Genomic DNA, 1,153,433 nt, shown 5'->3' on the forward strand with positions numbered 1-1,153,433 from the left:
CTCTCTCTCAGGAGTAGGATTATGTTTTCTTCTGCCAGTTTTTCTGAAGGTGAAAACGAACAAAAGCAACAGAGCCCTGCAAGCAACTGAGCGTCCACTGCCAACAAATTTCGCATCACAAATTTAACAGATGTAAAAGAGGTCTCAGATAACTTTCACGAGCAAACACACACACGCATACATGCATACATACATACATGCACACATACATACATACACACACACACACGCAAACACAAACAGAAAACTCACTCAGTTTAAACCAGGGTCTAGCATATGTTAAATTAAGCTAAGTTTGCCTTTTAGCCATTTCTCATTGGAGACTATAACCAGGTTGCAAGCCGCAGACTGCGTTATTGGACTGCGTTAGTGTCCTATATGCAGTTAATTTATTTATGAAAAAATATATAAGATTGACCTCAAATTATTTACAATATGAGTAAAATACTTTTCCTTCCAAAAATGGTAATTTAGTATGTTTAAAATCAGCTTTTCTGTACGCCCTTGCTTGGGCCTGTTCACAAACAATAGAATGGGATGCCCCATGTGCTGTATTTTTTTTAACCAAAGAAGGCAGAAGCAGGCTGCAGCTTTCAAAACAAGTCAGGTATGGATGGACTTCGAAGTAAACTCATGATGGAACTACTAGGGCACTTTACTAGAACAACAATAAATACAGGCCAGTATTTAATGCAAATCAAATCAAATACATTTTTATTTGTCACATGCGCCGAATACAATACAACTTTACCGTGAAATGCTTGCTTCCGAGCCCTTCCCAAAGATGCAGAGTTAAAAAATAATAATACAAATAAAATAGTAACACAAGATAAATAAAATACCCAAGAATTAAGCTATATACAGGGAGTACCAGTACCAGATCAATGTGCAGTGGTACAAAGTATTTGAGGTAGATATGTACATAAAGGCAGGATAACGTGACTAGGCATCGGAATCGATTATAATAAGAGTAAAATACAGAACAGAGTAGCAGCAGCAAATGATAAGTGTAAAAGTGAGTGTGCGTGTGTAATGTGTATGTACAGTGGGGTAAAAAAGTATTTGATCCCCTGCTGATTTTGTACGTTTGCCCACTGACAAAGAAAGGATCAGTCTATAATTTGAATGGTAGGTTTATTTGAACAGCGAGAGACAGAATAACAATAACACACTCTTAAAGGGAGTGCTCCTAACCGCAGCTTGTTACCTGTAAAAAAGACACCAGTCCACAGAAGCAATCAATCAATCAGATTCCAAACTCTCCACCATGGCCAAGACCAAAGAGCTCTCCAAGGATGTCAGGGACAAGATTGTAGACCTACACAAGGCTGGAATGGGCTACAAGACCATCGCCAAGCAGCTTGGTGAGAAGGTGACAACATTTGGTGCGATTATTCGCAAATGGAAGAAACACAAAAGAACTGTCAATATCCCTCGGCCTGGGGCTCCATGCAAGATCTCACCTCGTGGAGTTGCAATGATCATGAGAACGGTGTGGAATCAGCCCAGAACTACACGGGAGGATCTTGTCAATGATCTCAAGGCAGCTGGGACCATAGTCACCAAGAAAACAATTGGTAACACACTACGCCGTGAAGGATTGAAATCTTGCAGCGCCCGCAAGGTCCCCCTGCTCAAGAATACATATACATGCCCGTCTGAAGTTTGCCAATAAACATCTGAATGACTTAGAGGACAACTGGTGAAAGTGTTGTGGTCAGATGAGACCAAAATGGAGCTCTTTGACATCAACTCAACTCACCGTGTGTGGAGGAGGAGGAGGAGGAATGCTGCCTATGACCCCAAGAACACCATCTCCACCGTCAAACATGGAGGTGGAAACATTATGCTTTGGGGGAATTTTTCTGCTAAGGGGACAGGACAACTTCACCGCATCAAAGGGACGATGGACGGGGCCATGTACCGTCAAATCTTGGGTGAGAACCTCCTTCCCTCAGCCAGGGCATTGAAAATGGGTCGTGGATGGGTATTCCAGCACGACAATGACCCAAAACACACGGCCAAGGCAACAAAGGAGTGGCTCAAGAAGAAGCACATTAAGGTCCTGGAGTGGCCTAGCCAGTCTCCAGACCTTAATCCCATAGAAAATCTGTGGAGGGAGCTAAAGGTTCGAGTTGCCAAACGTCTCTCTGGAAACCTTAATGACTTGGAGAAGATCTGCAAAGAGGAGTGGGACAAAATCCCTCCTGAAATGTGTGCAAACCTGGTGGCCAACTACACGAAACCTCTGACCTCTGTGATTGCCAACAAGGGTTATGCCACCAAGTACTAAGTCATGTTTTGCAGAGGGGTCAAATACTTATTTCCCTCATTAAAATGCAAATAATTTTTGACATGCGTTTTTCTGGATTTTTGTTGTTGTTATTCTGTCTCTCACTGTTCAAAAAAACTACTATTAAAATTATAGACTGATCATTTCTTTGTAAGTGGGCAAACGTACAAAATCAGCAGGGGATCAAATACTTTTTTCCCCCACTGTATGTGTGTTTGTGTTGTGTCAGTAAATCCGTCGTGCCTGTTGACAATGCTCCATTTCAAGGTAATTTTAGATTAAGCCGACACCTGCAGTGTTTTACCGTGGCATTTACTGCGTTGATGACAACCTGCGATGGGATTAGATCCCAGCTTAATTATTCCCCAAACGTGAGTTGTTTCTGTCTATTGCGTTGTCATTTAGCCTGCCATATTTTGTTGTTTGGTTAGCTAACTAGTTAGCAACAGTTGCTAGCAGGTAAGCTAATAACTGCTGAAATATCAACCAGCAGGCTAGCCAAAAATCCAACTCTAGGTTCAGATTGTTCTCTTCGAGTCAGAGCAGGCTGTAGACAGGATTAAGCCAGTGCTGAGCCAGTGCAGAATAGGGCTTGAAAACGTACCACAATCCAGGGATGCAATATGGCACTGTACTCTGGAGGGCAACAGTATCCCAACTGACAAATCGAAGAAAGAAAAATACTGCTCATTTTTAATTAAAGTGCCATTTTTGTCCTCATGCTAGCTAGTAGAAGCCACCACAGCCATTTTGGAATGACACGTTGCGTTGAACAATGAAGGATAGTCAGCCAATCAGCTCGTTTGTTGTTCAACACGATGTGTCATTCCAAATGTCTAACCTCTGCGCAACAAAGTTTTGATAAATAATGTGGAAAAAAACATCCATATGAACATCAAAAGCTGCTATTTATTGCTGACCAGTAATGAGCATTGTGTTAAAAGCTCTGAGTAATGGGCCTCCCGGGTGGCTCAGTGGTCTAAGGCTGTGCCACCAGAGATTCTGGGTTCAAATCCAGGCTCTGTCGCAGCCGGCCGCGACCGGGAGGACCATGGGGTGGTGCACAATTGCCCCAGTGTCGTCCGGGTTAGGGAGGGTTTGGCCGGCAGGGATATCCTTGTCTCATTGCGCACTAGCTACTCCTGTGGCGTGCCGGGCGCAGTGCATGCTGACCAGGTTGCCAGGTGTATGGTGTTTCCTCTGACACATTGGTGCGACTGGCTTCCAGGTTGGATGGGCATTGTGTCAAGAAGCAGTGTGGCTTGGTTGGGTTGTGTTTCGGAGGACGCATGGCTCTTGACCTTCGCCTCTCCCGAGTCCATATGGGAGTTGCAGCGATGAGACAAGACTGTAACTACTACCAATTGGATACCACGAAATTGGGGAGAATTTTTTTTTTTTTAAAGCTCTGAGTAATGAACTGTTTTTGGCACAATTAAGTTGAAAGCCCCAAAGGCCTCAGAAAGTCTTGATTCCCCATCACTAGTTATGCAGAGATTTTGTCGGTTTAGCTAGCACCAGCTTTCTGGATTGCTTACATTGCTCTTGCAAGTAGGTTTTGCAAAGTGTGCAGTGTGCATTCCCGAGCCATGTTATCTCCCCATCTGAGAATTTGTGAGAAAAAAGCTTCATGTTAAACCCCCTAGAATCGATGTCCGAGCCCCCACGGAAATCTAATTAGAATAATAAAATAATTCCCATGAAAATTGGTCTGTTTTATTATTTTCTCTTTATTTACTAAAGAGCAGATTGTGCATCTAAGTGTCTATTATTGAAAGTCAAAGTCATTCTTTCATGTCACTGGAAAAGTTCAAGTTGCACTTCAAATCAAATGTAATTTGTTACATGCTTAATAAATAACAGGAGTAGACTAACAGTGAAATGCTTACTTTCGGGTCCTTCTCAACAATGCAGAGGGAAAACATTTTAAATAATAGAAAAATGATGCAGCGAGGAATAAATACACAATGAGTAACGATGTCTTGGCTATATACTGTACATATACTGTATACTGTAAATCCTTTCCGCCTGCTGAGGGGGAAGAGGCGTTGTCGTGCTGTCATGGAAATTCAACACAGGGGACACTCAAAGTTAATCTTCAATGAATCATTGTTTAACAGCAAGTTGGAGAGGTCACAGTCAAACTTAGATGCTTAAAGTACTGGTCTGAAGTGAGTTCCACTGAGACAGTCCCGTTAGTTCTCTTATATACTGCTTACACAGACAAGTTATTTTACATTATTCATCATTAACGTTATTTTACCTTTTTAACCTTTATTTAACTAGGCAAGTCAGTTAAGAACAAATTCTTATTTACAATGACGGCCTACCCCGGCCAAACCCGGACGACGCTGGGCCAATTGTGCGCCGCCCTAGGGGACTTCCAATCACGTCTGGTTGCGATACAGCCAGGAATCGAACCAGGGTCTGTAGTGACGCCTCTAGCTGTTCTAGCAGGGACTGAACACCTCCCTCTGCAACTGGAGGCTGGACTTCCTAGCTGTTCTAGCAGGGACTGAACACCTCCCTCTGCAACTGGATATTGACGCTGAGAACGTGCCATTGATATACCCTCGGTCCCTGCGGCCTTGCGGAATGGATTTCTACCTGCCTCCCCAGGTAGCCTAGTAGTTACCTTACAACGGTCTCTGAGAACGAGATCACCCAATCCTCATGCGTGGCAGGGGCACCACGTGTCTTAATGACGCGGAATGAAAATCGCAGGCATCCAGAAAAGCAGTTTTCCTGCTTGTTTATAGCCTCGTACAGTCAGTTAATTATTGTTATTATTGTGTTATTACCATGTCATAACTTTTACCCACTTTTAAACCATTGCTTATACTCCTGCTTATATTTATTTCATTCTTAACTACTTATGGAGGAGTACAGAGGCTGCTTTAAATAATTCTCTACATTGAAAAAGAACACTCTACATTGAAAAAGTATACTTACCTCATTTTACCTGGAGTGAACTTTTAATACATGCATACTGACCTGGAGGGAATTCTCAAACATAATCTTTATTTTTTTATTTTGTTTTTTATAATAAACAAAAAAACATGTATACTTACCCAGAAAAGCCTTAAACAGAAATAACTATACCCAATACTTACCTGATGCAAAATTGCTTTTGTGCCCGCTGTGTTGCTGCTATGGAGAGGACCTGTGCGTAATCCTCTCTGCCTGCTCCTATTGAACAAGGGAGACATAAACAACATCAACAACCACAACCAAATACTCACTATCACAAAGAACCACCCAATCTCCTATTTTTTTATTTCTAATAAAGATATTCAATTCCTCCCCAAACCCAAACCCTTAACAAATCAAATCAAATTATATTGGTCACATACACGTGTTTAGCATATGTTATTGTGGGTGTAGCGAAATGCTTGTGTTTCTAGCTCCGACAGTGTAGTAATATCGAACAACTTAACAACATATACCCAATACACACAAATCTAAGTAAAGGAATGGAATGAATAATATATAAATATATGGACGAGCAATGTCAGAGCGGCATAGACTAAGATACAGTAGAATAGAACAGAATAGAGTATATACATATGAGATGAGTAATGCAAAATATGTAAACATTATTAAAGTTACTAGTGTTCTATTTATTAAAGTGCTCAGTGATTCAAGTCTATGTATATAGGCAGCAGCGTCAAATGTTCTAGTGATGACCATTTAACAGTCTGATGGCCTTGAGATAGAAGCTGTTTTTCAGTGTCTCGGTCCCAGCTTTGATGCACCTGTACTGACCTCGCCTTCTGGATGATAGCGGGGTTAACTAGCAGTGGCACGGGTGGTTGTTGTCCTTGATGATCTTTTGGGCCATCCTGTGACACCGGATGCTGTAGGTGTCCTGGAAAGCAGGCAGTTTGCCCCCGGTGATGCGTTGGGCAGACCGCACTACCCACTGGAGAGCCCTGCGGTTCCGGGTGCTGCAGTTGCCGTACCTGACGGTAATACAGCCCCACTGGATGCTCTAAATTGTGCATCTGTAACAGTTTGTGAGTGTTTTAGGTGCCAAGACAAATTTCTTCAGCCTCCTGAGGTATCCTACTCCCAACCCTACCCCCTAAATCTAAACATTTTTAACCGGGTTCACATCCCCTATCCAACTCCTCCCTCAAGTAGATGAAGACAAAAGGAGAACTCCAACACCCCTCCCCCTTATTCCTTGCCAAACCTTATCCTCAACTGGACAGACATACTGAGAAGAGGGGTAGAAAAGGGCTGGAAGCCCTGAGCTATCCCTACAAGACCCAAGTCTCTTTACTTTACTACAGGTTATAGAAAAGAGAAGAAGCTTTGAACATATCTGTTCAGAACTGGGTCCTACCTACAGTGCTATTAGAAAGTATTCGTACATCTTGACTTTCCACATTTTGTTGTGTTACTGCCGGAATTATAAATTGATTACATTTGTCACTCATCTACACACAATACCCCATAATGACAAAGTGAAAACATGCTTTTAGAAATGTTAGCAAATTTATTGAAAATGAAATACTGTGTATCTTTTACATAAGTAGTCACACCCCTCAGTGAATACTTTGTAGAAGCACCTTTGGCAGCGATTACAGTCTGTTTGGGTAAGTTTCTAAGAGCTTTCCACACTTAGATTTTTTTTGCAGTATTACTTTAGTGCCTTGTTGCAAACAGGATACATGTTTTGGAATATTTTTCACCCTCTTAATTAGGTTAGAATTGTGGAGTAACTACAATGTTGCTGTTCCATCCTCAGTTTTCTCCTATCACAGCCATTAAACACTGTAACTGTTTTAAAGTCACCATTGTGATGAGTTTTCCTTCCTCTCTAGCAGCTGAGTTTGGAAGGACGCCTGTATCTTTGTAGTGACTGGGTGTATTGATACACCATCCAAAGTGTAATTAATAACTTCACCATACTCAAAGGGATATTCAATGTCTGCTTTTTTAACCCATATAACAATAAGTGCCCTTTTTTGCGAGGCATTGGAAAACCTCCCTTCTCTTTCTGGTTGAAATTCAATGCTCAACTGAGGGACCTTACAGATAGTTGTATGTGTGAGGCAGAGAGATGAGGTAGTCATTCAAACATCAGCAAATGTATACTCCTGACCTTATTTTGGCTTGCCATAACAAAGGGGTTGAATACTTATTGACTCAAGACACAAACTTTTCATTCCACAAGACACAAAATCTCAATGTAATCCATTTTATATTCAGGCTGTAGCACAACACAATGTGAAAGAAATCAGGGGGTGTGACTACTTTCTGAAGGCACTGTACTGTCACAAGCAGACAGTGCCCAATCCAAATCGACACATAGACCCTGTGCACTTGTATAGATCTGAGACGATTTGATTGGTATAAGCAATATGGTGAAACTTCCACAGGGCAGATTGAAGCTATCATCATATTCTTTCCTAACAAATCATTGTCTAGAGGCCAATAAGGGATTATTGGGCCATTTACTTAGTGTACACTCTGTCATGACGTTTCCCTCTCTCTGGGAACAGGGAGCACAGTTGACCCCCTCCCCCTTGCACCATCCCCCTACCTACCTCTCCCTACCCAGGCCCTGTGAAAACGGTTGTAAAATTCTAAAGGAGAATGTCCTGCCGCAGGGCCCAGTTGAGCCCAGTTGAGACACAGAGGGGTTTCATAGAGTGACAAAGGAAATTCTTTGACCTCACAGAATTGGGGAACCGAACGACATTTATTTTCTGGAGAAGGTATAAGAGATCGGTGAATAATCCAGCTACGAACTGGTCCGCTTGGTACAATTTTGTGATACTCAGAAGAGACAATATAGCCATATTACCATAATACTGTTTATATAATAGCCTCAGCTATGGGACTTGCATCTAAATGGTTGTATAAAATGTATTAATAAGGATAAAGCTATTTGGAATACGTTGAGATGCTATGTACTGATGTTAACCTGTTAGGGCTAGGGGGCAGTATTTGCACGGCTGGATAAAAAAATGTACCCGATTTAATCTGGTTACTAATCCTACCCAGTAACTAGAATATGCATATACTTATTATATATGGATAGAAAACACCCTAAAGTTTCTAAAACTGTTTGAATGGTGTCTGTGAGTATAACAGAACTCATTTGGCAGGCAAAACCCTGAGACATTTTCTGACAGGAAGTGGATACCTGATGTGTTGTATTACCTGTAAACCTATGCCATTGAAAAACACAGGGGCTGAGGAATATTCTGGCACTTCCTATTGCTTCCACTAGATGTCACCAGCCTTTACAAAGTGTTTTGAGTCTTCTGGAGGGAGATCTGACCGAACAAGAGCCATGGAACGATGATGGCCCATTAGACACCTGGCGCGCGAGTTCATGTTGGGTACCCTCGTTCCAATACGTTATAAAAGAGAATGCATTCGTCCACCTTGAATATTATTCATGTTCTGGTTAAAAAAGGCCCTAATGATTTATGCTATACAACGTTTGACATGTTTGAACGAACGGAAATATATTTTTTCCCCTCGTTCATGAAGTGAAGTCCGGCGGGCTTAGATCATGTGCTAACAAGACGGAGATTTTTGGACATAAATGATGAGCTTTTTTGAACAAAACTACATTCGTTATGGACCTGTGATACCTGGAAGTGACATCTGATGAAGAGAATCAAAGGTAATGGATTATTTACATAGTATTTTCGATTTTAGATCTCCCCAACATGACGGCTAGTCTGTATCGCAACGCGTATTTTTCTGGGCGCAGTGCTCAGATTATTGCAAAGTGTGATTTCCCAGTAAGGTTATTTTTAAATCTGGCAAGTTGATTGCGTTCAAGAGATGTAAATCTATAATTCTTTAAATGACAATATAATATTTTACCAATGTTTTCTAATTTTAATTATTTAATTTGTGGTGCTGACTTGACTGCCGGTTATTGGAGGGAAACGATTTCCTCAACATCAATGCCATAGTAAAACGCTGTTTTTGGATATAAATATGAACTTGATAGAACTAAAAATGCATGCATTGTCTAACATAATGTCCTAGGAGTGTCATCTGATGGAGATTGTAAAAGGTTAGTGCATCATTTTAGCTGGTTTTATGGTTTTGGTGACCCTGTCTTTGAATTGACAAAACATTACACACAACTCTTGTAAATGTACTGTCCTAACATACTCTAAATTTATGCTTTCGCCGTAAAACCTTTTTGAAATCGTAAAACGTGGTTAGATTAAGGAGATGTTTATCTTTCAAAGGGTGTAAAATAGTTGTATGTTTGAAAAATTTGAATTTTGACATTTATTTGGATTTAAATTTGCCGCTCTTGAAATGCACCTGCTGTTGATGGAGTGCACCACGGGTGGGACGCTTGCGTCCCACCTAGCCCATAGAGGTTAATGTGATAGAATGTATTTCTGTTCAAAGCTTAAATCAGTCATCGGCACACCCCCCAGGGACACAGACAGGACCAGGCGTCATGTGACAAGCCTGTTCTATGTTCACGTATAAAACCCCCACCCTGATTTTCTTTCATTAGACCAGGCCTCCCCTCCATTACGAGTTGGCCAATAGGTTTGACCATCCAATTCCTCTACTGAAAGTGAACTACACCGCGTGGTTAACTTTTAGACTATCGATAGTCTAAATAATAAGAACAAGTCTTTGATATTAATTATTAGTCTGCAGCTAAGTACTCGAAATCATCGAACGCGAAGACCGACGAAACATCCGTTCTATAACGACATTAATGAATGTCGCTTTGAAAGATACATTCTAACCGAGAGAGAGAGAATGAGAACAAAACTCTCCAACAGAACTCTCCAACAAGGATCCCGACGACACACTGAGCATAAATATATATTGATTGCAATTGTTCCCGAATGAGTGAGCGTTCATGTGCAAAGTATTAGCATATCAATTGTTAATATTAATGAACTCTGTGTGCCTTCTCAGCTGCCCTTTATGACCCTTTGTTTAACAAGACACCAGCCATGCCTGTTTAGCCCACTAGGGCACATTCCTCTACCATTTCTTTGTAACGATAACTACTGTTTGTATGCTTTCTGTGAATTACTTAGTTTAGTAAATAAATGATTTTAAGACAATTGATGTATGGACGACTTTTAGTAAAGGCTGGATTCGTGCAAAGACACGACATATATGGAGCCCCCGTGCGAGGAATCTAAGATAGAATTGGACTTTGCTGTGAAATTCTATATTTCAATTGTGCGAACAGAATTGTACAAACAGCCTGCTATCTATACAAAAGGTGATTGTGTGTATTTTCCATTGGGAGAAGCTATTTAGAGTGGCTCCGGTCGTACGTCGATAGCAGTGAGGGATAAATTCCAGATTTAGTCCGTTAGGCCAAACGGTACTATTTCTGTCGGTCAATATTAACTTCTAGAGTACGGTTAGAAATTAGAAGATAACTGTCCGGTGACCGAGCTGAATATTTCGCCTACCGCACTAAGACAGTGTGGGCAGACCGTATGCGTATCTGTATTCATGTACCGTGTCTCTCCGGTCAACATAAACGCTAGCAGAATATGCTGAATGGGGTTAAGGTGAGACGTCACTAGAAAACCCACCTTTTCCGTTGTGAAAGGACCCTATTTTGGTGCTTGGAAGGATACTCCTGAACCAAGTAGCGATAGCTTAGCATTACGGGCAAGCTAACAGAGAGGGAACATTTTACCCTCCCCGTACCACGTTTAAAATTCCTCTGTTATTTTGATAAACATGTCTTCAGTTTAATGGTTCCCAAAGACACGACAACTCCTTATCACCTATCCTGCATCAACCAGTACATGCCTCATAGCAGAAGTCCAATCCCACCACAGTCCAATCTCCAACACAATGGGGTGGTAGTCCTTTCTTGCAGTCAAATTACCTAGTGGCCTCATGGTTGAAAAGTTATTAATATTTTTCACAATTGCATAATAAATAAACATATTGTTTTAACACCGAAATTCAGTGTTTCTATGTCAAACCTTTTAAAAAATATATTTTTTGTCTTCTGTGATGTACTGTATATAAAGTGTAATAAACCAAATGTAATACATTTAAACTCTGACATGGTACTTAACCATGTGTTTGAGGTGTATAGTTTTGTTTCAAAGTAGATTTGTTTAAGACTATCAAGAAACACTCCGTGTGACACTGATATTGCCCACTGCAGTAAAAGGTTTTAAGACAGGCCACACAACAACAACAGAGCAATGGGGACTGGGGAAACTTCAACGGGGACACATTTCAAAGTATTACAGTACAGTTCACATTTTCAAATATTTCGGCCAATGGCTATTTTTTAGCCTATTTTCTTGCCAAGGTAATGATATAATAAAATTGGAATGTGAAGTTTTATTTACCCTGTACCTATTTGTTTATCTTTTATTCCACCTTGATTTCTGCTCTTATTATTTAATTCCCTCTTGAATAAAACAGGATGATTTTGCTCAGTTCTACATCAGTTCAGTGTCGTACACTCTGATTGGTCCATTATGTGGGTAGTTGTGGAGTGTCAGGTGGGTGTGACATAGTCCACTGACATCCACACAAGAAAGAGAGAGGACAGGAGACAGACTATGTAAGGGAAGGTGAGGAAGGGGTGAAGGGGGTGTCAGTATTTGAAAGCCCAGCCACAAAGTAATTTTCTTCTTCAATTCAATTATTTTTTAAGCCCAAATCTCAGAGGTTAAAAATCTACCCGTGCTGGAAGGATCTGTAGGAAAAACAGAGGGTGAAGCCCTGAGCTCAAATTAAAATAGCACTTAGTTAAATTCTCTGGGTTTCATCCTGTGGTTGCACATACCGCTCGCTCTATCACATCCCTGACCTTCTCATCCCAACCAACCTCTCTACGGCTCTAAGCAGGGTCAAGGGGAGTGGATGTCCCCAGTACTCCTGGAAATTCATTAATGAGCATTTATGTACTGCATATACCATGTGACCTCCAACATAACTGCAAATGCCTCTTGACCTCAAATATCCCCTTTTTATGTTTGTTTAACCTCTTGGGGCTAGGTGGGACGCTAGCGTGCCACCTGTGGTGCACTCCATCAACAGCAGGTGCATTTCAAGAGCGGCAAATTTGAATCCAAATAAATGTCAAAATTCAAATTTTTCAAAAATACAACTATGTTACACCATTTGAAAGATAAACATCTCCTTAATCTAACCACGTTTTACGATTTCAAAAAGGTTTTACGGCGAAAGCATAAATTTAGAGTATGTTAGGACAGTACATTTACAAGAGTTGTGTGTAATGTTTTGTCAAGTCAAAGACAGGGTCACCAAAACCATAAAACCAGCTAAAATGATACACTAACCTTTTACAATCTCCATCAGATGACACTCCTAGGACATTATGTTAGACAATGCATGCATTTTTAGTTCTATCAAGTTCATATTTATATACAAAAACAGCGTTTTACTATGGCATTGATGTTGAGGAAATCGTTTCCCTCCAATAACCGGCAGTCAAGTCAGCGTCAGAAATTAAATAATTAAAATTAGAAAACATTGGTAAAATATTATATTGTCATTTAAAGAATTATAGATTTACATCTTTTGAACGCAATCAACTTGCCAGATTTAAAAATAACCTTACTGGGAAATCACACTTTGCAATAATCTGAGCACTGTGCCCAGAAAAATACGCGTTGCGATACAGACTAGACGTCATGTTGGGGAGATCTAAAATCGAAAATACTATGTAAATAATCCATTACCTTTGATTCTCTTCATCAGATGTCACTTCCAGGTATCACAGGTCCATAACGAATGTAGTTTTGTTCAAAAAAGCTCATCATTTATGTCCAAAAATCTCCGTCTCGTTAGCACATGATGTAAGCCAGCCGGACTTCTCGTCATGAACGAGGGGAAAAAATATATTTCCGTTCGTTCAAACATGTCAAACGTTGTATAGCATAAATCATTAGGGCCTTTTTTAACCAGAACATGAATAATATTCAAGGTGGACGAATGCATAGCCTTTTATAACGTATTGGAACGAGGGTACCCAACATGAAGTAGCGCGCCAGGTGTCTAATGGGACATCACCGTTCCATGGCTCTTGTTCGGTCAGATCTCCCTCCAGAAGACTCAAAACACTTTGTAAAGGCTGGTGACATCTAGTGGAAGCAATAGGAAGTGCCAAAATATTCCTAAACCCCTGTGTTTTTCAATGGGAGAGGTTTAAAGTCAATACAACACATCAGGTATCCACTTCCTGTCAGAAAATGTCTCAGGGTTTTGCCTGCCAAATGAGTTCTGTTATACTCACAGACACCATTCAAACAGTTTTGGAAACTTTAGAGTGTTTTCTATCCATATATAATAAGTATATGCATATTCTAGTTACTGGGTAGGATTAGTAACCAGATTAAATCGGGTACATTTTTTTTATCCAGACGTGCAAATGCTGCCCCCTAGACCCAACAGGTTAAAAAAAAATACAGTGCTGTCACATTCATATGTAGTTGAATGTATAATGCATACAACATGAATAATGTAAATGTCATGTCCTGACCAGTAAAAGGGGTTGTTTGTTATTGTAGTTTGGTCAGGGCGTGGCAGGGGGTGTTTGTTTTGTGTGTTTCTGGGTATTTGGTGTATTTTCTATTTCTGTGTGTTTCTGGTTTTTCTATTTCTATGTTGGGTTTTGGAACGACCTCCAATTAGAAGTAGCAGGTTGTCGTTGCCTCTAATTGGAGGCCATATTTAAGTGGGTTAATTTTCTCTTGTGTTTGTGGGTGGTTGATTCCTGTTTAGTCTATGCACCTTACGGGACTGTTTCGTCGTTTGTTTTGTGTAAGTGTTTTTGGTTTTCCTTCGAATAAAAGATGTTCAATATATCCGCTGCAGTTTGGTCCACTCCATACGACGAATGTTACAGTAAACCCCATGACATATGTAGCATTGTGTTTTGTGGTAGGCAGTATTCCATTATCTGACAGGTGTACCCGTGTGTATATATGTTCAACCAGCTGACTTACTCCTAATTACTTTAATTTGATTTAAATCAACCCTTTCTTTTTGGGGGGATTATCCGTGACATCCATTAACAATAGCATCCTGACACTACAGGTCATCTGATTGTGCGTCATATCTTGACAGGTGATTTAAAGGAAGCCAGAAAGTGTGTGTGTGTGTGGGCATGCACATGCCGGTGCATGTGGCGTTGCCTGAGGCTAAATAGTTTGATTGACACATACTGCAGCTGAGCACACCCTAATCAGTCCAGAGGTAGCATGTCTCCTGAGTAATGTTTGACAGGACTGTTTTCATCAACATCAGTTTAGACTCGATGCTGATTCCTGATATTGTATAGTATTGTTCCATTTGATTTGCAGTAATGCCTTTGTTGAAACACAACCTGGTGTTTACATCCAGGTCAAAAACATGATAAATATTTAAGAGGCTAGCCAGGATATTGAAAATTATGTTGGTATTTTTAAACCTGTTTTGGAAGGTTTAAAAATATGTATGGCTAATATATGCACATTAAACCATCTGTATTTTATATTTATATTTATTATGAATCTCCATTAGCTGTTGCCAAGGCCCCTACTCCACTAACACATATCTACAACACAAAATCCATGTGTACGTCTGTGTATAGTGTGTATGTTATCGTGTGTGTGAATGCATGTGTCAGGGATTTCTTCGTCGTCTGACGATATAGCGAAATCATCGTCGGAAAAAGAGGACCAATATGCAGCAGAGTTGAGATGGTTCATTTTGAACATTTAATAAACTCAAAAATGAACATACAAAATAACAAAACGAACTCACGATTACTAGACAGTCCTGTTAGGCTCACACACGCTAAACAAGAAGCAATCTCCCACAATTACACAGACAAACACACCCAACTAATATAGGACTTCCAATCAAAGGCAACACCACACAGCTGCCTTCAATTGGAAGTCCACCCCAATTAACCAAACATAGACATACAACTAACTAGATCAACATAGAAATACGTAAACAAGAAACAGTGCCCAAAAACCCCAGAATACTTAAATCAAATGCCCTTTTAGAAAAAAACACCACCCCGAACCACATAAACCAAATACCCTCTGCCACGTCCTGACCAAACTACAATAACAATTAACCCTTATACTGGCCAGGACATGACAGCATGTGTCTGTGCCTATGTTTGTGTTGCTTCACAGTCCCCGCTGTTCCATAATGTGTATTTGTATTACCTTTTATTAAATACAATTTTACTGCTTGCATGAGTTACCTGATGTGGAACAGAGTTCCATGTAGTCATGGCTCTATGAAGTACTGTGCTCCTCTCATAGTCTGTTCTGGATTTGGGGACTGTGAAGAGACATCTGGTGGTATGTCTTGTGGGGTATGCATGGGTGTCTGAGCAGTGTACAAGTCGTTTAAACAGACGGTTCGGTGATTTCAACATGTCAGTTCCTCTTACAAATACAAGTAGTGATGAAGTCAATGCCTCCTCCACTTTGAGCCAGGAGAGATTGACATGCATATTATTCATGTTTGCTCTCAGTGTAAATCCAAGGGCCAGCCATGCTGCCCTGTTCTGAGCCAATTGCAATTTTCTTTGTGGCACCTGACCACACGACTGATCAGTACTCCAGGTGCGACAAAACTAGAGCCTGTCAGACCTGTTTTGTTGATAGTGCGGTTAAGGTAGAGCAGCACTTTATTATAGAAAGACTTCTCCCCATCTTAGCTACTGTTGTATCAATATGTTTTGACCATGACAGTTTACAATCCAAGGTTACTCCAAGCAGTTTTGTCACCTCAACTTGCTCAATTTCCACATATTTATTACAAGATTTAATTGAGGTTTAGGGTTTAGTGAATGATTCGTCCCAAATACAAAGCTCTTAGTCCTAAATATTTAAAAAACAAACGTATTCCTTGCCACCCATTGTGAAACTAACTGCAGCTCCTTGTTAAGTGTTGCAGTCATTTCAGTCACTGTAGTAGCTGACAGGTATAATGTTGAGTCTACCCCATATGTAGACACATGGCTTTACTCAAAGCCAGTGGCATGTAACTAGTAAAGATTGAAAAAAGTAAGTGGCCTAGACAGCTGCCCTGGGGAATTCCTGATTCTACCTGGATTATGTTGGAAAGGCTTCCATTAAAGAATACCCTCTGTATTCTGTTAAACAGGTAACTCTTTATCCACAATATAGCAGGGGATGTAAAGCCATAACAGATAAGTTTTTCCAGCAGCAGATCATGATCGATAATGTGAAAAGCTGCACTGAAGTCTAACAAAAGAGCCCCCACAATCTTTTTATCATCAATTTCTCTCAGCCAATCATCAGTCATTTGTGTAAGTGCTGTGTTTGCCTTGAATAGAACAGAATATATGGGATTGATTTTTAGAAATGTAGCTTAATTTATTTGATAATATATTGGATAACAGATCGGCTCTCGGAACTCATTGAGGTGGTTTCTAAATGAAAATACTTGCAGATCAATAACATTTCCCTGTAGATCTAATTCAATTTAGAGGATTGGAGGATTCTAAATTAATATATAAGGGGAATTTTTTGTTAGGGAAAATCTGGTCTGTGATATTGAGTTAAAAATGTAAAACCTTACAGAGAATATTTAAGGGGCTTTTATAGAATTATAATGCAGGGTTAATAATAATAATAATAATAAATTGTTGGATAACAGATTGGCTCTCGGAACTCATTAAGAGGTGGCTTCTATCTTCAATATAATCATTCATTCAGAAGGTTAAACTCATAGGTTTTAGGCCTGCAGTAGGTTATAATAATCTATGCCTCCTGGGAATGTTAAAAAGTTCGAAAGTTATGGGTGGAGTTATGTCTGTCAGAAGTATTAAAATCGACTAATGTTAGCCTTCAAATGCTTTATTACCCAAATGATTAAAGTGTCTATGGGCGGCGGAGAGAAACAGAATGGTGCAGTATGAGGCCATGAGGCGGAGAGTGATGAAGGCGCTGGAAAAGATTTAGATGCACTATTGTAAAGTGGTTGTTCCACTGGATATTATAGGTGAATGCACCAATTTGTAAGTCGCTCTGGATAAGAGCGTCTGCTAAATGACTAAAATGTAAAATGTAAAATGAGATGGGGGGTGTGAGCAGGTGCGTATTGGCAGGTGTGATGTAGTTGTCATTTGTATGTATATGTTTTGTATTGTCAAAAAATATCAAATAAATTAGTACAAAAAAAGAATAAGGAAAAATAAAGCGCATAACACGCATCTGATTATTCATTATGTATAGGATTTGTTTTGTTTACATTCTTCATTGTAATCACAATGTCACAAGTAATTGAACACAGACAACATGAGGAGATGAACTTGGTCAAAACATTTCTTTATTAATGTCACGTCCTGGCCAGTATAAGGGTTAATTGTTATTGTAGTTTGGTCAGGACGTGGCAGAGGGTATTTGTTTTATGTGGTCCGGGGTGGTGTTTTGGTAAAAGGGTGTTTGATTTAGTATTTCCGGGTTTTTGGTTTATGGTCTATGTTTATGTATTTCTATGTGTAGTCTAGTAAGTGTGTTTCTATGTGGAGTTAATTGGGGTGGACTTCCAATTGAAGGCAGCTGTGTGGTGTTGCCTTTGATTGGAAGTCCTATATTAGTTGGGTGTGTTTGTGGGAAATTGTTCTGTGTTTAGCCTTGTGCCTTGCCAGACTGTCAGTGGATCGTTCGTTCTCTTGTTTGTTGTTTTTATGTTTCGTTTTGATTTAATAAATGTTCAAAATGAACAAACACAGTCCTGCTGCATTTTGGTCCTCCTTCACCGACGATACCCGTGACAATTAATGACTATCAGAAATTGTGTTGGTTCTTATTTATTTCATTCTGTTTCTTCTTTTCATCAGCAAAGAAGGACTCCGTGTTTCAGAAACTCACTTTATATAGAGGGGCTATCACTCTTTCATGCTGTGGTAAATAAAGCCAGTTTGTTATTTAGAATGATTTATTTCTGTTTTTAGAGGGAGAGAAACTAAAAGCCCACCGTACCTATTTTTCGAAAATCATCAGTCCACATATCAAGTGTGATTTCCACATTGTATTTACCTAAGTTCTCTCTTAAGTCCAGGACCACCGACAGTTTTTTTGTTGTTGCCTGATGCAGGACTAGTGCCAGAGAAGAGAGACTCTCAGACTGAAAACACCTCCATTAATTTACAAAAAGATAGTCAACTTGTGCCACAGTTTAGACTAATGATAGATTAGCGTTCTAACTCCCAACTGTGATAGTGTGGTGCAATGACAGAATGCCACCACCTAAAACTAATGGTCGCATCATAAGCTCAAAACCTTTAAAAGGAAGAACTACTGTACATTCGGGAGCAGCTTAGTAACATCATTTACTCAAGCTCCAGGATAGGAACAGTCACATTTCTTAGCATGGAGCTGCCCAAAATCACGGCTGGCGAGAAGGACGAGGAAATCCGCCCACTCCCATGCTTAACAGGGTTCTGAGAACCCTTTAAGGATGGGTGAAAGGCAGGATAACTTGAGCCTGGTGCAGGCCTCCGACAGATGGAGAAGCCCCGCTCGATCCAGAGCAAGGACGGAAGGTTGCCGACGTCAACTTCGAAATCGTAGGGAAAGGAGTAGGCACAGCGCCGCAGACAAAGGTACCCCCAGCAACGGAGGTGCAGTAAGATCAGGCTCCTTCGGGGGCGGTGAAACTATTCATTGTTTGTATCCGCTCTGGGCGTCTCGTTGGGAGTGTAGACTGCTTTGCGGGAGGCCGCTGTCCTCGGCTTCCACAGCTCGTGACATGCGACCATCGTTGATTGCCATGCTCCTCTTGCTGTGCTCCTTCGATTCCGCTATCAGGTGATGAGAGGCAGCAGATGGCTCCCCTGGCGAACAACCTTCGGGAAACACCAACCAGTCGGATAACAAAGTATCAGGTATGGGGTTCTTTTCTGCTCATGCGTTCTCATTTCAACACCAAACCCACCACTGGTGTGATTGGCCAAAGAGCTCTATTTTCATGTCATCTGACCAAGGCACCGATTCAAAGCCAAGTGCCAATGCTGTTTAGAAAACTTCAGGTATTCACATTTGTTGGATGCCATGAAAACAGAGCTCTTTGGCCATGCACACCAGTTGTCGGTTTGGTGTCGAAATGGAACCTACTGGAAAATATGGTGGTGAAGCTTTGATGTTATGGGGCTATTTTGCCTCCACTTGTCCTGGGGCCCTTGTTAAGGTCAACAGCATTATGAACTTTTACCATATATACAGTATCTAATCAAGATTTTATGTTTTATGTTCCATAAATAAATACATTTAAATAATTAGACTTTGACTTTAGAGTATTTTGTAACACAAAATGTGAAGAAGGTCAACGGGTTGAAGAGGTGTTCGAGTCCAAAATTTGAACCTGACCCAAACGGAAGAAATAATAATAAATAATAAATTCACCTTATTAGCGTGAAATAATACTGAATTCAATCTTCCATAAAACAAGAGGCTAAAGATGCAAAATGTGTCACAACATCGACAGAAGGTGGCGCCCCTCGGCAGTCGTCGTCGCCGGCCTACTAGCTGCCACCGATCCTCTGTTTATTTTCTGTTGGTCAGGTCTAGTTTAGGTTTGCACCTGTTTAGTATTAGTTCATTAGTGGGGGGGGGTTATTTAGTCTTTCTGTGTAGGTTTGTTTTTGTGCGTGATTATTTTTCATCAGGTTGTACGTCTGTGGAACAGGTGTTTTCCCCCTCTGCCTATGGGTTTTGGGCTGCGTCCCTACGCTGTGTTCGGGCTGTTTATGGGCATTTCTTTTACTGTGCCCTGCCCTACCTGTTTTTGGCAAGTGTGGATTATTTATTAAACGTTCATGGACTTGTGTCTCCTGCGCCTGACTTCAACCCTCATGCTTCCTTGAGCATTCTGACAAAATGTAAAAATAAGTAAGTCAGTCTGCATCTGGCACACTGTACCTTGAGGTGCCTAAACACATCACAGACTGAGAACTATAGTGTTGTCCAGAAAGGTCCTGTTTATAACCAACAAAACCCCCCAATCCAGGGCAGCACTAGCTCCAGACCTCTAAGCCTCTTCTGGTGGCCCCAAAAAAAACAGAACTCTGGAAACTGAACAAACTATATCATCTGTTCAGCGTTACAGCCAGACACAGATCAATATTTTCACTGTAATTCACTCAACTGTGTTATTACTGCTTCAACACTAGAGAGGGAGAGGAAGGAGGGAGAGTGAGAGAGTGGGAGGGAGAGAGGAGTTAGAGAGAGAAGATGAGGGGAGGGTGAGAGAGGGAGGTTGGAGGGACACCTATGAGAGAGAAGAATAGAGAAGACGAATGCCAGATTGTGAAAAAGTGTTAAAGAAGAGTTTGTAATACTGTTATTTTTCAGATATTTTTCTGCTCAATAGGAGAGTTTGTGGGAAGTCTTGTTCCCACTGCGCTCATTTGCAGCCCATCTAAAAAGTAAATGCCTCATGCATTGTTTGTTTTTATTTGGAAACTGCGTGGGCCGCTGGTAAAGAAATCTCACCTTTGCTGTTTTGGCAGTACACAGTACGATTTCTGAAGCAGCCCTTATGGCTTATAAAAGGGTCAATAAAGAGACTGGGATGGCAATGAAAACACTTGCATTTGACTAATATATACAGTACTCATAACACACAACATCTGGCTCTGATCTGTGTGGCCTGGCAGATAAAGAAGGAAAAGGGGGGTGAGAACAGAAATAGAAAGAGAGAATAATCTACACTGAGTGTACAAAACATTAGGAAAACCTTCCTAATATTGAGTTGCACCCCCTTTTCCCCTCAGAACAGCCTCAATTTGTCGCGCCGTGGACACTACAAGGTGTCGAAAGCGTTCCACAGGGATGCTGGCCCATCTTGCCTCCAATGCTTCCCAATGTTGTGTCAAGTTGGCTGACTGTCCTTTGGGTGGTGGACCATTTGTGATAAACACAGGAAACTGTTGAGCTTGAGAAACCCAGCAGCATGGCACTTCTTGACACACTCAAACCGGTGCACCTGGCACCTACTACCATACCCCGTTCAAAGGCACTTAAATATGTTTTCTTTCCCATTCACCCTCTGAATGGCACACATACACAATATGTCTCAAGGCTTAAAAATCCTTCTTTAACCTGTCTCCTCCCCTTGATCTACACTGATTGAAGTGGATTTAACAAGTGACATCAATAAGCGATCATAGCTTTCACCTGGATTCACCTGATCAGTCTACACTATGTCATGAAAAGAGCAGGTGTTTCTAATGTTTTGTACACTCAGTGTATGTAGCCTCTTTGAAATCACAGGGAAAAAGAAAAGGGAGAGAAAGGGAGAGAGTGAGTGTACATTGTATGTGAGAGAAAGAGAATAGGAGAAACCTGGGAGAGCGAAAGAAAAGGAGAGGACTTTGTATTTACCCTCTGGTCTCTAGTATGTGGGCTTTATAGGACAGTGTGCAGAAACACATAAAGCTTCACCCTCACTCTTTGGAGCAGTCTAGGCTCGCACACACAGGTATGCATGCACATGTTAAAACACACAGACACACTCACACCAGCATGTGCACACACATGCATGCACGCTGGCACTACTCATGCAGAGCTATGCACTTTATAATTTCAGTACATAACCCAACCCACCCCTGGAGTGTTACCCCTACAATTTACAGCTAACACACAGTGGGCACGCACGCATGCATGCACACCCACTCCACCACTAGTATAATTTACTACAGTCTGATGGGGTGTATGCATACATTCTCCCTGTCCTGCTCCATGGCACACTTTTGCTGTCTTCCCAGGCCCTACTTAATTTACTGCAGTGGGCTAAACCAGAGTCGCACAGTGTTTCTTGGTAGTCTTAAACAAATCTACTTTGAAACAAAAGTATACACCTCACACACATGGTTGAGGCTTAAAAAAAGAAGACACCTGTACCATGTCAGATATAGAGTTGAAATGTATTCAATTTGGGTTTGAATTCCAATGTTACACTTATATATATATATATATTTTTTTACATTTAAGTAATTTAGCAGACGCTCTTATCCAGAGCGACTTACAGTAGTGAATACATACATTTCATGCATTTTTTATTTTTTTTGTACTGGCCCCCCGTGGGAATCGAACCCACAACCCTGGCGTTGCACACACCATGCTCTACCAACTGAGCCACAGGGAAGGCTATATATCACAGAAGACTGAAATATAACAAAACTGCTTGACAAAGAAACACTGGATTTTCAGCTGGCTTTTTAAAATGGTGTATAATTATGAAAAATATTAATTGCATTCCAATTGCAGTTGTGTGACAATGAGTGTTTTTGATGAGTGTGTCCACATGAAAACGTTTGTATGTTAAATGTGTCCGGATAAAATGTTTTCAGCAGGGTTTAGAACCGGTTCAGGGAAGAGAAGCGAAAATAATGACATTTTCTGAGTAAGGAAACAGAACGAAAGTAATCTCTAGTGTTATGGAACAGAACCATATTTATTTTTTCAAATGTTGAGAACCGGTTAATAATGTTATTTTTTGTTGCAAAAATATTCCTAAAATGTAGAATATCTACCACAGTATTGTTGAATACTAATTTCTGATTGGCTAGAAGGGCATTCTAGAATGGACATTAAAACCAGATAACGGGACAGTTGGAAAAGAACTCGGGACACCTTGCAATCATGACACAATATGCGCCTACACATGCAGACCGTAATTGCTACAAAGTTACAGAAAGCTAAACCAACAACTACACAAACTGAAATTGGATACATTGTAAATGCAGGTCCAACGATGAAAAAAACTTAGCTAGCTAGCATTGATTTGTTTTTTTTTCGGATTTTTTGTTGTTGTTGGAGCATCTGATGACCTAACGTGGCGAGTGATGAACATGAATTTCTCTGGTCCCCTCTGCCGCTAAAGCTGTCAAATCCTCCAACCTTTCTAGTTTGAACAGCTGTGTTCAGAAACTGATATTTTTTAATTTGTTTGTCATACTGTATTGGCAGGTTTGCTAGCAATGAACTATTTAGCTAGCTTGTAGCCTAGTGTTTGATATGCAATGTGATGTCCTCGTAATGAACAGTCAGTGTTGATGAGTTTCCTGTGTCGTCCATTATTTCCAAGGTAATGTACATACGTTGTCGTATGCAAAACACCAGTCTCAACGTCAACAGTGAAGAGGCAACTCCGGGATGCTGGCCTTTGGATGTACACACCGAGCTATCTGTTTGAACTACTAGCACACAGCTCAGACACCCATGCATACCACAAGAGATCTCTTCACAGTCCGCAAGTCCAGAACAGACTATGGGAGGTGCACAGTACTACATAGAGCCATGACTACATGGAATTCTATTCCACATCAAGTAACTGATGCAAGCAGTAAAATTAGATTTTAAAAAACAGATAAAAAAAAAAAAAAAAAAAAAACACCTTATGGAACAGTGGGGATTGTGAAGCATCACAAACATAGGCACAGACACATGAATATACACACGAAAACATATGCACTATACACACACGTACACATGGATTTTGTACTGTAGATATGTGGTAGTGGTGGAGTAGGGGCCTGAGGGCACACAGTGTGTTCTGAAATCTGCGAATGTATTGTAATTTTTTTAATATTGTATAAACTGCCTTAATTTTGCTGGATTCCAGGAAGAGTAGCCGCTGGGGATCCATAATAAATACAAATACAATTCATAATAATTGTTTGCCAAAATAATAATTTGTCATAAATTTATATTTTGTAATGCCAATCCTGGTAACAATCTAGGTAGCAATCCTTTGTATGAACAGCCAACATTATTATGTGTATTATACGTTAATTGTGGAAATAAATTGTGACTAGTTTCAGGAAACTAGGCGTATGTCGCATGTCACTACTTCACAGGAGCAGCATTTGAACATAATCATTTTCTTTTTAAAATCTAAATTAGTTTTTGGGCCAGAAATGCCTTCTGGAACTCAATAACAAACTTGTATCACATCCATAAATAGATTAAAGCAGACATCAAGGCAAAGGGTGGCTATTTTGAAGAATCTCAAATATTGTCACGACTTCCGCCGAAGTCAGTTCCTCTCCTTGTTCGGGCGGCGCTCGGCGGTCGACGTCGCCGGTCTTCTAGCCTTCATCGAACCACTTTTCATTTTCCATTTGTTTTGTCTTGTCTTCTCACACACTTGGTCTCAATTTCCCTCATTACATGTTGTGTCTTTAACCCTCTGTTCACCCCATGTCTTTGTGTGGAATTGTTATTTGTAAGTGCAAATGTACCCATTTGTTTGTTGTTCTGGTTTCCGGTTGGTTTTATGAATAAAACTGCTCCGTTGATTACCCAGTTTTGCTCTCCTGCGCCGACTTCCCTGCCGCCAGTTACGCACTCCCTTACAGAATTCCGCACCGCTACGGAGTCAGCAGGAGCAGGTGCCCCTGGATAGGGGTGGAGGAGCGCGTCCAGGAGCACGTGGCGATGCTCCACCATCTTGGCACTGCCATGGACCACGTTGTCCAAACAATGGACCGCTGGGAGAGGCAGGGTGTTCTTCCAGCGCCTACACCAGCACAACCGGGGTCTCCACTACTCGCCCCTCCTTCTTCTGGTCCCAATGGGATTTGTCTCGCCCTTCCCCGGGAATACGATGGGACGGCTGCACGCTGCCAGGGGTTCCTGTTGCAGCTCGACCTATACCTGGCAACCGTCTAAGAGGGTGTCCGCCCTCGTCTCGTGCCTATCTGGGAAAGCCCTGGAGTGGGCCAACGCCATGTGGGGAGAGGGAGATGCGGCGTTGGACCATTTCGAGGAATTCACCCGCCTCGTCGGGCAGTCTTCGACCACCCGCCCAAGGGTAGAGCGGCGGGTGAGCGCCTCTTCCATCTGAGGCAGGGGACGAGGAGCGCCCAGGAGTTTCGGACCCTGGCCGCCGGCGGGGATGGAACAACAGGGCCCTGATTGACCATTATCGTTGCAGTTTGCGTGAGGACGTCCGTCGGGAGTTGGCCTGCAGAGACACCACCCTCACCTTCGACCAGCTGTTGGACCTGTCCATCCGGCTGGATAACCTGCTGGCTACCCACGGATGTCCAGATCGGGGTCTGTCAGTTCCATCCCCCCGGCACCATTCTCACCCAGAGCCCTCTGTTGCACACATGTTTTTGTATGTTACTTTTTCCTGAGTTTTCCCCGCATAAGGCGCTCATCGATTCAGGTGCGGCTGGGAATTTTATAGATAGATCGTTCGCCCATAGTTTAGGGATCCCCATTGTTCTCGTGGCTGTGCCCTTCCCTGTTCACGCCTTAGATAGTCGACCATTAGGGTCAGGGTTGATTAGGGAGGCCACCGCTCCTCTGGGCATGGTGACGCAGGGGGTCACAAGGAGAGAATTAGTTTCTTCCTCATTGTCTCTCCTGCATTTCCCGTGGTGCTAGGCCTACCCTGGTTAGCTTGTCATGACCCCACAGTTTTTTGGCAACAGAGGGCTCTCATGGGGTGGTTGCGAGAGTGCTCGGAGAGGTGTTTAGGGGTTTCCGTTGGTCCAGACCAGACATCTAGACGTTCCGCTAGCGGAACACCTGCTCCAATATCCAATGATAGGCGTGGTGAAAATTACAAATTCCTCAAAAATACAAAAACTTCCATTTTTCAAACATATGACTATTTCACAGCATTTTAAAGACAAGACTCTCCTTTATCTAACCACACTGTCCGATTTCAAAAAGGCTTTACAGCGAAAGCAAAACATTAGATTATGTCAGCAGAGTACCCTGCCAGAAATAATCAGACACCCATTTTTCAAGCTAGCATATAATGTCACAAAAACCCAGAAGACAGCTAAATGCAGCACTAACCTTTGATCTTCATCAGATGACACACCTAGGACATTATGTTATACAATACATGCATGTTTTGTTCAATCAAGTTCATATTTATATCAAAAACCAGCTTTTTACATTAGCATGTGATGTTCAGAACTAGCATACCCCCCGCAAACTTCCGGGGATTTTACTAACAATTTACTAAATTACTCACGATTAAACGTTCACAAAAAGCTTAACAATTATTTTAAGAATTATAGATACAGAACTCCTCTATGCACTCGATATGTCCGATTTTAAAATAGCTTTTTGGTGAAAGCACATTTTGCAATATTTTAAGTACATAGCCCAGCCATCACGGGCTAGCTATTTATACACCCGGCAAGTTTAGCACTCACCAATATCAGATTTACTATTACAAAAGTTTGATTACCTTTTGTTGTCTTCGTCAGAATGCACTCCCAGGACTGCTACTTCAATAACAAATGTTGGTTTGGTCCAAAATAATCCATCGTTATATCCGAATAGCGGCATTTTGTTCATGCGTCCCAGACACTATCCGAAATGGTAAATCAGGGTCGCGAGCATGGCGCAATTCGTGACAAAAGATTTCTATATATTCCATTACCGTACTTCGAAGCATGTCAACCGCTGTTTAAAATCAATTTTTATGCCATTTTTCTCGTAAAAAAGCGATAATATTCCGACCGGGAATCTCCTTTTAGCTAAACAGACAAAGGAAAACAAAGCTTTCGGTCGACGCGGGCACGAGCCTGAGTCTCACAGTACTGTAACCAGCCACTAACAAATTTTCAGACAGGGCACTTCCTGTATGGAATCTTCTCAGGTTTTGGCCTGCCATATGAGTTCTGTTATACTCACAGACACCATTCAAACAATTTTAGAAACTTTAGGGTGTTTTCTATCCAAAGCCAATAATTATATGCATATTCTAGTTACTGGGCAGGAGTAGTAACCAGATTAAATCGGGTACGTTTTTTATCCAGCCGTGAAAATACTGCCCCCTAGCCATAACAGGTTAATGCTGATCAATTTCCTTTCACAAAGTATCAAAATACAGAGAGGTGTTGGCAAGAGTCTATTGTCCTGCTAACAATCCATAATGGGCTATTATAATACATGTTGTCCAGGTCAGGATAACCAAAACATTTTTTTATTAAAGACTGTCAGAAAGAATGTTGGTACTTACAGGATTTATTTAGATTCAAAGCCATGAATGAGTGAGTCACTCAGCTTTATGTAGGTGCCGAGGCAATATGTCTGCGAAATCAACTTGATTATTTAGCAGACATCACTTGCTTATATTCAGTCAACACATACATCTTAAGAATATCATGGAATATAATTTAACATTTTCGTTTTCTCTTTGAATAAAAACCTTAGTGTAAACAACAGTTTTAATAAGTAATACTGACGAGTAGAAACAAAAAAAGAAGTGTATTTTTCAGGGTGTGCGCGGGCAGGACAGAGGACTAGCAATTCATACACTATTGTAATAAATTCAATCACCTTCTTCATCCTCATCATTCAGTTCACTGAAATGCAATTTTGATGTTGTGCACAATTATCAGTTGCTATTTGGTTTATGTCGCCCATTCATTGTCAGTTAGAGACACAAAATCATAATCAGTGCTCTAAATCCCCCTTGCGCTGGTCTGGAGCAATGACGCAGGTTACCATACTAAATTTCTTAAAAGTGCAGTCGCAAAAACCATCAAGCACTATGATGAAACTGGCTCTCATGAGGACCGCAACAGGAAAGGAAGACCCAGAGTTACCTCTGCAGCAGAGGATAAGTTCATTAGAGTTTACCAGCCTCAGAAAACAGCAGCCCAAATAAATAATTCACAGAGTTCAAGTAACAGACACATCTCAACATGAACTGTTCAAAGGAGACTGCGTAAATCAGGTCGAATTGCTGCAATGAAACCACTACTAAAGGACACCAATAATAATAAGAAGACACTTGCTTGGGCCAAGAAACACAAGCAATTTACATTAGACCGGTGGAAAACTGTCCTTTGGTCTGATGAGTCCAAATTTAAAAATGTTGGTTCCAACTACCGTGTCTTTGTGAGACGGAGATTAGGTGAATGGATGATCTCCGCATGTGCAGTTCCCACCGTGAAGCATGGACGAGGAGGTGTGATGGGGTGTGGGGGTACTTTTCTGGTGACACTGTCAGTGATTTATTTCGAATTCAAGGCACACTTAACCAGCATGGCTACCACAGCATTCTGCATCAATATGCCATCCCATCTGGTTTGCGCTTAGTGGGACTATCATTTGTTTTTCAACTCATCCCAAACCATCTCAACTGGGTAGAGGTCGGGTGATTGTGGAGGCCAGGTCATCTGATTCAGCACTCCATCACTCTCCTTCTTTGTCAAATAGCCCTTAAACAGCCTGGAGGTGTGTTGGGTAAACTCCTTGGTCAAATAGCAGCCAACAAGTGGACAGCATATGTGGGAACTCCTTCAAGACTGTTGGAAAAACCTTCCAGGTGAAGCTGGTTGAGAGAATGCCAAGAGTGTGCAAAGCTGTCTTCAATGCAAAGGGTGGCTACTTTAAAGAATCTCAAATATAAAATTTATTTTTAATTTTACCCAATTGGTAGTTACAGTCGTCTCATCGCTGCATCTCCCGTACAGACTCGTCGGGAGAGGCGAAGGTCGAGAGCCGTGCATCCTCCGAAACACAACCCAGCCAAGCCGCACTGCTTTTTGACACAACGCTCACTTAACCCGGAAGCCAGCTGCACCAATGTCTCAGAGGAAACACTGTACACCTGGCAACCATGTCAGCGTACATTGCACCCAGCCCACCACAGGAGTTGCTAGAGAGCGGTGGGACAAGAATATCCCTGCCGGTCAATCCCTCCCCTAACCCGGATGACGCTGGGCCAATTGTGCGCTGCCCCATGGGTCTCCCAGCTGCGGACGGCTGCGACAGAGCCTGAACTCAAACTAGGATCTCTAGTGGCACAGCTAGCACTGTGATGCAGTGCCTTAGACCACTGCACCACTCAGGAGGCCTTATTTTGATTTGTTTAACAGTTTTTTGGTTACTACATGATTCCATATGTGTTATTTCATAGCGTTGATGTCTTCACTATTATTCTACAATGTAGAAACTAGTAAAAATAAAGAAAACCCCTTGAATGAATAGGTGTGTCCAAACTTTTGACTGGTACTGTAATTCCACTTTGTCTCAGAAGTCCCTCCTTGGGATAATGAGGTATTGTGTGTAAAACAGCGACACAAAATCTAATCATAACCCATTTTAAATTCAGGATATAACACAAAATGTGGACAAAGTTAAGGGGTGTGAATACTTTCTCCAGGATATGTAACTGTGTTTTACTTTTGGGGAGCTATCACACTACCCTGCAAACAATAATGAGTCGTTAGGACCTCCCCGGGACGTCACAAAATGGTCTCCTAAAGTCGTCAAGATGTTGTGTCATGGTCCCCTGAAGTTTTTGTCTAGTTCCCTGTTGATCCCAGGGATGTCCCCGAGGATGTTTTAAGGACGTTCTTTGGATGTTGTGTCATGATCCCCTCAACTTACATATTTGACACTTTGACATAAATTATAGCATTGTGTATGCTTATTCATACTGTCATTATTTATCATGTCCTTATCTGGGATTTGGACTCACAACCACTTGGTTCAGGGCATTCCGATCTTCATGCTAAGGGCACCTTGGACCATCATGTGACAAAATCCTCCAGGGGACCATGACACAATGTCCCAAAAATGTCCTAAAAACCTCTCAGGGACAAACCAGGAGCTATAAAAAGGTCCCTCAGAAAACGCTCCCTTGGGACCATCATGTGACATCCTAAGAACTAGTAAAATGGAAGTCCTGAGAATGTCCTAAAAAGGGATTGACATGGTCCTCAGTCAATCCCTGGGAACGTACAGGGAACTAGACAAAAGTCCCTCCTTGGGATCATCATGCAACATTCTTAGAATGTTCCCAGAACGTCAGTGGAATAACATCACGCCGAAACCCATAAGGGTCTTAATGGTAACGTCGCTGAATGTCCTCAGGACGTTCCCCTGTTTTCTGGCTAAAACTAGATCCAAGGATTATCAATGGGTGGTCTTGCCATCTCAAGCAGAATGCTTGTGAAAGATTTTAAATGTAGAGATTAGCTCTCTCTAATTCATAGTAAATACAGAAAAGTCAATGCAACCTGGAGACGGTTGTCGTAACTGCAAGCAACAGAGTTTACGGGGTGTGTTGCTCTTTTAATTACGGACTGTGGTGCCACCTGTAGATTACGGAGTGTGTTGTTGTCAAATCAAACCTAATTTATTTGTCACATACACAGTAGGTATAAAAAGTGCAGTGAAATACATGTGCTATCTCCCTCAACAATGCAGTACATTAATCAATAATAACAATGAAAATAATAAAGAAGAACAAGTAGCAGAAGTAATAGAAGAGGTAGTATGCATAGTAATAATGGACTGTACAGTATTTACGAATATAGTGGTTCGTGGAATCAATAGCATACAGTGCATTCGGAAAGTATTCAGACCCCTTCCCTTTTCCACAATTTGTTACGTTGCAGCCTTATTCTAAAATTGATTAAATAAAAAACAATCCTCATCAATCTACACATAACACTCCACAATGAAAAAGTGAAAACAGGTTTTTAGATTTATAAAAAATTTCAAACAGAAATACCGTATTTACATAAGTATTCAGACCCTTGGCTTTGAGACTTGAAATTGAGCTCAGGTGCATCCTGTTTCCATTAATCATCCTTGAGATGTTTCTACAACTTGACTGGTGTACACCTGTGGTAAATTCAATTGATTGGACATTATTTGGAAAGGCACACACAGTTGACAGTGCATGTCAGAGCAAAAACCAAGCCATGAGGTCGAATTAATAGTCCCTAGAGCTCTGAGACAGGATAGTGTCGAGGAACAGATCTGTGGAAGGGTACCAAAACATTTCTGAAGCATTGAAGGTCCCAAAGAACACAGTGGCCTCCATCATTCTTAAATGGAAGAAGTTTGGAACCACCAACAGCTGACTGCCCAGCCAAACTGAGCAATCTGGGGAAAAGGGCCTTTGTCAGGGATGTGACCAAGAACCCGATCGTCACTCTGAAAGAGCTCCAGAGTTCCTCTGTGTAGATGGGATAACCTTCCAGAAGGACAACCATCTCTGCAGCACTCCACCAATCCAGTGGACGGGTTCGGCAGTGTGTTATGAGCATACTCTGCCCCGACAAGGAACTTGCTACAGATGCTGGCCTGAGTGGAGATGAATCAGTGGAGAAACTTCTCCAGCTCCTGGTTGGCACACTCAGTTTGCCCATTCGACTGAGGGTGAAACCCAGAGGAGGGACTCACCAATGCAACCAACAGGGAACAGAAGGCCTTCCAATACCGTGCGACAAACTGGGGCCCACGATCTGAGACAATGTCCTGGGGAAGTCTGTGGTCGAAATACATGGATAATCATGTGATCAGCGGTCTCCAAGAGGCTACTTGGGGAGGGCGATGAAATGGGCTGCCTTGGAGAACCGATCGACGACCACCAGGACAGTGGTAGGCCCTTGAGATGGAGGTAACCCTGTGATAAAGTCTAAAGACAGGTGAGACCAGGGCCGGCTGTGGATGAGCAGAGGTTGGAGCAACCTGGCCGGTCACTGACGTGAAAACGTGCTTTGGGCACAGATGGAACAGGCTGCAACAAAGGATCTCACATCCTCCATCATGTTGGGCCACCAGAATTTCTGCCTCAGGAAATTCCAGTGTCTGATTAAACCCTGGATGCCCAGTTCATTTAGAGGAGTGTCCCCATTGTATTACTCGGGACCGGACTGATCGCGGAACATAAAGTATGTTAGTGGGTCCCCAGCCGGGGTCAGGTTCTCAGGTCTTGGCTTGTCCGACCGTGTTCTCAATACTCCATATCACAGGGGCCATATAATGCATGAGCTGGGGATGATGGGCCCAGGGTCCCTCTGGTGTTTGAGGTATTTACCTCCAGCACAAAGGGACGAGTTGGATTAGGATGAACGAGGATGGGTCCACAGGTGAAACGTTCCTTGAGCTTCATGAATGCATTGTCAGCCTCTGGGGTCCAGCAAAAATGGGTCTAGGACCATGAGAGGCGCTGCCGCCACACCAAAGTTGTGTATAAAACTCCTGTAAAAATTGGCAAACCAGAAGAACTGCTGGACCTGCTGGAGGGAGGTGGCAAGGGGCCAGTCAGCGACCGTCTCAATCTTTACGGGGTCCATTTAGATGCCTGCGGTAGAGATAATGAGACCCAGGAAGGAAACCTGGGATACGTGGAACTCACATTTCTCTATCTTGACATTTGCAGGAAGCATCTCAGGACTTGGTGGACGAGCAGTATGTGTTCCGGAAGGGTATTGGAGAAGATCAAGATGTCGTTGAGGTAAACAAAGACAAACAGGTTCAACATATGCCTCAGGGTGTTATTGACCGATGCTTGAAAGACTGCCGGTGAGTTCAATAATCCAAAGGGCATAACTAAATACTCATAGTGGCCACTAGGGGTGTTAAAGGCAGTCTTCCACTGATCTCCCTCCCTGATTCTCACCAGATTGTAAGCATTGTGGAGGTTCAGTTTGGTGAAGAATTGGGCCCCTTGGACCAACTCCAATGCAGTGGACATCAGGGTTATGGGGTAACGATTCTTGATCGTAATCTAATTCAGCCCTCTGTAGTCGATACAGGGACTTCGAAGAAGAATACTGCACCAGCAGGGGATGTAGAGAGGCGAATGAAACCTGCCTTTAGCGACTCCCGGATGTTATTGTCCATGACTGTTGCTTCAGGGGTCGAGAGGGAGTACCGACGACCCCGGGGAGGTCTGGCGCCAGGTAGGAGTTCTATGGCACAGTCGTAAGGATGATGAGGGGGAAGGATGGCGGCCTGCCTTTTACTAAAGGACTCCCAGAGGTCGAAGTATTCGGGAGGGAGAGGGGAAAAGTCATGGTCTTCAAGGGATGCAGGAAGACACGGCAAGGCTCTTGGTGGGGGTCTTAGACATTTAGTCAGGCAGTCCTTACCCCAGTCTAGTAGGTGTCCCGTGGACCAGAACACTAGTGGGTTATGTAGCACTAGCCAGGGGTACCCTAGGATAAGGGGGTTCTCGGGAGCATTGATTAACAGAAAACTAAGAGTCTCAGAGTGGTTCCATCCAACCTGCAGTAGAATGGGCTTGGTCTGATATTCCACCTGACCGGAGCCAATGGGGCTTCCATCGAAGGGTTGAATCTGCAGAGGGATGGGACATTTCACGCAGGGGATCTGTAACTCTCTGGCGAAGTCTTGAATCAATTAAATAATCTCTGGCCCTGGAGTCCACAAAGGCTTGAATCTGGTGCTGATGGTTGTCCCAGTGGAGGGTTGCGGGTAGTAACAGATGGTGACTGGGTAGCCGGGAGGTAACTGCACAGCTCGACAGGGTCTCCCCCTGTCCTGGCGAGCCCTGGCATTTCGTGTCAGCCCTGGGCAGGTAGCACGGAGGTGGCCGAGAACGCCGTAGAGGCAGCAGCCTTCGTGCATGCGCCTGTCATGCTCCTGTGGGCTCAGACGTGTGCGACCCAGCTGCATGGGATCCTCCATGCTGGGCTTGGTAGGCTTGGGGTGCTCAGGAAACTGGAATGCTGAATGGTGTCAAAAGGGCGCCGTCTCACCCGTTCAGGGACTCAAGGTCCTCTCCCAGTTCCCGAGCAGCCAGTTCATCTTTGATGGAGTTAGACAGACCCTGGTGGAAAGCGGTGACCAGTCCCTCCGTATTCCACCCACTCTCGGTGGCGAGGGTCCGGAACTCAATGGTGAAGTCAGCCACTGGTCTGGCCCCTTAGCGGAGGTTGAACAGTCAGCTGGCCACTTCTCGTCCGCTGACTGGGTGGTCGAAGACTCGTCGCAGCTCGGCAGTGAAGGCTACTATGGATCTGCAAGATGGTGGCTGCTGTTCCCACACAGCTGTTACCCACGCCAGGGCCTTGCCCAAGAGATGATGTAGGCCAGGTATTCCCAAACAGTTTTTTTTCTCCACATCTTCAAACTGTCCATTTATATTTTCCAACGGGGCTAAACATTAGGGTGAGGTTTCTTTCTCGTCTGAGTAGCCTCGTTTCACTGCCACAAATAAAATTAAACCATCTATTGTTCAGTGAAATAACAACACAATGTCAAATACAGGTAGCCTAGTCAAATAATTAACATCCAATCACATTAACTGTTACTCTCTCGCGGGAATTCCACTAACGTTCCATATGTAGCCAAACATAGCTGCTGCTCATTCCGTTTGCTCGAAAAATTATAAATGGTTAAAAAAAAGTAAGGCCTGCATCCATAGAGACACATACCAGCTCTACTGGTGGTACTACACCTGCACCTGTCGACGACACAAGTTGTTCTGTTTCCACGAGCACATCCAAAGCTAGCATCAGTAATTCTACATTTGTTGTTAGCCCTGCTAGCATGGACACTGACTGTTGTGAATCTGATGCAGCCGAAGAGCTACTGCCCCCTTACCCGGGAAAGCACCGAACAACAGACATGGACATTGGACCATCGAAGAGGCGCAAATATGATGAGAACTACATTGATTTGGGGTTCACTTATATTGGGAGTAGTGCTTTTCCTCAGCCACAGTGTGTTATATGTGTAAAAGTATTATCTCACAACTCGATGAAACCTTCACTCTTGCGTAGACATTTAGAAACAAAACATGCCAATTTGAAAAATAAGCCACAGGAGTTTTTTTCCGAGAATTAAGATGACTTTTGAGGAGGAAGACGTATAAAAACAACAGATACCATTAACAAGAAGTGTCTTATATGGTGAGCTACCGAGTGGCTAGGACAAGCAAGCCCCATACTATTGTGGAGGACTTAATTCTTCCTGCTGCCGCAGATATGGCTGGGACAATGCTGTGGGAAAAGGCCAAAAATACTAGAGACAATGTCTTCATCAAACAACACCGTTTCACGACGCATCAGTGACATGGCAGGATATGTTTTGAAACAATTACTGCTTCACATACAAGCCAGTGAATTCTATGCGTTGCAGCTGGATGAGTCAACAAACGTGAGCTCTGGCACAGCTCCTGGTATGTGACCATTACGTTATGGGTCACGCCCTGATCTGTTTCACAGGTCCTTGTGCTTGTTTCCACCCTCCTCCAGGTGATGCTTATTTTCCCCGGTGTATTTATTCCTGTGTTTCTGGTCTCTGTGCCAGTTTGTCTTGTTTTTCCAAGTCAACCAGTGTTTTTCTAGCTCCTTTTTTCCCAGTCTTTATTTTTTTCTTAACCCTCCTGGTTTTTACCCTTGCTTGTCCTGACTTTCAATGTGGCACAGTTATAGGATGCCACCTTTCCAACAAGTCAGTTCGTCAAATGTCTACCCTGCTAGAGATGCCCTGGTCAACTGTTAGCGCTGTTATTGTGAAGTGGAAATGTCTAGGAGCAACAACAGCTCAGCCGCAAAGTGGTAGGCCAAACAAGCTCACAGAACGGGACAACCGAGTGCTGAAGCGTGTAACACGTAAAAACCGTCTGTCCTCGGTTGCAACACTCACTACCGAGTTCCAAACTGCCTCTCGATGCAACATCAGCACAATAACTGTTTGTCAGGAGCTTCATGAAATCGGTTTCCATGGCTGAGCAGCCGCACACAGCCTAAGATCACCATACGCAATGCCAATTGTCAGTTGGAGGGGTGTAAAGCTCACCACCAATGGACTCTGGAGCAGTGGAAACGCGTTCTCTGGAGTGATGAATCACCCTTCACCATCTGGCAGTCCAACGGACAAATTTGGGTTTGGCTGATGCCAGGAGAGCGCTACCTGTCCCAATGCATAGTGCCAACTGTAAAGTTTGGTGGAGGAGGAATAATGATCTGGTGCTGTTTTTTTGTGGTTTGGGCTAGGCCCCTTAGTTCCGGTGAAGGGAAATCTTAACGCTACAGTATACAATGACATTCTAGATGATTTTGTGCTTCCAACTTTGTGGCAACAGTTTGAGGAAGGCCCTTTCCTGTTTCAGCACGACAATGCCAACATGCACAAAGCGAGGTTCATACAGAAATGGTTTGTTGAGATTGGTGTGGAAGAACTTGACTGGCCTGCACAGAGCCCTGACCTCAACCCTATCGGACACCTTTGGGATGACTTGGAACGCTGACCGTAAGCCAGGCTTAATCGCCCAATATCAGTGCCCGACCTCACTAATGCTCTTGTGGCTGAATGGAAGAAAGTCCCCGCAGCAATGGTCCAACATCTAGTGAAAAGCCTTCACAGAAGTGTGGAGGCTGTTATAGCAGCGAAGGCGGGACCATCTCCATATTAATGCTTATGATTTTGGAATGAGATGTTCGGCGAGCAGCTGTCCATGTACTTTTGGTCATGTAGTGTATATTATTATAGCAAAGACATACTGTATGAATGTAAAAGCTAGATTTCCACAATGTTTGCCGCAATGAGAGAAGTTACTTGTACTCATTCTTTATACTCTTCTGTTTTTATTAAGTTCTGTCCAGGATTTCTAGGATTGTAAACTCAAATGTACTTTTAGTTGAGAATCATTACTGGGATGCTTTGTTGAAGCAGTAGCAAACAGATACATAATTGACACACACACACACACACACTCTCTCTAGGACATGTGAATGTTATGAATAACGATTACCATATGTGAGACAGGTGGTTGGGAGGCTTGCATCTGGCTGAATCTGTCTCTGTTACATGTCCCTGTTATCCCTCCTTGCTCCACGTTCCCAAGTCCCACTGGGAAGAAGCATCCCGATTCTGTCAGGGTACCTGGCTGACAGGAGGATTCAAACCGCCACCGGAGAGAGTTCAGAAGACAGAACCATGAGGGAGTGAGGGAAGGAGGGAGAGAGAGAGAGAGAGAGAGGAAGTGACATAGATAAGTGAGATGGAGGGGGAGAGAAAGAAAAGGGGGAAATGGAGATTGAGGCTAAAGAGGGGGGGCAGGAAGAAAGAAAGCAACAGAGGGAGACAGAGGTAAAGACAATATTATAAACAGTGTTAAATGTAAAGTCATCTTCCAGTTAGTATTTTAGATGTCCAAAATGACCAATGAAATGGGATGTAGCTAACAACATATCTGCGTCCTAAATTGACTGATTTTCTCTGGAACAGTTACTGCATGGATGATTCTGAAGATGCTACACCAAGAAACACGTGTCAGAGAGGGATTCCAATGGCAAACAAATCCCTTTTAGTCTCTTTTGGGTACAAACACTCATATTTTTAAAGAATAACACTGCCTTATATAGCCATGGCTGTCTGTGTAGTGGACAGCATAGTACAGTAACTCCACTGCTGTTCGTAATTTATTGACTTACTGACAAGCCAGCATGTTTATGGAATAAGTGAAAGTGAGAGAACTCAGTAAACAATTAATTAAAAAGGGTAATAAAAGAGAGAGAGACAGAGAGTAAGAGGTGTGTGTGTGTGTGCTTGCATGTGTGTGTGTGTGTGTGTGTGTGTGTGTGTGTTTGCAGTCTGTCTATCTTTCTGCAAGTCTATCTGTGCGTGAATGTGTCTGCCTACCCATGTTACATGCCCTGAAGTAGCTGTCTCAACCTGACCTCAGAAGCCAGCTTAGATATACAATACCAGTCAAAAGTTTGGACACACCTACACATTCAAGGGTTTTTCTTAATTTTTACTATTTTCTACAATTTAGAATAATAGTGAAGACATCAAAACTATGAAATAACACATATGGAATCACGTAGTAACCAAAAAAAGTGTTAAACAAATCAACAAAGGGCTATTTGACCAAGAATGAGAGTGATGGAGTGCTGCATCAGATGACCTGGCCTCCACAATCACCCGAGCTCAACCCAATTGAAATGGTTTGGGATGAGTTGGACAGCAGAGTGAAGGAAAATCAGCCAACAATTGCTCAGCATATGTGGGAACTCCTTAAAGAAAGTTGGAAAAACATTCCAGGTCAAGCTGGTTACTACATGATTCCATGTGTTATTTCATAGTTTTGATGTCTTCACTATTATTTTACAATGCAGAAAATAGTAAAAATAAAGAAAAACCCTTGAATGAGTAGGTGTGTCAAAACCTTTTACTGGTACTGTATGTTTCATGATTAACTACTCATGGTGTGATTGTGATAAGTTAAAGAAACTCAAGTTATTTTGTTCACCGACCTAGAATACCTCACAATCAAATGCCGACCGTCTAACCTTCCAAGATAATTCTGTTTGATTATAGTCATTGAATCAGATGGCTCATTCATTACAAAACCGACTGATATTGCCAATTACTTTAATGATTCTTTTCATGATTAGCAAACTTAAGCATAACATGCCAGCAACAAACACTGACACTACACATCCAAGTATATCTGACCAAATTATGAAAGATAAGAATTGTAATTTTGAATTCCGTAGAGAGTGTGGAAGAGGTGAAAAATGTTGTTGTCTATCAACAATGACAAGACACCGGGGTCTGACAACTTCGATTGGAAAATTACTGAGGATAAAAGCGGACAATATTGCCACTCCTATTTGCCATATCTTCATTTTAAGCCTACTAGAAAGTGTGTGCCCTCAGGCCTGGAGGGAAGCAAAAGTTATTCCGCTACAAAAATAGCCGACCAATCAGCCTGTTACCAACCCTTAGTTAAGTTTTGGAAAAAATTGTGTTTGACCAGACAATGTTATTTTACAGTAAACAAATTTACAACAGACGTTCAGCACGCTTATAGGGAAGGACATTCAACAAGCACAGCACTTACACAAATGACTGATGATTGGCTGATAAATTGATAAAAAGATTGTGGAGGCTGTTTTGTAAGACTTCAGTGCTGCTTTTGACAGTATCGATCATAGTCTACTGCTGGAAAAACGTATGTGGTATGGCTTTACACCCTCTGCTAAATTGTTGATAAAGAGTTACCTGTGTAACAGAACACAGATGTTGTTCTTTAATGAAAGCCTCTCCAACATAATCCAGGAAGAATCAGGAATTCCCCAGGGCAGCTGTCTAGGCTCCTTACTTTTTCAATCTTTACTAATGACATGCCACTGGCTTTCGTTAAGGCAAGTGTGTCTATGTATGCGGATGACTCAACACTATACAAGTCAACTACTACAGCAACAGAGATGACTGCAAAACCTAAAAGCTTTGTATTTGGGACAAACCATTCACTAAACCATAAACCTCATGTCACGTCCTGACCAGTTTAGGTATATTTTGTATTGTAGTTTGGTCAGGACGTGGCAGAGGGTATTTGTTTTGGTTGGTTCGGGGTGGTGGTTTGATTAGAAGGGTGTTTGTTTTATTATTTCCGGGTTATGTTATCTCTAGTTTATATTTCTATGTTAGGTAATTGGGTGTTGGACTCAATTGGAGGCAGGTGTTTGTAGTTGCCTTTGATTGAGAGATATATATATATAGGTTTTGTTTGTATTTTGTGGGTAGTTGTATTTCGCACCTAGTTGTCGTAGCCTGTGAAACTGTCGTCTGTCGTTCTCTTTGTTTGTTTTTTCCGTGTTCACATTTATTTAATAAATAATAATGATGAACATGCAACCCGCTGCTCCTTGGTCCTCTCTCTCCTACGACAGCCATTACACCTCAACTAAATGTTGTCATAAAAAAATGTGGAAATTTAGCAAGTTGAGGTGACTGTCACGGTCAAAACATATTGATACAACAGTAGCTAAGACGGGGCAAAGTCTGTCCACAATAAAGCGCTGCTCTACCTTAACAGCACTATCAACAAGATAGGTCCTACTCGCTCTAGTTTTGTTGCACCTGGACAACTGGTCAGTCATGTGGTCAGGTGCCACAAAGAGGGACTTAGGAAAATTGCAATTGGCTCAGAACAGGGCAGCACGGTTGGCCCTTGGAGTGTACACAGAGAGCAAACATCAATAATAATCATGTCAATCTCTCCTGGCTCATCACTACTTCCTCCACTCTTCAGAGGACAAATATATTTTAGTTTTTTCCAGCTACATATTCATACATTTTACATATACATTTTGCATACACATTTTACGTACATGGTACTTTTATATAAAGCAGTCACATAACAATAATACATTACCAAACATAAACTCTTTCATCCCAACCCTCAACCATTCTCAGCCCATCCCACCTATCAGCATAGACTGCCCTCGTTTGGTTTCCATGTGCCATATATTTTTCAATTGTGCTGTGATGTTTTACATAATTTTGAGCCTTTCTAATCGTATAGTATCCACAGATTGTGAGCTAAAGATGAAAACCATATCTATGAGTATTATTATATTATTTATTGACTGACTATGTTTTTCCAAATCACCCAACACTGCTATTTGTAAGGTTAATTTTAAGGGTATGTTGTGATTTTTATACCATTCCTGAACCTATGACCAGAAACAAGCTACATAGGGGCAATACAAGAATAAATGATCTACTGATTCTGTCTCTTCGCAGCAAAATGTACAGAGCTGAGATTGTTCTATGCCCCATATATATATATATATATATAGAGCATTCTGTTGGTGGCAAGAATTTTACATAATAATTTAAATTGAAAAACTCTAAGTGTTGAATCAAGTGTAGTTTTTTGTACCAGTTCATAAACCATGTGCCATGGATTTGGTACGTCGAAAATCTCTTCCCTTTTATTTTGCAACCTGTATGGCACAGCTGTCAACATTTTTGTTCTCAAATGAAACTGGTATATTTTTCTGTTTATGCCAGTTCCTTTCAGCCAATTTGTATCTTTAATATATGGCAGGCAAACATGTCCCTACCTTGTCCCTTTTCCACTTCCATTTTTGTGGTAATGCTGCAATCAGTTGGTTGTAAATTTGGATTGAGCAGATATTCACATATATTTCCCATAGCTGCATATGTGACATAACTCCTCCATTTCTATTCCAAATATAATTAATACTGTGGCAAACCTCTTCAAAGTTAGGAGCATTTGTCACAAATTAAGTGGGAAACTGTCACCAAAGTCAGCCCAGAATGAAAGTTATTTCGAACATGACAGTACCTGTGTGTTTGTTTCGCTGTCCTGGTCCACCCAGGCCGCAGGTGAGGTCAAGGATAGCAGAGTTCGGTACACAAATCTGGTTCTCGGTAGGTCCAGGTCTAAACGCCAACAGGTAAGTCCAAAACAGTCCAGCTCGTACCGGTAAATCCAGCCAATGTAGATTGTCTCTTTCTCTATGGTTCATAGATCCTTCCCACCCTCTCTCTCTCTCTTCCTGGTTTTTCTTGACCTTTTATCTGTGGGTCGGCTCCACCTTCTGAGGGTTCCCCTTGCTTCTGGGAATTGTCGTTTTGGCAGTCGGCCATTTTGTGATCTGTAGTTCTGATCGGGGTGGCCATTTTAGTGAACGGGCAGAGCCCGTTTATTAGTTCTGCCCTCACATATCTGCCATTTATCACTCGACCCCCTTCTTTGCCACAATACATATAGTATACTTAAAAAAAAATTTTTTACATAAATATTTTTTTTTAATAAATCTGTATATTTGAGTTTAACATTTGTTGTAATATTTGTTCTATATTTTCTGGAGGCTAAAACTGAAATTGGAACCAGCTTTGTATCTCTTGTTTAAGAAAGGGCGATACTTTAAACAAAATTTCATTTTCAATTAGATGGAAATGAGAAGTTGCAATCTGTATGAAGGCAAAAATGCAATTTCTGAACAAAGGAAGAGACTTTCTTAATAATCTACTGGAGAACCATTTTTGGTTTAAGTCTAACTTATGTATGAGTGATGCTTTTGGTGAGAGGTTTAAAGCTTTAATATTTAATATTTTTAGCTCCCCCAAAACTCCTATTCATTATATAAATAGGCACGTTTAATTTTGTCTGGTTTAGCATTCCAAAGAAAATTTCATATTTTTTGCTCATAGGATTTAGAAAACCAGTCATCTGGAGTAGGCAGTGCCATTAGTAAGTAAGTAAACTGTGATTATCAAGAATCAAGGTAAGACCCAGATGTAGACACGTCGAATTGACAATGGTTTAATATTCCAACAGGGGCAGGCAATAGACAGGTCAAGGCAGGCAGGAGTCAGTAAACCAGAGGTGTAGCAACGGTACTGGACGGCAGGCAGGCTCAGGGTCAGGGTAGGCAGAGGTCAACAATCCAGAGGTGGGGCAAAGGTACAGGTCGGCAGGCAGGTTCAGGCAGGCGGGCTCAGAGTCAAGACAGGCAAGGGTCAAAACCAGGAGGGCAAGAAAAAGAGAGACTGGGAAAAGCAGGAGCCGAGAACAAAAACGCTGGTTGACCTGAAAAACAAGACGAACTGGCAACTGACAAACAGAGAACACAGGTATCAATACATAGGGGGTAATGGGGAAGATGGGCGACACCTGGAGGGGGGTGGTGTCAATCACAAGGACAGGTGAAACAGATCAGGGTGTGACAGTGATAGGACCAAATAGTTAATCAATGTGATTTTTCCATAAATAGACAAGTATTTACCTCTCCATGGTTGCACAATCTTATCTATTTTTGCTAACTTTCTATTGAAATTGATTGTGGTATGTTCATTTATATTTTTTGAGATGTGAATACCAAGTATATCGACTTCACCATCCGCCCATTTTATTGGTAAACTACAAGGTAGTGTAAACACTGTATTTTTTTTGCGATCCAGTACATAATATGGTACACTTGTCATAATTATGTTTTAATCCAGAGAGGCTAGAAAAGTGATCAAGATCTTCAATGAGACTGTGCAGGGATCCAGATTGTGGAATTGTGGGCATACATTGACACTTTTATCCCCTGGATTTCTAACCCCTTGATGTTCTTGTTGGATCTAATTTTAATAGCTAGCATTTCAATGACCATAATAGATAGATATGGAGACAATGGACGTCCTTGTTTAACTCCTCTTAAAAGCTCAATACTTTTTGAGAAGTAACCATTATTTACTACTTTACATCTGGGGTTGCTGTACATAACTTTAACCAATTGTATTTTTTTTATTTCACCTTTATTTAACCAGGTAGGCCAGTTGAGAACAAGTTTTCATTTACAACTGCGACCTGGCCAAGATAAAGCAAAGCAGTGCGACAAAAACAACAACACAGAGTTACACATTAACAAACGTACAGTCAATAACACATTAGAAAAATCTATGTACAGTGTGTGCAAATGTAGAAGAGTAGGGAGGAAAAGCAATAAATAGGCCATAGAGGCGAAATAATTACAATTTAGCATTAACACTGGAGTGATAGATGTGCAAATTATGATGTGCAAGTAGAGATACTGGGGTGCAAAAGAGCAAGAGGATAAATAACAATATGGAGATGAGGTAGTTGGGTGTGCTATTTACAGATTGGCTATGTACAGGTACAGTGATCGGTATGCTGCTCTGACAGCTGATGCTTAAAGTTATAAAGGGTGATATAAGACTCCAGGTTCAGTGATTTTTGCAATTCGTTGCAGTCATTGGCAGCAGAAAACTGGAAGGAAAGGCGGCCAAAGGAAGTGTTGGCTTTGGGGAAGACCAGTGAAATACACCTGCTGGAGTGCGTGCTACGGGTGGGTGTTGCTATGGTGACCAGTGAGCTGAGATAAGGCAGGGCTTTACCTAGCAAAGACTTATAGATGACCTGGAGCCAGTGGGTTTGGCGACGAATATGTAGTGAGGGCCAACCAACGAGAGCATTCAGGTCGCAGTGGTGGGTAGTGTTTGGGGCTTTGGTGACAAAACGGATGGCACTGTGATAGACTACATCCAGTTTGCTGTAGAGTAGAGTGTTGGAGGCTATTTTGTAAATGACATCGCCGAAGTCGAGGATCGGTAGGATCGTCAGTTTTATGAGGGTATGTTTGGCAGCATGAGTGAAGGAGGCTTTGTTGTGAAATAGGAAGCCAAATCCAGATTTAATTTTGGATTGGAGATGCTTAATGTGAGTCTGGAAGGAGAGTTGACAGTCAAACCAGACACCTAGGTATTTGTAGTTGTCCACATATTCTAAGTCAGAACCGTTCAAAGTAGTGATGCTAGTTGGGCGGACAGGTGCGGGCAACAATCAGTTGAAGAGCATGTATTTAGTTTTACTAGCATTTAACAGCAGTTGGTAGAGTGTTGTATGGAATTGAAACTTGTTTGTTAACACAGTGTCCAAAGAAGGGCCAAATGTATACAGAATGGTGTTGTCTGTGTAGAGGTCAATCAGAGAATCACCAGCAGCAAGAGCGACATCATTGATATATACAGAGAAAAGAGTCGGCCCGAGAATTGAACCCTTTGGCACCCCCATAAAGACTGCCAGAGGTCCGGACAACAGGCCCTCCAATTTGACACACTAAACTCTATCTGAGAAGTAGTTGGTGAACCAGGCGAGGCAGTAATTTGAGAAACCAAGGCTATTGAGTCTGCCGATAAGAATGCGGTTATTGAGAGTCGAAAGCCTTGGCCAGGTCGATGAAGACGGCTGCACAGTGCTGTCTTTTATCGATGGCGGTTATGATATCATTTAGGACCTTGAGCGTGGTATAAGAGATTCACCAAAATTAAAGTAATACAGGCATTTATATATAAATTCTAGTCGTACTTTATCAAACACCTTTTCAAAATCTGCTATGAAGACCAGGCCTGATATCTTTGATGTTTCATAATGTTCAATTGTTTCAAATAATTGTCGTATATCAGTCTGACCAATATCTTGTAAAACCTTTTTTTAATCCATGTTCTATGCATTTCGCCAGAATCTTTGCATCACTACATTGAAGTTTTAGAGGCCTCCAGTTTTTTAAATGGACTAGATCTATATACTTACCACATGGGTCCTGTTTTAGTAGTAATGAAATCCGACCTTCTTGTTGAGTACCTGAAAGTCTACCATTTGTATAGGAGTAATTAAAACATGCTAATAATGGATCTTTGAGTACAGGTCTGATATACCTCTGCTGGTATTCCGTCAAGCACTGGTGTTTTTCCAGACTGAAAATATTTTATTGCCTCAAAGTTCCTCTTCTGTAAGTTGGCCTTCACACAGGTCTTTCTGTAAATGTGTTAATTTTACATTAATATTATTATTAGGAAAGAAATCCTTACAGTTAACATCATTCAGTGGAAATGGAGGCGACTGAAAAAAATACATATTCTTAAAATATTTTGATCTCCATCATTTGTAATTAGTTTCTGTAAATTATTTTTGGTATAATTTCTATGTTGAAGAACAATTTCATGCATTTTTCACCATTTTCCTTCCAATTCGCTTTATTTTTCAAATACATTATACTTGATCGTTCTTGAATAAGTACCTCCACTTCTTTTTGTTTTTCCTCTAACCTATTTTGTGCCTATATAGTACAGTGTCCACTGCCATGTACCTCCGCTGTTACTTCCTCTATTTCCTTTATTAGTCTAATCTCTTTTGACCTAAACTGCTTTTGTTTTAATGATGAGTATTGTATTGAATGGCCTCTAAAAGTACATTTAAAAAGTGTTCCATACAATAAGGGGATGTGCTGTACCTACAGAATGTTGTGCAAAAAAAGTAAATTATGAATTATTTTGTCTTAGTTAAGAACAAATCCAATAAGCTTTGATTCAATTTCCAAAATCCCCGTCCAGGTGGAAGAGTTATATGGAGGCCAGCTAGGTGGTCCGATCTCATTTGGTTTCTGATTCATATTTTTTTACTTTTGATGCCAGCAAGAATGAGACTAGGAAGTAATAAATACGGCTAGCTTGATTAAGCCTCCTCCATGTATATCTCACTAGGTCAGGGGTTTTCAGCCTCCATATATCCACTAGTTCTAATGTATCCATGATCTTCATGATCTCCTTTCGTGCTTGAGGGTGATAGTTTGAAGAGCGATTTCCTTTACGATCCATTGAGGTACTTAAAACCGTATTATAATCTCCCACCATAATAATACATTAATTTGTAGCTTGTGAGCTCAATAGATTATTATACACTACCGGTCAAATGTTTTAGAACACCTACTGATTCAAGGGTTTTTCTATATTTTTACTATTTTCTACATTGTAGAATAATAGTGAAGATGTCAAAACTATGAAATAACACATATGGAATCATGTAGTAACCAAAACAGTGTTAAACAAATATATGTTATATTTGAGATTCTTCAAATAGCCACCCTTTGCCTTGATGACAGTTTTGCAGACTCTTGGCATTCTCTCAACCAGCTTCATGAGGTAGTCACCTGGAAAGCATTTCAATTAACAGGTGTGCCTTCTTAAAAGTTATTTTGTGTCATTTCTTTCCTTCTTAATTCGTTTGAGCCAATCAGTTGTGTTGTGACAAGGTAGGGGTGGTATACAGAAGATAGCCCTATTTAGTAAAAGACCAAGTCCATATTATGGCAAGAACAGCTGAAATAAGCAAAGAGAAACGACAGTCCATCATCACTTTAAGACATGAAGGTCAGTCAATACGGAAAAGTTCGAAAGTTTCTTCAAGTGCAGTCACAAAAAACATCATGATGAAACTGGATCTCATGAGGGCTGCCACAGGAATGAAAGACCCAAAGTTACCTCTGCTGCAGAGAATAAGTTCATTAGACATACCAGCTTCAGAAATTGCAGCCCAAATTAATTAATGCCTCACAGAGTTCAAATAACAGACACATCTCAACATCAACTGTTCAGAGGAGACTGTGAATCAGGCCTTCATGTTCAAATTTCTGCAAAGAAACCACTACTAAAGGACACTGAGGATTAAAATTGATTATTGGGGTCTTCTAAAGACCCCCACCATTGATTATGTTGTTATTAGTTTGCTTACGTGCCATTGTACTTATGGTCCATGTATAGCTGAATATTGAGGCCTCTGTCTGTGTCTAGGTCTCTGCCAAAACCCGCAGCCCCACGTCAGTGAGAAAAGGTGAAAAAAGGGACTGAGGGTGATAGCGAGACACAGAGAGACAGTGTCTGTTTTTCTCTGAAACAAGGGCAGATTTGCATGCCACTGAGACAGGTTCTCAGAAACCTTGTGTTAAGAATAACTTGTTCTTTTAGCTGCACATGCAGGTTTTGACATAGGAGATCACACCATAAGGTGCAATCTTGGGTATGTAAGATCCTGTCTTTCTTTTGTTCAGGGCAGAACTCAGGAGAGACATCAGTTGTATGTCTGATGTTTGATCTTTGACTTCTGTCTACAGCTGTATTTTGATTTTTAAAAAATGATGATTTATAAGTGCACATTTTGAGTGTTCCTTATTTGATAAGTAAATAACAGAGCCCAGAAAAGTGGAACCAACAACACCAATAATAAGAAGAGACTTGCGTGGGCCAAGAAACACAAGCAATGGACATTAGACAGGTGGAAATGTGTCCTTTGGTCTGGAGTCCAAATTTGCGATTTTTGGTTCCAACCGCCGTGACTTCGTGAGAGGCGGTATGGGTGAACGGATGATCTCCGCATGTGTATTTCCCACCGTAAAGCATGGAGGAGGAGGTGGTATGGTGTGGGGGTGCTTTGCTGGTGACACTGTCTGTGATTTATTTAGAATTCAAGGCACACTTAAAACCTCTTAACTTCTTATGGATAGGGGGCAGTATTTTCGAGGCCGGATAAAAAACGTACCCGATTTAATCTGATTATTACTCCTGCCCAGAAACTAGAATCTGCATATAATTATTAGCTTTGGATAGAAAACACTCCAAAGTTTCTAAAACTGTTTGAATGGTGTCTGTGAGTATAACAGAACTCATTTGGCAGGCCAAAACCTGAGAAGATTCCAAACAGGAAGCGCCCTCTCTGACTATTTCTTGGCCTTCTTGATCATCTCTATCCAAAACAGGGGATCTCTGCTGTAACGTGACATTTTCTAATGCTCCCATAGGCTCTCAGAAGGCGCCAGAACATTGAATGATGACTTTGCAGGCCATGGCTGAAAAACAGTAGCGCATTTGGTAAGTGGTCGATCTGAGAACAATGAGACTGGTGTGCACGAGACGACTCCATGTTTTTATTTTCAGTCTTTGAACAAAAACAGGGTTTCCCGGTCGGAATATTATCGCTTTTTTTACGAGAAAAATCGCATAAAAATTGATTTTAAACAGCGTTTGACATGCTTCGAAGTACGGTAATGGGATATTTTGAATTTTTTTGTCACGAAACGCGCCGGGCGCATCACCCTTCTTTACCCTTCGGATAGTGTCTTGAACGCACAACAAAACGCCGCTATTTGGATATAACTATGGATTATTTGGAACCAAACCAACATTTGTTATTGAAGTAGAAGTCCTGGGAGTGCATTCTGACGAAGAACAGCAAAGGTAATCCAATTTTTCTTATAGTAAATCTGAGTTTGGTGAGTACCAAACTTGGTGGGTGTCAAAATAGCTAGCCATGATGGCCGGGCTATCTACTCAGAATATTGCAAAATGTGCTTTCACCGAAAAGCTATTTTACAATCGGACACCGCGATTGCATAAAGGAGTTCTGTATCTATAATTCTTAAAATAATTGTTATGTTTTTTGTGAACGTTTATCGTGAGTAATTTAGTAAATTCACCGGAAGTGTTCGGTGGGAATGCTAGTTCTGAACGTCACATGCTAATGTAAAAAGCTGGTTTTTGATATAAATATGAACTTGATTGAACAACACATGCATGTATTGTATAACATAATGTCCTAGGAGTGTCATCTGATTAAGATCATCAAAGGTTAGTGCTGCATTTAGCTGTGGTTTTGTTTTTTGTGACATTATATGCTAGCTTGAAAAATGGGTGTCTGATTATTTCTGGCTGGGTACTCTGCTGACATAATCTAATGTTCGCTTTCGCTGTAAAGCCTTTTTGAAATCGGACAGTGTGGTTAGATAAAGGAGAGTCTTGTCTTTAAAATGGTGTAAAATAGTCATATGTTTGAAAAATTGAAGTTTTCGGATTTTCGAGGAGTTTGTATTTCGCGCCACGCCTATCATTGGATATTGGAGTAGGTGTTCCGCTAGCGGAACATCTAGATGTAAGAGTTAAGGATAGAGGGCAGTATTTTTTGAAAAACGTGCCCAAATTAAACTGCCTCCTACTCAGACTTAGAAGGTAGGATATGCATATTATTAGTAGATTTGGATAGAAAACCCTGAAGTTTCTAAAACTGTTTGAATGATGTCTGTGAGTATAACAGACTTCATATGGCAGGCAAAAACCTGAGAAAAATCCAACCAGGAAGTGGGAAATCTGAGAATTGTAGGTCTTCCTTTGAATCCCTATCGAAACTACAGTGTCTGTGGGGTCACGTTGCACTTCCTAAGGCTTCCATTGGCTGTCAACAGCCTTTAGAAACTTGTTTCATCCTTCTCCTGTTACTGGGCAGAAAATAGGAGCTCAGTCAATTTGTGGACTGCCTAAGGACAAAGGACTTGGTTATGCGTGAGCCCGCGAGCGCACCGCTCATTCTTTTTCTTCTTGAATGAATACGCTATTGTCCGGTTGGAATATTATCAACGTTTTATGTTAAAAAGACCCTAAGGATTGATTGTAAACAACGTTTGACATGTTTCTACGAATGGTAATAGAACATTTTGACTTTTCGTGTCTGGATTTACACTCGCGCGTTATGCCTTCGGATAGTGATCTGAACGCATGAACAAAACGGAGGTATTTGGACATAAATATGGAGTATTTCGAACAAAACGAACATTTCTTGTGGAAGTAAGAGTCCTGGGAGTGCATTCTGATGAAGATCAGCAAAGGTAAGTGAATATTGATAACACTAATTCTGAGTTTAGTTGACTCCAGAACTTTGCTGGTATCTGTATACCTTGCTTTGATGGTGAGCTCTGTACTCAGAATATTGAAAAATGTGCTTTCGCCGAAAAGCTATTTTAAAATCTGACATAGCGGTTGCATTAAGGAGTAGTATATCTATAATTCTTTCAATAACTGTTGTAAAGTTTATCAACGTTTATGATGAGTATTTTTGTAAATTGATGTGCTCATTCACCGGAAATTTTGGGTGGCAATACATTTTCTGAAAATCACGCGCCAATGTAAAATGGGGTTTTTGGATATAAATATGAACTTTATCTAACAAAATATACATGTATTGTCTAACATTGAGTCCTGGGTTGTGTCATCTGATGAAGATCGTCAAAGGTTAGTAATTAATTTTAGCTGTATTTGTTTTTTTTGTGACGCCTCTCCTTACTTGCAAAATGGCTGTTTGGCTTTTCTTGTTTAAGTGATGTGCTAACATAATCTAATGTTTTGCTTTCACCGTAAAGCCTTTTTGAAATCGGACACTGTGGTTAGATTAACGAGAATCTTATCTTTAAAATTATGTATAATACTTGTATGTGTGACAAATTTGAATTATGAGATTTCTGTTTTTTGAATTTGGTGCTGTGCTATTTCACTGGCTGTTGTCAAATTGATCCCGCTAACGGGATTTGCGTGTTAAGGGGTCACTAAGAGGTTTACCAGCATGGCAATGAATGCATTCTGCGGCGACACTTCATTCTATCTGGATTGCACATAGTCCCACTATCATTTGTTTTTCAACAGGACAATGACCCAAAACACCTCCAGGCTGTCAGGGCTATGTTACCAAAAGGAGAGTGATGGAGTTCTGCATCAGATGACCTGGCCTCCACAATCCCCCAACCTCAACCAAATTGAGGTGGTTTGGGATTAGTCGGACCGCAGAGTGAAGGAAAAGCAGCCAACAAGTGCTCAGCATATGTGGGAACTTCTTCAAACTGTTGGAAAAGCATTCCAGGGGAAGCTGGTTGAGAGAATGCCAAGAGTGTGCAAAGCTTTCATCAAGAGGGTGGATATTTAAGGAGTCTGAAATATAAAATATATTTTGATTTGTTTAACACTTTTTTTCTTACTACGTGATTCCATATGTGTTATCTCAGTTTTGATGTCTTCACTATTATTCTACAATGTATAAATAAAGAAAAACCCTTGAAGGAGTAGGTGTTCTAAAACTTTTTACTGGTAGTGTATATATTTTCGAAGAAGTGTTGATCATCATTATTTGGCCCATATAGATTAATTAGCCAGATCTGTTTTTGGTCCAATAGCATATTTAAAATAATCCATCTTCCTTGCGGATCTGTTTGCACAGTTTGCACAATCGGATCAACATTTGTATTAATTAGTTTAATCACCCCTTTTGAGTTTCTTTGCCAATGATAAAAATATATTTTGCCCTCCCAGTCCTTTTTCCACCCAACCTCATCTATATTTGTGGAATGAGTTTTCTATAAACTATATATATTATATTATTTCACTTTTAGCCATGTAAAAATGTATCTTCTTGACTGTAAGTAAAAATGTGTCTTCGCATCACAATGCCCATAAAGGAATACCCAAGTTTAACTTACAATTGACTCTGACACAGCCATGGCACAATAGCAAAGAATACATGCAGTACTGACAATCCAGAGCGAGTAAATCTGTAAAACCAATCCTCTCTCCACCCACACAGATTTCTTTTTTATTCCAGGGTCGTTGCTCTATCACCTCGGCTGTTTTACACCTAGGCATATATCATTAGGATCAATAATATAAACGGTTGCATAAATAGCTTATATAGAAATATATAATATACCTCTCTCTCGCTTAGAGAAGTGTTTCCATAAGCCAGTTATTGTGTTAGTTTCTACTGTTAACTTTAATCAGTTTATCCCAGTCCGCCACACACTAATAGATACAACTACCCTGTTGACAATACCTAATCAATTTGCCGGAGTGTATCGGAACAATAATCATCCTTTACATTTTTTATATTGAGATACATTTTTTAAATGTTTAAAATTATCTTAAAAGCTAATTGTTACGATTCACATCCGCGAACAAGGACCGCACTATATAACAGCTTTTAAGTCATAATATACCCGACCTCTACCATTAGCCCATATCATATCAAACAAAACAAAAAACAACCTTGGTATATATAATGTACAATCTTCAAATTAAATAAATAAACAATCATAAAGAAAAAAGGCGAGCCTTAGCCATCTTCACCTTCCCAAAATCAAAACCTGATATTAAGTCCATATAGACCAAAGTTCCATATTGCCTAAATAGAAAAAGGATAAGTTCATCATACCCATTCTGCATTACCATAAGTCCAACCTTATTTTAAGTCCACATAGTCCATGGTTCCATACTGCATGAATTTAAAAAAGGCAAAAAAAATTGGGGGTAAAAACAAATCCAATTTGTAAGTCGGTCTGGATAAGAGCGTCTGCTAAATGACGTAAATGTAAATGTAAATTAATCCATATTTGTACTGTGTAATGCAGTGCAAATATGTATCGGGGACTACTTCAACAGGAGGTAGCTGTCACTCACAGCCATGTTGTAATCTTCGAGTCCTTGAACATTTGGTTGTTTATAAATAATTTATCGACCACTAGACAAACATTCTGCTTCTCATGGGGACATTGTTCACTAATGGAGAATGGGGTGTTCTTCAATTCCCTACCCTGTTGTAGCAAGGCAATTTTCATTTTGTAGTGGGTTAGCATAGCTACAATCGGACGTGGCCTTCCCTCTGCTCTGTCACCAAAATGGTGAGCCCTTTGAAAATCAATTGTTTTCACATGTTCGTCCATCATCTTGAGATTACGTTTCATGAACACCTTCACTTTTTCCTCCATTGACTGATAGTTTTAATTTTCATCCTCCTTTATTCCCATTATAACAATATTATTTTTCATACTTCTGCACTTTAGTTGAAGTAATTCGGCTTTCATTGTTTTATTATCATACCGTAGTCCACGGCAGTTTTCAATATGTTATTTTCCACTCGTATTTCTTCCATAATTTTATTACTATAATCCATTCCTGTTTTTAAGGCATCAACCTCCCCCAGTAGCCCAGGCAATAGATACCGTTTTTTAAACTGCTCGCTCATGCTTGTAAGCAATGCTCTATCTTCTGGAGACATAGTTAAAAAATGTCTCCCTCCAATTTGTAATTTTAGACGATGGCTTCTCTTCAGTTTCGCTCGCAGAACTCAAGGAAAGGTCTTCTCTTGTTCTCTTCAATGCATCTGTTTCTTTTTTGAGCATATCAAAATGCTGATCAATAAATACTTCCAGATTTTCTATATTGTCCAGAATGTTTGTTTTTGCAGTCCTCAATTTTTATGATTAATTCATGGGACAAGCTGTGCCTAACACGCTACCACCTGCCACGTCATGCCAACTGCCCAGACCAAAGCAGCACGGCTGTCCCTTAAATGTATACGGAGAGCTACCATCAATGACCTGCATATCAATCTCTCATTGCTCAAAGTAGAGGAGAGATTGACTGCATCACACCTTGTTCTTGTGAGAAGCATTGACATGTTTAAATGACTAGCACACAGCTCAGACACCCATGCAAACCCCACAAGACATGCCACCAGAGGTGTCTTCACAGTCCCCAAGTCCAGAACAGACTATGGGAGGTGCACTGTACTACATAGAGCCATTACTAAATGGAACTCTATTTCACATCAGGTAACTGATGCAAGCAGTAGAATCAGATTTAAAAAACAGAAAAAGAATACACCTTATGGAACAGCGGGGACTGTGAAGCAACACAAACAGGCACAGACACATGAGTACACACACATGATAACATACACACTATACACACACGTAGACATAGATTTTGTGTTGTAGATATGTGGTAGTGGAGTATGGTCCTGAGGGCCCACACTTAGTGTGTTGTGAATTCCGTAATGAATGTATTATGTTTTTAAAATTGTATAACTGCCTTAATTTTGCCGGACCCCAGGAAGAGTAGTTTCTGCCTTGGCAGCAGCTAATGGGGATCCATAATAAATACAAATAAAATAGTCACAGCTGTGTATATTCCCCCTCAAGCCGACACCATGACGACCCTCAGGGAACTACACTAGACTGTGCAAACTGGAAACCACATATCCTGAGACCTAATTTATTGTAGCTTGGGATTTTAAGAAAGCAAATTTGAGGAAAACGGTACCGAAGTTCTATCAACACATTGACTGTAGTACTCATGCTGCTAAAATGCGCAACCACTGTTACTCCCCCTTCCGGGATGCCTACCAGGCCCTCCCCTCCCTTTGGCAAATCAGATCACGACTCCATTTAGCTCCTCCCTACCGAGAGGCAGAAACTCAAACTCAGCATTGAAGGTCTATTCAATTCTGGTCTGACCAATCGGAATCCATGCTTCAAGATTGTTTTGATCACGCGGACTGGGATGTGTTCCGGGTAGCCTCTGAGAATAACACTGACATATACACGGACACGTGACTGAGTTCATCAGGAAGCGTATAGGGGATGTTGTTCCCACTGTGACTATTAAAACCTACCAAAACCTGAAACTGTGTATAGATGGCTGCAATTACTCTGAAATAACACGACATACACACAAAGGTCAAATAACTGGGAGCTAAGTCTTTATTTGATTCATTCATCTCTTTAAGACATTAGTATCCGACTTTCGGTTGTCGCAGATGCACCTCTCCTGACTTTACTTCTTGACATTGGTCTACAGTCAGTTGCTTTAGCCTTACCTAGCTGCCATAGACCACCAAGTGATAACAGACAAGTGTTATCTCTAGCAATCAATTACCAACACCAGTGGGCAAATTGTTTGTTTGTATATCAATATTATTTGTTTGTATATTGCAACACGCAATGCGCAATACTATTATGGCTCTAGCCAGAAGTTTTGCTTTCTGATTTATTCTACAATTCAAACATGGAAATGATCCCAAACTCCTGTTCCACCTACACCGAAAGAGGACAAAGTGTCCAATCTACTATGCTTAATGAGCACAAACAAAGCAACTGGGCTGGATAACCTTCCTGCAAGATTCATAAAGAATAGTGCTTGTGTCACTGAAAAAATCATAACGCATATTGTAAACCTTTCTATTAGTAGTGGTACATTTCCCAAGGATCTCAAAACAGCTCGGGTGGTTCTACTCCACAAGAAGAGCAGTAAAACAAATGTAGGAAACTACAGGCCTGTGTCAATCCTCAGCACCTTACCCAAAGTTGTTGAGAGATTTGTTTTTAATCAACTTGAGGGATACCTTCTTGAGCACAAACTTCTTTATGAACTACAATCTGGCTTTAGAACAGCTCACTCCACTGATACGTGCCTTATCCACCTTTTTGACCACATTAAGCAGGAAAGTGAGAAGTGGAACTATATAGGTATTGTCATGTTAGACTTGCAGAAAGCTTTTGACACTGTGGACCATGATATTCTCCTGATGAAACTGAAATGCATGGGTCTAAATTATGTAGCAGTGAATTGGTTTAGATCTTATCTGACCAACAGAATACAAGTACGTAATGTTGGTGATGTTCTGTCAGAGGCCAAATAAATATCCTGTGGAGTACCGCAGGGATCCATTTTAGGGCCTCTCTTATTTCTTATATACGTTAATGATATGCCAGATAAAGTAAAGTGCAAACTCTTGCTTCATGCTGATGATTCAGCCATACTGGTATCATGGAAGGATACAGTTTACATAGAGGAGACCCTGAGTAAGGAATTGCATTTCATTAGAGATTGGTTGTCTGACAACAAATTGTCACTACTTTTGGGAAAAACTATATCGATTATGTTTGAAACAAAACGTAGATTGCTTAGGGTTGACAAGATAAAGGATAAATTGTGCATGCAAGGAGATTGAATCTAAAACAAGTGTACCTTTTCTTGGTGTGTCCCTAGATCAATCCCTTTCTAGAGACCTGATTGCTGCTAAAATTCTTTCTAAAATGGCAAGCAAATGTAAATGTTTATATCATAACACGAGATATGTTAACATTAAAGTTAAGAAACTGCTTGTCTCAACCTTGATTTAGTGTCAATTTGATTATGCCTGCTCTGCTTGGTATAGTGGGTTATCAAAAAAGCTGAAAAAGAGAATGCAGGTCATGCAAAATAATGTTATCAGATATATGCTGAATGTCCCCCCTACGACACACATAGGGGTAAAGGAGTCCTGGGAGGTGGGCTTGTTGCCATTGGAGTCCAGAGTGGACCAACTTAAATGTATTCATATGTTTGACATTTTAAATGATCATGCCCCAGGTTACATGAAAAACCACATTGACAGGGTCTATAACCAACACAGTCACAATACCAGAGCTAGTGTTATGTCTTGTAAAATCCAAAGAGTAAACAGTACTGCGAGGAGCACATTTTTCCATACAGGCATTTGTCTATGGAACAGCCTTCCCTTGGAGAACAAGCAAATAAAAAGTAAAAATAGCTTTAAAAAGCAGGCAAAGTTTTTCATTTGAACAAGGTTTCCTAAGTAAGGGAAATCCCTCCACTGCCCCTTGTGCCCCGTACTGCTGGTCAGGTGTATTTATTTGAAGGATCGGTATGATGTGCAATTAATAGATCGTTTTAATGTGAAATGAATATGGTTGATTTTTTAGGTAAGGGAAAAGTGCAGTGAATAGTGCCCCTTTTTAGGATGTCAATATAGATTAATGTATTTATGGTTGTTTGTAATTTTGTCTTGTCTTTTAATCATTGTATGTGTTATTGTTTTTACCATCGATACCACTTTGGAAACAATCGTTTTAATTAATACTTTGAAGTGATATCCTCTGGGTCCACATTGTTGTGCATTTTGTTGTATATGTCTGTTGCCCAAAATAAATTTTATTAAATTCGTACAAAACTGAAAGCGCGAACCACCGCCTTTAACCATGGCAAGGTGACTTGGAATATGGTTGAATACAAACAGTGTAGTTATTCTCTCCGTAAGGTAATCAAACAGCCAAAATGTCAGTACAGAGACAAAGTGGAATCACAATTCAACGGCTCACACACGAAACGTATGTGGCAGCGCCTACAGACAATCGCGGATGACAAAGGGAAAACCAGCCATGTCGCGGACACCTACATCTTGCTCCCGGACAAGCTAAATACCTTCTTCACCCGCTTTAAGGATAACAGAGTGCCACAGACGCGGCCCGCTCCCAAGGACTGTGGGCTCTTGTTCTACGTAGCAGATGTGAGTAAGACATTTAAGTATGTTAACCCTAGCAAGGCTACCGGCCCAGACGGCATCCCTAGCCTCGTCCTCAGAGCATGCGCAGACCAGCTGGCTGGTGTGTTTACAGACATATTCAATCTCTTCCTATCCCCACTTGCTTCAAGATGTCCACCATTGTTCCTGTACCCAGGAAAGGTAACTGAACTAAATGACTATCGCCCCGTAGCACTTTTGTCATCATGAAGTGCTTTGAGAGACGAGTTAAGGATCATATCACCTCTACATTACCTGACACCCTAGACCCACTTCAATTTGCATACCGCCCCAATAGATCCACAGATGATGCAATCGCCATAGCACTGCACACTGCCCTATCCCATCTAGACAAGAGGAATACCTATGTAAGATTGCTGTTCATTGACTACAGCTCAGCATTCAACACCATAGTATCCTCCAAGCTCATCATTAAGCTCGGGGCCCTGGATCTGAACCCCGCCCAGTGCAACTGGGGCCTGGACTTCCTGACGGGCCGCCCCCAAGTAGTGAAGGTAGGAAACAACACCTCCACTTTGCTGATCCTCAACACAGGGGCCGCACAAGGGTGTGTGCTCAGATGCCCCTCCTTTACTCCCTGTTCACCCATGATAGGCGTGGCCACGCACACCTCCAACTCAATCAACACCTCCAACTCAATCCAATAATCCAAGATGGCGTAGCAGTGAGACGTCTTTGTCCTGTCGTGTCCATTGTATATATATTTTTACATTTTTTTAAATATTTTCCTAAACCTCAACTTCTAAATACTCTCCTGCAACCCGCCTCACCCAATGTGGCGTGTATCTGGTTTTTTTCAAAAGTATTTCTATTTACTTCGGATCTGGAATCCCTCATCTGAAGCTAGCCAGCTAACTACCAGCTATCAGTCAGCAAACCATTGCTAGCGGTCATCAGCTAACCTTTAGCTCCGAAAGCTCTCGCCAGTTCGAACAACGTGATAACAGACCAATTATTATTTTGATTTTTTTTCCCGCCATATCCCCGGATTCCTACCGCAAACTCTGAATATTTTAATCTGGATCTTCGCAACTAGTTAACCTGTTAGGGCTAGGGGGCAGTATTGACACGGCTGGATAAAAAAACATACCCGATTTAATCTGGTTACCACTCCTACCCAGTAACTAGAATATGCATATACTTATTACATATGGATAGAAAACACCCTAAATTTTCTAAAACTGTTTGAATGGTGTCTGTGAGTATAACAGAACTCATTTGGCAGGCAAAACCCTGAGACATTTTCTGACAGGAAGTGGATACCTGATGTGTTGTATTGCCTTTAAACCTATCCCATTGAAAAACACAGGGGCTGAGGAATATTTTGGCACTTCCTATTGCTTCCACTAGATGTCACCAGCCTTTACAAAGTGTTTTGAGTCTTCTGGAGGGAGATCTGACCGAACAAGAGCCATGGAACGATGATGTCCCATTAGACACCTGGCGCGCGAGTTCATGTTGGGTACCCTCGTTCCAATACGTTATAAAAGAGTATGCATTCGTCCACCTTGAATATTATTCATGTTCTGGTTAAAAAAGGCCCTAATGATTTATGCTATACAACGTTTGACATGTTTGAACGAACGTAAATATATTTTTTCCCCTCGTTCATGACGAGAAGTCCGGCTGGCTTAGATCATGTGCTAACAAGACGGAGATTTTTGGACATAAATGATGAGCTTTTTTGAACAAAACTACATTCGTTATGGACCTGTGATACCTGGAAGTGACATCTGATGAAGAGAATCAAAGGTAATGGATTATTTACATAGTATTTTCGATTTTAGATCTCCCCAACATGACGTCTAGTCTGTATCGCAACGCGTATTTTTCTGGGCGCAGTGCTCAGATTATTGCAAAGTGTGATTTCCCAGTAAGGTTATTTTTAAATCTGGCAAGTTGATTGCGTTCAAGAGATGTAAATCTATAATTCTTTAAATGACAATATAATATTTTACCAATGTTTTCTAATTTTAATTATTTAATTTGTGACGCTGACTTGACTGCTGGTTATTGGAGGGAAACGATTTCCTCAACATCAATGCCATAGTAAAACGCTGTTTTTGGATATAAATATGAACTTGATAGAACTAAAAATGCATGCATTGTCTAACATAATGTCCTAGGAGTGTCATCTGATGGAGATTGTAAAAGGTTAGTGCATCATTTTAGCTGGTTTTATGGTTTTGGTGACCCAGTCTTTGAATTGACAAAACATTACACACAACTCTTGTAAATGTACTGTCCTAACATACTCTAAATTTATGCTTTCGCCGTAAAACCTTTTTGAAATCATAAAACGTGGTTAGATTAAGGAGATGTTTATCTTTCAAAGGGTGTAAAATAGTTGTATGTTTGAAAAATTTGAATTTTGACATTTATTTGGATTCAAATTTGCCGCTCTTGAAATGCACCTGCTGTTGATGGAGTGCACCACGGGTGGCACGCTAGCGTCCCACCTAGCCCATAGAGGTTAACCGCAATCCCGGGTGACTACTACTGGCTAGCGATTCCATCCCAGAGCAAGCACCAATTAGCCTGAAGCTAGCCCGGCCAGGGCTCCTGTGCTACCACCGAAGCCCACTCCTGGGCTACAATATCCGGACCCCTTCTATTGCCGGTACGGGGCAAGGAACCCCGCCGATTCTCTACGACTGGAATACCGACATAATCTGCCTGAGGATTCCAACAGGCCCCTCAGGCGCGACGTCCGCTGAAGGCCCATTCTGCTAACCGCGGCCTACTAGCTACCTAGAGCTACTTGGAACCCTACTAATTCAACGACTGGTCTATCGACGTCACCGCACGAAGAGGCAAAAACAGACTTACCCCCATCGCGACGACCCCTAAAGGCTAACTTGCTAGCCCCGGTCTGTTAACTGCTAGCTTGCTTGCCCCAGTCTGCTAACTGCTAGCCCCGGTCTGCCAACTGCTTGCTTGCTAACCCGGTCTTCTAACTGCTAGCTTGCCAGCCCCGGTCTGCTAACTGCTAGCTTGTTTAGCCCCGGCCTACTAACTGTTAGCTTCTTAGCATCGGCCTGCTAACTGTATGAATCGCCGTGTCCCCAGTCAGCCCAACCACTCACTGGACCCATATGTTCACTTGGCTACGCATGCCTCGCTCTAATATCAATATGCCTTGTCCATTACTGTCCTGGTTAGTGATTACTGTCTTATTTCACTTTAGAGCCTCTAGCCCTGCTCAATATGCCTTAACCAACCATGTTGTTCCACCTCCTACATATGCGATGACATCACCTGGTTTAAACGTCTCTAGAGACTATATCGCTCTCATCATTACTCAATGCCTAGGTTTACCTCCAATGTACTCACATCCTACTTTACCTTTGTCTGTACACTATGCCTTGAATATATGCTATCGTGCCCAGAAACCTGCTACTTTTACTCTCTGTTCCGAACGTGCTAGAATGCCAGTTCGTACAGCCTTTAGCCGTACCCTTATCCTAACTCTCCTCTGGTCCTCTGGTGATGTGGAGGTTAATCCAGGTCCTGCAGTGCCTAGCTCCACTCCAACTCCCCAGGTGCTCTCATTTGTTGACTTCTGTAACCGTAAAAGCGTTGGTTTCATGCATGTTAACATTAGAAGCCTACTCCCTAAGTTTGTTTTACTCACTGCTTTAGCACACTCTGCCAACCCGGATGTCTTAGCCGTGTCTGAATCCTGGCTTAGGAAAACCACCAAATACCCTGAAATCTCTATCGCTAACTATAATATTTTCCACCAAGATAGAACTGCCAAAGGGGGTGGTGTTGCAATCTACTGCAAAGATAGCCTGCAGAGTTCTGTATTACTATCCAAGTCTGTACCCAAACAATTCAAGCTTCTGCTTCTAAAAATTCACCTTTCCAGAAACAAGTCTCTCACTGTTGTCGCTTGCTATAGACCTCCCTCTGCCCCCAGCTGTACCCTCGATACCATATGTGAATTGATTGCCCCCCCATCTATCTTCTGAGCTCGTGCTACTAGGTTACCTAAACTGGGACATGCTTAACACCCTGGCATCCTACAATCTAAGCTTGATGCCCTCAATCTCACACAAATTATCAATGAACCTACCAGGTACAACCCCAAATCTGTAAACACGGGCACCCTCATAGACGTCATCCTAACTAACTCACCCTCCAAATACACCTCTGCTGTTTTCAATCAAGATCCCAGCGATCACTGCCTCATTGCCTGCATCCGTGATGGGTCTGCGACCAAACAACCACCCCTCATCACTGTCAAACGCTCCCTAAAACACTTCTGCGAGCAGGCCTTTCTAATTGACCTGGCCGGGGTATCCTGGAATGACATTAACCTCATCCCGTCAGTAGATGATGCCTGGCTATTCTTTAAAAGTGCATTCCTCACCATCTTAAATAAGCATGCCCCACTCAAAAAATGTAGAATTAGGAATAGATATAGTCCTTGGTTCACTCCAGACCTGTCTGCCCTTGACCAGCACAAAAACATCCTGTGGCGTTGTGCATTAGCATCGAATAGGCCCCGTGATATGCAACTTTTCAGGGAAGTTAGGAACAAATATACACAGGCAGTTAGAAAAGCTAAGACTAGCTTTTTCAAACAGATATTTGCATCCTGTAGTACTAACTCAAAACGTTCTGGGACACTGTAAATCCATGGAGAATAAGAGCACCTCCTCCCAGCTGCCCACTGCTCTGAGGCTAGGAAACACTGTTACCACCGATAAATCCACTATAATTGAGAATTTCAATAAGCATTTCTCTACAGCTGTCCATGCTTTCCACCTGGTTACCCCTACCCCGGTCAACTGCCCGGCACCCTCCACAGCAACCCGCCAATGCCCCCACCATTTCTCCTTCACCCAAATCCAGATCGCTGATGTTCTGAAAGAGCTGCAAAATCTGGACCCATACAAATCAGCCGGTCTAGACAATCTGGACCCTCTCTTTCTAAAATGATCTGCTGAAATTATTGCAACCCCTATTACTAGCCTGTTCAACCTCTCTTTCGTATCGTCTGAGATTCCCAAAGATTGGAAAGCTGTCGCGGTCATCCCCCTCTTCAAAGGGGGTGACACTCTAGACCCAAACTGCTACAGACCTATATCTATCCTACCCAAACAGATTACCGACCATTTCGAACCCACCGTACCTTCTCCGCTATGCAATCTGGTTTCAGAGCTGGTCATGGGTGCACCTCAGCCACGCTCAAGGTCCTAAACGACATCATAACCGCCATCGATGAGACATTACTGTGCAGCTGTATTCATCGACTCTGTCAATCACCACATTCTTATTGGCAGACTCGACAGCCTTGGTTTCTCAAATGATTGTCTCGCCTGGTTTACCAACTACTTCTCTGATAGAGTTCAGTGTGTCAAATCAGAGGGCCTGTTGTCCGGACCTCTGGCAGTCTCTATGGTTGTGCCACAGGGTTCAATTCTCGGGCCGACTCTCTTCTCTGTATACATCAATGATGTTGCTCTTGCTGCTGGTTATTCTCTGATCCACCTCTACACAGACAACACCATTCAGTATACTTCTGGGCCCTCTTTGGACACTGTGTTAACTAACCTCCAGACGAGCTTCAATGCCATACAACTCTCCTTCCGTGGCCTCCAACTGCTCTTAAACGCAAGTAAAACTAAATGCATGCTCTTCAATTGATCACTGCCCGCACCTGCTCGCCCGTCTAGCATCACTACTCTGGACGGCTCTGACTTAGAATACGTGGACAACTACAAATACCTGGGTGTCTGGTTAGACTGTAAACTCTCCTTCCAGACTCACATTAAGCATCTCCAATCCAAACTTAAATCTAGAATCGGCTTCCTATATCACAACAAGGCATCCTTCACTCATGCTGCCAAACACACTGTCGTAAAACTGACCATCCTACCGATCCTCGACTTCGGTGATGTCATCTATAAAATAGCCTCCAACACTCTACTCAACAAACTGGATGCAGTCTATCACAGTGCCATCTGTTTTGTCACCAAAGCCCCATACACTATCCACCATTGCGACCTGTACGCTCTCGTTGGTTGTTCCTCGCTTCATACTCGTCGCCAAACCCACTGGCTAGAGGTTATCTACAAGTCTCTGCTAGGTAAAGCCCCGCCTTATCTCAGCTCACTGGTCACCATAGCAGCACCCACTCGTAGCACGCGCTCCAGCAGGTATATCTCACTGGTCACCCCCAAAGCCAATTCCTCCTTTGGTCGTTTTTCCTTCCAGTTCTCTGCTGCCAATGACTGGAACAAACGGCATAAATCTCTGAAGCTGGAGACTCATATCTCCCTCACCAGCTTTAAGCACCAGCTGTCAGAGCAGCTCACAGATCACTGCACCTGTACATAGCCCATCTGTAAACAGCCCATCTATCTACCTACCTCATCCCCATACTGTTTATTTATTTATCTTGCTCCTTTGCACCCCAGTATCTCTACTTGCACATTCATGTTCTGCACATCTACCATTCCAGTGTTTAATTGCTATATTGTAATTACTTCACCACCATGGCCTATTTATTGCCTTACCTCATTTGCACTCACTGTATATAGACTTTTTGTTTTCTTTTGTTCTACTGTATTATTGACTGTATGTTTTGTTTATTCCATGTGTAACTCTGTTGTTGTATGTGTCGAATTGCAATGCTTTATCTTGGCCAGGTCACAGTTGCAAATGAGAACTTGTTCTCAACTAGCCTACCTGGTTAAATAAAGGTGAAATTAAAAAATTTAAAAAATTAACCATTTGTAGACGACACAACAGTATTAGGCCTGATTACCAACAATGACGAAATAGCCTACAGGGAGGAGGTGAGGGCCCTTGCGGAGTGGTGCCAGAAAAATAACCTCTCCCTCAACATCAGCAAAACAAAGGAGCTGATGGTGGACTTCAGGAAACAACAGAGGGAGTACGCCCCTGTCCACATCGACAGGACCACAGTAGAGAAGGTTAAAAGCTTCAAGTTCCTCTGTGTACACATCACCGACAATCTGAAATGGTCCACCCACACAGACAGTGTGGTGAACAAGGCGCAACAGTTTCTCTTCAACCTCAGGCGGTTGAAGAAATTTGGCTTGGCCCCTAAGACCCTAACAAACATTTACAGATGCATAATTGAGAGCCCTGTTGGGCCATGTTACCGCCTGATACGGCAACTGCACTGCCCGCAATCGCAGGGCTCTCCAGAGGATGGTGCGGTCTGCCCAATTCATCACCGGGGACACACTGCCTGCCATCAACCACCCGAGCCATGGCCTGTTCACCCCGCTACCATCCAGAAGGCGAGCTCAGTTCAGGTGCTTCAAATCTGGGACCGAGAGACTGAAAAACAGCTTCTATCTCAAGGCCATCAGACTGTTAAATAGCCATCACTAGCTGGATACCACCCGGTTACTCAACCCTGCACCATAGAGGCTGCTGCCCTATATACATAGACATGGAATCACTGGTCACTTTAATAATGGAACATTAGTCACTTCAATACTGTTTACATTGCTGCTTTACTAATTTCATATGTATATTCTCTATTTTATTCTACTCATCCTAATATTGATATATTTCTTAATTCCATTCTTTTACTTTTAGATTTGTGCATATTGTTAGATACTACTGCACTGTTGGAGCTAGGAACACTAGCATTTCGCTAAACCTGCCAAAACATCTGCTAAATATGTGTATGTGACCACTAACATTTGATTTGAACAATCATTTCCTACTAAGAGTTGGGGCTGTTTGTTTACTTTCCTCAATGTGTTTTGGATCATTTGTCTATTTGATTATGAGTAAATCCTTCAAGCCCCTATATCTTCTGGCTGGGGTGAACTGATTTCATACTAAAATAACTGGGCTTCAATAGGATCGCTTACTTTTCTGAACAGATAGACTAAACATGTAAATATTATACTGAAGATCTATCTATTTGAAGAGTGAAAAAAACAAAAAGAATTACTGAAATTCTTAATATTATAACTCCTAACAACAAATCTAACAACCACGTTGTAGGCCTCATGACAGGTAGCACTTTATTTCACGTTCAGAAATGATCACCCACTGGACACAGAAGTCAGTTCAACGTCTCCCAGTGGGCATACGACATGATAAAGACGTCTTTCAATGGTTAAAATCTGGTCGGGACGTCTTATAACCAGATCACAACAAGAATAAGTTGTATTTTTCATAACGTCTTTTTGACATCATGAAAAATACATCTTATTTTGGTTGAAATCTGATTGAACTACTGACCAGTTATCTAAATGCTACTAAATGAATATACACTAACCTACACTGAGTGTACAAAACATTAAGAACACCTGCTCTTTCCATGATAGACTGACCAGGTGATTCTAGGTGAAAGCTATGATCCCTTATTGATGTCACTTGTTAAATCCACTTCAATGAGTGTAGATGAAGGGGAGGAGACATGTTAACCCGTAAGTAACATAATAAAAAAATCCCCATCAAAATGTTTCTAAACACTTCTACATTCATGTGGATGGTACCATGATTAATTGATTGGTGGGTCCCCTGCGGGACGGTTGAGCTAACATAGGCTAATGTGATTAGCATGAGGTTGTAAGTAACAAGGAAATTTGCCAGGACATAGACATATCTGATATTGGCAGAAAGCTTAAAATCTTGTCAATTTAACTGCACTGTCCAATTTACAGTAGCTATTACAGTGAAATAATACCATGCTATTGTTTGAGGAGAGTGCACAGTTTTGAACATGAAAAGTTATTTATAAACAAATTAGGCAGTCTTGATACAACATTTTGAACAGAATTACAATGGTTCATTTGATTAGTCTAAAACTTTGCACATACTCTGCTGCCATCTAGTGGCCAACATCTAAATTGCACCTGGGCTGGAATAATACATTATGGCCTTCTCTTGCATTTCAAAGATGATGGTACAAAAAAGTTTGTTTTTTTCTTTGTATTATTTTTTACCAAATCTAATGTGTTATATTCTCCTACATTCCTTTCACATTTCCACAAACGTCAAAGTGTTTCCTTTCAAATGGTACCAAGAATATGCATATCCTTGCTTCAGGGCCTGAGCGACAGGCAGTTAGATTTGGGTATGTCATTTTAGGCGAAAATTGAAAAAAAGGGGCCTATCCTTAAGAGGAATGAATTGTGAACATTGATGATTCAGAAAGTTACATGCTAACCTTTCAACATTACAATAACAGGGGAGGTTAGCATGTCTTGTTGGTATGGTCTTTTACCCTCTATAACTGCACTCAGATCATTCTGCTGGCAACATAGAGAAGAAAAATACATGATTAGAATTGATCATTGATCGCGTGGTGCAAAAATGAATGCAATTAATTGATTATTGAATGTTATTGATGGACACACAGCTTTGTAGAACCAAGGTTACCAAGAACCAAGGCTAGAACCAAGAACCAAGACTACACAGCCTGCCTCTGCTCAACACTTGTGAAAAAAAAAACATTTTGGGGGGCTCCTGCAGTTCAGAATGATATTGTCTTATCTCCCTCGCGGCTGTCAAGTTATCCTGCTGAGTCATTCACAATGCTCCCAAGTGGTGCAGTGGTCTAAGGCACTGCATCTCATTACAAGAGGTGCCACTACAGTCCCTGGTTCATATCCAGGCTGTATCACATCCAGCTGTGATTGGGTGTCCCATAGCGCAGTGCACAATTGGCCCAGCGTTGTCTGGGTTTGGCCGGGGTAGGCCGTCAAAATAAAGATTTTTTTCTTAACTGACTTGTCTAGTTAAATAAAAAATATATATAAATATATATCAATAAAAGGTATCAATAAATCTTATTTGTATGGCTAGCAATCACAAATGTACATTGTTTGAAGCACACATTTATAAGTCTCGGTCCCAAATGACAGCTCCAATAAGCCTGCGGGGAATGAGAATCATAACTCTTTTGAGTTTTCAGTTCATCGTTTGATGGGAGGGGACCCTGCGTGTTCTGGGCATTACTCAGTCCCTCCAGGATTTAGCAATTTTTTTGTGTGATTTCTACAACCAAAAATGCTTGATTTTGCGGCAGCTTTTCTGAAATTCTGCGATACATTTTGCAATGTTGTTTTTATGTTAATTTCATATAAAGCAATAAAAATCAAATGTGCTGTCACGACTCCCGCCGAAGTCGACCCCTCTCCTTGTTCGGGCGGCGTTCGGCGGTCGACGTCACCGGCTTACTAGTTGCCACCGATCGATGTTTCACTGTTCCTTTGGTTTTGTCTTTATTGTGTACACCTGTTTTGATTTTCCCTAATTATGTTCATTATTTAAACCTCTGCATTTCCTGTTTGTCTTGTCAGTGATTGTTTGTCTGTTTTATGTAGTTGGAGGTGTTTATCCAAACTATGTATTTTGATGAGAAGATTAATGGATAATTTTAGTAAACACGTTTTGTTTACCTTTATCCCTGCGCCTGACTCCTCCACTTCTCTAAGAAAAGCATTACATGTGCTCAGTAACATAAAAAAATGCATGCTGCCATAATCTGTAGGCACTAAAAAAGTTTAACCTGTTGGGGCTACAGGTTAGCAATGAACCCCGAGTCGGGATTGCTAACAAGGCTGGAAATTCAAAACATCAAAAATCTAATAATTTCAATTTCTCAAACAATCAACTATTTTACACAATTTAAATGATAAACATCTCCTTAATCTAACCACATTGTTCGATTTTCAAAGAGGCTTTACGGCAAAAGCATAAAGTTAGATTATGTTAGGACAGTACATAGCCACAAAAGTACAAACATCCATTTTCAATTCAAGGTCAGGCGTCACCAAAAGCAGAAACCAGCTAGAATTATGCACTAACTTTTGTCAATCTCCATCAGATGACACTCCTAGGACATTGTTATACAATACATGCATTTTTTGTTCCATCAAGTTCATATTTATATCCAAAAACAGCATTTTACAGTAGCGTGAAATTCAGATTTTTTTTCTTCTCTGAAATGCTTCCGGTGAACATAACAAAATTGCTATTCGAAAACATTGGTAAATTATAATATTGTCATTCAAAGAATAATATATTATCATCTCGTAATTGCTACCGAATGGCCAGATCTCAAAATAACTTTACTGGGAAATCACATTTTGCAATAAACGGGGTGCTATGCTAAGAACAACAGGCTATGCTATACAGTTAGCATCATCTAAAATCGATAATAACATTGTAAATATCCCCTTACCTTTGATTATCTCCATCAGAAGGCAGGCATCCCAGGTCCGGAAGGCATCCCAGGTCCGGAACAAATGTGGTTTCTTTTGACAAAGTTCATAATTTATGTCCAAATAACACCAAGTACTTAGCGTTCATTATGCTCCCACAAAACGTGGTGTGGGGAGTGTAAAATCACGCCGAAAAGCAAAAAAAAACGAGTAAATAATCCATTTATGTTCGTTCAAACATGTCAAATGTTGTTTAGCATTAATCTTTTGGTCCATTTTTAACGTTAAACATCAGTAATATTTTCACACAACCTATCCTATGTCTAGATAAAAAATGATGACAAACTCACGTTTCTCAGATTTATGCGCAGGCGCAAAAAAATGAAGTGATGACATGTCAACTTCCTTGGATTCTAATTTGCTCTCTGTTTATCATAGACGCTTCAAACAACTTTATAAAGATCGTTGACATCTAGTGGAAGCCGTAGGTGTTGCGAAATGAATCCTTTCTCACTATGGTATCTATAAAACAATGACACTAAATAGTACAGTCACAAAATTCAAAAAAAATTTGGATCTATTTTTCACAGGTTTTTGCCTCCAATATGAGTTTTGTTATACTTACAGACACCATTCAAACTGTTTTAGAAAATTCAGAGTGTTTTCTATCCGAATGTGTTAATAATATGCATATCCTAGCTTCTGAGTTGGTGTAGGAGGCAGTTAAAAATGGGCACATATTTTTTTCAAAATGTCTCAATACTGCCCCCGAGCCCCAACAGGATTTAAACTAGGACAAAAGAAACACCTAGGGTCCAATCTGCAATTAAGACATATTATATCTCAAGTTAATCTTACATGAAACCAATTAGAGACAAAGTGCTCTTTTGGGCTGTTTCTTTTTTTGAACAAACACAGCTCTTTTTCTGAACATAACGAGAGGTGCGAGGTGACCTAGCGAGGCCTATATCTCAATGTAATCGTCCATTTCATCCTCCATTTCATCATCCCTATCCTCCTCCATATCAATTGCTCCACTGCGGAGTTGTTGGTTGTGGTACATTAAGTTTTAAAGAGTTTAAAATGGCAAAGCTGACAAATTGCACTCAGTGCTTTGAGCAGCGCTCTCCAGAGACAGACTCAGGAGAGCAGAGTGCCGACCACCCTACTAAAGCCAAGTTTAGCGGAGTAAAAGTTTGAGTGAAACGCTACTCGCCTTGATTCTTTCAGCGCTTGCCACAGTCTTCCCTGCTACCTCTTCAGTCATGGTGATCTGCCGCTGCTGTGGGAACTGTTCTGACATTCTCATATGCTTTGTTGATTCGAAGTGAATGTTGATTGTCGACTTTCTCTTGTGTTCCAGCACAACGTTGCACGAAGTGCAAAACAATTTCCCCCCACTTTCATGTAAAACATTTGGAAATTCTTTTGCATGGTCTTTAGCTGTTAGCAAATGATTTCTGTTCATTATACTGCCTATCAGCCATCAACAATCAGCCATCAAAAATTACGAACCCGCTATTGATTGAACCCTTTTATGTGCTAAAAGTGCAGGGATTGGTCAAAATTGCGAGCTCTCGCATAATATGCGCTGATTGGTTGATTTTGCATTGAATTATGCGATCGCAGAATCCTGGAGGGACTGATTACTGAATCAAATGAATGAAATTAGTTGAAAGATTCATTATTTTTACAGAATGTTTACTGAATAGGTGTCCTAATTAATGCTCTTAAATAAATGCGGGTCCTGATGCACTGGCCATATGCATGCATGAATATTCATGATGATTCTGAACAAGCCCTGCCTGCTCTGGCCTAAACACTGCCTTTCTTCTGCCCTCATTATTCTGATGCGCTGAAAAAGAGCAACTAGGCAAAGAACAAGAGGGGAGTGCAAAGTCACACTACAGCAGAGAAACTTCGGACTCCCTGCGACCAAAAAGGCAACACAAGCAAAATGAACTTAAGGGCATTAAAGTATACACTGCAACATATTTTAATGAATGTCAGACCTACTGAAACTAATTGCAGAATGGAAGAGGAACAGAAGTAAAAATTTAAAATGAGCATTTCAAACAAGGAAGTTGAGTGTCTACATTCTAACGCATACTGGATGTCACTCTGTTACAGACTTCCTTATCCTGCCTTCTATGGCAAGAGTCCAAAAACAGGAGGGCTTTGTCACTCATCAAATGAACCAATGTGTGTGTGTTGTGTGTGCATTCTTGCTTGCTTGCTTGAGGGTTCATCCATGTTTGTGTGCGCACACACGGTCTGACTATGTGTGTAACCAGGTTTCGCTACGTGTGTGTGTGGCAGACATAGTTGCCAGGGAGATGAACCGTGATACAGTATGGTCACAATGTAAGCACATTTCTGTGCCTTGTTTTTTAGTGTATCGTTATCATGATATGTCACTGATCACTAATCTCTCAGACTGAATAAACCACAGCATGTCCTGTGAAACCAGCTCTTCCAGTCTAGCATACCAGAGAGACATCAAGGGAATCAGCCTGAGGCTGCAGCTATAGACCCCTGTGCATACATACACAACACATATAGCTAAAAAAATTAATAAAATAAAAACACATATAGCTACGCTGCTCAACAAGTTCTCCTTTTATGGCAGCAAGCACAATTGATTTTCTTGTTACACTGCAAGACAATGGAGTGACAAAGTCAAAGGAGCATCAAAGGGTAACAAATAAAGCAGTGCTGTTATACACAGTGTGCCAGAGTAGGTCTGTTGCGGTGACCGTATTACAGCAACACTGGTGGTCACAAGTCACGAAGGCAGTCAAATTCCACGTGACCGTTTAGTTACTGTAATTAAGCTTCTCCAAGCTCTGATGGTGCTGATGGTCATTAGTAGCCTATCAAAATTACTAACTACCTGGTACTCAGCACTCTATTGTCCCTATAATCACTCTGACATCAATGCAAATGTAATCGAAAATCTAATCAAACACTTCACGAGAACCCATGAGCTTATGTTGCCCAGAACAGGGCTCCGGGCAGCCGAGCGGAAATAGAGGAAAACTAGCCTCCCTGCGGACCTGACATCCTTTCACTCCCTCCTCTCTACATTTTCCTCTTCTGTCTCTGCTGCTAAAGCCACTTTCTACCACTCTAAATTCCAAGCATCTGCCTCTAACCCTAGGAAGCTCTTTGCCACCTTCTCCTCCCTCCTGAATCGTCCTCCCCCTCCCCCCCCTCCTCCCTCTCTGCGGATGACTTCGTCAACCATTTTGAAAAGAAGGTCGATGACATCCGATCCTCGTTTGCTAACCTCTCTAGGGTAGGTGGCACCAAATCGTCCCACCTACGTAACAGCCAGTGTAATCCCATGACGCGTTATTCAAAAACCTCAAAAATGCAAAAACTTCAATTTTTCAAACATATGACTATTTTACACCATTTTAAAGACATGACTCTCGTTAATCTAACCACACTGTCCGATTTCAAAAAGGCTTTACAACGAAAGCAAAACATTAGATTATGTCAGCAGAGTACCCAGCCAGAAATAATCAGACACCCATTTTTCAAGCTAGCATATAATGTCACATAAACCCAAACCACAGCTAAATGCAGCACTAACCTTTGATCTTCATCAGATGACAACCCTAGGACATTATGTTATACAATACATGCATGTTTTGTTCAATCAAGTTCATATTTATATCAAAAACCAGCTTTTTACATTAGCATGTGACTAGCATGTGACTAGCATTCCCACCGAACACTGCCGGTGAATTTACTAAATTACTCACGATAAACGTTCACAAAAAGCATAACAATTATTTAAAGAATTATAGATACAGAACTCCTCTATGCACTCGATATGTCCGATTTTAAAATAGCTTTTCGGTGAAAGCACATTTTGCAATATTCTCAGTAGATAGCCCGGCATCACAGGGCTAGCTATTTAGACAACCAGCAAGTTTAGCACTCACCAAAGTCAGCTTTACTATAAGAAAAATGTTATTACCTTTGGTGTTCTTCGTCAGAATGCACTCCCAGGACTTCTACTTCAATAACAAATGTTGGTTTGGTTCAAAATAATCCATAGTTATATCGAAACAGCGGCGTTTTGTTCGTGCGTTCAAGACACTATCCGAAAGGGTAAATAAGGATGACGAGCATGGCGCAATTCGTGACAAAAAAATTCTAAATATTCCATTACCGTACTTCGAAGCATGTCAACTGCTGTTTAAAATCAATTGTTATGCCATTTTTCTCATAAAAAACCCGATAATATTCCCACCGGGAATCTGCGTTTAGGTAAACAGATGAAAGAAAATAAAGCATTCGGTCGACTCGGGCATGCGCCTAAGCCCATAGTACTCTGATCGGCCACTTGCCAAAAGCGATAATTTGTTTCAGCCAGAGGCTGCCTCGATATCGATCAGCTTTTTCCCGGGCTCTGAGAGCCTATGGGAGCCGTAGGAAGTGTCACGTTAGAGCAAAGATCCTCAGTCTTCAATAAAAAGAGCCCAGATGAAACACAACTTGTCAGACAGGCCACTTCCTGCATGGAATCTTCTCAGGTTTTGGCCTGCCATTTGAGTTCTGTTATACTCACAGACACCATTCAAACAGTTTTAGAAACTTTAGGGTGTTTTCTATCCAAAGCCAATAATTATATGCACATTCTAGTTACTGGGCAGGAGTAGTAACCAGATTAAATCGGGTACGTTTTTTATCCGACCGTGTCAATACTGCCCCCTAGCCCTAACAGGCTAAGTCAAACGACACCGCTGGTCCTGCTCACACTGCCCTACCCTGTGCTTTGACCTCTTTCTCCCCTCTCTCTCCAGACGAAATCTCGCGTCTTGTGATGGCCGGCCGCCCAACAACCTGCCCGCTTGACCCTATCCCCTCCTCTCTTCTCCAGACCATTTCCGGAGACCTTCTCCCTTACCTCACCTCGCTCATCAACTCATCCTTGACCGCTGACTACCTCCCTTCCGTCTTCAAGAGAGCGAGAGTTGCACCCCTTCTGAAAAAACCTACACTCGATCCCTCCGATGTCAACAACTACAGACCAGTATCCCTTCTTTCTTTTCTCTCCAAAACTCTTGAACGTGCCGTCCTTGGCCAGCTCTCCTGCTATCTCTCTCAGAATGACCTTCTTGATCCAAATCAGTCAGGTTTCAAGACTGGTCATTCAACTGAGACTGCTCTTCTCTGTGTCACGGAGGCTCTCCGCACTGCTAAAGCTAACCCTCTCTCCTCTGCTCTCATCCTTCTAGACCTATCTGCTGCCTTTGATACTGTGAACCATCAGATCCTCCTCTCCACCCTCTCCGAGTTGGGCATCTCCGGCGTGGCCCACGCTTGGATTGCGTCCTACCTGACAGGTCGCTCCTACCAGGTGGCGTGGCGAGAATCTGTCTCCGCACCACGTGCTCTCACCACTGGTGTCCCCCAGGGCTCTGTTCTAGGCCCTCTCCTATTCTCGCTATACACCAAGTCACTTGGCTCTGTCATATCCTCACATGGTCTCTCATATCATTGCTATGCAGATGACACACAATTAATCTTCTCCTTTCCCCCTTCTGACAACCAGGTGGCGAATCGCATCTCTGCATGTCTGGCAGACATATCAGTGTGGATGACGGATCACCACCTCAAGCTGAACCTCGGCAAGACGGAGCTGCTCTTCCTCCCGGGGAAGGACTGCCCGTTCCATGATCTCGCCATCACGGTTGACAACTCCCTTGTGTCCTCCTCCCAGAGTGCTAAGAACCTTGGCGTGACCCTGGACAACACCCTGTCGTTCTCCACTAACATCAAGGCGGTGACCCGATCCTGTAGGTTCATGCTCTACAACATTCGCAGAGTACGACCCTGCCTCACACAGGAAGCGGCGCAGGTCCTAATCCAGGCACTTGTCATCTCCCGTCAAGATTACTGCAACTCGCTGTTGGCTGGGCTCCCTGCCTGTGCCATTAAACCCCTTCAACTCATCCAGAACGCCGCAGCCCGTCTGGTGTTCAACCTTCCTAAGTTTTCTCACGTCACCCCGCTCCTCCGCTCTCTGCACTGGCTTCCAGTTGAAGCTCGCATCCGCTACAAGACCATGGTGCTTGCCTACGGAGCTGTGAGGGGAACGGCACCTCCGTACCTTCAGGCTCTGATCAGGCCCTACACCCAAACAAGGGCACTGCGTTCATCCACCTCTGGCCTGCTCGCCTCCCTACCTCTGAGGAAGCACAGTTCCCGCTCAGCCCAGTCAAAACTGTTCGCTGCTCTGGCACCCCAATGGTGGAACAAGCTCCCTCACGACGCCAGGACAGCGGAGTCAATCACCACCTTCCGGAGACACCTGAAATCCCACCTCTTCAAGGAATACCTAGGATAGCATAAAGTAATCCTTCTAACCCCCCCCCCCCCTTAAAAGATTTAGATGCACTATTGTAAAGTGGTTGTTCCACTGGATATCATAAGGTGAATGCACCAATTTGTAAGTCGCTCTGGATAAGAGCGTCTGCTAACTGACTTAAATGTAAATGTAATTTCAATAGGCTCTGCAATTGCGTGAGAAAACAGAGTGATGGCCTCTATAAAAAAGAGGAGGATCCCATCAGTGTTTTTATAGGCTAGGCCTACTATATTTATTTCTCAACATTCCTAATATTAAGCACATTGCTTCTCTTTACAACAGGAGTATAGACTACCTGGCTGGCATGAAAATGAACCATGGGAAAAGTGTCCTCCATTCACTATTTAAGTGCAGAGATTACATTTATTTTTAACCCCTGTTTCGAGACAGGTGTATATTCTGAAACAAAACAAATTCCACACATATATTATTAAATCAAGAGAAGTCTGATGGGTGACAATATTAGCCTATCACTTGTGAAAGATATATTATCACTTAAGGAATACTGATGCCAGGTGTAATTGTACCGATCATAATCTGCTGCGGGAAAAACATATGTGTTATCACTTTACATCCCCTGCTATATTGTGGATCGAGAGTTACTTGTATATCAGTCCACAAAGTGCATTCTTTAATGGAAGCCTCTCCAACATAATCCAGGTAGTCAGGCATTCCCCAGGGCAGTTGTCTAAGCCCCTTACTTTTTTCAATCTAATGACCTGCCACTGGAAACGAGTAAAGCCTGTGTGTCTACGTATGCTGATGACTCAACATTATAAACATCAGCTACCACAGCAAGTGAGAAACAACGTCCATGAAGTGACTAACTTGCTGGTAACAGATTACATTCATATTCTGACTATCTCTGAAACTCACTTAGATAATACATTTCACGATACAGGGGTAGCAATACATGGTTAAAACATCTAATGAATACAGAAATGCCAATGGGGGCACTGTTGCAGTCTATATTCAGAACCACATTCCTGTAAAATTTAGAGACAATCTAATGTTAAATACTGTTGAAGTAATATGGTTACAGGTTAATCTGTCTCACTTAAAGCCCATTCTTGTGGGAAGCTGCTATAGACCACCAAGTGCTAACAGTCAGTATCTGGATAATATGTGTGACATTTTTTTAATGTATTTTTTTAGAGGGTGGATCAGCTTTATTATTGCGAATAGATTTTTGCTTCCATCAATGTAATTATCTGCATCATTTCCAATCCCCAATATCTTTTTTGTTAAATATATACATACATACACACACGTGTGAATGTAGGAAGTTTACATACACCTTAGCCAAATACATTTAAACTTTGTAATCCAAGTAAAACTTCCCTATTTTAGGTCAGTTAGGATCACCACTTAATTTGAAGAATGTGAAATGTCAGAATAATAGTACTGTACAGAGAATTAATTATTTCAGCTTTTATTTCTTTCATCACATTCCCAGTGGGTCAGAAGTTTACATACACTCAATCAGTATTTGGTAGCTTTGCCTTTAAATTCTTTAACTTGGGTCAAATGTTTCGGGTAGCCTTCCACAAGCTTCCCACAATAAATTCGGTGAATTTTGGCCCATTCCTCCTGACAGAGCTGGTGTAACTGAGTCAGGTTTGTAGGCCTCCTTGCTCGCACACACTTTTTCAGTTCTGCCCACAAATTCTCTCTAGGATTGAGGTCAGCACTTTGTGATGGCCACTCTAATACCTTGACTTTGTTGTCCTTAAGCCATTTTGCTACAACATTGGAAGTATGCTTGGGGTCTTTGTCCATTTGGAAGACTCATTTGCGACCAAGCTTTAACTTTCTGACTGATGTCTTGCGATGTTGCTTCAATATATCCATATAATTTCCCTCCCTCATGATGCCATCTATTTTGTGAAGTGCACCAGTCCCTCCTGCAGCAAAGCACCCCCACAACATGATGCTGCCACTCCCGTGCTTCACGGTTGGGATAGTGTTCTTCGGCACGCAAGCCTCCCCCTTTTTCCTCCAAACATAACGATGGTCATTATGGCCAAACAGTTCTATTTTTGTTTCATCCGACCACAGGACATTTCTCCAAAAAGTACGATCTTTGTCCCCATGTGCAGTTGCAAACCATAGTCTGGCTTTTTTATGGCGGTTTTGGAGCAGTGGCTTCTTCCTTGCTGAGCGGCCTTTCAGGTTATGTTGATATAGGACTCATTATACTGTGGATATAGATAATTTTGTACCTGTTTCCTCCAGCATCTTCACAGGGTCCTTTGCTCTTGTTCTTGGATTGATTTGCACTTTTCGCACCAAATTACGTTAATCTCTAGGATACAGAACGTGTCTCCTTCCTGAGGAGTATGACAGAGGCGTGGTCCCATGGTGTTTATACTTGCGTACTATTGTTTGTACAGATGAATGTGGGACCTTCAGGCATTTGGAAATTACTCCCAAGGATGAACCAGACCTGTGGAGGTCTACAATTCTTTTTCTGAGGTCTTGGCTGATTTATTTTGATTTTCCCATGATGTCAAGCAAAGAGGCACTGAGTTTGTAAGGTAGGCCTTGAAATACATCCACAGGTACACCTCCAATTGATTCAAATGATGTTAATTAGCTTATCAGAAGCTTCTAAAGCCATAACATAATTTTCTGGAATTTTCCAAGCTGTTTAAAGGCACAGTCAACTTAGTGTATGTAAACTTCTGACCCACTGGAATTGTGATACAGTGAATTATAAGTTAATTAATCTGTCTTTAAACAACTGTTGGGAAAATGATTTGTGTCATGCACAAAGTAGATGTCCTAACCAATTTGCCAAAACTATAGTTTGTTAACAAGAAATTTGTGGAGTTGTTGAAAAACAAATTTTAATGGCTTCAACCTCAGTGTATGTAAACTTCCGACTTCAACTGTACATAGGCGTACAGAGGCCCATTTATCAGCAACCATCACTCCTATGTTCCAATGGCATGTTGTGTTGGCTAATCTAAGTTTATCATTTTAAAAGGCTAATTGATCATTAGAAAACCCTTTTGCAATTATATTAGCACAGCTAATCAAAACTGTTGTGCTAATTAAATAAGCAATAAAAACAAAACTTCTTTATACTAGTTGAGTAGCTGGAGCATCAGCATTTGTGGGTTCGATTACAGGCTCAAAATGGCCAGAAACAAAGATCTTTCTTCTGAAACTCGTCAGTCTATTCTTGTTCTGAGAAATGAAGGCTATAAATCCATGTAATATAGCCTACACCTTCACAATAAATTCATTATTTATTATAGACAGGTCTCAAGAAACATGATATGAAGAAAATGTGGTCTATTTCAGAAGAACAGAAGGGGCATACTCTGAGTTGTCCTTATATTAGGTCCTGATCTGGCTGTGGACTACACTAGTTTATTTAGCAGACAAGATTTGCTTAGAATTCCGTGGCATTATTTTATAGTATGAAGAATCCAACTGAACAAAACTGAATAAAATAGAAAGGATGTTTTCTGCAAACGATTTGAGTGACTACGCACATGTGGCTATCCTGTGTTGAGCAGTTAACAAATAAATAGGTATTCTTATATGCTTAATTTAGAATTATTAATATAACTTTAGTTGTTCTATAAACATTGTGCTAGATTTTTAGATTTTTCAGACATTGTAAGGCTGCATGATGCGACTCTAATGATGATTTGAAAAAAGTCGCTTGAAAGGCATGAGCTCTGCTTTGTTTTTTTGTGCAGGCTTTACACACTTCATCAGTCTCTCATTCACAATTTCACAAGCACTTGATAATGCCTTGAATTTCCCGGTGGCATCCCATTGTGTGGCTGCAATGCCCCCTAAAAAAATACATGCCTTTTGCAGTCACTGGACATTGTGCCCTTCAACCTGATTTCTGCACGTTCCATCACACAGGTCTTTCTCACAGGCTCCAAGTGAAGACAAACACATCGGGGACACAACTGTATGCATCCTTATCCAATTCTGAAATGCATGTTGAAGATATTGGAAGAACTGTCTACATTTACTTTTCGTCAGCCAACAAGATGATTAGGCCTAACGAACAGCAAAAGCACTAGCCCATGTCAATCTACTATCCCACATAGTACAAAGGTCGACCCATTCTATTCTGTTCGAGAAATAAATATTCCAAACATAGCCTAGGACAGCTGTGGGATGCGATAGATCCCAAATTAATAGAACCACTAGCATTAAAAAACTATTTTAAGAACTTATTTGGCCACTATGGGCTGGACTACTATGATTAGAAAAAGTTGCAAATAAATGCATTGTTTCTTATGCTGGGCAACATTCGTAAGTGCTAATATATAATTCACATGCGATAGGCTAATATTGTCACCCAATATACGTGTGAAATTTGTTTTGATTTAGAATGGACCATTATCATGCACCTCTATTGAAAAAATACATGTCATCTATGCACTTAAATAGTGAATTGAGGACACTTTTCCCCATGGTTTATTTGCATGCCAGCCAGGTAGGCTATACTGTTGTAAATATAAGCAATGTGCTTAATATTAGGAACTTTGAAAAGTAAATATAGTAGGCCTAGCCAATAGAAAGCTGATCCTCCTCTTTTTAGTAGAGGCCATCACTCTGTTTTCTTGCGCAATTGCATAGCCTATTGAAATTTTACGCAACATGGGCTCTGATTAAGTATTTGATTACATTTTCGAAAACATTTGCATTGATGTCAGGGTGATTAGAGGGACAATAGAGTGCTGATTACCAGGCAGTTAGCAAGTTTGGTAGGCTACTAATGAACATCAGCAGCATCAGAGCTTGGAGAAGTCTAATTACTGTGCCTAAACGGTCACGTGGAATTTGACTGCCTTCATGACTTATGATCGCCGGTGTGGCGGTAATACAGTCACCACAACAGCCCTACTATATACAAAACAAGTCCTACAGACCCTAGTTTTGTTGCACCTGGACCACTGCCCAGTCATACGGTCAAGTGCCACAAAGAGGGACATGGGAAAATTACAGTTGGCCCAGACCAGAGCAGCACAGCGTCCCTTAAATGTATATGGAGAGCTACCATCAATGACATGCATATCAATCTCTCCTGGCTCAAAGTAGATGAGAGATCGATTGCATCACTACTTGTCTTTGTGAGAGGTATTGACATGTTGACAGCACCGAGCTGTCTGTTCAAACGACTAACACACAGCTCAGACAACCATGCATACCCCACAAGCCATGGTCTCTTCACAGTCCACAAGTCCAGAACAGACTCCGGGAAACATACAATACGACACAGAGCCATAACTCTATTCCACATCAAGTAACTCTGGGAAGCAGTAAAATCTGATTTAAAAACAGATAAAACGACACCTTATGGAACAATATGTACTGTGAAGGGACAGACTAACAAGCACACAGACACGCATATGCACACACACGCTAGCACATGTACTCTACACACATACATTGTAATATTGTTGTATGGTGGTTTTATCAATTTTGTCATGTGTAATAATGTTATATGATGTACTGTTTTGTTTTAATTTTTGTGTGATTTTTTGTGTACCTTACACTGGTTCCTCCTTTAAAAGTTGCAGCGTACTGCAGCACAACTTGCGGGCTGCTGCAGCATTCTATGGCACATGATTTAATTGTTAGTGCTAGTGTGACCACCAGAGGGCGTCTTTGAGAAGCATTTGATAGTCTTCCATATTGACATTACCAGAGAATTTAAAACCATTTTTGTAATAACATAGAATATGGGATTGATTTTAAGAAATTAATAAGTTAAGTTAATATTAGTAATATTATGGTGTTTCCATTGGGATGGAATGGAAAATATGGTGCCGTACAACATGACGGTCGGGAGTAGGCTACAGCATAAGAGGATTGGAGGATTCTAAATTAATATCTAAGGGGCATAACATTTCAACAGCCTAATAGTAGTCTAACCAATACCCAAACGGAGATTCAGTGAAAATAAAAAATCTCATTGTTTTATCAAGACCAGTCCCCATGCTTGTCTCAGAGCAGCGCAAAACGATGCTGAAATCCTTATTGCTTCAATATGCTTTTTAAATAAATAAGACCTACACCACTTTTAACAGCACATTACTCAACAATAGTGAGACTTATCTCGCCTATGGTAGGCCTACAGTATATCAAAAAATATTTATTTCAATGATGTGACTCCCACCAATAATTCAATTACGAGGAATGGAGGATTCTAAATTAATACCTAAGGGGCATTTTTCGTTAGATATTCTCAGATAGTCTCGCAGATCCTAAGGGGATTTTATATAATTCTAAATTAAATAATAATCACTTTGTTTAAAAAGTAACGATATTTTGGAGATGATTTAACGGGTATTTCAAAATTACTGTTAGACTTGGGGATTATGGCCACGGCATCAACTGAAGGTTGGTTCGAATACCTGAGCCGACAAGGTGAAAAACCTGTTAATGTGCCCTTGAGCATGGCACCTAACCCTAATTTGCTCCAGGGGCACCTTACTACTATGGCTGACCCTGTAGAACAATCTAGGCCGTCATTGTAATTAAGAATTTGTTCTTAACTGACTTGCCTGGTTAAATAAAATAAAAATTAAATTAAAAAACGTTTTGATAAACTGACGATACAACAATGCATCAAATCAGATCATCTCAGCAAGGTGTTACCCGTGGTCGTGGAGCTGGGGGGAAGTGCAGCTAAAATGTAGCTGAGATGTGGAGTTCTTAAGCATCAAATACATTGCAAATTGGGGGGATGTTCACACCTACAGTAGAAGGGGTATTAACCCTGCTAATCGATTGTCCTGCAAATAGCCTGGATTGTGACTCTCTCGTTCCTCGCCCTCTTCAACGTGTCATTTGTGGGCGTGCTGGCAGGATATGGCAGCATATAGCAGCACCTTTGGTTGTGCATCAAGAATTCAGCATAGCAAGTTTGTAGCGTATGAAGGTTTGGTTATTCACAGGCAAATAGTAATATGCTCTAAACCGCTCTGGTGACAAACTTTGCTGCCCTGTTTCCAATCGTCCACATGGCTGGGAGAACCTATTCCAGTAAGTAGATACATTTCGAAAATGTAAAAAAATGATGTATTATTAGCTAACTACCTACATTGCATTTTAACTCAAATGAGCTGCTAACGTAGCTAGCTAGTTTACATACTGCATTGTTGGAATCTGCTAAACTTTGATCATTAAGATAGTAAATGAATGATAGTAAATGAAAGAGACTGGGTTTTATGTCTCTGTAGAAGGACAGATAGCTGTGTAATGTGTTGGAATGTGTTGGGGGACGGGAGCAGAGCACGGTGTTGATACAGGAAAGACAGATGGACATCTGTGGATTAGATGGAGGAGTTGAGGTCAGGAGGTGAGGACAGGTCACCTGAAGGGAGTAATAAGGGTTTGGGATCTTGTTACTCTTTTCCTGTTAACCTGTTGGGGCTAGGGGGCAGTATTTTTACGGCCGGATAAAAACCGTACCCGATTTAAACTGGTTACTACTCTTGCCCAGAAACGAGAATATGCATATAATTAGTAGATTTGGATAGAAACACTCTAAAGTTTCTAAAACGGTTTGAATGGTGTCTGTGAGTATAACAGAACTCATATGGCAGGCCAAAACCTGAGAAGATTCCATACAGGAAGTGCCCTGTCTGACCATTTCTTGTCCTTCTGTTGCATCTCTATCGAAAATATAGCATCGGTGCTGTAACGTGACACTTTCTAAGGCTTCCATTGGCTCTCTAAAGCCGCCAGAAAGTGGAATGGGGTGTCTGCTGTCTTTGGGCAAAGTACAGCAGCTCTGTTTGTAAGTGGTCAGCCTGGGGACAGTGAGACTGGAGATGCGCGTTCACGAGACTTCTCCATTTTTTTTCTTTCAGCGTTTGAATGAATACAAACTTGCCCGGTTGGCATATTACCGCTATTTTACGAGAAAAATAGCATACAAATTGATTTTAAACAGCGTTTGACATGCTTCTAAGTACGGTAATGGAATATTTTGACATTTTTTGTCACGAAATGCGCTCACGCGTTACCCTTTGGATAGTGACCTGAATGCAAGAACAAAACAGAGGTATTTGGATATAACTATGGATTATTTGGAACCAAAACAACATTTGTTGTTGAAGTAGAAGTCCTGGGAGTGCATTCTGATGAAGAACAGCAAAGGTAATCCAATTTTTCTAATAGTAATTCTGAGTTTAGTGAGCCCCAAACTTGGTGGGTGTCAAATTAGCTAGCCTGTGATGGCCGAGCTATGTACTCAGAATATTGCAAAATGTGCTTTCACCGAAAAGCTATTTTAAAATCTGACATAGCGTTTGCATAAAGGAGTTCTGTATCTATAATTCTTAAAATAATTGTTATGTATTTTGTCAACGTTTATCATGAGTAATTTAGAAAATTCACTGGAAGTTTTCGGTGGGTATGCTAGTTCTGAACATCACATGCTAATGTAAAAAGCTGTTTTTTGATATAAATATGAACTTGATTGAACAAAACATGCATGAATTGTATAAAATAATGTCCTAGGAGTGTCATCTGATGAAGATCATCAAAGGTTAGTGCTGCATTTAGCTGTGATTTTGGTTTTTGTGACATATATGCTTGCTTTGAAAATGGCTGTGTGATTATTTTTGGCAGGGTACTCTCCTGACATAATCTAATGTTTTGCTTTCGCTGTAAAGCCTTTTTGAAATCGGACAATGTGGTTAGATTAACGAGAGTCTTGTCTTTAAAATGGTGTAAAATAGTCATATGTTTGAGAAATTGAAGTTATAGCATTTTTGAGGTATTTGTATTTCACGCCACGCGATTCCACTGGCTGTTTAGGGTGGGACGCAAACGTCCCACCTAGCCATAGAAGTTAAACCATAAACTAAGGATTGGAGAGATGGAGTGTCTTAAGTAGGGGGTATATCATTTATATAATTTGAGAAATGTTTTGCTGTCTGATTACAGCTGTACAGAACCTTTGGGAATAATTAAACTTGGTTAAAGCTTCTCTAGTGTCCGTGAGTCATTTACTCTGAAAAATAAGAACCTAACAGTATATATAGCTGGCAAAGTTAATTACATTTGACCAGCTACCTAACTTCATATTAGCTAGCTATCCTGATATATTTATTTATCACTGTAAAAAACAAACTCCAAATGCATTTGTAGGTAGCTAGCTAACAGCCATGGAGGAGGGTGAAAGGATAGCAGGCCCAACTGTCAAAGAGAGAAAGTAGGCTATTCTGGATAGAGCAGGTACTTTTGTGTAGTTCCAGTCCCAAGAAGTGAGGAAAGAGAACATAATATTCAATTCTGTCTAATTTCAGTATAATGAAGTCTATTTCTTGTGAGGTTTTCTGTCCTCAGATACAGAGAGCTGTGAAAGCCTATCTGCAGATTAAGAGGTCCCAATGAAGAGCAGCAGTTGTCAGTCCTGGTCCTCAAAGGGATGCACATTTTGGTTTTTGCCTTAGCACTACACAGCTGATTCAAATGATCAAGTCACCATCAAGCTTCAAGTAGTATTTATGTATTAATTTGTGACACTATCCTTGATATGATCCTGCTACAGTGAGGGAAAAAAGTATTTGATCCCCTGCTGATTTTGCCCACTGACAAAGAAATGATCAGTCTATAATTTTAATGGTAGGTTTATTTGAACAGTGAGAGACAGAATAACAACAAAGAAATCCAGAAAAACGCATGTCAAAAATGTTATAAATCGATTTGCATTTTAATTCCATTCCAAGGTCAGTTTTGTATTTCACCTCTTGATGATTATGATGACTGACTGTGTTAGAATAAAAAAACAAGGCTTAATCATGCTCTCTCTCTATCCATCTGTCTCTCGTCTGCAGGTATGTCTTGATGTGAGAGAGGAAGCCACTCCCGTCATCGCCACATCACCCGCTCTTAAAATAACCTTTGGGCCAACTGGGGGCCCAAGGCTGGTTAGGAGACACCGCTAGAGACACTATGTAATTGTGATGAACTGAGAGAATATTAGGGTAGCATTATAATTCATTAATCATATGCTGTCTTCCCTGCTCCTCTGTTCTTACAGTGGTTCCTCCTTTAAAAGTTGTGTCATACTGCGGCACACCTTGCTTGCTGCCGCAGCATGTCATTTAATTCTCAGGCATTTTTTCTGTTACTGCAAGTTATTGCTAGTTTGACCACCAGAGGGCATCTTTGAGTAGCATTTGATAGTATTCTGTATTGGCATTACCAGAGAATTTAACCTTTTTTGTAATAACATAGTATATGGGATTGATTTGAAGAAATTTGGCTTAATTAATTTGATTAATATTATGGCGTTTCTATTCAGAGAAAAACAAAAATGAAACCCTCAGGGTTTCTATGGCACTGTACAACGTGACGTCGGGAGTAGGCTACAGGATCGGAGGATTCTAAATTGTTTGCCTTCATGAGACAACTTTTTTCCAATATTTCTGTGAATGAGTGATATTTATTCCCATAGTAATTCATTATGGATCCATAACTAAATCAATATCTGCATTTTGAAAGAGTATTTTCTATTATTATTTTATTAACGAAATGTGTTTATTTGTTTATTAGGCTATTGTGCAGTCTATAATACATACTGTAGTAAATATGGGAAAGTGCCTAATTCCTTACATAAGCGAGAGCAGGCCATGTCTGTACTACAGAATGCAGGGCACGTGGGAGATCAGTGTTATTTCATAGTGGTGATGTCTTCACTATTATTCTGCAATGTAGAAAATAGTAAAAAATAAAAACAATCCTGGAATGAGTAGGTGTGTCCAAACTTTTAACTGGCACTTGCTTAATTAATTTGATTAATATTATGGTGTTTCTATTCCATGAAAAACAAAAAACCCTCTGGGTTTCTGTTAGAATGGAACGGAAAATATGGATGATGTACATGACGGTAGGCAGTACCGGGCTATTTAGCTAAAGAATCCCTGCGTCGTGTGAACTGGAGACCGGGGTTAAATCCCTCCACACAGAGGAAGGTGTAGGCTGTCTTTGTTCTTAATAATACTTCCTGTTGACGCGACCAAGTGACCTCTCATCTATGATCATGATGTGTCAGCCAGCCAGATGCGGGAGGGGTTCACCAACACAGCTGATTTAACTGATTCCATATGTGTTATTTCATAGTTGTGATGTCTTCACTATTGTTCTACAATGTAGAAAATAGTGCAAATATAGAAAAATCCTGGAATGAGTAGGTGTGTCCAAACTTTTGACTGGTACTCGCTTAATTAATTTGAATAATATTATTGTTTCTATTCCATGAAAAAACAAAACCCTCAGGGTTTCCGTTAGGATGGAATGGTTAAATATGGCGCTTTGTTCCAATATTTCTGTAATTCGTGATGGATCCATAACTAAATCAACATCTGCATTTTGAAAGAGTATTTTCTATAATTATTTTATTAACAAAATGTGTTTATTTGTTGATTAGGCTACTGTGCAGTCTACAAATACATACTGTAGTAAACATGGGAAAGTGCCTAATTCCTTACATAAGGGAGGGCAAGCCATGTCTGTACTACATAATGCAGGGCAAGTGGGAGACCGGGGTTCAAATCCCCATTGGGGAAGAAGGAGTAGGCTGTCCTTGTAAATAAGAATTTGTTATTAACTGATTTCATATGTGTTATTTCATAGTTGTGATGTCTTCACTATTATTCTACAATGTAGAAAATAGTAAAAATAAAGAAAAGTCCTGGAATGAGTAGGTGTGTCCAAACTTTTGACTGGTACTTGCTTAATTAATTGGAGGATTCTAAATTGTTTGCCTTCATTAGACATTACTCAACACAAGTGGGACTCATTTCGCCTATGGTGGGCCTACAGTATATCGAAAAAAAAATGTTTTTCAATGACGTGACTCTCCACCAAAAATTACATTGAGAGGATTGGAGGACTCTAAATTAATATCTAAGGGGCATTTTAGTCATTTTAGTCAGTTAGCAGATGCTCTTATCCAGAGTGACTTACAGTAGTGAATGCATATGGTCATGGAGCTGGGTGGAAGGGCGACTAAAATGTAGTTTATACAAACATCCACATTTCAATGTCTTTTTTCTTGTTATTTTATTTTATTAACAAAAGCATAAAGATGTTGCTGAATAAATACTGTACTGCTGTTTTGAGTTAGAAATGTAAAACTTTAGAATACATTGCAAGTTGGGCAATTTTTCCCAACAGTAGCCGGGTTATAAAAAGTCTATAAAAAGTCCTGCTAATAGGAAACATTTGCATGATGGGCTACACCTGCTACAGTTGTGAAAAACAAGTGTTTGAAAACCTGTTTTCAAAATTCCTCCAGTTGTCCATCACTACTGTAAACGATAATACAGCATCTTGTTTACATTCTTTATTGTGTCACACATAATTGTATTGTAATTACTTTTTCAGTTTGGGATTTACCAATGTCCAGTTTTAATTATTAGTTACATTGTTTAGATCGAATGTGCAGACTTGTTTTCTTTAAATGATTGTTTCATGTAGGATGCTACATTTTTGACCAGTTGCAATTGTAAGTAGTCCTAATAAAGCCTCCTAGTCTACCTCAGCCAGTTAAGTTATTTTATATCGGTCTAGGCTCTGAAGAAATAGACTCCAATTAAGCCCTCTTGTTGTTTGTAAAGTCACACTAAAATTAAGATTATTGTTGAAATGAATTGCTTGACTGGTGTAGGTTTTCTCCATCTGTTAGTGTGCAACACTTGCATAACAAACTAGCTATATTTTCAGCACCAGCCTACCCCGGCCAAACCCGCTGGGCCAATTGTGCGCCGCCCTATGGCACTCCCAATCACAGTCGGATGTGATACAGCCTGAATTCTAACCATATATACAAATTCAGAACATTAACCATGTGTTGGTAGATACGTGTGTAGGTAGATGTGTAAAGATAGATACAAATGATTTGTTGCAAGTTGGGGAGGTGGAGGTTCACATCTAGCTCAAGTTAGGGAGGGGGGGTTTACACCTAGCTCGGCTATTAGATCATTATTTTGTAAAGGTTGAATAGTCTATTGTTCAGCTAATAGCCCATCCCCCTATGCTTGTGAAAAACTAATAATAATGCTTTTTCCCCTTTCCACATGTTAAAGATTCCAATAGATAAAGTGTTTTTAGCCACAATCGGCCCCAACCCCAATTAATACATTTGGGCACAGTCGAGAGTGCGCTGGACTTCGGGCTAGAATGTTGAGGGTTCAAAACCTGCTACCTGCTTTTCATCACATTATTATGCAGGTCTCAGAGCAAATAGCCTGGATTGATACTCCCATCTCATTCCTCGCTCTCTTCCACACGCCATTCAGCACCCTTGTGGGCATGCTGGCAGGATGTACTGTTTTTTATTCTGTATATATGAATTACAAAATCATGTTTCTAGTCTATTGCATAGTTACAATGTGTAATCATTGATGTCCCAGGAGCAGGAGTGGTAAACACTGTTGAAGTGTATAATTGTAATACATACAGAAAAAAACTTGCAAAATAGCGATTTTCGTAAATTGACTTTATGACAAAAAAATATGCACAATCGTTTGTCTCTCCATTAACTAACATATTCCTCTCAATTGTACATTTTTTGCTTGACTCGTTAAGATGTTATAACTACTTACATTTGCCTCCCCGTAATGTTTTGTCAGCCATCTTTGTGGAAGAAAGTCACCAGGGAAGGGTGGCTCCGTGTCAAATTCGTTCGATATGATTGGTCATATAAAAACCTTGGGACCCAAATGCATAATGAGTGCTCTAACTCCCCCCTGCGGTGGTCTGGAGCAATGAAGTTGTGACGCTGGGTACCTCTAAGTCCCGCGACGTAAACTCGCAGCATTTAATGGAGGAACCACTGTAATGTGTTTGGACCCCAGGAAGAGAAGCTCTGCCTTGACAGGAACTAATGGGTATATGTGACTCGTTTAAGGAAACTAGGTGTATGTCGCGAGAGCCGTTTGAACTTATGCATTTTTTTTGGGCAGAAATACCTTCTGGAACATATGAACTTTCATGTGCCTTAATAACAAACTTGTATGCCATCTAAATACAAATACAATTGTTAAAATTACCAGCCGAGTTGGTTTAGCCACAGAAAAAGAGGGGCAACCTTCCCGCTAGCCATGATTGGCTGAGATAATGAGTGGGCTGGAGATGCTGAGAGATGAGTTTGGATTGGTCTGCCATGTAACACGCTTTTTTATATTTGAGCTGATCAATTTGTATAGGTAATCGTGTCTAACGTGGCTTTTAAAATAAATATAGCTCGTAGTAAAACTGCATAAGTGTTGCTTTCCACTTTCTGGAAGACCGAGTTTTGAAATCAGTGGAATTAGAGGAGGATAGCTAAGGAGATGGAGAAAACACCTGTCTCTGAATTTCATCTTCAAACTAAGGGCAACCATGGCATCCATGAGAGTGGTAGAAGCATCCATCTAGTTAGCTACATTTTCAGATATTACATTTTTCTAATTTTGTCAGAAAGTTGTTTATTTCTAATTTTGTCAGAAAGTTGTTTTCATTTCAAGTTAAAGTGTACTTTTAGCTAGCTAGCTAATGTTAGCTGGCTGGTTCGCTAGCTAACAGTACATGTATGATCTCTGTAGTAATATTATTCGAATCTCGGAGCCATTTGCTTTGCTAGTTTTTGCTTAATGTTAGCTAGCTAGCATTGAACCTGGCTGGTTAGCTACCTGCAGATTCATGCAGGTTAGTAACGTTATGAGTTGGGATTATGGTTCATTGTTTAGCTAGCTAGACTCCACTATGCAAGTAACCATTTCCATAAAATTTACCAGCTACATTTATCAACAGTTGTTGCAGAACTGCGACAACTGTTGATAGATGTAGCTGGTAAATTCACTCTGGATATCTACTCTGATTTCAGAGCACTCTTGTCTGAGTGTGCCAGAGCGTAGATTAATTTACGAATTTACGAACGCTCAACACCCATTGAATATGGCCGGTGTCAGTAAACGTTGGCAAAATAAACGTACATTTTTGCCAGTAGCACAGTTGCAGTACCCAACGCTCTGGATAACAGCTCTGCTAGGGCGAGTAACATAGTCAGAGTGAGCTGTTGCCTCATTTGTGTCTGGAAGTAGCTAGCAAGCTAGCTAACGTTAGCTAGTTAACTTGGGTGCTAGACTGCTGTTGTTAGGACAGAACGCTCAGATCAACCCTTAAAGAGATGGGTGGGGCTAAAGCTTAAGAGGGTGTGAAAGATGCTGAATGAGTATAGACAAAGAAAAGGCAATTTTCTCAAAAGTGAGGTTACAAGTTTACCAACTTTCAAAGCAGAATTACTTTCTCATCGTTCCTCAACTGTAGTGTATGATATACCATTTTCTAGCTCTACTTTTATCCAATGTAAAAAACATAATTTCAAATGTTGCTACATAAGACCGAATCGAGCCGGACGGTCACATATGCAGTATGTGCTCTATGTCCATATATGTGACTCACCACCTGGATTCAAATTTGAAATGGTGTTTTTTACATTGGATAAAAGTTGAGATTCAGAGCTACAAAATGGTATATCACACTGCATTGTTGAGGAACAATGGGAAAGTAATTCTGCTTTGAAAGTTGCTAAACTTGTAAACTCACTTTTGAGAAAATGGCCATTGAATGTTTTGGTATCTAGTGAAGAGCTCTTCTTTGTCTACACCCATTCCGAATCGTTCACACCCTCTTAAGCTTTAGCCCCACCCATCTTGTTTCACCCTCGGCGCGTTCAGAGTGCACACTTGAGCTAACCATCCAGGTTCAATGTTAGCTAGCTAACATTAGGCTCTAACGAACAAACCAAACAGCTGTGGGATACCAATAATAACGTCAGCTATCGAGCCAGCCAGCTAACATTAGCCAGCAAGCTAACAGTACACTTTAGCTTGTGTTCCTGTTAGGAGAGAATACCTTTTATATACCGGCTTTGTTGAGTGGAACAAACTACCACAACAACTCAAAGCCATACCAACCATAACCACTATGTTGTGAAATAAATTACCTTTTTCTGGCCCGCAAATAGATTTTGATGACAAATCAGCCCAAAACTAAATATGTGCAACCCTCTGTTGAATTTTGAAAAATAGCGACGTGGCCCTTGAGCAAAAACTATTTCCCTCTCTTTAAATTATGCATAAAATGAAATTAAAAAGAGAAGAGAAGCAAGGAGGTGTCATCAAAAGAAACCGAGCCTGTGCTTTCCAGTTCCTCTTCCTCTTTCCCTAATTCCTAAAAAAATTAAGGTAAATTCCAACTCGTTTTGCTGACACTTCGTGACACACCTATGTTTCCCAGTGTGTGTATGTCTGTTTGTCTGTGTCTTATATGATTATCTCTCCTTGCTTCTCTTCTCTTTTTAATGTCATTTTATGCTTAATTTATAGAGATTGGGGTAATCTCTGGATTTCAGATTAGCTCACCACCGTGCCAGTGCTAAACAATATGATCCTGTCCACCATGGCTCAGGCCAGCCAAATTGTCAAAATATCCTGAATAATTCATGAATAAATAAAGTGAAGGAATTTACACCGCAAGCTGAGATGTTTGTTTAGGCCATGACAAAAGCCTGGGGGCACAGTGGAGGGCTAGCCTCCTCTCGCTTCTCCTAATCAGCTGCTGTCCATCACATTGTCCCCTGATCTGGTGGATCAGCTCAACTGGTGAACAGGTGGGCTACCTCCAGCCACCACTTGCACTAAACAGACACAAATTATCTGCTTTAGCTAGGCTACCTCCAGGGTACCATTTAATTGGTAGTCACTAGCAGACACCCTCAACATTGTTTTTCTGCAAACAATTCTGAGACAGAGATGGAGCTTCTGGAAGTCACCTTCCCCCAAACTCGGGTGTTTGCAAATTTCCCACAGATTAGTTAATCCACACATGCACGCGCATATACAAGTACACACACACACACACACACACACACAGCCCTCCTCACAAAACCTGTCATTTAGCAGGGCGAGTGTTGAGAAGTCTGTCACTCCTAGATAAGATAAATAAGCGGTAGTTAGCTAATTGTAGGACACAGACCCCAGGGTGAGGCAGATTGGGGATTGCTGTGTGTGTGTGTGTGTGTGTATGTCAATGTGTGTGAGTCATTGAGTGTGTGTGTGTGTGATGTTGCAGTGCTGGTGATCTGTTTCCAATTAGTCTCCTCTCTCTCTGGTAGCGTGACCAATGTCCCTGTCGGCCAGAGCAGACACAATGTGCTGGACCTTGGTGCCCTGAGACAGTAGACACTGGAGACAGGGAATCGGAGACAGGGAATCGGCTACAAAGAACACTATCGGGTTAAAATAGGGAATGGGGACAAACGCTATTAAGGATAACTGATGCTGGGGCGACCATCAGGAATGGTTCATGAATAATTCTATGGGGATCCCATCAGGCAAAAACATACTCATTTTCACACAAACATCCACAGATGTACACACAAACCCATGCACACACACAGATGCATGCACACCAGTTGAGGCTATTCAAAGGAGGAAGGGGAGGATCCTCCTCCTAAGTACGTTTCATAAAAATAGTAAAACAATTTTAAAAAATATCCTTTTTAGGTAAAACTATACTAAATATATGTCACCAAATAATTGATTAAAACACACTGTTTTTCAATGAAGGTCTACAGTAGCCTCAACAGGACTCTGTAGGGTAGCACCATGTGGTAGCCGGAGGACAGCTAGTTTCCATCCTCTGGGTACATTGACTTCAAATACAAAACCTAGGAGGCTCATGGTTCTCACCCCCTTCCATAGCCTTTCACAGTAATTATAACTTCCGGAGAAAGTAGCTCCAACCTATCAGACATGTTGTCCACCGAATCAAAGGATCAGAGAATTAATCTAGTACTGAAAGCATAAGCTACAGCTAGCTAGCACTGGAGTGCATCAAATGTGGTGAGTAGTTGACTCAAAGAGAAAGACAATAGTTGAACAGTTTTACACAAATTAATTTCTTTAAAAATGTAGGTGAGGCAAGAGAGGGAGCTGGATATAGTTTATATTTTGTTCACTTTAACTTACTTAGCGAATGCAGCTTGCTACTTTAGCCTTCTCAAACACCCAGCTCAAACTGAGAGGGATGCTATGTTAGCTAGCTGGCTATCCAACACGGGAACTCTTCCAAGTCAAGGTTAAGCTTTGGGTTTTATAAATTTTATTGCCACCGGGGCCTGCCGGTGTAACTGCTAAACTGCTTGCTGACTACACTGTACTGCATGATTGTTGCAGGTTTAATATAGTACCTATATTGATTATGATGTTAGCTAATAACGGTGCCAATGATGTAGGCCATGTGTAGTGGTTAGTGGTTACATGAAAATTTGTCTTTGAAATATTTTTTCTCCTGGTCACAGAAAGCTGATGTGTGGTGCAAATACGAGAAGGAATTATAGCTACAACATTCAAAGTGATCCTGCTTGTCATCTGTGGCTGCTATGAAAGTGAACTGTGTTTGTGTGTGTGATCAGGGGTGTATTCATTCTGCTGATTCTGTTGAAAAACTCTTAAACAGAATGTAACGGGGATAAACTTACCGGAAAATGTCCAATGGAAACTCGTTTGAAACTGTTGGACTAATGATTACACCCTTGTTCAGCTAGATGCAGGCAAGAGTGTGCAAGGCGTTATTGAATGTTCACTGTCGGTCACCTTGATTACTCAAATTTCTCTCAACCTGTGTAGTAAACTTTCATTCATTGGCAGGTTGTAGCAACCTCATGATGGTTATAGAGAACATCTTTGTATCATGTAGTAGCCTAAAACTATCAATGTTACATTTAGCTGGGTGAATGGAATATGAATGACAGTCATCCAATATGCTGTAATAGAAATAAGGCCAATGCTCATTAAAAAAAGTAAATTGTCCTCCGTCATTTTAAATGGCACCGACCATCACTGATGCACACACATTAAAAACACATACACTCACGCAGACTGTTACGCACGCCTGTTGGAGGGAAAGCAACACCCTGCTACACTCAACTCCCCGTGGAGTGAAAGAGGTATGGGATTGCAGATGCGGGTAAAGATGACAGAGGCAGAGAATTTTACTGTTAACAGGGAATTTATTTCCTTCACGTGGTAAGGTGGGGAAAAGGGGCTGGACGGAACCAAAGAAAATAAAGTAAAGGTTAGAGCCCCCTCTCCTACCTTACCTACCCACCCATTACCTACCTATCTTAGCACCACCTGGCACGCTAAACAAAATACAGGAGATGGTCCACCCAGGTCTTACCTAGTGTGCATAGACATAGTAAATACTACAGGTATATGTATGCCTGCAGGCCTCTTGCCTAAACACTCCCAAGGTGCCTTCCCCCCTGGGAACAAAAAAAATTGAATAATTACCAACATAAGTAAACAATCTTAACAAAGTCCTATACACAAACCTCTGCAGAACCAGCTGCAAAATACTGGCCACAAATTATACAAACCAACAACACGACATACCAAGCAGCTCGCTTTCCTAACAAAGGAACACTGGCTTATGAAGCTGAAGAAGGAGTCTGTAATTGAAGACAGCTGTATCCCCTGACGAGAGGGCGGGGTCAGAGCTCCAATTAGCAATGGGGCCGACCAATCAGCTGCTTTGGACTTCAGGAAGCCATTTCCTGAAATACACACATAAACACATACAAACCCACAACACAGAAACTGGGGAACGTAACACACACACAAGCAAGCACCCTCAGTTTCAATGGGCCTGATGCCACTGATGTTCACCTTGCCTAGGAGCTTTTTAATGTGTAAGTATAATTGGTCTTCAGTAAAGAATTCCTTCTGTAGTTAAGTAACATGTGTTGTTATTTTTCTGCATGTCTATATACAGTACAGAATCTATGTTCCCACAACACTCTAGAACGACACAGGAGGCAGACGGTTAGAGTCTCTGATAATTATTAGAATACAAGGGGCAGGCAATAGGCAGGTCGAGGACAGGTAGAAGTTCATTAACCAGGTCAGAGTCCGAAAGGTATAGGGGACAGGCAGGCTCAAGGTCAGGGCAGGCTGAATGGTCAGGCAGGCAGAACAGGTCGGAACCAGGAGGGCTAGAAAACAGAGACTAGGAAAAACAGACGCACAGAAAACCATGCCGGTAGGCTTGACAAGACAAGGTGAACTGGCAACAGACAACACAGGTATAAATACACTGGGGATAATGGGGAAGATGGGCGACACCTGGAGGGGGGTGGCGACAAGCACAAAGACAGGTGAAACAGATCAGGGTGTGACACACTATGTTTCTAAGTAACTAAGCAATTAGCAAGAGAAACACTTTTTTTCCCATTCAACCCTTAGGAGAGGAACTGAGGCAAGAGTGTGATCCTGCTTGGGATGAAGAGCTGTTGGGACTCACTACCTGCCACAAAAGGGGAGATTGATGTCCATCTGATCTGTGTATTTGGATTTATTAGAGATCCCCAGATCCCCAGCTAAGCTTCATTGGGTCAGGTAAAATGAAGACAGTTATACAATTTTAAAAACATTACAATACATTCATTACAGATTTCACAACACACTAAGTGTGTGCCCACAGGCCCCTACTCCACTACCACTCATCTACAGTGGGGGGAAAAAGTATTTGATCCCCTGCTGATTTTGTACGTTTGCCCACTGATAAAGAAAGGAGCAGTCTATAATTTTAATGCTAGGTTTATTTGAACAGTGAGAGACAGAATGACAACAAAAATATCCAGAAAAACGCATGTCAAAAATGTTATAAATTGATTTGCATTTTAATGAGGGAAATAAGTATTTGACCCCCTCTCAATCAGAAAGATTTCTGGTTCCCAGGTGTCTTTTATACAGGTAACGAGCTGAGATTAGGATCACACTCTTAAAGGGAGTGCTCCTAACCGCAGCTTGTTACCTGTAAAAAAGACACCTGTCCACAGAAGCAATCAATCAATCAGATTCCAATCTCTCCACCATGGCCAAGACCAAAGAGCTCTCCAAGGATGTCAGGGACAAGATTGTAGACCTACACAAGGCTGGAATGGGCTACAACACCATCGCCAAGCAGCTTGGTGAGAAGGTGACAACATTTGGTGCGATTATTCGCAAGTGGAAGAAACACAAAAGAACTGTCAGTATCCCTCGGCCTGGGGCTCCATGCAAGATCTCACCTCGTGGGGTTGCCATGATCATGAGAACGGTGAGGAATCAGCCCAGAACTACACGGGAGGATCTTGTCAATGATCTCAAGGCAGCTGGGACCATAGTCACCAAGAAAACAATTGGTAACACACTACACCGTGAAGGACTGAAATCCTGCAGCGCCCGCAAGGTCCCCCTACTCAAGAATACATATATATGCCCGTCTGAAGTTTGCCAATGAACATCTGAATGATTCAGAGGACAACTGGTGAAAGTGTTGTGGTCAGATGAGACCAAAATGGAGCTCTTTGGCATCAACTCAACTCGCTGTGTTTGGAGGAGGAGGAATGCTGCCTATGACCCCAAGAACACCATCTCCACCGTCAAACATGGAGGTGGAAACATTATGCTTTGCGGGTGTTTTTCTGCTAAGGGGACAGGACATCTTCACCGCATCAAAGGGACAATGGACGGGGCCATGTACCGTCAAATCTTGGGTGAGAACATCCTTCCCTCAGCCAGGGCATTGAAAATGGGTCGTGGATGGGTATTCCAGCATGACAATGACCCAAAACACACGGCCCAGGCAACAAAGGACTGGCTCAAGAAGAAGCACATTAAGGTCCTGGAGTGACCTAGCCAAGCTCCAGACCTTAATCCCATAGAAAATCTGTGGAGGGAGCTGAAGGTTCGAGTTGCCAAACGCCAGCCTTGAAACCTTAATGACTTGGAGAAGATCTGCAAAGAGGAGTGGGACAAAATCCCTCCTGAGATGTGCGCAAACCTGGTGGCCAACTACAAGAAACGTCTGTCCTCTGTGATTGCCAACAAGGGTTTTGCCACCAAGTACTAAGTCATGTTTTGCAGAGGGATCAAATACTTATTTCCCTCATAAAAATGCTAATCATTTTATAACATTTTTGACATGCGTTTTTCTGGATTTTGTTGTTGTTATTCTGTCTCTCACTGTTCAAATAAACCTTCCATTAAAACTATAGACTGAATTTCTTTGTAAGTGGGCAAACGTACAAAATCAGCAGGGGATCAAATACTTTTTTCCCCCACTGTACATCACAAAATCCATGCGTACGTGTGTGCATGCATGCGTCTGCCTTTGTTTGTGTTGCTTCACAGTCCCCGCTGTTCCAGGAGGTGTATTTTATCTGTTTTTTAAATCTGATTCTACTACTTCCATCAGTTACCTGATGTGGAATAGAGTTGCATGAATTCATGGCTTGATGTAGTACTGTGCGCATCCTGTTCTGGACTTGTGTTCTGTTCTGGACTTGTGGACTATGAAGAGACCTCTGGTGGCATGTCTTGTGGGGTATGCATATGTGTCTGAGCTGTGTGCGAGTCGTTTTTGAGTATATATTTTCATGTGACAACACTGAAGAAATGACACTTTGCTACAATGTAAAGTAGTGAGTGTACAGCTGGTATAACAGTGTAAATTTGCTGTCCCCTCAAAATAACTCAACACACAGCCATTAATGTCTAAACCGCTGGCAACAGAAGTGAGTACACCCCTAAGTGAAAATGTCTAAATTGGGCCCAATTAGCCATTTTCCCTCCCCAGTGTCATGTGACTCGTTAGTGTTACAAGGTCTCAGGTGTGAATGGGGAGCAGGTGTGTTAAATTTGGTGTCATCGCTCTCACACTCCCTCATACTGACTGGTCACTGGAAGTTCAACATGGCACCTCACGGCAAAGAACTCTCTGAGGATCTGAAAAAAAGAATTGTTGCTCTACATAAAGATGGCCTGGGCTATAAGAAGATTGCCAAGACCCTGAAACTGAGCTGCAGCACAGTGGCCAAGACCATACAGCGGTTTAACAGGACAGGTTCCACTCAGAACAGGCCTCGCCATGGTCGACCAAAGAAGTTGAGTGCACGTGCTCAGCATCATATCCAGAGGTTGTCTTTGGGAAATAGACGTATGAGTGCTGCCAGCATTGCTGCATAGGTTGAAGGGGTGGGGGGGTCAGCCTGTCAGTGCTCAGACCATACGCCGCACACTGCATCAAATTGGTCTGCATGGCTGTCGTCCCAGAAGGAAGCCTCTTCTAAAGATGATGCACAAGAAAGCCCACAAACAGTTTGCTGAAGACAAGCAGACTAAGGACATGGATTACTGGAACCATGTCCTGTGGTCTGATGAGACCAAGATAAACTTATTTGGTTCAGATGGTGTCAAGCGTGTGTGGCGGCAACCAGGTGAGGAGTACAAAGACAAGTGTGTCTTGCCTACAGTCAAGCATGGTGGTGGGAGTGTCATGGTCTGGGGCTGCATGAGTGCTGCGGGCACTGGGGAGCTACAGTTCATTGAGGGAACCATGAATGCCAACATGTACTGTGACATACTGAAGCAGAGCATGATCCCCTCCCTTCGGAGACTGGGCCGCAGGGCAGTATTCCAACAAGATAACGACCCCAAACACACCTCCAAGACGACCACTGGCTTGCTAAAGAAGCTGAGGGTAAAGGTGATGGACTGCCCAAGCATGTCTCCAGACCTAAACCCTATTGAGCATCTGTGGGGCATCCTCAAACGGAAGGTGGAGGAGTGCAAGGTCTCTAACATCCACCAGCTCCGTGATGTCGTCATGGAGGAGTGGAAGAGGACTCCAGTGGCAACCTGTGAAGCTCTGGTGAACTCCATGCCCAAGAGGGTTAAGGCAGTGCTGGAAAATGATGGCGGCCACACAAAATATTGACACATTGGGCCCAATTTGGATATTTTCACTTAGGGGTGTACTCACTTTTGTTGCCAGCGGTTTAGACATTAATGGCTGTGTGTTGTGTTATTTTGAGGGGACAGCAAATGTACACTGTTATACAAGCTGTACACTCACTACTTTACATTGTAGCAAAGTGTCATTTCTTCAGTGTTGTCACATGAAAAGATATACTCATATTTACAAAAATGTGAGGGGTTTTTGTGACATTATATGCTAGCTTGAAAAATGGGTGTCTGATTATTTCTGGCTTGGTACTCTGCTGACATAATCTAATGTTTTGCTTTCGCTGTAAAGCCTTTTTGAAATCAGACAGTGTGGTTAGATAAAGGAGAGTCTTGTCTTTAAAATGGTGTAAAATAGTCATATGTTTGAAAAATTGAAGTTTTTGTATTTTTGAGGAATTTGTAATTCGCGCCACGCCTATCATTGGATATTGGAGCAGGTGTTCTGCTAGCGGAACGTCTAGATGTAAGAGGTTAACCTCTTGACGTTACCCTAGGATAGGGGGCGCCACAGCGCATTTTGGAAAAAATTCGTGCCCATTTTCAACGGCCTACTAATCAGACTCAGAAGCTAGGATATGCATATAATTAATACCTGTGGATAGAAAACGCCCTAAAGTTTCTAAAACTGTTTGAATGGTGTCTGTGAGTATAACAGAACTCTTATGGCAGTCAAAACCCCGAGACCGATTGAACCAGGAAGTGGAATTCTGAATTGTGGACTCAACTTCACGTCGTCGCCTATTATTAACACCGTGAGATATCGTTTATTGAGCACTTCCTATTGCTTCCACAAGATGTCGCCAGTCTTTACAAAGTGTTTTGAGCCTTCTACTGTCGAAACTCAGTGAATGAGACGCGTTGGAAATTTGTCATAGCGGGAGGGCCATCACCATTATGATGCCGGCGGCCCTGTCTACCCCCACCTTTGGAAACGTTTTTAAACACATTGAAATCGTCCCCCTCGAATCTTATTGGCTCTCTTGTTGAAACAGGCCCTGAAGATTTATGTTATACAACGTTTGACATGTTTGAACGAACCTAAATAAGAAAAAAATGCATTTTGTTGACAGAGTAGCCCCGCGCACGTCGGAACTTTTGGTGCAGCCTTCAGAACGCGCTAACAGCAGCAAGCTAATGGAACATAAAGGATGGACTTTTTCGACCGAAAATACATCTGTTGTGGACCTGGGATTCCTGGAAGTGCTTTCTGATGAAGACAACTAAAGGTAAGGGATTATTGACAATATTATACAACATTAGATGTGATATGCGATTGTTCCAAGATGACGCCGAGCTGTATTTACTAGGTCATTTTCTGAGTATCGCATCCCCTTTTATCGCTAAGTGTGATTACCCAGTAAAGTTATTTTAAAATCTGGTATGACAGGTGCTTTCAAGAGATATTCATCTATAAATCTTAGAATGACAATATTACATTTTAAACATGTTTTCGAATAGTAATTCAGTAAATTGTAGCACTGTTTCATCGGATGCTTTTGACGGGAAAATAGTTAGTCAACGTCAGACGCCGATGTAAAATGCTGTTTTCATATATAAATATGAACTTTATTGAACAAAAGAATGCATGCATTGTGTAACATGATGTCCTAGGTGTGTCATCTGATGAAGTTTGTAAAAGGTTAGTGCTGCATTTAGCTGTTTTTTGGTTATTTGTGATGCATGTGTTGGTCGGAAAATGGCTATGTTGCTGCTTTTTACGATGGACTCCTCTAACATAATCTAATGATTTACTTTTCCTGTTAAACCTTTTTGAAATCGGACGACGTGGGTCGATTCAGGAGAGGTGTATCTATAAAACGAAAAACATTATTTTATTTTTTTTGAAATTATTAAATTTTGTTATGCTAATGGAGATATGATTTTTCGCTGGATTTTGATCCCGCTGACGGGATGAGACGCTGAAGAGGTTTTAAGACAATGGGAGAAGAAGGTGCAGGGATGCAGCTTAAGGTCCAGGGCAGAACGCTAGGACAGGACAGCCCCCACTCCGACATCCAATGCATCTACCTCCACCACAAACTGATGGTCCGGATGGATCAATATGGGAGCTGTGGTGAAGCGGTGCTTAAGGTCCAGGAACGCCCAGTAAGAAGCTGGGGACCATGTGAACGGGACCTTGGGAGAGGTGAGTGCTGACAGGGGGGAAGCCAGGGTGCTGTAACCCCGGATAAAACTGCAATAGAAATTGGCAAATCCTAAAAAGCGTTGCAGCTGCACTCTGGAACGTGGGTTGGGGCCAATCCACCACTGCTCTCACCTGTCCGGGATCCATTTGCACATTCCCAGCAGCGATTATGGATCCAAGGAAGGAGATGGTGGTGCGATGGAATTTGCATTTTTTGGCTTTGACAAAAAGCGTGTGCTCCAGGAGACGCTGGAGGACCTGTCGGAGGTGGAGAACGTGTTCTTGTACTGAGCGGGAAAAAATGAAGATGTCTTTGAGGTAAACAAACACGAACCGGTTCAACATGTCGCGGAGAACATCATTAACCAGGGCCTGGAACACAGCAGGAGCATTGGTCAAACCGAATGGCATCACCAGGTATTCATAGTGTACGCTTTTAGTGTTGAATCCTGTATTCCACTCGTCACCTTCCCGTATCCATACCAGGTGGTAGGCATTCCGCAGGTCCAACTTAGAGAAGATGGTTGCCCCCTGGAGCGTCTTGAAAGCCCATAAGATGAGTGATAGCAGGTAGCGGTTCTTAACTGTGATGTCATTGAGCCCCCGGTAGTCGATGATGGGCACAGGGTTTTGTCCTTCTCCACAAAGAAGTTCCCTCCGCCAGCAGGTGAGGCAGAAGGACGGATACCCCCCTGCAGCCAGAGAGTCCTTGATGTACGTCTCCATAGCCTTGGTCTCCGGACCCGACAGTGAATACAGCCGTCCCCCCGGGGTGGTGTAGTGCCCAGGAGAAGATTGATCCTGCAGTCATAGGGTCGATGAGGAGGAAGTGAAGTGGCCCGGGCATTGCTGAAAACCTCCCAGAGGTCCTGGTACCCCACAGGAACGTCAGAGTTCAGAAGCTTCTTCCGAGCCCACAGGAGAAACGTACCGGGGCAGGCTGTGCCGACTGCAGGCAATGGGCATGGCAGAACGAGCTCCATCCCATGATAGTACCAGCAGTCCAGTTGATAAGGGGATTGTGGAGCTGGAGCCAAGAAAACCCCAGTACCATGGGAACCTGAGGAGACTTGATGAGCATAAACTGTAAAGACTCACTGTGGTTCCCACACACAGGTGGATAGGAGTAGTATTGTGGGTGACCCTACCTATAGAGCACCCATCCAGTGCTCTAACGTCCATGGGAATGGAGAGGGGCTAAGTGGGGATGCCCAGCTCAGACACCAGGGTGGCGTCCTTGAAACATTCGTCGGCCCCAGAGTCAATGAGAACCCAGAGAGATTTAACCTCTTGACGGTCGCCTAGGATAGGGGGCGCTACAGCGCTTTTTGAAAACAATTCGTGCCCATTTTAAATGGCCTACTACTCAAACTCAGAAGCTAGGATATGCATATAATTAATACTTGTGGATAGACAACACCCTAAAGTTTCTAAAACTGTTTGAATGGTGTCTGTGAGTATAACAGAACTCATATGGCAGTCAAAACCCCGAGACAGATCGAAACAGGAAGTGGAATTCTGAATTGCGGACTCAACTTCATCTCATTGCCTATAAATCACACCGTGAGCAATGGTTCATTGAGCACTTCCAATTGCTTCCACTAGATGTCCCCAGTCTTTACAAAGTGATTTGAGTCTCCTACTGTGAAAACTGACTGAAGGACACGCTGTGGAACGTGGTCACATGAGGAGGGCCATCACCATTATGATGCTGGCGCCCCTGGCTACCCTCCCCTTTCGAAACGTTTATAAAGACAATGCAATCGTCCCACTTGAATCTTATTGGAGCTCTGGTTGAAAAAGGCCCTAAAGATTTATGTTATACAACGTTTGACATGTTTGAACAAACCTAAATAAGAAAAAAATGCATTTTGTTGAAAGAGTAGCCCCGCGCACGTCAGAACTTTTGGTGCAGCCTTTAGAACGCACTAACAAGAACAAGCTATTGGAACATAAAGGATGAACTTTTTCGAACGAAAATACATTTGTTGTGGACCTGGGATTCCTGGAAGTGCCTAAGGATGAAGATAATCAAAGGTAAGGGATTATTGACAATAGTATACAAGACTAGATTTGATATGCGATTGTTCCAAGATGGCGCTGATCTGTATTGCTAGCCTATTGTTCTGAGTATCGCATCCCCTTTTATCGCAAAGTGTGATTACCCAGTAAAGTTATTTTTAAATCTGGCATTACAGGTGCTTTCAAGAGATATTCATCTATAAATCTTAGAATGACAATATTACATTTTAAAAATGTTTTCAAATAGTAATTTAGTAAATTGTAGCGCTGTTTCACGGGATGCATTTTAGGGAAAATAGTTAGTCAACGTTACGCGCCGATGTAAAATGCTGTTTTTATATATAAATATGAACTTTATCGAACAAAAGAATGCATGTATTGTGTAACATGATGTCCTAGGTGTGTCATCTGATGAAGATTGTCAAAGGTTAGTGCTGCATTTAGCTGTTTTTGGGTTATTTGTGATGCATGTGGTTGGTCGGAAAATGGCTATGTGGCTACTTTTATGATATACCCCTCTAACATAATCTAATGTTTTGCTTTTGCTGTAAAGCCTTTTTGAAATCGGACAACGTGGTTCGATTCAGGAGAGGTGTATCTATAAAATGATATAATTTGAAAAAAAAATGAAAAAAATATATATTAAATTTTGTTATGCTAATGGCGATAGGATTTTTCGCTGGATGTCCGACCAGGGGTTAAACTGTCGCCCCACAGCAGGATGGTATGAAGAGGGGTGCGAGTAAGGGGAGAAGGAAAAATTATCCATATGGCCACATACACATACTGACCGACAGTTCCGCAATACAGACAACTCTGGGTGTTAAGTCTGTGTAAGCGTTCAACCTCGCTCTGCCAAGTTGCATCGGCTCCAGAAAAGGCGAGTCTGCAGACCTTGGAGACTCTTTGGGAAACTCTGGTATGCTCAGATTCTCCCAGTGACATAGACATCGGGGACTTCCGGGGTTCTTCGGAGGCAAGGTGGGATCCTTGGGCGAGCGATTGGGACCAGAATCAGACCTCCTCTCCCTCCTACATTCCTGTAGCTGCCCATTGATCCGGATGGTCAAGGCGATGAGCGAGTCGAGATCCTTAGGCAGCTCCCGGGCTGTGAGCTCATCCTTAATGCCACGGAGAGTAATTATGATGTATGGAATTGAGAACTACTCGCAGTGAAGAGGGCATTGGAGTAGTGGAGACACTGGTTAGAGATGGCGGAACTTCCATTCATAGTGTGGATGGACCCCAAAAACCTGGAATATCTCCGTACCGTCAGGCGTCTCAACTCCAGGCAAGCTCGATGGGCCCTGTTGTTCACACCACCCTGGGTCAAAGAATCCACTCCGCTATAGCCCTGCATCTACACCCTCTGACCCTGAGACAATCCTTCCTACCTCGTGCCTAGCGGCTACCCTCGTCTGGGGAATAGAGAACCAGGTCCATGAAGCGCAGCTTCCCAGAAAGACCACGGGGGGGAGGTATTTTCTTAAAACTGCATTGTTTGTTAAGGGCTTGTAAGTAAGCATTTCACTATAAGGTTGTATTCGGCGCATGTGACAAATAAAATCTGATTTGATCTAAGCAAAGAGAAATGACAGTCCATCATTACTTTAAGACATGTAGGTCAGTCAATGCGGAAAATGTCAAGAACTTTGAATGTTTCTTCTAGTGCAGTCGCAAATACCATCAAGTGCTATGATGAAACTGGCTCTCATGAGGACCGCCACAGGAAAATTAAGACACTGAGGTACCTCTGCTACAGAGGATAAGTTCATTAGAGTTACCAGCCTCAGAAATTACAGCTCAAATAAATGCTTCACAGAGTTCAAGTGACCGACACATCTCACCATCAAATGTTGAGTTGTGTGAATCAGGCCTTCGTGGTCGAATTGTTGCAAAGAAACTACTACTAAAGGACACCAATAAGAAAAAGGAGTCTTTGACAATTTTTGGTGCTTTCCTCTGACACCGCCTAGTATATAGGTCCTGGATGGCAGGAAGCTTGGCCCCATTGTACTGGGCCATACGCACTACCCTCTGTAGCGCCTTACGGTCAGATGCCGAGCAGTTGCCATACCATGCCGTGATGAAACCGGTTAAGATCATTTTGATGGTGCAGCTGTATTACTTTTTCAGGATCTGGGGACCCATGCCAAATCTTTTGCATCGTCGGTGGATCTATTGGGGCGGTAAGCAAATTGAAGTGGGTCTCGGGTGTCAGGTAAGGTAGAGGTGATATGAACCTTGACTAGTCTCTCAAAGCACTTCTTTATGACAGAAGTGAGTGCTACGGGGCTATAGCCAATTAGTTCAGTTACTTTTGCTTTCTTGTGTACAGGAACAATGGTGGCCATCTTGAAACATGTGGGGACAGCAGACTGGGATAGGGAGAGATTGCATATGTCCATAAACACTCCAGCCAGCTGGTCTGTGCATGCTCTGAGGACGCGGCTAAGGATGCCGTCTGGGCCCGCAGCCTTGCGAGGGTTAACACGCTTAAACGTCTTACTCACGTCGGCTACGGAGAAGGAGAGCCCGCAGTCCTTGGCAGCGGCCTGCATTGGTGGCACTGTTATCCTCAAAGCAGGTGATGAAGATATTTAGCTTGTCCGGAAGCAAGACGTCGGTGTCCGCGGCATGGCTGGTTTTCCATTTGTAGTCCAGGATTGTCTGTAGACTCTGCCACATACATCTCGTGTCTGAGCCGTTGAATTGTGACTCCACTTTATCTCTATACTTACGTTTTGCCTGTCTGATTGCACTGTTTGTATTCTGCCATATTCCCAGTTTCCATGCAATGGTTAAATACGGTGATTTGCGCTTTCAGTTTTGTGTGAATGCTGCCATCTATCCACGGTTTCTGGTTAGGGTAGGTGTTACTAGTCACAGTGGGTGCAACATCTCCTTTACACTCCCTGAAACTCAGTCACCGTATCAGTATATTCATCAATGTTAATCTTGGAGGCTACCCGGAGCATATCCCAGTCCTCGTAATCAAAACAATCTTGAAGTGTGGATTCCGATTGGACAGACCAGCGTTGAATAGTTCTTAGCACAGGTACTTCCTGTATGAATTTCTGCCTATGGGAAGGGAGGAGCAAAATGGAGTCGTGATCAGATTTGCGAAGAGAATTCAGGGGAGGGCCTTGTAGGCAAGTTGGCGTAGCAGTGGTCAAGTGTTTTAGCAGCGCGAGTACTGCAGTCAATATGTTGATAGAACTTCGGTAGCGTTTTCCTCAAATTTTCTTTGTTAACCTCTTACATCTAGACGTTCCGCTAGCGGAACACCTGCTCCATTATCCAATGATGGGTGTGGCGCGAAATACAAACTCCTCTAAAATACAAAAACTTCCATTTTTCAAACATATGACTATTTCACAGCATTTTAAAGATAAGACTCTCCTTTATCTAACCACACTGTCCGATTTCAAAAAGGCTTTACAACGAAAGCAAAACATTAGATTATGTCAGCAGAGTACCAAGCCAGAAATAATCAGACACCCATTTTTCAAGCTAGCATATAATGTCACAAAAACCTAGAAGACAGCTAAATGCAACACTAACCTTTGATGATCTTCATCAGATGACAACCCTAGGACATTATGTTATACAATACATGCATGTTTTGTTCAATCAAGTTCATATTTATATCAAAAACCAGCTTTTTACATTAGCATGTGACGTTCAGAACTAGCATACCCCCCGCAAACTTCCGGGGGAATTCGCTAATATTTTACTAAATTACTCACGATAAACGTTCACAAAAAGCATAACAATTATTTTAAGAATTATAGATACAGACCTCCTCTATGCACTCGATATGTCCGATTTTAAAATAGCTTTTTGGTGAAAGCACATTTTGCAATATTTTAAGTACATAGCCCAGGCATCACGGGCTAGCTATTTAGACACCCGGCAAGTTTAGCACTCACCAATATCAGCTTTACTATTATAAAAGTTTCATTACCTTTTGTTGTCTTCGTCAGAATGCACTCCCAGGACTGCTACTTCAATAACAAATGTTGGTTTGGTCCAAAATAATGCATCGTTATATCCGAATAGCGGCGTTTTATTCGTGCGTCCCAGACACTATCTGAAATGGTAAATCAGGGTCGCGCGCATGGCGCAATTCGTGACAAAAAAAATCGAAATATTCCATTACCGTACTTCGAAGCATGTCAACCGCTGTTTAAAATCCATTTTTATGCCATTTTTCTCGTAAAAAAGCGATAATATTCCGACCAGGAATCTCCTTTTAGTTAAACTGAGGAAAGTAAACAAAGCTTTCGGTCGACGCGGGCACGAGCCTGAGTCTCACAGTACTGTAACCAGCCACTACCCAAACGCGCTACTTTTTTTCAGCCAGAGCCTGCAAAGCCACGATTCAGCTTTTTACCGCCTTCTGAGACCCTATGGCAGCCGTAGGAAGTGTCACGGGACAGCTAAGATCCTCACTCTTCAATAAACAGAGACAAGAAGAACGACACCTTGTCAGACAGGCCACTTCCTGCCTGAAACCTTGTCAGGTTTTTGCCTGCCAAATGAGTTCTGTTATACTCACAGACACCATTCAAACAGTTTTAGAAACTTTGGAGTGTTTTCTATCCATATGTAATAAGTATATGCATATTCTAGTTACTGGGTAGGAGTGGTAACCAGATTAAATCGGGTATGTTTTTTATCCAGCCGTGAAAATACTGCCCCCTAGCCATAACAGGTTAAAATACCCAGCTACAATAAATGCGGCCTCAGGATATGTGGTTTCCAGTTTGCATAACATCCAGTGAAGTTCCTTGAGGGCCGTCATGGTTTGATTGTAAGGTATTCTAGGTTGTTTGAACAAAAGGACTTGAGTTCCTGTATGTTATCACAATCACACCATGGGTGATTGTCAGAGAGTCAGCATGGCACGATCATCCTCCAGAGCATTTTCTCACTGACCTTTGTGCATAGCACTATTACCTTCAGGGCAGCAATGTTGAGAGCAGTAGCAAAACTTTTTCAGTTTTTCATGATACCTTTAACCTCTATGGGACCGGCGGGACGAATTCGTCCCACCTACGTAACAGCCACTGCCAGCCTGTGGCGCGATTTTCAATATCTTCAAAATCCTATTACTTCAATTTCTCAAACATATGACTATTTTACAGCCATTTAAAGATAAGACTCTCGTTAATCTAACCACACTGTCCGATTTCAAAAAGGCTTTACAACGAAAGCAAAACATTAGATTATGTCAGCAGAGTACCAAGCCAGAAATAATCAGACACCCATTTTTCAAGCCAGCATATAATGTCACCAAAACCCAGAAGACAGCTAAATGCAGCACTCACCTTTGATGATCTTCATCAGATGACAACCCTAGGACATTATGTTATACAATACATGCATGTTTTGTTCAATCAAGTTCATATTTATATCAAAAACCAGCTTTTTACATTAGCATGTGACGTTCAGAACTAGCATACCCCCCGCAAACTTACGGGGAATTCGCTAACATTTTACTAAATTACTCACGATAAACGTTCACAAAAAGCATAACAATTATTTTAAGAATTATAGATACAGACCTCCTCTATGCACTCGATATGTCCGATTTTAAAATAGCTTTTTGGTGAAAGCACATTTTGCAATATTCTAAGTACATAGCCCAGGCATCACGGGCTCGCTATTTAGACACCCGGCAAGTTTAGCACTCACCATAATCATATTTACTATTATAAAAATGTCATTACCTTTTGTTGTCTTCGTCAGAATGCACACCCAGGACGTCTACTTCAATAACAAATGTTGGTTTGGTCCAAAATAATCCATCGTTATATCCGAATAGCGGCGTTTTGTTCGTGCGTTCCAGACACTATCCGAAATAGTAAAGAAGTGTCGCGCGCTTGGCGCAATTCCTGACAATAAAATTCAAAGTATTCCATTGCCGTACGTCGAAGCATGTCAACCGCTGTTTAAAATCAATTTTTACGTCATTTTTCTCGTAGAAAAGCGCTAATATTCCGACAGGGAATCTCCTTTTCGGCAAACAGAGGAAAAAATCCCAAAGGCGGGGGCGGTCGGGGTCACGCGCATAAGCTAGTGTCTCTTGATGGGCCACTTGAGAAAGGCGATAATGTGTTTCAGCCTGGGGCTGGAATGACGACATTCTCTTTTTTCCCGGGCTATGAGAGCCTATGGAAGACGTGGGAAGTGTCACGTTAGAGCAGAGATCCTTAGTAAATGATAGAGAAGGCAAAGAAGTTCCAGAAATGGTCAGACAGGCCACTTCCTGTAAAGGAATCTCTCAGGTTTTGACCTGCCATTTGAGTTCTGTTATACTCACAGACACCATTCAAACAGTTTTAGAAAATTTAGGGTGTTTTCTATCCATATGTAATAAGTATATGCATATTCTAGTTACTGAGTAGGAGTGGTAACCAGATTAAATCGGGTATGTTTTTTATCCAGCCGTGTCAATGCTGCCCCCTAGCCCTAACAGGTTAACCTCTCTTGTGTATGTGGGACGCTAGCGTCCCACCTGGCCAACAGCCAGTGAAATTGCAGAGTGCTAAAATCCTAAATACACTATTCGTAATATTAAACATTCTTGTAAATACATGTGTCTTACATAATTTAAAAGCTTAACTTCTTGTTAATCCAGAAATTGTGTCAGATTTCAAAAAGGCTTTACGGCGAAAGCAAACCATGCAATTATCTGAGGAGAGCACCCAGCTAACAAAAGTATTACTAGCATTTTCCAACCAAGTTTTAGCGTCACAAAAGTCAGAAATAACAATAAAATAAATCGCTTACCTTTGAAAATATTCCTCTGGTGGCAATGCCAATTGTTCTAGCTCCACAGTAAATGTTAGTTTTGTTTGATAAAATCAATTTTTATTGCCTAACACGAAACATTTGTAAACCACTTGCATCGTGATTTCCGTCTCATTCAACTATGGACGAAACATTCGTGGTAAATACACACACTAAACACACGTTTATCCAGTCATGGTTGGTTTCATTGCAATCCTCTGTTTGTTAGTAACACAATCACACTTGATGGCTCTTTTCCTGGGACGTATTGACCGAAACAAACCGATTTGAAGACACCAATCAATGACCTCATTGCGCACCAATGGTAGGAGCGGTCTATCGTTGATTGACTGTATTTTGGCCGAATGACCACTGATCATCTTGAAATCTAGCTTGGGAGATAGCCAATGAGCTGAGGTAAACGGCAATATGTAATGGTTATACGTTCGTAGACCAGCCTTTGTCGTAAACTCTGGCGTAAAAGAGGTTCATTCGCCATTGCAAATCCAACTTGATGGAGCCATGAGTGTTAAGCATAGCAGTACATAGTGAAGAGCATTTTCAGCAATTCTATATATTTCAATTATGGCGAATAAATCAGGAAAAGCTAAAACAAAGTCTAGATATACAGATGTAACCCAAATTATAGAGGAAATTGATAGAGAAAGTGAGACCGAGTTGATTCAGGAAGATGAATCTTTCAGCGAGGCAAGTTTTGACTCCCAGGCGGAAGACATGTTTTTGCACCGAGAGGATGCCATGCTGGACTGGTAAAATCTTCCCATGCTAATGTCGTTGTTTGAAATGAATATCAAATATTATTCATTTGAGATTTGAGTTTCTTATTTTATTTGCAATATATAAAAATATCATCAGTAATGAAATGTGTAAGGTTTACATTGGCTATACATTGTGTGATATTTTTTTACATTTATTTTATGTAAACATGGAATGGAACAGCACTTCACCATAGTGATTATGTTCCCTGTACTCTATATAATACATCTGTTTATTTTACGTGTTGATACAGGGCTCATACATGAAAGTATTCTTACTGTAACAATTTTTTTCCCACAGTGGCAGTGATTCTGATTATGCGCCACCAATGTCTAGGTGTCCATCCCCCTCTGAAGCTTGTTCATCCAGCCGGACCCCTGCTGTCTCTGGCTCCACACCTACCCGGCCATCTAGAGGTTTGAAGTCAGTGACAAAGAAGCGGAGGTGGGGAAGACAGAAACCTGCAGACAGAGGGCCAGAGGGTCGTTGGCAGTCTGTGTTGGAAGATGATGTGGAACCAATTCCACCAGTTTTTAGACCAAAAAGGCAGCCAGGACCTCAACTAGACATGACTGCAAAGTACAGCCCCCTTCAACCTTTTCAACTGTTTTTCACCTCATCAGTTGTTGATTCCCTGGTGTCGAACACCAATAAGTACGGGGCTAAGAAGCAGGCAGGAAAGAAAGAGTCATGGAAGCCCATTTCCATGTCAGACCTTTTCTGCTTTTATTCACTGGTCATTTACATGGGGCTGGTGAAGGGACTACTGGAAAACGTCAGCTCTCTATCAACTGCCTTTCCCCACCACTGTCATGTCTTCTAAAAGGTTTCTGACTATCTCACGGGCGCTTCACATCAGTGACCCAGAAGTTGATGGGGAGAATGACAAGAAGAGGCACAGCAAGGTTTAATAGGCTCTGCAAAATCAAACCCCTCTACCCCAGCATCGTTGAGGCCTGCAAGACCTATTTTCAGCCTGCCTAGAACCTGTCCATCGATGAGAGGATGGTAGCCTCAAAGGCCAGAATCAGCCTCAAACAATACATGCGTAACAAACCAACCAAAAGGGGTTACAAACTGTTTGTTTTGGCTGATTCTTGAGCAGGGGGACCTTGTGTGCGCTGCAGGATTTTAATCCATGACGGCATAGTGTGTTACTAATGGTTTTCTTTGAGACTGTGGTCCCAGCTCTCTTCAGGTCATTAACCAGGTCCTGCCGTGTAGTTCTGGGCTGATCCCTCACCTTCCTCATGATCATTGATGCCCCATGAGGTGAGATCTTGCATGGAGCCGCCGGACCGAGGGTGATTGACCGTCATCTTGAACTTCTTCCATTTTCTAATAATTGCGCCAACAGTTGTTGCCTTCTCACCAAGCTGCTTGCCTATTGTCCTGTAGCCCATCCCAGCCTTGTGCAGGTCTACAATTGTATCCCTGATGTCCTTACACAGCTCTCTGGTCTTGGCCATTGTGGAGAGGTTGGAGTCTGTTTGATTGAGTGTGTGGACAGGTGTCTTTTATACAGGTAACGAGTTCAAACAGGTGCAGTTAATACAGGTAATGAGTGGAGAACAGGAGGGCTTCTTAAAGAAAAACTAACAGATCTGTGAGAGCCGGAATTCTTACTGGTTGGTAGGTGATCAAATACTTATGTCATGCAATAAAATGTAAATGAATTACTTAAAAATCATACAATGTGATTTTCTGAATGGGCTTTAGGTGAGGCAGATGAACCTGTAGCCATATTACTTAAATAGTATTTAACAGGAGATCCTCTAATCTTCACAGGACTGTGTTTATGAATATTAACAGCAACACCTCCACCTTTGGCATTTCTGTCTTTTCTGTAAATGTTATAACCTTGTATTGCTACCACTGTATCAAAGGTATTACCTAAGTGAGTTTCAGAGATAGTCAGAATATGAATGTCATCAGTTACTAGAAAGTTACTAATTTCATGAACCTTGTTTCTTAAGCAACATATGTTAACGTGGGCTATTTTGAGCACTTTTCTGGGATGCTTGCTTGTTTTCAATGCTTTACTGGGAAGCTTAGCAGAATTAGATATTCTCATGTTATTTATGTTAGTGCAGGGTGAGCTGCACACAGTGGGCTTCCTACTAGGTCAAACCGCCTCAGTGCTAACAGCATAAATCTCGGTCACAGACACATGATTGCTGCATACAATCACTTTAGGATCAGCAGAGACATTCAGGGCAGTTAGAGGGACATAAATTAGGTTACTCACATTGTGTCTACCAATGCTCCTGGTATAATGTACATTTGCTAAAGCATTATGATGACTCAGCAACACAATGGTAGGGATTAACTAAGTTGGGCTTGGGTCATTGACTCAACACAGCCTTATAATGCTGTGAAATGATCCAGGAACCCAAATGATTTGGGTGGATCCCATCCTCCTTATAAAACATGTTTTGTTTCCAAAAGGTATCAAAATTATCAACAAAAGTTACACCCATTGAGCTGCAATAAGGTAGCCAGTTGTGAAGAGAAAGAATCCTGGTAAACCGTTCAATGCCACGATTCAGAGAGGATACAGGGCCAGATATGATGGGTCTTTTCTTAGTGTCTTGCAGAGAGTCAATCACCTCTTTGAAATCCAGTTTCAACTGTTCAGAGCTGCCCTTCAAAATGTCATTAAAACCCACATGGACTACGATATAGTCTACATAGTACATTCGGTAGCAGCTTAGTAATGTAATTTACTCGATCACCGGGAAAGGGCATTGTTTTTGCACCAGGTATAGTCACATTTCTAACCATGGAGCTGCCCAAAATCATGGCTGGCGAGAAGGACGAGGAAATCCGCCCCCTCCCACACTTCAGAGGATGGTGCAGGCCTCCGACAGCTGGAGAAGCCCCGCTCGATCCAGATCAGGGACGGAAGGCTGCCGACATCGACTTCGAAATCGTAGGGTAAGGAGTATGAGTAGGCACAGCAGACACAGGTACCCGCAGCGATGAAGGTGCAGGAAGATCAGGCTCCAGGGTGGCGAAACTATATAAAAAAAATTTATCCGCTCCAGCCCTCTCATTGGGAGTGTAGGCTGGTTTGCGACAGGCCGCTCTATTCAGCTTCCACGGCTCGTGACATGCGACCATCATTGATTGCCATGCTCCTCTTATGTGCTCCTTCGACTCCGCTATCAGATGGGGGAGGAGAGGCAGGAGATGCCTCCCCTGGCGCATAAACTCCGGGCAACACCGGCCCGTCGGATAACGACAAACCTCAAGACCGAGATGCATCCAACAAGCGAGAATGCCGTCCAGCAATCAGCGTAGAAAAGGTAAACATTCCACTCCACGTTTTCCCAAGTTTCTTACATAGGCTGGCTACCTGCGTGATCAAGGAAGCCATCTCAAGTCTATAATCCTCGGCAAGCAAACAATTGCCACATTGGAACCCTGACAGATCCAGTTTGTCCCGAAAACAAAGCGCAGTAGATACAGCACTGGAACCATTCATTTACATCCTCAGACATAGAGGGCTCCATTGGAAAACTAATCTGGGACTAACTTTGTTAGCTTGATGGCTAACGTTAGCAGCTTAGCTAGGTTAACGGCTCTTTCAAGCAGACTTTAACTCTCAATGGCACACACACAATCCATGTCTCAATGCTTAAAAATCCTTCTTTAACCTGTCTCCTCCCCTTCATCTACACTGAGTGAAGTGGAATTAACAAGTGACATCAATAAGGGATCATAGCTTTCACCTGGATTCGCCTGGTTAGTCTATTTCATGATAAGAGCAGGTGTTCCTAATGTTTTGTACACAGTGTATATGTTATGGAGGTGTGATAGCGTGCTGTGTTTGTGTTACTTTGCATGTTTTTTGGCAGCATAAATGTCTGAGTTTGTGTGTATGTCTTACTGTGTCTGTTATGTTTGATGTAGAGGTGTGTGTGTGTGTGTGTTTATTTCCAGAGAGAGTCTGGCTGAGGATTTATTGAAAATGTGAGGTCTACTAACACACGGAAATATTTTGGGTAGCTCATCCAGGCCATCACATACATTCCTGACTGAAAGGCGCACAAAGGAGCATTGTGCCTCAAAGCTGGATCTGAGTCATATCCTCACAAAAAGTAACTGACGCACGCACACACACACAATTGGCCTGAAGCCATACATTGTGAAGCTTATTGAATGACAGGTTTAATACCAGCTGTAAATAATTCTAGACTGTATATCCAGAGAGGGGGTTGCAGAGATAAATGACTGACTCTCACAATGGACAGGTGTGAACTTCAAAAGGATGAGTTGAGAGAGGTGAGAAAGAAGGGTGCTGTGGTAGTTCTCCACTGTTATGTGACGCTAGTTGTGGCCATATGGTGTGTGTGTGTGTGTGTGTGTGTGTGTGTATGCGCACACATCCGAGTGTACACATCCGTGTGCAAGTCACACTTCAAACCTGTCAACTCTTCACACAGCCACTACATCTTTGAATGTCTTCAAAAGCATTGAGAACACGGGCTACCTACAGTTGAAGTCGGAAGTAAACACACAATTAGGTTGGAGTCATTAAAACTCGTTTTTCAACCATTCCAGAATTTTATTGTGAACTAACTATAGTTTTGGCAAGTCAGTTAGGATATTTACTTTGTGCATGACACAAGTAATTTTTCCAACAATTGTTTACAGACAGATTATTTCACTTATAATTCACTGTATCACAATTCCAGTGGGTCAGAAGTTGACTGTGCCTTTAAACAGCTTGGAAAATTCCAGAATATTATGTCATGGCTTTAGAAGCTTCAGTGCGGCTTTGGTTGACATCATGGGAAAATAAAAAGAAATTAGCCAAGACCTCAGAAAATAATTGTAGACCTCCACAAGTCTGGTTCATCCTTGGGAGCAATTTCCAAATGCCTGAAGGTACCACGTTCATCTGCACAAGCAACAGTACGCAAGTATAAACATCATGGGATCACGTAGCCGTCATACCGCTCAGGAAGGAGACGCGTTCTGTCTCCTAGAGATGAACGTAATTTGGTGCAAAAAGTGAAAATCAATCCCAGAACAACAGCAAAGGATCTTATGAAGATGCTGGAGGTAACGGATACAAAAGTATCTATATTCACAGTAAAACGAGTCCTATATCGTCATAACCTGAAAGGCCGCTCAGCAAGGAAAAAGCCACTGCTCCAAAACCGCCATAAAAAGCCAGACTACGGTTTGCAACTGCACATATCGTACTTTTTGGAGAAATGTCCTCTGGTCTGATGAAACAAAAATAGAACTGTTTGGCTAAAATGACCATCGTTATGTTTGGAAGAAAAAGGGGGAGGCTTGCAAGCCGAAGAACACCATCCCAACCGTGAAGCACGGGGGTGGCAGCATCATGTTGTGGGGGTGCTTTGCTGAAGGAGGGACTGGTGCACTTAACAAAATAGATGGCATCATGAGGAAGTAAAATTATGTGGATATATTGAAGCAACATCTCAAGACATCAGTCAGGAAGTTAAAGCTTGGTCACAAATGGGTCTTCCAAATGGACAATGACCCCAAGCATACTTCCAAAGTTGTGGCAAAATGGCTTTAAGGACAACAAAGTCAAGGTATTGGAGTGGCCATCACAAAGCCCTGACCTCAATCCTATAGAAAATTTGTGGGCAGAACTGAAAAAGTGTGTGCGAGCAAGGAGGCCTACAAATCTGACTCAGTTACACCAGCTCTGTCAGGAGGAATGGGCCAAAATTACCCAATTTATTGTGGGAAGTTTGTGGAAGGCTACCCAAAACATTTGACCCAAGTTAAACAACTTAAAGGCAATGCTACTAAATACTAATTGAGTGTATGTAAACTTCTGACCCACTGGGAATGTGATGAAAGAAATAAAAGCTGAAATAAATAATTCTCTCTGCTATTATTCTGACATTTCACATTCTTAAAATAAAGTGGTGATCCTAACTGACCTAAGACAGGGAATTTTCACTAGGATTAAATGTCAGGAATTGTGAAAAACTGAGTTTAAATGTGTTTGGCTGAGGTGTATGTAAACTTCAGACTTCAACTGTACATTAGGTCAGATATCTAATCATTGTTGAAATTATTAGAACGTTTCTGTTTGTGGACTGTCAAGAATAAGCTATTTTAAAACATGTGTTATCTTTTATTTCTATGACCACCAGAAAAGTGATTCACAGTGATCAAGATATTTCCGGAAGGCGAACCATAAAACCTAGAATACGTTTCCCCTGCTGGGAAGACGGGTTCTGGATATGCTCTATATGGGGGGAGTATACTGTACACCTGTTGTTTATGGCAATACCATACAAATATAACTTATATTTTTCCCCCATGGGCTGCTCAAGAAAAAGTTTGAAGTACGTGTGATAGTAAGCAATGCCCCCTCAAGTGCTTGACAGAGCCTGTGATTTTGCCTGTGACATAGCACTAGGTCAGTATTCTGGAGCTGACTGGGAACAACATCTGGAGAAGAAGCCAGTTCTACAAACAAGTACCTATTACTCCTCAGCCTATACTAGAATAAAGCCAAAACAAGGCAACAGTAAACATGTCGTCCCCCATGAATGATGCAGTGCCCCCCTTGGACCAATCAGTGTAAATGATGTATCTCTGTGGCAAAAGACCCATCATTCACCCAGGTTTTATCGAAATTGGGCCTGTGGTGCCTGAGATATTGTGTGTGAGTAAGGTACTGTCGTGTCTTTGCTATGCTGGATTAAGTGATATGACATGCTATTCTATAAAATAATTTCTCTGTAATTAATATTACCTGATTAAACTAATCATGTAAATGTAATTAACTTGAACGTCGGGGCACCACGAAATAAAGTTTATAGAGCTGTTATCTTCCGAATAAACTCTTAAAGACCTGGTAATCTTTTACATCAATAGCAGTCAATTATTAATTGTCAGTCTCATCTGAAGTCGTAGAATTCTTGGTTATCTTCACGAACCCCTGCTAACAAGTTGAATCAGCAATGCAAAATTGTATTTATTTATTTATTTACTAAATACTTAAACAATCACACAGAATTACACATACACAGGATGGGTCATACATTGATTACTAATTATGTCATAAAAGAAAACGTCACTAGCAGACAGAACAGATATGACGGCTGGTTACACAAAGAAAGGGGGTTGGGTTTTGAATGAAAGCGCGGGAAGACTGAGGAACAAAGGTATTTGGTCTCTGATCGGACCTTGTAAAGCTATGCTATCGTAAATACAGAATATTATGCATTCTAAATAACCGCCCATTTGGAAAAGGAAAATGCAAGAAATATTTACTCTGAGCCGTGCTTCAATAGGTTGGTCGTAGATGGAAGGCTGTGTTGCCCAACAGAGATATTCCTGTCCTCTGACGAATGTCTGGTAGGACACATGCATTGTAGTAACGTCGTGTGTTTGGTAGAAGAGATACTTTGTCCATCCTTTCCTTGTCCACGTTTACAGCTGCTGCTGCTCACTCAACGGCTAGGAGGTATCACTTCTTTAGTGAATAAGAGTTCAAAGTTCATACCAAGTTGCCATACTTTAACCTGTTTAGGATAGGGGGCAGTATTTTCACAGCCGGATAAAAAACGTACCCGATTTAATCTGGTTATTACTCCTGCCCAGAAATGAGAATATGCATATTATTTGGATAGAAAACACCCTAAAGTTTCTAAAATTGTTTGAATGGTGTCTGTGAGTATAACAGAACTCATATGGCAGGCCAAAACCTGAGAAGATTCCATACAGGAAGTGCCCTCTGACCATTTCTTGGCCTTCTATAGCCTCTTTATGGAAAATAGAGGTTCTCTGCTGTAACGTGACATTTTCTAAGGCTCCCATAGGCTCTCAGAAGGCGCCAGAACGGGGAATGATGACTCTGCAGTCCCTGGGCGAAAAACAGTAGGGCTTTTGGAAAGTGGTCGTTCTGAGAACAATGACACGGGTGCGAGCGTGCATGTGAAGACTCCATTTTCTATTTTCAGTGTTTGAACGAAAACAAGGTCTCCCGGTCGGAATAAAAAAAAAAAACGCATAAAAATTGATTTTAAACAGCGTTTAACATGCTTCGAAGTACGGTAATGGAATATTTTGAATTTTTTTTGTCACGATACGTGCCGGCGCGTCACCCTTCAGATAGTGTCTTGGACGCAAGAACAAAACGCAGCTATTTGGATATAACTATGGATTATTTGGAACCAAAACAACATTGGGTGTTGAAGTAGAAGTCCTGGGAGTGCATTCTGACGAAGAACAGCAAAGGTAATCCAATTTTTCTTATAGTAAATCTGAGTTTGGTGAGTGCCAAACTTGGTGGGTGACAAAATAGCTAGCCGTGATGGCCGGGCTATCTACTCAGAATATTGCGAAATGTGCTTTCATCGAAAAGCTATTTTAAAATCGGACACCGCGATTGCATAAAGGAGTTCTGTATCTATAATTCTTAAAATAATTTGTTTTTTGTCAACGTTTATCGTGAGTAATTTAGTAAATTCACCGGAAGTGTTCGGTGGGTATGCTAGTTCTGAACGTCACATGCTAATGTAAAAAGCTGTTTTTTGATATAAATTAGAACTTGATTGAACAAAACATGCATGTATTGTATAACATAATGTCCTAGGAGTGTCATCTGATGAAGATCATCAAAGGTTAGTGCTGCATTTAGCTGTGGTTTGGGTTTATGTGACATTATATGCTAGCTTGAAAAATGGGTGTCTGATTATTTCTGGCTGGGCACTCTGCTGACATAATCTAATGTTTTGCTTTCGTTGTAAAGCCTTTTTGAAATCGGACAGTGTGGTTAGATTAACGAGAGTCTTGTCTTTAAAATGGTGTAAAATAGTCATATGTTTGAGAAATTGAAGTAATAGCATTTCTAAGGTATTTGAAAATCGCGCCACAGGATTCAACTGGCTGTTACGTAGGTGGGACGATTTGGTGCCACCTAGCCCAGAGAGGTTAAGGGGGGGAAATGAGCGGGAAGGGGCGGCAGTACGCCTAATACGATACACAACAGAAGTATTGTCAACCAATACGGTACCATCCTCATCAGGGGGCATTGTACCAACCTTTTAAACCTAGTGATGTCAAAGATATCTGTAAAGAGGCACCTTCCCCAGTAAAATGTCCATTCGAATATTTGGAGTGTATACGAAAAATTTGTGCTGCAGACGCATTACATCCTTATGATGGATATATCATTCACAGAGCCTGCCTTCCTAGAGAGATGGTGCTTCAGATTCCTGTACGGTTTGCTAACATGGGTGACAATGGATATAATCAACCAAGACCAGTGGGCTGATACAGCCACAGCGCTAGAAGTTGCTGTAAAAAATCTGTTGTGTAGGCCTGATCCGAACAAGGTCACAGCATATGTACAGAGGAGGGAGGAACGGGTGCACGAATATGCACTAAAACTGAAGGAGACCTCGAGCACATATCTCCAAATTGATGATCCAGATACTGTAGCAGGGTGACTGCAAATGTGAAATCTGCTGTATTGGGAGTGGTAGATGCCCATGGTGCATGGACAGCCATAATTTCAGCAGTGGTGCGGGCAGAGTCAGGGCTAGAACAAGTGGGGGGGCCAAATCAGAGGAGTGGGGATAAGTCCCCAGCTGGTGGGGGGGGGGGGGTGGGGGGATCCCAAGATAAGGCAAATTGGCAGCCTAGCATGAAGAGGGAGAGAAACTATAAATCTGGAAAGCCTGCCAGGGGTGAAGAAATTGGTTGTTTTAAGTGTGGGAGTATGACACACTGGATAACAAAGTGTCCCAAATGGACTGGTGGAGCAATTTGCCAGTCTAACAGGGCAGAAAAAGGCCCTGATAGGAGCAGCCAGAGGGAGGAAGGATGATTCTGAAGCATAGGGGTGGTTGACCTCTGTGCGGTCAGTGGTAATAAAAGGCATTGATGGGTTTTATATGGAAGGTACCGTTGGAGGTCGCGAGACATTTAACTTTCTTATAGATACTGGTGCTGAAATGTCACTGATTCCTTTTACTCTATCACACAACATTTTGAATTTGAGGTTGAAGCATCCTATCATGGGATTTCAGGAGTGCAACAAACAGCACGTGCCACTATTCCAAATCTGTAAATATTTATACTGATTCAAGATATGCGTTTGGGGTTGTACATGATTTTGGGGGTAATTTGGCAACAAAGTGGCATGATGACAGCTGCCGGTACTCCCATAAAGATTGGCACAGAAGTGTTACAAGTTTTAGAGATGTGTCTGGAACCACAAGATATTGCAGTCATCAAATGTAAACCTCACCAAGTAGGTGAGGATAAGGTTACAAAAAGGTAACAGGCGTGCAGATATCACTGCTAAAGAAGCAGCAGGACAGCCGGACCCAAAGGTGCGAATGTGCACGGTCCACGTACATAAGAGATGTCCTGCAATGAGAGGACAGAGCTGTCTGTTGTGCGATACAGTGGACCGCACGCACAACTATCATATAGATCCAAAAGATTGTGCCATATGTCAGAGGGGAGATTGTGCAGTGTGTGCGGGACATCCATGTACAATAGTGGGGGACAAACAGAGAGAGCTGCTGGAAATGCAGGAAGCCACTCCTGGTAGAGTTAAATGGCAGTGGTTAGAGAGACGAGCAGAGGTGACACCGGAAGGCCTGTGGCGCATAAAAAGTGGAGACAGCTGGTGGCTCCACCAGCCATCTGAGGGACACTAGCAGAGCTATATCACGGGATCATCCATGATAGCCCTTCCAAAATGATGCATAAATTCAAACAGACCTGGTGGGCGCCCAAAGCGTTTGAGGATTTCACAAGGAGGTGTGTTGTATGTGGTCAATGTAATGCAGTACCCGCATTACCCACACCACACAAACATATTCCTCTTCCTGAAGAGCCGTTTTTCAACTGGCAAATAGATTTCATAGGGCCACTACTGGCAAGCCAGGGAAAGAAATACGGTGTTGACACATTCACAAAGTGGGTAGAGGCATTTCCGACAGCTGCAGCCACTGCAGGGAATGTGGTGAAGGCCCTATTGAGGGATATCATTCCCAGATGGGGGGGTGCCTGAATCTGTAGATTCAGACAGAGGGACTAATTTTACCTCAATGGTGGTACAGGCCATGTGTAAGGCTTTTTAAAGATGAAACAATCCTTCCACACTCCATACCACCCTATGGGAGAGGCAATTGTTGAACGCAGCAATAAAACGTTGAAGGAGACTCACCAAGGCATTGTTGTCGGAGCAAGGCTCATGGGTAGACCATCTACCCGCAGTTCTGATGTCTACCAGGGCGGCGACAAATGCTAGGACTCACTTGTCTCCATTCGAGATAGCCATGAATAGATCCATGAGGGTACCAGGGGTGCCAATATCTCAGTTGGAGCTAAGTGATCTTCAAGTGATGGGAGACAAACTTCTAAACTATTGTAAACAACTTACACTTCTGTTGAGTTCTGTATCTTCCCAGGTGAAAGAGGTCCACCGAAGACTCCCTCAGGATTGGAAAGCACACTCACACCAGCCGGGAGACAAGGTGTACTTGAAGGTCCATCAACCGGGTAACTTTTAGCCCAGGTGGACCGGACCCCACACTGTCCTACTAGTGACTGACACAGCAGTGAAGGTGTTGGGAAGGAAGGCCTGGATCCACGTGTCCCAGGTGAAAGCTACACCAACACCTACTGACTTGGGAAAGGCCGAGCAAGATGGAGAGGCTAGTGCAGGTTTTGATAGAGGAGATGATGGAAAAGAAGCAGGAGTGTAGATCACACTGTGAAAGGGCAATAATGTGTGGCATAGGGCCATTTTTAGTTGGGGTAGTGTTTGTGGCGGCTGCTATGGGGGGTATGGCTATGCCGCAGGATGAGAGATGTGATCCAGATCTGAGTAAGGGTAATTATTACCCACCAGTCCCTACTGTAGCACAACATAAGGAGGCAATAGATAAGCTGGCCAGGAAAACGAGAGGCCAGGAGAGGACTGGAAAAAAGGCAGAGAATATCTCAAACTCAATCATAGATCTAACGGTAAAGCTGGTGACAAAAGTCCCTGACAGTGACATTGTTAAAGCGGTAACAATACTTACTGCTGTTAGCTTGGGGGTAATAACAAGAGAGACTTTTAAGGTTGTGGGAGGTGCTGTAGGAGCAGCATGGTATTGGACTATTGATCACATAAGGTGTATTTTGGAGTATGCAACATGGACATTGTTGGCAGTTACGGGGTTAGCTCTGATGGCATTGTTAGGATTCCATATAGTAAAAGCTTTGTTGTTGAAACGCATCTATAGTGCGGATCTGCCACAAGAGGAGGTGAAATTGATTCAGGCTACAGCTCGTGTCTTTAGGGTAGCTTTAGGAGGTGAACGCAGTGAGGAGGACTTGGCTGAAAAACATCTGTGATTCTGTAGCCCTTGATGGAAGACTGAGGAAAAGCATAATGGAGATATTTAGAGCCCTACTTTTTGTGGACCTAAGCAGAAAAGTATATCAGTGGGCATAGGGTTCAGGGGTAGCAGGAGATCGTATCAGTCGGGTTCCTCAACCTGTGTTCAGAGATTTAGTTTATAAATGTATCTACATCGAAGCTTTGGATAATCAGTAGAATATAGGATTGTTTTAACTCATTTGTGTTTTTTGTTTTCTAGTATTTTCTATTTTCTCTATCACACTCTCAAGTCTGGAGAAAACCTTAAGAAGAAAGTGTACAGCAGGCAGTTGAAATGATTGTTTAGTGATATGAAACAATAAGAAGTGTTTATGGTTTAATAGGGGGGACTGACGGATTATGTTAAAATGTAACATGTTTCAAGTTAAACTGTAGTTTGTTTGTATACTCTTTAGTGAATTATTACTGAGAGTATTAATGGAATTTAGGCCATGAAACTGTGTAATTTGGAAAGGTTGACTAATTTGGAAAGGTTGACCTAATCAGATGAGGAAATTGCCTAGGATCAGAGAGCAGGGTCAGGCCCAGGACAAGAGAGGACAATGGACATTCTAGAGGGGAGATATGGGAAACTCATTGGGGTCATAAAATGTATATCTGTCTATCTCCTCATTTGAATTCCATGCTGTCACAGTTACCAGCCCTTTCAAGCTTAACATCCTTATCATTTATCGCCCTCCAGGTTCCCTTGGAGAGTTCATCAATGAGCTTGACGCCTTGATAAGTTCCTTTCCTGAGGATGGCTCACCTCTCACAGTTCTGGGTGACTTTAACCTCCCCACGTCTACCTTTGACTCATTCCTCTCTGCCTCCTTCTTTCCACTCCTCTCCTCTTTTGACCTCACCCTCTCACCTTCCCCCCCCTACTCACAAGGCAGGCAATACGCTTGACCTCATCTTTACTAGATGCTGTTCTTCCACTAATCTCATTGCAACTCCCCTCCAAGTCTCCGACCACTACCTTGTATCCTTTTCCCTCTCGCTCTCATCCAACACTTCTCACTCTGCCCCTACTCGGATGGTATTGCGCCGTCCCAACCTTCGCTCTCTCTCTCCCGCTACTCTCTCTTCTTCCATCCTATCATCTCTTCCCTCTGCTCAAACCTTCTCCAACCTATCTCCTGATTCTGCCTCCTCAACCCTCCTCTCCTCCCTCTCTGCATCCTTTGATTTCCTCTGTCCCCTATCCTCCAGGCCGGCTCGGTCCTCCCCTCCTGCTCCGTGGCTCGACGACTCACTGCGAGCTCACAGAACAGGGCTCCGGGCAGCCGAGCGGAAATGGAGGAAAACTCGCCTCCCTGCGGACCTGGCATCCTTTTACTCCCTCCTCTCTACATTTTCCTCTTCTGTCTCTGCTGCTAAAGCCACTTTCTACCACTCTAAACTCCAAGCATCTGCCTCTAACCCTAGGAAGCTCTTTGCTACCTTCTCCTCCCTCCCGAATCCTCCTCCCCCTCCCCCCCCCCTCCTCCCTCTCTTTGGATGACTTCGTCAACCATTTTGAAAAGAAGGTTGACGACATCCGATCCTCGTTTGCTAAGTCAAACGACACCGCTGGTCCTGCTCACACTGCCCTACCCTGTGCTTTGACCTCTTTCTCCCCTCTCTCTCCAGATGAAATCTCACGTCTTGTGACGGCCGGCCGCCCAACAACCTGCCCACTTGACCCTATCCCCTCCTCTCTTCTCCAGACCATTTCCGGAGACCTTCTCCCCTACCTCACCTCGCTCATCAACTCATCCTTGACCGCTGGCTACGTCCCTTCCGTCTTCAAGAGAGCGAGAGTTGCACCCCTTCTGAAAAAACCTACACTCGATCCCTCCGATGTCAACAACTACAGACCAGTATCCCTTCTTTCCTTTCTCTCCAAAACTCTTGAACGTGCCGTCCTTGGCCAGCTCTCTTGCTATCTCTCTCAGAATGACCTTCTTGATCCTAATCAGTCAGGTTTCAAGACTGGGCATTCAACTGAGACTGCTCTTCTCTGTGTCACGGAGGCTCTCCGCACTGCTAAAGCTAACTCTCTCTCCTCTGCTCTCATCCTTCTAGACCTATCTGCTGCCTTTGATACTGTGAACAGATCCTCCTCTCCACCCTCTCCGAGCTGGGCATCTCCGGCGCGGCCCACGCTTGGATTGCGTCCTACCTGACAGGTCGCTCCTACCAGGTGGCGTGGCGAGAATCTGTCTCCGCACCACGTGCTCTCACCACTGGTGTCCCCCAGGGCTCTGTTCTAGGCCCTCTCCTATTCTCGCTATACACCAAGTCACTTGGCTCTGTCATATCCTCACATGGTCTCTCATATCATTGCTATGCAGATGACACACAATTAATCTTCTCCTTTCCCCCTTCTGACAACCAGGTGGCGAATCGCATCTCTGCATGTCTGGCAGACATATCAGTGTGGATGACGGATCACCACCTCAAGCTGAACCTCGGCAAGACGGAGCTGCTCTTCCTCCCGGGGAAGGACTGCCCGTTCCATGATCTCGCCATCACGGTTGACAACTCCCTTGTGTCCTCCTCCCAGAGTGCTAAGAGCCTCGGCGTGACCCTGGACAACACCCTGTCGTTCTCCACTAACATCAAGGCGGTGACCCGATCCTGTAGGTTCATGCTCTACAACATTCGCAGAGTACGACCCTGCCTCACACAGGAAGCGGCGCAGGTCCTAATCCAGGCACTTGTCATCTCCCGTCTGGATTACTGCAACTCGTTGTTGGCTGGGCTCCCTGCCTGTGCCATTAAACCCCTACAACTCATCCAGAACGCCGCAGCCCGTCTGGTGTTCAACCTTCCCAAGTTCTCTCACGTCACCCCGCTCCTCCGCTCTCTCCACTGGCTTCCAGTCGAAGCTCGCATCCGCTACAAGACCATGGTGCTTGCCTATGGAGCTGTGAGGGGAACGGCACCTCCGTACCTTCAGGCTCTGATCAGGCCCTACACCCAAACAAGGGCACTGCGTTCATCCACCTCTGGCCTGCTCGCCTCCCTACCTCTGAGGAAGCACAGTTCCCGCTCAGCCCAGTCAAAACTGTTCGCTGCTCTGGCACCCCAATGGTGGAACAAGCTCCCTCACGACGCCAGGACAGCGGAGTCACCTGAAACCCCACCTCTTTAAGGAATACCTGGGATAGGATAAAGTAATCCTTCTAACCCCCCCTTAAAGATTTAGATGCACTATTGTAAAGTGGTTGTTCCACTGGATATTATAAGGTGAATGCACCAATTTGTAAGTCGCTCTGGATAAGAGCGTCTGCTAAATGACTTAAATGTAAATGTAAATGTATAGCTGGGGAGGTGACTAAAAGGCGGGAAGAGTATAAGATGTGTTGTGAACTTTCTAAATGGATGCACTCAGCTGACGGCATCCTTGGTAATAAACACTTGAGCTTTTGTTCTCAATTCGTTATTGCAAAGAGGTTGCAATAGCCAAGGACTAGATAAAGTAAAAATGTACGACTACTTTCTACCACTACATTCACCACTTTCTCAAAAGTGGGGTTACAAGTTTATCAACTGTCAAAGCAGAATAACTTTCTCCTCAACTGCAGTCTATGATATACCAGTCTCTACTTTTATGTAAAAATCCAATGTAAAAAACACAATTTCACTGCATAGGACCAAATCCAGGTGGGGAGTCACATGACATTGCAATGTACTGTGTACTATTGAAGTAACAATACGTTTTATGTTTTCCCACAGTGCCAACAACCCCCTCAGAATCATCCTTCCTGTCCCATGAACAACCAAGCAACAATATCTCCAGGAACATCAGTGCTAAGGGCTTGGTAGGAAACTTTTGTTCATACAGATTGGCAGATGTTACACTCGTTTACAAGTATTTTGAGTATACTTGAAAAATGAATATACAATAACATTGAGTTAGAATATTACCTACCTCCTCTCTCTCAGGTGAGACCATGGCTTGTATGTTACTAATCATCAATTCATTGATGGTTAAATTCATAAACGGTGAGTATGTTCTCAGTCTAATTTACTCATATTTCATTCATATTGTGTTATCTAAATCAATGTTTATTTGGCATATGCACAGGACACAGTATACAGGAATATGACATTGCTACTATTGAAGTAACAATTTGTTTTATGTTTTCCCACACAGTGCCATCAACCCCCAAAGACTCATCTGTCTGAGTCTTGTGAACGACCCACCAGTCTTGTCTCCCACTACCAACCAAGCAATAGTGTCTCCAGGAACATTGGTATGAAACTTTTGTTCATACAGAATGGCAGACATTACGCTCGCTACAAGTATTTTATCCTTTCCTGATGAAACTTGATAAATTAATATACAATTACATTGAGTTAGAATCAATACTATGAAAACATTACCACCAAATAAGTCAGTGTCACAACTGGATGTGGTGTTGTGCTGTAATTAGTGTAACATGTGTCATGCTAATGTTACCATCCTACTATGACTTTATGGCTCATAGTCCACCAATATCTCACAAGCCATTGTTACATGACTGACCACGCTAGTTATTCATTCAGTCTTTCTGGTGGGTCGTTCACACTATGTAGGAATCAATGCGGTCTATGGTCAGGCAATGTGCTGAACAGGCAAACATGGCTAACTATATTGGTCGATTACCAACAAAATAATTATAGAATCACAAAACATAACAGAAAATGCATACAGCATTTCTTACCTATCTTTCAGTGTTGGGGTTTGCACAACCACAACATATACAGCCTCAGGTTCCCTCGAAATCAGACTGTCGCCTCCAGTATCTTCCTGACAAATATATGTGTGTGTGATGTTACTGTACCAAATTGTATAGCGAGATGAAATGTTGTCGACCACCTAGCTAGCTACATTATAATCTACAAACGAAACACACTATCATGTCAACAATCTGCATATCTAGCTTTAGCTAGCTAACGTTAGCTGGTTGAAATAAAGGGATTGGGCATCTTATGAGGTTTATGCAATTTAGCTACATGATGCTGTTGTTAGATTCCTTTGAGTACAAAACAGTCTGAATGCAGAAGATGTTAGCTAGCGAAGTAGCCTTGTTAGCTAGCTTGAACACTGAACACACTAAGGTTAGCAGCTAACTTAGCTAGCAGGCTAAAAATGCAACCCAAAACATACCTAGTTAGGCTGGACACATGACATTTTAACAATGCTTTTTTTAAATTAAAAAGATGTTCATTGCATCCGCAGTGGAGCCCAGTTTCATAATATTACCAATATATCCCAGCTGCCTGTCGTAGTTTTGAAGTAATCACAAAAAAACAGGCCTTATTTTAGGCCATTTTTCACCCTGCCAGCTCCTATTAGTTCTACTGACCACTGTGGCACCAACTCGCCTTCTGAACGTTCTAATCCCATTTTGTTGTACTATGTCACAATGGCAGCTTCGCTATAGTTGGCAATGGAGACCTGCTCACGTTGTTTATAGTTAAAATGTAAACAACAAAAAATTACTCATGGAAATCTGAGGTAATCCATTGTTTACTATAGGGAAATATAGGTATGTCTGTCTATTTTGTCAAATATCTCGCAATGTGTATATTTAGATTTTTAATTGGACACCATTTTAATCATGAAAATCTCCTCTTTCGAATTATGTAAGGCTGGGACACCATTTTAATCATGAGAATCTCCTCTTTCGAATTATGTAAGGCTGGGCAGTGTATCTCGTTGTCATCAAACGCTAGACCAGAAATAGTCAGAAGTTGCCATTTTTCCCCTACTTCCTCGTTATGCAGACATATGCGCACTTGGCACCATTGAGGTTAGGATGTTTACTTTCTTCACGAGTTGTTATTTTTCAGTTTCGTCCTAAGACAGATTGTAGTGGTAAAATAAAAAGGGATACATTTTTTGGTGCCATTTAGGCTAAATGGAATTCTAAGCGTCACTCCAGTCAAAACAGGCTATGCGAAAGTTCGATTTCATTCATTTGCTATGGGCTCGCACTAGTGTTTGGCCAATGTTCTTTTGCCATTTTCAGCCTTGGGTGAATTTTGACTCCTTCTATTGTCCAGCCTAACCTAGTATTACAAGCCCATGAAAACGGTCACTCTTCTAAATTTCAAAATTAATTTGAATGTTTATCCGGTTTATGAATTGATCATGAGCAGTCTTTTTCTCTTTTGCGTTCGAGTTGATTCAGATCCAAGAACAGAGTATGATGCTTGTTGGCTTCGTCTGCATGCTCTTTTTGTTTTTGGCACCTGTAAATTTAGGTTGCAAGTGTCTTTCACTTCCTGTCCTACTCCAGGGCAGCAGAGTCATTCGAGTAGGCGGGATTAGCGCAAAAACACACCGAGACCAGAAGGCCAGCCCAAGGCGGCTCTGGGCTCAACCCCTTGTTTTCGTTCAAAGTGAAAACACTACACAAGAAGTGGGGCGGCATACAGATTGCAGCTTTAATGTTCTTGGAGCAATTTGAGAACTTGACTTGAACCATGAGTAAACCTGTAGGAAATGTTATGCTGCTGTTATGCTGCAAAACATTGCTTCTTTAACGTGGTCTCAACTATTTGGTAACATTTTCAGTGTCAAAACAGTTGGAGAATGTTTATAGAACATGACCAAAATTGTTATTAAATGTAACCATGTTTGAACTTTTAGTAAACATTCTGTAGCGAAATACCAAGAAAATAGCTCCTTAAATGTGCTGAGAATGTTACAAAGCTAACTATTCTGCACCATTCCCAGAAAGTTGTGGGAAGGTTGTATGCAAAATAACCATAGGACAACCACACTCTCACCAAGCTCTAAGGAACGTTATGTGCTGGCTAGCGAATGAGCAAGCGAGAGAGAGAATCAAATGCAATTACAGTGAACTCCAGGGCAGGGCCCATCTGTCTATTTTCATTTCTGAAATTTAATCAGTGGGGAAGAGAATCCACTAGATTGGTATTTGAGAAATTATATTTCTTCTGGACATTATAACTTTGTGTTTGGGAAAAACACACCAACTCAATCAATACAAATCACTTAGCGATCAGAGAGCTTTATCAAATGCTAATTATTGAGTGTGTGTGTGTGTATATAAGCCCCCGACAGCTGAATCAGAACTTTAGCAGCACACCTCATATGCCATCTATTCATAGTGCCCTTCGTTTTGTTTCAGGTTACAGTTTTGATACCCATCACTACATCCTGTTTTAAAAGGTTGGCTAGACATCGCTATAGACCCATAGATCTCTACATTACTCCCATTTTGTTTACAAGGCCCTACTTCATAAGCGTCTGTCTTATTTAACTTTGCTGTTGAAGTATAGACACCTGAGTTGCCTAACTCGTTCACAGGATTGGTTAACTCTTGAGGTTCCTAGGGTCTCCACCAAGCTAGGTAAATCTGCTTTTAGTTTTAATGCACCGTATTTCTGGAACAAAATTCAAAATACATTTCATCTTGATGTTCTGGTGCTGTTCGGACAATTTAAAGTATTGATTAGGGACTTATTTGTGGAGGAATGCAACTGTGCCTCTGGGTGACTTGTGATGTTTTATTTGAGCTTACCATGACCGTTTTTGTATTTAATATATACTACCAGTCAAAAGTTTGGACATCTACTCATTCAAGGGTTTTCTTTCTTTTTTATTATTTTCTACATTGTAGAATAATAGTGAAGACATCAAAACTATGAAAATAACACATATGGAATCATGTAGTAACCAAAAGGTATTAAATCAAAATACATTTTACATTTGAGATTCTTCAAAGTAGCCACCCTTTGCCTTGATGACAGCTTTGCACACTCTTGGCATTCTATCAACCAGCTTCATGAGGTAGTCACCTGGAATGCATTTCAATTAACCTGTTATGGCTAGGGGGCAGTATTTTCACGGCTGGATAAAAAACGTACCCGATTTAATCTGGTTACTACTCCTGCCCAGTAACTAGAATATGCATATAATTATTGGCTTTGGATAGAAAACACTCCAAAGTTTCTAAAACTGTTTGAATGGTGTCTGTGAGTATAACAGAACTCAAATGGCAGGTCAAAACCTGAGAGATTCCTTTACAGGAAGTGGCCTGTCTGACCATTTATTGTCTTTCTTTGACATCTCATTCAATTACAAAGGATCTCTGCGGTAACGTGACACTTCCCACGGCTCCAATAGGCTCTCAGAGCCTGGGAAAAACCTGAATGTCGTCATTCCAGCACCAGGCTGAAACACATTATCGCCTTTCTCAAGTGGCCGATCAAGGGACAATGGGCATTAGGCGCGTGCACTGGCCGCCCCGTCTTTGTGTTTTTTCCTCTGTTTGCCGAAAAGGAGATTCCCGGTCGAAATATTATCGCTTTTTTACGAGATAAATTGCATAAAAATTGATTTTAAACAGCGGTTGACATGCTTCGAGGTACGGTATTGGAATATTTAGAATTTTTTTGTCACGAATTGCGCCATGCGCACGACCCTGATTTACCATTTCGGATAGTGTCTGGGACGCACGAACAAAACGCCGCTATTCGGATATAACGATGGATTATTTTGGACCAAACCAACATTTGTTATTGAAGTAGCAGTCCTGGGAGTGCATTCTGACGAAGACAACAAACGTAATCAAACTTTTATAATAGTAAATCTGATTTTGGTGAAGGCTAAACTTGCCGGGTGTCTAAATAGCTAGCCCGTGATGGCTGGGCTATGTACTTAGAATATTGCAAAATGTGCTTTCACCAAAAAGCTATTTTAAAATCGGACATATCGAGTGCAGAGGAGTTCTGTATCTATAATTCTTAAAATAATTGTTAAGCTTTTTGTGAACGTTTAATCGTGAGTAATTTAGTAAATTGTTAGTAAATTCCCCGGAAGTTTGCGGGGGGTATGCTAGTTCTGAACGTCACATGCTAATGTAAAAAGCTGTTTTTTGATATAAATATGAACTTGATTGAACAAAACATGCATGTATTGTATAACATAATGTCCTAGGTGTGTCATCTGATGAAGATCAAAGGTTAGTGCTGCATTTAGCTGTCTTCTGGGTTTTTGTGACATTATATGCTAGCTTGAAAAATGGGTGTCTGATTATTTCTGGCTGGGTACTCTGCTGACATAATCTAATGTTTTGCTTTCGCTGTAAAGCCTTTTTGAAATCGGACAGTGTGGTTAGATAAAGGAGAGTCTTGTCTTTAAAATGCTGTGAAATAGTCATATGTTTGAAAAATTGAAGTTTTTGTATTTTTGAGGAATTTGTAATTCGCGCCACGCCTATCATTGGATATTGGAGCAGGTGTTCCGCTAGCGAAATGTGTAGATGTTAACAGGTGTGCTTTGTTAAAAGTTAATTTGTGGAATTTCTTTCCTTCTTAATGGGTTTGAGCCAATCAGTTGTGTTGTGACATGGTAGGGGTGGTATACAGAAGATAGCCTTGTTTGGTAAAATACCAAGTCAATATTTTGGCACGAACAGCTCAAATAAGCAAAGAGAAACGACAGTCCATCATTACTTTAAGACAAGAATTTCAGTCAATCTGGAAAATGTCAAGAACTTTTAACGTTTCTTCAAGTGCAGTTGCAAAAACCATCAAACGCTATGATGAAACTGGCTCTCATGAGGACCGCCAGCTGAAAAAAAGACCCAGAGTTACCTCTGCTGCAGAGGATAAGTTCATTAGAGTTACCAGCTTCAGAAATTGCAGCCCAAATAAATGCTTCAAACAGTTCAAGTAACAGACACATCTCAACATCAACTGTTCAGAGGAGACTGCGTGAATCAGGCCTTCATGGTCGAATTGCTGCAAAGAAACCACTACTAAAAGATACCAATAAGAATAGACTTGCTTGGGACAAGAAACATGAGCAATGGACATTAAACTGGTGGAAATCTGTCCTTTGGTCTGATGAGTCCAAATATGAGATTTTTGGTTCCAACCATCGTGTCTTCGTGAGACGCATAGTAGGTGAACGGATGATCTCCGCATGTGTGGTTCCCACCGTGATGCATGGTGGAGCAGGTGTGATGGTGTGAGGGTGCTTTGCTGGTGACACTGTCAGTGATTTATTTAGAATTTAAGGCACACTTAACCAGCATGGCTACCACAGCATACTACAACACTATGCCATCCCATCTGGTTTTGAATGTTTTTATTGAACCTTTATTTAACTAGAACAAATTCTTATTTACAATGACGGCCTACATCTGCCAAACTCGACGACGCTGGTTTGCGCGTAGTGGGACTATCATTTGTTTTTCAATAGGAGAATGACCCAACACTGTCTGTGTTGGTGGACCATTTCAGTTTGTCAGTGGTGTGTATGCCGAGGAACTTGAAGCTTTCCACCTTCTTCATTGTGGTCCCATTGATGTGGATATTGGGGGTGCTCCCTCTGCTGTTTCCTGAAGTCCACAATCAGCTCCTTTAGGCTGTCTTGTCATTGTTGGTAATCATAATAACATCTGCTAAACATGTGTATGTGACAAATACAATTTGATACATCTCCAGGCTGTGCAAGGGCTATTTGACCAAGAAGGAGAGTGATGGAGTGCTGCAGTAGAAGACCTAGCCTCCACAATCACTCGACCTCAAACCAATTGAGATGGTTTGGGATGAGTTGGACTGCAGCGTGAAGGAAAAGCAGCCAACAAGTGCTTAGCATAAGTGTGAACTCCTTCAAGACTGTTGGAAAAGTATTCCAGGTGAAGCTGGTTGAGAGAATGCCAAGAGTAGGCCAAGCTGTAATCAAGGCAAAGGGAGGCTACACTTAAAGAATGTCTAATATAAAATATATGTGACCCGATTCAGGAAACTAGGTGTATGTCGCAAGTCACGACTTCACAGGAGAGCAGTTTTAACGTAATTTTTTTTTATCAAAATGTTTTTTTTTGTTGCAGAAATGCCTTCTCGAACATGTGAACTTTCATGTGCCTTAATATCAAACTTGTATGGCATCTGTAAATACGAATAAAATAGTTAAATTACAAGCCTTGTTGGTTGGCTGAGATAATTAGTAGGCTGGACATGCCGAGAGATGAGTTTAGATTGGTCTGCCATATAGCACGTGTCTGTCTATTGGAGCTGGTCAGTATGTCTAAGTAATTGTGACGAACGTGGCTTTAAATTTTTTTTTTTATCACAGAGTAAAACTGCATAAACCTAATGTCAAATTAAAGTGTACTGTTAGCTAGCTAACGTTAGCTGGTTGTTTTGTTAGCTAACTTTGTGTATGCTCTCCACTTTCTGGAGGACCGAGTTTTGAAATCAGTGGAATTCAAGTATGATAGCTAAGGAGAAAACACCAGTCTGGATTACATCTTCAAACTAACGGCAACCATGCATGGTATCAGACAGGAGATGTGTCCAACCATGGTAGTCTAGCGAGCTACATTTTCAAATGTTACACGTTTCTAATTTTGACAGAAAGTCATTTCATTTCAATTGTACTGTTAGCTATGTCATGGAATTATTCAGTCAAATACTGGAGCATGTGCGTTCAAATAGACTTTTAATAATTAATATAACAAAAGCCGAGCTAAGTCATGAAGTAACTCCCTTCCAGTCTTGGCACAGGCTTCTTATGCATTTGTCCTCCTTATGTCATACTCATAGTAACTCCTCTTAATGGCTCATCCCCTCTGGCATTTAGCCACCATTATCATATTGCCTTCATATTAGGAAATGGAACCTGTAGAGCCACAGAAATAGTTTTCATGCATGTAGGACCATAGCAACAGACCTTGGCACTCTACAAGAATAACCATACATGTCATCCTGCTAACTCCTCTGAAAGGGACACCCCTGTTCTGGAAAAGACCCAAGAGGTGTAACAATAGCAACAGTACATAGTTGGCCATAACAGTTACAGGAATAACCGTGTCCAACCCCCTGGTCTAATGGTGTCTAATGACCCAGAGCACAAAACTAGTGCACTAGTTTTGCTGGCTCTTTCTGAAATAAATAATTGCCACATATGTACTGAAAAATTCACAAGATTAGCAAACATTAGCTGGCTGGGTCGCTAGCTAACGTTATGTGTATGATGTTATTCTTTATAGATTAGACATTTGCTTGACTAGTCACAGCCATAGAACTGGTTGGTTAGCTACCTGCAAATTCATGCAGGGTAGTAACGTCATGAGTTGTGATTATGGTCCATTGTTTAGCTAGCTAGCTAGCTACATGTCTTAACAAAAGACTCTATGCAGGTAACGTAAACTAACTCACTTTTGTACATCCCGCAATTCCGTACAATTGACCTTACTTTATGGCCATAAAAACGTAATACTTCCAGGTCAACTGTAATATGAATACCACTGTAAAGCACAATTTCTTCCCTTTACAACAAAATCAAAGAGGAGACCACCACGCTGCCTGTTTCTGCATGATTTACGTAGGTGATGGAGCTTCGCCGGGCCTTTTTAAAAATGGCGGGTGGAGATTGAAGGCTACGAAGTGATAGTGAAAGGGGGAAATATGTTGTGTAGGGAAACAGGTTTTTTCACCCAATTTGTCCAACTAATTAACTTTAAAATGTAAATAAAACAATATAGAGTTTATGTAATGTCTCATTACATACCTGTTTGAAGGTTTGCGTCTAATTTGAAGAGGTGTTTAGGGCTGCGCTAACGTTAGCCTCACAAGTAAACTGCAGCTGTTCCGGCTTTTGAGTCTCATGATGACGCGCAAAATGAACCATTGATAGAATGAAATATTGATGAACTCAAGAGTAATTAACTTACACTCACCATTGATTATGTCTTGATAAGTAAATAAATCCGGTTAAATAAACAATATTAATATAAAAAAAATAAAAAATAACAACAGTTGTAACACCAACTCACCTCTGTCCTCTCACTCCATCCTAACTTAACATACAAAAATTATGCTCTTCCCATGACATACGTATGCAATAACATTATGTTGGATTACATGGAAATGTTATCCAAATTTGTGAGTCCATTTCCTTGGAAATATGTTAATAAACTATGTTGCATGAACACCCAAAATACTCCTTTCATTTTATTTTGACAGGAAATGTCTGGAAAGGGACAGGCCCAACAAGAGCAAAAGAAACCATGCCGCTACACTCCCGAACAGCTACAGGCTGCTGTCAAGGAGGTGAAGGCAGGGAGGAGCCTGAGGGAGGTGGCTCGTGAGTTTGGTATACTTCACACCACTATCCAGGACAAAGAAAAAAGATGCCAATGCCCCTCACCCAAACCTTGCAATCACCCCAGATGAGGAGGCCCAGCTGCTATCCTATATCCTGTGAGCGGGCGCCCTCCTCCTCGCACGCCGAAAGACTGAAAAAGTGTGTGCGAGCAAGGAGGCCTAGAAACCTGATTCAGTTACACCAGCTCTGTCAGGAGGAAAGGGCCAAAATTCACCCAACTTATTGTGGGAAGCTTGTGGAAGGCTACCCGAAACGTTTGACCCAAGTTAAACAATTTAAAGGCAATGCTACCAAATACTAATTGAGTGTATGTCAACTTCTGACCCACTGAGAATGTGATGAAAGAAATAAAAGCTGAAATAAATCATTCTCTACTATTATTACTATTATTCTGACATTTCACATTATTAAAATAAAGTGGTGATCCTAACTGACCCAAGACAGGGAATTTTTACCAGGATTAAATGTCAGGAATTGTAAAAAATAGTTTTTAAATTTATTTTTAAAATGTATTTGACTAAGGTGTAGGTAAACTTCCAATTTCAACTGTATGTGTGTGTGTGTGTATGTGCGTATTTTTTATATTATACAGGGCACATTTGTAAATGAGACTACATGGCCTGATGACTCCTTGCTGTGTATATATATATATATATATATATATATATATGACCTTTTATCTGTGGGTCGGCTCCACCTTCTGAGGGTTCCCCTTGCTTCTGGGAATATATATATATATATATATATATATATATATATATAGTGGCAAAGAAGGGGGTCGAGTGATAAATGGCAGATATGTGAGGGCAGAACTAATAAACGGGCTCTGCCCGATCACTAAAATGGCCACCCCGATCAGAACTACAGATCACAAAATGGCCGACTGCCAAAACTACAATTCCCAGAAGCAAGGGGAACCCTCCGAAGGTGGAGCCGACCCACAGATAAAAGGTCAAGAAAAACCAGGAAGAGAGAGAGAGGGCGGGAAGGATCTATGAACCATAGAGAAAGAGACAATCTACATTGGCTGGATTTACCGTGTACGAGCTGGACTGTTTTGGACTTACCTGTTGGCGTTTAGACCTGGACCTACCGAGAACCAGAGGTAGCCTGACTGCCATTAGGTACCGAGATGAGATCCTCAGACCCCTTGTGAGACCATATGCTGGTGCGGTTGGCCCTGGGTTCCTCCTAATGCAAGACAATGCTAGACCTCATGTGGCTGGAGTGTGTCAGCAGTTCCTGCAAGAGGAAGGCATTGATGCTATGGACTGGCCCGCCCGTTCCCCTGACCTGAATCCAATTGAGCACATCTGGGACATCATGTCTCGCTCCATCCACCAACGTCACGTTGCACCACAGACTGTCCAGGAGTTGGCGGATGCTTTAGTCCAGGTCTGGGAGGAGATCCCTCCGGAAACCATCCGTCACCTCATCAGGAGCATGCCCAGGGGTTGTAGGGAGGTCATACAGGCACGTGGAGGCCACACACACTACTGAGCCTCATTTTTACTTGTTTTAAGGACATTACATCAAAGTTGGATCAGCCTGTAGTGTGGTTTTCCACTTTAATTTTGAGTGTGACTCCAAATCCAGACCTCCATGGGTTGATAAATTGGATTTCCATTGATTATTTTTGTGTGATTTTGTTGTCAGCACATTCAACTATGTAAATAAAAAAGTATTTAATAAGATTATTTCATTCATTCAGATCTAGGATATGTTATTTTAGTGTTCCCTTTATTTATTTGAGCAGTATATATATATATGTGTGTTTTTTGGACTGGTTAGTGCTGCTGCTCCAGTTGCCTCCCGGTCACTTCGGGGCATTGGTGGGAGACTTGTTCAAGTTTGAGTGTACGTGTTTTTTGTAATTGACTTCTGATGTCTTGATTGTTGGGGATACTAGGGATACTGTTTGATTGTATTATTATTGATTGATTGGATTTAGTCCCTCAGTGGCTCAGTTGGTAGAGCATGGTGTTTGCCACGCCAGGGTTGTGGGTTCGATTCCCATGGGGGACCAGTACAGAGCGAAAATGTATGAAGTGTATGCATTCACTACTGTAAGTCGCTCTGATAAGAGCTTCTGCTAAATGACTGAAATGTAAAATGTATTTAATGTGTGTTTTTGCATGCAGGGCTAATTTGTAAAAGAGACTTTGGGTCTCAATATGACTGCCTGTTAAAATATAGGTTAAATTAACATGATAGATATGTTGTAGAATATTACCTTTGATTGCGGGGAAAGAGCGGACAGTGGACCGCTGGCTTGTGTACTTGACTAAGGGGACTAGTGTCCTCAAGTGGTGAAAGAGTGATGCGATCCTCTTGTGTGGATTTTAAACATGGAACACACTTATTAAAATCCCCCCCAAGAAATCATCAAACATTCTTTACACCTTGGTATAAAATACATGTTTTGGCCATAGTTTCATATGTCATAAGAGTCCTTTTAGTCAAGTTGATTTGTGTCCATATTACACGCCATCTGTTGTGTTGATGCATGCATCAGACTTGATTTTGGGGTGAAATACTATCTTTAAGTGCCTGCTCAGATAAGAAACCTCAGTGTCTGTCTCATACATAGGTAAAGCAGGGATGGTGAGATGGCAGCCTGCTCTGATAGGACCAGATGGTGAAGGTGTATGAATAATGCAAGACTGTCTACATTCAGACAGGACCTGGCTGATCCGAGGTCAGATGAAAGACACAGCTGGCTGCTGCTGAGTGTTAAACGTTGTGTGCCCTCAACCTGTCTCCCCCATTTTGTCTCCACCCCCTGTTGTGTCATCGCTCAGTACCACACACTGAGGGTCTGACAGGGATACCTGGAGGTGAGGGGGGGGGGGGGGGGGCGGAGTAAATTAAGATACTTTTCAAGCTCTGACTCTGGAGGTGACCCTTCAATTCTCGTGGACAGACTGCGTAAACATAAATGGTACTGTAGATCTGTCATGATACAGGATGCATGAGATAACAAGCAGCATTAGTTCCGGTGCTTTGGCCAAATGATGATTTCTCAGGTGTTAGTATCTTTTGAATTTCGAAACGGGAGTTTCAAAAATTTTGCCTAGCAAAAATATAAGAATCCTTGATAAATTCTCAGCTATGATCTTTCTTATCTACAAACGGTATTCAAAATGTTCATCAGTCTAGTTTTAGACCAGGACATCTCTGCTGCATGTTATAGTAAATTATGTAGTACATTTTAATGGATAAGAAACGGGTTGGAACTGAAGTTTATTTTCCAATCATTTCGTTCTGTACAGAACAATTAATTTTTTTGTTCAGTTCCACTTTTCCGACCTGCAAAAAAAGTTCTGAACTGGTTCTAACCCTAAAAAAGTACTGGTTTCTATGGCGGAACTTTGAATGTCTGTACTTCTGGGATTTGGACCAGAGCGAAGCTTGTGTGTGCAGAGTGGCACTAGAATTTTAAAACATGTCCGTTTTATAGTTAATAAATCCAATGTGAAATGCGATAACTATAGTATCCGTTACTAGCATTGAAACAGTGTATCCATTCTTCTTTAATAAAATCATTTCTGAATCATGCTTGTAATGTCTGTAAGCTACAGTAGCCTAAGCTTCGGGAAGGGGAGCGGCACATTGCATACACACGCGCACACACAGGCAAAGATTATAGTTAGCTAGCTAGGTAGTCTTGTTATGTTAGCTTCCAAGTCAGCTAGCTATCTATACAGGTTATTAGCTTGCATAACTTATGTGTGTATAATTATAAGGGATAATTTTGTCAAAATAGTTACGTTTACAGAATGGGTAATTCCGGACAGGCTGATCAGATTCAACAGCAGCCTCAGAGGCTGGTAAATCAGGATGCTGCCTTTTAGGCTGTTTCCATAGGCAAAGCTCTTTGCAGACAGTTTAGCAGTCAGCGCCTTATAGGCTGATGCATATATGATCCAGTGTGTTTAGCTTAATTCCCGGCAGGCTGATCAGATTCAATAGCAGCCTCAGACATTGATAATTCAGGATGCTGCCTTCTAGGCTGTTTCATAAAACTCATGGCAAGCATGTCCACATCCCCATCTACCATGTCCACCTCACCAAAGTGAACCGAACTGAGACCATCTCTAGAGGTGGTCTGAGTCTGGTTGGCTTGAATTCCGTGGTCTGGTTTCTTTTTTAGGGCAATGTGAACACAAAGCTGGTTCGCTTGTCATTATTACAGCACCACACACTAGAGTACTGCAACACCGTTTCCCTTGCCATAACCCCTCACACTGGTGTCACAAAAGAGAGATGATGATGATGTGTAGGTTCGGAAAAAACATGTACTGTTTTTGCACATTGATTAGCGATTGTCAAGTATGCACAGAAATTCCAAAATATGTGTGGTTTTTAGTTCAATATTACTTGTTTGCAATATGTGATGTATACCGTAGGCTAAGAGGGCTTCATAAGCTGTTTATTTGATTGTGGGGTTTAAACACTGTGAGAAGACAACATATTTTGTGAGAATTACAACTTAAGGTAGAAAATCAATTATAGCTCTTAAAGGAGGAGTAGCCTACATTGGGTGTACAATTTTTCAATTACAACATTATTTAATCAGCAGTTATTGTTCTATTTATTCTGTTACCAATAATATTTACATGTTAATATTATCTTCTGATTACAAGTATTATGTCTCATATTTTAACTAAATGCAATCTATTTGCTTCCAAAATACAATATCTAGCTGTCCAATAACACGTTCTGATGGAATGGCTTGTCCTGCACTTTGTAAAAACCCAGAGTGCATTGAGTGAATGTTGGGAAAAAGATATTGGTTCCTTTCTAAACATAGCAATGTGAATGCAAAGATGACTTGAACAACAAAATAGGTGAAGTGAGATGGCAAATGAGTTGAGTCCACATTCAAAGGTTCCTTTTAAAGAGGACTACAGTGCCCTCCGTAATTACTGGGACAGTGACCCTTTTTTTTCTGTTTTGGCTCTGTACTCCAGCACTTTGGATTTGAAATTATACAATGACTATGAGGTGTTGTTGTCAAGTACAGACTGCCACTTTAATTTGAGGATATTTTCATCCATATTGGGCGAACCATTGAGAAATTACAGCACTTTTTGTACATAGTCCCCCCATTTTAGGGTACCAAAAGTATTGGCACAAATTAAGTTATATGAGTATTAAAATAGTCAAAAGTTTAGTATTTGGTCCCAAATTCCTGGCACGCAATGATTACACCAAGTTTGTGACTCTATAAACTTGTTGGATGCATTTGCTGTTTGTTTTAGTTGTGCTTCATATAATTTTGTGCCAAATAGAAATCCATATCAAATAATGTATTGTGTGATTTTTGGAGTGACTTTTATTCTAAATAAGAATATAATATGTTACTTATCACTTCAAATGTATTTATATAGCCCTTCGTACATCAGCTGATATCTCAAAGTGCTGTACAGAAACCCAGCCTAAAACCCCAAACAGCAAGCAATGCAGGTGTAGAAGCACGGTGGCTAGGAAAAACTCCCTAGAAAGGCCAAAACCTAGGAAGAAACCTAGAGAGGAACCAGGCTATGAGGGGTGGCCAGTCCTCTTCTGGCTGTGCCGGGTGGAGATTATAACAGCACATGGCCTAGATGTTCAAATGTTCATAAATGACCAGCATTGTCAAATAATAATAATCATAGTAGTTGTCGAGGGTGCAACAAGTCAGCAACTCAAGAGTAAGTGGCAGTTGGCTTTTTCATAGCCGATCTTTGAGAGTATCTCTACCGCTCCTGCTGTCTCTAGAGAGTTGAAAACAGCAGGTCTGGGACAGGTAGCACGTCCGGTGAATAGGTCATGGTTCCAGCAGGTCTGGGACAACAGGCCTGGGACAGGTAGCACGTCCGGTGAACAGGTCAGGGTTCCATAGCTGCAGGCAGAACAGTTGGAACTGGAGCAGCAGCACAGCCAGGTGAACTGGGGACAGCAAGGAGTCATCAAGACAGGTAGTCCTGAGGCATGGTCCTAGGGCTCAGGTCCTCCGAGAGAGAAAGAAAGAGAATTAGAGAGGGCATATTTAAATTCATACAGGACACCGGAAAAGACAAGAGAAATACTCCAGATGTGACAGACTGACCCTAGCCCCTCCGACACAAACTACTGCAGCATAAATACTGGAGGCTGAGACAGGAGAGGTCAGGAGACACTGTGGCCCCATCTGATGAAACCCCCGGACAGGGCCAAACAGGTAGGATATAACCCCACCCACTTGTACATTAATGTGGATGCTACCATGATTACGGATAGTCCTGAATAAATCGTGAATAATGATGAGTCAAAGTTACAGACGCAGAAATGTCATACCCCCAAGACATGCTAACCTTTCACCATTACAATAACAGGGGAGGTTAGCATTTTGGCGACGGTATGATATTTGTGCGTCTAACTTTCTCACTCATCATAATTCACGATTCATTCAGGACTATCCGTAATCATGGTATCATCCACATTAATATAGAAGTGTTTAGAAACACATTCTATTCTTATTTACAATAAAAGTGACTCTAAAATGACACAATGCATTATTCAAAAGTGCTGTACTTTCTAAATGGTTCACCCAATAGGGATAAAAATACCTTCAAATTAAAGCTCACTGTCTGCACTTTAAATCCAAAGGGCGTGAGTACAGAGCCAAAAGAAGAAAACAACATGTGGGTAATACACAAGCAGGAGTGTATATATATGGAGTAATTGCTAACATTAATCATGTTACAGTGTTCTACAATGTTTTCCTTGTATGTAATGAGGCACATGAGTGTCAAAATAAGACCTAATAAACTTTGTTTACACATTGGAATTAGCTGAAGCTGTTGATCTAGGGGCCAACATGGGGAAGTTTGCTGCCACCCATATCCCCTCCAACTTCATGCTGTTGGACAACAGCAACAAAGAGGTTGCCATCAGCAGACCTGCCGATTTCAAGTAAATATACAAGATGTAGAATGATGGGTAGACAGTAGAGCATGAATCATCACCTTTATTGAAGTTCCTTCTGCAAGGAATTTGACTTGGTGTCTTTGATGCCACATGCAGTTACATAACGATACACATGGTACATTGGACGAACAGGACCTCATAGTGCAGATGAACAACAAGTGCAACAACATAGACAATAGACTGTACACAGTATTTGCCGCAGTTCGTGGTGGAGGAAAGTTGCAGAAAGTGTCCAAGAAAGTAGTTTCTAGAGGTATCATGATATGAGAGGAGTGAGTGTGTAGCAAGCATTAAAATACTACATATACTGTAGGTGGGGTAGGTGTAGACCAGGAGGAAATGTCATATTTTAGGGGTGCAGGGTGTTTTGTCTATGTGGTTGTGTAGAACAACTCTGCCAACGAAGTTGTTGGGTGGTTCTGGTAGACTGGTTTTGTTTTCCTGAGTAATTGCAACAACAAAAAACATTTATGAGTAGCACCAATACACTGAGGCAGCTGACCGTGGCGCCAGCCTGATGTACTCTGTCTGCAAGTGAGCAGTAATACACACACACATACCAAGCCTGGTTTTAATGTTGCACACAGACCAGGCTGTGCAACTTTTGATTTGAGATCTCTAAACTGGACGTGCTATGTTGTCCTGGACTCACTCACACTCTCCCGGCCTTGGCCTGCAAATGTTCAGGATCTGCCACTCGATTCTTGAAAGGGCGGCAGACTCTGAAATATAAAAATGTAGTGGACCAGCACAGGGCAATCCGTAAAGATCTGAGGGATGGGACTGGAGAAATGTAAGCAGTGTTGGTTTACTGTACATATACTTTGTTTACAAACAATGGAGTTAAACAGGTCTATATTTGGGGTTCTGATATGAGGTATGACAGTTGAACTACACGCATGAGGCATTTAAGTTATATTCTTCAAGAATCAATGGGTACATACCATTCATTTGTAAGTGTTCCTTCTTAAATATTATGCTCTTTGTTCTTAGAAACATTTTTAATCAAGTTGATCTTCTCATATTTTGTGTGGTAAACTGCTAGCCTATGCCTATATATCTAATGAAAATATTGTAGCATAATGTTGAAAGGCTGCCGATGTATTGATTTTAATGCATTTGATGAACCATTTAGCACTAGCCTGCCCAGCCCTGTAACATTTGCACCATTGATGACAAATTTTAGTGATATGCAGGTAGACAATGGGAAGACCTTAATTGCATACTCCTCATAAATCAGAATAATTCAGTGTGCAGTGTCACTTTTGCATGCCTGATATTTACCTGAGGGAGTCAGGAGGAGGGTAACCTACCTGAGGGGAGGCTCTATTGTGTTGACACAGTCCGGGAAATAGTGCAGTCTGCCGTGGGAGGTTGGGAAACGGGCTCCGATCCATGTTAACTCATGAATTTAAAATAAAACTTACCTTGCACATACTTACCTGTCCTGGTCTTCTGTGTTGGGGTTGTGTGTTGGATAACATTAAATCCTGTGTTGGTTGGAGTTAAAAGGGGTTCACACTAAACTGTGACAGCTCCTCAAAGAACCAAATTGAAAACGACACTCCTTCAGGCACTGTATGATTAGACTCAGCAGCTAAACTATGTAATTCAACAGTATTATTCATAGACTGCATGTTGTAAGTTTTTTTTTTTTATTGGAAAATGGACCTACTATTATGTAGCCTACCATACATAATATGCAATTTTGTACAGGTTTCATTAAGTATATAGTATTCTAGCAGCAAACAATATAGGTTATTTTCCTGTTTGTCACCAGATATCCCTTCTTGATGGATAAAATGGGATCTGGTTATGTAAGTGCAGAGAAATACAGTATGTATGTTTCATAATGTACAAAAACTAAATTCATTTCAGTATCACCAAGTTAACTAGTCTTTGGTTATAGGACGCTTTGTATCGGACTTTGAAAAAATAGATTTAAGAAGGAAAGGTGCCCACTGATCCATGACGAGAAGGTGCATGAAGTGAGGGCCAAGTTTGCTGTGACGGTCTGGCAGGAAGCGCCACATGTCACATCCGCCGACGGAGCCGAGCCAACTTGAACATATACAGTTGAAGTCGGAAGTTTACATACACTTAGGTTGGAGTCATTAAAACATGTTTTGGATAGGGGGCAGTATTTGCACGGCCGTATAAAAAACGTACCCGATTTAATCTGGTCACTACTCCTGCCCAGTAACTAGAATATGCATATAATTGTTTGATTTGGATGGAAAACACCCTAAAGTTTCTAAAACTGTTTGAATGGTGTCTGTGAGTATAACAGAACTCATATGGCAGGCCAAAATCTGAGAAGATTCCAAACAAGAAGCGCTCTCTCTGACCATTTCATGGCCTTCTTGATCATCTCTAACCAAGACAGGGCATCTCTGGCATGACGTGACATTTTTTAACGCTCCCATAGGCTCTCAGAAGGCGCCAGAAAGCTGAATGGTGGCTTTGCAGGCCCTGGCTGAAAAACATTAGCGCATTTTGTAAGTGGTCGATCTGAGGACAATGAGACTGGAGGCGCGTGCCCGAGCCGACACCATGTTTACTTTCTCTCTCTTTGAACGAAAACAACCACTCCCGGTCAGAATATTATCGCTTTTTTACAAGAAAAATAGCATAAAAATTGATTTTAAACAGTGGTTGACATGCTTCGAAGTACGGTAATGGAATATTTAGATTTTTTTTGTCACGAAACGCGTCGGGCGCGTCACCCTTATTTACCCATCGGATAGTGTCTTGAACGCATGAACAAAACGCCGCTATTTGGATATAACTATGGATTATTTTGAACCAAACCAACATTTGTTATTGAAGTAGAAGTCCTGGGAGTGCATTCTGACGAAGACAGCAAAGGTAAAAACATTTTTCTTATAGTAAATCTGACTTTGGCGAATGCTAAACTTGCTGGGTGTCTAAATAGCTAGCCCTGTGATGCCGGGCTATCTACTTAGAATATGGCAAAATGTGCTTTCACCGAAAAGCTATTTTAAAATCGGACATATCGAGTGCATAGAGGAGTTCTGTATCTATAATTCTTAAAATAATTGTTATTTTTTATGTGAACGTTTATCTTGAGTAATTTAGTAAATTCAACAGCAGTGTTCGGTGGGAATGCTAGTCACATGCTAGTCACATGCGAATGTAAAAAGCTGTTTTTTGATATAAATATGAACTTGATTGAACAAAACATATATGTATTGTATAACATAATGTCCTAGGGTTGTCATCTGATGAAGATCATCAAAGCTTAGTGCTGCATTTAGCTGTGGTTTGGGTTTATGTGACATATGCTAGCTTGAAAAATGGGTGTCTGATTATTTCTGGCTGGGTACTCTGCTGACATAATCTAATGTTTTGCTTTCGTTGTAAAGCCTTTTTGAAATCGGACAGTGTGGTTAGATTAACGAGAGTCTTGTCTTTAAAATGGTGTAAAATAGTCATATGATTGAGAAATTGAAGTAATAGCAGTTTTTTGCTTATTTTAATATCGCGCCACGGGATTACACTGGCTGTAATCCCGTGGCGCGATATTCAAATATGCAAAAGAAAATGCAAAAACATATGACTATTTTACACCATTTTAAAGACAAGACTCTCAGCAGAGTACCCAGCCAGAAATAATCAGACACCCTTTTTTCAAGTTAGCATATAATGTCACATAAACCCAAACCACAGCTAAATGCAGCACTAACCTTTGATGATCTTCATCAGATGACAACCCTAGGACATTATGTTATACAATACATATGTTTTGTTCAATCAAGTTCATATTTATATCAAAAAACAGCTTTTTACATTAGCATGTGACTAGCATGTGACTAGCATTCCCACCGAACACTGCCGTTGAATTTACTAAATTACTCACGATAAACGTTCACAAAAAACATAACAATTATTTTAAGAATTATAGATACAGAACTCCTCTATGCACTCGATATGTCCGATTTTAAAATAGCTTTTCGGTGAAAGCACATTTTGCCATATTCTAAGTAGATAGCCCGGCATCACAGGGCTAGCTATTTAGACACCCAGCAAGTTTAGCATTCGCCAAAGTCAGATTTACTATAAGAAAAATGTTTTTACCTTTGCTGTCTTCGTCAGAATGCACTCCCAGGACTTCTACTTCAATAACAAATGTTGGTTTGGTCCCAAATAATCCATTGTTATATCCAAATAGCGGCGTTTTGTTCGTGCGTTCAGACACTATCCGAAAGGGTTACGAGCACGGCGCATTTCAAACAAAAAAATTCTAAATATTCCATTACCGTACTTCGAAGCATGTCAACCGCTGTTTAAAATCAATTTGTATGCCATTTTTCTCGTAAAAAAGCGATAATATTCCGACCGGGAAATCGTTTTTTTTATTACAAAGAGAGTGAAAGTAAAATCATGCTATCCCCTCATGCACGAGCCTCAGTCTAATGGCCCTCTGATAGAGCACTTGCCAAACGCGCTAATGTGTTTCAGCCTGGGGATGGAATTACATCGTTCAGCTTTTTCCCGCCTTCTGAGAGCCCATGGGAGCCGTAGGAAGTGTCATGCCAGAGATCCCCTGTATTTGTTAGAGATGATCAAGGAGGGCAAGAAATGGTCAGACAGGCCACTTCCTGTAAGGAATCTTCTCAGGTTTTGGCCTGCCAAATGAGTTCTGGTATACTCAGACACCATTCAAACAGTTTTAGAAACTTTAGGGTGTTTTCTATCTAAAGCCAATAATTACATGCATATTCTAGTTACTGGGCAGGAGTAGTAACCAGATTTAAATCGGGTACGTTTTTCTATCCGGCCGTGCAAATACTGCCCCTTAGCCCCAACAGGTTAACAAACTATAGTTCTGGCAAGTCGGTTAGGACCTCTACTTTGTGCATGACACAAGTAATTTTTCCAATAATTGTTTACAGATTATTTCACTTACAATTCAATGTATCACAATTCCAGTGGGTCAGAAGTTTACATACACTAAGTTGACTGTGCCTCTAAACAGCTTGGAAAATTCCAGAAAATGTTGTCATGGCTTCAGAAGCTTCTGATGATTTATTTATCCAACGGTACACCTCCAATTTACATCATTTGAGTCAATTGGAGGTGTACCTGTGGATGTATTTCAAGGCCTACATTCAAGCTCAATGCGCTTTGCTTGACATCATGGGAAAATACCAAAAAATCAGCCAAGACCTCCACAAGTCTGGTTCATCCTTGGAAGCAATTTCCAAATGCCTGAAGGTACCACGTTCATCTGTACAAAGAATGGTACACAAGAATAAACACCATGGGACCTTTTTGTGCGAAAAGTACAACTCAATCGCAGGACAACAGCAAAGGACCTTGTAAAGATGCTGGAGGAAACGGGTACAAAAGTATCCACAGTAAAACGAGTCCTATATCGATGTAACCTGAAAGGCCGCTCAGCAAGGAAGAAGCCACTGCTCCAAAACCACCATACAAAAGCCAGACTACGGTTTGCAACTGCACATGGGGACAAATATCGTACTTTTTGGAGAAATGTTCTCTGGTCTGATGAAACACAAATAGAACTGTTTGGCCATAATGACCATCGTTATGTTTGGAGGAAAAAGGGGGAGGCTTGCAAGAACACCATCCCAACCGTGAAGCACGGGGGTGGTAGCATCATGTTGTGGGGGTGCTTTGCTGCAGGAGGGCCTGGTGACCTTCACAAAATAGATGGCATCATGAGGAAGTAAAATGATGTGGATATATTGAAGAAACATCTCAAGACATCAGTCAGGAAGTTAAAGCTTGGTCACAAATGTGTCTTCCAAATGGACAATGACCCCAAGCATGCTTCCAAAGTTGTGGCAAAATGGCTTAAGGACAACAAAGTCAAGGTATTGGAGTGACCATCAAAGCCCTGACCTCAATCCTATAGAAAATGTGTGGGCAGAACTGAAAAAGTGTGTGCGAGCAAGGAGGCCTACAAACCTAACTCAGCTACACCAGTTTTGTCAGGAGGAATGGTCCACAATTCACCCAACTTATTGTGGGAAGCTTATGGAAGGCTACCCGACACGTTTGACCCAAGTTAAACAATGTAAAGGCAATGCTACCAAATACTAATTGAGTGTATGTAAACTTCCGACCCACTGAGAATGTGATGAAAGAAATAAAAGCTGAAATAAATCATTATCTCAATTATTATTCTGACATTTCACATTCTTAAAATAAAGTGGTGATCCTAACTGGCCTAAAACAGGGAATTTTTACAAGGATTAAATGTCAGGAATTGTGAAAAACTGAGTTTAAATGAATTTGGCTTAGGTGTATGTAAACTTCAGACTTCAACTGTATATAAGGTAGTTGTTGTGGAATTGTTAGATATTACTGCACTGTCAGAACTAGAAGCACAAACATCTGCTAACCATGTGTATGTGACCAATACAATTTTATTTGATTTGATTTGTACTATGTCTTAAATTCTATTTCTGTATATATGCATTACAAATCAGCCTTCAACTAGTTAAATCATGTTTCTAGTAGATTGCATAGTTACAATGTGTAACCATTGATGTCCCAGGACCAAAATTGGTAAACACTGTTGAAGTGTATAATTCTAATACATACATGCAGACACAGCATAATTCAAAGACTGGAATTTGATACTCCTGGTATTGGATATGACTGAAAAATAATCTCAGATATTCATACCTAAACTGCACCTTTATTTGCCAAGGTAGAATACATGATCAGTGAATGTATTAAATGTACAGGCTACAATGTGGGGATCCCATGCATAATAACTACATGTATATGACTTGCATCCTTGGCACAAAGTTATATTATACTCAACCATAGGTTTCATTAATGTAATTCAGACTGTTTTGAAGTTGACACAACTGGCTATGGTAGCTGATGTTCATAGCTAGGTTCTGAACTAATATATACTGCTCAAAAAAATAAAGGGAACACTTAAACAACACAATGTAACTCCAAGTCAATCACACTTCTGTGAAATCAAACTGTCCACTTAGGAAGCAACACTGATTGACAATAAATTTCACATGCTGTTGTGCAAATGGAATATACAACAGGTGGAAATTATAGGCAATAAGCAAGACACCCCCAATAAAGGAGTGGTTCTGCAGGTGGAGACCACAGACCACTTCTCAGTTCCTATGCTTCCTGGCTGATGTTTTGGTCACTTTTGAATGCTGGCGGTGCTTTCACTCTAGTGGTAGCATGAGACGGAGTCTACAACCAATACAAGTGGCTCAGGTAGTGCAGCTCATCCAGGATGGCACATCAATGCAAGCTGTGGCAAGAAGGTTTGCTGTGTCTGTCAGCGTAGTGTCCAGAGCATGGAGGCGCTACCAGGAGACAGGCCAGTACATCAGGAGACGTGGAGGAGGCCGTAGGAGGGCAACAACCCAGCAGCAGGACCGCTAACTCCGCCTTTGTGCAAGGAGGAGCAGGAGGAGCACTGCCAGAGCCATGCAAAATGACCTCCAGCAGGCCACAAATGTGCACGTGTCTGCTCATACGGTCAGAAACAGACTCCATGAGGGTGGTATGAGGGCCCGACGTCCACAGGTGGGGGTTGTGCTTACAGCCCAACACCGTGCAGGACGTTTGGCATTTGCCAGAGAACACCAAGATTGGAAAATTCGCCACTGGCGCCCTGTGCTCTTCACAGATGAAAGCAGGTTCACACTGAGCATGTGACAGACGTGACAGAGTCTGGAGATGCCGTGGAGAACGTTCTGCTGCCTGCAACATCCTCCAGCACGACCGGTTTGGCGGTGGGTCAGTCATGGTGTGGGGTGGCATTTCTTTGGGGGGCCGCACAGCCCTCCATGTGCTCGCCAGAGGTAGCCTGACTGCCATTAGGTACCGAGATGAGATCCTCAGACCCCTTGTGAGACCATATGCTGGTGCGGTTGGCCCTGGTTTTCCACTTTAATTTTGAGTGTGACTCCAAATCCAGACCTCCATGGGTTGATAAATTGGATTTCCATTGATTATTTTTGTGATTTTTGTTGTCAGCACATTCAACTATGTAAAGAAAAAAGTATTTAATAAGATTATTTCTTTCATTCAGATCTAGGATGTGTTGTTTAAGTGTTCCCTTTATTTTTTTGAGCAGTGTATATACCGAATGTTTTAGGGTCCATACACAGATCGGCTACATAGCTAGCTACACATCCATTGGCATACAGGTATTTTTATCCTCCACTGCACAATAAGCAAGAAAATAGTTAGCTAGCTAAGTTACTTAATCTGCATTGCATGGCAAATATCAGCAAGGCAAGTTTACAAAATTGCACATTCAATTTGCAGTAAATGCTTTAGCTAGCTAGATTCTTTACATCCACTGTTTCACAAGACGACCGCCGGGTTTGCTGGTTGTTTCAGGAGTCCCTAAAATAGGCGTGCCCAACCTTCTTTGACATGAGATCTACTTTTTCATTTGCCAGCCTGATGAGATCTACCAGTCTCTAAATCTAAACCAACCAACACAAGTATAAAACGCAACCCACCACAGAGTATGGACCTGTGTAACAGTCGTCGTACGTAAGCACGTAGTGGACCAAGGCGCAGCGGCTTGAGTGCTCATAGTGACTTTATTTAACACTGAACAAACAAAACAATTGCTCGAACATGATTGCAGGCTAAACACACAGCTATGCAACAACAACTTCCCACAAAGGGACAGGTGAAAACAGGCTACCTAAGTATGACTCTCAATCAGCAACAACGATGTACAGCTGTTCCTGATTGAGAGCCATACCAGGCCAACAAAGAAATACACAACATAGACAGAGCATAGAAATACGAAATATAGAACATAACCCAAAAACCCCGGAATACTCTAACCAAACACCCTTCTACATAAACACATATACTAACAAACCCCAAACCACATAAAACAAATACCCCCCTGCCACGTCCTGACCAAACTAAAATAACAAATAACCCCTTTACTGGTCAGAACGTGACAACCTGCCGCTATGATACCTATTTGATACCCAAATATATTGTAAATAATTTGTTCTTAACTGACTTGCCTAGTTAAATAAAGGTTAAATAAAACAAATAAAAATAAATATAATGTGGACCAATAACATGCTTAACACAAATAAGTGCAACTCATTTCATTTCCTACCTTAGTGTGACTTTTGGCATTGGGTGGAGGCATGTAGTTTTTCATAGTCAGGGCTGTAGCAGCTTGTTGCAAGTCTCATGCAGGCCACAAGGTGGTCATCAGTCTAGTAGATCTGTACTTGGACTTTATTATCTTCATGTGAGAAAATGCAGACTCAGAGGTAGGTTGATCCAAAAATGGCTGATAAGTTGAGAGCACATCTTCTTATGTTGGGATACTTCTCCTCTAGCAGTATTTCTGAGAACTCTTCCTTCATCTCAGTGGTTGCTCTGGATTTCAGCTGAATGTCATTTTGAAGGGTGAGAATTTCAGTTGCTGCTATAGTTGTGTCCAACTGAAAAAGTGATCCCATTTTGTAGGCAATGACATCCACATTTATATCTGTGCCAAACGGAAAGCACATATAAACTTGCTCCACGTAAGGTGCACTTCAAGCTGTGCTGTATCCTTGCCCTGACGTTCATGTTCTGAATGCATGTATTGAAAGAAGTGCAGGTCCTTACTCTGCAGGTTTCTTGTAAGCAGTTGTAGTTAGCATTTAAGTGTTCACAGAGCTGATCATGCCCATTACATGTTTGCCTTTTCCTTGTAGCTCTACATTCAATTCATTAAGCATGTAAGTTAGGTCAGTGAGAAAAGCTAAAACCAGGACCCACTGTGTTTCCTCTAGCTGTGCATATTCTGCATGTTTGGAGACCTTGAGAAACTCCTTGATTTCAGGCTCACTTAGAAGAGACTGAAGCGGAGCACACAGACCTGCTGCTGCACACGGATGTGCGGGGGCTGAGCAGAGGTACATTTTTAGGTAAAAATGTACCTCTGCTCAGCCACCGCACATCCGTGTGCAGCAGCAGGTCTGTGTGCTCCGCTTCAGTCTCTTCTAAGTGAGCGTGAAATAGCCTCTGCTGTAGGCTTCTTGCTTCAATAGAACACACAATCTTCATCGCAACATCCATCAACTCTTTCATGTATAACATCTTCCTGCACAAAGCTTGCTGATCAATTACGCAGTGAAAAAAGAAAGTCCGGGAAAGAATCATCCCATTTGCACAATGCAACGAACCCACTAATGCGGCCTATCATAGCGGGTGCCCCATCGGTAGTAATGGAGATAAGTTTACAAAAGTTGTAATTTGTTAGCAAACTCCATAACAGCTTAAAAAATATATTCGCCCCTTGTATGTCCTTTCAGTGGCAAAATGGCGAGTAGTTCCTGCTTTCTACTCACACTGTCAAATACCATTCTGATGAAAATGCATAACTGTGCCACATCTACTATATCTGTGGACTCGTCAAACTGGATGGAATAACACTCGCAGTTGTCAATATCCTTCTTCAGTTGATCCTCGAGGTTCTCCGCTATTCCCTCACGTCTTCTTGTCACCGTATTTCTGGACAACTGAATGTCATTGATGGCAGCCATAATTTCAGTCTTATTCTTAAAATCCCCAAACAGCAAGTCTGCAGCCTCAATAACTACTTCCTTGATCATCTCCCCCTCTTTGAACATATTTTTATGCTTAGCAAGAAAGTGACTCAAACGATAAGATGCTATGGTTGCCGCCTTCCCTTTGGTCACAGGCCTTGTGAAAATTGACTGCTGCGCTGCCAGTTGATTTTTAAATTCTTGTACCTTCCTTCTTTGTAATTCAGTCTTTTCTGGTAAATCTCTTTCCTGGGTTTTGTGTGTGGTTTTAAAATGTCGTTCTATGTTACCTTTCTTTGGGATAGCGATGCTATTATGGCAGATGAGGTACACACATTTTGAGTTTGACATGATAAAATTATCCTCCTTGTGGAAATGATTCGTTTTCAGTTTTTTTGTATCCTTCCCTTCACTCATTATTTCTGCTGTCGACCACACAACTTAAGAACGAATCTGACTACAAAGTTAGCTAGCTACCTGCCTGGCATCACGATGACTTCGACTTGGAGTTGGCGGGCGGCATCTGACCGCGCTAACTAGGCATACGTCAATAAGTGGGCAGGGACTGGTCATAGTTTATGTAAATCACGTGACTTTTCAGACATTGCTGTGAATGGAGCACTGTCAAACGTTAAAACAGACAGAGATTATAGGCATTGATTTGTGTGGCTGAATTTTAGTAGATGTATAATCATCTCACAATCAACTGGCAAGCACTCAGCGATCAACCAGTAGATCGACTGGTTGGGCACCCCTGCCCTAAATGACTAAACAACCAGAATTACAGTTTCATACTCATGTCACAACACCCATAAAGCTAGCCAGCTAGCTGGCTAATGTTAGCTAGTCAGCTAGCTTGCTAAATCGCGATTTTTGTAAACTGACTTGATGATAAAAAAATATGCATAATTGTTTGTCTCTACATTAACTAACATATTCCTCTTAACTGTTCTTTTTTTGCATGATTCGTTATGACGTTATAATCACTTACATTTACTTCCATCCTAGTATTTTTGTCAGCCATCTTTGCTGAAGAAAGTCTCCAGCCTTGGGTTGTTTAATGGTTTAGGGAGTCCTGAAACAACCAGCAAACCAGGCGGTCGTCTTGTGAAACAGTGGATGTAAAGAATCTAGCTAGCTAAAGCATTTACTGCAAATGTAATGTACAATTTTGTAAGCTTTCCTTGCTGATATTTGCCATGCATTGCAGATAGATGAAATAACGTAGCTAGCTAACTATTTTCTTGCTTATTGTGCAGTGGAGGATAAAAATACCTGTATGCCAATGGATGTGTAGCTAGCTATGTAGCCGATCTGTGTATGGACCCTAAAACATTTGGTATACATATTAGTTCAGAACCTAACTATGAACCTCAGCTATCATAGCCAGTTGTATCAACCTTAAAACAGTCTGAAGGACATTAATTAAGCCTATGGTTGAGTAGAATATAATATAACTTTGTGCCAAGGATGCAAGTCATATATACATGTAGATATTACCATGCACGGGATCCCCACATTGAAACCTGTACATTTAATATATTTACTGATTATGTACTCTACCTTGGCAAATAAAATTGCAGTTCAGGTATGAATGTCTTTGAGATTCTTTTTCAGTCATATCCAATACCAGGAGTATCAAATTCCAGTCTTGGAATTATGCTGTGTCTGCATGTATCTATTACATTTACCAATTTTGGTCCTGGGACATCAATGGTTACACATTGTAACTATGCAATAGACTAGAAACATGATTTAACTAGTTAAAGGCTGATTTGTAATTTATATATACAGAAATAGAATTTAAGAAACAGTACACTACACTTCCTATGCATCATGTAAATACTCAAAACACATTCATCTCAATATCTAATTTCCTTCATATGCATTGATCTGATAAACACAGGATAGGTGTAGTATTTCATCAAATGAGACTTAATTTCAACCAGTAGAGAATGTGAAACGCTTTATTGAAAGAAGTTCATTATCCAAGTGTTATAAATACATGCATTATAAATATTATAATTGTAATATATTATAAATGCAAGTTCAATCTTTACTTCAATGCACAGCTGTTGTGCATTATAAAAACAGAGAAAGAAAGAGGTGGCGAGAGAGGTGTAAAAGACAGAAAGGGAAAGAACAGAGGAGCAGGGAAGGCAGCATATGATTAATGAGTCACAGTGCTACCCTAATATTCTCTCAGTTCATCACAGTTACATAATAGTTTCTCTAGTCAGCCCGAAGGTTATCTTAAGAACGGGTAAGGTGGCGATGACGGGACTGGGGGTTAGCATCCTCTCTTACATCAAAACATTCCTGCAGACAAGAGACAGATGGAGAGAGAGAGAGAGCATGTTTAAGCCTTGTGTTTAAAAAAAATTAACACTGTCAGTCATCATAATCAGGAGATGAAATGCAAAACTGACCTTGGATCATTAACTCTGGGACTACTGCATTTCTATCTGTATTTCAATGTAAAGCATCTCTTTAATAATACTTCCTGTTGGCCTGACCAAGTGACCTCTCACCTCTGATCATGCTGTGCCCTCTATGTAGCCAGTTCAGATGCGGGAGGGATTCACCGACACAGCTGATAACCTAGAGGATTTAGGGAGAAGGGGAGAGAGGGATGAAGTGAAGGAGAGAGACTGTTATTGAGCAAAAAAAGATTGTTAAAGAGACAGTGTTCAACAGGAATCTGTGTGTGTGGCCTCACCTGGTGTCCACACTAAGTGGCTGGAGAGTACTTTATACTGAAATACATGCACAGACACACAAGGACAAACAATATAGCATAGTTATAGAAATAATGAAGTGTTTTACTATTCTCCATGGTTGGCCCTCTTGCCTATTCTTTGAAGGGGGAAGTAGCCACCGTTATACACCTTAGCCTGCTTACTGCACAACACAATCCATCAATCACATTGATACATGAGTGTGTAGGTGTGGGTTATAGGGTGTCTAATTGTTTAAAATAGCCTGTTTTGTTTTTGTGCAGGCATCACACCCTTACCTAAACAGCACCCTCACCTGAGAAGTAGAAATCAAAAGGGAGAGTTACTGGGAATTTAATAACTGCAGTTGACATGGCTAAGTAAATGGAAGAATACTCTAATTGCAATGTGGATGGCTCTTAAAAGAGCCTTTGGTTGTGCATAGTGTAGTCTAAGGTGTTGCCAGGGAACAGCACCCTCTTCGAAGAAGTAGGAGGTGAAGATCTCACGCACACAGATTGCCTCTCTTGCTGTGTTGTTGGACCCCATCCTTGACACATCCTGCTGAGCACCAGACTTTCTCCTCTGGCACACAGCGGCGAGCTGCAGATCCCATCCTGTTCCTCATGTCCATCCTCATGAAGTTATACAGGACACAAGTAGCCTTCACACGCCTGAATTCCTCCAGGAGGCAGTCCCAGATGGCCCTGGTCACCCAACCTTGCAGTGCCCTACACAGTAACTGTAGCCAATCGTTTTGAAAGAATCTCCAGTTACAAGGAATCTATAGGAATATGGAAGATAGTGTCATTATTAGACCTTTACATCACCAGGTAATTGTGGATTACTAAAGTATAATATCCCTTATAACAAATCATGATAACATTGGATTGATAGATGCATGTGCACACACGTGCATGTGCAGCATGTGTCAATAACAGGATCATATCAAGGATAGCATCACAAATGAATACATAAGTATCACTTGAAGCTTGATGATGAGTTGATCATTTGAATCAGCTGTGCAGTGCTAAGGCAAAAACTAAAATGTGCACCCCTTTGAGTCCCCAGGACTGAGAACCACTGCTCTTCATTGGGACCTCTTCATCTGTAGACAGGCTTTCATAGCTCTCTTTATCTGAGGACAGAAAACCTCACAAGAAACAGACTTCATTATACTCAAATTACACTGCACTGAATATTATGTTACTATTATCTCGGTCCTCACTTCTAGGGACTGGAACTACGCAAAAGTTACTCCCCTATCCAGAATAGCCTACTCTCTCACTTTGACAGTTGGAGCTGCTAACATTATCCTTTCACCCTCCTCCATGGCTGTTAGCTAGCTACCTACAAATGCATTTGGAGTTTGTTTTTTACAGTGATAAATATATCAATATAGCTAACTAATATGAAGTTAGTTAGCTGGTGATATTTAACTACTTAGCCAGCTATCTATACAGTATGTAAAGTTGGCTAGATGGCTAGCTAGCCAACTAGCTAGCTCATTTAGCAGCTCATTTGAGTTAGCCTGCACTGTAGCTAGTTAGCTAATAACACATAGTTTCTTTACATTTTCAAAATGTATTTACTTACTTGAATAAGTTCTCCCAGTCATGTGGACAATTGTGATCAGGGCAGCAAAGTTTGTTTGTCACCAGAGTGTTTTAGAGCATATTACTATTTACCGATGTAATAACCAGGCCTACATACAAATGCTGCTATATGCTGCCAGCACGCCCACAAAGGAGTTACAATTGGCGGCCTTAGCAGCACACAGCAATTTACCGCTTGCTACACGCCACGTTTGCACCGCCCAAAGGTCCCACGCCCTCTCCGCTTCTCACCGCTTTCCTTCCATTGAAAATGAATGGGAAGCTAGTGTACACGGGGCAAGGGAAATGGAGTCCCTAGAGAAAACAAGAACAAGATGGGTGTCAGGAGTGGGGCAGCAGTATTATCATAAGGAGATTTATACTTGGAAAACGGAGGAGGAATGGAGGGAAAAAGAGAGTGAGAAGAGGTCAAAGAGAGAGAGGGAAGAAGAGGGTGAGCTTGAGTCAGATAAAAATGGTGGAAAAGGGGGAGATGGTTTGTTAAAGAAGAATGGTGGAAAGTGTAAGCAGAGGGAGCTGAAGACAGGAGGAGAAATGGCAGTGAATGAGGGTGTATCGGAGGTGGTAGGTGTGCTGAAGTTATCGGAGACCTAGGTATGCACCAAGGATCAGGAAAAAGAAGAGTGTATGACAGTAGGAGTAAAGTTTATGGAAAAAGTGAACTCTTGCCTTTGGCTGATCCATTTGTGGTTTCACGGTGGGTGAAAAAAGAGTTGGGTCATGTGGAATCGGTGAGGGTAACCAGAAGTGGTCTAGTGATAATTGTTTGTGTTTCTGTTGGGCAGAGGGAGAATGTGCTCTGAGTAAAACGAATGGGGGCAAGAAAAGTGAATTGTTTCGTTCTCAAGAAAAGGGCACCAATGAAAGGAGTGATAACTGGGGTAGCAGTAAATATAAAAGTTGACCAGCTGAGGGGAAAGATTCCCGGTGTATGTGATGCTCGTCGTTTGATGCAACGCAGACAGGGTGGCGGGAGTGGGGAAACAGAAGAGTTGAGTCTTTGCCCGACAAAGTGAAGTTAGGATTTATAAGTTATCCTGTACAAGCGTATGTGCCGAAAACATTACGATGTTACAGGTGTCAAGCTTATGGGTATGTGGCAGCAGTGTGTAGGAGGGAGGGTCCAAGGTGTGAGAAATGTGCAGAAGGGCATGAGACAAATGTCACGGTTGTTGTCGGTAGAAATGGAGGACCAATACGCAGCAGGTACGTGAATGCTCATCTTGATTTTTAATTAATCTCAAAAATGAACATACAAAAATAACAAAAAACGAACACTCGACAAATAAACAGTCTGGTAAGGCACAAGACTATACACAGAATAATCACCCACAAATCACACATACAAACACACCCTAATATATGGAACTCTCAATCAAAGGCAGATAGACAACACCTGCCTTCAACTGAGAGTCCCAACCCCAATCAACCAAACATAGAAACACACAACCTAGACTAACCATAGAATTACTGAACATAAACCAAAACCCGGAATTACTAAATCAAACACCCTTTACACAAAACACACCACCCCGAACCACATAAAACAAATACCCCCTGCCACGCCCTGACCAAACTACAAAACAATTAACCTTATATACTGGCCAGGACGTGACAACAAAGGAATGTGTACAGTGGTTCCTCCTTTTAAAGTTTCGTCATACTGCAGCCCACCTTGCGGGCTGCTGCAGCATTCTATGGCACGTTAGTGCTAGTCTGACCACCAGAGGTGTAGACCTTACAGTGAAATGCTTACTTACAGGGTCTAACCAATAGTACAAAAAGGTATTAGGTGAATAATAGGTAAGTAAAGAAATAAAACAACAGTAAAAAGACAGGCTATATACAGTAGCGAGGCTATATACAGACACCGGTTAGTCAGGCTGATTGAGGTAGTATGTACATGTAGATATGGTTAACGTGACTATGCATATATGATGAACAGAGAGTAGCAGTAGCGTAACAGAGGGTTTGGCGGGTGGTGGGTGGCAGGACACAATGCAGATAGCCCGGTTAGCCAATGAGCGGGAGCACTGGTTGGTCGGCCCAATTGCGGTAGTATGTGCATGAATGTATAGTTAAAGTGACTATGCATATATGATAAACAGAGAGTAGCAGCAGCGTAGAAAGAGGGGTTGAGGGGGGGGGGGGGGGGGGGGGGGCACACAATGCAAATAGTCCGGGTAGCCATTTGATTACCTGTTCAGGAGTCTTATGTCTTGGGGGTGAAAACTGTTGAGAAGCCTTTTTGTCCTAGACCCGCCTGGTGTAGAGGTCCTAGATGGCAGCCAGCTTAGCCCCAGAGATGTACTGGGCCATACGCACTACCCTCTGTAGTGCCTTGCGGACAGAGCCTGAGCAATTTCCGTACCAGGCAGTGATGCAACCAGTCAGGATGCTCTCGATGTTGCAGCTGTAGAACCTTTTGAGGATCTCAGGACCCATGCCAAATCTTTTTAGTTTCCTGAGGGGGAATAAGCTTTGTCCTGCCCTCTTCACGACTGTCTTGGTGTGTTTGGACCATTCTTGTTTGTTGTTGATGTGGACACCAAGGAACTTGAAGCTCTCAACCTGCTCCACTACAGCCCTGTCGATGAGAATGGGGGCGTGCTCAGTCTTGGTTATGTTGAGGGATAGGTTGTTATTCTGGCACCACCCGGCCAGGCCTCTGACCTCCTCCCTATAGGCTGTCTCGTCGTTGTCGGTGATCAGGCCTACCACTGTTGTGTCGTCTGCAAACTTAATGATGGTGTTGGAGTCGTGCCTGGCCATGCAGTCGTGGGTGAACAGGGAGTACAGGAGGGGACTGAGCACGCACCCCTGGGGAGCTCCAGTGTTGAGGATCAGCGTGGCAGATGTGTTGCTACCTACCCTCATCACCTGGGGTATGCCCGTCAGGAAGTCCAGGATCCAGTTGCAGAGGGAGGTGTTTAGTCCCAGGATCCTTAGCTTAGTGATGAGCTTTGAGGGTACTATGGTGTTGACCGCTGAACTGTAGTCAATGAATAGAATTCTCACACAAGTGTTCCTTTTGTCCAGGTGGGAAAGGGCAGTGTGGAGTGCAATAGAGATTGCATCATCTGTGGATCTGTTTTGGCGGTATGCAAATTGGAGTGGGTCTAGGGTTTCTGGGATAATGGTGTTGATGTGAGCCATTACTAACATGTCAAAGCACTTCATGGCTACGGACGTGAGTGCTATGGGTCTGCAGTCATTTAGGCAGGTTGCCTTTGTGTTCTTGGGCACAGGGAATATGGTGGTCTGCTTAAAACATGTTGGTATTACAGACTCAATCAGGGACATGTTGAAAATGTCAGTGAAGACACCTGCCAGTTGGTCAGCACATGCCCGGAGCACACGTCCTGGTAATCCGTCTGTATGTTGACCTGTTTAAAGGTCTTACTCACATCGGCTACGGAGAGCGTGATCACACAGTCGTCCGGGTCAGCTGATGCTCTCATGCATGCCTCAGTGATGCTTGCCTCAAAGCGAGCATAGAAGTGGTTTAGCTCGTCTGGTAGGCTCGTAGTCTGTAATAGTTTGCAAGTAATGCCACATAAGACGAGCGTCGGAGCCGGTGTAGTTTGATTCAATCTTAGCCCTGTATTGACGCTTTGCCTGCTTGATGGTTCGTCGCAGGGCATAACAGGATTTCTTGTAAGCTTCCGGGTTATAGTCCTGCACCTTGACAGCGGCAGCTCTACCCTTTAGCTCAGTGCGAATGTTGCCTGTAATCCATGGCTTCTGGTTGGGGTATGTGCGTACAGTCACTGTGGGGACGACGTTCTCGATGCACTTATTGATAAAGCCAGTGACTGATGTGGTGTACTCCCCAATGCCATCGGAAGAATCCCGGAACGTGTTCCAGTCTGTGATGGCAAAACAGTCCTGTAGTTTAGCATCTGCTTCATCTGACCACTTTTTTATAGACCGAGTCACTGGTGCTTCCTGCTTTAATTTTTGCTTGTAAGCAGGAATCAGGAGGATAGAGTTGTGGTCGGATTTACCAAATGGAGGGTGAGAGAGAGCTTTGTACGCGTCTCTGTGTGTTGAGTACAGGTTTTAGAATTTTTTGCCCTCTGGTTGCACATTTAACATGTTGATGAATTTGGTATAACTGATTTAAGTGTCCCTGCATTAAAGTCTCCGGCCACTCTGGGTGAGTGGTTTCCTGTTTGCTTATTTCCTTATGCAGCTGAATGAGTGCGGTCTTAGTGCCAGCATCTGTCTGTGGTTGTAAATAAACAGCCACGAAATATATAGCCGAAAACTCTCTAGGCAAGTAGTGTGGCCTGCAATTTATCACAATATACTCTACTTCAGGCGAGAAAAATCTAGAGACTTCCTTAGATTTCATGCACCAGCTGTTGTTTACAAATATGCACAGACCCCCCCCCCCCCCCGTCTGCTGTTCTATCTTGCCGGTGCAGCGTATATCCCACTAGCTGAATATCCATGTTGTCATTCAGCCACGATTCTTTGAAACATAGGATATTACAGTTTTTGATGTCACGTTGGTAGGATATTCGTGATCGTACCTCGTCTAATTTATTGTCCAATGATTGCACGTTGGCGAGTAGTATTGTCCTGACCAGGCGTCCGGCTCTTTGTCCTCTGTACCTGCGTCGCTTCCTCTTGCAAATAACGGGGATGTCGGCCCTATGGGGTGTTTGGAGAATTGGAGAATGTCTTGTGCATCCTCCTTGTTAGCCTTGCAATAACCAAGTGGTGAGACACATAGTCCTCTATATTTAAATGTTTCAGGTACACTCAGATAGGTGTCTGCGTCACATACAGTCAGAAACCACTCACAGAGGCACACACAACTTGCATTTCTATGACCATCGGATCCACCTCAGTGTTCACTATTCATGGGGGAAGACCACAGGACCACAGATATTAGGTTCCTCCCCGCCGCAAAATCATTTATTTCTCTCTGTTAGAGTGGAACGCTTATGGAGAGATGTTTGGATTGCTGTGACATGTCAGTACTACAACTTGCTGCACAGTTTGGAGGAAGAAGGCTACCTTGACCTGTCGAATTCTATCCACCTCTTCTGTGTGGTATATGTGTTCCTACCTTGTCTGCGGGCAGATCTGCAGCATTTCACAGAGAGTTGGAATAATCACCCTTTAAGTACAGAGGCGAACCTGACACCTCACCAGCTGTTGCCTTAGCACTACACAACTGATTCAAATGATGAACGAACTCATCATCAAACTTCAAGTGATATTTATGTATTCATTTGTGATCTGGTAATGTAAAAGTCTAATAGTGACATTATCTTCTATTGTTTGTCCTCATGTGTCTGTTTTTCAGCATAAAGTACTCTGTAGCCACCAGGTGAGACTACACACACACAGATTCCTGTTGAACACAGTCTCTTTAACTACCTTATTTTCTCAATAACAGTCTCTCTCCTTCACTTCATCCCTCTCCCCCTTCTCCCTAAATCCTCTAGGTTATATCAGCTATGTTGGCATCTGAACTGGCTGACACAGAGGGCACAGCATGATCATAGGTGAGAGTATTATTAAAGAGATGCTTTACATTGAAATATAGATAGAGATGTAGTAGTCCCAGAGTTAATGATCCAAGGTCAGTTTTGCATTTCACCTCCTGATGATTATGATGACTGACCGTGTTAGAATAAAAAAAAATGCTAATCATTTTATAACATTTTTGACGTGCGTTTTTCTGGATTTTTTTGTTGTTATTCTGTCTCTCACTGTTCAAATAAACCTACCATTATAATTATCGACTGATCATTTCTTTGTCAGTGAACAAACGTACAAAATCAGCAGGGGATCAAATACTTTTTTCCCTCACTGTAAGCAATTGTTGGAAAATGTACTTGTGTCATGCACAAAGTAGATGCCCTAACCGACTTGCCAAAACTATAGTTTGTTTACAAGAAATTTGTGGATTGGTTGAAAAACCAGTTTTAATGACTCCAATCTAAGTGTATGTAAACTTCCGACTTCAACTGTATATACGAGTTGCATCCTTGGCACAATAAAGTTATTATATTCTACTCATTCCATAGGCTTCATTTATGCCATTCAGACTTGAAGTCGATACAACAACCAGGATAGCTGAGGTTCATAGGTAGGTTCTGAACTAATATTCATACCCAACGTTTTAGAGTCCATACACAGATCGGCTACATACTGTAGCTAGCTGCACATCCATAGGCATACATTTATTTTTATCCTCCACTACACAATAAGCAAATAAATAGTTAGCTAGCTATGTTACTTCAGCTGCATTGCATGGCAAATATAAGTACTGCAAGCTTACACAATTGTACATTCAATTTGCAGTAAATGCTTTAGCTATCTAGATTCTTTACATCCACTGTTTCACAGGACGACAGCCTGGTTTGCTGGTTTTCTCAGGAGTCCCTAAAACATCAAACAACACAAATTCCAATTTCATACTCATATCATAACACTAGTCAGCTAACTTGCTAAATAGCGACATTAACATATTTCTCTCAATTGTAATTATTTTGCTTGATTCGTTATGACGTTATAATTACATTTGCTTCCACCATAATGTTTTGTTAGCCATTTTTGCAAAGAAAGTCACCAGCAACGGATGGCTTGCGTCAAATTCATCATTGGAACCACTCGATTTGATTGATCATATAAAAACCTTGGGACCCAAAGCATAATGAGTTCTCTAACTCCCCCTTGCGGTGGTCTGGAGCAATGAAGCCATGACGCTGGGTACCTCTAAGTCCCGCGGTATAAGCTCACAACTTTTAAAGGAGGAACAACTGTAGTATGGGGGAAAGTAGTAGAATGTGTTAATTGTAGGGGTGCCCATGGAGCTGGAGATCAGCAATGTCCTGTGCGAGAGAGGCAGGTTGAGGTTTCCAGGGTTAGAGTAGTGCAGAAGTTGTCATATTGCAATGGTTATCAATTGTACTGCAGGGATGTACCGAAAGTCTTAAGGTTGTGGTGGCATCTGCAGAGAGGTATTTGGGTGTGCGAGACTTGACATCAGAAGCGTTACAGGGTGATGGCATGAGGTAGAGTAAATACATTTAATTAGTGGAGTAGGGTGGTGTTCATTTTATTTTCTATAATTTTGAAACGAGTGAGTGTAGTGTTAGATGGTAGGGTATTTATTTAGTACATTTTTATGTTTCAAGCAAAGTATAAGGGAAGTTGTACCCCAGTCTTAGTAGGTGGCGGTAATGCAACAAATTGGATGCCAACCGCCGTTAAATCTCATAGAAGAAGAAGTACACACACACACACACACACACACACACACACACACACACACACGCGCGCGGAGGGGGGGGGGGGGGGGGGTGTCACCTTATATAAATAATGTGAGCCAGTGGCCAGACCCGCATAAAAGCGCGTTTAAATCATCCAATAATCGAGCGCGTTCTACGTTTGCACTTTCACAACCAATCACGGGTAAGCTTTGTGAAACTGACATTTTCAAATTAGATAATTTGTCTGCACTGTGGTGGGTGTTCAGGCAGGGCAGCTGTTGTGCAGAGAATTAATACATTTTTTCTCATTGCCTTTCATTTCGCAAACGATTAGCTACATATAGCAGAGACGAGTGAGGTAAGATTGGCATTGCTTGAACTAACGTCCCTAGTTTTAGGTTGGTGTTTCATTATGCGTTTGGTGTTTCATTATGCGTTTAACTGGTAAAGTCGACCCGATAGTTTACGTTAGCTAATAGTAGCTAGGTTATAAGACTACAGTAGATGTGAAGTGTCGTAATGTTACAATACTCAACTTGCGAGCTAGCACTACTGCTGTCTAACGTTAGTAGGTTACTTAAGTTAATTAGTTAGCTATCTAACGTTACGTTAGTTAACAGCAGCACAGTTACCGTTCACTAAAGTTCTTAACGCCGGTGTTGTGCCGAAAATCTCCCCCCCCCCCCCCCGTCAGAACCCCCCCACCCTTTCGCGTTCTTCATTGCTGCGACTTGCTTGCTAGTTGAGAATCTACATTTCACTGATCTTAGAAGGCGTTTTTGTCGGTTTGACCAATTGTTTCAAGTGTATGTGGCGGTTCTAGCTTGTATGGCCCCCTTGGTGCCGCTGCCCATGTCGCCCGTACCCAAATCCACTACAGATTTTTGTATTAGTCTATAAATAAATCTCTCTGCCAAAATTCGTCATCTCTCCCATTTCTTATTCGACTAGTATTTTTGAAAGTGTAAGGATAATTCAACCATAGTAGTTCTGAAATGTTTGCTTGCCAACATGTTACTCCCTTCTCTATGTTTTTAATATAACACACATACGTTAATTATTCATTTCGGTTGCCTATCCTGACGTGAAGTTGTTCTATAGAAAGTATTTGACTGATGTGTGCCACAAAGTATTTGACTCCTGCCGCAAAATTAAGGAAATTAGAGGGGGGGGGGGATAATTCTGTCAGGGGGGAGATTTTCGGCACAACACCAAGGTCCTCTACTCTGACAATTATTCCACTGATTAATTACTAGATACGACCTCTGTTTACTCTTATCTAGTCAGCATTGTAAATTAGGCCATTTTTATGAAGCAGGGCAAACCGATTGGCAATGTAATAAGCAGGGCAAACCCGTTGGCAAGTTTTATTAAGCAATCAAACCGGTTTTGGTTATTTTTGCTTTATCAAAATTAATCAATCCCAGCACGTTTTGTCATCACTTTTTGCCTGATCAAGTACAATGCCATTGGAAATTACTCTGAACATACATTGGAACGTTTTCAGACTCCTTGACTTTTTCAAAATGTTAACTTTACAGTCTTAACCTAAAATTGATTAAATTGTTTTGATATGCTGGTAATACTGTAAATCCCAGGATGCGAGAAGGATGGTATGACAATGTGAAAATCTGCATACCACCCAAGCCTACTTTCAACATTAATTTGTACTTAATCAGGTAACTGCTCAATGACTCCAAAAACATAATTTGACTTTGATATACCAGAAATCATCAAAACGGGTTTGCCCTGCCTACAACTGTTGGCCAGTGTTGGAATCTGTCTTGTTTTTGTCAAATGACAAAATGCATGCAAACTAGTCTTCATACTAGCCATGTCAGAGAAATGAATATTTCTGGCTAACTATTCTAGCTAAGACCCTTACAATTTTTATTTGTTGCAATGAATATGTGCAAGTGTTTTCTCCTTTCCAACAGTATCTAGCTAGGTTAAATCAGTTTGAAGTGAATCCACACAAATCATCATGGGAGACGACAGTGACTGGATGAAGTTACCAGTCGATCAGAAATGTGAACATAAGGTGATTCTCATCAGTTATTCTTCGGCATCTTCTGCTCCTTGGTTGTTGGTAATGCACCATAAAAGCAAATTCACAACATTAGCTCGGCTTTATAGCTAACGTTACTCTAGCACCGTTCCACTTTTAACCCCTTATTGGCCCTCCTTGCTGTTCCAGATATGGAAGGCCAGGCTGAATGGGTATGAAGAGGCCCTGAAGCTCTTCCAGAGGATTGATGATAAGAGTCCAGAATGGGCCAAGTACCAGGGAATCATCAAAAAGTTTGTGACGGACTCAAACTCAGTGGCCCAGCTCAAGGGACTGGAGGCTGTTCTGGCTTTTGTAGAGAACGCACACATGGCTTCTAGGTAAGCGGATGAAAAAAAACTAAATATTGTGTAGGACTAGGTTATCAATTAATCATACAGAAATATCAACTCCACTTTCAACAACTCCAAAGCAATTGCCTGTCTATGGTGTGGGAAGCGCTGACTCGTTGTCTTTTTCTATTATCAAGACATCTGCTGGTTACTAACTGGTTTATCTGTCGACTAGAACTCATGACTAAAGAGGCTTCATGCATAGCGTTTATTTTTACCCATAAGACTAGGAGTAAAATGTCCCTTGGCCCTTAGGACCAATATTCTACTCGGAGATGTTTTGTGGATACGGCACAGGGAGTATTTCCTGACCAACTAGGCCTATGACCTGGATTATTTCCATTTGGTCAGGTAGAACTCCTAGATCCTAGTTCTTGAGAAATATTTTTGTTTTAACCTATCTATTGTTGCTCTACAGGACGGTGGCTGAGGTGTTGTCAGGTGTGGTGTGTAAGGTATTCAACCAGTCTAAGGCACGGGCCAAAGAGCTGGCCTCAGACATCTGCCTCATGTACATAGAGATTGAGAAAGCCGACATTGTACAGGAGGAGCTCATCAAAGGATTAGAGAACAAGAACCCTAAAGTAGTCGTCGCTTGTGTGGAGACCATACGCAGAGCACTCTGGTGAGACACAGCGCTGGAGTAGTAGCGCAGGAATGTGTTCTTATCCTGGATAAGCACTAAATACTGGTACTTTTAAATACTGGTGGTGATTGAGGAGACGTGACATGTTGGATCTTTTACCAAAGACTACACACGCCCAATTTTGGCATTAAGACCTGCTCATGTTTTGCATGTACCACCTGCTTTAATTAGATGTAACTCAAAACAACAATGAAACTTCATTAATGTGCTTGTCTGCTTCCTTAGTGAATTTGGATCCAAGACTGTGACCCTAAAGCCCATAGTTAAAGTGTTGCCAAAGCTCTTTGAGTCCAGAGAAAAGGCAGTCCGACATGAGGCCAAACTGCTGGCTGTGGAGGTCTACAGGTGGATCAGGGACTCATTACGACCTCCTCTTCAAAACATCAACTCTGTTCAGGTGAGGGTTAAGGGTTGATCCAAACATGGTATTTCATTACCTGAATGCGAAGAGCGGATCAGCGTTGTTGCTGTGCGTTGGAAAGTCTTCCACGAAGATGTCTTTGAAGAGTGCTTTGGACAGAATCTCCCAGGACATCTTTGCTGTAGGGCAGGGATTCCCAAACTCAGCCCTGGGGCCCCTCCTGGGTGCATGTAATGTTTTTTTTGCCATAGCACTACACAGCTAATTCAAATAATCAAAGCTTGTTGGTTATTTGAATCAGTTGTGTAGTGCTAGGGCAAAAAACTAAATGTGGACGGGGGGGGGGATCAGGTTGTTAAAAGCTGCTGTGTGTATATGTATGTAACCTGACCAAATTCATAGAAATTTAGTTAAAGATCTGCCATTCTCATTGGAAGCACGTCTAAGAAACGGTAGATCTGTTCTGTGCACTTTCTGTTTCCCGTTAAGTATTGTTTTTGCTTCATACTTTCGGTATTGTATACCAGCTGAAAATACAATATTTTTGATTATAGAAAAGAGATTTCACAATGATTCTCTACGCAATGACTGCTTGTTTTGTCACAAACTGAAATTAGGCAAACTTAGTATTTTAGCAACCAGGGAATTCAGACTGTGCAAGGCCCTTTTGCTTTTGACAAACTTGATCATTCTTGTGGGTGGTGTCTTTATACAGGAGCCCTTTTTTGTAAACAAGCATACACCACTCTGCCTGTGTATATGTAAGCCAATGTCTCTCTCCCCGCATGTCCCCAGTTGAAGGAGCTGGAGGAGGAGTGGTTGAAGGTGCCGTCGTCGGCCCCCAGACAAAGTCGTTTCCTACGCTCCCAGCAGGACCTGAGGGCCAAGTTCGAGGAACAGCAGGCCGTGGCAGGGTCCGACGGAGACTATGAGGACGTAGCAGACTCTGCTCCTCAGGTGGACCCCTATGAGCTTCAGGACCCAGTGGAGATCCTCTCCAAACTGCCCAAAGACTTCTTCGTGAAGATTGTAAGCACATACCTTACTGAGCATGGCCGTTAGTTGGGCGGTATCCAGATTCTCATACCGTCCTTCTCATCCTGGCATTTATGGTATTATCGGTTTAGTACACATGGGTGTGCTAATGCACGACACTAGAATATACACAGACAAGTCATTTGCTAATACAACACCTTCAAGTAAACATTTTTCATCACATCCAGCAGTCAAGATATTTCTGAGGCAGCTATTTTCCATTTTTCATGAGTGCTAGGACTGGCTTTATTCATACGGCAGTGGATAACTCAACATAATTACCTCCTGAAAGTATGCTAGCCATTTACATATGACGGTCATGTGGTGGCAACTAGCACTGAACAAGTTTTAATTTATTTTTTTGGCAGCAGTCAACCCAGCCAGCCAAATTTTTCGCTCTTTCTCATTCAGCTGCATACCTGTCTCATCGTTATGCAACAGCATAATTGGTTCTAGGGGTACAGTCATGTCCGAGAGAATATACAACACTTTCCTCCAACTCATAATCCACAGGACAATCCCATAGCATATGTTTGTATATGCCAAGTGAATTGAGGTTACATAGGTCACAGTATGGGCTTTGAGCCTGTTTGGCAAAATTATTTCATGCAAATCTTAAAAAATAATGAAAACATCTGTTTTAGGCTAAGGCTCTAACATAACAATGTGGAGAAAGTAAAGGGGTTTGAATACTTTCCGAAGGCTGTGTGTGTATATAGGAGAATGTCATCTGCATATACAGTGGTTCTTACTTTAAAATGTTTGACTTTATGCCACAACCATTTTTGGTAGATGGTGGTAAATTCTGTCATTGCACCACACTATCACAAGGGGGCGTTAGAACGCTGAACTATCAGTAGTCTAAACTGGCACAAATTAACTGTCTTTTTGTCTTTTCAGTCAGTTCCTCTTCTCTGGCACTAATGCCCTGAGAGTACAATGGGGGAGTTACACTTGACATGGAATGACAGTCCAGCGAGGATTTGTCAGCATAAAGCTGTGTGACTCATTCATGGGGATATGAGAGGAAGATTTTATCAGTATAGGAGAAGCAATTACATTCTGATGTTGTGCTAAAGGCTTTAGCGACAAAATGAATAACGTTGGGGATACATAGGGAAGGGACTTGAGTGTATGCCATTTGTAGAAACCATCGCAACAGGGTTAGCATAACACAAACCATATCGATGACATTATTTCCCAAACCAAATTTCTACAAGACCACAAGTACTGCCTGTCAAAAGCCTTCTCAGCTTCTAGAGACAGCACAATGTGTCCTGCTGTTTTGATTTAATGTATTACATGCATTAATCAACTGACATTGTCAACTGCAAGGTGACGTTTCATACAACCTGACAGGTCCATTTGAATCAACTTATCCAAACACTTTTCCATCCGTAACGCCAAGACAAGATATCAGATGATAATTTGCACATTCTGTGATCTTTCTTTGGCAGTAGAGGGCTCCCGAGTGGCGCAGCGGTCTAAGATTCTGCATTTCGATGCAAGAGGCGTCCCTGGTTTGAATCCAGGCTGTATCAGATCCGTCTGTGGTTGGGAGTCCCATAGAGCGACGCACAATTGGCACAGCGTTAGCCGGGGTAGGCCGTCATTGTAAATAGTAATTTGCTCTTAACCTACTTTCCTAGTTAAATTAAATAGAGATTAATGCAGAGCTGGTATGCTCTGGGGAAAAAAAGAAAAAAAAAACTTGTCAATGGCCGAGTCCAATAATACCGTTTCTAAAATCTAGTAACACTTCAGATGGAATGCCATTTGTTCCAAGGGACTTACCCTTTTTTTTTTTTCTTCTTTTTTTTTTTTAGCACCTTTCAGTGCTAATGAGAGAGCTCGGCTCAGATCCGCAGATTGCTTCTTATACAATACTGACAAATCAAGATTATGTAAAAACGGCTTGCATTTGTCTAGTTCCAACTGGATAGAAGATTTATGTAATTCCTGGTAAAAACACTGAAACGTTGCATTAATTTCCTGTGGAACAGAAAGTAAGCCTTTTGACGGGGATTGAATATTCTATAGAAGTACAAGATTCACTTTGTTTAAATTAAGGCTAGAAGCTTGTTTGGTTTGCTCCCATTTAAAATAATAGTCCTACCTCCCTCTATGCATGAACTCGGCTCTCTTTTTAAATCATTCAGTTCCAGTTTAACCACCTTCAAATCATTGACATTATTTGAGTAATTCCTTTTTGGGGTCTTTTTCAAGTGATTTAAATTTTTCTCCAATAACTTGATTCTGTGATTCCTGGCTTTGAGGTGAGATGCCAAATATTATGTAGTCTGATAAACCCTTTAGTAGCCGTCCATGTAAACCTTGGGTCCTCTACAGAGTCCTTGATAATTTTTATTTAAATAATTCAACTATTTTGGCTTAATTCAGCCACAAACGATTTGTTTTGAGGAAGGGTTGTATTAAAACGGCAATGTTTTATTCACTTTAAAGCTCACATCCACTTGTGTAACCAGGGGATTATGATCTGAAATAGTCGCAGGCAATATTTCATTTGGCGTGACTCACATGCATAGAGTGCCTTGAATAGAAAACAATCAATTCTACAGCATGATTTGTGATATGCAGGAAAAACATTCCTGGATTTAATGCCCGGATTCTGAACTCGCCACTCATCGGCGATATTGAGATGTTCTGTCATTGCATTCAACGCTAATGATGCTGATTGTTGGGCATGTGAAAGTTTGCGTGGATCTATCAAGCTTGAGATTGAAAACTGCATTCATACCTGCCCTTATGACCAATTCGCATTGAAAGTGGTAACAATTCTTTGGTAAGCCCAGGGAAAAAGCTGTCCTCAAACAGCAGGTGCATAGATGGACACACATGCTATTTTCTTGCCCTATATAGACGTGCAAATGTAAGCTAAGCGGCCTGAAGTGTCCTTGCCAGTCTTTTTGTTAACTAAAGTTAAATTCCTTTTAATAAAAATAACTGCGCATTTGGACTTAGAGGCTCCACTAATCGAAGCAGCAACTTTACACACCTTATCCTGTAACTGAGTGATATCTTCTACTTGCAAATGACATTCCTGGGTAAAGGCATTAAGTCTAAACATTTATTTCTCTTTATATTCACATTCAAACCAGACATTCAGGCATAGGAGACAGCTTAACCATTGTCAAAAACAAACCTGACAGTTCAACCTGTAATTAAGTGGTTCAGATTTGCCTTCGATAAGCAGTGACATGTAACCGAGATAAGTACCCACCCACCGCCAGACATCCTCTCTGTTTCTGAGAAATGTAACATCCACATAACGTAGGTCTCCAGAACTCAGGCCTAAATTAAAGGCCATATAACCAAGCGAAATTACACTTGTGAAGCTGTGCAGCCAAACTTGAACACAAAAAACTGGCTACAGTGGTTTAGGGAAATGGATACACAATGAGGTGATAAACATTAATCACCCCAAAAGCTAGCAACATTAACCCCCTACTAATCACGTTCCAACTTCAACATGCCTCCATTTCAGTATCGTTGAAACATTAGGTAGCCCGATTTGCTACAAATCCGTGAGTTCAAACAGTGAACCATATTTTTTAGAATCCGGTACTAAGTAATGAAATCCAATAGTCAACCGGTTGAACCAGCCTCCAGCTCCGCTAGTGGGTTGTAGACCTGTCGCTGGGCAGACTTCTCTGAAATTCCTGCATCTTTTGCCGAGATGGAGAGCTGCTCACTATTGAAAGTAATTCATAGGGTGGCGGAATAGATCAGAAAAGAGGTTTTGCCCTGCAATGTATGGTTCTCCTGGCATTTTGGATGGAGGCATTCTTTCTTGCTTCACTCGCTCCTTGTAGAATAGCATTGGTGTCTGAGAACCTTGAACACCATGGTCTGGGGGTTGTCCTTTGCATTTTGGTTGTAGATCCTGTGGGCCATTTACATTTGAATCGAAGTAGTACCAAGTGATGGAATCCATTTGGGAAGGATTCCATTTGGGAAGGATTTCTTGCGTGAAAGCAATTGCATCACCTCCTGGTCTGTAGCAATCCCCGTTATCCAATCCCTGTTATCCTCCCGGTCTGTAGCAATCCCCGTTAACCATCACGTTATTATGTCTGTCTTGATCCTCAAGCGATGTCATTTTGAACTGCATCTTCTCACGTTCCAAAGTGCAGAGGTTCACATCCCTTTTTAAGCCCCTTGCCTCGGTCTGAATGTGTTTCACCTTTTCTATTAGCGCTCAGACTCATCCCATGGGGTGTCCAACTTTTCTTGCAAGGTAGCAACTTGTTCCCTCACTCCTTGAATTGCTGCACCAATAGCACATGTAACCACCGCCTCCATCTGGTCTTGTTCAGCTAAAGCTAGCATCGGTGGTAACTTCAGTTTTCTGGTGTTTAGTTGCCATTTTGGTGTTTCTTGACCCTAGACTTTTGTACTGACATTTAAACTAGAAAGTAGATAACCTGAGTAAAATGAGGACTTGTCGGCAGGAGCTTCAGTCTTCTGATCTTTGCAGGTCATGTGAGCTGGTGTACACGCTGTTTGTGGAGTATTGAGTCGCTAGGGCAACGGGCCTGCTTGCTCTGATTGTAGAAGATGGCGGAGGAGCAGATGGGCTGACAGGTGAAAAAAAAAACCCAAAAAACGCAAGGACATCAAGATGCAGAACTCATCCAAATGGCTTTGACCTCTCAAACGCGGCAGAAAGCCAACGCAATATGATGCCCCATCTTATTAATTCAGCCACTTACTTAGATAACTAGCAAGTTAAACTTAGGTTGTTATTCTGCATATCGCGCAGGGAAAAAGTATCTCATATCTTGCTGCGTCTTGTAAACGCAGATCTAAAATGCTTAATGTAATTTGTGCTTGGCATCAGAATAATTTTGTGCTTGTTGCACTTTTCCACTCGGATAAGAGTTTTTGGTGTAGCCAGTCTACTCTTCTCCAGTAAAATGTTAAATTAACTTTAAGCAAAACCATTAGGAAATGTAGCTGACTACATTCTTTCTATGATAAACATAAATATGATGGCAACGCATCGCTTTTGCAAAAGGACCTTGCGTGCTCATTTTACTTGTGGCTGCCGGCCAAATAGTTGTACTTCCATTGTCATCTGATAAATTCAGCTATTTTTCTGCCTAATGTGTTGTGCTAATATATTTTCTGTGAAGGGAAACTGTAGTGGCATGTCCCTGATCACTATTGATGCAAAAAAAACGCTTAGCTTTCAATGTAAAATGCGACCCCTGGTCTATACATAGCTGGACTCACCTGCTCCTGCTTTCTCCCATTGTGCTATTTACAAACACGTGATTGTAAGCTTCATAATGCGACTGGGGAAGTGATGAAAGCAATCTGCTTCATCTAACATATTGCAAAATTTGACTGCAGGTATTTACTTAAAGTAGGTACAAAATATTACTTTTTAGCTAACGTCAAATAGTTTTGACTGTTGGAAAAACTATCCTGTGGCTATTTCCAAATATTCCCAAGCCTCAATGGCCGTGTCCGGATTCCCATACTTGTGGCCTAAATAGTAGGCCAAAATGTTTGCCAGGATGTCGTATGCATTTTGGCTTTTCATCTAATATGAATTCGCTCTTGAGGAACCGAATCTTCTTTGGAAAACCGCTGATAATCAGATAAAGGGACGGGCTGTATCAAAATGAATGAATAGCGGGACGCGCATTTAGATGACACATTTGCAGTATGGGTGAGCCTAGTATGTTATTTGTTGCTTACCTGCGGAAAGCTTACACAAACTAAAGCTGTGGAGCTGATACTCAATTTGTCATGGTTGTGTATTGGGCCTGTGACTGAGTCTCCCTCTGTCACTGTAGGAGGCAAAGAAATGGCAGGAGAGGAAAGAGGCCCTGGAGGCCTTGGAGATACTGGCTAAACACCCCAAACTGGATAATGGAGACTATGGCGATGTGGTTCGAGCACTCAAAAGGGTAGGCAACTCTGAGTGAGTGAAGTTGCAGTATGTATACAGTGCACTGACTACCCACTTAAACTCTCAATTGTTTGTCTATTTGTAGGTCATTGGTAAAGACACCAATGTCATTCTGGTGTCACTAGCTGCAAAATGCCTGGCTGGATTGGCCCTCGGTCTCAGGAAGAACTTTGGGACGTATGCAGGCAATGTAAGTTCTACATTTAGACGGTTACTGAGAAACTAGAGATGCTTAAGATATTGCTTTACTGTGTAAGACTCTTCACCGGAAACGATTTGCTAATCTCCAATTTTGACGGATTTGGTTATTTTTAAAATGTTTATTTTCCTCAAGGTGGTGCCAACTATTTTGGACAAATTTAAGGAGAAGAAACCTGCTGTGGTCCAGTCCCTGCAAGAGGCCATCGACGCAGTCTTCTTGACGGTGAGTAGGCAGATTATTCAAACTGATTATCCTTTTGCTTCATAGCTTACTATGCACTTTAAATCTGGGATTAATGCTGTGTGAGCCTGTGTTATTGAAGGATCTGCACCATTTATCTCTTGGGCCATAGATCTCAACACAACATATAATTGACTGTTAATAAGGTGAAATCTGTTTGTTGCTGGTCTCTTTGGTCCTTTGTATAGGCCTTGTGCTAATCAGGTTATTTTTTTCCTAGTCTACATGGTCAATGCATGTGATTCTCTGTGGGCAGCATGTACACCTATTACAGCATTTCCTACACTTACAATTTACTCCAGCTTTTTAATGTGGATCGATGTTTGTTTAATTAGTCAAATGTAATTAAGACTCCATTAGAGTAGCAAATCCAACCTTGATCCATGTTCATTGGTAAGAGTTAAGCTATTTGCTTTTTGAATGGGTTTGAAGTTAGCCAAATGTCATTTGTGTGATTTCTAAGATGACAGACAAGCCAGCATATCTTTCATATCCCTTTACCCACAAATTGATGAAGGGTAAAACAAAAAAGTGAAATAGAAAAACAGGGTAATGGCCTGATTTTTGTTCTCTTCAGACCACTCTCCAGAACCTGAGCGAGGACATGCTGGCCGTGATGGACAACAAGAACCCGTCCATCAAGCAGCAGGCCTCTCTGTTCCTGACCAGGAGTATCCGTCTTTCAACCCCTTCCACCCTGCCCAAGAGCCTGCTCAAACCCCTCTGTGCTGCCCTGCTCAAGGTTGGTGTCACCCATCCTGTAGGCCTGTAACTGTACATGTCCACTGGGGGGAAATGTTATGTGAACATGCAATGTTCAGAGTTAAACTTGACAAATGTTCACAAAATAAAGGAATATTAAGGTTATTGGTCAGTCGGGTGAAGAATTATACACCACTAACATAGGGCTGGGCAATATGGCCAAAATATCATATGTATTTTATGTTTTTCAATAATACAAGTTCTAAATTTGCTTTGAATAGTTCGTGACCCTAGGGTGGCAACACATGCATTCAATGGTCTTTCTCCATTCTGATTGTTTTTTTCTGTTCAATTCAACTTCAACCCAAAATAGTTTATCAATTCCTGCACTCATTTGAGAATTTCCATACTGCTATGTAGGGCTGCATGATATGTGCGAACAATGTAGGCCTTATTTTTAGCCAAACACTTCGGTGAACTGTTGGAATCATGGAAATAGAATGATTATTCTATAGTTAGAACATAGTAGTGGGGACTTTGAATACAGTGTTTTAACATGGCAATGAAAAATGCCAGGGAGGAGTTATTGTAACAGGGTACGAACCTGTGTTTTTTAGGGCACCCTATAATCTTTGGCTCCATTTAATGTTTTCTCTTAGCTACTTCATGTAGCTAACATATTCATGCTTTGTGTAGTCCTCTTTGATTTTAGAAGATACTCTTGCACAAACATGCAGATTTAGGTCTACAGCACCACTGAAGTTTAAAGGCTGTATAGCTAATAACAATTGCTCTGACTCAGCTAGCTAAAATGTACTAACTAGTGATTAGCATTAGCGGCTAACACAATTTTGGTCAAATTTGCTAAGAAAAGACATACTAGTGGTTTGCAGATGTAAGAAACACGAACTAATAGTGTAATTACAGACCTCTAGTGGATTTATATTAAGAAGAAAAGTGAAAAGCATTGTCAACAATGTTGCATGTGCTGCATTGACCATGCACACTGAACACAAATGTCATGTTTGAGGAACAACAAATGCACTCCTTGAGGGGCGGGGCTAGGTCTGTGTGGAAAGCGGCATGTTTAGAGTGAGCGGAGCGAGGTGACTTAAGTAGCGAAGTAAACTATTAAAAACGGACGTTACACACAGCGTATCCCATTAAACAAATCAAACATTTAAATACCGTTATACAAGGTAAAGTTTAAACACAATACCGGTATATCGTAAAATACGGTATACTGCCCAGCCCTACCCCCACACTTATTTCTATAAATTCCCATTTGAATATGGCTCTGTCTGGATGTATGACATATATTGTGGGTTGTTTCTTAATGGCAGCAAGTGAATGACCCAGCTCCAGAGGTGAGAGATGCTGCGATCAAGGCTCTAGGCACGGCCATGAAGGTGGCTGGAGAGAAAGCTGTTAACCCCTTTCTAGCAGACCTCGACAAACTCAAGGTTGACAAGGTGAGGTGTGTGTGTGTGTGCATACAGTTGAAGTCGGAAGTTTACATACACCTTTGCCAAATACATTTAAACTCAGTTTTTCACAATTCCTGACATTTAATCCATGTAAAAATTCCCTGTCTTAGGTCAGTTAGGATGTCCACTTTATTTTAAGAATGTGAAATGTCAGAATAATAGTAGAGAAGGATTTATTTCAGCTTCTATTTCTTTCTTCACATTCCCAGTGGGTCAGAAGTTTACATACACTCAATTAGTATTTGGTAGCATTACCTTTAAATTGTTTAACTTGGGTCAAACGTTTCGGGTAGCCTTCCACAAGCTTCCCACAATAAGTTGGGTGAATTGTGGCTCATTCCTCCTGACAGAGCTGGTGTAACTGAGTCAGGTTTGTAGGCCTCCTTGCTTGCACATGTATTTTCAGTTCTGCCCACAAATTTTCTATGGGATTGACATCAAGGCTTTGATGGCCACTAATACCATGACTTTGATGTCCTTAACTAGTATGGGCTATGCGGGACACAGCCAGTGAAATAGCAGGGCGAAAAATTCAAAACAGCAAAAATCTCATTCAAATTTCTCAAACATACAACTATTTTACACCATTTTAAAGATGCACGTCTCCTTAACCCAAACACGTTGTCCGATTTCAAAAAGGCTTTATGGCGAAAGCAAAACATTAGAATATTTTAGGACAGTGCCTAAAAAATAAAAGCCACACAGCCATTTTCCAAGCAAGGACAGGCGTCACAAAAACCAGAAATACAGCTAAAATTAAGCACTAACCTTTGATCTTCATCAAATGGCACTCATAGGACTTCATGTTATACAATACATGTATGTTTTGCTCGATAAAGTTCATATTTATATCCAAAAACACCATTTTACATTGGCCCGTAATGTTCAGAAATGCTTTTCTGCCGAAAACGTCCGGTGAATGAGCACATCAATTTACAGAAATACTCATCATAAACGTTGATAGAATATTAAACTGTTATTCAAAGAATTATAGATAAACATCTCCTTCATGCAACCGCTGTGACAGATTTCAAAAAGCTTCACGGGGAAAGCACACTTTCCTCAGAAAACAACATCAGGCAATACAGATACCCACCATTTTGGAGTCATCTAAAATCATAAATGGCATTATAAATATTCACTTACCTTTGCTCTTTATCAGAATGCACTCCTAGGAATCCCAGGTCCACAATAATTGTTGTTTTGTTCGATAAAGTCCATTTATGTCCTTTTTGTTTGAGCATTCAGTAAGCTACTCCAAATGTAGGAAGCGTGCATTAAATTTCGCGACAAAGTCAAAAAAAGTTTTGTTTACTTTCGTAGAAACATGTCAAACGATGTATAGCATCAATCTTTATGGCTTTTTTGACATAACTTCAATTATATTCTAACCGGACGATACCAATGTCTTGAAAAATTGAATGGAACACAGCTAACTCTCGTGAATGCGCGCCAATGAACTCATGTCCACTCCTGAGTCAACAACTTCCAACTTCCTTTGTTTGCTCTCTGTTCACCATAGAAGCCTTCAAACAACTTTCTAAAGACTGTTGACATCTAGTGAAAGCCTTAGGAAGTGCAAAATGAACCCTAATTCACTGTATACTGAATTGGCCCAGTCTTGAAAAACTTCAAACCACTTCCTGGTTGGATTTTTTTTCTCAGGTTTTTGCCTGCCATATGAGTTCTGTTATACTCTCAAACATCATTCAAACAGTTTTAGAAACGTCAGTGTTTTCTATCCAAATCTACTAATAATATGCATATCCTACGTTCTGAGCCCGAGTAGTAGGCAGTTTAATTTGGGCACATCATTCATCCGAATTTCTGAATACTGCCCCCGTCACTAAAAAGTTAAGCCATTTTGCCACAACTTTGGAGTATGCTCTGTCAGGCTGGATGGGGAGCGTTGGTGCACAGCTATTTTCAGGTGTTTCCAGAGATGTTCATTTGGGTTCAAGTCCGGACTCTTGCTGGGCCACTCAAGGACATTCAGACATTTCCCGAAGCCACTCCTGCGTTGTCTTGGCTGTGTGCTTAGGGTCGTTGTCCTGTTGGAAGGTGAACCTTAGCCCCAGTCTGAGGTCCTGAGTGCTCTGGAGCACATTTTCATCAAGGACCTCTGTACTTTGCTCCTTTCATCTTTCCTTCAATCCAGACTTGTCTCCCAGTCCCTGCTGCTGAAAAAGATCCCCGCAGCATAATGCTGCTACCACCATGCATCACCGTAGGGATGGTGCCAGGTTTCCTGCAGATGTGACGCTTGGCATTCAGGCCAAAGAGTTCAATCTTGGTTTCATCAGACCAGGGAATCTTGTTTCTCATGGTCTGAGAGTCTTTAGGTGCCTTTTGGCAAATGCCAAGCTGGCTGTCGTGCCTTTAACTGAGGAGTGGCTTCTGTCTGGCCACTCACCATAAAGGCCTGGTTGGTGGAGTGCTACGGAGATGGTTGTCCTTCTGGAATGTAATCCCATCTCCAGAGCAACTCTGGAGCTCTGTCAGAGTAACCATCGGGTTCTTGGTCACCTCCCCGACAAGGCCCTTCTCCCCCGGATTTCTCAGTTTGGCTGGGCGGCCAGCTCTAGGACGCTGTAGGGGTGGTTCCAAACTTCTTCCATTTTAGAATGGAGGCCACTGTTTTTGGGGACCTTCAAGGCTGCAGAAATATTTTGGTACCCCCCCCCAGATCTGTTTCTCAACACAATCCTGTCTCGGAGCTCTACAGACAATTCCTTTGACCTCATGGCTTACTTTTTGCTGTGACATGCACTGTGAACTGGTGTGTAGACAGGTGTGTGCCTTTCCAAATCATGTCCACTCAATTGAATTTACCACAGGTAGACTCCAAGTTGAAGAAACATCTCAAGTACAATCATATTTTTGCAAAAAATAAATACCCATTTTCGCTTTGTTATAATGGACTATTGTGTGTAGATTGCTGCGATTATTTAATTTTTTTAAACATTTTTTTTATCCAGTTTAGAATTAGCCTGTAACGTAACAAAATGTGGAAATAGTCAATATTTGAATACTTTCCGAAGGCACTGTGTTTGTTATCTCCACTGTTAATATGGATAAATGGTTTTACTCTTTTCAGGGCTCCAGAATGTTTTTCCCTCTGGTGCCACTAACATTTTCAGTTGGTGGCACCAGGCCATGATTTGGTCGCACCAAATTTGTGGTGTTACTCAATTAAAAAATGCAACTTATTCACAGTGCTACTGAGATGTTATGATTCAAGAAATACGTTTATTTAAGCAAGCAGGAATACATGATCAATATATTCTGATTTGCACCACAAAAATATAAAGCTTTGAATTAAGTGACATTTTTGAATTTGCAGCTCGCACCGACACAACCAATTTAAAAAAATTGTCCCAAGTGAATGGATGCAAAATAATCACTTTGGAGCCCTGCTTTTGGCCAACTTCAAATAAAATAGCTGTTTTCAGAGCCAGTTTATTGTGAAAATGTTTGTATTGTTTACATAAATCAGAATTCTGTTTTTAGATAATCATTGTTATTGACGTTGGGCCATCCTGTTGCTCAGATTGATAATATCCAAGTGTGTTCTCTTAATGCTATTTTCCTCTCAAAGATTAAAGAGATTGCATCCAATGTGGAGCTGGCAGGAGGAAAGGGAGGAGCGGAGAAAGGGAAACCTGTCCCCAAGGCGCTGCCACAGTCCGAGGCCCCAGCCAAACCCTCAGGGCCCCCGAAAAATGCCCCTGTGTATAAGGTGAGACGGCATGACCTGGCTCTTATTGTATGTTTCATGTCTCCGTAGTGGGTTTGCATGTCACGGTGGTCCTTGTCAGCTTTGTTACACAATGTTTGAAGGTCTCTTTTAGAGGGGTTCAATTGAACTTTAATCATTTGGACAATATAAACTACCGTAGAGGAGCTTGTTTTTCACTCAAACCAATAGAGCTTGAAAACCAGTCAAATCCATGGGAAAGATGCTAGATCCACTAAACCAGTGACTACCTAGTACCCGGAGCCCCAGGGACAGTTTATTTTTGTTACATTTTACATTACATTTTAGTCATTTAGCAGACGCACTTATCCAGAGCGACTTACAGTAGTGAATACATACATTTCATGCATTTTTTTTATATCTTTTTTTTGTACTGGCCCCCCGTGGGAATCGAACCCACAACCCTGGCGTTGCACACACCATGCTGGCGTTGCAAACACCATGCTCTACCAACTGAGCCACAAGGAAGGCCACAGCGCTTCAATATAAGGCTGTGGTCAAAACCATGACAGGTGGGGTTAGTTTAATGTTGAAGCTGGACTTAAGGACAACCTCCTGTTAATGTTAGTGCAATGAATACAGTGTGGGACAATAATCTCTGACTATGTGGTCATCTATGCTGTTCTATTCCACAGCAGTGGCTCCTAAATGGTGGGTTGCAGCCTGTGTTTGGTCATTGCTAATGGCTGGATTGTGGTTTTCCTCTTTAAATTGCTCTCAATGTGCTTTTTAATTGTTTCCCTAATGTGTTATTTCCTGAATGTAAAATACAATGATCAGTTTATTCTGAAATCTGGTTTCATCTGTTGTCTAGGATGTTGGCGTTGCTAAGAAAGGGAAGCCTGGGGCAGAAGGTGGAACAGGAGCCAAGAGTAAGAAGCCTGCCGAAACCAAAGAGATCGTGGAGACTGAGCTCTCGGTGAGTACTCATCTTACTGATTTTGAAAAAATAAATTACTCAATATTAAATAGATAAAAGTTGCAAATGACAGCCCATCCCCCCCCCTATGGTGCACTAATATTTAGCTCTGGAATAGGGTACAATTTGAAACTGAGCTCTAGTCAAAAGTACGTGTTGACTGTGTTCTTAGGTGGAGGTGTGTGATGAGCTGGCTGCAGCGGTGCTGCCTGCCTCCTGCGTGAAGATGCTGGACAGCTCCAACTGGAAGGAGAGGCTGGCCAGCATGGAGGAATTTTACCAGGTCAGCAGCATTTGTTTTCATGTTCTGTTTGTTTCTCCCTCTACTCGATTACAACATTTGTTCCTGCATTGTAAGTCACTTGAGTAGCCTTGCACCAGCCTTGGCTTGTGTGAGTAGGAATGGCTCATAGGAGCATATCTCTTGTTTCTGAATCGTGAGGCAGCTAGATGTACAAGTACACCTCCTGGACAGGATGCTAATATCACCCCCAATCCATCTCCTTAATGCTGAGTGCCAGGCAGACTCATCAGATCTAGGATTTAATATTTTGTAAATATTCCTTCTTGAGAATAAATCTATTTTTCTCCCGGGTAACCCGGTATTTCCCACGGACTAGAAATGTCATTCTAAAGCATATAAATATACAGAACAAACCATTATCCCAGAAACCGTAGACATTCCAATTTGCATACCGCCCCAACAGATCCACAGATGATGCAATCTCTATTGCTCTCCACACTGCCCTTTCCCAGCTGGACAAAAATAACACCTATGTGAGAATGCTATTCTTTGACTACAGCTCAGTGTTCAACACCATAGTGCCCTCAGCTCATCACTAAGCTAAGGACCCTGGGACTAAACACCTCCCTCGGCAAATGGATCCTGGACTCCCTAACGGGCTGCCCCCAGGTGGTGAGGGTAGGTAGCAACACATCGGCCATGCTGATCCTCAACACGGTTGCATGCTCAGTCCCCTCCTGTACTCCCTGTTCACTCATGACTGCACGACTCCAACACCATGTTTGCCGATGACACAACAGTGGTAGGCCTGATCACCAACAACAATGAGACAGCCTACAGGGAGGAGGTCTGAGACCTGGCTGTGTGTTGCCAGGACAACCTCTCCCTCAACGTGATCAAGTCTAAGGAGATTGTGGACTACATGAAAAAGAGGACCGAGCACACCCCCATTCTCATCGACGGGGATGCAGTGGAGCAGGTTGAGAGCTTCAAGTTCCTTGGTGTCCACCACCAACAAACAAACATGGTCTATGGTCTAAGCACACCAAGACAGTCGTGAAGAGGGCACGACAACACCTACCCCCCCCCCCCCCCCCCCCCCCCAAACGTTTTGGCATGGGTCCTCAGATCCTCAACAGGTTCTACAGCTGCACCATCGAAAGCATCCTGACTGGTTGCATCACTGCCTGGTATGGCAACTGCTCGTCCTCCGACTGCAAGGCACTAGAGGGTAGTACGTATGGCCCAGTACATCACTGGGACAAAGCTTTCTGCCACCCAGGACATCTATACCAGGCGGTGTCAGAGGAAGGCCCTAATGGGCTCCAGCCACACTAGTCATAGACTGTTCTCTCTCCTACTGCACGGCAAGCGGTACCGGAGTGCCACGTCTAGGTCCAAGAGCCTTCTAAACGGCTTCTACCCCCACGTCAAGACTCCTGAACATCTATTCAAATGGCTACTCAGACTATTTGCATTGCCCCCACCCCCCTATTTTACACAGCTGCTACTGTTATCAATGCATATTCACTCTAATAACTCTACATACATGTACACTACCCTTCAAAAGTTTGCCGTCATTTCGAAATGTCCTTGTTTTTGAAATAATCATTTTTTGTGCATTAAAATAACATCAAATTTATCAGAAATACAGCTTAGACATTATTATTGTAAATGACTATTGTAGCTGGAAACGGCAGATTTCTTTTATGGTTTTTGACCATCACTCCTGTGTCCTAATGGCACGTTGTGTTAGCTAATTCAAGTTTATCATTTTAAAAGGCTAATTGATCATTAGAAAACCCTTTTGCAATTATGTTAGCACAGCTGAAAACTGTTGTGCTGATTTAAAGAAGCAATAAAACTGTCCTTTAGACTAGTTGAGTGTCAGGAACATCAGCATGTGGGTTCGATTGTAGGCTCAAAATGGACAAAACAAAACTTTTTTTCTGAAACTGGTCAGTCTATTCTTGTTCTGAGAAATGAAGGCTATTCCATGCAGGAAATTGCCAAGAAACGACGCTGTGTACTACTCCCGTCACAGAACAGCGCAAACTGGCTCTAACCAGAATAGAAAGAGGAATGGGAGGCCCCTGTGCACAACTAAGAGGACAAGTACATTAGAGTACATATTACCTCAACTAACTGTTACCCCCTGTACAGTGGTTCGTCCTTTAAAAGTTGCAGCGTACTGTGGCGCAGCTTGCATGTTGCCGCAGAATTCTATGGCATGTTATTTAAGTGTGATCCACTGGTACCAGTAATGCTAGTTAGTGCTAGTTTGACCACCCAGAGGGCATCTTTTGGAAGTATTTGATGGCCTTCAATAATGGTTGTACTAGAGAATGCGGGCACGTTGGAGACCGGGGTTCAATTCCCCAATGGGGAGGAAGGAGAAGGCTGTCCTTGTTATTAACTGACTTGCCTAGTTAAATAAAGGTCACACATAGAGCATATTATTTCTACACCCTAGTTTTGTAGTTCTAGTCTAACCACTACCCAAACGGAAATTCAGTGAAAATAAAAATCTCATTGATTTAGCAAGACCAGACCCCGTGCTTGTCTCAGAGTAGTGCGAAACAGTGCTAAAATAGGTGTAGGCTATTGCTTCTAACTTAATATTCTCTTTAAATAAGACCTACACCACTTAACAGCACATTACTCAACACTTGTGACTCATGTCGCCTACAATATATCGAAATATGACATGACTCTCTGCCAATAATTACATAGAGGATTGGAGGATAATTTATTCCCATAGTAATTTATGAATCATAACTAAATAAACATCAGCATTTTGAAAAAGATTATTTTAATAATGAATGTGTAGAGATGCCATTTATTAGTTACAATGTTTTAGATTGGGTATTGAACCAGCATCTGTAGCAACAGCTTGAACTGCTATGCAGTGTCTTAGACCGTTGCGCCACTCAGGCGCTGTACGTGACCGGTCAGGAGTGGCCTTCAGTGAGAGCAAAATATTCCTAAAAGAATAATAACCTTAGTGTAACAACAGTTTTAGTAAGTAATACTGAAGTCGTGCACAATTCAGTTTCTATTTAGGTTTGTCACCCATTCATTGTCACACAGTAGGACCCAAAAGCGTAATTGGTGCTCTAACTCCCCCTTGCGCTGGTCTGGAGCAATGAAGTGGTGACGCAGGGTACCATAATAAACCACAAATTGCCTCTAAGTACTGCAGCATAAGCTCGCAACTTTTAGAGGAATCACTGTGTATATAGCCTCGCTATTGTTGTTTTACTGCTGCTCTTTAATTATATATTTTTTTTTTCTTAACTGCATTGTTGGATAAGGGCTTGTAAGTAAGCATTTCACTGTAAGGTCTAGACGTTGTATTCGGCGCATGTGACAAATACAATTTGAACTGGCTATGCCATATTGCTGTGGGCTACACTAGTTTATTTAGCAGACAAGATTTGCTTAGAATTCCGTGGCATTATTTTATAGTATGAAGAATACAATTGAACAAAGCTGAATAAAATAGAAAACGTCCTTTCTCCAAACGATTTGATGGCGTGTGCACATGCGGCTTTTCTGTGAGCGGTTAACAAAGTAACATGTTCTCCTATATGCTTAATTTAGTTAGTTATTAAACTTTAGTTGTGTTGGGCTATATGTTTGGATTTTGAATACATTCTAAGGCTGCATGAAAGGCATGTGCTCTGCTTTGTTTCTTGCACATAGTTCATCACCTTAACAATTTGACAAGCACATGATAATGCTGTGAATTTCCCGGCGGCATCCCCCTAGTGTGGCTGTAATGCCCCCTAAAAAATCCATGCTGTTTGTAGCCATTGGCCATTCTGCCCTTGGGCTGATTATAATGATTAGAATTCCTTTCTCCCGGCTGTGTGTTCCGAAGCGCCTCACTCACATGGCTCTCTCATATCTCAATTCTTATTGGCCAATGCTTGTCACGTGATATGGTTCTTCTCTCAGGCGTCTATCTCTGTTCCGAAGTAGGCTACAAGTGAAGACTGACACATTGGGGATGCAACTGCGTGCATCCTTATTGAATTCCAGGCAACAAGATGAGTAGGCGTAACGAACAGCAAAAGCACTAGCCTACGTCCAGGGATGCAAACCTTTCAGTGGAATTCACTGTTTTGAAACCAAAATAGGTGACCTACGTGATTTATGTAGATGAGAAAAGTATATAGGAGTGATGCGCGTTTGGACCAATACTGGCTATATCTAAGGCTCAGCCAATCGTTCACATAACAGAATGCAGCACGCGACTGAAGAGACAATTTGCTAGTTACAGCATCAGCAAGTGCTCTGGAAAGAGTGGAATGGCAGTTTGCCAGGTACATCAGCGTGTCCCCTGAACGATAAAGGAAAAGGTAACATTAGGTGAGAAGCCTGACCGCGGAGACGGGGGTGTGAAGGTATTGAATGAGCTGTAACCGAAAAACTACTGGCATTTGGACAGTTTGAGGTGAAGGAGAAAGTGTGTTGGAACGTTGAGCAGCATTAACCAAAATGATCTGATCAGTTAAATTGCCTATGGTATTGTGTAAAAATTAGCTGGCCAATAGTCAGACAACTAACATTGGCTAACTAACGTTACATCAGATGAGCTAACGTTAGTAACCTAACCAATTTGATATAGTATTAACTGGTATACGACTCCTTGCTGTTCCTCAGGTTAAAATGCGTTCGTTGCTTACTGGACCCTGGCAATCTGTGTGAAATGTTACCTAGACAACAAGCTATCTGAACTGTTTTTCCTCTACAGTACTATGTGGTTAATTTTCTAAACAAGAGAATTAGGTCAAAATGAGGTGTTGCTTGTTAAACGAGTGGATTCAGGGATCAAGTGTAGCTGGAGCTGTGCCTGGCTTTGACTTAAGCTGGATGCCACTAGATAGGTTGGACAATTTTTAACAATGCTTTTTTTCCTGATAACTAGTTCATTGCATCCGCAGTGGAGCCCATTTTCATAATATTACCATATGTCCCAGCTTCTTGCCGTAATTCTGAAGTAATCACTACTAAAATGGCCTTATTTTAGGTTGTTTTTAACCCTGCCAGCTCCTATTACTGCTCTTTTGAGCACCGTGGCACCAACTCGACTTCCGAACGTTCTATTCCCAGCCCATTGTAAAACGTCAATGCCTGCTTCGCTGTTGTTGGCACTGAGACCTGCCCACGTTAAACTCGGAGGCTTACCTCAGGAAATGTATTATTAAATGTTTACTGCTACTTTGTGAGCCAGCTCACTGTTCGCCTGGGTACACGTTGTTGTGACCCACAGGATTAACAATCCCTAAACCTTGGTATAACCTATTTTAGCCCCAACCCTGACTTGTAACACAATACACCTAAAGCTGTGCCTTAGGCATGCTGCAAGGAGGCATGAGGACTGCTGATATGGCCAGGGCAATACATTGCAATGTCCGTACTGTGAGATGCATAAGACAGTGCTACAGGACGGACAGCTGATCGTCCTCGCAGTGGCAGGCCACGTGTATCAACACCTGCACAGGATCAGTACATCACACCTGCGGTACAGGATGGCAACAACCGCCCAAGTTAGATCAGGAACGCACAATCACGCCATCAGTGCGCAGACTGTCTGCAATAGGCTGGACTGAGGACTTGTAGGCCTGTTGTAAGGCAGGTCCTCACCAGACATCACCGGCAACATTGCTTATGGGCACAAACCCACCGTCGCTGGACCAGACAGGACTGGCAAAAAGTGCTCTTCACTGACGAGTCGCGGTTTTGTGTCACCAGGGGTGTTGGTTGGATTCGCGTTTATCGTCGAAGCAATGAGCGTTACACTGAGGCCTGTACTCTGGAGTGGGATCGAGGTGGAGGGTCCGTCATGGTCTGGGGCGGTGTGTCACAGCATCATCGGACTGAGCTTGTCATTGCAGGCAATCTCCACGCTGTGCGTTACAGGGAAGACATCCTCCTCCCTCATGTGGTACCCTTCCTGCAGGCTCATCCTGACATGTCCCTCCAGCATGACAATGCCACCAAGCACAGAATGAGTAGTATGGCTGACTTCCTGCAAGACAGGAATGTCAGTGTTCTGCCATGGCCAGCGAAGAGCCCGGATCTCAATCCCATTGAAGCACGTCTGGGACCTGTTAGATCGGAGGGTGAGGGCTAGGGCCATTCCCCAACCCCCCCAGAAATGTCTGGGAACTTGCATGTGCCTTGGTGAAGAGTGGGGTAACATCTCACAACAAGAACTGGCAAACCTGGTGCAGTCCATGAGGAGATGCACTGCTGTAATTAATGCAGCTGGTGGCCACACCAGATACTGACAGTTCATTTTGATTTTGACCCCCCCCTTTGTTCAGGGACACAATTCCATGTCTGTGGAACTTGTTCAGTTTATGTCTCAGTTGTTGAATCTTGTTATGTTCATACAAATATATACACGTGTTAAGTTTGCTGAAAATAAATGCAGTTGACAGTGAGGATGTTTCCTTTTCTATGTGTGTGTATGTTGAAGTCGGCAGTTTACATACAGCTTCGCCAAATACAGTTACACCCAGTTTTTCACAATTCCTGACATTTAATCCTTGTAAAAATTCCCTGTCTTAGGTCAGTTAGGATCACCACTTTATTTTAAGAACGTGAAATGTCAGAATAATAGTGATTTATTTCTTTCATCACATTCCCAGTGGGTCAGAGGTTTACATACACTCAATTAGTATATGGTAGCATTGCCTTTAAATTGTTTAACTTGGCTCAAACGTTTCAGCAAGCCTTCCACAAGCTTCCCACGGTGAATTTTAGCCAATTCCTCCTGACAGAGCTGGTGTAACTGTCAGGTTTGTAGGCCTTTTTTCTTGCACACGTATTTTCAGCTGTGCCCACATTTTCTTTAGGGTTGAGGTCAGGGCTTTGTGATGACCACTCCAATACCTTGACTTTGTCCTTAAGCCATTTTGCCACAGCTTTGGAAGTATGCTTGGGGTCATTGTCATTTTGGAATACCCATTTGCAACCAAGCTTTTACTTCCTGACTGATGTCTTTTTTGTTGCGTCAATATATCCACACAATTTTACTTCCTCATGATGCCATCTATTTTGTGAAGTGCACCAGTCCATCCTGCAGCAAAGCACCACCACAACATGCTGCCACCACCGTGCTTCACTGTTGGGATGGTGTTCTTCGGCTTGCAAGTCTCCCCCTTTTTCCTCCAAACATAACGATGGTCATTATGGCCAAACAGTTCTATTTTTGTTTCATCAGACCAGAGGACATTTCTCCAAAAAGTACAATCTTTGTCCCCATGTTCAGTTGCCTTTTTTTTATGGCAGGTTTGGAGCAGTGGCTTCTTCCTTGCTGAGTGGCCTTTCAGGTTATGTTGATATAGAACTCGTTTTGCTGTAGATATAGATACCTTTGTACCTGTTTCCTCCAACATCTTCACAAGGTCCTTTTGCTCTATTTCTGTAATTGATTTTCACGTTTCGCACCAAAGTACGTTAATCTCTAGGAGACAGAATGCGTCTCCTTCCTGAGCGGTATGACTGCTGCGTGGCCACATGATGTTTATACTTGCATACTATTGTTTGTACAGATGAACGTGATACTTTCAGGCGTTTGGAAATTGCTCCCAAGGGTGAACCAGACTTGTGAAGGTCTACAATATTTTTTTCTGGGGTCTTGGCCTATTTCTTTAGATTTTTCCCATGATGTCAAGCAAAGAGGCACTGAGTTTGAAGGTAGGCCTTGAAATACATCCACAGGTACACCTCCAATTGACTCAAATTATGTCAATTAGCTTATCAGAAGCTCCTAAAGCCATGACATAATTTTCTGGAATTTTCCAAGCTGTTTAAAGGCACAATCAACTTAGTGTATGTAAACTTCTGGCCCACTGGAATTGTGATACAGTTAAATAATCTGTCTGTATACAATTGTTGGGAAAATTACTTGTGTCATGCACAAAGTAGAGGTCCTAACCGACTTGCCAAAACTATAGGTTAACAAGACATTTGTGGAGTGGTTGAAAAACGAGTTAATGACTCCAACCTAAGTGTATGTAACCTTCTGACTTCAACTGTGTATATATATATATATCGTATTATGCCTGTTTCTTTTGGGAGGGAATGCGCTAACCTCAACTCTAGTATACATATATTATGTAATCATCTTAATATCTCATAACATCAATAGAAAACACAAAAGACTGCCTCAACAGCCCATGAATAAATTACACCATGCAACCCTCGCAGTTAACAAATTTACCTCATGTGCCCTTCGTTTGCGCGAGAAGGCAGAGTGATCGCTGACAGCACGAGCTTTTGGCAGAGCTTGTGGAGCTGGCTACTTGTGCGAGAAGGCAGAGCGGCTAGGTCATGGTTGATGAATTTGACAGTGAATGTAATAGGAAAATACTTTTCTCGACCAGAGGTGACTGAATTAATGTTCAGGATTATTGATAGTAGTTATTGGAATAGTAATCTAGTATAATTTCAAAACATGAGCATGAAAATAATGATCTTGAATCATAGTAATTCAGTCATCTGTTAATGCTGTTTCGGTCCTTCTCTTGCATTAACAGTGTGGAAAGGGATAGGAAAGTGTGCGTCGGGAGTTTTTCTGAGGGTGTGGGGAAGTTGTACATGCAGGAAGAACTGATCTTCTTAAATGTCTTATGCTCATATCTATTGGGTTGATTTAGTTACTGCAGTCAATTTGTTTAAAAAAAAATCTGAATACCTAAGGTCACTGAATAAGGTGTATATCATTATTGAAATGGTAATTACTCAAATGCTTAATAAAAAATATTTGCTTGTTCATTTAATCAATTACGATCAAAATAAAACATTTACAGCATAACAAACTGATGGTCCATACGCATATACAAAAAACACCATAGATTAAGTTAACTATTTTTAAAACACTTTCTTTACATAAATACCATTATTTTAGCTCCCTCCATTATTTCCGCATACTCTTCTTTCTAATTATGTAAGGCTGGGCAGTGTATCTCGTTATTGATCGCTATCCCCGAAATACTATTTGCCCTTGGAACGCTGAACTCCCCCCATTTGTTTTCCTATGCAGAGGCATGTTGGTATGTTTCGCCAGTTATCGCTCAATGTGTATATTTAGATTTTTTTTCAAGTTGGACACCATTTTCATCTATTCTTTCTAATTGTGACTGCCAGGTCGCAGTTGTAAATGAGAACTTGTTCTCAACTGGCCTACCTGGTTAAATAAAGGTAAAAATAAATAATTACACTGCCCAGATTTACGCATCTCATTATCATCGATCGCTAGAAACAAAAATAGTCCTAAATTGCAATTTGTTTCCTACTTCCTCCTTATGCAGACATAAGCGCATTTGACACCATAGAGGTGCCTATGTTTACTTTCTACACAAGTATTTATTTCAGTTTTGTCCTTAAAACAAATTGTAGTGGTAATATAAGAAGGAATCCCTTTTTTTTTTTTGTGCCTTTTTTAGGCTAAATGGATTTCTAAGCATAATTCCAGTCAAAATAGGCTCAATGTTCGATTCAATTAATTTTGCTTTGGGCTCGCTAGTGTTCCAGCTTAGACAATGTTCTATGGCTGTTTTTTTTTCAGCCTTGGGTGAATTTGGACTCGTTCTATTGTCCAGCCTACTATAGAGTTGAAAGAAACACCACACACTACCTCTTTTTCTCACTTTTTCAATACAGTGGATAAAAAAGGGTATGCCAGGTGTACTCTGCCTGAAAGAGATTATGCCAACAAAGGGTATCATGTTCTGCTGGCATATTGTAGAACAGATGTCCACAGGCAGAAAGTGTACAATGTAATGTGCAGTGTAGCCCAAATATTGTTTCTGTTGTATTGAACTTGACAGTAACACGTGAGGGGGCATAATTAAATGTTTAACTCGGTGAACGTTATTTTTGCACACGTATCCTTGTGCACTTGCTCGATGTCTACTATAATAGAGCAAAAATAGGATGCCTGTTTCATTCCGTTTCTACCTAAAGATTTTTTTTCCACAAGTGCAATATTTAGATTGTGTGGTCACAAGCATTCTATTATAAAGGCTGTCACGGCTAACTGCAATATTAGTGTATATTTTGTTGTCATTTACAGTAAAGTCTAGGCAACAAATAACATTGGATTGCTTTCTTTTCACTTTTTAGCTATGAGTTAGGTTCACATGAACCACTTATTGTACACAGACTGATCATGTAGATCATATTCTTCGTTTTATTAGTTAACCTGCATTTCCCCGTAGCAGGGATTTATTTAATACTAACCTTTTTGGGCCCTCACCAGTTTGCATCTACTATCCCCCATAGTACAACATTTGACCTATTCTATTGGTCAACTTGTCCTTCTGTATGAGAAAAAAAATATTCTAAACATACTTTGGGATGCCATAGATCCCAAATTAATACAACCAATTAAGCAAAAAAAACTTAAAAGAAATGAAGCTGACGCAACAGATCAGACAGTTTATCAACATTTTAAGCTAAAACAATTTGGCTATTTCTTCTCATAAAGTGCAGCAATGCGCATGTAGTAGTAGGCTACAAGCGCTAATGTTCCAATATGCAACCAATAAGCGGGCAAACAAGTGATGGGCTAATATTGTCACCCATCAAACTATTCTTGATTTTAATCTTTACATGTACTAAATAATACGTGAAATCAGTTTTGATTTAGAATGGACCATTATCATGCCTCTATCTCAGGGTAGGGGGAAAAAATGCATGTCATCTATGCACTTAAATAGTGAATGAACGCTTTTAGTTAATTTTCATGCCGGTCAGGTAGGCTATAGTCCTGTTGTGAAGAGGAGCAATGTGCTTAATATTAGGAAAGTTCAGAAATGAATGTGGTAGGCCTAGCCTATAGAAATTTGACATCCTCTTAAAAATAGAGGCCAACAAAACCTATTTTCTCACACAATTGCATAGCCTATAGAAATGTTGCCTAATATGAGCTCTTGGGCTCTCATGAAGTGTTTTGATCTGATAACATATGTGTTGTCTGATTAGAGGGACAATAGAGTGCTGACTAACAGGCAAGTTTGGTAGACTAATAATGACCATCAGAGCTTGGAGAGCCTAGTTACCGTGACTAAACAGTCATGTGGAATTTGACTGCAGTCAGGACTCTTGACTGCCGGTGTGGTGGTAATAGTCACCGTAACAGCCCTAGGTGGTACCATCATTTGACTCATGCAGCGTGACACGTCTCCTTCGTATAGAGTTGATCAGGCTGATTGTGGCCTATGGCAGGTTGTCCCACTCCTCTTCAATGGCTGTGCGAAGCTGCTGAATATTGGGAGGAACTGGAACACTCCGTCGATCCAGAGCATCATAAACGTGTTCATTGGGTGACATGTCTGGTGTGTATGCAGGCCATTGAAGAACTGGGCCATTTCATCTTCCAGTAATTGGGTACAGAGCCTTGTGACATGGGGCCATGCATTATCATGCTGAAACATAAGGTGTTGGCGGTGGATGAATGGCACGATAATGGGCCTCAGGATCGCGTCACAGTATCTCTGTGCACTCATATTGCCATCAATGTATTGCAGTTGTTTGTAGCTTATGCCTGCCCATACCATAACCCCACCGCCACCATGGAGCACTCTTCACAATGTTGACATCTGCGAAAGTGTACGCCATACACGTGAGGCCGGTTGGAAGTACTGGCAAGTTCTTAAACAACATTAAATTCTCTGGCCATAGCTCTGGTGGACGTTCCTGCAGTCAGCATGCCAATTGCACGCTCCCTCAACTTGAGACATCTGTAGCATTGTGTTGTGACAAAACTGCATATTTTAGTGTCCTTTTGTCCCCAGCACAAGGTCCACCTGTGTAATGACCGTGCGGTTTAATCAGCCGATACTGAGGTGGAAAGTGGCAGAGCTACAGCTCTTGTCAGACCAGGAGATTTTCTGTAAAATGTCTTCTCACAAAAACGTCTGTAGTGTCGACTGGTTTGCCCTACCACAATAGGGGAGACTGTCACAAACACGATCGTGTTCTCCGTTTTGCTCTACGACCCCCACAAGTGTCATGGGACTTGTCTGAAGGTAACCCATACAAATGAATGGTAGTTTTATGTTAACAAAAATAAGGGGTTAAATGTGTAAAAAATAATTACTTCTTGGACCAAGGACAGACACATGAATAAATGGCAAAAGACACCAAGGAATACGGTTTTGTAGTCTCTCCTCGGCCCAATAAGTGAGTATATATTTTTTTCTCCGTTTAACTTTAAAAAAAAAAAAAATGTAAATTTATTTTTTGCATTTTTGAATGTGCTATTCAATTGGTTTCTATGGGCTACAGTAGTAATGGCCAAATTCAATATTTTATCCGAAAACATTTTTGGGATTTGTTGAGGGGTCCTAAAATACAAAATCAAATGGCTAAATGATCCATGGTATGACCTTAAAACAATTCCATATGTCAGCTTAAAACAGTATCTTCAGTTTAAAGATGCACTATGCAGAAATCTCTCCGCCATTTCCTGGTTGCAAAAATTCATAGTTCACCTAATTTCAGTTTGACAAAACTAGCAAGTATAGTGGAGTCATTGTTCAATCTAAACTGATGTGAAATATTGTATTTTCAGCTGTTTTGAAGCTGGTGTACAAAACTGAAAGACACACATTTTTACTGAAATAGCACACACAGAACAGATCTATCCCCCTCTTAGACTTGTTTTAAATGAGTGACAGATCTATAACTCACATTTCTATATGAATTTGGTAGGGTCGCCCCCAAAAAGTTACATTTTAGCTTAAAACAAATCCAGATGGAGATGTAAATTTGTCCTTTATTACTGTAGCATAAGCAATCCTGCAGCAAATGTAGACCTACTTGTCACAATAGTACATTTTTTGTTTGGTGTATGAGATGCATTGTGATTAACAATGCAAATAGAGAGAAGGCTACAGAAGCCAGCATAAAATTAAGTTCCATTTCATGTCCTGATGTTCATAAATAATTTACCCGTTACTCACATTTATCCTGGGAAATGAGGTTTGACCGGGAGATCTCAGTAACCCGGTTCCCACTATTAAACCATAGTTGGGTCCCATTTTTACAGTATTTGCTATGACTCGATCGAACTCCTAATCTCAGGGCGGACACTACCCACAAGGCCACTGAGTTGGTACAAGAACAGCCCTTAGCCGTGGGGTACAGTATATTGGCCATATACCCCACAACTGCTGGTCTTAATGCTTAATTGAGAGCCACACCAGGCGCTACACATTCAAAGACATCCTTTATGAGTGCATGATGCTAACCCCTCTGTTCTGACTTCTCCCCTCCAGGTTGCGGAGCAGATGGACATCAGTGTGATGCCATGTCAGGCTCTGGTCCGCATGCTGGCCAAGAAACCTGGCTGGAAGGAGACTAACTTCCAGGTACCTAACAAACCTACCACGCTCAACTGGGGGTTGTCCATAGACAGTAGATTTGGCTCTCCATAAGAGCCAAGTGTTTTGGCTCTCTAATTGTTTACCGTGCCTCTTGCCAATGCAAGATTATATTTAATGGAATAGTAGTTGGCTAGTGATAAGACCCACTGCAGGCAATCAAAACTATCTATTTTATAATACAGATTCACAATATCAACTGTCCAAACATGGCAACAGGATAATTTCACCTCCATACTGGATTTAAAATTAGTTGGTTCATGTGCGCTTATACAGGCTACAAAATGTTGAGTGTTGTGACATGCCTCCAGGTGATGCAGCTTAAGCTCCAGGTGGTGGCAGTGGTGGCCCAGAGGGGCAGGTTCTCTAAGACGTCTGCCTCTGTGGTGCTGGATGCCCTGGTGGAGAAGATCGGAGACGTCAAGTGTGGAGGGAAGGCTAAGGATGCCTTAACGGCCATAGGAGAGGCCTGCTCTCTGTCCTGGATTGCTGAACAGGTAATAGACTGGATATACTGAACATGGCCAGGGTCATGTTCATTAGGGAACACAACAGAAAACGTTTTGTAACTAAAGGAAAATGAATGTATTGTCCACGTCTGTGAATGCCAAGTAGTTGAACTGGAACCAATGGCTTGCTTCAAAATGTGCTTTTGTTTTGGTCAGTGATTATTTCAAGAAAGGAGGGAAGGAAGGATTCTGGTGAACTCTGCTTGGATAAAAAACTGTTACCAACTGATGCAGTTTGTCGATTGTTTTTTCTCACTGGTATTACCTGACACCATTGATTAAGTTTGAACCAAACTGCAGACAAATCCACTAACAACTCTGACCACTCCAGGTTAAAGGTCGACCGACTATGATTTTTCTATACCGATTATTGGAGGACCAAAAAAAGCAGATATCCTATTAATCGGACCACATAAAAAAATAAACAATAATGATGACAATTTGAACAATGAACACTTATTTTAACTTAATATAATACATAAATAAAATATTTTTAGTCTCAAATAAATAATATAACCTATTCAATTTGGTTTAAATAATGCAAAAACAGTGTTGGAGAGGAAAGTGAAAGTGCATTATGTGCCATGTAAAAAAAAAAAAAAAAAAAAAAGCCAACATTTAAGTTCCTTGCTCAGAACACGAGAACATATGAAAGCTGGTGGTTCAATATTCCCAGTTTAAGAAGTAGTAGTTATTATAGGAATTATGATGCATCGAGTATTTCTCTCTATACATTTGTATTTCATATACTTTTGACTATTGAATGTTATTATAGGCACTTTAGTATTGCCAGTCTAATCTTGGCAGTTGATAGGCTTGAACTCATAAACAGCGATTTGCTAAAAGCTGCTGGCAAACGCAGCGAAGTGCTGTTTGAATGAATGCTTTCGAGCCTGCTGGTGCTTACCACCGCTCAGACTGCTCTATCAAATCATAGACTTAATTATAATAAACACATAAATACGAGCCTTTGGTCATTAATTTGGTTAAATTTCAAAAACAAAACCATTTATTCTTTCAGTGAAATATGGAACCGTTACATATATTTTATCAAACGGGTGGCAACCCTAAGTCTAAATATTGCTGTTACATTGCACAACCTTCAATGTTAGCCAGAATTTTACATAATTATGACATAATTACGGTCTTTGTTAGGAATAAATGGACTTCACACAGTTCGGAACGAGCCAGGCGGCCCAAACTGCTGCATATACCCTGACTCTGCTTGCACAGAATGCAAGAGAAGTGACACAATTTCCCAAGTTAATATTGCCTGCTAACATGCATTTCTTAACTAAATATGCAGGTTAAAAGAATATGTACTTTGTGTATTGATTTTAAGAAGGCATTGTTTATGGTTAGGTACATTTGTGCAACGATTATGCTTTTTTTGCGAATGCGCTTTTGTTAAATCCTCACCTGTTTGGCGACATTGAAGTAGGCTGTGATTCTATGATAAATTAACAGTTAACGCTTTGATTATATTCAATGCAGGACAAGCTAGTTAACCTAGTAATATCAACCATGTATAGTTAACTAGTGACTGTGGTGATTAATAAGATGCGTTTAATGCTAGCTAGCAACTTACCATGGCTCCTTGCAGCCACAAGCTCCTTTTGACGCTGCACTTGTGTAACAGGTGGTCAGCCTGCCATGCAGTTTCCTCGTGGATTGCATTGTAATCGGCGTCCAAAAAGTCTGTTATGAACTTGAAATCTGTCCTGATTAATCGGTCGACCTCTACTCCAGGTTGTGTCATTGGCCTTTGCCCAGAAGAACCCGAAAAACCAAGCTGATACACTGAACTGGCTGGCCAATGCCATGAAGGAATTTGGCTTCACAGGGTAAGTTATCACTCAGGTCTTATATTCCATTGGAGTGTTGTCAGTGCTTTCTTGTCTCCTTCATGGTATTGAATCAATCAAGCATGTCCTCCTCTCCTTTTCCAGAATCAATGTGAAAGCTTTTATCAACCACGTCAAGACTGCTTTGGGTGTCTCCAATCCTGTGAGTTGTCGTGTCTTTGGGGTACCATTAAACGGAAGATATGTTTATCAATTAGCTCCCTGTAATTATTATCACGCGATTAAACTGATTAATCGTTTAATTGTAATTAACTAGGAGATCGGGGCACCAAGGAGAATATTCAGATTACAAAGCTATAATTTTCCTAATATAACTTTCCTGTACTATAATATTATATTCTATTATAGTATAGGCTGATTATCTTCTGGTTTAAATGGTGTATTTACCTCTAGTCCAGTCTCATTCCAAAACGTCGTAAATTGTTGTATCTGCACGAACCCAGTCTTGACTAAAATCATCCATACATCAATTGTCTTTATTTATTTATTTACTACACTAAGTAATTAACAGAAAAACATACAAACAGTAATTATTGTCACAAAGGATTGGTATCGGAATGTGCCCTTGTGGGCTAAGCAGTCAGGTCGGCCTGTTGAACAATGGGTCATAAAAGGTCGGCTGAGAAGTTACACAGGGTGATTTAATATTAACAATTGAAGGCTCACTCATTCGGGAACAATTGCAATCAATATATATTTACGCTCAGTGTGTCGTTCTGATTCTTGTTGGAGAGTAATTCTGTTGGGGAGTTTTGTCCGCGTTCTCTCTCTCTCGGTTAGAATGGATCTTTCAGAGCGACCTTCATTAATGTCGTCATCGAATGGTTGCTTCGTTGGTCTTCGCGTTCAATGATATAATTTACTTAGCTGCAGACTAATAATTAATATCAAAGACTTGTTCTTATTCTGTCGGTATCAATAGTCTAAAAGTTAACCACGTGGTATGGTTCACTTTCAGTAGAGGAATTGGAAGGTAAAACCTATTAGCCATGAGTGTAGGCCTGGTCTGGAGAAATGTAAATCAGGGAGTGTTTTATAGTGCCCATCGAACAGGCTGGTCAAATGACGCCTGGTCCTGTATATGTCCCTGGGGCGTGCCTATGACTGAGTTAGATTTGGTTACATAAATACAATTCTATCACATTACATCAGTACATAGCATCTCAATGTCTTACAAAAGCTTTATCCTTATTAATACATTCCATACACCCATATGAGGCAAGTCTTAAACTGAGTCTATTATATAAACAGTTTTATGGTAATATGGCTATATTGTCTCTTCTGAGTATCACAAAATGGTACCAGCGGATCAGTTCGTAGCTGGATTCTTCAATTCTATGAGTTGGAAGAAATTCCTTTGTCTCTCTATGGGCCATGTGGCCAGAGACTTTCCTGGAATTTTAGTTTTTCCTACCCTTTACACACAGGGTGGATTGTGTGCAAAAGGGAGAGGCCAACGTCATGAGAGTGTTACTGCTGATTTCTATTTGTTGAGTCTGTCTTGCTTTATTTGTCTGCTGCTATTTGGAAGCAGTCAGTCAGTTTGTATGGATTATTGTTCAAAACATTTTTACTTTAACGTTTCCTTAGATTGACATTTTTGTTCTTCATTCCTTGATCTTATAGAGCTCTCTGGTAGATGGATTGGTTCGCAATTAAGATATTTAAAAACGGTGAAACAAATGACTGCCTTTTTAACGTGTGTCGCAGGCTATACGAGCAGCAGCCATCTCTCTGCTGGGGGTGATGTACCTGTACATGGGCGCCTCACTGCGTATGTTCTTTGAGGACGAGAAGGCAGCACTGCTCGCTCAAATCGACGCAGAGTTTGAGAAGGTAGTATTTTAGTTGACACATCTTCATAAATATCTCTAGCTTACTTGACACTTGGAGTACCTGGTATGTTGTATCTATCCTTACATGTATCTACCAAATAATGTGCCTTTTCTGTCAAATACTTTTGTTATTGTGAAATTGAATTATAGCCTCTTAAATGCCTACAATAATTTCACATGAGATATTATCAGTGCAAGAATGCCTACTTGTTTATTTTACACCGTTTCCAGGCGTAACTTAGTTTCCATATTGGCTCTGTGATTGACTCATCATGGTTCTGCTGCGTCACAGATGCAGGGCCAGACTCCCCCTGCCCCAACTAGAGGCTCCATCAAAAGGACAGGGGGGCAGGAGGAGGGAGAAGAGGCCAAGGAAGAGGGGGGTGCAGGTGACATCATGGACCTCCTGCCTCGCACTGACATCAGGTTAGCACATCGATGTACTAGAGCAGTATTTCCAACCTTATCCTCGGGGACCACCAGAACTTTTTGTTTTAGCCCTAAACTGGCACATCGAATTTTAATTAGTCAAGGGGTTGATCATTAGTAGACTAATTGAATCAGGTGTGCCAGTGTAAGGCTGCAACAAAAATGTGTAACATCTGGTGGTCCCTGATAAGAGTTTTGGGAACACTGTACTAAAGAACTTCTCTAGCTTTGCAATAGCTGCTTCTGTGAGTGCATGAGTAGCACCATTTATTTAACTGTATGGGTTAGCGTCACACCAGACGCCCCATCTAAAATTAGGTGGTGCACCTGAGTTTTTTTTCTTTTTCTTCTGTTAAGCAAACATTTAAATAAAAAATAATAACATAAAGCCCCGGGTAGAATGATACCAAGACTGTCAGAGGTATTGTCCTTCAGGCAGCCATTGTTCTAAGGTTAAAGTAATGTGGTGGCATTTATACTGTGTTGCTTTCACAAATCCAATCTTGTCAGATCAGTTCTTAGATGAGAACTGAAAGAACTGGGTGCATTTCATCACGGTCAAAGAAATGGCTCTTCTGACATGTTCTGTTTCTCTGTAGTGATAAGATCACAGAGGACATGGTATCGAAGGTGGGCGATAAGAACTGGAATATCCGTAAGGAGGGTTTGAATGAGGTGGCTGCAGTGCTCTCTGAGGCCAAGTTCATCAAGCCCAGCGTGGGAGACCTGCCCATCACACTGAAGGGACGCCTCAGTGACTCCAACAAGATCCTGGTGAGTGTTACATCCTGAGTGTTTCTCTAAATGGGAGTGTTTAAGGTTTACATTGCAGAGATGCGGGACGACTACTGTACCGTCGCTTAGGCCTAAATGTGAATTAGAGTTTAGAGCAGTCTGACCACATGTCAGTTTCCCTTCTCTGATTCTCCAGGAGAATCTTGTTGTGCTGTGACTTTACATTGGTGGGTGCTGCGGATGATAATTAATCTCACCAGTATAAATTGCATGTCAGATGTGTGTGGGGGAGGAGTACTGCTGGGACTGTCATTTCCGTGTCTCCAGAATTGACACATGAATTTAAAAAATAATAATCCGTGCTTCGTCATTACTGCCTTGACGGGATCATCATGTGACCAGTTAAATGATTCTGCGTGTGTGTGTGCGCGTCTTTCTGTTTCAGGTCCAGCAGACCCTGTCGATCATGCAGCAGATGGCCATTGCCATGGGCCCTGCCCTCAAACAGCATGTCAAGACCCTGGGCATACCAGTCATCACTGTGCTGGGGGATATTAAGGTACACACGTCACAAACACCCCTTCTCTCTATCAGACTGAAACGTGTACACACGTATGGTCAAACCCACACTTCTCATTGTCTTTCCCCAGAACACAGTGCGTGCTGCGGCCATGGCCACCCTGAACTCCTGGTTGGAGCAGACGGGTATGAAGGTGTGGCTGGAAGGAGAAGAGCTGTCTGAAGAGCTGAAGAGGGAGAATCCTTTCCTCAGACAGGAGGTGTGGGGGGGGGTGTTATGGATAGGGTTTGTGATTTGAAGATTTTTGGTACACATTATCATGATGTCAGTAATACAGCTGTTACATTTGTTGCCCTTTATTTCTTATTTGCAGCAGGACATTTCAAAGGGAATGGTCAGAGGTGCCCTCTAAAACAGCCAGATTTAACGCCTGATTTAATCTCCCGCTCCTTCCTCCCTCAGTTACTTGGCTGGCTGGCAGTGCATCTGCCCACCATGCGCTCAGTGCCCTCCGATCTCATGCTGTGTGTACCCCCCCTGTTCGTCTGCCTGGAGGACCGCAACGTTGACGTAAGGAAGCGAGCCCAGGATGTCCTGCCTGTCTTCATGATGCACCTGGGCTTTGACAAGCTGAACAAGGCCACAGGCAAACTGAAGGTAGGGGACTAAGGAGAGCAACTGCATGTCTTGTTTTTATTCTACTGTATGTACAGTGCATTTGGAAAGTATTCAGACCCCTTCACTTACTCTAAAATTGAATAAATTGCTTTTTACACACACTACCCCATAATGACAAAGCGAAAACAGGATTTTAGACAATATTGCAAATAAAATAAATACCTTATCGAAAATTGAGATCAGGTGCATCCTGTTTCCATTGATCATCCTTGATGTTTTTACAACTTGTTTTGAGTCCATCTGTGGTAAATTCAATTGATTGGACAGGATTTGGAAAGGCACGCCTTTTTATATAGGGTCCCACAGTTGACAGTGCATGTCAGAGCAAAAACCAAGCCATTAGGTTGAAGGAATTGTCTGTAGAGCTTCGAGACTTGATATTATCAAGGCACAGATCTGGGGGAGGGTAGCAAAAAATGTTTGCAGCATTGAATGTCCCCAAGAACAGTGGTTTCCATTCTTAACCTGTTTAGGATAGGGAGCAGCATTTTCACGGCCGGATAAAAAACGTACCCGATTTAATTTGGTTATTACTCCTGCCCAGAAACTAGAATATGCATACAATTGTTTGATTTGGATAGAAAACACCCGAAAGTGTTTGAATGGTGTCTGTGAGTATAACAGAACTCATATGGCAGGCCAAAACCTGAGAAGATTGCATACAGGAAGTGCCCTCTCTGACCATTTCTTGGCCTTCTATAGCCTCTTTATCGAAAACAGAGGATCTCTGCTGTAACGTGACATTTTCTAAGGCTCCCATAGGCTCTCAGAAGGCGCCAGAACGGGGAATGATGACTCTGCAGTCCCTGGGCGAAAAACAGTAGGGGTTTTGGAAAGTGGTCGTTCTGAGAACAATGACACAGGTGCGCGCGTGCATGTGAAGACTCCATTTTCTATTTTCAGTGTTTGAACGAAAACAAGGTCTCCCGGTCAGAATATTATCGCTATTTTACGAGAAAAATTGCATAAAAATTGATTTTAAACCGCGTTTGACATGCTTCGAAGTACGGTAATGGAATATTTAGAATTTTTTTGGTCACGATATACGCTGGCGCATCACCCTTCGGATAGTGTCTTGAACGCAAGAACAAAACGCCGCTATTTGGATATAACTATGGATTATTTGGAACCAAGACAACATTGGGTGTGAAGTAGAAGTCCTGGGAGTGCATTCTGACGAAGAACAGAAAAGGTAATCCAATTTTTCTTATAGTAAATCTGAGTTTGGTGAGTGCCGAACTTGGTGGGTGTCAAAATAGCTAGCCTGTGATGGCCGGGCTATCTACTCAGAATATTGCAAAATGTGCTTTCACCGAAAAGCTATTTTAAAATCTGACACCGCGAGTGCATAGAGGAGTTCTGTATCTATAATTCTTAAAATAATTATGTTTTTTGTGAACGTTTATCGTGAGTAATTTAGTAAATTCACCGGAAGTGTTCGGTGGGTATGCTAGTTCTGAACGTCACATGCTAATGTAAAAAGCTGTTTTTTGATATAAATATGAACTTGATTGAACAAAACATGCATGTATTGTATAACATAATGTCCTAGGAGTGTCATCAAATGTTAGTGCTGCATTTAGCTGTGGTTTTGGTTTTTGTGACATATATATGCTAGCTTGAAAAATGGGTGTGATTATTTCGTGCTGGGTACTCTCCTGACAATCTAAAATGTTGCTTTCATTGTAAAGCCTTTTAGAAATCGGACAAGGTGGTTAGATAAAGGAGAGTCTTGTCTTTAAAATGGTGTAAAATAGTCATATGTTTGAAAAATGGAAGTTTTAGGGCGTGGCGCGAATTACAAACTCCTATCATTGGATATTGGCGAGGCGTTCCGCTAGCGGAACATCTAGATGTAAGATGTTAAGAATCATACTACACCGGCTCCGACACTTGTCGGATGTGGCAGGGCTTGCAAACCATTAGACTACAAAGGGAAGCACAGCTGAGAGCTGCCCAGTGACACAAGCCTACCAGATGAGCTAAAGTACTTCTATGCTCGCTTAGAGGCAAATAACACTAAAACGTGCATGAGGGCACCAGCTGTTCCGGAAGACTGATCACGCTCTCCACAGCCGACGTAAGACATTTGAACAGGTCACCATTCACAAGGCCGCAGGGCCAGACGGGTTACCAGGAAGTGTACTGTGCACATGGGCTGACCAACTGGCAAGTGTCTTCACTGACATTTTCAACCTCTCCCTATCCGAGTCTGTAATGCCAACATGTTTCAAGCAGACCACCATAGTGCATGTGCCCAAGAACACGAAGGTAACCTGCCTAAATATTGTATGTTTTTTTAGTTGAGAACAAGTTCTCATTAACAATTGCGATCTGGCCAAGAAAAAGAAAAGCAGTTTGACACGTACAACAACAGTTACACATGGAATAAACATACAGTAGAAAGTCTGTGTGTGCAAATGAGGTAAGGCAAAAAGTAGGCCATGGTGGCGAAGTAATTACAATATACCAATTAAACACGAGTGTTAGATGTGCAGAAGATGAATGTGCAAGTAGAGAAACTGGGGTGACAAGGAGCAAGATAAATAAATACAGTATGGGGGTGAGGTAGTTGGATGGGCTATGTGCAGTGATCTGTGAGCTGCTCTGACAGCTGGTGCTTAAAGCTAGTGAGGGAGATATGTCTCCAGCTTCAGTGATTTGTTTTGCAGTTCGTTCCAGTCATTGGTAGCGGAGAACTGGAAGGAAAGGCAGCCAAAGGAGGAATTGGCTTTGGGGGTGACCAGTGAGATATACCTGCTGGAGCGCATGCTACGGGTGGTTGCTGCTATGGTGACCAGTGAGCTGAGATAAGGCAGGGCTTTACCTAGCAAAGACTTGTAGATGACCTGGAGCCAGTGGGTTGGTGACGAGTATAAAGCGAACGCCAGCCAATGAGAGCGTACAGGTCACAGTGGTGGGTAGTATATGGGGCTTTGTTGACAAAATGGATGGCACTGTGATAGACTGCATCCAATTTGTTGAGTAGTGTTGGCTATTTTATAAATGAAATCGCCGAAGTTGAGGATTGGTAGGATGGTCAGTTTTACGAGGGTATGTTTGGCAGCATGAGTGAAGGATGCTTTGTGACCCGTAGCACTCACGTCTAGCCATGAAGTGCTTTGAAAGGCTGTTCATGGCTCACATCAACACTATTATCCCAGAAACACTAGACCCACTCCAATTTGCATACCGCCTTAACAGATCTACAGATGACGCAATCTCTATTTTACTCCACACTGCCCTTTCCCAGCTGGACAAAAGGAACACCTACAGTGGGGAGAACACTTATTTGATACACTGACGATTTTGCAGGTTTTCCTACTTACAAAGCATGTAGAGGTCTGTAATTTTTATCAGAGGTACACTTCAACTGTGAGAGTTGAATCCAGAAAATCACATTGCAAATGATTTACTTAAAATTCATACATTTTATTGCATGACATAAGTATTTGATACATCAGAAAAGCAGAACTTAATATTTGGTATAGAGATCATACGTTTCCTGTAGTTCTTGACCAGGGTTGCACCCACTGCAGCAGGGATTTTGGCCCACTCCTCCATACAGACCTTCTCCAGATCCTTCAGGTTTCGGGGCTGTCGCTGGGCAATACGGACTTTCAGCTCCCTCCAAAGATTTTCTATTGGGTTCAGGTCTGGAGACTGGCTAGGCCACTCCAGGACCTTGAGATGCTTCTTACGGAGCCAATCCTTAATTGACCTGGCTGTGTGTTTCGGGTCGTCGTCATGCTGGAAGACCCAGCCACGACCCATCTTCAATGCTCTTACTGAGGGAAGGAGGTTGTTGGCCATGGTCTCGCGATACATGGCCCCACCCATCCTCCCCTCAATACGGTGCAGTCGTCCTGTCCCCTTTGCAGACAAGCATCCCCAAAGGATGTTTCCACCTCCATGCTTCACGGTTGGGATGGTGTTCTTGGGGTTGTACTCATCCTTCTTCTTCCTCCAAACACAGCAAGTGGAGTTTAGACCAAAAAGCTCTATTTTTGTCTCATCAGACCACATGACCTTCTCCCATTCCTCCTCTGGATCATCCAGATGGTCATTGGCAGACTTCAGACGGGCCTGGACATGCGCTGGCTTGAGCAGGGGGACCTTGCGTGCGCTGCAGGATTTTAATCCATGACGGCGTAGTGTGTTACTAATGGTTTTCTTTGAGACTGTGGTCCCAGCTCTCTTCAGGTCATTGACCAGGTCCTGCCGTGTAGTTTTGGGCTGATCCCTCACCTTCCTCATGATCATTGATGCCCCACGAGGTGAGATGTTGCATGGAGCCCCAGACCGAGGGTGATTGACCGTCATCTTGAACTTCTTCCATTTTCTAATAATTGCGCCAACAGTTGTTGCCTTCTCACCAAGCTGCTTGCCTATTGTCCTGTAGCCCATCCCAGCCTTGTGCAGGTCTACAATTTTATCCCTGATGTCCTTACACAGCTCTCTGGTCTTGGCCATTGTGGAGAGGTTGGAGTCTGTTTGATTGAGTGTGTGGACAGGTGTCTTTTATACAGGTAACGAGTTCAAACAGGTGCAGTTAATACAGGTGATGTGTGGAGAACAGGAGGGCTTCTTAAAGAAAAACTAACAGGTCTGTGAGAGCCGGAATTCTTACTGGGTGGTAGGTGATCAAATACTTATGTCATGCAATAAAATGCAAATGAATTACTTAAAATCATACAATGTGATTTTTCTAGATTCCGTCTCTCACAGTTGAAGTGTACCTATGATAAAAATGACAGACCTCTACATGCATTGTAAGTAGGAAACACTGCCGATTTTGCAGGTTATCAAATACTTGTTCTCCCCACTGTATGTGAGTGTTATTCATTGACTACAGCTCAGCGTTCAACACCATAGTGCCCTCAAAGCTCATCACTAAGCTAAGGACCCTGGGACTAAACACCTCCCTCTGCAACTGGATCCTGGGCTTCCTGATGGGCCGCCCCCAGGTGGTAAGGGTAGGCAACAACACATTTCTGCCACGCTGATCCTCAACACGGGCCCCTTGGGTGTGTGCTCAGTCCCCTTCTGTACTCCCTGTTCACTCATGACTGCATGGCCAGGCATGACTCCAACACCAAGTTTGCCGATGACACAACAGTGGTAGGCCTGATCAATGACGAAACAGCCTATAGGGAGGAGGTCTGACCTGGCCGTGGGGTGCCAGGACAACGTCTCCCTCAGTGTGATCAAGACAAAGGAGATGATCGTGGACTACAGGAAAAAGAGGACCGAGCACGCCCCCATTCTCATCGACAGGGCAGTAGTAGATCAGGTTGAGAGCTTCAAGTTCCTTGGTCTCCACATCACCAACAAACTAACGTGGTCCAAGTACACCAAGACAGTCGTGAAGAGGGCACAACAACCTATTCCCCCTCAGGAGACTGAATTTTTTTATTTTTTTTGGCATGGATCCTCAAAAGGTTCTACAGCTAAACCATCGAAAGCATCCTGACTGGTTGCATCACTGCCTTGTATGGCCACTGCTCGTCCTCCGACCGCAAGGCATTAGAGGGTAGTGCGTATGGCCCAGTACATCACTGGGGCCAAGCTTCCTGCCATCCAGGACCTCTATACCAGGTGGTGTCAGAGGAAGGCCCTAAAAATTGCCAAAGACTGCAGCCACCCTAGTCATAGACTGGTCTCTCTGCTACTGCATGGCAAGCGGTACCGGAGCGCCACGTCTAGGTCCAAGTGGCTTCTCAACAGCTTTTACTCCCACGCCAAAAGACTCCTGAACATCTAATCCAATGTCTACCCAGACTATTTACATTGCCTCCCCCCTCTTTTACACTGCTGCTACTCTGTTATCTATGCATAGTCACTTTAACTCTACCTACATGTACATATTACCTCAATTACCTTGACTAACCGGTGCCCTCGCACATGGACTCTGTACCGGTACACTGCATATAGTCTCGTGATTTAAAATTTTCTGCTGCTCTTTAATTACTTGTAACTTTTTATTTCTTATTCATATTTTTAAATGTTTAACTGCATTTTTGGTTAAGGGCTTGTAAGTAAGCATTTCACGTGTTTTTACGCGATATTCCAAATGCCTGTATCGCAAGAATCAAGGAACATTTTTTTTATGAGCATTTGTCTGCTTGTTCTCATGTTATATTTTCTACATTGTAGAATAATAGTGAAGACATCAACTATGAAATGACACATGGAATCATGTAGTAACCAAATAAATATATTTGTTTTTGAGATTCTTCAAAGTAGCCACCCTTGACGACTGCTTTGCACACTCTTGACCTTCTATCAATCAGATTCATGACGTAGTCACCTGGAATGCATTTCAATTAACAGGTGTGCCTTAAAGTTAATTTGTGGCATTTCCTTCCTTAATGCGTTGGAGCTAATCACTTAGGTAGGGGTGGTATACAGAAGATGACCCGATTTGGTACAAGACCAAGTCCATATTATGGCAAGAGCAGCTCAAATAAGCAAAGAGAAATGAAGGTCAGTTAATCTGGAAAATATCAAGTACTTAAAAAAAATAAAAATAATAATAAATAAATGAAGGTAGAGTTAAGTTTCTTCAAGTGCAATTCCAAAAACCAAGCGCGATGATGAAACTGGCTCTCATGAGGACCGCCACAGGAAAGGAAAACCCAGTGTTACCTGTGCTGCAGTGGATAAGTTCATTAGTTACCAGCCTCAAATTGCAGCCCAAATAAGTGTTTCACAGGGCTCAAGTAAGACACCTCTCAACATCAGCTGTTCAGAGGGGACTGCGTGAATCAGGCCTTCATGGTCAAATTGCTGCAAACAAATTTCTACTAAAGGACACCAATAAGAAGAGAAGACTTGCTTGGGCCAAGAAACACGAGCAATGGACATTAGACCGGTGGAAAGCTGTCCTTTGGTCGGAGTCCAAATGTGAGATATTTGGTTCCAACTGCCGTGTCTTTGAGACTCAGTTTAGTGAACGGATGATCTTCGCACGTATGGTTCCCACTGTGAAGAATGGAGGTGTGATGGTGTGGCGGTGTTTTGCTGGTGACATTGTGATTTATTTAGAATTCAAGGCACACTTAACCATCATGGCTACCACACCATTCTGCAGCGATACACCGGCCCATCTTGTTTGAGCTTAGTGGGACGATCATTTGTTTTTCAACAGGACAATAACCCAACACACCTCCAGGCTGTGTAAGGGCTATTTTACCAAGGAGTGATGAAGTGCTGCATCAGATGACCTGGCCTCTATGATCACCTGACCTCAACCCAATTGAGATGGTTTGGAATGAGTTGAGTGAAGGAAAAACAGCCAACAAGTGCTCAGCATATGTGGGAACTTCAAGACTGTTGGAAAAGCATTCCAGGTGAAGCTGGTTGAGAGAATGCCAAGCTTTCATCAACGCAAAAGGTGGCTACTTTGAAGAATCTCAAATCGAAAATATATTTTAAGGTAAAAAAAAATTGGTTACTACATGGTTCCATATGTGTTCATAGTTTTGATGTCTTCACTATTCTATAATGTAGAAAATAGTAAAAAATAAACTCTTGAATGATACTGTATATTCTGAATCACATAAATCATTTAAATTTTAATCAACTTTTACGCCATATCGCTCGATTTTTAAAACGGCGTTTTCCATCAACAAAACACCAAATTATGGAATTTCTCATGGAGATTGACACTTGTAGAATCTAAGCCAAGGCGCATTGAAGCTATTCTGGTGGCTTGTGGTGGTACAACAACCTATCAAGACAATGTTGGTGTCTTCTTTATTTTGCCAGTTACCTGTATCTTTAAATCCACTCCCAATGTGCTTGCAATTAACACTGTCTTGAAGTTAATTGATGATTAATACATTTCTTGTCTAGCCTGCCTCTAAGGACCAGGTGGTGGCCATGCTGGACAAGGCCAGGGATGTGATGCCTGCTAAATCAGCTGGTCCTGCTAAAGCTGCCCCCACCAAGCCTGTATCCAGCGTCCACCCAGCCAAAGCCCTTGCAGGTGGGTTCACATACAGCACTAAAGGAATTATATAATCCAGGTAGGGGCCAAAGTCGGACGGAATGAGGTCGTGGTGAATTACGTGACTGTTTAGTGTTCTTTATGCTGCCTTAGTGTTTCATTTTGAAGTACTAATGTGGCCCTCGAGCCTTGATGTTGGCCATCCCTGAGCAATAAGTAGAAATTGATTAGCTTTCTTTCCTTCAATCCGGACATCAAATATAGCTAACACTAAAAGCAAAACAACTCAACTTGTACTGACCCATAGGCATCTCTAACAAAATTGCAAGTTTATTTGTGTGAAAAGCCTCTTCTTTAAAGCCGTGTTTCTCTCCCTCGCATCCCCTTTAGCTTTGAGCAAAACCCAGGCTCCCTTTGAAGAATATGCAATTGCCGACCCAAAGAAAGCCAAGCCAGAGGCACTACCGGCCAAAGGAAAGGTGAGTGAGTCAAAGCTGTTCTCGTGTTCACCATTTTAGGAGCGTCACCAATAGCCATATTTGTGTTACATGTACTGTACATCATCTCAGACGACACCATTCTGTATTCTTCTGGCCCTTCTTTGGACACTGTGTTAACAACCCTCCAGACGAGCGTCAATGCCATACAACTCTCCTTCCGTGGTCTCCAACTGCTCCTAAATACAAGTAAAACTAAATGCATGCTCTTCAACCGATCGCTGCCTGCACCTGCCCGCCTGTCCAGCATCACTTCTCTGGACGGTTCTGACTTAGAATTTGTGGACAACTACAAATACCTAGGTTTCTGGTTAGACTGTAAACTCTCCTTCCAGACTCACATCAATCATCTCCAATCCAAAGTTAAATCTAGAATTGGCTTCCTATTTCGCAACAAAGCATCCTTCACTCATGCTGCCAAACATACCCTCGTAAAACTGACCATCCTACCAATCCTCGACTTCGGCGATGTCATTTACAAAATAGCCTCCAATACCCTACTCAACAAGCTGGATGCAGTCTATCACAGTGCCATCCGTTTTGTCACCAAAGCCCCATATACTACCCACCACTGCGACCTGTACGCTCTCGTTGGCTGGCCTTCGCTTCATAATCGTCGCCAAACACATTGGCTCCAGGTCATCTACAAGACCCTGCTAGGTAAAGCCCTGCCTTATCTCCGCTCACTGGTCACCATAGCAGCACCCACCTGTAGCACGCGCCCCAGCAGGTATATCTCTCTGGTCACCCCTAAAGCCAACTCCTCCTTTGGTCGTCTCTCCTTCCAGTTCTCTGCTGCCAATGACTGGAACGAACTACAAAAATCTCTGAAACTGGAAACACTTATCTCCCTCACTAGCTTTAAGCACCAGCTATCAGAGCAGCTCCCAGATCACTGCACCTGTACATAGCCCATCTATAATTTAGCCCAAACTACTACCTCTTCCCCTACTGTATTTATTTATTTTATTTATTTTGCTCCTTTGCACCATATTATTTATATTTTAACTTTGAACTTTCTTCAAATTATAATTCTACCATTCCAGTGTTTTACTTGCTATACTTTATTTACTTTGCCACCATGGCCTTTTTTTGCCTTTACCTCCCTTATCTCACATCATTTGCTCACATTGTGTATATAGTCTTATTTTTTTTTCTACTGCATCATTGATTGTATGTTGTTTTACTCCATGTGTAACTCTGTTTTTGTATGTTGTCGAACTGCTTTGCTTTATCTTGGCCAGGTCGCAATTGTAAATGAGAACTTGTTCTCAACTTGCCTACCTGGTTAAATAAAGGTGAAATAAATAAAGAAAATCTCAGGTAGTTAGATCATGGTGCTAGAACATGCCAAAGTTGCACTTTAATTCTCCCTTGGATGATGGCCACCTAGGCAGTGTGCTTGTTTTATATTGATCATAGCAGTATTAATCAACAATTTATTTTTGAAGAATCAGTCACTTAAGGCTGTGGTCATCCAGAATGGAGGGTTTCTTTACAATGTTTATTAGAGCACGCTGTAGCAAATCTAGCCTTTGTTGTACTGCAAGTCCAGGTACTCTCCATTTTATTAGTTATGTTCCATTTCATGCCAAATGAACACGACCCTGGTGTTTTGTGTGGCTAGTGGAGGACTCCACCCGTTGGCTCCGCAGGAGCATTAACATCGGTCTGGACAAGGAGCCTAGTGCCAGTCAAGCTAAAGACTCAGCCAGGGGGAATAACTGTAAACAGCAGGTACCTCAGGCCTCTGCCTGAAAGGAAATGCACTTGTAAGGGTACTCGTACTATCTGCTACTGTTGATGACATGCATGTTTCTTTTCAACAGGGACATGGATTTATTTTTATGGCACACACACTGCCATTAACGGAATCGTGCACACATATCTCCACCACGATCATCTCTTTTTCCAGGCACACATTGTTAGAGGTGGACTCACAACTGTGCTTATTTGGTGCATTCTTGCCTATTAGTCAACTGTTCTCACCCCCCCCCCCCCCCCAATTCCTTTAAGGGTCAGTTTCCAGTCCCCCATCGCTCTGTTTTGATGCTCCTTTGAACCTATATCCCCCACCTCCAGGCTGCTGCTGGGAAGAAGGGTAAAGAAGAGGACAAGTCTGGTCCAATCTTCACCATGGTGCCCAACGGCAAGGATCTACGTGTCAAAGACGAGAAGAGCTTGAAGGTGTGTATGTAATAGAGCTGTCCCCGACCCCAAAAAAAGATCTTGGTTGACCGAGAGTCGTCTGTTCTTTCAACCAATCGATATGGTCAATTTTTTTTTTTACATTTTCCAGACACACACCCTGTTTTTAATAAACTATATGTACTGAGCTTGTTTTGTGAAATAATTAAGACACAAATGACTCGAGGGAGCCAAAGATCAAGAGCCTTTGTTATTTTTCTGGTTAACTTAATGTTCAATTGGTTTGTCATATTCGTTATCAAACTATTGTATGCAAACCGCTGTTTACAGTTTGTTCCATTTTATTTGGTGTCATCCTTTACATCAATGAAATGCTGCCGTACTGCAGACCTTTAGACATTTTGTCTTAAGTAGGCCTTATAAACAACTACCGTATTTACCGGTAGGTAAGTCTTAGGCTACAATGTGTGTGTAGTCTACAAAAAAAATCTGGTTGGTTCAGCAAAAGGAAGTTGCCACGAGCAGCACCACAGATGTTGAGATGAGTGAGATGCAAGAATTTGCTCTGTCATTCACAGCTTGGTTAGCCAGGTCACCAAAACAGCAGAAGTTGATCATCATGCCCACTATGCTGTTTACTTTCTGCATCTACGTCATATCGCTGAGTGCCTTTAAATGAAAGTGAATGCTGGGCATTAATGTTAATACTGTACAAAAATATAAACATAACATGTAAAGTCTTGGTTTCATGAGCTTATTTCTCAAATTGTGCACAAATTTGTTTAAATCCCTGTTGGTGAGCATTCCTTTGCCAAGATAATCCATCGACCTAACAGGTGTGGCATTTCAAGAAGCTGATTAAACAGCACGATCATTACACAGGTGCACCTTGTGCTTGGGGCAATAAAAAGCCACTTAAATGTGCAGTTGTCACACAACACAATGTCACAGTTATTTTAATAAGTGAATGTGCAATTGGCATGCTGACTGAGGAATGTCCAGTGGATGTTAATTTCTCTACATTACGCCGCCGCCTCCGTCGTTAGAAAATTTGGTAGTAAGTCCAACCGGCCTCACAACCACAGGCCACGTGTATGGCTTTGTGTGGGCGAGCGGTTTGCTGATGTCATCTTTGTGAACTGAGTGCTCCGCGGTAGGGTTTTGTTATGGGCAGTGTCGTGTCTTTGGGGTACCATTAAACGGAAGATATGTTTATCAATTAGCTCCCTGTAATTATTATCACGCGATTAAACTGATTAATCGTTTAATTGTAATTAACTAGGAGATCGGGGCACCAAGGAGAATATTCAGATTACAAAGCTATAATTTTCCTAATATAACTTTCCTGTACTATAATATTATATTCTATTATAGTATAGGCTGATTATCTTCTGGTCTAAATGGTGTATTTTACCTCGAGTCCAGTCTCATTCCAAACGTCGTAAATTGTTGTATCTGCACGAACCCAGTCTTTAATAAAATCATCAATTGTCTTAAAATCATTTATTTACTACACTAAGTCATTAACAGAAAACATACAAACAGTAATTATCGTCACAAAGGATTGGTAGAGGAATGTGCCCTTGTGGGCTAAACAGGCAGGTCAGCCTGTTGAACAATGGGTCATAAACGGTCCGCTGAGAAGTTAGAGTTCATTAATATTGACAATTGAAGGCTCACTCATTCGGGAACAATTGCAATCAATATATATTTACGCTCAGTGTGTCGTCGTTCTTTGTTGGAGAGTTCGGTTCTGTTGGAGAGTCTCGCTCTCTCTCATGTCGTCATACAATGGTTGTTTCGTTGGTCTTCGCGTTCGATGATATAATTTACTTAGCTGCAGACTAATAAATATCAAAGACTTGTTCTTATTCTGTCGGTATCAATAGTCTAAAAGTTAACCACGTGGTATGGTTCACTTTCAGTAGAGTACTTGGATGGTCAAACCTCTGGCCATAGAGTGTAGGCCTGGTCTGAAGAAATGTAAATCAGGGGGTGCTTTATAGTGCCCATAGAACAGGCTTGTCAAATGACGCCTGGTCCTGTATGGGTCCCTGGGGGCGTGCCTATGACTGAGTTAGAATTGTATTTCTGTAACCATATCTAACTCAGTACAATAGCATCTCAATGTCTTACAAAAGCTTTATCCTTATTAATACATTCCATACACCCATATGATGCAAGTCTTAAGCTGAGTCTATTATATAAACAGTTTTATGGTAATATGGCTATATTGTCTCTTCTGAGTATCACAAAATTGTACCAAGCAGATCAGTTCGTAGCTGGATTCTTCAATCTTCCATACCTTCTCCAGCACACACAAAATGTCGCTTGGCTCTCCAATTCTATGAGTTGGAAGAATTTCCTGTGTCTCTATGGGCCATGTGGCCAGAGACTCTCCTGGAATTTTAGAGTTTTTACAACCCTTTACACACAGGGTGGCTTGGGGGGAGTCAACTGTCCTCCCTGTACCAAAAGAGGCCAACGTCATGACAGCAGGTATAAACTGTGGTCAACTAACATCTATGGCAATCTGAATGCGGAGATACCGTGACGAGATCCTGAGCTACGTTGTGATGCCCTTTTTTTTTTTTTATAATTTTTTTAAGTGTCTGACCAGATGCATATCTATATTCCCAGTTGTGAAATCCATAGATTAGAGCCTAATTAATTTTAATTGACGGATTTCCTTATGAACTAACTATAGAATCTTAATGTTTGCGTTTATTTTTGTTCAGTATAGTAAACCATACAATTCTGATAACACATTTATAAAATAATATACTTATTAGATTTGCACCTTTTGTTCTTAAATAATATAACCATATACAATTTCAATAGCACATGTCTTGGTGTGCCATCCCTGCGTTCTCTGCAATGGATTATTCAATTGGCTGAGACAGGCGCAACTCAGATGGGTGTTGTGTGCCTAAAATATTTCCAATGTCTGTCAATTAAATGTGGTCAGTCCTAGTGTGTGTGCATCTATGGGCAAAAGTGCTTGGTGGTGAATATTCAGAAGTGTAGTTACGTTTGCAATTTGAATAAACTGAGTTAAATCTATCCCCTGTGTTGTAGACGCTAAAGTGGAACTTTGGTTCTCCTCGCGATGAGTATGTGGAGCAGCTTAAAGTTCAGATGGCTCCCTGTGTGGCCAAGTGGCTTCAGGAGGAACTCTTCCACCATGACTTCCAGCACCATATCAAGGCCATCAACTCCATGATAGAGGTGAGACCATATGCATACATAGACTTCTAGTACCAACTCTGAGCTTTCACCGCCAACAGGTGAGCTACATTCTGACCCAGATATAGTAGAATTTAGTCGGGGCACCCTTAGTCGGGGCTGGTAGCAGGGGCACAGGTGTCCCGTACCTCTCTGGGGACAGCAATGTGCAAATGGGCGCCGTCTGGCTCACCCCCAATACACACACCACCACCAAAACACACACAGACGTACTCCAGCATCACGATAAATCAATCAATGAGTACAATTACATGCAGTGTATGCTTGTGCAATATACCAGGGAAAACTATGCATACAAAAGTATCTGGACACCCCTTCAAATTAGTGGATTTGGCCATTTCAGCCACACTCGTTGCTGACAGGTGTATAAAATCGGGCACACCGCCTCAATCTCCAAACATTGGCAGTAGAATGGCCAATACTGAAGAGCTCAGGGAATATCAATATGGCACCGTCATAGTATGCCACCTTTCCAACAAGTCTGTCAAATTTCTTCCGCAAAGTGGTAGACCACACAAGCTCACAGAACGGGACCGCCGAGTGCTGAAGTGCATAAAATTACCTGTCCAAACTGCCTCTGGAAGCAACGGCAGCACAATAACTTTTCCTCGGGAGCTTCATGAAATGGGTTTCCATGGCCAAGCAGCCGCACACAAGCCTAAGATCACCATGCGCAATGTCAAGCATCGGCTGGAGTGGTATAAAGCTCCTTGCCATTGGACTGTGTTTCCACTGCTCCTGAGTGATGAATCACACTTCACCATCTGGTAGTCCGGACGAATCTGGTTTTGGCGGATGCCAGGCGAACGCTACCTGCCCGAATGCATAGTGGCAACTGTAAAGTTTGGTGGAGGAATAATGGTCTGGGGCTGTTTTTGTGATTCGGGCTAGGCCCCTTAGTTCCAGTGAAGGGACATCTTAATGCTACAGCACATTGACAGTCTAGACGAGTCTGTGCTTCCAACTTTGTGGCTACAGTTTGGGGAAAGCCCTTTCCTGTTTCAGCATGACAATGCTCCTGTGCACAAAGCGAGGTCCATGCAAAAGTGTATTTTTTTTCTGAGATTGGTGTGGAAAGACTTGACTTGCCTTGCCTGCACAGAGCTCTGACCTCAACCCCCATCAAACAGCTTTGGGCTGCGAACCAGGCCTAATCGCCCAACATCAGTGCCTGACCTCACTAATGCTCTTGTGGCTGAATGGAAGCAAGTCCCCGCTGCAATGTTTCAACATATAGTGGAAGACCTTCCCAGAAGACCTTCCCAGGCTGTTATAGCAGCAAAGCGGGGACCAACTCCATATTAATGCCTATGATTTTGAAATGGCATGTTTGACCAGCAGGTGTCCACATACTTTTGGTCATGTAGTGTATTTTGAAATGCCAACGGTATAATTTTCAATATAACGTTGAAAAAGCAGTGGCGTTACACTACATTTGTTTTAATTATGAAGTATGTATAACTAAGACATCTAAGGTGTCGTATTATATGCCACTCGGGCTCCAGCTTTGCATTTGTTTTGCTAGCTAAGGGGCTAGATGTCAAGATCACGGTTCTTGGTTACAGCAGAGACAATTCTTGCCTGAGGACCAGTCTGATTAGCTAACATTCTACTCCTTCTCATTGCCAACGAGACTGTTCATATTTGGAGATGGCAGAAAGGCCATTCTATCATTAATGAGCTCGGAGTTGATCCTGATTCGATAATCCTCACCGCTTTCCTCCAATCACAACGATTATCCATGTAATGGAACGCTCACTTTTTTTCTCTCTCCGTAGGAAACGTTAATATCTGGTTTGCTAAGAAAGTTTATTTTTTTTATCCAGTCTGTCAAAAATAACTGGCTCATGTAAATTCCCAAACTAAATAAATACTGCAATTCCACCCACAAAACCTCCTTTTTGCTTTGATTTTAAACCTCAAAATACAACTTGCCTAGTTTACAGCTATGTGTTCCTTTTTGACATTGTTTAAGGAGTTCCTTTAGCACCTCGGACTCAGTGACCGCCTGCAGGGGGGGGAAAAGAGGCAGGCGCATCAGGGCGAGTCATTAAGGGATGGAAGATGAGGAAATGTTGGACGGGCAAGGAGGCATGGCTGAGTCAAATGGGAATCCTGACTTAAAGAAGTGGTGATTAAAGAGCTCAGCCATGTGCTTCTTGTCAGTAACAATCACATCAACATTAAGGGACATGGGCAGCTGTGAGGAGAATAGTTTATTCTCCAGGTCCTTAAAGTAACTCACTTTGGCCTTCCGGATAGCCTGAGTGCACTTATTTCTCATTTGCCTGAATGAGAGCCAGTCAGCCTGAGTATGCGTGTGCCGAGCCTTTCGCCAAATGCAATTCTTGAGGTGGAGTTACTCTGCAAGATCATGGTCGAACCAGGGGTTGAACCTGTTTTTAATTCTAATTTTCTTTATGGGGGCTTGTTAACAATATCACTGAAGATATTAAAAAAAGGGATAAGCTGATTCTATACCAATTTAGAGGCCAGGTCATGAAGGAAGAAGGCCTGGTTATTAAATTATTTTGCAAGCTTTTAACAAATCCGGACAGGTCGTTTCACTGAGCAGCCATTGCGAACACAGGCTGTAAAACAGTGGTCACGCAACTCATTACAGAAAACACGACTGATGCATATCAGGATTATTTGTAAGGATAACATCAAGGAGAGTAGCCTTTTCTGGGTGTTTGGAGTCATACCTTGTGGGATTGGTAATAATCTGAGCCAGAAAGGTTAATATCAGTATTCAAAACACACTTTTCTTAACCATGTCTCAATAATGACCAACACATCTGGATTGGAGCTGTGAACCCACATGAAGTGGGATGTTAACTAAAAAAGACTGGTACCCAGACTAGACATTGAATCCCCTCCTGGATCAAGATCCTTGTTGCCTACATTTGGTAAAAAAAGTGTAGCGCCCTTTGTGTACACTTCCGGTAATACAATATTCCCAGGTATTTTACAGACATGGTATGAAAATCTGGATACTGCCCAACCCTAATGCACAGTAATAATTTGATATTACATTTATGGTAGTAGGTAGATTATGCAATAGTCATGTTAACACTTTACTCTGCTTGTCTTAATCTAAATTAGAATATGCAGATTAAAACACCTGGTTTTCTGAGCACTCTTTCGTATTATTAGGACATATAACCACCTTAAACTGCATTCCAGCTGTATATTTGATCTGCAGGTATGCTAGCACCAGCCGAGTGAGCCTCCCTCTTCAGCACGAGTGAAGTTAGTTCGGAACAACTGAATGTATGCGTCTTAGATTGTATGTGAAAACTACTTCTTTGTCCAAACTCCGAATCAGACATTGGGGTAGAACATTTTATTTTTATTTGGTTATTTTCTGCATTCATCAGTGTGCCATTAGGAGAATCTTTCTTCTTGCAAAGCATGTAAACTTTTTAATCAAATTATTCTTAATCTAACTATCCACAATCACGTTTCGTGCATGTAACCATACTCGATGTGTACGAGGTGAGATGGACATCTCTGGCAATAAAAGCAGAATCCCATAGCTAGCCGTTTTTGTTTTTTTTACACAATTTCGTCGTATCCAATTGGTAGTTAGTCTTGTCTCATCGCTGCAACCCCCGTACGAATTCGTGAGAGGTGACGGTCAAGAGCCGTGCGTCCTCCGAAACCCAACCAAGCCGCACTGTTTCTGGACACTTAACTGCCCGCTTAACCCGGAAACCAGCTGTACCAATGTGTCGTTGGAGACGCCGTACACCTGGCAACTGTGTCAGCGTGTGCTGCGCCTGGCCTGCCACAGGAATCGCTGGTGCGCAATGGGACAAGGACATCCCTGCCGGCCAAATCCTCCCCTAACCCGGACGACGCTGGGCCAATTGTGCACCGCCCCATGGGTCTCCCGGTCGCGGCTGCTGCGACAGAGCCTGGACTCAAACCCAGAATATCTAATGGCAGTGCCTTAGACCACTGCGCCACTCGGAAGGCATAGCTATTCCTTCTAATACTAAAATATGCCATTTAGCAGGAAATTTTATCCGAAGTGACTTACAGTAGTGAGAGCATACCTTTCATACTGGTCCCCTGTGGAATCTAACTCACCACCCTGGTACAAGTACCATGCTTTACCAACTGAGCCACACGATCTCCATAGTATTTGATGAATAGTAGGAAATAACCAGTATAAACATCATGGTGACTCTACCTTCAATTTGGAAGCAATCCTACATGTATGAATGAATAAAGTTAACCCTCTACCTTTCTCTCCTCCCATCATCCCTTGGGCAGTGTCTGGAGGAGGAACACGAGGCAACGGTGGCCTGCCTAGACCTGGTCCTGAAGTGGTACACGCTGCGCTTCTTTGACACAAACACCAGTGTGCTGATGAAGGCCCTGGAGTACCTGAAGCTCCTTTTCCTCAGCCTCAGCAAGCACAACTACCACCTCAGTGAACAGGAGGCCAACTCCTTCATCCCCTACCTCATCCTCAAGGTCCGTCACACAAGTTGAGTCCCAAATTACACCCAATACCTATATAGTGCACTACGTTTACCAGAGCCCTATGGGCCCTGGTCAAAAGTAATGCGCTACATGGCGAATAGGGTGGCGTTTGAGACTCAACTTGTGTTTCACTGATAACTTTTTCACGTGGAGCTGTGCTGGCCTGGGTATAGATCTGTTATATACTATAAGGGGTTGTTTATTCGCTACCAACATATGTAATTAGCTGTGGTGGGGTGTGAGTGATAAATTGCACTCTGGCGTGGCGCTGGTTGCAGTAGCACAGGCGTCTCGTCCCGCACTTCGCTAGGGACACCATGTGCACAGGGGCCATCTGACTCACCCCCGCCACCACCAAAAAAAAAATGTTTCAAGTTAATCAACTCTAATCTGACAAGTATTCCTACAATTGGGCGGCGCACAATTGGCCCAGTGTCGTCCAGTTTTGGCCGGTGCAGACTGTCATTATAAATAAGAATTTGTTCTGAACTGACTTGCGTAGTTAAATAGGAGAGGGGGAAACAGTCCCAGATTGCAGTTGAACTGCCCTGACTGGTCTTTAACTCTAACCCTCCTGAGTGTTTACTTATTTGTTTGCTCTGTTGCCCCCCCCCCCCCCCCCCCCCTCAGGTGGGGGAGTCTAAAGACGTGGTTAGGAAGGACGTGCGAGCCATCATGGGCATGCTGTGTAAGGTCTACCCTGCCAGCAGGATGTTCCCTTTTCTCATGGAGGGAACCAAATCCAAGAACTCCAAACAGAGAGCCGGTGAGATGACACAATACTCTGGGCATGGAATGAGAGCATCACCCCTTGTATTAGAATGTTTCTCTAGCTTTATCTGTATTTTGGTCTTGTAAGTCTTTCTAAAATGTATTAAGACACACTGGGTACATACGACATCTGGCTTAAACCACCGGGTTAAACCTTACGGAACTTCTTTGGGCATGCGCAGTTTTGTTTCCGGTAACAGGATGTGATTGAATAGCTTCAGTACCTTGCTCATCATTCCATGCACATGCATGCTTTCATGACCTAATTGATTGCGTCGATAACAACTGGCCTGGTGGCTCACTGTGGGGAGGGTGGCTAATGGCTGTAGAATATTTTCGCAGCTTGAATCTCAAATTAGTTTGTTTTTTTAACTTTCTGATGTATACTGAAGAAAAATAAATGCAATATGCATCAATTTCAAATATTTTACTGAGTTACAATTCACATTCATCGTTCTGCCCCTGAACAAGGCAGCTGTTCCTAGGCCATCATTGAAAATAATAATTTGTTCTTAACTGACTTGCCTAGTTAAAGGTAAAATAAAAAAATATTAGGAAATCAGTCTATTGAAATAATAAATTCATTAGGACCTAATCTATTGTTTTCTCATGACTGGAAATAATTATGCATCTGGTCACAGTATTTAAATTTAAAAAAATAAAGTGCCTCTCAATGGGCCTCAGGATCTCATGGTATCTCTGTGCATTCAAATTTCCATGGATAAAAAAAATGCAGTTGTGTTCGTTGTCTGTAGTTTATGCGCTGACAGACATGGCAGCTTTGCTTCTAGCTTCTAAGCAGTATTTTGTTTTTGTGTGTTTTTTATTACATTAGTAGCCCAGGAAATGTTTTATTACATACAGCCGGAAAGATCTTTTGGAGATCAGAGAGGTGGTAACTCACCAGTATTACGACCAGGAATATGACTTTCCTAAATTGGATCCTTTGTACATACCCCCCAAGGCAATTGAAATTATATCAGAGGCTGCGCCCAGATGCCATCTGTGGAGAAGAGGTATTCAGAGTGGACTTATAGTCTGACTCAAGACATGCACACCATCCACCGCTTCCGAGTATATTACTCGCTAATGTTCAGTCTCTGCACAATAAAGTAGATGAGCTCAGGGCGAGGATCTCCTTCCAGAGAGACATCAGGCATTGTAACATAGCCATGTTTCAGTGAAACAGAGTATCTCATGATATACTGTCCACGTCCATACAGCCAGCTGGGTTCTCAGTACATCGCACAGACCGGAATAAAGAACTCTCTGTGAAGAAGAAAGGCGGGGGTGTATGTTTCATGATTAACTACTCATGGTGTGATTGTGATAACATACAGAAACTCAAGTCCTTTTGTTCACCCGACCTAGAATACCTCAGAATCAAATCCCGACCGTAATACCTCCCAAGAGAATTCTCTTCGGTTATAGTCAGCTGTGTATATTCCCTCAAGCCAATACCACGAAGGCCCTCAAGGAACTATGCTGTTCTTTGTGCAAACTGGAAACCACAACCTGAGGCCGCATTTATTGTAGCTGGGGATTTTAACAAAGCGCTTTCCACAAATTTGCGATCTAAGTTCTACCAACACATTGGCTGTAGTACTTGCTCCGGGTTGACCTACAAGGCCCTCCTCCGCTCTTCCTTTGGCAAATCAGATCACGACTCCATTTTGCTGCTGCCATTCTATTGGCAGAAACTCAAAAAGGAAGTACTCGTGCTAAGGTCTATTAAATGCTGGCTAGACCAACTGGAATCCATGCTTACTTTGATCACTTGGACTGGGTTATGTTCCGAGTGTCCTCGGAGAATAACATTGACGTTTACACGGACATGGTGATTGAGTTCATCAGGAAGTGTATAGGTGATGTTGTTCCCACTGTGGCTAACACCTACCCAAACCAGAAAATGTGGATAGATGGCAGCATTCGTGCAAAACTGACAGCGTGAACCACTGCATTTAACCATGGCAAGGTGACTGGGAATATGGTTCAAAACAGTGTGTTTTTCCCTCCGTAAGGCAATCACAGGCAAAACGTCAGTACAGAGACAGTGGAGTCGCAATTCAGTGTCTCAGACATGAGACGGACTACAAAGGGAAAACCAGCCACGTTGCGGACACCGTTTTGCTCCCGGACAAGCTGAATACCTTCCTCCGCTTTAAGGATAACACAGTGCCACCAACGCGGCCCGTTTTCTGTGGTTCTTTGTGGCTGACGTGAGTAAGACATCGCAAGGCTGCCGGCCCAGACGGCATCCCTAACAGCGTCCTCAGAGCATGGGCAGACTGGCTGGCGTGTTCACGGATATATTCAATCTCTCCCTGTCCCACTCTTCTGTCCCCACTTGCTTCAAGATGTTCACCATTGTTCCTGTACCCAAGAAAGCAAAGGTAACTGAACTCACTATCGCCCCGTAGCACTTTTGTCATCAGGAAGTGCTTCGAGAGGTTACTTTACCTGACACCCTAGACCCACTTCAATTTGCATACCGCCCCAATAGATCCACAGACGATGCAATTGCCATCGCACTGCCATTCCCCATCTGGACAAGAGGAATACCTATTGAGGATTGCGGCACTCATCACTCTCTCTTGGTCAAATAGCCTTTACACAGCCTGGAGGTGTGTTGGGCCATTGACCTGTTGAAAAACAAATGATAGTCCCACTAAGCGCAAACCAGATGGGATGGTGTATTGCTGCAGAATGCTGTGATAGCCATGCTGGTTAAGTGTGCCTTGAATTCTAAATAAATCAGTGTCACCAACAAAGCACCATCTCACCTCCATGCTTCAATGGTGGGAACCACGCATGCAGAGATCGTCCGTTCACCCTACTCTGCGTCTCACAAAGACACAGCGGTTGGAACCAAAAATCTCATTTGGACTCAGAACAGGACAGATTTCCATTGCTCGTGTTTCTTGGCCCAAGCAAGTCTTTTAGTAGTGGTTTCTTTGCAGCAATTCGACCATGAAGGCCTGATTCACACAGGCTCCTCTTAACAGTTCATGTCTGTTATTTGAACTCTGATTAATTTATTTGTGCTGCAATTTCTGAGGCTGGGAACTCCTAATGAATTTATGCTCTCCAGCTGAGTTAACTCAGGGTTTTCCTTTCCTGCGGCGGTCCTCATGAGAGCCAGTTTCATCATAGAGCATGATGTTTTTTTTTTTTGACTGCACTTAAAGTTCTTGAAATTTTCCGATTGACTGACCTTGTCTTAAAGTAATGATGGACTGTCATTTTCTCTTTGCTTATTTGACTTCTTGCCATAATATGGACTTGGTCTTTTACAAAATAGGGCTATATTCTGTATACCACCCCTACTTTGTCACAACACAACTGATTGGCTCAAATGCATTAAGAACAAAAGAAATGACACTAACTTTTAGAAGTTAATATGCATTATGATTTAAAATGCAAACATTTTATACAGTTTCTGACTTAACTATACAAGTAACTCAAATGCTACTCCGTTTGCTGCACGGACATAACAAATAGCCAGCAAGGCATTGATCCTGGAAGGGATTCTCTGCTGTCACCAAGCGAATGCTTGATTTTGGAAGAAGCTAAACACTTAGCTAGATAGCTAACAAGCTACTAAATTAGTAACTGTCTTAAATGGGTATTTTTTTTTTTGTCAAATACTTTTAAAAATAACTTTAAATGCCTTAACCTAGGACTACATACCACAATGTTCATCTTCAAAGGCAACGTTAGCTCATTTTATTTCAAAGATGGGGTTCTCTATCAGTCTAACGCCCTGGAATTATGTCTCTCCTGTCCTCAGAGTGCTTGGAGGAGCTGGGTTGTCTCATTGGATTTTACGGCATGTCTGTCTGCCAGCCGACTGCCGCCAAGTCCTTGAAAGAGCTTGCTGTACACATCGGAGACCGAGACACGTCCGTCCGCAACACAGCCCTCAACACCATGGTGACGGTCTACAACGTCTGCGGCGAGCAAGTCTACAAACTCATCGGCCATGTAGGTTTCACTCCGGAGTCTCACTCTTTAACGCGTTATATGGGTTTAGTTTATCTAGGGATGTGAGACAACACACATACACATTGTCACTTCCAGCGACAGATCACGTCTATCAACGGCATAAGAGTTGCGCTAGTTCTGTATGTACACGGGCCATCTGACCCGCCATCCACCATCAGATAGACTTGTCATGTTCAAGCAATGGTGTTAAAGATGAGGCCCGCGTCCACAAGTCGTTTCAATGCAGCACGTTGGTGATTTGAGTAAAACAAAAACATATATAAATGTAGGTCCATTATCATTTCTACATGGTCTATTTTTCTATCCTGCTTGCTAACAATTACCAAAATGAAAGCTAGACCGTCAGGAAGCATAAAATTCCAAGAACGATGGATAGAGGAGTATTTTTGGCAACTTGACGGTGAGGAAATGTAAGCAATTTTGAAGTCCTTGATTTGAAAATAACAGCACTCCTCCAGCCTGACTTAACTGTCTCTCCCATGTATGTTTAGAGAAGCCGTTGCTCATGTGCTAGCAAATGCATACCAACATTGTTCACGCTGTCCATTTTATGTTCTTGTGTTTATATTTTGTATTCTGATGAAACTGCTTGCTATTCAAATTAGGGGTGTGAATGTCAAAATGAAATCAGGAAAATTCCCTAATGGTAAAAGTTGAAGTCAGAAGTTTACATACACTGAGGTTGAAGTCATTATTAACTTGTTTTTCAACCACTCCGCAAATTTCTTAACAAACTATAGTTTTGCCAAGTCAGTTAGGACATCTACTTTGTGCATGACAAGTAATTTTTCCAACAATAGTTAGACAGATTATTTGACTTATAATTCACAATCACAATTCCAGTGGGTCAAAAGTTGACATACACTAAGTTGACTGTGTCTTTAAACAGCTTGGAAAATTCCAGAAAATGATGTCATGGCTTTAGAAGCTTCTGATAGGCTAATTGGAGTCAATTGGAGGTGTACCTGTGGATGCATGTCAAGGCCTACTTTCAAACTCAGTGCCTCTTTGCTTGACATCATGGGAAAACCAAAATAAATCAGCCAAGACCTCAGAAAAATAATTGTAGACCTCCACAAATCTGGTTCATCCTTGGGACCAATTTCCAAACGCCTGAAGGTACCACATTGATCTGTACAAACAATAGTACGCAAGTTTAAACACCATGGGACCACACAGCCGTCATACTGCTTAGGATGGAGACGCGTTCTGTCTCCTTGAGATTAATGTACTTTGGTGTGAAAAGTGCAAATCAATTCCAGAACAACAGCAAAGGACCTTGTCAAGATGCTGGAGGAAACGGGTACAAAGTATCTATATCCACAGTAAAATGAGTCCTATATTGACATAACCTGAAAGGCCACTCGGCAAGGAAGAAGCCACTTTCTCCGTACTTTTTGGAGAAATGTCCTCTGGTCGGATGAAACAAAAATAGAACTGTTTGTCCATAATGACCATGTTTGGAGGAAAAAGGGGGACGCTTGCAAGCCGAAGAATACCATCCCAACCGTGAAGCACAGGGGTGGCAGCATCATGTTGTGGGGGTGCTTTGCTGCAGGAGGGACTGGTGCACTTCACAAAATAGATGACATCAGGTTGGAAAATGATGTGGATATATTGACGCAACAGCTCAAGACATCAGTCAGGAAGTTAAAGCTTGGTCGCAAATGGGTCTTCCAAATGGACAATGACCCCAAGCATACTTCCAAAGTTGTGGCAAAATGGCTTAAGGACAACAAAGTCAAGGTATTAGTGGCCATCAAAGCCCTAACCTCACTCCCATAGAAAAGTTGTGGGCAGAACTGAAAAATCGTGTGCGTGCAAGGAGGCCTACAAACCTGACTCGGTTACACCAGCTCTGTCAGGAGGAATGGGCCAAAATTCTCCCAACTTATTGTGGGAAGCTTGTGGAAGGCTACCTGAAATGTTTGACCCAAGTTAAACAATTTAAAGGCAATGCTACCAAATAATACTGATTGAGTATGTTAACTTCTGACCCACTGGGAATGTATTGGAAAAAATAAAAGCATAAATAATTATCTCCACTATATTATTTTGAGATTTCACATTCTTAATATAGTGGTCATCCTAACTGACCTAAAACGGGGAATTTTTACTAGGATTAAATGTCAGGAATTGTGAAACACTTAGCCAAATACATTTAAACTCAGTTTGTGTCAACTTCTGACTTCAACTGTATATAAAACAAAAAATCAGTGCAGCTGGGCTTGCTTGCGCTTTCTCTTCTGTGTGTGTTTTTGGTCTGTTGCGTGTAATATATCTTAGCCTATTCATTGATGATAAGCCTTCCTTTACTGAAGTTGTGGTACATTCCAAGCCAAGAAATTGTTAATGCAGCATTCAATTGCGAGAACTTTTGATTTGTTTATTTAAATGGGCCTAGTGCACGCTTCTGCCTGGTGGGTGTCCTGCCTCCATTGTGCCCTGGCCCTCGCTAGCGCGCTATGAAGATGCAAGTGTTCTGTGTTGGAAGTACTAATCATTTTTCTCTTGTTCCAAAAATACTGAATCTTAGAGGAGTTGATTCCTAGCAGATGTTTTCTTTATTCTAAATGTTTTAAGTCACAGTATTTAACAAACTTTAAACTACTTTCTTAGGAGAGAGTGGCCTGTGCGCAAGCAGCTCTATTATTTGATTGACAATTCTGGTCACCTAGTGATGTACGTTAATGTCGCTTCAGCAGCTGGACTTCGTGTCATTTAAAAAGCTCCAGTGTACCCTTGCAGACAAACATGCCGTAGCCAAGCCAATTTCAAGGGTATATGACTGCGGTAGGTAACTTAATTGCCTATCCCTGGTGGTCATATATGAAATGGGACCATTATTCTGCCTTGTGAATTGACATGGAATTTTATGGCGGTTTAAACCTCACGCAAAGTTGTACATTTGTCACATCTCTGTCAAATGATGTGCATAGAAGTGTTGGTGTCATATCCTACTAAGTGTTTCTGAGGGGATCGGTTGGTGCAGGGCTCTGCACAGATTTGTGTTTTGTCAATGTTTCTGCACAGTCCAACTGCTGTGTAGCCATTGTCGATCAGTCCGACTGAGCTTCGTCCTCTTTAGCTGTCGGAGAAGGACATGAGCATGCTGGAGGAGAGGATCAAACGCTCAGGGAAGAAGACCCCAGCCTCAACAGCCCCTACCCCCAAACAGGGGGAGGAGAAGGCTCTGCCCGCTCACCCCAATGCCAGCCTCCTACAGAAGCCCTCCAACAGAGCGCAACCCCCTGTAAAACTCAGGTACGCAACCTTCCCCTCAATCTGTACCGAGAATACATTATTTGTATCTCGAACTGTATTCGCTTCACCCTCCTTTTTTTCACTTATGTTTTCCACTACCTTATTTGACTGTTCCTTTGACATTGAAATATTTTCACAAAAAGATGAAAGCTTTCAGTGGGTTAATTTAAGTAATACTGGCACAGACATTATTTCAAATGTTTTGCTTTTTTTGTCTGCCCTTATGTTCTCCTCCCCCCTTCCAGTCAGATCCGTCTGAATGCCCTGGTCCAGTCCCAGCAGGCTGAGCCCTCCCATGTTTGCCCTGTTGGGGAGTTCCATCTGGACCTCGATCTGCTGGAGCAGCTGGAGAGTGACCAAACCTCTGTTGTGCTGCCTGATCTGGTTAAACACAAACTAGGGGACTTGCTAGAACCTGTTATCAGCCCAGAGCCTAAGTAAGTTTACTACACACCCCTTTGTCAGCAAGCTGCCTGACCTGGTGCAACATAAACACACAGGTACACTATATATACAAAAGTATGTGGACACCCCTTTAAATGTCATCTCCCGTCTGGATTACTGCAACTCGTTGTTGGCTGGGCTCCCTGCCTGTGCCATTAAACCCCTACAACTCATCCAGAACGCCGCAGCCCGTCTGGTGTTCAACCTTCCCAAGTTCTCTCACGTCACCCCGCTCCTCCGCTCTCTCCACTGGCTTCCAGTCGAAGCTCGCATCCGCTACAAGACCATGGTGCTTGCCTACGGAGCTGTGAGGGGAACGGCACCTCCGTACCTTCAGGCTCTGATCAGGCCCTACACCCAAACAAGGGCACTGCGTTCATCCACCTCTGGCCTGCTGGCCCCCCTACCTCTGAGGAAGCACAGTTCCCGCTCAGCCCAGTCAAAACTGTTCGCTGCTCTGGCACCCCAATGGTGGAACAAGCTCCCTCACGACGCCAGGACAGCGGAGTCAATCACCACCTTCCGGAGACACCTGAAACCCCACCTCTTTAAGGAATACCTAGGATAGGATAAAGTAATCCTTCTAACCCCCCCGTAAAATATTTAGATGCACTATTGTAAAGTGGTTGTTCCACTGGATATCATAAGGTGAATGCACCAATTTGTAAGTCGCTCTGGATAAGAGCGTCTGCTAAATGACTTAAATGTAAATGTAAATGAGTGGATTAGGCTTTCAGCCAGTGCCCAACCTCACTAATGCTCCTGTGGCTGAATGTAAGCAAGTCCTAGCAGAAATGTTCCAACATCTAGTGGAAAGCCTTTCCAGAAGAGTGGAGGCTATTATAGCAGCAAAGAGGGGACCAACTCCATATTAATTAGAGGTCGACTGATTAATCAGAATGGCCGATTTCAAGTTTTCATAACAATCGGAAATCTGTATTTTTGGACGCAGGTTTATTATTTATTTTTTACATTTTTTTTATTTAACCTTTTATTTAACTAGGCAAGTCAGTTAAGAACATTCTTATTTTCAATGACGGCCTAGGAACGGTGGGTTAACTGCCTTGTTCAGGGGCAGAACGACAGATTTTTACCTTGTCAGCTCGGGGATTCAATCTTGCAACCTTACGGTTAACTAGTCCAACGCTCTAACCACCTGCTTTACATTGCACTCCACGAGGAGCCTGCCTGTTACGCGAATGCAGTAAGAAGCCATGGTAAGTTGCTAGCTAGCATTAAACTTAACTTATAAAAAACAATCAATCAATCATAATCACTAGTTAACTGCACATGGTTGATGATATTCCTAGTTTATCTAGCCTGTCCTGCATTGCATATAATCGCTTAGGTACATGTTGCTCCAACCATAAACATCAATGCCTTTCTTAAAATCAATACACAATTATATATTTTTAAACCGGCATATTTAGTTAATATTGCCTGCTAACATGAATTTTTTTTAACTAGGGAAAATGTGTCACTCCTCTTGCAAACAGAGTCAGGGTATATGTAGCAGTTTGGGCCGCCTGGCTCGTTGCGAACTGTGTGGATACTATTTCTTCCTAACAAAGACAACCGACTTCGCCTCACGGGGGAGGATTTAACAAAAGCGCATTTGCGAAAAAAGCACAATCGTTGCACGACTGTACCTAACCATAAACATCAATGCCTTTCTTAAAATCAATACACAGAAGTATATATTTTTAAACCTGCATATTTAGCTAAAAGGAATCCAGGTTAGCAGGCAATATTAACCAGGTGAAATTGTGTCATTTTGCGTTTATTGCACGCAGAGTCAGGGTATATGCAACAGTTTGGGCCGCCTGGCTCGTTGCGAACTAATTTGCCAGAATTATGACATAACATTGAAGGTTGTGCAATGTAACAGGAATATTTAGACTTAGGGATGCCACCCGTTAGATAAAATACGGACCGGTTCCGTATTTCACTGAAAGAAAAAACTTTTGTTTGAGAGTTTCTGGATTCGACCATATTAATGACCAAAGGCTCGTATTTCTGTGTTATGTTAGACTTAATTATATTTCACCGAGCAGTCTGACTGAGCGATGGTAGGCAGCAGCAGGCTCATAAGCGTTCATTCCAACAGCACTTTCGTGCGTTTGCCAGCAGCCCTTCGCAATGCATTGCACTGTTTATGACTTCAAGCCTGTCATCTCCCAAGATTAGGCTGGTGTAACCGATGTGAAATGGTTAGCCAGGTGCGCGCTAATAGCGTTTCAAACGTCACTCGCTCTGAGACTTGGAGTAGTTTTTCCCCTTCCTCTGCATGGGTAACGCTGCTTCGAGGGTGGCTGTTGTCGATGTGTTCCTGGTTCGAGCGAGGAGAGGGACGGAAGCTATACTGTTACACTGGCAAAACTAAAGTGCCTATAAGAACATCCAATAGTCAAAGGTATATGAAATACAAATCGTACAGAGAGAACTAGTCCTATAATAACTACAACCTAAAACTTCTTACCTGGGAATATTGAAGACTCATGTTAAAAGGAACCACCAGCTTTCATATGTTCTGAGCAAGGAACTTAAACGTTAGCTTTTTTACATGGCACATATTGCACTTTTACTTTCTTCTCCAACACTTTGCATTATTTAAACCAAATTGAACATGTTTCATTATTTGAGGCTAAATTGATTTTATTGATGTATTATATAAAGTTAAAATAAGTGTTCATTCAGTATTATTGTAATTGGCATTATTACGAATAAAACAAATCGGCAGATTAATCGGTACCGGGGTTTTTGGCCCTCCAATAATCGGTATCGGCGTTAAAATCATAATCGATCGACCTCTAATATTAATGCCCTTGATTTTGGAAAGAGATGTTAAACGAACAGGTGTCCAAATACATTACCAAAAGTATCTCATAACCCAGGTCTGAGTTGACAAATGCTGCAACTCAGCAAGTAAGTCTTGCCAAAGTAAGTTAGATACACACTCATCCACTGCATGTCAGAGCCCAAGCACTCCACTACACTTGTCGTCCTGTGCCTCTGTGACGATGTCCTTCCTCCACAGGCTTCACCCAGTTCCCACCCACTTTGATGAGCTGCATGCAGGCCCCTCTACCATCAACCTGGTTATCTCCCAGGTGGCCTCTGGTGATATTAACACTAGCATGCAGGCCCTTGCACAGGTACACACACAATCTTTCTGCTACAACTCCAATGTCTAACGCCAAAGGTTTAGTTTATTTGTGTACACAGATGTGCTATTGAGTGTGTGTGCGCACGCGAGCCTGGCTGTGGCTATACACACATGAATGCACCCATATCTCTTTTTCTCTCACCCTCACTTATACAGTTGTATTTCTATTACCTTCTCTCCTCGCCCCCTGAAGATGGATGAGGTGCTTCGTCAGGAAAGCATTGCGGAGGTGATGGTTGGTCACACAGATCAGTTCCTCATCGCTACCGCCCTCCAGCTCCGTCTGGCCCACAGCACACACATGGCTGACACACGCCTTCCCAGGGAGGACATCTTGAAACTCTACAGCTGTGCCATTGGAAACATGCTTACAGTGAGTATGGGACGAAAGGTGTGTGTTAGGGCTGTCATAAAATAAATAAATGAGTTGTGTTAAAAGCATGATTTGCTGTAATTGAGAAATCTTAATTTGAGATTGTTCATATTTGGCCCTAATTGAAGCTGTTTCAATTAAACAAATATTTCATTGAGTTGTAGGTACTATATATACAAAAGTATGTGGACACCTCTTCAAATGGGTGGATTTGGCTAGTTCAGCCACACTTGTTGGTGTATAATAGCATGGCTGTGTGGTCTATCTCCATAGACGAACTTGGGCAGTAGAATGACTTTACTGAAGCGCTCAGTGACTCCACGTGGCATCGTCATAGGATGCCACCATTCCAACAAGTCAGTTCATAAAAATTCTGCCCTGCTAGAGCGGAACCAGTCAACTAAGTGCTATTATTGTGAAGTGGAAACGTCTAGGAGCAACAACTGCTCAGCCGCAAAGTGGTAGGCCACACAAGCTCACAGAACGGGACTGCCATGTGCTGAAGAGCGTAGGGCATAAAATCGGTCTTCAGTTGCAACAGTCAGTACAGAGTTCCAAACTGCCGCTGGAAGCAACGTCCGCACAAGAACTGTTCGTTGGCAGCTGCACATAAGCCTAAGATCACCATGCGCAATGCCAAGCGTCGGCTGGAGTGGTGTATAGCTTGCCGCCATTGGACTGTGGAGCAGTGGAATCGAGCTCTCTGCAGTGATGAATCACGGTTTGACGGGTGCCAATGGAACGCTACCTGCCCGACGGCATCGTACCAAATGTAAAGTTTGGTGGACGAATAATGGTCTGGAGCTATTTTTACATGGTTCGGGCTAGGCTCCTTAGTTCCAGTGAAGGGAAATCCGAATGTTACAGCATACAATGACATTCTGTGCTTCCAACTTTGTGGAAACAGTTTGGGGAAGGCCCTTCCCTGTTTCAGGATGAAAATGCCCCCATTCACAAAGCGAAGTCCATATAGAAATGGTTTGTCAGGGCCTCATACTTTTGGTAATGTGTTTTTATTATAGGAGTTAGAAAACAAAATAAACTGTATTCTAAAACATCTCAGCCAAGTCTGATAGAAAATGTCATACAGCTATTATAGGTTATCCGTTTTCTTCAACTTGTACTAGTTACAGGCTGCTACTGTACTACAATTGGAATCATTTGCCTAAAGGGTTGGAGGTAGAGGAGGCCTCTCCGTCTCGTTACGTGGGAGGGGTGCTCTGATTTTGCATATGGGGAATTAGTGATTTACTGAAGCCTTGCATCACTACAGGGGTCCTGGCTGCTCCCACTTATCCAGCCTTCACATGTCCCTAGGTCGTTTGTCAACTACTGCTTTAGACTGCGTACTATTTGATTATCTTCATAGTATTCTGCCATTTCGTAGTGAGTTGCTGAAAAGAGAACGAGCAAATGATGAGAAAATAACATTACATTGCTATTTTGACTGCTTGTTTGATATGCTTGCCTAAATATCTGCATATAACTCAGCAGCTAAGAAGACTGCCTGGGTAAAAGTTCTCCGTCACTGTGCTGGCTTTCCGTCATGGATTCAGGTGGATGTTTTTGAGACCAGTGTAGATCCGCAATGAAAATCATGTTCTACGAATTGTTTTCCCGACAGCGATGTGTAGCCTACTGGCAAAGTCATTCAAAGCCTATGAAACTTTGCAGTTCCTTTTTTTTCCCATGTTATTAAAACAAAATCAGACAACCCTATAGTAGAATAGTTAACCTACTTACCTAGTCGGCTTGTGTTTTCATGCAAGTTAAATAATCCTCCAGAGGCGTATTCAAGTTGCGAGAGCCATAGGGAGGGAAATATGTATTCTGACAAGCAGTCAGGGGAAATGATTCTTAATGAAATCGTTAGAACACTTAAAAGCTGTTTTGGATTTTGTTAGTGGGGGGTCTCAGTTTTCCATTGCTGACTTATTTACTCCAATTGTGCGAATGGCATTGTTTTACAAATTCAGTTAGAACTGGAGTTTCAAGCATGGTTCAGACTTAGAGATTGTAGTTAAGTGAGCAGTAGTTGCGTAAAAAAAAATGTATATATCTGAACATGGGCAGAAATCTCATGAGCTACGGCAAGAAAATCTGGAACCGCAGCCACTGTCAATACATTTTTATTAAACTGTAACCTAGACAGCAATGAATATCACAAACATGGTTGAAGCTATTTAATGAAATCATTGCCCATTCCTGTTTTTTTTTTTTTTTTTCATATTTAAGATTCAGTCTGTTTTAGATATTTCATAGACTTATGTGATAGATTGTAGTTGAGTAATCTGGGCTGTGTTCAGCCACACAAATGAATAGACTGCATTTAAGGTGATTGAGAGTAAGACTAAAACAACGTATTTGCACCTTATTTCCGTCTGGGTCTACTTATATAATAGTGTACATTATACCATCTCTCCCTAGTTGTTTGGTGTGGCGCGGCTGGCAAGGGAAGCCTCCATGGGGGTGCTTAAGGACCTTGTCCAGGGTCTGGTGACAGTTCTGCTGGATCCCCGGATAGAGGAGAGCCAGGAGGGACAGCAGCTCATCCGCTCTGTTAACATGCTGCTGAGACGACTCATCGAGGCCTCAGACCAGACCAACATACTCAGGTGTGTGTCGGGAGAATTCTACTCAGTTTATGAAATTAAAATAGTGAAACATTAAGTTTCCTTTTTTTAGATAACTATACTAAATATATTCACGTCACCAATTAACTGATTAAAACACTGTTTTGCAGTGAAGCTCTACAGTAGGCTCAACAGCACCCCCTAGGGTAGCGCCATGGTGTAGCCTCAGGACAAATAGTTTCTGTCCTCTGGGAACATTGACTTCCATACAAAACCTAGGAGGCTCATGGTTCTCACCCCCTTCCATCGACTTAGCGATTTTATAATGACTTCCGGGAAAAACTTAAGGACAAGCAGCAGCACTTAGCTAATGCAGCTAATTTGGCCTACTCAACAACCTGACTCAGAAATTATATTTGTTAGCTATCAAACACTGCAACTTCCAGGTTAAGATAAGCTTCTGGTTTTATGAATTTATTCTTACCAGGGCCGGCCGGTGTAACTGCTTGCTGTACACTACTGCGTGATTGTACACATGGATTGGATTGTGGGTTTACTAACGCGTTCTAGTTTGTTGACGAAGATTAATACGGTGACAATGTAGGCTGGTTAGCCATTATGGTATGAATGTTTGGCTTGGATAGGTGTTTGCGCCTGCTCACAGACGGTTGTGTTGTGCACTGAAGACCAAGCGAAGGGAAAAGGTGAGAAGAGGAAAGCGTAGATGCAAGAAGTAGTGATGCTGTATGTGGCTGCTATGGAAGTGAACTGTGTGTGCGGGTGATCAAGGGTGTATTCATTCCGCCGATTCAGTTGCTAAACGGAAGGAAACAAAAGGTGAAGGGACCTACCTGAATTTGTCCAATAGAAACTCGTATTTGCAACTGTTGGGACAAATGATTACACCTCAGATCAGCTAGATGCAGGCTTGTGTGCAAGGCGGTATTGCATGTGTCACTGTCGGTCACATTAACTACTTACATTTCTCTCAACCTGTAACATAACATTATACGTTATAACACATCCAATATGCTCTATTGGAAATAAGGCAATGGTCCCCTCCCCCCCGGTGTGTTTACTGCACACTGGAGAAAACTGACCCGTAACAATCAATTTGTATTAGTGTATTCACTTGTATGATGCAGAATTGAAGAGGACTGATCAGATAGTCTTCTGGCAGTTACTGTTGTTTATTAATGTGCTGTCACCTCTTCCTTTCCAGTGCTCTTCTGGTGCTACTGCAGGACAGCCTCCTGTCCTCTGCTGGCTCCCCCAAATTCTCTGAACTCATCATGAAGGTAGAACTGTGTGGTCCAATTTGTGAAAAACATATATAGTTGAAGTCCGAAGTTTACATGCCCCTTAGCCAAATACATTTAAACTCAGTTTTTCACAATTCCTGACATTTAATCTGAGTAAAAAAATCCCTGTTTTAGGCCAGTTAGGATCACCACTTTGTTTTAAGAATGTGAAATGTCAGAATAATAGTAGAGAATTATTTATTTCATCACATTCCCAGTGGGTCAGAAGTTTACATACACTCAATAGTATTTGGTAGCATTGCCTTTAAATTGTTTAACGTGGGTCAAACGTTTTGGGTAGCCTTCCACAAGCTTCCCACAATAAGTTGGGAGAATTTTGGCCCATTCCTCCTCGGCATTGTAAATAAGAATTGTTTTCTTTACTTAAACTAGGCAAGTCAGTTAAGGTTCATATATAAATAATATACCTCTCACAAATATAACTAGTGATCAAGTCAATCTCTCCACTTTGAGCCAGGTGAGATTGACATGCATATTATTGTTTGCTTTCTGTGTACATCCAAGGGCCAGCTCTGCTATCCTGTTCTCAGCCAATTGCAATTTTCCTAAGCCCCTCTTTGTAGCACCTGACCACATGACTGAACAGTCGTCAATGTGCCACAAAACTAGGGCCTGTAGGACCTGCCTTGTTGTTAGTGCTGTTAAGGTAGAGCAGCGCTTTATTATGGACACAGTTTTCGCCATCTTAGTTACTGTTGTATCAATGTTTTGACCATGACAGTTTACAATCCAGGGTTACTCCAAGCAGTTTATTCACCTCAGTGCTCATTTTCCACATTATTCATTACAAGATTTAGTTGAGGTTTAGGGTTTAGTGAATGATTTGTCCCAAATACAATGCCTTTAGTTTTGGAAATATTTAGGAATAACTTATTCATTGCCACCCATTCTGAAACTAAGTGCAGATCTACGTAGTGTTGCAGTCATTTCAGTTGCTGTAGTAGCTGACTCGTATAGTGTTGTCATCCGCATACATGGACACAATGGCTTTACTCAAAGCCAGTGGCATGTCGTTAGTGAAGATTGAAAAAAGTAATCTACCTGGATTGTTGGAGGCTTATTAAAGAACACCCTCTGTTGTTTAATCGACAATATAACAGGCTGACTACACCCCTCGTGTCGTGTGCGTGAGCATTGCAAAATAAATTGAGAAATCTGTATTAAATGATTGCACCCACACTGCTCGCGTGCGCCAACGAGCGTTTGCGTTGCCATGGGCTAAAATAGAAGTAAGTTCTATTTGTGACGCAGATCGCGCTGCAAGTCCAGCCTCTCCCATCTCATTGCTTTATAGAAGCAGATACCCACGTGCCATCTCCTCATTGGTTATACCCACGTGGGTGACTGAAAGACGAACGAGGTCAGTGGCGGTAATGCACCTAATTTATGAAAGTTGCCAATTGCAATATAAAGTCAAGAGAAGAAAAGGCCTGGAAGGTGGAGAGATGACTAGAAAATATTTGGTTGACCTTTTTGTGTGGATTAATTGGTGGAGTAGAGGACCTTGTGCATTTCAGGTAAAATAACTCCATGTTTATATCCCAGGACAAGTTAGCTAGCAACAGCAAGCTAGCAAGTGCAAACTAGCTAACTAAATTGCCATAAATGTTTAATGCTTTTTGACCTGCCCCCAAATTAATGTAATTGGTTCAGTTTGTTTTGATATTTTAACCTGCGTGTCGTGATCGCGTTTGGTGTGGGGACAAAATAAATGTATGCACGATGGCGCACGCGCGCAGCCGGTTTGGGTTCCGTGTTTGGGGATGTAAAGCCATAACACACAGGTTTTTCCAGCAGCAGACGATGCTGGATAATGTCAAAAGCTGCACTGAAGTCTAACAAAACAGCCCCCACAATATTTTTATTAATTTCTCTCAACCAATCAGTAATTTTTAAGCGCTCTGCTTGTTGATTGTCTATCGCAATTAAAGGTCGACCGATTTAATCGGGATAATTAGGGTCGATTTCAACGCTCTAACCACCTGCCTTACATTGCACTCCACGAGGAGCCTGCATGGCAGGCTGACTACCTGTTACGTGAGGGCAGCAAGAAGCCAAGGTAAGTTGCTAGCTAGCATTAAACTTATCTTAAAAAAACTATCAATCTTAACATAATCACTAGTTAACTACACATGGTTGACGATATTACTAGTTTATCTAACGTGTCCTGCGTTGCATATAATCGATGCGGTGCCAGTTAATTTCTCATCGAATCACAGCCTACTTCGACAAACGGGTGATTTAACAAGCGCATTTGCGAAAAAAGCCATACCATACCAAAAGCCAAACCATAAACATCAATGCCTTTCTTTAAAATCAATACACAAGTATATATTTTTAAACCTGCATATTTAGTTAATATTGCCTGCTAACATGAAATTGTCACTGCTCTTGCATTCGTTGCCTGGCTCGTTGCGAACTAATTTGCCAGAATTTTACGTAATTATGACATAACATTGAAGGTTGTGCAATGTAACAGGAATATTTAGACTTAGGGATGCCACTCGTTAGATAAAAATACGGACCGGTTCCATATTTCACTGAAAGAAAAAACTTTTGTTTTCGAGGTGATAGTTTCCGGATTCGACCATATTAATGACCTAAGGCTCGTATTTATGTGTGTTTATTATATTATAATTAAGTCTATGATTTGATAGAGCATTCTGACTGAGCGGTGGTAGGCACCAGCAGGCTCGTAAGCATTCATTCAAACATCACTTTCGTGCATTTTGCCAGCAGCTCTTCGCAATGCATTGCGCTGTTTATGACTTCAAGCCTATCAACTCCCAAGATTAGGCTGGCGTAACCAATGTGAAATGGCTAGCTAGTTATCGGGTGCGCGCTAATAGTGTTACAAATGTCACTCGCTCTGAGACTTGGAGTAGTTGTTCCCCTTCCTCTACATGGGTAATGCTGCTTCGAGGGTGGCTGTTGTCGATGTGTTCCTGGTTCGAGCCCAGATTGGCGCGAGGAGAGGGACGGAAGCTATACTGTTACACTGGCAATACTAAAGTGCCTATAAGAACATCCAATAGTCAAAGGTATATGAAATACAAATCGTATAGAGAAATAGTCCTATAATTCCTATAATAACTACAACCTAAAACTTCTTACCTGGGAATATTGAAGACTCATGTTAAAAGGAACCACCAGCTTTCATATGTTCTCATGTTCTGAGCAAGGAACTTAAACGTTAGGTTTTTTACATGGCATATATTGCACTTTTACTTTCTTCTCCAACACATTGTTTTGCATTATTTAAACCAAATTGAACATGTTTCTTTGAGGCTAGATTTTATTGATGTATTATATTAAGTTAAAATAAGTGTTCATTCAGTATTGTTGTAATTGTCATTATTACAAATAAATAAAAAATATCGGCCGATTAATCGATATCGGCGCTTTGGCCCTCCAATAATCGGTGTCGGCGTTGAAAAATCATAATCGGTCGACCTCTAATCGCAATAAGCATGATGAAAGTCTGTCAATTTGTTTACTGTAAAATAGCATTGTATCTGGTCAAACACAATTTTTCCCATAACTTTACTAAGGGTTGGTAACAAGCTGATTGGTCGTCTATTTGAGCCAGTGAAGGGGATTTACTGTTCTTAGGTAGCGGAGTGACTTATGCTTCCCTCCAGGCCTGAGGGGGGGCACACTTTCTAGTATGCTTAAATTGAAGATATGGCAAATAGGAGTGGCAATATTGTCCTCAGTAATTTTCCATCCAAGTTGTCAGACCCTGGTGGCTTGTCATTGTTAATAGACAATTTTTTCACCTTTACCACATTCACTTTATGGAATTCAAAATTACAGTTCTTGTCTTTTCATAATTTGGTCTGATATACTTGGATGTGTAGTGTCAGCATTTGTTGCTGCCATGCCTAATTTTGCTAATCTTGGCAATGGAAAAAATATATATATTAAAGTAGTTTACAATATCAGTCGGTTTTGTAATGAAGGAGCCTTCTGATTCAATGGAGCTGAGTTTGCCTTTTTTCCCAAAGTAATTTCTTTGTTTCATTGGGTAGTTTATTCTTTTTAAGTTTAATCACGTTAAGTGATTAGTATGTTTGCCAATCGGTTGTGCAGCCAGACTTATTTACCGTTCCTTTTGCCTCATCCCTCTCAACCATAAAATGTTTAAATCCTCGTGGATTGATGAGGAATTGAAGTTTTTAGTTGTTTTCTTAATGGGTGCATCCTTATTAGTAACTGTTTGCTAGGTATTGTCTAAGTGAGTTTCAGAGATGGTCAGAATATCAATGTCATCTATTACTAGAAAGTTTTTGATTTCATGAACCTTGTTTCTTAAGCTACGTATGTTAACGTGGTTTATTTTGAGAACTTTTCTTGCATGCTTGCTTGTTTTCATTGCTTTACTGGGAAGCTAAGCAGAAGTAGATATTCTCATGTTATTTATGTTAGTGGAAGGTGAGTTGCACACAGTGGACTTCCTGCTAGGGCACACTGCCTCAGTGCTAAAAGCATAAATCTGGTTCATAGACACATGATTGCTCCATACAATAGCTGTAGGATCAGCAGAGGCATTTAGGGAAGTTAGAGGGACAAATGAGGTTACTTACATTGTCTACCAATGTCCCTGGTATAATGTACATTTGCTAAAGCATTATGATGACTCAGCGACACAATGGTAGGGATTAATGCAGCCTTAATGCTGTGAAAGGATCCAGGAACCCAAATGATTTGGGTGGATCCCATCCTCCTTCTAAAATGTTTTGTTTCCAAAATGTATTGAAATTGTCAACAAAAGTTGCACCCATTTGACCTGCAATTGTCACAGCCAATTGTGAAGAGAATTCTGCTAAAGCGTTCAATTCCACGATTGAGGGCACAGTGCCAGATATGATGGGTCTTTAGTGTCTAGCGGAGAGACAATCAGCTCTCAGGTTTGAGTGTCAAGAACTGCAACACAGCTGGGTTTTATCGCGCTCAATGAATTCCATGTATGTAAGAGTGGTCCACCCACCCAAAAGACGTTCAGCCAACTTAACTGTGGGAAGCTTTGTCGTCAACATGGACCAGCATCCTGTGGAATGCTTTCGACCCGTTGCCATGTCAAATTGAGGCTTTTCTGAGGGCAAAAGGGAGGGGTTGCGCAAAACTAAATTCAATATTAGGAAAGTGTTAATGTTTTGTATACTCAGTGCATGATAAACAGAGTAGCAGCAGCATAGATGACTGTGTGTAAGCAAATTAAGTGTGTGCATAGTGAGTGTGTTTGTGTGCCAAGAGATGGTTCAAAAATGAAATGGAATGTCATTTCTGATGGTCCGTTTTTTTGTTTTGCTATTTAGTAGTCTTATGACTTGGGGATTGAAGCTGTTCAGGGGTCTGTTAGACTTGATTCTCCGGTACCGCTTGCTGTGCGGAAGTTGAGAGAACAGGCTATGGCTTGGGTGGCTGGAGTCTTTAACAATTTTCTGGGCCTTCCTTTCACACTGCCTGAGATGGAGGTCCTGGATGGCAGGGAGCTCAGTCTGTGATGTGCTTGGGTGTCCGCACCACCAAGTACATCACTGGGGCCGAGCTCCATGCCATCAAGGACCTGTGTATGATTTTGTGTATGTAATCTAAACCTCTCTCTCTCTCTCTCTCTCTCTGTCTCTCTCTCTCTGTCTCTCTGTAGTGTCTGTGGCGTTTGATCAAGTTCCTGCCAGACACCATAAGCAGTCTTACTCTGGACAAGATCCTGCTGGATGTGCACAACTTCATGAAGCTCTTCCCCAAAGACCGCCTACGGCAGCTCAAGACTGACATGCCCCACCGCACGCTCCAAACTCTGCTATACACACTCTGCCGCCTGGCAGGGCCCACGGTTGGCACACACACACACTATTAGATTCCCCTTTGCATCCTCATACTTTTGTGTGTGGATTCGTCTATTTCAGCCACACCTGTTGCTTAAAAGTGTATAAAATCGAGACTAACATTGGTAGCAGAATGGCCTTACTGAAGAGCTCAGTGGCACCGTCATAGAATGCCACAATTCCAACAAATCAGATGATCGGGGCAGCTCTAGCTGGGCAGAAATTTGATGAACTAAGTGCTGCTGTTGTGAAGTGGAAACGTCTAGGTGCAACAACGGCTCAACCGCAAAGTGGTGGTCCGCACAAGCTCACAGAACGGGGACGTTGTAGTGGTAAAAATCGTCTGTCCTCGGTTGCAACACTCACTACCGAGTTCCAAACTCCCTCTGGAAAAAACGTCAGCTTAAGAACTGTTTGTTGGGAGGTTCATGAAATGGGTTTCCATGGCCAAGTAGCCGCACACAGCCAAGCGCCGGCTGGAGTGGTGTGAAGCTCACCACCATTGGACTGTGGAGCAGTGGAAACATTCTCTGGAGTGATGAATCGTGCTTCACTATCTGGCAGTCTGACGAACTGTAAAGTTTGATGGAGGAATAATGGTCTGGGGTTGTTTTTCATGGTTTGGGCTAGGCCCCTTAGTTCCAGTGAAGGGTAATCTTAATGTTATAGCACATTGACACTCTAGACGTGTCTGTGCATCCAACTTTGTGGCAACAGTTTGGGAAGGCACTTTCCTGTTTCAGCATGAGAATGCCCCCGTGCACAAAGCAAGGTCCATACAGAAATGGTTTGTCAAGATCGGTGTCAAATAATTTGACTTCCCAGAATAGTGGAGGCTGTTATAGCAGCAAAGGGGGGAACAACTCCATATTAATGCCCATGATTTCAGAATGATATGTTCGCATATGTCCACATACTTTTGGACATGTACTGTAATTTGCTTATTTAAACACCATTGGATTCTCCTTTGGATCCTCATAATTTGCTTATTTAAAATTTCTGTGCCTTACACCCTAACTGCAATTTAACGTGTACGTGTTATTCAGTGCATGTACACTGCTTGCTCGTGTCAGCAACCATCTGTTGCAAAACACTGAAATATATCTTGGTTCTATTTGAGACACTCGAAGCCCTGCAAGTCCCGCCTATCTACTCATTGGTTTTCACGTGGGTGTTTGGAAGATGAACCTGGAGATTAATCAAAGATGACTAACTAGGTTTCCCCTTATCTGTGGCTTAATTGTTGGATTAGAGAAACCCATGATTTTGTATGACCGAGTCAAAATTCTACAAAGGACCAAATGCATTTCAGGTAAATTAACACCCCAATGTTTCTCCCAGGACACAATCTAGCTAAATGTCCATTTGATGTTTCATGCGTGTTTCCACCTGCCCCCAATTAATATAATTGATTCTCAGATATTTTAACCTGTCATTATCGTAGATGGACAAAATCAACATAAACGTGATGTGCACATGCAGACAGTTTACTCAGGTTGTTGGCTTTCGTGATTGCCCAATTATGTCATGATTACATGCGTGTTCACGGACTTGGCTCGATACCTTTACTAAAATTTGATTTCAACATTTATCCCAGTAGTTTTGATTTTTGTTTGTGTTGAATGTTTGTCTTTTCCATGAACAGATCCTGGATCACCTGTCACTGATTGAGGACAAGAGTGAGTCTGAATTGGAGGCTCATCTGAAGAGGGTTGTCAAGTCTGCCAAGACAGACAGAGAGACTGCACACACGGTACACTCCTACACATCTAGTTTGTTCACGGGCTCTCTTTCCCTCATGACAGATGGTTCTACATTTTCATCAAGGACACTCTGAATGCTGCTTGTTACTAAGTATAAAGCCGCATATCTTCTATTTGTCGTCTCCTAAAAGGTTCCCAAATCAAAGGATGCAGAGGTGTTGGGGGAGATCTTCAAAAAGATCTCTTCCAAGGAGAACAGCAAAGAGGTGAGGTTCAGATTCCCATGTAATTACTGTCAGACAATCTAACCCAATGGCAAACTAGCCAAGAACGTTATCTACAAAATATAGGCCTTAGGGATGATTTGGTTTGTCATCAGCCGTGTGTGTGTGTGAGAGAGCGGGTCTTCCTACCCAGTGTGATTAGTCTGGGTTTTTCCATGCTCTGTCATAGTGTTTTCCTGACAGTGTGACTCTCTTTAATTGTGTGTGTAGGGTGTGTCTAAGCTGTGGGAGTTTAAGCAGAGACACCCTGAGGTGGACCTTGCCTCCCACCTGAAGAAGCTGCCACAGACATTTCAGACCTTTGTAGAGCACAGCCTGAACACACTCTGTTTAGAGAGAGGAGACAAGGCCAGGACACCATACCCAACCACAGGTACACACAACAGAGAGGGTCAGCATAGAAGATATAGCCCCTCACCACAGGTCTACACACATGCTTCTCAACACCACCTGTTCTAACCTATTATTTATCCTCATTAGGTGTGGGTCTGGACCCTACTCCTGGCAGAGACGAGCTCAGACCCTCAGTCTACCAGGAGCGACTCAAGATACTCCGACAGCTGCATGGCCTGGAGAACAACAAGGTACAGTATTTGCAAGAAGGGATGCGAATTCTGGTAAATTTTGCTGCTGACTAATCGACCCCCATTAACCGGTGAATTCTTCCATTTAAAATGGGGGGGGGGGTGGTGTCTGAACTGCATATGGAATTATTTTAAGATGGTCGTACTATGGATCATTTAGCTATTTGACATTTGTAAGACCCCTTTAGGTATAAAAAACCATTTGATTAAATATTGGTTTCAGCCTTTACTACTTAAAGCCCATAGAAATAATTTGAATAACACATTTTGTAAATGGACAAATATATTACTAATAAATTAAATAATAAGAAACAAGGTTTTGAAGTGTCTGTCCTAAATCTAGGATTTTTTTTTTTTTACTCAGGAAATGCATATTTTTACACATAACCCCCTTTTTTGGGTAGGCATTTAACTACCTTCATACTTTTTTTACTGGTACCGGTTACCTTCAGACTAGTCCTGTGACACTTGTAGGAGTTGTAGATCAAAACCGAGAACACCATGTTTGAGAATTTTCGCTTTCCATATTGGGCATAAGTTTTTAGCTCAGACCGTTTGGACTCTACTGAAGTTTTTGTAAGAAGACCATTTTTCAGGATGTCTCATGGTCTGACAAACACCGCTCTAGCTCGGTCACTTTTCACCGCAGATAAACTTACGGATTTTTATGATTTTTTTTATTTATTGTATAGTCAATCAACTCTGTTAACAACCGGATAAATTCCTTCCAACTAGTAAAATGACATGACCCACAGAAAATACAAATGCATGTTTACAAGGCACTGACATTTTTCATTAAGAGCTGAAATTGACACAATCAATATCAGTCAAGAGGCTATTATTGAACATTCAACTACTCAAATGAAATGGCCAATGTAAAGCATTTTTTTAATTGCCTATGTGTAAAATTTGCCAAATCAGCTTGTCCAAATGAATGTAACGGGGGGTGAGTTATTTTCAGTGACCACGTTGTCTGTCTGTGATACCCCACCGTATTGCCTTTGCACTGAAATGCCGACTAGAGGGCGCCCCCCCCGTGGTTCCATTTTAATTTTAACCATGCCAGATAAGCTAATCAGGTTATTAAACAGTGCAATTTGCTTGATATTACGAGTTGAGAAATAAATATAGTAGCAATTGAAAGGAATCCCCTCTTTTAATGGTAACCATAAACTGTTTTCACACTAGATTGCATTTAGGAATGTTGCACAAGGACCAGGCTTAAAGGAATGCATTTCGCTCCGCGTAGCAAGCAGTTTGAGGAGCTGCGAACTCTCGCTGCCGACAGGTGATGTTCAATAATACTCTGTATGCGGTGGGTGTTTGATAATTAAGATTTATAGCGAATTAAACACACTTATTTAATTTGACTACATTATTCAAATTCACCTATAATCTGACAAACATGATCGGTTACATGTATTCAGGTGGTTTACAGTTAACAATTAACATACCTATTTGCAAGTTACATCTGACCAATTGGTGACAGATTTTCATGCGAATAATCTATAGTCCTCAAAGAAAATATCAGCATTTTCCCACCAAATGGATTTGTTCTGGATAAAAATCAGTGTGTGATGTTAGTGCACACAATGTACTTTTTTACTTACATTTTTAGTCGATACATGAACTTAAAGTTCAATGTGTTTCCATCACATTTTCAACTCAACCGATAAAAATAAAAGTTGTCACAAACTGTTGCGTTAAATAGCACGTGCCTACTCTGTTCTTGGCACCTCCCAACAGGTAGTGTTGGTGGGCTGTGCGGATTGGCTAGTCAACATGAGATTATTATGGATAAGAGTGAGAATTTTATTTGTCAAGCATTGATCATGTCACCAAAATAAGACCCTCGATTTATTGGAAAGCAGCATCAAGCTCATCACTGAACTTTCACCGCCCTGTGAAATGTATTTAATCATAATTTATTTAATCCGTAGCTTAATTTTAACTGCATGGTTTTGAGTCGTAATGGGAGGACCACACACCATATCATCGTGTGACTCCAAATGTACTAAGATATGGTTATTTTATCAATATTTGCACAAAGGCATTTCCACTGCCATTTCCCGCATAATACATTTTCTGACACAAAAAGACCCCACCATGATGAAATTCTGTCAATTAAAAAATTATTACAAACTTCCTGTTTCCACCCCATCTGTGATTTTATTAAAATTGTATGTACAATATGACTTCACTCAAATGAACTGTGGATGGAAATGTGGTTACTGAAACATTTTTTGTTGCTGTTATTGTAAATAGTGAGTGGATTTCTCACCTTTTCCCCCTCTCCCGTGTAGTCTCAGCAGAGGGAGGGTGAGGACGAGCGCACCGCTCTTATCTCCAAGCACCCCGTGGCCCCCTCTATGGATGTGCTCCAGAGCAAGATGTCTCAGATCCTCCACAACCGCCAATCACAAGACCAGCGCCGCCCACAGAGCCCCGCCCGGCCCGCTGACTCCGGTTCCACAGGCAACCTAGCTGAGCTCATGAAGAGACTAGAGAAGATCAAGGGCAACCAACAATAAACTAGCCTGGGTGCCAATCTGTTTCTGCTCTTGTCAACTCCTTATGAAATTGTCATGCCAAACATCACGTTTGGCTTGACAATGACAAAATAGTTAAATAAGGGTGCAATCGTCAAAACAGACGTCTACTCCACCAGCATCCCTTAAGAGGACAAAGGACAAATGCACAAATGGAGTGTTTGAGAGGTGTACGCGATCAGTCATTGCCAATGAAGGTGAGGTGTGTGTGGTGAATGTGATGCAATGTTTGTATGGATTATGTTTTGTATTTTATAAATAAAGTTTGACATATCTTCAATTGTTCTTCATGTTCAAGGCTGAAAAAGGTAGGGGTGAAGGTTAAACCGAGTGACCGTTTTTATTTTTGTACTCCTTGTAGCAAGAGATATTACATTTTCAGCTGCATTTGACCACATTCTTATAGTTCTTTAAGCGCTATCAGTGGGCAATTCCAAAATAATTATGTGCGAAGGAATAATTATATGAATGTATACATTTTTGTTGTGAAAGGATCAACTTGGGCGATGGACAAATTCAGCCTTTAGGCAATAGTGGGGTTTGTGTGTCAGTCAGGGTTTTGCTATACAGTACATTTTGGTGGTGTGCCCCTGCCCAGTAGTGATGGGAAGTTCGGTGTGTTTTACTGACTCGGATCGTTGAAAAGAACAAGTCTTTAGGCTCATTTAGAGTCCATAATGCGCAATGAACTGAACTTCAAATAATGTTCAAGCCTCTCGGCTTATTGAAGCGGCCGTTTGTGACACTTGTAAAAGCGTGCTGTTTGTTAATTGCTTGGAATATAAGGTCTAGTGGCTGCAACCGGACCAGATTGTACGTTGAAGAATATAAATGCAACGTGAAGTGTTGGTTTCATGAGCTGAAATAAAAGATCCTAGAAATGTTCCATACGCACAAAAAGCTTATTTCTTACATTTTGTGGATAAATGTTTACATCCCAGTTAGTGAGCAGTTCTCCTTTGCCAAGATATGCCACTCCTATCAGGTGGATGGGTTATCAATTAACTGATTAAACTGCATGATCATTACAGATGCACCTTGTGCTGGGGACAAAATGCCACTAAAATGTGCAGTTTTGTCACAACACAATGCCACACGTCTCAAGTTGAGGGAACGTGCAATTGGCATACTGACTGCAGGAATGGCCCAGGGCCCTGTTTCAGAAAGCGGGTTTAGTGAAAACTCAGCTGACTCAGAGTTGAAGGGAACTCTGTGTTTTTGGTTTCACAAAGCCAGTTCAGCTTAACTCTGAGGCAGTTACTATGGCAACATACGCCGTGAAGCTAACCTGCTCGCTGGCAGGTTTGACTAACCCGGAGTTTCTCCTCTTTAGCTAAAGCCTGCAGACTGAAGGTGTCAGATATGGCGTGCCCTTTTCTTGAAGAGCCAGTTGATATTGAAGCACGAAATCACCGTCAGGAGAGTGATCAGACCCCGCTTGGATGTTTTATTCCCTGATTATCTGTTTGAGCGTTCATGTTTTTCTGCATAATCGATCATACACCTGAACAATGTTCTCAGCCCTCATAACGTTCATATGACACATCGTGGACATGCTCTCAGTTCGGAACAAATTCTTTGACTGTCAGAAATGTGACTCTTCCACTGAACCGTTTACTGTACACTTGTGTGGTGTTCCCAAGTCACAGACCCACAAGAATTAAAGAATTGCAGGGATCAGTCCAATTATTTATTATGAAGCTTTGAGATTTGAAGCACCAATCACTTAATTTTATATACACTGCTCAAAAAAAATAAAGGGAACACTTAAACAACACAATGTAACTCCAAGTCAATCACACTTCTGTGAAATCAAACTGTCCACTTAGGAAGCAACACTGATTGACAAATTTCACATGCTGTTGTGCAAATGGAATAGACAACAGGTGGAAATTATAGGCAATTAGCATGCCCAATAAAGGAGTGGTTGTGCAGGTGGTGACCACAGACCACTTCTCAGTTCCTATGCTTGCTGGCTGATGTTTTGGTCACTTTTGAATGCTGGCGGTGCTTTCACTCTAGTGGTAGCATGAGACGGAGTCTACAACCCACACAAGTGGCTCAGGTAGTGCAGCTCATCCAGGATGGCACATCAATGCGAGCTGTGGCAAGAAGGTTTGCTGTGTCTGTCAGCATAGTGTCCAGAGCATGGAGGCGCTACCAGGAGACAGGCCAGTACATCAGATGTGGAGGAGGCCAACAACCCAGCAGCAGGACCGCTACCTCCGCCTTTGTGCAAGGAGGAGCAGGAGGAGCACTGCCAGAGCCCTGCAAAATGACCTCCAGCAGGCCACAAATGTGCATGTGTCTGCTCAAACGGTCAGAAACAGACTCCATGAGGGCCCGACGTCCACAGGTGGGGGTTGTGCTTACAGCCTAACACCGTGCAGGACGTTTGGCATTTGCCAGAGAACACCAAGGTTGGCAAATTCGCCACTGGCACCCTGTGCTCTTCACAGATGAAAGCAGGTTCACACTGAGTGTAACAGTGTAGGTTCCGTCCCTCTCTTCGCCCCAACCTGGGCTCGAACCAGGGACCCTTGCACACATCAACAACTGACACCCCACGAAGCATCGTTACCCATCGCGCCACAAAAGCCGCGGCCCTTGCAACGCAAGGGGCAACCCTACTTCAAGTCTCAGAGCGAGTGACGTCACCGATTGAAACGCTATTAGCGCGCACCACCGCTAACTAACTAGCCATTTCACATCGGTTACATGAGCACATGTGACAGACGTGACAGAGTCTGGAGACGCCGTGGAGAACGTTCTGCTGCCTGCAACATCCTCCAGCATGACCGGTTTGGCGGTGGGTCAGTCATGGTGTGGGGTGACATTTCTTTGGGGGGCCGCACAGCCCTCCATGTGCTCGCCAGAGGTAGCCTGACTGCCATTAGGTACCGAGATGAGATCCTCAGACCCCTTGTGAGACCATATGCTGGTGCGGTTGGCCCTGGGTTCCTCCTAATGCAAGACAATGCTAGACCTCATGTGGCTGGAGTGTGTCAGCAGTTCCTGCAAGAGGAAGGCATTGATGCTATGGACTGGCCCGCCCGTTCCCCAGACCTGAATCCAATTGAGCACATCTGGGACATCATGTCTCGCTCCATCCACCAACGCCACGTTGCACCACACACTGTCCAGCGGTTGGCGGATGCTTTAGTCCAGGTCTGGGAGGAGATCCCTCAGGAGACCATCTGCCACCTCATCAGGAGCATGCCCAGGCGTTGTAGGGAGGTCATACAGGCACGTGGAGGCCACACACACTACTGAGCCTCATTTTGACTTGTTTTAAGGACATTACATCAAAGTTGGATCAGCCTCTAGTGTGTTTTTCCACTTTCATTTTGAGTGTGACTCCAATTCCAGACCTCCATGGGTTGATAAATTGGATTTCCATTGATTATTTTTGTGTGATTTTTGTTGTCAGCACATTCAACTATGTAAAGAAAAACGTTTTTAATAAGATTATTTCTTTCATTCAGATCTAGGATGTGTTGTTTAAGTGTTTATTTTTTTGAGCAGTATATTTTAGGGTTTCCAGGTGTGATTGGCTGCATAGTTGGCACTCATATTCCTGTCACAGCTCCTTCAGTAAATGGAGATTGTGAATAGGAAGTCTTTCCACAGCATTAATGTGCAGGTAGGCCTAAATAGTAGCCTTTAACATTCCAAATGAAAGATACTTCACAATACAGCTACTGCAGCTAATTACTGTTCTGCACTGAAGATCTGTGTTATGTGATGCAGCCCACATCAGCAACGTGGAAGCGAAGTGGCCTGGGTCTGCATGACTTGCAAGTTTTTTGTGAGTGTACTGAGCGCTAGATTTGCCCGTGGTGAGTTTAAATAGCTATATCCTATTATAATCAATATTTTGTTTCCTGCTAGTGCAACTGAAACTTTAAACTGTATTATCATAGTTTGATGGTTACCTGCTCAGTGACAGGGTACCCCTGCCGAGACGAGCATTCAATGCCATACAGCTCTCCTTCCGTGCCCTCCAACTGCTCTTAAATGCAGCTCTTCAACCGATTGCTACCCGCACAACTAGCATCACTACGCTGGAAGGTTCTGACCTAGAATATGTGGACAACTACAAATACCTAGGTGACTGGTTAGACTGTAAACTCTCCTTCCAGACTCACATTAAGCATCTCCAATCCAAAATTAAATCTAGAATCGGCTTCCTACTTCACAACAAAGCATCCTTCACTCATGCTGCCAAACATACCCTCGTAAAACTGACTATGCTACCGATCCTTGACTTCGGCGATGTCATTTACAAAATAGCCTCCAACACTCTACTCAGCAAACTGGATGTAGTCTATTACAGTGCCATCCGTTTTGTCAACAAAGCCCCATATACTACCCACCACTGCGACCTGTATGCTCTCGTTGGCTGGCACTCGCTACATATTCGTCGGCAACCCACTGGCTCCAGGTCATCTATGTCTTTGCTAGGTAAAGCCCCACCTTATCTCAGCTCACTGGTCACCATAGCAACACCCACCCATAGCACGCGCTCCAGCAGGTATATTTCACTGGTCATCCCCAAAGCTAACACCTCCTTTGGCTACCTTTCCTTCCAGTTCTCTGTTGCCAAAGACTGGAATGAATTGCAAAAATCACTGAAGTTGGAGACTTATATCTCCCTCTCTAACTTTAAGTATCAGCTGTCAGCAGCTTACCGATAACTGTACCTGTACACAGCCAATCTGTAAATAGCACACCTAACTACCTCATCTTCATATTGTTAGCTTTTTCCTCTTTTGCACCCCAGTATCTCTACTTGCGCATCATCTGCACATCTATCACTCCAGTGTTAATGCTAAATTGTACATTTCACCTCTGGCCTATTTTTTTCCCTTACCTCCCTAATCTTCTACATTTGCACACACTGTACATAGATTTTTATATTGTGTTATTGACTGTACGTTTGTAACTGTTGTTTTTATCGAACAGCTTTGCTTTATCTTGGCCATGTCGCAGTTGTAAATGAGAACTTGTTCTCAACTGGCCTACCTGGTTAAATAAAGGTGAAATATTATATTTTTTTTAAGTAAAGTGTCGTAATGTGCAAGTACCTCTGCAATCTCCTTGTAGTTGCCCTTGTCAGCAGAACTTTCCTCGTCGTGTCCTCTAAAAGCAAATTCATGCATGCCCAAAAAGGCAGGGCTGTTGATAAGCCGCTTGAGAACATCCCTGTTTATTCTTACTTTCTCGTTGTGTTCCACAGTTTGAATATTCAGAGCTTCGTCCTAGTCGATGCAGCTTTTTCCCAGAAGCTTGAATCTGATGTGGGCATTGATATGCTCCCTGCTTTTGTTTTGCCGTTTAGCTAAACGATCAATGTTCTTCGTGTCACTGTACCCACCTTTCAAACCAACCAAGGCTGACTTTCCAAAAAGCAGGCAAGGCCAGCAATACAGGCGGCTTGATGAAAAGCTCCCTGTTAACCAGCTATACTTTTGATACCAGTTGGTATTGAACGCCCTCACCTTTTCATCCTTCTTCATGAAACTGATCTCAGACAGAGGTTGACCCTCACTTTTGATTTGCACATTTTCCGTGTACCCCAGAAAATGAAATGGGTTTTTCAACAAGTCCACAACATTTTTGGCAGTGTTGGCCATTCTAGTGGAGGAAACTGGTCACAAAAATGGTTCTTAAACCAAGAAAATAATATACCTCCTCAGTCTCCTGTAATTTGAAAAAATGAATTTGAATAATATCCCCAAAAATGCTCAATTATCACTTTTCACTCTTAATCTCTATCCAACAAGCTTCTCAACACACAGAACCCCCATAATGCTCTGTGACACAATCCCAATACAACTCACTAGGTTCATACTCTGATCCTAATTCTATGATTGGATGGACAACATGTCAGTTCATACTGCAAAAGCTTTGATTGGTTGGAGGACATCCTAATTGCAGTGGTCATAATTACCATGTATGTCTATGGAAGGGGGTGAGGCCTACGAGCCTCCTACGTTTTGAATTGAAGTCAATATAGCCAGAGGAGGACGGAAGCTAGCTGTCCTCCAGCAGCAACATGGTGCTACCCCAGACAGTGCTGTTGAAATTACTGTAGACCTTCATTGCAAACAGTGTATTTTAAAATCAGTTATTTTTATTACATTTCACTGAAGAGGATGGTCCTTCCTCTGCTGCTTCGCACGGACACTTTCTGTTTGAGTTTCTGCCTATAGGAAGGGGGTAGCAAAATGGATTTGTGATCAGATTAGCCGAAGGGAGGGTGGGGGAGGGCCTTGTAGGCATTTCCATAAGTTGAGTAGTAGTGGTCCAACGTTTTTTTCAGAGCGAGCAACTACAGTCAATGTGTTGGTAGAACTTTCGGTAGCGTTTTAATCAAATTTGCATTGTTAAAATCCCCAGCTACAATAAATGCAGCCTCAGGATATTTGGTTTCCAGTTTGCATAAAGTCCAGTGTAGTTTGAGGGCCATTGTGGTATCAGCTTGAGGGGGAATGTACACTGCTGTGACTAATTGAAGAGAATTCTCTTGGGAGGTAATACGGTCGGCATTTGATTGTGAGGTATTCTAGGTCGGGTGAACAAAAGGACTTGAGTTTCTGTATGTTATCAAAATCACACCATGAGTAGTTAATCATGAAACATACACCCCCGCCTTTCTTCTTCCCGGAGAGTTCTTTATTCCGGTCTGTGCGATGTACTGAGAACCCAGCTGGCTGTATGGACGTGGACAGTATATCCTGAGAGCCATGTGTCTGTGAAACAGAGTACTTTACAATGCCTGATGTCTCTCTGGAAGGAGATCCTCGCCCTGAGCTCATGTACTTTATTGTGCAGAGACTGAACATTAGTGAGTAATATACTCAGAAGCGGTGGATGTTGTGCACGCCTCCTGAGTCTGACTAGAAGTCCACTCTGGAAACCTCGTCTCCGCCAGTGGTGTTTTGGAACAGCCTCTGGAATAAGTTAAATTGCCCTGGGGGTACGAACAAAGGATCCAATTCGGGAAAGTCGTATTCTTGATCGTAATGCTAGCGAGTTACCGGCACTCTGATATCCAAAAGTTCTTTCCGGCTGTATGTAATAACACAAAACATTTCCTAGGCTAGAAATGTAATAACACACAAAAAAAAACTGGAAAGTTGCTTAGGAGCTAAAAGCAGAGCTGCCATATCTGTCGGCGCCATCTTTCAGATACAGTATCTGATGGCAAACATTTAGGTTAACTTTATCAGGTCTATTGCGCCGCACAATAGAGACTTGCAGATGGATATAGAACACTATGGACTCACAAACAATGTGCGTTGAGAGTCGGGAAGCAGTTAATAAATAAATGAAACAAACACGTAACACAAACGCACAGACTTGACCCAGGAACAGAAACGGTAAAGCCTGGGAAAGGAACCAAATGGAGACGAACATTCAATGCCATACAACTCTCCTTCCGTGGCCTCCAACTGCTCTTAAATGCAAGTAAAACTAAATGCATGCTCTTCAACCGATCGCTGCCCGCCCATCCAGCATCACTACTCTGGACGGTTCTGACTTAGAATATGTGGACAACTACAAATACCTAGGTGTCTGGTTAGACTAAACTCTCCTTCCAGCTTCCTATTTCTCAACAAGGCATCCTTCACTCATGCTGCCAAACATACCCTCGTAAAACTGACCATCCTACCGATCCTCGACTTCAGCGATGTCATTTACAAAATAGCCTCCAACACTCTACTCCAGTAATTGGATGCAGTCTATCACAGTGCCATCTGTTTTGTCACCAAAGCCCCATATACTACCCACCACTGCGACCTGAACGCTCTCGTTGGCTGGCCCTCGCTTCCTACTCGTCGCCAACCCCACTGGCTCCAGGTCATCTACAAGTCTCTGCTTGGTAAAGCCCCGCCTTATCTCAGCTCACTGGTCACCATAGCAGCACCCACCCGTAGCACGCGCTCCAGCAGGTATTATCTCACTGGTCACCCCCAAAGTCAATTCTTCCTTCGGCCGCCTTTCCTTCCAGTTCTCTACTGCCAATGACTGGAACGAACTGCAAAAATCACTGAAGCTGGAGACTCATATCTCCCTCACTAGCTTTTAAGCACCAGCTGTCAGAGCAGCTCATAGATCACTGCACCTGTACGTAGCCCATCTGTAAATAGCACATCCAACTACCTCATCCCCATATTGTTTAATTATTTTTCTTGCTCCTTTGCACCCCAGTATCTCTACTTGCACATTCATCTTCTGCACATCTACCAATCCAGTGTTTAATTGCTATATTGTAATGACTTTGCCACCGTGGCCTATTTATTGCCTTACCTCCCTTGTCCTCCCTCATTTGCACAGGCCAGGTCGCAATTGTAAATGAGAACTTGTTCTCAACTTGCCTACCTGGTTAAATAAAGCTGAAATAAAATAAAGTTTTTTTATGTTTTATTTCACCTTTATTTAACCAGGTAGGCCTTTTTTTGCCTTTACCTCCCTTATCTCACCTCATTTGCTCACATTGTATATAGACTTATTTTCTACTGTATTATTGACTATGTTTGTTTACTCCATGTGTAACTCTGTGTTGTGTGTTGAACTGCTTTGCTTTATCTTGGCCAGGTCACAGTTGCAAATGAGAACTTCTCAACTAGCCTACCTGGTTAAATAAAGATGAAATAAAAAATAAAATAACATTTATTTACTTATTTTTTTTATTGGGACGCAAACATCCCACCTTGCCCAGGAAGGTTAAGATTATCGTTTAGGACCTTGAGCGTGGCTGAGGTGCACCCATGACCAGCTTTGAAACCAGATTGCATAGTGGAGAAGGTGCGGTGGGATTCGAATGGTCTGTAATCTGTTTGTTGACTTGGCTTTCGAAGACTTTAGAAAGGCAGGGTAGGCTAGATATAGGTCTGTAGCAGTTTGGGTCTAAAGTGTCACCCCCTTTGAAGAGGGGGATGACTGCAGCTGCTTTCCAATCTTTGGGAATCTCAGGCAACACGAAAGAGATGTTGAACAGGCTAGTAATAGGGGTTGCAACAATTTCGGCAGATCATTTTAGAAAGGGTCCAGATTGTCTAGCCCAGCTGATTTGTAGGGGTCCAGATTTTGCAGGTCTTTCAGAACATCAGCTGACTGGATTTGGGAGAAGGAGAAATGGGGAAGGCTTGGGCAAGTTGCTGTGGGCGGTGCAGTGCTGTTGACCGGGGTAGGGGTAGCCAGGTGGAAAGCATGGCCAGCCGTAGAAAAATGCTTATTGAAATTCTCAATAATTGTGAATTTATCAGTGGTGACAGTTTCCTATCCTCAGTGCAGTGGGCAGCTGGGAGGTGCTCTTATTCTCCATGGACTTTGGTGTCCCAGAACTTTTTTGAGTTAGTTGCAGGAAGCAAATTTCTGCTTGAAAAAGCTAGCCTTTGCTTTTCTAACTGCCTGTGTATATTGGTTTCTAACTTCCCTGAAAAGTTGCATATCACGGGGGCTGTTCGATGCTAATGCAGAAGGCCACAGGATATTTTTGTGTTGGTTAAATGTAGTCAGGTCTGGAGAGAACCAAGGGCTATATCTGTTCCTGGTTCTACATTTCTTGAATGGGGCATGCTTATTTAAGATGGTGAGGAAGGCATTTAAAAAAAATAACCAGCCATCCTTTACTGATGGTATGAGGTCAATATCCTTCCAAGATACCCAGGCCAGGTCGATTAGAAAGGCCTGCTCGCTGAAGTGTTTCAGGGAGTGTTTGACAGTGATGAGTGGAGGTCGTTTGACCGCTGACCCATTACGGATGCAGGCAATAAGGCAGTGATCGCTGAGATCTTGGTTGAAAACAGCAGAGGTGTATTTAGAGGGCAAGTTGGTTAGGATGATATCTATGAAGGTGCCCGTGTTTACGGCTTTGGGGTGGTACCTGGTAGGTTCATTGATCATTTGTGTGTAATTGAGGGCATCAAGCTTAGATTGTAGGATGGCTGGGGTGTTAAGCATGTCCCAGTTTAGGTCACCTAGCAGCACGAGCTCTGAAGATAGATGGGGGGCAATCAGTTCACATAAGGTGTCCAGAGCACAGCTGGGGGCAGAGGGTGGTCTATAGCAGGCGGCAACGGTGAGAGACTTGTTTTTAGAGAGATGGATTTTTAAAAGTAGAAGTTCAAATTGTTTGGGTACAGACCTGGATAGTAGGACAGAACTCTGCAGGCTATCTCTGCAGTAGATTGCAACACCACCCCATTTGGCCGTTCTATCTTGTCTGAAAATGTTGTTGTTAGGGATGGAGATTTCAGAGTTTTTGGTGGTCCTCCTGAGCCAGGATTCAGACATGGCAAGGACATCTGGGTTGGCAGTGTGCTAAAACAGTGAATAAAACAAACTTAGGGAGGAGGCTTCTAATGTAAACATGCATGAAACCAAGGCTATTACGGTTACAGAAGTCATCAAAAGAGAGCGCCTGGGGAATAGGAGTGGCGCTAGGCACTGCAGGGCCTGGATTCACCTCTACATCGCCAGAGGAGGAGTAGGATAAGGGTACGGCTAAAAGCTATGAGAATTGGTCATCTAGGACGTCCGGAACAGAGAGTAAAAGGAGCAGGTTTCTGGGGGCGATGTAGTAGCCTCAAGGTATAATGTACAGACAAAGCTATGGTAGGATGTGAATACAGAGGAGGTAAACCTAGGCATTGACTGATGAGAGAGATATTGTCTCTAGAAACATCATTGAAACCAGATGATGTCATAGCATGTGTGGGTGGTGGAACTGAAAGGTTGGATAAGGTATAATGAGCAGGGCTAGAGGTTCTACAGTGAAATAAGCCAATAAACACTAACCAGAACAGCAATGGACAAGGCATATTGACATTAAGGAGAGGATGCTTAGCCGAGTGATCATAAGGGTCCAGTGAGTAGTGATTTTGGTTGGGGTCACGGCGATTCAGACAGCTAGCCAGGCCATGGGTAGCAGGCTGGCAGAAGATGGTCTGTTTTTAGCCACCTTGTGCGTTTCCATCGGTAGATTTAGTGGGGTTCCGTGTGGTAGAGGGGACCAATCCAATTGGCAAAATAGTTATAGTGGCCCAAGAAAATTGTCCGATAGACCTATTCAGATAGCAGCCGATAGGACAGCTAACGATTAGCGGGCCGCAGATGGGCGTTCAGGTTACGTCGCGACGGAGGGGCCAGTTGGATAACTCCCATATATAGGGAATGTTATCAGGGAAGTGATGGAGTCCAGGTGAGTCTGATGATGCACAGGGGTGCATAAATATGGTGACAGGTGTATGCCATAACGAGTAGGCTGGTGACCTAGAGGCCGGAGAGGGGGCACACGTGACAGTACCCCCTCGCGGACACGCGGCTCCAGCCGCAGGACACTGATCAAAATGACAATCCCAGGGATCAGGAGCGGACCGGTCACCCCTGAAGATGCGCGGGAGCCTGTCGCCGGCTGGGGCACGGGAACCTGACAGACCGGCTGAGGCAGGGGAGCCTGGCGATCCAGCTGAGGCATGAGAGCATGACGAGACGGTGGAAGCAGGGGAGCCTGGCGTTCCGGCGACGGCATGAAAGCCCGTCGAGCCGGCTGAGGCAGGGGACCCTGATGAACCGGCAGGGGGAGCCTGGTGCTATGTCTGAGACATGAGAGCCTGTAGCAGCTCCCGGACCTGACGTCATTCCCCCGAAACCAAAAAAAAAAGCTTCAAATGTAAAGTAATGTGACAGATTAAATGAAGTACGCAATCTATTTTATCTCCTAATGTATTGCACTGCAGGTATTTACTTACAAAGTATCTACAAATGTAATTTTATTTATTTATATTTATATATATATATATAAACAACTGCAACAGTGATGAATGTCGTTGGGGTGGGGGCAGAGTAAAGTCCATTGGGGGACTAACAGGTAAGGTAAGTGAGAGATGAGGGGGGAGCAGGTAGCTGACTAGTGGTGGTGATTCAGCAGCCTCATGTTCTGAGGGTAGAAATTATATCAGTCTTTGCCATGATGTTCCTATACTGCTTGGGTCTGAGTGATATTGGTGATATTTATTACCCTTCTATGGGAAGAGGCTCTCACGAACACGTACATGTCAGTTGTTTTGCCACAGGCCTCACAAGACTCGTCTGAAGGTCCCCCGGTACCAGTTGAACAAATGAATGGAAATATATGTGTATGGAGACTGTTTTAGTGCCAAACATAAGGTGTTAAATACATGTAAAAAAATTAAATTAATTCCTCATCATTCATATATCTCTCAGATATAGGACAGACACTTTAGAACAAGCTTCCTTTTGATGCTATTTTGGGACAATTTGTTGTTCCATGCAGTGAATCAGTTATTCAGTTATGCATTTGTATGGGCTAATCGCAGTAAGGCTAAAACACATTTTTCATCAAATACATTTTTTACATATTTTTGATACTTCAAGTGGTCTTAAAATTCAAAATGAAATAGCATCCAAAAATCTGGAAAGCCGCATACGTCACGCCTCTGCATAAATCTGGAGATCTGTCCCAAGTTGGATAATTATCGCCCTATATCTAAACTTCATGTGCATGTTAAAGTTCTGGAGAACCTGGTGAATTCCCAGCTGAAAGACTTTCTCTAAAATAATTGTTCTATCCCCAAACCAGTCAATTTTAAAGCTGTCGATATCCAAAAAGCTGACATTTAAGTTGGGTTTTTAATTCAGGAATAAATAGTGTTTCTCTGTCAGTCAGGAAAGACCTTGTCCAAGGGATTTAAAAAAAATCTGTGCTTGATTATAGTGACATTGTTTACATGCCAGCGCCCTTACAGCCAGTGCCCTTAACATACTTAACACTGTATATCACAGGGCGCATAGATTTCTAACAAATGCAAGACCACTCACTATGATCTATACGACATGGTGAAGTGTCCCTCCCTTCTGACAAGGTTAAAACATTGATACATCTTGGCGTACAATGCAGTGCTTGGACTATTGCCTACTTTTCTGTGCTCCTCACTTATACAGTATATCCTTGGTCTTGAAACAAGCTGCAAAATACTTTAAAACTGGAGGAGAGGGTATCCCTTGAGTTTAAAGCTCTGATAGAGGAAAATATTGACCATTGTTATTGTTTTTAATGTATTGTATTGTGTTCTTGTGTTTAATGTAAACGCTCACTGCTTCCTGCTGACCTCTTGCCAGATCCCCCCCTAAAGGTTAATTATTATTTTTTTAAACACACCACCAACACTCCCATGCATGCACAAACACTTACATGCACACACACACACACACACACAATACCACCACAATATTGGATGTGGAAATGCCTTTAGTGATGTTGTATTGAATAGTGGAGAGCCTTGGTAGTGCTCAGAGCTGTACTAATCTTCCCTGTTCTCCTCTGCCATGCTCTAGAGTACAGTCATGATGGATGACCTTCTATTCCTTGTGTGTCACACTCACACACTCCCATGCATGCACACACACACCACCACCACCACCACGTTGGTTGCCCATTAATAACTTATCCTTATAAATGGACCTAGTCGAGAACCAGGCTTCCCTAATACGAGAAAGCCTGGGGAAATTCATGGCAGAAATATAGCAAAATAGGGGTGGAGACCCAGTGTTAATCTTTTTACAGTCTTTGGTGAGAATGGCCAGGAAATCGCTGATTAAAACCACATCAAAATATGTTGTTGTATATCTAAGAACAAAAGGTGATCTACAACCAAAAAGGTTTCTTCAGCTGTCCCCATAGGAGAACCCTTTGAAGAACCCCTTTCGGTTCCAGGTAGAACCCTCTCCACAGAAATATTGACAATTGTGATTATTTTTAATGTATTGTATTGTGTTCTTGTGTTTAATGTACACGCTGACTGCTTCCTGCTGACCTCTTGCCAGATCCTCCTCGAAAAAGAGGTTTATAACCCCAAGGCTATTTTCCTGGTTAAATAAGGGTTCTCCTATGGGGACAACCTCAGAACTCCTTTGGACTGGCAAAACATAATTACCTTTTACCTCCAGGTTTTCTGCAATGTTGCAAACTAGCATACAGAACAACTCCGCAGAATGTGTCCTTCCCGGTCTGAAAACAGTGACAAACATAATACCTAGCACCAACGGGCATGTGGGGGAGGGTTCTTGAAATGTAACATCCACTCAAAATATTGCTGCTGGGAGCCAGCGGACCATTCAAACCAATTTTGCAATACAAAATTCTCCAGACCTCCAAGGGATGCGTGACGATGACGTGATTTTGGAGGTATGGCAATGTGAGACTTGGACCAGTCAAATCCAGTAATGGAAACTTGCCCAACCTTATCCCCTAATCTCCTGCACAACATATTTTCTACTGATCAATCTTAGTTTGAACGCCTATGAGGTAAAGTAATTCTGAATGTCATTGAGGGGTGGGGTGGAGGGCGGTAGTGTTAGGTGTCAGATTCATTTGTCAAACTTTTTTGGACGCAAATCCTTATTGTGTGGAGGTGGGGTAGGTCGGGGTGGGGGGACATTAGTTATCTTTGAAGGGTGTTGCGTCTGTGATTTATTCCGTGCTGCAGTAGAGATTGCGCAAGAGCATTATAACGTCATTATTGCTTGAAGTGTGACCCAATTTCTTTTTTCATCCTCCCTTTCATTCTCCTCCTCTTCTGTTGTCACCCAAATCCAGATGAAGTGTAGCTGAGCATATGGGGCTTTATCTGACTTTTCATTACAGGTTATCTAATCAGACTCAGCCACCATAACACGCCTGTCACAGCCGCTCTGTCTGAGAGTGGGAAGGAATCAACAGACTGGAGGAGGGAGAGAGGAAGGAGAGAGAGAAAAGTAAAATACAGAAGGGAGAATGGGAGTCGGGAGGGAGGGAGGCAGGAGTAAGGGAAGTGAGAAAGATAGGAAGAACAGAGAGGAGAAGGGAGGTCAAGGAATGGAGACAATTGTGAGAGGGAAGGGAGGAAGATGAGAGGAAAAATATAGAAGGGAGGGAGACAGAGGGGATAGAGGGAGATCAGAAGAGAAGGAGACATGACAGAGATGGTAGTGGGATGGGAGAGACAGGAGAAGCAAGGGAGGAGGGAGAACAGAGGAGCAATTGAGGGAGATGGGAAGAGAAGGAGTCATGAGAGAGACCGTAGTGAGATGGCAGACAGGAGAAGGGAGGGTGATATGGGAAACTGGAGGAAGATGGGAGTCAGAAAGGAGACAGGAGCAAATCAAAGTGGGATCGTTCTTTGTGGGAAGAGCATGCAGCGGACATCATACAGGAATCATTTGACTTTTGGCTAGAAGCCAACACACGCATCTAAGACACACACAGGGTCGCACTCTGACAATCAGAGAGGGGGCAGAATACTGTGGGCTGACTGCACAGAGGTGCCAGGGCAGAAGGTTCTCCATGGGGGACCAGCGTGTGTGTGTGTGTTGGGGGGAAGGGGGTATCCAAGCTCCATTAGCCAGGTATAGACATTAAGTTATCAGATCTTCCCATCCCTGCTCTATTTTGGCGCACCTCTCAAAAGCTACAAATATATACGCATTCACATAGCAAATCTACTCTTGAGTTGGGCTCGGGAATGGAATAACTATTGAACAACTGAGCTTCAAATTGTATTGGTCACATACACATGGTTAGCAGATGTTATTGCGAGTGTAGCAAAATGCTTTCAAATGTGCATCTGTAGAAGTGTGTTAGGGTTTTAGGTGACAAACCAAATTTCTTCAGCCTCCTGAGGTAGAAAGAGGTGCTGTTTCGCCTTCTTCACCACACTGTCTGTGTGGGTGAACCGTTACTTTAAGCACACTATGTTTGTCTATTGTTGTGACTTTGATGACCAATTTATGCAGAAATCCAGGTACTTCCAAAGGGTTCACATACTTTTTCTTGCCACTGTACGTATCATTTAGCTATTTGATTTTAAGTTTTAGGACCCCTTTAGGAATAAAAAAAAAATGCATAAAGAAATTATTTGATGAAATATTGATTTTGGCCTTTACTACTAAAGCCCATAGAAACGCATTGAATAACACATGCATAAATGGCTAAAAGGACAGTAAAAAAAAAAATATATAGAAACAAGGTTCTGAATTGTCTGTCCTAAATCTAGGAGATATAAAAAACCTCTGGAAATATATATATTTAATCCCTTTTTTGGGGTAGGCTCAAAACTACCTTCATTCTTCCCTTTGTTGTTTTTAAAACCGGTACTAGTTACCTTCAAACAAGTCCCGTGACACTTGTGGGGGTCGTAGAGAAAAACAGAGAACATCGTGTTTGTGAGAGTCTCCCCTTCGTGAGAGTGGTCGTAATAGTTTGTAGGTCAAACCATTCAGACGCTACAGACGTTTACATGAGAAGACGGATTTTCGGGATGACTCATGGTCTGACAAACATCACTCTAGCTCTGTCACCTTTAACCACAGAGTGAGACAAGTACACAACACATTCAGACAAAAAAAGCTGTGAACGAATTACTTTAGTCCAAGCAGGGAGTAAAATAGATGTACAGTACCAGTCATAGGTTTGGACGCACCTACTAATTCCAGAATACATCAAAACTATGAAATAACACATATGGAATCATATAGTAACCAATTTTTTTTAAAACAAATCAGAATATGTTTTAGATGGGAGATTCTTCAAAGTAGCCACCCTTTGCCTTTGACAGCTTTGCACAATCTTGGCATTCTCTCAACCAGCTAAACCTGGAATGCTTTTCCAACAGTCTCGAAGGAGTTCCCACATATGTTGAGCATTTGTCTGCTTTTTCTTCACTCCATGGTCCAACTCTTCCCAAAACATCTCAATTAGGTTGAGGTCGGGTGTTTGTGGAGGCCAGGTCATCTGATGCTGCACTCCATCATGCTCCTTGGTGTCAGGACGTTGTTATTGTTAATGTGATGACATGCTATTCATCGAATAATTAACTATGTTTATAATTACGTGATTAAATGAATCATGTAACCATTAACTCAGTAAGGTGCACCACAGGAAAAGTTTGTTTAATGATTTACCATTTCCCGATTTATCTCAAAGAATATCAGAATATCGATTTCATAGCAGTCACTAATTACTTCACTTCATCAGTCTCATTCTGAATGTCGCATAATTGGTAAATCTGCACAAACCCAGGTCTCACTAAATCATTCCGTACCACAGAAATTGAGTTAATTATTTAGTTACTAACAAGCTAAATGATAACATAAGACACATACACAAACACACACGCAGTCTAGGCTAATAATTAGGACTTAATACAATGGCAACAGGTCCCTACCGGACCAACACAATTTGACACGTGCTACACAAGATGGAGATTTAAAGAAAGAGAAAGAGAGAAAGTGCACGAGAGAAAAGCACACTTGGAAACATTTGTAAACAATGCCTTGTTTAGCCCTAACACCTTGCCTCGAAGTACCGCTGTCATGGGTCAGAATTATAATGAATGTATTTACGTGTTGAAGGTCTCCATTGGGTATCTCTTCGTGGACCGAGTTCCGCTTAGTGGGATCGGTTTGGCTGACGCCCTTTTCTTTCGATGGCCGTGTCTCCTTCGTTACCGGGTGAAAGTCTCTGATTGTCCATACGATGTCACAATGTCCTTGCTCTTGGTTGTCTGTTTCCTTGCACTCGTTCTGTGAGAGTAGTCTTCTTATGATGCTAATCAGCCGTGTCGACGCTCCCAGCTTGGGTAGGAGGGCTGTGTAGACAACCGATGATTTGAAGAGAATAACCAGTTGGTCCTCCTTGAATTCACCTTCTTAGAAACATACATTTTCTTTGTCTTCAACCTCGTGTTGCGTTTCGGGGTCACGACTAGTCGTAAACCTCGGCTGCAGTGCATGGTAAACTAAGTCTGCATGTAAATTCTTAACTCGCATGTTTTATACCCTTGGGTCACAAAGGGGCGTTTCCGTCTTTATGACATGTTCCCTGGGGCGTAGCTCGTTACAAGGCAAGGTATTAGAACTTACTATGATCTCGTTTAGACAACTACAATCACAGTTCATCGTTACAAAAACATTATCTTTGATCTGGATATTTTCTATACAACGCACAGTATATAAACATCATGTACATATTATGAAAACTTCAAGTTAAAATGTTTTAGTTATAATGTCGTCATTTAACTTTTAATAACATAACAAAAACGACATTCATTTTCATATTCCATGCATCATTGTTACTACCATTATCGCTGATGAAATATACTGCTCAAAAAAATAAAGGGAACACTTAAACAACACATCCTAGATCTGAATGAAAGAAATAATCTTATTAAATACTTTTTTCTTTACATAGTTGAATGTGCTGACAACAAAATCACACAAAAATAATCAATGGAAATCCAATTTATCAACCCATGGAGGTCTGGATTTGGAGTCACACTCAAAATTAAAGTGGAAAACCACACTACAGGCTGATCCAACTTTGATGTAATGTCCTTAAAACAAGTCAAAATGAGGCTCAGTAGTATGTGTGTGGCCTCCACGTGCCTGTATGACCTCCCTACAATGCCTGGGCATGCTCCTGATGAGGTGGCGGATGGTCTCCTGGGGTTCTCCTCCCAGACCTGGACTAAAGCATCCGCCAACTCCTGGACAGTCTGTGGTGCAACGTGGCGTTGGTGGATGGAGCGAGACATGATGTCCCAGATGGGCTCAATTGGATTCAGGTCTGGGGAATGGGCGGGCCAGTCCATAGCATCAATGCCTTCCTCTTGCAGGAACTGCTGACACACTCCAGCCACATGAGGTCTAGCATTGTCTTGCATTAGGAGGAACCCAGGGCCAACCGCACCAGCATATGGTCTCACAAGGGGTCTGAGGATCTCATCTCGGTACCTAATGGCAGTCAGGCTACCTCTGGCGAGCACATGGAGGGCTGTGCGGCCCCCCCAAAGAAATGCCACCCCACACCATGACTGACCCACCGCCAAACCAGTCATGCTGGAGGATGTTGCAGGCAGCAGAACGTTCTCCACGGCGTCTCCAGACTCTGTCACGTCTGTCACATGTGCTCAGTGTGAACCTGCTTTCATCTGTGAAGAGCACAGGGCGCCAGTGGCGAATTTGCCAATCTTGGTGTTCTCTGGCAAATGCCAAACCTGTGGACGTCGGGCCCTCATACCACCCTCATGGAGTCTGTTTCTGACCGTTTGAGCAGACACATGCACATTTGTGGCCTGCTGGAGGTCATTTTGCAGGGCTCTGGCAGTGCTCCTCCTGCTCCTCCTTGCACAAAGGCGGAGGTAGCGGTCCTGCTGCTGGGTTGTTGCCCTCCTACGGCCTCCTCCACGTCTCCTGATGTACTGGCCTGTCTCCTGGTAGCGCCTCCATGCTCTGGACACTATGCTGACAGACACAGCAAACCTTCTTGCCACAGCTCGCATTGATGTGCCATCCTGGATGAGCTGCACTACCTGAGCCACTTGTGTGGATTGTAGACTCCGTCTCATGCTACCACTAGAGTGAAAGCACCGCCAGCATTCAAAAGTGACCAAAACATCAGCCAGGAAGCATAGGAACTGAGAAGTGGTCTGTGGTCCCCACCTGCAGAACCACTCCTTTATTGGGGATGTCTTGCTAATTGCCTATAATTTCCACCTGTTGTCTATTCCATTTGCACAACAGCATGTGAAATATATTGTCAATCAGTGTTGCTTCCTAAGTGGACAGTGTGATTTCACAGAAGTGTGATTGACTTGGAGTTACATTGTGTTGTTTAAGTGTTCCCTTTATTTTTTTTGAGCAGTGTATAATGTCCCAAAGTTAATTTATTGCATGTTACAGTTCTGAGGTAGATTCTCCATAAGGCACACACATTCCAGTCTCTCACATCAGAGACTAGGAAGGATTTGGGCTGCTGCCTTATGATTTACAATGGGTGTGAGGTCATAAACCCCTCCACCCCATCAATCCCTTTATACCTCTTTGCCTCTGCGGGATGGAGGGATATCTCTATAGAACCGCGATCCATTGTAACCTGATCCTCACAGGCTAGTCATGACATTGTTCAAGTAGCCCTTACACAGCCTGGAGGTGTGTTTTGGGTCATTGTCCACTTGAAATTACACTAAGTGCCAACAAAACAAAGGAGATGATCGTGGACTTCAGGAAACAGGAGAGGGAGCACCCGCCTATATATATCGAAGGGTCAGCAGTGGAGAAGGTAGAAAGTTTTAAGTTCCTGGGCGTACACATTACAGACAAACTGAAATGGTCCACCCACACAGACAGTGTGGCTTTCTGGATTTCTGCATAAATTGGTCATCAAAGTCACAACAATAGACAAACATAGTGTGCTTAAAGTAATGGTTCACCCACACAGACAGTGTGGTGAAGAAGGCGTAACTGCACCTCTTCAACCTCAGGAGGCTGAAGAAATGTGGCTTTTCACCCAGAACCCTGACAAACTTTTCCAGATGCAAAATCGAGAGCATCCTTTCGGGCTGAATCACCGCCTGGTATGGCAACTGCACCGCCATCAACCGCATGGCTCTCCAGAGGGTGGTGCGTTCTGCCCAACGCATCACCGGGAGCAAACTACCTGCCCTCCATGACACCTACAACACCCGATGACACAGGAAGGCCAAAAAGATCATCAAGGACAACAACCACCCGAGCCACTGCTTGTTCACACCGCTAGCATCCAGAAGGCGAGGTCAGTACAGGTGCATCAAAGCTGGGACCGAGAGATTGAGAAACAGCTTCTATCTCAAAGCCATCAGAATGCTAAATAGCAATCACTAACTCAGAGAGGCTGCTGCCCACATTGAGACCCGATCACTGGACACTTTAATAAATGGATCACTAGTCACTCTTAACAATGTGTCATGACGTTGGCATGTGGGTAATGTTTATGACCCCCCCATAAATACCTTTCTCCCTTCCCCTCTCTTTCTGACCGTACTGAAGGACTGTTGAATAGCCTTTGTTAAATATAGAGAGTCTGGGAACATCAAACAAATGGGGAAAAGGAACCATATTTTGGTAATAAAACCAGTTGGAAATATGCTTTGGAACTTAATGAGTATGGATGTCAGTTCGGTTGTCATCTGAGACATTATGACTGATGACAGGACGACATAAACTGTACCTGGGAAAGTATACACCCTCTAGTTATCAGAGTCACATGGAATTGTTATGCAATTGAAATGTTTGATATTGAAATTGTTTGTTAGGAGATTAAATGTAATTTTAGCTTCCAATTGAGAATTGGGTTTTCATAAGGAAAGTGCCCTGCTTGATCAGTGGCCCGCCCCTGTGAAGAGACAGGGGTTATAAACAATGAAACACACCCTCCTCCCCTCGCCACTATATAAGACAATGACACAATGTAACCAGGGAGTTCCACTATGTGAGGTCTGCAGCCTCTGCATTACAAGGACACACATGTCAAGTACAGAACTAAGCCAACCTCGGCGTGAGCTTTGGTTGTGAATGGTATGAACTTTGAACTTATTCACTACAGAAGTGATACTTCCTAGCCGTTGCGTTAGCAGCGGCCGCTGTAGACATGGGCTAGGAAAGGACGGACGGCGGATCCAGTCTAACACAGACGAAGATACCACAACGTATCCAATTTACCACCAGAGACATTCTTCCGAGGACAGGAAGATCTCTCTTGGCCAACCCTGCCTACTATCTACGACCAATCTACCGAAGCGCAGCTCAGAGTAAATATTTATTGCATTTTCCTTTTCCAAATGGGCGGTAATTTAGAATGCATAAGATAATGTATTTACGATAGCAAAGCTGTTTCTGTGTTCCTCAGTCTTCCCGCTCTTTCATTCAAGCCCAACCCCCTTTTCTTTGTGTAACAAGCCGCCATGTCGGCTCCGTCCACCAGGGGCGTTTTCTGGATGACATCATTTGTATTCTGTGTATATGTAATTCTGTGTGATTAGTTAGGTATTTAGTAAATAAATAATTGAACCCAATTTTGTATTGCTGATTCAACTTGTTAGCCAGCGTTTGTGAAGATAACCAAGAATTTACAACTTTCATTATGAGACTGAAATAAGGTGAGGATTGAGATGACGGCTATCGATGTAAAATATTACTAAGACTTTTAAGAGTTTATTCGGAAGATAACGGCTCTATAAACGTTCTTCCGTGGTGCCCCGACTTTCTTGTTAATTACATTTACATGATTAGCTTAATCAGGTAATATTAATTACAGAGAAAGAATTTTATAGAATAGCATGTCATATCACTTAATCCGGCATAGCCAAAGACACGACAAATGGCACTTTAAATAATGCCACTTTAATAATGTTTACATATCTTAGTACCCATATCACATGTATATACTGTATTTTATACCATCTACTGCACCTTGCCTATGACCACTTGGTCATCGCTCATCGATATATTTATATGTACATATTCTCATTCATCCCTTTAGATTTGTGTGTATTAGGTAGTTGTTGGGGAATTGTTACATTACCTTTTAGATTTGTGTGTATTATTAGATAGTTGTTGGGAATTGTTAGATTATTTGTTAGATATTTCTGCACTGTTGGAACTAGAAGCACAAGCATTTTGCTCCACTCGCATTAACATCTGCTAACCATGTGTATGTGACCAATACAATTTGATTTGTGGTATTTCTACATGGTACACCTCATTTAAAGCTGTATAAACATCATCCCAATACACTTTCAACTTTGGACATGACCAGCATGTATAGTTTCTCACTTGTTCCTCCTAGAGAATGAAGGATACATTTTACCTGCTATATGTGGTGTTCTGAAGAATCTTGTAATAATCTTTCATTTCAATTCCCTCCAGGTAGTTTGAACATAGTGGGCCTCAGAGCAAATTTCATGCTATGTCTCTACTGATATTTCCTGCTGTATTTCAGCTTCCCACACATTACACCGGTTTTAAGGTTTCTGCACTGGCTGCCTATGAGTTTTAGAATTAATTTGAAGATTCTTCTATTGGTTTTTTAAAATCAATCCACAATTGTTCACCCCAATACGTCAGACATGCTTTTAAGTTATGTACCCAGTAGGTCCCTCAGGTCCTCTGGCACTAATGTGATCTTAAAACACATCTTTTTAGCTTTGCTTTTTCTTGGAGTGCTTTTTAGTTGTTCAGTTTGTGTCATTCTTTAGTTTATCTTATGTTTGTTCCTCTGTCCAGTGTCTGTGTTCTTTTGCCCATCTTAATCTTTTATTTTTATTGGCCAGTCTGAGATATGGCTTTTTCTTTCCAACTCTGCCTAGAAGGCCAGCATCCTGGAGTCACCTCTTCACTGTTGACGTTGAGACTGGTGTTTTGCGGGTACTATTTAATGAAGCTGCCAGTTGAGGATTTGTGAGGCGTCTGTTTCTCAAACTAGACACTCTAATGTACTTGTCCTCTTGCTCAGTTGTGCACCGGGGCCTCCCACTCCTCTTTCTATTCTGGTTAGAGCCAGTTTGCGCTGTTCTGTGAAGGGAGTAGTACACAGCATTGTGCGAGATCTTCAGTTTCTTGGCAATTTCTCGAACGGAATAGCCTTAATTTATCAGAACAAGAATAGACTGACCAGTTTCAGAATAAAGTTATTTGTTTCTGGCCATTTTGAGCCTGCAATCGAACCCACAAATGCTGATGCTCCAGATACTCAACTAGTCTAAAGAAGGCCAGTTTTATTGCTTCTTTAATTAGAACAACAGTTTTCAGCTGTGCTAACATAATTGCAAAATGGTTTAGCTAACACAACATGCCATTGGAACACAGGAGTGATGATTGCTGATAATGGGCCTCTGTACGCCTTTGTAGATATTCCATAATGTAGATATTCCAGCTACAATAGTACAACATTAACAATGTCTACACTGTATTTCTGATCAATTTGATGTTATTTTAATGGACAAAGAAAATAGCTTTTCTTTCAAAAACAAGGACATTTCTAAGTGACCCCAAACGTTTGAAAAGTATTCTATATAAAAAATGATTTGATAAAATATGGAATTTGGCCTTTACTACTACTACTACTACTATAACCTCCCCTTTCCATAGTGGGGTCATATTAGTTTGTAGCTCAAATGGTTCAGACGCTACAGACAAGTTGGCACATCAGCGTAACCAACTTCAGACAAATCCTGTGACACTTGTGGGGGTTGTAGAGCAAAACGGATAACACCATCGTGTTCGTGAGAGTCTTTCCTTTCCATAGACTGATAGTTTTGTTGTAATAGTTTGGTCGCAGGGTGGCCAAACCGTTCGGACGCTACAGACCCTGCTGTAGCTCGGCCACCTTATATCTCTAGATTAAACTGACGGATTTTGATGGGGATTTTTGTATTATGTGCGTCAATAGACTCGTAATAAGATATATTGATTTAGTTGCTGGTTTACTATGATATTTTTCAAATATGAGAGGGCTACTCACAGTGTAGGGAAGGGATCACAACAGTGTTTGAATGAGGGTATGAGGCAAGACTTGATATCGTCAGAGTCTTGACTTCAGGATAAGACAGGGGTTGATGTCTTCAGAGGCTTGACTTCAGGACACGATAGGACAGGGGTTGATGTCTTCAGAGGCACGACAGGTTCATTATGGATGGAAGGTGTTGGAGAAGAGCAACTCTTCTGCTGAGGGCAGGACAGGATTTGACTGGGAACACAAAAAAACAGTACACAACACAGTTAGACAAAAGAGCTATGAATTAATGACTTCAGTCCAAGCAAGGAGTAAAATGTCATTTATGTGTAGTAATGTGATTGTGTTAGTGAATTTCACTGACTGTTCATACAGTAATGAAAGAAAATTGACAGGGCTATGCACAGCTCTTGGAGAGGAAACATTAAATTCTCCATTGGATGAGGGCACATGGGACATGGCTTCAGGTCATGTTAGGAGAGAGTTGACACTGGTAGTAGAGTGGTCACCACTTCTTAATCAGGGAACATGAGGGGTCTTAGCTGTGAAAACACAAATAGCAGATGCATGGACTTACACATTAATCTGAACTGAAAACGTAATCTAGTCTACATACAGTAACGAAGAGGGGTTTTCAATTATAATTTTTTGCTTATGTTCTGATTTAGTAGGGGGGGGGGGCAAGATATTTACATTTTAGTCATTTAGCAGACGCTCATATCCAGAGCGACTTACAGTAGTGAATGCATACATTTCATACATTTTTTTTCTTCTCCCATACTGGTCCCCCGTGGGAATCAAACCCACAACCCTGGCATTGCAAACACCATGCTCTACCAACTGAGCCACACGGGACAAGTTTCGGAAACTATTTTGGGGAAATCCTTTTGTCCAGGTGGGAAAGGGCAGTGTGGAGTGCGATTGAGATTGCGTCGTCTGTGGATCTGTTGACCCGGTATGCGAATTGGAGTGGGTCTAATGTTTCCGGGATGATGGTGTTGATGTGAGCCATGAACAGCCTTTCAAAGCACTTCAAGGCTACCAACGTGAGTGGTACAGGGCGGTAATCATTTAGGCAGGTTACCTTCGCTTCCTTGGGCACAGGGACTATGGTGGTCTGCTTGAAACATGTAAGTATTACAGACAAGGTCAGGTAGAAGTTGAAAATGTCAGTGAAGACACTTGCCAGTTGGTCCGCGCATGCTTTGAGTACACGTCCTGGTAATCCGTCTGGCCCCGCGGCTTTGTGAATGTTGACCTGTTTAAAGGTCTTGCTCATATCGGCTATGGAGAGCGTGATCACACAGTCGTCCGAAACAGCTGGTGCTCTCATGCATGCTTCCGTGTTGCTTGCCTCGAAGCGAGAATTTAGCTTGTCTGGTAGGCTCGCGTCACTGGGACGCTAGCAGCTTGGTTTCCGTTTGTAGTCCATAATAGTTTTCAAGCCCTGCCACATCCGATGAGCGTCAGAGCCGGTGTAGTAGGATTCAAACTTAATCCTGTATTGACACTTTGATGGTTTTTCTGAGGGCGTAGTGGGATTTCTTATAAGCGTCCGGATTAGTGTCTCGCTCCTTGAGAGCAACAGCTCTAGCCTGTAGCTCGATGCGGATGTTGCCTGTAATCCATGTCTTCTGGTTGGGATATGTGCATACGGTCACTGTGGGGTCGACTTCGTCGATACACTTATTGATGAAGCTGGTGACTGAGGTGGTATACTCCTCAACTTCATTGAATCCCGGAACATATTCCAGCATGTGCTAGCAAAACAGTCCTGTAGTGTAGCATCTGCGTCATCTGACCACTTCCGTTTTGAGCGAGTCACTGGTAATTCCTGTTTTAGTTTTTACTTGTAAGCAGGAATCAGGAGTATATAATTATGGTCAGATTTGCCAAATGGAGGGTGGGGGATAGCTTTGTATGCATCTCTGTTTGGAGTAAAGGTGGTCTTTTGTTTTTTCCCCTCTTGTTGCACATGTGACATGCTGGTAGAAATGAGGTAAAACGGATTTAAGTTTGCCTGCATTAAAGTCCCTGGCCACTAGGAGCTTCTGGATGAGCATTTTCTTGTTTGCTTATGGTCTTATACAGCTCGTTGAGTGCGGTCTTAGTGCCAGCATCAGTTTGTGGTGGTAAATAGACGGCTACGAATAATATAGATTTTAACTCTCTTGGTAGTGTGGTCTACAGCTTATCATGAGGTACTCTACCTCAGGCGAGCAATACCTCAAGACTTCTTTAATATTAGACATCACGCACCAGCTGTTATTGACAAATAGACACACACCCCCGCCCCTCGTGTTACCAGACGTAGCTTCTCTGTCCTGCCAATGTACAATAAACCCAACCAGCTCTATATTATCCGTGTCGTCATTCAGCCACAACTGAAGTTTTTAATATCCCGTTGGTAGGATAGTCTTAATCGTAGATCATCCATTTTATTTTCCAATGATTGCATGTTGGGCAATAGAATGTCTGTTAGTGGAGGTTTACTCACTCACCTAAGAATTCTCAGAAGGCAGCCTGACCTCCACCCCCTTTAACTTCATCTTTTCTTTACGCAAATGACGAGGATTTGGGCTTGTTCTCGACAAGGCAGTATATCCTTCACGTCGGACTCGTTAAAGAAAAATCATTGTCCAGTTCGAGGTGAGTAAATGCTGATCTGATGTCCAGAAGCTCTTTTCGGTCATAAGAGTTGGTGGCGGCAACATTATGTACAAAATAAGTAAAAAAATAAGTTACAGACAACGCGAAAAAAATGAACAAAATAGCACAGCTGGTTAGAAGCCCGCAAAACGGCAGCCATCACTTCCAGCGCCATTATACAATCAATATTGCCACACACATACAGTATGCTGCTGCTACTCTGTTTATTATATATTCTGATTGCCTCACTTTTACCCCTACCCACATGTACAGTGGCTTGCAAAAGTGTTCACCCCCCTTGGCATTTTTCCTATTTTGTTTCCTTACAACCTGGAATTAAAATATATTTTTGGGGGGTTTGTATCATTTGATTTACACAACATGCCTACCACTTTGAAGATGCAAAATATTTTTTATTGTGAAACAAACAACAAATAAGACAAAAAAACAGAACTTGAGCGTGCATAACTATTCACCCCCCCCAAAGTCAATACTTTGTAGAGCCACCTTTTGCAGCAATTACAGCTGCAAGTCTCTTGGGGTATGTCTCTATAAGCTTGACACATCTAGTCACTGGGATTTTTGCCCATTCTTCAAGGCAAAGTGCTCCAGCTCCTTCAAGTTGGATGGGTTCCACTGGTGTACAGCAATCTTTAAGTCATACCACAGATTCTCAATTGGATTGAGTTCTGGGCTTTGACTAGGCCATTCCAAGACATTAGGGCTAGGAGTCCCGCTGGCAGGACAACTTCCGGGGGAGGGCACGCAATTCAAACAAATAATCATAAATAATATGGATTTGAAACATTTATGTACATATAAGTGTCTTATATTGACTGAAAGCTTAAATTCTTGTTAATCTAACTGCACTGTCCGATTTACAGTAGCTATTACAGCGAAAACATCCCATGCGCCAAATTAGTAATCCACTCATTCAACATGCAGAGAAAGGAATCCGAAAATCTACCCCTAAAATTTGTTTCAAGAAGTCAAAATACGTTTCAATGTACTCCTCAGACACCCTAAAATGTAATCAGACTATAATATTTCTTACGAAAATAAGTATGTTCAATCGGAAACCGATTTTAGCAGGTGCGTAATTTCTTCGGGGGGCGCCCAAACACAAATTTCCAAGACTGTGTCCTTCTGCTAAAACTGATATTTATTATTTGTTTTTCAAGTTACAAGCCTGAAACCTTGAACATAGACTGCTGACACCCTGTGGAAGCCATAGGAATTGCATCCAGGGAGCTAATTTTCAATATGACCTTTTACTTGCAATTCTAAGAGGATGGTCTCTCTCAAAAAAAAAAAAAATATTTGGATTTTCTCCTACCATATCTATTGTGTTATATTCTCCTACTTTATTTTAAAATTAATACAAACTTCAAAGTGTTTTCTTACAAATTGTACCAATTATATGCATATCCTGGCATCAGGGCCTGAGCTACAGGCAGTTTACTTTGGGTACGTCATTCAGACAGGAAGTGGATAGAAAAAGGGGCCTAGCCCTAAGAACTTTAAATTACAGGTTGTAATGCAACAAAATAGTTCAAACACCAAGGGGGATAAATACTTTTGCAAGGCAGTGTACATACTCTATTACCTCAATTACCTCGTACCCCTGCACAGTGACCCGGTATTGGTACTCATTATTGTTTTTATTGTGTTACTATTACCTTTTTATACAGCAAATATTTGGCTTACTTTTTTAACTCTGCATTTTTGGGACTGGTAAGTAAGCATTTCACTAAAGTCTACACCTGTTGTATTTGGCACATGACCAATACAATTGTATTTGATGATTTGTATTATTTACCCAATTTCAAACATTTTGAATAATATAATATATTTTAGGGAAAAATTATTATACACCAACAAACCAACTATTAACACATCTCAGTGCTGACTCCACACTACAGCGTGTGACATCTATAATAATACATTATTTTGACCAGCAGGTGCCGCTAGTGTACCATGTCTTGATCAAAGCCTTGAGTAATGAACCTATTTTCCACACAATTGGCTAGAAAGCTTCCATGCTTCATTTCGCCATCATTATTTTGCAACCCTACCTGCAAGTCATATTATGCTGGCTTGCAAAGTGATGCTTAGACTCTATTGGAATCCAGCCAGATTTAGGATATCTAAGAGTTGGAATTTGTATTAACTTGCAATCTGCTTTCAGAACGACTACCAGAACATTGTGAGGACAACCAATTCAGCAACGGATGCAAAAAAACGAATTAACTAATTGTATTATTATAGAAAAAATTATGTAATTTATCTTTGAGTAGCATAACATTAACCAATCAATTAAAGATATTAAAAACAATCCTAAAAAAAATCAACCTGCAGTAGAGCATGATAGGAAATATGATAATGATGGGTGGGAACGTTTTAATCTCCACAGAGTAAAATTGACACAATCACACTCTCAACACTGGTTGTTAAAACCAACTTTGAGGTTATTTTACACCAATGAGTGTTAATTTAACACCTTAATCAACACTAAAACTTTGCTGTGCATGAAAAGTAGTGCACCTAACCTAAGATCTGGTGTTTGGAGGGTGTTTGAATGTAAACCCAATGTAAGTGTTATGATAAACAGAAAGTGTTTTAAAACATAATTGAAGTACTCTGAAACACCCAAATTGGTTCTTCAATCTGAATATTGGTGCTGTTAAACACTTTTTGGGGTTTCAGTGCATGGTTTATATCCTAAATATTGAATCCTACTTAATATGTTGCTCAAAATGTTTTATTGATGTGTTTGACAGGTCATCATTGTAAATAAGATTTAGTCTTAACTGACTTACCTGTATAAAAATAAAGGTGACATTTTTAAAGAAATTGGAGAGGGAAATACAGTGCACTGCAATGCTTGCTGTAAAACCTCTAGTTACTGCTGGTGGATTGAGCACTGAAGCTTCATTATGACCTACTATATACTAAACTCAGCAAAAAAGAAACTTCCCTTTTTCAGGACCCTGTCTTTCGAAGATAATTCGTAAAAATCCAAGTAACTTCACAGATCTTTATTGTAAAGGGTTTAAATACAGTTTCCCATGCTTGTTCAATGGACCATAAACAATTAATGAACATGCACCTGAGGAACGGTCTTTAAGACACAAACAGATTACAGATGGTAGGCAATTTAGGTCACAGTTATGAAAACTTAGGACACTAAAGAGGCCTTTCTACTGACTCTGGAAAAACACCAAAAGAAAGATGCCCAGGGTCCCTGCTCATCTGCGTGAATGTGCCTTAGGCATGCTGCAAGGAGGCATGAGGACTGCAGATGTGGCCACGGCAATAAATTGCAATGTCCGTACTGTGAGACGTCTAAGACAGCGCTACAGGGAGTCCGGACGCACAGCTCATCATCCGCGCAGTGGCAGACCACGTGTAACAACACCTGCACAGGATCGGTACATCCGAACATCACACCTGCGGGACAGATTCAGGATGGCAACATCAACTGCCCAAGTTACACCAGGAACGCACAATCCCTCCATTAGTGCTCAGACTGTCTGCAATAGGCTGAGAGAGGCTGGACTGAGGGCTTGTAGGCCTGTTGTAAGGCAGGTCCTCACCAGACGTCACCGGCAATAACGTCACCTATGGGCACAAACCCACCGTCGCTGGACCAGACAGGACTGGCAAAAAGTGCTCTTCACTGACGAGTCACGGTTTTGTCTCACCAGGGGTGATGGTCGGATTCGCGTTTATAGTCGAAGGAATAAGCGTTACACCGAGGCCTGTACTCAGTGTAGCGGGATCAATTTGGAGGTGGAGGGTCCGTCATGGTCTGGGACGGTGTATCATAGCATCATCGGACTGAGCTTGTTGTCATTGCACGCTGTGCGTTACAGGGAAGACATCCTCCTCTCTCATGTGGTACCCTTCCTGCAGGCTCATCTTGACATGACCCTCCAGCATGACAATGCCAACAGCCATACTGCTCGTTCTGTGCGTGATTTCCTGCAAGACAGGAATGTCAGTGTTCTGCCATGGCCAGCGAAGAGCCCGGATCTCAATCCCATTGAATATGTCTGGGACCTGTTGGATCGGAGAGTGAGGGCTAGGGCCATTCCCCCAAGAAACTTGCAGGTGCCTTGGTGGAACAGTGGGGTAACATCTCACAGCAGAAACAGGCAAATCTGGTGCAGTCCATAAGGAGGAGATGCACTGCAGTACTTAATGCAGCTGGTGGCCACACCAGATACTGGCTGTTACTTTTGATTTTGACCCCCCCCCCCTTTGTTCAGGGACGCATTATTCAATTTCTGTTAGTGTCTGTGGAACATGTTCAGTTTATGTCTCAGTTGTTGAATGTTGTTATGTTCATACAAATATTTACACATGTTAAATTTGCTGAAAATAAACGCAGTTGACAGTGAGAGGACGTTTCTTATTTTGCTGAGTTTATATTAGGCCCAGCCTTTGGAACTTTGGTTTTGCTAGATATGGCTACTATACTGTGATCACTACATCCAGTGGATCTGGATATTGCTTTCAAGCACATTTCTGTAGCATTTGTAAAGATGTAATCAATATATGTTGATGATTTCATTCCTATGCTGTTTGTAACTACCCTGGTAGGTTGAGTGATAACCTGAACCAGGTTGCAGGCACTGGTTACAGTTTGAAGCTTTTTTTTGAATGGGCTTCTTGTCAATACTTAAATCACCCAGAAAATATACCCCTCTGTTGATATCACATACATTATCAAGCATTTCACCCATATTATCCAGATACTGACTGTTAGCACTTGGTGGTCTATAGCAACTTCCCACAAGAATGGGCTTTAGGTGAGGCGGATGAACCTGTAGCCATATTACTTCTGTCACACCCTGATCTGTTTCACCTGTCTTTGTGATTGTCTCCACCCCTTCCAGGTGTCACCCATCTTCCCCATTATCCCCTGTGTATTTATACCTGTGTTCTCTGTTTGTCTGTTGCCAGTTTGTTTTGTTTGTAAAACCTACCAGCGTTTGTTTCCCTGCTTCTGCCTGTTTCCTGCTCCTGTTTTCTAGTCCTTCCCGGTTTTAACCGTTCTGCCTGCCCTGACCCTGAGACTGCCTGATGATCTGGACCCTTTACCCCTTCTCTGGATTATTGACCCCTACCTGCCTTGACCTGTCATTTGCCTGCCCCTGTAATACACTTTTGTTACTTCAACACAGTCTGCATCTGGGTCTTACCTTAATGTGTTAACAGTATTTAACATATCCTCTCTAATCTTTACAGGACTGTGGTTCTAAACAGTGACACCTCCACCACTGTCATTTCTGTCTTTTATGTTATAACCTTGTATGTCTACCACTTTATCATCAAATATATTATCTGAATTTCAGAGATGGTCAGAATATGAATGTCATCTGTTACTAGCAAGTTATTAACATGGGTCATTGCTTGTTTGCATTGCTTTACTGGGAAGCTTAGCAGCAGTAGATATTCTCATGTCATTTATGTTAGTGCAGGGTGAGCTGCACATGGTGGACTTCCTACTAGGGCACACCGCCTCAGTGCTAACAGCATAAATCTGGTTCATAGGCACATGATTGCTGCATACAATAGCTGTAGGATCAGCAGAGTTATTCAGGGAAGTTAGAGGGACATAAATTAGGTTACTTTTACATTGTGTCTTCCAAGCCCCTGGTATAATGTACATTTGCTAAAGCATTATGACGACTCAGCGACACAATGGTAGAGATTAACTGAGGTGGGCTTAGGTCATTGATAAGTCATTGTCTCAATGCAGCATGATAATGCTGTGAAAGGATCCATGAACCCAAATGATTTGGGAGGATTCCATCCTTATAGAATGTGTTTTCTTTCTAGAAGCAATCAACATTTTCAACAAATTGAGCTGCAACGATCACATAGTCAGTTGTGAAGAGAAAGAATCATGTTAAAGCGTTCAATGCCACGATTTACAAAGGATATGATGTATCTTTTATCAGTGTCTAGCAGGCCTCTGACAGATGGAGAATACCCCCCCCCCCTCATACCAGAGCAGGGATGGAAGGTTGCAGACGTCAACTTCTAAATTGTAGGGGAAGGAGTAGGAGGCACAGCTTCCCCAGACACAGGAACCACCAGTGACGAAGGTGCAGGAAGATCAGGCTCCAGTGTGGCGAAACTATTAGTTCTTTGTGTCTGCTCCGGGCCTTTCGTTGGGAGTGTAGACTGCGGAAGGCCTCTGTCTTCGGCTTCCATGGCTTGAGACATGCAACCATCGTTGATTTCCATGCTCCTCTTGCTGTGCTCCTTCGACTCCACTATCAGATAGGGGAGGAGAGGCAGGAGATGGCTCCCCTGGCGAAAGAACTCCGGGCAGCACCGGCCAGTCAGATAACGTCAAACAACAATGTGGAGATGTGCGAACGCTGTCCAGGCACCAGCGTAGAAAAGGTAAACATTCCATTCTGCATTTTCCCCAGTATCTCACGTAGGCTGGCGACCTGCGTCATCAAGGAAGCCACCTCAAACCTATATTCCTCGGCAAGCAAACAATTTCTGCATTGGAACTGTGAGTGATCCAGTTTGTCCCAAAACAAAGCGTAGTAGCTACAGTGGGCTCCATTGTAAAACTCATCTTCAACTAACTTCATTAGCAGATTAGCTAGGTAGTGCTCCCCGTCCCTGGTAAGGTGATGCAAAATACTTGATTAACCTGTTAGGGCTAGGGGGCAGTATTGACACGGACGGATAAAAAACGTACCCGATTTAATCTGGTTACTACTCCTGCCCAGTAACTAGAATATGCATATAATTATTGGCTTTGGATAGAAAACACCCTAAAGTTTCTAAAACTGTTTCAATGGTGTCTGTGAGTATAACAGAACTCATATGGCAGGCAAAAACCTGAGAAGATTCCTTACAGGAAGTGCCCTCTCTGACAAGATCTTGTTCTTCTTGTCTCTGTTTATTGAAGACTGAGGATCTTTGCTGTAATGTGACACTTCCTACGGCTCCCATAGGCTCTCAGAGCCCGGGAAAAAGCTGAATAATATCGAGGCAGCCCCAGGCTGAAACACATTATCGCGTTTGGATAGTGGCCGGTCAGAGTACTCTGAGACTCAGGCTCGTGCACGAGGGCACGAGATGTTTTTATTTTCTCTCTCTTTGTATGTATACACGCTTTCCCGGTTGGAATATTATCGCTTTTTTACGAGAAAAATGGCATAAAAATTGATTTTAACTTCTTGGGGCTATGTGGGACGCTAGCGTGCCACCCGTGGTGCACCCTATCAACAGCAGGTGCATTTCAAGAGCGGCAAATTTGAAACCAAATAAATGTCAAAATTCAAATTTTTCAAACATACAACTATCTTACACCCTTTGAAAGATAAACATCTCCTTAATCTAACCACGTTGTCCGATTTCAAAAAGGTTTTACGGCGAAAGCATTAAGTTAGATTATGTTAGGAGAGTACATTGACAATAGCTGTGTGTAATGTTTTGTCAATTCAAAGACAGGCGTCACCAAAACCATAAAACCAGCTAAAATGATGCACTAACCTTTTACAATCTCCATCAGATGACACTCCTAGGACATTATGTTAGACAATGCATGCATTTTTAGTTCTATCAAGTTCATATTTATATCCAAAAACAGCGTTTTACTATTGCATTGATGTTGAGGAAATCGTTTCCCTCCAATAACCGGCAGTCAAGTCAGCACCACAAATTAAATAATTAAAATTAGAAAACATTGGTCAAATATTATATTGTCATTTAAAGAATTATAGATTTACATCTCTTGAACGCAATCAACTTGCCAGATTTAAAAATAACCTTACTGGGAAATCACACTTTGCAATAATCTGAGCACTGCGCCCAGAAAAATATGCTTTGCGATACAGACAAACGGCCATGTTGGAGAGATCTAAAATCGAAAATACTATGTAAATAATCCATTACCTTTGATTCTCTTCATCAGATGTCACTTCCAGGAATCCCAGGTCCATAACGAATGTAGTTTTGTTCAAAAAAGCTCATCATTTATATCCAAAAAGCTCTGTGTTGTTAGCACATGATCTAAGCCAGCCGGACTTCTCGTCATGAACGAGGGGAAAAAATATATTTACGTTCGTTCAAACATGTCAAACGTTGTATAGCATAAATCATTAGTGCCTTTTTTAACCAGAACATGAATAATATTCAAGGTGGACGAATGCATTCTCTTTTATAACGTATTGGAACGAGGGTACCCAACATGAACTCGCGCGCCAGAGTCTAATCGGCCATCACCGTTCCATGGCTCTTGTTCGGTCAGATCTCACAGTAAAAGACTCAAAACACTTTGTAAAGGCTGGTGACATCTAGTGGAAGCAATAGGAAGTGCCAAAACATTAATCAACCCCTGTGTGTTTCAATGGCATAGGCTTAAAGGTAATTCAACACATCAGGTATCCACTTCCTGTCAGAAAATGTCTCAGGGTTTTGCCTGCCAAATGAGTTCTGTTATACTCACAGACACCATTCAAACAGTTTTAGAAACTTTAGGGTGTTTTCTATCCATATATAATAAGTATATGCATATTGTAGTTACTGGGTAGGATTAGTAACCAGATTAAATCGGGTACGTTTTTTTATCCAGCCGTGAAAATACTGCCCCCTAGCCCCAACAGGTTAAACAGCGGTTGACATGCTTCGAAGTACGGTAATGGAATATTTAGAATTTTTATGTCACGAAATGCGCCATGCTCGTCACCCTTATTTACCCTTTCGGATAGTGTCTTGAACGCACGAACAAAACGCCGCTATTTGGATATAACTATGGATTATTTGGGACCAAACCAACATTTGTTATTGAAGTAGAAGTCCTGGGAGTGCATTCTGATGAAGAACAGCAAAGGTAAAAACATTTTTCTTATAGTAAATCTGACTTTGGTGAGTGCTAAACTTGCTGGGTGTCTAAATAGCTAGCCCTGTGATGCCGGGCTATCTACTGAGAATATTGCAAAATGTGCTTTCACCGAAAAGCTATTTTAAAATCGGACATAGCGAGTGCATAGAGGAGTTCTGTATCTATAATTCTTAAAATAATTGTTATGTTTTTTGTGAACGTTTATCGTGAGTAATTTTGTAAATTCACCGGCAGTGTTCGGTGGGAATGCTAGTCACATGCTAGTCACATGCTAATGTAAAAAGCTGTTTTTTGATATAAATATGAACTTGATTGAACAAAACATGCATGTATTGTATAACATAATGTCCTAGGGTTGTCATCTGATGAAGATCATCAAAGGTTAGTGCTGCATTTAGCTGTTGTTTGGGTTTATGTGACATTATATGCTAGCTTGAAAAATGGGTGTCTGATTATTTCTGGCTGGGTACTCTGCTGACATAATCTAATGTTTTGCTTTCGTTGTAAAGCCTTTTTGAAACCGGACAGTGTGGTTAGATTAACGAGAGTCTTGTCTTTAACCTGTTATGGCTAGGGGGCAGTATTTTCACAGCTGGATAAAAAACGTACCCGATTTAATCTGGTTACTACTCCTGCCCAGTAACTAGAATATGCATATAATTATTGGCTTTGGATAGAAAACACTCCAAAGTTTCTAAAACTGTTTGAATGGTGTCTGTGAGTATAACAGAACTCAAATGGCAGGTCAAAACCTGAGAGATTCCTTTACAGGAAGTGGCCTGTCTGACCATTTCTTGAACTTCTTTGCCATCTCTAACTTTTACTAAGGATCTCTGCTCTAACGTGACACTTCCTACGTCTTCCATTGGCGCTCAGAGCCCGGGAAAAAACAGAATGTCGTCATCCCAGCCCCAGGCTGAAACACATTATCGCCTTTGTAAGTGGCCGATCAAGGGACACTGGGCTTAGGCGTGTGCCCTGGCCGCCCCCGTCTTTGTGATTTTTCCTCTGTTTGCCGAAAAGGAGATTCCCGGTCGGAATATTATCGCTTTTTTACGAGAAAAATGGCATAAAAATGGATTTTTAACAGCGGATGACATGCTTCGAAGTACGGTAATGGAATATTTAGATTTTTTTTGTCACGAATTGCGCCATGCGCACGACCCTGATTTACCATTTCGGATAGTGTCTGGGACGCAGGAACAAAACGCCGCTATTCGGATATAACGATGGATTATTTTGGACCAAACCAACATTTGTTATTGAAGTAGCAGTCCTGGGAGTGCATTCTGACGAAGACAACAAAAGGTAATCAAACTTTTATAATAGTAAATCTGATATTGGTGAGTGCTAAACTTGCCGGGTGTCTAAATAGCTAGCCCGTGATGCCTGGGCTATGTACTTAGAATATTGCAAAATGTGCTTTCACCAAAAAACTATTTTAAAATCGGACATATCGAGTGCATAGAGGAGTTCTGTATCTATAATTCTTAAAATAATTGTTATGCTTTTTGTGAACGTTTATCGTGAGTAATTTAGTAAATTGTTAGCAAATTCCCCGGAAGTTTGCGGGGGGTATGCTAGTTCTGAACGTCACATGCTAATGTAAAAAGCTGTTTTTTTATATAAATATTAACTTGATTGAACAAAACATGCATGTATTGTATAACATAATGTCCTAGTTGTGTCATCTGATGAAGATCATCAAAGGTGAGTGCTGCATTTAGCTGTCTTCTGGGTTTTTGTGACATTATATGCTAGCTTGAAAAATGGGTGTCTGATTATTTCTGGCTTGGTACTCTGCTGACATAATCTAATGTTTTGCTTTCGCTGTAAAGCCTTTTTTGAAATCGGACAGTGTGGTTAGAGAAAGGAGAGTCTTGTCTTTAAAATGCTGTGAAATAGTCATATGTTTGAAAAATTGAAGTTTTTGTATTTTTGAGGAATTTGTAATTCGCGCCACGCCTATCATTGGATATTGGAGCAGGTGTTCCGCTAGCGGAACGTCTAGATGTAAGAGGTTAAAATGGTGTGAAATAGTCATATGTTTGAAAAATTGAAGTTTTTGCAAGCGTCCCACCTAGCCCATAGAGGTTAAGAGCTCTATTCAATCAGATCTGTTTTAGCCGACATCTGCATAGTTGTTTTAGCGGTGTCAGAGGTGGAACCGCTTTAGAGCTGTTAAATCCACAAGTGGCTCCTGGCATTATACCTATAGTGGACATTACCATTGGCAAACAGAGTTCCATTAAGAGAAATCCCATGCAGCCTTGTTTACAAGTTCGAACACTAGAATGTGAGATGTACACCTCGGTTAGGATGATTTTAGTTGAATTATTTTTCAATTTAAGCGTAATTATTTCTATATAGCCTACACTTTCTCATTCTGAACTTCTAACATGAGTGGAGCGGGTGTGGCTTCATGTCAATGATCGCAAGAGCAGCTGCTCATTGATTTGACATCTCCAAAGAAGTTCCAAGTTATCTTTACTACTTGTGTATTTATTATTACGACATGTCACGGGTGTCGTAGGGTGTAGACCAAAACGCAGTGGGAAAATGTATACTCATCTTTTTATTAGTGAAGAAGGAAAACACAAACAACGTATACAAAAACAAACGAACTAGACAGTCTCGTCAGGCACACAGCAAAACAAGAAACAATCTCCCACAAAATCCCATGACAAACACTCCTAAATATAGGACCTTCAATCAGAGGCAACGATAGACAGCTGCCTCCAACTGAAAGCCCCAATCCCCATTACCAAAACATAGAAATACAAACGCCTAGACAGAACATAGAAATAAAGTAACATAGAATGATAACCCAAAAATCCCGGAATACATAAATCAAATACCCCTCTACAAACACAACCACCCCGAACCATATAAACCAAATACCCCCTCTACATGAACACATACACAAACACACCCTGAACCACATAAAACAAATACCCCCTGCCACGTCCTGACCAAACTATAAGAACAAATAACCCCTTTACTGGTCAGGACGTGACACATGTTTTACTTTTTATTTATCTCTGCATTGATGGGAAGTAAGTAAGCATTGCACTGTTAGTCTACACCTGTTGTTTACAAAAGCATGTGACAAATCAAATTTGATTTCTCAGTTGGCACTAGTTTTGGTGTCATAAGGCATTCATACTGTTTCATATATTTCCGAATCAATGGGTAAATATCAACAATTTAAATGACAATTGAACAACATCCAGACTGTAGATTTAAAGTTTGTCTATAGTTCATTGAACTTGTTTCAACACCTTTCAAATGCACAGTGTGACTGGAGTAACTACAGGATAAATGCCTGCATACATTTCAGATGCCACTAATAATACTGTATAAGCAACACATATGTGGTTTCTAGCAACATTAAAATGACATGGGCTTTTACATGATATAAAATAAAGTGTGGAGTGCAGCTGCCAGGGCATGTGGAAATTAGACTGTACTATTTAATATTCAGTCACCTCCCACAGGCTTAAATCCCCCAGAGAGGATGTTACACTATTTTCAGCCTTTCTCTCGAATGTGTTACACCTGGCACAGGGACACATTTGTTTTTCCTGTTGTCTGGGCTTAAGATACTGAGGAGGTGATCTTCTAGTATTGTCTTCTGAGTGTGTATGTGGGGGGTGGGAGCAGGGGTTTAAAGTGTAGTGAATAGAACATGAGCAGTCTATTGTATACCAGTAGTTGTCGTGCTTTACTCAATGTGTGAAGATAAAGCATGCATTGCCAGGTGTTTTTCCCTTGTTCACCAGCAAACCCATCCATAAACGGTAGATACTGTGCTTGGTCATGACTGTTTATGGTAAACTGAGAATAAAGAAAGAGAAAGGAGAATGTCTGTTTTGAATTTCTCTATGGTTACATGATTTCCTCTTTCTTCATTATTTTACTCTCATAGCCTTGCTCAGGGGTACTCTCATCCAAGCCTTGAGATCCACACGTAGCACTGGTTTCCATCTTTTCCCTCTAATCAGTAAATAATTCAAGCCTGTGTCACCAGGTCAGTGAACTCTGGTCAATCAATGACATCAATTCATAGTTCAATTCAAATTTAATTGGTTGCGCACACATACACTACAGCAAAGGTGGACACCTGCTCGTCGAACATCTCATTCCAAAATCATGGCCATTAATATGGAGTTGGTCCCACCTTTGCTGCTATAACAGCCTCCAGACTTCTGAGAAGGCTTTCCACTAGATGTTGGAACATTGCTGCTGGGACTTACATTCAGCAAAAGAGCATTAGTGAGGTCGGGCACTGATGTTGGCTGATTAGGCCTGGCTCGCAGTCGGTGTTCCAATTCATCCCAAAGATGTTCGATGGGGTTGAGGTCAGCGCTCTGTGCAGGCCAGTCAAGTTCTTCCACACCGATCTCGACAAACCATTTCTGTATGGACTTCGCTTTCTGCACGGGGACATTGTCATGCTGAAACAGAAAAGGGCCTTCTCCAAACTGTTGACACAAAGTTTGAAAGCACATAATCGTATACAATGTCATTGTATGCTCGACCATTAAGATTTCCCTTCACTGGATCTAAGGGGCTGCGCCCGAACCGTGAAAAACAGCCCCAGACCATTATTCCTCCTCCCCCAAACTTTACAGTTGGCACTGTGCATTGGGGTAGGTAGCGTTCTCCTGGCATCCACCAAACCTAGATTCATCCAACGGACTGTGTCGTGGACGAATCAGAATTCGTTGGGTAACATAGATAATATGCTTATTTGAGGTACTTGTCATTAGAAAGTGTCCATTGGACTCTGGTGTCTTTTCAGTTGCATGTCTACCTTAGCTGGGGCTCAGACACTTGGGGCCCAGAGAGGGGAGAGGTCAGACTTGTCGTCATGGGAATGTGTCTTTACCTATGCTTAAACCATGTGAAGGGATGGCGTGATTACTGGGGAACCAATGACTTGTCTCCACAATGTCTGTGAGCAAGTCACACCCTCCTTTTCCTTATTGTGGGGAGGTTTATGGCAGTGTCTGGGACCATGGTCTCTTAGATCTCACACTTATCCTGTGATAATATATGGCCTAGAGGCTCACTCCCTCCAGTGAGCCTGTCCAGGAGTGGGGTCAAGAGGGGGTTTGCTTGAGATGGGAGTATCTAGAGTTGACAATTGATATATGCCATTGGATGAAATAGTTCTGTTCAATACCGTACCAGGGAGGGACAGTTCTAAGGAGACCAGATACTGGGCTATACCATTAATCCTGTTGACATAGCAGTTACTGTCTGATGTGTTTTATGGATATCTGTCATACAAAATGTAACCTTTGTGAACTGTTACTAAGTATCTGTGGTTTGTCAATGTACGTTGAAGGGGCTGTATCGTTGCTATAAAAGATCCCTGTAGCCATTCTGCAATCACCTCATTAAATGGTTCATTCGAGAGAGTGCATTATTGGGGGTCAAGAACTTTTGCAAAAGTATCTTAAGTATTAAAGATGTAGTTTTAACTCGGACTGGTGTGTTTGTAAATCCTCATTTGGTAATGCGGAAATTAGCTACCACAACTGCCACATGCTGCTCGGCCATAGAAACCCGTTTTATGAAGCTCCCGGCAAACAGTTCTTGTGGTGACATTGCTTCCAGAGGCAGTTTGGAACTTGGTAGTAGGTGTTGCAACCAAGGACAGAAGATTTTTACATGCTTCAGCATGCGGTGGTCCCGTTCTGTGAGCTTGTGTGGCCTACCACTTTGCAACTGAGCCGTTGTGTCACAGGTTAGAGGTCATCATGGAGTGTTGTCCCTGAGGGTGCCACTGGAGGGTATCCTTATGTTTCTAGTGTCCAGGTGAGCCTGATTGGGATTATTGGGTTCACCTGATTTATGACTATTTAGGTTCCTCTATGGAAATGGGCAGGTTGCTCAGGTCTCTTGTCTTGTTTTGTGCACTTGCTTTGTTGTTTTTCCTGTGAATACTTCAGTAAACATTCTGGATTTACCCTCACCTCTACCTGCTGTGTTTCTCTGCGCCTGCGTCCGAGTTTGTATCAGAGTTATTGTCACACGTTGTTGCTCCTAGAAGTTTCAACTTCACAATAACAGCACTTACAGTTGACCGGAGCAGCTCTAGCAGGGCAGAAATTTTACGAACTGACTTGTTGGGAAGGTGGCATCCTATGACGATGCCACTTTGAAAGTCACTGAGCTCTTCAGTAAGGCCATTCTACTGCCAGTGTTTGTCTATGGAGATTGCATGGCGGTGTGTTTGATTTTATACAGGCTGAACTAGCCAAATCCACTAATTTGTCTACATACTTTTGTATATATAGTGTATTTTGCAGAAATTACAGCTGGTGCATTGAAATGCTTATGTGCCTAGCTCCAACAGTGCAGTAATACCTAACAATACAAAACAATATACACAAATCCCAAAGGAAATATTAGAACTAGCAATATCTGATTCTGGACCATAAATATACACTACCGTTCAAAAGTTTGGGGTCACTTAGAAATGTCCGTGTTTTTTTCATTTACAACATTAACAATATCTACACAGTATTTCTGATCAATTTTATGTTATTTTAATCGACAAAAAATGTGCTTTTCTTTCAAAAACAAGGACATTTCTAAGTGACCCCAAACTTTTGAACGGTAGTGTATATGTATATGATGGTGTATATAGACATTATTGACAGAATATGAATAGAAAAAGTGTCTACAGCAGTAGTTATAAATGATGAGCCTGACTAGAATACAGTATATGCATATGAATTGGGTAAAACAGTATGTAAACATTATTAAAGTGACGAGTGTTCAATAACTATGTACATAGGGCACTCTAATGTGTAGGGTTGAGTACCGGGTGGTAGTCACCTACTAACAGTGACTAAGGTTTAGGGCAGGATACTGGATGGAGGCTGGCTAGTGGTGACTCTTTAACAGTCTGAAGCTGTTTTTCAGTCCCTCGGTCCCAGCTTTGATGCACCTGTACTGACCTCGTCTTCTGGATGGTAGCGGGGTGAATAGGCCATGGCTCGGGTGGCTGAGGTCCTTGATGATCTTCTTGGCCTTCCTGTGACACCAGGTGCTGTAGATGTCCTGGAAGGCTGGCAGTGTGCCCCCAGTGATGTGTTGGGCATTTTAAGGGCTGGATTGTCCCCATTTGGAAAGTCATTTTGTACAGGGGTATTGCTCAGCGCAAAATCCGAGGTTCTATCATTATACTAGGACATACTGTACTTATTAATCCAGAGCCCCAACTTTGAATAGCCCAGGCCTAGTTCATATATCACCAAACATGGGGTGAGTATTAACCTTTGAAAAATAAGAATTCCCCTGAATTCACTTATTGGATCTTGGCTAGTTCTTCACATCAGGAGTCATCTTCTCCATCAATGGAGAATGATCTGTCTGAAAACAGGCAATGCATCTATAATCCTTTTATTACTGGCCTTTTCAGCAGCCTCTTTCTCTATCTGCCACCACTATCGTCAACTAACTTTCTCAACTATGACTGAATGGCCCCTGTAGGAATTGAATCCACAGTTGAATTGTCACCACATTCATTCCTTGGGCATTTGCAGATGAATTTCATCAGCGAGTGCAAAGATCAATTTCAGATTACTATAGACTGGGAATGTGTGTTGGTTATGTAAGTGACTGAGAGAGAGTGGAGCACATAAGTTTAGCTTCTGATTTTTGGCTTAGTATTTTCCTGACAAAGGGTTGCATTTCACACAGTTTTATTAAATTGTTAACATTTTTAATATGACGTTTCATCTATTTGACTTGCTCTTTATACTTGTTGGCATTTGCTTGATGTAAATGCTGTACATAGCCAGGAGTGTTTGTGCATGTAAGAATTCTGTAGAAGAAAATACCAACACCTACTCATCCTATCAAGGGTTCTTTTCAAAAGAAAACGTCTTGGAAAATATAGATTTTCTATCCTTCTACCACTGGAGGCAATTAACCAGAGAGACGCAGGTGCGTTGGTATGTACAGTATGTGTGTGCAGGTAGAAGTGAATTGATACACTGTGGTCTGAGGCATGTGTATGGAATGAAAAGGACCATAAGGCCCTAATCTATGGATTTCACATGACTGGGAATACAGATATACATCTGTTGGTCACAGATACCTTAAAAAAAAGTAGTGGATCAGAAAAACAGAAAAACAGTATCTGGCGTGACCTTATGCAGCGTGACACATCCCCTTCGCATAGAGTTGATCAGGCTGTGGAATTTTGTCCCCCTCTTCAAAGGCTGTGCGAAGTTGCTGGATATTGGCTGGAACTGGAATACGCTCTCGTACATGTCAATCCAGAGCATCCCAAACATGCTCAATGGGTGACATGTCTGGTGAGTATGCAGGCCATGGAAGAACTGGGACGTTTTCAGCTTCCAGGAATTGTGAACAGATTGTTGCGACATGGGGCCTTGCATTATCATGCTGAAACATGAGGTGATGGCGGCGGACCTCGTCACGGTATCTCTGTGCATTCAAATTGTGTTTGTTGTCCGTAGCTTCTACCTGCCCATACCATAGCCCCACTGCCACCATGGGGCACTCTGCTCACAACGGTGACATCAGCAAACCGCTCGCCCACACAACGCCATATGTGTGGTCTACGATTGTGAGGCCATTTTGACGTACCGCCATATTCTCTAAAGTGGCATTGGAGGTGGCTTATGGTAGAGAAATTAACATTCAATTATCTGGCAACAGCTCTGGTGGATATTCCTACAGTTAGCATGCCAATTGTTCGTTCCCTTAAAACTTGAGACATCTGTGGCATTGTGTTGTGTGACAAAACTGCACATTTTAGAGTGGACTTTCATTGTCCCCAGCACAAGGTGCTTATGTGTAATGATCATGCTGTTTAATTAGCTTCTTGATATGCCACACCTGTCAGATGGATGATTATCTTGGCGAAATGCTCACTAACATGGATGTAAACAAATTCCTGCACAAAATTTGAGAGAAATTATATTTTTGTACATATTTTATTTCAGCTCATGAAACATGTTGCATTTATATTTTTGTTTAGTGTAGATCAAGTTAGATCAAACAAACTTAATTAAAGGTCAACTGCCCCTTAGAACCAACTTCTCTGGTTTTAAACTGCCTATGTGACATTGATATGAGTGAGAAACATTCATTAGAGTCAAAATTGACTAGAAAGTGTAAATAGGATAATTTTGGTCATAAAGTCATAACGTTTTGTGAGTTCATCACGACTTACTGGAGGGTATGGATTACGTTCATGCCCGATTTCCTGGTGACCACTATTAAGAGAGAAACAGATGTGCTGATTGCGCTCTGTAAGCTGCACATTCTCCATCGAATCATAGCAGCCCAGAACCTCCAGACAGTGAGACAGACCTGCCCAAGACTTGTTTACATAAGACAACACGTCGCCAATGTTATGCTGAAATTACCCTTGGCTCTAAGCCCTTTATGGAGTGGCCACTTGCTGATGTGTTTGATAATGTCAATCACTCGAGTCTGCCACATTTTTGGGCATAATGAGAATTAAGACGATCAGAGCGCAATTGTATCCCAACTGCAAGTTGTCAATATTCCAAAACCCATTCGTGACCTGTTTTGTATCATGATTCCCAATGAAACACTGCCAGACAGATGCACACTCTGGTAATAGATAGTGATAAAAGTAGAAAAAAACTAAACTGCACCGAAGCATACACATCGGCACACGCTATTGACCTGATAAACTGATTGTGGCCTGGCTGCTCAATGTGCCTGCTAGTTATTACTTGCTTGCTTCATTGACAAATACAGAGTTGGTGATTTTGGGCACTGATAAACAGTGTGTAGCTTGTGTGTTATTTACGATAGTTTGACTGCTTGCAGATGATAAAGTTGTAGACATGTTATTGTTCTCATAAATCAGTCCTGAGCTCGCAGCCAGACTTTCCCAACTCGATAGACTATACAAGGTCTTGGAAACGTTCGTTGCTCAATTGGTATCAAGGGACATCATGTGTGCCATTAAAATATTCCCCACACCAGTACACCACCGCCACCAGCCTGTACCAAACAGGATGGGTCCATGGACTCATGTTGCTTACTCCAAATCCTGACTCTGCCATCAGCATGACGCAACAAGAGCGGGATTCGTCAGACTAGGCAATGTTTTTCCACTCCTCAATTGTCCAGGGTTGGTAATCCTGTGCCTACTGGAGCTGCTTCTTCTGTTTTTATCTGATTGTAGTGGAACTCGGTGTGGTTGTCTGCTGCAATAGCCCACCTGTAACAAGGATCGACGAGATGTGCGTTCTCAGATGTTTTTTTGTACACCACTGTTGTACTGCGTGTCTGTTTGTGGCCTGCCTATTAGCTTGCACAATTCTTGCCATTCTCCTTCAACCTCTTTCATCACAGGACTGCATGTTTTTTGTTTGTCACACCATTCTCAGTAAACCCTAGACACTGTTGTGTGTGAAAAGCCCAGCATGGCGGCCGTTTCTGACATACCGTTTCATACCACTCTCAAAGTCGCTTAGGTCACCCGTTTTGCCTATTCTAACTGAATGCCTTGATGTCTGTCTGCCTGCTTTATTTGGTATTTGGTATTTTATTAGGATCCACATTAGCTGTTGCAAAAGCAGCAGCTACTCTTCCTGGGGTCCACACAAAACATGAAGCAAAATACAGAATGACATAATACAGAACATCAATAAACAAGAACAGCTCAAGGACAGAACTACATAAAAACATTTTTAAAAGGCACACGTAGCTTACATATCAATGCATACACACAACCTATCTAGGTCAAATAGGGGAGAGGTGCTGTGCTGCGAGGTGTTGCTTTATCTGTTTTTTTAAACCAGGTCTGCTGTTTATTTGAGCAATAAGAGATTAAAGGAAGTTCCATGCAATAATGTCTCTATATAATACTGTACGCTTTCTTGAATTTGTTCTGAATTTTGGGACTGTGAAAAAACCCCTGGTGGAATGTCTGGTAACGCCAAGAAATGTAGTCTCCTCAACTTGTTCAACAGTCACAGCATTCATTACCAGATTCAGCTGAGGTCTAGAACTTAAGGAATGATTTGTACCAAATACAATGCTCAATTAGCATATCAGAAGCTTCTAAAGCCTTGACATCATTTTCGGGAATATTCCAAGCTGTTTAAAGACACAGTCAACTTAGTGTATGTAAACTTCTGACCCACTGGAATTGTGATACAGTGAATTATAAGTGAAATAATCTGTCTGTAAACAATTGTTGGAAAAATTACATGTCATGCACAAAGTAGATGTCCTAACCAACTTGCCAAAAGTATAGTTTGTTAAAATTTGTGGAGTGGTTGAAAAACAAGTTTTAATGACTCCAACCTAAGTGCATGTAAACTTTCGACTTCAACTGTATGAATGGTATGTGATGTTAGCAAGTTATTGATTTCATAAACCCTATTTCTAAGGCTACATATATTAATATGGACTATTTTCAGCCCTTTCCTGTGTAGCTTATCAGAGATATAATACTGAAAAGAGTAAACAAAGCAAGAGAAAAAAAATATACATTCAGTCCATTAATCAATTTGTGTGTGTGTGTGTGTGTGTGTGTGTGTGTGTGTGTGTGTGTGTGTGTGTGTGTGTGTGTGTGTGTGTGTGTGTGTGTGTGTGTGTGTGTGTGTGTGTGTGTGTGTGTGTGTGTGTGTGTGTGTGTGTGTGTGTGTGTGTGTGTGTGTGTGTGTGCGCGCATATGCGCTGCGGGGTTGAAGCTACGAACCCATAGGCTTGGCTCTCATCCCTTCCAGGCTTCTGGGAGGGAGGGTGGACAATGAGCCTGTCATAGCGGATGTAAGCAATGTCCTCACGCGCTCTGGCAGCTTTCATGGCTGGGATCAGTTCTTCTCTCTTCTGGCACAGCTCCACCTCAATCTTCCTGTGGTCCATCTTCAATTTCTCAGAGATAATTTCCCTCACTTTGCCTTCAGACTTCGTCCAGGTCTCATGTGGAGATTCTGCAATTCCGTCCACAACCATGTTGTTCCGCCTCGATTGTCACTCGAGATTTATCAGTCATTGTTATCATGGATTCACGCACAGAACTGATGTCTTCTCTCAATGACTTGCAGATTGCTGTCATCTTGCCGTTCTCCTGTTTCAACCCATCAAGCTGACCCTGGGAGAACTGCAAACTGTTCTTCAGGTCCTCGATCTCTCTGGTCAGGTCGTCCATTTTTTTATTAGTAGAATCCACGTAGATTTGGACAAAACACTTGAAGCTATTTTCTTGTTGTTGTAACAACTGCTTGTACAGTGGTTGCTCTACTAAAAGTTTTGAGATTATACTGCGGGACTTAAAGGTCATTTGTGGTTTAGTACGGTACCCTGTGTCACTGTTTCATTGCTCCAGACCAGTGCAAGGGGGAGTTAGAGCACTGATTATGCTTTTGGGTCCCAAGGTGCTAATGTGTATCTAACTGACAATGAATTGGTGACATAAACCAAATAGAAACTAATAATTGTGCAGAACTTAAACATTTAATTTCAATTAACTGAATGATGAGGATGAAGAAGGTGATTGAATTTAGAACAATAGTGTAAGAATTGCTATTCCTCTGTCCTGCACGCACACCTGGAAAAAGACACTTATTTTTTTGTTACTACTCATCAGTATTACTTACTAAAACTGTCGTTACACTAAGGTTTTTATTCTAAGAGAAACAAAAATGTTCAATTATATTGAACTCCCGACCGGTCACGTTGTGTGCTATTAGCAGGACAATAGACTCTTGCCAACTCCTCTCTGTATTTTGATACTTTGTGCAAGGCAATTGATCAGCATTAAAAACTTTGTGGACGGGGCCTCCCGAGTGCTGCAGCGATCTAAGTCGCTGCTGCGATGCTACAGATGCTGGTTTGATAACCGTGCCGGCCGCGACCGGGAGACCCATGAGGCGACGCACATTTGGCCCAGCGTCGTCCGGGTTAGGGGAAGGTTTGGCTGGCCGGGATGTCCTTGAAAACAAAATCATCTCCAAAATATCGTTATTTTTTAAACAAACAATTTAGAATCCTCCAATCCTCTAAATGTAATTATTGGCGGAGAGCCATATAGATTGCAAAATAGTTGGATAAGAGATTTTCGATGGCACATGGTTTATGGAATTGACAATTTTCCATTCCTCCTGAACAATAGTGTAAGAATTGCCATTCCTCTGTCCTGCACACACACCCAAAAAAAGACACGTATTTTTTTGTTTCTACTTGATCAGAACAAGCTGTAACTGGACTGTAGCACATTACTTACTAAAAATTACATGAAAAGCGCACATTTGTAAATCCCAAACTCTAAAAGTAATTGGAAAGGTACATACAAATTATTTGTGACATTGTGGTTACAATAAAGAATGTAAACAAGATATAAACAAGATGCTGTGTTTTTATTTACAGTAGTGATGGACAGCTGGAGGCATTTTGAAAACAGGTTTTCATAGCCCATCATGCAAACAATGTTTCCTATTAACAGGACAATAGACGCTTCACAGCCCGGCTACTGTAGGTGTGAAAATACCCCAATTTGCAATGTATTTGATGCTTAAATACTATAAAGTGTTACATTTCTAACTCAAGACCTCATGCATCCGCAAAATGTCGGAGAGCCATATAGATTGAAAAATAGTTGGGAAGACATTTCATGGAATATAGTTTATGAATTGACACGAAACTCTTCATAACCCGGCTACTGTAGTTGTGTCACGATTCCCACCGACGGTGGCGCCTCCTCCTGCTCGGGTGGCGCTTGGCGGTCGTCGTCACCGGCCTATTAGCTACCACTGATTCCCTTTTTGGTTTTCCCTTCTTTTTGGTTTTGTGCACCTGTGTTAAGTTTGGATAATTAGCGGGGCTATTTATGTTAGCTGGTCCGCTTCCGTGTTGTGCGGGATTATTTCTATTGTGATGGCTCATGTTTGGGTCGGCGCTATTTTACGCCGTGTGTATTTTCTCCCCTGTGTTTGGGAGTATTTTGTTTGATGAGTGAGTGTACATTAAATACGCCACTACCCTGTGCTCGCTGCTTCCTGTGCCTCATTCCTTCACCACGACTGCCAATCCGTTACAAGTTGTGAAAATCCCCCAATTTGGCCCTAACAGTTCTTCATCAACATCTTTATGCTTTAATTAATAAAATAATGAGATAAAAGACATTAAAAAATGTAGATGTTTATTTAAACTACATTTTAGTTGCACTTCCCCCCAGCTCCACGAACACGGGTAAAACCTTGCTGAGATGATCAATGCATTTTTTGCCTTGGTGTAGCATCAATTTCTCAATCCAAAACGTATTGATGGGACTTAACCAGTTAATCTTTGCTTGTAGGCTTGGTAGAGTTACAGATTAATGTTTTCAGTTGATGCCAAACAAGTTCGATCGGGTTTAAATCAGGAGACCTATACATGTAGAGATGAAAAAAAAATCTTGAGCCATAATACCTGAAAAAGGAGGCAACAGTGAATTATTGTGGAACACCTAGCAGTCCGTGAGATGTAGGCTACAATATTGTATGTACCTTGGCATTATTAGGCCTACTTTACAGTATTGTAGCCTACTGTACCTGTTCATTTTCCCGGGCTTTCGCGTTCGGTGTAACACAGGCATCTGATGATAGTGTTTGCGAATAGCACTGTACGTTACCAAAATCCCCAAGTCTACCAGTAATTTTGAAATGTCTCCAGCAGATTTTCCGTTCCTCCTGAAAGCCCCAATCTGCTCACTTAAATGAATAGAGATCCTGGTCATGATGCTACAGTATGTTGTTACAGCATAATCAAAGTAATCAAAGGTATTTTTGTTTCAGTGCATTTTCTTTAAAATAAATGTATATAGCCTATCAATGTGTTGGCATACTGTGTAATAAAATTGATGCATTGGTCCAGAGCCAGGTGGTATTGTCAGAGAGTCACTAGTAATTGGCAGAGAGGGCGAGGAATGAGATGGAGTCACAATCCATGCCAGGCACACCTGCGAGCTCGAACTCCACCTCCGACAGGCAGAGTCAGCATACGTGGTGGGTTCATCAGGTTGTCGATTCACCCTGACATTTCCATTCCTCTTCTGACAACAGAACTTGACGAACTGCTCACCAGGCACAGCAAGAGCCGTCCGGACCGTTATGCTGTTCTGCTATTCCAAGGATGTGTAACCGAAGAGAGATACCACGAGTTGACACAGAATACCAACTGGGATGGATCCCGAGGCAAATGTGGCTTACCAGTGAACCTCCTTATGTTCCTCATTAATACTGTGTCTCAGAAGTTTCTGTCCATGACTGATACAAACCGAAAAAGCATTAAAGACAGAGTTAATGAGTACTTGAGGTCACCGAGAAAGTCTGGACATGGCCTGCTCTCCCTTATGTAAGGAATTAGGCACTTTACCGTGTTTACTACAGTATGTACTGGAGGCTATGTTTACTTGTCAGACTGCACAGTAGCCTAATAAACAAATGCAGGCGGCTTCTATCTTCAAAATGCTTTAAATGCTTTATTATCCAAATGTTTAAAGTGCATGTGGGCGACCTCATGCATCCGCAAAATTTTGGATAAACCATATATTGTACAGTACTGTATTTCTTCATCAGCATCTTTATGCTTTCGTTAATAAAATAATTATAAAAATACTCTTTCAAAATGCAGATGTTTATTTCCTTATGGATACATAACGAATTACTATGGGAATAAATATCACTGAATGACAGAAATATTGGAACAAAGTAGGCTAATGAAGGTAAACAAATTGTTGCTTACTGGAAAATACTCTTTCAAAATTAATGGAAGAGACAACATTCAGAGGTCAAGACAGCGCTGCTCTGAGACAAGCATGGGGACTGGTCTTGATAAATTAACAAGATTTTTATTTTCATTGAATTTCCGTTTGAGTATTGGTTAGACTACAATTAGGGTGTGGAAGTGTTAGGATTATTTTGCTCTTACTGTAGTACTGTAGCCTACGCCCGACCGGTCACTTTGTACAGCACTATTATGGGCTATATTATGGGTACAATAGACTCTTGCCAAAAAGGATGTTAGGGGTAACTGTATCGTCAAATTTATTTCTTAGTTAGGCTGGCTGTATTACAACCGGCTGTGATTGGGAGTCCCTTAGAGCGGCGCACAATTGGCCCAGCATTTGTTCTTAACTGACCTGCCTAGTTAAATAAAGGTCACGTTGTACAGCGCCATATTTTCCTAACGGAAACCCTGAGGGTTTCGTTTTTCTTTTTTTCTTGGAATAAAAACACCATAGTGTTAATCAAATTAATTAAACTACATTTCTTAAAATCAATCCCATATATTATGTTCTTCCAAAAAATGATTTATGAGGCGATGGTGGTTTTGGTTTCTCTCCCTCTAAAAACAGAAAAAAAGAATTCTAAATAACAACCTTGCTTTATTTACAAATTAGTAAGAATATCTCACCTCATGTTCAAGAATGGCCTTTTTCTCGCTCACTTTTGTTTATTTGAAAACAAAATAATCTCCAAAATATCGTAATTTCTTAAACAAGCCATAGAAAGTTGGTTGCAATTTCAGTTTAATCCACCCTTAAAGACAGAACAAATAATATAACAAATATTGTGGTTAAACTCAAATATACTAATTGATAAAAAAAAAAAAAAGTTATCAATTGGAACCTTTAAAATGTGGAAGGGGAAAAAAGCATTATTATTATTAACCTGTTGGGATAGTGGCCAGTATTTTCACGGCCGGATAAAAAACATACCCGATTTAATCTGGTTACTACCCCATGCCCAGCATATAATTAGTAGATTTGGATAGAAAACACTCTAAAGTTTCTAAAACTGTTTGAATGGTGTCTGTGAGTATAACAGAACTCATATGGCAGGCCAAAACCTGAGAAGATTCCATACAGGAAGTGCCCTGTCTGACAATTTGTTCTCCTTCTGTGGCATCTCTATCGAAAATACAGCATCTGTGCTGTAACGTGACATTTTCTAAGGCTTCCATTGGCTCTCAGAAGGCGGCAGAAAGTGTAATGGGGTGTCTGCAGTCTCTGGGCGAAAAACAGCAGGAGTTTTTGTGAGTGGTCAGGCTGAGAACAGTGACACTGGAGATGCGCGTCCACGAGACGACTCCATTTTTTTCTTTCAGCCTTTGAATGAATACAACGTCGCCCGGTTGGAATATTATCGCTATTTTACGAGAAAAATAGCATATAAATTGATTTTAAACAGCGTTTGACATGCTTCTAAGTACGGTAATGGAATATTTTGAAATGTTTTGTCACGAAATGTGCTCGCGCTTCACCCTTCGGATAGGGACATGAACGCATGAATAAAACGGAGGTATTTGAGTATTTTTTTGTCACGATACGCGCCGGGCGCGTCACCCTTCGTTACCCTTCGGATAGTGTCTTGAATGCACAACAAAACGCCGCTATTTGGATATAACTATGGATTATTTGGAACCAAAACAACATTTGTTGTTGAAGTAGAAGTCCTGGGAGTGCATTCTGTTGAAGAACAGCAAAGGTAATCCAATTTTTCTTATAGTAAATCTGAGTTTCGTGAGGGCCAAACTTAGTGAGTGTCAAATTAGCTAGCCATGATGGCCGGGCTATGTACTCAGAATATTGCAAAATGTGCTTTCGCCGAAAAGCTATTTTAAAATCTGACACCGCGATTGCATAAAGGAGTTCTTTATCTATAATTCTTAAAATAATTGTTATGTTTTTTGTCAACGTTTATCGTGAGTAATTTAGTAAATTCACCAGAAGTTTTCGGTGGGTATGCTAGTTCTGAACATCACATGCTAATGTAAAAAGCTGTTTTTTGATATAAATATGAACTTGATTGAACAAAACATGCATGTATTGTATAACATAATGTCCTAGGAGTGTCATCTGATGAAGATCATCAAAGGTTAGTGCTGCATTTAGCTGTGGTTTTGGTTTTTGTGACATATATGCTTGCTTTGAAAATGGCTGTGTGATTATTTTTGGCAGGGTACTCTCCTGACATAATCTAATGTTTAGCTTTCGCTGTAAAGCCTTTTTGAAATCGGACAATGCTGTTAGATTAACGAGAGTCTTGTCTTTTAAAATGGTGTAAAATAGTCATATGTTTGAGAAATTGAAGTTATAGCATTTATGAGGTTTTGTATTTCGCGCCATGCTCTACCATTAGATATTGGTGAGGCGTTCCGCTAGCGGAACATCTGTCCCTAATTAACCCTGTGTTTCACAAGCATAGCAGGCTGTTAATAGCACCATTATGGGCTATTAGCAGGACAATAGGTACTTTGTGCAAGGCAATTGATCAGCATTAAAAACCTTGTGGATGGGGCCTGCTGAGTGGCGCAGCGGTCTAAGACAGTGCATCGCAGTGCAAACTGCGTTGCTACAGATGCTGGTTCAATACCTGTGCCGGCCGTGAGGCCCATGAGGCGACGGTGGGCTTTTGGTTTCTCTCCCTCTAAAAACAGAAATAAATAATTCTAAATAATAAACAGGCTATATTTACAAATTAGTAATAATATCTCACCCCGTGAATAAGAATGTCCTTTTTCTCGTTCACTTTCGGAAACTAAATAATCTCCAAAATATCATAATTTTTTAAACAAAGCAATTATTATTATTATTATTAATTCATTAATTTAGAATTATATACAATTATTGGCGGAGAGTCACATCATTGATGTAGGCCTACCGTAGGTGACATGAGTCTCACTAGTGTTGAGTAATGTGCTGTTAACCTCTATGGGCTAGGTGGGACGCTAGCGTCCCCCCCGTGGTGCACTCCATCAACAGCAGGTGCATTTCAAGAGCGGCAAATTTGAAACCAAATAAATGTCAAAATTAAAAATTTTCAAACATACAACTATCTTACACCCTTTGAAAGATAAACATCTCCTTAATCTAACCACGTTGTCCGATTTCAAAAAGGTTTTACGGCGAAAGCATAAAGTTAGATTATGTTAGGAGAGTACATTGACAATAGCTGTGTGTAATGTTTTGTCAATTCAAAGACAGGGTCACCAAAACCATAAAACCAGCTAAAATGATGCACTAACCTTTTACAATCTCCATCAGATGACACTCCTAGGACATTATGTTAGACAATGCATGCATTTTTAGTTCTATCAAGTTCATATTTATATCCAAAAACAGCGTTTTACTATGGCATTGATGTTGAGGAAATCGTTTCCCTCCAATAACCGGCAGTCAAGTCAGCACCACAAATTAAATAATTAAAATTAGAAAACATTGGTAAAATATTATATTGTCATGTAAAGAATTATAGATTTACATCTCTTGAACGCAATCAACTTGCCAGATTTAAAAATAACCTTACTGGGAAATCACACTTTGCAATAATCTGAGCACTGCGCCCAGAAAAATACGCGTTGCGATACAGACTAGCCGCCATGTTGGGGAGATCTAAAATCGAAAATACTATGTAAATAATCCATTACCTTTGATTCTCTTCATCAGATGTCACTTCCAGGTATCACAGGTCCATAACGAATGTAGTTTTGTTCAAAAAAGCTCATCATTTATGTCCAAAAATCTCCGTCTTGTTAGCACATGATCTAAGCCCGCCGGACTTCACTTCATGAACGAGGGGAAAAAATATATTTACGTTCGTTCAAACATGTCAAACGTTGTATAGCATAAATCATTAGGGCCTTTTTTAACCAGAACATTAATAATATTCAAGGTGGACGAATGCATTCTCTTTTATAACGTATTGGAACGAGGGTACCCAACATGAACTCGCGCGCCAGAGTCTAATCGGCCATCACCGTTCCATGGCTCTTGTTCGGTCAGATCTCACAGTAAAAGACTCAAAACACTTTGTAAAGGCTGGTGACATCTAGTGGAAGCAATAGGAAGTGCCAAAACATTAATCAACCCCTGTGTGTTTCAATGGCATAGGCTTAAAGGTAATTCAACACATCAGGTATCCACTTCCTGTCAGAAAATGTCTCAGGGTTTTATATAATATATAATATATATATAATAAGTATATGCATATTCTAGTTACTGGGTAGGATTAGTAACCAGATTAAATCGGGTACGTTTTTTTATCCAGCCGTGAAAATACTGCCCCCTAGCCCCAACAGGTTAAAAGTGGTGTAGGTCTTATTTATTTAATCTAACCACACTGTCCGATTTCAAAAAGGCTTTACAACGAAAGCAAAACATTAGATTATGTCAGCAGAGTACAGAAATAATCAGACACCCATTTTTCAAACTAGCATATAATGTCACATAAACCCAAACCACAGCTAAATGCAGCACTAACCTTTGATGATCTTCATCAGATGACAATCTTAGGACATTATGTTATACAATACATGCATGTTTTGTTCAATCAAGTTCATATTTATATCCAAAAACCAGCTTTTTACATTAGCATGTGACTTTCAGAACTAGCAAACTTCCGGTGAATTTACTAAATTACTCATGATAAACGTTGACAAAATACATAACAATTATTTTAAGAATTATAGATACAGAACTCCTTTGTGCAATCGAGGTGTCCGATTTTAAAATAGCTTTTCGGTGAAAGCACATACTTCCTGTACAGAATCTTCTCAGGTTTTGGCCTGCCAAATGAGTTCTGTTATACTCACAGACACCATTCAAACAGTTTTAGAAACTTTGGAGTGTTTTCTATCCAAAGCTAATAATTATATGCATATTCTAGTTTCTGGGCAGGAGTAATAATCAGATTAAATCGGGTACGTTTTTTATCCGGCCGTGAAAATACTGCCCCCTATCCATAACAGGTTAAAAGATCCTTCACATGTGATAGAGAGACACCACTGTCCTCAACGGTACTCCCGCCGGCTTTGGTCATTGTCATGGTAGCTAGCAACGTTGGTTACACTCTTACTCCTCGCAGTTGCAGACAGGGCAGGTCACGGGGAAGATTGAAAACAACAAACAGCAGGGATCTAGACAGCCACAAACCTGGGACAATCCGTGTTCCCAGTCACAATGGCTAACCACATCGCAGGCTGCGTTCAAGAAAACCATGCTAGCTTGATATGCCACTAGCTAGCAGCTAGGCTAGCTGCGACGCCAAATAGCTCCTCAGACCTGTCCTTGGTTGGCAGGATCACTGGAAAGAGACAAGCAGTCCCAGCAACTGATGCCAACTGCGTTGCGGGATCCAAAATAAGAAGCTAGCTAGCTACCAATAACTTTGTATAGCAAGCTACGGCCATGTGACTCACTATCTTTAGGAGCGATCCATTTCGTAAATAGGGTGGTGTACCTAATAAACTGGCCGTTGCGTGTATGTTCTAATTAGAGAATGCCCCATTGATCTTGTAAGACAATGGGAACTGAACATTGATACATTGCACTCTCTCTCAACCAGTGGCACCTAAATCCATTGCACCATATTCCCCCAGACCACAAACATCTTTTCTCTTAATCCTATCCCTTTATTTTTTAAATTGAAATGATCAAGATAGAGAGAATTGGACCAAGACTAAGAAGACTATTGGCCATTGCCAGATAATATAATGCGCATATGTTTGGGGGTGAAAGCTGTTCAATAGAGAGAGGCCCCAGTGTTTGTAGAATTAGCTTTTTTATTGCTCAGGATGTGGGGCTGTGATGGGAGAGATAACATCCAATCCCATAAAAGATGAGGGTAGTGTCCCTCCCAAGTATAGGAGCCCAAGGGACAGACCTTAGGCTGCATCTCAAACAACACCCCATTTTCCATGTAGTGCACTACCTTTGAGAAGAGCCCCATGAAGTACCCTCATTATGTATGTCCCAAATAACACCGTATTCCCCATATAGTGCCTTATGATTGGCCAATATATTGATCCACATGGGGAAATAGGGTCATTTGGTGAGCAGCAACAGAAGAGAAGGATAAATCAATGGGCATCACCTCCAGTGATGAGGGGGGAAAAGGAGATATACTTAATGAGGGTAATTCATCACGTCACAGGTGGGATAAAGTGGGATTACATGCTGCCTTGGAATCTCTGTCCATTTCCTAGGAGACATGGTTAAATTGACCTATGATCTCATCGTCTTTATTCAACGTGACATGTTGATTGTGTGCAAGTGTGTGTGTTTGTGAATCATCTGATTGATTTGATCATACATGAAATGAAGGGCAATTATTAGTGCATTATTTTGCAAAGTTCTCTTGTATACTGTGTAAATTAAATCAACTGAAATGTTTCAGTTTGTTTGCGCATCTGCCAACCAGGGGAACTGTCACATAGAAAAACAGCCTGCGGTACAGAGGCCAACATCTGTCTGCCTCTGTGTGGGCCTTTGATTTGTGTTTGCTCCAGATGGCCCATCATGTATTGCTGTTTTACACCGCAGACCCTGGAGTACACAGAGGATTCCTGCCTCCAGTCAATGGGAAGACTTTACAGCTGCACAACATTGAACGCCAGATAAATTAGAACTCCTCAACATGGTTACAATGCACCAACAGTCTCTCCTGAGAATTACTCCCCCTGCCCTATACGTAGCCTAATGAAAGAAAACTCGAAATGTTAAATTTAAATAATTTTCTGTCATTGATTGTGTTGTTGCTGGGTGCAGGAGTCAGTCACACTGCTCCCAGTGGATAAGCTAATTGATGAGCTGTGTTGTAGTTGGTACACAAAACTATTGTTTTGGGCCAACTGTTATATTTCAGGGTGGGGTGTGTGGGTATGAATTGGTATTCATTTACCAGGCGTAATGTTGCTTGAGGCCTGAAGTATTAAGTTCTCTTCCAGAGCTAATGTCTAGGCTTAGTTTAACAGGCTAACAGTCCATTTTTTCCAGTTTCTCTTTCTTGACATCCACTGAAATGGCAACTCCGTGCCACGTGTGATAGAGTGTGTCATTAGTGCAACCTCCCAGGGGGAGCAGTACGGACCTCTTTTTATATTGATCAAAAATATTTTATAAATATTTTGTACTAAACTAAAATATGGGAACATAGATATACTGTATCTGTGACCAACAGATGCATCTTAAAAAAATGGGCCTCACAATGGGCCTCGGGATCTCATCACGGTGTTTTTTTGCATTCAAATTGCCATCAGGTAAATGCTACGTTGTCCATAGCTTATGGCTGCCCATACCATAACCCCACCGCCACCATGGGGCACTCTGTTCACAACGTTGACATCAGCAAACCGCTCTCCCGGTTTGCGGGTGTGAGGCCGGTTGGACATACTGCCAAATTCTCTAAAACGACGTTGGAGGTGGCTTATGGTAGAAAAATGAACATTCAATTATCTGGCAACAGCTCTGGTGGACATTCCTGCAGTCAGCATGCCAATTGCACGCTCCCCTCAAAACTTGAGACATCTGTGGCATTGTGTTGTGTGACAAAACTGCACATTTTAGAGTGGACTTTTATTGTCCTCAGCACAAGGTGCATTTGTGTAATGATCATGCTGTGTAATCAGCTTCTTGATATGCCACACAAGTCAGGTGGATGGATTCTCTTGGCAAAGGAGAAATTCTCACTAACAGGGATGCAAATACATTTTTGCACCAAGTTTGACAGAAATAAGCTTTTTGTGTGTACAGTAACTTTCTGTTTTATTTCAGCTCATGAAACATGGGACCAACACTTTACATGTTGTGTTTATATTGTGGCAGTAGCAGGTCCACTCCTTAGCTAGGTAATTCATTTGATCAAAGAGGAGCCGGTTGAACCAGAGAACTGGGTTTTATTGTCCTCGGAATACAGGCTAATACAGGGTTAGGGGGCTTGCCCAAAACAATAACAGCTGTATCTGGCTCACTAACCAGCTAATACATTTGTTTCCATGGAAGTTGTGGGAAAGTATGTTTTTGGTTTCACATTGATTGTGGAATGAAGTCATACATTTCCTGACCGTTCTGAGAACAGAAGTGAAAATGTTGCCTATTTTTAGGTTGCAGGGAGGTTCTGAGAATGTTTTCATGAGAGGTTTTGTTAACGCTCTATGGAAATTAGAGGTTATTTTGAGATTTTTGAAAAACATTTTTAATTAAAACGTTCACTGAATGTTTAACCTCTTACATCTAGACGTTCCGCTAGCGGAACACCTGCTCCAATATCCAATGATAGGCGTGGCGCGAATGACAAATTCCTCAAAAATACAAAAACTTCAATATTTCAAACATATGACTATTTCACAGCATTTTAAAGACAAGACTCTCCTTTATCTAACCACACTGTCCGATTTCAAAAAGGCTTTACAGCGAAAGCAAAACATTAGATTATGTCAGCAGAGTACCAAGCCAGAAATAATCAGACACCCATTTTTCAAGCTAGCATATAATGTCACAAAAACCCAGAAGACAGCTAAATGCAGCACTAACCTTTGATGATCTTCATCAGATGACACACCTAGGACATTATGTTATACAATACATGCATGTTTTGTTCAATCAAGTTAATATTTATATCAAAACCCAGCTTTTTACATTAGCATGTGACGTTCAGAACTAGCATACCCCCCGCAAACATCCGGTGAATTTACTAAATTACTCACGATAAACGTTCACAAAAAGCATAACAATTATTTTAAGAATTATAGATACAGAACTCCTCTATGCACTCGATATGTCCGATTTTAAAATAGCTTTTTGGTGAAAGCACATTTTGCAATATTCTAAGTACATAGCCCAGCCATCACGGGCTAGCTATTTAGACACCCGGCAAGTTTAGCACTCACCAATATCAGATTTACTATTATAAAAGTTTGATTACCTTTTGTTGTCTTCGTCAGAATGCACTCCCAGGACTGCTACTTCAATAACAAATGTTGGTTTGGTCCAAAATAATCCATCGTTATATCCGAATAGCGGCGTTTTGTTCGTGCGTCCCAGACACTATCCGAAATGGTAAATCAGGGTCGCGCGCAATTCGTGACAAAAAAAATCTAAATATTCCATTACCGTACTTCGAAGCATGTCAACCGCTGTTTAAAATCCATTTTTCTGCCATTTTTCTCGTAAAAAAAGCGATAATATTCCGACCGGGAATGTCCATTTAGCTAAACAGAGGAAAGAAAACAAAGCTTTCGGTCGACGCGGGCACGAGCCTGAGTCTCACAGTACTGTAACCAGCCACTACCCAAACGCGCTACTTTTTTTCAGCCAGAGCCTGCAAAGCCACGATTCAGCATTTTGCCACACACTTTAGGGTGTTTTCTATCCAAAGCCAATAATTATATGCATATTCTAGTTACTGGGCAGGAGTAGTAACCAGATTAAATCGGGTACGTTTTTTATCCAGCCTTGAAAATACTGCCCCCTAGCCATAACAGGTTAAATTGGGTACGTTTTTTATCCGGCCGTGTAAATACTGCCCCCTACCCCCAACAGGTTAACTATAGGCTATCTAACTACCCAACGTTTATTGACTTGATTATTCTCGTCATTCTTAGCTTAGCTAAATGGTAGAGTTGTTGTGCTTTCTAAATGGACATTCGGGTGCTTTTGTAAATTCGCTCTGGCTATCTATAGGCTGGACAATAGATCAAGTCAAAATTCACCCAAGGCTGAGAAACGGCTTAAGAATGTTGGCTACACTGGAACACTAGCGCGAGCCCATAGCACATTTATGGAATCGAACGTTCGCAGAGCCTGTTTTGACTGGAGTGATGCTTTGAATTCTATAAAAAATGTATCCCTTTTTATTTTTCCACTACAATCTGTTCGTTGGACGAAACTGGAAAAAAACGACTTGTGTAGAAAGTAAACATCTGCACCTCGATGGTGTCAACAGTGCTTATGTCTGCGTAATCAAATCAAATCAAATTTATTTTTATATAGCCCTTCGTACATCAGCTGATATTCTCAAAGTGCTGTACAGAAACCCAGCCTAAAACCCCAAACAGCAAGCAAAGCATGTGAAAGAAGCACGGTGGCTAGGAAAAACTCCCTAGGAAAAACTCCCTAGAAAGGCCAAAAACCTAGGAAGAAACCTAGAGAGGAACCAGGCTATGAGGGGTGGCCAGTCCTCTTCTGGCTGTGCAGGGTGGATATTATAACAGAACATAGTCAAGATGTTAAAATGTTAAAATGTTCATAAATGACCAGCATGGTCAAATAATAATAATCATAGTAGTTGTCGAGGGTGCAACAAGCACGTCCGGTGAACAGGTCAGGGTTCCATAGCCGCAGGCAGAACAGTTGAAACTGGAGCAGCAGCACGGCCAGGTGGACTGGGGACAGCAAGGAGTCATCATGCCAGGTAGTCCTGAGGCATGGTCCTAGGGCTCAGGTCCTCCGAGAGAAAGACAGAAAGAGAGAAAGAGAGAATTAGAGAGAGCATATTTAAATACACACAGGACACCGGATAAGACAAGAGAAATACTCCAGATGTAACAGATGTAACAGACTGACCCTAATGAAAAAGTAAGGAGAAAATAAAAACTTATGACTATTTCTAGTCTAGTAATCGATAACAAACGAGCTCGCTGCCCAGACTTACATAATTACAAAGAGGAGATTCTCCTGATTAAAATGGTGCCTGTGTAACAGTTTTGCTTCTGTCCCTCCCCTCGCCCCTACCTGGGCTTGAACCAGCGACCCTCTGCACACATAGACAACAGCCACCCTCGAAGCATCATTACCCATTGCTCCACAAAAACCCCCACCCTTGCAGAGCAAGGGGAACAACTACTTCCAGGTCTCAGAGCGAGTGATGTCACCGATTAAAATGCTATTAGCGCGCACCCCACTAACTAGCTAGCCATTTCACACCGGTTACACCTGACTTGAATTTTTTTTTTATATACACATTGCGACATATTTGGCGAAATAGACACACAATCCTATATTTCCCCCATAGGAAACAATGGGAAGACCGCAGAGTTCCAATATTATTTTTGTTGTTTACATTTTATTGTTGACATTTTAACTATAAAACAACGTGAGCAGGTCTCATTGCCAACAATTGCGAAGCAGGCATTGTGACGTTGAACAATAAGCTGGGAATAGAACGTTCGGAAGGCGAGTTGGTTCCACGGTGGACCCCCACCCTGCCACACTGGGTAGCACAGAGCAACACTTTAAGGGGCATTGCACTAATAATGGCACTGACTAGGGAAACGTTCCCTCTGTTCTTAGTGCTAGTCTGCACGTTCAAACTAAAACAATGTAACTAATAATGGCATCTTTATGCTTTCGTTAATAAAATAATGATAAAAATACTCTTTCAAAATGCTGATGTTTATTTAGTTATGGATCCATAACGAATTACTATGCAAATAAATATCACTGAATTAGAGAAATATTGGAACAAAGTTGTCTAATGAAGGTAAACAAATTGTTGCTTACTGGAAAATATTCTTTCCAACAAACACGATCACATTGTACAGCACCATTATGGCTATTAGCAGGTAGCTGGACAGTAGACTTGCCTAGATGGAGGGTAGGGGGAGAATTCTATTGTCAAATGTATTTATTTGTTAGGTTGGCTATATCAAAACCGGCCGTGATTGGTTGCAATTTCAGTTTAATCCACCAGAAAAGACAAAACAAATAATACAACAAAAAGTATTATTATTATTATGTATCACATCCGACCGTGATTGGGAATCCCAAAGGGCAGCGCACAATTGGCCCAGTGTTTCTCTCTCTCTAAAAACAGAAATAAATGTTTTGGCCCTTACAAATATTATTTTGCCCATTATTCAGATTACAATCACTCACTTTTGTTTTTTTGAAAACGAAATAACCTCCAAAATATCGTTATATATTATCAAGTTGATGGCACAGTCATATAGCGGCACCTACATAAAGCTGAGTGACTCACTCATTCATGGCTTTGGATCAAAATAATTAAGTACTAACATTCTTTCTGATAGTCTTTAATAAATACATATTTTGGTTATCCTGACCTGGACGCCATATACAGTATTATAATAGCCCATTATGGGCTATTAGCAGGACAATATACCTTTATGAACAACTCTCTGTATTTTGATACTTTGTGGATGGGGGCTCCGGAGTGGATGGGTGCTCCCGCAGTGCAAAATGCTTTGCAAAATCGTTTTAATTTAGGATCCTCCAATCCTCTATATGTAATTATTGGCAGAGAGTCATGTCATATTTTTCGATGTACTGTAGGCCTGTAATGTGCTGTTAAAAGTGGAATAGGTCTTATTTATTTAAAGAGCATATTGAAAATAGAAGCAATAGGATTTGAAGCAATAGCCCACAACTATTTAAGCACCGTTTTGTGCTGCTCTGAGACTAGCATGGGGACTGGTCTTGATAAATCAGTGAGATTTTATTTTCACTCAATGTCCATTTGGGTATTGGTTAGACTACACTTATACAATCAGGGTGTAGAAATGTTATGCTCTTAGTGTAACCTTTATTTAACTAGGCAAGTGAGTTAAACCTTCCCAAGGTCTATGTTGTACACAGTTGTCTGTATGAAGGTGTACATGTTGCGCAGCAGTGTATTGTAAGCAGTAGCAAAAACCAAAGTGAGTCTTGAAAAGCTCACCGAAGGCACCAAGAGCGCTCGTTGACTTGCAAGGCTCGCTTGTCCAGGATGATGAAGTAAGCATGGATGCCGTTCTTCCTGGTCCCGACTGCAAGAAGATATGGTTGGCGGCTCTGGTCAATCACATCAAGGAGCTCCTGGATACTGGTTCCTGCCTGAAGATGACAAAAACAAACACCATCATTAGTTCATCATAATGGCTGCAGCACTGTCCATGAATAAGAATACCAATACAAACCTTTTGGAATATCACAAGATGATGTTCAGCTTGGGATGCAGACATCTTTCCTGGTCTTTTGCGGCCTTGTGATGAAGGAGGAGTCAAATGGAGCAGGAGAAGGATGGAGGAAATGTCACCGTCCCATCCTAAACAAAGAGATCCTGATTAAAATGGTAAATTCCATCAGTGACATTAACATTTCAGAGTTATTTGAAATATAAATGAGAGATTATGATCATCTAACCATCAGCATTCATGTCAGCTCCCTCATCAACTGCAGATTCTGCCATCTGGATCAGCTCCTGAAGTTCAGCTCCCTGAGTAGTCTTGCTTAGGGTCTTGCTTAGCATGATGATCTTTTGCTTGAATGTAGTTGGCCACCTCTCCAAAACCTTGGCTGATGTTCCCTCTCCCTCTCGCAGCACAAAATCCTGTTCAATCTGAAACAAATAAGACAAAAACATTCCACTTTAACCTCCAAAACAGAGTTTGAGTAAATCACTAGCCTACACATTCATTGAACTACTGGCCAACATGAATTGGCATCTAGAGATTGAACACAATTTATACAACTTAAAACTGTTTTTAAAACAGACTTACCCAGCCCTTCACATCAAGAAAGCGTGGAAATTCAGTTAGGATGGTGGAGCATTTACTCGGGTCGTGGGTCATCTTCTTCCTGTACTCAAAGGTCAATTTCATCTTCTGTTTGACTGTTTCTTCATCAGAAGAATGCTTCATAAGAGAAATGGCCTCTCGGCACTGGTCTTCACTCAGGGTAGCCAAAGTGAATAGACTGGACTCCCTCTCAGCAGTTAGACCTCCAGAGTATATTTAAGTGGGCCGTTTCTCTGATGAAGCCAAATTTCTCTGAATGGTTTTGATTCTATACGAGAGGTACCCTTCTCCACTATTAGCGTTGTAATAATGTTCCTTAATTAAGAAAATGAACATGGTTTCTAAACTTGAAAGAAAAAACAAATAACCAAGTCCCATTTTCTCAGATACCATACAAGACAAAGTAAACGCAGATGCCCTTTATCAGTTGTAATGTATACTTACATATCCATTTGCGGTGTAGGAATCCTTCAGGTATGGGAACAAGGAGACGATGCCTTGTGCAAACGTCTCTCTCACCCTGCGCAGTTGTGATGTCCTGACAAGAATATAATGTTATGTTTAGGCAGCAATCAGAATCTCCACAAGAGGCATTGGTCCCCAGTCAGCTAAATATCAGGAGTGATTTTTGAATCAGTATCATGCCCATTGAGTTTGATACAAGAGAAATCTTCTACCAATAGCAGTGGATGGTCAGCAGTAGCCTATCCAATTATGTGACTGAGATACTGATACAGAAGTCATTTTTAACATTCAGCAGATATGGGAGCAAGTAATGCTCAACAATTTTCATTATGAACCTTTCCTTTAACCTCTCTGGGCCTAGTCAACAGCCTGTGGAATCGCGTGGCGTGAAATACAAATACCTCAAAAATGCTATAACTTCAATTTCTCAAACATATTACTATTTTACACCATTTTAAAGACAAGACTCTCGTTAATCTAACCACATTGTCCGATTTCAAAAATACTTTACAGCGAAAGCTAAACATTAAATTATGTCAGGAGAGTACCCTGCCAAAAATAATCACACAGCCATTTTCAAAGCTAGCATATATGTCACAAAAACCAAAACCACAGCTAAATGCAGCACTAACCTTTGATGATCTTCATCAGATGACACTCCTAGGACATTTTGTTATACAATACATGCATGTTTTGTTCAATCAAGTTCATATTTATATCAAAAACCAGCTTTTTACATTAGCATGTCATACCCACAGAAAACTTCCGGTGAATTTACTAAATTACTCACGATAAACGTTGACAAAAAACATAACAATTATTTTAAGAATTATAGATACAGAACTCCTTTATGCAAACGCTATGTCAGATTTTAAAATAGCTTTTCGGCGAAAGCACATTTTGCAATATTCTGAGTACATAGCTCGGCCATCACAGGCTAGCTAATTTGACACCCACCAAGTTTGGGGCTCACTAAACTCAGAATTACTATTAGAAAAATTGGATTACCTTTGCTGTTCTTCATCAGAATGCACTCGCAGGACTTCTACTTCAACAACAAATGTTGTTTTGGTTCCAAATAATCCATAGTTATATCCAAATACCTCCGTTTTGTTCGTGCGTTCAGGTCAGTATCCGAAGGGTAACGCGCGAGCGCATTTCGTGACAAATAATGTCAAAATATTCCATTACTGTATTTAGAAGCATGTCCAACGCTGTTTAAAATCTATTTTTATGCTATTTTTCTTGTAAAATAGCGATAATATTCCAACCGGGCAACGTTGTATTCATTCAAAGACTGAAAGAAAAAAATGGAGAAGTCTCGTGAATGTGCATCTCAGTCTCACTGTCCCCAGGCTGACCACTTACAAACTCTGCTGCTGTACTTTGCCCAGAGACAGCAGACACCCCATTCCACTTTCTGGCGGCTTTAGAGAGCCAATGGAAGCCTTAGAAAGTGTCACGTTACAGCACAGATGCTGTATTTTTGATAGAGATGCAACAGAACAACAACAAATTGTCAGACAGGGCACTTCCTGTATGGAATCTTCTCAGGTTTTGGCCTGCCATATGAGTTCTGTTATACTCACAGACACCATTCAAACAGTTTTAGAAACTTTAGAGTGTTTTCTATCCAAATCTAATTATATGCATATTCTCGTTTCTGGGGAAGAGTAGTAACCAGTTTAAATCGGGTACGTTTTTTATCCGGCCGTGAAAATACTGCCCCCTATCCCAGACAGGTTAAACTTACCCATGAGTCTCTGTCATCGGCGAAACAAGAATGTTGATCATCTTTCGTCTGGTGCAGTCAGTCAGGCTTTTAGTTTGGAGTATTCCTTGATGACAACCCCTCCACCATGCTTTTTCTTCAGTATGCTCTCTATTAGCTGTTAAAAAAAACAGCAGTTAAAAATCAATTTAATGCCACTTGAATTGAAGAATGAGTTACAAACGTACATTTTTTGCTTCGTCATCAGATCTTTGATGCTTTCGTGAGGGGCTTCCATCCTTGCTCAAAATGATTGTATCAACTGACTCATGGTTTGAACCACCCATCACAGAACTGGCAGAGACAGGACTCATCAGGGAAGATTCTGAAATACACAAAGATGACAATACAGGCATGTCAAATGTATGGTTATATTAAAAGTGATGCCACAAGTAACCAAGACTTGAAAACCAGCACATACCTTTAGCATCATTGTTCAGTGTGAGCTTGAAAACACCAAGATCTGGCCGTGTCACCACCTCCTCAAACACATCAGCTTTGCCTCTGATAAACTAGTAAGTGGGATCTATACATTTCAGGAAAGCTGTGACAAACATTAAAACAACAACCTACAATTATAATTGCAATCGTAATGGTAAGAATAATCAGACTGACTGGTATGAAAACAATATGTTTATTTCCAATCACAAATTAAAAGTTTACCTTCAATCAAAAGGTCTTCAAGTGTCAGGTCAATGATCTTGACATAGTTTTGTTCACCATTGAATTTCATCCTGATCAGCATGACTAGGTCTGAAAGCAGTTAATGGTATGAGATAAGACCAACATGGATGAAAAAGCATAGCTTAGTTCCAGTGAAGGGAAATCTTAACACTAAAGTATACAATGACATTCTAGACAATTCTGTGCTTCCAACTTTGTGGCAACAGTTTGGGGAAGGCCCTTTCCTGTTTCAGCATGACAATGTCCCCATACATAAAGCGAGGTTCATACAGAAATGGTTTGTCGAGATTGGTGTGGAAGAACTTCACTGGCTTGCACAGAACCCTGACCACAACCCCATTTTACACCGTTGGGATGAATTGGAACGTCGACTGCGAGCCAGGCCTAATCGCCCAACATCAGTGCCTGACCTCACTAATGCTCTTGTGGCTGATTGGAAGCAAGTCCCCGAAGCAATGTTCCAACAACTAATGGAAAGCCTTCCAAGAAGAGTGGGCTGTTATTGCAGCAAAGGGGGACCAACTCCATATTAATGCCCATGATTTTGGAATGAGATGTTCGGTGAGCAGGTGTCCACATACTTTTGGTTATGTAGTGTGTATATATATATATACATATATGTGTGTGTGTGTGTGTGTGTGTGTGTGTGTGTGTGTGTGTGTGTGTGTGTGTGTGTATATATATATATATATACACACTGCTCAAAAAAATAAAGGGAACACTTAAACAACACATCCTAGATCTGAATGAAAGAAATAATCTTATTAAATACTTTTTTCTTTACATAGTTGAATGTGCTGACAACAAAATCACACAAAAATAATCAATGGAAATCCAATTTATCAACCCATGGAGGTCTGGAATTGGAGTCACACTCAACATTAAAGTGGAAAAACACACTACAGGCTAATCCAACTTTGATGTAATGTCCTTAAAACAAGTCAAAATGAGGCTCAGTAGTGTGTGTGGCCTCCACGTGCCTGTATGACCTCCCTACAACGCCTGGGCATGCTCCTGATGAGGTGGCGGATGGTCTCCTGAGGGATCTCCTCCCAGACCTAGACTAAAGCATCCGCCAACTCCTGGACAGTCTGTGGTGCAACGTGGCGTTAGTGGATGGAGCGAGACATGATGTCCCAGATGTGCTCAATTGGATTCAGGTCTGGGGAACGGGCGGGCCAGTCCATAGCATCAATGCCTTCCTCTTGCAGGAACTGCTGACACACTCCAGCCACATGAGGTCTAGCATTGTCTTGCATTAGGAGGAACCCAGGGCCAACCGCACCAGCATATGGTCTCACAAGGGGTCTGAGGATCTCATCTCGGTACCTAATGGCAGTCAGGCTACCTCTGGCGAGCACATGGAGGGCTGTGCGGCCCCCCAAAGAAATGCCACCCCACACCATGACTGACCCACCACCAAACCAATCATGCTGGAGGATGTTGCAGGCAGCAGAACGTTCTCCACGGCGTCTCCAGACTCTGTCACGTCTGTCACATGTGCTCAGTGTGAACCTGCTTTCATCTGTGAAGAGCACAGGGCGCCAGTGGCGAATTTGCCAATCTTGGTGTTCTCTGGCAAATGCCAAACGTCCTGCACGGTGTTGGGCTGTAAGCACAACCCCCACCTGTGGACGTCGGGCCCTCATACCACCCTCATGGAGTCTGTTTCTGACCGTTTGAGCAGACACATGCACATTTGTGGCCTGCTGGAGGTCATTTTGCAGGGCTCTGGCAGTGCTTCTCCTGCTCCTCCTTGCACAAAGGCGGAGGTAGCGGTCCTGCTGCTGGGTTGTTGCCCTCCTACGGCCTCCTCCACGTCTCCTGATGTACTGGCCTGTCTCCTGGTAGCGCCTCCATGCTCTGGACACTACGCTGACAGACACAGCAAACCTTCTTGCCACAGCTCGCATTGATGTGCCATCCTGGATGAGCTGCACTACCTGAGCCACTTGTGTGGGTTGAAGACTCCGTCTCATGCTACCACTAGAGTGAAAGCACCGCCAGCATTCAAAAGTGACCAAAACATCAGCCAGGAAGCATAGGAACTGAGAAGTGGTCTGTGGTCTCCACCCGCAGAACCACTCCTTTATTGGGGGTGTCTTGCTTATTGCCTATAATTTCCACCTGTTGTCTATTCCATTTGCACAACAGCATGTGAAATTTATTGTCAATCAGTGTTGCTTCCTTAGTGGACAGTTTGATTTCACAGAAGTGTGATTGACTTGGAGTTACATTGTGTTGTTTATTAAGTGTTCCCTTTATTTTTTTGAGCAGTATATATATATACTATACATTTTGTCATATTTATGTGATAAAAATGTCTGCCATTTAAAGGGGCGGTACACCAACATTTGAAATGTACTTCATTTTATTGACAAAAACTGATCTCCAATATAGCTTAATTTTGTTTATTTACTTACCCCACAGCCAGCATTAGCATCATTGCAGGTGCAACAATGGGAGTGGCATTGCTTATGGCAGGATGATTCAGAAAGCATGCCCAAATCCTCAAAGTCACTTTAAACCTAATGTTATAGTAACCCAAATACCATAACAAGTTGCACATATAGACTATTGGAGGATATTATATGATTTTCGGTATTTATATAACATTTCCTGCAGATTTAAAATGTTTATTGAAAAATACACACCAATACAACAATATGTGTACATTAAGGGTAGCTGGTTTCTGTTAGCAGAGTTCTGAGCTGTTCTGACTGCAAGTAAGCATATATGTAAGGTCATACCTAGTTACAGTATAACCATTTATAACCATAGTCGGAACATAAGGTGCTCCATCTCTGCAGGTGATCTTTTTATCTGACCATTCTTGATAGACACGGTTCTTGACACACTCAAATTGGTGTGCCTGGCACCTACTACCATACCCCATTCAAAGACACTTCAATATTTTGTCTTGCCCATGAATGGCACACATTCACAATCCATGTATCAATTGTCTCAAGGATTAAACATCATTATTTAACCTGTTTCCTCCCCTTCATCTACACTGATTGAAGTGGGTGACATCAGGTGACATCTATAAGGGATCATAGTTTTCACCTGGATTCACCTGGAAAGAGCTGTTCTTGTGTTATTACATTCTTAATGTTTTGTACACCCAGTGTATGTTGGTAGTATGAAGGTTGCAAAGTTTTCTCTCCACCAACATAAGGCAAGAGGGGTGTGAACAGTTTGGGGTCGCCTGGGTTGCAAAGTAGGGGGTTGTTATTACGCTGATAAATGACAATATCAATCCGGACCTTTGCCACCTATGAAATGTGTGTGATTGGACCTACTCAAATAGTAGTTGAGTACCCCTGCTCTAGCCTATAAGCAATATAGATGTTCCTTCCCAGTAGATCAGTTTGTATCCCAAATGGCACCCAATTCTCTATGTACTGCACTACTTTTGACCAGGACCGATAAGGCTTGGTTAAAGAATAGTGCACCAAATAGGGAATACAAACAATGTGTACCTGTTGTAAGCAGACTCTGCTTTGCAGTGTATGTGTGCATGCGTGTGTAGTTGTTTGTATGTGTGTTGGTGAGTGTATGTGTTTCAATGCATGTGTTTCAATATGTGTATGTGTGTGCATCAGTTTCTTTACTCCAGTTGGTGTGTTTGTGTGTGCCACTGTGTGTTTTTCCTTATGTTTGTGGCGCTGTTTATTCCAGTGTCACAGTGTGTGTTCTGGGATTTTGGGGCTGGAGGCGATTCTCTTCTCCCACAGCAGCTGTGATTGGAGCTCCCAAACAGGCCAGTGTGGGCTCCCAGCACTACACCCCTGAATGGGAGGCAACAGCAGGTGCCCAGAGAGAGGGGAAGGCAGACGAGCCTGCTTCCACAGATAAACTTCACCAGTTCTGGTCAACAATGGGATCTGCACAATACAACTGCTAATGCACTACTGTAGGCTGAAGCACGGGTGTTTACCACTGAGATTTAACTGAATCTTCGCCTCAAGATCACACATGCCCTGATCAGATGCCTTTATCTGTGATTGCCTTGGTTATGTACACAAATGGGATTATAGCGGTCATCAATGTGGTATCCATCTCCAGAGTGCTGCAAGTGTGTGGAAGTCCTTATTTCTATATCCATTTGGAGAAATAAGACAGTGGGGGCGTTGTGAGGGAACAAACTGTTGGCCATCTTTCCTCCGATGCTGCAAGTCCCTTTTGTTTCTGCTGATGGGAAATGTCATTGCTTAAAGCCCAGCCTGCATGGCAGAGTTGTAGAATTGATTTCTGTGAAGGTCACTGAATGTGTTATCCTAATCAGGAAGACACAGCTGCCTTTAGTCATCCGTTGGGTAGGCCGGCACAGCCAGTGGTGGAACTACAAATGTTCAATTCACAGACTCTGCTGTTCCGCTACAATGAGAATGTGGCCGGAATGCTGGTGTTTTTCTTTTTCACTTGAGAAGAGCTGGGCCGTTTGCTTACGGCATAGTAATATGTCAGCTATTCAGCAAAGACATAGGAATGCGAAAGCTATTGCCTTACTAACAGTATTGGGAGGAAATTGCCCCTTAGTTCCAAAATGCTGTAGAATGGCAGGAAATAGACATTTGGGAAAAATTACCACCTCTTAACACTTGGGGAGCAGGTAATATGTGAATACCCATCCCGGACAAGCAATTTGTCCTGCTGTCTCGCTAAACAATATTGTAAATCAAATGTTTTAGGTTAGACTTTGGCCCAGTTTAAGTGGAATGAATTGAAAGTGTATTAAAATGATTTAAAGTCTGCTAGTTAACATTTCAAACTGCCTGCATTTTTGTGACCTTTTTGTTAGAGAACATTTAAAATAAGGTGGAATCTTCATTTTGAAGGCCATTACACCCCAAAAAATGTGAAATAGAAAACTATACTCCCTCATTCCTCACATCACTTTTATGAGTGTAGTTGAAATAGAAGCACCTTTGTATTAAGTCTTGCTAACACACTGATTTATCGGCTTTACATGATCAAAGTTGGGTGCAAAGACCTGTTATTGTTTATAATTTACGGAAAGTTGTAGATATTTCTACCTCATACAGTAAGAAGCATTGCTCTATATTCCTGAGTATAGCAACAGGGAAAAGCATTTATTTTTATTCCTGAGGATAGTCTTGGTATCCTGTCGCATTACCTTTGCATTTAGATCGATGACAAGTTGCCATTTAAAACACATGTACATGAGCTAACGAAGAAACTGATCATTAATAAACTGGGCTTCTTCTACAGAAATAGATTGTGCATTACACTTGAAAGTAAGAAAAACATTGTTCAATCGATTTTCCTGTAAGCCTTAGACTATGGCGACAATCTATATGAACACAGCTGCCACTTCTTTAATGGAGTTAGTTTTGATTAGATTTGAGTCATTTCAATGTTGATTGAGATTGTTTTTCCCTGAGATAAAAAAACAACATCAAACCACCCGGGGGATGGATTGAATGGGCTCATAGGCTAGGGCCTTGAGTTTAACACATATCCTCTATAGCCTCTCTTCCTGTCTCAATAGTCCTGCTCACAGTGGGGTGGAGCACTCCCACCATCTCTCCCCTTTCCTCATGTCTCTCCATGGTCTCTCCTCACCTTTCTCTCTCTATAATATTTCCTATTTTCTATCTCCAGTCTCCTCACATCTCTCAATATTCTCCCCTCATTCTACCACCTCCTTAATCTCAGCACCCAACTCCTCCCAGTCTCTCCTACAGCACACTCAAGGCACCATGCTCAAGGCATCTGTTTATGCCTTGCCGTACTGTAAGATTCCCACATTGTACTCTCTCACCTTCTGTCTCCTTTTACTTTAGTCTCTGACTCTATCTCTCTACCATCCAATCCACGCAGACATTATCAGCCCCTGATATACTGCAGCTCGGCTGAGTGGTTCTAATTGACTCAGAATCCTCTTGTTCCCCGCTATCTGACATCCAGCAAAATATGCAATGAGGAGAACAGAGATGAGAGCTGGAGTTGTATAGGGTGGCCATATTTACAACTACAGTGTGACCTGTGTGAAAACTGGCTCCATCTTATCTGTATTAAGTGTGATTAAAGGAACGGCATGCCTCGTACAGGATTGCAGGTCACTGATAAAAGGCATTCATCTCCAGAACTCATGTGAAAATTAACTGTCACCTGCTACCACATTCTCTGAGGCTGCTATCTGATATGACCAGGACTTTTTTAATACGATTGATTGAGTCTTATTTGAAAGGGAAATGGCTCATTGATACATTTTCAGTTTTACTGGCGATGGGAGAGTGTGTGTCCGTTGACTGTGAGGGGAAAGGAAGGAGGTGGAGGTTATTACTTTGTGACAGTCCCAATCCTCTATGATCCCTCTAAGCACTCACCTGCTTCATTTGGAAAGGATAAAGACTCCCCTACACTCTTGAGAGACTGGAGGTATACCACTGTCAGTACCCTATTCTGCCTCTCAAACAAAGAGTTCTCTGGAGAACCCTGATAAACTACTGTGGATCCAAGTCATACACTGTGATTAAGTGAGGGTTTGATGCTTCTATAATTACTAAGTCATTATCTATTAGATTAAATCTCGGCTGGTGAATATTTAAAATTGTATCATGAGGCTTTCTTCGGAAGACCGATTTTATATTCAAAATTATCTTCATTATGACCTCTTCGGATGACGCAAATATTTTTTGTTCTTAACGCCTATGTTAAGAATGTTAAACAAGTGTTCCAAAACTTTTTGGGCCCACGATCCCATTTTGATATCAGAAAAATGTTTGCAACCCCACCATGTCCAAAAAGGGATATAATCAACACAGCCAGTGTTTACTTTTTTATTTGAGTCTATGACAGTCTATTGACAGTATTTAAATCTGAATGAAGTATGGTTTGAATTGACTGAAATTCATCAGAGGTATTGGGAAGTTCAGCAATACTTCAGGGAAGATCAGGCAATAAATGTGTATGATCTTCCATTTAGAAAAATACAATCATTGCTTTCCCCCCAGTAATTTTGTGCTGATTTGGTGCCAAGTCACATCCACTCTGTTCTAACGAGTCCTGCACGTCTTGTTGAGGTGAACAGAAGACACATACAGTGCCTTCAGAAAGTATTCACACCCCTTTTCCCACATTTTGTTGTGTTACAGCCTGAATTTAAAATAGATTGGTCACGGGCCTACACACAATACCCCATAATGTAAAAGTGGAATAATGTTTTAGATTTTTTTTTACAAATTAATAAAAAAATCAAAAGCTTAAATGTTTTGAGTCAATAACTATTCAACGCCTTTGTAATGGCAAGCCTAAATAAGTTCAGGAGTAAAAATATGATTAACAAGTTAAATAATCAGTTGCATAGACTCACTCTGTTTAAAATAATAGTGTTTAACAAAGTTGTTTTCATGAATACCTCATCTCTGTACCTCACACATAAAATGATCTGTAAGGTCCCTCAGTTGAGCGGTGAATTTCAAACACAGATTCAACCACAAAGACCAGGGAGGTGTTCCCATGCCTCGCAATGAAGGGCACCGTTTGGTAGATGATTAAAAATAAGGAAAGCAGACATTGAATATCTCTTTGAGCATGGTGAAGTTATTAATTACACTTTGGATGGTGTCACTACAAAGATACAGGCATCCTTCCTAACTCAGTTGCTGGAGAGGAAGGAAACCGCTCAGGGATTACACCATGAGGCCAATGGTGACTTTAAAACAGAGTTTAATGGCAATGATAGGAGAAAGCCTAGGATGGATCAACAACATTGTAGTTACTCCACAATACTAACCCAATTGACAGAGTTAAAAGAATAAAGCCTCTATGGAATACAAATATTCCAAAACACACATCCTGTTTACAACAAGGCACTAAAGTAATACTGCAAAAAAATGTGGCAAAGCTATTCACTTTTTGTCCTGAATACAAATTGTTACGTTTGGGAGTACCACTCTCCATATTTTCAAGCATAGTGTTGGCTGCATCATGTTATGGGTATGCTTGTAATCGTTAAGGACTGGGGAGTTTTTCAGGATAAAGAAGAAATGGATTGGAGCTAAGCACAGGCAAAATCCTAGAGGAAAACCTGGCTCAGTTTGCCTTCTACCAGACACATGGAGATTATTTACCCTTTCAGCAGGACAATAATCCTAAAACACAAGGTTGCTTACCAAGAAGGCAGTGAATGTTCCTGAGTTTCTGAGTTACAGTTTTGACTTAAATCTATTTGAAAATCTATGGAAAGACCTGAAAATGGTTGTCTAGCAATGATCAGCAACCAATTTGACAGAGTTTGAAGAATTCTGAAAAGAACAATGGACAAATGTTGCACAATCCAGGTTTGGAAAACTCTTAGAGACTTACCCAGAAAGACTCACAGCTGTTATCGCTGCCAAAAGTGCTTCTACAAAGTATTGACTCAGCGGTGTGAATACTTATGTAAATGAGATATTTCTGTATTTTATTTTCAATACATTTGCAAAAATTCCCCAAAACGTTTTCACTTTGTCATTATGGGGTATTGTGTGATAAACTTTGAATTCTGTCACGCTTGTCGTTAGAAATGGCGGACCAAAACGCAGCAGTTATGTGTATACTCATCTTCTTTATTTAACGGAAAAGAAGGAAAAAACCAAACAAACACGTATACAAAAATAAGCAAAACGATGAACGACAAAATGACAGCCTTGAAGGCAACACAGCAATCCAAAGACAATCTCCCACAATTAGACAAACAAACACACCCAACTAATATAGGACTTCCAATCAAAGGCAACACCACACAGCTGCCTTCAATTGGAAGTCCACCCCAATTAACCAAACATAGACATACAACTAACTAGATAACACATAGAAATACATAAACACAGACCATAAACCAAAAACCCGGAAATACTAAATCAAACACCCTATTTTCCAAAACACCACCCCGAACCACATAAAACAAATACCCTCTGCCACGTCCTGACCAAACTACAATACCAATTAACCTTATACTGGCCAGGACATGACAGTACCCCCCCCACCCCCCCCCCCCACCCTTAAAGGTGCTAACCCCGGAAGCACCTTAACAAAATAACCCCAAGCAACACCAAAAAAGAAAAATTCCCCCCTACTAAAGGGAGGGAAGGGAGGGTGGCTGCCGTCAACGACAGCACTGTGCTACACCCCCCCCTCCCCAACCCACCTATCTCTGGAGGTGGCTCCGGCTCTGGCCGTTCCAGGCTGTCAGGGCAGTCTGGCAGCTCGGGACAGTCTGGGCAGTCTGGCAGCTCGGGACAGTCTGGGCAGTCTGGCAGCTCGGGACAGTCTGGGCAGTCTGGCAGCTCGGGACAGTCTGGGCAGTCTGGCAGCTCGGGACAGTCTGGGCAGTCTGGCAGCTCGGGACAGTCTGGGCAGTCTGGCAGCTCGGGACAGTCTGGGCAGTCTGGCCACTCCGGCAGTTCAGGGCAGTCTGGCCACTCCGGCAGTTCAGGGCAGTCTGGCCACTCCGGCAGTTCAGGGCAGTCTGGCCACTCCGGCAGTTCAGGGCAGTCTGGCCACTCCGGCAGTTCAGGGCAGTCTGGCCACTCCAGCAGCTCCGACGACTGTTGACTGGCGGGCAGCTCCGACGACTATTGACTGGCGGGCAGCTCCGACGACTGTTGACTGGCGTGGCTGGGTTTACGCACTTGAAGGCTAGTGCGGGGAGCGGGAACAGGACGAGTCGGACTGGGTTGACGCACTTCCGGGTCCGCACGAGAGACAGGAGCTGGAAACCCAGGGCTATGGAGGCGCACAGTCGGTCTTGATCTTACCTCCTGCACAACCCGTCTTGGCTGGATGGAACTAGTAGCTCTGTACGAGTGGGGTGCTGGTACAGGGCAGACTGGGCAGTGCAGGGGCCTGATGGTAGCCGTGCGTAGAGCGGGAGTTGGGTAGCCTGGTCCTCGGAGGCGTACCGGCGACCAGATGCGCTGTGCAGGCATCCTCCTACCAGGCTGGATGCCCGCTCTAGCACGGCACCTGCAAGGGGCTGGAATAACGCGCACCGGACTGTGCGTGCGTATGGGTGAGATAGTGCGCTCCTCAGCGAAACATGGCGCTCTCCACCCCATACGCTCCTCCATATAACCACGGGTAGCTGGCTTCCGGCTCTTCCTAGGCCTAGCCAAACTACCCGTGTGCCCCCCCAAAAAATTATTGGGGGTGCCTCTCGTGCTTCTCCCTCAGCGCGTCCATGGCCTCATACCTCCGCCTCTGTGCCTTGGCTGCCTCAATTTCCCACTGCGGGCAGCGATAATCCCCAGCCTGGTGCCAAGGTCCGGCCCGTTCCAGAACTTCCTCCCAGGTCCACTTCTCCCGCCAGTCCAACTCGAAGTCCCTCTGTTCCTTCCTCTGCTGCTTGGTCCAGTCCAACTCGAAGTCCCTCTGCTCCTTCCTCTGCTGCTTGGTGCTGAAATGGTGTGAGATTGTGTCACGCTTGTCGTTAGAAATGGCGGACCAAAACGCAGCAGGTATGTGTATACTCATCTTCTTTATTTAACGGAAAAGAAGGAAAAAACCAAACAAACACGTATACAAAAATAAGCAAAACGATGAACGACAAAATGACAGCCTTGAAGGCAACACAGCAATCCAAAGACAATCTCCCACAATTAGACAAACAAACACACCCAACTAATATAGGACTTCCAATCAAAGGCAACACCACACAGCTGCCTTCAATTGGAAGTCCACCCCAATTAACCAAACATAGACATACAACTAACTAGATAACACATAGAAATACATAAACACAGACCATAAACCAAAAACCCGGAAATACTAAATCAAACACCCTATTTTCCAAAACACCACCCCGAACCACATAAAACAAATACCCACTGCCACGTCCTGACCAAACTACAATACCAATTAACCTTATACTGGCCAGGACGTGACAAATTCAGACTGTAACACAACAAAATGTGGAATAAGTCAATGGGTATGAATACTTTCTGAAGGCACTGTACATGTTCCTAATAGCTACAACTCAATCAGCTCTATTTGTCGGAACAGATATCAGAGGTTACTCACATAACCGTGGTTCAATGAATTAAGCGAATTCAGTTGACTTCAGATTTGATTAGATTTTTTTGTTAGTTTCTCTTACGGACCCATTTCCAAATCAAGCCACCCAACTCCAATTTTGGTTAATGCTGATGTAAAGCCTACCAACTTGTTTTACTTGTGTTTGTCTGACAGAGAACCACCCATGCATATGTATATTGAAAAGACCTGCTACATACTGTAGACCTACTAGAGAAGTTCTGAGTTTCCACCCAGAGAAAAAGATCCTGGAGCTGCAGGAGATAAGCTTGGCTTCACTTCCTTCCTCATTGACTGAGGTGTGTGTGTGTGTGTGTGTGTGTGTGTGTGTGTGTGTGTGTGTGTGTGTGTGTGTGTGTGTGTGTGTGTGTGTGTGTGTGTGTGTGTGTGTGTGTGTGTGTGTGTGTGTGTGTGTGTGTGTGTGTGTGTGTGTGTGTGTGTGTGTGTGTGTGTGTGTGTGTGTGCGCATGTCCATTTGTGTGTGTCTGTGAGCTCGGCTTCCCTCGTCTCTCTTTGATTAAGGAGGACTTGCAGGGCCTCAACCTTTGAAGTGGAGCCAGACCCATACAGGGGAGTCCTGGTGCTACCTGTGTGTGAAAGGTTATGTACCAGAAGGGTATCAGGGCTACTTGTGGGGAAGCTGCTTAAACCCTCAGGGGCATCAGGCTACAGGGACTAAGCCAGAATGCATGTGGAATGGCATCCAGCCAAAACATCTGGTCAATCAACTCTCCAAAAGAGATACAGAAAACAACGAGGCGTAAGAGTGAAATGAAACGACAGTATATAAAGTGGTCTACATACCTTTGTTTTGAATATATAAGAAGATATTATGGTAGTACCTTCAGGAGTTGTTGCTGAAGCACCTTATAATCTCCAAGATTAATTTGATGTTTAAAGATGTACCTATGTGATGGAGAGGCTGTTTAATATGCTCTCTCCATCAGTCTACTATGTTCAGTCAGGATTAATTCCGGTGCTTTCCTAACCCAGCTCCAGTCTTTTATGTTGTGTGTCTCCTGGACTAATAGAATGGCCATTCTTCCATTGATGGAACATCTCCCAGAAGATTTGGGAGGGCTTCTCTCCTTTTAAATCATTCCCATAGCAGGGCCCAAGACTGTCCGGGCATATTATTGGGAATGATTTAAAAGGAGAGAAGCCCTCCCAAATCTCCTGGGAGATGTTTCATCAATGGAAGAATGGCCATTCTATTAGTCCAGGAGACGCAGGTTCCCACCTCATTTAGACCCTTTCATTGTTTTCATATAAAACTCACAACAGCAGACTCCTGTGGATGGAATCTGGGGCATGCTGATTTTCCTCAAAGATACAGTCTTCAAAGGCTTTTTTTGTGCTTGATTCATTATTCCCATGCATCAGCTGTCTAACATGGCAGTCAGTGAAAAACAAAACAAAAACCAGCCATAGACCATCAATTTCTATGTATTTTGTTCCACAACTGAGGTGTAGTTCTTGGGCATTCGTAGTCTTTTCGGTGAGCTGCATCACTTTGCTCCGTTCATATAAAAGAGCCGCATCATTTGGCTGCCAAAAGGCTCTTCATTCAAAATGCTTGTAAATCGACCAAGAATCATGACCAAAATGCAAATCTCTAATGTATACCAAAATAAGTAGGCTACCATTATGTCAGATCATGATGTGCACTTTAACCTGTTAGGGCTAGGGGGCAGCATTTGCACGTCTGGATAAAAAAAATGTACCCGATTTAATCTGGTTACTAATCCTACCCAGTAACTAGAATATGCATATACTTATTATATATGGATAGAAAACACTCTAAAGTTTCTAAAACTGTTTGAATGGTGTCTGTGAGTATAACAGAACTCATTTGGCAGGCAAAACCCTGAGACATTTTCTGACAGGAAGTGGATACCTGATGTGTTGTATTGACTTTAAACCTATCCCATTGAAAAACACAGGGGCTGAGGAATATTTTGGCACTTCCTATTGCTTCCACTAGATGTCACCAGCCTTTACAAAGTGTTTTGAGTCTTCTGGAGGGAGATCTGACCGAACAAGAGCCATGGAACGATGATGTCCCATTAGACACCTGGCACGCGAGTTCATGTTGGGTACCCTCGTTCCAATACGTTATAAAAGAGTATGCATTCGTCCACCTTGAATATTATTCATGTTCTGGTTAAAAAAGGCCCTAATGATTTATGCTATACAACGTTTGACATGTTTGAACGAACGTCAATATATTTTTTCCCCTCGTTCATGACGAGAAGTCCGGCTGGCTTAGATCATGTGCTAACAAGACGGAGATTTTTGGACATAAATGATGAGCTTTTTTGAACAAAACTACATTCGTTATGGACCTGTGATACCTGGAAGTGACATCTGATGAAGAGAATCAAAGGTAATGGATTATTTACATAGTATTTTCGATTTTAGATCTCCCCAACATGACGTCTAGTCTGTATCGCAACGCGTATTTTTCTGGGCGCAGTGCTCAGATTATTGCAAAGTGTGATTTCCCAGTAAGGTTATTTTTAAATCTGGCAAGTTGATTGCGTTCAAGAGATGTAAATCTATAATTCTTTAAATGACAATATAATATTTTACCAATGTTTTCTAATTTTAATTATTTAATTTGTGACGCTGACTTGACTGCCGGTTATTGGAGGGAAACGATTTCCTCAACATCAATGCCATAGTAAAACGCTGTTTTTGGATATAAATATGAACTTGATAGAACTAAAAATGCATGCATTGTCTAACATAATGTCCTAGGAGTGTCATCTGATGGAGATTGTAAAAGGTTAGTGCATCATTTTAGCTGGTTTTATGGTTTTGGTGACCCTGTCTTTGACTTGACAAAACATTACACACAACTCTTGTAAATGTACTGTCCTAACATACTCTAAATTTATGCTTTCGCCATAAAACCTTTTTGAAATCGTAAAACGTGGTTAGATTAAGGAGATGTTTATCTTTCAAATGGTGTAAAATAGTTGTATTTTTGAAAAATTTGAATTTTGACATTTATTTGGATTCAAATTTGCCGCTCTTGAAATGCACCTGCTGTTGATGGAGTGCACCACGGGTGGCACGCTAGCGTCCCACCTAGCCCATAGAGGTTAAAATACATCTACCTGGCTAAAAATGGAATATAACTTTGCCATTCCTTAAAAGGACATATTTGGGTGTTTTTGGAGCCTTTGTTCATGTTTTTTGAGGGGGATGCCATACTACACAACAAGGATTAGGAAATTATTTGCTGTTTGGGGGAAATTTCTGAAACGTGAAATTACAAAAAAGGTGTCTGGAGATTTGGTTGTAAAAAACGAAATTTACTCACCATAGTCTAGGAGTAAGGTAGGAACGTTGACTGAAGGATCCGCTTTCTACTTAACACATTTAATCCCATCGGTCACAATAGGCTCAAAAGAAGTTAAAGTTGTAATTATTTACAAATAAGTAATACAGTGAGGGAAAAAAGTATTTGATTCCCTGCTGATTTTGTACGTTTTCCCACTGACAAAGAAATGATCAGTCTACAATTCTAATGGTAGGTTTATTTGAACAGTGAGAGACAGAATAACAACAAAAAAAAAAAGAAAAACGCATCTCAAAAATGTTATAAATTAATTTGCATTTTAATGAGGGAAATAAGTGGAGGTGGAGAGAGCAGATGGAGAGAGTAAATCAGGATATGGGTAGGTTTCTGCGGTCATATTGCCAGGACCGGCCGGGGGAGTGGGCAATGTTCATCCCCTGGGCAGAGATGGCCCAAAACTCACTCCGTCACTCCTCCACTAACCTCTCTCCTTTCCAGTGCGTACTGTGGTATCAGCCGGTTCTGGCACCGTGGCATCAGAACCAGATTGAGGCTCCTGCGGTGGACGAATGGTTCAAGCGCTCGGAGGAGACCTGGGACGCCGCCCATGTGCACCTACAACGGGCCGTGAGGCGGCAAAAAGCGAGCGCCAACCGTCACCACAGCGAGGCCCCGGTGTTCGCACCGGGGGACAGGGTCTGGCTCTCGACCCGAAACCTGCCCATCCCCCTGCCCTGCCGGAAGCTGGGTCCGCGGTTTGTGGGGCCATTTAAAGTCCTGAGGAGACTGAACGAGGTATGCTATAGATTACAGTTTCCCCCAGATTATCGCATTAATCCCTCGTTCCATGTGTCTCTCCTCAGGCCGGTGGTGGCTGGTCCACTCCAGGAAGCTGAGGTGCGGGAGGTTCCTCCATCCCCTCTGGACATCGAGGGGGCACCGGCGTATGCTGTTCGAGCCATCCTGGACTCAAGGCGTCGGGCGAGGTGCCTTCAGTACCTCGTGGAGTGGGAGGGGTACAGTCCGGAGGAGAGATGCTGGGTGCCGGTGAAGGACGTCCTGGACCCTTAGTTGCTGCGGGATTTCCACCGTCTCCATCCGGATCGCCCTGCACCTCGTCCTCTCCTCTCCCGTCCCTCTCCTTGTTCGGGCGGCGGTCGACGTCACCGGCTTTCTAGCCACCGCCGATCCACTTTTCATTTTCCATTTGTTCTGTCTTTGTCTTATCACACCTGGCTTCACTCACCAATCACTTGTTTATTATTTAACCCTCTGTTCCCCAAGTTGTATTTGTGAGTGATTTTTATTTGTTACGTGGATGATTGTCACGCGGTGCACTTTTGTTTTAGACTGTGTTTTTGGCACTTGTATGTGTTATGTGCTGTAAGTTGGTAACCGGTATTAAAGTGCGCCTGTTTATGATACTCCACTCTCCTGCCCTTGACTTCGCCTCCCATATACACGCACTACAGTACACTACTGTTCAAAAGTTTGGGGTCACTTAGAAATATCCTTGTTTTGAAAGAAAAGCAAATTTTTGTCCATTAAAATAACATCAAATTGAACAGAAATACAGTGTAGATGTTGCTAATGTTGTAAATGACTATTGTAGCTGGAAACAGCTGATTTTTTATGGAACATCTATATAGGCATACAGAGGCCCATTATCAGCAACCATCACTCGTGTGTTCCAATGGCACATCGTGTTAGCTAATCCAAGTGTATCATTTTAAAAAGGCTAACTGATCATTAGAAAACCCTTTTGCAATTATGTTAGCACAGCTGAAAACTGTTGTCCTGATTGAAGAAGCAATAAAACTGTCCGCCTTTAGACTACTTGAGTATCTGGAGCATCAGCATTTGTGGGTTCGATTACAGACTCAAAATGGCCAGAAACAAATAACTTTCTAATGAAACTCGTCAGTCTATTATTTTTCTGAGAAATGAAGGCTATTCCATGCGAGAAATTGCCAAGAAACTGAAGATCTCGTACAATGCTTTGTACTACTCCCTTCACAGAACAGCGCAAACTGCCTCTAACTAGAATAGAAAGAGGAGTGGGAGGCCACGGTGCAAGACTGAGCAAGAGGACAAGTACATTAGTGTCTAGTTTGAGAAACAGACACCTCAGAAGTCCTCAACTGGCAGCTTCATTAAATAGTACCCGCAAAACACCAGTCTCAACGTCAACAGTGAACAGGCGACTCCGGGATGTTGGCCTTCTGGGCAGAGTTCCTCTGTCCGGTGTCTGTTCCTTAACCCACCTTAATCTTTTATTTTTATTGGCCAGTCTGAGATTTGGATTTTTCTTTGCAACTCTGCCTGGAAGGCCAGCATCCCGGAGTCTCGATTGTGCATCTGTAAAAGTTTGTGGGTTTTAGGTAACAAGCCAAATTTCTTCAGCCTCCTGAGGTTGAAGAGGCGCTGTTGCACCTTCTTCACCACGCTGTCGGTGTGGTTGCACCATTTCAGTTTGTCCGTGATGTGTACGCCGAGGAATTGAATAAAATGTTCCACCTTCTCCACTACTGTCCCATCGATGTGGATAGGGGGGGTGCTCCCTCCACACTCCGAGGGCCCTCACCTCCTCCCAGTAGGCTGTCTCATTGTTGTTGGTAATCAAGCCTGGATCAGCTGGGTGGAGATGTTGTTTCCTACCTTCCCCACCTGGGGGCGGCCCATCAGGAAGTCCAGGACCTAGTTGCGCAGGGCAGGGTCTCAAGCTTAATGATGAGTTTGGAGCGTACTATAGCGTTGAATGCTGAGCTGTAGTCAATGAACAGTATTCTTACATAGGTGTTCCTCTTGTCCAGATGGGATAGGTCAGTGTGCAGTGTGATTGCATCGTCTGTGGACCTATTGGGGCGGTAAAAAAATTGGAGTGGGTCTAGGGTATCAGTTAGAGTGGATATGATCCTTGACTAGTCTCTCAAAGCACTTCATGATGACAGAAGTGAGTGCTACGGGGTCAGTTACCTTAGCTTTCTTGGGAACAGGAACAATGGCGGCCATCTTGAAGCATGTAGGGACAGCAGACTGGGATAGGGTTTGATTGAATATATCCGTAAACACACCAGCGAACTGGTCTGCACATGCTCTGAAGACGTGGCTAGGGATGCCGTCTGGGCGTGCAACCTTGCAAAGGTTAACACATTTAAATGTTTTACTCATGTTGGCCACGGAGAAGGCTAGCCCACAGTCTTTGGTAGCGGGCCATGTCGGTGGCACTTTATTGTCCTCAAAGCTCAATAAGAAGTTGTTTAATTTGTCTGGGAGGAAGACATCGATGTCCGCGACTGGGCTGGTTTTCTTTTTGTAATACGTGAATGTCTGTAGACTCTGCCACATACGTCTCGCGTTTGAGCCATTGAATTGTGACTACTTTGTCTCTGTAGTGATGCTTTGCTTGTTTGATTGCTTTACGGAGGGAATAACTACACTGTTTGTGTTCGGTCATGTTTCCAGTTGCCTTGCTATGATTAAATGCGGCGATTCGCGCTTTCAGTTTGGCGTGACTGCTGCCATCAATCCACGGTTTCTGGTTAGGGAAGGTTTTAATAGTCACAGTGGGTACAACATCTCCAATTCACTTCCTAATAAACTCACTCACCGAGTCAGCGTATACATCAATGTTATTGTCTGTGGCTACCCAGAACATATCCCAGTCCACGTGATCGAAGCAATCTTGAAGCGTGGAATCCGATTGGTCAGAACAGTGTTGGATAGACCGAAGCACTGGCGCTTCCTGTTTTAGTTTCTTCCTATAGGAGGGGAGCAACAAGATGGAGTCATGGTCAGATTTGCCAAAGGGAGGGCGGGTGTTTGGCGTTGTATGCATCGTGGAAGTTAGAGTAGCAGTGGTCCAGTTTTTTGCTCGAGCGGGTACAACAATCAATGTGAATTCATACCCCTTGACTTATTCCACATTTAGTCGTGTTACAGCCTGTTCAAAATGTATTAAATAGAAAACAAATGTTTACCTCACCCGTCTACACACAGTACCCCATAATGACAAAGTGAAAATATGTTTTTTAAAATGTTTTCATATTTATTGACAATGAAATGTAGAAATATGTCATTTACATACATTACCAGTCAAAAGTTTAGACACCTACTCATTCAAAGGTTTTCATTTATTTCTGCTACTTTCTACATTGTGTAATTATTGTAAAGACATCTGTCACGTCCTGACCAGTAAAGGGGTTATTTGTTCTTATAGTTTGGTCAGGACGTGGCAGGGGGTATTTGTTTTATGTGGTTTAGGGTGTGTTTGTGTATGTGTTCATGTAGAGGGGGTTTTTGGTTTATATGGTTCGTGGGTATTTGATTTATTAGTCCAGGGTTTTGGTTATTGTTCTATGTTAGTTTAGTTCTATGTTCAGTCTAGTCGTTTGTATTTCTATGTTTAGTTAATTGGTGTTGGGGCCTTCAGTTGGAGGCAAATGTCTATCGTTGCCTCTGATTGAAGGTCCTATAAATAGATATGTGTTTTGTCATGGGATTTTGTGGGAGATTGTTGCTGTGTATAGCTTTGTGCCTTACCGGCCTGTTCTTTGTCATCATGTTTTTTGTTACGTGTTTGTTTTGGTTTTTCCTTCTTTGTCCGTTAATAAAAGATTAGTATATATTTTCCCGCTGCGTCTTGGTCTAAACCCTACAACACCCGTGACAACATGAAAACTAGGAAATAAAATATATGGAATCATGTAGTAACCAAAAAAGTGTTAAACACATCTAAATGTATTTTATATATGAGATTCTTCAAAGTAGCCACCCTTTGTGCAAAGCTGTCATCAAAGCACTTGGCCATCTCTCAACCAGCTTCATGAGGTAGTCACCTGGAATGATTTTCCAACAGTCTTGAAGGAGTTGCCACATATGCTGAGCACTTGTTGGCTGCTTTTCATTCACTCTGTATTCCAACTCATCCCAAACCCTCTCAATTGGGTTGTCGGGTGATTGTGGAGGCCAGGTCATCTGATACACCACTCCATCACTCTCCTTCTTGGTCAAATAGCCCTCACACAGCCTGGAGGTTTGTTTTGGGTCATTGTCATGTTGAAAAACAAATGATAGTCCCACTAAGTGCAAACCAGATGGGATGGCATATTGCTGCAGAATGCTGTGGTAGCCATGCTGGTGAAGTGTCCCTTGAATTCCAAATAAATCACTGACAGTCACCAGCAAAGCACCCCACACCATCATACCTCCTCCATGCTTCTCAGTGGGAACCACACATGCAGAGATCATCCGTTCACTTACTGTACTCCGCGTCTCACAAAGACACGGCTGTTGGAACTAAAAATCTCAAAATTGGACTCATCAGACCAAAGGACAGATTTCCGCCGGTCTAATGTCCATTGCTTGTGTTTCTTGGCCCAAGCAAGTCTCTTCTTATTATTGGTGTCCTTTAGTAGTGGTTTCTTTGCAGTAATTCTACCATGAAGGCCTGATTAACGCATTCTCCTCTTAACAGTTGATGTTGAGATGTGTCTGTACTTGAACTCTATGAAGCATTTATTTGGGCTGCAATCTGAGGTGCAGTTAATTGGTGATTTCTGAGGCTTGTAACTCTAATGAACTTATCCTCTGCAGCAAAGGTAACTCTGGGTCTTCCTTTCCTGTGGGTCTTCCTATCCTTCATGAGAGCCAGTTTCATCATAGCTTGATGGTTTTTGAGAATGCACTAGAAGAAACTTTTAAAGTTCCAGAAATGTTCCACATTGACTGACATTCATGTCTTAAAGTAATGATGGATTGTCATTTCTCTTTGCTTATTTGAGCTGTTCTTGCCATAATATGGACTTGGTCTTTTACCAAATAGGACTATCTTCTGTATACCAAACCTACCTTATCACAACACAAATTAACTTTAAACAAGGCACAACTGTTAGTTTAAATGCATTCCAGGTGACTAACTCATGATACTGGTTGAGAGAATGCCAAGCGTGTGCAAAGCGGTCATCAAGGCAAAGGGTAGCTACTTTGAAGAATCTCAAATATTGTCACGACTTCTGCCAAAGTCGGTTCCTCTCCTTGTTCGGGCGGCGCTCGGCGGTCGGCGTCGCCAATCTTCTAGCCATCATCGATCCACTTTCCATTTGTTTTGTCTTGTCTTCTCACACACCTGGTCTCAATTTCCCTCATAACATGTTGTGTATTTAACCCTCTGTTCCCCCCATGTCTTTGTGCGGAATTGTTTATTGTAAGTGCATGCGCACGTTTTCTCTGGTGCGCGACGGGTTTTGTACCCATTTGTTTGTTGTTCTGGTTTCCGGTGGTTTTATGAATAAATGAATTACCCAGTTTTGCTCTCCTGTGCCTGACTTCCCTGCCACCAGTTACGCACTCCCTTACAAATATAAAACATATTTCGATTTGTTTAACACTTTTTTGGTTATTTCATGATTCCATGTTTTTTGATAGTTTTGATGTCTTCACTATTATTATACAATGTAGAATATAGTAAAATGAAGAAAAACCCTGGAATTAGTAGCTGTGTCCAAACTTTTGACTGGTACTGTAAGTATTCACACCCCTTTGCTTTGGCGCTCCAAATTGAGCTCAGGTGCATCCAATTACCTTTGATAAGTAGTGAGGCATATACATATTTAGGGAACGGTATAAAACAATTTCTTGAGTCTTTTTCATTTCCAAGAGCACAGGGAAATTGAAAACATATGGAACTACCAAGACTGCATTAGAGCTAGCTGTCACATCAAAGTGAGCAAGAAGGACCTTAGTCAGGGAGCTGACCAAGACCCCAATGACCACTCTGACAGAACTGCAGAGTTCCTTGGATGAGATGGGAGAACCTGTCATAAGAACAACAGTCTCTACCGCACTTCACCAATCCGGGCTTTATGGGAGTGTGCCCAGATGGAAGCCACTCCTGAGAAAAAGCACATAACAGCATACCTGGAGTTTGCAGAAAGGCAGAGACAAAGAGCTACAAAATGGTATATCAAACACTGCATTTTAGAAACAATGGGAAGTAATTCTGCTTTGAAAGTTGATAATCTTGTAACCTCACTTTTGAGAATATGACCTTTGAATGTTTTGGTACCTACTGGAGAGCTCTTTGTCTACACCCATTCAGCATCGTTCACACCTTCTTTAGCTTTAGCCCCATCCATCTCTTTAACCTCTATGGGCTAGGTGGGACGCAAGCGTCCCACCCGTGGTGCACTCCATCAACAGCAGGTGCATTTCAAGAGCGGCAAATTTGAATCCAAATAAATGTCAAAATTCAAATTTTTCAAACATACAACTATTTTACACCCTTTGAAAGATAAACATCTCCTTAATCTAACCACGTTTTACGATTTCAAAAAGGTTTTACGGCGAAAGCATAAATTTAGAGTATGTTAGGACAGTACATTTACAAGAGTTGTGTGTAATGTTGTGCCAATTCAAAGACAGGCGTCACCAAAACCATAAAATCAGCTAAAATTATGCACTAACCTTTTACAATCTCCAACAGATGACACTCCTAGGACATTGTGTTAGACAATGCATGCATTTTTAGTTCTATCAAGTTCATATTTATATCCAAAAACAGCGTTTTACTGTGGCGTTGATGTTCAGGAAATCGTTTCCCTCCAATAACCGGCATTCAAGTCAGCACCACAAATTAAATAATTAAAATTAGAAAACATTGGTAAAATATTATATTGTCATTTAAAGAATTATAGATTTACATCTCTTGAACGCAATCAACTTGCCAGATTTAAAAATAACCTTACTGGGAAATCACACTTTGCAATAATCTGAGCACTGCGCCCAGAAAAATACGCGTTGCGATACAGACTAGCCGCCATGTTGGGGAGATCTAAAATAGAAAATACTATGTAAATAATCCATTACCTTTGATTCTCTTCATCAGATGTCACTTCCAGGTATCACAGGTCCATAACGAATGTAGTTTTGTTCAAAAAAGCTCATCATTTATGTCCAAAAATCTCCGTCTTGTTAGCACATGATCTAAGCCCGCCGGACTTCACTTCATGAACGAGGGGAAAAAATATATTTACGTTCGTTCAAACATGTCAAACGTTGTATAGCATAAATCATTAGGGCCTTTTTTAACCAGAACATTAATAATATTCAAGGTGGACGAATGCATTCTCTTTTATAACGTATTGGAACGAGGGTACCCAACATGAACTCGCGCGCCAGGTGTCTAATGGGCCATCATCGTTCCATGGCTCTTGTTCGGTCAGATCTCCCTCCAGAAGACTCAAAACACTTTGTAAAGGCTGGTGACATCTAGTGGAAGCAATAGGAAGTGCCAAAATATTCCTCAGCCCCTGTGTTTTTCAATGGCATAGGTTTAAAGGTAATACAACACATCAGGTATCCACTTCCTGTCAGAAAATGTCTCAGGGTTTTGCCTGCCAAATGAGTTCTGTTATACTCACAGACACCATTCAAACAGTTTTAGAAACTTTAGGGTGTTTTCTATCCATATATAATAAGTATATGCATATTCTAGTTACTGGGTAGGATTAGTAACCAGATTAAATCGGGTACATTTTTTTATCCAGCCGTGCAAATACTGCCCCCTAGCCCCAACAGGTTAAGGGTTGACCCGAGCATTCTGTTCTAACAGCAGTCTGGCTAACATTAGCTAGCTTGCTAGCTACTTCCAGAAAGATATGAGAGAACAGCTCACTGACCATTTTACTCACCCTAGCAGAGCTGGATGTTTTTACAATTTACTATTTTTTGAAAACGTTTACTGACACAGGCAATATTCAACAGGTGTTGAGCATTCGTACATTTATCTGTTGTTCTGCGCTCTGGCACACTCAAACGAGAATGCTCTGAAATTGGAGTAGATTACCAGAGCGAATTTACCAGCTACGTCGATCAACAGTTGTCGCAGTGACATTCTATTGAAAAGGTTGTTTGCATAGGAGTCTTTTAAGAATGTTTTATTTAACTAGGCAAGTTAGTTAAGAACAAATTCTTATTTGTGATGACCCGGACAACGCTGGGCCAATTGTGCACCACCCTATGGGATTCCCGATCACGGTTGGTTGTGACAAAGCCTTGGAACGAACCAGGGTCTGTAGTGACGCCTCTAGCACTGCAATGCTGTGCTTTAGAACACTGTGCCACTTGGGAAGCCATGTAGATAGCTAGCTATGTAGACAATGAACCATAATCCCAACTCATGATGTTATTACCCTGCATGAATCTGCAGGTAGCTAACCAACCAGTTTCAATGTTAGCTAACTAACATTAGACTATAACTAGCAAAGCAAATGGCTCTAACATACGAATAATACGATCATACACGTAGCGTTACCTAGCGAGCCAGCCAGCTAACATTAGCTAGCTAGCTAACAGTACACTTTAACTTGAAATTAAAACAACTTTCTGTCAAAATTAGAAACGTGTAATATCTGAATGTTATTAAGGCACATGAAAGTTAACATGTTCCATAAGGAATTTCTGCCCAAATGTTTTTTTTTCAAATTGCATTTTATGTTCAAATATCTCTCCTGTGTAGTAGTGACCCATGACATGCACCTAGTTTCCTGAAACAAGTCACATATGGCAAAAGATCCTGTGGTCTGATGAGACAAATTTTACAATTTGGCCTGATTGCAAAGAACTGTCTGGAGAAAACCAGGCACAGCTCATCACCCGTCTAACACCATCCCTACCGTAAAGAATGGTGGTGGCAGCTTCATGCTATGGGGATGCTTTTCAGGCGCAGGGACTGGGAGACAGGTAAGGATAGAGGGAACAATGAATGAACAGAGCCAAATACAGGCAAATCCTTGATGAGAACCTGCTTCAGGGTGTATATGACCTTAGATTGGGCGTCCCATAGGGCGGTGCACAATTGGCCCAGCGTTGTCCGAGTTTGGCTAGTGTAGGCCATCATTGTAAATAAGAATTTGTTCTTAACTGACTTGCCTAGTTAAATAAAGGTTACATTTTAATAAAGGTTACATTTAAAAAAATCTTTACTTCGACTCAAGTATGACAATTGGGTACATTTTCCACCACTGAGCAAAACTACCAAAACTCTTTCTGATGGTAAACCTGAGCAATTGAAAAAAAATCTAAATGATGTTGCCCTTGGTCTGGGATTTTGGAAAATATTTAAGTCCAAATAGCGCTCCTGTTTAACAGTTCGGACAACACAGTGAGGGAAAAAAGTATTTGATCCCCTGCTGATTTTGTACGTTTGCCCACTGACAAAAAAAAGATCAGTCTATAATTTTAATGGTAGGTTTATTTGAACAGTGAGAGACAGAATAACAACAAAAATATCCAGAAAAACGCAAAATGTTGTAAATTGATTTGCATTTTAATGAGGGAAATAAGTATTTGACCCTCTCTCAATCAGAAAGATTTCTGGCTCCGAGGTGTCTTTTATACAGGTAACGAGCTGAGATTAGAGCATACTCTTAAAGGGACTGCTCCTAATCTCAGTTTGTTACCTGTATAAAAGACACCTGTCCACAGAAGCAATCAATCAATCAGATTCCAAACTCTCCACCATGGCCAAGACCAAAGAGCTCTCCCAGGATGCCAGGGACAAGATTGTAGACCTACACAAGGCTGGAATGGGCTACAAGACCATCGCCAAGCAGCTTGGTGAGAAGGTGACAACACTTGGTGCAATTATTCGCAAATGAAAGACACACAAAATAACTGTCAACCTCCCTTGGCCTGGGGCTCCATGCAAGATCTCACCTCGAGAAGTTGCAATGATCATGAACGGTGAGGAATCAGCCCAGAACTACACGGGAGGATCTTGTCAATGATCTCAAGGCAGCTGGGACCATAGTCACCAAGAAAACAATTGGTAACACACTACGCCGTGAAGGACTGAAATCCTGCAGCACCCGCAAGGTCCCACTGCTCAAGAAGCACATTTACGTGCCCGTCTGAAGTTTGCCAATTAACATCTGAATGATTCAGAGGACAACAGGGTGAAAGTGTTGTGGTTGGATGAGACCAAAATGGAGCTCTTTGGCATCAATTCAACTCGCCGTGTTTGGAGGAGGAGGAATGCTGCCTATGACCCCAAGAACACCATCCCCACCGTCAAACATGGAGGTGGAAACATTATGCTTTGGGGGTGTTTTTCTGCTAAGGGGACAGGACAACTTCACCGCATCAAAGGGACAATAGACGGGGCCATGTACCGTCAAATCTTGGGTGAGAACCTCCTACCCTCAGCCAGGGCATTGAAAATGGGTCGTGGATGGGTATTCCAGCATGACAATGACCCAAAACACATGGCCAAGGCAACAAAGGAGTGGCTCAAGAAGAAGCACATTAAGGTCCTGGAGTGGCCTAGCCAGTCTCCAGACCTTAATCCCATAGAAAATCTGTGGAGGGAGCCGAAGGTTCGAGTTGCCAAACGTCAGCCTCGAAACCTTAATGACTTGGAGAAGATCTGCAAAGAGGAGTGGGACAAAATCCCTCCTGAGATGTGTGCAAACCTGGTGGCCAACTACAAGAAATGTCTGACCTCTGTGATTGCCAACAAGGGTTTTGCCACCAAGTACTAAGTCATGTTTTGCAGAGGGGTCAAATACTTATTTCCCTCATTAAAATGCAAATCAATTTATAACATTTTTTACATGCGTTTTTCTGGATTTTTTGTTGTTATTCTGTCTCTCACTGTTGAAATAAACCTACCATTAAAATTATAGACTGATCATTTCTTTGTCAGTGGGCAAATGTACAAAATCAGCAGGGGATCAAATACTTTTTTCCCTCACTGTATTTCCTTTTTGTGGCTGGCTCAGCTAGCAGAGAGATTTACTGACATTGGCCATTGTGGGAAGAAGGTTATATTGTTTTTGATTTCCTTTTATTGCTGGCCTTCTGTTAACTACAGCTTGCCCAGTGGATACCTAACCCACACATGCCCAAATGAACACCAAGATGCCCTGGCGGACTCAATCACAGAAACCAGGACAAGGCTTTCACCCATTGACTCATGTTTATTTATTTTACCTTTATTTAACTAGTCAAGTCAGCTAAGAGCAAATTGTTATTTACAATGATGGCCTACCCCAGCCAAAGCCTGACCCGGACTCCCAATCACAGCTGTTTGTGATACAGCCTGGAATCGAACCAGTGTCTGTAGTGACACCTATAGCACTGAGATGCAGTGTCTTAGACCGCTGCTCCACACAGGAGCCCATGTAATGGCTGTTATCTCTTAGACATTTTATTGTTGATGAATATGTTGAACATTTTATCTGAAATATTGCAATGTTTCCATCACTACACCCCAACAACTACAGTATTCCTAACATTTGACCAGAGCCCTATGGCCTGTATAGTACACTACTTTTGAATGGGCTGCCATTTGGGAAGCAGGCACTGCATTCCCTGGTCAAAGTAGTGTACTATACAGGGAATAGGATGCCATTTAGGAGGCAGACACTGCATTCACTGGGCCTGAACTTCATCAATGAAACATACTGTGCCTTGTCATCTGCTCTGCCGCAGGATTCAACAAACGATCTGCCTACTCCTCAAATGCCGCTACCACTCAATGACATAATTCCACTGCAAGCAAGACACTATGTTTCCATCCACAGTTTTTATCGGAGTAAAGTCATAGAATATTTTTAAATGCCAATAGATAATTTTTGTTCCACATGGTGGGACCTTTATTGTCGGTCAAATTAATTATGCGAGAATTTGTAGTGGAAATGCCATTAGGCGCAAATTTTGATATAATAACCATCATATCGAAGTAAACTTGGAGTCACACTATGATATGTTGTGTGGTCCTCCCTAGGGCTGTGGCGGTCATTTTGTCAGCCAGGGAATTTCAAGTAAATAATTGCCGGTCTCACGACAATTAACCATTAATCAGCATAAACATGTTTACCATCTTCTGGCTTCCACGCATAGCCTACAATCCACTGATGCAGACCTTTGGAACATCTACATTTTAAAAAGTCTAATAAATCCATTTAATATAGCCTACACCATCACAAAAAATGCATTATTTATTTTAAAAAGGTCTAAAGAAACATGATATGAAGAAAATGTAGTCTATTTCACAAGTACAGAATAGCATAGTTGTCCTTATGTTAGGCCCTGATATGGCTATGCCATATGGCTGTGGGCTACACTAGTTAACCTGTTAGGGCTAGGGGGCAGTATTGACACGGCTGGATAAAAAACATACCCGATTTAATCTGGTTACTACCCCTGCCCAGTAACTAGAATATGCATATAATTATTGGCTTTGGATAGAAAACACTCCAAAGTTTCTAAAACTGTTTGAATGGTGTCTGTGAGTATAACAGAACTCAAATGGCAGGTCAAAACCTGAGAGATTCCTTTACAGGAAGTGGCCTGTCTGACCATTTATTGTCTTTGACATCTCATTCCATTACAAAGGATCTCTGCGGTAACGTGACATTTCCCACGGCTCCAATAGGCTCTCAGAGCCCGGGAAAAACCTGAATGTCGTCATTCCAGCCCCAGGCTGAAACACATTATCGCCTTTCTCAAGTGGCCGATCAAGGGACTGTGGGCTTAGGCGCGTGCACTGGCCGCCCCCGTCTTTGTGTTTTTTCCTCTGTTTACCGAAAAGGAGATTCCCGGTCGGAATATTATCGCTTTTTTACGAGATAAATTGCATAAAAATTGATTTTAAACAGCGGTTGACATGCTTCGAAGTACGGTAATGGAATATTTAGAAATTTTTAGTCACGAATTGCGCCATGCGCACGACCCTGATTTACCATTTCGGATAGTTTCTGGAACGCACGAACAAAACGCCGCTATTTGGATATAACGATGGATTATTTGGGACCAAACCAACATTTGTTATTGAAGTAGAAGTCCTGGGAGTGCATTCTGACGAAGACAACAAAGGTAATAACATTTTTGTTATAGTAAATCTGATTTTGGTAAAGGCTAAACTTGCCGGGTGTCTAAATAGCTAGCCCGTGATGGCTGGGCTATGTACTTAGAATATTGCAAAATGTGCTTTCACCAAAAAGCTATTTTAAAATCGGACATATCGAGTGCATAGAGGAGTTCTGTATCTATAATTCTTAAAATAATTGTTATGCTTTTTGTGAACGTTTATCGTGAGTAATTTAGTAAATTGTTAGTAAATTCCCCGGAAGTTTGTGGGGGGTATGCTAGTTCTGAACGTCACATGCTAATGTAAAAGCTGTTTTTTTATATAAATATGAACTTGATTGAACAAAACATGCATGTATTGTATAACATAATGTCCTAGGGTTGTCATCTGATGAAGATCATCAAAGGTTAGTGCTGCATTTAGCTGTCTTCTGGGTTTTTTGTGACATTATATGCTAGCTTGAAAAATGGGTGTCTGATTATTTCTGGCTGGGTACTCTGCTGACATAATCTAATGTTTTGCTTTCGTTGTAAAGCCTTTTTGAAATCGGACAGTGTGGTTAGATTAACGAGAGTCTTGTCTTTAAATAGCTGTAAAATAGTCATATGTTTGAGAAATTGAAGTAATAGGATTTTTAAGGTATTTGAAAATCGCGCCACTGGATTACAGTGGCTGTTGCGTAGGTGGGACGAATTCGTCCCGCCTAGCCCAGAGAGGTTAATTTAGCAGACAAGATTTGCTTAGACATTATTTGTATTTTATAGTATAAAGAATAGAGTTGAACATAGCTTAATAAAATAGAAAGGATATTTTCTCCAAATGATTTCAAAGGAAGTGCACACATTAACAAAGAAACTGGTCCTCCTATATTCTTCATTTAGAGTTTTTTATGCAACTTTAGTTGTGATACAAATGTTGGGCTACATTGTTTGATGTTTAATACATTCTAAGGCTGCATGATGGGACTCTAATGATTTGAAAAAAGTCGCAAGCTGCACACACTTCATCAGTCTCTCATTCACAATTTGACAAGCACTTGATAATATTCTCACCGGGCTTCGAATTTCCTGGCGGCATTCCCTTGTGTGGCCATAATGCCACCTAAAAAATCCATGCCCTTTGCAACCAAAGTGGCAGTTGTGCCCTTGGGCTGAATATAATAGGCTAATTATAAATCCCTTCTCCCTGCTGCCATTCTCCAAAGCACCTCTCACTCACATGGCTCTCTCAGATGTGGCCAATGCCCATCACGTGATTGGTTCCTCTTATCAAATTCCGAGGGGCATATTGTTATGAACTGTACACATTTAGCCTACTTTTCGTCAGCGAACAAGATGAGTAGGCCTACTGAACAGCAAAAGCAATAGACTATGTGAATCTACTATCCCCCATAGTACAAAAGTTGACTTAACTTCTTTGGGATAGGGGGCAGTATTTTCACGGCCGGATAAAAAAACATACCCAATTTAATCTGGTTACTACTCCTGCCCAGAAACTAGAATATGCATATAATTAGTAGATTTGGATAGAAAACACTCTGAAGTTTCTAAAACTGTTTGAATGGTGTCTGTGAGTATAACAGAACTCATATGGCAGGCCAAAACCTGAGAAGATTCCATACAGGAAGTGCCCTGTCTGACAATTTGTTGTCCTCCTGTTGCATCTCTATCGGCATTACAGTATCTGTGCTGTAACGTGACACTTTCTAAGGCTCCCATTGGCTCTCTAAAGCCACCAGAAAGTGGAATGGGGTGTCTGCTGTCTTTGGGCAAAGTACAACAGCTCTGTTTGTGAGTGGTCAGCCTGGGGACAGTGAGACTGAGATGCGCGTTCACGAGACTTCTCCATGTTTTTCTTTCTCTCTCTGAATGAATACAACGTTGCCCGGTTGGAATATTATCGCTATTTTACGAGAAAAGTAGCATAAAAATTGATTTTAAACAGCGTTTGACATGCTTCTAAGTACGGTAATGGAATATTTTGAATTTTTTTGTCACAAAATGCGCTCGCGCGTCACCCTTCGGATAGTTACCTGAACGCATGAACAAAATGGCGGTATTTGGATATAACTATGGATTATTTGGAACCAAAACAACATTTGTTGTTGAAGTAGAAGTCCTGGGAGTGCATTCTGACGAAGAACAGCAAAGGTAATCCAATTTTTCCAATAGTAATTCTGAGTTTAGGTTGTCCCAAACTTGGTGGGTGTCAAATTAGCTAGCCTGTGATGACCGAGCTATTTACTCAGAATATTGCAAAATGTGCTTTCGCCGAAAAGCTATTTTAACCTCTCTGGGCTAGGTGGGACGAAATTAACGAGAGTCTTGTCTTTAAATAGCTGTAAAATAGTCATATGTTTGAGAAATTGAAGTAATAGGATTTTTAAGGTTTTGAAAATCGCGCCACAGGCTTCAAGTGGCTGTTACGTAGGTGGGACGAATTCGTCCCGCCTAGCCCAGAGAGGTTAAAGACAAGACTCTCGTTAATCTAACCACACTGTTCAATTTCAAAAAGGCTTTACAACGAAAGCAAAACATTAGATTATGTCAGCAGAGTACCCAGCCAGAGATAATCAGACACCCATTTTTCAAGCTAGCATATAATGTCACATAAACCCAAACCACAGCTAAATGCAGCACTAACCTTTGATGATCTTCATCAGATGACAATCCTAGGACATTATGTTATACATTACATGCATGTTTTGTTCAATCAAGTTCATATTTATATCAAAAAACAGCTTTTTACATTAGCATGTGACGTTCAGAACTAGCATACCCACCGCAAACTTCCGGGGAATTTACTAAATTACTCACGATAAACGTTCACAAAAAACATAACAATTATTTTAAGAATTATAGATACAGAACTCCTTTATGCACTCGCTATGTCCGATTTTAAAATAGCTTTTCGGTGAAAGCACATTTTGCAATATTCTGAGTAGATAGCCCAGCTATCACGGGCTAGCTATTTAGACACCCACCAAGTTTAGCCCTCACCAAAGTCAGATTTACTATAAGAAAAATGTTATTACCTTTTCTGTTCTTCGTCAGAATGCACTCCCAGGACTTCTACTTCAATAACAAATGTTGGTTTGGTTCAAAATAATCCATAGTTATGTTCAAATATCCTGTGTTTTGTTCGTGCGTTGAAGACACTATCCGAAGGGTAAATAAGGGTGACGCGCCCGACGCGTTTTGTGACAAACAAATTCTAAATATTCCATTACCGTACTTCAAAGCATGTCAACCGCTGTTTAAAATACATTTTTATGCCATTTTTCTCGCAAAAAAGCGATAATATTCCGACCGGGAGTTGTTGTTTTAGTTCAAAGACAGAGAAAATAAAATCATGGGGTCGCCTCGTGCATGCGCCTCAGTCTCATTGTCCTCTGATAGACCACTTACCAAAGGCGCTAATGTTTTTCAGCCAGGGGCTGCAAAGACATCATTCAGCTTTTTCCCGTGTTCTGAGAGCCTATGGGAGCCGTAGGAAGTGTCACGTTACAGCAAAGATCCTCAGTTTTCAATAAAGAGAGTCAAGAAGCCCAAGAAATTGTCAGGCAGGCCACTTCCTGTAAGGAATCTTCTCAGGTTTTTGCCTGCCAAATGAGTTCTGTTATACTCACAGACACCATTCAAACAGTTTTAGAAACTTTAGGGTGTTTTCTATCCAAATCAACAATTATATGCATATTCTAGTTACTGGGCAGGAGTAGTAACCAGATTAAATCGGGTACGTTTATTATCCGGCCGTGCAAATACTGCCCCCTAACCCTAACAGGTTAAAATCGGACATAGCGATTGCATAAAGGAGTTCTGTATCTATAATTCTTAAAATAATTGTTATGTATTCTGTAACGTTTATCGTGAGTAATTAACCTGTTGGGTCTAGGGGGCAGCATTTGCACGTCTGGATAAAAAAAATGTACCCGATTTAATCTGGTTACTAATCCTACCCAGTAACTAGAATATGCATATACTTATTATATATGGATAGAAAACACTCTAAAGTTTCTAAAACTGTTTGAATGGTGTCTGTGAGTATAACAGAACTCATTTGGCAGGCAAAACCCTGAGACATTTTCTGACAGGAAGTGGATACCTGATGTGTTGTATTGACTTTAAACCTATCCCATTGAAAAACACAGGGGCTTAGGAATATTTTGGCACTTCCTATTGCTTCCACTAGATGTCACCAGCCTTTACAAAGTGTTTTGAGTCTTCTGGAGGGAGATCTGACCGAACAAGAGCCATGGAACGATGATGTCCCATTAGACACCTGGCGCGCGAGTTCATGTTGGGTACCCTCGTTCCAATACGTTATAAAAGAGTATGCATTCGTCCACCTTGAATATTATTCATGTTCTGGTTAACCTCTTGGGGCTAGGTGGGACGCTAGCGTGCCACCCGTGGTGCACTCCATCAACAGCAGGTGCATTTCAAGAGCGGCAAATTTGAATCCAAATAAATGTCAAAATTCAAATTTTTCAAAAATACAACTATGTTACACCATTTGAAAGATAAACATCTCCTTAATCTAACCACGTTTTACGATTTCAAAAAGGTTTTACGGCGAAAGCATAAATTTAGAGTATGTTAGGACAGTACATTTACAAGAGTTGTGTGTAATGTTTTGTCAAGTCAAAGACAGGGTCACCAAAACCATAAAACCAGCTAAAATGATGCACTAACCTTTTACAATCTCCATCAGATGACACTCCTAGGACATTATGTTAGACAATGCATGCATTTTTAGTTCTATCAAGTTCATATTTATATCAAAAAACAGCGTTTTACTATGGCATTGATGTTGAGGAAATCGTTTCCCTCCAATAACCGGCAGTCAAGTCAGCGTCACAAATTAAATAATTAAAATTAGAAAACATTGGTAAAATATTATATTGTCATTTAAAGAATTATAGATTTACATCTTTTGAACGCAATCAACTTGCCAGATTTAAAAATAACCTTACTGGGAAATCACACTTTGCAATAATCTGAGCACTGCGCCCAGAAAAATACGCGTTGCGATACAGACTAGACGTCATGTTGGGGAGATCTAAAATCGAAAATACTATGTAAATAATCCATTACCTTTGATTCTCTTCATCAGATGTCACTTCCAGGTATCACAGGTCCATAACGAATGTAGTTTTGTTCAAAAAAGCTCATCATTTATGTCCAAAAATCTCCGTCTCGTTAGCACATGATGTAAGCCAGCCGGACTTCTCGTCATGAACGAGGGGAAAAAATATATTTCCGTTCGTTCAAACATGTCAAACGTTGTATAGCATAAATCATTAGGGCCTTTTTTAACCAGAACATGAATAATATTCAAGGTGGACGAATGCATACTCTTTTATAACGTATTGGAACGAGGGTACCCAACATGAACTAGCGCGCCAGGTGTCTAATGGGACATCAACGTTCCATGGCTCTTGTTCGGTCAGATCTCCCTCCAGAAGACTCAAAACACTTTGTAAAGGCTGGTGACATCTAGTGGAAGCAATAGGAAGTGCCAAAATATTCCTAAACCCCTGTGTTTTTCAATGGGATAGGTTTAAAGTCAATACAACACATCAGGTATCCACTTCCTGTCAGAAAATGTCTCAGGGTTTTGCCTGCCAAATGAGTTCTGTTATACTCACAGACACCATTCAAACAGTTTTGGAAACTTTAGAGTGTTTTCTATCCATATATAATAAGTATATGCATATTGTAGTTACTGGGTAGGATTAGTAACCAGATTAAATCGGGTACATTTTTTTTATCCAGACGTGCAAATGCTGCCCCCTAGACCCAACAGGTTAAAAAAGGCCCTAATGATTTATGCTATACAACGTTTGACATGTTTGAACGAACGGAAATATATTTTTTCCCCTCGTTCATGACGAGAAGTCCGGCTGGCTTACATCATGTGCTAACGAGACGGAGATTTTTGGACATAAATGATGAGCTTTTTTGAACAAAACTACATTCGTTATGGACCTGTGATACCTGGAAGTGACATCTGATGAAGAGAATCAAAGGTAATGGATTATTTACATAGTATTTTCGATTTTAGATCTCCCCAACATGACGTCTAGTCTGTATCGCAACGCGTATTTTTCTGGGCGCAGTGCTCAGATTATTGCAAAGTGTGATTTCCCAGTAAGGTTATTTTTAAATCTGGCAAGTTGATTGCGTTCAAGAGATGTAAATCTATAATTCTTTAAATGACAATATAATATTTTACCAATGTTTTCTAATTTTAATTATTTAATTTGTGGTGCTGACTTGACTGCCGGTTATTGGAGGGAAACGATTTCCTCAACATCAATGCCATAGTAAAACGCTGTTTTTGGATATAAATATGAACTTGATAGAACTAAAAATGCATGCATTGTCTAACATAATGTCCTAGGAGTGTCATCTGATGGAGATTGTAAAAGGTTAGTGCATAATTTTAGCTGGTTTTATGGTTTTGGTGACCCTGTCTTTGACTTGACAAAACATTACACACAACTCTTGTAAATGTACTGTCCTAACATACTCTAAATTTATGCTTTCGCCGTAAAACCTTTTTGAAATCGTAAAACATGGTTAGATTAAGGAGATGTTTATCTTTCAAAGGGTGTAAAATAGTTGTATGTTTGAAAAATTTGAATTTTGACATTTATTTGGATTCAAATTTGCCGCTCTTGAAATGCACCTGCTGTTGATGGAGTGCACCACGGGTGGCACGCTAGCGTCCCACCTAGCCCATAGAGGTTAAACAGAAGGAGCTGTGAATTTTGGGCCTGCTCTGAAATATTTGATAGTTTGCTTCTAAATGAGTTGGACAAAGTGGGTTTGTTGTCAGTTTGTATCAGTTTGGTGTCAGAATGATATCTTATTGACTGATGGACGCTGACTTGATGGCTGACTCTTGTCCGTTTGCAATAAGTTTAAACAGTGATAAACCATCACCAAATTGACATGCAGAAATCAACACCAACGAGCGATGGAGAGAAACCACTATCACTGCCCGGCCATCCCGAGTTCAATGGGCCAGTAAATTGGGCATTTCTGCAGTATATTAGAGCATTTCAAATTTGTGATGGTAAATTCCCATTGAAAGACATTGCAAATGGACAGTACATTTGCAATGTTTTTAATGAGGGATTTAACATCACCAAATGGACATGATGAAATCAACACAACGAGCAATGGAGAGGAACCACTACCACTGCCCGGCCATCCCGAGTTCAACGGGCTAGTCAATTGGGCATTTCTGCAGTATATTAGAGCATGTCAAATTCGTGATGGTAAATGCCCATTGTAAGACATTGCAAATGGACAGCCTGGTGATCGGTGACCTTGTGATCAGAACGAGTTACCATGAGCAAATTTTGGAAATGGTTTTTAATGCCTTTACGGGGGTGTAATGGGTCCACGGCTGGGTAGGGAGCACCCCCCACCCGTGCCCATCCAATAGGGGGCGCCCCTGGTCATTTGGATGTTTTTCAAAAAAACATTTAAAAAAATGACAGAGTCCCACTTCTCCCTCATCAAACATGACAAATAGACCTTGGTTGATTCAGTGTTTAACATAGTGATATATATCATTTGGTCAGTATAAATGCCATTTGGACATGGTTCACTGACTTTTGGGTTTTGAAGCCAACTTCCTATGATCATATTTGGCAAATGGACATAACATCCTGATTTGATACTTTCAATACTTATGTATGGCATTTGGACATTTCTTATGCCATTTGGAGATGGTTCACTGACTTTTGGGTTCGGAAACCGACTTCCTATGATCATATATGGCAAATTGACAAAACATCCTGATTTGGCACTTTCAATACTTATGTATGGAATTTGTACATTTCTCATGCCATTTGGCCATGGTTCACTGACTTTTGACTTCCTATGGTCATATATTGCAAATGGACAAAACATATGCCTTATGGACAAACTCAATAAAATAAGACAAAGGTATGTTCATATGGTTGCTATATATGTATTATTGACCAAAAAAAAGAAAAATGGTCCAGAAAGCACTTTTTTAGAAGGAGTTGTATTTTTGAAATAAATAAATTGACCCTTGGGTCTTGACTTTATGTCCATTTGCAATATGAAAATGTACAGTAGAGCGCACTCACCATCTTTGAGATTTTTGCTGTATGACACTTGGCATTTGCCATATGCCAGTTGCCATAAGCTTTGAATAAACTGCCATCCATTTGAGTGGTATTTGCGATCGTGTATATGTTTCGCCCAATGGCAATAAGTTGCTATACATTTTTGTCCATTTCATGGGGGTCTTCCCTTACACAAGTTTCCAGGTAAAGAACAGATTAAATGTGTCCTGAGAGAATTTTTGCTACTTAATGTGAATGTTTTGTACAAACATTGTATAATCACCAGAACAACTGGACATTTGTTGTGTTATGAGAGCATTTGCCACAACCTAATGAATGTTCTGGGAATCAACACAGAACCAATTTTGGTTTGCTGGGTAGGCATCTTTCGTTTTCACTAAACTCTGTGTAACAAAAGCACCAAAATGAATATTACCTGGGTATTTGAAAGTATGTGCATTGCACAATACAATACAAATTGATTTTAAGAGATGAATCTGCCAGCAGTTTGATGGTATATTTGTTTTCTTTATAATGACGAATTAGTCCTAGACTCATCACACACATAACAACGAGAATATTTCACCTAGGGCTCGGAGTCCTGTCCACACCGTGCATAAATGCCATAACCGCTGAATAAACGTAGTTGTTTCAATGTTAGCGCATGCTTGTGTCGATGCAGGTAACCTGACAATTTTAACACTGCACATATTGGTTTCATCCCAAATGACAATCAATTCTATACATAGTGCACTGATTTTGATCAGAGCCCTATCAGAGCCCCGTGCGCAAATGTAGGCACAGTAGGGAACAGGGTGCCATTTGGGATGCGAAATTACCTGCACTGGAGAAGCAAGGAGCGTGATTAATGGTATCCAACAAGGACAGCTCCCAGGAAGAAGATGGGTTGGAGTACTTATAAGAAGCCCTCAGTATCCCAGTGGTGAGGGTGAGATGGAGGGAGAGATTGATCGAGTTAGAGGGAAGGGAGGAGAGCGAGGAGACGACACATGTCAGGGGTTTATGGATTGAATGTAGGCTAACAGCGTGAAGTCCTGAAAAAAATACACATTCATGAGGACCTGACTATGATTTAGCTGGTTAAAGAAATTCGCCTGATTCAATTAATCATAGCTTCATTATCATAGACCTTTTCTGTTGTGAAAAATACTGCATCTGATTATCTGCAAAAAAGTGCAAAGACTGTGTAAGAGATGATGATTCGTAACAAATAGGCTATGTAATTACATGTAGCCTACTTGTTAGAATCCCAACTCTTACAGGTCCCCAGCGTCACCTCCAGAATTGGACGTGTCTATCGTCTCTGAAAGGGGAGGATGAGGTTCATTTTCGCTGCGCAAACATATCGTCTATAGATTAATTTGAATCCAGGAGGATGGCTAATGTGGACTTCGTCAAGGTTTGTGAATAATATCGCTTATTGAATAGATGGCAATAGTATTTAGAGTAAATTCAAGATAACTTACGTGCGCGCCGAAGGAACCCCTATTTCCATGATGTGGAACGCTCCGAGCCTCTGCACCCAGCAACCGTGAGACGAGCGCAGTTTGCAGACAGACCAGATCAAGTGGATTGCCAGAGGAGCGATCGACAGCGGATATTTCTGAGGAAACTGTACAGTTCAACTTCACACAAATGGATATTTACGTGGCTTTGTTATCCGTAGTGCTCATTGCGAAACCAGGTAGGTGTCACACTGGGACATATGCAGTTAGTTTACCTATTGTTTTAGGTATCATTATCAGCTCTGTCAGCAATAGCTTTTTAATGCGCACCCACCCTTTCCTTCTCCGTAGTCTAATTAGCAACTTGCGCGCAAGCTTCTCGATCGTTATTTTGTCTCTCAAAGGTTTTTTATTAATCAATTATTTTTTTTTATCAATTTGCCCCTCATCGATTTCTTTTTATAAATCACATGTTTTTTTAATTTGTTTTAAAGTACAGATAAATAGCATAGTTATCATCTTCTAAATCGTAGGGTTTGTTGTTGTGTCAGACCACATCGGTATAACGCGCAAAAGTCTCTACAGAAATGACAGGTGTCGCACAGGTTGATGCAGCAGTCAATTTGTTCCCACGCAACAATAAGCCTAACATTTGGATTATGTAGACTTTCATTTAAAATTATCTGTCACTATATGGTATCTGATGTCTAGTGCCATGCAATTTACGCATTTTGTCTCTGATATGATTGCCACTGTACCTTGGTGAAGGTGCTTTGAAATCGCATGGATTCAATCCCCATGTATTTGACTGTGTTGCAGTTCGTTGTGTCATGCAGACGCTGAAGTTTGATTCTCAAACTCAATCATTAAAGAAGTGCCTTGCTTATATACGTTATACACATCATATAGGTGGGAGGATAGTAACTGTGCATCCAATGTGTGACAATGTCTAAAGAATATTTCCCCCCTACAGTTATCGGCTTTGGAATAGATCCCGATTACCAGATAGATATCATCAATGAACTTGACTTCGCAAATGCAATTTATGGAATTACCCAAGTGGCAGGGCTTCACAACAATAGCAAAGCCTTCTTATTTCGAGGTAATGTATACTTCCTTTCTCTATTTGTGAATTAATTGATTGCTAGATCACTGCTTGATTTATCAGTGAAATGTGTTTTAATTTGGCGTGGAATCCTGAGAACGTTTGGTAAACTAATTTCATTTGTAAAATGTAGGTTACCCAAGCTCGGACTCATGGTTGTAGGATTATGCAGAATATGTTAGGTAAAATGTTGGTAACAGATGGTGAACTAATCATCATCACATCGCCAATGTATTGTAACAATCCTCACGATATAAGCCATATTATAATTCCTAACAAGTGGCCCAATGTGTAGGGTGCTTGCCTTTCACTGCACTGCCTCGCCGTTCGCTACATTGGTGTCAGAAGTTGGATGGCAGCCGAGAGGTCATCGTAACGCACAGCCCGGATATATGAGGGGACTGAGTAGTCAAAATGCTTGGCTCGTTTGCCTTTGTATTTTGCATTTGTATTTATTAGGGATCCCCATTAGCTCCTGCCAAGGCAGCAGCTACTCTTCCTGCGGTCCAAACACATTAAGGCATTTACACATAAAACAAAAGATAAAACAGTACATCATATAACATTATTACCCAACTATATATCTACAATACAAAATGTACGTGTGTGTAGAGTGAGTGTGCTGGCGTGTGTGTGTATGCATGTCTGAACCTGTGTGTGTGTAGAGTGAGTGTGCTGGCGTGTGTGTGTATGCATGTCTGAACCTGTGTGTGTGTCTCTTCATAGTCCCCACTGTTCCATAAGGTGTATTTTTGTCTGTTTTGTTTTTATCTGATTCTACTGCTTGCATTAGTTACTTGATGGGGAATAGAGTTCCATGTAGCCATGGCTCTACGTAGTACTGTGCGCCTCCCATAGTCTGTTCTTGACATGGGGATTGTGTAGAGACCTCTGGTGGCATGTCTTGTGTGGCATGAATGAGTGTCGAGCTGTGTGCTAGTAGTTTAAACAGACAGCTCGGTGCATTCAACTTGTCAACATTTCTTACAAAAACAAGTAGTGATGGAGTCAATCTCTCCTCCACATTGAGCCATGAGAGATTGACATGCTAGCTCTCAGTGTACATTTAAGGGCCAGCAGTGCTGCCCAGTGCTGCCCTCAGTCATTTTCCATCTAAGTTCTCAGACCGGTGGCTTGTCATTGTTGATAGAAATAAATATAAAAATGAACGTCTTCCACACTCACTTTATGGAATTCAAAATTACAACGCTTTCATAATTTGATTAGTTACACTTGGATGTGTATTGTCGGTGTTTGTTGCTGGCATGTCATGCCTAAATTTGCTAATCTTGCCAATTAAAAAATTATTAAAGTAGTTGGCAATATCAGTGGGGTTTGTAATCAAATTCAATAAATGATGCAGCTGAGTTTGCATTTTTGCCCAAAATGTAATTTAAGGTGCTCCAACACTTTTTTACCATCATTCTTTATAAAATGTATCTTTGTTTCATAGTATAGTTTCTTCTTCTTTTTATTCAGATTAGTCACATGATTTCTCAATTTGCAGCACATTTGCCAATCAGTTGTGTAGCCAGACTTATATGCCATTCCTTTTGCCTCATCCCTCTCAACCAGACACTTTTTCAATTCCTCATCAATACAAGGGGATGTAACAGTTTTGTAAATGTAATAAGCATTTTCCTAAATGTGTCAAGTGCAGTGTCTGGTTGCTACTCATTACACACCACAGACCAACAAATATTATTTACATCAACAACATAGGAATCACTACAAAACATATTGTATGACCTCTTATACACTATATTAGGCCCAGCCTTTGGAACTTTGGTTTTCCTAGATATGGCTACTATATTATGATCACTACATCCAATGGATTTGGATACTGCTTTAAAGCAATTTTCTGCAGCATTAGTATAGGTGTGATTAATACATGTTGATGATTTCATTTCTGTGCTGTTTGTAACTACCCTGGTAGGTTTGCTGATAACCTGAACCAGGTTGCAGGCACTGGTTACAGTTTGAAGCCTTTTCTTGAGTGGGCAGCTTAATGAAAGCCAGTCAATATTGAAATCACCCAGAAAATATACCTCTCTGTTTATCACATACATTATCAAGCATTTCACACATACAGTATTATCCAGATACTGACTGTTAGCACTTGGTGGTCTATTGCAGCTTCCCACAAGAATGCGCTTTAGGTGAGGCAGATGAGAAAGTAGCCATATTACTTCAAAAGTATTTAACATGATATCCTCTATAAGCATTAAAGGAATGTGGTTCTGAATATAGACCACAACACCGTTCCATTGGAATTTCTGTATTTTCTGTAGCTGTTATAACCATGTATTGCTACCACTGTATCATCAAAGGTATTACCTAAGTGAGTTCTGACCTCACGTGCATAAAACTCACGCTGGGCCGACCATTTGAGATATTTGGAACTCACGTATGAAAAGGTTAACCAGGCCTCCTATTCAGACTTGAGTTTGTTAAGAATGGAAACAGAAACTGTCTCCTTTACCTAGAGCTAGCAGCAGGATCACACCTTCTGGTTTCATAGTGTTATTCTTAACATTGCATGTGTGTGTGTGTGTGTCTGTGACAGCAGGATCACACCTGGTATGTCATGGTGTTATTCTTGGTGTTGAACAAGGAAGCTCCAGGGAGCATCGTTCTGATAATTACTCCCCATTTAATTTGTCCCCGGCAGCAGATGCTAATCCCAACCTGGTTTGCTGTGGCTCAGCCGAGCTGGGTTCAAAAACTATCTTAAATTGTTCAAATACTGCTACTGTTTATTTGAGAATGCAAGATGGGCGGGTTTGCACATTCACAACTATTCTATTGGTTCCATTGAGCATTGCAAGCTTAATCAAGCCCAGCTATAGTATTTTAAATGGTTTTAAATAGTATTTGAACTCAGGTCTGTGGCTCAACAGTTTGGTGCGGCACTGCTCCATCCAAGCAAAATAAGGTCATTACAACCAGAAGCTGGTTGAAGTGACGTCATTATGATGTAATTTCAACCTGTTTTGTAAACTGAATTCCTGCTTAGTGTTACCAACATTACTGTCTCAAAGAATTGGATTGGTGCAATATTAACATGACTTTTTAACTATCTAATCATGGCATGGGGTTGTTCAATGACTGACATTTTTTGTTGTTGATTAAAATCTATCACTTCATGTTTTCAATTAAGAGAGACAAATAATCATGTTGTTTCGCAAAACTCTATATATCCGACTCACTCTCAAGGAAATATTTGGAACTGCTAGGTTGTACACTGTCAAATGTAACAAAAAACTACATATTTAATAAAGAACTGTAAAAATTATACATTTGTGACAAAAATCTACAAAGTTATATGAGATCTATTTGTAAAACATTTACATTTCACATTTTAGTCCTTTAGCAGATGCTCTTATCCAGAGCAACTTACAGTTAGTGCATTCATTTTAAGATAACTAGGTGGGACAGCTACATATCAGAGTCAAATATACAGGATACAAAAATTAAATTCCAGCTAAACAATGGATATATATAGCATTTAGTAAAAAACTCATTTGAATTCATATCTAAAGTCTATTAATTAAAAATCTAAGATCAGTAATACAGTCGGAATTTTACATACACCTTAGCCAAATACAGTTGAAGTCGGAAGTTTACATACACTTAGGTTGGCGTCATTAAAACTCGTTTCTCAACCACTCCACAAATTTCTTGTTAACAAACTATAGTTTTGGCAAGTCAGTTAGGACATCTACTTTGTGCATGACACAAGTAATTTTTCCAACAATTTTTTTCAGACAGATTATTTCACTTATCTCACTGTATCACAATTCCAGTGGGTCAGAAGTTGACACACACTAAGTTGACTGTGTCTTTAAACAGCTTGGAAAATTCCAGAAAATGATGTCATGGCTTTAGAAGCTTCTGATAGGCTAATTGACATCATTTGAATCAATTAGAGGTGTACCTGTGGATGTATTTCAAGGCCTACCTTCAAACCCAGTGCCTTTTTGCATGACATCATGGGAAAATCAAAAGAAATCAGCCAAGACCTCAGATTTTTTTTTTTTTAGACCTTCACAAGTTTAGTTCATCCTTGGGAGCAATTTCCAAACGCCTGAAGGTACCGCATTCATCTGTACAAACAATAGTACGCAAATATAAACACCATGGGACCACACAGCTGTCATACCGCTCAGGAAGGAGACGCGTTCTGTCTCCTAGAGATGAAAGTCCCTTGGTGCGAAAAGTGCAAATCAATTCCAGAACAACAGCAAAGGACCTTGGAAAGATGCTGGAGGAAACAGGTACAAAAGTATCTATATCCACAGTAAAACGAGGCCTATATCGACATAACCTGAAAGGCCGCTCAGCAAGGAAGAAGCCACTGCTCCAAAACCGCCATAAAAAGCCAGACTACGGTTTGCAACTGCACATGGGGACAAAGATCGTACTTTTTGGAGAACTGTCCTCTGGTCTGATGAAACAAAAATAGAACTGTTTGGCCATAATGACCATCGTTATATTTTTAGGAAAAGGGGGGAGGCTTGCAAGCCGAAGAACACCATTCCAACCGTGAATCACGGGGGTGGCAGCATCATGTTGTGGTGGTTCTTTGCTGCAGGAGGGACTGGTGCACTTCACAAAATAGATGGCAGGAAAATTATGTGGATATATTGAAGTAACATCCCAAAACATCAGTCAAGAAGTTAAAGCTTGGTCGCAAATGGGTCTTCCAAATGGACAATGACCCCAAGCATACTTCCAAAGTTGTGGCAAAATGGCTTAAGAACAACAAAGTCAAAGTATTGGAGTGGCCATCACAAAGCCCTGACATCAATCCCATATAAAATTTGTGGGCCGAACTGAAAAAACCTGTGCGAGCAAGGAGGCCTACAAACCTGACTCAGTTACACCAGCTCTGTCAGGAGGAATGGACCAAAATTCACCCAATTTATTGTCGGAAGGTTGTGGAAGGCTACCCGAAACGTTTGACCCAAGTTAAACAATTTAAAGGCAATGCTACCAAATACTAATTGAGTATATGTAAACTTCTGATCCACTGGGAATGTGATCAAAGAAATAAAAGCTGAAATAAATCACTCTACTATTATTCTGACATCTCACATTCTTAAAATGAAGTGTTGATCCTAACTGACCTAAGAGAAGGAATTTTTACTAGGATTAAATGTCAGGAATTGTGAAAAACTGAGTTTAAATGTATTTGGCTAAGGTGTATGTAAACTTCCGACTTCAACTGTATGTAATCATATAGTGCTTTGAAAGGCTGTTCATGGCACACATCACCGCCATCATCACAGACACCCTAGACCCACTCCAATTTGCATACTGCCCCAACAGATCTACAGATGATGCAATCTCAATTGCACTCCACATTGCCCTCTCCCACCTGGACAAGAGGAATGCCTATGTGAGAATTCTGTTCATCGACTACAGCTCAGTGTTCCGCACTATTGTCCCCTCCAAACTCATCACCAAGCTTAGGACCCTGGGACTGGGCACCTCCCTCTGCAACTAGATCCCGAGCTTGCTGACTGGCCGACCCCAGGTGGTGATAGAAGGCAACAACGCCACGCTGACCCTCTTTCAACGTCAACAAGAACAAGGAGCTGATAGTGGACTACAGGAAACGGGGGGGTGCACAGCTAATGGCAGCAGCTAATGGGGATCCATAATAAATACAAATACACCCCCATCCACATCATCGGGGCCACAGTGAATAGGGTCAAAAGTTTCAAGTTCCTAGGTGTCCACATCACTTAACATGGTCCTCCTACACCAGAACAGTTGTGAAGGCATGGCAACACCTCTTTTCCCTCAGGAGGCTGAAACGATTTGGCATGGCCACTCAGATTCTGAGAAACTTCCAGCTACACCATTGAGAGCATCCTGACTTATTGTATCACTGTCTGGTATGGCAACTGCACCGCCAGTGCCCAGAAGGCCCTACAGAGGCTGGTGTGGATGGCCCAGCGCATCACTCCTGCTATCATTCACTTTTCACTTTTCAACTTGTATATCCTACTACCACTTTTTGTGTATAAACCCACCTCAACCACTCCAGTACCCCTGCCAATTGAATAAGGTACTGGCACTGACCTGTATATACTTTTTTATCCATTGTCACTGCATTGTTGGGAATTAGCTCTCAAGGTAAGAATTTCACTGTACTGTTTTGACCTGTTGTACCCTGTGCACGTGGTGAATACATTTTGAAACTTGAAACGTTATGTCTTTATAATACGCTCACTGCTGACCTGGAAGGAGAAGGCTATAACGTATACACGCACATGCAGACTCACATACTTACTCCCTATGGACCCTGGTCAAAACTAGTGCACTATATAAGGAATATGGTGTTATTTGGGAAGCAGACCTGTTCTCCGCGGGCCAAGGCTCCACTCCTGTTCCTCATTGCAAATTAAAAGGGCCATCTGTACCATTGAGTAGAGACAGGAAGGATGTGCCAGTGTGTGTGTGTTAGGGTTGGGCGATTTTACAATTGCATCATCTATCGGTGATGTTTGACAGCCGTCGTCGATGGTGATGACATCATGAAGTCACAAATGATGGTTTAGCATATTTGAACTTGACTGCACCGCCGGAGTCTGGCAGCACATAACAGCGCAGCAGAGTGAGTACACAGCAGGGTGGCATGCCAGATGGTCTATTCCCTATTTGCCATAGCCTGAATGTTCAATAAATATGGACTATTAACATTGTTCTCTTGCACTATGTAAATTGTAAAAAGAGTGGAGAGCATTGCATGGCCTAGGCATTGCCTACACTTCATGATCAACCATCGAAGGAATCTATATGCGGAGTTCCATCTCAGAAAGTTGTTTGCGAATAACCTAAATAAAAACATATTACAGTTCAAATTACACTGCACCAAATCCCCTAGTTTCAGACTCCTAATTATCCCCACCGAAAAAAAAATAAGCACAAGTGTTCGAAAGCTAAATAATAAAAATAAAACATAAGTAAAAAATAAATCCCAAACCCCCTTCCAAAACATAAGTAAAGAAATAACTAAACAAACAAACCAAAAAATATTGCAAGCTCTCCTCAACAGTGCAATACATACATATATAACAATAATACACAATATATATTTTGTTACTATAAGTAATAAAGATTAGTAAAAAGTCAGGGTGGGTGAGTGAGTTGGAGTCGGTGAAAAAAGTCTCTTGAGAAGCAGGTGTGAAGAGTCAGTGAAAATAGTCTCTAAGGTGCAGGTGATTGTCTGTGGTCAATTGCACAATCAGATGTTCTGGGTAGGGCTGCGGTGAAAGTGGACGGTTGCTCCGGTTTTTGTTCTGATGACACTTTACTCCCCAGAAGCATGTTTGGCCCATCTTCTCTGGTCTGTTGATGGAATCGGGTCCTCAAACACATGGGACCGCAAGGGTGGGGAGGTTATTAAAAATGCATCCAGGTCCTCTGGGTCTGTTTCCACATCAGACATCATGTTTTCAGTTGTCTCTGCAAATTACTGCTTCTCTTCAGCAGAGAGTTATTTTGACCGACTGCCCAGAGCCTGTGAAATTACAGGAGACAATAAATGATTCTGCCCAATAAACAAACGGTCTTGAATACTGGCATCTCAAAGCTAAAAAGCTGGTGCTTCTGGCAATAGTCTTTCATTCATATCAGACATCGTGTTGTAGTCCAGCATCTGATTCAGCCTGACCATGACATCAGTGCTAGCTAGCTAGATTGCTTTGTTGAAAATAATATGACTGCTTCTTACTTTGTTACGGAGTCACATTTGGAAGGTTGTGGCAGTGGGGTGTAGAGTATTGCATAATCTGAGTATCGTTATAAACTTTATCCGAAACCATTTCCATGGCTTGGTTCAACGAGTAGAAATTCCAGGAGTTGTTCATTGTTAGCTACAAGAATATATACAGTGGGGGAAAAAAGTATTTGATCCCCTGCTGATTTTGTACGTTTGCCCACTTACAAAGAAATGATCAGTCTATAATTTTAATGGTAGGTTTATTTGAACAGTGAGAGACAGAATAACAACAAAAAAATCCAGAAAAACGCATGTCAAAAATGTTATAAAATGATTAGCATTTTTATGAGGGAAATAAGTATTTGACCCCTCTGCAAAACATGACTTAGTACTTGGTGGCAAAACCCTTGTTGGCAATCACAGAGGTCAAACGTTTCTTGTAGTTGGCCACCAGGTTTGCACACATCTCAGGAGGGATTTTGTCCCACTCCTCTTTGCAGATCTTCTCCAAGTCATTAAGGTTTCGAGGCTGACGTTTGGCAACTCGAACCTTCAGCTCCCTTCACAGATTGTCTATGGGATTAAGGTCTGGAGACTGGCTAGGCCACTCCAGGACCTTAAGGTGCTTCTTCTTGAGCCACTCCTTTGTTGCCTTGGCCGTGTGTTTTGGGTCATTGTCATGCTGGAATACCCATCCACGACCCATTTTCAATGCCCTGGCTGAGGGAAGGATGTTCTCACCCAAGATTTGACGGTACATGGCCCCGTCCATTGCCCCTTTGATGCGGTGAAGTTGTCCTGTCCCCTTAGCAGAAAAACACCCCCAAAGCATAATATTTCCACCTCCATGTTTGACGGTGGAGATGGTGTTCTTGGGGTTATAGGCAGCATTCCTCCTCCTCCAAACACGGCGAGTTGAGTTGATGCCAAAGAGCTCCATTTTGGTCTCATCTAACCATACCACTTTCACCAGTTGTCCTCTGAAGCATTCAGATGTTAATTGGCAAACTTCAGACGGGCATGTATATGTGCTTTCTTGAGCAGGGGGACCTTGCGGGCGCTGCAGGATTTCAGTCCTTCACAGCGTAGTGTGTTACCAATTGTTTTCTTGGTGACTATGGTCCCAGCTGCCTTGAGATCATTGACAAGGTCCTCCCGTGTAGTTCTGGGCTGATTCCTCACCGTTCTCATGATCATTGCAACCCCACCAGGTGAGATCTTGCATGGAGCCCCAGGCCGAGAGATATTGACAGTTCTTTTGTGTTTCTTCCATTTGCGAATAATCGCACCAAATGTTGTCACCTTCTCACCAAGCTGCTTGGCGATGGTCTTGTAGCCCATTCCAGCCTTGTGTAGGTCTACAATCTTGTCCCTGACATCCTTGGAAAGCTCTTTGGTCTTGGCCACGGTGAAGAGTTTGGAATCTGATTGATCGATTGCTTCTGTGGACAGGTGTCTTTTTTACAGGTAACAAGCTGTGGTTAGGAGCACTCCCTTTAACCTCTATGGGCTAGGTGGGACGCAAGCGTCCCACCCGTGGTGCACTCCATCAACAGCAGGTGCATTTCAAGAGCGGCAAATTTTTCAAACATACAACTATTTTACACCCTTTGAAAGATAAACATCTCCTTAATCTAACCACGTTTTACGATTTCAAAAAAGTTTTACGGCGAAAGCATAAATTTAGAGTATGTTAGGACAGTACATTTACAAGAGTTGTGTGTAATGTTTTGTCAATTCAAAGACAGGGTCACCAAAACCATAAAACCAGCTAAAATGATGCACTAACCTTTTACAATCTCCATCAGATGACACTCCTAGGACATTATGTTAGACAATGCATGCATTTTTAGTTCTATCAAGTTCATATTTATATCCAAAAACAGCGTTTTACTATGGCATTGATGTTGAGGAAATCGTTTCCCTCCAATAACCGGCAGTCAAGTCAGCACCACAAATTAAATAATTAAAATTAGAAAACATTGGTAAAATATTATATTGTCATTTAAAGAATTATAGATTTACATCTCTTGAACGTAATCAACTTGCCAGATTTAAAAATAACCTTACTGGGAAATCACACTTTGCAATAATCTGAGCACTGCGCCCAGAAAAATACGCGTTGCGATACAGACTAGCCGTCATGTTGGGGAGATCTAAAATCGAAAATACTATGTAAATAATCCATTACCTTTGATTCTCTTCATCAGATGTCACTTCCAGGTATCACAGGTCCATAACGAATGTAGTTTTGTTCAAAAAAGCTCATCATTTATGTCCAAAAATCTCCGTCTTGTTAGCACATGATCTAAGCCCGCCGGACTTCACTTCATGAACGAGGGGAAAAAATATATTTACGTTCGTTCAAACATGTCAAACGTTGTATAGCATAAATCATTAGGGCCTTTTTTAACCAGAACATGAATAATATTCAAGGTGGACAAATGCATTCTCTTTTATAACGTATTGGAACGAGGGTACCCAACATGAACTCGCGCGCCAGGTGTCTAATGGGCCATCATCGTTCCATGGCTCTTGTTCGGTCAGATCTCCCTCCAGAAGACTCAAAACACTTTGTAAAGGCTGGTGACATCTAGTGGAAGCAATAGGAAGTGCCAAAATATTCCTCAGCCCCTGTGTTTTTCAATGGCATAGGTTTAAAGGTAATACAACACATCAGGTATCCACTTCCTGTCAGAAAATGTCTCAGGGTTTTGCCTGCCAAATGAGTTCTGTTATACTCACAGACACCATTCAAACAGTTTTATAAACTTTAGGGTGTTTTCTATCCATATATAATAAGTATATGCATATTCTAGTTACTGGGTAGGATTAGTAACCAGATTAAATCAGGTACATTTTTTTATCCAGCCGTGCAAATACTGCCCCCTAGCCCTAACAGGTTAAGAGTATGCTCCTAATCTCAGCTCGTTACCTGTATAAAAGACACCTGGGAGCCAGAAATCTTTCTGATTGAGAGGGGGTCAAATACTTATTTCCCTCATTAAAATGCAAATCAATTTATAACATTTTTGACATGCGTTTTTCTGGCTATTTTTGTTATTATTCTGTCTCTCACTGTTCAAATAAACCCACCATTAAAATTATAGACTGATCCTTTCTTTATCAGTTGGCAAACGTACAAAATCAGCAGGGGATGAAATACTTTTTTCCCCCACTGTATATATGTTTTAATTACTACCAGTAGAACCCTCCAGTGCCTTGAAGTGTTATGCAGTTTTCAAATTGCGTTCATTTGATTTTGTAATTTTCAACATTCATGCCCTCACTTCTGGTTTTGTATGTTTGATTGGATTGTTTACCTTTCAAACACTACACCCTCCCTTCTATTCCCAAGAATTTGATTGGCTGATGAGTTTGTGCCAGTGTTGAAAATACACTTCCTGTCTCATCAAAACAGAAACGATATGGTCGCTCCATATACTTGAGTAAAAGTAAAGATACCTTCATAGAAAATGACTCAAGTAAAAGTTAAAGTCACCAAGTAAAAAACTACTTGAGTAAAAGTCTAAAAGTATTTGGTTTTAAATATACTTAAGTATCAAAAGTAAATGTAATTTCTAAAATGTACTTAAGTATCAAAAGTAAAACTATAAATCATTTAAAATTCCTTATATTAAGCAAAGCAGACGGCCACATTTTCTAGTTTTTATTTATTTACGGATAGTTAGGGGAAATCTCCAACTCTCAGACATAATTTACAAATGCAGCATGTGTTTAGTGAGTCCGCCAGATTAGACGCAGTAGGGATGACCAGGGATGTTCTTTTGATAAGTTTGTGAATTAGACCATTTTCATGTCCTGCTAAGCATTCAAAATGTAACTTTTTGGTGTCAGGTAAGATGTTTTGAGTAAAATGTTCATAATTTTCTTTAGGAATGTAGTGAAGTAAAAGTAAAAATTGTAGTGAGTTAAAAGTAAAAATAGTTAAAAATATTAACAGTAAAGTACAGATACCCCATAAAACGACTTATGTAGTACTTTAAAGTATTTTACTTTACACCACAGCTTTAACACTAGAACTGCCTGACCTTTGAGCCTGCTAGAGAATGTTATGAAATGCGTCACTTTTAGCATAAACTTCAGATGCATATCAATCCATAATGTGCACAAACATAAGCACCAAGGCTAGATAAATAGTGCATAAACAATTGTAAAGCATGAATTGCATGAAGAAATATTAGTGGAAATGTATCCATGTAAAAATAGAACAATTGTTGTTTATTTAGATAGAGTCAAGGATATGTTTCACAAAGTCCTAGTGAAAATGTAGGCCTAATGCAAATTTTCGACACTTCCAGCCAATAACGCATCAACATTCTAACAATCTAATAAATACATTTCATATATGCTATCGGAAGAATAATAATGAGGTTGGGTTTATAAAAGGCTTAGCTAACATGGGCCTATGGCAGTTCTAGTGTTAAAGAGGTCTAGTTGGGGCCTCCCGAGTGGCGCAGTGGTCTAAGACATTGTATCGCAGTGCTAGCTGTGCCACTAGAGATCCTGGTTTGAGTCCAGGCTCTATCGCAGCCAGGCCGTGACCGGGAGACCCATGGGGCGGCGTACAATTGACCCAGCATCGTCCAGGTTAGGGGAGGGTTTGGCCGGCAGGGATGTTCCTGTCCCATCGCGCACTTGCGACACAGCATATTGGATGACTCTCATTCATATTCCATATACCAGTTCAATGTAACAGCAATAGGTTTAGGCTCCTAAATGATACTCACATTTTTCCTATACCCATCGAGAGGTTGCTACAACCTAGCCTATGAATTAAAGTTTACAACGTAGGTGCACACAGGTCGAGAGACAAATTTGAGGAGACACATGGAGACAGTGACATTCATTACCACCTTGCACACTCTTGCCTGCATCTGGCTGATATAAGGTGTAATCATTAGTCCAACAGTTGCAAACTAGAGTTTCTATTGGACAAATTCAGCTATGTTTATCCTCGTTTTGTTCCATTTGCTTCCGTTTAAGGAACGTTTTTCAACAGAACCGGGGGGAATAAATACACCCCTGATCACGCGTAAACACAATTCACTTTCATAGCAGCCACATTGTATTCCTTCTCGCATCTTTGCGCTCTCCTCGTCTCACCTTTTCCCTTCTCTTGAGGACTTCCCTTCTCTTGTGCACAACACATCAGCTGTATGTGACCAGGCAAAAAAAGCTTTCCAAGCCAAACTGCTACACACAGCCTACTTCCTTTTCACCATATTTTCTAAAGTAACGCCATAGTCTGCATAGCTAATAGAACTAACGCTTTTGTAAAACCTGCTACAATCATGCAGTAACGTTACAGTGTAGTCAGTAAGCAGTTACAAATTAGTCAAATCAAAAGCTTACCTTGACTCGGAGGAGTTCCAGTGTTGTTGGAAAGTCATCTAGCTAGCTAGCTAACATACTGTTTGAGCAGGGTGTTTCAATAGGCTAAACTTGCTAGCTGCATTTGCTAGCTAAGTAACTGAAAACAATTACACTCTCTCTCTTGCTTCTCCTTCATTCGGAATAAATTAATTTGTTCAACTGTTCAACTATTGTCTTTCTCTCTCTTTGAGTCAACTACTCAACACATTTTAAACACTGGAATGCTAGCTAGCTGTACTTTATGCTTTCAGTACTAGATCCATTCTCTGATCCTTTGATTGGGTGGACAAAATGTCAGTTCATGTTGCAAGAGTTCTGATAGGTTGGAGGACGTCCTACGGAAGCTGTCATAATTACTGTGTAAAGTCATGGAAGGGGGTGAGAACCATGAGCCTCCTAGGTTTTGTATCGAAGTCAATGTACCCAGAGGAGGACAGAAGCTAGCTTTCCTCTGGCTACAACATGGTGCTACCCTACAGAGTGCTGTTGAGGCCACTGTAGATATTCTTTGCAAAATAATGCGTTTTAAATGCCATTGATCAGAATGAGAATAAGGATCTGACCAGTGTTGAATGCGCAGTGAGCTCAGACATTGTTTGCCTGCCCCCTAAACAGCTGTTTGTCATAGCAAGTGAAGATAGAAATTGTCTGTATAGTATCTTCACATTAATCGATCCACACAATGATCTCACCATTGTACAGCTGACAGAACAACATGATAAGGTAGATATGCTGGGAGAGGTTATAAGCACTGATCAAAGTAGAGGTTTAAGCTCTTCATTTTTATTTTACATTTTTAATTTCACCTTTATTTAACCAGGTAGGCCAGTTGAGAACAAGTTCTCATTTACAACTGCGACCTGGCCAAGATAAAGCAAAGCAGTGCGACAAAAACAACAAAACAGAGTTACACATGGGATAAACAAACGTACAGTCAATAACACAATATAAAAATCTATGTACAGTGTGTGCAGATGTAGTAATATTAGGGAGGTAAGGCAATAAATAGGCCATAGTGGCGAAATAATTACAATTTAGCATTAACACTGAAGTGATAGATGTGCAGATGATGATGTGCAAGTAGAGATATGGGGTGCAAAAGAGCAAAAATAAATAACAATATGGGGATTAGGTAGTTGGGTGGGCTATTTACAGATGGGCTGTGTACAGGTGCAGTGATCGGTAAGCTGCTCTGACAGATGATGTGTAAAGTTAGATATAAGATATAAGTCTCCAACTTCAGTGATTTTTGCAATTCGTTCCAGTCATTGGTAGCAGAGAACTGGAAGGAAAGGTGGCCAAAGGGGGAGTTGGCTTTGGGGATGACCAGTGAAATATACCTGCTTGAGCGCGTGTTACGGGTGGGTGTTGCTATGGTGACCAGTGAGTTGAGATAAGGCGGGCCTTTACCTAGCATAGATTTATAGATGACCTGGAGCCAGTGGGTTTGGCGACGAATATGAAGCGAGGGCCAGCCAACAAGAGCATACAGGTCGCAGTGGTGGGTAGTGTATGGGGCTTTGGTGACAAAACGGATGGCACTGTGATAGTCTACATCCAATTTGCTGAGTAGAGTGTTGGAGGCTATTTTGTAAATTACATCGCCAAAGTCAAGGATCGGTAAGATAGTCAGTTTTACGAGGGTATGTTTAGCAGCATGAGTGAAGGAGGCTTTGTTGCAAAATAGGAAGCTGATTCTAGATTTAATTTTGGATTGGAGATGCTTAATGTGAGTCTGGAAGGAGAGTTTACAGTCTAACCAGACACCTAGGTATTTGTAGTTGTCCACATATTCTAATTCAGAACCGTCCAGAGTAGTGATGCTAATCGCGTGGGCGGGTGTGGGCAGCGATCAGTTGAAGACCATGCATTTAGTTTTACTAGCATTTAAGAGTAGTTGGAGGCCACAGACGGAGTGTTGTATGGCATTGAAGCTCGTCTGGAGGTTTGTTAACACAGTGTCCAAAGAAGGGCCAGAAGTATACAGAATGGTGTCGTCTGCGTAGAGGTGTATCAGAGAATCACCAGCAGCAAGAGCGACATCATTGATATATACAGAGAAAAGAGTCGGCCCGAGAATTGAACCCTGTGTCACCCCCATAGAGACTGCCAGAGGTCCGGACAACAGGCTCTCCGATTCATGTGTACTATAAAGTGTTAGGCCACTGACAGACAGATGGGCGCATTCAACCAGATGTAGAGCTAACACAAGGCATAGTAACACAGTTGTTCTCTTGTAATGTGCTTGTTGATCTAGCACATGAAAACACTCACATTTCTCATATCATGGCTCATGTAAATTGGTTCCTGAAACATCTGAATCAATATAATTTCAAGCCCCCTGTTGAGGTTTGGGGCAAGGCACAGTTTATTCCAGTTCAGAGAATTATGAAGCGCTGTGCATATTGCTGGTAAAAAGTGGAATTTGCCAGGATTACAGAGACAGTAACTGTGGTAGTACCAGTTTCAAGCAGGGCTGCTTTTTAGGGATTTTGTATTTGTGTTTGTTTTATTAATGATCCCCATTAGCTGCTCCCAAGGCAACAGGTACTCTTCATGGTGTCCAAACACATTAAGAAACTTACGTCACACAGAAAACAAAAAATAGAGTAACTGTTGCCTTGGCAGCAGCTGATGGGGATCCGGAAAAAATACAATTACACCACAACATATCTACAATGCAAAATGTATAATACAAACATACAACAATAATACAATGTATGAGTGTGTGCTAGCGTATGTGTGTGTGTGCCTTTGTGTGTGTGTGTGTGTGTTTGTGTGTGTGTGTCTCCTCACAGTCTGCGTTCCATAAAGTGTAGTTTTATAAAAAATGTATCTGATTTTACCTCTTACATGAGTTACTTGATGTGGAATAGAGTTCCATGTAGTCATGGCTCTGTGTGGTACAGTGCGTTTCCCGGAGTCTGTTTTGGACTTGGGGATGTGAAGAGACCCCTTGTGGCATGTATTGTGCGGTATGCATGGGTGACTGAACTGTGTGCTAGTTGTTTGCACAGACAGCTCGGTGCTTCAACATGTCAATACCTCTAATAAAGACAAGTAGTGATTCAATCTCTCATCTACTTTGAGCCTGGAGAGATTGACATGCATGTCATTGATGTTAGCTCTCCATGTACATTTCAGGGCCAGCCATACTGCTTTGTTCTGGACTAACTTTAATTTGCCTATGTCCCTCTTTGTGGCACTTGACCTGACTGGGTAGTAGTCCAGATGCGACAAAATTAGGGCTTGTAGGACTTGTTTAGCCTACTTGGAGGTGAAACTATGAGAAGTCAAGGGGGCTAGCATTGGGAATTTGCGAGCAAAGCAACTGTTTATTAATTAAATTGTAGCGATAAAAAATGTTTGATTTTTCATCATTGTTTGTGTTTCATACTTTTTATATGTTTTATTGTCCGTTTTTTTATACAGAACTTTGCATTGTACTGTGAAACTGCTTGAGGTGTTAAAATCACATTTGTAAACCAGCCTTTTTAGCTTGGACATTAATCAATGACGCCTTTGTGTTTTATATTCTTTCATAACATTTGATGTCTTTTATTGCCATACTTGTGTTTTTCATCTTATTGTTTTAAGTGTGTTGCTATTTTAAATACACTTCAAGTAAAGTTTGATGTTGGATCTTTCATTGATGATTGTATGAATATAGACTCAATTAACTTTATAATCTATCATTCTTAAGACATTTTTTAAATGTCTGAACTTGGTTGTAGGACTGCTAAATAAATGTTTGGAGTAGATTGCCTGCTGAGGTGAACTGAACTGGGGCGTGATATGAGTACAATAGACAAGGTGTTAGAGGCTATTAACATGTGTAAAGAACTATTACCTTCCCGAGCCGACTAATCAAGACTGGTCAAACTCTGTTTTTATTTTGACTTCTCAATACTGAGCTTATACTTCTTATCATTTAAAGATAATCTGATTTACATGTTCATACTCGGAAACAGGCTATTTTACGCAGTGTGAGTGAGAGAACAAACAATTCCAGGATAGACTAATCGAATAGGAAGTTTAAACAGCTGCTTAACTTGACCAAAGTGTTTGCAAAATAAGTTGTGCCATCGGAAAATCCCTCTTTGCAAATCAAATAGTGTAATGGCCGTCGAAGGGAGTAGACCAAGGCGCAGCGGGTTGAGTGCTCATTTTTAACTTTTATTGAACACGTAAACAAAAACAAGAAACGAACGACAGCTTAACAGTTCCGTCAGGTACAAAACACTAGACTGAAAACAACCACCCACAAACACAAGCTGAAAAACCTCTACTAAATAGGACCTCCAATCAGAGGCAACAAGAAACAGCTGCCTCCAATTGAAGGTCAAACAAAAACCCTAAACATAGAAATAGAAAAACTAGACACGGACATAGAAATATACTAACATAGAACATATACCAAAACCCCTGAAACACATAAAACAAACACCCCCTGGCATGCCCTGACCAAACTACAATAACAAACAACCTCTTTTACTGGTCAGGATGTGACAAATGGTCAATAATAAAGGCCTACATATAGGCTTCTGTAAATAAAATTTGCAGTAAATGTTACTTTGACAATTTAAACTTGTAAACCAATATTTATAATATTGTCTATGTGTTTATTAATGTCCTTGAATTGCTCAAAAGGCAATTTAGCCTATAACATTCTTTATAACACTTGAATGAACACTGGCTTAGGCTAAAAACGAGTAGGTCTATTATCGAAATGTAAAATTCCTAAATATAAAATAAGAAAAAAACAAATTATTATTTATATCATTCTTTATAACACTTAAAAATTATAAAAATGAATAGGCCTATTAGGATATGACTTTTGCCAATCGTACTGTACAAATCCAACATTTTGGCCTACAAGTTACAAAATAAAGTAGCCATAACAAAATAAGTATGAAACTAATATTTTAAAAAAGATGCATCAAGAATTAAATATATGCTACATTTCAAATTAAATTAAAAAGTGCAATTAGGAAATATTAGGTCTAGTATTTTTTTATTTTTTTACCATGTCTTAGGCCTACCTAAAGATTTCTCTCATATTCATCTTTCCTACCCCCGACTAGCTAACTCAGCAGGATGATGGACTTGTAAATGTTGACAGAGGTTTATAGTCCATCCATCCTTTTCCCTGATAATATCTTTGCATAATCTGCAATTGACACCTTTACTATCATTTGGCCTGAAACCGAAGAACTGCCAAACAGACAAAGACATGCTTTTCTTTCCCACCAGTCAGGCATAGTTTTTTTTCCTTACAGATTTAGCGTAAAGCAGGCTATACTATCAATCTGATCTCATAGTTTCACTTTGTAATTTTCCGTAATTGGATGAATGTTTTTTTGTTTTTTTACACATTAATTCTGCGTGGTTACATGGTTAATTCTGAGTGATTAAGGTTAGGGCTATGCGTTGGGGAAGGCTTAAAACAAAATAATTAAAAACAATGCACTGTTTTGATTAAGTATCATTAAGTACTCTCCCTGCTCACTAGAGAATTGTGAACTGCTGTGGCACAATGGTCTAAGCAGCACGCTCTGTATCTGAGTATTTCTATGGACAAGAGAAACATAGCCCTACCAACTTGAAAATCATTCTGCAGCCTAGACTAGAAAAAAAAATAACTAGGCCGAACACATCTTTGTTTTGAACAATGATTTAATTAGATTTTTTGTGGCAAATTAAATAAGAATAATGCCATTATGCACCAAATCACAGTTCTGGTATAACCAATGTGTCCTTATATGGCATTCTTCCCGCAAATTGACCCTCCATGCGCAACACGTAACAGTGGAAGTCAAGGTTGGAGTGGCAGAGGATTTGACCAAAATCAAATCAAAGTTTATTTGTCACGTGCGCCGAATACAACAAGTGTAGACCTGACAGTGAAATGCATACTTACAGGCTCTAACCAATAGTGCAAAAAAGGTATTAGGTGAACAATAGGTAGGTAAATAAATAAAACAACAGTAAAAAGACAGGCTATATACAGTAGCGAGGCTATAAAACTAGCGAGGCTACATACAGACACCGGTTAATCAGGCTGATTGAGGTAGTATTTACATGTAGATATGGTTAAAGTGACTATGCATATATGATGAACAGAGAGTAGCAGCAGCGTAAAAAGAGGGGTTGGGGGGGTTTGAGGGGGCACACAATGCAAATAGTCCGGGTAGCCATTTGATTACCTGTTCAGGAGTCTTATGGCTTGGGGGTAAAAACTGTTGAGAAGCCTTTTTGTCCTAGACTTGGCACTCCGGTACCGCTTGCCATGCAGTAGTAGAGAGAACAGTCTATGATTGGGGTGGCTGGGGTCTTTGACAATTTTTAGGGCCTTCCTCTGACACCGCCTGGTGTAGAGGTCCTGGATGGCAGGCAGCTTAGCCCCAGTGATGTATATTTAGTCATTTAGCAGACGCTCTTATCCAGAGCAACTTACAGTAGTGAATACATACATTTAATTTCATGCATTTTGTTTTTGTACTGGCCCCCCGTGGGAATCGAACCCACAACCCTGGCGTTGCACACACCATGCTGGCATTGCAAACACCATGCTCTACCAACTGAGCCACAGGGAAGTGCTTGGGCCGTACGCACTACCCTTTGTAGTGCCTTGCGGTCAGAGGCCGAGCAATTGCCGTACCAGGCAGTGATGCAACCAGTCAGGATGCTCTCGATGTTGCAACTGTAAAACCTTTTGAGGATCTCAGGACCCATGTCAAATCTTTTTAGTTTCCCGAGGGAGAATAGGCTTTGTCGTGCCTTCTTCACGACTGTCTTGGTGTGTTTGGACCATTCTAGTTTGTTGTTAATGTGGACACTAAGGAACTTGAAGCTCTCAACCTGCTCCATCGATGAGATTGGGGGCGTGCTCGGTCCTCCTTTTCCTGTAGTCCACAATCATCGGCTTAGTCTTTGTTACGTTGAGGGATAGGCTGTTATTCTGGCACCACCCAGCCAGGTCTCTGACCTCCTCCCTATAGACTGTCTCGTCGTTGTCGGTGAGGAGGGGACTGAGCACGCACCCCTGGGGAGCTCCAGTGTTGAGGATCAGCGTGGCAGATGTGTTGCTACCTACCCTCACCTCCTGGGGGCAGCCCGTCAGAAGTCTAGGATCCAGTTGCAGAGGGAGGTGTTTAGTTTCAGGATCCTTAGCTTAGTGATGAGCTTTGAGGGTACTATGGTGTTGAACATTGAGCTGTAGTCAATAAATAGCATTCTCACATAAGTGTTCCTTTTGTCCAGGTGGGAAAGGGCAGTGTGGAGTGCAATAGAGATTGCATCATCTGTGGATCTGTTTGGGCATATGCAAATTGGAGTGGGTCGAGAGTTTCTGGAATAACGGTGTTGATGTGAGCCATTACCAACCTTTCAAAGCATTTCATGGCTACGGACATGAGTGCTACAGGTCTAGTCATTTAGGCAGGTTACCTTTGTGTTCTTGGGCACAGGGACTATGGTGGTCTGCTTGAAACATGTTGGTATTACAGACTCAATCAGGGACATGTTGAAAATGTCAGTGAAGGCACCTGCCAGTTGGTCAGCACATGCCCGGAGCTCACGTCCTGGTAATCCGTCTGGCCCCGCAGCCTTGTGAATGTTGACCTGTTTAAAGGTCTTACTCACGTCGGCTACGGAGAGCGTGATCACACAGTCGTCCAGAACAGCTGATGCTCTCATGCATTCCTCAGTGTTGCTTGCCTCGAAGCGAGCATTGAAGTTATTTAGCTCGTCTGGCAGGCTCGTGTCACTGGGCAGCTCGTGGCTGTGCTTCCCTTTGCAGTCTGTAATAGTTTGCAAGCCCTGTCACATAAGACGAGCGTCGGAGCCAGTGTAGTATGATTCAATCATAGCCCTGTATTGACGCTTTGCCTGTTTGATGGTTCGTCGCAGGGCATAGCAGGATTTCTTGTAAGCTTCCGGGTTAGAGTCCCGCCCCTTGAAAGCGGCAGCTCTACCCTTTAGCTCAGTGCGGATGTTGCCTGTAATCCATGGCTTCTGGTAGGGGTATGTACGTACAGTCACTGTGGGGATGACGTCCTCGATGCCCTTATTGATAAAGCCAGTGACTGATGTGGTGTACTCCTCAATGCCATCGAAAGAATCCCGGAACATGTTCCAGTCTGTGATAGCAAAACAGTCCTGTAGTTTAGCATGTGCTTCATCTGACCACTTTTTTATAAACTGAGTCACTGGTGCTTCCTGCTTTAATAATTGCATGTAAGCAGGAATCAGGAGGATAGAGTTGTGGTCAGATTTACCAAATGGAGGGCAAGGGAGAGCTTTGTGCGCATCTCTGTGTGTGGAGTACAGGTGATCTAGAATTTGTTTTCCCTCTGGTCGCACATTTAACATGTTGATGGAAAGTTGGTAGAACTGATTTAAGTTTCCCTGCATTAAAGTCTCCGGCCACTAGGAGCTCCGCCTCTGGGTGAGTGGTTTCCTGTTTGCTTATTTCCTTATACAGCTGACTGAGTGTGGTCTTAGTGCCAGCATCTGTCTGTGGTGGTTAATAAACAGCCACAAAAAGTATAGCTATCTTGCCGGTGCAGCGTATATCCCGCTAGCTGAATATCCATGTCGTCATTCAGCCATGATTCCGTGAAACATAGGATATTACAGTTTTTGATGTCCCGTTGGTAGGATATTCGTGATCGTACCTCGTCTAGTTTGTTGTCCAATGATTGCACGTTGGCGAGTAGTATTGACGGTAAAGGCAGCTTTCCCACACGCCTTTTCCGAGTCCTAACCAGGCATCCAGCTCTTTGTCCTCTGTACCTGTGTCGCTTCCTCTTGCAAATAATGGGGATGTTGGCCCTGTCGCGTGTTTGGAGAATGTCCTGTGCATCTTGCTTGTGGAAGAAACAATCTTTGTCTAATCCAAGGTGAGTGATCGCTGTCCTGATATCCAGAAGCTCTTTTTTGCCGTAAGATACGGTTGCAGAAACATTATGTACAAAATAAGTTACAAATAACAACAACAAAAAACACATAATAGCACAATTGGTTGGGCGCCCGTAAAACTGCTGCCATTTCTTTCGGAGCCATTTTAAGACAAAGGGCAGGATGTAGATAATAGGGCCCAGCGTAGCTCTTTACACGTACCCTTAAACAGGTTGAAAATGGCAGATTTGGACACTGATGTTTGATGTATAGTTACAAGATGACGTGGTGTGATACTCTGGGTTGTCCTGAACAGAATTAGCCTAGGTTTGTTGTATTGTGAGTACAATTTGCTGCGGACCACGCATCTGAATACACTCATGACTCCATTCTATGCTCACCAAAATTATGATCTGCTTCTGTGAATTGCCTTGTGAAAGCCTAACATAGTAAGATCATATTTAATATTTAGCTAGACATGTTGGCAATAGAACAAGCTTTCAAATTATGCCCACCTGACCCAGATTGTGATTTCCAATGGACCGTTTTGGGATTGCATAAACAACAACAGTAATTGTGTAAAGGCGGGGAAGCAGGGCTGTGTTCTAAACAAAACAACCACAATTGTGCTTACTCTAGTTCTTCAATGGCACAGCTCGAAGAGCTCAAAAAAGCACGTTATAGTTGAAGACTCTTCTTTGAGTCATAAAAGTGTATTGAAAGGTGTGTGGCTACTTGGAAACACTAATTAGGCCTCTCACTCAAACCCTTGAATATTTTTGTTGTCTTATGTTGCACATTGAACATTTTCCAAAGATATTCTTATCACGTTACTAAGTGTATCCAGTGTATTTTCAGATTTCGTTATCAACAAATGCTGCAAAAAGAACACAAGATGTAAAATGCACATAAAATCAGTTTGGATTCAGTCTTGTGTCAGGTGAATTTTTGTGTCCTCATCTTTAATCTAATAATTTTCACAATTCAAACTGCTCCCTTTTAATTGCTACCATGGTTATGCATATGCTTTTGCATATCTCTTCTGTAAGAAACATTTCAATTTAGCCCTATCCATTTAGGCCAATTCCCACAAATGTAAGGGGTTAAGGGAGATGTAGTGGAACCAATTTGTGAGGTAGGATTGTATGTGATGAAATGTTTGCAATCACGTTCAAACTGGCTGACATTTGTGGTGGATTTGGGATTACAGTATATTCAATCTGACACTGCCTCACTCTCCATTCCTCTCAGAGTTGGATTCCTTGTTTAGTTTACTTGTCTCACAGATATTCATTGACTAAAGGACCAGGGGCCGTATTTATCAAGCTGGTTTAGCATCAACTCCCCCTGTCCATTTAATCTTATTCATTGTGATCTTAAAGGCTAAACTGATCCTAAATCAGCACTCCTCTGAGACGCTTGATACATATGGCCTCAAATTAGTGATACATTATTATCTGCTATGAAGTGAATCTGGCCAGCTGGATTGTGTGTTGGTGGTGACTCAGACAGTGGCCTAAAAAGAAGGGACTCCATCAGTCAGCCAGTTTCTCACTACATTGGCAGGATTCCTTCTCTTCTCCTTGACTCATCCTTCCACCAGGGCACCATAGCAGTAGACACTATGTAGGGGGACACACTGGCCATATCCAAAATCTGTCTTGCGTACTACTTACTAAAACTACATAGGCCTATTATGTAGTAATCATACTACATACCATTTAGAACGTAGCCTACTGTTTAGTAAAAACGAATGCAGTGGACAACAAATATCAACACCCGTCATGAGAATGGATAATCTAATGCACAATTGTGTTGATTCACACCATTAGTTCATTTATGTTCAGCGAGTCTCCTTATCTGATTATCAGATGATTATCAGCTGTTGTCAAACACAAGTGACTCAGCAAAGACGATTTTCTTCCTAAAAAGTGTGCAGTGAATTCTACTAGATAAAAAGTTGAAATGAGTATAACATCCTGGCATTTAAAGCATACTCGATTTTCACATACTATAAAACAATTTTTGCATACATTATTATATTCCTACTATTTAGAACGCACATATTGGTATTTGGACACGGCCACTATCTGTCTCAAATCACACCCTATTCCCTATATATAGTGCACTAATTTGACCAACGAGGAGGCTATTTAGCTAAACTGGGCAAAAAAAATTGCATAAAAAAGAGTGCACTATGGAGAATAAGGTGTAATTTGATATTTGAACAAAGCTAACCACCACATTTAACCATGCAAACCACCACATTTAACCGTGGCAAGGTGACTGGAAATATGGTTGAATACAGAGTACTTATTCCCTCCATAAGGCAATCAAACAGGCAAAACGTCAGTACAGAGACAAAGTGGAGTCGCAATTCAACGGCTCAGACTCGAGACATATGTGGCAGGGTCTACAGACAATCATGGATTACAAAGGGAAAACCAGCCACGTCGTGGACACCGACGTCTTGCTCCCGGACAAGCTAAACTTCTTCTTTGCCCTCTTTGAAGATAACATAGTGCCACTAACGTGGCCCGCTCCCAAGAACTGTGGGCTCTCGTTCTCCGTGGCCGACGTGAGTAAGACATTTAAATGTGTTAACCCTCGCAAGGCTGACGGCCCAGACAGCATCCCTACCCGCGTCCTCAGAGCATGCGCAGACCAGCTGGCTGGTGTGTTTACGGACATATTCAATCTCTCCCTATCCCAGTCTGCTGTCCCCACTTACTTCAAGATGTCCACCATTGTTCCTGTACTCAAGAAAGCAAAGGTAACTGAACTAAATGACTATCTATCATGAAGTGCTTTGAGGGGCTTTGAGTTAAGGATCATATCACCTCTACCTTACTTGACACCCTATCCCATCTGGACGAGACGAATACCTATGTAAAAATGCTGTTCATTGAATATAGCTCAGCCTTTAACACCATAGTACCCTCCACGCTCATCATTAAGCCTGGGGCCCTGGGTCTGAACCCTGTGCAACTGGGTCCTGGACTTCCTGACCGGCCGCCCCTAGGTGGTGAAAGTAGAAAACAACACCTCCACTTCGCTGTTCGTCAACACAGGGGCCCCACAAGGGTGCATGCTCAGGCCCCTCACGTACTCCCTGTTCACCCATGATTGCGTGGCCACGCATGTCTCCAACTCAATCATCAAGTTTGCAGATGACACAACAGTTGCAGGCCTGGTTACCAACAATGACAAGACAGCCTAGAGGCAGGAGGTGAGGGCCCTGGCGGAGTGGTGCGAGGAAATTATCCTCTCCAACAACGTCAATAAAATGAAGGAGCTGATTGTGGACTTTAGGAAATAGCAGAGAGAGCATGCCCCTATCCACATCGACGGGACAGTAGTGGAGAAGGTGAAAAGCTTCAAGTTCCTCGTGGGACACATCACCGACATTCTGAAATGGTCCACCCACACAGACAGTGGGGTGAAGAAAGCGCAACAGCGTCTCTTCAACCTCAGGAGGCTGAAGAAATTTGGCTTGGCCTCTAAGACCCTCACAAATGTTTACAGATACACAATTGAGAGCATCCTGTCAGGCTATATCACCGCCTGGTACGTCAACTGCAGTGCTTGCAACCGCAGGGCTCTCCAGGGGATGGTGCGGTCTGCCCAACGCATCACCGGGGCCACACTGCCTGCCCTCCAGAACACCTACTGCACCCGATGTCACAGGGATGCCAAAAAAATAATCAAGGACATCAACCACCCGAGCCATGGCCTGTTCACCCCGCTGCCATCCAGAAGGCGAGGTCAGTACAGGTGCTTCAAAGCTGGGACCAAGTGACTGAAAAACAGCTTCTATCTCAAGGCCATCAGACTGTTAAATAGCCATCACTAGCCGGCCTCCGCCCGGTTACTCAACTCTGCGCCTTAGAGGCTGCTGCCCTATGTACATGGACTCACTGGTCACTTTAATAATGGATAATAATTGATTTTATTTGTAGTATACTATAGTAAATATCACAGCATACTACAGTCTGCAAAAACACTACAGTAAATGTAACTGTAGTATTTTTTTATGTGGGTCAGTCAGTGTCTGTGCCTGGTCCTGTGCCAGTGATAGCGTGGAGGCTGAGTGGAGCGGGCACGGCGGATGCGGATCACACCGGCAGGACTCTGGCACCAACTGAGAGATGGGGGGCAGCCACTATCTGAACTTGTCCAATTATACTGAACTAAAATGGGGGGCAGCCACTATCTGAACTTGTCCAATTATACTGAACAAAAATATAAACGCTAAATGCAACAATTTCAAATATTTTACTGCGTTACAGTTGATATAAGGAAATCAGTCAATTTAAGTAAATTCATTAGACCCTTATCTATGGATTTCACATGACTGGGATTACAGATATGCATCTGTTGGTAACAGATACCTTAAAAAAAAGGTAGGGGTGTGGATCAGAATATCATTCGGTATCTGGTGTGACCAGCATTTACCCCATGCAGTACGACACATCTCCTTCGCATAGATTTGATCAGGCTGATGATTGTGGCCTGTGGAATGTTGTCCAACTCCTCTTCAATGGCTGTGCGAAGTTGCTGGATATTGACGGGAACTGGAGCACGATGTCGTACACGTCAATCCAGAGCATCCCAAATATTCTCAATGAGTGACATGTCTGGTGAGTTTGCAGGCCATGGAAGAACTGGGACATTTTCAGCTTCCAGGAATTGTGTACAGATCCTTGCGACATGGGGCTATGCATTATCATGCTGAAAAATGAAGTGATGGTGGCAGATGAGTGGCTTTTTAATGTCCCCAGCACAAGTTGCACCTGTGTAATGATCATGCTGTTTAATCAGCTTCTTCATATGCCACACCTGTCAGGTTGATGGATTATCTTGGCAAAGGTGAAATGCTCACTAACAGGGATGTATACAAATTTGTGCATAACATTTAAGTGAAATAAGCTTTGTGTGCATATGGAACATTTCTGGGATCTTTTATTTCAGCTCATGAAACATGGGACCAACACTTTACATGTTGCGTTTATAGTTTTGTTCAGTGTAGAAACACTCGATTTGGTGTTCCATTGCACTACGCTTTGAAACATTTTGTTACGATGTGCCCTAATGAACACGTCCATGCCCTGTTTTGTGTGTCTCGTGCCTCATAGATGGAGATTTTGCTTGTGTACTTGCAAAACGAGTTTGAGTTTGTTAGTGGACATATCCTTCTAATGTTTCAAAGATTTGCTGTGTTGAACGCACCTCTGGGTTGGGACCGCATCCAGGTAAATGGGTGACATAATTTTTCTTGCTTAATACTGAGTGTGTTTTAGTGTTAATCTTTACATTGAATAATGCTTACGATGCTATGCCTTTCTTTGTCATTAGAGAAGGCATTCATTTAAAAAGAGAATAATATTGGTGAACAGTACTGTTTTGGTGAAAGTCAGCCGTGTTTCAGGCCGTGCCTCAGACATTGTGTGTCCCAAATGGCCCTATGCGCCCTGGTCAAACGTAGTGCACAACATTGGGAACAAGTTGCCATTTGGGACGCAGACACTTTTCTGTCATCTTTTCCCCTGCTAGCTGATGCCTGAACCTTAGCAGGCAGACAGGATGTCGACTGTGAAAGCGGCGAACATGCCGTTCCCTGATTGCTGTTCTTTCTCTTTCATTCCCCAGATGTGGGGAGAGCAGTCCACGCGCCCGCCCACATCACAGAGAAGGTGGTGGAGCTCTTCAGGAGTAAAAGCGAATTTACCTTCCTGGCCTCCATTCAGCAGAAGTCCTCTACGTCAGGAGTCATCTTCTCCATCCATGAATCTGAACACAGGTAATGCATATTTAATAATTTTATTACTGCCTTTTCAGCAGCTACTTTCTCTATCTGCCACCACTATCGTCAACTAACTTTCCCAGCTGTGACTTTGAATGGCCCCTGTTGGAATTGAACCCACAGATTACTTCTTGCAGCATTCATTGAGCATTTGCAAGACGAATTTGATCAGCCCATTGAAAATATAAATGTCAGATTACTCTGCTTTTGTGAGTGATGGAGGGAAAGGAGTGGGAGATGTGTAACTTTCTGACTGCATGCTTTTCTGCTTGCATGAATTGAAAAGAAAAAATGAGTTGCCCTCTTAAACTGGTAAATGACAGAAGGAAAATCATACTTGAAGGATGAACAGACAGTGTAGTCATTGATAATCCAGCATTTGTACAAACTGCACACTGACATGTTGCTTTAACCTTAATTCCCCCTCCAGCCATTTCAAATAACTTCAGTCACAAACGTATATTATCTCTGTATTTTGTGTGTATTTGTGTCTGTTTGTGAGTTGTGCCCTTATTACAGTCAACACACATATACAGTAAGCTCCAAAAGTATTGGGACAGTGATAAATGTGTTGTTATTTTGGCTCTGTACTCCAAAACTGTGGATTTGAAATGATACAATGAATGAGAACGTTACAGAGGCATAAATATCATCCCCCACAAAAATGCTAACCTCCCCTCATATTGTAATGGTGAGAGGTTAGCATGTCTTGGGGGTATGATATTTGATTCATTCAGGATTATCCATAATCATTGTAGCATCCACATTAACGTAGAAGTGTTTAGAAACATATTATATTCTTATATACAATAAAAGTGTCTCCAAAATGACACAATACATTATTTGCCATTCATTTCTATTGGACACAAATAGACAATACCCTCAAATTAAAGCTGTCAGTCTGCACTTTACCCTCAAAGTCATTATATCATTTAAAATCCAAAGTGCTGGAGTACAGAGCCAAAACACCAACAAAAATTGGAGCTCACTGTATTTTATCTTGAGAAGAATATATTGGAATATAACACAATAACATAGAAAGGATATTTTTCACAAAGTATTGCTGAGTGTGCATGTGTGAAACACCATTTGGCAGCAATTACAACTGTCTGTCTTTTTGGGTAAGTCTCTAAGAGTTTTGCACACCTGGATTGTGCAATATGTGCACTTTATTATTTTCAAAATTCTTCAAGCTCTGCCAAGTTGTTGTTCATTGCTATACAGACATTTTTAAGTCTTGCCATATAGCAGATTTAAGTCAAAACTGTAGCTCAGACAATCAGGAACATTCACTGTCTTCTTAGTAAACAACTCCAGTGTAGATTTGTTCTTGTGTTTTAGGTTATGGTCCTGCTGAAAGGTGAATTTCTCTCCCAGTGTCTGGTCGGAAGGTTTTCCTCTAGGATTCTGCCTGTGCTTAGCTCCATTCCATTTCGTTTTATCCTCACACTAAAAAATGCTGGGTTACGGGCCTCCCGAGTGGCGCAGTGGTCTTAGGCACTGCATCGCACTGCTAGTTGTGTCACTAGAGATTCTGGGTTCGAGGTCCGGCTCTGTCGCAGCCGGGCGTGACCGGGTGACCCATGGGACGGCGCACAATTGACCCAGCGTCGTCCGGGTTAGGGGAGGGTTTGGCCGGCAGGGATGTGCTTGTCCCATCGCACACTAGTAACTCCTGTGGCAGGCTAGGTGCATCGCACGCTGACACGGTCGCCAGGTGTAAGGTGTTTCCTCTGACACATTGGTGCAGCTTGCTTCCGGGTTAAGTGGGCGTTGTGTCAAGAAGCAGTGTGGCTTGGTTGGGTTGTGTTTCCGAGGACGCACGGCTCTCAACCTTCGCCTCTCCCGAGTCAGTATGGGACAGATACTGGTGGACAAGGAGGCATACAAGCAAAGGATGGAGAGGACCCTCTCTTCAGGGAACTCAAGGGTGGCCTGGCAAGGGATTAAAAAGACTGATGTTTTGAAGTTGTTCTGGGGATGTAACGCACACAAAAGCCCAGGCCCTGACAAAATAAGTGGACATGTGTTAAAGCTGTAAGAACCGACGCGGGAGATTAGAAGCAGGTACGGAGAGTTGAACAATTAATTTAGCACAGACATGGAACAGGACAGGAACATGGTCAGCACCGGGTAACAATGACATACAAACGTTAATGCAGAAGCTGGGAACAGAGCGTTGGAACAGACAGATATAGGGGAGGTAATAAAATGGGAGATTGAGTCCAGGTGAGTGTAATGAATCGCTGATGCGTGTGACGAGGGAAGCAGGTGTGCATAATGATGGTGGCAGGAGTGCGCAATGCAGGGCAGCCTGGTGCCCTCGAGCGCCAGGGAGGGAGAGCAGGAGTAGGCGTGCCAGTACCCCCCCCCCCCCCCCCCCCTAGGGGCGCCACACGGCATCCCACCTGGACGAGCATGACGGGCCGGCCAAGGCATGGGCGCTGGACCAGTCGGCTGGAGCGTAGAAGCCAGACGAACCGGCAGAGGCATAGGAGTCTGGCGAACTGGCAGATGCATAGGAGCCTGACGATCCGGTTGAGGCGTGCCAGCCTGATGATCCCGCTGGAACGTGGGAGCCTGGTGAGCCGGCTGTGGCGTAGACGCCTGGCGAGCCGGCTGAGGTGTAAAACCCTGGCCATCTGGCTGAGGCCTGACGTGGGATGGGCGCTTCCCGAACCAAACGGGGCAAGAAAACCTCTTGAGCCAGCTAGGGCGTGGAAGCCCGACGAGCTGGCATAGGCACCCCCGGTTTCATCAGCCCAGCAGAGGAGTTGATGATGACATTCTTACTCTCCTCAACATGGTACTTCCTGAGCCATCAGTCACAGCGGGTCAAAGTAGGTCCCCACGTGTCAGAGATACACACCACCAACACAGGCTCTCCTCAGGGATGTGTCCCCACTCCTGTACATCTTGTACACTAATAGTTGCATAGACTTCAGGAAGCGTACAACACCTACCTCTACAACATCTATCAGAGGTCAGAACATTGAGATTGATGGGGAATACAAAAATCTGTGTGTCCTCTTTGACAATAAGCTTCAGTGGAGTAAATGTACAGATCTGATATACAAAAAGAGTCAACAGAGACTGTACTTTCTTTAAAAGTTGTGATCTTTTATTGTTCACTGTACTATACTGACATGCTTTTGCAAATCTTTCATTGAGAGTATTTTAACTTTTTGTTTTTGTTGTTGGTTTGTCAATGCCAATGTCAGCCAGAGAAATATGCTGAGAAGGATTAACACTACAGCAAGCAAGGTACTTGGAGTCAAACAGACAGGCCTGGATGAGATCTTTAAGGTCAGGGCCCTCTGCAAGGCTCACAAGCCACCCCCTGTATCCTGACTTTGAATTACTCCCCCCTGGGCACAAGTATAGGAAAAACAGAACTAGACAATAATTTGTGCCAGGTGTGATAAGTTAAGTACATGTGCTCTTGGATAGCACAACATTTTTGCTCCAGGGACTGAGACGTTTCTCACCATTGAACTGCCCAATACAACGGCCGGAGAAGGGGATGGAGAAATCCACCCAATTCTACCCCTCACACATTTCATGGAACCTTTCACAGGCCCACGAGAAGCAGGATCGCATACGCCTGCAGCTCCCGGCAATAGGTCCAGACTTCCCACAGCAGGAAGAGCCCCGTCAGATCCAGACAGAGGGAAAGGAGACAAACTCGACAACGAGGCCGCTGTTGGAGTCAGCACAGATGTCACAGATACAGGCAGACCCAGCAATGAAGGCGGAGGTAGATCAGGCACCAGGGCGGCGAAGCTATTCTTCATCTCTATCTGTTCCGGACCTCTCGCAGACACTCTAGTCCATATAGCAGCGTGCCGCTACCTTCGGTTTGCACGACTTGTGACATGGGACCAGCACTATTGGAACAAACCTCTTGATGTTCTCCATCTACTCCTCCACAAGATGGAGGAGGAGAAGCAGATGGAGATGACTTCCTTGGCAGGCAAGTTCCAGGTAGCACAGGCCATTCGGATAGGGACAGACGACAAGGCGGTGACCTGTATAAAAATCTACACTGAGTATATCAACTTGCCTTCCCTTATGATTTCATGCCCTTACAACTGGTACAAGGTTCATATGTTACAATTATACTGAACAAAAATATAAACGCAAGATGCAACAATTTCAATGATTTTACTGATTTACAGTTAATAAACTCAGCAAAAAAAGAAACGTCCTCTCACTGTCAACTGCATTTATTTTCAGCAAACTTAACATGTGTAAATATTTCTATGAACATAAGATTCAACAACTGAGACATAAACTGAACAAGTTCCACAGACATGGGACTAACATAAATGTAATAATGTGTTCCTGAACAAAGGGGGGGTCAAAATCTAAAAGTAACAGTCCGTATCTGGTGTGGCCAACAGCTGCATTAAGTACTGCAGTGCATCTCCTCCTCATGGACTGCACCAGATTTGCCAGTTCTTGCTGTGAGATGTTACCCCACTCTTCCACCAAGGCACCTACAAGTTCCCGGACATTTCTGGGGGGAATGGCCCTAGCCCTCACCCTCCGAACCAACAGGTCCCAGATGTGCTCAATGGGATTGAGATCCGGGCTCTTCGCTGGCCATGGCAGATCACTGACATTCTTGTCTTGCAGGAAATCAAGCACAGAACGAGCAGTATGGCTGGTGGCATTATGATGCTGGAGGGTCATGTCAGGATGAGCCTGCAGGAAGGGCACCACATGAGGGAGGAGGATGTCTCCCCTGTATCGCACAGAGTTGAGAATGCCTGCAATGACCACAAGCTCAGTCTGATGATGCTGTGACACACCGCCCCAGACCATGACGGACCCTCCACCTCCAAATCGATCCCACTCCAGAGTACAGGCTTCAGTGTAACGCTCATTCCTTCAACGATAAACGCGAATCCAACCATCACCCCTGGTGAGACAAAATTGCAACTCATCAGTGAAGAGCACTTTTTGCCAGTTCTGTCTGGTCCAGCGACGGTGGGTTTGTGCCAATAGGCGATGTTGTTGCCGGTGATGTCTGGTGAGGACCTGCCTTACAACATGCCTACAAGCCCTCAGTCTAGCCTCTCTCAGCCTATTTCGGACAGTTTGAGCACTGGTGAAGGGATTGTGCATTCCTGGTGTAACCCGGGCAGTTGTTGTTGCCATCCTGTACCTGTCCCGCAGGTGTGATGTTCGGATGTACCGATCCTGTGCAGGTGTTGTTACACGTGGTCTGCCACTGCGAGGACGATCAGCTGTCCATCCTGTCTCCCTGTAGCACTGTCTTCGACGTCTCACAGTACAGACATTGCAATTTATTGCCCTGGCCACATCTGCAGTCCTCATGCCTCCTTGCAGCATGCCTAAGGTACGTTCACGCAGATGAGCAGGGACCCTGGGCATCTTTCTTTTGGTGTTTTTCAGAGTCAGTAGAAAGGCCTCTTAAGTTTTCATAACTGTGACCTTAACTTCTTATGGGCAGGTGGGACGGTAGCCAACATCTGGTGAAATTGCAGAGCGCGAAATTCAAACTACAGAATTATAAATATTTAACTCTCATAAAATCACAAGTGTGATACATCAAACTAAAGCTTAACTTCTTGTTAATCCAGCCGCTGTGTCAGATTTCAAAAAGGCTTTACGGCGAAAGCACACCATGCGATTATCTGAGGACAGCAACCCGCATACAAAGGCATGAAAAACATATTTCAACCAGGCAGGTGCGCCACGAAAGTCAGAAATAGCGATATAATAAATGCCTTACCTTTGATGATCTTCTTCTGTTGGCACTCCAAAAGGTCCCAGATACATCACAAATGGTCCTTTTGTTCGATAATGTCCTTTATATCCATAAAAACTCAGTTTAGCTGGCGCACTTCAGTGAATAATCCACCCAGTTTCCCTCCATCAAAATGTATACAAAATGAATCCCAAACGTTACTAATAAACTTTTCCAAAGAAGTCAAACAACGTTTATAATCAAACCTCAGGTACTCTAATACGTAAATAAATGAAAAAATTCAAGTCAGAAAATCGTTATTGTCTTTCCCGGAGAAAAATACCAAAGAATGCGCTCTCTTCCACGCGCTTGGAAACACTACAGTCAAAATGAAAGAAAAACTGAAAAACTGCAATTTCTGGCTAATTTTTCCAAAAACCAGCCTGAAACTCTTTCTAAAGACTGTTGACATCTTGTGGAAGCCCTAGGAACTGCAATCTGGGAGGACTTCACCTTATAATAAAAGTGACAGCCATTGAAAATAGTGGTAGGCTGAATTTTTCTTTTTTTGGGATGGTTTGTCCTCAGGGTTTCGCCTGCCGTATCAGTTCTGTTATACTCACAGACATTATTTTAACAGTTTTAGAAACTTTAGAGTGTTTTATATCCAAATCTACCAATTATATGCATATCCTAGCTTCTGGGCCTGAGTAACAGGCAGTTTACTTTGGGCACGCTTTTCATCCAGATGTGAAAATACTGCCCCCTACCCAAGAGAGTTTAATTGCCTACCGTCTGTAAGCTGTTAGTGTCTTAACAACCGTTCCACAGGTGCATGTTCATTCATTGGTTGTGGTTCATTGAACAAGCATGGGAAACAGTGTTTAAACCCTTTACAATGAAGATCTGTGAAGTTATTTGTATTTTTACGAATCATCTTTGAAAGACAGGGTCCTGAAAAAGGGACGTTTCTTTTTTTGCTGAGTTTATAAGGAAATCAGCCAATTTAATTAAAATGATTAGGCCCTAATCTATGGAGTTCACATGACTGGGAATACAGATATGCATCTGTTGGTCACAGATACCTTAAAAGGTAGGGTTGTTTATCAGAATACCAGTCAGTATCTGCTGTGACCACCATTTACCCCATGCAGCACTACCCATCTCCTTCACATAGAGTTGATCAGGCTGATGATTGTGGCCTGTGGAATGTTGTCACTCTCCTCTTCAATCGGTGTGCAAGTTGTTGGATATTGGCGGGACACACTGTCATACACGTTGATTCAAAGCATCCCAAACATGTTCAATGGGTGACATGTCTGGTGAGTATGCAGGCCATGGAAGAACTGAGACATTTTCAGCTTCCAGGAATTGTGTACAGATCCTTGCGACACAAGGTGATGGCGGCAGATGAATGGCATGACAATGGGTCTCAGGATCTCGTCACTGTGCATTGAAATTGTGATCAATAAAATGCAATTGAGTTCGTTGTACGTAGCTAATGCCTGCCCATACCATAACCCCATCGACACATCATGGGGAACTCTGTTCACAATGTTGACAATCGTCAAACCGCTTGCCGCATAACACCATACATGTGGTCGGCGGTTATAAGTCCGGTTGGACGTACTGCCAAAGTCTCTAAAACGACGTTTGAGGTGGCTTATGATAGGCAATTGAACATTAAATTATCTGGCAACAGCTCTGGTGGACGGTCCTTCCCTCAAAACTTGAGACATCTGTGGCATTGTGATGTGTGACAAAACTGCACATTTTTTAATGCCTTTTATTGTTCCCTGCACAAGGTGCATCTGTGTAATGACCATGCTGACTCGACTCGACTTGGCTTGGTCTTAGAATGCACGACTTGGAATATATTTCCACCCCGCCCATCTGAGCGCAAATGAGCTGATATAAGACAGGTAAATTGCCATACATGGCGTTAGGGCTGGAAAATGCCAGTGTGCCAGTTTTTACATGACAAAATTGCTAACTAATATGGGTTTGACAATAGCGCCGCCTTAATTAACGCCAGCCAAAAATAGAGCCTTATGTGTTAATTTGTGTGTGTTAGTAACTGCTGGCTGCAACTCCTAATGTGTGTTTGTTTGTGTTACAACGGCTGGCCCCAGTGACAAAGCTATACAGGTATCTTATCCAAGTCATCTCAAGAACAGGAGGCTGCAGTTACAACAGGTATGAACTGACCAAATATGCTTGGAAAGTGGAGACCTCATAGAACGTTAAAAAGTAAACAGTACTGGAGACAACTTGCAGTTTTAGAGACACGTTGCGTTGACTAACAATAAATATTTGTGGTGGCTAATTAATGGTAAATAAGTTAATTGTTTCCCCCACAGCCAAGGTGATTACCTAGCCAGCTTAATTTGTTTACATTTAGTTAGCGATTCTAGAGTTTGTACACAACTTTACTAGCTACAGTAGTGCTGCCTTGTCAGACCTGGGTTAAAAACGTACATATTTAAGTATTTGCATTTTTAAAGTCTTATTTTATTTGCGTTTGAGTATTTTCAAATAATGTGGCTGAGTCAACTACTTCTATCTGTAAAATTTGAAAGTGTTTTTTATTTCCTATAAATACTATATGTGGTAGAATGTAAAAATGTAATCTGTTTTGTTTGCATTCAACTTTGCATTCAATGCAAATGACTCGACCGGATGACAAGTACCAACAGTATATTCATGTGCCTGTATGGTGTACATTTTAGGGACAGTCTCACCCCTCCTACACTAAATTGTCAACCCATCCTCACAGCTATCTCCTCCTTGATGCTGAGGGTGTCCTAAAGCGTACACTGTACTCTTATATTTTGTTTAATTATTTTGATACATTTTCTTTTTTTCTTTTTAGAGGGTAGATCAGCTTTAATATTGCAGATATAGTAGATTGCAGCAACCATGTCACAGGTGTCATCAGGAATGGACCAAGGCGCAGCGGGATGCGTGCTCAACATACTATTTATTAAATACGTGAACACGAAAAAACAAGAAAATATAGAAACACGACAGGAACAGTTTTGCAGGCTAACAAAACGCAGTGCAAAAACAACTACCCACAAAACACAAAGACAAACACACCCTATTATATAGGACTCCCAATCAAAGGCAACTCAACACACCTGCCTCCAACCCCAATTAACTATACATAGAAAAACAAACCTAACTAGACAAAAATGCAGCAATACAACCTAGAACATACAACCTAGAACATACATCCAACACCCAGGAACACATAAATCAAACACCCCTCACAACACACACAAAAACCACCACCATACAAAACAAACATCCCTCTGTCACGTCCTAACCAAAATACTAAACCACTACTCCCTCTGCTGGTCAGGATATGACAGTACCCCACCCTAAAGGTGCAGACCCCGGAATGCACCTTAAAAAACAAAACACAAAATTCCCCAATACCCCAACAAAACCAAAAAGCAATACCCCCTAAACAATAAGGGAGGGAAGGGAGGGTGGCTGCCGTCAACGACGGCACTGTGCTACACCCTCCCTCCCCAACCCACCTATCCTGGAGGTGGCTCTGGTTCCGGCCTCCTGCCCTCCAGGTTATAGGCAGACTCATTGGGGTCCGGGTCGTAGAGAGACCCCCTCGGTTCCGGGTCGCAGGCGGACCCCCTCGGTTCCGGGTCGCAGGCGGACCGCCTCGGTTCCGGGTCGCAGGCGGACCCCTTCAGTTCCGGGTCGTAGGCGGGCCACTCTGGCAGATCCGGCGCGGCGGGCCACTCTGGCAGATCCGGCGCGACGGGCCACTCTGGCAGATCCGGCGCGACGGGCCACTCTGGCAGATCCGGCGCGACGGGCCACTCTGGCAGATCCGGCGCGACGGGCCACTCTGGCAGATCCGGCACGACGGGCCACTCTGGCTGATCCGGGCAGACGGGCCACTCTGGCTGATGCGGGCAGACGGGCCACTCTGGCTGATGCGGGCAGACGGGCCACTCTGGCTGATGCGGGCAGACGGGCCACTCTGGCTGATGCGGGCAGACGGGCCACTCTGGCTGATGCGGGCAGACGGGCCACTCTGGCTGATCCGGGCAGACGGGCCACTCTGGCTGATCCGGGCAGACGGGCCACTCTGGCTGATCCGGGCAGACGGGCCACTCTGGCTGATCCGGGCAGACGGGCCACTCTGGCTGATCCGGGCAGACTGGGCCACTCTGGCAGCTCTGGCGACTCCTGACTGGCGGGAGGCTCTGGCGACTCCTGACTGGCGGGAGGCTCTGGCGACTCCTGACTGGCGGGCGGCTCTGGCGACTCCTGACTGGCGGGCGGCTCTGGCGACTCCTGACTGGCGGGCGGCTCTGGCGACTCCTGACTGGCGGGCGGCTCTGGCGACTCCTGACTGGCGGGCGGCTCTGGCGGCTCCTGACTGGCGGGCGGCTCTTGCGGCTCCTGACTGGCGGGCGGCTCTGGCGGCTCCTGACTGGCGGGCGGCTCTGGCGGCTCCTGACTGGCGGGCGGCTCTGGCGGCTCATGACTGGCGAGGCTGGGCTGATGCACTAGATGCCTGATGCGTGGGGCTGGTACTGGACGTGCCAGCCTGGAGACACGCACCTCAAGGCTAGTGCGTGTAGCGGGAAACACTGGACCGAAAAGGCGCACTGGCGGTCTTGAGCACAGGGTTGGCATCACCCCTTCAGGCTGGATGCCCACTCTCCCCTGGCACATACGGGGCGCTGGTACTGCGCGTACCGGCCTGAAAATACCAGGCCTCACCATAGCACCTACCCCAATACACGGGACCTGTCCAGTCTGTTTCTGTCCAAAAAGGGTACGGGGAGCTGGCCTGGGTCTCCAACATGGCCCCGCCAAACAGCCCTTGTGCCCCCCCCCAAAACAATTATTGGGTCTGCCTCTCGGGCTCCCTTACCAGCCATGTTCCCCAGTCCTCGCCAGAATTCCTCTGCTGCTTGGTCCTGGTATGGTGGGAAGTTCTGTCACGGTTGTCGTCAGGAATGGACCAAGGCGCAGCAGGATGCGTGCTCAACATACTATTTATTAAATACGTGAACACGAAAAAACAAGAAAATATACAAACACGACAGGAACAGTTTTGCAGGCTAACAAAACGCAGTGCAAAAACAACTACCCACAAAACACAAAGACAAACACACCCTATTATATAGGACTCCCAATCAAAGGCAACTCAACACACCTGCCTCCAACCCCAATTAACTATACATAGAAAAACAAACCTAACTAGACAAAAATGCAGCAATACAACCTAGAACATACAACCTAGAACATACATCCAACACCCAGGAACACATAAATCAAACACCCCTCACAACACACACAAAAACCACCACCATACAAAACAAACATCCCTCTGTCACGTCCTAACCAAAATACTAAACCACTACTCCCTCTGCTGGTCAGGACGTGACAAACCATCAATGTAATTGTCTGCATCACTTCCAATCCACCATATATTTTTTTGCAAATATATATATATATATATATAGGACCAGTCAAAAGTAGGACACACCTACTCATTCAAGGGTTTTTCTTTATTTTACTATTTTCTACATTGTAGAATTATAGTGAATACATCAAAACTATGAAATAACACATATGGAGTCATGTAGTAACCAAAAACGTGTTAAACAAATCAGCTTTGTACACTATTGGCATTATCTCAACCAGCTTCACCTGGAATGCTTTTCCAACAGTCTTGAAGGAGTTCCAACATATGCTGGGCACTTGCTGACTGCTTTTCCGTCACTCTGCGGTCCAACACATCCAAAACCATCTCAATTGGGTTGAGGTCAGGTGATTGTGCATCAATCCATCACTCTACTTCTTGGTCAAATAGCTCTTACACAGCCTGGAGGTGTGTTGGGTCATTGTCCTGTTGAAAAACTAATGATAGTCCCACTAAGCGCAAACCAGATGGGATTGCTGCAAAATGCTGCGGTAGCCATGCTGGTTAAGAGTATCTTGAATTCTAAATAACTCAACCACAGTGTCACCAGCAAAGCACCCCCACACCATCACACCTCCTCGTCCATGCGTCACGGTGGGAACCACACATGAAGACATCATCCATTCACCTACTCTGCGTCTCACAAAGACACGGTGGTTGGAACCAAAAATCTCAGATTTTGACTCCTCACACCAAGGACAGATGTCCACCGGTCTAATGTCCATTGCTCGTGTTTTTTGTCCCAAGCAAGTCTCTTCCTCTTATCATGACTTGACTAGCATTAACCTCACTAGGGTAGGGGGGAGCATTCGGAATTTTGGATGAAAAGCGTGCCCAAAGTAAACTGCCTGCTACTCAGGTCCAGAAGCTAGGATATGCATATAATTGGTAGATTTGGATAAAAAACACTCTAAAGTTTCCAAAACTGTTAGAATAATGTCTGTGAGTATAACAGAACTGATTTGGCAGGCAAAAACCTGAGGACAATCCATCCAGGAAGTGCTATTATTTTGAAATGGCTGTTTTTCCATTGAAAGCCTATCCACCATACAAAGACTTATGACCCAGTTCATGATCTCTATGGCTTCCACTACATGTGGCCAGTCGTTAGGCATTGTTTCAGGCTTTTACTCTGAAAAATGAGGGAGAAACACCACTTTCAATGAAAGGACAGTGGAAATTTCCAGACATGAGTCCAGCTTGTGACCGGGAGCGCACCTTTCTTGTTTCTCCTTTTCTATTGATGAAGCTATTGTCCGGCTGAAATATGATCGATTATTTATGACAAAAACAACCTGAGGATTGATTATAAACATCGTTTGACATGTTTCTACGAGCTTTTATGGTACTTTTTAGATTTTTCGTCTGTCTGTTGTGACCGCGCTTTGTTCCAATGGATTACTGAACAAAACGCAACAACAAAACGGAGGTTTTTGAATATAAAGAGGGACTTTATTGAACAAAACGAACATTTATTGTGTAACATGGAGTCTTCGGAGTGTAACCATATGAATATCATCAAAGGTAAGTGATTAATTTTATCCTATTTCTGACTTTTGTTACTCTTCTACTTGGCTGGTTACTGTTTGTAATGGTTTGTCTGCTGGGCGCTGTTCTCAGATAATCGCATGATTTGCTGTCGCCGTAAAGTCTTTTTGAAATCTGACACGGTGGTTGGATTATCAAGAAGTTAATCTTTAAACCAATGTATAACACTTGTATGTTTCATGAATTTTTATAATGAGTATTTCTGTTTTTGAATTTGGCGCCCTGCAATTTCACTGGATGTTGGCCAGGTCCCACACCCCCTAGAGAGGTTAATCTGCTGACTGTTATTTATTTTATCAACTAACTATGTTTACATTTACATTTAAGTCATTTAGCAGACGCTCTTATCCAGAGCGACTTACAAATTGAATGTTTAATTGATACTCAATTATATTATTCTTGCAACAAATAACTCATTAGGAATTTGGGGCACCACAGGAAAAGTTATTTAATAAGTTACCGTCTCCCGAATTAACTCAAGAATATATAGATATCATAAGTCAATAATTAACCTGTCTGGGCTAGGGGGCAGTATTTTCACGGTCGGATGAAAAACGTACCCAAATTAAACAGGTTACTACTCTGGACCAGGAACTAGAATATGCATATTATTAGTAGATTTGGATAGAAAACACTCTGAAGTTTCTAAAACTGTTTGAATGGTGTCTGTGAGTATAACACAACTCATATGGCAGGCAAAAACCTGAGAGAAATCCAAGCAGGAAGTGAAAAGTCTGAGAATTGTAGTTCTTCTTTTGATTCTTTATCGAAGCTCCAGTGTCTGTGGGGTGACATTGCACTTCCTAAGGCTTCCATTGGCTGTCTAAAGCCTTCAGAAAGTGGTTTGAGCATTTTCCTGTCACTGGGCAGAGTATAGGAGCTCAGTTACTGAGTGGTCTGCCTGGCAACAAAGGGATTGGATATGCGCGGTCCCGCGAGCGCGCCCCTCCTTCTTTTTCTTCTTGAATGAATATGCTTTTGTCCGGTTGGAATATTATCAAATTTTTACGTTAAAAATACCATAAAGATTGATTTTAAACAGCGTTTGACATGCTTCTAAGTACGGTAATGGAACATTTTGACTTTTCATCTCTCGTTCCACGCTCGCGCGTTATGCCTTTGGATAAGTGATCTGTACGCACGAACAAAACGGAGGTATTTGGACATAAATATGGATTATTTGGAACAAAAACAACATTTCTTGTTGAAGTAGCAGTCCTGGGAGTGCATTCTGACGAAGTTCAGCAAAGGTAATACAATATTTCTAATACTTATTCTGAGTTTAGGTTTCCCCGAACTTGGTGGGTGTGATGGCTGAGCTATGTACACAGAATATTGAAAAATGTGCTTTCTCCGTAAAGCTATTTTAAAATCTGACACAGCGGTTGCATAAAGGAGTAGTCTATCTATAATTCTTAAAATAATTGTTATGTATTTTGTCAACGTTTATGATGAGTATTTTTTGTAAATTGATTTGCACATTCACCGGGCGTTTTGGTGGGAATACATTTTCTGAATATCCCGCGCCAATGTAAAATGCTGTTTTTGGATATAATTATGAACTTTATCGAACAAAACATACATGTATTGTGTAACATGATGTCCTAGGAGTGTCATCTGATGAAGATCGTCAAAGGTTAGTGCTTCATTTTGCTGTGTTTTGGGTTTTATTGACACATGTCCTTGCTTGGAAAATGGCTGTGTGATTATTTTTGTCTATGTACTCTCCTAACATAAACTAATGTTTTGCTTTCGCTGTAAAGCCTTTTTGAAATCTGACAATGTGGTTAGATTAACGAGAAGGGTATCTTTAAAATGGTGTAAAATAGTCGTATGTTTGATAAAGATGAATTATGACATTTTGTTGTTTTTGAATTTTCCGCCCTGATATTTCACTGGCTGTGTCCCGCTAGCGTCCCACCTAGCCCATAGAAGTTAATCATTTCCTCATATCAGTCTCATTCTGAACGTAGTAGACTTCGTAAATCTGCACAAACCCGGATGTCACTGATCATTCCCTACCACACAAATTGAATTGATTATTTATTTACTAACAAGCTAAATGATAACATAAGATATATATACACACACACACACACACACACACACACACACACACACACACACACACACACACACACACACACACACACACACACACACACACACACACACACACACACACACACACACACACACACACACACACACACACACACACACACACACACACACACACACACACACACACACACACGGCAGGGTAGCCTAGTGGTTAGAGCATTGGACTAGTAACTGAAAGGTTGCAAGATCAAATCCCCGAGCTGACAAGGTAAAAATCTGTCGTTCTGCCCCTGAACAAGGCAGTTAACCTCTTACATCTAGACGTTCCGCTAGCGGAACACCTGCTCCAATATCCAATGATGGGCGTGGCGCGAATTACAAATTCCTCTAAAATCCGAAAACTTCCATTTTTCAAACATATGACTATTTTACAGCATTTTAAAGACAAGACTCTCGTTAATCTAACCACACTGTCCGATTTCAAAAAGGCTTTACAGCGAAAGAAAAACATTAGATTATGTCAGCAGAGTACCCAGCCAGAAATAATCAGACACCCATTTTTCAAGCTAGCATATAATGTCACAAAAAACAAAACCACAGCTAAATGCAGCACTAACCTTTGATGATCTTCATCAGATGACAACCCTAGGACATTGTTATACAATGCATGCATGTTTTGTTCAATCAAGTTCATATTTATATCAAAAACCAGCTTTTTTACATTAGCATGTGACGTTCAGAACTAGCATACCCCCCGCAAACATCCGGTGAATTTACTAAATTACTCACGATAAACGTTCACAAAAAGCATAACAATTATTTTAAGAATTATAGATACAGAACTCCTCTATGCACTCGATATGTCCGATTTTAAAATAGCTTTTCGGTGAAAGCACATTTTGCAATATTCTCAGTAGATAGCCCAGCCATCACGGCTAGCCATTTAGACACCGACCAAGTTTAGCCCTGATCAAACTCCGATTTACTATTACAAAAGTTTCATTACCTTTGTTGTCTTCGTCAGAATGCACTCCCAGGACTGCTACTTCAATAACAAATGTTGGTTTGGTCCAAAATAATCCATCGTTACATCCAAATTGCGGCGTTTTGTTCGTGCGTTCCAAGACACTATCCGAAATGGTAAATCAGGGTCGCGAGCATGGCGCAATTCGTGACAAAAGATTTCTAAATATTCCATTACCGTACTTCGAAGCATGTCAACCGCTGTTTAAAATCCATTTTTATGCCATTTTTCTCGTAAAAAAAGCGATAATATTCCGACCGGGAATCTCCGTTTAGCTAAACAGACAAAGGAAAACAAAGCTTTCGGTCGACGCGGGCACGAGCCTGAGTCTCACAGTACCGTAACCAGCCACTACCCAAACGCGCTACTTTGTTTCAGCCAGAGCCTGCAAAGCCACGATTCAGCATTTTGCCGCCTTCTGAGAGTCCATGTGAGCCGTAGAAAGTGTCACGTAAGAGCAGAGATCTCCTGTAATTGATAGAGATAATCAACAAGGCCAAGAAATGGTCAGACAGGGTACTTCCTGTACAGAATCTTCTCAGGTTTTGGCCTGCCAAATGAGTTCTGTTATACTCACAGACACCATTCAAACAGTTTTAGAAACTTTGGAGTGTTTTCTATCCAAAGCTAATAATTATATGCATATTCTAGTTTCTGGGCAGGAGTACTAATCAGATTAAATCGGGTACGTTTTTTATCCGTCCGTGAAAATACTGCCCCCTAGCCATAACAGGTTAACCTGTTGGGGCTAGGGGGCAGTAATTTCACGGCTGGATAAAAAAACGTACCCGATTTAATCTGGTTACTAATCCTACCCAGTAACTAGAATATGCATATACTTATTATATATGGATAGAAAACACCCTAAAGTTTCTAAAACTGTTTGAATGGTGTCTGTGAGTATAACAGAACTCATTTGGCAGGCAAAACCCTGAGACATTTTCTGACAGGAAGTGGATACCTGATGTGTTGAATTACCTTTAAACCTATGCCATTGAAACACACAGGGGTTGATGAATGTTTTGGCACTTCCTATTGCTTCCACTAGATGTCACCAGCCTTTACAAAGTGTTTTGAGTCTTTTACTGTGAGATCTGACCGAACAAGAGCCATGGAACGGTGATGGCCGATTAGACTCTGGCGCGCGAGTTCATGTTGGGTACCCTCGTTCCAATACGTTATAAAAGAGAATGCATTCGTCCACCTTGAATATTATTCATGTTCTGGTTAAAAAAGGCCCTAATGATTTATGCTATACAACGTTTGACATGTTTGAACGAACGTAAATATATTTTTTCCCCTCGTTCATGAAGTGAAGTCCGGCGGGCTTAGATCATGTGCTAACAAGACGGAGATTTTTGGACATAAATGATGAGCTTTTTTGAACAAAACTACATTCGTTATGGACCTGTGATACCTGGAAGTGACATCTGATGAAGAGAATCAAAGGTAATGGATTATTTACATAGTATTTTCGATTTTAGATCTCCCCAACATGGCGGCTAGTCTGTATCGCAACGCGTATTTTTCTGGGCGCAGTGCTCAGATTATTGCAAAGTGTGATTTCCCAGTAAGGTTATTTTTAAATCTGGCAAGTTGATTGCGTTCAAGAGATGTAAATCTATAATTCTTTAAATGACAATATAATATTTTACCAATGTTTTCTAATTTTAATTATTTAATTTGTGGTGCTGACTTGACTGCCGGTTATTGGAGGGAAACGATTTCCTCAACATCAATGCCATAGTAAAACGCTGTTTTTGGATATAAATATGAACTTGATAGAACTAAAAATGCATGCATTGTCTAACATAATGTCCTAGGAGTGTCATCTGATGGAGATTGTAAAAGGTTAGTACATCATTTTAGCTGGTTTTATGGTTTTGGTGACCCTGTCTTTGAATTGACAAAACATTACACACAGCTATTGTCAATGTACTCTCCTAACATAATCTAACTTTATGCTTTCGCCGTAAAACCTTTTTGAAATCGGACAACGTGGTTAGATTAAGGAGATGTTTATCTTTCAAAGTGTGTGAGATAGTTGTATGTTTGAAAAATTAGAATTTTGACATTTATTTGGTTTCAAATTTGCCGCTCTTGAAATGCACCTGCTGTTGATGGAGTGCACCACGGGGGGGACGCTAGCGTCCCACCTAGCCCATAGAGGTTAACCCACTGTTCCTAGGCCGTCATTGAAAATAAGAATTTGTTCTTAACTGACTTGCCTTGTTAAATAAAAGTAACAATAAAATAAAAAACTATATGGTAAAGGTTATTGATTAGAAACTTAATACGATGACAACGGGTCCCTAGAGGACCACGACAACATGAGATTTAAAGAGAGAGAAAGAGAAGCAACACTTGGATACGTTTGTATACTACACTTAGTTTAGCCCTAATACTTTGCCCTGAACTGCCGTTCCTTTGGGTTAGAAGTAATGTAATGATGTATTTATGTGTTGAAGGTCTTCCTGTGTTGGGCCCTCTTCGGATGGCCTTGTCTTTCGTTCTCAGGTGTAAGTCTCTGATTGTCCACAAGAGGTCACAATGGCCTTCTTCTTAGTTGTTTGTTTTACTTGCACTCATTCTGGAAAAGTGGTCTCCTGAAGACGGCTAATCAGCCTTGTCGATGATCCCAGAGTGGTGATGAAAGCAGTGTAGGACACAATGATTTGAAAAGAATAACCAGATGGTCCTACTTACATTCACCTTCTTAGATACTGTACTTAGAACAGCTACTCAACCGTAACATTGATTGTTAAGAGGTTCCTTTGTCTTCTTCTACCTCGTGTTGCAGTTTGAGGTCGTGACTAAGGTGGACCAAGCTGCAGTTTATGGTCAGTCTAGTCTGGTATGTTAATTCTTAACTCAATCCTTTTATACCCTCGGGTAGAAAGGGGAGTTTACATCATGCTGACGCACTCTCTGGGCTCCCTGGGGAGTGGCTAGTTATGAGGCAAGGTATCATATTTTACTATAAACTCTTTAGAGAACTAAAATCCCAATCTTATCGTCACAAAAACATTCTCTTTATCCTTGATATTTTCTACATAACGTTAAGGGTGTAAACCTGATATTCACTGTGTAAAACCTCTTCAAGTTACAATGTTTTCGTTATAACGTCTTTATAATAATTTTAATGGCATCACAAAATAGACATTCAATTTCCATATTCCATCTCTCATCATTCCCAATATTCGGATGTTGAAATATATTGTCCTAGTGTCCATTGTTTTATGTTGTAGTTTTTGGGCGGCAAGAGTCTTTCGGTCACAAAGAGATTTTTACCTTCTCAATACTACAATCACTGCTGACCCGGAGCGAGTAGTCATGCTGCACTTCGCTCCGCAGGTAATATTACATTTCATTACATTACAACGGTTTGATTTGTTTGATCTGAGCAATTTTTAGCTAGCTACATAGCTGTCTTTGTATCAAAGACAATTGTGTAGATTAGAGTAATTATCGAGGTTAGCTAGCCAGCTATTTTTGTCCGCCGCGACGCCGTTCTCCAAACTTAGTCAACACTGCTAGCTAGCCAACCTTTACCGACTAGCAGCACTGTAGAAACGAATACATTACAACGGAACGATTTGATTAGTGTAGTGTTAGCTAGCTACATAGTTGTCTTTGTCATAGTTTGATAATTGTGTAGTTTAGAGTAATTATCGAGGTTAGCTAGCCAGCTATTTTCGTCCTCCGCGACGCCATTTTCCAAACCTAGCCAACTTTTACCGACGAGCAGCATTGTAGAAACTAAATACATTACAAAGGAACGTCTTGATTAGTGTTATGTTAGCTAGCTACATAGTTGTCTTTGTATCATGATAAAGGTGTAGTACTGAAACTATCGAGGTTACCTAGCCAGCTACACTTTCAAACAAAGTCAACAACGCAGCCACCGCTAGCTAGCCTACTTCACCAGCCAGCAGTACTGTATCATTTTAGTCATTTTAGTCAATAAGATTTTTGCAACGTAAGCTTAACTTTCTGAACATTCGAGACGTCTAGTCCACTTGTCATTCCAATCTCCTTTGCATTAGCGTAGCCTCTTCTGTAGCCTGTCAACTATGTGTCTGTCTATCCCTGTTCTCTCCCCTCTGCACAAGCCATACAAACGCTTCACACCGCGTGGCCCCTGCCACTCTAACCTGGTGGCCCCCGCGCGCACAACCCACGTGGAGTTCCAGGTCTCCGGCAGCCTCTGGAACTGCCGGTCTGCGGCCAACAAGGCAGAGTTCATCTCAGCCTATGCTACCCTCCAGTCCCTCGACTTCTTGGCGCTGACGGAAACATGGATTACCACAGAAAACACTGCTACTCCTACTGCTCTCTCCTCATCTGACCACGTGTTCTCGCACACCCCAAGAGAATCTGGCCAGCTGGGTGGCGGGACTGGAATCCTCATCTCTCCCAAGTGGACATTCTCTCTTTCTCCCCTGACCCATCTGTCTATTTCCTCCTTTGAATTCCATGCTGTCACAGTTACCAGCCCTTTCAAGCTTAACATCCTTATCATTTATCGCCCTCCAGGTTCCCTTGGAGAGTTCATCAATGAGCTTGACGCCTTGATAAGTTCCTTTCCTGAAGATGGCTCACCTCTCACAGTTCTGGGTGACTTTAACCTCCCCACGTCTACCTTTGACTCATTCCTCTCTGCCTCATTCTTTCCACTCCTCTCCTCTTTTGACCTCACCCTCTCACCTTCCCCCCCTACTCACAAGGCAGGCAATACGCTTGACCTCATCTTTACAAGATGCTGTTCTTCCACTAATCTCATTGCAACTCCCCTCCAAGTCTCCGACCACTACCTTGAATCCTTTTCCCTCTCGCTCTCCTCCAACACTTCTCACTCTGCCCCTACTCGGATGGTATTGCGCCGTCGCAACCTTCGCTCTCTCTCTCCCGCTACTCTCTCCTCTTCCATCCTATCATCTCTTCCCTCTGCTCAAACCTGCTCAAACCTTCTCCAACCTATCTCCTGATTCTGCCTCCTCAACCCTCCTCTCCTCCCTTTCTGCATCCTTTGACTCTCTATGTCCCCTATCCTCCAGGCCGGCTCGGTCCTCCCCTCCTGCTCCGTGGCTCGACGACTCATTGCGAGCTCACAGAACAGGGCTCCGGGCAGCCGAGCGGAAATGGAGGAAAACTCGCCTCCCTGCGGACCTGGCATCCTTTCACTCCCTCCTCTCTACATTTTCCTCTTCTGTTTCTGCTGCTAAAGCCACTTTCTACCACGCTAAATTCCAAGCATCTGCCTCTAACCCTAGGAAGCTCTTTGCCACCTTCTCCTCCCTCCTGAATCCTCCCCCCCCTCCTCCCTCTCTGCGGATGACTTCGTCAACCATTTTGAAAAGAAGGTTGACGACATCCGCTCCTCGTTTGTTATGTCAAACGACACCGCTGGTCCACTTTCTACCATTGGTCCTGCTCACATTGCCCTACCCTATGCTTTGACCTCTTTCTCCCCTCTCTCTCCAGATGAAATCTTGCGACTTGTGACGGCCGGCCGCCCAACAACCTGCCCGCTTGACCCTATCCCCTCCTCTCTCCTCCAGACCATTTCCGGAGACCTTCTCCCTTATCTCACCTCGTTCATCAACTCATCCTTGACCACTGGATACGTCCCTTCCGTCCTCAAGAGAGCGAGAGTTGCACCCCTTCTCAAAAAACCTACACTCGATCCCTCCGATGTCAACAACTACAGACCAGTATCCCTTCTTTCTTTTCTCTCCAAAACTCTTGAGCGTGCCGTCCTTGGCCAGCTCTCTTGCTATCTCTCTCAGAATGACCTTCTTGATCCAAATCAGTCAAGTTTCAAGACTGGTCATTCAACTGAGACTGCTCTTCTCTGTGTCACGGAGGCTCTCCGCACTGCTAAAGCTAACTCTCTCTCCTCTGCTCTCATTCTTTTAGACCTATCTGCTGCCTTTGATACTGTGAACCACCAGATCCTCCTCTCCACCCTCTCTGAGTTGGGCATCTCCGGGCACGGCCCACGCTTGGATTGTGTCCTACATGACAGGTCGCTCCTACCAGGTGGCGTGGCGAGAATCTGTCTCCGCACCACGTGCTCTCACCACTGGTGTCCCCCAGGGCTCTGTTCTAGGCCCTCTCCTATTCTCGCTATACACCAAGTCACTGGGCTCTGTCATATCCTCACATGGTCTCTCCTATCATTGCTATGCAGACGACACACAATTCATCTTCTCCTTTCCCCCTTCTGATAACCAGGCGGCGAATCGCATCTCTGCATGTCTGGCAGACATATCAGTGTGGATCCTCCTCCCAGAGTGCTAAGAACCTTGGCATGACCCTGGACAACACCCTGTCGTTCTCCACTAACATCAAGGCGGTGACCCGATCCTGTAGGTTCATGCTCTACAACATTCGCAGAGTACGACCCTGCCTCACACAGGAAGCGGCGCAGGTCCTAATCCAGGCACTTGTCATCTTCCGTCTGGATTACTGCAACTCGCTGTTGGCTGGGCTCCCTGCCTGTGCCATTAAACCCCTACAACTCATCCAGAACGCCGCAGCCCGTCTGGTGTTCAACCTTCCCAAGTTCTCTCACGTCACCCCGCTCCTCCGCTCTCTCCACTGGCTTCCAGTTGAAGCTCGCATCCGCTACAAGACCATGGTGCTTGCCTACGGAGCCATGAGGGGAACGGCACCTCCGTACCTTCAGGCTCTGATCAGTCCCTACACCCAAACGAGGACACTGCGCTCATCCACCTCTGGCCTGCTGGCCCCCCTACCTGTGAGGAAGCACAGTTCCCGCTCAGCCCAGTCAAAACTGTTCGCTGCTCTGGCACCCCTATGGTGGAACAAGCTCCCTCACGACGCCAGGACAGCGGAGTCAATCACCAACTTCCGGAGACACCTGAAACCCCACCTCTTTAAGGAATACCTAGGATAGGATAAAGTAATCCTTCTAACCCTCCCCCCCCTAAAAGATTTAGATGCACTATTGTAAAGTGGTTGTTCCACTGGATATCATAAGGTGAATGCACCAATTTGTAAGTCGCTCTGGATAAGAGCATCTGCTAAATGACTTAAATGTAAATGTACATGTACTGCTGGGCAAAAGAGAGAAAGTTCTCTCTAAATTTACGACCGGCTGTTAACCTCTATGGGCTAGGTGGGACGCAAGCGTCCCACCCGTGGTGCACTCCATCAACAGCAGGTGCATTTCAAGAGCGGCAAATTTGAATCCAAATAAATGTCAAAATTCAAATTTTTCAAACATACAACTATTTTACACCCTTTGAAAGATAAACATCTCCTTAATCTAACCACGTTTTACGATTTCAAAAAGGTTTTACGGCGAAAGCATAAATTTAGAGTATGTTAGGACAGTACATTTACAAGAGTTGTGTGTAATGTTGTGCCAATTCAAAGACAGGCGTCACCAAACCATAAAATCAGCTAAAATTATGCACTAACCTTTTACAATCTCCAACAGATGACACTCCTAGGACATTGTGTTAGACAATGCATGCATTTTTAGTTCTATCAAGTTCATATTTATATCCAAAAACAGCGTTTTACTGTGGCGTTGATGTTCAGGAAATCGTTTCCCTCCAATAACCGGCATTCAAGTCAGCACCACAAATTAAATAATTAAAATTAGAAAACATTGGTAAAATATTATATTGTCATTTAAAGAATTATAGATTTACATCTCTTGAACGGAATCAACTTGCCAGATTTAAAAAATAACCTTACTGGGAAATCACACTTTGCAATAATCTGAGCACTGCGCCCAGAAAAATACGCGTTGCGATACAGACTAGCCGCCATGTTGGGGAGATCTAAAATCGAAAATACTATGTAAATAATCCATTACCTTTGATTCTCTTCATCAGATGTCACTTCCAGGTATCACAGGTCCATAACGAATGTAGTTTTGTTCAAAAAAGCTCATCATTTATGTCCAAAAATCTCCGTCTTGTTAGCACATGATCTAAGCCCGCCGGACTTCACTTCATGAACGAGGGGAAAAAATATATTTACGTTCATTCAAACATGTCAAACGTTGTATAGCATAAATCATTAGGGCCTTTTTTAACCTGTTAGGGCTAGGGGGCAGTATTTGCACGGCTGGATAAAAAAATGTACCCGATTTAATCTGGTTACTAATCCTACCCAGTAACTAGAATATGCATATACTTATTACATATGGATAGAAAACACCCTAAAGTTTCTAAAACTGTTTGAATGGTGTCTGTGAGTATAACAGAACTCATTTGGCAGGCAAAACCCTGAGACATTTTCTGACAGGAAGTGGATACCTGATGTGTTGTATTACCTTTAAACCTATGCCATTGAAAAACACAGGGGCTGAGGAATATTTTGGCACTTCCTATTGCTTCCACTAGATGTCACCAGCCTTTACAAAGTGTTTTGAGTCTTCTGGAGGGAGATCTGACCGAACAAGAGCCATGGAACGATGATGGCCCATTAGACACCTGGCGCGCGAGTTCATGTTGGGTACCCTCGTTCCAATACGTTATAAAAGAGAATGCATTCGTCCACCTTGAATATTATTCATGTTCTGGTTAAGTCATAAAACCAGCCAGAAAGAGGGGGGTCTGGCTATCTGTCAGCCATTGCCAGTTGATCTGGAACCTTTGATCCTCACCAAGGAGAGGGAGTCATGACACTCTTATTGGTGTCCTTTAGTAGTGGTTTCTTTGCAGCAAATCGACCATAAAGGCCTGATTCACGCAGTCTCCTCTGAACAGTTGATGTTGTGATGTGTCTGTTACTTGAACTCCGTGAAGCATTTATTTGGGCTACAGTTTCTGAGGCTGGTAACTCTAATGAACTTAACCTCTGCAGCAGAGGTAACTCTTTGTCTCCCTTTCCTGATAACCAGTTTCATTATAGCGCTTGATTGTTTTTGCGACTGCACTTGGTGAAACTTTCAAAGTTCTTGGAATTTTCCGTATTGACTGACCTTCATGTCTTGAAGTAATGATTCTTGCCATAATATGGACTTGGTCTTTTACCAAATAGGGCTATCTTCTGTATACCACCGCTACCTTGTCACAACACAAATGATTGGCTCAAACCCATTAAGAAGGAAAGAAATTCCACAAATACATTTTTAACAGGGCACACCTGTTAATTGAAATGCATTCCAGGTCGCTACCTCATGAAGCTGGTTGAGAGAATGCCTAGAGTTTGCAAAGCTGTCATCAACACAAAGGATGGCTACTTTGAAGAATCTCAAATATACTTTTTTGGTTACTACATAATTCCATTTGTCTTATTTCATAGTTTTGATGTGTTCACGATTTTTCTACGTTGTAGAAAATAGTAAAAATAAAGAAAACCCTTTAATGAGTAGGTGTGTCCAAACATTTGACTGATACTGTATATATACATATACATACACATATTATACATGCATACATACATATACTGCTCAAAAAAATAAAGGGAACACTTAAACAACACAATGTAACTCCAAGTCAGTCACACTTCTGTGAAATCAAACTGTCCACTTAGGAAGCAACACTGATTGACAATAAATTTCACATGCTGTTGTGCAAATGGAATAGACAACAGGTGGAAATTATAGGCAATAAGCAAGACACCCCCAATAAAGGAGTGGTTCTGCAGGTGGAGACCACAGACCACTTCTCAGTTCCTATGCTTCCTGGCTGATGTTTTGGTCACTTTTGAATGCTGGCGGTGCTTTCACTCTAGTGGTAGCACGAGACGGAGTCTACAACTCACACAAGTGGCTCAGGTAGTGCAGCTCATCCAGGATGGCACATCAATGCGAGCTGTGGCAAGATGGTTTGCTGTGTCTGTCAGCGTAGTGTCCAGAGCATGGAGGCGCTACCAGGAGACAGGCCAGTATATCAGGAGACGTGGAGGAGGCCGTAGGAGGGCAACAACCCAGCAGCAGGACCGCTACCTCCGCCTTTGTGCAAGGAGGAGCAGGAGGAGCACTGCCAGAGCCCTGCAAAATGACCTCCAGCAGGCCACAAATGTGCATGTGTCTGCTCAAACGGTCAGAAACTGACTCCATGAGGGTGGTATGAGGGCCCGACGTCCACAGGTGGGGGTTGTGCTTACAGCCCAACACCGTGCAGGACGTTCGGCATTTGACAGAGAACACCAAGATTGGCAAATTCGCCACTGGCGCCCTGTGCTCTTCACAGATGAAAGCAGGTTCACACTGAGCACGTGACAGACGTGACAGAGTCTGGAGACGCCGTGGAGAACGTTCTGCTGCCTGCAACATCCTCCAGCATGACCGGTTTGGCGGTTGGTCAGTCATGGTGTGGGGTGGCATTTCTTTGGGGGGCCGTACAGCCCTCCATGTGCTCGCCAGAGGTAGCCTGACTGCCATTAGGTACCGAGATGAGATCCTCAGACCCCTTGTGAGACCATATGCTGGTGCGGTTGGCCCTGGGTTCCTTCTAATGCAAGACAATGCTAGAAATCATGTGGCTGGAGTGTGTCAGCAGTTCCTGCAAGAGGAAGGCATTGATGCTATGGACTGGCCTGCCCGTTCCCCAGACCTGAATCCAATTGAGCACATCTGGGACATCATGTCTCGCTCCATCTACCAAGTTGGCGGATGCTTTAGTCCTGGTCTGGGAGGAGATCCCTCAGGAGACCATCCGCCACCTCATCAGGAGCATGCCCAGGTGTTGTAGGGAGGTCATACAGGCACGTGGAGGCCACACACACTACTGAGCCTAATTTTTGACCTGTTTTAAGGACATTACATCAAAGTTGGATCAGCCTGTAGTGTGGTTTTCCACTTTAATTTTGAGTGTGACTCCAAATCCAGACCTCCATGGGTTGATAAATTGGATTTCCATTGATTATTTTTGTGTGATTTTGTTGTCAGCACATTCAACTATGTAAAGAAAAAAGTATTTAATAAGATTATTTCTTTCATTCAGATCTAGGATGTGTTGTTTGTTCCCTTTATTTTTTTGAGTAGTGTACATACATACATACATACATACATACATACATACATACATATATATAAATACATATACATACTTATACAGTACCAGTCAAAATTTGGACACACCTAGTCATTCAAGGGTTTTTCTTTATTTTGACTATTTTCTACATTGTATAATAATAGTGAAGACAACAAAACTATGAAATAACACACATGGAATCATGTAGTATCCAAAAAAGTGTTAAACAAATCAAAATATATTTTATATTTGCGATTCTTCAAATAGCCGCCCTTTGACTTGATGACAGCCCCATGGGTCTCCCGGTCGCAGCCTGCTGCGACAGAGCCTGGACCTGAACCAGGATCTCTAGTGGCACAGCTATTACTGCGATGCAGTGCCTTAGACCACTGTGCAACTTGGGAGGCCCTCCACACATGGAATCAATCATTCTGTTGTTGACGCCAAATTGTTGTGGAAAAATTCTCATATAGGGACACTCAGTCAATCTCTAATGAATCATTGTTTATTGTCAGCACGCTGGAGATGTTCCAACCAACTCAATGCACCATAGTACACATGTCAATCAGGAGCTCTCCTGGGGCAGTCACAACAGTTGTCTTATATACGGCTATACACAGACAAGTTATATTTGCATGATTTAGCATAATTAATTAATCAATACCGTTTTGTTTCATTCATGTGACTGACCAATACTGTTTCATAACATGTGACAGACCAACACCGCACGAGGCTTTTCCTCTCTAAGCTGAGACCTTGAAACTGAGATATCTTTTATTTGTTCTCCAAACAACATTTGGGCGTACTGCCAAATTGCAGCTACTGATAGGTGTGATTTTTACAGTCAGCCACTTGCATGAACACAGAAATTGGTTTATAGAACAACATATAAATAGCACAAACATTAAAATTCCCATTACACAGCTTTGCACACTCTCTGCATTTTCCTAACCTGCTTCATAAGGTAGTCATGTGGAATGCATTACAATTAACAGGTGTGCCTTGTTAAAAGTTAATGCGTTTGAGACAATCAGTTGTGTTGTGACAAGGTAGGGGTGGTATGCATAAAATAACCCTATTTGGTAAAAGACCAAGTCCATATTATGGCAAGAAGAGAAACGAAAGTCCATCATTACATTATTAAGACATGAAGGTCAGTCAATACGGACATTTTCAAGAATTTTAAAAGGTTCTTCAAGTGTAGTTGTAAAAACCATCAAGCGCTATGATGAAACTGGCTATCATGAGGACCGCCACAGGAAAGGAAGACCAGAGGTAACTCTGCTGCAGAGGATAAGTTAGTTAGAGTTAACTGCACCTCAGATTGCAGTCCAAATAAATGCTTCACAGAGTTCAAGTAACAGACACATCTCAACATCAACTGTTCAGAGGAGACTGCGTGAATCAGGCCTTCATGATCAAATTGCTGCAAAGAACCCACTACTAAAGGACACCAATAAGAAGAAGAGACTTGCTTGGGCCAAGAAACACAATCAATGGACATTTAACTGATGGAAATCTGTCCTTTGGTCTGATGAGTCCAAATTTGAGATTTTTGGTTCTAACCGCCATGTCTGTGAGACGCAGAGTAGGTGAACGGATGATATCTGCATGTGTGGTTCCCACCGTAAAGCATTGAGGAGGAGGTGTGATGGTGTGGGGATGCTTTTCCGGTGACATTGTCTGTAATTTATTTAGAATTCAAGGCACACTTAACTAGCATGGATACCACAGCATTCTCTAGCGATACGCCATCCCATCTGGTTTGTGCTTAGTGGGACTATCATTGTTTTTCAACAGGACAATGACCCAAAACATACCTCCAGGCTGGGTAAGGGCTATTTGACCTAGAAGGAGAGGGATGGAGTGCTGCATCAGATGACCTGGCCTCTTATAAGCTTTCGGGTTAGAGTCCCGCTCCTTGAAAGCGGCAGCTCTACCCTTTAGCTCAGTGCAGATGTTGCATGTAATCCATGGCTTCTGTTTGGGGTATGGCCAGTGACTGATGTAGTGTACTCCTTTTATTCCTTGTGTCACTATATATATATATATATATATATATATATATATATTGTATCTTTATCTTGAATTCTGGAAAATTACCCGTAAGTAAGCATTTCACTGTTAGTCTACACCTATTGTTTACGAAACATGACAAATAACATTTTAGTTGATTTGATTTAGATGTTCTGTATATACACTATACAAACCACTGGCCCATATTCAGACAATCCCGCTGATTGAATCAGAAGCCCTGTCTTTGATGTCTGTAAATGCAGAATAATAACACTCTCCAGTAATGCTAGTTCATTTGCTCTGACTTAATTGTTTAAGGGTAACACGATTTCTCACACAGGAGGGAGCAATGGTTGCTATGGAAACAGTTGAAGGGGAACAGGGGTCATTCATTCGATGGTGATGATGGGTTTTGAAGTTTCTCCTTCATCTCCTCTTTTATTCATCTTCTCCATTTAGGAGCATAACTTTAGTGGTTATATAATGTATGGGCTTTTAAAATTAGCATGTAGTGAAATTAAATACAAATTAGCACCTCACTGTAAAGGCTATAGTTATATACTGTTGAAAAAGCTTATTCATGAGAAAGGTCCTAAACTGTATGTCGGCTATTGTGTTTATGTCAAAGTCGTGTTTGTAGGTGGCAGGGAAGTCAGGCGCAGGAGAAACCAACTTGGTTAAACTGGAGTATTTTAATTAACAAAAACACTAACTCCAAAACACTGCTACTCCTACTGCTCTCTCTTCGTCTGCCCACGTGTTCTCGCATACCCCTAGAGCATCGAGCCAGCGGGGTGGTGGCACTGGAATCCTCATCTCTCCCAAGTGGACATTCTCTCTTTCTCCCCTGACCCATCTGTCTATCTCCTCATTTGAATTCCATGCTGTCACAGTTACCAGCCCTTTCAAGCTTAACATCCTTATCATTTATCGCCCTCCAGGTTCCCTTGGAGAGTTCATCAATGAGCTTGACGCCTTGATAAGTTCCTTTCCTGAAGATGGCTCACCTCTCACAGTTCTGGGTGACTTTAACCTCCCCACGTCTACCTTTGACTCATTCCTCTCTGCCTCCTTCTTTCCACTCCTCTCCTCTTTTGACCTCACCCTCTCACCTTCCCCCCCTACTCACAAGGCAGGCAATACGCTTGACCTCATCTTTACAAGATGCTGTTCTTCCACTAATCTCATTGCAACTCCCCTCCAAATCTCCGACCACTACCTTGTATCCTTTTCCCTCTTGCTCTCATCCAACACTTCTCACTCTGCCCCTACTCGGATGGCATTGCGCCGTCCCAACCTTCGCTCTCTCTCTCCCGCTACTCTCTCCTCTTCCATCCTATCATCTCTTCCCTCTGCTCAAACCTTCTCCAACCTATCTCCTGATTCTGCCTCCTCAACCCTCCTCTCCTCCCTTTCTGCATCCTTTGATTTTCTCTGTCCCCTATCCTCCAGGCCGGCTCGGTCCTCCCCTCCTGCTCCGTGGCTCGACGACTCACTACGAGCTCACAGAACAGGGCTCCGGGCAGCCGAGCGGAAATGGAGGAAAACTCGCCTCCCTGCGGACCTGGCATCCTTTCACTCCCTCCTCTCTACATTCTCCTCTTCTGTCTCTGCTGCTAAAGCCACTTTCTACCACTCTAAATTCCAAGCATCTGCCTCTAACCCTAGGATGCTCTTTGCTACCTTCTCCTCCCTCCTGAATCCTCCTCCCCCTCCCCCCCCCCTCCTCCCTCTCTGCGGATGACTTCGCCAACCATTTTGAAAAGAAGGTTGACGATATCCGATCCTCGTTTGCTAAGTCAAACGACACCGCTGGTCCTGCTCACACTGCCCTACCCTGTGCTTTGACCTCTTTCTCCCCTCTCTCTCCAGATGAAATCTCGCGTCTTGTGACGGCCGGCCGGCCAACAACCTGCCCACTTGACCCTATCCCCTCCTCTCTTCTCCAGACCATTTCCGGAGACCTTCTCCCCTACCTCACCTCGCTCATCAACTCATCCTTGACCGCTGGCTACGTCCCTTCCGTCTTCAAGAGAGCGAGAGTTGCACCCCTTCTGAAAAAACCTACACTCGATCCCTCCGATGTCAACAACTACAGACCAGTATCCCTTCTTTCTTTTCTCTCCAAAACTCTTGAACGTGCCGTCCTTGGCCAGCTCTCCTGCTATCTCTCTCAGAATGACCTTCTTGATCCTAATCAGTCAGGTTTCAAGACTGGGCATTCAACTGAGACTGCTCTTCTCTGTGTCACGGAGGCTCTCCGCACTGCTAAAGCTAACTCTCTCTCCTCATCCTTCTAGACCTATCTGCTGCCTTTGATACTGTGAACCATCAGATCCTCCTCTCCACCCTCTCCGAGTTGGGCATCTCCGGCGCGGCCCACGCTTGGATTGCGTCCTACCTGACAGGTCGCTCCTACCAGGTGGCGTGGCGAGAATCTGTCTCCGCACCATGCGCTCTCACCACTGGTGTCCCCCAGGGCTCTGTTCTAGGCCCTCTCCTATTCTCGCTATACACCAAGTCAATTGGCTCTGTCATATCCTCACATGGTCTCTCCTATCATTTCTATGCAGACGACACACAATTAATCTTCTCCTTTCCCCCTTCTGATAACCAGGCGGCGAATCGCATCTCTGCATGTCTGTCAGACATATCAGTGTGGATGACGGATCACCACCTCAAGCTGAACCTCGGCAAGACGGAGCTGCTCTTCCTCCCGGGGAAGGACTGCCCGTTCCATGATCTCGCCATCACGGTTGACAACTCCCTTGTGTCCTCCTCCCAGAGTGCTAAGAACCTTGGCGTGATCCTGGACAACACCCTGTCGTTCTCCACTAACATCAAGGCGGTGACCCGATCCTGTAGGTTCATGCTCTACAACATTCGCAGAGTACGACCCTGCCTCACACAGGAAGCGGCGCAGGTCCTAATCGAGGCACTTGTCATCTCCCGTCTAGATTACTGCAACTCGCTGTTGGCTGGGCTCCCTGCCTGTGCCATTAAACCCCTACAACTCATCCAGAACGCCGCAGCCCGTCTGGTGTTCAACCTTCCCAAGTTCTCTCACGTCACCCCGCTCCTCCGCTCTCTCCACTGGCTTCCAGTTGAAGCTCGCATCCGCTACAAGACCATGGTGATTGCCTACGGAGCTGTGAAGGGAACGGCACCTCCATACCTTCAGGCTCTGATCAGGCCCTACACCCAAACAAGGGCACTGCGTTCATCCACCTCTGGCCTGCTGGCCCCCCTACCTCTGAGGAAGCACAGTTCCCGCTCAGCCCAGTCAAAACTGTTCGCTGCTCTGGCACCCCTATGGTGGAACAAGCTCCCTCACGACGCCAGGACAGCGGAGTCAATCACCACCTTCCGGAGACACCTGAAACCCCACCTCTTTAAGGAATACCTAGGATAGGATAAAGTAATCCTTCTAACCCCCCCCCCCTTAAAAGATTTAGATGCACTATTGTAAAGTGGTTGTTCCACTGGATATCATAAGGTGAATGCACCAATTTGTAAGTCGCTCTGGATAAGAGCGTCTGCTAAATGACTTAAATGTAAATGTAAATGTAAAACCAAAGTACACAAATAACATGGGTAAAAATAACCCGTTGCACACCGATACAAAATACACGCGTACATAACTCACAAACAATCACCGACAAGAACATGAGATACACAACATGTAATGAATGGGATTGGAACCAGGTGTGTAGGAAGACAAGACAAAACCAATGGAAAATGAAAAACTGATCAATGACGGCTAGAAGACCGGTGACGTCGACCGCCTGTCACAGTCGTCTTCGTCTTCAGATGAAATAGAAAAGTCCTCATCAGAAAAAGTAGACCAATACGCAGCCGAGGTCGTGTTCATCTTTGAGTTTAATTAATCGATCACTTGAACACTATACAAAAACAATAAACAACGACAGTGCAACAGTTTTGCAGGCTATACAAAAACGCAGTGCAAAAACAATCTCCCACAAAAGACAAACACAAACACACCCTCATATATGGGACTCTCAATCAAAGGCAAATAGACAACACCTGCCTTCAATTGAGAGTCCCAACCCCAATGAACCCAAACATAGAAACAGACACACTAGACTAAACATAGAATACATGAAAATCAAACAGTGCCCAAAAACCCCGGAATACCTAAATCAACTGCCCTACAACAAACACACCACCCCTAACCACATAAAACAAATACCCTCTGCCACGTCCTGACCAAACTACAATACCAATTAACCCTTATACTGGCCAGGACGTGACACCGCCAAGCACCACCCGAGCAAGGAGGGGCATTGACTTCGGCAGAAGTCTTGACAGTTTAAATAAATAGACTCCTTTTTGTGCAATGTATCTCCCAACGGGTACAATCTTTTTAAATAATGTCATTGTGACATATTTTATAATCTCTCATGGCCAGACTATGTACCATAACAGCCTTCCCTGTAGCTCAGTTGGTAGAGCATGGTGTTTGCAACGCATGTTGTTCGCAACGCCAGGGTTGTGGGTTCGATTCCCACGGGGGGCCAGCACAGAAAAATTGAAATGAAATGTATGCATTCACTACTGTAAGTCGCTCTGGATAAGAGCGTCTGCTAAATGACGTAAATGTAAAAAATGGTATCGTAAAGGTATCGTAGGGCCCTATAAAAAGAATGAGAACAGAATGATGGAATCCAGACATTGAAACCGATTTCAGCAATATTCAAAAATATGAATTTATAAGATTAATTAAATATTTTGAACTTAAAAGAAAATGTATTGATTTGTTCAAGTTTCTCACAAGATATGAAAATAATGCTTCAGTGATTCGTATTTCCTGCAACTTTCTAAAGAAGCAATGACATGGGATGCCCCTGTCTGTGGAGTGCGCACATTGTCTATTACTGTAGCCAGTTAGCGATGCTAATGATAATGGTGTGATAATTGTTCTACCAATCTGTTTTACGGCCTCTGCATTATAATACATCATGACTGATCCTATATCTCTGAGCCTCTCTAGCCTCTCTCTATACCTGGAATCCACCAAATGCTGCACTGTGTTCTCCCCCACAATTACAGCACTTAACCCTCACATTTCTTCCACATTCACCGTAATCATGTGCCCCTCCACACTTGGCACATATTTTCTTTCCTTTACACTGAGCAGCTACGTCCATTCTTTGGCATGTAAAACACTGCAGTGCATATGGGACTAATTCTCTAACATTGAAACTAAGGAATCCTATCTGTGCTTTTCCCGGCAAGACTTTCTCAAACCTCAGCATCACTGATAAGCTTTCACTTCTTTGACCCTCTTTCCTACTGATCAACCTTTTGGCCTCAATCATTCTGCCTCCCTTCACATTTTCTTTGATATCATCTGTGGAGATAGATATTGGGACCGCAGTGATGACTCCTCTCAATCTACCATAAGCACCAGGGACATGGCTTTTAATCTTCTTCCCTTTAAGCTTTTCCATTTTCAGATTCTTCTCTTGCTGAGCCTGGCTACCACACAATATTAACAATATACCATTTCCAATGAACCGAGCTCATTTCACTTCACCTACCTCTTTCTTTACACCATTATTTAGTCGGATAGGGTGTAAGTGAGGCCCTGTGGTCTCATCAAACACTATCACCACTTTCCACTCCAACACATCATTACTCTTGCTTCCTACCTTGGCCCTCTTTATGCTTTCTTTACTAGATGCTCTACTGCTTTCTGTATCATGATCTCTCTTCTTCCTATGTCTTTCCATTACCAACCATTCCGGTCAATCTGGTCGTTGGGCAGTTGATTAAACTTAATTAATTTTCTGCCGCTATTGTTCAAACAAAACGTCCCGCAACAGCTTTTCGGCATCTAAAAAGTAGGATTAGTTGAAGAAAGTGAGTTGGAATTGGCTCTTTGGCTGATAATCGTGACGTACATTCCATGCGACAATCTGTTCATGCAAAAAATAACAAAATAAACGTTTAGAAAGTGTTTTTAGGTTAAAAAAATTGGACACACCGATTCATTCAAGGGTTTTTCTATATTTTTGGTACTGTATTTTAGATTCTTTAAAGTAGCCACCCTTTGCCTTGATGACAGCTTTGCACACTCTTGGCATTCTCTCAACCAGCTTCACCTGGAATGCTTTACCAACAGTCTTGAAGGAGTTCTCACATATGCTGAGCACTTGTTGGCTGTGTTTCCTTCACTCTGCGGTCCAACTCATCCCAAACCATCTCAATTGGGTTGAGGTCGGGTGATTGCGGAGGCCAGGTCATCTGATGAAGCAATCCATCACTCTACTTCTTGGTCAAATAGCCCTTACACACCCTGGAGGTGTGTTGGGTCATTGTCCTGTTGATAAACTAATGATAGTCCCACTAAGCGCAAACCAGATGGGATGGCGTATCGCTGCAGAATTCTGTGGTAGCCATGCTGGTTATTAAGAGTGCCTTGAATTCTAAATAAATCACTGCCAGTGTCACCAGCAAAGCACCCCCACATCATCACACCTCCTCCTCCTTGCTTCACGGTGGGGACCACACATGCGGAGATCATCTGTTCACCTACTCTGCGTCTCAGAATGACATGGCAGTTGTAACCAAAAATCTCAAATTCGGACTCATCAGACCAAAGGACAGATTTCCACTGGTCAAATGTCTATTGCCCATGTTTCTTGGCCCAAGCAAGTCTTTTCTTCTTATTGGTGTCCTTTAGTGGTGGGTTCTTTGCAGAAATTTGACCATGATGGCCTGATTCACGCAGTCTCCTCTGAACAGTTAATGTTGAGATGTGTCTGTTACTTGAACTCTGTGAAGCATTTATTTGGGCTTAAATCTGAGGTGCAGTTAACTCTAACTAACTTATCCTCTGCTGCAGAGGTAACTCTGGGTCTTCCTTTCCTGTGTCGGTCCACATGAGAGACAGTTTCGTCATAGCACTTGATGGTTTTTGCCACTGCACTTGAAGAAACTTTAAAAGTTTTGGACATTTTCTGTATTGACTGACCTTTATGTCTTACCAAATTGGGCTATCTTCTGTATACCACCCCTACCTTGTCACAACACAACTGAATGGCTCAAATGCATTAAGAAGGAAAGAAATTCCACAAATTAACTTTTAACAATGCACACCTGTTAATTGAAAGGCATTTCTGGTAACTTCCTCATGAAGCTGGTTGAAAGAATGCCAAGAGTGTGCAAAACTGTGGGAGTTTTGCTAATGTCTGTGTAGCAACCAGATAACCAAAAGATTATATCTTTCCCAAGACGTCTTGATAGCGAAAAATGCATCTATACCTGGTTGTAATGGACCAGTTGGTTGTAATCTGGTTATATGATGTCTTGTCAGACAGAAAACCAGTTTAGGGAATGGAGGATACCTAGTCAGTTGTACAACTGAATGCATTCAACTGAAATGTGTCTTTCGCATTTAACCCAACCTCTCTGAATCAGAGAGGTGCGGGGGGCTGCCATAATCGGCATCCACGTCTTCGGCGTCCGGAGAACAGTGGGTTAACTGCCTTGCTCAGGGGCAGGAGGACAGATTTTTACCTTGTCAGTTTGGGGATTCAATCCAGCAACATTTCGGTTACTGGCCCAATGCTCTAACCGCTAGACTATCTGCCACCCCTTTTACCAGACATAATTAAGACATCACATGTCAAACGTTGCCCGCTGGCCTTGTGAATGAATGTACTCTATTTACAAACAGCTCATATGGTAAAGGGACAACAGAAACCTGGATTAGGCAGGTTCTGATTCTGATTAATCCGTTCATGAATAGATGCCAGCTGCGAATGAAAATGCAGGCAGATTTGCATGCATGTGAATGGTTGTTGTAATGCCCAGCATTGAGGTTGGTGATCTCTGAGAGGTGGCAGTTGCCTGAGTACAGAGTACATGTGTTGATTTAATGGTGGCTCTTAAACGTTGAGGTCTGCCTGTCTGTCTGTTTCTCTGGAACAGCTCCTGAACATTAAAGTGGGAACAGGTTCATCACATGACCTTGGAAGTGTTCAGTCACACGGCTTACGTCCCAAATGGCACCCTCTTTCCTATTTAGTGCACTTCCTGTGGGCCCTGATCAAAAGTAGTGTGTTATATAGGGAATAGGGTTCCATTTAGGATGCAGACACACGCTCTGAGGGTTTACAACTTAATTAATTCACGTCATATTTGAGTTAATCTCCCTTCGTTTGATCCACGGCCCATTGAAACCAGGGCCATATACATTATTTTTCTGCGTGTCGCATGCCAGTTCTGTTTGGGATAGCTATCACGAGCTGCTCTCAGTTTTTTGGCAAACTGAGAATTGGGAGAGGGATAAATCCAGCTTCCCAGAACGGAGCCTCACTTGGTATTCTACATAGCGGGTTGGTTGTATCCTCACTGGGCATAAATATGGATGGGGTCTGGCTGGGCTGATGTGTGTGTGCGAGTTGGGACACTGTGTGTGTGTATGTGTGCGTGTGTGTGTACATATTTGCGTGTGTGGTGGACTCTGAGGATTGGAAACGGGAAAATGGTGGTTGTTTCAAGGGGCCAGTGTGCAGAAGTTTTTGAGGAAACAGAAATGTCACGGCTGGCTGGCTACGGTTCCCTGGGTGCTGGCTGTGGCATCCTGGCTCTTAATTTAGCGCAGCTGATCAGAGCCTGAGTGCAGGGGGTAAGGAGATGTCTGGGCCTGGGTCATTACGCCCCATTGAAGGTTTATGGTGCCGCTCCTCCCTGTGTGTGCAATGCTGGACAGGTTTAGAGACAGATTGCTTTAGAGACACACTCCCACACTCCTCCTCTCATTCTCCTCTGGGTGCTGACTCTCTCTTCTGCTTTACCTCTGCACCTCACCTGCTGTCCTTTTAAATGTTTTTCTTCTAATTTTCTTGTTCTTCAGACAGGCAGCAGACTCTTCTCGTCAGTTCTCTTCAGACCATTTGTTTTCTTTGGTTCTGTTCTCTTTGGTTCTCTTCTCTCCTCTTCTCTCCTGTTCTTTTCTCTACTTTCCTCTTCTCCTGTCAGTCGAACCGCGAATGTCTTTTTAGATTATTATTTTGCCATACCTCTTGATTTTTGTATCAAAGACTTTATTCACATGTTTTAAATCAGGCATTATGATAACAAACAGCTCCAAGATGCCCATTACCCCATTGCCTTCACAAAAATATTGCATACAGTTGAATGTAAACTACAGGTCAAAAGTTTTAGAACATCTACTGATTCAAGGATTTTCTTTATTTTTACTATATTATACATTGTAGAATAATAGTGAAGACATCAAAACTATGAAATAACACATATGGAATCATGTAGTAACCAAAAAAGTGTTAAACAATTCAAAATATATTTGATATTTGAGATTCTTCAAATAGCTACCCTTTGCCTTGATGACAGCTTTGCACACTCTTGGCATTCTCTCAACCAGCTTCACCTGGAATGCTTTTCCAACAGTCTTGAAGGAGTTCCCACATATGCTGAGCACTTGTTGGCTGCATTTCTTTCACTCTGCGGTCCGACTCATCCCAAACCATTTCAATTGGGTTGAGGTCGGGGATTGTGGAGGCCAGGTCATCTGATGCAGCACTCCATCACTCTCCTTCTTGGTAAAATAGCCCTTACACAGCCTGGAGGTGTGTTGGGTCATTGTCCTGTTGAAAAACAAATGAAAGTCCCACTTAGCCATGCTGGTTAACCTCTTACATCTAGACGTTCCGCTAGCGGAACACCTGCTCCAATATCCAATGATGGGCGTGGCGCGAATTACAAATTCCTCAAATTACTATTTTACAGCATTTTAAAGACAAGACTCTCGTTAATCTAACCACACTGTCCGATTTCAAAAAGGCTTTACAGCGAAAGCAAAACATTAGATTATGTCAGCAGAGTACCCAGCCAGAAATAATCAGACACCCATTTTTCAAGCTAGCATATAATGTCACAAAAAACAAAACCACAGCTAAATGCAGCACTAACCTTTGATGATCTTCATCAGATGACAACCCTAGGACATTATGTTATACAATACATGCATGTTTTGTTCAATCAAGTTCATATTTATATCAAAAACCAGCTTTTTACATTAGCATGTGACGTTCAGAACTAGCATACCCCCCGCAAACATCCGGTGAATTTACTAAATTACTCACGATAAACGTTCACAAAAAACATAACAATTATTTTAAGAATTATAGATACAGAACTCCTCTATGCACTCGATATGTCTGATTTTAAAATAGCTTTTCGGTGAAAGCACATTTTGCAATATTCTCAGTAGATAGCCCAGCCATCACGGCTAGCCATTTAGACACCGACCAAGTTTAGCCCTGATCAAACTCCGATTTACTATTACAAAAGTTTCATTACCTTTGTTGTCTTCGTCAGAATGCACTCCCAGGACTGCTACTTCAATAACAAATGTTGGTTTGGTCCAAAATAATCCATCGTTATATCCGGATAGCGGCGTTTTGTTCGTGCGTTCCAGACACTATCCGAAATGGTAAAGAAGGGTCGCGTGCATGGCGCAATTCGTGACAAAGAAAATTCTAAATATTCCATTACCGTACTTCGAAGCATGTCAACCGCTGTTTAAAATCAATTTTTATGCCATTTTTCTCATAGAAAAGCGATAATATTCCGACCGGGAATCTCCTTTTCGGCAAACAGAGGAAAAAATCACAAAGACGGGGGCGGCCAGGTCACACGCCTAAGCCCACAGTCCCTTGATCGGCCACTTGAGAAAGGCGATAATGTGTTTCAGCCTGGGGCTGGGATGACGACATTCAGGTTTTTCCCGGGCTCTGAGCGCCTATGGACGACGTAGGAAGTGTCACGTTAGAGCAGAGATCCTTAGTAAAAGATAGAGATGGCAAAGAAGTTCCAGAAATGGTCAGACAGGCCACTTCCTGTAAAGGAATCTCTCAGGTTTTGACCTGCCATTTGAGTTCTGTTATACTCACAGACACCATTCAAACAGTTTTAGAAACTTTAGGGTGTTTTCTATCCATATATAATAAGTATATGCATATTCTAGTTACTGGGTAGGATTAGTAACCAGATTAAATCGGGTACGTTTTTTATCCAGCCGTGAAAATACTGCCCCTTAGCCATAAGAGGTTAACACTTTTTTGGTTACTACATGATTCCATATGTGTAATTTCATAGTCTTGATGTCTTCACAATTATTCTACAATATAGAAAATAGTGAAAATAAAGAAAAACCCTTTAATGAGAAGGTGTTTTAAAACTTTTGACCTGTAGGGTATGAATGTTGCATATTAACACACCACATTCCCCCATTGCATCACCTCATGGCCCCATGCTAAATCCTTCTCCATTTTCCTCAGGGGCTGTAAGTGCTTCAGTGATCTCTGAACTCTGCCTGTAACCTTTGCCCTCTCCTCCCTTGCAGTTACTTTGAGCTGGAGAGCAGTGGGCTGAGGGAGGAGATCCGCTACCACTACCGCTACAAAGGCAAGCCTCGCTCAGAGTCCTTCCCCTACCGACTAGCCGATGGCCAGTGGCACAAGATAGCCCTCTCCATCAGCGGTACACACCTATTGCTGCATGTCGACTGCAACAGGTAAAATACACACACACAGGCATAAACAAATGCATGCGTATGCATGCACACACACCTATTGGTTAACATACAATCTAGCCATCTCCATTAGGGCTACAAGTACACTCCATACAACCTACAAGTACAAGCCGTAATACAGACTGAAAGTCAGGCAATGGAAGCATCAGCTTGAACCAGCTTGAACCTTATATAATTGGCAACACTCATGTCACCTTTAGCCTAAAATGGCATCTTTGCTAGCAGGATGTTACCAGAGGTGAAACCCCTGATACTGCTGTGAACTAACACTGTAGAAACTCACAGGTGGATGCACACACACCTACACACGTACACTAATGCACTTTTGCACATGCAGTAGGTCACACACACACGCACACATACGTATACACACAAGCACCACAGCTTCCACCACACACAAAAACACACACACACACACACACACACACACACACACACACACACACACACACACACACACACACACACACACACACACACACACACACACACACACACACACACACACACACACACACACACACTCAAGGCAGTTAACCCACTGTTCCCTGGGCGCCAAAGACGTGGATGTCGATTAAGGCAGCCCCCCGCACCTCTCTGATTCAGAGGTCGGGTTAAATGCGGAAGACACATTTCAGTTGAAGGCATTCAGAGTTACAACTGACTAGGTATCCCCCTTTCCCTTTTACTCACACACACACACACACACACACACACACACACACACACACACACACACACACACACACACACACACACACACACACACACACACACACACACACACACACACACACACACACACAGGGGCATGTTGAGAGGCTGTGATATTTCCAGCTGTCTCCCATTGCCACGTTCCCTTTGAGCATTCGCCGAGTGTCACAAGTTTCCCTGAGTAGTGACACCACTGATAAGCTCTGTGAGCTCATCAAGGTAAATATTTGTAAACACCTATTGTTGCTCTGGTGACAGGCTGCAGACAGTATGGGGTAAGAGAGGCAAGCGGTAGACTGTAGGGTTCTGTATTTGTGTCACATCTACACATGCACATACTTATGCATGCACATGCGTGAGCACACACACACACACATTTCCCCCCCCCCCCAAGTTGTCAGATTTAAAAATATATATATATATTTCATTGTTGGACATAAAACACCAGGAAATGAGCTCCAAGTGATTTTTAATGTAAAAAAACCATTTTCAAATGTATTCCCACACATAATAGAGAGGTTTGAAGTAATTATGTTTTAGTCAAACATTATATCTGTTTGGGCTTTTTGCAATCAATTTGCAGTCTACAAATCATTTCTAATTATGAACTGGGTGCTTCGAGCCTTGAATGCTGATTGGCTGACAGCCGTGGTATATCACGGTATGACAAAACATTTATTTTTTAAATGGCGCCGAAGAGGATGGCTGACGTTTTACAGCATCTTACCATGAGGTGCTACAGAGGGTAATGCGTACGGCGCAGTACATCACTGGGGCCAAGCTTCCTGCAATCCAGGACCTATATAATAGGCGGTGTCAGAGGAAAGCCCATAAAATGGTCAGAGACTCCAGTCACACAAGTCATAGACTGTTTTCTCTGCTACCGCACGGTAAGTGGTACCGAAGCGCCAAGTCTAGGACCAAAAGGCTCCTTAACAGCTTCTACCCCCAAGCCATAAGACTGCTGAACAATTCATCAAATGGCCAACTGACTATTACATTGACCCCCCCATCTCCATTTGTTATGTACACTGCTGCTACTCGCTGTTTATTATCTATGCATAGTCACTTCACCCCTACCTACATGTACAAATTACCTCTAACCTCTACCCCCGCACACTGACTCGGTACCGGTACCCCCTGTATATGGCCTTGTTATTGTTATTTTGTGTTACTTTTTATTATTTATTACTTTAGTTTATTTGGTAAATAAAATGAACTGCACTGTTGGTTAAGGGCTTGTAAGTAAGCATTTCACGGTATGGTCTACACTTGTTGTATTCGGCGCATGTGACAAATAAAGTTTGATTTGATTCTAATTATATTGGTAACCAGTTCATAATAACAATAAGGCACCTCAGGTGTTTGTGGTATATGGCCAATATACCACGGCTATTGGCTGTATCCAGGCACTCCGCGTTGCCCTGAATGCCAAGCGTCACATGTGGAGGAAACCTGGCACTCTCCCTACGCTGAGGCATGGTGGGGGAAGTATCATGCTGTGGGGATGTTTTTCAGCTGCAGGGACTGGGAGACTAGTCAGGATTGAGGGAAAGATGAGCAGAGCAAAGTTGTATATTTTATTTAACATTTATTTAACTAGGCAAGTCAGTTAAGAACAAATTATTATTTACAATGATGGCCTACTCCGGCCAAACCCAGACGACGCTGGGCCAATTGTGCGCCGCTTTATGGGACTCTCAATCACGTCCGGATGTGATGCAGCCTGGATTCGATCCAGGTCTTAAAAATGAGGATATTCTGGGAGAGAGAGAAAGAGACAGAGATAGAGAGAGAATTGTAAAGTCTTAAAAATGAGGGCATTCTGGGAGAGAGAGAAAGAGATAGAGAGAGCGCATGGGAGAAAGTGAGAGAGCAAGGGAGAGACAGAGACAGAGTTGGGTAGAGCAACAGCAATGGTATTGTAGTGTGTCTGATAAACGCCTCTTGCACTGACATGCAGTGTCTTAGACCACTGCACCACTCGGGACCAAGTACAGAGACATGCTTGATGTAAACCTGCTCCAGAGCGTTCAGGACCTCAGACTGGGGCTAAGGTTTACCTTCCAACAGGACAACGACCCTAAGTACACAGCCAAGACAACGCAGGAGTGGCTTCGTGACAAGTCTCTGAATGTCCTTGAGTGGCCCAGCCAGAGCCCGGACATGAACCCGAACAAACATTTCTGGAGAGACCTGAAAATAGCTGTGCAGTGACGCTCCCCATCCAACCTGACAGAGCTTGAGAGGATCTGCAGAGAAGAATGGGAGAAAATCCCCAAATACAGGCGTGCCAAGATTGTAGCATCATAGCCAAGTAGACTCGAGGATGTAATCGCTACCCAAGGTGCTTCAACAAAGTACTGAGTAAAGGGTCTGAATACTTATGTAAATGTGATATTTAAGTTTTTAAAAACCTGTTTTGTTTTGTCATTATGGGGTATTATGTCTAGATTCATTCCATTTTAGAATAAGGCTTTAACGTAACAAAATGTCGAAAAAGTGAAGGGGTCTGAATACTTTATTTGTGATCTTGTTATTTTTTGTCCCAACATTCAGCTCCACGAAACCCTTCCCATCTATCCCTGAACACCATCTAGTTTTGATTTTTATTTGCCATGTATTTTTAATCTGTGCTGTGATGTTTCACAAAACTTCTGAACCTTTCTATTTTTATAGTATCTAAAGATTGTAAATTAAATAAACATTTTTGCTAAGAGTATTATTGATTGTAGAGGTCAACCGATTATGATTTTTCAACGCCGATACCGATTATTGGAGGACCAAAAAAAGCCGATACCAATTAATCGGCCGATTTTTATATATTTGTAATAATGACAATTACAACAATACTGAATGAACACTTTTATTTTAACTTAATATAATACATCAATAAGATCAATTTAGTCTCAAATAAATAATGAAACATGTTCAATTTGGTTTAAATAATGCAAAAACAAAGTGTTGGAGAAGAAAGTAAAAGTGCAATATTTGCCAAGTAAAAAAGCTAACGTTTAAGTTCCTTGCGCAGAACATGAGAACATATGAAAGCTGGTGGTTCCTTTTAACATGAGTCCTCAATATTCCCAGGTAAGAAGTTTTAGGTTGTAGTTATTATAGGAATTATAGGACTATCTCTCTATATACCATTTGTATTTCATATACCTTTGACTATTGGATGTTCTTATAGGCACTATAGTATTGCCAGCCTAATCTCGGGAGTTGATAGGCTTGAGGTCATTAACAGCGCAATGCTTGAAGCACAGCGAAGAGCTGCTGGCAAATGCAGGAAAGTGCTGTTTGAATGAATGCTTACGAGCCTGCTGCTGCCTACCACCGCTCAGTCAGACTGCTCTATCAAATATCAAATCATAGACTTAATTATAATTATAATACAATAGCACACAGAAATACGAGCCTAAGGTCATTAATATGGTCAAATCCAGAAACGATCATTTCTAAAACAAAACATTTATTCTTTCAGTGAAATGCGGAACCATTCCATATCTAATCTAACGGGTGGCATCCCTAAGTCTAAATATTGCTGTTAACATTGAAGGTTGCGCAATGTATGTCATAATTATGTACAATTCTGACAAATTAATTAGGGTCTTTGTTAGGAAGAAATGGTCTTCACACAGTTCGCAACAAGCCAGGCAGCCCAAACTGCTGCATATACCCTGACTCTGCTTGCACAGAACTCAAGAGAAGTGACACAATTTCCCTAGTTAAAAGAAATTCATGTTAGCAGGCAATATTAACTAAATATGCAGGTTTAAAAATATATACTTGTGTATTGATTTTAAGAAAGGCATTGATGTTTATGGTTAAGTACACATTTTTTATTTATTTTTATTTCACCTTTACTTAACCAGGTAGGCTAGTTGAGAACAAGTTCTCATTTCCAACTGCGACCTGGCCAAGATAAAGCATAGCAATTCGACACATACAACACAGAGTTACACATGGAATAAACAAAACATATAGTCAATAATACAGTAGGAAAAAAAAGTCTATACAGTGAGGGAAAAAAATTTTTGATCCCCTGCTGATTTTGTATGTTTGCCCACTAACAAAGAAATGATCAGTCTATCATTTTAATCGTAGGTTTATTTGAACAATGAGAGACAGAATTAGATTTTTGCTACATATACAGTCATGGCCAAAAGTTTTGAAAATGACACAAATATTAATTTCCACAAAGTTTGCTGCTTCAGTGTCTTTAGATATTTTAGTCAGATGTTACTATGGAATACTGAAGTATAACCACAATCATTTCGTAAGTGTCAAAGGCTTTTATTGACAATTACATGAAGTTGATGCAGAGTCAATATTTGCAGTGTTGACACTTATTTTTCAAGACCTCTGCAATCCACCTTGGCATACTGTCAATTAACCTCCGGGCCTCATCCTGACTGATAGCAGCCCATTCTTGCATAATCAATGCTTGGAGTTTGTCAGAATTTGTGGGTTTTTGTTTGTCCACCCGCCTTTTGAGGATTGACCACAAGTTCTCAATGGGATTAATGTGTGGGGAGTTCCCTGGCCATGGACCCAAAATATCGATGTTTTGTTCCCCGAGCCACTTAGTTATCACTTTTGCCTTATGGCAAGGAGCTTCATCATGCTGGAAAAGGCATTGTTCATCACCAAACTGTTCCTGGATGGTTGGGAGAAGTTGCTCTAGGGGGATGTGTTGGTACCATTCTTTATTCATGGTTGTGTTCTTAGCCTCTATGGGCTAGGTGGGACGCTTGCGTCCCACCTACTCAACAGCCACTTTAAGCCTGTGGCGCGATTTTCAAAACCTTAAAAACTTACTTCAATTTCTCAAACATATGACTATTTTACAGCTATTTAAAGACAAGACTCTCGTTAATCTAACCACACTGTCCGATTTCAAAAAGGCTTTACAACGAAAGCAAAACATTAGATTATGTCAGCAGAGTACCAAGCCAGAAATAATCAGACACCCATTTTTCAAGCCAGCATATAATGTCACCAAAACCCAGAAGACAGCTAAATGCAGCACTCACCTTTGATGATCTTCATCAGATGACAACCCTAGGACATTATGTTATACAATACATGCATGTTTTGTTCAATCAAGTTCATATTTATATCAAAAACCAGCTTTTTACATTAGCATGTGACGTTCAGAACTAGCATACCCCCCGCAAACTTCCGGGGAATTCGCTAACATTTTACTAAATTACTCACGATAAACGTTCACAAAAAGCATAAATATTATTTTAAGAATTATAGATACAGACCTCCTCTATGCACTCGATATGTCCGATTTTAACCTGTTAGGGCTAGGGGGCAGTATTGACACGGCTGGATAAAAAACATACCCGATTTAATCTGGTTACCACTCCTACCCAGTAACTAGAATATGCATATACTTATTACATATGGATAGAAAATTGAACAAAACATGCATGTATTGTATAACAAAATGTCCTAGGTGTGTCATCTGATGAAGATCATCAAAGGTTAGTGCTGCATTTAGCTGTCTTCTGGGTTTTTGTGACATTATATGCTAGCTTGAAAAATGGGTGTCTGATTATTGCTGGCTTGGTACTCTGCTGACATAATCTAATGTTTTTCTTTCGCTGTAAAGCCTTTTTGAAATCGGACAGTGTGGTTAGATAAAGGAGAGTCTTATCTTTAAAATGCTGTGAAATAGTCATATGTTTGAAAAAATTGAAGTTTTTGTATTTTTGAGGAATTTGTAATTCGCGGCATGCCTATCATTGGATATTGGAGCAGGTGTTCCGCTAGCGGAACGTCTAGATGTAAGAGGTTATTAACCAAACTAAACACAGGTGCACAAAACCAAAAAGAAGGGAAAACCAAAAAGGGAATCAGTGGTAGCTAATAGGCCGGTGACGACGACCGCCGAGCGCCACCCGAGCAGGAGGAGGCGCCACCGTCGGTGGGAATCGTGACAGTACCCCCCTCCTGACGCGCGGATCCCGCAGCGCGCCGACACCGGCCTCGAGGACGACCCGGAGGGCGAGGCGCAGGGCGATCCGGACGGAGGTGATGGAAATCCTTCAACATGGATGGGTCCAAGACGTCCTCCGCCGGCACCCAGCACCTCTCCTCCGGGCCGTACCCCTCCCAGTCCATGAGGTACTGCAGGCCCCTCGCCCAGCGTCTCGAGTCCAGAATGGCCCGTATGCTGTACGCCGGGGACCCCCCGATGTCCAGAGGGGGTGGAGGGACCTCCGGCACCTCACCTTCCTGCAGGGACCAGCTACCACCGGCCTGAGGAGAGACACATGAAACGAGGGGTCAATACGGTAATAGGAAGGGAGTTGTAACCGATAACACACCTCGTTTATCCTCCTCAGGACTTTAAGCCGTACACTCCACTGAGCTGTGTTCTATGGAAGAGTGGCCAGAAAAAAGCCATTGCTTAAAGAAAAAATTAAGCAAACGCATTTGGTGTTCGCCAAAATGCAAGTGGGAGACTCCCCAAACATATGGAAGAAGGTACTCTGGTCAGATGAGACTAAAATGTAGCTTTTTGGCCATCCAGGAAAACACTATGTCTGGCGCAAACTCAACACCCCTCGGACTGGGAAACTGGTCAGAATTGAAGGAATGATGGATGGTGCTAAATACAGGGAAATTCTTGAGGGAAACCTGTTTGTCTTCCAGAGATTTGAGACTGGGATGGAGGTTCACCTTCCAGCAGGACAATGACCCTAATCTTACTGCTGAAGCGACACTCGAGTGGTTTAAGGGGAAACATTTAAATGTCTTTGAATGCCCTAGTCAAAGCCCAGACCTCAATCCAATTGAGAATCTGTGGTATGTCTTAAAGATTGCTGTACACCAGCGGAACCCATCCAACTTGAAGGAGCTGGAGTAAGGTTTGCCTTGAAGAATGGGCAAAAATCCCAGTAGCTAGATGTGCCAAGCTTATAGAGACATACCCCAAGAGATTTGCAGCTCTAATTGCTGAGAAAGGTGGCTCAACAAAGTATTGATTTTGGGGGGGGGTGAATAGTTATGCACGCTTAAGTTTTCTGTTTTTTGTCTTATTTCTTGTTTGTTTCACAATAAAAAATATTTTGCATCTTCAAAGTGGAAGGCATGTTGTGTAAATCAAATGATACAAACCCCCCAAAAATCTATTTTACTTCCAGGTTGTAAGGCAACAAAATAGGAAAATTGCCAAGGGGGGTAAATACTTTCGCAAGCCACTGTACGTGTTGAATGCCTTCGTTCGTTGGCTATCTCAGTCAGGACTAAGCCCTCTCGGAAAGTTGTTTCGATGGGCTCTCCCGGGAGTGTAAGGCTCTGATTGTCCACCAGAGGTCACAATGTCCTTCTTAGTTGTCTGTGGCTTCAATGATTCACCAGTGATCTTCTGAGGTGAGCTTCTCGCCTCTTTTCTTCCTCAGGTAGATAGTCAAAGTTCCACACCACTTTACACATGCAGCTGCAGACTGGCAGTGTTTCTGGTCTGGTAGGTGAGGTTATCTTCTTCATCTAGTTTTGAGGTTGAGATGTTTAGAGTTTCTAACCATTTCAACGTGTGGATCACAGTCTCACATCTTTTGGTCTAAAGGGGTTATTCTACGTTCAGCTCCCGACCACTTTACACGCCAGAAGCCACCCGGCAATGTTTTGGTCTGGTGTGAATTTCGTTATCTAGCACTTTAAGGAGTGGTCGGAAAGGGGCGGTTCCATCACACTTACACTCTTTTCTGAACTCATTCAGGGCATGGCTTGTTACTGTGCAAGGTATTCTCAGAAACAATTATCTTATTAGAAAACTAAAATCACATTCCTATCTTAACCTGTTTAGGATAGGGGGCAGTATTTTCACGGCCGGATATAAAACGTACCCGATTTAATCTGGTTATTACTCCTGCCCAGAAACTAGAATATGCATATAATTGTTTGATTTGGATAGAAAACACCCTAAAGTTTCTAAAACAGTTTGAATGGTGTCTGTGAGTATAACAGAACTCATATGGCAGGCCAAAACCTGAGAAGATTGCATACATCTAAAGTTCACTTTAGTCCCTGTTTTCTAGTTCTTCCAGTTTTGACCATTCTGCCTGTCCTGAGCCTGCCTGCCATTCTGTACCTTTTGACACTGCCCTGGATTACTGACTTCTGCCTGCCCTGACCCTCAGCCTGCTTGCCGTTCTATACCTTACGGACTCTGCCCTGGATTACCGACCTCTGCCTGCTCTTGACTTGTCATTTGCCTTTCCCCTGTTTTGTAAATAAACATCTGTGCTTCGAACTGTCTGCATCTGGGTCTTACCCTGAGTTCTGTTAGTACGAACTGGCCATGACTAGCCCAGCAGACTCGGACCAGCTCCGCAATGCCGTCACCTCCTAAGGAGCCACCATTGAGATACACAAGGAGTTACTTCAAGGTCTTATAGAAGGATTCCAGAACTTGGCGAAACACCATGATCATGCCTTGAATACATTGCTGGAGCAATTTCGCGGATTGTCTGTTAGGCAGCCAGCCACGACATTAACCTCCCAGCCCCCCAGTAACCCCGCTGTCAGTAGGGCATGCCACCCCATCTTCCCGAGGACTCGGCTTCCCTCCTCCGGAATGCTCCGCTGGAGAATCAGGAACCTGTTGGGTGTTTCTCTCTCTGTGCATACCGCATAATGCTGATGTCCAGGAGGGCCCTCGCCTGGGCTATGGTTGTGTGGGAATAACAATCTGCCGTGTGCTTCAGTCTGCAGGAGTTCGTGGCTGAGGTGAAAAGGTTTTTTGATTCTCCGTTGTTCGGGAAAGAGGCTGCTCGGAAGTTACTCCAGCTTTGTCAAGACTCCCGCAGTGTGGCAGACTATCGTGTAGATTTCCCCATGTTGGCTGCCGAGAGTGCCTGGAATCCGGAATCCCTGTTCAACACGTTCCGCCACGGATTATCGAAGGAGGTTAAATACGAACTCGTAGCCCGGAAGCTGCCTACGGATCTCGACTCGCTCATCGCCTTGACTATCCAGATCGATGTGTGGCTACAGGAATGTAGGAGGGAGAGGAGGTCTGATTCGGTCCCACTCGCTCACCCAAGGATCCCACCTCGCTTCCGAGGAATCCCGGAAGACCCAGGCATCTAAGTTTCATAGAGAATCCGAGGTTACCCAAGTTCCTCCGAGAATCTCCGAGGTCTGCCGACTCGCCTCTTCTGGAGCCGATGCAACTCGGCAGAGCTAGGTTGTCTCCAGCCGAACGTTTACGCAGACTTAACACCAAGAGTTGTCTGTATTGCGGGACTACCGGTCATTACGTGTCTGACTGTCCATTAAAAGACCGGGCTCATCAGTAGGTATGAGTACTCTGGTGGGCCATATGGATAATTTTCCTTCACCCCTTACTTGTACCCCTCTCCATGCCATCCTGTGGTGGGGTGACCAGTCTAAATCTCTCCGGGTACTCATTAACTCTGCGGCCGATGAGATTTTCATGGACACTACCCTAGTGTCAGAACTGGGCATCCCCACTCAGCCCCTCTCCATTCCCATGGACGTTAGAGCGCTGAATGGGTGCTCTATAGGCAGAATCACCAACAACACCACTCCTATCAACCTGCGGGTGTCAGGGAATCACAGTGAGACTATGCAGTTCATGCTCATCAAGTCTCCTCAGGTACCTGTGGTTTTGGGGTTTACATGGCTCCAGTGTCACAATCCCCTTATCAACTGGACTGCTGGTGCAATCATGGGCTGGAGCCTGTTCTGCCATGCTCGCTGTCTGAAGTTGGCGCAGCCTGGCCCGGGAAGTCTTCCTGTGGGCTCGGTAGAAGCCTCGAACCACTCCACCGGCGCAGTACCAGGACCTCCGGGAAGTTTTCAGCAAGGTTTTCAGCACTTTGCATCCTCCGCATCTACCCTATAACTACGTGACCGACCTTCTAATGGGCACTACACCACCCAGGGGATGGCTGTATTCACTGTCGGGTCCGGAGACCACGGCTATGGAAATGTACATCGAGGACTCCCTGGCTGTAGGGTGAATCCGTCCTTCTGTCCCAGCGTTCTGCCCTGGACCTTAAGCTGCATCCCTGAGCCTTCTTCTCCCATTGTCTTAACGCCATGAAGAGGAATTACAATGTGGGAAATCGAGAACTACTCGCGGTGAAGATGATGTTGGAGGAGTGGAGGCACTGGTTAGAGGGGGCGGAACATCCATTCATTGTGTGGACGGATTACAAGAACCTGGAATATCTCCGCACCGCCAAGCATCTAAACTCCAGGCAAGCTCGATGGGCCTTACTTTTCACTTGGTTCAACTTTACCATCTCCTACAGCCCGGGGTCCAAGAATGTTAACCTGTTAGGGCTAGGGGGCAGTATTGACACGGCTGGATAAAAAACGTACCCGATTTAATCTGGTTACTACTTCTGCCCAGTAACTACAATATGCATATAATTATTGGCTTTGGATAGAAAACACCCTAAAGTTTCTAAAACTGTTTGAATGGTGTCTGCGAGTATAACAGAACTCATATGGCAGGCCAAAACCTGAGAAGATTCCAAACAGGAAGCGCCCTCTCTGACCATTTCTTGGCCATCTTTGTCATCTCTATCCAAAACAAAGGATCTCTGCTGTTACGTGACACTTCCTACGGCTCCCATGGGCTCTCAGAAGGCGGCAAAAAGCTGAATCGTGGCTTTGCAGGCTCTGGTTGAAAAAAAGTAGCGCGTTTGGATAGTGGCTGGTTAAAGTACTGTGAGACTCAGGCGCGTGCCTGCGTCGACCGAATGCTTTGTTTTCTTTCCTCTGTTTACCTAAACGCAGATTCCCGGTCGGAATATTATCGCTTTTTTACGAGAAAAATGGCATAAAAATTGATTTTAAACAGCGGTTGACATGCTTCGAAGTACGGTAATGGAATATTTAGAATTTTTTTGTCACGAATTGCGCCATGCTCGTCACCCTTATTTACCCTTTCGGATAGTGTCTTGAACGCACGAGCAAAACGCCGCTATTTGGATATAACGATGGATTATTTTGGACCAAACCAACATTTGTTATTGAAGTAGCAGTCCTGGGAGTGCATTCTGATGAAGAACATCAAAGGTAATCAAACTTTTGTAATGGTAAATCGGAGTTTGGTCAGGGCTAAACTTGGTGGGTGTCTAAATAGCTAGCCGTGATGGCTGGGCTATCTACTCAGAATATTGCAAAATGTGCTTTCACCGAAAAGCTATTTTAAAATCGGACATATCGAGTGCATAGAGGAGTTCTGTATCTATAATTCTTAAAATAATTGTTATGTTTTTTGTGAACGTTTATCGTGAGTAATTTAGTAAATTCACCGGATGTTTGCGGGGGGTATGCCAGTTCTGAACGTCACATGCTAATGTAACAAGCTGGTTTTTGATATAAATATGAACTTGATTGAACAAAACATGCATGTATTGTATAACATAATGTCCTAGGGGTGTCATCTGATGAAGATCATCAAAGGTTAGTGCTGCATTTAGCTGTCTTCTGTGTTTTTGTGACATTATATGCTAGCTTGAAAAATGGGTGTCTGATTATTTCTGGCTGGGTACTCTGCTGACATAATCTAATGTTTTGCTTTCGTTGTAAAGCCTTTTTGAAATCGGACAGTGTGGTTAGATTAACGAGAGTCTTGTCTTTAAAATGGTGTAAAATAGTCATATGTTTGAGAAATTGAAGTAATAGCATTTCTAAGGTATTTGGAAATCGCGCCACAGGATTACACTGGCTGTTGCGTAGGTGGGACGATTTTGTCCCGCCTAGCCCAGAGAGGCTAAGATAAATGCTCTTTCACGCCGCTATAGCCCTCTGCTATGGCGGGTTTCACACCCAGTCTAATGGCTAGTTGGAGCGAGCCAACCTGGAGACGACTCTTCGATGCCTCGTCTCTGCCTCGTCTCTGTCAATACGCCCGCAACACCCTCCCCTGCTCAGCCACTGGTCTTTCACTTTTCGAGTGTTCGATGGGTTATCAGCCCCCGCTCTTCCCTGAGCAAGTGTTAGGTATGCGTAACTGGCTGTAAGGGAGTCAGGTGCAGGAGAGCAGAAGTTGGGTAGCCAAAGGAGCCTTTTATTTCGGCGAACAAAACACATGGCACTAAGAACACTAAACACAATATGGGTTGACCTAACCCAGCGTAAACCAGTCTAGCGTGTACATACACGAAACAACAAACAATTCCACACATAGACATGGGGGGGGAACAGAGGGTTATATACACGTCTAAAACTGAGGGAATTGAAACCAGGTGTGTAGGAAAACAAGACAAGACAAATGGAAAAATGAAAGGTGGATCGGCGATGGCTAGAAAACCGGTGACGTCGACCGCCGAGTGCCGCCCGAACAAGGACAGGAACCGACTTCGGAGGAAGTCGTGACAGTACCCCCCCCTTGACGAGTGGCTCCAGTAGTGCACCGACACCGGCCTCGGGGATGACCCGGAGGGCGAGGTGCAGGGCGGTCTGGACGGAGACGGTGGAACTCCCGCAGCATTGAAAGGTCCAACACGTCCTCCACCAGAACCCAGCATCTCTCCTCCGGACCGTACCCCTCCCACTCCATGAGGTACTGAAGGCCCCCCGCCCGATGCCTCGAATCCAGTATGGAGCGAACGGCATACGCTGGGGCCCCCTCGATGTCCAGAGGGGGCAGAGGAACCTCCCGCACCTCAGACTCCTGGAGCGGGCCAGCCACCACCGGCCTGAGGAGAGACACATGGAACGAGGGATTAATACGGTAATCGGGGGGGGGGAGCTGTAACCTGTAACACACCTCGTTTAGTCTCCTCAGGACTTTGAACGGCCCCACAAACCATGGACCCAGCTTCCGGCAGGGCAGGCGGAGGGGCAGGTTTCGGGTCGAGAGCCAGACCCGGTCCCCGGGTGCGAACAACGGGGCCTCACTGCGGTGATGGTCTGCGCTGGCTTTCTGGCGCAGCACGGTGGGCTGAAGGTGAACATGGGCGGCGTCCCATTTCTCCTCCGTGTGCCGGAACCAGTCGTCCACCGCAGGAGCTTCGGTCTGACTCTGATGCCAAGGTGCCAGAACCCGGCTGGTACCCCAGTACGCACTGGAAGTGGGAGAGGTTAGTGGAGGAGTGGCGAAGCGAGTTCTGGGCCATCTCTGCCCAGGGCATGAACGCCGCCCACTCCCCTGGCCAGTCCTGGCAGTAAGACCGCAGAAACCTACCCACATCCTGGTTAACTCTCTCCACCTGCCATTTACTCTCAGGGTAAAAACCCGAGGTAAGGCTGATCGAGACCCCCAGATGTTCCATGAATGCCCTCCAGATGCTCGAAGTGAACTGGGGACCCCGATCAGACACTATACCCTCAGGCACCCCGTAGTGCCGGAAGACGTGCGTAAACAAGGCCTCCGCAGTCTGTAGGGCCGTAGGGAGACCGGGCAGAGGAAGGAGACGGCAGGGCTTAGAGAAACGATCCACAACAACCAGGATCGTGGTGTTTCCCTGTGATGGGGGGAGATCGGTCAGGAAATCGATCGACAGGTGCGATGGCTGTTGTGGAACGGGTAAGGGGTGTAGCATACCTCTGGGCAGGTGCCTAGGAGCCTTACACTGAGCGCACACCGAGCAGGAGGAAACATAAACCCTCACGTCCTTGGCCAAAGTGGGCCACCAGTACTTCCCACTCAGACAGCGCACCGTCCGACCGATGCCCGGATGACCAGAGGAAGGTGACGTGTGGGCCCAATAGATAAGCCGATCACGGACAGCAGATGGAATGTACAGACGCCCAGCGGGACACTGGAGGGGAGTGGGCTCTGCACGTAACGCCTGCTCAATGTCCGCGTCCAGCTCCCACACTACTGGTGCCACCAGGCAGGAGGCCAGGAGTATGGGGGTGGGATCCATGGGCCGCTCCTCTGTGTCATACAGCCGGGACAGTGCATCTGCCTTCACGTTCTGGGAACCTGGTCTGTGAGAAAAGGTGAAAACAAAACGGGTGAAAAACATGGCCCACCGTGCCTGGCGAGGGTTCAGTCTCCTCGCTGCCCGGATGTACTCCAGATTGCGGTGGTCAGTCCAGATGAGAAAAGGATGTTTAACCCCCTCAAGCCAATGTCTCCACACCTTCAGAGCCTTGACGACAGCCAACAGCTCCCAGTCCCCCACGTCATAGTTTCGCTCCGCCGGGCTGAGCTTCCTCGAGAAGAAGGCACAGGGGCGGAGCTTCGGTGGCGTACCCGAGCGCTGAGAGAGCATGGCTCCTATCCCAGCCTCGGACGCGTCCACCTCCACTATGAACGCCAAAGAGGGATCCGGATGGGCCAGCACGGGAGCCGAGGTAAACAGAGCCCTCAGGTGACCAAAAGCCCTGTCCGCCTCAGCCGACCACTGCAAACGTACCGGTCCCCCCTTCAGCAGTGAGGTAATTGGAGCCGCTACCTTACCAAAACCCCGGATAAACCTCCGGTAGTAATTGGCAAACCCTAGAAACCGCTGCACCTCCTTTACCGTGGTGGGAGTCGGCCAATTACGCACGGCTGAAATGCGGTCACTCTCCATCTCTACCCCTGAGGTGGAAATGCGGTACCCTAGGAAGGAGACGGACTGTTGGAAGAACAGGCATTTCTCAGCCTTGACGTACAGGTCATGCTCCAACAGTCGACCAAGCACCCTGCACACCAGGGACACATGCTCGGTGCGTGTAGCGGAGTATTTCAGAATGTCATCAATATACACCACTACACCCTGCCCGTGCAGGTCCCTGAAAATCTCGTCTACAAAGGCTTGGAAGACTGATGGAGCATTCATCAACCCGTATGGCATGACGAGGTACTCATAATGCCCTTAGGTCGTACTGAACGCCGTCTTCCACTCGTCTCCCACCCGGATACGCACCAGGTTGTAAGCGCTCCTGAGATCTAATTTGGGGAAGAAGCGCACCCCGTGCATTGACTCAATCGCAGTGGCGATAACTGTACCTCACTGTGATCTGATTTAGGCCTCGGTAGTCAATACACGGGCACAGACCTCCCTCCTTCTTCTTCACAAAAAAGAAACTCGAGGAGGCAGGTGAAATGGAGGACTAAATGTACCCCTGACGCAGGGATTCGGAGACATATCTTTCCATAGCCACCGTCTCTGCCTGTGACAGGGGATACACGTGTCTCCTGGGAAGTTCAGCATCTACCAGGAGATTTATCGCACAATCCCCCCGTCGATGGGGTGGTAATTGAGTCGCCTTTTTTTTGGAGAAGGCTAGAGCCAAATTGGCATATTTGGGGGGAATGCGCACAGTGGATAACTGGTCTGGACTTTCCACCTTAGTCGCACCAACGGAAACCCCTAAATACCTCCCTGAGCGCACTCGCGACCACCCCGTGAGTGCCCTCTGTTGCCATGAATTGGTGGGGGTCATGACGAGCTAACCAGGGAAGGCCTAGTACCACGGGAAACGCAGGAGAGTCAATGAGGAAGAGACTGATTCTCTCCTCGTGACCCCCCTTCGTCACCATGCCCAGGGGGATGGTAGCTTCCCTAATTAACCCGGACCCTAATGGTCGACTGTCCAGAGCGTGAACTGGGAAAGGCCTATCCACTGGAACAATAGGGATCCCTAACATATGGGCGAATGCTCTGTCGATAAAATTCCCAGCCGCGCCCGAATCAACGAGCGCCTTATGCTGGGAATGCGGCGAAAACTCAGGAAAGTAAACATGCACAAACAGGTGTACAACAGAGGTTCTCTAGATGAGAGTGGTGCAGGCTGACCTGGGGCGACGCCAGAGTGCCCTGCCTGCTGCCTTGACCCCTAGATGAACCAACCCGGCACCGACCAGCAGTGTGACCTCTGCGGCCACAGATGGTACACGTGAAAGCCCCTCCTCCGGCCTCCCTGAGTGCAGCACCTCCCAGCTCCGTAGGCACCGGAGCGGTGGTGCTGGGAGAGGGAATCGACAGAGCCATCTCTGGACGTCCGCGGGTGACCAGAAGGTTATCCAAACGAATGGACAGGTCCACCAGCTGGTCAAATGTGAGGGTGGTATCCCTGCAGGCCAACTCCCGACGGACATCTTCGCGCAGGCTGCAACGGTAGTGGTCGATAAGGGCCCTGACGTTCCATCCCGCTCCTGCGGCCAGGGTCCAAAATTCCAGGGCGAACTCCTGGGTGCTCTGGAAGCGGGTGAACTCCTTGAAGTCGTCCAACACCGCATCTCCTTCTCCCCACACAGCGTTAGCCCACTCCAGAGCTCTCCCTGAGAGGCACGAGACGAGGGCGGACACCCTCTCCTTCCCGAGGGAGCCGGGTAAACTGTGCCCAGGTATAGGTCCAGCTGTAGCAGGAAACCCTGGCACCATGCCGCCGTACCATCATACTCCCTGTGAAGGGCAAGTTGCATCCCACTGGGACCGGGTACAGGAGGGACGAGTAGTGGTAACCCCTGTTGTGCTGGTGGAGGCGCTGGAGGGACTCCCTGTCTCTCCCAGCGGTCCATGGTCTGGACGACGCAGTCCATCGCGACGCCGAGATGTTGTAGCATCGCCGCGTGTTCTCTGACGCGCTCCTTGACTACTATTACTCGGGTACCTGCTCCTGCTGACTCCATGGTGTGGTGTGGAATACTGTTAGGTATGCGTAACTGGCTGTAAGGGAGTCAGGCGCAGGAGAGCAGAAGTTGGGTAGCCAAAGGAGCCTTTTATTTCGGCGAACAAAACACACGGCACTAAGAACACTAAACACAATATGGGTTGACATAACCCAGCGTAAACCAGTCTAGCGTGTACATACACGAAACAACAAAGAATTCCACACACAGACATGGGGGGAACATATACATGTCTAAAACTGAGGGAATTGAAACCAGGTGTGTAGGAAGACAAGACAAATGGAAAAATGAAAGGTGGATCGGCGATGGCTAGAAAACCGGTGACTTCGACCACCGAATGCCGCCCAAACAAGGACAGGAACCGACTTCGGCGGAAGTCGTGACAGTCCCCCCCCACCTTGACGCGTGGCTCCAGAGAGTGACAGCAAGAGGTCAGCATATCCTCGGCCCAGATGTTCATCCGCCACTGTCGCCATACCTGGAAGAGAGCCTGATCTGCTCTTCTCAGACCACCTAAAGGAATCGATGACAGGCGGCCTGCCACCGGACCCCTGTCCACTCGGGATCTGCCCCTCTGGGTGGAGTCCCGCAAAATTGTCCCTCTGTTTTATCAGCCCTTTCCCCATCTCTAAGATTCTTAGCCCCTCTGCTGTTCATCTTCTGTTGCCTAGCACCTTCCGTATTCATCCCACTTTTCATGGATTAAACCTCTGTCTCACAGCCTCCGTCTCCTGAGCCTGCCCGCCGTTCTGTACTTTACGGACTATGCCCTGGATTATTGACCTCTGCCTGCCCTTGACCTGTCGTTTGCCTTCCCCCTGTTTTGTAAATAAACATCTGTGATACGAACTATCTGCATCTGGGTCTTATCCTGAGTTCTGTTACATACATACCTGGTGCCATGTCTTGTGGTGTGTCTCCTCACAGTCCCCAAGTCTAAAACGAATTCACAGAAATGCAGTTTTATAGAGAGCCATGATCGCATGGAACTCCCTTCCATCTCCAATTACTCAAGCAAACAGAAAAAATACCCTTAAAAAATGTATTAAACAACAACTCATGGAACGGTTGGGACCGTCAAATCAAAATCAAATCAAATGTATTTATATAGCCCTTCTTACATCAGCTGATATCTCAAAGTGTTGTACAGAAACCCAGCCTAAAATCCCAAACAGCAAGCAATGCAGGTGTAGAAGCATGGACTGTGAGGGGACACAAATACATGGACACACAGACACACTAACACATAATAATTTGTGTTGTATTGTTTGTATAATTATTTTTTGTTCTATTGTTTGTATATCACTGTATTGTCTATCTGTGTATCAATGTTTTGTTACTTGTCTTTTTTGTTGTTGTTGCCGACTCCAGGAAGAGTAGCTGCAGCTTCTGCAAAATGAATATCGATCCATATAAACACATACAAATGCAGAAGTATGAGATACCATACCTGCTACAGATTTAGTTTAAACAGCTTTTAGTTTCTACACAATCTTCAGGATACCCTAGAGTTGGATGCACTGGTGCCTTTCAGGCAGTTCAGTGTTGGTGGAAGACCTTTTCACAGAGGAATGTACTTGTTTTTGTACTTTTGTGTTTCCTGTACACCTTGATTGTATTTGTTTCTCTAATTTCTTAATATGTAATTGCTTGCTGCTTTTGTGATGCAGGTCTCCCTTGCAAAAGAGCATTTGGTCTCAATGCGACTAGGGATGAGTTGGACCGCAGAGTGAAGGAAAAGCAGCCAACAAGTGCTCAGCATATGTGGAAACTCCTTCAAGACTGTTGGGAAAGCATTTCAGGTGAAGCTGGTTGAGAGAATGCCAAGAGTGTGCAAAGTTGTCATCAAGGCAAAGGGTGGCTACTTTGAAGAATCTAAAATTTAAAATATATTTTGTTTTGTTCTAATATGTATATTTATACAACATAGAAAATAGTAAAAATAAAGAAAAACCCTTGAATGAGTAGGCATGTCCAAACTTTTGACTGGTACTGTACTTGCAAAATCATAAATATTCAAATAAAATAAAATCTACCTGCAATAGAGCATGCTGGTAAATATTATAATGATGGGCATGCTTTTGGTTCAACTCTGATTATTAACACCAACACTGCGGTTATTTTACACCGCTGTGAGTTAATTTAACTCTTGAATTAACACTAGAAATGTTACACTGAGATATCACTAGTTAACACTGGGCATTTTGCTGTGTAGGGTTGTGCTAACACTGTGCAGCCAGCCAACACTAACATTCAGTACAGCTGGGAAACAAAATAAAAAATAAAATCCCACTGAGAACCAAGCTCCAGCTAACTGAGACAGCATAACCACCTATGCACTGGTACGTTGTCCATTTTAAGACAGAGTTGTGTGACTTTGTCCTAATATGGACACCATATGCAGGTGCTGCTCACACGGACACATGCACAATCCAAAGCGTCTCTCAGTCTATCCATATTTATTGGAGCAGATGCTCCAACAGCATGAGGACATTATAATGAAGAGGCATTTACGTGGCCTGAATTAACCATATGCTTGGCTAGCAACACAGACATCTCCACATTATTAATCTATGTATATCTGATCTATGAATCATAGTTTTCTCAATTGTGATGCGGAATAGATACTACATCCTTTTTTTGTATTTTTGAGTTTGGTATCACTTTACTTATAGTGTTGATAATGTAGCGTTCAGCATAAGGAGTCTTAACGAATGCGTTGGTAGGACAACATCTCTAGCTTTAAAATTGAAGTACGCCAGATATACCCAGAACATTGAGGTTTGAGTATTTGAAATTAATACCTCTTAAATGTAATAGCAAAGTATATTGATTTTCGCCTAAATAGACATAGCCAAAAGTAACTGCTATTCATGTGTAATTACATGATTCTGATATGCAAAAAAATGGGTATATTTGGAAAGAAGACATCTGGGATATTGAGGAAATTATCAGAAGATAGATAGGAGTTACATAGTTCAGAATACACAAGATCCAGCACACAAAATAACAGTTTTTTATTTTGAAAGACATCTTTCATTGACAAGCTATAAGTGAATTTTTGATGACTAGAGCTGGAAATACATCAGATGGCTTCCACAACGTGAACAATATCAGCTAAAAACAATGGGATTGATAGATCTAACAACTAAAAATGGGCAGATGTTTTAGTAAGTGATGTCAGGTGTGGTCACGGGACGTTTCCAAGTGTCCCTGAACCTCTCCAAAGTGGCATATGTCTGTAAAACGGATAATTCCAGTGATATTACATATTTGCAATCCCTAAAGGCTATTTGTTCAGTATAAAAACACAATTTCTACCATATCAACCTCACTCAAACAGTGTGGTGGTGTTATGGAGTATCCAGGGTACATTCAAGTGTCCTTTCAACCTCTCTAAAGTGTCTGAATGTGGTAATTGCACTGTTTTTGCACACTGGATGTGCTAAAAGTTATTGTTCACTATAAAAACTACATTTCTACAACACCAACCTCTCTCAAACATTGTGTTGGTGTTGGGGGAAATACAAGGGATATGGATGCCTACAGCACGTAAGCAGGCAACATCATATTTTTGATGCGCTAAGATATAGTCACTCGGTGGACATTTGTTCCTACCAACCTAAGGATTAATTTGATACCCCCCCATGTAGCTATAGCTCAAACACAGACCAAATTGAAGCTAACCTTTTAAGATGTTTGCTGTTTGTTGAAAACATTGTCTAAAATAAAAATGTTGACTCTCGGAGCTGGTGATCAATAACGGTAGGTCACAGGCAGACAAATAAGAAATCCTCATGATCTGTGGAGTCCCGGCTTTCTGTGTGTATCAGCGTATTCTGTGTTTATTTCGTTAATGCTTCACAACACTAACTGGAACGTAGGTAGCTGCCATCTTGAAATTAGGTCATCGGCTGAGCCTGCCCTTATAAATGTATATGCCCATATATGCTTTCCTCAGACACCCTGCTTTTGCAGATAGGGTCTACCGTTCTCATATCAGACTGAATTGAATAAAAACAATCAAATAGGCTCTTCAAATATGGGGACTTTACATTTAATGTTGCTAGGGTGCCATTAATCTTCATATTGACATTCAAAGGCTAGGTACAGTACATGCATTCATTTTAATGAATGAATGGAATGAATCATAGTGTAGCTTCTCTCTCTCTCTCTCTCTCTCTATCTATCTCTATCTCTATCGCTATCTTCCAAACTTGTATCGCTCTGTGATTTGTGATATCAGCCCCTCGCTCTCTCTCTGTAGTGGGTAGTAGAGTTGTATGCCTGCAGGCCCTGTGGCATGACCAGGTCATTCTTTTATTACTGTGAATTACCATTCATTACACGCATACACATACACACACACACCACCACCACCGTTCAGGGATGCAGACGGCATCACATCAGTATCAGTATGCTAGGCTGCTGTGAGCTGTACTGAACGATGATATGCATGCTGAGATGATCAGGGATGGTTTAGATTGGGGTAGGCTTCACTAATCTAGGCTGGATTGGAATATACTTTGCAAAACTGAAGCAGCTGGACTGATCTGAGGTATAGCTTTCTCAGGTAGTTGACTGAGGTAGCTAACAGGTTATACTGTGCTGAGGTACAGTATAACTGAGGTAGCTTGACTGCTCTGGATTGGACTGGAGTTTTGAGGATACCAGCAAGGCACTAAGTGACTCTTCTCGCCATCTGCATATTTGTATACTATTCTACTTAGGTGGTAAAATATTGTCTGCTTTGTACAAGCATTAAGGTAATGAGGTATAGCAGACATTGGAACATTCACCAACTGAAAGATCCCCTAATGGTGGTAATATGATTGTCCGCTTTTGTCTCGAGCAAGAACAGAATGACATTGGGCTTTGTTCATTAAAGAAATCAGTGGGGTGTAAGGTGTCTATGTGGTGCTTTATCTTCACCTGCTAACAAGATCGTCTGATAGGAACAGGACACAGTTCTGCCTGGACAAAACTACTATTAGGACAAGAGTGGAGGCATTACACAGGATAATGGGGCGTTGGATTAATGAAACTTCAATCTGTGACACTTAAGGCAGTGTGTGTGTGCTTGTGCAAGCTCATACTGGGCACAAATGTTCCTGTAATATGATATGTGATTGCTGTGTGACTGTTGGTGGACCAGGTGTAGGGATTTATTTTCTGTGAAGGACAGTCACAGTTAGTTTCTTTAGAGCAGCATGCATGCTTCATCACTTAAATTCTACAGCAGCTGGGTCACAAAATATGAGTGCAACTACGAAGAATAATAATGAGATTTCATCCATAACATTGGCACCAGTTGTCCTTGGGAACTCAAGGACGGGAGTTCTTCAGGGAACAGTTCTTTCCTCGCTATATTAATAAAAGCCCATTGTGAAGCTCTCATTTGACAGAGAGCACAATACTAAGCACTGAAATAACACATTATGTGCGGTCACCTCAGGTCCGCAATCAATGGCCGACTTCAGCAGAACAACTTCAACAAGATCAATGATAGCTCCTCCTACACCAGCAATCTCTCCTGATAATGACTCCCCCTGCCTTACGCGGAGCCTAATGAAGAAAAACTTTAAATGTCAATGACTTTTACATTTAAAACCCTTTTTCTGCTATTGGTTTTGCGTTTGTGCGCCACATGCCAGGTCAGAAGGGCACTGCTGGCCCCTCGCTTGCCTTGACGAACTAAGTAACACAAAACCACTCCATATCCTGCATCCCCAGCCTGACTGGCTCCCTTGTGAGGAGGAGAGGGGTGATGTCTTGGAGGAGGAGAGGAGAAAAGCATGAGGTCCTGGAGGAAGAGAGTAGAGAGGGATGAGGTCATGGAGGAGAAGAGTAGAGAGGGATGAGGTCCTGGAAGTGGAGAGAGGGATGAGTTCTGGGAGGAAGAAAAGAGGAATGAGCCGAGGTCTGGGAGGAGGAGAGGAGAGAGAGATGAGATTTGAGCGGAAGGAGAGAGGGATGAGCCGAGGTCTGGGAGAAGGAGAGGAGAGAGTTTGAGGTCCGGGAGTGTGAGTGTGTTACGGAGATAACGTGTTGCAAGCTCACTCCACATCTAGCTCTGTCACATGCGTTTGTGATGAGAGTACCACTGGTTCGAGCCCTGTAAGGGGACAGGGACAGTGGAGGAAGCGATGCTGTTAGCATCACATTGACGTCAGTTTCACATGCATACACACACGCAGTATTTATGTTAAATGTATTTAAAATACATATTTCAATAATCTTTTGTCATTTGTATTTCATTTTCCTGAACTACAATTCAATGTATTTTGTAACAAAAAACTTGAGAGCTGTAATTTGTATTTAAAAATAAAATAATAATAATCTATATGTTTTCTGATTCAGCTTTAAATGACGTTCAGCTTAAAATGTCTTCATAAAGCCTTCATAAGCACTACATAAATGTGTTACAAAGCATCTATAACCGTACAGTATGTCATACTTTATGAAGGGTTCATAAATGTGGCCTAACTATGTGACATAATCACCAGTATCAAATGTGATAACTCACTAAGTCAGAAATGATAAACATGAGCTTTATAACGGGTAACATGTTGTGCTGAAGGATGGCATATGCTTCAAAGTGATGTCAAGACAAAGGAGATGATTGTAGACTACAGCAAAAGGAGGACAGAGCACGCCCCCATTCTCATCGTAGCTGTAATGAAGCAGGTTGAGAGCTTGAAGTTCCTTGGTGTCCACATCATCAACAAACTAACATGGTCCAAGCACAACAAGACAGTTGTGAAGAGGGAAGACAAAATCTATTCCCCCGCAGGAGACTGAAAATATTTGGCATGGGTCGTCAGATCCTCAAAAAGTTCTACAGCTTCACCATCGAGAGCATCCTGACTGGTTGCATCACTGCCTGGTATGGCAACTGCTCGGCCTCCAACTGCAAGGCACTACAGAGGGTAGGGTGTACGGCCCAGTACATCACTGGCAGTTAACCCACTGTTCCTAGGCCGTCATTGAAAATAAGAATTTGTTCTTAACTGACTTGCCTAGTTAAATAAAGGTAAAATAAAAAAAAAATAGACTGGTCTCTCTGCTACCGCACGGCAAGCGGTACCAGAGCGCCAAGTCTAGGTCCAAGAGACCTCTAAACAGCTTCCACCCCCAAGTCATAAGACTCCTGAACATCTAATCAAATGGCAACCCAAACTATTTGCACTGCCCACCCCCATTTACACTGCTGCTACTCTCTGTTTATTATCTATGCATAGCCGCTTTAATAACTCTACCTACATGTACATTTTACCTCAATTACCTCAACTAACCGGTGCCCCCGCACATTGACTCTGTACCGGTACACCCTGTATATAGCCTCGCTACTGTTATTTTACTGCTGCTCTTTAATTATTTGTTACTTTTTTTTTTCTTCTTAAAACTGTATTGTTGGTTAAGGGCTTGTAAGTAAGCATTTCACTGTAAGGTTTGTGACAAATAACATTTTATTTGTTTAATTTCATGTTAGTCACATTACACCTAATCTCGTTCCCAGACGTTTCCGCCCAAATGCGCGGAAGGTCTAGTGGACAAACGCATCAAACTTGGCCTTCATTAGTTATTGTTAGGTTTAAAATCAAATTTAAGAAGATAAATTGCGGTAATGGGCACGGTTAAAATCAAATTTTAAGGAGATAAATTGTGGAAATGGAATGTATATATTGTGTATATATTGTGTCATTTCATGGGGCTCTGAATAATACAAAGTGTTGCTGGCCTTTTACGTCACCCATTCCATCGGCGACCGTATCAAATCACATGTGCGCTTACTGCACTACAGAAAACCCGCTAACCAAACAACAGTGCAGGGCATGCACACTGAATTAAAGGGCAACTACACTCAAAAATCAAAGTTTCTTAGAAGTTTCCCAAACATCAAAAGGCATCCCCTTATGTGGTTTAAGCATTGTTGTGAACACAAAAATCAAATGTTGTTTTTCTATAAAAAGAAATGGGGCACACCCGAAACCTAGAAAGAATCTAAACAAGAAAACAGAATTTGGGGGAAAAAACAGAAGTAGGCAAAAAATAAAAAACGATTTTAAAAGGCCTTACCAAAGTTTTTTTTTGCTGTGCATGACTTCATTTTAGAATGTGTGCCATCTTGCAGCACAGCATTTTGGGGGAAGTTGAAGTCAGGTTCAATATTGACTATGCACCCAAGAGGGAAAGAGGTTGGGCCATCCTAGAAATGTTGATATATAATGTAATGTATAACATATAGCAGACACTTTTATCCAAAGTGACTTAGTCATGCGCGAATGCATTTTTAAGTATGGGTGGTCCGGGAATCGAACCCATTATCCTGGCGTTGCGATGCTATTCCAAGATGCATGACAGGGTTATAAATGCTTTTTTGAAGCCTCAATTTAATATGATTTATAAGGCCTTAATTAATCGATACTTATACCACCATTTATAAAGCACAGGGTTATGTCGACATTGGTGGTTGTCACACAGTTATGCCACACTTATGAACCCTTTATAAAGCATGACATATGGTTACAGATTATTTCTAATACATTTATGTAGTGTTTATGAAGGCTTTATAAAGCCCCCCCAAAAACAAGGCCCCCCCAAAAAACTGTGTGCTTAGTTGTTCATTTTCACATTTACCTTTTGGTCATTTAGCAAACACTCTTATGCAGAGAGACTTACAGGCAGTGAATTCAACTAAGGTAGATAAAAAACACATCACGGTCATAGCAAATAAAACGTTTCTATAACCATTACTGAGAATGTTTTGGTTGTTAAGGGTTTAAGGGCTACTTGCTTATGTATTTTAATTAAATACAACACTTTGCAAATGTAAGATGTAATTTTTGGATACGTTGGTCTTTATTTTATTTTGTAATTGTATTTTGTAATTTTTGTTAATACCTACGCACGAACACACACAACAGCCTCTCCATCGTCCACACGTTCACAGCAGTAGCTAGCACAGAGCAGAAATCATCCAGTAATCCAGAGAGGACAGGAGCAGATTAGGTCATATTTCAGGTGAAGTAATTAAAGATGTGGTTGACAGCAGAGGCAGGGCCTCAATGTCCCTCAGGAGTATGTTGACAAAGCCACGTTATGCTGTATCTCGAACTACATGGCCAAATCCAAACCTGCCTCCTGTACAGAGATAGATATGGAGAAGGAGTGGTGGCGGTGGGATTTGGGTAATTTTATTCATTAAACATGATACATCTGACATCTTTTAGGATGTGCTCTAGTTTTAGGGGAATATCTTTTCTGCTTCCCATCTTCAGTGAAGATGTGTTGGTCCTCAGGTGGGAATGTTTTGAAAAACTATTTTCTCATTGGGGTCTAGTACAGAACCCTGATCCCACCAGTTTGGCAGAAATAGAAAATAGTTCCTTGCCCGAAGCAGGGCTATTCAATTTCAGGGCCAAAACAGCTTTGGAGTTCATCCAGTTTTTACTTATCTTCTTCTAACCAGGGACTGATTCAGATCTGGCAGACCAACTGAGTGAACTGAGTGAACTCTCTGGCCAATCAGTGACATGAATCAATCAATTTACGACCGGGTAGAAAAGATATCTAGCAGTACTTCATTTGGCCCTCCAGACCTGGAGTTGAATTGCACTGTCCAATAATATGATATCTAATTATGTGCTCAGAGATCTACGGATTGTGTTTGTTCTGTACAATACAGTTGCACAGGGAGCGGTAGAAGCTGGGAACATTTCAGACATGACGAGTTCAAGGGGAATGTGATTGTTTCACCAAAGTAAACACCTCTATTGAATCCCATCAGTCCTGTTTCCCTGGATCCTGCAATAAATGTTATTGTTATCATTTATTTACCACAAAGTAAAGTTCAAGGAAAATGCTACCTGGGGTAAAGCAACATTCCATTTAGTGAATTCATGACTGCCTCCTTCCCAACCACTATCCACAACTATCTTTCAGTGGTGTTGCCCCCTTTCAATTTGAATGACTGGCAGGGCAGAAGCAAAGCCTTCTCATAGTGCACCACTTTGCCAGTCCTCTAGGCATTAGGCAGAGACTGACAGATTCCCTTTTTGGGAGATTGCTGCACCAGCTAAAATGTCTGGGAGCCCTGCACCTTCCTCGATACACAGAGCACTTTGACAGAGAGACTAGGGCTGCATCCCAAACTCTATGTGCCCTAGTCAAAAGTAGTGCACTAAATTGGGAATAGTGTGCCATTTGGGATGCTGACCAGGCACTGAGAGGCAAAGTGCAATTACACCAGCACCTCTGCAGAGAAAGCACTCAACCCCCATAACTTAGTTGTCAGTGTTGTGTAAGATCAGGAAATTGTTCCTTGGGTTCATGGTGAATGTTTGATATATGTGACCCGATTCAGGAAACTAGGCGTATGTCGCAAGTCACGACTTCACAGGAGAGCTGTTTGAACGTAAAAACCATTTTTTTTTATCAAAATGCGTTTTTTTTGGGGCAGAAATGCCTTCTCGAACATGTGACCTTTCATGTGCCTTAATATCAAACTTGTATGCCATCTGTAAATACGAATAACATTGTTAAATGACGAGCCTAGTTGGTTTAGCTACAGAAAAAGTGAGCAACCTTCCCACTAGCCATGATTGGCTGAGATAATGATTGGGCTGGACATGCCGAGAGATGAGTTTGGATTGGTCTGCCATATTGCACACGTCTGTCTATTGGAGCTGGTCAGTATGTCTAGGTAATCGTGTCAAACGCGGCTTTTTTAAAATGTATTGCATAGTAAAACTGCATAAACCTAATGTCAAGTTAAAGTGTATAGTTAGCTAGCTATCTTTAGCTGGCTGGCTTGCTAGCTAATGTTATGTGTATGCTCTCCACTTTCTGGAGGACCGAGTTTTGTCAGTGGAATTTCAGTATGATAGCGATGGAGATGGAGAAAACATCAGTCTGAATTACATCATCAAACTAAGGGCAACCATGCATGGCATCAGACAGGAGATGCCTAGTTTCAAACCATGATGTATACTGGTAACAGTCTAGCTAAATATTACACTTTCAGATATTACATGTTTTTAATTTAAAATGTACTGTTAGCTAGCTAACGTTAGCTGGCTGGGTCGTTAACTAACGTTATGTGTATGATCTTATTCTTCGTATCTCAGACACATTTGCTTGACTAGTTATAGCCATATAACTTGGTTGGTTAGCTACCTGCAGATTCATGCAGGGTAATAATGTCATGAGCTGTTTAGCGAGCTAGCTAGTTAGCTACATGTCTTAACAAAAGACTCCACTCTAATTTTGACAAAGTATTTTCATTTCAAGTTAGTGTACAGTTAGCTAGCTAACATTAGCTGGCTGGCTCACTAACTAACGTTACGTCATGCATTGGGATTCATTGTTTACGCCCAGTTGTGCTAAAATAATTGCAAAAGAGTTTTCTAATGATCAATTAGCCTTTTAAAATGATAAACTTGGATTAGCTAATGCAACGTGCCATTGGAACACAGGAGTGATGGTTGCTGATAATGGGCCTCTGTACGCCTAAGCGTTTGATCAGTAGTGTATGTATATGGATATATATTTACCCCAAAAATATATGGGGGTTTGGAAATTACGCAGACAATTACATTGATGGAAGCAACAATCTATTCACTTTTCTTTCAAAAACAAGGACATTTCTAAGTGTCCCCAAACTTTTGAACGGTAGTGTACTGTAGAAAAGCAATTTTTTGCTGTTGTATTATTACAATCCATAACAGGGCTAGAATTGTATGCTTCGTTATTAGGCTCCTCTATGAGAACTTTGTAATTTTTAGAATAGCCATGGAGTAGTCTTTGTGTCTCTGAACAACTGGTTATCAATATACAGTTTATCTACCACGCGAACTACGCGTTTTCCTTTCAATCAATTTTCCTTGAAAATTGGATACAGAACTTTGCGATGTTCCACAATTTCCTTCGGGAACTGGTCATTCATGCCTATTTTCGTGCCAGCAAGTCTTTTACCCAGGCTTTTAACCATTATTTTATCTTTAAAGAAAGCAAATTTGGCAACAATTGGGCGTTCATACCTCTGCCCACTCTGTCCAAAGCGGTGTACACGTTCGAGTTGGATTTTGTCGATAGCTTCCCGTGGGATCTGAAGTGCTGTAAGGAGGAACTCTCTAAATACAGATTTAGGAACTTCTCCTTCTTTCTCTTGGATACCTGCATGTACCAGATTCTCTCTCATGGATCTAGTCTGTATGTCAAGTAAGGCTTCTCTCAGAACGACATTCTACTTTTTAAGTTCATTAACTTCGGTTTCAATCTTATTTTTCAATTTATTTAGAAAATAATTGCACTTGTAAGTTATTTGGTAATAGTATAAAACAACACATCAAAGACAACAATACTGTCATGGGCGTCGTAAGGAGTGGACCAAAATGCAGCGGGTAAAGTGCTCATCTTCTAATTTATTTAAAGAAAACAGTTAATCACAAAATAAACAGATGACAAAAACAGTCCAGTAAGGTGCACAGACTATACTGGAAACAACCACCCACAAACACAAGTAAAAACGAACACACTTAAATATGGCCTCCAATTAGAGACAACAACAACCAGCTGCCTCTAATTGGAGGTCATTGAAAAACACAACATAGAATTAGAAAATATAGAACATAAACCAAAAACCCCGAAACACACAAAACAAACACCCCCTGCCCCGCCCTGACCAAACTACAATGATAATTAACCCATTTTACTGGTCAGAACGTGACAAATACAGCAAAACATAGAGACTGACGTAAAAAATACAAAAAAAATGTATTTAAAAATACAATAGAAAAAAGAAAAAGAAAAAAATAATAAGGAAAAATATATATTTTTATACAATTGTTATGGGTCAAATAGTACAGATAATACTGTCCTTAACATCCGTGTATGCACATACCTGGCCTCTTATGTCACCAATATATAAATATACATCACTCTGGAACTGCAGGGAAATGTATTCGTTTAACATAAGAAAAGAAGGGAGCCCACATTGCAGAGAATTTGTCTACAGACCCATTGAGTGTGTTTAATTTTTTCAAACTTTATGTAATTCAAAACAGATTTAATCCAAAGAGCATGAGAAGGGGCTGCAGAGGATTTCCATCTAGGCAAAATTAATTGTCTCGCTAACAAAGTGACAACGGCAATTATATCCTTATTAACCTCTCTTGGGTAGGTGGGACGTGACACACTATTCAACAGCCAGTGAAATAGCAGGGCGCCAAATTCAAAATGACAAAAATCTCATAATTCAAATTTCTCAAATATAGAACTATTATATCCCATTTTAAAGATAACATTCTCGTTAACCCAACCACATCGTCCGATTTCAAAAAGGCTTTACGGAGAAAGCATAGCATTAGATTATGTTTGCAAATCACCTTGACAAGAAAAACCACACAGCCATTTTCCAAGCAAGGAGAGGCGTCACAAAAACCAGAAATACAGCTAAAATTAAGCACTAACCTTTGATCTTCATCAGATGGCACTCATAGGACTTCATGTTACACAATACATGTATGTTTTGCTCGATAAAGGTCATATTTATATATAAAAAAAAACATTTTACATTGGCCCGTAATGTTCAGAAATGTTTTTCTTTCAAAAACTTCCGGTGAATGAGCACATCAATTTATAGAAATACTCATCATAAACGTTGATAAAATATTAAAATGTTATTCAAAGAATTATAGATAAACATCTCCTTAATGAAACCGCTGTGACAGATTTCAAAAAAGCTTCACGGGGAAAGCACACTTTGCAATAATCTGAGTACGGCGCTCAGAAAACAACATCAGGCAATACAGATACCCGCCATTTTGGAGTCATCTAAAATCATAAATAGCATTATAAATATTCACTTACCTTTGATGATCTTCATCAGAATGCACTCCCAGAAATCCCAGGTCCACAATAAATGTTGTTTGTTCGATCAAGTCCATCATATATGTCCAAATACCTCCTTTTTGTTAGTGCGTTCGGTAAGCTACTCCAAATGTAGGAAGTGCGCCGAAAATGTCACTACCAAAAGTAAAACATAGTTATATTTACGTTCGTAGAAACATGTCAAACGATGTATATCATCAATCTTTAGGGCCTTTTTAACATAAATCTTCAATAATATTCCAACCGCACGATTCCAATGTCTTCAAAAATGTAATGGAACACAGCTACCTCTCACGTGAATGCGCGCCACTTAACTGATATTCTTTTCTGAGTCACCAACTTCCTGGCCTTCTCGTTCACTCTCTGTTCACTGTAAAAGCCTGAAACAACATTCTAAAGACTGTTGACATCTAGTGGAAGCCTGAGGAAGTGCAAAATGAACCCTAAGTCACTGTGTACTGTAAAGGCAATCACTTGAAAAAACAACTAGCCTCAGATTTCCCACTTCCTGGTTGGATTTTTCTCAGGTTTTTGCCTGCCATACGAGTTCTGTTATACTCACAGACATCATTCATCATTCATCATTCATAACATGCATATCCTACCTTCAGGGCCTGAGTAGCAGGGAGTTTAATTTGGGCACGCTTTTCATCCAGAATTCCGAATATTGCCCCATACCCTAGAGAAGTTAATTTTGGTCAATTGTATTGTGGGTAAGGAAACCCCAAATAGTGCAATAAAAGGGTCTGGCTCGATCTGTGTGCCGCTTAATTTTGAAAGTGTGTTAAAGAGGTCTTTCCAGACAAGAGATGGGCAACACCAATACATGAGTACATGATTAGCAGGAGACTGATTACATCGTACACAATTAGGTTTCACGTCCTTGTAAATTTTGGATTATCTTGCTTTGGTCCATTGGGCCCTATGAATGAGTTTGCATTGACTGAGTCCGTGTCGAGCGCAAATAGAAGAGCTTTGTACCCTTTTGAGTGCCCCTTCCCATAGTTCATCAGATATTTCCTCACCCTGTTCCTCCTCCCATGAGGAATTAATATTGTTTAATGAGATGACTTGTACTGAGCAAATTTGACTATAGATTATTGACAAAGTGCCTTTCAGAGTAGGAAGTGGGACAAGAAATGTGTCGAACTGGGTTTCACCAGGAAGTGTGGGGAATCCTGGATCTATGCTGCGGATGTAACTCCAGACTTGTAAGAACCTAAAAAAATTATGTCTGGCGAGACCAAATTTAGCTGATAATTGTTCAAACGTACTAAATGTATTGTTAATATACAGATCTCTGAATCTTTTAATACTGAGACTAGACCATGTTGAGAAAGCACCATCAACCATAGATGGGGGAAAAGCTGGGTTTGAGGCTACCGGAGCCAAAGAGAGGTTGTTTGAAACCCAAAGTGGCACCTAAATTGATTCCAGATCTTGAATGCTGTTCTGACACATATATTTTTGGTGAATGAGGAGTAAGGGCCTGTAATGGAGGAGTGAGCGAGGGAAGACAATGATGCCGGTATAGACGAGGCAGCCTATATCTCTAGCCAAATTGGGGCTGGGAATATCTCTCTGCTCTGCAACCAGTAGTGAATGATCCTAAGGTTAGCGGCCCAATAATAGATTCTGAAATCTGGTAGAGCTTGACCGCCGTCTGGTTTGGGCCTCTGCAAAAGCTGTTTTCGCATCCTGGGGGGCTTTTTGTCCCATATAAAGTGTAGTATTAGGCCATCAATCTTTTTGAAAAATGTATTGGGAAGAAAAATTGGAAGGCACTGATAAAGATATAAGAATTTAGGGAGAGTATTCATTTTAATAGAGAGTTGTAGCAAAGACCAGCGTTCCAAATCGTCCTTAGCACGGGTTAAAAGAGGAGCAAAGTTGGCTTGAAAAAGGTTTTCAAATCTGATTGTGACATGTACCCCGAGATAAATAAAACTATTGTGAGCAATTTTAAATGGCAAGTTATGTAAAGGGAATTTTTTTGCGGCCATATCCAGCGGCATCAATTCGCTTTTACTGAGATTCAGTTTATACCCTGATAAGTGACCGAAGGATGCAAAAGTGGCAAAGGCAGCAGGAACAGAGACAGAAAAGTTGGATGTGTATAATAATAAATCATCTGCATATAAGGACAGTTTGTGTTCGTGTCCGTATCTGACTATACCTTTGATGATGGGGTTGGAGCGAAGTGTTATTGCAAGTGGTTCTATGGCGAGGGCAAACATTAAGGGACTTAAAGGGCAACCCTGGCGTGTCGATCGTTGCAAAGGGAAGCAGTCTGATTGAGTGTTATTAGTCCTGACAGAGGCTTGAGGGGTTGTGTACAGAAGTCTTATCCAAGCCATGAATTTGGAACCAAAGCCGAATTATTTAGAGTGTAAAAAAGGTATTTCCATTCCACCCGATCAAACGCTTTCTCCGCATCCAGGGATATAATGGCTTCAGAGGTATTGACGACAGAAGGATTATATATAATATTAAATAATCGTCGAAGATTGAAGAATTAGTGTCTATTTTTAATAAATCCTGTTTGATCTGGTGAGATAATTGATGGGAGGACTGTTTCCAGACGCGTTGCCAGAAGTTTGGCTAGAATTTTATAGTCAACATTTAGCAGGCTAATTGGACGGTATGATGCACAGTCAAGAGGGTCTTTGTTTTTTTTAAGAATAAGACAAATGGTTGCCTGAGTGAGAGTCTGTGGAAGAGCACCATCTACAAATGCTTCATTGTACATTTCAATAAGAATAGGGGCTATTTTGGAGATAAACTTTTTATAAAACTCTGCTGAGTAGCCGTCAGGCCCTGAGCTTCTCCCAGATTGAAGGGATTTGACAGCATTAGACAATTCTTCAACAGTGATCGGCTGCTCTAATTTTTTTAACCAAATCCCGGCTGACAGAAGGCACAGCAAGTGAGTGGAAGAAATTATCCAATTCCATTGTGTCCGCTTTACTTTCAGAAGTATATAGTGACTGGTAAAATCTCTTGAACTCATCATTGATCCCCCTAGGATCTAATGATATCCCAGATGATGTACGAATTTTAGGAATCTGAAATGATGATGATAGTTGACGTAACTTGTTCATAGTAAGTGTTCCTAGACTTGACAAGCAGTTCAGTAACCTGGTCTGTTAATAATGTGTCAAATTTTGCTTGCAGAGTTAAACGTTCCTTATAAATATCCGGGGATGGTGAAACGGCATGAATGTCATCTAATTGGGCAATACAGCGTGTTAACATAGATAGCCTATCCTTTTTCAGTTTGTTCTCATGTGCGGTGTAAGAAATAATTTCACCTCTGATATAAGCTTTCAAAGTTTCCCAGAGAGTAGACTGTTACTACTTCCATAGTAACAGGAGCGTGGTCAGATACAACAATTGGATTATATGAACATGAAGATATGGAATGGAGGAGCCTGTCATCTACAAGGAAGTAGTCTATGCGCGTAAAAGTGTGGTGAACTGATGAGAAAAAAAAGAGTATGCTTTTCCAGCTGGATTAAACATTCTCCAAGGATCTGAAACTGCAAATTCAGACATAAAGGTTCGGACAACTCTAGCTGAGGTTGATAAGTTTAGTGGAGGATTGATCCAAATGTGGGTCTAACCAACAGTTACAGTCACCACCTAAGATCAACATACGGGAAGACATATCTGGGAGTGTAGAGAAAACCAATTTGAAAAAAATCACCATTGTCCCAAGTAGGAGCATAAATATTAACAAGAAGTACCTTTGTATTGAGCAGCCTACCACTGACAATTATGTATCTACCATGGGGATCTGCGATCACATTAGAACATGTAAAAGGTACCGATCTGTGAAGTAAAATAGCCACCCCTCTTGCCTTACTCTGAAATGAGGAATGGAACACCTGACCCACCCATCTGCACCTAAGACTTGAGTGTTGTGATACCTTCAGATGAGTTTCTTGGAGAAAGTTGATGTGAGCTTTCAATTGATGAAGGTGGTGTAGCACCTTACTACGTTTAACTGGGTTATTAATGCCCCTACAGTTCCAAGTGAGAAAATTAAAGCCATTCCCTCCAGCAGGATGGGCTAAACTAAGCTGTTTTAAGAGAGAGAGGACGTGTAAAGGACAAGGTACAATGTAAACTGAAGATCTTAGTTGAACCTAATAGCGCAAATGTAAAAAACAAAGACAAGCGACGAGGCACAAAAGACATATAAAAACTATATAGAAATAAAGAGGGAAAACCCCTTCCCTCACACCCTCCCTTGCCGAAGCATCTCCCCAACTGAGATGCAAGCAAAACCCTAAATACCAACATTTTTTAGAGCAAAGCATTTATAACTCTTACTCCGTTCTACCTGAGATTTGTGACCATTTAACTAGAGTAAGCCAAACATACATAGATTGGTCCTTAACTGAGTCTGAGGAAAACTAACCTCGGTTAAGAGAGGTTTAACAGTAATACAGATGGTAAAACTATGACTGAACCATGAAAACAGACAGATATTGGCATTAGAGGCGGCAACCTGGGTTAGAAATGTTTTTTTTTTTTTTTTTAAGAATGACACTCAAATTGGCTTCATTAGCAAACCATTCGGCCTGCTAACTAGCCTGCTAACCAACCATCTGTTCCACACCATGCGGTACAACAGCTGCTTTCACGTTCTTGTTGATGAAATCTGCCGCTAAAGCCGGGACCTCGAATCTGTGCGTGGAGCTGTCCGATAAAGTCAGTCTCAGAACCGCAGGATAGATGAGGCCGAACTTCGCGCCCGGGCAGGCGCGTAGCTGGCGCTTCACAGCTCCAAAGATAGCCCGCTTCTTAGCCACGTCTGTGGTGTAGTCCGCAAATATCGAGAGTCTTTTAACCTTATAGAGGAGAGGGGATGCTTCTCCCGATCTCCTCAGTATGTCATTGCGGACGTGAAAGAAATGCTTGGCTACGCAGAGTGCGGTGGGCCCAGTCTAGCAGTGGCTTCTCCTCCAGACCGAGCAGCTCCTGAAGCAGCTGGGCCATGAACTCCGAGGGTCTTGGGCCTTCCACTCCCTCTGGTATTCCCAGTAGACGAATGTTGTTCCTCCGCATTCTACTTTCCATATCTTCGCATCTATTGTCGAGGTATGCCACCTTAGTTATCAATGAGCCAACATTAGCCTCTAGCTCGCTAATGCGAGTGCTGTGGTCTGTAGCACCTCGTTCCAAATCCGATAAGGCCACTCCATGTGTGTCGAGCTTATTCTGTATATTCTCGCTAGATTTTTTAAAGCTCGTCTTTGACCATTGATATCTCTGACCTGAGATTGGTAGAGAGAGAGTCAATTTTGCAGTAAATATTGGTTTTGATGGTGCCTATCAGGGATTGTAGCATCTCCACAGTCAGTGTTTCCGTGGGGCTGGCATTAGCAGCGTCCGGTGGTGGGGGTGAATCAGGAGAGGGCACGGGCTTGCTGCGGCCTGCTCTTGCAGGCCGCTGCTCTTGGCCGGGTAGACGACATTACAAATTGACATTTCTCAAAACTGATCTGAATTGTTTATGGGTTTCTTCAGACGCCTGGCCAAAAAGAAATATATACAATTTTGCAAGGTTAAATATATAAATTTGGTCACTAACTCAGGAGCAATAGGGAAATGCGTTCTACATCTTTGGCTTCCAATAGCGCCCCCCCTGTTTCAATCTTATTGACTATCCCTTTTTGCTTGTTTTTGGTTTTTTTCCAATGTCGCAGCTTTTTCGTCACTCATTTCGAGGCTTGCCTTCAACTCTTTTATATCCTTACTGACTAGTTCAAGTATACCCAGTTTGTCATTTATTGATTATAACAGATTGGTTTTGACCTTTACCATTCCCGGTGGTGAAAATATTAAATCGTCAGTGTCTGTAGAAGAGTCACGTTTTTGTTTGAAATAGGTTCCCCTGTCTTACTCTCCATTATGTTTAGGTGTTGCTTGTTTTCGTAATATTTGTTGATAAATTTCTCCAGTCTTAAGATTTGTTTTGTGTTGTTATCCAGATTGAAGGTTATTACCCACCAGATTGTGTAGTGCTAATATTTAGTCTAACCTACAGATATTGAATATTACGTTTTTATCTTGCGGTATCTACATAGCTGTGTTCCTCCATCTGATTATTATTGTTGCATTTATTTGCATATGGAAATGGTACTAGGTTTTAAATCAGCCTACAATCCTGGCTGTCCTGACTAGTGACCACTCTGCAGAGTTGCCTCCGGAACAAGTCACCTGCTTTTGGTGGACACGATTCATCTGCATTTAATGAGAGAAAGAGAGAGAAAGAGATAGACAGCACAGGGCTTTTAGATCTACATTTGTAGCATACTCTAATGAGAGAGGTGGCAAATAGAGAGACAATAAACAATTCGTTTTCACTGGATGAGGGGCAGGTCTGTGGTGGAATTATTGTAATCAAAAGGAGAATCTTTTAGATTTCTTCAAAACAATCACACTTTATTATTTAATTACTGCAGTAATGGAGCTGGTCGGTAATCTCCCCTGGAGGTGATCACTGAGAACTCAACCAGCTGGTTTGAGCCACAGCATTTTATAGCAAAGTCCATCCTCCTTCAGTCTACATGACAAACAACAGATGTATGGAATGGGTCACAAGGTTAAGATTTATATGAAAGATACTTATATATTTCACAGCAGTATCTCATTGTGTGGAGACCAGGGTCTGGCCCTGGAGTCATCTCTCCCTGGTACTGTATAGAACAGAAACATTAACTCATGCTCTGGAATGTGGTATCAACCAAAGACATCGTAAATCCTCTTGAGGCCCATCCTCAGTAGAACACACACAGATGAGCGTTCTAACAATCCCTTATTCTGTTGCATAAAACAACCATTTGATGCAATAACAGCATTATAACATAATCTTGTCATTTCCACCATAGGTCGCAGGGGATATACAGTAGGGGTGCATCCCAAATGACAACTTATTCCCTATTTAGTCCACTAGCTCCCAACATACTGTACATTATGTACCACAGCAACAGCGATTGGGCTAAACATGAAGCAGCAATCAGCAGCATCGAGCTACTGCTGCGACACACACGCACACGAGCGTGCGGACCACACACACACACACACACACACACACACACACACACACTTGTTATGTCTGACAGGAAACTAAGAGGTTTTCGCTGTGCATTACAGGTGAAAGAGTTCCTAAAACGAATTGTAATTTTCTATTGTTTGTAAATCTGGTCATTCTTACTGGTCATTCTGTCCATATCAAAGGCATATGAAAGCCAAAGTACTAGCTCAGACAGACAAGCCATATTTGTTCAAGATCTTTTATCGTAACCACATTCAAAATGTATCATTTAGCTGACAATTCACTGTCAAAATGGAATGGACTTCCAAGTCTTTACTACAAACCATTATTTGGCCATGTCACCCTGGTGCTCTGTTTTAATTGTGAAAACTGATGGACTGCTCCTTTAAGCCCAGAAGAGACCGGTTGAAGGGAGCTCACAGCTTTAGTTAACAACCTCTTGGTGACTGGGAGGGGGACGTGGAGCTGAATGGCTCTGGATGTTTGGCTTGATAATGCTTAACTCCGTTTATGTCTCCAGTCAGCAGACAGAGCAGGAATCCAGCACAGAGCCAGGGTACAGGTATCAATAGTGTGCGTTACGAAGCTGTGGGGTGAGACTGTCTGTCATGCTTGAGGAGAGCTGCTCTGCTCCACATTTCTACTCTCTTATTTCCCCTGGAGGAAGAGAAGGGTGCCGACATATACACACTCTCTCCTCTCAACTATTAGATTAGCTCAGTGTTATTCACCCTTATTGGATCAGTGTTCATGCCCAGACCAGAATAGCCTCACGCTTTCCCTCTGTGTGTGTGTGTGTGTGTGTGTGTGTGTGTGTGTGTGTGTGTGTGTGTGTGTGTGTGTGTGTGTGTGTGTGTGTGTGTGTGTGTGTGTGTGTGTGTGTGTGTGTGTGTTTCAAGTTTTATGAGTTGTATGTACAGGGTACACATGGTATACACCGTCCAACGAAATGCTTACTTTCAGGTTCTTTCTCAACAATGCAACAACAATAAAAAATATTAAAAGTTAAGAATACAAACATAAAATGTGATGTGTCCATGTCTGTGTGCGTGTGCGTGAGTGAGTGCATGTGTGCCAAGGTGCAGGAGAGTCAGAGCAGGTGGTCAGTCCAGTTCAAGTGTTCAGCAGTCTGATGGCTTGTAGATAGAAACAGTCTCTGAGCCTGTTGGTATCAGACCTCATGCTCTGCTACCTTCTGCCCAACTGTAAAGGAGTGAACAGAGCAATTCCCATACTAGGCCATGATGCAGCCAGTCAGGACGATCTCGATGGTGCAGTAGTAGTATTTGCAGAGGTCCCGGGGTGGCATGCCAAATTTCATCAACCACCGTAGGAAGTAGAGATGCTGTAGCGCCCTCTTGACACGAGTGGTGGTGTTGTTGGTCCATGTCAAGTACTCAGTGATGTGGATGGCGAGGAACTTAAAACGACTGACTCTCTCTACTGCAGTTCCGGTAATGTGGATCAGGCATGTTCCCTACTCTGCATTCTTAAGTCAACAATCAACTCTGACGTTGAGGGAGAGGTTGTTGTCCTGGCACCACAATGCCAGTTCACTTAACTCCTCTCTATAGACTGATACGTCGTTGTTGGTTATCAGGCCTACAACTGTGGTGTCGTCAGCAAACTTGGTGATGGAGTTGGTGTTGTGCAAAACCATGCAGTCGTGGGTGAACAGGAATTACAGCAGAGGGCTGAGGACCCCCTAGGGGGCCCGTGTTACTGACAGTTGTGGCTCCTTTGCGTGATGTATTGTTGTCTCTACCTTCTTGACCTTTGTGCTGTTGTCTGTGCCCAATAATGTTTGTACCATGTTTTGTGCTTCTACCATGTTGTGTTGCTACCATGTTGTTGTCATGTTGTGTTGATACCATGCTGTGTTGTCATGTGTTGCTGCCTTGCTATGTTGTTGTCTTAGGTCTCTCTTTATGTAGTGTTGTGTTGTCTCTCTTGTCGTGATGTGTGTTTAGTCCTATATTTATATTTTATTATTATGATTTTTTTATATTCCCGGCCCCGCAGGAGGCCTTTTGCCTATTGGTAGGCCGTCATTGTAAATAAGAATTTGTTCTTAAGTGACTTGCATATTAAATAAAGGTTAAATTAAAATAAAAAATAGTCAGTGTGGAGGAGGTGTTGTTGCCAATCCTCACAGCCTGTGGTCAGCCCATCAGGAAGTCCAGGATCCAGTTGCAGAGGGTGGTGTCCAGACGCAGGGCTCTGAGCTTGGTGTCAAGCTTGGAGTGAACAATAGTGTTCAATGCTGAACTGTTGTCAATGAACAGCATTCTCACATACAGTGCCTTCAGAAAGTATTCATACCCCTTGACTTATTCCATCGTGTTGTGTTACAGCCTGAATTCCAAATGTAAAGTTTCACCATCTACACACAATACCCCAAAATGACAAAGTGAAAATATGTTTTTAGACATTTTTGCAAATGTATTGAAAATGAATACAGAAATATCAAGTATTCACACCCCTTTGCTATGACACTCCAAATTGAGGTCAGGTGCATCCAATTTCCTTTGATATGAAACACTAAAGCATGCATGAGAGCACTAGCTGTTCAGGACGACTGTGTCATCATGCTCTCAGTAGCCGATGTGAGCAATACCTTCAAAAAGGTCAACATTCACAAAGCCGCGGGGACAGACGGATTACCAGGATGTGTACTCATAGCATGCGCGGAACAACTGGCAAGTGTCTTCACTGACATTTTCAACCTCTCCCTGACCAAGTCTGTAATACCTATAGACCACCATAGTCCCTGTGCCCAAGGAAGCGAAGGTAACCTGCCTAAATGACTACCGCCCCGTAGCACTCACGTCGGTAGCCATGAAGTGCTTTGAAAGGCTAGTCATGGCTCATATCAACACCATCATCCCGGAAACCCTAGACCCACTCCAATTTGCATACCGCTCCAACAGATCCACAGATGACACAATCTCAGTCGCACTCCACACTTCCCTTTCACACCTGGACAAAATGAACACCTATGTGAGAATGCTGTTCAATGACTACAGCTCAGTGTTCAACACCGTAGTACCCACAAAGCTCATCACTAAGCTAAGGACACTGGGTCTAAACACCTCCCTCTGCAACTGGATCCTGGACTTCTTGACGGGCCGCCCCATGTTGGTAAGGGTAGGCAACAACACATCTGCCACGCTGATCCTCAACACGGGGGTGCATGCCCCTCCTGTACTCCCTGTTCACCCACGACTGCGTGGCCAAGCTCGACTTCAACACCATCATTAAGTTTGCTGACGACACAAGGGTGGACAACAACCTCTCCCTCAACGTGAGCAAGACAAAGGAGATGATCGTGGACTACAGGAAAAGGAGTGCCCCCATTCACATCGACGGGGCTGTAGTGGAGCAGGTCGAGAGTTTCAAGTTCCTTGGTGTCCACATCACCAACAAACTATCATCGTCCAAACACACCAAGAACGTCGTGAAGAGTGCATGACAAGTTACATCCATGCAGCAATGCATGACAGGAGACTGAAAAGATTTGGCATGGGTCCCCAGATCCTCAAAAAGTTCTACAGCTGCACCATCACCTGGTATGGCAACTGCTTGGCATTCAACCATAAGGTGCTACGTTTACATTTTAGTCATTTAACAGACGCTCTTATCCAGAGCGACTTACAGTAGTGAATACATACATTTCATTTGATGCATTTGTTTTTGTACTGGCCACCCGTGGGAATCGAACCCACAACCCTGGCGTTGCAAACACCATGCTCTACCAACTGAGCCACAGGGAAGACAGAGGGTAATGCATACAGCCCAGTACATCACTGGGGCCAAGCTTCCTGCCATCCAGTACCTATATACTAGGCGGTGTCAGAGGAAGCCACACACAATTGTTGTTTTTACAATGTTGCTATTCGCTGTTTATTATCATTGCATAGTCAATTTACCACTACCTACATGTACAAATTACCTTGACTAACCTGTACCCCACACATTGACTCGGTACAGGTATCCCTTGTATGTAGCCTCTTTATTGTTCTTTTATTGTGTTAAATATTTACTAAATAAATAAAATAAAAAGTAACTATTTCTTGAACTGCATTGTTAGTTAAGGGCTTGTAAGTAAGCATTTCACGGTAAGGTCACCTGTTGCATTCAGCACATGTGACAAATAAAATTTGATTTGATCATACTTGAGCGGTCACAACAACTTGAAACATTATGCTTTGGGGGTGTTTTTCTGGTAAGGGGACAAGACAACTTCACTGCATCAAAGGGACGATGGACGGGGCCATGTACCGTCAAATCTTGGGTGAGAACCTCCTTCCCTCAGCCAGGGGATTGAACATGGGTCGTGGATGGGTATTCCAGCATGACAAGGACCCAAAACACAAGGCCAAGGCAACAAAGGAGTGGCTCAAGAAGAAGCACATTAAGGTCCTGGAGTGGCCTAGCCAGTCTCCAGACCTTAATCCCATAGAAAATCTGTGGAGGGAGCTGAAGGTTCGAGTTGCCAAACGTCAGCCTCGAAACCTTAATGACTTGGAGAAGATCTGCAAAGAGGAGAGAGACAAAATCCCTCCTGAGATGTGTGCAAACCTGGTGGCCAACTACAAGAAACGTCTGACCTCTATGATTGCCAACAAGGGTTTTGCCACCAAGTACTAAGTCATGTTTTGCAGAGGGGTCAAATACTTATTTCCCTCATTAAAATGCAAATAATTTTATAACATTTTTGACATGTTTTTCTGGATTTTTTTGTTGTTATTCTGTCTCTCACTTTTCAAATACACCTACAATTAAAACCTGTTAGGGACAGATGTTCCGCTCACAAATATCCAATGGTATAGAGTGGCGCGAATTATAAATACCTCAAATATGCAAAAACTTCAATTTTTCAAACATATCACTATTTTACACCATTTTAAAGACAAGACTCTCCTTTATCTAACCACATTGTCCGATTTCAAAAAGGCTTTACAACGAAAGCAAAACATTAGATTATGTCAGGAGAGTACCCAGCCAGAAATAACCACACAGCCATTTTCCAAGCTAGCATATATGTCACAAAAACCCAAAACCACAGCTAAATGCAGCACTAACCTTTGATGATCTTCATCAGATGACACTCCTAGGACATTATGTTATACAATACATGCATGTTTTGTTCAATCAAGTTCATATTTATATCAAATACCAGCTTTTTACATTAGCATGTTTTGTTCAGAACTAGCATACCCACCGAAAACTTCCGGTGAATTTACTAAATTACTCACGATAAACGTTCACAAAAAACATAACAATTATTTAAAGAATTATAGATACAGAACTCCTTTATGCAATCGCGGTGTTCGATTTTAAAATAGCTTTTCGGTGAAAGCACATTTTGCAATATTCTGAGTAGATAGCCCGGCCATCACAGGCTAGCTATTTTGACACCCACCAAGTTTGGTACTCACCAAACTCAGATTTACTATAAGAAAAATTGGATTACCTTTGCTGTTCTTCGTCAGAATGCACTCCCAGGACTTCTACTTCAACAACAAATGTTGGTTTGGTTCCAAATAATCCATAGTTATATCAAAATAGCGGCGTTTTGTTCGTGCGTTCAAGACACTATCCGAAGGGTAACGAAGGGTGACACGCCCGGCGCGTATCGTGACAAAAAATGTCAAAATATTCCATTACCGTACTTCGAAGCATGTCAAACGCTGTTTAAAAATAAATTTTTATGCGATTTTTCTCGTAAAATAGCGATAATATTCCGACCAGGAGTCGTTGTTTTCATTCAAAGACTGAGAAAGTAAAATGGACTTTTCACGTGCACGTGCGCACCCGTCTCATTGTTCTCAGATTGACCACTTACCAAATGCGCTACTGTTTTTCAGCCATGGAATGCAAAGTCATCATTCAACGTTCTGGCGCCTTCTGAGAGCCTATGGGAGCCTTAGAAAATTTCACGTTACAGCAGAGATCCTCTTTTTTGGAAAGAGATGACAAAGAAGGCCAAGAAATGGTCAGAGAGGGCGCTTCCTGTTTGGAATCTTCTCAGGTTTTGGCCTGCCATATGAGTTCTGTTATACTCACAGACACCATTCAAACAGTTTTAGAAACTTTAGGGTGTTTTCTATCCAAATAAAACAATGATATGCATATTCTAGTTACTGGGCAGGAGTAGTAACCAGATTAAATCGGGTACGTTTTTTATCCGGCCGTGCAAATACTGCCCCCTATCCCCAACAGGTTAACATAGAGACACACCCTCCCCCTCTCACCTTAACCGAGTCTAATGTCTGATCTTGACGATGCATAGAATAATTTGGCAGTTGTATATCCATGCCCTCGTTCAGCCACACCTGCCTCCTCTGTCCAGAACCTCACTATTCTCTGTGTTGGTGGTACAGGACGGCAGGCAGTGTTCAGGGTCAGGGGCAGGCAGAGTGGTCAGGCAGGCAGGCTCAGGGTCAGGACAGGCAAGGGTCAAAACCAGGAGGGTGAGAAAAAAGAGAGATTGGGAACAGCAGGAGCTGAGACACAAAAATGCTGGTTGACTTGACAAACAAGATGAACAGGCAACAGAGAACACCGGTATAAATACACAGGGGAAGATGGGTTACACCTGGAGGAGGGTGGAGACAATCACAAAGACAGGTGAAACAGATCAGGGGGTGCCACTTCTTAATGCGTTTGAGCCAATCAGTTGTGTTGTGACAAGGTAGAGGTGGTTAACAGAAGATTACCCTATTTGGTAAAAGACCAAGTCCATATTATGACAAGAACAGCTCAAATAAGCAAAGAGAAACGACAGTCCATCATTACTTTAAGACATGAAGGTCAGTCAATACGAAACATTTCAAGAACTGTAAGTTTCTTCAAGTCCGGTCGCAAAAACCATCAAACGCTGTGATGAAACTGGCTATCATGCGGACCGCCACAGGAAAGGAAGACCCAGAGTTACCTCTGCTGCAAAATATATGTTCATTAGAGTTAACTGCACCTCAGATTGCAGCCCAAATAAATGCATAACAGAGTTAAAGTAACAGACACATCTCAACATCAACTGTTCAGAGGAGACTGCATGAATCAGGCCTTCATGATCAAATTGCTGCAAAGAACCCACTACTAAAGGACACCAATAAGAAGAAGAGACTTGCTTGGGCCAGGAAACACGATCAATGGACATTTAACTGGTGGAAATCTGTCCTTTGGTCTGATGAGTCATAATTTGATATTTTTGGTTGCAACCTCCGTGTTTTTAAGAGACATAGAGTAAGTTAATGGATGATCTTCGCATGTGTGGTTCTTACCGTGAAGCTTGGAGGAGGAGGTGTGAAGGTGTGGGGATGCTTTGCTGGTGACACGGTCTGTGATTTATTTAGAATTCAAGGGACACTTAAACAGCATGGCTACCACAGCATTCTGCAGCGATACACCATCCCTTCTGGTTTGAGCTTAGTGGGACTATCATTTGTTTTTCAACGGGACAATGACCCAACACACCTCCAGGCTGTGTAAGGGCTATTTTACCCAGAAGGATAGTGATGGTGCTGCATCAGATAACCTGGCCTCCACAATCACCCGACCTCAACCCAATTGAAATGGTTAGGGATGAGTTGAACCGCAGAGTGCTCAGCATATGTGGGAACTCCTTCAAGACTGTTGGAAAGGTGCTCCAGATGAAGCTGGTTAAGAGAATGCAAAGAGTGTGCAAAGCTGTCATCAAGACAAAGCTTTGCTACTTTGAAGAATTTAAAATGCTGGTTACTAGATGATTCCATATGTGTTATTTCATAGTTTTGATGTCTTCATTATTATTCTACAATGTAGAAAATAGTAAAAATAAAGAAAAACCCTTGAATGTGTTGCTGTGTCCAAACTTTTGACTGGTACTGTACCTCTGCGATTGAAGTCTTGCTCTCATTTCACAAAATGCATTTTCCAGTGATTGGACATTAGCCATCAGGATACTAGGAAGAGGAGGCCATGTAGCCCGTCTTTTCAGCCTATCTTGGAGTTCCCCTTTCCTTCCTCAACGGTGTAATTATTGCACAAGCATTCTGAACAAAGTCATAATTAACGCAAAAATAGCCATAAAAAAGCAGTCGAGCAGGAACCAGCAAGACGCACGCCCAAGATGCATTCCTGTGTGTGTGTGTGTGTGTGTGTGTGTGTGTGTGTGTGTGTGTGTGTGTGTGTGTGTGTGTGTGTGTGTGTGTGTGTGTGTGTGTGTGTGTGTGTGTGAGAGAGAGAGAGATTTCAGAATCTGACTGTGTCTCTGTTGATTGTTTGTTGTTGGCAGGATTTATGAGCGAGTGATAGACCCACCTCAGATGGATCTGACCCTGGGCAGTGGAGTGTGGCTGGGTCAGCATAGCCACAAGCATGGCCTCTTCAAGGTAAAACAAACCTACTTTCACCACCATATACACGATCACTGTAACCATATAACCTCAACCACGCAAAGGTAACAGTCTTCACTATCTTGTCATTCTATGGACGAAAGTACCATGCTTTCTCTCCGAAAGTAAGATTTTTCTAGCCTTACCCTGAATTATGAGTAAATAGCGCATTTACATTTAGCATTTTAGAATCTGAGAGTAAATAGAGCCGAATACATTGATAGAAATCCCTTTGTCCATGAGAGATTTACATGGTTATTAAACTTCATGCCAGGGTAAGCCTACACAAAACATAGCCCTTATTTTAAGTGTTTCTAAAATCCCATATGGGGAAAAATGAATGGTGGAAAAATTATTGGAACCATTTCCCTCTTTGACCGCTAGGTTTTATGGGTATTATAATACCTCCACTGTGGGGCTCTATTTATCACCATCAATAACAACACTATGCTATGGTAAGACTCTATATAATGCAACCTCAACATAGCCTTATTATTGAGAGAGGGGTAGGGAGAAAGAGGAAAGGGATGTGGGGACAGAGAGAGAAAAATAGGGAGGGGTAGAGAGATCAACTGACCAATATTCCTCCATCTTACACCCGCCCGCTGAGCAGTCGATGGCCTCTCTTCTATCTTTATTTAATCTCATGTATTGATCAGCAATACAGCGTAGAGCCTGAATAGATGATCCCATGCCTCCCAGGCCACCCACAGTCTGTCAGTGCCTTGTGTCCATTTTGGACACAGCCAGTGTCATCTTCTATTCTCCACAGCATCTGTAGTACCCATTCTTTGTAGTATGCTCTCTCTACCCATATGATGATTACTGGGCCCAATCAAAGCATAAAGAACTCCCCTTCTCTTTCTCGGAGGACAAAAAACTCAGTATTTAAAGAATTCTCTCTGTCATCTTGGTTTCAGGCAGTCTGCCTAAAACCAAGGTTGAAGCAGTAGCAGTCTAGCTCCAGTCTAAGGTTCAGCAGCGTTTAAGTTAGAGTTGATGGGAAAAAAGAGCAGAGACAGATGGCCTAGAAACCTAGAAACGTTCAAGGTGTGACTGTGGATGAGAGAGGAGGGGATTTGTTTTGCTGTGTTCAGAGTTTGATTTGGTGCAGGAAATGTGCTGGAAATTCAATCATACCTATATTTTTATTACAACCACTTATTCACAGCTCATGCTATAGCTTTTTTTTAAAGCATTAAGGCCATATTATGCATTCCTAATCCATTACACACAGCTGTTTCTAAAATCAAATAAGTTGGCTTTACATTAAAAAAGTAAATAACAGGCCTCCCGAGTGGCACAGCAGTGTAAGGCACTGCATCGCAGTGCAAGCTGCGTTACTACAGATGCTGGTTCGATACCTGACTGTGTTGCAGCCAGGAGACCCATGAGGCGACGCACAATTGGCCCAGCGTTGTACAGTTTAGGGGAAGGTTTGGCCGGCCGGGATGTCCTTGTCCCATCGCGCTCTAGCGACCGACTCCTGTGGTGGTCTGGGCGCATGCATGCTGACACGGTCGCCAGGTGTACAGTGTTTCCTCCCACACATTGGCGCGGCTGGCTTCTGGGTTAAGCGTGCATTGTGTCAAGAAGCAGTGTAGCTTGGTGGGGTTGTGTTTCGGAGGATGCATGGCTCTCGACCTTCACCTCTCCCATGTCCGTACGGGAGTTTCAGCGATGGGACAAGACTTAACTACCAATTGTAGAACTTAACCTGTTGGCTATAGCCATTCCGCCAGCGGAACATGTAGCCAAAATCCAATGGAACAGCAGGGCGCGAAGTGCAAAACATCAAAAATCTAATGATGTCAATTTCTCAAACATACGACTATTTTACACCATTTTAAAGATACACTTCTCCTTAATGTAACCACATTGTCCGATTTCAAAAAGGCTTTACAGCGAAAGCAAAACATTAGATTATTTTAGGAGAGTACATAGACAAAAATAACCACACAGCCATTTTCCAAGCAAGTATATGTTTCACAAAAACCCAAAACACAGCTAAATGAAGAACTAACCTTTGACGATCTTCATCAGATGACACTCCTAGGACATCATGTTACACAATACATGTATGTTTTGTTCGATAAAGTTCATATTTATATCCAAAAACAGCATTTTACATTGGCGCATGATGTTCAGAAAATGTATTCCCACCAAAACGTCTGGTGAATGACCACATCAATTTACAAAAATACTCATCATAAACGTTGACAAAATATATAACAATTATTTAAAGAATTATAGATATACTACTCCTTAATGTAACCGCTGTGTCAGATTTTAAAATAGCTTTACGGGGAAAGCACATTTTTCAATATTCTGAGTACATAGTTCGCCATCACAGCAAGCTATACAGACACCCGCCAAGTTCGGGGTCAACTAAACTCAGAATTAGTATTATAAATATTCTCTTACCTTTGCTGATCTTCGTCAGAAATCACTCCCAGCACTGCTACTTCCACAAGAAATGTTATTTTTGTTCGAATTAATCCATTTTTATGTCCAAATACCTCCGTTTTGTTCGTGCGTTCAGATCATGTTCCATTACCATTCATAGAAACATGTCAAACGTTGTTTGCAATCAATCTTTAGGGTATTTTTTACGTAAAATTGCGATAATATTCCAACTGGACAATAGCGTATTCATTCCAGGAGAAAAAGAAGGAATGGCGCGCTCGCGGGATCGCGTATACCCTAACCCTTTGTCCATAGGCAGTCCACTGATTGACTGAGCTACTATTATCTGCCCAGTAACAGGAGAAGGCTGAAAGAACTTTCTGAAGGCTGTTGACAGCCAATGGAAAGCCTTAGGAAGTGCAACGTGACCCCACAGACACTGTAGTTTCGATAAGGATTCAAAAGAAGAACTATAATTCTCAGATCTCAAGGTTTTTGCCTGCCATATGAGTTCTGTTATATTCACAGACATCATTCAAACAGTTTTAGAAACTTCAGAGTGTTTCCTATCCAAATCTACTAATAATATGCATATTCTAGTTTCTGGGCCAGAGTAGTAACCAGTTAAATTTGGGTACGTTTTTCATCCGGCCGTGAAAATACTGCCCCCTATAGCAAAGATTAACACAACGTCCATTTCTTTATTTCTTGAGGCCCCCATTATTAGTCAAATAATGATAATTTTGTGCTCAAACCACAACTTAGACAGTCCCAATGGGCTAAAGATCAAACCATCTGGCATTTGCTCGAACTGCCCTATGGCCATGGTTTAGATACAGTAGCTTATCTTATAGAGAACTACTGCATGCTACTCCAAGGGAACATTATTGTAACACTCTCTACACTGTAAATGCTGACAAGTGTCCTAACCTAAATATATTTTGTACACTGTACAAAATATAGACATCGTTGTTCGTTGACGAGTAGAAGAATGGTCACACTTAAGTTCACTTTTCTAGATATTTGACTTAGGACAGCTAATCAGCCGTACCAGTGATTTTCTGGGAGGTGAGCTTCACGCCTCCATCTCGTGTTGGCATTCAGGACCACTTTCAACCACTTTACACACGCAGCTGCAGCCTGGCGATGTTCTGGTCTGGGAGGTGAGTTTATTTTCTTCACCTCGTGTTGAGGTTCAAAGTTCCAACCATTTCAAACGTGTAGCTCCCATTTCATGCTTTTCTGGTCTAAATGTTAATTTCTTTACCAATCCTTTTATGCACTCTGGTCAGAAGGGATGATTCCGTCAGTCTGACACGCTCTCTGACCTCACTCGGGGCGTGGCTACTTACTGTGCAAAGTTTATAGGAGGCAAATCCTGTTATTGCTCCTAACGTTTAAGGGCCGCTGCCCCTTCAGGCAGTACATACCGTCTAAACCCACAAATATGGAAACAAGATCTGGGCTGCCTGAGATGTTGCTTCATCATGTGCTTGGAACTTGCAAGTGTATACGGGGAAGCCAGATGGAGGAGCCCCTGAGAAGAACCAAGGGATGTGGGTTGTCCTGGACGTGACACAGGGAGTCCATGACCACAACATCACATGCAATAACTTTTTTACTTCGCACAAGCTGGGACAGGAGCACCTCAAGAGGAAGCTGACCATGGTAGGAACAGTACAAAAACACAAGCCAGAGCTCCCATCTTAGCTGTTTAACTTCCTTGGGATAGGGGGCGGTATTTTGACGTCCGGATGAAAAGCGTGCCCAAAGTAAACTGCCTGCTACTCAGGCCCAGAAGCTAGGATATGCATATAATTGGTAGATTTGGATAGAAAACACTCGACAGTTTCTAAAACTGTTAAAATTATGTATGTGAGTATAAAATAACTTATTTGGCAGGCGAAACCCCTTGGACAAACCATCCAGGATTTTATTTTGGAGTTCACTGTTTTCAATTGTTTTCTATGGTAAACTAGATTTATGAGCGACCTGGTTGCAGTTCCTATGGCTTCCACTAGGTGTCAACAGTCTTTAGAAATTGGTTGATGTTTTTCCTTTGAGAAATGAAGAAGTATGGCTATTCAGAATGAGAGTCAAGCCAAGTGGACTGTTTTGTTTGGGGCGCTCGACCTGTAGCTCGCTCCACTTTGATTTTATCCGCTTTGAACACAGTATATTCCGTCTTAAATTTTATCGATTATTTACATTTTAGGATACCTAAGGATGGATTAGGGAAGTTGTTTAAAATGTTTGGACAAAGTTTACAGGTAACTTATTAGATCATTTGTAGTCATGTTGGGCGAGTTGGAACCGGTGTTTTTCTGAATAAAACGCGCCAAATAAATGGACATTTTGGGGATATAAAAAAGGAGTTTATCGAACAAAAGGACAATTTGTGATGTTTCTGGGACATATTGGAGTGCCAAAAGAAGAAGATCTTCAAAGGTAAGGCATGAATTATATCGTTATTTCTGACTTTTGTGTCGCCACCTGCCTGGTTGAAAATGATTGTTATGCATTTGTATGGTGGGGTGCTGTCCTCAGATAATCCCATGGTTTGCTTTCGCCGTAAAGCCTTTTTGAAATCTGACACCGCAGCTGGATTAACAAGTTAAGCTTTATTTTGACATATTGAATGTGTATTTTCAAGAATGTTAAATATTTACAATTCTGTAGTTTGAATTTGGCGCCCTGCACTTTCACTGGATGTTGGTCAGGTGGGACGCTACCGTTCCACCTAGCCTAGGATCGGACCTTTAATTACAATTTCACCTAAAATGACATACCCAAATCTACCTACCAGTAGCTCAGGACCTGAAGCAAGGATATGCATATTCTTGAAACCATTTGAAAGGAAACACTTTGAAATTTGTGGAAATGTGAAATTAATGTAGGAGAATATAACACATTAGTTCTGGTAAAAGATAATACAAAGAATCTTTGAAATGCAAGAGAAAGGTCACAATGTATTTTTCCAGGTTAGGTGCAATTTCGATTTTGGCCACTAGATGGCAGCAGTGTATGTGCTACATTTTAGACTGATTCAATGAACCATTGCATTTCTATTCAAAATGTGGTACCAAGTCTGCCCAAATGTGCCTAATTGGTTTATTGATATATTTACAAATTCATAACTGTGCACTCTCCTCAAACAATAGCATGGTATTCTTTCACTGTAACAGCTACTGTAAATTTGACAGTGCAGTTAAATTAACAAGAATTTAAGCTTTCTGTCCATATCAGACATATCTTTGTCCTGGGAAATGTTCTTGTTACTTACAACCTCATGCTAATCACATTAGTCTACGTCAATTATTCAATTTTTTATTTCTTCTTCTGTGACCTCAATGTGCAGTGTCTGTAGAGATACATCAGATCAAGCTTGGACTGTGCTATGTAGTAGGGAGTTGTAGTTTCCAACAGGCCAATATTCGACATAGTTTAGCGCCAAAAATGTGGTAATTAACTACAATGACCATAACCCATTGCACAACCGCTTAAAGTTGTCCGGTCTGTGTGGAGCAGACATGGAGACTGACCGCCTGTGTACACTAGGGAGCAGAGAAGGGAGAACGCGCAATTGCTAGCGATAGAAACCAGTTGCTTCAAGAGCCTGAAAATACATGAACTAAATGATTTATAGTTGATATTCAACAGTCATAAAAGTATGCCTAATTTACTTTGAAGAACTACTAAAATAGTGATTTTGTCAGACAGCATCAGCAGCAGCTCTATAGACATGAGATGCTGACTTGGAATTAAATAATAAAGTAATGAAATAAAACAAATATTTTGTTCAAGTCATCTGAATAAATAACGGTTAATGAGTGATAAACAGTAATGGACAGTCACTATCATCATCGCATTTTTAGGAATTGTTTTATTCTGTGTTACAGCATTTAAATGTGAAAATTTGATACTTTTTAATAATCGAACCGAAACTCTCTCTCACTCTCTCACTCACTCACTCACTCACTCACTCACTCACTCACTCACTCACTCACTCACTCACTCACTCACTCACTCACTCACTCACTCACTCACTCACTCACTCACTCACTCACTCACTCACTCACTCACTCACTCACTCACTCACTCACTCACTCACTCACTCACTCACTCACTCACTCACTCACTCACACATATCTTCCCCACAGGGTACCATTCAGGACGTGAAATTCATTTTTGCTCCAAACGGCTACATCACACAATGTCCCAACCTCAATCGCAGTAAGTAGAGTAACTGTTGTTACCCTTAGCTCTCGGCCCGTATTTATAAAAGTAAGAGTGCTACTCTAGGATCAGCTTAGCCTTTTAGATAGTGATGAATACAATTGCATTGACAGGGGAGACCTGATCGTAGATCAGCACTCTTACTCTGATGTACTTTATGATTACAGGCTAGGTATGATTAGCTTGTTGTTGGGGATATATAACGGGTTATTCCAACATGTTCCTTGGTCATAACTGTTCCCGTACTCTTCTTCATTTTGTATGAAAAGTGAAGAGGTACTGAGAGACAGTGGAGATGGCATCCTGAAATGTCTCATTAGCTCACTGAATAAGCCAGTGGAACTTAAATTCTGTTTTCGCTCTCCCTTTTTCTCTCACTCATTCCCTCTTTCTGTCTCTGTTTCTTTCTCTAGCACACACACACACAAACACACACACACACACACACACACACACACACACACACACACACACACACACACACACACACACACACACACCTTTTCCCTTATCTTTGTCATTATAACCGTCCTCCCTCTTTCTCTCTCTCTTTCTCTCCATCCCTCCTGTTTATTGTCAAACAAATGAAGATGCAGGGCTTATGTTGTGCATTTGTGGCGATGCTACTGTCTCTGTTGCTGATCAATAAGGCATGTAATCATAGTCTGTCACTACACTCATCGATACTCTTGTAAACCAGCACTCGCGCCGCAGCCGAGAAGCCGATACAGCACTATTAGATACAGGACAAAAGCTGCTTAATATTAATATAGAAGTATACTTTTCTTTCTTCAAACATGCATACAACATTGTGTAAAGTGTAATTATCCACAATCCTCTAAAAACAGAGCCACGTGGCAAGATAGGAAGTGCAAGGAGATTAAAACCAGACTTCCAATTAGTTCAATCACTCAATTTTCTCTAGCTTTGGTTATTGTCATAAAATATAGTTGTATTTTGAGCAACAATGTTTTGGTAAAATGTGTATAAATGTACCCCTTCTCTTTTTTTCTTCTTTTGCCTCCTCTCTACCTCCTTCCTTTTCTCTTGATCTTTACTCTTTTATCCCCTATCCTACTCCTGTCTTTCTTTGTCCCTCCTTTTCTCCTGTTGAGCCTGTCCGACATGCAGTGATTTCCTGAGCCTGGTGCAAGGCATCATGGACCTTCAGGAGCTGCTGGCCAAGATGACCCTGAAGGTGAGAGTGACCACCCATAAAAAAATAGCATTTTGACCTCAAACAAGCGACCTTATAAGTGATGTGGTGTGATGCTTTATGTCCAAACATTGTACCTGAGAGACCTTAGTCAGAGGACATGAACATGCACACACACAAAGCCTCGTATCAAAGCCCTCTCTTCCTCCTCCAGAGGTCATACAATAGACACACACACACACACACACACACACACACACACACACACACACACACACACACACACACACACACACACACACACACACACACACACAAACACACACAGGGTAAGTATGATCGGAGGACACAGTGGTGTCATTAAATGGCAGCCGTCTCGGCCCTGCGGGACACTAACAGGTGCTGAACATTATGTTCATCTCAGCACGACCCCCAAAGTGTGTGTGTGTGTGTGTGTGTGTGTGTGTGTGTGTGTGTGTGTGTGTGTGTGTGTGTGTGTGTGTGAAGCAAGGACAGCCCACCAGCCAGCCCTGGGCTTGGTGTCATCCCACTGTAAATAACCGTCTCCTTCATTTTAATAGACCCAAAGCTCTCACTTTGTCAATATCCCAATTGGCACCCTGTTCCCTATTTTGACTAGGGCCTATATGGTTCTGGTCAAAAGTAGTGCAATATATGGGGAATAGGGTGGCATTTGGGGTAGAAATGGCACTTTCCTCCCCGTGTGTCTGTAGACGAGGGAGGGAGGGATAGAGGGGTGGAAGGGAAGAGGGTGATGAAGGTGGCAGATGAATAATTGCTAACCTCTTGGTTCCCGGCTGGCTGTATAATATAAAGTGTCACGGAGAGTGAGCTGAGAATAGAAGTTCCATGCATGAATTAGCAGTGGCGTGTGTGTGTGTGTGTGTGTGTGTGTGTGTGTGTGTGTGTGTGTGTGTGTGTGTGTGTGTGTGTGTGTGTGTGTGTGTGTGTGTGTGTGTGTGTGTGTGTGTGTGTGTGTGTGTGTGTGTGTGTGTGTGTGTGTGTGTGTGTGTTTGTGTTTGTGAGAGATAGATGTCACGTCCTGACCATAGAAAGCTGTTAGAAACTATGGTAGAGTAGGTCAGAGCGTGACAGGTTTTTTTTTCTAGTTTAGATTTTCTATGTTGTTATGTTCTAGTTTTGTATTTCTATGTTGGGCTTTGTTTGGCATGATCTCCAATTAGAGGCTGCTGGTCATCGTTGTCTCTAATTGGAGATCATACTTAAGTAGGTGTTTTTCCCACCTGGGTTTGTGGGAGATTGTTTTTGAGTAAGTGTGTTTTGTAACGCTGTTTTGTAACGCTTCATCACGGTTTGTTGTTTTGTGCATTTAGTTTATTTGTATGTATTGCATAGTTTCACAGTTTAATAAAGAAAATGTGGAACGATACACGCTGCGCTTTGGTCCGTGACAATAGAAGAGGTTGCAGAGGAGCTTAGTCAGAGCCTATATGCATATTTTGTGCTGTTGATGACATGAAATGGATGACACACACACTTTATGACAATCTTGTAGCATGTCATATCTTGCATAGAGTATACTGCAAGTGTAGTCTATTTTCTTACGTCTTCAATATATTTTCCCAGAGTACGTACGCATGCATATATGCTACTCACGCAGGCATGCACGCATGCACACACAGATGATTGGTATGTCCCATCGTGCACCTATGTTGCTGGTGCTATGGTGCTGGGGAAGCCAGCCTGTAGTGGTCTTGTATTTTAAAAACGTAATGTTAGGTAGTTCCTCACCCTGGAGTCCCCTCAGTATATGGAGGAACGATGTAACATCAAGTTGTAAAATACTGAACTTGGCCTTTAAGCGTCACCATATTATTTTGAAATTGTGTTTCAAATATTGTGCTTTTGGACAGCTCCTGTCTCCAATGCTCACGGCTCAAATTCCTGTTCCGTCAGAACATGGAACACCTTTCAATTGACGGGTTGATCAGAGCTCATGCCTTAATGACCTCATCCTCAGTGGATTAGTGTGGCCTGGAGCCTGGTGCATGAGATGTGTAAGGTCCCACTAAGGAGGATGGGCCCATCGTCTTACCCTATAGATGCTACGAGGTAGTAAAAGGGAAGTAAACCATTCTCACCACTGAGTGTGTTGTTGACGAAACAGAGGAGAGACACGGAGGCTCGGCAGGCTTAACTAGCCTTGCTAGTCTGGAGCCTCAAATGGAGGACTCTAACAAACATTTTCAACACTGCAGGAGCTGTAATTATTTTTGCTTTATTCCGGGACAATGTCGACCGTCCGGATTTTCAATGTAGCAACTGTTTGCTTGCAGAGGACTACAGGAGCGAAGTGGCTACTCTTAGCAAACAAGTGGTGGACCTACATAAGCTACTGGGGAATCCACACCCGCCTACTTTTTCTTTCTCTTCTACCCCAGTAGCCGGATGCAACTCTGGCCTGGTGGAAGTGTCGCCACCCTGTCGGCTCTCCACAGTCGTCTGGACGGTACTCTGCAGGGATCCCTCCCTGAAGGGGTCTCCCCATTCCCTGAGGAATGGAACTAGTAGGATGCTCCTGGATGACTTGGTGGATGTTCCTGTTCTCAATCCAACTAACCAGCCATGGAGATATGTCACTCACTGTGGAAGTCAAAAACAGTGTCCTCTGGCAACGGGTGCCTCCTTGGAGTTGTTAACCTCTCTGGGGCATGTGGGATGCTAGCGTCCCACCCGTGGGACACACTATTCAACAGCCAGTGAAATAGCAGGGCGGCAAATTCAAAACAACAAAAATCTCATAATTCAAATTTCTCAAATATAGAACTATTATATCCCATTTTAAAGATACAGTTCTCGTTAATCCAACCACATTGTCCGATTTCAAAAAGGCTTTACGGCGAAAGCATAACATTAGATTATGTTAGGACAGCTCCTAAGCAAGAAAAACCACACAGCCATTTTCCAAGCAAGGAGAGGCGTCACAAAAACCAGAAATACAGCTAGAATTAATCACTAACCTTTGACGATCTTCATCAGACGACACTCCCAGGACTCAATGTTTCACAATACATGTATGTTTTGTTCGATAAAGTTCATATTTATATCCAAAAAAACCATTTTACATTGGCGCATGATGTTCAGAAAATGTATTTCCTCCAAAACATCCAGTGAATGAGCACATCAATTTACAAAAATACTCATCATAAACATTGATAAAATTTACAACAGTTATTGAAAGAATTATAGATACACTTCTCCTTAATGCAACCGCTGTGTCAGATTTCAAAATAGCTTTACGGCGAAAGCACATTGTTCAATATTCTAAGTACAGAGCTCAGCCATCAAAGCAAGCTATACAGTTACCCGCCAAGCTCTGGAGTCAACAAAACTCAGAAATAGTATTATAAATCTTCACTTACCTTTGCTGATCTTCGTCGGAATGCACTCCCAGGACTCCCACTTCCACAAGAAATGTTCGTTTTGTTCGATAAACTCCATATTTATGTCCAAATACCTCCATTTTGTTCGCGTGTTCAGATCACTATTCCAAAGGCATAATGCGCGAGTGCAAAACCCGAGACGAAAAGTCAAATAGTTCCATTACCGTTCGTAGAAACATGTCAAGCGATGTTTACAATCAATCCTTAGGGTCTTTTTAACATAAATCTTAGATAATATTCCAACCGGACAATAGCGTATTCATTACAGAGGAAAAAGAGGGAACGTCTTGAGACAGCTCTTCTTTTCTCCCCAGTAACAGTAGAAGCATGAAACAAGGTTCTAAAGACTGTTGACATCTAGTGGAAGCCTTAGTAAGTGCAAAATGACCCCACAGACACTGTAGTTTGGATAGGGAATCACTTGAAAAACTACAAACCACTTCCTGGTTGGATTGTTTCTCAGGTTTTTGCCTGCCATATGAGTTCTGTTATACTCACAGACATCATTAAAACAGTTCTAGAAACGTCAGAGTGTTTTGTATTTAAATCTACTAATAATATGCATATCCTACCTTCTGGGCCCGAGTAGCAGGCAGTTTAATTTGGGCACGTTCTTCATCTGAATTTCCGAATACTGCCCCGTCACCAAGAAGTTAAGACCAGACACAGACCAGAAACAGCTTCGCGGGCCTGGATCCAGAGGTTCCGGCACCTTCTTCCCTGGAGGCTTAAGATTCGAGATCAGATCCGGAGGTACCTGTGCCTTAGTCCTCTGTTCTGTCTCCCTCTCCGGTGGCTTTTACTTCGTGTTCAGATCCTCAGAGCTCCCACCCTCATCTGACCGTGAGGCTGTCTGAGGCTGCTGCCCATTCATCATCCACGATGGATACTACAGATGGCTCGAGTCCATCGGGCCCCAACTCCCTTCAGTCCTCAAGGGGTTTGCAAAACACTTGAGCTTTTTCTCAGCATTTCTGAGAAAAAGAAGGTGCAAGTTTTATTATGGTACAACACTATCATCAACTGTTAGATGTTATTTTTAAGGTGTAAACCTCAAAAGGCCTCTCTGTATCTTCCCTCTCTGTGGCAGCTGACAGGGTGCCTTCATCATCCTCCTGTAATGAAAATTAACAATTTTGGTGTTCTCCTCTAATCCATTACGAAAAATCAGTGGAGTATTAAATGTCAGAATAATAGTAGAGTGATTTATTTCAGCTTTTATTTCTTTCATCACATTCCCAGTGGGTCAGAAGTTTACATACACTCAAATAGTATTTGGTAACATTGCCTTTAAATTGTTTAACTTGGGTTAAACGATTTGGGTAGCCTTCCACAAGCTTCCCACAATAAGTTGGGTGAATTTTGGCCCATTCCTCCTGACAGAGCTGGGGTAACTGAGTCAGGTTTGTAGGCCTCCTTGCTCGCACACGCTTTTTCAGTTCTGCCCACAAGTGTTCTATGGGATTGAGATCAGGGCTTTGTGATTTTTGTTTCATCAGACCACAGGACATTTCTCCAAAAAGTATGATCTTTGTGCCCAATTGCAGTTGCAAACCGTAGTCTTGCTTTTTTATGGCAGTTTTGGAGCACTGTCTTCGTCCTTGCTGAGCGGCCTTTCAGGTTATGTCGATATAGGACTCGTTTTACTGTGCATATAGATACTTTTGTACCTGTTTCCTCCAGCATCTTCACAAGGTCTTTTGCTGTTGTTCTGGGATTGATTTGCACTTTTCGCACCAAAGTACACTCATCTCTAGGAGACAGAACATGTCTCCTTCCTGTGCGGTATGACTGCTGCGTGGTCCCATGGTGTTTATACTTGTGTACTATTGTTTGTACAGATGAACGTGGTACCTTTAGGAATTTGAAATTGCTCCCAAGGATGAACCAGACTTGTGTAGGTCTACAATCTTTTTTCTGAGGTCTTGGCTGATTTCTTTTGATTTTCCCATGATGTCAAGCAAAGAGGCACTGAGTTTGAAGGTAGGCCTTGAAATACATCCACAGGTACACCTCTAATTGTCTCAAATGACATCATTTTCTGGAATTATCCGAGCTGTTTCAAGGCACAGTCAATTTAGTGTATGTAAACTTCTGACCCAATGGAATTGAGATACAGTTAATTATAACTGAAATAATCTGTCTGTAAATAATTGTTTGAAAAATTACTTGTGTCATGCACAAAGTAGATGTCCTAACCGACTTGCCAAAACTATAGTTTGTTAACAAGAAATTTGTTGAGTGGTTGAAAAAAAAGTTTTAATGACTCCAACCTAATTCTATTAAAACTTCCAACTTCAACTGTATGTAATCAAGATATATTAGTGTTTTGTTTTTCATAATATTTTTACAAATGTTAGATTTGCGTTTGAAGGTAGGCCTTGAAATACATCCACAGGTACACCTCCAATTGACTCAAATGATGTCAATTAGCCCATCAGAAGCTTCTAAAGCCATGACATAATTTTCTGGAATTTCCCAAGCTGTTTAAAGGCACAGTCAACTTAGTGTATGTGAACTTGTGATACAGTGAAATAATCTGTCTGTAAACAATTGTTGGAAAAATTACTTGTGTCATGCACAAAGAAATTTGTGGAGTGGTTGAAAAACTAGTTTTAAATGACTCCAACCTAAGTGTATGTAAACTTACGACTTCAACTGTAGGTCCTGGATGGCAGGAAGCTTTGCCCCAGTGATGTACTGGGCTGTACACCCTACCCTCTGTCCAAAATGGCAGCATATTCCCTTTTCAGTGCACTGCTTTTGACCAGGACCCATTTTGGGAATCAATGGAGCACACTGTTTCTTAAGCAGTGTGTGTGTGCGTGTGTGTGTGTGTGTGTGTGTGTGTGTGTGTGTGTGTGTGTGTGTGTGTGTGTGTGTGTGTGTGTGTGTGTGTGTGTGTGTGTGTGTGTGTGTGTGTGTGTGTGTGTGTGTGTGTGTGTGTGTGAGAGGTATATGCTGAGGGTACACCCTAAAAAATGCTGGCACTGGGTAAATATATGACAGAACACACAGTGGGTTATTTTGACCAAGCCAGTTGGTTTGCGTGAATTGGGTTGTTTGGATTACTCAAATATGGGTTAATTTAACCATCTGTTGGATTTTTATTAACTTTCATGATGGGTTCACGCAGCAGCTGTGTCTTTTTTAAGGTATTCCATAGGCTATTTTCAGGAGGCATAACCTATTAGGGGCGTGGCTTTCAGATAGTTATTTTTGGCCACCCGTGAGAGGAAATGTTCCTGTTAAGTTTGTACACTGCAAATGTATAGTTCCCTTCAATATTTTTGCAAATTATTCCTTTTAATTTAAAATGAATAACATTACTATTTATATAATGTAACAAAATGGTATCATTTAAGATATGCAAATGCTCTTAAAGAACTCATACACATGTGTAAGTCTCATTAAAGCTAGAAAAGTGTCAGTATTCAAACTTGGCATGTAATAATGATACAACAGAACAGATGAACTGGAATGACATTTACTCTCACGGGTGGCCAAAAATAACAATCTGAAAGACACGCCCCTACTAAGCCCTCCCTACCCCTTCAATCTTGTGATCTGACCCACTGGGTCATATCTCACTAACCCAGCGTGAACAACCCAACCTTGCACTTTTTAAAGAAAACAACCCAGCTAAGTGACCCAATACCTGCAACCCAGAAGTTGGGTAATCCAAACATCCCAGAATTTTGTAGATTAAAGGTAGTGTAGATTAAAGTTAGGGTGACTAGAAAATAATTACGGTTTTAATTCTGAAACACTGGGGGCTAAACACACCCATGTCCATTTCTATGTGTAGTCGGTTGCTTTAGCATTTTTTGTCCTCTTGCTGGTTGAATTGGATTATAGTGCTGCGATATTTAAATGGATGATGATGTGTATTTATCTCTGTGTGTGTGTCATGTGTCTGTGTGTGTGTGTGCATGCATTTGTACGTGTCCAGCTGAACTACGCAGAGTCCAGGCTGACCCAGCTGGAGGCCTGCCGTTGTGAGAGGACGTGCAGTGCCAACGGTGTGGTCTACAGAGACAAGGAGCTATGGGTGGAGCCAGAGAACTGCAGGAACTGCGGCTGCATGGTGGGCATCCCACCCATCACACAGATACAATAACTTTATCTTTCTCCTCACAATAGTAGATAACTTCACCTCACTCTAGTCAATTTGTATATTTTTGGGATATTCAAGTCAGTTCAATTTACAAAATAAAAAAACATTTAAACATGTACAATGTTTCAATTCACAAAACAAAAAATATACAAATAATGATAATGATGGGCAATAAATAACAATATTAATAATTAGTATTTCTTCTTTCTCTCATTTTTTCCTCTAGTTCCTCCCAAAGCTAATGAGCTTAATTGTGTCCACAACAAGGGCAATGTAATAGGGTTCAATATGATAAAAAAATGTATGTACTAAAATAGGATATAACCTAATATTGAACACATGTACAATACCTGCCTCAGAGTATACAGTATAAGTCTCTCTCTCTCTCTCCCTGTCTCTCTCTCACCAATTCAATTCAATGGCAAACATACAGATTATGTTTACATTGCCAAAGCTAGTGAAATAGAGCAGAAACAAAAAAAGGGAAATAAACAATCAAAAATATTTTTTTCTCCCTTTTGTTTTTAGTTCCCAAAAGTTTAAAAAGAATATAGACATTTCAAATGTTATATCATTGGCAATGTTGTAAACATGTGCAAATAGTTGAAGTATTAAGGGGAAAATAAATAAACAGATAAATATAGGTTGTATTTACAATGGTGTTTGTGCTCCACTGGTTGCCCTTTTCTTGTGGAAACAGGTCACAAATCATGCTGCTGTGGTGGCACACTGTTATTTCACCTAATAGATATGGGAGTTTATCAAGATTGGATTTGTTTTCAAATTCGTTATGGTTCTGTGTCATCCGAGGGAAATATACAGTATGTCTCTGATATAGTCAGAGTTGGCAGGATGTTAGGCAGTGCAGCTTGGTTTCCACCTCATTTTGCGGGCAGTGGGCACATAGCCTGTCTACTCTTGAGAGCCAGGTCTGCCAATGGCGGCCCCTCTCGATAGCAAGGCCATGCTCACAGAGTCTGTACATACAGTAGTCAAAGCTTTCCTTAATTTTGGGTCAGTCACAGTGGTCAGGTATTCTGCTGCTGTGTACTCAATTTAGGGCCAAATATTAATTCCAGTTTGCTCTGTTTTTTATTGATGCTTTCCAATGAGCCAAGTATTTATCTTTTTGTTTTCTCATGATTTGTTTAGGTCTAATTGGGTTGCTTTTCTGGGGCTCTGTGGGGTCAGTTTGTGTTTGTGAGTAGAGTCCCGTATCAGCTGGCAGATGGGACTCTTCTCCAGGTTCATCTCTCTGTAGGTGGGCTTTGTTATGGAAGGTTTGAGAATCACTTATTTTTAGGTGGCTGTAGAATTGAATCACTCTTTTCTGGATTTTTATAATTAGCGGGGGCACCATTGTTTAGGTGGAATGTGTATTTTTTGGAACACCGTTATTTTTGTTTTACTGAGATTAACTGTCTGGGCCCAGGTCTGACAGAATCTGTGCAGAAGATTTAGGTAATGCTGTAGGCCCTCCTTGGTTGGGGACAGACGCACCAGACAATCTGCAAACAGTAAACATTTAACTTCAGAGTCTAGTAAGGTGAGGCCGGGTGCTGCAGACTGTTCTAGTGCCCTAGCCAATTCATTGATATAAATGTTGAAGAGGGTGGGGCTCAAGCTGCATCCATGTCTCTTCCCCGGCCCTGAGGATAGAAATCTTATTATTATTATTTTTTTACAAATTGTAACTGCAGACTTGTTGTTTGCGTACATGGATCTTATAATGTTGTATATTTTCCCCCCAACACCGCTTTCCATCAATTTATATAGTAGACCCTCGTGCCAAATTCAGTCTAAAGCATTTTTGAAATGGTTTGTTTGTCAATAAGGGCATGCAGGGTGAATATGTGGTCTGACATTTGTTCAGAACATTGTTTTCACTGAGGAAATGTAGGAGGGTGCTGTTAATTATAATGCAGAGGATTTTCCCAAGGTTGCTGTTGATGCATTTAAAAAAAAATGTTTTACCTTTATTTAACTAGGCAAGTGAGTTAAGAACAAATTCTTATTTTCAATGACAGCCTAGGAACAGTGGGTTAACTGCATTGTTCAGGGGCAGAATGACAGATTTGTACCTTGTCAGTTCAGGGATTTGAACTTGGAACCTTTCGGTTACTAGTCCAATGCTCTAACCACCAGGATACGCTGCCGCATATCCCACAGTAGTTATTGTGTTCGAATTTGTCTCCACTTTTGTGGATTGGGGTGATCAGACCTTGGTTCCAAATATTGGGGAAGAGTTGAGGATAATGCTAAAGAGTTTAAGTATAGCCAATTGGAATTTGAAAAATTTCAGCTAAACAGAAAGTGTCCAGATACAAATATTTAATAAATATTATATGATTCTTACCCAGACACACTTGTCTAAATAGATAGGTCATGTGAAAGAAATGCTATAACCCCCAGCCACATCCAGTGGCGGAAAAAATACAAAATTGTCATACTTGAGTAAAAGTAAAGATACCTTAATAGAAAATGACTCAAGTAAAAGTGAAAGTCATCCAGTAAAATACTATTTGAGTAAAAGTCTAAAAGTGTTTGGCGAACTGAACAGTTATATAGATAACCTCAAGATAAAAATATAATATTCAATATCGGTAAGTTAGACTAAATATTAGCAGTACACAATCTGGTGGGTAATAACCTTCAATCTGGATCACAACACAAGACAAATCATAAGACTAGAGAAATGTATTGACAAATATTACAAAAACAAGCAACACCCAACCATGACGGAGAGTAAGACAGGGGAACCTATTTCAAAACGAAAACGTGACTCTTCTACAGACACAGAAAATGTAATATTTTCACCACCGGGAATGGTAAAGGTCGAAACCGATCTGTTAAAATCAATAAATTACAAACTGGGTATACTTGAACTAGTCAGTAAGGATATAAAAGAGTTGAAGGCAAGCCTCAAGTGAGTGACGAATAAGCTGCGACATTGGAGAAAGACACAAACAATCTAAAAGGGACAGTCAATAAGATTGAAACCGAAGTTAATTTACTTAAAAAGGAGAACATCGTTCTGAGAGAAGCCTTACTTGACATACAGATTAGATCCATGAGAGAGAATCTGGTACTTACAAGTATCCAAGAGAAAGAAGGAGAAGTTCCTGAGTCTGTAGTTAGAGAGTACCTCCTTACAGCTCTTCAGATCCCATGCGAAGCTATCGACAAAATCCTACTCGAACGTGTACACCGCTTCAGACAGAGAGGGCAGAGGTATGAACGCCCAATCGTTGCCAAATTTGCTTTCTTTAAAGATAAAATAATGGTTAAAAGCCTGCGTAAAGGACTTGCTGGCACGAAAATAGGCATGAATGACCAGTTCCCAAAGGAAATTGCAGAACGACGTAAAGTTCTGTATCCAATTTTCAAGGAAAATAGATTGAAAGGGAAACGCGTAGCTCTCATGGTCGATAAACTGTATATTGATAACCAGTTGTTCAGAGACAAAAAGACTACTCCATGGCTATTCTAAAAATGACAAAGTTCTCATAGAGGAGGCAAATAATGAAACACACTGTTATGGATTGTAATAATACAACAGCAAAATATAGCTTTTCTATCTATCTTCACATATAACTAATTGGAACACAAAAGCACTAATTCAACATGGTGGAGATAAAAACACAGTGGTGTGTGTTTTTTGGTGTTTGGGAAAGTGTGGTGTTGAGTTAGAAAGGAAATGGTTGCATATCCCAGAACCAATGTATTTCTGTGAGCAGGGGTTGTGAGAAAGCTTTCAATGTTGTGCAGATGAGGGATATACATTTTATAATGAATTATAGTACATCTTATTTATTTGTTTATTGTCCTATCATGGTGGAACAGTGTTTTAAAATAAATGATACATCTAATTTATTTCTTGTAACGGTTGTCCAAAGGAGTAGACCAAGGTGAAGCGTGATAAGTGTTCATCCTTATATTTATTTTAAATCAGAACACTTAAACAAAATAATAAACAATGATAAACGACCGCCATGTCTTGCAGGCTATACCGAGCAGTACAAAAATAAGATCCCACAACACAAGGGGGGAAAAGGGCTGCCTAAGTATGGTTCCCAATCAGCGACAACGATAGGCAGCTGCCTCTGATTGGAAACCATACCTGGCCAAAACATAGACATATAAACCATAGAATGCCCACCCCACACCCTGACCTAACCACATAGAGAAATAAACCGTCTCTCTCAGGTCAGGGCGTGACAATTGTCCTATCATGGGGAACTACATTTCTAAAAATAATTTATATGTACATCTCATTTATTTATTTATGGTCCTATATTGATGGAACGGTCCACAGCCCTATACCCTAGACACCCACCTGAATGACCCAGATAGTAAGGAGAAGTCCCTATCTGTTTTATGGGCCTCCTGTAAGCGGCCTGTATGCAGACAAAATGTGGTCAGAGACCTTCTAGAGCAGCACCGCCCCCTCAAGATTCTGAGCCTGCTTGTCAGGGATGGTCCTGCAAAGCCAAAGCCCCCTGATGGGAGAGCATAATATACAAGGAAATTCTCAAAGCTGCTAATGAGAACCTTGACGACCTTGTACCTATAGATAGATGACCTGGAGCCGGTGGGTTTGGCGACGGATATGTATTGAGGGCCAGCCAAAGAGAGCATATAGGTCGCAGTGGTGGGTGGTATATGGGGCTTTGGTGACAAAACGGATGGCACTGTGATAGACTACATCCCGTTTGCTGAGTAGAGTGTTGGGGGCTATTTTGTAAATGACATCGCCGAAGTCAAGGATTGGTAGGATAGTCAGTTTTACGAGGGTATGTTTGGCAGCATGAGTGAAGGAGGCTTTGTTGCGAAATAGGAAGCCAATTCTAGATTTCATTTTGGATTGGAGATGCTTAATGTGAGTCTGGAAGGAGAGTTTACAGTCTAACCAGACACCTAGGTATTTGTAGTTGTCCACATATTCTAAGTCAGAACCATCCAGAGTAGTGATGCTAGTCGGGTGGGAGGGTGCGGGCAACAATCAGTTAACCTCTCTGGGCTAGGCGGGACGAAATCGTCCCACCTACGCAACAGCCAGTGTAATCCCGTGGCGCGATTTTCAAATACCTTAGAAATGCTATTACTTCAATTTCTCAAACATATGACTATTTTACACCATTTTAAAGACAAGACTCTCGTTAATCTAACCACACTGTCCGATTTCAAAAAGGCTTTACAACGAAAGCAAAACATTAGATTATGTCAGCAGAGTACCAAGCCAGAAATAATCAGACACCCATTTTTCAAGCTAGCATATAATGTCACAAAAACCCAGAAGACAGCTAAATGCAGCACTAACCTTTGATGATCTTCATCAGATGACACACCTAGGACATTATGTTATACAATACATGCATGTTTTGTTCAATCTAGTTCATATTTATATAAAAAAACAGCTTTTTACATTAGCATGTGACGTTCAGAACTAGCATACCCCCCGCAAACCTCCGGTGAATTTACTAAATTACTCACGATAAACGTTCACAAAAAACATAACAATTATTTTAAGAATTATAGATACAGAACTCCTTTGTGCAATCGAGGTGTCCGATTTTAAAATAGCTTTTCGGTGAAAGCACATTTTGCAATATTCTGAGTAGATAGCCCAGCCATCACGGCTAGCTATTTAGACACCCACCAAGTTTAGCCCTGACCAAACTCCGATTTACTATTACAAAAGTTTGATTACCTTTGATGTTCTTCGTCAGAATGCACTCCCAGGACTGCTACTTCAATAACAAATGTTGGTTTGGTCCAAAATAATCCATCGTTATATCCAAATAGCGGCGTTTTGTTCGTGCGTTCAAGACACTATCCGAAGTGTAAATAAGGGTCACGAGCATGGCGCAATTCGTGACAAAAAAATTCTAAATTTTCCATTACCGTACTTCGAAGCATGTCAACCGCTGTTTAAAATTCATTTTTATGCCATTTTTCTCGTAAAAAAGCGATAATATTCCGAGCGGGAATCTGCGTTTAGGTAAACAGAGGAAAGAAAACAAAGCATTCGGTCGACGCGGGCACGCGCCTGAGTCTCACAGTACTGTAACCAGCCACTACCCAAACGCGCTACTTTTTTTCAGCCAGAGCCTGCAAAGCCACGATTCAGCTTTTTGCCGCCTTCTGAGAGCCCATGGGAGCCGTAGGAAGTGTCACGTAACAGCAGAGATCCTCTGTAATGGATAGAGATGCCCTAGAAGGAGAACAAATTGTCAGACAGGGCACTTCCTGTATAGAATCTTCTCAGGTTTTGGCCTGCCATATGAGTTCTGTTATACTCACAGACACCATTCAAACAGTTTTAGAAACTTTAGGGTGTTTTCTATTCAAAGCCAATAATTAAATGTATATTCTAGTTACTGGGCAGGAGTAGTAACCAGATTAAATCGGGTACGATTTTTATCCAGCCGTGTCAATACTGCCCCCTAGCCCTAACAGGTTAAAGAGCATGCACTTAGTTTTAGAAGCATTTAAAAGCAGTTGAAGGCCACGGAAGGAGTGTTGTATGGCGTTGAAGCTCGTTTGGAGGTTTGTTAGCACAGTGTCCAAAGAAGGGCTAGATGTATACAGAATGGTGCCGTCTAAGTAGAGGTGGATCAGAGAATCACGAGCAGCAAGCACGACATCATTGATATATATACAGAGAAAAGAGTCGGCCCGAGAATTCAACCCTGTGGTCCCCCATGGAGACTGCCAGAGTTCCGGACAACATGCCCTCCGATTTGACATACTGAACTCTATCTGAGAAGTAGCTGGTGAACCAGGCGAGGCAGTCATTTGAGAAGCCAAGGCTCTTGAGTCTGCCGATAAGAATGCGGTGATTGACAGAGTCGAAAGTCTTGGCCAGGTCGATGAAGACGGCTGCATAGTACTGTCTTTTATCGATGGCGGTTATGAAATCGTTTAGGACCTTGAGCGTGGCTGAGGTGCACCCATGACCAGCTTGGAAACCAGATTGCATAGTGGAGAAGGTATGGTGGGATTTGAAATGGTTGGTGATCTGTTTATTAACCTGTTAGGGCTAGGGGGCAGTATTGACACGGCTGGATAAAAAACATACCCGATTTAATCTGGTTACCACTCCTACCCAGTAACTAGAATATGCATATACTTATTACATATGGATAGAAAACACCCTAAAGTTTCTAAAACTGTTTGAATGGTGTCTGTGAGTATAACAGAACTCAAATGGCAGGTCAAAACCTGAGAGATTCCTTTACAGGAAGTGGCCTGTCTGACCATTTCTTGAACTTCTTTTCCATCTCTATCTTTTACTAAGGATCTCTGCTCTAACGTGACACTTCCCACGTCGTCCATAGGCGCTCAGAGCCCGGGAAAAAACAGAATGTCGTCATTCCAGCCCCAGGCTGAAACACATTATCGCCTTTCTCAAGTGGCCGATCAAGGGACTCTGGGCTTATGCGCGTGACCCGACCGCCCCCGCCTTTGTGATTTTTTCCTCTGTTTGCCGAAAAGGAGATTCCCTGTCAGAATATTATAGCTTTTCTACGAGAAAAATGGCGTAAAAATTGATTTTAAACAGCGGTTGACATGCTTCGAAGTACGGTAATGGAATATTTAGAATTTTATTGTCACGAATTGCGCCAAGTCAACATGATTCTTTATTCTACATGTCGTAGCGGCACTTCTTTACCATTTCGGATAGTGTCTGGAACGCACGAACAAAACGCCGCTATTCGGATATAACGATGGATTATTTTGGACCAAACCAACATTTGTTATTGAAGTAGCAGTCCTGGGTGTGCATTCTGACGAAGACAACAAAAGGTAATCAAACTTTTATAATAGTAAATATGATTATGGTGAGTGCTAAACTTGCCGGGTGTCTAAATAGCGAGCCCGTGATGCCTGGGCTATGTACTTAGAATATTGCAAAATGTGCTTTCACCAAAAAGCTATTTTAAAATCGGACATATCGAGTGCATAGAGGAGGTCTGTATCTATAATTCTTAAAATAATTGTTATGCTTTTTGTGAACGTTTATCGTGAGTAATTTAATAAAATGTTAGCGAATTCCCCGGAAGTTTGCGGGGGTTATGCTAGTTCTGAACGTCACATGCTAATGTAAAAAGCTGGTTTTTGATATAAATATGAACTTGATTGAACAAAACATGCATGTATTGTATAACATAATGTCCTAGGGTTGTCATCTGATGAAGATCATCAAAGGTGAGTGCTGCATTTAGCTGTCTTCTGGGTTTTGGTGACATTATATGCTGGCTTGAAAAATGGGTGTCTGATTATTTCTGGCTTGGTACTCTGCTGACATAATCTAATGTTTTGCTTTCGTTGTAAAGCCTTTTTGAAATCGGACAGTGTGGTTAGATTAACCTCTCTAGGCTAGGCGGGACGAATTCGTCCCACCTACGTAACAGCCACGGCTATCCTGTGGCGCGATTTTCAAAACCTTAAAAATCCTATTACTTCAATTTCTCAAACATATGACTATTTTACAGCCATTTAAAGATAAGACTCTCGTTAATCTAACCACACTGTCCGATTTCAAAAAGGCTTTACAACGAAAGCAAAACATTACATTATGTCAGCTAAATGCAGCACTCACCTTTGATGATCTTCATCAGATGACAACCCTAGGACATTATGTTATACAATACATGCATGTTTTGTTCAATCAAGTTCATATTTATATCAAAAACCAGCTTTTTACATTAGCATGTGACGTTCAGAACTAGCATACCCCCCGCAAACTTCCGGGGAATTCACTAACATTTTACTAAATTACTCACGATAAACGTTCACAAAAAGCATAACAATTATTTTAAGAATTATAGATACAGACCTCCTCTATGCACTCGATATGTCCGATTTTAAAATAGCTTTTTGGTGAAAGCACATTTTGCAATATTCTAAGTACATAGCCCAGGCATCACGGGCTCGCTATTTAGACACCCGGCAAGTTTAGCACTCACCATAATCATATTTACTATTATAAAAATGTCATTACCTTTTGTTGTCTTCGTCAGAATACACACCCAGGACAGCTACTTCAATAACAAATGTTGGTTTGGTCCAAAATAATCCATCGTTATATCCGAATAGCGGCGTTTTGTTCGTGCGTTCCAGACACTATCCGAAATAGTAAAGAAGTGTCACGCGCTTGGCGCAATTCGTGACAATAAAATTCTAAGTATTCCATTACCGTACGTCGAAGCATGTCAACCGCTGTTTAAAATCTATTTTTACGACATTTTTCTCGTAGAAAAGCGATAATATTCCGACAGGGAATCTCCTTTTCGGCAAACAGAGGAAAAAATCCCAAAGGCGGGGGCGGTCGGGGTCACGCGCATAAGCTAGTGTCTCTTGATGGGCCACTTGAGAAAGGCGATAATGTGTTTCAGCCTGGGGCTGGAATGACGACATTCTGTTTTTCCCCGGGCTCTGAGAGCCTATGGAAGACGTGGGAAGTGTCACGTTAGAGCAGAGATCCTTAGTAAATGATAGAGATGGAAAATAAGTTCAACAAATGGTCAGACAGGCCACTTCCTGTAAAGGAATCTCTCAGGTTTTGACCTGCCATTTGAGTTCTGTTATACTCACAGACACCATTCAAACAGTTTTAGAAAATTTAGGGTGTTTTCTATCCATATGTAATAAGTATATGCATATTCTAGTTACTGAGTAGGAGTGGTAACCAGATTAAATCGGGTATGTTTTTTATCCAGCCGTGTCAATGCTGCCCCCTAGCCCTAACAGGTTAACGAGAGTCTTGTCTTTAAATAGCTGTAAAATAGTCATATGTTTGAGAAATTGAAGTAATAGGATTTTTAAGGTTTTGAAAATCGCGCCACAGGCTGCAAGTGGCTGTTACGTAGGTGGGACGAATGCAAGCGTCCCACCTAGCCCATAGAGGTTAACTTGGCTTTCAAAGATTTTACAAAGGCAGGTCAGGATGGATATAGACCTATAACAGTTTAGGTCTAGAGTGTCCCCCCCCTTTGAAGAGGGGGATGACCGTGGCAGCTTTCCAATCTTTGGGGATCTCAGACAATATGAAAGAGAGGTTGAATAGGCTAATTGTAGGGCTTGCAACAATTTTGGTGGATAATTTTAGAAAGAGAGGGTCCAGATTGTCTAGCCCAGCTGATTTCCGAATACTGCCCCCTGTCACTAAAAAGTTAACAAAGGAAATTGCAGGACTAACAGTACAATTAGATAGCAATAAAAACTGTACCATAGAGGCACAGAATAAGTTAGAGGAAAAACAAAAAGAAATGGAGGAACTTACTCAAGAAAGATCCATATTATAAAAATAAAGCGAACTGGATAGAATATGGGGGAAAATGCACCGAATTAATCTTCAAAATAGAAATGCTAACCAATTTTTATTTTATTGAAACATGTAACAAATTATGGAGTCACACAATTCACCGAATACTATTGTGAAAGAGGAAGTAAAGTACATTAGAATATGTTTTCATTTCAGGCTCCTCCATCTCCACTAACCTAAGATAATTGTATGGATTTTTTCCCAATTAATAATGTAAAATTAACATCTGTACAGAAAGACTCATATGAAGGCCAAATTACAGAGGAGGAACTTTTTGATGCAATTAAAACCTTTAAGCTTGGAAAAACTCCAGGGCTGAATGGCATTATTAGCATGTTTTAACCACTCCTATATAAATGGTAGATTATCTGACATGTAACAAGAAGGTCTGATTTCATGATTACTGAAACAGGATCCAAGTGGTATATATAAAGATCCAGAACAATTGGAGGCATCTAACACTTCAGTGTTGTGATGCGAAAATTCTAGCTAAATGCTTGGCGCATAGAATTAAATAGGTATTGTCAGATATTATTCATCCTCATCAGACAGTTTTTTTTACATGGATGATATATTGGAGATAATATAAGACAAGTACTGGGAACAATAGAATTCTATGAAATATCTTGGAAACCAGGACTGGTTTTCATAGCTAATTTTGAGAAGGCTTTTGATAAAGTATGACTGGAGTTTATACAGTGGGGGAAAAAATTATTTGATCCCCCGCTGATTTTGTATGTTTGCCCACTGACAAAGAAATGAACAGTCTATAATTTTAATGGTAGGTTTATTTGAACAGTGAGAAACAGAATAACAACAAAAATATCGAGAGAAACGCATGTCAAAAATGTTATGAATTGATTTGCTTTTTGTGAGAAAGCTCTCTTAAAGGGAGTGCTCCTAATCTCTGCTTGTTACCTGTATAAAAGACACCTGTCCACAGAAGCAATCAATCAATCAGATTCCAAACTCTCCACCATGGCCAAGACCAAAGAGCTCTCCAAGGATGTCAGGGACAAGATTGTAGACCTACACAAGGCTGGAATGGGCTACAAGACCATCGCCAAGCAGCTTGGTGAGAAGGTGACAACATTTGGTGCGATTATTCGCAAATGGAAGAAACACAAAAGAACTGTCAATATCCCTCGGCCTGGGGCTCCATGCAAGATCTCACCTTGTGGAGTTGCAATGAGAACGGTGAGGAATCAGCCCAGAACTACACGGGAGGATCTTGTCAATGATCTCAAGGCACCTGGGACCATAGTCACCAAGAAAACAATTGGTAACACACTACACCGTGAAGGACTGAAATCATGCAGCGCCCGCAAGGTCCCCCTGCTCAAGAATACATATACATGCCCGTCTGAAGTTTGCCAATGAACATCTGAATGATTCAGAGGACAACTGGTGAAATTGTTGTGGTCAGATGAGACCAAAATGGAGCTCTTTGGCATCAACTCAACTCGCCGTGTTTGGAGGAGGAGGAATGCTGCCTATGACCCCAAGAACACCATCTCCACCGTCAAACATGGAGGTGGAAACATTATGCTTTGGGGGTGTTTTTCTGCTAAGGGGACAGGACAACTTCACCGCATCAAAGGGACGATGGACGGGGCCATGTATCGTCAGATCTTGGGTGAGAACCTCCTTCCCTCAGCCAGGGCATTGAAAATGGGTCGTGGATGGGTATTCCAGCATGACAATGACCCTAAACACACGGCCAAGGCAATAAAGGAGTGGCTCAAGAAGAAGCATATTAAGGTCCTGGAGTGGCCTAGCCAGTCTCCAGACCTTAATCCCATAGAAAATCTGTGGAGGGAGCTGATTGTTCCAGTTGCCAAACGTCAGCCTCGAAACCTTAATGACTTGGAGAAGATCTGCTAAATGACTAAAATGTAAAATGTAAAATGAGGAGTGGGACAAAATCCCTCCTGAGATGTGTGCAAACCTGGTGGCCAACTACAAGAAATGTCTGACCTCTGTGATTGCCAACAAGGGTTTTGCCACCAAGTCCTAAGTCATGTTTTGCAGAGGGGTCAAATACTTATTTCCCTCATTAAAATGCAAATCATTTTCTAAAATTTTTGACATGCGTTTTTCTGGATTTTTTGTTGTTATTCTGTCTCTCACTGTTCATATAAACCTACCATTAAAATTATAGACTGGTCATTTATTTGTAAGTGGGCAAACGTACAAAATCAGCAGGGGATCAAATACTTTTCCCCCCACTGTGTATAAATGCCTTGAATATTTCAATTTTGGATAATCTCTGGGTTAAAGTCATGTATAGTAACCCTAGGTGTAAAATAGTAGATAATGGCTACATCTCAGAAAGTTTTAAACTGACAGGAGGAGTTAAACAAGGTTGTCCACTATTGGCATATCTATTTTTTATTGCCATCGAAATGTTAGCTGTTAAAATTAGATCCAACAATAATATTAAGGGATTAGAAATCCGGGCTTAAAAACAAAGGTGTCATTGTACGCTGATGATTCGTGCTTTCATTTAAAACCAAAATTAGAATCCCTCCACAGCCTCAAAGAGGATCTAGATACTTTTGCTAATCCCGAAAGAAGGAAATGATCTCACTCCAATAAATGTTCATAGAAAGTTAGCAAAAATAGATAAGATCTTGCAACCATGGAATGGAAAATACCTGTCTATTTGTGGAAAAATCAACCTGATTAATGCTTTAGTCACATCACAGTTTACCTATTCGCTTAAGGTTTTGCCTACACCTAGTGACCTGCTTTTTAATTAACCTCTTGGGGCTAGGTGGGACGCTAGCGTGCCACCCGTGGTGCACTCCATCAACAGCAGGTGCATTTCAAGAGCGGCAAATTTGAATCCAAATAAATGTCAAAATTCAAATTTTTCAAAAATACAACTATGTTACACCATTTGAAAGATAAACATCTCCTTAATCTAACCACGTTTTACGATTTCAAAAAGGTTTTACGGCGAAAGCATAAATTTAGAGTATGTTAGGACAGTACATTTACAAGAGTTGTGTGTAATGTTTTGTCAAGTCAAAGACAGGGTCACCAAAACCATAAAACCAGCTAAAATGATGCACTAACCTTTTACAATCTCCATCAGATGACACTCCTAGGACATTATGTTAGACAATGCATGCATTTTTAGTTCTATCAAGTTGATATTTATATACAAAAACAGCGTTTTACTATGGCATTGATGTTGAGGAAATCGTTTCCCTCCAATAACCGGCAGTCAAGTCAGCGTCACAAATTAAATAATTAAAATTAGAAAACATTGGTAAAATATTATATTGTCATTTAAAGAATTATAGATTTACATCTTTTGAACGCAATCAACTTGCCAGATTTAAAAATAACCTTACTGGGAAATCACACTTTGCAATAATCTGAGCACTGTGCCCAGAAAAATACGCGTTGCGATACAGACTAGACGTCATGTTGGGGAGATCTAAAATCGAAAATACTATGTAAATAATCCATTACCTTTGATTCTCTTCATCAGATGTCACTTCCAGGTATCACAGGTCCATAACGAATGTAGTTTTGTTCAAAAAAGCTCATCATTTATGTCCAAAAATCTCCGTCTCGTTAGCACATGATGTAAGCCAGCCGGACTTCTCGTCATGAACGAGGGGAAAAAATATATTTCCGTTCGTTCAAACATGTCAAACGTTGTATAGCATAAATCATTAGGGCCTTTTTTAACCAGAACATGAATAATATTCAAGGTGGACGAATGCATAGTCTTTTATAACGTATTGGAACGAGGGTACCCAACATGAAGTAGCGCGCCAGGTGTCTAATGGGACATCACCGTTCCATGGCTCTTGTTCGGTCAGATCTCCCTCCAGAAGACTCAAAACACTTTGTAAAGGCTGGTGACATCTAGTGGAAGCAATAGGAAGTGCCAAAATATTCCTAAACCCCTGTGTTTTTCAATGGGATAGGTTTAAAGTCAATACAACACATCAGGTATCCACTTCCTGTCAGAAAATGTCTCAGGGTTTTGCCTGCCAAATGAGTTCTGTTATACTCACAGACACCATTCAAACAGTTTTGGAAACTTTAGAGTGTTTTCTATCCATATATAATAAGTATATGCATATTCTAGTTACTGGGTAGGATTAGTAACCAGATTAAATCGGGTACATTTTTTTTATCCAGACGTGCAAATGCTGCCCCCTAGACCCAACAGGTTAAATGACATGAACAAAAAATATTACATTTTATTTGGAATGGCAAGCCAGACAAAATTAAAGGGCCTATTTATACGCTGCTCAAAAAAATAAAGGGAACACTTAAACAACACAATGTAATTCCAAGTCAATCACACTTCTGTGAAATCAAACTGTCCACTTAGGAAGCAACACTGATTGACAATATATTTCACATGCTGTTGTGCAAATGGAATAGACAACAGGTGGAATTTATAGGCAATAAGCAAGACACCCCCAATAAAGGAGTGGTTCTGCAGGTGGTGACCACAGACCACTTCTCAGTTCCTATGCTTCCTGGCTGATGTTTTGGTCACTTTTGAATGCTGGCGGTGCTTTCACTCTAGTGGTAGCATGAGACAGAGTCTACAACCCACACAAGTGGCTCAGGTAGGGCAGCTCATCCAGGATGGCACATCAATGCGAGCTGTGGCAAGAAGGTTTGCTGTGTCTGTCAGCGTAGTGTCCAGAGCACGGAGGCGCTACCAGGAGACAGGCCAGTACATCAGGAGATGTGGAGGAGGCCGTAGGAAGGCAACAACCCAGCAGCAGGACCGCTACCTCTGCCTTTGTGCAAGGAGGAGCAGGAGGAGCACTGCCAGAGCCCTGCAAAATGACCTCCAGCAGGCCACAAATGTGCATGTGTCTGCTCAAACGGTCAGAAACAGACTCCATGAGGGTGGTATGAGGGCCCGACATCCACAGGTGGGGGTTGTGCTTACAGCCCAACACCGTGCAGGACGTTTGGCATTTGCCAGACAACACCAAGATTGGCAAATTCGCCACTGGCGCCCTGTGCTCTTCACAGATGAAAGCAGGTTCACACTGAGCACGTGACAGAGTCTGGAGACGCCGTGGAGAACGTTCTGCTGCCTGCAACATCCTCCAGCATGACCGGTTTGGCGGTTGGTCAGTCATGGTGTGGGGTGGCATTTCTTTGGGGGGCTGCAGGGCCCTCCGTGTGCTCGCCAGAGGTAGCCTGACTGCCATTAGGTACCGAGATGAGATCCTCAGACCCCTTGTGAGACCATATGCTGGTACGGTTGGCCCTGGGTTCCTCCTAATGCAAGACAATGCTAGACCTCATGTCACTGGAGTGTGTCAGCAGTTCCTGCAAGAGGAAGGCATTGATGCTATGGACTGGCCCACCCGTTCCCCAGACCTGAATCCAATTGAGCACATCTGGGACATCATGTCTCGCTCCATCCACCAACGCCACGTTGCACCACAGACTGTCCAGGAGTTGGCGGATGCTTTAGTCCTAGTCTGGGAGGAGATCCCTCAGGAGACCATCCGCCACCTCATCAGGAGCATGCCATTGTAGGGAGGTCATACAGGCACGTGGAGGCCACACACACTACTGAGCTTCATTTTGACTTGTTTTAAGGACATTATATCAAAGTTGGATCAGCCTGTAGTGTGGTTTTCCACTTTAATTTTGAGTGACTCCAAATCCAGACCTCCATGGGTTGATAAATTGGATTTCCATTGATTGTTTTTGTGTGATTTTGTTGTCAGCACATTCAAATATGTAAAGAAAAAAGTATTTAATAAGATTATTTCTTTCATTCAGATCTAGGATGTGTTGTTTAAGTGTTCCCTTTATTTTTTTGAGCAGTGTATAATGAATCAGAATTTTTTTTTTGGGGGGGGGGGCAGAAATTATTAAATATTAAAGCATTAGACCTCTCACTAAAGGCATCAGTCATACAGTGCCTTGTAAAAGTATTCATCCCACTTGGTGTTTTTCCAATTTTGTTGCATTACAACCTGTAATTTAAATGGCTTTTTATTTGAATTTCATGTAGTGGATATACACAAAATATTCCAAATTGATGAAGTGAAATGAAAAAAATGACTTGTTTCTAAAAATGTCTAAAAATAAAAAACTGAAAAGTGGTGCATGCATATGTATTCATCCCCTTTGCAATGAAGCCCCTAAATTAGATCTGGTGCAACCAATTACCTTCAGAAGTCACATAATTAGTTAAATAAAGTCCACCTGTGTGCAATTTAAGTGTCACATGATCTCAGTATATATACACGCCTGTTCTGAAAGGCTCCAGAGTCTTCAACACCAATAAGCAAGGGGCACCACCAAGCAAGCGGCACCATGAAGACCAAGGCGCTCTCCAAACAGGTCAAGGACAAAGTTGTGGAGATGTACAGATCAGGGTTGAGTTGTAAAATAATGTCAGAAACTTTGAACATCCCACGGAAAACCATTAAATCCATTATTCAAAAATGGAAAGAATATGGCACCACAACAAACCTGCCAAGAGAGGGCCGCCCACCAAAACTCATTAATCAGAGAGGCAACAAACAGATTAAAGATAACCCTGAAGGAGCAGCAAAGCTCCACAGCAGAGATTGGAGTATCTGTCCATTGGACCACTTTAAGCCGTACACTCCACAGAGCTGGGCTTTGTGGAAGAGTGGCCAGAAAAAAAGCCATTGCTTAAAGAATAAAATAGGCAAATGCATTTGGTGTTCTCCAAAAGGCATGTGGGAGACTCCCCAAACATGGAAGAAGGTATTCTGGTCAGATGAGATTAAATTGAGTGTAATGTCCTGACCCTAGTAAGATGTCATTTTCTATAGTAGTGTAGGGCAGGGTGTGACAGGGGGTGTTTTTGGGCTGATCTATGTTTTCTAGTTCTGTTTAAATTCTAGTTTTCTATTTCTATGTTGGATTGTTTGGGGTTGATCTCTAATTGGAGGCAGCTGATCCTCATTTGCCTCTGATTAGAGATCATATTGAAGTAGGGGTTTTTCTCATTGTGGTTCGTGGGTTATTGTCTTTTGAGTAGTGTGTTGTCCTCGCTGCGTCATGGTTTGTTGTTTTCCTATTTTCCAGTTATTAGTGTATTGCATTCAGTTTCACTTTTAATAAATATGTGGAACTACGAAAACGCTGCATCTTGGTCCGCTCCTTCAAACAGCTGTGACATTGAGCTTTTTGGACATCAAGGCAAACACTATGTCTGGTCCATCGGCAGGGACTGGGAAACTGGTCAGAATTGACGGAATGATGGATGGTGCTGAATACAGGGAAATTCTTGAGAGAAACCTGTTTCAGTCTTCAAGAGATTTGAGACTGGGACGGAGGTTCACCTTCCAGCAGGACAATGACCTAAGCATACTGCTAAAGCAACACTCGAGTGGTTTAAGAGGAAACATTTAAATGTCTTGGAATGGCCTAGTCAAAGCCCAGACCTCAATCCAATTGAGAATCTGTGGTATGACTTAAAGATTGCTGTACACCAGCGGAACCCATCCAACTTGAAGGAGCTGGAGCAGTTTTGCCTTGAAGAATGGGCAAAAATCCCACTGGCTAGATGTGCCAAGTTTATGGAGACATACCCCAAGAGACTTGCAGCTGTAATTGCTGCAAAAGGTGGCTCTATAAAATATTGACTTTGGGAGGGTGAATAGTTATGCACGCTCAAGTTTTCTGTTTTTCTGTCCCATTTCTTGTTTCTTTCACCAAAAATATTTTGCATCTTCAAAGTGGTAGGCATGTTGTGTAAATCAAATGATACAACCCCCACCAAAATCTATTTTAATTCCAGGTTGTAAGGCAACAAAATAGGAAAAATTACAAGGGGGTGAATACTTTCCCAAAGCCACTGTAAAAAAGTTACTTAAATCCAAAATGGTTCTCTAGTAAATTAGTAAGAATGTCACACCCCGTGTTCAAGAAGATATTTGGTTGCAATTTCAGTTTAATCCACCTGAAAAGACATAACAAATAATACAACAAATATTGTGGTTAAACTCAAATATACTAATTGATAAAAAAATAAAATAATTCAATAACATTTTTAATAAAGGTATAATTTTTGTAAATCATATCATAAATAGGACTGGTGGAGTTATGTCACATGCAGCAACACAGACGTATGGAAATGTCTGCTCTACCCAAAATTACAACCAACTAATTGCAGCATTACCACAAAAATGGAAGAGGCATGTAGAAGGAGGTAAAGTAAGGAACTTGTCTGTTGGCCCTGCATTAAAGACCATAAATGGTTAAAGAAAATTGTGATAAATTAAAAACATATACCAATTTCATTTAAGGACCAAAAATTGACAGCTGTGCTGTATAAATTGCAAAATAGTTGGGAAGACATTTTCGATGTACCGATTCCATTGACATGCAAAACAATAACGGATTCAAAACTTCTAATTTTTCAATTTAAATTATTATTCAAAATTCTTGCAACCAATAGAATGTTAAATATATGGGGGATACAATCTTCTCAGCTCTACAGATTTTGCTGCGAGGTGGCAGAGTCATTAGATCATTTATTTTGGTACTGTCCATATGTAGCTCGTTTTTGTCACAGGTCCAGGAATGGCTGAAGAATTGCAACATTTACCTGGAACTAACGCTGCAGATGGCAAAAGTGGGTGATTTGAAAAGTCATAGTCAATTAATCAATAATATAATAATTATTTTAGCAAAAATGTTTATTTAACCTCTATGGGCTAGGTGGGACGCTAGCGTCCCCCCCGTGGTGCACTCCATCAACAGCAGGTGCATTTCAAGAGCGGCAAATTTGAATCCAAATAAATGTCAAAATTCAAATTTTTCAAACATACAACTATTTTACACCCTTTGAAAGATAAACATCTCCTTAACCTCTATGGGCTAGGTGGGACGCTAGCGTGCCACCCGTGGTGCACTCCATCAACAGCAGGTGCATTTCAAGAGCGGCAAATTTGAATCCAAATAAATGTCAAAATTCACATTTTTCAAAAATACAACTATTTTACACCATTTGAAAGATAAAGATCTCCTTAATCTAACCACGTTTTACGATTTCAAAAAGGTTTTACGGCGAAAGCATAAATTTAGAGTATGTTAGGACAGTACATTTACAAGAGTTGTGTGTAATGTTTTGTCAAGTCAAAGACAGGGTCACCAAAACCATAAAACCAGCTAAAATGATGCACTAACCTTTTACAATCTCCATCAGATGACACTCCTAGGACATTATGTTAGACAATGCATGCATTTTTAGTTCTATCAAGTTCATATTTATATCCAAAAACAGCGTTTTACTATGGCATTGATGTTGAGGAAATCGTTTCCCTCCAATAACCGGCAGTCAAGTCAACACCACAAATTAAATAATTAAAATTAGAAAACATTGGTAAAATATTATATTGTCATTTAAAGAATTATAGATTTACATCTCTTGAACGCAATCAACTTGCCAGATTTAAAAATAACCTTACTGGGAAATCACACTTTGCAATAATCTGAGCACTGCGCCCAGAAAAATACGCGTTACGATACAGACTAGACGTCATGTTGGGGAGATCTAAAATCGAAAATACTATGTAAATAATCCATTACCTTTGATTCTCTTCATCAGATGTCACTTCCAGGTATCACAGGTCCATAACGAATGTAGTTTTGTTCAAAAAAGCTCATCATTTATGTCCAAAAATCTCCGTCTTGTTAGCACATGATCTAAGCCAGCCGGACTTCTCGTCATGAACGAGGGGAAAAAATATATTTACGTTCGTTCAAACATGTCAAACGTTGTATAGCATAAATCATTAGGGCCTTTTTTAACCAGAACATGAATAATATTCAAGGTGGACGAATGCATACTCTTTTATAACGTATTGGAACGAGGGTACCCAACATGAACTCGCGCGCCAGGTGTCTAATGGGCCATCATCGTTCCATGGCTCTTGTTCGGTCAGATCTCCCTCCAGAAGACTCAAAACACTTTGTAAAGGCTGGTGACATCTAGTGGAAGCAATAGGAAGTGCCAAAATATTCCTCAGCCCCTGTGTTTTTCAATGGGATAGGTTTAAAGGTAATACAACACATCAGGTATCCACTTCCTGTCAGAAAATGTCTCAGGGTTTTGCCTGCCAAATGAGTTCTGTTATACTCACAGACACCATTCAAACAGTTTTAGAAACTTTAGAGTGTTTTCTATCCATATATAATAAGTATATGCATATTCTAGTTACTGGGTAGGATTAGTAACCAGATTAAATCGGGTACATTTTTTTTATCCAGCCGTGCAAATACTGCCCCCTAGCCCAACAGGTTAATTTACAATCTGTGGAAGCTATGAGAATAGGTGTGAAACATCACAGCACAGTTGAAAAATATATGGCAAATATAAATCCAATATGGATGGTGTTAAGAGACAGATGGGATTTTATTTACCTTTTATTTAACTAGGCAAGTCTGTTAAGAACATATTCTTATTTTCAATGACAGCCTAGGAACAGTGGGTTAACTGCCTGTTCAGGGGCAGAACAACAGATTGGTACCTTGTCAGCAAATGTAACGTGAACTTTTGGGTGTCAGTGAAAATGTATGGAGTAAAAAGTACATTATTTTCTTTTGGAATGTAGTGAAGTAAAGTTAAAAGTTGGCAAAAATATAAATAGTAAAGTACATGTAATACCCTTGTTTAAACCAGGTATTGAGTTTATTTGTTATAATTAATTGGTTATATATTTAAAAGATGATTGGAAGAAATATTTATTTAATGTATAAATGAATAGTTTGTTTTACTTTGAAGTGTAAGTTTTGACCAATAAGGTCGCTTGTTAAGTTGTGGCCAATGGGAGTTGACCTGGTTAACGGGAGGCCTGGGAAAAAAAGAGTGGGAAAAAGACGTTGATGAAAGGATTGACGTTTTACCTTAGGACGGTTGGTGAAGAAAAGTTATAAAAGAAGACGACAGAACTAGAACAAAACCCATACTTACTAAGACATATTTTATTTTATAAAAGAGTTGTTATAATTTTGTTAAAACTTAGTAAAGACTGAAGCTACCGTCTCGTCGTGGAGGTATTTGCCAGCATTGAGGTTAGCCTAGCATCGTGTGACACCGGGAGATAAGTGCTTGGGAAGCTTAACGAGTTCGTGTTCCCAATAGATTATGTGTTACGGCTAAGGAGTACTGTCTGCATGGGTAGCTGTGCTTGCCTTGGACTTTGTGAGGAAACCTGCATGGAACTGCCATACTTCGCTGAGGGAATATCTACCAAGTAGTGAGTAACCACAACGTGAGGTGCTTCAGGATATTTTTGGGCGTCGTCATTTCTTTTAGCTCCAACGCGCGCCAACGGTTTATTTAAGCAAACTTGAAATAATTTGGAAACGGGTTGTGCACGACTCATTGGAGATTCTTTTTTTATTTTATTTTGTGACTGAAAATGTATTTGTGTTTGAAAATGTTTTAATACACATATGGAACGTTATGTATATTGCCTTGGTGGAGTCATTGATTGTTTCAATTGAATTTAATGCATGGGATGGTTTATCCTGATTCAATAACAGAAACCTATAATCATTTCATCTGAAGTTAATACCCTATTGTCATAACCCTAGATAGTTTACAATAGGAATTCTTATTGGAGATGTCCTTCTCACCTAACATCCCATGCTGCTGAGATACTCTACATAAGTTAATATTGTGAGAGTCATATGCGAGCCTGGTGAGAGGGTTACACACTGACACCCCCCAAAAATGACTTAATTATTACTCTGAAATATTTTTACTTAAGTACTATAAACCACTGTCAGAGTGGACAGGCTGTGCTCATTCTGCCCCAGGATTCTGCCCCCAGGAAGAGAGAGAGACAAATTTTCTGTGAAACTGTGACAGATATTTTGATGTAAGAAATACATTATTTCCCACAATTACACAACAATACGAAGAATTAGAAAATTTAAACGATGAAGACTTAAATACATAATTGGGGAAAAAACTAAATGCTGTGTTTTTAGCAGCCAAATTTGTGGCCTCCTGCCACAACCTGAGGGACAGACAGTGAGAAGTATAGCGTAATTATTCATATTTGCCTATTCTTTATTATTATTTGTTATAAATGCTGTTAATATGAATATCAGTATCATCATTATTGCTTAATTACATTTTGTCTAGTATTTTCCTGTCTTTAACCATCAGAGATTACCACCATGACTTCCTGCTATGAGTCTATTACAGAGTCCGGTTTTTATGATTGAGTTTGATGGTTTGATTATGTGATTTGCACAAATAACAGATAAGTGAGGACTGCTAAATGAGGACATGATTTTTGAAAGCAGTATGTTTGTCTCTATGTTTTACACTCTGTTTTACAATCGTCTTGTTGGCAGTGCCACAGACACGCACACACACTGGGATGTTATCTGTGTGTTTTAGGGTAATCTCTTGTCTCTACAGAACGGAGTAGTGGAGTGTCGCAGGATATTCTGTCCCCCCGCCAACTGCTCAGAGGACTCTCTCTCCGTGCATGTGGAGGGCACCTGCTGCAAGAAATGCCGACGTGAGTACTGTCATCAATCCTCGACCACAGAGTGAGGAGACAATGTGCTGGAGGACGGCGCTCACATGGGTCTAGGACCAGGCTGTGTATCGTCTGAGAATAGGGACAGTGTATCCAGTGGAGTTGTTATTGTTTTAGAGTGTGGCACACCTTAAGAAAAAAAGTTTTTGATTTGTTCCTAAAGGGATACAAACGCTTGTAACGGGGTGGTACACTGTACGGTACTTCCTTTGTACCTTTAGTTATAGGTACTGTCGTGTCTTTGCTATGCCGGATTAAGTGATATGACATGCTATTCTATAAAATCATTTCTCTGTAATTAATATTACCTAATAAAACTAATTATGTAAATTTAATTAACTACAAAGTCGGGCACCACAAAGTAATGTTTATAGAGCCGTTATCTTCCGAATAAACTCTTAAAGACCTGGTAATATTTTACATCAATAGCAGTCAATTATTAATCGTCACCTTATTCAGTCTCATCTGAATGTCGTAGAATTATTGGTTACCTTCACAAACCCTGGCTAACAAGTTGAATCAGCAATACATTTGGTTTAATTATTTATTTACTAAATACCTAAATAATCACACAAAATTACATATACACAGGATGGATCATGTATTGATTACTAAATATGTCATACATGAAAACGTCCCTAGATGACAGAACCAATATGATGGCTGGTTACACAAAGAAAGGGGTTTGGGTTTGAATGAAAGCCCGGGAAGACTGAGGAACAAAAGTTGTGGGTCTCTATCGGACCCAATGCAGCTATGCTATCGTAAATACAGAATCTTATGCATTCTAAATAACCGCCCATTTGGAAAAGGGAAATGCAAGAAATATTTACTCTGAGCTGTGCTTCGATAGGTTGGTCATAGATGGTAGGCCGGGTTGTCCAGCAGGGATCTCTTGTCCTCTGAAGAATGTCTGGTGGTAGAGTGGATACGTTGTAGTACCGTCGTCGTGTGGTATAATAGATACTTTATCCGTCCTTTCCTAGCCCACGTTTACAGCTGCTGCTGCTAACTCAATAACTCAATAGGAGGTATCACTTCTTTAGTGAATAAGAGTTCAAAGTTCATACCAAGTTGTCATACTTTAGGCTCATGCTATATTCTGGCTGGTATAGTCAAAATTCATCCTTCCAACGTGTCGATCGTCACCTCCACGTTGAAATTTGCCCTTTTTAACGTATGGACAGCAGTTTTCACGTCACCGGAAACATGATGCTAATTTCGTTAGGTTATTGTCGTTCAACCATTCGCAACCAGAGCTCACGCTGAGGTTGGCTTAGTTCTGTAGTTGATATTAGCCATTTTTAACATATGGACAGCAGTCCTCACGTCCTCGGGAACAGAAATGTTACATTTTTGTAAAGGGGGAGAGAAGGGCGTGTTTCATAGTTCACAACCAATGTCTGTTCACTTGGGCGGGGCCACTGAGTGAGCCGAGTTTTTACTTTATGAAAACAATTCTCTCATTTAGAAGCTAAAATTACATTTCATCTGTTCACAAATAGTTTCATAATTAAACGTTTAAATTGCACAACAATTCCATGTGAATCTGATAACTAGAATGTGTAGACTTTCCAAGATAGTTTATGTCATCTTATCATCAGTAATAATGTCTCAGATGACAACTGATCTGACATCATATTCTTTAAGTACCAATGCATATTTTCAACTGGTTGGATTACCGAAATATGGTCCTGTTTATCACCCTTTAGATGTTACCAGACTCTCTCTATTTCAACAAAGGGCTTTCCAAGAATCACTCTGTAGAGTTGAGAGAGAGGAAAGGGGAAAGGTATTTATGGGGGTAATAAACCTCACAAACAGGCCAACGTCATGACAGTACAGTGCCTTCAGAAAGTATTCATATCCCTTGACTTATTTCACATTTTGTTGTGTTACAGCCTGAATTCAAAATTGATTAAATTGATGTTTTGTCTACACCTATCTACACACAATACCCCATAATGACCAAGTGAAAACATGTTTTTAGAACTTTTTGCAAATTTATTGAAAATGAAATACAGAAATATCTCATTTATAACCCTGAGTCAAGACATTATTGGAATCACCTTTGGCAGCGATTACAGCTGTGAGTTTTTCTGGGTAAGTCTCCAAGAGCTTTGCACACCTGGATTGTACACTGCTCAAAAAAATAAAGGGAACACTTAAACAACACATCCTAGATCTGAATGAAAGAAATAATCTTATTAAATACTTTTTTCTTTACATAGTTGAATGTGCTGACAACAAAATCACACAAAAATAATCAATGGAAATCCAATTTATCAACCCATGGAGGTCTGGATTTGGAGTCACTCAAAATTAAAGTGGAAAACCACACTACAGGCTGATCCAACTTTGATGTAATGTCCTTAAAACAAGTCAAAATGAGGCTCAGTAGTGTGTGTGGCCTCCACGTGCCTGTATGACCTCCCTACAACGCCTGGGCATTCTCCTGATGAGGTGGCGGATGGTCTCCTGAGGGATCTCCTCCCAGACCTGGACTAAAGCATCCGCCAACTCCTGGACAGTCTGTGGTGCAACGTGGCATTGGTGGATGGAGCGAGACATGATGTCCCAGATGTGCTCAATTGGATTCAGGTCTGGAGAACGGGTGGGCCAGTCCATAGCATCAATGCCTTCCTCTTGCAGGAACTGCTGACACACTCCAGCCACATGAGGTCTTGCATTAGGAGGAACCCAGGGCCAACCACACCAGCATATGGTCTCACAAGGGGTCTGAGGATCTCATCCCGGTACCTAATGGCAGTCAGGCTACCTCTGGCGAGCACATGGAGGGCTGTGCAGCCCCCCAAAGAAATGCCACCCCACACCATGACTGACCAACCGCCAAACCGGTCATGCTGGAGGATGTTGCAGGCAGCAGAACGTTCTCCACGGCCTCTCCAGACTCTGTCACGTCTGTCACATGTGCTCAGTGTGAACCTGCATTCATCTGTGAAGAGCACAGGGCGCCAGTGGCGAATTTGCCAATCTTGGTGTTCTCTGGCAAATGCCAAACGTCCTGCACGGTGTTGGGCTGTAAGCACAACCCCCACATGTGGACGTCGGGCCCTCATACCACCCTCATGGAGTCTGTTTCTGACCGTTTGAGCAGACACATGCACATTTGTGGACTGCTGGAGGTCATTTTGCAGGGCTCTGGCAGTGCTTCTCCTGCTCCTCCTTGCACAAAGGCGGAGGTAGCGGTCCTGCTGCTGGGTTGTTGCCCTCCTACGGCCTCCTCCACGTCTCCTGATGTACTGGCCTGTCTCCTGGTAGCGCCTTCGTGCTCTGGACACTACGCTGACAGACACAGCAAACCTTCTTGCCACAGCTCGCATTGATGTGCCATCCTGGATGAGCTGCACTACCTGAGCCACTTGTGTGAGTTGTAGACTCCGTCTCATGCTATCACTAGAGTGAAAGCACCGCCAGAATTCAAAAGTGACTAAAACATCAGCCAGGAAGCATAGGAACTGAGAAGTGGTCTGTGGTCCCCACCTGCAGAACCACTCCTTTATTGGGGGTGTCTTGCTAATTGCCTATAATTACCACCTGTTGTCTTTTCTATTTGCACAACAGCATGTGAAATTTATTGTCAATCAGTGTTGCTTCCTAAGTGGACAGTTTGATTTCACAGAAGTGTGATTGACTTGGAGTTACATTGTGTTGTTTAAGTGTTCCCTTTATTTTTTTGAGCAGTGTATAATAAACTCAGCAAAAAAAGAAACATCCCATTTTCAGGATCCTGTCTTTCAAAGATAAGTCGTAAATATCCAGATATCTTCATTCTAAAGTTAAACACTGTTTCCCATGCTTGTTCAATGAACCATAAACAATTGATGAACATGCACCTGTAGAATGGTCATTAAGTCACTAACAGCTTACAGACGGTAGGCAATTAAGGTCACAGTTATGAAAACTTAGGACACTAAAGAGGCCTTTCTGCTGACTGAAAAACATAAAAAGAAATATGCCCAGGGGCCCTGCTCATCTGCGTGAACGTGCCTTAGGCATGCTGCAAGGAGGCATGAGGACTGCAGATGTGGCCAGGGCAATAAATTGCAATGTCCGTACTGTGAGACGCCTAAGACAGCGCTACAGGGAGACAGGGCGGACAGCTGATCATCCTCGCATTGGCAAACCACGTGTAACAACACCTGCACAGGATCGGTACATCCGAACATCACACCTGCGGAACAGGTACAGGATGACAACAACAACTGCCCGAGTTACACCAGGAAAGCACGATCCCTCCATCACTGCTCAGACTGTCCCCAATAGGCTGAGAGAGGCTGGACTGAGGGCTTGTAGGAATGGTCTTCACCAGACATCACCAGCAACAACATCGCCTATGAGCACAAACCCACCGTCGCTGGACCAGACAGGACTGGCAAACAGTGCTCTTTACTGACGAGTTGCGGTTTTGTCTCACCAGGGGTGATGGTTGGATTCGCGTTTATCGTCGATGGAATGAGCGTTACACCGAGGCCTATACTCTGGAGCGGGTTTGATTTGGAGGTGGAGGGTCAGTCATGGTCTGGGGCGGTGTGTCACAGTATCATCGGACTGAGCTTGTTGCCATTACAGGCAATCTCAACACTGTGTGTTACAGGGAGACATCCTCCTCCCTCATGTGGTGCTCATCCTGACATGACCCTCCAGCATGACAATGCCACCAGCCATACTGCTCATTCTGTGCGTGATTTCCTGCAAGACAGGAATGTCAGTGTTCTGCCATGGCCAGCAAAGAGCCCAGATCTCAATCCCATTGAGCACGTCTGGGACCTGTTGGATCGGAGGGTGAGGGCTAGAGCCATTCCCCCCAGAAATGTCCGGGAACTGGCAGGTGCCTTGGTGGAAGAGTGGGGTAAAATCTCACAGCAAGAACTGGCAAATCTGGTGCAGTCCATGAGGAGGAGATGCACTGCAGTACTTAATGCAGCTGGTAGCCACAACAGATTCTGACTGTTACTTTTGATTTTGACTCCCCTTTGTTCATGGACACATTATTCAATTTCTGTTAGTCACATGTCACATGTCTCAGTTGTTGAATCTTGTTATGTTCATACAAATATTTACACATGTTAAGTTTGCTGAAAATAAACGCAGTTTGCTGAGTTTATTTGTACATTCATTTAAAAAAAAAATGTGGTTGTTGATCCTTGCTAGACAGCCATTTGCAAGTTTTGCCATAGATTTTCAAGACGATTTTAGTCAAACCTGTAACTAGGCCACTCAGAAACATTCAATGCCATCTTGGTAAGCAGCTCCAGTGCCTTCACACCCCTTAACTTTTTCCACATTTCCACTTCACACTGAGATTTTGTGTCACTGATCTACACACAATACCCCATAATGTCAAGGTGGAATTTTTTAAAGACATTTAAAGTTGAAATGTCTTGAGTCAATAAGTATTCAACCCCTTTGTTATGGCAAGCCTAAGTAATAAGTTAAGGAATAAAAATGTGCTTAACAAATCACAAGTTGCATGGACTAATTTGGTTCTCAATAATGGTGGTTAACATGATTTTATAATGGCTACCCCATTTCTGTACCCCACACATACAAATTATCTGCAAGGTCCCTCAATCGAGTAGTGAATTTCAAGCACAGATTCAACCACAAAGAACATGGAGGTTTTTCAATGCCTCAAAAAGAAAGTCACAGATTGGTAGATGTGTAAAACATTAAAAAGGCAGAACACTGAATATCCATTTGAGCATGGTGAAGTTATTAATTACACTTTGGATGGTGTATCAATACACCCAGTCACTTCCTTACTCAGTTGCTGGAGAGGAAGGAAACTGCTCAGAGATTCCATGAGGCCATTGGTGATTTTACAACATTTACAGAGTTTAATGGTTGTGTTATGAGAAAACTGAGCATTATAGTTACTCCACAATACTAACCTAAATGACAGAGTGAAAAGACGAAAGCTTGTACAGAATCAAAATATAAACAAGGCACTTAAAGATGCACTATGCAGAAATCGCTACGCCATCTCCTGGTTGCTAAAATTCTAATAGTTCTCCTAATTTCAATTTATGTGACTAAAGAAGGAAGTATAGTGTAGAGAATCATTGTACCATCTAAACTGCTGGGAAATATATTTTCCATAACCAAAAATATTGTATTTTCAGCTGTTTGTAGTTGGTGTAAAAAAAACAGAAAGTAAAAACGGGAAACATAGAAATAGTGCAAATAGAACAGACTATTCTTACACTTGCTTTCAATGTAACTCACATTTCTATGTGAATTTTGTCAGGTCGCCCAAAAAGTTACATATTGCAGCTTTAAGTAATACTGCAAAAAATATGTCAAAGAAACTTTTGTCCTGAATACAAAGCGTTATATTTGGGGCAAATCCAACACAACACATCACTGAGTACCATTCTTCACATGTTGGTTGCAGCTGCATCATGTTATGGGTGTGCTTGCCATCGCAAGAACTACAGAGTTTTTAAAATCAAAATAAACGGAATACAGCTATAAGCACAAGCAAAATCCTGGAGACAGAACCAGGTTTGTCTGCTTTCCAACAGACACTGGGAGAATAATTAACTTTTTAGCAGGACAAGTCCAAATCTACACTGCAGTTGCTTACCAAGACGACATTGAATGTTCCCGAGTGGCCTACAGTTTTGACTTAAATCGGTTTGAAAATCTATAGGATGACTTGAAAATGGCTGTCTAGCAATGATCAAAAATTAAATGACAGAGCTTGAATAATTTAAAAAAGAATAATGGGTATATATTGTACAATCCAGGCGTGCAAAGCTCTTACGGCCCTATCCCGACTTCAGAATTTATGCCTTTCCTACACACACACACCTTTCCTACGCACTTCTCAGTATTTGGTATACAGACTTGCCTAATTAATTTGAGTAATGCACTCTGCAGGTGTGGCTAGCTTGCACGCTCTGAATACATTTATTTCAACTGCTGAAAACCCTCCCACTTGTTGGCCAACAGACTTTCTCATGTTTTTTTCATTCAATAGGGTTTTCAGTACATTTAACTTAAGGCATCCCTTTAACCTCTCTAGGGTAGGTGGCACCAAATCGTCCCACCTACGTAACAGCCAGTGTAATCCCGTGGCGCGTTATTCAAAAACCTCAAAAATGCAAAAACTTCAATTTTTCAAACATATGACTATTTTACACCATTTTAAAGACAAGACTCTCGTTAATCTAACCACACTGTCCGATTTCAAAAAGGCTTTACAACGAAAGCAAAACATAATGTCACATAAACCCAAACCACAGCTAAATGCAGCACTAACCTTTGATGATCTTCATCAGATGACAACCCTAGGACATTATGTTATACAATACATGCATGTTTTGTTCAATCAAGTTCATATTTATATCAAAAACCAGCTTTTTACATTAGCATGTGACTAGCATGTGACTAGCATTCCCACCGAACACTGCCGGTGAATTTACTAAATTACTCACGATAAACGTTCACAAAAAGCATAACAATTATTTAAAGAATTATAGATACAGAACTCTATGCACTCGATATGTCCGATTTTAAAATAGCTTTTCGGTGAAAGCACATTTTGCAATATTCTCAGCATCACAGGGCTAGCTATTTAGACACCCAGCAAATTTAGCACTCACCAAAGTCAGATTTACTATAAGAAAAATGTTATTACCTTTGCTGTCTTCGTCAGAATGCACTCCCAGGACTTCTACTTCAATAACAAATGTTGGTTTGGTTCAAAATAATCCATAGTTATATCCAAACAGCGGCGTTTTGTTCGTGCGTTCAAGACACTATCCGAAAGGGTAAATAAGGGTGACGAGCATGGCGCAATTCGTGACAAAAAAATTCTAAATATTCCATTACCGTACTTCGAAGCATGTCAACCGCTGTTTAAAATCAATTTTTATGCCATTTTTCTCATAAAAAAGTGATAATATTCCGACCGGGAATCTGCGTTTAGGTAAACAGACGAAAGAAAATAAAGCATTCGGTCGACTCGGGCACGCGCCTAAGCCCATAGTACTCTGAACTTTAGGGTGTTTTCTATCCAAAGCCAATAATTATATGCATATTCTAGTTACTGGGTAGGAGTAGTAACCAGATTAAATCGGGTACGTTTTTTATCCAGCCGTGAAAATACTGCCCCCTAGCCATAACAGGTTAACAAGAAATGTGTGGAGTGGTTGAAAACAAGTTTTAATGACTCCAATGTAAGTGTATATATAAACTTCCGACTTCATCTGTACATATGAGATACGTAATGCGAGATATGTAAACATTCTTAAAGTGCCATTATTAAAGTGACTAGTGTTCTATTTATTAACCTCTCTAGGGGGTGTGGGATGGTATCGTCCCACCTGGCCAACATCCAGTGAAATTGCAGAGCGCGAAATTCAAAAATACTCAATTCAAATATTTAACATTCTTGAAAGTATATGTGTTATACATCAAAATAAAGTTTACCTTCTTGTTAATCCAGCCGTCGTGTCAGATTTCAAAAAGGCTTTACAGCGAAAGCAAACCATGCGATTATCTGAGGACAGCGCTCAGCACACAAAACATTACGTACAGTTACCAGCCTAGTAGATTAGTCACAAAAATCTGAAATAGCAATAATATTAATCACTTACCTTTGATCTTCGTATGGTTGCACTCACAAGACTCCATGTTAGACAATAAATGTTTGTTTTGTTCGATAAAGTCCCTCTTTATATCCAAAAACCTCCATTTTGTTGCCGCGTTTTGTTCAGTAATCCAATGGCTCAAATGCGGTCAGAAGAGGCAGACAAACATTCCAAATAGTATCCGTAAAGTTCGTAGAAACATGTCAAACGATGTTTATAATCAATCCTCAGGTTGTTTTTAGCCTAAATATTCGATAATATTTCAACCGGACAAAAGCTTCTTCAATATAAAATGATAACAAGAAAGGGGTGCTCTCGGTCGTGCGCAGTAACCAGCTCTGAGGACATCCCAGTGTCCTCTTCCTCATTTTTCAGAATAAAAGCCTGAAACAATGTCTAAAGACTGTTCACAACTAGTGGAAGCCATAGGGAACAGAATCTGGGTCCTATCCCTTTAAATGGTGGATAGACTTTCATTGGAAAAACAGCCATTTCAAAGTAATGGCACTTCCTGGATGGATTTTCCTCAGGTTTTCACCTGCCATTTCAGTTCTGTTATACTCACAGACATTATTTGAACAGTTTTAGAAACTTTAGTGTTTTCTACCCAAATCTACCAATGATATGCATATCCTAGCTTCTGGGCCTGAGTAGCAGGCAGTTTACTTTGGGCACACTTTTCATCCGGAGGTGAAAATAGTGCCCCCTACCCTAATGAAGTTAAAGTGGCCAATGATATCAAGTCTGTCAGTAGGCAGCCGCCTCTCTGTGCTATTGGTGGCTGTTTAACAATCTGATGGCCATGTGTTCGAAGCTGTTTTTCAATCTCTGTCCCAGCTTTGATGCACCTGTACTGACCTCGCCTTCTGGATGGAAGCGGGGTGAACAGGCAGTGGCTCGGGTGGTTATTGTCCTTGATGATATTTTTTGCCTTCCTGTAAAATCGGATGTTGTAGGTGTCCTGGAGGGCAGGTAGTTTGCCCCCGGTGATGCGTTATGCAGACCGCACCACAGTCTGGAGAGCCTTGCATTTGTGGTCGGTGAAGTTGCTGTACCAGGCGGTGATACAGCGTGACAGGATCTCTCGATTGTGCATCTGTAAAAGTTTGAGTGTTTTTGGTGACAAGCCAAATTTCTTCAGCCTCCTGAAGAGGCGCTGTTGCGCCTTCCTCACCACGCTGTCTGTGTGGGTGGACCATTTCAGTTTGTCTGTGATGTGTACGCCGAGGAACTTAAGACTTTCCACCTTCTCCACTACTGTCCCGTCGATGTGGATGGGGGGGTGCTCCCTCTGCTGTTTCCTGAAGTCCACAATCATCTCCTTTGATTTATTGACGTTGAGTGTGAGGTTATTTTCCTGAAATCCTGAAATCCTGCAGCACCCGCAAGGTCCCTCTGCTCAAGAAAGCACATATACATGCCCATCTGAAGTTTGCCAATGAACATCTGAATGATTCAGAGGACAACTGGGTGAAAGTGTTGTGGTCAGATGAGACCAAAATGGAGCTCTTTGGCATCAACTCAACTCGCCATGTTTGGAGGAGGAGGAATGCTGCCTATGACCCCAAGAACACCATCCCCACCGTCAAACATGGAGGTGGAAACATTATGCTTTGGGGTGTTTTTCTGCTAAGGGGACAGGACAACTTCACAGCATCAAAGGGACGATGGACGGGGCCATGTACCGTCAAATCTTGAGTGAGAACCTCCTTCCCTCAGCCAGGGCATTGAAAATGGGTCGTGGATGGGTATTCCAGCATGACAATAACCCAAAACACACGGCCGAGGCAACAAAGGAGTGGCTCAAGAATAAGCACATTAAGGTCCTGCAGTGGCCTAGCCAGTCTCCAGACCTTAATCCCATAGAAAATCTGTGGAGGGAGCTGAAGGTTCGAGTTGCCAAGCGTCAGCCTCGAAACCTTAATGACTTGGAGAAGATCTGCAAAGAGGAGTGGGACAAAATCCCTCCTGAGATGTGTGCAAACCTGATGGCCAACTACAAGAAACGTCTGACCTCTGTGATTGCCAACAAGGGTTTTGCCACCAAGTACTAAGTCATGTTTTGCAGAGGGGTCAAATACTTATTCCCTCATTAAAATGCAAATCAATTTATAAAATTTTCGACATGCGTTTTTTTCCTGGATTCTTTTGTTGTTATTCTGTCTCTCACTGTTCAAATAAACCTACCATTAAAATTATAGACTGATCATTTCTTTGTCAGTGGGCAAACGTACAAAATCAGCAGGGGATCAAATACTTTTTTCCCTCACTGTAGTTAAAGTGACTATGCATATATGATAAACAGAGAGTAGCAGCAAAGTAAAAGAGGGGTTGGGGGCACACAATGCAAATAGTCCAGGTAGCAATTTGATTACCTGTTCAGGAGTCTATGACTGGGGTGGCTGGGGTCTTTGACAATTTTTAGGGCCTTCCTCTGACACCGCCTGGTGTAGAGGTCCTGGATGGCAGGCAGCTTAGCCCCAGTGATGTACTGGGCCAGACGCACTACCCTCTGTAGTGCCTTGCGGTCGGAGGCCGAGCAATTGCTGTACCAGGCAGTGATGCAACCGGTCAGGATGCTCTCGATGTTGCAGCTGTGGAACCTTTTGAGGATCTCAGGACCCATGCCAAATCTTTTTTGTTTCCTGAGGGGGAATAGTCTTTGTCGTGCCGTCTTCACGACTGTCTTGGTGTGTTTGGACCATTGTAGTTTGTTGTTGATGTGGACACCAAGGAACATGAAGCTCTCAACCTGCTCCACTACAGCCCCGTCGATGAGAATGAGGGTGTGCTTGGTCCTCCTTTTTCTGTAGTCCACAATCATCTCCTTAGTCTTGGTTACGTTGAGGAATAGGTTGTTATAATGGCCCCACCCGGCCAGGTCTCTCACCTCCTCCCTATAGGCTGTCTCGTCGTTGTCGATGATCAGGCCTTAGTTTAATGTTGAGCTTTGAGGGTACTATTTGAATGCTGAGCTGTAGTCAATGAATAGCATTCTCACATAGGTGTTCCTTTTGTCCAGGTGGGAAAGGGCAGTGTGGAGTGCAAAAGAGATTGCATCATCTGTGGATCTGTTTGGGTGGTATGCAAATTGGAGTGAGTCTAGGGTTTCTGGGATAATGGTGTTGATGTGAGTCATTACCAGCCTTTCAAAGCACTTCATGGCTATGGACGTGAGTGCTACGGGTCTGTAGTCATTTAGGCAGGTTGCCTTTGTGTTCTTGGGCACAGGGACTATGGTGTTTGATGGTTCGTTGCAGGGCATAGCAGGATTTCTTGTAAACTTCCGGGTTAGAGTCCCACCCCTTGAAAGCGGCAGCTCTACCCTTTGGCTCAGTGCGATTGTTGCCTGTAATCCATGGCTTCTGGTTGGGGTGTGTACGTACAGTCGCTGTGGGGACAACGTCCTCGATGCCATCGGAAGAATCCCAAAACATGTTCTGGTCTGTGACAGCAAAACAGTCCTGTACTTTAGCATCTGCTTCATCTGACCACTTTTTTATAGACCAAGTCACTGGTGCTTCCTGCTTTAATTTTAGCTTGTAAGCAGGAATCAGGAGGAGAGAGTTGTGGTCGGATTTACCAAATGGAAGGTGAGGGAGAGCTTTGTGTGCGTCTCTGTGTCTGGACTACAGGTGATCTAGGATTTTTTCCCCCTCTGGTTGCACATTTAACATGTTGATAGAAATTTAGTAGAACTGATTTAAGTTTCCCTGCATTAAAGTCTCCGGCCACTAGGAGCGCCGCCTCTGGGTGAGGGGTTTCCTGTTTGCTTATTTCCTTATACAGCTGACTGAGTGCGGTCTTAGTGCCAGCATCTGTCTGTGGTGGTAAATAAACAGTCATGAAAAGTATAGCTTAAAACTATCTAGGCAAGTAGTGTGGCCTGCAATTTATCACAGTATACTCTACTTCAGGCGAGCAAAATCTAGAGACTTCCTTAGATTTTGTGCACCAGCTGTTCGATGCTAATGCTGTACACCACAGAATGATTTTGTGCTGGTCAAGGGCAGTCAGGTCTGGAGTGAACCAAGGGCTATATCTGTTCCTCGATATACATTTTTTGAATGGGGATTGCCTTTTTAAAATAGTGAGGAAGGACTTTTAACCTCTTACATCTAGACGTTCCGCTAGCGGAACACCTGCTCCAATATCCAATGATGGGCATGGCGCGAAATACAAACTCCTCGAAAATCCGAAAACTTCAATTTTTCAAACATATGACTATTTTACACCATTTTAAAGACAACTCTCCTTTATCTAACCACACTGTCCGATTTCAAAAAGGCTTTACAGCGAAAGCAAAACATTAGATTATGTCAGCAGAGTGCCCAGCCAGAAATAATCAGACACCCATTTTTCAAGCTAGCATATAATGTCACAAAAAACAAAACCACAGCTAAATGCAGCACTAACCTTTGATGATCTTCATCAGATGACACTCCTAGGACATTATGTTATACAATACATGCATGTTTTGTTCAATCAAGTTCATATTTATATCAAAAACCAGCTTTTTACATTAGCATGTGACGTTCAGAACTAGCATTCCCACCGAACACTTCCGGTGAATTTACTAAATTACTCACGATAAACGTTCACAAAAAGCATAACAATTATTTAAAGAATTATAGATACAGAACTCCTTTATGCAATCGCGGTGTCCGATTTTAAAATAGCTTTTAGGTGAAAGCACATTTTGCAATATTCTGAGTAGATAGCCCGGCCATCATGGCTAGCTATTTTGACACCCACCAAGTTTGGTACTCACCAAACTCAGATTTACTATAAGAAAAATTGGATTACCTTTGCTGTTCTTCATCAGAATGCACTCCCAGGACTTCTACTTCATCACCCAATGTTGTTTTGGTTCCAAATAATCCATAGTTATATCCAAATAGCGGCGTTTTGTTGTGCGTTCAAGACACTATCCGAAGGGTAACGAAGGGTGAAGCGCCCGGCGCGTATCGTGAGAAAAAAATTCAAAATATTCCATTACCGTACTTCGAAGCATGTCAAACACTGTTTAAAATCAATTTTTATGCGATTTTTCTCGTAAAAAAGCGATAATATTCTGACCGGGAGTCGTTGTTTTCGTTCAAAGACTGAAAATGTAAACATGGAGTCGTCTCGTGCACGCGCGCGCGCCAGTCTCATTGTTCTCAGATCGACCACTTACCAAATGCGCTACTGTTTTTCAGCCAGAGACAGCAAAGTCATCATTCAACGTTCTGGCGCCTTCTGAGAGCCTATGGGAGCGTTAGAAAATGTCACGTTACAGCAGAGATCCTCAGGTTTGGATAGAGATGGCAAAGAAGGCCAAGAAATGGTCAGACAGGGTACTTCCTGTACAGAATCTTCTCAGGTTTTGGCCTGCCATTTGAGTTCTGTTATACTCACAGACACCATTCAAACAGTTTTAGAAACTTCAGAGTGTTTTCTATCCAAATCCACTAATAATATGCATATTCAAGTTTCTGGGCCAGAGTAGTAACCTGTTTAACCTGTTAGGGCTAGGGGGCAGCATTGACACGGCTGGATAAAAAACATACCCGATTTAATCTGGTTACCACTCCTACCCAGTAACTAGAATATGCATATACTTATTACATATGGATAGAAAACACCCTAAATTTTCTAAAACTGTTTGAATGGTGTCTGTGAGTATAACAGAACTCAAATGGCAGGTCAAAACCTGAGAGATTCCTTTACAGGAAGTGGCCTGTCTGACCATTTGTTGAACTTCTTTTCCATCTCTATCATTTACTAAGGATCTCTGCTCTAACGTGACACTTCCCACGTCGTCCATAGGCGCTCAGAGCCCGGGAAAAAACAGAATGTCGTCATTCCAGCCCCAGGCTGAAACACATTATCGTCTTTCTCAAGATGGCCGAACAAGAGACACTAGTTTATGCGCGTGACCCCGACCGCCCCCGCCTTTGGGATTTTTTCCTCTGTTTGCCGAAAAGGAGATTCCCTGTCGGAATATTATCGCTTTTCTACGAGAAAAATGTCGTAAAAATTGATTTTAAACAGCGGTTGACATGCTTCGAAGTACGGTAATGGAATACTTAGAATTTTATTGTCACGAATTGCGCCATGCGCGTGACACTTCTTTACTATTTCGGATAGTGTCTGGAACGCACGAACAAAACGCCGCTATTCGGATATAACGATGGATTATTTTGGACCAAACCAACATTTGTTATTGAAGTAGCAGTCCTGGGTGTGTATTCTGACGAAGACAACAAAAGGTAATGACATTTTATAATAGTAAATATGATTATGGTGAGTGCTAAACTTGCCGGGTGTCTAAATAGCGAGCCCGTGATGCCTGGGCTATGTACTTAGAATATTGCAAAATGTGCTTTCACCAAAAAGCTATTTTAAAATCGGACATATCGAGTGCATAGAGGAGGTCTGTATCTATAATTCTTAAAATAATTGTTATGCTTTTTGTGAACGTTTATCGTGAGTAATTTAGTAAAATGTTAGCGAATTCCCCGGAAGTTTGCGGGGGGTATGCTAGTTCTGAACGTCACATGCTAATGTAAAAAGCTGGTTTTTGATATAAATATGAACTTGATTGAACAAAACATGCATGTATTGTATAACATAATGTCCTAGGGTTGTCATCTGATGAAGATCATCAAAGGTGAGTGCTGCATTTAGCTGTCTTCTGGGTTTTGGTGACATTATATGCTGGCTTGAAAAATGGGTGTCTGATTATTTCTGGCTTGGTACTCTGCTGACATAATCTAATGTTTTGCTTTCGTTGTAAAGCCTTTTTGAAATCGGACAGTGTGGTTAGATTAACGAGAGTCTTGTCTTTAAATGGCTGTAAAATAGTCATATGTTTGAGAAATTGAAGTAATAGGATTTTTAAGGTTTTGAAAATCGCGCCACAGGATAGCAGTGGCTGTTACGTAGGTGGGACGAATTCGTCCCGCCTATTGGGTACGTTTTTCATCCGGCTGTGAAAATACTGCCCCCTAGCCCAGACAGGTTAACATGCATGAAACCAAGGCTTTTATGGTTACAGAAGTCAACAATTGAGAGCACCTGGGTATTGGGAGTGGAGCTAGGCACTCGGCCTGGATTAACCTCTACATCACCAGAGGAGGAGAAGGATAAGGGTACGGCTAAATAACTGGTTGTCTAGTACATTCGGAACAGAGAGTAAAAGGAGCAGGTTTCTGGGCACGGTAGAATACATTCAAGACGTAATGTACCGACAAATGTATGGTAGGATGTGAATATAGTGGAGGTAAACCTATGCATTGCGTGACGATGAGCGAGATATTGTCTCTAGAAACATAATTTAAACCAGTTGAGGTCACCGCATGTGTTGGAGGCGGAGCTAAAGGGTTAGCTAAGGCGTATTGAGAAGGTCTAGAGGCTCTACATTGAAATAAGGCAATAATCACTCACCAAAACAGCAATGGACTAGGCATATTGACATTAGGGAGAGGCATGCGTAGCCGAGTGATCATAGGGGTCCAGTGAGTAGCTCGGCGGGCCGGAGACGCGCCGATTCAGACAGCTAGCGGGCTGATGCTAGCAAGCTAGCAGATGGGCCTTAGAGGGACGTCGCAACGGAAGACGTCTGTTGTAGCCCCCTCATGCTGTTATGTCGGCAGACTAGTCGTGATGGATCAGCAGGGCTCCATGTGGTAAAAGGGTCCAGGCCAGTTGTCAAAATAGGTATAGTGGCCAAAGAATTTGTCCGAAGGGCCTCTTCAGCTAACAGTCCGATATGCTCTAGACAGCTAGCAGGCTAGCAGATGGATATTCAGGGGATGTCGCGACGGAGGAGCCAGTTGAAAAAAAACCCTTGTGCAGATTACGTCGGTAGTTCAGTCGTGATGGAATCGGCGGGGCTCCATGTCGGCAGTAGAAAGTGTCCAGGCCAATTGGCAAAATAGGTATTGTAGCCCAAGGAGTGGCTGATTAAGCCCAAGGAGTTATTAATTGCACCATCCACAGTGTAATTAATAAATTCACCATGCTTAAAGGGATATATTTAGTGTCTGTTATTTTTATTTCTAACCATCTACCCCATAGGTGCCTTTCTTTGGGCTCCCGAGTGGCGCAGCGTACTAAGACTCTACAGACATCCTAGTTCAAATCCAGGCTATATCACAACCGGCTGTGATTAGGAGTCCCATAGGGTGGCGCACAATTGGCCCAGTGTTGTCTGGATTTGGCCAGTGTAGGCCGTCATTATAAATAAGAATTTGTTCTAAACTGGCTTGCCTAGTTAAATAAAGGTTCACTTTTTTTTAATTACAAAAATAATAAATAAATAAATAGTGAGAAATTGGAAAACACTCCTTGTTTTTGTGATTGAAATTCACTACTCGACTGAGAGACCTTGCAGATAATTGCATGTTATTATTGCACACAGAGTGAATCCATGGAACTTATTATGTGACTTGTTAAGCACATTCTTACTTCTGATTTATTTTTTACATAATTATATTTTGACATACTGGTGGCCAGTGACACAAAATCTCAGTTTAATCAATTTTAAATTCAGGCTGTAAAAAAGCACAATGTGGAAAACTCAAGCGGTATGAATACTTTCTGATGGCACTACACATAATTGTACCCCAGTTCATACATCAGATAGTACCTTTCTTCCAAAAGCTGGCTTTTAGAAAAGGTACATTTGGCCTTTATAGGGAACCACCAACATGACAAAACCATGTGTTCCTTGAAAGTGGGAGAAACATACCTCTAACAAAGGCCACATAAACTGGTCAACACTTCCTCTGATGGTGGCCTAAAACAGCCAACTGAAAATCTCGCCCCCACTAAGCCACACCTCCAATATAATTTCCAGGTGTGCCTTGCCTTTGAGTAAATTGTAGAGTTATTGTAGAGTTATAATCTATTTGTTAGTGACAGAGACATGGTTGTAGTATACATTCATTTTCAGTCCTGTGGCCTTCACCAAGTGAGTTCCTACGTGAATGCTACCATTACAATTAAACTCTATGACAATAATCAATAATCAATCAACAGGGCATTCAGAAAGTATTCAGACCCCTTCCATTTTTCCACATTTTGTTACGTTACATATTTTGGTACCCTTTGCGATGAGACTCGAAATTGAGCTCAGGTGCATGCTGTTTCCATTGATCATCATTGAGATGTTTCTACAAATTAATTGGAGTCCACCTCTTGGAAATTCAATTGATTGGATATGATTTGGAAAGGCATACACCTTTCTATATAATGCCTCACAGTTGACAGTGCATGTCAGAGCGAAAACCAAGCCATGAGGTCGAAGGAATTGTCCGTAGAGCTCTGAGACAGGATTGTGTCGAGCCACAGATCTGGGGAAGGGTACCAAAAAATGTCTGCAGCATTGAAGGTCCCCAAGAACACAGTGGCCTCCATCATTCTTAAATGGAAGAAGTTTGAAACCACCAAGACTCTTCCTAGAGCTGGCCGCCCAGCCAAACTGAGCAATCAGGAGAGAAGGGCCTTGATCATGGAGGTGACCAAGAACCCGATGATCACTCTGACAGAGTTCCACAGTACCTCTGTGGAAATGGGAGAACCTTCCAGAAGGACAACCATCTCTGCAGCACTCCACCAATCAGGCCTTAATGGTAGAATGGCCAGACAGAAGACACTCCTCAGTAAAAGGCACATGATAGCCCACTTGGAGCTTGCCAAAATGCACCTAAAAGACTCTCAGACCATGAGAAACAAGCTTATCTGGTCTCATGAACCAAGATTGAACTCTTTGGCCTGAATGCCAAGTGTCACGTCTGGAGGAAACCTGGCACCATCCCCACTGTGAAGCATGGTGGTGGCAGCATCATGCTGTGGGGATGTTTTTCAGCAGCAGGAACTGGGAGACTAGTTGGGATTGAGGGAAAGATGAACGGTGCAAAGTACAGAGAGATCCTGCTCCAGAGCGCTCAGAACCTCAGACTGGGATGAAGGTTCACTTTCCAACAGGACAACGACCCAAAGCACACAGCCAAGACAACGCAGGAATGGGTTTGGGACGAGTCTCTGTATGTCCTTGAGTGGCCCAGCCAGAGCCTGGACTTGAACCTGATTGAACATCTCTGGAGAGACCTGAAAATAGCTGTGCAGCGACGCTCCCCATCCAACCTGACAGAGCTTGAGAGGATCTGCAGAGAAGAATAGGATAAACTCCAAATACAGGATTGCCAAGCTTGTAGCATCATACCCAAGAAGACTCGAGGCTGTAATCGCTGCTAAAGGTGATTCAACCAAGTACTGAGTAAAGGGTCTGAATACTTATGTATATTTCATATTTCCGTGTTTTTTTAAATGACAACTTGCATAACATTTTAAAAACCTGTTTTTGCTTCGTCATTATGGGGTATTGTGTGTACATTGAGGGGAAAAAATAGTTAATCAATTTTAGAATAAGGCTGTAACGTAACAAAACGTGAAACAAGTCAAGTGGTCTGAATACTTTCCGAATGCACTGTGTCTCATGAGGGCCTTATTTTGAGGCCTAATTTTACCCTAATACAGTTGCCTGAACCTAATGATTTACACATCGAACATGCCAGTAGGGTAGAAAAATGTTGGAAGCTTTCCCAAATTTCCCAGAATTCCTGCTTATTCACTCCCAATTCCAGGAACTTTCCGCCTGGGATTTCTGGAATACCTGGTAAATGTACAATTATTTTGCAACCATACCTGCAAGTCACATACTGGTTTGCAAAGTGATGTGTAATCCTATCAGACTCCAGCCACAGTTAGGATAACCAACAGCTGGAAATTTGTTCATGCTTAACCTGCATTCAGATTGACTACCAGTAATATAAATATTGTGAGGAGACTACCTAAGCCATTTAAGGGATATGCAGAAATGTTTCATCTCTTGCATTCTTAATGGGATGTTTATTTCCCCCCCAACTACACTCACATTTGCCTTTTTTTTCCTTCACAGAATAAAAAATGTAGGACATTTGAACCTCAAACTTTTTTGTAGCCACCTCTAAAGTCTTTCAGTACCCTTTGCAATCTGTGAATTACCATGGAAAGACAGTGAATCATCTGAACAATAAATATCATCTGAACGTCACATATTCCTTCCTAATTAGTATATTAGATAGGGTTACAAAATTCCAGTAACCTTCCTCAACTTTAATTAACCTGAAAGCATCGATGTATCTAGGTTAAGATTGACACATTTAATACGTCTCATTGGATGGACCCAAATGATCAACCTCGTAAAACGTTTGTTTGGCAATTTAACTTCCTTGTTAAATCGAATAAGACAATAATGTTGAGATTGGTTGGATATTATTAAAGTGTAACCAGTTGTAACAAATGTGAGAAGACATTGGGCCTCACAATGGCTTTTTTTTTCAAAACAAATATGGCAATTCTTCACCACAAGGGGTCCATTACCCATGAAAGCTGAAAACACACAGGATTCCCGCGAAGGCAGGACTTCCATCAATACTGGATCAGTACTGTGGGAATGAGGCTTCAATGAACTTGCAAAAGCAAATTTAATTGATGAATCAATGTTAATGATGAATCATACCTGTATAGGCTATCTGGGTATTACACTTTAATTAACCTGAAAGCATTGCTTTATCTATGTTAATGTGGAAACATTTAAAATGTCTCATTGGTTGGAACAAATTAATGGTCCTCATCTAAATGATCAACCTGGTAAAAGGTATGTTTGGTAAATGAACTTCCTTGTTAAATTAAATGAGACAACAATATCGAATCAGTTGAGATTGGCTGGATATCATAAGTGCAACCAGTTTTAACTATTGTGAGAAGATGTTTTGCCCTGACGTTGTTGAATAATAATTTTTTTACCACAAGGGGCCACTTGCCCCTGAAAGCTGAACGCACAAGGGATTTCAGCAGAGGCGAGACTTCCATCGCCCAAGACACAGGGTGTCGCCCTGAAAGCTGAAATCACATGGGAATCCTGTGAAGGTGGGATTTTGCAATGAACAAAGGAGAATGACTGCTCTTTCTTTGTTAGCTTAGCATCAAATGCAGAACTAGCCATTGTCCACAAGTATGTTACTTTCAAGCACAACAGGTCCCTTTCAATTCGGGAACAGGGTTTACTAACGACGTCTCGTGTTCAGCTCAATAGGTGTTTTTTCTAGTGATGTTACCGGAACACGTGGTAACATAAATAAACACTTGCTGTGGTCTACTCAAGCTCCTGAAACGCGAGAGACAGAGATAATTTTGCTTTGGTCAAACAAATATATATTCTTATATTTCCGTCATAGGCTGGCCCATATGTCCTAACCCTGGAAATGTATTACCATAATTCAACCTACACTGATCCTTACTCAGTATACAAGACCGGAGGGGAATATTTCTAGAATCTTGTTCAAATGGAAAAACGCATACCCAACAACTAATCCTGCTACGGCTCTGATGGTGTATAACGTAATCTGATACACAATTCATATTGACTGAATTCAACAGCAAGTCCTACTTTTGTCTTAGATTCCTTGCACGGGGGCTCCAATATGTTGTGACGTTACTTTCATTAATGTGATGACTGTTATTTATTCAATCCACTAGCTATGTTTCATTTTTACCCGATTAAATTAATCATCTAACAATTAACGCATTAGGAATTTGGAGCACAATGGAAGAAGTTGTTTAACGAGTTACCATCTCCCAAATTAAACTCTAGAAGATATAAATATATCGACAACAGTAACTTATTAATCATTACCCACATCAGTTCTCATTCTGAACAGTCGTGACACTCTTGGATCTGCAAGAACCTCCACCTTTGCTGATTATTCAGTACAACAAAAATTGGTTTAATTATTTATTTACTAACCAACTAAATAATAACACAGAATACACATACACACTCACATGAGACAAACATCCCTTGTTGACTGACAAGATATGACGGCTTGAGGTTAGATGGAGAGGGGTTAAGAGAGAGAGACAGGGACAAAGGGAATACTTATCGTACATTTTGAAACGATGCTCACAGTAACCATTTACTTTGCACACAAACCACTGCCCATTTTGGGATAAGAAGTAATGTATGTATTTACGTGTGGATGTCTTTGTTCGTCGTATGTCTCTGTTGAAACCAATCAATCCTTTTATGGGAAAGGGTCGATGGGTGTAAGGACCTGGTTGTCCACCAGAGGTCACAATGTCCTTCTTCTTAGTTGTCCTGGCTTGTTGTGAAGTGTTTTCAGAGCAGATACTCAGATGCTTGACTGAGATGGGATATTCTCCTTCTTTCTTCGGGTAGATGGTCAAAGTTCCAAATCACTTTACACGCGCAGCTGCAGACTGGCATTGTTTCTGGTCTGGTAGGTGAGGTTATCTTCACCTCGTGTTGAGACTAAGTTCTAACCATTTCCAACATGTAGCTAACACTCCACACTTTACTGGTGTAAATTAATTATTCAGGGTTCAGCTCCCGACCACTTTACACGCCAGTAGCAATCCTGCAATGTTTTAGTCTGATATGTTAATTCTTAGCCAGTCCTTTTAAGCACTCTGGTTGAAAAGATGGTTCCATCACGCTGACAAGGTCTCTGACCTAATTCGGGGCATGTCTAGTCACTGTGCATAGGTTATATGAAAAACAATGACCTCATTAGAAAACTAAAATCATGTTCATATCTTAACAAAAATATTTCATCCTTAATCATAGATTTTATACAACATTTGGATGTAAACTTAACAGATAGAATGTGTACACTTTCCGAGTGACAGTATTTTCTTGATACCATTCTTAATGACATCACAAAATAATAAACAATGTGACATGATTATTCTTTAGATCCCCACTGACCATTCTTAACATTCCCATCTTAATATATTTTTGGACGTTATAGTTTTGGTGGCAAAAGTCTTCTGTAGACAAAGGGACATTCCTTCACCAATACTGAAGAGCAAGAGGGAGATTCCTCTGCTGCCTAATTTAGGACAGAGTGTTAAGGTGTCAAAACTGGCCCAGCCCCCCCCCCCCCCCCTCCAGGAGAGTCATGACATACCAGAATATACACTCACATATCACTAATGATAATGTACTTTTCCTTTGTCCCCACAGCAAAATGCACCTACATGGCCCAGACTTTGTCAGAGGGCCAGCGTCTGCTAACGAAGAGGTGCACAGAATGCAAGGTAACAACAGATCCGTCCCTCCCTAACAAACAACATTAGGGTTGTCATGATACCATTATTGTGATACTCAGAACTATTGTGAAGTATCGTGATACTATGAAGTATTGTGAAGTATCATGATAGTCATGGCAAGGAAACAAAGCATGAAGCAGACTTCATGTATTGAGGAAAACGTTCCTAATGTTGGAAACAAAGACACAAACAACAATACGTGTAACCCAGAGTCCCATTTGTATATATTCAAAGCTATTACACACAAAATATTTACATGAAGCAGGTTTTCAAAGAGTTGAGTGTGCTTCCTGTTTTCCTTCCTTCAATCGAGTATCATATTATTGTGATACTAGTATTGTGACAAGGAAGTTGTACAACTCAGTTCTGTAGATTGATCTCTGTGTTATTTAGTTATCCAACTGGCTTTATTAGTTCTCAGAGCCCAGACACAATCTGTTCAATCTTTCTTTTTTTAATTTCTCATCCATGGGTGAGATATGAGGGTAATTGAGAATAATTTATTAATATAGAAACAAAGGGCTGTTTGAAGCGACTGAGGGGTAAATCTAAGGAACAGGGCTGACTCCCAATACGATCCCTCTACAGGATCCTATGGGCCCTGGTCAAAAGTAGTGAACTATTGTGAATACATTGCCATTTGGGTCGCAGATTAAATTTAAGGAGCAGGCAGCACAGAGAGCGTATTGCATTGAGGTAGACTGTAATTAAAGTCATTATTCCGCTGAGGGGAAAAAAGGACTCTCTTCTCTATGTGCTGCCATTTATCTTAAAAGGCACTTTTAAGAGGGAAAGTGTGTTTTACTGGTGTAATTGGTTACAAAGAGACTAGCCAGGCAGACAGGCAAAGGATTTTAAGGCCCCCTTTAGACTTTACATTGGTATTTACTGCTCTGTAGGTAGCTTTCCTTCAGACAGAGATTACAGTCTCAATCATCTGCCATCATAGTTGTTAAAGGGGAGAACTGCCCAGTTCAATGACATATAGTACCAGTCAAAAGTTTGGAAACACCTACTCATTCAAGGGTTTTCTTTATTTGTACTATTTTTTTATTTTTTTTGTAACAGTTTTTTTATTGGAGTTTCACAATTTTCACCCATATTAAGAGATACAACAACATAGACAAGGCAAAAAAAAACAGCACTCACTTACACATATCCGTATGTATGCACGCACGTACACACACACACACACACACACACACGCACACACACACCATTTTCCTCTCCCCGCTCAGCGCTTCTCACACCCCATCCCCCTCATTGCGTCTCTCAATACATACATACATTTTAAACAAACAGAAACAGAAAAAAAAAGAATTAAAAAAATAATAATAAAAAAATATATTTTAAAAAAGCTCAGTTTAAACCAAGAAGTTGAGTTCCCCACATGGAACGTACAGTGTAATTCTGAAATACATAGATCACCATTCTAAGAGAATCCTTGCAGCATAATAGCTGATACTTCAGGTTCTAGGTAATTTAGGTAAGGTTCCCATACTTTGTAGAACTGAGCTGTCTTAGAATGCAATGTGCATGTCAGATATTCCAGCGGCACCCATTCAAATAGTATCTTATGCCAATCTTTAATAGAGGGAACCTTATCACTAATCCACTGTAAAAGTATGTTTTTCCTCACTGCGAAGGTGAGGATGTTGTAAAGCCTCCTCTTACCCACAGAAGTTACATGCCTACTAGGGAGACCTAACGGTAGAGAAACTGGGTCCAATTCTAGATCGACCCCTAGGATCTTTTCAATTTCTTGCAGAACACCAGACCAATATCTTTGTATTTTGGTACATGACCATAAACAATGTGTTAGGGTGCCTGTATCAGTTTTACATTTAAGACACTGAGGAGAGGAGGAAGAGGGGCTAAAAGCATGTCTGCGATTTGGGGATATATGCAATCTGTGTATTATTCTTCATTGAATTGCTCTAGTACGATTACATATAGATATTGTTTTTGCATATTTCCAAATGTCCTCCCACATGTCTTCGTCAATAGTAACAGACAGTTCTTTCTCCCACACTTGTTTCACCCTCTGTGTGTCGACAGCGGAAAAGGACCTTAAAGCATCATAAAACAGACTTACAGACATTTTCCTTTGTGGGGAAAAAAGCATTCTTTCAATGACAGACATATCAGGGTTGCCAATTAAGTTGGTGCTCATCAGAATATAATGTCTTACTTGTAGGAAACGGAAAAAGTCCTGCTTTGGGAGTTGATATTTCTCGGCCATCTGCTCAAATGACAATAAAATCTTATCCGCAAATAAGTCATTTAGTCTGCGTATGCCCTTATTAAGCCAAACGTTAAAGCCAGCATCCAGCAACCCTGGGGCAAAATCTGGGTTGTTAAGAATTGGGGTAAGAGCAGAGGTTAGTTTGGACCTTCCCAGGAAACGTTGAACAGACCTCCATACTTTGAGTGTAATGGGGTTGTTACAGTGATCTTTTACAGACTTGAAACTTGTGAAAAACAAAAGATTCTGTAAAGGGTATTTTGAAAGAGAAGTCTCAATGTCTAACCAAATAGGAGTCATCGTTTGTGATCCAGTCTGAAATATAACATAGGTGGGCACACCACTGATAGAACCTGATATTGGGCAGATCCAAGCCACCCATAGAACTTGGCAGCTGCAATATTGCCATCTTAAGTCTTGGCTTGCGTTTACTCCATATAAAGGAACTTAGCCATCCATTTACATCCTTTATTACCTTATTGGAGAGTAATACTGGGATCATTTGGATTGGGTAAAGTAGCCTAGGTAAAATGTTCATTTTCAAGAGGGATATTCTACCCAACCATGAAATCGGAAGAGAGTTCCAGCGCTCCAGATCCTGTCTTATTGTGTCGAACAAGGGAACAAAATTGGCTTTGTACATTTGTTGGAATTTAGGAGTTACAAATATACCCAGATACGTAAAACCTGAGGGAGACCATTTAAAAGGGAAGGGGGGAGAAGTATTAGGTACAGAGTGAAGGTTACCAAGTGGCATAGCCTCTGATTTAGTTAGGTTAATCTTGTAGCCTGAGAATTCGCTAAATAACTCAATAATATTAATAAGAGATGTGATTGAAGTCTCGGGATTAGAAATGAATATCAGGACATCATCAGCATACAAGCTTATTTTATGGTGAACATCACCAATGAGCAGCCCCTGTATAGCAGGCATTACCCTGATGGCCTCGGCCAGTGGTTCCATAACAAGTGCAAATAAGAGGGGGGACAAAGAACAGCCCTGTCTGGTACCTCTGTGTATAGAGAAGCTTTTTGACCATAGTCCATTAGTAAGGACAGCAGCCTGAGGATCATCATACAAAACTTTCACCCATTTTATAAAGTTGTCCCCCAGACCAAATTTATTTAGAGCAAAGAATAGGTAAGACCACTCCACACGATCAAATGCTTTCTCAGCATCTAGGGAGAGCACAAGACCATCCATAGCACTTCGTTGGTAGACTTCAATTACATTAAGAAGCCGTCTGACATTGTTACATGACCTACGTCCCTTAATGAAGCCAGTTTGGTCTCCTTTCACAATTAGTGGCAGTGAGTCCTCTAATCTTGTGGCTAGAATTTTAGAAAGCAATTTTCTATCCACATTCAGAAGGGAAATTGGTCTGTACGAGGAACAAGACTCCGGACATTTTCCCTTTTTGAGAATAAGTGATATGTTGGCTTCTCGCAGCGTTTGGGGGAGCTGGTCATTTGAAAATGAGTGGTTAAACATATCACGCAATGGCTCAAGGATCAGGCCATGGAACTCTTTATAGAACTCACTACAAAACCCGTCCGGTCCTGGAGCCTTACCATTTTGCAAATTCTTAATTGCGGACATTATCTCTTCCTCAGTAATAGGGGCATTAAGGAGAGACCTCTGTTCTTCGGAGATAGTAGGGAGCTCAATCTTAGAAAATAAGTTCTCCATTAACTTGGGTTTGGCAGTTCTGAGGCATAAAGATTTGCATAAAATTTCTTAAATGAGTCATTTATCAATTTATTTTCATATAAATGATTGCCATCAGAATCAGTGATAGCCGCAATTGACTGTGAGTCAGCTCTCTTTTTAGCTAGGTACGCCAAGTACTTTCCTGGCTTATCGCCATGTTCATATAGCTTTTGCTTGACAAATCTCATTTTCTTTTCAGCGTCCTGTGTTAGGAGGGAGTCCAACGTTGATCTAATGACTGATATTTCCTTTAATAGGGCAGGAGTGGGAGTTTTAATGTAATCCTTCTCTTTAGTTCCTAATTCACCCTCTAGTGTTTTTTGCTTTTCACGCTTTTTCCGCCTCTTAGTGGCTGCGTATGACATAATCAGACCCCTGGCGTACGCCTTACAGGTTTCCCAAAGGAGTGAGGGGTTATCTGTTGATTGAGAGTTCATAGAGAAAAATGCTTTAAACTCTGTAATAAAATATGATGTGAATGAATGGTCTTTAAGAATGGTTGTATTCAACCTCCAATGTCTTGACTGATTGAATGCCCCGTTGAGTTTTATGTCCAGGATCACCTCTGCATGATCAGATATGACTATGCTTCCTATCCTAGCGGATAAAACAGACTGCAGCGACGTCCTGGGCATAAAAAAGTAATCTATTCTAGTCTGACATCCATGAGGTGCAGAGAAAAAAGTGAACTCTCTGTTGGAGGGATGAAAAGCTCTCCAAACATCAGCATACCCCAGATCATCACAAATAGCTGTAAGTGACTTAGCTTGAGGAGAGAGTGAGGCTATACCACTGGGAAGCTTATCAATAAGGGGGTTCAACAAACAATTAAAATCTCCTCCAACCACTGCAGTGTCTGAGTTTAATTCTGAAAAGTCTAGAAATACCTTAGTGAGGAAGTCAAGGGGGTGGGCAGGGGGGAAGTAAATATTCATTATGGAAATGCTCTGCCCTTGTAAAGTACCATTAATTATAACAAAGCGACCCAATTTATCTTTCACACACTTCAAGACCTTAAGTGGTAGGTTCTTTTTCACAAGAATTGCTACACCTCTACTTCTGGATGTAAATGATGAGAAAAACACTTGACCAAACCCCCCTTGTTGTAATTTCAGATGCTCCTTATCATTCAAATGAGTTTCTTGTAACAGGGCAATATCAATATTTTCTTTTTTCAAAAAGGACAGTACCTTCTTCCTTTTAATGGGGTTATGGCTCCCTCTAATGTTCCATGTACATACACGTAGTCTGTTACCTGGCATTGCGCTTTGACCATTCAATATCCAGACTGAATCCTACTGTAAAAATGGGGTGGTACCTTTTTCCATGTGTTGAACTCTCCTCTATCTCACTGAGCGTAAACAAATGATATGAACCCTGAACTCGAACTATACTAAACCCAAAAATTAAACATGTAATGATCCAAAAGGGGGTTTTCCCACTAGCTAACATGCAGGGGATTTCAACTTTCCAATGTAGACTCTTAAGTCCGCATTGCCACTCAATAGCCTCATCCTTTATATATGTGGAAATTAAAATCAATAGAAGAAGATTGAGGCTCTTCCACCTAAAACCAAGCCTGGGCACCAATATCGGTTCACACATATCTCAGTCTGAGCTACGGCGGCAGTTACTTTAGCAAGAAAAATAATAACGATACGAATATTACTGAACAGGAGCACATGAGAACTTACACCACTGTTTCATGATCAGATTCAAAATAAAATAAGACGTTATCCAATGCTGCGGAGGTGCAGCTTAAGGTTATTTACCCAAGAGAGTCAATAAACGCAGCAGCCTCTTCAGATGTGTAGAGTTTTTTTAGGCGATCCGTTGACCATAATCTTCAATGTGGCCGGGTACAGCAGTGCGTAGTGCATCTTCATTCTCTTGAGTCGAGCCTTCACCTCATCAAACGCTTTGCGCCTTCGTACAACCGCTGTGGAATAATCATTGAAGAATGAGATCTTTGGACCTTTACGTTGACTACCGTCAGAACCGATGTTTCTAGCCGCATCCATGACCCGCTGCTTGTCGGTAAAGTTGTGGAACTCTATAACCACTGGTCGTGGGCGCTGATTGGGACCGGGTATCGGTGCTTGAGAGCGATGTGCTCTGTCTAGCTTCACACGACCAGCCTTAGTGTCCATTTGTAGGTAGCCAGGGATCCATTCCTCAAACATTTTTACTGAACGTGTCCCTTCAGAATTTTCCGGGAGTCCCACAACACGGATATTGCATCTGCGTCCTCGATTATCCAAGTCGTCAATGTGCTCCGCCATTTCGCGCACCTGTTTCTTCAAGTGCTTTTATCTTAGTGTCCATGGATGTAGTTGAAGTTTCCACAGTAGCAATTCTTCCTTCCGCTTCATCAACACGTTTGACAACCCTCTGTAGTTCAGCTGAATGGCCTGCTATTGCTTCCAGGACCGTTCTTATCTTAACATCGATCACATTAGTAATGTGATTAATGTAAGAATATAAATTTACGAATACCGCGTGAGCTCGCCGAAACACCGTGTTCTCTCTACGGCGCCATTTTGTTCCCCCTATTTGTACTATTTTCTAAATTGTAGAATAATAGTGAAGACATCAAAACTATGAAATAACACATATAGAATCATGTAGTTACCAAAAATGTGCTAAGCAAATCTCTTCAAAGTAGCCACGCTTTGCCTTAATGACAGCTTTGCACACTCTTGGCATTCTGTCAACCAGCTTCATGAGGAATGCTTTTCCAAAAGTCTTGGAGTTCCCACATATGTTTAGTACTTGTTGGCTGCTTTTTCTTCACTTTGCAGTCCAACTCATCCCAATCCATCTCAATTGGGTTGAGGTCGGGTGATTTTGGAGGCCAGGTCATCTGATGCAGCACTCCATCACTCTCCTTCTTGGTCAAATAGCCCTTACACAGCCTGGAGGTATGTTTTGAGTCATTGTCCTGTTGAAAAACAAATGAAAGTCCCACTAAGTGCAAACCAGATGGCATGGCGTATCGCTGCAGAATGCTGTGGTAGCCATGCTGGTTAAGTGTGCCTTGAATTCTAAATAAATCACAGACAGTGTCACCATCAATGCAACCCCAAACCATCACACCTCCTCCTCCATGCTTCATGGTGGGAACCACACACGCAGAGATTATCTGTTTATCTACTCTGCATCTCACAAAGACACAGCAGTTGTAACCAAAAATCTTAAATTTGGACTCATCAGACCAAAATACATATTTCCACCGGTCTAATGTCCATTGCTCGTGTTTCTTGGCCCAAGCAAGTCTCTTCTTCTCATTGGTGTTGTCATGACTTGCCCTGTTTGGGTGAGGATCATAGGCACCAGATCCCCCCCACCCTCCCCTCTCTTTCTCCCCCACCAGTTTTATGGCCGGTCGTAAATACTATGTATAAACTTTGCGTTTGGCAGGATTGAGGGGAAAGAAACCCTTTTGTTACAAGGAGATTCTTCCCGCCAAAATGGTGACATCAAAAGGTTGAATAATTAAACAATATTTCTGTATTCCAAACAGTTGGAGTTGTCCGTGGGTACTTAAAGAACAATCCTGTTGAATTCATTACTAATTGGTGATGTAACTGGTCCCGTGTGGCTCAGTTGGTAGAGCATGGTGTTTGCAACGCCAGGGTTGTGGGTTTGATTCCCACGGGGGACCAGTACAGGGGGGAAAAAATGTATGAAATGTATGCATTCACTACTGTAAGTCGCTGTGGATAAGAGCGTCTGCTAAATGACTAAAATGTAAATGTACAAACAATAGAGCTGTAACTAGATAAATGCTTAAAAAGGCTTTACAACGAAAACAAAACATTAGATTATGTCAGGAGAGTACCCAGCCAGAAATAATCAGACACCCATTTTTCAAGCTAGCATATAATGTCACAAAAACCAAAACCACAGCTAAATGCAGCACTAACCTTTGATGATCTTCATCAGATGACACTCCTAGGACATTATGTTATACAATACATGCATGTTTTGTTCAATCAAGTTCATATTTATATCAAAAAACAGCTTTTTACATTAGCATGTGACGTTCAGAACTAGCATTCCCACCGAACACTTCCGGTGAATTTACTAAATTACTCACGATAAACGTTCACAAAAAACATAACAATTATTTTAAGAATTATAGATATAGAACTCCTTTATGCAATCGCGGTGTCTGATTTTAAAATAGCTTTTCGGTAAAAGCACATTTTGCAATATTCTGAGTAGATAGCTCGGCTAGCTATTTTGACACCCACCAAGTTTGGTACTCACCAAACTCAGATTTACTATAAGAAAAATTGGATTACCTTTGGTGTTCTTCGTCGGAATGCACTCCCAGGACTTCTACTTCAACAACAAATGTTGGTTTGGTTCCAAATAATCCATAGTTATATCCAAATAGCGGCGTTTTGTTCGTGCGTTCAAGACACTATCCGAAGGGTAACGAAGGTTGACGCGCGTATCGTGACAAAAAAAATGTCTAAATATTCCATTACCGTACTTCGAAGCATGTCAAACGCTGTTTAAAATAATTTTTTATGCGATTTTTATCGTAAAATAGCGATAATATTCCGACCGGGAGTCGTTGTTTTCGTTCAAAGACTGAAAATGTTAAATGGACTCTTCACGTGCACCCGTCTCATTGTTCTCAGATCGACCACTATCCAAATGCGCTACTGTTTTTCAGCCATGGACTGCAAAGTCATCATTCAACGTTCTGGCGCCTTCTGAGAGCCTATGGGAGCCTTAGAAAGTGTCACGTTACAGCAGAGATCCTCTTTTTTCAATAAAGAGGCTAAAGAAGGCCAAGAAATGGTCAGAGGGCACTTCCTGTTTGGAATCTTCTCAGGTTTTGGCCTGCCATATGAGTTCTGTTATACTCACAGACACCATTCAAACAGTTTTAGAAACTTTAGGGTGATCTCCCCACGGGGTGAGATCTTGCGTGGAGCCCCAGATCGAGGGAGATTATCAGTGGTCTTGTATGTCTTCCATTTCCTAATAATTGCTCCCACAGTTGATTTCTTCAAACCAAGCTTCTTACCTATTGCAGATTCAGTCTTCCCAGCCTGGTGCAGGTCTACAATTTTGTTTCTGGTGTCCTTTGACAGCTCTTTGGTCTTGGCCATAGTGGAGTTTGGAGTGTGACTGTTTGAGGTTGTGGACAGGTGTCTTTTATACTGATAACAAGTTCAAACAGGTGCCATTAATACAGGTAACGAGTGGAGGACAGAGGAGCCTCTTAAAGAAGAAGTTACAGGTCTGTGAGAGCCAGAAATCTTGCTTGTTTGTAGGTGACCAAATACTTATTTTCCACCATAATTTGCAAATAAATTCATTAAAAATCCTACAATGTGATTTTCTGGATTTTTTTCTCTCTCATTCTGTCTGTCATAGCTGACGTGTACCTATGATGAAAATTACAGGCCTCTCTCATCTTTTTAAGTGGGAGAACTTGCACAATTGGTGGCTGACTAAATACTTTTTTCCCCCACTGTATGTAGTGGGTCCATTCTGTCTTTCCCGCTCTTTATCTGTCCCCACCCCTTTTCATTGTCTACCAAGCCATCATATCGGGTTTAGTCCACTAGGGATTTGAATTGCATTGTGTTAGTAACCAATAACTATATTGTTTGTGTGTTTGTGTAATTCTTTGATTATTTAGTTAGCTAGTAAATAAATCATTAAGCCACTTTGTATATCGCTGATTCATCATTTATGCTAGGGTTCGTGCAGGTATCCAAGGATTTTGCAACATTCAGAATGAGACTGGTAGAAGTTTAATTAATTAATTAATTAATGATTGATTGATGGCTCAAATGTAAGAGATATTTCTATCTTTTGAGTTCATTCAGAAAATGGTAACTCATTAACCTTTTCACAAGCATCTCGGAGTCGCCTCTTCACTGTGTACTTTGAGACTGGTATTTTGCGGGTACTATTTAATGAAGCTGCCAGTTGAGGACTTATGAGGCGTCTGTTTCTCAAACTAGACACTCTAATGTACTTGTTCTATTGCTCATTTGTGCACCTGGGCCTCACACTCCTCTTTCTATTCTGGATAGAGCCAGTTTGCCTTGTTCTGTGAAGTGAGTAGTACACAGCGTTGTACGAGATCTTCAGTTTTTTGGCAATTTCTTACATGGAATTGCCTTCATTTCTCAGAACAAGAATAGACTGACGAGTTTCAGAAGGAAGTTCATTGCTTCTGGCCATTTTGAGCCTGTAATCGAACCCACAAATGCTGATGGTCCAGATACTCAACAAGTCTAAAGAAGGCCAGTTTGATTGCTTCTTTAATAAACACAATAGTTTTCAGCTGTGCTAAAATAATTGCAAAAGGGTTTTCTAATGAACACTTAGCTAATCCAAGTTTATCATTTTAAAAGGCTAACACAACGTGCCATTGGAACACAGGAGAGATGGTTGCTGATAATGGGCCTCTGTACGCCTATGTAGATATTCCATAAAAAAATCTGCCGTTTCCAGCTACAGTAGTCATTTACAACATTAACAATGTCTCCACTGTATTTCTGATCAATTTGGTGTTATTTTAATGGACCAAAAAAATGCTTTTCTTTCAAAAACGAGGACATTTCTAAGTGACCCCAAACTTTTGAAGGGTAGTGTACATACTGTATGTGCCGTCAGTAGAAACGACAACATGATATACAAAAAATAATGAACTTACTTTGATAGGAACGCACACATGGCCAAAGTTATTATGTGTAAGGAAAACAACAAGGAAGGCAAAGCGTGCACCAGCAAGAAAGTGTTCCAATTCTTGCAAGACTTGCAAATAAATGCATACTTCATCTGCGCAAACATGAGTGAAGTGCAGTGGGTTCAACTGGAAAAGAGAAGTTTATCCAGCTCAATAAAGCCTCAAGCATTAATTGTCCGCAATGCTGAAATGGACTAATTCTATTTGAATTCATGAGGAGGCGGAACACACCTCAATTCAAACTTGTTCGAAAATACAACTTGTTCGAAAATAATTAGAAATGTATAGGTTGAAACATAGCCTATAGATAATTAAAAGGCAGCGCGTGTTAAAACTTCTTCGGGATCGGTGTCCCTTGCACGGGACGGTTGAGCTAATGTAGGCTAATGTGATTAGCATGAGGTTGTAAGTAACATATCTGATATTGTCAGAAAGCTTAAATTCTTGTTTATCTAACTGCACTGTCCAATTTACAGTAGCTATTACAGTGAAAGAATACCATGCTATTGTTTTGAGGAGAGTGCACAATTTTGAACATAAAAAGTTATTCATAAACAAATGAGGCACATTTGGGCAGTCTTGACACAAAATTTTTAACAGAAATACAATGGTTCATTGGATCAGTCTAAAATGTTGCACATACGCTGCTGCCATCTATTGGCCAACATCTAAATTGCACCTGGGCTGGAATAATACATTATGGCCTTTCTCTTGCATTTCAAATATGATGGTACCAAAGAATACAAAGAACGGTTGTTTTTTTATTTGTATTATCTTTTACCAGATCTATTGTGTTATCTTCTCCTACATTCTTTTCACATTTCCACACACTTCAAAGTGTTTCCTTTCAATTGGTACCAAGAATATGCATATCCTTGCTTCAGGGCCTAAGCTACAGGCAGTTAGATTTGGGTATGTCATTTTAGGCTAAAAATAAATAAAAAGGGGCGGATCCTTTAACTGTCCTGTTGCGTAATAACCTCATTTTGAAACACTGAGCGCATTCTGACATCACGTGTATAAAACAACTCCCGACTGGGGCGACCGTTGGAAATATTTGGAAGGTTAATTATGGTGCCCCAAGATTGCTGATGAGTTAATTGTTACATGAGTAATTAAACATAGTTAATTGATTTGATAAAAGAATTGTCATCACATTAATGATAGCCAAAAACATGACAGTGTCCTTTAGTAGGGGTTTCTTTGCAGCAATTCGACCATGAAGCCCTGATTCACGCAGTCTCCTCTGAACAATTTATGTTGAGATTTGTCTGTTACTTGAACTCTGAAGCATTTATTTGGGCTGAAATCTGAGGTGCAGTTAACACTAATGAACTTATCCTCTTCAGCAGAGGTATGTCTGGGTCTTCCTTTCCTGTGGCGATCCTCATGAGAGCGACTTTCATTATAGCGCTTGATGGTTTTTGCGACTGCACTTGAAGAAACTTTCAAAGTTCTTGGAATGTTCCGGATTGACTGACCTTCATGTCTTAAAGTAATGGACTGTTGTTTCTCTTTGCTTTTTTTTCAGCTGTTCTTGCCATAATATTGAGTTGGTCTTTTACCAAATAGGGCTATCTTCTGTATACCACATCTACCGTGTCACAACACAACTGATTGGCTAAAACACATTAAGAAGGAAAGAAATTCCACAAATTCACTTTTAACAAGAAACACCATGTTAATTTAAATATATTCCAGGTGCAAAGCTGTCATCAAGGCAAAGGATGTCTACTTTGAAGAATCAAAAATATAAAATAGATTTTGATTTGCTTAACACTTTCTTTGGTTACTACATGATTCCGTATGTGTTATTTCATGGGTTTGATGTCTTTACTATTATTCTACAGTGTAGAAAATAGCAAAAATAAAGAAAAATCATTGAAAGAGTAGGTCTGTCCCAGCTTTTGACTCGTACTGTAGGTGTACATACATCCTTTTATCAAATTACAGCAAACAGAGAGTTTAAATGGGAAATTTGGACATTACATTTAGAAAGTTGCCTCTATCACTCCCATTGATTTGTAGCTATTAGTCGCTTAAGTTAGCTGAAGCTTGTAGTGGCTGTATAACCTTTTACAGCAGTGGGCTAAATCAGGGTTCCACAGAGTGTTTCTTGGTAGTCTTAAAACCTCTCTAGGACATATGGGACGGTAGCGTCCCACCTCGCCAACAGCCAGTGAAATAGCAGAGCGCCAAATTCAAAACAACAAAAATCTCATAATTCAAATTTCTCACACATACAAGTATTATACACCATTTTAAAGATAATCAACTTTTTAATCGAACCACATTTTTCGATTTCAAAAAGGCTTTACGGCGACAGCATAGCATTAGATTATGTTAGGACAGCACCTAGACAAGAAAAACCACACAGCCATTTTCCAAGCAAGGAGAGGCGTCACAGAAATCAGAAATACAGCTAAAATGAATCACTAACCTTTGATCTTCATCAGATGGCACTCATAGGACTTCATGTTACATGTATGTTTTGCTCGATAAAGTTCATATTTATATCCAAAAACCCCATTTTACATTGGTGTGTAATGTTCAGAAATGTTTTGCCTCCAAAACTCCCGGTGAATGAGCACATCAATTTACAGAAATACTCATCATAAACTTTGATAAAAGATACAAGTGTTATGCACAGAATTATATATAAACTTCTCCTTAATGCAACCGCTGTGTCAGATTTCAAAAAAGCTTTACGGCGAAAGCAAACTTTGCAATAATCTGAGTACAGCGCTCGGATATCAAAGCAAGCCATACAGATACCCGCCATTTTGGAGTCAACAGAAGTCACAAATAACATTATAAATATTCACTTACCTTTGATGATCTTCATCAGAATGCACTCCCAGGAATCCCAGTTCCACTATAAATGTTTGTTTTGTTCGATAAAGTTCATATTTGTCCAAATACCTCGCACACATTTAGTCCAGCACTCCAAATTCACTAAGCGCGTGAGTTTAGTCCAGAAGAAAAGTCAAAATTGTTCCATTACAGTTCATAGAAACATGTCAAACAATGTATAGAATTAATCTTTAGGATGTTTTTATCATACATCTGCAATAATATTCCAACCGGACAATTCCATTGTCTTTAGAATTGAAAGGAAATGCAGCTCGCTCTCACGGCCATGCGCATGTTTGAGCTCATGCAAGTTTTCCAGACACATGATTAAATCAGCTCTTATTCTCTTCCCATTCACAGTAGAAGCCTGAAACAAGGTTCTAAGGTCTGTTGACATCTAGTGGAAGCCTTAGGAAGTGCAATATGACCCCACAGACACTGTGTATTAGATAGGCAATCACTTGAAAAACTACAAACCTCAGATTTCCCACTTCCTGGTTGGATTTTTCTCAGGTTTCTGCCTGCCATATGAGTTCTGTTATACTCACAGACATCATTCAAACAGTTTTGGAAACTTCAGTGTTTTCTATCCAAATCTACTAATTACATGCATAGTCTAGCTTTTGTGCCTGAGTAGCAGGCATTTTACTTTGGGCATGCTTTTCATCCAAGCTACTCAATACTGCCCCCCTTTCCTCAAAAAGTTAAACAAATCTACTTTTAATCAAAAGTATACACCTCACACACATGGTTACAGACTTTAAAAAATGTCAAATATAGAGTTCAAATGTATTACATTTTGTGTTTGCATCCCATTATTACACTTTATATACATCTCAGAAGACTGAAATATAACAAAACCGTTTGACATAGAAACACTGCATTTTCGGAGGCTTCCAACTTGTGGAAGGCCCTTTCCGGTTTCAACATGACAATGCCTCCTGTACACAATGTGAGGTCCATACAGAAATGGTTTGTTGGGATCGGTGTGGAAGGACTCTGACCTCAACCCCATTGAACACCTTTGGGATGAATTGGAACGCCGACTGCGAGCCAGGACAATCGCCCACATCATGTAACTCAGTCAAGCAGTAAAATCAAAACAGCACAGACTGTGAAGAGACACACACACAGCACAGGCACACACACTGCATTCTCAAACACATGCTAACACACACACTCTACATACACATAATTTTTATATTGTTATTTTGCTGTATTATTGATTTTGTATTGTAGATATGTTATGGTAGAGTAGTGTGTTATGTATTGTTTTATTGCCTTGGCAGCATCTATTCGGGATCCGGAATAAATAAAAAATAGTGCACTACTTTTCACCAGGGGCAATAGGGTTCTGGTCAAAAGTAGTGCACTATATAGGGAATATGGTGCCATTTGGGACACAGATACAGTTGGTGTCGCACCTGGAAGGGGGTGACTTTGGAGTAACTTTGAAAGAGAGAGTTGTCTAAGGGGTCTGAGTCGATGCCTCACACTTTGAGAGGCACACAGGGACCATGGAGGAGCGGAAACTGAGACAGATTGACGCGTGTAACTGTACTTGTAGCTATTTATTTCGAAAGCCCTTTGCTGGATGAGGAATACCGTTTTATAGAGGCGAGAGCCTGCGTTCTCTCCCTTTCTTTGTGAATCTGTATATATCCCTGTCTCTATGCATTTACATTCATGTTGTGGGTAATGTGCCTATATTCTGTAGTTTGTTTCTGTTTTTGCAAGTGTTGAGGATCAGTCTAAAATATAATTATCCTTCTGCTACAAGGATGCAAGCACACTAATTTACTCAAACAACCAACTTACATACAGTATAACACTGTACATTTAATATGAAAATGTTTTATATTTGACTTCCTGGTCATATTCAAAAAGGGTCTGGTTTCTCTTTTGCATCTGTGCTTTTCCATATGCTACGAAAGTCAATAATTTGTTGACATCATGTAATTATTGGAAACAACCTATCGCTAACATGCTAATTCTAATCTATTGTTAATTGCCCCTGAGGGGACAAATAAAGTTGTATTGAATTTATTTGCTTGAATGTGTGTATTTGGGTTGTGTTTGCAGAACGGGATGATGGTGAGAGTGACAGAGAACTGTCCAGACCTCAACTGCACCCTCAAGGAACAGATCCTACCTGACAACAGGTGCTGTAACATCTGCAAAGGTTGGTCCTTCAAATATAAAGTTGCTTGCTATTGGTTCAGCCCTCATTCCCTCTCCCCTTGCAGTATCTCATTGGCTGAGCCATCATCTTCCACTGCCCAACATTTACTGAGTATGAATCATTCCTCATCGTCGTCTATCATTGGTTCCACCCTTACAACCCTTTGTCTTCCATTGGACCAGCCCAGTGATTAAAAGGCCCTGGCACCAATCATGAGCGCATGGAGATAACAGCCAATCCCGGCCTGCTGCTTGTTCGAGTGGAGCCAGTTTATGTGTCCCAAATGGCACCATATTCCCTATATAGTGCACTTATAATCTATAGTGCACAACTTTTTACCAGTGCCCGTATGGCGAAAGGACATCCATGGGTAATTTTGTAAATAGATTGAATACACACAAACCGTTAGAGGTAGGTGACTGTGAATAAGAGAGATATGTGGAAAAAATATGCCCACCTTGGAGATTAATATGGTCAATTTCACCTGAACAAATTCTAATTTGTTAAACCAAGCCTTATCATTTGGTCTATGTATTTGGCCATTAAGTCAAACATCAGTGCAGTGCAGGGGAGAGGATTATTTTCCCTTTCAGAATATCTCCCACTCATAACCTGCCATTATCTCCTTGGACGAGACCTTTTATATTGGATAGTCATTAAATCGGCATATTCTACCTTTTCCATTGCACTGGGATTGGATGATGTGTGTGCACGCTGTACAGTGGTTGCTCAACTAAAAGTTTTTAGATTATGCTGCGAGATTTAGAGGTAATTTGTGGTTTATTATGGTGCCCTACAGATGCTGGTTCGATACCCATGCCGGCTGCGACCGGGAGACCCATGAGGTGACGCACAATTGGCCCAGTGTCGTCCGGGTTAAGGGAGGGTTTGGCCGGCCGGGATGTCCTTGTCCAAAAAATAGGCATGGTGGGCTTTTTGTTTCTCTCCCGCTAAAAACAGAAATAAATAATTCTTAACAACAAACTGGCTTTATTTACAAATTAGTAAGAATGTCTCACCCCATGTTCAAGAATGGCCTTTTTCCCTTTATTCAGATTACAATCGCTCACTTTAGGTTATTTGAAAACAAAATAATCTCAAATATTGTTATTTTTTAAACAAAGCGATTATTATTATTAGTATTAATCCTGCATTATAATTATATAAAAGCCCCTTAGATATTCTCACAGATCAGGTTTTCCCTCACAAAAATGCCCCTTAGATATTAATTTAGAATCCTCCAATCCTCAAAATGAAATTATTGACGGAGAGTCACGTCATTGAAAAATATTTTTTGGGATATAGTGTAGGCCTACTGTAGGCGACATGAGTCTCACTAGTGTTGAGTAATGTGCTGTTAAAAGTGCTGTAGGTTTATTTATTTTATTTAACCTTTATTTTACTACATAAAGGTCTACTTACTCTGTTGATGTCTTGACCCAGTTTATGCCCTCATTTGCAATGCAAACCGTCATGAATTACTATGGGAATAAATGGAAGAGGCAAGTGGAAGGGGGGAAAAGTAAGGAACTTCTGTCAGCCCTGGAGGCCTTTTGAAAACATGTTTTCACAAGGGCTATTAGCAGAAAAACAGACACAATGTGGTCCCAAAAACACCTCTCTGACATAGGGTCCAGCATATCTCTTGATGATGATCGGTTCGGGCCGACATGAGCTGCTTTATATAATTAACATTTCATTAATTATTTATTTTTCCATATTTTCTCATTGTTTTGTGATCAAAAAATAAAATGAACATTTAAATTAAATTCTTTAGAAGTCCTGTTTAAGTAGTATTTTAGTATTTTGATACTTTGTGCAAGGCAATTGATCAGCAATAAAAACTTTGTGGATGGGGCCTCCTGAGTGGCGCAGTGGTCTAAGACACTGCATTGCTACAGATGCTGATTTGATACCCGTCCCGGCCGCGACTGGGAGACACGAGGCGACACACAATTGGCCTAGCGTCGTCCGGGTTAGGAGAGGGTTTCGCCGGGCGGTGGGCTTTTGGTTTCTCTCCCTCTAAAAACAGGGAGAGAAAACAACCGTAGCAAACTGTGAATTCTGGCGCACCCCCTTTCACCGTTAGGCACGGCCACATGGCGCACCCCCAATATCAAGGTGGACATGGGCCTATTTATATAATGCGTATGAATTTGGTGGGAAGAAATTACTAAATATTAAAGCATTAGAGTTTTAATAATTGTGTGTGTTCAATTATTTGTGACATTGTTGCATTTAAGCATATTGAAGTTTGAAACAATAAGATTTGAAGCAATAGCCTACCCGCGTGTAGTCAACTATTTCAGCACCGTTTCGCACTGCTCTGAGACAACATTTTTTACATTTTACATTTTAGTCATTTAGCAGACGCTCTTATCCAGAGCGACTTACAAATTGGTGCATTCACCTATAATATCCAGTGGAACAACCACTTTACAATAGTGCATCTAAATCTTTTAAGGGGGGGGTTAGAAGGATTACTTTATCCTATCCCAGGTATTCCTTGAAGAGGTGGGGTTTCAGGTGTCTCCGGAAGGTGGTGATTGACTCCGCTGTCCTGGCGTCGTGAGGGAGCTTGTTCCACCATTGGGGTGCCAGAGCAGCGAACAGTTTTGACTGGGCTGAGCGGGAACTGTGCTTCCTCAGAGGTAGGGAGGCGAGCAGGCCAGAGGTGGATGAACGGAGTGCCCTTGTTTGGGTGTAGGGCCTGATCAGAGCCTGAAGGTACGGAGGTGCCGTTCCCCTCACAGCTCCGTAGGCAAGCACCATGGTCTTGTAGCGGATGCGAGCTTCGACTGGAAGCCAGTGGAGAGAGCGGAGGAGCGGGGTGACGTGAGAGAACTTGGGAAGGTTGAACACCAGACGGGCTGCGGCGTTCTGGATGAGTTGTAGGGGTTTAATGGCACAGGCAGGGAGCCCAGCCAACAGCGAGTTGCAATAATCCAGACGGGAGATGACAAGTGCCTGGATTAGGACCTGCGCCGCTTCCTGTGTGAGGCAGGGTCGTACTCTGCGAATGTTGTAGAGCATGAACCTACAGGATCGGGTCACCGCCTTGATGTTGGTGGAGAACGACAGGGTGTTGTCCAGGGTCACGCCAAGGCTCTTAGCACTCTGGGAGGAGGACACAAGGGAGTTGTCAACCGTGATGGCGAGATCATGGAACGGGCAGTCCTTCCCCGGGAGGAAGAGCAGCTCCGTCTTGCCGAGGTTCAGCTTGAGGTGGTGATCCGTCATCCACACTGATATGTCTGCCAGACATGCAGAGATGCGATTCGCCACCTGGTTGTCAGAAGGGGGAAAGGAGAAGATTAATTGTGTGTCATCTGCATAGCAATGATATGAGAGACCATGTGAGGATATGACAGAGCCAAGTGACTTGGTGTATAGCGAGAATAGGAGTGGGCCAAGAACAGAGCCCTGGGGGACACCAGTGGTGAGAGCACGTGGTGCGGAGACAGATTCTCGCCACGCCACCTGGTAGGAGCGACCTGTCAGGTAGGACGCAATCCAAGCGTGCGCGGTGCCGGAGATGCCCAGCTCGGAGAGGGTGGAGAGGAGGATCTGATGGTTCACGGTATCAAAGGCAGCAGATAGGTCTAGAAGGATGAGAGCAGAGGAGAGAGAGTTAGCTTTAGCAGTGCGGAGAGCCTCCGTGACACATAGAAGAGCAGTCTCAGTTGAATGCCCAGTCTTGAAACCTGACTGATTAGGATCAAGAAGGTCATTCTGAGAGAGATAGCAAGAGAGCTGGCCAAGGACGGCGCGTTCAAGAGTTTTGGAGAGAAAGGAAAGAAGGGATACTGGTCTGTAGTTGTTGACATCGGAGGGATCGAGTGTAGGTTTTTTCAGAAGGGGTGCAACTCTCGCTCTCTTGAAGACGGAAGGGACGTAGCCAGCGGTCAAGGATGCGTTGATGAGCGAGGTGAGGTAGGGGAGAAGGTCTCCGGAAATGGTCTGGAGAAGAGAGGAGGGGATAGGGTCAAGTGGGCAGGTTGTTGGGCGGCCGGCCGTCACAAGACGCGAGATTTCATCTGGAGAGAGAGGGGAGAAAGAGGTCAAAGCACAGGGTAGGGCAGTGTGAGCAGGACCAGCAGTGTCGTTTGACTTAGCAAACGAGGATCGGATGTCGTCAACCTTCTTTTCAAAATGGTTGACGAAGTCATCCGCAGAGAGGGAGGAGGGGGGGGGAGGGGGAGGAGGATTCAGGAGGGAGGAGAAGGTAGCAAAGAGCTTCCTAGGGTTAGAGGCAGATGCTTGGAGTTTAGAGTGGTAGAAAGTGGCTTTAGCAGCAGAGACAGAAGAGGAAAATGTAGAGAGGAGGGAGTGAAAGGATGCCAGGTCCGCAGGGAGGCGAGTTTTCCTCCATTTCCGCTCGGCTGCCCGGAGCCCTGTTCTGTGAGCTCGCAGTGAGTCGTCGAGCCACGGAGCAGGAGGGGAGGACCGAGCCGGCCTGGAGGATAGGGGACAGAGGAAATCAAAGGATGCAGAGAGGGAGGAGAGGAGGGTTGAGGAGGCAGAATCAGGAGATAGGTTGGAGAAGGTTTGAGCAGAGGGAAGAGATGATAGGATGGAAGAGGAGAGAGTAGCGGGAGAGAGAGAGCGAAGGTTGGGACGGCGCAATACCATCCGAGTAGGGGGAGAGTGAGAAGTGTTGGATGAGAGCGAGAGGGAAAAGGATACAAGGTAGTGGTCGGAGACTTGGAGGGGAGTTGCAATGAGATTAGTGGAAGAACAGCATCTAGTAAAGATGAGGTCAAGCGTATTGCCTGCCTTGTGAGTAGGGGGGGAAGGTGAGAGGGTGAGGTCGAAAGAGGAGAGGAGTGGAAAGAAGGAGGCAGAGAGGAATGAGTCGAAGGTAGACGTGGGGAGGTTAAAGTCACCCAGAACTGTGAGAGGTGAGCCATCCTCAGGAAAGGAACTTATCAAGGCGTCAAGCTCATTGATGAACTCTCCAAGGGAACCTGGAGGGCGATAAATGATAAGGATGTTAAGCTTGAAAGGGCTGGTAACTGTGACAGCATGGAATTCAAATGAGGAGATAGACAGATGGGTCAGGGGAGAAAGAGAGAATGTCCACTTGGGAGAGATGAGGATTCCAGTGCCACCACCCCGCTGGCTCGATGCTCTAGGGGTATGCGAGAACACGTAGTCAGACGAGGAGAGAGCAGTAGGAGTAGCAGTGTTATCTGTGGTAATCCATGTTTCCGTCAGCGCCAGGAAGTCTAGGGACTGGAGGGTAGCATAGGCTGAGATGAACTCAGCCTTGTTGGCCGCAGACCGGCAGTTCCAGAGGCTGCCGGAGACCTGGAACTCCACGTGGGTCGTGCGCGCTGGGACCACCAGGTTAGAGTGGCAGCGGCCACGCGGTGTGGAGCGTTTGTATGGCCTGTGCAGAGGGGATTGAACAGGGATAGACAGACACATAGTAGACAAGCTACAGAAGAGGCTACGCTAATGCAAATGAGATTGGAGTGACAAGTGGACTACACGTCTCGAATGTTCAGGAAGTTAAGCTTACGTTGCAAAAATGTTATTGACTAAAATGATACAGTACTGCTGGCTGGTGGAGTAGGCTAGCTAGCAGTGGCTGCGTTGTTGACTTTGAACGTGTAGCTGGCTAGGTAACCTCGGTAGTTTCAGTACTACACCTTGTCATGATACAAAGCAACTTTGTAGCTAGCTAGCTAACATAGCACTAATCAAGACGTTCCTTGTAGTGTATTTAGTTTCAACAATGCAGCTCGTCGGTAATAGTTGGCTAGTTGGCTAGGTTAGGAAAAATGGCGTCGCGGGGGACGGAAATAGCTGGCTAGCTAACCTCGATGGCTGGCTAGCTAACAATTATCAATTAACAATTATCAAGCTATGACAAAGACAACTAGGTAGCTAGCTAGGTAACACTGCACTAGTCAAATCGTTCCGTTGTAAAGTATTAGTAACTACAGCGCTGCTAGTCGGTAACGGTTGGCTAGCTGGCAGTGGGTTAATGATGACTAGGTGTGTTGAGTAAGTCTGGCGCCGCGTCGCGGCTGGCTAGCACACCTCGATAATACTCAAACTCAAACTACACAATTATCTTAGATACAGAGACAGCAAAGACAACTATGTAGCTGGCTAACTAACACTAACGCCACACTAATCAAGTCGTTGCGTTGTAATGTAATAGTTTCTGCGGTGCTGCTAGTCGGTAGAAGTTGGCTAGCTAACAGTGATGACTAGCTAGCTAGCAGCTAGCAGTGTTGACTACGTTAGGAGGACGAAGATAGCTAGCCTCGATAATTACTCAGTTACTCTAAACTACACAATTATCTTTGATACAAAGACGGCTATGTAGCTAGCTAAGAAGAATTGCTCAGATCAAACAAATCAAGCCGTTGTAATGTAGCGAAGTGTAATATTACCTGTGGAGCAAAGCGTGCTCTCCCTCTCTCTATCTATCCATCTTGGGGACAAGATGGGGATGTCACGTTCTGACCAGTATGAGGGTTATTTTGTTAGTGTAGGCTGGTCAGGACGTGGCAGAGGGTATTTGGTTTATGTGGTTCGGGGTGTGTGTATTATGTAGAGGGTAGTTGATTTATGTATTCCGGGGTTTTTGGTCACTGCTCTGCTAGTCTATGTTCTTTCTAGTTAGTCTGTTTCTATGTTTAGTTAATTGGGGTGTGGACTCTCAATTGAAGGCAGGTGTTGTCTAGTTGCCTTTGATTGAGAGTCCTATATATTAGGGTGTGTTTGTGTTTGTAATTTGTGGGAGGTTGTCACTTGAATTGCTGTCGTTCGCCTTCAAGTCTGTATTCGTCGTCCATCATTTTGTTTGTATAAGTGTTTTCATTAAAAAGTTAATTATGAGCACTCAACCCGCTGCGCCTTGGTCCATTCCTGATGACCGTCGTTACAGGGGACTGGTCTTGATAAATTAATGCGATTTTTATTTTCAATGAATCTCCATTTGAGTATTGGTTAGACTACAATTAGGGTGTGGACATGTTATGCTCTTAGTGTTGTAGCCTACTCCCGACCGGTCAAGTTGTACAGCGCCATATTTTCAGAGGGTTTCATTTTAAATTTTTCTTGGAATAGATACACCATATATTAATCAAATTATTTAAGCTAAGTTTCTTAAAATCAATCCCATATACTATGTTCTTACAAAAAAGGTTTTAAATTCTCTAGTACAGCCAATGTTGAAGACTGTCAAATGCTTCACAAAGATGCCATCTGGTGCTCAAACTAACACTAACTTGCATGCAAATCAAATCAAATTTATTTATATAGCCCTTCGTACATCAGCTGATATCTCAAAGTGCTGTACAGAAACCCAGCCTAAAACCCCAAACAGCAAGCAATGCATGTGAAAGAAGCACGATGGCTAGGAAAAACTCCCTAGAAAGGCCAAAACCTAGGAAGAAACCTAGAGAGGAACCAGGCTATGAGGGGTGGCCAGACCTCTTCTGGCTGTGCCGGGTGGATATTATAACAGAACATGGTCAAGTTGTTAAAATGTTCATAAATGACCAGCATGGTCAAATAATAATAATCATAGTAGTTGTCGAGGGTGCAACAAGTCAGCAACTCAAGAGTAAGTGTCAGTTGGCTTTTTCATAGCCGATCTTTGAGAGTATCTCTACTGCTCCTGCTGTCTCTAGAGAGTTGAGAACAGCAGGTCGGTGACAGGTAGCACGTCCGGTGAACAGGTCAGGGTTCCATAGCCGCAGGCAGAACAGTTGAAACTGGAGCAGCAGCACGGCCAGGTGGACTGGGGACAGCAAGGAGTCATCATGCCAGGTAGTCCTGAGGCATGGTCCTAGGGCTCAGGTCCTCCGAGAGAAAGAAAGAAAGAGAGAAAGAGAGAATTAGAGAGAGCATATTTAAATTCACACAGGACACCGGATAAGACAAGAGAAATACTCCAGATGTAACAGACTGACCCTAGCCCCCCGACATATAAACTACTGCAGCATAAATACTGGAGGCTGAGACAGGAGGGATCAGAAGACACTGTGGCCCCATCCGATGATACCCCCGGACAGGGCCAAACAGGCAGGATATAACCCCACCCACTTTGCCAAAGCACAGCCCCCACACCACTAGACGGATGTCTCCAACCACCAACTTACCGTCCTAAGACAAGGCCGAGTATAGCCCGCAAGGATCTCCGCCACGGCACAACCCAAGGGGGGGGGGGGGCAAACCCAGACAGGAAGACCACGTCAGTGACTCAACCCACTCAAGTGACGCACCCCTCCCATGGACGGCATGGAAGAACACCAGTAAGCCAGTGACTCAGCCCTTGTAACAGGGTTAGAGGCAGAGAATCCCAGTGGAGAGAGGGCAACCGGCAAGGCAGAGACAGCATTAATGGCAACAATGGCTGACAATTAAATAACATGCCATGGAATTCTGCGGCAGCCTGCAAGGTGTGCTACCATATGACACAAGTTTTACCTGAAGAACAACTGTAGCCCTGCAAGTGCATGTCGTTTCTATCTCCCTCGTGGCATCAGCCAAACTTCCACCTCTGAGGTTCTGATTCTTTGTACATGTAAGACCTCTTCTGAGAAGGAGGGAGGGAGGGAGGGAGAGAAAGAGAGAATATGACAGAGAAAGAAAGACAGAGGGAGGGAGAAAGAGAGAGAAAAATGTCAGAGACAGAGAGAGGGAAAGAAAGAGACTTTTTGTCTTTAATGATATATACTCATTTAATTAAAACCTCACAACCACCATCGCCCCATCCCCCCCACTCCCCCTTTCAAAAATAAATATCTCCTTGCCCTCTACCCCTTGATACAAAACAACATCATACATCACAATAACCAAAACCTCACCACTTCTACAACCGTACAGTGAGGGAAAAAAGTATTTGAGCCCCTGCTGATTTTGTAAGTTTGCCCACTGACAAAGAAATGATCAGTCTATAAATTTAATGGTAGGTTTATTTGAACAGTGAGAGACAGAATAACAACAAAAAAATTCAGAAAAACGCATGTCAAAAATGTTATATATTGATTTGCATTTTAATGAGGGAAATAAGTATTTGACCCCCTCTCAATCAGAAAGATTTCTGGCTCCCAGGTGTCTTTTATACAGGTAACGAGCTGAGATTAGGAGCACACTCTTCAAGGGAGTGCTCCTAATCTCAGCTTGTTACCTGTATAAAAGACACCTGTCCACAGAAGCAATCAATCAGATTCCAAACTCTCCACCATGGCCAAGACCAAAGAGCTCTCCAAGGATGTCAGGGACAAGATTGTAGAACAACACAAGGCTGAAATGGGCTACAAGACCATCGCCAAGCAGCTTGGTGAGAAGGTGACAACAGTTGGTGCGATTATTCGCAAATGGAAGAAACACAAAAGAACTGTCAAGATCCCTCGGCATGGGGCTCCATGCAAGATCTCACCTCGTGGAGTTGCAATGATCATGAGAACGGTGAGGAATCAGCCCAGAACTACAGGGGAGGATCTTGTCAATGATCTCAATGTAGCTGGGACCATAGTCACCAAGAAAACAATTGGTAACACACTACGCCGTAAAGGACTCAAATCCTGCAGCGCCCGCAAGGTCTCCCTGCTCAAGAAAGCACATATACATGCCCGTCTGAAGTTTGCCAATGAACATCTGAATGATTCAGAGGACAACTGGGTGAAAGTGTTGTGGTCAGATGAGACCAAAATGGAGCTCTTTGGCATCAACTCAACTCGCCATGTTTGGAGGAGGAGGAATGCTGCCTATGACCCCAAGAACACCATCCCCACCGTCAAACATGGAGGTGGAAACATTATGCTTTGGGGGTGTTTTTCTGCTAAGGCAGCAGGACAACTTCACAGCATCAAAGGGACGATGGACGGGGCCATGCATCGTCAAATCTTGGGTGAGAACCTCCTTCCCTCAGCCAGGGCATTGAAAATGGGTCGTGGATGGGTATTCCAGCATGACAATGACCCAAAACACACGACCAAGGCAACAAAGGAGTGGCTCAAGAAGAAGCACATTAAGGTCCTGGAGTGGCCTAGCCCAGGGGTGTCAAACTCATTTTAGCTCAGGGGTCACATGGAGGAAAATCTATTCCCAAGTGGGCCGGACCGGTAAAATCATGGTATATATAACTTAAAAACAACAACTTCAGATTGTTTTCTTTGTTTTAATACGATCAACATAAAACATAAAGCTGGAGCCTGAGGACAGTGTGTCCACAATAGTACAAGCACAACATCACTATTAATCATAAAACACCTCAAGTTTATTTGAAAATTCTAAAGAAAAAGAACACACAAACACACAATGCCTCAGTGATTCACAGAAGTATATCACAGATCACAGAACTATATCAGGGTGTCTCATGCAGCACTTTAAGTGGGGTTTCATAGTTTATTTGACTCCTGATACCTGGCATCTTTTAGCTTTCACCAGCGCATCAATATCAGGCGTCACATCCTGAGTGGCAGCCAACTTCAGGATGTGATTCAAGTGCTTGTGCGTGAGCCTTGAGCGCAGCTTTGTTTTATGTATGCTCATTACAGAGAAAACTTGCTCACAAAGATATGTGGTTCCAAACATGCACAACAATTTTGCAGCGAGGGCTGTCAAGTTGGGGTGACCAGCTGCGGCAAATTTGCCCTTCATATCCGAGTCACACTGCAAGTCTATTATTTCAAGTTGGATGCTGACGGGCAGATCAGAGGGATTCACGGTGAATGGCGAGCAAAAAACGTTGAAGTCTTTCTCCAGTTCACCAAAAATCTGAAAGCGTTGCTCAAACTCCCGTAACAGTCCCGTTATGTTATCTTTGAACAGCTTCATGTCTGCCACATGTTGGGTCGCGCACACATTTTTCAGACAGGGGAAGTGAGCTGCATCACCACCGGCGAGTTGCGTCTCCCACAATGACAGCTTCAACTTGAAAGAACGTACGCTGTCATAATACTGCGTGACGACTTTGTTGCGCCCTTGCAGCTGTTTGTTCAAGTTATTCAGGTGCTCTGTAACATCCACCATAAATGCAAGGTCCTGCATCCATTCTGCGGAATGAAATTCTAACACTGGTTTGCCCTTTTCTTCCATGAACTGTTCAATTTCTTCTCGTAAATCAAAGAAACGCCTAAGCACAGCACCTCGGCTTAACCATCTTACCTCAGTGTGGTATGGCAGGCCATAGATGTGGTCTTTCTCTCTGAGAAGGCTGTCAAACTGACGGTGATTCAGGCTTCTGGATCGGATGAAATTAACAGTTTGGATGACCACCTTCATGACGTTATCCATCTTTAATGACTTGCAACACAAAGCCTCCTGGTGCAAAATACAGTGAAAAGTCCAAAAATCACGTCCTCCATTTGCAGATTGCACTTTCTCTCTGAACTTTGTCACAACGCCTGCTTTTTTCCCGATCATTGAGGGCGCACCATCTGTAGCCGGGCTGACAGTGCGGGACCAGTCCACTCCGACCCTGTCCAGCGCGCCGACGAGTGCGGTGAAAATATCAGCTGCTGTTGTTGTATCTGTCATCGGCACCAACTCCACGAACTCCTCGGTGACGGTCAATGTGTCATCAACTCCGCGGATGAAAATGGCCAGTTGTGCAACATCTGTAATGTCCGTGCTTTCATCAATTGCAACTGAAAACCCAATAAATTACTTTACTTTTTGCTTCAACTGGCTGTCCAAATCCACTGAAAGATCTGAAATCCTGTCTGCAACTGTGTTTCTTGTCAGGCTGATATTTGCAAAAGCCTGGCGCTTTTCAGGGCACACAATCTCCGCTGCCTTCATCATGCATGTTTTTAGAAATTCACCCTCACTAAATGGTTTTGAAGCCACTGCGATTTCATTAGCAATGAGGTAGCTAGCTTTCACTGCAGCGTCACTGATGTCTCGGCTGTGAGTAAACACAGACTGCTGTTTCTTCAGACCCGCCAACAGTTCATTCACCTTCTCTCTTCTCCGGTGTCCTTGAAAGTTGTCATATTTGTTGGCATGAAGACTCACATAGTGGCGACGAAGGTTATACTCTTTCAGCACTGCAACATGCTGTGAACACACCAAACATACAGCTTACCCATTCAATTCCGTGAATAAATAGGAGGATGACCATTTTTCTTGGAACACTCTGCACTCTGCGTCCACTTTTCTCTTTTTTGACAGAGACATATTGGGGCAATGAGGGTGCCAAAGCACATAATGTTAAAAGTAGAAGCCGTAATAAATATCGCGGGCAAAACAAAGTAGCTCATCCGGACTGGCTGCACTTGCTTGACCTACTTGCTCTGCTCCGGTATAAACAGTTTGCTTGCTTAACACAATTGCTAATGCGCCATCCAGTGGACGCAATTGGAACAGCAGTTTCTTTTATTGAAAAATTGCAGCTCATTATTATACTTTACAAAATCATCTCGCGGGCCGGATTAAACCCCTTTGCGGGCCTGATTCGGCCTGCGGGCCGGACGTTTGACACCCCTGGCCTAGCCAGTCTCCAGACCTTAATCCCATAGAAAATCTGTGGAGGGAGCTGAAGGTTCGAGTTGCCAAATGTCAGCCTCGAAACCTTAATGACTTGGAGAAGAGGAGTGGGACAAAATCCCTCCTGAGATGTGTGCAAACCTGGTGGCCAACTACAATAAACATCTGACCTCTGTGATTGCCAACAAGGGTTTTGCCACCAAGTACTAAGTCATGTTTTGCAGAGGGGGTCAAATACTTATTTCCCTCATTGAAATGCAAATCATTTTTGACATGCGTTTTTCTGGATTTTTTTTTTGTTATTCTGTCTCTCACTGTTCAAATAAACCTACCATTAAAATTATAGACTGATCATTTCTTTGTCAGTGGGCAAATGTACAAAATCAGCAGGGGATCAAATACTTTTTTCCCTCACTGTATATCCAACCCATCTTCCCCAGCTATACAGACGGCCTCACCAACACACCATATCTCCTGAAACATCTCCACACTTTTTATCATTTTATAGAACTCAAATTCCACTCTAAGGTGCGCAGATACCATCCCATTAAATAATAGTAAAGGGTCTGTTATCCCCCCACCTTTGACCCTGTTCCTCCTTGTTAGCCAAATAACCAACTTTGCCTGAGCAAACAAAAATTCAAACACACATTTGGCCTTTTCCTTATTCGAATACCTGTACTCCATTATAAACATCCCAACAGTAAACTCCACTTTTTATCATTTTATAGAACTCAAATTCCACTCTAAGGTGCGCAGATACCATCCCATTAAATAATAGTAAAGGGTCTGTTATCCCCCCACCTTTGACCCTGTTCCTCCTTGTTAGCCAAATAACCAACTTTGCCTGAGCAAACAAAAATTCAAACACACATTTGGCCTTTTCCTTATTCGAATACCTGTACTCCATTATAAACATCCCAACAGTAAACTCCACTTTTTATCATTTTATAGAACTCAAATTCCACTCTAAGGTGCGCAGATACCATCCCATTAAATAATAGTAAAGGGTCTGTTATCCCCCCACCTTTGACCCTGTTCCTCCTTGTTAGCCAAATAACCAACTTTGCCTGAGCAAACAAAAATTCAAACACACATTTGGCCTTTTCCTTATTCGAATACCTGTACTCCATTATAAACATCCCAACAGTAAACTCCACCCCCCCTACCTCTCACACAGACAATCCAACAGAGACATTAATGCCATTAACCTGGCACACACAGAAAACACATGATGCACAGTTTCACTCATGACACAGAAAGGACACACCTGTCCGACTCCTGGGTCGCCCCATGCCAACCAGCTATTAGTGGCCAGGTCTCCATGTAGAACCCTCCACTGGAGGTCCCCTGATATTTTTGGTACTGGGAGTTTGTAGAGCCTTTCCATCTAAAACCCACCACACTCTCCGCCACACATATCCCCTGCCACTGATGTGCCTTCACTCCTGTTAGGCTCCTAATGTTCCTCACTTTAATGCAGAGGTTGTAGAGGGCTTTACCTCCCACCCCCTCAAACTCCCCCAGGGCTTGGAGTGTTAAAATGTAACAAGTCCTCCATACCCCCTTGCCAGTTCCCAGTCTCTGCTGTCATCTGCAGTGGTGGAAACATTGTGTCCCCTCCCCCTTTGGCTGCTCCAACACCCCCCTTACCGGCTCAGACAGTGCCTCCTGGACCTCCCCCAGGAATTTCTCCAGCAGCCTAAGAGTTGTTAGTCCTGTATGTTGTGCCAGGACTTCTGGGGCTTTCCACCCCTCCTCCCGCCGCAGCCGAAGATCACCCAGTAAACCCGCTACCATCAGTCGCTTCTGAACCGATCTCAAAAGGATGTCTGGATTGTGGAAGATAGGCTCCTCCTACACCCACAGCACAGGCTCCAAAGCGCCTTCTCGTGTGGTCCTTAGCAGCTACCAGGCCCTCAGCACCGCAGAGTAAAAATCAGAGAGACCTGCTGTACTCAGCCTCTCCAGCCTCATGAGGAACAGCTGCCGGTCCAACCCTAATCCATCAGCATGCATTCTGGTTCCCTCCAGCCGACATCAGTATGGTACAGCAGTCTCTGCGACACCTTTAGTTGTAATGCAGCCACCCTGCTCTCCAGTTCTACCAGGCCCTGTCCTCCTTCATGGACAGACATGTACAACACTGCCTGACTAGAAAAAATCCAGCAGCTTGTGTTGCAGGTCTGTGAGCAGACCGGCGGGGGTGTTGAGAACAGCCAGTTTATGCCACAGGAAGAATGCCACCAGGTAGTTGATTATCAGCACCCTCCCTCTATATGACACTTGGGACAGAAGCCACCTCCACCTGGCCAGTCTTGACACCACTGCCTGTGACAGCCCCTCTCAGTCCTTCCTGACCCACCTCTCCGAGCCCAGGTACACCCCCAAAATGTTAAGCCCTTCACAACTCCACTGGAAACCCCCTGGAAGTAGAGGGGGGCCCTATCTCTCCATGCTATGCTTAACAAAGTTTTGCTCTGTTATAAGTAAGGACAGAGCCCTCCATACGGCATCTCAACTACAAAAACCTTTCAGAATGCACTGAAAGAGAAAGAGAGGGAGAGAGAATGTAGAATGCTAATGGTTCCCTAAGCACTGAGGTTCAGAGGGGGGTTTCACAGAGAGTTGGACTGGCGCTACTCATTACTGGGAATGAAGGGATAGATGGGTTCAGATCAAGAGAGGAGACGACTGAGTCGTCTACTGTACATGCAGGCCTGTGTCTGCCTGCCTGCCTGTCTGTGTCTGTCAGTCATCTGTCTCTGTCTGTCTGTCTGTCTGTCTGGTTGTCTGGTAGATTGGCTGTCTGTCTGTGTGCACCTGTTTGATGGATTACACTCGCTCTTCTCAGCAGGCATTTTTCCTGTAGATTATTTATTGTATATGTGTGTTTGTCTGGGGAAAGCTACGAACTCAAAGCGTTCCACAAAATCATAGCGTTTCCATGCCCCATTCTTTGCTCTTGATACTATAGTTTTGTGAACTTTGAGTTTGTGTTAGAATATGTTGATTGATCAACAACAAATTCTCAAATTCCTGAAAATTTGATTTTGGGTTACAAGCTTTTTCCAGGAATGCCGGCTCATTTTCTACCTCACCACTTTGCCCAACCCCACTGTCAGCACCCTGTGTGATCTCAGTCAAACCCAGACTGTTGAATCAGAAGTTTGTCCCCCTCTCTCCCAGGCTACGACTTCTGCTCAGAGGGACTCATTTGTGGGGAAAATTCGGAGTGTAAAAACCGGAATACCAGAGCGGAGTGTGAGTGCAAGAGCGGCTTTGTCTCCATCCACGGGGACTCCACATACTGTGAAGGTAGGCAGCTGTGAACTATTTGACTGGGTCTTGGGGTAGAAGACTCTGAACTAGCTGGGTGTATGACGGGTAGACTTAGAGCTTGTTTTGTGTAAGTGGAAGTTGTATTTCTTTATTGCAAAGAGGACTAGGAGTAGAGTGAAGTTGCCCCTGTATGCTGATCTTGGGTCAGTTTAGCATTTCCCCCACTAATGGTTAAGGTTGTGGGAGGGGAAGCTGATCCTAGATCTGTACCTAGATTCCTGAATTATAGTGAATTATATTATCTCTATGGTTGAGTGGATATGTGGGTATCTGAGATGCCTGGCCCATTCCATACAGTAGATGACTGAGAGAGAGCTTGGCTGATGAGATTTTCAACTACCTCTGGCTTTAGCAGGACATTTAATAAACAAAATGTATTCGTTCAGTACTTGTATTTAAGTCCTGTGTAGCTCAGTTGGTAGAGCATGGTGTTTGCAATGCCAGGGTTGTGGGTTCAATTCCCACCTGGGACGAGTATGGAGAAAAAAAAAAATGAAATGTATGCATTCACTACTGTAAGTTGCTTTGGAAAAGAGCGTCTGCTAAATGACTTAAAAAAATAAATAAAAAAAAAAACACCAGCTACTCTTCCTAAGGTCCAAAAACGTTAAGGCAATTACTTATAAAACAAAATATAAAGCAGTTCATCATATAACATTATTACACCACTACATATCTACAATACAAGATGTATAATACCACCATACAACAATATTACAGTAAGTACCTTTGTGTGTGTCTCTTCACAGTCCCTGCTGTTCCATAAGGTGTATTGTTACCATTTTTTTTTAAATCTGATTCTACTGCTTTCATCAGTTACCTGATGTGGAATAGAGTTCAATGTAGTTATGGCTCTATGTAGTACTGTGCGCCTCCCATAGTCTGTTATGGACTTGGGGATTGTGAAGAGACCTCTGGTGTTATGTCTTGTGGGGTGTGCATGGGTGTCCGAGCTGTGTGCTAGTATTTTAAACAGACAGCTCGGTACATTCAGCCTGTCAACACTTCTTACAAAAACCAGTATTGATGAAGTCAATCTCTCCTCCACTTAGAGCCATGAGAGATTGACATGCATATCATTAATGTTAGCTCCCAGTGTACTTTAAGGGCCATCTGTGCTGCCCTGTTCTGAGCCAAATGTAATTTTCCTAAGTCCTTCTTTGTGGCACCTGACCACACTACTGAACTGTAGTCCAGGTGTGACTAAACTAAGGCCTGTTGGACCTGCCTTGTTGATAATGTTAAGAAGGCAGATCAGCGGTTTATTATTGACAGACTTCTCGCCATCTTAGCTACTGTTTTATCAATATGTTTTGACCATGACAGTTTACAGTCCAGGGTTACTCCTAGCAGTTTAGTCACCTCAATGTGCTCATTTTCAACATTATTCATTACAAGATTTAGTTGAGGTTTAGGGTTTAGTGAATGATTTGTCCCAAATACAATGCTTTTAGTTTTTGAAATATTTAGCAATAATGTATTCCTTGCCACCCATTCTGAAACTAACTGCAGCTCTTTAAGTGTTGCAGTCATTTCAGTAGCTGTAGTAGCTGATGTGTATAATGTTGAGTCATCTGCAGTGCTGTGAAAAAGTATTTGCCCCCTTCCTGATTTCTTATTTGTTTGCACATTTGTCACACTTAAATGTTTCAGATCATCACACAAATGTAAATATTACACAAAGATAACCAAAGTAAACACAAAATTCCGTTTTTAAGTGATGATTTTATTTATGAAGGGAAAAAAGCTATCCAAACCTTCATGGCCCTATGTGAAAAAGTAATTGCCCCCTAAACCTAATAACTGGTTGTGCCACCCTCAGCGGCAACAACTGCAATCAAGCGTTTGCGATAACTGGCAATGAGTCTTTCCTATCGCTGTGGAGGAATTTTAGCACTAAGGGACAGTTGAGTTGGATTACGGGTATAAGAGTCTCTAGGCTGTTTTAGTTGTTATGGATTCAGGGGTATGAGACACTTGGCCTTTCTATGGGCTTATTGGGTTGTACCAGAGGGCTCATTGGCGTAGGAGACTAGTGCTGATTCATTTGGCTTAATATGATTACAGTATGTTGAGCCTATGGCAACAGTAGGAGGGCCCTTTGAGTGGGCCTACTGGTGTGGAGCTTTGGACACTGATGGGCTCTTGTTTACTGGGAACAGGTGTGGGATCTTAATTTGATCACCCTGTTGCAGGAGAACGTGCCTGCAATGCAGGGAATTTAAAACGTGTAGTGTTTTTGAGGTTTAAAAAGGCTTCTGAAGTTTGCGATTTCCACTTAGACATGTTTCCTTACGAGGAATATAGCAATCCTTACAAAAATGACCATTCATTATGATCCACATAAAAATTCAACTTTCCTGTTGCTGCAGGATTATTTTCCTGCTTTAGCAAACTGGCTCAAATTAAGATCTTACATCTGTAGAAGTGAGAGCCTGGTTCCTAATCAGTTGTTTCATGTTTAGAAAACTATGGGCACCATAGAGTGGATTTATGGCATACCAGGACCAGTCCTCAGTGGCTGATGTCACACTATCTATTTCTTGCTCCCTCTAACGCTCTGTCTCTTTCTTTCTGTCATTCATTCAATCAATCAATCAATCAAATGTATTAATAAAGCCCTTCTTACATCAGCTGATGTCACAAAGTGCTGTGCAGAAACCTAGCCTAAAACCCCAAACAGCAAGCAATGCAGGTGTAGAAGCACGGTGGCTAGGAAAAGCTCCCTAGAAAGGCCAGAACCTAGGAAGAAACCTTGAGAGGAACCAGGCTATGAGGGGTGGCCAGTCCTCTTCTGGCTGTGCCGGGTGGAGATTATAACAGAACATGGCCAAGATGATCAAATGTTCATAAATGACCAGCAGGGTAAAATAATGATAATCACAGTGCTTGTAGAGGGTGCAACAGGTCAGCACCTCAGGAGTAAATGTCAGTTGGCTTTTAATAGCCGATCATTTAGAGTATCTCTACCGCTCCTGCTGTCTCTAGAGAGTTGAAAACAGCAGGTCTGGGACAGGTTGCATGTCCGGTGAACAGGTCAGGGTTCCATAGCCGCAGGCAGAACAGTTGAAACTGGAGCAGCAGCATGGCCAGGTGGACTGGGGACACCAAGGAGTCATCAGGACAGGTAGTCCTGAGGCATTGTCCTAGGGCTCAGGTCCTTCGAGACAGAGAAAGATAGAGAGAGCATACTTAACCTCTATGGGCTAGGTGGGACGCTAGCGTCCCCCCCGTGGTGCACTCCATCAACAGCAGGTGCATTTCAAGAGCGGCAAATTTGAATCCAAATAAATGTCAAAATTCAAATTTTTCAAACATACAACTATTTTACACCCTTTGAAAGATAAACATCTCCTTAATCTAACCACGTTTTACGATTTCAAAAAGGTTTTACGGCGAAAGCATAAATTTAGAGTATGTTAGGACAGTACATTTACAATAGTTGTGTGTAATGTTTTGTCAATTCAAAGACAGGGTCACCAAAACCATAAAACCAGCTAAAATGATGCACTAACCTTTTACAATCTCCATCAGATGACACTCCTAGGACATTATGTTAGACAATGCATGCATTTTTAGTTCTATCAAGTTCATATTTATATCCAAAAACAGCGTTTTACTATGGCATTGATGTTGAGGAAATCGTTTCCCTCCAATAACCGGCAGTCAAGTCAACACCACAAATTAAATAATTAAAATTAGAAAACATTGGTAAAATATTATATTGTCATTTAAAGAATTATAGATTTACATCTCTTGAACGCAATCAACTTGCCAGATTTAAAAATAACCTTACTGGGAAATCACACTTTGCAATAATCTGAGCACTGCGCCCAGAAAAATACGCGTTGCGATACAGACTAGACGTCATGTTGGGGAGATCTAAAATCGAAAATACTATGTAAATAATCCATTACCTTTGATTCTCTTCATCAGATGTCACTTCCAGGTATCACAGGTCCATAACGAATGTAGTTTTGTTCAAAAAAGCTCATCATTTATGTCCAAAAATCTCCGCCTTGTTAGCACATGATCTAAGCCAGCCGGACTTCTCGTCATGAACGAGGGGAAAAAATATATTTACGTTCGTTCAAACATGTCAAACGTTGTATAGCATAAATCATTAGGGCCTTTTTTAACCAGAACATGAATAATATTCAAGGTGGACGAATGCATACTCTTTTATAACGTATTGGAACGAGGGTACCCAACATGAACTCGCGCGCCAGGTGTCTAATGGGCCATCATCGTTCCATGGCTCTTGTTCGGTCAGATCTCCCTCCAGAAGACTCAAAACACTTTGTAAAGGCTGGTGACATCTAGTGTAAGCAATAGGAAGTGCCAAAATATTCCTCAGCCCCTGTGTTTTTCAATGGGATAGGTTTAAAGGTAATACAACACATCAGGTATCCACTTCCTGTCAGAAAATGTCTCAGGGTTTTGCCTGCCAAATGAGTTCTGTTATACTCACAGACACCATTCAAACAGTTTTAGAAACTTTAGAGTGTTTTCTACCCATATATAATAAGTATATGCATATTCTAGTTACTGGGTAGGATTAGTAACCAGATTAAATCGGGTACATTTTTTTTATCCAGCCGTGCAAATACTGCCCCCTAGCCCTAACAGGTTAAATTCACACAGGTCACCGGATGAGACAGGAGAAATACTCCAGATATAACAGACTGACCCGAACCCCCCGACACAAACTTCTGTAGTATAAATACTGGAGGCTGAGACAGGAGGGGTTGCGATGATTCCCCCGGACAGGGCCAAACAGGCAGGATATAACCCCACCCACTTTGCCAAAGCACAGCTCTCACACCACTAGAGGGATATCTTCAACCACCAACTTATCATCCTGAGACAAGGCCGAGTATAGCCCACAAAGATCTCCGCCACGGCACAACCCAAGGGGGGGCGCCAACCCGGACAGGAAGATCACGTCAGTGACTCAACCCACTCAAGTGACGCACCCCTCCTAGGGATGGCATGGAAGAGCACCAGTAAGCCAGTGACTCAGCCCCTGTAATAGGGTTAGAGGCAGAGAATCCCAGTGGAGAGAGGGGAACCGGCCAGGCACACAGCAAGGGGCGGTTCGTTGCTCCGGTGCCTTTCTGTTCACCCTCAGACTCCTGGGCCAAACTACACTCAATCATAGGACCTACTGAAGAGATGAATCTTCAATAAAGACATATAGGTTGAGATCGAGTCTGCATCTCTCACATTGGTAGGCAGACCATTCCATAAAAATGGAGCTCTATAGGAGAAAGCCCTGCCTCCAGCTGTTTGCTTAGAAATTCTAGAGACGGTAAGGAGGCTTGCGTCTTGTGATCGTAGCATACATGTAGGTATGTACGGCTGGACCAAATCGTAAACATAGGTAGGAGCAAGCCCATGTAATGCTTTGTAGGTTAGCAGTAACACCTTGAAATCATCCCTTGCCTTAACAGGAAGCCAGTGTAGAGAGGCTAGCAATGGATTAATATGATCACATTTTTTGGTTCTAGTCAAGATTCTAGCAGCTGTGTTTAGCATTAACTGAAGTTTATTTAGTGCTTTTTCGGGGTAGCCAGAAAGTAGAGCATTGCAGTAGTCTAACCTAGAAGTGACAAAAGCATGGATTAATTTTTCTGCATAATTTTGGGACAAAGTTTCAGATTTTTGCAATGTTATGTAGATGGAAAAAAGCTGTCATTGAAACAGTCTTGATATGTCCGTCAAAAGAGAGATCAGGGTCCAGAGTAACGCCGAGTTTTTTCAGTTTTATTTGAGACGACTGCACAACCATCAATTTACAGTTGATTTGTCAGAGGACAAACCATCCACAGAGACAAATTGATATCTTTCCGACAGATAAGATATAAAGCAGGCCAGAACTTGTCCGTGTAGGTCAATTTGGGTTTCCAATCTCTCCAAAAGAATGTGGTGATTGATGGTATCAAATGCAGCACTAAGGTCTAGGAGCACGAGGACAGATGCAGAGCCTCGGTCTGACACCATTAAAAGGTCATTTACCACCTTCACATGTGCAGTCTCAGTGCTATGATGGGGTCTAAAACCAGACTGAAGCGTTTCGTATACATTGTTTGTCTTCAGGAAGGCAGTGAGTTGCTACGCAATAGCTTTTTCTAAAAGTTTTGAGAGGAATGGGAGATTCGATATAGGCCAATAGTTTTTTTAAATATTTGTTTGGCTTTTTCAAGAGAGGCTTTATCACTGCCACTTTTAGTGAGTTTGGTACACATCCGGTGGATAGAGAGCCGTTAATTATGTTCAACAAAGGAGCGCCAAGCACAGGAAGCAGCTCTTTCAGTAGTTTAGTTGGAATAGGGTCCAGTATGCAGCTTGAATGTTTAGAGGCCGTGATTATTTTCATCAATGTGTCAAGAGATAAAAAACTTGGGTGTCTCCCTTGATCCTAGGTCCTGGCAGAGTTGTGCAGACTCAGGACAACTGAGCTTTGGAGGAATACGCAGATTTAAAGAGGAGTCCATAACTTGCTTTCTACTGATCATGATCTTTTCCTCAAAGAAGTTCATGAATTTGTCACTGCTGAAGTGAAAGCCATCCTCTCTTGGGGAATGCTGCTTTTTAGATAGCTTTGCGACAGTTTAAAAAATCCATTTTGGATTGTTCTTATTTTCCTCAATTAAGTTGGAAAAGTAGGATGATTGAGCAGCAGTGAGGGCTCTTCGATACTGCATGGTACTGTCTTTCCAAGCTAGTCGGAAGACTTCCAGTTTGGTGTAGCGCCATTTCCATTCCAATTTTCTGGAAGCTTGCTTTAGAACTCAGGTATTTTCTGTATACCAGGGAGCTAGTCTCTTATGACAAATGTTTTTTGTTTTTAGGGGTGCGACTGTGTCTAGGGTATTGCACAAGGTTAAATTGAATTCCTCAGTTAGCTGGTTAACTGATTTTTGTACTCTGACGTCCTTAGGTAGGCGGAGGAAGTCTCGAAGGGCATCTAGGAATCTTTGGGTTGTCAGAGAATTTATAGCACGACTTTTGATGATCCTTGGTTGGGGTCTGAGCAGATTATTTGTTGTGATTGCAAACGTAATAAAATGGTGGTCCGACAGTCCAGGATTATGAGGAGAAACATTAAGATCCACAACATTTATTCCACGGGACAAAACTAGGTCCAGAGTATTACTGTGGCAGTGAGTAGGTCAGGAGACATGTTTGACTAAACCCACTGAGTCAAAAGCCTTTTGGAATAGGTCTGTGGACTTTGCCATGTGAATATTATCTGCTATGACTACAAGGTCCGATAGGAATTAAGGGAACTCAGTGAGGAACGCTGTTTATGGCCCAAGAGGCCTGTAAACAGTAGCTATAAAAAGTGATTGAGTAGGCTGCATAATTTCATGACTAGAAGCTCAAAAGACGAAAACGTCTGGGTTTTTTGTAAATTGAAATGTGCTATTATAAATGTTAGCAACACCTCCGCCTTTGGAATGCGCGGGGGATATGGCCACTAGTGTAACCACGAGGTGAGGCCTCATTTAACACAGTAAATTCATCAGGCTTAAGCCATGTTTCAGTCAGGCCAATCACATCAAGATTATGATCAGTGATTAGTTAATTGACTATAACTGCCTTGGAAGTGAGGGATCTAACATTAAGTAGCCCTATTTTGAGATGTGAGATATCACAATCTCTTTCAATAATGGCAGGAATGGAGGAGGTCTTTATTCCAGTGAGATTTCTAAGGCGAACACCGCCATGTTTAGTTTTGCCCAACCTAGGTCGAGGCACAGACACGGTCTCAATGGGGATAGCTGAGCTGACTACACTGACTGTGCTAGTGGCAGACTCCACTAAGCTGGCAGGCTGGCTAACAGCCTGCTGTCTGGCCTGCACCCTATCTCATTGTGGAGCTAGGGGAGTTAGAGCCCTGTCTATGTTCGTAGATAAGATGAGAGCACCCCTCCAGCTAGGATGGAGTCCGTCACTCCTCAACAGGCCAGGCTTGGTCCTGTTTGTGGGTGAGTCCCAGAAAGAGGGCCAATTATCTACAAATTCTATCTTTTGGGAGGGGCAGAAAACAGTTTTCAACCAGCGATTGAGTTGTGAGACACTGCTGTAGAGCTTATCACTCCCCCTAACTGGGAGGGGGCCAGAGACAATTACTCGATGCCGACACATCCTTCTAGCTGATTTACACGCTGAAACTATGTTGCGCTTGGTGACCTCTGACTGTTTCATCCTAACATCGTTGGTGCCGACGTGGATAACAATATCTCTATACTCTCTACACTCACCAGTTTTAGCTTTAGCCAGCACCATCTTCAGATTAGCCTTAACGACGGTAGCCCTTCCCCCTCGTAAACAGAGTATGATCGCTGGATAATTTGTTTTCAGTCTAATACTGTGGGTAATGTAGTCGCCAATGACTAGGGTTTTCAATATGTCAGAGCTAATGGTGGGAGGCTTCGGCGCCTCAGACCCCGTAACGGGAGGAGTAGAGACCAGAGAAGGCTCGCCCTCTGACTCCGATTCACTGCTTATTGGGGAGAACCGGTTTAAAGTTTCTGTCGGCTGAATGAGCGACACCGGTTGAGCATTTCTACAGCATTTCCTTCCAGAAACCATGTGAAGGTTTTCCGACTGCGGGGACTGTGCGAGGGGATTTATACTACTATCTGTACTTACTGGTGGCACAGACGCTATTTCATCCTTTCCTACACTTAAATTACCCTTGCCTAACAATTGCGTCTGAAGCTGGGCTTGCAGCACAGCTATCCTCGCCGTAAGGCGATCGTTCTCCTGTATATTATGAGTACAGCGACTGCAATAAGAAGGCATCATGTTAATGTTACTACTTAGCTTCGGCTGGAGGAGGTCCTGACGAACCACGTCCAGATAAAGCGTCCGGAGTGAAAAAAGTTACATGAAAAAAAGTTGAGCGAGGGAAAAACTAAAAATGTAAACGGTAATTAAAAAGTAAAAACCGTAAAGTTGGTAGGTAGCAAAGTAAGGTTAGCAACAAAACGCACAGCAGCACGTAAACAAGTCTACAAGTTGTGACCGAAAATGACATCATTCTCTTTCTCTCTCCATCTTTCTTTTTCTCTCACTATCTCTCTCTGGTTGTGTTTAATTTGCACAGTGAAGAGATTTACCCAAAGTTCCTCTCCAGTCCACGACATCCCAAACCATATGAGATGTGAATGAGAGAGAGACTGACTTTTGTACCCCCCTATTTAAATTATTGAACCATGCCTCCTTTGAGTATGGCGGTATTATCCATGTTTGGGGTTGGGTACTCTTAAGGCTGCTCAAAGACATTTATCAAATGGATTAACTTGATATATCCTGCAGTAGGTTATAATAAACGGAAAATTGCGTGTCAATTCATAAACCATGTTTCATGGATTTGGGACATCGAAAATCTCTTCCCAACTATTTTGCAATCTATATGGCATAGCTGTCAATTTTGCGGTCCTTAAGTAAAACTGGTATATATTTTTATTTATCACAATTTTCTTGAACCAATTTTGGTTTTTTTAAAACTTCTTAGGGCTCAGTGTCCCGCTAGCGGGACAACTTCCGGTGAAACTGGAGGGCGCGCAATACAAATAAATAATCTAAAAAATTATGGATATTAAACATTTAGGTACATATAAGTGTCTTATATCGGTTGAAAGCTTAAATTATTGTTAATCTAACTGCACTGTCCGATTTACAGTAGCTATTAAAGCGAAAACATGCCATGCGATTGTTTGAGGACAGCACCCCACATGACAATATTTTTCCATTGGCAAAGGTTTCATAAATTCACAAATAGCCAATTACATTTTCACTCACTTTTTGAAAATCTTCCTCGGATTTGTCATCCAAAGGGTCTCAGCTATAACATGTAGTATTGTTTTGTTAGATAAAATCCTTCTTTATTTCCCAAAAAGTCAGTATAGTTGGCACCATCGATTTGAGTAATCCACTCGTTCAACATGCAGAGCAAGGAATCCGAAAATCTACACCTAAACTTTGTTTCAACAAGTCAAAATACATTTCTATTTACTCCTCAGATACCCTAAAATGTAATCAAACTATAATATTTCTTACGGAAAGAAGTATGTTCAATAGGAAACCGATTTTAGCAGGTGCGTCCTGTCTTCATGGCGCGCGCAAACACGAATTTCCAAGACTGTGTCCCTGTACTAAAACTGATATTTCTTATTCGTTTTGGAAGTTACAAGCCTGACACCTTGAACATAGACTGCTGACATCCTGTGGAAGCCATAGGAATTGCATCCTGGGAGCACATGTTTGCTCTTATAAGAGGATGGTCTCTAAAAAATAATTCTGGTTGGTTTTTCTTTGGATTTTCTCCTACCGTATCTGTGATTTTCTCCCACCGTGTCCTACATTATTTTAACATTTCTACAAACTTCAAGTGTTTTCTTTCCAATGGTACCAATTATATGCATATCATGGATTCAGGGTCGTAGCAAAAGGCAGTTTACCTTGGGCACGTCACTAAGGCAGAAATTGAGTAAAAAGGAGCCCTAAGAAGTTAATTAATGCAGGGCCGACAGACAAGTTCCTTACTTTTTACCCCTTCCACTTGACAAAGGTTCCAATTGATATAGTGTTGTTTATCAATTAGCATATTTGAGTTTAACCACAATATTTGTTGTATTATTTGTTCTGTCTTTTCTGGTGGATTAAACTGAAATTGCAACCAACATTCAATGGCTTGTTTATAAAATAATGATATTTTGAAGATGATTTTGTTTCAAATATCAGAAAGTGAGCGGTTGTAATCTGATTAAAGGGAAAAAGGCCATTCTTGAACATGGGGTGAGACATTCTTACTAATTTGTAAATAAAGCCAGTTTGTTATTTAGAAATATTTATTTCTGTTTTTAAAGGGAGAGAAACCAAAAGCCCACCTTGCCTATTTTACAAAAATCGTCAGTCTACATGTCAAGTGAAATTACCCCATTGTATTTATCCAAGTTCACTCTTAACTCCAGGACCAACAACAGTTTTTGGTTGCTTGATGCAGGACTCTAGTGCCACTTATGCTTTAATCATTATGTCAGCTGAGTAATTGCCTATAAAAATAAATAGTGCATTACTTCCAGTTCTTAATTTTATTTGTTTTTAATTTGGATGAGTGCAGAATGAAGCACCTCTGAGTTAACATAGTAACTGCTCATCTTCCCATCCACTCTGGTTCATCTAAGGCAGAATTACTGAAATAAATCGCTGTGGAGTTATCATTATGCTGCAGCTTTGAATGCATCTTAATGTGCATCTAAAGATGGCATATCCTGGGAGAAGTAGTTTTATTAATATATTTATTGACAGGAAAATCATATAGGGACCCAGGTCTTTTTTACAATTTAGCCGACAATTGAACACATACAAAATACACATTAAATATACATTTCATGAAGGAAAGTGGGTACTCCTCTGTGAGAAAGTCTGCAATTTAGTTCTGAAAACAGCCAAATGTTCTAACTTAAGACTACATAACATGCTATGTGACAGGGAAATTCAAATCCGAGCCTGGAGGTCTGGAGTACTGCTGGTTTTCCGTTCTATCTGATGATAAGGTCTAAATCAGTCTTTCATTGAGGGAAGAATGGGTAAGAATGAAAATCGGCAGTGGATCTGGCTTCAAGGCTATGAAAAATGTGTTCCTTGGTTTGACTGTGATGTAGCAACAGTATACTGTCTTCTCCACAGCCTAGTTGGTACCTATGTGCCCCTTGGCATGACCTACAACTGCTCTGGGGACTCACACAGGGTCATTTTCAGTTAGAGTCGAGGTCAATTAGCATAATACAATTAGCATAATACAATTAGCATAATCCCCATATAAAACTTTTTGTTAAACTGGAGATATCTGGATTTTTGCATTGGATTTTTGCACGTGTCAAGGGTTTGATATCTGCTCCATGGTGGGTCCTAATCTCAAGTTTGTATTTATTTTATAAACTTTGATTTATTCAGAGGAACCCAATTGAGACCAGTGTCGCATTTATAATGGTCCCCTGAGGACAAAAATCACATCAATATAGCATAAACAAAAATATTTAAAAAACTACAAGACCGCTACAAATACATTACATCAGGTTATTTCAACAAGTTCTAATAATTAATTGAAACAATTGCACACTTCAGAGAACTTATTTAACAACAGAGTTTTAAGCTGCCCAATCGGCACCAGGGAAATCAGGTGTAATTTGTTTTGTAGGGTATTCCATAACGGTGGTGCATTAAAACTAAAGGCGGATTTACCAAACTTTTTGGAGTCAAGCGGGACCTTAAGAGTTAACTAACCCTGCGAACGGGTTTGGTATCTCATATTTTTATATTTCAATGGGGAAGTGAGGTATGCTGGAAGTTTGTGGAGCAGAACTTTGTAAACAAGATAGGAATGATGAAGTGATATACTGGACTTTAGTGAGGTCCAGCCGACATTCTGATACAGGAGGCAGTGATGAGTATTAAAACACTCACCTTTAATAAAGAGAATGGCGCTATCGTAGGTGGCGTCCAAAGGTTTAAGAGTAGTGGCTGCTGCATTCTGGTAAATGATGTCACCATAATGAGGAATTGGCAGATATGTGGTAGTTGAGTGGGCCCTGAGGGCACACATTTAAAGTGTTGTGAAATCTGTTGAATGTATTGTCATGCTTTTGAAATTGTATAACTGACTTAATTTTGCTGCCTTGGCAGCAGCTAATGGGAATCCATTTTAAATACAATATACAAGTGAGTAAATACGTAGCCCATCTGAGAAATGTTTCTGTGAATTAGATAACAACATGTAATTCGTTTTGCCCGCATTAAGTACAAGTTTGAAATCAACAAGGTCTTTCTGCAATGTAACAAAATCAGATTGCATCTCTAACATGGCTTGGACAACAGTCGGTGCATTGGCATAGATAACCGTATCGTCTGCATACAGATTAATATTGCAGGATTTAATACATAGACCAATATAATTTACAGTGCCTTCGGAAAATATTCAGACCCATTTACCTTTTCCACATTTTGTTACGTTACAGCCTTATTCTAAAATAGATTAAATAAATAAAAATCCTCAGCAATCAACACACAATACCCCATAACGACGAAGCGAGAACAGGTTTTTATAAATTTTTGCAAATGTATTCAAATATAAAAACAGATACCTTATTTACATAAGTATTCAGACCCTTTGCTATGAGACTTGAAATTGAGCCCAGGTATGTCTTGTTTCCATTGATCATCCTTGAGATGTTTCTACAACTTGATTGGAGTTGACCTGTGGTAAATTCAATTGATTGGACATAATTTGGAAAGGCACACACCTGTCTATATAAGGTCCCACAGTTGACAGTGCATGTCAGAGCAAAAACCAAGCCATGAGGTCGAAGGAATTGTCCGTAGAGCTCTGAGACAGGATTGTGTTGAGGCACAGATTTCTGTAGCATTGTAGGTCTCCAAGAACACAGTGACCTCCATCATTCTTAAATGGAAGAAGTTTGGAACCACCAAGACTGTTCCTAGAGCTGGCCGCCTGGCCATACTGAACAATCGGGGGAGAAGGGCCTTGGTCAGGGAGGTGACCAAGAATCCGATGGTCACTCTGACAGAGCTCTATAGAACCATCCAGAAGGACAACCATCTCTGCTGCACTCCACCAATCAGGCGTTTATGGTAGAGTGGCCTGACGGAAGCCACTCCTCAGTAAAAGGCATATGACAGCCCGCTTGGAGCTTGCCAAAAGGCACATACAGACTCTCAGACCATGAGAAACAAGATTCTTTGGTCTGATGAAACCAAGATTGAACTCTTTGGCCTGAATGCCAATTGTCACGTTCGGAGGAAACCTGGCACCATCCCTCCGGTGAAGCATGGTGGTGGCAGCATCATGCTGTGGGGATGTTTTTCAGTGGCAGGGACTGTGAGACTAGTCTGGATCGAAGCAAAGATGAACAGAGCAAAGTACAGAGAGGTCGTTGATGAAAACCTGCTCCAGAGCACTCATGACCTCAGATTGGGGTGAAGGTTCATCATCCAACACGACAATGACCCTAAGCACACAGCCAAGATAATGCAAGAGTGGCTTTGGGAAAAGTCTGTTTTTGCTTTGTCATTATGGCATATTGTGTGTAGATTGATGAGGACAAAAAAAACAATTTAATAAGGCTGTAACCTAACAAAATGTGAAAGAAGTCAAGGGGTCTGAATACTTTCCGAAGGCACCGTATATAACTGGTAAAGAGAACAGGTCCCAAAATTGACCCCTGCAGTACACCTTTTGTAATATTGAGGAAACTACACTTGACACCATCACAAAGCACACATTGTGTCCTCTCTGGAAAATAGTTCTTAAACTATTTGCAAGACTCCTTATCCAGGCCCATTTCAGACAGTTTTTGAATGAGTAGGGAATAGTCAACTTTGTTGAATGCCTTAGAAAGCTCTATAAATAAGACATCACAAGGATTTTTATGATTTAGGCAATTTAACGCATAACTAAAACAAGCATAGTGTCCGAAACAGTGCTATGTCCAGATCTAAAACCAGATTGTTGCATATTTAGAATAGGGTAAGAAGTTTTAAAAAGTTCTTAGCTGGGAGTTGGTCAAGGATACTACAAAACAAAAAAATAAAAGTGAAATGTAGTGTGTTGGTCCCATGTTTCATGAGCTGAAATAAAATATTTTCCTGGGATCTTTACTAGAGGGAGTCCTTTAGCTTATTTCTCTCAAATTTGTTACACAAATTTGTTTACATACCTGTTAGTGACCATTTCTCCTTTTGCCAAGATAATCCATCCACCTGACAGGTGTGACATATCACGAAGCTGAGTAAACAGCATGATCATTACAAAGGTGCACCTTGTGCTGGTTACAATAAAAGGCTACTCTAAAATGTTACACAACACATTGTCACAAATGTCTCATGTTTTGAGGGAGTGTGCGATTGGCATGCTGACTGCAGTAATGTCCACAAGAGCAGTTGCCAGAGAATTTAATGTTAATTTCTCTACCATAAGCCGCCTCCAACATCGTTTTCAGAATTTGGCCATTCGTCCAACTGTCCTCACAACCTTAGACCACATGTAACCACACCAGCCCAGGACCTTCACATCCGACTGCCCGAGACCAGCCACCCAGACAGCTGATGAAACTGAGGAGTATTTATGTCTGTAATATAGCTCTTTTGTGGCAAAAAACGAATTCTGATTGGTATTATACTGAACAAAAATATAAATGCAACATGCAACAATTTTAACGATTTTACTGAGTTACAGTTCATATAAGGAAGTCAGTCATGGGTGGGCCTGGGAGGGCATAGGCCCACCCACTGGGGAGCCAGGCCCACCCATGAGTGATTTCCTTATATGAACTGTAACTCAGTGAAATCATTAAAATTGTTGCATGTTGAGTTTCTATTTTTGTTCAGTTTAATACCTTGTCTAGCCTGTTAGGGCTAGGGGGCAGTATTGACACGGCTGGATAAAAAACATACCCGATTTAATCTGGTTACCACTCCTACCCAGTAACTAGAATATGCATATACTTATTACATATGGATAGAAAACACCCTAAAGTTTCTAAAACTGTTTGAATGGTGTCTGTGAGTATAACAGAACTCAAATGGCAGGTCAAAACCTGAGAGATTCCTTTACAGGAAGTGGCCTGTCTGACCATTTCTTGAACTTCTTTTCCATCTCTATCTTTTACTAAGGATCTCTGCTCTAACGTGACACTTCCCACGTCGTCCATAGGCGCTCAGAGCCCGGGAAAAAACAGAATGTCGTCATTCCAGCCCCAGGCTGAAACACATTATCGCCTTTCTCAAGTGGCCGATCAAGGGACTCTGGGCTTATGCGCATGACCCGACTGCCCCCGCCTTTGTGATTTTTTTCCTCTGTTTGCCGAAAAGGAGATTCCCTGTCGGAATTCCCTGTCGGAATATACTAGCCCATAGAGGTTATATCAAAAACCAGCTTTTTACATTAGCATGTGACTAGCATTCCCACCAAACACTGCCGGTGAATTTACTAAATTACTCACGATAAACATTCACAAAAAGCATAACAATTATTTTAAGAATTATAGATACAGAACTCCTCTATGCACTCGATATGTCCGATTTTAAAATAGCTTTTCGGTGAAAGCACATTTTGCATTATTCTCAGTAGATAGCCCGGCATCACAGGGCTAGCTATTTAGACACCCAGCAAGTTTAGCACTCACCAAAGTCAGATTTACTATAAGAGAAATGTTATTACCTTTGCTGTCTTCATCAGAATGCACTCCCAGGACTTCTACTTCAATAACAAATGTTGGTTTGGTTCAAAATAATCCATAGTTATATCCAAACAGCGGCGTTTTGTGCGTGCGTTCAAGACACTATCCGAAAGGGTAAATAAGGGTGACGAGCATGGCGCAATTCGTGACAAAACATTTCTAAATATTCCATTACCGTACTTCGAAACCTGTCAACCGCTGTTTAAAATCAATTTTTATGCCATTTTTCTCATAAAAAAGCGGTAATATTCCGACCGGGAATCTGCGTTTAGGTAAACAGACGAAAGAAAATAAAGCATGGGGTCGACTCGGGCACGCGCCTAAGCCCATAGTACTCTGATCGGCCACTTGCCAAAAGCGATACTGTGTTTCAGCCAGAAGCTGCCTCGATATCGTTCAGCTTTTTCCCGGGCTCTGAGAGCCTATGGGAGCCGTAGGAAGTGTCACGTTAGAGCAAAGATCCTCAGTCTTCAATAAAAAGAGCCAAGATGAAACACAACTTGTCAGACAGGCCACTTCCTGCATGGAATCTTCTCATGTTTTGGCCTGCCATTTGAGTTCTGTTATACTCACAGACACCATTCAAACAGTTTTAGAAACTTTAGGGTGTTTTCTATGCAAAGCCAATAATTATATGCATATTCTAGTTACTGGGCAGGAGTCATATGGTTAAGCTCTGATATTTATTAAAACAAAAGGTGTAGGTAAAAGGCAGGTCGGGGACAGGCGAGAGTTCATAAACCAGGTCAGAGTCCAAACAGTACCAGGTGATATGCAGGCTCGAGGTCAGGACAGGCAGGGGTACAGTGAACAGGTCCGAGACCAAACAGCATAAGGGGATAGGCAGGCTCGAGGTCAGAACAGGCAGAGTGGTCAGGCAGGCGGATATGGTGTCAGGACAGGCAAGGGTCAAAACCAGGAGGGCTAGGAAAAAACAGAGACATGAAAAATAGGAGTTAGGAGAAACGCTGGTTGACTTGACAAAACAAGACAAACTGGCATAGAGAGACTGGAAACACAGGGATAAATACACCGGGGACTAATGGGGAAAACAGGAGACACCTGAAGGTGGGTAAAGACAATCACAAAGACAGGTGAAACAGCTCAAGGCATGACAACTGGACAATTTAATTATGGAACACTCGTCACTTTAATAATGTTTACATATTTTGTATTTGGTCAGTCCTTGCATCCATAGGTCTGTCTGTGGTCCCGTGTGGCTCAGTTGGTAGAGCATGGTGTTTGCAACTCCAGGGTTGTGGGTTCGTTTCCCACGGGGGACCAGTACGGGGGGGAAAAAATTCTAATTATGAAATGTATGCATTCACTACTGTAAGTTGCTCTGGATAAGAGCATCTGCTAAATGTAAAAAATGTAAATGTAATATATTTTAGTCTATGCCGCTCCGACATTGCTCGTCCGAATCTTTATATATTCTTAATTCCATTCCTTTACTTTAGATTTGGGTGAATTGTTGTAAAATTGTTAGATATTACTGCACTGTTGGAGCTAGAAACACAAGCATTTTGCTACACCCGCGGTAACATCTGCATGTGACCAATACAATTTGATTTGATCTGAATCCATTGTGGGAGGATAACCAACCTTCCAAGTAATGGAAATGGCCTTCTTAGCCACAATAAATGCAAGGTCTCCAGTATCCCCATTTCCAAGCAAACAAATACTAACATTTGTAAAATATATATTTTTTAACACTAATATATCTTTGAGTCACTGCATGTTAGGATCACATTTGGCAGCAATTACAGCTGTGAGTCTTTCTGGGTAAGTCTCGAAGAGCTTTTCCCACCTGGATTGTACAATATTTGTACATTTAATCTTTTTTTAAATTATTATTCAAACTCCATTTTTTTAATCCATTTTCATGTCTTGCCATAGATTTACAAGCCGATTTAAATAAAAACTGTAACTAGGCCACTCAGGAACGTTAAATGTCGTCTTGGTAAGCAACTCCAGTGTATAATTGGCCTTGCGTTTTAGGTTATTGTCCTGCTGATAGGTCAGTGTGTCTCTTCACAGTCCCTGCTGTTCCATAAAGTTTTTTTTTTATCGTTTAAAAAAAAATCTTATTCTACTACTTGCATCAGTTACCTGATGTGGAATAGAGTTCCATGTAACTATGGCTCTATGTAGTACTGTGCCCCTCCCATAGTCTGTTCTGGACTTGGGGTTTGTGAAAAAAGCTCTGGTGGCATGTCTAGTGGGTATGCATGGGTGTCCGAGCTGTGTCCTAGTAATTTCAAAATACAGCATTCAGGTGCATTCAGCATGTCAATACTTCTTACCAAAACAAGTAGCGATGAAGTCAATCTCTCCTCTAATTTGAGCCATGAGAGATTGACATGCATATTATCATTGTTAGCTCTCCGAGTAGATTTAAGGGCCAGCCATGCTGCCCTGTTCTGAGCCAAATGTAATTTTCCTAAGTCTAGGTGCGACAGAACTAGGGCCTGTAGGACATGGATTGTTGAAAGTGTTGTAAAGAAGGCAGAGCAGCACTTGATTATGGACAGACTTCTACCCATTTTAGCTACTGTTGCATCAACACGTTTTGACCATGACAGTTTACAATCCAGGTTTACTCCAAGCAGTTTAGTCACCTCTTCTTGCTCAATTTCCCACATTGTTTATTACAAGATTTAATTGAGGTTTAGGGTTTAGTGAATGATTTGTCCCAAATACAATGCTTATAGTTTTTTAAAAATATTTAGCAGTGACTAATTCCTTGCCACCCATTCTGAAACTAACTGCAGCTCTTTGTTAAGTGTTGCAGAGATTTCACTTGCTGTAGTAGCTGACGTGTATGGTGTTGAGTCATCCGCATACATAGACACACTGGCTTTACTCAAGGCCAGTGTCATATCATTAGTAAAGATTGAAAAAGTAAGGGGCCTAGACAGCTTCCCTGTGGGATTCCTGATTCTACCTGGATTATGTTGGAGAGGCTTCCATTAAAGAACACCCTCTGTGTTCTGTTAGACAGTTAACTCTTTATCTACAATATACTGTAGCAGCGATTGTAAAGCCATAACAGAACACGTTTTTCCTTAACCTCTATGGGACCGGCGGGACGAATTCGTCCCACCTACGTAACATCCACTGCCAGCCTGTGGCGCGATTTTCAAAATCTTCAAAATCCTATTACTTCAATTTCTCAAACATATGACTATTTTACAGCCATTTAAAGATAAGACTCTCGTTAATCTAACCACACTGTCCGATTTCAAAAAGGCTTTACAACGAAAGCAAAACATTAGATTATGTCAGCAGAGTACCAAGCCAGAAATAATCAGACACCCATTTTTCAAGCCAGCATATAATGTCACCAAAACCCAGAAGACAGCTAAATGCAGCACTCACCTTTGATGATCTTCATCAGATGACAACCCTAGGACATTATGTTATACAATACATGCATGTTTTGTTCAATCAAGTTCATATTTATATCAAAAACCAGCTTTTTACATTAGCATGTGACGTTCAGAACTAGCATACCCCCCGCAAACTTACGGGGAATTCGCTAACATTTTACTAAATTACTCACGATAAACGTTCACAAAAAGCATAACAATTATTTTAAGAATTATAGATACAGACCTCCTCTATGCACTCGATATGTCCGATTTTAAAATAGCTTTTTGGTGAAAGCACATTTTGCAATATTCTAAGTATATAGCCCAGGCATCACGGGCTCGCTATTTAGACATCCGGCAAGTTTAGCACTCACCATAATCATATTTACTATTATAAAAATGTCATTACCTTTTGTTGTCTTCGTCAGAATGCACACCCAGGACGTCTACTTCAATAACAAATGTTGGTTTGGTCCAAAATAATCCATCGTTATATCCGAATAGCGGCGTTTTGTTCGTGCGTTCCAGACACTATCCGAAATAGTAAAGAAGTGTCGCGCGCTTGGCGCAATTCCTGACAATAAAATTCAAAGTATTCAATTGCCGTACGTCGAAGCATGTCAACCGCTGTTTAAAATCAATTTTTACGTCATTTTTCTCATAGAAAAGCGGTAAAATTCCGACAGGGAATCTCCTTTTCGGCAAACAGAGGAAAAAATCCCAAAGGCGGGGGCGGTCGGGGTCACGCGCATAAGCTAGTGTCTCTTGATGGGCCACTTGAGAAAGGCGATAATGTGTTTCAGCCTGGGGCTGGAATGACGACATTCTCTTTTTTCCCGGGCTATGAGAGCCTATGGACGACGTGGGAAGTGTCACGTTAGAGCAGAGATCCTTAGTAAATGATAGAGATGGCAAAGAAGTTCCAGAAATGGTCAGACAGGCCACTTCCTGTAAAGGAATCTCTCAGGTTTTGACCTGCCATTTGAGTTCTGTTATACTCACAGACACCATTCAAACAGTTTTAGAAAATTTAGGGTGTTTTCTATCCATATGTAATAAGTATATGCATATTCTAGTTACTGAGTAGGAGTGGTAACCAGATTAAATCGGGTATGTTTTTTATCCAGCCGTGTCAATGCTGCCCCCTAGCCCTAACAGGTTAACCTCTATGGGCTAGGCGGGACGAATTCGTCCCACCTACGTAACAGCCAGTCTAATCCAGTGGCGCGATTTTTGAATCGTTTGAAATACTATTACTTCAATTTCTCAAACATATGACTATTTTACAGCTATTTAAAGACAAGACTCTCGTTTATCTAACCACACTGTCCGATTTCAAAAAGGCTTTACAACGAAAGCAAAACATTAGATGATGTCAGGAGAGTGCCCAGCCAGAAATAATCAAACACCCATTTTTCAAGCTAGCATATAATGTCACCAAAACCCAAACCACAGCTAAATGCAGCACTAACCTTTTATGATCTTCATCAGATGACACACCTAGGACATTATGTTATACAATACATGCATGTCTGTTCAATCAAGTTCATATTTAGCTATTTATCAAAAAACAGCTTTTTACATTAGCATGTGACGTTCAGAAAAAGCATACCCCCCGCAAACTTCCGGGGAATTTACTAACAGTTTGCTAAATTACTCACGATAAACGTTCACAAAAAGCATAACAATTATTTTAAGAATTATAGATACATTACTCCTCTATGCACTCGATATGTCCGATTTTAAAATAGCTTTTCGGATGAAGCACATTTTGCAATATTCTAAGTACATAGCCCAGCCATCGCGGCTAGCTATTTAGACACCTGGCAAGATTAGCCTTCACCATAATAACATTTCCTATAAGAAAAATGTTCTTACCTTTCCTGTTCTTCGTCAGAATACACGCCCAGGACTTCTACTTCAATAACAAATGTAGGTTTGGTCCCAAATAATCCATAGTTATATCCAAATAGCGTCGTTTTGTTCGTGCGTTCTAGACACTATACGAATGGTAATCCACGGTCGCACGCATGGCGCATGGCGTGACAAAAAATGTCTAAATATTCCATTACCGTACTTCGAAGCATGTCAACCGCTGTTTAAAACCAATTTTTATGCCATTTATCTCGTAGAAAAGCGATAATATTCCGACCGGGAATCTGCAATAAACTAAACAGCCGAATTAAAATACTCCACGGGGGCTAATCGCGCACGCGCCTCATTCCATTGTCACCTAATGGGACACTTGGATAAGGTGATAATCTGTTTCAGCCTGAGGCTTCCTCGTCAACCTTCATGATTTTCCCGGGTCCTGAGAGCCTATTGGAGCCCTGGGAATTGTCACGTTACAGCTAAGATCCTTACTCTTCAATAAACAGATGCAAGACGCACGACTCCTTGTCAAACAGGCCACTTCCTGCATGAAACCTTGTCAGGTTTTTGCCTGCCATAGGAGTTCTGTTATACTCACAGACACCATTCAAACAGTTTTAAAAACTTTAGGGTGTTTTCTATTCAAACCTGAACAATAATATGCATATTCTAGCTTCTGAGTTGGTGTAGGAGGCAATTAAAAATGGGCACATATTTTTTCCAAAATTCTCAATACTGCCCCCTAGCCCAAACAGGTTAAGCAGACCATGATCGATAATGTCTAACAAAACAGCTCATACAATCTTTTTAGCATCAATTTCTCTCAGCCAATCAGCCAATTTGTGTAAGCGTAGCGCTTGTTGAATGTCCTTCCCTAAAAGCGTGCTGAAAGTCTGTTGTCAATTTATTGACAGTAAAATAGCATTGTATCTGGTCAAACACCATGTTTTCCAAAAGTTTACTACGGGTTGGTAACAGGCTGATTGGTCAGGCATTTGAGCCAGTAAAGGGGGCTTTACTATTCTTGGGTAGTGGATCAACTTTTGCTTCCCTCCAGGCCTGAGGGCACACACTTTCTAGTTGGCTTAGATTGAAGATATGGAAAATAGGAGTTGCAATATCTATATGTTTTTTAAACTTAAAATCCATATCAATACAAATGCCTAAGTACTTATATGTTGGGACACGTTTGATTGGAGAACCATCTAATGAGTGAACATGTAGGATATCAGAGCGGCGGTAACTCACCAGCATTACCAGCAGGAATACGACTTTCCAGAATTGGATCGTTTGTTCGTACCCCCCAGGGCAATTGAACTGATTCCAGAGGCTGATCCAAAATACCGCCTGTGGAGAAGAGGTATTCGGAGTGGATTCCTAGTCCGACTCAGGAGGCGCGCACACCATCCACCATCATTAGAAAGATTGTTACGAGAGTTTAAAAACAGAATTTTGTTTTGTCCGTATTAAGCACAAGTTTCAAATCAGCAATGGATTCTTGCATAGCTAAAGTGTAGTTTTGACACAGCTAGATCAACAGTCGGGGCAATAGCATACATAATACTACCATCCGCATATAGATTAAGTTTACAATTGGTTACAGATTGACCAATGGTGTACTGTAAAGTATGGTTTGGGCTGCTTTACTGCCTCAGTACCTGGACAGCTTGCTATCATCGACGGAAAAATGAATTCCCAAGTTTATCAAGACATTTTGCAGGAGAATGTATGGCTATCTGTCCGCCAATTGAAGCTCAACAGAAGTTGGGTGATGCAACAGGACAATGACCCAAAACACAGAAGTAAATCAACAACCGAATGGCTTCAACAGAAGAAAATATGCCTTCTGGAGTGGCCCAGTCAGAGTCCTGACCTCAACCTGATTGAGATGCTGTGGCATGACCTCGAGCAGTTCACACCAGACATACCAAGAATATTGCTGAACTGAAACAGTTTCGCAAAGAGGAATGGGCCAAAATTCCTCCTGACCGTTGTGCAAAAAACGTTTGGTTGCTGCCAAAGGAGGGTCAACCAGTTATTCAATCCAAGGGTTCACACACTTTTTGCACCCTGCACTGTGAATGTTTACACGGTATGTTCAATAAAGACATGAAAACGTATAATTGTTTGTGTTATTAGTTTAAGCAGACTGTGTTTGTCTACTGTTGTGACTTAGATGAAGATAAGATCAAATTTTATGACCAATTTATGCAGAAATCCAGGTAATTCTGAAGAGTTCGCATACTTTTTCTTGCCACTGTATATGTATGCTTACTCAGCTGTGCCTCACAAGTAATACAACAACTGATCTATTACCGCTGTGATTATATAGCCTACCTCAAATTTTGAAATATAATTTTATATTGGGCAGGGCAATTCAAGCAATGCCCTGCGTTGGGCAGGGCAATTCAAGCAAAGCCAATATGTGTTGATCATTTATTGGGTCTATACTGCACAAACCTCATTGCTACAGTACTGTTTTAATAGGGTAATGTTGACTAGGCTTATGTTTTTTAAGTCATGTTCAAAATAAATCTGAGTAGTAGATCTCGGATTGCATTTTGACTCAGAAAGTGATCTTGACTCAGAAAATGTTGGTTATGACTGCTATACAGGCTTCCTTCTCTTCACTCTGACAATTAGGTTAGTAATGCGGAGTAACTACACTGAATAAAAATATTAATGCAACATGTAGAGTTTTGGTTCCATGTTTCATGAGCTGAAATTAAAAATCCTATACATTTTACATATGCACAAAAAGCTTATTTCTCTCAAATGCTGTGCACAAATCTGATTACATCCCTGTTAGTCAGCATTTCTCCTTAGCCAATGTAAAACATCCACCTGAAAGGTCTAGCATATAAAAAAGCTGATTCGACAACATGATCATTACACAGGTGTGCTTTGTGCTGGGGAAAATACAAGGACACATTAAATTGTGCAGTTTTGTCACACAACACAGTACCACAGATCTCTCAAGTTTTGAGGGAACATGCAATTGTCATGCTGACTGCAGGAATGTTCACCAGAGCTGGTGCCAGAGAATGTAATGTTAATTTCCCTTTACCCACCTCCCTCCCTCCTGTATTGTGTCCAGTAATGCCATTTCCCTTTACATCACTTTTCCCTTCTGCATTGTTTCCTGTGGCGCAATTTCCCTTTACTCCGCTCTCTTCCTCCTTCTGAATTGCGTCCTGTGGTGCGTTTTCCCTTTACCCCACTCCCTCTTCCTGTATTGTCTACACTGTGGTGCCATTTCGCTTTAACCCTCCTCCATCCTTCTGTATTGTGGTGTCATTTCCCTGTATTGTGTCCTTTGTTGCCATTTCCCTTTACCCAAGCTCCCTCCTCCTTCTGTATTGTGTACCCTGTGGTGCCATTTCCCTTTACCTCCTCCCTCTGTCTTTGTTGTGTCCTGTGGTGCCATATCAGTTTACCCACCTCCCTCCCTCCCTCCTTCTGTATTGTCATGTGGTGCCATTTCCCTTTACACCCCCCCCCCCCCCCCTTCTGTTTTGTGTCCCTGTGGTCCCATTTCACTTCATCCATTACCCTCCTCCATCATTCTGTATTGCGTCCTGTGGTGCAATTTCCCTTTACCCTCCTCCATCCGAATTTATTGTGTCCTGTGGTGCCATTTTTGTTTAACCCCTCCCTCCCTCCCTTCTTCTGAATTGTGTCATTTGGTGCAATTTCCCCTTACCCCCCTCATTCCTTCTGTATTGTGTCCTGTGATGCCATTTCGCTTTATCCCCTTCCTCCTTCTGTATTATGTCATGTGGTACAATTTCCTTTTTACCAACCTTCCTTCCCTCCTTCTGTATTGCGTCCCTGTGGTGACATTTACATGTGTCACCTCCCTCTGTTCTTCTCTATTGTGTCCATGTGGTGCCATTTCCCTTTACCTCATCCCTCCTTCTTTGTTGTGTCCTGTGGTGCCATTTCCATTTACCCCCCTCCCTCCTTCTGTATTAAGTAATGTGGTACAAGTTGCCCTCCTTCTGTGTTGTATCCTTTGTGCCATTTTTCTTTACTCCCTCCCTCCCTCCTGTATTGTGTCATGTGGTAACATTTCCCTTTACCCCCCTTCCTCCTTCTGTATTGTGTCCCCATTGTGCCATTTCCCTTTACCCCCCTTCCTCCTTCTGTATTGTGTCCCCATTGTGCCATTTCTCTTCACCGCCTCCATCTCTCATTTTGTATTGTTTCCTGTGGTTCCATTTCCCTTAGCCACCCTAATTCCTACCGTCTGTATTGTGTCCTGTGGTTCCATTTCCCTTTACCCCCTCCCTCTTTCTGTTTTATTTCCTGTGTTGCCATTTCCCTTTATCCACCTCCTTCCCTCCTTCTGTATTGTCTTGTGATGCCATTTCCATTTCCCACCCTCAATTCTTCTGTATTGGGATGCCATTTCTATTTCCCACCCTCAAACCTGCTGTATTGTGTCCCTGTGGTGTCATTTCCCTTTACCCACCTCCCTCTTTCCTTCTGTAGTGTGTCCAGTAGTACCATTTCCATTTCCCTTTACCCACCTCCCTCCTTCTGTATTGTGTCCTGTGGTGCCATTAACCTTTAACCCCCTACCTCCCTACTTCTGTAGTTTTTCATGTTGTGCCATTTCCATTTACTCTCTTCCTACCTTCTTCCGTATTCTGTTATTTGGTGCCATTTCCCTTCCCCCTCCTCCCTCCCTCCTTCGGTATTGTGTCTTTTTGTACCATTTCCCTTTAACCTAATCCCGCCCTCCTTCTGTATTGTGTCCTGTGGTGCCATTTCCCTTTACCCCCTACCTCCCTCCCGCTATCGCTACTGTTTCCTGTGGTGCCATTCCCTTTCACCCTCTCCTTCCTTCTGTGTTGTGTCTTATGGTACTATTTCCCTTTACCCCAATCTCTCCGTCCTTCTGTATTATGTCCCCATTGTGCCATTTCCCTTCACCCCCTCCATCCTCATTCTGTGTTGTTTACTGCGGTGCCATTTCCCTTAGCCACGCTAATTCCTTCTTTCTGTATTGTGTCCTGTGGTTCCATTTACCTTTACACCATCCCTCCTTCTGTATTGTGTCCTGTGGTACCATTTTTATTCAGCCCACTCCCTCCTACCTTCTGTATTGTGTCCTGTGGTGCCATTTACCTTTACCTCCTCCCTCCTTCTTTGTTGTGTCCTGTGGTGCCATTTCCATTTACGCCCCTCCCTCCTTCTGTATTGTGTCATGTGGTACAAGTTCCCTTTACCACCTCGCTCCTTCTGTATTGTATCCTTTTGTGCCATTTCTCTTCACCCCCTTCCCAACCTCCTCCTGTGTTGTGTCCCTGTGGTTCCATTTCCCTTCCTTCCTTCCTTCCTTCCTTCCTTCCTTCCTTCCTTCCTTCCTTCCTTCCTTCCTTCCTTCCTTCCTTCCTTCCTTCCTTCCTTCCTTCCTTCCTTCCTTCCTTCCTTCCTTCCTTCCTTCCTTCCTTCCTTCCTTCCTTCCTTCTGTATTGTGTCCTGTGGTGCCATTAACCTTTAACCCCCTACCTCCATACCTCTGTATTTTTTCATGTGGTGCCAATTCCCTTTCCCCACCTCCTTCCCTCCTTCTGTATTTCGTCTCTTTGTACCATTTCCCTTTACCCCAATCCCTCCCTCCTTCTGTATTGTCCAGTGGTGCTATTTCCCTTTACCCCCTCCATCCCTCCCTCCATCTCTACTGTTTCCTGTGGTGCCATTTCCCTTTCCCCACCTCCCTCCCTCCTGTGTTGTCTTACGATACCATTTCCCTTTACCTCAATCCCTCCCTCCTTCTGTATTGTGTCCAGTGGTGCTATTTCCCTTTACCCCCCTACCTCAATCTCTACTGTTTCCTGTGGTGCCATTTCCATTTACCCCCTCCTTCCTTCTGTATTGTGTCATGTGGTACGAGTTTCCTTTACCCCGTCGCTCCTTCTGTATTGTATCTTTTTGTGCCATTTCTCTTTACCCCCCTCCCACCCTCCTTCTGTATTGTGTCCTGTGGTACCATTTTCATTCAGCCCGCTCCCTCCATCCTTCTGTATTGTGTCCTGTGGTATCATTTCCCCTCAAACGCTCCCTCCTTCTGTATTGTGTCCTGTGGTACCATTTCCCTTTACCTCCTTCCTCCTTCTGTTTTGTTTCCTGTGATATAATTTTCCTTCCTTCCTTCCTTCCTTCCTTCCTTCCTTCCTTCCTTCCTTCCTTCCTTCCTTCCTTCCTTCCTTCCGTATTGTGTCCCTGTGGTGCCATTTCCCATTACCCACTTCCCTCTTTTCTCCTGTATTGTGTCCTGTGGTGCCATCAACCTTTAACACCCTACCTCCCTACTTCTGTATTGTGGTCTTTGGTGCCAGTTCCCTTTCCCCACCTCCCTCCCTCCTTCTGTATTGTGTCTTTTTGTACCATTTCCCTTTACCCAAATCCTTCCTTTTGTATTGTGTCCTGTGGTGCCATTTCTCTTTACCCCCTCCCTACCTCCATCTACTATTTCCTGTGGTGCCTTTCACCCTCTCCCTCCTTCTGTATTGTGTCTTATGGTATAATTTCCCTTTACCCCAATCCATCCGTCCTTCTGTATTGTGTCCCCATGAGGCCATTTCCCTTCACCCCCTCCACCCCTCATTCTGTATTGTTTTCTGTGGTGCCATTTCCCTTAGCCAACCAAATTCCTTTCTTCTGTATTGTGTCCTGTGGTGCCATTTCCATTTGCAACCCTCCTTCCATCTGTATGTTGTCCCTGTCGTGCCATTTCCTTTTACCCCACTCCCTCCTTCTTCACTGTGTCCCTGTGATGCCATTTCCCTTTACCCCCTCCCTCCTTCCTTCTGTATCAGTACCTTTTGTTGCTATTTTCCTTTAGCACCTCCTTCCTTCTGTATTGTGTCCTGTGGTACCACTTCCCTTTACCCCAATTCCTCCTTCCTTCTGTATTGTGTTCCTGTGGTGCCATTTCCCTTTACCCCCTCCCTCTCTCCTTCTGTATCGTGTCAGGTGGTGGGATTTTGCTTTACCCCCCCTCCCTCCCTCCCTCCTTCTGTATCATGTCAGGTGGTGGGATTTTGCTTTACCCCCCCCCCCTCCCTCCCTCCTTCTGTATCGTGTCATGTGGTGCAATTTTCCTTTACCCTCCTCACTCCTTCTGTATTGTGTCCTGTGGTACCATTTCCCTTTACCCTAATTCCTCCTTTCTTCTGTATTGTGTCCCTGTTGTTTCATTTCCCTTTACACCCCCTTCCTCGTACTGTATTGTGTCCCTGTGGGTTTTTTCCTTCACCCCCTTCTTTATTGTGCCGCTGTGGTGCCATTTCCCTTTAGACTGCTCTCTCCCTCTATCTGTATTGTGTCCTGCGGTTCCATTCCCTTTTACTCCCCTCCCTTCCTCCTCCTGTATTGTGTCCCTTTGGTGCCATTACCCTTTACTCACCTCCCTCCCTCCCTCCTTCTGTATTGTGTCCCTGTGTTGCCATTTCACTTTAGACCCCTCTCTCCCTCTATCTGTATTGTGTCCTGCGGTTCCATTCCCTTTTACTCCCCTCCCTTCCTCCTCCTGTATTGTGTCCCTGTGTTGCCATTTCACTTTAGACCTCTCTCTCCCTCGTTCTGTATTGTGTTCCAGTGGTGCCATTTCCCTTTACCCACATCCCTGTCTCCTTCTGTATTGTGTCATGTGGTGCCATTTCCATTTACCCCAATCACTCCGTCCTTCTGTATTGTGTCCCCATGGTGCAATTTCCCTTCACCCCCTCAAACCCTCTTTCTGTATTGTTTCCCGTGGTGCCATGTCCCTTAGCCACCCTAATTCATTCCTTCTGTATAGTGTCCCTGTTGTGCCATTTCGCCTTTACCCCCCTCCTTCCTAACGCATTGTGTCCCATTTCCATTTATTTCCTCTCTCCCACCTTCTGAAATGTGTCCTGTGGTACCATTTCCCTTCACCCCAATTCCCTCCCTCCTTCTATATTTTGTACTGGGGTGTTATTTCCCTTTACACACCTCCCTCTCTCTTTCTGCATTGTGTCCCTGTGGTTTCATTTCACCCCTCCCTCCCTCCTACTGTACTGTGTACTCTGGTGTCATTTCCCTTTAACCTCTTTCTTCCCTCCTTCTGTATTTTGTCCCTGTGGTACCATTTCCCTTTACCCCCTCCCTCCTTCTGTATTTTGTCCCTGTGGTACCATTTCCCTTTACCCCTTCACTCCTTCTGTACTGTGTCCTGTGGGGCCATTTCCTTTTACACCCCCCCCCCCCCCACCTTCTTCTCGGCGGACAGAAAAGGGACACAAAGAGATGTGACAGAAAATGATGGGCCTAAAATGACGAATCTACAGAAATACATATTTTTGATATACTCAGAGGACCGTTATTAGCAAATTTTAACCACTCCTACAAAAATGGTAGATTATCAGATGCTCAACCAGAAGGTCTGATTTCATTTTTACTGAAACAGGATCCAAGTGATAAATATAAAGATCCGGTCCTTTAAAAAAATTGGAGAACCCTTACACTTTAGTGTTGTGATGCAGAATTCTAGCAAAATACATGTTTATAGAATTAAAAAGGTATTGTTGGATATTATTCATCTTAATCAGACAGGTTTTTTTACATGGACCATAGATTAGAGATAATATAAGAAAAGTACTAGAAACAACAGAACACTTAACAATCTGGGAAATCAGGCCTGGTATTCATAGCTGACTTTGAAAAGGCTTTTGATAATGTACGACTGGAATTTATATAAAAATGCCTGGAATATTTCAATTTTGGAGAAACTCCTATAAAATGGGTTAAATTGATATATAGTAACCTTACGTGTAAAATTTGTAAATAATGGCTACTACTCAGAAAGTTTTAAACTGTCAAGATGAGTTAAACAAGGTTGTCCACTATCGGCATGTCTATTTATTATTGCCATCGAAATGTCAGCTATTAAAATCAGATCCAACAATAATATCAATGCGTTAGAAGTGTAGGGCTGTCACGTCCTGACCATAGAAAGCTCTTATTTTCTATGATAGAGTAGGTCAGGGCGTGACTGGGGGTTGATCTAGTTTATTTATTTCTATGTGGGGTTCTAGGTTTTATTTTCTATGTTGGTGATTTGTATGATTCCCAATTAGAGGCAGCTGGCAGCTGTAGCTTGTTTTTCACTTGGGGGTTATGGGATATTGTTTATATGTAGTTGCATTGTTAGTCACGGTTTGTTTATTCTTTATTTATTTTTTATTTTTTCTAAAGTTTCACATTGTAATAAATGATGTGGAACGCTACTCACGCTGCGCCTTGGTCCGATCATTATTATGACGAACGTGACAAGGGTGTACCATGGAAAGGAAAAATAGACATGATTCTGCTACCATGAAAGGAAAATATCTGTCTAGTTGTGAAAATACCTGTCTGTTTGTGGAAAAATCACTTTGATTAACTATTTAGCCATATCCCAATATACCTATTGTCTTGCCTACACCTAGGAAGCTTTTTTTAAATTATATAAGCAAACAATATTCCATTTTATTTGAAACAGCAAAGCAGACAAAATTAAACCGGCCTATTTATGTAATGAATATGAATTTGTAGGGCAGAAATTATTAAAGCATTAGACATCTCACTAAAGGTGTTAGGCATACAAAAGTTATATTTAAATTCAAACTGGTTCTCAAGCAGATTTGTAAGAATGTCTCACACCATGTTCAAAAATGGCATTTTTCCTTTATTCAGATTACAGCCTCTCACTTTTAGTTATTTGAAAATGAATTAATCTCTGGAATATCTCTATTTTTAAAGCATAGAATTATGGTTGCAATTTCAGTTTAACCCACCAGAAAAGACAGAACAAATAATATCATAAAAAGGACTGGTAGAGTTATGTCACACATGTAGCTAACAAAAATATATGGAAATGTTTGCTTTACCCAAAATTACAACCAACTAATTGCAGCATTACCGCAAAAATGGAAGATTCAAGTGAAAGGGGTGAAAAGGTAAAGAACTTGGCTGTTGGCCCTGCATTAACCCTTTGACACATACAATCACGTATTTGTGATCATTGTTGAGTGGTCCCTGCAGCGTACGATCTCAAATATGTGATTGGAACAGTAGCAACAGAACGTATGACGTGACAAATGCATAGAGGACAGCATTGTTCTCTGAACAGCATCTAAATATATTTTTGTACTGATGGAAAATAAAGTTCTTAAACTTTGTTCCTTAATTTTACCTTCTATTGTAAAAGATAAATGCAAACTTCATCATCCAAGCATCACATGGAACACATCCACAACCAAATTTGATGCAGGAAATATTACTATGATGGGGGATTTATCAATAAATGGGGGGCAAACACAAGATAAATGTATACGCTAAATAAAAATAACCCCTGGAAAGAGGGGTCTGAGCTGGCAACCCTGAGGTACCAAAGTTACAACTGGATACTGGGAAATCTCAGACTTCTGACTTCAGTGTGTTCAAGAAAACTGGGAACACGGCGGAGTAACGAGTTCAGACTGGGAAAAATTGTTTTGAACAGTCATCCAACTTGGAATTCCAACTCGGGAACTCGAGCCTCTTTCTAGAGCCCCCGACTTTCCGACCTGAAGATGATTGACGTCATGATTTTACTTAGTATTTTTCCATTTTCACAGTTGTCTTGAAAGCACTATAAGTCGGTCGAGTGAACTATCCCTTGTTATAACATCTTTGGTCTGACAGACGCTTACGTGACAACCAGAATGCATTGTTTGATGTCAACAAACAGGGTGCCAATCATAGCCGGCAAATAGCTTAGCATTAGCTCATCATAATCAGTACAACATTCAAACATTCAACATTACAATCTATGCAAGAATCGGAATGCATGATATGTCCTGGCGCTAACCGAGGAAAGATTGCAGTCATATTTTAGAACTCTCGGCTGACATAAACTACAATATGAATTAGCTAATAGCATTTACTATTTATAATTAGTCACATCACAGGTGAGATCACCATTGATCAAAATAATTGAGTAAAGCACTTTCTAGAAATCGAAAGTAATCCGACGATTAGTTTCAGCGTGCCGCAGTGCTTTTTTTCCTCACAGAAACCAAAGATAAGCGAGGACAAGATTAGTTTGGTCTGTTGATAATATGCATGTTGAAGGGGTGTGTCGTCTACCATCGTTCACATCCCACCATTCACTTCCTGAAGTTCTCAAATGAGTGAACCCTTACTCACCTCATTTTGTTATAGCATCTTTGGTCCGACAGACGATTACGTGAAACCCAGAATGCATTGTATGTCACCAAACATGGCTCCATACATAGCTGGAATTAGCTTAGCTCATTATAATCAGTACAATCTTAAAAAAAAATATTTTACACACATGCCCATTACAATCTATTCAAGAATCGGAATGCATGATTTATCACTGGAACTTGAAGAACGTGAATAAAACAGTGAATATATCAATAATTACCATACAAAACATTTTCTGAATGTGATTTGACACAAATGGCGTGTGCAGGCAGTCAATCACGTAACCTCGTACTCCCACTCTGAGCCATTCAGTGTTGTTGTTTATGTATTTAGCCAGTGAGCGAAGCTGTAGCATTAGCAATGTCTTTCAAAAGGAGACAACTCACAAATGCAGAAATTCTGGGGATTTTTTAAAATTCTGACAATGAGTCTGAAAGTCAATAATCAGACTCTGACAGTGACAGTGGGGAGCTGGCCCCCAGCCATTGAGAACCCTGAGTCTGAGGGCGCCTTGTTCACTGACAAAGTCCCAGTTCCCTTTGAAGATGCTGGTGGTGATGGAGGCAGACCGACAGTGGATGAAGTACAGGAGTTCTGTGGTAGCTGGAAGGCTGCCAGCCATTTCACCCCTCCTGGCCCTGCTGTTTGCTTTGATGAGTCCCAGTCTGGAGTGCAACGTCCCTTGCCATTTCCATCTGAGGCAGAGTGCTTCAAGTTGTTTCTGACAGAGGAGCTGGTGGGAGACATAGCAGAGACCAATCGCTATGCCTTGGAGCTACGGGAGAAGAGAGAGCCAGGAGTGGGGGGGACAACCACAATTAGTGAAATGTATACCTTCCTGGTGACAGTCCTTCTCATGGGGAGAGTAAAGAAGAACTCCCTAAGAGAATACTGGAGCACAGATTCTATGTTTGCCACCCTCTTTTCCCAAGACTGCTTCCTAGTTCTGCTGCGATGACTGCATTTCATCAACAATGCTACTGCCATCCTAAACGACCCTTTATACAAAATATGAAATGTCAACAGCTGGCAGTAAAGTGGCATGACAAACGAGACATCCATGTCTTCTCCACTGTCCATACAGCAACCATGTTGGCCACAGGGAAGGTGGACCACCTGACGGGAGAGAGAACAATCAAACCAGACTGCGTGCTTGACTATAACCTCAAAATGGGGGCAGTGGATAAGGCGGACATGATAAACAGCTTTGTGGAATGCACTCAGAAAGCGACCAAGTGGTTTAAGAAGATATTTTTCTATTTTTCCTGGGTAGCTTCAAAATACAACAAGCCAATACTTCTGATGCAATTAGCATTGTTTTACAGAGTTAATAGAAGAATTTAGCTAGCTACATAAGCACGATTGAATATAACACCACAACGGTTATGATATGATTAACGTTACCTCTCATGTCCGCAGTTCTAAGGAATAAACACAAATATATTATGCTCCATACACACAGTGAGCTGCAGTAGAAACGGTATAACACGACATACAGAAACTATTATAAAGTAATAAGGCACTAACTTTGATTGAAATGCAGTCTGGATTTGAACATGGGTGTCTGTAGTGACGCCTCTAGCACTGAGACACTGCCTTAGACAGCTGCGCCACTTGGGAGTCATAAGGCCAGGGTAGCTTGAAAATACAACACATGCTAATACTTCTCTGACACAATTAGCATTGTTTTCCAGAGCTAATAGAAGAATGTAGTTAGCTACCTACTCATTGAGTATAACACCATAAAGGTTATGAAATGAGTAACGTTACCTCACGTGTCCGCGGTTATAAGGAATATACACAAAAATATTATGCTACAGTAGAAACGACATGCAGAAACTATTATAACTTAACTTACTTTGATAGAAACGCACACATTTCCAAAGTTATTATTAATAACGAAAACAACTATGACTGCGATGCAGGCAACAGACGGAAAATGTGAAAACGTGTGTGTACAGGATGGGAGATGAGCAAATGTCTCCAAACTTGAACAGCATAAACAATTGGGAAGTGTTAATTGGTCGGCATTAATGGGTCGGCAAAAGTAAAAATGACTACTTTTATGTGAATGAATGAGGCGGAACACACCTCAATTCAAACTGTTCTTCGAAAAAAAAAGTTTTAAAATAATTTGAAATTGACAAACTCAAAATAGCCTATAAATAAAAACAGGCTGTGTGCCTTGGTTTGAGGGCAGCGCAGATTAAATGTACTGTTGCGTAACAATCACATTCTGGAATGGAGAGAACGTTCTAACATCACGTGCATAAAAAAACTCATGTTGGGGCAACCGTTAGAGATATTTGGAACTCACGCATGAAAGTTAAGGACCAAAGAATTGACAGCTGTGCCATATCGATTGCAAAATAGAAAGGAAGAGATTTTTATGTACCAATTTCATGAACTGATACGCAAAACAACACCGGATTCAAAACTTTGAATTTTTCAATTTAAATTGTTATTCAAAATTATTGCAGTCAATATAATTTCATATATACAACCATCCCAGCTCTGCATATTTTGCTGCGAAGAGACAGAATCATTAGAATATTTGTTTTGGTACTGTCCATGTGTAGCTTGTTTTTGGTCACAGGTCCAGGAATGTTTGAAGACGTGCAACATTTACCTGGAGCTAACTCTGCAGATAACTCTACTGGGTGATTTGAAAAGCATTATCAGTTGATCAATAATATAATAATAATTTTAGCAAAAGTGTTAATCTTTCATTTACAATCTGTAAAAACTATGAGAATAGAAAGGTTCAAAACATTTGTGAAACAGCACAGTTGAAAAATATGTTGTTGGGGGGATAGATGGGAGTGGATGAGTGGAGCTGAAGGGTGGGATTAAAAACAACAAGATAACTCATGTAACATTTGCTGGGTCCGTAAAATGTATTTGGGTTCGGAACTTTTGTGAAACAACACAGTTAAAAAATGGCAGAAATCAAGCTGGATAAGCTTTGGAGATGGATGGGAGGGGTTGATGGTAGCTGAAGGTAGGTTTAGGGAAAAATAATAAAGGAAAATATACATCACAAAGACACCAAAAATCTCAAATTTGGACTCATCAGATCAAAGGACATATTTCCCTGGTGTCCATTGCTCGTGTTTCTTGGTCCAAGCAAGTCTCTTCTAATTGGTATCCTTTAGTAGTGGTTTCTTTGCATCAATTCGACTATGATTCACACAGTCTCCTCTGTGGTTCCCACTGTGAAGCACGGAGGGGGAGGTGTTATGGTGTGGGGGTGTTTTGCTCGTGACACTGTCAGTGATTTATTAAGAATTCAAGGCACACTTATTCAGTATGGCTACCACAGCATTATGCAGCGATACGCCATCCCATCTGGTTTGTGCTTAATGGAATTAAATCTCTCTTATCCTGTATCCAGTCCATGGGTGAAAGTAGTGTGATCAATTATCATTTCCTAGGCTTCTAGGCTTCTGGCCTATTAAGCATCTCTTTGTTCATGCTTTGTCTTGTAAGTAACCTTAGGATCTATATGCTCAGAAAAATGCATTGTAATGCTTGTTAATGCCTTGTAATTTAAGGTTTATGCCTTCTATGTGAATCCAGTCATTTTACAAAGTAATTAAATATACTTGCAATTAGAATTCCATTCTCAGACATTTCTTTGCCTATTACTGTAACTCAACCATAGTCTCTTGCATATTGTTAATTATCCTTATGGAGTCAGGTACACATTTTAATAGGCTAATTGCTTATTCTTATTTTGAGTCATATATGATGTATATATAATATACTGTATATTCACATATAACATATTACTGCCCACTACATAATAATAATAAGTTATGAGTAGGACTATTAGGCATATAGGCAACAGATCTTGATGAGTTTTATTTTGAACGATGGGAGTGCCCTACATGGTTCTAAAAGGACAACGCCACTTTAACATTGTCAATGATAGTTGTGCCTGTCTGTGCGCTCTTGATCGCTTGTGTTGGATAAAAAAAGGTTGCAGCGATTTCAGCTGTGTGATCAATCAAATGTATTTATTAAGCCCTTCTTTACATCAGCTGATGTCGCATTGTGCTGTACAGAAACCCAGCCTACAAGGCAGAGAATCCCAGTGGAGAGAGGGGAACCGGCCAGGCACAGACAGCAAGGGCGGTTCGTTGCTCCAGTGCCTTTCCGTTCAACTTCACACTCCTGGGCCAGACTACACTCAATCATAGGACCTACTGAAGAGATGAGTCTTCAATAAAGACTTAAAGGTCGAGACCGAGTCTGCGTCTCTCACGTGGATAGGCAGACCATTTGGCAGAACATTTGACCATGGATAGGCAGGGGGTTTGTTTTGATCACTCGACTGTACTTTTTGGGGTCTCATCCGTAGACTCGCTCCGTACTGTTTCACATGATTCTTGCGTAGGTGGTAAAAGAGGTTAGTGGTGTTTGAGCCTGTTGTCGGGACCGGCCTGCGGCATGTTTTGCAGAGGACGGTTTTCTGGTCCGCGTCAGACTTTTCATACCCAAACCACGTCCATGCGACCGAAGTAGCCCATCGTTTAGGTACGAGCTCCGTGTCTCCGTGCTCTGTGTCACGTTCACTCTGCTCCATGTTTGTTTATGCCGCAAAGTGCCGTGTGGAAGAACGGAAAGCATCGTCCAATTTACAAAAAATATTGCCGTAAAGAGTGTGATTTGCGACACAATAAAATAAATGATAGAGCATAATATGAAACGATAAACGTTTTTCTATTGTCACACAATATTTATCGTCATTCTAGGAGCTCAGAAGCAAAAATATTTATGTCCAACGTTTCGACAGACAAGCTGTCTTCATCAGGGTATAATGACAAAAAGCAAGTCAATATTGAATGTGTCACTGTCTGTCAGCTTGATTTCAAAAAAGTATTATCTCGACATGTCCACCTACGTTGTAAACTTTTATTCATAGGCTAGTTTGTAACAACCTCATGATGGGTACATGGAACATCTGAGTATCATGTGGTAGCCTAACCTATCTATATTACATTAAGCTGGGTGACTGGAATATGAATGACAGACATCCAATTTGCTGTAGAAATAATGCATTGTTCATGAAAAAAATATTTTCCCTTACAGTGCCTTGCAAAAGTATTCATCCCCCTTGGTGTTTTTCCTATTTTGTTGCATTACAACCTGTAATTTTAATGGATTTTTATTTGGATTTCATGTAATGGACAGACACAAAATAGTCCAAATTGGTGAAGTGAAATGAAATAACTTCTTTCAAAAAATTCTAAACAATAAAAAAATGGAAAGTGGTGCATGCATATGCATTCACCCCCTCTGCTATGAAGCCCCTAAATGAGATCTGGTGCAACCAATTACCTTCAGAAGTCACATAATTAGTTAAATAAAGTCCACCTGTATGCAATCTAAGTGTCACATGATCTCAGTGTATATACACCTGTTCTGAAAGGCCCCAGAGTCTGCAACACCACTAAGCAAGGGGCACCACCAAGCAAGCGGCACCACAAAGACCAAGGAGCTCTCCAAACAGGTCAGTGACAAAGTTGTGGAGAAGTACATATCAGGGTTGAGTTATAAAAAAATATCAGAAACTTTAAACATCCCACAGAGCACTATTAAATCCATTATTAAACATGGAAAGAATATGGCACCACAACAAACCTGCCAAGAGAGGGCTGCCCACCAAATCTCATGGACCAGGCAAGGAGGGCATTAATCAGAGAGGCAACATAGAGACCAAAGATAACCCTGAAGGAGCAGCAAAGCTCCACAGTGGAGATTGGAGTATCTGTCCATAGGACCACTTTAAGCCGTACACTCCACAGAGCTGGGCGTTACGGAAGAGTGGCCAGAAAAAAGCCATTGCTTAAAGAAAAAAATAAGCAAACACGTTTGGTGTTCGCCAAAAGGCATGTGAGAGACTCCCCAAACATATGGAAGAAGGTACTCTGGTCAGATGAGACTAAAATTGAGCTTTTTGGCCATTAAGGAAAATGCTATGTCTGACGCAAACCCAACACCTCTCATCACCCCGAGAATACCATCCCCACAGTGAAACATGGTGGTGGCAGCATCATGCTGTGGGGATGTTTTTCATCGGCATGGACTGGGAAACTGGTCAGAATTGAAGGAATGATGGCGCTAAATACAGGGAAATTCTTGAGGGGAACCTGTTTCAGTCTTCCAGAGATTTGGGACTGGGACAGAGGTTCACCTTCCAGCAGGACAATGACCCTAAGCATAATGGTAAAGCAAGGAAACATTTAAATGTCTTGGAATGGCCTAGTCAAAGCCCAGCCCTCAATCCAAATGAAAATCTATGGTATAACTTAAAGATTGCTGTACACCAGCGGAACCCATCCAACTTGAAGGAGCTGGAGCAGTTTTGCCTTGAAGAATGGGCAAAAATCCCAGTGGCTAGACGTGCCAAGTTTATGGAGACATAACCCAAGAGACTTGCAGTGTAATTGCTGCAAAAGGTGCCTCTACAAAGTATTGTCTTTGTGGGTGGGGGGAGTGAATAGTTATGCACGCTCAAGTTCTGTTTTTTGTCTTATTTTTTGTTTGTTTCACAAGAAAAAATATTTTGCATCTTCAAAGTATGAATGATACAACCCCCCCCCCCAAAAAAAGTCTATTTTAATTCCACGTTGTAAGGCAACAAAATAGGAAAAATGCCAAGGGTTATGAATACTTTCGCAAGCCACTGTACCTTACACTGACCACAACTGATATCATCGCATGGTAGCAGGCCTATTGGTGCTGTGGTGGGGGTACCATCTGCGCTGAGAGGAGCTCTCCTGTCGTCTGAGGGAACCGAGGTAGCTGAGGTAGTGGTGGGATTGGTAGCTGAGGACGTGTGGGGATCGATAGCCGAGGTGTTGGCATACTGTAGGTACATTAGCTGAGGTGGTGTGATCGGGAGCTGTCAGTGTTTTGGAGATCGGGCCTGGACCCGGAGACTGGGAGGGAGCCATCAATGTCAAGGTCGTGGTGGGGGCTGCCATGCTCAGTTCATCCATGTCTGAGGATGTCGGGAGATGACGTGGAAAGCGGCCTCTAGGGGTAAGAGTCACTGGACTCTACTTCTGATTTCAAAGGTTACAAGTTTGAATCCAGCGATAGAAAGTTGTTATTGATATTTTTGTTTTAAGCCTATCTCAAACCTTAACCCTTAAGAATTTGGAGTTAATGCCTTAATTTAATTTAACCCTGACCTTTAAAATGTTGCGTAAATGCCTAAACTTCTAAAATGTTGCCTAAATGCCTAAATTTCTAAATTTGACGTTTGAGAAACATGGATGAATGTCTAATTCTGAAGTCAGACTGTGAGAGCTGGTGGGCCATGCTGATAGGCCAGGTCAGATGAGGACGGAGCTGGATCAGGATCTTCACCTATGTCAACTTGCTGGCTGTTGTTTGTTTTTGTTAGGCCTATTGGTGGTGGTAGTTGCTGCAGCTTTTGCAACAACAAAAAAAGAATGCACTTATGCGTATTTGTTTTGTCGCCATTATGTCTATGACAGCTAGCCAGCTGTCTAAATGTTTTGTCTCTGCTAAACATGCAGGCTAATAATGACACATTAGCCAAAGTGGCCAAGCCTCTGATGGGCTTCCGCATTGTACACGTAGCCTACAGTTCTTCATCATCCTTGCCACCACCAGAGAGAAGACTGGGAAGAAACCACCATTTACCTACCTCTAGGCTGCTAACCATATCAATTTGGTTTGTCATTATATTGTTTTCCATTGAATTTTTGTGGTATTTAAATATAATACATTTTTCCAGAAATAATTTTACCAGTGCTGTATATTCTCAAGTTGACTCCCCCAGCACTACACACCTGGTCCCCTACCTCTGTGTCCTGTCTGTCAGAGTGTGCGCAACTGGTCGAAGGAAGTCAGGTGCAGGAGAGCAGAGATGAGTGAACAGGCATACTTTATTCAGGCAGAGGAAAACAGCCGGACGCAACTGCGTCACAACACTCCGGCCCAAGGAAAAAAAGCGATAGAGCACAAATCACACAAATAGGAACAAATAACAAAACCACGGGTTACAACAATACCTGGCGCAAAACCAGCCTGTAGCGTCACACACGTAAAGAACGAACAATACCACACACAGACATGGGGGGAACAGAGGATAATATACACGTAGAATAATGAGGAGATGTAAACCAGGTGTGCGGGAAAACAAGACAAAACAAATGGAAAATGAAAGATGGAGCGGCGATGGCTAGAAGACCGGTGACGTCGACCGCCGAATGCAGCCTGAACAAGGAGAGGGACCGACTTCGGCGGGCGTCGTGACACTGTCACTCTGTCCTAAATAATCCTGCTCTGTCCTATGTCTTGTGCATCTGTGTCCCCTACCTCCGCATCCTGTCACTCTATCCTAAATAGTCCTGCATTGCTGATGGCTTGTCCCCCTGTGTCCTGTCCTCTTGTCACCCTGATTCATATTGCTCTGTCCTTTCCTCTGGTATTGTAATGCTCTATAGCTAAAGCGGTACATAGCTGAACATAGACCACATGACAAGGCTTCTAAGGACACCTTGTCCCAATGGCAACCTATTCCCTATGTATTGCACTACTTTTCATCAAAAGTAGAGCACTATATAGGGAATAGGGTGCCATTTGGGAGGCAACACTTGGCTTTTTCACTGGACTCTTCTCCAAACTGTTAACTACTCAAACAATTTGAGGGAATAATTATCTTGTTCCACAGGGTGGGTAATGAGAGAGCAATTAGGGACATCAGTCATTTTCACTTAGCCAGCCACTGCCCTTGGCTTGGCCCGAACCAACACAGAGGCACACACACGCCGTGCGTGCACACAGACGAACATAGGCACACATACGTATACACATACTCAGGCACACACACACAGGCAGGCCCACATAAATACACACATATGCAGGCACACACACACACACACACACACACAGACACACTTAAGTACACACACACTTAGCAGAACGGTGACACAATAACCACTCAGCTGAGACACAATCTTATTGCACCAAATTACTTCATCACAGAAAGATACAGAAGTGAAGAAAAAGGGGGCATTTTGGAGGAAAATAAGGAATTAGCATACAGTGTGAGGAAGATGGATGAATTGGCAAAAAGTTTTACCCACCATTCCATCTAAGTGACAGAATGTGGGGGGCAAAAAACGTTGACTTTCTTTTTTTCCCTCTGAACTGTTTTATCCCACCACCGATTCCTATTGTCAGTTCTTCTGACCGGGGATTGATTTGAGATGCCTGTGTCCATGCCCAGTCTTATCCCAACAGTTCTGCTGAAGGCCCGAAAGAACAGAATGCTTTATGATGGGACGCTCCCCAAGCACTGCCATACATTCACGTCATAATTTACTGTTGACAATTAAACATGCCAATGACTTTTCATTCTGACTGCTGTAGGTGTAATTTAATGCTCCACATGAACCAAGACAATTTGTGGCATTACAATAAAGTATGGTGGTGTTAAATCATGGTGCACACCATGCCAATACTTCAGACTCTTTTAGATCATAAGTGATCTTAAAGATTATGTGTGTGAGTGTGCATGTGTCGGTGATTTATGATTGCCATGACGTATAATTGTCATCCACAGGAGTGTACCACCTTCCTTCAGGCTTGGATTCGCCATGCCAAAGGTTTTTCCCCAGATGCATGAACAATGAGGACATTTACTGCGTCGTTCTCAGATATAATTACAACATAGGTGTACTGTAATCAAATGAAACAAATTAAATAAATGAAAGAATAATGTTTAGCAGGTACTAGTTTCTATTTAACCTTTCCTGAGCATTTGGCTATAGGTTCTCATCGACGTCGATGAGAACCTATAGTCAAATGCTCAAGAAAGGTTTAATAGATACTAGTACCTGCTAAACATTATTCTTTCATTTATTTAATTTGTTTAATTTGATTACAGTACACCTATGTTGTAATTATATCTGAACAATAAATGTATTCTTTGCATCAAAGATTGTGCAAGATGTCTTCAACGATCACACCTTTGATCACATATGGGTAAAAATTATGGACATTTGATGTTCAGTACATTTTAGTGGGTACTGTATTGCCTAATGTGAAAGCAGTGTAATGTGCTCTAATTTACAATGCTGTAGCATATTACATTCAAAGGGCAATTTTGCAACATGTATCTTGCATTTTTTGCTATTGGATTAACTGGTTTTAAAATAACTAAATTGAGAAGATATTATCATGGTTTGTTTTGGTGATTAAATACATTTTCTTATGGTATTTCACAGTAACTTATATTTTGGATCAATGTGATGAAAGATGTCTTCAAGCAAAAACAATACACAATAAAACATTTTTAATAGGAGACTTCCTGCTTTACAAGTGTTACTAGTTTGGAGTTTTGTACTAAGAGTTTTGAAAATTCTACCACATACTTGTGAAAATAGTATTCTCTATTTCCCGATGGCTGCGTTCAGAACTGAAGCCTGGTGTGTATGCACAATTGTGTGTGTGTGTGTATCCACTTGTGAGTGTGTGCTTATCTCAGTGCAGATCCTTGAAAGCTCACCGCCTGTGAGAGCTGCACCTGAGAGTTGTTTGAGAGTGTGTGCATTATGTGTCTGTGTGTCAGAGAAAATAGTTCAGTTATACAGAGCAGACTCCAAGGCCCAAAGCCCATACCCCAACCTCCAGCCCTAGTCCCAGACCAATACCTCCAGGCCTGTACCACCAGCTCCAAACCCACAGTCCCATACCCACAACCCCATAGGAAGCCCAGTGGCTACGGAGTTGGACCTGTAGCCGAAAGGTGGCCGGTTTGATTCATGGTCCGGGCGCTGGAAATAGAGGGGAATTGATCGGGCAACTGGAAGGCTGCTGGGTTCGCATTCAAATGACATTCCCCCACAGTCGGGCCCTTGAGCAAGGCCCTTAAGTCCTCAACATGTTCTCCATCCAGGGGTGCTGTACTGCAGTTTAACTCTGTGCTTGTCTCAATTGAGTGTGATGTGTGCTGTCGAGAACGGAGCAGAAATGTTTACACGATCAAACCTGTTAGAGAAGCACTGTTATGATTCATAATTTAGGGAAATCAAGAACAAAAACCTCTGTGTTCTATTGGTCAGAGCAAACCTCTCTCTGTGCTGTAATCCTGAGAAGGAAGGGAGGGAGGCAGGGAACAAGGGAAAGTGATTTCTATTCCACAGGAAGTGCTAATCGGTCATGCAGGTTGAAGGAATAGGTTGAAGGAATAGGTTTGATACTGGAATAGGTTTGATACTGCTGTTTGATGTAATGAAATGCAATCATCGGTTACATCTGTTACATTACCACAGCTAAAAGCCTCAAACATGTCTTTTAGTGGGTGTGTGTGTGAGTTTGTGTCTAAGCTTAATATACTGCTGCATATACAGTATTACACACACATGTATGGGCTCACACACACACCCACACACACAATATCAGGCACTCCGTAGTAATTGGCTGAGAGGTGTGTTGACACAACAATATGTAAATGACAGAATCAGGTGACCCTCGTTAGTTAAAATGTTTCATTGCTTGATCAAGCGCTATTGAATGCATTTGAATAATGACAGAAATAGTGTGTCCAAGTATTGCTGTAGAAGTCGTCTACATCTTAACCTTGTAACACAAATGTACCCTGCAACACTAATTAAAACCCTATAACACTGTGTCTTAACCCTTAAGACTAATCATTTTCTGCATGATATAGAACAAAGATTTGTTTTAAGATAGTTCATATCATGGCCCATCAAGCTATTAGATTCTCTATTATTATCTGTCATCTTTTTTTCTGCTGAAGTACAGAATTTAGTAATGCCTGTACTTGTGTCTGATATTAATATGCAGTGTTACAGGGTAAATTTGTGTTAGAAGGTTAAGATGTAGAGGACTTCTACAGAAATATTTTAAACTTCATACATAATATGCCGGTTAATTATGTAATCATTTAATAACTCTGTGTCAATAGCATGCTGCTATTCCATGACAGAATGTCTGTGTCCCAAGTGGCACCCTATTCCCTATGTATTGCCCTACTTTTGACCAAGGCCCATAGAGCTCTGGTCAAAAGCATGTAGGGAATAAGGTGCCATTTGGGACTCAACCAAGAGATTTAAGCCTTATGTTACACATTATTACACACTATTGTTAATGTCATTACTCAAATGCAATCAATAAGACTTGATCAAGCAATCAAATATCTTAAATAACGACGGTCACCTGACATTTACATATTGTTGTGTCAACGCACCTCTTGGCCAATGACTACGGAGTGCCTGACATTGTGTGTGTGCGTGTGTGGGTATGGGTGTGTTGGCATGCTCCCTTACATGTGTCTCATAAGATATGAGAAAACTGTGTTCAAAATCAAAGATGACATTCCCCTCCAACTCAGAACAAGATTAGATAAGCAATGTAATATCAACACTCAAGTAGCTTTTCATTTGTCTTCAGGTATTAAAACGTCTCTCCTGCACTTGCCACTGATTATTAATTACAGATGAAAGGAATACCAAATAAGGGCATCACTGTGATTGGCAGAAGGTTAAACACTTTCTTATCTGCAGAGACACGGAACAGAAATTCTTTGGTGTATTCACACATCACCACCATGGAATCTGACGAGACCACTAAGCTATAGCAAAGAGAGCTATCACACTATTAATCAACAGAAAAACAATGCTTTACCTGTCACCTGGCTTGTAATCAAGTAGTGCACTATAAGGGGAATAGGGCGCTATATGGGACGCAGACCTGGTTTATCTTCAGTGGGACCGAAGACCCAGAGAGGCCAGCTCAGGGTTTTCTATCACGATCTTCACAGTTTATCGAAGCACTCGCTCTCTCTTCACGGAAATTGTTAAAGATAAGTTACAACATAAGTTGTGTTGCAGATAAATTCACTTATAAATAAGTTGGCTATGGGATTCAAACCAGCAACCTTTCATTACTGTCCCAACACTCTTAACCGCTAGGCCACCTGCCGCCCATAATAGACAATGTATGTAGTATTGTCCCTGTCTGAGACCTTAAGCTACTTTAAGTTGGATGTATTAGTTGTTCTTCTTGACTTGGCTATCGTATGTACTGTAGGGTATACTGTGAAGGTTCCTGTAATATGCATTACTATTATCTTCCGCTAAAATATATGTAGCATGTAGCCAGGCTTGTGAAAGATGGATGTAGTGGTTTTCTTCCACTCTACCCTCTCCACCCCCTCTCTCACGATCCCACCATTTGTAGAAAATAATTCTCAGATTTTGTACTGCATCTTTCGCTATCTCTCCCTCTATTCCCCCTCTTTCTTCTTCTCTTTCCCCCGCTCTATCACCACCTCACCTCTCTCTTTTACATTTACATTTGAATCCTACAGACGAAGAACCATATATGTGACAATTTTTCCATTTTAAGATAATCAGTTATTTTTATATTATTAATTGTGTGTACCACATTAGGTGTTTTATGGTTGACAAATAATTCACCATACTCATATCTTCCAACAACAATTGATATTTTTTTGTTATTTCAAAAAATACTTTTTTTATTGCCGTTTTAATTTTTAGAATGTGGAAGAACAGTATATCTCCAGTGATGATTTCAGTTTGTGGAAGAACAGTATATGTGACATTTTGCATGACACTTGTAAGATGTCCTTTTTTTAACACCTGATATGATGTTTTAAGTACTTTCAATTGCAGATGCCCTTCATGTAAATAACTTAAATGCAATATGTAGTTAATTCATTTGTATGGAGGTTCATTTAAAGGTGGTCTATCAACTTTAGCACTGATGACTTTTCTTAAAAGTTGAGTCATGAAATCTTAGTCTCATTTAAAATGAAGCCCTCAATGTGAACATACCATAGAATAACTACAAAAATAGAATTCAATCAAAAGAAGCACAACTTCTACATATCAAATATGGATCAATGTGATGTGCCAATATGCAGGTCCCTAAGGTCAATATTACAAAACGTTCAGAAAACCATTCTCTTTGCGTTTAACACTATGATCAGCAATTAAGTTTTGAATTGCGTTAAACCCATGCTAAAGGCAAGAAATGTCCTGTACTGAGGTGACAGCAGTAAATAAGTATTAACTGCTTAGAGTTGATGCTAAATGTGGTGACAGAGAGACGTACTGTGTATTGTAATGAATAACAAAAGGGAATCAAGATCAAATGAATACTCACATACTGTATGTGATGACTTGTTTGTTTTTAATTAATTCAGATTTAAAAAAGGTTCAAATGATCACACACAAAATCATTCTCAACAGAACACATTGTACATAACATTTTCTACACTAGGAACAACATCTTAAAATGTAATTAATTCAATATATTGTGCTGGTTGAAATCATACACAAATTGATTCACATAGAAAATTCATACAATAGGGGTGACATGTTTTCTGAAATGTATTCAGATTCAACATACTATACAGGTTCAGGGGATCATAAACTCACAGAAAAAACGGTTAATTATGTAGCTTGGTTTAACATCAAATTATTCACTCTGCAGTGATTTATAAAAAGAGCGTGCAGCAGCTGGCAAGTAGTTGAGCATGGTCATCAGATCTTGGTACTTGTTTTTTTTGATGGGCAGAGTACTCTCATATGCTCTAGGGTAGTGGCTTGCAAAATAGGGAGGTTGAGGTGTAGCTCCTTGTTTTGGTTTGGAGATCAGCCACGATTTCCATCCCTCAAATAGACTGTGGCTCTGTCTGGCGTACAGATTCCAAGGATCCTCAACTGAAATTACAACAGAAACATTTTAAGTTCCTGACATCAATAAACAACTTTCACAGTCAAGCACTAGGATATTTTATTGTTAGAACAACATGTTGCATGTTGATGATGAATGTTAGTAAACTATTCTCTGTGCAATACCTGTGATATACTGTCATCGGATCTTAGAATGAGCCAATGTTTGTGATCGATTCCTTTCCCAATACCTGTGACTTTTAACCACCTCACTGAGGTGATCTGTAGTCCAGCTGGTCGCTTGAGGACAGAATCTGCAGGTGCCTGAAGTCTTCACATTGCATCCTCATCACCTTGAATGGTTTTGCTGGTTGTGCTTCAAGCATCATCTTTGAAACATCATCAGGTGTATGAAGGACTGACACCTTGCGCCTCTTCTCAATGGTGGCAAAAGATCGATCACAAGGAAGAAAAGAATGACCAGAGACCATGAACTTCTGCTCAACTTGGGTAAAGTAACCCATAGAGATGAGCATCGACATCAGATTGAGCATCCGCCAGTTGTTATTCTGCCCACAGCATCTGTCACTGAAGATGATCAACTTGCGCACCTCTGGTTTGGTGAGTGGCGTGAATTTTGTCTTCACCCACTTCAATATGCAGCTTGCTACCTCAATGGACCCTCGGTGTGCAATCCCCTCATGCCAAACACACATGTATGCAGGATCTTCTTTTCCAAGTTCCTGGATGCAAAGGTTAAAATTTGACAGCTGCCGCTGGTAGTAGACATTGGAGTGGGTCAGATTAGGGGTGTACATCACCCCCTGTAGATCCACAGAAATGACATGGCAGTCAGCATTGGCTTTAGCCCACTCAGTGTCACTTTGAAGCTGTGTGTAGGCCTTTTCGGCTTTTCGATGGTGCAACTCACTTTCAACTGCAATCTTCCTCTTCTCCTCTTCAGATGTTGCTGCTGACATCTTAGTGAAGAATGCGTCACATTTGCCACAGGTGTCACTCCTGGGTTGGCCGAAATTGAGACTCTGCTGTTTGAAAATGTCCCTATAAACCCAGAATTTTGCAGATGATGTGGTATTCTTCTCTTTGTAGAGTCGGTACATTCGCAACAAATTCAGATCAGGGCTGAGGTATTCTCTGTGTACATCCCCCTTCATCCGAGAGTAGTGGTTCTGGGTTCTTGGGAAAGATAAAATGTGCTCCTTGATGCCCTCTTTCACTGTAGCATGTATCCGATGTGGCCTGTAAGGAGACAACAAGATGTTGTTGAACTTGTATTCTCTCAATGGTCTAGGGACCTGCCTTAGAGTGCAACTGTGTCGCTATAAAACCGGGGTACAAATCCCGGTCACGCCATTGCCGTTTGTGGCCGGGGGGTCCTGTAGGGCGGCGAGAATTAGGCCAGTGCCGTCCGGTGGGAGGGGGAAGGTAATCGCCACTCAGTCCTCAATGCTCAGGTTGTAGTTGGACAGCTTAATTACCATCATTTTGTTTAAAAGTAATAAACATTTTTATATTTTTGTTTCAGAATTCGCTATTCATCCATTCGATACTCTATGTTAATGTTTAGAAGATTGTTTAGAGCACTGCTATAGTGAAATAATCCAGGCTGGAATCCATAGCGCATTACCTATTGCTATGCTTCCCTCTTCCATCTTCTAAAGGAGACCTAGCCTCAGTAGCCTGATCTGGAGACCCTGCAACCTCACCTGCCTCAGCTTGAACTCCTAACTTTTCCTGAACAACCTGACCAAAACAATTACATTTCAATTAGCAGGTTCTAAAAAAACTAGTACAAAGAATACAATATGTTTGTAATTGATATTCATATAGACATTAATTCATATTTTCACTTGCCTGAAGATGGCTGTTGGTTAGCTGGAACACAGACATGAAAGTGACCTTGCACACATTCAATCTCTGGCCTGCTTGCTGTACATGGTATTTGAAGGTTTGTTTCTGTCGTTTGTTCTCCTTTGTATCCTCAGGTTTACGTCTCCGTTTCACCTCATGCTGCAATAAAAATTGACAATGATAAATTCAGAATTTAATATACTGTAGCACATTCAGGGTATTGCTTGATCAGGACCTACATCTTTCACACACTCCCAACCTATACGCAGAATGAGTTTGTGTTGCACCATTGTGTAACACTGCACTTTTAGAGTTAACGTTAATGTACGTATCATTACTGTCAAAGTTAAACTATGCAAGTGTTCAATATAGCTATTATAATAATAGGAGTTTTGTCCTATTTCTAACCTGTTCTAAGCCGGAGAGAATCAACGCTTGTTGTTTCTCGTATGGGACAGTGTAGAAAGTGTTGAACAGATGCAGCTTGCGCTCATCAGTCAACTTTCCACCATCATTTCTGCACGTCGTGGAACACGCTCTTCCCTGCAGGATACAGTGTAACGTTACATATAACTAGCTAGCTACTGTAGCCATGTCGAATCATCCGGTGGATGGAGAAAAAGTAGCTAGCTATGTTTCTTCTATAATCTAGCAATAACATTTGTAACGATAATGTATAAGTTAGTAACCAACGAACTTTAGCTAATATGTTTTCTCTATAGTTACAAATTAGACAACCCAGAACATACATGTTAGTTACTGTACTCAAAAGCTAGCTAGCTAGATTGTTTGATATACGGTTCTTCCACATACCTCTTTTGGACAGCTTTTCCCAGTTTTTTCTTGACCCTTACGATTTGTATAGGGTTTTCCCGCATCCCGTAAGATCTTCCTTTGCCTGTCTTTCCATTCTTTTAGTTTTGTTTTACGTTTCTTTCCCACATTTCGGCGATTTTCATCAGCAACAGAAAAGTTGTGCGCTTGTCCGTCCATTCTGAGTGCTGCACATAAACGGTTATTCCACGAGAGCCTATCTTTAAATTAAAAAATATTGTTAATTAGCGCGTGGAAAGCTTGTGAAACCGGTTCACTATAGAAAAACGGTGTCCAATAACGATTTTTCATGTATATCTCTTTTTTTTTTTAAATGTCACATATATGGTTCTTCGTCTGTAGGATTCATTTTACATTTAAGTCATTTAGCAGACGCTCTTATCCAGAGCGACTTACAAATTGGTGCATTCACCTTATGATATCCAGTGGAACAAACACTTTACAATAGTGCATCTAAATATTTTAGGGGGGGGGGGGGGGGTTAGAAGGATTACTTTATCCTATCCTAGGTATTCCTTAAAGAGGTGGGGTTTCAGGTGTCTTCGGAAGGTGGTGATTGACTCCGCTGTCCTGGCGTCGCGAGGGAGCTTGTTCCACCATAGGGGTGCCAGAGCAGCGAACAGTTTTGACTGGGCTGAGCGGGAACTGTGCTTCCTCAGAGGTAGGGGGGCCAGCAGGCCAGAGGTGGATGAGCGCAGTGCCCTCGTTTGGGTGTAGGGACTGATCAGAGCCTGAAGGTACGGAGGTGCCGTTCCCCTCACGGCTCCGTAGGCAAGCACCATGGTCTTGTAGCGGATGCGAGCTTCAACTGGAAGCCAGTGGAGAGAGCGGAGGAGTGGGGTGACGTGAGAGAACTTGGGAAGGTTGAACACCAGACGGGCTGTGGCGTTCTGGATGAGTTGTAGGGGTTTAATGGCACAGGCAGGGAGCCCAGCCAACAGCGAGTTGCAGTAATCCAGACGGGAGATGACAAGTGCCTGGATTGGGACCTGCGCCGCTTCCTGTGTGAGGCAGGGTCGTACTCTGTGAATGTTGTAGAGCATGAACCTACAGGATCGGGTCACCGCCTTGATGTTAGTGGAGAACGACAGGGTGTTGTCCAGGGTCACGCCAAGGTTCTTAGCACTCTGGGAGGAGGACACAATGGAGTTGTCAACCGTGATGGCGAGATCATGGAACGGGCAGTCCTTCCCCGGGAGGAAAAGCAGCTCCGTCTTGCCGAGGTTCAGCTTGAGGTGGTGATCCGTCATCCACACTGATATGTCTGCCAGACATGCAGAGATGCGATTCGCCACCTGGTTATCAGAAGGGGGAAAGGAGAAGATTAATTGTGTGTCGTCTGCATAGCAATGATAGGAGAGACCATGTGAGGATATGACAGAGCCAAGTGACTTGGTGTATAGCGAGAATAGGAGAGGGCCTAGAACAGAGCCCTGGTGGACACCAGTGGTGAGAGCACGTGGTGCGGAGACAGATTCTCACCACGCCACCTGGTAGGAGCGACCTGTCAGGTAGGACGCAATCCAAGCGTGGGCCGCGCCGGAGATGCCCAACTCAGAGAGGGTGGAGAGGAGGATCTGGTGGTTCACAGTATCAAAGGCAGCAGATAGGTCTAAAAAGATGAGAGCAGAGGAGAGAGAGTTAGCTTTAGCAGTGAGGAGAGCCTCCGTGACACAGAGAAGAGCAGTCTCAGTTGAATGACCAGTCTTGAAACCTGACTGATTTGAATCAAGAAGGTCATTCTGAGAGAGATAGCAAGAGAGCTGGCCAAGGACGGCACGCTCAAGAGTTTTGGAGAGAAAAGAAAGAAGGGAAACTGGTCTGTAGTTGTTGACATCGGAGGGATCGAGTGTAGGTTTTTTGAGAAGGGGTGCAACTCTTGCTCTCTTGAGGACGGAAGGGACGTATCCAGTGGTCAAGGATGAGTTGATGAACGAGGTGAGATAAGGGAGAAGGCCTCCGGGAATGGTCTGGAGGAGAGAGGAGGGGATAGGGTCAAGCGGGGCAGGTTGTTGGGCGGCCGGCCGTCACAAGTCGCAAGATTTCATCTGGAGAGAGAGGGGAGAAAGAGGTCAAAGCATAGGGTAGGGCAATGTGAGCAGGACCAGTGGTAGAAAGTGGACCAGCGGTGTCGTTTGACTGGGGGGGGGGGGGATTCAGGAGGGAGGTAAGGTGGCAAAGAGCTTCCTAGGGTTAGAGGTAGATGCTTGGAATTTAGAGTGGTAGAAAGTGGCTTTAGCAGCAGAAACAGAGGAGGAAAATGTAGAGAGGAGGGAGTGAAAAGATGCCAGGTCCGCAGGGAGGCGAGTTTTCCTCCATTTCCGCTCGGCTGCCCGGAGCCCTGTTCTGTGAGCTGGCAATGAGTCGTCGAGCCACGGAGCAGGAGGGGAGGACCGAGCCGGCCTGGAGGATAGGGGACATAGAGAGTCAAAGGATGCAGAAAGGGAGGAGAGGAGGGTTGAGGAGGCAGAATCAGGAGATAGGTTGGAGAAGGTTTGAGCAGAGGGAAGAGATAGGATGGAAGAGGAGAGAGTAGCGGGAGAGAGAGAGCGAAGGTTGCGACGGCGCAATACCATCCGAGTAGGGGCAGAGTGAGAAGTGTTGGAGGAGAGCGAGAGGGAAAAGGATACAAGGTAGTGGTCAGAGACTTGGAGGGGAGTTGCAATGAGATTAGTGGAAGAACATCATCTAGTAAAGATGAGGTCAAGCGTATTGCATGCCTTGTGAGTAGGGGGGGAAGGTGAGAGGGTGAGGTCAAAAGAGGAGAGGAGTGGAAAGAAGGAGGCAGAGAGGAATGAGTCAAAGGTAGACGTGGGGAGGTTAAAGTCACCCAGAACTGTGAGAGGTGAGCCATCCTCAGGAAAGGAACTTATCAAGGTGTCAAGCTCATTGATGAACTCTCCAAGGGAACCTGGAGGGCGATAAATGATAAGGATGTTAAGCTTGAATGGGCTGGTAACTGTGACAGCATGGAATTCAAAGGAGGAGATAGACAGATGGGTCAGGGGAGAAAGAGAGGATGTCCACTTGGGAGAGATGAGGATTCCAGTGCCACCACCCCGCTGGCCCGATGCTCTCGGGGTATGCGAGAACACGTGGTCAGACGAGGAGAGAGCAGTAGGAGTAGCAGTGTTATCTGTGGTAATCCATGTTTCTGTCAGCGCCAAGAAGTCGAGGGACTGGAGGGTAGCATAGGCTGAGATGAACTCTGCCTTGTTGGCCGCAGACCGGCAGTTCCAGAGGCTGCCGGAGACCTGGAACTCCACGTGGGTTGTGCGCGCTGGGACCACCAGGTTAGAGTGGCAGCGGCCATGCGGTGTGAAGCGTTTGTATGGCCTGTGCAGAGGGGAGAGAACAGGGATAGACAGACACATAGTTGACAGGCTACAGAAGAGGCTACACTAATGCAAAGGAGATTGGAATGACAAGTGGACTACACGTCTCGAATGTTCAGAAAGTTAAGCTTACGTTGCAAAAATCTTATTGACTAAAATGACTAAAATGATACTGTCACGTCCTGGCCAGTATACGGATTAATTGTTATTGTAGTTTGGTCAGGACGTGGCAGAGGGTATTTGGTTTATGTGGTTCGGGGTGGTGGTTTTTCTAAAAAGGGCATTTGATTTATGTATTCCGGGATTTTTGGGCACTGTTCCTTGTTTATGTAATTCTATGTTTAGTCTAGGTAATCTGTTTCTATGTTGAGTTAATTGGGGTGGACTTCCAATTGAAGGCAGCTGTTTGGTATCGCCTTTGATTGGAAGTCCTATATTAGTTGGGTGTGTTTGTCTGTGTAATTGTGGGAGATTGTTTCTTGTTTTGCCGAGTGAGCCTTTCAAGACTGTTTCGTTGTTCGTAAGTTCGTTTCTTTTTGTTGTTTTGGTGTGTTCATTATGAGTTAATAAATGTCAAGATGAGCGTACACATACCTGCTGCGTTTTGGTCCTCCATTACCAACGACAACCGTGACAGAATCTCCCACCAAACCAGGACCAAGCAGCAGAGGAAGGAGCAGTGGGATTTTGAGTTGGACTATGGTGAGAGATGGACTTGGGAGGAGATCTTGGGGGGGAGAAGGCTCCTACACTTGGGAGGAGATCCAAGCAGGAAAGGATCGCCTTCCATGGGGACAGGTGGTAAGAGAGAGAGAGGAAAGGCGAAAGGCTGGTATGGACCTGGAACGTTTCCGAGGAACACGACTGGCGTTGAAGCACGAGAGGCACCCCCAAGAATTTTTTTTGGGGGGCACACGGGTAGTTTGGCTAGGCATAGGAAGAGCCGGAAGCCAGCTACCCGTGGTTATATGGAGGAGCGTATGAGGTGGAGAGCGCCATGTTTCGCTGAGGAGCGCACTATCTCACCCATACGCACGCACAGTCTGGTGCGCGTTATTCCAGCCCCTCGCAGGTGCCGTGCTAGAGTGGGCATCCAGCCTGGTAGGAGGATGCCTGCGCAGCGCATCTGGTCGCCGGTACGCCTCCGAGGACCAGGCTACCCAACTCCCGCTCTACGCACAGCTACCATCAGGCCCCTGCACAGCCCAGTCTGCCCTGTACAAGCACCGCGCTTGTACAGGGCTACTAGTTCCATCCAGCCAGGACGGGTTGTGCAGGATGTAAGATCAAGACCGCCTGTGCGCCTCCATAGCCCTGGGTTTCCAGCTCCTGTCTCTCGTGCGGACCCGGAAGTGCGTCAGCCCAGTCCGACTCGTCCTGTTCCCGCTCCCCGCACTAGCCTGGAGGTGCGTGTTCCCAGTCTGGTACGTCCAGTACCAGCACCACGCACCAGGCTTCAAGTGCGTCATCCCAGTCCGACGTCGCTAGAACTGCCCGTCAGTCAAGAGTCGTCAGAACTGCCCGTCAGTCAAGAGTCGCCAGAACTGCCCGTCAGTCAAGAGTCGCTAGAACTGCCCGTCAGTCAAGAGTCGCCAGAACTGGCCGTCAGTCAAGAGTCGCCAGAGCCGCCCGTCAGTGAGGAATCGCCAGAGCCGCCCGTCAGTGAAGAGTCGCCAGAGCCACCCACTAGTCAGGAGCTGCCAGAGCTGCCAGAGTGGCCAGACTGCCCGGAGATGCCAGAGTGGCCAGACTGCCCGGAGATGCCAGAGTGGCCAGACTGCCCGGAGATGCCAGAGTGGCCAGACTGCCCGGAGATGCCAGAGTGGCCAGACTGCCCGGAGATGCCAGACTGCCCGGCGATGCCAGACTGCCCGGCGATGCCAGACTGCCCGGCGATGCCAGACTGCCCAGACTGCCCGGCGATGCCAGAGTGGCCCAACTTTCTTCCGGGTCTGCCAGAGTGGCCCGACTGTCTTCCGGGTCTGCCAGAGTGGCCCGACTGTCTTCCGGGCCAGCCAGAGTGGCCCGACTGTCTTCCGGGTCAGCCCGAGTGGCCCGTCTACCCGGAGCTGCCGGGGTGGGTCGTCTGCCCGGAACTGCCTGAACCAGAGCCACCTCCAGATATAGGTGGGTTGGGGAGGGGGGGTGTAGCACAGTGCCGTCGTTGACGGCAGCCACCCTCCCTTCCCTCCCTTTAGTTAGGGGGATTTTTTTGTTGTTGTTTGGGGGTTTTGTTAATTTGAGGTGCTTCCGGGGTTAGCACCTTTAGGGGGGGGGGGGGGGGTACTGTCACATCCTGGCCAGTATAAGGATGAATTGTTATTGTAGTTTGGTCAGGACGTGGCAGAGGGTATTTGGTTTATGTGGTTCGGGGTGGTGGTTTTTCTAAAAAGGGCATTTGATTTATGTATTCCGGGGTTTTTGGGCACTGTTCCTTGTTTATGTAATTCTATGTTTAGTCTAGGTAATCTGTTTCTATGTTGAGTTAATTGGGGTGGACTTCCAATTGAAGGCAGCTGTTTGGTGTTGCCTTTGATTGGAAGTCCTATATTAGTTGGGTGTGTTTGTCTGTGTAATTGTGGGAGATTGTTTCTTGTTTTGCCGAGTGAGCCTTTCAAGACTGTTTCGTTGTTCGTAAGTTCGTTTCATTTTGTTGTTTTGGTGTGTTTATTATGAGTTAATAAATGTCAAGATGAGCGTACACATACCTGCTGCGTTTTGGTCCTCCATTACCAACGACAACCGTGACAGATACAGTACTGCTGGCTGGTGAAGTAGGCTAGCTAGCAGTGGCTGCGTTGTTGACTTTGTTTGAAAGTGTAGCTGGCTAGGTAACCTCGATAGTTTCAGTACTACACCTTTATCATGATAAAAGGCAACTATGTAGATATCTAACATAACTCTAATCAAGACGTTCCTTTGTAATGTATTTAGTTTCTACAATGCTGCTCGTTGGTAACGGTTGGCTAGGTTTGGAAAATGGCGTCGCGGAGGACGAAAATAGCTGGCTAGCTAACCTCGATAATTACTCTAAACTACACAATTATCAAACTATGACAAAGACAACTATGTAGCTAGCTAACACTACACTAATCAAATCGTTCCGTTGTAATGTATTAGTTTCTACAGTGCTGATAGTCGGTAAAGGTTGGCTAGCTAGCAGTGGGTTTGATGTTGACTAGGTGTGTTGACTAAGTTTGGAGAACGGCGTCGCGGCGGACGAAAATAGCTGGCTGGCTAACCTCGATAATTACTCTAAAACTACACAATTATCTTAGATACAAAGACAGCAAAGACAACTATGTAGCTAGCTAACACTACACTACCCCCTCCTCATCTCTCTATTCCCCTCTATCTTTCTAACCCAGAGAGAGAGAGAGAGAGAGAGAGAGAAATGGCAGGCAGTAAGCTTGTTGAAAGGGGACAAGGTGATATGGGGAATGTCACATGCTCTCTGTGGGAAGCCACGGAAGCTCGGCTGTTTTTAGCTGCTGTGAATTGAAAATCTCTCTTAATGTTTAATTTCCCCTTGAGAGTCACCTTGAGAGAGCGGCAGAGAGGGAGGGAGAGTGAGAGATAAGGTGAGATACAATAAATGTAGGGAGAAAGAGAGAGTTGTGTACACTCTTAGAAAAAGAGGTGCTAAGTGCAACCATACAGGGTTCTTTGGTTTGTCCCCATAGGGGAACCCTTTTTGGTGCTAGGTAGAACCCTTTACAGAGGGTTTTACCTATAACCCTTCTATGCAGCGTTCTTCATAGAACCCCTGGAAATGGTTCTACCTAGAACCCATGAAGGGTTATGCCGAGAACTCTGTATGAACGGTTCTAACAAGAACCCTTTTATCCTCTAAAGGTTATTTCTATAATCCTTTATGAAGAGTTCTACAAATAACCTTTTCATCCTAAAGGTTCTTCCTGGAACCATCTATGAAGGGTTGTACCGATAACCCTTTTATATTTGAAGGCTTCTTCCTAGAACCCTCTATGAATGGTTCCATCAGCCTTATAAGCCTTTAAATTGTAACTCTTTACAACATAAGGCCTTTCTTTGATGGCCTAGTTATTCCTTAACCTCTCTGGGCTAGGCGGGACGAATTCGTCCCACCTACGCAACAGCCAGTTGAATCCCGTGGCGCGATTTTCAAATACCTTAGAAATGCTATTACTTCAATTTCTCAAACATATGACTATTTTACAGCATTTTAAAGACAAGACTCTCGTTAATCTAACCACACTGTCCGATTTCAAAAAGGCTTTACAACGAAAGCAAAACATTAGATTATGTCAGCAGAGTACCCAGCCAGAAATAATCAGACACCCATTTTTCAAGCTAGCATATAATGTCACAAAAACCCAGAAGACAGCTAAATGCAGCACTAACCTTTGATGATCTTCATCAGATGACACACCTAGGACATTATGTTATACAATACATGCATGTTTTGTTCAATCAAGTTCATATTTATATCAAAAAACAGCTTTTTACATTAGCATGTGACGTTCAGAACTAGCATACGAAATTACTCACGATAAACGTTCACAAAAAACATAACAATTATTTTAAGAATTATAGATACAGAACTCCTTTGTGCAATCGAGGTGTCCGATTTTAAAATAGCTTTTCGGTGAAAGCACATTTTGCAATATTCTCAGCAGATAGCCCAGCCATCACGGCTAGCCATTTAGACACCCACCAAGTTTAGCCCTGACCAAAGTCAGATTTACTATTACAAAAGTTTGATTCGCTTTGTTGTTTTCGTCAGAATGCACTCCCAGGATTACTACTTCAATAACAAATGTTGGTTTGGTCCAAAATAATCCATCGTTATATCCAAATAGCGGCGTTTTGTTCATGCGTTCCAGACACTATCCGAAATGGTAAATCAGGGTTACGAGCATGGCGCAATTCGTGACAAAAAAATTCTAAATATTCCAATACCGTACTTCGAAGCATGTCAACCGCTGTTTAAAATCAATTTTTTTGCCATTTTTCTCGTAAAAAAGCGATAATATTCCGACCGGGAATCTGCGTTTAGGTAAAAAGACGAAAGAAAATAAAGCATGGGGTTGACTCGTGCACGCACCTAAGGCCATTGTCCTCTGATCGGCCACTTGCCAAAGGCGATAATGTGTTTCAGCCTGGGGCTGCCTCGATATCATTCAGCTTTTTCCCGGGTTCTGAGAGCCTATGGGAGCCGTAGGAAGTGTCACGTTACAGCAAAGATCCTCAGTCTTCAATAAAAAGAGCCAAGATGAACAAGAACTTGTCAGACAGGCCACTTCCTGTTCAGAATATTCTCAGGTTTTTGCCTGCAATATGAGTTCTGTTATACTCACAGACACCATTCAAACAGTTTTAGAAACTTTAGGGTGTTTTCTATCCAAAGCCAATAATTATATGCATATTCTAGTTTCTGGGCAGTAGTAATAACCAGATTAAATCGGGTACGTTTTTTATCCGGCCGTGTAAATACTGCCCCCTACCCCCAACAGGTTAACCTCTTGACGTTCGCCTAGGATAGGGGGCGCCACAGCGCATTTTGAAAAAAATTTGTGCCCATTTTAAACGGCCTACTACTCAAATTCAGAAGCTAGGATATGCATATAATTAATACTTGTGGATAGAAAACACCCTAAAGTTTCTAAAACTGTTTGAATGGTGTCTGTGAGTATAACAGAACTCATATGGCAGTCAAAACCCCGAGACAGATCGAAACAGGAAGTGGAATTCTGAATTGCGAACTCAACATCATCACGTTGCCTATTAATCACACCGTGAGCTATGGTTCATTGAGCACTTCCTATTGCTTCCACTAGATGTCCCCAGTCTTTACAAAGTGGTTTGAGTCTCCTACTGTGAAAACTGAATGAATGAGACGCTGTTGAAATTGGTCACATGAGGAGGGCCATCACCATTATGACGCCGGCGGCCCTGGCTTCCCTCCCCTTTCGAAACGTTTTGAAAGACAATGAAATCATCCTCCTTGAATCTTATTGGCTCTCTTGTTGAAAAACGCCCTGAAGATTTATGACATTTTTGACATGTTTGAACGAACCTAAATGGGAAAAAAAAGCATTTTCTCGAAATGGCTGTCCCGCGGCCGACGGAGCATTTGGATCAGCCTTCAGACGCGCTAACAAGAACAAGCTCTTGGAACATAAAGGAGTAATTTTTTCGAACGAAAATACATTTGTTGTGGACCTGGGATTCCTGGAAGTGCTTTCTGATGAAGACAACCAAAGGTAAGGGATTATTGACAATAGTATACAAGACTAGCTGTGATATGTGATTGTTCCAAGATGGCGCTGACCTGTAACGTTAGCCTATTTCTCAGAGTATCGCAGCCCCTTTCATCGCAAAGTATGATTACCCAGTAAAGTTAATTTTAAATCTGGCATTACAGGTGCTTTCAAGAGATATTCATCTATAAATCTTAGAATGACAATATTACATTTTAAAAATGTTTTCGAATAGTAATTTAGTAAATTGTAGCTCTGTTTCATCGGATGCATTTGAGGGAAAATAGTTAGTCAACGTTACGCACCGATGTAAAATGCTGTTTTTATGTATAAATATGAACTTTATCGAACAAAAGAATGGATGTATTGTGTAACATGATGTCCTAGGTGTGTCATCTGATTAAGATTGTCAAAGGTTAGTGCTGCATTTAGCTGTTTTTGGTTATTTGTGATGCATGTGGTTGGTCGGAAAATGGCTATGTGGCTACTTTTACGATATACTCCTCTAACATAATCTAATGTTTTGCTTTTGCTGTAAAGCCTTTTTGAAATCGGACAACGTGGTTCGATTCAGGAGAGGTGTATCTATAAAACGATATAATTTGAAAAAAAAATTGAAAAAAAATTATTACATTTTGTTATGCTAATGGCGATATGATTTTTCGCTGGATGGAGGCCGCACAGGGGTTAAAACTGTTTAATTTGATCCTGAGTGTGGGTTATTTCCCTGACATCTGGAATCAAAGACTCATAACCCCAATCTTTAAGAACGGAGTCAAATTTGACCCTAACTATTATGGAGGCATTTGTGTGAACAGTAACCTGGGGAAAGTTTTCTGTAGTATTATAAATGTAAGAGTTATACATTTCCATAATAAGCACAATGTAATGAGTTAAAGCCAAATTGGATTTATACCAAAACATCGCCCGACCAATCATATTTATACCCTACACACTCTGATAAACACGTCCACCAAAATAATGTCAACATTTACACTGCTTTATCAACTTCCAAAAAGCATTTGATCCTATTTGGCATACAGGACAATTCTACAAAGTTATTGAAAGCCATGGAGGGGGTAAAAGTAATGACATAATTAAATCAATTTACAGTATTCTGGCAATATGTGCAACATCAAAATTGGCAAGAAAATAACATCATTCTTTAACCAGGGGCGAGGCCTTCACCAGGGTTGCAATCTGAGCCCCGTGCTCTTCAATATTTACATCAAGGAATTGGCCGCTATTTTCGAAAAATCTCCAAAATTCAGAGGTTAAATGTTGAACAAGTTGAGGAGACTACACTTTGTGTTACCTTAGATTTTAAACAGTCATGGTCAAAAATATAGATTCAATGGTTGTAAAGATGGGGAGAGAGTAATAAAGAGATGCTCTGCTTTTTTGACACCACACTCCACAAAGCAAGTCCTGCAGCCTCTAGTTTTATCTTATCTTGATTATTGTCCAGTCATATGGTCAAGAGCTGCAAAGAAAGACCTAGTTAAGCTACAGCTGGCCCAGAACAGAGTCGTACGTCTTGCTCTTCATTGTAATCAGAAGGCTAATATTAATACTATGCATGCCAGTCTCTCTTGGCTAACAGTTGAGGGAAGAAAGACTCTGTCACTTCTTGTTTTTATAAGACATGAATGTGTTGGAACTTCCAAATTGTTTGCATTTAAAAAAAAATTACCACTTTTTCGTGGTATCCAATTGGTAGTTACAGTCCTTTCCCATCGCTACAACTCCCTTATGGACTCGGGAGAGGCAAAGGTCGAGAGCCGTGCATCCTCCAAAACACAACCCAGCCAAGTGCTTCTTGACACAATGCCCGCTTAACCCAAAAGCCAGCCACACCAATGTGTCGGAGGAAACACTGTACACCTGGTGACCGTGTCAGCATGCATTGCACCCAGCCCGCCACAGGAGTCTCTAGTGTGCAATGGGACAAGAACGTTCCTGCCAGCCAAACCCACCCCTAGCCTGGACTCGAACCAGGATCTCTAGTGGCACAATGCACTGCGCCACTCCTGAGGGCTTGCATAGTCAACTTACACACAGCACTTTCACACACACTTAACCCACCAGGGGTCTTTTCACAGGCCACTGGTCAGAACAAATTCAAGGAAACTTACCGTATTATACAGAGCCATGAGTGCATTGAACTCCCTTCCATCTTATATAGCGCAAGTGAACAGCAAACATGGTTTAAAAAAAACAAATAAAGCAACACCTCACAGCCAGGGTTGGGTAGGTTACTTTCTAAATGTAATCAATTACAGTTACTAGTTACCTGCCCAAAATTGTAATTAGTAACATAACTTTTGGATTACCCAAACTCAGTAATGTAATCTCATTACATTCCGTTCCATTTAGAGTACTTTCCCCTTAAGAGGCATTAGAAGAAGAGAATGTATGTTACCAATTGAACGACATCTATTTCAGGATAAATCAATGTTAAAGTTTACATAGCTGGCCATATATTGATGTTACATTTTACTTTATGGGTTGGTTATGTAGGCTTCTTCTAACCCATCGCCTTCTATTACATATAATACAATTAAGTTATATCTTTACATTACAAACCAAAGTCTATCAGAATTCCAGTCATTCCAATAAATGTTATATTCAAGAATAGGACTTGGAAGTATGGAAGTATAGATGAGCCAAATTGTTTTACCTGAGCTTAACTCAAAAACGAAGGACTTATTAGCCAGACCTGCTCTGTTGTTTATGATTTTGCTGACTGATAGCGCTCATATACTCGAGTTGAAAAATAAATGCTGCGCTCATGGAATGGAATGCTTTGAGCACTACTGAAAAGTGCTATTTAGATGTGAAAAATAAATGCAATTTGCTGCATTTGCTATAGGCCTATTGTTTATCTTTTTGTTGGTGACACTTTGATATCATGATAATATGCAGCTGTTTAAAGGGCAAATCCACAGATAAAACAATAACAAAACAGTCGCCCTGCCTTTGTTTTGGTAAAATGCTGAGGGATGTGCCTGGAGAAATGTAACCACTCTCAAATTAATAGACAGAGCTATGGATTCAAAGACTGACCATCCCTGATATCAAAATTATTGTTTTAGCAATGTTTGGAGGCTATACAGTGTTTGTTTACATTTACAATTGTGTTCAAATACACATTTAGTTTTGTAAACAGCCATCCACAACAACCACAATCTGTAAGGCGCATGAGAGAGCAGTAGTGGGATTCACATCAATGCGCTATGTAGATATCAATAATAAGTGATATTCTTATCGCCATAGATTACACCACTGCTGTCGTCCTTACCGCCAAGCATTTATTCAAGTTGGATAATCTTTGGATGCCGACAGCAGTCGCACCATTGGAAGACATAGCATGGATTGTAACCTACGAAAGCCTATTCTTGCTCTTTTCCCGCGATCCATCAAACCCATTTGGTGTGTCTTCATAATGGTCTCTGACTTGTAGTCAGACTCGCTTAGGTGGAACAAACTTAAACTTGCGCCTTTCTTCAATGCTGATTTGAATTTCATTGAGAAAACAGAGATGTGTCAAATATTTTGTTTTTCCGCAAACATCCTTTCTGAATTTAAAAGTAGTCATCAAAGTCATCATCTAGTTTTTCAATCAATGTAGCTCAACTGGACACCTAAATGATGCAGGGAATGAACTTCGAGAGAAAGCACACAGGATATTCTAAGCCATTAAAAACATATTCAAAATCAAATACCTGGCTAAAACGGATTGAATGTCTCATTGAACCAATTGCACTTCATGGCAGCGAGGTGTGGGGTCCACTTCTAAAACAAGATCTCACCCAATGGGACAAACACCCCATTGAAAACCTGCATGCATAGTACTGTAAGATTCTCCTTCATGTCCAAAGGAAACCTACAAACAATGCATGCAGGGCAGAATTAGGCCAATATCCACTAATAGTACAAACTTAAAAACCGAGCAATTAAGTTTTCAAACATCTAAAATACATTTATCCCCTCTTATATCATTACCAAGCCCTTCAATGCCAAGAGTTGAGCAAAGAAAAGCGTACCCTCATCAAGCTGGTCCTGGGGCTGAGTTCACAAACCTGTTCTACTAACACACTGAAGCCGCAGGACCAGAACCTCCAATCAATCAGAGTACACCAAATTAAATCACAGTCAAAACAAAACTACATTACCTATTAGAAAACACAAGCACAAGAACAAAATGCAGTGATATCTGGCACTAAATCGACAGTACTTTTTGACCATGGTTACTGATCAAACACTTAGAAACAATTTGACAAAGTACAGGCTCAGTGAGCACAGCCTTGCCATTGAGAAGGGTAGACACAGGAAAACTTGGCTCCCTGTAGAGGAAAGGCTGTGCAACCACTGCACCATTAAAAAAAAAAGAAATGTCACCTTTATTTAACCAGGAAGGCCAGTTGAGAACAAGTTCTCATTTACAACTGCGACCTGGCCAAGATAAAGCAAAGCAGTATCAACGTACATAATCAAACGTACAGTCAATAACACAATAGAAAAATCTATGTACAGTGTGTGCAAATGTAGAAGAGTAGGGAGGTAAGGCAATAAATAGGCCATAGAGGTGAAATAATTACAATTTAGCATTAACACTGGAGTGATAGATGTGCAGATGATGATGTGCAAGTAGAGATACTGGGGTGCAAAAGAGCAAGAGGATAAATAACAACATGGGGATGAGGTAGCTGGATGGGCTATTTACAGATTGGCTGTGTACAGGTACAGTGATCGGTAAGCTGCTCTGACAGCTGATGCTTAAAGTTAGAGAGGGAGATATACGACTTCAGCTTCAGTGATTTTTGCAATTCGTTCCAATCATTGGCAGCAGAGAACTGGAAGGAAAGGCGGCCAAAGCAAGTGTTGGCTTTGGGGATGACCAGTGAAATATACCTGCTGGACCGTGTGCTACGGGTGGGTGTTGTTATGGTGACCAGGGAGCTGAGATAAGGTGGGGCTTTACCTAGCAAAGACTTATAGATGACCTCGAGCCAGTGGGTTTGGCGACAAATATGTCGTGAGGGCCAGCCAACGAGAGCATACACGTCGCAGTGGTGGGTATTATATGGGGCTTTGGTGACAAAACTGATGGCACTGTGATAGACTACATCCAGGTTGCTGAGTAGAGTGTTGGAGGCTATTTTGTAAATGACATCGCCGAAGTCAAGGATCGGTAGGACAGTCAGTTTTACGAGGGTATGTTTGGCAGCATGAGTGAAGGAGGCCTTGTTGCAAAATAGGAAGCCGATTCTAGATTTAATTTTAGAGTGGAGATGCGTAATGTGAGTCTGGAAGGAGAGTTTACAGTCTAACCAGTCACCTAGGTATTTCTAGTTGTCCACATATTCTAAGTCAGAATCTTCCAGAGTTGTGATGCTCGTCGGGCGGGCGCGTGCGGGCAGCAAATGGTTGAAGAGCATGCATTTAGTTTTACTAGCATTTAAAAGCAGTTGGAGGCAACGGAAGGAGTGTTGTATGGCATTGCAGCTCGTTTGGATGTTTGTTAACACAGTGTCCAAAGAAGGGCCAGATGTATATAGAATGGTGTCGTCTGCGTAGAGGTGGATCAGAGAATCACCAGCAGCAAGAGTGACATCATTGATATATACTGAGAAAAGAGTCAGCCCGAGAATTGAACCCTGTGGCACCCCCATTGAGACTGACAGAGGTCCGGACAACATGCCCTGCGATTTGACACACTGAACTCTATCTGAGAAGTAGTTGGTGAACCAGGCGAGGCAGTCATTTGAGAAACCAAGGCTATTGAGTATGCTAATAAGAATGCAGTGATTGACAGAGTCGAAAGCCTTGGCCAGGCCGATGAAGACAGCTGCACAGTACTGTCTTTATCGATGGCGGTTATGATATTGTTTAGGACCTTGAGCATGGCTGAGTTGCACCCATGACCACCTCGGAAACCAGATTGCATAGTGGAGAAGGTATGGTGCGATTCGAAATGCTCGTTTATCTGTTTGTTAACTTGGCTTTCGAAGATTTTAGAAAGGCAGGGCAGGATAGATATAGGTCTATAACAGTTTTTGTCTAGAGTGTCTCCCCCTTTGAAGAGGCAGATGACCGCGGTAGCTTTCCAATCTTTGGGGATCTCAGACAATACGAAAGAGAGGTTGAACAGGCTAGTAATAGGGGTTGCAACAATTTATTCTGATCATTTTAGAAAGAGAGATTGTCCAGATTCTCTAGCCCAGCTGATTTGTAGAGATCTAGATTTTGCAGCTCTTTCAGAACATCAGCTGTCTGGATTTGGGTGAAGGAGAAGTGGGGGGGGGGGGGGGGGGGGGGCTTGGGCAAGTTGCTGCAGGGGGTGCTGAGCTGTTGGCTGAGGTTGGGGTAGACAGGTGGAATGCATGGCCAGCCGTAGAAAAATGCTTATTGAAATGATCGATTATCATAGATATTATCGTAGCCTTATAGTAGCCTCAGTGCAGTGGGCAGCTGGGAGGAGGTGCTCTTGTTCTCTATGGACTTTACAGTGTCCTAAACATTTTGGAATTAGTGCTACAGGATGCAAATTTCTATTTGAAAAAGCTAGCCTTAAATTTCCTGACTGAATATATTGGTTCCTGACTTCACTGAAAAGTTGCATATCGCGGGGGCTATAGAATGCTAATGAAAAACGCCACAAGATGTTTTTGTGCTGGTCAAGGGCAGTCAAGTGTGGGGTGAACCAAGAGTTATATCTGTTCTTGTTTCTACATTTTTTGAATGGGGCATGCTTATTTAAGATGGCGAGGAAAGCACTTTTAAAGAGCAACCAGGCATCCTCTACTGACGGGATGAGGTCAATATCCTTCCAGGATACCTGGGCCAGGTCGATTAGAAAAGCCTGCTCACTGAAGTGTTTTAGGGAGCGTTTTACTGTGATGAAGGGTTCTAGTAGCTAGTTAGCTGGCTAGCTTCTGATGGGGGTTCCGGTTCTAAAGTATAAAAATAGCAGATCCGTACCACATTGGGTGAGGCGGGTTGCAGGAGAGTATATTCAGTCCATCGATGGAAAGTGAGATTAAAATATATACGAAGTATATATGAAAAAAACGATATATACACAGGACAGGACGGAACAAGACAAAACACACGTCCGACTGCTACGCCATCTTGAAATATTGTTCCATCACGTATCCATACTTCAACCTACTATAATTGTGTTATTCAGAGGATGTATTCTGTTTTTCTTTCTGTTCTTCTCCTGAGTTTGGTTTTAACTGTCCTGTATTCCCACTCTGTCCTCCCCTTCCTGTCCTTGTATCTTTCTGTCTGACGTTCTTCCTCACGGTGTGGGCTTGCTCCAGGCCAGGAAGTCTAGGCCGCTTCTCTGGCTTGCTGCCTAGCACGACAGCAGGAACTGAGACAGAGCTGCATCTACTGACAAAATGTAAAAATATAAAACAATTAGAGTGTCATTTCCCCAAATTTGAAGCCTTTATTGAAGGTTTCAAAGACCTCTCTGATGAGAAAAGACTACCCGTCCTGGTGGGGAAGCCGCAGAGAGCTGTGGGTTGGCAGCACATTACATTGCTGCCTGCAATAAGATGAGGGACAGTGTCTGACAGACCAACCTGCACATGTCCTCTATGCTTTTGTTATTGTCCATTGTATGGTTATTTTTACCCTTGATTATTGTTGTTACTGATTGTCCCGTTGACAATATTGATTATTATTATTATTATGTTAATATTGTAAATAAATCACAAAATCTCCAAACTACGCTTTGGCAATATGTAAACTGTCATGCCAATTTAATTGAATTGAAATATTGAGAGAGAGAGAAATAGATAGAGATAGAAGAGAGATACTTTAATATATATATATAATCCTCAAATTAGTGGATTTATACAGGTGTATAAAATCGAGGACACAACCATACAATCTCCATAGACAAACATTGGAAGTAGAATGGAAGAGATCAGTGACTTTCAACGTGGCACAGTTATAGAATGCCAGTTTTCCAACAAGTCAGTCTGTCAAATTGCTGCCCTGCTAGAGCTGCCCTGGTCAACTGTAAGTGCTGAAGTCGAAACGTCTAGGAGCAATAATGTCTCAGCCGCAAAGTGGTAGGCCACACAAGCTCACAGAATGGGACGGCCGAGTACTGAAGCTCGTAGTGTGTAAAAATTGTCTGTCCTCGGTTGCAACACTCACTACCGAGTTCCAAACTGCCTTTGGAAGCAAAGTCAGCACAAGTACTGTTCTTTGGGAGCTTCATGAAATGGGTTTCCAATGGCCGAACAGCCACACACAAAACCTAAGAACACCATGAGCAATGCCAAGCGTCAACTGGAGTGGTGTATAGCTCGCCGCCATTGGACTCTGGAGCAGTGGAAACACGTTCTCTGCAGTGATGAATCACGCTTCACCATCTGGCAGTCTGACGGACTAATCTGAGTTTCGGCCGATGCCAGGAGAACAGTACCTGTCCCAATGCATAGTGCCAACTGTAACATTTGGTGCAGGAGGAATAATGGTCTGGGGCTGTTTTTCATGGTTCAGGCTAGGCCCCTTAGTTCCAGTCAAGAGAAATCTTAACACTACAGCATACACTTAGATTTTAAACGATTCTGTGCTTCCTACTTTGTGGCAACAGTTTGGGGAAGGCCTTTTCCTGTTTTAGCATGACAATGCCCGTGTGAACAAAGCGAGGTCCATACAGAAATGGTTTGTTGAGATTGGAGTGCAAGAACTTGACTGGCCTGTACAGAGCCCTGACCTTAACCCCATCGAACACCTTTGGGATGAATTGGAACGCCGACTGCGAGCCAGACCTAATTGGCCAACATCAGTGGCTGACCTCACTAATGCTATTGTGGCTGAATGGAAGCAAGTCCCCCAGCAATGTTCCAACATCTAGTGGAAAGGCTTCATAGAAGAGTGGTAGCTGTTATAGCAGCAAAGAGGAGACCAAATCCATATTAATGCCCATGGTTTTGAAATGAGATGTTCGACAAGCAGGTGTCCACATACTTCTGGTAATGTAGTGTATATATAAAACACAGAGAGATTCTTAGGGATGCATAGGGAGAGAGGGAGAGAGAGAAATACATATGCATACATAGAGAGATAGAAAGAGAGAGAGAGTTACGTACTGCAGGGACAAAGAGAGATAGAAATGCAGTGCAAAATCTGAAAATGATTTGAGTTCCACAGAGGAGATTTGAACTGCGACAAAAATAAAAGCACTTTTGACTTTTTCCCTCTGATGAAAAATGTCTTGTATGATGCATATTGCATCATTTGGGATGCCTTGCATGTGTGCTTTTCAAAAGCTTTGTAACTGTCTGATAGGGAAGCTCACCAGAAAAACATATTCAGGGGAGTGTGAGCACCTCCTACTGAGCTCATGAAAATGTGATGCCCTCAGACGTTCAAGTGCGTAGGTGTGTGTGTGAATATGTGCATGTATAGTACCAGTCAAAAGTTTGGACACCAACTAATTCAAGGGGTTTCCTTTATTTGTATTATTTTCTACATTATAGAATAATAGTGAAGACATCAAAACTATGAAATTACACATATGGAGTCATGTAGTAACCAAAAAAGTGTTAAACAAAAAATGTATCCAAAATGTACATTTTACATTCTTGAAAGTAGACAGCTTTGCACACTCTTGGCATTCTCTCAACCAGCTTAATCTGGAATGCTCTTCCAACAGTTTTGAAGGAGCACTTGTTGGCTGATTTTCCTTCACTCTGCAGACCAACTCCTCCCAAACCATGTCAATTGGGTTGATGTTGGGTGATTGTGAAGGCCAGGTCATCTGAGGCAGCACTCAATCACTCTCTTTCTTGGTCAAATAGCCCTTACACAGCCTGGAGGTGTTGTCACGTTTGTTTGTAGGAACGGACCAAGGCGCAGCGTGAGTATCATTCCACATCTTTTATTTGAATGTGAAACTTTGCAAGACAAACAATAAACTATAAACAAAACACAAACCGTGACAGAGGTGCAACATGCACTTACTCAAAAATAATCTCCCACACACTCAGGTGGGAAAAACAACTACTTAAATATGATCCCCAATTAGAGACAACGATGACCAGCTGCCTCTAATTGGGAATCATACAAAAACCCCAACATAGAAAAAATAAACTAGAACACAACAGAAAAAATAAACTAGATAAACCCCCCAGTCACATCCTGACCTACTCTACCATAGAAAATAAGAGCACTCTATGGTCAGGACGTGACAGGTGTATTTTGGGTCATTGTCCTGTTGAAAAACAAATGATAGTCCCACTAAGCGCAAACCAGATGGGATGGCGTTTTGCTGCAGAATGCTGTGGTAGCCATGCTGGTTGAGTGTGCCTTGAATTCTAAATAAATAACAGAGTCTCACCAGCAAAGCACCTCTACACCATCACACCTCCTCCTCGATGCTTCACGGTTGGAACCACACATGCAGAGATCATCCGTTCACCTACTCTGCGTCTCACAAAGACACACCGGTTGGACCCAAAAACCTAAAAGACCAAAGGATAGATTTCCACCAGTCTAATGTCCATTGCTTGTGTTTCTTGGCCCAAGCAAGTCGCTTCTTCGTATTGGTTTCCTTTAGTAGTTGTTTCTTTGCAGCAATTTGACCATGAAGGCTTGATTCACACAGTCTCCTCTGAACAGTTGATGTTGAGATGTGTCTGGTACTTGAACTCTGTCAAGCATTTATTTGGGCTGACATTTCTGAGGCTGGTAACACTAATGAACTTATCCTCTGCAGTAGAAGTAACTCTGGGTCTTCCTTTCCTGTGGCTGTCCTCATGAGAGGCAGTTTCATCATAGCGCTTGATGGTTTTTGCGACTGCACTTGAAGAAACTTTAAAAGTTCTTGAAATGTTCCGGATTGACTGACCTTAATGTCTTAAAGTAATGATGGACTGTCATTTCTCTTTGCTTATTTGAGCTGTTCTTTCCATAATATGGACTTGGTCTTTTACGAAATAGGGATATCTTCTCTATATCAAATCAAACTTTATTTGTCACATGCGGAGAATACAAGATGTGTAGACCTTACCGTGAAATGCTTACTTACAACCCTACTTGTCACAACAAAACAACAAAACTAATTGGCTCAAATGCATTAAGAAGGGAAGAAATTTCACAAATTAACTTTTAACTTCTTGCGGATCAGTGGGATACAAGCGTCCCATTTCGACAACTTCCAGTGAAATTGCAAAGCGCCAAATTCAAATTAAATTACTATAAATATTAAACTTTCATGAAATCACAAGTGCAATACATGAAAATAAAGCTTAACTTGTTGTTAATCCAGCCGCTGTGTCAGATTTCAAAAAGGCTTTACGGCGAAAGCAAACAATGCGATTATCTGAGGACAGCGCCCAGCTCTCAAATGCATAACAAGTCATTTTCGACCAGGGAGTTGCGACACGTTTTCTATCCAAATCGACCAATTATATGCATATCCTAGCTTCTGGGCCTGAGTAGCAGGCAGTTTACTTTGGGCACGCTTTTCATCTGGACGTCAAAATACCCCCCCCGTCCCAAAGAAGTTTAACAAAGCACATCTGATAATTTAAATGCTTTCCAGGTGACTACCTCATGAAGCTGGTTGAGAGAATGCCAAGAGTGTGCAAAGCTGTCACCAAGGAAAAGGGTGGCAACTTTGAAGAATCTGAAATATAAAATATATTTTGATTTAGTTTAACTTTTTTGGTTTCTTCATGATTCCATATGTGTTATTTCATAGTTTTGATGTCTTCACTATAATTCTACAATGTAGAAAATAGTAAAAATAAAGAAAAACCCTTGAATGAGTAGATGTGTCCAAACTTTTGAATGGTACTTTATGTGTGCGTGTACAGTATGTGTCTGTTTATGTCTGTGTGCGTGTGAGCGTGTGCATGTGTGGGCTTGTGTGCCTTAGTGCTATTTATTTATTAATCTATCAGGGGATCCCTATTACACAGTGTAATTGGAACAGTAAGGTCTCTGACAGAGAGCTTATATTTGCACACAGTGTAAACAGCTATGTGGTTACCGAGACTTCATTAAATCTAAAGGAAAATTAATGATTCACTCAGCAGCAGCAAAATCTCTCTACTGCTCCACTTCCTCGGCTTCTCTCCTCATCGAAAACTATTGATACATTTTTTTCACTGTATTTTATTTTCTCTCTTTCTTTCTTTTTTACTCTCTCTCTCTGTCATTCCAGTTATTCTTCTCACACTGTCTCACCCCTCCTCTCTCTCTCTCTTTCTCCTTCCCTCTGGTACTTTCGTGGAGATAAGGAAGGCTAACAATAGGACTGAGAACAATCACAGGGGCTTTGAACTGACTTAAGAGCTTCCAGACCCATAGAGCTACACCCACATTTATTTCTCTATTTTTATTTAACCAGGCAAGTCAGTTAAGAACAAATTCTTATTCATAATGATGGCCTACCCCGGCCAAACCCGGACGATGCTGGGCCAATTGTGTGCCGCCCTAAGGCACTGAGATGCAGTGCCTTAGACCACTGCACCACCACTGCACCACTCGGGAGCCCAACATCTACTGTATACTGGAGCTACTGTAGGTCTACATATTTGCAGTACAGGTTAACCTTTTCATGTGCAGAACTGTCTTCCCAAACCCCTTTTCCTGTTATGGATCTCTGTGTAATTACAACATCTCCAGTCTGTGTAAGGGCTATGTGACCAAGAAGGAGAGTGATCGAGTGCTGCATCAGAGGAGGATGCCATCCCTTCAATATTCCCTGTCCCATGTCCCTCTCTCTCCTCCATCCCTCTATCCCATGCCTTGTTGTTCCTCGTCCCTCACTCCCATCCCCTCTCTTGCCTGATTCTATATTATCCATATTTTCCTCTCTCTCTTTCCTCTTTCCTCTCTCACTCCCATCCCTCTCTCTCCTCATCCTCCTCATCTCCCAGCCCTCCATCTTCCTTGCTCCCATTCTTCTCTCCTCCAGCCTCTCTCTCCCACCTCCTCCCTGTGAATCCACATTCTGTGGCTCCCCCATATGCTCTGCTGTCCTGCGTTATTGATGGGGCCCTATGGGGCGGACTGCTGGAACAACACAGACCCTTTATTATCCAGACAAAATACAATTTGTTTTGGTTGCTGATAGCACGCCACAATAGCACATCCAAGAAAGTTTGGTTACATATTTATAATGTTGTCCATATGTTGCTACGTATTGTCATCGTCAGCCCAGCAACAATTCTCCCTCAAGGCTAAATAAAGTTAAAGTTGATGGAAACTTGCATAGTTCAGAGAGTCATTGGGACACGTGTAGTTCAGAGAGTCGGAGGCATCCGAGACGGCGCTAAATGGCCATCAATGATCAAAGGGTGCTTGTATTTGGTTGTCGTTTTTTTTTTTAACGCATGAAGTAATCACCGTCATTTTCCCTTTGCTCGCCGGCTAGAGAACAAATCTGTATCCAAGTCCCCACTCATTAGCGATGCATCATGCGCTGCCGGGTGGGCTGCGTTCGTCAGACGGCTCGCTTTCTATTTTAAGTGCTGTTGTGTTGTTCGTTTAAACAGTTCATACAGGGTGTTGCTGGTACTTTGTTATTCTCATTGCCTCATAATGACTATGTGTGATACACTGTGTGTTTTCTGTGTTAAACTTTGGAAGGAAAATTGCAGAGTGGATTGGATGCTTGTACACTCTTAGAATTAGTGGTGACGCGAGGAACCCTGGTGTTCCTCAAGGAACCATTGCTAGTCAATGGTTCATATTTGCACCTTCGCTTAGTTGAGGGTTCTTGGAGGAACCTCTCCTGGTTCAACGTAGCAAAGGGTACCTGGAGGAACCCTGGAGTGGAGGCATGGCTCAGTAGGGGCGTAACTTTAATATCAATATTTGTTGGGCCGCCTGTTAGGTAAATGCCATTCCTGTTCATCTGTTCTATTGTATTGTCATCAGATGTTAAGGTTGAATAAAGATAGTTTTGTTGCATCAATGAGGCTAACAGAGATGTATGAGTTCCTCAAGAGCCTATGCAAATCTCAAGTTGGAATAGTTACCAATTTATTACTGTCAGCAATGTTAATAGTATTAATTTTATATTAGATTATTTAAGATGCATAAATATTCAAGGAATATTTTAGTTTGCAGTGTACAAACTAATCTGAAATCAAATCAAATTTTATTTGTCACATGCGCCGAATAAAATTTCACCTTACAGTGAAATGCTTACTTACAAGCCCTTAACCAACAATGGTTTAAGAAGTTAATAAAAAATTGTTAAGTAAATAACTGAAAATAAAAGTAACAAATAATTAAACAGCAGCAGTAAAATAACAAGCGAGGCTGTATACAGGGGGTACCGGTTAATGTGCGGGGGCACCAGTTAGTTGAGGTAATTGAGGTAATATGTACATGTATGTAGAGTTAAAGTGACTATGCATAGATTATAAACAGAGAGTAGCAGCAGCGTAAAAGAGGGTTCTGGCTTGTGGGTAGAAGCTGTTAAGAAGCCTTTTGGAACTAGACTTGGTGCTCCGGTACCGCTTGCCGTGTGGTAGCAGAGAGAAAAGTCTATGACTATGGTGGCTGGAGTCTTTGACAATATTCAGGACCCTCCTCTGACATCGCCTGGTATAGAGGTCCTGGATGGCAGGAAGCTTGGCCCCAGTGATGTACTGGGCCGTACGCACTACCCTCTGTAGTGCTTTGCGGTCGGAGGCCGAGCAGTTGCCATACCAGGCAGTGAAACAACCAGTCAGGATGCTCTTGATAGTGCAGCTGTAGAACCTTTTGAGGATCTGAGGACCCATGCCAAATCTTTTCAGTCTCCTGAAGGGGAATAGGCATTGTTGTGCCCTCTTCACGACTGTCTTAGTGTGTTTGGACCATTCTAGTTTGTTGGTGATGTGGACACCAAGGAAGTTGAAGCTCTCAACCTGTTCCACTACAGCCCCGTCGATGAGAATGGGGGTGTGCTCGGTCCTCCTTTTCCTGTAGTCCACAATCATCTCCTTTGTCTTGGTCACGTCGAGGGAGGGGTTGTTGTCCTGGCATCACACGACCAGGTCTCTGACCTCCTCCCTATAGGCTGTCTCATCGTTGTCGGTGATCAGGCCTACGACTGTTGTGTCATCGGCAAACTTGATGATGGTGTTGGAGTCGTGCCTGGCCATGCAGTGGTGGGTGAACAGGGAGTACAGGAGGGGACTGAGCACGCGCCCCTGAGGGGCCCCAGTGTTGAGGATCAGCGTGTCGAATGTGTTGTTACCTACCCTTACCAGCTTGGGGCGGCCCATCAGGAAGTACAGGATCCAGTTGCAGAGGGAGGTGTTTAGTCCCAGGGTCCTTAGCTTAGTGATGAGCTTTGAGGGTACTAGCTGTAGTCAATGAATAGCATTCTCACATAGGTGTTCCTTTTGTCCAGGTGGGAAAGGGCAGTGTTGAGTGCAATACAGATTGCATCATCTCTGGATCTGTTTGGTAGGTATGCAAATTGGTGTGGGTCTAGGGTTTCTAGGACAATGGTGTTGATGTGATCCATGACCAGCCTTTCAAAGCACTTCATGGCTACAAGCTTGAGTGCTATGGGTCGGTAGTCATTTAGGCAGGTTACTTTAGCATTCTTGGGCACAGGGACTATGGTGGTCTGCTTGAAACATATTGGTATTACAGACTCAGTCAGGGACAGATTAAAAATGTCAGTGAAGACACTTGCCAGTTGGTCAGTGAATGCTTGGTGTACACGTCCTAGTAATCCGTCTGTGAATGTTGACCTGTTCTAAGGTCTTACTCACATCGGCTACAGAGAGCGTGATCACACAGTCATCCGGAACAGATGGTGATCTCATGCATGTTTCAGTGTTACTTGCCTCGAAGCGAGCACAGAACTAATTTAGCTCATCTGGTAGGTTTGTGTCACTGGGTAGCTCGTGGCTGTGCTTCCCTTCGTACTCTGTAATAGTTTGCAAGCCCTGCCACACCTCCAATAAGCCATGCCTCCAATCTGATAGGCTGTCACCTCTACAAAATACTATTAACCTCTATGGGCTAGGTGGGACGCTAGCGTGCCACCCGTGGTGCACTCCATCAACAGCAGGTGCATTTCAAGAGCGGCAAATTTGAATCCAAATAAATGTCCAAATTCAAATTTTTCAAACATACAACTATTTTACACCCTTTGAAAGATAAACATCTCCTTAATCTAACCACGTTTTACGATTTCAAAAAGGTTTTACGGCGAAAGCATAAATTTAGAGTATGTTAGGACAGTACATTTACAAGTGTTGTGTGTAATGTTTTGTCAATTCAAAGACTGGGTCACCAAAACCATAAAACCAGCTAAAATGATGCACTAACCTTTTACAATCTCCATCAGATGACACTCCTAGGACATTATGTTAGACAATGCATGCATTTTTAGTTCTATCAAGTTCATATTTATATCCAAAAACAGCGTTTTACTATGGCATTGATGTTGAGGAAATCGTTTCCCTCCAATAACCGGCAGTCAAGTCAGCGTCACAAATTAAATAATTAAAATTAGAAAACATTGGTAAAATATTATATTGTCATTTAAAGAATTATAGATTTACATCTCTTGAACGCAATCAACTTGCCAGATTTAAAAATAACCTTACTGGGAAATCACACTTTGCAATAATCTGAGCACTGCGCCCAGAAAAATACGCGTTGCGATACAGACTAGACGTCATGTTGGGGAGATCTAAAATCGAAAATACTATGTAAATAATCCATTACCTTTGATTCTCTTCATCAGATGTCACTTCCAGGTATCACAGGTCCATAACGAATGTAGTTTTGTTCAAAAAAGCTCATCATTTATGTCCAAAAATCTCCGTCTTGTTAGCACATGATCTAAGCCAGCCGGACTTCTCGTCATGAACGAGGGGAAAAAATATATTTACGTTCGTTCAAACATGTCAAACGTTGTATAGCATAAATCATTAGGGCCTTTTTTAACCAGAACATGAATAATATTCAAGGTGGACGAATGCATACTCTTTTATAACGTATTGGAACGAGGGTACCCAACATGAACTCGCGCGCCAGGTGTCTAATGGGACATCATCGTTCCATGGCTCTTGTTCGGTCAGATCTCCCTCCAGAAGACTCAAAACACTTTGTAAAGGCTGGTGACATCTAGTGGAAGCAATAGGAAGTGCCAAAATATTCCTCAGCCCCTGTGTTTTTCAATGGGATAGGTTTAAAGGCAATACAACACATCAGGTATCCACTTCCTGTCAGAAAATGTCTCAGGGTTTTGCCTGCCAAATGAGTTCTGTTATACTCACAGACACCATTCAAACAGTTTTAGAAAATTTAGGGTGTTTTCTATCCATATATAATAAGTATATGCATATTCTAGTTACTGGGTAGGAGTGGTAACCAGATTAAATCGGGTATGTTTTTTTATCCAGCCGTGTCAATACTGCCCCCTAGCCCTAACAGGTTAAAATGTTCTAAATTTGCAAAAAGGTTCACTGGGTTTCCTCAAAGACACTTTTCAAAGGGGTTCCTCAAGGAACCTTTTTCAAATGAAAGGTTCCGCCAGTGTGGCAACCCAAAAGGTTTTTCCAGGTACATTTACTTCGAATAGTATAAGCCAAGGTCAGATTTCCATATTTATCGCCAAAACAAGTTTGCCATAGAGTTCCACCTGCATTTAAGATAGTAGTAGGATGAAGACTGAGATAAGGGACCTGTTCGAAGACTTTACATTTCATTTCCTTTAATTTCATGAAATGTAAAATGTAAGACTTTAGAAATACATCCTTCTTTACTCTTTACTGCTTGCCTTTAACCTCTTACATCTAGACGTTCCGCTAGCGGAACACCTGCTCCAATATCCAATGATAGGCGTGGCGCGAATTACAAATTCCTCAAAAATACAAAAACTTCAATTTTTCAAACATATGACTATTTCACAGCATTGTAAAGACAAGTCTCTCCTCTCCTTAGATTATGTCAGCAGAGTACCAAGCCAGAAATAATCAGACACCCATTTTCAAGCTAGCATATAATGTCACAAAAACCCAGAAGACAGCTAAATGCAGCACTAACCTTTGATGATCTTCATCAGATGACACACCTAGGACATTATGTTATACAATACATGCATGTTTTGTTCAATCAAGTTCATATTTATATCAAAAAACAGCTTTTTACATTAGCATGTGACGTTCAGAACTAGCATACCCCCCGCAAACTTCCGGGGAATTTGCTAACAATTTACTAAATTACTCACGATAAACATTCACAAAAAGCATAACAATTATTTTAAGAATTATAGATACAGAACTCCTCTATGCACTCGATATGTCCGATTTTAAAATAGCTTTTTGGTGAAAGCACATTTTGCAATATTCTAAGTACATAGCCCAGCCATCACGGGCTAGCTATTTAGACACCCGGCAAGTTTAGCACTCACCAATATCAGATTTACTATTATAAAAGTTTGATTACCTTTTGTTGTCTTCGTCAGAATGCACTCCCAGGACTGCTACTTCAATAACAAATGTTGGTTTGGTCCAAAATAATCCATCGTTATATCCGAATAGCGGCGTTTTGTTCTTGCGTCCCAGACACTATCCGAAATGGTAAATCAGGGTCGCACGCATGGCGCAATTCGTGACAAAAAAATTCTAAATATTCCATTACCGTACTTCGAAGCATGTCAACCGCTGTTTAAAATCAATTTTTATGCAATTTATCTCATAAAAAAGCGACAATATTCCGACCGGGAATCTCCTTTTCGGCAAACAGAGGAAAAATCACAAAGACGGGGGCGGCCAGGGCACGCGCCTAAGCCCACAGTCCCTTGATCGGCCACTTGAGAAAGGCGATAATGTGTTTCAGCCTGGGGCTGGGATGACGACATTCAGGTTTTTCCCGGGCTCTGAGCCCCCATGGAAGACGTAGGAAGTGTCACGTTAGAGCAGAGATCCTTTGTAAAAGATAGAGATGGAAAAGAAGTTCAAGAAATGGTCAGACAGGCCACTTCCTGTAAAGGAATCTCTCAGGTTTTGACCTGCCATTTGAGTTCTGTTATACTCACAGACACCATTCAAACAGTTTTAGAAACTTTGGAGTGTTTTCTATCCAAAGCCAATAATTATATGCATATTCTAGTTACTGGGCAGGAGTAGTAACCAGATTAAATCGGGTACGTTTTTTATCCAGCCGTGAAAATACTGCCCCCTAGCCATAACAGGTTAAGTCATTAGTGATCTAACATGATTGGTTAGGCCATAGAAAGGTGTCCACTACGTTGTGTCCACCAGTCATGCCATGTCAGATCAGTGATTAATTTGATGAAGGAAGAAAGGAAGGACAAACAAACGAACAAAGCATATTAGGAAGTGAGTAGTCTGACAATCTGTGGTATCATAGACAATGGCTGTCCTCCAATTTGAACAGTGGCTTTTCAGCTTCTTTAACCGTGTCTGTGTGATTGTCAGGTTTATTGATGACGTTAAAGAGGGGCTGATGGCCTCTGACTCTGCTGACAGTATGTGTATTAATGCTCAAACAATGGGCTCTCCTCGGCCTGTCACACACATTTTTACTACTGTCTCTGTAGCTATAGTTCTGAGATAGAAAGAAACGGGAGAGGGGGAGTCTATGCCAATATGGGGAGGTTGAGAAAGAGAGAGTATCCTGTGTGTGTGTGTGTGTGTGTGTGTGTGTGTGTGTGTGTGTGTGTGTGTGTGTGTGTGTGTGTGTGTGTGTGTGTGTGTGTGTGTGTGTGTGTGTGTGTGTGTGTGTGTGTGTGTGTGTGTGTGTGTGCGCGCGTGCATGTGAGTGTGTATGTGTACAGTTGTGGCCAAAAGTTTTGAGAATGACACAAATATTAATTTTCACAAAGTTTGCTGCTTCAGTGTCTTTAGATATTTTTGTCAGATGTTACTGTGGAATACTGAAGTATAATTATAAGCATTTCATAAGTGTCAAAGGCTTTTATTGACAATTACATGAAGTTAATGCAAAGAGTCAATATTTGCAGTGTTGTCCCTTCTTTTTCAAGACGTCTGCAATCCGCCCTGGCATGCTGTCAATTATCTTCTGGGCCACATCCTGACTGATGGCAGCCCATTCTTGCATAATCAATGCTTGGAGTTTGTCAGAATTTGTGGGTTTTTGTTTGTCCACCCGCCTCTTGAGGATTGACCACAAGTTCTAAATTGGATTAATTAAGGTCTGGGGAGTTTCCTGGCCATGGACACAAAATATCGATGTTTTGTTTCCAGAGCCACTTAGTTATCACTTTTTCCTTATGGCAAGGTGCTCCATCATGCTGGAAAAGGCATTGTTTGTCACCGAACTGTTCCTGGATGGTTGGGAGAAGTTGCTCTCGGAGGATGTGTTGGTACCATTCTTTATTCATGGCTGTGTTCTTAGGCAAAATTGTGAGTGAGCCCACAACCTTGGCTGAGAAGCAACCCCACACATGAATGGTCTCAGGATGCTTTACTGTTGGCATGACACAGGACTGATGGTAGCGCTCACCTTGTCTTCCCCGGACAAGCTTTTTTTCCGGATGCCCCAAACAATCGGAAAGGGGATTCATCAGAGAAAATGACTTTACCCCAGTCCTCAGCAGTCCAATCCCTGTACCTTTTGCAGAATATCTGTCTGTCCCTGATGTTTTTCCTGGAGAGAAGTGGCTTCTTTGCTGCCCTTCTTGACACCAGGCCATCCTCCAAAAGTCTTTGCCTCACCTGCCTGCTGCCATTCCTGAGCAAGCTCTGTACTGGTGGTGCCCCGATCCCGCAGCAGAATCAACTTTAGGAGACGGTCCTGGTGCTTGCTGGACTTTCTTGGGCGCCCTGAAGTCTTCTTCACAACAATTGAACCGATCTCCTTGAAGTTCTTGATGATCCGATAAATGGTTGATTTAGGTGCAGTCTTACTGGCAACAATGTCCTTGCCTATGAAGCTCTTTTTGTGCAAAGCAATAATAACGGCACGTGTTTCCTTGTAGGTAACCATGAGTGACGGAGGAAGAACAACGATTCCAAGCACCACCCTCCTTTTGAAGCTTCCAGTCTGTTATTCGAACTCAATCAGCATGACAGAGTGATCTCCAGCCTTGTCCTCGTCAACACTCACGCCTGTGTTAACGAGAGAATCACTGACATGATGTCAGCTGGTCCTTTTGTGGCAGGGCTGAAATGGAGTGGAAATGTTTTTGGGGGATTCAGTTCATTTGCATGGCAAAGAGGGACTTTGCAATTAATTGCAATTCATCTGATCACTCATCATAACATTCTGGAGTATATGCAAATTGCCATCATACCAATTGAGGCAGCAGACTTTGTGAAAATTAATATTTGTGTCATTCTCAAAACTTTTGGCCACGACTGTATGTGTGTGAGTCCATGTATGTGTGAGTACTTGCCTGCCTGCATGCCTATTTGTGTGTGTGTTTGTGTGTGGGAGAGAGAGAGTTTGTAGAAACTCAGCATGCCCCAGATTCAAACCACGTTGTTCAACCAGGTTGACGTTATGCTTTTTATTTGACAACAATGAAAGGGGCCTGTCATGACGTTGCTATCATTAATTTCATGCGTGAGTTCCAAATATCTCTAATGGTCGCCCCAGCGTGAGTTTTTTTATGCACGTGATGTTAGAACGTTCTTTCCATTCCAGAATGTGATTGTTACGCAACAGTACATTTAATCCACACTGCCCTCAAACCAAGGCACGCAGACTGTCTTTATTTATAGGCTGTTTTCAATTTGTCAATTTCTAATTATTTTCAAACAAGTTTTTTTTTTCTAAGAACAGTTTGAATTGAGGTGTGTTCCGCCTCATTCATTCACATAAAAGTAGTCATTTTTGCTTTTGCGGACCAATTCATTTATAGACATTGCTGACCTGGACAAAATTCCCCAAACACTTCCCAAATGTTTGTGCAGTTCAAGTCGGCAGAAATTTGCTCATCTCCCGTCCTGCACACACGTGTCACATTTTCCATCTGTTGCGTACATCGCAGTCATAGTTGTTTTCGTTACCAATAATAACTTTGGAAATGTGTGCAATTCTATCAAAGTAAGTGCCTTATTACGTTATATTAGTTTCAGCATGTCGTGTTATATCGTTTCTACAGTAGCATAACATTTTTGTGCATACTTCTTATAACCGCGGACACGCGAGGTAACGTTACTCATTTCATAACCTTTATGGTGTTACACTCAATGCTTAGGTAGCTAGCTACATTCTTCTATTAGCTCTGGAAAACAATGCTAATTGCGTCAGAGAAGTATTAGTATGTGTTGTATTTTGAAGCAACACTGACCTTATGACTCCCAAGTGGCGCAGCTGTCTAAGGCAGTGTCTCAGTGCTAGAGGCGTCACTACAGACACCCATGTTCAAATCCAGACTGCATTTCAATCAAAGTAAGTTCCTTATTACGTTATAATAGTTTCTGTATGTCGTTTTATACCATTTCTTCTGTAGCTCACTGTGTGTATGGCATAATATATTTGTGTATTTTCCTTATAACCGCGGACACGCGAGGTAACGTTACTCATTTCATAACCTTTATGGTGTTATATCCAATCGTGCTTATGTAGCAAGCTACATTCTTCTATTAGCTCTCTAAAACAATGCTAATTGCGTCAGATAAGTATCGGCTTGTACCACTTGGTCGTTTTCTGAGTGCATTCCACAAAGCTGTTTATCATGTCCGCCTTATCCACTGCCCCCATTTTGAGGTTATAGTCAGGCACACAGTCTGGTTTGATTTTTCTCTCTCCCGTCAGGTGGTCTACCTTCCCTGTGGCCGACATGGTTGCTGTATGGACAGTGGAGAGGACATGGATGTCTCGTTTGTCATGCCACTTTACTGCCAGCTGTTGACATTTCATATTTTGTATAGCGGGTCGTTTAGGATGGCAGAAGCATTGTTGATGAATTGGAGTCATCACAGCAGAACTAGGAAGCTGTCTTGGGAAAAGAGGGTGGCAAAGAAGGGAGTTGCAAACAGGATCTGTGCTCCAGAATTCTCTTAGGGAGTTCTGCTTTTACTCTCCCCATGAGAAGGACTGTCACCAGGAAGGTATACATTTCACAAATTGTGGTTGTCCCCCCCACTCCTGGCTCTCTCTTCTCCTGTAGCTCCAAAGCATAGCGAATGGTCTCTGCTATGTCTCCCACCAGCTCCTCTGTCAGAAACAACTTGAAGCACTCTGCCTCAGATGGAAATGGCCAGGGGTGTTGAACTCCAGACTGGGACTCATCAAAGCAAACAGCAGGTCCAAGAGAGGTGAAATGGCTGGCAGCCTTCCAGCTACCACAGAACTCCTGTACTTCATCCACTATCGCTCTGCCTCCATCACCACCAGCATCTTCAAATGGAACTAGGACTTTGTCAGTGGACAAGGGGTCCTCAGATTCAGGGTTCTCAATGGCTGGGCGGCATCTCCTCACTGTCACTGTCAGAGTCTGATTCCTGACTTTCAGAGTCATTGTCAGAATTGTAAAAAATCTCCAGAATTTCTGCATTTGTGAGTTGTATTCTTTTGAAAGACATTGCTAATGCTACATCTTAGCTCACTAGCTACGTACATAAACAACAACACTGAATGGCTCAGAGTGGGAGTGAGAGGTTACGTGATTGACTACCTGCACACGCCATTTGTGTCAATAAATCACTATCAGAAAATGTTTTGTATGGTAATTATTGATACATTTACAGTTTTATTCACGTTCTTCAAGTTCCGGTGATAAATCATGCATTCCAATTCTTATGTGTGTAAAATACTTTTTTTTAAGATTGTACTGATTATGATGAGCTAAGCTAATTCCAGCTATGTGTGGAGCCATGTTTGTTGACATATAATGCATTCTGGGTTTTCACGCAATCGTCTGTCGGACCAAAGATGCTATAACAAAATGAGGTGAGTAAGGGTTCACTCATTTTTTGAGAACTTCAGGAAGTGAATGGTGGGATGTAAATGATGGTAGACGACACACCCCTTCAACATGCATACTATAAACAGACCAAACTCATATCTTATTATCTTTGGTTTCTGTGAGGAAAAAAAGCATGGCTATGCGCTGAAACTAATCGCCGGATTACTTCCGATTTCTAGAAAGTGTTTTACGCAATTATTTTGATCAATGGTGAGCTCACCTGTGATGTGATTAATTATAAATAGTAATTGCTATTAGCTAATTCATATTGTAGTTTGTCAGCCAAGAGTTATAAAATATGACCGCTTGTGTTGTGTCAGTCTTTCCTCAGTTAGCGCTAGGACAAATGTAGCATACATTTTCCCGGTTTGGATGTTTGTGTTATGTTATAGATACTTCTGTGAATATCTGAACATTGCATCCAAAAATAAACTGCTCACATTCTGGCCATAACTTTGTATGGACTGTGTTTGTGTAAATGGTTTCTGAAAAAAGTGTGGCCAGCTCAAATGCAAATTGTTGTGTCATTCGAAACTGGCCGTTCTAAATTAGCGTTCTAATCACACGGTGTGATCGTACGCTTCAGAGACAGCACACCCGTGTGATGGTACGTGTGAAAGGGTTAATATGATGACATGCTATTTATCGAATAATTTTCCATGTTTGATCATTACGTGATTAAATTAATCATGTAACAATCAACTCATTAGTAATCTGGGACACCACCGGAAAAGTTTGTTTAATGAGTTACCATTTCCCGGATTAAATCAAGAATAAATCACAATCTCGAAATCATAGTAGTCAATAATTTCCTCATATCGGTCTCATTTTGATCGTCGCATAATCCTTTCAATCTGCACAAACCCGGGTCTCACTAATCGTACCGTACCACACAAATTGAGTTGATTATTTATTTACTAACAAGCTAAATGATAACATAAGATACACACACACACACACAGTCTAGGTTATTGATTAGAACTTAAGACAATGAAAACAGGTCCCTAGCAGACCAAAACAATATGACACGTGTTACACAAGATGGAGGTTTAAAGACAGAGAGAGAGAGAGCAAGAGAGAAAAGCAACACTTGGATACATATGTAAACTATGCTTAGTTTAGCCCTAACACTTTGCCCCGAACTGCCGCTCTTATGGGTAAGAATTATAATGCATGTATTTACGTGTTGAAGGTCTCCGTTGGGTATCTCTGTTGGGTATATCTGTTGGGCCCAGGCTTTGGTGGGCCGAGTTCCGCTTAGTGGGAGAGGTTCAACCGATGCCTGGTTCTTTGGATGGTGGTCTCCTTTGTTTTCGGGTGTAAGTCTCTGATTGTCCACAAGATGTCACAATGTCCTTTGTCTTAGTTGCCTGTTTCCTTGCACTCGAGATGGGGTCTTCCGAGGACGGCTAATCAGCCGTGTCGATGATGCCAGTGTGGGAATGGAAGCCGTGTAGACAACTGATGACTTTGAAGAGACTAACCGGGTAGTCCTGCTTGAACTCATCTTCTTAGATACAGTAGTCAACCGTAGCAATAATTGTTAAGAGGTTCCTTTGTCCTCTTCAATCTCATGTTGCATTTAGGTGTTGGCTGCAGTGTGTGGTCCTCTAGTTTAGTATGTTAATTCTTAACCTCTCTGGGCTAGGCAGGACGAATTCGTCCCACCTACGCAACAGCCAATTGAATCCCGTGGCGCGATTTTCAAATACCTTAGAAATGCTATTACTTCAATTTCTCAAACATATGACTATTTTACAGCATTTTAAAGACAAGACTCTCGTTAATCTAACCACACTGTCCGATTTCAAAAAGGCTTTACAATGAAAGCAAAACATTAGATTATGTCAGCAGAGTACCCAGCCAGAAATAATCAGACACCCATTTTTCAAGCTAGCATATAATGTCACAAAAACCCAGAAGACAGCTAAATGCAGCACTAACCTTTGATGATCTTCATCAGATGACACACCTAGGACATTATGTTATACAATACATGCATGTTTTGTTCAATCAAGTTCATATTTATATCAAAAACCAGCTTTTTACATTAGCATGTGACGTTCAGAACTAGCATACCCCCCGCAAACTTCCGGGGAATTTACTAACAATTTACTAAATTACTCACGATAAACGTTCACAAAAAACATAACAATTATTTTAAGAATTATAGATACAGAACTCCTTTGTGCAATCGAGGTGTCCGATTTTAAAATAGCTTTTCGGTGAAAGCACATTTTGCAATATTCTCAGTAGATAGCCCAGCCATCACGGCTAGCCATTTAGACACCCACCAAGTTTAGCCCTGACCAAAGTCAGATTTACTATTACAAAAGTTTGATTAGCTTTGTTGTCTTCGTCAGAATGCACTCCCAGTACTGCTACTTCAATAACAAATGTTGGTTTGGTCCAAAATAATCGTTTTGTTCGTGCGTTCCAGACACTATCCGAAATGGTAAATCAGGGTCACGAGCATGGCGCAATTCGTGACAAAAAAATTCTAAATATTCCATTACCGTACTTCGAAGCATGTCAACCGCTGTTTAAAATCCATTTTTATGCCATTTATCTCGTAAAAAAGCGATAATATTCCAACTGGGAATCTCCGTAAACAGAGGAAAGAAAACAAAGCATTCGGACGACGCCGGCACGCACCTGAATCTCACAGTACTGTAACCAGCCACTACCCAAATGCGCTACTTTTTTTCAGCCAGAGCCTGCAAAGCCACGATTCAGCTTTTTGCCACCTTCTGAGAGCCCATTGGAGCCGTAGGAAGTGTCACATAACAGCAGAGATCCTTTGTAATGGATAGAGATGGCAAAGAAGGCCAAGAAATGGTCAGACAGGGTACTTCCTGTACAGAATCTTCTCAGGTTTTGACCTGCCATTTGAGTTCTGTTATACTCACAGACACCATTCAAACAGTTTTAGAAACTTTGGAGTGTTTTCTATCCAAAGCTAATAATTATATGCATATTCTAGTTACTGGGCAGGAGTAGTAACCAGATTAAATCGGGTACGTTTTTTATCCAGCCGTGTCAATACTGCCCCCTAGCCCTAACAGGTTAACTCACATGCTTTATACCCTCGGGTCAAAAGGGGGCATTTCCGTCTTTATGACACACTCTCTGGGTTCCCTGGGTGTAGCTCATTACATGGCAAGGTATTAGGATTTACTATGATCTCGTTTAGATAACTAAAATTACAGTCTTATCGTCACAAAAACATTCTCTTTAATCTGAATATTTTCTACACAATGCACAGTATGTAAACATCACGTACACATTATGAAAACTCTTCAAGTTACAATGTTTTCGTCATCACGTCCTCATTTAACTTATAATGACATCACAAAATCGACATACATTTTTCATATTCATCTATCATTGTTAACACCATTTTGGCAGATGAAATATACTGTCCCAAAGTCCATTTGTTGCATGTTACAGTTCTGAGGTAGACTCTCCATAAGCCAAACAGACATTCCAATCCCAATACTAAAGAAAAAAGGATTCGTCTGCTGCCTTAAAATTTACGATGGTCGCGAGGTGTCATAAATCCCCCAACTCCATACCTCTCCCCCTCTGTGGGAGGGAGAGATGTCTCTGTAGAGCTGATCCTCACAGGTCAGTCATGACAGGCCTAAATAAGGCACCAAGCTGAGGTGGTAACCTTGTGCGATCAATAATGTGCCATGCTAGGGAATTAAATGCAGAGGAGCCCTCCCAAATCCTCTGGGAGATGTTTAATCGGGTGAAATATTCCATCAAAGGAAGAAAGGCCATTATATTAGTTTAGGATACACAGCGAAAAGGTTAGGAAAGCAATAGCAGTAATGCTGACTGAACATGGCAACTTGATGGAAAGGGCCTTCTCTTTAATTTGTTTGTTTGTTTTTGAAGGGGCATTAAAAGCCTCAACTACAATATGTCACTAAACTAACATGCAACTACACAGATACAGAAATATCTTAGTAAAATTCACCCGCCGGGCAAAAATATGTTGACCTAATGTTTTATCAATGTCATCTGTCAACATACTAGTATTGAACGTCAGTGAAATCTTGGATTGAAATCAGCAGCGGCTCGACTGCAAGGGCATTAGGGGCGGCACCCCACTTGTGATTGGTCAAATATATATATATATATTTAAAAACTAATTTATATACAGTACCAGTCAAAAGTTTGGATACAAACTATGAAATAACACATATGAAATCATGCAGTAACCACAAAAGTTTTAAACAAATCTAAATATGTTATATTTGAGATTCTTCAAAGTAGCCACCCTTTGCCTTGATGAAAGCTTTGCATACTCTTGGCATTCTCTCAACCAGCTTCATGAGGAAGGCTTTTCCAACAGTCTTGACAGAGTTTCCACATGTGCTGAGCACTTGTTGGCTCAGGTGACTACCTAATGTAGCTGGTTGAGAGAATGGCAAGAGTGTGCAAAGCTGACATCAATGCAAAGGGTGGCTACTTTGAAGAATCTCAAACATACACTTTTTTTGGTTTCTACATGATTCCATATGTATTATTTCATAGTTTCAATGACTTCACTGTTATTTTACAATGCAGAAAATTGTAAAAAAATAAAGAAAAACCCTTGAATGAGTAGTTGTGTCCAAACTTTTGACTGGTACTGTATTTTATATAATTCATGGGTTATGTTTTAAATGCTCATAAAAGTGCAGTAAATGTTCCTGTTTCAAAAATATATTGTTCAAAACAAGCTGTTCAAGTACTTACTACTCTACCCCTCAGTGACTGCCACCTCGCGCCCCGGGTATTCAGCCAATCAGCGGCCAACGTTGGTTGAAATGCAAAAAGTGGACAACGATTTTTTTTTTTTTTTTTTTCACCTTTATTTAACCAGGTAGGCAAGTTGAGAACAAGTTCTCATTCACAACTGCGATCTGGCCAAGATAAAGCAAAGCAGTGCAACAAAAAACAACAACACAGAGTTACACATGGGATAAACAAAAGTACAGTCAATAACACAATAGAAAAATCTATATACAGTGTGTGCAAATGGAGTAAGGAGGTAAGGCCAATAGTAGCGAAGTAATTACAATTTAGTAAATTAACACTGGAGTGGTAGATGTGCAAGTAGAAATACTGATGTGCAAAAAAAGTAAATAAAAACAACATGGGGATGTGGTAGGTAGTTGGATGGGCTATTTACAGATGGACTGTGTACAGCTGCAGCGATCGGTAAGCTGCTCAGATAGCTGATGTTTAAAGTTAGTGAGGGAGATATAAGTATCCAACTTCAGCGATTTTTGCAATTCGTTCCAGTCATTGGCAGCAGAGACGTGGAAGGAAAGGTGGCCAAAGGAGGTGTTGGCTTTGGGGATGACTAGTGAGATATACAGTGAGGGAAAAAAGTATTTGATCCCCTGATGATTTTGTACGTTTGCCCACTGACAATGAAATGATCAGTCTATAATTTTAATGGTAGGTTTATTTGAACAGTGAGAGACAGAATAACAACAAAAAAATCCAGAAAAACGCATGTCAAGAATGTTATAAGTTGATTTGCATTTTAATGAGGGAAATAAGTATTTGACCCCCTCTCAATCAGAAAGATTTCTGGCTCCCAGGTGTCTTTTATACAGGTAACGGGCTGAGATTAGGAGCATACTCTCAAACGTACAAAATCCGCAGGGGATCAAATACTTTTTTCCCTCACTGTACCTGTTGGAGCGCCTGCTACGGGTGGGTGTTGTTATGGTGACCAGTGAGCTGAGATAAGGCAGAGCTTTACCTAGCAAAGACTTATAGATGACCTGGAGCCAGTGGGTCTGACAACGAATATGTAGCGAGGGCCAGCCGACTAGAGCATACAGGTCGCAGTGGTGGGTGGTATACGGGGCTTTGGTGACAAAACGGATGGCACTGTGATAGACTGCATCCAGTTTGCTGAGTAGAGTAATGGAGGCTATTTTGTAAATGATATCGCCGAAGTAGAGGATCGGTCGGATAGTCAGTTTTACGAGGGTAGGTTTGGCAGCGTGAGTGAAGGAGGCTTTGTTGCGAAATAGGAAGCAGATTCTAGATTTAGTTGTGGATTGGAGATGCTTAATATGAGTCTGGAAGGAGAGTTTACAGTCTAGCCAGACACCTAGGTATTTCTAGTTGTCCACATATTCTAAGTCAGAACCGTCCAGAGTAGATCGGTTGAAGAGCATACATTAAGTTTTACTAGCGTTTAAGAGCAGTTGAAGGCCACGGAAGGAGTGTTGTATGACATTGAATCTCTTTTGGAGGTTTTTTAACACAGTGTCCAAAGAAGGGCCAGATGTATACAGAATGGTGTCGTCTGCGTAGAGGTTGATCAAGGAATCACCAGCAGCAAGAGCGACATCATTGATGTATACAGAGAAGAGAGTCGGCCCGAGAAATGAACCCTGTGGTACCCGCATAAAGACTGCCAGAGGTCCAGACAACAGGACACACTGAACTCTATCTGAGAAGTAGTTGGTGAACCAGGTGAGGCAGTCATTTGAGAAACCAAGGCTGTTGAGTCTGCTGATAAGAATACAGTGATTGACAGAGTCGAAAGCCTTGGCCAGGTCGATAAAGACGGCTGCACAGTACTGTCTTTTATCGATGGCGGTTATGATATCGTTTAGTACCTTGAGCGTGGCTGAGGTGCACCTGTGACCAGCTCGGAAACCGGATTGCACAGCGGAGAAGGTATAGTGGAATTCGAAATGGTCAGTGATCTGTTTGTTATCTTGGCTTTTGAAGACTTTAGAAAGGCAGGTCAGGATGGATATAGGTCTGTTTGGGTCTAGAGTGTCACCCCCTTTAAAGTGGGGGATGACCACGGCAGCTTTCCAATCTTTAGGAATCTCGGACGATTCGAAAGTGAGGTTGAACAGACTAGTAATAGGGGTTGCAACAATAGCGGCAGATCATTTTACAAAGAGAGGGTTCAGATTGTGTAGCCAAGCTGATTTGTACGGGTCCAGGTTTTGCAGCTCTTTCAGAACATCTGCTAACTGGATTTGGGTGAAGGAGAAGCTGGGGAGGCTTGGGCAAGTAGCTGCTTGGGGTGCGGAGCTGTTGGCCTGGTTGGGGTAGCCAGGAGGAAAGCATGGCCAGCCGTAGAGAAATGCCTATTGAAATTCTCGATTATCGTGGATTTATTGGGGGTGACAGTGTTTCCTAGCCTCAGTGCAGTGGGCAGCTGGGAGGAGGTGCTGTTATTCTCCATGTACTTTACAGTGTCCAGTTGAGGGCACATCGGACGTCGGCAGACCAGTCGTGATGGATCGGCGGGGATCCGTGTCGATAAATTAATTTTAAACAGATTTCAAACACAAATCAATGCAGTTGGTTTTATTTTAAGTAGAACTCGCGTTTGTTGACAACTCAAACAAAAATGGACATTGATATTACGATACGACAGCTTTTTGCCTGGAGGGCATATGAACCATAATATAATCCCAGTGTAGCAGAAACCCAAACCTCCACTGCCATTACTGGCTCTCCTAGTACAGAGGATCTCCGTTGCCTCTTTGTGTCATGTCTCAGTGTCCACACATCCCTCTTCCATGGTCTCTTCAGTGTAGAGTGTCTTGGCGGTGAGGGGATGAGAGCAGCTGAGAGAGGGGGGGAGCTGGCTCCCTGGAGTTGTTGGCAGGGAGTACTGTCTCCAAGTGCCAGATGGTGAGGCTGATCCACATTTCTTCCAGGCTCAACCAGACTCTAGGTTCTATCTTTGTATCACACTGCTGGAACAACACATTCAGAACAACATTGCTATAACCACATTGCTGGAACCACACAGAAGACACAGTTACAAGCACTTTTCTAGAACCTACAGTTACAAACACACTGTACTCAAAAAAAGCATCTCTATGCTCAATAGAGGTCTTCACCACCCACTCCCAATAATTAATCCATACCACACGAATGCATAAACGCAGACAAACTGCTTGGTTTTTCAAACCTTCACATTCAACGCAATGTGTTCTCCATTGTAAAGCATATTGGACTGATTTAGTTGTAATATCTGATAAATCTTCTGCATTGTTATTGGATTTGACTCGAAGCCCATTGTTCAGCAAAGTACGTTATATAATTATCATAATAACAAAGGAATTGTGTTTTGTGTGGGTTTTTCCCCACCGTAGGCAGTTGGCATCAGCCAAAATTATCTTTGTCCTTATGTCTGATACTGTAGCTCAGTGTGGTGTGCCCCGCTCAGTCAGCAAGGCCTCTCTCACACTCACACTGCCACTCAGCTGTGGCAGCGCACACACGCACGTGCACACACACACACACACACACACACACACACACACACACACACACACACACACACACACACACACACACACACACACACACACAGCTGATGTCTGCTGATACCTTCCACTTAGCGCTCCGTCTTTACTCTGTGGCAGCAGCTGCCAACCAGCAGCCAGCTGGTCAATGGGCTGAGACCACCGCTGTCATCATCATCTCTCTGTGTGTCAACAGCAGGGAAACACACACACACAAAAACAAGCAAATATACAACCAGTAAAAACACAGATAAACCACACACAGTGGCACACACTCACACACGCCTATATTTCAGTAGAGTGATAACACACTGAACTGCATTCAACCGTAGACAACACACACACACAAGCACACACACACACACACACACACACACACACACACACACACACACACACACACACACACACACACACACACACACACACACACACACACACACACACACACACACACACACTCAAGCAAAAAACAACCAGTAAAAACACAGATAAACGTCACACAGTGGCACACCACACACACACACACACACAATCCTATATTCCATTTGAGTAGCGTGATATTAGACCCTGCAACAGAAATGTAACACACCCAACAGTATTCAACCATTGACAACACACACACACACACACACAACACACAGGCAATATACAACCAGTAAAAATACAGGTAAATACACACACACACCCTCCCCTCATCCTTCCTTCTCCTATTCCCCTTCTCCTCCCCCATCCCCGTTAGTGGCTTTGTAAGATATTTATAAGCATTTTTATAGTTTTCTTCCAGTTTATATCATCCAAGGTGAATGCTGTCATGTCATATTACCATGAGATACCTGCCATGGCTTTCATACCATCCTCCAAAGATTCCCATTCACTGGCAGGTCTCTACGTCTCAAATGGTTTCCTATTCCCTATGTAGTGCACTACTTTTGACCAGTGGCCATAAGGCTCTGGTGAAAAGTTGTGCTCTACATAGGGAATAATCTCTGTGTATATTCTTCTTGATCAGGCTCAATTCTGAATTGTCATCATGTCATTAGGTGTGTGTGTGTTTGTGTGTGTGTGGGGGGGGGGGGGGGGGCAGAGCGTCAAGTGTGCGCTTCGAGAGCGATACGAAATGGGTGGGGCTAAAGCTTAGGGTGAGGGTGTGAATGGTGCTGAATGGGTGTAGACAAAGAGGAGCTCTTCACTAGATAGCAAAACATTCAAAGGTGATTTTCTCAAAAGTGAGTTTACAAGTTGATCAACTTTCAAAGCAGAATTACTTTCCCATTGTTCCTCAAATGTAGTTTATGATATGTCATTTTGTAGCTTTCAAATTTTGCTACATAAGACCGAATCCAGGTGGTGAGTCACATTTTGGTACTACTACTGGAGAGCCCCTCTTTGTCTACACCCATTTAGCATCATTCACACCCTCTTAAACTTTATCTCCACCCATCTTTTTAATGGTTGATCCGAGCGTTCTGTACTAACAACAGCAGTCAAGCACCAAAGCTAATTTGCTAGCTACTTCCAGACAAAAATGAGAGAATAGCTCACTGAACATTACTCACACTAGCAGAGCAGGTTAGGCTGTTATGTTATCCAGAGTGTTGGTGACTGCAACTGTGCTGTCAGATTGTCCGTTCCTAAATACAGAGCGTTTCGCTCTCGGAGCGTTCAGAAAGCACACTGGACGCTCTGGCCGATGAGTAGGGTTGATCCGAACTTTCTGACCTAACAACAGCAGTCAAGCACCCAAGCTAACTGGCTAACATTGGCTAGCTTGCTAGCTACTTCCAGACGCAAATGAGCGAACAGCCCACTCTGACCATTTTACTCGCCCTAGCAGAGCTGGTTAGGCTGTTTTCATGTTATCCAGAGCGTTGATGACTGTAACTGTGCTGCTGGCAACATTTTAATGACACTTTTTTGCCAACATTTACTGACACCGGCCATATTCAACGGGGGTTGAGCGTTTGTAAATTCATAATTTATTCTGCTCTCTGGCACACTCAGACGAGAGTGCTCTGAAATCGGAGTAGATGGCCAGACTGAATTTACCAATGCACCCGAAATGGTTACTTGCGTAGTGGAGTCTTTAGTTAAGACATGTAGCTAGCCAGCTAGGTAAACAATGAACAATAATCCCAACTCATGACGTACTACCCTGCATGAATCTGCAGGTTGCTAACCAACCAGGTTCAATGTTAGCTACCAAACATTAGGCTATAACTAGCCAAGCAAATGACTCTGAGAAACGAATAAAAAGATCATACACATAACGTTACTAAGCAAGCCAGCCAGCTAACATTAGCTAGCTAGCTACCAGTACACTTTAACTTGAAATGAAAAGACCTGATGTAAAAATTAGAAACGTGTAATATCTGAAAATATAGCTATCTAGACTATCTTACCAATGGTCTGAAATTGGAATAGATAGCCAGAGGGAATTTACCAGCTATGTTATGTCTATCAACATTTGTTGCAGTGACATTCTATTGAAATGGGTACTTGCATAGTGGAGTCTTTTGTTGGATCCTGGACTTCCTGACGGACAGCCCCCAGGTGGTAAGGGTAGGCTACAACACATCTGCCATGCTTATCCTCAACACTGGGGCCCCTCAGTGGTGTGTGCTTATTCCTCTCCTGTACTCCCTGTTCACCCACGACTGCGTGGCCAAGCACGACTCCAACACCATCATCAAGTTTGTTGACGACACAACAGCGGTGGGCCTGATCACCGACAACGATGAGACAGCCTATAGGGAGGAGGTCAGAGACCTGGCAGTGTGCCACGACCACACAACCTCTCACTCAATGTGAGCAAGGCAAAGGAGCTGATCGTGGACTATAGAAAAAGGAGGGCCAGACAGGCCCCTATTAACATCGTCGGGGCTGAAGTGGAGCGGGTCGAGAGTTTCAAGTTCCTTGGTGTCCACATCACCAACAAACAATCCTGGTCCAAACACACCAAGACAATGAAGAGGGCACGATAACATATTTTCCCCCTCTGGAGATTGAATAGATTTGGCATGGGTACCTAGATCCTCAAAACGTTCTACAGCTGCACCATCGAGCGCATCCTGACCGGTTGCATCACCTCCTGGTATGGCAACTGCTCAGCATCTGACCATAAGGCATTATAGAGGGTAGTGCGTCCTGCCCAGTACATCACTGGGGTCAAGATTTCTGACATCCAGGACTTATATACTCGGCAGTGCTGCTACTAACTGTTTATTATCTATGCATAGTCACTTTACAAATTACCTTGACTAACCTGTACCCCTGCAAATTGACTTGGTACCGGTGCCCCCTGTATATAGCCTCGTTACTGTTATGTAATTATTATATATATTTTTTTTACTTTAGTTTATTTAGTCAATCTTTTCTTAACTCTATTTCTTGAACTGCATTGTTGGTTAAGGGCTTGTAAGTAAGCATTTCACAATAAGGTCTACACCTGTTGTATTCGGCGCGACAAATACAATTTGATTTGATTTCAAAGAGGTTTTCTAACAAAACAGACTGTCCAGACCGAACCATTGGCGCAACAAACTAATATGTCACCAATATCGAAATGTGAACACGAAGGTGTCGGTTGTTCTGCTCTATGATGCATACACATTTCAGGGGAGTCGTCTGAAGATAACCCAGTACCGAGCTGTAAAAATGAAAAAGTGCATAGGGGGTAAAAAGTGCCACGAATAACATGACGAAACATGGGTAATATTTTCTGAACATTTTGATTTATTTTTTGACTGTTTGTTTTGCCATGTACAAGTGTGTTATTCAGTGTGTTTATATGGGCTATGTAAAGGCCAAATTCAATGTTTCATATTTTTTTTTAATAAATACAGTGGTCCAAAAATTCTAATGGCTAAATGATCCCTTTTATGATAGTCTTAAAATAATTCCATATGTTCTCTTAGTAGATATTGTGATCTAAGGGCTTAGACCTACAGGAATTTAAGGGGAATGGAAACACTAGGATTTAGAACGCTAGCTAACTGTAACTGTAAACTGTAAATCGTCATATTGGCATTGTTGTGTCACTGGCAGGAGAGAAAATGTTGGAACTCTCAAAAATGAGTAGCTCCGAGTCTGAGAATGAGTTTATTACAAAGAATGAAATAATGTTAGTTACTGAACCAGTACATGTTTGAACCGATCGTTGCCCCAGATGAAAGAGTTCGTTCTCATAGCAGTAACAACATAGATATGCCGTCTGAAACACCTCGGCTAGAGGGTCACCATAGCGGTGACACAAAGTGGTGTGAGTATGGATGCTGCCAGATAATGGCTAGAGATTATGAGTGTGTGTGTTGTAGAGAGATGGTGGTGATACAGCACAAAATCCCAGCGGATGGTGGCTGTATTACATCCAGTCAGAGGTTCCTGTAAGTCTGTCTGGATGGCAATGTATTTATTGGATGTGTCACTAATCCTTATGAAGGACTTCCTGGCAGAAGAGGTTACTCAACCAGTCAGCAGCCGGTATGCCAGTTAAATAATTGCTGAAATTGTGCTTGATTATAAATTGTTTAAGGTTAAAATCAGTAGTGGGTATGTGCTCAATATATATAATAACTATCCTGGGCTCCCGAGTGATGCAGCGGTCTAAGGCAAAAGGCGTCACTGCAGTCCCTGGTTCGGATCCAGGCTGAATCACATCCGGCTGTGATTGGGAGTCCCATAGGGTGGCGCACAATTGGCCCAGCGTTGTCTGGGTTTGGCCGGGGTAGGCCGTCATTGTAAATAAGAATTTGTTCTTAACTGACTTGCCTAAAGATTAAATAAAGAATAAGATTAAATAAAAAATACATATAACAATGTTTATCACCAGTGCTGTTTGGCGCAATGGTGACACATTCACCTTTTGATTAGACGACCGGAGTTCAAATCGCAGACAGCATCATGATTCATGTAATCTCATTCTAATCAATAATGGGATGTGCTCATTATAAATACATTGTGATTTAGTTTCGGTATCAGACTTACTTTTCTTATGATTTTGTTTGCAGAGCATTCAGGCTGGTAGTTTTTGACCAGTTCACCCTATGGGGCACAAGGGAGAATTGGACGAGGTGTACAGCGTGTCATCCCTGCGTGTGTCGTTTCTTCCATTAGGCGTGCATACCCAGTTAATTTAGTAAATCAAGCCTGCTGTAATTTATTTCAAGACTTACAGTGCCTTGCAAAAGTATTCATCCCCCTTGGTGTTTTTCCCAATTTGTTGCATTATAAACTGTACTTTAAATTGATTTCATGTAATGGACATACACAAAATATTCCAAATTGGTGAAGTGAAATGAAAATTAAAAAAATTAAAAATAAATTAGAAGTGGTGTGTGCATATGTATTCACCCCCTTTTGCTATGTAGCCCTTAAATAAGATCTGGTGCAACCAATTACCTTCAGAAGTCACATAATTTGTTAAATAAAGTCCACCTGTGTGCAATCTAAGTGTCACATGATCTCAGTGTATATACACCTGTTCTGAAAGGCCCCAGAGTCTGCAACACCACTAAGCAAGTGGCACCACTTAGCAAGTAGCACCATGAAAACCAAGGAGCTCTCCAAACAGGTCAGGGACAAAGTTATGGAGAAGTATAGATCAGGGTTGAGTTATAAAAAAATATCAGAAACTTTGAACATCCCACGGAGAACCATTAAATCCATTATTAAAAAATGGAAAGAATATGGCACCACAACAAACCTGCCAAGAGAGAGCCGCCCACCAAAACTCACAGACCAGGCAAAGAGGGCATTAATCAGAGAGGCAACATAGAGATCAAAGATAACCCTGAAGGGGCTGCAAAGCTCCACAGCAGAGATTGGAGTATTTGTCTGTAGGACCACTTTAAGCCATACACTCCACAGAGCTGGGCTTTGCGGAAGAGTGGCCAGAAAATAAGAAAATAAGCAAACATGTTTGGGGTTTGCCAAAAGGCATGTGGGAGAGTCCCCAAACATATGAAAGAAGGTAATCTGGTCAGATGAGACTAAATTTGAGCTTTTTGGCCATTAAGGAAAATGCTATGTCTGACGCAAACCCAACACCTCTCATCACCCCGAGAATACCATCCCCACCGTGAAACATGGTGGTGGCAGCATCATGCTGTGGGGATGTTTTTCATCGGCATGGACTGGGAAACTGGTCAGAATTGAAGGAATGATGGATGGCGCTAAATACAGGGAAATTTTTGAGGGGAACCTGTTTCAGTCTTCCAGAGATTTGAGACTGGTACGGAGGTTCACCTTCCAGTAGGACAATGACCCTAAGCATAATGCTAAAGCAACACTCGAGTGGTATAACAACAGGTTCAAGCGTGACCAGATAAACTTGCTATAAAGATAAAACAACTTTCAACGCGCACTAAGCCCGTATCTCTGTCCCTAGAGTAGTGACTTCAACTAGCTTTGGCTGCCATCTATTGGACAGGAATGGTAACTACACTGGGCAGCTAGTTGGCAGAGTTAAAAGTGACTTTAATAATACATGCCATTAAGCAGACGACTTTATCCAAAGCGAACTGGGTACATGGTTGTGGAAACAGATGATAGAAAAAGGATTACAAAAATACATAGTCAATATCAGGGTTATTAACCCCTGTGCGGCCTCCGTCCCGCATCCAGCAAAAAATCATATCGCCATTAGCATAACAAAATGTAATATATTTAGTTTTTCAAAATTTTTTTCAAATTATATCGTTTTATAGATACACCTCTCCTGAATCGAACCACGTTGTCAGATTTCAAAAAGGCTTTACAGCAAAAGCATCACAAATAACCAAAAAACAGCTAAATGCAGCACTAACCTTTGACAATCTTCATCAGATGACACACCTAGGACATCATGTTACACAATACATGCATTCTTTTGTTCGATAAAGTTCATATTTATATATAAAAACAGCATTTTACATCGGTGCGTAACGTTGACTAACTATTTTCCCTCAAATGCATCTAATGTAACAGATCTACAATTTACTAAATTACTATTCGAAAACATTTTTAAAATGTAATATTGTCATTCTAAGATTTATAGATGAATATCTCTTGAAAGCACCTGTAATGCCAGATTTAAAAATAACTTTACTGGGTAATCACACTTTGCGATAAAAGGGGATGCGATACTCAGAACAATAGGCTAGCAATAGGCTAGCCATCTTGGAACAATCGCATATCACATCTAGTCTTGTGTACTATTGTCAATCCCTTACCTTTGGTTGTCTTCATCAGAAAGCACTTCCAGGAATCCCAGGTCCACAACAAATGTATTTTCGTTCGAAAAAATGACTCCTTTATGTTCCAAGAGCTTGTTCTTGTTAGCGCGTCTGAAGGCTGCTCCAAAACTTCCGTCGGCCACGGGACAGCCATTTCGAGAAAAAGCTTTTTTTTCCCATTTAGGTTCGTTCAAACATGTCAAACGTTGTATAACATAAATCTTCAGGGCGTTTTTCAACAAGAGAGCCAATAAGATTCGAGGGGGACGATTGCATTGTGTTTCAAAACGTTTTGAAAGGGGAGGGTAACTAGGGGCGCCGGCGTCATAATGGTGATGGCCCTCTCCGTGTGACCACGTTCCACAGCGTCTCATTCATTCAGTTTTAACAGTTGAAGGCTCAAACCAATTTGTGAAGACTGGGGACATCTAGTGGAAGCAATAGGAAGTGCTCAATGAACCATAGCTCACGGTGTGATTAATAGGCAACGTGATGAAGTTGAGTTCGCAATTCAGAATTCCACTTCCTGTTTCAATCTGTCTCGGGGTTTTGACTGCCATATGAGTTCTGTTATACTCACAGACACCATTCAAACAGTTTTTAGAAACTTTAGGGTGTTTTCTATCCACAAGTATTAATTATATGCATATCCTAGCTTCTGAGTTTGAGTAGGAGGCCGTTTAAAATGGGCACGAATTTTTTTCTAAAATCGCTTTAGCGCCCCCTATCCTAGGGGAACGCCAAGAGGTTAAGCTGTTTTTACAAGTTCCAATGAAACAAGAACAGGATTCACATGAGTTTTTATTAAAGTTCCCCATTAGCTGCTGCCAAGGCAACAGCTCCTCTTCCTGGGGTCCAAACATATTAAAGCACTTACGTTACATATAAAACAAAAGATAAAACAGTACATCATATAACATTATTACACCACTACATATCTACAATACAAAATGTTTAACACCACCATGAAACAATATCACAATGTATGCGTATGTAGGTGTCTGTACTTTTGTGTGTGTCTCTTCACAGTTCACGTTGTTCCATAAGGTGTTGTTTTTACATGTTTTTTAATCTGATTCTGCTGCTTGCATCAGTTACTTGATATGGAATAGAGTTCCGTGTAGTCATGGCTCTATGTAGTACTATGCACCTCCCATAGTCTGTTCTGGACTTGGGTTACTGTGAAGAGACCTCTGGTGGCATGTCTTGTGGGGTATGCATGGGTGTCCGAGCTGTGTGCTAGTATTTTAAACAGACAGCTCGGTACATTCAGCCTGTCAATACCTCTCACAAAATCAAGTAGTGAGGAAGTCAATCTCTCCTCCACTTTGAGCCATGAGAGATTGACATGCATGTCATTAATGTTATCTCTCCATGTACTTTTAAGGGCCATCCGTGCTACACTGTTCTGAGCCAATAGCAATTTTCATAAGTCCCTCTTTGTGGCACCTGGCCACACTACTGAACAGTAGTGTTTGACAAAACTAGGGCCTGTACAACCTGCCTTGTTGACAATGTTGTTAAGAAGGCAGAGCAGCGCTTTATTATGGACAGACTTCTCCCCATCTTAGCTACTGTTGTATCAATATGTTTTGACCATGACAGTTTACAATCCAGGGTTAAGCAGTTTTGTCACTCCAAGCAGCTCTTTGTTAAGTGTTGCAGTCATTTCTGTTGATGTAGTAGCTGATGTGTATAGACACTCAAAGCCAGTGGTATGTCGTTAGTAAAGATTGAAAAAAGTAAGGGGCCTAACTAGCTACCCTGGGGTATTCTTGATTCTACCTGGATTATGTTTGAGAGGCTTCCATTAAAGAACACCCTCTGTGTTCTATTAGACAAGTAATGCTTTATCCACATTATAGCAGGGGGTGTAAAGCCATAACACATACGTTTTTCCAGCTGCAGACTATGATTGATAATGTCAAAAGCTGCACTAAAGTCTAATAAGAAGGCCACCACAATCATTTTATCATCAATTTCTCTCAGCCAATGATCAGTCATTTGTGTAAGTGCTGTGCTTGTTGAGTGTCCTCTATAAGTGTGCTGTCAATTTGTTTACTGTGAAATTGCATTGTATCTGGTCTTTGGCATCATTAAACTGAAGATTAATCTTTATAAAAAAATTCTCTGTAATTGTTATTACGTGATTAAACTACTTAATCATATAACTGTAATTAACTAGGAAGTCGGGGCACCAAGGAAAATATTCAGATTACAAAGTTATAATTTTCCAAATATAACTTTCAGATATTTTAATATCTGATCACTTAGTCTTCTGATTAATGAATTATTCTTTACCTCACGTTAGTCTCATTCCAAATGTCGTAAATTGTTGGTTATCTGCACAAACCCAGTCTTCACTATGAGTCATCCATACATCAATTGTCTTAAAATCATTTATTTACTAACTAAGTACTCACAGAAATGCATAACACAAACAAACAAAGTAAATATGGTTACAAAGAAATGATAGGGGAATATTCCCTAGTGGGCTAAACCGGCATGGCGGCTTGTTAGACAGAGGGACTGATAAGGGCACGAAAGATAAGAGACACTACAAAGTTGATAATTATAACAATTGAAATACTCATCCTTTGCACATGAACGCTCACTCATTCGGGAATAATTGCAATCAATATACACTGCTCAAAAAAATAAAGGGAACACTTAAACAACACAATGTAACTCCAAGTCAATCACACTTCTGTGAAATCAAACTGTCCACTTAGGAAGCAACACTGATTGACAACACATTTCACATGCTGTTGTGCAAATGGAATAGCCAACAGGTGGAAATTATAGGCAATTAGCAAGACACCCCCAATAAAGGAGTGGTTCTGCAGGTGGGGACCACAGACCACTTCTCAGTTCCTATGCTTCCTGGCTGATGTTTTGGTCACTTTTGAATTCTGGATGTGCTTTCACTCTAGTGGTAGCATGAGACGGAGTCTACAACCCACACAAGTGGCTCAGGTAGTGCAGCTCATCCAGGATGGCACATCAATGCGAGCTGTGGCAAGAAGGTTTGCTGTGTCTGTCAGCGTAGTGTCCAGAGCATGGAGGCGCTACCAGGAGACAGGCCAGTACATCAGGAGACGTGGAGGAGGCCGTAGGAGGGCAACAATCCAGCAGCAGGACCGCTACCTCCGCCTTTGTGCAAGGAGGAGCAGGAGGAGCACTGCCAGAGCCTTGCAAAATGACCTCGAGCAGGCCACAAATGTGCATGTGTCTGCTCAAACGGTCAGAAACAGAAACCTAGTCCAGGTCTGGGAGGAGATCCCTCAGGAGACCATCTGCCACCTCATCAGGAGCATGCCCAGGCGTTGTAGGGAGGTCATACAGGCACGTGGAGGCCACACACACTACTGAGCCTCATTTTGACTTGTTTTAAGGACATTACATCAAAGTTGGATCAGCCTGTAGCGTGGTTTTCCACTTTAATTTTGAGTGTGACTCCAAATCCAGACCTCCATGGGTTGATAAGTTGGATTTCCATTGATTATTTTTGTGTGATTTTGTTGTCAGCACATTCAACTATGTAAAGAAATAAGTATTTAATAAGATTATTTCTTTCATTCAGATCTAGGATGTGTTGTTTAAGTGTTCCCTTTATTTTTTTGAGCAGTATATATATATTTACGCTCAGTGTGTCGTCGGGATCTCTGCTGAAAAGTTTGTTTCTGTTGGAGAGTTTGTCCGCCCTCTCTCTCTCTGTCATGGTTAGAATGAATAGTTCAGAGTGACATTCATTCATGTCGTGATAGAATAGAGGTTTCGGCGGTTGTCGGTCTTCGCGTTCAATGATACCGAATTCCTAGCTGCTGACTAGTAATTCATATCAAAGACTTGTTCTTATTCTGTTGGTATCGATAGTCTAAGAGTTTAACCACGTGGGATGGTTAAAAGATTCAGCAATCTACTCAAGCCTTATTTCCCTCTGTGATAGAGGTACTGGTCTCGTCTCAACTCTTAGCCCTCTCGTAATTGAGGTAAGCTCGGTCTGAAGTGGGAAAACCCAGGTGGGGGTATTATTCGGAACATAGAAAAGGGCTGTCCCCTGACACTAGGTCATAACTGTGCTCATGGGCGGTCCTCTGATTTAGTTAAACTCCAAAGGGAATTGGAGTTTCCTTCATTAAACAGTCTAAAATCACATTACATAATTTCACAAATAGTTTCATCTTTACTCATTTATTTTATACAACCATTAGATGTAAGCCTCATAACGGAGACACTTGTATAAACATGGTTATGGTAATGTGGCTGTATTGTTTCTCATGAGTTTCACAAAATTGTACCAAACGGACCAGTTCGTAGCTGGATTCTTCACCGATCTTTTATTCCTTCTCCAGAACAGGAATATCGTTCGGTTCTCCAGTTCTGTGAGGTGGAAGAAATTCCTTTGTTCTCTCTATGAAACTCACTCTCTCTATACTGTCTGGCCATGAGGCAGGATTCTCCTCCAGGAATTTACGACCTGAGGTCGCAGCAGCCTGGGTGTAGGAGAGACAGAGAAAGGAGGATGGTGCAGAGGGAGGGGGTATAGTGCTCGACACTGGTCAAACACCATTTTTCCAGAAGTTTACAAAGGGTTGGTAACAGGCTGATTGGTTGGCTATTTGAACCAGTAAAGGGGGCTTTACTATTCTTGGGTAGCGGAATTACTTTAGCTTCCCTGCAGGCCTGAGGGCACACACTTTCTACAAGGCTTAAATTGAAGATGTGGCAAATAGGAGTGGCAATATAGTCCGCTAATATACTCATTCATTTTCCATCCAGATTGTCAGACCCCTGTGGCTTGTCATTGTTGACAGACAATAATTTTTTCACCTCTTCCACAGTGACTTTACGGAATTCAAAAGTACAATTCTTGTCTTTCATAATTTGGTCAGATATACTTGGATGTGTAATGTCAGCGTTTGTTGCTGCCATGTTATACCTAAGTTTGCTTATCTTGCCAATGGAAAAGTCATTAAAGTAGTTGCCAATATCAGTGGGTTTTATTATGAATGAGCCATCTGATTCAATGAATGATTGAAAGGCTTGTGATTGCAAGTCTGCCTCATGCACACGATCAATAGACAAACAACAGTAGCATACCTTAAAGGGGCAATCAGCAGTTGCTACATCAATTTTTGCACTTATATATTAATGATATGTAACCATTGATTCTTGAAGAATCTAGCTTATAAATGCCTGAGCTTAATATGGTACAGATACTATAAAAATGTCCCATCACTAAGACAGTTAGTGAATACACAGCATCCAGCACAGCAAACAATCCATCAAATGTATTTTACAAAAGCCCCTTTTACATCAAAATAATAACCACAGTGGTTATAGAGGATGCAACAGTTCAACACCTCAGGAGCAAATGTCAGTTGGCTTTTCATAGCTGAGCATTCATAGGTTGAGAGAGAGAGCCGAAACAGCAGGACTGGGACAAGGTAGCACATCTGTTGAAATGAGTAAAAAAAAAAATGTGGAAAAACAATTCCACTCCAATTCCCTTTATGGATGGATGTATCTTTGAATTCGCTGTTGAATGGCCTGCTCATTCTCCATTTTCGGAACACCAGCCCGCTCCCCCAAAGTGATCGATAGTATATCTTGGCTCGCACTGTGATTGTGATTCTGAGCTCTCAGGTTCGTACAGCGAGTTATGGTCTTCACTGATCTCACTCTTTGTCAGTTCCATCTGTGGCGTATAGGGTCAGGACTCGGTTGTATACTGATGGTCGTGAGCACAATCTAGCTGGGCCCCGAGCTCAATAGTGATGTTCCCGGGAAACCTCTTCTCCACCGCAGCACAGGAACACTCTGGCTCCCAGGGGTCAGTTTGGCATGCTGTATTAACCGTTCTTTCCTGTTGGTAGAAAACAATTAAGGCATCTATTATGCTATAGTTATATTTTGAGCACCTGCCCCCTGAAAGGTCTGTGCACGGCTCTGCTCTCTGTGTGTCTCTCCATTCTCACCCCCTCGCTCCATTATCTCACTCTCTATCTTTCTCGCTTTGCATTCTCTCTCTGTCTCTCCATTCGCACACACTCTCCCTCTGTCTTTCTCTCTCTCTCTCCTTTCCCCCATTGTAATTGTGAGTTGTTGTCCCTCTCATCAATCTCTGATGGTTCCCTTGAGCTCTTTGTCCTTGCACCAAGGTACAGAAGGGTACAGGGCAGTGATGACATACGACATACACACGCGCAGTCTCTCTCTCTCTCTCTCTCTCTCTCTGCCTCCATCTTTCTCTCTCACACTAACACCTGCTTCACATTCACACTTACTCACAATGGATCCTGTGCACACTCCCACACTCTCTCCTGCAGCTGAGAGTATGCAAAGTGGACCATGAAAAAAAGATGGATGAATGGCTGACCCAGTGGCCCACTGGATACACTCCCCACGTCTCCTCCCAGCCTTTTCCACGTACAGCTGTCTCACAGGGGGCACCTTTGGCTCACCTCTGTAGTTGGGAGAGGGGCTGGGGCACAAGGCTATATCTATTTTTTCTTTTGCTGTGGTTGTATTTTGGGTGTATCTTGACCTCAGACACTAGACCAAGCTTTTACAGTACTCTGCTCAGTCCAGTATTTGGCATTCCTCGGATGGTTCTTAGGTTTCTTACACTGGAGCAGAGCTGGGGAGAGAGGCCTGTGAGAGCGGATCATGGCACAAGGCAGGAGCAGAGCTGTGGAAAGATGCTGGGGCTGATAGGGGTGGGAACTGGGAATTTTTCTACCAGGATTTCTGGAAAAAGAGCTTATCTGCGAGTGTCAGTTCCCTTTATGCTGTTTGTGTAGGCGTGGATGTGCAGCTGTTTTGGTGTTATCAGGCATGTGGTGCCTCATGCAGTCACTGCCACTCTTCTTTAATTGCTCTTAAGCAGATCACATTAAAAGAGTGCCTCTGTCTCCTGTTTAGGCTTCCGGCATATTCCATTATATCCTTTTTATTTCCCTAGCTGTCCTTCAATATGCTCTGAATGTCAGGCACTCGCAGTGTCTGGAATTTGTATAAATTATAAGTGTGGTTCAGCACGTCACAGTTTATCAGGGACTGATATGTGGATGGGATGAAAGAGAGATGAGGGCAGAGAGGCTGAGACTAGAACATACAGAGAGACTGGACACTGTTGGAATCAGATGGTATGGAAAATAGTCTGTAAGAGATTCTATGGAGGTATACTAGATGGGGAAACTGTGAAGAGAAACTAGAGAAAAGATTAGGAGAAATCTCTGATGAACTGATATATTCGAGCGGGAAACTATGGAAATGTTTGAGGAAAGTTTTTTGAAAGAAACTGGGAGAGACTGTATAGCAATGTTGGAGGAGATGAGGAGAGACGATGGAGAGAAACTAAAGGGAACACGTGTGTAAAAGTAACAGCAACAGTAGATATATTATAATATATAATGGTTAAAATACCTTGAAGATTAAACTGATGAATAAACTATGGAGATACCTGGAGCAGAAAATGCCTATGTAGTGAATTAGAGTTTAGAGAGGAGAGAATGTGAGGAGATAAATGTGTAGACTGGAATGAAAACTAGAGATCATTATTGTGGACTTTGAACATCGAATTTCTTTTTAAAAAAGTGTGATTTTGAGAGTGAAAACCTGAAAAATATGAATCCTGTGAAAACAAAATCGAGAAAAAGGGATTTTGGAAAAAAAAAAATTCAGAATATGGCAACAAAAAATATAATTTATAGGGCCCTATACTGTACATTTATGTAGTGAGATCACAATATCTTCACCCTAGCATCTGTTTTCAAATGCATATAAATCTAACCCTGCTCTCCGTCTAGACTTAAACCATGCTCACTCCACACCCCAGGATCCCTGGAAAAGTGGATGTACCAGCTTGGAACTGATGTTGATATGAATTACGAGTACTGTAATTTCCAGGTAGTGCTTTTTGGGGTATAAATAGCAGCTGGCAGAGCGCAGGATGGCCGTCAATCGCATCATTAGCACTCAGGACCCGAGTAAGGGCTTTTGTCTGACTGACTGATGTGAGACGACTGAATATCTGTCACCATATCGGTTGCCATCTTATCTGGAAGGAGTCTAAAACAGGCCCAAATAAAAACTTGTCATTTTGACAGCAGGTGATGTTCTTTTATTTGTCAAATGTTTCAACTGCTAGTATCATGTGATCTTTTTGTATACCTGGTGACAGTTGTACTGGCGGGCGCTAAGTGGTGTCAATTTATCTTGTGTCATGTTGAGCTAAATTGATTATTTGTGGCTATAAATGATACCAGGTTGATATCTTTTAGATAAAACGTACGCTAACCCCATTCCGTACAAATGTGCGCAACCACGACATTCAAACGAGGGTGCAAAGAAAACTAATGGGACTGCAGCGACATCAAAATCTGGGGTGTGAAGTGCATTTCTATTCAAGCGTTGATTGACATGGTAATGGCTCTATAGTATTGGAGAATAGTTGAAGAAACTGACCCCTTCGACGCTGTACATTACATCGTGACGTGTCATGGCATAACGTACAGCACGCATAAAGCAATTCATTCTGTCTTACAGCCTCTCTCCACCAGGTGTAGCACTTCTCTCACCATTTAAAAACAAGAAAGGGACAGGATAAGGGGGGATAGCTAGTCATTTTTTGCGTCATCACTGCAAGCTATCATGACTCTCAAAAGCCGCTGTTTACTTCTGAAGATCACCTTAGAGCACTGCCCTAAAAACCCGATTCAAATTTGACACAAACCTTCAAATAGGTATGTAATGACACATTATATAAACTCTTTATCGTTTTATTTACATTTTAGAGGCAATAAGGTGATAAGTTGGACAGATCGAGTAAAAAAGGCATTTTCCCCACACGTCCTTCTCACAATCACGCAATAGGTTTCGCTTCCCCACCCGCCATTTTTAAAAAGACCCGACGGAGCTCATAGCCTTGAATCATGCAGAGATGGGCATCATGAAGGTCTCGTAATTGATTTTGTTAGAAATGGGAGAAATTGTGCTTTACAATGGTATTGATACTACAGTTGATCTGGAAGTATTATGTTTTTTGGGTGCTAAAATAAGGTAAATTGTACGGACCAGCGCGATGTACAAAGTGAGGTAGTTTACGTTAGATATAAATAACAATGATGGCTGTCTTGGGAATTGAGTGTGCAGTTGAGATGTGCGGTGTGGGTGTATTTAATTTCCTACAGAAGTGTGTATCCTCATAATGAAAATGTTAAATGTGTGTAAGACATCATTATCCCACTGCGTTATTTAATGTCTGTCCTATTTACCGCATAAGTCGAATTTGACTGATTCCGGCAGAAATGCCTAATTATGAATTCAGGCTCATCCATAATTATGACAAGAGTTCGTAAAAATTAATACTTCAATGACACAAGAACCCTGAAAATGTAACATTTAGGCAACTCGCCTCTCTCCTCTCGCCTCCTCTCCACTCATTCTCTCATCTCCTACAGCTGCTCTCGCTCAGGTGGAACCATAGAGGGCCAGTCTTAATTAGGGGAAGAGGTTCAGTGTGAATCAGGATGTACACTCACCACCCCGAGAAGGTCCCTCTCTAGTCTAGGGTTGGAAAGGGCTCCCCCTTTCAATCAACCAGAGTATCTTTAATCAGGCCAACCATCTGCTGCTGCTTCCCTACCAAAGGCCCGAGACACACACACACACGCGCGCATGTCCGAAGAGAAAAGAACATGATCCATTCTGCTCCCCTCTCTTCCCACTGGCCTTGTCCTCCTCACCTCTCCTCCCCAATTTCTTCCCCCTTTCCCTCCCCCTCATCGATCCATCCTGCTGGACTACAGTGATATGTACCTCTCTAATCACCTGCCCTTATTAGGCACCTACAGTATCATTAGAATTAGTATTTACACACACACGCACTCCCAGTCAACATCTGCTTGGGCTGGAAAGCTCCTCACTTGAGAGAAATAACAATGGGAAATAGTGAAGCAGTCTCACAATGTTCTTGGCTAAATCAGCCCATTTTCAGAATCAAAGCATCATCCTGTGATGTTTTTGCAAAAAGTTAGGCTTCAACCAATATATGTCAATTATGTCAATTGGCCATGCACCATCAGGCTTTGCGGTGCAAATGGGAAAAGATGAGCATCAACCAATTGATGTTTATTTCAATACATTGCATTCAATGGGAATGAAAAGTGTCAACCAATTGGTGCTTATGTCAATAAATGTGAGGTCAATGGGAAAATATTAATGTCATAGGTTTAATGCTTATGTCAACACTTTGCATTTAATGAGAAGAGTGTCAACCAATTGATGCTTATGTCAATACATTTTGCAGTCAATGGGAAAGGATGAATGTCAACGGCCCAGTACATCTCTGGGGCCAAGATCCCTGCCATCCAGGACCTCTATACCAGGCGATGTCAGAGGAAGGCCCTATAAATTGTTAAAGACTCCAGTCACCCAAGTCATAGACTGTTTTCTCTGCAGTCGCACGGCAAGCGGTACCGATGCACCAAGTCTTGAACCAACAGGACCCTGAACAGCTTCTTCCCCCAAGCTATAGGACTGCTAATTAGTTAATCAAATAGCTACCTGAACTATCTGCATTGACCCTTTTTTTGCACCAACTTTTTTGGACTACAGAATAGTATTAGGGCCAAGTGAAGAAACGGTGGTGGTCCTTGTATTATTATTTGCACAATAGTACTTTAAAAAAGTAGCAATATTTCAATAATAAAAATGCAATATTTAGAGAAAAAAGTTGAAATTACATTTTGTGAATAAAGTGGCAATATTTCGATAATAAAGTGACAATATTTCGAGAATAAATTCAACATTTAATTTTAAGTTTAAAGTCTCAGTTAAATTTCAAGATTAACATAAAGGATGTGGTTAAGTGCATCTCTCCCTGGCTCCCTTTTGCCTAGATGACATGGTGAAACTATACTTTGGAATTGGGTTTAGTACCAAGGAAATCCTCTCTCTTTTAGCGGATAATGACCATATTATTATAAGTATTAGGACCTAGAAAAGGTTGTGCCACAGATTATTTTCAGAAAGAGAAACAGTGGTTACATACATAGGTATAGACGGGTGGGTTGTGTGTGTATGCAGGTGTGTGTGTGGGAGATAAAAAGTAGGGGCAAAACAAACAAATGGCCATCAACCTAATGATCTAATACACTCATTCAAACAGGTGTCACCGTGCACTCACCGTTATCAATCCAATGGTCAAATATCATGCAGGCTCACACACACCAAATTCCCCCCTGGCAATTTCAGACTATAGGCATGCATTCTTGTAATGGCCATGGTGCGTATTGAACACAAACACTAAACCTTTTTTGGCACTGTCACGGAACACGAAGAGAACTGGGGCTGAGTCCCTATCAGTCTGTCATCCGAATTCGCTGCAACGTTCTGCTGCTTAGCCTAGGCGAACACCTTTCAAAATGTCTGTGCATAATGGCAACTATTACCTTATCCATCGTGCTTTAATAACAGTAGTATTTCCCCCTTATGGAAACTATCCACACCCCAAAAAAGAACGTTATTCTCAAAATATTGCCACTTTATTTCACAAAATGTAATTTAGATTTTATTCTCGAAATATTGTCACTTTATTCTCAAAATAGAATAATTATAATTCCAAGTACCTCCACCCGTCACCGTTAACTTTTTTTACATACATGTCTATGTAAATTACCTCGTACCTCTGCACGTCAACTCAGTACTGGTACCCCTTTTTTTTTTTTTACTTTATTGTAGCAGGGAAGACATTGAGACAGTTCTCTTTCAAATGTGCCTTGCACAATACAACACCAAATGTGACTTGCACAATGGCCACTCCAATACCTTGATTTTTTGGTCCTTAAGCCATTTTGCCACAACTTTGGAAGTATGCTTAGGGTCGTTGACTATTTGGAAGACCCATTTGCGACCAAGCATTAACTTCCTGACTGATGTCTTGAGATGATGCTTCAATATATCCACATCATTTTCCTTCCTCATGATGTCATCTATTTTGTGAATTGCACCAGTCCCTCATGCAGCAAAGCACCCCAACAACATGATGCTGCCACCCTCATGCTTCACGGTTGGGATGGTGTTCTTTGGCTTGCAAGCCTCCCCCTTTTTCCTCCAAACATAATGATGGTCATTATGGCCAAACAGTTGTATTTTTGTTTCATCAGACCAGAGGACATTTCTCCAAAAAGTACGATCTTTGTCCTCATGTGCAGTTGCAAACAGTAGTCTGGCTTTTTTTAATGCCGGTTTTGGAGCAGTGGCTTCTTCCTTGCTGAGCGACCTTTCAGGTTATGTCGATATAGGACTCGTTTTACTGTGGATATAGATACTTTTGTACCTGTTTCCTCCAGCATCTTCACAAGGTCCTTTGCTGTTGTTCTGGGATTGATTTGCACTTTTTGCACCAAAGTACGTTCATCTCTAGAAGACAGAACGCCTCTCCTTCCTGTGCGGTATGCCGGCTGCATGGTGTTTATACTTGTGTACTATTGTTTGTACAGGCTGAACGTGGTACCTTCAGGCATTTGGAAAGTGCTCCCAAGGATGAATCAGACTTGTGGCGATCTACAATAATTTTTTGGAGGTCTTGGCTGATTTCTTTTGATTTTCCCATGATGTCAAGCAAAGAGGCACTGAGTTTGAAGGTAGGCCTTGAAACACATCCACAGGTACACCTCAAATTGATTCAAATGATGTCAATTAGCCAGTCAGAAGCTTCTAAAGCCATGACATAATTTCATGAATTTTCCAAGCTGTTTAAAGGCAGTCAACTTAGTGTATGTAAACCTCTGACCCACTGGAATTGTGATACAGTGAATTATAAGTGAAATAATCTGTCTGTAACAATTGTTGGAAAAATTACTTGTGTCCTGCACAAAGTAGATATCCTAACCGACTTGCCAAAACTATAGTTTGTTAACAAGAAATGTGTGTATGGTTTAAAAACAAGTTTTAATGACTCCAACCTAAGTGTATGTAAACTTCCGACTTCAACTGTATGTATGCACGTATGTATGTATATATTACACATACAGTACAAGTCAAAAGTTTGGACACACCACCCATTCAAGGGTTTTTCTAAATTTGTTATATTTTCTAAATTGAAGAATAATAGTGAAGACATCACAACTATTAAATAAAACATATGGAATCTTGTAGTAACCAAATGTGTTACACAAATCAACATGTATTTTATTTTTGAGATTCTTCAAAGTAGCCACCCTTTGCCTTGATGACAGCATTGCACATTCCTGGCATTCTCTCAACCAGCTTCATGAGGTAGTCACCTGGAATACATTTCAATTAACAGGTGTGCCTTGTTATAAAGTTAATTTGTGGAATTTATTTCCTTCTTAATGTGTTTGAGCTAATCAGTTGTGTTGTGACAAGGTAGGGGTGGTATACAGAAGATAGCCCTATTTGGTAAAATACCAAGTACATATGGCAAGAACAGTTCAAATAACAGCTCATCGTTACTTTAAGACATGAAGGTCAGTCAATGCAGAACATTTCAAGAACTTTTAAAGTTTCTTCAAGTGCAGTTGCAAAAACCATCAAGCGCTATGATGAAACTGCCTCTCATGAGGACAGCCACAGGAAAGGAAGACCCAGAGTTACTTCTGCTGCAGAGGATAAGTTCATTAGTGTTACCAGCCTCAGAAATTGCAGCCCAAATAAATGCTTGACAGAGTTCAAGTAACAGACACATCTCAATATCAACTGTTCAGAGGAGACTGTGTGAATCAAGCCTTCATGGTCGAATTGCTGCAAAGAAACTACTAAAGGAAACCAATAAGAAGAAGCGACTTGCTTGGGCCAAGAAACACAAGCAATGGACATTAGACTGGTGGAAATCTATCCTTTTGTCTTTTAGGTTTTTGGGTCCAACCGCTGTATCTTTGTGAGACGCAGAGTAGGTGAACAGATGATCTCTGCATGTGTGGTTCCCACCGTGAAGCATCGAGGAGGAGGTGTGATGGTGCAGGGGTGCTTTGCTGGTGAGACTGAGTCGCAAAAAACAAGCGCTATGATGAAACTGACTCATGAGGACCGCCACAGGAAAGGAAGACAGCATTACCTCTGCTGCAGAGGATAAGTTCATTAGAACTACCAGCCTCAGAAATTTCAGCCCAAATAAATGCTTCAGAGTTCAAGTGACTGACACATCTCAACATCAACTGTTCAGAGGAGACTGCATGAATCAGGCATTAATGGTCAAATTGCTGCAAAGAAACCACTACTAAAGGATACCAATGAGAATAAGACACTCGCTTGGGCCAAGAAACAAGAGCAATGAGAAACAAGAGCAATGAAAACTTGTGTGTGTTTCCTTCTCAACCATCAGCAGTAAGAATAAGGAAGTGTTGTAACGACTGTCGTAGAGAGGGGACCAAAGCGCAGTGTGTTGAGTGCTCATAATGACTTTATCTTAACACAGAACACTAAAGAAAATAACAAAAGCAAAAACGATCAGCTCACAGTTCTGTCAGGTACTGAAGACTAAACAGAAAACAACGCCCCCATATGTGCTCTCGGCGTAGTTGCGTTTGCTTTCTGCATTATATTTATGTGTGTTGTTTACATTGTGTTTATCGAGTGCATATGTGTGACAGCACATTTTTAGACAGCAGCAGATGTTGGGCTTCCTGCAGTGTGATATTGCCTGTCACAACTGTGTGTGTGTGGATGACATTGTTGCTGTCAGAACTGTATGTGCAGCCTGACAAGCTCTCAGAACACTGCCCCTCAGGCTGCATCTGCCCCGCATCCACAGAAAGTGGAGGTCTGTGTGAAGGTACCATATATAGTCACAACTGTGTGTGTGTGTGTGTGTGTGTGTGTGTGTGTGTGCATGCGCACATGGGGGGGCTCCATGTGTGAACGTGTTGGAGTTTGTTTTTCCCCTAAACCCCAAATAATAATTAAAACAAAGTGGACAGTAGAAAAAATGCCTACCATTTACCCTCACTCCTAGGACAAACCAGAGTCTTAGATATGCAGTTTTAGAAACTTTATTTTGTAAGAATTACATGGCAATGTTGTTGAAGTGCTGTTATTGATGTGTTGTTGAAGTGCTGAGCGCTCCTGCCAGCCTGTAGTGTGCCACAAATGCTTCACAGTAGATTTCTTACCTCACTGCAGTGAGCTAAATCAGGGTCACAGAGTGTTTTTTGGTGGTCTTAAATTTACTTTGAAACAAAAGTATACACCTCACACACATAGTTATGGGCTTAAAAAAAAGAAAACATCTGTACCATGTCAGAGTTGAAATGTATAACATTTTCAGTTTGCATCTCAATATTACACTTTATATACACATCACGGAAGACTGAAATATAACTAAACTGTTTGACATAGAAATACTGGATTGTCGGTATTTAAAAATTAAACAATGTTTATTAATTATGAAATTATGAAAAATACGAATAACATTCTACCCATGAGGCCACTAGGTAATGTGCCTGCTGGAAAGGACTATATGGCAGTTTTTAACCTCGAAATAATAATAATATAGCCTAAATAATAAATGTTAATTCCTTCTTAGGCTACCTGGCTTTCTCCTGACTGATTTAGAGTTAGTATGCCATTTAATAGCCTGTTTAAATGTTACATGTCAATTGATAGTGACACAATCACACATTACTTCCCAAGCAAAGTACTTTTTTTGTCTCTTCGGCTATAGAAGGTTGTAGTGCAGCCTCTGAATGTCATAGAGACAAACCAATTAAATCCCATATGCATTGGAGTCACGTCTTTCCCCAAAATTGTGCAGCTTTGCATCGTTATAGATGGCTTTATGTAATCAGTTCCGTTAAAGGATATATCTAGGCCTATGCTTTCAGCCATTTTCTTTAACAAAAGCCACAATACCCTCACATACCTCCACAATTCGAGCCCTGGTTTTAACTTAACACACCAAGCCATTCACTGACACTGATATTTAAAGAGTGCATGGTGACTGAATGAATTGTCTGACAAAATCTGTGATAGTAGACTATAATTTCATCTGTCAACCAGGTAGGCCTAACTCTTATTTCTTGAAGAGGAAGAAATAGGCTCTAACACACCCCCCTCTTCTTGTTAGTAGCCTAAAGTCAAATTTAAAATGAAGACTGTTTAAATTAGGCCATCTCGAATTAGTCTACTTTCAACACCCATGCGCTGTCTATCTCCACAGCTGCCACTTCATAGTAATGTAAGTTATGTAAATAATATAATATAGCGTATTGTGAGGTTAATAATGCTTTTAAATAGCTTAATTATGGGCAACAAAACATATTGTTTTTATTCAAATCAATTATAGCAGTAGGGTCCTCATCTTTGCGCTCTCCCTCTCAAACTGAACCGGACATCAGTAGGCCTTGTCAGTGCGCACAGAGAGACAACAATTTTGGAAGAAGCCTTCAACACAAGATAACATTTCAGTTCCACTGTAATATATGGACAATAATGTTGTATTGTATTATTTGTATTGAAGTTAAGTTTAGTAGATGCCATCTAGCCATGTTGTTCAATTCATCTACCACTGTATCAGTTTGAATTCAAGATAGCGCTGTGCTTTTACTTGCATGTATCTTATCCAGTATCTCTGCCTCCATGCCGAGTCATTTAGCAGGCGGACTGTGAGATGTGATTTGATCTAACTGTCTGTTCCAGTGGATTGTATTGTGTCCTTCCAGTGTAATGTGCATCTAGCCACCCTTAAGTGAGTCAATTCAATTTGCATACAGGTTTTTACCAATAATGTTTTTTTTAATTTTACCTTTATTTAACCAGGTAGGCCAGTTGAGAACAAGTTCTCATTGACAACGGCGACCTGTCCAAGATAAAGCAAAGCAGTGCGACAAAAACAACACAGAGTTACACATAAACAAATGTACAGTCAATAACACAACAGAAAGATCTATGTACAGTGTGTGCAAATGTAGAAGAGTAGGGAGGTAAGGCAATAAATAGGCTATAGAGGTGAAATAATTACAATTTAGCATTAACACTGGAGTGATAGATGTGCAGATGATGATGTGCAAGTAGAGATACTGGGGTGCGAAAGAGCAAGAGGTTAAGTAATAATATTCGAATGAGGTAGTTGGGTGTGCTATGTACAGATTGGCTGTGTACAGGTACAGTGATCGGTAAGCTGCTCTGACAGCTGATGCTTAAAGTTAGAGAGGGAGATATACGACTTCAGCTTCAGTGATTTTTGCAATTCGTTCCAATCAACCGTCTCGTTCTGAATACATGAGGATTTATATAAGACTAAGTGTGTGTGTGTGTGTGTGTGTGTGTGTGTGTGTGTGTGTGTGTGTGTGTGTGTGTGTGTGTGTGTGTGTGTGTGTGTGCGTGCGTGCGTGCGTGCGTGCGTGCGTGCGTGCGTGTGTGTGTGTGTGTCTGCATGTCTTGCGTGTCAGATTACGTCTTCCCGTGCTCATCAGTCTGTGAGTAGAAATAGTACAAAGTCGTCACTAGCTTAGCATCAGGTAAATTTGAATGCCATGCCTTACGCTTTAAACTACACTGTCTCCCCATGCTTTTGGGTATGACAGCAGTGCTGTTTGTCTGTGAAGAAGAAGGGTGGAATTGCTCTCTATTCTTCTCTCTAGTCGTGGGCTGTGTCCCAAATGGCACTCTATTCCCTATAGCTCACTACTTTTGACCAGAGCCCTATGGGTTAGGGTGCCATTTGGGACGCATCCTTGTTAGTCATTTCAGAAAAAAGTGTGATAAGAGCCTGTAACAAGACAGACGTCGGCAACACAGCACGTTCCTTTAGAAGGCCCCTAATCTCTATACGGAGGACATTTCCTGCACCACGGCTTCCCCTTAGATGAGAAGAAAGGAGATAAGAGGGGGCCTGCATTCTAAATCCCCCTAATTAAATGCACCACTGGTTATTGGTCATTTGGTATTGTGTTAAGTGTGTGTGCTTGTGTGTGTTGATTTGGTGATTTTGCTTGTGTTAGTTCATGTGTTGTGGTGAGTGTGTGAACAGTATATTGTTGTTGTGGGTGCCTGTGTGTGGTGTGCGTGCGTGTTGTGTCCGTACGTGTGCACATGCGTGTGCGTGTGGAGTAATTGTGAGATAAGGGAGGGGATTTAGTCACAGTGTTCAGTCGCCTCCAGTGGCATGATCAAGATGAAACACACAGAAACACATGGCACACAGATGAAAGGACCAGGGTGGAATCCATTTGGCCCTCTGCTTGTTACACTAAACTCTCAGGCTCCGCATACCACTCAGCATCACAAAAAGGCCTAGTGCAATTCTGGAAGAACACCTGCTCTTTCCATGACATAGACTGAGCAGGTGAATACAGATGAAAACTATGATTCCTTATTAATGTCACTTGTCAAATCCACTTCAATCAGTGTAGATGAAGGGGAGGAGACAGGTTAAAGAATGATTTGTAAGCCTGGAGACAATGATGGTCATTGAATGTTTGGTATACCCAGTGTATATAGTAAAATAAAAATAAATAATAATAATAAATAAATACTACCCGTTTTACAAAGGTAATACTTGCATGTGGTACAATGAGGTTGAGTCACTTTGATACAAGGGGAGATTGTTATAGGACCTTTCACATCTCCTCTTTAGAGTCATCAACGTCTTTGTATCCAAGAGGTATTGTCTGTGAGAGAAAGATGAAACCGCTGTTACACATTCATGGGCAATCGTTGAGTACTATCTGTAGTAGCATGTTGTAGAATATGAGACATCTCACATATTAAGCCTCAGTGCCTCTCATTAGGAGCAAAACTGGAGAAATGTATTGCAATTGTATTTATTATGGATCCCCATTTCCTGGGGTCCAGCCAAATTAAACACACAGTTAAACACATTTTTAAATATTGCAAGCCATTCACAACAGAATTCACAACACATTACGTGTGTGCCTTAAGGCCACTACACTACTACCATATATACACACAACACAATCCATGTGTTCATGTGTGTATAGTGCATATGTTATCGTGTGTATGTGTGTATGCATGCGTCTGTGCGTGTGTGTGTCTCTTTTCAGTCCCTGCTGTTCCATAAGGTACAGTGGCTTGCGAAAGCATTCACCCCCCATGGCATTTTTCCTATTTTGTTGACTTACGACCTGGAATTAAAATAGATTTTTTTGGTGGTTAGTATCATTTGATTTACACAACATGCCTACCACTTTGAATGCAAAACATTTGTGAAACAAACAACAAATAAGACAAAAAAAAGGGAACTTGAGCGTGCATAACTATTCACCCCCCCAAAATCAATACTTTGTCGAGCCACCTTTTGCAGCAATTACAGCTGCAAGTCTCTTGGGTATGTCTCTATAAGCTTGGCACATCTAGCCAATGGGATCTTTGCCCATTGTTCAAAGCAAAACTGCTCCAGCGCCTTCAAGTTGGATGGGTTCCGCTGGTGGACAGCAATCTTTAAGTCATACCACAGATTCTCAACTGGATTGAGGTCTAAGCTTTGACTAGGCCATTCCAAGACCTTTAAATGTTTCCCCTTAAACCACTCGAGTGTTGCTTTAGCAGTATGCTTAGGGTCATTGTCCTGCTGGAAGGTGAACCTCCATCCCAGTCTCAAATCTCTGGAAGACTGAAACAGGTTTCCCTCAAGAATTTCCCTGTATTTAGTGCCATCATCATTCCTTCAATTCTGACCAGTTTCCCAGTCCCTGGGATGGTGTGCGGGGTGATGAGAGGTGTTGGGTTTGCGCCAGACATAACGTTTTCCTTGATGGCCAAAAATCTCCCTTTGAGTCTCATCTAACCAGAGTACCTTCTTCCATATGTTTGGGGAGTCTCCCATGTGTCTTTTGGCGAACACGAAACATGTTTGCTTATTTTTGTTCTTTAAGCAATGGCTTTTTTCTGGCCACTCTTCCGTAAAGCCCAGCTCTGTGGAGTGTATGGCTTAAAGTGGTCCTATGGACAGCTACTCCAATCTCCACTGTGGAGCTTTGCTGCTCATTCAGGGTTATCTTTGGTCTCTTTATTGCCTCTCTGATTAAGTAGGGGCCCCCATAGACAACTGCTTGTCTTGATAGGTGGTCTTGCAGTCAGCAACCATCTTTTGGTAGACAGACCGTTCACTCTGAACAAGCAGGAGATGCTGCTCTTGTTTCTTAAGCTTGGCTGACTTAACAGCTTCTGGAAAATACAGAACTAATGTGAGATCAATAAAAGTAGTGCCAATCATGTCGGAGGTAAATTAAATAATCAAAATGTGTGTCCTGGTAATACTATTGCATTATCCACTGTGTAGTTGTTGATGAAGTTCACCACTCGCTGCAAGTCCTCATGCTTCATATGCCCATATGCCTCCCTAGGCACAACTACGACAACATAACCAACAAGAACGGGTCACAACTCCTGCGGCTCTGTCACACGCTGGGTATGTATATACTCAATGGTAGGCTTCGAGGGGACACCTAAAGTAGGTACACCTATAGCTCATCTCTTGGCAGTAGTACTGTAGACTACTTTATCACTGACCACAACCCAGAGTCTCTCACTGTTCATAGTCAGCCCACTGACACCCCTATCAGATCACAGCAAAATTACAGTCTATTTGAACAGAGCAATACTCAATCGTAAGGCATCAAAGCCAAAGGAACTGAATAATATTAAGAAATGGTATAGCTGGAAGGAAAGTAGTGAGGAAACCTACTAAAAAACAATTAGGCTACAACGAATTCCATCCTTGTAACGCGTGTCGTGTGTGGAGGACCAAGACGCAACAGGGAAGTGTATACTCATCTTTTTTAATATTGAAGAAGGAGAAACAAATGAAACACGTATACAATTAACGGATACGACACTAACAGTTCTGTCAGGTGATAAGCACAAAACAGAATACAACTACCCACAATCCACAATACAAACAAACCCCTAATTATAGGACCTTCAATCAGAAGCAACGAGGAGCCGCTGCTTCCAATTGAAGGTCAAGAACGAAACTGCACATAGAAACAGAGTGACTAGAATAAACATAGAAAATTCCCTAACAGAACTTATACCAAACCTCTAGACCACTCTAATCAAACACCCCTTGTCTATACACAGACTAACAATCCCCGAAACATATAAACAAAAATACCCCCTGCCACGTCCTGACCATACTAAACACTAACAAATAACAACAAATAACACGTGACACCCAAAGGTGCAAACCCCGGATGCACCTAACAAAAAGAAAATACAAAAATAAACCCCAAAACAAAAAAATCCCAGTTTATATGGGAGGGAAGGGAGGGCGGCCACCGTCACCGACGATGCCTCTGCAACGCTCCCCCCTTCCCGCATACTCGTCCCTATGGAGGTGGCTCTGGAGCGGGACGTATCCCTCGCTCCGCCACTTGCTCACCCCTCTTCTTGGCAGACTCTGGTTGCCCTGGACTGTCGTGTGACTCTGGCCGTGGACTGTGGGCCACTTCTCTCGGGCATAGGTGCCGGACACTCGGGCTGAGGCACTGTCGTTTGGCACTCTGACTGAGACGCTGTTGTCTGCCGCTCTGGGTTAGGCGCTGTCGCTGGGCATTCTGGGCGAGACGCTGTCGCTGTGCCATCTGGGCGAGGCGCGTGCACTGAAGGCCTGGTACGTGGGGCTGGCGTAGGGGACGCCGGACTAGGCCCACGTACCTCAGGGCTAGTGCTATGGGCAAGAGTAGGATGAGTTGGACTGAGCTGCCGCTCGGGAAGCCTGGTGCGCGGTGCTGGCTTCGGAGGAGCCAGACTGGAGACACGCACCTGTAGGCTTGTGCGGGGAGCCGGAATAGGTCGAGCTGGACTGGGCTGCTGTCCTGGAAGCCTGGTGCGCGGTGCTGGCTTCGGGGGGAGTCAGACTAGAGACACGCACCTGTAGGCTTGTGCAGGGAGCAGGGATAGGTCGAGCTGGACTAGGCTGCCCCTCGGGAAGCCTGGTGTGCGGTGCTGGCTTCGGAGGAGCCAGACTGGATACACGCACCTGAGGGCTTCTACGAGGAGCAGGAGTAGGATACACCGGGCCTTGGGTGAGTACTAGAAGTCTCGAGCTCACCTCCTGCACAACCCGTCCTGGCTGGATGGCCGTAGTAGCCCTGTACATTCGGGGTGCTGGTACAGGGCGGACTGGGCTATGCAAGGGCCTGATGGTCACCGTGCATAGAGGAGGTGTCCTGTAGCCTGGACTTCGGAGGCGTACCGATGGCCAGACGTATTGGGCTGGCATCCTCCTTCCAGGCTGGATGCCCACTCTAGCACGGCCTTTGCTTGGGGCTGAGATCACACGCACCGGACTGTGCATGTGCATGGGCGAGATCTTGCGTACCTCTTCGTACTTCGGCGCTCTCCACTCCATGTGCTCCCCATAATAAGCACGAGGTGTTGGCTTCAGGGGCATCCTTTGCCCAGCCAGCCACCCACCCACCCCGTGTGCCCCCCCCCAAAACATTTCTCAGGCTTCCTTGCTAGCCGTGTCCCAACATACTTCTCCCGTTCCTTTGCCACAGACCTTCTCCCGCCAGGATTTCCTCCTATGACCACGATTCCCTGTAATCCTCCTGCTTCCTTGGCTGCTCCCTCTTCTGTTGCTTGGTCCGGGTCTGGTGGGTAGTTCTGTAACGGCTGTCTTTGGAAGAAGAGGACCAAGGTGCAGCATGGAATTTGTTCATCTTATATTTTGGATGAAAAAGGCACTTCACAAAGAACCACAAACGACAGCCAAACAGTCCTGTCATGTATCCTAACACACTAAACAGAAATGAACTACCCACAATCCACAATACAAACAAACCCCTAATTATAGGACCTTCAATCAGAAGCAACGAGGAGCCGCTGCTTCCAATTGAAGGTCAAGAACAAAACTGCACATAGAAACAGAGTGACTAGAATAAACATAGAAAATGCCCTAACATAGAACATATACCAAACCTCTAGACCACTCTAATCAAACACCCCTTGTCTATACACATAGACTAACAATCCCCGAAACATATAAACAAAAATACCCCCTACCACGTCCTGACCATACTAAACACTAACAAATAACACCTTTACAGGTCAGAACGTGACAATCCTCCACAAAAGTCACTGATTGAAGTGACTAGCTAGCCATTTCACACCGGTTACACCCAACTTGAAAAAAACAAAATATCCACATTGCGAAATAGACAGACATGCCTATATTTCCCCTATAGGAAACAATGGGAAGACCTCAGAGTTCAAGTATTATTTTTGTTTACATTTTGTTGTTTACATTTTAACTATAAAACAACGTGAGCAGGTCACATTGCCAACAATAGCAAAGCAGGCATTGTGACGTTGAACAGGCATTGTTCAACGTCAGGCATTGTGACGTTGAACCATAAACTGGGAATAGAACGTTCGGAAGGCGAGTTGTTGCCACGGTGCTCAATAGAACTAATAGGAGCTGGCAGGCTGAAAAATGCACAAAAATAAGGCCTGTTTTTTCGCGATTAATTCAAAACGACAGCAAGCAGCTGGGAAATATGGTCATATTATGAAACTGGGCTCCACGGCGGATGCAATGAACTCGTTTTCATCAGAAAAGAACGTTGTTAAAAATGTCATGTGTCCAGCCTACTATCTACACGGATTTCAGAGCACTCTCGTCTGAGTGTACCAGAGCGCATAATAATTACTTTACCAGCGCTCAACACCTGTTGAAAATGGCCGGTGTCAGTAAACGTCGGGAAAAAAGCATAATTAAATTGTTTCCAGCAGCACATTTACAGTCACCAACGCTCTGGTTAACACGAAAACTGCCTTACCAGCTCTGCTAGGGCGAGTAAAATGGTCAGAGGGGTCTCATTTGTGTCTGGAAGTAGCTAGCCAAGGTTAGCTTGGGTGCTTGACTGCTGTTGTAAGGCCAGAATGCTCAAATCAACCCGTGCACAAACGGACAATTTTTCTCTTAATGGATAAACCATAATATTAATCAAATTAATTAAGCCAAGTTTCTTGGCTGTGGCACGTCATTTAATTCTCAGCCCATTTCTTCTGTTACTGCAAGTTATTGCTAGTTTGACCACCAGAGGGCATCTTTGAGAAGGATTTGATAGTATTCCGTATTGGCATCACCAGAGAATTTAAAACGTTTTTTTGTAATAACATAGTATATGGTATTTCACCCAATATATGTGGGAGTTTATCAAAATTGGGTTTGTTTTCAAATGATCTGTGGGACTGTTTAATCTGAGGGAAATATGTGTCTCTAATATGGTCATGCATTTGGTCATGCATTTGGCAGGAGGTTAGGAAGTCCACCTCAGTTTCCATTTTGTGGGCTGTGTGCACGTAGCCTGTTTTCTCTTGAGAGCCAGGTCTGCCTACGGCAACCTTTCTCTATAGCAAGGCTATGCTCACTGAGTCTGTACATAGTCAAAGCTTTCCTTAACTCAATCAGTGTTTTAATGTTTATAAAGATGACTTTCAAGGTACATTAGCAGAGGAAAAATGATGTGCTTAGCCTGGTTGTAATCTACCATGATACAGTATTACCTGGGTGTTATTGTGTCAGAATCTCTCCCGGGCTTGGTGTGTGCCTTTCATCTTTTCTCTCCTCTCTCTCTCGCTCATCCCTCTCCCTCTTTTCCTATTTCTGTAAAAATGGGACAGAATGTGTCTCTGCTTGGCACTCAGCATTAAGGAGGTATATTGGGGATAAGGCCCTGCAATAGACTAACATTCTGTCTAGGGTCTGTACTTGTACATCAGCTGCCTCACGCTACAGAAACAAGAGATCCTGCTCCCATTAACCATTCCGGCTACCACAAGCCAAGGTTTGTGCAAGGCTATTTACTTATACAGTATTGTACCATTCCCGACTACTGTTTAGGGCCTACATGCAATACAGCTTGTACAGTACAGCCCACCTTTAGCTAAAACATTGGTACATACAGTGCCTTAAGAAAGTATTCGTACCATTTGACTTACTCCACATTTTGTTTTGTTAGCCTGAATTCAAAATAGATTAAATAGATTTTTTCTCTCATTGTTCTACACGCAATGCCCCCTAGTAACAAAGTGAAAACATGTTTTTAGAAATGTTTGCTAATTTATTGAAAATGAAATACAGAAGAATGTAATTTTCATAAAGTACCAGTCAAAAGTTTTGACACACCTAAACCTCCAGGGTTTTTCTTTATTTATACTATTCGCTGCATTGTAGAATAATAGTGAAAACTATGTTAAACAAATCAAAGTATGTTTTAGATTTTAGATTCTTCAAAGTAGCCACCCTTTGCCTTGATGATAGCTTTGCACACTCTTGGAATTCTCTCAACCAGCTTCACCTGAAATACTATTCCAACAGTCCTGGAGGAGTTCCCACATATCCTGAGAACTTGTTGGCTTCTTTTCCTTCACTCGGCGGTCCAACTCATCCCAATCCATCTCAATTGGGTTGAGGTTGGGTGATTGTGGAGGCCAGGTTATCTGATGCAGCACCATCGCTATCCTTCTTGGTCATACAGAGCCTGGAGGTGTGTTGCGTCATTGTCCTGAGGTGCAGTTAATGAACTTATCCTCTGCAGCAGAGGTAACTCTGGGTCTTTCTTTCCTGTGGCGGTCCTCATGAGAGTCAGTTTCATCATAGTGCTTAATGGTTTTTGCAACTGCAGTTGAAGAAACTTTCGAAGTTCTTGAAATTTTCAGGATTGACTGACCTTCTTGTCTTAAAGTAATGATGGACTGTTGTTTCTCTTAGCTTTTACCCAAACTGGTCTATATTCTGTATACCACCCCTACCTTGTCACAACAAAACTGAATGGCTCAAACATATTAAGAGGGAAAGAAATTCCACAAATTAACTTTGTACTTTAAAAAAAATGGATATGCATTCCAGGTGACTACCTCATGAAGCTGGTTGAGAGAATGCCAAGAGTGTGCAAAGCTGCCATCAAGGCAATGGGTGGTTACTTTGAAGAATCTCAAATATAAAATATATTTTGATATGTTTAACACATTTTTTGTTTCTACATGATTCCATATATGTTATTTCATAGTTTTGATGTCTTCACTACTATTCTATAATGTCGAAAATAGTGAAAATAAAGAGAGGTTTGTGTCCAAACTTTGGACTGGTACGTTAAATTTTCACACCCTTGAGTCAATACTTTGTAGAAGCACCTTTGGCAGCGATTACAGCTGTGAGTCTTTCTGGGTAATTCTTTTAGAGCTTTCCACACCTGGACTGTGCAACATTTGACCATTATTCTTTTCAAAAACCTGAAAGGTGAATTCATCTCCTAGTGTCTGGTGGAAAGCAGACTGAACCTTTTCTTTTAAAATTTAATTTAAAAAAATAAACAACATAAAAAACATAATTCCACTTTCACATTATGTGTTATTGTGTCGGCAGTGGCAAATCTCAGTGTAATCCATTTTAAATTCAGGCTGTAACACAAAAAATAAATAATCTGAATGCACTGTATGCACACACATACACACACACATTTAACTCTATATTTTTTACACACACACACTCTACCCAACTCCTACAGCTAATATAATCACCCAGTGGAATCATTTATTGGCCCTTGTAAGCAGACTGCTTTTAATTTCAGTAATGATGACTTACTACTTCACAGTGTGTCAAGGGCACTTCCCAGCACCAAGTTGCTGGTGACAGTGAAGTCCAGAGTAATTGGTGAGCACTTAATTATCCACTCACGACGCATTTTGCTTCAATGTATTTCTGTGTCTAGGCTTCTTCATGTCTTCCTGCACGATGGTCGCAACGGGCAATTGCTCGACTCATCGGAGATGTTTGCAACGTGCTAAGTTTACAATTCAATTGGTTCTAGTTGGCGGCACCAAAGAGAGCATCTTGACTGGCTGCATCACCGCTTGGTATGGCAACTGCTCGGCATCCGACAGCAAGGCGCTACAGAGGTTAATGCATACAGCCCAGTACATCACTGGGGCCGAACTCTCTGCCATCCAGGACCTCTTTACCAGGCGGTGTCAGAGGGAGGCCCTAAAAGTTGTCAAAGACTCCAGCCACCCAAGTCATAGACTGTTCTCTCTGCTACCGCACTGCAAGCAGTGCCAGAGCGCCAAGTCTGGGAACAAAAGACAGCTGAACAGCTTCTACGCCCAACCCATAGGACTGCTGAACAGTTAACCATATGGCTACCAGGACATTTTACATCGACCCACTTTATTTTTTATTTATCTTAATTGTTTTGCATTGCATTGACTCTATGCACACTCACACATACTAAAAGGACACTCCAAAACACACACATACAAAACATACACACGCACACACATGCATATTGAAGCCACACACACACATAGACACACTTTCACGCTTCACATACGCTGCTGCTACTATGTTTACATACACTGAGTGTACAAAACATTAAGAACACCTTCCTAATATTGAGTTGAACCCCCCCAAGGCTTTAAAATAATTCTTTAACCCTTCTCCTCCCCTTCATCTACACTGATTGACGTGGATTTAACAAGTGACATCAATAAGGGATCATATCTTTCACCTGAATTCACCTGGTTAGTCTATGTCATGAAAGAAAACAGATGTCCTTAGTGTTTAGTAGACAGCGTATATTCTAATTGCCTAGTCACTTTTACCCCGACCCACATCTACTGTACATACAGTATTACGTAAATGATCTCAACTACGTCGTACCCCTGCAAATTGACTCAGTACTGGTACTCCTTGTATGTAGCTTGGTTGTTTTTTAATTGTGTTACTATTTCCTTATTTATTCAGCAAATATTTGTCTTCCTTTTTAACTCTGCATTGTTGGGAATAGGCTTTTAAGTAGACATTTCACTGTAGTCTACACCTGTTGTATTCGGCGCATGTGACCAATAAAATTTGATTTGATTGGTTGGTGCTAATTTCGATGTTTTTCTTGACACGTGTTACTTTCCCGTTCTAGGATGAATCATGTTTAGGTGTGACTGTTCTCACTGTAACTCCTCCTTCAGAGAGATGACTCCTATAATAATAATTATATACAGAATAGTGCCTTTCCATGTGCTCAGAGTGTTTAAATAATAATAACTCTCTAACCTTGAAGCTACCAGACTTGCCTATTTACAGTGAGGGAAAAAAGTATTTGATCCCCCCTGCTGATTTTGTACGTTTGCCCACTGACAAAGAAATGATCAGTCTATAATTTTAATGGTAGGTTTATTTGAACAGTGAGAGACAGAATAACAACAACAAAAATCCAGAAAAATGCATGTCAAAAATGTTATAAAATGATTTGCATTTTAATGAGGGAAATAAGTATGGTCATCCCCAAAGCCAACAGCTGCTTTGGCCGGCTTTCCTTCCAGTTCTCTGCTGCCAATGACTGGAACGCATTGCAAAAATCACTGAAGTTGGGGACTTATATCTCCCTCACTAACTTTAAGCATCAGCTGTCAGAGCAGCTTACCGATCGCTGCAGCTGTACACAGCCCATCTGTAAATAGCCCATCCAACCAACTATCTACCTCATCCCATGTTTGTTTTTGTTTTTCTGCTTTTTTGCACACTAGTATTTCTACTTGCACATCCTCATCTGCACATATATCACTCCGGTGTTATTTGCTAAATTGTAATTACTTCACCACTATGGCCTATTTATTGCCTTACCTCCTTACTTCGTTTGCACACACTGTATACAGATTTTACTATTGTGTTAATGACTGTACGTTTGTTTATCCCATGTGTAACTCTGTGTTATTGTTTTTGTTGCACTGCTTTTGCTTTATCTTGACCAGGTCGCCGTTGTAAATGAGAACTTGTTCTCAACTGGCCTACCTGGTTAAATAAAGGTGAAATAAAACATTTAAGGGAAGAGGGTGTCACTTGGGATGCTCTCCAAAGGAATGAACTCCACTTCTTTTTTCAAACTTAAAAAAAAAAATGTTTACATTCGTGGGGTAAAATAGGATATGAGAGTATCAAAAGGTAGTGGGACAGATTTCAACCCACACCGATACAGGTACATGTGGCCTGGGGTCTAGAACACTAACCACTAGACCAGGGTTTCCTAAACTCGGTCCTGCCCCCCCCCCCCCCCCCCCCGCTGGCGACAGAGTTATATATTCCTCCTCGGCCCCTACTATCTCCCTTTGTATCTGTCCCCCTCTCTACATTCCAACTGTCACTATCCATAAACAATATATATATTGACAACTCCTCTGTGTGGGTTCTACTCTCTCAGATATCGATGAGTGTGCCACCCAGATGCACTACTGCCAGGCTAACACGGCGTGTGTGAACCTACCCGGCAGCCATCGCTGTGACTGTCTACCTGGCTTCATCAGAGTGGATGACTATTCCTGCACAGGTAGGCCAAATATGCGCATACACACACACATTTTGAACATTTCGGTAGGCCAACACAAGCATACACAAAGACACACACACCCACACATACACTTCCTAATTTTCCGTACCACCTCGTACCTAACCTCCTAAGGATTATCGGTAATTTCAAATCTAATTTTATTTGTCACATGCACCGAATACAACAGGTGTAGACCTTAAAGTGAAATGCTTGCCAACCTTGTGTATTGTATCTTGGTAAACACAGAGTGCACTCACTTCTCACAGTTAACACACAACTCTCACAGTGCCAAAGTAGGCCAGATTGATCCTCTCAGTTTGTTTTAGTCTGAGATTTGTACAAAACTACAGAACAGGGGCAGTACAACGTTTCTCAGAGATGGAGTACTGATTTAGGATCAGTTTAGCCCTTTAGATCACAAGGAATAAGATTACATGGACCCAGAGAGCTGAACCTATATCAGCACTCTGAGAAGCTTGAAACAGAGTTTTATAGTTTTACTCAATGCTGGTTGAGAGAAGCAACACATTACCAGCTCATGGTGACTTGAGCATCTTTCTCTTTCTGCCTCTCAGAAGACCGTGAGTGGTTGTGTGAGCCATTTGACCTCAGGTCTGTGTACTCTGGAGCCACACACACTGTCCTTCAGCTGGAGAGGGGTCAGGACGCAGCTCCACACTGTTGTCAAACTGGGGTCAGGACGTGGCTACTGTCATGGAAATTCAGTACTGAGAGAGACTTCGTCATTTTTTCAAACAATCATCTTTATTTAATATTGACTAATTATTGCAATTATGAGGCTGGTCGACCCCACACCCTTGAGTGTTGGACCGAGTAACCTAACCTTTACACAAATGCAGAGTACCATATATAGCGGACACTAACAATGCTCAGCCATGGTTGGTTCAACCCCCCTCATGCAGACCAAGGAGCATCATAATGCACTCTGGGTTCATCCTGTCATTATCTGCACGTTGTCTTAACCCCACCCTGGCTTAGTTTCCCAGATGCAAGGATGATTTTGAGACAATGAGGGATTGTTCTACTCCAAAGCCATCTCTAGTAAAACACATTCTTGTCTATGTAACGCAGTCTTTAACTCATTTGTCAACTCAAGCCATCTCCAGTGACCACACGCCCAGATTAGCTGCAGGGAACTAGAGTGGAGCCCATGAAGACACAGACACTAGTAGGACAGCAATGTCTTACTATTAGTTAAATATTAATTGTTAACCATTAATATCAAATAGATCAGTTAAATACATTTTTTTTTTATCACACTACACACTGCAGTTAAACTGGGGCTGTCAGGTCAAGATAATTTCAAGAGACCGTTTTAAAAAGGTGAGAAAGACGTGAGAGGAAGTTGGAGATGCAGATCTTATATCAGATAAACAAACTAGCAAATTAAGTTTAAGGCCCAATCCTGAATCAGAAAAACATCAAAATGGAAGCCCCCACACCACTTGGTTTGCCATCTGAGGGATGGGGCTGGAGAAATGTAAGAATTCTCAAATTAGATAGATCAAGCTTTAGATGCAAGGATTGATAGTCTGTGAGGTGAAACCGTATTTTAAGGCTATACATTGTTTCCATATCACAGATTGGGCCTTTGAATTATGGAAATGTGCAAATCTACTGTCTGTTGACATTGGCTGGGATTCTTCATCTGATTCAAACAAGCCAAGCTTGTGTTTATTTCCGATACTTTCTGATTTAGTGAAATCAAACTGCTTGCCACATTCCTCTGGGCATGCAATGCCTCCAATTAGGTTTTGTTGTGGTGGATTATTCTATGCATGCATGCTAAATGGCACCCTATTCCCTACAGTATATAGTGCACTACTTATGACCAGGGCCCATAGGAAATAAGGCAACCATTTGGGATACAGACTATGCATTTAATGGCGTGCAGATTATCAACAGAATAGCTAATCAGCAACAGTGTTTTCGAGGATGTAATAATGCAAAAACCAACTGAATACTGCCATTGATATTTTCTACATTGTAGAATAATAGTGAAGACATCAAAACTATGAAATACCACATATGGAATCATGTAGTAACCAAAAAAGGGTTAACCTGTTAGGGCTAGGGGGCAGTATTGACACGGCCGGATAAAAAACGTACCCGATTTAATCTGGTTACTACTCCTGCCCAGTAACTAGAATATGCATATAATTATTGGCTTTGGATAGAAAACACCCTCAAGTTTCTAAAACTGTTTGAATGGTGTCTGTGAGTATAACAGAACTCATATGGCAAGCCAAAACCTGAGAAGATTTCAAGCAGGAAGTGGCCTGTCTGAGAAGTAGTGTTTCATCTTGGCTCTTTTTATTGAAGACTCAGGATCTGTGCAATAACGTGACACTTCCTACGGCTTCCATAGGGTCTCAGAGCCCGGGAAAAAGCTGAACGATATCGAGGCAGGCTCTGGCTGAAACACTTTATCGCTTTTGGCAAGTGGCCACTCAGAGTACTATGGGCTTAGGCGCGTGCCCGCTTCGACCGAATGCTTTCTTTTCCTTTGTCTGTTTACCTAAAAGCAGATTCCCGGTTGGAATATTATCGCTTTTTAATGAGAAAAATGGTATAAAAATTGATTTTAAACAGCGGTTGACATGCTTCGAAGTACGGTAATGGAATATTTAGAATTCTTTTGTCACAAATTGCGCCATGCTCGCCACCCTTATTTACCCTTTAGGATAGTGTCTAGAACGCACAAACAAAACGCCGCTGTTTGGATATAACGATGGATTATTTTGGACCAAACCAACATTTGTTATTGAAGTAGAAGTCCTGGGAGTGCATTCTGACGAAGACAACAAAGGTAATAACATTTTTCTTATAGTAAATCTGACTTTGATGAGTGCTAAACTTGCTGGGTGTCTAAATAGCTAGCCCTGTGATGCCGGGCTATCTACTGAGAATATTGCAAAATGTGCTTTCACCGAAAAGCTATTTTAAAATCGGACATATCGAGTGCATAGAGGAGTTCTGTATCTATAATTCTTAAAATAATTGTTATGCTTTTTGTGAATGTTTATCGTGAGTAATTTAGTAAATTTACCGGCTGTGTTCGGTGGGAATGCTAGTCACATGCTAATGTAAAAAGCTGTTTTTTGATATAAATATGAACTTGATTGAACAAAACATGCATGTATTGTACAACATAATGTCCTAGGGTTGTCATCTGATGAAGATCATCAAAGGTTAGTGCTACATTTAGCTGTGGTTTGGGTTTATGTGACATTATATGCTAGCTTGAAAAATGGGTGTCTGATTATTTCTGGCTGGGTACTCTGCTGACATAATCTAATGTTTTGCTTTCGTTGTAAAGCCTTTTTGAAATCGGACAGTGTGGTTAGATTAACGAGAGTCTTATCTTTAAAATGGTGTAAAATAGTCATATTTTTTGAAAAATTGAAGTAATAGCATATCTAAGGTATTTGAATAACGCGCCACAGGATTCAACTGGCTGTTGAGTAGGTGGGACGCAAGCGTCCCACCTAGCCCATAGAGGTTAACAAATCGAAATATATTTGACTTGATGACAGCTTTGACTGGTGTCCTTAATTTTATTGAAGGCCTCAATCTGTATTTTTGCAAAAATATGATAGCTAACATTACCTAGCTAAGCACTTGCTAGTCAGTGGCACAGACAGATTGAAACTGGTATCAACAAAATGTGTTTCATTCTATCCCATAACACATGGCATCATTTAGCTAATAAAAGTTTATTAGGAAGTTGAATTAATAAGTTAGATGCTCCCCGGACAACTTTGGTAGGTAGCTAGCTAGAAAGTTGGTTTCAATTTTTCAACAGATTTTTAGAATCCCCCTGATTGGACATTACCGGTTACTGGTCTTGGAACTCATGTGTTCACCAGAAACGGCTTCTGGTAAACTGTTTGCCACTAGTGGCAATACATGTTATTGCCACAGGTTGCCACAGATTCACCACTAGTAGCAAACGTCTGAAAACTCCTGCCAACATTTTGTGGCACACTATTTAGTTTGCAGCAAATTTGCCACAAATTTGTGGGAAGTTTGCCGCAACAAATACATTTTTGTCAGGGAGGTCAGGTGGTTCAGACACTGGATTTGTATCATGATGTATGTACGTACACGTGTACAATTCATACGTGTACAAATTGTGTTTGTCTAAAAAAACATGTGTATGCTGTACATGACAGTGGCAGGTGCGTGGGGGTGTGAATCTAAAGCCAAACAAGCCCACATCCAGGCTCCGTGGTCTTGGGGGTAGGAATAGCACTTATTCCCGTGATGATAGTGTGTGAGAGTAGTTCCTACAAAACAGGTCATTGTTCTCTTGGGAGTTTACTACATAACTGTTTGTTCAAACCCTTTTAAAAGTGACTTTGCCCACCATATCCATAGACAAAGTGTTGCTGTCAGCCTGCAATTAGTGTTGCTATCTTTAAGCCTATCCAAATAGTATACTAGACTTTAAGCTGTTTTCTACACCAGAAAGATGTTTAATGGGATACTTTGGGATTTTATCAATGAGGTCCTTTATCTACAAGTCAGATGAACTTGTGGATAACATTCATGGGATATTTTATTTCAGCTCATGAAACATACAACAAACCAAAATATAAACGAAAAATGTAAAGTGTTGGTCCCATGTTTCATGACCTGAAATAAAAGATTCCATAATTGTTCCACCTGCACAAAAAGCCTACATCTCTCATATTTTGTGCACAAATTTGTTTACGTCCCTGTTAGTGAGTATTTCTCCTTTGCCAAGATAATCCATCCATCTGACAGGTGTGGCATATTAATAAGAAGCTGATTAAACATCATGATCATTACACAGTTGCACCTTGTGCTGGGACAATGAAAGGATACTCTAAATTGTGGCGTTTTGTCACACCTCTCAATGCCACAGATGTCTCATGTTTTGAGGGAGCGTGCAATTGGCATGCTGACTGCAGGAATGTCAACCAGATCTGTTACCAGATAATTTAATGTTAATTTCTCCACCATAAGCCCCCTCCAACATCATTTTAGAGAATTTGGCAGTACTTCCAACCGGCCTCATAACCGCAGACAAAGTGTATGGTGTCATGTGGACGAACGGCTTGCTGATGTCAACGTTGTGAACAGAGTGCGCCATGGTGGCGGTGGGGGTTATAGTATGGGCAGGCATAAGCTACCAGCACAATTGCATTTTACCAATAGCAATTTGCTATGCACAGAGATACCATGATGAGATCCTGAGGCCCGTTGTCGTGCCACTCATCCGCCGCCATCACCTCATGTTTCATCATGACATTGCACAGCCCCATGTCGCAAGGATCTGTACACTGAAAATGCTGAAAATGTCCCAGTTCTTCCATGGCCTGCATACTCACCAGACATGTCACCCATTGAGCACGTTTTGGATGCTCTGGATCGATGTGGATGACAGCATGTTTCAGTTCCCACCAATATCCAGCAACTTCACGCAGCCATTGAAGAGTGGGACAATATTCCACAGGCTACAATCAACAGCCTGATCAACTCTATGTGAAGGCAAATGCATGAGGCAAATGGTGGTCACCAGATACTGACTGGTTTTCTGATACCCTAAAAAAAGTTAGGGGTGTGTATCTGCGACCAACAGCTGCATATCTGTACATTTTTACATTTTAGTCATTTAGCAGACGCTCTTATCCAGAGCGGCTTACAGTAGTGAATGCATACATTTCATTTCATGCAGTTTTTTTTTTTTTTGTACTGGCCCCCCGTGGTAATCGAACCCACAACCCTGGCGTTGCACACACCATGCTGCCATTGCAAACACCATGCTCTACCAACTGAGCCACAGGGAAGGCCTGTTCACAGCCATGTGAAATCCATAGATTAGGGCCAAAAACTATAAATGCATTTCAATTGACTGATTTCCTTATATTAATTTTAACTCAGCAAAATATTAGCAGTTGTTGCATGTTGTGTTTATATTTTTGTTCAGTACATTTACATTTAAGTCATTTAGCAGACGCTCTTATCCAGAGCGACTTACAAATTGGTGCATTCACCTTATGATATCCAGTGGAACAACCACTTTACAATAGTGCATCTAAATCTTTTAGGGGGGGGGGGGGGGGGTTAGAAGGATTACTTTATCCTATCCTAGGTATTCCTTAAAGAGGTGGGGTTTCAGGTGTCTCCGGAAGGTGTTGATTGACTCCGCTGTCCTGGCGTCGTGAGGGAGCTTGGTCCACCATTGGGGTGCCAGAGCAGCAAACAGTTTTGACTGGGCTGAGTGGGAACTGTGCTTCCTCAGAGGTAGGGGGGCCAGCAGGCCAGAGGTGGATGAACGCAGTGCCCTTGTTTGGGTGTAGGGCCTGATCAGAGCCTGAAGGTATGGAGGTGCCGTTCCCTTCACAGCTCCGTAGGCAATCACCATGGTCTTGTAGTGGATGCGAGCTTCAACTGGAAGCCAGTGGAGAGAGCGGAGGAGCGGGGTGACGTGAGAGAACTTGGGAAGGTTGAACACCAGACGGGCTGCGGCGTTCTGGATGAGTTGTAGGGGTTTAATTGCACAGGCAGGGAGCCCAGCCAACAGCGAGTTGCAGTAATCCAGACGGGAGATGACAAGTGCCTGGATTAGGACCTGCGCCGCTTCCTGTGTGAGGCAGGGTCGTACTCTGCGAATGTTGTAGAGCATGAACCTACAGGATCGTGTCACCGCCTTGATGTTAGTGGAGAACGACAGGGTGTTGTCCAGGATCACGCCAAGGTTCTTAGCACTCTGGGAGGAGGACACAATGGAGTTGTCAACCGTGATGGTGAGATCATGGAACGGGCAGTCCTTCCCCGGGAGGAAGAGCAGCTCCGTCTTGCCGAGGTTCAGCTTGAGGTGGTGATCCGTCATCCACACTGATATGTCTGCCAGACATGCAGAGATGCGATTCGCCACCTGGTTATCAGAAGGGGGAAAGGAGAAGATTAATTGTGTGTCGTCTGCGTAGCAATGATAGGAGAGACCATGTGAGGATATGACAGAGCCAAGTGACTTGGTGTATAGCGAGAATAGGAGAGGGCCTAGAACTGAGCCCTGGGGGACACCAGTGGTTAGAGCACGTGGTGCGGAGACGGATTCTCGCCACGCCACCTGGTAGGAGCGACCTGTCAGGTAGGACGCAATCCAAGAGTGAGCCGCGCCGGAGATGCCCAACTCGGAGAGGGTGGAGAGGAGGATCTGATGGTTCACAGTATCAAAAGCAGCAGATAGGTCTAGAAGGATGAGAGCAGAGGAGAGAGAGTTAGCTTTAGCAGTGCGGAGAGCCTCCGTGACACAGAGAAGAGCAGTCTCAGTTGAATGACCAGTCTTGAAACCTGACTGATTTGGATCAAGAAGGTCATTCTGAGAGAGATAGCAAGAGAGCTGGCCAAGGATGGCATGCTCAAGAGTTTTGGAGAGAAAAGAAAGAAGCGATACTCGTCTGTAGTTGTTGACATCAGAGGGATCGAGTGTAGGTTTTTTGAGAAGGGGTGCAACTCTCGCTGTCTTGAAGACGGAAGGGACGTAGCCAGCGGTCAAGGATGAGTTGATGAGCGAGGTGAGGTAGGGGAGAAGGTCTCCGGTAATGGTCTGGAGAAGAGAGGAGAGGATAGGGTCAAGCGGGCAGGTTGTTGGGCGGCCGGCCGTCACAAGCCGCAAGATTTCATCTGGAGAGAGAGGGGAGAAAGAGGTCAAAGCATAGGGTTGAGCAACGTGAGCAGGTCTAGCGGTGTCGTTTGACTTAACAAACGAGGATCGAATGTCGTCAACCTTCTTTTCAAAATGGTTGCAAAGTCATCCGCAGAGAGGGAGGAGAAGGGGGGAGGGGGAGGAGGATTCAGGAGGGAGGAGAAGGTGGCAAAGAGCTTCCTAGTGTTAGAGGCAGATGCTTGGAATTTAAAGTGGTAGAAAGTGGCTTTAGCAGCAGAAACAGAGGAAGAAAATGTAGAGAGGAGGGAGTGAAAAGATGCCAGGTCCGCAGGGAGACTAGTTTTCCTCCATTTCCACTCGACTGCCCGGAGCCCTGTTCTGTGAGCTCGCAATGAGTCGTCAAGCCAAGGAGCAGGAGGGGAGGACCGAGCCGGCCGGGAGGATAGGCTAAATGACTACCGACCCATAGCACTCACGTCTGTTGCCATGAAATGCTTTGAAAGGCTGGTAATGGTTCACATCAACACCATTATCCCAGAATCCCTAGACCCACTCCAATTTGCATAGCGCACCAACAGATCCACAGATGATGCATACCTGTTGCACTCCACACTGCCCTTTCCCACCTTGACAAAAGGAACACATATGTGAGAATGCTATTCATTGACTACAGCTCAGCGTTCAACATCATAGTGCCCTCAAAGCTCATCACTAAGCTAAGGACCCTGGGACTAAACACCTCCCTCTGCAACTGGATCCTGGACTTCCTGACGGGCTGTCCCCAGGTGGTAAGGGTATATAACACATCCGACACGCTGATCCTCAACACGGGTGCCCCTCAGGGATACATGCTCGGTCCCCTCCTGTATTCCCTGTTCACTCATGACTGCACGGCCAGGCACGACTCCATCACCATCATTAAGTTTGCTGATGCAACAGTGGTAGGCCTGATCACCGACAATGATGAGACAGCCTATAGGGAGGAGGTCAGAGACCTGACCTTGTGGTGCAAGGACAACAACCTCTTCCTCAACGTGAACAAGACAATGGAGATGATCGTGAACTACAGGAAAAGAAGGACCGAACATGCCCCCATTCAAATTGATGAGGCTGTAGTGGAGCGGGTCGAGAGTTTCAAGTTAATTGCTGTCCGCATCACCAACTAACTCATGGTTGAAAGACACCAAGAAAGTCGTGAAGAGGGCACAACAATGCCTTTCGCCCTTAGGAGACTGAAAAGATTTGTCATGAGTCCCCAGATCCTCATCAAGAGCATCCTGACGGGTTGCATCACCTCCCGGTATGGACTTTTCTATCTGCTACCACACGGTGAGCTGTACCGGAGTGCCAGGGCTAGGTACAAAAGGCTCCTTAAGAGCTTCTACCTCCAAGCCATGAGAATGTTGAACAACAAATAAAATGGCCACCCAGACTATTTGCATTTGTTTTTACACTGCTGCTATTTGCTGTTTATTGTCTATGCATACATGTACAAGTTACCTCGACTAACCTGTACCCCCACTTATTGACACGGTACCGGTACCCACTGTTCATAGCCTTATTATTGTTATCTTATTGTGTTACTTAAAAATTACTTTATGTAGTCAATATTTTCTTAACTCTATTTTCTTAATACTGCGTTGTTGGTTAAGGACTTGTAAGTAAGTATTTTAGGGTAAGGTCTACTACACCTGTTGTATTCGGCGCATGTGACAAATAAAATTTGTTTTGATTTGAGAGAGAGAGCGAGAGAAATACTAGTCCCGTGTGAAAAGGGCTATAGAGAAGATTCGACTACTATGGCCAAAAACGTTGAGTCTCACAGCTGTGTTCCAATATGGCACCCTATCACCTACATAGAGCACTGCTTTTGACCAGAGCCCTATGTGTCCTGGTCAAAAGTAGTGCACTATATAGGGAATAGGGTGCCATTTGGGAGACAGACACGGTTACTGTGCAAACCAACAAATAAGGGTTTGTTTTCTTCCAGCTGTATTTGGGTGAATATAAGCTGCACTGGCTGTCATGGGTAATTGGTGCCGGGGCCAGGGAATAGCTATCCGACTCTTATCTGATCCTCTTGGGGTTTTGGAAAATGTTTTGGTGTTTAGCAGCCAGTGATAAGGGTTTACTAGTCTGTTGGAGATGAGCGTATTAGAGAGACTGAAAGAGGACAGAGAGGGGAGTGCAAGACCTTTCGGCTATCTATACATTTTCATTGCTGCTGAAGCTGTATGCAGTAGATTACAGTTGAGACTACAATCAGTGTGTGCGTGTGTGTTTGTGCACCCTGATCAACCCCTAACCCCAGACACATCAAGCAGATCTGAAAGAATTGGATGGATGTAAGCAATATGCCGGACCAAGCCATTTCCAGGTAGTTACCAATTGTGATGAATTATTCAAAGTAAGTACCAGAAAGCACTCTACTTTCTTAGAAAAGGTAGACGGTAAATAGTTTAAAGTAAACAGTTGGAAGGTAAACAGTTAAAATTGAATTTTAGATTAATGGCTTATCTGTAATAGGAGAAGCTGTATGCACCTACAGTAGAATGTTTGAGGGGTTATGCCTGAGGATATTGGGCTTATCTACCCTGCCGCAGGAAAGGACTGGGTCCAGAAACCAGTCAGAGCATTTCTAACACCCGAGACCACTTTTTTCTATTTGAGGCCCCCCACACTGGTCCATTGTTCCTCAAGGCCCCCATTATTAGCCAATGATTGATAATTCTGTGCAGAAACCCCCATTTAGACAGGCCAACGTTGCTAAAGATGGACCAGCACAAGTGGCATTTGCTCAAACTGCCCTACGGCCCGTCCTATTCTGCCCTGTTTTGACTGATACCATTAGCCTTTCCATAGTATCCTGCAGTCTTAGTCCAAAAACCTCAAACTGGAATGCACATGATTTTTTAAATGATTTTATTTAACCTTTATTTCGACAGGGATTCAATTCTGACACCAAGGTCTTTCTTCCAGATGAGCCCTGTATAGCACCTGAATACACATCAAAATACAATAAACACATTAAACTACACATTCATATACACATTAAAACCTCTTTGGGATAGGGGGCAGCATTGGGAAGTCTGGATGAAAAGCGTGCCCAGAGTAAACTGCCTGTTACTCAGGCCCAGAAGCTAGAATATGCATATAATTAGTAGATTTGGATAGAAAACACTCTAAAGTTTCCAACACTGTTAAAATAATGTCTGTGAGTATAACAGAACTCATATGGCAGGCAAAAACCTGAGAAAAATCCAACCAGGAAGTGGCAATTTTGAGGTTTGTAGTTTTCAAGTGAATGCCTATCGAATATCCAGTGTCTGTGGGGTCAGATTGCACTTCCTAAGGCTTCCAGTAGATGTCAACAGTCTTTAAAAGTTGTTTCAGGCTTCTATTGTGAAAGGGGAGCGAATAAGACCACTCAGAGTAAGTGGCTCAGCTGAAAGCCATGAGTTGTTTATCGCACGTGAGCGCAAGCTCCGTTCCCTTTCCTTTCTAATGAAAACAGTATTGTCCGGTTGAAACATTATTGTATATTTATGATAAAAACACCCTAAGGATTGATTAGAAACATCGTTTGACATGTTTCTACGAACTCTAACAAAAGGAGGTATTTGGACATAAAGATGAACTTTATCGAACAAAACACATTTATTGTGTAACATGGAGTCCTGGGAGTGCCACCAGATGAAGATCATCAAAGGTTAGTGATTAATTGTAACGCTATTTCTGACTTTTGTGATACCTCTCCTTGGCTGGAAAATGTCTGTATGGTTTTTTGTGGATAGGCGCTGTCCTAACATAATCGCATGGTGTGCTTTCGCCATAAAGCCTTTTTGAAATCGGACACTGTGGTTTGATTAACAAAAACTATATCTTTAAAATGGTGTATAATTCTTGTATGTTTGAGGAATTTAATTATGAGATTTGTTATTTGAATTTTGTGCCCTGCAATTTCACTGGCTGTAGGCCAGGTGTTCCACTAGCAGAACCCCCTTCCCAGAAAGGTTAAAATACACGTTATTATACAAAACAATACACGAAAAGCAAAACGCAATCATAAAAAACAGACACATTCTTCTGTAAATAAGTCCCTTAACAACCTAGAGGCAAAAATTCCTCAAATCTTTAAGTGCATTGTAGATCAATCCACATGTACGGTGTAAAAAAAAGATCTAGCCAACTATGGAACAGATATCCAGACTTAACCATCCCTGAGCCCAGGTCCAGTAGCCCATACATCTATAGGTTAACAAGGTAAGGTATGGTGGAAGTTTATGCAAAAGAGTTTAGACAAAAAGAGTGCAATGCATCAATCTACAAGACTTTGAGGGTCAGCGCACATTCTGATACAAAATGCAATGATGTGTACTGAACCTATCACCCATAATAAAGCACAATTTGCTATGATAAACTGCATTCAATGACTTCAATACAGTGGCAGCTGCATTCATATAGATGATTCTGCCATAATCAATAATCGGAATGTTGCCTGAATGATTTGTTTTCAGCTATTTAAAAAAAGACAAGACCAGTTCCTACAGAAGCCCATTTGAATTCTTAATTTCTTAACTAACTCAACAACATGCTTTTTGAAAGATAGCTTTTTGTCAATCCAGATGCCCTGATATGTATAGGTGGCAACACGATCAATGAGGACACCATCCAAAGTACGTATGCATAAATTAGATTTTTTTAATGATTTGGTAAATAACATGTACTTGGTTTTACCTGCATTAAGTACCTTAACATGTTAACTCTGTATTGATTTAAAATGAGTTGACAATTTAATTGTTTTTCTATGGCTGGGAGCTCCCATAACTGGCTAACACTTTAGGCTCTCTGGTCAAATGGTTGCGATCACGTTTCGTACGGTGTGATCTACCAAATCACTACTCACTCAACCAATCCATATGTCCAATTGCTTGGGGGTTTATTTAGTTATAATTTATAGATTTGCAATATCAAGGCACACTGTGTTGTAGCCCGACAATACGCGATTTGCGGTAATCCACTGCAAGATACATTTTATGCAACAGTTGGCACATTTATTTTTCTGAAATTCTAGAGATGGAAAGGATTATATTTACCCCAGATACATTATATGTATAATGAAAATGTAAGAAAATCCAATTATACAAGTAATGAATGTAGAGCTCAGGTGTGACGGGCGTGGGAACCTTGGCAACCCCACCAGTATACATTAACTCTTCAAAATGGAGGTCACGCCAGCAGGCTAGCTCGTTACTAACCCAATTAGAAAGACCCATAAAATACAATACAAGAGGGAAAGTTCAGCAGACGCTCTGAGTTTCACTCCGAGCTTGCACATCGCAGATCTCATCCATCCGTAATTGGCTTTGAGAATATAGCATTTATATTTAGCTCCTCTATAAAGATTTAATGTACGAATCATGTCCCCAGTGTCTGTCACTACTCGGCGTCAAAGCATACCGCCATCAGGACTGATGTTTATCTCTGTATAATATGCTGCTTATTCAAAAGACTTTCTGCTCTGTGTGGGTTTGTGTATGTGTGTGCGCGCATGTTTGCTGCTGCATGCTGCTTTTTGATGCATAGCCTCTCTTCCTCTGCCTTAATACATGAAGGGAGTAGTACACAGCGTTGTACGAGATCTTCAGTTTCTTGGCAATTTCTCGCATGGAATAGCCTTCATTTCTCAGAACAAGAATTGACTGAAGAGTTTCATTAGAAAGTTATTTGTTTCTGGCCATTTTGAACCTGTAATCAACCCCACAAATGCTGATGCTCCAGATACTCAAGTAGAAGGCCAGTTTTATTGCTTCTTTAATCAGGACAACAGTTTTCAGCTGTGCTAACATAATTTCATAAGGGTTTCTAATGATCAATTAGCCTTTTAAAATGATCAACTTGGATTAGCTAACACAACGTGTCATTGGAACACAGGAGTGATGGTTGCTGATAATGGGCCTATGTAGGTATTCCATAAAAGATTTGCCGTTTCCAGCTACAATAGTCATTTACAACATTAACAATGTCTAAATTGATCAGAAATACAGTGTAATGTTATCTTAACCTCTTGGGGCTAGGTGGGACGCTAGCGTGCCACCCGTGGTGCACTCCATCAACAGCAGGTGCATTTCAAGAGCGGCAAATTTGAATCCAAATAAATGTCAAAATTCAAATTTTTCAAAAATACAACTATGTTACACCATTTGAAAGATAAACATCTCCTTAATCTAACCACGTTTTACGATTTCAAAAAGGTTTTACGGCGAAAGCATAAATTTAGAGTATGTTAGGACAGTACATTTACAAGAGTTGTGTGTAATGTTTTGTCAAGTCAAAGACAGGGTCACCAAAACCATAAAACCAGCTAAAATGATGCACTAACCTTTTACAATCTCCATCAGATGACACTCCTAGGACATTATGTTAGACAATGCATGCATTTTTAGTTCTATCAAGTTCATATTTATATCCAAAAACAGCGTTTTACTATGGCATTGATGTTGAGGAAATCGTTTCCCTCCAATAACCGGCAGTCAAGTCAGCGTCAGAAATTAAATAATTAAAATTAGAAAACATTGTTAAAATATTATATTGTCATTTAAAGAATTATAGATTTACATCTCTTGAACGCAATCAACTTGCCAGATTTAAAAATAACCTTACTGGGAAATCACACTTTGCAATAATCTGAGCACTGCGCCCAGAAAAATACGCGTTGCGATACAGACTAGACGTCATGTTGGGGAGATCTAAAATCGAAAATACTATGTAAATAATCCATTACCTTTGATTCTCTTCATCAGATGTCACTTCCAGGTATCACAGGTCCATAACGAATGTAGTTTTGTTCAAAAAAGCTCATAATTTATGTCCAAAAATCTCCGTCTCGTTAGCACATGATGTAAGCCAGCCGGACTTCTCGTCATGAACGAGGGGAAAAAATATATTTCCGTTCGTTCAAACATGTCAAACGTTGTATAGCATAAATCATTAGGGCCTTTTTTAACCAGAACATGAATAATATTCAAGGTGGACGAATGCATACTCTTTTATAACGTATTGGAACGAGGGTACCCAACATGAAGTAGCGCGCCAGGTGTCTAATGGGACATCACCGTTCCATGGCTCTTGTTCGGTCAGATCTCCCTCCAGAAGACTCAAAACACTTTGTAAAGGCTGGTGACATCTAGTGGAAGCAATAGGAAGTGCCAAAATATTCCTAAACCCCTGTGTTTTTCAATGGGATAGGTTTAAAGTCAATACAACACATCAGGTATCCACTTCCTGTCAGAAAATGTCTCAGGGTTTTGCCTGCCAAATGAGTTCTGTTATACTCACAGACACCATTCAAACAGTTTTGGAAACTTTAGAGTGTTTTCTATCCATATATAATAAGTATATGCATATTCTAGTTACTGGGTAGGATTAGTAACCAGATTAAATCGGGTACATTTTTTTTATCCAGACGTGCAAATGCTGCCCCCTAGACCCAACAGGTTAAGCAACTTTGAGCTTGGTATAATCGTCGATGCCAGGCACGTTGCATCCAGTATTTTAGAAACAGCTGCCCCTGCTGGGATTTTCACGCATGAAAATGGTACGACAAAGTAAAAACATCCAGTCAGCGCCAGTCCTGTGGGCGAAAACAGCTTGATGATTAGAGATATTAATGGAGAATGGCAAGAATAGTGCAAGCTAACAGGCAGGGCACAAACAGACAAATAACGGTGACGTGATTATATTTAACATAGTTTTATCTAAAATATAACTTTTTAAATGTTTTACAATTGGTATTTTTATGAAATTCACTAAGGAGGATGATTGTCCCCTTCCTCCTCTCCACTGATATACACATACAGTACCAGTCAAATGTTGACACATAATCATCCTAGGGTTTTTCTTTGTCCAGAGGGTTTATCTTTTTTCTAGTTTTTCCAGAAACTTTTATCCAATGTTTCCCAACCTTTTCTGAAGATCATGTTCCCTGTCAATTGTGTATAGGCTGCATTACGATAATTTTACATGCCCCAATTCCAAATGTATTAGACATATTGAAATCATATATTTACATTGGCCTACATATTTTCCTTTATCCCTTTAACTATCTTTTTAATGTTGTCATGACTGTCCTGGGAGAATGAGTCTGAATACAGTACCAGTCAAAAGTTTGGACATCTACTCATTCAAGGGTTTTTCTTTCATTTTAATATTTTCTACATTGTACACTAATAGTGAAGACATCAGAACTATGAAATAAACACATTTAGAATCATGTAGTAACCCAAAAAGTGTTAAACAAATCAAAATATATTTTCTGAGATTCTTCAAATTGGCCACCTTTTGCCTTGATGACAGCTTTGCACACACTTGTCAATCTCTCAACCAGCTTCATGAGGTAGTCACCTGGAATGCATTTCAATTAACAGATGTGCCTTGTTAAAAGTTAATTTGTAGAATTTCTTTCCATCTTAATTAACCTCTTGGGGCTAGGTGGGACGCTAGCGTGCCACCCGTGGTGCACTCCATCAACAGCAGGTGCATTTCAAGAGCGGCAAATTTGAATCCAAATAAATGTCAAAATTCAAATTTTTCAAAAATACAACTATGTTACACCATTTGAAAGATAAACATCTCCTTAATCTAACCACGTTTTACGATTTCAAAAAGGTTTTACGGCGAAAGCATAAATTTAGAGTATGTTAGGACAGTACATTTACAAGAGTTGTGTGTAATGTTTTGTCAAGTCAAAGACAGGGTCACCAAAACCATAAAACCAGCTAAAATGATGCACTAACCTTTTACAATCTCCATCAGATGACACTCCTAGGACATTATGTTAGACAATGCATGCATTTTTAGTTCTATCAAGTTCATTTTTATATCCAAAAACAGCGTTTTACTATGGCATTGATGTTGAGGAAATCGTTTCCCTCCAATAACCGGCAGTCAAGTCAGCGTCAGAAATTAAATAATTAAAATTAGAAAACATTGTTAAAATATTATATTGTCATTTAAAGAATTATAGATTTACATCTCTTGAACGCAATCAACTTGCCAGATTTAAAAATAACCTTACTGGGAAATCACACTTTGCAATAATCTGAGCACTGCGCCCAGAAAAATACGCGTTGCGATACAGACTAGACGTCATGTTGGGGAGATCTAAAATCGAAAATACTATGTAAATAATCCATTACCTTTGATTCTCTTCATCAGATGTCACTTCCAGGTATCACAGGTCCATAACGAATGTAGTTTTGTTCAAAAAAGCTCATAATTTATGTCCAAAAATCTCCGTCTCGTTAGCACATGATGTAAGCCAGCCGGACTTCTCGTCATGAACGAGGGGAAAAAATATATTTCCGTTCGTTCAAACATGTCAAACGTTGTATAGCATAAATCATTAGGGCCTTTTTTAACCAGAACATGAATAATATTCAAGGTGGACGAATGCATACTCTTTTATAACGTATTGGAACGAGGGTACCCAACATGAAGTAGCGCGCCAGGTGTCTAATGGGACATCACCGTTCCATGGCTCTTGTTCGGTCAGATCTCCCTCCAGAAGACTCAAAACACTTTGTAAAGGCTGGTGACATCTAGTGGAAGCAATAGGAAGTGCCAAAATATTCCTAAACCCCTGTGTTTTTCAATGGGATAGGTTTAAAGTCAATACAACACATCAGGTATCCACTTCCTGTCAGAAAATGTCTCAGGGTTTTGCCTGCCAAATGAGTTCTGTTATACTCACAGACACCATTCAAACAGTTTTGGAAACTTTAGAGTGTTTTCTATCCATATATAATAAGTATATGCATATTCTAGTTACTGGGTAGGATTAGTAACCAGATTAAATCGGGTACATTTTTTTTATCCAGACGTGCAAATGCTGCCCCCTAGACCCAACAGGTTAATGTGTTTGAGCCAATCAGTTGGGTTGTGACAAGGTAGGGGTGGTATACAGAAGATAAGGCTATTTGATAAAAATCCAAGTCCATATTATGACATAATAGCTCAAATAAGCAAAGACAAATGACAGTCCATCATTACTTTATGACATGAAGGCCAGTCAATCCTGAAAATTTCAAGAACTTTTAAGGTTTCTTCAAGTGCAGTCGCAAAAACCATAAAGCGTTATGATGAAACTGGCTCTCATGAGGACCGCCAAAGGAAAGGAAAACCCAGAGTTACCTCTGCTGCTGAGGATAAGTTCATTAGAGTTAGTCTCAGATTGCAGCCCAAATAAATGCTTCAGAGTTCAAGTAACAGACACATCTCAACATCAACTGTTGAGATGAGACTGTGAATCAGGCCTTCATGATCTAATTGCTGCAAAGAAACCTCTACTGACACCAATAAGATGAAGACACTTGCTTGGGCCAAGAAACTTGTGCAATGGACATTAGACTGGTGGAAATCTGTCTTTTCGTCTGGAGTCCAAATTGGACATCTTTGGTTCCAAACGATGTGTCTTTGTGAGACGCAGAGTAGGTGAACGGATGATCTCTGCTTGTGTGGTTCCCACCGTGAAGCATGGAGTAGGTGGTGTGAGGGTGCTTTGCTAGTGACTCTGTCAGTGAATTATTTATTATTCAAGGCACACAACCAGCAAGGCAACCACAGCATTCTGAAGCGATACGCCATCCCATCTGATTTGCGCTTAGTGGGATTAACATTTGTTTTTCAACGGGACAATGACCCACCACACCCCCAGGCTGGGTAAGGACTATTTGACCAAGAAGGAGAGTGATGGAGTGCTGCATCAGATGACCTGGCCTCCACAATCACCTGACCACAACCCAATTGAGATGGTTTGGGATGAGATGGACCACAGAGTGAAGGAAAAACAGCCAATAAGTGCTCAGCATATGTGGGAACTCCTTCAAGACTGTTGGAAAAGCATTACTCATTAAGCTGGTTGAGAGAATGCCAAGAGTTTGCAAAGCTGTCATCAAGGCAAAGGGTGACTACTTTGAAGAATCTCAAATGTATTTTGATTAGTTTTTGGTTACTACATGATTCCATATGTGTTATTTCATAGTTTTGATGTCTTCACTATTATTCTACAATGTAGAAAATAGTAAAAATAAAGAAAAACCCTGAATGAGTAGGTGCCCCAAACTTTTGACTGGTACTGTAAGTATTCAGACCCTTTACTCAGTACCTTTTGGGAGCCTCGAGTCTTTTTGTGTATGACACTGCAAGCTTGGCACACCTGTATTTGGTGAGTAAATCTAAAGATATCCTCATGTTAAGACATTAAAGGCACCGACTTAAGTTGGTGATACACTTCAGGGTGACTACAGAGGATATGGGGTAAACTTGACTGACAGCCAGAAATATGTTTAAAACTTGTTATGGATAGGGGGCAGTATTTTCACGGCCGGATAAAAAACGTACCCGATTTAATCTGATTATTACTCCTGCCCAGAAACTAGAATATGCATATAATTATTAGCTTTGGATAGAAAACACTCCAAAGTTTCTAAAACTGTTTGAATGGTTTCTGTGAGTATAACAGAACTCATTTGGCAGGCCAAAACCTGAGAAGATTCCAAACAGGAAGCGCCCTCTCTGACTATTTCTTGGCCTTCTTGATCATCTCTATCCAAAACAGGGGATCTCTGCTGTAACATTACATTTTCTAACGCTCCCATAGGCTCTCAGAAGGCGCCAGAACGTTGAATGATGACTTTGCAGGCCATGGCTGAAAAACAGTAGCGCATTTGGATAGTGGTCGATCTGAGAACAATGAGACTGGGGGCGCGTGCACGAGACGACTCCATATTTTAGTTTTTCGTCTTTGAATGAAAACAGGGTTTCCCGGTCGGAATATTATCGCTTTTTTACGAGAAAAATCGCATAAAAATTGATTTTAAACAGCGTTTGACATGCTTCGAAGTACGGTAATGGAATGTTTTGAATTTTTGTCACGAAACGCACCCTTTTTTACGATGCACCCTTTTTTACCCTTCGGATAGTGTCGTGAACGCACGAACAAAACGCCGCTATTTGGATATAACTATGGATTATTTGGAACCAAACCAACATTTGTTATTGAATTAGAAGTCCTGGGAGTGCATTCTGACGAAGAACAGCAAAGGTAATCCAAATTTTCTAATAGTAAATCTGAGTTTGGTGAGTACCAAACTTGGTGGGTGTCAAAATAGCTAGCCATGATGGCCAGGCTATCTACTCAGAATATTGCCAAATGTGCTTTCATCGGAAAGCTATTTTAAAATCGGACATAGCGATTGCATAAAGGAGTTCTGTATCTATAATTCTTAAAATAATTGTTGTGTTTTTTGTGAACGTTTATCGTGAGTAATTTAGTAAATTCACTGGAAGTGTTCGGTGGGAATGCTAGTTCTGAACGTCACATGCTAATGTAAAAAGCTGTTTTTTGATATAAATATGAACTTGATTGAACAAAACATGCATGTATTGTATAACAATGTCCTAGGTGTGTCATCTGATGAAGATCATCAAAGGTTAGTGCTGCATTTAGCTGTGGTTTTGTTTTTTGTGACATTATATGCTAGCTTGAAAAATGGGTGTCTGATTATTTCTGGCTGGGTACTCTGCTGACATAATCTAATGTGTTGCTTTCGCTGTAAAGACTTTTTGAAATCGGACAGTGTGGTTAGATAAAGGAGAGTCTTGTCTTTAAAATGGTGTAAAATAGTCATATGTTTGAAAAATTGAAGTTTTTGTATTTTTGAGGAATTTGTAATTCGCGCCACGCCTATCATTGGATATTGGAGCAGGTGTTCCGCTAGCGGAACGTCTAGAAAACCTTCGATTTTTCTGGAAGCGTATAAGCGCCGTGTCTTGTCGTGTATGCCATTCTTTGATGCAATCCAGTGAAGTGTTATCTTGTTTGTGGCAGGAAATCGAGACAGGCACAGGTTTTTGCTCCATGCGAATGGATCTGCCTTCACAACATAGTTAACATCTATGTGATGTGACATTGAATTAGACTACCCGGGAAAACTCAGGGCTCCAGACTAGGGATGGGCACTGTTAATCAAATATCCGGATATATGAATGGACGTTAGTGTTCGGTTACTTAAGTGAGTAACAAGGTTTCTACAATACCTGACACATATCAATGCAAAACACTCCCCAGAATTTTTTTGTAACAAAATCAGTTGTATCATGGAAAATATCAGACTTGTCTTTCACTGTTGCTGTTAGCCAAACTACCAGAGAGATGCAGAATGTCCACTGTTGGCCTACTGCTAGTAGCCATGTATTAATCTAACAGTAAATGTAATGTTCTAAAAGTAGCTATACTACCCAATGATGCCTACCTATGTACATGCGATGGCCGATGCGCATTTTGCACGCTCTATATCTCAAAGTCACAGATACTTTTGTTGTAAAACAATGTGCTTACAGTGCCAAATTCTCTAAAACAAGGTTGGAGGCGGCTTATGATAGGAAAATGAAAATATTTGGCAACAGCTCTGGTGGACATTCCTGCAGTCAGCATGCCAATGGAACGCTCCCTCAACTTGACATTGGTGGCATTGTGTTGTATGACAAAACTGTACAATTTAGTGGCCTTTTATTGTCCCCAGCACAAGGTGGACCTGTGTAATGATCATGCTGTTTAATCAGCTTCTTGATATTCCACACCTGTCAGGTGGATGGGTTGTCTTGGCAAAGGAGAAATGCTCACTAACAGGGATGTAAACAAATTTGTGCAAGAAATTAGCTTCTGGGTTCTTTTATTTCAGCTCATGAAACACGGGACCAACACTTTGCGTTTATATTAATCCAAGATGGCGTAGCAGTCAGACGTCTTTGTCCTATCGTGTCCCTTGTATATCTTTTTACATCTTTTTCTTTGCATATCTTTTAAAAATATTTTCCTAAACCTCAACTTCTAAATACTCTCCTGCAATCCGCCTCACCCAAAGTGGTGTGGATCTGTTTTTTTTCAAAAGTATTTCTATTTACTTCGGATCTGGAATCCCTCAACTGAAGCTAGCCAACTACCAGCTATCAGTCAGCAAACCATTGCTAGCGGTCATCAGCTAACCTTTAGCTTGGAAAGCTCTCGCCAGTTCGAACAACGTGACTGAAACCAGCGCATAACGGACCAATTATTATTTATTATTTTTTTCCCCCATATCCCCGGATTCCTACCGCAAACTCTGAACATTTTCATCTGGATCTTCGCAACTAGCTAACCGCAATCTCGGGTGACTACTCCTGGCTAGCGTTTCCATCCCGGAGCAAGCACCAATTAGCCTGAAGCTAGCCCGGGCCAGGGCTCCTGTGCTACCACCGAAGGCAACTCCTGGGCTACAATATCCGGACCCCTTCTACTGCCGGTACGGGGCACGGTACCCCGCCGATCCTCTACGACTGGAATACCGACATAATCTGCCCGAGGATTCCAACAGGCCCCTCAGGCGCAACGTCCGCTGAAGGCCCATTCTGCTAACCGCGGCCTACTAGCTACCGAGAGCTACTTGGAACCCTACTAATTCCATGACTGGTCTATCGACATCACCGCACAAAGAGGCAAAAACAGACTTACCCCCATCGCGACGTCCCCCAAAGGCTAACTTGCTAGCCCCGGTCTGCTAGCTTGCTTGCCCCGGTCTGCTAACTGCTAGCCCCGGTCTGCCAACTGCTAGCTTGCCAGCCCCCGTCTGCTAACTGCTAGCTTGTTTAGGCCCGGCCTACTAACTGTTAGCATCGGCCTGCTAACTGTCTGAATCGACGTGTCCCCAGTCAGCCCAACCACTCACTGGACCCATATGTTCACTTGGCTACGCATGCCTCTCTCTAATATCAATATGCCTCGTCCATTACTGTCCTGGTTAGTGATTACTGTCTTATTTCAATGTAGAGCTTCTAGCCCTGCACCATATGCCTTAACCAACCATGTTGTTCCACCTCCTACATATGCGATGACATCACCTGGTTTAAACGTCTCTAGAGACTATATCTCTCTCATCATTACGCAATGCCTAGGTTTACCTTCAATGAACTCACATCCTACCTTACCTAGGTCCTACAGTGCCTAGCTCCACTCCAACTCCCTAGGTGCTGTCATTTGTTGACTTCTGTAACCGTAAAAGCCTTGGTTTCATGCATGTTAACATTAGAAGCCTACTCCCTAAGTTTGTTTTACTCACTGCTTTAGCACACTCTGCCAACCCGGATGTCTTAGCCGTGTCTGAATCCTGGTTTAGGAAAGCCAACAAAAACCCTGAAATCTCCATCGCTAACTATAACATTTTCTGCCAAGATAGAACTGCCAAAGGGGGCGGTGTTGCAATCTACTGCAAAGATAGCCTGCAGAGTTCTGTATTACTATCCAAGTCTGTACCCAAACAATTCGAGCTTCTACTTCTAAAAATGCACCTTTCCAGAAACAAGTCTCTCACTGTTGTCGCTTGCTATAGACCTCCCTCTGCCCCCAGCTGTGCCCTCGATACCATATGTGAATTGATTTCCCCCCATCTATCTCCTGAGCTCGTGCTACTCGGTGACCTAAACTGGGACATGCTTAACATCCCGGCCATCCTACATTCTAAGCTTGATGCCCTCAATCTCACACAAATTATCAATGAACCTACCAGGTACAACCCCAAATCCGTAAACACGGGCACCCTCATAGATGTCATCCTAATTAACTCGCCCTCCAAATACACCTCTGCTGTTTTCAATCAAGATCTCAGCGATTACTGCCTCATTGCCTGCATCCGTAATGGGTCTGCGACCAAACGACCACCCCTCATCACTGTCCAACGGTCCCTAAAACACTTCTGCGAGCAGGCCTTTCTAATCGACCTGGCCGGTGTATCCTGGAATGACATTGACAACATCCCGTCAGTAGATGATGCCTGGCTATTCTTTAAAAGTGCCTTCCTCACCATCTTACATAAGCATGCCCCACTCAAAAAAGGTAGAACTAGGAATAGATATAGTCCTTGGTTCACTCCAGACCTGTCTGCCCTTGACCAGCACAAAAACATCCTGTGGTGTACTGCATTAGCATCGAATAGCCCCCGTGATATGCAACTTTTCAGGGAAGTTGGGAACAAATATACACAGGCAGTTAGAAAAGCTAAGGCTAGCTTTTTCAAACAGAAATTTGCATCCTGTAGTACTAACTCAAAAAAGTTCTGGGACACTGTAAAGTCCATGGAGAATAAGAGCACCTCCTCCCAGCTGCCCACTGCTCTGAGGCTAGGAAACACTGTTACCACCGATAAATCCACTATAATTTAAAATTTCAATAAGCATCTCTCTTCGGTTGACCATGCTTTCCACCTGGCTACCCCTACCCCGGTCAACTGCCCGGCACCCTCCACAGCACCCGCCAATGCCCCCACCATTTCTCCTTCACCCAAATCCAGATAGCTGATGTTCTGAAAGAGCTGCAAAATCTGGACCCATACAAATCAGTCGGACTAGACAATCTGGACCCTCTCTTTCTCAAATTATCTGCCAAAATTTTGCAACTTCTATTACTAACCTCTCGCATAATCTGAGATTCCCAAAGATTGGAAAGCTGCCGCGGTCATCCCCCTCTTCAAAGGGGGTGACACTCTAGACTCAAATTGCTATCTATCCTACCCTGTCTTTCTAATGTCTTCGAAAGCCAAGTTAACAAACAGATTACTGACCATTTCGAATCCCACCGTACCTTCTCCGCTATAAAATCTGGTTTCAGAGCCGGTCATGGGTGCTCCTCAGCCACGCTCAAGGTCCTAAACAACATCATAACCGCCATCGATGAGACATTACTGTGCAGCCGTATTCATCGACCTGGCCAAGGCTTTCGACTCTGTCAATCACCACATTCTTATTGGCAGACTCGACATTCTTGGTTTCTCAAATGATTGCCTCGCCTGGTTTACCAACTACTTCTCTGATAGAGTTCAGTGTGTCAAATCGGAGGGCCTGTTGTCCGGACCTCTGGCAGTCTCTATGGGTGTGCCACAGGGTTCAATTCTCGGGCCGACTCTCTTCTCTGTATACATCAATGATGTTGCTCTTGCTGCTGGTGATTCTCTGATCCACCTCTACGCAGACGACACCATTCTGTATACTTCTGGCCCCTCTTTGGACACTGTTAACTAACCTCCAGACGAGCTTCAATGCCATACAACTCTCCTTCCGTGGCCTCCAACTGCTCTTAAACGCAAGTAAAACTAAATACATGCTATTCAATCGATCACTGCCCGCACCTGCTCGCCCGTCCAGCATCACTACTCTGGACAGCTCTGACTTAGAATACGTGGACAACTACAAATACCTGGGTGTCTGGTTAGACTGTAAACTCTCCTTCCAGACTCACATTAAGCATCTCCAATCCAAAATTAAATCTAGAATCGGCTTCCTATATCGCAACAAAGCATCCTTCACTCATGCTGCCAAACATACCCTCGTAAAACTGACCATCCTACCAATCCTCGACTTCGGTGATGTCATCTATAAAATAGCCTCCAACACTCTACTCAACAAACTGGATGCAGTCTATCACAGTGCCATCTGTTTTGTCACCAAAGCACCATATACTACCCACCATTGCGACCTGTACACTCTCGTTGGTTGGCCCTCGCTTCATACTCGTCGCCAAACCCACTGGCTACAGGTTATCTACAAGTCTCTGCTAGGTAAAGCCCCGCCTTATCTCAGCTCACTGGTCACCATAGCAGCACCCACTCATAGCACGCGCTCCAGCAGGTATATCTCACCGGTCACCCCCAAAGCCAATTCCTCCTTTGGTGGTCTTTCCTTCCAGTTCTCTGCTGCCAATGACTGGAACGAACTGCAAAAATCTCTGAAGCTGGAGACTCATATCTCCCTCACTAGCTTTAAGCACCAGCTGTCAGAGCAGCTCACAGATCATTGCACCTGTACATAGCCCATCTGTAAACAGCCCATCTATCTACCTACCTCATCCCCATACTGTATTTACTTATTTATCTTGCTCCTTTGCACCCCAGTATCTCTACTTGCACATTCATCTTCTGCTCATCTACCATTCCAGTGTTTATTTGCTATATTGTAATTACTTCACCACCATGGCCTATTTATTGCCTTAACTTACCTCATTTGCTCTCACTGTAAATATACTTTGTTTTCTTTTGTTCTACTGTATTATTGACTGTATGTTTTGTTTATTCCATGTGTAACTCTGTGTTGTTGTATGTGTCGAATTGCTATGGTTTATCTTGGCCAGGTCGCAGTTGCAAATGAGAACTTGTTTTCGACTAGCCTACCTGGTTAAATAAAGGTGAAATAAATAAAAATAAAATGTATCGAGAGAGTGAGAGAATAGTCAGGTACATGGAAGGCGATTTGAACAGTAATGTACAGATGAAGTGGTTATACTTGATATGTTGCTGTATTTCTTATTTGTAATTTAATGAAAATGCCTCCCCTACTATTTAAGGTTTTCAACATTATTAGGACTTCTGTATGGCTCTTTTTTGTTTGTGGATAGAACAGGTAGAAAGGAGAGAGTGTGCTGAAATAGCAGTGAGCTGGATTTGACCCCATGCTGCAGCAGTATATGAGAGACAGTAGCTTAGAACGTTAAACTATTCTAGGCAACCATACCGTCTTTTATGAATAAAAGGTTAACTGTTTTACAAGCTAAAGATGCTCAGCAACCGCTATTCACTACAGTCCATTCTTGATACAGAATTTTGTCTTAGGTCTGTTGTAAATGCATTAAAATGCACTAAACCGGGGCCTGCTGAATTCAGATATCCAACACAAATATAAATGTATGTATTAGGATTGGGACAAGCGAACTGCTAGCAAACTATTTTATCGGATGTGCACTTATCAGGACTGGAATGCCCTGTCCCCATGCTAAACAAACCTAGCACACAAAATCAGCTGTGTCCTGTGGAATAGATAGACCTGTGTGTCAGTGTGTGTGTCCTGAACTCTGGATGGATTATCTTGGGAAATCACAATTTTGCCCCTACGAATCTAATTGAAATCTTCGTCCTTTAAGCTAAATGACACGACTGTCAGTCAATATCACTCAGGATGTTTCTCTCCCTGTGACTCCAGCCCAAATCTCTGTCGACTTAAATCATCATCGACTGGAAACAAGGACAAAACCGCTCTCCCCTCTCCAATTCTGTATATGCATAAGCCCGCTCCAAAAATACTACTGTGTACTGTGTTCTTTTTTATGGCCATTCAATTTGACATTACGGCACTGTACTGCACGATGTTCAAGAGAAGGACTCCCGTTGGAGCAATGAGAGGGATATGAACGTAGCAGCAGTAATTTATGAAAGAAGTTAAAGCTAATCAAAGTGTTGGTTTTGGAGTGACAGGTAGCCTGGTGTTTAAGAGTGTTGGGCCAGTAACGGAAAGGTCGCTGGTTCAACTCCCTGAGCTGACTAGGTGAAAAATCTGTCAATGTGCCCTTGAGCAAGGCACTTAACCATAATTGCTCCTGTAAGTCGCTCTGGATAAGAGAGTTTGCTAAATTATTAAAATATATATTTTTAAATGTAGTCAGGGACAAGACTGACGCAGGGTGATTATATCTCCCTTTAATCCCTCTTTCACTCTTTGCAAAGAATAGTAACTCGATCTCTTAAAATACAGAACTGGATATGAAACAGGGATTGGCTTGAAAAGTATAAGGTATACACAGACAGATAACATAGATTGACTAGCGCTCATAATCTCACTCACAGTACTTCTCTGTAAATGTCTATCTACCTCTCCTGTGAGTGACATTCAGTACATAATACCCTGTCTGACATACAATAACTACTAAAAACTGCAGGACTCCAATTCATTTGGATGCTATATTATTTCCCCTCATATATTGTTCATGATTTTGTTCTCGTTCTTTACCCCTCTTATAAGCATAATGCCTTCCTCTCCCTTGCCCATCCCTGACTGACAGTGATGAACCCTTTGGTAGAATAGCTCTTATTGTAGTCTAGCTTCCCCCAGCACATGTCTACATCAGACCGTTATAATGGTAGATAAGGATTTAAGTTAAGGGGAATTTGCGTAAGTCTGGTGCTGATCTTAACAAAACTCCATTCATGGCATGGTATTGGAGATCCTGATTGCTAAATACCACAGACTCTGACACCCTGTCATTATGCATATCCTGGCGCTCCGGGGTCGTCTCAGACAAGTCCACAATGAGACGGACAACACTCCCTAATCATCCTTGATGGATGGGACGGATATGGAGCTGTATGTGAAAGCCAAGAGGTTGTCGTTAGGACCTCTGGACTGTGTTTGAAGCACACAAGTAGAAAATGAGTTGAGCCATCAAAAATAAACTCTGTCTGTCCATCCATTCATCTGTATAGGACAGACCGTCCACCCAGAATCCAACCATCCATCTGTCCACCCACCTAAGGCTACGGCCACACGTAGACACATGAACATGGATGAAATCGTATATGAAGTATATCATTGTCCTTTTTTTGTCTGTCAAAAGTACAACTCAAGTCAACTATTGTCAGACGAGTTGCATACAGGTAAGTGAAAAGACGGACCGTTTGTGCGTTTTTTTTGTCCCATTGAAAAATCATTGGCTCCACCCAAAATTTTCTGTGTGCCGATTGCCTAACTATAACCAACTGTTCATTACTGTCCCCCACTCATCCATCCATCTGTATCCTGAGCATTGCTAATCTGGTGTTTGAAAATGGCAAGAGAATAGCTGCCTACAGTATAGTAGAAGCCTTTACCCTTTTACATGCGCAGCTCTGCGATCGCCATGATATTGCTCCGTCATCTATCAGCTCACCCACACTGATGCAGAGACACAGATGTAAACTCACTAACCGTGTAACTCTTCATTTACGATATGATAAAGGCCCCTTTTTTCATATCTCCTCCATAAACTCTTACAAATCCCATCCTCGGTGTTGACATTCACCTTCACTTTATAGTTCAGCTCGAAGTGGAAATCCTTGGGAGAAAAGTGCTAAATAATGTGTTCTGGTTCTTTTAGGGCTCCATAAGCACGACAACTTGTTAATTAAGGTAAAATACATTAGTCATAACTTGCCATGGCTGTTGCATATTTATGAATGGAGTGTGTGGAGAGAACTCAGGGCCTGTGACTGGCTCAGCAAATGGAAGGAGGGTTATGGGAGTAGGAATAATTAAAGGATAGTTTGTCCAGAAACTTTTTTTTCTAAAGCGCATGTTCCATGTCAATTTTGTATAGGTTGCATTACAATAATTCTCCAGGCCCCAATTCCAAATGTATTATAAAGATTGAAATCATGTATTTACATTGGCCTACATACTTTCCTTTATCCCTTTAACTATCTTTTTAATGGTGTCATGACCGTCCTGGGAGGATGAGTCTGAATAGAGTACGAGTCAAAAGTTTGGACACCTACTCATTTGTGGGTTTTTCGTTCATTTTAATATTATCTACATTGTAGAATAATAGTAAAGACATCAACACTATGAAATTACACATATGGAATCGTGTAGTTACCAAAAAGGTGTTAAAACCTGTTGGGGCTAGGGGGCAGTATTGAGAATTTTGAAAAAAAATATGTGCCCATTTTTAACTGCCTCCTACACCAACTCAGAAGCTAGGATATGCATATTATTAACAGATTTGGATAGAAAACACTGAATTTTCTAAAACTGTTTGAATGGTGTCTGTAAGTATAACAAAACTCATATGGCAGGCAAAAACCTGAGAAAAATACAAGCAGGAAATGAGAATTTTGTGGCTGTACTATTTTCGAGTCATTGCTAATAGATCACACAGTGACAAAGGATTCATTTTGCACTTCTTACGGCTTCCACTAGATGTCAACGATCTTTATAAAGTTGTTTGAAGCGTCTATGATGAACAGAGACCGGATGACAAGGAAGGGAAGTTGACGTCCCTGGGATGTCGTCACTTCATTATTGCGCGCACATGCGCGTTCATGTGAGGCGAGACATTTTTCAAAACGTTTTTCAAGACACAGGAGAGGTCGGGTTGAAACATTACTGATGTTTCAGGTTAAAAATGGCTCTAAAGATTGATGCTAAACAACGTTTGACATGTTTGAACGAACGTAAATAGATATTTTTTTAAACTTTTCGTCGTAACTCTCCCCCCCCGCCCTACATTTTGAGGAGCCTACTGAACGCGCTAACAACATGGAACAACTTGGAGTTATTTGGACATAAATTATGAACTTTGTCGAAAGAAACCACATTTGTTGTGGACCTGGGATTCCTGGAAGTGCCTTCTGTTGAAGATAATCAAAGGTAAGGGATTATTTACAATAGTATTATTGATATTAGATGGTTCCAAGATGGTGCTAACCTGTATAGCCTAGCCTATTGTTCTTAGCATAGCACCCCATTTATTGCAAAGTGTGATTTCCCAGTAAAGTTATTTTGAAATCTGTCAATGCGGTAGCATTTAAGAGATGTTAATCTATAATTCTTTGAATGACAATATTATAATTTACCAATGTTTTCGAATAGTAATTTTGTAAATTGTAACGCTGATTCACCGGAAGCATTTGAGGGAAGAAAAAAATCTGAATTTCGCCGCCACTGTAAAATGCTGTTTTTGGATATAAATATGAACTTGATGGAACAAAAAATGCATGTATAACATAATGTCCTAGGAGTGTCATCTGATGAAGACTGTCAAAGGTTAGTGCATAATTTTAGCTGGTTTTCTGCTTTTGGTGACGCCTGTCTTTGAATTGACAAAACATTACACACAGCTATTTTCAATGTACTCTCCTAACATAACCTAACTTTATGCTTTCGCCGTAAAGCCTCTTTGAAATCGGACAATGTGGTTGGATTTAGGAGATGTTTATCTTTCAAATGGTGAAAAATAGTTGTTTGAGAAATTGAAATTATTAGATTCTTGCAGTTTTGAATTTCCCGCCATGGTATCTTGTCAATAAATCCCGTTAGCGGGATCAGAGCGGGAAGGGGTCCTCTAGAGGTTAACCTCTATGGGCTAGGTGGGACGCAAGCGTCCCACCCGTGGTGCACTCCATCAACAGCAGGTGCATTTCAAGAGCGGCAAATTTGAATCCAAATAAATGTCAAAATTCAAATTTTTCAAACATACAACTATTTTACACCCTTTGAAAGATAAACATCTCCTTAATCTAACCACGTTTTACGATTTCAAAAAGGTTTTACGGCGAAAGCATAAATTTAGAGTATGTTAGGACAGTACATTTACAAGAGTTGTGTGTAATGTTGTGCCAATTCAAAGACAGGCGTCACCAAAACCATAAATCAGCTAAAATGATGCACTAACCTTTTACAATCTCCAACAGATGACACTCCTAGGACATTGTGTTAGACAATGCATGCATTTTTAGTTCTATCAAGTTCATATTTATATCCAAAAACAGCGTTTTACTATGGCATTGATGTTGAGGAAATCGTTACCCTCCAATAACCGGCAGTCAAGTCAACACCACAAATTAAATAATTAAAATTAGAAAACATTATATTGTCATTTAAAGAATTATAGATTTACATCTCTTGAACGCAATCAACTTGCCAGATTTAAAAATAACCTTACTGGGAAATCACACTTTGCAATAATCTGAGCACTGCGCCCAGAAAAATACGCGTTGCGATACAGACTAGACGTCATGTTGGGGAGATCTAAAATCGAAAATACTATGTAAATAATCCATTACCTTTGATTCTCTTCATCAGATGTTACTTCCAGGTATCACAGGTCCATAACGAATGTAGTTTTGTTCAAAAAAGCTCATCATTTATGTCCAAAAATCTCCGTCTTGTTAGCACATGATCTAAGCCAGCCGGACTTCTCGTCATGAACGAGGGGAAAAAATATATTTACGTTCGTTCAAACATGTCAAACGTTGTATAGCATAAATCATTAGGGCCTTTTTTAACCAGAACATGAATAATATTCAAGGTGGACGAATGCATACTCTTTTATAACGTATTGGAACGAGGGTACCCAACATGAATTCGCGCGCCAGGTGTCTAATGGGACATCATCGTTCCATGGCTCTTGTTCGGTCAGATCTCCCTCCAGAAGACTCAAAACACTTTGTAAAGGCTGGTGACATCTAGTGGAAGCAATAGGAAGTGCCAAAATATTCCTAAGCCCCTGTGTTTTTCAATGGGATAGGTTTAAAGTCAATACAACACATCAGGTATCCACTTCCTGTCAGAAAATGTCTCAGGGTTTTGCCTGCCAAATGAGTTCTGTTATACTCACAGACACCATTCAAACAGTTTTAGAAACTTTAGAGTGTTTTCTATCCATATATAATAAGTATATGGATATTCTAGTTACTGGGTAGGATTAGTAACCAGATTAAATCGGGTACATTTTTTTTATCCAGCCGTGCAAATACTGCCCCCTAGCCACAACAGGTTAAACATATCAAAATCTATTTCATATTTGTGATTCTTCAAAGTAGCCACCCTTTGCCATGACAGCTTTGCACACTCTTGGCATTCTCTGAACCAGCTTCACCTGCAATGCTTTTCCAACAGTGTTGAAGGAGTTCCCACATATGCTGAGCACTTGTTGGCTGCTTTTCCTTTACACTGTGGTCTAACTCATCCCAAACCATCTGAATTGGGTTAAATTTGGGTGATTGTGGAGGCTTTGTCATCTGATGCAGCACTCCATCACTCTCCTTCTTGGTCAAATAGCCCTTACACAGCCTGGAGGTGTGTTGAGTCATTGTCCTGTTGAAAAACAAATGGTCCCATTAAGCGCAAACCAGATGGGATGGCCTTTCGCTGCAGAATGCTGTGGTAGCCATGCTGGTTAAGTGTGCCTTGAATTCTAAATACATTTACATTACATTTAAGTCATTTAGCAGACGCTCTTATCCAGAGCGACTTACAAATTGATGCATTCACCTTATGATATCCAGTGGAACAACCACTTTACAATAGTGCATCTAAATCTTTTAGGGGGGGTGGGGGGGGGGGGGGGTTAGAAGGATTACTTTATCCTATCCTAGGTATTCCTTAAAGAGGTGGGGTTTCAGGTGTCTCCGGAAGGTGGTGATTGACTCCGCTGTCCTGGCGTCGTGAGGGAGCTTGTTCCACCATTGGGGTGTCAGAGCAGTGAACAGTTTTGACTGGGCTGAGCGGGAACTGTGCTTCCTCAGAGGTAGGGGGGCCAGCAGGCCAGAGGTGGATGAACGCAGTGCCCTTGTTTGGGTGTAGGGCCTGATCAGAGCCTGAAGGTATGGAGGTGCCGTTCCCTTCACAGCTCCGTAGGCAATCACCATGGTCTAAAAAAAAAGTAAATCACTGACTGTCACCAGCAAAGCACCCCCACAGCACGTCCATGCTTCGCGATGGGAACCTCATATGGAGATCATCTGTTCACCTAATCTGTGTCTCACAAAGACACGGCGGTTGGAACCAAAAATCTCAAATTTGGACTCGTCAGACCAAAGGACAGATTTCCACCAGTCTAATGTCCATTGCTCATGTTTCTTGACCCAAGCAAGTCTCTTCTTATTATTGGTGTCCTTTAGTAGTGGTTTCGTTGCAGCAATTCGACCATGAAGGCCTGATTCACGCAGTCTCTTCTGAACAGTTGATGTTGAGCTGTGTCTGTTACTTGAACTCTGTGAAGCATTTATTTGGGTTGCAATCTGAGGTGCAGTCAACTCAAATGAACTTATCCTCTGCAGCTGAGGTAACTCTGGGTCTTCCTTTCCTGTGGCGGTCCTCATGAGAGCCAGTTTCATCATAGCGCTTGATGGTTTTTGCAACTGCACTTGAAGAAACTTTAAAAGTTCTTTGACTGACCTTCATGTCATAAAGTAATGGACAGTCGCTCACTTTGCTTATTTGAGCTGTTCTTGCAATAACATGGACTTTTACCTAATAGGGCTATCTTCTGTATACCACCCCTACCTTGTCACAACCCAACTGATTGGTTCAAACACATTACGGAAAGAAATTCTTCAAATGAACTTTTAGCAAGGCACACTTGTTAATTGAAATGCATTCCAGGTGACTAACTCATGAAGCTGGTTAAAAGAAGAGAGTGCAAAGCTGTCATCAAGGCAAAGGGTGGCTACTTTGAAGAATCTCAAATATATTTTGAGTTGTTTACCACGTGATTCAATGTGTTATTTCAGAGTTTTGATGTCTTCATTATTATTCTACAATGTAGAAAATATTCAAATGAAAGAAAAACCCTGGAATGAGTAGGTATGTCCAAACTTGACTGGTACTGTATATCTATATACAGTGCATTCTGAAAGTATTCAGACCCCTTAACTTTTTCCAAATGTTGTTACGTCACAGCCTTATTCTTAAATGGATTAAATAAAAAAAAGTGTATCAATCTACACACAATACCCCATTACGATGAAGCGAAAACTGTTTTTTAGACATTGTTGCAAGTGTATTAAAAACCAGAAAAACCTTATTTACAAAAGTATTCAGCCCCTTTGCTATGAGACTCGAAATTGATCATCCTGTGAAAGATTGATTGGACATGATTTAAAAAGGCACACACCTGTCTCTATAAGTCCCACATTTGACAGTGCATGTCAGAGCAAAAACCAAGCCATGAAGTCGAAGGAAATGTCCGTACATACATAAGTATTAGGACCCTTTGCTATGAGACTCGGAATTGAGCTCATGTGCGTCCTGTTTCCATTGATCAATCAAGTTGTCGAAACATCTCATGGATGGAGTCCACCTATGGTAAATTCAATTGATAGGACATGATTTGGAAAGGCAAACACCGGCCTATATACATGTCCCACAGTTGACAGTGCCTGTCAGAGCTAAAACCAAGCCATGAGGTCAAAAAAAATATTCTTAGAGTGCTGAGACAGATCTGGGGAAGGGTACCAAAAAATGTCTGCATGTTTGAACGTCCCTAAGAACACAATGGCCTGCATCATTCTTAAATGGAAGAACTTTGGAACCACCAAGACTCTTCCTAGAGCTGGCCTCCTGGCCAAACTGAGCAGTAAGGGGAGAAGGAGCCATGGTCAGGGTGGTGATCAAGAACCCAATGGTCATGCTGACAGAGCTCCAGAGATTATCTGTGGATATGGGAGCAACTTCCATAAGGACAACCATCTCTGCAGCACTCCACCAATCAGGACTATATGGTAGAGTGGCCAGACGGAAGCCACTCCTCAGTAATTGGCACATGACAGCCCACTTGGAGTTTGCCAAAAAGGCACCTAAAGGACTCTCAGACCATGAGAAACAAGATTATCTGGTCTGATGAAACCAAGATTGAACACCGATCTGAATGCCAAGCGTCATATCTGGGGGAAACATGGCACCATCCCTACGGTGAATCATGGTGCTAACAGCATCATACTGTGGGGATGTTTTTCAGCAGCAGGGACTAGGAGACTTGTCAGGATCAAGGGAAAGATGAACAGAGCAGAGTACAGAGAGATCCTTGATGAAAACCTGCTCCAGAGTGCTCAGGAAATCAGGCTGGGTCGAAGGTTCACCTTCCAACAGGACAACGACCCTAAGCACACAGCCAAGACAATGCAGGGATGGCTCCGGGACAAGTTTCTGAATGTCCTTGAGTGGCCCAGCCAGTGCCCGGACTTTAACATGATCGAACATCACTGGAGAGACCTGAAAATAGCTATGCAGCGACACTCCCCATGCAACCTGACAGAGCTTGAGAAGATCTCAAGAGACGAATGGGAGAAACTCACCAAATACAGATGGACCAAGCTTGTAGCGTCATACCCATGAACACTTGAGGCTGTAATGGCTGCCAAAGATTCTTCAACAAAGTACTGAGTAAAGGGTCTGAATACTTAAATGTAATAGTTTAGTTTTGTAATTTTAATACATTTGCAAATATTTTTAAAAACCTGTTTTTGCTTTGTCATTATGGGTTAGTGTGTGTAGATTGAGGGGAAAAAACAAACAATTGAATACATTTTTGAATTAGGCTGTAACAAACTGTGGGAAAAGTCAAGGGGTCTGACTACATTCCCAATGCATTGTATTTCTTCATTTTTATGGATTCAAAGTTCACCTTTTATCTGTTAGAGTGTCGTTCATTGTCCTATTCGTATCCCTCACGTCAAATCCTACCGGTCTGTTGGAGGAGTCATCAGCAACATGTCTAATTATTTCCCTCTGAGGTAGCCGGTGACTGTCCACATCCTCCCAATCGCCAGTCAGCCAAGTCCAGCCGGCCAAATCGGACAGCTTTGTCTGGATCCCCAGGTGTTTGATGCCATCTGCAGCCTCCCAGGTAGAGGGGTAGGTCACTGTGCCAGTATCTAGGAACACCTTCAGAGTGGCAGGGTGGATAGACTTGAACTTAATGTTTTTCTGCAATAATTGTGCCTTTAGTTCTCCATACTGTTTCCTCTTGCGTTGTATTCAGCTGACCAATGACACTCACTTTCCTTGGTATTCTAGTCCCTGCATTCCCAATTCCTTGAGCAGTATTCGTTGCTTTGTGTGGTAGAGTAAGAACTTGACCAGGATTGATCTCGGGGGTGTATTCTCATCCAAGGGCTCGTGGATGAGGGAATGGTGCTCCCTTTCAATGTTTGGATTCAGCTCCGGAGGTAATTGCAGTAGGCCCTTCAATAGATTCTCTTTGAAGCTGATCATATTCTCATTCTTTTCAGAATTCTCAGCTATTCCCTAGATGCGAATGGAAGATCTCCTTGAGTAATTCTCCAGCTGGTTGCAGTTTGCGTTGGCATCTTTCTTTCAGTGCGATGATTCTACTTTCAGCCTCATTATTTTATCAAGTCTAAGTTTTGCTGTCCATTGACTCACTAAGTTGTCTAGGTTCTCATTCATTGCTGAACTTAACTTTCTGAGCTCTGCTAGAACTGCCATTGCCTTTGTTTCTTCCTCTAATGGGTTGTTTGTTCCTCGGGTTGTTTTTATACACCTAAGATCATGATTTATGCTTGTATCAATTTAATTATTAGTTTTTTAAATGTTTGTTAGGGGTAGATCAGCTTTAATAGTGCAGATACATTGATGGAATCTACAATCTACATTTTCTGCATAATTTCCAATCCCCCATATATTTTTTTGTAAATGTGTGACCCATTTCAGGAAACTAGGCGTATGTCACGGGTCACTACTAGGAGAGCCGTTTGAACGTAAACACTTTTTTAAATCAAAATGCCTTTTTTCGCAGAAATGCCTTCTTGAACATGTGAACTTTCATGTGCCTTAATAACAAACTTGTATGCCATCTGTAAATCCAAATAAAATTGTTAAATTACGAGGCCAGTTGGTTTAGCTAAAGAAAAAAGAGGCAACCTTCCCCGTAGCCATGACTGGCTGAGATAATGAGTGGGCTGGACATGCCGAGAGATGAGTTAGGGTTAGTCTGACATTTAGCACTCTTCTGTCTATTTGAGCTGGTAAGTACATCTAGGTAATCATGTCTAATGCGGATTTTTTATTTTATGTATCGTGTATTAAAATTGCGTAAGTGTTGCTCTCCACTTTCTGGAGGACTGAGTTTTGAAATCAGTGGAATTTGAGTATTAAAGCTTCCGGATTACATCTTAAAACTAAGGGCAACCATGGCATCGGACAGGAGACACGTCCAACCATGAATGATGTAAACGAGTAAGATAGTCTGTCTAGATACATGATCAGATATGTTTCTAATTTTGACAGAAAGAACCATTTACTTGGCTAGCTATAGCCTAATGTTAGCTAGCTAACATTGAACCTGGTTGGTTAGCTACCTGCAGATTCATGCAGGGTAATAATGTCATGAATTGTGATTATGGTTCATTGTTTACCTAGCTACATGTCTTAAAATGGTGTAAAATAGTCATATGTTTGAAAAATGGACGTTTTTGGATTTTCGAGGAGTTTGTATTTCGCGCCACGCCTATCATTGGATATTGGAGCAGGTGTTCCGCTAGCGGAACGTCTAGATGTAAGAGGTTAACCTCTTGGGGCTAGGTGGGACGCTAGCGTGCCACCTGTGGTGCACTCCATCAACAGCAGGTGCATTTCAAGAGCGGCAAATTTGAATCCAAATAAATGTCAAAATTCAAATTTTTCAAAAATACAACTATGTTACACCATTTGAAAGATAAACATCTCCTTAATCTAACCACGTTTTACGATTTCAAAAAGGTTTTACGGCGAAAGCATAAATTTTGAGTATGTTAGGACAGTACATTTACAAGAGTTGTGTGTAATGTTTTGTCAAGTCAAAGACAGGGTCACCAAAACCATAAAACCAGCTAAAATGATACACTAACCTTTTACAATCTCCATCAGATGACACTCCTAGGACATTATGTTAGACAATGCATGCATTTTTAGTTCTATCAAGTTCATATTTATATACAAAAACAGCGTTTTACTATGGCATTGATGTTGAGGAAATCGTTTCCCTCCAATAACCGGCAGTCAAGTCAGCGTCAGAAATTAAATAATTAAAATTAGAAAACATTGTTAAAATATTATATTGTCATTTAAAGAATTATAGATTTACATCTTTTGAACGCAATCAACTTGCCAGATTTAAAAATAACCTTACTGGGAAATCACACTTTGCAATAATCTGAGCACTGTGCCCAGAAAAATACGCGTTGCGATACAGACTAGACGTCATGTTGGGGAGATCTAAAATCGAAAATACTATGTAAATAATCCATTACCTTTGATTCTCTTCATCAGATGTCACTTCCAGGTATCACAGGTCCATAACGAATGTAGTTTTGTTCAAAAAAGCTCATCATTTATGTCCAAAAATCTCCGTCTCGTTAGCACATGATGTAAGCCAGCCGGACTTCTCGTCATGAACGAGGGGAAAAAATATATTTCCGTTCGTTCAAACATGTCAAACGTTGTATAGCATAAATCATTAGGGCCTTTTTTAACCAGAACATGAATAATATTCAAGGTGGACGAATGCATAGCCTTTTATAACGTATTGGAACGAGGGTACCCAACATGAAGTAGCGCGCCAGGTGTCTAATGGGACATCACCGTTCCATGGCTCTTGTTCGGTCAGATCTCCCTCCAGAAGACTCAAAACACTTTGTAAAGGCTGGTGACATCTAGTGGAAGCAATAGGAAGTGCCAAAATATTCCTAAACCCCTGTGTCTTTCAATGGGATAGCTTTAAAGTCAATACAACACATCAGGTATCCACTTCCTGTCAGAAAATGTCTCAGGGTTTTGCCTGCCAAATGAGTTCTGTTATACTCACAGACACCATTCAAACAGTTTTGGAAACTTTAGAGTGTTTTCTATCCATATATAATAAGTATATGCATATTCTAGTTACTGGGTAGGATTAGTAACCAGATTAAATCGGGTACATTTTTTTTATCCAGACGTGCAAATGCTGCCCCCTAGACCCAACAGGTTAACAAAAAAGACTCCACTTTTGCAAGTAACCATTTCGGGTGCGTTCGTAAATTCAGTCTGGCCATCTACCTCGATTTCAGAGCATTCTCGTCTGAGTGTGCCAGAGCGTAGAATAACTGATGAATTTACGAACGCTCAACACCCGTTGAAAATGGCCGGTGTCAGAAAACGTCAGTAATCGCATCGGCCAGAGCGTCCGCTGTGCACTCTGAATGCGGAACGCTCTGAATTTACGAATGGACAATCTGACAGCAAAGTTGCAGTCTGGATAACATAACAGCCTAACCAGCTCCGCTAGGGCGAGTAATGTTCAGTGAGTAATGTTCTCTCTCACTTAGATGTCTGGAAGTATCTGGCAAGTTAGCTTGGGTGCTTGACTACTGCTGTTAGTACATTCGGGTCAACCCTTAAAGAGATGGGTGTCGCTAAAGCTTGACAGTGTGAACGATGCTGAATGGGTGTAGACAAGGAAGGGCTCTCCAATAGTATTACCAAAACATTCAAAGGCCATTTTCTCAAAAGTGAGTTTACAAGTTTATCAACTTTCAAAGCAAAATTACTTTCCTATTGTTCCTCAACTGTAGTGTATGATATACCATTCTGTAGCTCTCAGTCTCTACTTTTATCCAATGTAAATAATTTCAAATTTTGCTACATAAGACTGGTTTGAGCAGGTCGGTCACACACACACACAGTACCAGTCAAAAGTTTGGACACCTCATTCCAGGTTTTTTTTTTTTTTAACATTGTAGAATAATAGTGAAGTCATCAAAACTATGACATAACATATGAAATAATGTAGTAACCAAAAAAGTGTGAAACAAATGAAAATATATTTTATATTTGAGATTCTTCAAAGTAGCCTTAATGACAGTTTGGCACACTATTGGCATTCTCTCAACCAGCTTCATGAGGCAGTCACCTAGAATGCGTTTCAATTAACAGATGTGTCTTCTTAAAAGTTAATTTGTGTGGAATTTGTTTCCTTCTTAATGCATTTGAGCAAATCAGTTGTGTTGTGACAAGGTTGGTATGAAGAAGATAACCCTATTTGATTAAAGACCAAGTCCATATTATGGCAAGAACAGCTCAAATAAGCAAAGAGAATCAACAGTCCATCATTACTTTAAAACATGAATGTCAGTCCATCTGGAAAATTAATAACTTTGAATGTTTCTTCAAGTGCAGTTGCAAAAACCATCAAGCATGATAATGAAACTGGCTCTCATGAGGACTGCCAAAGGAAAGGAAGACCCAGAGTTAACTCTGCTGCAAGGATAAGTTCATTAGAGTTTACCAGCCTTCGAAATTGCAGGCCAAATAAATGCTTCACGGAGTTCAACAGCCACATCGCAACATCAACTGATCAGAGGAGACTGCATTAATCAGGCCTTCGTGGTTGAATTGCTGCAAAAAATAAATAAAACACTACTAAAAGGACACCAATAAGAAGAGACTTGCTTGGGACAAGAAACATGAGCAATGGACATTAGACCCGTGGAAATTTGTCCTTTGGTCTGAAGTCCAAATTGGAGATTTTTGGTTCCAACCTTCTTTGTGAGACACGGTGTGGGTGAATGGATGATCTCCGCATTTGTATTTTCCACCGTAAAAGCATGGAGGAGGAGGTGTTATGGTGTGGGGGGTGCTTTGCTGGTGATACTGATTTATTTAGAATTCAAGGCATACTTAACCAGAATGGCTACCTGTCATGGGAATTTTTCTATCCCAATGATAATAATTAACAATCAATAAGCCTTGACTAATCCACAAGGTTTGTAAGACACGGGGTTAATAATAATTAGGAAAGGACTCAGCTTTCTGCAAAAGGTCTGTACAGTTTATTCAGAGAACGTTCTGAAGTACATTACAAAGAAGTTCATTTTATGCTCCCTCCCCGCTAACGCACATACCTCCACACAAACAGTAGATATCCTACGCACATCCATACACACGAACAGTAGGTGAATAGTATCCCTCCCCGGACTTCTCACCACTGTTAATCACTATCCAGCGCTGCCTGCTCCTTTCCCCCGAGATAAGGGGGACCTTGAAGGTTACTCCCTGTTTCTTCCAAGCCTCTTCAGGTCGGGTCACACACACAGACACGTCTACAGTTCTCTTAGGCCCACTAACACACACACACACATTTCTCTTCCTCCCGGGCCTCTACTCGACCTTATGGGACTTGCGTTCAGTAGTCAACACACATGCTACATATCTACTAATTACTAATCAGTTACGTTTCAGGGAGGGATTCTTTATTCATTTACCTTTATTATATAATTTCCTTATCACTACCACAGCATTCTGTAGCGATACGCCATCCCATCTGGTTTGGGCTTAGTGGGACTATCATTTTTCTTTTCAACAGGACAATGACCCAACACACTTCTAGGCTGTGTAAGGGCTATTTGACCAAGAAGGAGAGTGATGGAATGCTGCATCAGATGACCTGGCCTCCACAATCCCACAACCTCAATTAAATTGAGATGGTTTGCAATGAGCCGAACCTCAGAGTGAAGGAAAAGCAGCCAACAAGTGCTCAGAATATGTGGGAACTCCTTCAAGACTGTTGGAAAAGCATTCCAGGTGAAGGTGGTTCAGAGAATGCCAAGAGTGTGCAAAGCAATCAAGGCAAAGGGTGGCTACTTTGAAGAATCTGAAATATAAAATATTTTTTTATTTGTTGAACACTTTTTTTGGTTACTACATGATTCTATGTGTTATTTCATAGTTGATGTCTTCGCTATTATTCTACAATGTAGAAAATAGTCAAAAATAAAGAAAAACCTGTGAATGAGTAGGTGTTCTAAAACTTGACCGGTAGAGTAGGTAGATTAAAAGATTTGTTGGTTGACAGGATACTTTGAATATGTGAAATTTGGTTTGGCGTCTAGCTTGAACGGTTCAAGAGTTACAATTGTTGGGTATTATATGCTAATTTATGCACGTTTAAGTAGTTACAGTGGGGGGGGAAAAGTATTTGATCCCCTGCTGATTTACTATGTTTGCCCACTGAGAAAGAAAGGATCAGTCTATAATTTTAATGGTAGGTTTATTTGAACAGTGAGAGACAGAATAACAACAAAATAATCCAGAAAAACACATCAGAAATGTTATAAATTGATTTGCATTTTAATGAGGGAAATAAGTATTGACCCCCTCTCAATCAGAAAGATTTCTGGCTCCCAGGTGTCTTTTATACAGGTAACGAGCTGAGATTAGGAGCACACTCTTAAAGGGAGTGCTCCTAACCGCAGTTTGTTACCTGTAAAAAAGACACCTGTCCACAGAAGCAATCAATCAGATTCCAAACTCTCCAGCATGGCCAAGACCAAAGAGCTCTCCAAGGATGTCAGGGACAAGATTGTAGACCTACACAAGGCTGGAATGGGCTACAAGACCATCGCCAAGCAGCTTGGTGAGAAGGTGACAACATTTGGTGTGATTATTCGCAAATGGAAGAAACACAAAAGAACTCTCAATATCCCTCGGCCTGGGGCTCCATGCAAGATCTCACCTCGTGGGGTTGCAATGATCATGAGAACGGTGAGGAATCAGCCCAGAACTACACGGGAGGATCTTGTCAATGATCTCAAGGCAGCTGGGACCATAGTCACCAAGAAAACAATTGGTAACACACTATGCCGTGAAGGACTGAAATCCTGCAGCGCCCGCAAGGTCCCCCTGCTCAAGAATACATATACTTGCCCGTCTGAAGTTTGCCAATGAACATCTGAATGATTCAGAGGACAACTGGGTGAAAGTGTTGTGGTCAGATGAGACCAAAATGGAGCTCTTTGGCATCAACTCAACTCACCATGTTTGGAGGAGGAGGAATGCTGCCTATGACCCCAAGAACACCATCTCCACCGTTAAACATGGAGGTGGAAACATTATGCTTTGGGGGTGTTTTTCTGCTAAGGGGACAGGACAACTTCATCGCATCAAAGGGACGATGGACGGGGCCATGTATCGTCAAATCTTGGGTGAGAACATCCTTCCCTCAGCCAGGGCATTGAAAATGGGTCATGGATGGGTATTCCAGTATGACAATGACCCAAAACACATAGCCAAGGCAACAAAGGAGTGGCTCAAGAATAAGCACATTAAGGTCCTGGAGTGGCCTAGCCAGTCTCCAGACCTTAATCCCGTAGAAAATCTGTGGAGGGAGCTGAAGGTTCCAGTTGCCAAACGTCAGCCTCGAAACCTTAATGACTTGGAGAAGATCTGCAAAGAGGAGTGGGACAAAATCCCTCCTGAGATGTGTGTAAACCTGGTGGCCAACTACAAGAAACGTCTGACCTCTGTGATTGCCAACAAGGGTTTTGCCACCAAGTACTAAGTCATGTTTTGCAGAGGTGTCAAATACTTATTTCCCTCATTAAAATGAAAATCATTTTATAACATTTTTGACATGCGTTTTTCTGGATTTTGTTGTTGTTATTCTGTCTCTCACTGTTCAAATAAACCTACCATTAAAATTATAGACTGATAATTTCTTTGTCAGTGGGCAAACTTACAAAATCAGTAGGGGATGAAATACTTTTTCCCCCACTCTATAATTTATGGTGCAGACCAGCGCTAGTGTGAACGAGATCCATCTAGTTACACCCAGGACCAGAGATGGACCAGAGAAGTAGTTGTGTGGTTGGGTTGCAGGTTCTTTGGGCCCTACTGTATGGATGTGATAAGTAGTTATGGTCAGTAGTTATGTTGTCCTTACTTGTGTAGTGCTGGTCAGTGGTTGTGGTCAATAGTTGTGCTCAGTAGTGGTTGGTCACCAGTTTTGTGGTATAGTAGTTGTCAGCTGTAGTCAGTAGTTTTGTGGTTCAGTAGTTGTAGTTTTTATTATCATTAAACCTTTATTTTGACAGGGAAGTCATACTGAGAGCTAGAGTCTCTTTCTCAGATGAGCCCCGCATAAAAACATCAAACATATACAAAACATATTAAGAAAATACACATTTATCAACATTTCTCTTAACTGACCAAGGGGGACCAGAACATCTCATTTGAGATCTGTGTTGTTCCACATAAAAGGTGAAAAAACTAAAACTAAAAGTAGCTTTTCCCAACTCTGTGGAGACCGAAGGGGACTCCAGTGATATCCAAGCCTGTGACAAGTTTTGGTCATTTGTAAGTCTACATTTAATTAATGATGATAGATACATAGGACGTTTTTGCATGAGTGCTTTGTAAATAAACAAGAGAATACTTCCCTCTCCTTACATACAAAGAGGCCCAACCCACTTTTAAACAAAACACATTGCTGAGTTCCATAACAATCACTGGTAATAAACCTAAGGGCACATTGGAAAACAGCATCTAGTAGTTTAAGTTTAGATGTTACTACATGCATATAGGTAATATCACCATAATCTAAAATAGACAATTGACAAAAGTCAGACATGCTGTGTTTCTGTAAACACTATCAACCTTGAACTTCAACTTCTTCACCAGCTCAGTGACATGTTTTTTTTTTAAATGACAGTCCTCAAGCCAGCTACCAAGATATTTGTAGGAAGGAACTCGCCAATTTGTGTACAGTTCTAACTAGTCATTACAAATTAAATCCGCGTTATGAGACCTAGAAAAAAAAGCATGCTTTATTTTTTTGTTGCATTTAGCACAAACTTTAGATCCAATAGTGACCTGTGCGGTGCTAGAAAATCTGATTTCAAACCGATTGAACAATAGAATACGACACTATCTGCATACAAATGAATATATATTTTACAGAATTATCAATGTTATTTATATTAATTGTAAACAGTAGTGGGCTGAGTATCAAACCTTGGGGGACCCCTTCATGTAACTCAAGGAACTCAGATTTGACCGTCTACCTTCTGTCATTGAGATAATTATGAAACAATCGGCAAGCATCAGTACCCAATCCTATCGAGGACATCTTATTCAATAGAAATGTCGTGAGAGTAGGGGCGTTAAACCTAGTGTCCTGGCTAAATTCCCAATTTGGCCCTCATACCATCAGGACCCCCTAATCACCCACAGATTCCAATTGGGTAATTTATCCCCCCCTTCCCTCCCCTGTAACTATTCCCCAAGTCGTTGTTGTAAACGAGAATGTGTTCAGTCAACTAACCTGGTAAAATGTATCTATAAATGGTCTATAGTATCAAAAGCTTTTGACAAGTCTACAAAAATGGCAGAACAATTCTTTATTATCTAAGGCATTTGCAATATCATTTACAACAAGCATGGTAGTGTTAGGTTGTCTTTTCTTGGGCTTTTTTAAAATATTGAATACTCAAAATGTGCACTTATAAATCATATCAATTAAAATCAAAATACAGCTGTAAACATAAATTCAAGGATAAAAAATACAAATGTCTCTACTGAGTTCTGCAAAATAGTAAAGGTCCAAGTCGCTTTAATATGCTTGCAGTCAACCCCTAGTGATGTAACTGCCTACATCAATACCTACTCATGAGACCAAGCCCATGCATATACAGTTATACAAACTTGCAGGAGAGAACAATAGTTCCAGTGTTTTCTGAGGGCTCAGCAGTAATTTTCCACTCCCGTGTGGCTTTATAGTGGTATGTCTGACGTTTCTCTTATCTCTTTCACTCCCCTGCAGGGTTCTGTGTTTATGAATAGTTTAGCCTTGAGGCGCTTTCTCACAGACACCCTGTTTTGACTGCAATAACACAGCTCTCAGATCGTTTCTTATAAGAGGCTGAGACTAAAGAACTAATATATATCTATATCTATCTATATCTAATCTGTAGTCCAGGACCCTATAAATGTAGTGGGGGAGGGGTCTTATAGCCCTTCCCCTACTATTAATACAACATAGGCGTAATCAATTATTATAATACATCAAACATTTGGTGCAGCCCCTATCATGACCCCAAGGTGACCCCATCAGTAGCATCCCCCCCAAAAAAATCATCCACATAGGCTGTTCCAATTGTGGGGCAGACAAATGAGTCAGAGCTAAGAAGCAGTTTCACATTTTCAAAGCACTCTGACAGCAGGAAGACCAGGTGAAATCAGCCCTCTTCTACAGATTAGTCAGAGGTGCTACAACCATGGAGAAATTTCAGCAAAACCGCCTATAATACCCAACCAGACCTAAAAGCGTTGCAGCGCCTTCTTGGTGGTGGGCGGTGGAAACAGATGGATAGCGACCACTTTAGCCCGCACCGGGAGAACACGACCCTGCCCGACCACTCTGCTGAGGTAGGTCACTGTTGCCTGGGCAAACTCAGTGAGATAAGCCTCAGCCTAACACTAACAGAGTCCGCACACAAGCCTCAGCCTAACACACAAGATGTCGCTCCCAAGTGCCAGTATAAAAACAACCACATCATCTAGATGAACAGCACAGCCTTCAAGGCCAGAGATCACCCTATTCATAAGACTGAAATGTAGCAGGACAGTTGCGTAGGCCAAAACTCATAACCGTATAGGAGAAAAGACCTGAGTAATAAAAGCAGACATTTCACGAGCTCTTGATGACAAAGGTACCTGCCAGTAACCCTTCAGCAAATCAAACTGGCTGACAAAAATCAGGCAGCACCAACCTGGTCAACACAATCTTCCATCCGTGGGAGTGGGTAACAGTCAGGTTGTCACACTTACCTTCCGGTAGTCAGTGCAAAATTTAAGAACCATCTGGCTTGATCACCAAGAGACATGGGAGGCCCAACTGGAGAATGATGGTACAGCGATATCATCAACTAGCATGTACTTCATCTCTGAGTACAAGTGACATAGCTTCTCCAATGAGACACATAAAAACAGTGTTTAATAGGGACAGCATCCCCAACATCAATATCGTGCACTGCCAAATGTGTACGAGAAGGTGTGTCAGCAAACAAATACTGAAAGTATAATCAAATCTGATTTTTCTTATTGTCTGATTGTCTGCTTGACAATCAGACAGGTGAGACTGAATTCATCAACGTACCCTGCAAAATACCATCAGGGCCCGGCACTCCCTATTCATCACACTGCCACTGTATGTGAAGGTGGAGTGACTGTCCTCAGATCAACGGATTCCACCAAAAGAACAGGACTAACCATGTCAGTTTTAGCACATTTCTCGTTTAGACAATTCAGAAGACAAAGAAGCATAATAGGACTTTAACAAATTGACATGGCAGAGCTGATTCGCCTTTCTGCGCTCAGGGGTAGCAATCAGATAGTTCAGAACGGACAATTGGCGAACCACAGTGTATGGGCTGCTGAATTTGTCCTGAAAAGGAGAACCGACAATGGGCAGCAGGGCCAGAACCTGGTCCCCTGGGCTAAATTGTCACAGCTCAGCTTGCTGGTCAAACAACCTTTTCATCATCACCTGAGAGGATGCAATTTGTTTTGTTGCCATTTCACAAACTACATACAACCGGTGTCAGAAACCACTAACATGATGACACATTTGGGGGAGGCTCAACCACCTTCCAATCCTCCTTTAATACAGCAAGGGGATCATGCACAGTATGACCAAGAACAAGGTCATTAGGACTGAACCCAGTGCTCTCGTGATACTTATTTAACAGCGAGTAGCAACCATGGTAACCCATCTTCCCAGTCACGTTCTAATTCAGTGCAGTACGCACCTAACAGTGACTTCAAAGTCTGATGAAAATGCTCAAGGGCCCCTTGACTCTGTGCATGATAAGCACTGGCCTGATTGTGTTTTTATATGCTATTGTCGCAAGACTTGTGCAAATATGTGCAAAGTGAAGTTGGAACCCTGATCGCTCTGAATCACCTTAGGTATTCCAAAAATTGAGATGAACTGTGACAAAGCCTTCACAACAGACTTAGTGGTAATGTTGCAAAGTTGATAGGCTATGAGATATCCAGCAGCTTGACGCATCAGTTAACATTTAGGTGCTACCATCATTAGAACGGGTTAAGGGTCCAACACAATCAATGCTCAAGTAGCTCGCCTGTAAAAGGAATAGGTTGTAGCGGGACTGGCCTTAACATCTGATTATGCTTCCCAGTCAGCTGACAAACATGGCATGTTTTGATGTAAGCGGTAATGTCTCTTTAAACGAGGCCAATAAAAATGGCGCAAAATTCGATCATATGTTTTACTAACCCCTAAGTGACCAAAAACATCAGATGTTTTCAAAACTAGATCTTGAAGCTTAGAAGGATCCACGATCTGAATAATAGCATCATCCACAACTTTTGCTGTGAGGCGTCCATTTCCTCACCAACAACTGATCTTGAATGTAGTATCTCTGGGCAGCACTCCTTACCTCAACTGGAAATACTTGATCAAATAAACCACATCTAGACGTTCCGCTAGCGGAACACCTGCTCCAATATCCAATGATGGGCGTGGCGCGAATTACAAATTCCTCAAAAAAAACAAAACTTCCATCTTTCAAACATATGACTATTTTACACCATTTTAAAGACAAGACTCTCCTTTATCTAACCACACTGTTTCAAAAAGGCTTTACAGCGAAAGCAAAACATTAGATTGTCAGCAGAGTACCCAGCCAGAAATAATCAGACACCCATTTTTCAAGCTAGCATATAATGTCACATAAACCCAAATCACAGCTAAATGCAGCACTAACCTTTGATGATCTTCATCAGATGACACTCCTAGGACATTATGTTATACAATACATGCATGTTTTGTTCAATCAAGTTCATATTTATATCCAAAAAACAGCTTTTTACATTAGCATGTGATGTTCAGAACTAGCATACCCCCCACAAACTTCCGGTGAATTTACTAAATTACTCATGATAAACGTTGACAAAATACATAACAATTATTTTAAGAATTATAGATACAGAACTCCTTTGTGCAATCGAGGTGTCCGATTTTAAAATAGCTTTTTGGTGAAAGCACATTTTGCAATATTCTGAGTAGATAGCCCAGCCATCACGGCTAGCTATTTAGACACCCACCAAGTTTAGCCCTGACCAAACTCCGATTTACTATTACAAAAGTTTGATTACCTTTGGTGTTCTTCGTCAGAATGCACTCCCAGGACTGCTACTTCAATAACAAATGTTGGTTTGGTCCAAAATAATCCATCGTTATATCCAAATAGCGGCGTTTTGTTCGTGCGTTCAAGACACTATCCGAAGTTTAAATAAGGGTCATGAGCATGGCGCATTTCGTGACAAAAGATTTCTAAATATTCCATTACTGTACTTCGAAGCATGTCAACCGCTGTTTAAAATCAATTTTTATGCCATTTATCTCGTAAAAAAAGCGATAATATTCCGACCGGGAATCTGCGTTTAGGTAAACAGATGAAAGAAAACAAAGCATGAGGTCGACTCGGGCACGCGCCTGAGTCTCACAGCACTGTGACCAGCCACTACCCAAACGCACTACTTTTTTTTCAGCCAGAGCCTGCAAAGCCACGATTCAGCTTTTTGCCGCCTTCTGAGAGCCCATGGGAGCCGTAGGAAGTGTCACGTAACAGCAGAGATCCTCTGTAATGGATAGAGATAATCAAGAAGGGCAAGAAATTGTCAGACAGGGCACTTCCTGCATGGAATCTTCTCAGGTTTTGGCCTGCCAAATGAGTTCTGTTATACTCACAGACACCATTCAAACAGTTTTAGAAACTTTGGAGTGTTTTCTATCCAAAGCTAATAATTATATGCATATTCTAGTTTCTGGGCAGGAGTAATAATCAGATTAAATCGGGTACGTTTTTTATCCGGCTGTGAAAATACTGCCCCCTAGCCATAACAGGTTAAGGTAGGATCAGCGGACTGCTCCATCACAGGACATAGTCAAAGGTAAATAATTTAATGGATTATCAAACTGTTCGGCTATGTGTTATGTAAGTTCTGTTTTGACTGTAGTGTCAGCAAGGCTCATAGCACGAGTCACAGTGCATGCAGAGAACACCTCCGGGAATCTCTGCACATTTTCATTATTAATCCCTACATGGGATCGGGTATGAGAAACCACCAGAGGAGATAAATCACGTCAGACATAACTACCGGCTAAGTTGTTACCCAAAATCACATGAACACCGTCAACGGAAAGGGACACACCCCAAGGGAAACCTCAACTTGCACTAGGTCAGATATAAGTTTGATTTTGTGCAAGGGTACAGACAATGTATTCAAACCTATCCTTTGAATCAGGACACTGGTTCCTGTATACAGACTCCAAAACAAGTGATTCGCAGGTACCAGTGTCTCGCAGAATCTTATCTGGCACATCACTTCCCAATAGTGAAACTTAAAACCTCTGTGACAAACGGCAAATAATCAATACTAAAAGTTTTGGACAATTCTTGAGCAACAGGATTAACATGAGGAACAGGCTCAGCTAACGCAACAGGTTTTACATTTGTGCTGGCCATCTGACCTTTTTACCAAGGACAGGACATTCATTCTTCCAGTGGCCTTTATCTTGACAATAATTAGATTTTACTTACATCATTCTGTCCACATGAACCACGTTCGGATCTAGATGGAAATGAGTCATTACCAGAACCAAAGGAATTTGCTGACCGAAATTCACTTGAACTGTTCCTCTTCCCCCAATCTCGCATACGGGACCCTCCAAAACTGCCTTTGTTGGTCAGTATGTACTCATCTGCCAAAACAGCACCTTCAGATGCAGTCCGTACTTTGTTCATTTATATAGGTAGGACGACCAGGGACAGATTCTTTAAATTGTTCAAGGACAACCAGGTTGCACAAATCTTCAAAACTAGTGACTGCTGATGCAGTACACCAACAATTGAATTGCGTTAACAAATCCCGTGAGTAACAGTCCCATGTTGAGTTATCACCTTTCTTCAATGTTCTGAAACGCTGTCGATACGCTTCAGGGACCAACTCGTAAGCATGCAGGACAGCAGTTTTAACCTTTACATAATCGTCGCTATCTATAGCGCTAGGAGATGAGTAAGCCTTTAGCTTTTCCGTATCCTGCTTCAACCTTTCCAAATCATGCACTTTTTTTCTGTTTCAACCTTTCCAGATCGTTGTAATGATTTAGCTGCAATAAAAGTAACTCCTTTTTCTGCTCAAATGTCAAACCAGCACGAGACACAATTGGTACATTAATACAGCTGGACTAGGTTCACTCAATTCTGCCTTCAAAATACCAGCTGAAAGCAAATTAGCTGACAGAATAGACCTCACTGTATCCTTGAGACATTTGTCACTAATCTCAACATGATGATACTCACGCAACTTCAAAAGCTGTTCCTTTGTAAACTGCATAAGCAACTCTTCAAAAGGAGCAGACAAAAATCCTCAATAGACGCCATAATGCTACTACCAAATGAACAGATTAGTAGCCCAAACTTTGAACTGCCCTAATGAGCACATCGACTACAGAATAAGAAGTACATAGCTGATTTAACAGTGCAAAAACAGATGAACATTACTTGAGTTTACCCAAATCCTAACCATAGTCTTGGGTGGCTTTGCTGCAGGTATTGATGCACTAGAGCCTGCTGGCACAAAGGAGGAACCAGCTCGCTGGTAACCAACCCCAAATCACAGATGTGCTCCCGAGACAACTGCTTGGACCGCTATCACCACACAAAAATTCAAAACACACGTGTCTCCAGTGGGAACACGCCACTATACCTACGTGTAACAGGGGGAAAAGACCATAGTTCTGGGCAATGAGTTATGTCTGCCTCAAAACATCACGGTCATTCAAAGACACCTCACCTCCATAATCCGATGACCAACAGGGAACAGAACAAAGTGTCTCTAGTCAGTACAGGAAGAGAGACGTCGTGGTCTTCGCTCCACCAAATCAGAACCTGTAATAAACAAGTCATCAAACCGATACCTTAGAAGGCAATTTCTCTAAACCAATTGAAGTGTGATTAAACATACAACTTCAACAAGTCAACATGTAACTCCCAATACACAATAGCACATACAAAATGGCCAAATAGCCATAAAGCCTTCTAGGACAATACCAGAACTAAGCAAACCACAAGACCCACCAAAGAGTCACCAATTAGCACTAACCAATTACCATATATACTAGGGATAATGTCAAAATAGCCAAGGCAAGATCCCAGATAGCCCCCCATTTGTCACAACCTGGCTGGTGACAAGCAAGAGAGTCCACACATTAGCAGTTAAGGATTAACAAAAATATTAAATAACTACAAAGGAAAGCTAACCTGTGAAGTGTGAAAGTAGGCATGTGAGGAGTGTAATGGAGATGCATGGATGAAGGTCAAATGTGTAAGTGTTGAAAGGGTGCACCTAATCAAAAACTTAATCAACCAGATCACAAAACAAAATGGTGTTTGAGGAGTGAGAGAGCCAGGATTGGGCAACAGGAACATTTAACTCCTAGTTGATCCCAAATCCAAATGCAACTTGTCACCTTAGCGATCCAATCAGCTCCACCTGTCCCCAATCTGCAAATAAAAGCACAAACACAGAGAAGGAGGCAGGGAGAGTGTAACGCAGTTGTCTTTAATCAGTTGATGTTGAGATGTGGCTGTTACTTGAACTCTGTGAAGCATTTATTTGGCCTGCAATTTATGAGGCTGTCACAACTCCTACCGTAGGTAGCTCCCCCTCCTGTTCGGGTGGCGCTCGGCGGTCGTCGTCGCCGGCCTACTAGCTGCCACTGATTTCCTTTTCCCCCTTTTTGTTGATTGTGTGCACCTGTTTTTGGTTTGGGCTGATTAGCTGGGCTATTTTAGCCAGGAGGCCCGCCTGCTCTGTGTGCGGGATTGTTTGGTACTGTATTGCTTGTGTATGCACGCTCATTTGTATTTTTGAAGTGCGAGTGCGTATGTTGCGCCAACCTGTTTTTGTCCCATGTGTTTGGGCACGTTGGTTTTGGTGTGCGCTCTAGTTTGCTGTTGGGGCGGCTTGTGTTTTGCCGTTGTGTGTTAAATAAATAACACTACCCTGCATTCTCTGCCTCCTGCTCCTGACTCTGCACCCACTACGCCCTAGCGTTACAGAGGCTGGTAACTCTAATGAACTTATCCTCTGCAGCAGAGGTAACTCTGGGTCTTCCTTTCCTTTGGTGGTCCTCATGAGAGCCAGTATCATCATAGTGCTTGATGGTTTTTGCAACTGCACTTTCAAGTTCTTGAAACGTTGCGGATTGACTGACCTTGTCTTAAGAAATGATGGACTGTCATTTCTCTTTGCTTATTTGAGCTGTCCTTGCCATAATATTGGTCTTTTACCAAATAGGGCTATCTTCTGTCTACCACCCCTACCTTGTCACAACAACTGATTCCTTAATGCATTTGAGCCAAAGAAATTCCACAAATTAATTTAACAAGGCACACCTATTAATTGAAATTAATTCCAGCTGACTACCTCCTGAAGCTGGTTGAGAGAAAGCCAAGAGTGTGCAAAGTTGTCAAAGGTGGCTACTTTGAAAAATCTCATAAAATAAAAAATGTTGGTTACTACATGATTCCATATGTGTTATATCATAGTTTGTCTTCACTGTTATTCTACAATGTAGAAAATAGTAAAAATAAAGAAAAACCCTTGAATGAATAGGTGTGTTAACTTTTGACTGGTACTGTAAGTATTCAGACCCTTTACTCAGTACTTTGTTGAAGCACCTTTGGTAGCCATTACAGCCTCAAGTGTTCATGGGTATGATGCTACAAGCTTGGCCCACCTGTATTTGGTGAGTTTCTCCCATTCGTTTCTTCAGATCCTCTCATGCTCTGTCAGGTTGAATGGGGAGCGTTGCTGCACAGCTATTTTCAGGTCTCTCCAGAGACGTTCAATCGCTTTCAAGTCCGGGCACTGGCTGGACCACTCAAGGACATTCAGACTTGTCCCAAAGCCATTCCTGCATTGTCTTGGCTGTGTGCTTAGGGTCATTGTCCTGTTGGAAGGTGAATATTTGCCCCAGTCTGAGGTCCTGAGAGATCTGGAGCAGGTTTTCATCAAGGATCTCTGTGCTCTGTTCATCTTTTCCTTGATCCTGACTAGTCTCCCAGTCCCTGCCACTAAAAAACATCCCCACAGCATGATGCTGCCACAACATGGCACAATCCCTCCGGTGAAGCATGGTGTCCTCCAGACGTGACGCTTTTCATTCAGACCCAAAGAGTTCAATCTTGGTGTCATCAGACCACACGCACACCTGTCACCATCATTACGTGCATCTGCGCTCATTGGACTCACCTGGACTCCTTTACTTTTTGATTGCCACTCTATATCGGTCTGCTCCTCAGTTTGTTCCCTGTGTCAGAATTGATGTCGTTACATTTTTCCCTGTCCAGACGCTGACCTTGTTTATTTCTTGTCTGTTATCCATTAAATGTTCACTCCCTGTACTTGCTTCTCGTCTCCCAGCATTGGTCCCTACAGAATGCTGACCCCACTATTTGAAGCATCAGGGAGTTCTTGTTTTTTGTTGTTGGTTTTGACATCGGGTCTGGGTACCGCCACTGATGGAACCAGGGGTGCCTTAGCTGGCATGAGAGATTTCCTTGCCTTGGTTGGCTTGGCAGGCTCCCATCCCACATCATGCCCCAGCTGGCTCACTGGGCTCCTACGCCTCAGCAGGCTCCCATCCCACGTCATGCCTCAGCCGGCTCGTCGGGCTCCCACGCCTCAGCCAGCTCGTCGGGCTCCCACGCCTCGGCCGGCTAGTCCAACGCCATACCTCGGCTGGCCCGTCAGGCTTTCCCAGGTGGGATGCCTAGCTGGCTCACTGGGCTCCTACGCCTCAGCCGGCTCATCAGGCTCCCATCCCACATCATGCCTCAGCCAGCTCGTCGGGCTCCCACGCCTCAGCCGGATCATCGGGCTCCCACACCTCAGCCGGATCGTCTCCCAGCATCGGTCCCTACAGTTTGTCATGTTTCCTATTATTTGACAGCTTGCTTAACTGTCATGTTATGTTAGAAGCCAGCACAGTGGAGCTCAAGTTGTATTGAGTTGCAGTGATCTTTTCTGACATAGCTGCTAAGAAGTTCCTGTTTCTACTGGTGCTATTAATTTGGAAATTGTCCCATCATTGTTACTAATCAACTAACATTATCTAACTCTGTAGATGTCTGTCAGGCAAGAAAACGCGAGTTGAGCAACATTGTGCTTTGCTCGCAACGCAGTTCCGGGTATCTTCTGAGAATAAAATTGACGAATACACGGACACGGTGACTGAGTTTATCAGGAAGTGTATAGGAGATGTTGTACCCACTGTGATTATTCAAACCTACCCTAATCAGAAACTGTGGATAGATGGCAGCATTCGCACCAAAATGAAAGTGCGAACCACCATATTTAACCATGACAAGGTGACTGGGAATATGGCAGAATACAAACTGTATGTTATTCCCTCCGTAAGGCAATCAAACAGGTAAAACATCTTAATAGAGACAAAGTGGAGTCGCAATTCAACGGCTCAGACACGAGACATATGTGGCAGGAACTACAGACAATCACAGACTACAAAAGGAAAATCAGCCACGTCGCGGACACCGACGTCTTGCTTCCGGACAAGCTAACACCTTCTTCGCCCGCTTTGAGGAAAACACAGTGTCACCGACACGGCCCGCTACCAAGGACTGTGGGATCTCCCTCTCCGTGGCCAACGTGAGTAAGACATTTAAGCGTGTTAACCCTCGCAAGGCTGCCGGCCCAGACGGCATCCTTAGCAGCGTCCTCAGAGCATGTGCAGACGAGCTGGCTGGAGTGTTTAGGGACATATTCAATCTCTCCCTAGCTCAGTCTGCTGTACCTACTTGCTTCAAGATGCCCACCATTGCTTTCTTGGATACAGGAACAAAGGTAACTGACCTAAATGACTATCACCCCGTAGCACTCACTTCTCTCATCATGAAGTGCTAGTAGGCCTGATTACCAACAATGACGAGACAGCCTACATGGAGGAGGAGAGGGCCCTGTGAGTGTGTTGCCAGGAAAATAACCTCTCATTCAATGTTGACAAAACAAAGGTGCTAATCGTGGACTTCGGGAAACAACAGGGGGAGCACGCCCCTATCCACATCATCGGGACCGCAGTGGAGCAGGTGGAAAGTTTCAAGTTCCTCGGCATACACATCACTGGCGACCTGAAAAGGTCCACCAACACAGACAGTGTGGTGAAGAGGCTGAAGAAATGTGTCTTGGCACCTAAAACCCTCAAAAACTTTTACAGATGCATGATTGAGAGCATCCTGTCGGGCTGTATCATCGCCTGCTATGGCAACTGCACCGCCCACAACCGCAGGGCTCTCCAGAGGGTGGTGCGGGCGCAAAACTGCGGGCAAACTACCTGCCCTCCAGGACACTTACAGCACCCAATATCACAAAAAGGCCAAAAAGATCAACAAGGGGAAAAAAACACTGCCTGTTCACCATGCTATTTTCTTTATTTTTATTTAACCTTTATTTAACTAGGCAAGTCACTTAAGAACAAATTCTTATTTACAATAACAGCCTAGGAACAGTGGGTTAACTGCCTTGTTCAGGGGCAGAACAACAGATTTTTAGCTTGTCAGCTTGGGGATTCGATCTAGCAACCTTTCAGTTACTGGCTCAACGCTCTAACCACTAGGCTACCTGCCACTATCATCCAGAAGGTGAGGTCAGTACAGGTGCATCAAAGCTGGGACCGAGAGACTGAAAAACAGCTTCCATCTCAAGGCAATCAGACTGTTAAATAGCCATCACTTGGTGGCTTCCTCCTGGTTACATAACCCTGCACCTTAGAGGCTGCTTATATATACACATAGATCACTGGCCACTTTAATAATGGAACACTAGTCACTCTAATAATGTTTCAATATTTTTGCTTTACTCATCTCATATGTATGTACTGTATTCTACTGTATTTTAGTCTATGCCACTCTGACATTGCTCATCCTAATATTTATATATTCCTTAATTCCACTCTTTTAATTTTAGAATGTGTGTATTGTGTGTATTGTTGTGAATTGTTAGATATTACTGCACTGTTTGAAGCTAGCATTTTGCTACACCCGCAATAACACCCGCAATAACACCCGCAATATCTGCTAAACATTTGTATGTGACTACTAACATTTGATTTGATTTGTATTTGTCACTTGATCGTCTCAATCCCCCCTACAAAGACAACCAGCTAACTAAGTAATTTGACCATGGGTCTTGAGGTGTGTGTACCAAATATAGCCTTTACGGTTATAATCTAATCCTGCTGGCCATCTATGAACGTCTTTGTGTGCTCTATCCTGTCTGATTATCCATCAGTCTGACAAACACACAATGAACAGAGAAACAAATCTCTCCACTAAGGGATTTATTAAATAATTTTGATTGATGATTGATTGATTGAATGCAAGTGCTGTATAGCTTTATGATGATACTGTATATGTATGTGTGAATGGGATTTTGTTTTACTGAATGAAAGTGACGTATAGCATCATGATTTAGTTTATTATAAACTCCTAAAAGGTGACTATAACAGAGTAGGTGTAAGACTGAGAAAAATAAAGCGAGGAAGGGAGAGTGAGAGAGTGTGTGAAAAGGGAGGGAAGTGATGTGGAGAGTTGGGCCTCAGCAGCAAAAGGCCGGGAGGAAGAGGAGTTAGAGATGCTTGGAGGGATAGAGATGTGGAACAAGGAGGAAGAGGAGGATGGTGTGGAGCGAAAGGAGAGTGGAGGGAGATAATGAAGAGGAGGAAGAGGAGAGTGGAGCGAGAGGAACATGGAGAGGAAGATCAACATGGAGAGGAGGAGGAAGAGGGAGAACACACTAGAGAGTGTGTCTGTGCCAAGTCTCACCATTCACACAGCTTACTTTGTAAAATTTGTCTGTTTCATTTGTTGAATATACAGTACATACAAATCAAATCAAATTATTTGTCACATCTCCAGAATACAACAGGTGTAGACCTTACCGTGAAATGCTTACTTACAAGCCCTTGACCAACAGTTCAAGAAATATAGTTAAGAAAATATTTACTAAATACACTAAAGTAAAAAATGTAATAAAAAGCAACAATAAAATAATAATAACGAGGCTATATACAGAGGGTACCGGTACTGAGTCAATGTGCGGGGGTACAGGTTAGTCAAGGTAATCTGTACATGTAGGTAGAGGAAAAGTGACTAGGCATAGATAATAAACAGCGAGTAGCAGCGGGGGGGGGTGTAAATAGTCCGGGTGGCCATTTGATTAATTGTTCTTTAGTCTTATGGCTTGGGGGTAGAAGCTGTTAAGGAGCCTTTGGGACCTAGACTTGGCGCTTCGGTACCGCTTTCCGTGCGCTAGCAGAGAGAACGGTCTATGACTTGGGTGACTGGAGTCTTTGACAATTTTTTGGGCCTTCCTCTGACACTGCCTAGTATGTAGGTCCTGGATGGCAGGAAACTTGGCACCAATGATGTACTGGGCCGTATGCAGTACCCTCTGTAGCGCCTTATGGTCGGATGCCAAGCAGTTGCCATACTAGGCGGTGATGCAACTGGTCAGGATGCTTTCAATGGTGTAGCTGTATGACTTTTTGAGGATCTGGGGACCCATGCCAAATCTTTCCAGTTTCCCGAGGAGGAAAATATGTTATTTTGCCCTCTTCACGACTGTCATGGTGTGTTTGGACCATAATAGTTTGTTGGTGATGTGGAAACCTGTCATGACTTCCACCGAAGTCGGTCCCTCTCCTTGTTCGGGTGACGTTCGGCGGTCGACGTGATTGTTTTATGTATGTTCGGTCCATTATTGTGGGCTCGGTATTACGACATGTTATTGGAATATTTGAGTAAAGTTACTTGTGTTACTCATCTCTGCTGTCCTGCGCCTGACTCCTCTGTACCAGCTACACCCAGACCACTACAACACCAAGGAACTTGGCGTGATCACAGTCGACCGGAACAGCTGGCGCACTCATGCATGCTTCAGTGTTGCTTGTCTTGAAGTGAGCATAAAAGGCATTTAGCTCATCTTGTAGACTCGCGTCACTGGGCAGGTCACGGCTGCATAGAGGTATTTCTGGGCATAGCGGTATTTCTTATAAGAGATCGAATTAGTGTCCCACTTGAAAGCGGCAGCCCTAGCCTTTAGCTCGGTGCGGTTGTTGCCAGTAATCCATGGCTTCTGGTTGGAATATAGCTGCTCAAAGCGGTTGCGTGGCATATTGGTTCCTATGTATGTATGGTACCCTGACGGCGGCATTAGTAGACCAGCGTAGGGGACCCTGCAAAGGCCTCTTCCCAGAAACCACAGGCGCTGGTCCCTGAAGGCATTCAAAATGCAGCTTGTGCGGTCACTTTGTTATGGCTACAGTGGCAGGAAGTGGGGAGCCAAGAGTGTGGCACCAAGGGGTGTGGACCGAGTTGTTACTCATAATTTGACAGGTGGTCACTTCCTGGTGAAGTTTGAAGGGCACAAGAGCTAGAAGCACAGTTCAAACTTTAAAACGTGTTGACTGGTCTTCATATCATTTATACTTTTTAAACTATTCAACTTTTTGTCCTCCATCCACTTTCATGGGATTTCCTCAACATTCTAAAGGTCCCATTGTGACATCATCACTTCCAACATTCCATTCACTGTAATTGTAAAAATGCTACTTTTGACACAAGTCAGCTACAGCTGACATCTTCCACTAATTCAAATCTGAACTTGTAATTGTCATTTGCTCTTTGTTTTTGAGCTATGTCTGTTTGTTTGACATGTGTGAGAAAAGTTGCTTTATATTGAAAATTCTCAGTAATCTACAGCAGCATTCTACAATTCTATTGGGGTCTACAGGGTTAAACGGTGTTAGAGGAGTAGTTTGCAGAAGAATATAAATAATTAAAAGTCAGAAGTATGTTGAAGATTTAAAGTGTGTACTGTTGCTTCACAAGTTATACTAATACATGTGTTATTCAAATACAATTACAACATAGGTGTACTGTAATCAAATTAAACAAATTAAAGGAATGAAAGAAACAATGTTTAGCAGGCACTAGTTAGCATCAAGCCTGTCTTTTGGCAAAGGTAAAAACCTATTAGCATTACAAAACGAAGCCTGACATACTGTAGGTCTGGATTGTTGTCATTGCATGCCTGAATGAGGGCCATACATTCCTGGGTATAGAAATCATACATCTTCCACCTGTATGGTAATAATGTATTGTATTTTACAGTAATATGAACAACACCAACACTAGCAACACCAGAGTTGTGGGTACAATTCCTACTGGGGTCACATACCAAAATGTGTGGACTCACTGTTGTCACTCTGTGAAATAGAGTATTGATATGTCATCAGAGCGAGTAGCTAAGTGGTGAATGTTAGTCACACTCGGTTTGTTGTTTTTATGAAATATGTTTTTAAGAAACAGCTACGGATTCAGCGATGTGGTTAGTTTTTGCTGCTGGGAATGCACGTTTGTGTCCCGGGATCCCACTAAATAGCTTAATAGTTGGCTGGTAGCGGTCAAGCTAATGGCTTAGGCTAGAAGTGCTAGCCCACTGGTGCTTCTATCCATGGCTGGGCACAAATGTGATAGGTGCGAGATGATTTCCATAAAAGAGGGAGAAAAAGTGGAACTGATAAATTGACTTGTGTTTCTCTGGCCTAAATGCATCACCATCAAGCAGCTTCGGGAAGAGATTCTGCGGTTGCTAGCTCAGCTGTGGCAAAAGCAGGACCTGCTTTCAAGTTCATCGACCTGGCTGCAACTCAGGCAAATTGCATCTCAGTCTTGAGTGCCTCCAACAGTCAAGGTGCTGATGAGTCTGTTCGAACAGTGCGTTACTCTGTTCCAATCCACTGGACAGCTCAACTTCACTGAGCATGGGTGGCTGGACACTGGCCAGGCGTAGGAGGCTGGGAGGGAGGCAGTTTGGCCATCTCCATCTGTCCTGGATGATCCAATCTAGTTGTCCCGCTGAAGGAGGACCTACCGGCCCCAAGAGTCAGCCATGATCCTGGGAGTGTACCAATAGCCGGTAGCCAACCAGTGGCACCCTCCCCCACGGTTACCACTGTTCAGCAGGTCACTGACTCAAGCCAGAAGGGTCTCGGGTCATCCTTCACCTTCCTGGGGCTTCCGAAGTCATCCACTGCTGCTGGTGCAAAGAGTCTGGCTAGCCTGGCTAGAAGGCTCCATCCCCCTGCCCGATGCAGTCCCATCCCACTCCCCCTTTTCCTTCCCCTTTGGATTCCATCATGTCCATCATTGTGGGCAGCTCGATGGTGAGAGATTTTGGCCTGCCTATGGTCTGTGGACTAACCAAGGTCCACTGTTACCTGGGAGCCCGTGTCGAGACATCAATTCCCTCCTGCCTAAGGTTCTGGCCAACTACTCTAATTTTGACACCATCGTCACTCACATAGGTTTTAACAACCTTCCCTTTAGGCAATCTGAGGGATGACTACAACAACAAAAAATCCCACCCTGGCTAGCACAAGGAAGAGAATAATTATCTCTGGCTCCCTCCCATGCTATCGAAGGGGTTCGGAACATTTCAGCCACCTCATTGCCCTAAACGAGCACCTGAATAAATGACAGGATTTGCTATGAGAGCATTTTTAAACAAGACTGGATTTACCCTAACCACAGGGGTTCAAGAATTATTTTCAGAAACATTGCAAACTGTTTTAGAGACTGACGGCCTGTGTCAGGTAGTGCTCCAGTCCTCCCTGTCATAATTAGCAACAGAGGACATGGAAAGCATATTAGGTCCCGTAGTGCGTTAAATGTAAGTAACCTAATATATGTTCCTCTAACTCCACTGAATACCTCTGTCAATCCGGCAGCTATCCATGTCAAGATCGTTTTATTGAATGTAAGATTTCTAAATAAGAAGTTGTTCATATGCAATGATTTTATCATTTTCAATGACATTGATATTTTAATGCTAACTGAAATTTGTCGTAAACCAGAGGATTGGATTTTAGTCCTCTAAATCATATCAAATCACATTTTATTGGTCACATATACGTGTTTAGTGTGGGTGTTGCAAAATGCTTGTTAAAAAAAGGTGATATGATCCTGGACTAGTCATTTAGGGCAGTTACCTTTGCTTTCTTGAGTACAGGAACAATGGTGGCCATCTTGAAGCATGTGTGGACAGCAGACTGGGATAGGGAGAGATAGAACATGTCCGTAAACACACCAGCCAGCTGGTCTGCACATGCGCTGAGGACGCGGCTAGGGATGCCGTCTGGACCCTGCAGCCTTGCGAGGGCTAACACGCTTGTCTTACTCACATTGGCCACGGAGAAGGAGAGCGAACAGTCCTTGGTAGCAGGCCACATCAGCACTGTGTTATCTTCAAAGCAGGCAAAAAAGGTGTTTAGCTTGCCCGGAAGCAAGACGTCGGTGTCCATGACGTGGCTGGTTTTCCTTTTTTAGTCCGTGATTGTCTGTAGACCCTGCCACATACATTTTGTGTCTGAGCTGTTGAATTGCGACTCCACTTTGTCTCTATACTGACGTTTTGCCTGTTTGATTGCCCTGTAGAGGGAATAACTACACTGTCTGTATTCTGCCATATTCCCAGTCACCTTGCCATGGTTAAATGCAGTGGCAGTTTTGCCCGAATGCTGCCACCTATCCACGTTTTTAAAATGTATTGGTATTTAACCTTCATTTAACTCGGCAAGTCAGTTAAGAACAAATTCTTATTTACAATGACGGCTTACCCCGGACAACGCTGGGCCAATTGTGCGCTGCCCTATGGGACTCCCAGTCACAGCCGGATGTGATAAAGCTTGGAATCGAACCAGGGACTGTAGTGAGGCCTAAGGCACTGAGATGCAGTGCCTTAGATCACTGCGCCACTCGGGAGCCCCTAGTTAAGGTAGGTTTTAATAGTCACAGTGGGTACAACATCTCCTATACACTTCCTGATAAACTCAGTCACTGAATCAGTGTATTCGTCAATGTTATTCTCAGAAGTCACTCGGAACATATCCCAGTCTGCATAATCAAAACCATTTTGAAGAGTACATGTAGATTCCGATTGGTCAGACCAGCGTTGGATAGTCCTTCTCACGGGTACTTCCTGTTTGAGTTTCTGCCTATAGGAAGGGAGGAGCAAAATGGAGTCATGGTCACATTTGCCGAAGGGAGGGCGGGGGAGTGCCTTGTAGGCATCCTGGAAGTTGGCGTAACAGTGGTCGAGTGTTTCGGCAGCAGGAGTTCTACAGTCAATATATTGATAGAACTTCGGCAGCATTTTTCTCAAACTTGCTTTGTTAAAATCCCCAGCTACAATAAATGCAGTCTCAGGATATGTGGTTTCTAGTTTCTAGTTAAAGTCCAGTGGATTTCTTTGAGGGCTGTCGTGGTATCAGCTTGAGGGGGGATATACAAGGCCGTCACTATAACCGAAGAAAATTCTCTTGTGAGATAATACGGTTGGCATTTGATTGTGTGGCATTCTAGATCAGGTGAACAAAAGGACTTGAATTCCTGTATGTTATCACAATTATACCATGAGTCATTAATCACGAAACATACACCCCCGCCCTTCTTCCCGGAGAGATATTTATTCCTGTCTGCGCGATGAACTGAGAATCCCACTGGCTGGACCGATTCAGACAGTATATCCCAAGAGCCATGTTTCCGTGAATGTTACAATCCCTGATGTCTCACTGGAAAGAGGCCCTCGCCCTGAGCTTGTCATCTTTATTATCCAGAGACTGAACATTAGCAAGTAATATACTCGGAAGCGGTGGGTGGTGTGTGCGCCTCCTAAATTGGACTAGAAGACCACTCCGAATACCTCTCCTACGCCAGCATTGTTTTGGGTTGGCTTCTGGAATTGCCCTGGGGGTGCGTATTCCTGGTCGTAATGATGGTACTGCTGGTTAGTTCGCGTCGCTCTGATATCCAATAGTTCTTCCTGGCTGTATGGAATAACACCAAAAAAATTCTGGCCTAACAATGTAAGAAATAATACATTTCCCGTTTCCTAAGAGCAAGAAGCGAGGCAGCCCTCTCTGTCGGCACCATCTTTCACTTTTGAAACTACCCTTCCAGCCTTTTCTTATCTACAGAAATCCAGGCTGTCTCGCTGTGGTGGTGGGGTAGCCGTCATTCATAGAGACAATTTTATATGTAGCCCTGTGTCATGTGGTGAATCTTCCTCATTTGAGAGGCTTATCTTTAGCTTGAACAAGAAACAGCCCATCTTGTATATGTTAGTGTACCACCCTCCTAAACCTAAAATGTTGTTCATTGCAGAATTCTCTGACAGGGTTAATATTCTTAGAGACCTAAACATTCATGCGTGTTGCCCAAACAATGCACTAGTTGAAAATGTTCTTATCATGTTAGAATCCTTTAACTTTGTGCTACATGCCACAGGGCCTACACACAACAAAGGCCATACTTTTGATCTTGTGCTGTCCCATGGTCTGAATATTGAAACTTGGAAAAACTATTGATGTGTCTCTAGCCATCTCAGTATTGTTTTTAGAATGCTTTCTCCTCATCCTCCTAAAAATGTGTCAGTCCCAACTCGCTCTTGCATCATTAACCCCTGGTCGGGCTCGGGACGGACCTCCAGCGAAAAATCCTATCGCCATTAGCATAACAAAATGTAAATTTTTTTTTTCAAATATAGGACTATGTTATATCGTTTTTATAGATACACCTCTCCTGAATCGAACCATGTTGTCCGATTTCAAAAAGGCTTTACAGCAAAAGCAAAACATTAGATTATGTTAGAGGAGTATATCGTAAAAGTAGCCACATAGCCATTATCCGACCAACCACATGCATCACAAATAACCAAAAAACAGCTAAATGCAGCACTAACCTTTGACAATCTTCATCAGATGACACTCCTAGGACATCATGTTACACAATACATGCATTCTTTTGTTCGATAAAGTTCATATTTATATATAAAAACAGCATTTTACATCGGCGCGTGACGTTGACTAACTATTTTCCCTCAAATGCATCCGGTGAAACAGCGCTACAATTTACTAAATTACTATTCAAAAACATTTTTAAAATGTAATATTGTCATTCTAAGATTTATAGATGAATATTGAAAGCACCTGTAATGCCAGATTTAAAAATAACTTTACTGGGTAATCACACTTTGCGATAAAAGGGGATGCGATACTCAGAAAAATAGGCTACCGTTACAGGTCTGCGCCATCTTGGAACAATCGCATATCAAATCTACTCTTGTATACTATTGTCAATAATCCCTTACCTTTGATTATCTTCATCAGAAAGCACTTCCAGTAATCCCAGATCCACAACAAATGTATTTTCGTTCGAAAAAGTTAATCCTTTACGTCCCAATAGCTTGTTCTTGTCAGCGTGTTCTGAAGGCTGCTCCAAAACTTCCGTCGGCTGCGGGACTCCTCTTTCAATAAAATGCATTTTTTTTTTAATTTAGGTTCGTTCAAACATGTCAAACGTTGTATAACATAAATCTTTAGGGCCTTTTTCAACCAGAGCTCCAATAAGATTCAAGGGGGACGATTGCATTGTCTTTCAAAACGTTTTGAAAGGGGAGGGTAGCCAGGGGCGCCGGCATCATAATGGTGATGGCCCTCCTCATGTGATCACTTTCCACAGCATCTCATTCAGTCAGTTTTCACAGTAGGAGACTCAAACCACTTTGTAAAGACTGGGGACATCTAGTGGAAGCAATAGGAAGTGCTCAATGAACCATTGCTCACGGTGTGATTTATAGGCAAAGTGATGAAGTTGAGTCCGCAATTCAGAATTCCACATCCTGTTACGATCGGTCTCGGGGTTTTGACTGCCATATGAGTTCTGTTATACTCACAGACACCATTCAAACAGTTTTAGAAACTTTAGCGTGTTTTCTATCCACAAGTATTAATTATATGCATATCCTAGCTTCTGAGTTTGAGTAGGAGGCTGTTTAAAATGGGCACAAATTTCTTTCAAAAATCGCTGTAGCGCCCCCTATCCTAGGCGACCGTCAAGAGGTTAACTCCACAACTGCTAGGAAATTCCTGAATGCTTTTTTGTCCTCTACCACTGATCCTGTTCTCGGTCTTCACACCAATGATTTGGTGAAAAGTTTCAATGACATACTGTATGTCAGGCTACTTTAGACTCAGTGGCACCAGTTAAAATCAAGAATAAATTGTCTGGCATAGTCTCACCCTGGTTTAATGACCACACTCGTGCTTTATAAAGTGAACGTAACAAATGGTCGTGTACAGGCAAAAGGTCAAGTCCAGTAGGTACCGAAGGGCGGGCAGGCAGGCGGGAATGGAGTCCAGAAAACAGGCAAGGGTCAAAACCGGGAGGACTAGCGAAGAGAAGAGAAAAAGGAGTACGGGAAAAAACACACTGGTTGACTTGACAAACATGCAAGACGAACTGGCACAGAGACAGGAAACACAGGGATAAATACACTGGGGAAAATAAGCGACACCTGGAGTGGGTGGAGACAATCACAAGGACAGGTGAAACAGATCAGGGTGTGACAGTGCCATTTAGCTGAATGTAAATGGAAGGCCAGCAAACTTTAAGTATTCTATGAGATAATAAAGGATCTGATGAGAAATTACAATGCTTCAGTAAAAGATGCAAGAGCGAAACACTTCTCTACCCTGATCTCTGAGAAATCCCTCAACTGGAAAATTCTGTTTAAGACAATCGAGTGAGTTGCTGGTGCCAACCCGAACAGTGACATGCTTGCATCCCCTGATCTCTGCGAAAAGTTTTTACGATTCTTTATAGAAAATATTAGATCCCAGATTGACAGAAGCCGGCCCCAGCATTTCTGGTCAGGAGACACTTGGGGAAACTACTCTGAGACTGTCTAATGCATGGTTCTCCAACTTGTGGATCACAGGCCGAATTTGGCCTGCGGATGATTTTATTTGGCCCCCCCAAATACGTTTTTATTTTACATTTGTATTCTTGGACATAAAAAACTGCAGTCTACAAGTTATTTTTTATTATGTTACAGCTCTAACAGGCCCTGCATCTCAACCAATTGCCAATATTGGCTAAAGATCTCAAGCAGGGATACAGCAACTTCCAGAGACGGTCAGGCTCTTGGGCTTTACATTGGCCACTCTGGTTTGGGTGTCCTTTGCAGAACCGTGTCGTTGTAACCAAGTGGTCACATATCATTCTGGGTTCCACTGCGGAAGAGCAGGTCAGTGGAGTTTTATGAACATTAAGGCAGAGGTGAATATTATTATTTTTTTAACTTTCTGACGTTGTCAAGACTCCGATGGGCCTATTCAGTGCACACATGTAGCCTACAGTTCTTCCTCCTTCGTCAGAGATAAGACAGGGAAGAAACCACCATTTACCTACCTCTAGGCTGCTGTAGCCTACATATTTATTTGTTTTGTCATTCAATAGTTTTTCGTGCTCCCTCGCGCTCCCCCAGCACTACACCCCTGATTTCTTGTGTAGTGCTGGGGGAGCGCAAGGGAGCACGCACTGCACAATGTCATCAATTAAAAAATAAACAAAATCGCAGAACCCCCACCCCCAAACTACTTCCCACAGCTATGGAAGTAGCTAGCCTCCATTACTATAATAATGATAGCGATAATCAATTGTAAAAAGTACAATAGACCTACTAATAACAGGCTACAGCCCACAACCTTATTATGAATATAATCAGCAATAGCAATGGCATAGAATACATACAAAACATAATTGCATAGAATTCTAAACATCATAAACTTTGATCTTGTATTTTTCAAGTAAATGTATTGAGCTTTCAAAAGTTTTCTTGTTGCTATCCCATAAACACATACTGTAGTTGAACACTACACATTTGCAACATCTTCGGTGGTTAATCCACTTATGTTTCAAAGACCACAAGGCAAAGCAACATACAAGTTGAAACATTTTATTGAAGTACACACTGTACTTACCGGAGTCGAGTCCAGCAGATTGGAAAGCAGCAGTATGGATTGCCTCCCATTGAAATTAATGAACTTCCACCGGAACGCATACAGTTTACCACCGTTGGTATTTACGCAGTGTAAAATCAAGTGTGTGGCGAAGTTTGAATCGTTAACTGTATTCAAGATAACTTTTGGCTGTGTTTGTGTTACACAACCTGTCATGGATTCCCAGAAGTAGGCGAGTAAATGAGATTGATTTTTTTGCAGTCATGAGCGGCTACAGATGGTGTTTGATCATACACTGCCTGTGGTGCAAACCCACTCCCTATTCCCTGAGGCTAAATTCTCAGACCAGCCCCTCAGTAAAGCAGCTCAGATCTGTGAGGAAGATAGTCGACAGTACACTGTTGAATGAAAACAACTGACAATGACCCTACAGGAGGGATGCATGTGCGACATACAAACAGACATGAACAAAAACATTATAAAACACAAACATGCATTCATGATACAAACACACTCTCACACTGCTGAGTAGTCTATACGCTTACAGACAGACAAACAGACAGACACTGCTGAGTAGTCTGACTCTGCTGCATCTCTCCCTCAGAACATGACGAGTGTGCCAGTGGGCAGAGCTCCTGTGATGACAATGCCATCTGCACCAACACCATCAGAGGCCACCTGTGCTCCTGTAAGCCTGGCTATGTGGGGAACGGCTCCATCTGCACAGGTAAGGCCTCACCCTCCACGCCTCTCTACCCCCTCTCTCTACCCGCCTGAGCTCCATCAAGACCCCTACCCCATACTCTGGACATCCACAACCCCTCCCTTTTTACTCTTCTCCCCTCATCTGCAGAGGAATAGTCTCCTCTTCCTTGCCCTCCCTAACCCTCTACACCAGGGGTGTCAAACTCATTTTGCCCAGCTAGCCAGATCCAGTCTTCAACCAAGGTCCGGAGGGCCACACTTAAACAGTATTATATTTCCTGACCATCAAAATGTGCAACAGATTTTTCTTTATGCATTGCTTTTGGAATTTCAAAGCACCCTGATTGTCTAGCTTTTGTTTTATATACATACAGTTGAAGTCGGAAGTTTACATACACCTTAGCCAAATACATTTAAACTCAGTTTTAAAAATTCCCTGTCTTAGGTCAGTTAGGATCACCACTTTATTTTAAGAATGTGAAATGTCAGAATAATAGTAGAGAATTATTTATTTCAGCTTTTATTTCTTTCATCACATTCCCAGTGGGTCAGAAGTTTACATACACCCAATTAGTATTTGGTAGCATTGCTTTTAAATTGTTTAACTTGGGTCAAAAGTTTTGGGTAGCCTTACACAAGCTTCCCACAATACGTTGGGTGAATGTTGGCCCATTCCTCCTGACAGAGCTGGTGTAACTGAGTCAGGCTTGTAGGCCTCCTTGCTCGCACACACTTTTTCAGTTCTGCCCACAAATGTTCTATTGGATTGAGGTCAGGGCTTTGTGATGGCCACTCCAATACCTTGACTTTGTTGTCCGTAAGCCATTTTGCCACAACTTTGGAAGTATGCTTGGGGTCATTGTCCATTTGGAAGACCCATTTGTGACCAAGCTTTAACTTCCTGACTGATGTCTTGAGATGTTGCGTCAATATATCCACATAATTTTCCCACTTCATGATGCTATCTATTTTGTGAAGTGCACCAGTCCCTCCAGCAGCAAAGCACCAACACAACATGATGCTGAAACCGCTGTGCTTCACGGTTGGGATGGTGTTTTTCGGCTTGCAAGCCTCCCCCTTTTTCCTCCAAACATAATGATGGTCATTATGGCCAAACAGTTGTATTTTTGTTTCATCAGACCAGAGGACATTTCTCCAAAAAGTACGATCTTTGTCCCCGTGTGCAGTTGCAAACCGTAGTCTGGCATTTTTATGGCGGTTTTGGAGCAGTGGCTTCTTCCTTGCTGAGCGGCCTTTCAGGTTATGTCAATATAGGACTCGGTTTACTGTGGATATATACTGCAAAAAAAAATAAAGGGAACACTTAAACAACACAATGTAACTCCAAGTCAATCACACTTCTGTGAAATCAAACTGTCCACTTAGGAAGCAACACTGATTGACAATACATTTCACATGCTGTTGTGCAAATGAAATAAACAGGTGGAAATTATAGGAAATTAGCAAGACACCCCCAATAAAGGAGTGGTTCTGCAGGTGGTAACCACAGACCACTTCTCAGTTCCTATGCTTCCTGGCTGATGTTTTGGTCACTTTTGAATGCTGGCGGTGCTTTCACTGTAGTGGTAACATGAGACGGAGTCTACAACCCACACAAGTGGCTCAGGTAGTGCAGCTCATCCAGGATGGCACATCAATGCAAGCTGTGGCAAGAAGGTTTGCTGTGTCTGTCAGCGTAGTGTTCAGAGCATGGAGGCGCTACCAGGAGACAGGCCAGTACATCAGCAGACGTGGAGGAGGCCGTAGGGGGGCAACAACCCAGCAGCAGGACCGCTACCTCCGCCTTTGTGCAAGGAGGAGCACTGCCAGAGCCCTGCAAAATGACCTCCAGCAGGCCACAAATGTGGATGTGTCTGCTCAAACGGTCAGAAACAGACTCCATGAGGGTGGTATGAGGGCCCGACGTCCACATGTGGGGGTTGTGCTTACAGCCAAACACCGTGCAGGACGTTTGGCATTTGCCAGAGAACACCAAGATTGGCAAATTCGCCACTGGCGCCCTGTGCTCTTCACAGATGAAAGCAGGTTCACACTGAGCACATTTGACAGACGTGACAGTCTGGAGACGCCGTGGAGAACGTTCTGCTGCCTGCAACATCCTCCAGCATGACCGGTTTGGCGGTGGGTCAGTCATGGTGTGGGGTGGCATTTCTTTGGGGGGCCGCACAGCCCTCCATGTGCTCGCCAGAGGTAGCCTGACTGCCATTAGGTACCGAGATGAGATCCTCAGACCCCTTGTGAGACCATATGCTGGTGCGGTTGGCCCTGGGTTCCTCCTAATGAAAGACAATGCTAGACCTCATGTGGCTGGAGTGTGTCAGTAGTTCCTGCAAGAGGAAGGCATTGATGCTATGGACTGGCCCACCCGTTCCCCAGACCTGAATCCAATTGAGCACATCTGGGACATCATGTCTCGCTCCATCCACCAACGCCATGTTGCACCACAGACTGTCCAGGAGTTGGCGGATGCTTTAGTCCAGGTCTGGGAGGAGATCCCTCAGGAGACCATCCGCCACCTCATCAGGAGCATGCCCAGGCGTTGTAGGGAGGTCATACAGGCACATGTAGGCCACACACACTACTGAGCCTCATTTTGACTTGTTTTAAGGACATTACATCAAAGTTGGATCAGCCTGTAGTGTGGTTTTCCACTTTAATTTTGAGTGTGACTCCAAATCCAGAACTCCATGGGTTGATAAATTGGATTTCCATTGATTATTTTTGTGTGATTTTGTTGTCAGCACATTCAACTATGTAAAGATAAAAGTATTTCATAAGATTATTTCATTCATTCAGATCTAGGATGTGTTATTTTAGTGTTCCCTTTTTTTTGAGCAGTGTAGATACTTTTGTACCTGTTTCCTCCAGCATCTTCACAAGGTCCTTTGCTGTTGTTCTAGGATTGATTTGCACTTTTCGCACCAAAGTACGTTCATCTCTAGGAGACAGAACACGTCTCCTTCCTGAGCGGTATGGCGGCTGCATGGTCCCATGGTGTTTATACTTGCGTACTATTGTTTGTACAGATGAACGTGGTACCTTCAGACGTTTGGAAATTGCTCCCATTGATGAACCAGACTTATGGAGGTCTATAATTGTTTTCTGATGTCTTGGCTGATTTCTTTTGATTTTCCCATGATGTCAAGCAAAGAGGCAATGCGTTTGAAGGTAGGCCTTGAAATACATCCACAGGTACACCTCCATTTGACTCAAATTATGTCAATTAGCCTATCAGAAGCTTCTAAAGCCATGACATAATTTTCTGGAATTTTCCAAGCTGTTTAAAGGCACAGTCAATTTAGTGTATGTGAACTTCGGACCCACTAGAATTGTGATACAATGAATTATAAGTGAAATAATCTGTCTGTAAACAATTGTTGGAAAAATAACTTGTGTCATCCACAAAGTAGATGTCCTAACCAACTTGACAAAACTATAGTTTGTTAACAAGAAAAATTGTGGAGTGGTTGAAAAATGAGTTTTAATGACTCCAACATAAGTGTATGTAAACTTCCGACTTCAACTGTATGTACACTACCGGTCAAAAGTTTCAGAACACCTACTTATTCAAGGATTTTTATTTATTTTTACTATTTTCTACATTAGAGAATAATAGTGAAGACATCAAAACTATGAAATAACACATGTGGAATCATGTATTAACCAAAAAAGTGTTAAACAAATCAAAATATATTTTATAGTTGAGATTCTTCCAACAGCCACCCTTTGCCTTGATGACAGCTTTGCACACTCTTGGCATTCTCTCAACCAGCTTTACCTGGAATGCTTTTCCAACAATCTTGAAGGAGTTCCCACATGTGCTGTGGACTTGTTTGCTGCTTTTCCTTCACTCTGCGGGTTCGACTCATCACAAACCATCTCAATTTGGTTGAGGTCGTGGGATTGTGGAGGCCAGGTCATCTGATGCAGCACTCCATCACTCTCCTTCTTGAGAAATTAGCCCTTACACTGCCTGGAGGTGTGTTGGGTCATTGTCCGGTTGAAAAACAAATGATAGTCCCACTAAGCCCAAACCAGATGGGATGGCATATCTCTGCAGAATGCTGTGGTAGCCATGCTCGTTAAGTGTGCCTTGAATTCTAAATAAACCACAGACAGTGTCACCAGAAAAGCACCCCCACACCATAACACCTCCTCCTCCATTCTTTACGGTGGGAAATACACATGCGGAGATCACCCGTTCATCCACACTGCATCTCACAAAGACACAGTGTTTGGATCCAAGAATCTCAAATTTGGACTCCAGACCAAAGGACAAATTTCCACTGGTCTAATGTCCATTGCTTGTGTTTCTTGGCCCAAGCAAGTCTTTTCTTTTTATTGGTGTTCTTTAGTAGTGGTTTCTTTACAGCAATTCGACCAGGCCTGATTCACAGTCTCCTCTGAACAGTTGATGTTGAGATGTTTCCGTTATTTGAACTCTGAAGCATTTATTTGGGCTGCAATTTCTGATGCTGGTAACTCTAATGAACTTATCCTCTACAGTAGAGGTAACTCTGGGTCTTCCATTCCTGTGGCGGTCCTCATGAGAGACAGTTTCATAAGAGTGCTTGATGATTTTTGCGACTGCACTTGAAGAAACTTTCGAAGTTCTTGAAATGTTCCATATTGACTGACCTTCATGTGTTAAAGTAATGATGGACTGTCGTTTTTCTTTGTTTATTAGAGCTGTTCTTGCCATAATATGGACTTGGTCTTATACCAAATAGGGCTATCTACTGTATACCACCCCTACCTTGTCACAACACAACCTATTGGCTCAAACGCATTAAAAAGGAAAGAAATTCCACAAATTAACTTAAGAAGGCACACCTGTTAATTGAAATGAATACCAGGTGACTACCTCATGAAGCTGGTTGAGGGAGTGCCAAGAGTGTGTAAAATATGTTTTACACTTTTTTGGTTACTACATGATTCCATATGTGTTATTTCATAGTTTTGATGTCTTCACTATTATTCTACAATGTCAAAAATAGTAACAAAAAATTAAAAACCCTTGAATGAGTAGGTGTTCTAAAACTTTTGACCGGAAGTGTATATGATGGGATGTATAGACATTATGGACATTATGTAGATAAAATATGTAGGATAGAATAAGGGCAGCAGCCTCTAAGGTGCAGGATTGAGTAACCGGGTGGTAAGCGGCTAGTGACAGTGACTAAGTTCAGGATAATGTACTGGGAGGAGGCCGGCTAGTGATGGCAATTTAACAGTCTAATGGACTTGAGATAGAAGCTGTTTTTCAGTCTCTTGGTCCCAGCTTTGATGCACCTGTACTGACCTCTCCTTCTGGATGAAAGCGGGGTGTACAAGCCATGGTTTGGGTGGCTTCCTATGACACCAGGTGCTATAGATGTTCTGGAGGGCAGGCAGTGTGCCCCCGGTGATGCATTGGGCAGGCCGCGCCAGGTGTGTGCCTTTCCAAATCATGTCCAATCAATTGAATTTACCACAGGTGGACTCCAATCAAGTTGTAGAAACATCTCAAACATTTCAAGTCTCATAGCAAAGGGTCTGAATACTTATCTAAAAAAGGGTTTTCTGTTTTTTGTTTTTTTACATTTGCAAAAATGTTTTAAAAAAACAGTTTTTGCTTTGTCATTATGGGGTATTGTGTGTAGATTGATAAGAAAAAACTTTAATCATTTTTAGGATAAGGCATAACAAAATGTTAAAAAAGGGAAGGGGTCTGAATACTTTCCAAATTCACTGTATGGGTGTTTTTATAAAGTGGCGACCATGAGTTTCAGGCATGGAAAACACCTCTCCTCTTCTCATCATTTTCCCTTTTTCTTAACTCTCCTCTCTTAATCTCGCTCTATTAATCTTGTTCTGTTTCCCAGGAAAAGAAACATAGTCGTCTCTTCTCTTCCTCTATTGCTCTAGTACTGTCTTGCTGTCTGTCCCCCGTGTCGCCAAAATAAGTGTGGATTAGAGTGCAGAATAGAGGGAATTCTCTTTATTTGGGAGTGAGACAGGTGTGTGTGTGTTTGTGCGCGCATTTGTGTTTGTGCGCGAGTGTATCACACCTGTCGTCTCACCACCACCTCTCCGTGTCCCTCTGTAATAGAGAGGCATTAGGATGGGAAGCAGGTGGAAGGCAGGTCTAGGGAGAGATCAATGCAATTTGCAAAGTGCCTTCCAGACAATTTCTATGCTGGATTGTCTCTAACATCAGGCACACAGCAGCCACTGAATAAAAATAGGAAAAAAAAGTGCCATCGAACAACTTTACTGCCACCTCCACATTTTTCACTCTGGAAATCATGAGTAATATGCAAATGATCCAACTGTTTGTTGCTCAGAGAAAAACGCAGAAAACAATTACTTGAATGTGAAATGCACATCCTACCAGCTCAGAGAAAGAGCGTTCCAACCACACACTCTGATAATATCTATGTTTGTATTTACGATAAATCACGTCAAATATGCTTCAAATGGCCCCGTATTGTATATAATGAGATTAAAGCTATTGCTACATCTCAATTAATTCCCCAGCCAATTAGTATTCCATGGAGACAGAGTTGTAGGAATTATTCCCCATTTTCACAGTCCGCTCCGGGAATTAATTAATGATTGTTGGCCAATCGACCAGGAGTGTCTCTCCTCAGTCTAATCATACATCATCACTGTGCTCTTAAAAATAAAGAAATGAGTCACAGATCTGGGCTAGGTCCGGAGTCTGTCCCTGCTAATATTGTCCGTCATTGTGTAGCCAATGTGAAATGGTTGTCGGAGTGTTAGTAGCATTCAATCTGAGACATATCCTGCTCTGAGACCTAGAAGTATTTGTTTCCCTTGTTCTGCAAGAGCCACAGCTTTTGTGGCGTTACTGGTAACATTTCTTCATGGTGACATGTCAATATGTTCAGAGGTTCCCTGGTTTGAGACCAGTGAGGGACAGAAGATGTAAGCTGGTAGGAATGTAGGTAGCATAATGTCCGGGCTAATATAGAAGAGGTAACCATGTAATTAGGGAAAGGGTGTACCTAGTCAGTTGCACAACTGAATGCATTCAACTGAGATGTGTATTCCACATATAATGTCATTGGCACCCAGGGAGCAGTTGTTGGGGGTTAACTGCTTGCTCAAGGGCAGAACGGCAGATTTATTCCCATCTTTCCAGCTCTGGGATTCAAACCAGCAACCTTTCGGTTACTGGCCTGATGTTCTTATCTGCTAGGCTACCTGCCGCCCCTGTTACTGCTAATGCAAAAGAGTTATACTGGTAGTAATGTAGCTAACATAGCATCTTTGCTAACGCTAACAAAGAGGTAAGCTGGTAGTACTGTATCTAGCTAAGCCTCGTGCTGTGACGCCACCTTCCCTGTGTCTAACGATAGAGGTGTATGAATAGAGGAGGTAAAGTGGTTAACTAAAGAAAGAATATTCATCAACTCTTGGAGGACAATGGAAGATTATTTCAGAAGGCAGAGGCTGCACGACTGGATCAAACCGCCCCATCCTGTCCCCCCCCCCCCCCTTTTTCTCAAACCTTATAACATTCTGGGCATGTACCAACTTAACCCACTACATGCCAACCAGTTCATGGGAATATGCATTTAGATCTTCTTGAATTATGTACAGTGTTTTTTCGTGGGCAAATGTTTGAGTAGATTATGTCAACAAACTGTAGCCTACCTGTGTTTCGTTTCAAACAAAGCACATATTTTGCCTAGTGGTGCGCGCTGTTGAGAAGCTATTTCTATGAGGACAACGATCTTGAACAGCAATGAATGTCATATAGGAGACATGGACATATTATGGAAGCCAGAGGTGCCATTATCTATCCATGATTCCATAAAATGTTCTATTATAACATTTTTGCACTATATGACATCATTGGTCCCTCCTTTTCATCTATAATGTCTAGGATCAGACCAGGATAGCTCTGTACAGACTGAGATTTGTGGTCCATGAACTGAGTGGGTAAAAAGCACTCGGCTCCATCTCATTCTTATACTTATCTGCAGCTCTTACAGCTGCAGCCTTTTCTTCAGCTATTCTCAGTGAGTATTGTTGAATACAGTATACTCTTCTTTCCTCTTGCTTTGGTTCACAAGATAAGGCAGAGACCAGGGCCACGATATCATATTTCACCATAAGTACACGAGGCTGCCGCTTCCCATATCTTGTCAACCCATTCTGTCGCATCATTAGAAAACCACCATTCTCTGGTAAAGGCTTGATTTATGCACAGCTGAGTACCATAGGGATTGCCCGCAGAGGCCAACCTATTAGATTTCCCCAGAAAGCACAGAGCTGCCTGCCTGTCTGCCGGTGAGGTGTAATGTAGCTCCACAGTAGAGCAGACTGGACTTATTTCCTCCTTCTGCAGACTCTTCTTGGACCTTTGCCGCTAAGGTCTCAGGGGAGCTAAGCGTGCAGTCTCACTCTAAATAAGGCAGATGTGCTCTGCAGAATAAATCTGTCTGCCTTCATTGGCCCAGTTCTGCTCCCAGACACTGCATGGTGATTACATTACACCTCAGATCCATATTACTGGAGAGTAATTATGAATTGTATTGTTGGTCTCCCTAGTGACTCTACCAGCACAATTGATTTTTTCAGCCAGCGGATATGATGTGATTGACAGAATAGGGAGAGTGTAGAGACTATAGCAAGTGTATGAACTAAACCAATGCAATGCCTTAAGCATGGCTATGGGCAAGGCTTATGTGTGTCTGTGAAAGAAAAAGATAAAAGACAGTTATGCAGAGGTTGTTTACATATGCATGCACGCACACAAACACGCAAGTACACACAGAAATTGCCCCTCCCTCTCATACCCACTGTCACAGAGATGATTGCTGGTTCACATGAAGCCTGCATGGAAATTAGAAGCTTGAACTTGTCCCATGTGGCTCAGTTGATAGAGCATGGCACTTGCAATGTGAGGGTTGTGGGTTTGATTCCCATGGTGAAAAAGTAAAATAGATGTATGCACTCATTAATGTATGTCTCTGGAAAACAGTGTTTTCTCAAATGTAATGTAAATGTTGAACTCCTTCTCTGTCTATCACCCTTTCTTTCTCTCTTCTTCCTTCTCTCCATCGTCATGATATCCTCAGAGGAGCAGCGAGTGTACCATTGCGTGAAACCCCAGCACACAACAATAGGCGGGCCACTGAAATTCAATCAGACACCAGCTAAAGATTATAGATCAGTATTGTCACCCGCTTCCTGCTTAATGAACAGAGGCGCATTGTAAATCCTTTTGTCGGCTGTAAAATGAGCTCCCTAATCTTGTTAATGGTATTTTTTTCTCTTTCTCTAGGACCGGTTTGTTGTACACAAAAGAGGTTTTTAAAAAGAGGACTTCAGCGGGGCCTAAACACTGGCTTAGAGAACAATGGGAGATGCCTGCTCTTTTCTCATCTTTCTGAGCTAATAATGTGCGACTGTGTTAGAATAGTCTAACCGCGTGCCGTAGTGGTTTGATACTGAGGGTAATGATGTTTGCTGCATTGGGGGAAATGGAGTGAGAGAGGAGGAGGAGGAGGGAGGGAGAAAGGGAGGGAGGAGGAGTGTCGGAATTGGAGATGATGCTGTTCTTGTTTCCCTGCAATATTTATTTTTCCAAATTTCGCAGGACGGTAGGAAAACACTAAGTTCTGCTGTTCAGAGCCGTGCTGGAGGCCATGGTGGTATTGTCTCAACATTTAAAGGTCATAGGAGGAAAAAGCATGTATGATTAATTGGAAAATGTAAAAAAAAAAAATTAAAAATTGTTTCTGCATGTGGTACTAATTATCAAAGCAATTGTTTTTTGCCTTGTCCTGCTATTGGATTTAGCTGCGGTAGAGTAAAAAAGAAAGTGTCTTCAGTCATCTCAGATCCTATTCCTCACAGAACGGCAGTTGCGTCCCAAATGGCACCGTATTCTTTTTATAGTGCACTACTTTGGACCAGGGCCCCATCAGGCTTTGGTTAACAATAGTGCACTATATAGGGAATACGGTGACATTTGGGACCCAGTCAGCATCAGAGGGGAGCTTCTTGTGTGCGTGCATGTGTGTGTGTTTGTGTGCACGTGTGTGTGTGTACTGTGTGTGTGTGTGTGTGTGTGTGTGTGTGTCTGGATCTTGAGGTTAAGCCCTCCCAGGCCCACCCATGGCTTTGTCCCTGCCCAGTCATGTTAAATCCATAGATTAGGGTTTAATTCATTTATTTCAATTGATTTATTTCCTTATGACTGTAAATGACTCAGTAAAATCTTAAATTGTTGCATGTTGCGTTTATATTTTTGTTCAGTATAAAACAATTCCATAGCACCCCCTTTAATAATTAAAGAATTAAACACCCAATATATAGAGTCCTGTGTAAACCTCAAGATCCAGACACACACGTACAGAGTACAAACACACGTGCCTTTTGTTGTCCCCAGCACAAGGTGCACCTGTGTAATGATCATGCTGTTTAATCAGCTTCTTGATATGCCACACCTGTCAGGTGGATGGATTATCTTGGCAAAGGATAAATTCTCACTAACAGGGATGTGAACAAATGTGTGCAAACAATTTTAGAGAAATAAGCATTTTGTGCGTATGGAACATTTCTGGGAACTTTTATTTCAACTCATGAAACATGGGACAAACACTTTTTATTTGAGGTTATATATTTTTGTTCAGTGTAAGATGTTCATACTATGGATCATTTAGCTATTTTAGTTAGAATTTTGGACCCCTTTAAGAATAAACAAAAATATATATTAAAAAATGATTGTTTTTGTGGCTTTAAGTTCAGTGAGATAAATCTGAGATTTCCTTATAAGTGTTCACAGAATGTTACTTCTGTATAAAACAGTTTAACAGTCTCAACGAAGTAATGCATAGCCTGTAGTTACCAAACACACCATGGGTAAAATCTATACATTTGATGTTACAGCAAAATACCCATTATAAACATTTTAATGGTATAGGAAAGAAGAAGAAAAATGTCACAGTATGCTTCAAGAATAGATCAACATGGCATGAGTTCTTCAGTTTTATATATTGTCCAGAAAACATGTTTAAATGTCTTCTTTGGGATCTGGTGGCAGTATTGAGTAGCTTGGATGAATAAGGTGCCCAGAGTAAACTGCCTGCTACTCAGGCCCAAAAGCTAGAAAGTGCATATAATTAGTAGATTTTGATAGAAAACACTCTGAAGTTTCTAAAACTGTTTGAATGATGTCTGTGAGTATAACAGAACTCATATGGCAGGCAAAAACCTGAGAAAAAAATCCAACCAGGAAGTGGGAAATCTGAGGTTTGTAGTTTTTCAAGTGATTGCCTATCCAATATACAGTGTCTGTGGGGTCAGATTGCACTTCCTAAGGCTTCCACTAGATGTCAACAGTCCTTAGAACGTTGTTTCAGGCTTCTACTGTGAAGGGGGAGAGAATAAGAGCTGTTTGAATCAGGGGTCTGGAAGAATGCCATGAGCTAAATCACGTGTGCAGCCGTGAGCATGAGCTGCGTTCCCTTTCATTTCTAAAGACAAAGGAATTGTCCGGTTGGAATATTATTGAAGATTTATGATAAAAACATCCTAAAGATTGATTCTATAGATCGTTTGACATGTTTCTACAAAATGTAATGGAACTTTTTTGACTTTTCGTCTGGACTTAGTGCCTTGTGCATTTGGAATAGTGAACTGAACGCACAAACAAAAAGCAGGTATTTGTACATAAAGATTAACTTTATCGAACAAAACAAACATTTATTGTGGAACTGGGATTCCTGGGAGTACATTCCGATGAAGATCATCAAAGGTAAGTGAATATTTAAAACACTATTTCTGACTTTTGTTGACTCCACAACTCAGATTATCGCAAGGTGTGCTTTCGCCGTGAAGCTTTTTTGAAATCTGACACAGTGGTTGCATTAAGGAGGGTTTATCTATAATCCTATGCATAACACTTGTGTCTTTCATCAAAGTTTATGATGATTATTTCTGTAAATTGATGTGATTCTCTGCAAAATCATCGGATGTTTTGGCAGGCAAAACATTACTGAACAACGCGCCAATGTAAACTCAGATTTTTGGATATAAATATGAACTTTATCGAACAAAACATACATGTATTGTGTAACATGAAGTCCTATGAGTGCCATCTGATGAAGATCATCAAAGGTTAGTGATTAATTGTATCTCTATTTCTGCTTTTTGTGACTCCTCTCTTTGGCTGGAAAATGGCTGTATGTTTTTTTGTGACTAGGGGCTGACCTAACATAATCGTATGGTGTGCTTTCACCGTAAAGCCTTTTTGAAATCAGACACTGTGGCTGGATTAACAAGAAGTGTATCTTTAAAATGGTGTATAATACTTGTATGTCTGAGGAATTGTAATTATGAGATTTCTGTTGTTTTGAATTTAGCACTCTGCAATTTCACTGGCTGTTGTCGAGGTGGGACGCAAGCGTCCCGACGCAAGCGTCCCACATATCCCAGAGAGGTTACCACCTATGAAAGAGTAATGGATAAACAATCACAGTTTTAAAACAGTGATTGATACACAGGATCAGTCTTTAGAGTCATGTTCAAACAAGCTGCACTATTGAATTAATTGTTTTGTAAATTGGCAAAAATGGGCAAAAATGATTAACCTGTGATCAAAGATGATTACCAATTGGTAGCTTAATCATTTAAGTAATGTACTCCAATTGCAAGGTTGAAGGGAAGTCAGTTGGCTGCATTAAATTATCCTACGGCGCTGCGGTGCAAACATCTTTTCGCCACCAGAGAGAGGACGTGAGCTGTCCAAGTGGGTAGATGACTACCACACACTGGGATATGCATCACCTGTGCGACACAAGGGTATACCTGGAAATCAAGTGAGATTTCATTAATAAGGACTTCCGTCGTAAGAGAGAGTGTCTCTCTTTGACACTGAATTTAGTACTCTGGCTAATTATTTAGGTTCTGAGATATCTCAGAATATGAGAACAGGATAAATTCCAAGGCCATGTGCCTTTGCCAACACGAAGTGAGTGTGAGCTCGTTATGGCATTTTTAGACATCATGGTGAAGGCAATACTGTTCTTTTATAGCTCAATGGCTAAACATTTCCCCAGCTTCCTGGGGTGGCAGGTAGCCTAGTGGTTAGAGTATTGGGCCAGTAACTCGAAGGCTGCTGGATCGAATCCCTGAGCTAACAAGGTAAAGATCTGTCTTTCTGCCCCTGAGCAAGGCAGTTAACCTCTCTAGGGGGTGTGGGCCCCTACCGTCCCAGCTGGCCAACATCCAGTGAAATTGTAGAGCACCAAAAACAGAAATACTTATTATAAAAATTCATAAAACATACAAGTGTTATACATCTGTTTAAAGATTAACTTCTTGTTAATCCAACCACCGTGTCAGATTTCAAAAAGACTTTACGGCAAAAGCAAAGCATGCGATTATCTGAGAACAGCCAAGTAGAGGTGTAACAAAAGTCAGAAATAGCGATAAAATTAATCACTTACCTTTGATCTTCATATGTTTACACTCACAAGACTCCCAGTTACCCAATAAATGTTTGTTTTGTTCGATAAAGTCCCTCTTTATATCCAGAAACCTCCATTTTGTTAGCATGTTTTGTTCAGTAATCCACTGTCTCAAACAACATCCGGTGAATTTGCAGAGCATGAAACTCAACAAAACAGAAATTCTCATAATAAAGGTTTTAGTAATGCCAATATTGAAGAGTATGAAAATGCTTCTCAAATATATCCTCTGGTGGTCAAATTAGCACTAACTAGCATTAATGGTAAAAATGCCTAACAATTAAATAACGTGCCATAGTATTCTGCAGCAGCCCACAAGGTGTGCTGCAGTATGATGCAACTTTTAAAGGAGGAACCACCTTGCCCTAAAACCCTCACAAACTTTTACAGATTCCCAATTGAGACTCTCCTGTCGGGCTGTATCATTGTCTGGTATGGCAACTGCACCGCCCGGAGCCGCAGGGCTCTCCAGAGGGTGGTGTGGGCGCATTACCAGGGGCAAACTGCCTGCCCCCCAGGACACCTACAGCACCCGATGTCACAGGAAGGCCAAAAAAATCATCAAGAACAAAAACCACCCGAGCCACTGCCTATTCACCCCACTATCATCCAGAAGGGGAGGTCAGACCGAGAGACTGAAAAACAGCTTCTATCTCAAGGCCATTAGACTGTTAAATAGTCATCACTAGGTAGATTCCACGCGGTTAAGTAACCCTGCACCTTAGGGGCTAGTGCCCCATATACATAGACTTGAAATCACTGGCCACTTTAATAATGGAAAACTAGTCAATGTTTACATATTTTTGCTTTGCTCATCTCATATCTATATACTGTATTCTACTCTATTTAGTCTATGCCATTCCGACATTGCTCATCCTAATATTTATATATTCCTTAATTCCAATCTTTCACATTTAGGTTGTGTGTATTGTGTATTGTTGTGAATTGTTAGATATTACTGCACTGTTGGAGCTAGAAACACAAGCATTTCACTACACCCGCAATAACATCTGCTAAACATGTACGTGACAAATACAATTTGACTTGATGATAGTTTGTTGGTGATATGGACAGCAAGGAACTTGAAACTCTCAACCAGCTCCACTACAGCCCCGTTGATGTTAATGGGGGCCTGTTTGGCCCTCCTTTTCTTTTAGTCCACAATCAGCTTCTTTGTCATGCTCACATTGAGGGAGAGGTTGTTGTCTCTGACCTCCTCCCTATAGTCTGTCTCATTGTTGTCGGTGATCAGGCCTACCACTGTTGTGTCGTCAGCAAACTTGTTGGAGTCGTGCTTGGCCACGAAGTCGTGAGTGAACAGGGAGTAAAGGAGGGGACTAAGCACGCACCACTGAGGGGTCCCAGTGTTGAGGATCAGCGTGGCAGATGTGTTGTTGCCTACCCTTACCACCTGGGGGCGGCCCATCAGGAAGTCTGGTGCTCTCATGCATGCTTCAGTGTTGTTGAAGAGAGCATAAAAGGCATTTAGTCGTCTAGTAGGCTCGCGTCATTGGGCAGCTCTCGGCCGGGTTTCCATTTGTGGTCCGTAATAGTTTGCAAGCCCTGCCACATGTTCAATGCACTTATTGATGAAGCCGGTGACTGAGGTGTTATACTCCTCAGTGCCATTGGATGAATCACGGAACATATTCCAGTCTGTGCTAGCAAAACAGTCCTGTAGCGTAGCATCTGCGTCATCTGACCACTTCTGTATTGAGCGGGCCACTAGTACTTCCTGCTTTAGTTTTGCTTGTAAGCAGGAATCAGGAGGATATATGGTCAGATTTATCAAATGGAGTGTGAGGGAGAGATTTGTATGTGTCTCTGTGTGTGGAGTAAAGGTGGTCTAGAGTTGTTTTTCCTCTGGTTGCACATGTGACATGATGGTAGAAGTAAGGTAAAACGGATTTATATTTGAAGTCCCCGGCCACTAGGAGCCCCGCTTCTGGATGAGCATTTTCTTGTTTGTGTAACGGCTGTCGTAGGAGAGAGAGGACCAAGGCGCAGCGGGTTGCTTGTTCATCATATTATTTATTGTGAACACGAGAAGAACAAGAAAACAGAGAACGACAGACCGACAGTTTCACAGGCTAAATAATAACAGCAGTGTGAAATACAACTACCCACAAAATCTCCAGGTGAAAACAAGCATCTAATATATGACTCCCAATCAGGAACAACGACGTACAGCTGTTCCTGATCGGGAGCCACACAAACCACACAGAAATAGACAGACTAGAAAACCATAGAAAACCAACACTAGAACAATTGCTCAAACCCCAGACTACATAAATCAAACACCCCTTAAATAACACACACAACCCGAACCATATGAAACAAATACCCCTCTGCCACGTCCTGACCAAATATAATGCAATTACTCCCTCTGCTGGTCAGGACGTGACAGTTTGCTTATGGCCTTATACAGCTCGTTGAGTGTGGTCTTAGTGCCAGCATTGGTTTGTGGTGGTAATTAGATGGCTACGAATAATATACTTGAGAACTCTCTTGGTAGATATTGTGGTCTACATTTTATTATAAGGTACTCTACCTCAGGCGAGCAATACCTCGTGTTGAAAATGTTTAATTTATCCACTTCTACTCTGTTTTCCCTGGAACACGCAGTCATTTACAGAAGTGGTCATTTCGAAAGTGGGAACCATCCTTTCCTACAGACGATAGGTAAAGTGAGTCTAGGCTATTTCTGCTAGCAAAATGTCTTTAGACTGGAACACGTAGTTCAAAAGGAATTAATTCAATTCCAAACGGTTTTTCCTGGAATACGCAGTAATCACTCATTATCTCAGCCAATCATGGCTAGCGGGAAGGTTGCTGACTTTTTCTGTAGCTAAACTAACTAGGCTCATAATTTAACAATTGTATTTGTATATACAGATGGTATACAAGTTTGAAAGTTCACATGTTCGAGAAGGCATTTCTGCCCCCCCCCCCCCAAAAAAAACACATTTTGATAAAAAACAGTTTACCTTCAAACATCTCTCCTGTGAAGTAATGATCCACGACATACGACTAGTTTCCTCAAATGGGTCACATATCGGTTACAGACTCTTGGCCTCCCATCCTATTATAACCACCTCTCGCAGGATTTGTATTCATGTTACCCGATGAAATTGCTGTATGATATTGTTACCATCTGATGCACATTGGAATGTCATAAAAAATGAACACTGCAGAGCTCTCCCTGTCCTCTGCCGTGCCCTGAATGTATTTCGGCTGACGATATCTGGAAATGTGCATGTATACCCTGGCCCGTCTACTGTTGCTAGCCCTAATTCTGAATTGTGCTCTGATTTCTGCTTTCGTAAAAGCCGGAGTTTTCTGCACATTAACACTAAAGCTTATTACCTCAAATTGATCAATTAAAAGTGTTGGTTCAAAGCTCCAATCCAGATGTGTTGGTCATTACTGAGATGTGGTTAAGAAAGAGTGTTTTGAACACTGATGTTAACCTTTCTGGTTATAACCTTTTACGGCAAGACAGATCTTTCAAAGGTGGTGGAGTGGCAATCTTTACTAAAGGAACACCTTCAGTGCTCTGTTGTCTCTACCAAGTCTGTCCCCAAACAATTACATTTGCTGTTTTAAGCATTAAGCTTTCAAATAGCTCTTTAATGACTGTTGCAGGGTGTTTTCTTCCACCATCAGCAATGGCCTGTACCCTACCTGCCCTAAGCTCTTTCCTAGCCCCTTACACTAAGTCTGAATTTGTTCTGCTAGGTGACCTTAACTGGAACATGCTTAACCTCTTGGGGCTAGGTGGGACGCTAGCGTGCCACCCGTGGTGCACTCCATCAACAGCAGGTGCATTTCAAGAGCGGCAAATTTGAATCCAAATAAATGTCAAAATTCAAATTTTTCAAAAATACAACTATTTTACACCATTTGAAAGATAAACATCTCCTTAATCTAACCACGTTTTACGATTTCAAAAAGGTTTTACGGCGAAAGCATAAATTTAGAGTATGTTAGGACAGTACATTTACAAGAGTTGTGTGTAATGTTTTGTCAAGTCAAAGACAGGGTCACCAAAACCATAAAACCAGCTAAAATGATGCACTAACCTTTTACAATCTCCATCAGATGACACTCCTAGGACATTATGTTAGACAATGCATGCATTTTTAGTTCTATCAAGTTCATATTTATATCCAAAAACAGCGTTTTACTATGGCATTGATGTTGAGGAAATCGTTTCCCTCCAATAACCGGCAGTCAAGTCAGCGTCACAAATTAAATAATTAAAATTAGAAAACATTGGTAAAATATTATATTGTCATTTAAAGAATTATAGATTTACATCTCTTGAACTCAATCAACTTGCCAGATTTAAAAATAACCTTACTGGGAAATCACACTTTGCAATAATCTGAGCACTGCGCCCAGAAAAATACGCGTTGCGATACAGACTAGACGTCATGTTGGGGAGATCTAAAATCGAAAATACTATGTAAATAATCCATTACCTTTGATTCTCTTCATCAGATGTCACTTCCAGGTATCACAGGTCCATAACGAATGTAGTTTTGTTCAAAAAAGCTCATCATTTATGTCCAAAAATCTCCGTCTCGTTAGCACATGATGTAAGCCAGCCGGACTTCTCGTCATGAACGAGGGGAAAAAATATATTTCCGTTCGTTCAAACATGTCAAACGTTGTATAGCATAAATCATTAGGGCCTTTTTTAACCAGAACATGAATAATATTCAAGGTGGACGAATGCATACTCTTTTATAACGTATTGGAACGAGGGTACCCAACATGAACTCGCGCGCCAGGTGTCTAATGGGACATCATCGTTCCATGGCTCTTGTTCGGTCAGATCTCCCTCCAGAAGACTCAAAACACTTTGTAAAGGCTGGTGACATCTAGTGGAAGCAATAGGAAGTGCCAAAATATTCCTAAGCCCCTGTGTTTTTCAATGGGATAGGTTTAAAGTCAATACAACACATCAGGTATCCACTTCCTGTCAGAAAATGTCTCAGGGTTTTGCCTGCCAAATGAGTTCTGTTATACTCACAGACACCATTCAAACAGTTTTAGAAACTTTAGAGTGTTTTCTATCCATATACAATAAGTATATGCATATTCTAGTTACTGGGTAGGATTAGTAACCAGATTAAATCGGGTACATTTTTTTTATCCAGACGTGCAAATGCTGCCCCCTAGCCCCAACAGGTTAAACCACCTGACCAAGTCCTAAAACAATGAGGCTCCCTAAATCTCTCTCAAATTATTACCAATCCCACAAGGTATGATTACAAACACCCAGAAAAGGCTACTCTCCTTGATGTTATCCTCACAAATAATTCTGATAGATATCAGTCTGGGGTTTTCTGTAATAAACTTAGTGATCACTGTTTTGCAGCTTGTGTTCGTAATGGCTGCTCAGTTCATAATGGCTGCTGTCCTGATTTGTCATAGTGCTTGCTGAAAAACTTTAATGAGTAAGCCTTCCTTCATGACCTGGCCTCTGTAAATTGGTAAAGAATCAGCAGGACATCTATTTGACTCATACATGCCTTCTTTCCCATCCAACATTTCCTCATCTCCCAGCCCTTCTAATTACTCTCCTAGCCCCTATGCTCCTCCCTCTTTTTCCCCTGTCCCACTACACAGTTTCTCCCTGCAGGCGGTCACTGAGTCTGAGATGCTAAAGGTGCTCCTTAACCTCTCGAGGATAGATGGCACCAAATCGTCCCACCTACGTAACAGCCAGTGTAATCCCATGGCGCGTTATTCAAACACCTTAGAAATGCAAAACCTTAAATTTTTCAAACATATGACTATTTTACACCATTTTAAAGACAAGACTCTCGTTAACCTCTTACATCTAGACGTTCCGCTAGCGGAACACCTGCTCCAGACGAGCATGGCGCAATTCGTGACAAAGAAATTCTAAATATTCCATTACCGTACTTCGAAGCATGTCAACCGCTGTTTAAAATCCATTTTTATGCCATTTTTCTCGTAAAAAAGCGATAATATTCCGACCGGGAATCTGCATTTAGGTAAACAGAGGAAAGAAAATAAAGCATTCGGTCGACTCGGGCACGCGCCTAAGCCCACAGTACTCTGAGCGGCCACTTGCCAAACGCGATAATGTGTTTCAGCCAGAGCCTGCCTCGATATCCTTCAGCTTTTTCCCGGGCTCTGAGAGCCTATGGGAGCCGTAGGAAGTGTCACGTTATTGCAAAGATCCTAAATCTTCAATAAAAAGAGCCCAGATGAAACACGACTTGTCAGACAGGCCACTTCCTGCATGGAATCTTCTCAGGTTTTGGCCTGCCATATGAGTTCTGTTATACTCACAGACACCATTCAAACAGTTTTAGAAACTTTAGGGTGTTTTCTATCCAAAGCCAATAATTAGATGCATATTCTAGTTACTGGGCAGGAGTAGTAACCAGATTAAATCGGGTACGTTTTTTATCCAGCCGTGTCAATACTGCCCCCTAGCCCTAACAGGTTAAACTTGACTCCAAAAAAACAAGTCGGTCAGATGGTTTAGATCCTTTCTTCTTTAAGGTTGCAGCCCCAATCATCGCCAAGCCTCGCCAAGCCTATCTCTGACATTTTTAACATCTCCCCTCTCTGGGGAGGTTTCAATTGTTTGGAAGGCAGCCACGGTGCATCCTTTATTTTAAGGGGAGATCAAGGTGATCCTAACTGTTATAGGCCTATTTCTATTTTGCCCTGTTTATCAAAAGTGTTGAAAAACGTATCAATATTCAAATTATTCACTTTCTTGATGTCTATAGTATTCTCTCTGGTATGCAGTCTGGTTATGGATGTGTCACTGCAGCCTTAAAGGTTCTAAATGAAATCACCATTGCCCTTGATTCCAAGCAATGTTGTGCTGCCATTTTTATTGACTTGGCTAAAGCTTTTGATACGGTAGACCATTCTATTCTTGTTGGTCGGCTAAGGAGTATTGGTGTCACAAAGGGGTCTTTGGCCTGGTTTGCTAACTACCTCTCTCAAAGAGTGCAGTGTATAAAGTCAGAAAATCTGCTGTCTCAGCCACTGCCTGTCACCAAGGGAGTCCCCCACGGCTCGATCTTAAGCCCCACGCTCTTCTCAATTTACATCAACAATATAGCTCCGGCAGTAGAAAGCTCTCTCATCCATTTATATGCAGATGATACAGTCTTATACAGTGGGGGAAAAAAGTATTTGATCCCCTGCTGATTTTGTACGTTTGCCCACTTACAAAGAAATGATCAGTCTATTATTTTAATGGTAGGTTTATTTGAACAGTGAGAGACAGAATAACAACAAAACATTCCAGAAAAACGCATGTCAAAAATGTTATAAATTGATTTGCATTTTAATGAGGGAAATAAGTATTTGACCCCCTCTCAATCAGAAAGATTTCTGGCTCCCAGGTGTCTTTTATACAGGTAACGAGCTGAGATTAGGACCACACTCTTAAAGGGAGTGCTCCTAATCTCAGCTTGTTACCTGTATAAAATACACCTGTCCACAGAATCAATCAATCAGATTCCAAACTCTCCACCATGGCCAAGACCAAAGAGCTCTCCAAGGATGTCAGGGACAAGATTGTAGACCTACACAAGGCTGGAATGGGCTACAAGACCATCGCCAAGCAGCTTGGTGAGAAGGTGACAACAGTTGGTGCGATTATTCGCAAATGGAAGAAACACAAAAGAACTGTCAATCTCCCTCGGCCTGGGGCTCCATGCAAGATCTCACCTCGTGGAGTTGCAATGATCATGAGAACGGTGAGGAATCAGCCCAGAACTACACGGGAGGATCTTGTCAATGATCACCAGGCAGCTGGGACCATAGTCGCCGAGAAAACAATTGGTAACACACTACGCCGTGAAGGACTGAAATCCTGCAGCACCCGCAAGGTCCCCCTGCTCAAGAAAGCACATATACATGCCCGTCTGAAGTTTGCCAATGAACATCTGAATGATTCAGAGGACAACTGGTTGAAAGTGTTGTGGTCAGATGAGACCAAAATGGAGCTCTTTGCCATCAACTCAACTCGCTGTGTTTGGAGGAGGAGGAATGCTGCCCTATGAGTTATGTTATACTCACAGACATCGTTCAAACAGTTTTAGAAACTTCAGTGTTTTCTATCCAAATCTACTAATATATGCATATCCTACCTTCTGGACCTGAGTAGCAGGCAGTTTAATTTGGATACGTTTTTCATCCGGCCGTGAAAATACTGCCCCCTATCCTCAACAGGTTTTAACAAGAAACACCTGTTAATTGAAATGCATTCCTGGTGACTACCTCATGAAGCTGGTTAAGAGAATGACAAGAGTGTGCAAAGCTGTCATCAAGGCAAGGAGTAGCTACTTTGAAGAATCTCAAATACAAAATATATTTTGATTTGTTCAACACTTTTTTGGTTACCATGGCCATAAAAACTAAAAGCATTTTCCGCCGGTAAGTGGAGGACCACGGACATTCAGAACCAGCCAGTCCATTTACATTTTAGTCATTTAGCAGACGCTCTTATCCAGAGCGACTTACAGTAGTGAATGCATACATTTCATACATTTTTTTTCTCCGTACTGGAGACTAAAGGCTGGTTTATGCAACGGGTGTATTTGTGAATTCAATCTGGAGTGCCAGAGTGCGCTCTGGGCGTTCGGTAAATTCATACCTTTGCCAAATGTCCATTAATAAATTCAGAAAGTTTTGCTCTCGGAACGTTCAGAGCACACACTGGACCCTCTTTTCGAGGAGTAGGGTTGATCCGTGCGTTCTGACCTAACAACAGCAGTCAAGCACCCAAGCTAACTGGCTAACGTTGGCTAGCTTGCTAGCTACTTCCAGACATAAATGAGTGAACAGCTCACTCTGACCATTTTACGCGCCCTAGCAGAACTGGTTAGGCTGTAACTGTGCTGCTGGCAACAATTTAATTATGCTTTTTTGCCAACGTTTACTGACACCGGACATATTTAACCAGTGTTGACTGTTCGTAAATTCGTCAGTTATTCTGCGCTCTGGTGCACTCAGACGAGAGTGCTCTGAAATCGAAGTAGATAGCCAGAGTGAATTTACCAGCTACCTCTATTGACAGGTGTTGCATTGACATCATGAAAATTCTATTGAAATGGTTACTTGCATAGTGGAGTCTATTTGTTTAGACATGTAGCTAACTAGCTAAACAATGAACCATAATCCCAACTCATAACGTTACTGCCCTGCATGAATCTTCAGGTAACTAACCAACCAGGTTAAATGTTAGCTACCTAACATTAGGCTATAACTAGCAATGCAAATGGCTCTGAGATACGAATAATATTACTAAAGTACACAGATAATGCACGTAACATTAGCTATCGAGCCAGCCTACTAACGTTAGCTAGCTACCTAACAGTACGCTTTAACGTGAAATGAAAAAGACATTCTGAAACAAGTTGAAACGTGTAATTTCTGAAAATGTAGCTAGCTAGACTATCTTACCAGTATACATGGATGGACCCTTCTCCCTCTCTTTCACGGATGCCATGGTTTCCCTTAGTTTGAAAATGTAATCCGGAGACAGGTGTTTTATAAGATGGTGCCGGAGAAGAAGGCAGACGCTTTAACCTCTCTAGGGCAGGCGGGACGAATTCGTCCCACCTACGTAACAGCCAGTTGAATCCTGTGGAGCAATTTTCAAAACCTTTGAAATGCTATTACTTCAATTTCTCAAACATATGACTATTTTACAGCTATTTAAAGACAAGACTCTCGTTAATCTAACCACACTGTCCGATTTCAAAAAGGCTTTACAACGAAAGCAAAACATTAGATTATGTCAGCAGAGTACCAAGCCAGAAATAATCAGACACCCATTTTTCAAGCTAGCATATAATGTCACAAAAACCCAGAAGACAGCTAAATGCAGCACTAACCTTTGATGATCTTCATCAGATGACAACCCTAGGACATTATGTTATACAATACATGCATGTTTTGTTCAATCAAGTTCATATTTATATCAAAAACCAGCTTTTTACATTAGCATGTGACGTTCAGAACTAGCATACCCCCCGCAAACTTCCGGCGAATTCACTAACAATTTACTAAATTACTCACGATAAACATTCACAAAAAGCATAACAATTATTTTAAGAATTATAGATACAGAACTCCTCTATGCACTCGATATGTCCGATTTTAAAATAGCTTTTTGGTGAAAGCACATTTTGCAATATTCTAAGTACATAGCCCAGCCATCACGGGCTAGCTATTTAGACACCCGGCAAGTTTAGCACTCACCAATATCAGATTTACTATTACAAAAGTTTGATTACCTTTTGTTGTCTTCGTCAGAATGCACTCCCAGGACTGCTACTTCAATAACAAATGTTGGTTTGGTCCAAAATAATCCATCGTTATATCCGAATAGCGGCATTTTGTTCGTGCGTTCCAGAAACTATCCGAAATGGTAAATCAGGGTCGCGCACATGCCGCATTACTGTAACCAGCCACTATCCAAACGCGCTACTTTGTTTCAGCCAGAGCCTGCAAAGCCACAATTCAGCATTTTGCCGCCTTCTGAGAGCCTATGGCAGCCGTGGGAAGTGTCACGGTACAGCTAAGATCCTCACTCTTCAATAAACAGAGACAAGAAGAACGACACCTTGTCAGACAGGCCACTTCCTGCATGAAATCTTCTCAGGTTTTTGCCTGCCATATGAGTTCTGTTATACTCACAGACACCATTCAAACAGTTTTAGAAACTTTGGAGTGTTTTCTATCCAAAGCCAATAATCATATGCATATTCTAGTTACTGGGCAGGAGTAGTAACCAGATTAAATCGGGTATGTTTTTTATCCAGCCGTGATAATACTGCCCCCTAGCCCTAACAGGTTAAGTTCCCCTAACCGATTGTGTTGTTTTGTTCGTTTATTTGCATTGTTTGTAACTTTTATTTTTTACTTGTTTTGTACATAATGTTGCCGCTACCGTCTCATATGACCGAAAATAACTTCTGGACATCAGGACTGCAATTAATCACCACGGATTTGCAGAATCCTTTTTTTCCTTTAGCGAGTCTGACGAGGCCGACGGGAACAATATACTGCTTTCCTGGGAACAGGCCCAGATCCCCGTCATTTGCGTGAAGAGGAGGTGGAGAAAAAGGGTCGGGAGGACTGGCTGCCTTCTGAGAATTCGTAGGCAATCGAATAAACCACCTTCCTTCTATTCTGCTAGCAAACACGCAATCTTTGGACAATAAAATAGATGACCTACGCGGAAGATAAAACTACCAACTGGGCATTCAAAACTGTAATATCTTATGCTTCACGGAGTCATGGCTGAACGACAACATTATCAACATACAGCTGGCTGGTTATACGCTGCACCGGCAGGATAGAACAGCGGCGTCTGGTAAGACAAGGGGCGGCGGACTATGCATTTTTGTAAAAATAGCTGGTGCACGATATCTAAGGAAGTCTTGAGCTATTGCTCAACTTAGGTAGAGTATCTCATGATAAGCTGTAGAACACGCAAACTGTATTTTTCGTAGCTGTTTACATACCACCACAGTCAGAGGCCGGCACTAAGACAACATTGAATGAGCTGTATTCCGCCATAAGCAAACAAGAAAACGTTCACCCAGAGGTGGCGCTCCTAGTAGCCGGGGACTTTAATGCAGGGAAACTTACATCCGTTTTACCTCATTTCTATCAGCATGTTAAATGTGCAACCAGAGGAAAACTCTTGACCACCTTTACTCCACACACAGAGACGCATACAAAGCTCTTCCTCGCCCTTCATTTGGCAAATCTGACCATAATTCTGTCCTCCTGATTCCTGCTTACAAGCAAAAATTAAAGCAGGAAGCACCAGTGACTAGATCAATGAAAAAGTGGTCAGATGAAGCAGATGCTAAGCTACATGACTGTTTTGCTAGTACAGACTGGAATATGTTTTGCGATTCTTCCGATGGCATTGAGGAGTACACCACATCAGTCATTGGCTTCATCAATAAGTGCATCGATGATGTCATCCCCACAGGGACCGTACGTACATACCCCAACCAGAAGCCATGGATTACAGGCAACATTCGCACTGAGCTAAAGGCTAGAGCTGCCGCGTTCAAGGAGCGGGACTTTAACCCGGAAGCTTATAAGAAATCCCGTTATGCCCTCTGACAAACTATCAAACAGGCAAAGCGTCAATACAGGACTAAGATCGAATCGTGCTACACTGGCTCTGAAGCTCGTTGGGTGTGGTAGGGCTTGCAAACCATTACAGACTACAAAGGGAAGCACAGCCGAGAGCTGCCCAGAGACACGAGCCTTCCAGACGAGCTAAATGACTTCTATGCTCACTTCGAGGCAAATAACAATGAAACATGCATAAGAGCAACAGCTGTTCCGGAAGATTGTGTGATCACGCTCTCCGCAGTCGATGTGAGTAAGACCTTTAAACAGGTCAACATTCACAGGGCCAGACAGATTACCAGGATGTGTACTACGAGCATGAGCTGACCATCTGGCAAGTGTCTGCCCTGACATTTTCAACCTCTCCCTGTCCAATTCTGTAATACCAACATGTTTTAAGCAGACCACCATAGTCCCTGTGCCTAAGAACACTAAGGTAAGCTCCAAAATAACTACTGACCCATAGCACTCACGTCTGTAGCCATGAAGTGCTTTGAAAGGCTGGTCATGGCTCACATCAACACCATTATCCCAGAAACCCAAGACCCACTCCAATTTCCATACCACCCCAACAGATTCACAGATGATGCAATCTCTATTGCACTCCACACTGCCCTTTCTCACCTGGACAAAAGGAACACCTATGTGAAAATGCTATTCATTGAATACAGCTCAGCGTTCAACACCATTGTGTCCTCAAAGCTCATCAATAAGCTAAGGACCTTGGGACTAAACACCTCCCTCTGCAACTGGATCCTGGACTTCCTGACGGGCTGCCCCCAGGTGGTAAGGGTAGGTAACAACACATCCGCCACGCTGATCCTCAACACAGGGGCCCCTCAGGGGTGCATGCTCAGTCCCCTTCTGTACTCCATGTTCACTCATGACTACACGGCCAGGCACGACTCCAAAACCATAATTAAGTTTGCCGATGACACAAAAGTGGTAGGCCTGATCAACGACGAGACAGCCTATAGGGAGGAGGTCAGAGACCTGGCCGTGTGGTGCCAGGACAACAACCTCTCCCTCAACGTGATCAAGACAAAGGAGATGATTGTGGACTACAGGAAAAAGAGGACCGAGCACGCCCCCATTGTCATCGACGGGGCTGTAGTCGAGCAGGTTGAAAGCTTCAAGTTCTTTGGTGTCCTCATCAACAAACTAACATGGTCTAAGCACACCAAGACAGTCGTGAAGAGGGCATGACAAAATCTATGCCCCCTCAAGAGGCTGAAAAGATTTGGCATGGATCCTCAGATCCTCAAAAGCTTCTACAGCTGCACCATTGAGAGCATCCTCACTGGTTGCATCACTGCCTGGTGTGGCAACTGCTCGGCCTTCGACCACAAGGCATTACGGAAGGTAGTGCGTACAGCCCAGTACATCACTGGGGCCAAGTTTCCCGCCATCCAGGACCTCTATACCAGGCGGTGTCAGAGAAAGGCCCTAAAAATTGTCAGACTCCAGCCACCGTAGTCATAGACTGTTCTCTCTGCTACCGCACGGCAAGCTGTACCAGAGTGCCAAGTCTAGGTTCAAGAGGCTTCAAAACAGGTACCCCCAAGCCATACGACTCCTGAACAATCAAATGCCTACCCAGACTATTTGCATTGCCCCCCCTATTTTACACCGCTGCTACTCTCTGTTGTTATCATCTATGCATAGTCACTTTAATAACTCTAGCTACATATTACCTCAGCTAACCAGTGCCCCCGCACATTGACTCTGTTCCGGTACTCCCCTGTATAAAGTCCTGTCATTGTTATTTTACTGCTGCTCTTGAATTACTTGTTAATTTTATTTCTTACTTTTATCCGTATTTTTTAAAACTGCATTGTTGCTTAGGGGCTCGTAAGGAAGCATTTCACTGAAATGTATTCGGTGCATGTGACTAATACAATTTGATCTGATTTATATAACAGCCTTCTGTGTTCTCTTTTCGACTCCTGCATATTTGCAATCAAACGCCATAATTTTCTCCATCTCCTTAGCTATCATACTCTAATTCCACCGGCATTCCACTGATTTCAAAACTCAGTCCTGTGGATAGCAACACTTTTGCAGTTTTACTACGTGACGTCTTTTTTTTAAAGCTGCATTAGAAAGGATTACCTACACATACTGACCAGCTCATGTTATAGACAGAAGTGTGCTACATGGCAGACCAATCCGAACTCATCTCTCGGCATGTTCAGCCCATCCATTATCTCAGCCAATAATGGCTAGAAGGAAGGTTCCTATCTTTTGCCGTGGCTAAACCAACTAGGCTCGTAATTTAACAATTGTATTCGTATTTACAGATGCCATACCATTTTTTATTAAGGCACATGAAAGTTCACATGTTCCAGAAGGCATTTATGCCAGAAAACGCATTTTAATTAAAAAATAAAGTTTACGTACAAATGGCTCTCCTGTGAAGTAGTGACGCACGACATACGCCTAGTTTCCTGAAGTGAATCACAATTATACAAGGGTCAAAGTGTTTCAATTAGGTGTCTCTAATGCAAGCAATAGGCAGTGGTCACTAATTCATTTGCAAAAACACCACTAGCCAAATACGTATGGGGATGGTTAGTCAGGATAAGCTCAATTAGTGACCACGTTTACATGCACACAGTATCCCGGATAGTTGCTCATATCTTACCTTTTGATATCCGGCTCACGAGTATCCCTGTATCCATAAATAAACAGAATATTCCTCATACATGGAATAGTAACCGAAATATGGACACTGACTGTAGGCCTATAACCTCTCACCTGTAACGTAATATAATATTAACTCCTGCAGAAGGATGTATTTCTTGCCGTGAAATGATACAACAAATATTAATAATTTTGTCTTGGGAACAGGAGTGAAGAGATACGATTTCTTTCTTTCAGCATCTCTTGAGAAAATGTGAATGTGCATGTAATGCGTTATCTTTGATACTGCAGACAGTATTTCAGACAAACTGAAGTCTTATCATAATGTGTTTCATCATTTTCTCAGCTTTTCATTTCCTTAAAACCAGTCAAACTGATGACATTTGGACATTTTCACAGGACAATTTTTTTCACTGTTTTTGGATTTAACGTTTTCTCGCTGGCCCCTAGAATTTTTTTGCGGTGTTAAATAGATTACTAATCCATTCATTCTATCAATGTAAGACATTCTGGTGAGCACTACTTTATTTAGTCTTCTGGGGCGACAAATTAGGACAGAAGAGAAGCTGCATGTATCTAACTATAGTTAACAAATGGCCTACCAAATGTCGGAAATTATAATATGCCCTACCAAATGTTAGAAATTATGAGCAGAAATGTGTCTAAATTAGGGGTGAAAGTAGCCAGTATGGTATACGGTCCAGTACGGAGTATCAGCAAAATACATTTGAATGGAATTATGGTGGATCGAACTGCATAAGAAGCCTACTTTTTGAAGTGATTTGTTTGACAATCAGATGAAAGCATCATCACACAACACCCATGATATGTGAAACTGAGCCTGCGTAGACTGCAAAAACCAACAGTAAACATGATAAGATGTTTACATGCCACAGTATCCCCTCTAAGATCAGCATATCCCAGGCATCGTATAAGGGTTTCTCATAACCGGGATAGAAACTTTTTCGGGTTATTGTAAACGGGATATAATGTTTATATGTGTCAACTCAAAAACAGAACATTTGAGTAGCCCGAATAATAACATGATGTTGGTGTGCATGTAAACGTGGTCAGTGAGGAGTTTGCTAAGTTTTTTACATTAATCCAAGTGGGTTTCGTTATCACCCGAGTCAAGTTGAACTCAATACAGATATTATTAAACTGATCTGTGTAAGCCAATCAAGATTTAGATCTCCTAGTGTAACCGATGTGAAATGGCTAGCTAGTTAGCGGTCTGTGCACTAAAATAGCGTTTCAATCGGTGACGTCACTCGCTCTGAGACCTTGATCTGCAAGGGCCGTGGCTTTTGTGGAGTGATGGGTAATGATGCTTCAAGGGTGGCTGTTGTCAATGTGTGCAGAGGGTCCCTGGTTCGAACCCAGGTAGGGGCGAGGAGAGGGACGGAAGCTATACTGTTACACTGACACAACCATTTAGGATACCAGAAAGGGTTTTCAATAGTCAGACATAATACCAACAGTTGTAATGTTGGTATTAAAATGTTGTAATCCACAATGGAACCATCCTTATCCATAATTAAATTATTCAACCAGGTTTCTAAGATAACCAGAACATCTGGGCTAGTGTCATACACCCAGACACCCAGAAAGTCCAGTTTAGACATCACGCTTTGTAAAATGTATATGTAACAGTCCAAGGCCTCTGTGAGAGACAGCAGGAGTATCACAAGAATCTATAGAACTTGATGAGCTAGCCACAATAGGCTTCCTGATGTGGATTCAAATTGCAGAGCTAATAGTAGAATTCAGGTAAATGTGCGCAAAATTACTTGCTAGGCAGGACTTTAGTGGTGACTGTTCTTTCTCACTTCATCTGACCTGACCTCGGACAGCATTCCTCACTCCTCCGTAACTCACGGTTGTCCTACCTTATCTGTTGACTAAAGCCAGACTGTGGCCTTTCTCCTCTCCATAGGATATATGAGATTTAATAATAACATGTTCTGACAGAATGTAAATTTTCTGCACTCCCCTCTCTCACTCAGTAGATTCAGTTCTCATATGGTAACATGAATAAGGATATTTCAAATTTGAAGTTAGAATCCAACAGTCCCCCCTTTTTAACAGTAACTCCATACTGTTCAAAATTATATAAACTTGGAAATTACTTATAAATGAACAAAAAATAAAACATGATTAACATTCACAGTTGATTTGTATATTATGGCCTCTGATCTATAACCACACTATGCACACTCGTACAACTAATAATGACATTTCAGCTGAAGCTTTTGACTCTCCATTTCCTCCTTCGGGTTCCTAACACAGAGATAGCACAAGACTTGAAAAGCAAAAAGAAACACAAAACCTAGCAAGTAGTAATAATGCGTGAAGCTATGCATAATTATATATGCTGTCACGCCCTGACCTTAGAGACGTTTTATTTCCTCTAGTTTGGTTAGGTCAGGGTGTGATGTGGGGTGGGCAATCTAGTTTTTGTATTTCTTTGTGTTTGGCCGAGTATGGTTCCTAATCAGAGGCAGCTGTCTATCGTTGTCTCTGATTGGGAATCATACTTAGGCAGCCCTTTTTCCCACCTTCAGTTGTGGGATCTTGTTTTTGTACAGCTCAGTGAAAGCCTGCAGAACGTGACGTTCGGTTTCCTTTGTTTTGTTATTTTGTTTAGTGTTCTGAGTATAAATAAAATGTAATCATGAGCACTTACCACGCTGCACCTTGGTCCCCTCCTTACGAAGATCGTCACATATGCAAAGAAAAAACGAAGTTTGATAACATGACGATTCCCACTCTCTCTTAGACTGCTTCTGGATACTTTTCTACTGGGTTCCACAAAAATGAAGGCCTTAAAAAACCTCCTCTTGCTTTCACCCAGTCTTCCCCGTTAGTCACAGGTTACAAAAGGTGTTCCCACACCATATAATCCCATCGGACCCCATCTCCTTCATCCTCCATGGCCACCCGATATACATGTGCAGTGACCTTAATCAACTTTACCTCCTCTTGAGGTAAATCAGCACTGTAAATACGTTTCAACAGCAATGCTCATAATGTAACCCTTGCTACCACTAACACTGCTTCTTCAGTTGCTGTCCCTACAGCGGGTGCCGTGAGAATAGCTATTGTATTGACTCTGTCTCCTGTTCCTGGTCTCCTATTGCTTTTGTGGTTCACTGATCTAGGACTGAATCTTTCAGATACTCCCTACCTGTGTTTTCTAGCCACCAACATCTCCAACTGACATGCTATGTTCTGCTACAGTCGGTATCTGTGGATAATACTTCCCTGTGCTCAGGTTAGGTACACATCTCTCATCCCAAGGCCAATCTACACCCCTTTGTGAACACCCTCATTACAGAGTAAACTTTCGGTCCCAACGATTGATTATCAGCAACCTTCTGACACTTTACTGTTACCATCACTCAGTCCCACTGCTGGCGGTTAGGAATGAGGGAGACAGTGCCGTTGGAAGAACATCCAACCTTACAAAATTCTGAGTCACGTGTTTCTTAATCACACTCTGCAGGAGATGTGATGCTATTATTACATTGAACTTCCCTTCCAGTCAGCTGGCCTCCTGTATAATGGAATCTGTAGCTAGTCTTTCAAGAGTTGTACCTTCTTTGATGAACTTGTTAATGTTAACACTAAATCTGCTACTCCCAGCATGATCTGGGTATGCGTGAAGTTCAACTAGTCTTCATAGTAGTCTCTATATTGTGCACAATTAGCTGTCCTTCCTTTACTATGAGCTATCCCCTGTATTACTCTACACAGAAGAGTGGTATTATTCCACAGACACTCTATTACCCACTTCCTTAAAACTTCTTAAGGATCGGTGTCCCACTAGCGGAACAACTTCCGGTTAAACTGGAAGTAATTCAAATAAATTATAATAGTTATTATAGATTTTACATGTTTTTTGTACATTGTGACGGAGAAGTCCGTCACTGGCCGCGGGCAGCATTTGGTACACTAACACACACATTCATCGCGCCTCCTTGCTCCGTTATCAGCTACGTTAACAATGTGGGTCGACACACAAGTTAACTTCTCTATCTTAGTACATGCATTTCACACTTTACTCTTACCTCCCGTCAGTAACAATTTATGGTATAAAGTAGGGCTGGGCGATAAATAAATAATTAGAGGTAATTACTTCCCTCAATAACGATATAAAAACATTTAGATTCATTTTCGATAATGTCAATATAGAATAATTAGGTACAGCAGTCCATTTCACCTCTGTGACGCAGCAGGAACGTGCGGAGAAGTGACAATATGCTCGTGGAGAGGTATACGCACACTAAAAACCTCTTAGCACCTCGAGTGATGGAGTAGCCACTATTAACCACAAAATGAGTGATGTAGGCGAAAACAGCGGCAGTGATAGCCATTGAGAAGGAGCAGCTTCCAACAAAGAAATTATTGATAAAAAGGGTTAAACTGTTTCAGTAATTGGAAGTGGTTTGGCTTTTTGAAGTCCAACAAAGAGCAGAGCAATGTTCAGTGCAAATTGTGCTGTAGACAGGTGGCTACGAAGTCTGGTAATACGACAAACCTTTTTCAACATCTGAAGCAAAAATCACTCTTTGGAACATGCAGGAAGTTTGAGTTTGCGCCACGATATTGATAAACGCCCCTCAAGCACCAGCCAATCTAGGGATGTTTGCCTGAAGCAGTCAGCACTGACAGTGTTTATGTCCTACAAGCAAACATCGAAAAGACAAAGACATAATCAATTCTATTATGCATTGCATTGCTAAGAAAAAATGTAACCTTTATTTAACTAGGCAAGTCAGTTAAGAACAACTTCTTATTTACAATGACGGCCTATCGGGGAACAGTGGGTTAACTGCCTTGTTCAGGGGTAGAACAACTGATTTTTACCTTGTCAGGTGAGGGATTCGGTTACTGGCCCAACACTCTAACCACTAGGCTACGGTTTGTTCAGGCATTAGGCATTCTTGAGTCTGAACCAGATATGCACCTTTTAAACATTATTTGATTAATATCGTGATAATTATCATTATCGAATGAAAAAATATATAGATATTGTGATAATTAATTTGCCATATCGCCCAGCCCTAGTATAAAGAATATACAGACAAGCATTCATGTTTAATTTAAGCAACGTTTATTGTACTTATCAATGTTATGGATGAGCGTGTTGTTTGTTTTGTTCTGTTCCTCTGTCTCTGTAGCTTCCGGGTATGCTGGGATAAGGACCAGAGCTACGGTAATCGGGCTGGCTTTGTAGTGCCTGTCCCGAATGGCTCCTTCATGTGAATGAGCTTATTGGAAAACTCCATGTCAGTTGGGATGGGATTTTGTAAATGTGTTATATTGGTACATTGTATGATGAGAAACGTGTTGAAATGTATATAATTCATTATGTTTTGCTGAGTGGAAAATATTGGCTTTGATGAAGATAATTTCTTAATTAATTAGTGCTGGCTATGTTCTGATGGGAGGGGCTTCCCTTACAAAAGGAGCCTCTCTTTCAGTTCAAGGGGGGGACCATTTTGGATTGAGCTGTTGATGGGGCAGCATTGTTTTTAAGCTGTCCCCATAATGTATACTTTGGATGGCAGTACTGTTGTTTTTCTTCTGGATTCACTATGTAAATTAACACCCTTGCACAGAAGTACTTTTGGGGCTCCGCCATCTTTTTATTTGATAGAGGTTAGGTTTTCAGTTTAGCCTTCTGGCCTACTCTACTCTACATATAAGTGTCTTATATCGGCTGAAAGATTAAATTATTGTTAATCTAACTGCACTGTCCGATTTACAGTAGCTATTACAGCGAAAACATGCCATGCGATTGTTTGAGGATGGCGCCCCACATCAAAATATTTTTCCACCGGCACAGGTTTCATACATTCACTTTTTGAAAATCTTCCTCTGATTTTTCATCCAAAGGGTCCCAGCTATAACATGTAGTGTTGTTTTGTTAGATAAAATCATTTTTTATATCCCAAAAAGTCTGTTTAGTTGGCGCCATTGATTTGAGTAATCCACTCGTTCAACTTGCAGAGAAAGGAATCCGAAAATCTACCCCTAAACTTTGTTTCAACAAGTGAAAATACATTTCTATTTACTCCTCAGACACCCTAAAATGTAATCAAACTATAATATTTATTTCGGAAAGATGTAGAATAAGAAACCGGTTTTAGCAGGTGCGCAACTTCATCATGGCGCACAAAGACACGGATTTCCAAGACTGTGTCCTCATACAAAAAGTTATTTGTTTTTGAAGTTACAAGCCTGACACCATGAACGTAAACTGCTGACACCCTGTGGAAGCCATAGGAATTGCATCCAGGGAGCTATTTTACAATATGAGCTTTCACTTGCATTTCTAAGAGGATGGTCTCTCTTTTTCTTTGGATTTTCTCCTACATTATTTTAACATTTCTACAAACTTCAAAGTGTTTTCTTTCCAATAGTACCAATTATATGCATATCCTGGCTTCAGGGCGTGAGCTACAGACAATTTACTTTGGACAAGTCATTCATGCGGAAATGGAGAAAAAGGGGCATGATCACAAAGAAGTTAATTTATGAGATGCACAGATCTCCACCCCAATCAGATTTGATTCCGCTCTCCCAATTTCCTGTAACGTTAACACTTAGTTTTTTGGGACTCCATTGAATACACTGATATCGGTCCTGCTTGAACACCCTTATTCTGTCTCAAACACAGGTCCCCTATGTACTTTGCCTCCGGCCACAAATCCGTTTGTACATAAATCATTCCATCTAACCGATAACACGTTAGTCACTACTGCTAGTCAACTTATATAGGTATAAACATACAAAAACATGGTCAAGTCAATTAGTCAATTTCCAACAATCCCTCATCTGGAACAATGATCACTTCATGTTCCACAACACATAGAAAACAATGATTTGAACAGGGAAGAGAGAAAATACATGTTTACTTTAAAGATGGTCCCATGTGGCTCAGTTGGTAGAGCATGGTGTTTGCAATGCCAGGGTTGTGGGTTCAATTCCCACGGGGGCCAGTACAGAAAAAAATACATATGAAATATATGAAAAGTATGCATTCACTACTGTAAGTTGCTCTTGATAAGAGCATCTGCTAAATGACTAAAATGTAAATGTAATCATTTCACACCACCCTTAATGAGATTGGGGCAAGAACTGTCCATCCATTCTGTTCTATGCCAATGGGATGATAGTCTCCATCATCCTCTGGTGTCAAAGCAAGACACAGAATATGAGCCTTGTTTGTAATTAATTGTACTGTATCATCCAGAAAGCCATATTTATTGATGCGCTTTAACATTAGGATTCTGATGACATGGTAAAACAAAATCCCTACTATTAATGTCCCCGTCATGCTTAGCCCAAACTACCATCTAGTGGGTTCTCTAATAACCTCCCTCTCAGAGCACACTAAAAGATAAGGTTTCCTTGGAGAAAACACTTCCTGGACTCAATAGATTCGAGCTGTGCACCCTCCCCTTACTTTGAGCTCTCGCTCTTCTCGCCTTCCCGAATCATCATTAGAACTATTGATAATAATTCAACCCAAATTCAGAATGACAGTCCATAGTGCTTCACGTTGAGTCTATCACTCAAATTCAAGTCCCTCAACTTGCACATACCGACACGGTTAGAATGTACATTTACAGAAAGGAAAATATATAGACAGTATGTACTACTTATATTACCAGCCCCCGTTTATCCCTGTCTTACCCTGTTGCGACTGGCATGTTAATGAAAGATCGGTATCTCAATGCATTTTAATGTAAATTACAGACTTCCCAGTGTGCAGACCTCCAAAATCAACCTGATACCTCAAATAAAGCCTAAATCAATTAACTGGCAGTTGACCACTCCCCCTCCTTCCCGGCACTCTTCTTCTAGCGTCTCCTCATTTTCTTCTTCAGATAGCATTTATAGTTCATCCTCACAATGGCACACATGTAACTCATGCCTGTCAAAGTGGAAGGCCTTTGATAATGTCCCGATTCTAATATCTGGGGCATAATCCGATTTTTCCAAGCAAACAAATCTCTCACCTGAGCCTCCACCACCATTCTGTACAATCAATTCTGTCTTGTCCATTTTCCCACCAGTGCACCAGTAGCATGAGAGGAGTTTGAACGTGATCCCTCTCTATGCTCACTCCACATGCACAGTCTCAGGACCCATGCCGCACTCCTGCCGCTCGTACACAGGTTGCTGACTCGGTCTCAGTAGAAGTGGTGAAAGACAAGTTCTTAGTTGAACGCCTTACTTCAGTCGGTTAGAGGGGGTGAAGCTCACACTGTTCTTGGTCGAATTATTGCTTCCATGCATCTAGGTACCATCTGTAGTCACTATCGTCATAACTTCAAGAGAGGACAGACCAAAACAACAGTTTAAGAAATTTCTGATTCTGGAACAACCATTCACCGCATGACACATTATTACATTCCCAATTTTCTTAATACCAAGATTTCTAAGACAAATGTCAAAGAGCATAACAAACACTTGTTGAAACCTTATCATAGTGGCAGAGTTACAGGGTCAGGAAATTAGAGAGCTAACCCTTAGGGAGAAATCCTGACCATACAGCAGAACCAATCTGGTGAGATTTGTATTGAAACAAAGAAAAAAACAAGAACCAACAAAACAACAACAGCATTACACGTCTTCATTTTATTGTCATGGTTCCACCTGTCACCAGAGGGCGGCTGAGACTCTGAGACCATCCTAGAGACATTAACGACACTCAGGTGTGTCCTATTTACTCATTATGCTTTCCTGGTTAAAAGAGGTGTGTTTTGCTGAAGCTTGAATTATGTGCCGTGTCCTGAGTAAGTTTGAGACTTAGTGTTTGTTGTTTTCTCAGTGTTACTGTGATCCTTCAGTTACTGTTTCTCAGTAAAATATTATGTTTATCCTCAACTGCTGATTCCTCATCTGGTCTCTTCTTTGCACCTGGGTTCAACCTCACCATGCCGCAATTATACTTAAATCTCACCCAATGTCTCTATCATTTCTAGTGAGGTTGGTCAGGCCTCACCAGAAAGTGAGGACAAAGGTCAGGACAAACACCATTAGGTATTTTCTTTCCTTGTACTACAGAAATCATTAAAAAAATGTCCATCATTCTGCGTACCCGGTTAAAAAGACCCCATACAATAAATCAAACATGGTATTAACACCACTTACAAATATTCATAACCGGTGGGTTGTGTGTGCGTATGCTGGTTTGTGTTGTAAAATGTAGGGGGAAAACTAAGAAATGGCCAGGCCTTACTTATTTGGGAGCTCCTTTTACGGCCAGATCCGGATACCTTTATACTTTATAAAACTGCAGAATTTCACTAATTGCTCTCCCAAGACAACAGTCTCGTGAAACATTTCAAAGAGAGAGATAAGGACACCCTGTCCTCTCCTGGAAGAAAAGAATACATTTCGTTTGTATTCACTATGCTAAATCTTAATCAGTAACACAAAAGTTAAATTACAGACAAAACAACTTCTGTTCACCTGGATTCCACTGTCCTCCCTCCACTCATTAATCATTTGTGTTTTAATCCATCCCAACATTTATGTAGCCTGTACTACGCTTAGACACGGTAGCATTTCTTTTGCACCCCCAAGTCTAATAATTTACTCCCAAATATGACTGGTCTCTTTTTTTCCCCCATGATTTTATGTAAACACCGCACTACAATGATTTTTGTTGTCCAGCAGAGACCCAAGCAAACTGCAGCAAAGTAAAAAGAAGAGGGACGCAGGGATGTGTGTGCTTTGGGGACCTCTGGCAGAACGGGTGTTGTGTGTGTGGAGGTTGAGGGTTGCAGTATGTACAATATCTCAGATGTGGGGGAGTGAGGCCTAAGAGGGTTTTTATGAATAAGAATCAACCAGTGCATAGCCACGGAAAGTAGGGGTGCTGAGTGTCCTGCAGTACCCCCTGAAAAATCTGATGTTTATTTTTTTTTACAATATATATTTTCTTAACCTGTTATGGCTTGGGGGCAGTATTTTCACGGCTGGATAAAAAACGTACCCGATTTAATCTGGTTACTACTGCTGCTCAGTAACTAGAATATGCATATAATTATTGGCTTTGGATAGAAAACACTCCAAAGTTTCTAAAACTCTTTGAATGGTGTCTGTGAGTATAACAGAACTCAAATGGCAGGTCAAAACCTGAGAGATTCCTTTACAGGAAGTGGCCTGTCTGACCATTTCTTGAACTTCTTTGCCATCTCTATCTTTTACAAAGGATCTCTGCTCTAACGTGACACTTCCTACGTCGTCCATGGGCGCTCAGAGCCCGGGAAAAACCTGAATGTCGTCATCCCAGCCCCAGGCTGAAACACATTATCGCCTTTCTCAAGTGGCCGATCAAGGGACTGTGGGCTTAGGCGCGTGCCCTGGCCGCCCCCGTATTTGTGATTTTTTTTCCTCTGTTTGCCGAAAAGGAGATTCCCGGTCGGAATATTATTGCTTTTTTACGAGATAAATTGCATAAAAATTGATTTTAAACAGCTGTTGACATGCTTCGAAGTACGGTAATGGAATATTTAGAATTTTTTGTCACGAATTGCGCCATGCGCACGACCCTGATTTACCATTTCGGATAGTGTCTGGGACGCACGAACAAAACGCCGCTATTCGGATATAACGATGGATTATTTTGGACCAAACCAACATTTGTTATTGAAGTAGCAGTCCTGGGAGTGCATTCTGACGAAGACAACAAAAGGTAATCAAACTTTTATAATAGTAAATCTGATTTTGGTGAAGGCTAAACTTGCCGGGTGTCTAAATAGCTAGCCCGTGATGGCTGGGCTATGTACTTAGAATATTGCAAAATGTGCTTTCACCAAAAAGCTATTTTAAAATCGGACATATCGAGTGCATAGAGGAGGTCTGTATCTATAATTCTTAAAATAATTGTTATGCTTTTTGTGAACGTTTATCGTGAGTAATTTAGTAAATTGTTAGCAAATTCCCCGGAAGTTTGCGGGGGTTATGCTAGTTCTGAACGTCACATGCTAATGTAAAAAGCTGTTTTTTGATATAAATATGAACTTGATTGAACAAAACATGCATGTATTGTATAACATAATGTCCTAGTTGTGTCATCTGATGAAGATCATCAAAAACATAAAAAAACAGCTTTTTTACATTAGCATGTGACGTTCAGAACTAGCATATCCCCCGCAAACATCCGGTGAATTTACTAAATTACTAATTATGTCAACCGCTGTTTAAAATCCATTTTTATGCCATTTTTCTCGTAAAAAAGCGATAATATTCCGACCGGGAATCTCCGTTTAGCTAAACAGAGGAAAGAAAACAAAGCTTTCGGCACGAGCCTGAGTCTCACAGTACTGTAACCAGCCACTATCCAAACGCGCTACTTTGTTTCAGCCAGAGCCTGCAAAGCCACGATTCAGCATTTTGCCGCCTTCTGAGAGTCCATGTGAGCCGTAGAAAGTGTCACGTAAGAGCAGAGATCCCCTGTAATAGATAGAGATAATCAACAAGGCCAAGAAATGGTCAGACAGGCTACTTCCTGTACAGAATCTTCTCAGGTTTTGGCCTGCCAAATGAGTTCTGTTATACTCACAGACACCATTCAAACAGTTTTAGAAACTTTGGAGTGTTTTCTATCCTAAGCTAATAATTATATGCATATTCTAGTTTCTGGGCAGGAGTACTAATCAGATTAAATCGGGTACGTTTTTTATCCGTCTGTGAAAATACTGCCCCCTAGCCATAACAGGTTAAGTTCACAATAGTTGTGCAATGGACCAATGTAGCCATTTGCAGCGCAGGCAAAATGTTTTCCCCAGCACCCCCACCCCTAACTATTTCCCTCTGTCACGCCTGCTCCCGCTCTTCCTCCCTGGCGCTCGAGGGCGCCAGGCTGCCCTGCATTATGCACTCCTGCCACCAGCATTACGCACACCTGCCTTCCCTCATCACGCGCACCAGCGATTTATTGGACTCACCTGGACTCAATCACCTGTTTATTATCTACCCTAAATTTGTCAGTTCCCCAGCTCTGATCCCCGCTGCTGCATTAATTGTCTTACGTCTATGTATTACCCAGTTCTGACACTGTTCCTGTCCTGGTCCATGTTTGTTCTTAATTAAATGTTGACTCCCCGTACCTGCTTCTCGACTCCAACGTCGGTCCTTACAATCTTGGCTATGAATCAGTGGGGGTTGTGTTGGGTAGACAGAGGTGACCAGTTTACAGAGCAGTATAGAGTGCATTGGTGGCAAATCTGATGGCCGAATGGTAAATAACATCTAGCCGCTCGAGAGCATCCTTACCTGCCAATCTAGAAATTACGTCTCCGTAATCTAGCATGGGTAAGATGGTCATCTGAAACAAGGTTAGTTTGGCAGCTGGGGTGAAAGAGGAGCGATTACAATAGTGGAAACCAAGTCTAGATTTAACCTTAGCCTGCAGCTTGGATATGTGCTGAGAGAAGGACAGTGTACCGTCTAGCCATGCTCCCAAGTACTTATAAACTCAGCAAAAAAGAAACATCCCTTTTTCAGGACCCTGTCTTTCAAAGATCATTTGTAAAAATCCAAATATCTTCACAGATCTTCATTGTAAAGGGGTTAAACACTGTTTCCCATGCTTGTTCAATGAACCATAAACAATTAATGAACATGCACCTGTGGAACGGTCATTAAGACACTAACAGCTTACAGACGGTAGGCAATTAAGGTCACAGTTATGAAAACTTAGGACACTAAAGAGACCCTCTAGTGACTGAAAAACACCAAAAGAAAGATGCCCAGGGTCCCTGCTCATCTGCGTGAACGTGCCTTAGTCATGCTGCAAGGAGGCATGAGGATTGCAGATGTGGCCAGGGCAATAAATTGCAATGTCCGTACTGTGAGATGCCTAAGACAGGGCTACAGGGAAACAGGATGGACAGCTGATCATCCTCGCAGTGGCAGACCACGTGTAACAACACCTGTACAGGATCGGTACATCAGAACATCACACCCATGGAACAGGATGGCGGCAACAACAACTGCCAGAGTTACACCAGGAACACACAATCCCTCCATCAGTGCTCAGACTGTTCGTAATGGGCTGAGAGAGGCTGGACTGAGGGCTTGTAGGCCTGTTGTAAGGCAGGTCCTCACCAGACATCACCGGCAACAACGTCGCCTATGGGCACAAACCCACCGTCGCTGGACCAGACTGGACTGGCAAAAAGTGCTTTTCACTGACGAGTCACGGTTTTGCTTCACCAGGGGTGATGGTCGGATTCGCGTTTATCATCAAAGGAATGAGCGATAAACCAAGGCTTGTACTCAGGAGTGGGATCAATTTGGAGGTGGAGGGTCCGTCATGGTCTGGGGTGGTGTGTCACTGCATCATCGGACTGAGCTTGTTGTCATTGCAGGCAATCTCAACGCTGTGCGTTACAGGAAAGACATCCTCCTCCCTCATGTGGTACCCAACCTGCAGGCTCATCCTGACATGACCCTCCAGCATGACAATGCCAATAGCCATACTGCTCATTCTGTGTGTGATTTCCTACAAGACAGGAATGTCAGTGTTCTGCCATGGCCAGCGAAGAGCCTGGATCTCAATCACATTGAGCACGTCTGGGACCTGTTGGATCAGAGGGTGAGGGCTAGGGCCATTCCTCCCAGAAATGTCTGGAACTTGCAGGTACCTTGGTGGAAGAGTGGGGTAACATCTCACAGCAAGAATTGGCAAATCTGGTGCAGTCCATGAGGAGGAGATGCACTGCAGTATTTAATGCAGCTGGTGGCCACACCAGATACTGACTGTTACTTTTGATTTTGACCCCCCCCCCTTTGTTCAGGGACACATTATACCATTTCTGTTAGTCACATGTCTGTGGAACTTGTTCAGTTTATGTCTCAGTTGTTGAATTTTATTATGTTTATACAGATATTTACACATGTTAAGTTTGCAGAAAATAAATGGAGTTGACAGTGAGAGGATGTTTCTTTTTTTTCCTGAGTTATGAGGTGACTACCTCAAGCTCTAAACCCTCAGAGGTTGTAATCACATCGGTGGGGAGAGGGCCATTCTTCTTACCGAATCACATGACCTTTGTTTTGGAGGTGCTCAGAACAAGGTTAACCTCTAAGGTCGAAGTCACAGCGTGAAATGCTTCCTTACAAGCCCTTAACCAACAATGCAGTTCAAGACATAGAATTAAGAAAATATTTACTAATAAACTAAAGTGGAACATAATATAAAAAGTAACACAAAATAACAATAACCACAATGAGCGGGGGTACAGGTTAGTCGAGGTAATTTGTAGGTAGGGGTATAGTGACTATGCATAGATAATAAACAGCGAGTAGCAGCAGCGTAAAAACAAAGGGGGGGGTGTCAATGTAAATTCTTCGGTTGGCCATTTAATTAATTGTTCAGCAGTCTTATGGCTTGGGGCTAGAAGATGTTAAGGAGCCTTTTGGTCCTAGACTTGGTGCTCCGGTACCACTTGCCTCGCGGTAGCAGAGAGAATAGTCTATGACTTGGGTGACTGGAGTCTTTGACAATTTTTTAGGCCTTCTTCTGCCTGGTTTATAGGTCCTGGATGGCAGGAAACTTGGCCCCAGTGATATACTGGGCCGGAAGCATGATGCCGAGCAGCTGCCATACCAGGCAGTGATGAAACCAGTCATGATACTCTCGATGGTGCAGCTATAGAACTTTTTGACGATCTCGGGACCCATGCCAAATCTTTTCAGTCTCCTGAGGGGGAAAAGGTGTAGTCGTGCCCTCTTCACAAGTGTCTTGGTGTGTTTGGACCATGATAGTTTGTTGGTGATGTGGACACCAAGGATCTTGAAACTCTCGACCCACTCCACTACAGCCCCATCAATATTAATGAGGGCCTGTTCGTTCCTACTTTTCCTGTAGTCCACGATCAGCTCCTTTGTCTTGCTCACATTGAAGGAAAGGTTGTTGTCCTGGCACCACACTGCCAGGTCTCTGGCCTCCTCCCAATAGGCTGTCTCGTCGGTGATCAGGCCTACCACCTTTGTGTCATCTCTCTCTACACCTCTCAGATATAAGACAATTCAGAACAAACATTGTTGCTTTTTGGGGGTGGGGGGTGAGTCTGTTATTCAATGCTATTGTATGAGCTAATAGCAGTAAGGCCAAATATAGTTTTTACATTGTGTATTTTCTTTTGATACTTCAAGGGGTCTTAAAATTCAAAATCAACTACACTACATAGGCATTAATATGGAGTTGGTCCCCCTTTGCCGCTACTGTATAACAGCCTCCACTCTTCTGGGAAGGCTTTTCACAAAATGTTGGAACATTGCTGCGGGGACTTGCTTCCATCCAGCAACAAGAGCATTAGGGAGGTTGGGCACTGATGCTGGGCGATTAGGCCTGGCTCGCAGTTAGCGTTCCAATTCATCCCAAAGGTGTTCGATTAGGTTGAGATCAGGACTCTGTGCAGGCCAGTCAAGTTCTTCCACACTGATCTCTGCAAACCATTTCTTTATGGATCTCGCTTTGTGCACGGGGGCATTGTCATGCTGAAAAAGGAAAGGGCCTTCCCCAAACTGTTGACACAAAGTTTGAAGCACAGAATTGTCTAGAATGTCATTATGCTTCACTTGAACTTAGTACCTTTTAAGGTTGCAGTGACACATCCATAACCTGAGCAGAAACCAGATTGCATACCAAAGAGACTTCAAGAAAGTCAGTCAGTTGATTGACAAGTTTTTACAACACTTTTGAGAAACAGGGAAAGATAGAAATTGGCCTGTAACCACAAGGATCAGATTGATCTCCCCGTTTTAAATAAACAATGCACCGTGGCTACCTTCCAAGCACTGGGGAGTTTTTGTTGTTCTGGGCGGCAGGTAGCCTAGCGGTTAAGAGCGTTGGGTTGCTGGTTTGAAAGGTTGCTGGTTTTAATCCCCTAGCCGACTAGGTGAAAAAGCTGTCAATGTGCCCTCGAGCAAGGCACTTAACGCTATTTACTCCTGTAATTCGCACTGGATAAGAGCATCTGGTAAATGACTAAAATGTAAATGTAAAATGTCCTATAATTTTTCTTTCACTTTGAACAAATGGAGTAGGTTGTGTAGGTCAGTAAGAAAAAAAATCTAATGTAATCCTTTTTAGATAAGGCAGAAAAATGGGAAAACTGTGCAAGAGATGTATAGACTTTCACTAGGCACTGACTGTATGAAGCAACTGATAGAACCCCTTTTGGTAATACAGTGCACCTCCAGGCTGTGTTAATGCTATTTGACCAAGAAATAGAGTGATGGAGTGCTGCATCAGATGACCTGGCCTCCACAATCACACGACCTCAACCCAATTGAGATGGTTTGGGATGAGTTGGACCGCAGAGTGAGGGAAAAGCAGCCAACAAGTTCCCAGCATATGTGGGAACTCCTGCAAGACTGTTGGAAAAGCATTCCAGGTGAAGCTGTTTGAGAGAATGTCAAGGCATCAAGGCAAAGGGTGATTATTTGAAGAATCTCAAATAAACAATACATTTTATAACACTTTTTTGTTACTACATGATTCCATATGTGTTATTTCATAGTGTTGATGTCTTCACTATTATTCTACAATGTAGAAAATAGTAAAATAAAGAAAAACCCTTGAATGAGTAGGTGTGTCCAGAATTTGTTAGTGGAGTGCCACCACCACTACTGAGGTGTCAACCACCAAAGCATGTAGGCTAAGAGTAAAGAGAACTTAACGTCCATTATCTAAATCAGTGGTGGAAAAAGTACCCAATTGTCATACTTGAGTAAAAAGTATAGATATCTTTTTAATAGAAAGTTACTCAAGTAAAAGTGAAAGTCGCCCAATAAAATACTACTTGGGTAAAATTATTTGGTTTTACATATACTTAAGTATCAAATGTAATTGCTAAAATATACTTAAGTATCAAATGTAGAAGTAACATTATTTAAAAGCAAACGGCACCATTTTTTTTGCTTTTAGCGATAGCCAGGGTGTCACAGTTGTTGTCGGTGAATGAGGACCAAAACGCAGCAGGTACGTGAATGCTCATCTTGATTTTTAATTATCTTCAAAACCGAACATACAAAACACAAAACACAAAAAACGAACACTCGACAAATAAACAGTCTGGTAAGGCACAAGGCTATACACAGAATAATCACCCACAAATCACACATACAAACACACCCTAATATATGGGACTCTCAGTCAAAGGCAGATAGACAACACCTGCCTTCAACTGAGAGTCCCAACCCCAATCAACCAAACATAGAAACACACAACCTAGACTAACCATAGAATTACTAAACATAAACCAAAACCCGGAATTACTAAATCAAACACCCTTTACACAAAACACACCACCCCGAACCACATAAAACAAATACCCCCTGCCACGCCCTGACCAAACTACAAAACAATTAACCTTATATACTGGCCAGGACGTGACAGTACCCCCCCCTTAAAGGTGCTACCCCAGAAGCACCTTAACAAAAAATAACCCCAAGCAACACCAAAAAAAACCTCCCCTTTTCTAAAGGGAGGGAAGGGAGGGTGGCTGCCGTCAACGACGGCACTGTGCTACACCCCCCCTCCCCAACCCACCTATTTCTGGAGGTGGCTCTGGCTCCGGCCGTTCCAGGCTGTCGGGCCACTCTGGCATCGCCGAGGGGCAGTCGGACCAGTCTGGCATCGCCGGGGGGCAGTCGGGGCAGTCTGGCAATTCGGGACAGTCTGGGCAGTCTGGCATTTCGGGACAGTCTGGGCAGTCTGGCATTTCGGGACAGTCTGGGCAGTCTGGCATTTCGGGACAGTCTGGGCAGTCTGGCAATTCGGGACAGTCTGGGCAGTCTGGCAATTCGGGACAGTCTGGGCAGTCTGGCAATTCGGGACAGTCTGGGCAGTCTGGCAATTCGGGACAGTCTGGGCAGTCTGGCAATTCGGGACAGTCTGGGCAGTCTGGCAATTCGGGACAGTCTGGGCAGTCTGGCAATTCGGGGCAGTTCAGGGCAGTCTGGCCACTCCGGCAGTTCAGGGCAGTCTGGCCACTCCGGCAGTTCAGGGCAGTCTGGCCACTCCGGCAGTTCAGGGCAGTCTGGCCACTCCGGCAGTTCAGGGCAGTCTGGCCACTCCGGCAGTTCAGGGCAGTCTGGCCACTCCGGCAGTTCAGGGCAGTCTGGCCACTCCGGCAGTTCAGGGCAGTCTGGCCACTCCGGCAGTTCAGGGCAGTCTGGCCACTCCGGCAGTTCAGGGCAGTCTGGCCACTCCGGCAGTTCAGGGCAGTCTGGCCACTCCGGCAGTTCAGGGCAGTCTGGCCACTCCGGCAGTTCAGGGCAGTCTGGCCACTCCGGCAGTTCAGGGCAGTCTGGCCACTCCGGCAGTTCAGCGCAGTCTGGCCACTCCGGCAGTTCAGCGCAGTCTGGCCACTCCGGCAGTTCAGGGCAGTCTGGCCACTCCGGCAGTTCAGGGCAGTCTGGCCACTCCGGCAGTTCAGGGCAGTCTGGCCACTCCGGCAGTTCAGGGCAGTCTGGCCACTCCGGCAGTTCAGCGCAGTCTGGCCACTCCGGCAGTTCAGCGCAGTCTGGCCACTCCGGCAGTTCAGCGCAGTCTGGCCACTCCGGCAGTTCAGCGCAGTCTGGCCACTCCGGCAGTTCAGCGCAGTCTGGCCACTCCGGCAGTTCAGCGCAGTCTGACCACTCCGGCAGTTCAGCGCAGTCTGACCTCTCTGGCGACTGTTGACTGGCGGGCAGCTCTGACGACTGTTGACTGGCGGGCAGCTCTGACGATGACTGTTGACTGGCGGGCAGCTCTGACGATGACTGTTGACTGGCGGGCAGCTCTGACGATGACTGTTGACTGGCGGGCAGCTCTGACGATGACTGTTGACTGGCGGGCAGCTCTGACGATGACTGTTGACTGGCGGGCAGCTCTGACGATGACTGTTGACTGGCGGGCAGCTCTGACGATGACTGTTGACTGGCGGGCAGCTCTGACGATGACTGTTGACTGGCGGGCAGCTCTGACGATGACTGTTGACTGGCGGGCAGCTCTGACGATGACTGTTGACTGGCGGGCAGCTCTGACGATGACTGTTGACTGGCGGGCAGCTCTGATGATGACTGTTGACTGGCGGGCAGCTCTGATGATGACTGTTGACTGGCGGGCAGCTCTGATGAAGACTGTTGACTGGCGAGGCTGGGTTGACGCACTTGTAGCCTGGTGCGTGGTGCTGGTACTGGGCTTACCAGATTATGTACACGCACCTCCAGGCTAGTGCGGGGAGCGGGAACAGGACGAGTCGGACTGGGTTGACGCACTTCCGGGTCCGCACGAGAGACAGGAGCTGGAAACCCAGGGCTATGGAGGCGCACAGCCGGTCTAGATCTTACCTCCTGCACAACCCGCCTTGGCTGGATGGAACTAGTAGCCCTGTACGAGCGGGGTGCTCGTACAGGGCAGACTGGGCTGTGCAGGGGCCTGATGGTAGCCGTGCGTAGAGCGGGAGTTGGGTAGCCTGGTCCTCGGAGGCGTACCGGCGACCAGATGCGCTGCGCAGGCATCCTCCTACCAGGCTGGATGCCCGCTCTAGCACGGCACCTGCGAGGGGCTGGAATAACGCGCACCGGACTGTGCGTGCGTATGGGTGAGATAGTGCGCTCCTCAGCGAAACATAGCGCTCTCCACCCCATACGCTCCTCCATATAACCACGAGTAGCTGGCTTCCGGCTCTTCTTACGCCTAGCCAAACTACCCGTGTGCCCCCCCCCAAAAATTTTCTTGGGGGTGCCTCTCGTGCTTCTCCTTCAGCGCGTACTTGGCCTCGTACCACCGCCTCTCTGGCTTGGCTGCCTCAATTTCCCACTGCGGGCGTCGATAATCCCCAGCCTGGTACCAAGGTCCGGCCCCGTCCAGAACTTCCTCCCAAGTCCACTTCTCCCGCCAGTCCAACTCGAACTCCGTCTGCTCCTTCCTCTGCTGCTTGGTCCTTTGGTGGTGGGTGATTCTGTCACAGTTGTTGTCGGTGAATGAGGACCAAAACGCAGCAGGTACGTGAATGCTCATCTTGATTTTTAATTATCTTCAAAACCGAACATACAAAACACAAAAAACGAACACTCGACAAATAAACAGTCTGGTAAGGCACAAGGCTATACACAGAATAATCACCCACAAATCACACATACAAACACACCCTAATATATGGGACTCTCAATCAAAGGCAGATAGACAACACCTGCCTTCAACTGAGAGTCCCAACCCCAATCAACCAAACATAGAAACACACAACCTAGACTAACCATAGAATTACTAAACATAAACCAAAACCCGGAATTACTAAATCAAACACCCTTTACACAAAACACACCACCCCGAACCACATAAAACAAATACCCCCTGCCACGCCCTGACCAAACTACAAAACAATTAACCTTATATACTGGCCAGGACGTGACACAGGGGCACACTCCAACACCAAGACATTATTTACAAAAGATGCATTTGTGTTTAGTGAGTCTGCCAGACCATAGGCAGTAGGGATGACCATGTGTTCTCTTGATAAGTGTGTGAATTTCACAATTTTCTGGTCCTGCTAAGCATTGAGAATTGAACAATTACTTTTGGTTGTCAGGGAAAATGTATGGAGTACAGTATTTTCTATAGGAATGTAGTGAAGTAAAACTTGTCAAAAATATAAATAGTAAAGTACAGATAAGTAAAAATACTACTTAAGTAGTTTTTTGGGGTAAGTACTTTATACCACTGATGTAAATGACTGCTGACACGCCTCCATTACTACTGACGAATGTATTTATGATAATATATCTGGGACCACTCTATAAAATCTGACCGTGCTCTCCCTGCTCTCCTCCGACATTAATTTGTGTTTGAACAGAGCGAGTCGGTCGGGCTTGGCTTTCCCCTCTCCGTCTGACCCCCTAATTTATGCTTCCAATTAGAGATAAGGATCATAAGGAAGAGGGCTGACAATCTCTTAATACAGCACATTAAAGGGATGTGCAACAGTCATCCCAGCACTAATTAAGTCAATTCCATTTCCTAGCGTGGAATCGTAATGCAATTATTTGTTTGGTGGATTTGGAGGAACTCGGAATTACAGGAATTTCCATTGGTCGCTCAACAAGCATGAACGGGCCAATTTTCAAGGAGCTGTGATGATTCAGTCGGTTCCTACACCACCCGGTGCTGGAAAGCAATCTAGGACTCTAATCGAAAGTCAAATAGCAAAGCTGTGTATATAAGCGTGTCTCCAAAAGTAGTGAATCAGCAACAGGCTCAGGTAGGCAGTGGGATGGTTGAGCTGGAGGTCACTGGAGCTGCTGTGGGGGAGGGAATCTCTCCCTTACACCCCATTTATGCTGATTGCAGTAAAATTATAATTAGACAAGTAGATACACTGAGTCAATATAAGTGTCATTCATTCTAAAAGTGCGAGGTGTATTAGTACAATCAGGCTCTCAATGAGGGGCCTGATATAACTTATTTCTAAGGGGATCCAGTCAAATGAACAGCACTAATGGGTTTTGGCACAGTGCTGCATGGTTGTTTATTGCACTGATGTATCAGTTTGTATATTTAGAATGCTTTTATACTGAAACCGGGGTGATCATTATGTGAGCAAATGGATGGTGAGGGGGCCTGTGTGAGGAGGCCTGTGTGTTTATGTAGTGTGTGTGTACACGCACACATGCAGTAAAACGTGTACACACACAACACTATAAAGAGTTTTTTTCCCATTTAGACTCATCCTTCAAATCCTGTCATTAATTAAACTTACTGAAAGAAATTGAGACCTGCACACTGTCAAACTTTTCTCCACTAACTTTTTTTGCACAATGGTGTCACTAAGTGCTTACAGAACCCAGCCTTCCCTTCCTCTACCATGCCCTTTTTCTATCTAGCTCTGATTGATTGGATGTTCTGGTCCTGAGGCTTCAGTGTGTTAGTAGAACAGGTTTGTGAACTCAGCCCCAGGACCAGCTGGATGAGAGGACTATTTTCTTTGCTCAGCTCTGGGCATTGCAGGCCTTGGTATGAGAGGGGGTCACTGTATTTGAGATGTTTCCAAAAATTAATTGCTCTTTATTGAGTTTTTATTATAAGTGGATATTGGCCTAATTCTGCCCTGCATGCATTGTTTGTAGGTTTCGTGTAGCAGAATCTTACAAAACTCTACATGCAGGATTTCAATTGGGTGTTTGCCCCATTGTGTGATATCTTGTTTTGCAAGTGGACCCCACATCTCACTGGCATAAGTTGCAATTGGTTCAATGACACATTCAATTAGTTTTAGCCAAATTTGAATAGGTATTATCATTTCAATTGTTTTTTAATGGCGTAGAATGCCCTTCATGCTTTCTCTCTGTTCATTCACTGCCTCATTATGGTGTCCAGTTGAGCTTATTTTTAAACCTAAGTAATTGTAGTGTGTGCAGTACTCTCTGTTTTTTGTAGCAATTGAGAACTTTGGCCTAATTCCCTGAGATCTGGACCTTCTCTGGAAAATCATTATTTTTGTCTTTTGGGGGTTTACTGCCAGTACCCAGGTCTGGCAGTACTGCTCTACCAGGTCCAAGCTCTGCTGTAGGCCATGCGCTGTGGGTGACAGCAGGCACAAGTCATCTGCGAAGAACAGGCATTTAACCTCTGAATTGTGGAGACTAACACCAGGGGCTGAGGATTTTTCTAGAAAAGTGGGAAATTCATTGATGTAAATATTGAACAGTACATTGATTTAATTGTCATATGTTTTACCACCTACACCATTTTCAATAACTTTGTAGAACAGTCCTGTATGCCAAATAGAATCAAATTGGTTTTGGAAGTTGATAAAGCAAGCGTACATTTTGGTGGATATGTTTATCTATCAGGGTGTGTAGGGTGTAAATATAATCGGTCGTGGGATGTTTTGGTATAAATCCAATTTGGTTTTTACCCAAGACATTGTGCATATTAAGGACGTTTAGAACTCTTACATTTATGATACTACAGAAAACCTTTCCCAGGTTACTGTTCACACAAATGCCTCTAATTGTTAGGGTCAAATTTGTCTCTGTTCTTAAATTTTGGGGTTATGAGTACTTGATTCCAGATATCAGGGAAATAACCTACACTCAGGATCAAATTAAACAGTTTTAATATAGCCAATTGAAATTTTGCACTAGTGAATTTGAGCATCTCATTTAGGATGTCATCAGGTCCGTAATTGGGGAGTCCAATAGATTTTGATTGTCCTTTATAGCTTTTTGTAAGCCATTCAACCTCTCATGAATTTGTCATTGTTCTGCGTTTGCATCAGTTTGAACGGTGTTGTAGAGTGTTTTAATATGGGCTGTTCAAATGTCATCATTTTGTATCGCTAATTCCTCTAGTTTCGATTTTTTTGTAGGTTTTTAAAATATGGCCAGAAGTTGTTTGCGTTTATGGTCTTTCCAATTAGTGTCAGCTGCTTGCTGTTGTCCTGTGCTTTTTTGTTTCTGACTGTACATTTATAGAGTTAAAGTTTAACAGTAATTAAGGCTTAATTCACCATTATTTGGGTCTCTGTGCTTTTGGTTTGATAGTGTTCCAAGTTTTTTCCTCATAATTTTACAATCTGCATCAAATCCAGTTGTCATCTGGTGTCTTTGAAAAAAAAATGTTTTTAATCAATTGCAGTTGTGCTTCTTTTGCCGTTAGCCTGAATATATTGTTGATGTTTTATACTGCTTCGACAGAGCTGCAACAGATCCCTTCCGTTTTTGTTGATGGTGCTTTCACTGTTGTTTCTATGGGGAAGATTAAAACAGTTAGAAACAGTATGGCCTGTAATAAAGCTGTTCCCTCGTGTGGTCGTTAGGACAAGTAGTGTTCCTGTGCGCGCATTTGTGTCCCCACAGATGAGCATATTTCCCTGGGCCTGGAAATGGCATGTCTCTTCCACAAGGGTGGGGAATATCTCCTCTGAGTAATATGGGGATTCTGAGGGGGGATATATATTGTGCAAAGGAACACATATTACAAGTACAAGTTCATTTTTCAGTTTTAACCAAATGTGGTATTTACCAATTTTGAGAATCAATTCGATTTTGTAGTTCGGATTTGTACCAAATGATCAACACTCCAGAGACTGCTTCTATTAACAGAGCTGTGTTTCTGTAATGGCACAATTACCTCTCTGTAGCCTACCTTACACCATGTCTCCTGAAGAATGATTAATTCAACATCGTTAAATAGTTTTTTAAACTCCATTCCAAAGGTTGAGTTCATGCCCTGAATGTTCCACATGCTGCAAAAAGAAGGAATAGCAGAAATACAGTAACTACTAAGTTGTTAAGAGTGAGAGAGAACAAATGTTTGCTGTTATCCATGGTTACATTTTTTTTATTCAGTGAACAAGTCAACTTTTAGTACAATAGCTGTGTACGTGCATGCGTGCAGCGTGCGTTTAGAGCAGATGTATTGGAGGAGCTGTTAAATCTCACTCAATCCTACAGAATTCTCCTGTCCTCTGAGGGCCTCCGCATAGCTGCGCTGGTCCTGCTGTTGGGCCCTGTGGAGGGGAGGGGGGCCAGGTCTGGGCCGGGGGCTGCCTCTCTGGTCTGGTAGAGGTGGTGGTCTGGTGTGGGGTAGTAAGCTGGGACTGCTCCAGTCTGGCTGCGCCGATGGAGGTGGTGATGCTCTGGTGGTGGGTGGGGCCTGTGGGGTGCTCTGGGTCTGATGGGGCGTTGAGTGGGCCTGGGGCTCCTTGGTGGTGCATTGGTTTGGTAGGGGTCTCTGGGTGTTCCTCTGTCTAGTGCGGTATGGGGTGTGGTCTACCAAGTGCTACTTCCTTTAGAGACATGGCAACCATCGCTACTGTCTGCTTCCTCAGGTGGGAGTGGTCATGGAGGTGCTCTGGGGTGACTGTTGGGTGGTGAAGAACTTGCATGTTCGTGAGTAAGCCACACCCTCTGGTGATGTCAGCATTGACTTTTTGAATGGTACGGTGATGAAAGTCTTTGCCGGGCAGCAGAGGAGATGGTGATGTGGGAGTTGGAGAACTACTCAGAGGCCCTCTCTGCTACTCTGTTGACCAGGCTGCCTACTCTCTCCTGCTCCTCTCACAGGTTGTTTGTGCCGGTGTGAATAATAGTGTGGCCTGGTGTGCCAAAGTCATCCTGCGTTTCTGGGCACCATATTTTGGACACCTTGTAGTGGTGGAAGAGTTTATCCTCTTGGATGAATTTCCCATTTGAGTCAATGAGGATGGTCACCTCAGTGGGTTTTTACCAGAGTAGTGGGTTTACGGTGTAGGGCTGGGGCTGGGGTACACAGGTCCTGTGTACAAGGAGGGGTGTGTCACGGGGGGCTAGAGAGCTTCTCTCTGTAGTACGTGTCCCCATGTGAGCCTCCTTGCTGACTGGGGGTGTGGGTAAAGGGCAGTCGGTATGGGGGGTGGTGAGGGGCTGCAGCTTCTCTCTAGGAGTCTCTATAGTCTGTTCTCTGTGCTGCAGCCCCCTCTTATTGACAGAACTCCTTTGCCATCTCTTCCTTTACCTGCACTAGCTCTCTCCTTCCTTTTACCTCCTCAAGCGCTCTGGTAAGGCTCTCTCTCAACTCCTGGTTCTTCAGTTGGGTCCTGCGCTGGTTGATCTGGTCCTGTAGAAGCTCTGTGTCTGGGCTGGAGCTGGTGTAGCTGGGATGCTGCTCCTTTAGCTCAGTAACTCATTCCTCTAACAGAGCCAGCCTGTCTTTCAGTAGCCTGATGTTGGTGCTTCTCTCTCTCTCTCGCTCTCCCTGCTTCTTTCTCTATCTCTCTCTCTACTTTCTCTCTCTTTCTTTCCAGCATTCTGCGAGGAGGGGTGTAGGAGCGGAGGTACCTGTGTGTCGCCCAACACCTGTGTCTGCCCCTCAGGCTTCACGGGACTCCACTGTGAGACAGGTATGACTGTAGTAGCACACTGTAAAAATATATATATATGTTGATTGAACATACAATTGTATGGCAACCAGCTGCAATAGGATTGTGAGTTTGCTCAACAAAATAGTAGTGACTTTGATTCAACGTACAACTGTAAGTGTAAGGCAACCAGCTGCAATAGGTTTGTGAGTTTGCTCAACATGTGGCCATATAGCTGAACCTACATATATTCTCAAGTTGAATTGTATGTTCACTCAACTTTGAATTTTAGGTTGAGTGAATATGGAATTCAGTTTAAGAATCGAGTCTACCTTATTTGCATATTTCCCAGAGTGCCTTGCATTTATAGTGAATTGTAGTTACCATTTGTTAGCAACAGAGACATAGTTTTTGTATGGTTTTCAAAGTGATTGTTATCTTTAAACTCTATATGACAATACATTACATACAGTGTACAAAACATTAGGAACACCTTCCTAATATTGAGTTGCACCCCCTATTGCCATCAGAACAGCCTCAATTTGATTGAACATGGACTCAACAAGGTGTCGAAAGCATTCTTCAGAGATGCTGGCTCATATTGACTCCATTGCTTCCCGAGTGGCACAGCGGTCTAAGGCATTGCATCTCAGTGCTAGTGGCGTCACTACAGACCCTGGTTTGATCCCGGGCTGTATCACAACCGGCCGTGATCGGGAGTCCCATAGGGCGGTGCTGTTCTTGACATACCAAACTGTGCGTCTGGCACCTACTACCATACCCGTTTCAAAGGCACTTAAATCGTTTGTCTTGCCCATTCACCCTCTGAATGGCAAACATACACAATCCATCTCAATTGTCTAAAGGCTTAAAAATCCTTCTTTAACCTGTCTCCTCCCCTTCATCTACACTGATTGGATTTAACAAATGACATCAATAAGGGATCATGGATTCACCTGGTCAGTATGTCATGGAAATGTGTTCCTAATGTTTTTTACACTCAGTGTATATCAAAAGGCCTTTATTCAAGGGCCTAGTTACACCCTAGCAAAGTGGTCTTGAACAAGCCACATCAAGCCTACAAGTCACATTATGCTGGCTTGCAAAGTGATGTGTAATTCATATTGGAGTGAGGATATCCAACAATAGAGAATAGAGAAGAAAAATACATGTTTAGAACTGATAATTGATCGCATGGTGCAAGAATTAATGCAATTAATTGAATATTGAATGTTATGTGGACACAGCTTTGTAGAACCCAAACATACCTAAACATGAATCGTTTGGGGGGCTGCAGTTCGATACTGTGCATATCACTCTCACGGCAGTCATGTAGTGGAAGAATGAGAGAAGTTGATACTCGCGACTGGTGACTGGCTGGTGTGGGAGCACAGCGTGATGACTCAATCATGATTTATGACATTGTTTGGATGACTGACCATTTGTGACCAACCGCCTTAATTCAGTCTTATGTAACAACATTTGAAATTGTGTTTTTTAAATTGGATAAACGCAGAGACAGAGCTACAACATGGTATATCATACACTGCATTTGAGGAACAATGGGAAAGTAATTCTGCTATGAAAGTTGATAAACTTGTAACCCTGCTTTTGAGAAAATGGCCCTTGAAAGTTTTGGTACCTACTGGAGAGCTCTTCTTTGTCTACACACATTCAGCATTGTTCATACACTCTTAAGCCAGCCCCAGCCATCTCTTTAAGGATTCACAGCAGGCTGTATCACAACCGGCTGTTTTTGGGAGTCCCATAGGGCGGCGCACAATTGGCCCAGATTTGGCCGGGGTAGGCCGTCATTGTAAATAAGAATTTGTTCTTAACTTGTTGGGGCTACAGGTTAGCAATGAACCCCGAGTTGGGATTGCTAACAAGGCTGGAAATTCAAAACATCAAAAATCTAATAATTTCAATTTCTCAAACAATCAACTATTTTACACAATTTAAAAGATAAACATCTCCTTAATCTAACCACATTGTTCGATTTTCAAAGAGGCTTTACGGCAAAAGCATAAAGTTAGATTATGTTAGGACAGTACATAGCCACAAAAGTACAAACATCCATTTTCAATTCAAGGTCAGGCGTCACCAAAAGCAGAAACCAGCTAGAATTATGTACTAACCTTTGTCAATCTCCATCAGATGACACTCCTAGGACATTATGTTATACAATACATGCATTTTTTGTTCCATCAAGTTCATATTTATTTCCAAAAACAGCATTTTACAGTAGCGTGAAATTCAGATTTTTTTCTTCTCTGAAATGCTTCCGGTGAACATAACAAAATTACTATTCGAAAACATTGGTAAATTATAATATTGTCATTCAAAGAATAATATATTATCATCTCGTAATTGCTACCGAATGGCCAGATCTCAAAATAACTTTACTGGGAAATCACATTTTGCAATAAACGGGGTGCTATGCTAAGAACAACAGGCTATGCTATACAGTTAGCATCATCTAAAATCGATAATTTACATTGTAAATATCCCCTTACCTTTGATTATCTCCATCAGAAGGCAGGCATCCCAGGTCCGGAAGGCATCCCAGGTCCGGAACAAATGTGGTTTCTTTTGACAAAGTTCATAATTTATGTCCAAATAACACCAAGTACTTAGCGTTCATTATGCTCCCACAAAACGTGGTGGGGGGAGTGTAAAATCACGCCGAAAAGCTAAAAAAACCTAGTAAATAATCTATTAACGTTCGTTCAAACATGTCAAATGTTGTTTAGCATTAATCTTTTGGTCCATTTTTAACGTTAAACATCAGTAATATTTTCACACAACCTATCCTATGTCTAGATAAACAATGATGACAAACTCACGCTTCTCAGATTTATGCGCAGGCGCAAAAAAATGAAGTGATGACATGTCAACTTCCTTGGATTCTAATTTGCTCTCTGTTTATCATAGACGCTTCAAACAACTTTATAAAGATCGTTGACATCTAGTGGAAGCCGTAGGTGTTGCGAAATGAATCCTTTCTCACTATGGTATCTATAAAACAAAGACACTAAATAGTACAGTCACAAAATTCAAAAATTTTTTAAATCTATTTTTCACAGGTTTTTGCCTGCAATATGAGTTTTGTTATACTTACAGACACCATTCAAACTGTTTTAGAAAATTCAGAGTGTTTTCTATCCGAATGTGTTAATAATATGCATATCCTAGCTTCTGAGTTGGTGTAGGAGGCAGTTAAAAATGGGCACATATTTTTTTCAAAATGTCTCAATACTGCCCCCGAGCCCCAACAGGTGTTCTTAACTGACTTGCCTAGTTAAATAAATAAAACATATTTAAATTTCATTAATGTAAATGCCAGAAGTTTGATTTTAAAATATACTGCTCAAAAAAATAATGGGAACACTTAAACAACATATCCTAGATCTGAATGAAAGAAATAATCTTATTAAATACTTTTTTCTTTACATAGTTGAATGTGCTGCCAAAAAAATCACACAAAAATAATCAATGGAAATCCAATTTATCAACCCATGGAGGTCTGGATTTGGAGTCACACTCAAAATTAAAGTGAAAAACCACACTACAGGCTGATCCAACTTTGATGTAAAGTCCTTAAAACAAGTCAAAATGAGGCTCAGTAGTGTGTGTGGCCTCCACGTGCCTGTATGACCTCCCTACAACGCCTGGGCATGCTCCTGATGAGGTGGCAGATGGTCTCCTGAGGGATCTCCTCCCAGACCTGGACTAAAGCATCCGCCAACTCCTGGACAGTCTGTGGTGCAACGTGGCGTTGGTGGATGGAGTGAGACATGATGTCCCAGATGTGCTCAATTGGATTCAGGTCTGGGGAACGGGCGGGCCAGTCCATAGCATCAATGCCTTCCTCTTGCAGGAACTGCTGACACACTCCAGCCACGTGAGGTCTAGCATTGTCTTGCATTAGGAGGAACCCAGGGCCAACCGCAACAGCATATGGTCTCACAAGGGGTCTGAGGATCTCATCTCGGTACCTAATGGCAGTCAGGCTACCTCTGGCGAGCACATGGAGGGCTGTGCGGCCCCCCAAAGAAATGCCACCCCACACCATGACTGACCCACCGCCAAACCGGTCATGCTGGAGGATGTTGCAGGCAGCAGAACGTTCTCCACGGCGTCTCCAGACTCTGCACGTCTGTCACATGTGCTCAGTGTGAACCTGCTTTCATCTGTGAAGAGCACAGGGTGCCAGTGGCGAATTTGCCAATCTTGGTGTTCTCTGGCAAATGCCAAACGTCCTGCACGGTGTTGGGCTGTAAGCACAACCCCCACCTGTGGACGTCGGGCCCTCCTGGAGTCTGTTTCTGACCGTTTGAGCAGACACATGCACATTTGTGGCCTGATGGAGGTCATTTTGCAGGGCTCTGGCAGTGCTTCTCCTGCTCCTCCTTGCACAAAGGCGGAGATAGCGGTCCTGCTGCTGGGTTGTTGGCCTCCTCCACGTCTCCTGATGTACTGGCCTGTCTCCTGGTAGCGCCTCCATGCTCTGGACACTACGCTGACAGACACAGCAAACCTTCTTGCCACAGCTCGCATTGATGTGCCATCCTGGATGAGCTGCACTACCTGAGCCACTTGTGTGGGTTGTAGACTCCGTCTCATGCTACCACTAGAGTGAAAGCACCGCCAGCATTCAAAAGTGACCAAAACATCAGCCAGGAAGCATAGGAACTGAGAAGTGGTCTGTGGTCCCCACCTGCAGAACCACTCCTTTATTGGGGGTGTCATGCTAATTGCCTATAATTTCCACCTGTTGTCTATTCCATTTGCACAACAGCATGCGAAATGTATTGTCAATCAGTGTTGCTTCCTAAGTGGACAGTTTGATTTCACAGAAGTGTGATTGACTTGGAGTTACATTGTGTTGTTTAAGTGTTCCCTTTATTTTTTTGAGCAGTGTATATATTTTATTTATATTCTGGCTTCTCAATCCAAAATTGACATTACGGTAATTTCTGAAACTTATTTGAATAATTGTATGCTGAACTCTGTCTCTCTCTGGTTATAATGTTTTAAGATCAGACAGAATTGACAGAGGTGGGGGTGTTGCCATATTTACAAAGGACAATTTAAATATTTCTTTATCTCTTGCTACCTCTGTCCTTAAGCAGTTTGATTGTCTCGTTCTTAATGTGGGCCTTGGTCATATTAACCAGCTGGTACTAATAGGAGTGTATTGCCCTCCCTCTGCACCCTTATTTGCTCTTAACAATTTATCTGAATCACTATCTAAATATGGTAAATCTGAACTATTAATTAAGAGTGATTTTAATATTGATTGGAGGACGCCAGTGTTTGATACGCTGAAAGATATTTGCCCTGAAATAAACCTGTCTCAGCTGATAACTGAGCCTACACGGCCGAATCCTAAAGATCCATCCATTTACCCTGATTGATTTTGACAAATACTCCAGATAAATACAGTATGTTGCTAGTGGGGTTTTCCCACTGGATTTTTGACCATTACCCAGTTATCGGTGTCAGAGATGTGAAAATGCATAAATCTAAGCCTCGCTCTTGCTGTGGGTGATTCTTTGATCCATGACACCATACTGTAAACATCTGGCCCTTCTTTGGGACACTGTGTTAACAAACCTCCAAACGAGCTTCGATGCCATACAACACTCCTTCCGTGGCCTACAACTGCTCTTAAATGCAAGTAAAACTAAATGCATGCTCTTCAACCGATCGCTGCCAGCGCCCGCCCAGCATCACTACTCTGGACGGTTCTGAATTAGAATATGTGGACAACTATAAATACCTAGCTGTCTGGCTTGACTGTAAACTCTCCTTCCAGACTCATATTAAACATCTCCAATCCAAAATTAAATCTACAATCGACTTCCTATTGTTACGAACCGGCTCAGAGTTCGCAACAAAAGGGAGACAACGTGGAGACAAGGAGTATCAAAATATATATTTATTAAATAAAGTAACTAAGTAATTAACAATGGTGTGTGTAATCAGTAATCAGTAGTGTGAGTGTTTTGCATACCTGAATGTAATAATGCAGAGTGTTGAAAGGTGCCCAAAGCAAACAACCAAAATACCACAACCAAAAACAACAAGGTGTCTGCATGGAGAGAGTCTTCCCAATGAATGTGGAAGAGGTGCCTTTATCCTGGGACACACCCGGGCCCAGGTGTTTCCCATGTAGCTGACGACCCTCCCAACTCCGCCCACAGGCATCCTAATAAGGAAACAAGAACAAAGAGAGAGAATACGGCAGACAGAGTGGGAGGGTCGTCACACTATTTCACAACAAAGCCTCCTTCACTCATGCTACTAAACATACCCTTGTAAAACTGACTCTCCTGACAATCCTTGACTTCGGCAATGTCATTTACAAAATAGTTTCCAACACTCTACTCAGCAAATTGGATGCCGTCTATCACAGTGCCATCCGTTTTGTCACCAAAGCCCCATATACTACCCACCATTGCGACCTGTATGCTCTCGTTGGCTGGTCCTCGCAATATATTCACCGCCAAACCCACTGGCTCCAGGTCATCTATAAGTCTTTGCTAGGTAAAGCTCCGCCTTATCTCAGCTCACTGGTCACCATAGCAACACCCACCCGTAGCACGCGCTCCAGCAGGTATATTTCACTGGTTGTCCCCAAAGCCAACACCTTCTTTGGCTGCCTTTCCTTCCAGTTCTCTGCTGCCAATGACTGGAACGAATTGCAAAAATCACTGAAGTTGGAGACTTATATCTCCCTCACTAACTTCAAGCAGCTTACCGATTGCTGCAGCTGTACACAGCCCATCTGTAAATAGCCCATCCAACCTACCACCTACCTCATCCCCATATTTGTTTTGTTTTTTCTGCTCTTTTGCACACCAGTATTTCTACTTGTACATCCTCATCTGCACATCTATTACTCCAGTGTCAATTGTTAAATTGTAATTACTTCGTCACTATGGCCTATTTATTGCCTTACCTCCTTACTTAATTTGCACACACTGTATACAGATTTTCTATTGTGTTATTGACTGTATGTTTGTTTATCCCATGTTGTAACTCTGTGTTGTTGTTTTTGTCGCACTGCTTTGCTTTATCTTGGCCAGGTCGCAGTTGTAAATGAGCACTTGTTCTCAACTGGCCTACCTGGTTAAATAAAGGTCAAATAAATAAAAGATGTAATGTCATCACTGTGAGGAACTTTGAAAAATCTTGTGAACATTTTTTTTTGTACATGATCTTTATTTTAGTGACCTTGATTGTATCTCAGCTATCCCTGAACCTGATTTTAGCTTTAAGCTTTTTTGTAAATTTCTAGCTTTTTTGCAAATGTCTTCAATACTCTTGTAGATAATCATGCCCCCTTAAAAACCCGGAGAGTTAAAAGGTAGATCGAATGCCTGGTTCATTCCTGAATCATCCTAAGTCATTCATCAGGGAAATGTTGCCTGGGTCAAGGCCAGGAACACAGGTTTATGCCTGGATTGGCAATCTGAGGAATCAATGTAGAAGACTGATCAAAAAGGCTAAATCGGATAATTATGTAACCACTCTTTCTGATTTTAAGGGGAACCCGGCTACATTCTGGAAAACTGTAAGGGTTGCACTTCCTCCTCTCTGCCCCAACAAATTAATTCAGCTTCTGGCCCCAAGGACAAAAATGACATTGACGAATTTAATCCACATTTTATTTCACTGGGCTATCTTTTTGAAAGAGCGTCTAACCCTTTTCTAATAGTGGTCTAAACGCCAATTTGGGAATTTTGCAGATTGACTCGGAAAATGGTATTGAGGTTTTTGCATTTTGGCAATTCACAAGAAAAATAAGGACTTGATGCCTTAATTGCTATAGATACCAAGAAATCCACAGGGTCTGCTCAAGTGTGCTGCCCCCTCATTTGCTGGCTGAGTAACCCATATCTTAAATCTAACATTGTTATCAGGAAATATTCCTAACGAATGGAAAAGGTTTAGGCCAGGACACAGCACTATCACAGAAACTATTGTGCTGCCTTGTTTGTGGACCTGTCAAAAGCGCTTGATACTGTTGATCATGCAATGGCCTGGGCTCTGACACCTGTTTTATGATTATCTGTTGAAGCATTATCGATACCAGGACCTGCTCTTTTCACTATTTATATAAATGCTATTGAACAATCTGTAAAAAAATTAATAATTGTATGTATATGCGGATGATACTATTATGTATGCAATTACCCCGACTGCTGACCTGGCTGTGACAAGGCTACAGTCCGATTTTGCAGGAAGCCCTTACTTATTTTAAAACTCGTGTTTATGGACAACTGAACACATGTTGTTTTCAAGTTCTCATAAGATTGTATCAGATGGATTCCATATTCACTCATCGGATGGTTCTGTAATCGAACAGGTCCCTGCATACAAATACCTTGGTATTTGGATTGATAATGATTTATTGTTTAAAAAACATGCTAATGAGCTTGTTTAAGAAACTAAGATTTATATATATATATATATTTTTTTTTTTACAGAAACAGATCTTGTGTCTCTCTAGTCAGCAGGAGGCAGATTGTGCAGTCAACCTTTCTATCGGTTCTTGATTATGGTGATACTATTTATCAAAGTGCAGGAGACAGTGTTATTACTCATCACTGTATTCTTTACCGAAAGGTTTGCTGGACCTCTTTGAAGTCACGTAGATCACATCATTATGCCCTTTTTTGTTTGAAAAGCCCTGCTCCACAACCTACCGACTTACCTAACTTCACTGTTAATAAGAATCGAATGACAAGTTATCAAACCTGTTGGTTGGTTAACTCTGGAGACTCCTTTGGTGTCTACAGAGTGAGGTCAGACTTTCATGTTCCACATGTTTGTAATGATCTCCAAAATAAATGTCTATTAAATGCGTTAGTGTCCCTAGGGCAGTTCAGGCAGTTGACAGATGATTTTTATAATGAAGAATGTATTTGTTTTAATTGACTGTGTTTTGTGTATGTTGTGTATATTTATGTTTGTCTGTGCAATATGTGTTGACCCCCTTTAATATGTGAGTTGTAAAAGACGGTCTGTAATTGTCTCTTGATCTCCTCAGACCATTCAGCATTGTCAAGTGGGAGCAGTTGATTTGTCTTGTGATCGACTTGAAACTCTTGGCCTGGAACGTAGTACTTAAGGATCTCTGTTTCTCCATCACCCACTCCACCCCCCTCATGGGCTCTTCGTCGAAACAGTCCCCCCTTGTGGTTTCAACTTGGACGGTTTTCCCGAGATGTGAACCACAATGTAGAAGTGACCACGAATTGTCCTTTTGGTGGCTGCGTTTCCCGACCACCTCGTTCGGTTGGCATCTTGGTTGACCTAGGCAATAACTTTGCGACAAGGTTAAATCCACATGACATTCGAGCAATACACCATTTCATCTCCTTTTCTATGAGTGGACACCGTGGTACTTAATTTGTCGTGATATGCCAGACTGTTCATGGCAGTTTAATACAAATTTGAAATAATTATTGAAGTTTACAACAATAGGTAAATTCATTCTGGTTACCACACCTTAACTTTCTAAGTGGACATTTTGGATAAATTACTCTATTAGGACACTTGTCTAATTGTCCTAACACACACACCAAGGGCAATGAAACCAAGGATCATGGTCGTGGACAAAATACTGTCAGGCATTGTCCACGAGCAGGTGACGGGCAAGTATTTGCGCGCCGTTGTCAGCGGGGTTGATTACCAGGCCGTCATTAAGTTGACTAAGATCAATGACCATTTACCTCAAACAATTTGGTCTTGAATGGTAGGTGCCAATTCAAGAGTGCATTTTGCAAAGGCATCAGGAATTTCTATCTCAGTGTCCAGTCTGTCCCAGGGCAGGTGGTACAGAGCTAGATCACCTATGTGGACAATAGCTAAGTGGACTGCCTGGTTTGGAATGGCAATTTGGGTGATTGAGTTATGACGGTCATAGGTCATGGTAATGAACATCTTGGTGCACATCAACAAATTAGGAGTGAGATATATATCTGAGCTTTCCTCCTGGTAGGCTACAATCAGGGGTGTGTTGATTTTCACATAGGTGTCGTCTTGCCAGAACTCTATGTTGAGTACTGTTTTCAACCTGTAGATATTCTCCACATCAATGACGGGGAGCTTCTTGACATTGTGTCTTGGCGGCCTGAATGGCGGCTGTAGCTTCTTTCTTGGCGTTCATGTGGTTCTCACGAAGCTCACGTGCCAGATCCAGTGGGATGCATGGCGCTGAGGATGCAAACACTCTTAAATAAAACAGTCCTGTATCAGCTTATTTTTACAAAGTAAAACGTAAACGAGAATGTTATCAACCTGCAAGGCGCGCGGTCAAATTGTTCAAATGAGCGCCATGCTGATAAATAGGCATAACACAAACTCATCATTACAGTATTGTTGTTCTAAATTAAATTAACGTCTTTACCCTCCTTATCACTCAGTTAGGCCTAATTGAATTCAATTGTGAAGTAAGGTGTCCAATTATCACCCATTCATCCATTTGTCATTCATTCAGTGAGGAGAGAGAGAGAGACGCATTAGCGCCTTGCTGTGTACCAACGTCCTACAGCACATTGTCTTGGCGGATTAAGTTATTAATAGGTGTGAAAAAACAGGTAAAAAGGCTCAGTACTTTAATGTTTGTGATTTCAATATTCTGACAAATGAGCAGTGTAAAATATAAACATTAAGGAAAAGTCAGGGTTGGAGCAGGACATAGCTTTTTTGGGGGGGGCAGATTATAATTGATTTACAAGATCAATTGTCAGTGGCCAGTGGCGTTTCTAGTGTTAATTAGAGTAGAGTGTGTGTGTGTTAACCACCAGTAGTTACAATCTAATTGCCTATGTTCAGAAATGGGCAGACCAGCATGAGCCCTTGGTCCTAGGAAGGCAACATGAGTGGGAAACATGTTTGCTAAAAACATCTGTTTAAATGCTAAGAGATCTTCCATGCCTGGTTTGGTAAGATTATCAAAGTAGGCTGTATGATTTTGACTTATTAGGATCCCCATTAGCCAACGCCAATTGTGACAACTAGTCTTACTGGGGTTCGACACAATGAAAAAGACATTACAGACAAAATAAGAGTTTACAATTTACATACATTAAAAAACATTGACATGAAGTGTGTGTGTGCACCTATCAGTTACACATACAGAAGACATCAAAACTTGGAAATAACACATATAGAATCATGTAGTAACCAAAAAAGTGTTAAACAAATGAAAATATATTTTATATTTGAGATTCTTCAAAGTAGCCACCCTTTGCCTTGATGACAGCTTTGCACACTCTTGGCATTCTCTCAACCAGCTTCATAATGTAGTCACATGAATGCATTTCAATTAACAAGTGTGCCTTGTTAAAAGTTAATTTGTGGAATTTCTTTCCTTAATGCGTTTCAGCCAATCAGTTGTGTTGTGACAAGGTAGGGGTGGTATACAGAAAATAGCCCTATTTGGTAAAAGACCAAGTCCATATTATGGCAAGAAGAGATCAAATAAGCAAAGAGAAATGACAGTCCATCATTACTTTAAGACATGAAGGTCAGTCAATCCGGAAAATTTCAAGAACTTTGAAAGTATCTTCAAGTGCAGTCGCAAAAATCATCAAGCGCTATGATGAAACTGCCTCTCATGAGGACCGCCACAGGAAAGGAAGACCCAGAGTTACCTCTGCTGCAGAGGATAAGTTAGACTTACCAGCCTCAGAAATTGCAGCCCAAATAAATGCTTCACAGAGTTCAAGTAACAGACACATTTCAACATCAACTGTTCAGAGGAGACTGTGTGAATCAGGCCTTCATGGTCGATTGCTGCAAAGAAACTCTACTAAAGGACACCAATAAGAAGAAGTGACTTGTTTGGGCCAAGAAACACGAGCAAAGGACATTAGACCGGCAGAAGTCTGTCCTTTGGTCTGGTGAGTCCAAATTTGAGATTTTTGGTTCCAACCACTGTGTTTTTGTGAGATGCAAAGTAGGTGAACGGATGATCTCCCCTTTTGTAGTTCCCACTATAAAGCATGGAGGAGGAGGTGTGATGTTGTGGGGGTGCTATGGTGGTGACACTGTCGGTGGTTTATTTAGAATTCAAGGCACACTTAACCAACATGGCTACCACAGCATTCTGCAGTGATACGCCATCCCATCTGGTTTGTGCTTAGTGGGACTATAATTTGTTTGTCAACAGGACAATGACCCAACACACCTCCTGGCTATGTTAGGGCAATTGACCAAGAAGGAAAGTTATGGAGTGCTGCATCAGATGACCTGGCCTCCACAATCACCCGACCTCAACCCAATTGAGATTGTTTGGGATGAGTTTATATTTGTATTTATTATGGATCCCCATTAGCTGCTGCCAAAGCAGCAGCTACTCTTCCTGGGGTCCAGCAAAATTAAGGCAGTTTATACAATTTTCAAGGTGCGACAAAACTAGGGCCTGTAGGACCTACCATGTTGATAGTCTTGTTAAGAAGGCAGAGCATCGCTTTATTATAGACAGACTTCTCCCCGTCTTAGCTACTACTGCATGAATATGTTTTGACCATGACAGTTTACTAGTGTTACTCCAAGCAGTTTAGTCATCTCAACTTGCTCAATTTCCACATTATTTCTTACAAGATTTAGTTGATGTTTAGGGTTTAGTGAGTGTTTGACAGGTCATCCTTGTGGCTCAGTTGGTAGAACATGGTGTTTGCAATTCCAGCATGGTGTGTGCAATGCCAGGGTTGTGGGTTCATTTCCCACGGGGGGCCAGTACAAAAACAAGAACAAGAAAAAAAAAGGCATGAAATGAAATGTATGCATTCACTACTGTAAGTCGCTCTGGATAAGAGCGTCTGCTAAATGACTAAAATGTAAATACAATGCTTTTAGTTTTAGAAATATTTAGGGCTAACTTATTCCTTGCCACCCACTAAAAGTATGTGGATACCTGCTCGTCCACTAATTTGAAGGGGTGTCCACATGCTTTTGTATATATTGTGTGTGTGTGTATATTGTCACGTCTGCTCCTGCTCTTCCCTCCCCTGGCTGCCCTGCATCACGCACTCCTGTCATCAATTACGCACACCTGCCTTCCCTCTTCACACGCTTCAGTGATATTGGACTCACCTGGACTCATCATCTGGTTATTACCTGCCCTATATTTGTCAGTTTCCCTGCTCTGTTCCCTGCTGATGCATTGATTGTTTTTTGTCTTTGTTTTCTTGTATGCTGACGCTGTTCCTGTCTCGTTCCATGTCCGTTATTTTTTAAATATTTTACTCCCCGTACCTGCTTTGTCTCTCCAGCGTCAACTCATGTGACAGAAGGCATCAGCCTTCACACGAAGCATCGGGGAGTACTGGTGTTTCAGTTGGTATGGTGGCATCGGCTCTAGGTCGCCACCGATGGAACCGGTGGGGCCTAGCCAGCTCGTTGGACTTCCACGCCCTAGCTGGCTCGAGGGGTTTCCTTGCCCCGGTTGGCTCGGATGGCGCCCATCCCACGTCTGGCCTCTGCCAGATCGTCAGTTCTTGTTCGCCCAGCCGGTCCAGGACTTTTTTTTGTGTTTTTTGTTTTTTTGGTGACGTCAGGGTGGATTCCGCCGCCGATGGAACCGGGGTTGCCTAAGCCAGCACGTCGGGCTTTCACACCCTGGCAGGCTCGAGAGGTTTCCTTGCCTCGGTTGGCTCGGCAGCTTCCCATCCCACGTCACTCTCCACTGGATCATCGGGCTCTCTCGCTGCAGCAGGATCGACAGGCGTCTTGCCTCAGTCGGATTGTCTGGCTTCCATGCCTCCTGCCGGTTCATTGGGTTCCCACACCACTAACCGGCTTGCCCAGCGCCCATGTCTCGGCCGGTTCGCCCAGGTGGGATGCCGGATGGCGCCCCTAGGGGGGGGGGGGTACTGTCACGTCTGCTCCCGCTCTTCCCTCCCCTGGCACTTGAGGGCACCAGGCTGCCCTGCATCACGCACTCCTGCCATCAATTACACACACCTGCCTTCCCTCATCACGCGCTTCAGCGATATTGGACTCACCTGGACACACATATCATCTGTTTATTACCTCCCCTATATTTGTCAGTTTCCCTGCTCTGTTCTTTGCTGATGCATTGATTGTTTTTTTTGTCTTTGTTTTCTTGTATGCTGACGCTGTTCCTGTCTCGTTCCATGTCCATTATTCATTAAATGTTTTACTCCCCGTACCTGCTTCATCTCTCCAGTGTCAACTCATGTGACATATATACAGTATATATTTCCTGAGCATTCTTATATCTCCTAAACATAGGACAAACACTTCAAAACATTGTTTCTTATGATTTAATTTTTGCAATTGTTGAATGTGTTATTCAATGAGTTTCTCTGGGCTATAGTAGTAAAGGTCAAATTCAATGTTATCAAAAAAATTAATATACTTAAAATTCTGAATCAAATAGTTAAACGATCTGTAGTATAACCATTTAAAACAATTCCGTATGTCAGCTTAGAGCCCCTCCAATGGCTTAAACTTTGAAGAATTAAGAGTTCTATTAGCTTTTCAATGACTTTGCACTGATGCTGCATTAATTCACTTTGCTTTGTGATATAATTTACTAAGAACCTCTAGGTCAGAGAGCTCTTTCGAGATCATCACGGTCTCATATCATAGGTATGATTTCCTCCAGAATCATAGGATCTCTAAAACATCACCTCCACTGTCGAGTTAGGCAGAGTCAGGTTGTCTTTCTTCTTCCTGCTGGTTATCATCAGCTGGGGAGAGGAAGCCGCAGGGTCTTAACATGTCACAGTGGTGGGTTCTTTCTGGCCCTCTCTCAAACCTCACCACAAACACTGGGATGTCATCTGATATCTTTCGCTCCACAATGTGCACTTCAGACTCCCAGTGATCAGAAAACTTGTGTTTCCCCAGAATGCACTTCTTCCTGATGAGCACTCTGTCACCTTCAGTGATTGTAGATGCTATCACTTTTTTTGCAGTGGCGACCCGTCATTCAGGGCAGGCGGGCATTTTTGGGCTTGTCGGTTTTGCATATTATTTTGGCATTAATACTTGTCACATATCAGTTTGCAAACAATGTAAAAAAATATATATATAATTCGTCTCTTTTTTGTTTTCTTGAGTAAGGCAGCTCCTAAATGCAGGTGTTTCAGCCTAGCTAAGTGCTTTCTGTGGTGGTGGGGCAAGCCAGAAGAAAATACGGAGCATTGCGCCATGATTGGCTCAGTGTTCTGTCACTCATGGGGACACTACGTCACGACCAAGTCTAAGGTTAGACCTTGAAAATTCTAGCCCCTTGGATGCTGCCATAGAGTTACATTAGAAGTGCCCATCCAAGAATGCTCAAGATCATTGGCCACAGATAAAATGACGTCAAATCACGTTATATCTACAGTAGCTTTGATTGGTCAAAATCTTAGCTAGCGGTCATCATGAATGAAGTCGACAATCTACTGGCGAACCCTTTTTAATCCTTGTCATATGAAGAGAAATAATGAAGATAAAATGTATCAGCGCTCATCGGCCATTGGACATAAACATTACACAAGTTGGAAATCGCAAATTCAACAATGAGTGGTTTGGAAGGATACAGTGGCTGTGTGGTCACATCTGTGATTAAGGGGCTCTTTTCCAAGTTTAAAATTATAAACATTCAACATTGGCCATGCTGGCAATGAAGCATGATTTGTGCCTCGCTCAAAACACTGTTAACTCGGAACTGCGAAAACTTGACCTCAGTGAGTTCAAGACAACTGGGAAGTCAGGAATAAACTAGCTCCGACTGGGAAAATACGTTTTGAACGGTCATCCAAATTGTAAATTCGGCCTCTTCCTGGAGCTATAACCTGAAGATCAATGGTGTCGTCTTGTTTTTTTCCGAGTTGTTTTGAAAGCACCATAAATCCAGAGAATGCCAGACTTTGATGACAAAATTTGCCCACAAAGGACCGCCGTGCCACCTTCCTGTTCAAGTGAGCACAGCACAACAAGGTGAGTCTAAAAATGTATTGTATGTTGCCGCATAAATGATATAATATGCCAGGGAGATATGTATACTGTAGCTAAGAAAGTAATACTAAGTGTATGTTGTGTAGTAAGATGTTAGTAGCCCATGTGCCTCACCCTAATAATTTAGTCTATTTAACCCTCTTAATTTCATCCAAACTGTTCTGACTTGATGGTGCACATGTAGCCTATAACCTGTTTTAGATCAATTTTATAATTGAATATTGTAAGAGCTTTCATTGTCTGCTTATATGCCCTCTGTATCGGCTGTCGTATAGAGGGGACCAAAGCGCAGCGTGTTGAGTGCTCATGATGAAATGTATTAACTCAAAAACACTAATGACAAAATAACAAACGGAACACGATCAACTTACAGTTAGTTCTGTCAGGTACAGAGACTAAACAGAATACAACTGCCCACAAACACAGGTGGAAAAACCCCTACTTAAATATGATCTCCAATTAGAGGCAACGAGGACCAGCTGCCTCCAATTGGAGATCAACCCAAAAAACCCCAACATAGAAATATAACAACTAGAAAACCACCCAAAACACCCCCTGTTACGCCCTGACCTACTCTACTATAGAAAATGACATCTTACAAGGGTCAGGACGTGACAGTACCCCCCCCCCCCCCCCCAAAAGGTGCAGACTCCGAATGCAAATAAAAAAAGAAACCACAAAACAAAAAGGGAGGGTAGGGAGGGTGACAATTGTCTATGGCGGTTCTAGTGCAGTACCCAGAACCTTACCATCCAGCAGATCCTCCAGCAGCGGAGGTGGCTCCGGTTCGGGGCGTAACCCCCGCTCCGCCCGCAGATCCCTCTGCTTCTGTACCACCGGACTGTAGATCATCACCAGAGGTTCCGGGCTACAGGCCGCCGGAGGTTCCGGGCTGCAGGCCGCCGGAGGTTCCGGGCTGCAGGCCGCCGGAGGTTCCGGGCTGCAGGCCGCCGGAGACTCCGGGCTGCAGGCCGCCGGAGACTCCGGGCTGCAGGCCGCCGGAGGTTCCGGGCTGCAGGCCGCCGGAGACTCCGGGCTGCAGGCCGCCGGAGGTTCCGGGCTGCAGGCCGCCGGAGACTCCGGGCTGCAGGCCGCCGGAGGTTCCGGGCTGCAGGCCGCCGGAGACTCCGGGCTGCAGGCCGCCGGAGACTCCGGGCTGCAGGCCGCCGGAGACTCCGGGCTGCAGGCCGCCGCCGCCGGAGACTCCGGGCTGAAGGCCGCCGCCGCCGGAGACTCCAGACTGGGGAGCGTCGCCGGAGGCTCCGGACTGGGGAGCGTCGCCGGAGGCTCCGGACTGGGTATGTGCACTGGAGGTCTGATGCGTGGGACTGGCATAGGTGGCGCCAGACTGGTAACACGCACCTCGGGTCGAGTGCGGGGAGGAGGCACAGGACATACTGGGCTGTGGGAGCGCACTGGAGGGAGTGCGTGGAGCAGGCACAGGACGTACTGGCTCTGGTTTGCTCCTCGGCTCCGCCGACTGCTAAAAAAATGTTATTTGGGTTTCTGTAGCCTCTCGTGCCTCCCTGGCAGGCTTCTATATCTGTCTATTACTTGGCCCCAAGTCCAGTTTACCCTCTCTAGCCTCTCCTTCAGAGACCAGGTATCCATCTCCTCCCGAGCACGCTGCTTGATCAAATCAAATCAAAAATCAAATCAAATTTATTTTTATATAGCCCTTCGTACATCAGCTGATATTCTCAAAGTGCTGTACAGAAACCCAGCCTAAAACCCCAAACAGCAAGCAAAGCATGTGAAAGAAGCACGGTGGCTAGGAAAAGATCCAGTTGTGGTGGGCAGTTCTGTAACGACTGTCGTAGAGAGGGGACCAAAGCGCAGCGTGTTGAGTGCTCATTATATTTATTAACTCGAAAAACACTAAAGACAAAATAACACACAGCAAACAAACAGAATACAGTTCTGTCAGGTACAGAGACTAAACAGAAAATAACTGCACACAAACACAGGTGGGGAAAAAAACTACTTAAATATGATCTCCAATTAGAGGCAACAAGAACCAGCTGCCTCCAATTGGAGATCAACCCAAAAAGAAACAACATAGAAAAACTAGAACTTAAACATAGAAATAGAAAACATAGAAAACCGCCCAAAACACCCCCTGTCACGCCCTGACCTACTCTACTATAGAAAATGACATCTTACAAGGGTCAGGACGTGACACCCTCTTTATTTATCCTTCTGTTCTGACTTGGTGTACAGGGAGAACATTGTACGAACGGCCCATGTTCTGAATTCTGTCGCTGTACATTTCAAAAGTGCTAAACAAATAGTATTGACCTCCTCCGTCCTAGTTCGCTCATTAATGTCTTAATCAAAATTACGGATTGTCTCTTATCCGCTTGTTGTCCCCTTCCAATCACATCTCAATAAGTTGCATGGACTGGGTAAAAAAACAGACACTGAATATCCCTTTGAGCATGGTGAAGTTACTAATTACGCTTTGGATGGTGTATCAATACACCCAGTCAATACAAAGATACAGGTGTCCTTCCTAACTCAGTTGCCGGAGAGGAAGTAAACTGCTCAGGGATTTCACCATGAGGTAATTTTAAAACAGTTATAGTTTAATTAATGTGATAGGAGAAAACTGATGATGGATCAATCACATTGTAGTTACTCCACAATACTAACCGAAATGGCAGAGTGAAAAGAAGGTACTCTGTACAGAATCAACATATTACAAAACATGGATCATGTTTGAAATAAGGCACTAAAGTAATATTGCAAAAACATTGGCTAAGAAATTAACCTGTTGGGGCTAGGGGGCAGTATTTTCACGGCTGGATAAAAAAACGTACCCGATTTAATCTGGTTACTAATCCTACCCAGTAACTAGAATATGCATATACTTATTATATATGGATAGAAAACACCCTAAAGTTTCTAAAACTTTTTGAATGGTGTCTGTGAGTATAACAGAACTCATTTGGCAGGCAAAACCCTGAGACATTTTCTGACAGGAAGTGGATACCTGATGTGTTGAATTACCTTTAAGCCTATGCCATTGAAACACACAGGGGCTGATTAATGTTTTGGCACTTCCTATTGCTTCCACTAGATGTCACCAGCCTTTACAAAGTGTTTTGAATCGTAGTTTTGTGAAAAGAGTTGTCTTCAACAAATGATCCAGTGCCCACACTTGGGCCAGTTAGTGACAATTATTCAAACTTATGTTTCCTGGATTAATGACAGAGAGAAAACATTTCATGACTATAGCTCAAAAGGGAAAGGAGATATTCTTGTTCAAAGTTTGGTGGGGGACAAAAAGTCTAATTTGCGGAAAATGTAATGGGCCGAGCTTATAGGTCCTTATGGGAAACGTGTTGCTCATGTGGTAGCCTCTGCCAAGTCCCCACAACCGGATGTTCCAGTTTTCAGGGGAAATGGAAAGAGAGCCTGTGATGTGCCTTCTGCTTTTGGACGTTATCAAGCGACACTCCATCTTAACTCCCCCTCCACATTTACTGGATTGGTTAAACAGTGCAGAAGAGAAGCTCCCCTGACAGTTATTTTTCTTCTCGTCAACACCAGTATGTAGGGGATCTAGTTTCAGATGTTTCTTTTACACCTGCTACGTTAGGTTACTCATGAGGAGATGCATATATACAAAATGCCGTGACTGTAGCTCAAACGGGACAGGAGATATGCATGTTTCCAAGCAGTCATTCTCAACCCTGTACACACACAGCAGAGATGGGTCTAGCTAGCATAAGCACGGTGTGGTTCCCTACAAAAGCCCCATACATCCTCACAGCAGAGCTGGGTCTAGCTAGCATAAGCACTGTGTGGTTCCTACAGAAACTTTTGTAGATTCTTATAAAATGCTATTTTTTTTATTTTAGACAATTATTTGTAGTAGTACACATGTATTATAACCTGTGGCGATTTTAGCATGTAAATCTTGGTGGGACAAACAAACAAAAAAAATGTATGCATGCCAGCTGTAACGATGTGTGCTGAGAGTCAGGAAGCAAGTTCATGGAGCGAATAATTTAATGAACAAAACATAATACAAAACAAGAAACACACAGGCAGGAACAGAAACAATAACGCATGGGGAAGGAATCAAAGGGAGTGACATATATAGGGAAGGTAATCAGGGAAGTGATGGGGAGTCCAGATGAGTCTGATGACGTGCAGGTGCGCACCATAACGAGCAGCCTGGTGACCTAGAGGCCGGAGAGGGAGCACACGTGACAGTACCCCCTCCCCAATGCGCGGCTCCAGCCGCAGGACTCCGACCAAATGACGATCCCGTGGATCATAAGCGGACCGGACCCCTCTGCAGAGGCGCGGGAAACCTGTCAATCCGGCTGAGATGCAGTTGCATGGCGACGCAGAGTGCCGAAGAGAGAGCATACCTGACGGTACCCCCTCCCCGGCGCGTTCGGCTCCAGCCGCAGGACGCCAAACCAAGGAACGAACCCGGGGATCAGGAGCGGACTGGTCACCCCTGCTGATGCGCGGGAACCTGTCACCGGCTGGGACGCGGGAACCTGACAGACCGGCTGAGGCAGGGGAGCCTGGCGATCCGGCTGAGGCACGAGAGCCTGACGAGCCGGTGGACGCAGGGGAGCCTGGCGATCCGATAAAGACATGAAAGCCCGACGAGCCGGCTGAGGCAGGGGAGCTTAGCGATCCGGCTGAGGCATGAAACCCTGTAGCGGTTCCCGGACCCAACGTCATTCCACTTGACACAAAAATAAATAAATGAAACATAATACAAAACAAGAAACACAAACAACGCACAGACATATATATATATATATATATATATATATATATATATATATATATATATATATATATATATATATATATATATATATATAGGGAAGGTAATCAGGGAAGTGATGGAGTCGAGGTGAGTCTGATGACGTGGTGGCAGGTGTGGTGGCAGGTAACTATGGTGGCAGGTGTGCGCCATAATGAGCAGCATGGTGACCTAGAGGCCTGAGAGGGAGCACACGTGACACCAGCAAAGCCACTACACAACCCTAAACAATACATTAACTGCACTATGACGGTGACAAACGGTGCCCACAAACTGTTAGGGCCTACATAAAGCTGTCCCAACAGCAGAGCTTTCTTTTCAGCACCATGGAGTGAATCCTTACCACCGCTACACCTGGCTATCATCGGAGCCTTGTCTGGCAGTGAAACAGTTCATTCAGTCTCATTTACTGCCTTTTAAAAAAAAAAACATAGCTAATATGGCTGACTTGCTTAAACAAATGTGGTTTCTACTGACAATTGAGATGTACAAATGATGGCATAAGGGAACGAAGAGCGGATAAGAGGCAATCCGTAATTTTGATTAAGACATTAATGAGCGAGCTAGGAAGGACGTAGTCAATGGAACTATTTGTTTTGCACTTTTGAAATGTACAGCAACAGAATTCAGAACATGGGCCGTTATTATAGTATTCTCCCTGTACACCAGGTCAGAACCGTAGGAGAAATAAAGGAGTCATATAAGCAGAGAATGAAATTTTCTCTAAAACAGTCTATAGGCTACATGCACACCACCAAGTCAGAACAGTAGACTAGGTTATGAGGGGGAAAGGGAGCAAATTATTAAGGTGAGGCATATGGGCTACTAACAGCTTACTACACAACATACACATAGGTATACTGTAGCTAAGAAAGTAATGCTATCTCCCTGTTCCTCCTTGTTCGGGCGGTGTTCGGCGGTCGACGTCACCGACCTTCTAGCCATCACTGATCCATTTTTCATTTTTCATTGGTTTTGTCTTGTCTTCCTTCACACCTGGTTCCAATCCCATCAATTACATGTTGTGTATTTAACCCTCTGTTTCCCCTCATGTCCTTGTCGGAGATTGTTTATTGTAAGTGTTTGTGTACGTCTGTACTGGTGTTTGTCGGGTTATGTTTACCCATTGATTTTTATTATTATGTTTTCCGGTGGGTTTTTTGTAATAAACTACGCCGTTGGAAACACAGTTATTTCTCTCCTGCGTCTGACTTCTCTGCCGCCAGTTAAACACCCCTTACACTCCCTGGCATATTACAGATTTTATGCAGCAGCATACAAGACATTTTTGGACTTACCTTGTTGTGCTGTGCTCACTTGAACAGGAAGGTGGCACAGCGGCCCTTCTTGTGGGCAAATTGTGTCATCAAACTTTGTCATCAAAGTCTGGCATTCTATGGATTTATGGTGCTTTCAAGACAACTGGGAACTCGGGGAAAAAAACAAGATTAAATCATGATGTCAGTGATCTTCAGGTCGGAGCTCTAGAAAGAGGCCCGTGTTCCCATCTTGGAATTCCAAGTTTTTCCAGTTGTCTTGAACTCACTGAAGTCTGAGATTTCCCAGTTTCAAGTTTTCAGTTGTTTTGAATGCGGCATAAGTAATGCTGAATTGACAGCATGGCCAATGTATTCAAACTTTTCTGTCCCATGGTGTTTCATGTGAATGTTTATCCTTTTAAGCTTGGAAAAGAGACCCTTAAACACAGACTTGGACCACACACACACCCACTCCACTGAATGTAAATGTAAATCTATGGCAGCACCCAAGGGGCTTGAATTTCCGAGCTCTCCCTGTAGATTTTGCTGTGAAGTAGTGTCCCCATGAGTGACAGAACACTGAGCCAATCATGGTGCAACTAGAGAACATTACCATCCCCTACTCTCCGTATTTTCCGCTGGCTGCCCCACGACCACAGAAAGCTGCTGAAACACCTGCATTTTGGAGATGCCATACTCAAGAAAGTAAAAAAGATGTTTGTATGCAGATTTATTAACTAAATTTTTTAAAATGTTTTACATTGTTTGCAAACTGATATGTGACACGTATAAATGTCACAATAACATGCAAAACAGGCACCCCCCCCCAAAAAAATGTATTCAATTTATTTTTGCTAAACAGGTGGGGCTCAAAACATGTGGGGCTTTGCTCCACCTGCCCTGATTGACAGCTCGCCACTGATTGTAACAATCAGGAGACAGTTGGGATTTCCTTAAATGCAAATGTTATAGAATTACATATAGATTAAGTCATTCATATGATCTTTGTGAAAAGATAATGTTGATGGCATCAGATATACTGTGTTTCCACCAGACATTGACGAGTGTGCGGAGGTCCTGATCCAGTGCCACATTCACTCCCACTGTGTCAATCTGCCGGGTTGGTACCACTGTGAGTGCAGGAACGGTTTCCATGACAATGGCTCCTACCTGATTGACGGGAGCTCCTGCATCGGTTAGTATGCAGTCATTATATTCCACCTCTGTTGGTCGTCTCCATCTCTACTGCTCCTGTCCATCTTGGTCTTCTGTAGCTCAGTTGGTAAAGCTGTAAATTGCTTGGGATAAAAACTATGTCACACATTACAGGGGAGGGGGCTGTTAACATGGCTATGCAGATTTATTTTGTGCTGCATGTTGCAGTCTTTTGTTGTGTAGTCTGAATTAATGAATGAATGAATGGAATTTGATTTGCACATCATGAGCACAGCAATAACAAAACATATATAAAGAGTAGACACGGACTAACAATCAATGAGACTACAACATACAACATTAATGTATATATAAATCAATATCAAATACTGTTTAGTGCATTACAGCAACTGACGTGGGGAATCACATGTGATCCCAATCTCTGTCAGAAGAGCATGATTTCTCCATATAGCTCAGGATGTAGCGATGCATCAATCATGCAGAGATACAATGGTCAGGAATACATCACTAACATCACTAAGGTAAAAATGTACTTTGGCATGCGAAAGTGTTCACCCCCTTGGCATTTTGTTGCCTTAAAACCTGGAAATAGAATGGGTTTTTGGGGGGTTTGTATCATTTCATTTACACAACATGCCTACCACTTTGAAGATGCAAAATATTTTTTATTGGGAAACAAAGGAATAAGACAAAATAACTGAAAACTTGAGAGTGCATAACTATTCACCCCCCCAAAGTCAATACTTTGTAGAGCCACCTTTTGCAGCAATTACAGCTGCAAGTCTCTTGGGGTATGTCTCTATAAGCTTGGCACATCTAGCCACTGGGATTTTTGCCTATTCTTCAAGACAAAACTGCTCCAGCTTCTTGAAGTTGGATGGGTTCCGCTGGTGTACAGCAATCTTTAAGTCATACCACAGATTCTCAATTGGATTGAGGTCTGGGCTTTGACTAGGCCATTCCAAGACATTTAAATGTATCCCCTTAAACCACTCGAGTGTTGATTTAGCAGTATGTTTAGGGTCATTGTCCTGCTGGAAGATGAACCTCCGTCCAAGTCTCAAATCTCTGGAAGACTGAAACAGGTTTCCCTCAAGAATTTCCCGGTATTTAGCGCCATCCATCATTCTTTCAATTCTGACCAGTTTCCCATTCCCTGCCGATGAAAAACATCCCCACAGCATGATGCTGCCACCACCATGCTTCACTGTGGGATGGTATTCTCTGGGTGATGTGAGGTGTTGGATTTGCGTCAGACAACGTTTTCCTTAAGGGCCAAAAAGCTCAAATTTAGTCTCATCTGACCAGAGTACTTTCTTCCATATGTTTGGGGAGTGTCCCACATGCCTTTTGGTGAACACCAAACGTGTTTGCTTGTTTTTTACTTTAAGCAATGGCTTTTTTCTGGCCACACTTCTGTGAAGTGTACGACTTAAAGCGGTCCTATGGACAGATACTCCAATCTCTGCTGTGGAGCTTTGCAGCTCCTTCAGGGTTATCTTTGGTCTCTTTTTTACGTCTCTGATTAATGCCCTCCTTGCCTGGTCTGTGAGTTTCGGTTGGCGGCTCTCTCTTGGCAGGTTTGTTGTGGTGCCATATTCTTTCAATTTTTTAATAATGGATTTAATGGTGCTCGGTGGGATGTTCAAAGTTTCTGATGTTTTTTTTATAACTCAACCCTGATCTGTTCTTCTCGACAACTTTGTCCCTGACCCTGTTTTGAGAGTTCCTTGGTGTTCATGGTGCCGCTTGCTTGGTGGTGCCCCTTGCTTAGTGGTGTTGCAGATTCTGGGGCATTTCAGAACAGGTGTATAAATACTGAGATCATGTGAGATTGCATACAGGTGGACTTTATTTAACTAATTATGTAGCTTCTGAAGGTAATTGGTTGCACCAGATCTTATTTAGGGGCTTCATAGCAAAGAGGGTGAATAGATATGCACGCACCACTTTTCAGCAATTTTTTATTTATTTCAATTCACCAATTTGGACTATTTTGTGTATGTCCATTACATGAAATCGAAATAAAAATCCATTTAAATTACAGGTTGTAATGCAACAAAATAGGAAAAACACCAAGAGGGATGAATACTTTTGAAAGGCACTTTACTATGGAAATCTGTTAATTAGATCAGAATATCTATTTTGATTATATTAGAAGATGGCTGCCGTCTTATCGGCTCTTAACCAACCATGCTATTTTGTTTGTTTTTTCATGTTGTTCGTAATTTGTTTTGTACATAATGTTGCTGCTACCATCTCTTATGACCGAAAAGAGCTTCTGGACATCAAAACTAGGATTACTCACCTCAAATTGGACGAGGAGTTCTTCTTAAATGAGTCGGATGCGAGGGATATATTACAGATACCCGACCAGACCCAGATCCCCGTGATTCGCTGGAAAAGGAAACGTAGGTTTCGCGAAAAGAGATCAGGATGCCTTATGAGGATCAGGCGACGAGTGGCTAATCTGCCCTTGCCTTCCATTCTGCTAGCTAACGTTCAATTGCTGGAAAATAAATGGGACGAACTGAAAACACATATATCCTACTAACGGGACATTAAAAACTGCATGTTAAATGTGCAACCAAAAGGGAAAAAATTCTAGACCACCTTTACTCCACACATGAAGAGGCATACAAGGTTCTCCCTCACCCTCCATTTGGCAATCAGACCATAACTCTATCCTCCTGAATCCTGCTTACAAGAAAAAATGTAAGCCGGAAGCACCAGTGACTCGGTCTATAAAAAAAGTGGTCAGATGAAGCAGATGCTAAACTACAGGACTCTTTTGCTAGCATAGACTGGAATATGTTCCGGGATTCTTCTGATGACATTGAGGAGTACACCACGTCAGTCACTGGCTTTATCAATAAGTGCATCGAGGATGTCGTCCCCACAGTGACTGTATGTACATACCCCAACCAGAAGCCATGGATTACAGGCAACATTTGCACTGAGATAAAGGGTAGAGCCGCCGCTTTCAAGGAGCGGGACTCTAACCCGGAACCTTATAAGAAATCCTGCTATGCCCTCCGATCAACCATCAAACAGGCAAAGCATCAATACAGGACTCAGACCGAATCATACTATACCTGCTCCGACGCTTGTCGGATGTGGTAGGCCTTGCAAACTATTACAGACTACAAAGGGAAGCACCACCGAGAGCTTACCAGATGAGCTAAATAACTTCTATGGTCGCTTCAAGGCAAGTAACACTGAAACATGCATGATAGCATCAGCTGTTCCGGATGACTGTGTGATCACGCTCTCCGCAGCCGATGTGAGTAAGACCTTTAAACAGGTCAACATTCACAAGGCCGCTGTGTCAGATGGATTACCAGGACGTGTACTCCGAGCATTCGCTGACCAACTGGCAAGTGTCTTCACTGACATTTTCAACCTCTCCCTGTCTGAGTCTGTAATATCAACATGTTTCAAGCAGACCACCATAGTCCCTGTGCCCAAGAACACTAAGGTAACCTGCCTAAAAATGACTACCGACACGTAGCACTCATATCTGTAGCCACGAAATGCTTTGAAAGGCTGGTCATGGCTCACATCTATGTGAGAATGATATTCAGCTCAACCCTCCTGTATACCCTGTTCACTCATGACTGCATGACCAGGCACGTCTCCAACACCATCATTAAGTTTGCTGATGACACAACAGTGGTTGGCCTGATCACCAACAATGATGAGACAGCCTATAGGGTGGAGGTCAGAGACCTGACCGTGTGGTGCAAGGACAACAACCTCTCCCTCAATGTGATCAAGACAAAGGAGATGACTGTGGACTACAGGAAAAGAAGGACCGAGTATGCCTCCATTCTCATTGGCGGGGCTGTAGTGGAGCAGGTTGAGAGCTTCAAGTTCCTTTGCGTCCACATCAGCAACAAACTAACATGGTCCAAGCACACCAAGACAGTCGTGAAGAGGAAACGACAAAACCTATCCCACCTCAGGAGACTGAAAAGATTTGGAATTGGTCCTCAGATCCTCAAAAGGTTTTACAACTGCACCATCGAGAGCATCCTGACGGGTTGCATCGCTGCTTGGTATGGCAACTGCTCGGTCTCCAATTGCAAGGCACTACAGATGGTAGTGCGTACGGCCCAGTACACCACCGGGGCCAAGCTTCCTGCCATCCAGGACCTCTATACCAGGCAGTGTCAGAGAAAGGCCCTCCAAATTGTAAAAGACTCCAGCCACCCTAGGCATAGACTGCTATCTCTGCTACCGCATGGCAAGCAGTACCAGAGTGCCAAGTCTAGGTCCAAGAGGCTTCTAAACAGCTTCTACCCCCCCCCCCCCCCCCCCCCCACGCTGCTGCTCCTCTCAAATTGATCAGAAATACAGTGTAGACATTGTTAATGGCCTTCTTTAGACTAGTTGAGTATCTGGAGCATCAGCATTTGTGGGTTCAATTACAGGCTCAAAATGGCCAGAAACAAAGACCTTTCTTCTGAAACTCCTCAGTCTATTCTTGTTCTGAGAAATTAAGGCTATTCCATGCGAGAAATTGCCAAGAAACGGAAGATCTCATGCAATGCTGTGGGTGTACTACTCCCTTCACAGAACAGTGCAAACTGTCTCTAACCAGAATAGAAAGAGGAGTGGGAGGCCCCAGTGCACAACTGAGCAGGAGGACAAGTACATTAGAGTGTCTAGTGCCTCAAGCCCTCAACCGACAGTTTCATTAAATAGTACCTGCAAAACACCAGTCTCAACGTCAACAGTGAAAAGGCGACTCCGGGATGCTGGCCTTCTTGGCAGAGTTGCAACGAAAAAGCCATATCTCAGACTGGCCAATAAAAAGAAAAGATTACAATGGGAAAAAGAACACAGGCACTGGACAGAGGAACTCTGCCAAGAAGGTCAGCATTCCGGAGTCGCCTCTTCACTGTTGACGTTGAAACTAGTGTTTTGCGGGTAGTATTTAATGAAGCTGTCAGTTGAGGACTTTTGTGAGGCATCTGTTTCTCAAACTAGACACTCTAATGTACTTGTCCTCTTGCTTGCTTTGTTTGTACATTATGTTGCTGCTACAGTCTCTTATGACCAAAAAGAGATCTGGATATCAGAACAGCAATTACTCACCTCTAACTGGACAAAGATTTTTTCTTTAATGAGTCTGACACAAAGGATATATTGTTGCTCCCGGACCACACCCAAATCCCCGTCATTCGCATGAAGAGAAGACGGAGATACAGAGGGCCGAGATCGGTGGGCCTTGTGAGAATTCGTTGGCGAGTGGGTAACCAGCCTCTACCATCCGTTCTATTGGCCAATGTGCAATCACTGGAGAATAAACTGGATGAGCTCTGTTCCAGACTATCCTACCAACAGGACATTCCAAACTGTTATACCTTATGTTTCACTGAGTCGTGGCTTAACGACGACGCGGATAATATACAGTTGGCTGGGTTTTCCATGCATCGGCAGGACAGAACAGCTACGTCCGTTAAGATTGGGTGTGGTGGTGTGTGTCTATTTGTTAAGGAATATTAAGGAAGTCTCTAGGTATTGCTCGCCTGTGGTAGTGTAGCTCATGAAAAGCTGTAGACCACACTATCTACCAAGAGGGTAGTCGTCTATTTACCACCACAAACCGATGCTGGCACTAAGACCGCACTCAACAAGCTGTAAAAGGCCATAAACAAACAACGAAATGCTCATCCAAAAGCGGCGCTCCTGGTGGCCGAGGACTTTAATGCAGGCCAACTGAAATCTTTTTTTCCTAATTTCTATTAGCATGTCACATGTGCAAAAACTATTGACCACCTTCACTCCACACACAAAGAAACGTACAAAGATCTCCCTCAACCTCAATTTGGCAAATCTGGCCCTAATTCTATCCTCCTGATTCCTGCTTACAAGCACAAGCTAAAGCAGGAAGTAACTGTGACTCGCTCAATACGGAAGTTGTCAGATGACGCAGATGCTACACTACAGGACTGTTTTGCTAGCACAGACTGGAATATGTTCCGGGATTCATCCTATGGCATTGAGGAGTATACCAGCTCTGTCACCTGCTTCATCAATAAGTGCATCGACGATGTGGTCCCCACAGTGACTGTACATACATATCCTAACCAGAAGCCATGGATTACAGTCAACATCCGCTAGGAGCTAAATGCTGGAGCTGCCGCTTTCAAGGAGCGGAACACTAATTATTATTATTATTATTATTATTATTAGAAATCCCGCTATGCCCTCAGACAAACCATCAAACAGGCAAATTGTCGATACAGGACTAAGATTGAATCGTACTACACCAGCTCTGATGCTCATTCGATGTGGCAGGGCTTGCAAACTATTATGGACTACAAAAAAAAAGCTGTCCAGTGACGCAAGCCGACCAGATGGGCTAAATGCCTTTTACGCTCGCTTCGAGGCAAGCAACACTGAAGTATGCATGAGAGCACCAGCTTTTCCAGACGACTGAGATCACGCTCTCCACAGCCGATGTGAGCAAGACCTATAAACAGGTCAACATTCACAAGGCCGCAGGGCCAGACCGATTACCAGGCAGTGTGCTCACAGCATGCTCGGATCAACTGTCAAGTGTCTTCACTGACATTTTCAACCTCTCCCTGACCAAGTCTGTAATACCTACATGTTTCAAGCAGACCACCATGGTCCCTGTGACCAAGAAAACGAACGTAACCTGCCTAAATGACTACCGCCCCACAGCACTAACGTCGGTAGCCATGAAGTGCTTTGAAAAGATGGTCATAGCTCACATCAAAACCATCATCCCAGAAACCTTAGACGCAGTCCAATTCACAAACCGCACCAACAGATCCACAGATGATGGGATCTCAAACGCACTCCACACTGCCCTTTCCCATCTGGACAAATGGAACACCTATGTGAGAATGCTGTTCATTGACTACAGCTCAGTGTTCAACTCCATAGTGCCCACAAAGCTCATCACTAAGCTAAGGACACTGGGACTAAACACCTCCCTCTGCAACTGGATCCTGGACTTCCTGATGGGCCGCCCCCAGGTGATAAGGGTATGCAACAACACATCTGCCACGCTGATCCTCAACACGGGGGCCCCTCAGGGGTGCGTGCTTGGTCCCCTCCCGTACTCCCTGTTCACCAACTACTGCGTGGCCAAGCACAACTCCAACACCATCATTAAGTTTGCTGATGACACAATGGTGGTAGGCATGATCACCGACAACGATGAGACAGCCTATAGGGAGAAGGTCAGAGACCTGGCATTGTGGTGCCAGGACAACAACCTCTCCCTCAACATGAGCAAGACAAAAGGAGATTATGGTGGACTCCAAACTCAACAAGACAGTCGTGAAGAGGGCACGACAATGCCTTTTCCCCCTCATGAGACTGAAAAGATTTGGCATGGGTCCACAGATCCTTAAAAAGTTCTTCAGCTGCAATGTCGAGAGCATCCTGACCGGTTGCATCACCGCCTGGTATGGCAACTGCTTGGCATCCGACCATAAGGCACTACAGATGGTAATGCGTACGGCCCAGTACATCACTGGGGCCAAGCTTCCTGCCATCCAGAACCTATATAATAAGTGGTGTCAGAGGAAAGGCCATAAAATTGTCACCCAAGTCATAGACTGGTCTCTCCACTACCGCATGGCAAGCGTTACCGGAGCGCTAAGTCTAGGTCCAAGAGTCTTCTAAACAGTATCTACTCCCAAGCCATAAGACATCTACCCCCAGGCCCATCACAGGCCACCCCCCCCATGCTGCTGCTACTCTCAAATTGATCAGAAATATAGTGTAGACATTGTTAATGTTGTAAATGACTATTGTAGGTGGAAACGGCTGAATTTTTTATGGAATATCTACCCCCCACCACCACCACCACCCCCACCCCTGTAGACTAAACTGGAGTATGGAGAGGGGAAAATGGCGTCACAAAGAAAGCCACACATTCTTGTTTTTGATAGGTAAAGCAGATATTCTCTGTTTCAGACATTGACGAGTGTGCCACGCAGACACACACCTGCTGGAACGACAGTGTGTGTGTGAACCTTCCAGGTGGTTTTGACTGTATGTGCACATCTGGACTGGCCTGCAGTGGAGACTGTCTTTACGAGGAGGGCCTCAAACACAACGGACAGGAGTGGAACCACAGCCTGGACCGCTGCTCCCTCTGCTCCTGCAAGGTAGGGCAAACACACACACACACACACACACACACACACACACACACACACACACACACACACACACACACACACACACACACACACACACACACACACACAAGCACATTCTGCTCCCTCTGCTCCTGTAATGTAAGACTAACACACACACACACACCACACCTACATGTGAGCCAACGCTCATCCAAGAATGCACTCACATTGACAACACAGACAAACACATGTATGGGTGTACACGCACACACACAAGATATAACTTTTCTGACATACACACATCTCCACCTCACAACTACTTTGTTAGTGGTTACTACCTAGTAAACAGGAACAAAGCAAGAAAATACAGAACGACACATACACAGTCACATAGATGAAACAACCATCTGCACACACACACTCACATCTCGGTTCCCACTGTAACATCACACACACCTACTTCAAAGTCAAGACAGAGAATGAACACAGAGAACAACACACACTTCTACTCTGTCACACACACACATACACTCAAACTCCCTGCTGGTTCCTGCTCTTGCTGCTGAATATAATTGTCTCATTTCTCACTGCATGACTGTTTAGGGGTGTCAAACATATGGGCTGTTTTTTTTGGGGGGGGGGCAAATCTTAATCAAGATTAAAATGACTAAAACCAAATCGTAACCGAGTAGAAATTAAGATAAACCTACATTTACAGTGTTTTTACTCTGTCCAGCTTAAGTAAGTAAATATGAACTAGTGAGGTTTTTTCAGAATAGTGCATGCTAATGCTAACAATGGACTCTTCAGGAAACTTGCCAGGCTTTAGTATTAAGTATAGGCCTACCATTAGCTAATCAAAGTATATATTTGTAGCTCCCATTGTTTACAATCTTACATTGTTATCAATCTCATTGGGAAAAAGGTGAACATGTTTGCAGCTTAGCAGTCAATCGCTATAGGCATGAGCATGAAAACCTCACATTGGAAACCCGGCCGGTAAGAATCTTATATTGATTGGAATTTTCTTCAGGATTGCTTATGCACGGCGGTTAGAATAATGTCAAGCTGAATAAAAGTATATTCAATTGAAAGATTATGCAATTTAACCTTAGGGCTACACACAGAGGTACTCCAGTCAACCTTAAGCGGTTTCTCAGATAGAGAGTGGGACTATTTCAAATCCTAGCAAGGGTGTTTTTTAGGGTGGTTACCCCAAAATGTATTATTCGATATTAAATTGGAGGTTGTTTGCATTATTGAAAGCTATGCATTTTTAACATTACAAACTTGCCATTTACTTGGTAAATTAAACAATGCAGCATTTGCTGTAAAATTCCTAATTTCAAGGCTATTCCAAAGAATTGCTACAATGCAGACAATGGAAATGATATTACATGGCATTAGTCAACCACCCGAGCAAAATTAGCGATGCCTCTCATATCCATAGCCATAACATTAAAAGGCTAACGCTAAAAAAGCTCTTGGATATTAGCACCATGAGAGATACTGGCTACTGTAGCGAGACAATACGCGCCAATAAGATATTGGCAACTCATTATGCGAGTTATGTACCCTATACATTTTGCAACAACCTTTTATACAGGGATTTTATATCTCCATTATTGTGCTCATTGCCAAGCTGGCAAGGGCTCAGTGTGGCCAGTAAAATGGATCATAAAGTTCTCACTGGTCGAGAACTTGGAATCTCTAGAAAGAGTTACACCAATGGCCTTGACCAGACATCCAATGCAAAACCCTAACCCCATAAAAACACTCCTCTCAAAATGTTAATGACAAATAGTCAGTATTGTTAGTAATGGCCTTGCTCAATAAAGTGCATTATCCTCTATAATGTAAATGTAGATACTGTACATTGTAGTTACTATAGCCTTTCTGTAGGTAAGCTGTAGCCTTATCAATGTCTCTTTCTTACAGGATGGTTATACCTTCTGTAGGAGGAGTGAGTGTAACTGTTTAGATAAGACTGTAGGTAGCTAGGTAGGGTAGGAGGCGTGCGTGCGTGCGTGTGTGTGTGTGTGTGTGTGTGTGTGTGTGTGTGTGTGTGTGCATTCAAGGTAAATATTAAAATGGCAGTAATAAAACTGGAAAAGTATTTACAAGAAAAACCACTGTCACTGTCCTGATTTTAGTAGTTAATTAGCATTTTGGAAGAAAGGCCTCAAAGTTCCAGCTATGCTGGGATTGAGGGTTATTTGCTTGTAGAACTATTTTTTTATTTTGGGTCTGATTTGAACCCATTCTCGTAGCGGCACATAGTACGTGATAAGGAGTCAGCGGCTTAGACTGCTGGACCATCCCAGGCCATGGCCTTGACATTTCTTTGAATTCCTATGCATTTACCTTGTCCCCAGGATGGGCGCACCTTCTGCAGGAGGAGAGAGTGTCATTGTGCGGACCCCGAGGCAGACCTGTTCTGCTGTCCTGAGTGTGACTCCAGAAAGTCCAGCCAATGTCTGCACCAGAGTGGACACATACTGTACCGCAGCAGAGACTCCTGGATCTACAGCTGCCAGCAGTGCCGCTGCGTGGTATGTACACACACATGCGCATTTGCATGCATAGCATGCACATACACACACTTGCATGCTTGTGTACTTTATTGTACAAAAACACACACTCTTGTTCACACATGCATATTTTACACTTGTGCAACATGGATGAAGAGGATGTGTGTGTCTCCTCTGATCTTGATTGCGTGTCTTTCATGAGCAGCACCTAGCTAATTATTATGGCTACGAGGAAACAAAGCAGATCCTTGCATGCTAATGAGACAGGCTGTGAAGAAGCAGATGATACCATCTTGATATGAAATACAATTAATTTTTTTGTGGCCTTGGCAATGTGTCTGTGTGCGCACCTGCGTTTGTAAATGTGTGTGACGTCTTTGTGTGTGCATGTGAGAGGTGCATGACCTTACTCTGGTGGACCTGGTAATTAGCGGGCTCTGACAGCTGTGCAATTAGCTAAACGGTCCTGCCGTGGAAACACAATTCCAGGATCAGCATGGCACCAACAATCACTCTAATTGGCCCAGGCAGCCTTCAGGTGTCATCAGAAAGGAAGAAAGACATTCTAAGGCGTTAGACACAGGTGCCACTACTGTAGCCTATGGCAAAACCTTCAAGTGATTCACACCAAGAGAGATAGAGAAGTTACAGTGTGAGCCTGTGATATTAAACTGATATTATAAACTGGGTGTTTCGAGCCGTGAATGCTAATTGTCTGACGGGTATATACCACAAATCTCTGAGGTGCCAAATTCCTATTATAAACTGGTTACCACGGCTTTGACAAAACATGTATTTTTAATGCTCTAATTACGTTAGTAACTAGTTTATAATTGCAATTAAACATCTCTGAGATTTGTGGTATATGGCGTTGTGTCGTGCCTAAGAACAGCCCTTGGTATATTGGACATATACCACTCCCCCTTGGGCCTTATTGCTTAAGTATACACTACCATTCAAAAGTTTGGAGTCACTTAGAAATGTCCTTGTTTTTTAAAGAAAATCACATTTTTTTGTCCATTAACCTCTATGGGCTACTCAACAGCCAGTGTAATCCCGTGGCGCGATATTCAAATACCTCAAAAATGCAAAAACTTCAATTTTTCAAACATATGACTATTTTACACCATTTTAAAGACAAGACTCTCGTTAATCTAACCACACTGTCCGATTTCAAAAAATTTCATTTTTCAAACTAGCATATAATGTCACATAAACCCAAACCACAGCTAAATGCAGCAATAACCTTTGATGATCTTCATCAGATGACAACCCTAGGACATTATGTTATACAATACATGCATGTTTTGTTCAATCAAGTTTATATTTATATCAAAAACCAGCTTTTTACATTAGCATGTGACTAGCATGTGACTAGCATTCCGACCGAACACTGCCGGTGAATTTACTAAATTACTCACGATAAACGTTCACAAAAAGCATAACAATTATTTTAAGAATTATAGATACAGAACTCCTCTATGCACTCGATATGTCCGATTTTAAAATAGCTTTTCGGTGAAAGCACATTTTGCAATATTCTAAGTAGATAGCCCATCACAGGGCTAGCTATTTAGACACCCAGCAAGTTTAGCACTCACCAAAGTCAGATTTACTATAAGAAAAATGTTATTACCTTTGCTGTTCTTCGTCAGAATGCACTCCCAGGACTTCTACTTCAATAACAAATGTTGGTTTGGTCCCAAATAATCCATTGTTATATCCAAATAGCGGCGTTTTGTTCGCGAGTTCAAGACACTATCCGAAAGGGTAAATAAGGGTGACGAGCATGGCGCATTTCGTGACAAAAAAATTCTAAATATTCCATTACCGTACTTCGAAGCATGTCAACCGCTGTTTAAAATCAATTTTTATGCCATTTTTCTCGTAAAAAAGCGATAATATTCCGACCGGGAAAGCGTGTATACGTACAAAGAGAGAGAAAATAAAAACATCTCGTGCCCTCGTGCACGAGCCTGAGTCTCAGAGTACTCTGACCAGCCACTATCCAAACGCGATAATGTGTTTCAGCCTGGGGCTGCCTCGATATCATTCAGCTTTTTCCCGGTCTCTGAGAGCCTATGGGAGCCGTAGGAAGTGTCACGTTACAGCAAAGATCCTCAGTCTTCAATAAAAAGAGCCAAGATGAACAACAACTTGTCAGACAGGCCACTTCCTGTTCAGAATCTTCTCAGGTTTTTGCCTGCCATATGAGTTCTGTTATACTCACAGACACCATTCAAACAGTTTTAGAAACTTTAGGGTGTTTTCTATCCAAAGCCAATAATTATATGCATATTCTACTTACTGGACAGGAGTAGTAACCAGATTAAATCGGGTACGTTTTTTATCCGGCCGTGTCAATACTGCCCCCTAGCCCTAACAGGTTAAAATAACATCAAATTGATCAGAAATACAGTGTAGACATTGTTAATGTTGTAAATGACTATTGCAGCTGGAAACAGCTGATTTTTTAATGGAATATCTACATAGGCGTACAGAGGCCCATTACCAGCAGCTATCACTCCTGTGTTTCAATGGCACGTTGTGTTAGCTAATCCAAGTTTATAATTTTAAAAGGCTAATTGATCATTATAAAACCCTTTTGCGATTATGTTAGCACAGCTGAAAACTGTTGTTCGGATTAAAGAAGCAATAAAACTGGCCTTCTTTAGACTAGTTGAGTATCTGGCGTTATACCCACCCAAATTTAGTATTGCCAGTGTAACAGTATAATCAATCCCACAAATGCTGATGCTCCAGAAACTCAACTAGTCTAAAGAAAGTCAGTTTTATTGCTTCTTTAAATCAGCACAACAGTTTTCAGCTGTACTAACATAATTACAAAAGGGTTTTCTAATGATCAATTAGCCTTTTAAAATGATAAACTTAGTAGAGGTCGACCGATTATGATTTGCCGATACCGATTATTGGGGCCCAAAGAAAATGCTGCTTCCGATTAATCGGCCGATTTATTTTGTATTTATTTATATGTAATAATGACAATTACAACAATACTGTATGAACACTTATTTTAACTTAATATAATACATCAATAAAATCAATTTAGCCTCAAATAAATAATGAAACGTTCAATTTGGTTTAAAGTGTTCGAGAAGAAAGTAAAAGTGCAATATGTGCCATGTAAGAAAGCTAACGTTTAAGTGCCTTGCTCAGAACATGGGAACATATGAAAGCTGGTGGTTCCTTTTAACATGAGTCTTCAATATTCCCAGGTAAGAAGTTTTAGGTTGTAGTTATTATAGAAATTATAGGACTATTTCTCTCTATACGATTTGTATTTCATATACCTTTGACTATTGGATGTTCTTATAGGCACTTTAGTATTGCCAGTGTAACAGTATAGCTTCCGTCCCTCTCCTCGCTCCTACCTGGGCTCAAACCAGGAACACATCGACAACAGCCACCCTCGAAGCAGCGTTACCCATGCAGAGCAAAGGGAACAACTACTCCAAGTCTCAGAGTGAGTGACGTTTGAAATGCTATTAGCGCGCACCCCGCTAACTAGCTAGCCATTTCACATCGGTTACACCAGCCTAATCTTGGGAGTTGATAGGCTTGAAGGGGTGGGTATAATTTGTGGAACGTTCCAACAGGAATCTGTTACAACAAACGTAAAGTAAAAGTTTGCCAACCAACAACGCATATAAACCTAGCTAACTAGCTGCCGAATAGGCATCAACTCACCACGTAGCTTATTCTTAATGTTTGTCCATAGGCAACCAGAGTGAGGAAAGACATTTTTCGGAATAAACGTCATGAGTGAAAAACGCAATGAAATAGACCACTCCCTACCCGGTATCTTATTCTGCCGCTATACAATTTTGTATGCGTTGTTTTTTGGCAACCTTGTTATTTACAAAGTTTTTGGAATAGATTCCTGTTGGAACGTTCCACAAATTATACCCACCCGGCTTGAAGTCATAAACAGCGCAATGCTTGAAGCACAGCGAAGGGCTGCTGGCAAAACGCACTAAAGTGCTGTTTGAATGAATAATTACGAGCCTGCTGGTGCCTACCACCGCTCAGTCAGACTGCTCTATCAAATCATAGACTTAATTATAATATAATAAACACACAGAAATACGAGCCTTTAGGTCATTAATATGGTCGAATCCGGAAACTATCATCTCGAAAACAACAAACGTTTTTTCTTTCAGTGAAATACGGAACCGTTGCGTATTTTATCTAACGGGTGGCATCCCTAAATCTAAATATTCCTGTTACATTGCACAACCTTCAATGTTATGTCATAATTACGTAAAATTCTGGCAAATTAGTTCGCAACGAGCCAGGCGTCCTGACTGCGTGCAATGAACGCAAGATAAGTGACACAATTTCATGTTAGCAGGCAATATTAACTAAATATGCAGGTTTAAAAATATATACTTGTATATTGGTTTTAAAGAAAGGCATTGATGTTTATGGTTAGGTACATTGATGCAACGACAGTGCTTTTTTCGCAAATGCGCTTGTTAAATCAAAACCCGTTTGTCGAAGTAGTCTGTGATTCAATGAGAAATTAACAGGCACCGCATCCATTATATGCAACGCAGGACACGTTAGATAAACTAGTAATATCATCAACCATGTGTAGTTAACTAGTGATTATGTTAAGATTGATAGTTTTTTAATAAGATAAGTTTAATGCTAGCTAGCAACTTACCTTGGCTTCTTGCTGCCCTCGCGTAACAGGTAGTCAGGCTGCCATGCAGGCTCCTCATGGAGTGCAATGTAAGGCAGGTGGTTAGAGCGTTGGACTAGTAAGGAAGGTTGCAAAAACGAATCCCCGAATCCGCCCTGAACAAGGCAGTTAACCCCCGTTCCTAGGTCGTCATTGAAAATAAGAATGTGTTCTTAATCTGACTTGCCTAGTTAAATAAATATTTAAAAAAACGCAAATCGGTGGTCAAAAATACCGATTACCGATTGTTATGAAAACTTGAAATCGGCCCTAATTAATCGGCCATTCCGATTAATCGGTCGACCTCTAAAACTTGGATTAGCTAACACAACCTGCCATTAGAACACAGGCGTGATGGTTGCTGATAATGGGCCTCATTACGCCTATGTAGATATTCCAATAAAAAAATCAAACGTTTCCAGCTACAATAGTCATTTACAACATTGATGTCTACAGTGTATTTCTGATCAATTTGATGTTATTTTAATGGACACATTTTTTTGATTTTCTTTCAAAAACAAGGACATTTCTAAGTGACTCCAAACTTTTGAACGGTAGTGTATGTCGGTGATCAAAGCCATAGTACTGATCCCACTATGTCAGCCATCAGGTGATTCACATTAGAGAGCTGCTTAAACACTTGTCTCTCTACTCCTAGCTTTATCTTTCAATATGGTCTTACAATACCCCATAGTAGTCATCTCAGTGTCCAGCGCTTATAAGGACTGTTCCAAACTCTTATTTTCGTCCTTTGTTTTGCTTCTATTCTCCACCAATCCCTCTCGCCTTATCTCTATCTTTCTGTAGGAGGGAAAGGTGGACTGCTGGCCCCTGGCATGTCCAGTGTTGGCGTGCAAATACTCTGCCTTGGTGGAGGGCGAATGTTGCCCGCACTGCGTCACTGACCCCTGCCTGGCAGACAATATTGCCAACGACATCAGGCAGACCTGCCAGGACCCCGCGGGCATCACCCGCCTCAGCAGTGCCACGTGGCCCATGCCAGGGTCACCCTGCACCACCTGCAAGTGCAAGGTAACAGCAACAACTCATATCTTACCTGACACAGACACACACACACACAGACAAAAATGCATACACACACAGGAGCACGTAAAAACACACATACATATGTACATACACGCACACAGTGAATGGCAAGCTTTCCCTGCACCTCCTGCAAGTGCAAAGTACAGTATATTCGGAAAGTATTCAGACCCATTGACTTTGTCCACCTTTTGTTACGTTACAGTCTTTTTCTAAAATGTATTAAATCGTTTTTTCATCATCAATCTACATTCAATACCCCATAGTGACAAAGCAAAAACACATTTATAAAAAAAATAAAATGGAAATAGCACATTTACATAAGTATTCAGACCCTCTACTAAGTACTTTGTTGAAGCACCTTTGGAAGCAATTTCAGCCTTCAGTCTTCTTGGGTATGACGCTACAAGCTTATCACACCTGTATTTGTTTGCAGAGCCTCTCAAGCTCTGTCAGGTTGGATGGGGAACGTCACTGCACAGCTATTTTCAGGTCTCTCCAGAGATGTTAGGTAAGGTTCAAGTCCGGGCTCTTGCTGGGCCACTCAAGGACATTCAGAGACTTGTCCCGAAGCCACTCCTGCATTGTCTTGCCTGTGTGCTTAGGGTCGTTGGCCTGTTGGAAGGTGAACCTTCGCCCCAGTCTGAGGTCCTGAGCGCTCTGGAGCAGGTTTTCATCAAGGATTTCTTTGTACTTTGCTCCGTTCATCTTTCCCTCGATCCTGACTAGCATCCCAGTCCATGTCGCTGAAAAACATCTCCACAGCATGATGCTGCCACCACCGTGCTTCACCGTAGGGATGGCGCCAGGTTTCCTCTAGATGTGACGCTTGGCATTCATGGTCTGAGTCCTTCAAGTGCCTTTTTGGCAAACTCCAAGCGGGATGTCCTCTGCCTTTTACTGAGGAGTGGCTTCCGTCTGGCCATTCCACCATAAAAGCCTGATTGGTGGAGTGCTGCAAAGATGTTTGTCCTTCTGGAAGGAACTCTGGAGCTCTGTTAGAGTGACCATTGAGTTCTTGGTCACCTCCTGAACAAAGGCCCTTCTCCCCCAATTGCTCAGTTTGGCCAGGCGGCCAGCTCTAGGCAGAGTCTTGGTGGTTCCAAACTTCTTTGATTTAAGAAAGATGGAGGCCACTGTGTTCTTGGGGACATTCAATGCTGCAGACAGTTTTTGGTACTCTTCCCCAGATCTGTGCCTCAACACAATCCTGTCTCGGAGCTCAATTCCTTTGATCTCATGGCTTGGTTTTTGCTCTGACATGCACTGTCAACTGTGGGATCTTATATCAAGAGGTGTGTGCCTTTCCAAATCATGTCCAATCAATTCAATTTACCACAGGTGGATTCCAATGAAGTTGTAGAACCATATCAAGGATGATCAATGGAAACAGGATGCACCTGAGTTCAATTTCGAGTCTCATAGACAAGGTTCTGAATACTTATGTAAATAAGGTTTTTCTTATTTTCACTTTGTCATTAAGGGGTATTGTGTGTAAATTGATGAGGGAAAAAAACGATTTAATACATTTTAGAATAAGGCTGTAACCTACCAAAATGTGGGAAAAGTCAAGTGGTCTGAATATTTTCCAAATGCATTGTATTGTACAGGTTCCGCTGATATTGTGTCATACCTAGTGTCATACAGACACACCCTTTAGACACATAAACAATGCCAGAACCACCCTGTATGTGCCACCCTTGCCTGCATATTTACAGGAATACAAACACACACAGCTGTGTCACCTGAAAGAACAAAGCAAGCAACCCTAACCTAGGCCGGGATTCAATGCAAGGCGCATTATAGGACAGCACACTATACAGACAATAATGGCACAGTGGTCTAAAGCACTGCATCTCAATGCAAGAGGCGTCACTACAGTCCCTGGTTCAAAACCCAAGCTGTTTCACATTCGGCCATGATTGGGAGTCCCATAGGGTGGCGCACAATTGGCCCAGCGTCATCCAGGTTTGGCCGGGGTAGGCCGTCATTGTAAATAAGAATTTGTTCTTAATAACTGACTTGCCTAGTTAAATAAAGGTTACACAAGGCATTTTCCCCGATGTTCGCAGAGATCGTATACATGGTAATGCTGCACGTCGGTTCTATAGTGTAAATTATTACCTTTTAACGTTTATTGAATCCCGGCCCTAACCTCACCTTGCATCACTCACACATGGTAACATAAGCAAACATGCACAAACAGAATGGAACTAACTACCCGTCTCTTTTTTTCTTCATGTTCCCCTTATTTATCGTTGCCGTGGTCAGAATGGAAGTGTGTGTTGTTCGGTGGAGCTGGACTGCCTTCAGAACAACTAAGCACTCCTCTTTCGGATGCCGTACTACTCTCCTCCACTCCAATCACTCCATTCTGCCGATCCTAGACTGGTCATACTGTTTGAAGACCCTACCTTTGGACCTTTTACCACACATGCACACAAACACGCACATACGTACGCACACACACACACACTCTGCCTGGTTTAGGGAAGTGGCTAGAGCTGTGCGTCCACACTGGATCTTAAAGTCACAATGTATTGCTGACAGACGGAGAGATGGAGTTTGTGTCTGCTAAACAACTACAGGATGAGACCAACCTACATATAACCGTTTCTCGCCTTTACTTGCACCCATATACGTGTGTGTCCTGTATGTTTGTGTGTGTGAGTGTGTGTGTGTGTGTATACCAGAGATTCTCAAACTTTTTTGGCCCGTGACCCCACCATGTAAAAAATGTATAATCAAGGGACAGTGTTTTTTAATTGGGGCTATGACAGTCTATTAGAAATTAGTCTGACTGTCCTTTTGACAGTATTTCAATGTGAAGGAAGTATGGTTTGAAGTGACTAAAATGCATCAGAAATGTGTTGGGAAGTTCAAAAGATCATCAGGCAATAATCTTGTTTGATCTTCTGTGTAGAAAAGAGCATCATTGTTGATGATGCTCTTTTCCCCCCAGTCTGATTTAGTGCCTGGTCTTGTCTAATGAGTCCTGTGTAGCATGTGGGCTTTGTAGAAGGAGACAGAAGAATCGTTTGATGGGGTCATAATATTTTGTAGCTTAAATGGATCAAAAGATTGAGCCACATTTGTAGGAAGAAAACAGAAACTGCTGTGTTTTTTGCATCGAGGGGCTACCAAAGCAATATTTTCCCACAGAGTTTATCTCAATTCAAATCAAATTTTATTGGTCGCGTACACATATTTTGCAGATGTTATCGCAGGTGCAGTGAAATGCTTATGTTTCTAGCTCCAACAGTGCAGTAATACCTAACAATACAAAATAATACACACAAATCCACCAAAATGTAAAGAAAAAAGTAAGAAATATCAAGGACAGAGTCTGGAATATAAATGTATATAGTGGTGTATATAGACATTATAGACCGTATATGAATAGAACAGGTAGTAGTTATATAGGATGAGCCTTGACTAAAATCCAGTATATACTTTTTAATTTAACCTTTCTTTAACTAGGCAAGTCAGTTAAGAACAAATTCTTATTTACAATGTCGGCCTATCAAAAGGCAAAAGGCCTCCTGCAAGGACAAAACACACATCAAGACAAGAAAGACAACACTACAAAAAGAGAGACCTAAGACAACAACATAGCATGGCAGCAACACATGACAACACAGCATGGTAGAAACACAACATGACAACAACACAACATGGCAGCAGCACAACATGGTAGCAGCACAAAACATGGTACAAACATTATTGGGCACAGACAACAGCACAAAGGGCACAAAGGTAGAGACAACAATATATCACGAAAATCAGCCACAACTGTCAGTAAGTGTCCATGATTGAGTCTTTGAATGGAAAGATAAAACTGTCCAGTTTGAGTGTTTGTTGCAGCTCATTCCAGTCACTAGCTGCAGCGAACTGAAAAGAGGAGTGACCCAGTGATGTGAGTGCTTTGGGGACCTTTAACAGAATGTGACTGGCAGAATGGGTGTTGAATGTGGAGGATGAGGGCTGCAGTAGATATCTCAGATAGGGGGGAGAGAGGCCTAAGAAGGTTTTATAAATAAGCATCAACCAGTGGGTCTTGTGAAGGGTACACAGAGATGACCAGTTTACAGAGGAGTATAGAGTGCAGTGATGTGTCCTATAAGGAGCATTGGTGACAAATCTGATGGCTGAATGTTAAAGAACATCTAGCCGCTGGAGAGCACCCTTACCTGCTGATCTATAAATTAAGTATCCGTAATCTAGCGTGGGTAGGATGGTCATCTGAAACAGGGTTAGTTTGGCAGCTGTGGTGAAAGAGGAGCGATTATGAAGGAAGACACCAAGTCTAGATTTAACTTTAGTCTGCAACTTTGATATGTGCTGACAGAAGGACAGTGTACCATCTAGCCATACTCCCAAGTCCTTGTATGAGGTGACTAACTCAAGCTCTAAACCCTCAGAGGTAGTAATCACACCTGTGGGGAGAGGGGCATTCTTCTTACCACACCACATGACCTTTGTTTTGCAGGTATTCAGAACAAGGTTAAGGGCAGAGAAAGCTTGTTGGACACTAAGAAAGCTTTGTTGTAGAGAGTTTAACACAAAATCCGGGAAGGAGCCAGCTGACTACAAGACTGTATCATCTGCATATAAATGGATGAAAGAGCTTCCTACTGCCTGAGCTATGTTGTTGATGTAAATTGAGAAGAGCGTAGGGCCTAGGATCGAGCCTTGGAGTACTCCCTTGGTGACAGGCAGTGGCTGAGACAGCAGATGTTCTGACTTTATACACTGCACTCTTTGAGAGAGGTAGTTAGCAAACCAGGCCAAAGACCCGTCAGAGACACCAATACACCTTAGCCAGCCCGCAAGAATGGAATGGTCAACCGTTTCAAAAGCTTTGGCCAAGTCAATAAAATAGCAGCACAACATGGCTTAGAATCAAGGGCAATGATGACATCATTGAGGACCTTTAAGGTTGCAGTAACACATCCATAACCTGAGTGGAAACCAGATTGCAAAAGAGAGAATACTATAAACATCAAGAAAGCCTGTCAGTTGATTATTGACAAGTTTTTCCAACACTTTTGATAAACAGGACAAAATAGAAATAGGCCTACAACAGATAGGAGATCAGGTTGATCTCCCCCTTTAAATAAAGTACGAACAGTGGCTGCCTCCCCAGAGAGGAGAGACAGGTTAAAAAGGTCAGAAATAGGCTTGGCGATGATAGGGGCAGCAACCTTAAAGAAGAAAGGATCTAAACCATCTGACCCAGATGTTGTTTAAGGAGCTCCTTTAGCACCTCGGACTCAGTGACCGCCTGCAGGGAGAAACTTTGTAGCGGGTCAGGGGAAAAAGAGGGAGGAGCATTGGGGCTAGTCGCATTAGAAGGGGTGGGAGATAGGGACATTTTTGACGGGCAAGGAGGCATGGCTGAGTCAAATAGGAATCCTGACTTAATGAAGGGGTGATTAAAGAGCTCAGCCATGTGCTTATTGTCAGTAACAACCACATCATCAACATTATGGGACATGTGCAGCTGTGAGGAGGAGGGTTTATTCTCCAGGTCTTTAACTGTTTTCCAGAACTTCTTGGGATTAGACCCACAAAGAGAGAACTGCTCTTTAAAGTAAGCAATTGTTTGGGGACAGACTTGGTGGAGACAACCGAGCACTGAAGGTGATCCTTGGTAAAGATTGCCACTTCCCCACCTTTGGAAGATCTGTCTTGCCGAAAAAGATTATAACCAGAAATGTTAACATCAGTATTCAAAACACTCTTCCTTAACTACGTCTCAGTAATGAACAACACATCTGGATTGAACTGTGAACCCACACTTTCAATTGATCCATTTTAGGTAATGAGCTTCTAGTGTTAACGTGCAGAAAAGCCAGGCTTTTGCAATATCAGAAATCAGTGACGCTGATTTTTTTTTACCTTTATTTAACTAGGCAAGTCAGTTAAGAACAAATTCTTATTTTCAATGACGGTCTAGGAACAGTGGGTTAACTGCCTTGTTCAGGGGCAGAACGACAGATTTTTACCTTCTTGCAGCCTTTCGGTTACTAGTCCAACACTCTAACCACTAGGCTACCTCCCGCCCCACATCAGAGCACAAGTCAGAATTGGGGCTAGCAACAGTAGATGGGCCAGGGTGTACATGCACATTTCCAGATATCATCAACAGTAATACAATCAAGACATGGCAGAGGGCAGGGAGAGCTCTGCAGTGTTGATTTATGACATTTGAATGTGCATTATATGGCAACAAGATCATATTGTTCAGCAATTTCATCGGGTAACATGAATACAAAGCCGGCAAGAGGTGGTTAGAATAGAATGGGAGGCCAAAAGTCTGTGTAGCCAATAGAGTCAGAGTCCCAAGTGTGGGAACAAACACAGTCTGTCCCACGGTTGGGTAAACAAGAAAGTTCATAGTCAACAAAGCATGTAGGAATCATGAAGCAAATAGCAAAATAGCGACTTGGGGCTAGCCATTGTAAGTTCAGAATCACTCACCCCAACAGTGTGTGTACTGGAGGCGAGCGAAAGCTCGGGAGAGGGGGGAGTGTGGTGGTGGTACCAGTACCAGACAGGGGGAGACAAGCCAGGGCAGACGGTGAACAGATTGTCAGCTGGAATCCAAGCAGCAGTGCAGCAGGCAATGGGAGTAGGTGTCACACCCACTTGAGAGAAACTTTTATTTCTGGAGTCAGATTTCTTGTAGAAAATGGCAGTGGATGGTCTCTGAAAAGCAGGAGGGGGCTTCAAAGGCCTCTGGATTTGGGTGGGGTAGGCTGTGAGAGACTCCTGCCATTTGTTGGGCTCAAAGGCTTCGACACCTCTCACTTCACACCTCAGTGATAATTAAAGTTGTATATGGTCTGTCCTAGCAAGCTTGGCAGCCTTAATTTAACATTCAGTCCCCATAAAGTAAAATATATCATTGTAATGTACTTTATTTTAAATTGTTCTTCTTCTTGGCTTTCAAAACAGCATCAGACAAAACATTACTCACTCAGATCCAGGTTGGATGGTGTCCTCAAGTTTCTGCTGTTTGTTTGCCAGAGCAGCCTCTGTATAGTTTGAAAAAAGGAATCATTGGTAGTAGTAATCCTTCCAGGTACATTTGTCTAAAATTAGGTTGCAGGTTTGGCGTTTTGATCTGAAGTGAAGGTTATGCTGTGGAGGGCATATGAAGTGGGTAAAATGGTATGTAAACATTATTAAAGGGACCAGTGTTCGATGACTATATACATAGGGCAGCAAAACGTATCTAAGGTGCAGGTAGAGTACCAGGTGGTAGCCAGCTAGTAACAATGACTAAGGTGCAGGGTACTGGGTGGAGGTGACTATTTAACAGTCTGATGGCATGGAGATAGAAGCTATTTTTCAGTCTCTGGGCCCCAGCTTTGATGCACCTTTACTGTCTACGCCTTCTGGATGGCAGCGGGGTGAACAGGCCGTGGCTCAGGTGGCTGAGGTCCTTGATGATCTTCTTGGCCTTCCTGTGACACCAAGTGCTGTAGATGTCCTGAATGGCAGGCAGTGTGCCCCCGGAAATGCGTTGGGCTGATCGCACCACCCTCTGGAGAGCCCTGCAATTACGGACGGTGCAATTTCCATACCAGGTGGTAATACAGCCTGACAGGATGTTCTCAATGGTGCATCTGTAGAAGTTTATGAGGGTCTTAGGGACCAAGCCTAATTTCTTCAGCCTCCTGAGGTTGACGAGGCACTGTTGCGCCTTCACCACAGTGTCTGTGAATGGACCATTTCAGGTTGTCAGTAAAGGTGCCTCTCCACTGCGGCACCATTGATGTGGATATGGGCGTGCTCTCTCTGTTGTCTCCTGAAGTCCATGATCAGCTCCTTCATAACACGCTTAAATGTCTTACTCACGTCGGCCACAAAGAACGAGAGCTTTCAGTCCTTGTGTTTTCCTCGAAGTGGGCAAAGAAGGTGTTTAGCTTGTCCGGGAGTGAGGTGTCGGTGTCTGCAACGTGGCTGGCTTTCCCTTTATAATCTGTGATTCCACTTTCTCCATGTAACGTCGTTTTGCATCGTTGATAACCTTACGGAGGGCAGAGCTGGTCTGTTTGTACGCGTCCATGTTCCCAGTCACCTGGCCGTGGTTAAATGCACTTTCAGTTTTGCATGAATGCTTCCATCTATCCAAATTTTTTGGTTTGGATAAATTCTAATCGTCATAGTGGGAACAACATGCACTTCCTGGTAAACTCACCAAGTCAGTGTATACAGTTTTACTATTCTCAGAGGCAACCCGGAACATTTCCCAGTCCGTGTGATTAAAACAATATTGAAGCATAGATTCCAATTGGTCAGACCAATGTTGAACCTTTGTTACCACGGGTGGTTCCCATTTAAGTTTCTGCCTATAGGAGGGGAAGAGCAAAATTGAGGTGTGATCTGATTTGCCAAAGGGAGAGAGGGGAAATAGCAATGTTCAAGAGTACTCGAGTAAGCAAGTAGCACTGAAGATGTTGATTAATGTGATTAAATGACTTAAATGTAAATGTAAATGTAAGATGTGTTGATAGAACTTCGGTAGTGTTTTCTTCAGATTTCCTTTGTTAAAGGCCACAGCTACAATAAATGTGGCGTTGGGATATGCGGTTTCCAGTTTTCAAAAAGTCCAGTGGAGTTCCTTGAGAGCTGTCGCAGGGTCTGCTTGGGGGAATATACACGGCTGGGAGGTAATGAAGTCGGTATTTGAAGGTGAGGTATTCAGATTGGGAGAATAAAAGGACTTAGCCTAGCAAGAGAGAGAGTGGGGCTTATTAAGGTTGAGAAGTATGGCCCTCTTTCTGCTAGTCAGAAGCTCACTCTCTCTTTTCTCACCCCCCCTCCCTCTCTCCCTTTTTCTATTTATTCACTAGGGATGGGAAATGCCAGGGACCTCACGGTACGATATCATCATGATACTTAAGTGCGGAATTGATATGTATTGTGATTCCATATGCATCACAATTGTGATTTTATACTGTATGTATCACAATTCTGTATGTATTGCAATTCGATACTGTGATTTTAGTACGATTCAATGTGATGTTGTCTGCTCCAGAGGGACAAGAAAGAGCCATGACAAAACAAGTTTTGATCAGTCATGGAAACAAAAGTGCCCAAAAAATGTTGGATCACCATTTAAAAAGAACATTGAGACCAAGCAATAAATCGTAAAAATAATACTGCAATACTCTACTGCATGGATCTCCAACCCTGCTTCTGGAGAGCTGCCGTCCTGTAGGTTTTCACCTCAAACCTAATGTAGCGCACCTAATTCTAATAATTTGCTGGTTGATAAGCTGAATAAGGTTAGTAACAACTGGGGTTGAAGCGAAAGCCTACAGTAGGGTAGCTCTGCAGGAACGGGGTTGGAGAGCCATGCTCTACTATATCGATTTTTTCCCCCCCATCCCTACTATTCACCTGGTGTAACAGTGTCGCTCTCATTCCCCCACCTTTCTCTTTCTTACCTAGCCTCCAACACTGTCACTCTGTACTCTCATATGGGCACTGATGTCCCTGATGTCTTTTAGGTTCTACAAGGAGTATACATGAAGCTTTGTTTGTCATGGATGTGGACTTTCCTTGTCTTTGCGCTATATCAAGATGCACATTTATGGTTGACATTTTAGCAGTGTAAAAAACACAGCGCTATTGTCAATTGTTAAAAAACCACCCGCCTCGCAGATGCTATGTGTGGCATTGCAACTGCATGATGAATAAACAATCACCACAAACATTGCAGAAGAAAGGTTTTTAAATGTATTAATTGAAAATGTCAAAGTCACACTAACTTGATCGTTGTTTGGCGTTTACAAAATGGTACCCTTGAACCAACCACAATATCTATGTTTTTTCATTTTGTTGTTGGTCTTAATTTGCACTGGGTGTCTTGTTTCTGATAGGAAGCTTTGTGAATATTATAAACCACCTCACAATCCCAATCACACCAGTCCTGGCCTCTTGTACAAATTAAAATATAAACTGTGAAAGGAATACACAAGGAAATGTGGAAACTGAATATTTGTAAAAAAATATATATATAATAGTGATAAAACAATTGCCATTGAAAACCATGGGGCAATACTTAAAAAGATAAGCAACCATTTAAAATTAAACAGTTTCTCCGGCACAAAAATTGAAGTCGTCAATATACTTCCATGTGACAGATCGCTAAATTGTAGCTGGTCCTATCATACAATGGCACACGTTAGCCCTATGCTAACCTCACCAGGTGGCAGTGATTATACCCTGGAACAAGTTCTGCATCAGCCAATTAAAATCGTTGACGTAATTGGAAATGTTCCAAACAGTTCAAATACATCATTAAAGCAACAATCACATGTATTTGAGTGACTGGTCAAACTGCTCTCTATGTAAAGTGCCTAGTCCTTGAAATGTAGATTTACATATATTGTGTTAGTGTTGAAAAGGGATGTATGTAGTCATCTGCTTGAAAAGGAAGATTAAGAACTACTTTAATAAAGAGCTACCTCTTTTAGCCTTGCATGCTAACACATTGGCCATGTCCGAATACCCATACTTGCGTCCTAAATAGTAGGCTATTTGAATATTCGAAAAAATTAAGTTTAATAGTATTTAAGTTTAATAATTCATAATTTGAATTTACTTTAAATGCACAGATGTCATACTCACTTCGGCTTTGACAAGAGCTGATCAATTAGATTTGGGGATGCGCTACCGAAACCAACAAATAATGGGAAACAACACAAATACGCATGACGGATTCTCAGTATGCAAAAATAAAACGTTTAATATGAGACATTTCAAAAATCGAGTATGGTTTAAATGCAAGGATGTTATACTCATTTCGGCTCTTCATCTACTGTAGTAGAATTCAACAATGCATTGGAAAAGGTGGGTGATAGGCTGTAGTTCTCTTCAAGTACCAAAACTAGGCTATTTAATTGGGACAATGCCCAAAGCTTCTGAGGTAGGTTTCAAATGTAGGCTAAGTAGTTTTTGCTCTACTTAAAATGTTAATGTGTATGGCATCGTAGGCTACATCTTTGAAAACAGTGGCTTTCTGTTTTCTCACTGTAAAGTTTTATTGTCTTCTTGGCCTTCGTCAGAGCTTTTAAACAAAATACAAAACCATCTTTTGATTTCTGAATGTATCAGCACCGGGGACTCGGGATGTAGCAGCGTTATTGATGTCTTGTTAATCAGGCCTTTTGTTTTAGTTTTGAAGGCTACACTACCTATTTAATGAATGGATCAAGCCTTAGCAGTCATTCTGATTTCGTTCCCAATTATCAGCGCTTTAATTTATTATGTTGCTGTCCAGCGGTTCTAAATTTGCGATGCACCCGACTGTCCACATTTTCTGTACAATAGCTTTTTGATTTTAACATTTGAAAAGTTTTGGTGTGTATACTAGGCTATTTGATTTAATTTATATGTTACAGCACTTTGGTTTCACTAATAAATATGTTGAAATGGAACCAAATTATCTGTTTCTGTCTTCAGTCATTTTTAAATAGGATAGATGGACTATATGGTCTACTACACTATAAATCATATGTGATAGTCTGCTTATAACCAGCCTGAGTAGGCCTATAATTCTATTCCTAATCTATTCAGATTTTAGAGAAATTATTCAAATTGGAAATCAACTATTATCAGGCTGGTTAATGCAATGCATGTCTGTTGAATTTGGAAAAATCCACCCAAACTCGACCCCGCCCCACCTACTCAGCCAATCAGGACCCATTTTTAAATTGTGGCATACTGCATACTTTTTACTAAAGGGTACGCGCTAAATAGTATGTGACGATGAGTAAATAGTATGCAGTTTAAGTATGTAGTACACTAGTATGGGTATTTGGACACAGCCACTGCTAATAATCATATTGCATAGGCTATATTACATGGATGTGTACACCTAACTGTGTCATATTAATTATTTGACTTGAAGAGTGTGAGCATTGTACAGTGAACAATAGGATTATATGTTGCACTCTCATTATCATCCTACAGAAGGCAGTATTGCAGTTCTTTTACAGAAGTTTATCGCGAGTCTGGAGGACTCGAATCAACAGTGTTAATGGAGGAAGACACTTGTTTTGATCAGCATCAGATGGTGAATTACTTCTATTTGACAGTCATCTAACATTAGTAGTAGCTAGTAGCCTAGTCAAGGATGCAGCAATGCAATATTGGCACATTACATTTTGTTACCAAAATAAAACTTTGAAAATGCAGCTTTAAAATATCCCTCTAGTGGCCAGGGTTGACCTATTTTAATGAATGCCATTGGATTGGTGGATATAGTCTAAGATCTTTGATAAACTGGTGTCGTGATGTTACTATCATTAAAATGATGCCTGTTATTTATCAAATCAATGAAATATGTTTAATTATTACTTGATTAAATGAATAATGTAACAACTAACTCAGTAGGAATTTGGGGTACCACAGGAAAAGTTGTTTAACGAGTTACTATCTCCCGAATTAAACTCTTGGAAGATATACACTACCGTTCAAAAGTTTGGAAATGTCCTTGTTGTGGATAAGCATGTTGTTTGTCCATTAAAATAACATCAGATGGATCAGAAATACAGTGTAGACATTGTTAATGTTGTAAATGACTATTGTACCTGGAAACGGCTGATTTTTAATGGAATATCTACATAGGCGTACAGCGGCCCATTATCAGCAACCATCACTCCTGTGTTCCAATGGCACGTTGTGTTAGCTAATCCAAGTTTATCATTGTAAAAGGCGAATTGATCATTAGAAAACCCTTTTGCAATTATGTTAGCACAGCTGAAAACTGTTGTCCTGATTTAAAGAAGCAATAAAACTGGCCTTTAGACTAGTTGAGTTTCTGGAGCATCAGCATATGTGGGTTCGATTACATGCTCAAAATGGCTAGAAAGAAATACTTTTTTTCTGAAACTTGTCAGTCTATTCTTGTTCTGAGAAATGAAGGCTAATCCATGCAAGAAATTGCCAAGAAACTAAAGATCTCATGAGAAACAGACACCTCACAAGTCCTCAACTGGTAACTTCATTAACCTCTTACATCTAGACGTTCCGCTAGCGGAACACCTGCTCCAATATCCAATGATAGGCGTGGCGCGAATTACAAATTCCTCAAAAATACAAAAACTTCCATTTTTCAAACATATGACTATTTCACAGCATTTTAAAGACAAGACTCTCCTTTATCTAACCACACTGTCCGATTTCAAAAAGGCTTTACAGCGAAAGCAAAACATTAGATTATGTCAGCAGAGTACCAAGCCAGAAATAATCAGACACCCATTTTTCAAGCTAGCATATAATGTCACAAAAACCCAGAAGACAGCTAAATGCAGCACTGACCTTTGATGATCTTCATCAGATGACACACCTAGGACATTATGTTATACAATACATGCATGTTTTGTTCAATCAAGTTCATATTTATATCAAAAAACAGCTTTTTACATTAGCATGTGACGTTCAGAACTAGCATACCCCCCGCAAACTTCCGGGGAATTTATTAACAATTTACTAATTTACTCACGATAAACGTTCACAAAAAGCATAACAATTATTTTAAGAATTATAGATACAGAACTCCTCTATGCACTCGATATGTCCGATTTTAAAATAGCTTTTTGGTGAAAGCACATTTTGCAATATTCTAAGTACATAGCCCAGCCATCACGGGCTAGCTATTTAGACACCCGGCAAGTTTAGCACTCACCAAAATCAGATTTACTATTATAAAAGTTTGATTACCTTTTGTTGTCTTCATCAGAATGCACTCCCAGGACTGCTACTTCAATAACAAATGTTGGTTTGGTCCAAAATAATCCATCGTTATATTCAAATAGCGGCGTTTTGTTCGTGCGTCCCAGACACTATCCGAAATGGTAAATCAGGGTCGCTCGCATGGCGCAATTCGTGACAAAAAAAGTCTAAATATTCCATTACCGTACTTCGAAGCATGTCAACCGCTGTTTAAAATCAATTTTTATGCAATTTATCTCGTAAAAAAGCGATAATATTCCGACCGGGAATCTCCTTTTCGGCAAACAGAGGAAAAATCACAAAGACGGGGGCGGCCAGGGCACGCGCCTAAGCCCACAGTCCCTTGATCGGCCACTTGAGAAAGGCGATAATGTGTTTCAGCCTGGGGCTGGGATGACGACATTCAGGTTTTTCCCGGGCTCTGAGCGCCCATGGAAGACGTAGGAAGTGTCACGTTAGAGCAGAGATCCTTTGTAAAAGATAGAGATGGCAAAGAAGTTCAAGAAATGGTCAGACAGGCCACTACCTGTAAAGGAATCTCTCAGGTTTTGACCTGCCATTTGAGTTCTGTTATACTCACAGACACCATTCAAACAGTTTTAGAAACTTTGGAGTGTTTTCTATCCAAAGCCAATAATTATATGCATATTCTAGTTACTGGGCAGGAGTCGTAACCAGATTAAATCGGGTACGTTTTTTATCCAGCCGTGAAAATACTGCCCCCTAGCCATAACAGGTTAATTATTGACCTAATTATTTATTTACTAACTGACTAAATAATAACACAGAATACAAAAACACACATACACTGTCTAGATTATTGATTATAAACGTAATACAATGAAACAGGTCTCTAGTGGACTAACAATAGCATGACTGCTTGGTTATAAAAGGGAGGGGTCAGAAAGAGAGGCAAACTTATTGTACCTTTGGAACCTACACTCAAAGGAATAGTAACACTTTGCAAATGAACCACCACTCATTCGGATAAGAAATGCAATATATATTTACATGTAGCTGTCCATGATCGCGTCTCTCTACTGAACCCAATCAATCCGTCTATGGGGAGTGGCTCAATGGAAGGCCGTGGTTGTACACCAGAGGTCATAATTTCCTTCTTAGTTGTAGAGCTTCTCTAGTCTTGGAATGTTCATTAGAATAGATACTTCAGATGTACCAACGATTGTCTGAGATGGGATTATTCCTTCCCACCTCAGGTCTTTAATCAACGTTTTAGGACCACTTTTACATGTGCGCTGCAGACTGAATGTTTCTGGTCTCATAGGTGAGGTTATCTTTCCTTGTAGTGTTGAGGTTGAGAGCTTCAGAGTTTCTAACCATTTCAACATGTGGACCACGGTCTCAAGTCTTTTGGTCTCAATGGTTGATTATTCAGGGTTCAGCTCCCGACCACTTTACACGCCAGTAGTAACCCGGAAATGTACTGGTCTCACCATTTTCAGCCGTGTAGCCACCACTCCACGCTTTCTGGTCTTGTAGTTTTAACCATTCGTGATGTCTGGCTTACACCGTCCGTCTGCTTGGTCTAATGTCAATTTTGTTACCAAGGGTTTTATCCTCAGGTAATAAGGGGCCATTCCATCACGCCGACACAATGTCTGTGCTCACTTGGGCCTGGTTACTGACTGAGCACAAGTTTATATGAAAGACAATTATCTCATTTAGAAGGCTAAAATCACATTGCTATCTTCACAAAAGTATTCTCATATTTAAAGTTGATACATAGAATGCATATACTTTCAGAGTTAGTTACTTTGTTATACCATCCTTAACCTGTTGGGTCTAGGGGGCAGCATTTGCACGTCTGGATAAAAAAAATGTACCCGATTTAATCTGGTTACTAATCCTACCCAGTAACTAGAATATGCATATACTTATTATATATGGATAGAAAACACTCTAAAGTTTCCAAAACTGTTTGAATGGTGTCTGTGAGTATAACAGAACTCATTTGGCAGGCAAAACCCTGAGACATTTTCTGACAGGAAGTGGATACCTGATGTGTTGTATTGACTTTAAACCTATCCCATTGAAAAACACAGGGGCTTAGGAATATTTTGGCACTTCCTATTGCTTCCACTAGATGTCACCAGCCTTTACAAAGTGTTTTGAGTCTTCTGGAGGGAGATCTGACCGAACAAGAGCCATGGAACGATGATGTCCCATTAGACACCTGGCGCGCTACTTCATGTTGGGTACCCTCGTTCCAATACGTTATAAAAGACTATGCATTCGTCCACCTTGAATATTATTCATGTTCTGGTTAAAAAAGGCCCTAATGATTTATGCTATACAACGTTTGACATGTTTGAACGAACGGAAATATATTTTTTCCCCTCGTTCATGACGAGAAGTCCGGCTGGCTTACATCATGTGCTAACGAGACGGAGATTTTTGGACATAAATGATGAGCTTTTTTGAACAAAACTACATTCGTTATGGACCTGTGATACCTGGAAGTGACATCTGATGAAGAGAATCAAAGGTAATGGATTATTTACATAGTATTTTCGATTTTAGATCTCCCCAACATGACGTCTAGTCTGTATCGCAACGCGTATTTTTCTGGGCGCAGTGCTCAGATTATTGCAAAGTGTGATTTCCCAGTAAGGTTATTTTTAAATCTGGCAAGTTGATTGCGTTCAAGAGATGTAAATCTATAATTCTTTAAATGACAATATAATATTTTACCAATGTTTTCTAATTTTAATTATTTAATTTGTGACGCTGACTTGACTGCCGGTTATTGGAGGGAAACGATTTCCTCAACATCAATGCCATAGTAAAACGCTGTTTTTGGATATAAATATGAACTTGATAGAACTAAAAATGCATGCATTGTCTAACATAATGTCCTAGGAGTGTCATCTGATGGAGATTGTAAAAGGTTAGTGCATCATTTTAGCTGGTTTTATGGTTTTGGTGACCCTGTCTTTGACTTGACAAAACATTACACACAACTCTTGTAAATGTACTGTCCTAACATACTCTAAATTTATGCTTTCGCCGTAAAACCTTTTTGAAATCGTAAAACGTGGTTAGATTAAGGAGATGTTTATCTTTCAAATGGTGTAAAATAGTTGTATTTTTGAAAAATTTGAATTTTGACATTTATTTGGATTCAAATTTGCCGCTCTTGAAATGCACCTGCTGTTGATGGAGTGCACCACGGGTGGCACGCTAGCGTCCCACCTAGCCCCAAGAGGTTAATCATTAGAAGTGGAAAACACAAAACTGAACATAGATCAGCACCAAGATGCAACTTCATCCAACTCACGGAGGCTCTGCAGTGATCAAAAAGTCAAAAAGCTAAACCACCATGTAAACAGAACAATCATGTCCGCACAATGTTTCCATGGACTGAACTTATTTAAACCCAAGAGATGAAGAAAGAAAGAAAGAAAGAAAGAAAGAAAGAAAGAAAGAAAGAAAGAAAGAAAGAAAGAAAGAAAGAAAGAAAGTGTAAACTTGTAAAAATGTTGTTCTTGATTAAATTCCTACTAGAAAAATTATATAAAAAGCAAACCCCTTGTGTTCTCCTTTTGTATTTGTGTTTATTATGGATCCCCATTAGCTGCTGTCAAGGCAGCACGTACTCTTCCTGGGGTCCAGGTAAATTAAGGCAGTTATATAATTTTAAAAACATTACATTCACAACAGATTTTAATGTCTCATTTAAATATAACATTGGATTCAAATTAGCTTTTTATTGTTTCTAATAGAGGATTAACAGAATATTCTATTCCAAACTCACCAACTAACTTGTACTTATTTGGCCTCCTGAGTGGCACAGTGGTCTAAGGCACTGCATTGCAGTGCTAGAGGTGTCACTACAGACCCTGGTTTGTTCCCAGGCTGTATCATAACCGGCTGTGATCGGGAGTCCCATAGGGCGGTGCACAATTGGCAAAGCGTCGTCCGGGTTAGGGGAGGGTGTGGCCGGTGGGGTAGGCCATCATTGTAAATAAGAAATTTGTTCTTGACTGACTTGCCTAGTTAAATAAAATACATTTGACTTGAAGGCTGTGTCATGACAAGAGTTTGCAGCACATTCCTAAGTTAATAATTATTTAAGTTGTGGACTTTGCTGTGGATGTTTTGGCAGTGCTTGGTAATGTAATTGGTTAAAACAAATGTGATTCATATCATGTGGATGGGCTATTTACCGAGATTCAATCCAAGGTGCGTTATGGAGCAGTGCCATAGAGGTATACATGTGGTTGCCTGTTGTTTGTAAATGGCTGTAAAGAGGGTCTGAAAAGGCTGATTTCACCTTGGTTTTCCTTCTCCTCATTAAGAAATGAGACCTAAAATATGTGATTTGTGTCTTGCAGACGTGCTTTGATGTGGGTGTTTCTTGTGTGTGTCTTCACACGTGAGAAGCGTTTGAACATTCACTCTGGCAAAACAGCTGACGGGAAAAATCTGGTGGATGTGAGCTCGCAACCGGCGGGTTGCTGGTATCAAATCCTAGATACCCTTGCCTGTCGTTGTGACCACTGAACGAACCCCCCACCCACCCACCCACCCACACACACACACACACACCAAGTACTCCACGGGTGCCAGTGTGGCAGCCCCCCGCTTCAACCCTTCCAACATGTATATGTGTCTTTCGTAGGGGTTGGAGTAAAGCGGAAGTAACATTTGAGTTGGACAATTAACAAATACACTGAGTGTACAAAGCATTAGGAACACCTTCCTAATATTGAGTTGTGCCCTCAGAGCAGCCTCAGTTCCTTGGGCCATGGACTCTACAAGGTGTCAAAAGCGTTCCACAGGGATGCTGGCCCATGTTGACTCCAATGCTTCAAACCCTGGTGTGACGTTTTGATAACCATGTAAATATATGGCTGTATTTACCCCCTCCAAAAATGAAATGCTAATTAGCTGCTAATGTGGCTATCGTAAAGAACTACATATGCCATGATGATCTGGACAAGACCTCAGTATCAAGGCAAAGGTAAGATTAACTATCTAATGTTTGCTAAATTTAGTAATGAATAAATTGGCAACATTTCTTTAAATTGAAAATTATGTGAACTGTCTTGTGCAAGTTTTAAATTGACTCTACCTGTTAGCAAAGATGTCAGCTAGAGATGAAGTGCAGGAGCTTGCAAGGATTTGTAGTCTTGCATGATGTTTATTTTGACGCTAATTGCATTTTCGAATCTGAGAGTAAAAATAGCCAAAATCCCAAGCGAGATTTACATGGTTATCAAAAAGTCATGTCAGGTTAAGCCAACACGAAACACAGTCTTTATTTTAAGTGTTTCTAAAATTCTCTATGGGGAAATTGAATGCTGGCAAAATGATTCTATAGTCTCAAAGCTTAAAAATCCTCCTTTAACATGTCTCCTCCCCTTCATCTACATTGATTGAAGTGGATTTGACAGGTGATATCAATAAGGTAATAAGGTAACTCCAATAGAGTTTACCTGGATTCACCTGGTCAGTCTATGTAATTGAAAGAGCAGGTGTTCCTAATGTTTTGTACACTGTGTAAAGTTATCTTAATCTTAACCAGTTCTGCCAGGGTGAGTGAACTGGTCAGAGTGAGGTGTTCTCTCATTTCTGTCTGGAAGTAGCTAGCAAGCCAGCCAACTTACTGAATAAGCATCAGCCAGTGTGTGACTGTGGCAAAATTAGTTTAATGTTGGATATATCAATGGGGCTAGTAAAGGGACCGTCAATAAATTACGCAATGTACATGGGACAATATTTTTATGTTGCACACCTTTCAGTTTTCTCATTAAATGCTTTCAATGTTGTATATGAATTTTTACAATGTATAGTTGGTTTGAGGTTTTAAGTAATAGAAACAATTGCCACATAGGTCATTTTTAATCAGAAAAGTTGAAAGCGCATCATAATGATGCAAAACACATGATTTGTCCAGTGACACTTTGCTTCTTGAAAGTCCAATATCTTGAAAATGTGACTGCAGACATGCTCAAAACATGAGTGAATTTTCTTTCACAGCTATCTAGTGGCCACAATATATGAATGACACACAATATTTGGTTCAGGACTCCAGCACTGCAGGTGGCGGTAAATCACCAATATTAACTTTACACTTTTTTCTAACAAAAAATTATAAAATTGACTATTTTAAAATGGAGATAGCCTCACTGGCACTGTCCATGCTTTCACATACACTGTAACGGCACAAATACAAGGATTATTCCTCTTTCTATCTCTAAGACAGCTGGCAATGCGCCTTTGAAATACATTTTCCCAAACTTTCGCGAAGATCGCATTCACAGTAAACGCTGGCATGTCAGCCCAAGCATAAATTACCTGCTCCATACGGGCCCGATTTAGACCCGAATTAAAAGGAATTGAATTATATTTTTTGCACTTTTATCTCTATGCGTGTTCTGACCTTGAACTTAGGCACGAGGTAACGGATGTTTCAGCCAGTTATTCGTTTGGGGTGGAGATTAGAGAAATGGAGGTGTGGCAGATGTGTCTACAGATATGCCGTATTCTAACCTTGACTTAATTCCCATTATTATTCCACCACCTTTACGCGCAATGAATACGTTTGAGCAACCTGACGGTTTCAAGTGGAACAACATCAACTACATTTTTTTTTATAGAAATAACACCATTCTCCATGCACTGTAATTTACAAATTGATAAGAGCTATTGAACATTTTTCCTTATGATGCTGGAGCCAAATGTGAAACCAGTCATATGACAGCAAACTGAAGCATATCAATATAACTTTCCACAGTGTTTATGAAATGCTGGCCTTTTAACTTGCGGGATGACATTTGGAGACCCAAGCTATAGGCTTCTGTAGCCATGTGCAAATGACAGTATAGCACCGATCGCCTTATCTCAGCTCACTTGTCACCATTGCAGCACCCACTTGTAGCACGCGCTCCAGCAGGTATATCTCTCTAGTCACCCCCAAAGCCAATTCCTCTTTTGGCCGCCTTTCCTTCCAGTTCTCTGCTACCAATAACTGGAATGAATTGCAAAAATCACTGAAGCTGGAGACTCATATCTCCCTCACTAGCTTTAAGCACCAGCTGTCTGAGCAGCTCACTGCACCTGTTCATAGCCCATCAGTAAATAGCCCATCCAACTACCACATCCCCATACTGTATTTATTTATCTTGCTCCTTTGCACCACTGTATCTCTACTTGCACATTCATCTTCTGCACATCAATCACTCTAGTGTCTAATTGGTATATCGTAATTACTTCGCCACCATGGCCTATTTATTGCCTTACCTCCCTTTTCTTACCTAATTTGCACACACTGTATATAGATTTTCATCAACTGTATTATTGACTGTATGTTTTGTTTATTCCATGTGTAACTCTGTGTTGTATGTGTCGAACTGCTTTTGTCACGACTTCCGCCGAAGTCGGCTCCTCTCCTTGTTCGGGAGGCGTTCGACGTCACCAGCTTTCTAGCCATCGCCGCACCACCTTTTCATTGTTCCATTTGTTTTGTCTTGTTCCCTGCACACCTGGTTTACATTCCCTAATTACACTGCATGTATTTATTCCTCTGTCCCCCCCCCCCCATGTCTTTGTGTGAAATTGTTGTGTTACGTGTGATGCGCCAGACTGGTTTTCTCCCGGGTATCGTATTTTGACCCATTGTATGTATTTGTCATACATTTTGTGAGTGTTTTCGCTCTTGTTTACTTTTACCTGTGGCTGGAGGTTTTTGGACACAGTTGCGTCTGTCTTTTGTGCCTCTGCCCAATAAAGTGCACCTGATCACAACTCACTGTTCTCCTGCACCTGACTTCGTAGCAGTAGCGCACAACCTTGACAGCTTTGCTTTATTCTTGGCCAGGTCGCAGTTGTAAATGAGAACTTGTTCTCAACTTGTGAAATAAAAATGAAAATATAAAAAAATGACGGCTTAACAAGAGTCAAAATGTTTTCTTAACAATTGGTAATGTGTTAAATATTAGCCACTATCGGTAGCTACCGTCAGTTATACAAACATCTATAACTGCAACTTTAGTGTTAGTTTCCTTACAATTTGGATAATTTTGTTATATCTTTAGTTGTCCCCACAATAAAATCAGAGAAGGGACGGTGGATCTGTCTCCGTCCTTTCGCCACACGCGTTTGTTCTATTCCTTCAGGCTCTCTATATCTCATCTATAGAATGCAAGCCCAGTTAGACCGGAGACATGTCTCACATGCACCGCTAATGATAGAATGGAATGTGGCTGTAAAGTTTCATCACCCTCTACTAAAATCCATTTCCACGACATCCAGACTAGCTGCAGGAAGCTGGAGTGGACACATTAAAAACTCAGCCTTAGCAGGCCAGTCTTACTCTTAGTTAAATATATAATCGTTTACTATTAATATCAAACAAATCAGGTAAGTGTGTCATTTTTCTATTACATTCTTCTTCAGCATCACATAATTATTGTTAACCATACATTGAAACAAACAAAATACATATTTCTACTGACATTTCATCCACAACCTTTCTTTGGGTTGCTGAGTTTTAGACCTTTCCTATCTAAACAGTCAATCTGGAACAGAAAATGAAACATAAAATAAAAATCACACACAAGCTTCATTACAACAAATAGGTGTCACGATTCCCACCGACGGTGGCGCCCCCTCCTGCTCGGGTGGCGCTCGGCGGTCGTCGTCACCGGCCTATTAGCTGCCACCGATTCCCTTTTGCTTTTCCCTTTTTTTATTTTGTGACACCTGTGGTCAATTAGCCATTAGAGGGGCTATTTAGTTTAGCTGGCCCGCTCCTGTTCGTGCGGGATTAATGATTGTTTCTTGTGTGACGGCTTGTGTTCATGTCGACGTTGTTGTACGCCGCATGTATTTTCTCCCCTGTGTGTGGGAACATTTGTTTTTTTTTGGTGAGTGTATATTAAAAACACCACTACCCTGTGTTCGCTGGTTCCTGCGCCTCATTCCTCCTCCACAATTACCAAGCCTTAACAGAATCCCGCACCACGATAGAAGGCATGGAATCAGCGGGAGCAGCGGCCACTCCTCTGCCCTCGATGGAGGAACGCGTACTCCACCACACGACAGTCCTCCATCGGATCGGCAATGGACCAGATGATGGAGAGGATGGACAGATGGGAGAGAAGTGGTATCCTCTCTCCACCTCCACCTGCCCCGATACAGCCATCTTCGCCTCCCATGACGTCTGGCTCTGGCGCGCTTCGTCTGGCGCTCCCGAGGGAGTACGATGGGGCGGCGGCTGGGTGCCAGGGGTTTTTGCTCCAGCTTGAGCTGTACCTGGCCACCGTTAGACCTGCTCCCACGGGGGAGGAGAGCGTGAGTGCCCTCGTTTCCTGCCTGACGGGCAGAGCTCTGGAGTGGGCTAATGCGGTCTGGAACGGTCCAGACTCGGCGAGGGACCACTACCCGGAGTTCACCCGCCGCTTTCGGGCCGTGTTCGACCACCCTCCGGAAGGAAGAGCGGCGGGTGAATGGCTGTTCCACCTCAGGCAGGAGACGAGGAGTGCCCAGGACTTCGCGCTGGACTTCAGGACCTTGGCTGCTGGGGCGGGGTGGAACGACAGGGCCCTCATAGACCACTACCGCTGCAGTCTCCGGGCGGACGTCCGCAGGGAGCTGGCCTGTCGGGACACAGCTCTGTCCCTGGACGAACTGATAGATATGTCCATACGACTGGACAACTTGCTGGCTGCCCGCGGGCGTTCGGAGAGGGTCCTGCCCGTTCCACCCCCGTGCACCCCCGCCCCTACCCCTATGGAGGTAGGGGGGGCCGTGCCAAGGGGCACCGGAGGAGGTGGCTCCTCCTGCACCAGCTGTGGTCGGAGAGGACACACGGCCGACCGGTGCCGGAGGAGCCAGTCTGGGAGTCGAGATGGTAGGCAGAACACTTCTCGGTTACCTCAGGTGAGTCAGCACCAGATTCACCCAGAATCATGTGTTTTTACCTGTTTTGTTTACTAAATTTTTTCCCTCTTCCCAGCATAGGGCGCTAGTCGATTCAGGCGCAGCTGGGAATTTTATGGACCGTGGACTTGCCATTAAGCTGGGCATTCCGCGGGTGCCGATAGATTCTCCTTTCCCCGTGCACTCCCTAGATAGCCGACCATTAGGGTCAGGGCTAGTCAGGGAGTCTACGGTGCCACTGGACATGGTAACGCTGGGGAATCATAAGGAACGCATTCGTTTTTTCCTTATTGACTCGCCTGCGTTTCCGGTGGTGCTGGGGGTCCCCTGGCTGGCTGGTCACAATCCCCGTATTTCGTGGAAACAGGGGGTTCTCCAGGGGTGGTCAGAGGAGTGTTCAGGTAGGTGCCTAGGAGTTTCCATAGGTGCCACGTCGGTGGAGAGTCCAGACCAGGTGTCCACCGTGCGCATTCCCCCCGAATACGCCGATTTGGCGATCGCTTTTTGTAAAAAGAGGGCGACTAAATTACCACCTCATCGACAGGGGGATTGTGCGATAGATCTCCAGGTTAACGCTGCGCTTCCCAGGAGTCACGTGTACCCCTTGTCACAGGAGGAGACGGCGGCTATGGAGACATATGTCACGGAATCCCTGGGACAGGGGTACATTCGGCCCTCCATCTCACCCGCTTCCTCGAGTTTCTTTTTTGTGAAGAAAAAGGAGGGAGGTCTGCGTCCGTGCATTGATTACCGAGGTCTAAACGCTATTACGGTGGGGTTTAGTTACCCACTACCTCTCATCACTACGGCGGTGGAATCATTTCACGGAGCGCAGTTCTTCACAAAACTGGATCTCAGGAGCGCGTATAACCTGGTGCGTATCAAGAAGGGAGACGAGTGGAAAACCGCCTTTAGTACCACATCGGGCCATTATGAGTACCTCGTCATGCCGTATGGGTTGAAAAATGCTCCAGCCGTCTTTCAATCCTTTGTTGACGAGATTCTCAGGGACCTGCACGGGCAGGGCGTGATTGTATATATCGATGACATTCTGATATATTCCGCCACCCGCTCCGCGCATGTGTCCCTGGTGCGCAAGGTGCTTGGTAGACTGCTGAAGCATGACCTATACGTTAAGGCTGAGAAGTGTGAGTTTTCCAAACGAGCCGTCTCCTTTCTGGGTTATCGCATTTCCACCACGGGGGTGGTGATGGAGTGTGACCGCGTTAAGGCCGTGCGTAATTGGCCGACTCCAACCACAGTGAAGGAGGTGCAGCGGTTTTTAGGCTTTGCCAATTACTACCGGAGGTTTATCCGGGGTTTTGGCCAGGTAGCGGCTCCCATTACCTCACTGCTGAAGGGGGGGCCGGTGCGTTTGTGATGGTCGACGGAGGCGGACGGAGCCTTCAAGAAATTGAAGACGCTGTTCACCGACGCACCCGTGTTGGCGCACCCGGACCCGTCTTTAGCGTTCGTAGTGGAGGTGGACGCATCCGAGGCTGGGGTGGGTGCCGTGCTATCACAGCGCTCGGGTGCGCCATTGAAACTCCGCCCCTGCGCTTTCTTTTCGAAGAAGCTCAGTTCGGCGGAGCGTAACTACGATGTGGGGGACAGGGAGTTGCTAGCAGTGGTTAAAGCTTTGAGGGTGTGGCGGCACTGGCTTGAGGGGGCTAAACACCCCTTTCTCATCTGGACCGACCACCGAAACCTGGAGTACATCCGGGCAGCGAGGAGACTGAATCCACGTCAGGCGAGGTGGGCCATGTTCTTCGCCCGGTTTAGGTTTACCATCTCCTATAGACCGGGTTCCCTAAATACTAAGGCCGACGCGCTGTCCCGTCTCTATGACACGGAGGACCGGCCCATCGATCCAACTCCCATCATTCCAGCGTCTAGGCTGGTGGCACCTGTGGTATGGGAGGTGGACGCGGACATCGAGCGGGCATTGGTGTTGGAACCTGCGCCTGCGCAGGTGCCCGTGGGGCGCATGTATGTGCCGCTCGGTGTTCGTGATCGTTTGATTCGGTGGGCGCACACGCTACCTACTGCGGGTCATCCTGGTGAGGCGAGGACAGTGGGGAGTCTAAGGGGGAAGTACTGGTGGCCCACCTTAGCTAAGGACGTGAGGGCCTATGTCTCTTCCTGTTCGGTGTGTGCCCAGAGTAAGGCTCCTAGGCATCTACCAAGAGGGAAGTTACAGCCCCTCCCCGTTCCACAACGACCATGGTCGCACCTGTCCATTGACTTCCTGACAGATCTTCCCCCCTCTCAGGGGAACACGGCGATTCTGGTGGTTGTGGATCGGTTCTCTAAGTCCTGCCGTCTCCTCCCATTGCCCGGTCTCCCTACGGCCCTGCAGACTGCGGAGGCCCTATTTACCCACGTCTTCCGGCACTACGGGGTGCCGGAGGACATTGTCTCTGATCGAGGTTCCCAGTTCACATCCAGGGTCTGGAGAGCGTTTATGGAACGGCTGGGGGTCTCGGTCAGTTTGACCTCCGGTTATCACCCCGAGAGCAATGGGCAGGCGGAGAGGGTGAACCAGGAGGTGGGCAGGTTCCTGAGGTCGTATTGCCAGGACCGGCCAGGGGAGTGGGCGAGGTATATTCCCTGGGCTGAGTTAGCCCAGAACTCACTTCGCCACTCCTCTACTAACATATCACCCTTTCAGTGTGTGTTAGGTTACCAGCCGGTCCTGGCACCATGGCACCGGAGTCAGACCGAGGCTCCTGCGGTGGAGGACTGGGTCCAGCACTCCAAGGAGACCTGGAGAGCCGTCCAGGACTCACTAAAGGAGGCCAGTGCGCGGCAGAAGAGGAGTGCTGACCGCCACCGCAGTGAGGCGCCCGTGTTCGCACCGGGAGACAGGGTCTGGCTCTCGACCCGGAACCTGCCCCTCCGCGTGCCCTGCCGGAAGCTGGGGCCGCAGTGTGTGGGGCCCTTCAAAGTCCTGAGGAGGATAAACGAGGTGTGTTATCGGTTGCAACTCCCTTCCTATTACCGTATTAACCCCTCGTTTCATGTGTCTCTCCTCAGGCCGGTGGTAGCTGGTCCCCTTCACGAAGATGAGGTGCCGGAGGTCCCTCCGCCCCCTCTGGACATCGGGGGGTCCCCGGCGTACAGCGTAAGGGCCATTCTGGACTCGCGACGCCGGGCGAGGGGCCTACAGTACCTCGTGGACTGGGAGGGGTACGGCCCGGAGGAGAGGTGCTGGGTGCCGGCGGCGGACGTCCTGGACCCATCTATGTTGAGGGAGTTCCACCACCTCCGTCCGGATCGCCCTGCCCCTCGCCCTCCGGGTCGACCTCGAGGCCGGTGTCGGCGCGCTGCGGGAGCCGCGCGTCAGGAGGGGGGTACTGTCACGATTCCCACCGACGGTGGCGCCCCCTCCTGCTCGGGTGGCGCTCGGCGGTCGTCGTCACCGGCCTATTAGCTGCCACCGATTCCCTTTTGCTTTTCACTTTTTTTATTTTGTAACACCTGTGGTCAATTAGCCATTAGAGGGGCTATTTAGTTTAGCTGGCCCGCTCCTGTTCGTGCGGGATTAATGATTGTTTCTTGTGTGACGGCTTGTGTTCATGTCGACGTTGTTGTACGCCGCATGTATTTTCTCCCCTGTGTGTGGGAACATTTGTTTTTTTTTGGTGAGTGTATATTAAAAACACCACTACCCTGTGTTCGCTGGTTCCTGCGCCTCATTCCTCCTCCACAATTACCAAGCCTTAACAATAGGACAATCATCACACTGGCATCATACACAAAGGTAGGGGTCAGCATGATAAAAATGTCCACCCCATTTAGAACGAACCCTTCCTACACCAGTGAGACACCCCTCTCTGGGCACTTTGTACACTCAGTAGGAACATGAGCTCCACATCTGGGTCCTTATGCTCAGAATTGGGGTCCCCATCAGAGATGTAGTCAGGAATAGGTCAGGGAAATCATTCCGTTTCCAAATCATAATTAAAACCCAATTAATTATCCAACCAACATTTTGAATAACCTTGCTCAGTGATTCACATTGGTTATATCACTCAAAATGAAAACCCTCAACTTAACATACATCAATACTGGCTAAACATACATTTATATTAACCATACAATATATTAATCTCATAATTCTACTATTAAGTTCCTCATCAGGGTTATAATTACAGATCAGTATCTCAATGCATTCTTAGCCTAAATAACTATAAATTTAGCCGTGTAGACCTCCATCAACCAGATACCCCACAATAACATTTTCAGACAAGTCTAAATCAATTACAGGCACAGTTGACCAACCCCCTTCCTTTTCCGGCACTCAATCTTCTGGCATTTCTTCATTTTTCTTCTTCAGATAGCTTCACAGTTCAAAATGGATGTCTCAATTTCAATGTCTCACCTGAACCCCACCACAACTAATTTTGTCTTGTCCATTTGCCAACCAGTATACCAGCAATATGAGAGAAGTTTTGGAATGGATCTCTCTCCATGCTCACTCCATGTAGACTTCTGTTGCACTCCAGAGAGAAAAGGGCAGTTGGTAACTTCAACTGGATGCTATACACTGGTTGCTGGCTCATAGTCAGGTCTCTCGATAGAAGTGGTGCAGGACATGTCCGTAGTGAGTTCTATTTCTTCAGTCAGTTAGAGGGCGTTTTGAGGTCCACACCGTTTGGTCAAATTATCCCTTAAATGCATCTAGATACCATAACCTCAAGAAAGGACAGATCAGAACAACAATTCAGTTCAGTTCATTTCTGATTCAGGAAATCCAGACAAGCATTCAAGAAATCCAAACAAATGATCTACTGTATGACAAATTATTACTACTACCAATACTCTTAATGCAAATCTCTAAAACACATGTACAATTAAAAAAAAAAACATCACATTCTGTTGAAACAATGTTTTAAATTAGTTTATACTCCCCTTATCACACTGTCAACCTCATCGCAGAGTCGTAGGACCAGGAAATTATCCAGCAGACCCAATCTGGTGAGATTTATCAAAACAAAATAGAACAAACATCACACGCCTTCATACATCACTCAATACAGTTCTATATATCACTCAAGGTGTGTAAACTTCAATCCCTCCCCCCCAAAAAAGGTAATTCCCCCATTTTGACACAACTCACCATAGTGACTAATGTGTAAAAACAACAACATTGCAATGTCAGGAATCCCGCTTCCTGAGTCTGTTTCTGCCTGAGATGACTGTTTATGTTTGAGTGTTGTCTAAGGTTCCTGAACCCACCCTGTCTGGTTGCCAGGCAACGAGGTTAGGCGGGAGATCTATTTATTACCCGCACCTGCATCTCATCAACCTTCTGCACACCTGGTCCTGATCTTCATCTCTTCTTAAACTCTGAGCTGACATCCATTCCCTGCCGGATCATTAGCAACGAACAGTATGTTGTGCCAGCGTATCAGCCTCATGTTTCCTGAGCTAGTTTTGTTGTTTTGTGCTTGTTACTGGTTACTCACTCCCATTTACTCTGTCTACAGTCATTCTTCCGGAACATTCAACTCCCTTGCCTGGCCGTCGGTGGATACAGTGACTTCATTGGATCAACCCACTTACTCTCATCAACTCACCTCCGCTGCCGCTCCGTCTCCTGGATCACTGAAATTACACATCAAGACTACCAATAAATACTCACCTTCATTTTACTCACCTTGTCCTGGTCTGCTTCTGGGTTCTGTCTTAGAGAATCGTGACATGCAAATCAAATTTGAATTACTACCCTTAATAACTCCAACAAAAACATTTGTACCCATAACTTCATAGTAAAAATAGACTAGAGACAGGTCTATCCTTCTCGTGGTCCTATAGTTATAAAACTTCTCCATATTTATTAGTATTACCAATGACCTTCAAATCAGTATTAAATATGAAGTGTGGACAATTTGGGATTTTAAGAAACAAACATGCATGTAAATAATGATCTACTCAATGAGACATTAAATAAGAACAATACAATCATAGCAATTTCGAATGAACATCAAAATGAAAACCCTTATCCTATCACCATCCAACGTCTCTCAGCATTCCAGTGAGGGTGATCAAACCACACTAGAGGTCATTCAAACCCTTCAAAAAAATGCTTTCTCTATTAGACCAATTATCTAAAAACAGTCAAACATTTCATACAATTTGTATCCCAAGTTTACAGTAAGTTTCTTCAGTACATTTTTTATCAGAATAATTCACGTGGTCAATTAAAACTCAGAAAGAAATTCAGAAAATTCAATGTGTGTGTGCCCCTTTAAGATATCTAGGCACAAACCCATATTCATAACCAGTAAGTTGTGTGTGTGTGTGTGTGTGTGTGCGTGCGTGCGTGCGCATAAAATCATATGGCAAAAACAAACAAAAATGGCCAGGCCTTATTTAATTTGGTAACTCCTCTTTACCACCGAATCCGGATACCTTTATACCTATAAAACTGCTGAATTTCACAAACTCCTCTCCCAATATCATAGCCTCAGGAAACATTTCAAAGTGAGAGAAAAATGACCACCCCCATTCTCCTGGAAGAGAAAGTGTCAATTTCTTTAGCATTCCATATACTAATATCACAATCAGCAACCCAAAAGGTTTTAACTACAAACAAAACATGACAATAACAAGCCCACTGTATTCCCTCAAATCATTAATTGTTTGTTTTAATCTACCCCAACGTTTATGTGCGCTTAATTTAAAAACAGCAAAATGTATCTCGCCACCGAGTCTAACAATTCGTATTATATGATTGGTCTCTCTTTTCCATAACCATGTAAAATTATCCTGGTATCATTACTAGACCAATGTCCAACAACATATGTAATAGCTGTTTCACCTTAGATTGTTTCTGTTAACCTTTAAGTCAGTTTAGAACAAATTCTTATTTAAAATGACAGCCTACCGGGGAACAGGGAACTGCCTTCTTCAGGGACAGAACAACATATTTTTACCTTGCCTTTTGGTTACTGGCCCAACACTCTAACCACTTGGCTACCTGCTGCCCCCTCAGGACTCTCAATCACAGCCTTAATAGTCAATACTCATTTCAATCTACTTTAAACAGATTATAATTGTATAATACATTAACTTCCTGCTCAAATTCACTGGTGTTACCTAACTATAAAACCAAGCAACTGTCATAATGGTGGGTGTAGCTTGTGTGTGCAGTCAGGCGCAGGAGAGCAGAGAATTGGGAGCAACGTAACTTTACTCAGAATAATGAATGGTGCAAGGTAAAACACTACACTTGCCCAAACAAACACATGAACATCAACTTTTACACATGGGCAAAAAACAGCACCCGTCGAAATAACCAGTCACCAACATTACCGAACTTGACATATAACAATCCCGCACAACACCATGGGGGAAACAGAGGGTTAAATACATGAACAATAATTAGGGGAATGAAAAACAGGTGTGTAGAAACAAAGAAAAAACAAATGGAAAATGAAAAGTGGATTGGCGATGGCTAGTAGACCGGCGACGCCGAACGCTGCCCGAACAAGGAGAGGAACCGACTTCGGCTGAAGTCGTGACAGCAACAATAATCAGAAACCGTCAAATAATTTTTCTCAGACCTCTGCTAGAGATCGACCGATTATGATTTTTCAATGCCGATACCGATTATTGGAGGACCCAAAAACCCGATACAGATTAATCTGCCGATTTTTATTTATTTATTTGTAATAATAACAATTACAACAATACTGAATTAACACTTTTATTTTAACTTAATATAATACATCAATAAAATCAATTTAGCCTCAAATAAATAATGAAACATGTTCAATTTGGTTTAAATAATGAAAAAACAAAGTGTTGGAGAAGAAAGTAAAAGCGCAATATGTGCCATGTAAAAAAGCTAACGTTTAAGTTCCCTGCTCAGAACATTTACATTTTAGTCATTTAGCAGACGCTCTTATCCAGAGCGACTTACAGTAGTGAATGCATACATTTCAGTTCATTTCATAATTATTATTTTTTTCCGTACTGGCCCCCCCGTGGGAATCGAACCCACAACCCTGGTGTTGCAAACACCATGCTCTACCAACTGAGACACAGGGAGGCCGTGAGAACATATGAAAGCTGGTGGTTCATTTTAACATGAGTCTTCAATATTCCCAGGTAACAAGTTTTAGGTTATAATTATTATAGGAATTATAGGACTATTTCTCTCTATACCATTTGTATTTCATATACCTTTGACTATTGGATGTTCTTATAGGCACTATAGTATTGCCAGTGTAACAATATAGCTTCCGTCCCTCTCCTCGCCCCTACCTGAGCTCGAACCAGGAACACATCGACAACAGCCACCCTCGAAGCATCGTTACCCATCGCTCCACAAAAGCTGCGGCCCTTGCAGAGCAAGGGGAACAACTACTTCAAGGTCTCAGACCGAGTGAAGTAACCGATTGAAACGCTATTAGCACGCATCCCGCTAACTATCTAGCCATTTCACATCGGTTACACCAGCCTAATCTCGGGAGTTGATAGGCTTGAAGTCATAAACAGCTCAATGCTTGAAGCACAGCGAAGAGCTGCTGGCAAATGCACAAAAGTGCTGTTTGAATGAATGCTCACGAGCCTGCTGCTGCCTACCACCGCTCAGTCAGACTGCTCTATCAAATCATAGACTTAATTATAACATAATAACACACAGAAATACAAGCCTTAGGGTATTAATATGGTAAAATCCGGAAACTATCATTTCGAAAACAAAACGTTTATTCTTTCAGTGAAATACAGTACTGTTCTGTATTTTATCTAACGGGTGGCATCCCTAAGTCTAAATATTGCTGTTACATTGCACAACCTTCAATGTTATGTCATAATTATGTATAATTCTGGCAAATTAATTACGGTCTTTGTTAGGAATGAATGGTCTTCACACAATTCGCAATGTGCCAGGCGGCCCAAACTGCTGCATATAACCTGACTGCTTGCACGGAATGCAAGAGAAGTGACACAATTTCCCTAGTTAAAAGAAATTCATGTTAGCAGGCAATACTAACTAATTAATGCAGGTTTAAAAATATATACTTGTGTATTTATTTTAAAGAAAGGCATTGATGTTTATGGTTAGGTACACATTGGTGTAACGGATTGGCAGAACCAAAAAGGGAATTAGTGGTAGCCAATAGGCCGGTGACGGCGACCGCCGAGCGCCACCCGAGCAGGAGGGGGCGCCACCGTCGGTGGGAATCGTGACAATTGGTGCAACGACAGTGCTTTTTTCGCGAATGCGCTTGTTAAATCATCACCCGTTTGGTGAAGTAGGCTGTGATTCGATGAGAAATTAACAGGCACCGCATTGATTATATGCAACGCAGGACAAGTTAGATAAACTAGTAATATCATCAACCATGTGTAGTTAACTAATGATTATGTTAAGATTGATTGTTTTTTGTAAGATAAGTTTAATGCTAGCTAGCAACTTACCTTGGCTTCTTGCTGCACTCACGTAACAGGTAGTCAGCCTGCCATGCAGTCCCCTCGTGGAGTGCAATGTAATCGGCCACAATCGGTGTCCAAAAATGCCGATTACTGATTATGAAAACTTGAAATCGGCCCTAATTAATCGGCCATTCCAATTTATTGGTCGACCTCTAACCTCTACTTCCAATGTCCCACTGCCTGCTTACTTTCAACCGCAGCTTATCTTTTTTACAATCTCAAGACTCAATGCATCTACTCATCATTTAACCTTGTATTGAAACCTCCGCTTTGAAATTGTTAAAATATTGCATCAGAGTACCTATCAACAAAAAAACACTAATAACATATCACCATTCACATACTGTCAACACTCATTATGTTTACATCAATCCTCCTTATCAATATTACTCTATATGTTTAATACCAACCTCTGCTTTACACTCATTAAACGTGTATTATTTTAAGGTTAACCTGTAATGTGCCAAATGTAGAAAATACAGCAGCCAATTCTTAATCAATCCAAACAATTCAAATTCGAAATTCTTACTTTCCAATTGACTTACTCTCCTTTGTTACCTTCACTGGTCTACATCTCTTCCCTTAAACTCAGAAAGCCCTCTAGAATCTCAACTATACACTACCTCTGTCTTTCCGCTACCTCTGTCTTTCCGTCTAAACGTTACCAGGTGAACAATTTCTTTAATTGTAGTCAAAACAAACATCACTTCTGTTCACAGGGAGAACACTTTAATTACTCTGCTGTCTCTTCCTCCCTTCCGTTAATTCAATACATCTATTTTAGAATAAAACGAAATAAAGTGTCTCAGAAGATTAAAACTACTAGGGTTTTCCTGAGTTGCATTGTTCTCGAAGCCCCCAAATATGTTCTCTTGTTACGCCGGTTGTACTTTACTATATAATACCTTGTGACCCTGCTCTACCAAATAGTTTACTAATGTGGCGATGTTAGGTATATGAGTTTCTTTGTCTTTTCACACCAATAACAAATACACTACATATTGTATCAACACATAACCCCCAAATCTACACTCTTTAGCGATTGTTTGCGTGATACAAAGTTTCACTATTTGTAATCACATAACCGTTTAGACAGTCATTTGATGCTTTTAACCTTATCTCTATCAAATGATCCATAAAGAGAACACTCTGAACCTACGTACGTCTACATGTGGGTTGTTTAAGTTGCATCTCATTATATTACCAGTATAACTTTATCAAATCTCTAGTAATCGATTATACACATACAATTTCTCATTCATTCTTTTTCATGTCTTCACAGAATCAATATATAGCGTAGGAAATCTTAGGTACTCACATAAATTAATCACTCCGTTTCCAATGACTCTTCATAGACTCACAGCGGAACTCAAAAACGTTCGTTTCTCGGACGCTGCTCTATGGGAATAATTCTCAACGGTTCTCTAGTCTTCCAGAAATTATAGAATAACATCTAGCACTTAATAATACCACTCCACGATATTCTATGATGGGCAGTGTTGAACGGACCCCATATCTTATTATCCAAATGTAAGATTAACACTTATTTCTAGACTCACAAAACACTCATTCACATTCACACAGTACTTTTCCCAAAACATACTTCCCTCACACACTCTCGTATCACATTCACAGAAAACACAAACAAAAAACAGAGGGGAATGAGACAGACAAGAGGAAAACCGATTAGCGCTGTTTTTAGATTTCAAAACCTTGTCTATATGAACAGGGAAACCCATACCATTATCAAAATATTTCCTATTAATGGTCCCACAACGGGGTATTGTATCTACACTGGGATATCTCCTACTGTGATTACTATGGTATAGATTATTTTATGTCTATCCAAATGTGCAAAACTACCTACAGAGTACCCATGTCTGCTATCTAATTATGAAAGCACTTATTTTCTAAGTATCAGGAATAACAAACATTTACAATAACACCTAACAACAATAACCCAGGGCATACCTGTTTACCTCATTTAACAAAACATTTTATCAATTATATACACTTTAAAATTTGAACTTCAAGTCAGATGCCCTCACAAGGCGTCACCTGCACTGTAGTCCCTCATTCAATGAGCTTCACCAATCCGAGTTTTCTTGCAAGATTACACGTGCTCTAGTCCTTCACTCTACATTAACCTCACCAACCAATCCTACTGTGATCAAGTCAGTACCACGGATCTGGAGTTTTGGTTGCAAGCAACTGGCTAATTACTTCACTTAAGAACACTCTTATCAACTCAACTCAGTCCTGCTAGTTATCTCAGCTGTGGCCCTCTTAAGGAAGACAGGGTTTTATTTATATTTTTATATTTTATTTAATAAAAAATACAAAATCATCACTTATTGATAGATTGTCCAAGCCTACCTCTCTCAGTACTATGTCCGAGATCTGGTATCCACCGGTGCCCGCTACCTCTCACATCATAGGCGGGTCCAGTTTCTCAATAACACGCGTGGTTTACCCTGAGATCCCTATTTCTGATCCCCTGTGCACAATTTACCCAGAGCGGTCAACAGGTGAAGTTGCAGATCACCACCTCGTTGGCAAAAATGTTGTGGAAATTCAGTAATGAGAGAGACTTGGTAATTTCTTCAAACAATCATCTTTATTTAATATCAATAAATTATTGCAATAATTAATCCGTCAGCCCAACAGTCTTGACAGTCGGACTGAGAGCCTGAATCATTTGTGGGTGACGACATGTTTACTGTTTCCTTCTTTACCTTTCTTTTCTCTGTTACGTTTGTGTGGTTGTTCCTGAGGGTTGCCTGCAATAGTGGATCATATTAGGCTAACATATTACAATAATTATGCAATAATTTGGGACATGTAGCTTATTTTGAATCATTATGGAACGCAGACCATATGTACAGTACTTTCAGAATGTATTCACACCCTTTGACTTATTCCACATTTGTTGTGTTACAGCCTATATGGATTAAAAAAAAAAATCTACACACATAATGACAAAATGAAAACAAAAATATAAACAAAAATATAAACACAACATGGTCCAATGTTTCATGATCTGAAATAAAATGTCCCAGAAAATTTCCAGACGCACAAAAAGCTTGTTTCTCGCATATTTTTTGCACCCATTTGTTGACACCCCTGTTAGTGAGCATTTCTCCTTTTCCAAGATAATCCATACACCTGACAGGTGTGGCATATCAAGAAGCCCTTTAAACAGCATGATCATTACACAGATGCACCTTGTGCTGGGGACAATGAAAGGCCACTCTAAAATGTGCAGTTTGTCACACAACACAATGCCACAGATGTCTCAAATTTATGGGAGCACGCAATTGGCATATTGACTGAAAGAATGTCCTCCAGAACTGTTGCCATAGAATTGAATGTTCATTTCTCTACCATAAGCAGCCTCCAAAGTCATTTCAGAGAATTTGTCAGTGGGTCCAACCGGCCTCACAACTGCAGTCCACGTGTAACCACGCCAACCCAGGAACTCCACATCCAGCTTCTTCACCTGCGGGATCGTTTGAGACCAGCCACACGGACAGCTGATGAAACCCTAATTGGCTGGGTCTGGCTCCCAAGTGGGTGGGCCTATGCATTCCCAGGCCCACCCATTGCTGCGCCCCTGCCCAGTCATGTGAAATCCATAGATTAGGGCCTCCTGAATTTAGTTCAATATACTGATTTCTTATATGAACTGTAACTTGAAATTGTTGTTATTTTTGTTCAGTATTGAAATCTTTGCTAATTTATTGAAATGAAATACATTAGTATCTAATTTACATAAGTATTCACACCCCTGAGTCAATACCTGTTAGAATCACTTTTAGCACCATTTACAGCTGTGAGTATTTCTGGGTAAGTCTGAGAGCTTTGCACACCTGGATTGTGCAATATTTGCACATAATTCTTTTTAACCCTTGACTGACCGGCAGAATGTACATTTTTTTACTGGACCATGACCTCAGTGTAAATAAAAGAGAATAATTTGTTGGTGTCAAGCATATGAAAACATGATACATATTTTAAAAGCTGAGAAAGTTATTTCAAATTATATGACATACAACACACGACCACATCATTCAAATTGTAATCAGTCAATAAAAACACCTGTGAAAATGTGTATCTTACGAAAATCTATGCTTTTCTCCCAAACAGCTACCATTTACAAAACTTGATACTTTTATTTTGACTTTGAAGACATATTGAGACCTAAATATTTTTTCCAAATGGAGCCTGTATAATACAATTTAAAATACACACACACACACACACACATATATATACATATATATATATATATATTGTGGCAGACCAGGGGGTTTGGTGAAGACGTTTACACAGATCAGACACGGACAGAGTTGGATTAGCTCGGTTTCAAGGGTGTTTATTTAAATAACAAACGAAAAGAAAAGGTCTTTCCCAGGAGACCTTCTCCGGGACACCGTCTTCTGGGCTCCGGGTCTTGCTGTATCCTGTGGCGAACAAAACTGAGCTCCCTCCGTCATCCCTGGGACTGAGCACGAGTATACAGACGTAACCTCTCTTTCCTCTTTCCTCTTTCCTCTTTCCTCTTTCCTCTTTCCTCTTTCCCCTCCCAGTCCCCTCTATCGTGTGCTGCCCAACTGGCAGCTTTATGGGATTCGTCCAGCTGGTGAGCAATCAGCGCCTTAATTACTCACCAACCACAATCAGCCCCAATTAGTCCTGGCCGGAGAGCCCGTCGAGACCTGGCACATCCAGCAGAGGGAGCCATCACCTCATGATGTAGACTCAGTCTGTCACCAGGCCTCGGTACACCACTATATATATTAGGATATATAAGGATATATTCGCACGGTTTTCAGCCGTGCCAATATATCCTCCAAACACCCGCTTCTCAGGCATTATCAAATCAAATTTATTTGTCACATACACATGGTTAGCAGGTGTTAATGCAAGTGTAGCGAAATGCTTGTGCTTCTAGTTCCGACCATGCAGTAATAATATCTAACAAGTAATCTACCAATTCCACAACAACTACCTTGTACACACAAGTGTAAAGGAATGAATACGAATATGTACATAAAAATATATAAATGAGTGATGGCCGAACGGCATAGGCAAGATGTAATAGATGGTATGGAGTACAGGATATACATATGAGATGAGTATTTTAGGGTATGAAAACATATAAAGCAGCATTGTTTAAGGTGGCTAGTGATACATTACATCAGGATGGCAAGATGCCGTAGATGGTATAGAGTACAGTATATTCATATGAGATGAGTAATGTAGGTTATGAAAACATTATATAAAGTAGCATTGTTTAAAGTGGCTAGTGATACATCTAATTACATCAAGATGGCAAGATGCAGTAGATGGTATGGCGTACAGTATATACATATGAGATGAATAATGTAGGTTATGTAAACATTATCTAATATAAATAATATAAAGTGGCAAGTGATAAATTGATTACATCAATTTTCCCATTATTAAAGTGGCTTGAGTTGAGTCAGTATGTTGGCAGCAGCCACTCAATGTTAGTGATGGCTGTTTAACAGTCTGATGGCCTTGAGATAGAAGCTGTTTTTCAGTCTCTCGGTTTCAGCTTTGATGCACCTGTACTGACCTCGCCTTCTGGATGTTAGCGGGGTGAACAGGCAGTGGTTCGGGTGGTTGCTGTCCTTGATGATCTTTTTGGCCTTCCTGTGACATCGGGTGGTGTAGGTGTCCTGGAGGGCAGGTAGTTTGCACCCGGGGGTGCGTTGTGCAGACCTCACTACCCTCTGGTGAGCCTTCCGGTTATGGGCGGAGCAGCTGCCGTACCAGGCGATGATACAGCCCGACAGGATGCTCTCAATTGTGCATCTGTAAAAGTTTGTGAGTGTTTTTGCTGACAAGCCTAATTTCTTCAGCCTCCTGAGGTTGAAGAGGCGCTGCTGCGCCTTCTTCACCATGCTGTCTGTGTGGGTGGACCATTTCAGTTTGTCTATGTGTGTACGCCGAGGAACTTAAAACTCTCCACTACTGTCCCGTCAATGTAGATAGGGGGCTGCTCCCTCACTTTTATACAACGAGTTACCAACATATTCAAATAATGATTGACATATTTTCATTTAGAACGAACGACCCAGTCGTTCACCCCAGTCTGAAGTCCTGAGCACTCTGGAGCTCTAGGAAGAGTCTTCGTGGTTCCAAACTTCTTCTATTTAAGAATTATGGAGGACACTGTGTTTTTGGGGACCTTCAATGCTGCAGAAATGTTTTGGTACCCTTCCCCAGATCTGTGCCTTGACACAATCCTGTCTCAGAGCTCTATGGACAAGTCCTTTGTCTTCATGCGTTGGTTTTTGCTCTGACATGCACTGTCAACTGTGGGACCTGAAATAGACAGGTGTGTGCCTTTCCAAATCATGTCCAATCAATTGAATTTACCTCAGGTGGACTCCAATCAAGTTGTCAAAACAAAAAGCATGATCAATAGAAACAGGATGCACCTGAGGCCAATTTCGAGTCTCATAGCAAAGGGTCTGAATACTTATGTAAATAAGGTAGTTCTGTTTTTATTTTTAATACATTGCAAACATTTCTACCAACCTGTTTTCGCTTTGTCATTATGGGGAATTGTGTGTAGATTGCTGAGGATTTGTATTTATTTAATCCATCTTAGAATAAGGCTGTAACGTAACAAAATGTTGAAAAAGTCAAGGGGTCTGGATATTTTCCAAAGGCACTATATATATATACACAAACATGTTACATAGGCTACATAACACAATAATAATAATAATAAAGGAAATTATTATAACTACTAACTACTAACAATATTAGACAAATAACAACACTAACCACTAGCTACTCACTTTTCACCACACACTCCATGAACACACTGCGGTAAATCCACTTCTGATCTGCACTGGAAGGCAATGGCAGTCGAGACTGGGTCCTATTTATAGGGATGTAAGGGGTACCCATTAGAACGGCCAGACCAGTGCAGGACCAGGCTGCATAATCAGCTTATGTTCAGAGTGTAGCGTGTGGGACCAGCTGATTGGCTGATATCACCTCACATGAGAGCCAGGCTCAGCAGCACCAGCCGAATATAAACAAAATGCATACATAACAGCACATTGAACAACACAGTGGAATAGTGCCCTCTGCAGGGGAATTTTCTACAACGTTTTTGATAGAGATGCTTTTGTTCTTAAAACAATGGAGGAAGGAGTTGCAGAATGCTTGACATACAAGTGGTTTGATGGCACTATTGCAAAGTATTTTTGTGAGATCCATGGTGACATTTACAAATGCTTACTGTAGCCTAAATCTGTAAATCATATGTTCATTTCAGATGCAATCTCAACTGACTGAGAAGACACAGAGATTCACTATAAACCCTAAACAGGGATCCAAGTGGATCTCGCACCATATGTAAGTCTGTATACCTTTTGGCCAATAGTCACAGAACCGGGACATAAACTGATTTGCCTCTCTAACCACTAGGCTACATGCACACCACACAGCTTGCACCAAATTTCTCTTAGAAAGTGTGTTTGCGCACAGAATTAACCAAACAAAATGAAATGTAATATACTGAATCAACCTTGGTCAGATGTTGTTTTACAGACCAAAGATAAGCCAACATTTTGGTTTATCGCTCAGCACTTTTAAAGGCACAATCATTCAAGGAGCTGTATTTGGCTACATTACTTATTAATATATACCCATTCTTCTTCAGTCTTCCAGGCCATCATCAAAGACGACTAACAACAACTACCGAATGGATTTAAATTAATGGAAAGCACACGTGCCCATGCTTCACTATCAAAAAGCTTGTTGATGGGTTCTATGAACCCATAGATCTGTACAGAAAGACAGCATTTGAGCTTGTAAGGAGCCAGATATGGATGCTGTGAAATTGTCCTCAAATATTTAAATTACAGAATGCCCATTGGAAGACTGTCCTCGATACAAAGCAATGAGCACACGCTAATACTACTGCTGAAGCATTTACTCCCAACAATTGACCACAATCATGGTTTACCACATATGTTACCGACTGGCTCAAATCGGTCTTATGTAGCAGTTTGAAATTTTGTTTTTTACATTGGATAAAAGTAGAGACTATTTGTATATCATACAGTACAGTTGAAGAACAATGGGAAAGTAATTATCCTTTGAAAGTTGATAAACTTGTAACCTCACTTTTGAGAAAATGGCCTTTGAATGTTTTGGTACTATTACTTGAGAGCCCTTCTTTGTCTCCACCCATTCAACATTGTTCACACCCTCTTAAGCTTTAGCCCCACCCATCTCTTTAAGGGTTGATCTGAGCGTTCTGCACTAAAAACAGCAGTCAAGCACCCAAGCTAACTGGTAACGTTGGCTAGCTTGCTAGCTACTTTCAGACACAAATGAGAGAACAGCTCACTGACCATTTTACTCGCCCTAGCGGAGATGGTTAGGCTGTTTTTATGTTATCCAGAGTGTTGGTGACGGCAACTGTGCTACGGGCAACAATTTATGCTTTTTTGCCAAAGTTTACTGACACAGGCCCTATTCAACGGGTGTTGAGTGTTCGTAAATTCTTCAGTTATTCTGCGCTGTGGCACACTCAGACAGAGTGCTCTGAAATCGGAGGAGATACTGTCTATCAACAGTTTTCGCAGTGACATCATTAACATTCTTTTGAAATGGTTACTTGTATAGTGGAGTATTTTGTTAAGACATGTAGCTAGCTAGCTAAACAATGAACCATAATCCGAACTCATGACGTTACTACCCGTTACTACACTTTGGGCCTTCCCTGTGGCTCAGTTGGTAGAGCATGGTGTTTGCAATGCCAGCATGGTGTGTGCAACTCCAGGGTTGTGGGTTCGATTCCCACGGGGGGCTAGTACAAAAAAAATGCATGGTATGAAATGTATGCATTCACTACTGTAAGTCGCTCTGGATAAGTGCGTCTGCTAAATGACTAAAATGTAAAATGTAAATGAATCTGCAGGTAGCTAACCAACCAGGTTCAATGTTAGCTAGTTAACATTAGGCTTTAACTAGAAAAGCAAATGGCTCTGAGATAAGACTAATATTACTGCACAGATCATACATGTAATGTTAGCTAGTGAGCCAGCCAACTAATGTTAGCTAACAGTACACTTTAACTTGAAATAAAAACTACTTTCTGATAAAATGAGAAACGTGTAATGTATGAAAATGTAGCTAGCTAAACTATTTTACCTCTATACAGTGGGGGGAACAAGTATTTGATACACTGCCGATTTTTCAGGTTTTCCTACTTACAAAGCATGTAGAGGTCTGTCATTTTTATCATAGGTACACTTCAACTGTGAGAGACAGAATCTAAAACAAAAATCCAGAAAATCACATTGTATGATTTTTAAGTAATTAATTTGCATTTTATTGCATGACATAAGTATGAACCTGGTTGGTTAGCTACCTGCAGATTCATGCAGGGTAGTAACGTCATGAGTTCGGATTATGGTTTATTGTTTAGCTAGCTAGCTACCTGTCTTAACCTTGGAACGCCTCGCCAATATCCAATGGTAGCGCCTGGCGTGAAATACGAAAAACCTTAAAAATGCTATAATTTCAATTTCTCAAACATATGACTATTTTACACCATTTGAAAGAAAAGACTCTCCTTTATCTAACCACATTGTCCGATTTCAAAAAGGCTTTACAGCGAAAGCAAAACATTAGATTATGTCAGGAGAGTACACAGCCAGAAATAATCACACACCCATTTTTCAAGCTAGCATATATGTCACAAAAACCAAAACCACAGCTAAATGCAGCACTAACCTTTGATGATCTTCATCAGATGACACTCCGATGACATTATGTTATACAATACATGCATGTTTTGTTCAATCAAGTTCATATTTATATCAAAAACCAGCTTTTTACATTAGCATGTTTTGTTCAGAACTAGCATACCCACCGAAAACTTCCGGTGAATTTACTAAATTACGTTCAAAGAGCGCTCCAGTGTCATTATCCTCAGAAGGACCACTCTCCAAAACCCCTGCTGTTTTTCGCCCAGAGACTGCAGAGCTATCATTCCACGTTCTGGCGCCTTCCTAGAGCCAATGAAAGCCTTAGAAAATGTCACGTTACAGCACAGAGGCTGTATTTTCGATAGAGAAGCTAAAGAAGGACAAGAAATGGTCAGACAGGGCACTTCCCGTATAGAATCTTCTCAGGTTTTGGCCTGCCATATGAGTTCTGTTATACTCACAGACACCATTCAAACAGTTTTAGAAATTTTAGGGTGTTTTCTATCCAAATCTACTAATTATATGCATATTCTAGTTACTGGGCAGGAGTAGTAACCAGATTAAATCGGGTACGTTTTTTATCCGCCCGTGAAAATACTGCCCCCTATCCCAAAAAGGTTAACAAAAGACTCCACTATACAAGTAACCATTTCAAAAGAATGTTAATGAAGTCACTGCGAAAACTGTTGATAGACAGTATCTCCTCCGATTTCAGAGCACTCTGTCTGAGTGTGCCACAGCGCAGAATAACTGACGAATTTACGAACACTTAACACCCGTTGAATAGGGCCTGTGACCATGACGGACCCTCCACCTCCAAATCGATCCTGCTCCAGAGTACAGGCCTCAGTGTAACGCTCATTCCTTCTACGATAAACGCGAATCCAACCATCACCCCTGGTGAGACAAAACCACAACTCGTCAGTGAAGAGCACTTTTTGCCAGTCCTGTCTGGTCCAGCGACGGTGGGTTTGTGCCCATAGGCGACGTTGTTGCTGGTGATGTCTGGTGAGGGCATGCCTTACAACAGGCCTACAAGCCCTCAGTCCAGCCTCTCTCAGCATATTGCGGACAGTCTGAGCACTGATGGACGGATTGTGCGTTCCTGGTGTAACTCGGGCAGTTGTTGTTGCCATCCTGTACCTGTCCCGCAGGTGTGATGTTCGGATGTACCGATCCTGTGCAGGTGTTGTTACACGTGGTCTGCCACTGCGAGGACGATCAGCTGTCCATCCTGTCTCCCTGTAGTGCTGTCTTAGGCGTCTCACAGTACGGACATTGCAATTTATTGCCCTGGCCACATCTGCAGTCCTCATGCCTCCTTGGAGCAAGCCTAAGGCACATTCACACAGATGAGCAGAGACTCTGGGCATCTTTCTTTTGGTGTTTTTCAGAGTCAGTAGAAAGGCCTCTTTAGTGTCCTAAGTTTTCATAACTGTGATCTTAATTGCCTACCATCTGTAAGCTGTTATTGTCTTAACGACAGTTCCACAGGTGTTCATTGATTGTTTATGGTTCATTGAACAAGCATGGGAAAGAGTGTTTAAACCCTTTACAATGAAGACCTGTGAAGTTATTTGGATTTTTCGAACGATCTTTGAAAGACAGGGTCTTGAAAAAGGGATGTTTCTTTTTTTGCTGAGTTTAGTTTCTGTATGTGATTTGTATGTGAACTGTACGTCCAATTACAATAAAGACCTTGTTCAGTAATCATCTCACCTGTTAGTTGGAGGTGAACTATGTGGCCATTGAGGGCAGCAGTGTCGATCAGATGGAAAAATATCTTCTTATATCACTTGGTTTTCGAGTGCATCCACAAGGACCTGGACACCCCAAGCCCCTCATAATGTTGGATGTCAGTGGTGGACCCTGTGTAAACTATAATATCCTGGTTAAATTCTGTCTTCACATCGCACATGACAAAGAACTTGACCCCAAACCTCTGCCTTTTGGAGGGAATATATTGACGGAACGCCAGCCTACCTTTCCAGAACATCAGGGACTCATCAATGCACAGGTCCTTGTATGGCACAAAGACCCGTGCAAATGCTGATGTCAGACTGGTAAGAACATTTCTTATTTTGTGTAACGGGTCATTTAGGATGGCAGTAGCATTGTTAACGAAATGCAGGCATCGCAGCAGAAATAGGAAGCAGTCTTAGAAAAAGAGGGTGGCAAAAAAGGGAGTTGCAAACATAGGATCTGTGCTCAAGTATTCTCTTAGGGAGTTCGTCTTTACTATCCCTATGAGAAGGACTGTCACCAGGAAGGTATACATTTCACTAATTGTGGTTGTCACCCATTTTGCGAGTTTCCCCCTTAATCCTGGCTCTCTCTTCTCCTGTAGCTCCAAGGCATATATCTCCCACCAGCTCCTCTGTCAGAAACAACTTGAGGGCACTCTGCCTCAAATGGCACTCTGCCTCAGATGGAAATGGCAAGGGGCGTTGCACTCCAGACTTGGACTCATCAAAGCAAACAGCAGTACCAGGAGGGGTGAAATGGCTGACGGCCTTCCAGCTACCACAGAACTCCTATACTTCATCCACTGTCGGTCTGCCTTCATCACCACCAGCATCTTCAAAGGGACCTGGGACTTCGTCAGTGGACAAGGAGTCCTCAGATTCAGGGTTCTCAATGGCTACAAGGTTGGGGGGCGGCTCCTCACTGTCAGAATCTGATTCCTGATTTTCATACTCAAATCAAATCAAATGTATTTATAAAGCCCTTCTTACATCAGCTGATATCTCAAAGTGCTGTACAGAAACCCAGCCTAAAACCCCAATCAGCAAGCAATGCAGGTGTAGAAACAGGGTGGCTAGGAAAAACTCCCTAGAAAGGCCAGAACCTAGGAAGAAACCTAGAGAGGAACCAGGCTATGAGGGGTGGCCAGTCCTTTTCTGGCTGTTTCGGGTGGAGATTATAACAGAACATGGTCAAGATGTTCAAATGTTCATAGGTGACCAGCAAGGCCAAATAATAATAATCACAGTGGTTGTCGAAGGTGCACCAGGTCAGCACCTCAGGAGTAAATGTCAGTTGGCTTTTCATAGCTGATCATTCAGAGTATCTCTACCACTCCTGCTGTCTCTAGAGAGTTGAAAACAGCAGGTCTGGGACAGGTAGCACGTCCGGTGAACAGGTCAGGATTCCATAGCCGCAGGCAGGACAGTTGAAACTGGAGCACAGCACGGCCAGGTGTACTGAGGACAGCAAGGAGTCATCAGACCAGATAGTCCTGAGGCATGGTCCTAGGGCTCAGGTCCTCCTCCGAAAGAAAGACAGCATACTTAAATTCACACAGGACACCGGATAAGACAGGATAAATACTCCAGATATAACAGACTGGCCCTAGCCCCCGACACAGAAACTACTGCAGCATAAATACTGGAGGCTGAGACAGGAGTGGTCGGGAGACACTATGGCCCCATCTGACGATACCCCCAGACAGGGCCAAACAGGCAGGATATAACCCCACCCACTTTGCCAAAGCACAGCCCCCACACCACTAGAGGGATATGTTCAACCAACAACTTACCATCCTGAGACAAGGCCGAGTATAGCACACAAAGATCTCCGCCATGGCACAACCCAAGGGGGGGCGCCAACCCAGACAGGAAGATCACGTCAATGACTCAACCCACTCAAGTGACGCACCCCTCCCAGGGACGGCATTGTCAGAATTCTTTAAATCTCCAGAATTTCCACATTTGTAAGTTGTCTCCTTTTGAAAGACATTGCTAATGCTACAGCTTATCTCACTAGCTACATACATAAACATACATAAACAACAACACTGAATGGTTCAGAGTTGGAGTGAGAGGTTACATGATTGACTGCCGGAACGCTCAGCGTGTATCAGTAAATCACTATCAGAAAATGTTTTGTGTGGTAATTATTTATATATTTACTGTTTTATTCACATGTTTTCAAGTACTATTGACAAATCATGCATTCCGATTCTTGCATAGATTGTAATGGGCAGATGTGTGTAAAATACTTATTTGAAGGTTGTATTGATTATGATGAGCTAAGCTAATTCCAGCTATGTGTGGAGCCCTGTTTGTTGACATACAATACATTCTGGGTGTCACATAATCGTCTGTCGGACCAAAGATGTTATAACAAAATGAGGTGAGTAACGGTTCACAAAATTTCTGCGAACTTCCCGAAGTGAATGGTGGGATGTGAACCATGGTAGATGACACACCACCTTCAACATGCATACTATAAACAGACCAAACTAATCTTGTCTTCTCTTATTATCTTTGGTTTCTGTGAGAGAAAAAAAAAACATGGCGGATGATTGTGTTATGCTGTAGATATTTCTGTGAAAGTCTGAACATTGCATCCAAAAATAATCTGCTCACATTCTGGACATAACTTTGTAAGGACTGTGTTTGTGCAAAATGTTTCTGAAAAAACAGTGTGGCCAGCTCAAATGCTGATTGTTGCATTATTCAGTATTAGCCGTTCTAAATAAGCATTCTAAAAAAGCATTCTAATCACGCCAGTTTGATCTTATGCTACAGGGACCACTGTAGCATGATCACTCGTGTGTTGGCACGGGTGAAAAGGTTAATTGACTCTTAGAATCAAATTCCAGCACTCCTGTTTTCCTGTTCCATTTACCATATTAATATTGCATCATTATTTCATCAAGCAAAATAGTATGAAATGTAGCAGTCCACAGGCATTTCTATAACTCTTTCTTTCATAATGTTAATATTGCGAAATAGATTTTGCAGGTACAGTAAGAGTTATAGAAATGACTGTGGACTGGTACATTTCATACTATTTTGCTTGGGGTTGCAGTCACTTTACATGGGTTTTTCCATGCAAGATAAAATATTGAATTTCAATTTTGACAGACACAGAGCCCCAACTCTATTTCCTGCACCTTTTATTCTCCTCTCCTAAATCTCCACTGTGATATCCGTTTACATTGGTTTGGACAGGAGAGAGCAATATGATGGAAACTTCATCTAAGGTTGTGAGTGAGTTACACCATACTGCTTGCACTCATTACAGATAAGGCAGAGAGGAAGCCACAGTAAAATTCCAGGAGAAGATATTGTCATTCGTATGGGATGTGCGAGGGACTACTTGGCCAATAAAATTACAATAAATCATTGCAAAACCTCTGATTTAACTATCTCTGTGGTCAGAGTGGAACATAGTGACAGAAACTATTTGTGAGTCTATCTACTGAATGCAGGCAGGTTCAACTGTTGATTCTTTGAACACAGTATTTCCCAAATGGGGGGTCAGTTGCCAGTGGTACTTCACATGCCTAAAAGCATTTTATTTTTATTTTATTTAACCAGGCAAGTCAGTTAAGAACAAATTCTTATTTACAATGACAGCCTACCCCGGCCAAACCCTAACCCGGACGACGCTGAGCCAATTGTGCGCCGCCCTATGGGACTCCCAGCCGGTTGTGATACAGCTTGGAATCGAACCAGGGTCTGTAGTGACACCTCTAGCACTGAGATGCAGTACCTTAGACCACTGCTCAACTCGGGAGCCTAAAAGTAAGTGTAATTCTCAGTAAAAAATGGCTTGACAATCAAGAGGTTAAGAGAAGTGCCACATTTCTTAAAACAACAAAACAAATATACGAGCCAATATAGACCATAATCGCCTGGCGGTTGAAAACCTTAGCCTTAACAAGGGTATTACACTCTCCCCCCACCAAAATTAGGCATGTCCTCATGACTTGTAAACACACAAGTGAAATGTTATAAACAACCGTGTCAACTCTTAACTCTGTCTACAACCTACAACTGAGACAAACCTTGTTAGATAATTGAAAAGGAGATACATTTCTGTTTCCCTTATCCGATCCACTTGTAGAGTGTGGAACAATATCTGACAACTGGGGCTAGACTTGGAACTCGAGGTTTATCATAGGGAAGTAGTACAGGAGCTTTCTTTACTCTCTGAGATCTTCCTATCCCTGGTCCTTCTATTTCCTCCGAAGTTTCCACTTCTCCTTGAACTTCTCGTTTCTCTTCTTGAATCTCTTCAATTGAGTTAGATGCCTCATTATCATCTGCTTCAAATTCAGTTGCGACTTCAGCTTCTTGACCGGACTCTTTCTTCTACAACTTGTTCTGCTCTTTCTGGTTCCCCTGTCATTTGATTCCAGACTATGTCTATGTTCAAGCTAAACGGTTCTGACATCTCTTCCACTTCTCGGCTCCTACAGTTTGTATGAGGCACGTCATACCATACTCCGATGTCCTCATCTTCTGAGTCAAAATCCTCCTCATCTTCTGGATTCTTAACCTCTTCAACTTTCTCATCATTTCGAGGTGTACAGTTTCCAGGCAACTTTTAATTTCCCTTTCTCTTCCTCCTTCTTTGCAGGGTCCTTCTACTAGGAGTTGGTTCTATGTTAACCACAGGTTCTAGGCGCACTTTCTGCCCCAGTGGTAGCAGGTGATTCCGATGAAGAATCTTAATGGGTCCATCTCCACTTTCAGGCTTCAAACGAAACACAGGTAAGTTTGACATCTGACCTTCCACCACATATAGCGTAGAAACCCAGAGACCCAGAGTCTCACAGTACTGTAACCAGCCACTAGCCAAATGCGCTACTTTGTTTCAGCCAGAGCCTGCAAAGCCACGATTCAGTATTTTGCCGCCTTCTGAGAGCCTATGGCAGCCGTAGGAATTGTCACGGGACAGCTAAGATCCTCACTCTTCAATAAACAGAGACAAGAAGAACGACACCTTGTCAGACAGGCCACTTCCTGCATGAAATCTTCTCAGGTTTTTGCCTGCCATATGAGTTCTGTTATACTCACAGACAACATTCAAACAGTTTTAGAAACTTTAGGGTGTTTTCTATCCAAAGCCAATAATTATATGCTTATTCTAGTTACTGGGCAGGAGTAGTAACCAGATTAAATCGGGTACGTTTTTTATCCAGCCGTGTCAATACTGCCCCCTAGCCCTAACAGGCTAAACTTGTCGGGTGTCTAAATAGCTAGCCCGTGATGGCTGGGCTATGTACTTAGAATATTGCAAAATGTGCTTTCACCAAAAAGCTATTTTAAAATCGGACATATCGAGTGCATAGAGGAGTTCTGTATCTATAATTCTTAAAATAATTGTTATGCTTTTTGTGAACGTTTATCGTGAGTAATTTAGTAAATTGTTAGCAAATTCCCCGGAAGTTTGCGGGGGGTATGCTAGTTCTGAACGTCACATGCTAATGTAAAAAGCTGTTTTTTGATATAAATATGAACTTGATTGAACAAAACATGCATGTATTGTATAACATAATGTCCTAGGTGTGTCATCTGATGAAGATCATCAAAGGTTAGCCTCTCTAGGCTAGGCGGGACGAATTCGTCCCACCTACGTAACAGCCACTGCTATCATGTGGCGCGATTTTCAAAACCTTAAAAATCCTATTACTTCAATTTCTCAAACATATGACTATTTTACAGCCATTTAAAGATAAGACTCTCGTTAATCTAACCACACTGTCCGATTTCAAAAAGGCTTTACAACGAAAGCAAAACATTAGATTATGTCAGCAGAGTACCAAGCCAGAAATAATCAGACACCCATTTTTCAAGCCAGCATATAATGTCACCAAAACCCAGAAGACAGCTAAATGCAGCACTCACCTTTGATGATCTTCATCAGATGACAACCCTAGGACATTATGTTATACAATACATGCATGTTTTGTTCAATCAAGTTCATATTTATATCAAAAACCAGCTTTTTACATTAGCATGTGACGTTCAGAACTAGCATACCCCCCACAAACTTCCGGGGAATTCGCTAACATTTTACTAAATTACTCACGATAAACGTTCACAAAAAGCATAACAATTATTTTAAGAATTATAGATACAGACCTCCTCTATGCACTCGATATGTCCGATTTTAAAATAGCTTTTTGGTGAAAGCACATTTTGCAATATTCTAAGTACATAGCCCAGGCATCACGGGCTCGCTATTTAGACACCCGGCAAGTTTAGCACTCACCATAATCATATTTACTATTATAAAAATTTCATTACCTTTTGTTGTCTTCGTCAGAATACACACCCAGGACAGCTACTTCAATAACAAATGTTGGTTTGGTCCAAAATAATCCATCGTTATATCCGAATAGCGGCGTTTTGTTCGTGCGTTCCAGACACTATCCGAAATAGTAAAGAAGTGTCACGCGCTTGGCGCAATTCGTGACAATAAAATTCTAAGTATTCCATTACCGTACTTCGAAGCATGTCAACCGCTGTTTAAAATCAATTTTTACGACATTTTTCTCGTAGAAAAGCGATAATATTCCGACAGGGAATCTCCTTTTCGGCAAACAGAGGAAAAAATCCCAAAGGCGGGGGCGGTCGGGGTCACGCGCATAAGCTAGTGTCTCTTGAACGGCCACTTGAGAAAGGCGATAATGTGTTTCAGCCTGGGGCTGGAATGACGACATTCTGTTTTTTCCCGGGCTCTGAGCGCCTATGGACGACGTGGGAAGTGTCACGTTAGAGCAGAGATCCTTAGTAAATGATAGAGATGGAAAAGAAGTTCAACAAATGGTCAGACAGGCCACTTCCTGTAAAGGAATCTCTCAGGTTTTGACCTGCCATTTGAGTTCTGTTATACTCACAGACACCATTCAAACAGTTGTAGAAAATTTAGGGTGTTTTCTATCCATATGTAATAAGTATATGCATATTCTAGTTACTGAGTAGGAGTGGTAACCAGATTAAATCGGGTATGTTTTTTATCCAGCCGTGTCAATGCTGCCCCCTAGCCCTAACAGGTTAATGCTGCATTTAGGTGTCTTCTGGGTTTTTGTGACATTATATGCTAGCTTGAAAAATGGGTGTCTGATTATTTCTGGCTTGGTACTCTGCTGACATAATCTAATGTTTTGCTTTCGCTGTAAAGCCTTTTTGAAATCGGACAGTGTGGTTAGATAAAGGAGAGTCTTGTCTTTAAAATGCTGTAAAATAGTCATATGTTTGAGAAATTGAAGTAATAGCATTTCTAAGGTTTTTGAAAATCGCGCCACGGGATTCAACTGGCTGTGCGTAGGTGGGACGAATTCGTCCCGCCTAGCCCAGAGAGGATAACAAATCTTCTGTAATATCCACAGAATCCTAGGAAAGAAGGCAGAGCAGTCACAGTTTCAGGCCTTGGCCACGAGGTGACAGCTTCAATCTTTGACGGGTCTGTAGCCACTCCATTCTGGGATATGATATGTCCAACATAGTTGACAGATGTGCGGCAAAACTGACACTTGTCAAGGGACAGTTTTAAGCCTTCACTTTTCAAGCGGTCTAACACCTTGAGTAACCTCTGCTTGTGTTCCTCCAGTGTCCTTCCGAACACAATTAAGTCAGAGGTAAACAAGAACATTGAGTAGGTTCATGTCTCCAACTGTCTTTTTCATGACACGTTGAAATGTTGCAGGTGCTCCGGACACACCCTGTGGCATCCTCTCAAATTGGTAAAATCCAACTGGACAGATAAATGCAGTCTTCTCTTTATCTGTATCACCCATTGGAATTTGATAGTATCTGCTTCTGAGATCTAACACATTGAACCATTTGCTCCCACTCAAACATGTCAGAGCATCCTACACACGTGGGACTGTGTACTGGTCTGGAACAGTGCGCTTGTTGAGGGTCCTGTAATCAACACACATGCGTATGGTGCCTTTTTTTCTCACCACAACAATAGGAGATGCATAGGGGCTTCTCGACTCAGATATGATCCCAGAACTTTTCAAGTTATGTAGATGCTTCCTCACATCTTCAACATTAGCTGGGGCCAAGCGGCGAGATCTCTCCCTAAACGTTTTGTCTTCAGTAACTCTGATGGTGTGGTGAGTACTCTTTGAACAATCCACTTCAAACTCATGTGTTGAGAACAGTTCTTTCCGTTCCATCATCTTTTCACATAACCTCTTCTTCCATCCCTCAGGCACTGAAGAATCTCCAAAGTTGAATGAAGAAGATGTCAGTCTCTCAGATGAATCCTGCTTACTTTTCAGTGGGACACCCGGAGCAACATCTACAGGAAACAGATGAGCAATAGGCGTACCTCGTTTCATTCTAGCAGAATGGTTTGAGTAGAAGGTATCCCAGGAAACTTTGGAATTCCAATAACTCTCGCCTGCCCAGCAGGTGGCAGACTGACAGGTTTTGTCTGTGCGAACCAGACCGTTCCTCTCTTCTCGTCATCATCAGTTGAGCTTTCTATCATCCTCTCATATGCCTCTTTGATAGCAGGATGAACTTGTAGTGTGCTAAGGAAACCTTCACCTTCCTTTTCTTTGCAAGCAGTCATGAGTTTCTTCACTAAAGATGTATTGGTGCCGACCAGAATAGACACATCACCTTTCAAGTAAGTATATAGCATATGTATCTGTCTTGTATTCAAAAAAACGTTTACAAGCATGTAAATAATTGTATTTTTTCCATTTGTTTGCTGGTAAATATTTGAAACGTGCTAAAATTGGCTGTAAATGTATACATTTGCATATCAAATGTATGCATTGCAAGTTACATTTTCAATTGACTGAAATTGACTGTTCAGTTGCCCAGTTCCTTACTGGTCCTTTACCCCTTCTCCCTAGCCATTAATCTTTTGTGTCCAAATCCAAATAAAATTTTAGGCCAGGGTTGGTATGGAATTGGAGATTGGTTTCTAGTTAGTGTTTGCATATCTGGAGGTTCTAGACTTGTGTATGTAATATGGCAGAAGTCTCCCGGAGTTCATTACACAGCAGGGTTGAGTAATCACCATAATGCTACACCTATCCACGCCCCATCAGGTCAAACACTACAAAGATAGAGTAAGGGGTTACATGCCTTAATTAAACTGGGTCAAAATAATATATTAATCCTTCTCTCGGCCTGTACCTTGACGTGGTGAGAGGGCTTCCAACTAAACCAGGCCCATGTTATTGAATCCCTGACTGGCTGCCTGTCGAGGACACGTGACAGGAAGAACTAGCCGCAGCACCTGATCAAGCATCTCTTGATTCTGTCTCTTTCCTCTCTCCTCATCCTTTAACTCTTTCTCTCCGCTCCCTCTGCGTCTAGTGATGTCTGATTGCCTAACAATCTGCCCACTCATCCCATCCCCTCCTCCATGTCATTACATCACCTAAAGCTACTGTTATTGTCATGTTGTCATTATCTGCTAATAAAGTTTGCTAGCCGTATCATGCTGGGCATGTGAGATACACAGATGGACTAAAAACACTAGCACTGAAAACACTCAGAACAAAGAAAGCAGCTGTGCCTGGACTTCGCAGTCTCCCTCTTCAACTCCCCTTTCCGAGACTGCCTGTTTAGAACAAGTGACAGGCAGAACCTCCCAACCCCACAGCACCCACCTCTTTATTCCACACACCAGAATTAAGTCAAAGTTTCTGTACTAAAATCTTAAATATTGTCAGGTTGGTTTTCACAGCTGTTTCTTAAGGTGTTCATTATTGTAAGTTGTAAGGTATCCTTTGATGGTATTTATTTGTTCCACATTATTCATTGTTGTATCCTAGGATCTACAATAGATACATATATATTCAACCACAAGGCTGTACTAATGAGCTATGCAAGATATCATTTTTTTTTATCATAATAGGAATACTGAAATTATACAATTTCAGTGTAGATAAGAGAAGGTCAGGTTAAAATAAAAACATGACAGTCAGAAATGCCAGTGTTTGAATCAAATGGATTTGCATATGAATGGAGTGGAAATGAGCTGACTTCGTGATCTGTAAGGTAAGTACCTTTAATGTGTCAAGCAAATGGAAATGCCATTTCCGAAACGTAGCAACGGTAAAGACATGGATTTCATGTTGTAATGTTAACAAGGTACCTAAAAATAGTTAGAATTCATGTTTTTATTTTATTACCTAAACAAAACTTGTTTAAAGCGAAATTGTAGCGGAAATCAGCCTTGTTTGTAGAGCGAGGATGAAAATAACGTCATTTAGTGTCACAACCGTCGTATAAATAATTGGACCAAGTCGCAGCGTGAGTAGAGTTCCACATTTTAATGATAGTGAAATTTCCAAAACAACAAAAATATAACGATCGTGAAATACGTAGCGCACATAGGCACTCATACAAAACAATATCCCACATCGCAGGTGGGAAAAAGAACACACTAAGTATGATCCCCAATTAGAGGTAACGAGATTCAGCTGCCTCTAATTGGGAACCATACACACACACCAACATAGAAATGTAATACCTAGAAAACCTCCTAGTCACGCCCTGACATAAAACACCATAGAGAACCCCGAGGGCTCTCTATGGTCAGGGCGTGACATTTAGGCTGTAATGATCTCCAAAGTTCTAATCATCAGGTCGTCACACCATTGACATAGTAACAGACGCGAACATGCTAACCAAACCGGAAGCATCGCGTGTGCGAGTGTTGCAAAATAAATGTACACATACATCTTATTTAATCATTGCACCCACATTGCACGCCCGCGCCAACAAGCATCTGTGTTGCCAAAAGCTAAAATAGAAGTTGCTTCTATTTGTGATGCCGAACGCGAATCAAGTCCTGCCTCTCCCATCTCCTCATTGGTTACACCCACGTGGGTGATTGAAAGATGAACCGAGGTCGGTCGGTCGGTTGTGGTAATACACCTTATTATGAAAGTTAGATGCCAATCGCCATATCAAGTCCAAATAAGAAATGCCTGGAAGGAGGAGAGATGACAAGAAATGATTCAGATGACCGTTTTATGTGTGGATTAATTGTCAGAGTAGAGGACCTTGTGCATTTCAGGTAAAATAACAACTCAATGTTTATATCCCAGGACAAATTAGCTAGCAACAGCAAGCTAGCTAAATAGGACAAATTAGCTAGCAACTGCAAGCTACCTAGCTAAATTTCCCTAAATCTTTAATGCTTTTTGACCTGTCCCCAAATTAATATAATTGGTTCAGAGTTTGTTTTGATATTTTAACCTGCGTGTCGTGATCGCGTTTGGTGTGGGGGGGACAAAATCAATTTGCGAAAGATGGCGCGCGCACACATCCAGTTTGGGCATGGAGTAATAGTTAATCGAATTCCATTGTGACGTAGAAGGGGACACTATTTGGCCGGGGGACATTATTTGGCATGACAGGCCCTAAGGCTATACGGTGTTTGTTTACATATACTTTGTTAATAACAAACATTGGAGTAATACAAGCTTATATTTTTGGTTCTAATTGTGTATGACAGTTGAACTTACTTCATGAGGCATTTATAACTCCTATTCTTCAAGAATCAATGGGCACATATTATTAATTTATAAATCCAGAGATGGATGTAGCAACTGTTGATAAGCTGTTTAATGCGAATGAACAGAATGATTAAATGAAATATAACCCACCTCAAATTCCATTTGGGCTTTATAAGAAATATGATTAATATTTAAAGGTACTCAATGTCAAATGTGTTTCATTTTATTCCTGTCAGGTGTCAAATGTAGTGAGAGAATTCACAATGTGCTAAATTCATCAATATTGCTTTTAGGCTGGCTATAGAAGTTTTGTGTGCAAAGTTTGATATTCTTCAAGGTCAGTTGACTTCATAAACTGATAAGATTAAGAATGAATGATTTCCTTGTCAGAAGTGTAGGCGTAATGGCAGCGATGTGCACAGCGTGTCTTCGCTCACTGACGTCCCAGAGAACTTAACTGATGTAAAACAAACAGGTAGACAGTCAGGGCAAGAGATCAGGGCAGGTTGCTGCGGTCAGAATGTTAAAGCTAGAATGAAACTGAAAGCATAGAGGATACAAGCCCTGTTCAGAAACATCAAAAGAGTCGATCCTTATTGCCCGCTCCCTTGATGAGATCGCTGATCTGACATGAGTTTGGTGAAAGCAAATGGGTGGAAATTGGGCTTTCATCCATTTGGGCTTGTGAGACAGGTGATTGGTTCAAGGAAGTAAGGATGCATGCTGAAGTAGTTATAGTACAATATGCAATATTTACAGGTGATCATTTTGAAATAATAATAGGCCTCTTACAATTGATTCTTGAAGAATATAACTTATAAATGTTTCATGAGTTTAGTACAGTCACATCATACCCCATTGTCGCACCCGGAGAAGTTGAGCCTTGTGCTTCAACACTGCCACCTCAATGGTGCCACCTGTTAATAATTCTAGAAGGTGGGATAATTATGTCTACACTTAAAGTATCCTGAATTACTCTTGCAGCCCATCCACTTGGTTTGTCCATGAAGACAGTACTACATTTAAAGGAATATTTTTCTAGGGTAGATAAGATACCCAGCTACATTACCTTTTTTGCCAATTGGCCTGGTCCCTTTGTCTACAAGCCCCCCCCCCCCCCCCCCCCCCCCCCGCTGATCCACCACGTCTGCCAATGTAAGACGCTTTCTGCTAGCCCCGGCCTGCTAACTTCATGAACGCCGTGTCTCCCGCTTGCCAGCGTGGTAACGACTTCCCTGTTTCATCTATTGCTGTTCACTGGACCCTATGATCACCTGGCTACATAGCTGATGCCTGCTGGACTGTTCATTAACGGTACTCCATTTTGTTTGTTCTGTTTATCTGTCGGCCCCAGCCTCGGACTCAGGCCCTGTGTGTAGTTAACCGACCCTCTCTGCCCATTCATCGCCATTTTACCTGTTGTTGTTGTCTTAGCTGATCAACTGTTGCTGTCTTACCCATTGTCTTAGCTAGCTCTCCCAATCAACACCTGTGATTTATTTATGCCTTGCTTTATGTCTCCATCTAATGTCAATATGCCTTGTATACTGTTGTTTAGGGTAGTTATCATTGTTTTATTTTACTGCGGAATGCCTAGCCCCTCTCAACATGCCTCAGATACCTCCTTTGTCCCACCTCCCACACATGGGGTGACCTCACCTAGCATAACTAGTACCTCCAGAGATCCAACCTCTCTTATCGTCACTCAATGCTTAGGTTTACCTCCACTGTACCCGCACCCTACTATACCCCTGCCTGTACATTATGCCCTGAATCTATTCCACCACGCCCAGAAATCTGCTCTATTTATTCTCTTTCCCCAACGCATTAGATGACCAGTTTTGATAGCCTCATCCTACTCCGCCTCATCCTACTCCTCCTCTGTTCCTCGGGTGATGTGGAGGTTAACCCAGGCCCTGTGTGTCCCCAGGCGCTCTCATTTGTTGACTTCTGTAACCGTAAAAGCCTTGGTTTCATGCATGTTAACATCAGAAGCCTCCTCCCTAAGTTTGTTTTACTCACTGCTTTAGCACACTCCACCAACCCTGATGTACTTGCCGTGTCTTAGTCCTGGCTTAGGAAGGCCACAAAAATTCGGAGATTTCCATCCCCAACTATAACATTTTCCATCAAGATAGAACTACCAAAGGTGGTGGAGTTGCAATCTACTGCAGAGATAGCCTATAAAGTTCTGTCATACTATCCAGGTCTATCCCCAAACAGTTCGAGCTTCTAATTAAATTTTTTTATTTCTCCAGAAGATGGATGGAGAGCAATTAATTCACATATGGTGTCCAGGGCATAGCTGGGAGCTGAGGGGGGTCTATAACAGGCGGCAACAGTGAGAGACTTATTTCTGGGGAGATTAATTTTTAAAATTAGAAGCTCGAACTGCTCGATCCACACAGCAGACATAGTGGGCTAGGTTAGGAATGCTGTGTTGCAAGTGTATCATTTCCGGTCACAACTTGCAGACTTTTTTACATGCTGCTGTGCGTTTTGTTGCCAACCTTACTTTGCTACCTGACAACTTTACAGTTTTTACTTTTTAATTACGTTTATATTTTTTGTTTTTCCCTCACTCAACTTTTTCACTCCGGACGCTTTATCTGGACATGGTTCGTCAAGACCTCCAACAGCCGAAGCTAAGAAGTAACATTAATATGATGCTTTCTAATAGCAGTCGCTGTACTCATAATATACAGGAGAACGATCGCCTTACGGCGAGGATAGCTGTGCTGCAAGCCCAGCTTCAGGCGCAATCGTTAGGCAAGGGTAATTTCAGTGTAGGAAAGGATGAAACAGCGTCTGTGCCACCAGTAAGTACAGATAGTAGTATAAATCCCCTCGCACGGTCCCCGCAGCCGGACAACTTTGTCATGGCTTCTGGAGGGAAATGCTGTAGGAATGCTCAACCGGTGTCGCTCATTCAGCCAACATAAACTTTCAACCGGTTCTCCCCATTAAGCAGCGAGTCGGAGTCTGAGGCCGAACCTTCTCTGGTCTCTACTCCTACCGTTACGGGGTCTGAGACGCCGAAGCCTACCACCATTAGCTCTGACAAATTGAAAACCCTAGTCATTGGCGACTCCATTACCCGTAGTATTAGACTTAAAACAAATCATCCAGCGATCATACACTGTTTACCAGGGGGAAGGGTTACCGACGTTAAGGGTAATCTGAAGATGGTGCTGGCTAAAGCTAAAATTGGCGAGTGTAGAGAATTTGTTATCCACGTCGGCACCAACAATGTTAGGATGAAACAGTCAGAGGTCACCAAGCACAACATAGCTTCAGCATGTAAATCAGCTAGAAAGATGTGTCGGCATCGAGTAATTGTCTCTGGCCCCCTCTCAGTTAGGGGGAGTGATGAGCTCTACAGCAGAGTCTCACAACTCAATCGCTGGTTGAAAACTGTTTTCTGCCCCTCCCAAAAGATAGAATTTGTAGATAATTGGCCCTCTTTCTGGGACTCACCCACAGACAGGACCAAGCCTGGCCTGTTGAGGAGTGACGGACTCCATCCTAGCTGGAGGGGTGCTCTCATCTTATCTACGAACATAGACAGGGCTCTAACTCCCTTAGCTCCACAATGAAATAGGGTGCAGGCCAGGCAGCAGGCTGTTAGCCAGCCTGCCAGCTTAGTGGAGTCTGCCACTAGCACAGTCAGTGTAGTCAGCTCAGCTATCCCCATTGAGACCGTGTCTGTGCCTCGATCTAGGTTGGGCAAAACTAAACATGGCGGTGTTTGCCTTAGAAATCTCACTAGAATAAAGACCTCCTCCATTCCTGCCATTATTGAAAGAGATCCTGATACCGCACATCTCAAAATAGGGCTACTTAATGTTAGATCCCTCACTTCCAAGGCAGTTACAGTCAATGAACTAATCACTGATCATAATCTTGATGTGATTGGCCTGACTGAAACATGGCTTAAGCCTGATGAATTTACTGTGTTAAATGAGGCTTCACCTCCTGGTTACACTAGTGACCATATCCCCTGCGCATCCCGCAAAGGCGGAGGTGTTGTTAACATTTACAATAGCAAATTTAAATTTACAAAAAAAACAGACGTTTTCGTCTTTTGAGCTTCTAGTCATGAAATCTATGCAGCCTACTCAATCACTTTTTATAGCTACTGTTTAAAGGCCTCCTGTGCCATATACAGCGTTCCTCACTGAGTTCCCTGAATTCCTATCGGACCTTGTAGTCATAGCTGATAATATTCCAATTTTTGGTGACTTTAATATTGACATGGAAAAGTCCACAGACCCACTCCAAAAGGCTTTCAGAGCCATCATCGACTCAGTGGGTTTTGTCCAACATGTCTCCGGACCTACTCACTGCCACAGTCATACTCTGGACCTAGTTTTGTCCCATGGAATAAATGTTGTGGATCTTAATATTTTTCCTCATAATCCTGGACTATCGGACCACCATTTTATTACGTTTGCAATCGGAACAAATAATCTGCTCAGACCCCAACCAAGGAGCTTCAAAAGTCGTGCTATAAATTCTCAGACATCCCAAAGATTCCTTGATGCCCTTCCAGACCCAAGGATGTCAGAGGACAAAAATCAGTTAACCACCTGAGGAACTCAATTTAACCTTGCGCAATACCCTAGATGCAGTTGCACCCCTAAAAACTAAAAACATTTGTCATAAGAAACTAGCTCCCTGGTATACAGAAAATACCCGAGCTCTGAAGCAAGCTTCCAGAAAATTGGAACGGAAATGGTGCCACACCAAACTGGAAGTCTTCCGACTAGCTTGGAAAGACAGTACCGTGCAGTATCGAAGAGCCCTCACTGCTGCTCGATCATCCTATTTTTCCAACCTAATTGAGGAAAATAAGAACAATCCTACATTTCTTTTTGATACTGTCACAAGGCTAACTAAAAAGCAGCATTCCCCAAGAGAGGATGGCTTTCACTTCAGCAATAATAAATTCATGAACTTCTTTGAGAAAAAGATTATGATCATTAGAAAGCAAATTACGGACTCCTCTTTAAATCTGCGTATTCCTCCAAAGCTCAGTTGTCCTGAGTCTGCACAACTCTGTCAGGACCTAGGATCAAGGGAGACACTCAAGTGTTTTAGTACTATATCTCTTGACACAATGATGAAAATAATCATGGCCTCTAAACCTTCAAGCTGCATACTGGACCTTATTCCAACTAAACTACTGAAAGAGCTGCTTCCTGTGCTTGGCCCTCCTATGTTGAACATAATAAATGGCTCTCTATCCACCGGATGTGTGCCAAACTCACTAAAAGTGGCAGTAATAAAGCCTCTCTTGAAAAAGCCAAACCTTGACCCAGAAAATATAAAAACTATCGGCCTATATCGAATCTCCCAATCCTCTCAAAGATTTTAGAAAAAGCTGTTGCACAGAAACTCACTGCCATCCTGAAGACAAACAATGTATACGAAATGCTTCAGTCTGGTTTTAGACCCCATCATAGCACTGAGACTGCACTTGTGAAGGTGGTAAATTACCTTTTAATGGCGTCAGACCGAGGCTCTGCATCTGTCCTCGTGCTCCTACACCTTAGTGCTGCTTTTGATACCATCGATCACCACATTCTTTTGGAGAGATTGGAAACCCAAATTGGTCTACACGGACAAGTTCTGGCCTGGTTTAGATCTTATCTGTCGGAAAGATATCAGTTTGACTCTGTGAATGGTTTGTCCTCTGACTAATCAACTGTAAATTTCGGTGTTCCTCAAGGTTCGGTTTTAAGACCACTATTGTTTTCACTATATATTTTACCTCTTGGGGATGTCATTCGAAAACATAATGTTAACCTGTCTGGGGTAGGGGGCAGTATTTTCACGGCCGGATGAAAAACGTTCCCAAATTAAACAGGTTACTACTCTGGCCCAGAAACTAGAATATGCATATTATTAGTCAATTTGGATAGAAAACACTCTCAAGTTTCTAAAACTGTTTGAATGATGTCTGTGAGTATAACAGAACTCATATGGCAGGCAAAAACCTGAGAAAAATCCAAGCAGGAAGTGGAAAGTCTGAGAATTGTAGTTCTTCTTTTGATTCTCTAGCGAAGCTACAGTGAAAGTGGTTTGAGCATTCTCCTGTCACTGGGCAGATAATAGGAGCTCAGTTACTGAGTGGTCTGCCTGGCAACAAAGGGATTAGATATGCTCGGTCACACGAGCACGCCGTTCCTTCTTTTTCTTCTTGAATGAATATGCTATTGTCCGGTTGGAATATTATCACAATTTTACATTAAAAATACCATAAAGATTGATTTTAAACAGCGTTTGACATGCTTCTAAGTACGGTAATGGAACATTTTGACTTTTCGTCTCTCGTTCCGCGCTCGCGCGTTATGCCTTTGGATAAGTGATCTGTACACACAAACAAAACAGAGGTATTTGTACATAAATACGGATTATTTCGAACAAAAACAACATTTCTTGTGGAAGTAGCAGTCCTGGGAGTGCATTCTGACGAAGATCAGCAAAGGTAAGAGAATATTTCCAATACTAATTCTGAGTTTAGGTGACCCCGAACTTGGCGGGTGTCTGAATAGCTCACCGTGATGGCTGAGCTATGTACTCAGAATATTGAAAAATGTGCTTTCTCCGTAAAGCTATTTTAAAATCTGACACAGCGGTTGCATCCAGGGGTAGTCTATCTATAATTTTTTTAATAATTGTTATATATTTTGTCAATGTTTATGATGAGTATTTTTGTAAATTGATGTGCACATTCACCGGGCGTTTTGGTGGGAATACATTTTCTGAACATCACGCGCCAATGTAAAATGCTGTTTTTGGATATAAATATGAACTTTATCGAACAAAACATACATGTATTGTGTAACATAATGTCCTAGGAGAGTCATCTGATGAAGATCGTCAAAGGTTAGTGCTTCATTTAGCTGTGTTTTGGGTTTTATTGACACATGTCCTTGCTTGGAAAATGGCTGGGTGATTATTTTTGTCTATGTACTCTCCTAACATAATCTAATGTTTTGCTTTCGCTGTGAAGCCTTTTTGAAATCGGACAATGTGGTTACATCAAGGAGAAGTGTATGTTTAAAATGGTGTAAAATAGTTGTATGTTTGAGAAAGTTGAATTATGACATTTTGTTGTTTTTGAATTTGCCACCCTGATATTTCACTGGCTGTGTCCCGCAGGTGGGACACTAGCGTCCCACGTAGCCCATAGAAGTTAACTTTCACTGCTATGTGGATGACACACAGCTGTACATTTCAATTAAACATGGTGAAGCCCCAAAATTGCCCTCGCTGGAAGACTGTGTTTCAGACATAAGGAAATGGATGGCTGCAAACTTTCTACTTTTAAACTCGGACAAAACAGAGATGCTTGTTCTAGTTCCCAAGAAACAAAGAGATCTTCTGTTGAATCTGACAATTAATCCTGATGGTTGTAAAGTCGTCTCAAATAAAACTGTGAAGGACCTCGGCGTTACTCTGGACCATGATCTCTCTTTTGACGAACATTTCAAGATTGTTTCAAGGACAGCTTTTTTCCATCTGTGTAACATTGCAAAGATCAGAAACTTTCTGTCCAAAATTAATGCAGAAAAATTTATCCATGCTTTTGTTACTTCTAGGTTAGACTACTGCAATGCTCTACTTTCCGGCTACCCGGATAAAGCACTAAATAAACTTCAGTTAGTGCTAAATACGGCAGCTAGAATCCTGACTAGAACCAAAACATTTGATCATATTACTCCAGTGCTAGCCTCCCTACACTGGCTTCCTGTTAAGGCAAGGGCTGATTTCAAGGTTTTACTGCTAACCTACAAAGCATTACATGGGCTTGCTCCTACATATCTTTCCAATTTGGTCCTGCCGTACATACATACACGTACGCTACGGTCACAAGACGCAGGCCTCCTAATTGTCCCTAGAATTTCTAAGCAAACAGCTGGAGGCAGGGCTTTCTCCAATAGAGCTCCATTTTTATGGAATGGCCTGCCTACCCATGTGAGAGACGCAGACTCGGTCTCAACCTTTACGTCTTTATTGAAGACTCATCTCTTCAGTAGGTCCTATGATTGAGTGTAGTCTGGCCCAGGAGTGTGAAGGTGAACGGAAAGGCACTGGAGCAACGAACAGCCCTTGCTGTCTCTGCCTAGCCAGTTCCCCTCTCTCCACTGAGATTCTCTACCTCTAACCCTATTACAGGGGCCAAGTTACTAGCTTACTGGTGCTCTTCCATGCCGTCCCTAGGAGGGGTGCGTCACTTGAGTGGGTTGAGTCACTGACGTGGTCTTCCAGTCTGGGTTGGCGCCCTCCTTGGGTTGTGCAGTGGCGGAGATCTTTGTGGGCTATACGGCCTTGTCTCAGGATGGTAGGTTGGTGGTTGAACATATCCCTCTAGTGGTGTGGGGGCTGTGCTTTGGCAAAGTGGGTGGGGTTATATCCTGCCTGTTTAGCCCTGTCCGGGGCTATCATCGGATGGGGCCACAGTGTCTTCTGACCCCTCCTGTCTCAGCCTCCACTATTTATGCTGCAGTAGTTTATGTGTCGGGGGCTAGGGTGTCCTGAGTGAATTTAAGTATTCTCTCTCTAATTCTCTCTTTCTCTCTTTCTTTTTTCTCTCTCTCGGGGGACCTGAGCCCTAGGACCATGCCTCAGGACTACCTGGCATGATGACTCCTTGCTGTCCCCAGTCCATCTGGCCATGCTGCTGCTCCAGTTTCAACTGTTCTGCCTGCGGCTATGGAACCCTGACCTGTTCACCGGAAGTGCTAACTGTCGCAGACCTGCTGTTTTCAACTCTCTAGAGACAGCAGGAGCGGTAGAGATACTCTCAATGATCGGCTATGAAAAGCCAACTGACATTTACTCCTGAGGTGCTGACCTGTTGCACCCTCGACAACTACTGTGACTATTATTATTTGACAATGCTGGTCATTTATGAACATTTGAACATCTTGGCCATGTTCTGTTATAATCTCTACCCGGCACAGCCAGAAGAGGACTGGCCACCCCTCATAGCCTGATTCCTCTCTAGGTTTCTTCCTAGGTTTTGGCCTTTCTAGGGAGTTTATCCTAGCCACCGTGTGTCTACACCTGCATTGCTTGCTGTTTGGGGGTTTTAGGCTGGGTTTCTGTACAGCCCTTTGAGATATCAGTTGATGTAAGAAGGGCTATATAAATACATTTGATTTGATTTGATTCTGCAAGCAGGCCTTTCTAATCGACCTGGCCCGGGTATCCTGGAAGGATATTGACCTCATCCTGTCATTTGAAGATGCCTGGTTGTTTAAAAGTAATTTCCTTAAATAAGCATGCCCCTTTCAAAAAATGTAGAACTAAGAACATATATAGCCCTTGGTTCACTCCAGACCTGACTGCCCTCGACCAGCACAAAAGCATCCTATGGTGTACCGCACTAGCATCGAATAGTCCCCGCGATATGCAACTTCCCTGGGAAGTCAGGAACCAATAAACACAGTCAGTTAGGAAAGCAAAAGCTAGCTTTTTCAAACAGAAATTTGCATCCTGTAGCTCTAACTCCCGAAAGTTCTGGGACACTTTAATGTCCATGGAGAATAAGAGCACCTCCACCCAGCTGCCCACTGCACTGAGGCTAGGAAACACTGTCACCCCCAATAAATCCACGATAATCGAGAATTTCAATAAGCATTTCTCTACGGCTGGCCATGCTTTCCTCCTGGCTACCCCAACCCGGCCAACGGCTCTGCACCCCCCGCAGTTACTTGCCCAAGCCTCCCCAGCTTCTCCTTCACCCAAATATAGATAGCAGATGTTCTGAAAGAGCTGCAAAACCTGGATCCGTACAAATCAGCTGGGGTAGACAATCTGGACACTCTCTTTCTAAAATGATCCACCGCCATTGTTGCAACCCCTATTACTAGTCTGTTCAAGCGCTCTTTCATATAGTCCGAGATTCCTAAAGATTGGAACGCTGCCGTGGTCATACCCTCTTCAAAGGGGGAGACACTCTAGACCCAAACTGTTACAGACCCTAGACCCAAACTGTTACAGACCTATATCCATCCTGCCCTGCCTTTCTAAAGTCTTCGAAACCCAAGTTAACAATCAGATCACTGACCATTTTGAATCCCACCGTACCTTCTCTGCTGTGCAATCCGGTTTCCGAGCTGGTCATGGGTACACCTCAGCCACGCTCAAGGTACTAAACGTTATCATAACCGCCATCGATAAAAGACAATACTGTGCAGCCGTATTCATCGACCTGGCCAAGGTTTTCGACTCTGTCAATCACCCTATTCTTATCGGCAGACTCAACAGCCTTGGTTTCTCAAATGACTGCCTCGCCTGGTTCACCAACTACTTCTCAGATAGAGTTCAGTGTGTCAAATCGGAGGGCCTGTTGTTCGGACCTGTGGCAGTCTCTATGGGGGTACCACATGGTTCAATTCTCGGACTGACTCTTTTCTCTGTATATATCAACGATGTCGCTCTTGCTGCGATGATTCCTTGATCCACCTCTACGCAGACGACACCATTCTGTATACATCTGGCCCTTCTTTGGACACTGTGTTAACAAACCTCCAAACGAGCTTCAATGCCATACAACATTCCTTCCGTGGCCTCCAACTGCTCTTAAATGCTAGTAAAACTAAATGCATGCTCTTCAACCAATCGCTGCCAGCACCCACTCGCCCGACTAGCATCACTACTCTGGACGGTTCTGACTTAGAATATGTGGACAACTACAAATACCTAGGAGTCTGGCTAGACTGTAAACTCTCCTTCCAGACTCATATTAAACATCTCCAATCTAAAATTAAATCTAGAATTGGCTTCCTATTTCACAACAAAGCCTCCTTCACTCACGCTGCCAAACATACCCTTGTAAAACTGACTATTCTACCGACCCTCGACTTCGGCGATGTAATTTACAAAATAGCCTCCAACACTCTACTCAGCAAACTGGATGCAGTCTATCACAGTGCCATCCGTTTTGTCACCAAAGCCCCATATACCACCCACCGCTGGAACCTGTATGATCTCGTTGGATGGCCCTCGCTACATATTTGTCGCCAGACCCACTGGCTCCTGGTCATCTATAAGTCTTTGCTAGGTAAAGCTCTGCCTTATCGCAGCTCACTGGTCACCATAACAACACCCACCCGTAGCACGTGCTCCAGCAGGTATATCTCACTGGTCATCCCCAAAGCCAACACCCACTTTGGCTGCCTTTCCTTCCAGTTTTCTGCTGCCAGTGACTGGAACGAATTGCAAAAATCACTGAAGTTGGAGACTTATATCTCCCTCACTAACTTTAAGCATCAGCTATCTGAGCAGCTTACCGATTGCTGCAGCTCAGTGTTAATTTGCTAAATTGTAATTGCTTCGCTACTATGGCCTATTTATTGCCTTTCCTCCTGACTCCATTTGCACACACTGTATATAGATTTTTCTCTTGTGTTATCAACTGTACTTCGTTCTGAACTTCTAACGTGAATGGGACGGGTGTGCCTTCATGACAATGCTCAAGAACAGCTGCTCCCCAATTTGACAGCTTCAACGCAGTTACACCTCAGACACAGCCAAAACATCAGCTATGCATGTGTTGCTATCGCTGGATATTGCTTGATCTGATTGAGAGCTCTATTCAATCTGCTTTAGTGGAGACTGCATTCACGGTAAATGCTGCATATGTCGACTCAATCTGAAATTACCTTTACATTTCCATTATGAAATCTGTAATGCTTCAGCTTAATCTAGGCCCAACTATTTTACCCCATCAGAACCCAAAATAGAAGCTTGTTTTACACCATTATTTGAAACAATGTAAACAAACACTGTACAGCTTCAAAACGTGGTTGAAACTGTAATTTTGATCTCACAGATGGTCAGTCTTTACATCCATAACTCCATCTATAACTTTGAGAGGTTTCTCCATCCCGATATCACAGCCCAAAAAAGTGGCTGGTGCTGCTTTGTTGTTGTTGAATCCCAGATTGCCCCTTATAAGAAGACATGGGGATTTCAGTGATCCATATTCTCTGCAAGTTGGAGAATGTAGTATTAAAATCAATCCTTGCTTTTGAATACAAACTACTCCTTAACTTTTTAGTGACGGGGCAGTATTCGGAAATTCAGATGAATGAGGTGCCCAAATTAAACTGCCTGCTACTCGGGCCCAGAATGTAGGATATGCATATTATTAGTATTTGGGTAGAAAACACTCTGAAGTTTCTAAAACTGTTTGAATGATGTCTGTGAGTATAACAGAACTCATATGGCAGAGAAAAATCCAACCAGGAAGTGTGGAAATCTGAGGTTTGTAGATTTCAAGTGATTCCCTATCCAGTATACAGTGACTTAGGGTTCATTTTGCACTTCCTAAGGCTTCCATTAGATGTCAACAGTCTTTAGAACCTTGTTTCATGCTTCTACTGTTACTGGGGAGAGAATAAGAGCCCATTCAACCAGTGGACTAGCCTGAGACCAATGAGTTGTTTACTGCGTGGTCATGCATGGCGCGCCGTTCCTTCTTTTTCCTCTGTCATGAATACGTTATTGTCTGGTAGGAATATTATCTAATATTTATGATAAAAAGACCCTAAGGATGATTGTAAACATCATTTGACATGTTTCTACAAATGGTAATGGAACTTTTTGACATTTTTTGTCTCGGGTTTTGCGCTCGCACATTATGCCTGTGGAATAGTGATCTGAACGTGCGAACAAAACGGAGGTATTTGGACATAAATATGGAGTTTATTGAACAAAATGAACATTTCTTGTGGAAGTCGGAGTCCTGGGAGTGCATTCCGACGAAGATCAGCAAAGGTAAGTGAAGATTTATAATACTAATTCTGAGTTTTGTTTACTCCAGAACTTTGCAGGTAACTGTATATCTTGCTTTCATGGCTGAGCTCTGTACTCAGAATATTGAACAATGTGCTTTCGCCGTAAAGCTATTTTTAAATCTGACACAGCGGTTGCATTAAGGAGAAGTGTATCTATATTTCTTTCAATAACTGTTGTAAATGTTATCAATGTTTATGATGAGTATTTTTGTAAATTGATGTGCTCATTCACCGGTGGTTTTGGAGGCAATAGATTTTCTGAACATCACGCGCCAATGTAAAATGGGGTTTTTGGATATAAATATGAACTTTATCAAACAAAACATACATGTATTGTGTAACATTGAGTCCTGGGAGTGTCATCTGATGAAGATAATCAAAGGTTAGTGATTCATTTTAGCTGTATTTCTGGTTTTTGTGACGCCTCTCCTTGCTTGGAAAATGGCTGTGTGGTTTTTCTTGTTTAGGCGTTGTCCTAACATAATTTAATGTTATGCTTTCGCCGTAAAGCCTTTTTGAAAAAAGACAATGTGGTTGGATTAACGAGAAGTGTATCTTTAAAATGGGATATAATAGTTGTATGTTTGAGAAATTTGAATTATGAGATTTTAGTTGTTTTGAATTTGCCGCCCTGCTATTTCACTAGCTGTTGAATAGTGTGTCCCACAGGTGGGACGCTAGCTTTTCTGATTCCTTGACAATGGCATTGAGGATGAAAATAGCTCAATAAACATCTAAAGCATTTCTGCTTCCCCGCTTTGCAAAACAAGTCACTTCTTTGCTGCTGACTTAGTTGCTGCGCTGCATGCCAATGCAATAATATTTGTAAATTGGTATGACGTAAATATACAAGCTTATGTTATACAGTGATAACTGTTAAGCAACATGCTTCGCCTCTTGTATGGCATATAGGCAAACAAAACAACAGCACCTTGAGAAGCAATCAATCACAGTGCTTAGGGCTCTGAAATGTGTCTTCCGCATTTGAAGCGTTACAGAATCCGCAATAGAAATGTAAAGGTAATTTCCCATTGAGCTGATATGCAGGGTATACATGCCTTGGCACAGCTACACTCAAATTAGATATATATCATTTTTAAGTGTGAAAGTTGGAGAGGGGTAGAGAGGAAGAAGGAGAGAGAAAGAGATATAAACTTGTCCACTGGTATAGTGCCACCATATGGCCAGCAGTACATGCAGCAGGTGAACACGCGTAGCTAGAGTTCCATTTCTGAAATCAGCATGCCAGCTTCATTGATAGTTTCACTTTAAATTCAAATTCATGGCTGTTCTTGTCTGTGGATTTTAAACAACAGATGTTGGCAGGTATATAAAATTAAATTAGAGCAATTAAACATAATGATTTTGGACACTGGTAAATTTAATCTAAAAAAAGCCACACAACACTTCAAGTTGAAAACAATGACATTTATAGATTTATAGGTTATACATTTCATGATATAATAGCGATATATTATTATTATTGGCAAAGATACTATACTCCAATTGCATTTCTATACATAAATACAAAATGTGAGGTAGGGCCTCAATGATTGATGACATTCAAAATAAATAATCCATTTCACATATAATATATATTTTTTATATCTGTCACAGAATTGAAAACATATATTTCTATTATATATCTATTCTCTATTTTCAAATCAAAGGATGGCATGGGCCATTGGAGGCACATGTCTATATCCATAGGCAGCAGTACATAGAACACACAGAAATAAATTACATTACCCAAGTAATTAGACATTTAACCTATGCATTCATAGGTCGACAATAAAGTGCCAAAAAGACACAACATACATAACAATAGGGATATATCGGTACCATATGTGACAGACAATACGTCTTCAGTTACATACAATATTCTACTATTAGAGGACAACTATAAGGCCAATGGTTACCTGAAGATGTTTTGTAACATATTGGCAAACATCAAGGATCACTAGGTGCGATATGAATGGCAGTATCTCAATCTCCTAAACGCAAATAGCACTTTTATTTTATTAGTATTTTTTTCAGAACCCTATGTTCTGATAAAAAAGTTATTATCCTTCTTTGGTTACCTACTGCCCAAAGTTGACCCACAGGTATAGCAATGGAAAGTTTATTATTTTGTATTTTTCGTTACGAAGGAAAATACCGGGGTAAACTATAACCCTGGTTTGTCAGTGCTTTGAAGAACATAAAGCACGCTCAAGTAGACATGCAAGGGGGAGAGGGGGAGAATGGAGGAGAGGAGGAAGCAGATGTGAGAAGGGAGAGAGCATACATGGACACAGAAACACAGGAACACAAAGAGCACATGCTAGCTTTCTAACGTTTCCTGTTCAATCGATCAATGCTGTTGAAAACAGAAAGCTAATCCCCATTTCCTCAAAGAAAGCATGAAATTGGCTACACAAGGACAGAGTTATTCCAACCAGTGCTCACATTTACATTTTAGTCACTTAGCAGATGCTCTTGCAAAAGGGCACAATGACAGGTTTTTCACCCAGTTAGCTCGGGGATTCGAAGCAGTGACCTTTCGGTTACTGGCCCAACGCTCTTAACCGCTAGGTTATCTGCCGCCACTTCATAAATTGCCTAGAGCAAACGTTACAATCTGTCACACCGCAAAAATTCTCTCTTTCTCTCTGGCTCTCTTTCTTTCTCTCTCTCTGTCATTGGAAGATAATGGATAATGTGTATACAGGAGTGTACACAGTCGTGAAACACACAAAGATGCACTCTGAGACAAAAATTATTTTAAAACCTGACTTGCTCGTTCAATCATCCTTGCATTCAAGTGAGTGACAAACACAATTTATTTTTTATTTTCTTTACCCCCAACAGAATCATCCCTAGCCTTTGAGGGGGCCCTAAGTGGAATTTTTGTTGGGGGCCCCCCACCTCACGGGCAAAACATTTTAGTGGCGCCCCAGTTGATGACAGGGAGAACTTTTATTTGTTCATTTCCTGCAAATCTACAAATTTTGCAATTGGGCGTAGAGACATTTTTGCAGTTTTAAAGCAAGTTTGCTGCAATTCTACAGATTTTGGCATGGGGCGGAGAGATTTTTTTGCAATTGTATAACTAATATCCTGCAATTCCACTCATTTTTCCATAGGGTGGAGAGATTTTTTTCCCCTTCAGTTTTGAAGCTAATTTCCTTCAATTCTACAGATTTTTCCATGACTCATGCCATGTTAATATGATATATGACTGAGAGTGACTAACAAAATCAATGGGGCACCCTGGAGGTCAGGGCCCCTGGGCACGTACCCGGTCGGTAATTCCACCATGATTACTACAAGTTTAGATAGCTGGCTTGACTAACTTACCAATCTAAAACATTTTTTTAGCTGACATGGGCTAATTGAGTAATTGTAAGTGACTGACATAAGAGAAAAACTGATGCACAACCAAATTTTGAAATGGTACTCAACAGTAAATTGAGACCATGACTGAGTTCTTAAAAAAGGGGGTCGGGGGGCCCCCAAGCTTAGTGCACACACACACACACACACACACACACACACACACACACACACACACACACACACACACACACACACACACACACACACACACACACACACACACACACACACACACACACACACACACAACAAGGGAGATAAGATGCACTACATATCAACACAAAGCAACATTTGTAGGCTACAACAGGCAAGCTACTTCAGAAATAGGATTTTTGTGTTGAATGTTTTTTCCCCTTTTAGAGACCTGTACCTTTCTAGACAATTAGCAGCCCATGTTGCTTTTAATTTCACAGTAATTAAACAGCATGGGCCTTGCCTAGACTCACTCGTCTGACTCGAATCTCACTGGCACGCTTGTCTTATTGCTTCCCATATATCCACAGCTTCCAATTAACTACACTCGGCCCCACTCGAAGAACACACGCCTGCAGCGTTAAAAGACCCGACCATCTAAACACAGCTGTTTTAATCAAGGCCTGTTTACATTGAACAGAAATTACACATCCAACTTCCTGTGATAGCGGGAAAAGAAATCAGGTCTAATTGCTTTTTAAAGAACGCATCCCCAGTCACATTGGTAATTGGACAGAAAGCAAGGCAGATTGGTTGCCTGACGTGTAATATGAAAAGCAATCTTAGTGGCCAGTCAAATTGCTTACTGGCCCTCTGGATAGCTTGCGGCAGGCTGGCAGGTGGTCGTGAGTTGTCACTGTCAGATTGAAGTCTTGACCCCTACACTTTCTGGATGTATCCCAAATGGCATCCTGTTCTGTATATAGTGCACTACTTGGACTCCTACAGTATGGGCCCTGGTCAAAAGTAGTACACTATATAGAGATAAGTTTGCCATTAGGGAAGCAGACACTGTTCCAATTTTCTTAGGGTTCTAGGTAAGACATGTAACTGTTATGGGCCAATTCTGTCCATAGAGAAGAGTTTTTAAGAAGATTTTAAAGGGAAATTATGTGCCAACCATATCTCATTCAACTCCAGTGCCCTATGTAAAGATACATTTTGGTCAGTGCAGTGCGATTTGACCAAGACATTCCTTGATGCTCTACTGAGCTAGAATTCCTTATGATTTTATAATAGTGCGCAAAAAAGAACAGGCACATTTTGAAGGATTTCATTTTTTTCTTTCTATGTCTCCCCTATTAAGGTAGAAATTGTGGAAGTTCTACTGTCTATTTCTTCCATGTACAATGCTGTTGTTAATTATACATCTACAATAGTAGGCAGACCTGGAATCAAGTATACCTGATACCCTGTTTCATGAAGACAAAGAGAATGACGAAGTACAAATCTAAAAATGGCAAAGTACAAATCTCAAATGACCCCCCATTTAGTGCAGTACTTTTGATCGGACATAGGACTCACTCACATATTCAAAAGTATTGCACTTCATAGAGAATAGAGTGCCATTTGAGACAAATCCAAAGTGGCCCCCAGAGCTCTACCACATATAATAAGATAAGTACAGTTCCAGGGAAAAAAAGGCCATATTCTATACACTACCTACACACATATCTACAAGTTGCTCCTAACATTGTGGGGATGTGACAACACTAGCACGCACTAAGTCAACACACATCTCTTTTTAAAAAGTGTACAAGATACAGCTACACAGCCGGCAAGGAAAAAACATCTGGAGCCATACACATTCTCTCTTGTGTGTATATATATATATATATATATATATGTTACTCTACAGAAGTTGCGTATGAGGAAAGAGGGAGATTCCATAGTTGCCATGATGAGTCCACAACACATGTCTACAGCAATAAATAGTTGGTTTCATTTTTATGCACACAAAGACCATCGGACTATTCTAAACACTGAGAAGAATCACTACAATTTCACATGGCCGTTTTGCATATCTTAAGCTACTAAAGGAAGGATCGACTACACAACTGTATTAATGTGCTAAATTCATTACAGATTTTAAAAAATAGAGATAGTAGAGACTAAAGTGTTTATAGTTAAAGTAATCAGCGATAGGCATTTCCTTATCTACTGGAGAAGTAGAAGGCAAAAATTGCAGGTAACTTCATTTATTCATATAAAGCAAAGGAGCCTGCACATTAAATAGGAGTGTATAAATACAGTATCTCACAAAAGTGAGTACACCCCTCACATTTTGGTAAATATTTGAGTATATCTTTTCATGTGACAACACTGAAGAAATGACACTTTGCTATAATGTAAAGTAGTGAGTGTACAGCTTGTATAACAGTGTAAATTTGCTGTCCCCTCAAAATAACTCAACACACAGCCATTATTGTCTAAACCGCTGGCAACAAAAGTGAGTACACCCCTAAGTGAAAATGTCCAAATTGGGCCCAATTAGCCATTTTCCCTCCCCGGTGTCATGTGACTGTTTGTGTTAACGGGGTCTCAGGTGTGAATGGGGAGCAGGTGTGTTAAATTTGGTGTCATCGCTCTCACACTCCCTCATACTGACTGGTCACTGGAAGTTCAACATGACACCTCATGGCAAAGAACTCTCGGAGGATCTGAAAAAAAGATTTGTTGCTCTACATAAAGATGGCCTGGGCTATAAGAAGATTGCCAAGACCCTGAAACTGAGCTGCAGCACGGTGGCCAAGACCATACAGCGGTTTAACAGGACAGGTTCCACTCAGAACAGGCCTCGCCATGGTCGACCAAAGAAGTTGAGTGCACGTGATCAGCGTCATATCCAGAGGTTGTCTTTGGGAAATAGACGTATGAGTGCTGCCAGCATTGCTGCAGAGGTTGAAAGGGTGGGGGGTCAGCCTGTCAGTGCTCAGACCATACGCCGCACACTGCATCAAATTGGTCTGCATGGATGTCATCCCAGAAGGAAGCCTCTTCTAAAGATGATGCACAAGAAAGCCCGCAAACAGTTTGCTGAAGACAAGCAGACTAAGGACATGGATTACTGGAACCATGTCCTGTGGTCTGATGAGACTAAGATAAACTTATTTGGTTCAGATAGTGTCAAGCGTGTGTGGCGGCAACCAGGTGAGGAGTACAAAGACAAGTGTGTCTTGCCTACAGTCAAGCATGGTGGTGGGAGTGTCATGGTCTGGGGCTGCATGAGTGCTGCGGGCACTGGGGAGCTACAGTTCATTGAGGGAACCATGAATGCCAACATGTACTGTGACATACTGAAGCAGAGCATGATAACAACCCCAAACACACCTCCAAGACGACCACTGGCTTGCTAAAGAAGCTGAGGGTAAAGGTGATGGACTGCCCAAGCATGTCTCCAGACCTAAACCCTATTGAGCATCTGTGGGGCATCCTCAAACGGAAGGTGGAGGAGTGCAAGGTCTCTAACATCCACCAGCTCCGTGATGTCGTCATGGAAGAGTGGAAGAGGACTCCAGTGGCAACCTGTGAAGCTCTGGTGAACTCCATGAGGGTTAAGGAAGTGCTGGAAAATGATGGTGGCCACACAAAATATTGACACTTTGGGCCCAATTTGGATATTTTCACTTAGGGGTGTACTCACTTTTGTTGCCAGCGGTTTAGACATTAATGGCTGTGTGTTGTGTTATTTTGAGGGGACAGCAAATGTACACTCACTACTTTACATTATAACAAAGTGTCATTTCTTCAGTGTTGTCACATGAAAAGATATACTCAAATATTTACAAAAATGTGAGGGGTGTATTCACTTTTGTGAGATACTGTGTGTATATATATATATACACTGCTCAAAAAAATAAAGGAAACACTTAAACAACACAATGTAACTCCAAGTCAATCACACTTCTGTGAAATCAAACTGTCCACTTAGGAAGCAACACTGGTTGACAATACATTTCACATCCTGTTGTGCAAATGGAATAGACAACAGGTGGAAATTATAGGCAATTAGCAAGACACCCCAAATAAAGGAGTAGTTCTGCAGGTGGGGACCACAGACCACTTCTCAGTTCCTATGCTTCCTGGCTGATGTTTTGGTCACTTTTGAATGCACTCAGAACAGAACAGAATGCACTCTTTCACTCTAGTGGTAGCATGAGACGGAGTCTACAACCCACACAAGTGGCTCAGGTAGTGCAGCTCATCCAGGATGGCACATCAATGCGAGCTGTGGCAAGAAGGTTTGCTGTGTCTGTCAGCGTAGTGTCCAGAGCATGGAGGCGCTACCAGGAGACAGGCCAGTACATCAGGAGACGTGGAGGAGGCCGTAGGAGGGCAACAACCCAGCAGCAGGACCGCTACCTCCGCCTTTGTGCAAGGAGGAGCAGGAGAAGCACTGCCAGAGCCCTGCAAAATGACCTCCAGCAGGCCATAAATGTGCATGTGTCTGCTCAAACGGTCAGAAACAGACTCCATGAGGGTGGAATGAGGGCCCGACGTCCACAGGTGGGGGTTGTGCTTACAGCCCAACACCATGCAGGACGTTTGGCATTTGCCAGAGAACACCAAGATTGGCAAATTCGCCACTGGTGCCCTGTGCTCTTCACAGATGAAAGCAGGTTCACACTGAGCACGTGACAGACGTGACAGAGTCTGGAGACGCCGTGGAGAACGTTCTGCTGCCTGCAACATCCTCCAGCATGACCGGTTTGGCGGTGGGTCAGTCATGGTGTAGAGTGGCATTTCTTTGGGGGGCCGCACAGCCCTCCATGTGCTCGCCAGAGGTAGCCTGACTGCCATTAGGTACCGAGATGAGATCCTCAGACCCCTAGTGAGACCATATGCTGGTGCTGTTGGCCCTGGGTTCCTCCTAATGCAAGACAATGCTAGACCTCATGTGGCTGGAGTGTGTCAGCAGTTCCTGCAAGAGGAAGGCATTGATGCTATGGACTGGCCCGCCCGTTCCCCAGACCTGAATCCAATTGAGCACATCTGGGACATCATGTCTCTCTCCATCCACCAATGCCACGTTGCACCACAGACTGTCCAGGAGTTGGCGGATGCTTTAGTCCAGGTCTGGGAGGAGATCCCTCAGGAGACCATCCGCCACCTCATAAGGAGCATGCCCAGGCATTGTAGGGAGGTCATACAGGCACGTGGATGCCACACACACTACTGAGCCTCATTTTGACTTGTTTTAAGGACATTACATCAAAGTTGGATCAGCCTGTAGTGTGGTTTTCCACTTTAATTTTGAGTGTGACTCCAAATCCAGACCTCCATGGGTTGATAAGTTGGATTTCCATTGATTATTTTTGTGTGATTTTGTTGTCAGCACATTCAAATATGTAAAGAAAAAAGTATTTAATAAGATTATTTATTTCATTCAGATCTAGCATGTGTTGTTTAAGTGTTCCCTTTATTTTTTTGAGCAGTATATATACACTCCTATTTAATGTGTATATAGTTTGACAGGAACAAACACCATCTATGAAAATGAACCATACTGCATAATTTCTAGGCAGTTTATTTTACTTGTATTGCCTATTTCATTAAAAAAAGAACAAATATATATCATAATGTCCCATAGGTCAGAGTCTGATGAATACCAATATTTCTCAGTCTGTCAATTCGATTTTTTGTGCCTTTTTGTTTGTGGAGGATTTTCCATTATCACTATACACATAGATACAAGAATAAAACAATCACACACACACGCACGCATGCACACACACCTCCATAGGGAGTAGTCCAGTAATGGAGTGGTTCGAGAGCTTCAAGTTCCTCTGTGTGCACATCACTAAGGAATTAACATGGTCCACATACACCCACACAGTTGTGAAGAGGGCACGACAGAGCCTCTTCCCCCTCAGGAGATCAGATCCTCAAAAAGTTCAACAGCTGCACCTTGACTGGCTGCATCACCGCTTGGTACGGCAACTGCAAGGTGTCCGACCGCAAGGCGCTACAGAGGGTGGTCAGTTTGGCCCAGTACATCACTGGGGTCGAACTCCCTCCCTGCCATCCAGGACCTCTACACCAGGCGTTGTCAGTGGAAGGATCAAAAAATGGTCAAAAACTCCATCCAAACCATAGACTGTTCTCTCTGCTTCCACACGGCAAGCGGTACCAGTGCACCAAGTCTGTAACCAACAAGACCCTGAACAGCTTCTACCCCCAAGCCATAAGACTGATAAACAAGACTTCTAAATAACTAAATCAAATGGCTACCCGGACTACCTGCATTTACCCTTTTTTGCACTAACTCTCTTGTACTGACTCTATGAACACACACTGGACTCTACCCACACTCTCACACATACTTACACTGGCATCCCAACATACACAGACACACACACACACTACATATGCCCACACACAACACGTGCACACATGCATACTGACGCCACACACTCAGTCACACAAACACAGTCACTTTACCCTTACCTATATATACAAAGCTTCCTCAATTACCTCGTACCCCTGCACATCAACTCGGCTATATACAGGGAGTACCAGTACTATGTTATTTTGACTCATTATTGTTATTCGTTAATCCCTGTGTATTTATTCCTTCTGTCACTATTTAAAAAAAAATGTATCTTTAACTCCGCATTGTTGGAAAAGGACCCGTAAGTAAGCATTTCACTGTTAGTCTACATCTGTTGTTAACGAAGCATGTGACAAATAAAATTTGATTCGATTTTTTTGTCATGTGCAGTCAAATATTGCCATTGCCATTGCAATATTGTGACACGGTACACATTTTTCTCTTGGAATAGAGATCCCCTCAGTAAGAAAGGGTTCTGGCGTAATGGCTGTGAATGGGCAGGAGGCAGAGGACAGACCATTCTCAGGTCAGGGGTTAGGGAGAGAGAGGGCAGGGTATAGCATGGGTGCCTGCCAGAGAAAGCAATGTTGGAGAGGAGGGCAGCCCCACTTTGCTATAGAGTGGAGGAGAATGAAGAAGGGAGCAGGGGAGGTGGACAGGAGACCGGGAAAAAAAGTGAACGATGTGTTGACTTGCTTTTCTCTCACCCACATTGAAGGGAAAGAGGAAGGAAACAGGAGAGATGAAGTGGAGTGGAGAACAGGAAAAGGAGAAGGAATAGGTGGGGGAGTGGGCAGTGGTAGGCTGCTGCTCTCTCTCTCCCCTGGTGCCCCTGCTGAAGTGGTGGTGGTGGTTGTAGTGGAGGCTGCTACTGGTAGGCGCCCAGCTGGAAATCTTTGGGGGGCAGTTTGAGGCCCAGGGAGTTGGATCCATGGGGGTCCATCATGTTCTTGTAGCGCTCCCCTCTGTGCTTGGCCAGGAAGGGACCCCAGTCGGGCTGAGGGGAGCACACCAGCTTCAGACGCTGTGTGTGTGTGGGGGGGGGGGGGGGGGGGGGGGGAATAGAATAGAATAGAATAGTATCAATCAACTTGAGTTGTGGAAGGTCAAGGGTAGAGTTGGGTACAATAGATGACAGTAGGACTGAGAGATATGAAAATGGCAGGAATGGCAGTCATTGGTAACACTGAAATGTCTTTAACTTTGAATTTCACATCAAACCTTTCTAGTAAATATTGATTGCAAATAAAGCATATGTGCTTAATAATAATTTAGCCAAATACTTTAACTATCTTAAGGCTTTGACTAAGGCAATTATGCCAAAACTTACTGTATGTAAGTACAGTTGCATACACACGCAAGCATACAAATCTCAAACACTTTGATTAATGTGTGATGTAGGGGACTTCAACAAGCACAGCGTGGGGGACTGCTACTTGTCTGTGTTTTCTGTGCCGAACCGCCGCCAGTTATCAGAGGACCAGGGCGGATATTTCACTTTACTGCCCATAGCGCTCTGGTCAAAAGCACTGCACTATATAGGGAATAGGGTGCTATTTGGGACACACACTGAAGTGTTTGATGCCAGAGATCCGTTTTCTAACATGCAGTAAAGTGAAATATCAGCCCTGGTCCTCTAATAACTCTCGGTCATATGTTGTACTAAAGAGCTCATTGCGCTTGTATGTTTGACGTGATAGCACTAAGTTCACAGGGGGAAAACATACAGTGCATTCGCAAAGTATTAAGACCCTTTGACTTTTTCCACATTCTGTTATGTTACAGCCTTATTCTAAAATTGATTCATTTTTAGTTTTCTTTCCCTCATACAATACCCCATAATGACAAAGCAAAAACTGTTTTTTATAAATTTTTGCACAAACAAATAAAACTAAAACTGAAATGTCACATTTACATAAGTATTCAGACCCTTTACTCAGTACTTTGTTGAAGCGCCTTTGGCAGCGATTACAGCCTCGAATCTTTTTGGGTATGACGCTACAAGCTTGGCACACCTGTATTTGGGGAGTGTCTCCTATTCTTCTCTGCAGATCCTCTCAAGCTCTGTCAGGTTGGATGGGGAGCATCGCTGCACAGCTATTTTCAGCTCTCTCCAAAGATGTTTGATCGGGTACAAACATATGTGGGTGGTATTGTGTCCCATACATACCTCCGTAAAGCTGCCTGGTGCCAAGTGCATTTTGACGACAAACATGATTGGGATCCAGATGACAGAACACACCACCATCAGCCAGCCCATCACCATGGACCAAGTGGGGTAGGTGTAGTCCTCATAGGTCATCACCTTCCACTGGTACAGACTCAACCCCAGGATACCCTGCAGGGAGAGAGAGGAGAAAAGGGAGAAGAGAGGAGGATTAGGAGAGAGAATATAATCAAGGAGGAGAGGAGGGGAGATGAAGAAGTGAATGAGGCGGAGGAGGAGGACAGAAGAGAGAGAATGGGGGAGACAAGGAAGTGAAGGAGGAGGTGGAAGAAAGAGGATGATCAAAAACCGGAAGAAGAGGATTAACCTCTCTTGGGTAGGGGGCAGTATTTTGACGTCCGGATGAAAAGCATGCCCGTAGTAAACTGCTTGCTACTCAGGCTCAGAAGGTAGGATATGCATATTATTAGTAGATTTGGATAGAAAACACTCTGAAGTTTCTAAAACTGTTTAAATGATGTCTGTGAGTATAACAGAACTCATATGGCAGGCAAAAACCTGAGAAAAAATTCAACCAGGAAGTGTGGAAATCTGAGGTTTGTAGTTTTTCAAGTGATTCCCTATCCAATATACAGTGTCTGTGGGGTCATTTTGCACTTCCTAAGGCTTCCACCAGATGTCAACAGTCTTTAGGACGTTGTTTCATGCTTCTACTGTGAATGGGGAGAGAATAAGAGCATATGGAGTCAGATGACTGAGAAAATGACATGAGCTCAAATGCGCGCACTCCCATGAGAGTAAGGTGTTTTCCTTTTCATTTCTGAAGACAAAGGAATCGTCCGGTTGGAATATTATGGAAGATTTATGATAAAAACATCCTACATATTGATTCTATACATCGTTTGACATGTTTCTACGAACTGTAATATAACTTTTTTGACTTTTCATCTGAACTTACTGCGCGAGCACAGTGCATTTGGATTACTCGACTGAACGCGCGAACAAAATTGAGGTATTTGGACATAAAGATGAACTTTATCGAACAAAACAAACATTTATTGTGGGAGTGCATTCCGATGAAGATCATCAAAGGTAAGTGAATATTTATAATGTTATTTGTGACTTCTGTTGACTCCAAAATGTCGGGTATCTCTATGGCTTGTTTTGATGTCTGAGCGCTGTACTCAGATTATTGCAAAGTTTGCTTTCGCCGTAAAGCTGTTTTGAAATCTGACACAGCGGTTGCATTAAGGAGAAGTGTATCTATAATTCTTTCAATAACAGTTGTATATTTTATCAACGTTTATGATGAGTATTTCTGTAAATTGATGTGCTCATTCACCGGAAGTTTTGGGAGGCAAAACATTTCTGAACATTACACGCCAATGTAAAATGGGGTTTTTGGATATAAATATGAACTTTATCGAGCAAAACATACATGTATTGTGTAACATGAAGTCCTATGAGTGCCATCTGATGAAGATCATCAAAGGTTAGTAATTCATTTTAGCTGTATTTCTGGTTTTTGTGACACCTCTCCTTGCTTGGAAAATTACTGTGTGGTTTTTCTTGTTTAGGCGCTGTCCTAACATAATCTAATGTTATGTTTTCGCCGTAAAGCCTTTTTGAAATCGGACACTGTGGTCGGATTAACGAGAAGTGTATCTAGCGTCCCACATACCCCAGAGAGGTTAAGAGATAAAGAAAGGAAGGATCAGGAGGGTAAGATGATGAGGGTAAGGGGCGAAGGAGGGAAAGGGGAGAAGAGGAGAAAGAAGAAGGAAGAGGAGGAGCATTTTTAGGATATTATTAGGGATGTAGCGATTCCATTACCTCTTACAGTCTCAGGTCAGAATTTAACGTTCATCCATGTTTCTCAAACGACAAATTTCGAAGTTGTTGCAAACTTCACATTTCAAAGTGTTTAAGGTTAAGTTTAGCCATTAACTCCAAAATCTTAAGGTTAGGCATTAACTTTGGGATAGGCTTAAAACAAAAATCTCAAAAACAACTTCATATCACTGAATTCGAACTTGCAACCTTCGGAATCCGAGGCAGATGCTTCTGCCTATCCGCATCACCCTAGAAAAACCGAAACCTCACTGTTGCCCTTAGTGAACGGTTTCCACGTCATCTCCCGATGTGGACGTCGAATAATGACTTGTGTCATGGCTGGCCTGGCTGAGCGATTCACCAATATGCATCGGCCCCAGTTCAAATGTTTAAGATATGAGTGCATCGGTACACAGGAACCCAAACCGATATCAAAATGTAGAATGCATCGGTCAGAAAATCGATTCAAACGTTGGTTCACAAAAATAGCTTGCTCATATTATTTTCAACCTACCTTCTGAAAAAATACCTCTCATATTTTGTGACAACTGTTCTCTCTTTCAGTGTCGAACTAAGCATGTAGACAGTAATTAATCATGCCGAACAACCTCTAGTCAAGTCAAACTGCACACTGTTCAGCATGCTGACCAACGAGAGGTAGGAGGCCTATTTCTGATCTTCAGCATTCAAATGCTTGTGAAATGCCTTGTGCAATATAAGGCTTTATAAATTGAGTGACAACCAATGTAATTTGACAGCGCTTGAAAATTGTGTTTTACCGGAATAAAAGTAGCCTATCTCATCTGGCTAAAGCCTACCTGCTGATCGGGGTTTACATTAGATTTTATTTTGATTGTTCAGGTTCACCATCAGCAATAGTTTGTTAGTTTTGCTTTAAACAACCAGTTTTCCATTTTTATAACGAGGACAGGAATCGAGGACAGGAATCACTTTTTCGTGAGCAGCACTGCATGGTCGAAGTGGGAGGAGGAGCACGTCCAAATGGTCTGAATAAATTGATTTTGTCTATGGTACAGTACTGTACATGTAGTCAGCTGAGCCATAAGGGAGACTAGTGGGCATCTACCACCACTTTTGATCTGAAATCACCATCACCTTCTTGTCATTTTACCAGATTAAAAGAGTTTTAGCTAATATCTAATCAATATTTATCTTTAAAAATGTGCTATGACATAGCCAATGAATATACTGTGCATTCAAAAAGTGTTCAGACCCTTGACTTTTTCCACATTTTGTTACATTTTTTACATTTTAGTCATTTAGCAGACGCTCTTATCCAGAGCGACTTACAGTAGTGAATGCATACATTTCATTTCATACATTTTGATTTTTTCTGTGCTGGCCCCCGTGGGAATCGAACCCACAACCCTGGCGTTGCAAACACCATGCTCTACCAACTGAGCTACAGGGAAGGCCTTATTCTACAATAGATTAAATTTGTTTTTTTCCTCAGCAATCTACACACAATACCCATAATGACAAAACGGAAACAGGTTTTTATGCATTTTTCCAAATGTATTAAACATAAAAAACAGATACCTTATTTACATACAGTGGCAAGAAAAAGTTTGTGAACCCTTTGGAAATACCTGGATTTCTGCATAAATTGGTCATACAATTTGATCTGATCTTCATCTAGGTCACAACAATAGACAAACACAGTCTGCTTAAACTAATAACACACAAATATTTATATGTTTTCATGTCTTTACTGAACACACCGTGTAAATATTCACAGTGCAGGGTGGAAAAAGTATGTGAACCCTTGGATTCAATAACTGGTTGACCCTCCTTTGACAGCAACCAAACGTTTTCTGAAGTTGCAGATCAGATCTGCACAACGGTCAGGAGGAATTTTGGACCATTCCACTTCACAAAACTGTTTCAGTTCAGCAATATTCTTGGGATGTCTGGTGTGAACTGCTCTCTTGAGGTCATGCCACAGCATCTCAATCGGGTTGAGGTCAGGACTCTGACTTCTCCACTCCAGAAGGCGTATTTTCTTCTGTTGAAGCCATTCGGTTGTTGATTTACTTCTGTGTTTTGGGTCATTATCCTGTTGCATCATCCAACTTCTGTTGAGCTTCAATTGGCAGACAGATAGCCTAACATTCTCCTGCAAAATGTCTTGATAAACTTGGGAATTCATTTTTCCATCAATGATAGCGAGCTATCCAGGCCCTGAGGCAGCAAAGTAGCCCCAAACCATGACACCATAGTTTTGATGTTGGTGTGGTGTGCCTTTTTTTCTCTATTTCTCTATTTTCTCCCAATTCTTGGGCTATAATAACTATTTTGCCAATTGGCCTGGACCCTTTACTACCGACACGGAGCCCCGCCGATCCCTCACGACTGGTCTGTCACTGTAACCGTCCGAGGTGGTTTGAACAGGCTCTTCCGTTGCGACGTCGCCAGAGGCCCATCTGATAGCCCCGGCCCACCAGCTGTCTGAATCGCCGTGTCTCCAGCTAGCATAGTAGCGACTACTGAATTGGCTCCCTGACTCATCTAGTGCTACTCATTGGACCCTATGATCACTCGGCTACACATGCCTCTCCCTAATGTCAATATGTCTTGTCTATTGCTGTTTTGGTTAGTGATTGTCTTATTTTACTGTAGAGCCCCTAGCCCTGCCCAACATGCCTTAGATAGCCCTTTTGTTCCACCCCCACACATGCGGTGACCTCACCTGGCTTAACTGGTGCCTCTAGAGACAAAACGTCTCATCATCACTCAATGCCTTGGTTTACCTCCACTGTACTCACATCCTACCATACCATTGTCTGTACATTATGCCTTGAATCTATTGAATCTATTCTTCCTATTCTCTGTTCTGAATGCACTAGACGATCAGTTCTTATAGCCTATAGCCATACCCGTATCCTACTCCTCCTCTGTTCCTCTGGTGATGTAGAGGTAAACCCAGGCCCAGCAGCCCCCAGCACCACTCCTATTCCCCAGGCGCTCTCATTTGTTGACTTCTGTAACCATAAAAGCCTTGGTTTCATGCATGTTAACATTAGAAGCCTCCTCCCTAAGTTTTTTTATTCACTGCTTTAGCACACTCCGCCAACCCTGATGTCCTAGCTGTGTCTGATTCATGGCTTAGGAAGGCCACCAAATCCTGAAATTTCAATCCATAACTATACTGCTCAAAATAATTAAGGGAACACTTAAACAACACATCCAAGATTTTTATGAAAAAAATAATCTTATTAAATACTTTTTTCTTTACATAGTTGAATGTGCTGACAACAAAATCACACAAAAATAATCAATGGAAATCCAATTTATCAACCCATGGAGGTCTGGATTTGGAGTCACACTCAAAATTAAAGTGGAAAACCACACTACAGGCTGATCCAACTTTGATGTAATGTCCTTAAAACAAGTCAAAATGAGGCTCAGTAGTGTGTGTGGCCTCCACGTGCCTGTATGACCTCCCTACAATGCCTGGGCATGCTCCTGATGAGGTGGCGGATGGTCTCCTGAGGGATCTCCTCCCAGACCTGGACTAAAGCATTCGCCAACCCCTGGACAGTCTGTGGTGCAATGTGGCGTTGGTGGATGGAGCGAGACATGATGTCCCAGATGTGCTCAATTGGATTCAGGTCTGGGGAACAGGCGGGCCAGTCCATAGCATCAATGCCTTCCTCTTGCAGGAACTGCTGACACACTCCAGCCACATGAGGTCTAGCATTGTCTTGCATTAGGAGGAACCCAGGGCCAACCGCACCAGCATATGGTCTCACAAGGGGTCTGAGGATCTCATCTCGGTACCTAATGGCAGTCAGGCTACCTCTGGCGAGCACATGGAGGGCTGTGCGGCCCCCCAAAGAAATGCCACCCCACACCATGACTGACCCACCGCCAAAGCGGTCATGCTGGAGGATGTTGCAGGCAGCAGAACGTTCTCCACGGCGTCTCCAGACTCTGTCACGTCTGTCACATGTGCTCAGTGTGAACCTGCTTTCATCTGTGAAGAGCACAGGGCGCCAGTGGCGAATTTGCCAATCTTTGATTTACTTCTGTGTTTTGGGTCATTATCCTGTTGCATCATCCAACTTCTGTTGAGCTTCAATTGGCAGACAGATAGCCTAACATTCTCCTGCAAAATGTCTTGATAAACTTGGGAATTCATTTTTCCATCAATGATAGCGAGCTATCCAGGCCCTGAGGCAGCAAAGTAGCCCCAAACCATGACACCATAGTTTTGATGTTGGTGTGGTGTGCCTTTTTTTCTCTACACATAGTGTTGTGTGTTCCTTCCAAACAACTCAACTGTAGTTTCATTTGTCCCCTGAATATTTTGCCAGTAGCGCTGTGGAACATCTAGGTGCACATTTGCAAACTTCAGACGTGCAGCAATGTTTTTTTTTGACAGCAGGGGCTTCTTCCGTGGTGTCCTCCCATGAACAACATTCTTGTTTATTGTTTTATGTATCATAGACTTGTCAACAGAGATGTTACCATGTTCCAGAGATTTCTGTAATTCTTTAGCTGACATTCTTTAGCTCACACTGATTCTTCTTAACCTCATTGAGCATTCTGCACTGTGCTCTTGTAGTAATCTTTGCAGGATGGCCACTCCTAGGGAGAGTAGCAACAATGCTGAACTTTCTCCATTTATAGACAATTTGTCTTACTGTGGACTGATGAACATCAAAGCTTTTAGAGATACTTTTGTAACCCTTTCCTGCTTTATGCAAGTCAACAATTCTTAATCTTAGGTCTTCTGAGATCCTTTTTGTTCGAGGCATGGTTCACATCAGGCAATGCTTCTTGTGAATAGCAAACTCACATTTTGTGAGTGTTTTTTATAGGGCAAGGCAGCTCTAACCAACATCTCCAATCTCGTCTCATTGATTGGACTCCAGGTTAGCTGACTCCAATTAGCTTTTGGAGAAGTCATTAGCCTAGGGATTCACATACTTTTTCCAACCTACACTGTGAATGTTTAAATTATGTATTCAATATAGAAAAACAAAAATACAATAATGTGTGTGTTATTTGTTTAAGCACACTATGTTTGTCTTCTTTTGTGACTTAGATGAAGATCAGATAACATTTGATGACCAATTTATACAGAAATACAGGTAATTCCAAAGGGTTCACATACTTTTTCTTGCCACTGTAAGTATTCAGAACCTTTGCTATGAGACTCGAAATTGAGCTCAGGTGCATCCTGTTTCCATTGACCACCAAAACATGCAGCATTGAAGGTCCCCAAGAACACAGTGGCCTCCATTCATCTTAAATGGAAGAAGTTTGGAACCACCCAGACTCTTTCTAGAGCTGGCCACCACGCCAAACGGAGCAATAGGGGGAGAAGGGCATTGGTCAGGTAGCTGACCTAGAACCCGATGATCACTCTGACAGAGCTCCAGAGTTCCTCTGTGGAGATGGGAGAACCTTCCAGAAGGACAACCATCTCTCCACCAATAAGGCTTTTATGGTAGAGTGGCCAGACGGAAGCCACTCCTCAGTAAAAGGCACATGACAGCCCACTTGGAGTTTGCCAAAAGGCACCTAAAGGCCTCTCAGACCATGAGAAACAAGATGCTCTGGTCTGATGAAACCAAGAGTCATATTATTCCAAGATGGCGTAGCAGTCAGACCTGTGTTTTGTCTTGTCCTGTCCCGTGAATATATCGTTTTGTTCGTATATATTTCGTATATATTTTAATCTCACTTTCCACCTACGGCCTGAATATACACTCCTGCAACCTGCCTCACCCAATGTGGTACGGATCTGCTATTTTTATACTTTCGACCTGGAACCCCCATCAGAAGCTAACTAGCTACTAGCTAGTAGTCAGTCAGCCACTGCTAGCGGTCCTTACCGTTAACTCGGACATCAGCCAGTCTCAGCCCGGTCAATTCCTGCCAGTCTGCACAGCGTGATATAAACCCAGAGCATATCGGACTGCTTTTTCTCTATCACATCTCTGGATTCCTACCGCAAGCTCTGAACCTTTACACTGGATCATCACAGCTAACTAGCTGCTATCCGAGTGGCTACTCCAGGCTAATGTCTCTGTCAAGAAGCAAGCACCAGTTAGCCTGGAGAGAGCCTCGAGCTAGGCCCATCTCCTGGCTAGCCAAAGAGGTCCACCAGCCAATTCTTGGGCTATAATAACTATTTTGCCAATTGGCCTGGACCCTTTACTACCGACACGGAGCCCCGCCGATCCCTCACGACTGGTCTGTCACTGTAACCGTCCGAGGTGGTTTGAACAGGCTCTTCCGTTGCGACGTCGCCAGAGGCCCATCTGATAGCCCCGGCCCACCAGCTGTCTGAATCGCCGTGTCTCCAGCTAGCATAGTAGCGACTACTGAATTGGCTCCCTGACTCATCTAGTGCTACTCATTGGACCCTATGATCACTCGGCTACACATGCCTCTCCCTAATGTCAATATGTCTTGTCTATTGCTGTTTTGGTTAGTGATTGTCTTATTTTACTGTAGAGCCCCTAGCCCTGCCCAACATGCCTTAGATAGCCCTTTTGTTCCACCCCCACACATGCGGTGACCTCACCTGGCTTAACTGGTGCCTCTAGAGACAAAACGTCTCATCATCACTCAATGCCTTGGTTTACCTCCACTGTACTCACATCCTACCATACCATTGTCTGTACATTATGCCTTGAATCTATTGAATCTATTCTTCCTATTCTCTGTTCTGAATGCACTAGACGATCAGTTCTTATAGCCTATAGCCATACCCGTATCCTACTCCTCCTCTGTTCCTCTGGTGATGTAGAGGTTAACCCAGGCCCAGCAGCCCCCAGCACCACTCCTATTCCCCAGGCGCTCTCATTTGTTGAATTCTGTAACCATAAAAGCCTTGGTTTCATGCATGTTAACATTAGAAGCCTCCTCCCTAAGTTTTTTTATTCACTGCTTTAGCACACTCCGCCAACCCTGATGTCCTAGCTGTGTCTGATTCATGGCTTAGGAAGGCCACAAAATCCTGAAATTTCAATCCCTAACTATACTGCTCAAAATAATTAAGGGAACACTTAAACAACACATCCAAGATTTTTATGAAAAAAATAATCTTATTAAATACTTTTTTCTTTACATAGTTGAATGTGCTGACAACAAAATCACACAAAAATAATCAATGGAAATCCAATTTATCAACCCATGGAGGTCTGGATTTGGAGTCACACTCAAAATTAAAGTGGAAAACCACACTACAGGCTGATCCAACTTTGATGTAATGTCCTTAAAACAAGTCAAAATGAGGCTCAGTAGTGTGTGTGGCCTCCACGTGCCTGTATGACCTCCCTACAATGCCTGGGCATGCTCCTGATGAGGTGGCGGATGGTCTCCTGAGGGATCTCCTCCCAGACCTGGACTAAAGCATTCGCCAACCCCTGGACAGTCTGTGGTGCAATGTGGCGTTGGTGGATGGAGCGAGACATGATGTCCCAGATGTGCTCAATTGGATTCAGGTCTGGGGAACAGGCGGGCCAGTCCATAGCATCAATGCCTTCCTCTTGCAGGAACTGCTGACACACTCCAGCCACATGAGGTCTAGCATTGTCTTGCATTAGGAGGAACCCAGGGCCAACCGCACCAGCATATGGTCTCACAAGGGGTCTGAGGATCTCATCTCGGTACCTAATGGCAGTCAGGCTACCTCTGGCGAGCACATGGAGGGCTGTGCGGCCCCCCAAAGAAATGCCACCCCACACCATGACTGACCCACCGCCAAAGCGGTCATGCTGGAGGATGTTGCAGGCAGCAGAACGTTCTCCACGGCGTCTCCAGACTCTGTCACGTCTGTCACATGTGCTCAGTGTGAACCTGCTTTCATCTGTGAAGAGCACAGGGCGCCAGTGGCGAATTTGCCAATCTTGGTGTTTTCTGGCAAATGCCAAACGTCCTGCACGGTGTTGGGCTGCAAGCACAAACCCCACCTGTGGACGTCGGGCCCTCATACCACCCTCATGGAGTCTGTTTCTGACAGTTTGAGCAGACACATGCACATTTGTGGCCTGCTGGAGATCATTTTGCAGGGCTCTGGCAGTGCTTCTCCTGCTCCTCCTTGCACAAAGGCGGAGGTAGCGGTCCTGCTGCTGGGTTGTTGCCCTCCTACGGCCTCCTCCACGTCTCCTGATGTACTGGCCTGTCTCCTGGTAGCGCCTCCATGCTCTGGACACTATGCTGACAGACACAGCAAACCTTCTTGCCACAGCTCACATTGATGTGCCATCCTGGATGAGCTGCACTACCTGAGCCACTTGTGTGGGTTGTAGACTCCGTCTCATGCTACCACTAGAGTGAAAGCACCGCCAGCATTCAAAAGTGACCAAAAAATCAGCTAGGAAGCACAGGAACTGAGAATTGGTCTGTGGTCCCCACCTGCAGAACCACTCCTTTATTTGGGGTGTCTTGCTAATTACCTATAATTTCCACCTGTTGTCTATTCCATTTGCACAACAGCATGTGAAATTTATTGTCAATCAGTGTTGCTTCCTAAGTGGACAGTTTGATTTCACAGAAGTGTGATTGACTTGGAGTTACATTGTGTTGTTTAAGTGTTCCCTTTATTTTTTTGAGCAGTGTATAACATCTTCCGACAAGATAGAACTGCCAAAGGGGGTGGAGTTGCAATCTACTGCAGAGATAGCCTGCAGAGTTCTGTCATACTATCCAGGTTTGTTCCCAAACAATTTGAGCTTCTACTTTTAAAAATCCACCTTTCCAGAAACAAGTCTTTCACCATTGCCACTTGTTATAGATCCCCTTCAGCCCCCAGCTGTGCCCTGGACACCATATGTGAATTGATTGCCCCACATCCGTCTACAGAGTTTGTACTGTTAGGTGACCTAAACTGGGACATGCTTATTAACACCCTGGCCATCCTACAATCTAAGCTAGATGCCCTCAATCTCACACAAATTATCAAGGAACCTACCAGGTACAACCCTAAATCCATAACCATGGGCACCCTCTTAGATATTATCCTGACCAACTTGCCCTCTAAATACACCTCTGCTGTCTTCACCAGGATCTCAGCAATTGCTGCCTCATTGCCTGTGGGCGTAATGGGTCCACGGTCAAACAACCACCCCTCATCACTTTTCAAAGGCTCGATAAAACACTTCAGTGAGCAGGTCTTTCTAATCAACCCGGCCCAGGTATTCTGGAAGGATATTGACCTCATCCCGTCAGTAGAGGATGCCTGGTTGCTCTTTAAAAGTACATTCCTCGCCATCTTAAATAAGCATGCCCCATTCAAAAAATTTAGAACTAAGAACAGATATAGCCTTTGGTTCACCCCAGACTGCCCTTGACCAGCACAAAAACATCCTGTGGCATTCTGCATTAGCATCGAATAGCCCCCGCGATATGCAACTTTCAGGGAAGTCAGGAACCAATATACTCAGTCAGTTAGGAAAGCTAAGGCTAGCATTTTCAAACAGAAATTTGTATCCTGTAGCACTAATTCCAAAAGGTTATGCGACACTGTAAAGTCCATGGAGAATAAGAGCACGTCCTCCCAGCTGCCCACTGCACTGAGGCTAGGAAACACAGTCACCACCGATAAATCTATGATAATCGATCATTTCAATAAGCACTTTTCTATGGCTGGCCATGCTTATCACCTGGCTACCCCTACCCCGGCCAACAGCTCAGCACTCCCTGCAGCAACTTGAAATCGGCTTCCTATTTCACAACAAAGCCTCCTTCACTCATGCTGCCAAACATTCCCTCGTAAAACTGACTATCCTACCGATCCTTGACCTCGGTGATGTCATTTACAAAATAGCCTCCAACACCACTCAGAAAACTGAATGTAGTCTACCACAGGACAATGACCCTAAGCACACAGCCAAGACAACGCAGGAGTGGCTTCAGGACAAGTCTCTGAATGTCCTTGAGTGGCCCAGCCAGAGCCTGGACTTGAACCCGATTGAACATATATGACGAGACCAGATAATAGCTGTGCGGCGAGGCTCCCCATCCAACCTGACAGAGCTTGAGAGGATCTGCAGAGAAGAATGGGAGAAACTACCCAAATACAGGTGTGCTAAGCTTGTAGCGTCATAACCAAGAAGACTCGAGGCTGAAATCGCTGCCAAAAGTGCTTCAACAACATCCTCAGTAAAGGGTCTGAATATTTCCGTTTTATATTTGTCATTATTAGCTATTGTGTGTAGATTGATGAGGGGGAAAAAATTATTTAATCAATTTTAGAATAAGGCTGTAATGTAACATAAGTCAAAGGGTCTGAATACTTTCTGAATGTAGTGTATATTCATTGGATTTGTAATAGGAGCACATTTTTAAGATAAATATTGATTCAGCAAATCAAATTGTATTTGTCACATGCGCCGAATACAACAGGTGTAGACCTTACAGTGAAATGCTTACTTACAAGCCCTTAAACAACAATGCAGTTTTAAGAAAATCCCTAAAAAAAGTAAGAGATAAGAATAACAAATAATTAAGAGCAGCAGTAAATAACAATAGCGGGGCTATATACAGGGGGTACAGATACAGAGTCAATGTTGAGGTAATTATGAACATGTAGGTAGAGTTATTAAAGTGGCTATGCAGAGATAATAACAGAGAGTAGCAGCAGAGGGGGGGGGGGGGGGGGGGGCGTGCAAATAGTCTGGGTAGCCATTTGATTACCTGTTCAGGAGTCTTATGGCTGTGTGGTAGCAGAAAGAACAGTCTATGACTAGGGTGGCTGGACTCTTTGACAATTTTTAGGGCCTTCCTCTGACACCCCCTGGTATAGAGGTCCTGGTTGGCAGGAAGCTTGGCCCCTGTTATGTACTACCCTCTGTAGTGCCTTGCGGTCGGAGGCCGAGCAGTTGCCATACCAGGCAGTGATGCAACCCGTCAGGATGCTCTCGATGGTGCAGCTGTAAAACTTTTTGAGGATCTGAGGACCCATGCCAAATCTTTTCAGTCTCCTGAGGGGGAATAGGTTTTGTCATGCCCTCTTCACGATTGTCTTGGTGTGCTTGGACCATGTTAGTTTGTTGGTGATGGGGACGCCAAGGAACTTGAAGCTCTCAAACTGATCCATTACAGCCCTGTCGATGAGAATGGGGGCGTGCTCGGTCCTCCTTTTCCTGTAGTCCACAATCATATCCTTTGTCTTGATCACGTTGTGGGAGAGGTTGCTGTCCTTGCGCCACACGGTCAGGTCTCTGACCTCCTCCCTATAGGCTGTCTCATCGATGTCGGTGATCAGGCCTACCACTGTTGTGTCATCAGCAAACTTAATGATGGTGTTGGAGTCGTGCCTCACCATGCGGTCATGAGTGAACAGGGAGTACAGGAGGGGACTAAGCATGCACCCCTGAGGGGCCCCCGTGTTGAGGATCAGCGTGGAGGATGTGTTGTTACCTACCCTTACCACCTGGGGGCGGCCCGTCAGGAAGCCCAGGATCCAGTTGCAGAGGGAGGTGTTTAGTCCCAGGGTCCTTAGCTTATTGATGAGCTTTGAGGGCACTATGGTGTTGAACGCTGAGCTGTAGTCAACGAATAGCATTCTCACATAGGTGTTCCTTTTGTCCAGGTGGGAAATGGTAGTGTGGAGTGCAATAGAGATTGCATCATCTGTGGATCTGTTAGCGTGGTATGCAAATTGAAGTGGGTCTAGGGTTTCTGGGATAACGGTGTTGATGTGAGCCATGACCAGCCTTTCAAAGCACTTCATGGCTACAGACGTGAGTGCTATGGGTCAGTAGTCATTTAGGAAGGTTGCCTTAGTGTTCTTGGGCACAGGGACTATGGTGGTCTGCTTAAAACATGTTGGTTTTACAGACTCGGAAAATCAATTTATAACATTTTTGACATGCGTTTTTCTGGATTTTTTTGTTGTTATTCTGTCTCTCACTGTTCAAATAAACCGACCATTAAAATTATAGACTGATCATTTCTTTGTCAGTGGGCAAACGTACAAAATCAGCAGGGGATTAAATACTTTTTTCCCTCACTGTACATGATGCAAACAAGCATAAAGCAAGCTCAGCCCTGTGAGTTCTATTGTCCGTCAGTTGCTGTCTCTTTGTAGAGGAAACCCCATCGTTTAGTCTAGTCTAAAAATAATTAATATGAACAAGTACAAGGTTCCTGCAGTTTGACAGGGTTTTAATCCTCCCCCGGGCCAGGAGTTTTTCCAGGATTTTTTAAAACTATGATCTGATTAGAGAAACTGGACCCATCATAACCCATATAAAATCTTAACAGTGATTCATCACTGTCTTACCCTATAGGGTCAGGAGTTTTACCTGATTAGGTCACCAGATAAGGAAAAACTCCGGGCCCCCGTTTTTTTGGGGGCCTCATTCAATCTCTGCTGTGATCCCATCCCAACACTGTGTAAGTAGACCTCATGTTTGGATAAATATCATAGTAGACCAGCAACTAACACAATCGTATTATTACACATATACTGTACATCGATGATTTAACTGCTTGCTTAAATGTGTTGTGTTATTGTTTTATGTCTTCCCTGTCAAATCCTGTCCTGCCCTCAGTGGAAGAGTTGAGCTCTTCTCCAACATGCATACAGGATCAGCCTGTCCTGTAATGAAGCCTCTGAACACTTCAACCTCTGAAGTCAAGCCTCTGAACATCTCAACTCATGCCTCATACCCACATTCAATCACTGCTGTGATCCCTTCCCAACACTGTGTAAGTAGCCCTCATTTCCATTCCCCATAATATTTTACTGTAAATGTTTTTATTAAACGTTTTAGGTTAAAATCATTTGTCTTTAACAATTTTTTAAACACGCTTTGTCATCTCCCTTCCTCCTCAACTTTTCAAGTCACCAGCCTCCATTGCATATGTTATGTCACAGTTATGAGAACATTATGTAGGCTATATGAGTGCTGCATTTCGAATAGCACAAACAACCTGTGTTATAACGGTGAAAAGTGAGGAAAACAATTTCCGTTTCAGTCGGGGAGAACTATTTTGCTTTCTTCCCTTTCTTGGTAAACACTCGCTGCTGCAAATCAATGTTGGCCCCTAAATTTGAAAAGGCTGCAATGAAATTATGTGTGTGTGTTTGTGTGTGTGTGTGGGCATGCATCTGTGTCTCTGTATATGTGAGTGAGTGAGTGAGTGAGTGAGTGAGTGAGTGAGTGAGTGAGTGAGTGAGTGAGTGAGTGAGTGAGTGAGTGAGTGAGTGAGTGAGTGAGTGAGTGAGTGAGTGAGTGAGTGAGTGAGTGAGTGAGTGAGTGAGTGAGTGAGTGAGTGAGTGAGTGAGTGAGTGAGTGAGTGAGTGAGTGAGTGAGTGAGTATCTAAACCCCATTCTGTATAGTTCGGGGACACACACGTACAGTCAGAATGGTAGGAGTCACAAAGGCCCAGCAGATTCTCCAGAAGCGGTTTGGTTGGAAGCCAATCATCATTTCAATGTCCTCGCAGAACCTCTGCAGGCCTAGGAAGAGGGGAATAAAGACAGGAGGAGGGAAAAGAGGGAGAGTCAGTCAAATCGACTGCTCAGGTGAGGGGAGTAGAGACACTCTGACACACAAATCCTCCATCCAAAATGGCACCCTATTCCCTATCTGTATACGCCTCTGGTCAAAAGTAATGCACTACGTAGGGAATAGGGTACCATTTGGGACGCACACAGAGAGTGAACCAGATTCACCCAGAGCTCCAGACAAGAGAGCTCCACACTGGCCCCCTACAAGGCACATCCATTCCCAGGGAGAACCCAGGACATTTATTATCCTTCAAAACAATGTGGCTTGACAATTGTCACAATTGTTGTCAGTGTATTGACCAACAAATTGAGTCACAAGCCACACAATCATTTCACTGGAACCACCTCTGCTGATGCTGTGACGATTTGGAGTACAGTATGTTCCATATACTCACAGGTCTACTTCAGACCTGGTAGCGAAAGAAACGCCTGTTTAGGCAAGCTGCTGGCTAGCGGAGTAGAACACTTGAAAAAGAAAAGGAGAGACGCACACTAGGAGCTCAGATGCAATAATTGAATAACCTAATAACCAACGTTTCGACAAACATGCTGTCTTCATCAGGGTATAATGACAAACACTGCGGGTCACTAGTTTAGAAAGTGTCAAAGAACACACACAGGTGTCTGTAATCATGGCCGGGTGTGGCCTGTTAATTCTCAGATATGAGAAGAACATACAAAAACATGAACGGATAGCATGCAATAATAGATACAATTTGGCTACATAGGCCTACAAACAAAATCACAATAATCACAAAAATGGCTTCAGATCAAAGTCTACGTTGAGACTGAAGGGAGAAAGGGTCTTTAAATTAAAGCCTCTCATTTTAACAATACATTGTTGAGGTCACCCCCTCTCCTAGGGAGGGTGACATGTTCGATGCCGATATAATGTAGTGAAGAAATCTAGTAGTTCGCTTCCAAAAAGTGGGCCGCAACTAGGTAAGTCGTGTTTTTGCACCTAATGGTGCTACGATGCTCCGAGATTCGTACTTTTAATTCGTGCTTTGCTTCACCCACATAATTTTTTACCACAGGGACAAGTTATAAGATAAATAACTGCCTTAGAGACACCTTTGATTGGGATCTGTTTCCCTGTTTGGGGGAGTTTGAAGGATCTACATTTGTAAGTGCCATTGCATTGAGCGCAGCCATTACACTTGTAGTTTCCATCCGGTAGAGGCGCAAATAGATGTTGTACAGGGATATTTTGGGGTGGTAAATCAGAGTTTAGCAATTGACCTGATCATTGGTCCATTAGAATGGTAACACAGACATCTAGTGGTCAGAATGAGAAGTGCTCAAGACTCCTGTCGGAGAGGGATAAAGTTGCCCCTAAACACTGATCTAAGGTCTGTTTGGTGTTTTTAATCATAACAGTTAGGAGGAGGATTTAAGGATTAAGCTGAACCTAGATCTGTGCTTAAGGGCAACCTAGGTACCTGGTCTGGAGCCTCTTATAGCCCATTTACACAGACAAAACCTGTCTTTTTTTAAAGTCTTCTTTTATATGTGAAATGGATTGTTGATAAAAACACTGTACATTTTCAACACAAAAAACCCAGATCAAGACCTACTCATTATCTTGTTTTTTCATAGACCATGTAACCAAAAAACAGGTAACAGGTCTGTGAGAATAGAGATGTGTTCATTTGCAGGTAAATACATTAACTTTAATTGTTTAACACCTCCCTCATTTGATTTGAAAACAGCCACCATGATTTAACAACCTAAGCACCACACACTAGAAGTCCTGTTTCATACTGTACTTGTGCTTTCTGTGTTTGTTGTTTAGCCAAGACAATGTTGAATGGCTAAGAGGCTTTTCTGATTCTGACGTTGATAAAGTGAGATAAGAGTAGGATGAATTTGCCCCCCGAGACAATGATCTGAATGCAGTTTTGCATTCTTTTTCGTAATGTTTATAATAATATTAATAATTGTATATGCCATTTAGCAGATGCTTTTATCCAAAGCGACTTAGTCATGAGTGCATCTATTTTTCGTATGGGTGGCCCAGCAGGAATCAAACCCACAGCACTTGGCGTTGCAAGCACCATGCTATACCGACTGAGCCACACAGGACCACAGTTAGGATTAAGCTGATCCTAGCTCTGTGCCGAAGAGCAACTTTTACCGGAGCTATCAGAAGCATATTTAGGTAAATAAAAAACTTTTATTCTACTACTCACCATAGAAGTAGGAGATTCCAATCAGCTCACAGATGGCAATGATTACCAGAGAGTAAGAGGCAGCGTATGTGTCCACCAACTGGAGCATGTACATCCCATTCTGTTAAACACACACGAACAGAAAAATCGTACACACACAGACACACAGACACACACACACACACACACACACAGACACAGACACACACACACACACACACACACACACACACACACACACACACACACACACACACACACAATGTAAACCAGTGATGCATAGCCAGTGTCATCACTGGCTTACATCTGAAATGCCACCCTATTCCCTACGAAATGGCACCCTATTCCCTACATTTTTACCAGGTAAAAAGTAGTGCACTACATAGGGAATAGGGTGCTATTTGGGACGCATCATCAGTAAACTCTTGTCGTGATGTGTGTATTGTCCTATATTTTTATTTTTAATCCCAGCCCCGTCCACGCAGGAGGCCTTTTGGTAGGCCACATTGTAAATAAGAATTTGTTCTTGCCTAGTTAAATGAAGGTTAAATAAATTAAATTAATTAAAAAGTACAATGTGTGTGTGTGTGTGGCTGCACATACAGTGCCTAATGAAAGTCTACAAACCCCTTGCAGTTTTCACCTTCTACTGCCCTAAAATTAAATTAGATGTTTTTTCCAGCTTATTTAGCTACACAACCTGCTCCACATTTTCTATAATTCTCACAATTATAGACAATCTTCACAATTAATTAAAATAAAATAAAAACATGTCTTGATTGAGTATGTCTTCACACCCCCTTGGTGGTATCAGCTTTGGCAGCAATAACAACTGTGAATAATTTTGAATAAGATTGCACCAACTCTTAGGGCAACATATATATAAAAATAAAAAAATCTCAGAATTGCTCAAAGTCAATACATTTGGTTGGGAATCATTGATGGACAGCAATATTCAAACGTGTTGCCAAAGGTGCCTCCACCAAGTATTAACTCTGGGGTGTGAAGACATACGCGATCAATACATCTTTGTTTTATGCGTGCGTGTGCCCGCATACGTGCATGCTAGTTTGTGTGCGTGCGAGCATGTATGTGCATGTGTGTGTAATTCCCGCATGTCTGTGTTTGTGTGTGTGTGTGTGTGTGTGTGTGTGTGTGTGTGTGTTTGTTTGTGTGCGTGGTGCTCTGTACCTCTGTGACCATAGGGAATCCCAGGAAGAAGAAACAGGCACAACAGATGAGTGTGAACAGAGGCTTGTTCTTTCTCAGGTACTGGGGGAACTCATCTGACACCGACGTCACTATGGTCTCAATGGTGGCAAACTGTGACAAAGGAGAAGAGCGAGGCAAGAGAGGAGAGGAGGGAGAGAGGAAAGAGGGAACAGAGGCGAGATAAGAGAAAAGAGGGGAGACAGCAGCAATAGGGAGGACAGGAGAGGAAAGAAAAAAGGGAGAGGGCAGAGGAGAGATAGGGGAAAGAGAAATGTGAGAGAGGGCCGATAAGAGAGGAAAGTCAAGGAAGAGAGGCGAGACAATGGTGGAAGTCAATGACAGTGAGGGAGAGAGAGTCATTACAATCACACAACAGATACAGTATCTATGGACAAAGGGAGCCGAGAGAGGAGAAAGATAGCAGAGATTGAGAAATAACACCTGTTTAAAAGAGACACCAATGAGACAAGAGTGGAGCAGAAGAAAATGACAAGAGGGGCCAAGAGGCCAGAGGACAAGTGCAGAGAAAAGAAAGGATGAATACACAGATCGAGCAAAGAGAGACAGAGAGTGGAGCCCAATGGGACTGAGCTATCTGCCACTTCACCGCTTCTCTACATCCTCATGAGCACCCCCCCCCCCAAAATTCTCATCAATACAGTATCCCCAGCCACTTACCGCCAAGAGCTGACACACACGCACGTACACACACACACCATTGACGTCACTAGAGCCCCGAACGATTTTGTATCAGCCCCAAGTCTTTTGCCCTGCTGGGATGGTGTAAAACAAACTAGGCAACACTGCATTACACACCGCAATGAATACTCCAATCATGAGCCCTGGCCTGGCCTGCCCTGCCTTTTTAGTGCTGCTAAAACCAGCAATTATGTGTACAGTGGCACTTTATGAGGCGGAGTAATGTGGTTTTCCAAAGTAATTTTTGATTCGTCCAAAGAAATTATATTTCGGCGCACTTGGGCGACTGTTCATTCTCTGAGGGAGCGCAAATATGAGAAGGGGAACCGGAGGTAAACTTTGATAGCTTGCTACTACTACAGCACATTTTGTTAGCCCAAGACGATGAGTTATTCAGTTATTGACCTCACAGTAAGCCAGATTCGAGTAACTTAAATTTCAACATGTTAACTCAAAAGCTGCACTGACAGATAACGTCAAGCTACCTAACTAACTAATGTTTGGGACTACCCAGTCTAGCTAGCAGTGCTGCTAACATTAGCTACCTAGCACATTTTATGAGCAGGGTTTTGACAGTAATTGATTACAGTACAGTAGCTATCTGGACACTGAATCCAACAGCTGGAGCTCTGTTCACCACCTGACAAGTATCACTAACTAACAATTACTGTCTAAGCAATTACCGTCCAAATATGCAAAATAATGCTAATAAAGCTAGCTAGCTAACTTAAGGCTAACATGACATTAGCTACTTTTGGTAACGACAACGTCAGCTCAATTAGCTACTGTACCTATATGTTGAAAAAACAAAGCTGGATAGCTGAGTAATTTTTTTCCTCCAATTTATAGAAGATGGACATACGGAATTTCTTCTTCAGAAAGAGGGCGAGAGATGCAGCTCAGCAAACACAGACAGTGTGTGTATTTGCAGGAGTAAGTTAATTTATTTTGTGTGTGTGTGAAATTACAATACAATTATTTAGCATCAACTTTAGCAACATAGATGAGTTGGCTGACAACATCATGAAAACAATTCAGATTGTTTAATAGTCACATGTATAGAGGATGCAGGTGTGATTGCAGGGCACAGTGAAAATCTTAGGCTTCGAGCTCCAACATGCAGGACTAGTGAAATAAAATAATAAAAATGGTAATAAAAACAATAGAAATAGCACTATATACAGTTGAAGTCGGAAGTTTACATACAGCTTAGCCAAATACATTTAAACTCAGTTTATCACAATTCCTGACATTTAATCCTAGTAAAAATGCCATGTCTTAGGTCAGTTAGGATCACCATTTTATTTTAAGAATGCTTTTATTTCTTTCATCACATTCCCAGTGGGGCAGAAGTATACATACACTCAATTAGTATTTGGTAGCATTGCCTTTAAATTGTTTAACTTGGGTCAAACGTTACAGGTAGCCTTCCACAAGCTTCCCACAATAAGTTGGGTGAATTTTGGCCCATTCCTCCTGACCGAGCTGGTGTAACTGAGTCAGGATTGTAGGCCTCCTTGCTCTCACACGCTTTTTCAGTTCTGCCCACAAATGTTCGACAGGATTGAGGTCAGGGCTTTGTGATACCCATTCCAATACCTTGACTTTGTTGTCCTTAAGCCATTTTGCCACAACTTTGGAAGTATGCTTGGGGTCATTGTCCATTTGGAAGACCTACTTGCGACCAAGCTTTAACTTCCTGACTGATGTCTTAAGTTGTTGCTTCAATATATCCACATAATTTTCCTGCCTCATGATGCCATCTATTTTGTGAAGTGCACCAGTCCCTCCTGCAGCAAAGCACCCCCACAACATGATGCTGCCACCCCCTGTCACGACAGTGACGGATGGTGGCGCCCCTCCTCGGCCGGGCGGAGCTCGGCGGTCGTCGTCGCCAGCCTACTAGCTACCATCGATCCCTTTTTGTTTCACTTTCTGTTGGTTAGGTCTAGGTAGGCACGCACCTGTTTTGGGTTAGTCATTAGTAGGGGGGGGGGTTATTTAGTTTAGCGTAGGATGTATGTGTTTGTGCGTGATTGTGTTTCTTGTCCGGGTTTTGTGCTATAGGAACGTGTACTGGTTTTTTCCTCTGCCTGTGGTTTGTTTTCATTGTGTACAAAACCGCAGAATAATTTAAGGGCTGCGCCCCTATATTTTTGGCGACCACATCCAGTTGTCTTGAATAAAGAAGTGTGGTCAAGAACTCTCTGTCTCCTGCGCCTGACTCTACCTCTCCTGTTGTTTTTTCGAGCCAGCCCGTGACAGAAATCACGCACCAAAACTTGATGGAGTCAGCAGGAGCTTCAGCGCCAGCCCTGTCCATGGAGGAAACCGTTGACCAACACTCCACCCTGCTCCACCGTCTGGGGAACGCCATGGATCATGTGTTGGCGTGCATGGAGAGCTGGGACCGACGCGCTCTCGGCTCCCTGAACGCGGCAGGTCAACAGCCTGCGCCCCCACCAGCACCCACAGCACCCAGTACCAGTGGGGTGAAACTCGCTCCCCCCAGGGAGTACGATGGGACGGCCGCTGGGTGTAAGGGCTTCTTACTCCAGTTGGAGTTATACCTGGCGACCGTTCGTCCCTCTCCCTCGGGGGAGGAGAGCGTCAGTGTCCTCGTCTCCTGTCTCACGGGTAAGGCCCTGGAATGGGCAAACTCCGTGTGGGACAGTCCGGACTCAGCCAGGGACAACTACCCAGAGTTCACCCGCCGCTCTCCCCTCCGGGGGATGATCGAATACTGCCCAAAAGCGGCTGTTTCACCTGAGGCAGGAGACGAGGAGCGCGCAGGATTTTGCTCTCGAGTTCTGGACCCTGGCCGCGGGAGCAGGGTGGAATGAGAGGGCCCTTATAGATCACTACCGTTGTAGTTTGAGGGAGGACGTCCGCCGGGAATTAGCCTGTCGGGACACGACCAACACACTTGACCAACTGGTGGATCTGTCCATCCGACTGGACAATCTGCTGGCCGCCCGCGGACGTTCGACCCGGGCCCTGCTCATTCCACCCTCCAGCCCTCCTGCTCCCACGCCTATGGAGATAGGGGGGGCAGCAGCCAGGAAGACTGGAGGGGGAGTTCGCTCCTGCACCTCATGTGGTCGCAGAGGGCACACTGTGGACCGGTGCTGGGGAGACTCACCTAGGAGTCCAGAAGGCAGGCAGAGCGCTCCTTTGACACCTCAGGTGAGTCAGCACCAGCCTCACCCAGAGCCCCCTGTCCGTCACATGTATGTGTCAGTGTCTTTTCCTTGTTTCTCCCCTCACTCCCGGTTTAAGGCGCTAGTCGATTCAGGCACGGCGGGGAGTTTTATGGACCGTGGGGTCGCGGCTAAGTTAGGGATTCCCCTGGTCCAGTTGGACCAACCCTTCCCCGTGCACACCCTAGACAGTCGACCACTAGGGTCAGGGCTGGTCAGGGAGGTCACTGTGCCACTGGTCATGGTAATGCGGGGGGGTCATGAGGAGCGGATTAGTCTTTTCCTCATTGATTCCCCAGCGTTTCCAGTGGTTCTAGGGATTCCCTGGCTAGCCACTCACAACCCTAAGATTTCGTGGGGACAGAGGGCTCTTAAGGGGTCGTCAAATGAGTGCTTGGGCAGGTGCATAGGAGTTTCCATCGGTGCGACTACGGTGGAGAGTCCAGACCAAGTCTCCACCGTGCACATTCCCTCAGAGTATGCCGATTTGGCTATCGCCTTGAGTAAAACGAAGGCGACCCAATTACCACCTCATCGACGAGGAGACTGTGAGATAAACCTCCAGGTGGGCGCTGCACTTCCTCGTAGTCACGTTTATCCCCTGTCTCAGGAGGAAACAGCGGCTATGGAAACATACGTCACTGAGTCTTTGAGGCAGGGATACATTCGGCCATCTAACTCACCCGTCTCCTCGAGCTTCTTTTTTGTGAAGAGGAAGGAGGGAGGTCTGCGCCCGTGCATTGACTATAGAGGTCTAAATGCCATCACAGTGGGTTTCAGTTACCCACTACCTCCCATCGCCTCGGCGATGGAGTCATTTCACGGGGCGCGCTTCTTCACGAAAATGGATCTCAGGAGTGCATATAATCTGGTGCGTATCCGAGGAGGGGATGAGTGGAAAACTGCATTTAGTACCACATCTGGCCATTATGAGAACCTCATCATGCCGTATGGGTTAAAGAATGCTCCCGCAGTCTTCCAATCCTTTGTGGACGAGATTCTCCGGGACCTGCTCGGTCAGGGTGTAGTGGTGTACATCGATGACATTCTGGTCTACTCCGCTACACGCGCCGAGCATGTGTCTCTGGTGCGTAAAGTCCTTGGGCGACTGGTGGAGCATGACCTATACGTCAAGGCTGAGAAATGTGAGTTTTCCAAACCAGCCGTCTCTTTCTTGGGGTATCGCATTTCCTCATCAGGGGTAGTGATGGAATGTGACCGCATCTCAGCCGTGCGTAATTGGCCGACTCCCACCACGGTGAAGGAGGTGCAGCGGTTTTTGGGATTTGCCAATTACTACCGGAGGTTTATCCGGGGCTTTGGGCAGGTGGCGGCTCCCATTACCTCACTGATGAAGGGGGGCCCGGTGCGGCTGCGGTGGTCCGCGGAGGCGGACAGGGCCTTTAGTCGTCTGAAGGTTTTGTTCACCGACGCTCCGGTGCTGGCGCACCCGGACCCCTCTTTGCCCTTCATAGTGGAGGTGGACGCGTCCGAGGCTGGGGTAGGAGCCGTGCTGTCCCAGCGCTCGGGCGCCCCCCCAAGCTCCGCCCCTGCGCCTTCTTCTCTAGGAAGTTGAGTCCGGTGGAGCGTAACTATGATGTGGGGGACAGGGAGCTGTTGGCTGTGGTCAGAGCCCTGAAGGTGTGGAGACATTGGCTTGAGGGGGCGCGTCACCCTTTTCTCATCTGGACTGACCACCGCAATCTGGAGTACATCCGGACGGCGAGGAGACTGAACCCGCGTCAAGCCAGGTGGGCGATGTTCTTTACGAGATTTCGGTTTAACATCTCGTATATCCCAGGTTCCCGGAACACTAAGGCCGACGCACTGTCTCGTCTCCATGACGCCGAAGGAACGGTCCACCGATCCCACGCCCATACTTCCAGCCTCCTGCCTGGTGGCACCGGTGGTCTGGGAGGTGGACGCGGACATCGAGCGGGCGTTACGAACGGAGCCTACTCCTCCGCAGTGTCCAGTGGGTCGTAAGTACGTTCCGCTCGGTGTTCGCGATCGTCTGATTCGGTGGGCTCAAACGCTTCCCTCCTCGGGTCACCCAGGGGTTGAGCGGACAGTGTGTGGTCTTAGTGGGAGATACTGGTGGCCCACCTTGGTGAGGGACATGAGGCACTATGTCTCCTCCTGTTTGGTGTGCGCTCAGAGTAAGGCTCCCAGGCACCTGCCTAGAGGGAAATTACAACCCCTCCCGGTTCCACAACGACCATGGTCCCACCTGGCGGTGGATTTCCTGACCGATCTCCCGCCGTCTCAGGGCAACACTACGATCCTGGTCGTTGTGGACCGGTTCTCTAAGTCCTGCCGTCTGCTTCCGTTACCCGGTCTTCCTACGGCCCTGCAGACCGCGGAAGCCTTATTCACCCACGTCTTCCGGCACTACGGGGTGCCCGAGGATATCGTCTCAGATCGAAGCCCCCAGTTCACGTCCCGAGTGTGGCAGGCGTTTATGGAGCGACTGGGGGTTTCGGTCAGTTTGACCTCGGGGTTTCACCCCGAAAGTAATGGGCAGGTAGAAAGGGTAAACCAGGAGGTGGGCAGGTTTCTGCGGACCTACTGCCAGGACCGGCCAGGGGAGTGGGCAAGGTTCGTGCCATGGGCCGAAATGGCTCAGAACTCTTTGCGCCACTCCTCCACCAACATGTCACCATTCCAATGTGTGTTGGGTTATCAGCCGGTCCTGGGGCCATGGCATCAGAGCCAGACGGAGGCCCCTGCGGTGGAGGAATGGGTTCAGCGCTCAAGGGAGACCTGGGACGCTGTGCAGGAATCCCTGGAACGAGCCAGGGAGCGACAAAAAGCGGGCGCTGACTGGCACCGCAGCGAGGCCCCCGTGTTAACCCCAGGGGAGAGAGTCTGGCTCTCGACCCGGAACCTGCCCCTCCGCCTGCCCTGCCGGAAGCTGGGTCCGCGGTTTGTGGGGCCATTTAAAGTCCTGAGGAGAATAAACGAGGTGTGTTACAGATTACAACTTCCTTCTTATTATTGTATTAACCCCTCGTTTCATGTGTCTCTCCTCAGGCCGGTGGTAGCTGGTCCGCTGCAGGAAAATGAGGTACGGGAGGTCCCTCCACCCCCCCTGGACATCGGGGGGCCCCCGGCGTACACAGTCCGGTCCATCTTGGACTCCAGACGCCGGGCGAGGGGCCTGCAGTACCTCGTGGACTGGGAGGGGTACGGCCCGGAGGAGAGGTGCTGGGTACCGGTGGAGGACATACTGGACCCAGCGCTCATCCGGGAGTTCCACAGCCTCCATCCGGATCGCCCTGCGCCTCACCCTCCGGGGCGTCCTCGAGGCCGGCGTCGGCGCGCTGCGGGAGCCGCACGTCAGGGGGGGAGTACTGTCACGACAGTGACGGATGGTGCCGCCCCTCCTCGGCCGGGCGGAGCTCGGCGGTCGTCGTTGCCGGCCTACTAGCTACCATCGATCCCTTTTTGTTTCACTTTCTGTTGGTTAGGTCTAGGTAGGCACGCACCTGTTTTGGGTTAGTCATTAGTAGGGGGGGGGGGTATTTAGTTTAGCGTAGGATGTATGTGTTTGTGCGTGATTGTGTTTCCTGTCCGGGTTTTGTGCTATAGGAACGTGTACTGTTTTTTTCCTCTGCCTGTGGTTTGTTTTCATTGTGTACACCACCGCAGAATAATTTAACCTGTTGGGGCTAGGGGGCAGTATTTTCACGGCTGGATAAAAAAACGTACCCGATTTAATCTGGTTACTAATCCTACCCAGTAACTAGAATATGCATATACTTATTATATATGGATAGAAAACACCCTAAAGTTTCTAAAACTGTTTGAATGGTGTCTGTGAGTATAACAGAACTCATTTGGCAGGCAAAACCCTGAGACATTTTCTGACAGGAAGTGGATACCTGATGTGTTGAATTACCTTTAAGCCTATGCCATTGAAACACACAGGGGTTGATTAATGTTTTGGCACTTCCTATTGCTTCCACTAGATGTCACCAGCCTTTACAAAGTGTTTTGAGTCTTTTACTGTGAGATCTGACCGAACAAGAGCCATGGAACGGTGATGGCCGATTAGACTCTGGCGCGCGAGTTCATGTTGGGTACCCTCGTTCCAATACGTTATAAAAGAGAATGCATTCGTCCACCTTGAATATTATTCATGTTCTGGTTAAAAAAGGCACTAATGATTTATGCTATACAACGTTTGACATGTTTGAACGAACGTAAATATATTTTTTCCCCTCGTTCATGACGAGAAGTCCGGCTGGCTTAGATCATGTGCTAACAACACGGATCTTTTTGGATATAAATGATGAGCTTTTTTGAACAAAACTACATTCGTTATGGACCTGGGATTCCTGGAAGTGACATCTGATGAAGAGAATCAAAGGTAATGGATTATTTACATAGTATTTTCGATTTTAGATCTCTCCAACATGGCCGTTTGTCTGTATAGCAAAGCATATTTCTCTGGGCGCAGTGCTCAGATTATTGCAAAGTGTGATTTCCCAGTAAGGTTATTTTTAAATCTGGCAAGTTGATTGCGTTCAAGAGATGTAAATCTATAATTCTTTAAATGACAATATAATATTTTACCAATGTTTTCTAATTTTAATTATTTAATTTGTGGTGCTGACTTGACTGCCGGTTATTGGAGGGAAACGATTTCCTCAACATCAATGCCATAGTAAAACGCTGTTTTTGGATATAAATATGAACTTGATAGAACTAAAAATGCATGCATTGTCTAACATAATGTCCTAGGAGTGTCATCTGATGGAGATTGTAAAAGGTTAGTGCATCATTTTAGCTGGTTTTATGGTTTTGGTGACCCTGTCTTTGAATTGACAAAACATTACACACAGCTATTGTCAATGTACTCTCCTAACATAATCTAACTTTATGCTTTCGCCGTAAAACCTTTTTGAAATCGGACAACGTGGTTAGATTAAGGAGATGTTTATCTTTCAAAGGGTGTAAGATAGTTGTATGTTTGAAAAATTTGAATTTTGACATTTATTTGCTTTCAAATTTGCCGCTCTTGAAATGCACCTGCTGTTGATAGGGTGCACCACGGGTGGCACGCTAGCGTCCCACATAGCCCCAAGAAGTTAAGGGCTGCGCCCCTATATTTTTGGCGACCACATCCAGTTGTCTTGAATAAAGAAGTGTGGTTAAGAACTCTCTGTCTCCTGCGCCTGACTCTACCTCTCCTGTTGTTTTTTCGAGCCAGCCCGTGACACCCCCGTGCTTCACGGTTGGGATGGTGTTCTTCAGCTTGCAAGCCTCCGCCTTTTTCCTTCAAACATAATGATGGTCATTATTGCCAAACAGTTCTATTTTTGTTTCATCAGACCAGAGGACATTTCTCCAAAAAGTACTATCTTTGTCCACATGTGCAGTTGCAAAATGGTGTTCTACAGATGGTGCTCCTGTAGAACACTGTGATGGCCCTCGGGGACAGGCTGAATTTCTTGTTGTGTCTTCTTCACTACGGTGTGTCTGAGATGTGTACGCCAAGGAATTTGAAGTTATTTACCGTCTCCACGGCGGCCCCATTGATGAGGATGGGGGCGTGTCCAGCCTGCTTCCTCCTAAGTCCACAATGCGCCCCTTTGTTTTGCTAACGTTGAGGGAGAGGTTGTTTACCTCCTCCCTGTAGGTTGTCTCGTTGTTATTGGTGATCAGGCCTACTACAGTCATGTCTTCAGTGAACATGATGATGGAGTTGGAACTGTGTGAGGCCACACAGTCATGGGTATACAGAGAATGCAGGAGGGGACAAAGGACGCACCCTTGTGGCGCCCCCGGGTTGAGGATCAGTGTCGAGGAGGTAATGATGCCTACCTTCACCAACTGGGGGCGGCCCATTGTGCTTGAATCTTGAGAAAAATATGTTTAGCTTGGCTTGTAGGGTGGCGTCGGTGACCGTGATGTGGCTGGCTTTCTTTTTGTAATCCATGATCGTTAGGAGCCTTTGCCACATACGCCTTGTGTCCGACCCGCTGAATTGCTCCTACACTTTGTCTCTATACTTGTTTTTCGCCATCTTGATCGATCTGTGTAAGTCATATTTGTACTGTCTAACCAAATTATTGTCCCCGGTCACCTTGCCCTGTTCATAAGCAGCATCTCTCTCTTTCAGTTTTCCTACAAGGCTGCTATCAAGCCACGGTTTTTGATTCGGTTAAGTTTTGAAAGATACTATTGGTATCACATCATTGTGACTCGTTTCAGGAAACTAGGTGTATGTCGCATGTCACTACTTTACAGGAAAGCCATTTGATCGTAAACTTTTTTTATTTGAATCAAAATGCATTTTTGGGAAGAAATGCCTTCTGGAACATGTGAACTTTCATGTGCCTTAATAACAAACTTGTGTGCCATCTGTAAATATGAATAAAATTGTTAAATTACGAGCCTAGTTGGTTTTGCCATGGAAAAAGTCAGCAACCTTCCCGCTAGTCATGATTGGCTGAGATAATGAGTGGGCTGGACATGCCAAGAGATGAGTTTGGATTGGTCTGCCATGTAGCGCGCTTCTTTCTATAATATAAGCTGGTCAGTATGTGTAGATAATCCTTTCTAACGCAGCTTTTTTGAAAGATATGACATAGTAGAACTGCATAAGTGTTGCTCTCCACTTTCTGGAGGACCGAGTTTTGAAATCAGTGGAATTACAGTATGATAGCTAAAGAGAAAATTCTGCCGTTTGATTGCAAAAATACATCTTCAAACTAAGGGCAACCATGGCATCTGTGACAGAGAGGGAGAAGCGTCCATCCATGTATACGGGTAAGAGAGTCTAGCTAGCTACATTTTCAGATAATACACTTTTCTAATTTTGTCAGAAAGTCGTTTTCATTTCAAGTTCAAGTGTACTGTTAGCTAGCTAGCTAAAGTTATGTGTATGAGCTGTGTAGTAATATTATTTGTATCTCAGAGCCAGATTAATGCAGAGTAGTAACATTATGAGTTGGGATTATGGTTCATTGTTTAGCTAGCTAGCTGCATGTCTAAACAATAGACTTCACTATGAAAGTAACAATTTCAATAGAATGTTTATGATGTGACTATTGACGATTGTGACTAAACTGAATAAAAAGAAGAAGAAACTACAATATGAAACAAAGATAAATGACAAAGAATGATAGTAAAAAGGATTTGGAACACCTTAAATGAGATTTTGGGCAAAAAGGCAAACTCCGCCCCATCATTCATTGAATCAGATGGCTCATTCCTCACAAAACTCACTGATATTGCCAACTACTTTAATGATTTTTTTCATTGGCAAGATTAGCAAATTTAGGCATGATATGCCAGCAACAAACGCTGACACTACACATCCAAGTATATCTGACCAAATTATGAAAGACAATAATTTTTATTTTCAATTCCATAAAGTAAGTGTGGAAGAGGTGAAAATTATTGTTGTCTATCAACAATGATTAGGGGTGCTGTTTTGTTAGACTTCATTGTGGATTTAACATTATCAATCATAGTCTGCTGCTGGAAAAACATATGTGATATGGCTTTACACCCCATGCTATATTGGGGATAAATAGTTACCGGTCTAACGGAACACAGAGGGTGTTCTTTAATGGAAGCCTCAAACAAAATCCAGGTAGAATCAGGCCCCTTAGTTTTTCAATCTTTACTAACGACATGCCACTGGCTTTGAGTAAAGCCAGTGTCTATGTATGCGGATGACTCAATACTATACACGTCAACTACCACAGTGACTGAAATGACAGCAACACTTAACAAAGAGCTGCAGTTAGTTTCAGAATGGGTGGCAAGGAATAAGTTAGTCCTAAATATTTCAAAAACTAAAAGCACTGTATTTAGGACAAATCATTCACTAAACCCTAAACCTCAACTAAATCTTGTAATGAATAATGTGGTAATTGAGCAAGTTGAGGAGACTAAACTGCTTTGAGTAACCCTGGATTGTAAACTGTCATGGTCAAAACATATTGATACAATAGTAGCTAGGATGGGGAGAAGTCTGTCCATAATAAAGCTCTACTCTGCATTCTTAACAGCACTATCAACAAGGCAGGTCCTACAGGCCTTAGCTTTGTCACACCTGGACTACTGTTCAATCGTGTGGTCAGGTACCACAAAGAGGGACTTAGGAAAATTGCAATTGGCTCAGAACAGGGCAGCACAGCTGGCCCTTGGATGTACACAGAGAGCTAACATTAATAATATGTATTTCAATCACTCTTGGCTCAAAGTGAAGGAGAGATTGACTTCATCACTACTTGTATTTGGGAATGCACCAAACTGTCTGTTTGAACTACTGGCACACAGCTCGTACAACCATGCATACCCCAAAAGACATGCCACCAGAGGTCTCTTCACAGTCCCCAAGTCCAGAACAGACTATGGGAGGCGCACAGTACTACATAGAGCCATGACTACATGGAACTGTGTTCCACATCAAGTAACTCATGCAAGCAGTAAAATTAGATTTAAAAAACAGATCAAAATACACCTTATGGAACAGCGGGGACACATGCATACAAACACACAATAACATACGCACTATACACACACGTACACATGGATTTTCTATTGTAGATATGTGGTAGTAGAGTAGGGGCCTGAGGGCACACACTTAATATGTTGTGAAATCTGTTGTGAATGCATTGTAATGTTTTTAAAATGTATAACTGCCTTAATTTTGCTGGACCCCAGGAAGAGTAGCTGCTGCCTTGGCAGCAGCTAATGAGAATCCATAATAAATACAAATACTCCTCTGCAGCTCCACGGAGGCCAAACAGCTTATTTCCATGAACCCCTATGAGCTTTTCAGTGGCAGAGGAGTGCTGTGTAAAGAAAAATCACCACAATCACACACAAAGTGAAACCACATGTGCCACTGATCCCTCCAAATAGAGCGTTCACACCCCGCAGAGGCAGTTGTTGATGAGGGCAGAAGTGGATCCCCTTCTCCCTTCTCTTCTTCTTCCCCACCTCTTTCTTGCTCTATTCATCTCTCAGCTCCCCCTCTTGCATCTTTCTTCTCTCGCTCCCCTTTCCCGCTCCCCTCTCTTTTTCTTCCGTCTCCACTCATCCTCTCTCTGTATTCCCCTCTCCACTGGTACTCTTGTTCTCTCTCTATTTCCCTCTTCCATTCTCTCTCTCTCTCTCTCAAAACAGTCAAATAGGGCTACATATAGTTGAAGTCAGAAGTTAACATACACCTTAGCCAAATACATTTAAACTCAGTTTTTCACAATTCCTGACATTTAATCCAAGTAAAAATTCCCTGTCTTCGGTCAGTTAGGATCACCACTTTATTTTAAGAATGTGAAATGTCAGAATAATAGTAGAGAGAATGATTTATTTCAGCTTTTATTTCTTTCATCATATTCCCAGTGGGTCAGACGTATACATACACTCAATTAGTATTTGGTAGTGTTGCCTTTAAATTGTTTAACTTGGGTCAAACGTTTCAGGTAGCCTCCCACAAGCTTCCCACAATAAGTTGGGTGAATTTTGACCCATTCCTCCTGACAGAGCTGGTGTAACTGAGTCAGGATTGTAGGCCTCCTTGCTCGCACATGCTTTTTCAGTTCTGCCCACACATTTTCTATGGGATTGAGGTCAGGGCGTTGTGATGGCCACTCCAATACCTTGACTTTGTTGTCCTTAAGCCATTTTGCCACAACTTTGGAAGTATGCTTGGGGTCATTGTCCATTTGGAAGACCCATTTGCGACCAAGCTTTAACTTCCTGACTGATGTCTTGAGATGTTGCTTCAATATATCCACATAATTTTCCATCTTCATGATTCCATCTATTTTGTGAAGTGCACCAGTCCCTCTTGCAGCAAAGCACCCCCACAACATGATGCTGCCACCCCCGTGCTTCACGGTTGGGATGGTGTTCTTCGGCTTGCAAGCCTTCCCCTTTTTCCTCCAAACATAACAATGGTCATTATGGCCAACAGTTCTATTTTTGTTTCATCAGACCAGGGGACAAAAACTACGATCTTTGTACCCATGTGCAGTTGCAAACTGTAGTCTGGCTTTTTTATGGCGGTTTTGGAGCAGTGGCTTCTTCCTTGCTGAGCGGCCTTTCAGGTTATGTTGATATAGAACTCGTTTTACTGTGGATATATATATACTTTTGTACCTGTTTCCTCCAGCATCTTCACAATGTCCTTTGCTGTTGATCTGGGATTGATTTGCACTTTTCGCACCAAAGTACGTTCATCTCTAGAAGACAGAACGCGTCTCCTTCCTGAGCGGTATGACGGCTGCGTGGTTCCATGGTGTTTATACTTGAGTACTATTGTTTGTACAGATGAATGTAGTACCTTCAGGCATTTGGAAATTGCTCCCAAGGATGAACCAGACTTGTGGAGGTCTACATTTTTTTCTGAGGTCTTGGCTGATTTCTTTTGATTTTCCCATGATGTCAAGCAAAGAGGCACTGAGTTTGAAGGTAGGCCTTGACATACATCTACAGGTACACCTCCAATTGACTCAAATTATGTCAATTAGTCTATCAGAAGCTTCTAAAGCCATGACATCATTTTCTGAAATTTTCCAACCTGTTTAAAGACACAGTCAACTTAGTGTATGTAAACTTCTGACCCACTGGAATTGTGATACAGTGAATTATAAATTAAATAATCTGTCTGTAAACAATTGTTGGAAAAATTATTTGTGTCATGCACAAAGTAGATGTCCTAACTGACTTGCCAAAACTATAGTTTGTTAACAAGAAATTTGTGGAGTGCTTGAGAAACGAGTTTTAATGACTCCAACATAAGTGTGTGTAAACTTCCGACTTCAACTGTATGTGCCCCCTGTTCCCCATTGTCCTTGTTGATTATTGTTCCATGTCCTGTGCTCTGTTGTATCAGCTTTTGTGTTACCGTGTTAGTGTGCACTTGTTTTTACGGGTCTCGTCCCGTGTATTTATTAGAGGTTTACACCTCGCTCTTTGTTTGGTTTACAGCCCTGTGTTATATATATATACACGTGTTTGTTTTGGGCTTCGTCCCCATCATGTTCATGACGTACTCTATTTTGGGTAGAGAAATTAAACCCCCTATTCGTATCCCTGAGCCTGCTTCCTATCATTATACAATGTGACAGAATAATCAACCTATCTAATGGAGACAGAAATTTGTGGAGTGGTTGAAAAACGAGTTTTAATGACTCCAACCTAAGTGTATGTAAACTTCCGACTTCAACTGTATATACAAATAATTATGGATTGGCATTTAAATATAGCACATATGTAAATTGTTTGTCACCAGTTCACAGCAAGTTTCACACTACAGAGCAGTTACGTCACCTCCTCCACTACCCATAACCAAAATGTATGAAACATGGAATCCCCTACCTAGGCAGTCCTCTACCTTGCTCTGTTTGCCCCAACCTAAATAAGTTTGGCTTCTATTGGTTTCAATTGACAATATTGGTGCCAGAGGGCCTGATGTTGCTTCGTGGCCTGCGTGGAAATCAAACTTGGGAGAAGACTGGCAAACACAACAACACACACAAGGCCCTATAAAATCAACGATGCGGAGAACGCGGACGGAATCACGTACTCCAGACATTGAAACGGAATTCAACAATATAAAAAAACTATTTGAACTTAGGAGGAAATCAACTAAATGTATTGAAGTTATTTGAGAATTATTTCATTTACCCAAGATTATCATAAGACATGAACAAAATGCATCAGTGATTCGTATTTCCCTTAAACTTTCTGAAGAGGCAACGCTGGAATGCCCCTGTCTGTGTGTGCGTTTATCTAACACTTTGCGTAGCCATTAGCGATGATGCTAATAATGATAACCGTCTTCTGGGTAGATGGAAAGGCTTTCCCAAAAACCTTCTCAATTAAATGTGAACTACAAAGTAGCCTATGCCTACCTGGCAGAGTGATATCATGACTATTTGTATCAATCCAGTGGTGATTTGTTTAGCAAACTCTGCAATCATGTGTGCTACAGAAACACTGCTAACCAAACAAGGCTCTAGCTTTGCACACATGTATCTACACCCTAAAATAAAAAATTCTCAGAGTTATTCCAGCCCTAAAAAGTGGTTGCCTGATGTGGTTTAAGCACTCTTGTGGATAAATTTTTTGGAATTTTGTTGTTTGTCTATGAATGATTTTGAGAGCGAAAACCTGACAAAACAGGGGAAAAACTGAAACCTTCACAAACAAAACAGAGAAAATGTCATTTGGGGGTAAAAAATAAACAGAATTAGACAAAAAAAATACAACAGATTTTATAGAGCCCTACAAACACACACAGTGAGGCTTGGTTACCATGGTATCCAGGCCGAGGGTCAGCAGCATGAGGAAGAAGATGATGGCCCAGAACGGAGAGAGTGGGAGTCTGGTCAGAGCCTCTGGGTACACCACAAACGCTATGCCTGGACCTGAGAGTGTTAATTCAGATTGATAACCATAGACAAAAGTGCCAATAAATACTGAACAAAAGCAACTATCTACTCTGACTTGGGTTGTGTGCATATCGAAACAGTACTATTACACTTCAGAATTGGCCAAGCCACTCTCTATCTCTGTAGATATCTGTCTATCTGTCTATGGTCATACACTATCTGATCCTACCAGACCTAGGTTTCAAATCATTTCAAATACTTTGTGTATTTTGACTTTTCAAGCATTTGAACCCAGGTCTGCATGCTTCATGATCCCTATATGAATGTGTCATTTACCTTCATCTGCCACCTTCTCAATGGGCACCTTCAGTTCATGGGCCATGAATCCAATGACGGAGAAGATGACGAACCCAGCGAATATACTGGTGGCACTGTTAACTATGCACACTATGATGGTGTCCCTAAACAAGAGAAGAGAGAGACAAGAAAGGGATGGAAATGTTACAGGGCTGTAACCCTTACAGTATTGGAGAACGTTTTCTATATGTTGGTAATTGTTATAATGTGTCAAAATGTCAAAACATTATAATAACATAACCCTAGGATGTTCTAAGTGTTTTACAGGAGTTAGTAGCTGGTTTTGTTAAAGTAATGTCTTCTTTTACATATCTATCGACCATCGTCATGTGTGATATTGAATAAATGTATGAACAAATAAATGAATTATCTTCTGTGCAGTCTTATCCAAATGCATAACATTTGTGGAGTGGTTCAACAGTTCCCTCTAGTGAGAAACTATGGCCTCATACCAAGGGAGAGAGTATACTGTGCCAGTCTCTGCTAGTAGCAGTGTTACTTCTAGTTTATATGTTGTGATATTGTCACGGTACTCAGTATCACAACACTCAAAGTATCATGACAAGAAAAAAAACATGAAGCAGACAGATTTTCATGATGACAATCGTCTGTTGGAAATAAACAAACAGCTAGCAACACCTAGCCCACCTCAGGATTCCCCCTTTTCCAGCCATTATTTCCTTGTTTTTGTGAGGTGTAAATTCACCTGTCACAAAATTGTTGCTGGATAGATTAATTTAAAAAGAAAATCAATGTACACTACCGTTCAAAAGTTTGGGGTCACTTAGAAATGTCCTTGTTTTTGAAAGAAAAGCTATTTTTTTGTCCAATAAAATAATTTTTCAATTGATCAGAAATACATAATGTTGTAAATGACATTTTAACTGGAAACGGCAGATTTTTTATGGAATATCTACATAGGCGTACAGAGGCCCATTATCAGCAACCATCACTCCTGTGGTCCAATGGCACGTTGTGTTAGCTAATCCAAGTTTATAATTTTAAAAGGCTAATTGATCATTAGAAAACCCTTTTGCAATTATGTTAGCACAGCTGGAAAATGTTGTTCTAATTAACGAAGCAATAAAACGTGCCTTCTTTAGACTAGTTGAGTATCTGGAGCATCAGTATTTGTGGGTTCGATTACAGGCTCAAAATGGCCAGAAACAAAGACCTTTCTTCTGAAACTCGTCAGTCTATTCTTGTTCTGAGAAATTAACAACTCTTTATTAAGAAATCCTCTACATGAAATTTCAGCCAGCCAGACCGACCAGCCAGCCCGAGTCACCTGCATGCCCGACCCCCACCAGTCTAGTCAATAACTCAACTCTCTCCCAACACAAGTTCCTTCCCAGTTCCCACCTTACATTTTTTTAGTTCCCAAGGGAAAGTTTTGGAAACATAAAAAACCCACACACACACAAAAAAACACATCCACCTCAAATATAAATGAACACACAGAAACAGCAAATCCTCCATATAATTCATTTCATAGGCCTAATAGTACTGTAGAGCTCTTTTAACTTGCACACAATATAGCTGGGTTGCCCCGTCCTGTCCCTAGGGGTCCACCACACTGCAGCTCCCCAACCCAACACACCCCACTCAGCTTTAGGATCTTATGGCGCCGGAGGAGAAGGCTGCCATTTTACTGGCTCCTAACCAACTTTGCTATTTAGTTTTTTTGCATTTTTCATAGCTAATTTTGTACATAACGTTGCTGCTACCATCTCTTATGACCGAAAATAGCTTCTGGACACCAGAACAGCAATTACACACCTCGAACTGGACAAAGATTTTTTCTTTAATGAGTACGACGCGAAGGATATACTGCTTCCCGGAGACTAGGCCCTCGTCCCCGTCATTCGTGTGAAGAAAAGACGGAAATACAAGGGGCGGAGGTATGGGTGCCTTGTGAGAATTTGTCGGAGAGTGAGTAAACCACCACTATCCTCGGTATTATTGGCCAACGTGCAATCATTGGAAAACAAACTGGACGATCTACGATTAAGAATCTCCTACCAACGGGACCTTAGAAATGGTAATATCTTATGTTTCACCAAGACTTGGCTGAAAGGCGACACAGATTATAAAGAGTTGGCTGGCTTCTCCATTTTTTCGGCAGGACAGAGCAGCTACGTCTGGTAAGACGAGGGGCGGGGGTGTGTGTCTATTTGTCAATAACTGCTGGTGCGAGATGTCTAATATTAAATAAGTCTCGAGGTATTGCTCACCTGAGGTAGAATACCTCATGATAGCTGTAGACCACACTATCTAAAAAGAGAGTATACCTATATTATTCGTAGCCGTCTATTTACCACCACAAACCGATGCTGGCACTAAGACCGCACTCAACAAGCTGTATAAGGCCATAAGCAAACAAGAAAATGCTCATTCAGAAGCCGCGCTCCTAGTGGCCGGAGACTTTAATGCAGGCAAACTTAAATCCATTTTACTTCTATTCTACCAGCATGTCACATGTGCAACCAGAGAAAAAAACTCTAGACCACCTTTACTCCACACACAGAGACGCATACAAAGCTCAATACACTCAATACAGAAGTGGTCAGATGACGCGGATGCTATGCTACAGGACTGTTTTGCTAGCACAGACTAGAATATGTTCCGGCATTCATCCAATGGCATTGAGGAGTATACCACCTCAGTCACTGGCTTCATCAATAAGTGCATCGACAACGTCGTCCCCACAGTGAGTATGTACATTTCCCAACCAGAAGCAATGGTTTACAGGCAACATCCGCACAGAGCTAAAGGCTAGAGCTTCCGCTTTCAAGGAGCGGGACACTAATCTGGATGCTTATAAAAAAATCCCGCTATGCCCTCAGACGAACCATCAAACAGGCAAAGCTTCAATTCAGGACTAAGATTGAATCCTACTACACCGGCTCTGACACTAGTCGGATGTGGCAGGGCTTGAAAACTATTACATACTACAAAGGGAAACCCAGCCGCAAGCTGCCCAGTGACGCAAGCCTACCAGACGAGCTAAATGCCTTTTATGCTTGCTTTGAGGCAAGAAACACTGAAGCATGCATGAGAGCACCAGCAGTTCCGGACGACTGTGTCATCGCTCTCTCCATAGCCAATGTGAGCAAGACCTTTAAACAGGTCAACATTCACAAAGCCATGGGGCCAGACAGATTACCAGGACGTGTACTCAAAGCATGTGCGGACCAACTGGCAAGTGTCTTCACTGACAATTTTCAACCTCTCCCTGGCCGAGTCTGTAATACCAACATGTTTCAAACAGACCACCATAGTCCCTGTGCCCAAGATAGCGAAGGTAACCTGCCTAAATTATTACCGCCTGTAGCACTCATGTTGGTAGCCATGAAGTGCTTTGAAAGGCTGGTCATGGCTCACATCAACACCATCATGCCAGAAACCCTAGACCCAATCCAATTCACAAACCACCCCAACAAATCCACAGATGACCCAATCTCAATCTCAACCACACTGCCCTTTCCCACCTGGACAAAAGGAACACCTATGTGAGAATGCTGTTTATTGACTACAACTCAGAGTTCAACACCATAGTGCCCTCAAAGCTCATCACTAAGCTAAGGACCCTGGGACTAAACACCTCCATTTGCAACTGTATCCTGGACTTCCTGACGGGCCGCCCCCAGGTGGTAAGGGTAGGCAACAACACATTTCTGCCACGCTGATCCTCAACACTGGGGCCCCTCAGGGGTGCGTGCTTAGTCCCCTCCTTTACTCCCTGTTCACCCATGACTGCGTGGCTAAGCACGACTCCAACAACATCATTAAGTTTGCTGATGACACAACAGAGGTAGGCCTGATCACCGACAATGATGAGACAGCCTATAGGGAGGAGGTCAGAGACCTGGCAGTGTGGTGCTAGGACAACAGCCTCTCTCTCAATGTGAGCAAGACCCCCATTAACAGGCCCCCATTAACATCGCCTGGACTGAATTGGAGCGGGTTGAGAGTTTCAAGTTCCTTGGTGTCCACATCACCAACAAACAATCATGGTCCAAACACACCAAGACAGTTGTGAAGAGGGCAGGACAACACATTTTCCGCCTCAGGAGACTGAAAAGATTTGGCATGGGTCCCCAGATCCTCAAAAAGTTCTGCAGCTGCACCATCGAGAGCATCCTGATCGGTTGCATTACCACTTGGTATGGCAACTGCTCAGCATCTGACCGATAGGTGCTACAGAGGGTAGTGCGTACGGCCCAGTACATCACTGCGGCCAAGTTTACTGATATCCAAGACCTATATACTAGGCGGTCTCAGACGAAGGCCCAAACAATTGTCAAAGGCTCCAGTCACCCAAGTCATAGACTGTTCTCTCTGCTACCGCACAGCAAGCAGTACCGGAGCACCACGTCTAGGACTAAAAGGCTCCTTAACAGCTTCTACCCCCAAGCCATAAGACTGCTGAATAACTAAACTAATCAAATGGCCACCCTGACTGCTGCTCCTCTCTGTTAATTATCGATGCATAGTCACTTTACAAATGACCGAGATTAACCTCTACCCCCCCCACATTGACTCTGTACTGGTACCCCCCTTATTGTGATGTACATTTATTGTGTTACCTTGTGATTGATTCGATTTTTTTATACTTTAGTTTATTCGGAAAATATTTTATTAACTCTATTTCTTCAACTGCATTGTTGATTAAGGACTTGTAAGTAAGCATTTCACGGTAAGGTGTACACCTGTTGTTGTATTCAGCGCAAGTGACAAATAAAATGTGATTTAGTGAAACATTATTGGTTCCTGGTGTGTTAGGGCATGGCCAGAGTGACAACCCACATGATGGCAGACCCCCAGGGCCAGGACTGAACAGCCCAGCAGCTAGGGATTGCCTAAATAGATTTCTCCCCTGACTTGGATATGTTTTCAGTACAGACTCCTTTTGTCGTACTGTATTCCATATAAGGCATCCAGACCTTATGAAAGTTTCCAAGTATATACCCTTAATCTGGTAAAAAAAATCAATGCTAGTTACATAACTTGACATTGTGGGAGGATAACCAACCTTCCAATTAATGGCAATGCATTTCGTAACCGCTATAAATGCTTGGTTACACAGTTATTTCAGTCTCCAGTATAAAGAATTACCTTGGTGTACATTTATACATTATTTTATCCAAGAATAGAATCAATGGTTCAATTATTGAAATTAACATTATTCCCAGATCCCAGACTGTAACTTTAAACTTAATCTGCTGTCCTGTAGTTTAAGTTTATTGCGGCATGGTCTGCGGGAGCGGTCGGTCAAACAGACTTTGGGATGAAATTATAGTATTTTTGTTGTCCCACTGATTATTTGGAAACGGTCCTCTGTCTGTTTTGTATGTGTTAGCCTACCTACTGTATCAAGCCTACCTCTCATAGTTGGGCGTGCGCCTAGTATGTGTAGCCTCATTGAAATAGAGTAGGCTACCTACATGGGCGGAGAATCACGTGGCAGTTAACTTAAATATGAAATTAACTTAAATATGATTAAACTGTAGTTTACTACAGTGTCTGTAAATAACTATTGAGAATGGAAAGAAGTGGAGGGTGCTCAACCAACGTGAGTCGAAGTGGATTCAAAAAATGTAATCTTCATTGAAAAAGAGAAGGCACAACGCGCACATAGGTCAGTCTACCATGGTGAGCCAGCGTTGCGCCTTTTCATTTTCAATGAGTATTGATTACCCATTTATTTGTCTCTGCCTGCAAATCGTCCTCCTAAAAGGTAGGCTATATCCTATAAGCCTATGCAAAACGTAGCAAGTGTTGCTGTCATCATTCTTGCTGCTTCAAGTTCAGTAGCCATACCTGCGCAATCAGGTGCGTGTGTGGTGTCAATTAAATAGAGTAGGCTATAGCCTATGCATGGACGGACAAGCACGGGGAGTTATCTTTCCAGGAAAATGTACTCCCGAAAATAGGCCTATGATTAGGCTATAGTTTACTACATTGCCTAGAAAGGCCTAAATATTGATCACCCATATTTATCAGTCTGAAAATCTTCCCACTATTAAAAGGTAGGCTATAAAAATAGCTCAAGAGAAAGTGGAAGTCTCTCCAACTCTGCTCACTTCAAATTACATCTAGCATATTGGCTGATCTAGCCCAGTAATACAGATAGCCTGCTATAAGGGCAATGTGAGAATCTCTGGTAATTTAACCTCTTTCCTTAATTTATTTTTGCGCATTTGATATTGCCTATAGGATGCAAAATTGCTGGGACCATAGCTGGCAAGTGAGCTGTATCATATAAGCCTAAAATAACATTGAGGGACTGCAGTTGGGTTTGGGACCAGTTCTTGCGGTAGCGGGTGGGAGTCGGACAGAAAGCCAGCTGTGCAATATGAAAAGCTGAGGGTGCAGGCAGGAGTGGGACTAAGAAATCGCTCTGGCGCAGACCTCTACTGTGCACCATGACAGTGAAGCCTGTAATGTTAGAGCTGGTTATTACTGTGTCAGTGTTAAAAGTAGGGAATTAGCCAGGGAAACTGACAGATCAATATTGTGACATTACCAATCTGACTTATACAAACTCAAGCACTGAAAAAAGGTTACAATATCAATCTTCAATTGTTTGGCTGATTGTTTGATTCAGATCTAGTGTGATTGAGGCAAAAAAGAATAGTTAACGTTTGCCAACTTTTGGCCAGCTCTCTCTAACGGTACATCAACTGGCAAAAGCTAGCCAAGTTAATTTACTTCTGTTGAAACGTGACAAAACAAAGGCTATAAAACATGTCCATACAAACAACACCTGTTAGATAGTAATAACAGCCTGGCTATGGTAGCTACTAGCTGACGTAGCTAATTCATTCACCTCAGTCGAGAGGGGCTGAAACATTAGCTAACATTACAGTCAGTTACAATACTAGGTCAGTACTGCGGATAAACACTAGTTTAAAAAAAATCTGTTAAGTTAAACAGCAGTTACCTTGCCAGCTACATCAGTCAACTAAAGAGTAGTCAGTTTCTGCTCTGATTGCTTTTACAACATGGTGAAAGAGCGCAACACATACACACTAAACTATGCTTAACTCTCCCATGCTGGTCCAGCCACCCTTCCAGAAGCTTTCACACAGCCTGTCTGTCCTAAATCCAGCCATCTGAACACTCCAAACAGCCTACCTGACACTGAGGTGTCCTCTTGGTACTAAAGCGAACCGTTGCCGCTTTTGTATCACATTGAAATGATAAAACTGAGGGGGGACAAAACTGAAATTTCAGAATGTAGGGGAGACATGACCCCCCCACCACCACCAGTGAAAGTTGCGCCCCTGGAAGTTTCTATGTAATGCACCTCAATAGGTAGTGCTTTTACACAATGTAGAAACCTAATATTACACAAATGACTGTAATTTCTATTTCAGTTTTCTATATCAACATTTAAGCTTTTATTATAAAAAAATCTTTAGAGAGATAAATATTACTTTCTAGAGCACAACGTGTGCTTCAAAAGTAGCTAGAATTCCTATGGGCCCAATAACCTATAGCTGAAGACATATATGTACACAGTACCAGTCAATAGTTTGGACACACCTACTCATTCAAGGATTTTCTTTATTTTTTACTATTTTCTACATTGCAGAATAATAGTGAAGACATCAAAACTATGAAATAACACATATGAAATCATGTCGTAACCAAAAAAGTTTTTTTTTTTTTAAGTAAATATATTTGAGATTTGAGATTCTTCAAAGTAGCCACTCTTTGCCTTGAAGACAGCTTTGCACACTCTTGGCATTCTCTCAACCAGCATCATGAGGTAGTCTCCTGGAATACATTTAAATGAACAGGTGTGCCTTGTTAAAAGTTAATTTGTGGAATTTCTTTCCCTCTTAATATGTTTGAGCCAATCGGTTCTGTTGTGACACGGTAGGAGTGGTAAACAGAAGATAGCCCATATGGTAAAAGACGAAGTCCATATTATGGCAAGAACAGCTCAAATAAGCAAAGAGAAACGACAGTCCATCATTACTTTAAGATATGAAGGTCAGTCAATCCGGAAAATGTCAAGAACTTTAAAACTTTCTTCAAGTGCAGTCGCAAAAACCATCAAGCGCTTTGATGAAACTGACTCTCATGAGGACCGCCACAGGAAAGAAAGACCCAGAGTTACTTCTGCTGCAGAGAATACGTTCATTAGAGTTAACTGCACCTTATATTGCAGCCCAAATAAATGTTTCACAGAGCACATCTCAACATCAACTGTTTAGAGAATACTGCGGCCTTCATAGTCGATTTGCTGCAAAGAAACCACTACTAAAGGACACCAATAATAAGAATAGACTTGCTTGGGTCAAGAAACACGAGCAATAGACATTAGACAGGTGGAAATCTGTCCTTTGGTCTGATGAGTCCAAATTTGAAAGTTTTGGTTCCAACCGCCGTGTCTTTGTGAGACGCAGAATAGCTGAACGGATGATCTCTGCATGTGTGGTTCCCATCGTGAAGCATGGAGGAGAATGTGTGATGGTGTGGGGGTGTTTTGCTGGTGACACTGTCAGTGATTTATTTAGAATTCAAGGCATACTTAACCAGCATGGCTACCACAGCATTCTGCAGCAATACGCCATGCCATCTGGTTTGCGCTTAGTGGGACTATGTTTTTCAACAGGACAATAACCCAAAACAAACCTCCAGTCTGTGTAAGGGCTATTTGACCAAGAAGGAGAGTGATGGAGTGCTGCATCAGATGACCTGGCCTCCACAATCTCCCGACCTCAACCCAATTGAGATGGTTTGGGATGAATTGGACCACAGAGAGAAGGAAAAGCAGTCAACAAGTGCTCAGCATATGTGGGAACTCCTTCAAGACTGTTGGGGGAAAATTCCTCATGAAGCTGGTTGAGAGAATGCCAAGAGTGTGCAAAGCTGTCATCAAGGCAAAGGGTGGCTAATTTGAAGAATCTAAAATATAACATATATTTTGATTTGTTTAACACTTTTTTGATTACATATGTGTTATTTCATCGTTTTGATGTCTCCACTATTATTCTACAATGTAGAAAATAGTAAAAATAAAGAAAAACCCTTGAATGAGTAGGTGTGTCCAAACTTTTGACTGGTACTGAATGGTATATATTTATACATTATATATATTATCATTGTGATGTAAATATATGATAGTTTATGTGCTGTGAACATTTGATAGATTTTCAAAATCCAAAAAGTTTTGAGTATCTTACTCCATTATACAGCTGTTACATTTATAAGAACTGTATTTTTGACCTTCTATACATTTTGACGACCCTTGCTAAAACAACCGTAAGTTGTCATAGAGTCACGTGTTTACTTCCAAAGCTACATAACACAGTATGTTACATAAAGCAGGTTGCTGTGATGACAGCAATTATTAGTCTGCGTCGTGTTTTATTTTTGCCATGGAAAATGTAATAGTGTGAATATCGTGATACAACTTCTTATTTACCCGTGTGTAACGGATTTGGATTGGTAACCTCACTCCTCAGTTTGAAATGTCTCTACCCGTGCTAGCTTTACGGTGGCGTAGCTGGCTAAGATTTTGTCAAGAGGGCAGTCACGTGTGATTGCGAGACAGAGGATTCGGGCGGTCATATATGGAAGGAAGCAAAGCTGTTAAGCAGCACAGTGAGAAGTGCTTACCTGTAGCAGTTGTTGTGGAACTTGTTGTAAGAAGACAGTGTGATGAGGCCTCCCCAGGCTGCTGACAGAGAGAAGAATATCTGGGTGGCAGCATCCTTCCACACCTAGAGTAACACACACAAATTCACAATCACTTTTAGAGACAGAGGGATGGGTGGAGAAATGTGTGTGTGTGAACGCATGTGTGTGTGTGTGTCACGACTTCCGCCGAAGTCGGCCCCTCTCCTTGTTCGGCCGGCGTTCGGCGATCGACGTCACCGGCTTTCTAACCATTGCCGCTCCATTTCTCATATGTCCATTTGTTTTGTTTTGTTCCATACACACCTGGTTTTCATTCCCCAATCAATCTACATGGATTTAGTCCTCTGTTCCCCATCATGTCTTTGTGTGTAATTGTTTATTGTTACGTGATTATTTTGTCAGGCGCTGCACTTTTGTTATTAGACCGTCTTTGTGGCACTAGTATGTTTTATGTGCTGTCGTTGTTGACCGGTATTAAAGTGCGCCTGTTTAATATACTCCGCTCTCCTGCACTTGACTTCGCCTCCCATATACACGCCTAACAGTGTGAGTCTATCTGTGTGCCTGCGCGCACTTACAGTTGAAGTCGGAAGTTTACATACACTTAGGTTGGAGTCATTAAAACTCGTTTTTCAACCACTCCACAAATTTCTTGTTACCAAACTATTGTTTTGGCAAGTTGGTTAGGACATCTACTTTGTGCATAACACAAGTAATTTTTCCAACAATTGTTTACAGAGAGATTATTTACTGTATCACAATTCCAGTGGGTCAGAAGTTTACATACACTAAGTTGACTGTGCCTTTAAAGAGGTTGGAAAATTTCTGAAATTATGTTATGGCTTTAGAAGCTTATGCTAAGCTAATTGACATAATTTCAGTCAATTGGAGGTGTACCTGTGGATGTGTTTCAAGGCCTACCTTCAAACTCAGTGCGTCTTTGCTTGACATCATGGGAAAATCAAAGGAAATCAGCCAAGACCTCAGAAAATAAATTGTAGACCTCCACAAGTCTGGTTCATCCTTGGGAGCAATTTCCAAATGCCTGAAGGTACCACGTTCATCTGTACAAACAATAGTACGCAAGAATAAACACCATGGGACCACGCAGCCGTCAAACCGCTCAGGAAGGAGACGCGTTCTGTCCCCTAGAGATGAACGTACTTTGGTGCGAAAAGTGCAAATCAATCCCAGAACAACAGCAAAGGACCTTGAGAAGATGCTGGAGGAAACAGATACAAAAGTATCTATATCCACAGTAAAACAAGTCCTATATCGACATAACCTGAAAGGCCGCTCAGCAAGGAAGAAGCCACTGCTCCAAAACCGCAATAAAAAAGCCAGACTACAGTTTGCAACTGCACATGCGGACAAAAAGCGTACTTTTTGGAGAGATGTCCTGTGGTCTGATGAAACAAAAATAAAACTGTTTGGCCATAATGACCATCGTTATGTTTGGAGGGAAAAGGGGGAGGCTTGCAAGCCGAAGAACACCATCCCAACCGTGAAGCATGGGGGTGGCAGCATCATGTTATGGGGGTGATTTGCTGCAGTAGGGACTGGTGCACTTCACAAAATAGATGGAATCATGAGGAAAGGAAAATTATGTGGATATATTGAAGCAACATCTCAAGACATCAGTCAGGAAGTTAAAGCTTGGTCGCAAATGGGTCTTCCAAATGGACAATGACCCCAAGCATATTTCCAAAGTTGTGGCAAAATGGATTAAGGACAACAAAGTGAAGATATTGGACCTCAATCCCACAGAAAATGTGTGGGCAGAACTGAAAAAGCATGTGCGAGCAAGGAGGCCTAGAAACCTGACTCAGTTACACCAGCTCTGTCAGGAGGAATGGGCCAAAATTCACCCAACGTATTGTGGGAAGCTTGTGGGAGGCTACCCCAAATGTTTGACCCAAGATAAACAATTTAAAGGCAATGCTACCAAATACTAATTGAGTGTATGTAAACTTCTGACCCACTGGGAATGTGATGAAAGAAATAAAAGCTGAAATAAATCATTCTCTCTTCTATTATTCTGACATTTCACATTCTTCAAATAAAGTGGTGATCCTAACTGACCTAAAACAGGGAATTTTTACTAGGATTAAATGTCAGGAATTGTGAAAAACTGAGTTTAAATGTATTTGGCTAAGGTGTATGTAAACTTCCGACTTCAACTGTACGTGTGTGTATGTATACCTTAGCATCATTGAGTTTCTCCCACTTGGGTGTGATGAAGTAGAGGATGCCGTCACCAGCCCCTGGGAGGGTCACTCCTCTGAACAACAGAATGACCAGAACCACATAGGGGAACGTAGCTGTGAAATACACCACCTCGGAGAGGGGAGAGGAAGAACGAAACGAAGGGAGAGTTAGCAGGTTTTGTGATAAGTGCACTGATTCAACACTTTTAGTTCAAGAACAAACCCACTAGAGGGCAACATTACATAATAATTCACAGAACTACAAACTTTGTTTTATGGTTCTGGGATTTCACAGGGGTAAATTATTCAAATCCAATGGAGGTACCACATGAGCAGAGAGTGAGAGATTTCTCTTACTTTCCCTGATGACTTGATTCCTTTGGCCAGGGAGAGGTAGACTATCAACCAGGCCAGGAACAGGCAGCCTGCGAGGGGCCAGCGGATGTCTCCAGGGTACTCTATCCCTTTGGAGATGTGCAAGACATTGTACCTATGGGACACACGTGCGCGCGCACACACACACACACACACACACACACACACACACACACACACACACACACACACACACACACACACACACACACACACACACACACACACACACACACACACAGAGAGAGAGAGAGACAGAGAGAGAGAAAACAGTTATTTCAGATCTGACATGTATTATTCCTTCATATCAATCAATAGCGGGAAACAATTGTGTCTATATAGCCCAATAACTGTGGCCTAATTATGTTAGAAAGGAAATCAACATTTACAGTATAGTATGAGAAATCACAAGGATCCTCAGCCAGCAGGCCTACTTCAAACATAGAACTTCTCTGTAACTCTGATGCAAGTTATTATTTTATTAAATTTTTTTAACTATATTTTCATTTAATACTTTTTTTGCTGTTTTATTGTTTGCGAGGAGAGCTTGCAAGTATGCATTTAATTATACTGTGTACACTACACTGTATCCTGTGCATATGACAAATAAAATTGGATTTGACTTACTTGAAGTACTCCTCGCTGGGGCTGACGTAAGTTTTGTTATCCGGAAAGGTCATGTTAACCAGTTTGGTCAGGTTTCCAATGGCTTGAGCCGACAGACAGAACGAGCTGTTCTTTACAGAGGTGATGTTTTTATCATGGAGGATACACGTGTCTGTCACAACCAGAAACCAACACATGTCAACCAGGACAGACAGACAGACAGACTTACATACACTGTATCGAATCAGAGAAAAAAATACATCTCAACAGGAACAGACAGATCTCTTTACAATCTGGTTTAAAAACTGTATCAACTTTCAGTTTTCTCAGGTGGTGGGTATAATGTAGAATAGATAATTGCCCAGCACACTGGTTCATACACCCAAAACAATGATCTCTGCCATGCTTTACATATTACTGTTCTTTACATACTGTACTTGATACCCATTACAGGAAATGTCCTCTATTCTCAGATGAAAGCCATTCATCCACTGTATGGAACTTAAGCATGTTTTTTTTATGTGTATTGATTATTTTTCTTTTAACAGAACTGTAAATGCAAATTGTGCTTATTATGAAATAACCTTTTTCCCAATATTTTTAAAGATTATATCAAATGTAGCCTAGAATACACATAGAAACGTTCAGCATGTTTGACAGAGTAGATCTAGTTTCGCTTTGTATGATGATCATAAGTTTGTTGTATTACCAATGAAAGCTACGGGTTGAAACAGCATCAATGCTATTCAACGATACAGAGAAAGACCAGGGAGACGACAGCTACTGTAACTCGTACTATGACCAAGAGAGGGCAGTCTGGCGCACACTGCGGCACTGCAGCAACTCCACTACTTGTAAATGTGTCAAGCAAGCAACTTTTGTGCTGAATTCACTGAAATGCAATAGACAAAACTTGCATTTTCTTAATCAAATTTCGATTTCACCCCCCCCAGAAAATTATCCGGTCATACTGCGATTTTTTCTTTTATCAATTTATCTTATTTTTTAAAAAGTATTATTGTAACACAATGTAACCTAAAAACAATTACTCATAATTGCACAAATGCAAAAACGAATTTGTCTACTGAGCCTACACCTTAATCTTGAAAATACACATTTTGTATAACTGCTTTTTGCTCATGATATAGATTAGATTAGAATGAAGATATAAAAAATGTCACACATGTGTAGCCTACACACAGTTGAAAAAAGAACTTGAGACCCACAGAATAACTATAAAAATCAGTACAATAAACCTAGTAAGCAAAAGTATCACTTTTGAATGTATATGAAACTAGAAAACAATGCTTAAAATAACCCGCCACTCTACACTATAGGGCAGGTTACAGGCAGAGAGACCTTAGCTGAGGGGTGCGTTGCGCATTGCGCAATGGTGAGGGGGTGCTTAGGTGTATGTGTGTGCGCATGCATGAGAGTGTGTGTGCGTTCTGGCGCATTGTGGTCTTACCTAAGAGAAGCATGTCTTTGTCCTTACAGTCCAACGTGTTCCACTCGTTCTTACAGTTAGCCCATGGCAGTGAGCCCTTCAACGAAGCGAACAGGTAGTACAGTGTCCAGCACATAATAATGTTATAGTATATGGCTATCAAGACAGATATTATCAACATGGCAATCCCGCAACCTAAAATAAATAAATGAGACGAAATATGTAAATTACTCTTAAGCAGGCAGAGGAGCTTGATCAAAAGTAATTATATCATAATAAGTAGTTTTCATTTTTTCTGAAGTTAGTGTATGTTACTAGTTTTAAATACGTTACTTTATGAGTTTGGATCGCAGCCTGTATATGCGCAGTTTACCTTGCAGAGCCGGGATGGCTTTCCACACGGACACGGGGCCCTGGCTGGCAAACTGACCCAGGGAAACCTCCAATAAAAAGATAGGGATCCCGGCGAGGCACAACATTATAAGGTAGGGGATCAAAAAAGCACCTATATACACAGGGAAACGGGGCAGCATTTCAAAGTAGCGCACAGGTACAAGTGAAAAGAGATTACTCAAACTTGGCTCACATGATTTAAAAAGAAGACTATAACAGACTTAATTCGACTGCCTTTCTCATGGAATAAAGAGATTATGTATGGCAGGTAATAATGAAATAAATGTGACATATCTGTATGTGTTATACTTATTTGCTTCCCTTGCATGTAGCCTAATTAGTTGTTTAAGGTAGCTAGAATATAATAATGCATAGTGTAGACCAAACTAAATTGAAATGAAGATAGGCCTAGTAATAATAAAAAAATATATATAAATAATATTTTGTTTACATAAATTCATTATCAATCATAAAGCCTAAATAATGTAACAAAAATCCACGAAAAAAGAGTAGGCTCTTAGACGCTGAAAAATAATGCTAGCTAGACGCTTTCTATAACTGTTTGGAAAATGTGTCATAATAAAAAGTCGCCTATTCCTTTAGAGAAGAAAAGGCAGTCAAAAAGTTAAGTGAAGAGTGTGGTTTTTTTCGACACTAATTTAAACTCCAATGATATAGCCTAGCAAGTGAATGAATTAAAGTGATGTATTTTCGTTTGATAATGTTAAAATACATTAAGCATACTGGTGTTTAAACAATGGCAAAACAACAATACAAATCATCCAGGATAAAAACACAATTAAGTCGATTTACTCCCATTTTGTTCCTCGAATTTAATTACATCGTCAATTTCGTTCATATCAATTATGCGTGATGTCAAACATATACATCTATCATTGTGGAGCAATGGAATATCTAATTAAAATAACATTGATCAGTTTTGGAATCAGTGTTAATTCTTTTCCGCATTTAGGTGCTTTGCATTTACAACTTTAGTGACATTTGCAGTGCAGGTACATTCTCAACTCAACACTCTCCTTACCTCCACCATTTTGGAAGGCAAGGTATGGAAACCTCCACACGTTTCCCAGTCCAACGGCATAGCCAACCATGGACAGGATGAAATCCAATTTATTAGTCCAGTTTCCCCTGGCCTTATTCTCATCTCCACTCTCGTCCTCGTCTTCCTCCTGGTAAAATCAGTGGATTTTAGTGCTAGGTTTCATGTACATTAAGTAACCATATAGGACTTAAATTTAGAATAGCCAATCATCAAAACGTCTCAGATCCTAAACCTCCTGCCTTACTGGGTGAAGGATTCGTTTCGTTATTCGATATATCAAATTAGCCACAAGTATAGGCTATTTGCAACAGTAAGAACATACGAAGATAACCCGCTTCAACACACATAATAATCTCGGGAACAACACTCTTTGATTGATGCGTGCATTTTAAAACATGACAGGACAAATTCATATGAATATTCATAAATACAGATAATTAAAATTTCCTTATTTCTGATTCCCCGCCAATAGGGGTAGAGGGAGACGGGACCAAGCTTATCAATGGAACACTGTGAGGCTGGCGCGCGGGCGGAAGAGGAGAGTGGCGAGGAATGCCCTCGCGGGGATTGTAACAATGGGCAGAATCCGCAGCCTTATGTAACCCATTACCTAGCGCTGTCATGGGTTTACCGAGACCATTCCCGAGAGAGCATGATGCGGGGTTTCTATCCCTCTTTCTATCTATACCTGACACACCGAGCAGCGTAGTGCGGGGGATATACCATTACTGTATGCTGATACACAAACAACCATCTTACAGTAGGCCTATTCCTTTATCTCACTGCAGTGGGAAGATTCCGTCCATTCAGCACTTTCACGACGCCGTTTTAGACCAACTTTTGTTGACAGAATGTAATCAAATAGGTAGCCTACTCTAGCCAAAGGCAGAGGGTCAGAACATCGAAATAGATAGCCTACCTTTTCCGTTCTATATTTTGATCATTTTCCACAATAATTGGGAATTCTTCTAAACTATTATATTGGTGAATTCTAACCCTGATTCATAGACAATTGTAACCTCTGGTCACTGCATCTGGCCATTGTAAATGGAAACTCACTTGAATAGGCTATATAGCTCATATTCTCTCAAATCACCCCTCAGCAGCAGTCTCCAGTGCCGGACTATCTCAGGAGTCCCATGGGACCGTAATTACAACTTCTCCTCAGCCGCAGCATGTCACCCCCACCTCGGTTTCCTTATCCGTGAAAGACCCGATAACACCCCAGCCAATTCCCTATCCTAATAGGCAATACAGGTTGCATGTCAGATAGATCACCACTCACTCCAAACCACGGTTCGTCTTGTAGTCCCCCCCCCACCCCCCACCCCCCACAAGCTCTCCCGACCCCGGTTGTTTGGACGATCCTCCCCGTATCGAAACAATTCGTTTGAGCCCACTTACCCCCGTCACCGCGCCGGGCTGAACAGACGTGTTGCCATCTGCGCCCAGAATGATGGTGGTCTGGCTCATGGTGGTCCAGTTGCCCGATGCATTGTTTTGATCCCCGGTGGCCCTAAGCGGGTCCCCGTACTGGACAGGGATATCCCGGGAAGCCGAGTTCGCAGCCACGGATCCAGGCACCGTCAGAGCGGCGTTTTTAAACGTCCCATAGACTTTGACTTCTCCCGGTTCTCCTGGTTTATTTTCCGTGGGACAGAAAGTTTTGCTCTCGTTAGATTGTGCTGGCTGAGGGGCCGGGTATGCGTCGGACGTTTGGTTGAAGGCATTATCCGGTTTGTTTGCTGAAACTCCCTCCGGCTGGTGCAACGGGTTAAAACCGGTAGGAGCATTGGCCGGCTGTTTGGTCATCTCTCTCTGGTCGGAGAAATCCTGCAACATGTCATTTACAGATGAAGCTCATCACACAAGACAAGGGGCAAAAAATCATATAAAAGGCTATGCAAACAGAAACACTTTAAGATGCATTTACCAGCTCAGTGTTACCACTAATAGGCTATGAATTGAGAATTAGATTATTTTAGCGCTATTATTTTCAAATATAAAATATGGGCTAATCACCTACAATAAAAATGCAGCAGCGGTGGGTGTTTCTGCAGTATTTTAAAAGCCCTTTGTTGCATGTTTTGGCTCCGCAGCTCTGGGCTTCAGATCACGGTCTGCGGGGGTTTGCCTCTCCTGTTCGCTGTTACTGCGAGATTCTTTAATTTTACGCCCCATTTCCCCCATGTCATTCAGCTCCACACAGCCACTGATTTTTATGGGCAATAGACAAGCTGCCGGGCTCTTGACAGCTCCCCTCTCCCTGGCAGGCATGTATGATCACCGGCATCAGGCTACATCTCTGAGAGGACCCGGGCGTGCAGAAATACAAATTACTATCTCCGCATATATATCCTAACCAAGAGGAAACAAAGCAATGTAAGAGAGCGCGGGATTTCTAAACACAAACATGCTACATTTAGGTTAAAGTAAAAAAAAAATTATAATAAAAGGGGGGGAAAGAGATCGTTTCTGCGTGTTTTGTCTACCACCTTGCATATAGTCTATAAAAAGGACATCTGATTTCGTTTTTCTTAAACTGAAAACAAATACATTCAATACAAATAGCCCACCTTGAATGGAAAAGAAGTGTTTTTTGAAGTGTTTTTTGATTGAACTGAATGCATCTTTTGCTCAGAGATTGCCATGTGAATGCGAGTTGTGAAAAGTTTCCGTGTGTGGAGCAGCGCTATGTAAACTCGATTTCAGTACCATGGACAGCGCACAACTCGGCTACTGAATACAACCCATTATCCAGCATGCAGTTTGAATAAATGAAAATATTTCCACAAAACGAAGTAAGCCTGCTTCAACCATTTAGATAAATAAGATAACGTGTATGACAAATGTAATGTAGACTAAAGAAAATAAACAAAGTATGTAGCCTACTCACCATTTGTGAAGAGGCTTAAGACGTGCTGAAGCTGAAAGGCTGAAAAACAGCTGTAAAGAGAACTGGAAGATGTAGGAGTGGATTTGGCTGTGCTTAGTGCAAAGCTTTCTATACCTCAGTGGGAAATATTGGGTTTGCGTCAGTGCGGAGCAAGGTGCCCTTCGCTTGACATTTTCTTGATAATAAGAGTTTGATAAATCATTGGCCTTGGATTCTTATTTTTAAAGCTACACCGGGTGAAGACGCGCGGGAACGTGCGCATGTTGTTCACGCACATGCCGCTCAGTGTGTGCGTGCTTGGACTGACTCATTCACCAGCTGATTAATAATACACTTTTCTCGAGGGGATGTGTAAGTACACACGAGCTAGGGAGGATTTGCATGTAGGCCTAGATTACATTTTGGGGAATGAGAATGCATGCAGCACGTCAATTCGTAAGAGAACATGTACCATTTGTGGGAGAGAAGATTACATTGATTGGGAAACTATTTCGTTAGATGGTTAATATGGTTTCTATTGTGTTGTATGTATTCCTACTTTGCGCAAATGCTATTGAACATTTCGTAAGAAAGTAATATGTTGAAAACACTGAAAACGTAACTTAACATCTAGTATCATATATTACTTATTTCGCCTATATTTTAATATTAGGATCACATATAATTGTATAGGCTACGACATATGATTATCAATATTAAAAGCAGATGTTTCGTTTCCATAAAGCCTGTGTCAGTAAATGTTTTACACAGACTATACATTTTGGGCTATAGTTTATATTTATAAAATATTCGAAATATCCACCATAACAATTATTTACACCTTTTTCCCCCTTACAAATATTTGTGAAGTGTGTCATGACAAAAACTGCAGACTGCTGCAAAGTCTTAAAGCCTCCAGGCTATATATAGACTTTCTACGCTTCAAGGAATTTAAGTACACATGCGATGTACGGCTATACGTTTCTGTGTGCGTCACCGAAACAAGCACTGATCAAGTGTAGAAAAAAGTGGGCGAGATCTTCATGAAACGACTGAAGCTACTCATTTCTTAACCTCTTACGCAAGAAGGACACTTAAAAAAACAAAAACACGTGGTCATTGATGTATCGCGCTACACTGGAGGTTTTGGAACTTTCCCAGCACCACAAATAGCCTGCCCTAAAATACTGCATTGCGCACGGCATTGTTCAGCTTTCTCTTCTCTGATAACGAAATGTACCCCTAATTCAAAATTGGTTCATTCTCGTGGGCAAAAAATCCCATGAGCATACTATTTTGTTGTTATTTAGACAACCGTCATGCAACCAACCCAAACCCTTGAGAAAGATACAGAAATAATCCGAATAACACAACCCCGCAGAAACGGTCCAGCGACCTCGCAGTTTCTTTAAACGAGCTCGTCACTGTAGCCCGCGTACCTTATTAAATGTGCGATAAACACCTGCAATGCTTGCTGCGCCCGTGTGGCCCGCGCCCCTCGTAAATCTGGGCCTCTACAGATAAGGGCCTCGCGCTGCTAAATTAGCTGGCTGTTCCAAGGTTTAATTACTTTGTCAACAGAGGATAATTGTAATTGATTTCTGCTCCTCTTTCCTTGTACTTCTCACACCTTCCTCAAGACACAGAATGGGAGAGGGCAGGAGACAGACTACTCTTAGAAGAAAAGGTTATTCGAGGATCCTTTTTGAGTTGCCACTGTGGGGGAACCTTTTTTGAAATGCAAGGTTCCTCGAGGAACCTTTTTGAAAATGTTCTTTGAAGAACCTTCAAGGAACCTCTTTAGGAGGCATGTTTTTTTGTTAGTTTTTTTTACCCTTTTATTATTAACGATATTTAGCAATAATAATAATAGCCTAATAACAATAATCTATAATCACACAACATCCATGGGTAATTTAAGATTTGTCAAAAGTATATACATATCTTATTGACATTTTAATTAGGTATATTAAACATGAAACCACAATAACATATGAAAACAATAAATCCAAAACAAAACAACAAGCTCATACTTTGGAGTAAACACTTTTTTTAAATGAATGGATATTATCCATATATATTATATTTTGAAAGCTTAAGATATTGAAGTGGTCATGGCGTTACTTTAATGCTACACCACACACATAGAAAGACTTGATTCGTGCTCATCCATTATTTACCCTACTCCACGCAAGAAGACACATACATTTGCACAGGAGGTGTGACAGCAAAGCATGCTATAGTCAAAGTTCAGATTTAAACCAATTACATAACCGTTGGTTACCAACCACCACAGACAGATGAAGTCATGGAGTTCCAAAGTCTGGGTGGTGCCCTGGAGAACACCCTGTTGCCAAAATGTTGGGTTGGATTTGGGGATGATGATATCAGAGGAGGCTGGTGGTGGGAGGAGCTATAGGAGGAGGGGCTCATTTCTGGCCTCAACTGAAGGCCCAGCACTCTTTCTTGCCTTATCTTTTGGCTGAAACATTTGGTGAACAATGTCTGTAAGAAAACATTGTTTGAAGTAGTGACATTTCAGATCATCTGTAAGCAAGACAAGTCATAGAAATCAAGTGGTGTTTGCATGTATTTGCGCTATTGTTAAAGTTTTGTTGGTGACCTGGTATGCAGAAATCACTGAGCGGAGCTATAATTCTATAACACAACATACAGTGCCTTCAGAAAGTATTCACACCCCTTAACTTTTTCCACATTTTGTTGTGTTACAGCCTGCATTTAAAATTGATTAAATTGTGATGTTGTGTCACTGATCTACACACAATACCCCATAAGTTTTATTTGTAGAACATTTTAGAAATTAATAAAAAATGGAAAGCTGAAATGTCTAGTCAATAAGTATTCAACCTGTTTGTGCTTAACAAATTGCATAACACGTTGCATGGACTCATTCCGTGTTCAATAATAGTGGTTAACATTCTTTTTTAATGACTATCCCATCTCTGTACCCTACACATACAGATAAAGGTCCCTCAATCAAGTAGTGAATTTCAAGCACAGATTTCAACCACAAAGACCAGGGAGGCTTTTCAATGCCTCGCAAAGAAAGGCAACGATTTGTAGATATGTAAAAATAATAAAAAAGCTGACGCTGAATAATATCCCTTTGAGCATGGTGAAGTTATTAATTAGGCTTTGGATGGTGTATCAATACACCCAGTCACTACAAAGATACAGGTGTCCTTCCTTACTCAGTTGCCAGAGAGGAAGGAAACTGCTCAGGGATTTCACCATGAGGCCAATTGTGATTTTAAAACAGTTAGAGTGTAATCGTTGTGTGATTGTTGTGTGATATGAGAAAACTGAGGACGGATCAACAACACTGTAGTTACTCCACAATACTAACCTAAAAAACTGAGTGAAAAGAAGGAAGCCTGTACAGAATAAAAATAAACATGCATCTTGTTGCAACAAGGCACTTAAGTAATACTACAAAAAATGTGGCAAAGAAATGAACTTTTTTTGTCCTGAATACAAAGCATTATGTTTGGGGCAAATCCAACACAACACATCATATTTTCAAGCATGGTGGTGGCTGCATGTTATCAGTATGCTTGTCATCGGCAAGGAATAGGGAGTTTTTAGGATAAAAAGAAAGAATACAGCTATAAGCACAGGCAAAATCCTAGAGGAAAACCTGGTTCAGTCTGCTTTTCAACAGACACTGGGAGACAAATTCACCTTTCAGCAGGACGACATTGAATGTTACTGAGTGGCCTAGTTACAGTTTTGACTTAAATCATCTTGAAAATCTATGGTAAGACTTGAAAATGGCTGCCTGGCAACTTGAGGAATAAAAAAAATAATAATGGGCACAATCCAGGTGTACGATCCAGGTGTGCAAAGCTCTTAGAAATATCCAAAAAGAGTCACAGCTGTAATCACCGCCAAAGGTGCTTCTACAATGTATTGACTCAGGGGTGTGAACACTTATGTAAATTAGATATTTATGTATTTAATTTTCAATAAATTTGCAAACATTTCTAAAAACACTTTTTCACTTTGCCATTATGGGGTATTGTGTGTAGATGGATGAGATATAAAAATCTACGAAATACATTTTGAATTCAGGCTGTAACACAGCAAAATGTGGACTAAGTCAAGGCGTGTGAATACTTACTGAAGGCACTGTACAACCTGTGGAAATTGTGCTTAGAAAGAAATCCACTCACCCATGGCTCTGCACCCTTGTGCTTTAAGCATAGATTTCTTGCAAGTATCTTTCTGCCGATGGCTCTAAACTCCTTGCTGTCCTCTATGTTTGGACATTTTGAAGTGTAGACATGGACTGTCTCCTCTACTAGTTTACTCCACACAGCATCTACTTCTTCCTTTGTCTATCACTCCACACTCACTCACTCACTCACACGCATGCATGCACGCACGCACAAACATTAATTCAACAGATATCAAAATCGTCTCAGTTCTTGTAGCCCTAGTGTCATATGGTGCCATATGGTGCCATTTAGTGGTGTAGTGTGGCCGACTTTGAATGCAGCAACTAATCATTGTCAAATCCATTAGAGGCTAATTCATTGTTTGAATCTATATACTACATCTGGAGTCAATCTGACTTATGGTTCATGAGAAGATTAGCATATGTGCTAACGTGCATCTATAGGTACAGTGCAGCCATATTTAAATGCAGCAACCATTTTTTCTTAGACCCATTAAAGACTGATGTAATGAGACTAAATACAAAATCTGGAGTGAACCTGATGTATGGTTCATGAGGAGAAGATGACTGCAGATGATTTTGAGTGTTAGCGTTACAAATTTAAAGAATGAGTTGTTAACATTTTTGTTTTTTGAGATATCAATACCAAATTCAGTGTGGTTCATCTTAGGGATGTCCATGATAGCAATAACACGTTTCAAGTTGATAGGCCACTGTGGAGTGGATTTACACTGGTTTAAATGGACATGTCTGAGTTTTGATTTGTCAATAACCATGCCATCTTTAAACCAATCCCTTAGCTTTCAAATTAGAACAAAAAGTCACCAATCTATGCTTGAGTTATTTAACCATGTAAAAAAAATAGAAAATACAATAATAATATGTCTTCACAGCTTTGCGGTGAACCCCTAATAAGACCATTTATTCATGGCACAAGTATTGAAAGACGCGGGACACTGAGAAGTGGAAAAATAGCTTTATTAAGCAAAACCAAAGCGGCGACAGTCGCCACCTGATTACAAACCAGCTATCCTTTATTTTTCAGAACTTATGATTCATGATCTAAGGAAGAGAGTGGAAAAGCATTCTGTTGTCAGCAGAGCTCAATGGAGTATGCAGAGGGGGAGGTTTTTGTCCGATTTTTTTTAGGGCAGAAATAAAACTCACTATGATTGCGTCCCAAATGGCACCGTATTCCCTACATAGTGCACTACTTTTGACCAGAGCTTTATGCCATTTGGGATGCAGCCTATATGCTGCTAGTAGTAGACCTGCCAATCTGGAAAAAGTGCTTGCTTTTTCTTGTTAAAGGCTGTCATCTGTCATCCTAGATCAAACAGTGATCGGGTGACACAAAGTTAGGCAAGAAAACACGTTACATTTAGTTTTATAAGGCAAATTTCAATGGGTTAAAGGCCAAACCTGGTGAAAATGGGCACAATGGAAATAAACTCAGCAAAAAAAATCTATGTCCTCTCACTGGCAACTGCGTTTATTTTCAGCAAACTTAACATGTGGAAATATTCGTATTAACATAACAAGATTCATCAACTGAGACATAAACTGAACAAGTCCCACAGACATGTGACTAACAGAAATTGAATAATGTGTCCCTGAACAAAGGGGGGGTCAAAATCAAAAGTAACAGTCAGTATCTGGTGTGGCCACCAGATGCATTAAGTAAAGTAGTGCATCTCTGTCACAGCTGTCGTCATGGAGAGAAGAAGACCAAGGTGCAGCGGAGTTAGTGTTCATGATTTAATTCAAAAAAGATCACTGGAACACTACAAAACAAGAAAATACCGACAGCTCAACAGTACTGACAGCATAACACACTGAACAGAAACAATTACCCACAACCCCAAAGAAAAACACACACTACTATTTAGGACTCCCAATCAAAGGCAACTCAACACACCTGCCTTCAATTGGGAGTCCAATAACCAACTCACACGTAACACAAACCCCTCTGCCACGTCCTGACCAAAACTAATACAATTGCTCCCTCTGCTGGTCAGGACGTGACAATCTCCTCCTCATGGACTGCACCAGATTTGCCAGTTCTTGCTGTGAGACGTTGCCCCACTCTTCCACCAAGGCACCTGCAAGTTCCCGGACATTTCTGGGGGGAATGGCCCTAGCACTCACCCTCCGATCCAACAGGTCCCAGACGTGCTCAATGGGATTGAGATCCGGGCTCTTCGCTGGCCATGGCAGAACACTGACATTCCTGTCTTGCAGGAAATCACGCACAGTACGAGCAGTATGGCTGGTGGCATTGTCATGCTGGAGGGTCATGTCAGGATGAGCCTGCAGGAAGGGTACCACATGAGGGAGGTCTTCCCTGTAACGTACAGCGTTGAGATTGCCTGCAATGACAACAAGCTCAGTCCGATGATGCTGTGACAGTCGGCCCCAGACCGTGACGGACCCTGTGGGTTTGTGCCCATAGGCGACATTGTTGCCGGTGATGTCTGGTAAGGACCTGCTGTCATGACGTTGGCCTGTGGGTAAGGTTTATGATCCCACCCCATAAATACCTTTCTCCCTTCCCCTCTCTTACTGACTCTACTGAAGGACTGCTGTCCTGTTAACTATAGAGAGTCTGGGAACATCAAACAAATGGGGAAAGGACCATATTTTGGTAATAAAACCAGTTGGAAATATGCTTGATAACGTAATGAGTATGTATGTCAGTTCGCTTGTCATCTGAGACATTATGACTGATGACAGGACGACATAAACGGTACCTGAGAAAGTATACACATTCTAGTTATCAGAGTAACATGGAATTGTTATGCAATTGAAATGTTTGATATTGAAATTGTTTGTTAGGAGATGAAATGTAATTTTAGCTTCCAAATGAGAGATTTGGGTTTTCATAAGGAAAGTGCCCTGCTTGATCAGTGGCCCAACCCTGTGAAGAGACAGGGGTTATAAACGATGAAACACCTCCCTCCCCCTCTCCACTATATAAGCCTTTGACGAAAAGATAACCAGGTTGTTCCAGTACGGGAGGTCTGCAGCCTCTACGTTAGAAGGACACACATGTCAAGTACAGAACTAAGCCAACCTCGGCGTGAGCTTTGGTGGCGAATGGTATGAACTTTGAGCTTATTCACTACAGAAGTGATACTTCCTAGCCGTTGAGTTAGCAGCGGCCGCTGCTAACGTGGGCTAGGAAAGGACGGACGACGGATCCAGTCTAACAGACGGACGAAGATACCACCACGTATCCAATTTACCACCAGAGACATTCTTCCGAGTTTACGGGAAGATCTGTTGGCCAACCTGGCCAGCATCTACGACCAATCTACCGAAGCGCAGCTCAGAGTAAATATTTATTGCATTTTCCTTTTCCAAATGGGCGGTAATTTAGAATGCATAAGATAATGTATTTACGATAGCATAGCTGCTGTTTCTGTGTTCCTAAATCTTCCCGCTCTTTCATTCAAGCCCAACCCCCTTTTCTTTGTGTAACCAGCTTTCATACATGTTCCGTTCACCAGGGGTGAATTCTGTATGACATCATTGTATTCTGTGTATTTGTTATTCTGTGTGATTAGTTAGGTATTTAGTAAATAAATAATTAAACCCAATTTTGTATTGCTGATTCAACTTGTTAGCCAGGGTTCGTGAAGATAGCCAAGAATTTACAACTTTCATTATGAGACTGAAAATAAGACAAGGGTTAATATTGACTGCTATCGATGTAAAATATTACAAAGTATTTTAAGAGTTTATTCGGAAGATAACGGCTCTATAAACGTTCTTCCGTGGTGCCCCGACTTTCTAGTTAATTACATTTACATGATTAGCTTAATCAGGTAATATTAATTACAGAGAAATCATTTTATAAGTTAGCATGTCATATCACTTAATCCGGCATAGCCAAAGACACGACACTGCCTTACAACAGGCCTACAAGCCCCCAGTCCAGCCTCTCTCAGCCTATTGCGGACAGTCTGAGCACTGATGGAGGGATTCGGGGTTCCTGTTGTAACTCGGGCAGTTGTTGTTGCCATCCTGTACCTGTCCCACAGGTGTAATGTTCGGATGTACCGATCCTGTGCTGGTGTTGTTACACGTGGTCTCCCACTGCGAGGATGATCAGCTGGCCACCCTGTCTCCCTGTAGCGCTGTCTTAGGCATCTCACAGTATGGACATGGCAATTTATTGCCCTAGCCACATCTGCAGTCCTCATGCCTCCTTGCAGCATGCCTAAGGCATGTTCACACAGATGAGCAGGGGCATCTTTCTTTTGGTGTTTTTCAGTCAGTAGAAAGGCCTCTTTAGTGTCCTAAGTTTTCATAACTGTGACCTTAATTGCCTACCATCTGTAAGCTGTTAGTGTCTTAACGACAGTTCCACAGGTGCATGTTCATTCATTGTTTATGGTTCATTGAACAAGCATGGAAAACAGTGTTTAAACCCTTTACAATGAAGATCTGTGAAGTTATTTGGATTTTTACGAATTCTCAACCAATCAGTCAATTATCAAACATAAACACTTGGACTATGGATGTGTTAATAGTTACTTTCATACATGTATTATGCTTCAAGACATGCAAATATACAGAAAGGATGAACATTCAGATTTTTTCAGCAACAGTACCCACCAAGTACCCTTTTCAGATTACCTAAACTAGGGCTCCCCAAATCCGTTCCTGGAGAGCCACCTGTAGGTTTTCCCTCCGATCCTAATCTAGCACACCTGATTCTAATAATTAGCTGATTTATAAGCTGAACCAGGTTAGTTACAACTGGGGTTGTAGCGAAAACCTACAGGAGGGTAGCGCTCCAGGAACAGGGTTGGAGACCCCTGACGTAGACACTATGAGAAAACTGCAGGAGACCCCACTGTACCAGGAGAGCTTTACCTCGTAAGAACTCAACTATCTGGGCCAGAGATACTGAAACTGTAATGACATTTTTCAGGGGTAAAATGTACAAGCATGCAGCCAAATAGGATAGTCACAGATTGTGACCAAAGTTACTGAACATATCAACATAAACCAGGGACGGGCAACTCTAGTCCTCGGGGACCTGGATGGTGTCACACTTTTGCCTCAGCCCAAGCTAACACACCTGACTCCAATAATCAACTAACTCATGATCTTCAGTTTAGAATACAATTAGTTGAATCACCTGTATATGCTAGGAATGGGGAAAAAGGCCCTGATGAATTGGAGCTGTTCTGAGGCTTTTCCTAATATACTGCTCAAAAAAATAAAGGGAACACTTAAACAACACAATGTAACTCCAAGTCAATCACACTTCTGTGAAATCAAACTGTTCACTTAGGAAGCAACACTGATTGACAATAGATTTCACATGCTGTTGTGCAAATGGAATAGACAACAGGTGGAAATTATAGGCAATTAGCAAGACACCCCCCAATAAAGGAGTGGTTCTGCAGGTGGTAACCACAGACCACTTCTCAGTTCCTATGCTTCCTGGCTGATGTTTTGGTCACTTTTGAATGCTGGCGGTGCTTTCACTCCAGTGGTAGCATGAGACGGAGTCTACAACCCACACAAGTGGCTCAGGTAGTGCAGCTCATCCAGGATGGCACATCAATGCGAGCTGTGGCAAGAAGGTTTGCTGTGTCTGTCAGCGTAGTGTCCAGAGCATGGAGGCGCTACCAGGAGACAGGCCAGTACATCAGGAGATGTGGAGGAGGCCGTAGGAGGGCAACAACCCAGCAGCAGGACCGCTACCTCCGCCTTTGTGCAAGGAGGAGCACTGCCAGAGCCCTGCAAAATTACCTCCAGCAGGCCACAAATGTGCATGTGTCTGCTCAAATGGTCAGAAACAGACTCCATGAGGGTGGTATGAGGGCCCGACATCCACAGGTGGCGGTTGTGCTTACAGCCCAACACTGTGCAGGACGTTTGGCATTTGCCAGAGAACACCAAGATTGGCAAATTCGCCACTGGCGCCCTGTGCTCTTCACAGATGAAAGCAGGTTCACACTGAGCACATATGACAGACGTGACAGTCTGGAGACGCCGTGGAGAACGTTGTGCTGCCTGCAACATCCTCCAGCATGACCGGTTTGGCGGTGGGTCAGTTATGGTGTGGGGAGGCATTTCTTTGGGGGGCCGCACAGCCCTCCATGTGCTCGCCAGAGATAGCCTGACTGCCATTAGGTACTGAGATGAGATCCTCAGACCCCTTGTGAGACCATATGCTGGTGCGGTTGGCCCTGGGTTCCTCCTAATGCAAGACCTCATGTGGCTGGAGTGTGTCAGCAGTTCCTGCAAGAGGAAGGTATTGAAGCTATGGACTGGCCCGCCAGTTCCCCAGACCTGAATCCAATTGAGCACATCTGGGACATCATGTCTCGCTCCATCCACCAACGCCACGTTGCACCACAGACTGTCCAGGAGTTGGCAGATGCTTTAGTCCAGGTCTGGGAGGAGATCCCTCAGGAGACCATCCGCCACCTCATCAGGAGCATGCCCAGGGGTTGTAGGGAGGTCATACAGGCACGTGGAGGCCACACACACTACTGAGCCTTATTTTTACTTGTTTTAAGGACATTACATCAAAGTTGGATCAGCCTGTAGTGTGGTTTTCCACTTTAATTTTGAGTGTGACTCCAAATCCAGACCTCCATGGGTTGATAAATTGGATTTCCATTGATTATTTTTGTGTGATTTTGTTGTCACCACATTCAACTATGTAAAGAAAAAAGTATTTAATAAGATTATTTCATTCATTCAGATCTAGGATGTGTTATTTTAGTGTTCCCTTTATTTTTTTGAGCAGTGTATATTATATATATATATATATATATAAAGTCGTGGCCAAAAGTTTTGAGAATGACGCAAATATTAATTTCCACAAAGTTTGCTGCTTCAGTGTCTTTAGATATTTTTGTCAGATGTTACTATGGAATACTGAAGTATAATTACAAGCATTTCATAAGTGTCAAAGGCTTTTATTGACAATTACATGAAGTTGATGCAAAGGGTCTATATTTGCAGTGTTGACCCTTCTTTTTCAAGACCTCTGCAATCCACCCTGGCATGCTGTCAATTAACTTCTGGGCCACCTCCTGACTGATGGCAGCCCATTCTTGCATAATCAATGCTTGGAGTTTGTCAGAATTTGTGGGTTTTTGTTTGTCTACCCGCCTCTTGAGGATTGACCACAAGTTCTCAATGGGATTAAGGTCTGGGGAGTTTCCTGGCCATGGACCCAAAATATCGATGTTTTGTTCCCCGAGCCACTTAGTTATCACTTTTGCCTTATGGCAAGGTGCTCCATCATGCTGGAAAAGGCATTGTTCGTCACCAAACTGTTCCTGGATGGTTGGGAGAAGTTGCTCTCGGAGGATGTGTTGGTACCATTCTTTATTCATGGCTGTGTTCTTAGGCAAAATTCAGAGTGAGCCCACTCCCTTGGCTGAGAAGCAACCCCACACATGAATGGTTTCAGGATGTTTTACTGTTGGCATGACACAGGGCTGATGGTAGCGCTCACCTTGTCTTCTCCGGACAAGCTTTTTTCCGGATGCCCTAAACAATCGGAAAGGGGATTCATCAGAGAAAATGACTTTACCCCAGTCCTCAGCATTCCAATCCCTGTACCTTTTGCAGAATATCAGTCTGTCCCTGATGTTTTTCCTGGAGACAAGTGGCTTCTTTGCTGCCCTTCTGGACACCAGGGCCTCCTCCAAAAGTCTTCTCCTCACTGTGCATGCAGATGCACTCACACCTGCCTGCTGCCATTCTCAGGAATGGCAGCAGAATTGCATGGCAAAGAGGGATGAATTGCAATTCATCTGATCACTCTTCATAACATTCTGGAGTATATGCAAATTGCCATCATACAAACTGAGGCAGCAGACTTTGTGAAAATTAATATTTGTGTCATTCTCAAAACTTTTGGCCACGACTGTACACTGAGTATACCAAAAATTAGGAACACCTTCCTAATATTGAGTTGCAAACCCCATCCCCTTTTGCCCTCAGAACAGCCTCAATTCGCCAGGGCATGGACCCTCCAAGTTAACGAAAGCATTCCACAGGGATGCTGGCCCATGTTGACTCTAATGTTTCCCACAGTTGTGTCAAGTTGGCTGGATGTCCTTTGGGTGGTGGACCATTCTTGATACAAACAGGAAACTGTTGTGTGAAAACCGGTGCAACCTGGCACCTACTACCATACCCCTTTCAAAGGCACTTAAATATTTTGTCTTGCCGATTCACCCTCAATGGCACAAATACACAATCGATGTCCCAATTGTCTTAAGGCTTAAAAATCCTTCTTTAACCTGTCTCTTTCGACTTTATCTACACTGACTGAAGTGGATTCAACAAGTGACACCAATAAAGAATCATAGCTTCACCTGGTCAGTCTGTCATGGAAAGAGCAGGTGTTCTTAATGTTTTGTATACTCAGTGTACATTTATTTTATATTCAGTGAATATGGCCGAAATCTATCATTACCTCAAAAATGTCAACTTTAACTGCATTTACACTTGCCCCCTTAGTTCCAATATCTCTACCACAGAATGTCAGATCCTTATTGTTCAGAAGTGTCTTTCTGTGTAGTTTGATGGGCTCTACACTGTCTGAGAAAGTAATTTTTGTTCACTAATGCCCAAGTTTGGCCAAAATGATGGAAAATATACTTTTTCTTTGTATATGCATGACTTTAAGCATAATAATTATGGCAAAAGTAACAAAGATGTTTATTCCATAATCTAAGTATGTACTGTATGTATGCAAATAGTCAGTTTATATTATCATAGTATGTTCAGTGAATTTGGTCAACATTTGTGACTATCCCATTTGGCTGCTTGTACATGTTATCCCTTAAAAATTACATTATAGTTTCAATATCTCTGGCCCAGAAAGTCACATTCTTACGAGGTGAAGTTCTTCTGGTTGAGTGGGGTCTCCTGCAGTTTTCTCAAAGGGTCTACGTCAGTGTTCTCCAACCCTGTTCCTGGAGAACTACCATCATGTAGGTTTTTATTCCTACCCTAATCTAGCACACCGGATTATAATATTTAGCTGGTTTACAAGAGGAATCAGGTTAGTTACAACTGCGGTTGGAGTGAAACCCTACAGGAGGACAGTTCCCCAAGGACAGAGTTGGAGCGCCCTGGCCTACATTCTCTGAGAAGGGTAATTGGTGATGCTACAGACCATAACTGTATCTGAAAACATCAGAATGTTAAACTTTTCTGTATATTTGCATGTCTTAATGCATAAAACTGTATGAAAAGTAACTATTAATGTATCCATTCCATAGTCTAAGTGCTTATGTTTGATAATCCACTCAGTTTTGTTGATCATTTCAGGATATTTGACCTAAATCTATTACTATTTCCATTATTCCCATTTTTACCAGATTTGACCATTAACCGATTGACTGCCTTAAAATTTTTTAAAAAATGTATGTTTTATCCAGCCTAACTTTGTGTATCAGGACAAAATGAGAATGTCACAGGAAAGTGTTGACCCTGTGCAAAACTGAAAAACGTTTCTACAGCCAGTAGAAACATTTTTGAGAAATGGCGCTTGCCAAGAAATCAACTCAAATTCTGTATGAGGGAATGTCTTTATTAACAGGTATGGCATTAAAATGCAGTGAACTCCACAGCTTGTTGTTCAAGCACACTTCATACTCTCCTTGTCTCACTACTCTGTCAGTCTACCTTTTCATTTTTTTATATTAATCCCTACATTTACTGCTCCATATGAAGATAAGTTGTTTCTGATTCCATAAGAGTTAAACATTTCATAATAAAAACCATAATAATACTAATTGTTTTGGCAAAGTCTGGGGAGTATTTCAGTTCAGCCACACTATTGATGATGTCATCATAGTCATGTGATCAGTGAACTCACTGCAGGCTGTAGGTCTGCTTCATGTCATGGAGGTCAAAGGTGATGAACAGCGAGCGGGGGTCCTTTTTGTTTTTGCGTACGGTGATCCGTCCCTGAAGCTCCTCCCCTAAAGAGGAAAACCACCAATAAAAGTGAGAGGCTGAGCACCAACCTTTGACTTCTGTTCACCTGTATTGGAGCGCTGCAGGGTGAAGTTCCCCTAGGAACAGATCTAGGATCAGCTTCCTCTCCCCCAATCCTAAACTCGACCATTAATGGTAATACGCTACACTGAGTCTAGAGGCAGAACGTCTCCTAGGCAGTAGAGAGTAGGGCTATTTAGTTACAGTCCCGGAGTGCCACATCAACATCAGCAGATTGAATATACTCTCAGGCCAATAATTCAAAATCAATACATAATAAATACATTAATTGATCAGAGTAAAATGTATTAAATGCAGGTACTCCAAAGCGCCAATGTGTTTGTGTATGTGTGAGAGAGAGAGAGCGAGCGAGAGTGAGTGACTGTATGAGAGAGAGAGAGAAAGAGAGAGGATTTGATGCATGTAGAAGAGTGGATGTGTGTAGGGACATACAGTGAGCTCCAAAAGTATTGGGACAGTGACACATTTTTAGTTGTTTTTGCTCCAGCACTTCGACATTAATGTGGATGCTACCATGATTACGGATAATCCTCAATGATGTGTGAGAATAATGATTAGTGATAAAGTTAAAGATGCACAAATAGCATACCCCCCCAAAAAAATCTTGGGGTATGATATTTGTGCATCTAACTGTCTCACTCATAATTATTCACAATTCATTCAGGATTATCTGTAATCATGGTAGCATCCACATTAATGTAGAAGTGTTTAGAAAAATATTATATTCTTATTTACAGTCAAATTTACTCCAAATTGACAATACATTATTTACCATTCATTTCTATTGAGCACCTTAGATTATTATCTGAAACACATCCAAAACAAATAGCAAATGCATCCAACAAATGTGTAGAGTCACAAGCTTGATGTAGTCAGTGTGTGCTATGAATATGGGACCAAATGCTTAACCTTTTACTACTTTAATACGCAAGTGAATTTGTCCCAATACTTTTTTTTTGGGGGGGGGGACTATGTAATGGTTCAAACTCAAATAAAAGTTTTCACTTTAACCACATAGTCATTGCATAATTTCAAATCCAAAGTGCAGAAGCAGAGAGCCAAAGCAACAAATGTGTCACTGTCCCTATACTTTTGGAGCTCACTGTATATGTGCTTTGGTATGTGCCTATGAATGAGAGAGACAGAGCACTTGTGTGTGAGTGAGAGAAAGTGTGTGTGAGTGTGCGTCAGAGAAAGAGAGAGGGTGTGTGTGTGCATAGCCAGATGGTGTGGCGAACCTCACGTGTTTCAGTATGATTGCACACCACAGCGTGTTGGCAATACAGGGGGGCCAGGAGGAGAAGGTGATAATTACAACATATAATCACTTTGATTAACTTCACGTGTGTCTGCCGGGGGTAAATTAATGTTTACCCAATCGGCAAACAAGTCTTCCTCTATGCCAGGCGTTCCCTATTGATGGAGGTTAGAGGAGGACATGGAGAGGGGGGGGAAAAAAACGCTGACGGTGGCGTTTTCCTGAGCGAAGCTGCTGCTGCCGATGACGGTCTCATCTGAACTGTCACTGTGGCGACACTGTCAACGTAGCGAAGTCTCTGGGCGCCACGCTCCGAGGCTGTCACTCCATTACAGCAGAGTGATGTACACACTGGAGCAGAGGAAGCGGAGGAGAGAGTGTGTGTGGGTATGAGAGTTAATAGTGTATCGGTTTGTGTTTTACTACGTGTGTGTGTGTTTTTGGCGGGGTGTATGAGAGTGAATATGTGTGTGTATCAGTTTCTCTGTGTATTAATAACAGGGTCGCTCTTGAATTGTGGTGGCATTTGGGCATGGCATTTTGGAAATTAACTCTTCCCATCCTAAATCAACTAATATGACTTTAATGACTTTAAATAATTGTTACCAGTATTATAACATTGAGCCACTGCAACCAGTAGGGGAGTAACACCAATGACAGTAACACTAATGACACATTTTAGGTAATTGAGGATTTTCTTAAAGTAATAATGTAGTGAAAATCTCACTTTTAGAACTAAAACTTCCCCAGAGTCAGATGAAGTCTTGGATACCATTTTTATGTCTCCTTGTCCAGTATGAAGGAAGATAGAGGTAGTTTCGCGAGCCAATGCTAACTAGCATTAGCACAATGACTGCGAAGGGTCTCTTTGACAAAATCCCGAAGTATCCCTTTAACTCATACACAAATAATGTTGTTGACTAGTCCTATACTCGTGTTTGTGGCCAAAACATACATTTGAGAAAAAAACACTTAAAAAAACCCTACCTCAAACAGGATGTTCCAAAAATGCTTGCTAATTCCTCATATAAGGTGATGTCACATTGGCTCATTAGCTGAGCTGGCTAATCAGCGGATTACTTTAATACACACACACACACACACACACACACACACACACACACACACACACACACACACACACACACACACACACACACACACACACACACACACACACACACACACACACACACACACACACACACACGTGTATATATATATATATATACACATTTATATACACACACTACCGTTCAAAAGTTTGGGGTCACTTAGAAATGTGTTTTTCATTCATGAAAACATACATGAAAATAGTTGCAAATTGAATAGGAAATATAGTCACGACATTGACAAGGCTATAAATAATGATTTTTCATTGAAATAATAATTGTGTCCTTCAAACTTTGCTTTCGTCAAAGAAACCTCCATTTGCAGCAATTACAGCCTTGCAGACCTTTGGCATTCTACTTGTCAATTTGTTGAGGTAATTTGAAGAGATTTCACCCCATGCTTCCTGAAGCACCTCCCACAAATTGGATTGGCTTGATGGGCACTTCTTACGGTCAAGCTGCTCCCACAACAGCTCAATAGGGTTGAGACCCGGTGACTGTGCTGGCCACTCCATTATAGACAAAATACCAGCTGACTGCTTCTTCCCTAAAAGGTTATTGCATAGTTTGGAGGTGTGTTTTGGGTCATTGTCCTGTTGTAGGAGAAAATTGGCTCCAATTAAGCGCCGTCCACAAGGTATGGCATGCAGTTGCAAAATGGCGTAATAGCATTCCTTCTTCAAGATCCCTTTACCCTGTATAAATCTCCCACATGACCACCACCAAAGCACCCCCTGACCATCACATTGCATTCCTCCAGCATCTTTTCATTTTTTCTGCGTCTCACAAATGTTCTTTGTGATCCGAACACTTCAAACGTAGATTCGTCTGTCTATAACACTTTTTTCCAATCTTCCTCTGTATAGTGTCTGTGTTATTTTGCCCATCTTAATCTTTTCTTTTTATTGGCCAGTCTGAGATAAGGCTTTTTCTTTGCAACTCTGCCTAGAAGGCCAGCATCCCAGAGTCGCCGCTTCACTGTTGACATTGATAATGGTGATTTGCGGGTACTATTTAATGAAGCTGCCAGTTGAGGACTTGTGAGGCATCTGTTTCTCAAACTAGACACTCTAATGTACTTGTCCTCGTGCTCAGTTGTGCACTGGGGCCTCCCACTCCTCTTTCTATTCTGGTTAGAGCCAGTTTGCTGAAGGGAGTAGTACACAGCGTTGTACGAGATCTTCAATTTCTTGGCAATTTCTCGCATGGAATAGCCTTCAATTCTCAGAACAAGAATAGACTGATGAGTTTCAGAAGAAAGTTATTTGTTTCTGGCCATTTTGAGCCTGCAATCGAACCCACAAATGCTGATGCTCCAGATACTCAACTAGTCTAAAGAAGGCCAGTTTTATTGCCTCTTTAATCCGTACAACAGTTTTCAGCTGTGCTAACATGATTGCAAAAGGGTTTTCTAAGGATCAATTAGCCTTGTAAAATTATAAACTTGGATTAGCTAACGTGCCATTGGAACATAGGAGTGATGGTTGCTTATAATGGGCCTCTGTACGCCTACGTAGATATTCCATTAAAAATCAGCCGTTTACACACACACACACACACACACACACACACACACACACACACACACACACACACACACACACACAACCAGTCAAAAGATTGGACACACCTACTCATTCAAGGGTTTTTCTTTATTTTTTATTTTCTATTTTTACTACTTAATAGTGAAGACATCAAAACTATGCCAACAGTGTGTAAAGCTTTCATCAAAGCAAAGGGTGGCTACTTTTAAAAATCTAAAATATATTATGATTTCTTTGACACTTTTTTGGTTACTACATGATTCCATATGTGTTATTTTCAGTTTTGATGTCTTCACTATTATTCTACAATGTAGAAAACAGTACAAATAAAGAAAACCCTTGAATGAGTAGGTGTGTCCAAACTTTTGACTGGTACTGTGTGTGTGTGTGTGTGTGTGTGTGTGTGTGTGTGTGTGTGTGTGTGTGTGTGTGTGTGTGTGTGTGTGTGTGTGTGTGTGTGTGTGTGTGTATATATATATATATATATATATATATATATATATATATATATATATATATATATATATATATATATATATATATATATATATAAATACATACACACACACACACACACACACACATACATACACATATATACACACACATACACATATTTACACACATATATATATATATATACATACACACACATACATACAAATATATACATACACACACATACACACATATATATACATACACACATTATATATATATACTGCTCAAAAAAATAAAGGGAACACTTAAACAACACATCCTAGATCTGAATGAAATAAATAATCTCATTAAATACTTTTTTCTTTACATAGTTGAATGTGCTGACAACAAAATCCCACAAAAATAATCAATGGAAATCCAATTTATCAACCCATGGAGGTCTGGATTTGGAGGCTGATCCAACTTTGATGTAATGTCCTTAAAACAAGTCAAAATGAGGCTCAGTAGTGTGTATGACCTCCCTACAATGCCTGGGCATGCTCCTGATGAGGTGGCGGATGGTCTCCTGAGGGATCTCCTCCCAGACCTGGACTAAAGCATCCGCCAACTCCTGGACAGTCTGTGGTGCAACGTGGCGTTGGTGGATGGAGCGAGACATGATGTCCCAGATGTGCTCAATTGGATTCAGGTCTGGGGAACGGGCGGGCCAGTCCATAGCATCAATGCCTTCCTCTTACAGGAACTGCTGACACACTCCAGCCACATGAGGTCTAGCATTGTCTTGCATTAGGAGGAACCCAGGGCCAACCGCACCAGCATATGGTCTCATAAGGGGTCTGAGGATCTCATCTCGGTACCTAATGGCAGTCAGGCTACCTCTGGCGAGCACATGGAGGGCTGTGCGGCCCCCCATAGAAATGCCACAACACAATGACTGACCCACCGCCAAACCGGTCATGCTGGAGGATGTTGCAGGCAGCAGAACGTTCTCCACGGCGTCTCCAGACTCTGTCACGTGCTCAGTGTGAACCTGCTTTCATCTGTGAAGAGCACAGGGCGCCAGTGGCGAATTTGCCAATCTTGGTGTTCTCTGGCAAATGCCAAACGTCCTGCACGGTGTTGGGCTGTAAGCACAACCCCCACCTGTGGACGTCGGGCTCTCATACCACCCTCATGGAGTCGGTTTCTGACCGTTTGAGCAGACACATGCACATTTGTGGCCTGCTGGAGGTCATTTTGCAGGGCTCTGGCAGTGCTTCTCCTGCTCCTCCTTGCACAAAGGCAGAGGTAGTGGTCCTGCTGCTGGGTTGTTGCCCTCCTACGGCCTCCTCCACGTCTCCTGATGTACTGGCCTGTCTCCTGGTAGCGCCTCCATGCTCTGGACACCACGCTGACAGACACAGCAAACCTTCTTGCCACAGCTCGCATTGATGTGCCATCCTGGATGAGCTGCACTACCTGAGCCACTTGTGTGGGTCGTAGACTCCGTCTCATGCTACCACTAGAGTGAAAGCACCGCCAGCATTCAAAAGTGACCAAAACATCAGCCAGGAAGCATAGGAACTGAGAAGTGGTCTGTGGTCCCCACCTGCAGAACCACTCCTTTATTGGGGGTGTCTTGCTAATTGCCTATAATTTCCACCTGTTGTCTATTCCATTTGCACAACAGCATGTGAAATGTATTGTCAATCAGTGTTGCTTCCTAAGTGGACAGTTTGATTTCACAGAAGTGTGATTGACTTTGAGTTACATTGTGTTGTTCAAGTGTTCCCTTTATTTTTTTGAGCAGTATATATATATATATATATATATATATATACACACACACACACACACATACAGTCGTGGCCAAAAGCTTTGAGAATGACACAAGTGTTAATTTTCACAAATTCTGGTGCCTCAGGTTGTATGATGGCAATTTGCATTGACTCCAGAATGTTATGAAGAGTGAATAGATGAATTGCAAAGTCCCTCTTTGCCATGCAAATGAACTGAATCCCCAAAAAACATTTCCACTGCATTTCAGCCATGCCACAAAAGGACCCGCTGACATCATGTCAGTGATTCTCTCGTTAACACAGGTGTGAGTGTTGACGAGGACAAGGCTGGAGATCACTTTGTCATGCTGATTGAGTTCGAATAACAGACTGGAAGCTTCAAAAAGGAGGGTGGAGCTTGGAATCATTGTTCTTCCTCTGTCAACCATGGTTACCTGCAAGGAAACACGTGCCGTCATCATTGCTTTGCACAAAAAAGGGCTTCACAGGCAAGGATATTGCTGCCAGTAAGATTGCACCTAAATCAACCATTTATCGGATCATGAAGAACTTCAAGGAGAGCAGTTCAATTGTTGTGAAGAAGGCTTCAGGGCGCCCAAGAAAGTCCAGCAAGTGCCAGGACCGTCTCCTAAAGTTGATTCAGCTGCGGGATCGGGGCACCACCAGTACAGAGCTTTCTCAGGAATGGCAGCAGGCAGGTGTGAGTGCATCTGCACGCACAGTGAGGCGAAGACTTTTGGAGGATGGCCTGGTGTCAAGAAGGGCAGCAAAGAAGCCACTTCTCTCCAGGAAAAACATCAGGGACAGACTGATATTCTGCAAAAGGTACAGGGATTGGACTGCTGAGGACTGGGGTAAAGTCATTTTCTCTGATGAATCCCCTTTCCGATTGTTTGGGGCATCCGGGAAAAAGCTTGTCTGGAGAAGACAAGGTGAGCGCTACCATCAGTCCTGTGTCATGCCAACAGTAAAGCATCCTGAGACCATTCATGTGTGGGGGTTGCTTCTCAGCCAAGGGAGTGGGCTCACTCTGAATTTTGCCTAAGAACACAGCCATGAATAAAGAATGGTACCAACACATCCTCCGAGAGCAACTTCTCCCAACCATCCAGGAACAGTTTGGTGACGAACAACGCCTTTTCCAGCATGATGGAGCACCTTGCCATAAGGCAAAAGTGATAACTAAGTGGCTCGGGGAACAAAACATCGATATTTTGGGTCCATGGCCAGGAAACTCCCCAGACCTTAATCCCATTGTGAACTTGTGGTCAATTCTCAAGAGGCGGGCGGACAAACAAAAACCCACAAATTCTGACAAACTCCAAGCACTGATTATGCAAAAATGGGCTGCCATCAGTCAGGAGGTGGCCCAGAAGTTAATTGACAGCATGCCAGGGCAGATTGCAGAGGTCTTGAAAAAGAAGGGTCAACACTGCAAATATAGACCCTTTGCATCAACTTCATGTAATTGTCAATAAAAGCCTTTGACATGTATGAAATGCTTGTAATTATACTTCAGTATTCCATAGTAACATCTGACAAAAATATCTAAAGACACTGCAGCAGCAAACTTTGTGGAAATTAATATTTGTGTCATTCTCAAAACTTTTGGCCACGAATGTGTGTGTGTGTGTATATATATATAAATATAAACTTAGCTAGCCTGTTTGAATGGCCCTAATTTACACTAGTTTGACAGGCTAGCCCTAATTTACACTAGTTTGACAGCTGGCTGAGGAAGTTGTAGTAGACATGCTGTCACAAAATTAAGGGGGTCTGTTCTCAGAGTTCAGCAACAGCTGACATCAGTAGCCTACTGCACTGACCCATGGCAGAACAGGCATGCAGTTTCTTCATGAAAACTCATTAATTGGGATAAAATGTTACTGTAGCTAGCTAGCTAATGGAGGAAGCGTTCACTTCAGCAGTGTGTGCATTAGCTGGGTAACATCCGATTTGTTTCATATGAATTGACTGGCTTAGAGCTAGCAAGCGAATGGGCAAATTTAAGCTCGTTTTCAAGCACATGGTCAAACTTAAGAAATACTCCTCCTTCACGCAGAAAACTCCTTAGCATGATGTAACATAGTGGAACTAACACTTCATCCGCAAAGATTTATCAATTTAGCTTTGATTAATTCTGGTGGTTTGAGGCAGAAATTCTTAGCTCCCATCCCTCACTGGTGCTGGCTACGCACTGGGATCTATAAAAGGTCGGTATACATGCAAAAAAATGGTAAATCTTGAAAGGTCATATAAACATTGGTTTATTTATTTTTACAGGTAACATAGCATTTTTTTGTTGTCTGAAATAGGTATAAATGTGAACGAAAAAATGCAGGAAAAAAACAACCATGCATCAAAGTCAGCGTTTTCATCGTAAGTTCACATTATTAAGACTGAGTTAATTTTAACTTCACAGTATCCCGACGCAGACTCACGACTCAGGGGCCAAATTAAATGTGTGGACTCTTTTTGGGGAGGCTCCAAAACCTATCCATCACCCCCTCTATATGGGTACACTGGGCTGGGAGCAAGCTGTAGGAACAGGATATTTAGCAAATAAATAAACATCGCCTGGGCAGGCACTTTTAATTAAAGACAACCATGCAGATGAGGGCTGTCTGAAGACAATACTGATTCCTCAGTCAATGGTAGCGTCCCTAATGGCACCCTATTCCCTAAATAGTGCACTACTTTTGACTAGAGCCCTATGTGTCCTGGTCAAAAGCACGATATAGGGAATAGGGTGCAATTTGGGACTCACGCAAAGTGAATGTGAATCTATTCCTTGTCTACGTGAAAATCATTATATTTCTCCTCTTCTCTGTCACAAACCCAATGAGCTGGGTTCTATCCAGAACACACAGTAGAAAAAAACAACAACAAAAAAACCCACAAATGAGCAGGTTGGCATTTATTTCACTGTCTAGACTAATGCAACTTGCTGTTGGCTGGGCTCACCGCTTGTGCCATAAAACCCCTTCAACTTATCCAGAATGCCGCAGCCCGCCTGGTGTTCAACCTTTCCAAGTTCTCTGCTCAAGTGTGCAGCATCCCTCATTGTTGGTTCAATAAATAACCCATAATTTAACATTGTTATCAGGAAATAGTCCTAAAGTGTGGAAACTAGCTTATGTGCTGTCACTACATAAGGGAGGTGATTGTTGTGATCTTGACAACTATCGTCCCATATCAAGGCTTTCTTGAATCGTTGGGAATGTGCAACTTCGTCATTTTTTTATCTGTATTTGGAATGTACATCAATCAGGGTTATAACCAGTACTATTACTGCAACCACATCAGTTGCAAATTATATTGTCAACACTTTGTATGCTAAGATGAATTGTGCTGCCCTATTTATAGATTTGTCAAATGCTTTATATACAGTCGATCATTCTATCTTATTAAGTAAGTTGTCTGTGTTAGGTCTTGGCACTGATGCCTGTTTGTGGTTTCAGAAGACGGGGTTAAATCTGAATTTCTTGAAGAACTTAAAGGGGTACCCCAGGGTTCAATTTTGTGTCCATTGTTGTTCACGTTGTATATAAATGACATTGGAAATACTGTAAACACCTGTAACATTCATCTCTATACAGAAGACACAGTTATTTATTCCTGTGCCTCTTCAGTGCAGCAGGCCATTCGTGACCTTCAGCATGATTTTGACTCATCCAAAAATCACTTACTGATCGTAAATTAGTGTTAAATGCAAATAAAACCACGTTTATTCTCTTGTCTAAGTCTCGTAATGTTGAACCTGAGGACTTGCACTCCAAATGGAGCAAGTTTCTCACTATAAGTACTTGTATGTGGATTGATGACAAGTTGTCTTTTGAAACACACAACGAAAACTTGATAAAGAAGCTGAGATCTATGTTTGTTTTTTACATAAAAATAAATCCTGCCTCAGTTCTGAAAATAGAAGGAAGATACTATCTGAAACCCTACCTCTTCAAAGAGTATCTTAAATAATCCCACAGCACATTGTTTTCATTAATTTTTACAAAAGACAATTTTGACTTTGCAGCTGGCCTATCTAGGAGAAATTGTTCAGTTCTGCTGCCAGGGCAAGATTCATGACAAACATCAACCTGACAAAAATGTGCAGATACTGAACATGACCCATTTCTTTCAGATGAATGACAAAGGGCTGGGAAAAGGGGCAAGGGGCTGAAATGGAACCCAGCCTTGCTCAACGCTTGAGGGGAGCCAGAATGGGAAGGCAGGCTATGCAGGGGTATGCTACAGTAAGTCTAAGTCTATGTCCCAAATGGCACCCTATTCCCTTTTTAGTGCACCACTTTTGACCAGGGCCCATAGGGTTTTGGTCAAAAATAGTGCACTATATAGGGCAAGGGGTATTCAATTTTTATCCTACGAGGTCCGGAGCCTGCTGGTTTTCTGTTCTACCTGATAATTAATTGCACCCACTGTCTAAATCAATCCCTGATTAGAGGGGAACAATAATAAAAAGCAGTGGAACTGGCTTTGAGGTCGAGAGTTGAGTTTGAGGGATATAGAGAACAGGGTGCCATTTGGGACACAACCCATAGCTTGGAATGCAGGGTTTAAAAAAGGCCAAAAGAGTAATTGCTTGACTGCAATAGTCCTCTGACAAAATGCAACCCCTGCAGGGTAACTAAAACGAGTTTGGGATTAAATGATTGAATAAAAGAAAAGAAACTTGGCGGAAAATTGGGAGGAAAACTCTACTTTTCTGCCGAGAAATACACACAGAAATGCTAAAAAATGCTCATACACAGAAACACAACTTGAATCAGAGTCGTGCTTATTAGGGTACGCAACAGAAAGGGGAATGAGCACTTCTTCAGGTAGTCCATCCCTGTTTCAGTTTGTTTTCTTTCCGTATGGTGCATAATGAACACAAGGTGTGCTAGTAGAATAGATCAATAGGCTATGTGAAATGGCTGGTTGTCCCTGAAGACTGGATTGAGAAACACATGATGACATCATATAAGAGTCTAAACAGATTATGCCTAATCTGATCATTAACACTAAAACAATGTTCACAAACACACACACTTTCTTGAAAGTACGGAACAATTGACAAGTCCCAAACCTCAATGTTGCGGTACTGTTCATTTGATTAGTGAGACATTATCCACCACTGTATTTTCTCCATGGAGTTCCCTCAGGGCTCGAGAAGGCCCTAGTCTAGTGCCTCTAGCAATCTAGTGAAGTAGCCAGAGACTGAGGGAGAATTGATCATGTGTTGAAATCAAAGGAGAAATAGAGCTGGTCCTTTCACAGAGACCTCGATCAACAACATTCCACTAACGTTAACCATACACAGTCACAGAAATGCGCCATCTTAGTCCATTACACTTACTGGTGCTCTCCAAACCGGGACTGTGCCCCAAATGGGACACTGTTCCCTATAAAATGCACTACATTTGACCAGGGCCCATCTTCCAATGTAAAATAAAAAAATTAAGGATCATGATATTTTGGTGAATTGACGCTACTCTCTTAGAAAGGAGGGTTATTCAGCTGTCCCCATAGTAGCACCATTTTTGGTTCCAGGTAGAACCCTTTTTAGTTCCAGGTAGAACCATTTTGGATTCCATATAGAACTCACTGTGGAAAGGGTTCTACATGGAACCCAAAAAGGCACTGCCTGGAACCAGAAGGGTTAAACTTGGAACCAAAAAGGGTTCTTCAAAGGGTTCTCCTATGGGGACAGCCGAAGAACCGTTTTAGGTTCTAGATACCACCTTTTTTTTCTATGGGTGTATGAATTGAACAAACCCAAAAGACGGGATGAAAAAAGAGGTCTTCCAAACCTTTTTCAAAAATGGTGGATTGACAGTGATTATAATGAATGCCAAAACAAACCAGAAGAAAGATAAATAGTGGCTGAGGAAAATACTTCCATCAAGAGAGAGATGGAAGGACGACCAACCAGTAAAGTGTAAAGGTAAGAGGCTCTAATGCTATGATATTCACCTTCCCTCCTTGATTGTTGCCGTACTACTGGTTAAATATTTCCTTTTTCATCATTAACTGTTTGGAGTTGTTTGTATACCTACAATCAGATCTAGTGTGTGCTCAAAGTATTATCTTCAGAAAATGTAGATGTTTATCGTCTCTGTTCATCTCTCGCCCTTCTCCCTCGCAGATTTCTCCAAACAGAGGGTGGTCACGATCTCTCTTGCCCAGCAGGTCAAACTGACCTCACATGGCAAAGGTAAGAACAAGACAAGGTAACACTTATAACTTGACACTTCTGCCATAGACCTATATATACATTTTTAGCAGACATCGAATAGAGGTTGTAAATGTTGCACGCACACAAAACATTAGTATGTTTTTGAGGACCACACTGAAAAATGGTTGTTTAATGTTTTCATGCGTCATCATGTGCACTTTTAAGCTGTACATTTTCTTTATTACATTTTTTTTAAATATAAAATAAAATCAAGCACGCATGCACACACACCTCCCTTTCGAACGTCTCCCAAGGCAGAACAACTTCCATCTATTCCCCCCAGCACTGCAGTGATGTGCACAGAAGCAGCATTTCAATCTAGTCTCCCCATCTCCCCCTTTCTACATAACTCTCTCTCTCTCTCACCCTCCTCTCTTTCTGTCTAAGAAGAGGGGGATAGCTAGAGGTGTAGTCAGGCAGTGTCAGGGGGTCGTATATCCTCAGCACCTGTCTGAGCAGTACATAAAGCAGGCCTGGGGAATTACACCCTGCTGTCTGCATGATGCAGCTCAGCTCCTCAAGGACCTTCAGCACTAAAACACAGGGGGCAGAAAGTGAAAGAGAGAGAATTCCATCAGTAAGAGGCTCAAGAAAAAGACAGAAGAGTTATGGCAGGACAAAGGGCATAGAGAGGACACCAGAGTTAAAGGGATAGAAGAAAGTGAATCGCCGGCCTATCGAAATCTGCAGCAAACTCCCACCCAAGTTTCAGGTCCTCTGATTGGTCCGAGACACAGATAACCAGGCCATGGTTTCATCTGTAAGATCATGGTACATCCTCGCACAAAGTACGACCTCGTTTCTTGAACAAACAACCAAAGTAGGCAACAGAAAAAATTATATAGAATTTTTTCCCCCCCTAACCCTATGAAAATCCCACCTCATCCATTTCCTATTCATACAGAACAGAGGAGCATGACAAATGATGCTGCGTTTAATTTATTAACCTGAGTAGTTCTCAGAGATGTTTTGTTCCGGCCCACTGCGTGTTGTTTTTCTCTCTCTAAACACCAACATCTCTTGTGTGTGTTTGGGTTGACTCTCAGCCTCCTGTGGTTAATTACTGCACTCATACAAACACATCTCATACGCTTCCGCCTCGCCACAGATGAATCACCGGATGCACAGAGCGGAGAGACATTGGCGTTGCTGCAGGTCAGGTTGTGTTTCTCAGCCCTTGTTGTTTTAAATCAGGTGTTTTAAATCTCTTTGCCAGCACTCTGTAAAATAAATAAGGATGGAAGTGTGTGTGAAGGAAGGAAATGTGGAAGTCTGTGTGTCTTCAGGGTGACAAATGTTTGCCCTCATTGCACAGGAACACAGGGGAAAGGCTGGTGTGTGTGCACATGCTGAGATGCATACGTGTGTGTGAGTGTATTAGTTATAAAGCAGGCCATAGAGGTGTCATGCAGCCAGTTAATGTTGTTAAAATCTCAATTTTGGCTTTAACATCCTGAAAGGAGGACTGGGACTGCCAGAGTGGAGCGAATGAGTTTCACCACTACATCAATAACCTCCCCCTCTCTCTTTTAAACTCTTTTCATTTCTTAATTCACTCTCACTTCCCGAAGTCTCTATTACACTCTTCTCCATCCTCACTTCTTAACTCTTCTTAAATCAGGTTCTCTCTTACACTTAAACTCCTCCATCGGCTTCTCTTTCTACGAGGCCTCTTTCACTCTATCCTCATAACTTTCTCTTCACTCATTCATATTCTCTTCACTCTTTAACTCACCTTTTTCCTCTCTTTTCCCCTCTTAAAACAAAACTGTTCTTTCACCCTGGATGCATCCCAAATGGCACCCTAATTCCATATAATAGTGCCTTGTACAGTGTATTTGGAAAGCATTCAGAACCGTTGACTTTTTCCACATTTTGTTACTTTATAGCCTTATTCTAAAATGTATTAAATATTATTTCTCATCAATCCACACACAATACCCCATAATGACAAATGTATTAAAAATAATAAACAGATACCTTATTTACATAAGTGCTCAGACCATTTGCTATGAGGCTCCAACTTGAGCTCAGGTGCATCCTGTTTCCATTGATCATCCTTGAGATGTTTCTACAACTTGACTGGAGTCCAACTGTGGTAACGTAGTCAACACTGCTAGCTGCTAGCTAGCTAGTCATCACTGCTAGCTAGCCAACTTCTACCGACTAGCAGCACTGCAGAAACTACTACATTACAACGTAACGACTTGATTAGTGTGGTGTTAGTGTTAGTTAGCCAGCTACATAGTTGTCTTTGCTGTCTCTGTATCTAAGATAATTGTGTAGTTTGAGTTTGAGTATTATCGAGGTGAGCTAGCCAGCCGCGACGCGGCGCCTGACTTAGTCAACACACCTAGTCATCATTAACCCACTGCCAGCTAGCCAACCGTTACCGACTAGCAGCGCTGTAGATACTAATACTTTACAACGGAACGATTTGACTAGTGCAGTGTTACCTAGCTAGCTACTTAGTTGTCTTTGTCATAGCTTGATAATTGTTAGCTAGCCAGCCATCGAGGTTAGCTAGCCAGCTATTTCCGTCCCCCGCGACGCCATTTTTCCTAACCCAGCCAACTATTACCGACGAGCAGCATTGTAGAAACTAAATACATTACAAGGAACGTCTTGATTAGTGTTATGTTAGCTAGCTAGCTACAAAGTTGCTTTGTATCATGACAAGGTGTAGTACTGAAACTATCGAGGTTACCTAGCCAGCTACACGTTCAAAGTCAACAACGCAGCCACTGCTAGCTAGCCTACTCCACCAGCCAGCAGTACTGTATCATTTTAGTCAATAAGATTTTTGCAACGTAAGCTTAACTTCCTGAACATTCGAGACGTGTAGTCCACTTGTCATTCCAATCTCCTTTGCATTAGCGTAGCCTCTTCTGTAGCTTGTCTACTATGTGTCTGTCTATCCCTGTTCTCTCTCCTCTGCACAGGCCATACAAACGCTCCACACCGCGTGGCCGCTGCCACTCTTAACCTGGTGGTCCCAGCGCGCACGACCCACGTGGAGTTCCAGGTCTCCGGCAGCCTCTGGAACTGCCGGTCTGCGGCCAACAAGGCTGAGTTCATCTCAGCCTATGCTACCCTCCAGTCCCTAGACTTCCTGGCGCTGACGGAAACATGGATTACCACAGATAACACTGCTACTCCTACTGCTCTCTCCTCGTCTGACTACGTGTTCTCGCATACCCCTAGAGCATCGAGCCAGCGGGGTGGTGGCACTGGAATCCTCATCTCTCCCAAGTGGACATTCTCTCTTTCTCCCCTGACCCATCTGTCTATCTCCTCATTTGAATTCCATGCTGTCACAGTTACCAGCCCTTTCAAGCTAAACATCCTTATCATTTATCGCCCTCCAGGTTCCCTTGGAGAGTTCATCAATGAGCTTGATAAGTTCCTTTCCTGAGGATGGCTCACCTCTCACAGTTCTGGGTGACTTTAACCTCCCCACGTCTACCTTCGACTCATTCCTCTCTGCCTCCTTCTTTCCACTCCTCTCCTCTTTCGACCTCACCCTCTCACCTTCCCCCCCTACTCACAAGGCAGGCAATACGCTTGACCTCATCTTTACTAGATGCTGTTCTTCCACTAATCTCATTGCAACTCCCCTCCAAGTCTCCGACCACTACCTTGTATCCTTTTCCCTCTCGCTCTCATCCAACACTTCTCACTCTGCCCCTACTCGGATGGTATTGCGCCGTCCCAACCTTCGCTCTCTCTCTCCCGCTACTCTCTCCTCTTCCATCCTATCATCTCTTCCCTCTGCTCAAACCTTCTCCAACCTATCTCCTGATTCTGCCTCCTCAACCCTCCTCTCCTCCCTCTCTGCATCCTTTGATTTCCTCTGTCCCCTATCCTCCAGGCCGGCTCGGTCCTCCCCTCCTGCTCCGTGGCTCGACGACTCACTGCGAGCTCACAGAACAGGGCTCCGGGCAGCCGAGCGGAAATGGAGGAAAACTCGCCTCCCTGCGGACCTGGCATCCTTTCACTCCCTCCTCTCTACATTTTCCTCTTCTGTCTCTGCTGCTAAAGCCACTTTCTACCACTCTAAACTCCAAGCATCTGCCTCTAACCCTAGGAAGCTCTTTGCTACCTTCTCCTCCCTCCTGAATCCTCCTCCCCCTCCCCCCCCTCCTCCCTCTCTGCGGATGACTTCGTCAACCATTTTGAAAAGAAGGTTGACGACATCCGATCCTCGTTTGCTAAGTCAAACGACACTGCTGGTCCTGCTCACACTGCCCTACCCTGTGCTTTGACCTCTTTCTCCCCTCTCTCTCCAGATGAAATCTCGCGTCTTGTGACGGCCGGCCTCCCAACAACCTGCCCACTTGCCCCTATCCCCTCCTCTCTTCTCCAGACCATTTCCGGAGACCTTCTCCCCTACCTCACCTCGCTCATCAACTCATCCTTGACCGCTGGCTACGTCCCTTCCGTCTTCAAGAGAGCGAGAGTTGCACCCCTTCTGAAAAAACCTACACTCGATCCCTCCGATGTCAACAACTACAGACCAGTATCCCTTCTTTCCTTTCTCTCCAAAACTCTTGAACATGCCGTCCTTGGCCAGCTCTCTTGCTATCTCTCTCAGAATGACCTTCTTGATCCTAATCAGTCAGGTTTCAAGACTGGGCATTCAACTGAGACTGCTCTTCTCTGTGTCACGGAGGCTCTCCGCACTGCTAAAGCTAACTCTCTCTCCTCCTTCTAGACCTATCTGCTGCCTTTGATACCGTGAACCATCAGATCCTCCTCTCCACCCTCTCCGAGCTGGGCATCTCCGGCGCCGCCCACGCTTGGATTGCGTCCTACCTGACAGGTCGTTCCTACCAGGTGGCGTGGCGAGAATCTGTCTCCGCACCACGTGCACTCACCACTGGTGTCCCCCAGGGCTCTGTTCTTGGCCCACTCCTATTCTCGCTATACACCAAGTCACTTGGCTCTGTCATATCCTCACATGGTCTCTCATATCATTGCTATGCAGATGACACACAATTAATCTTCTCCTTTCCCCCCTCTGATAACCAGGTGGCGAATCGCATCTCTGCATGTCTGGCAGACATATCAGTGTGGATGACGGATCACCACCTCAAGCTGAACCTCGGCAAGACGGAGCTGCTCTTCCTCCCGGGGAAGGACTGCCCGTTCCATGATCTCGCCATCACGGTTGACAACTCCCTTGTGTCCTCCTCCCAGAGTGCTAAGAGCCTTGGCGTGACCCTGGACAACACCCTGTCGTTCTCCACCAACATCAAGGCGGTGACCCGATCCTGTAGGTTCATGCTCTACAACATTCGCAGAGTACGACCCTGCCTCACACAGGAAGCGGCGCAGGTCCTAATCCAGGCACTTGTCATCTCCCGTCTGGATTATTGCAACTCGCTGTTGGCTGGGCTCCCTGCCTGTGCCATTAAACCCCTACAACTCATCCAGAACGCCGCAGCCCGTCTGGTGTTCAACCTTCCCAAGTTCTCTCACGTCACCCCGCTCCTCCGCTCTCTCCACTGGCTTCCAGTCGAAGCTCGCATCCGCTACAAGACCATGGTGCTTGCTTACGGAGCTGTGAGGGGAACGGCACCTCCGTACCTTCAGGCTCTGATCAGGCCCTACACCCAAACAAAGGCACTCCGTTCATCCACCTCTGGCCTGCTCGCCTCCCTACCTCTGAGGAAGCACAGTTCCCGCTCAGCCCAGTCAAAACTGTTCGCTGCTCTGGCACCCCAATGGTGGAACAAGCTCCCTCACGACGCCAGGACAGCGGAGTCAATCACCACCTTCCGGAGACACCTGAAACCCCACCTCTTCAAGGAAAACCTGGGATAGGATAAAGTAATCCTTCTAACCCCCCCCCTTAAAAGATTTAGATGCACTATTGTAAAGTGGTTGTTCCACTGGATATTATAAGGTGAATGCACCAATTTGTAAGTCGCTCTGGATAAGAGCGTCTGCTAAATGACTTAAATGTAAATGTAATGTAAATTCAATTGATTGGACATGATTTGGAAAGGCACACACCTGTCTATATAAGGTCCAACAGTTGACAGTGCATGTCAGAACAAAAACCAAGCCATGAGGTCGAAGGAATTGTCCGTAGAGCGCCGAGACATGATTGTGTCGAGGCACAGCTCTGGGGAAGGTACCAAAACATTTCTGCAGTATTGAAGGTGAGTTCCTCTGTGGAGATGGGAGAACCTTCCAGAAGGATAACCATCTCTGCAACACTCTACCAATCAGGCCTTTATGGTAGAGTGGCCAGACGGAAGCCACTCCTCAGTAAAAGGCACGAGTTTGCCAAAAGGCGCCTAAAGGACTCTCACACTATGAGAAACAAGATTCTCTGGTCTGATAAAACCAAGATTAAACTCTTTGGTCTGAATGCCAAGCGTCACGTCTGGAGGAAACCAAGCACCATCCCTACGGTGAAGCATGGTGGTGGCAGCATCATGCTGTGGGGATGTTTTTCAGCTGAGAGACTAGTCAGGATCGAGGGAAAGATGAACAGAGCAAAGCACTGAGAGATCCTTGATGAAAATCTGCTCCAGAGCGATCAGCACCTCATACTGAGGTGCAGGTTCACCTTCCAACAAGACAACGACCCTAAGCATACAGCCAAGACAAAGCAGCAATGGCTTCGGGACAAGTCTCTGAATGTTCTTGAGTGGCCCAGCCAGAGTCCAGACTTGAACCCGATCGAACATCTCTGGAGAGACCTGAAAATAGCAGTACTCCATCCAACCTGACAGAGCTTGAGAGGATCTGCAGGGAAGAATGGGAGAAACTCCCCAAATACAGGTGTGCCAAGCTTGTAGCGTCATAACCCAAGAGGACTCGAGGCTGTAATCACAGGTGCTTCAACAAATTACTGAGTAAAGGTTCTGAATACTTATGTAAATGTAATATCAGTTTTTTTTTAATATAAATTAGCAAAAATGTATAAAAACCCGTTTTTGCTTTGTCATTATGGGGTATTGTGTGTAGATTGATGAGGGCAAAAAAAAACAAAACGATTTAATCCATTTTAGAATAAGGTTGGAGCGTGACAAAATTTGGAAAAAGTCAAGGGGTCTGAATACTTTTCCGAATGCTCTGTATAGGGGAATAGGATGCCACTTGGGACAAAGGCCATCTCTCTTTCTACGACATCAGTACCTTTGCCCTTTCCAGTCTTTATAGACTCTCCAAATTGTCTTCTGTATTGACTATTGGGTGTTGATTTTTGTGGGATACACATTTTTGGGAGGGTGGTGGGAAATGGAAAATAAATTTTAACGTTAAAACAATAAGAAAAATGTATAATATTCCATGTGAACTCAATGTAGCTGCCCTGCTGCAAGAAATGGTTTGAGTGTCATGGTGCGTCCCTTCCAGGAGGTTAAGCATTGCTCCTGTACTACAATTACTGTACCTCAAATCCACCCAATTTAATTTCTCAAAGTATTGCCATACAGGACTTCCTTCATATTGTCGCTTGCCTTTCCCTGCCTGTTAACAAAGATGAGAGTCGACCTCCTTTCACAATTGATCCCTCGTCTTCTTGCACGTCAAGATTAGATTCCACTAGGAAGATTCTGTATTTTTGTAATGGAGGAGACTGATTAGTGGCCATACTTCCGAGAACACAAACACTTGCATCTTTCATAGCGAACTAGCGAGGGAGGGAGAGCGGGGAGGGCCACAGTATAGGCAGGTTGGCCACCAGGCAGACAGAACCGTGCACTAGGCCTATCTATCGGTAAACAAAAACTGTATCTCGCAACGGAATGCTGTATGTAGAGAGAGAAAGAGAGATAATCCCACCACCATTGATGTGAACCTGGCTTGCAGTCAAATGGCACTTTTTTCTAGCCATACCATTCTATTCCTTTTTCTATGCTCTGAGCTGATAGAGGAAAGGGAGGACTAATACATTTCCTTCCGCTTCCACTCTCTGTCTGCGTGCCAAACGTCACCCTAATTCCTTACAAAAGATTTACAATCTCAGACTTTCGCTAATATGTCTCCCCAAAAAGCTTGTCACAGCCACGAGGCCTTTTATTTGCTTTATTTCTCCAATATGCCAATACTTAGATGTTTTCTTTTTGGGGTATGCGTTCCCCAATGGGGTACTAAAGACACACACCTCAAACATTTCATTGATGTTTTGTCTGACCATTCTGTGAGACATTTAACTTGTGATTTTGTTTGTAATGCCACATCCATAACGCTGTAATTACCCACCTACACAACATATTTCCAGGTGAGTTGGTCTGTTTTGAGGGTGTTTAGTATGCAGGGCAGTGCCCATTCCACCAGTTGTGAGTAATGACAGAGGCAGGTGTGTGAGTGTGTAGAACATTTCAGCAGTAGTGAGTGTTGTGATAATAGTGAGCTATGTGTGTGCACGTGTTAGTTTGTGTGGGGGGGGGGGGGGGGGGGGGGGGGGGGGGGCATTCCAGCAGTAGTGAGTGATCACAGCCTAACTTGGGGATCTCAACACTCTGTTAACTGATGCCTAAGGAGAACGGGTAAGTCAGCTAGCGCCAAATACAGAAAGCATTGAGCTAATTTACCTTAGGGCTGGAAGGCATTTGTGGGTGTCTGCTTGTTTGAAGAATGAAATGTGCATGCATGAGGCCAGCAGGGCGTGTGTGTGTATCCAGAGCGTTGATGGATAGAGAAGCACTACCGGAGCACTGTGGATTGTACCAAACTGGTTTACTCTTCAATAAGAATAAATTAAGAAAAAATATAACAGTCACTACAAATCTCTTTCTCACTCACTCACCCACCCACTCACACACAGTGTGCATATGGCAGCGGCTGCTGTTATGAGTTGGGCCAGACTGTCAGCAGATGCTAGTCGACCTTTCTACACACTCTGCAGCGTTTGAACCCATTTCAACACTGCAGAGTCTTAACCCATTTTAACACTGAGGTGTCTCAAGACTAGGGATGGGTACCGTTAAGATTTTAATGGTATTACTACTCTTACTGATACTGCTTATCGATCCGGTACTTAAACGGTATTCTTATCGGTTCTTGTTGTTATTTTTTACAAAAAAAACAACTAATCAAATTAAGAACAGAATTAACATTGCTTTATTTTCTGAAATGTAAAATAAATTCAATAAACAATTATTTACAGCAAAAGAAACAGCAATGTTTTGAACAAATCACTATTATAGACTCTAATGTTGTGATGATGGAAATGTAAAACAAATTAAATTATCTATATTTTCCTGCAAAAGAAAATACAGTGGTATAAATCAACACGGGTGGGGCATGCAGGTAGGCCGCAAAAGTTCTTAGCAGTTCTTCTGGAGAAAGATCAGGAGGAGGCTTGAGCACAAAAGGTAGCTTGTTGCAATGTTTGTGAGGAGGGGCGGAGTAGGTCTCTTCTCCCACATCACAGGATCTTCAGCCATGGGGATGGGAGTCAGGCCTTTGTAGAGCTCGACATCTAGGTCAACACGCTCGCCAAGGGTGAGGGACGAGGTGTCCTGTTGGATAGTCAACCTCAACTCCCTGTCCTCCTCTGAGAACAGCTCCTCCAAGGCACGCCTTGTTTTGGTACAATGGAGGGACTGTCTCCTCCATTTCCTCTCCTTCAGACTCCTCCTCCTGTTGCAGGTGCTCTGTGTCTGTCTGCTCCGGCTCCTTTGACAGCCCTGGTGTTGCTCCTGTCACATTGGCCTCAACAGTTGCCTTCCTCAGCCCGTCCCAGGTGGCGTCACTCACCGGCCTCCCTTTAAATCTGGCGTCCATTGCTGTGGCCTCATGCAGGAAGGCTTGAATGTCCTCATCCTGATAGTGCTCAGAGAGGTTCTCCCACACCTTCTCTTTGATGGTTGCCACAAACATTGTATCTTCATGCTTCACAGTGAAGTGCTCTTCCAGTTTTTAGAGGATGGGTATGATCTGTCCACAGGTGGCATTCTTTTCATGTGACACACACAGTGTGGATGTATAGAGGATTCTCATGAGCTGGACAAACTCCTCAGCCTAATGGAAGTCCTCGTCCTTCAGACGGTCCAGGTAGTCCTTGGTCATTGCTTTTCACAGTCATGGGTCCAAGGCTGCTGCTTGGATCGATGGAAACTGCTCCATGAATCTCTCTATCATTACATAGAGTGAGTTCCATCTGGTTTTGACATCAAGGATGAATGAGTGTTGCGGAAGGCCTGAAACAACAAAAAACAACATACAATTAATTACCGCACACTTGAATATTGAATGTGGGAATTTCAAAATAATACTTTAATAGATTGAACTGGCTTCTTACCAAGGAGCTGCTGCTTTTCCTCCAAGACTGTTTTGGACATCAAGGATCTCTTGAACCGCACGACCACTGCTCTGATTCGGGCTGCCCATTAATCAATGGAAGTAATTTTGTAGATTTTCTGCGCTGCCAGATTCAATGTGTGCGCAAAGCATCCTATTTTTAGGATGTGTAGCCTCTTGATGGCAACATCCATATCGCCAGCATTATCAACAGTCACAGGTACAATCTTGCTCGGCTCTATCTCAAACTCTTCCAGAATGTCTGACATCTCCTCTGCCACTACTTTGCCAGTTTGCGATTTGTACACTGCCCTGGTGTGGAGGACCTTCTGTTTTACACTGCCCTGGCTTGTGTAGTGCACTGTAACAGTGAGATAGTGGTCCTGACAGAGGCTGGTCCACCTGTCTGATGTGATGGCTAACTTTGGCACGTCCTTCAGCTCAGTGATCACATTGGCCTTTTCTACACCATACCAGGTAGGAATTAATGTGTCACTGAGGTAACTCCTGGAGGGAGGGGTATATTTGGGGTTGAGTGCCTTGCTCATCTCCCTACAGTAAAACAATATATTCCATGTGTTGAATTATTGTATTGTTGTGTATTGTATTGTGGAGTGATGGGACTAACATACAACCCTTCTATACTACTATATCCTAAAAAGTAATACAACTCAACAGACTGTTACCTAAAGCCCTTGGACTCCAATGTTGCAAAGGGGTGTAGGCATTTCACTAGGTGGCACTCATTCACCCTCTCCTTAGTCATCCTGGCTTGGACCAGCGGCATTAGAGGGAGGAGTGGGTTGGTTCATTGTAGCTGCAACTTTAACAAAAAAAGTTTCAAAATCTTTAAAATGGGTGATTGAATTTATGAACGCACCCATAGCTAAACAATCAGCTGGCTAATGGTTACTTTTGATCATGAACCCATGTTCGCATAATTGAGTTAACTCCGTGTGTGGGCTCTAGGCTGCTAGCATACATACCTAACGTAGATCGGGCAACGAGAGATTAACTACGAGCCTGGCAGTCGAAAACTGTGCATTTCTCTGCCTGTACATGATCACTTTCAATTGATGTTTGGACAGATTGCTCGTGTTTCCGCTCTTACAAGCAAAAGTCTTGTTGCACTTGTCTGCATCGACTCTGGTGAAGTGTAACCATACTTTTGAACGTTTAGTTCTCTCCGCCATCGTCACTAATTAAGAGCAGGGTCTTTCTTGTGTGTGTGTGTGTGCGCTGTAGCGTGTGAGAGAGACCTCTCTTCTGGATTGGGCATAGCGAAAATGCATCATAAACGAATGTCTTAATCGTATTGCAAATTAGAAACGGTTGGTGAGAAAATGTGCAAGATAATGTTCATGTAGCAATAATAAATAGGAAATGTATTTTCTTAATTTCTCCAGTACTGAATGCAGACCCGATAATGTCGGAGCTTATCGATACTTCGGTCTTTCATAATTTAGCCCCGGGGCCCGTTTAATGCCGGATTTCTGTACCCATCCCTACTCAAGACATTTCAACACCATGCAGTGTCTTAACCATTTACAATCATGGGAATTGGCCGTGAGAGAACACATTTTAACGCACTGCAGTATCATAACACTTTTTAACACTACAGTGTCTCAACACATTTGGCCATTTCTGGCAATGATTTAATGTGTCTGCTTTTATACCGGCAAACGGACACACTGCTGCTTCGTACCGTCATAACACATTTCAACACTGCAGTGTCTCAACACATTCGAAAGCAGGACTGGCACTTAACTGACGGACGCAATGCGAACGTTGCGTTAATGTTACAGGAGCGTCAGTGGGATGACAGTCATCGTGGCTGTGGATCTGGCCAGGGCTGAGTGGTGCTTTACTTGGGGACAGTGGATGTCCAGTCCCCATAGAGACCATTCATTACACTAGCCTCCTATCTGATGGTAGTGGGGGAAGACTGGACAGCACGGAGCTACGGTCTCATCCATCCCAACATCACTGGACACATCCCTGATTCCCATTACGATAACGCACACAGGCCATCACATACAACACACACACCATCGTTCACGAAGTATAGTACTATACATACACACGTTCTCGAAGTACTGTATACACACACACACACACACACACCATCGTTCAAAAAATACTGTACATACTCACAACATTGTTCACAATGTAACGTAATGTACGTGTGCACACACACCATAATTCACATCATACACTTACATTCACTGCACACACACAGCTTCATACATATCACATCAGTAACAGCATCACTTCATAAAATTATATTTGAATTGGCTTAGTTATAAAATGTTTTGCTTTATATGTTCTGTTCAGTTATAAACGTTCTGTGTATTAGTACGCGCTTGCTTGAGGTAAGCTATGTCGTAACTTGACTAACATTAATCTGAAGACTTATTTATCTAATTAACTAACTATGTTTAATTGTTCCCCGATTAAATTAATCATGTAACAATTAACTCACTAGGATCTGGGGCACCACGAGAGGAGTTCTTTAAAGAGTTACCATCTCCAGAACGAAACTCAAAAAGGTCTTTACCTATCGCATCTATAAACAGTCAACTTATTTGTTAAAGAAGAGATGGACAGGGAGAAAGAGGAGGGGGACAGAGACACTAAACATTGGTACATTCAGAAACTACTCTCACTTACAGTAATCATATACTTTGCACACAAACCGCCTCCCACTTTGAGTAACAAATCATGAATGTATTTACGTGAAATGCCTGGGTTCACCGGGGATCTCTCGGTGGACAGGGTAGCCTTGGAAAGGGGGTTGGGCCTTTTCGCGGCATGCTTGTGCTCTGATTGTCCAAAATGGTTCCAACAAGTATTCTACTGTTGTCTTCCTTTGTAGTTGCCCGGTATCCGGTGAATTGCCGTGTTGTCCTGAACAGAACTACAGAGTTGGGTTTTCCTTACATTCGCTCTTGAAGATGCTTCTTTGAAGATAGGCTAGCCAGCCGTGGCGATGGTTCCCCAGTGGGGTGATGAGAGTAGCATAATACGATGGTTTGAGCAGAGTAACAGAATGGTCCTACTTAAACTCACTTTTGAATATACTTTACTTAGGACAGCTAATCAACCTTACAAGTCATTTTCGGGAGGTGAATTTATCGTCTCCACCTCGTGTTGAGATTCAAAGTTCAAACCACTTTAAAGGTGCAGCTGCAGCTTCACGTCTTTCTGGTCTGATGTGTTTTTTTCTTAACCCATAATTTATACAGTTTGCTCAAAAGGGCCAGTTCCGGCAGGCTGGCACACTCCCTGACCTTACTCCGGGTGGTAGCTACTCACTGTGCAAAGTTATAAAAACAATGATCTCTTATTGCTTCTCAAATCACATCTCTCTTAACAAAAACACTAACATCATTGTTCATATTACATGCACAACGCAGAGTATGAAAACATCATACATGTAGTGGGTATACTTTCCAAGTTACAGTATTTCCATTTGAACGGCATTTTAAAATAATGACCAAAGTGACATTAGTGTTCTATAGATCGCGTCGCACCTTCCCCATGTTCTATGTTAGAAATATTGTTCCAGTATTCGCTTTTGAAAGTGTTAGAGTTTTAGCGGGAAAAAGTCTGTTGAATCAAAGTACATTCCTTTGGTGAATCTTGAGAGTGCAGACCTGAATCTTCTCCCTTGATTTACAACAGGGCGTGAGTTGTTAACCCCCCCTAGTTCTTTCCTCCCCCCCCCCCCCCCCCCTCTAGAGTGAGGGGATCTGATTGTTATTTATTGCAAACCTGATCTATTTGGATTCTCGTGGACAGTCATGACAGCTATCAGATAAAGTTTTACATGGTGTTTTTGATGACTGACTGATTAGTTTTGATCTCACTCTGTCTCTCTATAGGTGACAGATAGCTAGCGCTGTACACCCTGACTACATCAGCACCACTGACAGATTACCTGGCTCTCAGTATGATGTTCGAGGAAGATCGGCGCGTAAAAAAAATAACATCACAGGTGACAGCTGGGTGTGCGTGCGGTGCACCCACAATAGACATGTCCATACACGCACAAAGATGCAGGCCTGTGTGCGCACACACACACACACACACACACACACACACACACACACACACACACACACACACACACACGTATGTCCCCACACGCACACACATTCAGGAAACCAGTGCTGTATGGCAAACTGACCTGCTTGTACAGGGATGGGATTTTCTAGCAGGAATACTGTCTGCTTCCAATGCGTCTTGGTGACCTGTGGCCCCGTGGAGAACATCACCTGTGATTCAGAAGCAGAACATGTTATTTAGTCTTGGGCAACAGCAATCAACTTGAACTTACAACAGTGAGGAATAAGGATAACAAGTCATTCCATTGTGACACTTCTATTTCTGTGGCTCATCTAATAATTCCACAACTGTAGCAGAACATTAACCGGTCCCACACTCTTAAACCTACTAAACCCATCTTATAAATCTGTACTTCTATCCTACTCATAGACTTCTAAAGACTAGATGTATTTCATTCACACATTTAAAACCTTAGTTCCCATTACACGTGGTGTAGCATTACATCTCAGCAGTTATGCTCACATTGTAGGTAAAATAGGACGTGCAATTAAAAGACTTGTCGGCACGTCCCTCATGGAGCTTGGCATTGGCTGTTCCGAGTGGCCAGCTCCGGTGGGTGCTTACATCAGCAATCAGGAAACGCCCCAGTGTCGATTGCCTCCCAAGGATGTGGGGAACGCCAAATCGTGAATGTAATTGGGTGGCTGTTAAAAACGGAAGGGCCGCCGCATGCTGCTTACCTTGTTGCCGCAGTCTCTGTCGAAGAAAATGTCAAAGTAGCCCACGATGGCCTGGAAATGAAATATGAGAGGGTTGTTAGAATGTGATATTACAACACCACTGGGGCTGGACTTGTTTGGATAACCTGGGGCCTGTCTCAAATGGCACCCTATTCCCTACATAGGCCTCATAGGTCAAAAGTATTGCACTAAGTTCCCTGGTCAAAAGTAGTGCACTATGTGGGTAATTCTACAGAAGTGGTTAAAATTGTTTGAAATCAAATATGTCTCCTAGCTTAGGACATTTATTTACATCATGATATATTCTAATTCATTTTAAGACAATAACAAGCATATTGTTAAATTAAGATATTACAAAATCATTGTTCAGATACCCATTCGTATTGAGAGTCAAAAATGTATTTTTGAAAATAAAACAATATTTTTTAGTAATTTTATAGCACTATTATTTCAATAGAAAATCTTGAACTAGTTAGTCGTTTTTGTAAAATGTTTTGTTTCTCTGAAAAGTATTGTCCCCACTTTGGATGTTATTAGCAAAATACACATTAAAAGACTGAAGAATGAATGCGCCTTAAGCCACACACCTCAAATCAAATCAACTTTTATTGGTCACATACACATGTTTAGCAGATGTTATTGCGGGTGTAGCGAAATGCTTGTTTCGATACAATTATAACCAGGAATTGGGATGCACCCCTTTCCATCATGGCCATATAGTGAGTGGTCTGTCTCCCAACACTGAAGAAAATGAGTGAAAAAGTTAGTAAATCTTTATGTATGGTTTTGGGACTACAATATATATTTTTGAGGATGTAAAACTGTCCAAAGGTAGAGCTAGCTAGCCATATGCTAGCTATGGGGATACATTAATGTCCAAAATAAGTCTAAATTGTCAAAACCAAAACGGTCACAACCATGTTTTTTAGCTTCATTCCGGTTATTAACATTATTGTTTTGTTTATTGATTCTTGATTGTTAATCCACTGAATTTCTTTAAATTTATTGAAGAAAAAAACCAGTCTTTTACTTTTCCCTGGAAGTGAGAGTAATGCACAGCATTGGACAAAACCTCTCTTTTGGCCTCAAATGGAAAATGCTATACAGTGGACAAGGTCCTGACCTTAATCCCTCCCCCCACAAAGGTTACACAGCTACACAGTGTACGACAGAGTGCGCGAGAAGCTTGGTCTGTGAATACAGGGAAATGTGGCCATGGGTCACAGCCTGATGGTAAAATGCTGAAAAGACTCTCACACAGACTCAAACAACAAGATACAACAGACACGTTCTAATTGTTCTCATCACTTGGTTTTCAGTTGTTCTTACAGCCATATGAAACTGTCTCCACTAGAAATTATTTTAAGGACTTTTAAAAATTGTTTTGTCACATCGCTGATTATACTAAGTCATCCTTTGTGTTATGACTTGCAGAAAATTGCACTGATTCAATGTTGAAACTTACAAGACACGCAGTCTTCTGTTTATTCACTTCAATGCTAACAATTGGACATTGGTTTGTCCTTCCTAATAAATGGAAGTTAGAGTTGAGAACAATTCTCATGTATTTTACTGATTGTGATAACAATATATATGTCAATCACGTGTCCCATTAGATATGGTAAGCAATTAAGTTCAGAATGTATATGCCAGGTCACAACTGAAACAATGTCACTACCGAAACGCATGTTATTTTGCCAAAATAAAGAGGAAAAGTGAGAATTTAAACATCTTGCAACATAATGAATTAGATGCTTAGGTAATTCCATCAATCAATATGTTTCAGATTCATACAAAGAACATGTTAAGGCCTCCCGAGTGGTGCAGCAATCTAAGCCACTGCATCGCAGTGCTTCTGGCGTCACTACAGACCCGGGTTTGATCCCGGGCTGTGTCATGATCGGGAGACCCATGAGGCGGCGCACAATTGGCCCAGCGTCGTCCGGGTTAGGGGAGGGTTTGGCCAGCCGGGATGTCCTTGTCCCATCGCGCTCTAGCGAATCCTTGTGGCGGGCCGGGCGCCGGCAAGCTGACCCCGGTCGCCAGGTGTACAGTGTTTCCTCACATTGCTTGCTTAACCCGGAAACCAGCCGCACCAGTGTGTCAAGAAGCAGCGCGGCTTGGCAGGGTCGTGTTTCAGAGGATGCATGGCTCTCGACCTTCGCCTCTCCCGAGTCCGTACAGGAGTTGCAGTGATGGGACAAGACAGTAACTACTAAAAACAGAACATTTTACAGAGAACAATAGATTACATTTTTTCTAAATGATATGTTAAGGTTTTGAAAATCAGGTTAAAAGCATTGAGGCAACACAGTGAGGCAGCCACTAATGAGGGTTACATCAAAGATGAAAGGGGAAACACAGATAGGCCACATAGGGTAAAAATCTGAAGCATCTGGTGCGGGCTTCCACCCACCGCAACATGAAACTGGACTGACATTCTGCAGATTTTCTGCAGATATGAAACATCCAATCTCAATACAGTTTTCTGTTGCCAAAACTAAAATGTTACGAACAGTTTTGTAGACTGCGTTGTTTGAAGAACTGCAAGAGAAAATTTGAGTTCTTGCACATGCACATTTCAGAGAGTAGGCATTCCCCAACAGAAATATGCAAATATATGCTAAAACATGCCAACAGGACCTCACTAGCTCATGCTTGGCTCTGCCCACCTCCTTGCTTGTTCTGCCCATTGTGCTTCATTGGCTCCCATTGTAAACAACCCTGCTGTCCTATTTTAGGTTAGTTATCATAATCTTTGGTTGCATGTTGTGGAACTCAAGCACAATAGGCTGTGTATGTTAGTTAGATCAGTGTATGAGGAAGCAACCAATGAATTGGACTGTTGTTCTATTTTCAATTGATTTCAACAAATTAGTTTCATGGCCAGTGTAGACATTTTTTCCTCAGTAACGTCACACACACTGGACAAGCATGGGTAGTGAGTTGTAAACACAATGTACACTACCGGTCAAAAGTTTTAGAACACCTACTCATTCAAGGGTTTTTCTTTATTTTTACTATTTTATACATTGTAGAATAATAGTGAAGACGTCAAAACTATGAAATAACACGGACTCGTAGTAATATTTTACATTTTGTTAACTTAACCTTTATTTAACTAGGCAAGTATGTTAAGGACAAATTAGTATTTACAATGACGGCCTACCCCAGCCTAACCGGACAACGCTGGGCCAATTGTGCACCACCCTATAGGACTCCCAATCACATCCGGATGTGATACAGCCTGTATTCGAACCAGGGACTGTAGTGACGCCTCTTGCACTGAGATTCAGTGCCTTAGACCACTGCGCCACCTGGGAGCAAAAGTGGGCTTAGTGGGATGATCATTTGTTTTCAACAGGACAATGACCCAACACACCTCCAGGCTGTGTATGGGCTATTTTACCAAGAAGGAGAGTGATGGAGTGCTGCATCAGATGACCTGGCCTCCACAATCCCCAACCTCAACCAAATTGAGATGGTTTGGGATGAGTCGGACCGCAGAGTGAAGGAAAAGCAGCCAACAAGTGCTCAGCATGTGGGAACTCCTTCAAGACTGTTGGAAAAGCATTCCAGGTGAAGCTGGTTGAGAGAATGCCAAGAGTGTGCAAAGGGTGGCTACTTTGAAGAATCTCAAATATAACATATATTTAGATTTTTTTTAAACTCTTTTTTGATTACTGGGGCGGCAGGTAGCCTAGTGGTTAGAGCGTTGGGCTAGTAACCGAAAGGTTGCGTGATCTAATCCCCGAGCTGACAAGGTAAAAATCTGTCGTTCTGCCCCTGAACAAGGCAGTTAACCCACTGTTCCCCGGCCGTCATTGTAAATAAGAATTTGTTCTTAACTGACTCGCCTAGTTAAATAAAGGTTAAATAAAAATAAAATAAATAAGCCCAAACCAGATGGGATGGCGTATCACTGTGGTAGCCATGCTGGTTAAGTGTGCCTTGAATTGCCATAATATGGACTAGGTCTTTTACCAAATAAGGCTATTTTCTGTATATCCCCCTACCATGTCACAACACAAATGATTGGCTAAAATGCATTAAGGAAAGAAATTCCACAAATGTACTTTTAACAAGGCACACCTATTAATTGAAATGCATTCCAGTTGACTACCTAATGAAGCTGGTTGAGAGAATGCCAAGAGTGTGCAAAGCTGTCATCAAGGCAAAGGGTGGCTATTTGAAGAATCTCAAATATATTTTGATTTGTTTAACACTTTTTTGGTTACTACATGATTCCATATGTGTTATTTCATATTTTTGACATCTTCACTATTATTCTACAATGTAGAAAATAGTAAAAATAAAGAAAAACTCTTGAATGAGTAGGTGTTATAAAACGTTTGACCGGTAGTGTATATCTACACGTCACAGGATATGGACACCAAGGTAAACCAAAAACATTATTTCTTGAGTGCGTGCTAAACTTTTGGCATCATCCCACAGCTACTGTGTGGACAGTCGTGGCTCGCTGTGGAGGGGTACTGCTCAATAGAACCAAGGGTCCCCTCTCCGCAACCTCCCACCTAAAAACAACATGGAGCCTTACATTTGGCTGAGTCAACACACGGTCCCATGTAGTACATCTCACCTCGTCTCAGAGGCCTGTCGCTTCACAAAATAAATAAATTACTTTTTGGCCGTCCCTGACAATACTGGGCATATTTTGCTGACCGGCTAAAACCAGTGTGTTACACAAAATAAGCAATGTCGGCTTTTTAATGTGGTGGCTACTAGGTCTAATTCGGACACAGCCCGTGTATTGTAAAGTGAGAATCATTTCATGATGAAAATAAACCCTTATGTGTGTGTGTGTTTGTGCATGTCTCATTGTTTGTATTGCTCTTAAAGGGTAGGCCTGTGCGTGTATGTAATGCTGTGGGTATTCTTGAATGGTACGTGTGTACAGTATAGATGTATATTGCACAGCCATTTGTGAATAGATCATAATTTTGTAATTACACTATTTCTATGAATTCATGGTGGGTGTTCATTTCAGGCTCAAATACATGACTGAGCCTTAAGCTATAAACAAACACTTGAGTGAAAAACAATTCACATAACTAAACAAATTGAAATCTCTCTCACACACACACACACACACACACACACACACACACACACACACACACACACACACACACACACACACACACACACACACACACACCACACACACACACACACACACAGAGCCTGGAGGTGACTGTTCTCTTCAGATGTGTGAGGTAAAAATGACCCCCCCAGGCCAGTTTTCCTCGTTTCTCCCCCAACTGAAGGAAGAGAGTCACTATCAATCTCTAGAGCGCACTTGTAGTGGCAATGATGCAGAACTAATAGCTTTTAATCCTGACGCAGCTGACAATTTGGATGCCGGTTCTCGCAGACAAAGAGGACCAGAATCAATGCACGGGGAGAGAAAGAGCGAGCAACGGGAGTGAGATATAGACAGGAAAAGAGCATGGCAGAGAAGGAAAAGAGAGGGAAATAGAGAGACAGTGAGTGTGAAATAGTGAAGGAGTCATGATAGCTTACTTCTGAGTGGGTGGTGGTTGAACTTGGTGGGCCATAAAGCTAAAATATCCCTCAGGTACAGCAATCCTTGAAATGAGCAAGACCTTATCCTTAGTATTTACACCACACATCAGTATTAAAGGTGTGGTTCAACACTCCCCGCTCAGGAATTTCATAGCAAGAGTAAATGTGTGCCCTGAGAAAAGGAGGTTGGACACACACACAAACAAACCGGGGGTCCATACTTCATAATCACTGGGCCGTCATCGACTCCATGTTCCACACACTCAATGCCGCGTACTACAATCAGCCTTTATTGATTCAGACAGGCAGGGGCGGGAACCTAGCACTAGCACTGAGCCAGACTGGGAGAAATGTCCCAAAGTGGGAAAAAGGAGCATGTCAACCCAATGCAATTATGGCTTTTAATGAACGCCACAGGAACGCTCAGTCGCGAGGTAATTGGGAAATTAGGCCTAATTGCTCGTCAGGCAGAGTGGATTCACCTCTCGTTGGTTTTTGAGGTAGAGATCACCCTCGGCTCTCGTCGCCGTTGACAACGCCTCATAAGCGGGATTGATTGTCACCTCTGCGTTGTTTTCAACTTTTTCGACGGGAGAGAGAGGAAGTCCATTAAAACAATCAAAGAAATTAAACTTACAAACATCTTGTTCTATGTTTGGAAATGTCTGGTGAGTTGAGGGTTCATCGTTATAAAGCGTGAGATCACAGGTTGCATTGGCAGCACTGCTCTTACCTGAACCCAAGTCTCTAGAATGCTTAACTTTCATAATCCTGACAAATACACTCTGCCTGAACAAAACAAATCAGCAGACTCGTAATACAGACAACTAAACCTTAAACCTGATAAATACACTGTCTAAAACTACTAATGATGAATTGCTCAACACAAACTACTAAAACTAAACCTAAATCTAATTTTGTTAACAATGACTGCCTTATTCCAGACCATAGATTGGCCTTCATTCAACTGGATAAGAGGACTGTTGAAATTGAGCAGTGAATTAGACTAGGCGGGTTAGTCACAGTGAAGCTCTGGAGCTCCGTAAGAGAGAAACAATCATCTTGACTTTATGATCCATATTGTAAGGGGTGCATACTGGCGGCAGAGAAGTCAGGTGCAATAGAGCAAAAACTGTGTTTACAACGGAGCAGTTTAATAATAAAAACCACCGGAATCAGAACAATCAATGGGTACAAAACCCGTCGCACACCAGATAACCGTGCACATGCACTTTCAATAAACAATTCCGGACAAGGACATGGGGGGAACAGAGGGTTAAATACACAACATGTAATGATGGAATTGGAACCAGGTGTGTGGGAAGACAAGACAAAACAAATGGAAAATGAAAAGTGGAACGTTGATGGCTAAAAGACCGGCGGCGCCGACCGCCGCCTGAACAAGGAGAGGAACCAACTTCGGCGGAAGTCGTGACACATATAAAAAAACACTAGAAGGACTCAACGACCTTCAGCTCTGGAAGGGACTGAAAAATAATTACTTACTCAGAAAATGATTACAAAAAAGATATGATACTGTTTAAATTCTATTAAAAAAACCTACTGTATTTCTGAAAAATGTAATAGCATGTCAGTACAGAAAGTAAAATGGAAGAATGAAAAAGTGAAAAGGAAACGCTTCCAAACTGGGATAAATAGGCTTAATTCCAGCTTAATCAGCTCAAAGCTTCAATACTGTAATGTGAAACACCAAAGACTGAAGCAGAGTACAGGCTTAGTTAACCATGGTGGGTAGCCAAAAATAAGACCCCCACAAGGCTGCTACACACCAATACTACAGCCCACCCACCTCTGCATAGGTTAGGGAGAGAGAGAGGGAGGGAGAAAAATAGAAGGAGAGAGAAAGAGAAGGTGGGAGAGAGGCCAGGAGGGAGTGAGAAAGGGGGACGTTGAATGAGAGACGAGGACTTACGGGGGGAAAAAACACACAAACTGCGAAAACGGGACAAATCAAATGAGCGCTTTTTATTTTCATCAGCGTTTAGCCTTCGGCCCGGGATCTGTCGGGGATAAGTGATGACAGCGGGCTTTCCGGCGGCCTGCTCTGGAATGCCGCCACACTCCGGACCCCCGTTCCCAGGGAAGAGGGGGAGAAAATTAATAATTATCATCACGGATAACACCAACAGGGAGCAATTCATCATCACTCCCCTTTTACCCGACTGCGTGTCGGCACGCCACGTGGCTCGACCAGATACTATTATACAGCAGGGGGAGGCGGAGTGTGAAAGGGGGGGACGGGGGGAGTGGAAGGGGGGGAAGGAAGGGAGGGCTAATACGCTTTTGATGGGGTTTATCCAGGCGTGGAGGCTTCCTCCACAGCTAACTCACGGGAGGGTTAGTGTGAATGTGCCCCTCCTCCTATCCACCCCTCTCTCCAGGCCCCAGTCAGTGCACTGCTTGGTGTGTAGTGCAGAACACAGCGCACCTACCTCCCTACTCTACTCAGGCCTGCTCCCTTCTCCCACTGTTCCGCCGCAGTGCCTGCACACATACACACACACATTGGGTAGAGAGCAGGAAATGTGTGATAGTGGCTCTCACACACGCACTCACATTCCGAAGTGAGTATTGAGGAGAATGAGCAGTTTCTACTAGATTAATTCTTGGACCAACAATGTCAAATAACTTAGTGATGTGTGCATAACCAAAATGAAAACGTCTACTCTACTGGACCATTTTAACAAGATACACATTAAGTTATGTTATTATTCGATAGTCCTTTCAGTTATTCCCCATACTTGTTTCAACTAATTAACACCGTACTTCATTATTCTAATGACAGGTGTGTATAAGGTGGGTGTTTAGGGTGGCCAAACAAATACATTTACATGTTTACATTTTTGTCAATTAGCAGACGCTATCTTATCCAGAGCGACTTACAGGACCAATTAGGGTTAAGTGCCTTGCTCAAGGGCACATCAACATATTTTTCACTTTGTCGGCTCGGATTCAAACCAGCAATCTGTCGGTTAATGGCCCAATGCTTTTAACCGCTAACCTACTTTCCGGCCATCAAATTATACAATCATTTCATGGAACGTAAAGGGGCTCACATTTGAAGGGTTTTCAAATTTTGCATTTCTACACGAGACTCAGTTGATAACATGTGACCACTTTAGGATTCGCAAAAACTGGGTTGGTCAGGTGTTCCAATAGAACTTTCATAGTAAATCAAGAGGGGCTGTCATTTTGGGTGATACTTTGTTTTAGCTGCTATATGCAATTTAGATTACCACTCCCCAATTTTTGTTCTTGACAGATCATTACGAATAACACATTTTCTTCTGAAATACAGCCCATTCGGAAAGTATTCAGACCCATTTATTTTTTCCAGATTTGTTACGTTACAGCCTTTTTCAAAAATGTATTAAATTATTTTTTCCCCTCATCAATCTACAGACAATACCCAATAAAGACAAAGAAAAAAACAGGTATTTAGACATTTTTGCAAATGTATTAAAAATGCAAAACTGAAAGATCACACTTACATAAGTATTCAGACCCTTTACTCAGTACTTTGTTGAAGCACCTGCGAAGCCACTCCTGCGTTGTCTTGGCTGCGTGCTTGGGGTCATTGTCCTGTTGGAAGGTGAACCTTCGCCCCAGTCTGAGGTCCTGAGCGATCTGGAGCAGGTTTTCATCAAGGATCTCTCTGATTTGTTCATCTTTCCCTCGATCCTGACCAGTCTCCCAGTCCCCACCGCTGAAAAACATCCCCAAAGCATTATGCTGCCACCACCATGCTTCACCGTAGGGATGGTGCCAGGTTTCCTCCAGATGGGTGGCTTGGCATTCAGGCAAAAAAGTTCAATCTTTTTCATCAGACCAGAGAATTGTATTTCTCATGGTCTGAGAGTCCTTTAGGTGCCTTTTGGGCTGTCATGTGCCTTTAACTGAGGAGTGGCTTCCATTTGGCCACTCTACCATAAAGGTCTGATTGGTAGAGTGCTGCAGAGATGGTTGTCCTTCTGGAAGATTCTCCCATCTGCACAGAGGAACTCTGGTGCTCTGTCAGTGTGACCATTGGGTTCTTGGTCACCTCCCTGACCAGGGCCCTTCTCCCCCGATTGCTTCGTTTTGGCCGGGTGGCCAGCTCTAGGAAGAGTCGTGGTGGTTCCAAACTTCCTCCATTTAAGAATGACGGAGGTCACTGTGTTCTTGGAGACCTTCAACACTGTAGAATTTGTTTGGTACCCTTCTTCAGACCTGTACCTCGACACAATCCTGTCTAGGAGTTCTTCGGACAATTCCTTTGACATCATGGCTTGGTTTTTGCTTTGACATGCACTGTCAACCTTATATAGACAGGTGCGTTTCCGTTCAAAATCATGTCCAATCAATTGAATTTACCACAGGTGGACTCCAAGTTGTTGAAAGATCTCAAGGATGATCAATGGAAACAGGATGCACCTGAGCTCAATTTCGCGTCCCATAGCAAAAGGTCTGAATACTTATGTAAATAAGGGACCGGGTTTTTATTTGTAATACATTTGCAAACATTTCTAAAATCCTGTTTCGCTTTGTCATTATGGGGTATTGTGTGTAGATTGATGAGGGGAATTTTTTTTAATCCATTTTAGAATAAGGTTGTAATGTAAGGTTTGCGGTGACAGATCCATAACCTGAGCGGAAACCAGATTGCATACCAGAGAGAGTACTATAGACAAAAACAAAGCCAGTCAGTTGGTTATTAACAAGTTTTCCCAACACTTTTGATAAACACGGCAAAATATAAATTGGCTTGTTAGGGTCAGCATGGCAAAGGACAGGGACGCCGTAAAAAAGAAGGGAGCTGAAAGAGGCAGGGAGTTGAATAAGACTGGAAAGGGGTATCGACCATTCGTATGGACCAGCTCATGAGAAGGTGTTGTCCATGATAGGAGAGGCGGTAGTACAGGGACTGTGGTCGGGCATCGACTTGGACTGTGCGACCGGTAAGTTAGCTAGCTAGCTAGCTAATGCGTAACAACATTAGCTAATTAGCCAACATAGCTAACAACAATATCATTAACTAAGATAGCAACGTTCTTTTTTTGCAAATTGACGAGCTAACTCTAGCTATATAACACGTCTAGAATATTGTAATATATTGCAAATTACTTGCTAGCTAGATAATCAAATCAAAGTTTATTTGTCACGTGCGCCGTTTACAACAGGTGTAGACCTTACAGTGAAATGCTTACTTACAGGCTCTAACCAAAAGTGCAAAAAAGGTGTTTGGTGAACCATAGGTAAGTAAAGAAATAAATCAACAGTAAAAAGACAGGCTATATACAGTAGCGAGGCTATATACAGACACCGGTTAGTCAGGCTGATTGAGGTAGTATGTACATGTAGATATCGTTAAAGTGACTATGCATATATGATGAACAGAGAGTAGCAGTGGCGTAAAAGAGGGGTTGGCGGGTGGTGGGTGTTGGGACACAATGAAGATAGCCCGGTTAGCCAATGTGTGGGAGCACTGGTTGGTCGGCCTAATTGAAGTAGTATGTACATGAATGTATAGTTAAAGTGACTATGCATATATGATAAACAGAGAGTAGCAGCAGCGTAAAAATAGGGTTTTGGGGGGGGCACACAATGCAAATAGTCTGGATAGCCATTTGATTACCTGTTCAGGAGTCTTATGGCTTGGGGGTAAAACTGTTGAGAAGCCTTTTTGTCCTAGACTTCGCACGCCGGTACCGCTTGCCATGCAGTAGTAGAGAGAACAGTCTATGACTGGGGTGGCAGTTGACTGTGCCTTTAAACAGCTTGGAAAATTCCAGAAAATTATGTCATGGCTTTAGAAGATTCTGATAGGCTAATTGACATAATTTGTGTCAATTGGAGGTGTACCTGTGGATGTATTTCAAGGCCTACCTTCAAACTCAGTGCCTCCTTGCTTGACATCATGGGTAAATAAAAAAGAAATCAGCCAAGACCTCAGAAAAAAACATTGTAGACCACCACAAGTCTGCTTCATTCTTGGGAGCAATTTCCAAATGCTTGAAGGTACCACGTTCATCTGTACAAACAATAGCACGCAAGTATAAACACCATGGGTCCACACAGCCATCATACCGCTCAGGAGACACGTTCTGTCTCCTAGAGATGAGCATACTTTGGTGCAAAAAGTGCAAATCAATCCCACAACAACAGCAAAGGACCTTGTGAAGATGCTGGAGGTACAAAATAATCTATATCCATAGTAAAACGCGTCCTATATCGACATAACCTGAAAGGCAGCTCAGCAAGGAAGAAGCCACTGCTCCAAAACCGCAATAAAAAAGCCAGACTTAAGGTTTGCAACTGCACATGGGGAAAAAGAATTGTACTTTTTGGAGAAATGTCTTCTGATGACACAAAAATAGAACTGTTTGGCCATAATGACCATCGTTATGTTTGGAGGAAAAAGGGGGAGGCTTGCAAGCCGAAGAACACCATCCCAACCATGAAGCACGGGGGTGGCAGCATCATGTTGTGGGGGTGCTTTGCTGCAGGAGCGACTGGTGCACTTCACAAAATAGATGGCATCATGAGGCAAATTATGTGGATATATTGAAGCAACATCTCAAGACAGCAGTCAGGAAGTAAAAGCTTGGTCGCAAATGGGTCTCCCAAATGGACAATGACCCCAAGCATACTTCCAAAGTTGTGGCAAAATGGTTTAAGGACAACAAAGTCAAGGTATTGGAGTGGCCATCACAAAGCTCTGACCTCAATCCAATAGAACATTTGTGGGCGGAACTGAAAAAGCGTGTGAGAGCAAGGAGGCCTACAAACCTGACTCAGTTACACCAGCTCTGTCAGGAGGAATGGGCCAAAATTCACCCAACTTATTGTGGGAAGCTTGTGGAAGGCTACCCAAAACGTTTGACCCAAGCTAAAGAATTTAAAGGCAATGCTACCAAATACTAATTGAGTGTATGCAAACATCTGACCCACTGGGAATGAGATGAAATAAATAAAAGCTGAAAAAAATCATACTCTCTTCTATTATTCTGACATTTCACATTCTTAAAATAAAGTGGTGATCCTAACTGACCTAAAACAGGGAATTTTTACTAGGATTAAATGTCAGGAATTGTGAAAAACTGAGTTTAAATGCATTTGGCTAAGGTGTATGTAAACTTCCGTCTTCAACTGTAGGTGTTCCTTTTGTCCAGGTCGGAAAGGTCAGTGTGGAGTGCAATAGAGATTGCATCATCTGTGGATCTGTTGGGGCAGTATGCAAATTGGAGTGGGTCTAGGGTTTCTGAGATAATGGTGTTGATGTGAGCCATGACCTGCCTTTCAAAGAACTTCATGGCTACAGACGTGAGTGCTACGGGTCGGTAGTCATTTAGGCAGATTACCTTCGTGTTCTTGGGCACAGGGATTATGGTGGTCTGCTTGAAACATGTTGGTATTACAGACTCTGAAAATGTCAGTGAAGACACTTGCCAGTTGGTCAGCACATGCTCTGAGTACACATCCTGGTAATCTGTCTGGCCCTGCGGCCTTGTGAATGTTGACCTGTTTAAAGGTCTTACTCACATTGGCTACGGAGAGCGTGATCACACATTCGTCCGGAACAACTGATGCTCTGATGCATGTTTCAGTGTTATTTGCCTCGAAACAAGCATAGAAGTAATTTATCTCTTCTGGTACAACCTCATTGATGCCTGGCGAGCACATAATCCTAAATGAAAAGCGTACACTTTCTACTCAAACAGACGATTTCATACTCTTATCTATACCTCTATTTACTTTAATCAAGAAAATAGAAATTCTGACCACCCCACTTACTACTGCCAACTTCAAATGTCAGAATCTCCTAAAAGAGCCACAAGATGGCATTTCAAAGTTTCATTACTACAAACTCCTACATTCTGTGATCAACTTGAAATTGAACTAAATTAATAACCATAAAAAACAAAGATTCAGTTGACGACCCCCAGATTCTATGGGATGCCACCAATGGTTTTGTAAAAAAAAAAAGGGTTTTAAATAATGCAACTGGCATTTGCATATGGGTTGAATAAATCACAATTAAAGAAGATACCAGAATTGGAAATGTTGTTAACCATGTTAGAGCATTGTCAACAAACACTCTTTTCAGACCGGGTAGCTATTACTCTTTCCAAAGTCAAGACAGAACTTAATATATTGATAAGAAAGAGGGCAAAATTAGACTCAACCATTACTTCCATGGTCCCAGTCATTTACTGGCCAACAAGCTACACAGTAATGATCAATTAGCTGATACAGCAACTATTGAGTCTGAAACAGGGGAATTACTATCAGAACCCATATTAATAAATCAAAGATTCTCCTGCTTCTATAAATAACTGTACAACTCTGATTGTAAATCCACACCAAGCCAGACTAAGTCCTTTCTAAAAGAAATAAGAACTCCACCTCTCTCAATAGATGACACCTCCTCGCTGGGAGCCCAAATCTCTCTCATTGAACTCAAAAGGGCATTGGATAGCATGAATAAAGACAAATAACCTGGATAGGTCTATTTAAAATGTAAGTATCAATTAAGTTCATTAATGCTCAAAATTATTAACACTAACCTTTCACAAAGGTTCATCGGGGAGAGATGTGAATACATAAGTGTATTTTTTATTTTTTTAAGGTAAGGATGCCACCCAGTGTTCTCACTATCGCCCCCCATCTTTGATATAAACAGATATTAAACTGTTTTCCAAAATGTTGTCGTCTTGAGACTGATCCAAATTGGTCCACACGGTCCTCCTTTGCTATCTTTATCATGCATGGAACACCTGGCCCAGGCAATTAGAAATTTGAAGGAATTTACGCAGATGATATTTGACTATATACTGTATAGACAATGTATATTTTTTATTTGTATTTATTAAGGATCCCCATTAGCTGATTCCAAGGCAGCAGCTACTCTCTTCCTGGGATCCAGCAACATTAAGGCAGTTATATACAATAACAAATAGTACATTACATTTCATAACACTTTCCACAACACATTAAATGTGTTCTCTCAGGCCACCACTCTACTATCACATATCTACAATACAAAATCCATGTGTACGTGTGTGTAGTGTGTGTTATCATGTGTGCCTGTGTGTCTCTTCACAGTCCCCGCTGTTCCATAAGGTGTATTTTTATCCGTTTTTTTAAATTGGATTTTACAGCTTGCATCAGATACCTGATGTGGAATAGAGTTCCATGTAGCCTTGGCTCTATGTTGTACTGTGCACCTCCCATAGTCTGTTCTGTACTTGGAGATTGTGAAGAGACCTTTGGTGGCATGTCTTGTGGGGTATGCATGGGTGCCGAGCTGTGTGCTAGTAGTTTAAACAGACACTTTGGTGCATTCAGCATGTCAACACTTCTTACAAAAACAAGTAGTGATGAAGTCCACTTTGAGCCATGAGAGATTTAAATGCACATTATTAATGTTCTCTCCGTGTACATTTAATGGCCAGCCGTGCTGCCCTGTTCTGAGCCAATTGTAATGTTCCAAGGTCCCACTGTGTGCCACCTGACCACACGACTGAACAATAGTCCAGATGCAACAAAACTAGGGCCTGTAGGACCTACCTTGTTGATAGTGTTCTTAAAAAGGCAGAGCACAGCTTTATTATGGCCAGACTTCTCCCCATCTAAGCTACTGTTGTATCAACATGTTTTGACCATTCTAAAACTAACTGCAGCTCTTTGTTAAGTGTTCCAGTGATTTCACTCGCTGTAGTAGCTGACATGTATAGTGTTGAGTCATCCGCATACATAGACACAGTAGCTTTACTCAAAACACCTTTACCTAAAACACAAGGCCAAATCTTCACTGGAGTTGCTTACCAAGAAGACCGTGAATGTTCTGGAGAGGCTGAGTTACAGTTGTGACTTAAATCTGCTTGAAAATCTATGCCAAGACCTGGAAATGGTTGTCTAGCAATGATCAACAACCAATTTGAAACAGCTTGAAGAACTTTGAAATTAATAACGTGCAAATGTTGCACAATCCAGGTGTGTAAGTCTCTTAGAGTTACCCAGAAAGACCAGCAGCTGTAATCACTGCAAAAGGTGATTCTAACATGTATTGAGTCATAGGGTTGAATACTTATATAATCAAGATATATTAGTGTTTTATTTTTCTTTCGTCTTTTACAAATGTTAGAATTTTTCTTCCACGTTGACAGAGTATTTTGCATAGATCATTAACATAAAATGACAATTAAATGCATTTTAATCCCACTTTGTAACACAACAAAAAGTGGAAAAAGTCAACGGGCATGAATACTATCTGAAGGCACTGAATGCAATCATTAATTACGTACATAACCCATCTTTATAGGAAAATAATTTTGGAGCAGTGTTTGAGGATGACACTTTGGGATCTGTGCAACATAGCAAGAGAACATTCTTTCTCTTTTAGCGCTAGAAACAGCCTAATCAAATTCAAGGTGGTTCACCGTATCCACTGGTCCAGGGCTAAACCTGGAAGAATATTTTACATGCGTTCGATGTAAAATAGAACTAGCCAAACTATTTCAGGTTTTGGTTTTCTGGAATGTTTATATTTAAATATGTCTCTGATATACACTGACTGTACAAAACATTAGGAAAACCTGCTCTTTCCATGACAGACTGACCAGGTGAATCCAGGTGAAAGCTATGATCCCTTATTGAGGTAACTTGTTAAATCCATTTCAAAAACAGTGTAGATGAAGGGGAGGAGACAGGTTAAAGAAAGATTTTTAAGCCTTGAGACAACTGAGACATGGATTGTGTGTATGCGCCATTCGGAGGGTGAACAGGCAAGACAAAAGATTTAAGTGTCTTTGAACGGGGTACAGTTGTAGGTGGCAGGCGCACCGGTTTGAGTGTGTCAAGAACTGCAACAGTGCTGGGATTTTCACAATCAAAAATGTCCTGTGTGTATCAAGAATGGTTACACCCAAAGGACATCCAGCCAACTTGACAACTGTGAGAAGCAGTGGAGTCAACATAGGCCAGCATCCCTATTGAACGCTTTCAACAACTTGTAGAGTCCATGCCCAGATGAATTGAGGATGTTCTGAGTGCAAAAGAGGGTGCAACTCAATATAAGGAAGGTGTTCCTAATGCTCAGTGTATATGCCACTTTCATTGATCCGTCTCCCCTTACAGCTCTTTTTGGAGTACTACCCATAAGCAACCCTTGTCAAGAATTCAGTCTGACACTGTTGCCTGTACCACTCTATTAGCTGGACGACTCATACTTCCCTATCTCACAAATATTGCGAAGATGTATTTGAGCTCTCTGAAATGAGAGAAAATGTAATTCAGTGGTGTAGTCTAATTGTGTGTGAGTTTTATGTAAAACAAAATAGTAGATACTCCATGTGAAATCAGACAGGACTTCCTCATTACTGGGGGGGGGAAATCACATCTCTGATGTTAAGTAGAACTCTGAGGCCCTGCATTCCTGCCTAGTTAAACTCTGGTAATACACACAGCGGGGCGACTGTAAACTCAGTAACACACAGGGGGTTACGTTATGGGGGCTGCACCCAGGGGGTAAGGTGTTTGATGTGACATTCACCTGGTGTACAACGAGTGATGCTGACAAATAACCAGCGATGGGAGTTTAATAATTTTGCTCTTAATGTGCTCCAAAACATCCCTGAAATTTCAGAGAGCGCCTTCTGTCTGACTTGAAGGCCACTTTTTCCATACAATTTAAATTTGATGGAGAGCAGTTGAAAGACGAATCAAGCAAAAGTGAGTTTCTTCCAACCTCTTCAGCAGCGAGAGACAATGTTGTTAGAATGAATAAAAAATAAAGGAAACCCTTCTCTTTCCAACCAGGATCATTATGAGGCTTTTGAAGTGAGGGATAGTTTTATGACTTCTTGTGTTCATTTTTTCCCCACAATTCACAGCAACCAGGGCAATGATCTCTAGTGGATATTATCAGCAAACAATGGCTTTGGAGTAATAAAAGTCTTAAAACTAGTCTAAAGTAACTAGTCTTAAAAAGTTCAATAAGGACTATTTTATCTCACCAAGGGGAAAATTGGTTGTATCTGGACTAAACTCTAGTGCATAGATACTGAACCACAAGACTGAATGAAATTAACCTGCAGTTTAAAAATACATAAAAACAAGACAACCCCTTGTGATAATCGTTCTGAATGCAAAACCTTTCAAGCACAACCTATGCTTTTTGACAGAGGTTTTCTGGGACTACACGTGCGAGGAAAGGAGGAGTGATAGAGTAAAAGGGGGGAGGGGGACAGAAGGAGGGAGAGAGAGGGGGTATTTGTCTTCTGTGTGAGCGGCGCAGACGCAGGGGTTGTGCTGTTCATTTAATGCAAGGTTAGGCAGGCATCGCTGATGAATGGACTGTCGACAGGAGAACAAAAGCAGGAGCTCCATCATACACACCCACACACATTCTCTCCCTCACACGTGGTCCACACGCAGGGCAGAAGTTACCAATAGGCAAAGATCTATGATTAAGCGCCTCTAAAATCCTAACATTAGCCCATAAGGGAGAAAACACGAAACTGGCCAGTGTCTATGGGAAATTTCTTCCAACTCCCACAGTCTGCCACTATCCACAATACCCCTTTGAAATACTGGTCAAACACAGACACCCAAGAGCCACCCTTAACACCTGTCACCAGAGATTCTGCTAATTGTCAAATTTTCAGTCAAATGTTCAGTAGCTTAAGAGTTTTGAGGGAAAAATCTGGCAGTTTTTTTTTTTATACAAGATAATTAACACAAAAGCACTAAAAACATTGATTTAAATGACTATTTTTATACATTTTTCCCCCCACTTTTCTCATTGCACTAGGCTCTAAACCTACAACAGGTCATCCACATTCTGAGAAATGGAACAAATAAAAAAGGTGGATGTTCAATTATGTGGCTGTGAAAAGAGGAAAAATGAGAGGATGTTTACAAATTCCATTAGATCCACGGGGCCGACCAAGAGCAGAGGCAGATAATAACCAGCTATTGATTAACTTTTGAAATAGTGGAGAGAGACACTGGTGCCCCACTGTACAATGATCTCAGAATACAATTGGCCACCAAAGACAAATCACTTGCCGGAGTCCACCAGGGCTATTTCTGCTCTCTCTGTTCTCTCTCTGTGTGCTGCTTCGCAAATGGCACTCTGTTCCCTTCATAGTGCACTGCGTTTGACCAGAGCCCTATGCCGATCAGTCTGTGAGCTTCCCAGAGGAGGGGGAGACAAAGAGCTGCGGTGTGAGTGCCTGCCAGCACAGTATAGAATAGACTAGATGATAGGTGGATGACAGTTCACCGTACAGAGTGAACTATCATCCACCCCATGGCTAGTGCCTAAGATTGGTTACGGAGAAGATGTAAACAAGGGATCTCTGACTCCGGTCCTGAAAGCGTCTGGAAGTGTGGGCTTTTGCTCCACTGCAGCACTTACGCAAATGTTTAAAAATAATCAACTAATCATGGTTATCACTATCAGACCAGTTTTATCAGGTGTGTTAGAGCTGTTAGTGTTAGATTCTTTATTTGGATACTCCATTTGGTTAGAATGTACATTTTTCTTCTGCCCCCCAAAAACCCCATACACACAAAGCACGTTGAGAGGCTCAGGGTCAGCCACATTTCAGCACACCTCGATGTAGACCAATTTTGAGTTTACGTGCCTTGCTCAAGGGCACATGACAGTGGTTTGTACTCGGGATAAGAGACAGATAAGAGAAAGCAGTTCCCAGTAGGCATGAAATGGCACAGAACGTTTTTAAATGGGGAGGTACTACCTGAACTTTCAGTTGGCCAAGTTGTGCCATATTGAACATGACACAAACGTCCACCACCCCACTGTAGAGTTTTGACCTGATTAGAAATTGGAGAAGGCACAAAAATGTGCATATTTATCATAAAAATGAAATATGCATTAAATGTTTATATTTCAGGTACAGAAAGAACACCCCATGTATGTAACGCGGTCTCCCTGGTGTGACAAACTCCCTTCACACGTGACGCAACATGCATGTAGTCAGCCACACCTGGGGATCAGGAGGATTGTCTATCCATCACACTGGTGTACCACCCACCTGATCCTTCCTAGCCAATTAGCTGGCCCCATTTATCACCACACCTGTGATCAATCCTCACCGCTGACAGCCTTGATTAACTCAGAAGATTGAGTTAGGGGTGTGTGTGTGTGTGTGTGCGCGACTCACCGTGCAGTCTGTGCTGTCTGTTATCTTTAGGCAGAAGTCTGATGCAAACTCCAGCTCAGAGAGAGACACTGCGTTACAATCGATCCCCTGGGGAGAGGAGTCCACAAACAAAAGATCAATACACACACTTTCACATTCTGTAATCAAACAAACCAGGAAATTATAACACGCTTTTGGTCTTATCAAGCAAGAGACAGAAGAACAGTGAAGTATAAGCGATACAAGAGAACTAAGCACTTGTACTAAAGGTGACTGCTTTTCCCCTGTTCTTGAGTACTATTCACCAAAAACAGAACTTGCCAAAACAAGAGGTTAGACTCCCCAACAAAGGACTTACATACCTAAAAAAGTACAACAACTAGGGATGGCTTTATACCCCTTTTCAATTTCACCTTCTAAAGCACATTCCTTAACATTCTGAGAGGAAAAGCCATAACTGTTTTAACAGGGATTTGCAATTCCCTGAGAGACAGGCTCTTAATTTTACGCCGTTCCGACCATCCTTAATGGAATATTATTGGGTCGTATCAGAGGGAGGCAATGGACGAGAATCCATGCAATTTGGGCCAAGGGGGAGCTGTCCATTTTTCACTAAAGGGGAGAAACTATCGATTAGAGGATTCAAATTATATTATTTCACCTGCTCCGCTCGTTCATCATGGGAAAGACGTGGAAAAGAACATGCTACTTCACAAAATGGAGGATGGGTAGAGGAAGGGGCATCCATGGAAAAGACAGAGAATATGATAAAAATGGTTTTAAAAAGGTATCCATGCTCTCATTTGTGTGTGTGATATAGAAAGTCCATTAGGAAATGCAATGTGTGTGTATATGGTGTATGTAAGTGCAGGATCTGTGAGGATGATTGTGCTTGTAATGTGTGTGTATTAGTGAGTGTGTTGTACTCTCCCTGCGGTGTTTGTGTAGTCTCTCTGCGGTGTGTGTGTGTGTATGTGTGTTTTCTCCATCAGCTCAGTGAGTGCCTCTCCATCTGCAGGGGGGACAGAGTAATGAAGTTTCCTAAAGAGGAACTTAAACAAGGATTAGACTTATCAATCACCCAGCACTAGAGCACTGCCACACACAACAACAAAGTGTCTCCAGGGACCGCCCTCTCTCTACGACTAACTCTCTTTCCCTCGCTCTGTATTCACCCTCTACACCCACTATTTCTGTAACCTTTTTCCTTTCTATATACCTTGTGTGTGTATATACCTGTATGACTGCAGGCTCAGAGATGAGTGTGTCTGGTTTGAGGACCTGCACCACGGCCTCTGGCACCACGGCCCTCTTCATGCACGCCATCTTGAACCCGTATACGTCATCCCAGAATGCAATACGGTCCTGGTGCTTCTCCGTGTCGCCCACTGCCGCCAGGCTGATGGTGCAACGATCAGGGTAGACTAAAAAGAGAGTAAGATGTATGGACAGACTGAACATAGAGGAGAAGAGTGATAGGGGAGTAGGGATATGCATTTGAAATTATTTCACTATTCGAATATCGCGATTTTTTTTTAATTCAGAAAAATAAATAAATCCTCTACTCTCATCACCAATCAGAATGACACAAAATGCCACAACAGCAGACATTGTGCAGTTGTTTTCAGGGTGTTATATCTGTAGTTTTTAACTAACAGTAGACTAGGCTAACAGTAACAATGAAAGAGAAGTCTGCTGTCGCCATCATAGAACTGAGTGATTTGCACTGATCTGTTTCTTGTGGACCCTCTGTTGGTTCATACCTGTACTAGGCTAATCGCTATTTGAAGTGGGGAAAATGCGCTATGATAGTAAAATGCCTTTTCGTGTAAAACGCAACCCATAAGCCATAGCCCATGAGATAGAAAATGAGCTTGAAAATAAAACAAATCACTCCTGATATTCAATTAACTGTGCCCATCCCTATTAGGGAGGGAGTGGAGATATATGGCCAAGTCCAGATACCCGTGCTTGCATGCTAAATAGTAGGTTGTTTGGGTACACAACGTTTCAAAAATGTTTTACACTTCAAAATGCCCGGATGCCATACTCATTTCGGCTTTTAATATAGTACGAATTTGCTGCATGGCATTGAGGAAGAAAATCATATTTTCAGACCAACATGTGTTTGACAACAGCTGACAATCATATAAGGGGACATGCTGTACCAAAATTAACAAATGGCTGAAAATAACGCAATTGCGCATTGTCAGTATGGTTGAGCCTAGTATGTTGATATTTGTTGCTTACTGCATATATTTTACCAAACAGTACATTCTAAATAGTATGTAGCACTATCAGCACACAGTATGCAGTTTTAGTAAGTAGCATGCAAGATAGATTTCAGACACAGCCTCAGTCTACGGTGGAGATGACCACAACAGTGTGTGATCTACAATGACAGAAAGCTAAAGGCACATTTATATTGGTCAGACACTGGGCGACTGTCGCTTATTTATGAATTAAGAGTTCTGAGGAGTCTGGCTTTGAGTTGGATGCCTTTTCCCCCTGATTCCACCGCTGAATCTGAATTCCTGACTTGCTATCAACGCTGCAGTTGCGTTCGCAATCGGGACCTTTAATCTAATTTTATTTGCTTGTGTGGACCTTACCGTGAAATGCTTACTTACAAGCCCTTAACCAACAATGCAGTTGAAGAAATAGAGTTAAGAAAAAATTTAATAAATAAACTAAAGTAAAAAAATATATAATTACAGGTTAGGTTAGTCCAGGTAATTTGTAAAGTGACTATGCATAGATAATAAACAGGGAGTAGCAGCAGTGTAAAAACAAAAGGGGGGTGGGGGGTCAATATAAAAAGTCCAGGTGGCCATTTCATTAATTGTTCAGCAGTCTTATGGCTTGGAGGTAGAAGCTGTTAAGGAGCCTTTTGGTCCTAGACTTGGCGCTCCAGTACCGCTTGCCGTGCGGTAGCAGAAAGAACAGTCTATGATGATGGTGTCGGGTGACTGGAGTCTGACAATTTTTTGGGCCTTCCTCTGACACCGCCTAGTATATAGGTCCAGGATGTCAGTAAGCTTGGCCCCAGTGATGTACTGGGCCGTACGCACTACCCTCTTACGGTCAGCAATTGCCACACCAGGCGGTGATGCAACTGATCAGGATGCTATTGATGGTGCAGCTGTAGAACGCTTTGAGGATCTGGGGACCCATGCCAAATCTTTTCAGTCTCCTGAGGGGGAAAAGGTGTTGTCATGCCCTCTTCAAGACTTTCGCTCCACTACAGCCCCGTCGATGTTAATGGAGGCCTGTTCGGCCCGCCTTTTCCTGTAGTCCACAATCAGCTCCTTTGTCTTGCTCATGTTGAGGAAGCGGTTGTTGTCCTGGCACCACACGCCCAGGTCTCTGACGACCTCCCTATAGGCTGTCTTGTCATTGTCGGTGATCAGGCCTACCACTACTGTGTCGTCAGCGAACTCAATGATGGTGTTGGGAGTCGTGCTTGGCCACACAGTCGTGGGTGAACAGGGAGAATAGGAGGGGAAGATGGGCTCCAGTGTTGAGGATCAGCGTGGCAGATGTGTTGTTGCATACCCTTACCACCAGGAAGTGGCCCGTCAGGAAGTCCAGGATCCAGTTGCAGAGGGAGGTGTTTAGTCCCAGGGTCCTTAGTTTAGTGATGAGCTTGGAGGGCCCTATAGGTGTTGAACGCTTAGCTGTAGTCAATGAACAGCATTCTCACATAGGTGTTCCTTTTGTCCAAGTGGGAAAGGGCAGTGTGGCGTGCGATTGAGATTACATCATCTGTGGATCTGTTGGTGCGGTATGCGAATTGGAGTGGGTCTAGGGTTTACGACACGATAGTGTTGATGTGAGCCATGACCAGCCTTTCAAAGCACTTCATGGCTACCGACGTGAGTGCTACCGGGGGGTTATCATTTAGGCAGCTTACCTTCGCTTAATTGGGCACAGGTACTATGGTGGTCTGTTTGAAACATGTTGGTATTACAGACTCGGTCAGGGAGAGGTTGAAAATCCCAGTGAAGACACTTGCCAGTTGGTCCACGCATGCCTTGAGTACACATCCTGGTAATCCATCTGGCCCCGCGGCTTTCGGAATGTTGACCTGTTTAAAACTTATTTGGGATCGGTGTCCCTTCCACGGGACAGTTGAGCTAACGTAGGCTAATGCGATTAGCATGAGGATGTAAGTAACAAGAACATTTTCCAGCACATAGACATATCTGATATTGGCAGAAAGCTTAAATTCTTGTTAATCTAACGGCCCTGTCCAATTTACAGTAGCTATTACAGTGAAAGAATACCATACTATTGTTTGAGGAGAGTGCACAATTTTGAACATAAAAAGTTACTAATAAACAAATGAGGCACATTTGGGCAGTCTTGATACAAAATTTGGAACAGAAATGCAATGGTTCATTGGATCAGTCTAAAACTTTGCATATACACTGCTGCAATCGAGTGGCCAAAATCTAAATTGCAGCTGGGCTGGAATAATACATTATGGCTTTTCTCTTGCATTTCAAAGATGGTACAAAAAAAATACAAAAGAACGGCTGTGAGTCAGGGGGGTACACAGACATCCCCTTTGTATTATCTTTTACCAGATCTATTGTGTTATATTCTTCTACATTCCTTTCACATTTACACATACTTCAAAGTGTTTTCTTTCAAATGGTACCAAGAATATGCATATCCTTTCTGCCTGAGTTACAGGCAGTTAGATTTGGGTATGTCATTTTAGGCGAAAATTTTAAAAAAGGGGCAGATCCTTCCTCTTGCTAAGTTGTGCACCGGGGCCTCCCACTCTTTCTATTCTGGTTAGAGACAGTTTGTGCTGTTCTGTGAAGGGACTAATACACAGCGTTGTACGAGATCTTCAGTTTCTTGGAAATTTCTCACATGGAATAGCCTTCATTTCTCAGAACAAGAATAGACTGATGAGTTTCAGAAGAATGTTCTTTGTTTATGGCCATTTTGAGCTTGTAATCGAACCCACAAATGCTGATGCTCCAGATACTCAACTAGTCTAAAGAAGGCCAGTTTATTGCTTCTTTAATCAGCACAACAGTTTTCAGCTTTGCTAACATAATTGCAAAAGAGTTTTCTAATGATCAATCAGCCTTTTAAAATGATAAACTTGGATTAGCTAACACAACGTGCCATTGGATCACAGGAGTGATGGTTGCTGATAATGGGCCTCTGTACGCCTATGTAGATATTCCCAAAAAAAATCTGCCGTTTCCAGCTACAATTGTCATTTTCAACATTAACAATGTCAACAACGTATTTATAATCAATTTGATGTTTAAATGGACAAGAAATGTGCTTTTCTTTCAGTAACAAGGACATTTCTAAGTGACCCCAAACTTTTGAAAAGTAGTGCATGTATGTATGTATGTATGTATGTATGTATGTATGTATGTATGTACATACACTACTTTTCAAAAGTTTGGGATCACTTAGAAATGTCCTTGTACCTGCCTCGTAACATGATATACTGATATTCAGTATATCATGTTACGAGGCAGGTACAACAGTAAACATGGATTTGACTACTTGTTACCATATTTAGCTTATCATATGCTGACCAATTTCTCATAGCAGTTATAAAAGCGGAAAGGAGGCAAGGAAGTTCTTGAAAACATTACCCTAACAGTATGAAACATGAATTTCCCTCTCGGATTGAAACCCCATTATAAGAGACTTTGTTGCTGTGGGACTCGGCATCCATTTCATAATGCACCAGTAATGAGTATATCCATCAAATACCAGACCTTTATGGCCGCTCTGTCCTACTTTTTACACTTTCTGTCAATATTGACCTTGTTTGTGACTCATGTTTATGACTGGGACAAAAATACAAAACATGCTTGATGTAGAATCCATTTTTTAAGTATTTTAAAAATATATCTTTTTAAAACATTCCTGCAACTCAGAATTAAATCAAGGGAGTAATTCACCTCGATACAGCCACAGAGCCAAACCAGGCTCTGGTTATACACAGACATTAAACCCCATCTGAATGTATTCTATAAACATTAATCCATGAATTTGAAATGAACATTAAACATGAGTCTTAATGTGTTTTGTAAACGTTAAACATCTAAAAATGTGTTCATCTGACTGGTTAATCGGCTTGGTGATTTGGCAGAGGCTGAAGCGCTTGGGGCCATGACTGTTCCCCCCCATGGAGGGACATTACAGCCATATGCTTAAGTGCTAGATATTACGAAAGACATAACCACTTCAAAGTTGTCACAGAATAACCTACTGTCACAAACACAAAATCGAAGAGTAGACTGTACATGACACACCGACTGGCGGGAAGCTACGAACAGCAGAATGTCTCGTTTTTATTGCAGCAAATGCTGTCCACTGTAGAACTCATTGTGAAATCCATGGACGTGGATTGCTTTGGTGCTAAAAATGGATACATGCACATTATTTTAAAAAGAAAGGAAAGATGACAGGAAAACAGTAGTATGTAGTTGAGTAGGATGGCAAGAAAGTAAGACCCGGAAAGATGTTCAAGACTCCAGCCAACCAAGCCATAGACTGTTCTCACTGCTTCCACGCGGCAAGCGGTACCGGAGCATCAAGTCTGACACCAACAGGCTCCTGAACAGCTTCTAACCCCAAGCCATAAGACTGCTAAATAGCTAACAAAATGTCTACACTGACTATCTGCATTGACCCTTCTATTTTATACAAAAATGTGCACTCCATGCACACTCAATCTATGAACATTTTACATACTCACACTGACACTCCAACACACTTAATTTGCGCACATACATAACACGCACACACATTCATTCTGACTCTACACAAGCACACACTCACATACAGTACAATCATCCTATTCGCTGCTGCTACTCTGTTTATAATATATCCTGATGCCTAGTTACCTTACCCCAATACATACTGTATCTAACCCTACCACTCCAGTATCCCTGCACATTGTAAATATGGTATTGGCAGTGGCCCTGGAAGTGATCCTATATATAGCTTACTTGCTTTCTCGTGTTCTTCTTATTTCTATTTTTCATGTGTTTTTGTTCTAGTACTACTGCATTGTTGGAAAAGATCAACCAAGAAAGGCATATCACTGTACTGGTGCACATGACAATAAAAACTTGAATTCCAGAAAAAACATAACACCTTCTCAGTGTAGAAAAACATACTGTAAATGTAAAAAGTGTGTAAATGGGATAACAGAATGAGATACATATCCAGGCAGTAACTAGCTCATGTTTGTCAATACAACTGTGTATGTCAGACTTACTGAGTGCGTGAACAGTCGCGGGTTGGACCGAGTTGATATTGTTCGCTAGTGAGAGTGCAAGACCAAGACAAGCAGGCAATAGTCATACATTGAGAGATGTGTCCGGCAATGTTTTAATTGTCATTTTTATATCTGCCTAAAAGCAGACAATTACCTTCTACGGGAAACACTCGGCAAAGGTCAAGTTCGATGTTGTGGTGATAATTTGAAGTTTTATTTTTTGACAATGCTCATATAAGATGTTATGGCACTTAATAATAAACTATTATCCTGCACTTCATGTATTCCCCTAACACTGTCTCTCCGCCAGCACGCACGCACACACACGCCAGCACGCACGCACGCACGCACGAACACACAGTATTTCTCTCATTTATTCATGCGACAAGGCCACAGAAGAGAATCATACAGTGACAGAAGAAACCTTGTACAGACTGTTCTGTCTCTGACTACCAGTAACCGAAAGGTTGCTGGAAGGAATCCCCGGGCTGACAAGGTAAAAATCTGTTGTTCTGCCCCTGAGCAAGGCAGTTAACCCACTGTTCCCAGGGGGCCGAAGACATGGATGTCGATTAAGGCAACCCCCCGCACCTCTCTGATTCAGAGGGGGTTGGGTTAAATTTGGATGACACATTTCAGTTGAATACATTCAGTTGGACTGACTAGGTATCCCCCTTTCCCATCTCAACAGGCTTGTATTTCTGGGGCTGCGTCCCTATGTTGGAGAGATTTCCAAGCTTTCAGAGGAGATTCTGTGGCAATCACCATAGCAAGTTCGAGAACCTTAGAGCTCAATTCAACCTAACCTGCATTGCAGAATAGCGCATATTAGCAAATGAACATACTCCCCTCCCCATGGTCAATAATACAAGCTATCCACCTCATTTTCAAACGTTGCTATGGGCACAGCCAAACAACGGAAGTGATGGATTCCACTTCCGCTTTACTTCTCTAATGCAGTTTGTCGGTGGAAAACTTGCCAGTAAATTATTTGAAAGAGTCAATTTAGAGAGTATAAAAGTCAAGTAAACAAGTATAAGTGTAATTTTATACTTAATTTGTTCGCTAATGTTAGCTAGACTTACTAGTAGGCAAGTTCTGTTGTGATAATGTTAGTTGTGTTGTGTCAGAAACAGGAAGACTCTGAATGGATGGTGACAGCTATGTGATGAGTGTCTCACGGGCTCCTCTGATTGGCTCTTCAGCCACAGTGACACCTGCCACTCACACCACCACCCACGACGACAGATTTGTCACTTAATTTTTCCCTGATTACTGGAGCAAGTTAGTAATTATAAGGGCCAAGTGAGAGGAGGGGGATGCTGATTGGGCAGGAATGGAACAGGCCTGAAAAATAAAGGGGAGAGAGAAAAAGAGAAAGAGGGGTGGGAGAGAAAGGAGGGGGGTGAGAGAAGAAAATAGGAAAAATGCAAGGGAGGAGGGATGCTGTACTGTAGACGGAGAGAGAGAGCGAGAAAGAGAACGAGTCGGGGGGGTACACAGGCATCCCCAGATTCATGGTTTTGACATCTGTGTCCTTCTCGACTCGCTGCTCACAGCCCGTTTGGGGGTGGGGGGGTATGGGTAGACGGACAAAAAAGATCCCTTATCCCTTGACGCTGGACGACTCTGGTGAATGGGGATACATTTAAGGATGAAGATGAGGTTAATGTGCTGGGTAGAATGAGGGAACTTCTGAAACACACGAATGTAAAAACACACACACCGCAGCACAGGAGATAGAGAAATAACACGCATGAAGACACACACGCCCATCAGTGAGTTATAGTGAAATAAGAAACCCCAAAAATGAGAGAATGCTTGACAAATAATGACTTCCAACCAAGAGAAATCAGAGAAGGTGGGGATTCAGTATCTTACCTATACTATTTATCCCTCATTCTTTCTTTCTTTTTTCCCTCTGCTCCCCTCATCTGGCTCTGCCCCCTCTTTCCTCTTCATCTCGTTCCATCCCTCTCTCTGACCTCTCATTTTCTCAATTTCTACCCTCATCTTAATCTCTCTTTCCTTCTCTCTCTCTCTCTCTAGTCTGCACCCTCTTCTCCCCACCCTTTTTTCTTCCTGCTCCCCCCTCTCCCCCCTCCGTCCTTCCCTCTCCAGGTGTGACCTTTCTGCTGTCCCTGACAGCCAGTAAAAGGCAGTGTTTCAGAACTACTCCTGTGTCAGGCCCCTGTTTGTCACAAATCATTAAGCCTGGCCAGTGACAGACAGCAGCTGACCCTGAATATCCATATGCTCTCTCACACACACCAGTGCGTGCACATGCTGGCATGGGCTACACACATGCGGTAAAAAGCACAAAAACACACAGGCAGAAAAGCAGTGAAATACTGTACTGTGTACCATCTGCCATCATGTGTACACACTAGAGCTGGGCGATATGGACAAAAACTCTTCTCAAAAAATTTAGCCATTTTGCTTGATAACGATAAATACAACGATTTGTTTCACTTTTAATGCACAGTTAATTTCCATTAGCGGCAGGGTTCTAGACTAACCTTTTCCAGTGCCTTTAAGAAGTAAGACAACTGAGATGGTATGGTTTAAAAAATAAGTTAGCTATTTCATCTAACATGTCCAGAGAATGCATGATTTATATTTTGATATGCAACCTGTTCAAATAGGATCCAGAATGGTCCAATTTATTTTTGACTCTTTAAGCGTGATTTGTCCGTGATGGTGAGTGATGAAAAATCTGCGCACCGGAACAAAGTTCCTCGGTAGTCGTCGAGTCCCACAGTCTGTTGACAGATGCTACGCTACAATACCAGTTATGTTATGCGTTTCTGTCCACAAAAGAATACTTTCAGCATTGCTCATTCAGTACGCAAATCGAGAGGAAGAAAAAAAAATTGTGACAAGAAAAGTTGCTTCGGTAATTGTTTTATTTTTATTTATTTTACCTTAATTTAACTAGGCAAGTCAGTTAAGCACAAATTCTTATTTTCAATGACGGCCTAGGAACAGTGGGTTAATTGCCTTGTTCAGGGGCAGAACGACAGATTTGTACCTTGTCAGCTCGGGGATTCGAACTTGCAACCTTTCGGTTACTAGTCCAACGCTCTAACCACTAGGCTACACTGCCGCCCCAAAGACGTAAGACGAAGACAATGTTGGTGTCTAGTTTTCGATTTATCGTCCCTGCTCTAGTGTGCTTACACACACAAAGAAAACTTTGCAATGCATCAACTGCTGTGGTTTTGCGCTTCAGTAAAAAATAAAGCAAGTGATTTCTCCTATAATTTAAAACTACAGTTGCTCCACTTTTCACCCTTTTTCTAATTTAAATCGATACACAGTAAAATGCAAAGTGGCATGCACAGCCGGAGATAAGGCTCTGGAGACAGGTACACACTATCAAATGTTGTAAATGTACATATAAAACCACACTGAACTGGCATTGGATGGCTACTGCCTTCTACTGCACTTCCTACAGGGGGCATTCGGTGGACCAGTGGAACAATACTGAAGTGAGCGCGGTGTGGTGTGTGGGTGTGTGCGCGTGTCCATGCATGTGTTTGCATCCATGTCCATGTGTCCATAAAAGAAAAACAAGCTGCCTGATAGCTCTGCTCAGTCATTGAGGTCATATGACGGTCATGCAACGTCTAATGCCATTTTAAGCTCCACCCACAATATCATCAACCACAACAGATAGGGCAACAGAGAGAGACCGTAAAAAACCTGATCTAGCATATTAAGTGTTTATGTTGTTTGTTTCTTTGTTTTTTTGGAGGGGGGGGGGGGGGGGGGGGGGGTCTTCTTACTGTATATACTGTACATATACAGTAGGGTATAGGGTCGTTCTATATGAATTCAATCACTTTTTGACTGACAATCATTTGATGTGATGTGATTTTCCTCCTTAGTAGCTTGGGTTAATGTCCCTATTCAATCACTAAGACCAGCGGGCTGTATAGAACCATCAAATGTGCATCGTTCTTTTATTGTCCATTTGTATTGTTCTTGTCCTTTTCTTAAATGCCATTTTAAAAAGTGTACATGATAGTGCAACACATTTTTCCCAAGGGGAGAAATTAAGTAAGGTACATTGTGTGTGCTCGTGACTCACCTGAGCCCCCCTCGGCCAGATAGAGGTCTCTGGCATAGAGAACCGAATCCAGCATTGACTCAAACAGCAGGAAGTAACCCTTGAAGAGAGAGAGGACAGATCAGTACAATACAATGGTCAGGGAGACATACATCGGAGGGTTGCTGTCAATATCTCAGGTGCCACCTACTACCGATGTGCCCTCGAGCAAGGCATTTAACTCCAGAGTTGACCCTGTGCTGCTCGCAGACTGTAATGTGAGTACCGTAAATTGCGGACTATAAGCCGCAACCTTTTTCCCACGCTTTGAACCCCGCGGCTTAAACAATGACGCGGCTAATATATGGATTTTTCCCACTTTCAATTTTTACAAAAAAAAAAAAAAAAAAAAACAACTTTCTGTGACGTGCTCAGTTTTTTGCCGGCATGAAGCTTTCATTAGACCAATGAAATTGCCGAAACAGGTTAATGTCAAACAACTTTTTGGTTTACTGTTCAGATTGAATCGAGCGCTCTCAAACTTCCCATCATTCTGATTACGGTAGTCTTTTGTCACCCTCATCATGGAAAAGACGCGGAGAAATGCATATGATGCAGCTTTCAAGTTGAAGGCGATTGATCTGGCTGTTGGAAAAGGAAATAGAGCTGCTGCACGGGAGCTTGGTCTTAATGAGTCGATGATAAGACGTTGGAAACAGCAGCGTGAGGAATTGACTCAGTGCAAAAAGATAACTAAAGCTTACTGCAATTTTTTTTTTTTTTACAAGCCGTGTTTCGTTAAAGCCTATTTATTTTTGTTACAAGCCGTGTTTCGTTAAAGCCTGTGTAAAGTTAATTTGTTTCAATGTACCGGTAGGCACCTGCGGCTTATAGACATGTGTGGCTTATTTATGTTCAAAATAATATTTTTTTTTTTATTCAGTGGGTGCGGCTTAGATTCAGGTGCGCTTAATAGTCCGAATATTACGGTAATTGTGTGGTGGGGATGGGTACTGTGACAGCAAGTTCTAACACATTTCCGTTTTCTCTGTATAATGGATCAATTAAGATTTGATTGTCTATTTCATATGATCAAGTCACGTCTTGAATTATATTCCGCTCTGGTGATTTTAAACATGGGAAAATATAGTCGAGCAAGCAACTGCAATTGAAATTCGAGGTGAGATTTAAATAACTTAATATAATAAAAATGTGACCAACTACTATCAGGTTTGGGCAAAGGTTGATAAGAGTTTTCTTAATATATGGCGTTGGTGTTTAACGTCAGGTCATCACCATCTGTGGTTAGTTTTGGTCACAATATTTTGTTTGGGTTAAGAGCGTAGTGTAGGCGTCCATCTGCATAAGAAAAGGAAAATACAAAGAAAAGACCTGAAGTATTTTGAAAACTCTGGGGGGTGTTTTGTTAAGAGGACATTTTACACCAAATCAAGACATGGAAATGGTTACAGAATTGTACCGCAACACTCTGCATCCAGGTATGAAGCTCTTATTATTAGTGTCTGTCTGAACACATGCACTGTTTCCATAGCTATCAGAGTAAGCTGGCTGGTTAGCTATATTGCTGTGTAACAGCCAACCGAAACCAGCACATTTTTATATTCAAAGTTAGCAACTAGCTAGCTACTAACGTTATTTAACTGTAATAAACTTCGTTTTTTTTTTTTTTAATTGCAGGTTAGCTTGCCATTTTGGCTAGTTAGCAAAAACAAACTAGCTTGCAAGCTAGCTAACAAAGATGCTAGGTCTAACGTTAGACAGGCTAGAGTAGCTACAATAACTGTTCTTCCTTTTTTGTATTAGCTAATGATGCTTTTTTGTTTTCATGATGAGCAGTTGATCAGCTGAATGCCAAGTAATAGAGATTGCAGTAAGAGCGACAAAAGATCCGTTATTCCCATTAAGACTTAGACCAGTTCCACATCCTAAAATGTTCACAAGGATTTTGATGCATGTTAGTTCTGTCAAGCCATTTTTCAAATATTGTTATCAGAATGGTAATGTGGGTCACAGTTCTCAAAATAAATTATTGAAGTGATTGGAAGTCACATGCCAACACATAACAAGCAATAGACTGACAGTAGTGAGAAATATAAATGGTTTCAGTCGTGTGATTCTATTAAAACCACCAGTTGACTTTCATTGGTAATACACCACACTGACTTTATCTTCTCCAACATACACTGTGTATACCAAACATTAGGAACGCCTTCCTAATATTGATATCTCCTCCCCTTCCATCTACACTGAATGAAGTGGATTTAACAAGTACATCAATAAGGTATCATAGCTTTCACCTGGTCAGTCTATGCCATGGAAAGAGCTTAATCTTAATGCTCTGTATACTCAGTGTATATACACTGGACCGAAAGAGAGAAGCATCAGATACCATAAACAGAGCAGAGGGAACTCAAAAAACTAAAAAGGCATGCCAGAGACAGATTAGTTTATACATGTGAAGCAATCCATACATTTGTAAATGCAGTACTCGGTTCTGAAAAGATAAGCCTCATACAAGGAATTTTAATGATTTGTAACATGGAGATTAAGTGTTGAATACCTTTTGTAAATTAGGCAGAGTAACATTTTGTCTATATTCCACAGACTTTGGTCAGTCATGTGAAATCAAATTTTATTTTTCATATACACATATTTAGCAGATGTTATTGCGGGTGTAGCAAAATGCAATAGTATCTAACAATTCACAACAATACACACACAAATCGAAAAGTAAAATAACAGAATTAAGAAATATAAATATTAGGACAAGCAATTTCAGAGTGGCATTGACTAAAATACAGAATAGAATAGAATAGAATACATACATATGAGATGAGTAAAGCAGTATTTAACCATAATTAAAGTGGCCAGTGATTCCATGTCTATGAATATAGGGCAGCAGCCTCTAAGGTGCAGGGTTGAGTAACCGGGTGGTAGCCGGCTAGTGATGGCTATTTAGCAGTCTGATGGCCTTGAGATTGAAAAACAGCTTATGTCCCTCGATCCCAGCTTTGATTCACCTGTACTGACCTCGCCTTCTGGATGATAGCGGGATAAACAGGCAGTGGCTCAGGTGGTTGTTGTCTTTGATAATCTTTTTGGCCTTCCTGTGACATCGGGTGCTGTAGGTGTCCTGGAGGGCTGGTAATTTTCCCCTGGTGATGCATTGGGCAGACCGCACCACCTTCTGGAGAGCCCTGCGGTTGCGGGCGGTGCAGTTGCCATACCAGGTGTTGATACAGCCCGACAGGATGCTCTCAATAGTGCATTTGTAAAAGTTTGTGACGGTTTTATGTGACAAGCCAAATTTCTTCAGCCTCCTGATGTTGAAGAGGCGCTGTTGAGCCTTCTTCACCGCACTGTTTGTGTGGGTGGACCATTTCAGATCGTTAGTGATGTGTACGCCGAGGAACTTGAAGCTTTCCACCTGCTCCACTGCGGTCCCATCGATGTGGATAGGGGCGTGCTTCCTCTGCTGTTTCCATGATCAGCTCCTTTGTTTTGTCGACATTGAGTGAGAAGTTATTTACCTGGCACCACACTCCCAGGGCCCTCACCTCCTCTCTGTAGGTTGTCTCGTCATTGTTGGTAATCAGGCCTACTACTGTTGTGTCGTCTGCAAACTTGATGATTGAGTTGGAGGCGCAGGGCCCCTGTGTTGAGGATCAGCGAAGTGGATGATGTTTCCTACCTTCACCACCTGGGGGGCAGCCCGTCAGGAAGTCCAGGACCCAGTTGCACAGGGCGAGGTTCAGACCCAGGGCCTCAAGCTTAATGATGAGCTTGGAGAGCACTATGGTGAGGAACGCTGAGCTATAGTCAATGAACAGCATTCTTAAATAAGTATTCCTCTTGTCCAGATGGGATAGGGCAGTGTGCAGTGCGATGGTGATTGCATCGTCTGTGGATCTATTTGGGTGGTAAGCAAATTTAAGTGGGTCTAGGGTGTCAGGTAAGGTAGTCTCTCAAAGCACTTCATGATGACAGAAGTGAGTGCTACGGGGCGATAGTAATTTAGTTCAGTTACCTTTGCTTTCTTGGGTACAGGAACAATGGTGGACATCTTGAAGCAAGTGGGGACAGCAGACTGGGATAGGGAGAGATTGAATATGTCCGTAAACACTCCAGCCAGCTCTGATAATGCGGCTAGGGATGCTGTCTGGGCAGGCAGCCTTGCGAGGGTTAACATGCTTAAAATGTGTTACTCACGCCGTCCACGGAGGAGAGCCCACAGTCCATGGTAGCGGGCCGCGTCGGTGGCACTGTGTTATCCTCAAAGCGGGCAAAGAAGGTGTTTAGCTTTTCCGGAAGCAAGACGTCGGTATCCGCGACGTGGCTGGTTATCCCTTTGTAGTCTGTGATTGTCTGTAGACCCTGCCACATACGTCCCGTGTCAGAGCCGTTGAATATCGACTCCACTTTCTCTCTATACTGACGTTTTGCCTGTTTGAATGCCTTACGGAGGGAATAACTACAGTGTTTGTATTCGGCCATATTCCCAGTCACCTTGCCATGGTTAAATGCAGTGGTTCCACTTTCAGTTTTGCGTGAATGCTGGCATCTATCCACAGTGGCTGGTTAGGGTAGGTTTTAATAGTCACAGTGGGTACAACATCTCCTACACACTTTCTGATAAAGTCAGTCACCATATCCATGCATTCGTCAATATTAGAGGCTACCCGGAACATATCTCAGACCCCGTGATCAAAACAATCTTGAAGTGTGGATTCCGATTGCACAGACCAGTGTTGAATAATCCTTAGCACGGGTACTTCCTGTTTGAGTTTCTGCCTATAAGGGAGAGCGGGGGAGGGCCTTGTAGGCATTTCGAAAAGCTGAGTAGCAGTGGTCTAATGTTCTCAGAGAGAGTGCAACAGTCAATGAGTTTGTAGAACTTCGGTAGTGTTTTCCTCAAATTTTCTTTGTTAAAATCCCTAGCTACAATAAATGCAGCCTCAGGATATGTGGTTTCCAGTTTGCATAAAGTCCAGTGAAGTTCTTTGAGGACCGTCGTGGTATCGGCTTGAGGGGGAATATACACAGCTGTGACCATAACCGAAGAGAATTCTCTTGGGGTGTAATATGGTCGGCATTTGATTGAGAGGTATTCTAGGTCGGGTGAACAAAAGGACTTGAATTCCTGTATGTTATCACAATCACACCATCAGTGTTTTAATCATGAAACATACACCCCCGCCTTACTTCTTCCCAAAGAGTTCTTTATTCCTGTATGCGCTATATACTGAGAACGCAGCTGGATGTAGGAACAAAGACAGTATATCCCGAGAAATACTCTGTTTCACGGAAACATGGCTATTACAATCCTTAATGTCTCTCTGGAAGGAGATTCTCTTCCTGAGCTCGTCTACCTTATTATCCAGAGACTGAACATTAGCAAGTAATATACTTGGAAGCAGTGGATGGTGTGCATGCCTCCTGAGTCGGACTAAAAGTTCACTCCGAATACTTCTCCGCCGGCGGTATTTTGGATCAACCTCTGAAATCAGTTAAATTGCTCTGGGTGGTACGAACGAAGGATCCAATTCGTGAAAGTCGTATTGCCGGTGAGTTACCGCCGTTCTGATATCCCAAAATTATTTCCGGCTGTATATAACAAAACATTTCCTGGGCTAATAATGTAAGAAATAACACCTAGGCCTCCCGGGTGGCGCAGTGGTCTAAGGCACTGCATCACAGTGCTAGCTGTGCCACCAGAGAGTCTGGGTTCGAGTCCATGCTCAGTCGCAGCCGGCCGCGACCAAGAGGCCCAAGGGGCGGCGCACAACTGGCCCAGCGTCGTCTGGGTTAGGGAGGGTTTGGCCGGTAGGGATATCCTTGTCTCATTGCGCACTAGCGACTCCTGTGGCGGGCCGGGCGCAGTGCACGCTGACCAGGTCGCCAGGTGTACGATGTTTCCTCCAACATATTGGTGCGGCTGGCTTCCGGGTTGGATGGGCATTGTGTCAAGAAGCAGTACGGCTTGGTTGGGTTGTGTTTCGAAGGATGCATGGCTCTCGACCTTCGCCTCTCCCGAGTCCGTACAGGAGTGGCAGCGATGAGACAAGACGTAACTACTATCCTTAATGTCTCTCTGAGCTCGTCTCTTCCTGAGCTCGTCTAGCCCAGATACTACGAAATTGGGGAGAAAAAAGGGGTAAAAAAAAAATATATATATATATATATATATATATATATATATAAATATATATAAATATATATATAAATATATATATATAAATATAAATATATAAATATATATAAATATAAATATAAATATATATATATATATAACACACAAAGGAGCTAAAAGCAGAGCTGCCCTATCTGTCGGCGCCATCTTGCACATTGCTTAAATGTATTACTCACGTCGGCCACAGAGAACAACAGCCCACAGTCCTTGGGAGCGGGCCGCGATGGTGGCACTGTGTTATTCTCAAAGTGGGCGAAGAAGGTATTTAGCTTGTCTGGGAGCAAGACGTCAGTGTCCACGACGTGGCTGTTTTTCCCTTTGTAATCCGTGATTGTCTGTAGTCCCTCCCACATATGTATTGTGTCTGAGCCGATGAATTGCGACTCCACTTTGTCTCTATACTGACATTTTGCCTGTTTGATTGCCTTACGGATGGAATAACTACAGTTTGTATTCAACCATATTACCAGTTACCTACTTAAATGCAGTGGTTCACACTTTCAGTTTTGCGTGAATGCTGCCATCTATCCATGTCACTGCACTGGGGGTGTGTGAGGGGAATACTACTGATACCAGCACATCTCTTATCTGAACTACATGATAAACGAAAGATGCAACAATTTCAATCAGATAATAAGAGTATGTAAGAAATCTAGAGTAGTGCATTACTTTGCATGCACACCTAATAATAATTTAAGAAACACTTAAGTCAAATAAATATGTACAATATGTACAGGAGCTCTCATACTATGCTGCCATTACAGCACCATGGCAACCCTCGACAAAATATTTCAAGGCAGAAAATAACCAACCAAAAGTATAAGAAATCAACATATTTATTTAAGAGTGGGAGGGGGTTACTAATTGTAATTGTATGACCCTCTTTCCTTCCCACACTCGTCGTGGAGCACTCGCCACGTTCCCTGCTATTCAGAAGTCCCGTGTCAAGGGGAAGGTCTGACCCTGGCGTGGCCCTGTGTTCAGCTCCACTACATAGCACATTAGCCCGGGTATTATTCCATTATTACATCTTGTTGGCTTCATCCTTACTGGTGTGCACTGCTGACAAATGGCTTTTTTACCCAGCCAGCCTGCAACCCTTCCTATAGGCCTAACTCCTCCTCTTTTGGCTCGGTTCCAACTCAACCCCTAGATCCTTTACTGTTGCCCTTTGCTGTAAATAATATGGGTGTAACTCACCCTTGCCCTCCAAAAGGCCATAATGCTTTCATCCAGATCTTCAAACAGTAAAGAGGTGGATAGATGAAAGCAATATGGCCTCAGGGAGGGCAAAGTGGCGCAATCCCCATATTGCTTACACCAATCCAGTCCTTTCAGATCTGGGCATACCAAAGGGTAGGAGCTCAGGAAAGGGGCTAGGGCCAGAACCTCTTTGAGAGAAGGAAAGAAGGAAGATGAGGAGAGGTGTAGTAGAGGCGCAGAGAAAGTGAGAGAGAGAGCAAGCGAGATGGCTTCGGCCCGCTGCATAATAATTCACAGATGATTATTCAAATGAAGACAACCTTTCAGCAGAAAGAGGAGAGAAGATAAGGGGGTGACAAACTACAATCGCCACCATCTCATGGCCCATGGATGAACTGAAAAGATAATGATTGCCTCCGAATTCAAAGTAGCGTTAGGGTCTACATTGGTCCCCCCTGCCCAACAGTAACACGTTATTTTCCACTCCAGAACCAAAGTCCATATCTACTGACTGGCTAACTGTATTAGTCCTGGTCTGTCCTTTTCTCAGAACCAGGTCGTTGTTAAAACGCTCTCGCAACGTATCCCGACCTCGTAATTTAGAGCCCAATTTCACGGGACACTGCCTCACCTGAAGGAGAGGGAAGAGTCGGAGAGGAAGAGAAACGTACGGAAGGAGAGTTACGCCTTCTTTTTTCTCCCATAATGCGTTGGGACAATCCCTTCAAGACTGACAGCGTGACTCACAATCCGACCCCGCTACGCCCTTCTCATATACACACACACTGTTTATTAGCAAAACACAGGATCCATCTCCACGTCACTGCACCGGGGGTGTGTGAGGGGAATACTCACATCTCTTATCTTAACTACACTGAACAAATATATAAACAAAACATGCAACAATTTCAAACATTTTACTGGTTTACCGTTCAAATAAGGAAATCAGTCATTTGAAATAAATTAATTAGACCCGAATCTATGTTGGGCACAGATACTTAAAAACAAATAGGTGTGGATTAGAAAACCAGTAAGTATCTGGTGTGATCACTATTTGCCTCATGCAGCGCAACACATCTCCATCGCATAGAGCTGATCAGGCTGTTGATTGTGGCCTGTGGAATGTTGTCCCACTCGTCAATGGCTGTGCAAAGTTGCTGGATATTGGCAGGAACTGGAACACGATGTCGTACACGTCAATCCAGAGCATGCCTAACATGCTCAATGCGTGACATGTCTGGTGAGTATGCAGAACATTTTCAGCTTCCAGGAATTGTGTACAGATCCTTGCAACATGGGGCCGTGCATTATCATGCTGAAACATGAGGTGATGTCGGTGGATGAATGGAACAACATTGGCCATCAGGATCTCGCCGGGATTCATCGGTGAAGAGCACACTTCTCCAGTATGCCAGTGGCCATTGAAGGTGAGCATTTTCCCACTAAAGTCGGTTACGACACCAAACTGCAGTCAGGTCAAGAGGACGACGAGCACACAGATGAGCTTCCCCGAGACGGTTTCTGACAGTTTGTGCAGAAATTCTTTGGTTGTGCAAACTCACAGTTTCATCAGCTGACTGGGTGTCTAAGCACAGACCATCCCACAGGTGAATAAGCCGAATGTGGAGGCTGGCATGGTTACACGTGGTCTGTGGTTGTGAGGTCGGTTGGATGTACTGCCAAATTCTCTAAAAACAACGTTGGAGGCGGCTTATGGTAGAGAAATTAACATTAAATTCTTTGGCAACAGCTCTATTGGACATTCCTGCAGTCAGCTTGAAAATTGCACGCTCCCTCAAAACAAGAGACATTTGTGGCATTGTGTTGTGTGACAAAACGGCACATTCTAGAGTGGCCTTTAATTGTCCCCAGCACAAGGTGCACCTGTGTAATGATCATGCTGTTTAGTCAGCTTTTTGATATGCCACACCTGTCAGGTGGATGGATTATCTTGGTAAAGGAGAAATGCTCAATAACTAATTTGTACACACAATTTGAGAGAAATAAGCTTTAGTGCTTTTCTGTGGTTGTTCATTTCAGTATAATGTATACCGGGGGCGTAGCCAGAAATGTTTTGGTGGGTGGGCCTCGGTAGGGGTGTAGAGTAATAATTTTTAAATAATAACGTATTGCCTACGCCCCTGACATACTGTACAAAGCTTGATTTGTTGCAATCAATGAGCTTGCTGCACCTTTCTACTGACAATTTGGCCCACTTTTCAGCAGGAAACTGCTCTAATTCTTCAATATTTGAGGGGAGGCCTCCACCAACTGTTGTTTTCAGATCTTGCCATAGGTTTTGGATGTGATTCAGATCTGGACTCCTTGCTGGCCACTCCAGATCAGTCAACCATTCATGGGTGGTTTTTGATGTGTGTGTGGGGTCGTTGTCCTGCTGGAAGACCCACAACCTTCAATGAAGTCCCAGTTTTTAGAAAGTGGGTTGACCATTGGACTACAAAGCACCTGATAATCTAATGATTTCATGATACCTTAAAAACACTGGACAAGGTCGATGTGCTCATTTGAAATAGGGGGGGGGAACTACCTGTATTTGTCTAAGGAGAAATGCTCATTTTCCATTGCAAAACATTTTGAAAGTTTATCGTTGTGTAATCTCTGTTAAACCAGAAGTAAAATCTCTCATAATTTGGTAAACTGCGTGATTAACTTCTGCGGTCATACTTGCAATTTACATAAGTATTCAGACCCTTTACTCAGTACTTTGTTGAAGCACCTTTGGCAGTGATTATAGCCTTGAGTCTTCCTGGGTATGACAGTACAAGCTTGGCTCACCTGTATTTAGGGGAGTTTCTCCACTTCCTCTCTGCAGATCCTTTGAAGCTCTGTCAGGTAGGATGGGGAGCGTCGATGCACAGCTATTTTCAGGTCTCTCCAGAGATGTTCGATCGGGTTCAAGTCCGGGCTCTGGCTGGGCCACTCAAGGACATTGAGACTTGTCCAAGAGCCACTACTGCGTTGTCTTGGCTGTGTGCTTAGGGTTGTTGTCCTGTTGGAAGGTGAACCTTCGCTCCCAGTCTGAGGTCCTGAGCACTCTGGAGCAGGTTTTCATCAAGGATCTCTCTGTACTTTACTCTGTTTATCTTTCCCTAAATCCCAACTAGTCTCCAAGTCCCTGCCACTGAAAAACATCCCCACGACATGGCGCTGCCACCACCATGCTTCATTGTAGGTATGGTGCCAGGTTTCCTCCAGACGTGACGCTTGGCGTTCAGGCCAAAGAGTTCAATCTTGGTTTAGTCAGACCAGAGAATCTTGTTTTTCATGGTCTGTCCTTTAGGTAACTTTTGGCCAACTCCAAGAGGGATGTCATGTGCCTTTTACTGAGGAGTGACTTTCGTCTGCCATTTCTACAATAAAGGTCTGATTTGTGGAGTGCTGCAGAGATGGTTGTCCTTCTGGAAGGTTCTCCCATCTCCACAGAGAAACTCTGTAGTTTCTCTGTAATCAGAGTGACCAATGTAATCCATTTTAGAATAAGGCTGTAACGTAACAAAATGTGGAAAAAGTCAAGGGGTCTGAATACTTTCCGAAAGCACTGTATATAACGGCCTTTTATGGGGAAAAAAGTTATTCTGATTGGCTGAGCCTGGCTCCCCAGTGGGTGGGCCTATCCCCTCACAGGCCAACCCATGGATGTGCCCCATGGATGTGAAATTGTTGCATGTTGCATTTATATTTTTGTTCAGAATATATTTTGTGTTTAATGTGTTTTATATTTTATTATACAGGGTGCATTTGGAAAAGAGACCTAGGTCTCAAAATGTATTCCATGTCAAAATGAAGGATAAATAAAAAATATATATGTTTCAACTCAATTAGAACAAGTACCTCCCAAATTAATCAATTGTGTCAGTTCTCGCTCTTTAAGTTACATTCATCCTAACTACTAAAAAAGCACTTCTTTACATTTGAAAGTTTTATTTCCAATTAATAATGGCATATAGTGAATATTTCAGTAGGGAGCTTTATTCTCCCATATGCTTCTTACTCATCCATGAGCTTCTCAGCCAGCTCCTAAACCAGCAGGGCTTAAGGTACAGTGAACTAACCAACAGACCAGTTAAACTACAACAGCATTCTCAGTAACGGTTACATAAATGTTTTACATGTGGTTGTTTATCTACCTTAGTTGAACGGACTGACTGAAGTCGCTCTTGATAAGTGTCTGCTAAATTACAAAAATGTAAATGTACCATTGCAAAGCAGGCTGGGTATTATTCTAATGAGTTCTGCCCCAAAAAAACAAGCTCTTTCACCAAACAAAATTTGGTCAGTTAATTTCTACATGAATGAATCTGGTGCACATCAAGTTCCAACAACTTTGATTGCTTCTGTGGACAGGTGTCTTTTATACAGGTAACAAACTGAGATTAGGAGCACTCCCTTTAAGAGTGTGCTCCTAAACTCAGCTCGTTACCTGTATAAAAGACACCTGGGAGCTACAAATCTTTCTGATTGCGAGGGGGTCAAATACTTATTTCCCTCATTAAAATGCAAATCATTTTGTAACATTTTTGACATGCATGTTTCTGGATTTTTTTGTTGTTATTCTATCTCTCACTGTTCAAATAAACCTACCATTAAAATTATAGACTGATCATTTCTTTGTCAGTGGGCAAATGTACAAAATCAGCAGGGGATCAAATACTTTTTTCCCCTCACTGTGTTTTTCCCCTCACTGTGTTTTTATTTGTTTTTCCTGTGAAGCACATTGTGTTGCATTCCATGTCTGAAATGTTTTGTATAAATAAAGCTTGATTTGAAAACCTGAAGTTGGTTAAGGTCAATTCAAAATAATGTACAGCATGTGTGTGAATGTGCGTATGTTTGTGTTTACAAGTGTCTGTCTCTGTGAGTGTGTATGTGTCACCATGTGTGTATGTGCCTATGCATGTGTGGGTGAGTGACAGTCAGTCCAACTGGGCGACAGTATGACTGATTACTGCTGTCCTCTACTTGGGCAGGTGAGACTCCTATTACTGATAATGAGGCTAGAGAGGAGGCTGCCATTAATTTGGCTCCACAGATCTACCGTACACAGTCAGTGTGTGTGTGTGTGTGTGTGTGTGCGTGTGTGTGTGCACCCACGTGTTGAACTCTCCTCAAACAAACTCTGGTGCCCTCCAAAGTGGACGTCTAGGAAAACTTTGCCCACCGTCAAAACAAATCCTCGTAAAATAGGATAAAAAAAATACTGTCAAATCTACAGACCACAAACGTTAAGCCAAAGTCCTTCATGTCTTCCTTTTGCGTGATAAGATATGAAAAGTGTGTTTTCCTCAATTCAATTACCTACCGCCTCCCTGAGAAAAATGTCATTTTCTGAAAGCCTTCTTTCCAAGTCAAGCTTGCCCTGCTTCATTTTCTATTCACCGTCATTTGCTACTCACTTCCCAGTGACCTAGGCCAACCAATGGAATTAAGCTTCGCACTCACATTGAAGAGACCTAGATGTAGATTTCAATATAAAAACTTCAGCCCCGAAAGTTTCTCTCCAGCACCATTTCACTACACCTAAAGCCAGAGGTATCAAGGCCACAAAACTGATTCTAAAGCAAACTTCACTCATGAGTCCTCTCCCCTCCTCCCATCAGAAAACAGTCACCTAGACCCATCAGACCTGATTGATCTCTAGGTAACCATCTTTATTTAGCTTCTCAGTAATTCACCCCCTCCTCCCCCCAGTCAGAAGTCTCTTATCTCTGGCTTCATCCCAAATGGAACCTTGTGCCCTACATAGCACACTACTTCTGATCAAAGCCCCGTGGCCCCTGGTCAAAAGTAGTGCACTATATATGAAATGGAGTGCCATTTGGGACACAACCTCTGTGAGAGAGAGAAGAAAGAGAGGAACAGATCAATGCTTTGAGTTATGAAACAACAGTGGCACGGCTAAAGTCCATCTCTCAAACAACACCCTGGCTAGGTAGACAGGCGACTTGTTTCACAAAATGAACCCCCCCCTCCACCCCACCCCCATTAATCACCAGCCCAAGTGATCCCCTATCGTCTAGTCTGAAAGTGGGAGACGGCCAGAAGTTGGGACATTTTCTGATGGAACTTGTCGCTTCTCCCTCGAAGTAGAGAGACCTTACTGGATGGATCACTTTACATCACCCAGTTAACTCGTAGTGTATGTATTACTGAGTAGGCTTCACCTAGAGCCAATATTTTCAAATCACACACTACGAGAAGTAGCCTACGACAAATGTTCTCTGAACATAAACGAGGCTTTCTTTGCCTTTGTTGACCAAATGTTGTGATTATCTCAGAGATAAAATATATTTCTCTCATGGCATGTCTAATATTTGTTTTAAAAAAAGTACTCCAAATCAAACTGAATTAAACTGTGCCTTTAATATTCTCCTATCACTTCAAGAGTGAAAAGAAGCAGTCATGTTCTCTAGAAGTGTCTAATTTTAGTGATGTCCCTCCTGTGTATCCATAGCACCCCTTTGGCTGGTTGGCAGAGGTATGACCCATATTCCCTGTCCCCTGTTGAAAGCATTAGGAGGCTCGGGGTACTTGGCTGGCACTGCTCTCCTCCTGTCCCCCACTGTGCTCTTCGGGTGTGTGTGTGTGTGTGTGTGTGTGTGTGTGTGTGTGTGTGTGTGTGTGTGTGTGTGTGTATCATCTGTGTGCTGGACAGGGCTGGGGGGCATAAGGGGCCAGTTTAGTGATGTATTACAGCATGACACCTTGGCATGGGGATCAGCATAGCCCTTGGTTCTGCCAAAATCACTCTCGTCTATGAGTAAAGCAACTACACAAGGTCATCAAAGTAAAGCCTCACACCCAGGTATGTGTTCAGATGTACAGTGCTACACACTGGTGATTGGCTAATATGATAAATTGTTAAGTTAGTAATATTGATAGCCTATAGATCAATCAAAGTCATGATGGCACGATCAACTTTGAGGTATTAAAATAAGTGATTTCTATCGCTCTGTTGGTAAATACTTGCATCAGATCACATCTATAAAGGACTGGTATTCTGATTAAAATCCATTGATGACAACTTGAAGACAGACCTTGTTGGGTCTAAACCGCTGTAAGACATGGGGATACATCAGTCTCTTGCTGTCGGGACTCAGACTTACTTCAACTTACCGCCAATAAGGTCTAACGCAGACTCAATGAATTTACGACTCTGCAAGGGCTGTCATTTCCTGTCATTTCTCCACTTCACACAGGCAGATCCTAGGGCAGCGTTTTGGGCCATGCACTCTATGAGAAATGTCCACAGTCGCTGCGGTGATGAGAAGTGACAGGAGGATTCTCAGATTTATTAGCGTTCGGTGAGCCGGTGTCATTAGAGATTCGCGTCACACTGTGAATTTCTATTTCCCCTGGTAACGGCGTGAGATTCCATGCCCGAGCGAACCGCAATGCTCCGTCTGACCCCGGTGGTTCGGGGAAAGTTGGGGCGGGACGTGAGGGGGGACAGATACGGCCTGCTCATGAATTAATTATTAAGGATGACCAGCGGAGTGTTCAACTTTCAACCCCTGCGTCCGTTTCGCCGGCGAGGACCTGGCTGATGAATGGGCATCAGTGCTCAGAGCGACTCCAAATAACTCTGCTTCCCTGGTTAACTATTTAGGAGGGGACATGGCCGGGGGTAATTCTATACATGCCATGTTTAAAATAGTCACTGCTGTTACTACTGTAGGGGAGGTTTCCATACTGTATGTTGAGATATTGTTCAGAGCAGTTACAATAACAATATAATTTGTCAGGGTTTGCGGCATTTCCATTTCAATTCAAGCTGATTCAGGAAATCTTCCGAAAAAGATAACATTACCTTTGGAATGTCCATCACTTTTTTTTTAAAACCACAACCTGTAATTAAAATAAATTAAAATAATGAGCATGAACAGTGAACTGACCATCCATTCTGAGATGATGATGTCCACCTTCTCAACGGGCAGTTTGACCTCCTCTATCCTGCCCTTTATCAGAGTGACCCTGTCCTGCAGCTGGTTCGACCTGAGAGGAAACGAGACGGTAAAGAAAAAAATGTGTTATCTTTCCTGTTCAAAATATGCCATAGTTATTTTGATAGCGAGACAATATGAGAGTCCAAAATTACAGCCAGAGATAAATTAAACAGTACATTAAGAATCTTAAATCCAAAAAGAACAAATTAAATATAAAAAAATAACGAAGTGTTGGAGTGATGCTTTCAGCAAATAGGCCAAAACCATGGATCAGGCACAGTGTTCTACTCAACATGAGTTGTACTTTTACACTTGCATTCAACTCCAGAAAATAATAGTTGTAATCATGGTAACAAATCAATAGCTGTACTATGGTCTCCCAACAACACACAGCTTTTGTTGTTAGGACTTTAAAGGATGAGCTATTCTTATTAAGTGGGCTATCTTTCACAATTCTATAAAAATAAAGTCCCTGTAGTTAAGGCACAACAAACAGTGAATTTGTTCCGACATATACCCAACCTACTACTCTAACATTGGTCAAAAGCCAAGCTATTTTGGGTAAGTAGGACATAATTGTTCCTCCCCTATGGCCCTTTCACACAGAGGTTTGTGAAATGAAAACCCAACCTGACCTGTGTGTGTGTGTGTGTGCGCATCCAGAGCACGTGTGTACAGATGAGGTGTGTGTATACACAATACATGCGAGTCCATACTGATGTGGTGACTACGAGAGTGCACCCTGTTTAAATGATTCTTCCTTTTCTGACCGGCAACCCAGGGTATCAATCTCTGTGCATATTCCATTATCATGACAGCTAATGTTACTGGGGACAGAACAATTACTCACGGCCCAAGAGTGCATTTATGCAGCGCTGATCCTTATCTTCCGCTCCCTCTCTCGCTCGCTATCACATCCTCCCAGAATCACTCTCTAACGTTCTCTCTATCCCCCCTCTCTACCTCCCTTCTTCTCCCTCCTTTCAGGAGAGGGAAACACTGTAATCTCATTATTGGGGTAATTTAGAGGACAATGTCAAGGGGGGGGGGGGGCGTTGAGAGGTAGAAAGAGATATGACTAAAAGAAAGAGAGCAAGAGTGTGTGTGTATGTACATGTTAGAGAAAGAGAGAGACGGACATAGAGAGTGCCATTCTTCTGGTTGCTTGTAGTGTTAATCCCCCCCGTGGGTTAAATACACACGTTTCATCACCTTAAATCCATCTGTATTGGAGTAGCAGGATTATGCCACAACTCCCCCGGGGGTACAGGGCACTACAGTGAGCCCAATGATTCTAGCTTAATTACCTCATATTTTTAATTGTGCTTCTAAATTTCTTTGTGTGAGCCTACATTTTTCAAATTAGGTGCACACGTGCTCCTTGTAAATAAAACGTAGTTGATTCCCCCAATGTCCTACAGCAAAAAAAATCTAATGTTACAGACACTCATTGGTCAGTTTATTAGGTACACCACCCTGTTCACAAAAATGGTTCGCTCCTACAGACAGGCCACTGAGTATTAAGATATTTTAACGTTTTATTGACACATTTAGGCTAGTAATGTAGATGGGGAGATCAATGAGAGGGATAAAGCAGAGAATGTGAGTGGAGGAACGGGGGCTGGGAATCGCTGCAGCCAGGGACAAATGTGGTCTGGGGGCGGCATCACTACAACTAGGACAGCACTACAACTAGACCAGCCAACAGCACAGTTCGATTGTATTTTGAGTGGAACATTCCTTTAAAAACCCAATATGGTTCAGTGTTCAAATCTCCATCGGGGTGCAGTCCCTAAATTATTCCTATCCGTGAGCATGGCTTTCAGTGCAGCTGGTTGAAGAATTACACAACAACAGTCTAGCTCTCAATGCAACACTCGACTAATCAGACAATTCAGTAGGATTATCTGTATAATAAAATAATCCATTGCAGTAATTATGAGTTGTAATCAATCAAGAATCTCCCATTTTTCAAAGGCAATGAATGTGGTAACTTAACTCGTCCTGTTTTCTAATTTAAACATATGAGCGAGCGAGAGAGATTCCTGTCTGGCAAACAGCAACAATTATAATGAGAGCCCAACCGATATTTTGGTTCACACACATTAAAAAAAATAATAATAAAGAAATAAAGAAAGAAAATAAAGAAATCGGTCAATTTTGGCCTTTTAAAGCTATATCGCTATCGGCCGATAACCGATATTCAATAAATAGGATGGAGAAAGGGAATCTAATGCTTATCTGAACCATCATCATGATGTGTCATTATTGTCACAATGTATGAAATCAACATTGGAAGAAACATAGTTATTGGATATTTGTTATTTTGGATGGCAATTTATGAGAATTCAGTGTCGAAAAATGTAACTTTTCAATTTTCCCACTGTAAAACAGTATATCGGCATACATATCGGTATCTGTAAGTTTTGACCCCCCCCCCCCCCACAAAAAAAAAAATTGGAATCGGACCCAAAATAGCATATCGGTCATAGGGCTGTAACAGTAATTGAATAACCATGTAACTGACAGTTATGGACGGAGACTGTCATGAAAATAATTGTTTAAATAGGGTTAAATTCATTCTAGTATTTTATTAACTTTATTTTCATGTAGATAAACTTTACCTAATAGCAGGAATGTTTGCAAATTTTGTTTATTAAACTTTCTACATCTCCTCTTTTCAACTTTCTTTTGAAGCTCGAGCAGCTAATCGCGTAGGGGTATAGAATACTATAGGCCATGGCACAGCAGTAATATTTGTTTTGTTGATGTGTGGAGTTGATGGGTGGCTCGTTTTGATTGCTTGCCAGTAAATAAATAAATCTATCTTTTAAAAAGGTTGGATGTGTCTGACTATTCATTAATTATTCAACAGCAGTCGACAAGGTTGTTCTGGCTCTGAAGCCTATAATGAACTAACTGTCAAATGGACAATGCGCCAATCCTCTCCAACATGGCATGGTACAATTTCATACAGAATCTTTTCTTATTTTATAGACTAATCAACACTGATCAGGCCCGGTCCTGGCAGATATGCTGTCATAGGCGAGACAACAAAAATTGCCGCCCTCCTATCCCCGCAAAGTAGAATAGTAGCCTATGAAAACCCATGTGGTAGCCTACCATTTGTAAAACATGCAATTTACTGTTTATCTCGGTCATTTGGTTCCATTCATTTATGTTAATCCATGTATTAATAACAGTATTTTACCGTTCTCATTTTCACAGTGGAAACGTTGTTAGCAGAGTTCAGAAACTGCTACACTTGTGAGAAACAAGTTTAGATTTTTTTTCGCGCAACACAATCTGCTAAATACAGTGCATTTGGAAAGTATTCAGACCCATTGACTTTTTCCAAATTTTGTTATGTTACAGCCTTATTCTAAAATTGATTAAATACATGTTTTCCCTCATCAATCTACACACACACACACACACACACACACACACACACACACACAATACCCCATAATGACAAAGCAAAAACAGGTTTATACATTTTTGATAATTTATAAAAAATAAAATATCACAGTTACATAAGTATTTCAGACACTTTACTCAATACTTTGTTGAAGCACCTTTGGCAGCAATTACAGCCTCAATTCTTCTTTGGTATGATGCTACAAGCTTGGCACACCTGTATTTGGGGAGTTTCACCCATTCTTCTCTGCAAATCTTCTCAAGCTCTGTCAGGTTAGATGGGGAGAGTCGCTGCACAGCTATTTTCAGGTCTCTCCAGAGATGTTCGATCGGATTCTAGTCCGGGCTCTGGCTGGGCCACTCAAGGGCATTCATAGACTTGCCCCGAAGCCACTCCTGCGTTGTCTTTGCTGTGTGCTTAGGGTCATTGTCCTGTTGGAAGGTGAACCTTAGTCCCAATCTGAGGTCCTGAGCGCTCTGAAGCTGGTTTTCATCAAGGATCTCTCTGTACTTTGCTCCATTCATCTTTCCCTCGATCCTGACTAGTCTCCAAGTCCCTGCTACTGAAAATCATCCCCACAGCATGATGCTGCCACCACCATGCTTCACCGTAGGTATGGTGCCAGGTTTCCTCCAGACGTGATGCTTGGCATTCAGGCAAAAAAGTTGAATCTTGGTTTCATCTGACCAGAGAATCCTGTTTCTCATGGTCTAAGAGTCCTTTAGGTGCCTTTTGGGCTGTCATGTGCCTTTAACTTCCGTTGAGTGTCTTTTGGCAAACTCCAAGTGGTCTTCCGTCTGGCCACTATCATAAAGGCCTGATTGGTGGAGTGCTGCAGAGATGGTTGTCTTTCTGGAAGGTTCTCCCATCTCCACAGAGGAACTCTGGAGCTCTGTCAGAGTAACCATCAGGTTCTCTACATAAAATTCCTTCGACCTCATGGCTTGGTTTTCGCTCTGACATGCACTGCCAACTGTGGGGCCTTAAAAAGACAGGTGTGTGCCTTTCCAAATAATATCCACTCAATTGAATTTACCACAGGTGGACTCCAATCATGTTGTAGAAACATCTCAAGGATGATCAATGTTAACAGGACGCACCTGAGCTCAATTTCGAGTCTCATAGCAAAGGGTATGAACTTATGTAAATAAGGCATTTCCGTTATTTATTTATTTTTAACATTTGATACAATTTCTAAAAAAGACTGTTTTCGATGTGTCATTATGGGGTATTGTGTGTAGATTGATGAGGAAAAATAATTTAATCAATTTCAGAATACGGCTGTAATGTAACAAAATGTGGAAAAGAGGAAGGGGTCTGAATACTTTCCGAATGCACTGAATGCACAAATTATAATACTTCATACTTTCATTGTCAATTCATTATCTTAAAGCCTACTTTCTTGAAAAGGTAGGCCTAGGTTTTTAAAAACATTTTAAGGAAAAATATTTTCTTGTGTCTGACATACGCTGGTGGCTTTGATTAACGGGTGCTTTTACAGCGGTCTGCGTGTGTGAGATTGCTGATTCTCTCTATCGGCCTACATGTCCATTCAGAAAGTTTCCTAAAGTAGCCTGTCTGGACTCCATCTCTTTAATAAGAATCAAATGCCTCTTTTCAGTAGCTTAGGCTACATTATTTCATTAAGATGTCCTCTCTCTGAAGAAAATGTGTTAATGTCACTGATATCGAATGACCTCAGCAGCATGGTTTGTGACGTTATGCAAATATTTAGGGAAAAGTGGAATTAAACTTCATTTGAAATGGTTTTGTACGTCGAAATAGGATCAGTATTTAAAAACATATGCAGAAAAGCCAACAGGAAGGCATATATTTTTATTTTGACTCCATTAATGTTGTGTCAATACAAAAACACGACAGATCCTCTCCAACCGGGAATTTCTTAATTTGTTGAGGAATAATAACAATAATGAAATGCTACGATAATAACGAATAATAATGGTTTGTTTCCAAGTAGGTTTTCATTCAGATGTGTGTACAAACAGAATTGTGACCTCCCCTTGTTTTGACCCCCCTGAACAGTTATGTCGATGACCACGTACATCGGCCTGGCCAATTACCGTAACCTCAAATTCGAAGACCGTAACAACCCTAATCGGTCGGGCTCTAATTTTAATTACATACAGTGCCTTGCAAAAGTATTCATTCCCCTTGGCGTTTTTCCTATTTTGTTGCATTGCAACCTGTAATTTAAATTGATTTTTATTTGGATTTTATGTAATGGACATACAAAAAAAATTGTCCAAACTGTTGAAGTGAAATGAAAAAAATTCGGAAGAATAAAAATTGGAAAAGTGGTGCGTGCATATGTATTAACTCTCTTTGCTATGAAGCCCCTAAATAAGATCTGGTGCAACCAAATACCTTCAGAAGTCACATAATTAGTTTTAAAAAAGTCCACCTGTGTGCAATCTAAGTGTCACATGATCTGTCACATGATCTGACAGATCATGTGACACTTATATACACACACACACACACACACACATACATACATACATACATACATACATACATACATACATACATACATACATACATACATACATACATACATACATACATACATACATACATACCGGTTCTGAAAGGCCCCAGAGTCTGCAACACCACTAAGCAAGGGGCACCACCAACTAAGCAACACCATGAAGACCAAGGAGCTCTCCAAACAGGTCAGGGACAAAGTTGTGGAGAAGTACAGATCAGGGTTGGGTTATAAAAAAATATCCAAAACTTTGAACATCCCACGGCGCACCATTAACTCCATTATTAAAAAAATGGAAAGAATATGGCACCACAACAAACCTGCCAAGAGTGGGCCGCCCACCAAAACTCACGGACCAGACAAGGAGGGCATTAATCAGAGAGGAAACGAAGAGACCAAAGATAACCCTGAAGGAGCTGCAAAGCTCGACACCGGAGATTGGAGAATCTGTCCATAGGACCACTTTAAGCAGTACACTCCACAGAGCTGGGCTTTATGAAAGAGTGGCCAAAAAGAGCCATTGCTTAAAGAAAAAAATGTGTTAACACGTTTGGTGTTTGCCAAAAGGCATGTGGCAGACTCCCCAAACACTTGGAAGAAGGTACTCTGGTCAGATGAGACTAAAATGGAGCTTTTTGGCCATCAAGGAAAACGCTATGTCTGGCGAAAACCCAACACCTCTCATCACCGTGAGAACACCATCCCCCCAGTGAAGCATGGTGGTGGCAGCATCATGCTGTGGGGATGTTTTCCATCGGCAGGGACTGGGAAACTGGTCAGAATTGAAGGAATGATGGATGGCGCTAAATACAGGGAAATTCTTCAGGGAACCCGTTTCAGTCTTCCAGAGATTTGAGACTGAGACGGAGGTTCACCTTCCAGCAGGACAATGACCCAAAGCATACTGCTAAAGCAACACTCGAGTGATTTAAGGGGAAACATTTAAAATGTCTTGGAATGGCCTAGTCAAAGCCCAGACCTCAATCCAATTGAGAATCTGTGGTATGACTTGAAGATTGCTGTACACCAGCGGAACCCATCCAACTTGAAGGAACTGGAGAAGTTTTGCCCTTAAGAATGGGTAAAGATCCCAGTGGCTAGATGTGCCAAGATAATAGAGACATTCCCCAAGAGACTTGCAGCTGTAATTGCTGCAAAAGGTGTCTCTACAAAGTATTGAGTTTGGGGGGTGAATAGTTACATTTACATTTTTATATTTTAGTCATTTGGCAGACGCTCTTATCCAGAGCGACTTACAGTAGTGAATGCATACATTTCATTTCATGCATTTTTTTGTACTGGCCACCCGTGGGAATCGAACCCACAACCCTGGCGTTGCACACACCATGCTGGCGGTGCAAACACCATGCTCTACCAACTGAGCATGCTCAAGTTCTGTTTTTTGTCTTATTTCTTGCTTGTTTCACAATTAAAAATATTTTGCATCTTCAAAGTGGTAGGCATGTTGTGTAAATCAAATGATACAAAATGCCAAAAAAATATCTATTTTAATTCCAGGTTGTAAGGCAATAAAATTGCAAAAATGCCAAGGGGGGTGAATACTTTCGTAAGCCACTGTATTATTACATTAACATCTACTGTGGGGTAGTGACAGAAACTACACGTGTGTGTGTGTGTGTGTACGTGCGTATCTGTATAGGTGTGCATCTGGGGTACAATGTCATGTTTTCACTACTTTGTCCTGCCGCGCTGGGAGGCCTAGTGGGACACTGCCTGCATGCCAACACACACACCCGACAGCGAGCTAGTGGGCTGTAAAATTAAAACGTCCCCTCTCCCGCAATCCCATTGTTTTGCTTATACGACACTCCCTTGCATAATGGTAATAACAACACACAATAATGGCCCCTATCTCAAAGCTGCATTCAGGCATACACAGACTGAGGAGAGTGCTTGGTGGTCTAAGGGTGGTAAATGAGTTTGGTTTGGAAGCACTGTCCGGTTCATTGGTGGTGCTAGTGGAGAGCTGGTAAAAAAAACGGGTGTAGGTGTTATAAAACACACAGCAGGTGAGAGTGTAGTATACAGGTTGAAAATGGCAGATTTGGGCACTGATAAATGCCTAAATTGGAACACAGTGGCTGTACAGTAACATGCTATAAATTACATCAGAGCTCTGGCTCTGTGCTTCACAGCGCTCTATGGGTTTTGACTGACAGATGATCTGAACTTGAACACGCATAATAAGATGTTGCCCCATCCCTCCTGCTAATTAAGCAACTTTTTGTTTTTTGTCTGACTGAGGGAAATTATGTTAATTAAGAGATGGGTTGCACTAGCAGTAGTTTAGGGAGCAGCTGTGGAAGAGCCAAGAGGCAGGAAAGACCAGTGTCAGGCATGGTGTACTAAATTATGTGAGTTACGGCCAGGCCGTCTGGCACCCGCTTTATTGAACTCAACCACCTGAAACAAATAAAAAGGTGGCTGGAGGTCACAGAGACCTCTACTGAGAGAGTCCATACTACACTGGGGAGGGAAGTGTGTTAGTCCACACACTACTGGAGAGGGAAATTTCCAAAACACTTTCCAACTGAAAATATATTTCAAATGTATTTGCTGAAGCAAATACTCAAATGTGTTTCCTAATAAATCACTGCAAGTGTGCGAGTACAACATCAGAACCAAATTTGCTGTGATAGAAAGCATTATGGCACTCTTGTTTTGTGGATCCGTGGTGCCCACCGGATAATTTTTATGTAGAAGGACAGAGAAGCTCAGTTCTTGTGACTTGTTAAAAAGGACATTCTACTCCAAAATGTTTTTTGTTTTTTTATTATCCTGACACCATCTAAAATATAATTTCTACATCCAGAAATGAGCCAAATAAGATACTGGTAAAATAATTTGTTAATGTTATTTTAACATATTGGACCATGCATATAGCCTATATAGCATATAGCCTATATTATCAGATATGCTATTAGCAATAAGCATCATCACCTGTAGCCCAACTTACGCAGCATAGCAGCTATAAATAGTCTGAAGCATGGTGCTGCCAATCATTTAACTAGTTAGCATCCCAGAAATCTTGCACAAACAAAGTGAATATAATGTAGGCCGACCTGTTAGGGTAACATGCCTGTACTTCTCACAGAAACCACTTTGTCACTTTAAGTAACCATTAGGTAAATAGATAAACTATTCTACTATAGGATAACTGATTTTTCAATTTTTTCATTACTTGTTTTGTTTGCAGAGGAAAGTTATATGTGGACTGTTCTAGCATATTCAAAGTGCGCCTCAGCAAAACATTTTTTGGGGCGTGGCAGCGCCACAGCTAAATGACTGTAGCAGAAACACTGACACCCAGCAGTAATCAAAATACACAAAGAAATGGTTAATTGACCACAAAAATCTCCATTTTGCAATGGCCATCTAAATCTCAAGACTTAAACCCCATTGAAAACCTGTGGTTTGAATTGAAGTGGGCAGTCCATAAGAGCAGATGAAGAATCTGGAAATATTCTGTATGGAGAAATGATCTAAGATCCCTCCCAATGTGTTCTCCAATATCATAAAACATTTTAGAAAAAGGCTCAGTGTCATTATCCTTGCAAGTGGACAACAGCGGTGCCAATAACTTTGACCCTTTTCTATTACTTGTTAAACAAAATCTCTTCCTCTGAGCAATTGTATTAGTATAAAATAATTCCCCCACAAAAAAGTAGCATACAATATAGCTTAGTATTTGTCTGGCAGGTAGATGTGCCGACTTTGACTGCAGTAAGGACAGCGAGTGCACCAATTTGTTTGAGAGTGAATTGTTTGTCACAGAAAGTTACAGGCTAGAATCTACTGAGTTAAATTGTAAAAAATTGTATCGGGTGTATTTCTCGATGGCCTGTATAGGTCCAGAAAAATGCATCAGTTAATGTTTTTTTTTGTTTTATTTTACTTCTCTGCCTGAAAGCTCTATCTCTGCGACACGGATTTAGTTCGTTTGTCTCTTCCCATGGAGGCTTCCCCATTCAAGGGAAAAAGCGAGCATTTAAATGCGCTGCAGGAGCTGTATTTACTATGCTCTCTTCTGGGAAACAATGTGGACCGACCGGAATTCTAATGCAACAATATTTTACTCAAGGAGGACAAAAGGGAAGAAGTGGCTACTCTTAGCAAACAGATTAAAAGCTTGCACAATATACTGGGGAAAGTTTAGTTTGGTTTATTAGGATCCCCATTAGCTACTGAACACTCAGCAGCTACTCTTCCTGGGGTCCACATAAAACGTACAAATACATGACAAAGTACAGAACAGTAATTGACAAGAACAATATAAAATATTACATTAAAAATAAAATAAGAGTTATATATAGCAGATATTCCCAAACTGGGGTACATGTAATTAACTTTTTAACTTTTTTTTTTTACATTACTTCACATTTTCAAACAGTACATTTATATTTTCTAACAGGGCTATACATTTGGGTGAGGTTTCATTCGCCCTTGAGTAGCCTCGTTTCACTGCCAAAAATACAATTAAACCATCTAGTAAAACAATGTCAAATACAGGTAGCCTAGTCAAATAATTAACATACAATCACATTAACCGTTACTCTCTCGCGGTAACCTTCATTCTTGCGCAGACATAGAAATGAAACATGCCATTTGAAAAATAAACCATGGAATTACTTTGAGCGAGAATAAAGACGACCTTCGAGTAGTAAGACATGTATAAAAGCAACAGAAACCATTAATAATAAGGGGCTAGAAGTGTCTTATATGGTGAGCTACCGAGTGGCTAGGACAGGCAAGCCCCATACTATTGTGGAGAACTTAATTCTTCCTGCTGCCGCGGATATGGCTGGGACAATGCTGGGGGAAAAGGCCCCAAAAAAACTATACAGACAATGTCTTCATCAAACAACACTGTTTCATGACGCATCAGTGACATGGCAGGAGATGTTTTGAAAAAATTACTGCTTCGCATACAAGCCAGTGAATTATATGCATTACAGTTGGATGAGTCAACAGACGTGTCGGGTCTGGCACAGCTCCTGGTATATGTCTGTTACGTTTATGGGGGGTCAATTAAGGAAGACATCCTCTTCTGCAAACCACCGGAAACCAGGACAACATGAGAGGATATTTTTAAAGTACTGGACAGCTTTGTGACATCCAATGGACTTTGGTGGTCAAGATGTGTTGGTATCTGTACTGACGGCGCAAAAGCCATGACAGGGAGACATAGTGGAGAAGTAACGTGCACGCAAGCAGTTGCTCCCGACGCCACTTGGGTACACTGCAGCATCCACCGAGAGGCTCTTGCTGCCAAGGGAATGCCTGACAGCTTGAAACACGTTTTGGACACTACAGTGAAAATTGTTAACTTCGTTAAAGCAAAGCCCCTGAAATCTTGTGTATTTTCTGCATTATGCAATGATATGGGCAGCGACCATGTAACACTTTTACAACAAACAGAAGAGTGCTGGTTATCAAGGGACAAAGCTTAAAGTTTTCTTTACTGAGCATAATTTTCACTTGTCTGACCGCTTGCATGATGACGAGTTTCTCACACGACTGGCCTATCTGGATGACGTTTTTTCTCACCTGAATGATCTGAATCTAGGATTACAGGAACTCTCCGCAACTATACTGCTCAAAAAAATAAAGGGAACACTTAAACAACACAATGTAACTCCAAGTCAATCACACTTCTGTGAAATCAAACTGTCCACTTAGGAAGCAACACTGATTGACAATAAATTTCACATGCTGTTGTGCAAATGGAATAGACAACAAGTGGAAATTATAGGCAATTAGCAAGACACCCCCAATAAAGGAGTGGTTCTGCAGGTGGTAACCACAGACCACTTCTCAGTTCCTATGCTTCCTGGCTGATGTTTGGTCACTTTTGAATGCTGGCGGTGCTTTCACTCTAGTGGTAACATGAGACGGAGTCTACAACCCACACAAGTGGCTCAGGTAGTGCAGTTCATCCAGGATGGCACATCAATGCGAGCTGTGGCAAGAAGGTTTGCTGTGTCTGTCAACGTAGTGTCCAGAGCATGGAGGCGCTACCAGGAGACAGGCCAGTACATCAGGAGATGTGGAGGAGGCCGTAGGAGGGCAACAACCCAGCAGCAGGACCGCTACCTCCGCCTTTGTGCAAGGAGGAGCACTGCCAGAGCCCTGCAAAATGACCTCCAGCAGGCCACAAATGTGCATGTGTCTGCTCAAACGGTCAAAAACAGACTCCATGAGGGTGGTATGAGGGCCCGACGTCCACAGGTGGGGGTTGTGCTTACAGCCCAACACCGTGCAGAACGTTTGGCATTTGCCAGAGAACACCAAGATTGGCAAATTCGCCACTGACGCCCTGTGCTCTTCACAGATGAAAGCAGGTTCACACTGAGCACATGTGACAGACGTGACAGTCTGGAGACGCCGTGGAGAACGTTCTGCTGCCTGCAACATCCTCCAGCATGACCGGTTTGGCGGTGGGTCAGTTATGGTGTGGGGAGGCATTTCTTTGGGGGGCCGCACAGCCCTCCATGTGCTCGCCAGAGGTAGCCTGACTGCCATTAGGTACCGAGATGAGATCCTCAGACCCCTTGTGAGACCATATGCTGGTGCGGTTGGCCCTGGGTTCCTCCTAATGCAAGACAATGCTAGACCTCATGTGGCTGGAGTGTGTCAGCAGTTCCTGCAAGAGGAAGGCATTGATGCTATGGACTGACCCGCCCGTTCCCCAGACCTGAATCCAATTGAGCACATCTGGGACATCATGTCTCGCTCCATCCACCAACGCCACGTTGCACCACAGACTGTCCAGGAGTTGGCGGATGCTTTAGTCCAGGTCTGGGAGGAGATCCCTCAGGAGACCATCCGCCACCTCATCAGGAGCATGCCCAGGCGTTGTAGGGAGGTCATACAGGCACGTGGAGGCCACACACACTACTGAGCCTCATTTTGACTTGTTTTAAGGACATTACATCAAAGTTGGATCAGCCTGTAGTGTGGTTTTCCACTTTAATTTTGAGTGTGACTCCAAATCCAGACCTCCATGGGTTGATAAATTGGATTTCCATTGATTATTTTTGTGTGATTTTGTTGTCAGCACATTCAACTATGTAAAGATAAAAGTATTTAATAAGATTATTTCTTTCAATCAGATCTAGGATGTGTTGTTTAAGTGTTCCCTTTATTTTTTTGAGCAGTATATAAATAACACATTTTTGTAAACTAATCCAATCTGTTACTTGGACTTATTGCACCTGATACTGAAATGTTTGTTCCAGTTTAGATGATTTAGGTAGTGTCATACTTTAGTCTTCCCAACCCTGGCAGTCATTCTGAATGCAGGTTGTAAGTGAATAAAATGTCAAAATGTTGGATATCCCTCCTCTGGCTGGATTTCAATAGGAATTACACAACTTTACAAGCCAGCATTATGTGACTTGCAAGCCTGATGTGATCTGTAAACCATGAGTTTTAGGGTAAAACTAGGCCCTCAAAACAAGGCCTTATAAACTATGTAGTGTATTGTGTTAAATAATTACATTTTAACAATAACATATTCAGATAGGATTTTACTTGGTGAAGGCCACAGTGCTGAAAATTAATGAATATAACAATCATGTCTCTGTCACTAGCAAACACAGTCAAGGGTGGTACTGGAAACTAAAATGCACTCGAAAGGCACCATGGGAAATATGCAAATGAGGATCAATGCCTTATTTGCTTAAAATAAGGTATTGAGTATGTGGTTCTTCAAAGAACCATCCCATTTAAGGTTATTCAAAGAACCTAGAATGGTTAACCTATGGCATCGCTCTTAAGAACCTTATTTGGTTCCAACCTGAACCTTTATTTTTAATAGTGTACTAGAAGACATTTTATTTTTGCATACCCATAATGCCTAATATTTAGAACACAAGTATGGATATTCAGACACGGCCATTGACTGGCTTCTGGTCCCTGTGATACGGGGGTTATAAGTTATATGCAGTAGACGTATGGACACTGACACACAATCCCTATAAAGCCTTATCTGAGCTCATAGACACCCACTTGTCAATGGGGTGTGTTACAGGTGAGTGTTTGTATATCACACAATATTCATGTCCAATTAGCACGAAATAGGGGGGCATTTGAAACAGGGCAGTACAACATAACCAACTTTTCTAAAAACACACTCTATTTCCCAGGATTCCCTGGGATAACAATGGCGGCTCACCTGACAATGTCCATGGCCTGGTAGATGATTTCTGATTGGTCCACCCCAATGACCATCTTGGCTCCCGCTCTGGCGGCGAACATAGAAAGGATGCCCGTCCCACAGCCCACATCTAGCACCACCTGCAGAATAGGAGGTAGAAGTGCACCTTTAATCTACAAAAGGAAACTTCCCCTTCCTTATAACTAGTAAAGGATTGGATGATCAGTGTGTTAAGAAGGATAGATAGAAATGTTCTAACAGGGGTGTAGACCAGGGCTGGTAAATAATTTAGTCCCGAGGGCCACATCGGGAATTAAAAAATTCAGCGGACCGATTTGTTTGTCAAAAGAAAAGGGCAGGTATTTGAAAAACATACAGCGTAGGTCCATTATAATTTCGATATACTTGCTATCTAGTTAAGAGGTGTTCAAGAGTGGCCAGGAGTGTTTTTTTTTTTTAAATGGCCAGTGAAGTCAGAAACACAATTTTCCTGTGTTTTATATATACTTCCACACAAGGAGGTTGGAATAATACTGTGAAATTGTGAAAATTATGATAATGCCCTTTTAGTGTAAGCTTTTTGAAAAGACCGCCTGAAATTTCAGACTGTTTTGGTAGGATGGAGTTTTGACCTACCTGTTGACATCTGAGAAGGAGCTACGGGAAAAGGGTTGAGCTACACACAAAACAGCAAACCCATAGCCCTCGTAATACAATCCATTTTCAACTTCCCTCACAAATATTTCTCCCTCTGATATACTCCTATCCTGTGGCCTGGCTGGTCTAGTGACATGGGTTCGAATCCAGCCTACAGCCCTTTGATACAATCTCAAATTTTTCCCACTGTCGTTCTCTTTCACTATCTGTACAATGAAAATCTGAAAATACCTTAAAAATATATTTTTAAGAGATAGTTATTTCTGGTACGCTGAAGGACCATACTGGGGGCGAGGTGCAGGAGAGGAGCCAGAGTGTTTATCACAATGACAGGGGTTGCGGCAGGTCAACATAACCCTTATCCACCGCCACCCCGATGACAGGGATAACAATACCCAGACCAAACCCTGCGTTTCTTCTTCCTGCAACCGTCCCGTTTCCTACCCATTCTCTCCCATCCCTAACCCCTTTGACTGAAAAATTGCTCCACAACTCTTCACCCCCCCCATCCTCTACCCCCTCCCTCGGGGCATACCCGGTAGCAGCACATAAGGGATGGCCTTGGAGATGGACGCTGCCTGCTTCCTATGACAGTGCAGGGTTGGGGAGGAAGGGTGGCAATAAGGGGGTTGGTGTGCGCTCGTTACCAGCACTCCACAGTTCCCGGCCCGAGAGGCGCTACAGTGCGTAATGAAGCCGCAGTGTTTTAAATGAGGCGCCGTTTACCGCTATATTTATATTTTAAACCTGCACTGCCAATTTCTTTGCTCACCTTGTCCTTGAACACTTCCGGGTTGAGGTACATGAAGTCCCTGTAGCTTTCTGTGCGCACTTTATCCTGAAAGGAAGGAACAAAGGACATTCAGGTCATCCATTACCACGGGCAGAGAAAACTTAATTATAGAGCATCTCTTCAGAAACAACATAACAAACTGAAACAAATTATCCAGTCACCCGAAACCAAGGTGTGTGTGTCACAGCCGGGCGGCTGGACGGTTGTGTATGTCTATGAGATGGAGAGTTCCCGTGAAGAGGGGAGATTACATGTTTGTGCTTGTATGTGGTGTCATCTCGTGGAATCAGAGCTGACTGGGGATTTGACTCCACGGAAAATGAGTACAATGCTTGCTAGGCTGAGAAATCTGAAGAAAAGTAGACTCATTCTAACATAGAAATAGAAAGGACTGGCATGGTTTCAACCATTCCATGTGGAATCTAGTCGGTCAAGACGGGCTAATTAACCTGCCAATCAAATCCTTACGCTTTTCAGAAATGTGAAACACACATTTAAAACGCACAACTTCTCCGCACTCATTTCGGATGATGCCTTCGCATGCTGTTGGTGTGTTGACAGAAACAGAACAAACCATCAAATATTTTGCCAAATTACAGTTAAATCCCAATAGGAGCGGTTTCCCAGAAACAGAGATTCTCCATTGAGCTTGCTTTTAGTCCAGTACTAGGTTTAACAGTGTCAAGGAAACCACCCCCACCCCATGGAGTTGAAATAAATTACAAATCAATTAGAAGTTTAAATCCGATCTGTTAAATCCGATCCAAAGACTGCTTCTACATCTGCACTGCTTGCTGTTTGGGGTTTTAGGCTGGGTTTCTGTACAGCACTTTGTGACATCGGCTGATGTAAAAAGGGCTTTATAAATAAATTTGATTGATTGATCTGACATGAAACCTGACCTCATATTCATTATATTGGTCTGACATGAGGAGTAGTGAAGGATCCTTGGAGCAAGGATGATTGAAAACCAGAGCATCTACTAATAGAGAATTGATTCTTCAAGATTTATCTTCGATAACTTGCCCGGAGAAACAGACTGAACTTTGATGACGGGGCAGGGAAGGAAGTGGGAGGGTTAAATGGTGAGACTCACTTTCTCTCTTGCCCTGTCTTAAGCACGCTCTCGCTCGCTCACTCGCTCACACACACACACACACCGTGACCAACAGTGATCCACTTTATGGCAGTCCATAAAAGAGTTGACGAACTTCTACCGCAAACGTGGTTCCTTTTTCCTCCGGGGAAAGGTTTTTGATGGAGTTTAGTCTGACGTATATACATTTATGACGCAAACATTAACAGTGCTAAGCACCAATCAGAGAGCGGGAATGGATCATGTCGAAGCACTGCGGTAAGTGAGAGAGGAAGAGAGGGTTCACTACCTAGCATTCCCACCCACCCCTCCCCTTCCACACACACAACTTATAATGCTTAAGAAGTGTGAAATACAATTACCAGATCTCAAATCCCCACCATGTTATAGTAATGCTGATGTTTTGCATGAGAGCTCACTCCTTATTGCTGATTTGTCACTGAGAAAAACGTCATGTCATCAACATCATAATTTGCATAGAGATGATCATTTACATTTAACGCTACATCGAGCCTGTAGGATAAACCGCTCTGCTAAACCTGCGTCCCTCCTCTCTCTGCAGTGGCTACTGAATTAAGAAGAAGAGGGCATAAGTGTATGCATATGTGCAGGCATGCCATTGTGGTAGCGGACCTTAAGCATCTCCTCATGGATGCTGTAGTGGCCATATGAGCTGAAGTAGGCCTCGTCCTCGTCCTCCCGGAGCTCAGCCACGGCGCCCAAGGACCCGGTGCCCCGACCCACATCCGCATTCAATACTAGACCCTGGGCCAGCAACCTGAAACAAATACCATAGTATTTTACAACAGAGTAGGATGAGGTTGCCCCTAGACCCTGATCTAAGGTCAGTTTTGCACCCCCCCCACCACCACCATGGTTTAAGGTTCAGATTGGCTGATTCTAGATCAGCACTTACGGGCAACTTCTATCCGGAATGTATTGGAACAGATTTACCGCAGCAGTCACACACTTACAGCACCAACCGCACAACCATCCAACAGGACATAGCAGTAAATGGAAAGAGAGCATCTATATCCCCCCAACTATGCAGCAGTGGAATTTTCCCTCCCTTCTCCTTTTCCTCCTAAACAAAGAAAAGGCCTCTGCAATACTGAGTTCACTGAGTCCCTCTGCTGGCCGCAGGTGGGAGGTGCATGTGTGAGAGAGAAACACCAGTGCCATCAAATGCAGGGATCCATTTGGTCGCAATTTGCGACCCTTTGACTTGATTGTGCATGTAAAAAAAATCCTTCTCCCACTGAGTGCCACAAGGAGAGGAATAGAAAATGCGTTTTGATTGCGCAATTGAGGACACTGGAGGCTGTCATTGTAAATAAGAATTTGTTCTTAACTGACTTGCCTAGTTAAATAAAAGGTAAAGTAAAAAATGTATTAAAACATATACTTTATATATATATACACTTTACATCGGAGGTCAGGATCTCTTGATTCGGTCGTATCAGGTGAACTGTTGTGTCCTCACCTTTGTTCTGATCATTTCCCGAAAAGGAAAAGGCGCAACGCTCGCTTACCATTAATAACCTGTTGGGGATAGGGGGCAGTATTTGCACGGCCGGATAAAAAACGTACCCGATTTAATCTGGTTACTACTCCTGCCCAGTAACTAGAATATGCATATAATTAGTAGATTTGGATAGAAAACACTAAAGTTTCTAAAACTGTTTGAATGGTGTCTGTGAGTATAACAGAACTCATATGGCAGTCAAAACCCTGAGACAAATCCTAACAGGAAATGGAAATCTGATGTGTGGAATCACTTCAAACCTTTGCCATTGAAACACACAGGGACTTATTAATCATTTAGCACTTCCTAAGGCTTCCACTAGATGTCAACAGTCTTTTCAAAGTGGTTTGAGTCTTCTATGGTAGAAACTGACCCAAAGAGAGGCTTGGGAAGTTGGTCACAGGGGGAGGGCCATTACTACTATGACGCGGGCGCCCATGGGAACCCTTTCATTCCGAAACGTTTAGTAAGACAATGCAATCGTCCGCCTTGAATATTATTGAAGCTCTGGTTGAAAAAGGCCCTAAAGATTTATGTTATACAACGTTTGACATGTTTGAACGAACGTAAATATATTTTTTTTGCACATTCGTGACGACAAGTCCGTGCGCTTCAGTACATTATGAGTAGCCTTCGGTACGCGCTAACAAGAAGGGACTATTGGGACATAAATTATTAACTTTTTCGAACAAAACTACATTTGTTGTGGACCTGGGATTCCTGGAAATGCCTTCTGCTGAAGATAATCAAAGGTAAGGGAATATTTACAATAGTATATTTGATTTTAGATGGTTCCAAGATGGCGCTAACATGTATCGCCTAGCCTATTTTTCTGAGCATACCACGTTGTTTATTTGCAAAGTGTGATTTCCCAGTAAAGTTATTTTTAAATCTGGCAATGTGGTTGCATTCACGAGATGTTCATCTATAATTCTTTGAATGACAATATTACATTTTAACAATGTTTTCGAATAGTAATTTTGTAAATTGTAGCGCTGATTCACCAGAAGCATTTGAGGGAAAATATTTTCTGAACGTCACGCGCCGATGTAAAATGCTGTTTTTATATATAAATATGAACTTTATCGAACAAAAAATGCATGTATTGTGTAACATGATGTCCTAGGAGTGTCATCTGATGAAGATTGTCAAAGGTTAGTGCTGCATTTAGCTGTGGTTTGGGTATTTGTGATGCATGCTAGTTGCTTTGAAAATGGCAGTGTGATTTTTTTGGGCAGGGTACTCTCCTAACATAATCTAATGTTTTGCTTTTGCTGTAAAGCCTTTTTGAAATTGGACAACGTGGTTCGATTCAGGAGAGGTGTATCTATAAAATGGTGTAAAATAGTCATATGTTTGAGAAATTGAAGTTATAGCATTTATGAGGTTTTGTATTTCGCGCGACGCGATTCCGCTGGCTGTTGACTAAGCGTCCCACGTTCCCAGACAGGTTAAAAAACACATTTTCTTGAAGCAACTATTAAAAGCTTAAATAAAATAATGCGTTTTCAATGGTGGTTGAGCACCTTCCATTTTTTCCCCTTTCAATTGCTACCATGGTTATGCATATGCTTCTCATATTTCTTCTGTTAGAAACATTTCAATTTGACCCTATCCATATAGGCCAATTCCCTTGAGTGTAAAGGGTTAAGGTAGTAATTTGTATTTCTGTAATAATATCAGAAGTGGTAGTAGTGGTGATGCTAATAACAGTACTAGTAGTAGTAGTAGTAGTAGTAGTAGTAAGTAGCAGTAATTAACGGAAATGTTCATAATAGTGTGGGCAGCACTGACTTGAGTTTGTGTAGGTCGTCCATGGCTCTGGCCAGTGCCTCCTCTGTGCGCTGGGCCCTCTCCTCTGCAGCCTGGGCCCTCTGCAGAAGAGCATCAGAGGAGCGGCTGGCTTCACACTGGCCCCCAGTAGAGGGGCCAACCAACATCCCCATCCCCTCACACAGTTCTTCCAGATCTAACAAAAGGGAGAGACTCACTTGAACACATTTAAAAAAACAGGAAGATAATGACTGCCTACTCTACTGATAGTACTGTGTACAATCGCATCTCTGCCCAACATACAATTCTCCCAACCTCCTTTGTGTGAACCATGCCAGTAACGTCACCCCATGCAAATTTCCAGTCACAATGAAGCACTAATGGGTTGCACCAACTCAAATAATACCAGATAAAATAAAACAGCACTGCAGTTTCACTCGGTTTATATGAACAGCATAAAGGCTTTGTCGGTTTTAAACAGGTTCAAGTTGTTCTTTAAAACAACATAGGACTTTGATGCAAAACCCCACATCTGGTGAAAACATTCTAAATATACCTGCAATGCAGTTACCCTTTATCTGCACTTGATTAAATTGAGGCGTTTGAGTTGAACAATGAACAATGAACCTGTGAACACCAGTACCTATCTGCAGTAAGGGGTCATCCTGTAAAGCTGGCCTCATGTACTCATCACTCTCCCAGGGAATGGAACACTCAGGCAGCGTAGACAAGCTCTGCCCACTGCACTTCTGCAAACACAAACACACAGCCATTATTGTCCATGAACTTGGAAAACCAGGGATGTATTTGGTACGACATAGAAGACACAGAAGTAACTGATTAATTTCGGAGGTTCGAGAACCTAAAATTCACGATTAATCAAATCATAGCTATAAAGGATCTATGAAAAATACCATTGCACATCTATAATTATGTTTCTGTTTACATGCGTGTTGGAAAAGGCTCCTGCACACTGCATGCCTGCAATAATATCAGCAATAGGGCTTCCCACACAAGATAGGCCCAAAGATAATTCTGATGTTTTAGATTTTCCTGAAATTAAATCCCTGGAAAGGTTCTTTGAGGGAAGGATGTTTGGCATACATTTGAAATCTGTATCCAACATAATAATACATGAAAGTTGGGAAATGTGTGACATAAGACACTACAATGATTAGCTTGTAGATGCTACAAAGCCAGTGTGGTGTCATTTGAAACCTTATCGGATGCTCTGAAATATGAATACTGTTTAGTCACAATTTCTTTAAAATAATTTATGGATAATAAAAAAATACCCTTCCTGATTTTATTCCTAACTTTGATTATTTCTCAGTAATTAGTTTGGATACGGCCATGGGTGGGCCTGGGAGGGCATAGGCTTACCCACTTTGGAGCCAGACCCCCCCCCCAGACAATCCCGCAGGTGAAGAAGCCAGATGTGGAGGTCATGGGGTGGTGTGGTTACACGTGGTCTACAGCTGTGAGGCCAGTTGGACGTACTGCTAAATTCTCTAAAACTACATTGGAGGCGACTTATGGTAGAGAAATTTAAATAAAATGTTCTGCCAACAGCTCTGGTGGACATTCCTGCAGTCAGCATGCCAGTTGCACCCTCCCTCAAAACTTGAGACAACTGTTTCATTGTGTTGTGAGACAAAATTGCACATTTTAGAGTGGCCTTTTATTGTCCCCAGCCAAATACACTTGTGAAATGATCATGCTGTTTAATCAGCTTCTTGATATGCCACACCTGTCAGGTGGATGGATTATCTTGGCAAATTTGAGAGAAATACGTTTTCTGTTTGTGGGATCTTTTATTTCAGCTCATGAAACCAACACTTTACATGTTGCGTTCATATTTTTGTTCAGTATAACTATCGTTGGGCACTTCTGGCGCGGATTTGCCCAAAAGGCATTTCTATCAGGTAGTCTAAACACCTTCTGTTCTTTTGCAATGACAATTTCTATAAAATGTCTAACCTCAATCTCAGCTTCGAGAGACGACTACACTTTGAAATGACAAAATGCAAGGATGAGATCTGGGTCATTACTATTTTACCTGGACCATGCTTTGGCCAAAGGTCTGAAGTCACTCTGTATCAAAACACAATAAGGGATGGGATATGTGCTTACCTCTGTCCGTATGTAGTTTATCATCTTGATGTAGCCATAGTCATCTAATTCTACGGGGAAGGATTTTAACAACGTCAGATGTGAGGAGGATGGATTATATCATGACCTTAAAACAATGATAACTCTTTATAAGAGAAGTTTGCAAACTTACTGTGTTTCTTAACCACTTCTACAAGGTCGACTTGATGCTCTACTAGGCAGTGTTGTAGTGTTTCTGGTCCAGAATTTGACATCCTGAGAAAACATGAGGGACAAGATATATTTTAACCATCAACACTTTCAGAGAGAGACAACTATTTCACACCAGATTAAATGTATCAGTGAGTTGCTTAAAAAAAAACAATGATACACACTTGTCACAGAATAAGCAAGTAACTTGAACGTTGTTGTCATTGGCCTCCATCCACTGCCACTGTTCCTCATTATCACTGTCTGAGAGATCGGGCACATCGTCCCCTGCCCCACCGTCGTGATCTGTCACAGTGTCAGCAAAGGTGTCAGTCAGCACGGAAAAGAATATTATAATCATCTTTGGTGTCAGTGTCAAACATTGCATGAACTGGCTGTAGCCAACGGGCATTCCCATTACAAGTTCAACCACATTTTTTCAATGCAGGTTTCGTTTAATATGAGGTAACGTGGTAATCCAATAAGCTGCTTGGAGTATAGTCAACACAAGCTCAGCTATCAAGCTGGTTAGTTAGTTTGTATACCGGTATATGAAATACGTTAGCTAATTTAGTTAGCTAGCTACACAAGCAACATTACAAGACTTCAAATTAACAACTCTTTTAAGTACAAAATATCCCAATTACAATATGATGACCGTTCTCTGTAGATCACCATTCATTATTTCTATTATTATAGTTTTCTATCACTATTTACGTATCTCACGTGTACCTGTGTATTCCGCCATGCTGTCTCCTTGGTTTCAGCCCTGTACACGCCGCTTCCGGGTCTAGTTCTAACGTGTACTTACAGACAGTGGTCACTAGGGGGGTCAACAACTTCTTCTTCTATGAGGTTTAACGGTGGTTGGCATCCAATTTGTTGCATTACCGCCACCTACTAGACTGGAGTACAACTCCCTTATACTTTAATTGAAAAAGAAAAATGTACTAAATAAATACCCTACTATCTAACACTATACTCACTAATTTCAAAATTATTAAAATAAAATAAACACCGCCCTACTCCACTAATTAAATGTATTCATTCCTACCTCTTGCCATCACCCTGAAAGGATGGGACATCACCACTTAACATGTAATGTAACTATTCTGCTGTCAAGTCTTGCACACCAAAATACCACCACGACCTCAATTCTCTGAGACTTCCGATCCATCCCTGCAGTACAATTAATAACCATTGCTATAAATGCTAAAAATCCAATCTTACTGAAACTTATTTCACTTTTTGGCCTATCCCTCTGTACTGGTATATCTCTACTACTCTCACTTCTCCTCCCCCTTAACCCATCTTCCTCTACTTTCTTCACTGACAACTTCTGCTCTACTTTAACCCTGGAAACCTCAACCTGCCTCTCTTGAACGGGACATTTCTGATCCCCAGCTCCATGGGCACCCTACAATCCATGGGCACCCCTACTACTTTCCCCAATACTACACATTCCTTTGTCTCATGCCCTTCTGCACATTTCTCACACGCTGGACCCTCCCTCCTACACACTGCTGCCACATGCCCATAAGCTTGACACCTGTAAAATCTTAAAGTATTTGGCACATACGCTTGTACAGGATAACTTATATATCCTAACTTCACTTTGTCAGGCAAAGACTCAACTTCAAAACTCAAAAGAACAATGACTCTTCTGTTTCCCCATTCTCACCACCCTTTCTGCATTGCATCAAATGACGAGCATCACATACAACGGGAATCTTTGCCCTCAACTGGTCAACGTTTATATCTACTGCTACCCCAGTTATCACTCCTTTCATTGGTTCCTTTTTCTTGAGAACGAAACACTTCACTTTACTTACCCCCATTCGTTTTACTTCAAGCGCATTCTTCCTCTGCCCAACAGAAACAATTATCACTAGACCACTTCTAGTTACCCTCGCCGATTCCACATGACCCAACTCTTTTTTCACCCACCATGAAACCACAAATGGGTCAGCCAAAAGGCAAAAGTCCACTTTTTCCATAAACTTCACTCCTACTGTCAGACTCTTATTCATCCTGATCCTCGGTGCATACGTCAGTCTTCAATGACTTTACCTCACCTACCACCTCTGATACTTCACCCTCATTCACTTTCATTTCTCCTCCTGTCTTCAGCTCCCTCTGCTTACACTTTATACCATTATTCTTTGACAAACCATCTCCCTTTTTTCCACCATTTTTATCTGGCTCAAGCTCACCCTCTTCTTCCCTCACTCTCTTAGACCACTTCTCCCTCTTTTTCCCCCCTCCATTCCTCCTCCATTTGTCTCGGCATTGCTTTCCACATGCAAATAATTAACACAAAGCATTACCCCATAGAGGTGCCAGCTTGACTAGAGGTCAACAACTCATGACCAAATCTTTAAGGGATTTGAAGAGGTACAGACAGCTCCAGGAGGTTCGTGCTGATTGTACAAAGATTGTGACAGCCGGTTAAATAGCGTCCCTTGAGAAGGCAAGAACAAGATGTATGTCAGGAGAAGTGCAGTATTATCATAAGGAGATGTAAGCGGTGTTCGAATACTCATACTAACCGCACTAATCACACTATTTGTGACATTAATTTGAGTATATAGTATGCTTATTGGTCATAATATGGACATAGTTAGTATGCCAAAAGTTCCCGGATGTCGTACTAAATTTGTCAAAATATGAAGTATAGAAGCAGAGGACACTACTTTATGGCCTATAATGAAATTCTTCATAAAATGAGCGTGGCTTCACATCGTTTTCAGATTTGAAGAAAATGGCGGAAAATATGCAGCCGAAGTACAACGAGAGCGGATACAAAATCATTGCTTTAACTAATTAGGACAAATGTTAAGAAAATGTTCAGCAATGTAATAAAGTAATGACTTTAAAAAGAAGTTACCTTACATGTTATGTTGGCTGACAATTTGTTAGCTACGCTGTCCTTACGAACCATATAGCATATCATTACAGAAATGAAATCAAAACAAAATCAAAATCAAATCAAATCAAATGTATTTATATAGCCCTTCGTACATCAGCTGATATCTCAAAGTGCTGTACAGAAACCCAGCCTAAAACCCCAAACAGCAAGCAAAGCATGTGAAAGAAGCACGGTGGCTAGGAAAAACTCCCTAGGAAAAACTCCCTAGAAAGGCCAAAAACCTAGGAAGAAACCTAGAGAGGAACCAGGCTATGAGGGGTGGCCAGTCCTCTTCTGGCTGTGCAGGGTGGATATTATAACAGAACATGGTCAAGATGTTAAAATGTTCATAAATGACCAGCATGGTCAAATAATAATAATCATAGTAGTTGTCGAGGGTGCAACAAGCACGTCCGGTGAACAGGTCAGGGTTCCATAGCCGCAGGCAGAACAGTTGAAACTGGAGCAGCAGCACGGCCAGGTGGACTGGGGACAGCAAGGAGTCATCATACCAGGTAGTCCTTCTTGCATGGTCCTAGGGCTCAGGTCCTCCGAGAGAAAGACAGAAAGAGAGAAAGAGAGAAAGAGAGAATTAGAGAGAGCATATTTAAATTCACACAGGACACCGGATAAGACAAGAGAAATACTCCAGATGTAACAGACTGACCCTAGCCCCCCGACACATAAACTACTGCAGCATAAATACTGGAGGCTGAGACAGGAGGGATCAGAAGACACAGCAGTATGTACCGGTATGTTAGCTAGCCATCTAACGTTAATTGGCTACTTATACATCAAACTTGCCAATATAGAAACTATACGCTATCTAACTACCCAACGGTTATTGACTTGAGTATTCTCGTAATTCTTAGCTTAGCTAAATGGTATAGTCGTTGTGCGTTCCCAATGGACATTCTGGTGCTTTCGTAAATTCGCTCTGGCTATCTACTCCGAATTCAGAGCACTCTCGTCTGAGTGTACCAGAGCGCAGAATAATGAATTTACAAGCGCTCAACACCCGTTGAATATGGCCGGTGTAAGTAAATGTAGACAAAAAAAGCGCAATTAAATTGCTGCCAGCAGCACAGTTACAGTCATAAACACTCGGGATGACATGAAAACTAGTGTTAGTAAAATGGTCAGAGTGGTCTCATTTGTGTCTGGAAGTAGCTAACAAGCTAGCCAACGTTAGCTTGGGTGCTTGACTGCCGTTGTAAGGTCAGAACGCTCAAATCAACCGTACTCCTCGGCAAGAGCGTCCAGTGTGCACTCCGAGAGCGAAATGCTCTGAATTTACAAAACGGACAATCTGACAACGCTCTGAATTTACGAGCCACTCTGGCACTCCACATTAAATTTAAAAACACACCCGAAGTTATAAGATGTCTAACTATTAATTTGTTATGCTAACTAGCTAGCAAGAGGTTGCATAGCAACAGCATCAACTTCCGGTGGACAGGCGAAGAGCTTGTACACTCAACTGAAAGCATCCTGTTCACAAACTTATACGAAAATGAACTAATAGTATATAGTATGTAGTATATACTCATTAAGTATGTAGTATACAGTATGTTAGTATGGGTATTCGAACAAAGCTGTATACTTTGAATACGGAGGAGGAATGGAGGGAAAAAGAGGCAGAGGAGGTCTAAGAGAGAGAGGGAGGAAAAGGGTGGTTAAAAATGGAGATGATAGAAAGTGTGAGCTAAAGACAGCAGGAGAAATGGACGTGAATGAGGGCTTAGAATCGCAGGTGGTATGTGTTTCAGAGTGGGTGAACACGGAGTTGGGTGTTGTGGAATCGGTGAGAGTAACCAGAAGTGGTCTTGTGATAATTGTTTGTGCTGGTCAGAGGGAGCAGGCGCTCAGCGTTAAATGAATGGGGGCAAGAGATGTGAATTGTTTTGCTCTCAAGAAAAGGGTGCCGTTGAAATTAGGTAAATGTGAAAGTTGGTGTTTGTGATGCTCATCGTTTGGTGCAACGCAGACAGGGTGGCATGAGTGGTGAAACAGAGTAGTCGTCGTCTGTTCTTTTGAGTTTTGATGTTGAGTCTTTCCCCCACCCTTTACTTGGAAGCTTAGCAGAAGTAGATATTCTCATGTTAGGAAGTATATCATTTATCCTTTACGAGCTTTTGTGCAAAACACATTACGTTGTCAAGTTTATGGGCATGTGGCAGCAGTGTGTAGGAGGGAGATATTTGCAGAAAGGCATGAGACAAAGGAATGTATAGGATTTTTTTATTTAACTAGGCAAGTCAGTTAAGAACAAATTCTTATTTACAATGACGGCCTAGGAACAGTGGGTTAACTGCCTTGTTCAGGGGCAGAACGACAGATTTTTACCTTGTCAGCTCGGGGATTCGATCCACCAACCTTTCGGTTACTGGCCCAACGCTCCAACCACTAGGCTACCTGCCGCCCAGATTGGGTAAAGTAGTGATATGTGTTAATTGTAGGGGTGCCCATGGGGCTGGGGATCAGAAATGTCCGGTGCGAGAGAGGCAGGTTGAGGTTTCCAGGGTTAGAGTAGTGCAGAAGTTGTCATATGATGAGGCAGATGAGTTTTCCAATGGAGCCCTCTTTGTCTGGAGAGGTAAATGAACGGTTCCAGCACTGTAGGAGCTGTATCTACTACGCTTTGTTTTGGAACAAACTGGAGCATTCAGAGTTCCAATGCGGCAATTGTTTTCTAGCTGAGGATTATAGGCTTGAGGTGGCTTCCTTGACCATGGAGGTAGCCAGCCTACGTAAGAAATTGTGGAAAACGCAGAGTGGAATGTTCACCTTTTCTATACTGGTGGCTGGATGTCATTCGCGCATGTTGGATGCAGCTCCGTGGCATGGCAATCAACGATGGTCGCATGTTCTGAGCCATGGAAGCCGAAGACAGCGGCCTGCCACAAAGCATTCTACACTCCCAACAAGAGGCCCGGAGTGGATACAAACAACGAATAGTTTCGCGTCCCTGGAGCCTGATCTTTCTGCACCTTCGTCGCTGGGGGACCTGTGTCTGCTGCCGCTGTGCCTACTCCTACTCCTACTCCTACAAAAAAAATATATATATTTTTTTAAATGCATGAAATGAAATGTATGCATTCACTACTGTAAGTCGCTCTGGATATGAGCGTCTGCTAAATGACTAAAATGTAAAAAATGTAAAAATGTCCATCCCCTATGATTTCGAAGTTGACGTCTGCAACATTCCGTCCCTGCTCTGGATCTGTCGGAAAACTACACTATCCTGTGAGGAGTGGGAGTGGGCGGATTTCCTCGTCCTTCTCACCAGCCGGGATTTTGGGCAGCTCCATGGTAAGAAATGTGACCTTTTTTCCACCAGGAACAATGTCCTATCCCGGAGCTTGAGTAAATTACATTACTAAGCTGCTCCTGAATGTACTATGCCAGGACATGGACATTGACTCTATCGTATTCCATGTGGGTTTTAATTACATTATGAAGGGCAGCTCTGAACAGTTTAAACTGGATTTCAAAGAGCTGATTGACTCTCTGCTGGACACTAATAAATGTTCCATCATATCTGGCCCTGTGCCCTCTCTGAATCGTGGCATTGAACGCTTTAGCACAATTATTTCTCTTCACAACTGGCTATGTGATTATTGCAGCTCAATGGGTGTAACTTTTGCTGATCATTTCGATACCTTTTGGAAACAAAACACGTTTTATAAGGAGGATGGGATCCACCCAAATCATTTGGGTTCCTGGATCCTTTCAATCAATCAGTCAATCAATCAAATGTATTTATAAAGCCCTTCTTACATCAGCCGATGTCACAAAGTGCTATACAGAAACCCAGATTAAAACCCAAAACGGCAAGCAATGCAGATATAGAAGCACAGCATTATAAGGCTGCGTTGAGACAATGACTTATCAATGACCCAATCCCAGCTCAGTTAATCCCTACCATTGTGTTGCTGAGTCATCATAATGTTTTAGCAAATGTACATTTTACCAGGGGCATTGGTAGACACAATATAAGTAACCTAATGTATGTCCCTCTAACTCCCCTGAATGCCTCTGCTGATCCTACAGCTATTGTATGCAGCAATCATGTGAGGCTGTGTGCCCTAGTAGGAAGTCCACTGTGTGTAGCTCACCCTGCACTAACATAAATAACATGAGAATATCTACTTCTGCTAAGCTTCCAAGTAAAGCAATGAAAACAAGCAAGCATCCCAGAAAAGTGCTCCAAATAGCCCACCCTAACATATGTAGCTTAAGAAACAAGATTCATGAAATTAATAACTTGCTAGTAACAGATGACATTCATATTCTGACTATCTCTGAAACTCACTTAGATAATACCTTTGATGATACAGTCAATAACCACATTCCTGTAAAGATTAGAGAGTATCTCATGTTAAATACTGTAGAAGTAATACGGCTACAGCTTCATCTGCCTCACCTAAAGCCCATTCTGTGAAGCTGAATATAGACCACCAAGTACTAACAGTCAGTATCTGGATAACATGTATGAAACGCTTGATAATGTATGTGATATCAACAGAGGTATATTTTTTGGGTGACTGAAATATTGACTGGCTTTCATCAAGCTGCCCACTCAAGAAAAATCTTCAATCTGTAACCAGTGCCTGCAACCTGGTTCAGGTTATCAGTCAACCTACCAGGGTAGTTACAAACAGCACAGGAATGAACATATATTGATCACATCTTTATTAATGCTGCAGAAATGTGCTTAAAAGCAGTATCCAGATCCATTGGATGTAGTGATCACAATATAGTAGCCATATCTAGGAAAACCAAAGTTCCAAAGGCTGGGCCTAATATAGTATATAAGAGGTCATACAATACGTTTTGTCATGATTCATATGTTGTTGATGTAAAGAATATTTGTTGGTCCGTGGTGTGTAATGAGGAGCAAACAGACATGGCACTTGACACATTTATCAAATTGCTTATTCCAGTTACTAATAAGTATGCACCTATTAAGAAAATTACTGTAAAAACTGTTCAATCCCCAGTGATTGATGATGAATTGAAAAATTGCATTGTTGAGAGGGTTGAGGCAAAAGGAATAGCAAATAAGTCTGGCTGCATAACCGATTGGCAAACGTACTGCAAAATGAGAAATCATATGACTAAACTGAATAAAAAGAAGAAACTACAATATGAAACAAAGATAAATGACAAAGAATGTTAGTAAAAAGCTTTGGAGCACCTTCAACAACATTTTTGGGAAAAAAGGCAAACTCAGCTCCATCATTCATTGAATCAGATGGCTCATCATTACAAAACCGAATGATATTGCCAACTACTTTAATAATTTTTTCATTGGCAAGATAAACAAACTTAGGCATGACATGCCAGCAACAAATGCTGACACTACGCATTCAAGTATATCTGACCAAATTATGAGAGACAAGAATTGTAATTTTGAATTCTGTAAAGTCAAGCCACCGGGGTCTGACAACTTGGATGGAAAATTACTGGTAGACGATACTGCCACTCCTATTTTCCATATCTTCAATTTAAGCCTACTAGAAAGTGTGTGCCCTCAGGCCTGGAGGGAAGCAAAAGTCATTCTGCTACCTAAGAATAGTAATCAGCCTGTTACAACCCTTAGTAAAGTTTTGGAAAAAATGGTGTTTGACCAGATACAATGCCATTTTGCAGTAAACAAATTGACAACAGACTTTCAGCATGCTTATAGGGAAGGACATTCAACAAGCACAGCACTTACACAAATGTCTGATGATTGGCTGAGAGAAATTGATGATAAAAATATTGTCGGGGCTGTTTTCTTAGACTTCCGTGCGGCTTTTGACATTATTGATTATAGTCTGCTGCTGGAAAAACACCCCCTGCTATATTGTGGATAAAGAGTTACCTTTCTAACAGAACACAGAAGGTGTTCTTTAATGGAAGTCTCTCCTACATAATCCAGGTAGATTCAGGAATTCCCCAGGGCAGCTGTCTAGGCCCCTTTACTTTTTTCAATCTTTACTAACTACAGCAACTTAAATGACTGCAAAACTTAACAAAGAGCTGCAGTTAGTTTCAGAATGGGTGGCAAGGAATAAGTTAGTCATAAATATTTCAAAAAACAAAAATCATTGTATTTGGGACAAATCATTCACTAAACCCTAAACCTCAACTAAATCTTGTAATAAATAATGTGGAAATTGAGCAAGTTGAGGTGACTAACCTGCTTGGAGTAACCCTGGATTGTAAACTGTCATGGTCAAAACAACAGTATCTATGATGGGGAGAAGTCTGTCCATAATAAAGAGCTGCTCTACCTTCTTTAAACAGCACTATCAACCAGGCAGGTCCTACAGGCTCTAGTTTTGTCACACTTGGACTACTGTTCAGTCTTATGGTCAGGTGTCACAAGGAGGGACTTAGGAAAATTGCAATTGGCTCAGAACATGGCAGCACGTCTGGCTCTTGGATGTACACATGAGAGCAAACATTAATAATATGCATGTCAATCTCTCCTGGCTCAAAGTAGAGGAGAGATTGACTTCCTCACTACTTGTATTTGTGAGAGGTATTGACATGTTGAAAGCACTGAGCTGTCTTTTTAAATGACTAGCACACAGCTTAGACACCCATTGCATACCCCACTAGACATGCCACAAGAGGTCTCTTCACAGTCCCCAAGTCCAGAACAGACTATGGGAGGTGCACAGTACTACACAGAGTCATGACGACATTCCACATCAGGTAACTGATGCAAGCAGTAGAATCAGATTTAAAAAAAAACAGATCAAAATACACCTTATGGAACAGCGGGGACACATGCATACCAACACACGATAACATTTGTACTATACACACACGTACACATGGATTTGGTGTTGTAGATTTGTGGTAGTGGAGTATGGGCCGAGGGGACACACTTAGTGTGTTGTGAATTCTGTTGTGAATGTATTATAATGTTTTTAAAATTGTATAACTGCCTTCATTTTGTCGAACCCCAGGAAGAGTAGCTGCTGACTTGTTAGCAGCTAATGGGGATCCATAATAAATAAAAATACAGTAAAGAAAGTAGAGGAAGATGGGTCAAGTGGGAGGGATGCTGAGGGGAGTGGTGTCAGTAGTAGATCTGTACCATTACAGAGGGATAGGACAACAAGTGAAATATGTTTCAGCAAGATTGGATTTTTAGCATTTATAGCAATGGTTATCAACTGTGCTGCAGGGATGGAACGTAAGTCGCAGAAAGTTGAGAGGTTGTGGTGGCAGCTGCAGAGAGGTATTTGGGTGTGCGAGACTTGGTGTCAGAAGAGTTAAAGAGTGTGTTAAGTGGTGGTTTCCCATCGTTTCAGGCTGTTGGCCTGAAGTAGGACAAAATAGTTTTAAATAGTGGAGTATGGTGGGTTATTTTTTATGATTATTTATTTGAAATACATTTTATTTATCTTAATTTTTTATGATTAATTTTGTATTATTATAATCGAAGCCTAGTTTTTGTATCGATTTTGTACCTGGGAGAGCCGATTGAAGTCTCTATAAAAATGGTAGATGAGGTGATGTTGATGAGAGTTACAAGAAGTGGGCTTATTTAATTTTTTTGTGTATCTATGGAACAGGAGTGTGTTCGGCGCCTCAAGAAGATATCAGATTGGAATGTTTTGATCTTCAAAGCAGGGTTCCTATCAAGGGTATGGTGGAAGAGGGGGGGTGGTGGTGGAGGGGTTAATAAAAAAAGGTATTATCTCTGGGGTGGCGCTAGAAGTAAAAGCAAAAGATATACTATGTGAAGAATTGGATCAAGTGGTTGGTGCACACTGACTGACCCGAATGGTGGATGGAGTGAGGAAGCCCACTCCATCCATTCTATAGTTTAAAAAAAAATGAAGAGTCCATCCCTTCTCACGTGTATTTGGGTTTTATGAGATACCTTATATACCTCCGTGCCCAAATCCATGCTGTGTGATACATGCAAAATATTTGGTCATGTCTCAAGTGTATGTTGACGGGAGGGGTATCGTATGCCAGCTGAGCCTAAATGCTGCAGTTGTGGTGGTGAACATGCACTCAAATTTCTGAAGCGTCCTGTTAGAGTGAAGGAGACAGAGGTGGTAAGAATAAGGGCTGTCCAGCATGTCTCCTATGCGGAGGTTGGTGAGAAGAGTGAAAGAAAGGAGTGAAGTTGAAGAAATGGTAGTAGTAGAAACACCAGATACTATTCCTTGTCAACAGAGGGATCCTGCCATGTTGCATGTTAAGAAGGTGGACTTTGTAGTGTATATTGCATTGGTTATCAAATGCACAACACAAACAGAGAGGAAATCTGAGAAAATAGGCATCATTGTGAGCGTTGAGCGTTCTTTTGGGACAGCAGAGGTTGTCAGTTGAACGGTGTTTCCTCCAACACATTGGTGCAGCTGGCTTCCGGGTTAAGCGGTTTGGCGGGTCATGTTTCGGAGGACGCATGACTCGACCTTCGCCTCGAGCCCGTTGGGGAGTCACAGCGATGAGACAAGTTCGTAATTGGATCGCAATGTAATACATTACACTTGATCGTTCTTGAATAAGTACTTCTAATTCTTGTTGTTTTTCCTCTAACCTTTTTTGTGCCTCTATAGTAGTTTCCATTACCATCTTCCTGTGCTGTTATTTCCTCTATTTCCTTTATTAGTCTAATCTCTTTTGACCAAAACTGCTTTTGTTTTAATGATAAGTATTGTATTATATGGCCTCTAAAAGTGCATTTAAGTGTCCCATACAATAAGGGGATCTGCTGTACCTATGTTGTGCAGAAAAAAGTCAATTATGAATTATTTTGTCTTAGTTAAGAACAAATTGTCATCCAATATGCTTTGATTACATTTCTAATATCCCCATCCACATGTAAATTCTGTAAGAGTTATATGGAGGCCAATTAGATGGTGTTCCGATCGCATTCGGTCTCCAATTAATACTTTTTTTTAAACTTTTGATGCCAGCAAGAATGAGACCAGGAAGTACTCAAGACTGCTAGCTTGATTAAGCCTCCTCCATGTATATCTCTCTAGGTCAGGGTTTTTCAGCCTCCATATATCCACTAGTTCTAATGTATCCATGATATTCGTGATCTCCTTAAGTGCTTGGGGGTGATATTTTGTGGTGTGATTTCCTTTACGATCCATTGAGGTACTTAAAACTGTATAGTAATCTCCCACCATAATAATAGATTAATTTGTTGCTTGTGAGCTCAATAGATTATTAGTGGTTCCTCCTTTAAAAGTTGTGTCATACTTCGGCACACCCTGTGTGCTGCTGCAGCATTCTGTGGCATGTCATTTAATTCTCAGCCATTTCTTCTGTTACTGCAAGTTATTTCTAGTTTGACCACCAGAGGGCATCTTTGAGAAGCATTTGATAGTATTCTGTATTGGCATTACCAGAGAATTTAAAACCTTTTTTGTAATAACATAGTATATGGAATTAATTTGATTAATATTATGGTGTTTCCATTAAGATAAAAATTGTCCATTTGTAAATGCAGACCGTTTCGCTCTCGGAGTGCACACTGGACGTTCGGGCCGAGGAATAGGGTTGATTTGAGCGTTCTGGCCTTAAAACGGCAGTCAAGCACCCAAGCTAACGTTGGCTAGCTACTTCCAGACACAAATGTGACCACTCTGACCATTTTATTCGCCCTAGCAGAGCTGGTAAGGCAGTTTTCGTGTTAACCAGAGCGTTGGTGACTGTAAATGTGCTGCTAGAAACAATTTAATTACGCTTTTTTTCCGATGTTTACTCGGACCAGCCAAATTCAACGGGTGTTGAGCGCTCGTAAAGTAATTATTCTGCACTCTGGTACACTCAGACGAGAGTGCTCTGAAATCCATGTAGATACATTTTTACCAACATTATTTTCTGATAAAAACGTGTTCATTGCATCCGCCGTAGAGCCCAGTTTCATAATATGACCATATTTTCCAGCTGCTTGCCGTCGTTTTGAAGTAATCTTGAAATAATAGGCCTTATTTTAGTGCATTTTTCACCCTGCCAGCTCCTATTAGTTCTATTGAGCACTGTGGCTCCAACTCGCCTTCTGAACGTTCTATTCCCAGCTTATTGTTCAACGTTATAATGCCTTCTTCGCTATTGTTGGCAGTGAGACCTGCTCACGTTGTTTTATAGTTAAAATGTAAACAACTAAAATAATATTGGAACTCTGCAGTCTTCACATTGTTTCCTATGGGGGAAATATAGACATGTCTGTCTATTTCACCAAATATCTCACAATGTGTATGTTTTGATTGTTTTCAAGTTGGGTGTGAAATGGCTAGCTAGTTAGCGGGGTGCACGCTAATAGCGTTTCAATTGGTGACGTCACTCGCTCTGAGACCTTGAAATAGTTGTTCCCCTTGCTTTGCAAGGGTGGCAGCTTTTGTGGAGCGATAAGTAACGATGCTTCGAGGGTGGCTGGTTTGAGCCCAGGTATGGTCGAGGAGAGGGACGGAAGCAAAACTGTTACACGGGCACCATTTTAATCAGGAGAATCTCTTCTTTGTAATTATGTATGTCTGGGCAGCGAGCTTGTTTGTCATCGATCGCTAGACCAGAAATAACGTTTTTATTTTTTTCCTACTTTTTCATTACGCAGACATAAGCACAGTTGACACCATCGAGGTGCGGATGTTTACTTTCTACAAAAGTAGTTTTTTTCCAGTTTCGTCCGACGAACAGATTGTAGTGGTAAAATAAAAAGGGCTACATTCTTTATGGAATTCTAAGCATCACTCCAGTCAAAACAGGCTCTGCGAACATTTGATTCCATTAATTTGCTATGGGCTCGCGCTAGTGTTCCAGTTTAGCCAACATTCTTAAGCCGTTTTTCAGCCTTGGGTGAATTTTGACTCGTTCTATTGTCCAGCCTATAGATAGCCAGAGTGAATTTACGAAAGCACCCGAATGTCCATTGAGAAAGCACAACGACAACACCATTTAGCTAAGCTAAGAATGACGAGAATAATCAAGTCAATAAATGTTGGGTAGTTAGTTAGCCTATAGTTAATACACTGGCAAGTTTTATGTATAACTACTAACGTTAGGTAGCTAGCTAACATACCAGTACTGCTGTAATGATATGCTATGTGGTTCGTAAGGACAGTGTAGCTAACAAATTGTCAGCCAACATAACGTGTAAGGTGTTGGATTCAAAATCTTGAACATTGAGAAATTAAAGACGATAGATCAGACGCATAGTATATTTAAGGAGTGAGATCTGTAGAAAGACAGAGTGGCTGTGGAATGTGCTGGGTGGACTGGAGGAGATCAAAGGATTGCTATAGGGGAGGCAGATGGACATCTGTGGACTAGGCGAAGGAGGGGGTGAGGTCAGGAGGTGAGGTCCGATCCCCTGAAGGAGTAATAAGGGTTTAGTATCCTGTCACCCTCTTCCTGTGGAACCATAAGATGTAAGGATTGGAGAGAAGGAGGAGTGTCTTAAGTAGGATATACAGTTGAAGTCGGAAGTTTACACACACTTAGGTTGGAGTCATTAAAACTCATTTTTCAACCATTCCATACATTTCCTGTTAACAAACTATAGTTTTTGCAAGTCAGTTAGGACATCTCATTTCTGCATGACACAAGTAATTTTTCCAACAATTGTTTACAGACAGATTATTTAATTTATAATTCACTGTCTCACAATTCCAGTGGGTCAGCTGTTTACATACACTAAGCTGACTGTGCCTTTTAAACAGCTTGGAAAATTCCAGAAAATTATGTCATGGCTTTAGATGCTTCTGATAGGCTAATTGACATAATTTGAGTCAATTGGAGGTGCACCTGTGGATGTATTTCAAGGTCTACTTTCAAACTCAGTGCCTCTTTGCTTGACATCATGGGAAAATCAAAAGAAATCAGCTAAGACCTCAGAAAATAAATTGTAGACCTCCACAAGGCTGGTTCATCCTTCAGAGTAATTTTCAAACACCTGAAGGTACCACGTTCATCTGTACAAACAATAGTACGCAAGTATAAACACCATGGGACCACGCAGCCGTCATACCGCTCAGGAAGGAGACATGTTCTGTCTCCTAGAGGTGAACGTACTTTGGTGCAAAAAGTGCAAATCAATCCCAGAACAACAGCAAAGGACCTTGTGAAAATGCTGGAGGAAACAGGTACAATATCGACATAACCCGAAAGGCCACTCAGCAAGGAAGAAGCCACTGCTCCAAAACCACCATAAAAAAACTAGACTACGGTTTGCAACTGCACATGGGGACAAAGATCATACTTTTTGGAGAAATGTCCTCTGGTCTGATGAAACAAAAATGGAACTGTTTGGCCATAATGACCATCATTATATTTGGAGGAAAAGGGGGAAGGTTTGCAAGCTGTAGAACACCTTCCCAACTGTGAAGCATGGGGGTGGCAGCATCATGTTGTGGGGGAGCTTTGCTGCAGGAGGGACTGGTGCACTTCACAAAATAGATGGTATAATGAGGTAAGAAAATTATGTGGATATATTGAAGCAACATCTCAAGACATCAGTCAGGAAGTTAAAGCTTGGTCGATATTTGGGTCTTCCAAATGGACAATGACCCCAAGCATACTTCCAAAGTTGTGGCAAAATGGCTTAAGGACAACAAAGTCAAGGTATTGGAGTGGCCATCACAAAGCCCTGATCTCAATCCCATAGAAAATTTGTGGGCAGAACTGAAAAAGCGTGTGCGAGCAAGGAGGCCTACAAACCTGACTCAGTTACACCAGCTCTGTCAGGAGGAATGGGCCAACATTTACCCAACTTATTGTGGGAAGCTTGTGGAAGGCTACCCGAAATGTTTGACCCAAGATAAACAATTTAAAGGCAATGCTACCAAATACTAATTGAGTGTATGTAAACTTCTGACCCACTGGGAATGTGATGAAAGAAATAATAGCTGAAATAAATAATTCTCTACTATTATTCTAACATTTCACATTCTTAAAATAAAGTGGTGATCCTAACTGACCTAAGACAGGGAATTTTTACATGGATTAAATGTCAGGAATTGTGAAAAACTGAGTTTAAATGTATTTGGCTAAGGTGGATGTAAACTTCTTACTTCAACTGTATACAGTGGAGGAAGAAAGTATTTGATCCCCTGCTGATTTTGTACATTTGCCCACTTACAAAGAAATGATCAGTCTATAATTTTAATAGTAGGTTTATTTGAACAGTGAGAGAGAATAAAAACAAAAAAATCCTGAAAAATGCATGTCAAAAATTTTATAAAATGATTTGCATTTCAATGAGGGAAATAAGTATTTGACCCCTCTGCAAAACATGACTTAGTACTTGGTGGCAAAACCCTTGTTGGCAATCACAGAGGTCAGACGTTTCTTGTAGTTGGCCACCAGGTTTGCACACATCTCAGGAGGGATTTTGTCCCACTCCTCTTTGCAGATCTTCTCCAAGTCATTAAGGTTTCGAGGCTGACGTTTGGCAACTCAAACCTTCAGCTCCCTCCACAGATTTTCTATGGGATTAAGGTCTGGAGACTGGCTAGGCCACTCCAGGACCTTAATGTGCTTCTTCTTGAGCCACTCCTTTGTTGCCTTGGCCTTGTGTTTTGGGTCATTGTCATGCTGGACTCCCATCCACAACCCATTTTCAATGCCCTGGCTGAGGGAAGGAGGTTCTCACCCAAGATTTGACGGTACATGGCCCCGTCCATCGTCCCTTTGATGCGGTGAAGTTGTCCTGTCCCCTTAGCAGAAAAACACCCTCAAAGCATCATGTTTCCACCTCCATGTTTGACGGTGGAGATGGTGTTCTTGGGGTCATAGACAGCATTCCTCCTCCTTCAAACACGGCGAGTTGAGTTGATGTCAAAAAGCTCCATTTTGGTCTCATCTGACCACAACACTTTCACCAGTTGTCCTCTGAATCATTCATATGTTCATTGGCAAACTTCAGACGGGCATGTATATGTATTCTTGAGCAGGGGACCTTGCGGGCGCTGCAGGATTTCAGTCCTTCACGGCGTAGTGTGTTACCAATTGTTTTCTTGGTGACTATGGTCCCAGCTGCCTTGAGATCATTGACAAGATCCTCCCGTGTAGTTCTGGGCTGATTCCTCACCGTTCTCATGATCATTGCAACTCCACGAGGTGAGATCTTGCATGGAGCCCCAGGCTGAGGGATATTGACAGTTCTTTTGTGTTTCTTCCATTTGCGAATAATCGCACCAAATGTTGTCACCTTCTCACCAAGCTGCTTGGCGATGGTCTTGTAGCCCATTCCAGCCTTGTGTAGGTCTACAATCTTGTCCCTGACATCCTTGGAGAGCTCTTTGGTCTTGGCCATGGTGGAGATTTTGGAATCTGATCGATTGAATGATTGCTTCTGTGGACAGGTGTTTTTTTTACATGTAACAAGCGGTGGTTAGGAGCACTCCCTTTAACAGTATGCTCCTAATCTCAGCTCGTTACCTGTATAAAAGACACCTGGGAGCCAGACATCTTTCTGATTGAGAGGGGGTCAAATACTTATTTCCCTCATTAAAATGCAAATCAATTTATAACATTTTTGACATGCGTTTTTCTGGATTTTTGTTGTTGTTATTCTGTCTCTCACTGTTCAAATTAACCTACCATTAAAATTATAGACTAATCCTTTCTTTGTCAGTGGGCAAACGTACAAAATCGGCAGGGGATCAAATACTTTTTTCCCCCACTGTATGTAGCGACATTTGTTGTTTCTCTAAAATCTGCCATCGTGACACACGGCGCTGCATGATTTACAACTGCCCCGTTGATGGGACGCCTATCCCTAAGAAGTTTTTAAGGAGACTAACTCTGTTGCAGTGGTCTTAGGTATTGTAAAGTGTGGGAATAAGCTTATGCCAGACTTAGTCTACGTTTATCCTCTCTCTTGTTCATTTCAAAGTCCATATGTACATGACCCGATTCCTATAAATCATGTCAAATTATTGTAAATTAATATTAACCCCTCCTACAGAATATACCTTGGCAAGATTTTGAGTGATGAAATAAATATCAAAATATTCTATAAATGTCACGTCCTGACCAGTAAAAGGGGTTATTTGTCATTATAGTTGGTCAGGGCGTGGCAGGGGGGTGTTTGTTTTCTGTGTTTGGGTATTTTGGGTTTAGGTTCTAGTTTTCGTATTTCTATGTTTAAATCTAGCTTTTCTATTTCTATGTGAGTTTTGGCAATGACCTCCAATTAGAGGCAGCTGGTTGTTGTTGTCTCTAATTGGAGGCCATATTTAGTTGTTTGTTTTCACTTATGTTTTGTGGGTGGTTGTTTCTAGTATAGTCTGTGCACCTTACTGGACTGTTTTTGTCATTTGTTTATTTTGATTGAGTGTTTTCTTTAATAAAATAAGAAGATGAGCACTTTACCCGCTGCGTTTTGGTCCCCCAATCCTTACGACACTTATGACAGAACCACCCACCAAAGAAGGACCAAGCAGCGGAGGAAGGAGCAGCAGGAGAGCTATTTGGAGTCATAGACATGGGAGGAGATCCTCGATGGTAAGGCTCCATGGAGCCAGGCTGGGGAGTACCAGCACCCGAAGGAGGAGCTGGAGGAAGCAAAAAGGGAACGATGGAGGTATGAGGCATTATATCCTCCATTTCAGGAGGTGAGGAGGCAGCCCCCCAATTTTTTTGGGGGGGGGGCATACGGGGAGTTGGGCTAAGTCAGGGGGGAGCCCTGACCTAACTTCCCGGGCGTACAGGAGAGATCCGTGGAGAAAAAAGGAGCCAGTCAAGGAATCAAGCGAGGAGCTTGACGCGAGATTCCAGAGAGAGTTACTGGCGGAAAGGGCACGATGGAGCACGTGTGCTTACTATGGGGAGCGACGGATCAAGCAAGCACCATGTTATGCGGAGATACGCACGGTATCGCCAGTGCGCAGCTACAGCCCGGTGCGCTTGGTGAAAGCTCCTCACAGGTGTCATGCTAGAGCCAGCATCGAGCCAGGACCGGTGATGCAAATTGCAAGCCAGCCCCATGCATCAGGCCTCCAGTGCGTCTGCCCAGCCCAGTACGTCCTGTTCCTGCTCCTCGCACTAGCCCTGTGGTGCGGGTTACTAGTCTGGCGCCTCCTAAGCCAGCCCCACGCATCAGGCCTCCAGTGCGCAGTCCCCGTCCAGAGCTTCCGGCGACAGTTCCCCGTCCAGAGCTGGGGGGGGGGGGGTACTGTCACGTCCTGACCAGTAAAATGGGTTATTTGTCATTATAGTTGGTCAGGGCGTGGCAGGGGGGTGTTTGTTTTGTGTGTTTGGGTATTTTGGGTTTAGGTTCTAGTTTTCGTATTTCTATGTTTAAATCTAGCTTTTCTATGTGAGTTTTGGCAATGACCTCCAATTAGAGGCAGCTGGTTGTTGTTGGCTCTAATTGGAGGCCATATTTAGTTGTGTTTGTTTTTGTGTTTTGTGGGTGGTTGTTTCTAGTATAGTCTGTGCACCTTACTGGACTGTTTTTGTCGTTTTGTTTATTTTAAGTGTTTTCTTTAACCTCTTACATCTAGACGTTCCGCTAGCGGAACACCTGCTCCAATATCCAATGATAGGCGTGGCGCGAATTACAAATTCCTCAAAAATACAAAAATACAGCATTTTAAAGACAAGACTCTCCTTTATCTAACCACACTGTCCGATTTCAAAAAGGCTTTACAGCGAAAGCAAAACATTAGATTATGTCAGCAGAGTACCAGTCGCACCACGCTTCAAGCCCCACGCAGTCGCACCACGCTTCGCTCCACAGGTAATATTACACTTCACTACATTACAACGGCTTGATTTGTTTGATCTGAGCAATTCTTCTTAGCTAGCTACATAGCCGTCTTTGTATCAAAGATAATTGTGTAGTTTAGAGTAATTGAGAAATTATCGAGGCTAGCTATCTTCGTCCTGCTAACGTAGTCAACACTGCTAGCTGCTAGCTAGCTAGTCATCACTGCTAGCTAGCCAACTTCTACCGACTAGCAGCACTGCAGAAACTATTACATTACAACGTAACGACTTGATTAGTGTGGTGTTAGTGTTAGTTAGCCAGCTACATAGTTGTCTTTGCTGTCTCTGTATCTAAGATAATTGTGTAGTTTGAGTTTGAGTATTATCGAGGTGAGCTAGCCAGCCGCGACGCGGCGCCTGACTTAGTCAACACACCTAGTCATCATTAACCCACTGCCAGCTAGCCAACCGTTACCGACTAGCAGCGCTGTAGATACTAATACTTTACAACGGAACGATTTGACTAGTGCAGTGTTACCTAGCTAGCTACTTAGTTGTCTTTGTCATAGCTTGATAATTGTTAGCTAGCCAGCCATCGAGGTTAGCTAGCCAGCTATTTCCGTCCCCCGCGACGCCATTTTTCCTAACCCAGCCAACTATTACCGACGAGCAGCATTGTAGAAACTAAATACATTACAAGGAACGTCTTGATTAGTGTTATGTTAGCTAGCTAGCTACAAAGCTGCTTTGTATCATGACAAGGTGTAGTACTGAAACTATCGAGGTTACCTAGCCAGCTACACGTTCAAAGTCAACAACGCAGCCACTGCTAGCTAGCCTACTCCACCAGCCAGCAGTACTGTATCATTTTAGTCAATAAGATTTTTGCAACGTAAGCTTAACTTCCTGAACATTCGAGACGTGTAGTCCACTTGTCACTCCAATCTCCTTTGCATTAGCGTAGCCTCTTCTGTAGCTTGTCTACTATGTGTCTGTCTATCCCTATTCTCTCTCCTCTGCACAGGCCATACAAACGCTCCACACCGCGTGGCCGCTGCCACTCTAACCTGGTGGTCCCAGCGCGCACGACCCACGTGGAGTTCCAGGTCTCCGGCAGCCTCTGGAACTGCCGGTCTGCAGCCAACAAGGCTGAGTTCATCTCAGCCTATGCTACCCTCCAGTCCCTAGACTTCCTGGCGCTGACGGAAACATGGATTACCACAGATAACACTGCTACTCCTACTGCTCTCTCCTCGTCTGACTACGTGTTCTCGCATACCCCTAGAGCATCGAGCCAGCGGGGTGGTGGCACTGGAATCCTCATCTCTCCCAAGTGGACATTCTCTCTTTCTCCCCTGACCCATCTGTCTATCTCCTCATTTGAATTCCATGCTGTCACAGTTACCAGCCCTTTCAAGCTTAACATCCTTATCATTTATCGCCCTCCAGGTTCCCTTGGAGAGTTCATCAATGAGCTTGACGCCTTGATAAGTTCCTTTCCTGAGGATGGCTCACCTCTCACAGTTCTGGGTGACTTTAACCTCCCCACGTCTACCTTCGACTCATTCCTCTCTGCCTCCTTCTTTCCACTCCTCTCCTCTTTCGACCTCACCCTCTCACCTTCCCCCCCTACTCACAAGGCAGGCAATACGCTTGACCTCATCTTTACTAGATGCTGTTCTTCCACTAATCTCATTGCAACTCCCCTCCAAGTCTCCGACCACTACCTTGTATCCTTTTCCCTCTCGCTCTCATCCAACACTTCTCACTCTGCCCCTACTCGGATGGTATTGCGCCGTCCCAACCTTCGCTCTCTCTCTCCCGCTACTCTCTCCTCTTCCATCCTATCATCTCTTCCCTCTGCTCAAACCTTCTCCAACCTATCTCCTGATTCTGCCTCCTCAACCCTCCTCTCCTCCCTCTCTGCATCCTTTGATTTCCTCTGTCCCCTATCCTCCAGGCCGGCTCGGTCCTCCCCTCCTGCTCCGTGGCTCGACGACTCACTGCGAGCTCACAGAACAGGGCTCCGGGCAGCCGAGCGGAAATGGAGGAAAACTCGCCTCCCTGCGGACCTGGCATCCTTTCACTCCCTCCTCTCTACATTTTCCTCTTCTGTCTCTGCTGCTAAAGCCACTTTCTACCACTCTAAACTCCAAGCATCTGCCTCTAACCCTAGGAAGCTCTTTGCTACCTTCTCCTCCCTCCTGAATCCTCCTCCCCCTCCCCCCCCCTCCTCCCTCTCTGCGGATGACTTCGTCAACCATTTTGAAAAGAAGGTTGACGACATCCGATCCTCGTTTGCTAAGTCAAACGACACTGCTGGTCCTGCTCACACTGCCCTACCCTGTGCTTTGACCTCTTTCTCCCCTCTCTCTCCAGATGAAATCTCGCGTCTTGTGACGGCCGGCCGCCCAACAACCTGCCCACTTGACCCTATCCCCTCCTCTCTTCTCCAGACCATTTCCGGAGACCTTCTCCCCTACCTCACCTCGCTCATCAACTCATCCTTGACCGCTGGCTACGTCCCTTCCGTCTTCAAGAGAGCGAGAGTTGCACCCCTTCTGAAAAAACCTACACTCGATCCCTCCGATGTCAACAACTACAGACCAGTATCCCTTCTTTCCTTTCTCTCCAAAACTCTTGAACGTGCCGTCCTCGGCCAGCTCTCTTGCTATCTCTCTCAGAATGACCTTCTTGATCCTAATCAGTCAGGTTTCAAGACTGGGCATTCAACTGAGACTGCTCTTCTCTGTGTCACGGAGGCTCTCCGCACTGCTAAAGCTAACTCTCTCTCCTCTGCTCTCATCCTTCTAGACCTATCTGCTGCCTTTGATACCGTGAACCATCAGATCCTCCTCTCCACCCTCTCCGAGCTGGGCATCTCCGGCGCCGCCCACGCTTGGATTGCGTCCTACCTGACAGGTCGCTCCTACCAGGTGGCGTGGCGAGAATCTGTCTCCGCACCACGTGCTCTCACCACTGGTGTCCCCCAGGGCTCTGTTCTTGGCCCACTCCTATTCTCGCTATACACCAAGTCACTTGGCTCTGTCATATCCTCACATGGTCTCTCATATCATTGCTATGCAGATGACACACAATTAATCTTCTCCTTTCCCCCTTCTGACAACCAGGTGGCGAATCGCATCTCTGCATGTCTGGCAGACATATCAGTGTGGATGACGGATCACCACCTCAAGCTGAACCTCGGCAAGACGGAGCTGCTCTTCCTCCCGGGGAAGGACTGCCCGTTCCATGATCTCGCCATCACGGTTGACAACTCCCTTGTGTCCTCCTCCCAGAGTGCTAAGAGCCTTGGCGTGACCCTGGACAACACCCTGTCGTTCTCCACCAACATCAAGGCGGTGACCCGATCCTGTAGGTTCATGCTCTACAACATTCGCAGAGTACGACCCTGCCTCACACAGGAAGCGGCGCAGGTCCTAATCCAGGCACTTGTCATCTCCCGTCTGGATTATTGCAACTCGCTGTTGGCTGGGCTCCCTGCCTGTGCCATTAAACCCCTACAACTCATCCAGAACGCCGCAGCCCGTCTGGTGTTCAACCTTCCCAAGTTCTCTCACGTCACCCCGCTCCTCCGCTCTCTCCACTGGCTTCCAGTCGAAGCTCGCATCCGCTACAAGACCATGGTGCTTGCCTACGGAGCTGTGAGGGGAACGGCACCTCCGTACCTTCAGGCTCTGATCAGGCCCTACACCCAAACAAGGGCACTCCGTTCATCCACCTCTGGCCTGCTCGCCTCCCTACCTCTGAGGAAGCACAGTTCCCGCTCAGCCCAGTCAAAACTGTTCGCTGCTCTGGCACCCCAATGGCGGAACAAGCTCCCTCACGACGCCAGGACAGCGGAGTCAATCACCACCTTCCGGAGACACCTGAAACCCCACCTCTTCAAGGAATACCTGGGATAGGATAAAGTAATCCTTCTAACCCCCCCTTAAAAGATTTAGATGCACTATTGTAAAGTGGTTGTTCCACTGGATATTATAAGGTGAATGCACCAATTTGTAAGTCGCTCTGGATAAGAGCGTCTGCTAAATGACTTAAATGTAAATGTAAATGTACCCAGCTAGAAATAATCAGATACCCATTTTTCAAGCTAGCATATAATGTCACAAAAAACAAAACCACAGCTAAATGCAGCACTAACCTCTGATGATCTTCATCAGATGACAACCCTAGGACATTATGTTATACAATACATGCATGTTTTGTTCAATCAAGTTCATATTTATATCAAAAACCAGCTTTTTTACATTAGCATGTGACGTTCAGAACTAGCATTCCCACCGAACACTTCCGGTGAATTTACTAAATTACTCACGATAAACGTTCACAAAAAACATAACAATTATTTTAAGAATTATAGATACAGAACTCCTTTGTGCAATCGAGGTGTCCGATTTTAAAATAGCTTTTCGGTGAAAGCACATTTTGCAATATTCTGAGTACATAGCCCGGCATCACAGGCTAGCTATTTAGACACCCAGCAAGTTTAGCCTTCACCAAAGTCAGATTTACTATTAGAAAAGTTTGATTTCCTTTGGTGTTCTTCGTCAGAATGCACTCCCAGGACTGCTACTTCAATAACAAATGTTGGTTTGGTCCCAAATAATCCATAGTTATATCCAAAAAGCGGCGTTTTGTTTGTGCGTTCAAGACACTATCCGAAGTGTAAATAAGGGTCACGCGCATGACGCATTTCGTGACAAAAGAATTCTAAATATTCCATTACCGTACTTCGAAGCATGTCAACCGCTGTTTAAAATCAATTTTTATGCAATTTTTCTCGTAAAAAAGCGATAATATTCCGACCGGGAGCGGTGGTTTTCGTTCAAAGATAAAACATGGAGTCCCCTCGTGCACGCGCCTGAGTCTCACAGTACTGTGAGCAGCCACTATCCAAACGCACTACTTTTTTTCAGCCAGAGCCTGCAAAGCCACGATTCAGCTTTTTGCCGCCTTCTGAGAGCCCATGGGAGCCGTAGGAAGTGTCACGTAACAGCAGAGATCCCCTGTAATGGATAGAGATAATCAAGAAGGCCAAGAAATTGTCAGACAGGGCACTTCCTGCATGGAATCTTCTCAGGTTTTGGCCTGCCAAATGAGTTCTGTTATACTCACAGACACCATTCAAACAGTTTTAGAAACTTTGGAGTGTTTTCTATCCAAAGCTAATAATTATATGCATATTCTAGTTTCTGGGCAGGAGTAATAATCAGATTAAATCGGGTACGTTTTTTATCCGGCCGTGAAAATACTGCCCCCTAGCCATAACAGGTTAATAAAATAAGATGAGCACTTTACCCACTGCGTTTTGGTCCCCCAATCCTTACGACGCTTATGACAATAAAAAAAATATTTTAAGTGGCAAAGACTCCAGTGGTCATACATAATTCATAGATTCACCAAACATCTAATATTCTGTTTAGTTATTCCTGGTAGATACTACTGGTTATGATTGCAGACAGAGCCCAGAGAATGGGATGGTGGAACATTGAATTAGTAATATGTTGATAAAGTGCATGGGGATGTCCACGTCACCCAGAGATATGCACATGCTGTAGAGATACACCTAGCGGACTGAAAATGCACAATCGTAGGCATAATATAGCTAGTGCTGTAGTAGGATGGCCCTTGTGGGTATCCGTACCTATGTATGACATGCACAGACTAGAACTAGAACCTTGTTGTCGTGCTTCCTTATTTTAGATGACACTACAGTCGTGGCCAAAAGTTTGAGAATGACACCAATATTAATTTTCACAAAGTCTGCTCCTCAGTTTGTATGATGGAAATTTGCATATACTCCAGAATGTTATGAAGAGTGATCAGATGAATTCAATGAATTGCAAAGTCCCTCTTTGCCATGCAAATCCCCCAAAAACATTTCCACTGCATTTCAGCCCTGCCACAAAAGGACCAGCTGACATCATGTCAGTGATTCTCTCGTTAACACAGGTGTGAGTGTTGATGAGGACAAGGCTGGAGATCACTCTGTCATGCTGATTGAGTTCGAATAACAGACTGCAAGCTTCAAAAGGAGGGTGGTGCTTGGAATCATTGTTCTTCCTCTGTCAACCATGGTTACCTGCAAGGAAACACGTTCCGTCATCATTGCTTTGCACAAAAAGGGCTTCACAGGCAAGGATATTGCTGCCAGTAAGATTGCACCTAAATCAACCATTTATCGGATCATCAAGAACTTCAAGGAGTGCGGTTCAATTGTTGTGAAGAAGTCTTCAGGGCGCCCAAGAAAGTCTAGCAAGAGCCAGAACCGTCTCCTACAGTTGATTAAGCTGCGGGATCGGGGCACTACCAGTATAGAGCTTGCTCAGGAATGGCAGCAGGCAGGTGTGAGTGCATCTGCACGCACAGTGAGGCAAAGACTTTTGGAGGATGGCCTGGTGTCAAGAAGGGCAGCAAAGAAGCGACTTCTCTCCAGGAAAAACATCAGGGACAGACTGATATTCTGCAAAATGTACAGGTATTAGACTGCTGAGGACTGGGGTAACGTAATTTTCTCTGATGAATCCCCTTTCCGATTGTTTGGGGAATCCGGGAAAAAAGCTTTTCCGGAGAAGACAAGGTGAGTGCTACCATCAGTCCTGTGTCATGCCAACAGTAAAGCTTCCTGAGACCATTCATGTGTGGTGTTGCTTCTCAGCCAAGGGAGTGGGCTCACTCACAAATTTGCCTAAGAACACAGCCATGAATAAAGAATGGTACCAACACATCCTCCGAGAGCAACTTCTCCCAACCATCCAGGAACAGTTTGGTGACGAACATTGCCTTTTCCAGCATGATGGAGCACCTTGCCATAAGGCAAAAGTGATAACTAAGTGGCTCGGGGAACAAAACATCGATATTTTGGGTCCATGGCCAGGAAACTCCCCAGACCTTAATCCCATTGAGAACTTGTGGTCAATCCTCAAGAGGCGGGCGGACAAACAAAAACCCACAAATTCTGACAAACTCCAAGCACTGATTATGCAAAAATGGGCTGCCATCAGTCAGGATGTGGCCCAGAATTTAATTGACAGCATGCCAGGGCAGATTGCAGAGGTCTTGAAAAAGAAGGGTCAACACTGCAAATATAGACCCTTTGCATCAACTTCATGTAATTGTCAATAAAAGCCTTTGACACTTCTGAAATGTTTGTAATTATACTTCAGTATTCCATAGTAACATCTGACAAAAATATCTAAAGACACTGAAGCAGCAAACTTTGTGGAAATTAATATTTGTGTCATTCTCAAAACTTTTGGCCACGACTGTACATGGTGTCAGAAGTGATTTTAATAATCTGAATACTTACGTAAATAAGGTATTTGTATTTATTTTTTATAAACTGGCAAAAATGTCTAAAAACCTGTTTCCACTGTCATTATTGGGTAGTGTGTAGATTGATGAAAAAATGAATTGCTGCAAAGAAACCACTACACAAGGACACCAATAATAAGAAGAGACTTGCTTGTGCCAAGAAACACGAGCAATGGACATTAGACCGGTGAAAATCTGTCCTTTTGGTCTGATGAGTCCAAATTTGAGATTTTTGGTTCCAACCTTCCAGGTGGAGCTGGTTGAGAGAATACCCAGAATGTGCAAAGTTGTCATCAAGGTAAAGGGTGGCTACGTTGAAGAATCTCAACTATAAAATATTTTTGGTTACTACGTGATTCCATATGTGCTATTTCATAGTTTTGATGTCTTCACTATTATTCTACAATGTAGAAAATAATACAAATAAACAAAAATCCTGTAATGAACGTGTCCAAACTTTTGACTGGTACTGTATGTATATATCTATATATATCTATCGATCGATCGATCGATCGATCGATCAATCAATATATATATATATATATATATATATATATATATATACATACAGTACCAGTCAAAAGTTTGGACACGTTCATTACAGGATTTTTGTTTATTTGTATTATTTTCTACATTGTAGAATAATAATATCGATAGATAGATAGATAGATAGATATCGATCGATAGATAGATAGAGATATATATATATATATATATATATACTGCTCAAAAAAATAAAGGGAACACTTAGACAACACATCCTAGATCTGAATTAAAGAAATAATCTTATGAAATACTTTTTTCTTTACATAGTTGAATGTGCTGACAACAAAATCACACAAAAATAATCAATGGAAATCCAATTTATCAACCCATGGAGGTCTGGATTTGGAGTCACACTCAAAATTAAAGTGGAAAACCACACTACAGGCTGATCCAACTTTGATGTAATGTCCTTAAAACAAGTCAAAATGAGGCTCAGTAGTGTGTGTGGCCTCCACGTGCCTGTATGACCTCCCAACAATGCCTGGGTATGCTCCTGATGAGGTGGCGGATGGTCTCCTGAGGGATCTCCTCCCAGACCTGGACTAAAACTCCTGGACAGTCTGTGGTGCAACGTGGCGTTGGTGGATGGAGCGAGACATGATGTCCCAGATGTGCTCAATTGGATTCAGGTCTGGGGAACGGACGGGCCAGTCCATAGCATCAATGCCTTCCTCTTGCAGCAACTGCTGACACACTCCAGCCACATGAGGTCTTGCATTGTCTTGCATTAGGAGGAACCCAGGGCCAACCGAACCAGCATATGGTCTCACAAGGGGTCTGAGGATCTCATCTCGGTACCTAATGGCAGTCAGGCTACCTCTGGCGAGCACATGGAGGGCTGTGCGGCCCCCCAAATAAATGCCACCCCACACCATGACTGACCCACCGCCAAACCGGTCATGCTGGAGGATGTTGCAGGCAGCAGAACGTTCTCCACAGCGTCTCCAGACTCTGTCACGTCTGTCACATGTGCTCAGTGTGAACCTGCTTTCATCTGTGAAGAGCACAGGGCGCCAGTGGCGAATTTGCCAATCTTGGTGTTCTCTGGCAAATGCCAAACGTCCTGCACGGTGTTGGGCTGTAAGCACAACCCCCACCTGTGGACGTCGGGCCCTCATACCACCCTCATGGAGTCTGTTTCTGACCGTTTGAGCAGACATATGCACATTTGTGGCCTGCTGGAGGTCATTTTGCAGGGCTCTGGCAGTACTCCTCCTGCTCCTCCTTGCACAAAGGCGGAGGTAGCGGTCCTGCTGCTGGGTTGTTGCCCTCCTACGGCCTCCTCCACGTCTCCTGATGTACTGGCCTGTCTCCTGGTAGCGCCTCCATGCTCTGGACACTACGCTGACAGACACAGCACACCTTCTTGCCACAGCTCGCATTGATGTGCCATCCTGGATGAGCTGCACTACCTGAGCCACTTGTGTGGGTTGTAGACTCCGTTTCATGCTTCCACTAGAGTGAAAGCACCGCCAGCATTCAAAAGTGACCAAAACATCAGCCAGGAAGCATAGGAACTGAGAAGTGGTCTGTGGTCACCACCTGCAGAACCACTCCTTTATTGGGGGTGTCTTGCTAATTGCCTATAATTTCCACCTGTTGTCTATTCCATTTGCACAACAGCATGTGAAATGTATTGTCAATCAGTGTTGCTTCCTAAGTGGACAGTTTGATTTCACAGAAGTGTGATTGACTTGGAGTTACATTGTGTTGTTTAAGTGTTCCCTTTATTGTTTTGAGCAGTGTATATATATATATGCGAGTCGCTGCCGCTGGCGGCAGGAGCTTGTTGCAGGGCTTGTTGAGTTGGATACTTGCGCGAGAAGGCAGAGCGGCTTGATGCTGATTGATGAATTTGACAATGAATGTACAAGGTAAATATGTTTTTCTCGACCAGAGGTGACTAAATTAATGTTCAGGATTATTGATCATCGTTATTGAAATAGTAATCAAGTATAATTTCGAAACATGAGCATGAAAATAGGTAATAATACACATGAATTATCATTATACTAATTCACAGTAATCCGTTAGCATGGGTGTTTTCCTATGGGGGGAGTGGAGTATTCAGGGAGAGAACAAATTTTCTGAAATGTCATATGTGGGTATATGCTGCTATCTATTGGAATTATTTATCAAGTGTTTTAAACAATGGAATCGGACCATCAAAAAGATTCTATACCTAAGGTCACTGAATAAAGTGTATATCCTTACTGAAGTAGTAATTGCTCAGAATTGCAAAATATAAAATATTTGCTAGTTTATTTTATTACTTACAACCACAAAATAACAATTTATAGCATAACAATAAATAATACAACTGACGGGGCATACACATAAACCAAAAACAGTTAATTTAAAAGAAAAAGGGCAGCATACTATGTTGTCATCAAAAGCAAGGATTTAAAATGTGAAAAATTACACATTGCTTGCTGTTTGAACTCTGAGGCTGCCCCATTGTTTCCCTATGAGAAAATTCTACATGGACATGTCTGTCTTTTTTGCTAAATATCTCAGTGTGTATACAGTATTTTGATTTTTTTCATAGATTTTTTTATTGTAAAGACCTGGCTAGTTCATAAAGGAACAATTGTCCAAGCAGAGGATTGAGTTTACGAATTCACGGTTTATTAACCCAACTCCAGACAGGCTACTGTTTGGCCGTAGCCCAAGACAAATAAATGAAGGATACCTGTGAAGACCATGAAGGAACAACGTGAAGACCAGACGAAAGAGAGGCGGCAGGTAGGCTAGTGGTTAGAGCGTTGGTTACTGGATCGAATCCCCGAGCTAACAAGGTAACAATCTGTCGTTCTGCCCCTGAACAAGGCAGTTAAACCCACTGTTAATTGACCGTCATTGTAAATAAGAATTTGTTCTTAACTGACTTGCCTAGTTAAATTAAAAAAATTTAAAAAACTTGCCATGCTCCACCAACCACAAGGATGCCCGGCACAAGAGCATTCCCGTGGTTGGCAGATAGCAGGTTGACTGGCATGTCGGACCCCGCAAACACTGGTAAGTACAACAAAACAGCATAACACACAGCTGTCTGTGCGGGTCGCTACATTATGTAAGGCAGGGCAACGTACTCTGTTGTCATCAAATGCTAGCCCCAAAATACTTTTTGCCCTTGGAAACCACTGTTCCTTCTAATTTATTTTGGGACTGAGCAAATTTCAGGTCTGCTAGGCGCAAACTTGAACGTTGGGGAAATTATGTGTAACTTCCAGTGCGCATTTATTGTGAATACTGAGGCTGTATCCGCTTTAAATGACAGTTTTAACAGTTGCCATATAGGCTACTGGGGAAAGGGGGATACCTTGTTAATTGTACAACTGAAATGTGTCTTCCGCATTTAACCCAACCCCTCTGAATCAGAGAGCTGCGGGGGGCTCCGTAATCGACATTCACGTCTTCGGGACACGGGGAACAGGGGCAGAACTACAGATCTGTACCTCAGCCTACAGTAGCAGCCAATGTGTGGTGTTCAACGTGGGCCTACATTCCATGAGACATTGAAAGAAAACATGCAGGGCTTGACATTAACCTGTTTAACAACTTGTCCTTCAGACAAGGTGACTGAAAATGTTGTTGTTTGACGCAAAAAAACACTTTACAAAATAAAATGCATTAATATTCCCATACTGTTCCCATTACATAGAATCAGACAAATTATGCTACCCACTGCCTATTGGCTACTTAGTTTATTCAAGCCTGTCTCAAAATACAACACTGCCCCTTTAAGACAAAAAAACGTTTCGGTTTTTACTTTTAAAACATTTACCAACGTCTTAGTTTTTTCCTTACTCAACTTTTTTCATTCAACTTTCTCACCCCGGACGATTTTTCAGGACATGGGTCTACAGGACCTCCACCAGCCGAAAACGCAAAGTTGTAACATTAACACTATGCTATCTAATTGCAGTCGCTATAATCATAATATACAGGATAACGTTAACTATCACCTTATGGTGAGGATAACCGTGTTGCAAGCACAGCTTCAGATGCAATGGTTAGGCAATTTAAGTGTAGGAAAGGATGAAACCGCGTATGTGCCACCAGTAAGTACAGATAGTAGTCGAAATCCCCCCCGCACAGTCCCTGCAGCCGGACAATTTTCTCAAGGCTTCTGGAAAGAAATGCTGTCGGCACAGAGTCAGAGGCCGAACCTTCTCAGGTCTCTCCTCCACCCGTTACGGTGTCTGAGCCGCCGAAGCCTCCCACCATTAGAAATTCCTAGTCATTGGTGGTTCCATTACCTGCAATATTAGGCTTAAAAAAGATTATCATCCAACAATCATACACTGTTTACCAGGGGGCAGGGCTACCGACGTAAAGGCTAATCTGAAGATGGTGCTGGCTAAAACTAAAACTGGCGAGTATAGGGATATTGTTATCCACGTCGGCACCAACGATGTTAGGATGAAACAGTCAGAGGTCACCAAGCGCAACATAGCTTTAGTGTAAATCAGCTCGAAAGATGTCGGCATCGAATAATTGTCTCGGGGAGTGATGAGCTCTACAGCAGCAGAGTATCACAACTCAATCGCTGGTTGAAAACTGTTTTCTGCCCCTCCCAAAATATAGAATTTGTAGATAATTGTCCCTCTTTCTGGGACTCACCCACAACTAGGACAAAGCCTCGCCTGCTGAGAAGTGACTGACTCCATCCTAGCTGGAGGGGTGCTCTCATCTGATCTATGAACATAGACAGGGCTCTAACTCATCTAGCTCCACAATGAGATGCAGGCCAGGCAGCAGGCTGTTAGCCAGCCTGCCAGTTTAGTGGAGTCTGCCACTAGCACAGTCGGTGTAGTCAGCTCAGCTATCCCCACTGAGACTGTGACTGCCTCAGTCTAGGTTGAGGAAAAAATGTCGGTGTTCGCTTTAGCAATCTCACTGGAATAAAGACCTTCATTCCTGTCATTATTGAAAGAGATTGGATATCTCACATCTAAAAATAGTTTTTTTTAATGTTCGATAGTCACTTCCAAGGCAGTCATAGTCAATGAACTAATCACTGATAATCTTGATGTGATTGGCCTGACTGAAACATGTCTCAAGCCTGATGAATTTACTGTGTTAAATGAGGCCTATCCTCCTGGTTACACTAGCATCCCACAAATGTGGAGGTGTTGCTAACATTTATGACAGCAAATTTCAATTTACCCCCAAAAAATGACTGTGTTTTCATCATTTAAGCTTCTAGTCATGAAATCTATGCAGCCTACTCAATCACTTCTTATAGCTATTGTTCACAGGCCTCCTGGGCCATATACAGCGTTCCTCACAGAGTTCTCTGAATTCCTATCAGACCTTGTAGTCATGGCAGATAATATTCAAATTTTTGGTGACTTTAATATTCACATGGAAAAGTCCACAGACCCACTCCAAAAGGCTTTCGGAGCCATCATCGACTCAGTGGGTTTTGTCCAACATGTCTCTGGACCTACTCATTGCCAAAGACATACCCTTGATCTAGTTTTGTCCAGTGGAATACATATTGTGGATCTAAATGTTTTTCCTCATAATCCTGGACTATTGGACCACAATTTTATTACGTTTGCAATCGCAACAAATAATCTGCTCAGACCCCAACCAAGGATCATCAAAAGCTGTGCTATAAATTCTCGGACAACCTGAACATTCCTAGATGCCCTTCCAGACTCCTCCAGCTACCCAAGGACATCTTAGTACAAAAATCGGCAACCACCTAATTGAGGATCTTCATTTGTGACGACCGCCTCAAATCGGTCTTATGTAGAAAAATGTGAAATTGTGATTTTTTTTACATTGGATAAAAGTAGATACTCAGAGCTACAAAGTTGTACTGCGTTTTTGAGGAACAATGGGAAAGTAATTTTGCTTTGAAAGTTGATAAGCTTGTAAACTCACTTATGAGAAAATGGCCTTTGAATGTTTTGGTACCTAGTGAAGAGCTCTTCTTTGTCTACACCCATTCAGCATCGTTCACACCATCTTAAGCTTTAGCTAAACCCATCTCGTTTTGCTATCTGAGCGTTCACAGCACACACTTGATGCTCTGGCCGATGATTTGTTTACCTCTGGATAACATGAAAACTAACCAGCTCTGCTGGCAACAATTTCATTACACTTTTTTGCCGACGTTTACTGACACCGGCTATATTCAATGGGTGTTGTGCATTCGTAAATTCAGCAGTTATTCTGCACTCTGGCATACTCCGACTGAATTTACGAACACACCCAAAATGGTTAGCGTACTTGCATAGTGGAGTCTTTTGTTAAGTCATGTAGCTAGCTAGGTAAACAATGAACCTAGCTAGGTAAACAACGCGTAAGATCATACACATAATGTTAGCTAGTGAGCCAGCCAGCTAATGTTAGCTAGTTAAACAACAATGAACATAGTGTCAAATCATGTCATTACTACCCTACATGAATCTGCTGGTAGTGGTACCTAACCACGTAACGTTAGCTAGGGAGCCAGCCAGCTAATGTCAGCTAGCTAGCTAACAGTACACTTTAGCTTGAAATGAAACTACTTTCTGTCAAAATTAGAAACGTGTAATATCTGAAAATGTAGCTAGCTTGACTATCTTACCCGTATACATCATCATGCATGATGGACGCGTCTTCCTGTCATGGATGCCATGCCATGGTTGCCCTTAGTTTGAAGATGTAATCCGGAGACAGGTGTTTTCTAAATCTCTTTAGCAATCACTCTAATTCCACTGATTTCAAAACTCAATCCTCCAGAAAGTGGAGATCAACACTACACAATAAAAAAAATGTAAAGACGCGTTCGACAGGATTACCAACAGACTGACAAACTCAGACAGAAGCCTTCTGTATGGCAGACCAATCTGAAACTCATATCTTGGCATGTCCAGCCCACTTACTATCTCAGTCAATCATGGCGAGCGGGAAGGTTCCTGTCTTTCTTTGGCTCATAATTTAACAACTTTATTCGTATTTACAGATGGCATAAAAGTTTTATTAACCTGTTGGGGCAAGGGGGCAGTATTTGCACGGCCGGATAAAAAACATACCCGATTTAAACTGGTTACTACTCTTGCCCAGAAACGAGAATATGCATATAATTAGTAGATTTGGATAGAAAACACTCTAAAGTTTCTAAAACTGTTTGAATGGTGTCAGTGAGTATAACAGAACTCATATGGCAGGCCAAAACCTGAGAAGATTTCATACAGGAAGTGCCCTGTCTGACAATTTGTTGTCCTTCAGTTGCATCTCTATCGAAAATACAGCATCTCTGCTGTAACGTGACATTTTCTAAGGATTCCATTGGCTCTCAGAAGGTGCCAGAAAGTGTAATGGGGTGTCTGCAGTCTCTGGGCGAAGTACAGCAGCTCTGTTTGTGAGTGGTCAGCCTGGGAACATTGAGACTAGAGATGCGCGTTCATGAGAATTCTTTTTCTTTCAGCCATTGAATGAATACAACGTCGCCCGGTTGGAATATTATCGCTATTTTATCAGAAAAATAGCATAAAAATTGATTTTAAACAGCGTTTGACATGCTTCGAAGTACGGTAATGGAATATTTTGAATTTTTTTGTCACGAAATGCGCTCGCGCGTCACCCTTCGGATAGTGACCTGAACGCACGAACAAAAGGTATTTGAATGTAACTATGGATTATTTGGAACCAAAACAACATTTGTTGTTGAAGTAGAAGTCCTGGGAGTGCATTCTGACGAAGAACAGCAAAGGTAATCCAATTTTTCTTATAGTAAATCTGAGGTTGGTGAGGGCCAAACTTGGTGGGTGTCAAATTTGCTAGCCGTGATGGCCGGGCTATGTATTCAGATTATTGCCTATGTGCTTTCGCCGAAAAGCTATTTTAAAATCTGACACCGCGATTGCATAAAGGAGTTCTGTATCTATAATTCTTAAAATAATTGATGTATTTTGTCAACGTTAATCATGAGTAATTTAGTAAATTCACCGGAAGTTTGCGGTGGGTATGCTAGTTCTGAACATCACATGCTAATGTAAAAAGCTGGATTTTGATATAAATATGAACTTGATTGAACAAAACATGCATGTATTGTATAACATAATGTCCTAGGAGTGTCATCTGATGAAGATCATCAAAGGTTAGTGCTGCATTTAGCTGTGGTTTTGGTTTTTGTGACATATATGCTTGCTTTGAAAATGGCTGTGTGATTATTTTTGGCAGGGTACTCTCCTGACATAATCTAATGTTTTGCTTTCGCTGTAAAGCCTTTTTGAAATCAGACAATGTGGTTAGATTAACGAGAGTCTTGTCTTTAAAATGGTGTAAAATAGTCATATTTTTGAGAAATTGAAGTTATAGCATTTTTGAGGTATTTGTATTTTGCGCCACGCGATTCCACTGGCTGTTGACTAGGAAGCGTCCCACCTCGCCCAGACAGGTTAAGGCACATGGAAGTTCACATGTTCGAGAAGGCATTTCTGCCAAAAAATGCATTTTTATTTAAAAAAGTTATGTGCAAACAGCTCTTCTCATGTGGAGTCGTCATTTGCGACATATGCCTAGTTTCCTGAAACAGGTCACATTTAATCTTGCGTAATACCCTAGATGAAGTCGCACCAACGAATCAATGGAGACAAGTTTTTTTTAAATCCTGTATCTGACACATTCATGAACATAGTCATGGCCTCTAAACCGTCAAGCTGCATACTGCATTCCAACTAAACTACTGAAAGAGCTACTTCCTGTCCTTGGCCCTCCTATGTTGAACATAATAAATGGCTCCCTGTCTACCGGATGTGTACCAAACTCACTAAAAGTGGCAGTAATAAAACCTCTCTTGAAAAAGCCAAAGCTTGACCCAGAAAATTCTAAAGAAAATATTTAGAATCTCCCATTCCTCTCAAAACATTTTGAAAAAGTTGTTGCACAGCAACTCACTGCTTTACTGAAGACAAATAATGTATACAAAATACTTCAACCTGGTTTTAGACCCCATCATAGCACTGAGACTGCACTCGTGAAGGTGGTTAATTACCTTTTAAAATGCCGTCAGACCAAGGCTCAGCATCTGTCATCGTGCTCCGAGACCTTAGTGTTGCTTTTGACACCATCAATCACCACATTCTTTTGGAGAGATTAGAAACCCTAATTGGTCTACACGGACAAATTCTTGTCTGATTTAGATCTTATCTGTCGGAAAGATATCAGTGTGTCTGTAGATGGTTTGTCTTCTGACAAATCAACTGTACATTTTGGTGTTCCTCAAGGTTCCGTTTTAGGATCACTATTGTTTTCACTATATATTCTACCTCTTGGTGATGTCATGCGGAAACACAATGTCAACTTTCACTGCTATGTGGACGACACACAGCTGTACATTTCGATGAAACATGGTCCCTGATCTCTCTTTTGACGAACATATCAAGAATATTTCAAGGACAGCTTTTTTCCATCTCCATAACATTACAAAAATATGAAGCGTTTTGTAAAAAAATTATGCAGAAAAGCTAATCCATGCTTTTGTCACTTCTAGATTAGACTACTGCAATGCTCTTCTCTCCAGCTACCTGGATAAAGCACTAAATACACTTCAGTTAGTGCTAAACATGGCTGCTAGAATCCTGACTAGAACCACAAAAAATGTATCATATTACTCCAGTGCTAGCCTCTCAACATTGGCTTCCTGTTAACGCTAGGGCTGATTTCAAGGTTTTACTGCTAACCTACAAAGCATTACATGGGCTTGCTCCTACCTATCTCTCCGATTTTGGTCCTGCCGTACATACCTACACGTACGGTACGGTTACAAGACGCAGGCCTCCACATTGTCCCTAGAATTCTAAGCAAACAGCTCTCCAGGGCTTTCTCCTATAGAGCTCAATTTTTATGGAATGATCTACCTATCCATGGGAGAGACGCAGACTCGGTCTCGACCTTTAAGTCTTTACTGAAGACTCATCTCTTCAGTAGGTCATATGATTGAGTGTAGTCTGGCCCAGGGTTGCGAAGGTGATCTGCAAGGCACTGGAGCGATGAACTGCCCTTGCTCTTTCTGCCTGGCCGGCTCCCCTCTCTCCACTGGGATTCTCTGCCTCTGACCCTATTACAGGGGCTGAGTCACTGGCTTGCTAGTGATCTTCCATACCGTTGTTGTGGATATTCTTACATAGATAGGGACACTAGAAGTCAATCTTAAATTAATCATTGTTTATTGTCAGCGCGCTGGAGAGGTTCAAACAAACTGTCAGAAGCTCTGCTTGGGCAGTCCCAGCAGTTGTTTTATATACGGCTATACACAGATAAGTTATATTTATTAATAATATAATGAATTAATCCATCATTACCATTTTGTTTCATAACATGTAACAGACCAATACCTCACGAGGCATCTTCTCTCTAAGCTGAGACCTTGAAACAGATCTTTTGTTCTCAAAATAAGGTCTGGGCGTACTGCCAAATTGCAGCTTCTGATAAGTGAGGATTCAGTCACTTGCATGAACACAGAAATTAGTTATAAGAAAAGCACATGTATAACATTTCCATCACATCGTCCCTAGGAGGGGTGCGTACTTGAGTGGGTTGAGTCACAGACGTGATCTTCCTGTCCTGTTTTGCGCCCCCTCGGGCTCGTGCGGTGGAGGAAATCTTTGTGGGCTATACTCAGCCTTGTCTCAGGGTAGTAATTTGATATCCCTCTAGTGGTGTGTGGGCTGTGCTTTGGAAAAGTGGGTGGGGTTATATCCTGCCTGGTTGGCCCTGTCCGGGGGTATCGTCGGAGGGGGCTACTGTGTCCCCCGACCCCACCCCTGTCTCAGTCTCCAGTATCTATGCTACAATAGACTATGTACCGGGGGGTAGGGTCAGTCTGTTATATCTGGTGTAATTCTCCTGTCTTATCTGGTGTCCTGTGTGAATTTAAATATGCTCCCTCTAATTCTCCCTCTCTCCGCTCTAGGATCATGCCTCAGGACTACCTGGCCTGATGACTCCTGGCTGTCCTCAGTCCACCTGGTCGTGCTGCTGCTCCAGTTTCAACTGTTCTGCCTGCGGCTAGGGAACCCTGACCTGTTCACCAGACGTGCTACCTTGTCCCGGACCTGCTGTTTTTGTCTCACTCACTCACACCTCCTGTCTCGACCTCTGAATGCTCGGCTATGACAAGCCAACTGACATTTACTCCTGAGGTACTGACCTGTTGCACCCTCTACAACCACTGTGATTATTGTTTGACCCTGCTGGTCATCTTTGAACATCTTGAAGAACAATCTGTCCTTAAATGGCCATGGACTCTTATAATCTCCACCCGGCACAGCCAGAAGAGGACTGGCCACCCGTCCAAGCCTGGTTCCTCTCTAGGTTTCTTCCTAGGTTCCTGCCTTTCTAGGAAGTTTCTCCTAGCCACCATGCTTCTACATCACTTGCTGTTTGGGTTTTAGGCTGGGTTTCTGTATAGTACTTTGTGACATCTGCTGATGTAAAAAAAAAAATATTGTTTATTACAGCATCAGACAAAGTCCAGTTCAAAGTAAGTGACACAGATCCATATATGGCAATGGTCTATTTGCATATAGGCCTACTGCAGCTCTGATTGTTTATGCCGCACCGGTCTGTGTTGTTTCGATCACAATTGCCATGGTAAAGGGAAACGTTGATAGCGTTAACAGGGAAAACTGTAGAACAGTGGTCAACCTTTTCGGAGTCAAGATCACTTTGAGTCAAAATGCAAGCCGAGATCTACCGCTGAGATTTTTTTTTTTACATGACATAAACGTAAATCTATGCAACATTAAGCAATTAAAAACAGCACTGTAGCAATGAGATTTCTGCAGTAAGCTATAGTCCCAATACATTATCACCGCATATTGGCTTTGCCCTGCTAATGCATTGTTGTTTGGGCCATTTTTGTAAAGTATATTTCAACATGTGAGGTAGGCTATATGATCACACCGGTAATAGATCCATTGTTGTATTACTTGTGAAGCACCGCTGAGTGAGCATCAGTTAAATCATTTGCTTCATTTTTATTTTACTGGGCTGATGGTGCCTGTATCTGATGGTCAGTCTCAGCGGAGGGAAAGCTGGTGAAACTCGAGTCGCACCTCAGAGAAAGTGAAATATTCTTCGATAATAAAGCCGCTAACAATAACAACAACGCAAGTCTATAGATACACTTTCCTACTCATTCAATACTGCTGCAGTGCTTGTTGTACCGTTGAGTGGAAATAGGAAGAACACACATTTTATGGCTTATAAGTAAGAACTTAAACACGAACTCACACAAACAGTTTTGCTGTATTCGTTGACAGTCTCTCTATATAGTCACTGTTTTAAACGTTTTGAAATCTCACAGTGTCAACTTTGCTGTGGCTTTCTTTTATGCATGCTACTTTACTGCAGACACAGTCATCTGAGCCATCCGATTGGCCAGCGGTAGGGTCAAAAGTGTACTTAATTTGCTCTCTGCCAGGAAGGCAGATTTTGTACGTTCAGACACATGCAATGGTTCAAAATGGCAACAGTTCGCCTACCCGGCGCGCAGGGCAGTTGAATTTGGTGCATTTACCGCCAACAGCCCGAGACGAAAAAAAAAAGTATTTATCACTGGGTTTTTTACATAAATGTTTGGCAATCGACTAGGTATACCTTGGAGATCGACCAGTCGATCGCAATTGACCGGTTCGTTACTGCTGCTCTAGAAAGTTGATTGAAGTTCAATCTCATGCTTCTCTCTGTGGGCTGATATTTCTGCACTGACTGCTGCACAGCAGTCTCGGGCTACTGCACACGCAATTTAGAGGGAACATTGCTTGGAACTCTGAGCTCCCCCCATTGTTTTCCTATGGAGAGGCATGCTGGTCTATTTCACCAAACATCTCACAAAGTGTATATTTTTATTTGTTCAAATTGGACACCATTTTAAAAATCAGGATAAAATCCTCTTTCTAATGACATAAGGTTGGGCAGCGTACTAGTCAAATTTGCAAAACATTTTTCTACTTCCTCCTTACGCAGACATAAGCACACTTGACATCATCGAGGTGTGGATGTTTACTTTCTACACAAGTTATTTTTCAGTTTCGTCCTAAGAACAGATTGTAGTGGTAAAATAAAAAGGTAGAAATGTTTGTAAAAAGGTGGAAATGTTTGTGCAATTTAGGGGAAATGGAATTCTAAGCATCACTCCAGTCAGAAGAGGCTTAGGGAAGGTTTGTTTCAATTAATTTGCTATGGCTTCGTGCTACTGTTCCAGCTCAGCCAATGTTCTTTGGACATTTTTCAGCTTTGGGTTCATTTTGACTCGTTCTATTGTCCAGCCTACTGCTGTCCTGGCCTGCTAGCCTGGTGCTGGCTGTGTTCTCTATGTGGCCATTATCATGTAGCATGCAGCCGTGGGTGTGTGTGCCATTCAGAGAGTGAATGGGCAAGACAAAATATTTAAGTGCCTTTTGAACGGGGTATGGTAGTAGGTGCCAGGCACACCGGGCTGTGTCAAGAACTGCGACGCTGCTGGGGTTTTCATGCTCAACAGTTTCCCGTGTGTATCAAGAATGGTCCACCACCCAAAGGACATCCAGCCAACTTTACACAACTGTGGGAAGCACTGGAGTCAACATCGGCCATACCATCTGTGAATGAACTGTGAGGATTGTCAAGAGAGAGGGTTAACTGTTAATTGTTGATTTGTTTATTCCACTTGTTTTGGCAATGTTAACATATGTTGGTCTGTAGGCTACAAATGCAACCATTTTGGGGGACATTAAATGTACTGTTCGATTAATACATGGATACTATGAGTGGTTATTATCTTTAGAGTTAGTGATCTAGCCCCAAATAAATTAGCCTATGATATTAAAGCACATAAATATTATTTTAACAGTAAAATATAGCATAATTATCTACCCAAAATGCATGACATTCACTGGATTAGGTTGCGCATTAAAATATCGATTGATGATGAAATAACTTATTTCTTCAACACCATCAAAGGGGCTTTATTGGCATGGGAAATATGTTAACATTGCCAAAGCAAGTGGAATAAACAATCCAAAATTAAGTTGACCCTCTCCCTCTCTCTTCACAATCCACTCACAGATGGTATGTAGGCTGGTTGATGGCACCTGCAGTCCTATTTAAGGGACAACTGGACAGAACATACCAGTCTTTAGCTATGATAAAGGCCTATTTAATTAAGTTAAATTGCATGTAGTAGCTTTTAAAGTTCTCTGGATGGCAGTAGCGAGTAGAATGAGTGTATTTGAGTCCTGATTGTAGAAACTTGAAATGACTGATGACAAGTGTACTACAAACACGCTGCATTAAAGAGGCAGTAGGACATTTGTATCACATTTTTTACTTTGTTTGAAAAAGATCATCAGAAAAGTGTTATTGAAATATGACAACAGGAGAAATTCCAGCCCAACAATTGATCTATATACAGAACAAAAATATAAATGCAACATGGGACCAACAATTAACATGCTTCATGAGCTGAAATTAAAGATCCCAGAAATGTTCCATAAGCAGGGAATAAGTGATTCTTATCAATAGGACCCATAGAGGAGAATTTTAAATGCCGTCGAAACTTGTACCAAATCTTAAGTGTGGAAAGTACTACAGGATTGCGAGAATAGCGAGGAGGATGCTGGGAGAGAAGTGCAGAGTAAAGCAGGAAGAGAAGCAGAAGTACAAGAATATGCCTCTAGGTAGCACCATGGGGTATCTGTAGCATGTAACCAGAATGGCAATTTCTGAAATTTGGCTGCCCAGTAATAGTATGAAAAGTTGGGTAGTGCCAGCCCTCCACTAAACTTGCATCTCTGAAGTAAAGATCTACTGACTCTGGTACCTTTCCTCCCCAGATAAATGTGGTAACAGCCTGATTGATTGACTTAAAACTATTTGGTAAAAACAATGGGATAGATGGAAATAGATAAAGGAATTTGGGTAACACAATTCAGATCCCTGCCAAATATCAAGTGATTGGTGTTCAGAGAAGGGATTTCCCCTAGCAACTCATTGGCAAATTCAACATCAAAATTGGGAGCATATACATTGGCCAATACTACAGGAGTGTAACAAATGGTGCCAGTTATGATTAAATATCTCCCATTACTGTCTGAAATAACATTAGTAGTAGAGAAATGTATTATTTTACTGATCAAAATTGCAACTCACCTGGTTTTGTAGTTAAAGTCAATGAAAAACCTGACTAAACCTGGAGTTTTGTAGCCTTGAGTGATCTTTAATGCGTAAATGGGTCTCTGGTAAAAAATACCACATCTGCTTTTAGCTATTTCAAATGGGAGAAGACCCTAGACCTCGACAGGATTGTTCATTGCCTTAGTATTCCAAGATAAAAACTTTATAGGATTATGCCTACCTATTCCCATATTACTATTATTAGCATTGTTAGCCATCTAAAATATTGAAATGGAAAAAGTGGGAAAACAGACAAAGCATTTGCAAAGATAACAGAGAAAACTGATGAAAAAAGCAAAGGAAAAAAATTAACAAAAAAAACAAATAGGACCAAAAAAGGTCACTCCCCTCCCACCCAAAGTCTCCTTCCCCAGCGAATGGAGACAGCAGGTTGAAGTTTGCGCAGCTTCGGTGCATATAAATAGAAAACATTTGAAAAAGCATTCACAAAATTGTAAAGTAGGTCAGCAGATAACCAAAAACAAAGACAGAAAACCCCATAACAGTAAAACAGAACTGTCCTGACTCAGGGAGTCTTCAATCTGTGCAACACGTACAACGTGTCTTAAGGATGGCCAAATAAGTGTCCCTCAGTATGTTCCCTTGTTACAAAAAATAAAAAGGTGCCAAGTGTCTGTACATGTATGAATGATCAATAGGGCGTAATAAAGTGGTGAAAAGTACTTTAGTAAGTATCGAGACGAAAAAAACGGAAAGCTCTGCAAAAGCATGGAATTGTAGCCATGCATTACTACGCTAGCCATCTAGCCAAATAAAAAGGACCTCTCAAACGTGTAGCTTAAATAACAACCACACAAGACAGTATTATTCATGTTTATCAGAGTTCAACAATGTTAGTGGTTCTGTCGTGTAGAAAAGCAATGGCAACACGGAAAAAAGGCCCTGCCGTAAAAGTCAAAACATACCTTCGACTTAGAGGGTAGGCTAGGCTATGCATTCTACCAGGCAAAAGAGTAGGTCATAGATCCAAGATACGGCTCAGAAGTGACTGTCGAACCAATGCTGGGCGTCCTTGTGGGAGTCGAACTGTAGCTTCCCCCTGGCATGTTCAATGTGGAGACGAGCAGGGAAGCGGTGTGAGAATTTCACTCTTCTCATGCGTTGCGTTTCACATCAAGGAATTTATCTATTTTCTTGACGACATTCGAGCGGAGGTCAGGAAAGATGAACACCTTGCATCCGCAGAAGTGTAGCTGGTCTCTGCCGTGCCTCTGGAGGACGCGCTCCTTGTCACGATAGTAGTGAAAACGGACAATAAACCGCCCACTGGGGAGAGGCCAACGTGGTGGGCTCTATCCAGCTTCGGGGGTGAAGGAATGATGACCGGACCCAGCACATCCGCGAAGAATTCTGACATGAATTTAATGGAGTCCCTCCTTCACATTTCTCTGGTATACCAACAACACGAAGATTGCATCGGGATTCCAGGTCATCGGTCTTGTCAATTAGCTTTTGGTTTTCGGAGCTTAGGCAGGCGACCGTTTTTTCAAGGGCTACTATGCGGTCACTGTAGTTACACAGGTCATGTTCAAAGCCGTCAATTCAGCGGCCTTGTTCATCTGCAGCGGCTCGGACACCCTCCAGGACGGCGGAAAAGGGTCCAGAGCAGCATCAATGGCAGTTTTGAGCTGAGTGGCAATGGTAGCTGTAATTTCCGAGACCAGAACCGTACGAAGGTTCTGAAGATCTGTGGGGAGAGTGACCGCATGAGGATTTGTAACGGTTGGACTGGAGTCGGCGCCATTACCATTCACGTTTGCCATCACGGTTGAAACGTTAGTTACATGTCTTCTACTCCTCAGGTCGTGTAACATTTGAATCAAAAAGGTAACTTACTGGCCGCCAGGCCAAACTGAGCAATCAGGGAGAAGGGCCTTGGTCAGGGAGGTGCCCAAGAACCCGATGGTCACTCTGACAGAGCTCCAGAGTTCCTCTGTGGAGATGGTTGTCCTTCTGGAGGTTCTCCCATCTCTGCAGCACTCCAGCAATCAGGTCTTTATGGTAGAGTGGCCAGACAGAAGCCACTCCTCAGTAAAAGGCACATGACAGCCCACTTGGAGTTTGCCAAAAGGCACCTAAAGGACTCTCAGACCATGAGAAACAAGATTCTCTGGTCTGATGAAACCAAGATTGAACACTTTGGCTTGAATGCCAAGCGTCATGTCTGGAGGAAACCTGGCACCATCCCTACAGTGAAGCATGGTAGTGGCAGCATCATGCTGTGGGGATGTTTTTCAGCAGCAGGGACTGGGAGACTACTCAGGATCAAGGGAAAGATGAATGGAGTAAAGTACAGCGAGATCCTTAATGAAAACCTGCTCCAGAGCACTCAGGACCTGACTGGGACTATGTTCACCTTCCAACAGGGCAACGACCCTAAGCACAGTGGCTTTGGGATAAGCCTCTGAACGTCCTTGATTGGCCTAGCCAGAGCCCGGACTTGAACCCGATCGAACATCTCTGGAGAGACCTGACATTTGCTGTGCAGCAACGCTTCCCATCCAACCTGACGGAGTTTGAGGATCTGCAGAGAAGAATGGGAGAAACTCCCGAAATACAGGTGTGCCAAGCTTGAAGCATCATACCGAAGAAGACTCACTGCCAAAGGTGCTTCAGCGAAGTACTGAGTAAAGGGTCTGAATACTTATGTAAATGTGATTTTTTTTAAAATTGTTAATACATTTGCAAAAATGTTTTGTCATTATGGGGTAGTGTGTAGATTGATAAAGGGGGAAAACTACTTAATCCATTTTAAAATAAGGCTGTAACGTAACAAAATGTGGAAAAAGTCAAGGGGTCTGAATACTTTCTGAATGCACTGTACACTATGGTCTCAAATGGGTTCCAGGATTAACTCCTGCTCACCACTGCCACCCTGAGGACTTTAAAAGCTACTAACTTAATTAAATAGGCCTTTTTCTGAAATGTTAAGAATGCCAAAAATATTTGTTTATATACAAAGGACACATTTCTTTGGTTATCAATAACAAGGACTTAAGTGTGTGTAGTTCTCTGCTGCCAATGACTGGAACGAACTACAAAAATCTCTAAAACTGGAAACACTTATCTCCCTCACTAGCTTTAAGCACCAGCTGTCAGAGCAGCTCACAGATTACTGCACCTGTACATAGCCCATCTATAATTTAGCCCAAACAACTACCTCTTCCCCTACTGTATTTATTTTGCTCCTTTGCACCCCATTATTTCTATTTATACTTTGCACTTTCTTCCACTGCAAATCTACCATTCCAGTGTTTTACTTGCTACATTGTATTTACTTCGCCACCATGGCCTTTTTTGCCTTTACCTCCCTTATCTCACCACATTTGCTCACTTTGTATATAGATTTATTTTTCTACTATATTATTGACTGTATGTTTTGTATATTCCATGTGTAACTCTGTGTTGTTGTGTGTCAAACTGCTTTGCCAGGTCGCAATTGCAAATGAGAACATGTTCTCAACTTGCCTACCTGGTTAAATAAAGGTGAAATAAATAAAATATGCGAGGGCATAGAAAAAAACTATTTTTTGAATCATTTTGTGCACTGTGGCCAAGGAAACAGGTGTGAGGACTCAATCAGAATGATATTCCCTATAATAGAATGTCATCAATTCAATATTAAGACAATTGTGTCATCTCCACGATGACTTATTACATGTGACTTTTCCTATAATGGGAAGTTGATCAGGTGTCCGGTCTTCAGTGATGAAACAGCAGCTGCATCTGCTGACTACATAGAGGGACCTGATCAGTGGTCCTGGATCAGCAATGCTACCCTGAGACACTTTGTGAATACAGACTTAGATCTTCCCTGAATTGTATGAGTATACATAAGTGGGGGCAGGGAAAGGAGTGTACTGTATGTGTGTGTGGTGGCCTGGCTGGCTGGTCAATCGTTAGTGTGCTGTAGGCTCAGACAGTTAACATACGTCAGTAATTCTGAAAAACAACTATTTTATAGCAGAGAGAACAAATGGGAATATTTGTGCAATCAAAAGGGAATATTCACAAGGTACAGACCACACCAACTGTATACGCTTAAGATATTTAAATGGAGTGAGTGACAGACGTTGGGGGTTTAACATTACCCACTTTGTATGACACTTGCAGGGAGGCAAACTTGTGATGGCCCAAAAAGGTGACACTTTTTTGTTGTTGCATTGAAACATGCAAAAAAATCCCTGCTAGGGGGAAAGGCAGGTTTTAACTAATTAAACAACAAAATATGATCTACCTGATCAGTCTCTGTGTGTAAAATAAAACTGGTTAATGTGAGCCTAACTCGCAACTAAAATAATGTAACGAAATAAATCTGTTATTTGTTGCCTAGACTTTACTGCAAATGACACTCAAGTCTTGAGAAAAAAAAACGATAGACTAATATTGCAGTTAGCCATGACAGCCTTTATAATATAACGCTTGTGACCACACAGAAATATTGCACTTGGGAAAAAAACATCTTAAAGTAGAAATAGAACAAAACAAACAGTCATTCTATTTCTGCTCTATTATAGTGGCTATTACAGACATCGATCAAGTGCACAAGGCTACATGTGTGCAAAAACAACATTCACTGAGTAAAAAAAAGTATAATCCCCTCACATGCGTTACTGTCAAGTTCAACACAAAAACAATATCATTGGGTTACACTGCACATTATTACATTGTACACTTTCTGCCTGTGGACATCTGTTCTACAATGTGTCAGCAAAAGTGAGAAATAGGGAAAGTGTGTGGTGTTCCTTTCACCTCTATAGTGACATCCAGTTTAAGCCAGGCACAGCTACACTTGATCCCTGAATCCACTTGTTTAACAAGCAACGCACCATTTTGAACTAATTCTCTCATTCTGAAAATTAACCACATACTGTAGAGGGAAAAGATTAGTTAACAGATAGTGGTTAGTTCGTTAGCAATTTAACATTTCACACAGATTGCCAGGTTCCAGTAAGCAACTAAGGCGTTATAATTTGAGGACCGGTTCCTCAAGTTATATTTTTGCGAATTGGTTAGGTTACTAACGTTAATGTTAGCTCATCTGATGTTGTAACGTTAGCTAGCTAACACGTTAACTGTCTGACTTTATTAGTAAGCTAATTATTTCATTACATAAGTTGGTTAATGTTGCTCAGCATTTCTCTGGCTAGCTAACATTTTTCGATCCAGCAAGATACTCAACAATGCTAATACTTGTTCAAACAACACTTTCTCCCTCACCTCAAACTTTCCAAATGCCAGTAGATTTTCAGTTACAACTCATGAAGTACGCTTCATCACAAGAAGGTGCGCCCTTTATTATTATTATTACTATTATTATAATAAAACAAATATACACATTAAAATACAAAAACACAGTTATGGGCAGCAATTTTTTTTTTATCACCCAGAAAACAGTTACATTCCTCCCCAATTAATACTTTAAATTGCCTAAACAGCACCAGATCATCACGAGGAAATGTATTTAGAATTTTATTCCATCAATGTGGCGCATTAAAATTAAAAGCAGATTTACCTAGCTCGCTGGAAAACCTAGGACAGGGTTTGGGAAACTCCAGGCCCCAGGTGCCTGATTGGTGTCACACGTTTGCCCAAACTAACACACCTGACTCCAATAATCAACTAATCACGATCTTCAGTTTAGAATGCAATTCGTTTTAATCAGCTGTGTTTGCTTGGGATTGAGAAAAAGTGTGACACTACTCCAGCCCAGGAGTTACCCATCCCTGCCATAGGAACCTCAAGAGTAACCAATCCTGTGAACGGGTTAGACAACTCAGAGTGTCTATACTTCAACAGCAAAATTAGATAAGACGTTTGTGTATTCCCTAGCACTACACAGCTGATTCAAATTATCAGCTAAATCAACAAGCTTTGATTTAAGTGCCCTTGAACGGGGTATGGTAGTAGGTGCCCGGTTTGTGTCAAGAATTGCGAAACTATTGGGTCTGTACATGCGAATAGTCATGAATCTGAGATTCCATTAAGAAGTGTAACGTTTAGATCTAGCATGACAAAGAGCTATATTGTCGAACACACTAAGGAACCACATTCCTAGTACGTTGTGAGACATCATGATTGATTCAATTACCCCGTTTGGTCACAAGAATCAGGTCAGGCGTTCTGTGCCTAGGAAGAATTCGTAACTTTCTGTGGACTCAGCAATGAGCTGCGCTGTCTGAGAAAATCGAACTGCATTCTTAAAATTAGCATAGTAGGCGTGGCTACCAGGAAGAGGACGCAAATATTACCTATTAACAGCTGGTTATGCTGGCACACGATGGCGGAAAAGTCCTTTTTACGATGTTTTGAAATGCGTTTTATTTTTTAAGGTTCGCACATTACCATACACGGGTGACGTCATAAATTGTGCTGCTGACTACTAGCGCGAAGTCCTCCAACACATTGCAGGACAATGTAACCATAACGTTAGCTAGCAGGCGCATAAATGGCTTCTGAAATTCTCAGTGTAGTAGGGATGAGTTTTCGAATAGCATAGGTTTTTGTTTTTCAGTAACGCAAACGGTCGTATGGCGTATTCATCTTACTGTTGGTTTAAATCGCTATTTTACTAGGCTTATCCCAAAATTGCCTGTTTTGATTCAGCCCGGTATAGTAACAAATCGAGATGGACTACTTGTTACAGGTGAAAATAGGCGCCCTCGTGGGTTTGTTGCTCCTGACCGTATTTTTAGGATTTATCCCTGCTCGGATGAAGTGGTTCAGAGAAACCAGTGGGACAGGTACGTTTCAGTAGGTAGCCTACAAGTTGTATACTAGCTGGCTAGTATCATGCTGTAACCCCGTGCAATTCCACACTTGGGATGTGTTGAGCAAAAGAGCCAGATGGCTCGTTGCGGACGCTTCCGTTGCTTGGCGTCCTTTCCTCCATCAACCTAAACTATTCGGTTTCCCATCAACAAGGAATATCCAATATCTCTAAGAACAATACCTACGATTCGTGTTGAACGTGTCCTTCACTATCGCATAAGCGTTTAAAACAGGTTTTGATCCAGGGTGTACTATTTCCCGCTTGTGTGGGCTGCCATGGCATTGGAGTCCATTTATAGGTCACGTGAGTAAAATGCCAAGTAATCTCCCACTTTTACAGACCGGGGTAGGGAGAACTGGATAACGTGTTTTAAACGCTTATTCGATAGCGAAGCACTCGTTCAACCAGACACATCTTAAGCATTGTGCCTAGATATATATTGGATATGCCTCTGTTGATGGCAACGTTATTTTGGTGAAACCGAATAGTTTAGGTTTGGTTGTTCATGAATGCCAGGCTACGGGAGCTTCATAACCAACCATCTGTAAACAATGAATGGGTAACTGCGGGACGAAGAAAGTTACATGCAAGTGTTGCAATAACTTCATAAACGTGATCAACATTTGCCTATCTACTTGTTTGCCAAATCAAATCACGTGTTTGCTGTGGACTAGTGTTTATCTTTGTTTCTTCCATTGGTTTATAACCGCCAAATGACAATTTATCAAAATGTATTTTTCACACGGCAAATACTACAGGTGTCGACCTTACAGTGAAATGCTTACTTACAAGCCCATAAAACCTGTTATGGATAGGGGGCAGTATTTTCACTGCCGGATAAAAAACGTACCCGATTTAATCTGATTATTACTCCTACCCAGAAACTAGAATATGCATATAATTATTAGCTTTGGATAGAAAACACTCCAAAGTTTCTAAAACTGTTTGAAGGGTGTCTGTGAGTATAACAGAACTCATTTGGCAGGCCAAAACCTGAGAAGATTCTGTACAGGAAGTACCCTGTCTGACCATTTCTTGGCCTTCTTGATTATCTCTATCCAAAACAGGGGATCTCTGCTGTTAAGTGACACTTCCTACGGCTCCCATGGGTTCTCAGAAGGCGGCAAAAAGCTGAATCGTGGTTTTGCAGGCCCTGGCTGAAAAACATTAGCACGTTTGGATAGTGGCTGGTCAGAGTACTATGAGACTGAGGCTCGTGCACGAGTCCACTCCATGTTTACTTTCTCTCTCTTTGAACGAAAACAACCACTCCCGGTCAGAATATTATCGCTTTTTTACAAGAAAAATGGCATAAAAATTGATTTTAAACAGCGGTTGACATGCTTCGAAGTACGGTAATGGAATATTTAGATTTTCTTTTGTCACGAAACGCGTCGGGCGCGTAACCCTTCTGTCACCCTTGGATAGTGTCTTGAACGCCCGAACAAAATGCCGCTATTTGGATATAACTATGGATTATTTTGAACCAAACCAACATTTGTCATTTAAGTAGCAGTCCTGGGAGTGCATTCTGACGAAGAACACCAAAGGTAATCAAACTTTTCTAATAGTAAATCGGAGTTTGGTGAGGGTCAAACTTGCTGGGTGTCAAAATAGCTAGCTGTGATGGCTGGGCTATCTACTCAGAATATTGCAAAATGTGCTTTCACCGAAAAGCTATTTTAAAATCGGACATAGCGATTGCATAAAGGAGTTCTGTATCTATAATTCTTAAAATAATTGTTATGTTTTTTGTGAACGTTTATCGTGAGTAATTTAGTAAATTCACCGGAGGTTTGCGGGGGGTATGCTAGTTCTGAACATCACATGCTAATGTAAAAAGCTGTTTTTTGATATAAATATGAACTTGATTGAACAAAACATGCATGTATTGTATAACATAATGTCCTAGGTGTGTCATCTGATGAAGATTATCAAAGGTTAGTGCTGCATTTAGCTGTGGTTTTGGTTTTTGTGACATTATATGCTAGCTTGAAAAATGGGTGTCTGATTATTTCTGGCTGGGTACTCTGCTGACATAATCTAATGTTTTGCTTTCGTTGTAAAGCTTTTTTGAAATCGGACAGTGTGGTTAGATTAATGAGAGTCTTGTCTTTAAAATGGTGTAAAATAGTCATATGTTTGAGAAATTGAAGTTATAGCATTTTTGAGGTATTTGTATTTCGTGCCACGGGATTTCACTGGCTGTTACGTAGGTGGGACGTTTGCCCATAGAAGTTAAATAAAAAAACGACAATGTTGTTGAACCATCCTCAGTTTTCTCCTATCCCAGCCATTAAACTCTAACTGTTAAAGTCACCATTGGCCTCATGTTGAAATCCCTGAGCACTTTCCTTCCTCTCCGGCAACTGAGTTAGGAAGGACGCCTGTATCTTTGTAGTGACTGGGTGTATTGATACACCACCCCAAAGTGTAATTAATAACTTCACCATGCTTAAAGGGATATTCAATATCTGATTTTTATTTCATTTTTAGTATTACTTTTTTTACCCATCTACAAATAGGTGCCCTTTGCGAGGCATTGAATAACCTCCCTGGTCTTTTTGTATTTGAAATTCACAGCTCGACTGTGTGGGGTACAGAAATGAGGCAGTCATTCAAAAATCATGTTAAACACTATTGCACACTGTGAGTCCATGCAACTTATTATGACTTGTTCAGCACATTTTTGCTCCTGAAGTTATTTATTTAGGCTTGCCATAAAAGGGGTTGAATACTTATTGACTCAAGACATTTCATCTTTTCGTTTTTTATGAATTTGTCAAAATAAAAGAGAATTCCACTTTGACATTATGGGGTTTTGTCTCACTGACAATATATCTCAATTTGTTCTATTTTAAATTCAGGCTGTAATAACAAAATGCATTTTTTATCATGCAGAAACCCATCGGCTGGTCCTGAGTTTCATCAGCTGTTTTGCCGGAGGCGTCTTCCTGGCTGCCTGTCTGTTGGACATCATCCCAGACTACCTGTCAGACATCAATGCTGAGCTGGACGCACGGAGGGTGGACGTAAGTGTCTTCTGTCTGTCAGCAACATCACAAAGTGTCATTGATGCCTGGCCACACTCCCATCCCCTTTGTAAAATGACAAAAAGCTATATGATTATCCATGGCACAAAACCAATGTATTAAGGGATAGTTACAACAGTTATACTTTAGTTCTATTGTATCTGTAAAACATGGGGAAATGTGCTAGTTAGTGTTGAAGTTATTAATCCACAGGTTCATTACCTGGTGATGTGTTAAGGACTATATATATATATATATATATATATATATATATATATATATATATATATATATATATATATATATATATATATATATATCTCTATCCCTAATCTTTGGCGTTATTTTAAACAGAACTCTTACTTTCGTTGTTTTCACCTCTCAAACAGACCAGCTTCCCCCTCCCAGAGTTCATTATAGCTGTAGGCTTCTTCACTGTGCTCATCGTGGAGAGGATCGTTCTGAACTGCAGACAAGATGCCATGCAAGGGTCAGACCAGGAGAGAGCACCTCTGGTGCACAGCCATGGGCATGGGCAGGGGAAAGCCTCGTCCACCGACCTGGAGGGTAGTGCCCACCATGTCCACATGGACCTCCAGGCCCACTCCTCTTTTCGCTCGTTCATGCTCTTTTTCTCGCTCTCCCTGCATTCTGTGTTCGAGGGCCTGGCCATCGGGCTGCAGACCACAGACTCAAAGGTAGGTGCTGGAGAGCGAGCTGTACTTAAATAGCACAATAGGTCCATTTGTTTTAGCTCGCTCGGGGAACATATTAAACCATTATGTTGGTCCTAAAAGGGAAATCTTTGCCCACCTGTGGCACTGGGTCAGCTAAAACAAATGCACCCATACATTACAAATGGATGCCAATATTTTCCAAGTGTATCTTCAAATACATTCCAATAATATTCAACTACTTCTTTCTTCAAATGAAAATACAATGCATTATTTATACTGAACAGAAATATAAACGCAACATGCAACAATTTCCAAGATTTTACTGATTTACAGTTCGTACAAAGACATCAGTCAATTGAAATAAATTAATTAGGCCCTAATCAATGGATTTCACATGACTGGGAATACAGATATGTATCTGTTGGTCACAGATGCCTTAACCTCTCTTGGGTAGGTGGGAGGGTCACGTCCCACCTGCGGGACACACTATTCAACAGCCAGTGAAATAGCAGGGTGCCAAATTCAAAACGACAAAAATGTCATAATTCAAATTTCTCAAACATACTATTATATCCCATTTTAAAGATAAGATTCTCGTTAATCCAACCACATTTTCCGATTCCAAAAAGGCTTTACGGCGAAAGCATAGCATTAGATTATGTTAGCACATCACCTTGACAAGGAAAAACCACACAGCCATTTTCCAAGCAAGGAGAGGTGTCACAAAAACCAGAAATGCAGCTAATATTAAGCACTAACCTTTGATCTTCATCAGATGGCATTCATAGGACTTCATGTTACACAATACATGTATGTTTTGCTCGAAAAAGTTCATATTTATATCCAAAAAAAACATTTTACATTGGCGTGTAATGTTCAGAAATGTTTTTCCTTCAAAAACTTCCGGTGAATGAGCACATCAATTTATAGAAATACTCGTCATAAACGTTGATAAAATATTAAACTGTTATTCAAAGAATTATAGATAAACATCTCCTTAATGCAACCGCTTTGACAGATTTCAAAAAAGCTTCACGGGGAAAGCACACTTTCCTCAGAAAACAACATCAGGCAATACAGATACCCACCATTTTGGAGTCATCTATAATCATAAATAGCATTATAAATAGTCACTTACCTTTGATCTTCATCAGAATGCACTCCCAGGAATCCCAGGTCCACAAATGTTTTGTTCGCTAAAGTCCATAATTTATGTACAAATACCTCCTTTTTGTTAGCGCATTCCGTAAGCTACTCCAAATGTAGGAAGCGCGCCGAAAATTTCACGACAAAGTCAAAAAAAGTTATATTTATGTTTGTAGAAACACATCAAACGATGTATAGCATCAATCTTTAGGATGTTTTTAACAAATCTTCAGTAATGCTCCAACCGGACGATTCCAATGTCCTCAAAAATGTAATGGAACACAGCTACCTCTCACGTGAACGCGCGCCACTGAACTCATGTCATTTTCTGAGTCACCAACTTCAAGGCCTTCTCGTTCGCTCTCTGTTCACTGTAAAAGCCTGAAACAACGTTCTAAAGACTGACATCTAGTGGAAGCCTTAGGAAGTGCGAAATGAACCCTAAGTCACTGTAAAGGCAATCACTTGAAAAAACTACAAACCTCAGATTTCCCACTTCCTGGTTGGATTTTTCTCAGGTTTTTGCCTGCCATATGAGTTCTGTTATACTCACAGACATCATTCAAACAGTTTTAGAAACTTCAGTGTTTTCTATCCAAATCTACTAATAATATGCATATCCTACCTTCTGGGCCCGAGTAGCAGGCATTTTAATTTGGGCACGCTTTTCATCCAGAATTCCGAATGCTGCCCTCTACCCTAGTGAAGTTAAAAGAAGTAGCGGCATGGATCAGAAAACCAGTCAGTATCTGGTGTGACCACCATTTTCCTCATGCAGCGCGACATCTCCTTCGCATAGAGTTTCAGGCTGTTGATTGTGGCCTGTGGAATATTGTCCCTCTTCAATGGCTGTGCGAAGTTGCTGGATATTGGCAAGAACTGGAACACGCTGTCGTACATGTCGATCCAGAGCATCCAAAAAATGCTCAATGGGTGACGCGTGCAGGCCATGGAAGAAGTGGGACATTTTCGGCTT

At 42.4% G+C, this 1,153,433-nt stretch overlaps 5 protein-coding genes, 1 long non-coding RNA gene, 2 other non-coding genes and 1 pseudogene across 13 annotated transcripts in view; 4 read left to right on the top strand and 5 right to left on the bottom strand.

Annotated features, from left to right (window-relative positions):
* Window positions 1-155,248: 155,248 nt before the first annotated feature.
* LOC145864204 (uncharacterized) lies at window positions 155,249-157,854 on the bottom strand. Its single transcript, XR_014382785.1, has 5 exons — window positions 157,613-157,854; window positions 157,072-157,169; window positions 156,530-156,800; window positions 155,831-155,900; window positions 155,249-155,618 (listed from the first exon to the last, which is right to left on the bottom strand). It is a non-coding gene; the product is annotated as an uncharacterized LOC145864204 (long non-coding RNA).
* A 7,168-nt stretch (window positions 157,855-165,022) lies between these two features.
* Window positions 165,023-248,263, top strand: LOC106587056 (cytoskeleton-associated protein 5). 4 transcript variants are annotated; one of them, XM_082969340.1, is made up of 44 exons: window positions 165,098-165,225; window positions 166,805-166,908; window positions 167,065-167,255; window positions 167,686-167,892; window positions 168,139-168,310; window positions 169,070-169,303; window positions 175,135-175,248; window positions 175,336-175,440; window positions 175,585-175,674; window positions 176,270-176,434; window positions 177,738-177,866; window positions 181,480-181,620; window positions 182,453-182,557; window positions 182,730-182,840; window positions 196,103-196,195; window positions 196,519-196,704; window positions 198,466-198,560; window positions 198,666-198,723; window positions 200,292-200,417; window positions 200,709-200,842; window positions 201,445-201,619; window positions 202,026-202,139; window positions 202,231-202,359; window positions 202,563-202,757; window positions 210,636-210,768; window positions 211,120-211,208; window positions 213,309-213,413; window positions 216,453-216,602; window positions 220,902-221,105; window positions 221,745-221,880; window positions 225,676-225,869; window positions 228,979-229,154; window positions 229,400-229,591; window positions 232,636-232,753; window positions 232,958-233,137; window positions 235,565-235,752; window positions 236,933-237,008; window positions 242,683-242,871; window positions 244,509-244,616; window positions 244,758-244,832; window positions 245,061-245,223; window positions 245,331-245,434; window positions 246,623-246,722; window positions 247,738-248,263. In XM_082969340.1, exons 2-44 carry the CDS (start codon window positions 166,852-166,854, stop codon window positions 247,755-247,757), a joined length of 5,826 nt encoding a protein of 1,941 aa, XP_082825466.1. In that variant the 5' UTR covers window positions 165,098-165,225; window positions 166,805-166,851; the 3' UTR covers window positions 247,758-248,263. The 4 variants fall into 4 exon arrangements, with proteins under 4 accessions (XP_045564990.2, XP_082825466.1, XP_082825465.1 ...); XM_045709034.2 differs by lacking the exons at window positions 165,098-165,225; window positions 246,623-246,722 and adding an exon at window positions 165,023-165,069; XM_082969339.1 differs by lacking the exon at window positions 246,623-246,722.
* On the top strand, window positions 221,350-221,458 carry LOC123730865 (small nucleolar RNA SNORD67). The gene has a single exon (XR_006762316.1). It is a non-coding gene; the product is annotated as a small nucleolar RNA SNORD67 (small nucleolar RNA).
* A 64,058-nt stretch (window positions 248,264-312,321) lies between the features above and the next one.
* On the bottom strand, window positions 312,322-315,398 carry LOC145864314 (uncharacterized; annotated as a pseudogene).
* A 38,602-nt stretch (window positions 315,399-354,000) lies between these two features.
* On the top strand, window positions 354,001-864,579 carry LOC106587057 (protein kinase C-binding protein NELL1). Its single transcript, XM_014174942.3, has 20 exons — window positions 354,001-354,121; window positions 354,856-354,984; window positions 382,667-382,817; window positions 423,015-423,185; window positions 469,731-469,827; window positions 476,397-476,469; window positions 477,588-477,670; window positions 485,006-485,140; window positions 507,928-508,030; window positions 530,750-530,823; window positions 546,451-546,550; window positions 562,199-562,327; window positions 690,691-690,816; window positions 759,199-759,321; window positions 813,430-813,525; window positions 836,588-836,728; window positions 844,672-844,865; window positions 847,214-847,390; window positions 852,882-853,106; window positions 855,390-864,579. Exons 1-20 carry the CDS (start codon window positions 354,073-354,075, stop codon window positions 855,438-855,440), a joined length of 2,427 nt encoding a protein of 808 aa, XP_014030417.3. The 5' UTR covers window positions 354,001-354,072; the 3' UTR covers window positions 855,441-864,579.
* A 64,624-nt stretch (window positions 864,580-929,203) lies between these two features.
* On the bottom strand, window positions 929,204-988,070 carry LOC106587063 (sodium- and chloride-dependent glycine transporter 2-like). Of its 2 annotated transcripts, none has more exons than XM_014174952.3 (16): window positions 987,878-988,070; window positions 986,386-986,814; window positions 984,961-985,108; window positions 983,899-984,030; window positions 983,547-983,720; window positions 982,100-982,250; window positions 981,455-981,587; window positions 981,093-981,227; window positions 978,870-978,973; window positions 969,213-969,337; window positions 968,800-968,912; window positions 952,592-952,723; window positions 951,422-951,521; window positions 949,078-949,178; window positions 933,901-934,068; window positions 929,204-932,754 (listed from the first exon to the last, which is right to left on the bottom strand). In XM_014174952.3, exons 1-16 carry the CDS (start codon window positions 987,878-987,880, stop codon window positions 932,599-932,601), a joined length of 2,304 nt encoding a protein of 767 aa, XP_014030427.1. In that variant the 5' UTR covers window positions 987,881-988,070; the 3' UTR covers window positions 929,204-932,598. The 2 variants fall into 2 exon arrangements, with proteins under 2 accessions (XP_014030427.1, XP_045564849.1); XM_045708893.2 differs by lacking the exon at window positions 987,878-988,070 and adding an exon at window positions 987,008-987,302.
* Window positions 937,091-937,167, bottom strand: trnaa-ugc (transfer RNA alanine (anticodon UGC)). Its single transcript has one exon. It is a non-coding gene; the product is annotated as a tRNA-Ala (tRNA).
* A 13,549-nt stretch (window positions 988,071-1,001,619) lies between the features above and the next one.
* prmt3 (protein arginine methyltransferase 3) lies at window positions 1,001,620-1,098,925 on the bottom strand. Its single transcript, NM_001140336.1, is given in 16 exon segments — window positions 1,001,620-1,002,031; window positions 1,028,886-1,028,973; window positions 1,029,505-1,029,555; window positions 1,049,244-1,049,330; window positions 1,050,459-1,050,646; window positions 1,060,586-1,060,664; window positions 1,075,871-1,075,970; window positions 1,090,046-1,090,167; window positions 1,091,457-1,091,522; window positions 1,093,207-1,093,351; window positions 1,095,893-1,096,067; window positions 1,096,515-1,096,620; window positions 1,098,005-1,098,054; window positions 1,098,156-1,098,238; window positions 1,098,358-1,098,478; window positions 1,098,905-1,098,925. Coding segments are annotated over 16 exon segments (1,587 nt in total). The 5' UTR covers window positions 1,098,921-1,098,925; the 3' UTR covers window positions 1,001,620-1,001,921.
* Window positions 1,098,926-1,146,730: 47,805 nt separating this feature from the next.
* Window positions 1,146,731-1,153,433, top strand: part of LOC106587070 (zinc transporter ZIP1) — a 22,929-nt gene continuing 16,226 nt past the window's right edge. The window contains exons 1-3 of one of the 2 annotated variants that reach the window (XM_082969343.1): window positions 1,146,731-1,147,573; window positions 1,150,504-1,150,634; window positions 1,151,024-1,151,332. In XM_082969343.1, coding sequence (XP_082825469.1) covers window positions 1,147,459-1,147,573; window positions 1,150,504-1,150,634; window positions 1,151,024-1,151,332 — 555 coding nt within the window. In that variant the 5' untranslated portion in view covers window positions 1,146,731-1,147,458. The remainder of the gene's footprint in view (window positions 1,147,574-1,150,503; window positions 1,150,635-1,151,023; window positions 1,151,333-1,153,433) is intronic. The other variant, XM_014174976.3, reaches the window with a different exon arrangement.

This window comes from Salmo salar, chromosome 26, assembly GCF_965601325.2.
Source record: "Salmo salar chromosome 26, fSalSal1, whole genome shotgun sequence".
In the NCBI taxonomy this organism is placed as follows: domain Eukaryota; kingdom Metazoa; phylum Chordata; class Actinopteri; order Salmoniformes; family Salmonidae; genus Salmo; species Salmo salar.

Coding starts and splice junctions, on each gene's coding strand:
- LOC106587056 (XM_045709034.2), top strand. CDS start 166,852: ATGGGAGACGACAGTGACTGGATGAAGTTACCAGTCGATCAGAAATGT. Junction 182,841..196,102: donor GCATGGAGGAATTTTACCAG/GTCAGCAGCATT, acceptor TCTCCCCTCCAG/GTTGCGGAGCAGATGGACAT. Junction 198,724..200,291: donor CTTTGGGTGTCTCCAATCCT/GTGAGTTGTCGT, acceptor CGTGTGTCGCAG/GCTATACGAGCAGCAGCCAT.
- LOC106587057 (XM_014174942.3), top strand. CDS start 354,073: ATGGATATTTACGTGGCTTTGTTATCCGTAGTGCTCATTGCGAAACCA. Junction 382,818..423,014: donor ATCCATGAATCTGAACACAG/GTAATGCATATT, acceptor CCTCCCTTGCAG/TTACTTTGAGCTGGAGAGCA. Junction 530,824..546,450: donor AGAGGTGCACAGAATGCAAG/GTAACAACAGAT, acceptor TTGTGTTTGCAG/AACGGGATGATGGTGAGAGT.
- LOC106587063 (XM_014174952.3), bottom strand. Junction 981,588..982,099: donor CCCAGCGAGGAGTACTTCAA/GTAAGTCAAATC, acceptor TGTGTCCCATAG/GTACAATGTCTTGCACATCT. Junction 934,069..949,077: donor TGACTCCTACCATTCTGACT/GTACGTGTGTGT, acceptor CTCTCCCTGCAG/GGTATCCTGGGGTTGAGTCT.